The following is a 1153433-nucleotide window of genomic DNA, read 5'->3' as shown; positions in this document are numbered from 1 at the left end:
CATAAACTCTTCTACTGCCATTTCTCCACACATACATCTTTCTCTTTTTCTTACCTCTAATGAAAATATGTGGGCCCCTTGGTATACCAGAATTTCATTAACACGTATTGTTGAAGAAAATTCCAATGTGTGGTACCACAAAAGATGTGGCCACTAAATCCAAACTTAGATTTTCTGTTCTTTTTAAAACAATCCCATTATCCATCATGGCCTCAATTTTAGCCAGACCTCTTAATTGTGAACAATAAGACATAGTTCAGACTGATTTAAGCAAATGACATTTGGGCAGCACTTGTATCACAAGAAGAGCTGGAGAATCAGGTTCAAACCCAAGCAGAAGCTTTGCAGGCAGCAGCAGCACAGCTCAAGTCCAGACCCAGAATCAGTTCAGTGAGAAAACTTGCTTTTCCTGATCAACTCTGGGTGTCATAGCTTAACAAAACTTGTCACTGCCACAGAACACTGGACCTAATCTCCACACGGGGCTTGTGACGTCATCTCCACTGACTGTATCCCCATGTCTGTTATCATGACAGCTGCAGGCTAGGCTCTGGTATGACACCCTGGGTAGAAGGGCCTGCGTAGCTGACCTGAGGTCATCTCCTAGTGCCTTTTCTAGTGGCAAGCAGGCTCTGCACCAGCAAATACTGAAAGCGTGTCAGTTTTCAGATGTGGGAAAATGACTCCATGTCCAGGGAAGAACAATAATAATAATAATGATAACGATGATGATGTTGATGATGGTAATAATACTAAACCCCTGCATCTTCGTTCAAACATTCTCCATAAGTGGACAGAAGCCACATGGAGGTTTCTTCTCCAACATTTATGAAACATGTCAAACCCCGTAAAGGGAAGGAGGGGCTGCTACAATGAAACTCTTGTGTCTTTGTTGGCTTTCAATGGCAAATATCCTTCCCTACCACTGACATTATTAGACATTTTGGAGTAAAACAAAACTAATGTTTCTTGGCAATGACTTTTTGAAACAATTCTCATGCATCTTTGTTTGTTTAGCTTGCATTTTGTTTTCTCTTTTCTCTCTTTTTTCTTTTTTTTTCACTAAATAGACTAAAAGATGGCCACCAGTTGGTAATGATTTTATTAAAAGTATCTTGATTCTATTAGAACTTCAGAGAGAGAATGATGAAGGGTGGGCAAAGGGGAATATATATTTTTTTCTATGTGTATTATTGTATTTAAAACAATCAAGTTTTTTAAAATGATCCAATTTCCAATTTATATTGTGATTCATCTCTGTTATATTATGTATTTGTATTTATATTATACGTAAATAGGTTGGGAGACGTCTTCTCACTCAGGAAATAAACAATAAATATGTTATTTGGGTTTTCATTAGAAAGCTTGGTAAATTACTATTTGTTTGACATTTTCTGAGGGATTACAAAATAGAAATTTTTTTCTAATAATGCTAGACTACATTACTTTTGATTTTATGTTACCTGTCCTGAAGAAACCAACAATATATAAATAGTATATTTTATGTATTTTTTAAAAAATATAATTGTATTTTTATTTTTTAAAATAATGAAAAACATTTTGTTATCTACTCTTATTTCTATTCAAATTTGAATTCAATCACCTCAATCCTGAAAATGTTCACAAGTAAAGATTTATAAAATTCAAACACCTAAATTTGCAATGACCCCAATGAGAGTAATCCAGATGAAATTATGTCTCTCTCTAAAATTCAAATTGAATTACCTAAAAGAAAGATGAAAAAATATACTTTAGAAATAAACTCCCTGAGAAGACTTTCAGTTTCAGTTCTGACATGGAGCTTGGCCTGACTTTATAACAAGGAAAAGAGACTGAATAGACTGAGAATTGACTTTTCTTGGTCCATCAAAGAGATGAGTTCCAAGGGTGAGCCACCATCCTGGACTCTGAAGAAATGGCAAATCCAGGGTCCCAGCTGGAGTCGAAGCTGAGATGAATATTTAAATGGCACTTCTGACATGTTTCTGTACTAACTATGGTCTGCCATGAGTGATAAACTTTTTGAAAGACATCTTACACAGGTTTTACATCCTGTAATCCCACCAGATTCTTGTGGCTGAGAGCCAAGAAACCCTATCGGTGTTCTCAATACGATACCATCTCACACCAGTCAAAATAACTAAAATTAACAAATCAGGAAATGACAGATGTTGGTGAGGATGTGGAGAAAGGGGAAGCCTCTTAACACCATTGATGGGAATGCAAGCTGGTGCAGCCACTCTGGAAAACAGTGTGGAGGTTCCTCAAGAAGTTGAAAATAGAGCTACCCTATGACCCAGCAATTGCACTACTGGGTATTTACCCCAAAGATACAAATGTAGTGATTTGATGGGGCACCTGCAACCCAATGTTTATAACAACAATGTCCACAGTAACCAAATTATGGAAAGAGCCCAGATGTCCATCAACAGATGCATGGATAAAGAAGATGTGATATAAAAATATACAATGGAATATTACTCAGCCATCAAGAAATGAAACCTTGCCACTTGCAACGACATGGGTAGAACTAGAGGGTATTATGCCAGGTGAAATAAGTCAATTGTATAAGGCAATTATCATATGATCTCACTCATATGTAGAATTTAAGAAACAAAACAGAGGATCATAGGGGAAGAGAGGAAAAAATGAAACAAGACTAAACCAGAAATGGAGACAAACCATAAGAAACTCTTAATCAGAAGAAACAAACTGAGGGTTGCTGGAGGGGAGGTGGGTGGAGGGATGGGGTAACTGGGTGGTGGATCTTAAAGAGGACATATGATGTGATATATAAGCTGATGAATCACAGGCCTATCCCTCTGAAACCAATACTATATTGTATCTTAATTAAATGAATTTAAATAAAAATTTATTTTTTTTAAACCAATAAATGTAAAAAGCCACATGCAGCTCTGCAGAGGACCATTTTAAACAGGGTTTTACTTGCACAAAAAAGGATACTAAGTTCTATCCCTCAAGAACTCTGGTCCTGAAATACTGTAGAAATAGTCCAGCCAATTAAAGATCTGGTTGTAGCTCCTAATTAAAATAATAATAATAATAATAGTAAGTAACCAGTGGGCAATATGCCCAGAGTATTCTCCATGATAAAGGACAGTCCTCTAAGAGAAAGAACTTTGGAAGAGCTTCCTGTCCTCAGCAAAGGGTATTCCCTCTCCTAGACCTCCCCCAACACCAGCATCCTCCAGCCTTCTTGGCTCACCTAAGTGGGGAAGGAAATACTGAAAATGATCCCAGAATAGAGAAAATGTGTCCATCTCATTAAATCTGGGTCCAGTTGAGAACATGATCCATAATGATACTTAGACCTAGGTTTATAGAAATTAATATTTTCCTGATTGAAATAACGACTACATTTGGTGTTAAGTCTCCAAGAGATATAACTATAGTGAGAACGTAAAATATCTTCAACTGCACTCTAAAAAGAGGTAAATCCTCATCCCCACCCCTCGCCCCAAATTTAACTTGCACAGCCATTTGAGAAGGAGAGCAATGTTTCTTGCGTAGGTCCCAAAATGCATGGAGGTGTTTGCTGTGAAAGATTTTCTGTGGAGCAGAAGATGTACATCCATGGGAAAGTCAAGACATTCTAGTTCTAGGCTTAGTGGGGGATTCTGTATCCATAGAGTGAGGATTCTGTTCTTGTTGATGTTGATGGTAGCCCATTCCCCTAGAAGCGTCAAAGTTGAAATGCACCATCTCTCTCTATGAGTCTCAGAAGAAGAATTCAATCATTAATTTCATCATGAAAATATCAGCTTCATTTTATTGGACCTCGCTCTGTGCTTGCTGGTCGCCATGCTGAGGATTAAACACGTTCCATGCACAATTTCATAAAAAAAAAATTCACAAAATGCGTATAAGACATGTACAGGTTTTATTTCCAATTCACAGATGAGAAAAAAAAAAATGATTTACACTGATTATACAGGGATATTCTGCTTTGAGGAGGAAAAGTCCAGACTCAATCCTGGTCTTTGGATTCAAACAAACATACTCAAAATTTATATAAGTAAAATAATGTAACACAGAAAAGAATTTAGAAGTTTATGTATTGATTTGAGCTTGTAGAAACAATGTACATGTAAGTTTGAATCTGCTTGCTGATTAGAATTTGGACAACTTTACAAATAGAGATATTTTTAGGTCCAGGATTCTCATCATGAAGAGCTTACAATTCACATCCCAATGATTTTATATGAAAATAGAAACTGTCTATTGACCAAATGAAAAGAACCAAGAGATGCATTTTAATTACAAAAACTGATTGTTAATATTGGAAATTTAATGGACTTCTGGACTAATGAAGAAATAATCAGAAAGATTTACACTCTTTTATTTTAAAATAACTGAATATGATGAGAGAAAAATAGCCCTTCCTAGTTTTCAGGGATATCAAACCATAGTGTTTTGCTATTGATCAGAAGGTTATAGAAACTACAAAATAGAATAAAATTTATTCCAGGAGAAAAATGTCAGGACACACATAATGTGTGTGTGTGTGTGTGTATGTGTGTGTGTGTGTTTAGACATTCCTAATTCTGATTTGTAGTAAAGAAGGAAGGAAGGAAGTGAATCTACCTCAAAATCTAATATCAATATTTCAATACTTTAAGAATCATGCTAAAATATAATTTAAACTTGTCTCGGGTTTCCAGTAACTGGAATAAATTGGCCCGTGGTAGTTTTAAGAAGAACTGGCTAGATTTCTAGATGCATGTATTCGAAAAGAGAGGGACTTGGCATCTACTATTGTATTAGCAAAGTCTGTATTCATTACTGCCTATTTTGTATGAATTTATAAAATATTGTATTAAAATAAAATTCCTGTCCTATAGCCAAAGACATTTTAAAATATACTTTAAATATTTACTGTTATCTTCCAAAAGATCACAGGCACAAAAAGAAATTTTAGTAAAAGTATTTAAACGTCATCTCCCATCCTCCATTCTGTTTCACTCACCACCTTTAGCAAGACTGTGCTCTCTTTCAAAACCCCCACCCCTACATTCCTTCTCTAAAGCACAGAATTACTGGCTTTTATGTTTATTACCAGGTCCTTTTCCTATATGTTTTATTTTCTAGGGGTAATTCTATGCCTTTTCCAACAAAATCAATCAATTTGTGTTTGGCTTCCTTAATTTCCACCCTTCCAACCCCTTTCACCCCCATTTGGCAATGCCCACATAACACCCTGAATAAAACTGGCAAAAATAGAATTATCTTTAATTGGCAATGAAAGGGAGAAGCTATGAAACGCATATGTGAATGTTTTTCCTGTCATACTAGATTTCATTTTTTAAACCTTTGTGATGCTGCCCTCTTAAGTGGCTGAGTTGGTATCTGTCTGCCTTCTGCGCCAAAACATGGAGCTCTGAAAAGTCACGACCTGACATCATGTGCAAACATGGCAGGGCTCTCCCTGTTGGGACTGAGAAGGAACCTTTCCTCTGAAGGATAAACTGAGCTCAGCACTTTCTAAAGTCCTTATTTGGTCTTGGTTCACTGCGCCATAGAGAAGGACCCTTAGAACCACGGGAAAGTAGGCATGCTCTTGCAGCTGTAAAGATCCCACCATGTGCAGTAGACATTAGGGAAGTCCTCTGCAGCGGTTGCTCAACCTGTCACTCAAAGGCTCAGAGGGGCTGTGGGAATCCGAGTGGAAAGCAAAAATCACACAACTGCCATCCTCCTGATGTCGCTCATACTACTTCCTCAATACTTGCCAACTTTCTGTGTGGCATATGGCTTAAAGTACAGGTAAATATTTGTCGTAGTGTGGTAAGTGAATAATTAGTATAATACTGTGGGAATCAGTAACGGCTCGCTTGATTTTTCTCAATAAGTCACAATAGCCCATGACATCTGTTCAATGATTTACATTAAATCATTCTGCAGACACAACGGAATTAATTCAATGATGTGTATTTTCTAACAAAACCTAGAGGCTAGAGTTTGCTCATTCAAATGTTATCTTTTTTTGTTTGTTTCCACTGACTTTGATATTCATACAAGTATGGGAGAAATATGGTGTGGATTTCTTCTGAAGTCAAGCACATGGGGCCTAACACTGATGGTTGTACTCTTAATTGCTGTTTCTTGTGGTGAATGCAATCTCAGTGATGGGGGTTCTCTGGGAAGTTTGAGCACAGGCATACGGACCCACTTACAAGGCTTCATGCTAAATTCGTTCCGTGCTTGATCTTCCATCTTCCTAATGACACTTTTTTTTTGGTCACCAACACAATCACAGCCTACAGCTGACTGCTTTTATTGCCTTTAATTAAAGCCTAAAATAGAAAGTGTCTATTAATCAGTGTGTGAAGCCAGTCAGGAGTGAGAGCTTTATACACGCCTTACAAGATGGATAGTAGTTACGTCAAGTGTCCCACCTTTGTCATCATGGCAGGAAGACAGCCATTTAAGTTAATTATATCACAGGGAAACACCTGTAATCTGGAAATTTGGAAGGCAGTGCCTATTTTGACAGACCAGCTATTTTTTTTTTTAAGGAGCCAAAGATAGATTTAAAAATTCATCATTTTATGATCATTGTATTCATTTCACAGCACAGTTGGAGAGAGAATAGGGAATGACTTTTTTTGTGCATGCGCTTCTTAAATCAGAAAATAGCTAATCACTGACAGTGAAGTGAACACGTTGACTATTCTCTCCTCCTCCTGCTCCTAATATATTTTTAAATGGCTCGATTTTTTTTTCACGTTTCCCAAATCAGATTTACAGAATAGGAACTTCTGATGATAAAACTCTCAGGAACCGGCGCCCTTCAGTTTCTGAGATGGAGAGAAATGAGGCATTTTCCCTGGTCTTTCTTTTTTATGTGCTGGAAAGTCTTTTCAAATTCAATTTAAATGTAATTCAGAGAAGATACATCGCAGTTCGTTGGGATGATGAGAGTGCCCAATCTCACCAATATACATAGTCGTGCGGACTGAAGTGAAAATATTGAATTACAATTCAGTGAAATTTATCTGAAGCCCTTGAGGGGCTCCACAGAGCTCAACTCATTTTTAGTTGTTCAAGTGAAATAGTGGGATTTGGGCAGGTGGTGGATTAGTTTTCCAAGTTGTATCCTTCCAATAACAGCAGACACAATCACAGCTCAGACAGAAGTGCGTGTCATCCTTCTGTGAAGATCACTACTATTTAGAACTGTGGAAGCAAGAATCTGTGCGTGGGGGTGGGTGGGTGGGTTGTGTCTTGGTCAGAAAAGCACAGGAGTCCAAAGACCTGGCATCAAAAAGTGAAACTACCATTGTCTGTGAAACCTAGCGGTGTCTGTGCCTTTCATCCTTGTTAGGTTTTGATTTTCTCATCTTGCAGATGAAAAGTTTGAAATACATTATCCCAAATTCCATTCTGCCTCTAAAATACACTAAATAATCGTGATTACTGTTTGCACTGATCCTTTTTCCTTCTTCTCACCTCTCTCTCTTATTGGGCCCTATCTCCAGCATCCCTATGCCGTTGAGAGTTGCAGGAGGTAAGCACCCCATGGCAAAGAAGTATAAGACTGTGTATGAGACATGGTGTTTAGGAATACCCTTTGGGTTCACAGCAAGAGCTTGGGTATTGGCTCCCAGATTACGTGTCAACACTAGGCACTCCCTCCACAATCATAGCATGACCTTCTGTGTCCAGACACCCCCAGAGCTTCCCCGGCAGTTAGAATGTACTCCTGTCCTTTGTCAGCCACAGTCCTGCAACTCGTTTTGCCCAGCAGAACATGATATCACATCTATGCATGGATTTTAATGTAGTTTGTTGGTTTTGCTTTTGTCCTCTGCCATTCGCATTAATGCCCAGGATGAGACTCCTCTTTTAATATAGGTCAGTGACAGAGAAGACACAGGGAACAGAACCACAGCTTGAAGCATCACAGTCAACCCACAGCTACCCATAGGGTAAGGCAGAGAAGAAGGCTTTTTCATAAAATTCTGAGATTGAGGGAGAGGGAGTGTTCATTCTGGCCTAAGCTGACTATTAGGAGTCTGTTCTATCCACCGGGATTTCCTTATTAAATTTGTCACGTCTCTATTCCGTGACCCTGATAGTGGCCAAAGGATATCAACGACCCAGGAAATCATCATTTTTACCATTAAATTTATCACGTCTCTATTCCATGACCCTGATAGTGGCCAAAGGATATCAACGACCCAGGAAATCATCATTTTTACCATTAAATTTATCACGTCTCTATTCCGTGACCCTGATAGTGGCCAAAGGATATCAACGACCCAGGAAATCATCATTTTTACCATTGCTCAAGCCATCTAATTCCACCCATATTCACTGGAAGTGTGTAGTCAAAATATAGAGCCATCATTGTCACAATGACTGCTGACAGTAGTGACGGCGTAGCACACGGAGCCCTAGAGCTGAGACTTGTATGGTTAGTTTTTATTTCAGGGAAATGATCAGTAGGCAATGAGCTCCTTTTTGAAGTTGTGCTGAACTCTTATTTGCTCTCATTTTTGTTACTTCTTACCCATAAAATTTTAGAAGAAAGGGGCCATTGTGATTACTTTATCTAATACCCGAACATCCATGCATGTACCCATCCCAACTCTCAACTCCTTGGTTAATAAATGAGGACATTGGCAGCCTGGCAGATTATAGTGGGCCAAATTGTATACTGAATTGCTAGGAGAGGCAAGACTAGGATCACGTTTTACTATCCCCTATATAGACCAGACTTTTTTTCCATTATAATTCTTGCTCTTTAAAACAGTTTAAACATCAACATCACCTGCAAAGTTCTTTTAAAAATAGACCTGACATGGGCGCCTGGGTGGCTCAGTGGGTTGAGCCGCTGCCTTCGGCTCAGGTCATGATCTCAGGGTCCTGGGATCGAGTCCCACATCGGGCTCTCTGCTCAGCAGGGAGCCTGCTTCCCTCTCTCTCTCTCTCTGCCTGCCTCTCCATCTACTTGTGATTTCTCTCTGTCAATAAATAAATAAAATCTTTGAAAAAAAAATAGACCTGACATGATCCCAGGGTCTTGGGATTGAGCCCCTCGTCGGGCTCTCTGCTCGGCAGGGAGCCTGCTTCCTCCTCTCTCTCTGCCTGCCTCTCTGCCTACTTGTGATCTCTGTCTGTCAAATAAATAAATAAAATCTTTAAAAGAGAAAATAGACCTGAGAATTATCTTATTCATTTTGCCCATTAGTAAACACTGCCTCACCCATGAAAGGCACTGGTATGAAATGCATTACTGAGTGAACCAGATTATTATTATTATTATTATTATTATTTGTTATTCATTATTCATGTAACCACTGACCAGGCTCTAGATCTATACCAACTTGGATTCTTCTACTTCCTACATGATATAATTTCAGGAAAAAATAGCCCACAAAATTGGCATCAAAACATCATGCCCCAAAACTTGTCATTATATATAAAATTTTTAGTGTCTGATTCATGTTGTTTGCTGAAAACATGTTAAATGTCTGGCTTAAATTGTTTATGTGCACTCTATTGTCAATTAATTCAATTCAATAAAATTTTAAAGACATACCATATGCCAGTTTGTTTTCTAGATAATTGCCTATGTGTGGTTATAGATGAGTAAGTCCACTGCCTTCCTCAAAGAGCAGGAAAACACATAAACTAGTTTGAAAGTGATGTTGACGCCATTCCCTGCTCCCTAGAGGGTCTTCCTGTACAGAATTCTTGGCAGCCAGGAAAGATGCTGTTAAGAAAGCCTACAGAACATTTACCTCCTCCACAGTCACTCAACCAGTGTTAGTAGGTTCAATCGAGCATAGCTCAGCTTCTCAAACCTGAGAAGTTTCCAAACATGCATCTTCAGTGTACACATAAGCCGTGTCCAGCAGTGTAGCCCTTTTTCTTTCCCTTGGTCTCCATTTTTACTTCTATGCACACAGCTACCTAACTAGTTCTTGTTACTCTCCAGGAGGATCTATTTAGACAACTAGGTACATTTCTGATACTATTTATTCATCTGAGTGCTTCTCTACCTTTTATACCATCCTTTTGAGGACAAAGACTATCTATAAGGAGCAGGAGTTGTGGGTTTCATTTTACCTGTAGCCACTAATGTATTTGAGCAAATAAGCCATGTGCTTGGTTCACTTGGAGATGTTACTAACAGGAATTTAAATATTTCGTAGCCTCTGCTATTCTTTAATTATCTTGATGTCTCACATGTTCACGACTGGCATAAGTTTTCTATAAATTTTTGCGTTTCACATATTCTAGTTTTACTCAAACAGTGAATGGGAGGGAAAGATGAGCCTGATGTATCTTATTTTTTTTTTAAGTAATCAATTATCTTTTAAATCATTATTACTCACATGATCCCAAAAACACATCTTTCAAAATCTTTTCCTGAGAAAAGTCCACTACTAGTATATGAAATATTCTTCTGGCCCTGATCATGAGGAAGAAAAAGTAATCAGAGGAACCACATTTGATTTTATCAGAGAAGGCACGTCAGACGTCACCTAGAAAGACTCCAAGACAGTGGAGCAGAGAGGAGGTTAAGGACTGGAGAGAGTGTTGGGAGAATGCCAAGTTTAAGAGGGAAGAAGGTGGGATGCTAACATCATTCTCATACTCTCCTCAGTATTGGTCGGAATGGGCCAGAAAGAACAGGCATAGACGTTAGATTTCCACAGAACAATTTTATTTCCCCTGTCTAATTGAAACACCATGTAGAATTATCAACTTTTTATTGTATCTTGATACAAGGATACAGAAATATAGATATAGACATAATGGTATTTTTTTCTGTTTTTGCTGAAGAACAGTGACAATCTTGACATGGATCATCTGTGGATCAGCACTGGGACAACTGCTTGGGCAGAACACTCGTAATGAGGCACCAAGAAGGTATCGAAGTCAAACATCTAAACATAAATACCTAGACAAAGATCACAATAACATTTCTGGTTTGTTAATGAAAATAAATGGCACATTCAGAAAAAAAACAAACAAACAAAACTATTTCTAAATTGGGTCTTGGGGCACCTGGGTGGCTCAGTGGGTTAAGCCTCTGCCTTCAGCTCAGGTCATGGTCTCAGGATCCTGGGATCCAGCCCCGCACTGGGCTCTCTCCTCAGCAGGGAGCCGGTTTCCCTCTCTCTATTTGTCTTCCTCTCTGCCTACTTGTGATCTCAGTCTGTAAAATAAATAAACAAACAAATAAAGTGGGTCTTGCCTACCTAAATCTCTCTTAAAGAAAGCACTCCAGTCAATCCTTTCTAAGGTCTTTAAGGAAGTCTATTGGTTGAGAAATTAAGACCAATTTAGTCACCCCAGGATATCCATCTACAAAGTTTCATTTTTACTAGCTAAAGCCCATTATGCCCCTCAAATCAAAGCTATTTCTTCTGTAACAATGGCAGAGAAGAGTTGCTCTTTTTTTTTTTTTTATTATAACAAACATATAAATGACATATGAAAACCCCCAGTGGTCATTTACCTGTCAGTAAGACCACAGTCCTCGCAGGATTATTTTTCAATGGAAAAACTTGAAAATACGTGTCCATCCTTGTTGTGTGTGTGCCTTTTCTTATTTGACGACATGTTCCTCTTCTAAATATCTTTCATTTCCTTCAATATATTTTGGAATATTTCAAAGGGAACATTATTGCCTTAGTATACATAAACCAAGAAATAGAATGACCAGTAGAATCCATTTGGTGAATGAATCAGATACATCATTATCTATGGGTATTTTAGGCATAGTTATGTTAGTGATTCACTCATTCATTAAGCAGTCAACAGAACTGATTTGCTAAGTGCTAGTTACCGTTCTAGGCACTGGGGATATTAATTTGAACAAAATCCCTGTCTCCATGTTAACAATCTAACCCATGACACCCTAAAATGATCAAGATTTAGGACATTCCCACATTGCTCTAAAGCTCTGGGAGAATATGCTTATATATCATAAATAAATAATCTGGCATTTATTAAAGAATCATAGGTGCCAATCCTAGTGCTAAATGCTGCAAAGATGAACACATCAAGTTCCTATTCTCAGTAGGGCTTATACTCTATTTGGTTTAACAAACCGTAATCCTAGTCCGGTGTGATGAGTGCAGCAGCTGATGCATGTGTATCCAGAGGCAGCATAAAGCGAGGAAGAAATGCAGAGGATGTTGGGGTTTGCTTCAGGGAAGGCTTTTCAGAAGTTGATTTTTTAAAATTTTAAGGATTGCTCTCTTTTTAAAAAAGTTTTAATTACGTAAAATATCTTTATAGTTGCAATCTCCAAAGCAAATAACAAGTAAATTCAGAAAAATACAACTTCTAACCTCTCACTCACCTACATGCATAGAATTCAGCTTTTAAATCAGATCTGAAGAAAGTAGAATACAGCTTCTTCAGACACACTCTGAGGTGCTGTTAATAGTCAGATTTGTGAGTCCAGCTCAGTCATACTGAATTTGTATATATGGGTGTGGGACCTTGGAGTGTGCACTTCAAACAAGTGTCCTATTCTTAAGTACAGTGGAGTCTAAAACCCCTGGTCTTTGGGTTTTGGTAAGATGATTTGGACAAAAGAGTCATGTAGTTGCATTGGGGTACAGAGTGGTTAAGGAGACAGGCATTCCTTGTGCTTACTACAAAGCTTGGTATTTGGGGAAGCATGACAGGGTAGGGTAAGGAGAATGAGGCAGACTTACATTTTGACATTTTAGAAAAATAAATCTGGACTCTTTATGAAGCACAAGTGAAATTATTCTTTAAGTTTCATTTCAAGAAAGGGGACCAGAAAAGGAGCACATCCCGTAGCCCAGGGGAGAGAAATGAATGTCTGACCCAAGGCAAAGTAGGTTTCCAGCACCTCATCTCCCTCATTTGTTACCAGACCACAGAAGTTTCCTCACCTGGAAATTTGTTACTACATATCCGACTTAAATAAAAGTACCAGCAGGCATTTAAAATTTTGATATGCAGACCGTTCTTGCAAGTCTTCTCTTCATCTATTTTTTAAAAAATAAATTCATTGTTCCAAGTGGCATTTTCAAAAGCTAGGAAATCAATGATCAATCAGTAAATGTAAAATGAACATTTTCTTGAAGATATGCAACTAACATAGCGTTTCCTTTCACTTGATATTTCTTCAGCCTTGTAGAGAGAAATGCTGTAGCTGCCATTAGGTGTCTAGAGAATGCATTTAATAATTATAACACATGACTATGGATTCTATAATTTGGTTTTTGAAAATACTATGTTATCTGCAAATATGTTAAAGCTCCTTGGGCATGGGACCATGTTGAATTCTAATTGGTATAAACCAGGTCAACATCACTTTCCCATACATATGTATACAAACATACAGGTTTAACAAAGTACGTAAATGTGGGTAGGCATCGACCAAGATGGCTTTATCTTTCTTCTCGGTTGCACTGAACTTTAGACAGTTTTCTTTCTGACTGTATTTCCCTGACTTTCCTTTTCTTTGTGCATTTGCTTTAGAAAACTTGCAACTGCACACACTCTCTCTATCCTTTGGAGATGTGTATCTCCTATGGCCCAGGGATGTCTTTCTCAAGGACTTGGGAAATGACATCATCAAGAATGATAAGCGTCGGGCTCCTGGGTGGCTCAGTTGGCTAAGTGACTGCCTTTGGCTCAGGTCATGATCCCGGAGTCCTGGGATTGAGTCCTGCACCGGGTTCCCAGCTCCATGGGGAGTCTGCTTCTCCCTCTGACAATCTCCCATCTCATGCTCTCTTTCTCACTCTCTCTTAATTAAATAAAGAAAATCATAAAAAAATAATAATAAAAAAAAAAAAGATAGGGCCCCATCTCCCAGGCTCTGTCTCCAGGCTCTGGAGGATAGGAACCTAACTTCCATAGTGTCAGTCAGCAAACACAGCTAGCCTGATCACATCAACCAGCAGCCCCTGATGTCCTCCAGTACTTTTCCAGGAGCTCAGCCATGAGCTTAAAACTCTCTCGCCTTTTGTTTCAGTGGAACTGAGTTCAATCTTTTTCTTCTATTTGAACAGTCTTGAATAAATCTTCCTTGCTCTGGGGGAATTACTCTCTTACAATTAGGCATGAGCATGTAACTCCATGTAATGTAGCTAACACATACACACACGTACCTTATAAAACAAAAAACAGGTCACTAGTCCATTTATTTTAGAAAGGAGGAGGAATGGGGCTTAACGATCACACTATTCGTGCTCTTTTGGATTGCAGTCCATTCATTCATTCATTTGCCCATCCGTTCATCCATTCGACAAATATTTATAGGAAATACAATCAGGAGAAGTTCCGTATATCACACACAAATGGAAATCAGTAATGAGAACATTTATTCCATCTACGACATCCTTAGCCGTCATTCTACCATTCTGAGTTGGGAAAAACAGAACTGCTGTGTTATTACCCTTTTACCAGTCTTGTTCCAGAGAGAGAGGTAAAAGAGGAACAGATTCTTTTCCATATTTTCTTTTATGTACAGATATCTGGGACATGTTTTTATTTTTATTACTTGTGATTTTATTTCTGATTTGAGGTCCTCAAATATCATCTTTAATAGTAAAACAACAACAGCGAAAAGTCTCCAAGACATTTTAGGGGGAAATTTTTTTGTAGTTGCCTTTATGGATTTTTCTCTTCACAAAAGAATTGGGATACATTTTTTTTTCCCCCTAAGCAATTTAGGGCCTTCAAAACTGAATGCAAAATTGTGCACAGGCACTGACACTCTCACCTTGAAGATGTTGACCCTTTGGTAATCTAACCCCTGATAAAAGTGAGAATTTTTGTTTTGGTTCCTTATTCTTCATGGTTTAAAAACAAGTCCAAGGTAGGTAGTTAAGCTGTAATGGCTTCTAATGACTGTGACTTTTAAGAACAATGACCCTCTGAGATGAAACTATTTGGTCATTCATAGGTTAGTTAACCTTTTGGAAGCTCAAAGCCTCAATTACTTCAAGCAGAGAGGAAACTTCAGAGTATAAACATGACTGTGCCTTCAGTGATAAATGGCACAGGATAATTTAACCACTTTCTGAAGGAAGGATATTTACTCAGGTGTGGGGTGAATGTTGTATCAATAAACAATGGAAAGACTATTGCTAATTAATTAAGGATATTGAGACCTTGTAATTTTTTATCAAAAAATTTTAAGAATAAAAATATCCAGGGGATTTGTTCAAATGGCTAAATAGATCAGTCTACCAAAAGTCCAGCAATTATTTATTTAAGGACATAATTTTGTTTTCTCTATGTGTTCTTTAATAAAAGAGAACTATCTGCTTTGAGATAAATGTCCAGTGAGTTTGACCTGGGCATTTAATTTGTTTGTGTTTTATAGATAGATGCCTAGACATTAGTGCTCTATGTGGGAAAATTTATATTTAAGTATCTAATTTGTGTGTGTTATTCTTAAACGTGTATGGCCTAAGGATGCAATTATTTAAATATTTCTTGCTACTGAAGATTCTCACTGTTAATTACTTTTATTTTTTCATGGACTCCGCATTATGAATAAAAAATGCACTGAATCATATTATTCTTAATATTCAGGGTAAATAGGCCAAGAAAGGCTTATAAATTAGAACATCAGGGAAGAGACTCCCCTTTCCCCATTGATCAATAGTATAGTCTATGTCTTATTGACATCAAAGATTAATTGATTTTAAAGTTTGATGCTATCTTGGGTACCTGGGTGACTCAGCTGGTTAAGCGTCAGACTTCAGCTCAGATCATGATCTCAGGTCATGTCCTGGGAGGGAGCCTAGCCCCATATTAGGTTCTGGGTTCAGCCCTCAGCGGGGAGGGGGCTTTTCCCTCTCCCTCTGCCACTCACTAAATGTGTTCTTTCCCTCTCTCAAACAAACAAACAAACAAATAAATAAGTCTTTTAGAAAAATTATGCTATCAGGATATATTAATTCCTATATTATGTGGAGCGTAGCACCTGCCACAATAGCCTTCAAGCCATTTAAGTGCTTTTTCTTTTCTATCAGATGGCACCTTCTAAATGATTATGGCTATCACTGATTTCATGAAAAACTCAGCCACGTTAACTAAATTATGTAACTCCTTTGTCTCAAAGTGTATTTGATATTTACAGTTTTTTGTATCTGCGTTTTCTCTTCAACTGTCATTCCTGTGAGCTGTTACACTAGTAGGCCAAGTCTTGCTTCCTTATGCCATCGTGGTGTTGCTGCTTTGCTGCTTTGTTAGAATCATTCATCAGACAGCGACTGTTTTAGAGAAGCGGTGAGGTATGTGTGGGAGGAAGAGCAGTACCACCGGGGGTTGTCTCTATATAATTGCTCAGAATATGCTGCTTGAATTCCATTTGTCTTCCCCGCCTTGGTGAGAAGAGACACAGTTGTTTATGCATCACTCACCTAGATCATAATGCGAGAAGTAGGAATTAGATTTGCAAGTACAATTTCCAAGTGCCTGGCAAGACTCACCATAGACCTAGAATGACAAGGATGTTTTCAGGATGCACAGATAATGTGTGTTACGCACCTTGTTATAAAATGCTGGCAAGTATGTTGCATTTTCTTTGATGTAGAAAATCGCTCCTCCTCTCCTTTGCCTCCTCTCTGTCTGCCTTTGTCAGAGCCTTGGTGGATGGTCTGTGAAGCCCACATAAGGTGGTGCACATGGCAGAAATTGGGAGACACAGCGAAGTGCCTTGGGGACCTCTGAGAGAGAAGAGCTGCAAATAAAGGATATAAAAAAGTTCATGGAGAGGGAATGTCCCCTAGATAGAATCCCCATTAGCATCTCAATGTCATGATATTTTCACTATGTTATTGAAATCATATTAACCTTTTGAGAATGACAATATGTACAATATTACAAATTACAAATATTACAAATAAATATTACAAAATTACAATAAATACAATGGTATTTATAAGAGGCAGGTTTCATCTTATGAACACTTTGGCCATCAAGGTTAACAATGCAATGTGGTATAGAGCACAAATGTCCTAGACATTTCTAGTGTTATTTTTGGACATTCAGCTAGACATACAGGCAATGATGACTTGAGATATCCAGAGTTAATTTTAAGATAGGAAACATGGGATTTAGAAACCTAGCAATGCAGAACAATTAGACATAGGCTCAAACAAAGATAGCAATCTAGGTGAGTTCATCTAAAAAGACAAGGGGATAGGTAAAGAGAAAAGATGAGAATAAAGTATCCTGATTAGAGAAACAAGATTTTAGATTTAATCAATCATGTTGCCATAAGTCGTCTAATTAATAGCACATAATATAAATTAAAGTGCTGGTAAATTCATATAAATAGATAAAAGGGGACAAAGTAAATCAATTTTGCTAGAAACATGTAAGGTAGCTCATTTATGGTTCTAGGTAGAGAACAGCCAGTGTTCTTCTGAGTCTATGGAAATAGGCGTAGAGACAAATTAAGGTACTGAACTATATTATGAAGGAAAAACAAGGGTTACCATTGTATAAATGGACTCTCCACGGATTGCTACCAAAAGCTCATTTTGAAAAATTATTCATAATAAGCATATTTTAGCATTACTATATATTTTTTTCATTTTAAATGTCTTTTGGATCTAAAAGACATGGCATTTTAAAATGTTCATATTACAAAAAATTGAAACTAAGTCACCGAGAGATAACACGACTGGCCTTTGTCTTGTGTACATATCACTTACCTAGCTCCTCCAACAGGAACGGGGGCTGGTATTTGTAAATACAAAATCCCGGTATAACAAAACATAGGAAAAAAACTTACATATCAATGTGAACACCTCGGAAAACGGAGTGAGGGTTTCCCTCATTGTTTATTTAGAAATGATATTCCCACCACAATTTTGAAATGAAGAATTAGACTTTTAAAATGGGTATCTGGAGTAGTGTTCTAAGTACCATGTGTCCTTACCCAAGTTCCTCCATAAACAGAACCAAGTAAAGAGCTTCAAATTTTGTTGGAAGTGATATGTTTGAATTTCCCAAGGATACTGTAGAAGCATCTGGAAAGCAAGAGGCGGTCATGGACACATTTGCAGATGTACTTAATGTCATTCTCTCTCTCTCTCTCTCTCTCTCTCTCTCTCTCTCTCTCTTGCCTCCTGGCCTCTTTATCCCTCCCTCTCTCCCTTTCTTTCCTCAAGTATGGGCACAGCTACTTACTTGCTAGGTAATGTTGGCAAGTGAAGTAACCACTTTGTGCATCAGTTTCTATGAAAAATAGACACAGAAAGCCTACCTACTTGGCAGGGTTGCCTCCAGGATTAAATAAATTGACATACTTGCAGCAGATGCTGCTGGCTCACATCCAGGTGCCCTGGATCCTTGGCTGGCTTGGTTGGTCTGCATTTCCTCTCCATGCAGCTGGGGCTTCTGCATTTCCTTGTCATTTATTCCCTTTCTACAGCTCACCCTTTGTGTCGTGGATTCTCCCTTCTAAAGTGGAGAATTAGAAGTTTCCTCCAAGCCCTACAAAACCCAAGTCGGTTGTATTCTTTTTTTTAACGATTTTATTTATTTATTTAAGAGAGAGAGAACACAGGTGCACATGAGTGCACACGTAGGCAAGGGGCAGGGGGAGAAGGAGACACAGACTTTTCGCTGAGCAGGTAGCCTGACGTGGGGCTCCATCCCAGAACCTCAGGATCATGACCTTAGGCAGGCATTTAACTGACCGAGCCACCTAGTTGCCCCCCCCCCCAACCCCAACCAGGTCCCTTGTATTAAGGCAAGACAGCTCTGAGGAGCATCTGCTGGGGTCTGGCAACATACTGGACCCCACCTGACACCACAGTTTTGAATAGCTGTTTTTCATGTCCTAGCTTGCTGTTCTCAGTCATCATGGGTCTTTCCTGAGACTTTCCTTCAAGGTGCATCAGGGATGCTCTGCTTTTAGGGAACCCAACCGAGAGCTGCATGCCTTTGACTCTTGAACAACGTGGGGGTTGGGTCGCTGACCACCCTCACAGTCGAAAAATCTGTGTATAACAGTTAACTGCCCCCAAACTTAACAACCAATGCTTACTATTGACCAGAAACTTTACGGATAACAATGAATTAACACATAGTTGATATGTTATGTCTCTGATATACCATATTCTTACAATAAAGTAGGTTAGAGAAAAGAAGTCATTCAGAAAATCAAAAGGAAGAGAAAATGCATTTACAGCACGGCACTGTATTTATCAATGACGATCCACCTGTAAGTGGAACCACGCAGTTCAAACCCATACTGGTCAAGGGTCACCTGCATGCGGACATTGTAAGTGCTCAGTAAAAAAGGGCCTAATGTTAGTATTTCCTTCCTCAAGTATGCATTAAACACCACTATTTAATAGGCATTCTGCTGGCATGAGTCTCTTCCCCAGAGAGTTGTAACAAAGCCCAGTACATTGATAGGAAGCCTGCAGTGGCTACGTCGCGGGTGGGATTGGAAATTCAGTGGGGAATTGAGTAAATCAGTAGCCTGAGGAAGCACATCAATCAAGAAAATTGCTGCTCACTGAATTTTTCTTTTATTTTGTAGAATACATGGTGAGATATCCAGTGATCTTTTGCAAGTCATTTTAATATTGCATTTGATAATAAATGTACTTCTCCCAGTTTGTGTATTTTATTTCCCTAACAAAATACGGGTATTGGTATTTACTCCAGTTATGCCTAATTTAAATGACATTTTCAAGTCAGCTTCTTATCGCAATGTGTGGCCTTCCTAAATGCCTTACCCAATTAACCAGTTGGCAGGATGCGTTTTTTGCTCCAATGGTTATAGCTTTTGGTTATGGCTTTGTCAACATGTTATCTTTTCCAAAACGTACCACGGTAAACTGAACAAAACACGAAGCATCCCAGTTCAAGGCTTGCTACCAGCTTTCTTCTCAAAGACATACTCAGACAACTCCAGAAGAATCATGCATTTTCTGGAATCTAGATATTTGCCTTATCAAGTTTTCAAAGATATGAATGAAGTCTATTTAAACTCTGTGCTCTGCAATTCATTTTAGTAGAGATGTTTGCATAATATACATAGTATTCCCCCAAGCAGAGGAAAGGATAAAAGTGCTTATTGAGCGGCGCTCCAGGAAAGTGCACAAGGATTTAGCTAAAGGTCAGTGAATGTTCTAAGAAATGGCACTCATAACTAAAAGGAGTTACTATAATGAAGTTTAAAGTTTATATGGAAAATTCAGATTTGAAAAATACTTTGTTTCTTTATAATATCTTATTTTGTTCTTGACTTCCTCCTCTATCAGAAAACGTGAGGGGGGTGAGCACACGTGGGAAGGTTTTGAAACTACAATGCGCCCATGCGTATCTTTGTTTCTTTTACCTCCAAACTGTCTACATGCTCTCATTCATCATAGGTACCCAGAGACTCAAACTTACCTAAGAGTGAACTGGCTGGATCATTGAAAATCTTAAAACAAAGGTTTTAAGAAATGGCAGAATTGGTTTTCAAAGTGTTTGTCCTATATGCAGCTCCCAGAAGTCGTATTGAGACATCCGGGTCCCTCGCGTTCTCATCGGTATTTCCTGTGGCCTGACTTTGATTTTTTTTTTAAGCTTATGTATTTATTATTTATTTATTTATTTTAAAGTATAACTAACATACAGTGTTATATTATTATTATTTTTTATATAATTTTTTATTTTTTATAAACATATATTTTTATCCCCAGGGGTACAGGTCTGTGAATCACCAGGTTTACACACTTCACAGCACTCACCAAAGCACATACCCTCCCCAATGTCCATAATCCCACCCCCTTCTCCCAAACCCCCTCCCCCCAGCAACCCTCGATTGGGAGGGAGACAAACCATAAGTGACTCTTAATCTCACAAAACAAACTGTGGCCTGACTTTTTAATCCCAAGAGGCATGAAGTGGTATCTCATTTTGGTTCTAATTTGCATGTTACTAATGACAAATAATACTGAGCATCTTTTTAATATGCTTATATATTATCTTGTCTATTTTGTTGAAGTATTCCAATCATTTTTTTAAAAACCATTTTTTTAAGCCATCAGTGAGGTATGAGATTTCCTCATGTATTCCGGACCCAGATTTTTTTTGTTCTTTTGTTTTTTTTTTTAATCGGATATATATGATCTGCAAATATTTTTTCCCAGTCTTTGCATTTTTTTTCATCTTCTTAACAGTATTTTTCAAAAACCAGCCTTTTTTTTTTTAGCTGTGAAAAAGTGCAAGTTATTGATTTGTTATTTTGTAGAGAGTACTTTTGGTGTCATATCTAGAAATATCTTTGCCTAACGGAAGAACACAAAAATATGCCTCTATGCATTCTTCTGGAAGATGTAAAGTTTTAGATTTTATATTTATGTCTATCATCCATTTTGAGTACATTTTTATATATCGTCCAAGGTGTGAATTGAAGTTCAGATTTTTTCTGCAGATGGATGCTCAATGGTTTCAGTGCTGTTTGCAAACAGTTCCCTTTCTCCACTCCATTGTCTTTGCATCTGTTGAAAATCATATGTATGTGGCCATATAGGTTATGTGTCCATTTTATTTTTCAAAGATTTTATTTATTTGGCAGAAAGAGACAACCAGAAAAGGAGCACAAGTGGGAGGGAGCTGGAGAGGGAGAAGCAGCTTTCCCACCCATCACGGAGCCCAATGAAGGGCTGGATCCCAGGCTCCAGGATTCATAACCCCAGCCCAAGGCAGACGCTTAATGACTGAGCCACCCAGGCACCCAGGTACGTGTCCCTTTCTGAACAGTATTCTGTTCCAGTGGTCCATCTCTTTGCCTTTGCACCAATACTACACTGCCTTGATCACATTTTCCTTCACCTGTGAACTCACGCAATGGTGTCATCGCCAGGAGACCAAGACCAGGCAGAGCTGAGCCCCTCCTGAGCTGTTGCATTCTTATCTTTTTCCTTGTCCCACTCAGACTTGGCCAGGATTGCTGCAGGATTATATGCCTCATGGCACGGGGCATCCCAGAGCTGCCACAGTCTAAGCTGGTTTCTGCAGAGGGAGGTCTCTCCTGCTCCTGGTCTCCAAGACCTGCTGTGGCGTACTGACATCCTCGGAGTCCTTGCCCATCAACAGTGGCTCGCAGGGGTCCTAGACTTGAGGCCGCTTGCCTGGCATCTCAGAAGCAGCTCCCACCTGGGAGACCCAGCAAAATTCTATTGAACTGGCTGCAAATTCCACCATCCTTATGGGTGAGGTGATTTTTCCTTCTAAGTGTTCCCTTCCCCAAGCGCTCTTGGTGGACCTCGCACAGTCCTCTCTCCGTATTTTCACTTGCTGTCCTATGAGGATTTATATTATATACATTATATATTTATATTATATACAAAATTACCTAATTAAAGTCCTCTTTACTTTGTGATTTCTGTCTCCAGATTGGATACTGATTGATCCAATCTTTCCTCATCCTACTTTTAACCTAGGCTTGTCCTTATATTCAAAGTACATTACTTCCATTCATCCTATAGGCAGGTTTGGCTTTTTTATACAATTGACAAGCTTTGGGGTGTTTAGACCACTTAAATTTAATATGACTAGTGATATAATTAGGGTTAAATCTGCCATCTTGTTATTAGTTTAAGATTAATTTTTGTTGTTCTTTGCCCCCCCGTTTTGATTAATTTTAATGAACTGAGTATTTTTAGAAATTATCCCACAGGGACGCCTGAGTGGCTCAGTAGGTAAAAGCCTTTGCCCTAGGCTCAGGTCATGATCTCAGGGTCCTGGGATCGAGCCATGCATCGGGCTCTCTGCTTAACATTGAGTCTGCTTCCCCCTCTCTCTCTAACTGCCTCTCTGCCTACTTGTGATCTCTGTCTGTCAATAAATAAATAAATAAATAAATAAATTATCCCACGTTGGGGTGCCTGCATAGCTCTGTTGGTTGGGCTCTGACTCTTGATTTTGGCTTAGGCTGTGATCTCAAAGCCATGAGATCAAGCTTCTTGGCTTACCTGCCCTGTTCTTGGAGCCTGTTACGATTCTCTCTCTCTCTTTCTCTCCCTCTGTCCTTCTCTCTCCCATTTGCACTCACTCTCTCTGTAAAAATAAAAAAAAATTAAAAAAAAAACAAAATATCCCACATTTTGTCATTTCTGGGTTTATTAACTAGCTATAACTCTTTTTTTTTTTTTTAAGTTTCATTTTAGTGGTTGCTCTAGGTTTTAAAGTACACACATTTACCCCATCATAGTCTATCATTAAGTGAATGTGGTTTCATGCATAGGACAATAAGCTTAAACAGCCTATTTCCATTCTACCCTTATCCAGCTCTGTGCTCTTTTGTGATGAATTTTACTACTTTTACATATATTACAAACCTTACTTTACATTGTTAGCATGTTTGCTTAAATAGTAAATCACCTTTCAGAAGTTTATACAATAGGAATATCTCATACCTTTCTATATATAGAGTTACACTTCATTCCTCTGTATAGATCCAGATTTCCATGTGGTATGATTTTTCTTCTTCCTGAAGACCCAGCTTTTTCTTTTCTTAAAATGCAGGGCTATTAGAAATGAACTCTCCTGAATTTTGTCTGAAATTCTCTATTTTGGTTTTGTTCTTTGAGAGATTTTTCACTGAGTATGGAATTCTATACTATTGAATTCATTGAGTATAGAAATGAGATGATTTCACTTTCTGCTCATTCACTTTCTCTCTGATAAAATATCTGCTGTCAACCTTATTTTGTTCCTGATGCTTTTTGTTGTTGTTGTTCTTGTTCTTTTTGTTTTGTTTCGTTTTGTTACCTTGTTGTTTGCTATTTCCTTTTAAGATTTTCTCTTAATCTTTGGTTTTCACCGATTCAGTAGTGTATACATGTATAGTTCATGTTTATGAAGTTTGGTTCCAATGAGCTTCTTGGATTTGTGAGTTTATGATTTTAATCAAATTTGGAAAAATTAAGCCATTTTTCTCAAATATATTTTTCTTCCCCCGTCCTCCTTTGAGGAATTCAATTACAAGTGTATTAGGCTTCTTGAAGTGGACCTCACTACTAACTGATACTCTGTTGATATATTCTTTCCTCCCTCTGTTATTCATTTTAGATAATAGGCATTGCTCTATCTTTAAACTCCTCAACCACCTCTTGCAATATCTAGTCTGCTGTTACTCTCATCCAGCACATTGCTCATCTCAGGCACTACAGTTTTCATCACTGGAAATTCAGTTTGGATCTCTCATATTTTCTATGTCCATATATTTTTTGAGCATGTGGGATACAGATATGATCACTGTTAATGTACTTGCATTGTGACACTACCAGGTGTCAGTTCTGGGTTGGCTTTCATTGATTACTCCTCTTTTCCAGTCATGTTTTCTTGCTTCTTTATGTCCATATCTCACCTGTTTGGCTCCAAGACTGTGAACTTGACCCACTTAAGGACTAGATATTTTTGAATTCCTCTTATTATGTGTAGTGCCATTGAGTTGGAAATAGTTTGATACTTTCATGTTCTCCTTTAAGATTTGTTATGGGGACCAGAGCAGCTTTTGGCTTAGAACTAATTGTCCCCCACTAATGTGCCGGGACTCTTTTCTGTGCATGTCCTGCGAATGTGAGTTTTCTGATTTGTCTAGTAGGAGCGGGCATTATTGCTAGGCTGGTGTGAGCTCCTAATCCTTTTCTCTTTAATCATTTTAAGTGATCCTTTCCATGGTCTTGGGGAGTTCCTTCACACACAGATTCCGATCAGAACTCTGCTGAATGCTTGAAGAGAAGCTTCTTGCAGATCAGCTGAGCTGTCTCTGCTCATCTTTCTCCTCTGTCCTGTGAACTCTTTCTGTTTCCATCTCCCCTGACTCTCAGTTCTGTCTGCCCAAAGGCGTGTCCATGGCTCTGCCTGGGTTTTCCCTCTCAGAAGCATGGTCTTCTCATTCTCTCAAGGCAACAAAACAGGACAATTGTGGGGCTCACTTGTTTTGGTCCTGTCCTTCAGTGAGTTCATTTCCAATTGAGGCCATAACAAATTAATACAAATTTAGAGACATAAAACAACGCACACTTATTTTCTACAGTTCCGTATGTCAGAAATCTAAACAGAGCGTGACTCAGCTCATTCTCTGTCTGCAGTCTCACAAGGCTGAAATGAAGTTTCTGCCAACATTGTGTTTCCTTCCAGAGGCTCTGGAACCTAATCGGTTACTCAGCCCATTCTGGTTGTTGACAGAGTTCTTTTCTATGTGGCTGTAGGATTTAGGTGCTTCTTGGTTTCTAGAGACTGCTCATATCTCCTGGCCAGTTGCCAACTTCAAAGCCAAGTTTGGTATGTCAAGTCCTTGCAGGCTTCTATTCTCTGTGACCCCTTCTCTTGCTTGATTTCCTTCCTCTTTTCTTCTGCAGCATTGCTCTTACTGACTCTTTTGCCTCCTTTTTTCTATGATTACTTTGGGAACCCTTAATGGTTCAGTATGACCTCTCTATCTCAAAGTCAGCTGATTAGTAATCATAATGCTGTCAACAGAGTTCCTTCATGACAGTGCTTGTTTATATCATCTGCATGGAAAACCAGAGGGTGGTATTCTCAGAGTGTTGTCCTTAGAATCCTGGCTACTACATTCACCAATCATTGACTTTTTTTTTTTTTTTTAATGTTTAGTGTCTTTAAAATCATCCTCTCTTATAACTGATCTGGTGTTCTGTTTGTTGAAGATGGGGTTGTAAATCTATTTTCTGTGACTCCATTTTGGATACAAGGTGATGTCAACATTCAAGCTTTTAGTGTTTCTCTTCCCTCTGGCTCTCTATGATAATGTCTGTGTGTTGCCATAAGAAGTGGAGAGGGGCCTATTGGCATACTAGAGGGATCCTGTTTTACTCTTGGACTTGGACTTATCTCTAACATGTGGTGCCTGAGCGAGTCTGATCCTTGCTCCCTTGCTGCCTGTGAACACGCTGGTCTTACTGATTGTGTTGCCACCATAACATCCACTCTGGAAATCCATGGTCTTGCATCTTCAACTTTAATGCAGGATTAGCCACACACTCTGTTTTCTTTGTCCTAACCCTGTTTTTCTGCTGGAAAACTGAAACTCAGGACAGACACAAGCCCTTTCCCTCTTCCAAACCCAGCATTCTGTCTCCACTTGGAAGAAGAAACTTCTGACTATACTGAAAGCCACACAATGGCTGTGGGTAATCAGGATTCCCACCTTAGATAAGTTTATACTTTGACTTTGCTTTCTCCGTGCTGGGATTTGCTCCTATAATTTGTTTAGAACATCAGATTGTAAGGTTTCTCTTGGTTGCCCACAACTGCCTCAGGCAACATCTGCAGAAGACAGACTCAACAAGATCTTGGGTTTGTGGTGTCAGGTGTCATGTTCCTACTCTGTGGGTACTGTTTTCTGACTTCTTCATTTTCTCCCACTAGTCCTAAAATCTCCCCCTTGCTCCTTTCTAAAAGTGAAAAGAGGACTTTTTACTTTTCCTGAGTAGATTTCCTGAAAAAAAATTTTTTTTTTACTCTAGTACCTCCTAATGATAATTTAGTCTTTCTAGGCTTTTCTTCCGATATGAAAAGAGAAACAACAACAAAAAATGATGTTGATTAATATAAAATGTATTTAGTGGAATATCACAAAATAAAATCTATAAATTCATAAAGTGACATGTTGGCAGATTAATGCCTTTCTGTCCTCTCAAAAAATAGCTAAGTCATTTCTGCATGTAGATCAAGGCTTTGCAAAATAAATACAGACCATGGGTAAAATGTCAGAAAGTTCATGGAAGAGAAAAGGCACAGGGGATAAGTTGACCCGTTCAATACTGAATTACTGAATTGAGACAGCAATAGAAAGGAGAGAAAATAAGGAGCCACTGGGGGCATGTTTCTGCCAGAGAGTTTTCAGAGCAGAGTATAGAGATCGGGGAAGTAGACTCTAAAGTAGCCATTATAGTTAGTTAGAAGACGAATGAATACACTTATTTTCTTTACATCAATGTTTGCTATCATTGTATCATGGGGAAAATTTACTAAATGTTTCTATACTTTCCAGCGCTTTTTGGGAATGTAACCTGTTACAGATGAGTCATGCCATAGAAGCAGGAACACAGTGTTATTTGGTTCCATACTTATAGTTGCTCTAGTTAATAGTATTAACATAAAGTCATATATCTTCCCTCAAAAGAGACTTCAGCGAAGTTCATATGAATTTTTAAAATTCCATTCATTCAAAACAATATAAATTTAGAAAAATCAAAACATATAAATATATAAATATAAATATAGATACATACATGTATATTCATGCATATATATGAAATTTAAGGTTTCATATAAAAAGACAAATGGACAATAGCAGTAAGTTAGTGGGGAAAAATTCCTAGCACACAGCAATAACATGGTGCTTTGTTCCCACTGAATGAAGCAAGGTGAACCATCTGAAGAATGATGTCATGACCAAATTGATCCACACCAAATAAAAAAGAAGTTTATTAGTGGTCAGGGAGGTAGATACTAAGACCTTATATTCTTCTCTATTTTTAAATACTAAAGCCAGAAAAGGGGGATTTGGAAGTAAGCATCTTGAAGACTTTTTCTCTCCTATTATCATTGGAGTATGGTTAATCCCTTGGAACAACAAAAATAAGTTTGAAAGAGCTACTTGTTTTTCTAACTCTTTCGGTGAAAGTAGTTTCCCTACTTCTATTGTCTATTGGCAAAAGTCTTTAATAACATTTATCTTTTGACCCTTTATCCATTTGCCCTTTGAGTTTATTTGCACCAGCCCTGTGAATTCATGTGATACAGACCAATCTAATAGGTATTTGCTCTGTAAATCAAAACCACCTCAAAGCAGCTTGCAGCTCTACAGGACCACACTATTTATCTGTCTACAGACAACAGGCAAGCACAATGAAAAGATACAAGTGTGAATTTTAGATTCAGGTGATTAACTCTTCACTGTTTCCTTTTTTGCACTATCTCAAAACACAGAGAGGAGTATCAAATCACTAAGAGAGATATATGCAATTTACATTTATGGTCAAGAAGGTGGGAGAAATTTACTTTTCCACTTGGCTAACAAGCAGATTTGAAAGAGGCTGTGTTAAGTGGAATAAGCATAAACTGTTAATATGTTCCCCTTTTCTTTTTATTATTCTGTCAAAAGGACAGAAAAAACCCAGATGCAGTACTGGCTTATTTCCAAACTCTGTCATCAGATTAGTATTCAACTTAATGTTCAGGGGTTTAGCCATTATAATTAATCATCCCCTAAGTGCAGAAAGATACTTAATACTCTGTCCCTACTCATTATTTAGATTTTTAGTTCTGTAGTGAAGGGCCTCAGAAAAAGATTAATTAAGTCAAACACTTTGGGGTTATTCTCCCATCATTGTACAAAGGATTTACATACATAACTGGCATTAGTGTTGGTGAATATTCCTCCCATAATTCCTAGAATATCAATGAAACCAATGACTGCCTAAATGATTTTGTCTAGCAACAAATACACACCAGAATTATCCTAATGAGTGTTTCTGATATTTTGCTTTTATTATTTACCTTTTCTCATACTGAAGTAATCACTAGTTTTCACAATTAAGGCAGAATATGCCCTGTTTTAGGAAAACTAAGAACTTGCTTTACTTCAGAAAATTAGTAAGTGTATAACCAAATTAATTCTATATATCACAGAATCTCAATTTTCTCAGTTAGAAAATATGATGGGTTAAACTTATAACCTCTAAAATAGTTCATAATTTTAAACTACTAAATTTTGCTGTGTAATGTATTTAGATCTAAAATGAACCTTATATATTAGAAATTCAAAAATCTGAAATTTGCTACTTGGAGTGAACAAAGAGATTACTGATTTTAGGTTTTGCAAGTATTGGTTTAAAGTGCTTCTATCCTTCCACATGAAAAGACAAATCTTTTTTCCAGTATTTCATTCTCCATTTATGAAATACACAGTCTTATGTTGAAATGCACAGAGAATGTCTCATCAAGAAGGGAGGAATTCCTGCTATGATTTGAGACCCTAGATAGTCAAAGCGAACCTGAGAGAGAACAAAGTTGGGAATATCACATTTTCTCATTTCAAATATGTGTGTGTGTGTGTGTATATATATAGAGAGAGTAATGAAAAAAAGTTGTTCTGAGACACAAAAACAGATACATAGACCAACAGAATAGAATCGAGATCCCACAAATAAACTTCATATATATATATGATTGATTATTTTCAACTGAAATCCCAAGAATATACAATGGGAAAAGCATAGTCTCTTCAACAAATGATGAAATGGGAAAACTGGATATCCATTTGCAAAAGAATGAAACTAGACTTTTATCCTATACCATACACAACAGTAAACTTGAAAAGGATTAAAGTCTTCAACATAAGGCCTTAAACTATAAAACTATTAGAAGATAACATAGGGAAAAATCTTTACAACATTAGTCTTGGCAAGGATTTCTTGGATATTGCACCAAAGGAAAAGGAAAAATAGACAAGTGGCACTACATCAAACGAAAACAAACAAACAAACAAAACTTCTGCACAAGAAAGGAAATCATCAACATGTGGGAAAAAAAAAAAAAAAAACCTATGGCATTAGAAAAATATTTGCAAACCTTATATCTGAAAAGGAGTCAATTTCCAAAATATATAAGGAACTCCCACAACTCAATAGCAAATAACCCAGTTAAAATGCAAGGAAGACTTGAATAGATATATCTCTAACAAAAACATACACATGGCCGATGGGCATATGAAAAGATGTTCAACATCACTAATCCACAGAAAAATGCCCAACAAAATATCACAGATATTAGGATGGCATTTTCGAAAAAAACAAAATAAAAATCAGGAGAAATGGGAACACACGTGCACTGTTGGCGGGAGTACAGAATGGTGCAGCTACCATGGAACATAGCATAGAAACTAAAAATAGAACTTGCATCTAATCCAACAATCCCACTTTTGGGTATGCACCCAAAATAATTGAAATCAATCTCAGAGATACCTGTGCTCTCATGTTTATGGCTCTCATGTGAATAGGGCTGTAATAAACATAGAAATGCAGATAAATCTTTGAGATTCTGATTTTAATTCTTATATATGTATATATATCCACATGTATATGTGTATAATTACTTTTGTACATACACACACACATAGACACACACACATAAACACACACACTGGGATATTATTCAGCCTTAAAAAAGAAATATCTTGTCATATGCAACAGCGTGGATCAATCTGGAAGATGTTATGGTAAGTGAAATAAACCAATTACCAAAAGATAAGTCCTGCATAATTCCACTTACATGAGGTACCTAAAACTGTCAAAATCGTAGAGTAAAACAGTGGTTGTCAGGGGAGGGAAGTGGGAAGTTTTAAAGTTTCCATTGTGCAAGATGAATAAATTTGGTTGATCTACTCAATGACATTGTGCTTAGAGTTAACAACATTGTGTTGCACTGAAAGATGTGTCAGGAGAGTAGATCTCATGCTAACTATTCTTACCTCAATAGAAAATATAGAAAGGCACAGGTAACTTAACAACATTCTAACATTCTAGTTCTAGGTTCCCTAATATTTCCCCATTATCTTGTGATTTTTTTCCTAATATAATTCTTCATCCGGAATATTAATTCTTTATTTATTTACAGTAGGACTTCAGTTAATTAAACAAATTCATCTGCAAAATCTACACCATAAGAGAACCTTGTGTTCTCAAAAATTTTTCCCTATGGCTTTATTTATCTCTATGGAGGTCATTTATCAAAGCATAAAACATACATGGGATTTAAAATGTTTAGATTTTATAGCTGTGTCTGTATTTTCAACCAGATGCCTGTCCGTTTTTCACTCTTTTTTCTTTTTCTTTTTAATTTTTTATTTATTTTATTTTTTTTTAATTTTTAATTTTTTATTTTTTATAAACATATATTTTTATCCCCAGGGGTACAGGTCTGTGAATCACCAGGTTTACACCCTTCACAGCACTCACCAAAGCACATACCCTCCCCAATGTCCATAATCCCACCCCCTTCTCCCAACCCCCCTCCCCCCAGCAACCCTCCGTTTGTTTTGTGAGATTAAGAGTCACTTATGGTTTGTCTCCCTCCCAATCGATTTTATTTATTCACTTGAGAGAGAGAGAGAACACTGAGTTGGGAGGAGAGGGAGAAATAGACTCCCTGTGAGGAGGGATCTGTGATCATGACCCGAGCTGAAGGTAGAAGCTTAACTGACTGAGCTACCCAGGTACACCCCTTTTTTTAACTTCTAAAGGAAACTCTAGATAGGTTTTACTCTTAAGTTGTTTAAAATTTAAAATATTTAAAAATATATAAATCAATATTATATTAAATATGTTAACTTATAAAAATCTAATTAAATAAATAAAAAAATTTGCTTTTAACTCAAATTTTCAAATTGTTGTTGTTGTTTTTTTTAGATTTTTATTTATTTATTTGACAGACAGAGATTGCAAGTAGGCAGAGAGGCAGAGAGAGAGGTGGGGGGAAGCAGGCTCTCCGCTGATCAGAGAACCTGATGAGGGGCTTGATCCCAGAACCCCAGGACCATGACCTGAGCTGAAGGCAGAGGCTTTAGCCCACTGAGCCACCCAGGTGCTCCTAAATTGTTGGTTCTTAATTCACCCTACTCTAACCAGAAAAATCACTTTGCTTGTATCACCAAAGATGATGAATGATGATCTCAAATTGGATTTTTCCTAAGTAGAAAACCACAGTTGGGATAGTTTGTAAACCAACTGCAGCTGTTGGTTATGTATTTAATGCATTTTTTTTTTCTTAAATCATTTGTAAGCTTTTGAGTTCCATGACCAAGTGTTGTATTTCTTTGATATCCTATTGCAGAAATTGGCAAATGATTTTCAGTACAGGGGTAAATAATAAATATTCTCAGCTTTGTGAGACATACTATTTCTGTACCAATTGCTAAATTCTGCCATTTTTGTGGAAAAGCACTATAGACAATGTGTTAACAAATGAATGTGACCATGTTCCAATAAAATTTTATCTACAAAAAAAGGAGGTCAGTTTGATCTGTGGACAATAGTTTACTGATTCTGTCATGAGTACACAGTAGTGCATGATAAGAATGGACTTAACTGCAAAATCAGCACAAAGTCTTATTTGCATTTTAACGTTTTTTTCTGCAACATTATTTTTCCATTTTGTTATAATTGATAATCAAAGTACACCATTGACATCCAGATCCATGCAGAAACTGTTGACAAAATTTATATATAAGCTAATATCTACCATGGAAAAATACAAACCTGTAGGGAAAAAGAATCTTAGAAAACCTATAGTAGTAGTGGAATCTTATAATGTAATATTGCAATTTTGTTTGTTTCTGTTTTCTTGAACTACTTCAATCTGTATTACATTTAATTTTATAACAAAACTAATAATTTTAAAAACACAATAGATGATATTATACTATATGGATCAAATATGTGTGAAAATTAATACAGATATTCATGGTTCATTAGTTGGGAAACAAAATTTAAAAATACACAAAAGACATTCTAGCTAAGAAAAATACTGGTTGTGATAAAAAATGATGCACCATGCAATTATTTTAGCTGATCTCATTCTAGTTTGTAATATCATATCACAATAATTCTAGGACTTCCATCATTTTTATCAGTTGAAAATTTGTTCTGATTTTCAGTACTTTTGCAACACTATTTGAAGATATTTGTAAGGTCGTACAGGGTAAAGTTATCCCTGTCTTATTACAATAAGCCAGAAATCCAGACTACTGGGTCCTGACTTCATGACTTGAGAAGAATTTTTATTATTTTTATTGTGCAAAGGAGCCACTATGGATTGCTGAATTAGTCTTGAATTATGAATTATTTGGCTAGATCAATCAGAACTCAAAAATTTATATCAAAAATATTACTATAAAATAATATAAGTGGAAGCAAAATACATTTTTAAATGTTCTTCTAAAATTAACAACACAAGAAACAACAGGTGTTGGCGAGGATGTGGAGAAAGGGGAAAACTTTTGTACTATTGGTGGGAATGTAAACTGGTGCAGCCACTCTGGAGAACAGTTTGGAGTTCCTCAAAAAGTTAAAAAAAATAGGACTAACCTAAGACCCAGCAAGTGCATTACTGTTTTTACCCCAAGGATAAAAAATACTAATTTGAAGGGATATATCCACCCTGATGTTTATAACAGCATTATCAACAATAGCCTGATGAATGGATAAAGAAGATGTAGTATATAAATTACACACACCACACACACACACACACACAGGAATATTACTCAGCCATCAAAAATGAAATCTTGCTGTTTGCAACTATACGGATGGAGCTAGAGTGTGTTATGCTAAATGAAATAAGTCAGAGAAAGACAAATGCAACATGATTTCACTCATACATGGGATTTAAGAAAGAAAACAGATGAACATACAGGAAGGGGGGAAAGAAAGAAAAAGCAGAGAGGGAAACAAGCCGTAAGTGACTCTTAGTGACAGAGAACAAATTGAGGGTTGATGGAGAGCGGTGGAAAATGGTCTGGATGGGTGACTTGAATTGAGGAGGACACCTGTTATGATGAACACCGGGTGGTGTATCTAAGTGATGAATCCCTGGATTCTACTCTAGAAACCAATGTTGCACTATATGTTAACTATCAAAATTTAAATTAAAAAAAAGTTCTTCTACACCATATAATTTTCAGCGTATTACCAATATAATTACGTTGTGAGGGGTCTATGCTTTGAAAATAAATATATCAACATGTTTTTATTTTTGTTTTTAATCTTATTTCATCTTATATGTATGCCATCATTTCAAAATATTTGTCCTGGATATTGATTGTGTGTTTGGAATTCAAATTGTTAGAAGAATGCCAGAAGGAAATTTCTTGAATCTGGGGCATCTGGGTGGCTCAGTTGGTTAAGCATCAGACTCTTGGTTTCAGTTCAGGTCACAATCTCAGGGTCCTGAGATTGAGCCCCGTGCCAGTCTCCATGCAGGGAGGGTGGGTCTGCTTGATATTCTCTCTCCCCCTCCCCCCTGCCCCTTTCCATGCTCTCTCTCCTTAAATAAATAAATAAATCTTTAAAGAAAAGAAACTTCTTGATTCTAAGAAAAACATTTTTTTCTTTAATAGAAGCAGGATGGATCTAAGGATCTCTTTTTCATTTTCCAAGATTTTTCCCTCAGACTCTAGAAAATAAATACAGGAATTAACATATTACCTCTGATCATTTGAGATTCAAATAATTATTCAACTTGTGTGGATTTCAATAACAAAAGGAATTTGTTATAAGGGTATTGGTGTCAGAATTCAGCTACAATAAAAGGATTGAAGTGTTAGTGAGTATCTGGGTGTTTCTTTTTCTTCCTGCATATCCTTCATCCACTGCATTCTCCTTGCTCACTGGCAATGTGATTTTTCTTTGTTTGGTGTTTATATGACAAATTTGGTTACCAAGAGGGACAGTATTTTAGATGCCCTTAGTTTCATCCACCCAGAAAGAGAGTGATCCAGAATCCAATGTACACATTCAGATTATCTCAGCTCAGCTCATATCACTTCTGTCCTAATCAGCTGTAGAGGACTTGGGGTCATGATAAAGGCTACCTGCTTCTAATATAAACATGGATCAAGGAAGGTCAGCAGTCACCAGATACGGCGTGTGACAAAGGAATGGTTTGTGCAAACAAATAAAAACCAAAACATAATAAATAATATGTGTTGTCTCAAATAGCATGCGTTCTTAAAAAAAAAAAAAAAAAAAGGAAAGCAAGACATTTTAAACCTCTGAAAACACCAAAACAAAAATATAAGTTAAAAACCATGATTGCCTCCTGTAAGTACATCCATATATATTATTTATTAGGTGAAGAAATAACCTGTTTTTCCATATAATTTACTGAGGAATTTCATTAATATCTTTGCAGATTCCATAAAAATGATGGTCTAGCTTTTCTCACCCAAATTTCTAATAAAATGGATAATGTAACTGCGTTTCTGAGCATGCAAACCTTTTTTGCATTTCTGTGCCAAATCTCATTTGTCAATAATGTGCATTTATTTTAATAATGTAGATATTTTTGCTATTGTTTTACTCAAATTTATGTAATAATATGTGCAGTAAGGTTGCTGTTTCTTGACAATCAAGGGAAATATTGTATTTTCTGGAAGATTTCACCAGAATATTCGATTCCTCATGTCCAAGCTCAGTTTTAGTTCTCACCTTATATAATAACATTTGCCTTCATTAAAAAGCTCCTTTTTCTGCCACACTTTTTTCACTGTACTTTTGAGGTACCATTTTCACTTATTTTTGCCTATTTAACAGGCCCCTGACCTCCATCTCTTGTTAACCCCCATCTCTTGTTAACTCGCTTTAGGCACAAGGTTTGGTCCCTGGATTCTCCTGTCTCTCCACCCTTCTGTGGTAAACTCATCCAGGTCTTCGGTATCAGCTCATTTAGTTGTTTAAAATTCCAGAGTTTGTGTATCCAGTCTAGTCCTTACTCATGAACTGTCATAGCATCTAAAACATCCACTAGTATATGAAGATGGTACAGGTTTTCCGTTTAAGGCATCTGCATTTCCCTGATGCTGAGTGATGCTGAGTATCTTTTTAAATCCCTGTTGGGCATTTGTGTATCTTTGTGGGGGTAAATGTCTATCCAATTACTTTGTTTATTTTTTAATTGAGTAATTTTTCCCCCTTGCTCTTAAGTTATAAGTGTTCTTTCCATGATTTGAATATTAACACCTTATTAGATGTATGGTTTAGACTATTTTCTCTCATTCTGTTGGCTGTCTCTTCACTCTGTTGTTTCCTGTGTGGTGCAGACTCTTTTCAGTTTGATGCAATCCCATTTGTCTATTTTTGCTTTTATTACCTTTATTTTTTATTTTATAAGCAAAAATATCAGTGTCCTGACCAATATCAAGGAGATTTTTCCTGGGGCACCTGGGTGGCTCCATCAGTTAAATGTCTGGACTCTTGGTCTCTGCTCAGGTCTTGATCTCAGGGTCATGAGTTCAAGCCTCAGATAAAAAAAGGAAGCATTTTTCCTATGTTGTCTTCTAGTAGGTTTGATCCAACAGGAACGTTTCATGTATCTGTTTCTTATGTTATTCCATTGATTAGAACTTTCAGAAATCATAAATAACAATGAAAATTGTGGGGAATATTGACATATTCCTAGCATGTCACATAAGGAAATAAAGGTACATTCATGACCACCTGTTTGTTATCAGCCAAGAATGAGCTCTTCCTGCTTATTTAGCCCCAAACTAGGCTAACTGTAATGCTCTCTCTCTCTCTCTTTTTTTTTTTTTTTTATAATGCACTTCGTGTAAGGGATTACAGACTATGAAAATCATGAGAATTCCTGTTTCAGTTTCAAGAAAGAGTAAAAGAGCTTTTAGTTAAATTATATGATAGTTTTGCTTTTCATATGATCATTACCTTCCAGAAAAGTATAACTACTCTCACAGTTGATTTATACATTATTTCTATTTATTTGGTTTGAATTCCTATTTTAAGGTGAGACAAATGGTATCAAACATGCATCATGTATGCAGGTAAATATTATAATCCTATTTCAATTCTACCTCTGAATTTTTATTTCAGATTAAAAAAAATGGATTATTATTTTTCAGGGAACAATTATCCACATAATGACTTCTCAATCCACAGCAAGCCTGCCTTACACCATATGAGAAGGAAAATGAATATACTTATCACTTGGACCAGCAAGATTTATCTACAAATATCACACCTACTGATGATTAAGTTGTGGTTTTGATCTCATTGTTTCTTCACATGTCCAATAAGATAATAAAACATTTTATTTTTGAGATGTTAAAATAGTATTAAGACATTAAAATCTATTTTATCTATAAGACAATAAAATGTATTTTTCACCATTTTTGAAAGTTTAAATAAAAGTAAGTAAATTGAGTAGAAGATAATAAAACTATGTATGAATACAGACACAGTGGCTGGCATATATTAGACTTCCAATAAATTATAATCCCTTCACTTCCCTTCTTTTGAAATTTACCCAAAAATTTTCAAAGAAAAAAATGGGTTTTTAGTCATTCCCTGAAAGGTAATAGATATTTAAGATTTCCATTTGCATGAAAGTTTCTGAAGATGAAGAATTTAACAAACTTATGTTTACAGTTTGTATATATAGATCTAAGTAGTTTGGGAAGATTTAATTTTTCAAACAGTTTTTAATCTCTGATTGAGGAATACATATCACAACGAATAAGTACAGAGTAACTGCCCTTTACTATATTTCAAATCCTTTAAGCTTTGAATAATTACTGTTCTCAGGGAAAGATGTGTAATCATTCAAGTGAAAATTGATTTGGTAACACCTGTGTGAGATTTTTTTTTTTTTAAATAACATAGGAGTTATATTTGAAAATATAAGTTATGTTATTCAGGCCCAGGAAAAATGTTTCTTTGTTTGCTTACTTTTTATTTAAGTATAGATGACATAAAATTTTATATTAGTTTCTGATTTACAACATAGTGATTTGAAAATTCTGTGCCTTACACATTACTTACCACCATCTGTATAGTTACTATCTGTCACCATATGAAGTTATTACAATATTACTGGCTCTATTCCCTGTGCTGTACTTTTCATCCCCATGACATTTTATAACTAGAAGTTTGTACCTCTTAATCCCCTCTACTTATTTTAATCCCCTGCAGCCAACATAGAAAACAGCATGGAGATTCCTCAAAAATTAAAGATAAAAATACTATCATAGGATCCAGTAATTTCACTGGTAGGAATTTACCCAAAGAAAATGAAAGCACTAATTCAAAAAGATGTATGAGCCTTTAGGTTTATTACAACGTTATTTACAATAGTCAAGATATGGAAACAACCTGAGTGTCCATAGATGAGTGTATAAAGATGTGTATGTATGTGTGTGTGCATGTGTGTTTATATAATGAAATTTTACTCAGAAAATGTTTTAAACAACTCTATGAAAATATGTAGCTAAAAAGCATGTTAAATTTATTCTTAGAAGTCTTGTGTTGAATGCTGCATGAATGACTTAGCATGTATTTTAGTAAAAGATATTAGTCAAGAGAAACTATAAAAGAGTTTGCAACTTGCCAACCCTGCTAGAAATTATGGAGTGTACCAAGTACTGTAGTAAAACCACAATTACTGTTCATAAAATGTAAACATTTTAAAAGAGATCCTATTAATTCATTAAATCGAACAATTAAGTAGATGCTTAAAGTTGTTTTTCAGATTTAATCGTATATTCTACTTGACTAAATTAACTATCAAAGTAAGTTAAGTTAGGATAGTTAGGAGTTCTGTGGAGATGCTGCAATCCCTTGATAACTTGTTTATGAAACCATGAACTGTGTGGTCGTGTGCCCTGGAGGACCATTTGAAAAGCTCAGATGAAGAGCCCAGCAAGGTAATGAATCACTCATGGTTTGACTTCAGTAGATGCCTAGTGTAACTATGTAGAAAATATGGCATTATTTTTACACTGATATTTAAAAATCGCTTCAAACATATAAAAATTTCCCTGACACAGAATTTATCATCTTATTTACTTCCATTCAAAGATGATTAACTGTTTAGTTCTCATGTAATCATCTGTCAAGAAATGTAGAAATGGTTTCCAAATATTTGATATCTACTAACTTTCTTAATAAAATCAATATATAAACTTGAGTGTTTAAGGGAAAAAAATAGTTTAGTTCTCTGAAACTGTAAAAAATATTCCTATCTAATCATTACAAATGTTCATTTTCAGTCTGTTAAGGCATTTTCTTTTTTTTTTTTCTTTTTCTGACCGACCTATGAAGAGTGAGTTGGAAATTTCAATCTTAAAGAAAAAAAATGGGCACCATTCTACAATAAAATCAAACCAGTGGAACAGCTCTGTGGTTCACTCTGATAATGAGGAAAGACAAGTCAATCCAATAAAAATTATGAAGTAGAAAAGAGAATATTTGAGATAATTTGGTGATAAAGAATATTCTGTGTCATTTAGAAAGTTTTGTGAAAATCAAAATCAGTTTTCAATTATGAACGGTTACCGTATGTGTTTGAGTGTGTGTACAGAACTTTATAAAAGGATATGAACATTTACGGTTTCAAAAAATAAGGCACCTACAAACATAAATGCTTATTCTATTCTATTAAATTAAGGAATATGTATTTCTGAAACACTGGAGTCCACAATCCAAGGAGAAGAAGTTAGGCCAGTTGAAGCCTGAGGACTGAGCTTTATGCTCTCACCTGGAGATTGGAAATGGGGATTTCTGGAAATGGTAGCTGTAGCAGAATAATGTTGGAAGTGTTCGTCAAAAACTATAATAGCAAAACAAAGTCCCTATGATGACACCCACTGCAAGAAATCAAGAAATTAGGGCATCTGGGTGGCTCAGTCAGTTAAACATCTGCCCTCAGCTCAGGTCATTATTGAACCCCGCATTGGGCTCCCTGTTCAACAAGGAGCCTGCTGCTTCCTCTCTCTCTCTGCCCCTCCCCCCACACCTGCGCCCACACTCTCTGTCAAACAAATAAATAACATTTTTTAAAAAATTAAATTAATCAGGAAACAAGAGCAGAGGCCACAAAGCTCTGGAAGGTCAAGACTTGGACGGTGCAAGTATCTCTTCAGAAGGAAAGACAGGTATCAAGGTGTCAAATGATGGATGTGGGGAGTAGAGAACCACAAAATTGCCACCAGGCATGCACTGGAACATGGGCAGGACAACTTGAGAAAAATCTACCGAATTGCAAGTATTTTTTTTTTCATATGCTAAATTGTGGATCATTAGCATGGGCCAGTGATTTAAGATGATGTGACAAGAGCAATCTGATGTCTATGAAATCTGCAAAACCCTTTCTACAACAGAGCCCAATATTGAGGAGAGACTTTTCTAAAGAGAATCTAAATTTATCAGAAGAGGATCCATAGGGGCAAAAGCAAGAGTTAGGTAAGTTTATTATGAACAAAGAAGACTACTAGGACATTTCAAATGGTAAGGGACCATAACTTAAAGAACTGATGGAAATTACAGGGGGTATATTAGAGCCTGAGCCTAGAAAAACTCTTTGAACCCACCCGTACATCCTCAAAAGCCACAAAACCAATATAAGGTAGAGAAAGAAAAAAAATAGCACAGCACAAATTATCACACTTAAATCCCATACTCTCTCTCTCTCTTTTTTTTTTTTTAAATATACATTGAAATAGAATATTGACTTTGTAGGAAGCAAAAGTACTCCAAAAAGGCATGGCAAAGAACAAAAAAAATAAATAAACCATGTGTTTCCAAACATGCAAAACTAAATTAAGAAAATGATAGAAGATATAAAACAATAGCATAAATCTAAAATAGAAAAATTCAGAAATGAGGTGATAGCACATAGAAAAAGATATGAAATAAATGAACAACAGTTTTAACCTAGGCACACAGATAATTTCTTTAGACAAACAAAATAAGCAAAGGGAGAAAAACTTTTAAAATAAAAAAGAAATAAAAGCTAAAAGGGAACCAAGAAAATGTGACTGGTATAGGGTGTATGTAAAGACTCTCTGATAAATTGGTAAAAGATGACCCCAAACAAAAACCAAAGCAAAGAAACCAAGGTTGAGAAATTTTAAAATTTCTCAAAAACAATATATTCCATCAACAAAACCCCACTCACCTGTAAATACTGTACTTCACCAATACTGTACCCATATATAAAACACTATAAAAAGGTATATTGTAAAGTTAAAAAAAGAATATTAGTTGTTAAATTATTTTAGCTTCTTCAGATATTTTAGTCTGTTGTAGTTGATAAAAAATAGGATCTTTTCCACAAGAAGAATCCTGTGGAATCCCTTTTGCTTCCCAATATCCTCAACTCTTCCATGAAATTTGTTCCCAAATACTGGTCCTCCTTTTATCATAATTCCAGCATTTGATTTTTTTTTTTTTTTCCCCAAACAAATCTTTATCCTTCCAGCACACTCCAGCCTCTGGGGAATCATTCAGTCACTAAGTACAGCACTGAGTTTCCCTCTGTGTTGATCACAGAGAAACAGTGTCCCAACCTTTGTGAGTCTCTTGCCTATAGCTGACGTGCTCTCATTTTTAACTTGCTCCACAATTATTTGTGTCTTTCCAGACATTATGATTTTCTCAGATGTGTCTGAGATAGCTGGCTATTTTACTTGGAACATTCTGCACTAAGAGAAAAAGCCCAGGTTCTGGCTTCAGAAACACTCAAGCTTAAACCTCATCTCTGGCTCATACTAAACGTAGAACGTAAGTAAAGAACTTAATCTTTCTAAGCCTCATTTCCTCAGCTGTAAGAGGGCTTTAATGATATTTTACTCCATGCTTTATTGTGGGGATTAATGGGCCAGCATATGAAAGTGCTTTGTAAACTGAAAGTGCCCCACAGGTTTAAGGTTACAGGACCACTGAAAACATCCACATCAGATTCGGTGTGTCGGGTATGGAATTCATCTAACAGTCATTCAAAAAGCATTTACGAGATGCCTGTGAGCTACAGGGCCAGGGCTGGCTGCTGCACCACCTCCTAACTACGTCCATATATCTCCCATCCTAATGCTCACAAGTTTGCCCAGAGTGCTTCATCTGTCCACCTATGCATTTGCAAAATTTCAGTGTCACTTGAAATCATTTCTTCTTCCTAATTACCCATGTCCAGTTAATGTCCTTCTGGTTTTCTGCTGTTTTCTTTCTAAAGTTTCTGAATCTCTTCCATCATTTCCTTTCTTATCCCAATATCTATTTAAGGAAACCAAAAATATAAAACTTGAGCATTGTCCAATTTTTGAAAATTGTCCATTGTGTTCACAATCAAATGAACATAGTTTAACTAAGTATTTTCACCATAAAGATGCTAGCAGTTGTAGAGTGACTTACTTCAACATATTTATAGGAAGTAGACAGTAGAACAAGTGTACAGTGCTTTCAATGTCAAAGGTCTATAGTACAAAGACATAGCTACTAAATATACATATTTTGTAGCTATCTCATATATATAATTAAATTATTTTATAATAAATAATTTATTTTATAAATTATATATAATATACATATTAAATATATGATTAATTAATTAAAATAAATTAAAAATTTGGTCAATAACTATATCCAGGTAAGAATCAGGCCTAGATAATTTCACAGCATGTTCTACCAATTATTTAAAAAAGACAATAAAATGAAATTCATTTACTATAGCAAATGAAGTATCTAGGAATAAAAGCAACAAGAAATGTGCAATATTTGCATAAGGAAATTTAAAATATGACTTTTTCTGTCATAGAGCATGGGAACTGAGAAAAATAAAAAAGGAATTTCAGTTTTTAAAAATGAAATTAAGATTACATTGACATCAAAAAATAGCTCAAACACTTACTAAATGAGTTGATAGTCTTTCTGGAGGCAGATCTTCCCATTCTCCAGGCCATGGCAAGGCATTTTTGAATCTTCATGTAGGAATGTCGTTGTGAGGGCAATGGAAGCAAAACAATCTCTTCTATAGTCCATCAGGGAAAAACAGCAGCAGAATGGAGAGAGAACCATCTCTTCAGATTCCAAAACAAAACCTTTAGAAAAGTCAACAAAATACACACATACGAAGCCCTCAGACAGCTCGGTGTCAGGAAAGCTAAAGACACTGGAATCTTCTCTAGAACAAACCAATGGATCTATCACAGTAACTAAGGTCAGCAAGGAACCTTCTGACCCTCATGCTCCATTTGAATCTATAGCTAAAGAAAATTTACTTTTAGGGGAAGAAGTTGCCTTTGTTGACTTGGAAGAAGTTTCTTCTAAAGCTGATAATGAAATGGACAAAAGAGACACGTCAAAAGATTGCTTTTCTCTTGACCCAGAAGAGGTAAGGAAAGCCAACTCATGAATAATAGTTCTGCAACGGAAATGCAGGTGCAGGCATCCCTGAAATTTTCAGGAGCAGATAGTAATGTTAAACTGAAAGAAGCCATAGATTTAGAAACCTATGAGAAGCAAGATATAATGCTAGACATGGACAAGCAGTCTGGTTCTCAGAAAGCCATGTAGAAAACAATGAAACCTATGTGAAGATCTAGATAAATTTAAACACATGAATATTACCTTAATAAAAACAAAGAGGGGTCACAATTATCTGAAAAGTTATAGAAAGCAGAATTAAATGATGGCAAAAGTATTGAGCCAATGGGAATATACATCATTCTCTTTCCTAGGTAGGTGATCCCTCAACCAAAAGCAATAAAAAGCCAGATAAAACCTGGGTGAGTGTCCCTCACACTGCAACCAGCCTTTCCTACAGAAGCAAATAGGAACAAAGATTCTCCAGACAATTCTTCAGAATCCGCTCTGGACAACAAACACGAAAGCATGCAAATGAATAATAAGTTTGAAAATTCAGTTATGTGTACTAAAGGGAATTCAAGTATCTGTTGAAGATATTTCTTCAAAAGAAGAAGAAAGTAAGACCCCATCCATGTTTCTGTGCATTAAAGTAGGAAAACCAATGAAAAAATTCTTTGTGACTCATACTGCAACCACAGTCCAACAGTATGGCAAATGAAGAAAGCAGTCAGTGCAATGCATGTCTGTTCCTCTGGAAAGCCTGTGTTAGCAGCTATCAGGTATTTGAGAAGAAAATATCCTGTACACTTCCCCCAGAAGAAGTGCATAGTCTTGGGCTGCTCTACTCTGGTCTGTAGACTAATGAACCACAGAATCAAACAGTGGAGAATGAGAATTCCTAGAATAGTGTACCTTGGATTGAGATTCTTCATCTATTTGAAACATAATTTCTTAAGTTGAAAAATGGGTCATTGTGGTAAGTGGTTGGCTCATGTATGAACAAACCGATGCATGTATTCATGAATGCATAAAGCCCAGCATGTACTGGTCTAGTTCTAGTTAAGTGACTGGGACTCTACCTTGAGAAAGTTATGAAATCTGATCAGTTTCTAGCACTTCCTAGAGTCTTAATATGATTGTATTCCACAGATTTGGATACTGTTCTTGTAAAAAATATAATCATCATTTTCTTAATACTAAAAGATTATTTCTTTATTTAGAAAGAACCAATAATCCTGTTTAAATTAAAGCTTTTCTTTTTTTCTAATAAAAAATAGCTCAAAAACATAGCACAAAAAATCACAGATGAATCACTCTTTTGAATATCAATTTAAAATATCTAAAATAAAATATTAGGAAATAGTATTCCAACTTCAACATGGCATTGATACATCATGACCCAGTAGTAGTTAAGTTATAATGTCAAGATGCTTTGGTGTTAGAATATTTTATTCATTTTATTAATAAATGAAAGTTTAAAAAAAAGCCTTATGATCTTCTCATTGTCTATTCAATAGGCAGTTTAAAGTGCATAATCCATTCTTTATAAAAATTCTTAATTAAATGAAGATAATCACTTTCATAACAGATGAAATGAATTCCTATCTCTTTAATGGTAAAATAAAAGTTTCCATATTAACATTCTCTTAATGTTCTGAAAACATATGAAACCTTAAAGGAAGCATTAGCTTTAAAGTAAGAATTATAACAAGAGTACTTTCTTCTCCTCCTCCTCCTCCTCCTCCTTCTTCTCTTCAACATTGTTCTGATATACAGTTTAATCTGGCTTGATAAGAATAGAAATGAAAGATGAAAATCTTAAAGGAGATCTTGGTTTTCAGGAAGATGGAGTAAATGCACTTTTTCTAATTCCTTCGGCAAAGTATAACAAAAAACCCTGGACATTACACATAAGACAAACATGAAGAGACTCTGAAAGATGGAGAGAAAGAGGTAGACCAGCTAGACACATTGACACCCAAGGAAATACATGGTGGTGGCCAAGTTAATGGTTAAGTTTACTATAAGGTGCAGGATTAAGGTAGTGTGGTACTGCCTAAGGGATAGACACTTAGATCTAGAACCAAAATAACAAAAGGACAAATAGACCCACACTCTTCTTCCAACCTGATTTTTTTTTAAAGATTTTATTTATTTATTTGATAGAAAATGAGAGAGAGCACAAGTAAGCAGAGTAGCAGGCAGAAGGAGAGAGAGAAGGAACCTCTTGGCTAAGCAGGGAGCCTGATGCAAGGCTGGATCCCAGGACCCTGGAATCATGACCTGAGCTGAAGGCAGCCGCTTAACCAACTGAGCCACCCAGGTGCCCCCCAACCTGATTTTTTACATAGGTGTAAGATTGATTCAATGGTGATAAAATAATCTTTTCAACATATGGTGCTGGAGCAATTGGATATCTGTACTGAAAAAAAAAAAAAATCTTGACCTAAACCTTACCCCTTACACAGAAATTAACTCAAACTGAATCATGGAATTAAATGCAAAACTAAAACTTGTTTTATAAAATAGGAGAAACTCCATGATGTGGAGCTAGGCAAAGGCTCCTTAGACTTGGCAGCAGGATGAACACAGACAGTATAGAGTGGGAGAAATATTTGCAAACCACTTACCTAACAAAGGACAAACACATTAAAAAAAAAAAAAAGAACTCTTAAAACTCAACAGTGAAAAGGCAAACAATCCAATTAGAACAAGGCAAAAGTCATGAAGAGACGCATCAAACATAATTTGCTGTTAGAGAAGTGGGAATTAGAATCACAAGGAAATATCACTACACAACTATTTGAATGGATAAAGTGAAAAAGAAAGAAGGAAAGAAAAAAAGCAAAAAGCAAAAATAAATATGATATCACCAAATGCCAATGAGGATGGAGAAGAACGGAGTTGCTTTCATGCATTACTAGTGAAAATGGAAAATGATACAACCACTCTGGAAAGTACTATCCTATTCAAAATGCTGAATATACAAACTTGCAATTACACTTCTAGGCATTTAACCTAGAGAAACAAAGATAAAGACCTGTGCACAAATGTTCATTGAAATTTTATCCATAATAATCATAAACTGGAATCAACCCAGATGCCCGGCAGTGGGTGAGTGATTAAACAAACTGGACTATCCAAACGATGGGATCCTACTCAACATTATAAGGCAATAGGCTATTGGTACACACAAAAACTTGAATGGATCTCCAGAGAATTATACTGAGTGAAAAAGCCAATTGCAAATGGCTTTTTACTCTTTGCATCTATTTATAATATTCCTCAAATGACAAAAGTACAGAAATGGAGAAAAGATTAGGGTCTGAGTAGGGTTAAAGAGAGAGTAGTAGTAAGAGACAGTGAATGTGTCTACAAAAAGGAACCTGGGGGTTCCTGGTGTGATGGAAATCTTGGTGTAGTTTGACTATATCCAAGTCCATATCCTGGTTGTGCTATTGTGTTGTGTTTTTCCAAGATGTTACCATGTGGAGAAACTGGGTAAAGTATACATAGGAGATCTCTGGCTCTCTGTATTATTTTTTAGAGTTGCATGTGAATCTACAATTATTTCCCCACCAATTTTTTTTAAGTCTGTTAAAAAAACAACTTATGGGGGAAACTAGGTTGCTCTCCACCTAGGTCCATTAAGTGTCAGGTCATGATCTCAGGGTCCTGGGACTGAGCCCCACACTGGGTTCCCTGCTCAACAGAAAGTCTGCTTCTCCATTTCACTCTGTCCCTTCCCTTGCTTGTGTTGTCTCTTTCTCAAATAAGTAAATAAAATCTTTTTAAAAATACCTTATGGTTGGGGTGCCTGGGTGGATCAGTGGGTTAAAGTCTTTGCCTTTGGCTCAGGTCATGATCTCAAGGTCCTGAGATCGAGTCCCGCATTGGGCTCTCTGCTCAGGAGGAGAGCCTGCCTCTCTCTTTGCCTGCCTCTCTGACTACTTGTGATCTCTGTCTGTCAAATAAATAAAGGAATAAATAAAATCTTTAAAAAGATGAATAAATTTGACTATAAAAAAACCTTATGATTATTTTAAGGTATTATTTTTGCATAGAAAACCGAGAAACAAGAAAAGATAAAAATAATGAAACTCAGAATAAAACGCATTCATTTAATTGGTTGGATAAAAATTCATGTTTCTTCTATGTAGACAAACAGCAGGAAGATAGAAAATGAAGTTGATAAAATTAAATAATAGACATCACATCCAAAAGCTAAAAAAAAAAAAACATGGCTCCTGAAGGACACAAAAGAGTAATAATTAAAAAGTATACACTTGAAAATGAAGACTCAGTAGATCTTAAAAACTATTGCTTTCCCCTAAATCAAGCTACATGCTTTATTTAATTCCAATGAAACTGTCATTTGAAATCTTTCTGAAAATTCCAATATGATTTTGGAGTCCTAGGAGAAAATACATAAGAATACTTCTCAAAATGAAGAAAAGGAGAAGAAAATGTATCTAACTAATATTAAAGTGATGAGTAGAGTGTTAATGACATTGAAATTTATTTATTTTTTAATTTTTACTTATTTTTTAATTCCTGTAGAGTAAGCATACAGTGTTACATTAGTTTCAGGTATATAATGTAGGGACTCAGCAATTCTGTACATTATTCAGTGCTCATCACAGTAAGCGTATGTTTAATCCCCTTCACCTATATGCCCTTTACCCCACTCAGCTCCCCTCTGGTAACTACCAGCTTGTTCTCCATATTTGAATCTATTTTTGTTTTTGTTTTTGTTTCCTCTTTTTTCTTTATTTTGTTTGTATTCTCTTAAATTCTAAATAGACTGAAATCAGAAGGTATTATTTGTTTTTCTCTGACTGACTTATTTCAGTTTATACCCTCCAGATCCATCCATCCTGTTGCAAATGCCAATATTTCATCCTTTCTTATGGCCAAGTGATATTTCATTGTATATGTATATATATATATATATCTCATAACTACTTTAGCCATTTATCTATGGATGGACACTTAGGTTGCTTCCATATCTTGCCTATGGTAAATAATACAGTAATAATTATAGGGGCACATATATCTTCTTGAATTAGTGTTTTCATTTAAGGGGGATCCTAGTAGTGGAATTACTAGATCCTATCGTAACACTATTTTTAATTTTTTTGAGGAAATTCCATAGTGTTTTCCAAAATGGCTGCACCACTTTTCTTTTTTCTTTTTACTTTTTTTTTTATTCTAGCCATTTTGACAGGTCTGAGCTGATATCTCGTTATGATTTTGATTCGTATTTCCTTGATGATGAGTGATGTTGAGCATCTTTCCATGTGTCTGTATGTCTTCCTTACAGAAATGTCTGTTCATATCTTCTGTCTTGTTTTGGTGTTTGTTTTTGTTTTTCTTTTAATTTTTTTGATGTTTAGTTGTATAAGTTCTTTATATATTTTAGTTATAATAGACATATCATTAGAAATATATTCTCTTACTCAGGGGTTTGTCTTTCGGTTTGTTGATGGTTTCCCCTACTGTGCAAAAGCTTTGTATTTTTGGTGTAGTCCCAATAGTTTAATTTTGCTTTTGTTTCCCTTGCCAAAGGAGCTATATCTAGGAAAATATTTCTAAGGCTGATGTCAAAGAGATTATTGTCAGGATGCTTGGGTGGCTCAGGCAGTTAAGCAACTGCTTTTGGCTCAGGTCATGATCCCAGCATCCTGGGATCCAGTTCCACATGGGGCTCCCTGCTCAGCAGATAGCCTGCTTCAGAAGCACATAAATCTTAGAAGTATACATAAAAATGATTAATAAATGATTAATTAAATAAATTAATAAAAATGATTAATAAATTCAAATTATAAAATTTTTAAAAAGGGATTAAAAAAATCATGTTGGGGCCCCTGGTTGGCTCAGTCAGTTCAGCATCTGCCTTCAGCTCAAGTCATGATCTCAAGGTCCTGGGATCGAGCCCTGAGTGGGAGTCCCCAATCAGCAAGGAGTCTGCTTCTCCCTCTCCCTTTGACCCTCCCCTACAACATGTGCATGCCCTCTCGATCAAATAAATAATCTTTAAAAAGACAATTAAGTGAAACTGATCACCTAATGTTTGTGTCAATTATTGCTGTATAAGAAACTAACCCCAAATCATAGGTCTCACCACATAAAAATTTTTGTTCATGTACAAGCAACCCCAGGTTACATCTGGATAAGCCAATTTCCACTGGATTTCTGGGACACTGTACTTGTCCTGCAACATCAGCCTGACTTAGATGCTGGTTGTGGTTGGGCTCAGGTCTTTGCATCTCTTCGCTGTGATGACCAAGCTAAGAGGATGATAAAACTGGAGGGAACCTTCTTTAATTGTGGATCACAAAATGCCAAAATCTAAGACCATCCTGTAAATAAATTTAAATTATCCACTCCTACCACATCTGTGAGCTCATCCTTTACCAAAACAAGTCACATTGACAAGAACAAAGTCAAGGGGTGGAGAAGTACACTGTCTCATAATGCAGCAAGGGTCGGGATTTTAATGTATAATACTATCAAAAAGAAACGAAAAGTTAGGATTAATAATTCAATATTTGACAGTGAGGTTGATATTTGCAATTCATATTATATACAAAGGGAAATTTTCTTGTACTTAAGGAGCTTCTACAGATCCATTAGAATTAAAATGAAATGCAAAAGAAAAATTAACAAAGGCTAGGGATACACAATTTTCAGAAAATAAAGAGATATGCTTTGGTTATGTAGAAAGATAGTTTACCTCATTCATAATGAGATAAATGTAAATTAAATTTGGCAAAGATTGGCAACAATTAAAACAAAATCACAATATCTTGCATTAATGAGGCTTTCTTATACATTACTATTGCTTGTAAAAAGGTCACAGCTACAGAGAGCTATTTACATAAATATTTGAATACGTATTTTAGCTATATATTGTACACATGTTGAAAATGCACACACTTTGATCTAATAATTCTGTCTCTTTATACATGCATATTTGTCCTACAATTAAATAATTATCCCCAAGGTCATTCATAATGATGATTTTAAAACAATAGAAGATTGAAAACATCTAAAGGCTGTCAATTTTGGACTAGTGATCTAAATCATGTTACATGGATGCCCTCATACTCAGGCTTTAGAATGAATTAGCCTGCTTTATGTGCACCAATGTGGAATGATCTCCATGACATAGTAAGAGTAAAAAAAGCAAGATGGAGAAAAGTTACAATATCCTCACATTTCTGTAGGGAAAAAACAAAAACAAAAACATCAAACATAAAAAGGATTATGTTTGTGGGAAAGTTGACAAATACACAGAATATACTGAAGAATAAATGGGAAATAAGAGTTGTCCCAGGAAAGGGAAACTTAGATGCAATTAGCAGCTGTCATGGTGATGAAAGTTGAGAATCCAGCATTGCCTCAGTAACCATCCAGCTGCAAAGATGCTATTTGTAAACATTCAGGGGAAATGCAGCAGTATATTTACAGCTCAAGATTTAACTCGGGAATGTGTGGTAGCTTTCTGTTTCCTACCAGCTTAAGCATGATAGCACAGAGATGCCTTTCATACATTTCCCAACATATGTATTCAATAATGAGAATATGAATTTTTAGTATGCAGATTTCTGCAAGACAATCATTATTCTCTTCCATTTTCTTTGAAATTACCCAAACTATTCCACTGATGTTTTTGATAATGATGACAATCCAGATTATAATAATTTCCTTGTTATCTTTCAGCTTTAGAAAATTATCTACTCAAAAATTTTATAATACTCTAATTCCTTCATTATAAATGTTATATTGTAAGATGTCAAATAGAGAAATTGAAAGGAAACCTTAATAAGGATAATTTTTTCTGGTTGGGGAACTTCTCCTCTTCAGATCTGTTGACCAGTTTTCCTAAAAGAGGGGGGACATGATAAACTAAATTATCTGGTATTTTAAAACTATAGTTTTTCAGTGGTATATTAGAATATAAAATACATTTCACCCAAACACTTGCTTTCTCTTAAGAAGTTATACAGAATTTTGTCATTGGAATCTGATATGGGCATAATGTGGGAGGGGTTCATTTTAGAAAATCTGAGGAAAGTTAAAGCAATTTGGTCTGTTTACTTCTGTTACAGTCTGTTACAGAAAATCTTAAGGAATCCTCAATTCACTTAGAAATAGTGAATGACTACTGAGTGGTCTGAATTTTCCTATGGATTAAGTGATAAATCAACAGCTGAGTGACCTTGAGAAATTTATTCAAGTTTTTTATGCTGTCGTTTCCTCATCCACAAAACGTGAATAACAATATTTTGTAGGCTTGTGAGGGCAAAAATGGAAACCATTACAACAGTGTCTGAGGTGAAAATAATTGTTAGCTATTTTTAGTTATTCTTACTAAAACATTTATTGAATGTTACTTGGAAACCAGAGATCTGCCATGTCATATTTATCCAAGAGAAAGGTTTGTAAATTTTGACATATTGAGTCATTGTGAGTAGTGCAAGCACTACTTAGGAACAATTGAAAAATGGATTCTGTCTTCATAACATTTTACGAACTCTTAGTTTGGATGGATGGCTCCATTGATGGAAAGACAGACGCAACATATTAGTAAACTAGTATACTACAATGCTTCTATTTCATCTCTGCAGCATATTACCTCAGGTACTTTCTGTTCTGCTAATACTTTGATCAATTCTCTGAATTAAACCTCTACTGGAAGTGAACAAGTGTAAAAAGAGCAATTTTTAAAGCTTCCCACAAAAAAAAAAACAGTTTATTTTCTTTTTCTTTCTTCGAAAATGATTATATATCTGAGTTTTAGTAAACTTGCGATTTTGAGCAACAATCTTACAAGCAATTTCATCAAATGGCTGAACATGCTTGAAGGAGAATGCTGGCTTTAAATAGAGGCAAGATATCTTAGAAAGAGCACTGACATGAAGGGATATTAATAAGAACATTAATACTTCACTAGCAGCGATTATCAGCCAGTAGCAGAAATCCATGGATGCAAAGGGAGACATTTCTGTTCTAAAAATTCCATAATCCATTTAACTGTAAAAATATATCCAACGAGAACAATGATTTTCAACTTTGTGATGTGCATTCCTTTTTATGCATGTTATTACATTTAAGTCTTATTAAAAATTAGTGGGAATTATTGTGTTTTGGGAAAACTTCTTGATTAAAAATTGCTCAGTGTCTTGGAAGTAAATTAACAACTCAATATGGAATTTTTCATTTACATCCCAAATAACTGAATGATGAAAATTAGAGGGGGTATAAACAAACAAATTAATAAGTAGGAAGAAAAATAGTTTTAACTTAAACTGTATTTAACACCATCTTGGATAATAATCATAATATATAAGATCCTTAGTAATAATCCAAACTCTAAGGGCACTACTACACCAAGAGGAAAAACATTTTATTTGTTCCATAGTCAACTAGTAAGTGCAAAAAATTGTTTTAATGTCATTTTAATCTCTATTCTGTATGAATCAGAGCAGATGACATTGTGTTTATCTTATAATGATCTTAATATAGAATTGATAATGAAGATAAGTGAGTATATGTTAATACATAAACATTTATTAAGAAGATCTTATATTTATAAACATAGATAAAGAATAACTGTGTCTTTCAGTGGAAATATTTATTACTTTGCTTACTTCTTAGGAAGAGAAAACTCCCTTTAGTATTTTTTGAAAGCCTCCCTTCCATTTCTCCTCAGGGATAGCACAGTATCAGAAGCTCATTGTTACTAAATACCCAGATTGAAAGTTAATTTATTTTACAAAACACAAAGTGGCCACCACAGGATCACTTTAAATGAGAAGAATCAGAATCTCTGGACCACTGCAGATGCCCCACAAGAAACCCAGCATCTCTGTATCATAAAGAATTCAGAATTGACAGTTTACAGTCTACAGATCAGAGTGAATATTGTTGCAAAGTTGAACCATGCACCAAAGGCTAACATTAGCCTGGAGTCTCAGTGTCAAAAAAATAAGACAACAATAAAATTCAAACAAGGCTTATTAGGAATTTTGCTAAGCAGTTTCAAATTAAATAAAGGAAACAGAAGTGGTGAAAATGGTCCTATTTATAAGAAAGTTGATTAGAAACTAAATATAGAACACGGATTAAAGTACTCACTAACAAATTTAGCACTGGATTCTAAATACAGGCTCATGGTCTCAGAGGTAAACCAAAAAGCTATTGAATTAACTTAAGGCAAGTTTTATAGTGTAAATTATTGAGTTTATACAGTATTTCCCTACTGGTTTATGTCATAATTTCTGGTCCAATAATGCAACAACAATTGCCTAAAAACAATAGTTTTGATATTAAAAGATCATTTTTTAATTAACAAATCTTCAAAATAAAGCAGTTCACACACTGAACTGAAAGCCGATCTGTTTCTCAGAGTCTCCACCACCACCAATTACTGTCAACAAGCCAGTTTACTCCCTCCCTCCCAAGACTGGAGTGCCCCTCTAGACCCTGAGCAGAGAGCTAATTAGATGACACTGTGGGTCTATGATGTGGGATAAATGGGTTGTCACAGCGGCTGTGAATTAATGTCTCTGGTCTCTTTCTTGGAGCACATCGAGACATTAACCAAAGGAGTCATGGCCTTAGTCTTAAGAGTTTACCTACACTGCCCATTTCGTCTCATCTTAAAGTTGACCTTGTTTCTTTAAGTGACTCTAAAAACTTTCCTCAAGATCTAAAATGTGTGTTTACCTTTTTTCTTGGAATCCCATTTTATCTGCTCATCTCATCTTCCAAAGAAGGATAATGATCTTTCATTTAATAACAAACACATTTCCTATTTTTTTTCCCCTGAAAACTGTCAATGCATGAGAAAAAGATACAATATTGTATCTTTGGCTAGCATATTAAAATTCACTTAATCATTTCTTTAAAAGTATTAGCAGATGGGGCACCTGGGTGGCTCAGTGGGTGAAAGCCTCTGCCTTCAGCTCAGGTCATGATCTCAGGGTCCTGGGATCAAGCCCCACATCAGGCTCTCTGCTCAGCGGGAAGCCTGCTTCCTCCTCTCTCTCTCTGCCTGCCTCTCTGCCTGCTTGTGATCTCTGTCTGTCAAATTAAAAAATAAAATCTTTAAAAAAAAAAAAAAGTGTTAGCAGATACTACCGTTGCTCAGCACTTGGGAGAATGAAAATGTTGCAAACGAGATACAGGTTCCTATAGGGCTCTATGGAAGCATCGTGCTACCTTCTTTCCGGCAAAAACCCATATGACTATGGGAGCTTCAGGGCACAGTCCAGGAGACTTCAGAACCTGGATGGTCTCCCCCAGGGCTCTAGGGTTTCATTAGCTTCGGTCAAAAGAAGAAAGTAACAGTCAACGTTTTATCCTTTCTTTTTTTCACAACAAAGTTCTGTACATCGAATGACAAAGGACATGAATCCGTGTTAGCTTCTGACACATGGATGAACAGGAGTACAGTTGGACTTGGAACCTAATTCGTGTTGACAGATAGAGATGGAGGAAGTATCAGAAAACATCTCTGCTTTTACCTATAATGTCATACAACTTCTCTTTTATTTTATTATTTTTTTAAGATTTTACTTATTTATTTGTCAGAGAGAGAGCTAACACAAGCAGGAGGAGCAGCAGGTAGAGGAAGAAGCAGAATCCCCACTGAGCAGGGAGCCCCATGTGGGACTCAATCCCCAGACACTGGGATCATGACCTGAGCTGAAGGCAGACGCTTAATTTACTAAGCCATCCAAGCATCCCCCACAACTTCTCTTTTAGTGTCTGATTTACAGACTAGTCCAGAGAAAGAATTTCAAGTAAAAGGTATTTATTATCAAATCCAACAGCTTGTGGAAAGGTAGTTATGCAAGTCACATTTGTGAGTTTGTGTGAGAGAGGAGGAAGAGATGCCAAGTTTTGAAAATTAAATCTAGCCAACAAATATCCATATCCTTTTCCAATTCGATACTGGTAACATTTGTTAATACTTACTTCTAATCACACAGTTCAAATAATCATAAATATTTTTCCCTTGGAGATCATTTTACTGAAATTTCCCATTTTAACATATTACATTTATTCTTACTGTTTTCTGGCTTAAGCAAGATAGAGCATAGGAAGTCTAATTAAGGAAATTAGGTTCTGACTAATTCTGAGATAAAAATGTTTGTTTACTTATTTAGACAACAGTGAGTATAAAGAAAGAAGCATCACATTGATATCAGACACATAGGCTAAGTAATTCTGTAGTCTCTGAATAATGCCTCTTTTTTCATTCTTTCCTCCAGTATTTTAGAACTTCTGACTTGTTCATATTCTGTTTTGTGGTTGGTGAGATCAGAAACATATATTTAAATTATTAAATGTGATTTTAAGAAGATTATCTTTAAGAACCAGAAGTAGGTTTAATTTATATGAACACAGAGAATTAAATCTGTTGTTATATCTGTTGATCTGGGTGCAGTTTTACTTGCATCTAAAAAACAGAATTTTAATTTGGTATTTTACTCTATTTATACGCAGGGCTAATGTGGCAAATTCAATTGACCACATGTAGTCTGATATATGTAGACTCCTTAAAAAAGTGCCAAATTGCATTTCCCTTTGTGGGGGAAAAGAATTGTGCTTTGGAAAAAAAATTACCTATCATAGCATAGCAATGATGGGAACTAGGAACTTTTGAAGTTAATAATATAGAATTAGAGTTATTTATTTAATTGGTTCCAGTCTACTGCAGTGTTTAACAAGCTCAGATAAATGGACTAATCTTTCACAATTAGTCTATTAAAGTCTGGTTATTTTTAAAACTTATATCAGTTGCAATCAGAGGGTTTCCTAAGGCATAAATTGTCTAGCACCTTAGTGTTTCGAGGAGATTTAACTAGCTATTGGGCTATTTGCTCTATGAACTTTGTTTGTTTTAGCATAAGGAATTCCAGAATCATAACAGACATCTGAAAAACCCCAGATGGCTTCAGTTAATAAAATACATTAACCGGTTATTAGTGACTAAAAGGGATCCCCAATCCTACTTGAGAATTGTTTCCTATTTTTCACAATGTAAGTAGCAACAGTGTGAGACTTAGTGCAATGATGACTTGGATAATTGGCATTGATATGCAACGTGTCTCTTCTTGCTTGGGGGTTTTGCATCATAGTAAATCTATCCTAAATACGGGACATACATGCATTCAATCCCAAATGGAATCAATTTTAACCTTTTATAATCTTTCAGAACTTCTCAAAGGAATAAAGAACATTTATTACTCTTCGTAGTTGAAAATGTAACATTTTCCTATTATATAGTCAATCACAACAAATTTTATAAAATGAACGGATGGAAATAATTGGCACACTGTAACCTCAGGGTCAGAAGTAATAACCAAATATGTTTTTCAGTAAAGACAAAAAACTCAAAGCATAGATTGAATGACTTGTGATCTCCTAATTGATCCCTAGCCTTCCTTTACCTACCAAGGTTTTTTGACCTCTGACCAGCATAGTTTCTTATTCAGTTCAGTTTTAGGTGGCCTCTGGAGTTATGCCCTCTTGTTTAGGCTTCTTCTCCTGCGCATGTGTGAACACTTTTTAATATGTGTGCTTGTAACACTGTTCACTAAGTTTTGATGAAGTTTTGCAAAATAAACCTCCCCTTATTCTGATTACCCAGCAGACAAACATACAATAATAAAATCAATTGGTTTAATAATTTGATCACATTAACTCTATCGGTTAAAAACTATATTGATGCTCCTACATTAGAGTCTCTTGAAAACTGAAATGTGTAAACATATAAAAGAAATATTCAAAACCTCTGCTAATTCTGTGATTGATTTTAATTATGACAGTTTTAAAGTAAGAAATGTATTATCTACTAGCCATCTAAGAGCAAGAATTATTCAGTTTGTGTGTGTTTAAATTTATTTAAAGGATACTAATAATTGAAATTAAAGGAAATAATGGAAGTATAAAAAAAGAGAACAGGGTATATTAAATTTCCTATTAGGAAACATTTAAAAATTGAAATGTCTGACATTTAAATTTAAATTGGCATTCAAATGGAAGATTTCTGATGCAACATGTTGAAGTAACTTATATTTAAATAAAAAATTAAATAACAGTAATATTAACTGTCATGATAAAATTATATAGCCAAATACAATGAAATATTTTTTAAAGATTTTATTTATTTTAGAGAGAGAGAGAGACAGAGAGAGAGGAGGGAGTGCACGTGGTAGGAGGAGCAGAAGTAGAAAGACAAGCAGAGTCTGAGTGGAGCATGGAGCCTGACATAGTGCTCAATCTCACAAACCCGAGACTTTTGACCCCAACTGAAATCAAAAGTTGGCCATCGAACCAACTGAACCATTCAGGTATCCCAAAATGAAATAAAACTTGAATAAAATGAAGATAACCTCTGTAGACCAAGTGTATATGGCCATACCTAGTGTCTTTTTCAACAACATGCATGGTAGGTCCAGAACTTAATGTCCAGTGTATCTGTAGGGGGTCCACCAAATCATGGCCCCCATGAGGTGAGGCTTAGGAACTCAAATAGTTGGGAAACAGTTATAAAAGAGTCAAGTTTCTATAAAGACAGCAAAGATGATTCCTTAAGACAACTCTTTAATGCTGTTGTTAAATCCCCAAAATTGCCTGAATAAAATTCCTTGCAAGAAATAAACATTATCAGCCACATAAAGAAAGCCAACAACTGGAAATATGAGAAGGAATTTCAACACACACAAGATAAAGTGCTAAGAATTACCAGGTAACAGACATTATACTCAGAAGGAAAAGAACAAATATACGGTAGATGAAAAGAGAGAAGATTAATGCCCAAAGGAGATAGTGTTCTAATATGCCACAAAAAGAATATCCATGTTTGAAAACAGAAGTGCACCCATACAAAGTGACTGGAAGCCAAGGTATCAGCATGCCAGGAGTAATTGATATGGGATGGTGGTTGCTTCAATAATTATTTTTTCTTTATTTCTAATTAGTCTCAGTAAATATGCAGTTAATGAAGAGCTAGAGATTGAAATGTTAGTGGCCTCCTATATATTTAAAGAACAAATAAGTCATAAAATATTTTATTTATTTATTTATTTCTAAAGATTTTATTTATTTCTTTGACAGACAGAGATCATAAGTAGGCAGAGAGGCAGGTGGTGGTGTGGGGAGCAGTCTTCCCACCGTGCAAAGAGCCCAATTCGGGGCTCGATCCTGAGATCATGACCTGATCCGAAGGCAGAGGCTTAACCCATTGAGCCACCCAGGTGCCCCAAACGTCTTTATTTATGATAGCAGATTGGGATAACTATCAAGACTATATTATAATATGCCAACACATATTAAATATGTACTACTTCACATTCTTCTTCCCTTTTAAGACGGTGAGTAGTGAATGTTTATTTTTGGCATTGCTTTACCAATAGAAAAAGGAATTTCTATTTTTCTTGCTAGCTAAGTACTATGAAGATAGCAGAGTTCATATTTTGTACATGTAGCAGGGACATGTTTAAACTTCTGCAGAAACAGAATTAGTTTTGCTGTTTGGCTGTTTACCACATATACTATAATGGTGTAAACTTTTAAGATAATTAACAGTATGCCTTTCTATATTTTCTCTGTGATAAATTGTTGACTTTCTCAGGTTTAAAATATAGATAACATCATTGTTACAATGATGAAGTTTGCTCATTTATTTGTCTGATAAAAGAGACTTGGATGAAAGCTTGCAAAAGTGCATATGACTTCCCAAATTTCTCTCCTCTCTCAGGAAAACAAATCTTAAGGGAGCCTCGGTGACTCCGTCGGTTAAGCGTCTGCCTCCCTCCCAGACAGTGTTCTCTCTTTTGTTCATTTTCCTTCTCAGATAAATAAATAAAATATATACATATATGTATGTATGTATATATATATATATATTTTTTTTTTTTAAGGGGAATATAATCTTGGGAAATAGACCTTCTGCTTTACTGGGGACTATCATTCTTTCAACATCTTATTCATTCCTTTTTTGAGAAAAACTCTTAGAAATACAGACTCTCTACAGAGTTTTTAATGTCATTTTTATAATTATGTTAAAATACTATTATTGCCATAAGAAAATTACAGGGCTTTCAAATAAATAACTACATGCAATTTTCTAGAACTTTATTTTCATTATTTTATAAAGCCTACCTGTGCAAGTCACATAGACTATTAGTTGTTTACTCTGTTGTTATAGTTAAGTAAACCAGAGATTAGATATTTTCCATACTCTTATTCACAAGGCTAAATATTTTTAAGTGTCAGAACTATGTTTGGATTCTTCCAATGTGCAGTCCAGTGGGGACGCCACTCTACCATACTGCCTTCCTTATGTCTCAGAGGCAGAAGAAGACAGTTCATAAGGTATACACCTTAGAATACTACTTGGAGGAGATAATAATACATATTCTGATTAACTATGGAACTGGAATAATTGTAGAAAAATATTTATGATCGTTCACCTCCTACTGCACATTCCTAGAGAGCCACAACAATAAAAAAAAAAACCACACCTACACACAAATGATATTTTCAACTTGATGAGCCTAGCATTTAAAAAACTTACTTATCAAGGACGTCATTTTTGATGAGGATCTTGGAGTTAGTTTTCCAAACCAGTGTAAGAAAATAAGTCAGGACTAGATTGTGAATCCTTGTAATCAAATCTATTAGGATTAATATCTATGTTGTCTCACGAAGGTATGCACAATTAAGTACCAAATTTACCCAATTATTTATCAAATTGCAAAGCATAAATTTATGCCTGAAAGATGAAAAATGAATCTAATGAAAGTAAGTAATAATTTAAGGTATAACATAATGATATGTCATGGCTATTACCAAATACTGATTATAGAGACATACTAGATTGTCTTAGAAAATGAATACAAAAACACTATAATACATACTTAAAAAGAATAGCATATATTCTGTGCATCTAAAAATAACAAACATTTACAGTAGAAATCTTTAAAAATGAATACAATTTATTTATTCTTTAATACAATTTAAATACCCAAACTACCATTTTTAGTTCTTTGGGATATTCTTTTGTTATCTAAACACATGCATGCACACACACACACACAGTTGTGCACATGCAGACATTTAATCATTCACTTAATATAATAATTAATAGATATTGTCATTCCCATTCTGTAACTAATTAATTCACTTAACCAATATTTTAATATAGCCATTTAGTCCAAAGTATGTATATATATGTACATATGTATGTACATATGTATGTATGTATATACACATATGTATGTATGTGTGTATATGCACACATATGTATGTGTATGTGTGTATACACATACCTTTAGTACATATATACAAAGTACATAGTATATCTTCCATCAAAGGTAGTATTTTCTTCAAGTTACTTTTTTGAAAGATTACTTGGTGAAATTACAGTATATAGATATTTCATTTTCTACTCTGCCCCTTATAATATATTATAAGTATTTTCTGAATTCGATATGTCTCTGCTATATTTATTACCAGGATGGGTCAACATTACTACTCTCTGAAGGTTGAACACATTTACAGTATTTGCTACTTGGGCTACAAGGAACTGAATAAAAGTATGGATCCCAAATTCTTGCCTCGTCTCCACTACCCCTTCAAATATTTCAGTGCCTTTCCATTTCTCCAGAGTCAGGACCAAACTTCTATGGTCCCCAACGTTCACACATGACCAGACCCTGACTATTCTCAAGATTGCTCCTTGGTGTTCATTGAGGTCACCAAAAACACTATATTTTCACTTCTCAGGGTCTTTAGATCAGCTTTGTCTCTGCATGGAATGGCCTCCCCACAGTTCTCTGCATAACAATCTCCTTTTCTGATTTGATCCTATTTAAATGTACTAAAACTCAAAGACATAGAGAGTTGAATAGGCATTTAATGAGCTGATCTTATGTTAAAGTCGTATGATCCAGCCACCCCAAATGTCTCATTCTTCCTACTGGGCCACAAACACTCAAAACATAGCGGTGAGGTTCCTTCTCTCAGTTTCTCCCCATAATAAATTGTGGAAGGTGTAAAATGTAGATTTCAGAGATGAGGAGTGTTCGAATAAATGTATGAGTGAGTGAGTGAGAGAATCCTGAAGTATTTGTAGAGGGAAATTATTTTCATACAGTCTTCAAATGTATGATTAAACATGCATCTAGTCAAGGAAAAGAACAACCACATAGCACTTTAATTATGAAAGTAAAAGATAGTGATACAGTTTTAGGGAACAAAGCCTTTTATTGATCTGTCTTCTTCAACACATGGATTTTTCTTTTATATTTTTATGAGCAATGTTCAACGATATTATGCTAAAATATTTATTTCTTAGAATATCTGAATGATCAGAACATTTTTGATAGAAGAAAATACAATTAAGAAATACTACAGAAATAATTAAGAAACCCTCCTAGTTAAGTGACAATGTCCTAAATAAAATTTAGTTTCCATTGATCTTTTGGTTCCATCACATTTCTTTAAATCTTTCTGAAGGAAATCAATACTATATCAAGTACACAGGGATACTTGATAGCTTAATTTCAGAAGAACCACAAATCAATAATTTTAATGGTTTACAGACTTTAAAAATTTCAATAAAAATAACGGGCTCTGCATAATGTCTTCTTAAACTATCATCAGTGGTTTCACAGTGTCAAAACAATCTCATTATTTTTGTTCATGATTTCAGGAAGAAATCTCTGTCTTCCTCTAGCTTTGTCTATGTGTGTGCAAGACAGAATAATGGTTGAGAGAAATAGAATTTATAAATTGCTCTAGGTTATGATTTGGACCTAACCCGATTTTTTTTTAAAGATATTATTTATATGATAGACAGAGATCACAAGCAGGCAAAGAAGCAAGCAGAGAGGAGGAAGCAGTCACCCTGCCGAGCAGAGAGCCCGATGCGGGACTCGATCCCAGGATCCTGGGATCATGACCTGAACCAAAGGCAGAGGCTTTAACCCACTGAGCCACCCAGGTGCCCCTAACCCGATTTTTAAAATAGGCTGAGTTTAGTCTTCTATATTTGAAAAATGCTAAGCATTAAAGTTTTTTTGTTTGTTTGTTTCATTTTATTTAAATCAATAATGTTTCTTTTATAATCCGGTTTTTGTGGGAATAGAAGGTATGAGAATATGTCAAAACAAGATTGTCATTAATGTACTGAATGAAAATTATAAACTCAAATACTTATTATTACCTTTCATTCAAAAAAAGAAATTGGCTATACTTAAAAACCAGTTTAAAATTAGAAAAAGAAAAAAAAAAACTATACCACATGATTGTAATTGAAATTTTAAAAATTATGTCTTTGAAAACGCACAAAATTTTCCTTCTCCTAAGCTTTTATGAAAACACCCATGGAAATAGAGAAGAAATTAGAACACACCACAGAAGAATAATGCCCTACAAATGACAGATAACATGATGCCAGACTCTGCGAATTTCCCAAACCACAGTGCCGTGGGAACCAAGGTTAGCAGGTTGTGTGTGTTCTGCTTTACAATTAGATGGTCCTTCATAAAATAAAGGGAAAAAGTAGGATAAAAGTGAGAGAGGAAAAGACCTAAGTAGGAATAAATGGAAGGAAGGAAACAGATGGAAAGTAAGTGTCTTTCCCATTTTCCTTTGGAAACAGGAAGGGGGCACAGCCTCTTAGAGGAGAAGAAATGCTTTTTTTAGGAATAAAGAATGGACAAGAATGGGCCCTTAGGAGATCAGATGGGAGCTGTGATAGTTTGTGACCGGGTTTTTCTGGGAATGAGGTCAACATCTATCTCCTCGCCTGTGATGAGATACAATCTTCTTGGTCACAAAATTCTCAGTGAGGACCCATGACAATCAAGGTCCTTCAGAGAATCTTTGGCAAGTAAGAGACATTCAGATAAATCCTCTCCCTGAATTTTCAGTTTCCAAGTGCCTACAGCTCAGATTAATCAATAAACCTAAGGGACATATTTGGGGGAAGCATAGTCTACTACCCCTCACATGCATCGCGATTTTCATAGATACTGCCAAACTGCATTCCATGGGGTTCTAATGGAGGCACATGCTCACTTCAATACTGTGTTATTACACTTTTAGAAATTTTTTGATAGTCTGATGAGGAAATTATAGGTCAGTGTGGTTTTGTCTTATTCTTATGAGTGAGTCTGGTCATCTTTTTCAATACTTACAGGTAATTTTCTATTATTTCTTTGTTTGTGAACTTGAGGTACTATCTACTTAATTCTATTGGGAAGCTGATCTTTTTTATGTGTTAATAGGAACTGTACTTATCTAGGGGAGTTTGGACTCCTGATGTTGATATCAGATGAAAATAGATTCTCCCAATTTGCCACTTGTCTTTTGACTTTGCCTTTGGTGGTTTTTTTTTTCCCCTTCCCTATAAAGAATTTTGAAATTTGTAAGTTGTATTTTTCAATCTTTTTATTTCATGACTTCTCATGTGAATCACTGGAGAAAGGTCTTTTCTCCTACATAGTTAGTACTTTGATGATTTTAATTTTTTTGACATTTACATTTTCGATCCACTTACAGTTGTCTGAACAATTTGTTTAAGGTGGGAAGTAAAGATCAAAGTTCACTTTCTGTTTCCACCTGAAGGTTGTACCATAGTGTGTGGACCACATGAAATTCTCCAGCTCTTCCTGTCCCACCACACTCATTTAACATGACAACTAACACTGTCCAGTATTTACTGTCTCCAGATTACTGTCCCATTGTTCTTCTTTCCTATATCTATACCAGAATCATGAACCTGTGTGTTTTAAAGTCTACACAATATGTTTCCATCTCTGCAATCTATAGTGACTACTTCCTATCTAGCATCACAGTGAGCCACTTCTCTTGTTTAATGTATCTTTTGTGTCAATAAAAAACATTTAAAGTTGTATTTCATCTAGTTCTTGGATATTTCTTAGTTTCATTCTTATTTTATGTCAATATGTGGGTATTTTGTTCTTTGTGTGCATATATATGCATTTATGTGTGTTATGTATGTATAACTACAATATATATACATTTTGATATTTCTTTTTTTAAGATTTTACTTATTTATTTGACAGAAAGAGAGTGAGAGAGCACACACAAGAGTGAGAGGAGAGAGGCAGAGGGGAGAGGGAGAAGCAGACACCCTGCTGATCAGGGAGCCTGACACAAGGCTCAATCCCAGGATCCTGGCATTGTGACCTGAGCTGAAGGCAGATGCCTAACCAGCTGAGTCACCCAGACACTCCTACACTGAGATATTTCAATATAAAATACAATATGCATACTTCAGATGGTATGAAACATTAATGGATAGTTAAATGTGTTGTTAAATAGTGAACACCTAGATGATTGCCACCGAAATGAAGAACGACTATAGCTAGAAATGTGGAGTCTCATAACTGTAGTTAATTTATTTGAATTCCTTTATACTATCCAATTTGTGAATGGACCACAATTTTGAGGAAGACCATTCAAAGCTTTTCCAATATTTGGCTACTATGAGCTGTGTTTCTGTCAAAGTTTCTATATAATACTCTAGTATACACGTGGAAAAACTTTTCCGATATAGATACTTGGGAATGCATCATTACATTGTATGGTACAATGTACCATACTGAGTAAGTCTAGACTATTTTCCAAAATTTCTATCACTTCATAAGATCTCAAATTTGAATTATCTGGATGTTTATTTGCAGTTCCTCTAGAGTTCAAAACACTTCACTCTGATAAATTCCACATTGAATCATTCTCTTTTCCCTCAGATGTGAACCTTCTACACTGCTTCCTCTCTTTCTTTTTTTTTTTTAATTTTTTATTTTTTATAAACATATATTTTTATCCCCAGGGGTACAGGTCTGTGAATCACCAGGTTTACACACTTCACAGCACTCACCAAAGCACATACCCTCCCCAATGTCCATAATCCCACCCCCTTCTCCCAAACCCCCTCCCCCCAATAAATGAAACAAGATGGGATTGGGAGGGAGACAAACCATAAGTGACTCTTAATCTCACAAAACACTGCTTCCTCTCTTAATGATCAAAGCCAGTGGTCTTAGAATGAATACTGACTCTGCCTCTTACTTCACTGCCTTTATCTGCACTCTGTTGATTTCCCTTCTCTTGTGTCCCTCAAATATATTCCTTTATTTTCATATCTGCAACTATGCCCCTGATTTAAGCTTCTGTCATCAAATGACTAACCCCATCCTATGAGACCTCTGGTAGTCTCCAAAGAATTCCTACTGTATCCTTTCTTACCAACCATTCTGTCTTCTTCACAAGGGATCTATTAAAAATCCAAATTTAATTATATCATACTTCTCTTACAAGATCAGTGCTCAGAGGAAAAAACAAATCTTTAACATGGCTTTCAAGGACAGCATGATCTAGTCTCTGGCAAGCACTCCATCTCTACTTCATAAACTCTCTTCCTCTGTCTCTGCTGACAAGTCTCCCTAGTTTAATTTTAATGCTTCAGACTTATAATACTTCCCCATCCTCAAAGCATCTCATATTCTGTTCCTTTTTCCCATAATGTTTTTCCACCTTTTAACTATTTAACTCTCATTCAACCTTCTCATTCTCACTTCCCAACTAAGTTCTCACTGACTCCTTCCCAAGATTACATCTGGGTCCCCTTACATCTCTACTTAACATCTATACTTTGTACTTAAACACCTTTAGATGTTTACTTACTTTGTATTCATCTGTAACTGTCTGAGATTGTATTACAAATTAAATATATAAGGTTTCTAAATATGTATTTTCCTAATCACATAGGATATTTCATACTTAGTGAAGCAGCTCTATTAGAATTTAGATATAGGTTATATCATAGCACTCCTGTGCATACACATGAGGACATCAAGTGAAATAAATTTGTTTGATATTAACTTAATATTCGGAGTCCAAGCCTTCTGAATCACCTTCCAACTCAGAATTGTTAACGTCGTATTTTTGGGACAGTAGTGTGCCAATTGCCATCAATAGCACTGGTGATGCAGCATTTCTTAAGAGTGCTCCATTATTGTTTTTTCTTCAACGTCAGCAGGAAATTCCTGACAAATTGATGTTTGACACCATAACAATAGTCCTGTTTGACACATAAATCTGTCATACTGGATCCATGTTGCTTTGAATTTTTTGTCATCTATTCCTAGCTATTTGGCAATTTATCCTGACATCAGATCCATTGCCTGTTGTGTTATATTCGATCCTAACTCAAACAAAATTCAATAGAGCTTCAAACTTCTGGATGTCTTACTTCTTTAGGTCTCATAAAGCACATTCTTGTTACTTTGCAAGAAAACACAGAATTGTAAATATTCTTCCAATGACAAATATGTTATTCACTGATACTGATTTTACTTTCTGCTGTTTGAGTTCCATTCTTTTCTGTGACATAATATCTTTTTGTTTTATTGGTGATTCATGAAGTAATCTTCTAAAATACATTTTAATTGACAATTAAATCCCCCCATGTGGAACCAAAATACACAACTAAATTAAAAATGAAGAAACTCTAACAAACTGTCACCCACCTATATCCTTGCAAAAATTAACTTCTATCTGTGGTGTGGCTAATGACAGTTTTAAATCACATTTAGAGTAAGGTATATCCAGTGTGAAAATGTATACACTTCATATCTGGTAACATGTTATTTTTGAATCTATGGTTTGTCAGGCTCACACCAGCACTAGAAAATAAATCTAAAGGATTAAGGAATGAGTAGGTAAGGAAAATTTAGCAAGTAAAGCAAAAGATTAAGATGAGACACAATATGATCCAACTTGGTTTTAATTCCCTTTATTTTTGTGTGGCTTATATGCAAATCTCTTTTAAATGAACACTTAATGATTTATAATCCAGATATAAGTGTTCTTAAGTGGTGGTAAATAAATTTCAAAGCCTCCAAATCACTGCAAAGAGTATCAGCTACCTTCTAACATCCACTAATGAAAGACTGGGTACCATGTGAATTCCTTCACCCACCAGTGTCCTCCTTTGGTGAGCAATGGCTGGAGGAGATGAAGTCTCTCTTTTCAGATCCCCAAAGCTCATGATTTCTCTCCTGAGATCTTATGTCTTGCCAAGACTACCAATAAATAAATAAACAAACAAACAAACAAAGTTAAGCAATTCACACAAAATATGTCAATGCTTATTCCAAAAAATCTTTCCTTTCAGTAACGCCAAAAATTCTAAAACGAAGAAATCAAGTTCACTAGGATGAAGTCTCTCATATGCTATACCACTATACAAATGGTGGTCATCCATTGCAAGAAGAGCAGCAGGACATCTCTCACTAAGCCTCTGTTTGGGACCATCAAAGTAGTTGAAGACTTGAGAGAAAACACAAATGGAGATGAAGATGCTCCCAGTGTCACTAGAAGATGCAGAGTACAAGAGTGAGCAGCTGCCACATGTCCCCTGACTTCAGCCAAGGGCTTCTAGGGGCCCCTGAGAAGCAACAGTGAATAATTGTGCTATAGTCTCAGCTTTCCCTAAATAATTTTGCTCACTCTTTTAACTGCATCTATCAAAATGTCCGGTACAATGTGAGTGCAATTCCATGTTGAGAGATTTTCAAGATTGGTGGAGATAATATTTAGGAAAATTTTGAAAAGGAAGTAACTTCATGTCCCTTCACAGATTGAAACATCTTAGAAAACTAAAATATTTAAAACAATTTGCCATTTATGCAAACCTGTATAGGTAGATGCACGGAACATAATAAATAGAAGCAAGAAAGACCCTGGGCTATATTTGAACTTGAAATTTGGAAAATAAAAACATCTAACAATGAGGAAATAAAACTGAAAAAAAATGGATGAGTTGGAGAAAAATAATGCAGTCAGGACTTCACAGCACACGTTATGTCAAATAACTTTGCAAATAAATAAAATAGCAAAGTGTAAAAAATATTTTGAAAATTTGGAGCAGCAAAGAAAAAAATAATTATATTTTCAGAACACGATTTATCTTTTTTTTTTTTAACCAAGGCAAATTTATTTAGATAAACTTCAACCTACTTTTATAACTGTCTTTTTAAATGACAGTTTTTTTGAGCGATGAAACACAAACAATACAATTCATATTTTAAAATGTACAATTCGGTGATTTTTAGCATAATCACCAGTTGCACAACCATCACCACTAACTGTGCACCATTTTCGTTATCCATTAGCAGACACTCTCCCGAGCCCTCCTTCCATACCCTGGTAATCACTACTTTACTTTCTATCTCCATGGATTTGTCCAGTTTGAACATTTCACATAAATTGAATCATTATAATGTGGCTTTTTAATGTCTCCCTTTTTGTAATTTGCATGAAATTTGCAAGATTTATCCACATTCAGTGTTTAAAATTATGCCATTCCCTTTTATGGTTGAATACTCTTCCATTATATGTATATATCCAACTTGTTTGTCCATTCCTCCATTAATGGACAGTGGGGTTGCTTCTATTTTTGCCTATCATGAGTGAAGCTGCTATAAACATTCATGTACATGTTTCTGGGTAGACTTACACTTTGAATTTTCTTGGGTAAATACTATTGAGTAGCACTGTTCTATCATATGGTATCTCTGTTTAATTTTTTAAAGAACTGACAAAGTGTTTGACAAAGCTGGTTCTGCACCATTTTACATTCTTATAAGCAAGGCAGTAGATTATAATTTTTCCATATCCTCAATAAAATGTATAATTGTTTGTCTTTTTTACTAGAACCGTCCTGGGAGAGTGAAGTGATAGTTCATGGGGGTTTGATTTGCATTTCCCTACTGACTAATGAATGATACTGAGCACCTTTTTAGGTTTTTATTACCCATTTGTGTATCTTCTTAGGAGAAATACCTATTTCAAGAATCATTTGCCCATTTTTTAAATAGAATACTTGTCCTTTTTATTTTTGAGTTGTAAGAGTTCTTCATATATTTTTATATTAGTCCCTTATCAGATACATGGTTTTCAAATATTTTCTTCCATTCTCTGGATTATTTTTTCACTTTCTTTGGAATGCTCTTTGAAACACTATTTTAAATTTCAATCTTGGCTTAAATGAGATAAAAATGAGAAAAATGTATAGACCTTTGAGAGAAAAATGGTAGTTTAGAAAGCAATATGTACTATCTGAGTTACTTTTGGTAATAAAAACACATAAGTGTTTGTAAGGATATAAAATGATCCATAAGTGTTAACTGAAATAATTTCAATGGATGGAGAGAAAAAAATCTCATTTTTGCCTATTTATATTTTCTAATATTCTGTCATGTGGATATAATTGCCTCTGTAATATTAAATTTTGTTTTAAGTAAAAAGAAAACAAAAAATGAGAACTATACATATTTTATATTTTGTATAAATATGTTATTAGTTTATTTTACACAAATTTATTTGGTGCTGACTATATGGTGAATGTATTAAATGCAGGAACTCTTTTTGTAAGAATTTCACAATATATTGGTAGAGGAAGAACCCTAAGAACATGGCTACATTCTAATGAATTCCAAAGTTGAGATATGGGGCAATATGTAGAAAAAACTTTGGGAAAAAATAAAACACTTATTACATAAAAGCAAAAAGTAAACATTTGATGGAATGAAATGTGAAAAAAATTAGTCATAGAAAGTTTTCGTACTTACCATCAAGCTTAATATATTCCTACACATTAAAATACACGTTGGTAGAAAAACACAAAGGAAAGAAGAAAATGTGGAGTGAATTGAAGCCTAGAAGATTACGTATGGACTGCAGATCACTGGAGCCATTTAGATGGACAGAACAAAAACCAAAACAGACCAGTTATGGTAGCCCAAAGAAAGGGGATTGGTGTTGGTTCTTTACTTGAGCTTACTGTTTAAAAGATCCAAGTGAGAAATGCTAAGAGGCACTTTCTAAGTTCTCAAAATTAAAAAAAAGGCTCTGCACAGATTGCAGTTATATCATTGTGCTATGAAAAAATAGGAATCTTATATATAAAATATGTACAAAGAATATATGTGCCATAAATGCCCATGAAATCCAAAGCTGCCTGAAAGAATAACTGGATAAGTGGACCACATAAGCTTTGGAAATTTGTTCTACTGTTAGAAACATTCTGCTTTTTCCCCCCAGATATTGGCACCTTATACTGTCCAGGGGTTAGAAACACTTTTTATACAGGGTCAGATAAGTATTTCCTGCTTGGGGTCCATAGGAGCTCTTTCACAAATACTCAGCTGTGCTTTTCTAAGAAGAACACAGCCAGTGAATGCCTAAATGAATGGGCATATCTGTTCGAATAACTCCTTATTTACAAAAACAGGTGGCAGGCCAGATTTCACTTACAAAAAGTCATTTGCTGACCCCAGCTCTAAGATCATCTGTCATCCCTACTGTGTATTTCTAAAGATTAATATTCCTCATCACTATGTCAGTATTTCCAATATGATTTGGAGAACATAACATTTATCCTGGTTCAAGGAAAGGAATAAATTTAGGAGACACACACACGCACACACTCATAAACAATGAAACAGTCTCATAAGTTACTGCACCTATATTATAAAATAAAACGTACAGACTCAAAGGTCAAAATTCTTAAAAAAAAAAAAAAGAGAGAGAGAGAGAGAGAAAGAAACTCAGAATTCTTTTAAAATAATTAAATCCTGTGTGCCTGAGTGGCTCGGTTAAGCACCTGCTTTCGGCTCAGGTCATGATCCTGGAGTCTTGGGATCAAGTGCCTCATCAGTTTTCCCGCTCCACAGGGAATCTGCTTTTCCCTCTGACTTTCCCCCTCTTGTGCATGCTCTCTCTCTCTCTCTCTCTCTCTCTCAGCTCAAATAAATGAAAGTTTTTTTTAAAAAAGAAAATATTTAAATCATTACCAAATGGGTTATAACTCATTTAGACATTTTTATTGGTATCACTGTCCACTAAAATTTGTTTTGTTGACCAATATCTCAAAGTTTAAAAATAATAATATCTGTTTTATCACTTAACACAGCCAATTTTTAAAATAACGGAAAACACAGTTTTACAAATAGAGTATATGATTAATGGTGATTGAGACAATAGTAAAGATCATAAGAACTCACTTAACCAGTGATGTATTGCAGTGACATTAAATTAGTATAATTACAAATATGTATACCTACATTTATAATTTTCTATTTATCTCTCTTTGCACAACATTTTCTATGAGGATTATGTAAAATGCCAATATACAGCAACCAACCACTGAACCTAAACCAGCCACCATAGCTGAGTAATTCAGGAAGAACATCATCTTAGAAGAAAACACTGATGGGGCACCTGGGTGGCTCAGTCAGTTAGGCAGCCAGCTCTTGATGTCAGCTCAGGTCACAATCTCAGGGTCCTGAGACTGAGCCCCAAGTCAGGTTCTGTGCTCAGTAGGGAGTCTGCTTGAGATTCCCTCTGCCCCTGTCCACACCAACTCTTTTTCCCCCACTCTCTGCTCTCTCAAATAAATAAATATTTACGGAAAAAAAAAAAGAAGGAAGCATTGATGTCAATGAGCAATAATTAATTTTTACTTATGTTTCACTGAAATAAATAATATAGGCCAAATTTTGTGCATATTGCCAGGTACTAGAAAAAATATTATAAAATTAAAATGGTTTGGACAGTTTTTTTAAAAAAATTTCTTTTCAGTATAACAGAATTCATTGTTTGCACCACACCCAGTGTGCCATGCAATGTGTGCCCTCCATAATACCCACCACCAGGCTCCCCCAACCTCCCACCCCCCCGCCCTTCAAAACCCTCAGATTATTTTTCAGAGTCCACAGTCTCTCATGGTTTGTTTCCCCTTCCAATTTCCCTCAACTCCCTTCTCCCCTCCATCTCCCCTTGTCCTCTGTGTTATTTCTTATGCTCCACAAATAAGTGAAACCATATGATAATTAACTCTCTCTGCTTGACTTATTTCACTCAGCATAATCTCTTCCAGTCCCATCCGTGTCGATACAAAAGTTGGGTATTCGTCCTTTCTGATGGACATTATTTCTTTATTTATCAATATTATTGCATCTTCTGTGGAAATTCTCTAATGGGCTATATTGAAAAAGTATTAGTATCATGAAAATAAATACACATACACACACACACGTACATATATATATTTTCCCATTTTTATATTGTTTTACATGAATTTTGTTAACATCTTCTCCATTTAAAAAATTGTGATGATCAAATCCTTAATAACTATACACTGAGTACTTATATATACCAGATATTGTCCTGTTAGCTTTCCATAGTCTTTTATATAGTCTCTCAATAACTCTACGGGACAATTAATATTATTTAACCCAAAAACTTTACTTTTAGACAAATGAAGTATCATCAGCAAGCTCACTGTGACAAAGCCCAAATTCAAATGAGAGTATGTCTAAGTGTTGTACTTCTTTTTAGCATATCTTGTGTCTTCATATGCATTCTGTCATATTTAGCATCTGCATTTGTTTTTCTGTGACTTTGCTTTAAATTATAGTATATACTTTACATATGAGCCAAAATGGAAATTTTCTATTTACCTTGGAGTAAAAAAATCAAATCCACCACATTTCTTCCACTTACTATTTTAAAATTTAAAAAAAATATATTAGAAATATGATTCAGACTGGAAGGGTCACACAAAGTGATGAAGTCAGTATGTTTCCTACGCCACCTGACTATTGTCAGGGGGCTTGCGTGGCTCAGTTGTTAAGAATCTGCCTTTGGCTTCGGACATGATCCCAGAGTCCTGGGATCCAGTCCCTCATCAGGTTCCCTGCTTAGCAGGAAGCCTGCTTCTCCCACTCCCCCGGCTTGTGTTCCCTCTCTCACTGACTCTCTCCTTGTCAAATAAATAAACAAAATATTTTTTAAAAAGAAAAAAACACTTAATTGTTATCAATGATGATAATATTGGTGTCCATCTTGGTTTAATGTGGGATGATTAATATAATATTCCAAGTGCATTCAATCATGAATACTAGTGATTTAAGGATGAAGTTAGGTTCTGACATTTGTTCATATTTCAGTGAATTTTCTTTATTACTTTATGTGTGATTAAAGGTATGATTGGAATAAATCACTTGAGTTCTTGACACATTTGAAAACAATAGTTCTAGGCTTTGAAAAACAATGAGTGGATATAGAAGTTCTCCCCTTACTCCTCACTCTTGGGATGCCACAATCTTATACTTTCCTGATTAGTATTTCTGGGGACCTCCAAACTCAATGAATGCCATAGCTTAAGTCGTCATCACCATCATCATCATCATCATAATTTAAAAAAATCAATAGTAGAAGGCACTGAGAGTATATTTTCAGAATGAGATATTTTGAGAAAAGCCAATAGCAAACTTCTCAGGGGCCATCATCAATAATTTGGGGTGGGCGCCCAGGTTGAATTGGAATGAGGTAGAGAGTAAAAAGGAAAAGAGGGTGCAAGAGAGAAAGGCTCATCAAGCCACAGAGACATGATTCCTTTTTATGTCAACATTCTCCAGTTTCATTGCTGTCACAATTATTATCATTATTATGTTTGTAATTTCGCTCTCAGGTGCACCAAATTGGATTACTCATAATCTTTGGTTCAAAGTCATCATTATTAATGGTCCATTATGTTTTAATAAATCTTCACTGTATAGTGAATGGTATTGGAGAGTTATGGATTTTTTTTTTTTTTTTTGAAAGAAGCTAGAAAACAAAATAGGATCTCAGGGATAGCATTGGGTGGGGGGAGGGAGACTTCAAAGACTACAAATCACAATTACTACTTTAATTAGAAGCAAGGTTTTGATTCTCCCCTAGCATCCACCAGTTATTGAGGGTTCACAGAAATATAGCTAACCCAAATTTAATTAATGGGCAACAAAGAGATATTCACCAAAGGGGTGGCATCGTAATAAGTCAGACCCATTTATCAACATTCAGTAGGCATTGCTCATTGCCTATTAATATTCTTTGACTTACTGTCTACGTCTAAAGAAGATTTGAGGTGCTTTTCCCTAACACACAGTTGTGTTACTATATTGAAGAGTGTTTCTTTATTTCCTCTTGTAAGAATTTTTTTTTTCAATGATGTAACAATGACTGATTTTTTCTGATATATTCCCTCAGTAATTTAGTTAGTGCTCCATTTCTGTGAATCACAGCCAAGTAATTAATCTTTTACCTAGGAGACAGCACTGGTGATGTTAATAAAACACAAGAACAAGAATACATTTATATAAGAGAAAGGACAAGAAAGATCTGTTTTAGGGTATTATTAAAAGAGGATGTTTTGGCAGGCATGGAGAGAAATAGAAGGCTGATATCAGTGTATGGAAGATCTCATTACTGGTTAATAGCAGTGTACAGGAGTCACACAGGGAAGAGTTTGGCTCAGGAGAAATATACTGATTTTTTTAACACAGCAAAAATAAGACTGGAAATACATGTATTAGTTTGTATACACCATGCATTACCTTCATTGGAATGGTTTTTCAAGAGGTTGGAGGCATTTTCCATGGACAAGACAGCACCTCTTTTTCCCCAAGATACACACTATTCTAAGTAACTTCTGGTTAAGATGAAGTGATGCTGGTGTGCTCATTTTGATCAGAATGGTTCAACGGGGAGAAATCTTCAGCAAACTTTGGGGTTTCAGCAGTCTGAAGTAGAGTGACTGAGTGAAAGTATTTCATGTGCATACCCTGAAAAGATGTAAAGGAAATAAATTTTGACGTGATTCTTAGGCAATGTGTATATATTTTGAAAACCTTGCATTGGTTTTGAAATGACCACTTTTGATCTGTGTAAACCATTATCATGATAGAAACAAAGGCAGCAGCGTGTCACAGAGTTCCCCTACAAGCCTACTTCCTTCTAGAAATCAATGCCAGCACCATCTCAGGAGTGGAATGAAAACACAGAGTTTATAAAATTGATCACAGAAATATACACTTCACTAACATATATAAGTGATGCCTTAAGATGCCAAAAGAGGTGGATAAGGAGAAAAAGATTTATTTAGCTATCAAGATACTTGCCAAACCCAATTTTGTTCATTCATATATCATGAGGCTTCCCAAGAAATTACTGGAAACAGTTGTCTTATCGGCTGTGTTTTTCCTTTCCAGATATATCTTAACTAGGAAACATTGATGCATTTCCTCCTAGAAATGTGTTGTCTCTTTTTTACTCCCCCCCATTAAAATTTGCAATGTTCAAGATCTGCTGATTTTCTTCTGGTATCTTTTAAACCTTAAATGGAGGCTCCACACAGATTTTCATAGAGTTGCTCTGTAGGTATTTTTGCCCATAAAATGTCCTTGATCTTGATCTTGAAGCTATTGGATTGTACATTTAACCTCCCTGATGGCCATGCATGGGGTGAGTGTTAGACCAAGTTCTCAGGATAGACTGGAGGAAGCTGTAATAGGACCTAGTGATGTTGCCTACACTCTGGGTCTCAGTTCCTTATCCTTACAAAGATAGCATGGAACTAAGTATTTTCCAAGATACCTGTAAGACCTAAAATTGGAATGTTCAACACATCTAATTTGAAATATAAAACAAAATCTATTCAGTATAATATTTTCCCACACATCTCTTTCACATGTAAAGTCCTGATGTTCAAAAAAGAAATATAGGCTTGAGTTATTACTTTTTTAATGTAATGGTCAAAATCACAATAGTTTGTCTTTTAAGTCACTTCTACATAGCTAATATTTATGAGGAAAAAACTGTTTTGAAACAAATCTACACTAAAAATATTTTTTCATGATAACCATCAAAAACAATGTCAGATGCAAGAGACTTAGGCAATGCATCTGTCCAAGCTGATTTTTGAAAGAAATAAGATCAGCTAAAGTGGTGAATTTGGTAAGCAGGTCATTATTTGATAAAAGCAGGTCCATAACCCTCTTCTTCCTAGTTGTGCTAGTGAATGAGTTGTTTTCAAAGCATCTAGTGATTTAATTCAACTCAGTTGTGATCTTTTGTGATCTTTTAAAAATAAAACCTGATCTTGTGAATAAACCTAGAATCAATTAATTTTAACTTAAAAATATAAATGCTTATGATCCATTTTCTATAAATGAGGTGTATCTGTTAAATCACCCAGATGAGCTGTTTACATCCCTTGTCAGAGATCTGGCAAAATGATACCTTTGTTGTAATAGGAAAAGGAGCCCAAGGAAACCCTGGGAGATCTCGTGACAATGGCCTTGGTTCCTGGAGGCTGCCAAAATCTCTATTTAGGTTCAAATGCACCGACACTAATCTTAATTGCGGTCTCAGCTACTGTTTCAGTGCAAGGACTGTGTCCTATTGACGGAAAAATGGCTGCATTATCTGACGGTATTCAGACATCTCGTTTTCAGAGATACTCACAATTTTCCAAACTAGCTTGTTCTTTTTCTAGTTAATTGTCCATACGCAAAGTTCACCAATTCTCCAAGCTACAATTCTTAGTCATTCTCTGTCAATTAGACCCAGATGGCAAAATTAAAGTCCCTTCACATTATGGCACAACAGTAATTTTAGTTCATCAAAGATCCTTACCCCATGCCGTTTTTTTCACAATTAATATTTAAGTTCCTGTTGGGCAAGTGCTTCATGAACAATGACATGTACTCTGTAGCAAGAGGATCCATCTTCTTGTCAGAGCTGATGGAGAAAAGAAAAGTAGTCTGCGGACATGATAATTACATAGTGCCTGAAAAGGTGGAAGGTGAGACACTACAGATGGGGAGAAGATGAAAGCCTCTCTCATTGCCAGAGAATTCTGAGAACAACAGAGAACTCACATCCCAACTACAGTGCCCGCCCCGTGTCAAAGAAAGGAAGAAAGAACTGTAGGGTTTGGTTTGATTTTTAAATAAAATTCATAGCAAATACAGATACAGTTCAGAGAATAGAAACCACTGAAGAACCAGAAATGGTTCCCTAGGTCTCTCCCTTCACATACACACGCACCCACACACACCATATCATCAGTTGAGATTTTAAGAAGCAGTGGCCTTAGACACAGACATTTCACATAATGATTCTGAAGCAGTTACTGTTTCTGAAGCAGAGGAAAAGAAAGTTTCCGATTGCTAGAAAATATATTCATTAAATTGACCGGGAGGCATTTTTCATAAGTTTAAATGATAACATTTATATTAATTAGTAATATTGTGTTGGATTTGTAGATGAGAGAGCAGCTAGTGAAATATTTTATCTCAATCCATTCTTGTGACAAAAACAAATGGTTGGGTTTATCGTCTCAATTTCAATCCAGGAAAAGGAGTTTCAAGGAAATTCAGTGATTGATTGAAGATCCCACAGTGTGTAAGACACAGATTTGGGGTTTAAATATGTCTTCTGGCACCAACTTCAATGTTCTTTCTCTGAAATCAAAACTACCCCCCAAATACTTAAGGAAAGACCTTATTATTTGTGCCTGTAACTAATATTCTGTTTCAGGAATGTTAAAAAGACGGAATAATAGTCTTCGCAAGGCAAGGCAAATGAAATGCTATTTTATTCCATATTCTTCTCCGATTTTAATCCTAGAGATAATGTGGCATCAACCACAACTTACAGAAAATGTTGATCATCTTTGTTCAAGATAGTTGTTTAGTATGATTAAAGAAGCAAACTCTAAAAATAATTTACTTATAAAATAAAAGATATATGGCAATTTTTCATACATGTTTGAAGGAAAGCTAAAAAATTTAAAAAATAAGGAAAAACACTTTTTCAATGAAATTTTTATTTGAAAATAAAATTTATTTTGAAAATAATTAAAAAAGTATTCTTTTCCTATTCTTTCATGACTGGTTTCTTTAGGAAATAAAAGATCAAACTGTCTGGTGTTTTTCAAAATTAAGGGTTTTATTTTGTTTTTTTGGTTTTTTTTTTTTTTTGCTTTTTGCATTAATATTAGCATAATAGTTTCTTTCTTAATAGATTATCATAAAAATACTGACAGCAGTGATGGCGGCAATGGTGAGGTAATGATGATAATAAAGCTAATAATTGTAATTCTCGGCTTAACACAAGCCAGGATTAGTGCACAGAAATTCACAAACCAGGCATCGTCACTACTACTAGCTCATTTGAATGAGCAGACACAGCGGTCAGAGACTGTTACTTAATTAGAGGGATGACGATATCCTTCACCTCCAGGAAGCCTCCAAGTTGAATTCAAACCCTTCTGCCTCACTCTGGAGCTCCCACTCCTCCTGAGAATCAGGTTGTGCATACAACAAACAAATAAAACCCATCATTTTACCCAAGAATTGTAATTGAACTAGAATAATTAGGAAAAATTGGACATAGCAAGAGCTTAAATCATTGCAGTATACCATGAAGGATTTTGCATTTAAATAGCATATATCGGGTGCCTAGGTGGCTCAGTGGGTTAAGCCGCTGCCTTCGGCTCAGGTCACGATCTCAGGGTCCTGGGATCGAGTCCCCCAGGGGCTCTCTGCTCAGCAGGGAGCCTGCTTCCCTCTCTCTGCCTGCCTCTCCGTCTACTTGTGATCTCTCTCTGTCAAATAAATAAATAAAATCTTTAAAAAAAAAATAGCATATATCTTCCTTAATATGCACGAAGGGAAGAACAAGGCAAATATCTAAAGAAACAATACTGCCTACAATATAGGAAGTCATTTGTTATTGTTTTAGATTTGGAAAAATTTGATAAGCATCCAAGCTTTGGGATACTTTAATATGTGACTCCTACAGACCCCAAACTGGATCAAGGTGAACTGGGGAATTAATTAAATTTAAAAACCACTATAAAAATGTGTATGAAATTCTTACGAGACTTTAAAGTCCCACTAGGAAGATAACACATACCAGGATGCTGTTGATATAAGTGAGAAGCTAAGAAATAGAAAGACACTGGAATTCTTTGCCTTCAGTCTCCTCTTTCTAGTGATTTTCGTGATGATGGCTTTCTACTTAGAAAGATATGATTTCCATAAACGCCAGCATTTTCTCATCGCAACCAAACAACTGAGTTATTAGGTGTGTAATGCACTCCTCAAAAAGCTCTTTGATATTCTTTGTAACTTTTTATTTACTCATGAAAAACACGCTGAATGTCCTAACATTTTGGGCGTGATCAGATGTTGTCTGCCATGTAGTTTTTCCTTTCATTTGTATCAAGAACGTGTTCCACAGGACATAATTTTGAGACCCAGTATACTCAGCAGGCACATGCAATTCTAGGGCACTAGAATTCTAGGGTACTAGGCAATGCAAAGTTCTAGGATACTAGATCCATCGCTGTGGAAAAATACAAAGCAAATGGTTTATGCCTGATCTTAGGTCAACACGAGATAAACTGACAACAAAATGGTGAAAAATTCCATCATTTTAACATCCTCAATCTCATTAAAATCTAAAATAAAGCACCTATATATATATTTTTAAAGATTTTATTTATTTATTTGACAGAGAGAAATCACAAGTAGATGGAGAGGCAGGCAGAGAGAGAGAGAGGAGGAATCAGGTTCCCTGCCAAGCAGAGAGCCCGATGCGGGACTCGATCCCAGGACTCTGAGATCATGACCTGAGCCGAAGGCAGCGGCTAAACCCACTGAGCCACCCAGGCGCCCCAAAAGCACCTATATTTTTAATGCAATAAGTACAAAAGAAAAACAAAATCCCATACTAAAAAAAATCTGAATACTTAACAAAATAGAAAAGCCACATGTGATGGTTGTTCTAAAGTTACTTGATTTCATTCATAGGAAGAATAGTCTTAAAATAAAGGGGAAAATTTAACCTTCCTTTCAATCTTTAGGGTCTTCTAGGAGACTAGGGAAAGCATGGCTGGCAAATCAGTTTTCCCTACAGACTAGAATACTCCAGATAGACATTCCATACAGCCAATGAAGAACTGCAGGTAAAATGCATCCCAGAAGTGGTAAGATGGACTCAAAATCCTCACACTGGGTCTGCGCATGGGGTGGGAGCCCTTCAGTTTATTCCAGCTATGCCACAATGACAGACTAGGGTGCATCTGAAGAGAAAGCACTCCCTGCATGGTCTTTCCCTTCAACCCCTCAGAGAGATGACATCACCACCAGTACAATTATGAAAAACACTCAGTAAGAAAGAAAAGGATTTGAAAAAAAAAATCACTCCTGGATTTTATTATAATTTTTAATCTATATGTCTTAAACTTGAATATTCTGAAAAATCAGTGATGTTATATGTAGCCTCATTATTTACTCCTGGCTTCTTTCATTACTGACTAGAAGGTTGTTTTACCCACTGCTGGATTCTCAGAGCCCAGTGCAATTTCTGCACATAGAATGTGTCTAGTTATATCTAAATCTGTCACCAAACACATATGAGATGTAAAAATAGTATAAAATATATTAATATAATGTTAAATACAAATAAATATCATATGTCAGGGCACCTTGGTTGCTCAGTGGGTTAAAGCCTCTGACTTTGGCTCAGGTCATGGTCTCAGGGTCCTGGGATCGAGTCCCGCATCAGGCTCTCTGCTCAGCAGGGAGCCTGCTTCCCCCTCTCTCTCAGCCTGTCTCTCTGCCTATTTGTGATCTCTCTCTGTCAAATAAATAAATAAAATCTTTAAAATAAATAAATAAATAAATATCATATGTAGTTATGCCTACATAATAACTCTATGGAATAATAAAAAATATACATTAGTCTAACTATACAGACATATATCAAAATATATACACATGTATATCAATAGGCACAAACATAGAAATAAAATAATATAAGTACGAATTTATGCTATTTTAAGAAAACATTCATTAATAAATTAAAAAAAAACACACATCAATCAAAAATTTATTTGGGTGTCTAACATTTTAGCAAAAACAGCATAGTAACAAGTAAATGAAAATGCCTTCCTGAGTCACTGGTAAACCATTGCAGAGACAACTTGGCAAAAATTATACACAATGTTTAAAGGGTCATGTGCCCTTCTATTCATGAATTGTTGCACCAGGTAACTGGTCTAAGAAAATATGATAAGAAGAGAAGCTTTAGGGCACCTGGTGGCTCAGTAGGTTAAGCCTCTGCCTTCAGCTCAGGTTATGGTCCCAGGGTCCTGGGATCAAGCCCCGAATCAGGCTCTCTGCTCAACAGGGAGCCTGCTTCCCCCCCTCTCTCTCTGCCTGCCTCTCTGCCTACTTGTGATTTCTCTGTCAAATAAATAAACAAAAAATTATTTAAAAAATAAGAAGAGACGCTTTATGTGAGGAGATGTTTGTCAAATCATTATTTATATTGCCAAGACTTAGAAACAATCTAAATAGCAAATTATGTTATGGATGTTGAGTAAATTCCAGCATATAAACCCAAAGAATTAGTACTCAGTCATTAAAAAAATGAAGATTAAAGTTAGTAGTGATATGAGTGATATGATATGAGATTTTATTGTAAATAAAATCTTAAAGTATAGTCAGAAAACATGTAAATCTTATGATATATAACTGTCAATAGCAAAACAGTTGGAGAAATATAAAAAAGATATGGTTGTTTCTGGACAAAGATGAATGGGCAATTTTTTTCTTATTTTTTTTTGTTTGTTTTGTTTTGTATAGGTTTTATTTTCCCTTTCAATCTACTCCAATTGCCATATTTTCTATAATGATATAAAATACCAATTTTATAGTAGCATCATATAATTTGAGTGATATTTTTATTAAAAGAAGATATAGTTATCCACAAGTATTTATTATATCTTGTGCACAAGGCAAGGTGAAGAAAAACTCTGCGTGGGTTCTTAGCCTCTTGTATTTTATAGAGTTGTGTGGAATTCAAAGGTTAATCTGATAATCATGCAGAAGAATGACATTCTGGAAACCCTTATTCATGTCAGGAATGGAAAGGGCTCTGTGGAAGGTCCTTATGTGTTAGCAGAGAGCAGGGGGAAAGATGGGAACAGTGGGTCAGGGTTCTGTGGAGTTGGGGAAGGGTGAAAGCAGGTCAGGCAGCAAAAGGTAAGTTTCTGATCAGGACTTCGTCTTTAACCCAGGAACCAGAGAAAATATAGAGAAGGTCTAAATGGAGGAATGACAGAGACTATCTTAAAAGGAATGAACTCCAATGAGCATTATTTTTGCTAACTAGGTGGTGGCAGTGGGCATGTAGAGAAATATATAAACATACTAGTAATGGGTAAATTACAGGGGGTGAGCGGAACCAAGTACTCAGAACTATTTACAGCTCGTAAAGCTGGGAAGATTGAAATGGCACCCCTTGAAAAATGGTGCACAGGGCGAGAACCACCTGCGGCAAGGTTGTGAACTTGATTTTTTTAATTTGCAGAACTTAAAGCACCTCTGTGATACCCATGTGTGTCCCGGGGAAGTGGTGGCACATGCGGGAATGGTGGAGGTTCCCTCTGACCTGCAGCTGTGAAGCAGGGGTCCGTTAGACAGTGTGCAATCTGGGGCAGGGCAGATCGCCTAGCAAGAGACTCCTCCAGTGAGAAACGGATGACATCATTGCAAGGTGACATACCAGCCTGCAAACAATGACACTGGGATGCTGTTAACTGAGTTGACAGCAATCCAGCTGGTCTGATAACGAGGACAGCACAGTGAGCCTGGGGTGCAGATAAGCTGGGCAGGAGAGAAAAGGGAGATCCTCAATTACTTACCGATGGAGACATTTATCTGTGAGGAGAAGGGAAGACACAGGCTGGAGGGGAGAAGGGAAGTGTGGGGAGCAGAATAGAAGTCCTCAGTTTGGGGGCTCGTATCCTGGGAGCTGGCCGTGCTTCTGTGTCCAGAAATGTTTGGTTTTACAAAAGCAACGCGGGCCTCCGCTCTACCATGGACCGTTCCCTCAGGTGTATCCAAGAGGTACAGCTCCATCTGGCCAGATGCACTGACACACCTGGCCCGTTGTAATTAAAATGAATGCACTCTCTGGCTTCACCTCTCACATCTCTAATGAAAGTGCTCACGTCCGGTTGGAGGTTATCACACAGGGTCTGGTACCCCAGTCTTGCTACTGATTGCCCACTCCCCACTGATGCCCATGACATGATGCCAGCAGATTCTGGTGAGAGCCGAGTCGGCCTGCACCCCTCCTGCTAACATCCACCGCTCGATGCCATTTTGCTCTCCATTGGGGCAGCTTCTCTGTTGAGCCTTTTCCTCAGAACTGTGCCCTGACCTTAGTAGGGCTCTAAGCTACTGACACCTCTAGTTCTTTCTTTTTATTTTTTAATACTAATGTTGAGTTAGGGAATTTAGGCAAATATTTATGACACAATAGGTTACTCTTTATTGTAGAAAAATATAATTCTTACCTTAAAAAGATACAAACGGATGATTACTTTTTACGTCAAGACTAACACATAAATCAGAAAGTAATAAGATCACCAAAAAAAAAAAAAAATCTATAATCCTTAAACATGACACTAAGGGTGTGCGTGGAGCCCCTCACGAGCTGCGTCCCAGTGAGGCCGGGCAATCCAGCGGCCGCCGGGTGCGCAGACATGCCCGTCTGTGGTCCGGGGTCCACAGGTCACGTTGGAATCGAATTATAGAGGACGTAACCGGACGCTGAGATGTTTGGTCTAATCTGACCCGGTAAATGGACTAAATATTGGTGTACGAGCAGCTCCCATGGGCAGAAAACCCACTCAGACACGATCCAGACTGAGCACCCGAGCAAGCGAGAACATGGAGAATGGCAGAAACTAGTCCTTGTTGGGAGGTTGGCTCCACGATCGTGCGTGTTTGTGTTTGCATTTATTTATTTATTATGGAACTTGACCTTCCTCACTAATTAGCACCCGGTGGCAATTTCCATTGGGATTATACACAGATCACTCGAGGAAGTAATTTTAAAGGTATTAATTAAGCTCTAGAGAGAGATTCTCAAAAAATGCAAATGAACAAATTTTTTTAAATTTCTCTGTATGCACTTGGCCACCTGCCTTCTTGTTTTGCCGCCTATTTTCACAGCCCTGACATATAGCAGTGAATATATTAACATAAAAGAGCATGTCTGTAACTCTGACATAGTGTATATTTTTTCTCCTGCAAAGCATTTTTTTTTCCTTTTCGGTTCAGATGATTATATCTTTTTTTTTTTTTTTTTTTCAAACTCAGCGTTTCTTTTAAAGTGTGAGGTTTATTTTCACACTTCTGATTGCCAGAGGAAGAGGAAAAAGAGTATCACATATCAGACATTCAAACCCAGACATTATGCAATCACAATGACAAGGATTAATAAAGATTAATTTGGTTCCCACTTAAAAAGTCCTAGCACTTGAGCAGTACCATTGCTGGGTGGGCGAGCAAAAGAATAATTATCATCTGCTTTTGAAATGCGCTTTTTTTTGTTGTTGTATAGCACATCGCTGTCCATGTTGGCAGCTTGTTTTTATCAAAGCTTTCTCAAGCTCCTACTTTCCAGGAAGCTGCAGCTAGGTAATAGGATTTATGTCGCAAAGTTTTACATGTATCCGTGGGAAAATAGCATCGTTCTTCAAATTGCCACGTTGCTGGATGTCCTTTAATTATTCGTGTTTGGCATCATTTACTTGTATTTTTAAATGAAACGTACAATTTACACAAACAAATGTGATTCCATTGTTTTTATTAAGAATCTTACCCAATAAGTTGAGTCTTCACAGGACGACCTTATTGATTTGGGTTTCTTTTCTTGTTGTTGTTGGCTTTTTTTTCTGTTTGTTTGTTTGTTTGTTTGTTTTTCCCAATTCTCAGAAGAACAATCTATTTAAAGAACTTTTCATTCCGTACTTCCAAAGTGGCCATTTGAACCAACTGTCCCTCTACTTGTTTGGGTTGGGAAAACACAAAGGGAGTGGTTTGAAAGCTCTAGTGTAAAGGGACTGGTAATGATGGAAGCAAACAAAGAAGCATAAAAATGCCAACACACCCAAAAACTTGGGGGAACTTCTCTTTAAAGGGGTAGCTCAATTCAGCACTGAATAGTTGAAGTTCCATGACCCTCGTTGGCCTGAGTAAAACAATGATCATTCAGCATTTCAAGATGGGGAGGAAAGGATGATTGGTAAATCCCAGAAGATTTGCGTAATAGCTTCTCAGAATACAGTAACAGTACCCAAAACTGGGGGACTTAGATTTAACAGAAATGTATTATTTCACAGTTCTGGATGCTAGAAGTCCAAAACCAAGAATGTTAGGGGGTTGGCTTCTTCTGAGGCTTGTGAGGAAATATTTGCTCCATGCCTATCTCTAGCTTCTGACAGCCTCAGACATTCATTGACTCGCTGATGTCATTTTCCCCTGTGTTTTCACGTCTTCCCTCTGTGCATGTTTGTCTTTGTGTCCAAATGTCTCCTCCAATAACAACACCAGTCATATTGGATTTGGGCCCACTCTAATGACCTAACTTTAACTTCATTACATCTATAAAGACCCTGAGTCTTAACAATGTACATTCTGAGGGACTGGGGTTATGACTTTACCGTATCTTTTTGGGGGTTGGGAGGACAAAAATTGAACCCATACCAATATATTGCCTTTGACTTTGTTAGGTGGGTTAATGGATTATAGTCTCAGAATTAGCGACATCTTTCTCCTTCTTTTCCTACTTATCTAGATTCTATTAATTTTCCTGCAATTATTTAACCTTGATATGGAGTATTGACAGAGGCTGAGAATTTCTGTGTATAGAAACCTGGGATGTCACAGCGAAGCAGAGAGACACAGTATCTTCCTACTAGTGCACAATAGGGGTATTCTCTCGGGTCAGACTATGAGGTTCAGAATTTGCCTCTACCAGTTGTATATGTGAGCAAGTCATTTGGTTTCTCTGCCTTGGTTTAACAATCATTCTGGTGGCTGCTGAATTAGTGGATTCACCATACTTGTTTGATAACCTGAAGCTTCCTCATGGAACATAAGTCTCAATGGCTTTGGATGAATGTGTTCCTTTAAGTAAAAGTAAACACCTGAATAGAGTATTTTTGTTCCTTTTACAGACTATTAGAAAGTAATGTGTTTCTGTTATCTAAACATCAACGAGACAGAAGATATTATTCATCTCATCTAGGATACATTATAGTGGCATAGATACTACCAAGGATGCTCTACCAATTATTTAATCCTGATATGGAGTATTGTCATAGTCAGAGGTTGCTTTTTGAAAGGAAACTTTATTGCTGTGACCTTTTCATCAGAGAGCAGCAAGGAAAGAGTATGTCTGCAGTCAGGCAACAAATGAGAATTGAATACTTACCATTTTCATTCAATGATCTGGAGTAGAGGATATCACAGTGAATAAGATAGAGATGATTGCTTTCCTCTTGTATCTTATATTCTAGATGAGCTTGCCATGCTGGTTATGTATGTATGTTTGTATCTTTGTATGTATGTACGTATGCATGTGTTGGTCATATCAGACAACAGTGATAGAGATTTTTTGTCTTGTTTATTTTTTATTTTTATTTTTTTTATATTTTATTTATTTATTTATTTGACAGAGATCACAAGCAGGCAGAGAGGCGGAAGCAGGCTCCTCGTGGAGCAGAGAGCCTGATGCGGGGCTTGATCCCAGGACCCTGGGATCATGACCTGAGCCGAAGGCAGTGGCTTTAACCCACTGAGCCACCCAGGCACCCCCTGTCTTGTTTATTTTTTAAAGATTTTATTTATTTATTCATGAGAGGCAGAGGGAAAGGGAGAAGCAGGCTCTCCCACAGAGGGAACCTAATGTGGGATTCCATCCCAGGAGCTCAGAAACACCATCTGAGCCAAAGGCAGACACTTAACCCACTGAGTCACCCAGTGCCCCTGTGATAGAGTTTTCTTAGGGGAAAAAAAAAAATCTGATTTAATAAAGTGCTCCAGTGGCTCCAGGTCCCTGGGTCACCATATCTGGTGTGTGACCACATCTATCATGTGTGATTCTTTCCTCCTTCACAGTGACCTCTGCTTGCCTGCTTGCTTTTTAAGATTTTATTTATTTGATAGAGAGAGACTACAAGTGAGAGAGAGCATGAGCAGGGGGAGGGGCAGAGGCAGAGGGAGAAGCAGACGCCCCATTGAGCAGGGAGCTTGATACAGGGCACCATCCCTGGACAATGGGATCATGACCTGAGCTGAAGGCAGATGATTCACTGACTGAGTCAGCCAGGTGCCCCAGGCTGCTTTTATTATAAATACTCGCTCTTTCTCCTAAATCTCAACTTACCTGGTTTGGATGCCTTTTATTTATTTATTTATTTCTCAATAGTTTTAAAGATCAATGTCTTAAAAACCTCTAATGAAATAAGTTCATGTGCTATTCACAGATGAATGTTATTCTTTCTGAAGACAATTGGGTTAAATAACAAAAATGACTATGGGAGCTAACATACTTCCATCCCAAAGGCTGAGTACCCCCTGGACAGCAGTTTGTTTACTGTGCTCTGCCCTTGGGGGTCCCTATCACTCAGGCTTTTCTTGGCTCTGTGATTGATAGTAACTGTTTGGAGTCAAGTTGTATAGATGGTTATCAGTTGATTAACTGAAAGAGAAACTGTATTTGGAAGAATGTTGTACTATGCGAATAGATTCAGGCGAAATCTGATTTTATGAATTTATGAGTTCCTATTCTTTCCAGTATTAGCAGTGACTGGATGATTACTTTTCCCGAGAAGATTTGAATTGACTATTATATTTCTAGCAACTTTTTTTCCCTGCTAAAATAAAAGCTGCTTAATGAATTGTTACACGTCGCACTTCACAGGACCCACACTTACACCCTTTCACAGACTTCCCAAGACTTAACAATGCTTTCAGAGCGAAGATCAATGCTAATTGACACGCCTAGCATAAAAAAGCATTATAATTATCCTGGATGTAAGAAGCTCCTTGGATATAGTTCTTATATTTTCATTTTGTTAACAGATTGACAAAGTATGATTCGGATTTCTCTAAACCTTTGAAATTAACACTCTCCACCGTCGTTGAATTACATTGTTATTGATAAACCATTTTTAAAGCTATGCCCAAACAATGTGCCCAGACTAACTTTATACTAGTTCCCCAAAAAGCTTCTTTTCACCTAGGCTTTTCTATCTTTACTGAAATATGTGATTTTTATTCCTGTTAGAGTTATGTTGTTGGCAATTTGGGGGAGGGTTTGCTGTGAGACTCTAGACTATGAAATCGGAAAAATAATTCATTTTATTTGCTATCATCAAAATGATATGTGTAGTCATTTTAAGGAGACATTTTAAGTCAATGGTTTTGATAAGTCATTTCTGAATGGTCTAAAACCCTAATGATAGCTAAGATACCATAGTGTTTAAAAGTCTGGTTTTTGGTGTCAGGATGCCTGATTTGGAAAACTGACTGCAATTTAATAGATATGTGACCTTAGGGAAGTTATATAACCGCCCTATGCCTCAGCTGCCCCCTTTGTGAACTATTTATGATAATAACAGAACAAATCCCACAAACAAATTAAATATGTTAATTCCTAAGAAGTATACCTGGGATAAAAAAAATAGTATTTCCTCTATAATATTATTGTTGCTGTTATAATTTTTGAACCTAAAATGCATTAAAATAACCCTTGTGAATAAGTGTTATAAGGCTGACTGTTTCTGTCCCCCTAAAATTTATATGTGGAAATCCTAACCCTCCAGGTGATGATGGTCCTGCTTGGGGACTGGCTTTTGCTTGTACCTCTTTCTGAGATGTTGTTCCCTATTTCACCACATGATCTTTCCCACCTGTTTTTTGGGGTTTTGTTCAAATGGTTCTTTATCAGATGCGTTTCCTAAGTCACCAGATCTAAAATATCATTTCCTTTGAGGTGCAATTTTCTTTACTCTGATTTCTTTCTCTTCTCTTGTTTCTCTCCCTGACAATTTCCTCCATTATCCTCTAAGGCTCATGATGTGATAGTTTGTCTATTTTATTCCTTGCTTTCACCCATTGCCTAGAATGGGCCTTTCATTATCAATTAAAGAGTGAGATATATAAATGAATTCTGAATCTATCACATGAAAATATTAGATCTATTAAATGGGAGAATCAGGTACTGATATATGATATGATTTTTAGAATAAGATGAATCCCATAAAGTAGAATTTAAGCAATCAAGTGACCTGGAACCCTATAACTAGATAAAATGATTAAGATTAACTTTAACTCTGATAATTCCAATTAGAAATATAGTCTTAAGAGGGCGCCTGGGTGGCTCAGTGGGTTAAGCCACTGCCTTCGGCTTGGGTCATGATCTCAGAGTCCTGGGATCGAGTCCCACATCGGGCTCTCTGCTCAGCGGGGAGCCTGCTTCCCTCTCTCTCTCTCTGCCTGCCTCTCCATCTACTTGTGATTTCTCTCTGTCAAATAAATAAAATCTTTAAAAAAAAAAAAAGAAAAGAAATATAGTCTTATGAGAAAATCTATGAATTTGAAATTTTTATCTTTCACATTGATGGTATTTATGATAAAATAAATTGTATCAGTTCCAACTCTTTTTTTTTTTTTTAAATCTTCTCATTTAGTTTGTAAGCTACAAAAATTGAACCATAAGAACCAGGCTATTAATTGCAATTTTTAACTTTTAATTTTAATTATAATTACAATTTTATTTTTAATCATACTTATTGCATAATAGACCAACTGTTCATGTAAGATTCGCAAGTTCCATATCAAACCCATATAGTGATCACTGTGTGAATGGTATTAGTCAGGCTTAACAAATGCTCAGTGACTTCATCAAAATTAGGGAATAATCATGAGCAACAGTGGCTTCACACTTGGCATAGACTCCCTTGGCCCTCCACTCGGATGTATTTCAGACAGTCCTTTATAGCAAGGAAAAGAGGTACCTGATTCAGCTGTCCTTCCCATTCTTTAATTCCCTAACCTTGGCTTCAGATTTTTTAGAGTATTAGAACTCCAGAAAGACCGAAAACAATAGGGGGATAGGGAGTTCTTTGTTGGTGGTTTTGTGTGTGGATTCCTGGGCTCTGGACCTAGCAGGTGGTAAGCTGGTTCCCCCTCTCCCAGGTGTCTTGGTGGGTTCTCATCATTCTGGGCTTTTCACACAGGTGCCTTGAATTAGAGTCTCTGGGCAAATCCATTCTCAGTGGAGATCTGCCCCCTTCCCCCTTCCCTACGCATTCATCACCGACTGTGGCTTCTTCCTTATTTGGCTCTTCCCCGCTCCAGATGGCTCTGTTAGCGGAGCCCAAGACGACTCCATGCCAGGTCTGATTTGGGGGAAACACAAGGATCCTTGATCCTGGCGAATTCTAGCAGTTCAGCCCACTTTGAACATAGCAGTGAGTCTTGGTTCGGCCATCAAAGCCATCCTTTGGCTGCCTGTCACTCTTTCTGTTGCTTTGGGGGAAATTTCAATCCTTTTCTTGCAACCTTGACTACATTTAATCTCTACATGGTGCCGTATTAACTGCTTTCCTCTCAATCGGAGTTGGGACTAAACAAAGAATTGTACAAACATTGTACCTATTTAAAATATTCTCCTTTTTCCATGTTTGTGACCCATTTGTATATCTTTTATCAGACTGAGCCACCATTCAAATGCTGGGGAACGGATGCACTAATACTTCCTTTGTGAAGTCTGCATTTGGAGCTACTCTTGTTTTTTATAGCCTTCATAGCTAATACTTTGTCATTATGGAAATTTCATTTTTTTAAATTATTTTAACTTTTATTTTGGTTTGTTATTGATAATAACTACTTACTAAAAGGGTAGATTTTTTGCCTTCAATGTAAGCAGGCATAGTTCTAAATCTTGTGTTTCAGTAATTACTAACAACTCTGTGCTTAGCTATTTAATCTTTAAGGTAGGAATTTGAAGAAATGAGTTATGTTATAATTACGAAAATATAATATTAATTCAATATCCTATAAATTTTATGCCATATCTATATTAAATTATATATAAAATAATCATATAAATTATTTTTTTAATGTGCCTACTCTCCTCCTACATCTATTTTGTATTCTATCAAGCAATTTCATATTTAGAAACTATTCAAGATAAAAGCTATTCGGTGCAGATATGAAAAAAATGTCAAAGCACTCACATAATTATTTTCCTCTTGAAATGCAATTTTAATTTTGTAGTCTAGAAAATGTTGGTTGTTATGCTTTCCTCCAGTTTTCTTCCATTCATTTAGTTTACTCCATTGCAACGTGAATTAATATTTTTAGATATTTTATACCTTGATGCAAGATTCCCTATTATCTTATTCTTTTCAGCATATGCAGTTGCCTTCAATGGATTTTTGCTGTTGCCATTCTTAAAGATTTAGGGACCAATTGGATGAAACATTCTTTATCCCTAAGTATTAGGATATCTGAAGCTACTCACTATTTCCTCTCCTCTGAAAATTCTGCTTTTTGTGCTTTTTACCAAAAAAATGTATGCTGATTTTAGATTTTAGATAAACAGCACTCTCAAAGCTAAGTCACTTTTGAGAGCTTGTAACTTTCTTCTCAGTCTCCCATGGTCAACATCCTCAAGATACTTTAAATGATTTTTATAACTGTCTAATTGGAATCCTTATTTTCATTTCTTTGTTCCAATATGTCCTTAATCCCATATCAAAGAAATATTAGTTCTTAGTGCTTCTTTGAATGTCACCCCAAATCTCATCAAACACAATAGACACATCCCAGCCTGTCAATGACTATTTATTTCAGTCTTTAGAGGCAGAGGTGTTTAAATTGTGTCTCCTAGGATAAGAGAGGAGCTGGGAAGTAATGGGACTCATCCCCTCACTGCTACTTCTAAAAAAGTCATTCTGTTTTTATTTTCTTTGTATGCTGGACTCCCAGATATGCTTTTAGATAAAATTTCTCAACACCCAATCCATCTAGGGAAAAGTAGAAGTCTGGGAAATACTGATATTTAAAATGAAGTCGAAGCACCTAGTTCATTATTTAATGCTGTCTGCCCTTCACTCTCCATGAAACCGTTTCTATCCCAAACCAAGGCACACTTCCAACACTGTATATTTAACTGCATTACCCAACCGCCAGAAATGCTGCCACATTCTTCTTTGATTAGTTCTCCCAATAATAACATTATTTAAATGCTATCTTCTCTCATGGCCATTCAAGCAATCCCTAAATGAATTTCTGCAGCTCCTTAATATTGCTGCCATTTTCCATTTAATATCGTTGCTATTATATACGGTATTACTATTTGCCATTTGATACACTATTAAGCAAATCAAAATAATTTCCTTCTCTCATTGGAGTGATATTATATTCTGTACCCCATTGCTTATCACTTTACCATTATCAGAGGGAAGAATGGTTGAGTTCATGATGAGTATTTCAAAATAATTGGATGAAGATCATGGGGAAACCTTCAGTGAGCAGAGTTTTAACTAGGAATCACTTCAGAAACTAAACTTAATCAAATGGAAGAATCAAAAAGGAATTCTGATAATTTGATGACAAGAAACACACCATACTTAAGTATATTTTAAAATTATTTGTTGTTATTATCCTCTCATGGAAAATTTTTCAGATTCCTATTAACTGGGGTTGGTTTCTCTACTTTCTCTTCCAATGCCTCCTATAGCACCCTGTGTATAAATCCATTAAAAAATGTATCATTATGTATATATATAATATACATATTATATATTATACATATTATATATATTATAATTATATATGTATCATTATATATATATATATATTTCACTCAGTATTCAAATTAACTTGTTTACTAGACCTTGGGTTTTTTGAGAAAAAAAATCTGACATTTTACCCAATGGGCCTCAGTAGCTAATCAGTGCTGGTAGAAGGCCTGCTGAATAAATATTTGCTAAATGAATGAATAACTATAAATTAAACTGGAATTTTATTTTATTTATTTTTTTTAAGATTTTATTTATTTATTTGACAGAGAGAGATCACAAGTAGGCAGAGAGGTAGGCAGAGAGAGAGGGAGAGGAGGAAGCAGGCTCCCCGCTGAGCAGAGAGCCCGATGTGGGACTCGATCCCAGGACCCTGAGATCATGACCTGAGCCGAAGGCAGTGGCTTAACCCACTGAGCCACCCAGGTGCCCTAAACTGGAATTTTAAACTAGTAGTTTTTATATCAACACTATATAAATTAGAAAACATCTTCACCCCTAAGGGAACAAAAATCCCTAAAATAAAACACTAAAACCCAACCTTTCTAGTTCTTGTTTATATTACACAATTTTTATGTTTTCTCTACACTATATCAGGTTATATAATCATTGCATTAATGTATGAGAGATTTTAACAAACTATTATTTTAAGAATCACATGCATTCATTTGGAACATTATAATCTGATCACTTCACTTTCACTTTTGTATTTCCTAGAATAAAAGCATGTTAATATTTAAAATATTAAAGACAAACCTAATTGGTCTGGTTTTCTCTGAAATGGAATTCCTAATAATGCTTTTAACATTTGCCCGACATTAGACTCTTTCTATTAGAGTGCAATGAACATCTCTATATTAGTATGTCTTGTGTCATCTTACAGATTCTTTATTTAGGATATCTGATGAAAATTTCAAACATTTTATACTCATTGGAATAGTTGCTTATCACAAGGTTAAAATATTTATATTATCAATAATAAATAAATGTATATATTCTTTAGTGAAAATTGGACATAAATTTTTTTATTTATTGTTTATTCCTATTTAATACACATTTTCAAAACACTTCTTCAAACCATTATACTAAGACTGAGTTGCTTGGTGGTAAAGATAGGTCTCATGTCTCTTGTAGTCTTTTGCTTCTGAAAAACAAAGGTCAAAAAATATTTAAAGAAATAACATGAATTGAATTAATGGCTCATGTCATTTTGGAAAGCAACTTGAGAAGATGGCTGTGCATCTTTGGAACCACATGCTTCAGGGCCTTTTGGTGTCTCATACTCAGTGTTCAGCTTTTTCTTGGCATGAAAATATTTGTAATCAATATTGTTGACAGTTTTCTCCTAGCAGGAGATAGAGGTAATGTGTTCTTGATGGCCAAACTGAAACTGTCAACAATTTGTGGCAATATATGATCAAGTGGCAGCTTTGAAATAATGTTCCCAGAAGAAAACAGGTTTTCCTTCTTTTATTTTCTATGAGTAGCTTGGTTTATGAGAATAAACTCTATGCTGTTATCTCAGAAAGTAAGTACCAGTATGTCTTGGTCTGGAAGCTTGCCCTCCAGTGGACACCATGATTGTCCTTAATAATGAAATATCCAATCCATTCTCATGTATATTACCAAGAGCACGGAGTATAACTATCTGTGAACCAAAAGTGAAATGAATCAGACGAATTTGCCAAAATTTGAATTTAAATATTGCATCACATGAACTATGGAACTCTGAACCAAACTAGATTTTTAAGAAGTAAAACAAAAATATGACCAACAAGTAAATCTTGCAAAGTACATCAACATATCAAATAAATATATATTCTGAGATAGTTACCTTCCATTAGAATATTAGAATCACAGAAACATCATCTTTCCAAATGATGACTATCTTACATATATGGGCCACTTCTTTTGAATTAAGGAATGAAATAACTCTATTTTGTTATGTTTTCAATCATATATTTTAAATATGACTTAAGAATACTTTGTTCTTGGGGTGCCTGGGTGGCTCAGTGTGTTAAGCCTCTGCCTTCGGCTCAGGTCATGATCCCAGGGGCCTGGGATCGAGTCCCTCATTGGGCTCTCTGCTCAGCAGGGAGCCTGCTTCTCCTCATCTCTCTCTCTGTCTGTCTCTCTGCCTATTTGTGATCTCTCTTTCTGTCAAATAAATAAATAAAATCTTAAAAAAAAAAAAAGAACACTTTTTTCTTTCTACCATTTGAGTGTTGTTGAATTAAGGGGCATTTTCCTCTATGCATCATTCCAATTTTTTAGAAACGAGAATAGTAATGGGCTAGCATCATACGGGAAAGGACAGTGGGAATTGCTTGGGAGATGACATCTTTAAGAATACTTTCTTCTTCTATAAATTTATTTTCAAATTCAATGTTTTGTGTAACTGAACTACTACAAAAATAGATCATATGTGGATATTAAGCAACAAAAATCAATGCAACAGTTAGTCAAATCCATGGAGGTGCCTGTCATATGTTTTTTCTCCCCTCTTGCTGAAGAAATAGGTAGGAGGATCTCTTTGGGAATTTGTGTTTGAAGATAGAGAAATTAAAAACTGTGTATGTTAAAGCCATTTTTGGTGCTCTTCTTGTTGCATAAACTGTACTATACTTGCCTGTACTTGATGAAGAAGAACTTAGACACCTGGAATGATAGGACCATGAATTAGTTGGCTCAGACTGACTGATGGACACAGTACCACAAACTGGGTGCTTAAACAGAAACATAGTCTCTCACAGTTCTAGAAGCCAGGAGTCAAAGTGTTGGCAGGACTGATTCCTTCTGATGACTGGGAGAGAGACTCTCTCCATAGCTTTCTCTCAGCTTCTGGTGGTTTGTCTGCAATCTTCCCTGTTGCTTGGCTTCAGCTGCATCATCCCATCTCCACCGATATCTTCACACTGTGTTCTCCTGAGTGTGCGTGACTGTCTCCAAATTTCTCCTTTTGTAAGGACACCAGTCAGGCTGCCCTAAAGCCCAGCTTGCTCTCGTGTGACTTCATATTAATTAATCACATCTCCAAGATTCTATTTCCAAATAAGGTCACACTCTGAGGTATAAGAGTTAGGACATCAACATATTAATTTGGAGGCAGGGACACAATTCAATCCAGAATGAGGACAATTCCCTTAATTCATAGCTTAGGTAATCAAACATAGAAGGATTAAGCCACTCATCCAAGTTTTTGCTTTTAAAGTAGGCAACTGTTTACATTAGAACTTGTGGAGTTTACTCTTTACAATAGATTGGGTGATTTCCACTATTTAAAAATGGACGCAACATCCATCTCCATTTTCACTAAAAGCAGCTTCATGGCTGAATGAGTAAATCAAAGTGAAATTTAATTGCTAAGTTTACAAGTACAGATGAATAGGTGATGTTGGGGCTGTTTTCTTCAATATTTTCCCAGGGGAGAATGCATTAAAATAGGCATGGTAAATTATTATAGCAACTGCAACCTAAAACATTTAATACTCACTTCAAAATACTCTTAAAAAATATTATTTATTTGAGAGAGGAAGGAGTAGTGGGAGGAGCAGCAGGAGAAAGACAAGCATATTCCCCCTGCACTCAATCTGGAGCCTGACATAGTATTTGATCTCAAGACCCTGAGATCATGACCTGATCTGAAGTCAAGAATCAGACGGTCAATGGACAGGGCCACCCAGTTGCCCATCAAAATGCTCATCTCAATCACCATATCAAAACCACCTTTTCTTCATTCTTCTCTCCTTATTTATTTGTTTTTAAAATTCATTTATTTTTCTTTATTCTGAGAGACATCACTCATAAATCTCTTCTTTTACTAAAGTTCCTCTTCAAACTGCTTTATTTTTCCTTAGATTCTGAATACGATGCCCAGAATACTTGGAAAATACTTAGACGGTGGAGATGCAAAGTAGAATTGCACTCAATGTCAAAATAAGGGTCTGAAATTTATACTTCTACGAATTCATTCCTACCTTTTGAAAATTAGTTTAACTCAATTATATATATCAATTATTTTGAATGACTATTGCATGAAAACAGTAAAATATTTGTAAATCCATCTTGGCTTTGTTCCTCTTATTGCAGAATTATTCAATGCTACTGCATAATCTTCTACTTGGAGCAAAACACAGGATATTAATAATTCACATTTTCAAAAATAACCTTGCTTAATAGTGTCTGCATAATGCTAGTTCATCAGATGAAAATGGATGTTTGAGAGACACTATTTTAACTAAAAGTTACCTGCAAACTTTCTCAAGAGATAATATACAGGTAAGATGAATTAATTATGTCAGTATAAATTAATCCCATTAATTGTTAATTTTTTCTGAAATATGATTTTTGATGGTATTTTTAGAAAATTTTTTAAAAAATCTGTATGATAGAAACTAGCAATGCTTCAAGCAAATTTTAAAGGTGTAATGATATTTACTTGGGATCTAAAATACATATACGGACATTAAATTTATTTTAGAGAGGGAAAAAAAATTAGCAACCAATAATGACTGCTGCAATTGGATAATTGTGCAGGCAATTGAGCAATTCCAGTTGCAGTTGGATACTTTCCATTTATCTCTGAGTTGTAATTAAACAATTTTAGGTATAATTATTTGTACCTGGGCTTTTAGACTCCTAGAATGATTCTACCCTGTGCTTCAAAAACAAGTTGTTATGTTTATCATTTCTTATTTGGTCTACCACTGATTTTTCCAAATATAAAGCAATACCATCAGAGAGAGTTCTATTAATGTTAGTTACTTCAGAATGGAAATGTAATCCCTCAGCCAACTAAGGCTGTTACCACACACACACAAAATTGCTTTAAAAGCATCGACTAAATTGAAAAATTAACTTCATCAAACAACAAGCCATTTCAGTCAAAACAAATTCTTGACAGAATTGACTTCTTGACCAATTATTTAGCTGAATTGATAGTTTACTTTACTTAATATGCCTGTCCATTTAGTGAAAACTCTCTGAGAGTCTAAATGAGTTAAAGCCAAAGTCGTGCTTGTAGGTAGGTAAAATAAATTATAAATATATACCACAAAGTTATGCCATGTAAAATACATAAATGACATTACAACTTTTAAATACGGTGAAATGTCTACACTTGATATTTTGACCAGTGTCAGTTTTCATAACAAAAGGTTTTATAGATGTTTAATTGATTTTCCATGCCAAATGCCTTTATCACCATTACTGCCTATGGATCATATGATTATATTTATGTGCATGTGTATGTTTCCTGGATAATATTTCATCTTTTTTAATCAAACATCCCAAGTGTCTCACAGGCTTCTCAACACATATTAGGTACTTAATAAATATTTATTGATAATAACTCTACAAAACAGGGGCAAATAACTCTTTCTTGTCCTTACTTCAAAAATGTTCTTTTGTTATTTCACTTGTTTGTCTGTTTTTCACTAGAACTATGGCTTTCAAAAGTAGAAAGATCCACAGATAATTAATAGAAGGGCACCCAATAATATCAGATACCAGAGATAGTAGTGTTAGTAAGTCTTCAGATCTCAGGCTTCCATTGAGGAATACATTGCATGTTGTAGTAGGGAACCTTTCAACGGTCTGAGGTTGGGTTGGCAACCAGAGCTGGAGAGGCTACGTGAGGCAGAGAGGGGGTGGATGCACTTACTGGCTTCTTCTTTGTCCTAACCCCACTCTCCTGTGTTCCTTTCTTTGGCTGAACCCAGCCTGAAGCCAGCTGACAGGGAAGCCTAAGAAATGTAACCTATGAGGACCAGAGCACTACAATGTAAGTCGGAGCAGAGCAAAAGCTAGAAATCAATCTGAGATTTAAATAGAAAATAAACAGTCAACATTATGACTTTATGTAATGTAGATTTTTCTCCAAGATTTATTAACTTTAGACACCACTTCCTCACTGTGAAGGATGAGGTCATTAGCTAATGCACTCCCTTGTTTCCCCATCAACCCTTCACATTTTGTTGATTTTTTTATGATTTTTCTCTCGCTTCTAGAGCTGCATTTAATATCTTCAAATTTATATGTATGCCTCTGTGTCTTGATTTAATAGTTTTAGATAGAACAATTTCTTTGGGGCCATGAAAAACAAGGAAATAATAACAGTTGTCTAATTTCACCCTTTCTTCTGCTCTACAAAAAATAAATATCATTTGTGACAATATCATTTTACAAGGGAAAAATACTTTCTATTATGTAATAACTTTAATAATGTTTAATTATATGTTCTGTACTCTGTTGATGATCTAATAAACTGAAAATCAAACTCACAGCATTTGTATGATTTTGATAATTTATAATTTTGTATAGGGCAATTAATATAGGCAGAGCCATATGGAAAAGAAATGTAATCCCAAAGCAAAAGCAGCTAAACACCACTATTTAAATATCGTTCTAAGCACCAAAGTTGCTGGGATCTTGTGTTTGTTTTTTTTTTTTTACTTGGTTTTTTTATCTTCTGGATTGTGTGTTACCAGGGTTCCCCAAAGATGTCCATGGAAACTGGAAACCATGACTGTTACCTTCTGTGGCAACAGGGACTTTTCAAACATGATATAGTTAAAGATCTTAAGGTGGGGAGGTTGTTTTGGATTACCTGGTGTGGCTCAAATGTAATCACAGGGGTCCCCCTCAGAGAAAGGAAAGATGGGGAAAGAACCCACAGCAGACTGCTCCAGGAGGTGCCCTGTGGGGATGAAGAGTTTTTCAAACAGAAGATATATTCAAGGCCTGCAACAGACTCAGAAAGAACTTTTTAGCATCCCCCTTAACTGCCTAGAGTAATTTAGACAGAGGGCCCATACCAGGATAGAGCTAACTCCAAAGATTACTTTTTATATCAGAAAGACTTATCTTCCTGGTGTAGGACACCATTGTCTACCAGACATCTGCTCTTCTCATCTTCCTGGAATTTGCCTTCCTTTCCTTTGAGGCCCCAGACACCTAGCCACCTCTTGTTAGTTCAGGCTGGAAGGTGAGTCTCAATGACCTGATTGCCTGGGAGCCTCTCATGGCTTTGTGGGGCTCCTGTACATAGGAAATTAAATCTGTTTTTCTTCTGTTCATCTTTCTTATGTCAATTTAGATATTAAGCCCACCAAAGAATTTAGAAAGGAAGGAGGGACACATTTTATCCCCAACAAAAAGGTCGAAGACCGAGAGAAGGCAGTATCAGGATGGAAGCAGAGATAGTAGTGAAGTGATCAGGATCCAAGGGACATGACAATCTCCAGAGGCTAGAAGAGAAAGACCTACATCAATTTTGGGAAATATTCATATGAAATAAATTTCAAAAATTACAATAAGCTTGAATGTCCATCAATTTTTAATTTTAATAAATAAGATAATAATGCAATAATGTGGGCTTCTAATGAATCCAAGCCTTGCAGATGGTTCATTTTAAGTTTATGGAAGATTCCAAATTCACAAGGGATTCTTAAAATCTAATTATAACTTGGATATGCCTCCAAATCAAAAGATGAGTTAGAGTCTTCAAGAGAATGTTTGCTACCACCTGGTTCATACCAGTCTCCCCTTAACACTGAGAAGAATAAGAGTAAGAAGCTCTGCTTAACCAAAACATTTACTATGGATATTAGTTATCTGTACATATGTACAACTGATGTCCATACATTAGTTATCTGTACATACTCTTATATGCTGATCTCTCTGACCATTTCATTTATTTTAAACTGTAAATGCACAGTTTCTAATGAGTTGACTTTAGCTTTGTCTATATTATTCAAACAAAACCTGACTGAAAAGTGTCTGATGTCTGTCCATAAAGAATTTTAATGGGAACAGTGAAGACTGCCATTGACTGCATATTAGTAAAATCAGAGACTGTTCAACATGACTGAATAGAAAGCCAAGTGAATTTGGAACCAACCATTTTGTTGGTTTAAACCAAGATGGCACAGGGAAAATGCAGTTTATAATGTAAATACTGTTTTTCCTACTTTTTCCTACTTCTTTTCACAAAAGAATATATTTGTATATAATAAGCATGCAAAAAAAATTTACAAAATGACTTTCTATATAATATAAGTATATAGCACATTTGTTTCTGTAAATCTATATGGAGAATAAAACCTTCAGTCGGCAGATTTTCCCAAATGCTAAAAAGCTATTGGATACCACAGCTTATGACTTATTTTCCTAAAATATGACCTTATATCCTGTTAAATCAATTATTGTGACACAATTTTCTACCACTTTTTCATGAACTCTTAATCTTATAAAATAAACACTTGACATTTAATGAAGATGTGTTATTCTGTTCCTGTAGAAGTATAAGAATAATAATTTTTTTTGTGTTGATGTACAGCTCAAAGACACATCTCTTTCTGACAAGGATAAGGTCACTTGTCATAAAATTGTATTTGCTGTCTGAAAATTGATATGTAACCAGTGAAAAAGTAAAACCATTTAAAACCTTAGATATGTGATAGAGATATTGACCTTTTCTTCTACCAGATTATATGTATACAAGCTATTTCCTATTTTCTCAAATTATGAAAACGTTTGAAAAGGCAATCTCTGTCACAATTGGTACTTTTTTATTATCTTGCTATAAGTGCATTTTAATTTTCAATTCTAATACTTGAGGTATTAAGTAAATTTCCTTAAAACAAAGAAAGTTTCATCTGTGAGAGATCTTTGAAAAAGAAATGTATCTTCAGTACAGGGCAAAAAATAAGTGTAGGGATCTTCTTTTGAAAGCATGCAAAGCAAAATGTCTAGAATAAAGAAAAACTTGTAAAAATGGGTAATAAAACTTCGGTAAAATGATAACTCGAAAGCAGTTATGTATGGAATAATAATATTTTTAAAAGAAATTGTTATAATATTTACTTTTCTATTCATTTACATATATCTAGACATTCCAAATAACATCTAGGATATGAAAATTGGAACTAGTGATGTTTACTATTATCCAAGTTGTGATATTATTTGTTATTTATTTTTCACTGTGTTTTAATGGAAGTTTTCTGAAGCAAGTGTCATGTTTAAAATTACAAAATAGTATGTCAATATAAATTTTAAAAGTCTATTTCAAGATTACAAAGTTTGTTTTTGATTTTTAATAATTTTCAGGACTTATCCTTTAAATTGTCTTTCATTTATCTCTATCTCCTTGAGTTCTGTACTGGGCAAGGTTAAGATAATTGAGATGGGAATTAGAAATTCCCAGCTGGTACCTTAAATCAGTTATATTTTGGGTGGCTTTAGATGCTTCTTAAATTTATAGATACATGGTTAAATCCAAAGAAATCTCTTTCCGAATTCTCAATACCTCTGCATTTGCTTAGTACTTATGTAGAGACATTTTTTAAATGAATATAAATTCATCTTTTTAAAAAGATTTTATTTATTTATTTGACAGAGAGAGACACATCACAAGTAGGCAGAGAGAGAGGAGGAAGCAGGCTCCCTGCCGAGGAGAAAGCCTGATATGGGGCTTGATCCCAGGACCCTGAGATCATGACCTGAGCCGAAGGCAGAGGCTTTAACCCACTGAGCGACCAAGGCACCCCATAAATTCATTTTTTAAATGAATATAAATAATCAGAGTTTATTGTGAGTTTGGAAAATATAAAAATAGGAAGAAGAAGACATCTTACTACTTTTGGATAGCTATTGGTAGTGAACCGTTGAATGTGCTTTCTTAGTATAAATACATATTGTAAAAATGGAGTGGGATTATGAGGGCAGGAATTTTTTTTTCTCTATTGTATTACCACACATATATCCAGCTCATACAATGGCATCTGATTCATACTGATGACTTCCAACATTTGATTAGTTAATGAAATGAAGTTTTGCAAATTCCTTCCTTATTTCCCTCATTATATATGATTTCCCCATATCTCTAAATATTCTTCAGAACCATTATTTTTAAATGAACATCTTCTTCTCCATTTTTAAATTCTATCTTTCAAAGAAAACCATTGTCAGTATTTTAGGGTGTTTCTCTATCCTATACTTTCAGATGCAAACACCAGACAACCCCGACCAATAATATGTCCAAAACAATGGAGTCAACTTAATAGGTCATATGCATGAAAAGTCAGGCTCCACAACAAATTTAGGGCATGGTTTTGTCAGGACTCAGGTTTGTCCTCTTCATAATTCTCCTCCCATCTGCACCCATCCTCAAGTGCTGACCCCAGGCTGATCCCCTTCACAATAGCAAAAACACCAGGCAGTGGCCAGGGCTCACCACATGATAGCTTCAAGAGCAAGAGCGAGCTCCTCCAGCTATCAAAGATGAAGCTGATCTCCACTTTGATAAGGGAGACAACTACTTTCATGTAGCTTAACTCTCAGAATTTAAGTGCTCCCTTTTCAAGACAATATTTTGTTCATTTGGGCAAACAGCCTTTTTCTCAGGACAACAAATTATTTAGCTGAGTAAATGGTGCACTTTCCAAAACACTGTTTATTATTCAGGATAATTTCAAGGTCCTCACCTCACTGTGTGCACCAATCTTAAACTAATATTTTATACACTCTACTCTATCCTACTCTATTGAAAGGCCCCATCCCTCTACTGAAAAGCCTGACTTAAGCTGTCAAACCCAGCGTATAAAACCCTATTCTGACTTTCCAATTTTGAGATGACACTAAGACTCAGTCAACGTGGTACTTTCCTTGCTATAATGGGAGCAAACTCAGCTTTCCTGACCTACAGATGTTCTAGCAGCATTTTTGAAAATTAGTACCCAGCAATTTTGATGAAACCACAGCCAGGATTCAATGCAGAGATTGGTCTACCTTTCTGTCTAGACCTAAATTTAACCCTCTCTCAACAACTACAACATGCATCCATCTATGTAGCTAGCTAGCTAGCCAACTATTTAAATTCCTAATCACATACCAGCTTTCCTCCAAACCTCCACAGTGAAATCGAAGTGAAGATTAAAAAGAAAACATCCATGTGCTAGAACAAATCTAACTGAACATTTCTAGGAATCATAAAAAACAAGGATGTCAAACCTAAATGCATTTTACTAAAATGCCTTTATAATTCATTTAAAAATATTTCAGCATTTAAATCAAACACTGTATTGGTTGATTGAGTTATATTCATTCATCAAAATATTGTTTTGAAAAACTTTTTCCAACAGTCTTTTCTTCAAACCAGGAACTCATATATTTGCCAAAAAATAAATTGCATTCTATCCTTGAAAGCATTGAATCCACTTGACATATAAAATGCATTAGAATTGAGTAGAGGCCAAACGTAGCTGAATGTTTTCACTCATCCTTGCCGTTTAAGCTGGTGAACATAGGACCTAATATATAATCCATGGTTTTAGAATTGCTGTGAAATGTGTTATAAAAACAACAAATAACTTTAATATTTATATATCTAAATTTGATAGCATTTTTAATTTATTTTGCATCATGAAGCAGTTTCTTCTAAATGCTATTTCATATCTTATTGCTATAACCATGTAACCATTGAATTACATATCAAAAGTATTAAAAAACCTTAAAATGGCAAAACTTATGGATCTCTTCCTTGACATATTCTTTTCTTTGACACATCTTTAGAATAAGTCTATTTCTTCCTATGTTCATGATGGATTGATTATATTACTTTGGTCATCTCTTTGCCCTTCAACCTGAGAGATGAAATATTCAGTTGCTGAAATTGTTGGAATAACATCCAGTTTAAAAGTAGATATTTATTTAAAATATCCGGTCTCCTGGGAATAGTATTATATCTGGGAAAAGATTCAGCCCTTGCTCTCATTGAACTCGTATTAACCTTTGGATGCAAAAGAACCCAGTAGGTTCAATTGCAAGACAAGCAATGGAGAAATATACAGGGTGCCTTTGAAAGACATAAAAGGTGTTTAATGCAGGAGAAAAATAAAATATTAACATATTAGAGCAGAAACAAATCTTGGACACTCTACTGCAGAACTCTTGTAATATTACAGTTGGGTAGAAAGTAAAGAGAGTGAGGGGTTTGCCTGAGATGGTCAAATTAGTTCATAGCAGATAGGGACTGGTGGCAAAAATCCAGGTTTCATTCTTTTTTCTTTTTTTTTTTTTAAGATTTTATTTATTTATTTGACAGACAGAGATCACAAGTAGGCAGAGAGGCAGGCAGAGAGCGAGAGAGGAGGAAGCAGGCTCTCCACTGAAGAGAGAGCTCGATGCAGAGCTCGATCCCAGGACCCTGAGATCATTACCAAAGCTGAAGACAGAGGCTTTAACCCACTGAGCCACCCAGGTGCCCCCAGGTTTCATTATTTCTGTTATGACATTATTGTTGTCCATGTTGTTGTTGTTGCTGTTTTTATTGTTGAATGTCAACCCTTCATCAACCTATTTAGGTAAATCCTTTATAAATGTCTACCTCTGGGCTTCAAAATTGTCTTCTACAAACATTCATTTTGTGAAGATATATATATATATATATATATATATATATATGATTAAATGAAGAAAGAAATAGCCCATGTGATACTGGAGATCTTCAATTTTAATCAGTTGTCCCTGATTGTCTAGAAGAGAGTATAGCAATGGAAGAATATCCCAGGTGAGGGGCACCTGGGTGGCTCAGTCATCAAGTGTCTACCTTCAGCTCACATCATGATCCCAAGGTACTTGGATTGAGCCCAGCATCTGTCCCTGCTCGGCATCAGGAAGCCTGCTTCTCCCTCTCCCACTCACCCTGCTTATGTTCCCTCTCTCTCTGTATCTCTCTCTGTCAAATAAATAAATAAAATCTTTAAAAAAAGAGAGAGAGAGAATATCCTAGGTGAGGTGAAATTTTTTCTAGGGAGAAAAGAAAAGGAAAGAACAATGTAAAAGTAAATGTTCTACAAATTATACTATAATTTTTGCAAGATATTATCATTGGGAGAAACTAGATAAAGGATACATGGGATCTGCTGGTATTATTTCCCATAACTGTATGTGAATCTAAAGTGACCTAAAAATAAACAGTTTAATTAAAAAAAATAATAATGGGACTTCTGGTTTCCAGTTCCACAAATAAAGAGGTGAGATGCCACTCTATCTTAACAAGTAAAAAGCTGAGCAGACTGAAAAATCAGCAACTCTTCTTGGATTCATAAAAGATTGAGGACACAGGGAAAAACTCATTCCACAATTCTGGAGGAAAATGGGTGAATATAGGAAGCCATGGCTTACCTGAGCTGAAAATCCTGAGCTGGAACTGCCATTGCCACCAGGCTGCGGTAGAAAAACCAAAACTGTAATTAATGAATAGCTGGGGGTTGTCATCAACAATTCTGAGGGTTAAACCCTCCTGAGATTCCCAGAGGGGTCAACGTAACATTGTGAAATTTATCTCCAGTGATTCTGATTAGGTTGCCATTGTAAATATCAGAAAAATCATGCTTCTGGCAGGAGGAGGGGTAAAGGAACCATTTTGAAAAACACCAGAGCACTCTGATCTTCTTAAGACCTATCCTCAGGGGAAACTACTTAACCAAAGCCTAACCTGTTGGAGTATTCAACATCATGCTGGAAGTTTTAGCTGATGCAACAAGACAAGTAAAGGAAGTAAAAAGAAAACAGATTGACAAGCAAAAAATAAAACTGTTTTTGTACTGATGGCAATATCTATGCAGAAAATTTTTTAAAAAATTGACTATAAACCTCCTGGAACTAATAAGTGATTGAAAAAAGTTTGTAGGATATAATGTTAATATACAGAAGTCATTTGCTTTCCTGCATAACAACAATTAACAAGTATAATTTGAATTTAAAATACAATACCATTTATATTAGTACCCCCTAAAATGAATACCTAAGTATGAATCTAACAAAATATGTATAAGGTTTATTTGAGAAAAACTGCAAAACTCTGATGGACAATTTTTTTTTTAAAAGGAGTTAAGTAAATGGAAAGATAGTTTTGTCTGTGGATAGGAAGGCACACTTTTATCAAGATGTCAGTTCTACTAAAGTAGATCTATAGATTCACTAGAATTCCAATCAGAACCTTTGCAAGTTATTTTGTGGATATTAATAAATTGATCCTAAAGTTTATATGGAAAAGCAGAACACCAAAAAAAAAAAAAAAAAAAAAAAATCAACACAACATTGAAGAACAAGGTTGGAGGACTGATTCCACCTTTCTTTAAGACTTACTATAAAATTACAGTAATCAAGACAATGTAACACTGGTTAAAAATATATAAATAATTAAATCAATACAACAGAATTGAGAGCCAAGAAATAGATTCACATAAATATAGTCAATTGATCTTTGAAAGTAGCAAAGGCAATTTAATGGAATAAAGATTTTTTTTCAATAGTGTTGGAACAACTGGACATGTACATGCAAAAAAATGCATCTAGACACAGATCTTATACCCTTTACAAAAATTAACTCAAAATAGAGCATAGACCTAAATGTAAAATGCAAACTAAAAATCTCCTAGAAGATAACATAGGTGAAAACCTAGGTGACCTTGAATATGGTGATGGCTGTTTAGATATAGCAGCAAATGCATGGTCCTTGAAAGACATAACTGATAAGTGGGACTTCATTAAAATTAAATATATATATATATATATGTATGCTCTACAAAAGACAATGCCAAAAGAATGAGAAAATAAGCCACAGGCAGGGGGGAAATATTTGCAAAAGATATATTTGATAGACAACTATTATCCAAAATACACAAAGAACTCTTAAAAATCAACATTAAAAAAGCAAACAGCCCAATTAAAAAAAAATATTACACCAAAGATCTTAATAGACACAATATCCAAGAAGATATATTGATGTGTGGGTAAGCATATAAAAAGATGTTCCACATCATATGTTATTAATAAAATGAAAATTAAGACAATAGTCTGAGACCTCTATGTATCAATTTGAATGGCCAAAATCTCAAACACTGACAATATCAATGCTGACTTGGGTATGGAACAACCACCAAGGATTCTCATTCTTTGGCGGTGAGAATGTAAAATGGTATACAGCCACCCTGGAAGACAATTTGGTGGTTTCTTACAAAACTAAATGCACTCTTACCATACAGTCCAGCAATTCAACTGCTTGATATATACCCAAAGGAGTTGAAAATATGTCTACACAAACACCTGCACATAGATGTTTATATCAGATTTATTCATAATTTCCAAAACTTGGAGGACAATCGATATGTCCTTCAGTTGGTGAATAGAGAAATTGTGGTGCATCCAGACAATGGAATATTCTTCATTGCTAAAAGAAAAGGAGTTATCATGCCATGAAAACACATGGAGGAAATGTAAATGCATATTACTGTTTATTAATGCAAATTACATATAAATGCAATTTATATGAGGGTAGACCACAGAGGAATTTTAGGGCAGTGAAAATATTCTGTATGATACTATAATAATGGGTATGTTTCATTATACATCCATCTAAACCCATAGAATGTACACCAATCATGTATCCTAAGGTACGTGTGGATTGGGGTGATTATGATGTGTTATTGTAAGTTCATCAGTTTTAACAAATGTACCCTCTGGTGGGAATGATATAGTGGAGGAGATGATGATGTGTAGTGTAGGGAATGTGAGGAAAATCTCTGTATCTTCCTGTACATTTTGATGTGAACCTAAACCTATTCTTAAAAAATGGTCTTTGAAAAAAAAAAAAATCGCCAATGCTATATATATAGCTATATATAGATGAAACTATTCTTCACTTAGTATAATCATTATAAAATAGTCTTTCACACATCATTCCTCCTGAGGAATCCAGTCCATACATGTAAATGTGGAGGTGTTGGTCTGTTTGCGCTCAAGTCCACTGATTTTTTTGCCTACCCCCATCTTCCTCTAACCTCCCCTTCCCTTCAGATTGTCTAGGGAATTCAGTTAACAAGGGGCACCTGTGAAAAATGGAGTAAGAAAATTAAAAAATCCAGGAATTTCTTTCCTTCTTTACCTGCTGTGTGTGCCCTCAGAAGAAGTCTGGAAGTCTGCAGTCAGACTAGCCATGGATTCATCTTCCATCTTCCAATGGTGACAATAGACTTTGGCATGTCCATGGCTGCTCTTTTGATTTTTGCTTTCTTGGAAGGACCTTACTTATGGAACAGAGCAGAGAGGTTAACCAACAGGGAAGCAGACATGAGAGAGGCATCTTGTTTAAACAAGAACCCTTGGAAAAGTGCACAGAAACCACAATGTCTTGTTTTTCAAAAGGAGCCATTTTTTTTTTCTATATGCCCACAGTGGTCTATATTGGAGGTTTTATTAACTATATCTAACTTTGTTCATGTTGCCTTTCCCCAGGCTACTCTAATATCTTTTACTCTGTTTTTGTTTGTTTGTTTCTTTTTATCTCTCTCCTTTATATATAACAACTATGTATTTAAGTTTTCCAATAAATATTTGTTAAATGAATTAGTATATTTTTAACTTCCTATGACTGAGATCTTCTAATAACTTTTGTACAGATATAAAAATTTAGTAAAGCAGGTTATTTAAGTGCTCTATGGACCTCCTAATTGATAATTTGTATAAATTAACTAATTTTATAAATAAAACCTATATAAAATCAAGATTTTTGCCTAAAGAGCTAACAGTATTTTTACATAAAAGTGTATGTCCTGATTCTAAATTTATGTAACTTATGTCACCAAGTTTTTAAACATCATTTTGATATAAGTAGAGAATATGGCTCATCTATAAAGTAATCGATGTACTGGTTTTTAAACAGCTGTTTTAATTTGTTCTTTCTTCATGATTTTATCAGTCTATCTAGTTGCTTTTATCTACATCATTTGACATTGTATTCAGGTAGAAGATAACTCTTTTCATATTTTATTTCCTTTTCCTACCAATAGCCAGATAATAATGTTGAATTCTGGGAATATTTTTTATTTCTCAGTGGGGTTGTTGGATACATATGAGTTTATCACCTTTCTGAATAAAATTTACCTAAACTTACTAGGGAAATCATATATGATGGAATCTTGAATTATATCCTTAGGGTAAAAGTATGGAAGAATATTACATTTCTAGAAAATAGCTGTTTACAGTGTCTTACCAGGCTTCCTCATATTCATTGCACATATTACCGACTGGCAAAATATTGCTAATTAGTAGAAAGGATTCATTGAACATAATCAGAAAAGTTCTTTGATAAGGACATTGAGAAACAAAATATTTTAGATTAGACCCTTTTACTCATTATTTATATTGTTTTGAATCAGCGATTCAGACAAGTATTCAAATTGCATAGACTGAACAGTAAAATCATCAGACATTTAATCTCTCTTTTTTTCCACTCTTCTGTTCAATCACTTCACAAAAATACAAAATGGACGATGAAATCGATCAGAATTTGCCTCCTATAGTCCTACAAATTGACTTCATTACCACTCTTAATAAACTGACTCTTAAATTAATGAAAGATGTCAAAACAAGTGTCAGTATTTGTTTTTACTGGGTTGAGAATTAATTCTCATTTATTTTAAAATGCACCCAAAGTTTCATTTGGGAACAACTTTCATAATTGGCATCTGTTAATCATTTCAGAGTTAAATATGACAGTGAAGGCAGAGAGGGAGATTTTCAGGGGAAATTAATTTTGTTTGGATTCCTTGGCAAGGAGATGCTTAAAAAGAAAATCCTCGCTGGAACAATGATTAAAAGCAACATTCCTTGTTAAAGGGTTTTGCTAGAGAGTTGGAAAATTTACTGAAAAGGTTTAAGGGTTAAAAAAAAAAAAAAGCCAAACATTTTTAAAAATGTGATAGGAGGAAGATTTCCATAATTTAAAATTGTATTGAAAATATGGGCATGTTGTTTGGCATGAAAATTTAGACACAGTTTTAGCTGCCTGCCTGTTGAATACTTGGCCTTTCTAAGGCAATCCATTATGTGTAATGCGTAAGCAATAGCAAGTCCTAACTATCATTACCAGGTGGTTATTTGCAATGCAAATTATAAACCCTAACTCCTAGATGGTTGGCTCTGGAAGTTGCCAAACAGCTGGGTTTTGAACCTTAAACTCACAGGATGGCCAACAGTGTAATTCCACAAGAATTTCTCTAAACGTACTAACTTTTCCCCAATTTCATTCATCATCATTTTCCATAGCACCTACCTAGTAACCCAGTGTGGCATTAGAGACACAATAAAATTGAATTAGAAAATCATAGTCTTTCTTCCTTGGAAAATAATTGGTGAAGAAAAACTTATATCACATTCAAAAATTTTAAGAATACACATTAAATATATTTAAAAAGTGAATATTGTCTTTTTAAAAAGATTTATTTATTAATTTGAGAGAGAGAGAGCATGACAGGGGGTGGGGCAGAGGGAGAGAAATAGAGACTTTTAAGGAGACTTTGCACTGAGCAAGGAGCCTGACCATTCACCCTCGATCTTCAAAATTTTTACCATGTTACTTCTTCCATAATGTCATGCCCATGTTCTAGGTGGATTTAATTCTTCGTTCTTTATCAGGTCAGTTGCATGTTTCTAACTCAAGTTTCTTGGATACTTGAAAGTCAATTCTCTCATCTATTAAATAGGGATAATAGCAACGCCTTCCAGAATGAGCTTTACTTGTTTGTTCTGAAATCACATTATTTAGTACGATAATAACATAAAGTGAATGGCAGTTGTTATTAAGTTATCAAGAAACTAGCTCTCCACTAGTATTGATTAAAACATGCCCCTATTCTATTAAATAATGCATCATACTTTACTGGAATCATAAATATAAAGTCACTTTCTGGGGTGCCTGAGCAGCTCAGTGGGTTAAGCTTCTGCCTTCGGCTCAGGTCATGATCTCAGGGTCCTGGGATCGAGACCTACATTGGGCTCTCTGCTCAGCAAAGCCTGCTTCCCCTTCTCTCTCTGCCTACCTCTCTGGCTACTTGCGATCTCTCTCTCTCTGTCAAATAAATAAATAAAATCTTAAAAAAAAAATAATAAAGCCACTTTCTGCCACAAGACTATAAACCTGTAGTGACGGGAAGTGTGCCGTTTTGTCTACCCTGATACCTTCTTCACTGAACACAGAAATGCTAGGTAGAAGTTCAAGAGAGAATTGCTGGATAAATATTGAAAATTGAGAAATAAATAATATAATAAATATATGATAAATCAGTATTGCCAATAATATATGTATGTGTACATATATATAATTAAAAATAAATTCTTACATTAGTTATTCATTCACTCAGTCTTCTCAATTTTTATTATTAATATTCTAGAAAAAATAAAATAGACTGGTCTATTACAATACAGTAATTCAATTTTTCCATTTTTCCTCATAAATTCAATTTTTCTCCTAAATTGAGCGCCAGGACGTACCTAGCCATTGACTGAATCTATAGAGTGGTCCCAAGTTTCATTTTGGTAAATAAACCACATCAGTTTTTCCAGTTTCACTTGAATTCCAATCAGCATTTCATGACCAGATCATTCGTTTAGATGTTCTTAAATGTAAAATGCAATTACTACTCCAGCATTAAAATGAATGTTACCAGAGAACAATTCATCTTTTTAGATACATTATAAAGTGAAGAGAGGTATAAAATTCAAAGCATGTTTGATCAGGTAAATTAAAACAAGGGTTAAAGTTGTCTTTAAAGTGGATGATGATGATGCTTCTTTGGTGTCCCCCTGCTCTGTGCCACGGACTGCCGCCCCAGCACCGCTGCTGTCCTTGGTTTGTGAAGACATTCCTCTGAATTCTCCGGTGAATCCTACAGGAATTCCCTTTTCAATGATTTCCTCCCTACCCAAACACCTTTGCAAGCTTTAAGATTCCTATGTCCTCCAGCATATCTTTAGTTACATTTTTAAAAATTCACTTTTCCGGGGAACCTGGGTGTCTCAGTCATTAAGCATCTGCCTTTGGCTGGGATCATGATCCCAGGGTCCTGGGATGGAGCCCCACACCGGGGTTCCTATTCAGTGGGGAGTCTGCTTCTCCCTCTTCCACTCCCCCTGTTTGTGTGCTCACTCTCGCTGTGTCTCTATCTGTCAAACAAATAAATAAAATCTTAAAAAAATAAAATAAAAATAAAAAATTATTTTTCCATCTATAGCTTAAAACTGATGGCATGGGTACTATGAGTATTTGTGAAGTTTCCTACCCCCTGTAAAATATAATAGAAAATACTTGTATTATAAAATAATGAAATTGTAATGTGTAGGTTTTCATCTTTAATAGCTAATACCTTCACATATCTTATTGTGGTTCCCTGGTAATGGGAATTTGGGGGGAAAATTAAAGATTTTATTTATTTGCTTGTTTGTTTAAGAGCTAGAGCAGCGAGTGGGAGGAGGTGGGGGGGGCAAACGGACTCCGCGTTGAGGACAGAGCCAAAAGTGTTCAATCTCATGACCCTGAGATCATGACCTGAGCCAAAATCAAGTCTGATGCATAACAGACTGAGCCACCCAGGCACCCCTCTAGTGTGTTTTACAAAAAAATATCCAATGCCTTTATTTATTTTGGATTTAAAGTAAGATATATACTGGTCTTCAGGTCATACTTAAAGTGGTGCTATTTTTAGGTTTATTAGGGTTCTTTTAAATAAATATAATATTAAATACCAATTCTACATGATTGCCACAATTGCATTTCAAATGAAAAAATAAATAAATTTATCATTTACTCTCAACAGATTAATTATAACAACCTCTAATTTAATTTTCACCTACTTCATGTCTCTTCCACCAACACCTCTCTCTCTCTCTTTCTCTCTCACATACACACACACACACACCCTTGAAAAAACAACTAAGCCTTCAGAAGCACAGAGAGAGAGAATTATATATTCATCCTGACAAAATACTCACTTCTTATGATGCTGTAGGCTTTCTTATATTAAAAAAAAAAAAGATACAGAATCTCAAGCCAGATATGCAGTCAAAATGATTTTTGAATGTTGACGGTTACACTATTTTAAATGAATATAAATCTCAGCAAATAAATGTCAGCACTCTCCATGCATGGAGCCTGAAATTTGTATCTTGTAGTGAAGAGACTGATGTGAAATAATGATTTACATCACTGATGTGAAATTCTTTGGTGGGCAAAAGGCAAATGCAGGCAGTGGAGAATAGAAGATTATTCACATCACTGGTGCCAGGGAAAACTGAGAAACATTTTTTTCCCTTATTTTATTTTTTAAATTCATCCTACATTAATCTATTTACCGGTGCTCTGGAGGTAATGTTAGGATCATTGATATTATACCATTCATTAATAAAACCCACTGTATATATTTTTCCAACTGCGAAGGCAACCTGTTTATTACATTTTGATGTGCTAAATGCAAAGTCCTTATTTAAGAAGTGCTGTAACAGAAAAAGAAAAATAACATGTGATTGATTTTATGAACATAATATATTCTTTGGTTATTTAAATTAATATGCTCTTCTTTAAGTAATGCTTTCCTGCTCTCTATGTGTCTCCTAGCCATAACATGTCTACTTAAATTATCTTTTTTTCCTGTATTTAAAAACAGTGGCAGGGGAAAATTCTTCTTTTCAATCTCAGAGCAATCTTCAATAAATTATAATATTTGCTAGGCATACTGAATTTACGTGATTTTAAGTATAATGTTGTTATTTGTTCATTTTCTTAGTGTCCAATGTCCTAACTTATTCATTTTAAGTATTATAATACTACATTATTATATTATATAAAATACATAATTATATGAATTATAGATGTATTATAATGTATAAAACCATATGTAAATCCATACACACAATGCACACACTGTATACTTAACTGTAGAAAGTCTTCATTATCAATCCTTATATTAAATAATGAAGTTTGATTTTACTATCTGAAAACAAATCTGATTTTTATCCAGACCTGCTTGCATGAAATGAATTAATTCCTCGGAGCCAAGCACATATCTCCCATTGATTTATGCAGGAACCTTCAAAATATAAGAAAAGAAATTTCTCACACATGGTAGCATGCACTTAGACAATTATCTGTCTCTTCTTTATAGGGGACCTAATCTGAAGGGTGTTCTTGAAAGCAAAGGACCAGTGACTAGGGCCTCTCATACAGTGTTAAGTAGAAATATAATATATTCTCTCCAAAATGTGTAGACATATCCCAGGAAATGACTCAAGAGAATAAATTGGTAGATTAAACATCCTAGCGCTCTCTAATACATATTTAACAAAGGTTCTTGGGTAGAAACGTTGCTGCAAAAGACTTCTCAAGTCAAATGAAAGTTGATGGATCTTGATGAAAGTACAGAAATATTCTCAGAAGCAAATGGCGTCAGAATGATTTGCTGGTCTCTGGGTTGTGTTAAGTAGCTTTGTGGTACAGAAAGATGCCCTAAGAGTGAGCAGGAAGAAGAAGAGGTAAATACTGTTTCTTTCTCCCCATTAACCTATTTTTCAAAGACTCTCTTTCTCTCTCCTGAAGACAATCAGCAGGTTGAGCATTGGATGGACTTACTTTATGAATGAGCAATCTAAGAATGGAGGAAAGTATGGACTGTATTGATGCAAAGCGAGGGTCAGGTCTGTACCCCTGTTTTATTGTTCCAACACTAAAAGCAGACTTCAGCTACCTGCTCTAAGAAGGGAAATAACTGAACACCAAAGCTATCATTGCTCCAAGTTCAACCATCCCCTGATTCTTTGCCACTAATATTACTTAATGGCAAAGCGGTTAATTGGTAAAGCAAGCAATACCAAGCCCTGAAGAAGTGATTCCCAACCAAGGGTGAAATGGCCCCCACCTCCTGCCCCAGAATACTTGACAATATCTGGACATGTTTGGTTGTCCTAACTGGGAATGTGTGCTACTGGTGTCTAGGGATAGAGACCAAACATCCTATAAGGCCCAAGACAGATTCCCCTGCAACAAAGAATAGTCTGACCCAAATGCCAATAGCTCTACAATGTGAGTTTGGGAGACTCAAGAATGGAAATGTAGAGGCTATCAAAGAAAGTGACATGGTAGTGTGGTGGGGGGAGGGCGGATACCAGGGAAGGACAGAATAGTCACTAAACATCACTAAACACTAAACATTTACTAAAGATAGGAAGTAGCAATATCTACCTCTGTTACTCTTCTGTGAATTCGCATTAACAGTTAAAGTGCAGGTGCGTAGACATCCTACAAGTACTATGGCTAATATACACAAACATTTAACATGCTTTGCTTTAGGATTATTAATCTTATTAATCAATTTAAACTGTACTTAACTCAATCTTTTGCTTTCTGAATCTGACCCTATCGTAGAACCTCTCATTCTGTGGAGCTAACAGGCAAAAATTATGAGATACCTCACAACTGAATCAATTAAAACACAAAGCTTGAAAATTAATCATTACCAAGAATAAAATTTGTGTTCAAGAGAAATACGTTGGTTTGGAAAATGCATAAAACATGGCAAAATAAAACACAGTGTAGGATGCAATAGAAAATGATTTAAAATAGCATCACCTACAATTGCATTTCATATTGAATTATTAAAATGTTAATTTGTGAGAAAGGCATGCCTCTTATACATAAAACTTGCTATAAATTGATCATATTAACAGGAGACTCTGGGGCTTCAAGGGGTTGCAACTTTGTGAAACAGCCCTGTGAAGTTCTCTGTGGCCATTTTTTGAAATCCAAGTGCCTATCTGGGTCTCCTAACAGTCATGTCAGAGCTGATTTCTCTCTCTCATTTATTTACTAATGAAGAAAAGAAAGAGAAAAGCAGAAATGCGACTTCATATTACTAAGTGTATTCTTATACTGATGACCCTAGTTATATATTCACTTTTATAATTTGAATGTTCAATTAATCAGTCTGTTAATATAAAGTATATCAATAATGTCACTGGATTATTTATTTCCACTTAAAAAAGAAGATTGTAATATAATGAAGTCATTCATCACTTATGTTTAAGTGAGTTGAATGCCCTAACAAAGTGCATTTCATCAAATTTAGGTGTTAGGGCAAGACTTGTGATACATTATTTTGATACTTGATTCACCTTATAAAGGATTCAGTTCACAGCGAAGCAAAATCCTCGGAGGGAAAGGAAGGTGATATAGTCTGTCCTGCCCTATATGGTAGGTTTGAATTAATTTAAGTACAATTGCTTTCCTGATTTGATTTACTTACTTTTGTTATCTAAGGAGTCATAATATATATATTTTGACACCTTATGACATCTTATCTGTAGGGACAATACAGGTTTCAGAAACCTTATAGAAGTAAACAACAGAATGCATATATATTTAGGGATTGAAAATCTAGGAAGATTACTTGTTGGGATGAAATTTGTAAGAGTTTCCCACAATTTAAGTCTTGACTATTAGGCTGGTATCTTTTTAGAAGTATTTGGAGTTGTGTAACATAGTGCTTGAAACATAAAGTTTCAGTTTGCAATAATAGTTCGCAATAGACTTGGTTTGAGTAATAATATTTTTATTAATCACAAAATCTTTAAGATTATTTGTTTAGTAAATTTTTGTCATAAACATAACAAAAAAATAAAAATAAAGTCAATTTCAGTTCTGTCCATAATAAAGAGTATAGCATAATTCATGGTTTTGTTTAGAAATAAATATTTAATTTATTAAATTAATTATTAAACTATTCTGTCCATAATAAAGAGTATAGCATAATTCATGGTTTTGTTTAGAAATAAATAGTTAAGAGAATCTTGTTGGAGGGGTAGCTAGCAGACATCTGGTGGTTTTGTTTATTTATTTGTTTGTTTAAAAATCACTTCATTGAGGGGACCCTGGGTGGCTCAGCTGGTTGAGCATCTGGTTTGGATTTAGGCTTGGGTCACCATCTCAGGGACACGGGATTGAAACACCTGTTGGACTGCACACTCAGCAGGGAGTCTGCTTGAGCTTCTTTCTCTTCCTCTCCCTCTCCCCACCCTTCTCTAATAAATAAATAAATAAATTTTTAAAAATTCCTCACAAAATCACGTCATTGAAGTATGACTGACTATACATACTTAATGTACACAATTTGGAGAACCTGGCTGGCTCAGTTGGTAGAGCATGAAACTCTTGATATTGGGGTTGTGAGTTTAAGCCTCATGTTAGTTGTTGAGCTCACTGAAAAAAATTAAAAAAAAAAGTTAATGTCAAATATGCAAGGAACTCCTACAGTTGAGTAGCAAATAAACAAATGACCCAAATTAAAAAATGGGCAATGAACTTAAGTAGACATTTCTCCAAAGGAGATACACATGGTGACAGGTATTTGAAAGGGTACTTCACATTACAAATTATCAGACTCTTAAATTAGCAAAAAATTGGATGACTCAGTTCAGATTTCATAGCTCTTTCTGAAGGATTATTGTCTGGTATTTCATCATATAGTAATTGCCCTAACAGTTGAAGACTTGAAACCCATTACTGGAATTTTTGTTTTATGTTTATAACACCTTTACTTGTCACAATATATTTATTGTCTATGCAATGTCTATAAGTTTATATGTTTATAAGTCTATGCAACATATATGTGTAATAACTTTTACATTAATTTAATAAAATTTTGTTTTTTGGTGAAAATCACTGTATATAGCTACAACTCTATCCCAGGATTTTAGTCATCCCAGGTTTTTAGAAGTATTGCTTGAAGGGTGCCTGGCTGGCTTAGTTGGTAGAGCATGCAACTCTTAATCTTGGGTTCATGAGTTCAAGCCCCATGTTGGGTGTAGAGATTACTTAAAAATAAAATCTGAAAAAAAAATTACTTTTCACCTTCACAGAATTAGCATGAATAGATTGGCAAAACTTAGAAACAACCAAGATGTCCTTCAATAGGTACTTCCTGACTTCCTGATAATGGACTATTATTCAGCACTAAAAATAAATGAGAGAAAAGGTGTTGGAGGAATCTTAAATGCACATAGCTAACTGCTAAATCCAGTCTGAAAAGTCTACACACTGTGTGATTCCAAATATATGGCGTTCTGGAAAAACACAACTAGGGAGACAGTAAAAAGACTGGTGATCATCAGGGATTTGTGGGGCAGGGACTGAAGGATGAACAGGCAGAGCACAGGGATTTCTAGGGCAGTGAAAATACTCTGTATGCTATGGTAATGGTGCATGCATGTCCGTTTGTCAGAATCCATAGAATATGCCACATCAACAGTGATCCCCAATGTAATTGTGGACTTTAGTTCATGATAACATGTCAATATTGATTCACAGATTATAAGGAATGTATCCGACTAGATGCAAGATGTTGATGATGGGGGCCACTATGAATGGTGGCGAGGGAAATACATGGGCGTTGTCTTTATTTCTGGCTAAATTTTTCTGTAAATTGAAAAATGCTAAAAAGTAAAGCCTACTAATTAAAATTTTAAAATACTAATTTGTACTCTTAATAGGTTATCTTGCAAAAGAAGTATCGTTATCTTCTAATACACTTGTCATCATTCAATGCAATGCCACCATGGATGAATCAAATGGTACTGCCCTTCAGATGTTGAAATCTGTGTTGATACTCAAGTGAGTGTGTGTGTGTGTGTGTGTGTGTGTGTGTGTGAGTTGTGTGTAAGTGTGTGTCTAGGGGACATTAAAGACAGTGTACACACTTGTTATTTGAGGTGGCATATAGTTTGTGCTTCTAATGGCTAAAGAAACATTCTTAAGTGAAATGACCTAATGAACCTGTTTTCTTTCTTTTTTTTTTTTTCTTTCTGTTTGGTTTTTGTTGCTGTTATTTTTAATCTGCATTAAAAAGTCAGTGTTACAAATGCAATAATAGGCTATATTTTAAATGGGAAGTAATAACTTGCTAAAAACAAACTTATACTTTCAAATGAGAAACAAAATTAACCTTGGAAGTTAAACACAAGGCAGTACACTAAAGATTTTTTTTCTATATGGAGAGAAGATCTATTAAAACGAGTCCGACTAATTACTAAAGTAGCATCTTGTCTGTGGCGAATATAAATTCTGAGAGCCATTAACTTTTTAGATACACAAAGGGAGTCATATTCTTTTACTTTGCTTGTAACAAAATGTGTTCTTTAAAATTGTGTTTAAAATGTATTGAGGCATTGTCTTAATTCTGCTATAAGCTAAACAATAATAAGTGTTATTCTTAGAAATTACATATATATGTTCATATGCTTCCATCTCTAAAACAAGACTGTGGTTCTGGAAAACATTACTTTCAAAATTAGTGAATTATTTATAGTCAAGAAAATGAAATTGTCATTTTTCTCATATGAATAGTGATGCAAATGTGGTTTAGATATAGAATCAGATATAATGCAGTCCAATAGAAAATAGTAAAGTGATCTTTACATAATGCATTTAATATTTTTGTATCACCTATATTTCCGTACTTTAGAATTTGTCTCTTTTTTAAGGTCATTTTAGTTTCTAATTTGAGGGACAAAAATCTTAAGTAGAATTTTTTCTAGGATAAAATATTTCCTTCTTCATCTGGCTTTCTAATTAATATCTTTGAGTGATTGAATAAATCAGTGCAAACTCAGCCATAAAACAGAACTTGATGATGATGATATTTAATATTTTATCAATAATACAATATTGTTATTCAAAAATTCATGTCAACACATATCTCACTGCAGGGATAGGCAAATTGATTTTTAGTACTTGAAATATGATTTCTGAAAACCTGTGGGTACATCTAGTATCTTTTAACAGTTAACACATTCACTGTATAGTTCCAGTATTATTACAAAATACAATAGAGACTAACTTCTTTAACTCTTTTTTGCATCTCCACAATCTAATTTTGGTGCATTTAGCAAGTAAAGAGGATATGGGAGTAAGGTCAATGGATGGTTTCTTCTATGCAATTATGAGACCATTCTGTGTGTGTGCACGTGCATTCATGAGGGTGTGTGGAGTGTAACGATCATTTTAAATAGTGAAAGATGACTGCTCAGAGAGATAGCCAGATTGAAAATCTCACATTCTTTGTGTCTGTCTCTCTCCCCTCCCAGAAACAGTGTGACACAGGGACAGAAGTATTACAAAGAGTAACAGGGTCTGAAAACTTCAGTGGTATCTCTATTCTTCCTCTTCTTTGTTCCGTGATACCAGGTAAAGTCCCTTTACCTTTCTAAGGCTCAGTAGCCTTTTATTTAAATCAGCTTTAGCAATGCTTTCACTGGATCACAGAGGCAGATAGAAGGCTGGATGAAATGCTATGAAAACAGTTTACAGATCCCTAACACACCCCATAAAGGCAAGTCATTATTACTAATTGTGAATATTAAATGTTTGCTATTACAATGACTGGACCTTATCAACTGTGACTGTATTAGGAAACTCAGACAGGTAAAGTGGGTATCAGGGAGAGAGATCAGCATTAGGTACAACATACAATTGTTTCAGCGAGAAGGCTTATATAGGGCCAAGAAAACCTTGCAGAATATAATAGGTGGAAGCCCAAGGAGTGGAGATGTTGAGATCAGATCTCTGCTACAGGTGATGGTGCCTTGTAAGGAAGCCTGATGTTTAGGGGAAATCCCAGGATCTGCAAAATCCCTTGCATCAGGACAGTAAGTTCTGCTAGGTGGTAAATGTGTGTGCTGGACAGAGAAACGAGGCGGAGTCAGACTACAGAAAATAACCTTAGAATGAATGACTACAACGGCACTATTAGGATAACCATTTCCAAATGAGAAAAACCAAATGCCTGGTTACTATAAAAAATAATACTTTTTATTTTTAAGTTTCTAAATGTGTCCTGCTAGGAATAAGAAAAAATGTGCCAGAGCCCATTAACCATCTAAAGTAAGTAATAACTATTTTTAAGTGTCAAAATAAATTTACAGGTAATCTAACGTCTTTCTATGATCTGCTATAACAATGGCTGTTCTGAAGACATTAGAGAGGAAAAACCCATAAATGCTGGATTGTCTGTTGTCACTCCTCTATTTGCTTTGGCAGGGAGAAAGCAGGTTTCATGTCACTTAAAAATATGACTTAATTTTAAAAATACACATGACTTAAAAACAACACTCAGGGAGTGGGTGGAATCAATTATGTAAAGTGATGAGTACATGTAAAATTTCTTCATTTCAAGTCAAATGACATTCACTTTAACCTTAGTTATTTATGTTTGTGGTGACTAGAAATAGACCCACATGAAATGACAGAGTTCCTTAGAACAGAACTTACTTTTTTTTTTACATGCCATCTTCTTAAAAGTGTTACTGAATTTTTTTGAAGTCATTAAATCAGAAAACCAAATTATTACATTAACTACAAAATGATCAAAAGCAAAAAGAAATGAGTGTTTCAAGGAAAATTAAATCTGGCCTCTGATTTCAGTAGAGTACTAGGGAACTAGTAGTCACCTTCCTATATAATGACTTTAGGTATGGACACACTATGAGCAGAGGGGAAGGAAAGATACGTTTGTTTTTTGAAACTACCAGATGCATACCTAGGCCCCAGAGATTGTAAACCTCACATAAAAATCAGACTCAATTAGTTAATAAAAACTTTAAAAAAAAAAAAAGTGATTCAAATGAAGTCAGAAAAAAAAGACAATAATTTGTACTTTGAAAACAGGCTTTGTCCAGTATCAAAAATATATTGTTGAAAACTTTTCACTCAATTTAAACCAAAACGAAAAAGAAAGAAAGAAATTGCCTAGAGGGATAATTTTTATTGACTTCTTATCTGACCTTGTGGGGGAAAAGCAAAAATAAGTTAATAGACTATGAACACACAGCAACAAAATAAATGTATGTAGGCCCTGTTTCTGGATTGCACATAGGAGCAAATAATTTTGTTCTATATCTAGTACCCAAAGCATAAGAGATCTCTTTAGAAAACCTCCTTGGATACACTTTGGCAATAAAGCAAAATTCTCAGAGAGGAAGAAAGATCACATATTGTATTTTGCCTTATATGATTGGTTTTACTGAACTTCAGCACAATTGGTTTCATGATTCACCTTGCTTGCTTTGTCTCCTAATCTGATACCAGTCTCAATCTAGAGGAAAAGGTAAAATCTATACCTTGGGTCAATTATCTCGTGGGATAGAAATGTGAGATTGCCACACATGGGCAGTATATAGGTATCATTTAAAAACTTATTATCTTTGGTTATTTCTCTCAGCTGGTTAGAGCAGGTTTTTAATGAAGTTTAGACCATGGACCATGAACATTGAAAGTGTAGCTGGTATCCGTCCCTCAGAGGAGCATTGTCCTTCCAGGGACATTTTACCAATTTTTAACTAGTAATTTTATAAGCAAAAGTAGACCAGTTAATGGATTATTATCTATAAAGATGATCAAACAAGATTAATTAAATGATTGATAGATTACTGTCAGCAGAGTGAACATTACAATTTCTTGAAATAAGATAATGCTAGGAACTGATGGTACGCAGTGGAAAATTCTGGTATAACTGGAGATTATCAGCCTGATGAGGGCTTCTGGGTGGATGGCCCAAAAGTTAAAACCAACACTCCGTGTACCTACTTCTCTGAATCCCCTTTGTAAGTTCATCCAAAGGAAATGCCTTCAGTGTGAGGCTAACTGGACACCCCACCTCCACTTACACCCAAACCCAGGCACAGGATGGCAGTTCTATAATATGTTTGCATTTCTTCTGTCCCTTATTGATCCAAAAATCTGGATGAACAGTTGACAAACTATAGTCAGAGGTCCAAATCTGGCCAGCCATCTGTTTTTGTAAATAAATTTATTGGAACATGGTTATGCCCATCAATTTACATATTATGTCTGGGTTTGTGTTGTTCTGGAAGAGTTAAGGAAGAATGGAAGACTACATGTTCTTCATGTATTTACATGTATTTTCTTATATATTTACTCTATACTCCTTGAAGGTAGAAGTTGGCTGACCTCTGATAGACTTTACCACATAGACAAGAGACTCTTTCCTTCCCTCCACAGGGTGGCACTATTAATGCCTAATAATGCCTGCCTCCAGAAACCCCCTCACCCCCCAAACACAAACAACAGCCCCTCCTGTGTTTTTTTTTCTTTTTTTTTCCTCTTTGCTTCTAATGCTAAAGGGCTAAGGTAGAGATTTGAAAAAACAGAAGAAATAAAATATTTTTAAAATTGTTAAAGTTTTATTAAGGAATGAGATGAAGTTTGTGGTGGGCCAATGTTCTCACTGAGAACAACAACAAAAAAAAACAAAAAAGTCACAAAAATTATACCTTCCCGCTATCACTCTTTTTTTTTAATCCCTTTGGAATTTTCTTATTATTTTTTTTTCTTTTTTAGGAATACTAGATCATACACTTTATTTATTTATTTATTTTGATCAAGGGTAAAAACTTCCAAAGAATGAATAAAAAAGAACAGTACAGGTAAATTTTTGGAATCACTGAGGATTAGTCTTACCTAATGGATTACTAAGAGGTTTGTTGTAGATCAAAAGCTTAAACTTAAAAACTTTGTACTTTGAATGACAATCAAATTAAACATTTTTTGTTTGTTTGTTTTCTCCTAATGACTTATGATGTATGTGAAAGACAAAATGCTTTAGAAAGTTTAAGAGATTTTTGCAATAAGGGGACCATTTAATGAGGACCTTCTCAAAGAAATGGAAAGAAGTCTGGGAGTTTATAGAGGCAGGACAACAAAGACTCATCCAGGAGTCTATGAAAGTTATGACAAACAATGGAGACGGTTTATCTGAGTCATTGAGAAAGGGCAGAGGTGGGCGCTTATCTCAGAAAATGTAGGAGCACTATGATCCTTTGAGGTTAGCAGCTTCTTGGGGGCCAAAAATAGGCAGGAAGATTTCTCAACCAGGCTGTTTTCCTGGACCACGGGACTTAGATAAAGTTAAATATTGTGTTGCAGATAATGCTATATAAATAAAAGAGCAATTACATAATAAATAAATAAATACTCTATCAATTGTTCTTCACCTTAAATCATATCACTGTAAAAAGATCTCATCATTATACATTTTTACCATCATGTACTTTCATCACATTGTTTAACAAGTCACTTTCGATAGAGAATAGTAAATAAGTGTTGAGAGCCAAATGCATTTTCAGTAGTTTGTGGTTATAGCCAGTGTTCATGGCACTAAGAATAAACTAATTAAGTGATTGTCTTGTTTAAAGGGTTACAGAAATAAAAACTGTGAATGTAGGAGTGATTCTTAGATTTGTACAATGATGTAGTTACGTATTCCAAAGCTTAGACTTTTTGTAAACATTAAAATATTTCCAAGACTTAATGGATATCAGTCAATCTGATGAGCATTGTGGAAATGAGACTAGGACTTGGGACAAAATAATAGGTGTATTTCTGTCTCCATATATGAGGAAATTTAGGAAGACAGTATTATTTTGTATGGGTGTAATTGCTCCCATGTATTTTTTCAATGGGATTTTGCTGTTCTTCCCATGAAAGATGGAGTGCCTGATTTGCTTTACCAATAGAAGATAAAAAAAGAGATACACAATTCCAGGTCAAGATGTCAAGAAGCTTTGCAGTTTTTCCCTATCTCCATCCCAGAACACTACCTTGAGACCTCTAGTGGAGGAAACTGGGCTGGTCTCCTGGAGGGTGGGAAACCCAAGACTGCAATTGCCTGCACAGACCACATGATCTATGAGAAAAGCTGCCTGGCTTCTACCCAGTCACTTTGCAACTGCAGGAGCATGGCCATGTGAACGTAGCGTAGGACCACCCAACTGTTTGCTGAATGGTAAGAAGTTACAAATCATTGCTATTTGAAGCTGTTATAAATTGGAGTGTGTGTTTAAATAGCAATGGCTAACTGAAGCACCTTTAGTTAGCAGATTTATTTTAATAAGATTGATCCAATCGTAAACAATCATTCCAGAAAATTACTAAATATCATGTGTTTATATTTTGACTTTCCATAATTGGTTGGCTTGCCATAATTTTGCTCTCTGTAGAACATGCATTATTTACTTGCATAAACACTTCCTTTGGGAAAGAATTGTGTATGTATAAAATACGTAATATTTTATAGTATTATATATATATATATATTTTAAATTCTGGACTATTATGTAATTATACGCAAGAAAAGTGCCTCTTTTGATTTGTCTGCATATTTTTAAGGCTAAAGAAAATAGTTAACATGGTTGTAATTGAAATACTTTGCATTACTTGTCCATAAATAACAATCTTTTCTGAACTCAATGGTTTGTTTTTGACTGACCAGAAGCTTTCTCACCCGTGGGCATTCGTGTTGGACTGGACACCAGGCACTGTAAGCCAGGGGCTATCATCAGACACACCAGAGTAGTTCCCACTGCCTTCACCTGAGGCCACAATATAGCCAAAGGCATCTTTGTAGTTTAATAAATGGTGGTTTTTTCTGAGCCAATGAGCCAAAATGCTCAGTAAATGCCAAGGCAACCCAAGAAAAATCCTCATTTAGAGTAAAACCAGTAGAGGAAAAAATCCTCTCTGAATACCTCTAGTCACCTCCAGGCTGTCATCATCAGGGTGACCAGAAGTGGCTCCATTCACACGGAATCACAAGTGAAATGTTAAATGTACTTAATGTTTTCATATGTTACATTTATCATGTTAAATATGCATTCTAATTTAGAACACTTTCAACCAGAGGAAGAATACAGCTGGTTTCCTCGTCATTTGTGGACCTATACCAGAGCAGACCATAGCATGCACGCAAACAGACGGAAGACTATAAGCCGCATCTGTTTCTCCTGGGTGGCCAGGATGCAGATGAAAGTATCTGTCATTGTTGATTGATTTTTTTTTTTTTTGCCTGATAATGAATTTAGAACACATTAAAAAGAAATGAATTGGACTTATGTTTCTAAGTAAAACCCTATTCTAGATATTCTGTGTCTGGCCTATGTCTTTGAAATTTTGAAATTGTGACAAGTAGCTCTGTTTGTGGAACTTAAATCAACTTGAATATTACATTTTATTTTATTTTTTATTTATGTATCTTTTTTTATTTCACATTGAGAGAGAGATCACAAGTAGGCAGAGAGGCAGGTTCTCTGAGAGAGAGAGAGAGAGAGGAGGAAGCAGGCTCCCTGCTGAGCAGAGAGCCAATGTGGGGCTGAGCCAAAGGCAGAGGCTTTAACCCACTGAGCCACCCAGGCACCCTGAGTATTACATTTTAATTTCTCAAATATATTTTGGTGTCATTTATTTCTTTTATGTATAATACATATTTAAAATATAAAGTAAATTACTGTTTATATTATATGTTACATATTTACTACTTGTTACAATAAGTGAATTATCTTATGACAAAGATCATAACAAAACTTGTCAATTGGCATCAGCCTTTAGGATGAGAATACTGACTACAGAAATATTCATGGCAAGACTGGTATGATGTTCTTTCTTTTCATCATTTTAAAGATAACACAATTAACATAGAGCAAGATATCAATTAACATGTCACACATTGATACTTAAGGGTCTTATAGTGGATTTTACTGAGCTGTTGATATAAATTCATTTTTATTTATTCATTTTTTAAATGTGTTTTCTTCAAGTTTCTGTTGTACTCTCTTTAAGATAAGGACACATCTAAAGACTTGGTCATTTGAGGACTATAACAGGGTACTATCCCCTTTTTGTATCACTAAGAGTTCTACTGAAGAAAATTGATGCTGAATAAACTAAGATGAGAAAATTTCTAGAGTATTTTCAGTTTTGCATATAGCCGTTGCACTGCATTATACTTTTGTTATGTAGTATGTTTTTATTGGAAGAAAAATAGAAAAAAAAATTTCCTCCAGAAAAAGACAACAGAATCATACAGGAGAGAAATAATTCTTTTATAATTAGATGGCACCATTTTAGTTGTTGGGACCTAGCCAAATTATAAGCTTGAATTTCTTGGGCTATAAAATTGTTTTTTATTTCCTAACTCCACAAAAAATTTCAATTAAAAATTGAATTGAATTCAACTTATTTCAAAAGATACATACAAAATGTACTGACTTCTAAAAGTAGCAACCATAATATCTCAAATAATGCTCTGGTATTTACAACTCAGTATTCAAGAAAATGAAGAAACTTTAGCACTTTGTTTCTAAAATATATGTCCCTCAATTCATGTATCATTTATATATTTAAAAAATATATAATATATACCTGCAATTATATCAAGCATACCATTAATAAACTCAGTATATAAAAAGGCACAGAGAGCACAAACACAGTGTAACCTCAAAAATTATTACCAACTTATATTATCATTAAATCCTTTAAAATGGTATTAATACTGATTCATTTAGTCCAACAAATTTTATTTTAACCTAATAAAACTTTTTAAAGTTTCATTAAGTCTATTAAGTCCATAAAGTATGGATAATGATTATAGAATTATTGACACTTGGAATATTAATTTTATATACAAGTAATTAGCATCATTTTTAAAGAAATGAAAATATATCCAATAATTATTTCTTAAATATTACCCAAAATATTATCTGAAAAAAGCTGCTTTAAGTATTTTTAACCGTTAGGATTGATAACAGTAATGTAAAAAGAAATATCTGTAGAAAGATGCAGTTTTTTCCTAGTTCCAGAAAAGAACATCTTCTCATTGAGCCACAGAGGCAGTACCTCTTCAATTTTGTTTTGTTAGGCTATCATTGAATTATCATCTAAAAATGCTGTATGTCCTTGAGACTTATGAAGTTATGATATAGACACATTCTAATACATTTCAAAGAACATAGAGTATATATGAATATATGTATCTAATTTATATCTGTATCTATATCTTTCTCTATGTGTGTATCTATTGCTATAGTTTGTCAAATTGAATGCTGTAGTCCAATGTAACTACAAAATTTGGGGAACTTTGGAAAAGCAGAAAACAAGTTCAGATTATTTCCTTACTACAATATCCTACTCAAAAAGAATCTCCATGAATCATTTCCTAAAGACATGAGGCTATGGCTCCCATCCCCCTTCTCTTGTGCCTTGTAGTTTGCTACCACCTTCATCCCATGGAGGCATTCAGCCAAGTGGAAACCCTAACTTTCTACTCTAAACTACTATTAGCATTTAATCTAGTCTACTATTAGACTACTATGTCTTATTAATGCTATTTATCTTTGTCTTCCTTGCACTGAAATTTGGTACAAACTTATCTAGCTACTTATTTTTATCACAGTAGCTAGGATAGAGTTTTTAAAATAATGTAGTCAGTGGAATTTTTGTTACATACTTTTTATGTGTTAGCTCATTTGATCCTCATAAATCCCACATGATGTAGGTTCCGTCATCATGTTCGGTTTGAGAGAACAAAGGCACCAAGAAATGGTGTTCTAAGATAGGAGAGACCAACTTGAAGATAAGCTTACCTTACTATAGATCCATTAGTGAAGATTCTCCACATAAGATCTATTCCATGTAAATAAGCTTTAAATAATACTTCTCTAAGAAAAAAAGCAAAGAGAAATAAGTTATTGCTTTCTTGACTATTGCCTAGAGATAGCTGACCAACCTGAGTTGATGTGCTTTATCTAACCTCAATTTCAATCTTTTATCCAACTCTTTGTTAACACTGAAAATTAAAGTCAAAGATATCATACCATTCTTAAACCACAATGTTTCTAAACCATGTACACTTTAAGGGGATTATGATTAATTATCAATAGGATGTCTCAGAATTTAGTATGAAAAACAAGTTCAATCTACAAATTCAATAAATAATTGATAAAAAGCTAATTATGCATGTCTGTAGGCAAATGTTCAGTCTCAAATCAGTAATTTTGGTGACATAAATTAGAAGATATTTCCAAAATAATATTCCAGAAACCTCAAACTGTCAGTAACATTCAAAATAGGTCCCAGTTGTATTATTAAGGGGTAGAAGCAAAAGCAGATGGATTCCAGAAAGCTACAATTTTGACATCATAATGGCCCTAAGAAATTGTCAAACTGTTCCTAGGAGGGAACAAATGTAATCAAAACAGAATTAGGATAAGAATCAAGAACTATTGGTATGCTGTCTTGTGTAAGGACTGAAATTCAAGCCCTCAATTATGATGAGGACACTATTCCCATATTATAATGTGTTTTTAACATGCTCTTAGTTTTTCCTATCATGCCTTTTATCTGTTAACGTAAACCTTTCTCACTGCTGCAGTAAAAAAGGGATTAGATATTGGTTATTGCTAAAATAACCATCGATGATACATCAAACCTGTCTTCAACCAATTCTCTCATACCTAAGCAGAGGTGACCATTGATAGAAAGTGTTGAGTCATGATGAAAACCCTACACACACCAACTTTTCATTCCAAGGAGGTTGTTAAAGAGAAAGGATTGATGAGACACCCATCCATGTCCCACTTCCCACTTTCTCAGCCTTGACATCTACCCTCACCTGGACGGACAGTGTAGCCATTCCTAGTGGAAGAAGTGCTGTTGCCCAAACGGGTACAGACATGAATTGGGTTTGCTCCTTCCCACTTTAGTCTTCCAGCTCCATAGATCCTTCTTCATGGAATAACTTCCCAGAAGAAACTCCTGCACGTAAATCAGACTTTGATAGCAGAGCTGAATCAAGTGGCATCAGGAAACTATAGAGAGATCTTTTAGTTCATCATTATAATATTTTTCCAGAATGGCAATAATGCCTCAAAATGTTTTAGGGGATTTGCATAAATTTAGTTATAAGTACCAGAAATCCAATAAGTAACAAAATTGGAAAGCAAAGAACAAGTTCTAGAGAGAGAGTGGTCCATAGGACCATGGGAAGTGATGGGTGTTTACAGGTCCAATGTTGAATTACACATGTGCTATAACACCTACTAGAAGACACATATTTTATGGACAGTTTGTGCTTGGGTTGGATACTGCCTATGACCTCTTAAATGATTTGAATGGTATGTCTAATAATGGGTGAGAAAAGTTCCATAGCAGGAGGTGCCCAAAATAATTATTTAGCAATTTAAGGTTAGTTGTCATTAATAAATATAAAGCCTGCAAATAAAAAAGTATTTAAGCTTATACCAAAAAAAAAAAAAGCAAGAAAGAAACTGAACTATTTAATTACGAGGGTTTAAAGAGTATCACGATTTTAATTTTGAAATTACAACATTGCCATTTTGAATATTTAAAATTGTGGATAAATATTTAAATGAAACTTCTTGGTGAAATTTAAACTTGGTGAAATACATAAAAGAATCAAAAGAAACAGCTGATTTGATGAATTTTGTTTTTCAAATTTATTTGTTTGCTAAATGAAATATACTTATGCTGAGGCAAAAGCATATAACTATGAGGATATGTGGACTGAAATACTTTTATATCTTATTAACAACAAACAAGGTAAGAAATGATAATCAAGAGATAAATAAGTAAAAATCCTTTAGAAAGGGTACTGTCTACACACAGTTTACTACCAACCTGCAATCACAAAGTGGGTAGGTTCTGAGTTCTAATGCTGATTTTAACACTCTCATCACTACGATAATGATGGTATTTCTTCATCAGGGAAGCTCAGGAAACTGGGTCTGTTCTAATCCAGTCCAGATTTTCTTCTGTTCCAAGAAGTTTTACTTTAATGCAGTCTCACCTAGAATTTTTACTTCTTCTTTTAGGGAATTGGTCACTAAATCAATTCGTATGTTTCCAGCACATATTAGCTGATGACTACAAATAATATCCAGATTTTGGTAGCACCCTGTCCCTGATCTTTATAAGGAATGGGCTTCAGCATCCTCTTCTGTGGTCCTCTCCCCTTTAGTTTATCTGGGTGTTCTCAAATTCTCTCCCATGTATTCTTAAATGGTGTTGACTGTGCTCTTCCTGCAACCCTGACCTCCTTCATGCCCAATGTTTGCTGGTGGCAATGTATGACTGGTCTACCCCACACAGTGTTCCCTTAGACAATGCAGGTGTGCTGGGACACCACCATGGGGCTGATACAGATACCCTAGTTTCTAGCTCCCCTCTGCAGAAATTTTCTGTGGTTGAAACAATGACTCTCAAGCAGGGATATCAAATTCCAGATGAGGTCTCTCACTCCTCCTTTCATACACACCTGAGTGTATATGTGTCTTTGTGTGTGTATGTATGTGTATGTATATGTATATGTATATATATGCATATATAGTAGATATAAATAATGTATTTTATGTTTCATCTATTGTGATACATTTTATATGCTATATGTTGAGTTATTAAATCATTAAGAATGCATAATATAATATACAATGCATAATATATATTACATCTATATATACAAGTATTATGTATATATCATAATACATATATATATATATATCTTTACTTATACAAATACTTCATCATTCATTGTTTTAAATTCACCAATTCTATGGTTATAGGATATTCAAGCATGCATAAGATATTTAACATTAATCCAGTAAGAATTTATCAGATGAGTATTTTACTACTATGTGGGAAAAAATAACATTCTTAGAAATCTGTATGTCTACCTTATGTATCATATACTATATATGTATCTCTATATGTTTATTTTTTAATAAAATATATGTATTTTAAGTAAACAAATATTGCTTTAAGAATTCACCTGGAAGGGGCGCCTGGGTGGCTCAGTGGGTTAAAGCCTCTGCCTTTGGCTCAGGTCATGATCCCAGGGTCTTGGGACGGAGCCCCTCATTGAGCTCTCTGCTCTGTGGGGAGCCTGCTTCCTCCTCTCTCTCTGCCTCTCTGCCTACTTGTGATGTCTGTCTGTCAAATAAATAAATAAAATCTTAAAAAAAAAAAAAAAGAAAAGAATTCACCTAGAATATGTCTTCTATTTTCATAATGTTGCTAAGGATTATAGTCAAAGTTTTTTTTTTAAAAGAACTAAATTAAAATCTAAGTCTCATCCTGATCTCTCTCAAGAATTTGGCCAGCATCTGTAAACCTCTAATTACCAACAAAATGCATAATAATTTTAACTTTAAGTAAAATGTATAGTAGTTTAACCTTATATAGAGATGGTTTGGAATATGAACATAATCATAGTGTCTTAGGGTTTCATTCAATTCAAGTAAATAAATGGGATTGAGGCTGTTTCAGAGATTGTGGATTTTTCCCTGATACGGAAGCCTTTTACTAATACCGTGTAGCAAATTCATTTGACCTGTAAATTGTTTGTAGGATTGAAAGGGCAGGTGCTCTTCTGAGAGAAGCTTCTCCTTAATCAAATTTAATGTCAGTCAGGTCAAACTCCTTCTAATTTTATGCTACATTATACATCCCTCGGGGTTCATTGTTCCTTTTCTTATAATGCTGTATATGTTTGATTATTTAAATTAACAGTCAAGTGTAGACCTTTGTTTCTGTGCTGATATGCAAATGATTTAAAACTTTGTTTCAAAATCTTCTCTGTGCATCTTAGTTCTTTTTCCAGACTTTCATAAAGGATAGGCAAAATATGTTCTAGTTGCAGGAAAACTGGTGCCAAGTTTTTCAACTATAAAAATATTTTTCTACTTCTGTTGTTTTTCCTGGCTATGCTATTAAAAATTATCCTAGTTCTTAAAGCACATGCCTCATAAAGCAAGTGGACCTAATTAGTCAGTTAGAGGTTAGAAGATTGGGTGGGTGGCCTTGGAAGCCATATTTTAAACAAGTTTCTTAACCCAATTTCCTTTGCTCCCCCTTTTTCAAATAAATCTAAATTTTTTAAATGGAAAGATGGGGTGATTTCTAATACTGCGGCAAATTTTAGGGTCACTGTTCATTGCCCTCATTTTTGTTTTTTGTGTTCTTTACAAACATCCCCTGCAAAAATGTGCAGCGCTCTTTTATCTTATTTTGAAGTAATTTTAATCCAGATATTCCATAGTCCATAGTTTTATGCACAGTTCTTTTGAGGTTTTAGGATAGTCAAGCATGAATAAGATATTTAGCATTTATGCAATAAGAATTTATCAAATGGATGCTATGTTACGATGTGGGAAAAATAACAATTTTTTTACAATGTATAAGTCTATCCTTAGCAAAGCCATAAAAATCCACACAATCTGGGAAGGTAGCATCTGACTTGGGTCTTTGGGAAGACAGAGGCATCTGTATGTGGTGTAAGGGCCTATTTAGCCAGAGCTGCCCCACCCCGGTTGAACAGCCATTTTGTTGTTTATGCAGTAAAACTTAAACTGACCCTGTCCCCGGGGGAACTTACTTGAAAGCAAGTCCAGGAAACCAGTCTCAGGTAACAAAGCCCAAATACAAGGGTGGGTCAGGTCAGGTAGAGATAACAGAGCCCAGTTACAGGGATGAGTCAGGCCAGGTAGAGACATCCAATCAGTGGGGTGTGCATACTGTCTCCCTAGCTACCAAGGAGTGTAGCCTTTTGGGCGCCAATTCTGACCAAGGTGATAGGCTAGTTCAAATAGCTAGTATAGGGTAAAATGTAGTTCAGTTGGCCACCTGTGTGTGGCTAGGCTCAACGACATGGCCTTTGCTCTATAAAAGTTAGTCTGTAAGGCAGGGAGGGGTCGCCCTCTCTGTAAGGGGCGGCCCCAACCAGTCGGTTTGAAGGTGGGTTTGATTCTCCATGGTTGGAGGGAAATAAAGCTTTGCTTGACCTTCGCTTTGTATCAGTCTCACTCCTTTAATCACGGACCCATTATTGGGGGACCCAACAGTGGTGATTAGAAAGAGTTCATATGGAGAAGAAGGAAGTGGACATGAAGTACATAAAATAGGACAGATGGAAATGTACATTTATGTTCAAGAAATAGTGGATTTGATGGGGAAAGTGCTTACTTTCCAGTGAAAAATAAATGACTGAAAAGATAACTCTATATCTTAATATGTGCTAGTAATTTTATATAAATTATATCATTCATTCCTGCTAATGAACTGAGGTACAGTCATTGTGATTTAATGGATAATAAAATTCAAAATAAGGTGTTTGAATGAAGTTGCCAAAAACCACGAAGCATGTAGAAATTGAAGCCAAGACTGAATCTAAGATATTTGTGTTTTGAATCAGTGTCTTTCTGTTGTTTTTAACTAGACTTCAGCCACTAGAGCATGCTACCATGTTAGGATAAGACCAGCTACCCTAAATACTAACTCTAACTAAAGGTAGAAGATGTTGGGGGTGGGGGCAATCATGGGAGGTTTTCAGGAAAAGCACAGTAATGTAGAAGAGTAATATTGTTATGCAGATCTAAGTCTTTGCCTTCTCTATTGATAAACGTTTCTTGAGATTTAGTCATCTTTTTCTTCCAAGTACAAGAGGGAGACACACTTATCTTGGATTTCCCTTATAAATGCTAATGTCTCTTACACAAGGATAATCTCTACTTAGTTTCCAGAGCCTTAAGTGCATTTGCTGTGTGTTAAAAACAATAAGCCTAAAATAATCTTTATGTCAGGTGACATAGGGTGACTAATTCTGCTTCTCTTTAGTGTCATTGGATAAGCAATGCGTGATTTCAGGTGGCAGAGTATCTGGAAATGAAGCAGGTCAATCTCTGTATCAGTCCTAGTGGCAAGTTGGTGGTGTTAGCTTGCTTGTTGTGGACACAGAGCTTTATCAACACGAACACTGTGATTGCTTTTGTCCGGCCTCCCAAATGTTGTATTAAAAATCACCTTCTTGTTCTCCTAGTAAACCCAGTTCAAAAATGAAATACAATTTTCCCTCGGATGATCACATATTAGAAACCTTTATAGTATTGTCTATTTTTTAAATATTCCCAGGAATGAATTTTCTCTTTGCAAAATGTATTTATCTTCTATTCATAGAAATATAATAAATTGTACTCTTTTTTACCCCTAAGAAAACACCAGGGCTTTTTTGAGAAAGTGCACCATTTGATTACTGCAAAGTGAGTTACCTGAATCTTAATGAAGCAAACAGACTCCCACTTAAAACACCGGACACCATGACACTACTTTAAGCTAATCCAATGACACTGGTTGCTATGTTCTTCACTTCTGAGTGGAAACAGGCTGACGACAATTCTCACTAACAATTTATTAAAATTAGGAAATTGTCAGGAAGACTTAAGCAGAGGTATGACATTGACTTTTTAAAGTCATCTTCAGTATCACAATAGGTATTTGGATAACTTTTTATTCTCTCCTTCGGCTCAGCTGGAAGAAATTTTTACCACAAAGGAAGCCTGATTTTATGCATGTTTGACTTAATTCAGAGGGATTTATGAATACCACAGTAGCCTGTTTGAATTGGCTATGAATAATGTGAGGCAGATAGCTTTACTTTCTTTTCAAGCTGAAATATCTGATGTTTTCTTTCTAGTGAAACACACATTTTAAATACTGGGACCCAAGCATCATGCATCCTGATTTGTGCATTTTCCACACACTTTCTTAAATATGTGAGAAAGTATGCAAAAGCTTAGAAAGTATTAAACGAATGAAGCTAAGTTTCAAATGTGCTGTCAACTCAGACTTAATATTTTATTTTATTTCCTAGAATAACTAAAAGAAAACAGTTGTGGAAACAAACTATGTCAGAGTAAAACATACACACACAGCATTGGAATATATGATTTCAATTAAAATATGGTTGGTGTGTGGTTCTTTAGGCCAGATTGACTTGAATAGCTTTATTTTGATAGGTATTTATTGGCTCAAATCATGGTGATAGATATTTTAGTAATTCTAGCTCTCTTTTTCATATTTAGTAGTTTTACCACTCGATGAAGATTGTGTTATTTTGCATGAAGTTACTATGGTAAGTCTGGTTAGAAAAAAAATCAACTTAGAATTTTTATTGTTATATATTCTTAGATTTGGAATTTGTGGGTAGGAGAGAACACAATAAGCACATTTCCCCTCTGAAACACATACATATTAATGCACTTGATGAAATTCATCATTTGGTAGTTGGTTATGGGGAAAAGAGCTTATGTCCAGTTCTGCTTTAGGAGGCATGAAAAATTATGAGGGATACAGGTGCTTAGACACAGATGCAGAGAGTCTAGGTGGGATCCTTTCTGAGGATAGTATTCACTAGTTCTTTTGAACCATTCTCTGACTCCAGAGTCAACAAAAATAGAAGGTGTAATCATCCATTTGGTGGTAAGAAAATGTTTTACAGGATATTTTCAGGATCTTCAGGAATCTGAGATATAAGACAAGAGAAATGTTTCACACTTTACATATATAATTATTGTCGCCCATGTAGAAAAGAAAGGTAAGAAATTATTACACCATCCAGTAATACAATCATATTAGGGGATTTTATCTCCAGGTACATCATTGGATTGATCATTCAGACAGAAAATCAAAAAGGAACCATTGGTTTTAAATGACATGTTAGATCAGATGGACTTAATGGATACATACAGAACATTCTATTCAAAAATAGCAGAATACACATTATTCTCAAGTGTACATGGACCATTGTCCAGGACATATCACATGTTTGGTCACAAAACAAGTCTCAATAAATTAAAAAAGATTGAAATCCTATCAATCAACTTTTCCAAACATAATTTTCCAAACAAAATCAGAAGTCAATTACAAGAAGAAAACCAGAAAACCCACTAAAACGTGAAAATTAAACTACATGCTATTGAACAACAATGGGTCATAGAAGAAATTAAAGAGGAAATAAAAATATTTAGGAACAAATAAAAACAGAAATGCGACCTACCAAAATCTATGGGATGCAGCAAAAATGATTCTAAGAGGGAAGTTCACAGCAATACGGATCTACCCCCAAAACCAAGAAAAATCTCAGATAAACAACACAACCTTACACTTAAAAGAATCAGAGAAAGAATGACAAAGCACAGAGTTAAAGAAGGAAGAAAATAGTAAAGAGCAGAGAGAGAATAAATGCAGTAGAAACTAGCAAGACAATAAAAAAGATCAATTAAACTAAAAGCTAGTTCTTTGAAAAGATAAACCAAAATTATCAAACCTTCAGCTAGACTTACCGAGGAAAAAGGAGAGAGGGCACAAATAAATAAAATAAAAAAATAAATAAAGAGGAGATATTACAAATGATGCTACAGAAATACAAAGGAGTAGAAGAAAATATTTTAAATTATTAATGCCAACAAATTGGACAACGTAGAAGTGGTTAAATTCCTAGAAACAATCTTCCAAGTCTGCATTATGAAAAAATTAAAAAGTCTGAATTGACCAATTTCTAGTTAGGAATTGAATCAGTAATAAAAAACCTGCTGATAAACAAAAGCCCGGGACTAGAACTTCCCACTGGTGAATTCTACCAAACGTTCAGTGAGCCCAGCATTACCCTTATACCAAACCAATTATCTTTATACCAAAATCAGACAAAGCAAAAAATGAAAATTATGGGTCAATATCCTAGATGAACATAGATGCAAATAACCCAAATTCGACAATATGTTAAAAGAATCTTACTCCATGATTTAGTGGGATTTATTCCCAGAATGCAAGAATGATTCAACATCCACAAATCAATCAATGTGAAACACTGCATTAACAAAATGAAGGATAAAAATTTTATAATTTAAAAACAAAACAAAACAAAAACAAACCAACAACAACAGAAAAAGCCATTTGATACAATTCAACATCTATTTTTGATAAAAACTCTCAACAAGGGATGCCTGGATGGTTCAGTTGGTTGGGTGTCTGCCCTTCGCTCAGGTCATGATCCCAGGTCCTGGGATCGAGCCCCACATTGGACAGAGATCCTGCTTCTCCCTCTCCTTCTGCCTGCTACTACCCATGGTTATAATCTCTCTCTTCCTGAAACAAAACAAAACAAACAAACAAAACTTAACAAAGTGGGCAACAAGGGAATGTGCCTCCGTATAATGAAGGCCATATACATAAAACTTTCAGGCAATACCCTCGATGGTGAAAAAGAGGAAGATTTTCCTCTAAGATCAGGAACAAGACAAGCATGCCTCCTCTCATCATTTTTATTCAACGTAGTATTAGAAGTCCTGCTCAGAGCAATTGGGCAAGAGAAAGAAATAAAAGGCATCCAAATAGGAAAGGAAGAAGTAATACTGTCATTATTTGCAGAGGAATATGATACTATTATAGAAGACCCTAAAGTATCCACCAAAACACTACTAGAACTACTAAGCAAATTCAATAAAGTTGTTAGATACAAAGTCAATATACAGAAACCTGTGGTGCTTAAATATACCAAAAACAACTAATCAGAAAGACGAATTAGAAAAGCAATCCCACTTACAACTCATCTGAAAGAATAAAATACCCGGGAATAAATTTAACTATGGAAGTGAAAGTCCTGTACATGAAAAACTATGATTATGCTGAAAAAAGTAAACACAAATAAATAAAATGATATTCCATGTTCATGGATTGGAAGAATTAGTATTCTTAAATGTCCATACTACCCAAAGCAACCTACAGATTTAATGCAATCATATCAAAATTTCAATGGTGTTTTTCACAGAACTAGAACAAATAATTCTAAAATTTTTATGGAGCTATAAATGATCATGAATAACCAAAGCAATTTTGGAAAAGAAGCACAAAGCTAGAGGTATCATGTTCCCTGATTTCAAACTATATTACAAAGTTGTCATAATCAAAATCAAAAAGTAATCAAAACAAGATACACAAAGCTGTGTGTCTGTTTTGCAGGCCTAAAATCAGACACACATAGTAACAGAACAGAACTGAGGGTCCATAAATAAAGCTACATACATGGACAATTAATTTATGATAACAGAGCCAAGAACAAAGCCAAGAAAGTATAGTCTTTTTGTAAATAGGGCTGGAAAAACTAGATAACAAAATGCAAAAGAATGAAACTAGACCACCATCTTATACTGCACATAAAAATTAACTTAAAACAGTAAACTCATTGATGTAAACGGTAATGTGTTTATAGATATGACTCCAACGTTGAGGAAAACAAAAGCAAAGATCAGCAAATGAAACTACATCAAACTAAAAAAGATTTTGCACAGTGAAAAGAATAATCATGAAAATGAAAAACAACCTAGTGAGTGGGAGAAAATACTTGCAAATCATATATCCAATAAGAGGTCAACATTCAAAATATATTAAAAATATACAATTCAACAATTAAAAAACACGTCAATTTAAAGAAATGGGGAGAGGATCTGCATAGTTTTGTTTTGTTTTGTTTTCCTAAAGAAGACATACAAATGGACAAGAGGCACATAAAAATACGATCAACATGACCAGTTAGGCAAGTGCATATCAAAACCCTGAAGAGATATTACCTCATACTTTTAGAATGACTATTTTTAAATGGGAGAAATACAGGTATTGGAGAGGGTATGAAGAAAAGGGAACCCTCCCACACTTTTGGTGGGAATGTAAGTTGGTGCAACCATTGTGGAAAATAGTATGAAAGTTCCTCAAAAAATGAAGAATGGAAATACCATATGATCCAGCAATTTGACTTCTGGGTATTTACCCAAAGAAAACAAAAACACAAATTCAAAAAGATACATAACCTTATGCGTATAGCAGCACTATTTATAATAGCTAAGCTATGGGAACAATCTAACTGTCCATAGATAGATGAATAGATAAAGAAGATGCGGTATGCACACACACCACCCTCCCCCCACACAAACACAATGAATAATACTCAGCTAAAAAGGAGAATGAAATCTTGCCATTTGAACAACATACATGGGCCTAGAGGGTATTATGTTAAGTGAAATAAGTCAGACAGAGAAAGACAAACACCACACAATTTAGCTCATATGTGGAATAAAGAAACAAACAAACAAAAGAATACAAAAACAAACTTATAGATGTAGAGAACAGATTGTTCATTACCAGAGAGAGAGGAGGTTGGGGATGGGCGAGATGGGGGAAGGAGGTCACTGATGTTGATGAATGGTACCTGGACCCTTGGTGGAGATCACTTTATAGTACCTATAATTGTCAAATTACGATTTGCATTTGAAACTTATATAATGTTATATACCAATGTTACTTCAAAAAATTATGTCATGATTACCTTAATTTTTATAAATTAGGATGCATGTACCTAGATGCTTTTTAAAAAAGACATTAATTGATCCAATATTAATTCATAAGAAATGTTTGTCGTGTTTTAAGCCTGATTTCGAATTGTTCAACTATCCCAGGACAAAACTGTCTCTTTAGTAAGTCTCTTTAATTATTTGCCACTTTACTCAGTTGCATTTTTTTAAGCATTTTGTTTTACAAAATTTGTGATGTGATAAAGCAAATACTAATTTCTTTTTTTTTCATTATTTTGATCTGTATTATTGATGGCATTTATTTCAAAAAGTCATGGCTAAATTGATAATGAGAACATAACATACTTGGCTACCTTTCAAGAAAAATCTATCTTCTTTTATCATTTTCTTTAGTTTCATTCCCCTCCCCTCAAACTCTGACATTCTCCCGACACTATCTTTTTCATAAACAACCTCAGTCTCTTATAAAATGAGAGTGACAAAAAAATAATAAAAACATTTGTCTACATGGACAAAAATTGTAATCAAGAGATACGGGAGACCTAACAAAAATGACATCTGGAAGTTTCCACTGTTGCAGCATATATATGAAAACATCTTGAAGATCCTCCTTTACGTTATATAAGCACCAAATCAATAAGGCATCACAAAAGTGTCAGATACTCTTCATGATTTCTGCCATTATGAGAAAGATTCCTCTCCAGATGAGTGTGTGAGTTGCGATGATAAGAGATAATTATGCTTTATTTTCTGGAGATTCGTATTTAATTTCTGGTAAATGGAAACTATATCTCTTCCAAGCAGCACTGAAACAAGTTGTATTTTAAAATAAAATCAAATTAATTTGCTTTAAATGCACAGTGTGAGTGTTTACATGAGCCTTTATTTGATACCCACTGAAGCACACTGTTTCCTGGGATATTTTCTGAAGACTTAATAAAAATGTGAAATTTTCATCTACTATTGAAAACTTAATAAAACTGGGATTCATAGTGGGGGAAAAAATGACTGAAGTTAATATCTCAACTTCTGTATGTGACATTCAGAGGATGATTATAATTTGTTCTGTGGGTAGTCAAAAAATTAATTTTCTGCTTCTTTATTTATTAGACTTTCCTTTCTCACACAGTTTAAAATATATTTATTTCTGGGCTCCTTTATTAGTGCAAAAAAAAAAAAAAAAAAGCCTAAAGGAAAATCCAAAACCCCAAGTTAATGTTGCTTCTAACTATTTAGAACATTTTCAAAAAAGTTTTTTTTTCAAAAGAACTATTTAAATTCCAACACTATCAAAGCACTCGCATGCTTTTTCTTTATTTAAGGATTATAATAGGTCATTGCTTTCAGAGGAGGAATCTTAGGGAAGAAGCATAATTCAAATTTATTTACTCGAAAATGGGAGAATTGCATGATTAATTACTTCCTTTTCAATTTGAGGACAAGAGCTGAGTCATTCCCAAAATACATGTCTCCTTCCATTCGCATACCAGGCCTGTCTACCTATTTGACCATCATAACTTGACCTGGAGTAAATGAATGCAATTCATGTGGTTTATCGGACACTGAGTGGGTGATTATGCACTATGGACCTTGAATACTAGCAAACCTGAGGGTAAGTCCCTCAATCAACTAGTGCTTTTCAGTGAAGTTAAAGGTAGTATTTTCTTCTACTTGATGCAAAATTGCCATTCTTTAGGCAGAATAGGATGCCTATGCCTCAATAGTCTCATCTTTAAAATAAGAACAAGAATAATAACTAGAGCAAGGAATATATGGATATAGCCAAGTAGATATCAAGCATGCGGTTTATCACTTCTTTTTTTTCACTTATTGAACAAAATGGAATGGATTATTATTGGTGAGTTGACATTCTGTTTCATCCTCATTATGTTCATTTCTTCATTATGACTAAATATTATGATAAATGCTAAACAAATGTTAATTCAAGTTTTTGGTTGTACATTTCAGGAAAAAAAAATTCAAGAGATAAGAGTAGCAAAAAGATGCAGGATTCCTGAATTATCAGGGTTCCTGAGCTATCAGTAATAAAAAGGAGATTTTTTCATTGGTATCTGACTTCAGGTACCTATATATCACTAAAGTCATGCTGAACTCTACTTCTTTCTTAGATGTGTCTGTCACTGTATTCCTCATCAAGTTATTCAGAGGCATCCTTATAATAGTCTTATAACTATTCACATGAACATATTCTAGGATTTAGTTTTCAAATTCCCCTTATGACAGATAAACAATATGACTGTATTGATCATTTGTGTGTGTACACACCTGTGATTTAACATTTTCTTTCCATGAAAAGTTTCCAAGAATATGCAAAGGGAAAAAAGATAGTCTCTTCAACAGATCGTGTTGGGAAAACTGGACAGCTACATGAAAAAGAATGAAACTGGATCACTTTCTTCAACCACACAAAAATAACCTATGATTTAACCTTCTCTTTCTTTGAAAACTTTTTTGTATAATATAACTTTCTTTGGGATGACTATAAATGCTGAACTCTGAATATTAATGAAATAATAACATGACAATACTTTTAAAAGATTCAAGAATGCAACTCTTTTCCAAATGTTTTTCATAAAGAAATAAAATATATTATTTGTATTTAGGGTTAGAATTGATGTCCTATAATATTCAGCATTATTTTATATGCCAGTACTGTAATTTTTTAAAATTTCTGAGCATAGTTGACACACAATGTTACATTAGTTTCAGGTGTACAACACAGTGTTTTGACAACTCTATACATTTTGCGGTGCTCTCAAGTGTAGCTACCATACAACTCTATTACGACAGCACTAACTATATTCACCTTACTGTGCCTCTTATGCCCATGAGTTATTCATTCCATAGATGGAGGCCTGTATCTCCTATTTGCCTTCACCAATTTTGTCCATACCTTCACCCCTCTGACAACCATCAGTTTGTTCTCTGTAAACACAGGTCTGATTCTGTTTTGGGGGCTTTTTATTCCTTTGGTTTTTAGATTCCACATATGAGTGAAATCATATGTGTTAGTCTTTCTCAGTCTGATTTATTTCACTTAGTAAAATACCCGTTAGGGCCATCCATGTTGTTGGAAATGACATGATCCAAATCTTTCCCATGGCTGTGTAATAATTCCATTGTGTGTGGTTGTGTGTGGTTGTGTGTGTATCACATCTTTCCTTATCTGTTCATTCATCAATGGACACATAGGTTTGTTCAATATCTTGGTTATTGCAAGCAATGTGGCAATAAACATAGGGGTGTGTATCTTTTCAAATTAATGTTTTTGTTTTCTTTGAATATATGGTCACTGATAGAATTATCGGGTCATATGGTGTTTCTATTTTTAATTTTTTGAGGAATCTTCATATTATTTTCCACAGTGGCTGTGCCAATTTACACTCCCCAAAAACTACTAAAAGCAATAAATGAATTCAGTTAATTTTCAGGATACAAAATGAACATCCAGAAATTGATAGCATTTCTTTTTTTATCAACAATAAAAATGTAATCTACTGAATGGTAGTAGTTATTTACAAATGATATATCTGATAAGGGGTTAATATCCAAAATATAAATAACTTATAAAAGTCAACATCAAAAAGATTCAGTTAAAAATATTTAGGAGGTATTATCTCTGAAATCGGCCATAGCAACATTTTTCTAGGTATGTCTCCTGAGGCAAAGGAAACAAAAGCAAAAATAAACTATTGGGACTACATCAGAATAAAGAGCTTCTCTACATCAAAGGAAAAAACCAACAAAACTAAAAGACAACCTACTAGTGGGAGATTTTTACAAATGGCATATACAATCAATGGATAACAAGATAACAAACAAAATAAATTTTGTACCCAAAATATATAAAGAATTTATATAACTCAACACCAAAACAACACAAATAACCCAATTAAAAAAGTGTGCAGAAGACAAGAACAGACAGTTCTTCAAAAAAGAACTACAGCTGACCCAAAGACTAACGAAAAGATGCTTAACATCACTCATCATCAGGGAAATGCAAATCAAAACCACAATGAATTATCACTCCACACCTCTCAGAATGGCTAAAATTTAAAAAAAAAAAAAAAAAAAAAAAAAAAAAGAAGGTCTTGGCAAGGGTGGAAAAAAAGGAACCCTGTTGCACAGTTGGTTAAAATGCAAATTGGTGCAGCCACTCTGGAAAACAGTATGGAAGTCCCTCAAAAAAATTAAAAATAGAACTACTCTATGATCCATTAATCTCACTACTGGGTATTTTTCCAAAAAATACAAAAACACGAATTTGAAGGGATATATGCACCCCTATGTTTATTGCAGTATTATTTACAATAGCAAAGCGTAGAAGCAGTCCAAGTGTCCATCATTAGATGAATGGATAAAGAAGATGCGGACAGTGGAATATTACACAGTCACAAAAAAGAATGAAATCGTGCCATTTGCTAATACCATGGACAGAGCTAGAAAGTAAAACGCTAAGTGAAATAAGCAAGTTGTAGAAAGACATATTCCATATGATTTCCTACATATGTGGAATTTAAGTAACAAAACAAACAACAAATAAAAAGAGAGAGAGAGACAAACCAGAAAACAAACTCTGAACTACAGAGAACAAACTGATGGCCACCATATGGGAGATGGATGGGGCATGGGGGAACTAGTTGGAGGGATTAAGGAGTACACTCATTGTGATGAACAGTGAATAATGTATGGAACTGTTGGGTCTCTATATTATATGCCTGAATATAACACTGTATAGTATCACACTGTATGTTAACCCTGGAATTAACATAAAATAAGACAAAATAAGATAAGATAAAGTAAGATAGATATTTAGCATTCTTTTTTTTTTTTTAAAGATTTTATTTATTTATTTGACAGAGAGAGATCACAAGCAGACAGAGAGGCAGGCAGAGAGGGAGATAGAGGGAAGCAGGCTCCCTGCTGAGCAGAGAGCCCGATGCGGGACTCGATCCGAGGATCCTGAGATCATGACCTGAGCCGAAGGCAGCAGCTTAATCCACTGAGCCACCCAGGCGCCCCGATATTTAGCATTCTTATCAGAACTTTGAATTTTGGTGATTGTTATTCAGGAATACTGCCAAAATGATGATGATAGATTTATTAATGAATTATGTATTACTTTATCCCAATACTATGTTTTCATGGTAACAGTCAATAATTACAGGCTGTCATTCCCAGCATTGCTGAATTATTTGGCAATATATATATTTTGTATTGATAGTTTACATGCTGCAGTAGACTGAAAAATGTTCCCTCTGAAGGGGTCTACACCCTAATCCCCAAAACCCATGACTGTGTGGCCTCACCTGGTAAGAGGATTTTGTAGATTTTATGAATTTAAGGATCTTGTGACAGGGACTTTATCCTGCACTGTCCTGGATGGGCCTGATGAAAAGAGAAGCAGGAATCAGAGATGAGCAGGCCATACAACAGAGGAGGCAGAGCGTAAGACAAGGAATGCGAGAAGCTTCTGGAAGCTGGAAGAGGCAAGGAAGATCTTCTCTTCTGGGACCTCCAAAAGGAGCTCGCCCTGCTGACACTTTGATCATAGACCCAACAACTTCATTTCAGACTTCTCATGTCCACACTGGAAATGAATATATCTGTGTTGTTTCATGCCACTGAGTTTGTGGTTATTTTTATAGTGCGAAGAGGAAACTTAGATGCATGCTAAACTGTGTTCATATGATTGACAGGGTGAAACTCCAAAATATTAAAAACATTATGAATAATGCACAATCCCGACTCTATCCTAAAGAGTTGTAGACTACCATTAGGCATTGCCTGGTGATTTTCAGTTACATATCTCCTACCTAAACAGCATTTCCAGAGCTTTTGAGGACTATTATTGGAAGCAAACAGAATAACTCCCCCTAGAAAATCAATCCGTTGAAATTCCCTTTGAGGATTTTAGAGATTAATCCTTCTAGAAGATCACTTTCATTCATCAATTACTTTTCTCCCTTCGATATTTGAGGAAGTTATAAAATATGCAATTCATGCAACTTGGTATAAACCAAAGAACATGCTTAGACTGCATGTACATCTGTGGACTTGAACTGGTGCCTTAAGATGTAAAAAACTCCCAGGCGTGTTTACAGTCAGAAGCATGAAGACAGCACAGCGTCTGATCATGGATAGACCTCAGGGCGTGGTCTCCTTGTAAGGATGTAGTGTATTTGTAACACACCACACGCCTGTGCGACCCAGCACCGCTCTACCCTTGCTCAATAATGTTTACGCAGGCATGCAAGCTCGGTGTTGTCCTCAGATCACTGCTCCCAAACCTGTACCCTGAACCATAATATTGAGGTTCCTTTCGGCTTGAGGAATATAAGTTTTTGTCCTTGTAACAAGTACACAATCAAATTCAAGGAGGCTTTTTTTCTTTTTTTTTTGCGCACAATGTTCACTTTTTGCTTTGAGTTCCAGCTGTGAGTGGAATTAACTTTCAAAATAAAGAAAATGGGCTCTGCAGCCAGGGGAGAGGGTCGGGGGCTTTCCTGAATCAGACACAGTTGGTGGAGGGAGGAAAAATTGTGCACACACTTCCACTACTTTTCTGTCCCCGTAGGAGGCCTGTGTGGAAGGAATCCGACATTATTCTGCCTCGCCATGTCCTGACTGAGTGGGTGGGTAGCAGAGTTTGTGAAAACCCAGTCGGAGGACGGTGGCCGCTTTGGTCACCAGTTTTCTGTGTAAGATGGGAATAGTCTTTCACTGAAATGTAAGAACAGGATTACAAGCCTGATAGCGTGTCTACTCTTGAATTCAAAGTGTGACGGACTCATGTGTATTGCCTTTTCTAGTAACTTCCTTCACTGAGCTTTAACCTGTGGCATGCAATTATTTAAAAAATAATATCTTCATGCATCTGGATATTTTGAGTACTGTATACTCACTGAGCCCACTGTGTGAGAAAACTTAACTTTTGGACCCAGTAAGAGGACAATTTATTTGTGATACCTCTAGGTGTAGTAAATCCTGTTCCTGTGCTACTTAATAATAATAATAATAATAATATTTTATTTATTTGAAAAAGAGAGAGAGAGTGCATGAGCAGGAGGTAGGGAGAAGGAGAAGCAGGCTCCCCACTGAGCCAGGAGCCTGATCCAGGGCTCGATCCCAGGACCCAGGGATCACGATCTGAGCTAAAGGCAGAGTTTTAACCAACTGAGCTACCCAGGCACCCCTCTGAGTTACTTTTAAAAATTAAACAATTTCCTCTATTTGTCCTAAAGACACTTGAAATGAGAAAAAAGACAGAAGTACAATTCATTTTTGTAGTATAATTATCCTTAGGTGCATTCATTCGAAGGAGAGATCAGCAGGGAGGAACGATCAGCGCGGGCTGGGTCAAATCGAGTCTCAGGAAGTGTAGAGTTGTTCTACTTCTCCCGGGCAGGTATTCTAGGTAGCAGACCTGCTTTCTGCTGCACATTTTTAACCATCATTTTGGGATGATAAGAATATCACAGAGTTGTGGCAATGTGTTTCCTCCTTCCTGGAGAGGTTCCTGAACCTACGGCCACCCCCACTGTGGTTGATACTCACCTACCTTTGAAATTGTCTCCATCACACCCAAAGGAACACCAGCTTAAAAAGAAGGACTTGTCTATTTTTTCTCAGGTCTCAAAAAATAACTTAGTGCTCTCCAAGCTACAGATGGATGCTTTTAAACCCACTTTCCTAAATTTTCAAAGGGTTCTCTTTTGACCGTGATATGAATATATTGAGCATTATGCAGTGGAGAAAAAGAAGACCCCTCCATATTTGCCCTTTTTTTTTTTTTTAATCTTGCTGAGTTTTTTTTCCTCCTCACCTGTTGCTTCTGGCATTCCTTGAGGGTGAATTCCCTGCCTTTAACATATTCCCCCAGGGGATTAGTCCATCCCCTCCGTTGTGGGTTGCATATGAATATATCACAATTTTCAACATCAAGCAGTACTAAATCTTGTTTGTGCTCCGTTAATGAAATCATCTATTTTATCTCATCACTGCAGGTAAAAACTATTTCCCAGATGCTATACTTCCCTATCATGACTTCTAAAATGCTGTGATGGTTACATACTATCTAGTTTACATTTTGAAAGCAGAATGTCAGCTTACTAGAAAATAATTCTAAAAAATGTGTGGAGCCATTCGCCAACCCGCCTCAGCTGCCTCCGAATGAATAATTCCACGAGGAAGAGCGGGACCATGCAGGCAGTCACAGAGTCTGTTGTTTTCAGAGAACTTGATAAATTAATTAGTTCATCTTGTGATTATGTGACTCTGTTAGAAAGAAAGAACAAAGTATTGCTAAGATAGCTTTAAATAAATAAGAGCATACTGAATTTCCTTTTTTTTCATTTTTTAAAAAATTTTGAGCAGAAATTAAATATCTTTAAAACAGGGAAGCTACTAGTATTGCATAGTATACACTCTAATCAGGCACGCTAAAATCTCAAAAAGTCATCGAGTGCAAAGTGATCAAATAATAGTTTGATTAAGTCTACATCTGTAATGGGTTGATATTGTGTGCCAAAATGTACATCAGTCAATTAAACTTTTCAATTTATAATTAATTATAATATTTATGGTTATAACCAGGGATAGGAAAATATAGAAGAAAAATATCTTGAAGATGGAGAAACAAGCAAAAAGATAAACTATATTAATATATCTACACATAAACATGCATACATGAACATACATATGCATGAAATGTACGACATACGTTGTTTGTTGAATGAGTATTCATTTATAACCTACTGTGTGCCTGCGGCTGCCCATATTTATACAGAAGATTACTTATTCAAGGAACACGATTCCTTCCCAAAAAATTTTGATATAAATTCCAGTGTTTCCATCACATTATTGGAAGAATCACATTATTGGAAGAATCACATTATTGGAAGAATCACATTGTAATCATCCTACTGATACTAATCTCCCATAGACTCAGAGTCTGTTTTATCTGTGATGATGGCTTCAAGAGTCGCTCTTTATGGAAAGATGCAAACAATTTCAAAATATGGGAAATCAATGTTAAAAAAGGTAAATGCCTAATTCTATACTAGGAGTGTTTGCTTTTGTTTTGTTTGTTTGTTTGTTTTTGTTATTTTAAATATCTAATCAAATACAACAAGGTACTTACAAGGTGATAAACTTGTGGTAGCATAGAAACATGAGGGAAATAGAAGTATTATGATAGAACATCAAGAAGTTTTCTGGGAAAAAATAAAACAAAAAACAAAAACAAAAAAGGAGATCCCAACCAGCAGAAACTCTCAGCACAACGGCAGGACTTAGTGCTGGCTCACTTCCTAAGGCTCAGAAAGTTTGAAAATCTCCATTTGAGATTTTTGTCCCCTTCATTCTCTACATAAGCATGTGACCGAGGCTTTCAGAGCAAACCTCAGTCAACAAGCCACATTTCATCTGACTGGCCTGCAAACCCAAGAGCATTAGTAATCTCCACTTGCGTGTGAATGGTATGAGCCTCCCAGTCCACTTCAAAATAGATCTGGAGTGTATAGTACTTGTGGGAAAGCGTATCATCCATCGGCATCAGAAGAGACTCGAAGTGCTGGGAAGAAAGGCTGGGGAGGTGCTGTGCAGCCCTGAGAGGACTCCAGGAATAGATATGCTGAGTATGGGGACACGGAGTCCAGGGCAAGAATTCAACCAGGGTTGCAGTGACCCTCCAACGGGGTATCACGAAACAGATTGCTGTGGTCTAGTGGTGGATAGGATGTTTATTTCTAGTAGAGTGCTCAATCAAACTCAAGATCCTAGGACGACCGGTGGATTCATTTCACTGTGACTGCTTTTTTCAAAACCTCAACATCTTTGAGTGGATAGAAAATATCAAATTGAACTTTTGATATAGGACCTTTGTTGTAATAAATATTAACATTAAAATATACACAAATGTTATCAACTAAAAATGTTATCAGATGGGGTACCTGGGTGGCTTGGTCGGTTAAGTGTCTGCCTTAGGCTCGGGCCATGATCTCAGGGTCCTGGGATCAAGTTCCACATCAGGCTCCCTGGTCAGTGGGGAGTCTGTTTCTCCCTCTTGCTCTCTCGCTCTCTCTCAAATAAATAAGTAAAGTCTTTTAAAAATGTTATTAGATGGGCGCCTGGGTGGCTCAGTGGGTTAAGCCGCTGCCTTCGGCTCAGGTCATGATCTCAGGGTCCTGGGATCGAGGCCCGCATCGGGCTCTCTGCTCAGCAGGGAGCCTGTTTCCTCCTCTCTCTCTCCGCCTGCCTCTCTGCCTACTTGTAATCTCTGTCTGTCAAATAAAAATAAATAAAATCTTTAAAAAAAATGTTATTAGATAATCAAAATATGGAAAGAAAAAGCAAATATAATGACTTTCTGTAGAAGTGACTTGAATTAACTAATTTGAAAAGAAAAAAAATGTGCTTTTCTCACACTGTGTTAAAATGCCTGGTAGAATTCATTCAGTATAGACTGGAAAGATCATGAAGCATTTCAGGCTTTATAATTGCCCACACATGGTCAAATTTTGGCTAACTGGACAGTTAAAAATTCACTAACGGGCTGTTTGAATGAAGCTCGGTTTTTGGTCTCCAGACACTGGCTCGAAATGTTTTTCAGTGACAGCTTTCCTCCGTGTTAAATCTTGTTATTGCTCAGAATGTATGAAACTCCCACTTAGACAATATTCAGTGAAGCAAATACTTGTAAGCAGATTCCATGAAGTTAAAATTCATGTGATTATGTATGTGCCTCTTCAATCTACCCTTAAACCATCATTGTTCAATCGGGACATTTTCACAGGCATTCAGAACTGTTAAAACCTACAGGCCAGGTACTCTTTCCTCCAGCACATTAGAAAAGAGGGAATGAAGTATTAGACACTGTCTGATGACTTTTGATTTCATTTTTACTTAATTTTGATTAAATAATTCTATTACTAAAGAGTAAAATAGCACATTTTCATTGAAATGCTTAAATTTCTTAAGATATATCTTATACTATCTAATAAGTACCTTTGATTTTTACCAGTGGATATATAGATCTTATTTGCATTTCTTATAGGAAGATGTTTTGTGGGCGCCTGGGTGGCTCAGTGGGTTAAGCCGCTGCCTTCGGCTCAGGTCATGATCTCAGGGTCCTGGGATCGAGTCCCGCATCGGGCTCTCTGCTCAGCAGGGAGCCTGCTTCCTCCTCTCTCTCTGCCTTCCTCTCTGCCTACTTGTGATCTCTCTCTGTCGAATAAATAAATAAAATCTTTAAAAAAAAAAAAAAAAGGAAGATGTTTTGTTTCTGGCTAAATTTAGACAACTGTAGTTAAACAAATTAATTTCAAACTCATCATCTAGACAGTTAAAATGTTTTCGTTCCCTGTAGATAAAGAAGAAGTCTATGGACACGTGACCAAATGCTTCACCTCTTTTTATTTCCATAAACATTGTGGGGGCATGTTCCTGGTTATTTATTTCGGGAACAGCCAAAATTCATTGTAAAAATATTTTTTAAATAGACATGTTCTACTAGGTTAACGATGTATATGTCCAACACCTAATTCGAGGGTCTTGTAGTTTTGAATACAAAAAGTCACAGGTAAAACTATATAGTTTTTCTTTCTAAAATATGACAATAGGAGTATAAATATGATTTCATTGAAGATGTTTGAGCAGGGAATGCTCCTCAGATCTGAGTGACATTTTAATTTTGGGGCATATGCTTATGAAGAAAGCTTCTCAGTTAGCACTACTTCTTACAAAGCTTTCTTTTATGTAGATGCCAAATCAATTTTATAGTAGGCTTTTCATCTCTCACTCTGCCAAGGGAAAGTATGTAGTTTAAAACTAAACTATCTGTTAAGGAAATGAAAAAATCACCCAGAGGGCTTCATGGTCTTTGAAAATTAGTGCCTAAAAATTTACAGATGTGCCATCTGATGAAAAAAAAATCATTTACAATAAATATAAACTGAAGGATAAAATTTCTCTGGTAAACATGGCCTCCAGGCTCATTTGGATCTTCCATTTGTAATCAAATACAGTATTTTAAGGATCCAATTCAGAATGTCGAATTTACCTTGCAGAAATTCAGTTTTCTTGTATTTTCCCCCAAGGGAATGAAAGGAAAATTATTTCGTATTTATAAGATTGCATAATTAAGTCCTTTGTTTTCTCTTCCAGTGAGTAAATATGTAGTCATTATTATAGAAAACGTAACTATTTCATCGGGAGAATGTGGCACGTGGGCGGTGGGGGGGCAGTCTGACAGCCCTGTTGGATGCATGTCAGGTGACTAGCAGCTTTCTCCACCTGGCAAGGAGCCCAATGAAATTCCACAGCTCTCAGGGAGCCGCTTGTTAGTTGTTGGTGTAGGGTGTCCAAGAAACTAAGTGCTGAGGATTGAATCATTTATCTCAGCAAAATGGACAGATGTAGATGGGGCATTCTAAGTTTTCAGCTTGTTCAGATGAGATAACATATAAAATAAGCAAGATAGAGAAGTCAGATGGATTATCAAATATTTTACAATGTTTTCTAGCTGTTTTAAGATATATGTATTTTAACCATTGACTTAGTTTGCTTGAACCGCTCTAACAAAGTACCACACACTTTCTCAGAGTTCCAGAGGCGGGAAGTCTGAGATCAAGGTGTAGGCAGGTTGACTGCTCGGTAGGACCCTGAGAGGCAATGGGTTCAGACTTTTCACCCATATTTCCGGAAGGCCCTGTTTTCTCTGTGTCTTCACAGTGTCTTCCTTCTGTCCATGTCAACGTCCAGATTTGCTCTTCTTGTAGGACAGCAGCCATTTCAGATTAGGGCCCACATTAATGACCTCATTTTAATTTAATTACCACTTTAACGACCCCATATTCAAGTACAGTCACATTCTTGGGTGCTATGGGATAGGACTTCAAATAAGAATTTTGAAGAAGGGGAGGGAAATACAGTTCAACCCATGATAACTACACAGGGTACAAGACACTATCCAGGAATAGTGTTAAATACAGGGATTTAAGCTGGTCCCAATTATCTGCTAGATATGTCGTGTTGGTAGTAGCTAAGATGGCTCAAAAAGGAAAACAACAGAGGAAGAAATAACACGGTACATGCATTCTAAGGTCTCATGTATAGATGACCCATCTCATAGTATTTATAATGAATTCTATTTAATTTGCCTTCTCTTCTGAATTAAGATTGTTCATCAGTATCTTGTAATTTTCCACATACCTTTTCCACAATCCGACCCCATATTCTCTGACTCTATCTTGACTTTACGATTGTAGATCTGTGAAGCTAAAACTTTCCCTTCACGAATGCAAAACAAATTTAAGAAAAACGTCTTTTTTCAGTTAATTATCCTTGACTCTAAATCCAATTCTTGCTGCACATGTAGCAATGCTATATTACAGTATAAACATGATTTTAGTACAGAAAGTTACTATATTTCTACTTAAATCTATTTTGCTTTATGAGGGCTATTAATTTAGTTTATGTATGACATCTCCCAAATAGATAAAAAGATGCTAGAGGGCAATGCATGTTTCTTTAATTTACGTTGGTCACCAAGGCAACATCTGCACTACAAATAAGGGCTCTCGGTCCATGTTTCTTCCCCGACTTCATGTTGCGGCGACACAATCATTCTACAGCGCTGTATAGTTTATGGAGGCTGAATTTCTTCCTCACCATAATGTGTGTGCAACCTGGTTTCACCATATCTAAGTTGATCCAGGAAGCATATTTTTTCTTGATATACGCCTCAAGCAAGTGCTATTACAGGAAGTCAAATTATTGGTCAGCGATGTTGCTTGGCCTCTGCATATCTTACACAAGTATTCTCACATGTATTATGAACAGAGAACACATTTTCTCTCATCCAGCTGAGTTACAAGTCAAGTTACTGCATGAATTTACTTGGGTTATCTTCTAAGCAGCCGTGCAAAATATGCCATAGATCTCAATGTACTGCATGTATAATCTCTTGGTGTTGACATTTTTCTTCAGTAAAAATAAATGTAAGGAATGTATTGCTAAAAGCTAAAGTAATTATTTTGAAGTGCCAAATTCTCACTGGCAGGTAAGCCACATGCTGGTAATGGGTTGGGCAGGAGCACTTCTAGAATCACAGAGTAAGAATTAACATAGTTGCAAACCGATAGTATTTGACAGACTAACTCCATCTTCAAAGACTTGAAAACATCACAAATATGTTGTCATTTAATCTCTCTTTATGTATCTTTTCAATTTCAAATCAAAAGACTATTGAACATTATGGAGCCCCTGAACAGTTTCAAGTTCCCATAGGGGAATACAAATTTTTAGGACAAACATCAACATGACAAAGGCTATTTTTGTTTCTGAACTTCCTGTACTTTGTCGTATATTAAAAGTTTGGTCACATATTGCTTAACTTTTTATGGAAATTTTCAAACATATAGAAAGTAAAGACGGTAGTTTATGGAGCCCTGTCACCCTTGAAAATTAGAAACATTTTGCAATTATGTAATTTTATTTTATTTTATTTTTATATTTTTTAAATTTTTTAGTTAACATATAATGTGTTATTAACCCCAGGGGTACAGGTCTGTGAATCGCACTCACCATAGCACATGCAATTATGCACTTTTAAACAAAACAGAGTGTTCATGAGGGTTGGGGATTTATTAATTCGTTATTTCATGGGTTTAATTAGTTAATTATATCAGTTGCATTAAGTAATTATTAAATTAACTTAAAATGTCTTTTAATGTTTGCTGACATCATTAAAAAAATCTAACTAGATCTTTCCTCAGCCACCCTATTTTTCGCCACCATCAGATTAACATGCTATCCCATTACCTTCAAAATCTTAACTATAATGTGCACTGATTTCACTGACATTCAATGAAATGTTCAAATCATGCATTCTATCAGTCGGGAGGAATATTGTTGGAAAAAACAAAGTAAGGAGTTATTATAATCTTACTGTTATTCTTTGGATTACAAGATGAGAAAGAGGTAAAATTTGCTTTACAGCGATGAGAAAATAACACAAATCAGCCCACTCTCCTTATGCCTGGAAAGAAGTCCTGCAACTTATGAATTTTTATAATATAAAATTTCTCTATTCATTTGTTCATGTGTTTAACCAAAAAGTATTGAATGCCTTCTGGGGTTGCTAAACACTGGAGTGATACTGAGTGATACAGATAAGTCTTGACTCTAATAAAAGTTCCAGAAAATTCCAACTCCAAGAAGCTTTTGCAATATCATGCAGGGAATGAAACTACAGGAGAAGTAGAGGGAGCTGTGAAAAAATAAGAGCGGACCCAGGCTAGTCTGAGGTCAAGGAAGTTTTTTGGGAGCAAGCAAAGGGCCCTGAAGCAGAGGCTCCCTAGACAGGCAACACTGAGCCAGGGCAACAGGGAAGCCCGGCAAGGACGGGGAGGAAGACAGAGCTAGGGAAGGAAGTGATGAGCCATTCTCGCTTAAAGCTAAGAAAATTGAGATTTATCCTAAGCCCAGTGCAGAGCTGCCCCAGCATTTTGGCATGGGTAATAGGACACACTTTGACCAAAATTTAATCTGGTTTCAGTGGTGAGGAATGAACTAAACACAATAGGTCTTTAGGGAGAGAATGAGTCATTACACAAGTGAGTTGGGCTAGTCAGTCACATGAGCGGCATATCCACAGTATAGACAGAGAAGAGAAGGGTATAGAGAGCACATAACTCTTTTATTATTTTAGCATAGATGGAATGAAACAGTAAAAATAACCAACTTGCTCAAAATCAAATTTCATATTTCAGTTCTTTCTGATTCACAGTCTAATTCTTATTCTTATTCTTCTCTCTTTTTTTTTTTTTTTTTTTTTTTTTTTTTTTTTTTTTTGAGAGAGAGAGAGAGAGAAAGCAAGAGCATGGGTAGGGACAGAAGGAGAGGGACAAGCAGACTCCTCATTGAGTGTGGAGCAGGACACTGGACTTGATCCAAGGACCATGAGATCATGACCTGAACCAAATGCTTAACTGATTGAGCCACCCAGGTGCCCCAGTCCAATTCTTTTGATGTTATTGTAGTGCTTCCCTTTAAGAACAGTTTAGTGGTTCTAAAAAAGAAAAAAAAAAAAAAAGAAAGAAACTAAACTAATCTTTTTGCTTGAGAATACCTGTTATGTGACACAAATGTATCTTAGTTTCTCAATCAATCTGTGCTAATTTTATTTGTTACTCATTTTTTCCAGCACCCTTGATCTGACTCTTCTGCCAGCCACCACTTTGTTTAGAGGCTCTGCATTGCTAAGTGGACACTGAGAAAGTGCAATGCATGCAGGAAAGAAACTGAGGTCACCCAAACCCTTCTGTTTTAATGGGTCCTACCTGATTAGAACCTAATGGATTCAAATGTTTTATATTTGGATATATAGATCTGTTCTATATATTCAATACATAGATCTATATTGAATATATAGATGTGTAGATGACCATCTAATTCTCTAATTTTTAATTTGCATTAAATATATTCTACATCACTCATATATGCATAAATCATTTTTTAAAAAGTTAATCTTCCTCTCAGCAGATTCTTTATGTTCAAAGATCTCAAAACAAATGGCTACATTAAGAAATCATTTATATATTCTCCTCTAAATTATTTTCCATAATGTTAGCAGAGTCATCTTGGTTGATTTGAAAAAGTTGCAGTTAAAGAATAAGAAAATGCACGGTAGGTATAGCCAATTCCCCAAACCAGCCAATTTAGGTTAAAGATAAACCCAGCTAGATAAACTGCCATGATCAACAATAGTCACAACCAACCTATTATATGACTGACTTTTAAAATTTTGTTTAGGATCCAGAGCTTACATGAGAAAATAAGATCCTACCATTTAATTTTGTGTTACCTTAAGAGTTTACTTAAAGGAATAATTTTTTATTCCCCCTGGAGAAAGCTTTATTTACACAGAAGCCCAGGCATAGGATTTATTTGAATTTGAATTAAAATATGGGATGGCTCCAAAGTCTATCATATTTACATTCCTGGCAAAAACCTAAATATTGCTGGAAGGCATATATTCCTTTGTGAACTGTGTAGGGATTTGAGGGATTTTGGTGTTTTAGAGCTCTTTCCGAGGTTATGAAAGCTTTCTAAAGGAAATATATTGTGGCTTTACAAATTTGAAGGTGAGAATTCTTTTAGTATGCCAAGTTCACCACAATTTTCTGTTGGAATTAATTCTCAGTCTACCTGAAATTGTTTACTCCAGGTCAGTGCAATTAACAGTTACACTCTACAAGTGAAAATACAGTTTTTCAAAGCAACACATGCAGATTTAACCACAAAAAACCTATTAGCATCAATGGTTGCCACACAGCAAACTTCTCAAGGGCTTTAGTGAACATATATCCTTAAGTGTCAAACAACAACAAACAAACAAAAACTGTTTTTTGTTGTTGTTGTTTGTTTTGTTTTGTTTTATTTTTTGAGCAATCACATTCTAAGCAACTGCCTTCTGGAAGATATTTTTAAAAGAAATATATGATTGATTATCCTTAGGTGCATTTTTATATGCTTACAACCTTGCTCTTTTCTCCTTTAATCCAGGTAAGAATACATACAACTAATTTAAGTCTTCCCCAAGCCCTTCAGTTTGGTTTCTGTCTTCCTACAACACCCTGTATTAATACTTTAATATTCTTACATCCTTGCCTATTCCCCTCCCTAAACTCTGAGATTCTGAAGAACAGGGTCTGTGCCATGTTCCTGAACTGGGCACACCAGTTCTCTATGGGACGCAGAAAATTCAATTATTCATTGAATAGTATGATCAAATGCGACTGGATTCTGAAGCAAATACCTTAATTACCACATCCTTAAACCTATGTTAAGTCATAACTTGGCAGCATGTAGTTGCATAGTAACAAAACTTTGGAATTTGGGTTGTTCCCAGAATATTCCAGTAATATTGTTAGAGTGCAGATCACACCTGCTCTCCATCCTGTAGTAGTACCTGTAGAGCCAGGTTAGAACTAAATGTAGGAGAGGGGCACCTGGGTGGCTCAGTGGGTTAAAGCCTCTGCCTTCGGCTCAGGTCATGATCTCTGGGTCTTGGGATCGAGCCCCACATTGGGATCTCTGCTCAGCAGGGAGCCTGCTTTCTCTTCTCTCTGTTTCTGCCTGCCTCTCTGTCTACTTAGGATCTCTGTCAAATAAATAAATAAATAAATAATCTTTAAATGTAGGAGAGACATTTGCCGTTATACCTTCACATGTTGTTCATGCCTCTTTGGTAAGATACTGGTAAACAGGTGTAGATTGGTTAAGAGACTACATTTTTTTAAATATTTGATTTATTGACTTGACAATGAGAGACAGACGGTGAGAGAGGGGACACAGGCGGGGGGGGGGGTGGGTGGAGGGAGAAGCAGGCTTCCTGCAGAGCAGGAAACCCAATGTGGGGCTTAATCCCAGGATGCTGTGATGGTGACCTGAGCTGAAGGCAGAAGCTGAATGACTGAGCCACCTAGGCGCCCCAAGAGAGTACTTTTTTAAAAGATTTATTTACTTATTTTAGAGAAAAAGCACGAGCACATGCATGAGAGGAGGGGCCAAGAGAGGGATAGAGAGAATGTCAAGCAGTCTCCACACTGATCCTTGAGCCCCATTCGGGGCTCGATCTCATAGCTCTGAGATCATGACCCGCGCTGAAATCAATAGTTGGAAGCTTGACTGACTGAACCATCCAGGCACATAGGGACTACTTCTGTGTATTTTAACCAGGTTATTCTGAATATAAGCCCCCAAATTATAATAACTGCTCAATGGGAAAACAGTGTTATGTTCCCTTTATCCAGATCATCTCTTTCCCAGCTGCACAGAAAATCACGAGGCCATTCCATTCAGGGCACGGCATTCCTTCAGTCCCAGGCCATCGGACTGGTTTTGTAAAGGCAGGGTCCTTAAGCTGCCTACCCTCCTGTTTGTGACTCTCAAATTACATCTCTTAGGATTTCCCCTATACTCATTTGTGTTTGTATTAGTATCTTGAGGCTGCTGTGACAAGACCACGGTCTGCGGCTTCAAATAACACAAATTTTTAATTTTACTCTTCTGGAAGGCACAAGTCCAAAATTGGTTTTGCTGGGCTAAAGTCAAGGTCTTGGCAGAGCTGGTTGTTTCTGGAGTCTCCAGAAGGGAGTCTTTTTTCTTGGTTCTTCTGGCTTCCAGAGGACACTGGCCTTTCCTGCCTCAGGACCCCTTCTTGCCTTCCCTTCAATCCATGCCCCTGCCATCGTATCAGCCTCTGTTGACATTCTTGCCACTTTCCCAAGGACCCCTGTGGTTGTATTTAGAGCTCTCCTGGAGAAAAGCAGGATAATCTCACCACGTCAAAATTTTTAACTTAATCACACTTGCAGAGCTCCTTTGGCTTTATAAGGCAGTGCTCACAGGCTTCCGGGTCAGGAAGGGCTATCTCTGAAGGGATATTATACAGTTTATCACATCATTGCTTTAAAAACAAAACAAAGTACAACCCTGGCCACACAAAAATTAGTCAACATCATCTGCTCTATCAGAGAGTTCCTGTAATAGCAACTACTACCTTGGGAACCCAGACCTGCCTCTTCCTATCTCCTCAAGCGTTGATCCATACTGTAGGACTTAAATGAACATGAATATGTTTCCTCAGGTTACCATGATGTCAATGCTCTAGTGTGCTATTGTAAACATATGACCAAATTAATAAGACATAGTGGGGGTGTTACTCCTGTCCAAAGCTATGGCACAGGATGCCTGGTTCCTGATCTTCTCATTCTATGCAGATGCTCAGCAAGCACTCCCTTGCTGCAGCCGCATTGCTGTTTTTTGTGTTTTTTTTTTTTTAAAGATTTATTTATTTATTTGACAGACAGAGATCACAAGTAGTCAGAGAGGCAGACAGAGAGAGAGGAGGAAGCAGGCTCCCTGTTGAGCAGAGAGCCCGATGCGGGACTCGATCTCAGGACCCTGGGATCATGACCTGAGCCGAAAGCAGAGGCTTTAACCCACTGAGCCACCCAGGCACCCCTGCATTGCTGTTTTTAAGAAGAAAGCCTCTTTCTATAACTTCCAAACACTGGCATGGTCTCTCCAACTCAGAAAAATCCCATGAATTCATGAATGGTAATTGTGTTCTTCTAAGTGTAGAGAACAATTCAAGTGACAGGAGTTTTCCTATGACTATTTTTGTGCCTTCTATCTCTCCTTCCAGCCTCCCTGTCTTGGCTCAGTCTCTCTCCTGAGAGTCTTTCTCTTGTTTGGTTCTATAGCGATCAGAACACCCTTCCCTCCTCCCTAGAAATCTTGAAGGCAAAAACCTTTCTCCCTTGGGTATTTTCCTTTTGCAGATTATAGCTGGTCCAGGCAAGCACTCTTGTTTTATTAAATATACAGGAAAAGCGTTTGTCAACAACACATTTATCCACTCAGTCATCAATTCATTCAGTAATAACAGTATCACATATTGAGGTTTTTCCCTGTGACAGGCACTGAGCTTAGCACTGCATTCACATGATCTGATTTAACAAACATCTCAGAAGAAATAATTTTGTGAACAGTATGATGATAGGTCTTGTAGTGAATGCAGAAAACAGTGACTTGTGATCTAGTATGAGAATTGTATTTTATAACACAAATTTAAATAACACTTCAACAGAGGTTTACAGATGCACAAAAGAAGGGGCCAGATGACATCTGAGGAAATAGAGGTGATGTTTGTGGATAGGACGGCATTTGGAAAGGAAGGAAGGGGCATTGGGGAATCAAGAAATGTGCAAACATCGTGCTCATAAAAATGAAGAGAAGGATTGATCATAATGCCTGCCTGATGTGTCTCAAATGTGCTATTTGAAAGTTGAATGCCGGCAAATATGGTAAGATATTTGTACATAGGCGCAGATAGGATAAGGGGCTGATTCTTCTGCACAGCTCTACATGGCTAATCTGAAGGTACATGCCCACATCACAGGGAGTGCATGAGAGCAGGGAGGTGGATTCTCACCTTACCTACATTACCTGGCTTCTCCAGGCATCTCCTAAAACCCCAGTAATCCATCAAGAACCTTGTAAAAAATCAAAATTTCCCAGCTGAGTTTTTCCTGTTAAAAGACTGACAGCAATTTGTAAACATGTCTTTTATGACACTTTTTGCTTGGTTTTAGCGCTCTCTCTCTATATATATTTTTTTCCCTTATCTTCCATGTAAGCCTCTTGAGAGTAAAATTCCTTGAAAGTACCACCTGTATTATCATTATCTTTTCCACTTCTAGAGCCTAGCGTATGTCCTGTTTACAACAGAAAGAAAGAAAAAAAAAAAAAAAAAAGAAATACTTATTGCCAGAAATCAAAGAAATAGATGGCTAAGGAAGGAAAATGTTCTGAGGGCAGACTGGGCTTAGTGTGGAGGGAGAGGTCCATATTCTGGCCACACATACTTGATGCCATCCCTTCTCTGCTCTAACAAAGTGCAGGCTACACACTCTCATCCATACTTTCTCCCTGGGGGAGGCTTAGGATCCTTGATCTCCTTCGGATGTTCAGGAGGCCACCAAACCAAGGACCTACAGTTTACAAGAGAAAGGCAAGGTGTGTTGTGTGTGAGTGCTCTAATGAGGCACGCATCGTTTGCCTTGGGCCCCCTACTCTCTGACTTCAGAGTCTGTGCACTGGGAGAAAGCACTTCTACCCCGTTATGTTTCCATACCACTGTACATCAAAAACCAGTTAGCCTTCGCCGTGAATCCAGGCAATGTTTGCTTTCCCATATTTGGGTAGTGCCTGACCTGCATCAGACTGTTCATGTTTTGTCCTCTACTTTTCCAAAGGGAACTCTTTCTGGCAATGAGACCTTCTTCTTACGGCTTATCAACTCTACCGCTAGCTGCACGGGAGCTAAGCGTGCTTTGAAAATGCCATCCAGATGTTGTCTTCTGCATCCCAGTGTGTCCTAACTCTACAGCTTCTCTCCCTCTGTGCTGGCTTCCAGCTAGGCTCTCTTCCACACTTGCCTCAGTCCCAGCATTCCGTACCCAGCAGCTGCAGGGCTGTGGGGAACCATGGAGTCAATCACGCTCTTCCTTCCTGGCCTCTCCTCTTAGCCGCGATCTCCCAGGTCCGAGTGATCTGGTTCTGGCCTCTTCTCCAGCTTCACTCACATTGATGCACCCCTTCACCTGTAATGCTGCAGACTTGCTCTCATTCCCAGGGCTCTCCAGGTGCACGTGCCCTGTCCACAGCCTGCTGCTCCACTCTTGTCTGGGTCTCAGCTTAGATAGCAGGCTTTGCAGCACTCTAGGGGAATGCCACCTCTCCACTCTCCCCCATTCGGGCCTCTCTCTCTCATATCCTGCATTGTACTCTTCATGGATGGATGGGTCGATTCCTTTCTCTCTCTCCCTACTAGACTGTAAGTGGAATCTCACCTGCCCGATTCGTTCTACAAATGCCGAATGCCGTCCAAATAAAGGATTCGCGTTTCCCCTACATTCATGCATTTAGTATGTACCTTTTTGGTACAAGGATTCTTTACTGTTTAGTAATATCCGGGCTGCCAAAACATAAGGAATTAGGATTTTGACTCTCAACAGTTGGTTGGATAACTTCTTCTGTCTTATGAGAAGTTGCCAGTGTAGACTGAATAAGGTTTGCCTTTCCAGACTCAGAAGGCTTTTGAAAGAAACCCAGTTCAATCGTTTACCTTTATATGACTTCAGGTGAATCTCTTAACCTACCTGAATCTCAGTTTTCTCTTCCATTGAATGAATCACTTAAAATTAAATTTATTTCATTAAAATAATTTACTAAAAATAAAATTATTTAAAGTTAAGTAATTAATTTTAAAAATAAATTATTAATAAAGTAATTTTAATGTATCAAAAAGAATACCACCTCATGAAATTTCGATGAAGAATTGACCCAAAACATATAACCACATAGAACATGAGCTGGCCCACTGTAAATGCCAATGATAGTTATTAGTAGGGATTTAACATACCTAAGGAATACATACTTAAGCTTTTACTGGATATTAGAAGTTTTTTTTATATAGTTGACAATTAATTTTTTAAATACATGATATTTAAGTTGTTAAAAGGTTAACAAGACATGTTATCCCAGATTACACATATTTTTCATTCTTTGAGTCCAGGAAATCTAGGCTTTATTGAAGTTTATACAAAGGTTAGTGTAAAAGGTTGCTCTTTGAAGCTTATGAAATCATACAGTTCTTCAGCTATAAAAAGACAAATATTTGACTTGCAGTCTATGTAATGACTTCTATCTGCTTATTTATTTGACTAAAAGCATCCATGGGGAACCAGGTATGTTGATACTGGGCTTTTACATGGCATTGGTATGGAAATGCCAATTAGAATGTAACAAAATCACCCGTCGCTTTAAATTCAGCTGGACCAGCTGGAATTGAATCTATAAACCATAATTTGTGCAAATATATACCCAGAACTCTGTTGTTTCTCTCTTTACAGGAAAAAGAAATATGTAGAGGAAAAATGTGCCTCCTTACAAGAACCAAAGCTGTATCAATTTCATTAAAGAAACTAAGCTAGTTTAATAATAAGAGGAAATGAGAACTATATGCATAGCAATGCTGTGAAAACTGAAGCATAAATGTAACATACTTTGCTTTTTAAGAGATCACAAGCTCTGATTCTCTAAGCAACTACTGTTATTTGGTGAGATGTTTGTTTTTGAGCTGAAATATCCTGGTGTTTTTAAGAACAAGAAATCCTAGCCATCAAACCACAGGGGAGTCAATATACTTAAAAAAAAAAAAAGAAAAAATCAATGAACAATCATTTACGTTGATTGCACTTCCAAGCTGAGATTCCTTACAATCCCTCAATTATTATCATTTAATTTAAGGTGTTCTTAGATCCTTTCTTTTCAAATGGATGATTCTAAAAAGTATTTGGATACTTTCATCTGCTACATATTATTGTATAAATGTCTTCTTGATTGCACTTAGGGTAGAAAATGAGAGGAATGAGTTACTTTCTTATATTTCTGGCTGCTTCTACATCCATCCTTCTTGTAGATAGGGTGGGGCTAGTATTATTTATTTAAATATGAATATGGAAAATGAATGTAAGCATAGAAAATCACTTTCTGTGTTTGTCTAGCACACTTTCTTTTTCTATAACTCTCCCATTTGAGGAAGCAGAGATGGCTTGATAAATCCATTGCAGTATTTAAGACTGTAATCTTATTTTAATACTGTGATAAGTAAAAATATGCTGTATTTCCTTTTTTAACACTGTGCTTCCAAGTTCTACTGGAAAGTGTTCAATATAAAGAGACAGGAATTCTTGAACAAAGTCATAGGACAATCATCCGAATGAGGAAACTTTGATGACCCATGACTAAAATTCAATTTCTCTCAGGTACTGACTCTTCAGAAAACCACTCCAATAAGGCAGTGGTAGAGAAAGAATAAGAAATGTTCTCTTCAGATTAGTCTCTGAATCCAGTTGTATGAATGTTCTTCCTTCAATTTGACCCATTGTTCTTTGAATTTACTAATCTCACCTTTTTAGTGCTAGTCACATTTATGCATTGTCTTATGCTTGATATTCTTTTTTTAATTATTATTATTTATTTATTTATTTGACAGACAGAGACCACAAGTAGGCAGAGAGGCAGGCAGAGAGAGAGAGGAGGAAGCAGGCTCCCTGCCAAGTAGAGATCTCGATGCGGGGCTCGATCCCGGGACCCTGAGATCATGACCTGAGCCAAAGGCAGAGGCTCAGTGCACTGAGCCACTCAGGTGCCCTTATGCTTGATATTCTTAAAATGTGTTTCTAGACTGACCCACACAATGGCTGATTGGTGAGTTTTCTTGAATATCAGCACTATCCCTCAGCAGGATTTGCTTTTTTGTCATTTCAGGAGGCTACTAGCCAAAGCAGTACTCTTGCCTAGACTAGAAGGCACCTCATTGGGGTGGATTTCAGCCCTGCTAGCTTCATACATCAAGAGCCTTAGAGCAGTGCACAAACTGTACATCCAGATGCAACAGCCCGGTGTAATTTGCAGCTTCTATGTGGGTGGACATAATCAGAATCCAGGTATTGATAACTTGAATTCATTATGAATCTCCTTTAATCAACTGAAATAATTACTTAAGAATCACCCATTCAATGAAAGAAATGTCAAACCACCCTGCTTAAAATGGCATATTTTTTTTTAAGTTTCTATACTGTAGAATTTTCTCCAAAGAGGAAATCTTTTGTACTTTTTTTTTCTTACACTACCCTTAACTATTTTTAGTCATTATGAATTTAAGTGAAATTGAGAAGACTGTAAATGAAGACCATAAATCTCAAGGTTGTCCTGTATGTGCACTTTTCATTAACACTAATTAACACTTAAAACAAAGGGCTAAAATAAAATACAGAAATGGGTCTAATGGTTAGTTGGATGAGCTTCAGATTTAGAACCCCTGGGTTACAATCCTGGCTCCGCATTGTCTTGAGCCAATGAGCCCTCCTAAGCCTTAATTTCTCATTTGTAACAAAAGAGGATGATAAGATATTTAATGTGAAATAAATGGGAAATTTCATGCAACACACATAGGGTTGTATTTGACACATGGTACCTACTCCATTAATTAGAGATTATATTATTATTAATTTAAGACTCAAGCAATGCTAGGTAATGTTATTTAAATAGTGACAATTCATTTGCATCCTCAAATAGAATGGATAGACTACATCATATTACAAAATACCTTACACCTTTTTTTTGCATTAAAATAAAAGGAGGGTATGAGAATTAGTGACAGTTCTCAGAGGACGTGAGATGCCTGTAGGTAGCCTTCTGACCTCCTCCCTGGGCACATCCTGGAATGGCAACTTCTGCAACCAGGGACCAGTGTGTTGAGTTCCCTTCTCATCTTCTCCAGATGGGGCCTTCTTACTATGAATCAGTCTTCTCTTCACACGAATTTATCCCTCAGATAGTGAGAAAAGAAATGTAATCCATTCTTCATCAGTATGAAGATTTATTTACAGTCTCCTTTTATTTCATGTTAGAAGATATTTAATACCTCTCGGTGAAATAGGAATCCTGGATTTGGATGTATCCCTTTCTTTAAGCAGTTAATGCAGACTAAGCTAACTCGTACCATCACTAAGGCAAAAAGGTAGGGAGGGAAAAAAAAAAAAAAAAAAAAAAAAAGAAACCTGAAGCAGAACAGGATCTTACTTTACCACAAAAATCTCTGTTTAAAATGAAACAAAACAAAACAAGAAGCAGCAAAAGAGCCTGGTGCTTCAGGTCAGGGAATGAATAAGCACCATCTTTCATGAGCCAGTGTTCACCATGATTTCAGTACAGCACACGTCCTGTCCTTTCCTTCCTTATATGTCTAAATTCAAGTATTAATCTCTTCCTTTCCTGATGAAACTCGTATAGCTATTTTTCTTAGACTGTAGTTTTTATGGCCCTGGAGTACTGCCCTATGACCCAAATTAAAAATAGTAAGAGGATGTGAGCCGAATTACATCTGAACCGGCCTGTTTTCGCGTGAGAAAATTCGAGCTGAAGAAGGGTTTGTTAGATAAATGTTGCCATGAAATTGTCTTATTGTAATCGAAAAATAAAATAAAAATACTCTGTAATGTGTCAAACTGATTTGACTTAACGCTTGCAGTTTCTGGTGTAAAATTCCACTGCATCATGAGATTCTTTGTGGCTTCAGTACCTTAAGGATATCAGATTTGAATAAAGAGACAAAGTAAAGTAAAATTTAACAATGCCATGCCAACTTAAAATAGGCGTTTAAAAGGATGTGATCATTATTACTTTTTTTTTTCTAATTCATAGTATTATTTTTACTTGCATATGTCTTTAAGTTCCAGAACATTTTCCTAACTATGACCTGATTTGATTTCATAATAACTGGGTGAGATGCTCAATACAAGTATTATTTCTAGTCTACACTAGAATTTTCTACTGCAGACTCTTTACGTTATCAGGTTTTAATTTTTTTTCACCTTCATCTTGTTTCCTCACACCAGTCTTTGCATTTTCTACCTGCTTCGCTTGGATTTCAAGTTTGCAAGCCTTCACTTCAAGGCTTTCAAATGAGCTCTGTTACATTTTTTTCTTTGTGTTGCTAGAAATTGATACATGTGATTATCACAGTCCTGGCACAGAGAACCAGAACCAGGTAAGAATCAGGGACCTACCTGACTGACTTCATAGGGAGGCTGACCACGTTCCAGTGGGCACAAGCTGGATGAGTCTTCTCTGTGCCTCCAGCTCTTACCTGCAAAACGTTGACATCAAAGGAAAGTTATCTCATAGATATCAGTAGTTTAAAATGTTATGATTCCATGAAACATACATGGTCATACCCCTCATATTTGACCAACCTGAAACTAGAGCCCAGGTCTCTAGATCTCTACTTCACTTCCGCTTTCCCTGTCTTCCTTGTTAGCTGACACTGCACCAGTTAAATAATGTTATATAAAAAGGGAATTTGGTATAACAAGAAATAATGTATAACTCTAAATTGGAAATTAAACTGAGTTTTTGAGAAAGTTAAAATCATTGCTACTATGATGTATAAAATATAAATTGTGATTTATTAGTATATAATTTCTTAGATGAATTATAATAAAGAATGTTCTAGTAAAAATTAAAATAAAATAAAAATAAATATTGCTGCCCCTCCCCCCAAAAAAGAATTTGGAGATGGTTTCTACTTGTTTTAGAGAGTCACTTCATCCCAACCCATCTTCTGAAATTCCTGTGACCCTATCCGTGACATCAGCTGGAGATGACAGAGATGGGACAGGGTTCTAGTTTCTGTCTCTTTCTGGATAGGAAATCAGTATATGATAAATTGATGAGCCTCATCTGCTGCCACAGCTAGGCTAGGCTTGCCTGCTCGTGTCTTAGTCTTGGAGACCGACTTATTTATATTTTGTCTGTTGGAAAGCATCATGGCAGGGCACACGGGCAACTCAGTTGATTAAGCGCCTGCCTTTGGCTCAAGTCATGATCCCTGAGTCCTGGGATTGAGCCCCTCATGGGTCTTCCTGCTCAACACAGAGTCTGTTTCTCCCTCTCCCCTCCACCACTCACCCTTTGCTTGTGTATGCTCTCTCTCTCTCTCTCAAATATAAAAATAAAATCTTGAAAAGAATTTTTTTTTTAAAAAGTGTCATGGGTTGTGGTTATCAAAAATCTATTTTTACTGAATGTTTGCTCTCATAAAAAAATCAGTTTCTTAAGCATTCAGATACACATTTTTGAAAACTCTTGGCACCTACACACCCACACACAGACACACACTGTCTTTGGGCACACTGAGGAAGTCTTCTCTTTGTAAACTAAAGAGAATCCTATGCATATCTATGCCGTGATCAGTTGTGGCATTCAAAAGAGTGGAAGCTCTAATAAAAATGTGTTCCCTTTTATAAAGAAATGCCTGTCCATTGCTTTCTTGTTCTGTTTCCGAACCACTGACAAGTATTTTGTTTGTCTTCAGGTAGCACCTAAATATTTGACGAGTTCCATCAGCTCACAGCATATTTGTTAAATACAAACTCTGCACCCTGTTTGGGATCAAGGAATAAAATTCTTTGTTTGTTTGTGTTGGCAAGTTTTTGAGTAGAATACACTGTAAATCTCCGCACCTCTGAACTGCTTAAGGTTGTGGAACTCTGCATCAGAACTCTTGAATCAAGGCATCTTGGCATTCTTCTTCTCATTCTTTTATTCTCTTGTACTTAAAAGAAAATAATTGTATTGGTTGAAACAGATTCTTGACCATATCTTTCTCGATGATGTTGCAATAAAGCAAAAGTGAATAAATTTTCCCATCTTCTGGATTTCCTCTGAATATATGACAACGCTTATTTTTATGTATTAGTTTTGTTTTTTGTTTTTGTTTATGATGCAGAAGTTTTAATAGAAGAAGAAAAGAAACCAACTGGCAGGAAATACATCAATAATCATTTGTTAATGGGATTTCAAGGTTAAAAAAAACACAAGGTCTGTCTAATTTCTATGAGTCACTGATTAGCTTTTTGTGCGTATACACCTTTTGGGGTGTGCAATCTAACTAAACTTTCCCTAAGGCAGGGGAGGCGTTTCCCTTTCCTTCTTTTTCATTAAGTCATAATATCTTTGCCTCCAGGTATTAAAATTATAATCATAATCCACATAAAAATTGTCAGTTTAAAACTGCATCCATTATGATCTCCGAGAGTCAAAACATAAAATAGTGAATGTTCGCCCTCTCCCATCATGTGAAGGTAGAAAATGACATGTTTGTCATTAAGGGCACATTAACTGAGAGAAATTAGGACTATGTTAGGACAAAAGGTCAATCAGAGGAGGCAGCGTTGGATAGGCTTTGAGTAGCAGCCCCTAGCACACTTGGCTTCTTTGATGAAAGCCGCTGTGATGGGCAGAGCCACGATTTTCTTTCCTCCCATTGTTTCCCAGTGCCTCAGCCAGGGCCAAGCTGCGGCACAGATAAAAGGCCCCGAAGGAGCAAAGATAAATACAGTGTGAGAGCTCAGGCTGCACGTAATGAGTCCCTGCATTTAGAAAGGAATTGATATAAAAATGGAAAAAGTAGAAGGTAAAAATAACATGGCGGCGCCATTTGGATGATTGGCTTGGGGCTGAGGAGAAGGAACAGAATGCGCTAAGTCCTTGCATACTGTGGGCGAGGCAGGGCAGGGCTGCCGTAACAGAGAAAGGAACAGAAGAAGGAAAGCCAATCTGTGGGAGACCAGGACATGGCAGGGTGGAGCTAGTTCGTGCAGGCTGAGCATGGGATGCCCAACCATGGGGAAGTTTTGTTGCAGGTGCCGTCACCAGACCTCAACAGAAGCACAAAAAGCCTAGGGGGGCATTCCTCATGCACAAAGGTGACATCACCAAAGGTGTATATGGAAAAAGGACTAAGGGCATGTATAAGGTTAGAGGACAGGTAAATCAAGGACATGTGGAAGGAGAGAGGACAGTGAAAATCCAAGCTAAAAAAGTCTATCATTTATGCTATCTAGAATGGGCAACAAGGAAAGATTTTTAAGAGCCAAAGTGGTATCGTGACAATTTAGGCGAACTAGTCAGGCAATGGTGAGCAAAATCACATGGCATCCTAAGGAAATACTTGTTGATTCCCTGATGTAGTCTAGACAGTATACACAGCCCAGGAATTAATAGTGAGTAAAACAACAGGACCCCTCTGTCACCGAGAGAACAGTGAGGAAAGGAACATCTGGAGATAAGTGGTCCAGTGAGAACTGTACGGTGACAGTCCAGGTTTAAGGAAAAAAAAAGATTGGATTATAGCAAGGGAAGAAGTAATTGTTTTGTTTTGACTTTTTGATTTGGGTGTGTTTTGTTGTTGTTATTGTTGTTTTAGAAAAGCAGTCAGTATCTGACAAACAATTGGAAATAAGAAGTTGGGATTGGAGATAATATAAATGATGAACGTGGGATTTCCAAGACTGGTTCTTACAAAGATCATGGTGACAGGAGCAAAATCAAGACTGAGAGGAGGAACTTTTGCAATGGGGAACAGATGGGTGATCTTTTTATTTCATTAACCACTAGAGCTCTAGAATATACTTTCTCAAGGCTTCTACTGATATTTTCTCCAGCTATTTTTGGATGTGTCTTAAATTGTATCTATCACAATTCATTTGGAGCATGGAACTGAGATCTTCTATATATTGCTGTTCCTCAATTACTCCAATAAGATAATGATACGTGGGTAGGGGAGGTGAATATATGTGGGTAGGTATGTGATTATTCTCAATGTTGTTGTGAAAATCAAAAATTACCTTTAAGCTGAATATTGATGTGAAAATAGTTGAACTTTATTTGCAATCGCAAAAAAAATTGATATTGGACAACTAGATTGTATTTCACAAAAATTTTAAAGTAGCAAAAGGATTAAGTCACAGTCAATTTAAAGCCGAACCTGTGCCTCACTACATAATCATGTTAAGTCCACAGGTGGGTACAAACTAGTTACAGAGACTTCTCTGGGCCTTTGGTTTTTTATCTTTGAAATGAAGAGATTGAGACACACAATATCTCAGGTATGTTTCCATTTTTATTGATGTGGCTGATTATGTATAACAAGAACTTGCTGGGAACAATAACTAGCTTGCTTTCTCCAGGAAAACAGAAAAATGCTTTACAAAGTCTTACTCCAGCTCACTGACCTCCTTGGAAAACAGTCCTAAGTGCTGTGTAGAAATCATCTCCTTCTGATAACCTGCTCTGGGTGTTTCCTTCAGTACAGTGTTCTAGGTTAGCCCATAATGGGCTACATATCCAGGAAGTAAAAAACTCAGATGTGAAGTCACCACTTTCCTATGACAGATGGGAACAGAGAGAAAAATCACACGATCCTCCATCAATTCAGTGTATAGGTGTGTGGGGTCTTTTTTGAAGGGCAGGGGAAGGACAATGTCTATGATCAATAGAATGACAAGCTAGATTTTTTCATTTAAAATATTTACACTGCATGTGTGAATAAATCATTAATCATCCAGTTTTCAACAATGGTTGCCTAGTACTAGGGGATTTAGATACATTTGAATCAAACCATCCATTTCTCCAACTTGTGAAAACGACTTCTGTAACATCGCAGAAGTTGACCTGTGTGAAGTGAGGTGTGGTTCCAAACCTCTTTTCCTTTCTTCCCCAGCCCAGAACTGGAATCTTTGTCACTTTTTCCTCCAGTGTTTCAAAGGTGAAGAAAAAATAAGTCCTTTTAAAATTGTTTTGAGGGGCACCTGGGTGGCTCAGTGGGTTGGGCCTCTGCCTTTGACTCAGGTCATGATCCCAGGGTCCTGGGATTGAGCCCCACATCAGGCTCTCTGCTTGGGGGGGAGCCTGCTTCCCTTCCTCTCTCTGCTTCCCTCTGCCTACTTGTGATCTCCGTCTGGCAAATAAATAAATAAAATCTTTAAAAAATTAAATTAAATTAAAAAAATAAAATTGTTTTGAAATTTAAAGTCTTATCCATTGTAAATTTGATTGCACACCACATTCTATGCAAGTCATGTGTGGATGGTAGAGGTCACTGCTGTTAAAATTTCATTTACTATTCCTCCCTTGGGACCTACTTCTGGGGACTTGACTCTGTGCATTCCAGTCTCCTGCCATTGTCTTTCCTCTTCCCCCATTTCTCTTGTTAGCACCCTCTCATTTCCACTCAATTTAGCTATCTCTGTTGTCTCCCTTAAGACATTAATCTTAGAATCACCCTATCCAAATTCTAAGTGCTTGGCAATGCATTTGCCAAAACAAAGACGAGTGTCAGCTAAACTCTTCTGAAAGTATCCTAAACTCTTCTGAAAATGTGTCATTCTATAAAAGGATGCCCATAATTATGGTTCCCCAGTACAACCAGCAATAGTTACTGACATTGTGGCCATGCCACCCTTTTTGGGGAATAGAGGGCACTTGCTGTGAGCAAAGCCGGTCGCCTGAGAAAGCCAGGCTGCACCGTGACCCACTTCCCCACATTCGGAGCGTCGGCCCCATCCTTCCCCCGCAGGAAGGGAGCTATGGCGAGAACTCTCCTGGCTGCCAACCCACGGGCAGCAGGCCTGCCGGGGAATGATGTCGGTGCTTTTGCAAGACTGTCCTTTGCTTTCCCCTTCGTGTTCTGTGAATAGACAAAGGCTCAAAGAATAAGAAATGATCTTTCTTGTCCCCTGTGCGTCCCTGTAGGCCCCTCTCTCTGCGGCGGCTAATTCAGAACAGCCCTGGTCATCTGTGGGCGCAAGGTGAGGGATGCGCATGCGCAAGTTTGCGGTGTCCTCCTGGCTCCTGCTGGAGCTAAGCAAAGCGTGAATGAGCCCAGTGAGAAAGACGGGAGGGCATCGAGTTCATCACCAGGGCCTTTAAATAGCAGACAGTACTAGACACGATGCTTGGACTCCCCCCCCCCCCAATTAAGTCTTCTCAGCAGATCTCTCATGGTATTCCTCGTCCTGTCTTCCTGGTTTCCTTCTATTGGGGTCTCAGTCATTCAAAGAAATAAACATAAATAGACATTTATAAAACCAAAAATGGGACTTGAGAGCTCCAGTGGTCTTGAAGGAGCTGGTGCAGTTGCCAACCCTTTTGATCAAGCCAGTACCTATGCAACCAATGTTGCAACTTTCAGACTCTAGAGATAACAGAGCAAAAACATTTTGTACCATGAATAAAGAAAGTGTCAGTGCAGGGGTCAAGCAAGCTCCCCAGGTGGGACCTAAAGGAAACCATTCAAGTCACCTAGTTGTTCCAGAAATCCCACCAAGTTTACCTAACCTGGATCAGAAAGACATCCAACTGAAATTTTGTATTGAGCTCTGGTACAAGGGATACAAAGAAGCTCCAGGTTTAAAGGTAAGCTGAAAGTCATGGAAGTTCACTTTTGGCCCAATTACCTGATGGCTGCTTCTTTCTCTGAAATGAATCCTGTTGTTCTGGGTCCATACCAGCTCTATCTCTTCCTCTTCTTGATGTCTGTCTGGCAAGTGTATCAAAATACCTTCTTCCAGGGGTGCCTGGGTGGCTCAGTGGGTTAAGCCTCTGCCTTCGGCTGGGGTCGTGATCCCAGTGTCCCGGGATCAAACCCCACATCGGGCTCTCTGCTCCGCGGGGAGCCTGCTTCCTTCTCTCTCTCTGCCTGCCTCGCTGCCTACTTGTGATCTCTGTCTGTCAAATAAATAAATAAAATCTTAAAAAACAACAACAACAACAACAAAAAAAAAACCTTCATCCAAGACATCAGCTAGGAGAAGAACCTACTTTTTTCTCCCGTATGAATCCAACATTGTTTCTTTTGTGCCGTGCTTATTGTATAGACTACATTCGTCAACATTCTTGGCCATTGCCATCAAGATGCTCATATGTAAGATGGTTGTTGAAATATTTATGGGAAGGTATAATGTGGAAAGAGAGCCCCAGAACAGAGGAGGCACCTAGGTGTGCCTCAGTGACGCATGCTGCCAATTTATGGGGCTCAACCCCAGAGCCAAACCATTGGACAACTTATCCGTGGTACATTGCAAAGAATCACTTTATTCCTCAAAAGGGGTTCAGAGAGACTTCAACTTTGAAAGGCTGTGCCTTCCCCAGTTAAATGTAAACCGGTAATAAAGGCAATAAATAATGTCCAGAACTGAGAGAAATGTAGGGTTTGCAGTGGTGGCTTCAGAGTACCTCAAGGTTTGAGAGCACTGAAGCTACTTGACCATGGTGCCCGCAGAGCCCATCCAGACCTGCAAGGACTAACGCAGTCCTGGTGGTGCAGCCCACACCTCCGGCTTATCACCAGCGGTGACTAACAGCTGGAGCCACCTAGGAGAACAATGGCATTTTTGTTGTTGTTTCATCACATGATGGAAGAGCAATATTGGCGCACGTTTCATCCATGACTCAGAGATGCGTTCTCGGAGAACAAACAAGGAGAAGCGTTTCATGTGGATGGTGGGGTTTCCTCCACCACCAGTGGGAGCTCCTTACCTAGATCTTTCCCAGAATTAATCCACCCCACAATGAATTTCTGCCACTGAGAGGGAAGGAGCAGACCTCTGCAGAAGCTACTGTTTGTGTGTGTGTGTGTGTGTGTGTGTGTGTGTGTGTGTGTATGTGCGCAGACGCACGTGTGTGTATGTGTGTGTGTGTGTGTGTTTGCCCTTATGTGTTCTTAAAAGCCTTAAAGGGGCGCCTGGGCAGCTCAGTGGGTTAAACCTCTGCTTTCAGCTCAGGTCATGATCCCAGGGTCCTGAGATCGAACCCCAAATCGGGCTCTCTGCTCCCCTCTCTTTCTCTGCCTCCTTCTCTGCCTACTTGTGATCTCTGTCAAATAAATAAATAAAATCTTAAAAAAAAAAAAAAAAAGCCTTAAAGAACCAGAGCAAAAATTTGTCTAGCCCTGGAAGCGACAGAAGCAGGGCTGTAATGAGGAGAGTCTCCTGACAATTCTATGACGAAGCTGGCTTGGTTACCCCCAACTCTACCCACAACTGTCCAAACTGGGTCTTTGAGGGTTGGAGCTACAGAGGTGCCTACCAGAAGCTTCTCAGTGGCTTGAGGCTGTGCGGGGCAGCACATGCTTTTCCCCACCTGTCTTTCTTCTCCCTGTTAGAGAGGCAGGGCCCCTTTTCTCTCTAGCTGCTATCCTATTCTAGCCTCATGAGCTTGGGAAAAAGCTTCTGCACTCAACTGTATACAAATATCAGGAAAAAATCCAGTTTTTTGTTTGTTTGTTTGTTTGTTTGTTTCTGACTTAGAACAGATAGAGTAAAGGATTTTGGAAAACAGACATAGAGGAAAAACAGAAGATGAGTGTAGGCAATAATAATATGTGGAAATGCTTAAATTTCTAAAAGGTTATAGTTCCCGTTGTAAACAGACCCCATTGGCAGGATTGCCTTCAACTCGAGGGGCTGTGTGAAGATCACGGGGACTTCTCCAGCCTTCCTGAAGTCACGCTGGGCGTGTGTGCAGAGGGAAGAAAACGTGTTGGAGAGATTGTGCCGGTTTCACTGGGGGTGTGGGTGGAGCTATGTGTGATTCCTCAAACTGTCTTAGAAGCCTCACCCTTGAATACAAAGGATAGTCAAGAAATAGAGCTTGCTGGATAGACAGCTGCCGAAGAGAAGGCTCCACGGTGAGGGTGGGCGCGGCTGGGAGCCCAAAAATGTCAATAAACTCAGCCCAATCCAACATCAACATAAAGTGGATTCCTGTCAACGTCATAATTACGGGCGCTGCTGCTTCATGAACTTGGTCTTTTCTTCTTATTCTACAACTCTGTTTTAGCAACACAGAGGGAAGGGTCTGTAAAGGAAGGTAGAAGGTAGAGGACATACAAAATATATTCAGTGGCTACTCCGCCCCCGCAGCTGAGGCAGGGGCCCCTTCCCCACCCCCTTGACGGAAGAAGCCCTGAAAAAAATAGCGAGAAAAAAATTAGAAAAGCCATGAGGGGAAAAAAATAAATAAATAAAATAAATAGAGGTTTTGGTCCAGCCTTTTGATGCATATAGCCGACCAGATAGCATGTGTTCCTGAGGGGGCCCGGGGAGGAAATAGAACATGAGAGGAGACGGTATTCTCTAGAGTGGTTGTCTTATACAGCCAGGATTTGGAGTTCCTCTCAGAAACAATGAAGAGCTCTGGAAATTTTGAGATGGGCCTAAGGAGAGTACACTGGAGCAAGGGAGACTAAATATATTTACTGAAATATTTATTTATATACGGATAAACACCAACAAGAGTCTTCACTAGAAGCCCTGCACTGAGTTTATCAACATGCCGTATTTAGTGTTCTTTCCATAAAAAATCCAAAAACTTAAAAAGCCATCATACAGATGATGTTTGTTTGTTTGTTTGTTTGTTTCAGAATTAGAGGAGAGAGAAAATCATGTTTCTTTGGAACAGAAGGTCAAAAGGAAACCGCGCAGAGTGACCATGAGGTCAGCCAGAAAGTGAACTTGTGCCCACGGGAGACCCTAACCTGCGGCGGGAAGATTCTAGAGATGTCTTCCCAGATTCTCATGGTGTACTTATTGAGTCACACACGAATCTAGGTGCTGCCGAGAAGGGATGGTAGAGATGTTATTAGGTCTGGAGAGAACCCGAGGGAGCAGAGCCCAACCAGGCAAACCAAGCACAGATTCCTCAGGCTGGTCCGAGAAGCCAGAGAAATGGGGAGAGAGACTGGGCGGACGTTGGGGGCCGGGGATTCACCTGCTGCCGCTTTACTAGACGGCTGTGTGGTGAACAATGGGGGAGTGGAGGGGGGTTGTCCAGGGGTATCCTCCTGAACTGGGAGCAGGGATGCAGGGGCTTTGGTCCTGTAGTCTCCTGGTTGGGGGTCCAGCAGGTGATGGGGAGCTCCAGGCAGAGTCAGCTGAGCCCGGATTTCAGCCTCAGACCCATCGCCGAGACCCTGACTCCACCTTCCCGGGCTCCTGGCTGACAGAAAGGCAAGATCTTACACACACACACACACACACACACAGACACACACACACGTTGTTTCTGGTCCTGAGACTGTGGTAACTTGTCACAACAGCCACAGAGAAAGAATACACCCTCGTTAAGGAAATGGGAGAGGAAGGAGAAAGGAAAAGAAGAACAAGTAACCAGGCGATGCAACAGTGTTGCTTCTTCCTCCCACCACACAGGCACGGGTGCTCTCCAAGCCCGCACGCGGGGGGTGGCGGGGCTGCGACCCTCTGCCGAAATTCCCCACCGCCTCGCCCAGAGCCTCTCGCAAAGGTGTATGTTAGAGTGAGTCCCGTCTTCACATCAGAATGACTCTGGATCTTCCCGAATTAAAATTTCGGAGACATTTCCCCTTTGTTAGATTCCCTTTTGAGTATACACTTCAGTTAATGGAGGGAAGGCTAAATTCTTGGGAAATATCACTGCTGTGTTTTTAAAATTATGCATTCCAAGTTCCAAATAAATGAACCACAGAACACAAACTGCTGGCAAATTGGAAATTCCCTTTAGCGTGTGTGGGTGTGTTCCTCAAATGACCTTCCTTTTAATTTGTTCCATTTCGACTTTGGATCGAATAAGAGAAAGATCTATATAAGTGTATTAAATATCGGGGGATAAAAATACCATTTTTCTCTATGTTTGACATTGGAAATCAGGGAAGAAATTTTTAGAGTAAAAACTACACGGTGCCTTCCAAGGGATACTAGTATCTCTGTCCCACCTTTATGGAGTAAATAAATAACCTCATTATCACTGTAATGAAAACAAATTGGGGAATTTCCCAAGGACCTATGAAGACAAACTTGATCTTCCAATCTCCCTGTCGCATTCAACAGCTTCACGTTTGCCAGATGTAGCCAGGATATACCTAATATCTCTAGCATATATAATGAGAGAAACTAGAGAACAACAAAAAATCATTTTTTCCCCTTGCTTCTTTTCACTACTGGACTCTGTTTCTGTCCATACTTTATTGTTTTATAGCCTCTACGCAGAATCCAGTTATTAGGAAGTAAATTAAAAAGAAATGGTCTTGTTATATTTCCTTGTCAATAGTCTGTCTGTGTTGGCAGGAATTCTAAAGTCGAAACACTTATGAAAGCAGCAGGAACCTAACTTAAAAATTACGTAAAGAAGTGGATGAAGTAAGACGTCGCTGTGTGAGCTCTCTGCCTGCCGAGCACTTTAAATTTTCTCTTTCATTTTTTTTTTATGGTCTAAAAATATCCAGAACAGATCGACTAAGACTGCAAATAAAGAAATAGGCATGGGGAAAATGCAACTAGATTTTGGAAATATTTATACTAAAAAAGAAAGGAAAAATGAAAGAACATTTTAACCAACATTTTCTTGGTATAAAGTATGTAATATACACAGAATTTTTATAATGTGGCCTTCTAATCCAGTTGTGTAGCATATGGTTGTAGGGAAAAAAAGGAAACAATTTTAGCTCTCATTTCCTATCTCTTTATCTTTGGTCACTTATTAAAAAGAAAAAATCCAAGAATACCTATACAAATTACTCTGGATATATGCAAATCTGTAGAAAAAGAAAAACTTAATTAGGTGTAAGAATCTGCCTTCATTACTCTACCTCTGGTTTAGACCCATTGTCCTTTAACTCTAAGTTCTATCATATTTAATTTCAATATTCAGAAGAAAAAAGAATTCATCTTAGAAAAACAAAACAAAACCACCTACAAGTATGTTTTCTGTAGGCATTGTCTATTTAATGTGTATGGGAATCTTAAGTGGTTAAGAATATGGTTGGACGTCTGTGGGAGTTTTTCCAGGGGTTGGGAAAATTGACCTTGTTTTGTTGGTTTGGTTTCTGTAACACTTAGGGAGTCAATCACTGAAAATATATCTTAGCTAATTAGAACTCCCTCCCCCTTTTAATATCAGTGAAATGGAACCTTACAATCCTTTGGGAAATTCTACCAAAACTGCACCTATTTGGTGCATATTTGAAAAAAGAAATTAGTTCATTTCATTATTAAATCTTAAGGTAGGTGGTAGGTATAATTTCCCTGAATGCCTGATGGACTCCCACGTAGTAGCTTCTGTAATGAGAAAGTCTGACTCATCCAACCTATGGATGAACCGTTCGTTTTCATTTTATCACCAAGTTTGAAGGCAGCGGGCTTCGATTTGCATAAAGCTCACTGAACTTAAGTGGCGAAAACCATGTCTTGCTTAGCAAAGTTTTCATATTATTTCTTGACCGCATGAAATAAGTAGAATTTAAATCTCAGTTTGGTCTGTGGTAAAACCCCAATAAACATTCTCTTTATTTAGAATTACAGGAAAATTACCTAGAGTAATATAAGAGTAGGAAGAAGAGAACCACCATTCATGCATCTCTGATTTGAGGCCAGCACAGCACTGTGAAGTTGAGGTATTTCATTTCTCCCCTTTACACCCCGCACCAGGCCAAGCCACTGATGCTGTCCAGGAGGTCACAGTCACGGATCAACATAGAATTTGTAAATCACTTTAACTTTAAAAACCAACACATGTACATCCCTATGAGCAATACACAAAATATGACCCACTTCAATAGGAAGCAGGAATCGATTTCCCCTCTGGGGAGTCCCCACAGGTACCCACAGGATTGACATTTAGGATTTGGCTCTTAAAAACAAAGTGGCCATGTATGCAGTTTGTTTTCTTTGGTAACCACTCATCCTTTTGTGTTTCATTTTCCTCTTTCATGAGAAATCCCGCCTTTGTTTTCAGAATCTAGGCATGTATCTGCTTTTGCTTCTTCATCCATTACTTAATACTAACACGTGTCTTCCAAGTATCTCTCCGGTTTCTCTGGAACAATGCCTCACCCCTCAGACTTAGCCTCCGTGTGAGTTTATCCCTAGCAGTGCTTACCTCAGCTCTTGGGGATCTCATTTTTGAAGTTCCTTTACCAAGAGAGGCCTACATGTAATTTAGGTTTTTGCTAAGCGTTATTTCCCAATGCCCTTAATTTAACAAATGAGAAGGTGTTTTATTTCATTTTGTTCTCTAAAATGAGACAAATTTACCTCTAAATGAATTTGAAAAATAAAATTTGAGATATAGTATATCAAGATGTTATTACTGAAACTACTTGGTTTATAGCTAACTTTTGGGCACAGACCTTTGCCTTACATTGGAAATCTTTCCAATAGCTACTGACTCAGACTTGCCAAGAGTTACTAAATAAAGACAAAGGTGTCTTGATGGACTGCCCAAATTTCTGTCAACTTTTCCTTCTGGCGACGTGCAGGAACCCATATGTCGCAAGTTTAGGACTTGTTTCAAAATTTCTCTTCCACAGATATTGGCTTAATTTAGGAAATCTTCCATTTCCCATGTCAGTGTGTCCAAGCCTGTGGTTTTACTTAGTAAGTGAATGGATATCACCAGTCAGTGTTTCTGGGATGATAATCACTCAGATAAATAGGTAAAAGGTACACCATAAACTGTTCAGTAAAAAACACATCTTATGCAAAAAGAGCACTAGAATCTTCTTTAATTGTTTTAATGATTTTTTACAAGATTTTATTTATTTATGAAAGAGAGAGAGAGACCTTGAGAGAGAAAGCAAGCAGGGAAAGGAGGAGAGAGGAACAAGCAGACTCCATGCTGAACACAGAGCCCGAAACCGGGCTCGATCTCACAACACTGAGATCATGATCTGAACTAGAACCAAGAGTCGCACGTTCAACAACTGAGCCACCCGGGTGCCCCTAGAATCTTCTTTTATTTTAAAATAAAATATAAAGTACTACCAATACTGCTTTAATTCAGTATTGGCATTTGAAAAAGGCATGAGAAAATGGTTATCTCAAGTGTTCGGCCTACCAAAAGAAAATCATACAAAAAGCCCTCCATAAATAATTTAATTTAAATTTGCTAAACACTTTCTCACCACAACGGGAGTTTACTCTGTGCTTGGTGGGGAGGGGTGTTTCTCCCTATCCTCACTTTCTAAGTGCGGTGCCCCAGAGTATCCAGCATCCCCTCCCCTCATACGGTTAAGTCCTTATTCTATCCATTTGTCCTCCGAGGCAGTTTCTGGCTAAGGCTTCTCCCTTCACACCTGGCTCTGGACATAGGACTCTTCCGACCACTGTCTCCCATCACTCTGAAGGACATGAGTCCTCAGAAGCCAGCCAGCCAGACAGGTGGATGGTACCCATCTATAATTCTTTCCCAACCATTGATCCTCTACCCCTTGGGCGTGTGCTGGGCATGGGACATGTAGAAATAAATTGCAGTGTTGTTAAGCTACATTCTTGAATGTTAATAAGTGTTTGTTTGGGTTTTTTTTTTTTTTTTTTTTGAATGTTCTAGAATCACCCAAACTTTCTGCAATTTCATTATCACCTTCTTTCTGTCCTTGACTCTGCTGGTTGAAATACTGAACCATGTCTTCCTCACAAATAGTGTTTGAGGTCTAGTCCCAAAGTCTGCCATTGCACCAATATCATCTTCTCCTGCATACTCTCAGCTCTGCTGTGTGCACACCCAACTGGTTAGCTCTCTTGGGAAAAGCCCAGATTTTATATATCCCATTATAGTACTAACAGTAATAGCAATCAAACTTAGAAACTCCAGGGCCTTAAGATAAATGGGAAGTTGTTTCTAATTCACAGTTTTACCAGGGAGATGGGGGAGGGTACAAAAACAAGGGGACCTCTACACCATGGAGGGAGTCAAGTATCCCAGCAGGAGGAAACTCTGCCTTCTTCAGCACAGGCTGCCATGTTGCCCCAAACTTTGGCATCCAGCCTGCTGGATGGCATGGAATCGACACACAGAGTAGAAGATTGCAAAGGGCTGGGCTTCGAGGTGGTTCATATCTGTCACAAGACCATCTTTAATGATAGGAGGGCAAGAAAATGTAGTCCATCTCTGAGCTCAGAAGGAAAGAGAGCCAGGTAGGTGAGAAACTTACCAGCCTGTAACACAAATTGAACTGTCACCTCGAGAATGTTCACGTTGCCTTTGCTGGGAGTCTTGGTGCCTACTTGGAATGCTCACCCTTTGTACAAACAAAACAAAAGTAACAAACCAAGTCCTAATATTTATTCTCAACTACCTTTTCTTTTGTGTTTCCTGGCTCAATACCGTAAAGAAGGCTTCTTAACTATAGAAAAGAGCAAAAGGAATGCACAGGGAAGAAATGGGAGGTCAAATTTCATGAATATAGAAAAATATTATCCTTGAACTAATGTACACACATACAATGCCTACCTTTTGAGTGGTTTTTATTTCAATCGAATATTTTTCCAAACTTCTGGTTTTTTACTGTGAGCTAGCACTGGCCTGAGCAGTGTACATAAATTATTTGATTTAATCCTTTCAATCCCCAGGAAATGGGCACACTTATTATTTCCATTTTTTTTTTGTGAGTGATTGAAATGCCTCATTGAAGGTCCCCAAATCCTCCTTTTGGTTTGGTTTCCTGAGAACCTCGTATCTATGCTGGAACCCTTAACACCCATACATCTTGCTTATAGAATCACTGATTTTGCAGTATTTCATAATGAAAAATATTTTACCTGCATACATAAAGCTGGTTTTTTAAAGAGATCCTGGAGTAAAATTTTTCATATGTCAAATTTTGTCTTATAAGTGTTATTGTTCTCAGAAATTAAACAAATGTTTAGACTACCTACTTTCCATTCAATTGTAAAAATAAAAGTGTTAAATAACATTAATTGTAGCCTTACCCCCCATCACCCCCAGGGGCTAACCAGAGCCAAGGGTGAGAGAGAACAATAAATAAGACACATCAAACAGGGGTGCCTGGGTGGCTCAGTGGGTTAAGCCTCTGCCTTCGGCTCAGGTCATGATCCCAGGGTCCTGGGATCGAGCTTCGCATGGGGATCTCTGCTCAGCAGGGAGCTGCTTCCCACCCTCTCTCTCTGCTTGCCTCTCTGCCTATTTGTGATTTCTCTCTATCAAAGAAATAAAGTCTTAAAAAAAAAAAAAAAGCTGCATCGAACAAGTAGAAAGTGAACATAGAATACAGCCTAAATTTTGTCACCCCAATTGCATGTGTTTTTATGCTGCGTAAAGATCATGATGCTCAGGTAGGGTTCTGTGTGGGAGGAGGGCACAGCCGTAGAAGGAAGCATGTCCAGCGGAGGGGGTGTTAGAGGAAGCAAGGTAGGAGGAGGGAGTACGAGAGAGGAGAAGGTCTTTTAGGAAACCAGGGGAAAATCTCAGAGGTGAGAAAATCAAATCAGAACAGGAGGCTGAATTCCACCTGTGGGATAATCAGGTGGTTCCTTGACCTGTGCTGAAGACTGGAGCCAAGGAGTCCGGATCAGTGACCCCAGAGGGACAGAGGGCGCTGGAGGAAGCGTGCCAACCGGACCTATCAGCAGGAGGGTGCCATTTCCCCACCCAGATCCCTGACTCTTTATTATGGATTAACGGATAAAGCATACGATCTGACCCACTGACCTTTTTAGATCAGGTATCTTTTGTCTCAGGGAATTGTTGTCAAAGGGAACTGGACTGATAAACATGAGTGTTTTTCCCGAAGGCTAATGCTCTTGACCAACACCAGTCTCATTCCCATCCACTTGGCCAACAAACGTCTCTTTTCTCCAGCAAACACCTCTTGCATATTTGATGCGTAGGTAACTGTCTGTTCATATCTGCAGCTGTGTACAAAGGTATTTACACGTCAGCATAAGAAGTAGCCAGTGTCCGAGCAGAGGAGTTCAGGTTTGAGAAATAAGTGGATAAGAATCTCAGTTCCCCTTTCATCAACTCATCTGGAACTTACTCCTCCTTTGGAAATCCAATTCTCCTTTGACCTCTGAAGCCAGGCAGAGCTCTCCTTCCCTCTCCCCATCTCCAGAGCTTACCTGTTTGAAGTTAGTTCTTGCACAGAGACTTTAGGATACTAAACGTCTGCATATATAACCCCTTAGATCTGAGTCTGATATTTGAAATTACTTGATCCACTGTTTTAACTATTTTCACCAGCATCCAATTGTTCATGTGTTTTCCTGTTTTACTCTGCTGGAATGAAATCTCCAAGAACATAAGCATCTGGCGTATCACCAGTGCACAAGGACGTGTCTGACACACGTGGGACACAAAAGCAGAAGGTGGTTGTTGAGTTAGTACCTGCCACCTTCGTGTGTCCTGCTCACATCCCCGGAACAAACAGCCCAACAGCTCACGAGTCCGGTTCATTAAGGTTCTTGTCAAGAAAGCATGGCTAGCAAATAAAGAGGCCTTCATTTGAGCAATCGCTCCCTCATCCCACAATCTTTTAGAAATGCCATGAGGGGAGAGAAAAGAAATGTACAAATAGCATTGGAAAGATCAAGATGGTAATAAAACAGCATGAGATATTTAAGACAAACCCACTGGAAGGCCACGAGTCTACTAATCAAATACCGGCAATAGGAAAAAAGACCGAAATAAGGAAGAAAAACCCAGGGGAAAGACAGTGGCCGACTGGCCAAATGCAACATTGAATTCGGAGAGAGGATTGAAGCTAGAAGAGCAAAAATGAGAAAAGGAAAAGGCTGGAGCAGTGGGGGGAAGGAATTAAAGTAAGTCTCAGCAACCGTGGTTCCTGTCTCGGCTGCCCAGACCCCGGACCTGGTGAGCCTGAGAACACCTTCTCCCAAGAAGCAAAACCTCTCAATTACTCAATGGACATAATATCCTTTGAGCATCTCGCTCAGTGTTGTGGGAACATGTGGGAAACTACTTTGAAAAACTTTACAAGCAAAACATTATTATTATGTGTGTTTAGAAATGTTGTTATGGTTCATTTTTTTTCTTCAAAATTAATCATGATTGAGCGTGTGTCCTTGCCTGTAATTTCTTTTCTTTTGCAAAAAAGGAGCCAAGAGAGATCAATGTACGTGTAGGTGCCATCTACTCTTGTTATCATCTGTATCATAATTAAAGTCATGCTCTAAAGATCTGCTGCATTTGAAACAAAGAAAGCATGATTAGGAAGGGAAGTACATTTTAAAGACGGGAGTAGGACCTAGAAAAATAAGAAATAACAGTTACTCTAGCAACTCTGTACCAATCTGTAGAATTTTCAGTTCCATCTCTCTTTACAGTAGGCACCTCTGAGACACAGCTAATCCTTACAAATCATGCTGCGAAGTGGAAGGCATTATGCTGCATTGTATAAACGAGCAACCAGGACTCAACATCTGCATTCATTTAAAGAAATATTTACATGCTTACTACTGTCTGGCTTTGAGGGAACAATGTTAAGCAATTGTACTCAAAGAGCTTCATGCAATAAGATATTTAATACATGAATAATATGATACATACTATATAGGTAGGTGAAGACATATATACATAAAAATGAATATATAGGGAAATACAGTCCTGAATGATAATGTTTCAGAGGATTGTTTTCTATAGGATGATCAGGGAACTGTTCTCTGACTTTGGAGCTAAGACCTGAATGAAAAGAGCTGAGAATGGGCGTACCTGCCCTCAGACAATCACAGGGAGTGGAGAAATAATGTGAGATGACCTCAGGGGAGGACAAACCAGCAAGCTGGAGGTATCAGCACAATGGTGTTGTGACGCCGTTAGAGATGGGGAGAAACGAGTAGCATTAACGTTACAGCATGAGAAGGCACCTGATCAATTGGAAAGATCAAGATGATCATAAAACAGCATGACATATTTAAGACAAACCCCCTGGACAAACCCTCCCCACATGTAGGGAGGCTGGACAATCATGTTAAACCCAATGGGAAAATGTTGGACATTCTTCCAAAGGACAGTAGTGTGGTCTGGTGTTTTAAAAAGCTCATTCTTTTGATTGGATGGAGAAAATATTTGCGGGGGGTAGGGGTAGAATGAAGAAGAGAAGAGATGAGTTAGGAAGCTTTTTAGTAGTCCAGCAGAAGATGAAGCTGGGTGAGCCAGGGTTTTAGCAGCGGGCATGAAGGGAACTGAATCGATCTGGAATCCAGTCTGGAGGAGGAACTAGCAGATGGGTCACAAAGGGTGGAGGAGGGAAAGAGCAGAATTCAAGATGACTTTCTTTTTGGCCTGAGCAGCGCATGGATGGTGAAGGCTTTTGGTGGAGTGGGCTGGGGAACTGATACTCAGCAACTTGGTAAATGATTTGCTGGACCCCGTTCAAATAGTAAATAGTCAATTGGTCAGAGCTTGACATCAGCAGCCTTGGAAAGTTTCAAGGATGTGGAACCTTTACCACTCTGCCTAGTCTAGAATAGATGTTAACACATACGCCATGTCCACAGTTTGGAAAGAAATCAAAATTATGAATATATTTAATTGTTCACATATAAGGTGCTTTAAAAGTTTTCCAATGAGTGAAAACAATAACAACAACAACAACACACATACACACACAGGACACACTGGCGAGCCCATGACTAACCTAGTCTTTCTGATGTCATGCTGCATGCGGGTATCTCTGTGTTCCTATGCTCACATATTTGCTCACTGGAGCAATGAGCAGTTCCTCAATGGAAAATAAATTCTGAACGTATTCAACCCGGAGAACTTAAGAAAATCCAGTTCTTGTGCAAATCCCATATTTCAAAGGTAGAATTTTTTTTTTTTTAATTTTAGGTATAAGGTATTTTCTCTGTTATTGCACTTTTGCTGCAGAGTTTGGGTCTTTTAAAACAAAATTCTTACCAACTTCCTAGATAGGTCATGGCAGAGAAAAGTACCGAGAGGTTAACACAACCCATATTGGATAAAGGAAATTAAGTTACACAAAGAAAATTATAGTGAGAGTAAGACTATGAATATTGACTTAAACACTAAAACATCTAAGCCAATTGGTGGCTCAGCCATGAGCTGCTAGGAAGGTTCCCACACCTCATGCTTTGTGACAAATTAGGGTACATGTGGTCAGAAACAAACTTCCTTCTGGTCTAGTATTACATATTTTAGGTGAATTATGGGTCTCGTTCTTAAGCATTTACTACCAGCCACCTAGAGCTAACGCTAAGAGTTAGATCATACATCCAGGTTACGTGAGCATTTAAAATAATTGGGCCACATGGAGATTTACATAATCAAAACTTGGAAGTCAGGTTCTAGATTCCTGGTTAAAGACTCTTAGTCCTTCAAAGTAGGTCAGCCCTGATATTTCAGGATTTTAATTTTAGATAACTGCTGAAATAAATTTTATTTATTAAGATTACAGAGGCAGATATTGGGACCATTTATTCAGTAATTAAAATAAATTAATTCAGAATGAAATGCTTAATTAAAAATATATTATTTCATGAACAATATGGAGTAGCATAATATATATAAAAAATAAAACTTTTAAAACTATATATGTATAGATGTGCACACATATACTCGTGTGGAAATATATATAATACATATCCATACATATATATACTATATAAACTATATAAATATGTGTGTGTGTGTGTGTGTGTGTATATATATATATATATATATATATATATATAAAGTATATATATACTATATATTTCAAACATAAAGTCAAACCTCAGGATACGTAACGCATATATTCTGAACAACTTTAGGATAATGACTATCTCTAGGTAGAGGGAAAAAGACAACAGAAAAGGATGGGTAATGTCATTTTTGCTGTTTATTGTGAAGTTTCATTTTTATAAAAAATGCACATATGAAGAAGAAGGAGGAGGAGGAGGAGCAGGAGGAGAAGAAGAAGTGAAAAAGGCAGTGGATCACACTGCAGAATTCTTAAAATCATATGGAAATTTATGATAATAGAACAAAATCAATTTATCATGGCATATGTAAGCTTTCACTCATTGTATATGCCATGGATGAGAATGAAACTTTGAGGTAAAATATCTTAATTATTTTTTTCTTAAATGCCACGTATTCTTGTTATCAGTCTCAATCCCTGCTTAGTGAGGGTGCTATGCCACCCTGAATATGTGTCTGGTATTCTAAGTAACGGGATACTTTGGGAAAAAAAAAAAAAAAAACATGTCCAAGAGGAATTTTAACAGAGAAGAATTTTTGAGGTTTGAATGGATCTGCTTTCCTCTAAGGGCTGACTAACCATATTTGCCCTTATCCTGGTGAAGAGTTGAAAGGTACTTTTTTCCCCCCAAGGTAATGTATGGAAATTGGAAAATTAACCCTAAGTTTTTAGTGCAAGGTTTTACTCTGAATATAAAAATTGCGTGGGGCTTTGAGGACTGAACCAGGAGAACTCATTCACTGCTCCAGCCCAGCCAAAGGAGAAGGAGAAATAACAATCACTAAATCACACCCATCTATCTATCTAATAAATGTGGCCCAGTATGCATTTTGGTTTTTTTTTATTTTCCATTTATTTTCAGGAAGGCTGGCCCTAAGTAGTCAAAAATAAGCTTCAGAGACTGGTACAGGGCATTTTCTATGAAAATTTGCAGCTGTGGCTTTAGCTCTCACCTGGCAGTCTGCCTACACATGACTTCGGAGACTGGTGCAAGGCATGTCATCCCCTACAATTTCTCGACTGTAGCCTAAATCAGGAATGCTTTCTTTGTAATAGCCAGCAGTGGTTATCAAGAAGGATGGCCGTGTCTGCTGTCTGGGTTGGAAAGCTGTAGATTAATGTGTTGTCTTAAAGTATGTAATGTGCCCATAGGCTGTAGCAATAGGGAAATAAATCATTTGGGGAGGGGGGATTCGGGAATGCTAGTGTGGGGGAAACAAAGTATGCAGGTTGCCAAGGGAACAAGAGTTCTGATTAGTAAGAGAAGTATAATAACCTGTCCCACATAAATCTCCAGAGCCTTAGAAGGAAGCTTTCAAGTGGGAAACAAAGTTGGTTCACTATTTCTCCTTGACACTCAAGCTTAAGATCTAAATTAAGTTGTTTATGATACTTGATAACTTCCTTCAAGTGCGATAGTATGATTCTTGCCCTCAAAAGGCCAACTAAGTAAGCAAATGTTTTGAAGTCTGGATTTCGGGTACAATGAAAGAAGCCACAACTGAACTTGGGATCAATTTTGACAATGAATTTCTAAACTAAAGTGAAAACACACTCTAACCAAATTAGGTTAGAAAAACCTAATGCGCTTTCAACTGTCAGATTATTTTTAAAGTATAAACTTCTCTCAAATATCAGGTTATGATTGAAGATTATATGGTAGAAAGCATTGTGAGCAGGCATAGCAAAATTATAACGTGGGTTGTAGTAAAGTTTGTTTCATTTGCTCGCAGTAAATGTATATAATTTATAGCAATATAGTATTGATATAATAGATGTTTTCTAAGAATACACAGAAACCAGCTTAAGGAGGAAAAGAGGTCACTGAAAGTGCTAAACACCAAGCGTTTAGAGGTGAAATTGGAAGCAGAACTACTTTTAGAAATAGAACCAAATCACAGAAGCCGTTCTGTGCAGCACGACTTAACGGTATTCCCGGGGTAGACTGTCCGGGGCGGTAGACAATGTCGCTCACTAAACAATGTCGCTCACTAAACCGCACTTTTGTGTCCTTTTTCCACTGAATGTGGTTTTAGAGTTTTAGTGTTGATTGTTGGCGTGTGTGGAGATTGTAGGACTTGACTGTGTGGGAGCCCAAGAGGGTGGGCTCTGTCTTATCTACCGTTAGGTCTGAACATGTCTCTGTGTCATATGTTTTTTAGGGATGACTTTGTTGAAGTTCCCAGAAGGAGCCTTGGGGTAAATATCCTTGCTTATTGCTACTATCTGTCTGATGATAAGGACGAGTTTGGATGTGATGAGGACATCGCTCCCCTTCAGGTCAAACCAGAAACAAAATTATGACAGCTTGTAGAGCTAGCCAGTACCTGTAGGAACAAAGGAAAAAGAAAGACGGAAAAGGTGGGGGATAGAAGTGGGGGAGAGCTCAGGGCCAACTATGCATACATGTCTGATAATGATGAGAAGTAAATAATAATGTTAGGTGTCCAAATCCGCAGGACTGAAGGACACTCAGAATTCAGGATCCACTCTCTGCTGGCCAGGGCATTCCTCTGTCCTGGGAGATAGAAAATAAGAATACAATATTTTCTTTGGGGTGGGGATCAGGGGGCAGTGCTATACTTTGGAACACCCACGTGAGGGTGATTGTGTTCAGAGCCTAAAAGTACCATAATTTTTGTTCCTCACACTTTTGATGGCTATGGAAGTATAGGATCCCTCCTGTGGAGGTGCTTTGTTTGACATTTGGGAAAGAAAATTTCCTTTTATTACCTTGTGCTCCCCTCAGAGTCTGGGTTTTGGGTTCAGGTCTGTTCTTAAGGTCTTTTCTTTGACATTCATTCATTGTTTAAAAAGGCAGGACATGGCTGAAAATGTTTTCAGTGATGTATGTTAAAAATAATGGGTAAAGAAAAGCATTCAATACCATTTTATCACAGTCAACTAAGATCTCAAGCTTTTTTCTCTTAAGGCAGGAGATTTTCATAGTTAAGTGATCCAGGCCTATCCATTTGATATTTTTTTCTGATATGTACATCTCTAGATTCCTCAGGAGCCTGAAGAATATTCATTTACTTTACATATCATCAGATCAATGAAAGCACAGGTCTAAATTGATTGGGGTAAGTTAATTTTAGTTCTAATTTGAAATATCACATGAAGTTCTTTTAAGTTTAAAAAATACATAAAGAAAGAAAGAAAGAGAGAAAGAAAGAAAGAAAGAAAGAAAGAAAGAAAGAAAGAAAGAAAGAAAGAAAGAAAGAAAGAAAAATGAAAGAAAGGATAAAGTTGTCTCCAGGAAGAAAAGCATAGAACTAAACTTTCTTTCTCAGTATCTATTCTGTCTCAGGATATAAACTGTTTCCGATCAATGTGTGTTCATAAAAGCAAAGATCATGCATCCTATTTCTTGTTTTCAGAGTCATTATAATTCAGAACACAATATTGGGACCCTAGAAGATGTCTATTTAGGAAAAAAAATGTTGGGGCGCCTGGGTGGCTCAGTGGGTTAAGCCGCTGCCTCCGGCTCAGGTCATGATCTCAGGGTCCTGGGATCGAGTCCTGCATCGGGCTCTCTGCTGAGCATGGAGCCTGCTTCCCTTCCTCTTTCTCTGCCTGCCTCTCTGCCTACTTGTGATCTCTCTCTGTCAAATAAATAAATAAAATATTTTAAAAAAAAGGAAAAAAATGTTAATTTATCTTGACTTTCAAGTTGTAAAACTGAGACATAAAATGAATTTTAAAATGTGATAATTTTCTAGTCTATTATAAATTTCCAATACAGCTCAGCAGGATTTCCCTTAAAATTCTGCACCAACATGTTACAGTATTGACCTCGGCTTAAGTGCAAATATTATGGGATGCCACTCACCCTTGATCTAGAGGGCAATACCGTGGAGCGTTAGGAGAAGGTGCTACACCAAATTGAGCGATTATACCATAAAAAGGGTTATGTGGGATTCAGGAACAGGCAATCTCCAAATGGGTTCGACATTGCTCACACATTGGTTTGGGTTTTCTCTTGTCACTGCATGTCCCACATCACCTTCTCCATAAACACTTGTGTTTTCTACAGACCCTCCTTCCTAAGTCAACCATAAGTTCTTCCTCTGGGTCACCTCTGCCCTAAACATATTGCTGAGTTTTTCTAATTTCTTTAGTATTCTGTTATTTGCTATCCCCTTTTGTCATTATGGTTTTCTTTCTTTTTGATTTCTTTATAGGCAAAGGCTATATGACTTATGCATTTCAGTGGGGTTTATGGATTGAGCGGAACTGGAACACGTGTTCAGTCTACCATGATGCTTCCTTCAAAATTCCCAACTTTTTGTAATGAAAATATTTATTGTGATGCAGAACATATACCCCACCCATTATGTTCTTTGCTTTCCTGTTTACTTGTGATGTATAAAATATTTTGGGACATGATTTTTTTTTTCATCATCAATTATTTTATTTTCTTCATTGTTTTAAGATGCATCTAACAATTACATAACTTTTGACCTTTTTACAATATTTATTTATTTATTTTAAAGAGAGTGTGTATTTGTGGGGAGAAGAGCAGAGGGAGAGACAGAGAATCCTCAAGCAGAATCCCCTGTGACAACACCTAATGTGGGGCTTGATCCCAGGACCCTGAGATCATGACCTGACCTAAAATTAGAGTTTATCCCTTAACTGACTGAGTCACCCATGCACTCCATTTTTCAATACTTTTTAACAAAGATTTATTTATTTTATTTGACAGAGTGAGCACGAGCAGTCAGGGCCAGGAGTGTCTTAAGCAGACTCCACATTGAACACGGAGCCTGACACAGGACTTGATCTCATGATCCTGAGATTTTGACCCCGCACCAACGAGGCACCCCTCATTATTTTTGAAAGTATTAACTAAATTCTAAATACTAAAGTATTAACCAAAATTTAACTGTAAAATACATTGGTTTGCCACGTAAATTGAGGATCTACTTTGACTTTTTTTTTTAAGATGTTTTACTTGAAAGAGAATTTAGGGCATGATGTTTTACTTTCCCTTGTTAGTGATGCTTCCTATTATATTTGCTTATGTGTAATGAAATCCAACTTTAACATATTATTCTGATGATGTATCTTTCTAAGAGATCATAGCATATTTTATATTATGAGAAAATTTTAAATATACACTATTTTCTAGAAGGATCATCTTTTTAATGATATATCCCAATATCCAGTCTCATTTCTCTTTTCTATTTCCTTTTAAAATTTAATTGATCACTTTGTTTCTTCAGAAACATGTATAATTACTTCATTAATTTCACATTAAAAATTTCACTAGATTTTTTTAGCTAAGCTTGAAATTTAAATTGAGATACAACATCTTTGAAGGCTGACTTTCATTTCTGTTCTCCATGTAGAAAGTGCATTAAAAATAGCTGTCATTGAAAGAGGCAATCAAAAAGTACACAGCCAAATAAATTGGGGGGGGGGACACATTTCATGCTTGTGTCACACAGTAAACTCATAAATACACTATATTAAAATTATCTTATTTGTGTGCATGCGTTTTTTAGTCTTCCCATCCTGGAATACAGAAATAGTCTCTCTTTTCCATTTATTTTTGTTTTCTTTTAGGTTTCTCCTTGTTTGAAGTTTTGAGGAAGCACCTCTGGTCCTTTCCAGGCAGAGGAATCACCTCATGTTCATAAGAATTACCTGAATGTGTTTCAGTGAGAAGCAAAAAGGATTTGCCATGAAGTGAGTGAAGGTCAAACTCCATCTTTATTTATTTCCTAAACATCTTATAGAGGTTTAGAAAGTTCTCACTGTGTTTTTTTTTTCGAAATTCATAATAGTAAGTATTTAAAAGAATTATTTGCTAAAAGAGTATACCCTTGTATGGAGAAAATAGAGCAAGCTGTCAGGGTTTCTCCATTCAAGACTTTGGTCTTCCTTTAATAACTGTAATAGGCTTTTTTCCTCTCCAAAAAAGAGCCCATGTAAGTAGTAAGCATCACATGATAAAAAATGCAAAAAAAAAAAAAAAAAGTTATAACACAATGTGAGAATATCTGCAATTAATTTAGATTTTTAATAATTTTTTCAACTCAGGAAAAAACAAAAACAAAAAAACAATTTAGGAAGGCTTTGAATGCCAGGGAGGCAATTCTGTCAGATGTTGAGGGAACTAGGTTGGAACACTATTCTCTATATTTTTCTCAGAGTCCCACAAATTCTATCTCTAAATTTCTAAAGCAGACCATGCACTATGCATCACTGTCTGTGAATTATGTGGATGAACACTCAAATAATCTCACGAGGTAGCATCATCACCTCCCTTTTATAAATGAAGAAAAAATGGTATTAACACATTAACTAACTTGTTCAAATTTCTACAACTTTGTAAAAATGAAACTATATAGAAATCAAGGCATCTCTCCCCAGAGCCCACAGTCCTAAGCATTATACCATTTTGCTTCATCTTTGACAATAATTAAAAGTGAGAATAGAAAAATTATGGGTAATATGTAGGAATCTATTGCATTCATTCAAGTATAAGGAAATGGGGGTCAGAATGGGGGAAAAAAAAACCCACAGGAGACACATTTCAAGGTAAATGTTAACAAGATCTAATGATGCATTAATAGAGAGAGTGGGGCAAAGAGATAAGAATAAATTCAGATACTGAGATTACATGGCTGACGATAACAGTCACAGAGTAAGATAAGGGACCTGAACGATATGTTCACAGATTTGACTTGTTCACATTCTATTTGCATTTGCAGTAGGAATTCTAGGGCAGAAAGCCCTTTGAGTCAAGTCAAAGACCTTGAGATAAAGACAGAGGTTAGCCTCATGGTGAGTGGCCAACCTGTAAAAATAGAAACACTCTAAGACAGGGGAGAGGAAATATCAGAGAACAACTAAATGTCCTTAAGTACGCAGTTACAGGGAGGAAGAGGAGACTGTCAGACGTGGTAGATCTGGGGAAGCCACCTTTGTGGCAGGAACTGTGGTGACCACCATGATTACAGGAAAGAGGGCTGCCCCATGCACCCCTGCTCTTACGCACAGGACTGCTGCTGTTTCAGCAAGCCTGTGAGTGATATTAGATGGCAGAAACTCTGCTCCAGTTTTTCTCCAGGTGGAACCTCATCAGCTTAGTGTACATGAGTAAAGGCAATGACATCTGTGTTACTAGGCATGGCATTAGGAAGTGTAACCAAGTAATCTTCGTGACTGCCCTACAGATGAAGACCTTTGCATCAGTGTACATGAGTTTGATGAAGTACATCATTTTAAGTGTGTGCATACCTATTTGAAGAGGAAGCATTCTCTGGACCTCATTTGATATCTGAATATACATCCAAAGCAAGTTATTTATACTTTAGTTATGTCTCTGTCAACACATTAGATATTTTTTGTACTGTGATCTTTTAAATTTAGCAGATCTTTTAATTTCTCCATTCTCTGGGGAAAAGTAGAAACATGGTATATTTGAAAGATGATCTTCAGTAAGTGTGAAGTTTCCGTGACAATCACTCATGAGTCTTAGATGTTTTGGGGTAAACTACCTTTCTCCATTTGTAGGAGGTGGTGAGTGAGCACAGACTCCTGGATCCCATCCATCCTCAATAAAATCCTCGGGGTCCTGGAGGGTTACCACTCATTTGACTTAGTTACCACTCAGCAACGAAGGACATTTGGCCAGCATTACAGAAAGAAACAGAAGGAGAGAGAAAGAAAAAAAAAAACTAAAAATTAAAATATTTTGTGACTGTCAGATTGGAAAGAAAATACAAAATCAGACATGAAGAAATGAAGAGAATAATAAAATGAAATGTTTTAAGAGAAGGGAATACTATACAACAATTAGACATGATGAACTGAATTCATACACACCAACAGGAATAGATCTCAAAAACAAAATGTCGATTTTGATAAATGGAATTGGATTTCTGCATGACACCAAGGAGGCAGAACTATTGCAGACAAGAAATACATTTTTAAAAAAGACTGACTTATTTATTTGACTGAGAGAGAGACAGAATACAGGCAAAGCAGCAGGCAGAGGGAGAGGCGGGCTCTCCGCTTAGCAGAAAGCCCAACATGGGGCTCGATCTCAGGACCCTGGGATCATGGCCTGAGCCAAAGGCAGACACTTCACCAACTGAGCCATCCAGGTGTGCCAACAGCAAGAAGTATTTGAAATATTTTGAAAAATATGCCAACTTATAAAACCAACCAATAGAATCTGGATGGGAAGGACATGTTTTAAATATTTTAGAGTGTATTTCTGTGGGAGAGGAGACCATAGGATCAGAAATGCGGAATAAATAACTAAAATAAAAGACAATGTCCTTGCAGACTGATGCTACCGTACTATGTAAACTTCAGAGTGCCAGCAACTCAGTATTGTACGCGGAGATCCTCAAGGAATCTGTCCTCTTCACTTAAGAAGCATGAAAACTCTCTGTATTTTACAGCGTCCTTTAATTTACAAGCCATTTCCACACTCTTGAACTCATATAATCTAAGGAAAATATATTCAGATTATTTAGGCTTAGTTTAAAAGAAAGGAATCTAAGTAGTGTGGCTCCCATTAGACCATATTTCTGAAAGACTACCACTCTGCCAATAAAATACTTCTCCAAGAAGTTTATTTATATGAGGAAAAGCAGTCCCATGATGCAAATGTTTCAGGAGCCACAGATGATCAAGGAAGCCGGTTGGGGGGGTGGTGGCATGCTTCCTAACCAACTGGGCTTTCCTGTACAAGTCTGTAGACATACAAGGATGCCGGGAAGACCACACAGTCTTTGCTCAGACTTTCAGGTGTCCATCCCATGGAGATACAAAATTGCAACCCTTCCATTGTTCCCTGCTACCCTGGGAGGGAGCGTATGTGCCCCGCCTGCCCCGTAAGCTTCCTTAGCAACTATTACTGAAGCACCTGGAGAAGACGGTGGAGAAGACGGGGCATGTTGCCTAGCGAGGGGTGGAGCCTTGTTCTTGCCTAGCCCTTCATGTCTTACTAGATGTGAATAAAAGCTGGAAACTGTTTGAAGGCCCAAAGAACATAAACCTTAATCCACAACTTAAAAAAAAAAATCCCTTCCTGTCCACTTAATGGTTATTAATCATGTTATAAAATATCCTGACATTTTTTTCCTCAGAGATTCCCTTGAGACGTCCACACTTAAAATCATTGTCAGCTCTTCTAGAACATAACCCTTCATCACTAGGCAATACTTAAGGAACTGTGATGGAAAATTGCATTAAATGCTTATCTATGGCTTCGCTGACAGCACTCTGTATACTTAAAAGTAAATAAAAGAATTTGTTTATGGAAAGCATTTAGCTGCTTTGCTTAGCTTCCACCATTCAGGACTCGACTGTAACAACAATACTCCTATCTTAAAAGCAATGCGGGCAAGAAGGTTTTTCTCAAGGTCTAAAGCAAACTAGATTCAGATAGGGTAAGGGACAGGCATGAGGTTCCCATTCTAAAGATGGGGCTTCCTTTTACAATTCAAAGCTGCAAGAAGCTTGTTCCCAGGTCTGATCTGCTGTTCATCCCCTTCCCTGTCCCTCTGTGTTCTATCTTCTCTGGGATGGTGACTTTCCTACTTTTCTACTGCATAAGCCCATACTCACTTACCTAAAGAATTTATATTTCTCTTATTTACATCCCTCGATCTTGTTTGTTGAACTTAACAACTCTAGCCTTGTTAGACTTAGAGAGTATTTGGCTTCTACATGCTCTGGGGCACATGACAAATCCTTCTCAATTGTCTGACAATAAAGGGTGCCAAACCCAAATCCCCTCTCCTTAGTCCTAGCATCTCCCTTGGTTTCTGTAGAGACTTGTGATGTCACTTCACAGTGACTGTTTGCGTGCTGCACCTCTGGATTTGAAGAGCCAAACACCTTTTATTTCCATTCATTATGTTCCTTTCACATGATCTGCAACTTACTAAGTACCTTTGACACTTCGGTACCCTGCCTTGAAACTGAGAGGCAAGGTGTCTAAAGCATGTGATCTGGGTACCCATGGAGTTTCCGTAACATTTGATCCACCTTTCATTTATAGTAAAGTTATATATTTTGCTTTTGCCAAAATTGATTTTTATGCATGTTTACCAAGAAGAAATTCATCATAATTTTCTTTCTGTGAGAAATCTGGACATAATATTTCTAAAGAAAAAATCAACGTATGTATTGGTTCCCTCGTATCTGTTTCCCAAATGACAATGACAAATGTCTAATTGCCTTTTGGGTAACTGAAGAGGGACACAATGAACATTAGGATGATGGACCCAGAACTGCACTTAATGTGTTCCGCTTTGCCTGTGGTTTCTCTACATGAACCGAAGTTTCCCTCTTGCCAACTCCAAGTGCAAATTAATTTAGATTACAATTGACATTTAGGTTTGAAGAGGGAGAGGGAAAAACAATCAATGGTATGTGAATGCTGAAACCATAAATAGTAACAAGTGGAAATCCCAAACCTCTAATGTTTTTGAAGCATGTTGTAAAATCCTGCAAAAACATATGCGAGAATATAATGGGCAAAACAATCACAGAAGATTGGTATGTGGGCCTTAAACCACGGAGACCACGACGGGGATATTTTTGTTATTGTTACTCTAATACCGCAAGGTAATTCCTGGCATAGAAAAATATGCATATGTTAAAGAAAGGAGAAAAATGTGTTTATTTGATTAAGCTTAATTATAAGAGAGAACAAAAAGCACTGGAACTTTTTAAAAATGAATTCATTTCATTCACCAAAACCAAGAGCCCCCAAATCACTTCTAGCTTAAAAATGCATTTTTTCCCCTAAGATCAGGGCACCAATTTGATGAATGTTCTCAAGTTAATCACCCATATAGGACTTCTTGAACATTACTCTGACATTGAGTGCTGTCTGTGTAACTTAATGTTATAAAACCTGGAAGGCATATTTATAGCCCAATCCAGATGGACCAAAACAAAGTACAATTATTCCTTCAAAAGCCAACCTTTGCATACAGATTAAAATGGATTGCTTCCAAGATTCAAATGGAGAAATGAACTCAGTTCCCCAATTGTCGTGCATTCATTACAGCCCTATTGGACTTGGTTTTGGGCAGTGCTAATTAGTGACATGTCTGTGTTAAAAGTTGGACTCCTAGACTGATTTGCAAAGTGGCAGGAGGAAGAGCTGTTAGAAAACTAATTATGCCTCTTAGAGAAGTGCTATTTTAAATAGGCTGTGGATTAAGTGGTTTCACAGAAGCAAATGAAAATGGTTTTACTACTGACAGTGAACATTCCCATCCAAGGATGGGAATGTCTGTGTGTTTGGCTGCTTCTAGATGAAAGTTATGCTATTGCATTCCCCTTGGACAATTAAAAGGGAAATTCTAATCTTGATTCTTATCAGAATTAGGATATAGGGAGATTTATAGCATCTTTCCTTCTTCCATAATTTTAAAATGAGCAAAGATTCCAGAAACTCTTAATCTTATGGACTTGGTTGTACTTATTTTGGGATGTTTATAGAATATATATTATTTCCTTGTCAATATTTTTGCTTTTACTAGGTGTTATAAATTCTTTACAAATGTCAAAAATGTAACTTTAACTCTCTCATGAGAAAGACTGTATCTAAAGTATTTGCAAAGGTGTTGCTGGGGGTAGAGTAAAAGATTTTTATCTCTTCTCAGTCGATTTGGGGTGGCCTGGAGATACCCCAACAGATTTTTCTGGCACTGGAATCTTTTATTAAGTCTAAAACTCTTTTTTCCCCGATGAATCTGACTATATAGTCCATAGGCCCCAAAGGAAGACAGTACACTTGCCGTGAAACTGATAATATTGGGATGTACAATGAATATTGATCTCTTTAATTACTCAGGAAGTTGTGTTGTAGAATATTATTATAAGTGGACATTTTGACTGAAATGAACATGATGAGGTAGATATGTATTTTTTTTTTCTGATGACCATTCCTCTACTGTGCTCCACAGAATCATGCTTCATGCCCTATAGTAGCTACTTAAGCTTCTTATTGACTGATTTCTTAGCTTTTGAGTTATTTTAATCTATTAGATTAGATTTATCTTAGAGTTCAAGATCTGCCCTATTCATTTTAGAGTCTTCCCAATTCTCCATCTCAAGCTCTTCTCCGTTATAGTGTGGTGGCTATGGTCACTAGGAAATGGATTGGACATAGGCAAGCTATAAAGCATCTCTTCTTTTTTTCTCTCTTTTGACAATGGGATCCATCATGGTAAGGGAATGGATATGTGAAGAAGGAGGAATAGTTAAGTGTGGTTGGAGTGATTACTTTTGTTGGCCAGTCCTTCTGGTCCAACATCTCAACCTTCATATGAGCATCTTGAGTCCTGGATTGATTCCAACATAACCAGTGAAGGAGATGCTCATACCCATGGTATTTTTCTAGGCTTTGGTATCTTATATTCAAATTACCTCCTTGTCGGTGACACCAGGACATACTCCTAAAATTTGTAACAATTTCCCTCCAAGTATCAGAGGTCTGGAAAAACAGATAGCCCATGGTCTCATCTGCTTTAGTTGGCTATGTCAGATATATAGCCATGTTCAGACTCCTGTTCTGGAATTCACACAAATCAGAACAATCTGTGAATAAAAGAGGCAGAGATTAGGATGGACAAGCCAGAGAGAGGGGGCAATGGGGAGCCAGGGGGAGTCCAGAATAGATGCTGAGTATAATTGGGTCTCTGGCCCTTTTCCCCAATTGTTCCTTAACACTCCCTCACCCCGTTTTCTTCTCCCCTCTCCCTGGGAAGGGGCAATTCATCAGTGTCATATTCAAGCAGACATCTATCTGATGACAGAAGGCCAGTTTTCAGTTTTGTGGTTCTCTACTCTTCATATGAGATCTGATGCCCATTCTACTCACACCTTTGGCTTTTCAGAAAAGGGGAAAAGAAATCCCTTCTCTCCTACCACAGTGGGAGGAGACTAGACTCTTCTTAGCAGCACTTTTAGGAGTGACTTATTTTGTCACTCTTCTACTAACTATGGGGAAGCAGGAAGTGATTGTGTTTGAAGTTTCCCATATACCCTTAATTGTGATGCAGAGGAAATTGTTTTTTTAAAACTTTGAACTACACATAGAGTAAATGAGGGTTAAGATTGTTAACATTATATTTTAGCATTATAATTTTAATGTATTTTAAAAAATATAATAGAAGTTGCTAAAATTTAGATTTAAGCATATTTCCCTTTAAACTTATATCCTAAATTAATTCCATAAACCTTTCTTGAGTTCCTGCTATGTCATAGTCACTCAGAAAAGTCTAGATACACACAGATAAATTAAGATATAGCCATGCCTCAGAAGCTGAAATTTAAAATATTGCATTCTTGTAAAAAAAAAAAAAAATCCAGTTAAGTGTTAAGGGTGAATATGGAAGCATTTTAAACATTGCATTGTGGTGGCTTTATATACCAGTAACTAATACATCAGTGCTTCCCAAATTTTAATATGCATTTAAATTATCTGTTGTTAGGTTATAATACTGATTCCAAGTCAGTATGCCTGGGACAGGGACCGAGATTCTGAATTTCTAGCAATCTTCTGCTGGTCTGTGAAAGATACTTGCAGTAACAAAGGCTTAGAAGACCCTGTGAATCACATTTCTTATGTGCATTGAGGGGTACCTAAGAACCTCAGTCTAGGGGGAATGTTATTCCCATAACACCGTCCCCTACCCTAAAGCAAAGGAATTCCGACAGTATGTTATTTCAGACTTCTCATTGCTTATTGAAAATGAAATACAATAAGCTTCAATGTACAGAGAGGTCAAGTGACGTGCATATTATCATAGAGTGAACTGGCCAGGGTTTAAGGATTTGGCCTGACAACTGGAATGAGCTTTAATTCAGTTGCAAGTCTTGACTTTCACCCTTTAAGGGGCTGTTAGCTGAAGTGCAGAGAAGTGAACTCACTCCCGCATCTCCATGATGAATGGCCATGAGGTCAGCTGACCATCCATCTGTGGTTGCAAGTCAGACACTTTCCCTTGTCTCCAAAGTAACTTGATGCGGAGGCTTGTAAATCAAAGTATTGGCATTTGGCCTCATTTAGTGTGAGGGAAACGTTGGCGAGTGCTTGATTCTCTTTTATTTTAGCTTTCAATTTTCTTAATCCTTTCCCTCCCCCCATCTACTTTTTGAGAACTACTTTGGTCTCCCAGAGTCCAGCCATTCTGAATAATTCACACTCACCCTTTTGGCATATGCACAAATGCCAGAAACTCGAATGATTCCATCCACATGGGACTGAACATTACATCAGTTGCATATCTCCCCCCTGCTGTTCATAGGGTCTAAAGTCCAAGCTCGTGGGTGTGTTTAGCCATTAGAAGATTTTACAATACAGAACAAAAGCATGAAAACTCAATTGCCAGAATAATTTAAGAGCTCTTCACACCACTTGAGCTAAATACCCCCATCTTGCAATGACAAGTTCTAGGGCAGTTAATTAAAACCTTCACCTTTTCAATCTTGGACAGTATTGAATCCCAGATGATTTCTTTTCCAAGGGAAGTAATTTTAAGGTCAAAAGGAGGCAGCAGAAGTCATACTATGGTCTGTTCTTGTTTGTTTGTTTGTTTGTTTGAATCAAGCACATTTTTATGCCAAAAAGAAAATTTCAAAATAAATTAGTAACTTCACAAAAATGTAGAGCATACTCAAATTAGGTGGGGAGAAAGGGTCAGTATTAGCATAAGTTTTGAATGCCCAGCCTCAGTCCACCTCTAAAGTACAAAGCTTTCATCCAACTTCTCCTCAGTAACGGCTTCTTTATCGTTGGAACTTTTTTATGGGTTGGAAATGTATTCTGTATGCTTTGTGATCCTAAGTCAGACTTCCCTGATTGCCACTTTATGTAAACTATGTGAAGTTTGAGCCACCAGTAAATCAAAATCCAATCCCTTTTTATAAGTGTCTGGACACTTCCATATTTCAACTTAGTTTAAATCAATCACCCTTCTCAACATTTTGCCTCTCTATAATTTCTAATACCTTTAGCCTTCAACTATGTCCTGGCTCTCATTTCTAAATCTGACCCTCCCTCTCAGTTCTTATCTCTATTTTTCACTTTTAAGACTGTTTGTATAAAGTCCACAGTTTACAAAGTGTCTTTCATTTAAAAAAAAAAAAAAAGTCTTCCCCAGATGCCGTGTCAGAACTATTTGTTTTTAAAATATGCTGTATTTTCCAAACAGTCTTCTTCTTTGTTTTGTTTGTTTTCATAGCACTTCTATAACTAAAATAATATTATAATAAGCAATGTACATCAAAACATTCACACAAAAATGTTAAGATGTATGCAAAAGTTGTGTATACATCAGGGCAAATTTGGAATTACACTCACAGTTCCTAAATTTATAATCTGTCACACAGAATACTAAGACCTTGAAATAAGACACATATGGCAGGTTCCAAAGAGCAATCAATATTATCATTTGGGGAGAAGGTTGAGTAAAGAAGAGAAACAAAAGCTATATTGTTTACACCATTCTGCTGAGTACTTGAGCATGCAGGAGCAAGTTGAGAAGGTAGTTGGAAAGTTTTGGATAAGCGAAGGGCTTGAATACTTGGAAATTAACTTATCAGTGCTTGCAAAGCATGGAGCCTCATTTCAGAAAAGGGCTTGAAGGCATCTACCCACGCAATTCCCATTGTCATCCCTAAAAAAAATACCCCAGATTCACTTCAGATCGGTTCAATCCAGACTGGTACAGTCGTGTGTCTTCGGGTTTACCTTATGAAACCAAGGACTTTTCACCTTTAATTACCAGAATCAATCTATACTTCAAGACTCCAGTATAAAATCCTCACCTGCTCCATAACATAAAACAAGAGACTTCTAAATCCATGCACCTGTCAGAATTCACTTTGATGGTAAAGTGATAAAATAGACAAAAGAATTTGTGTTTCTTCTCTTGTACATAATGAAGTGATAACAGTTATAGACACTAAGATATTAATCTTCTGGAGGAGTGTTGTGGATCCCCCCCACCCATCCCATGGATGAATTTTTGAGTATATGAGACTTTCTGGTAGTTATTCTTTTTTAAGGATTCTACTTTTCAAGGATTCAAGTTTTTGATGGCCATGACAGAATCTCATTCCTAAAGTACTTTGAAAGATTAAATACACCTCAATTCATAAGACAGGTTTGTGTTAGGACTTGAATTGGAGGAAAAGATGAATTAGATGCTTTCCTCATTGTCCCTACTCTCAGGGTGACTTACCAACAAACCCTAGGACTTGTATACCTGAGAAGGAAGAGGAGCACTTGATTACATTTTACGTCATTCTATTAATTCATTCATTCATTCATTCATTCCCCTGTTTGTTCATGTACTCTATGAGTCATTAACATATTGCTAGTTCATTTAATATTCTTAGTCATTAATCATCTTCTGTGTTTCTGTTGGGTATATACAAAGTAAGCCAAATTTGAATAAGCTCTTTCTGCAAGGAATTTACAGTTTCATAATAGCAAGGGAACATTCTAAGAACTCAAAACATGGAGTCACTGAACAGAGGGGATTTTAACTGAATTTTGAGGCATGTGTGAGAAAGTTACAGGTGGACAAAGAGGAAAACACACTCCAAGGGAGTAGCATGACTGCAAATTTGGGATTAAGGTGCAAATTCTAATTTGAAATGTAGAGAGTAGATTATGTAAAGGGCTGGAAGAAAAAGTGCAGTAGGACAGATAGCTAGATGTGCATGTCAAGTGAAACTGGGGAGGGCAGAGTAGTGTTGAGTAATTCCTGATTTTCTTTCTTTCTTTCTTTCTTTCTTTCTTTCTTTCTTTCTTTCTTTCTTTCTTTCTTTCTTCCCTATCACTTTCAATGCCTCATTCCCCCCTTCTTCTTAGGTAAGTAGAAAGTATAGGGGTACTTGTCAAACAAAGTTGGCTGTGAGGGGACATCACAGCTGCCCTGGGACAGTTTGGGAGGCAAGTCCTAAGTGTGATAAGGACATAAGTATTTATGTCCTTATCACACTTAGGACTTCAAAGACTTTTCTGAGATACAGTTGGGAGCAGTAGCCATGTAAACAGGCTGGCAATTTCATGCAAATTGACATTTCTCTGCACATTTTCCTTTGAATTTTGGTCCATCAAGTAAAATTCTGGGCACTATTATTTTCATCTGATGTATGGTGATTACACTCTCTTATCGATACAGTTTGTTGGATCCATTGATTTCCTGGCCTTCCCTTGGAACTCAGTTCTCTAATCCAATGGCTGTTTGCTCATATTCATTCCATCCTGAGTATGCACAGAAGCAACATTTTTAAGCAACTTAATCTGTTCTAAGTTACACAAGTCCCTGTTGCATGATGTGGAAAGGGTCATGAAAAATTTAAAAGATTTTGAAAGTGGTGAAAGAGATCATTTTGAGTCCTGTTTAGCACACGTATCTAAATTAACTCACCTTTCATTGTCTTTGAAATTCTTAAAATTTTGTACAAGTACTGTTTACTTTATACTATCAGTATATCTGTATAGAATACTGATAGTAATGCAAACAATTCTCTTCCATACAAATGCAAATATTGTCAGGCAGAGATTCAATTGACTATTGTCTTATGGACATTAACCGATTTACAAATTTATTTCAGCATTCCTAAGGGCCTGTGTGTGTTTTCAAATTCTCCTTTGAACTAGTTCCAACAGCTTACAGATTCTTTCATTGATCAATTAGTTAAATAAAACCTTTGCTATGTCTTCATTGTATACTTGTATAACAGTCATGATTTTATTACAAAAATATTCTTTAACAAAGATAAGGGATCTGATCATACACCCTCCTGTCATGATTTACCTGGCAGACACAATGTGCTTTTCTCTGCACTCCATTGCTCTCTAACATTACAATGGAATAAAGGTCATGGGAGGATTGAATAAGGAAGGCATATTCTGCTTTCAACAAATAACATATTTTTAACTCATAAGTTTCAGTCTTAAAATCAAAATGAATGATTAAATGCTTGAAAGAGAGCAGGAGGGAAAAAAGTAGAGGGAAGGAAGGAAGAAATGGGGTAAAATCCGACCTGTTGCCCATTTGCTATGGATGTCCTCCTGGGGGCAGTGGTGGAGAAGAGAGGAGGAACTGCCTGAGGCATATTGAATGATAATTAAGAAACATTGTTTCAGATTCTTTCAGCCTTTACATAACTAACACCTGAGCAATCTTTACCCTTTATCTTATTCATTAAAGAGAAACCATTTGTCATCAAAGCTTTTTCATTGCTTCCTTACCACAAGATATGACTTTGTTGGACCATCCCCAGATTTCTGAATCTTTTCAAGATTAGAGATCAAAACTTTTATTACTGAGCTATGACCATTCTTTGGCATGGTGCAGTATTGCTCTTACCTCAAGGTAAGTAAGCCAATACTGCACCATGCCAAGGAATGGTCATGGTTCAGTATTGGCTTCAGCTGCATTATTTTCTATCTAAATTAAAATAATTACATTTTACCCTCCCCACATTCTGTTTCAAGACTGTAAAATACTTTGACAGCTCTCACCAATGGGTATTTTTGTGATTTAGTTTTCTAGAAGAGTATTTATTGTGCCTAAATTGTTCATGTGAGCCATTCCTACCTTTGAACCTTCTAAAACAACTTCACTCTATCCATGAGGATTTTCAGTTTTACATGTAATTGAATAATATATTCTTCCATATAAATAACATTTTAAGATGTATTGAACAACTGCCAGCTCCTGGGACAAGAGAGAGAGAAGAAGAGAGAGAGAAACAAAACAAAACAAAACAAAACAAAACAGTCCTAAGTATGATGATTTATAGAGAGAAACAAATAACAGACCAATAAACCAAAACTTACTGCGTTGTTCATGTCAGATTGGAACACAATGAGAAATTTGGCTAATTTTTTACATTTGTACTCAAAGGTTAGAACAAGTGAAAATCCAAGTTAGGAATTGTTTACTATGAGGATATAAAATAAAAGTTAGAATTTTTCAGTGAAAAGGTTTAGTAGCTTTATTATTTACTATGACCACACATACAAAGAAGAAATAGCAGAAAATCTAAAACATTACTTAAGACTTTGGTTTTCAGATATTTTCATATATTGCTTTCATTACAAAAATATTAATAGTGCACTGAAGGTCTGAAAAACAAAAAAGTATATTAAGACTATTAAAATCAGCATCAATTCCACTCTTTGGATATAATTGGTGAGGGAGCAGAAGGCAAGCTGAGGACAACGCAGAAGCTGATGCCCCACAACCCCCTCCCCCATGGGATCTGTGTGATACTCCTCAGGCATTTCTGGTTGCCCTAAAGCTAAGGAAAGAAAAAACAAATAGTTAATTTATAAAATCCCAATCCTGCAAGACAGGAGTCTCCCTCAGTTTATAAATGTCTTAGCAATCTATAAGAACACAGCATTTCTATCAATGACCTAGCTCTCAGAAGGAAATGTAGGTACAATTAAATGTCCTTATAACCTGCAGCCCACTGACAGACACTTGAAGCGGGTAGAATGTAAGGCTCCACTGACAGACACTTGAAGTGGGTAGAATGTAATGCTCCTCCAGGAGCCTCCCAACTATCTTATCATTAATGCCTTGCTAGAAGGAGAAGCAACCTTAATTTGACCATGGCAAAGCCTCTGGGTATCCTGTGAGTCCTCTTTAACAAATGAAAATCCTGTTGAAAACCTTCCTTTCCCTTACCTCCCCCACCCTATAGAATATGATCAGCCTCCCCTCACCACTCCAGGGCAACAGCTCTTTCTGCCCATTGATCCTCTCCCAGCATGTTAACAAACCACTTTTTTGCACCAAAGATGTCTCAATAATTCTTTATTGGCTGTGGGCTCCAGACCTCACCCTACTGAACCTCACCTACATTCTAAAACCCCATCATAATTACCATTAATATTGTGACTTATATCCTACGAGGATGTTTTATATACATACATGTTTTAACCTGCTCTTCATGTAAAGAATGTATTGTGAACATTTTTTCTTATAAAAAGCAAATCTGTGAAATGTAATTTTTAATGGCTGCAGAGACTTGATCATATAAATTATTCCATAGATCATTTATTTTAATACTCCTTGTTGATTATGTGCTTTTCCTCAATAATTAACTATTATAAATAATACCTAGTTGAACATTTATATCTATCTATGTATATATACACATGCATATATCTCTCTATCTATATCTATATCTATATCTATCTATCTATCTATCATTTCTGAATGGCTCTATGTATTTTGTCATCATTCAATCCTATAAATACAATTGTTTCACCAAAAGGTATTGGCATTTCCACTTTAAAAAGATTCTAGGAGGTTGTCTGGGTGGCTCCATCTTTGAAAGTCTACCTTTGGCTGGGGTTGTGGTCCCAGGGTCCTGGGATCAAGCCCTGTATCAGATCCCTGCTCAGTAGGAAGCCTGCTTCTCTCTCTCCCACTTCTCTGGCTTGTGTGCCCTCTCTAGGTGTGTCTGTCAAATAAATAAATAAAAACTTAAAAAAAAAATTCTAGAAAAAAAATTAAAAAAAGATATTCATACTTTAAAGTCTTTAAGTCTTTAAATTGTCCTCCAGAACTATTTATTTATTTGAGAGAGAGAGAAAATCTCAAGCCAAGTCCTGCTGTGCGACTCTTTCTGCCTCATTCAGGGCTGAGGTGGGAAAATAGAACAAGGTGTGTTCCTGACCTTTTTTTTAATTCAAGGTCCCAGACACTGAGGTTTTCTAACCCCCCCATGTTTTATTGCCCTTTTGAGACCTAGAGATGATAATCTCTTGTTTGGACATTGTAGATATGGCAAACTCCAAAAAGAAAGTCAAGTGGAATAATCCACATCAAGGATTACAGTCAAGAAAAACTAGCCATTGCTGAGTGTCAAAATGTGCCTCTGCTGACAAACAACCAAAAAGGAGTAGGGAATCTGATGACCCTTACAACTCTTCCTTAACTTTTTCCCCATGTTTCTCCAAGATTCACAGAATTGAGACACTGGAGAAGATAAATGATGATTGAATGGTATCAGGTGTCCTTCCTTCAATATTCTCCACAACGCTCTAAGGCTCCCTTCGGATTTCCGTGTACTCAGCAGCCAGTGAGCTGAGCTAAGCACTCACTGAATTTGTAGTTTAGGTGCTAGAGAAATGATCAGTCTCTGCATAGCCTGTCTGCTGGGCAATACTTGTTAACCAAATGTATTTTCCTCAAGCATCTAACAATGAACTCAAGCAGCTCTAAAAGAAACAAAAGGAATGAGCTAATTTATTTAGACCTTTCCTCTATAGCTTTACCTAAAATTGCTTTATACACATCCCAAATTTTCACTGAACTGACTAGAAGCACTCTGGGTACACTGGTTTTCCAATACTTCTGTCCCCAAATATCAAAATCGTAATGATGAAGTGCAAAATAAATGCAATAGATACAGTGAAAAATGACAGAGTCAAATCCCAAGTAATAATTCACTCAGGGGAAACCACTGATATCATAAGCCGGGAAAGTAAAGCTCAAGTTATTTATACTTCGTAGAATTTGAAGAGTCAACTATCACGATTTATCCAACTCGTGGGTATCAATTGTCTTTTCGATGTCTATCTATCTTGAAAATTGGTAACCAAGGGAAAAGCAAATAAACAGATTATTCTTTTGAATGTTCTTATACTTTGTGAGTCATAAGCCAAAGCTGCTGTGTTCTGTACTTAAATCAAAGCTGTATGAATACACTTTAAATACAATCAAGGAAAGTGTCTAAGCAAAGATAAAAATCATATACTGGTTTTTGTAATCAATTCATATACCTTGTACCTTTTTTTTTTCTTTTTATCGGATAGTTTTCCAGATTCGATGAGAAGTTGCATTGTACCTTTGGTTACTATTTCTCTAAACTAAAGGAAATGTTATTAAATATTTCACGATTTCTTTTTCTTTTTTGTCGCTCAACACTTGTACTGAGGAGGACACCTCTTTGTACTTGTACTGAGGAGGACACTACGTAGAGGAATCATCAGTTAATGTGATGAGGGAGCAGGAGGCTGGCTGAGGACAAAGCAAGAGCTGGCGCCTTGCACCCCCCCCCTTCCATCCGCTCCCCTCCATAGGTGTAGCATTCCTCAGGCACCCCTGACTGCCATAAAATGATAAATAGTTAACTTGCTAAGATCACAATCCTATAAGACAGGAGTCTCCCTTGGTTTGCAAATGTCCTTGAGATTTACAAACAAAGAAGTTACCTTATCAATAGCCCAAATTCCAAAGACACAGAACTCAGTTTCTCAAGCCTAATGTCACCCTCCCCTCCATAAAAACCGAAGGAGGTGGAGGTAGAAGGAAAAGTAAATAAAGTTAAATTTCTTCTAAACCTAAATCTCATTAACAAGGATGCTTGATGGCAGGAATGTAACATTCCACCAGGAGACTCTCAATTGTCTTTACTTAATAGTAACTAAGCCTTCAATATCCTGATAGTATTCTTTGCCCCAATAGCCCTTTGTCCTCACCTACCCAACTCCTGCGTATATAACCAACCACTCCTCACAACCCGGGGCAGCAGCTCTTCCTGCCCACGGGTCCTGTCCCCGTGCTTTAATAAACCACCATTTTGCACCAAAGATGTCTCAAGAATTCTTTCTTGGTCATCGGCTCCGGACCTCAGCCCACCAAACCTCACCTAGGTTCTAGAACTTCATCATATGGCGCCCAACGTGGGGCTGTGAGTCTTTACATTTGGACTCTGAGCTTCGGTGCAAAATTGGTGAGTACTTTCTCTCCATTTACTCTGATTTCAGGGGCTTTTTCAAGGAGTATGGTCTTATTGGAACACTTGCATGTCAATTGCTCAGGCTGTAATCCTCTAGCCCGTGGCTACTCCACGGGGAGGAGAGCGTCTGCCTTTTGGCTGTAAGTTAGTACCCTGGCCGGAATGGCAATAAGACCCAGAAACTTGATGGCCTCTCTTTATTCCTGTTCTTATAGAAAGTTGTCTCTCTTGGGCACGGGACAGCCAACTAAGTCACCAGGACGGCTGCCAATCTTAAGACTCCCGTGTGAGGTTTCCTCCTGATTGATCTAATGTGATCCCCTCCACATGCCCGGTCTAGCCACTTCTGGCCGCGGGACCTCCACTGGGAGCCGGCCGAAACCAGTACCCGATTGAATTAAAACGCAACCGGGGACCGTTTCCTAGGGAAGTTGGCTGCAAGGGCCACATGTGTTGGAATGTCGCATAGACCATGATGGATTTCAGACTTTACTGTTTCTCGTCAGTGTCTTCTGCAAACCGCCTAAAGCTATGAAATTGAGTAATTTCCCTTGCCAAAACTTCTCTAGCGTTTTTGTGGGTTAATATGGCAAAACAGTATGCAATCTTCAGGACATACGATAGCATGGCACAAGCGTTTTAGTCCATTCACCAGGCACCCATCAGCAGCCTAGGATGCGATGGGGAAGTGGAGGGACGCTGGCACCCCTCCAGGGCCTTTTATGGCAGGAATGTCTTCCCAGGGAAGGCAGGATGGTGATCAATAGCGATATCTTGAGGGACGCCTCTGGTCGCTTTTGACACACAGGAACCTCTGACATATCCTGCGTGGGACGCTACCCAGGAGTCAGGGGGGATTTGGTAATGGACCTTCTTTACTTTTCTGGAAGCATGGCCTCAGTAGGCTTCTTCAGTTCCCAAGGACTCTACCTTGGGGTGCCTTTTAATCCACTGGAAATAATTTGGATTGCAAAATTTAGGAAAGGACTGAGCTCCTGTAACACTGCATGGCCTCAGTGGGATCTATCCGTTAGATCTCCTCTGCAGGAAACAGGGCAAATGGACCTAGGATACCTTCACTGCTCATACCTAGGCCTTTATTGCTCTATACCAGGACCCCAGACTAAGGGGCTTTTGCGAAATGTGTTTGCCCAAATGAGTCAGCTAGTAAACTTTCTCCTGACATATTGGATGGTAATTATGTAAATAAGCCTTCTTCTAGTAAACCCAGGTTGCTGGGCCATCCCTAGCAAAGGGGACTCTGGCTTTATTTCTCTGTTTCTCTTAATAGATGTGGTCATCGGCTCCGGACCTCAGCCCACCAAACCTCACCTAGGTTCTAGAACTTCATCAAATGGGGCTTCATGTTTTAGATGGAGCTGTGGACACCTGCTGGGAGGCCATTGGCGGGAAGAGGCTCCTCTGCTCCTGGATCCCAGCCTCTTTAATACCTCAGCCTGCTCCCAGCCATCACCCTGACTCCAGTGTTTGTCCATTTCGGGTCTTACATCTGGTCTCCTCATATTCAGTTAATCTCAGACTTACTTGTCTTCTGTTTGGATTTGAAGATGTTATCTCCGTGCCTCCTAAACAGACCTGATCATTGCAATCTAATCCTGTTCTAAGGGAAGGAAGATTTACTAGGGATTTTCCCCTCGTAGACTATGACTAAACTTTCTCACTTCCACCCACTAATACTGATAGTAACATTAACAATAACAAAATACCTCCTGTTGTGAATGTAAATTCTAGTTCACTCTCTCATCTTGTTTATTATCCAGGTACCAACCAATATAGTCCAAAAGAAGGCTTTTCAATATATAAAACCTCTAATACTTTTTCTTGCTGCCAAATAAATGTAGAGTCTTCTACTCCAATATTTTCACAAAGGATTTCTTTGGCAAATATGCTTTGCCCATTGCCTTGTTGTCTTCTGTTTCTTCTATTTCTCTTTACATATTTTGAAAATAATACGACATAGTGATAGCATTTTTCTTAGCATAAGAGCAAATCCTCAGGATTACAGTGCCCTTATGTTCTTGATAAAAATGAAAATTTCTCTAAACCCATCCAAACTACTGAATCAAGATTGCTAGAGATAGCCTCAGAAGGAGCATTTTAAGTAAACACCCAAATGTCATGCTTTGATTTCCCTTGAATGGGAAATTTGGAACAAATTAAGGAGCACATTCAGATCCAGGGCTGCATGGATTTTTCCACAGTTTTCATTCCTGATTCACTATTAAAAAACAAAATAAGGGTGCCTTGGTGGCTCAGTGGGTTAAGCCGGTGACTTCAGCTCAGGTCATGATCTCAGGGTCCTGGGATCGAGTTCCGCATCAGGCTCTCTGCTTAGCAGGGGGCCTGCTTCCCTCTCTCTGTCTCTCTCTCTCTGCCTGCCTCTCCATCTACTTGTGATCTCTCTCTGTCAAAATAAATAAATAAATAAATAAAATCTTTAAAAAACAAAATAAAACAAAAACAAACAAAAAACAACAGTGCAAATATCTCTGTGATCATAATTTGCTTATAGTCATCTGTTTGGGGGATGGGGAAGAATCCAATGAATAAAGTTTTGTAGCAACAGTTAATCATTTATCATTTATCACAATAAATGCCTGATAAATTGCCACCCACAGATAGTCTAAGCCATCCCACTATTGCAAGGGTGAAGGGGATACAATATTTAAGTATACTATTAAATATAGCATTTTTAATCAAATATAGATAAAATGCATGCAAAACACAAGAATGGTATTGTTTTCTTTTTTCTTTCTTTTTTTTTTTTTTTAATAATGAAAGCATGCATGTGGACACCTCCAAGTAGGGGAGGGCAAGAGAATCTTAAGCAGGCTCCATGCCCAGCTCAGAGAAGAGATGTCAGTCCTGAGATCATGACTCGAGCTGGAACTAAGAGTAGGATGTTTAACCAACTGACCCACCCAGGGGCCTCTGAATTGTATTATATTTTAGACTAGATAACTGATTCACTAATACACCAATAATTTAAAGCTGCATTATTTTGCCACATGTTCGCTAATGCTGAACTGATGATTTATAAAATGAATTTGTCGCTGGAAAACGGCATCAACCACTGCTTCTGAATTAGAGCTTTGTATTCAAAGCAACTTTTAAAATACCCTTTTTATCTGTAATTTAAGCCAATTCCCTTTTGTGATTAAAAAAAAATCACTGTATGTATAAGCTATGACATAACTAATATCTAACAGTTTTTTAAAAAATCACAATAACAGTTCTTAAAGCTAAAAATATCTCTACAACTCCTTGAAGCAATTAACTTAAATTGTCAATAACTTTACAATTGTCATACTAATATTCCATTAGAATATTATAAATTACAGGGCTGGGAACATCAGAATTATCTCAATGATTATTTCCTTCTAAATTAGGACGGGTATATAGAGAATGAAAGCTGAATGATAAACGTGATAAATATTGTGTGGTTCAGTTGAAGAATTCTATCAAAAAAAGAGAGTCATATTTGAAGGGTCTGTAGCCAGGAACAATATTCAAAACACAATGTAGGCTGCTCTGATAAACTACTACTTCACTGAGTCCACTTATTTCATAGAATCAATTCTATGCACCAGATAGATTTATCACTTTTGTAATAAATAGTACTATATTGATTGTTCATTGTAATGATGTCAAGACACTTTATTATGCAGTCAGTGGCTTAACACTAGTATAATTTAAGTTTAGACTTTTTTTTGAATTTTTTATAAACATATAATTGTATTTTTATCCCCAGGGGTACAGGTCTGTGAATCGCCAGGATTACACACTTCACAACACTCACCATAGCACATACCCTCCCCAATGTCCATAATCCCACCCCGTTCTCCCAAAACCCCTCCCCCCAGCAACCCTCAGTTTGTTTAGTGAGATTAAGAGTCACTTATGGTTTGTCTCCCTCCCAATCCCATCTTGTTTCATTGATTCTTCTCCTACCCCCTTAACCCCCCATGTTGCATCTCCACTTCTTCATATCAGGGAGATCCTATGATAGTTGTCTTTCTCTGATTGACTTATTTCGCTAAGCATGATACCCTCTAGTTCCATCCACATCATTGCAAATGGCAAGAATTCATTTCTTTTGATGGCTGCATAGTATTCCATTGTGTATATATACCACTTCTTCTTTATGCATTCATCTGCTGATGGACATCTAGGTTCTTTCCATAGTTTGGCTATTGTAGACATTGCTGCTTTAAACATTCGGGTGCACATGCCCCTTCAGATCACTACGTTTGTATCTTTAAGGTAAATACCCAGTAGTGCAATTGCTGGGTCATAGGGTAGTTCTACTTCCAACATTTTGAAGAACCTCCATGCTGTTTTCCAGAGTGGTTGCACTAGCTTGCATTCCTACCAACAGTGTAGGAGGGTTCTCCTTTCTCCACATCCTCGCCAGCATCTGTCATTTCCTGAGTTGTTAATTTTAGCCATTCTGACTGGTGTGAGGTGATATCTCATTGTGATTTTGATTTGTATTTCCCTGATGCCAAGTGATGTGGAGCACTTTTTGTGTGTGTGTGTGTCTGTTGGCCATCTGGATGTCTTCTTTGCAGAAATATCTGCTCATGTCTTCTGCCCATTTCTTGATTGGATTATTTGTTCTTTAGGTGTTGAGTTTGCTAAATTCTTTATAGATTTTGGACACTAGCCCTTTATCTGATATGTCGTTTGCAAATATCTTCTCCCATTTTGTCAGTTGTCTTTAGGTTTTGTTAACTGTTTCCTTTGTTTTGCAAAAGCTTTTGATCTTAATGAAATCCTAATAGTTCATTTTTGCCCTTGCTTTCCTTGCCTTTAGCAATGTTCCTAGGAAGACGTTGCTGTGGCTGAGGTCAAAGAGGTTGCTGCCGGTGTTCTCCTCAAGGATTTTGATGGATTCCTTTCTCACATTGAGGTCATTCATCCATTTTGAGTCTATTTTCGTGTGTGGTGTAAGGAAATGGTCCAATTTCATTTTCTCTGCATGTGGCTGTCCAATTTTCCCAACACCATTTATTGAAGAAACTGTCTTTCTTCCATTGGACATTCTTTCTTGTTTTGTCGAAGATTAGTTGACCATAGAGTTGAGGTTCTATGGAGTTTAGGCTTTTTATATATTTTTTGCATCTTCCATTTCTTAGGGCATTTTGTGTATTCAGTAATATATTGTCTGGGTGGTTCCAACTCTAAATCATAACTATAATCTTCTTCTCTCTTTTGGGTGCAAAGATGCTGGATCACCAGCAATTCCTGGGCTACTTTCGATATGCTGAGGAATCATCCATCAGAATTTCCTTCAGAAATTGCTGTAAGACCACAAGGAAAGATGAGAGCCTCAGTCTCTTCCTGTGTAAACTAGTACAAGTGCTATGTGCTTGTCTATTTATCAAGGGCAAGCCTGACTTCAGGGGCGTGTGACTTAAGCAGGTGTAGTCTTGGTCTGACAAGGACCCTATACCTGTTTTAAGGTTCTGCTGTTGCCATCCTAATTTTTTTTTTTTTTTTTGAATGGAAAGTCTTGTATTTCAGCATACACTGAGTTCCATAAATTATGTAGCCAGTCCTGAACAAGGTTGCCACAAAGATTGGACAAAGTAATATAATGTGCAAGAATATAAAAACCTTAGAATATAATTTCTGTACTGTCCTCATGAAAGCACTTAGGGAAATGCTTAAATACAAGGAATAGGCAATTATTTACCATCAAATTATATTCCAAGGTCCAGCTAAAGAAAATCACCTCAGTTTTAATGTTGTTTAATGATTCTTCATTTGAAGACTGTGAGCAGTCTTCATGACCACCTGTTAAGGCATCTATTGTATGCAAAGAATGAACTTTCCTCCTATGCATGTAGAATGGTGCAATTATGGACCATCTCTAGGAGAATTGAGACAATAATCATTCAAGTCATTTTTGCATTGTGTGGTTCAGTTGAGAAATCCAATTAAGGGAGTGCTTCATGCCTGGAGCCAGAAGCAATATCCAGCATATGAGATAAGATGCCTCCCAAACACCCCCATCATGGCTTCAGGCACTGCAGGCTGCTCCCTGGACAGGTCCTCTCTCCTCACTCTGAATGGAATGTGGATCCCACCCATAGCTTGTTCCTAGAGCTGGCTTTTCAGAACCTAAATTCTATTCTGGCTCCTCTTCTTGGTGCATCCTATGTCACGTGCACAGGGCATCAAGAGAAGCTGGGAAATTGAGTTCAGGTCTTCTACATTCTGGAGGCATGAGTCATGAATCAGGAAATACTGACTTGCTATAATCATGAAAAGTAGAGTGGAAATTGCTTTTTAATTCTATGGTTCTCAGCTGGGGATATTTTTGTTCCAGGAACCAACTGACAATAACTAAAGATGTGTTTAGTTATCACAACTTGCAGCAAGAGGGCTGGGGAAGGCGGTGCAGTACTGTCAACTGGCATATGGAGGATGGAGATACAGCTAAACATCTCACATGTGCAGGGGAGCCCCCAACACCAGAGGAGTACCCAGCCCCAAATGACAATACTAACACCGTTGAGAAACCCTGCTTTAATCTGTCATTCCCCAGTAGTTACCATGGATCTCACATCATAATGACTGGGGGTGAAGTCAAGAATTGGTATCATATTAAGTTCTTCGGGTGATACTGAAGTATCCAGGGTTTGCACTCAGCCCCAAGCTCCTCAAGGTAGGGCACATGTGTGTTTTCACTCTAGAATACTAAATCTTAAGGTTTAGCTCTATTTAACAGTAAATTCTTTATCTGATTAATTTTTGTCAATGACTAATCTGTATCCTCTAGGAAAACAGACTGAACCAGGTGGTTCTCAAAGGATTTTTGTTTCTTGGGTGATGAAACTAAGTTGTGTAGGTATTATGTGACAAACATTGTGCTAAGTGTTCTTACATCATAATCCCACCTAAATCCACAAAAAAAGTGCTATAGACTTTACCTATTCTGTAAATGAGAGAAAAACGTTGAAGGAACAGATAATTTTATAAGTGAACCATGTTTGCAGTGACAGCACTGACGTTTAAATCAGTTTTGTAGAATCCCAGGTGTTTTGTTTTGTTTTGTCTATTCATTTATTCTTTTTATCCCGTTGATTCTAGAAATACTTTTTAAATAGTGAGTAAGAAAACAATTTTCAGGTTGCTTGGGTATCTCATTTGGAGAGATAGAAAAATAAATAGGCCCTTTCCAGTCTATTGTGGAAAAAAATCATGAAATTATGAGGTATAAAATGGTCCTTCTAAAAACTAAAATTAACTCCCGATGGGGGGAGGGGTAAGGAAAGCCATAGAGGAGGAGAGGCTGACTGCACTGATTTAGAGCCAAGAAGGTAGCCAGCAGGGGGCGCAAGGGAGGTCATCCCCAAGTTGGTACAAGATGACCACTTCTAAGGGATTCCATTTGTTTCTGAAAAGTGACGCTTTTAAATGTCAAATGTCATATAGACAGAAAATGGATCAAGCAATTTAGGAAATGGTAGACTAGAGCAACTACCTTATTTAGGTGGAAGATACTGATAGTAAGCGTTAATAAAGCAGTAGTAAGAGGCAGCATTGGAGTCGGAACATGAGGTTAACAGAAAGGGTGGTGGGCTAAGACGGTGCCCAGGCTCTTCCTCATCTGGATGGATAGTGATAAGATTCTCTGCTAGTAGGACCACCCTCTGCACAGTGAAAGGGAATGATGAGTTTGTCTTCCAGAGCACTGTGTGACTATGAAGTGGAAGCAGGCCCCCTCTTGGGGCTTTCTCTTGGATTTATTTCCTTTCTTCTAGAGTGTTACTCTAATATTTATTCCAAATACAGGCTTTGTGTTTCCAGGTTTGAGTCTTTTATGCTGTATGATATGTATTTTTATTTCAATATGAGTTCATTTTTTAATTAATTAATTAATTATAATTCTATTTTTCATTTAAATATGAGCTCAGCGACATGTAAAAGTTCAGTTCCACATTCTTTTCCTTCAGGTTTTGCGAGGAGCTCCATCTTGAATATACTATTGCCATTCACATAGCCAATGTCAATTTGATTCTTAGTTCTTAGTATACAAACCATATACAAAGGGTTGTACATTCCTTCTGGAGGATGCCAGATTCATTTCTTTGTTTTGGATTTTTTTTTTAATTCATTTTCATGGTTTGGGGTGTGTTTTTGTTTTTGCCTTTCATAAGGAGTGCCATGGGCCTGTTTAATATGAATTTCTGATTATTTAAACCCTGGGAAAACTTCACTCAGTTTTTAGTATTTGTTCTTCTAAGAATTATTATTTTCTTCTGAATTCCTATTCTGTTTTGTCCACTCTACTCTATCAGATTTTAAATTTTACTGCGTATCTATCTTCTGGGAGGCTTCTTCAACAGACTCGTGCCTTATTCACTCATTAACTTAGCCTATTTTATTATTTATTCCAACTACTGATTTCTTTACTTAAGGTAGCACACTTGTCATATCCAGAATCTTCTTTGTCAGTATCTGTCCCTATTCTTCATAAATATTTGTTCCTGTTTCATTTTTCCAGTATCTATTTCTATTCATTCAAAGATATTTATTATTATAGGCTTGTATTATTCAGTTTGTATTTGCTCTGGTCTGTTAATTGTGCTACCTCCACCAAATGTCGCCCATTTTGGTTTCTCTTTTATGTTGCATACATTTCATAGCTATCTCAATAATTTTTCATTTAAACTCACATTTTTTTGGAGGATCTACTGCTATTTCTGGTTTTGGGTACCCATAGAGGTGATCAAGCCCCAAGATCTCAGCATAGACTCTGGCCAGACTGTAGATATGGAAGTGTCATTTGTGCAGGACAGATTTTGGTGTGACATTAAGGACTCAGCTATTCTGTGTCTCTTCTCCCTGCAAATACATATGTGGTCCCTATGGGCCATACCAGCATCTCCTCTCCATCCTGAATACTGCTCTTTTTAAAGAGATGCCTTCCACATTTCAGGAAAGAAGAATGATGCATGTTAACTTTTGTTTTTCAATCCTTTTCATGTCCAAATGGGTTTGCATATCAATTTATCTTGCTGTCTCTTTTTGACACTGGATCTTGATTACTATATTCCTACCTTGGAGGTGACAGTTTTGGAAAATTTCCTCTTAGGTCAAGGTGGAAGGGGAATGTGGGACAACTTGTCACTCAACCTCTTTTGAACATTGTTATTATACTCCTACTTAAGATCACTTCTGCCCCTTCCCACACCCACAGCACACTCTGGACCCCCTTTATCTTTGGCTCTAAGAGTTTCTTCATAGAATTCCATGAAAGATGACAAGACTACCTATGCTTCTTCCCATGTTTGGGATCATTTCAGGGAGAATTCAAGCAGCAACTGGGGGTTTATCACCCTCTCCATAACTAGAGTTCGCATATCATCTGTCAAATTGCCTGCTCTCCTACAACGTTGGTCTCACTTTGTGGTCTGGCTGATAATTCAAGAAACCCTCTTAAATAAGGGTATTTAAGTGTTTCTCTTTTTAAATGCTATCCGCTATTGGAGATGGGATAATTACATGTGATAATTATACTTGAAGTTCTTTGAAACAATTATCCAAGCCACCCTATTGTTTTACGTTAAATGACTGAAAAACTATACAAAAAGATTTTTTGGTAATGTTCTTTACAAAAATATTGCAGTTGGAATGAACTTCTCAGATGACCAGGGTAATTCAATTTTGCATGCCTAGTGCCTAACCCAGGTCCTAGAATGTGATACAGGACATATGCTTCAATAATGTCCATTTTTATTGAAATGTTAGAAAACAAAGGGGAATGATGTTTGGTTTAAGAACCGGGTTTAAGTCCCAGCTAATGAACTAAGTCAGATGTTCGCTTTTTCTAAACCTTAATTGTCCTAAGATAAGAGGGTAACAGTGACTAAAAAAACGTGATGTATTTATATATATATAAAGTTCTTAATAAGTATAGTTATTAATGCTTAATCAATTTTCATCATATGGTAGCAATTATTTCTGTAATAGTAAGTATTGATTTAGTTCAATATATGTACATTCACAAATCTGATTCTCCATATACTATATGAATCTCTGACCTGGCTTACATAACTCCACAATCATCTAATTGATAATTGATCCTGAATACCACTGCCAAATCTCTCTTTCTTAGAACCACTTTGATCATTTTGCATTCCTCTTCAAAGGCTTTGATGATGTCATTTCCTATTATACCTAGTCACAATTTTTCTGTTTTCATGACTCACCATGACTTGGCTTCATCCTACTTATCAAGGCTAGTCAAAATTCTTTGCTTCCAAAAAAAGAAAAAAGAAGAAGAAGAAGAAGAAGAAGAAGAAGAAGAAGAAGAAGAAGACGAAGAAGAAGAAGAAGAAGAAGAAGAAGAAAAGGAAGAAGAAAAGGAAGGAAGAAAAAAAAAAGAAAGAAAAGAAAACCACTTGAGAAATTCCAAGCAAGGGGGTTAGGAATAACAGTTTTTGTAGTGCAAGAGCCCATGTGAAGAACGCAAGTTCTGAACCACCATGATCAGTAAGAACATTACTGGGAAAAGACTGAGAAGCAAATCTCTTCTTGTGTTCCACTAATGACATATCCTCTGTCTTCTCTGTTTTAGACATTCTTCTATCAGGGAATGGCAGTGCGTGGTCTCCAATGTCAAATAATTATGATTTTACAGAACCAGCAATTCCCAATGACTAGCTACAGCCTCTGCATCTTTTCAGATACGTCAACTGGATCTGGACATGGCATTTCGTATTAATTAGATCTTCTTTGGGTGTTACATATCATAGGGCAGAAATTATATCTAAACTTCTGTTACATCTTGAAATCTCTTATAAATGCTGAGATTATACAATAAACATCTGTTAGACCAGGATAATATTTGGTCAAAACCAGACCAAACTAATTTAGAAAAACTGGCTGTGTTTTTATATTTTATGTAGGAATAGTGAGATTGAAATCGTTGGAGAAGTCATAATTGTTCTAACTTATTACAGTTATTGTTCACTGTTCACTGTTCACAATATGACTCAATAATATTTGTTTTTGCTTTTACTTAAAAATTTTCTTAGTCAAGTGAAATTGAGGGAGAATACAGAAGTGAGTCAATGACCTGGATTATCACTTCAGTTAACAACTGATACCACTTGAGTTTCACGACACAAGAAAGGAGAATTTGAGTGAGCTCCATTCAGTATGCCAACATCAAGGGATTTGGTTAGTGTGCATCAGAGCCCTAAACCATATTATTGCCCCAGATATTAATGAAGAAGAAAGATCTCTAACAGCTTGTTTTTAAAGTGCCTTGAAAGGAATCCAAGAGAAGTTTTGAAACTTGCACCCACAAGTCGGTAACAACAGCAACAGCAAGGCTTACTGAGTGCCAGCTAGTTGATGAGCACTGCATTAATTGCTTTACATAGATGGTCCATTTTATCATCTTAACTATCTAAGGGTTTACCAATATTTTACCTCATGAAACTAAGGTTGAAGCAGTTTGAATAATTTGCCCAAAGACACAGCCAACCAATGGTGGATTTTTAATTCAAAGGTGTTTGGGAGAAAAGAAAAACAAACAAAAACAAAACAAAACAAACAAACAAAAACCAGACATGTTCGAACTTTATAATCCAGATTAGCTCCAGGCAAAGCAGACAGTTAAAGCGCCTGATGAAACCAAATAGGGTTTTCTTTCTTCCTTTTTGTTTCTTTTGGAACATAGGTGATTTTGAGTATCTTACCTTCAAAAATATAAAGGTAAAAACTATTATATTGAACACTTAGTAATTTTGAATATAATTGGTTGAGATGATATTAAAACAAAAATCGTTATTTCTTTGGCAAATATCAAATGTAGGAAGAATTATTCTTAAATGAAGTTCTCTCCCTCCATTTCCTTTTTTGGTATAAATTTTTTATTGAACTTAATGGCTCATAGAACTGTAAACTCTGAATCTTTAGTATACTTAATAGATAATTTTTTCTGTAGCTTTAGAGGAATTTCTTAATGCAAAGATGTCTTTTGAATTTTAACTTCAAATAATTGCAGTGTGCCCCATCATGGGAGACTCCTAACTTCTGCTGGGCCCACTGAAGTATCGATTCCTTTGCAGTGGTAACAAAGATATATGGTATTATACCGTCATGTTTTCTTATTTTTCTCTTATTGACTAAAGAAGTTGAAAAGACTAACTCAGCAACCAGAAAATGTTCTTCAATTCATCCAATTATCCTCTGGTTAGTATGGCATTTCCAGTTCAACTTTATAGCTTAATCTAAACATTATCTATCTCTGCTTAGAGGAGAATGAAATGAAGTCCTATGACATCTCTTGAGTGTTGTGGTCAAAATAGGAGGAAAAAGAGAAAAAAAGAAGCATGCTTATCTCTCTATTCTCCCATTTCCCATTCTGTGATTCAGAACTTATTCAAGAAGGTTTATGTAGATATCATTAAATGTCTAAAAGGAACTTAAAAAAATTTGCTATATATTCTATTTTAAATCAATAGGTAAAGGAAAGAATATTGAAAGACACAGATGCCTGAGTGAATATGTAAACCTAAAGCAAGACTTTGCAGATAGCACTTCTCAAACATTAAGGTACAAAAACTCCCCCAGGTCTTCCTACAAGATTCTGAGTTTCCAACAAGAGTTCAGGAGACACGCTTGATGTGTGATTCACTCTTTCAGTAGGAAGCATGGAGATGGAATTACCTGATCTCTGTGAAATTTTGAAAGCCAAAGTATAACTGTAAGAACCGAAGCAAGGTTTCCTTTAGACAAAGTATCTCCCTCCTCCTCTCCCCAAATTATTACTTTGTATTGACTGCTAGATCACAGATGATAAGAATAAACAACTCTTTATGGAGGTTTTAAAAAAATCACCAATTTTTTTCAAGATCTTTTAATTTTAAGAAATTCACTCATGTAGTTGTACTTTTACCACATTGAGGTAGGAGCTAGCCTTCTGTTAACTCACATGTACCCTTGGATGAGGCAGGGGATGTGAGAGTTTAACAGTGTGTGTACTGCATACCTTGTAGGGTTCTCAGACAATCCCCCCGTGTGTCACACCTGTATACTATCCTTTCTCTGAGTACAGGCAGGAGATTTAACCTGCTTCTAACCAAAAGATTTTGGCAAAGGCGGGAGGAGATATCACTCTCCTGGTCATATTACCTTCTGTGGCAAATTTGAGAGAAGTTTGCAACTGTTCCAAGGCCCTTACTCAGTGGACTCGATGTTCATCAAAAGAGAGACTATCCTGGGTGGGTTTGGCTTAATCAGGTGAGTCCCTCAAAAGATGCCTAAGAGGTCAAAGCCCAAACAAGAGAGACACTGCTGCTGGCTTAAAAAGGCAAAATGTGTGGTGTGGAGGAGCCACAAGGCAGAGAATAGTGGATGTTTGTGGAAGCTGAGGGCCTCAGTCCTGTAACCACAAGATAATCAATTATGCCAATGGCCAGTAAGCTAGGAAGAAGACACTAGCCTCAGATGAGATCATAGCCACAGTGAGACCTTGATTGCAGCCTCATGAGGCTGTGGGCTGAAATCCTATTTGAACTTCGCCCAGTCACTGACCTCAGTAACTATAAGATGATCAGTGTTTGCTGTTTTAGCCACTCAGCTTGGGGTAGTCTCTTCTCAGCAATGTAAAACTCACACTACCCATCATAATACCTGCTTATTTAAGTTCCACTGTGATATTATATGCTGGCCCCAGAAGCTGCCAACACCCTGGCATACATGTGACCTGAACTTCCTCTACAAAACACTCCTCTCGACCTCAGACTTTGCAATCAATACCTTAGGTGTGTTTATAGTCCATGATTAGCAATGCTTTTACTCCTATAGAGAATTAATTTTCTTATCAGCAGAGTGAGGACTATGAAATTTATTCTACAGCATTGCTGTGAGTCATGTCAGGAAGGGCTCCAGCTCTGCTGCTCAGGATGAAAGTCTAAGTCCTAGATTCTGTGCTACCACTGGTCAATGGAGGGACAGCCTCAGGGTCCGGAGGGACGTACTGATACCTCCAACAATTCTCTCCCTTTTACGCTCTTAGGTGCTTCACCAATATCTGCTGGGGTATATCATCTCTATTAATCGCTTTATGCTCACTATCCCAGTTTAGGTTGCAAGAAGTTAAGGCTATCCCTTGTCCCTGGTTCTAATCTACAGACAAACTCATATTCAGGGCAGACACCACCTCCAAGCACTTTACGCTTCTTCTCTTTGTATTTCTCTCCCGTACATTACTTCCCCATCCCTGTTCCCTTCTGACCTCTCTTCTCACTATCCTCCCCAGCCCTGTGCCCCTTCATCTCCCCTCTTTTCCTTCCCTCCCTCTACATGCATATAATATCCTGAAGAGTGTGCTTGTCCTTATAATATGATCAGTAAAGGTGAGTTTCCTTTTTCAGAATTGGTTGCATCCCACATGGGTCATTGTGGGAATTTAATTAAATAACCCATGTGACGGTAACTAGAACGTGGAAAACACTCAATTTTTGTTTTCTTCTCTAACCTCTAAATGACAGATGCTAACAGCTAGTGGAATCAATTAATTAAGGAGAGTCATGGGGATTCTGTTTTGGCTAGGTCTTAGTATGGGTTTCATGGTGGATATAGGAATTTATTTGGCTATAGTCTACCATTGAGATCAAAGTTTGTTTACTTGAAATGAAATGACATTCAAACTCATTCACTCATACATTATTTTTTTTCCCAAACTGCATGTATTTATGCAGCTTAAAATCCTGAAAACTTGCTTGGAATTTAGAAATGGTTTGTGCCTACACCATTATTCTTACCTTCTCAGAAATATTTTTCATATATGACTATATCAACATAGGCCTGAAAAGACAGATTGTTCGAATCCTACACTATAAACTGAATTCAGTTGTAAGGGTGATGTGCTTACCCACACTTTTCTGAGTCTTCCCAAGACCATCTCAGTCTTTCATTGTCATCTGCAGGGATCAATAATCCTTGTCATTATTTTGTTAATCCAGAAGGTTAGATATTTGTTCATTTAACAAATCTTATTTGAGCAGCTTTAAATGTCAGGCACTATTCTAGGTCTAGGAACATGGCATGGCATAAAGAGGTGCCCAGGCCCATGTGTGGAAATCTGGCCTATACAGAGGTCTTTAGCTATAGGAAATCACTGAATGAACGATATACAGTGTATGTGATAGGAGAGAAGGACTAGAGACCCTGTTTTGATTGTTTGTTTGTTTTAGATAAATGAAGAAGTACTTGAACAATACTATTACTTGTAAAAGCTAACGTACTGAAAAAAGCAAAAACAAAAAGCCTATGTCAGCACTGAGTGTGTACTACTGAAGTTTTAAATATTTAGCAGTACTCACTGATAAATATTGATTTTGCAAAAGTTTGAGACCAACACACACAATTAAAAGCAACAAATAGCATTATAGGAAGTCCTTATTTAGGGGCTCCTAGGTGGTTCAGTCCATTAAGTGTCTGCCTTTAGCTCAGGTCACGATCCCAGGTTCTGAGATCAAGTCCCTTTTGGGGCTCCCTGCTCAGTGGAAAGTCTGCTTCTCTCTCTCCTGCTGCCTCTGGCTCTGGCTTGTATTCTCTTTCTCTCAAATCAATAAATAAAATCTTTTGAAAGAAAGAAAGAAAAGAGAGACTCTATTTAAATTCTCAAACTATCTTACGCAGAACTTTTTTTTTTCCCAAAATAAATTATCTCAAAATGATAGCATGTGATTTTTCTCTGTGCCTTAATGGATTTTCTCCAAAAAACTGTCAAGCTAAAGCAGTCATCAGTAAGGGTTTGTGGTTTTCAGGAGAGATCAAAGGAACCTTTCATAATGCATAAAACATGTATGTTTATAATAAATCATAGACATTCAAATGGATGTGACTACAACACATTTAGCTCCCTACTAAGGCTGCGTAGTAGACTTTAAGTTAAGCCTTTTGGGCTGGTTTTCACTTTTGATTTGAAACATTCTACCTTTGGTTTTGCTAATGTGAACATTGTTTTTAATCTAACCAGACCACTTGATTGGTTTCCTCCTCATGCCCTTTTTATACCATATTTTGACCTACATCAAAACCTCTCTGGCTGCAAGAGCACTAAAGAAATGGAGAAATTCTCAATCAATTTACAGAATGCCATCAACTTCATGGTAATTTTCAATTCCTATGCATGAATCTCATGGCAGACCATAAATATATTTGTTGGAAAGATGGTAATTTACCTTTTTTTTTTAAAGAAAAGTATAATATAAGAATAAAATTAAAGCATACGAGGTCTTGTAGTCAGGGAATTAATGTTCTTTTGTCCTATCGAAACCACACACGCAAACTTGACAGAAATTTCTTATGAATTACTGATCGAGGTTTAATCCTGACAAGGCTTTATTTGTTCAAGAGTCAGGGCTCTTGGGTCTGGTTGCTCAAAAAGCCAATTATCAGAAAATATCCTCTTGCCGCTGTCATTCAAAGACAGACACTGAGGATAGTTTAGCTTGGTTTCAGGGCAGCTCCTGGCCACAGCTGCTAGCCAGGCAAGCCAAGGACCACTGGAGACTCCCAGTTGCATATTGACCCCGTGGGAATTGAGGTTATTATGAATAGGCTCTTGTTCTCGGAACTCTTGAATGAACTTCTCTCCCAGAGGGACCTCGGAGGACCCTTGAGGAAGGGCCAACCCCCTTGAAATCCTGAACTGCTAAGAATCTCCGCCCTGGGCCAGGCGAGGTCAGGTCAAGAAACAAATGTTAAGCATGGCTATCAGAAATACCAGAGAGTAGCACATTCATCTAAAATGCCCGATTCTGATTCTTTGCATTGTTTTGCTGCATGTTCCCTTTCATCTATTCTGAACCAAAAATAAGCACAGGAACTGAAATCTGCTAACACTTGAACCTGGGTGTCATGTGGAAACCTTCTCTTGTCGAGTTTTGGCTTCCTGACCACTAAAAGCCAGGGAGTGGTTGCTGGTACAGATCTCTTTGGTGCTGAAACTGCCAGATTTCTATCAGTTGAGTTGGGCACAAGACCAGCAGCGAAACCTTTCCTTTCTCACAATAATTGTCATTCCCATTAGGTAGGAATTAACGAGGAAGTGGTCAAGGAAAATAGGGATAATTAGTCCAATCAAATGAATTGTGCAACAGCATTTTTAGAAAAGCGTTTCCCATCAATTCGTTGTGCCATTACCTATGATTGATGTGGTAAGGTTTTTTGTTTGTTTGTTTTTTGTTTTTTTGCTTTTGTTTTTTTAATTAGTAGCAATAATTACGAGGAAGGAAAATTATTGATAGCTCTCAATATGCTTGGTTTTAAGCATGATATAAAAGAAAAATTCATCTGCCGTATGAATCCTAGTCTTTTATTTATGCACTGGCCAAATGAGAGTAAATATTTTGTAATTATTATCTGGCAGGCCATTGTTTTATATTTTAAATTACAGTTTGAATATGTATGTGTACAGTAAAAAAGAAGGAGCGGATTCTTCTATTACAAATATTTGTGGTGCTTCTTCATTATGTTCTAGGAAGGATGGGGAAGGCCAGAGACACAGTAGTGGGAAAGATGATGACCGTCAATGCCATCATGGGGCGTGAAGTCAGGCACTGCTCTTCTTCTAGTGGAACTTAAATAGAGTGAAATGTTTGAGATTTCTTTGTAGTTTCCAAGATCTGAGAAGTTGACACCCACCCACAATAAAGAATTTTGTGATGAAAGGAGTAACAGGCTGGCTTCTCTTTGAAGTAGTTTGGACACATGCCACAATATCCCTATCACTGAGGTCACACTTCAAACATGGAAATTTTAGTAAAATAGAAGTTCTAGTTGTCACATTTATTTCTAGCTTCTCATCTCTTGTGATACCTGTGAGGTCAAGGAACAGGTTCATGAAGTTGGTCACTTTGATAACTTTTTCAGATGGCTTCCTAGAGAAGCTTAATAAAACCTCAAGTTTCCTTGCAAAACTCTAAATTAATGTTGAGCTCAAAAATATGACTTAGGACTTCTAACGTCCTAAACGTAAAATTATGCTTCTAATAGTAAAGAAGTAATTAGTATAAAACAGTAGTAATCCAGAGGTCAGGTTAGCTGGGTTCATTGTAAAATTGTACATGAGTGTCATACTTTACTTTGACATGAATTTTTCATTATATTGCAAAATTAACCTCCTAGACAGTTGTAATATTTTAAAATTAAGTAAATGTACATGTGAAAGTTTACATGAATGTAGGTAGCTCAGTGGGCAGGATAGATGGGGAGGATAGATGACCCCCCCCCCACTAGAGATGATAGGTAGTTGGTAGGTTGATAATGTAGAAGTTATAGTAATATTGTCTAGAAAATGTTGAATAATGTCAATAGCCTGTATTGTTACTTTAAAATAACAGCATGTACAGTAAATTTAGACAATTAAAAAATCTAATTTGATTTTCTCTTATAAATTAATTCAAATTATGTGCCCAATAACATAATGAGGACATTAAATATTGTACAGAAACTGCAATAGAATTCCAAATGGTTCAAGTCAAAATTAGCTTTATTTCATTTATACTTTCTCTCATTCCCGCTTTGTGAATGTTAACTGTAGTTCAGTTGATGGATGAATCATTTGCTGTTATTTATTATGGAATATTTTCCCTTTACAGTTATCCCCTACTTCTTAAAAGTTTGTATTATGCCAATTCACTTTTATGAAAAACCTACATTAATTCCTGTCTTTGCAGGGTGTCTGCGTAACCCATTTGGCTGAGTGTTTGACTCTTGATTTCAGCTCAGGTCGTGATCTCAGGATTGTGAGGTTGCTGGCCTCCCCCAACCAGCTCATGGAGCCTGCTTAAGATTCTCTCTCTCCCTCTCAGTTTCACTTCCTGCCCCAATCATGCGTGTATGCATGTGCACATTATCTCTAAAAAAATAATAATAATAATTCCTATTCTTGATAATTGAAAGAAGTCCAAAAAGGATTTTTGCTTTTACAAAAAAGGTGAAAAACAGAGTGTTCAGCCTTTGCTTTGCCATAAGCCCTCATAGAGGCTATGTTCACCACAAGCAGCAAGAATGGCCCTGACAAGTGCTTCTCCTCAGAACACTCAACATTTAGCTGCCTGTCTTTGAACCTTGCCTGTGAGCATCTATGCTTTATTATAATTTATTTTGTGTATCCATTAACAAGGTGTATCCTAAAGCATCAGAAAAGCCTAAGAGAGGTGGGTGGTTGGGATCTAGGAATGCTCATTTTCCATGTAAATGAACAATAATTACTCCTTTACTTTCTGCCATTTTGGCTTACTAAAGTCTTCATGGAATGCCCTATTTTGGGATGGGGAAATACCTGTATTGTTATTTAATTATGATTGGTATTAATAACAAATACCAGCTGAATAAGAATGATTTTCAACTTATATACAGATCTGTAGAATATGTTGGAAGATGGTTTGCCTTTTGATAAGAAGCAGAATGTATACTCAGGAAAGAGATGTTTGGGAAAATCCTGTTGAAGGTTCCCTTACCTTGTTAGTCTTCTGAGCTCATTAGGCTTGCTAGTATAACCCCTTCCCACCTCAACACAATGATACTCTGGGATACATCTTACTTCAACAGAAAACAGGTAATTTGGGGGTATCTGAGTGGCTCAGTCATTAAGCATCTGCCTTCAGCTCAGGTCATGATCTCAGGGTTCTGGGATTGAGCCGCACATCAGGCTCTCTGCTCGAAAAGAAGCCTGCTTCCCCTTGTCCCATTCTTCTGCTTGTGTTCCCTCTCTCGCTTTGTATTTCTCTGTCAAATAAATAAGATCTTTTTAAAAAAATGTTATTTTAACATCACCAATCTTCTGAACAGATTTTGAATATTTTAAATCTTAAATTCTCAAGAATTTTGTAACTTTATACCATATTGCATCTCAATTAAAAACTAAGGTTGAAGTATTGAAAATAGTAAGATGATATTTACTATATTTGCTATTTTTAACATTTCAATACTTAATACCACCACAGATTAGTTTTAGTTGTTTCTTAGATAAGAAATGTGAATGAATTGAATAGAAATGTGTAAGTTTCTTAACATGAGACTATCATTCAAATATTATCCTATCCCATCACATTGGGTTGTAATAAATGGAGAAGGACACCAAGGCCTCCAGGAAGGACCCTGCACTTACCACTGGAAGACAAATTGGTTTGTGTTTCTGTTGTTACTCATTTTCCTCAGAACTTCTTCATCTGCCGTGAGATTTTAAACTCAAAGTGTAATCTTACAAATACTTAAAGACTTTCTATCTTTGAAATCGAATGGCTTTATGAGGATTTGTCTTCGAGTTTCTTGATAGGAGTTAAATTTCCCATGCACATTGGAGGTCCTTCCAATGTCTTGATTCTGGTCTTATTTCTAGAGAGTTTTCTTAGAGTGTGATATAAGTACTAGTTCTGTGCTATTGTTTTGTTCTTATCTCCCAGGAATGTAAATCACAGAAATCACTTCCCTCCTTTGTCTGTCTTTTGATTTTCACTATGTTCTCCTTAAACTTCTGGAGTCTTTCTTCCTTTATCACATTCTTACCCTCTTAGTTGTTTTCCTAGTGTTCTCAAAGATCATTGGAAAATTATCTTTTGACTATATTCAGTTCTTGAATGTCTTGGAATTTACCTCATCTTTAAGATAATTTTATCTTTTCTTGTGCATTTTTTTAACTTTTTAAAAATATTTTATTTATTTATTTGAGAGAGGGAGTGAAAGTGAGAGAGATCACAGAGGGAAATGGATAAGCAGACCCCTCACGGAGCAGGAACCTGATGTGGGGCTCCATCCCAGGGTTCCGGGATCATGACCTGAACTGAGGGCAGATGCTCAACTGACTGAGCCAGCCAGGCGTTCCAAGTCATCTTTTTCTTAATTAAAAAATAAATAAATGAGGGAAAACTAAAAGTTATCACATAAAATTTATTTGGAAAATAAAAAAAAAAAAACAATTTCACCACCCACAAACAATGGAAAAATATACAATTTAGGTCTTTTATAAAACAAAACAAAACAAAAAAAGTCTCTAATACACACACTTTTTATAGCCAGATTTTTATATTTAGCAATATATTTTGAAACATTTCTCCTCAAAGCAAATGGAATCATTTTTATAACATCATGTTAGAAAATCCTAATTTTTATTTTTATTTATTTATTTATTTTTAAAGATTTTATTTATTTATTTGACAGACAAAGATCACAAGCAGGCAGAGAGGCAGGCAGAGAGAGAGGGGAGGAAGCGGGCTCTCTGCTCCGCAGAGAGCCTGATGCAGGGCTCTATCCCAGGACCCTGGGATCATGACCTGAGCCGAAGGCAGAGGCTTTAACCCACTGAGCCACCCAGGCGCCCCAGAAAATCCTAATTTTTAAAACTAATTTCTTTTTGGTTGCTTTTGTTTTTTAGCCTTGTACACAATACTATAAAGAAAGAAGACCCTAATGATGAATTATATGATTATTAATCCCAAAGGACAAATTCTTTAAAGTGTTATGAACACAAATAATCACTTATTAAAAATACTTATTGTACATTACCAAATTGCTTCTGAAAAGTTAACATAATTTATGCTTTAATATGTATTGGGGAAAAATGACCATTTATTTGTCCAAAATCCTAACGGCACCAAATACTGTGTGTCTTAAATTCAATTTTGCATATATGTTAGATAAACATTTTATGTATTGGGTATTTTGACTTATATTTCTTGAATAATGGGATATAACCATTTGTATCAGTTATTGGATCTTTGGAGTTTTTTGTTTATGATTTACATGTTAATATTTTAAAATTTCTATTAATGCAATTATTTTCCTGATTTTGAAAATATTTACATATTAATTATATAACTAATATTTTTACCTTTGTTATTTTTTCTTTAGTTTGTTTAATGTTTTTGAAATGCTATTTATGATGATTTTGCCAAACAGGAGTTTCTAAACAACAGGACTCATCAATATTCATGTTTTAGCCTATGGCATTATATTTAGATATATACTATATATTTTTTAAAGATTTTAGTTATTTATTTGACAGACAGAGATCACAAATAGGCAGAGAGGCAGGCAGATAGAGAGAGAGGAGGAAGCAGGCTCCTTGTCGAGCATGGAGCCCGATGCAGGACTTGATCCCAGGACCCTGAGAACATGACCTGAGCTGAGGACAGATGCTTAACCCACTGAGCCACCCAGGTGCCCCAGATGTACACTATATTTTTAAGTCAATATGCTGTATAGGCTAGCAATTGGTGAAAAAAAAAAATGTTTCCTTCCCTTATAATTTCAATAATATCAAATCAAGCTACCTCTATGACATGCAGTTTAACATAAATATAATTTTAACTAAAATTTTTATAGAAGGCTATCTATGAACTAAGTACTCTGTCTTTCTCTAAACAAAGATAAGGAAAGAAGAAAGAAATATGCAGTGATAATCATTCCACTTTTTAATCTCTTCCTTCTGTTTCATTTTGTCTTTTTCAAATGCTTTATCTGTTCTTTCAAAAATAGGAAAAACAAGTATATATATCTGTATATTCATATACTATATATCCATATGTATCTAATGCAAATGAAAGAATCAAACAGAGGTTCAGAAAGAGAAAACTATGGAGAATGGGGAAGGTGGTGGAGAGGGAGGCTGGAGAGGCAGGGGGAGGCTGGGGGCAGGGCGAGGCAGAACAGGAAACCAATCCTCATTGGCAACTTTTTAGATCATCTTCAAAATACTCTAAACATATTATCTTCATCTTTGTTAAGCACAGAAAACAAACACTTCCCCTTTTTCTCCCTCCGGCTTGATATCAGTTTATTTTAAAAAGGCATTACAGGAAATTATGAATGAGAAGATGAAACAGTGGCTTTCAGCCGCCTCAGTAAAACATGCATACTGCCAACATTTTTGTCACCAATAATTCTCCCATAAACATGGGTCTCTCCTCTCATTATGCAGGCTGTCATGCTTTATTGAACCACATAATTTCACCTAATTAAAATAAGCAGTATGTAGTTTCCTCCCCCACTTTTTTCCTTTGGTTGGACAAATGCCAGTAATTATATTTAGAGTACCCTAAGTGGACACCGTATTAAATATTCATTTTGCTGCTCCTCTACACAATCAAATATAAGCTCCTGCTGCTCTTTTAAATATTAATATTCATTTTATTTATAAGACCTAAAAAATGTACACCTTCAAAAAGACACAATGAGTTCGGTTCATGGAGATGTTTGTTACGCTAGCAAAGTGGACATAAGTTGGTTGGCCTCCGTCAAGTTTGTGGTGTGATTCTTAGCAAAACTCTCACATGTAATTAGCCTCTAAATTGTTTAATTTGTTTCAACTAATACAAGTTTTATTTAGGCAGCCTGTTAGATATGTGAACCTTTGTTTTTTCATTGCTTTTTTTTTTTCTTCTCCATAAATAAATAAAAAGGAGGGTCTTTAGCCTTGACCAGTACTGTGCTGGAATTGTCCCGCAGCTGCCCAGGATAGACTTGAAAAGACCCTCTGCTACTTCCAGTAGAGGTGGTAGTTGGTAACAGCTGGCGCTGGACTCAGCTGTAGCTAGTCTGATGGAGGATACGACTTAAGATATGACAACAAAATAAAGGAAGCCTTTTTTGGTGCTTGAAATAATAGGATTGTCTATGGGAGGGAAGATACTACTCAAAATATGTTCCCTGAGTTGAAAAAGGAAAAAGTACACAGCCTAATACCTACTAAGTGTTCTGTCACCTTGACTCTGCCCTGAGGTGCCTGTGGTTCTGCATAAAACCTCCTCGTCCTGAGCCGCAGGAAGGTCAACTCGCCCTATGAAAATGCTGTTACAGGAGAGTCCTTGTAGTCACAGGTTACTCTCCCATTAGAAAGAGATATCCGTGTGAAGTCAGCTTACAATTTAACATATCAACACCTTTTTATTCCATTTGTTCACTTCTATTAACAGTTCTTACCTTGCAACTGAATTTCATTTTCAGACAGACTTAAGATCACACTGAATCCCATTTGCACAGATGGGTAAGCAGACAGGAAAACAGACAGCTCATGAATCCCAGCAGGCTGAACGGGGCCACAGCCGTCGCCCACAGCGGGAGGCAGTGGAGCACCCGTGGCCCACCGACAGCTCTCCCTTCCCCGGGTTACCGCTGCCCTCTCTTCCGCTTTGGGCTGTGGCCTTAGGGCAGCCCTTCCTTTTAATGCTTTCCCCAAAGTCCAAGAAGGATGGACACTAAATGTTCTCCCAGTGCTGGGAGACCCACTCCCATCTTTCTCTGACCTTTAAGACGTGTTTTACAGAAACTATTTCAAATCAGCCTGATTGAACAATCTGAGTCTTTTCTTTGTTATTCTTTTTTATCTGTTCTCTTCAACTAAGCGCTACTTAGGAAGTGGGTACCATTTCCCAAAGCCTTCCTACTAATACCGGGTTTATGTTCTCTTAGTCTGTATCTCTTTTCATTAGAACAGATGATGACTCTGCATGGAGAAGCCCTTGTGGAATGCCTTGGTGCGTGAACCTAGTATATAAAGAAGGCATCAATTTGTACCACAGAAGATACATCCGCTCTCACTCCCCACCCCCGCGCTCCCTCCCTTTACTTGCAAGGGTAACATGCCCACTGTTTTCACACTGTAATAGAAGGCAGACTTTAAAGGCAGTTTTGAATCATCCCCAAAGTATTAGCTATTCAGACATTTTCTGTTGTGTCTACTTCTGAAACTGCCAATGGCGTGATGCTGAGATTAATTATTTCCTGCTTCATCTGTTCCATAAAACAGCAAGAAACAGGTTTTTCTAACTGACAAAATTTACTTCAATTGATGACAGGTCGCTCAGACTAAAACTTAGATTTTTTAACAATGATAAAGTTAATTTGTTCAAGGCAAGATAATGCTTTTGTAAACCCGTACATGTAATTTTATTGTGTTTCATGTTTCAAATATGATTTCATGTGGTTTTGGTCACCTTTATAATTGTTTCCCCTCCTGAACAGAGCAAGGATGAGAGAGGGAAAATTATTTGGGTTCTAGAAGTGTCAGCATAAGATAACCACAAGATGCTGAGGAATAAAGCACAAACTGAAACTCCCAAACGAAAATTTATTTAATAAAATTCTGGTTAATGGAGGATTGAGTTTTATAAAAGTGATTCTAATAATGTTCATTACAATGAATCTGCAAAGAAGTAAGCAAATAGGTTCATATAAAGACTGGGGTCACTTGAGAACAAAGACATTGCAGGAGAACCATCTTTTTGAGTTTGGATATCCAAACAGTACGTGAGGGTTGTGTTTCTTCCACATTTCAGGGTTAGGTAAGCCAAAACCTCCACGCATGGGACTGGCAGGTAACTGGGGCTTACTGGGAGGCGTGCTCAGAAGCCAGCTCCTCCAAGGCTGAGGGAAGCAAGGTTGCGCAGAAGGAGAAGGTCGATTTCCACATGGTTGGAACAGAGGACTCACAAGATTCAAACATCTTGTGCCTGTCCCACCTGGGAGAGAGGGATGTGAGCCTGACAGGGGCAGCACCCTCTGCATTTCCCCTGCAATGACCAGCTACTGAGAGCAGACTGCTTTAGGGACAGGCCAAGGGCAAGAATACTCTGCCTAAAAGCAATTCCTGGAGTCTCACCGGGAGTGCATCAGCAGCAGCGGGTTCTACTGGCTGGTCCTGAAGGGGTTAATCAGACCACTCTAAGCTGATTGGTTGGAGGCATCTCTGCAGGCAGAACAGACCCTGAATACGCCTCCCTCCCCCCCATTACCTCCACTCCAGATCACTCACTAGGAGGAAGTTCCACAATGGGGGAGCTAAGCGGGGAAACTCTGATTTTGAGCCCACCCAAGGATCCAGACCAGTGCCTTGGAGGTTTCCCAGGGAGAAAGTTTGGAAGGCTGTCAGAATGGGGAGCTCCTAAATCCTGACCAAAGGGGTTGACGATGTGAAGCAGAGGAGGTGGGGCAGTTCATGTCTCATGGGGCATTTGAAAATGATGGAAATTTTGATAAGTAATTAAGATGATGCTGGTAGTTATGTTAGAACAAGATAAACCATAGGATGGCCCGTCTGTCAGAGAGAACCAGGGGAAAACAAGAGAACAATCAGCTAACAATTAGTCAGTGTAGGCTTACCACTGGGTGTGATCCCAAAGGAAGCAGAAAACATACCAGAGAGATGAGAGAGAAAAAGACCTTAAAGGGCAACCTGTATCCACTTGCAAAGTGGGGCCCCAAATGCCTGGTTGTGCAGTCCTTTCTCGGATTAGGTGTCAGAGTCCCATGTGTCCCCTTCACCCACCGGCCCCTGGGCTCCTGTGGCTCACCATCAGATTAAAGCCTCTCCTAAACCTTCTCATTGTTTATTTTGTTAAATTGTGGTAAAATACACATAACATAAAAATTACCATTTTAACCACCTTTAGATATACAGTTCAGTGGCATTCATGTATTCTCATCATTGTGAAACCCTGAAATGGTTATAATCAAACTTCAGAGTAAAAACCAGTTAGCATGAATCAATCACTCACACATCAAGTTTTTAAAAATTCAGTTGAACGTTTGGAGTCTCATCCTCCATTCCCTACTATTTTGGATATGTATGAAAATTATATATATAAAAAACTATATGTGGAATGTGCATGTGCACAGATATATGTAATGAAAATGCACATTCATACTTATTTTTTAATTCCTATAGTATTTTTACAAAAAGAAGTTCTTAGATTATGAGAAGATACTGTTTCTCATTCAACTCACTCTGGTATCACTAATAGACTGGCTCTGAAGTCTGAAGTTTACTTTATTATTATTATTATTTTTTAAGATTGTATTTATTTATTTGACAGACAGAGCACAAGTAGGCAGAGAGGCAGGCAGAGAGAGGAGGAAGCAGGCTCCCCGCTGAGCAGAGAGCCTGATGTGGGGCTCGATCCCAGGACCCTGGGATCATGACCTGAGCTGAAGGCAGAGGCTTAACCCACTGAGCCACCCAGGTGCTCCTATTATTATTTTTTAAAAAGATTTTACTTATTTATTTGAAAGAGAGAGTAAGGAAGCACAAGTGGGCAAAGGGGCAGAGAGGGAGAAACAGAGTTCCTGCTGAGCAGGGAGCCCGAGCCTGGGTCAAGCCCAGGACCCAGGATCATGACTTCCACTGAAGGCAGACACCCAGCTGACTGAGCCACCCCAGTGTCCTTAATATTAACTTTTCTTAACTTTTATTGACTTCTTTCTCTGTTGTTGCTTATAAGCCCTGGGAAGTAGATGTGCTTCACAATGATATCCCATTTAACAGATGAGGTGAATGAGGCAAGGAAATTTAAGCTACCTAAAGGGCACACAGTTGTGAATGGACCCACCTGGGATTTGCCATCAAACAGTGTCTCTTTTTCTTCCTACGAGTGTGCAAGTGCTCCACATGTGGTGGGATTATCCCACCTGACATCTTGTTTGTTTGTTTGTTTTTTAATTCTCTTTTTTTTTTAAATGTTTTTTTTTTTTTTAAGATTTTTATTTATTTGTTAGAGAGAGATACAGAGCGCAAGCACAGGCAGACAGAGTGGTAGGCTAGAGGCAGAGGGAGAAGCAGGCTCCCTGCCGAGCAAGGAGCCCGATGTGGGATCCCAGGATGCTGGGATCATGACCTGAGCCGAAGGCAGCCGCTTAACCAACTAAGCCACCAAGGCGTCCCTTTAATTCTCTTTAAATATGGGTAATTACTTGCCTGTTTCATATATGTTTCCTTTTAGTTGTTTTTCAATAATATTTCAAAAATACACTAAAAAATGTTATATAATAACATGGATGATATGAGAAAGAAAAGGAAAAGTCCTCAGGTAGTCAGCCCTCCAGTGAAGTATTACTCAATTTTTACATACTCAGAATGTTAAGTTAAAATGTTAAAATTTGCTCCACACTTCAAATGTTCAAACCTTTAGTTCTTACATTGGACAGGACAAAATGAAATTGCAGAAAATAGGAAAAGTGATTCATTTTGATATTGACTCTATATTTATGAAAAAACTGTGTTATAACCCTTTATTCCTGGAGAGAAGAATTATGGTATGTTTTTTTCTGGGATTTTGGGGAAAATGATTTAGGATGCTGTAGTATCCCACTTGAAAAAAAAAAAATTGGATATATATGATAACAATAATTTATGTCACAGATCAAGTCAAAACACATTTAAATTTGTATATCATTATATGTACACTATAAGAACCTTCCAACCTATTTCTGATAGTATCAGCCATTTAATGATCTATTTTATTTGTGTGTATTTGTATGTATATTTTATGATCTATTTTGAGGGCTGTGGGGTATCATCTTTACTGTGATTTTAGGTTTTTTATAAATAGTTGTATAAGCTGAACTTTCACCAATGAAATTCTCTTGAGTGGTTTCTTTTACTGAAATTAACTCCTTTAACTTTATTGTTACTCTATTTTCAGACACCTCATAAACATCATGACTATGTCTACACACTTTAAAAATATTGAGCTTCAGATGCCAGAGCTGTGGAGCAGGGATAGATGACAAGCAGAGGAACACAAATCTACAATCCAGGCAACATAATATAATGTCAGTGAGGCAAGAGGAAGGGTCCACAGAAGAGTAGAGGGGGGCAGACGTTCTCTATGTGCTGAGAAGTGATTTCTTCCCAACTCAGTTGGCATTTCTTGTGGAGTAGGGCCAATGCCAGGCTCTACTGCTACTTCCTTGAACAGGTGGTTGTGGAGAGAATTCCCAGTGGGATCTCAGATGACACTTGTTGTGCTCCTGCTCTATGGCTGAGTAACACAGGGAGAATAGTCTGACAGCTTCTCACATGATTAGACAAGATTTCCAAATGACCCATTGATCCCACTCATAGGTGTGTACCCAAGAGAAATGAAAACGTGTGTCTACGCAGAAACTGCTACATTATTCATTATAGCCAAAAGGTGGAAACAATTTAAATGTCCTTCAACAGATGAATGGGTAAACAAATGTGATGTGCATGGTGTGGAATATTAAACATTATTAAAAAGGATGAACCACTGACACGTGCTACAACAGGAATGAGCCTTGAAGACATCATGCTAAGTGAAAGAAGCCAGCTACAAAACCCCGCATACTCTCTGGTTTCCTTCCTATAAAAGTTCAAAACAGGAAAACCTATAGAGATAGAAAGTCGATGAGCAGTTATCTAGAGCCTAGAGAGAGAGTAGAAAAGGAAAGGAGGAAGGGGAAAAAGAGGTGACAGCTAAACATTGGGAGTTTGTCCCTCAGATGATGAAAATCTTCCAAAATGGACTCTTGCAATGGTTGGTGTTATTTGTTAAAAACCATAGAAATCTATGGGTTCCTGGGCCAGTCGTTAAGCATCCAGCTCTTGATTTTGGCTCAGTTCATGATCTCAGGGTCCTGGGATCAACCCCAACAATGGGCTCTGCACTCAGTAGAGAGTCTGCTTGGGGTTTTCTCTCTCCTCTGCCTTTCCCTCCCCCCAACTGCTCTCTCTCTCTCAAAATAAATACACATGAAAAAACATTGAAATTTATGCTTTAGATGAGTGAATTGGATGATATGTGAATTATATCATATAAAGCTATTTTAAAATTTGAATTTCATAATTTATATATATATGCATAGAGAAGTATTTGCAGGTTTCAGATCAGAGTATTAACATTGGATACCTCTGAGCTTCAGAGTTACTGTTGATTTCTGTCCCTTATAAATTTGTCCCTTATAAATCTGTCCCATATAAATTTGTGTGTCCAAATTTATAACTATATATGTATGATATGTACATATATGTATATATGTATAAATGTATATATAATATCTATATATGTATATATGTATATACATATATAATATACATGTGTGTATATATGTACATATATACGTATATATACATATCTGTATATATGTATATATACATGTAACTTTATTAATCAGAGTCAAAAAATATTTTTAAAATCCCATTTATATATTTTATTGTATTCCAGTAATTATAAATCTCATGTAAATTGTTAATCAAGATCTGACATGAATTAAAGCTAAGTTTTGATGGGGAGAAAATGAAACAAGTCTTTTGAGAACACATGGTGGGGAAAAATAGAGGTTATGGTACCACAGCTGTGTACAACATATGCTCTATTTGGAGTGTGCATTTCTGGAGAAAAAAATGCATTATCTGGTTATAGTAACTCTGGCAGGTCTTGCTTTTAACTTGTCTCTACATAAAGCTCAAATATAGATATTACACTCTAGCATTTGTCTAAAATCACGTGAAGAAGTTACCCATTGTGTGAAAGTATAGAGAATTACAGCTTACAAATAAGTACCTTAGTAGATTTGCTTTTGTTTATAGCTATTGTCTTTTCACAGTAACATGGCTAAATGAAACATAACCACTAGCCGAATACTTACTTTATACAATCTGTGATATTTCTGAAGGCAATCTGAGGACTGAGTATGGGGAAAAAAATTACTTTTTCTTTCTGGATTTTACGACTAAAAGCTCAAGAACAAATGCATTAATAGGTTGAGTTGAATTGTCCCAAATTGCCATTTCATATGATAAAAACAGCAAACTAGTGGCAATTTCATATGGTTCAACTTAATGTAAATATGATTAATGTGTAGTTTCCCTGAAGGAAATATTTTAGTTTTAGATACTTTCTTTTAATTAATATTATTAGAGGGGGATGCTGACCCTTTAATTATTCACTCAGACGTTTTACTTTTTTACCCTTCTTTGACAGTTACTTATTTTTTTTATGAACAAAATATCATAATCAGCTTGATGTAATCTTACTGTTGCAGGAATTAATCTCTACAAAAGCTAATTAGTTTCTTAAATATAGAAGTACCTAAAATTAATTTTAGCTAGTATTGTTGTATCTCTGACCTTTATCCCAATGCGTAAAGAAGGAAAGAGATGTAATTTTCAATATGACTCCTGGCTATTCTCAAACTAATTCCATTTAAATCAACAAATAATTTTTGGATATCCAGAGTACATCTACCATGAAAGATTCAAAGACAATTAAAACTCACTGCCAGTCATCAGGCGAGCAGAGAACTGGACATGTTAGCACCAACAATCAATAAAGCACACTCACACAATGCATGTATACAATTAAGCACAACACAACACAGCAGAGAACAAAAGTTTTATTAGAGGTAAATCAACCTGTCCTCAGCACATTGTTGAAGCTAATGAAGACATGTGGGGCTTATTTTGAGGGATCAGTCCTTGGGCCAAGTCCCAGCAATGAAAGTAAGCTATTTAAATAGTCATTGTTGAACTCCAGGCTTTCTTTATAGTCGAAATTTTCCCCTTCATTGTCTTACCCTGCATTTGGGCAGCGGGGGTGGCCAGGGGCGTTAGGGGGAGTCAGTCAGGAAGAAGCTGAGTCAGATGCATATTTAATATCAATTTGATATGATAGTTACCTTGTTTGCGGTTACTTCCATATGGAATTAACTTAGGCTGGGCGTCCTTGGGTGGAAAAGGATTCCTCTGTCACTGGGCACTCCCCCAGGGTCATGACACCATTGTGTGGTATAAGAGTTGAGCAGCAGTATCAAGCATCCTCAAACATGTGCCCCCCAAAAATGTGTGTGGAGGGGCGGGGCAACTGGTTGAAATGTTTAGAGACAGAATCTAGCCCATGGAACATTTTTTAAAGTAGTCCAGCTCATTTATGAAAAAAAGTTGATAGAACTTCCTCGAATTTGATAGTCCTATAATTTTTTATAATAGTAACAAGTTTTTTCTTTTTTTTTTAAAGATTTTTATTTATTTATTTATTTGTCAGAGAGAGAGAGAAGAGCAAGAGTGAGCACAAGCAGAGTGGCAGGCAGAGGCAGAGGAAGAAGCAGGCTCCCTGCTGAGCAAGGACCCCGATGTGGGACTCGATCCCAGGATGCTGGGATCATGACCTGAGCCGAAGGCAGCCGCTTAACCAGCTGAGCCACCCAGGCGTCCCAATAGAAACAAGTTTTTAAACAGAAGGATATTCTCAGCTATTAGTAATCTGAAACATATTTTGATCAATCATGATGAAATACTGAATTGAATCGCTACTCTGATAGAAGCAAATATAACATATACTATTACCCCTCACAGATATTATAATATAGAATGATATTTACATGTAACTATATCACAATATGTAAATATTACATTTATTATATAAAATATTATCATTGGTATTATAGAGACCTGGTAGGCAGTTCATTAATGAAAATATTAGATAATGTTGCACGATTTGTGTATTTTGCAGTTTTCATCAGTTTAAGAAATGTTTAATATCTTGTGATTTCTTTTCTCACTTTGACAAATTTCACTTTTTTACCCCAATTTTTTACTCATAGTGTCTTACCCTTTTTCTTCTCTGGGACATCAAAAATTCTAAGAGCTTCAGGATTTACAAACCCAAATCCGCCTATTATTTTGAGAAAGTAAGGGAGGAAGTTATTTTATGGTAACTCGAGGAAAAAGTGAAATCTTCAGTAGGAAGGATAAGCAGAACATGGAAATGTGGAAGAAAGGCAGGCATCGTCATTTCAGGTGAGGAACATTTGTGCAATGGCATACCTGTAGGGGGCGATTGCGTAGTCTGAACCAATAACTGAAAGACAGAAGGGGATATGACCGGAGGTGGGGTTAGAGCCAGGTGTTGGAGAATACTAAATACCACTGTGACCTTTAGTCACACAGCCATGGTGAGTCACTGCAGTTCTTTGAACAGATAAGTGACTTGATATTATCTGTATTTTATTAAGAAATATCTGGCAGCAGGGTGGAAGATGAATATAAAAAGCAATAGATTTTATCCAGGGAAACCATTGCAAAGCAATTGAAATAGTTCATGTAAGAGATGATAAGCATCTGACCCAGAGAGACAGTCATGGGGATAGAGTCAGGCTAAGACTATGAGGCCAATATAGATTATCAATTTTCTGGATTGTGTGAAGGGAACCTGGTAGGCAAAGGCCAAATGAGAGCAAGGAGAACTTAAATATAATTCCAAGTGTGTGCAAGTGGGAGAATGAGGGAGAATGGAGACAAGGAACATAATAGTAGGTAACAGAGTCTTGGGCGAGAGTATAATCAAAGTATGGGGGAGGGGCACTCGAGAGGAGCCAGAGACCTTGAGGGTTAGCCAATGTTCACATCCATGAAGGGAAACAGATCAGAGATCTTGGCTGGGGTGGAGATGATTTAGAATAAAAAGAGGCTACAGACCAGAGGCTAGAGGATAAGAGCCTAGAGGACACTATGGACAAAAATTCGGAAAATGTCTACGATTGAAAAATTGAAACAATTGCCAGAAAATTTAAAAAAAAAAAAAAGTGAGCCAACAATTTTGATTTGCATTAGTACTCCTTTCTCCTGCTGCTTAAGTAATTTTAGAGCCTAGAGGACACTATGGACAAAAATTCGGAAAATGTCTACGATTGAAAAATTGAAACAATTGCCAGAAAATTAAAAAAAAAAAAAAAAGTGAGCCAACAATTTTGATTTGCATTAGTACTCCTTTCTCCTGCTGCTTAAGTAATTTTATATATATACACACACATATATAATGTATACATATTATATATGTATGTATTATAATATGTATACATTATGTATACAATATGTATACATTATATATGTGTATATATATACACATATATATATACTTTGAACAAAATCATAAAAATAGAGTATAAATAATTTGTGATAGGAATGAAAAAATATTGCCCTAGTCTTTAATTTTAGATCAGTAATAGCTGTTATTTACTTGGTACTCACTATGTGCCACACATTATTTTAAAAGCTTTACTTGTACCTATTAACTCACTGAACCCTCATAATAATCCATCACTGAACAATTATAAACATTCCCCCTTGCAAATGAAGAATCAGCACACAAAGAGGTAAAGTAACCTGGCCAAGATGGCAGGGGCAAAATGAGGAACCTGAGTTTAAACACCACCATTTTGGCTTCAGAATCCATTCTTTCCACCACAGCAAGAAGCTGCCTCCTGAAACTCAAGCATAAGAAAATGTCTGGCTGATAGAGAAAAGAACCAAACAATCCACCTTCACACGTAACTCGGACTGAAGTCTGAAACCTCATCCCCACATGATGTACCCATGTTTTGGCATGGCTTTACCATTTCAGGAGACTCTTGCTTCAAAAGTGGCCTGATTATTCTTTACAGAGACTCCCCATTGACTCTTCAATGGAAAGGTCAGTAGACAATCCACGTTCTAAGGTTCTTTGAATCTCTTGCCTTTGCTGTTTCTGCCAATACTCGATAGTTGTCTTGTCATCTTCACCCACTCCTAATCAGCCCCTGTTTTGGAAGACCTGCCTAAAACCAAACCTGGAATTCACATCACTTTCCACCTTTTCCTCCTGCCCCAGACACGTGGTCCATGGTCTGTGGAGTTGGTATTCTCCCTCACAGCCATAAGCAACAAGCTCAACTGTATTTTACCCTCAGCTTGCTTAGTGATTTTAGGGAACTGGAATTTGACAATAGCGTATTTGTTGCTGTAATTCTAGTGAAATGCCAGAAATTCAGAAGCAACAAGGCACATTCTAAAGAAAGAAATTATAATTTTAAAAAGGAGGTTTCTGACGAAAGGAAAAATTAACTATAGAACAGATGATAAGCTGCTCTAGACCGCTGAATGAGTAAGAGACTTCGAGGAGGAGGGAAATGTCTTTAGGACACATGGCCACTGAATGGGAATTAAGGAAACAAATCCCCAGTAGAATTTTTACTACGAGAGAGTTTTGCCCATCCCATGTAGATTACAGCCTTTACCCTGTACTTACTATGAGTTAAGAGTTTCTGATGCTTCGCAAGCATTCTCATTTAATCTCCATAACAACCCTGTGGGAGAGGCTCTACTTTAATCCCATTTTGCAGAGAGGGCTTAAGAGGTTCTATAGAGCCTGCCCAAGGTCACCCAGCTCGGGAGAGGTAGAGAGAGGATTTAATGAGGCAACCTCTATCTAGAAAAAGTGCAGTTTACTACCCAGCATCCCTAAGTCCTGAATATCCGTTGAATATTGTTTCAGTCCTACAGTACTACTGTACTGCTCCGGAGTGCATCAGTGGTTTCAAGCACCAATTTCTTTGAAATACCCCTTCCACCTTTGTAAATACTCGTCATATTCCATCTGAAATATAATAACCATCTTTCGAGATTGAACTGAGTGTTACCTCCCCCAGAAGGCTTTCCGGGCTCTTGGTGGAGAAATGCAGAATGGATAGTTTCTCTTTGGGCTGAGGCTGTGCCTCTCCACGTGCCCAGCTTAATTGTGTAATATTTTTTTCTCCCCATACAATTGTAAGCTTTGTGTAAATCCTATGTCTGGTATATAATACATGAGAATTGAATAAATAATCTTCAGTTTCTTTCTTTTCTTCTTTCTTTCTTTTTTAACATTTTAAAAAGATTTGATTTATTTGCCAGAGAGAGAGAAAGAGAGAGAGCACAAGCGGAGACCACCAAACAGAGGGAGAAGCAGGCTCCCAGAGCAGGAAACCCCATGCAGGGCTTGATCCCAGAATGCTGGCATCAGGACCTGAGCAGGAGGCAGATGCTTAACCAACGGAGCCACCCAGGCGTCCTTAATCTTCAGTTTCTTTGGGTGATCTTTCACCCACTGAATTTGAGAACACAGGAGAAAAACCAGGCGAGTGCAGGGCAGCATGATAAAGCCACGGGCATTTTCTTCTCTGTGGGCAGTGGTGCCTCGCCGGCCCCTCCCGATCAAGTCTGCGTCGGAACATTCCTGCTTCTTCCATACCTCCTCCCTCATCTTCTCGGCTTCTGAATTTGGTTTGGCAACCGCATTCTGCAACGTATTTATGCCCCTATGGCTTATTTATTTTAAGTGCCTCGCCCCAGATTTTGAACTACTCGCGGAGGGAGCTGGCCCAGTGACCCCAACGTCTCTTCATCCGCCGGCCCAGACCGATGCTCTTCCTTCAATGGTCTTCGGTCCGACTTAACTATGACAAAGTGCTGTACCGAAGACAGCCTGGAAACCAACCCTGACAGCGATTAGCAATGCAAATATAAAGGTCATATCAGACTTTCTTATGAACAGAATAAACAAAATAATGAACTCATTAGTAAGGCCTTGTGAAATATTCAAGCTTTGAGAACTTTGACATAGAAAGGCCTAAATATGTAGTAGAACTAATCCCTTTATTCTGCTTGAGGCATGTTAAAGAAAATATTCTAATATTCAAAGGCATTCTTAATGGTCACCATGATTAATTTAGCATTCTTCCTGGCATTGATTCTTCTGATATCCTATAAACATGCAATAATTTTGTATGCCCCACAGGAAAATTCCTGGATGCCATAATTTCAATACAAAAATTTCTGGTTGATAGGTATTGGGAAAAGGATTGTAGACTATAATGGAGGGCTGGTGGCTCTAAGTTCTAATCTGCCACTGGGAAGAGTCACTAGCTTTTTTCAATCTCAGTTTCCTGATCACGACCTCTCTCTCTATATATGAAAGTGTATAATATATCTCCTTGTTATTTTGTGTATTTTTAAAAATGGTGTGTACTTGCAATAAGATATTTATCAAACACAACCCTGTGTCATTTTCTTTGACACAAGCACATGTATGAAATATCTTAAAGAAACATCAAAATACTTGCTTCTACCACAACCATGATTAGAATCAGAATTTATTTCATTGGATAGACCTTTCTATGCAATTTAACTCTTGAATTTAATTCATTGCCTGTTCTTTCAAATTATATACAACTGTGTTACTTGGCGTATATCAGTAACATTAACATTTGTTAATCAAAGAAACTTATCAATACCAACTGTCAGTTAGCTCAAGAAAGAAATTTAAAAGAAAGTAAGCTTGTGTGAAGTAAACTGTCCAAACATGGCAGTTTTTTATTGATAATAAAAATAAAATCATCTACTCTATTGATTTTAATATATTAGCTACTCTTCTGGTTTACACAAATGAAAATTGCAGATTTTAAAATCAGTTTTACTTCCCCTATACACAGAAGGGAAAGCATCAAAGCTTAAATCTTTAAGTCTACCTTAAAGTTACAGTTCAAGGAAAAGAGCCAATTTAGTAACTTCATGATAAAGATGGAGTCAATATGTATATTACCATCACTGATTTTCTTCTTCATTTTTGCAGGGAAAATGAAAGAAGGGAGAATTAAAAATATAATATTTGATGTAAAAATGCAATTTCTGCTGCTTAGCTGCAGTTCCCACTCAGGAGATTCCTGAGTCACAGTTCTATCCTCTGAGGTATTATGTCCATGAACTTGAACTCACGGAATTAAGCTCCATAACCTGTGTGAGTCTTAGAATACAGGAGGCACACATTTCCTGTTTGATAATTTTTAACACCAGTTAGTAAGAAATACAATAACCTGGAGAGTGTTGGGTTTACTTTGATGTAGACAAAATTATAGTCTGAACTTTTATAGCCTATAAGCATCGTTTTCATTTATATTCTGCTTAAATAATTTTTTTGTCATCCAAACTCAAGCCTGACCAGACACAGATACTTGTGTACTATGAAATTGGGAGTCGTGAATGTGAAATAGACAAAGAAATTCATAAGATAATTCATTTTATAAATAACTGAGAATAGCCATGTGTATCCATCTATACTGGAAAGTATATACATTCCCTGGAATTCCAAAAACCTTCATTCTCAATCAAGTCTCACTACTTCCTAGGTATGAGAACTTCAGTTTAACTTCAACCTGTCACGTCCTGCCATTCCTTGATCTGTTAATCTGGACAACAAACCTCAAACTTGGAGCAGAGTTATGACCTTTAAATGAGAAAACGTTAAGTGTCTCCTGTGTTGCAAGGAGAATGTTAGGCAAGAAACAAACCTTGGTTGCCTCACCTCTTTCTTCTTCCATTCTAATCTTTATTCCCTGCTGGTCTGCAAAGTAGAAGCCAACACTTGATATTTGGAATCCAAAGCTTTTTTCTCAGCCTTCATTCTCCTCAACCTTTTTTTCAGTTTCTGGATAACTACTGATTACCCATTCTATTTTAATAAGTTTACTACTTATCTCTATTAAAATCGAATTTGCCACTGCAAAAGGGAGAGGGTAGACATTCCAGATAGATCATCTTGTGCATCTAGTACCAGCCGTGTGGGTCTTGGACAAGTTATTTCACTTTCCAAAGCCTCTTTTCTTTTCTTTTTCCTTTCTTTTGTTCCCTTGAAAGTGGGGATAATAATTTCTATCCAGTAGGTTTGTAAAACAAATCAGACAAAGACCCTAGCATAGTGTCTGGCACAGCATATGTATTTAAGTTTTAAAAAAGGTAACATAATAAAGATGATGATAAAATCCACCATTGGCTGGTGCCTACGTTTTGCTCCCCACACTCAGATCACCATGTTTCAGAATGACCTGAATGAAACATCCTTAATAAGGATGGAATCTCTAACTGATTTATGGAAAGACTTTGACAAGCTCCTTAAGTATTAACTTACAACAGGAATAAAGTTCTGAAGTTCCTTTGGTAGGTTTTAAACCTCTGATTCTACTCACTGGAATATTTCACTGATTAAAAAAAAGAGGTCCCATTCGGAAAGAATTCTCTTTCTTAAAGAGTGAGAAAATAAATAGAGATAATATCTACAATGTCTGAGTAATGAATTTTAATTTATTGGTCATTAGAAAATACCTAGAATAGGTGCCAGATCCAGTAAATTAATGTCCTTTTTTGAAACTCGCAACCCAGTCAATGCAAGATATAACCTGTTTTTTTTTTTTTTAAATGATTCTTTTTGATATCCCTTCCCTTCCTAAACCAGCAGAACATTTTCATTGTGTATAGTGTTGATATGACTTTGAACTACGGTGCATATATGTATATGTGTCCATAGAGAATTATGTATACATGTAGGCATATTTGTTGTTTGCTTCTCTTTTGTTTTGTTTTGTTTTAAAATAGACACTCAAAAGTTTTCTAGGTGGGCATAGCTTTGAATATTAAATGAGGTAAAATGTTTCTAGAAGCATAGGGAAAAGAAAAAAAAATCCTCAAATGGAATATTCCATTTAGAGCCAACCCAAGTTGGGGGCTGGGCTTCTAAGATGTAATTGCACTATATCCTGAGGACAGCCCTTTGCTGCCAAAGGGAGTGGTTTTCCCGCTGCTGCCCAGGCAGTTCCTACACCCACAGCTGTTATAATGTGGTACAGCTGGGCTCAGCCCTCAGTAGACGCTCCAACAATAACACATCCGTGAAGACACTCCATGGACGGGTCTCATGCTTGTTGCCTTGGATAATAAGAACCGTGTACTCATCCGGGAGCACGTCAGGGAAAGGAGGCTGGGAAATATCAGAGCAGGTCATACAACATGGGTTTGCCTTCATCCTAGCTCATGTGCCTCGAGACCAGATCAGCCAGGCAAATGCAGAGAACAGCCCTCTTCTCAGAACATCCATTGACACTCTCCAAGTGCTTCTCCACGATGCCATTCATCTTCTAGGAATATGCACCATGACTCTGACATACTGGGCTATATACTTGGGCAGGAAAATGTTAGGAATGCTTTGAAGACTCTGCCTTCACATGGTACTCTGCCACTGAGACATCCTTTTAGCCAGAATCCAAGTAATGAGACTCTTCAATTAAGCGAATGAACGAACTCCTCTTAATAAGTTAAGAGTGTCATATGCTGTTGTAGTTTGCAAAAAGAGACCTAAAAACTTACCAGTGTTCAGGAATAAGATCAGAGATGATTTCTTCTCATAGAAGAAATATACTCACAAAAGCCTATAAGATATGCTTCCTAAAAATACAGTTAGATTTATAAAACCTATGTATGTTTACACATATGTATATTTGTGTGTTTATGTAATGATTGTCCTATAGCACTAAATAGCAATGATAATACTTGAAACAGATTAAAAAACAAAGTAAGAAAAGGAAAATTATCTCTTTAACTGACTTTATGTACTTTCAAAAGAATTCATTGATGATTTAAAATAATCAACACTTTTCATACTAATCAGTGTGTTAGAAGGTTGTCAGTTGCCTGCTTGGCTAAGACGAGTCTCAACATCACACCTGATAGATACTGTTGCTTAAGTAAAAACTTCAGATTTATTTGAAGGTATAAAATATCTATGCTTTCTGGTAGCTTCGCACAGCCTTTATGTAAAACAATTGGCTTTCCGGCAAATCTAACAAATCTAAATCTATAAAACAATTCAGAGTAATAGAAACGTTTATTGGCATTTACCTGGGTACTATTGGAACACTGTATGAGAAAAGTGCACATCAGTTTCATAACACTTATTATGTAATAATCAATACAGATCTTCCCAGCTAATGCATGCTTGTGCTAAGTAAGCAATGTTGTTTATTCCATTAACTCAGTCAACATTTGGCTTTCCAAACACAGACCATAAGACAAGAAGCCACAGCAAGGGAAGGAGAAGGAGGAGGAGAAGGAAGTTCTTTATTCCTCCCCATTCTTTGATTTTCCAAGTCACGGCGTGCAGCATGAACCGCATTTTGTCACGCCTCCAGGTCTCCCATTATGTTGCTCAGTTTGTAATAAGAGGAGCAAGAAGGATATTTTTGCGAATATTTCATTCCTGGCTCAACACCCTGAGTCTCTCTCTCCTTTAGTAAGTGGGCAGGTACCTACACAATGCGTAAGTTACCTTATGAAATGGGACTCACATGAATCTCTTCCAAAATCAAAAACCTCAGTTAAGCCCCAGTGTTTCAGGCATAGTGTTTTGAAAGGTCTCTTCTTGAGTCCCTACCCGCATAGCCGTGCCTCACCTGTGTCTCTGTTACAACATCTGACGATTTCTCTGCACAGCCTTTGGCAGCAGTGGGCAGGTTTATGGGGAGGCTGTGCTCCTGAAAAACCACACAGAGAGATGTAGCTCAGCCCCTCCTCTGATTTTCCTGCAGCTAGGAAAATTTTATGCTAGAACAGCTTCATGCAAATAAGGCTCTCTCTTCATTGGGAGAGTTTTAAAGCTGGAAAGGACACAAGGAAAAGAGAATTCCAATGGACTGTTACCCCAAGTTAAAAAACAAACAAACAAACAACAACAACAACAAAAACAAGAAACAAACAAACAAAAATACCTTTTAAGGTTGTTCAGCTGAACTTGTAAAAACAGGGATTTATTTATTTATTTATTTGCACGCACAAAGTATCTTTAGAAATTTCAAAAGTAGGGCAAAAATACAAAGATACCCATGCTTGAGACTGGCCCATAAACTTCCTATGGTAGGTGCTAGTCAGTGGTATTTACATGCAAGGGCTCTGAACATGCCCATTTCCTTTCATCTTAAGGAGTCCTAATGCTTGACAAAGGCTCTGTCCTCCACCCCTGACCCCCTTAGTGCATGGAATCAGCCAGCTGGAATTAACGGGCAAATTAAAAGCAAAAACCAAAAAACACACAGTGTGTCCCTGGGAACATTGTACTGACTCAGTCCTGGAAGGCCCCTGGTACATGCTGCCTTATTAGGAATACAAGTGAACTTGTTGAAGAGTGAAAGGGGCAGATTTAGTTGAGTAGTTTTCAGTGGTATACTTTTGCCAAATTTATGGTCTTTGAAAGCACATTAATCACCTCCGCTGCCTTCTTGCAGTCCTAGAGAGGGAAAAGGAAGCAAAACAAAAAATAACAACAAAAACAACCCACAGAAACACCCAACACCTTTTGTCTCCTCAAACACTGGAGCTCTTTTCTTCACAAGCAGTGGGAAACATTCTGCAGCAATGTGTAAGCGTCGGCATGTCATGCAGACGCAGCAGCATTTCAAATGTCTAATTTCTTCATAGGGCAAGCTATATAGCATGTTGTACAGAAAGAACCAGAACATGGAGCATCCCATTAAAGACGTAAGTGAGATGGCCCTGAACCTCCATTTTTTCAGCCCATTTCTTCTTGCTCAAAATGTTAAATATCTAAAGGAACATGAATCAGCCTTACGTAATAGCTTGCTCTTACTGTTGCTCTTCTAACAGAAGCATGTTCAGAAACAGGAAAAAGGGGGAGAAACAGTAATGAAGAAAATCTGTGCTGAAAAAAGACCAGAGACCCAATAAAAAGCCTCACTTAATTGACAAGCAGCTGCCTTAGCTTTGAAAGCATTTATTCAAGTATTTTTTTGGCTCTTGCTCTAAGTTGTACAGATCTACAGACTCTTACATTTTCTGTGGTAAATCAAGGTGCCGAGATATTAACCATGAAAAGGATTTTAAATCATCCATTTCATGAATGAAATATGGGGAAGAATACCCTGTTGTTTCAAAGGTTCCAAAAACAGAAAACAGAGCCTGCAGCTTCATTTGAATTGAAAAGGAAGTTCTGGAATTGATCTTGTGATTCCTTTTTGTGAATACAGTTTGGAAGGTTCTCTTGCTGGAGATCCGATCCCCCCCCACCACCACCACAGGAGAGTCTGAAAGCTCTTGGAATTTAAATAAAGGAAAGGAATAGAACCATTCAAGGCAGTTAAAGGCTATCCTATCGCTAAGACAGATGATTAAAACACTAAGTTACTACATTAAATCATATATTTGTGTGTAGCCACAACGTTCTGATTCTGCTTTTGTCATGCATCTGCAGTTGAACACACAGAAATGTTATAATTTTAATGACATATTCTTCTTAGAGATGGACATTCCTTCACTGGTTTTCAGAAACTTGCCGATTAAGGCAACAATTTTGTCAGAGTATTTCAAAAATAAACAGTGTGCTTATTTGGGAAGTGAGGTTAAAATTCCCTCGTTAGCGTTTATGAGTTTTTCCATACTATTGTTTGCTCCTGTATTTAAGAGCCTTTGTCATGATCTGACTTCTCTCTTCATTTGGTTTTTCCTTCTTTCCTGTTTTCTCCCTCTCTGTCCGCCCTCCCCTCCCCCCCGTCCCGTCTCCCTCTCTGTCCGCCCACCCCTCACTCCCTCCTCCCTTCTTTGCTGGGAATCTTCCCTTTTCATTCTTCCTCCTTGATTTATGATGGTCTTCTGTCTCACTCTACTAAAATTTCCCAAAAAAAGAAATCTTTTCTACTTTGCTCACAATTATATCTTCAACACCTATAATAGTGTTTGGCATATAATAATCCATTTAAAGTGTTGTTTGAATAAATGGTTGAAAGAAATTTATAGGTAATCTTTCTAGGTGCAATTATAGGCCAAAAGTAGATTATAAAAATCAGTGTTACATATGGCAATAAATGTAAAACCGACAAAAATTAAAAACCCCCTATTATACTATCGAGTAACTAATTTGGGCAAACAGGTCAAAAAATAATCTGACAACGCCTAATCATCTATAAATATACATGCAGGCATTTCCTAAATATTACTTGTAATGCTGAGGTTTTTAAAAACAATTGTTTTCAGAAACAATCTACCAGTGGAAATAGAACTTATTAAGGATACCAGGATATGAACATTAAAAGAAGAGTGTTTTTGCAACCATTAAAATTATATTTATAAAGCATTAAAATAATGTAGAAAAGGGCTTGTTTTTCTTGTTATGTATGTAAAGAAGAGGATACAATTTTATTTACTGAATAATTGCAACTGTAGAGAAAAGAGAAGACAAATGGATGTCAGCAGGAGTGTTTTTTGTCTTTGTTTTTATAAGAAACTATGGAATTTTTTGAGTACTTTTTCCATGCTTTGTATGTTTGTTTGTTTTTTAAAACTTTCAAGTCTGAATATGAAGTGAACAAATTTATTTTAAAAAATGAACTAGACTCAGTGATCGTTCTAGTGATAGTACTTGGATAACAGAACAGATGAAATCCAAGGAGGAGCTGATCCTCCACGAACTGGAAGAGAATGAAAACTAAGATCACTGAATTTTGAGCATAGCTTCTTTGGCGTTGCTAGACGTCAAACTGGAGTGAGAGTCCTATCTGTAACAGCAAGATTGTCAAACCTGGGGCAGCATTCTCCAAATTATTTAATTTCTAAGTGCTTTTCTTTTTTAGTAATACTTTCTTTTAAATCACTAAAAGCAATTGTGTTTTCCATTTGAGAAGGTAAAGGACTTGAGAGACTAAATTCGCAAGGTTTCCAGAGACGATGCAGGTGGTCAGGGTAAAGCAGAATATTAAATCTAGCTGTGAATTCACCCAAAGCTGGACTGTTAACTATTATTCTCTAATATCCTTACTCTTGATTCCCATGTGAAGGAGAGGGTGTTTGGGTCTGTGGTTTGGAAACAGAAGAGCAGAGTTACCACTCTGTTCTAAGGCCATCCTGGAGCTTATTGGGAAAGGCTGTCTTTACTCATGCAGAGCTTGGAGACTAACCACCACGATTTGGCACTGAGATCTGATGACTCTATTCCTCCAAATCAGGCAACGAACATTCATTTTCCAATTAGCTCTTTGTCATCAAGTCTTGATAAGCATATAAGCTTTCATGTCCCTGTTGAAAGTAACCACAATGTCCAAATATTTGTATTTTGTTTTGGTAATGAATTGGTGTTATCCATGCTCTACATTTACCCTCGGTCACTGTGATTTTCTGTAGTTCTACTTAACTGGAATATGTGGTGCAGAAAAATGGTAAGATATGAAGTTGGAAGGAATATCAGAGGCTCATTCACAAAGGACTATGAGTACCATTTCAAAACAGTTGGCTATAAACATGGAGAAATCAGCAAAAATGGTGACTCACAGGCAGTGGGAGGTGAGCGAGAGGCAATGCCCATATTTCATGAGAACTTCTGTGGCCATATTATGAAACGTGGGGTACGGAGGAGTGGTCAAAAAGGGAAAAGCCAGGAGGAAGTACACAGCTTTAGAGGGATGATACTGCCTCTGTGTACCACAGTGTTCCAGCAACAGAATAAAATGTGTCTGCAAGATCCAAGATGCTCACAAGCTGTTTGCCTCAGGCCCCCCCACCATCCTTGGCTTCCCAATAGCGTGGTTCTCTTGTTACTTAACTGCACCTACTTTCTCCTGATGTCATCCTTATTTTTCTGTTTGCATCTTGGTTTATATATGTCCCCAGAAGAGTCATCAGGGAAATTGCATTCTGAAGTTTCAGATTTCATTCTTTTTCTTTTTAGAATGCTGTTGTTGCCGCTGCTGCTTCTGCTGCTTCTTCTCCTCCTCCTCCCCCTTATTTTAAAATTTATTCATTTATTTTAGAGAGAGAGAGCACACAAGTGCATGCACGGTGTTGGGGAGGACAGAGAGAGCAGGAGATAGAATCTCAAGCAGACTCCCCACTGAGTGTGGAGCCTGACCAAGGGCTCAATCTCATGTCCCTGGGATCATGAGCTGAGCCAAAATCAATAGTCCGTAGCTTAACTGACTGAGCCACCCTGTGCCCTTAAAATCTTTCTTTAAGGGAAGAAGAAAAAATGAAGGTAGCTTAAAATATGCAAGATGACTGATTTACATGAAATACTTGGATGATACTAGATATTACATAATAACACCCGCAGATGTATATGGATGTATTTATACATATTGTTGCCAGAAATTTGCAAATTCATCACAGATTGAATCCCAGTAGTCTACTTTTCAAAACTTCTAAAGACCTTCAATGCCTGTGGAATTAAATCTCTTATCAAGCCAGTGAAAAACTGCTGTGCGTTACTACCCTGTAATAAAAACCCACGTCCCGAGTTGGACCAGTGTCCCCCAGTCTACCAAGCAAGCCACACTTGCTCATTCTTATTCTTTCCCCTTTTCTGTCCCTCCAGGTCTATAAGATTTGTATAATCCCTGCCTTCTAAAGCATTCTCAGTTCTAATATTCTATTTTAGAATATTCTATTTCTATATTCTATTCTATATTTCTATTCTGTTTGCACATGTTCTGTCACTATGGAGTATCATAAAGCAGCTTTAAGGTGTCATTCACTGTACTTCTAAAGTTTACAGTATGGAAAGTTCTTCCTATATCCCTGGATGAAAATTCAGGTCGTCTCCTGGCTCTCCCCAATGACTCTCATGTAGTGAAAGTTCTTTTATTGCTTTAAGATATAGTCACAAAAATCTTAGATTGGTTCTTAGGCTTCTATTCCCATAAAACTGCCAGACATGTACTTTTTTGTTTTTTCAAAGTGGAAGCTACTTCACTTCCCCCAACCCGCTCTGGCTTGGGCTGGGTACCAGCAGCCTGGGGAGGAGCTGTGCTTGGGCTCCCCACTCCTTTTCATTGCCTCCATCCTCACTGTGCACTGTTTCTAACTACTTAGCTATTAGAGGGCATGCAAAAAGGACAGAAAAGGGGACAAAGAAAGTCTTACTTTACACGTGGAGCTGTTGAATGCTGACTTTAAGGTTTCAGGTAGCAGCTCCTGCATACGGCAACCTTCTCTTCTGATGGACCCTTGGGGCACTGGGAAGACCCAGCTCCCCTTTCCAAGACCATGTCACCTGAGCTTTTGAGGTAGATAGTGTATGATTCTCTAGCTCATCATCTGTTCCCTTCCCAGTCTCTCGGGCTCCTCTGATGCCTTCAGCAACTGTGGAATGAGATCTGCATCTCCTTTGAGAGAGTTCTATGCAGGACAATTTAAGGTGACTTAATTCTGGATCTCTCTTAGGTTGATGAGGTCGACACATCCTGGCAAACTCCAGTGGAACAGAGCAATCCTGGTGGAGCAGCAACTTTTCATTTATGTCCACCATCCTGTCCAACAATGTTGCTTGTTTTTGAGATTTCTCAGGCAGAAATCCAGATGTCACCTGTGATGGTTGGGGGTATGTATCAGTTTATCAAAGCTATAGTACCCATTTAATTTAAAAAAAAAAAAAGAATCTAGGTATTCCTGTGAAGGTATTTTGTAGATGTAGATGTAGATTTAAATCTGGAATCAGTTGACTTTATGCAAAGGAGGTGATTCTTGATAAGATGGGTGGGCTTCGAGCAATCAGCTGAAGACCTTCAGAGTGGGAATTGAGGCTTCCCCTGACAGAAGATACTCTGCCTCAAGAGTGGAGCATCAGCCTCTGCCTGAGTTTTCAGCTCACCAGACTGCCATATATATTTCATAATTTTCAGTCTCCACAATCATGTGAGCCAAGCCCTCGAAATACTTTCATGGATCTATCTAATATCTGTATTATAGGAGAACCCTGACTGAAATACCATTCTCCCATGCTTCCAACTGTAGGAAACAGGATTTAAGCTTTAAAAGTGATCCAACTGGGGCGCCTGGGTGGCTCAGTGGGTTAAAGCCTTTGCTTTCGGCTCAGGTCATGATCCCAGGGTACTGGGATCGAGCCCCGCGTCGGGCTCTCTGCTCGGCGGGGAGCCTGCTTCCTCCTCTCTCTCTGCCTGCCTCTCTGCCTACTTGTGATCTCTCTCTGTCGAATAAATAAAATCTTTAAAAAAAAATAAAAAAATAAAAATGATCCAACTGAAGCCTCTCTCCCTCGACTTGAATTAAAAGACGTGAAACCCATCCCCACTCCATACTCCTTGGGAGGCTCTGCACACACTACAGACAAGAGCATCCTCCCCAAATTCCCACCGTTCTTTCATACTTTGTTATGAGTACCTATGAACTGAGTCCTGATCCCTTAGAAAAATTTTGATATGATCAGATATCTACTACTTTTATCAGATATGTACCATGTAGTATCTCTTCAAAAAGTTACTTATTCTTAAATAGAATATCTGATTCATGTAAATATGTGACATGGAATTCAGAAGCATTGAGACAAATGCTGTGGTGTGGACAACCATGCATCCACTGTACAACCCATGGCATTGTCCTAGCTTCCAAGGAGCTTACATTGCCTTTGAGGGAGACAAAATTCACAAACACTTTGTAGTGCTTAAGTAGGAATTAAGGAAACACATTTTTAAATGACCTAAAGTGATTGTTGGTGCCTGTTGAAAAGATGATGCTTTTTTGGAATGGTGAATAGAAGGAAAGAGGAAGGTATTACTGTTGTGCAGAACAGCGGAAGTAAATGGTTGGGTGGGTCAAATGTAAGATGAGGGTGGGAAAGTGAAAAAAAAAAAAAGAAAGAAAGAAAACAGTGAGATGGGAATGGATGGTACCTTGTGAGAACTAGTGAAATATAAGGCTAGAACAATATATTGGAAGTGAAATAAATCAATTTGTACTTGAACCAAAAATAGATAAGCAATTGGTTGATGTTTGATGAATTAGGGAGCTATACGCAAGAGGGGGCTTGATAGGGTGGGGAAGAATATGGAGAAAGGTAAAAATATGTGAAAGACAGCAAGCTAGGTAGATGTGGACACCAGGCAGCGATGTAGACACCAGGCAGGCAGCAAGTGATGGAACACAGGAACGGAAGGACACTTGAGTGGATCATGGGTTCCAACTCTCTGTGTTGTTGTTGGATGATTATGATGTGGTCTGTTCACAGAACACAGCAATTAGTGTCAGAGCTGCAACTCTATGTATTTTAGCAGGTTTCTAACATGCATTATTTCCTCATGGTTTTAATTGAAATATATCTGTTTGGAATAATTTCAAACTAATCTTCTGACATAAGATACTATTCTCCCAACTGTCATCCAAAAGTGTTGATGTTATGTACATTCATCAAGAAAATACTAGGGGCCCTTCTCTATGAGAAAAATGATGATCAAGCACAGGTCTTTTAATTGAGTTATGCCAAATTGAAGACATTTTTTTTTCCAGTTCAGTTTTCTTTTTACTTAAGTGCCTATGAATTAGCTAAAACAATGTACTGCTATCATTAAGAGGAAAGTAAAGCATAGCACCTGAATATAATGCTAGCTGGTAATTCTATCTTTTTTTCTATTTTCTCAGCAGGCCTGTTCCATCTTTTGTGAATTTTTGGCACTCAAAATACCAAGTTCCAAGAAGGAAGAACAAGTGAGTACTTTGCTTTAAGAAGTGCTTTTGAAATGGGTATTTAAGGTTTCTGAGAAGTTATTTACAAGAATAGATTGGATAAAATAGCAACATACAACACAGAAGTGGCAGCAACAGCAGCTTCCTTTCTCACTCTTAGTGGTGGGGAAGCACTTATGATAATTGCTAGACAAGTGGTAAACTCAGTTGGAAGTATGAAATTGATTTCCACTCCACCCCACCCTCGGTATTTTATATTTTTGTAATTGTATCATGTCTTTAATACTTCTTTTGGGTGCAACACATTTTTTTTTAAATACTATTTTTTAAGGTTTCAAGGAACAAAAAAGTATGAATTCAATATATTTTGAGACATAATCTCAATGTAACAAACTCGGTCATTCAACAAATGTACTTAATATATTCAAACATTGAGTAACTATGTATTGGTGATTTGTTTAATAAATCAATAAATATTTACATATAACATGACCAGTGATTATAGAAGGTCCCTCTCTTTCACAAGCAAAAATGTGTTTGTACTCTCAAAGGCAAGATTCTACTGAGGATCCTACTACCCCTTTCGCTTCGACTGCCTTTTGTTTTACTTCAGGGTATATGTAAGAACTGATTTGACTCTCACATTTATGTTGTAGCATTGTTAATGATATTGAAATCATAATAGTTTGAGAGATAACATGGAATTTTTGTAAATGACAATTTGGAAGGTAAGTGTTCAGTTTTGATGCCAAAGCTATGCCAGTTGTAAATTGTGGAACTGTTGGAACCGGAAGCAATCCACCATCTGGAATTTGAACAGAGTGTTGGCATGGTTTGCCAATGGTCCTTCATTCAAAATGTTTGGATGTAGAGACAAGTACACACATTATCATACTCATTATTTTAGCTCATCTGGGATCGTAGGCACACAATGTACAACTTCTTTGACAGATAGGCTTTTTAGTACATGAATTCCTTTCTGTAGCTCAGGCATTTCAGGTACAATATTGTACCTCTCATCATGGGATATACTTTAGCTCTCCTAATTGGAAATCTGGAACAATCACCCATCTATACCCCCAAGGCCTTTAATTGCAGACATTTTAACATCTTTACCAAATATGTTGGAGAGATAGCTCTTAGAAAACTAGTGCCCTTGTTGAGAGCATCCAGGGGGGAAAATGTCATCTGAAAAACAAACAAAAGAAACAAATAAAAGTAAAGGGAAGATATTAGAAACTACTGATTCAATCAGGCATGCAGATCAAGAAATTACTGGGGTTTTCAGAAATGTGGACTGGCCTTGTTTAAGTTCCTTTTCCCCAAGGCTATGCCCCATGCTGTTGGTGTAGGATGAGAAACTAAGACTTCAGGCAAAGAGTTGATGCTAAAATGCAGAGAAACTAGCAGAGTTTTTGATAATCTAAAGGAGATGGAGATAAAAATTGCAGTATGGGGAAATCAAGGCAGCCAGAAATTAAGAGGCTAAATATCTCAGTGAATAAGGAAGTACACAAAAGTAAACATTAAGTTCCACAGGCTTCTCCTCAACATTTCCCCCAAACTGTTAAGTTCCTTTAGGTAAGATGCTGAAAAATAATGAAAAAGCAAATAGAAATGACACACGTACTTGGTAAAACAGGTTGCCAATATCAGCTAAAGCTGACTTCCACTCCTAGCCGTGCCCAGCAGAAGGATGAATATATATATATATATATATATATTCATATATGTATATATATATATATGCATGCATGCATCCAAAGCTTTCTTTAGTAATGTTCATAGAAGCAATATTCATAATTGCTAGAATCTGAGACCATTTCAAAAGTCCATGAACAAAAAATATGGATAAACAAATTATGTGACATTTTCATATAATGATAGCAATTAAAATAAAATACATAGGCAAAACGAACTCAGAACTGACTTAGAGTTTTAGATGTGAGTATAATGGTGTAATGGTGATCTGGGAGCCAAGGTTATAACTTAAAAGGAGTAAGACGGGGCTGATGATAATTATCTCTTCCTTGACCTGGGTGTTAATTACAGGCAGAAACTTATTGGATTTTACTTTTATGATTTGTGAGTTTATACTTCAGTAATATTCTTATTGAAATATGTTGGGGAAATTTTCTCTTGAACAATAGAGATTGGGGGGGCACAAAATGTCCTTGCTAATACATGTCTCTAATGCAAGTGTGCTGGAATTCTGCTATAAGCTTCTTCTCTTTCAAATGATCAGGGCTTAATCTAGGTTGCTTCCAACTAAGGTTGGTAAAATATGTGAGAAATTCAGTGAACCTACTTAACATGCAACACAATCTAGGAGAAACAAATCACAGGGATTAACATAAATGGTGCTATGTTTGATGTGCTCAGAGCAGCATGACAATGATAAAGCCAAAGAGAGGGGGTGGGACTACTACTAGATGGGGAACAGTATTGATGTGGAGCTGAAGCTTGAGATAAAAGCAAGGCATCACTGGAAGTCTCTACCTCACTGTATTAGGTAGATGTAGGCTTGGGAGAGGATGGTAGACGTGAATTCATGGTGTGCCTGACGAAGGAGATTGAGGTAGCAACAGCCTGAAATGTCTCAGTAAAATGAAAGAAGTAACTAAGGGTAGCATTATGGAGGCACTGGAAGTCCAAGGACCTTGTGAGCACCTTGAGGTCCACACAAAAGTCTCCAGCAGTGGATGAAGTTTGGGTCATATGCACATGTAGAAATGCAGACATCTCTGTGGATTGTTGAAAGAATGAACAGATGATTGGTGTCAGTAACATGGCCACTGAACCAGTTAAAACCTAGATGCAATCTCTGGGGGAAAGAGGGAGGTCAGAGGCCCTGAAATAGAAAGTCTGGCGTTGATGGAATTTCGTTTGACTTGAGATCAAATGTTTTCCACTGGCTGGTGGAATGGGGTGGCCACCATAGCGATAATCTCAAGGTGAGAACCTAGATGTATAACTCAGTGTTTTACAGACTGTATATGGTAGAATTTCACATTGAAGAAAGGAGTGCTATTATGTACTAGGATGTTGGACAAGTCCTTGTGGGCACAAGAGCAACAGAAAATATGAGGAATAGAACGTGTGTATGTAGGAGTTAGATAATGAAGCTAGAAAGTTGTGTGATGAGAACTATCAAAAAAATATTATTTTAAGTTCCAAGGATCCAATGCAAAACTGATGCTTTAATACTCTTTCCATTGGGCCATGCTGCAGTAGAATTTTTAAAGACAGTACAACAAGTTGAGAGAGAAAAAAGAGTGAAAATATAACTCAGACATTGCATGTTGTGTCTAATTGGGAAGATAAGGTACAGACACAGAAAACCATAATACAAAGTAGGAGACAAGTGATCAATGAGTTACATGCCATAGGCCCTGGGGACTAGAAAAAAATCATGGAGAGTTTGAATAATTAGGAAACTTTTCATGGGGAGACAGTTTTGTATTTCTACCTGAAGGATGTACAGCATTTGAACAAAAAGAAGCAAGGTAACATTTGCATACCAGATATGTTATGGATGCAGAGACATAATTATGATTGCATCGCGGGGTGGTGAGAGAACCGGAGCTCACGTCTGGGAACAGAGACTGAAGGAAGAATAAAATTACAAAATAATATATTTAACACAGAAATCTAATTCAATATTTCAGAGCATTTTATCTATGGGCTATTAGTAAGGGGGAACTGGAAAAATTCAGCCAGGCAGTCAACAAGTAGTTGTTGACAAACTACTTCTTTTCCCTTCCAATGGCAGTGGGAGGCTGATTTTTGGAAAATAATTTAGCCGTGATATTTGTGATCCAGGAAAGATAGCATGAAACTTTTGCAGCCTTTTAGGAAAGTGGTAACAGTCTAGAAAATGGTGATGATGGGGGAAATGGAAACACATGGTGGAGGGGGAGCCAATATAGCTGATCTGATTAGAGAGCACTAGAAAGAAAACCATAAATATGAGCAGAAGTGACCAAGATGACTGTTACAATATCAACAGAAACTGAGGACCTTGTAGGGGAAGAAGCTGGTAAGTTGGAAATTATGATAAAATTTATTTTGAGAATTTTGAACATGGATCAATAAAGAAGAGCCAGAATTTGGAAGAACGGTATTGATATGAATCATTTAGCTAAAAGGACAGTGGGAATCATGCTAATATAAAACAACAAAGGTTGTAGGAGAAAAAAAAAAAATCTCTGTACAATATTCCTTTTTAGGGGATGTAATGAAGCTTGGAGTTCTGGGGCAGGTTCCAGTTAGAGAGTTAGAGAGAAGGCAAGTCAGTGTTCCCAACAGCAGTGCCAAGGGCCACAGCAATGTGGAAAGCAGGCAGCCATCCCTGTAGATACTCAAAGTCAAGGAGAATTAAAACTCAGGAAGATCTTCAAATTTCATACCTATGGCTTTATGTATTGTTTTTTAGACATATGAAAGGAATTAAAAAAAAAAAAGTGTGATGAGATGAAGTAGTGATTTTGAACATTTCTGGCACTTTTTTTTTTTTTTTCCTCTTGTGATCTGACTAAAATAAAGAGGCAGAAAATTGTTGTTTTTCTGAATGACAAAGTTTCCTGTGGGGAAGCTTAACACTCTTTCATGTACAGTAGTTGTTTCTCATAAAGAAAGGACTTGATTTGTACTTAAGTAGTATTCATTGTTTTACATAGTACCAAACACAAATACAGCAAGAGGACATTATTATATACTTTTAAATATATACATTATGTGTGTATAAAGTGTATAATTATTACAAACTTAAGCAGGATGGCTGGTTGAACTCATTTAAAAGGTAGTAAGTTCTGCATGCTTTGCTACACTACACATTTCATTATGGGCACAAATGTTTGTCCATGAATCTTTAGACAAAAACATAGCCACGATTGGCTTATTGTATCAAGTACATTTTGGGGAAGGTATTTGGATGCTGGAGAGTATAAAGATGCAAAGGAGTTATGATAATGGATAACACAGGAAGAAAGAGGTTCCCCACCCACCCCCACACACACTCACAGGAATGTGTTATAAGCTCCGATAATGAAAGAATGTACTCTTGGTGCATTTCATCACAGAGGAAGGACAACATCCAAGAGAAAATCCATGTGTATATGGAATGTTATTAGATGATAATGGTACCATTTCATATCGTGAAATAGCTGATAGATGAATTGTTACAGAAATGGAGCTGGGAATATTGGCTCCTCTTATGGAAAAAGTGAGGTGTCTAACTTTAACCTGACACACGGAATTTCAGCTGAAGAATATATGCTTTACATCTATCTATCCATCTGTGGGAGGTTTGCTTTTCAAATCCTGGATTAAAAATTGTAAGCATGATAGAAAACTCATATGACATAAATAAAAAGATTAAAATAGAAATCATCATTAAAAACAAAAACCTGTGTGGCAAACACAGCATAAACTTAGCTTAATAGAAATACCCGTGGCAGAAGGGCATTTGTTATACTGGTCATTAAATAGTTCATACATAAAATATATCAAAAACCTACTCAAAATCATTGAGAAAAAAATGCAAATAACAAAATGGAAATATGAAAAAATTATATAAGTATATAAATCCCAAAGAACTCATGAAAATGGGTAAGAGCCAGAAAAGAGCTGAGAATATATTGAAACAAGTTATGATAGTTCTCACTCAGAATGGAAAAAAAAATTATGGAGTTATTCATAGAATATTGTTGAGAATATGAAGAGTTTGGTATTCTCATATTCAACTTAAGGAACATGATGTAGCAATAACTGTTGGAAAAACCATAAGTACTATCTGATGTTTTTAAAAAATCTGTGTAGCCTGAGACCTGGCAATTCTACTCAGAAAATCTACACTATGAAGATATTTCTATGAGAACGCAAAGTAATTCATATGAGAATCTTTTGTGATAGTATTCTAACAAAATAATGAAAATGGAGTAATAATAATAACGGAATGATGGGTCATGCATACATACACCAGGAAGTGAGAGGAATAAGTAATTCCACTCAGGAAGACCAAAGAAACATTGCTAAATAATAATAATACAAAAACCAAATCTCTGCAGAACAGTTCGGGATAGACTAAAGTATTCAAGAGAGACGTCCTAGGAAAGAGGAGAGTGGAGAGTGTTTCTGGGGGTTGATTATTTATTTATTTATATATATTTTTATAGACATATAATGTATTATTTGCCCCAGGGGTACAGGCATGTGAATCGTCAGGCTTACACACTTCACAGCACTCACCATGGCACAGACCCTCCCCAAAGCCCATAACCCACCCACCCTTTCCCTTTCCTCCCTCCCCCAAGCAGTCCTCTGTTTTGTGAGATCAAGAGTCACTTATGGTTTGTCTCCCTCCCGATCCCATCTTGTCTCATTGATTCTTCTCCTACGCCCCAAACCCTCCAAGTTGCATCTCCACTTCCTCATCAGGGAGATCATATGATAGTTGTCTTTCTCCCATTGTCTAGGGTTTGATGTTTTAAAGCCAGAACTCCCGCTGTAGAAGTGATGGTGTCAGGTAGGTCTGCGTGTCACTAGGACATGTAGAGAAGGGAAAGGACATTGGGAAGAGCTGAAGTTTATGTAGAGTGGTAGTGCAGGCGGACACTGAAGCCAGCCTGAGAAATCCTGGACACACAGCCCCATGTCTGTGTCAGGAGAGACCAAGCACTCCAGGGGACGGAAGGACAAGTGCAGGGGCCTCAGCCAGCAAGGGGAGGAGCGAGGGCTAAGGTGGCTGGTGCTGTCACCCCAAGCAGGGGGGCAGCTACTTCAGACAGCTAAAGGCATGGGACTTGGGCAGATGATGCTGGTCTTTAGGCAAGTGATAGTATTTCCTCTGAGGCAGAGAAGAAGCCAACGGAGAATTTTTAAATATCTGATATTTATTCTTGGGTTGAAAGTAAGTTTTAGATGGAACCAGGGAAGCAAAGTCTTTGCTAATAATCAAAGTAAGTAATGAAAGTGGTTAGGGTCTGGGTGGACACACCAGGTGTGGGGAGAGTGGTCAGATTCTGGATATCACCCGGGGGCTAGGCTAGAGAATGTTCTGGTAGGTAGAATGGCTGACCTGAAATAAGGAAATTGGTCTGTGGCCTGAGCAACGACCACAGAGGCACCATTGACAGAAAATAGTTTGAGGAGCCAGCAGAGGAGGGCTTCTGCCAGACTATGCTCTGCTCCTTCTTCCTGTCATGGCAGTAAGTAGTGAATAAAATATATCTCATTCTCTCCAAACCATGCACTTTACTCTTATTTTTTTTTAAAGGATTTATTTATTAATTGTCAGAGAGAGAGGGAGCGAGCGAGCACAGGCAGAGTGGCAGGCAGAGGCAGAGGGAGAAGAAGGCTCCCTGCCGAGCAAGGAGCCTGATATGGGATTCCATCCCAGGACACGGGGATCATGACCTGAGCCGAAAACAGCTGCTTAACCAACTGAGCCACCCAGGCATCCCTGTTTACTCTTGACTGTTTTTTCCAGTGTCTTTTTTTTTTTTTTTTTTTTTGAGTCACAAACAGGCATTGTGATTTGGGTAGTGTCTCTTAATGAAAACCTCGAGGGAAAAATCAGGACATACAACATACCTTTTAGCATATGAAATTTGACATCTCTATTAGGCATGCGTGTGGAGGTGTCAAGTAGGCATCAGGATTGGCTTGTGTGCAGGGAGGAGGCCAGATTACGTGAATTTGGGGCTGAGTCTTAGAATAAAATCTTATGATTGGATAAGCTCCTGAAGGGGGTGAATGCATAACAAGTAAGGGAGGCCACATTGAGTCTCTGAGGCTCCCAAATGTTTGCACTTCAGGAAAAGGAAAGAGCAAAGGGTATTGAGAAAGAGTAGCCCGTGAACACAGGAAACAAGCGCACACTCTAGAAGTCTGCAAGAGAATATGGCCTCTGATTTAAGTGCTGTTTAAAAGTATTCTTCCTAATCAAAATCACTCCTATGAAATGTGAATGGATTAGGACCCTTTACAAATGACTTTATGAGACTTGCAAACTAGGCTATATCCAATCTGTGTATTACCCCAATTTAAAAATATATATATATATATATATTTATAAGATACATGCCTTCTGTTTTTAATGTAAAACCAGAATAATGAAAATGAGGAGAAAATATCTTAAACTTTGTGGTATGAACCAGTAGCAGATAACAGGTTCTTTTTGAGAAAATTATGTATGTATGTGTACATAAATGTTTTGTGTGTATGTATGTGTGTATCTTTCATTTGTTTTGAAACAGTGGGTTGTAGCATTCTGATGCTGGCAATCTACATAACATACTGAATCACACTTTGTAACATTTTAAGATCTGGAGTTAGTATGGAGACTTGATTTAAGAAGATATTACCATAAATTTCTGGACAAAGTGTTGTGTCAAACATATCTTCTCACATCTCCAAAGAACCGGGGTCACATTTCATTTGGAGCAAAGGAGAAATTGTTCTATTGAGATAGATCTTGAAACCTCAGGAACATTTGAGGAAAATCACAACCAAAAGTGAAAACAAAATTTATACTGCTCAAAAATAGTTATCTTTCCAGAAGAAAAAATGTATTTGGAATGAATGTGGTAAATATATATATTTATCATCATTACTTTATGGTTCTGATAACCTCCTCCCCCAAAACTACATTAAGAATGTTTTATATGCATAAATATATACTAAGAAAGTGTTTATTATTTTCTGATGGAAAGAATGGTTATAAACTTCCTCTCTACTCTAGAAAGTAGTTATCCATACATCATGGCTGTTTACACCCAAGATATATCAAATGAGGAAAAATGGGAGTCCAGTCGCTTAAATAAAAATCCAGAAGGAAAGGATATTTTCTGCAGAAACACACACTAATGTTAGATGTATTGCAGTCAGATGTTTGTGTTTTAGAAATGAAAGGGTTATAAATTAAAAGTTTATTTGACCTTGATTAAACATGTCTCGCAAACATGAATTTCATGATTTGTCAGCTCCGGAGCTAAGAACGTTAACAGTGCTCCCACCACCAAAAGTGTTTATATGGATACTGTTTACAACAGAAACAAGAACAGTGACTTCATGTATCAGCTTCTGACCACCAACTCTATGAGAAAATGAAAGTTAATAATATAAAATTTAAGGCGATAAAACAGAGGTTCCAAATTCTCAAGGGATTTCTCTAAAATTTACAACACTTAGCACAGGTGTTACAAATAGATCCCACAACTACAAGTAAAAATACTGGCATTGTATTATAGATCCTGTGATATTTGACCAAATCATTGCTGTGTACCTTGATCAGAGATGTATGCACCATACCTGACTTGGAAGGACATTTGCCTAATTTCTCAAATCAAAACCATTTCTTGAAAGTAAGATTCTCACCAGTTATACTATTTAAAAATTTGAAAATACTCCTGAAAAGTTACATAGAAAGAAAATTTGAAGTTATTTGGGCAAGCGAAAACATGGCAAAATAAAATATCAACTTTCAAGGTTAAAATATGGGAAAGATCATAAGCTTTTGACCTTGTGTGTTCTAATACATTTGCTGGAAAAAACGGGGGGAATCACTAAAAATGTCCAGTTGCCATTTGTACCAGTCCATATGGGTTATGCAGTTTCCTACATTTTCCAGAATAGAACATTGTACTGAATGACACCCAAGTGACCCAGTAGAGTTAATTTATCTACACTGGTGTCTAACTTAAAGCCAGGAAGTGATTTAGAGTTTGACAAGAATAAAGACCAATATGCACTCTAAATATTAAGTCACTAAAACTCTCAAAAATGCTATTCCCCGTTCCTTTAACAATTTATATAGCAACTATTCTTTCTTACTATATGTTACATGAAAATCTCCAAACTAAAATAAACATATTTCAATTTCCTATATTAAAACTATATGGATATAGCCACAATTAATATTTTAGTGTGTTTAGCTTTTCAAATTCTATCATATGGATATTTCCTAATTAATATAAAGTCCCTTTGCTAATAGACAAGCTCATTTTCCTTCTTTCTGTTTGCTTATTTATTTGTTTCTATCTGCCAATCACATTTTCTGGAAATAACAACTTTTTAAATATTCAGTTCCAAGATGTATTTTACTTGTTGTTGTTGTTATTGCTGCAATTTTGTTGTTGTTGTGTTGATATGAACTTCTAGAACAAACCACACACTCGGGTGGACTTCAGACTTTGAAAGAAATTAATTTCAGCTCAGATGGCATCAACCAATTTCAAACATATCTATTTGCAATAGATACGTTTTCCTTAATGGGAAAGAAAATCTATTCTAGCCAAGAGACTTTGCATCAGAAATGGAATTTCCCTTTCTCTTATCTTCCTGGTAGAGATGGAGTTTAAAATGGAGATAGACACACAGTTATCTCAATTTTCAATTTCTTTCTTCTTTCTGTCCTTTTTTTGTTTTTGTTTTTTATTTCATAAATATGTATAAGTGCACATCTTAGTAGAAAGACGTGATACGAAGGTGAGAATAAAAATATATGGACCCTGATGCATGAGATTAAATAATCACAGAGATAAATATAATTTTTTTGTCTGATTAGGAGGACAAGGGAGATTTTTCTCTGAAGAAGTAACAATAGAGTTAAAATCTAAAGGACAAGCAGGAGTTAACCAAGTAAATTTGGGAGGTAGAAGTGGTCTTGAGAGAGAGAAGCAAACTATTTTAAAACCCAAAAGAGAGATCAAGGAAAGAACAGAATCTCAGACAAGACCAGCATGCATGGAATTTGCAGAGGGGGCCATCTTGACTTTGGAACTTGCCAGCATCTGGAGTTAGGGAACACTCTAGGTCCTGTTAATGAGGGCCATCTTTAAGTGAGAGCAATAAGAAGCCACTGTGGCACATAAACTGGGGGGTGGGGGGACACTATCCAAATTGCTTTAAAAAGTTAACTCGGTACCAAGTGGTGAAGGGACCGGCAAAGGCTTGACTGTAGGGTTGAATGCAAGGACAGTTGTCTGCATGATGCTTCAGTAACTCAGGAGATGAACCATGTTATCTTGGAATCCAGCGTTAGTGTTGGCATGAGGGCCACTGGCACACATGGCTACAGCGTGGACGTGGCACATGGAGGAGTTGTAAAGACCAGCATTTCTGATCTAGCCCAAGGGCCTGGGGGATGGGGAATGACACACTCATTGCAGGAGCCCTGGAAGAGGACAGAATCAGCAGGGGTCATCACGAGTTGAATTCCAGATATCACAGCAGAGGTTTCCATGGCTTATTTGAAACCCCTCATTTTATGAACACGACCCCGTGTTTGTGGGTTGTCATACTATGTGTGGGTAAACTGTAACTTTCCATACTTCCTTGTATTAGGGGTGACTGTGTAATGCTTTTCTGGCCAGTGAGATAGAAATTGAAGCCTACTGCCAGAGATTCCGAGGAAATTATTATTCTGCTAGTTACGTAAAGAGCATTATCTCCACGTGCCTTTTACCCATCTCCCTTCCCCTTCTTCTTGTTTGAAATAAAGGTACATTTCTTGAAGGAGGAAAAGCCCATCTTAGAACTGTGTGGAGACATGCCACACATTAAGGACAGCTCCGCATGAGAAAGAAGAAGCCTAGAACCCCACCAGCTGCTGCAGCACTGTGGGGACCACCTGTCTTTGGACTTTTTATTACCTGAAAAAAAAAAGGCTTACTTGTTTAATCTACACTTTGTGAATATGGGTGAGAGATTACTGACAGCCCTCCTCATTCTTATTGCCCTGTTGGGGGCATTATCCAAGTGAAAGTATCTAGAGAGACGATGGGCATTTGTTTCAGGGAGCTCAGTGTGGGCCAGACAGAAATTGTGGGGGGATCTGTGAACAGGTGTAAACAAATCCCCAGCTGAAGATGAGATTGCAGACGGAGAAAGCACAGAACAAGAACGCCCGTGAAGGAAGATGTATTGGCTTACAAGATTTATTGGATAGCTAGAGAAGCAGGAATTTTAAAGGCAATAGGAGTACAGCCAAAGCATTAGGAAGAACATGAAGAATTCCCATTTTGCACACTTTTCCCTGACTGGTCTGCCAAATGTCGCCTTTACTGTGTGATCCCTCGGCTTAAATGTCTATGATCCCTCTTCATTTTATACTGTATCATTATTTTAAAAAACCTGAATGATTTAAGATCCATTCCCTTCTTCCCTAAAGACATCAACTATTTTTTATTCTGCTTTCTTAACCACTTTATAGTTGTTGTTGTTGTTTTTTTCTTGCTCCGTGAATTAAGTGTGCCCTTTCTCACATTCTGTGTATTTTGAATTGTCTTCTTTACCTGAAGTATATTCTTCTCCACTCTACTTTTCCAAATACCACTGCTAAGTCTTTGCTCAAATCCCAGTTCCTCCATAAAGCTCTCTTCAGTGCTCTAGTCCAGCTTTTTCTCCTCTCTTACAGCCCATAATACTTGAGAGTTTTCATCACACAGTCTTGAGAATTAATGATATGTGTTGTTCACTCATGGTTTCATGAATATTTATCAGGTCTCCCAAGTAGATTTTCAGGACTCTGTCTTATATTTCTCTTTTGTGTTATTAAGAGTATTTAGCAAAATCTTACCCAAGGGAGGCTTGCTCTGTTAGGTTAGAAAAATATTGATTTAGAAATTTCCCTGTACTCCAATCCAAGGGATTTGACTCTGTATGTTACTCTTCCCACAGCATTTCCTGGATTCCCTAAGGTCAAGAACTTTATTAAGAATACTATGGCTTAGTCATATGACTGTTTCTCAGAGGATGGCCAGCAAATCCCACAGAAAGATAGGAGACACTTCACATTATGAATAATGTGCTTAGGTGTGGGAGATGGCTGAAAGGCATGATTCTCTTTAGTGATGGGGATAAAAATCATGCTTTTGCCAGTTCATTCAGAACAAACCAAATACCAAAGTTTGTGTGGATACCACCTTCAGAGCTGGGGCAGCTGTTGGGGTAACACTTGGGTGTACAGTAGTTCTTTATCATCTGATTCAATCTCACAGGTACAAAACTAGTTGCTGAATGAGTATGTAGTAGGAGCACAGCTCCTGTAGACTTTAAGTCTTTGGTGTTGCCCTAATCTCTGCCTTTTTTTTTTTTTTTCCTGAGACATACTGTTATTTCTGCTTTATCATCTTGCCTGGGGGCAGAGAGCTTCAAGGATTTCCATGTGGACAGTCCACCATATTAAGCTACTCCAGAGGTCAGGAAAGGAAGGGGAGTGTGTTGGTTTCCAATCAGTTGCTAACGGTATCCATCACAATTATGCTCACAGGGGTCAAGGAAATGATAACACAATAAGGTGTGGTCCCATTGGATTCACTTTAAATGAACCTTTGCCTGGGCTCAATGATGTGACCAGCCTCTTCAGTGGATTCTATGTTGTCAGAGTAAAATGAGTGACCATTGGGCCTTTGGGGGATGTAATCAATCAAGTGGTGGGTTCTCTGGTCTCACGTAATAGATCAAAACTAATATCTTCCTGCTTGCTTCTTGAGCCTTTCCTCAGGAAAATGCCAAAATGTTTAAAACATCTTTATTCCATTTTCTGTAGGTTACAGTCATGTCTAAGCTTCAAGAAATAATACAAAGAGTTGATTAAAACCTGCACCAGGTGTCCTGGCTGGGCTATCCAAGCCTGAGTCACTAAATTGACTCCAAGTGCCCCATATCAATGTATCCCCCTCTTTCAAGCTTTATGTTCTGGCCACCTGGTCAACAAGCCCAAAAGCCACCCTAAAACATAACCCCCCCCCCCCATGTCTGCTGGTTCATATTATCTATACACATCTTTTCCCTCTCAGATCCAGGACTGTATTTTCTTGTACAGATTAAAATTTGATCTTCTGGATCAAAAGCAGTGATTTCTCCAACTAGCCTGTCAGCGAAACCTTGGAACTTACTGGAAATGCAAATTTTTAGCCCACCCAAGTCCTAATCTGCAGTTGGGTCTTAGAAATCATCTTATCAGGTCTTCTAAGTGACTCTGATAGACTCTAAAGTTTGAAAACTAAGAGGTTGAGATCAGCGGTTAGCAAACTATGACCCCGGACCAAATCCTACCTGTTCTTATTTCTGTGTGGCTTGTGGCCTAAAATAGATATGGAGCTAATGTTTTTTAAGTGGCTGCAGAAATGACCACACAATGATATCAATTTTGCCTGTTGGCCTACAAAACCAAAAATAGTTATAATTTTGCTATTTATAGAAAGACTTTGCCAATCCTTAGTCAAGAGGCAACATGGGAAGACAGCACAGACTTTGAAGAACAAAGATGATATCATAAGACATCTGTGGCAACCTAGTAAAGACATTTCTTTACATGGTTGTCATCTGAGGAGAGGATGTTTTTCTCCACCAACAGAAAGGGAACTCAGTGACAATTGGAGACAACTGAAGATTCTCAGGCTTGTCCACCCAAGTAGTGTGCCCATGGCAGAACTCAGGGCCCCAATTTTACCTTATCAGTGCCTTTGATTAGCAAAGGAGACCTCATAAGTGCTGTATTTAGTCTACTTATGGCTCTGCAATCCTTACAATTAAATTTGGGGCCCGATTTCAGCACCACCTGTCATTTGGCTGCAGAAGGTAAGGCTCTTTTTTAATGATATGAAAGTTTTTGACTTTCATCATCTGTTTTGAATTAATGGTTCAATTGAGCATGCCATTTTGTATTTTCAGTGTTTCAAAGCCATTTAAGAAGTCAGTTCACTGTCCTTTCCTTCCACTTACCATTCTCTAGGAAAGTGAGAAGTCCCACCTTGCCTCACCTCAAGCCACGACTGGCAAGAAACCTGTAGCTATTCTGTTGTAGTGTTCTGGGCAGGATCTCTAGCCCACACCACCAACAGTAGATCCCCATGGCTATGGGATCAGCGAGTGCTCCATTCCAGAAACACTTCACCCAGGCCTTGTCCGCAGCCATCGCTATGCCACCGTCTTATGTGTGACTTCACTGAGGTGCAGAGTTGAGGCTGAGGCTTGCATGTGGACCCGTTTATTAAAAATCATCATCATCATCATCATCATCGTCATCGTCATCTCAAGGAAGAGGAATGGCAGACTGAGAAAGGAAAACTGAGAAGGAAATACAGATGATCAAAAGTCTTCTGTTGATCTGATTCCTGCTGTGGGTACCTGGGTCTCAGTCCCATGGGGGCCAGTCATGTAACGGTGCACCCTACAATTTTTTATGTAAAATAAGGAAGAGCAGGGCATTTATAATGAGGCTCCATCATCATTGGTCAAGGGATGTCCCAGCCAGCATGTATAACTCTAGGTTTGAACAAGGATCAGCATGACTGAGAAACTCTTGCAGGAAGAGAAGATCTAGAGGACATGAGATGTAATTGAGCTGAGATCTTACCAGGCTACACTGCAGGTCTCTGGTTATATCAGGATAGACTTCTGTTATAGCACAAATAGAAAGGTATGCAAAGAGAAAATGAGACTAAGGAGAAAAGAATGTATGGCATAGGAGAGAAATACTTTTAGGTCCACAGAAGCAAACAAATATCTCAGTATACTGCTATCTTTAAATGAACCCAGTAGCACATCTGTACTGTTTGATGTCCTCAGCTCTGCTAGGTTCCTGTGGCTCTATAATAAATGACCACAAACTTGATGGCTAGATCCGACAGAAATTTATTCTCTCACAATTTGGGAGTGTAGAAGTCCAAAATAAAGGTCACAGCTCTGGGCTTCTATTGGAGGCTCTGAGGACAATCCATTCCTTACTTCTTCTAGCTTATAGGAATAAATGTGATCCATTTAGGACACACCTAGATAATCCAAGATATCCAAAATCCACAACTTGTTCATATGTGTAAACACACTTTTTACATATAAGGTGACATTTGTAGGTTTTAGGGATTAGGTTCTGATCCCTTAGGAGCCAATTTTCAGCCTACTACATGTTCCATTCTGGAACAATTGCCAGGGCTTAATTTGAGATTGAAGCAAAATGTAGACCATAGCTTAAGTTGAATGCTTATTTCATTTTCTTAAAATTTAATTTTAAATTTTACTTATTTATTTGACAGAGAGGGAGAGAAAGAGAGAGAGAGCTCAAGCAGTGAGAACAGCAGAAGGGTAGGGAGAACCAGGCTCCTTGCTGAGCAGGGAGCCCAACGTGGGGCTCCATCCCAGGATCCTGGGGTCATGACCTGAGCTAAAGGCAGATAACCAACTGACTGAGCCATCCAGGTGCCCCTAAATTTTAATTTTAATTTAATATTTTATTTCCAAAGATGTAAAATAATATATATTTCTAGAATTTACGCCCAACTTTTATAAAACTGACCAAAGGATATAAATGGAGTTTCTACCATGAGTTGGTGTTAGGTAATTAAAAGTATCATGTGACAGAAATTTGATGACCCCATTCAATGAGAAATGACAATTAGGAGAGTTAAATTCTATGAAGAAAAAACACTGCACGATGGACACAAAATTATAGGAGAAAGAAAAAACCCCAAAGAGCCAGAGGGGAAAAAAAAAGTTCTTTACTTGTTAGCCAATGGGTTTTTCCCCTACTGAAATGCTCTTTGAGCCTCATCATGTATAGTTACAAATTCACATTGTAGAACGATGGTCAAACTTCATGCAAAGTTATGCTGCCAAAGTTTTATCATGAAGGGGTATTTCTTAGTAATTCATGAAAGAGAGATTTGAAATTATCTAGTACTGATGAATAGTTATTTCTTGTTTTTGTTTTTGTTTTTTAAAGATTTTGTTTATTCATTTGTCAGAGAAAGACAGAGAAAGAGAACACAAGCAGGGGGAGTAATGGGCAGCGGGAGAAGCAAGCTCCCAGCGAAAGAGGGAGCCCAACATGGGACTCGATCCCAGGACCCTGGGTTCATGACCTCAGGCAAAGACAGATGCTCAACCAACTGAGCCACCCAGGCATCCCCTTAGTTATTTTTTAAACAATTTTAAAGAAGAGAACAATTTTGCTGAAGTCATTTTTAAAGTCTGAAAACATTATCTTAAATACTTTTCCTGGTATATTTAACATAGCCTGCATATAATATATTTTTCCAATGCTTTTCTTCATGAAGGTCTCTTTTAATTTCCCAATGATGATGCAATATAGCATGGTGATGGTCATGCCACGGTTACTTTTTTTTCTTTAATAAATGCATCTATGTGCAAAAACCCACATAAATTTTTACTCTTAAATGCCTGTCTTTGATTGCTAGACAATCTAAGGTTACAATTCCCTAAGCATCCCTAGGGAATGTGTGTTTCAGTCTGAACTTAATCACACAAAAGCTAGGAAAATTCAAGACATTTCATTTTAGATTATAGAGATAATTATAAATTAAATTTATATTATAAATTAAATTTATATTATAAATTAATAAATGATTACAAGTGCCAAGTTAAATTTGAAAAATATAGATCTTTAAGTTATTTTTAAATATTCATTAAAAGTCCTAAAGAAAAATAATTAATATTGCAAATATTGCCCGTACTTGGTTCAGTTATAATTATAACTATAGAGCATAATTTTGTGCTTATTGGGTTAATAGATAGCATATAGTGGTAATTAAAGAGTACTTATGAAGCCTGAATAATTGAACATCCAGCTGTTGTGTTTGATTTTGATACGGGCATAGGGAAAGGGGAGCTGGTGTTGTTGCAATATTACAAAGGACCATTTCCAGATGGTGGGAACCCATCCTTTGCCCTTTGGGCATTTCCAGGACATCTGGTAAGCCATATGAATCTAGACAAGATTAAGCGGAAGATGTGAGATGCTTGAATACCAACGTCTTCTGATTGCACTGAGCTTTCCTTATGAAACTCAAATATTGGGTGGAATTTAGAAAAAGATGCCTTCCTCTGTTGAGCAGGAGAATATTATCTATTATAAACTAGGTGCTCTTTGAGGGCAAGGACGGGACTTATTTCATATTTTATCATGAGCACCTGGTCAACACTTATGGTGGCATATTGATACCATTTATCTTGTCTCATTAAGATTATTTAAAATGACCAGCAAGATGCCTGGCACATAAAAAATCTCCAGTAATGTCACTTAAATGATTACATCTTTGAAAAAATATATGAACTGTTTTATATCTGACATTGATTCTAATACAAATGATTTATGATTTCATGTAGGTTTTGATGTTAAAAAGAGTCCCCTATAAGTCTCCTATTTGTTTACTCAAGAAAGGCAAAATATGAGTTATCTGAGTACCTGGGAAGAAAGAAATCTTTATGTAGGACCAAAAAGAGAATGCCAGGTTAAAACAAAACCAATGGAAATAATAAAGGGAGATTTTGCTTTCTTCATTCTTTGGTTTTGAGGTGACTCATTACCAATGGGGAGTGATTGTGTCCCAAAATAACTCTAAATCTCGGGAAGCCAAATAGCCTTCTATTTTTTGAGATCTTTATTATTTGAGGTCAAGAGCAATTATGTAATTCCTGGAGACGTGAGCAGATAGTGGAATTAGCATAGCATTTGTAGTGAGAAAGCATTTTAAGCCACCGTTTTCACGTATTAGCTGTAAGACTAATGGAACATCAGTCTCCCCAAGACCGTCAGTCTTTGGGTTCTTCAGTGTTCAGTCTGGTTTTATTTTGTTTTGTATTTGCTTATTTACTGTAATTATGATGAAATCCTTCTTACAGCAATACTTTGAGAATCATATTATGTTTTAAAGCCCTTTTGAGATGGAAAATGCAAAAGAAAAATTCATTATGATCAGTAGTAGTAGGTACAATGTGAACTTGGAGTTTGAAAGAGAATATTGTTAATGTCTGTTTTCCACGAGTTTGATATTCACCAATGCTCCCAGACTACTGTGTTTGTAGAAATTCAGTCCTAAAAATACCACTTGACTCATCGGTGCGCAGACCATGAGTTGCCTTCTTCTTATGATATGAAGGGTGCAGATAATCTACCAGAAAGACAGAAGAAAACAAAACAAAACAAAATCCAAAAGTACTAATGGCCAGATTAATGGATGGTACAGTCCTGCTTCATAATTACTTAGAATAAGTGTGCCTACCCCACATGAGGTGCTGACTATTTGCCGCTCTCTTTGTTTAGTGTCTTAAATGTATTATCTGAACTCATACCGACAAACCCTGTGAAATCGGTATCTTTGCTTCGACTTCTTCCAGATGAGGAAAACAAGTTTTCCCATTTAGCTGGCAAATACTCCCACACCAGGAAAAGCAACTTCATTCACTCAAGTGCTCCGGCCAAAAGGTGTGGCGTCAACCTTGACTCCTTTTTCAATGGTTTTCAATAAACAAAACTGAATAAAATAGTGTAAGCTCTATCTTCAAAATGTATCTTCAGTCACTCCCTTTGTGTCCCTCCTGGAACAGCCACTTGTGTCCCAAACACAGTCATCTCTTGTGGGTCAGAAGAGCTTCCCAACTAGTCCTACTGTTTATTTATACCCCTGTTCCTACACAGCAGCCATGGGGTATTTTCAAATAACTCAGACAGTGTTATACCCTACTTGAAGGCTCTTATGACTTCATATTACACTAAGAATGAAACGCCAGTCCGTAAGAATAAAACGCCAGCCTCTGAGGGTTTGAAAGCCCAGCTCCTCACTCTTATCCTTGTCTTCTCGCCTCCCCCATCTGCTTAGTGCTCTGGTTGCCTTGCTCTCTGGACGGGGCAAGCGCACTCTGACCTCAGGAGCGTGGCCAATGCAATCTCCCTTACCTAGAGCTCTGTTGTCTCAGAGAAATCCTTCATTTCATTCAACACTTTGTTTTGTTTGTTCATTAAAAGTCATTTGGTTCAGACAGGAGAACATATGACTCTTGATCTCAGGGTCATGATTTCAAGCTCCACGTTGGGTGTGGAGCTTCCTTAAAATAAAACAAAAACAAAAACAAAAACAAAAACAAACCACAAGAAAGTCATCAAGTAAACCTGAGCATCTTACAGAAAGTGGAAGAGCCTCTGCCCTTTTATTTGCTCTTCTCTTTTTTCTCTTAATAATATATTTTTAGTATCTGGTAATATATTAAAAATTAATGTACTGCATTCTTTATTCTTTCTTTTCTGCATAAGATTTAATGTGCTGTAAATACTGTGAGAACAGGAAATTCATTTGTTTTCTTTATGGCTATTTTCTATGCCTTGAAGAGCACCTGGCTCATAGTAGGCACTTGGCAAACATTTTTCAAATGGAAAAAGGTAGAAAAGCTCGGGTCATTTTCACTCCAGTGCCCTTGTTCATAACCATTTTTGCATACTGCTTCTAACAGATATATAAATCTAAATAAAATAAATTTAATACAGATATGCTCACATTTAAGGAAGCATACACCGTCTGCTAGGATATGGGTGTTGCTGTGCTACAATTTCCATTTATATATTCATCCAATTAATTACATGACAACTTGGATAAATGGAGACAGCCAGCTGTCTCATAACTTTGCAGGCTTTCCTGGCATTGATACTGAAAACTAAGTTATACCAATTCTGCTTCTATCAATGTGGTTTCTAAGAATTAATTTGTTTTTAGTTTTTCCATTACAGAATTTTTATTTCTACAATTTACTAAACTCATTAAACCATTTAAAAATATTAATATAAATAATTAAAATTAAGATTTTTCATATTTCAAAGAGAGATACAGAGTAAGTTTTCTATTAGAATTTTTTTAAAAAAATATTTATTTATTTATTTATTTATTTATTTATTTATTTGAGGGGAGAGTGGCAGAGGAAGAGGGAGAGAGAGAATCCTTAAGCGGGCTCCATGACCAGCATAGAGCCCAACACAGGGCTTGATCCCACCACCTGAGATCATAACCTGAGCTGAAATCAAGAGGTGGTCGCGTAACCTACTGAGTCACCCAGGTGTCCCTCCATTTGAATTTTTAAAAGTGCAATTATTAGTAGGTTTGTTAAAATACTAAAATATTAGATGAACAAGTGTGCTGAATTTTGTTGGATGTTACCAGGTTGCTCTAGCATACTCTCCCATAAAATGTTTTTTTGTATATTATTTTTTCCAGACAGCACAGTACTTTTTAGGTCCTGTATGCTCAATCAGTTTAACTAAAAGGACAGCCAGAAGCAGGTGGGGGTGACGAAACACAGGACTGTGTATTTATCAATAAAATTGTATATATAGATATATTTATTTAAATAGCTACAATGGGATGTACTTCCCAAATCAATATAGGCCATGAAATCTTACTGTTAGCAATTGCTAGCTCTAGTACAAAAACACCATTTCCTTTGTCATTATTGATCTTGAGACCCATTATTTTGGTTCAAGATGAGGGAGTACACTTGAAAAAGCATCTGGGGCATAATGCCTTCTCACTCTAATGATGCAATTTATCCTTAGGAGAGGTGCTTTTTGCCTCCCAAAGATAATCACAATGAAATCTGAAATGTGAGTGGTACACACACACAGCACCTGCTCACGAGGCAGACACCTCTTCCGTTTCCAAACAGGCAGGTTAGGTTCCAACAGGCAGTTCACCTACTTTTCACTGGCTCCTAAATAACAAAACTAAAAGGTTGGGACACCACTTGTTTGTCTTCAAAATAGGCATGACTTACAGTCCTTCAAAGTGTTGAAACCAAAAATATTCCTCTTCTATTTCAGTAGGCATCTTTATTCAATATAGAATTTTGGCCAGTTTGGGTTACATTGAAATGTCCCCTTTTCCAGTCATATTTGCATTTTGGTAGATATGTCAGCATCTATACTGTCTTTTCAGAATCTGAATGACCCATAAAATTATTGACTGTTCTTGAAGGAAAAGAAAAAAAGAGAAAAAGAAAACAAGCAAACACAACATGTTTTTACTATGCATGGTATATGAGTTTTCAGTGAACTATGAGCTTTTTCCTAAATTAATATGAAGTAGATAAACATCTAGGATCTATGCTATTTTCTAGCACAGACTAGAACAAAGTGTTCTACTTTATCAAATGCATTTCCTTCTCTTATGCTGATAATTAATAATTATTATCTATTATAATTCATATTATTTCACATTTTGCTTGTTAGGATTTCTTGCACTAGAGATTAATTTGTAGTATATACCCCAAAGCTTTGTTAATTTGTTTATTGCTTTTAATTTTCCTTATGTTCATTTCCAACATAACCAAATTTTTATGGAATAGTATCTACAAAAGATACACACTGATGTGGGAAATCAGATTTTCCAGAGACAATATTCAAGAAAATTTACTTACAGAACAGAGTTGTACACTAATTGATATAGATATTGATTATATCCCTATATCCTTAACAGAACCAGTTATATATAAATTAAAAACCAGAAAAAAGAGGTTTATCTGCTTTTTGACTTCTCAAACAAATGGCTTAGCCAGTGCTCATTGGTTTGATTGCTGACCTGTTTTCAAGCATTATCAATTGTATCTTATGATTTAAGTCCCCCAATATGCAGAGAAAAATGAAAAACTTGAGAAAGTTATGTTTTCTTTCTTTTTGTTGCTGTAGTAACTAACCATGTGCAAAATTAAAAATATTTGGGGGAAAAATCTCCTATAATAAGTAGAAAAAATATTTTATCCATAGATTTTTCTGTATTAAATCTTATTTTCATATTACTAGATTTATTAAAAGGCACATTTTACTGATGTTGAAATCATATTAAAACTGCTAATTGAATAATGTATGTTTCCTATTTGAGTAATAATACTGTAGAGGGATTTTGATGCATTTCTCACATGAGTCCCACTTTTTCAGTGCTAGCTGTTTAAGCCTATACCATTTAGTGCTATAAATCACCTCCTACTAGTATAAAATTATCCTGAATACATTTGCTGATACATCATTTAAAATGGCATTTTAATGGTAAGAATGGATTCATAATGAAATATGCATTATATTTGATGTTGAGGAAACAACCTCAAATAGGTCTCATCATATTATGAATATAGTGTGTGTGTGACTTCCTCACTAACAGACTATAAGAAATCATAAAGCAAACATGCCATCTATTTCAGATAGAAAAGGTCACAGCTGAGCGTTGATCAAATTACTCCCTAGAGATGTACCAATGATCACTCTGTCTCTAATGCTTTAATATGGAAAATGAAGGAGGCTTGTCTATCTCTCCCCTCTGTCTTCGTAATTTATGTTTTGCACTTTGCAACCTTATTTTTAACAGTATCCGTTTTTGCTTAGGAAGCTGTCCATCAGGGTCCTCAGAAGGGTGTGTGGTGAAGCACCCACTCTCTGGGAGCCCCTTTCCCCTGTCCTTGGCCTCTCACAATAAGTTTCATTCCCCACACAGAACGTGTTTTTTTTTTTTTTTTAAATGTATTTTGTGTTAAATTGAACCTGGTTTACGTTTCACATTGCTGATATCTAATAAAATAGCACAAATAGCAGCCTCGGAAGATAGAGGGCCCCATCTGGCCCAGCTATGCCTGGAAACCATGTTGGTTAGTGATCGCCATGACATTTGCTAGCCATATTCCATATCTTAGTTTATGGACTTGGGACAGATTGTTGTTTGCCCTCTTTTGAGAACTCTGTTTCTGCATTTTGATAGATCCACACATGACCTGAGCATACGGCAACCTGGGGTTACTCGTATTTTTCAGCTTCCTTATAACTGAACTGGCTTTGAGAATGTTCTGGCTGATGGCACGTGAGTGGACGCCGAGGACGCCATTTTCAGGCTGTGTTCTCAAGAGAAGGAAGCAGGGCAGAAGGGCACCGTGTCCTGCTTTATTAAAAATACATCACTCTCCCCCTTAACTTCTTCTAAAATTTGGTTTTATATTACTATTCCAAATTCATTTTGTGGACCATTCCTAAGCAAGTCTTAATAAGTATGAGGCTTTGTTACATGCAGTTAGATTTTCTCAGTCCATGCAAAATATCACACTATGTACTGTTTGTTTACTACTTATGTCTATTTGCTGGTTATTTACTATTATTTCTTGATTCATGATTTATTTATCCCAGTCCATCAACTGAAATATCTCCTGCTTTTTAGCCAAGAAATCCAGAGGGTTTTTCTTAAGTGTTCTCTCTCCTTTGTCTAATTTTCTAAGAACACTGGGTGTAACAGAAGCAAAAGGGGAAGTTTGCGGTAATTAGGTACATGGACATCCACAGTCAGGTGGATCTTGATTCAAATCAGTCAACCAGCCATCCTGGCCCTCTTACCCCTGCCTTTATGGCTGTGATTCCTAGATGGGTTCAATCCTGATTCCTCAAGGTTGGGTGTCTTGCAGGACAGGCCCTTCTGGTGATTTGAAAATTGAACCTCTTGGTTTCATTGGTCCCCTGGTCACAGGGTCAACCCGCATCTCCAAGGGATCCAAGCCAGTGAACTTGGTGAATTCTCCCTAGATCCAGGGATCATTTCTCAGAGACCTAGAGGCAAAATTTCCCTTCTTTCCTCAATAAATCACACCAGATGTTTAGGAAATTTCAATTCTAAATTCTTAAGACCCTAAGGGCCTGTTACCCTTTTTCACTAGAAACCTCTCTAGCTTACACACTTCCCCTGGGAAGTCTGCTCTTATAAACTATATGGAACCCACATTTCCGAGGGAGTAATTCAACAGTGACTTATCTGCTAAGGGTAATTGGTAGGTGCTTCCAAGGTGCCCAGATGTATGGATAATGGTGGGGTGGGTGTAGTTATTGAGCTGATTTCAGTGTTTCCATGGTGATTTTCTGTCAAAGACACTTTCAAAGAAAAAAAAAATAATGAAGCAGATTAAATCTCTTAGAGGAACATCCCTCTACAAAAACCAGTCTACTCATAAAAATGTCTCAAAATTATAATGAATAATTTCTCATTCTTAGTTTTGAATTTTTATAATATATATCTCTAATCTAATTGGACAGTTATAATTTTGACAGATTTATGTTTCAGGGATAGGGTTTTTTTTTTTTCTTTTTCCCATAACAGGTTTACTAAACCTTAACTTAAAAAAAAAAAAAAAAAAAAAAAAAAAAGCCTTCCAAAGATCATATCCTTCTGGAGGCAAAATTAGTTACTTTAATATCCAAAGTCTATTTAGAGCTTAGTGTGGGTGTATATGCAATGTTTCTAAAACAGGAATGACGTGAGATTTGCTCAAAGACCTGAGGAAGGTTTTCAAAGAAAAGAAGCATTATAATGAAACCCTTACTTTATACTACAGGAATACTAATATTTTCACAGATACAATTTTTTTGGGATATGTTTTCATATAATTATCTAGAAAATTAGAATAGTTGTTATGGGTTGAATTGTGTCCCATTAAAACATGTTGAAATCCTAGCTTCCAATACTTCAGGATGGTCAAAGACCTGGAAACAGGTCTTTGCTGATGATCAATTAAGATGTGGTCCTCACCCAATGTGCCATGTCCTTATAAAAAGGGGAAGTTTGGACACAAAGACAGGTACACAAGGAGAACCATGTGAAGATGAAGGCAGAAATTTGGATAATGCTTCTACAAGATACAGAACAGCAAAGATTGCCAGCAAATCACCAGTAGCAAAAAAGAAAGGGTAGGACAGATTGTCTCTCAGAGCCTCAGAGGGAATCAGCCCCACTGACACCTTGACTTTGGCATTGTGGCTTCCAGAGTTGTGAGATAATAAACTTGCATTGTTTAAGCCACCCAGTCTGTGGTGGGTGTTACAACAGCCCTCCAGAAACAGGTACAGTCATTCTGTACTTATTCTTTAAATTTGAATAATGGAAGTTCCTTTATTCTGCAGCTGCCTCTTAATAATTGAATCTTTGATCAAATGTGGACACTTCTCAATGTAGTTCTGCTCTGTACAAGATAGCTGTATTCTTTTCCTTTCTTTAACCAATGGATATTGCACATTTGAACCTCATATTTTTCAATGAGCACTGATTTTCAAGATGATATAGGCTCAAGATAAATCAGTGAGATGTAAAGAAAATAACAAGGCAGCTATTTATACTCTTAAAATCTGTTACATGCTGGAGTTTCAAAATTAGTATTATTTCAGTATTCAAGGTGTTAGACTTTATGAGGATAATAAAGAAAAGATATTTCGTTTCCATATTCCCTCAGTTATTTTTGAAATAATGTATTTTGTATAATTATGTTTTACAAGTTTATTGTAGATACAATATTTTAAAGCAATTAAAAACACAAGATGTAAACATATTCTTTTGATAACCATGAATTGTGATTTCATTATAACTCTGCATTACTATGTATTGTTATTAAATATTAAATGATCAATTAAATGCATATGCTAAGTACAAATCAAGGTACAGCCAAGAAAAATATGCTGAAGAATTAATTCATCAATTAATAATGCACTTATGTATTTCAGAATGCATAGGAATTAGCTAATTAGCTTTCCCTAAATGCTTGCATTAACATGAGTTGATGTTTAATAAACCACTTTGTTTCAGTGTTTTTGATCTGTACTGTTTTAGTCTTCCAAATACATATATTAAGTCTAAAAGGAATCTACTTTCTAAAGTAACACCTGAAAGAAAAGGATTTAAATAGCCTACCATGTAATATTTTTAAAATCTTTGATCAGACTGGCTCAATATCTCTCTGTACCTCTATTTCAAAACTGCATATAACTGTCAAGAAGGATAAGATTACATATCGGATATTGTCATACTTCTGCCCTGTCTGGTGATGAGATCTTATCAAGGTGAACTCTTCAATTTCTTTCTCTCTCTCTCTTTTTTATTGTAAGTGGGAGATGCATTACAAGGTCTTCAGGCCATAAGTAATGTTTTATAAAAAAAATAAATAAATAAATAAAGAAGAAAATAGTTTCTAGGTATTTTTTTTCAGGCTCATCAAAATCCATGTCTTTTTCTTTAAAATCAAACCAAAGCAACCTGACCAATGTGTGCATGAAGGTATCAAGAAGGTAGGATCATTCGGTTTTTCAGGGTTGCTTAAAACGTGACTTCCCAGCATAAGCATCTTAAGTCTGATCATGGACAGAGTGGAAACATGTCATTATCCTCCTAGCTTGTGGCTTTGCATCATGAAAGTAAATTTGGTGATTTGTTTGAGATAATTCATTCATTCCTGTTCATTTAGAAGAATGAGAGGACTTGAAACAACATCAGAATCACATACAGGTGTTTGATGTGACTAACGTGCTGGGGCTTCCCAGACAGCGTGTTTTGTATATTATTTTTTTAGTTGGCAGATAGTTTTTCGTTATACTATAGATCTCCATTCACAGAGAAGGCCAGAAATTTGGACATCAAGCCTTCATGACTATGCTTCCAACCCCACCTATTTATATGAAAATCAACTTTTTGATTTCTTTGGAGGAGTTCCCATGATTCTGAAAGAACATCAAAAGGGACTTTTATGTCAAGTTAAAAAGCTTACATCTAATTGTGTGATTGATGAAAAGCCAGTAGAAGGTTTTAAGCAGAGGAATGGCTAGTCAGATGTGGGTGTCAGATCCTTCTGGTGGCACCCTGAAGGTTGGATTCAATTTGAGTGAAAGAATACAGCATGGTACCCTGAATCCAATGATTGAAAAAAAAAAAAACTTTGAAAATCATTCCTGCATTTTATGGTAATAGTATAATTATATTGACATGGATTTGGATTTTTTCCATTTTTTTTAACTTTCTTTACTCCTACTTCCCAAAGGTGTTCTCCCTCTTCTGTTCCTAATTATGTTGTACCTTTCATGGAGCCATACAACTAAGAATATCATTTGTGCCTTGGATTCCATCCTCTCCTCTATTTCTTATCTCTAATAAGATTCATAGGTTATAACCATTCAATCTCTACAATACCTGCACATTTCCAGTTCCCCTGCTTCAATCCTTTTCTTTCTTGGTCTATTATAAGAGACTGAAAATGGGTAACTCTCTTCCAAGTGTTCCCAAATCAAAGTCACTTCTATCATTGTTGACAAGACTCATATTTTTATTGTTCTTCTCTACCTCATACTGTATTACCCATTTCCTTACTTGAGAAACTTTTCCAAATCCTACAGATCCTTTCTCTACCTGTCAACAGCATTCTTTTTAATGGATCTGAGTATTATGCACTCTGGTCTGATCATATCAGATCTCAAACTTCCCAAGCATATCCTGGTACTCTTGATGTCCCCATGCCTTCCTCGTACTATTTCTTGTAGTTAACCTGCTCTATCCTTCCTTTTCCACCTTGTATAAGGATTCTACACAGGGCAACTCAAAATGCTTCTTTTGTAGGAAGACTTTTGGTCCATTCCAGTAAGCAGTGGGCAGAATAATGGCCCTGCAAAGATGAATGTCTCATGCTACATGGCAAAGTAGAATTAAGGTTATAGGTAAAATTATTTTACTAATCGATTGACCTTGACATGGGGAAATTATCCTGGATTATCTGGGTGGGCCAATGTACTCACAGGAGTCCTTGTAAGTGGAAAATGGAAGCAGAAGAAGGAATGTTAAAGGGAAGGAAGCATGACAATTTCTTGGTCCGACATGGTTGGCTTTTAAGATGGAGGAAGGGGGCCATGAGGAAATGCTTGTCAGAAACTCTGAAAAATGGGAAAGGTAGACAGGGATTCTCTCTCAGAACATCTAGTTAGAATGTGGACTTTTAATTTTAATCCAGTGAGACCGATATCATAATTCTGACCTCCAAAACCAGAACATATGCATTTGTGTTCAAGTCTCTATGTTGGTGGTGATTTCCTAAAGCACGCTACTACACAGTAGAACTGACATGTCCCTCATTAAGGTGAGGAAAAAGCACACAGAAAGCATGCCATGTACCTGTCTCTTTTCTAGGTGCTTTCCATGTCCCCCCATCCTATGACCCAGTGATGTAGATGCTTTTATTTGTAAAGATAAGAAAAGTAGTGCTCAGAAAGCTTTTGTACTTTATCATCCTCATAAATTAGATGATGATAGAGCCAGTGATGGAGACACACGAGAGGTAGAGAATGGTCACCAGTCGGGTTGCTCTATTGTGATACCATTTCCTCCATACCAGGCTGCCTCCTGATCATGTTTGTTTGTTTGTTTTCATTTTGTTTTTCATTTACAGTCTTGTGTTTAGTGATCAAAACTACTGAGGCGATCTAAAGATCACACAGCTGACTGTTCTGATCTTGCACACAGTGGTCTTCCCACTGTGCTGTCACCAAAGTCTAAAACACTGGCCCGAGAGCTGGAGCATGGCTGCCTAATGCTGGCAGGCATACATAGGGAAGTGCACAGCACAGTTCTGTTTCACATCATCATTGATGGAAAATGGTTGAAAGAAACACCATTGGCATTAATTCTAGCTTCTCCATCGTAAAGCAATACCTGGTCTTTGAACATTTTTAAGAGCAGGCCAACTAATGTAATGGCTGCCCAAGTTTATTCTACTGGCTGTGAAACATTTTAGCACAGCTGCTAAAACATTTTGGCAATAAACAACTGTGTGTCCTCCTTTTCCTATAATATATCAGATATGCACCAGAAGGTCTTATCTGTTTCCTCTAGCAACCATTTCTCCATCCTCTCTCCCACCTACTTTTTGGAAGGAGGGAGAGACCTATGATAATTGATAATATTTGTAGTAAAATAAAGAACATCAAGGTAGGATAATTGTCCTATTCCCCCTCTCTCATCCATAACTTTCTTCCAATCATCTTTTTCAACATTCTTCAGTTCTGTGGATTAGTCATCAGCATCACATTTATTGGAAAATTGTATCTATTGAGTTGAAAATATTGTTTTGTTAGTGTGAACCAGTAAAGGGAGATAATAGATATTATTAATATTAATAGAAAAAGGAAGAAGATAATGAAGTTTTGAAAGCTTTGTTACTTTTGGAGATATGAGACTTGGAGAAATTCTTATATTTTAACATATGAAAGAAAGACACATGGAAAGGGAATTCCATAATCCCAAATGAGTTAAAAGTGCTGGAAAATGCCATGGTTGAAAAATGGAAACTTGGAGATGCCAATTCCAACAGGTATATGCTCTCCCTAGCTCAATGTCAATGTGCCTTACATTACTCAAGATCTTAAGCCATGTTTACCCAGAAACTGTTCTGCAGATTATATATAAGTATCAGGATTGATGGGCAGTGACTTCATGAGACAGCCATGTGCATAAACAAGAAATAGCCATTAGTTGTTTTGATTATTATCCAGAAAAGAAACTGTATGATGAGTTCTCAAATAAGAGAAAATGAAGTTATGCAAGAATGGGACTGAATGGTACTCAATCCTAATCTAACTCAGGTGGATTTTGGACCCTACAAGAGAGATAATGAGCCCCAATGTTTGAAGATTCTTTATACTTCAGATTATTTGTGGAACTCTGAGACAGTGTTATTTAAAGTATGAAGTTTATGTCTCTAATAAATTGAAGTAAGAATTTTTTTTCCTCTTCTTCCTTAATTTTTTTTAATAATAAAAATTCAAGTGGCATTGGGATCTACAGAATTTAAGGGGAAATTATTCTTCCCATATCCACACAAAGCACAATACTGTCAGGTCCCTCTGAGACTGAAAAATGTTTTGCAGGAAACAACACCCTTAGTATGGACCTTCTTGGTCTCACTAGGAGCTCTGTGAGCCTGGCAGCCATGTGTCAGGCTGCTCTCTGACCAGGAGACACTGAAATAAAAAGAACAGGATTGGGGAGGTGGTGGCTCTGACTGACAGATGGGTTTGGGATGGCTCATGAGAAAGCTCTTGTTAATAGCTGGAGGGTAAAATCCAAATGTATGGTAAAAAGTCAAATTGCATCAAACCAGCTCCTAGGGAATTCAACCTTGGAAGGCTATCAAAATATTTTAAAATGTTATCCAACTTAATTCTATAGTAATTCATACATTGTTGGTTTTTCTACAAGTAAAGAGATTATCACTGGTCTCATTCTTAAATAATAAAGGATAAATGAAGAAGAAGAAGAAGAAAACCTGATGATACATTAGAGTTCTTATAATATATTTGTATCTGCATTAATAAAACACAAGGAAAAGTCCACAAGTACTGTTTTAGATGGGAGAGCTGCAAAATCCATGCTAGGGGATTAGCTAGTCATTTCAAACCTGTGTTGTGTTGAACACTTTCAGTGTGATAAGACATGTCTGCATTTGTTACAGGTGTTAGGTCTTCTATCCCTATTTAAGGAAGGTGATTTATTCACCCCAGTTTTTCCACAGCAAGAAAATGAAATAATGCGGTGGAGGGGGGACAAACTTGCATAACACCCAACATTTGGTAAGTTGCAAAGCTGGGATTTTAACTAAGACAGCTTGGCTCATAGATTTACTAATTTTGCTGCTTCTAAATGCCTTTAGCCAAAGATAAGAAATAAAACAAAATCTCTGAGATGTGTAACAGTAATCATACTTTGATTTTTTTATGAATCCTTATGTATGCACAGTAACTAAAATGAACATGAAGCTCTGACAATATTTTTCACTATCAAAATATATATGTGTATATGTATTTTGAATATATATACTCAAAAGAAGAGAAAGCAATATAACAGATACAGTGTCGCTTTCAGTTAATTTCAATAATTACTGAATTATGGCCAGTATTGTTTCAATTCCACATACTTCCCACCCCCAGATTATTTTGAAGCAGTTCCCAGATATCTGATCCTATTTGAAGATGTAGCTAAGGGAAAGTTTCTATAGTGATCCAGGTGTGAGATACTTGGAAGTAAGAAGAGACATTTTTTGGCACACACTGTAAAAAGAAAAAGGTGGGGCAGGAATCAGGGCATCCAGGGGATTCAGAGGCTTGAAGATTAGAGAGTGTCTCGCTAAGCAGAAAATGACTGTAGCCAAGGAAGTCTGCTGGAGACTCCATGAGCAGAAGCAGCTGGAAGTGACCATGTGAAGTCCAGCCATTCAGCGATGACAGAAGAAGTGTTAATGCCCAGCAACAAATAAGACAGTGATCATTCAACAAATCACTTGGACTAACAAGGCCATTGAGCTTCATTTCTCATGAACATGATCTTCTTATCCAAGGTTGGTGCTTCCTCTGTGGACCTTCAGACCAGCAGAGAGCCCCATGACACGGATACAGTGAACTGGAACTGACTTCAGAAATAGAAACTGGCTCATGTTTAATAGCACCTTGAGATATACGTGGCCGCCTTGTAGAGTTGTCATTTTTCCTTAGTGCTGCCTGCACTGGTAGGAATAAAGGTGGTAACCATTCTCCCTAAAGTTCTTTCTGACGCTTAAAAAAAAATGAACTTAAGCGTGCAGAAAGGTTTCACCTTATACTGTTTCTGACACAAATTTGAGTTTTATACAGTAGGAAGTGTTTGACACTGTAATTTAAAATGACAAAGGGAAGTGAGCTGTGAGATCGCCTGAATGTGATATTCCCTTCGGACCTTGCCGTCCCAACGCCATCGTCTGAAACTGTCACATTGCGTGAGGTGCTAAATGGAGATTAAGGTGGGGCAAACATATTTTCACAGCAGGTTAAGTACACAGAATTCTGGGAATAGAGACCATGGTTTAACTAAGCCTTGAAAACTATCTATTGACCTATCTATCTAGACATCTATAGTTCCCAGCTTACTGAGTGTTCCCAGAACATGTGGATGGAGAAACCTGTTTCAGATTTCACTACATGTAAGTAGGAAGGATAAATAATTTATATATATATATATATATATATATATATATGTTGTTCTTAAGTCTAGAACATATTTTCTAAATTAAGGAGAACATGGCTTTTTTCCATATCAAAGAAATAGTGAAAACAATACAAAGGAAAATGGAATTAAAAAATAAGCATTGCAGCTATAGATTTTAAACAGGATTACAAAGTTAAGTAAAACATGCTAAAGAAACATAGATATTTATAATGGCACATTATAATACAGATCATTATAAGCTGCCATATTTTTTCACATCAAACCAACTCCAAAATAAAATCAGCTTAATATCAATTTTGTAAAGAGAAAGGGAAAAAAAAAGCCGACATTAAGGTGCCATTGTAACTAAGGAAAATATTTCTGTAAAATGCTATAAAAGAGTGGTACTTTATATACCTCAAATCAAAAATATAGTTTTCAATTATTTTAGGGAAAAGAAGTATGATAAAATAAGACATTTGAAATTTACAATTATTAATAGATGAGGTTTAACGGCATGCAGCTGGTGATTAATTGATGAGGATGTCATGTAATGAAGGTGATAAAGATGGTGATGGTGGTTAAATCCGTCTGGTTTGGGAAGGTGTCTACTATTTAACACTTGTAGAAATACATGTATATTATTACAGCTACCTTTAAACTCCAGATCTTGTGGTTTGTCAATAAACTTAATTGAAGTATATAAATAAATGTGAATGGATCAAATTTATTTGATTGACTTAAAAATTAAGGTAATGCTATATAGTAAGATTGCTTCTAATGAATATTATTAAACTTCTTGGGGAAAATATGTTATTGCTGAACTGAGTGGTATAAAAATATGGCACAGTGGGAATAGATCATCTCATACTGTTCTTCAGATGACTGGGAATCCATGCTAAGGATACAAGGGAAATGTCTTTGATATGTAAGCTGCACATTGGTTTGTTTTTAGTTGTGATCTCACATGAGTTACTATGTGATCTCTGGGAATTTCCCTGATGCAAAATGCAGTGCTTGCTTTTGAAAGGCACTGCTGGGGCCAAGATAAGTGAATTTTCATAAAAATATCTAGGGAGCTCTGAAACTTCTGTTAACAACTGGAAATGCATTATCAAGAGCTTTAGCACTCTCTAAGCTTCAAGAGATTGCTACTAATTAGAAAGTTGGACGTACATTAGTTTGAATTATTCTCGGGGCAAAATAATAGTTCTAATTTGATAATCCCATATTGTGTAATAAAGCAAATCAACATCATGATCCAAATTTATCTTAACTGTCTAAAACATGATCAGTGTGTATGTTACAAGAGCAAAATACGGAGAAAACATAAATTTGGTTTACTGATAATTTTATTATAATTGTTATTTTATTAAAATTGTTATTTTGTCTTTTGATAGGTTCCATGTGAAAATAGTCCAAAATTTGTGCACTATTGGAAACTTTTGGTGTCAGGACTTTCATGCATAAAATATCTTCATCAAAACTCTTTTTCGTCCCTCTCCTTCTTACTACCAGTTAATGACAAGCACCAATAGGCCGAGTTCACCCATTCACATGGGTTGTGATTTGCAGTCCAATCATTTCTAAATCTAGCTGTCCATGTTCTTTTAAATAGTATGCATTGTGAAGTTAAGAGTAGTGATAAAAGGGGCACCTGGGTGGCTCAGTGGGTTAAGCCTCTGCCCAGGTCATGATCCCAGGTTCCTGGGATGGAGCCCCGCATGGGGCTCTCTGCTCAGCAGGGAGCCTGCTTCCCCCTCTCTCTCTGCCTGCCTCTCTGCCTGCTTGTGATCTCTGTCTGTTAAATAAATAAATAAAATCTTTAAAAAAAAAAAAAGAGTAGTGATTAAAAAAAAAAAAAAACTAGCTCTAATGTCTCACCTTTTTTTTTTTTTTTTTCATAATGGGTAGTACTGATTTGGAGCTTGTCAACATCTTGAACAATAATGCAATCTGTCTTTTCTGTACCAGGAAAGATAACCATGATTTGAGAGTTTCTCCTCTCAGCTCCTACTTATACCATTCGACCCCCATTTTCTCTTACTTCTTAAAGAAGAAGAAGAAAAGAAGACTTCCAATATGGATGAAATGAAAGGGTGTTCAAGTTTCAATAGAACAAAGTTCTTCCGGGACTGAATTCAGTAAAGACAGATTCACCTCAAAGTCCGTTAGAAGAATCTTATTATTGAAATTACCAGAAAGACATAATTATAACATTATTATATGGTGAGAACCCTGAGGCCAATTTCATAGTGAGACTCCATTGAAATACAAAATCAGATGTAAAACCCACCTTTTCAAGAAAGATTTCATTATTCTATTGGCACAGAGAAGATTTTTTTTTTAGCTATTATATTATCTTACCTCAATTAGCAGAAGTGACCTTTTTATCATAATGAAGATTTTGAAGATATGAATACTTTATTAAATCAAGAGTTACATGAACACCATTAATCCATAGCAGTTTTGTATATCTAATTGGAAAGATGAGTGTAGTTCAATAAAATGTGTTTTAATATTTTAAAAATATTTTTCTTTCTCTTGGATTGTAACACCGCTGGAAGAACAATTAGTTTTATGGGAGACTGAGAGAGGACAGTATCATTAAGCTATTTCTATGATCAGTGTGAGGTTGCATGGGGCCTTCTCAGTGATGGATCCCCGTCTTTAGCATGGATGTGATCTTAGCATAGCCCCAGTTTCCTTGAAGAAGAGCCGTGGAATTCTACAGCTAACCCCAACCCCCAGAAAACTTTATATATATCTATATATGTATATCTATCTATCTATCTATCTGTATGTGTATGTATGTATATGTATGTGTGTGTGTGTGTGTGTGTGTATTCCTATAACAAATAAATAAACATTATATAGGAAAAATTCTCATCCAAATGTCTGATTTTCAAAGACTAACACCTTTGTACTACCTAAAACCACTTGAATTCACAGTTTGGCCTTTTTTTGTGGCATTTCGTGTCTTGTGTCAATAGTAATTGATTTCAAATATATGCAGTAGGTCAAGGTAAGCAGGTGTGAGGAATCAGACACACTGAAGGGCTTGCAACATGACAGTCCTCTATTTTAAGTTAAGAAAGGCACCTTCTCAGATTCAGGTCTAAATTACCACATCTTACCTCGTTGGCTCAATCTTTCCTATTCACCTTACAATGGCCTGGCTCATGACCAAGCCTGCTCAGACACTACTCAGAAGGAAGGATCTCTTTTGTGTTGCCCTTGGCTCTCCCTGTTCAGAGGCATGCAGGACTGGGAGCTACAGGAGCAGAGGGCACCCAAGGCCTTGTTCCTTCTCCTCCACAGCCATATACCTGTCCTCAGTGTCAGGTGTGGCAAGACAGAGCAATTCTGTTCTACATCACCTATAAATAATTGACTGCCTTCAAAGAGATCTCAGGACATGCAAAAATGAAAAGGGTTTCTCCTTCATACTTACTTTCACCGAGAATAGGATAAAATTACTCTGGGAATTGGATTCTTCTTGCTTTCACATAATCATGTATAGGCGCCCTAACTATAAATCTGATCCATAAAGACATTAAAACTTGAAGTAATAAATATGAAGGTTTTGGGGTAGGGATATCAATACCACTTTTTAATTCCTTCTACCCCATTCAACATGTGAGGTCCCTTTCAGCTGTGATCCCCTGCAGTGTTTTTCCTACAGAGAGCTACATAAACACATGTTGTGTTTGTGAGTTACACAATAAACAGATTTACTATAAATCTTGATAATTCCTCAAGAAGGAACAAGGTTGGAACGGTACACACTACCCCTCAGAACAATGTTTGTAATTGATTTCTTTTTTTCCTCCGGGGCGAGTGGATCCCGTTCTGTTGGGTGAGCCCCCGATCTAGTAATGGTTTGTATTTATGACCCACTCAGGTCCCAAATACCTATCTTTAAAAGTAGAATTCTATTCGTCCCTGTAAGTCCATTACTTACAAGAGACAGGCAGTAGCCGGGTGTAGCAGGGTCTCACAGAATCATGCCTCTCTCCTCCCGCTAACCAAGGGTCGGGGTGGGGCACAGGCTCATCAACGGAAAGGTTTCACCAAAATCCGGGAAACTATTTAAATAGTTATTTCTCTGTCTTCCTCCTTTGTTCTTTCACCTGCCTTCAACCTTACCCCCATTCCAACTGGTTCTTTTTTCCTTAAGAGCATGGAACCAGTTCAAATGTTTGTGTAGCATGACAGCCCTGTCCCCATATTTGAACATCAATTCTGATTTCTCCTTATGGCATACGACCTACCTAGTAGGTGATAAATCACTAATATCTTCTAAGTTGCTAGGTTTAGATATGTTTAAGCTTTTATACTTGATTTAGTTTATTGTAATAACTCCATACATAAGTTATAATTACATGTGATCTCTCCATAAATAAGTTATAATTACATTTGCTTTCTTAATTAAAAAAAAAAAAACAGAGAAAATAACTTTCTAGAATCTTTAAGTGGTAAAGTTTATGTTTGGTTTGACTGGAATGTACATGTGGTTTGTTTAATTTGTTTTGCTTTTTTACAAATAACAACAGTTTTTTTTAAGTGTTAATTATGCATTATTGATACATTGATTTCATAAGAGCAATGACGTACTTATTTTAGAAAATGTGTAAGTTCTGACTATGTGCCAGATACATTTTAATGTTAGGTATATGGTTATAAAATAAACACAGCTCCACCTTCATGTAATTTAAATCCTCCCTGTGGGTGACAAATAAAAAACAAATTAGAAAAGTTATGATAAGTCCGATCATATAAGTGCTATGAAAAAAAAGAAGGACGGGAAATAGGTACTAAGCGCTGGTGTGCGTGACAAGTTATTCAGGAGATGAAGTGAAAAGTGAGCAAAGAACAGAAAGCAGTAAAGGAAGAGCAAATTCCTCCCAAGCGGTGAGCCAGTACACACGCCCTGGGCGGAGGCAGGCTCAGTGTGTTCGCAGACAGCACAAGGGTGGATGGGAAATTGTGCTCCAGGGAGAGAATGGCAGGAGATGGGGTCAGGAGGCTATGGGAAGCCATCGCAATGCCTTTTGCTTTTATGCTGAATGAGCCTAGAAGCCACTAGAAGGCTCTGAGCAGAAGAGTGATGCCCTTTCCATTTTGAAAGAGTAACTCTAGGTGCCTTGTATATGGGGAACTCAGAGTGAAATCAAGGGGAACAGAGCAGGATGCTATTTCAATAACCCAGACAAGAAGGATGGTTTCCTGGACCAAAGCATGACCGAAGGACCAGTGAGGCAGACATGACATTGAGATCCGAAGGGGGCAGATATGGGAAAGATCTTCTATGTGAATTTTTAAATCACCCAGAATTATGGCAGGAATAACAATGACGACGGAGACAGTGATCCAGGTAATAAATTTTGATGGGATGAAGGAAATGAGTCTAGAGGACCCGAGAAAAATGGAACAGGAGAAGGGGCAAGCAGTCAGAGGGCATTGGCTCACGTGGGAGTTCCTGGAGAACATGAACCATTTGTTCTGGGTCCTTCTTTCTTATTTTCCGCTCTGTGCTAGGAAGTTCACAGATTCTCACAGTCTGCATATCTCTATGATCATTTTACAGGGGCTTTTTCTGTTCAGATGACCAGTTCTTAGAACTTGACTTTCCTTTTCCCTTATTTTGATTTTCCATTCACTTTTCATTCTCCTTGGCAAAATTTCTAACCCATATCCTTTCTATCTCCTGCGATTTCACTCTCTAGTTACACAGAAGAGATATATGTCTCTCCTTGCTTTACTTGTAGTATTTACTTTCTTCGGGGCTTCACTGTCCCCAATATATTATACTTATTTTCATTGGAGCCAACATGCTTTTTCTCTTACATAAGTTCTGCTTCCTGTAAATAGAGTTGCCTTCAGTTTCTTAATTATTTACTCAGGTGATAATAAGTCAGAGGATATCAATGGGCAGTAGTTGCTGCTCATGGATTAAGAAGTAAGTTTGTAATCTGTTTCTTGAGGCCTTTTCCTCTAGACCCTGTCCTTCTTCAAAGTCTACGATCACTTTACTGTGTTACAAAGCCTGTCAAATTGTATCTTTTCAAGTTATTCCAGGTGTCCTAAACATTCTGCTTTCCTTATATTCTTCTTTATCTCGTCTTTTTTTCAATACTCTTCAAAAAGATATACTATAAACATCTACACTTTCATTTAAAATAAAACTTAGGAATCTAAGTCAACAGGATCATTTACTTTGTGGAAAAATACCATAAATCTTGCTTTATGAGGATAGTAAATTACTGAAAGTGAAAGGCAATCAGGTGAATCTTAACATCTAACTTGCTTCGTGATTTGGGACAAGTTTCTTCACATTTCTAGGACTTGTTTTATGCATGTATAAAATGTGGCGAGGTTGACTGAAAACATCTCATGTTCCCAGGTAACCCTAAAGGGGGAGGATTGCTGATTACCTAACAGCAAAATGTGAGAACACGCTGAGTTCACCTCCTCACCTATTAGCTCTTCCTCGAAAGACAGAGAGAAGTTTGACTGAGTGGACAGCCTTGGCTAGTGTGGTGATGTGAGCCCCATCCCTGATACTTCCTTCTTCTCCTCTTCAGGTAGAGACTGCACCCTGACTCTTGAACGTTCACCCACTCTCTGCTCCATCCTGCAAATCCTATACCTACATCAAGGCAGGATTTCCACGGGTTTTGGGCTTTTCTTAGCCTCCTGACTCCTGGGGATCCACTCTGCAGACTAAGCTCTCCCCATGGATAGGTTACTGATTTCTAGATGCAGGGCACGAGTAGAATGAGCCCCTCCGGCCCCAGGTTCAAGTCAAATCCATCACTTTTCTCAATACCACTGAGGCCTCATGCTGAAGTCCATTCCTTGCCATTATAAAGTTGATATTTTTGAAACAGCTTAGTCTGGGATACTTCTGTGCTATATGGGATGAAGACAGATCAATCAGTTCCTAAGGCACCGCATTGTTCCCATCAGGAGATGTCTCTGCCTTAGACCAGGGAGTGTTTTCATTTGTGTGGTTTGCAAGTTTGCATTCTAGACCTAATCAAGGATCACTAGCTTTCCTGCCAAATTTCTGTTTTGTTTTGTTTGTTTATAAATAAACTTAAAAAATTTTAAGTTTTTTAAGAAGCGTTTTAACTTTACAGAGAACTTGTGAAGATAGCACCATACGCCTCTCCCCAATTTCCTGTTAACGTCTTGCATTAGGATAGCTTATTTGTTAACAATTAATGAACCGATATTAATACATTTCTATTAGCTAACATCCATACGTCACTCAGATTTTCTTAGTTGCTACCTAATCTTCTTTTTCTGTTTGAGGATACCAAGTTCTATGTTAGTCATGTTTCCTCAGGTAGCTTGGGCTCTAAGAGTTTCTCAGACTTTCCTTGTGCTTTGGTGACCCTGACGGTTTTGAGGAATACTGGTCAGGTATTTTATAAAATGGCCCTTAGTTGGGGTTAGTCAAATGTGTAACTCATTCTTAAGATGGGGTCTTATGTCTTATTCTTAAGATGGGGACTTGCCAAAGAGGTAAGTCCACACAGAGGTAAAGTGCCATTCTCATGACATCAGTACCAAGGATATATACTATTAATTTGATGTATAACTACGAGTATTGATCTTGGCCTCCTGGCTCATAGGTTTCTCCACTATCCAAGTCACTTTTCCCACCTTTTTTCATATTTACTCTTAGGAAGAAAATGTCTATGGACAGCACAGGTTTAAGGAGGAAGACGGAAGACGTTAGCTCCACCTTCCCGAGAGTGAAGTATCTACATTCATTATTTGGAATTCTACTGGAGATTTGTCTATTTTCTCATTTATTTATATATGCAATCACTTATATCAATACGTACTTTTGGATGTTTACTGTGTACTTTGGGTTGTCATTAAATACTGTAATCAAATACTTTATATATTGTTACTACAAATATTCTACCTTTATCTCATCAGAGGTTCCTTTATTTGCCTTCTGTGTTTCTTGGACACACCTCATACTCATTGTTTTGTTTGTTTGTTTTAAGGCTTCCTTACTTTTTGACACTAGGAGATTGTCACCTTGTGTAATTCCTGACCCAGTTCTAGAATCACCCATTTCACCAAGCAGCCTGGGTACCTGTTGTTTGAGATGATACTAGAAAGCAAGATCTGCATGTTAGATGTGCTCGTTTCTACAATTGCTATTGTTTTAGGTGCTAAGTGAAGGCAAAACACAATCTTTTCTATTAATCTTATTCTTAACTGATCTCATAGATTTTGTCAAAAGTAATAGTAACAATGTTTCAAGTGGTTAAAGCATACAAATAAAGGAAATTAATGACAAGAGTATTGAAAGTGTTAAGAAGGGGGAGTAAGTTACTGCACTACCGATGAAGCAGTACAGTGTTATTTGAAATAGATCTTGATTTCTTATGGTGTATTGAAAACTTAGGAGCAACCACACACACAAACACACACACACACACACACACACATTTGAGAACATATAATTCATATAAAAATGATTTATTTCAGAGAAAGCAAGAAAGAGAATGTGCACAAGTGGGGGAAGGGCAGAGGAAGAGGGAGAAGTAGACTCCCTTTGAGCAGAAAGTCAGACATGGGGCTTGATCCCAGTGTGTTGGGATTATGGGCTGATGGCTAAGGCTTAACCAACTGAGCCACCCAGGTGCTCTTATAATTCACATATTAAGAAAGGGTACAACTGGAATAGTTTAAACCACTCAATTAAAATCTGAGTAGACATAGAAAGAAAGAGAGGAAGAAAGCAAACCCAGGTAATTCCAACAAATAGAAAACAGTTATCAACATGGTAGAATTGACTCAACTATACACATAATTACATTACATGTAAATTTTCTAGCTACAATAATTGAAAGACAGAGTGGTCAGGATGGATTTTAAAAAGGCGCAATCCTGTATTGTCCACAGGAAATTCTCCTTAAATGTAAAGACGTAAGTACACAGATGGGTTAGAGGTAAAGGGCTGGAGTAAGATAAACAAAGCTAATATGGAGTGGAATGTGATATTTTGTTTGGAATCGTGGAAAAGAAAAATGGCAGTAAGTAAAAACTAAGGAAGTCTGAATGAAGTATAAAGACTGTTTAATAATAATGTAGCAATGTTGGGTCATTAATTTTAACAAAAGTATACTAATGAAAGATGTTAATAATAACAGAAACAGCTTATAGTGTACATGAAAATTTTCTCTACTGTTTTGGCAACTTTTCCATTATTCCAACCTAATTGAACATAAAATGTTTATTAAATATAGTCAGAAAGCCGCCTTATTAAATAATGATCACTAGCAATTAGGACCAGATAAGGTCACATAGAACTGTATATCTGATCATCAGAACTTTATTATAAATATATCATGTTGTATCCTGAATAGGCTTTTTTTTTTTTTTACTATAAATGTTTAAATACCTCATTACTTAAAAATATATCCTTATTTAAAAACACTTAATAACTGAAATTCGCATACAATTTACTAAAAAATATAATTTTACTATTAAGATCTAATTTTGAAATATGTGGAAAATTGAGATGTATCTGACCTCAAAGCACATATCTATGTTGGTCTTATGATTAGCACAAAGCTTTAAGTTCAAATATGAGAATCACCAGAAACCTGCCAGCTTATTTTATGTTTATATGATGCAATTAAAAAAAAAAGATTTTACTTATTTATTTGACAGACAGAGATCACAAGTAGGAAGAGAGGCAGGCAGAGAGAGAGGGGGAAGCAGGCTCCCCAGTGAGCAGAGACCCTGATGCCATGTTTGATTCCAGAACCCCAAGACCATGACCTGAGTCGAAGGCAGAGACTTAACCCACTGAGCCATCCAGGTGCCCAGTGATGCAAATTTTTAAAAATTAGGAGATTAAGAACCAAAAATATCATCAGAAAAAATGTGAGAAAATAAATTAAAAAATAACGCTCATGTCTTGGAAAAAGTTCACACTCATTTATAACTCCAAAAATACAAATCAACACAAAATTGAGATACCATATCCAACTGTGGAAAAGGATGACAAAACACTCTGTCAGTGAGGCTGTGGGGGAACAAAGCGATTTCAAACATTGCTATGGCCACGTTTCTGCAGGAAACATTGCCAATACTTAACAAACTACAAATACACTTACAAACTACAAATACACTTACACTTCTAAGAATTGCCCCTGAAGATATTCATTTAATTATACAAAAATATACATACACATTATTTACTCATTAAAGTGTTATTTTTAATCATAATATACTGGAAACAACCTAGATACAAATGCATAGGAGAATAGTTGAAAAATTCTGATACATCCACACTGTGGGATACAGTGCATCTGTAAAAAAGAATGACAAAGATATTAATGAACTGTTATGGGGTGACTTTCAGAATATTGTTCAATGAGCCAAAGCAAAATGCAGAATATCTATAATATGTTGCCTTTCATTTAAGAAAGAAATGGGGTTCAAGAAAATATGCATGCATCTGAAAAATAAATATAGGAAGGACAAACCAGAAAGTAAAATGATTAGTTACATATGGTAGAGGGAATGGGGGATGGGAAAGTGTGGAAACTAGATGGAATAAATGCCCAAATAGGAGAATCAGAGTTTGAAACATCATTTCTCAATTTATGCATAAATTTCTCAATTTATGTTTAAGAAACAGGATATTTGCAGAATCCTCAAATTGTGTTCCATCAAATAGGCACTAACTAAAAGAAAAATAAATAAAATAAATAAATAAAAATAAATAAATAAGAGAGAAAAAGAGAGAGAGAGAGAAAGGAAGGAAGAAGAAAACAACAAATTACCATAAAGAAACTCAACAGACAGTACTTTTTCAAGTGATCCAAATGGGAAAGCAAAAATGCTGCAAAATTTTAAGCTGTCCTTCATGTCCTACCACAAGTCTATGGTAGCTGATGGTTTGCTGAGATCCTGCAGATGGGAGAATGTGCTTAGCAGCTAGAAGGATCTGGATGGGAATCCTAGGCATCCCACTAAGGAGCTCTGTGACACCAAGCACATCACATCAGCCCCGCCAACCTCCATGTAGTCATTGTAAGCCTGAAGCAGTATCTGGCCAATCTCAAATGATCTTCACCAACATGAAATAATATAAGAACTTTTATTTTCTTGTGTAATCGTGACAGCATTACTCATGATTAGTATGTATCACTGTAGCCAGAATTCCCCTGAACTAGGTATTGTCACTGGTACCTACATTTAACAGGTGAAGATCATGAAGGTCAGAGAATTTAAATAACTTGCAAAAGGTTAGGGGGTTGGAGACAATTAAACTGATATTCCAACCAATGCATTTTGATTCCAGAGTTTGTCCTCTTGATTATCACTGAAAGGAGAACACATGGGTCTCCAAAATGCTTCCACTTTGAAGCAGTACAGATAAATGATGAAGAACCTGGGCTCTGGAGCACAAGGTGGTTCAGTTCGTTAAGTGTCTGTCTTCAGCTCAGGTCATAATCCCAGAGTCCTGGGATTCAGTTCTCCATCAGTCTCCTAGCTCAGTAGCCTGCTTCTCCCTCTGCCTGCTGATCCCCCTGCTTGTGCTCTCTCTCTCTCTCTCTCTCTGATAATTAAATAAAATCCTAAAAAGAAAGGAACCCGGGCTCTAGAGATGGAATGACTGATTTGCATCCCATGTCTGTAATTCATTCACTGTGGGATCATAGGCAAGTACTTAACCACTCTTGGCTTAGTTTCTTCATTGGAAAAACACTATGAGAAAGAGCACCAAATTAACAGGGCTGCTATAGAATTAAAAGAGTTATTATATATCAAGAACCACTTAGAACTTACCTTCCTGATGCTGTTACCTAAGCATTAAGTACTAAAATATGTGTTCTGACTTTTGGTGTTATTTTTACATTCATTTGCCTATGTTTTCATTTATATTTCTGTTGACCAATGAGAGATGCAATGAATCCAATGACAGAACGTACATTTAATAATAGCCAGAGATAATCGTCAGTGTTATTGTCAAAGTGCTGTTGATTCTCAGCCTTCGGAGTGCATTTGGGAACTTACTCGCTGGCCCCCCATGGGGGAGCCCATGACTAATTTTGGCCAATGAGCTGTCAGTAAAGCATCAGTTTGCAGTATTTAGTTACAAGTGAAACATCTTTTTTTCTGTGGTCTACTAACCACCTGCTTGAGTTCCTGAGGGACTACAGTGGATAGACACTCCTGCTGACTTACAAGAGAAAAAGGGCTTTTGTGGAAACTAAACCTTCTTTAAACAAACAGACCAACAAACCAACAAATAAACAAAAGTGACATTTCAGGGTCATGCTAGCATTCTAACCAACCTCTCTCTTGGCTGGATCATTGCCTGAGTGAATTGTTAAAAACTTGGCAAAACCTAGCCTAACCCGGATGATATATTTAACAAAACAGGGAAAAAATAAACCTCACCATCAGAAGGCAACATTGCTAAAAGTCGTTTCAGTAGACACGAGAGTAGCTACAATCTGCACATTCTGCTTCAAACGATCCCATTCATTTACATTGCAATTGCCCACTTGAAAAACATAAATGTGTAGCTGGCCGAGTTTTGGACAAATATGTAAACTAAGCTTTCACACAGTTTTCATTGAATTTCAAGAAGTATAAACACTGCAGAGTAGTGCAAGAATTGAGAGAACAAGAAAGCCATGGTATGTAAACATAACTTTGAAAACATACCTGAACCCTGACAATCAGCTTGTAATTCTCGGAGCTGGAATCCTGTGTTCTGGTTCATCTTTTCTTCCTTCTCTCCTTTATATCCGCTTGTAGGCACTGACACTGGGAAGTCAGCACGCAAGTTGCAAACTGTTAAATAATTAAAAGTACATATGTTTATATTTTCAACTACAGAGTTTTGTTTGAGTTGAGAATGAACACTATTGCAAGTCCAAGGCTTACCATATAACTTCCTTTTTACTGAACACACACACTAATCTTTGGTTCATATGATTATAGAGGAATATAGAAAAAATGTTTCTGTACCATTAATCAATCACATCTTATAATCAGTTTCTTTGTTAATATCTGGCTTTAGAATGTAATGAATATTTATTTTTAAAATGCCTTCAAGTTACTCTATATTCACTCCCAAATTGCTTTCCATTAGAAGGCTCTGTATGCTGTAATGGGTCAGCCAATAATACTTTTAATGACTTGGTGAAATACTACCCTTGGTTAATTGGGGCTATGGCCACAGCTGTAAGAAATTATATGCAAACACTTATGTGTGTCCTATCAGGTCAATTACATGAAACAAAATGAAAGTTACTTTACTACAGGCCTATAAAAGCCATATAAAAACCATATACCAGTAGGGGATTAGAGGTCTGTAAATGAGGAATCCAACTTCATCCAATGTGGAATATAAATCTTATTTACTTTTTTGGTATATCATGTGAGCCTTGGGAGTCCTTTCTGATTCAAACTAAATCTTTCTTAGTATGACTTCCAGAAATTCTACCTGAGTGATTCTGGAATTCCCCTGGTCAATAAACCAGGTCAGAAAACTTCAGTCCTATTTCTAGAGCTACCATTACTTAGTTGAGTGGCCATGATTTTATTATAGCCTCTCAGGTCTTTTTTCTTTGTCTATAAAAGGAGGGTTTGCATAAGAAAATAGCGAAGAGCACATCAAACTATGATGCTGTGAACCTTCATTCCATGTTCTCCAGTTTGATGTATAAGAAGCTCTAGTCTGGTGCTTTCCTTCACGATCAGCCTAGTCTTTCTGCCAGAAGTATATTTGATTCAACATCCTCTTGATCAGATCAGCAAAGCCTATCCAAGGAAGGTGACCTTCGTAGGAGCAGACGCAGAGAGACGTATTCCATAGGACGGATGATGCTGTGGCTCAAACAGAAACATTGCCTCTGAGGGCAGACCTGAGGCAGCAATTCAGAAGGGGATGAGCAGGACCCGAGCTATGCAAAGAAGCAAATTGCAGTGCGATGACAATTATTCTCTTACTCCCATGCTCCCCTGGGAGAATGAATCAGAAGTTGAAATCAGTAGCACACAGTAAATCCTTTATGTTTTGTTGCACCTATCCCCAGTTAATTTTAATTACGTCGTAGAATGCATTTGCTTCTCAATTTATAGTGTGGTTTCAGTTATCCTCAATTAATCAATGTATTCTTCTTTCCAGTTGCACATTTATCATGTCTAATACCTGCATTCCGGTTCCTGCCAACACCTGAATTTTGTTCTTCATTAATTCTTGTTCAAACTCAAAGAGCTTATTCTAATTGTTCTTCTTCCTTTCTAGCTATACTCTATGTCACTGACATTGGCAATGCTAAAAAGCAACACACATCATGCTATTATCCAGATTAAAGTAGTATTTTTTTCACGTAGGGTTTACATAAACTACCCGTGGAGAAATTTTCACATTACTTACCCATCTACGTTTTTACTACTCTCACGTTGGACCTATGGTCGTGTCATACTGAATTATGTGGTATTTCCCTCCCTCCCATCAATGTACTTGGCTGTAACCGCCTCTGCCCACAATGCCTTCTGCATTGGAATCAATGCAGATTCAAACTAAATCTTCCCTCTGCATATGTATCATTCAAGACCAAGCTATGAATGTCATCCTCTTTGCCAAGAACCTTTGTCTGTTTATCAGAGATTTTTCTGTATTCATTCTTTTACAGGCAATGTTATACCAACACATATGTCTATCATAGCACTTTTATTTTTATAGCACATATATTTATTGTGCTAATCTGTATGTTCCCAGAGATAAGAAACTTAAAAAAAAAAGTTTTATATTCCTTGCACCCAACAAAACACCTGACACATACCAGAGTCTCAAACAGTAATAATGTCATAAAAATTATAAGAGGTAACATTAATAGTTTGCCAATTATTAATTACTAAAAATTAGTAGAGGCTGCTTTTATTTAAAAAAAGCGTGGCTGGGGCGCCTGGGTGGCTCGGTGGATTAAGCCGCTGCCTTCGGCTCGGGTCATGATCTCAGGGTCTTGGGATCGAGTCCCGCATCGGGCTCTCTGCTCAGCGGGGAGCCTGCTTCCCTCTCTCTCTCTCTCTCTGCCTGCCTGTCTACTTGTGATTTCTCTCTGTCAAATAAATAAATAAAATCTTTAAAAAAAAAAAAAAAAAAAAAAAAAAGCGTGGCAAGTTAGAATGCATGTGCCCTAAATAACATAGGTAGAATATGAGAGAGAGGTTTGTGTTTTGTTTTGTTTTAATTTAAATTCAATTTGATTAATATTTGGTGTATTACTAGTGTTATTCCCAAGTTTCGAGCCCGAGAGACCACTAAGGAGCCAACACTGATACAAACACAGGAGGGTCTTTATTCAGACTCAAGTCTGGGCTCACGACTGTCACCGGTGCAGCAGAACAGGAGTGAGAGCCCCGGACCTGCCAAGCAAGGGATTTTTATGTGTGGTTACCAGAGGCTTGAGGTGGGGGTGGAGTGGGGAAATTTCAGAGTTCCCTGCAGTAAGCTGATTAGCTGTTGCCAGAGTGTTTGCAGAGTTGTGTATAGCGGTTTTTCCTGTAACTAAAGTAGGGTTGGGTAGAGCGGTTTTTCCTGTAACTAGAGTTTAGCCTCTGGTCACAGAGGCCTGAGATGGCTACTGAAGCTAAGATGGCTGTACTTGTGCTAACGCTAAACTTGAGGTGGGATGGCCTTAATTTTCTTGGCCTCCACCCTAGTAGAATTTAGTGATTCATCAGTTGCACGTAACACTCAGTGCCCATTAGATCACGTGCCCTCCTTAATGCCCATCACCCCGTTACCTCATCTCTCCAACCCTGAACCCTCCAGCAACCCTCAGTTTGTTTCCTAGAGCTCAGAGGTTTGCCTCCCTCTCTTATTTTGTCTAATTTTATTTTTCCTTCCTTTCCCCTATGTTCATCTGTTTTGTTTCTTAAGTTCCACATATGAGTGAAATCATGGTATGTGTCTTTCTCTGACGTCTTATTTCACCAAGCGTGATCTAGCTCAATTCCCATCTTTGCAAATGGCAAGATTTCATTCTTTTCAATGGCTGAGTGAGAGAAGTTGAAAAAAAATAGGCAAACGTTTGTCTTATCATTCGTTTTTTTTTTCCCTATCTGTTCTCTTTTCTTTTTCCTACTTTTTTTCCATTTATTCCACAAAGGGCTGACCCTTCCAGGCAACAAGCTTGTACTTACCTTTATTTTTATATATCAATCCATGTGAAAATTTGTCTGAATAAATATGTGAATGGTTCGATAAGATAATAACCTTACTTAAAAATCAAGGAAGTCACAGATCTATACGTGAGGTACGTATGTAACAGTCTTTGACATTTAATAGATATTCAATAATTATTTGATGAGGCAGAAATCACTCCAAGGGTTAACAAAAATCCCGTGAATGCATCCCTATATACAAATTAGTTTACAGTACAAAATTACCTATTGTGGTACATCATGTTTCCTCAGGATCTAAAGGGCTTGGTTTCCTATAATTCTTTGATTATATTTTCTAAAGAGACTTTGATGCATGAAGTGAAGGGATTAGTTCTTATATTGCACACCAAAACCAAATAGTATTCTATTCCTGCAATTATATGTATAGAAAAGTAGTCATTATTTTGAGAGAATTAAGGACTAATTAACCTTACATTCCCTGAAGGCAGTTTGGAAATTCTTTTTAATTAGAATCCGTGAATTCTAATAAGCTCAATTTTCTTACACAAGAAATCAAATTCATAGATGATAAGAGAACGTGAAATACGCCAAGTCACCTATCACCTTGTTGCATATTTATGTTTCTAAGAGAGCAAATTTTTATGTTCGGAGATACATTTAATCATGACCAACTGCATTTAAAACTATCTGAAAGGTAAAATTATTTGATCACAATACAAAATTAGATCCTCAAAATCTGGTTTGGACTGTTATGAATTCACTCTGCGACCCTGATAGCGTCACCTCCAACCTTCCTGTGTGTGTTCCTTCCTTAACGAAATGGAACACAAAGACACGCGGCTATCAGGGCCGTCCTCAGAATACATTAACATTTGGAACGTGCTTTTAGATCTCCCTTTTAAGATGTTTTCAGTGTGCAAAAGTGTCACTATGACGGTGAAATGCTGTATTCAGTCCCATCAACACTGCATCCTAATTTTGGGTTTACTTTCCCATGCAGCCCAGATAGACAACATTTCAATAGTTAATTAGGAAAAAGTTTCATTCCTTTCTTCTTTAGTCCATTAGAAGGATCATCTGATTTATTGGATAATGCGCAGTTCAGTTCAGTTTGGGTGTGGTCCCAGCCTTGACACTGGGGACATTTGGGCCAGGTTAATTCTTTGTTATGGGGCAGTCCTACTCACTGTGATGTTCAGTCCCCTTTCTGTCCTCCATCCTCCGGATGCCAGCAGGACCACCCCCTGACCCCAGGTGGGGACAATCAGAATGTCTCCAGGCGTTTCTAGATGTCCCCTGGGGCATTTGAGAGCCACTCCTTCCATTTTATTTACATATTCAGTGTTTACAGAAAGATTTGTATTGCAAATATCAAATCGGTAAACACAATGATGAAAAGCTATTTTTTGTTTTCAAACTCAAAATGAGAAATAAATAAAATATTTTAAAAGCATGTTTCTATATACATAATTTACGTTCTTAACCAGATCATTTTCTTCATGATTTAGCACAATTTAAAATAAAATAAGATTAAAAAAAAATTCTGTATGACTTGCAATCACTTCATTTTTTTTTTCCCAAAAGAAGAAACTCTTAGACCTTGGTGAGCAGTGTGTCATAGTATGTCAGAGTTTGCCTAACAACTTTTTTTTTTTTTTAAGATTATCAGTTTATGACGATTATCAGAACAATAGAATGTTCATCGTTTTACTTGCAATAACTCCTTCATAATTTTATAATAAGGATTTGGAAGAGCCATCACACTAAAAGTCACAATACAGAGTCCAGTCATACATCACAAGCCACACCCACACACCAGCACATTCCTACATTATTCACGAGCAATTCTAACTCTGTAGAACACAATCTATCACTGTTTCTGGAAACTCCAGCCACAATACCATCATTCCCTATAGCCAAATACCTCCTCATTAAGGTAGAATTTTCAGTACTAATAGCCAGATATTTACATATCCCCATCATTCTTTCTTTGAATAATTCCGTGGCAAGAAGTAGCATTCTATGACAAAATTCTCCAGGCTCCCTGTTACCTTTTCAAAACTCCCAGGCTCATTCTCATCACTGCATTCTCCTTCCTCATGATTGCCTCCCCTGATATCCTACTACCCTTCCCTCTACTGAGGCGAATCCCACAAATCCTTAAGACTGTTGATAGCCTTGAGGGATGCTCGACCAGCACTCCAGTCCTCATTTACCTTCTCTGCCAGCCAGAGGAATTTGTAGAGTGTCCCTTATAATTGGAGCCCAATTATATTCTATTCTTTTGTTTGTTTCTATGTAGACCTCTAACTAGATTCTAAGTGCCTTGATAGCAGACAACCTACCAGAATATTGTACCTCTGCAACTCTCATAAGAATGTCAACATAAGAATTCCCTCAAGGTATGTTCATTTGAGCTTGGGAGGAAACGGACGTTACTCTGAAGGAAATAAATATATGACAAAGTACTGAATTGTGCAGTTCTACTTAATTATGTGTTAGAATTCAGGAAGTGAGGACACAGCAGGGACTGAGTAGTGAAAAAAATCTTCATGGAGAAAAACATGGATTTGTATTGTCAAAGAAAATTTCACATTCAGGTAATTGAAAGGAAGAACACATTCTGCATTGCCATGTAGACAAAAAAAAAAGAGAAGTTAGGGTTCCTGGATCGAAGTTTCCAGAAAATTCCAGAAAAATGCACTTTTGAAGGTCAGAGGCTTGGACTGATATATGCAACTCTCAGCAGACTTGCTGGGATTCATTTGACTGGGCTGATTTCAAGAATAGCAAGAAAAGGATATAGAATATAAAAGGCATGAAGCTATCATGGAGGGGGTTCACCAGGAGAAGATTCCAGAAACACTAGAAAAATATCTTATCCTGAAATTAAGAATCATTGTTGAGCCCATGGTTTATTTGCTTTAATTGCATTGGCTACTCTGGAAGCTCAAGTTCATAGGAGAGACTGTTGAACTCTTCCTTGATCAAGTTTGGTTTCAGGATCCTAAGGCTTAGTTTTGACCCATCACCCCCTAATAAAAGTCAATTTACCTAATAGTAGCTCTCTTCCTGATTGGATGTGTTGCTATGGCTGAACTTTAGCTAACACTCACTGGGACCTCCTTAATGTTCTTCTTCTGTTCTGCTAGGTTGCTGTCCATATTCTACCAGGAGCTATGTATTTTTATTAAATATCTAAAATATTGCCTTTCCATGTAGCTGAAGCTCCATCAGAATATAGCTCAGATTTCTTTCTTGACATCACCACTCCTAATAATCAATTAATAAAACATAATGTACATTTCTACCACGTGTAATTCTAGTGATACATAGGAAAAACCTGAAAGTACTCTCCCTCAGCTGCATTATTCACATACATAAAGTACTGATTCATAATCTACATGTCATAATGCAAACTGATTTCGTTCACCTTTAGAATAAAATGCCCGCTTCCACATATTTGGAGAGTAACTGCTCTTGGTTCTGTGACATCGGTATTTTGTCACTTCCAACAATGTCATTTAATGGAGGGATTTTTGTCATTAGCTCCTTCTGATTTTGCCCTGAGCATAATATTCCTGTTAACCTAGTCGCTAGCTTTACAGGATTCTAGGTAATACTCTGCCTTGTACTTCTTGAGAGGAAAAGTATTAATTTAAAGAAGGCTGGATGATTCTGTTCTTTCTTCCCTACACTTAGTGAAAAAATAACCAACTTGGTTCTGTAAATACTGTTTTGAATTTGTGGGGGAAAGAATATAAAAACAATTGTGTTAGCACAAAGGACAGTGCATTTTAATAATGAGATCAGTGTACCAATGGCATCCACATGCGGTCTGATGACATTTAATCACAGACCATATTGGAGGGTCTGGGTGCAAATGGACCATGGATTTGCTAGAATCTATTTTTCTCATGCTTATGGTCCATTTGTGCACCATTTTCTTGGTTTTTTTTTTTTTGCTTAGGAGAAACCATTATATTTATATATCACTTATCAATGCACATACAGATTCATATTTCATTTTGCCCCGGAATTTATCCTTTTTACGTTTATGATGTTTTGTGCCATTTCAGTTCTTGCACTGCAATTTTGATCATTATTTTTATGCATCACTGACCTATTTTTAAGCCACTCATGCAATTCTTACGAGTTAGAAATACTATGAAACATAATAGTAAAAAAGATATCAAATTTACAAATAACAGTACACAAATCACACAAAAATTCCATTTGCATGCATCAGAAATATGCAACATCATAGTCAGAAAATATATTACATTTAACAAACAATAGTACAAAAATCAAATGAAAATCTATGTCTTAAGACAAATGGCGTATTGTTCAAATGGAATACGATCTAAAACAAATCAATACAGCAGTATTTGTAGTAAATGTTCTACCTTAAGGCACTGATTATTAAGAATATAATCAGATGAGTTTGTGCACAACTTTGTTTTGCAGACTCCCCACACTGAGCAAGAAAAGCACTATCATGTTTTACGCACTTTAGAAAACGCTGCCCTGGGAGAGAGAATGAAGGAGGAATGGAAATCGGTCAGTACTGCAATGATGTGGGGGCAGTTGCTGAGCAAGGAGAGAAGTGGGTGTCTTCTGTTTGTCTGATGTGTGCTTGTCTGCTTTTTATAGGAAAATTAAAATAATGAGATTAAGAAAAAATGTCAGACTGAACGATGGCAGCCAAAATTGTCATTGCTGTACCCTTTCCCACGCACCCTTACTCTGCGGCTTCTCCCTCTCAGGAGGTGGAGTCCATTTTCCCAATCCCTATATGGTCTGATCCTGTGGTTTGTTTTAACCAATAACATGTGATGGAGACAATGCCACACGAAGGCAGAGCCTAGTCTTCAGAAGGCTCTGTAGCCTCACTTTGTACGGTCTCTGACCACGGTGCTGCCAACTGAGGAAAAACCATCTAGCCTGTAAGAAAGTCACCCCATGGAGCCAAGATGTGCCAACCAGCTGTGTCTCCCTGGGACAGCCAGCCGCTTAGTGAGCCACAAGGTGACTGCGGGCATGACCTGAATGGCACACTCTATATGATGCAGAGGAAATGAGATCCAAGCCCAAGGTTCACCTGGCCTTTCAGATTCCATTTGACATTCTTAGAACATCACGTGGCTCTGGCAAGAATGAGAGGTGGAGACCACATGGAGCTACCCCAGCTCAAGCCCTGGAAACAGTCTCCAGTGAGACCTCAGAGGACCACAGTGATATGTAGGGTACCAAGAAAGACCAGCAGAATCCCCACAGGAGGCTAACCCAAATTGCCTGTTCCTCTAAATTATGACCAAATATAATCCTTGTAGTTCAAGTCCCATATGTTGTAAGTAAATGCAATATTGTAATTCTAAGACATGTTCAACAAGGAGAGCAATATTTTGGAGGAGCTGAGTTACCATTGCTTCCCTGGGAGTGATCCGAAGTCCAGCTGAGCCTGAGGAACTATACTCCTGTCGTTCCCACCTGCCTAAGCTTGCCAGTTCAAGGAATCCGTCCTGCCCTTTACTACTAGTTCCGCAGCAGGTAGCGCATGGGGCTGGCCGGTTCTCTGGGGACGAGTGGCTTTGTCCTCCTCTAGCAAGAGAATTGGGGGTGGAGGGAGGCGTAGACAAAAGTGAAAGCTGCAGGGTGTTATCCAGTCGTATTCTGTCAAACATTATATGAGAGAGGCTACTGCGATGCCATGTGGGAGCGGATGGGTGAGTCGAAGGTTTTTATCATGGAGGAAGTGAACCAGAGAGAAGATGTTGAATTCATCTCCTTCAAAAATACAGTAAGAGTTTTTCTGGACTCCTTGTAATTTTATGAAGATGTCTCTCCTGCGATTTTAGACAGTTACACTGGATTATATTTTGTATTCACTAACTGTTCTCAATATTAATATATGTGTTAATGTAATCTCAGGGGCAGATAAAATATTTTTTAATGTCTTGCTTTTCTGTGAGAGTACCCCAAATGTATTTCACTAATAAGACATTCACTGAATGAGTTGAGCTCCCCAGAACTCCAGGAAACTGATACCCCCAGTCATAGAGCTGTGTAATTCTTCCTTACCATATTTCCTCCTCAATAGGATATAAACACACTTCTTTTCCCCTTCCTCTGAAGCAGAACTGAGAGCAAACTAAAAGTTTCTTCAGCAACCTTTGGAGTTGCTTTTTATTAATAGCAGGCAAAGAAATAGGTAGAAACATTATTTGTGACAAATGATGACAATTATGTCCACTTATATCCATCGAGATTTACAATGTGTATTCAGTTCTGACTGCCTGCATCTTTTGGATATATATAAAATCACCTACATCTACATTTTATTCCAAAATCATGAATCTCATCATCTTAGGCTCTCTTACCTTGGCTGTAAGAGCGCCAGGACTCCTTTCCTAGGAGGGACATTATTCCTGGGACAGCACGCTGATGTCAGGTTCACCGGAGGCACCCACACAGCCAAGTTAAAGACCTCACCTTGTGGAAGTTTGCTGAGTGTATTTCCAATGATGGGACTTTCTCATGACCTTCAAAGACAAACAAACCAAAACACCCTACCTGATCATGTGCCGTATAATTCAATAAGCAGGAGGAAAAGGAAAAAAAAAAATGATGAACATATGTAAATATGAAGCTGATATGCATGTGCTGTATTTCCTCTAGATCCATTTTAGTCTTATAATGACAGAGCTATCACATATAAGAAAATTTGCCTAATAATAGATATTATACTCTAAGGGCCTCTCTGCCAAGAAAGTAGCATACATTATGCATTCAAGTCCTTATATAAATCTGCACGGGAAAGATTGCAGCCTAATGGGGTGCCTGGGTGGCTCATTCATTTAAGCATCGGACTCTTGATTTCAGCTTGGGCTGTGGTCTCCGGGTGGTGAGATGGAGCTCGTGTCAGGCTGGGCTCTCAGCACAGAGCCTGCTGGAGATCCTCTTCTTCTCCTTCCGCCCCTCCCCCTGTTCATGCGCTCTCTCTCCGTCTCTCTCTCTGAAAATAAACAAATAAATGGAGTCTTTAAGATGGAAGCCTACGGCCAAGAATGCCCCAAGTTTACAGACTTTGACACCCGTTACCCAACCTCCCTCCCTTCCTCTCTCTCTTTCTTTTCCTCCCATTAAAAAAGACATCTCCTTTAAAAAAGACATCTCCTGGCTAGAAAAATGGCATACATACTGGAGGACTCTAGCTGTTCTGACACTGTTTACCAAGGGTCCCTCAGGGTAGAAATAAATCCATTTGGGCAAACCAAAGGGTTTTTTGTTTGTTTGTTTGTTTTTTAATTTTCATGTATTGACACTAAGTTTGGATTGGAAAACACATTGATAACCTACTTCAAGTGTCCAATTGGTCCTTGCCTTTGTTTTCATAATCAAAAACCAGAGGGGATGTGGTTCTGACAGTGGGGATGGAGAGGTACATTGGAGACATGGACATCATGATGCTACTAAATGTCCTTAAAAAGGGATTGCCATAGGTAAGCTGCAGCAGCAGGAAGTGGAAAAAGCAGGAGCAGAGTGAACAAGACGAGTCAGGAAGAACCAAACAAGTGGAAAATATTAAACATGGATTGGAAAGTTTCAGGTTGCAGTATTAAATTATTTTTATTTCCATTACCTTGAGGAGGGAAGGTTTTCTAAGGATATTGTTCCTGTATCGGAAACCTCAGAGCGACATCTGCATCACAGAGATAAAATTATACAGAAGAAATGTGTGTCTAGGGAGCACTGAACTATGTCATTTGGGACTGGTTGGGCTTGAAATGGATTTCAGAAAATGTGGTCCCATTCCTTACTTCGTAATTAGAAATAATTTATACACAGCTATTAAAAATACACCAAAAAAATCACATCTCTTAATTGCTATCTACTTTTTCCAATATACATAAAATATTACAACTGAATTCTGCATTTCTGACTTACCCTTCACTATCCTTCTGATATATATCATGAGTAAAAAGAGAGAATTACTAAAATACACCTTGGGGAATTTTCCCGCAACATTTTATGTTTTGGGTTTTCTGTGTTTTGCTATTGTGGCTCACATCTGAGACGAAAACACACGGAAATTACTGTCTTGATATTACTTGTGAATGCTGTGAACAGTTTAGATCAAAGTTTGACATTCTGAGCTGTTTCACTCTCTCAAGGGAAAAAGTTTTACCAGTTGAGAAGCTTCAAGAATAAACCACATCCCAGGTCTTTTTGAGACAATTCTGGAACCTTCATAAGATTATGTTTAGATACCTTAGTGCTTGTATGGAGATAATGAATAAACTGTTTACATAAGGGTCTCAGGCAAGGATTATAACCCGATACCTATATGTGTGCTGTGTTTAGAAAACAACAATAGATATTATACTGTAGGAATGCCCTCTTTAACCAATAGATATGTATTCCTAGTAAGGGTATAATTTTTGTGCACACTTTAACAGTTCTTATTTTTCTAATGACATGTGATTATCACAAAACTTGTTCCCTTTATTGCTTGTTGATCTTTGCTTTTCCAGAGTTTTTGGAATGCATCACATTTGCTTATTGCTTTTAGATATTACTAGAGCTATTTTACTGATTGGGAAAGTAAAACTCAGCATAGGAAATGACTGAGCCATCATACAACACGTGTGGAAAGATCAATGTGAAATCAATAGTTTGATCTCAGTTACTTACAGATACTATGACTCAAGGTTCTATTTGTTAAGAATGTGCTTAAGCTGAGTACTTAATCTTTCTACAACTCTTGGGAGAGCAATTAATAGAAAAGGGATGGGAGATCCATTTATATTCCAGGGATTTCAGGAACATAAGGATTAAATAGGCTAGATAGAGGTAAAAAAAAAAACTATTACAAATTAATTAATAAATGCATTTTTTTGAGATTTGATTGAAAATCTTCCTGATACTCTCATAGTTCTTCCTGAGCAGTTCCATTTCAGATATTCATGATATATATTGTCTATTTAGTGTGAAAAGTAGTTACATAATACTGCATTTTTCCATATTTAGTTCAGTCTTTTAATCTTCACAATGGTCCTATGAAGTAGGTGATCTTAGCCACATTTTATAGTCGAGGAACCTGAGGGACAGAGAGCTTCATCTCGGATCTTACAGCTGGTAACTGAGGCCAAGATTTCAGTCTAAGCCAGCTGACATCTAGGCTTATTGATTTAACGACTAAATTATCTCTTTTATAGATTAAGCCATAGAAATTGCCAAGATTCAATGATGTCACATATAAAAACAGGCATTCCCTGTGGTGCGAACGAGTATCATCACCACGGCTTTACAACAGTAAATGGAGTTTCTGTTCAATCCACGTGTGCATTGTGGCATTTAAACCCAAAACATAAAGATCAGGTATCTTTTATTTCATTTACCATTAGTTTCCTTATAGTGAGCTATAGGTAATAAGATGAATAGATTGAAGCTATAAATCAGACTTAACCCTTTTATATAGCATTGTATTTCCGGTTGGTGACATATACTGTTCCCTATGTGCCTCTTTGCTCTCTGTGCGAGCAAAATAAAAATCAGGGTTCTCCTGGATTCTTAGAGTTCAAACTTAGAACTTAAAACTCAGAAGTCTCTCATTCCAAGACTAGAGAGTTTTCTTTTTTAAACTTCTATTCACAATATCACCTAAAATGTTTTGCTAGGGCTTTTTGAGTAGAATTAGAACATTTGCAGGTATCCTCGTTAAAACACCTTTTAAAAAAAGCATTGAATCAGTCATTAGCCATTAATATAGATACATTGTGGATTCATATTTTATATATTTTTCTTAAAGTAGTTTAAATGAAACAGTTTTCAAACCCCTGAAGAGAAGCTGATCAAAATATTTAATAATAACATGAAAGTTAATGTAACCTAAGTAATATATTTAATTTTGTCAACTCATGTAATAAATGCAATACAAAAATTTTCAATTTTTTGTTGTATCTAATTTATACCTTCTTACACTAACTTCCAAACAAACACACACCAGCATCAAAGTAAATAATATTTTGAGGTCAATATTGTTTTAAAAATCTATAGTTTGGTTATTTCTTGATCACATGAATATGAATGTTTATACTATTGTATTTAAATAAGGAATGCATTATAGCTCTCTTGGCTACCCATCATAAACTATAGGACAACAGACAAGGGGTGGACTGATTAATTCCCTGCCACAACTGAATTGAAGCAGGAAAGTTAAGCAATCAGCACTGGTGTGGGGTACAAAATGTCATTGTGCAATTTTAATGTGTGCATATGAGAAGGAGTAACTGTCATTTTAATGAATCAATTCAAGGACATTATGTTGTTTTATATCATATTGTAAAAATTATATCCTTTAAGTGTAATCTCTATCATTTACTATTACTGGGAAACAAACTTCTAGTGACTGAACTAGTAACAAAAGGGAGAGTTCGTATTAGTTCAGATCATGGCAATAGAAAATAATTAAAAGCTAGAAGAATGGTGAATACTTACAGTGGAGAAAATAAGCCTAAGAAAATATTTAATATATGGTCTGCAATTGAAAAAATATTTTAAAGAAATTTGTCAAACTGATACTTTTAAAAAATATTTTTATTTATTTATTTGACAGAGAGAGATCACAAGTAGGCAGAGAGGTGGGGCAAGCAGGCTCCCTGACAAGCAGAGAGCTGATGCAGAGCTTGGTCCCAGTACTCTGGGATCACGACCTGAGCCGAAGGCAGAGGCTTTAACCCAGTGAGCCACCCAGGCGCCCCAAACTGATACTTTTTTTTTTTTTAAACTGATATTAGTTTTTTAAACTGATACTTATTAATTGAATTTTTCTTTGCATTCATATTGTACATGCAGAGATAGTCAACCTTGTCTCCTATTTTTAAGATATACATGATCCTCAAAGTCCAAAATTCAAACTATAAACTTTGTAACTTAACATAGCCAAAGATGATTGAATGTTATTCAGTTAGAACTGTTCTTTTGGTTTTCTGAATAGCATCTGGTTTTCTATTTGTTACATAAAGTTTAGCCACTGGTAGAATAAAGACAAAAGGAATAAGGGCCAGGTAAAAACTAGCCAACAGGATAAGGTCTTTTAAGGAGACCTGTTGCTGTCTTTCTAAATTCTATAACAGCTAAAGTTCCATTCCCAATTTAATAATTGTCAATTACCAATTAATATTATTAGTGAATATAATTTTAGCTATTTTTAAGTCAATGTTAAGAAAAAAGCTAATGTATATCTAAAAATAAATGACATTTTCTTTGAAAAGGCATACTTTAAAACTTCAACAAAAATACAATATATACATGGTTAAAATAAATAAAAAATAGAGTGACAATTCATTGCAACCTACCGATTATCAAAAATACACAATATGCATTTAACACTAAAACTTCAAAAGTCTACCAATGTTTTATTATAATCAGAAAGAGAAAGAAATCAGAAGACAGGTAGAAAAATTTATGCCCAAGTGTGGTGGTTTTGTCTGTACATTTCTTTATCTAAATATATACAATTATATATGCGTTCATATATAAAAATATATATACACATACAAATTTGCATTTTGTTGACATAAATTTAGTTAAATGGAAGGTGAAGGTGAATATCTAAGATATTTGCTTTAATTAAAATTATTTTTTGGACACGATGATTAAAGATTTTTTGGTAGGATTGTAAAAAGCAATCATTCTTTTCAGTTAATAAATTATTCCTGAGGTTCCAAACATAGAAGATTAAGTTGATCCATCTCTTCAGAAACTGGAGCCTCAGGTCAAAACCAGTGGCTTATGGTGAACTAGGGAAATGGGGTGCTGCTACCACCTCCTCCAGCTGTCCCAGAAGCTCCAGGCTAATACACCACTACCTCAAGACACAGAGAAGGAGGTGTGTCTTAAAACACATACATGAATCTCCAATCTTTCCTCTGTTTGCCAATACATCTTCTGAAACTGCCTTCTAAATAAAATCAAGGTCCCAAGTCAAAGGCCGTATGTAGAAACAGACCACCATCTTGGAAACTCCTCTAGGAACTGCATTTACTGGAGCTCTACTAACCCTACCTCCCACCAAAAAGGCAAAACACAGCTGAGCTGACATTCAGTTCACACTTCCCCTATCCTGCTTATTTCCTTTGATTTCATATCATGGTTTCTTACCTGCAGTCCATTCTCTGCTACCCAGTAGAAAAGCATTTTAGAATACGGTGTTTAGTAAGCCCTTATTATCTTATTACTAGAAGGTCAAAGTTGGCTTTCCTGAACATGCATGATAGAAAGCCACACATGTTAGTGGTACAAATATGCAAAAACAAGAGAGCATATTTCATGTAATAATTACTATTATTATACTATGAAGTTACTTTGTAAAAGGAAATCCCCTTTGCTATTGTGTTTTTATGACACCATTTTCTCCTTCTTCAATGCCAGCTCCTTCTTTCTTACCAAACAATTGTGTCGGGCTAACCCTGTTAATAAGAAATCTTTCACTCCTCCCACATAGCAGATAGACCTGATCTATAGCAAGGCTTGCTCAAAGAAGTTATTGTCCAAAGCTATTCTATTCTCGGTAACTTGCTTGCAGACATTCCAAACTACAGCATCCTTTATTAACACTGTGAATCCCATTAGTGTTACATATAACTCGGGCTTCTCGTATGTGTGTGGGAGTGTCAAAGCCATCTGCAAACAGAAGTTCCTGGTGATACATCTTTAATAGCTGAAGAAAAGCCATCCAGCTGACCCAAAGCATCCATTTAATGTGCTAGGTGCCATTTCCCTGGTCACAGTGGGATCTGTCAGAAAGCTGGAAGGCAAGTGGTTCTGCCTGTCAGGTTATAACAGTTTGAAGAAAATGAACTTCTCAGAAATTGAGCTCAACTAGTGATCACTTCTGATGTATTCTTTGCTGTGGCAGGCCATGGCTATGCACAATTGCTTTCTTCATCTATACCATTCCATCTAGAGGTTTAATCAAAGGAAAGAAATGGTCCAAGTTTTGTATCACAACTGCTTCTAGTAAAGTACTATCATCATTATGTCTTAAAGAGAAACACACACACATTCACACACACACAGAGATATTTCCCTTCAGATGTTAAAAACTGGATGTTGGAAGGCTATATTAACTATTTTATTTAAATGGTCAATGTCATATTGATTCCTGGGCCAGGATGACCGGGATGGAGTTATCCACAAACAAGGTTGCCACTCGGCTATATAGCAAACAAAATGAAATATTGATTGCCATTAAAAAAAAAAAATCAGGTTCATGTAGTTTGGAGTAGATATAATAATCTGCTATTTTCTTGAAACTTATGACTACAATGAAAGATGTCCTTTCTATTACGTTAGCCTTGTATTGACCATTGGTATCTAGTTTCCTTATTTCTAGTAACAGTTTTTAAAGTCTGATAAAATATATTTTGAGAAAAGATCATGTAGCAAATAGGAAAAAGGTGGAAAATATCATCTAAATGAAAATAAGTAAGACATGTTTTACCCAGAATTTCCAAGAATTGCAGTTCTAGATACATCAGCTTTCCATATACTAAAATGCAGAACTCTGAGCTACTTGCCCTATAATGATACGTATTTTGTTACCTATATCTCCCAAATGTATTGTGCATTGCCTCTTCTTTCATCCAAGTGCACTAAATTCTATATGGATACCAGTAGTACCTCCACGTGAACTGTGATTTGAAGAACTTCTGAGGAGAGCAAGGGTGTTGCATCTACAATTCATACAGTAGAGTCATTGTGCTCTATAGTTTATGCTCTTTATCTCTTGTGATATTTTAATTTCAACAGAGACATCAATGTGTATAAAAGTTAGTGTTCACTGATGTTAAGTCTTTCCTAGCTTTTAATCTCACTCTGAAGCTTGTCTGTTCCCTTTTCTTATCTTTGTTTACTACTATTCAATAGATTTGCCAACTAGCTGAAGGCTATTTTGACAAGTATCACCATCCAGAGTGTCTACTTTCTTGACCTAGTGAGTAGGTAACACTGAATTCTCAAATAGCTTCATACCCACAGTGATTCTTGGTTATTCTGATCATCATTCGTGTTTGGAAAATTTTCTTTATTATTAGAATTGAGCTACGCTGGATATTTGAATGTAGTAGCTGTACATCTCACTTGAAAAATAAAACATTGTGTAGAACCACACTGATAAATACCAGCTGCCTGAAAAATATGATGACCTTTGTCTTCTTTGAGGAGGAGAAAAACAAAAAGGAAATGTCAGTCTCTAGAACATTGCTTTGAGGCATCTACAGAATGGCAACATGCAAAAACACCAAGTTAAATAATCAAAATGCTTGACACTTGGCTCTTGCACAAATGTCCATCTCCATGCTGAATTTCCCCTGGGAGTGGAGCACAATTCTGGCTACAGTGCAATTGGCTGTCCCTCCCTGGATGTCCTTCAAACAGACAATATGCTTGTGGGATTGTCTTTCACTCTGCATAATCTCTAGAACGGAAATACCACACAGATAGAACAAGGAAAGGTTAATGATATGAAGGGGAGAGAAAGTATATTCAAACTCTTAAACACACTTTTGCCAAGACACATAATATTGATGAGTCTTTTTTTCCCTCTAACTCGTGGGTTCTTCAGGACTTATACTAGTAATAGTCGCAGGAATTATATATAATTGTTGAATAGATTACATTATATATATATATACATATATATTAATATAGAATAAAATACCTAGAGCATCATCTGTTTTCTATCTTATATGTTATTTGAAAATAGATATTTTGTATCTAATATTGCATATTTCCAATTGAGTGGTTGCAAATCAACACTTGAATACTACCCATTCTTTTTCCAATATGAATTATTGATTGTCCAATATTATCCCAATACTCCTCAAATGCTTTGAGAAGTACAAGGAACAAAATCAAATGGAAGAGGTAGAACATAACCAAAAGTATTGTGGGAAATATTAGACCTAGGAAAATGTATCAGTGATAAAGTTACATGAAATGATGTTGTAGTCTCAGCAGAGTTAGCATAGCAGAAAAAAAAAAAAATGTTCCTAAAGGATTTTTCTTTATTTTTTCCAAAATACATTTCAGGGAAGGCTGAGGTCCTTTTGAAATGTGAAGTATTGATTGATTTTATATGGTGAAAAGTATTACATTTTTTCTCATATTAAATAGAATGAATAAAAATTGAACAAAATGGACACTTTTTAAATAGTTTTTCCTTTAGAAATTTAATAAATGATTTCACAACCATAACTACATGATACATAAAATGCAAAGAATAAACAAACAAATGAATATACTAAGGATAATTTGGAGGTTAGGCAGAATGTAGAATGTCACTACTACAGAACACAAGGAATTGAGGTAAACCAGCAGCCAACACAACTGAAAAAAGAAGCTTGTAGGATCCTTAACCTCTCTGAGTTTGGTCCCTCTTTCTCTTTGCCTTTTACTGTAAGAGGTCAAGCCTGGAGATTTTTTTTCAATTCAAAGTCTTCCCAAGGAAGCTCCCTTTTTCTTTCTTTCTTTCTTTCTTTCTTTCTTTCTTTCTTTCTTTCTCTCTCTCTCTCTCTCTCTCTCTCCCTTCCTTTCTTTCTTTCTTTCTTTCTTTCTTTCTTTCTTCTTCTTCTTCTTTGTTTTTTTTTTTTTTTTCAAAGACCAGATTACAAACACAAATGAACAGCTTTCCTATCATGAAACCAGGCCTCTTTGAAACTTAAAATTATTCATGAGAAATTTTTAAATCCTTTTAGATATACTGTCAAAAACTTCATGTCATTTCAAGAAAGTTATTAAAAAAAAAAAGTCAACCAGCTGCTTCATCCTATCATTTTTTTGTTTAGCAAATTTTTTTACTTGAAGTGCCTTGCATAGAATAACCAGATACATAGCAATTTATAAGTCAATTTATTGTAACAGCCAGAAAACCAAGATGATTAATGTGTATCTCTTAATATATTCAAAGTGCTGTGTCTACATGCAAAATATTCTTTCTCAATTCTACATATAATACATATGATGACAACAAATGGAATTTCCCACACTAGGAAAGACTATGATAGTGCCAAATAAGGCACTTTAGCCAAAGAAAAGGGTCCATAATAATTGATTTTATAATACTCCAAAAGGATTGGAAGGATCTTACAAACCTGCTAGTTTAATATAGAGGCTCGGTGCTGGTGTCTAGCAAGAAAATGTGATTGCATTTTTGCTTATATCCTACCTGGTTTGCTTAGTTAGAGAATCAGTAATACATTCTAGTAAACTTTTATTAAAATTTAAAATATAGGTGTAGGTTACATTCTTTATTATTTTAAAAGTACAGTTTACAGTCTTTCCACAGTAGCAGCAATAATACTTAAGAAACTATTTTAATTAACATTATATAAAAATATCATTATTTTATTCAACCTTAAAAAATCAGTTTTCATTACATTTCTTAACAAAGAAAGGGATAAAATGATAATTTTTAGGCACATGATTCTATATTTTTATTTTAAATTATCAACATGTCAGATAAATCTGCATAGGTTTGAAAACAGCGTAATATATGTGCCTATGAATTTATGTCCAAGATCCTATTTAGTTGCTTAAAATTCCGGTCACACATTAGGCATCTTAATGTGGATGTCATCATCTGAAAAAAATACCTTATAGAAGATACAGACTCTCAACAGTCTCAAACTTTTCCCCTATCTGTACTACCAGTATCCTATCAACCTTAGATTCATCAGATTTGGGGGGAAATTTAAGGTCAGTCCTCCAGTATCCACTGAGTCCCAAAGTTCAATAATAGATCTTATTCAAATGAGGATCACACAGGCAGAAAAACCAAGCAGCAAAGGTCTTCATGCCAGATCAACATCAAAGTTCCTACTTCTCTACAATATAGGACTCTTCCTTCTGTTAAAGCGGTTTTGCTCAATATTTGCAAACTAGCCAGGGTTAGGCTTAACTGATTTTAAAGTTTGCCTGATGCTATAAAAGGTGAAATCTATTCACTTAAGTTTCTTCTCTGTATCTTGTTCTAGAAATCCATAATAACAGATAGCTTAAGTTAAAAAAAAAAAAAGGCATTTTGTAATTTCAAAAGATCCCAAATAGTTAAAGTAACCCTGAGAAAGAAAAACAAAGAAGCAAAGAAGGAGGCATCACAGCCCCCTGATTTCAAGGCGTACTACAAAGTTGTTATTATCAAAACAGTATGATACAGGCATAAAAATGGAAAAATAGACCAATGGAACAGAATTGAGAGCCCAGAATAAACCCAAGTGTAAGCAGTCAACTAGTATTTGACAAAGGAGTTAAGAATATTCAATGAAGAAAAGAGAACTTTTTTTTTAAGATTTTATTTATTTATTTGACAGATCTCAAGTACGTGGAGAGGCTGGCAGAGAGAGAGAGAGAGAGAGAGAGAGGAGGAAGCAGGCTTCCTGCTGAGCAGAGAGTCAGATGCAGGGCTCGATCCCAGGACCCTGGGACCATGACCTGAGCCAAAGGCAGAGGCTTTAACCCACTGAGCCACCCAGGTGCCCTGAGAAATTTTTTTTTAAGTAAATGCTGCTGGGATAATTGGATATCCATGTGTAAAAGAAGGAGTGGACCCCTATCTTATACCACACACAGAATTAACTCGAAAAGGATTAAAGACTCAAAGGTAAGACCTGGGAGCACAGAAGTCCTAGAAGAAAACATAAAAAAGGCTCAGTAGCATGGGCTTTGGTCATGATTATGTGGACATGACACCTCAAATGTAAGCAACAAAATAAAAAATAAACAAATGAGACTACATCAAACTAAAAAGATTCCACTAAAAAAAGAAACCATCAATAAAGTGAAAACAGAAGGTATGGAATGGGAAAAAATATTTGCAGACCATGTATCTAATAAAAGTCAATATCCAAAGAGCATAAAGTACTAATAAACTCAATAGCTGAAGACCAAATAACACAATTTAAAAATGGGCAAAGGACTGGCATAGACATTTCTCCAAAGAAGACATACAAAAGAATAACAGACGCATGAAAAGATGTTGACCATCACTAGTCATCAGGGAAACGCAAATTAAAACCACAATGACACATGACCTCATGTCTGTTAAAATGACCATTATCAAAAAGACAAGAGATAACAAATCCTGGGATGGTTGTGGAGAAAGGGAACCTTGTGCACTCTTGGTGGGAATGTAAATTGCCACAGCTACTATGAAGAACAGGACAGAAGATCTTTAAAAAATTTTAAAAAAAAGAACTATGATATGATCCAGAAATTCCACTTCTGGGAATATACCCATAGAAAATAAAAACACTAACTTGAAAAAATGTCTGCACTCCTGTGTTCAAACAACATTATTTATGCTAGCCAAGACATGAAAACAGCCTAAGTGTCCATTGGCAAGTGAAGGGATAAAGCAGCTGTGGTATATCTACAATGGAATATTATTCAGCCATAAAAATATGGAAATCCTATCATTTTCAACAACATGGGAACTTGAAAGCATTATGTTAAGTGAAACAAGTCAGATGGAGAAAGACAAATACCGTCTGATTTTACTTACGTGTAGAATCTAAAAACAAACAAACAAGCAAAAATTACAAAAACAAAACAAACCCATAGAAAAAGAGACCAGACATACGGTGACCAGGGACAGTGACTAGCAGAGAGGGACGACTGGAGGAAGGTAGTTAAAGGTACACATTTCCACTTAAAGATAAAAAAAAGCACAGGGGTGTGATATATAACATGATGTTTATAGTTGACACTACTTTGGGACATATTTGAAAGTTAATTAAGAGAGTAAATCTTAAGAGTTCTCATCACAAGAAGAATGTTTATCCTTCCTTTTCTTCTTTGCTTTCTCATGTATATATATGAGACACTGGATGTTAACTGAAACTATTTTGATCATTTCATAATATATGTCAATCAAATCATCAAGTGGTGTACCTCCAATGTATACAGTGACATATATCAGTTACTTTTCAATAAACCTGGGAAGGAAAGGCTTTGATTTAAAAACAAAACAAAACAAACAAAAAAGAACAAAAAAACCACAAAAAACATAAATCATGGGCACCTGGGTGGCTCAATGCATTAAGCCTCTGCCTTCAGCTTGGGTCATGGTCTCAGGGTCCTGGGATAGAACCCTGCATCAGGCTCTCTGCTCAGCGGGGAGCCTGCTTCTCCCACCCTCTTTCTCTGCCTGCCTCTCTGTCTATTTGTGATCTCTGTCAAATGAGTAAATAAAATCTTTAATATATATATATATATATATATATATATACACATTAAATATAAGAAAAAAAATCTTGTCAAATTATGTATTAATCATTGCATTATATACTATGTTATATAAACTATGCCAGTTAGTAAACTAATGCACTAAGTATTTTAATTAGACTTTGATTATTATATCCCTGACATTTTCTTTTAAAAAAACATAAAAAATAGCATATAGTAGAAGCATCCTAAAGGATTACTAAATAAAATGTGTCATGATAACAAAATTGTATCTATCAACTACATATTTTGAAAATTTAGCCATATGACTCCGTTTCCATTCAAGTTTTATTTATGCAACTTTCTCCTCCTTTTCCTCTTCAAGATATGTGAGATTTTAGTTCTTCCTGTTCATGTCACCAAGGAGAGTTTTAGCTCTTCTAGATTAAATGCAGGCATTCCATGCTAGTTACTTTGATGTCTCTCCTTTGTTCTTCAGTATGCTCTTCCAGCAGGTGACATTTTAGCATTCATGCCTTTTAGTGCTATGGAACAGGGATGTAGATGTTTGGAAAAGAGTCAGGTTTGGAGGTTTTACCTTATATTTAAATATCTTATTTCATAAAATAGACCCTTCTCTTTCTTCTTTTTCCAAAATAATTGCCATCATTAGCTTCTGCTCTCTAATAGGAGGTCACTTGCTGACCATTCCATAATTTATCCAATTAACTGACATATTAAGTCAGGATCTCCTGCAGGGGTAACAATTTTTGATGGGTTTTCTAAACCACCATTTAGCTCCATTACATAAACATCATTGGTATTAGCATTTTTTTAGCCCATTGCTCTTAGAAGCCTGTCTGCCTGAATCACACCTAGGAGATGAGTCTCAACTTGCCAACCTTGTGAAATTGAGGCTTTGACCATTGAGACATTTGAATGAGACTCATAGTGTGACAAGGAAGCACATAGAGCCAGAAATTGTTTTTAAAGGATCAGCAAGGTGAAGCCTCATTCTTATTTCTCAGTCTTCTTAGACAGAGTATTTAAGGTTTTATGACCCATCTTTTGCTCGATTGTATCTATTTTTGTTATTCATAAGCAGAGCTCAGCAAGATGTTCATTACAGAGTCAGGAGGCCAGTTTGCCAAAATGCCTTTTTTTTTTTTCTTCCACCTGGACTGAGTTTTAAGGAAGCCTGCAAAGAATTATGGTGTCAAATTGAGGTTGTGTCTAGATAGGTGATTTCAGCTTAAATCCTAGGCAACACCTATCTACTGTGAATTTTTCATAACAGCCTTCAACTGATGCCATATTCCCTTCAGACATTGGAGCAAAGCCCTTTTTGCCACTTGTACACACACATATATATATGCACATATGTGTTTTTCATATATATAACTATGTGTTATATAGTTTTATAATTAAAACTAAGGGGAAACAATGCAACAAAATATTAAAATCTGTATGAATTCCATGGAGTCATGCAAATGATGTTTGGCTTAAAAAATAATATGTTAATATTTTCAATTACTCATAGATTGACTGGAAAAAGCAATGATCTCTGTGGAGTTGTGTGTAGTATTTTTTTAAGTATCTTTAAAAGAGTTCTCTAAAAAAGATGGAAAATAAGGAATATATGCATTTCTTTAAGTACATGTGATTTATTTTTATTTAATTTGTATTTATTTAGTTTTGTCCATTTTCTTCTCCTTGACACTTCCTTTAAAAAAAAAAAAACTGTTTAAAATTATATGTATTACAAACATCCCAAAGGGTGGCTAAGTGAAATATGTCAAAATAATGCAGGAAAAATTAAATTTATGTTAACAAACTAATACCCTACTATAAGGAAGCAAGTGACAAAAATTACTATGTTTCAGTAACAATATAATGAGACTATGTATTTCTTTCTTTATAAATTTATTTCAGTCATGGAATACGGAAAAAGATATTAGGAGGAAAATCGCTATAGAGTGAATGCTTGCTGGGAAGTCAACTCCCAAGAGTGGTCTGGTTCAGCGTGAGAATTATCTGGTGTTTTCTGAAAGAGAAAAATCTTTGCAGTGCACACATGTGATCTACGTGAGATAATATAATGGTTACAGCAATTGCTCAGAAATGTCAGGTAAGTCTGAATGAAATGACATTTATGAAAATGCAAGTTTTTTAAGAATATGTACATAAAAATGATCCACATACATAGAAAATAATTCATGTATATAATGAAGAATTAGGAACTCTCTGCCAAAACTTCCATTGAAAATTTGCGCTTACAGATTAATTGCTATTTCTTCAGCTGAAATCAATGTATTCTAGATAGAAATATGAAAATAAAATATATTTCTTTTTCATTTTGCTACTTTAACAAGAAAGATAGACACTAGGCAAATGACATAATTCACAAAACAAAAGAGAAATTTTAATAATTTAGTAGGTGACTATAGTGAAAAAAGTAGGGGATAGACACATTTTTAAATTGTTACTTAGAATAAGGGTTCCTATTTCTGTTTCAGATGAATATACAAATTAATTTCTCAAGGATATTTAATTGTTATTTTTAAAAAATATTTATTTATCTGAGAGAGAGAGAGCGCGCATGTGTGGGGGGAGGGGCAGATGGAGAGGGATAGGAACAAGCAGGCTCCCTGCTGAGCATGGAGCCCTGTGTGGGGCTCAATCCCAGGACCCCGAGATCATGAGCTGAGCCAAAGTCAGACGTTTAACCAAATGAGCTACCCATGTGCCCCAGTTTGTTTGCTATTTAGTAAAATGCTGGATTCCATGTTGGAGGAGGTCCTCTCTCTTGATTTAATTTCTTATGTATCATGAAGGTATGAGCAATAAATTCTGTTTTCAGAGACTAAAAATTCCAAAGTTCCTGGAGTGTTAAATTCCTCAGAGTAATTTGAACAATCTCCTTGCAACAATTTTTCTCACACTATTAATTTGTTCAGCAAGTTTTATGTACCAATATTGACAAGGTGAAAACTTCTAAATTCTTTTAATGTCACTATTATTGATCTTTAACCTAATGGGTATAGGTAATTTTATTTCCAACTCCCTCTTTATGAGAAAGAAAATAAGATAAACTGTTAAATTTAAGACCCCTCGCATCAAAAAACAAGTAAGTAGAAGCCCATGAAGAGAATGGTCAATAATTTCCCAGGGTTATGGTGTTTTGCCCCATCTCTAGACACTGTCTTTACTACAAAGGATGAGCTAGCATCATAGTTTTGAGGGCTTATGGAGATTCTTGTGTCTCTGAGAATAAACAGAGAACTGCTGAGTGTCTTTTTCTTTCTCAATATTGTCTTTGTAGTATAGGGTACTTTCTTGAGGACATTTGTGTGAAAAATAGTTCACATTGTACTTTCTTTTAAAGATTAAACTTTAATGTTTTTTTCTGTTATTATTTACTATGGAATTAAAATGTCTGCTTTAGACCAGAAAGATCGAAATGAGTTTTATATAGTGTATAGTAAAAGCCCACAGAAAAGATAACTAAATATGCATCTTGTTAATTAAACTTTAGTTTTATTTAAAATATTTTACATATTGTTTTATAAAAATCAGAGCTGGATTAGAACTATATTACAACAGGTTATTGCAGTTTTTCAAAGAAGTAGAGCATGCAAACATTCTAGTATTTTTAAAGGAAATCATAGTACCAAATAAAATGTGAAATTATATACATATTTTATTAATATCTTATGGTTTCAGAACTCTTCTGTTAAATAGAGCAAAATGAATAGGTGACCCCACTTCACAGATATCCATGCTAAATCTTCCAACCATTTATTTAAAACAACAACAACAAAAAAAACAAGAAAACTCTTCTAAGAAGAAAGAAGTCTACCAGCTCGAGCACTGTTGAAGGGCTCCGCTCAGCTTGGAGGAAGATGAGCAGGTGACTGAAGTCAGAAAACTGCCATGTTCCTGAGGCTGACAGAGTTTCAAATCATGGCAAATGCTTTCCAGCCTTGTAATAGAATTACTTGGGTTTTGTTTATTTTAATGATTTATTTATTTATTTTAGAGAGAGAAACAGGGAGCAGGGGGAAAGAGCCACAGGATGAGAGAATCCCAAGCAGACTCCACGCCAAACCTGGACCCTGGCAGGCGCTCAATCTCCTGACCCTGAAATCACAACCTGAGCAAAAACCAAATTTCAGGGGTTTAACTGACTGAGCCACCCAGGCACCTCTATAATCAGTTATTTTAATTTTAGGGATTTTAAAAATCAAATACACTCTTCATACTGTGTTAATAAGAAACAGCATTAACAGTTGTTATTTTGTTTTTATACATCTATGAAAAAAAATAGCACAAATAGGGACTTCTGTAGGATGGGCTTCTACCTTATTATTATTATTTTTTGAAGATTTTATTTATTTATTTATTTGACAGAGACAGTGAGAGAAGGAACACAAATTGGGGATTGGGAGAGGGAAAAGCAGGCCTCCCGCCGAGCAGGGAGCCGGATGTGGGGCTCCATCCCAGGACCCTGGGATCCTGACCTGAGCTCAAGGCAGACTTAATGACTGAGCCACCCAGGCATCCCGGATGGGCTTCTACCTTAAATGGGAAATACAATAACATAATTAATAGTAAGTTCCTGTTAAGCAGCTAAAAGTATTTTGAACATCAATATAATTTTAGTTGAAGTATTCATGATAATTTCTAGTTTGGTAAAAATGCACTGAAAAAATTGCAACTTTTTAAAAATGTATTTTATCTATTTATTTGAGAGAGGAAGAGAGAGAAAAGCAGGGAGGAGGGGGAGAAGTGGAGGGAGAGAAGCAGACTCCCCACTAAGTAGGGAGCTTGATGTGGGACCCAATCCCAGGACCCTGGGATCATGACCTCAACCAAAGGCAGATGCTTAACCAACTGAGCCACACAGGCGTCCAAAATTGCAGCTTTATAATGAACGAAGAGGCCTTGCAAAGTCTTTGATATTCTCAGTGAAATCACTAGTTTAAATATTTTATCCCCTTTAACTATTTTATCCCCTTTAACATCCAGGGTCTTTGACATTTTCATGTTTACTTTAGAATTAGCTTGTGATATCCATAAAATAATTTTCTGGGGATTTTTAATTTATATAGCATTTAGTCTACAGATCAAGTTAGGAAGAACCGACATATTGACAATATTGAGTCTTCTTAACTGTGGGCACGGAATATCACTGTTTATTTACTACTTAATTTTTTTTAAAAATTTGATCATCAGAGTTTTATAGTATTCCCTATATAGAGCTTACATATATCTTGTTAGATTTATTAATTATTTATTTATTTTTTTCAATGCTAAAGTGCATGGAATTCTATTTAAGTTTCAAAATCCACCTGTTCATTTTTAGTGTATAGGAAAGCAACTGACTTTTGTATATGAACCTTATGTCTTTCAAACTTGTTATAATCACTTATTAGAAAACCAGCAGCTTTTGGTGCATACTGTAGGATTTTCTAAGAAGACAGACAAGTTAACTCCCAACAAAGCCAGTTTTATTTCTTCTTTCCAAATAAGTATACATATTATTTTCTTGTCTTGTCCTTTTGCATTAAATGGAATTTCTAGTAAGATACTGAAAAACAGTAGTGGGATTGGGGCAGCCTTGCCTTGTACCTGATCTTAGTGGGAAAGTTTTGAGTTTCTCCTTAAGTGTGTCAGCTGTAGATTTTCTTAAATATATTTTATCAATTGAGGAACTTTCACTTTATTCCTAGTTTATTAAGACTTTTTTTTTAAAAATATCATGAATGGTTGCTGGGGGGAGGGGGTTTGGGAGAAGGGGGTGGGATTATGGACATTGGGGAGGGTATGTGCTTTGGTGAGTGCTGTGAAGTGTGTAAACCTGGTGATTCACAGACCTGTACCCCTGGGGATAAAAATATATGTTTATAAAAAATAAAAAAACAAATAAAAAAAAATATCATGAATGGGTGTTGAATTGTTTTGAATGCATTTTTGCATCTATTGACGTGATCATGTGATTAATCTTTTTCATTCTCTTGATTGCTTTCATGGATTTTTGAATGTCAAACCAGTTTTGCACACCCGGGATGTATCATAGCTGGCTGTGGAATATAATTCTTTTTATAGATTGTTGGATCTAATTTGTTAATATTCTGTTGAGGACTTTTGCATTTATGTTCATGAGAGATATTGACCTGTAGTTTCTTTTCTACACCCATTCTCCTCTGTGTAACCTTTATATCACTGAATCTAGCTACACATATAAAAAACGTGGAATTAAAGAAATACAGACTCCATCTGTCCTTTTCCTCCCCCTCCTTATACACCTAAGCCACCACTGCCAATTTCACTCTGTGAATGTGCATCGAGTCTATCCATTTCCTTCTATTGTCAATACACAGACACTTCGTCCCAAACTGTTATCTCTCAACTGGATAGAGAAATAGCTTTTTCCAAGATTCATTCATGCCTGTTTGCCTGTTTGCCCTTTTTGATTTTCGTTTGTGGTTGGTTTGCACTGTTTTTGATTCTCCACAATGCCTTCGAAGTCGTTCCTCACCAGTATCAACTAGGGCAATTCAAGCCTTGCTAAAAATGCATCTGTGGTCCATCTCGAGACAGTTCTTCAGTTCAAATGTCCCTTCCTCAAAGACACTACCTCTAAGTCAGAGGGAAATTCAGATCCCTTACTATATGCTTTCAAAGAATTATGTGTTTTTCTTTAAAATGCTCATCCCAGAAGAAAGTTTATATTTACTTGTACAGTTGTTTCAGTATTGAAACAACTTAATGCCCATGCCCTCCTGAAGCATATGTTCTATAAGCAGAACATATAGAACATATGCTTCAGGAGGGCATGGGCAGTCTCAAAACAGAACTCAACATGCACGTAGAGAGCTACAAATCCCTGGAGAAAGCGGAGGACTGATAAAGTGATTGTTGGAACCATCTCTTAGGCAGCCATTTTGTAGTTTGGATAAGAACATTTTATTGTCCTGTTGGACTCATAGGTCAGACTGAAAACACTCAGATTGGGAAGCAGCATGGACAGAGACTGGCTTCAAAACAACAACATCAACAAGGAAATAACCAAGGCGTGACAAAGATTACATTACAGCTAAACAGAGACACAAGTGAAAAAGGTTATTAATTAAAAACTTCATCTTAATTTTAAGGTAGAAGAGACCTAAGCAAAGGCTTGGTGAGGGGTCAAAGACAAGGATAGAAAAGTGTAAGTCGAGTGTGTGAATATACTAGAAAGAGAGGGAATGCATTTTGGACCAGAGGGCAGGGCACTTAAAGCATGAAAAGGGAAGATTATCTGTCTAATCCGAAGAAAACTAAGTACTATGAGGTACTTGGTGTAGTTATTGAAGAATTTTCTGCACTACAGGTAGAGAGATGTCTTCGGTCCCAGTGAATTCCAGTGAATTGGGGGGAAAAATGAAATTCTCTGGTATAGATGTTCCACTGATGCATTACATTTTTAATTTTTCAAGCATGAACTTTATAGATAAGAAACATGATGACATGAGTATTTATGCAAAAAAATAGGGATGCTTTTGCTACCAAGCACTATATACTGCAACTGGGGTTACAGACTGACTTACTATTAAAGGTAAAGGGGTCTAAGTAGTAAGTAAATCAATTTTCTCATGTTATAGATTTTAAAACAACTCACGTAGCTCTTTAAGAACAGAGCTAGAACAATAACCTGATTCGGTATTTAATCAAATGTCCTCTCAAAATGGATTCCTAGAATTTTGCTTTTCTTGTGTCATCCACTGTTCTTCTTCAAATAGCACATCTCTGTTTTCTTTTTAAATTTGTGTACTTTTTCTTGGCTCACATTTGCATAGGCTGCTGTTTATGCACTATACACATCTGTTACATTCAACGGAAGTTATGTAGGTGATGTGATGCAATGCAGTTTTTTTTTAAATTTTTTTAAAATGAGGTTATCATACAGATAGACCAGATAATAGAATCCTCTGAGTTAAAGATGGAAAAGAACTGCCAGGTCACCCAATCTCCTCAACAATGCAGCGTTTTCTCTCTTAGATCATCTTCTTGAATATTTGACCAGTCTAATTTAAAAATGATCCCAGTAATGGCATCCCACATACCCTCAGTTTGTGTTTTCTAGAGACTCCTGAGTTCTCAGTAACAAAATGTTGCCTGAGGAGATGTTCTAGTTATAATTTCCTTTATAATTACGGTCACCTGTTTTCTCAACTGCCGTTTCAGTTAACCCTTCCAGTCACTGGAACTTTCCCTCACTCTTACCTCTTCCTGTGGTACCGACAGTCTCTCTCTTCAGCCACCTTCGAATCAGGGCCTGACACTGACGTACCTACAAGCATTTAAGCCTCAAAGCTTTTGGGGAAGAAGTTTGAGATAAGTAATTAAAATAAAATAATTACTCTCTATTGAATGAATAAAAGTGTGAGAAACTCTCTGAAATGTCAACACTGACCATAGCATAATTGATAAATTAGCCTATTTGCATTTTACAACGTGATAGAATAAAAACATGTGAAATATACCTGAGAAATTACAGGCCAGACCCAAACATTTGAAAATTGGCAAATCTGGAGTCACAGCCAACTCCTAAATGGCTGTTTTAAAAAGAGAACCTAATGGTTTATTATATCTGTTATTATTATATCATATCTCCCAATTAATTTTTATGCCCTGATTCAGCACTGGCTATTTGACTGGTAATTTTGTGTTTCTGTGGTTGAAGTTTCTTATAACTGAAGAGAAGATGGAAGGGCGGAGAGGAGAAAAGGAAGTGATCTATAGCTGTTTTGCTGCAATAACACGAGGGATTGATTGAAATCCAACTCCTTGTCAGCTTTTGTCTGATATTTGATACAATTTTGTTTTTGTGGCAATGAATTCAGCTGAAAGACTGGAACAAAGTCTGCATATTCACAGACAAGAAACCATATAATAAAACCTGGACCCCTTCAGTGCAAAAATAGATTTGGACTCAAGTCTTCACTAGGAAGTATAAGCCCTAGTTCAGGGTGGGTCCTCTGCTTGTAGCAACCATGTGCTGAGGCCAAGGGGCTCTGTTCGAGTTTGATTGTGCTTAGCTGCAGAGACCATTAAATTAGGAACTGCCATCACTGTGGGCTATTTATAACCATGGTCATTCTTCAAGGAGTACATATTGAGGAGACATAATGTGTCACACACAAAGAAAGAAAAGAGAAATTGAAAAATCTTCTTTCTGTGCATTATGAATGGTAGCAAGCCATTGTACAAAAAGCATGATGAGCTGCTGTTGCATGAGAAGCAGAGTCGTTGCTCATTTCCATTTAATTGATATCTTACAATACACTTAAGAGAACAGTAGGATTGGATATATGCATAATTTGTAAATATACTTATCAGTTTAAAAATCAGTGGGTCTAATAAGGAGAAAATCATTTAATTATTTCCCACCAATGACTCTTCAGATCTATTCTTCCCTGCCTCTGGGTGTTAATGTCCCAAACTGTTGGGAGAAGCAACGTGCTATGGGCATGCAGACGTCTGTACTTTCTTTTTGGGTGGCCAAGGATGTTAGTATCTGAACAGTCTATTTGGTGCATTACCCAAGGTCATATTTGCACAGATCAGACTTGAAGGATAACATAATGTCTCTCTCTGCACCAAGAGCAGGCTTGCTTACTGCTTGTTATAAAACAGCAGCTCCCCAAACTCATTGATCCCCTCCAGCACAGCAACCTTCCGTCTGTTCTGGCCACCACCTGGGATCGTGCTCATGCTGTTCCTTGTGCCATGAGTAATACAGTCCTGTCTGTGACCCAGGAGTCACATGTCTTCTTCCAGCACTATCCAACCAGTAACAGATGAACTTAGCCATTTGTAAGTAAGGCAAAATCAAATCAGAAATTCTGATAGTTTTTCATAATCCACAGGGGATGTTGAAAGAGACATGGCTTTGGGGGAAGAAGGAAGGAAGACACAGTGAGCTTGGCTCAAGTTAAGACACCCTATAATCTGGTCACTAAAGTTAGGGTTTTTTTGTTTTGTTTTGTTTTTTGTTTTACTTTTGTTTTGGTTGTTGTTGTTGTTGTTGTTCTTGTTTTGTTTTTTGTTTTTTTCACCCAGACACTAAGTGGAAGGAATCAGAAATAAGACTGCTTCAGTATTCTACCTCTAAAGGGTGCTGAGTGGGGAGAGGGAGAATCCAGACAGGACATCAAAGTAGTGACTTGGTTATTTTTCACTTCCTTCCAAGCACAAGGGATGTTCTCATATTGGTAGTTCAGCAAGCCATAGAATACCCCTCTGAAAGGCAATATGCCCGTGGCTCCTGAGCCAAGTAGCCCATGAAACTAAAATGAACAATGTCAGCAATGTGGGCTTGTTTTTGAATATACCCCTTTGAGTTAACCAAAACACCAGCACTTAGTTCAGTTAAGCCTTCGCAGAGCAGATGGTTGCACCAAAATTAAAATAAAGGTAAAATCTTTACTTATGGAAATGAAGACACTGTTCATTCTTACCTCCAGTGTCTCCCTACCCTTCTGCCCATCCTCAGCTGCTATAAGGAAAAATATAATTATGAGTGAGAGCAAGGTCTTCCTGTCTCTAATGTAGACCAAAGACCATGTGTATTCTTCTGAACATCCTAAGAGAAATTATCCAAAGGGCAGGTCCCAACATTGATTCCATGTTGGACTCTACAGTAATTAGTCTGATAAGGGAATGGGCACAAGGGTGTCCTGACACACCACGGACTTCATGGCAGAATGACAGAGTCATTGTGACCTCATGAAGTAGGGGACCTCTGAGCTTGGATATTCACTGAACACACAGGGGAGTAACCAGTCAAACCCAACATTGGAATGAAGGATGAGAGACATAAAAAATGCCAGTTACCCCACCTGCTGGGCCCACCATGCTAACTCAGCTTCCTTGCTCAACCTGTGTTCTGCATGTTCCGGGCTGAGAAGCATATAGTCCCCTGGCAGTTACTGCTGTGAGCCATATGTCAAGTTCCTTGGTCTTCTCATGAAGAAGAAACACCCACAATCAACTGGTGTTTGGACAGGGCTCATAGTGGGGAAGAAAGTTGAAGTGTCCTTGGATATCCTTCAAATGATGCATAGATCTACCTCATTGTGAGAAAACTGAGAAACCCAAACTGAGGGACAGTCCACAAAATAACTAATCCACATTCACCAGAAGTGTCAAGGACAGGAAAGACAAAGCAAGACTGAACAGCTATCACAGACCTGGGGAGACTCAGGACGCATGACAACTAAATATAATACAGGTTCTTGGACTGAATCCTGAAACACAAAAATTAGTGGAAAACACTAGTGAAATATGACTTAGAGTTTTGCTTTAGGTAATGATGCAATACCAAGAATAATTTACTTCTGACCATGCTCTGCAATGACATGAATTGTTAATTTAAGAAGAATTTGGGTGAAGAATACATGGAGGCCGATTTTGCATCTCTTTAAGTCTAAAACCACATCAAGATAATAATGAAACAGCAGAATTTTAGAAGTGCCAAATAATCTAAAAATCTCAACCCCAAATCACAAAAAACTTTATTTATTTTTAAAAGATTTATTTATTTGAGAGAGAGTGAGTGAGAGAAAGCAGAGTGCAAGCCAGCGGGGAGGCAGAGGGAGAGGGAGAAACAGACTCCCTGCTGAGCAGCGAGCCCGCCCATGGCTCCATCCCAGGACTCCGGGATCATGACCCGAGCCAAAGGCATATGCTTAACCGATGGAGCCACCGAGGCATCCCTGTAGCAAACGTCTAAAAACTAACAAGAATACCCATAATTTAGAACCAAGAGAGATGTTAAGTAGCACACCAGATTCTACTACATTGGAAGATAGCCACAGAAGAGTAACAGAATGGACCCATGAGAGGTAAATTGATACAAAGGAGAAAAGAGAAGATGCAGACACAGGAATGGGAGGAAAAAGGATAAAGGCTAGCAGGGAATTATTTTCAGCCCCAGAAGCAGGGAGGACAATATTTGGAGTAGATCCGATCTTTGGAGAATTAATGGATAATCATTGTGAAAGGCAAATGAAAAATATTGGTACACAGATTCAAAAAGACCATGAACCCAATTAAAATTTTTAAACGAGGAAATTCATATTGAGATACAAATAGGAACACTGTAGGGGGGAGGGAAGGAGAGGGAGAAGACTGAAAGCTGCTGAAGCAAAAAGAGGCGACCTTCAAAGAAGCACAGGACTTGCGCTAATTGCACAACAGAAAGAGTGGAGATGGGAGACCATGGGTAAAAGCGATGGACTAGCTGGCAGCTCTCCTCACTCCGTGCTCAGCAAGGTGCCCTGGAAGAACGGAGGGAAACTCAGCTCTGACAAAGGAGAAATGAGAAAATTCAGCTCTGGTCGATCCACACCAACAGGGGAACTGCCGTGTTTTCCTCAAGTAGAAGGAAAACAATATGAGATTCGATTGTAGGGGTGTAGGTAAAAGTAGAATTAACCGAAATTGAAAATTATGTTTGTGAATCTAACTAAATATGAATTTCTAACAGAAACAATAATGTTTCCTGAGTTTTTAAATCTTGTAAAGAATAAAATATGGAGCAACAATAAAAATGGGTAGAGCCGAGGATAAATACAATCAGTGTGGTAAGTTCTCACAATTTCTGTGATGAGGGTACAGGTAAAAATTTGCCTTAGCTTCAGATAAGTGTAGGAAATACATTTTTATCTCTAGCAATAATACAGTAGATGAGAGTGATTGTGTGTTGTGTGTACAGAGAGAAAAACGAAAGGGATAATGAGGAAATAGTCATCAAGTAGAAAACTGTCAAAATAAGTCCATATATATGTTTTATGTGGAATACTTATGGATGGAATGCTATAATTTGGGGGTGAATCATTCAGGCTAAATAAAATGAAACAAACGCGCGTGTTGTTGACAAAGGACATGTAAGAACATAATCATGTAGAAATGTCATGAGGAAACTGATAATAATAATAATAATATAATAATTAATAATTAATAATAATAAACTGATAATAACATGAGGAAACTGATATCAGAGAAACAGCAATAAGGGAGAGTGGAGGATGGGGCAGGGAGAAGGCGGTGGGGTGATGGACTTCGGGGAGCGCATGTGACATGGTGAGTGCTGTGCGGTGTGTAAGACGGGTGATTCACAGACCAGTACCCCTGGGGCCAAAAATACATTATATATTAATAAAAATAATTAATAAAAAAAGAAAAGCATGAATATGCCATATTAATATCAGAAAAAATTAATATGTGAATAATTACTACAGGTAGAGGTATTTGATACTTAAAAAAAAAACTAATTCACCAGAAAAACATTATAGTTCTCACTGTATATGCACCTAAAAAAATGACATCTGAATGTATAAAATAAAATGGACACTCTAAAACAAACCATAATATTGGGTGATTTTGACCCACCTCTAACTGAACATCCTAGGAAAAACAATTGAAGATTTATTAAAGGTACAGGACTGCCCCAATCTGATATGGTGACTTTTAGCCACAAGTGGCTTTTTAAATTTAAATGGATTAAATCTAGAACTTCAGTTTCTAAATTATGCTAGCCATAGTTTAAACTCCCATTAACACATGTGCTAGGGATTACCATGGTACAGTTTAGAATACATAGATTTTATGTGATCACAAAGATACTATTGGACAGTGCTGAAAAATGTATTGAAATAAGAGTTTCGAAAGTGGGATACAGTGGGTATATAATGAACACTATGCCCAACAACCTAAGAATACACATTCTTTTCAAGAATATACTTTCCATTTTCAAAAATTGGTTGTAATATGCCCACAAAACACATCGGTACAAATTCACATTTAAATATTGAAGACTAAGGGCACTGGGTGCTCAGTGAGTTGAATCTCTGACTCTTATCTGGGCTCAGCTCATCATCTCACGGCTGTGCGATCAAGCCCCTTGTTGGATACCTCGCCTCAGAGCAGATTCTCTCTCTCCCTCTCTGACCTTCCCCCCAACATGTTTTCTCTCTAAAATAAATAAAAAAAGCTTTAAAAAAATGGAAGAATATTAACACCCACAGCAAAAACTGAGAAATTAATAACAACAAAGAACTTCATCTTTTTGGAGAGTAATTGTGTGTGTGTTTATACTTAAAAAAAAAAAAAAGTCCAAATATAAATTAGAGAACACTTTGAATTGACTATTCAAGTAAAAGTCATGATCTTACTGGTAGGATGAAATCCAGTCAAGCTTAGGGGCATAACTTAATATATTGCATATATTAAGAAAGTTAGATGGAAAAACAGATAGACGAAACATCCATTTAAAGAAGTTATCAAAAGAAAACCCTAATCAGAAAAAATGCGAGTATAAATATATGAAAGCAATTACATAGTTGAAAATATCAAGAGATTAATGTGTGTTCTTTGAAAAGGTCAATACCATAAATAAAATCCTGGGGAAGACAATAAAGAAAATGAGAGAAAGCACAGAAGAACTTCAGTGACAGGTAAGATGTGGGACATCTCCACAAAAACTGCCAACAACAAAGGACAGAAAGAAGGTATGAGCACAACTACATCCTACAAAACTAAGTAAGTAGGTAAGCACATGAGTAAATAAGTGAATAAATTATATAAACTGGAAATTAATTTGAAAAATGCATAACTCACAAAAATCACGTAAATAGGAAACATAAAATCAAAGTAGTCACATGATTCCTTAAGGAAATAAAACCATGATTAATACTAATTTTTCACATCCAGATAGTTTCACTGGGAAACTCTACTGAATGCATAAGGAAGAAATAACCAAGAAGTATTCAGTTTCTTTCAGAAGCCAAAAAATGAAGGATCAATCCTAATTTTTATAAAAGTCAGAATAACCATTATTCTAAATCTTAATAAGAACATCAAGTTTAAAGAAAACTAAAGGCCAAACTTATTTTTGAATACGATTGAAAACAAGGAGAGAAAATATTAACAAATTAATCCCAGAAATATATAAGTAGAGCAATATATCATGGCAAGGTTGTTTCATTTTTGTTTTTGTTTTTCTAAGAATTCAAGAGTAGTATAACTTTCAAATATTCTACCAACTGAATTTTCTCATAATTAAAGTTAAGAAGAAATGTCATATGGTCATCTTAAAATATGAAAAATAAGGGAAAACATCACCACATATATCTGATGAAATATTCTAACAAGTAGGAAATGCTGATGCTTCCTAGTTCCATAAAAAGTATCTAAAGATAATAAAGCAAACATAATTTTTAATAATAAAATGCTGAATATATCCTTTTTCATGTAATTGATATGACACTATAACATTGCTCTCAATTTTGTCTGATTAGTACAGTAAGGTGAATATAAAAGTAGAAATTTTGAGGATTGAAAAAGAAATAATAAAAACCATAATTATTCATAAATGATACAACTTTGTACTTAAAATATTAAAAAGCAACTACAGAAAATTATTAGAATTAGTAAATGATTTTAACAAAGTTTTTAGAAATATGGTTAATATCTAAAATATACTGGCATTTCTAAATGGCAACACTAAGAGAAAATGCAAAATTTTCAGGAGATATCATTTATATCAACAAAAATGTAAATGGCTAGGAATAGATCTTATGAAATATGCGCAGTATTTCCACTCAAAAAAAGTTATTAATCACCACTGGCAGCTATTACTGTAACCTAAATAAGTGAAAGAATTTGCCATGTACATGGAATAAAGATGACTTTTTAAAGTAGTATATAAATTAATGTAGTATATAAATTAAACAAAATCCCAGTTAGTATTTTGATAAGCCATGACAAGCTACTTCAAAATGCATATGATTTTCAAAGGAAGAAGAGTAGGAAAGAAAAACTTGAAGATTAAAGTGGAGGAAATTTCTGCGCTGAATATGAAAATTAATTATGATGCTGTGATAAATAAGGGAGTATAAGTATGAAGATAGGCAACCGAACCAAGAGAACAAAATAAAGATTCAGACATACACTGACATATTGATTAATGACAAATATGCAGTACAAAAAGGTACCATGAAAGAACTAACTTTTCGGTGTGTGGCCCTGAGAAAAATTGACTACTCATATGGACAAACAAGAAATTCTCTCTCCCTGACGCCATGTGAAAATATCCAGTCCAGTGGTCTGCAGTTCTAACCCACACAGGATAACAAGTTTCTGATGTTGGGACAAATGAAATTTCTTAAACAGGAAAGGAAAAAACAAAGCACTGATCTAAAGGAAAACGTAGATACACCTTGCTACATTACAATTAAGATTAAGAATTTTGTTCACTGAAAGGCACCATTAGAAAAATGAAAATTCAAATTACAGGGCAAAAGAAGGTATTTCAGAACATAAAAATGATGAGCAGCCCCTATTCAAGATAAAAAAAATAACACCTGAATATAATGAGAAGACAGACAACCCAATAAAAAAAATTGTATAAGCAATGTCAACAGGCATTTCACAAACAGGAAATCCAGTTGGTCCATATGAATACAAAAAGTGTTCAACAAAAATAGTCATTAGGGAAATTCAAGTTAAAACCACATGAAATACTACTACGCCCCTAACAGAATGTCTATACACTTATATGGTCTGACAGCATTTGATGAGAATGAAGCGAAATTGGAATTCTCATTCACATACACTGCTGGTGAGAATTACAATTGGTGCGATCATTTTAGAATACTGTTTGACATGATCCTCTAAGTCGGAAAAAAAGGTTATCTTGTGATCTAATAATTAAACTCCCAACTGTATTCCGAAAGAGAAACGTATGCATATGTGCATAAAAGTTACACACGAAGGAAACATTATTTGAAACAGAAAAAAAGGAAAAAAGGTGGAGGAGGTAATACAAAGTCTAGAGAAGTGAAGTAGATAATTAAATATTGATATGATCATAAAAGGTGAAGCCCTACGTGGACGGTTGTATGTCTCTATAGCCACAAAATGGAAGCATGGATCAATCTCACAAATGAAATGCTGAACAGAATTAGTTTGATAGAAGAACAGGTACTATATTGTATTATACTATATTATTCCATTTATATAAAGTATAAAGATAAGACTAGAGAGTTTGGAGATGAACAAATCAATGGTAAAATAAAAAAGCAAGCAAAGATGAGCATACCATCAAGGGCAGAATAGAGATGACCACCAGTGACATAGACGGTGGGTAACTTGGAAGGGTATAGGTTTTGGGATTCTAAGGTTTTGAGGATATCCTGCTTCTTGGCCTGGAAAATGATGGCGCAGGTGCTCACCTGACAATCCATCACACTGTACCTTTATTTTGTGGACTTTTATAGAAATGAGAAAGAATGTAGTATCAATGACTAAAGAGATCATTTTATGCATGGAGGGCTCATAAAATTTAACCTCTGTTTATCCATGAAATCTACAAGATTCCAGGGATGTGATTTTGGGGAGGATGTGATGGAGTGCCCAGTCTTCCTCAGTTTTGGTATGAGGTAGGCACAGAGATGGATTCTGGAAGAACGACCATTCTCTACTAAAGTAAGTTAAGGGGTATAAGGCATTGGTTATAGCAATTAGGCCTCCTGGCTCTGCTATTCTAGCTCAACAACGTGGTCTGGGAAATAGGGCTACAGATATGATTAAGAATCAATCATCAACTACTGATGTGGAACCATTTTTGGACGGGAGCTAAGAAGTCAGCACTGGCCTGTGTGTTCAAGGTTCTGGAGAAGTAGTTTTCACCAGCAGCCCCATGCAGCAGTGTTGAATCAGTGCTCCTGCTACCCATTTGGTCTTTTCTGCCTTTTCCTTTACCTGAACCAAACATTCTTGGACTTAACTCATCTCATAGGTCCCCAGGCTTTTTTTTTTTTTTTTTTTTTTTTAATTAGGAAATATTCAAGAACCACCTGCTCAGAAAAGTACGTACAGCTTAAGCAATTAATTGTCAGGTCAAGAAGACAGGAGCACATTTTTACTTTGCGTGGTCAGTCTTTTTCCTCAGTTACATGTAATACTGTTATGCAGCAATCAGATTCAGAGTACCCACATTTCTGGGACTTTTGGGTACTATCCTAGTCCACGACCTACCTTTGCTTTCAGGCAGTGGTTTTCCAGCTCCTTGCATCGACGAGGCTGTTGGTATTTGCTTCTCTAATATAAACCTCAAGGCTCAACATGCCCAGCTCACTCGCCAGGATAGGGGGCATGTTGGTCTCACACATCCGTTTCAGGCTCGCATCCTACTCTGCCAATTTCCTCATAAGACAAGCTGGGTCAAGTGATCGCTAACATAGCCCAAAAACCGATAGGAAAGTGTCTTTTATGCAGTACATACTCAGTATCTATATCCATATTTATAGATATAAATACAGAAATATAATAAATAGCAAAATAATAAATCTATATATGTCTTGATTTATTATAAGTCAATAAACCTAGTGTACATGTATAAATGTATTATATTTCTTATACCCAAAATTAAATTCTTACACTAATTTTGTAATAAGAGATCATACATGGGAGTGATTAGGGCTTGTACCTTCAAGAGGAATATGAACAGATTTCCACAAAGATACATAAAGGTCACAATAATTTAATTTGGGTAAATAAGACAATTAAAAGATCTCTGCAATAATCAACTGCATGAATTCCTTATCTGTGTCCTACTGAGCCCAAAATCCACGAGCTCTTAAAAACCTCTACAGATCACCATATGTCCTTTGAGACTCTTGTATGAATCAAGGTCACTCATTGTCTTTACTCAGGAGGAACGGGAAGATGTGGACACACATACACACACATAAAGCTCAGTTAAAGCTCAAATAAATTACTTTCAGTAGTGCCCAGGTGCTCTGAAGAGTAAGTCTTTCTGAAAATACTCCTAGAAATCCACCCTATCAGCTCGATTTAGCACTTGAAAAAATGAAACACCCTTAAACAATGTTTCCCCTTGCCTGTCCATGAAGGTTCCATTGAAAACATCTAATGTGAAGCTGATGCCCTGAGGAGGAAACACAGTTCTATTCTGATCCAGGAAAGTAATTTATTCAACAACGTAGAAATGAAGAATATATACAAACTCCTTAGCAACTGGGAGAGAGGTAAAAAGCTGGCCATATATATATATGTATATATATATATACACATATATACACACACACACACACACACACACACACACATACAGTCTCTTTGAATTCTTCTACCAGATTTCAACTTCTCATAAAGTAAACAAGTATGATTATTTCAAACAAACCCGATCCCATTATAATTCTAACTCTACTTGCAAAAAAGGCAAGATGCGGATTTTTTTTTCAAACTCCTAGATATTCTAAGTGAATAGAAGTTAACTCTGAAGGAATTTAAATATTGTGTGTTTATTTATATGTAGCCTGCCTTATTTCAACAACTGCTTACACACATTCATGTGGTTCATGATTAAGAAGAAACTAAACAAATTTGGGCTAGAAAAAAATAAAGTTATGATAGCAAGTTGAAGCCAGGGAAAAATCCGACATAAAGTGTTAGGTGTGGGCTTGGTAGATGTGGGCTGGAATCTTGGCTCTTGCTTCCTATAGATCAAAGCCAAAAGGAAAACATAAATACATGATTCATAGTGTCCAATGGGAGAAAAACAAACAGGTTGCCTTGGAGAAGAACAGCCATTGTTGATAATTTTTTTAAAGCAAGAATTTCTCTTATGGCCTTGCTTTGTGAAGAGAAACTATAGATGTGGACGTGAGTGTAGATGTGGTTACGTGTACACATGTAATGTAGTAAATGTCCACAGAAGCGTCGTCATAAAACAATATGAGTGGGAATGTAACATGGGGCCAAAGATGTGAAAATGGTATGTCAATTCCTCAAAACATGAACATGAAATTATCAGATGAGCTGACAACTGCACAGCTGGAGAAATATTCTGGAATGTTTGAGCAGGGACTTGACAAGTTGTTTGGACACTCATGTTCATTGTAGTACAATGTGCAAGAGCCAAAATGTGGAAGCAGCTCAAGTATCCATCAGTAAGTGAATGGATAAGCAAATGTGATATCTGCATACAATGGAATATTATTCAACCTTCAAAAGGAAAAAAAAAATGACACATGTTACAACAGGGAGAAACCTTGAGGGTGTTATGCTAAGTGGAATAAACCAGACACCAAAGGACAGATCCTGTCTAATTGCACTTACATAAAGTACATAGACTAGTCACATTCTGGAGACAGAAATTAGAACGGTGGTTACAGAGGCTGGGGACAGAGGGTAATGGGAGCTGGTATTTCCTGGTTACAGACTTTCAGGTGGGTAAGATGAAAAAGTTCTGGAGTAATGGTGATACCTGCACAACAGTGTTGATGTTTTTGTTGTTGTTGTTTTTTTTGTTTTTTAAAGATTTTATTTATTTATTTGACAGACAGAGATCACAAGCAGGCAGAGAGGCAGGCAGAGAGAGAGGGGGAAGCAGGATCCCCGATGAGCAGAGAGCCTGATGCAAGGCTCAATCCCAGGACCCTGAGACCATGACCTGAGCCGAAGACAGAGGCTTAACCCACTGAGCCACCCAGGTGCCCCAGTGTCGCTGTTCTTAACGCCACCAAACAATCCATTTAACAACAGTTAACATGACAAGTCTTATGTTATGTATATTTTTACCACAATGAGAGAAATATATGTGAGATTTGTGTGGTATTTCTTCTAACAGTTTTAGATTTAAACTAAGAGCACAGCATTCAAAATGCCATTCACTAGAAGCATTTCTATAAAAACCACATAATGTGACCTTGTTACATAGTTGTCAGATGTCCTGACTTAATAAAATGGAACAATTTAGAGATATTAGAGTAATGAGCATGAATGATGTGTGTGTGTGTGTGTGTTCATTGCCTTTTGAGGTTGTATCATAGAGAATGGGTCTCAGAGCTCTGTTGTATGGTGTCTCTTGGCCAGTTCCAAAGACACTTCAGAAGAATCCCACAGTTTCAAAAAAATATAGTTTGTAAACTGCTACTCTGGAAAAACTGAATAATCAGTTTATCTTTCTGGATATCCTAGTTACATTATCTTAAGACCTTCGCATCAAGTCTGCCAGTATTTTAGAACTACTGAATCATGAGCTCTGTGGGAGCCCAAGTTCACTCTTGAGGGAGTTAGCAGAAATGACATTCTCGGAGTGTCATACACCAAGAACCATACAAAACTAACTATGAAATTTTGGGTATTGGTTTTCTAGTGGAATTACAAAGCCCAAACCCGTGTAACTTAAGAAAATAACTTTTCATGGAGACAAAGGGCTACACAAGATACTGGCTTATTCCTGACCCGTCTAATACCTTGACGGGGACAGGGAGTGCTATTGGTCTCTCTAAACAACTCAAACTTGGATGAATTAAGACACATGGTGATGTCTTCAAAATGGTGACAACATCTATTATGTAAGAATCTAAATGATTGTTTGTTCTATCAAAACAATACAAACCAAAAACCTTTTCAATATATAAGGTCCCATGTTCCCCAAATAGAGGAAAACCAGAGTCACATTTCTAAGGGCTAATCCATAACTTAGCCACTTCCTTCTATGTGTGTTTTGCTAAATCCCATGTGCTATACGAATTGTCCAGGATATTAAGTAAAACAACCCCTTCCTGCTAGAGCATATACTCATCACTCATAATAAGACCTAAGTTTCTGCGGTTTGGGAACACTACATTTCTCCTGACCCTTTTTCTTGAGATCCTGTGGCATCCACCATAGAGTTGACCCAGATTTCCTGATATAAGTATATTGCAAGAGTCTAATGAACGTTTTAAAGGAAACTCCTGTTTTTAATCATTTCTCCTTTGATTCCAAAATAGATTTAGGTAGTTCGTTAGTAGATGGTCCCTGGGAATAGCTCCCAACCTATCCCTCAAGTAAATGTACACGGTTCTCATAACCAGCAGTTGCTGTTGAGAGTGGATCCCAATTGTCCATTTATACCTAGAGTCCATTTGGGGTATCTGCCATGAGAGGCAAACACTTTTGGTCTTGTAAAAATGACCTACTTGTTAGAAGTACTAGTGCCCTCCACTTGGTTTCTGACTTATGAATGCATATATAACTGACATGGAGGCATTTTTCTCTGACGGGTAAGAACCAGTCAAGGATCTCTGAACTTGGGAATGTATCATATTTTTACAATTCGTGATAAAATGGAGAGCTATTGAGACGCCTCCACAGTGTATGTGTTTTCTTTATGCAATCTTACCATCATATGAGCTGTCTCCTTTAGTGCAAAAGCCTTCCATTTACGAATGCCTTGCCTCACGTACTTAACTATGGTGTTATTCCCCTACCAAGTCAACGAGGGTGTGGTGTTTTATTTGTACAACTTAGAAAACAACACTGGAATGAGAAGTATGCCTTGATACTGGATAATAGTATTATTTTACATAAACAGCTGTTTATGTTGATTAGTAGCAGTGGCCTATCACCAATATCAATATTTTGTTTGGTGTCAATGAACTTATTGGTACATCAAATATCTGAGAGTGCCACACCCTACCCACTAAAGTTTTGGTTATAATTATCATTACAAAGTAAAATTGCCTTCCCATATTAGCACTGTTCCCCTGGATGCAACCTGATTGGCTAAAATATTTTGTCAAATTTTATGACAGCCAAACAATATGTACTTTTAGTCACCACTTGAGCTGCTAGACTTCCCCACCCTCCATTGATAAAATTCTAGTATTGGAGTCACAAGTTTGTGAAGAAGAGAGAAAAGATAAATCTTCTCTAAGTCTTTAAGTTGCCAGGTGAGGTTGGCTCCAGATATCCACTGCCCTTGTTTGAGTCCTTGAAACATTAGACAATAACTAGTAAACACTCTTGATCTTTAGTGTCCCAAGGGAGATGATGCTGACCAACTTTTCTGTCTAGACTACTATGAATACCTCTAAGAGTAAGTTACACCCAGTGTGAGTCTTTTGATGAGTCAGTCAGGTTGCCTGGTCGATACTACCAATGTTCTCACACGTGGCATTGTTCTTCCATTCTTCCTAGTGTTTTTCCAAGGCATGGTTATGAAGAGGTGGAACAAAATAATGTCTGTGTCATTGTTCTTGGTTGGCACAAGGAGATCAATTAGTGGGAGTGTAAGGTCAGAAAGAGGAGGGGGCATCTTCGAACCAGCCCAATCTCTTCTTGTCCCTTCAGCATTTGGGTAATTGAGGGCAACATTTGATCAGCCAGACTTACATGTATCTTTGGTGTGAATTTACCTCAATGCACAAAGATAAACTTGTACTTTCCCATAGCCATTCAGTATCCCAGGGTTGCTTCCTATCATCTCTCCTTACTTGAAGGATCTGACCACTTCTCATTCTTCTTTACCATAGTGCACTACAATTATCAATCTTTTATACATGGGGTTGATGGCAAATGGAGCTTTGCTATATAGTCCCTCCACTTCCACTGAAATTCTTATTTCCCTAGGTATGTAATCATCACAGTCCATTATTGCCCAACAGGTGGAATCTGATGCCACCATCAATTTCCACTTTGTTTAACTAATCTAGAACCCAAATGGAGACACTTAAACTTTCTTGGGAGAATCATAGGTTATTTTAGGTAGATGTCCTTAGGTCTCCAGAAGCAAATTAGAAATTAGTAGTTGTTGCTGGGATGGAAAAGAAGTTTTAGAATATATGAAAGGACTACAACATAGCAGCTATTATAAGAACAACTAGACATGTAAGTGCACCTGTGAAACATGAGTCTAAACTCATCAAATTCTACCCATTTAACAGGTGTAATTTTATTGTATATCAATTACATGTCAATAAAACTGTTTAAAAGACATGAACAATTAGAGAGCCAATCCCACCTCAACCCTCCCCAACTCCACCTTTGGAAGATGGACCTTGATTTTAAGTTCTGATTGCCTTTGCATTAGCTCAAAAGGGGCTAGTCTTTAAAAATCAGTGCAACTGCTCTATCCTTGATGTTGCTTAGAGATAATAAGACAACTGGAAATGCCTCACACTGAGATGAAATTTTGCCCAAATCTTAGCATCAGCAGTAGAGAAGTATGATTTTTTGGTTAGACGGAATGGTAGCTAGAGTTCTGTAAGTTTTGTTCACTTGTCATCAATTTCTTAACCCTGACTGCATGATCCAACACACAGCAATGGTCACCCTTAGTCCTCATTAAGAATAAATAACAATGAGCTTATTCAGATTCCTTAGAGAATCTGTTCATTCTGCTATTAAAGAATGGCATTTTCTAATGAGAGGTACCACCCTGTTCTCCTTGTCTCATCCTTTTTAAGACCATCATATTTTGCATAGGGAAGCTCTGAACCTTTGAGACATGAGTGTTTATGGACACACCTCATTACCTCTGTGGTGTGTCAGGGCTTTGACTTGCAAATTACATCCTAAGCCAATGACAAGCTCTTCCTGTGATGTTTGGGTATCCCTTTTGTATACGTAAAGTACCAAAAAGATTGCATTTAGTGCATTAGATTTTATCAAATATGCCCAGGCACATGGCTTAATACCCTAATCCATGTCTTTCAAGATCAGGCAAGTCTGCAATGGTCATCCCTATTTCCGTGGGCAATATAAATAAAGATCTTTTTGTTCCATATTGGGATATCTCGCCTAGTAGCAAAATTGCTCAGATTCTACCCTTTGCGCATTCTGCCTCCTACTTACATTGTTATGACTTCTAGGTCACTTTATAAGTAAGGCTGGGTTCCTGGCATCTTCCATAGATTTCCAGATTTTGAACCCAGGGTTATCTGGCTTATAGATGGGGTTGGTATCATACCAGGTTAAAGAAATATTAGTCTCCTTGACTTCGGACTTCGTCTTCTACCAATGCCTACATACAGTGTCACTGGCATTGTTGCTGCAATCCCTGCCTTAAAAATTGTCTAACTATCCTATGATTGACATAGGAACCAAAGTTACTATTTGGATTCCAGGAAAAAGATTAGTAGCTGTGTCTCAGATTTTAGAGCTTCTCAGTTTAACACAGGATTTTTGTTCTGTGTTGGATCGTGCACCCCAAATCCATATATCGAGGCCCTCACCTTCAGTATTTCACAACGTGATCTTATTTGGAAATAGGATCACTTGCAATGTGAATAGGTAAGACAATACTGAAGAAGATAGGTCCCTAATTCAGTGACCAGTGTCCCTATAAAAAGGGGGGAATGTAGACATAGATATACACACAGGAACAATGCCAGATGAAGAGGAAAGTGTGGATGATCCATCTACAAGCTAAGGACACGAAATATTGTTAGCCACCACCAGAACCTAAGAGAGACACATGGAACAAATTTTCCCTCACACCCCTCTGAAGGAGCAAACTCTTCCAACTTCGTGATCTTGGATTTCCAGCCTCCAGAACTGTGAGACAATACATTTTTGTTGTCTAAGCTACTTAATTTGTGTTGGGTTGTCATGGTAGCCCCAGCAACTAATACAGTCTCCGTGTGGTGTAATCCTGGCTATATGATTCCCAAATGGCACGAGTGTCTATGGCCTACTGCACTCTCACAAGGAGATGTAAGAGTTTGAACCTATCTGTGTTATTTATATTCCTTCCAGAATCTTATCCTTGAATGACCTATTACAGTTCTTTAATGTTTGCCTTAAGTAGAAAAGTTCATGTTTCAAAGGAAAATTGAAGGGACAATATTTGGGCTTCTCTGATAAATGTTTACCTACTTTTATAAAAAAAAACAACAACAACAACAATGGTATAGATATTAAATCTTCCTGGGAAGATTTATGAAACCTACAAAATGTTTATTGCTGAAGTAATATGAAACACTTACATATTTAACAATTAGATTTTTCCAGTCTTTTTACCTATGATGGATTTATATTTTTATGTTCTTGAAATGGTATAAATTTCTTCATGGGAAAATATATAAATTTTAGGTTAATTCTGATCATATGTATACTCCTTAAATCGCCTGAGACATTTTTTTTCTGCCTGGCAACATTATCCACTTTGGAAAGTATTCTGTAATGTGAAGTTACATAATTTTTCTGTAGTTAGTCAGCATAGGACCATGATATGTCTGATGATTTATTTTCATAAAAGATGCCTATGTCTAAATGACATAAGGAAGTTATTGAAATGAATTAAAATCACAGAATCAACCAATTTAATGTTTAGCAGGAAAAGTACAACAAAGAACTACTGATGGAATATTCCACTAATTAAAAGTATATATATATGTATAAATACACACAAACATAATGATTTATTTTTAAATATTTCAAAGTGTGCAGTATCTATATGCTTTTTTCTTCTTTATCAGTTTTTCTATTGCTCATATATATTCATGAAGAACTAGAGCTGGAATGAGTATTTTTAAATAAATAGAACTCTCTAAGCTAAATTTTATTAAGTAATTTGGTCTGAAATGGGAAGGTGAATACAATCTGATTGATGATTTCCAAATAAGGCAGAGATTATTTCTTAAAGCTCTGCCTTTTTCTAGCTCACTGACCATTCCAAGGTACGCCAATGTGTTCCACAGAATTTGGTGGTGCACAGAGCACCCTCAGGGCCCACCCCTGGGGTAAGAGACGAATTAAGTGTGTGAGGTTCCTTATTTCTATATTATAAACAGAGTAGCTCTATTTTCTTGTTTTTAATAATATATTATTGCATCTTAAAAGATTATAGGAAGCAGTGATAAGCCCTTGTTAATTAAGAATAATTATGAAAACACGGGACTTCTCTAAATAGTACTATTTCCAAATAGTACTATTTGGAAATCAAATATTTGTTTTAAAAGTATTCTAGCTTTCTTTCTTTTTTTTAAATTTTTTTTTTATTTTTTATAAATATATATTTTTATCCCCAGGGGTACAGGTCTGTGAATCGCCAGGTTTACACACTTCACAGCACTCACCAAAGCACATACCTAGTATTCTAGCTTTCTTCTTAAGAATCTCACTACTGTATGGGGCACTCGGGTGGCTCAGTGGGTTAAGCCTCTGCCTTTGGCTCAGGTCATGATCTCAGAGTGCTGGGATCGAACCCCACATTGGGATCTCTGCTCAGCAGGGAGCCTGCTTCCCCCTCTCTCTCTACCTGCCTCTCTGCCTGCTTGTGATCTCTGTCTGTCAAATAAATAAATAAAATCTTAAAAAAAAAAAGAATCTCACTACTATAATCACACACTCTCTCACACACACTCACACCTAAGTTTTTAACTTTCCATAATTATACTGTGAAGTTCCACATGGCTTAATTGCATCTATGACATGCTCTGGAGATATTTCTAATGGTTTGTGTGACTAAATAATTTACATTGGAATTTTTTTTTTCCCAGAAAAAAAGATATGTTTAATTCATTTATAATTTAGATTTTTCCCCACAATTAGATTTTTTTCGCATGAGGATTTTTGTTGTTGTTAAAATTTTATTTATATCTCCTAGAAAAAGAATATTTTGTATAAAACTGATATGCACAACATAAGGAATTGAAGTAATGTGAGACATAATAGAAGATAAGAGAAGAAGAAAAAAATCTTTCAAGTCTTTCCACCAAAAATAGAGTTATGAACTTCAGGTGCATAATATTCTAAAAATTTTTATATAAATATACACTGATGAAAATATATAGACAGGGGAGAGAACAATAGTTCAAGGTATATTTTAAATGTTATCATATCATAAATAATATTTTAAAAATAATAAATTACATGTTCAGGTTAATTTTACTTGAAATGAATGTAATTGTAAAACTGAAAAAAGTAGACAAAATCACTGAACATAAAATATCTTACAAGATATTATTTATGAAATCAAGATAATTTTTAAAGACATTAAATGTTTAGAATCATTTGTATATTTTTTAGGTTTTAATTATTTATTTGAGAGAGGGAGAGGCAGACAGAGAGAGCGAGAACAAGCAGGGGCAGGGCAGAGGGAGAGGGAGAAGCAGACTCCCACTGAGCAGGGAACCCAGTGCAGGGCTGGATCCCAGCACCCTGAGATCATGACCTGAGCCTACAGCAGACATATAACTGACTGAGCCACCCAGCTATCCCTAGGGTCATTGTGTTTTTGTGTATTGTCACATCTCAATATTAGCCTCTAAGCCATGGAAAACAAGGGCATTAATACATTGGCACTTCCTCCTCACAGTTCAATTCTGTAATTATATTAGATCTTACGTTCTTAAGATCTGTAACATTGTTATTCAATCCTGTAACTATACTTCCCACAGTTATTTAGTATTGCTTTTGTGTCTGAATTGATTCCTACTGAACAGAACTCATTTTACCATGGTTTCTCAAAGCTTTGAGTTCTTTCTGTTGAACTGTTCTTTGACCAGATTCTACAGACAAGAACTATTCTTCCTTTCAAGCTGCTATGAATTTTACTTACATTACTTCAACTTTGCCTCTGTGTGCATCTAATTGTTGCCAAGTGTTTTTCCTTTAACAGTGCTGCCTGTTATTTTCTCCATCCCTTATATAAATAGAGCTCAAGATATGGTCCCCACACCAGCAGCATCAGCATCACCTAGGAACTTGTTTGAAAAGCAAGTTGTGTTTTCAGCCTTCCTCAGACTTGCTGAATCAGACACACTGGGAGTGGAGCCCAACGTTCTGTGCTTTAACAGTATGAGCAGGTGAGTCGGAAAAACATTCAGGTTTGAGAACTACTCCTCCACATCATTGCTTCAGTAGTTAGGTACATCCGAGGTGTTTCCCAGTATTTCCGTTCTTGACTGAGCCTGGCTCTGTAGCATCCCCTCCTGTCTCCTCCATGTTTTCTTTTTTTCATCGAATTCATGTTCTTGGGTAAGACAACAATAAGTTGGGTTAAACAACAATAAGTTGTTTAACTCATTTCTTATTTTTACTATTACAGTGTGCTGTGTTAACATAGCTGATTTTATTTTTGCTCTGGTTTGTTTTGTGTGGTCTTGGATGGCAATGTCGACGGTTCGCTTTGATCTGAAGTGGGAATTGTGACTTCCATCTTATGACAGACGAGGTTGTTGTTTGTCTCTCCGACCTTCATTGTGAGAGCGCGGTATTTGGTGCAGCATCCAGTTATTGTAGCCTGAAGAAGAGTAAATCCCAGGAGGAGACGTTCTCTCTCTTGTAACATTTATTTATCTCCTTGATCGGGGTTCATGACACCTATGCTTTTGAGGGGAGGTGGGGCGGCTGACCTATCCTTTTGAGTTTTAGATCCTCACCCTATTTCAGTATTTTCCCAACTTGACTCATTTTTGCAGAAAATATCAGCTTGATTTTTCAGTGTCTCTGCTTTTGTATATCTTCCAGTTGCTATATTTCCACAAATTAGAAGGAAGAAACCATGAGCATGCCCACTCCGGGGATTATATACTTTTAACATTGAAGAAACTATGCACTTGGTATGTATATATTACAACAGTGTCTCCACCATTTCATACCTGTCATGATCACATTGATGTGTGCCTGACATTAGATTATCTAAGAGATTCCCCGACTGAGAGTCTCTGACACCTCCTGAAACTCCTCATGAAGAGAAACGGGAAGGTAGTGTGGTAGAGTTGCTTCCTGTGCTACTCCTGGAAAAGTTCTATCTTTACCCATTGGCTCAATGGGGGTGTGCCACTGTGCTTTATTTGGCCAAGGACACCTACCTTTGTTCCTGGAACAAACCACATCACAGAGGCAGTTGTTTTGTTCTGGGTATGAGTCAACATTTCCAAAAGCACAAAATCATCTAACTGAGAAGATGAAGAGTTTGGGGGAACATGTGGCAACTGCTACCAAAGTTTATAGACTTCTTGACTGCTGTCCCCCTTCTGCTGGCCTTTTCATCCACGTTGGCAGGAGTGAAGCAGAGAATCCCGATCCCCCCCTTCTTGTCCGTTATCAGCACCTGAAGATAATCAAAGGAGCCCTTTATGCCTTTTACTATGACCTACATTAGTCTTTGCAAGAAGCCCAGGGGTTTTGATGACTAACTTCCCCTCCCTTAAGTCACCTTATGGCCATGTACATACTGTCCCTCTCCCCAGCTACAGAAAGTAACCAGAAAAAAAAAAAAAAAAAAAAAAAAAAGGATTATCTAGAGAAGAGATGGGAAATCTGGCACAGGTGGTGGGGCTGGCCTTGGAGAGGACCTGGCAACTTCCTTTCATGCCAGGTTGATGGGGAGGGGCAGATGTGGTGGGAGTGGGAACTCGAGTAAAATCTTTTCTGGTAACTTCTAGCTTTTTCCATGAAACAAGTTGTTGGATGAGAATGAAGGAGAGGGACTGGGGATTATAGTGAATATTTTAAGGATAATAAAGAAAATAAAGAATGAAATAATCATCTGTGTGATTAAGAGAATGAAGGGCTGCAGAAACAGAGCCTGACTGTCTGAGAACATCAGGACCTGATAGTCTGCATAAAATCCTCCTGTGGTTTCTCATGTCAGAGTGAAAAGTCCCATCACCTCTGACTACATCTTCCATTGCTTTAGTGCTTCTGTATCCTGCTCCAGTTAGACTTGGCTCTGCAGGTCTCCTGACATGCCAGAAAAGCTCCTGTCCCAGGGCCTTTGCTCCTGCCTTCCCTTCCACCTGTAAGTCTTTCTTTCCAGACCCCCACCTAGTTCATGGCTTCTCTTCCTTGATGTTTTGCCCTAATATGTCATCTCAGTGAGTCCTCCCCATGTGCCTCACTCTAAAGTTAAAACTTCACTCAGCAGCCTCTGTCCCTCCTCTGCTTTATTCTTCCCCATTGCATTGATCAAATCCTAAGCTTAAATAAAATAAACTTTTTTGTATTGCTTATCTCCTCTGATGCAAAAGATGTTTTATCTGTATCTATCAGTGATTAGAACTATGCCTGGCACGTAGTAACAATAAACTTTTGCTTAACCAAAAAATGAGGTGAATTTCAAGGAGACATGGAATTATTTTGCATCATCCATTTCTGATTTTGATGAACAGGAAACATTCATTACATGCCAGAAATGCATAGGCACTCATCTTGTCTTGGTGTATGCACTTAACTTGTAACTGGGTAACACAAGTGCATGGAGCCTTTAAAGCTATTTGCAACCACAGGATGGAGTTAAACCAATTTTACCTAACCTATATGATTAGCAGCCTAATCTATTTGGAAGATTTTCTAACTTCCAATATCTTATTTGAAACTGAAAATACAGGCCTACTGGTCTACTTCTAAACAGTTAGTTTAGGCTATTTGTGTATATACTATATTGAAAAGCATCTTGAATTTATTAGTTTGGGAGCCCCTTATAAGCACGTATTATTCATTTTTGTATATCCAATGGTTACTTATTTTGTGACACATAAACTGCATTCTATAAAATATTAATACTATTTTCTTTCTATCTGATTTTATAAGATATATTTATATATGAATTGACAGAGTATTATGAACAATTTTCCCTTGTTAAACTTATTGTAGCCACAAAACAGCATGCTTCCCTTTTCATATAGTTGAAGTCCAAAGATAGACACTCTAGGAAGGAAAACATAGCTTTCTGCCTAAACAGACAATAAAGTTAGCAAAATTTATAATTCAAGACTAGTTCTACTTTTAATTTGAATAATCAGATTGGGGTACTCCTTGATGAAACTAATTAGATATTTTCCAAGTTCTGCTTTACACTGCATAAAAGTTGGTTATATTTTATATTCAGAATGAAGTATAAGATTATAGGAAATAGATGCATGCATAAAGAAAAAAGTTCATCTGAAATACTTGAGGGAAACAATGTGTGAATATCTCACCGCCCTCTTCAAATTGCATTTTAAATCGGAGTGATCAATTAGCAAATCACAATGAGTTTGGCTTATCATCCACAATCTTGGGACCATACTTTCCTCTAAACAAGCAGCTTACAAAAATAGCGATCTACTTAAAGAACCATGTCTATTGTATTGGAAGAATATTTAAGAATATAATCACTGAAAGCAGAAATGTTTAGTTTTCTGAGTAACAGTATAATATGGCTGGGAGTCTGGCCATTGAATCAAAATAAGCAATTACAACTTATTTGATGTGTGCAAATTTCACACATTTTTCATAATTACTCATAATGTAAATAGAGTATATTTACATACAATACTCTATTATACTCTATTACATATATGTAATAGAGTATATTACATAATGTAAATAGAGTATATGTATATTCTTATATCTGGTTAAAGTCCTTCCTTTATGGAGAGATCTTTGTTATTTTATTTTGAAGAACAGGGTAAGCATCCCTGTTGCTTCATTCTTACATTAACCTGTTCAAGCCCGTTAAGTATTGCTTCCTATAAGCCTTAGTCATAGTCTAAGTCAGTGGTCATTTATATTAGAGCACTACTGTGTTCAAAGAGCAGTAAAATAGGTATGCTTTCTAGCTGGAAGAAAATGAACACAGTAGCTCTGGTTTGGCACTAGGATGCTAAATAGGTACAAGTTGACTTAAATAAATACATTCACTTTTATTTTAAGATATTTTTCTGGCAGCTAAAAATACTGGTGTGACACCTTTGGTTTCCGGATTATCTGTTACCACCACAACTTAATCAAGCCTATCCTGCACGGTGTCAACTTATAGTTCCCAAACCTGCATATGTTTTTAGTCTGACCATACAATTATCTGTAACTGATCTTTTACACTTTTCTTATGATGGCTTATTTTCTCAAGTGTGTTTGCATTCACTGAAATTTGATGTGGGATTTTAGGATATATTAGGACCAATTTATTTAGGTTTTTGCTCTGACTCTTAGAGCACAGTTGATTCCAATGAATAGCCTTCCCTCCTAAGCCCTGAATGGGGCTTCAACTGAAAACCTGAAATATTAACCCTAACACCTTCCCCTTGGCTGGCATTGAACTCCAAGAGGTACTAGCTACTGAAACCGTTTCCTGATCTTTAGCTTCCTACCTGTTGTTTTCTACTAAGTTTCTGCACAGTTGAAGCTTAGGGGCAAACTAATAATTTGGGGGGAATTTACATGCAGATTTTTAGGTTGCTTCTCTCACGGTTCCCCCTCTTTGGTTCAAGATATTTTGTGAGAACTGAACTACTTCTGCTCTCACTGCATTGTCACATAGAGCAGAATTCCTTCTCTTCAGAGGCTGGGTGCATTCCGTTGTAGGTCCAAACCACATTCTCTGTACACATTTATCAGCTCATTCAACAGTAAGTTTGTTTCTACAACTTCGCTATGGTGACTGTGCCCCAGTGAGCAAGGGGATGTTTATATCTCCTCAAGGTCCTGATTCCAATTCTTGTGGATAAACATCGAGACGTTGGATTGCTAGGTCATATGGTAGTTCAATTTTACTACTTTGAAGAACCTCCGCAGTGTTTTCCACAGCGGCTGCATCATTTGCATTCCCAACAGTCAATGTGTGAAATGACAACTAAAATTTGGAGAATGGAGTGGATTCTACTCATTGTCTCTTGGCACCTTTCTGGATAAGAGCATACCCCCATGCATTTATTTGGGTACATTTCCCAGATGTTCTCTTAACTAGGAGTATCATGAATAGTCTGACCACTGGGGATGAAAGCAAGTTTTATGCTTTCCTGGCATAGAGTCAACACTTCTCAATACCTGTCTACTGGGTACAATAGAGTTCACATGTCACAAACTCCATCTGCCTTCTCCAATAATCAGATGATCCTGGGAATGGAAATATGTACAATGGGAGCAACAAAGTTAGAGAAGCTGTGGTCCCTGGCGCTTTGCAAGGCTTCAGCCCCTCTAGATGGTTCTCTCTGAGCTCTGTTAGTGTGATAGAGAAGTCAGCTTCTATCCTGTTTAAGCCAGTGATGATTCTTATGTTTCTCAGCCACAGCTAATCCTAAATGTGTGCATTCTTTAATTTGGATGATACATGATGATATTTTTTTAAGATTTATTTATTTATTTGACAGACAGATCACAGGTAGGCAGAGAGGCAGGCAGAGAGAGAGGAAGGGAAGCAGGCTCCCTGCTGAACAGAGAATCCTATGTGGGGCTTGATCCAAGGACCCTGGGATCACGACCCGAGCCGAAGGCAGAGGCTTTAACCCACTGAGCCACCCAGACGCCCCGATACATGATGATTTTTTAAAAAAGGATTTTATTTATTTGACACAGAGACAGTGAGAGCGGGAACACAAGCAGGGGGAATGGGAGAGGGAGAGGCAGACTTCCTGCTGAGCAGGAAGTCCATTGTGGGGCTTGATCCAGGACACTGGATTATGACCTGAGCCAAAGGCAGACACTTAACAACTGAGCCACCCATATGCCCCATGATGGTTTGTTTTAAATTGGCACTAAGCAGTTATTAAATTTATGAAGACACAGATTCAGAGCAAATGGGGAAAAAAGTCAGTTTATAGTCATAATTTTATTTCTGATTTTTTTTCTTAAAGCTATTGGTATTTATATTTGTGATCCCAGAAGCCCAGAAGATGTCTTTAATAGCGTCAGGATTTTAAATAAGGGAAAACTGTGACACCAAAATTAGTAAGGCAATGCCAAAATCCAACTGATTCATTCATATTAAAAAAAAAAGTAACACAGGAGCACATCCAAGTTGCATGTCAGTGGCAATGGTGGGCACCTTTGTAAAGATGTCAATATACAGTATTATTAGTATACTGGGAGGTTGAGCTCATTAAAACATAAAACAGATAAATTAAAACTTCTTTTTAATTTTGATTTACTGTTTCAGTATGTATTTTTCTCATATTCTAAACTCTTTAATCACAGCATCTTCTAATCCACTTTAAATGATCGGATGTTAAACAGTTTGCATTATCCCAAACAGCTGAGACACCTTGGCGAATTGGCAGATCAACAGACGACTTTGTCACACTGCAAATTGATTAGATTTGACGAGCCTTCATTTGCATATTTAAAATAATGTTTTAGTATTTTATTTCAGTAAAATATTTCAGTAAGAAGCAAGTCCTGGTAGAAAAGACACCAGGCACACCCAATTAGGTCCTCACTAATCATTCAGTTTTAGGTGAAACCTCTTTGCTTCCTACAATCACTTGTATATATATATTTTTAGTTTGTTTAAAAAAAAAAGTTATGTAAATTTCCGATGATATTTTGGGTGGAATTGAGATACATACTTTTCGGATGACTCATGTTGCAAGGCAGCAAGCATCTGCTCAGACTACCAGGAGAGCATTAAATAAAAAGTGAGCATGTGCGCATCTTTAAGACATTAGACATGACCAGCTGTTTCATATTCTCAGAGCCCTTTCAATAATAAAAGGCTCCCCTGAAGCTTCCAGGTGAGCGGGTTTGGAGCGGTAGAAGGGCTGGGAGGTTGTGCTTGCAGGCCAGGAGATACAATAGCATTGCTCAGCAGTCTTGCATTTTCTAGGGTGAGCTGGTGACTGTTCCCCCAGTAGGAGGGAATGCCTTAGGCCAAAATCCATGTCTAGAAAGACAAAACAATCTACAGACCCTGTTCAAATACCCCTTTAGAATATAAAATATTTAGGTGCTCCCTGTAAATGCAATTCTAAATATAGAAAAATCACACTCCTCTCATCTGTTCAGGCTGTATTATAAGTCATCCTGAATAAGCATAGCAGGAATCCTGTTATGCGGCAAAAGAAATCTTTCATACATTCCTCCTTTCTTAGCTGATAATTGAAATAATTAATTAAACTCCTTTAATATGATACCTTTCCCAACATCACTTGCTAAAGCGTACTCTAAGACAGTCACTTATTCATTCAACTTCCAAGTACAAAATATTGGGGTACCTGAGTGGCTCAGTTGGTTAAGTGGCCAACTCCTGATTTTGGTCCAGACCATGATCTCAGGGTCATGAGATCCAGCCTGGAGTTGGGAATCCCCGCTCAGCAGGGAGTCCACTTTAGGATTTTCTCTCTCTCCCTCTGCCCCTCCCCCTGCGCTCTCTCTCTAAACTAATTAAATATTTAAATAAATAAATAAAGTCCAAAAGACCAATCCTATACAGAAAGTACTTTAAATAGAAACTTACATTAAGTAGCTTCTAGTATAGTGGACCCAGTCAGGGCATTCCTAAATGAAAGTGAACCCTGATTCTCTGGAGTGACTCGCTACAAATAGCCATGAACAGCACCCCTAATCTCCATTCCCTAAAACTGAGGCATGCCAGATGGACTTAGTGATCTGACCCCAGGGCAGACACTTGGTGCCAGTGATAACAATCACATTCTCATCCTCAGTTACCTGAAATCTTGAATGCAGAGACATAAAGCCTGGAGCCACATACCCTGAGCCTCACCGAAGGCAGAAGTCTCAAGGCAATATCCACCAACTCCTATTGCCAATTTTTTAGTGTTATCCTGGCTTCGTCCCCAGCTCCCTGGCTTCACTGCTAAGTTCTTGTTTAATTTTATGAGCTACTATAGTGCCTCCCCCACCCTCTAAAATAGCAAAAGTCAGTTTCTATTGCTTGCAATCAAGAAAACGTTACTAATGTTATAAAATAGTCTATACTCTTACCACTATGTTGTGCTACTATCTCTATATTTCTAGCACCTAGGTTGTTATGGACATCAATATTTTATAAACTGCTTTTCTTTCAGATCTGTATCATCTTGGGTGGTAGAACATATTGACTAGATAAACTTTTTGATTGCTTACAATTTGCTCCTTTTAAATTTTGAGAGAACCTTTTCTTTAAATAGGAAGAATGGAAAGGTATTTGAAATTGATGGGATAGGAATTATAAGAGGAAGGTTGGCAAGAAAAAGGTATATCAGATGGGGGTCCTATAAGGTATTTAAACCCAGAGACATTGGAAAAGGATTCCAAGCATTTGAAGCTGGAGTTAAACATTATCAGATTCATATTTACCAGTAGGGAGTGGATAGGAGATGAACAATGGAGAAATTGAAACAGGGTAGGAATTTGTTGTTGCCAATATGGAAAACAAGAGTATCCAAGACGGTTGGGTATTGGCAGTAAGAATGGGGAAGTGTAATCAGCTCTGAGAGAAATGTTCAGGAATTTCAAAAACCTGTGGTGTATCTGTCCGTCAAAGGGACACAATGAAGATGTGAGATGAAGATTGCCCTACAGTATTCTTCCTTGTGCGGGTACAAAACATCACCACTGGAAATGAGGAAAAATGGTAATTTGGGGAGGGTTGGAGGTGTTCAGTGACAAATTCAACTTTAGACATTTTCAGTTTGAAGGACTGAAAGACCCATGGGTGAAGTTCATCAGTAGGTTGCTAGAAAGCTAAGACTAAGAATTGGGACAAGTGGTCCACATAGAGGTGATAGTTTAAGACTTGAGAGTGGGTGCAACTACCTCTGGGGAAAATGAAGAAATGGAGAGGAGATGGCCTGAAACATCAAGGAATGTAACATTTAAGAAACACAAAGAGAAAAGTGATTGTATTTGTGTGCTTTGGCTGCCATAACAAAATATCATAGATGGTGTGTCTTAAATGACAGAGGTAGAATATCTCATAGCTCTGGAGATCAAGTGTTGGCAGGTTCTCTCTCTCCTTCACACCAGTCCTGTTGGATTAGGGCCCCACCCTTAAGATTTCATTTGACCTTAATTACCCCGCTACAGGCTCTATCCAAATGCAGTCACATTGGGGGTAGGACTTCAACGTATGAATGTGAAGTGCATGATTCAGTCCATAATAACGATCCAGAGAAAGATGACTGCAGAGGGGCCTCTGAAGCAGAGGAAAATGCAGAGAATGCCACGAACACAGAAGTCCAGGGAAATCAAGAATGAAGACTAAATCAAGTTCAGTGTAGGAAAAACTAGAGCAGTGAGGAGAGCTCAGGAAATAGAAACATTCGATTTAGAAAATTCTTTTTTAAAGTTTGTCTGCGGAAGGCAGAGAAAGTTAACATTCAGTGCTGCAAGTGAATGCAGCGTTGACCAAATCATCTGCTCAGTGTTGTAGGGAAATAGTGAGCCTATACCTAAGTGGGGAGGTAAGGTAAGAGACCAAGCACAGTGAGAGGTTTACAGGGAGACGTTCCTGAGAAGAGGATTGACGAGGGTTGTCGATAATCAGTGGATGTTGTGAGAGCATTGATAGGTAGGTTGGGGAGGTTGGAGGCTTCAACGTGGGTGCCGTTCAGAATTCTATACTGACCACTCTGGGCTTACGTGAAACCTGCCAGGGTTGCTCATAAACCTGGCTTAGGTGGAGGCATGATTTCCTCCCCCCCTTTTCAAACTCTGGAGTTTTCTTTCAAGTGTATATGTGTGATAGAATAAAAATTAAGAAAATAGGCTTATTTATATATTTTTAAGAGATTTCATTTATTTATTTGACAGAGAGAGACACAGCGAGAGAAGGAACACAAGTAGGAAGTGTGGGAGAGGGAGAAGCTGCTTCCCGCAGAGCAGGGGTCCGAATGTGGGGCTCGATCCCAGGACTCTGGAATCACGACCCGAGTCAAAGGCAGACACTTAACAACTGAGTCACCCAGGAGCCCCAAGAAAATGAGTTTAAAAAGTTGATAAATGTGTTGTCAAAGTCCATGGACCATGAAATCTAAATCGGTTGGGAAAGAGGGAGATTTTATTTATGTGATAACATTTACATAAAAAAAATTACATACCATGAAGCAATTTTAAGAACTTTATAAAACTTAACTCATTTGAGTAATGACTAGGGCAAGGTATGAGAAACGGTGTCAAATCGAGGCTCTAAGGCAACCAAAGAACCAATTATTAGGACCAACTCAGAGAAAGTATTAAACAGTGTCTGATGCATTACCTTATATTTTATTGTTCAGTGAGGGTCTTGGAAATACCGTGCCCACCTACAAACATAGGTAAAGGTGATGTTAAAAGGTCTTCCGTGGGAGGTACCTGGGTGGCTCAGTCAGTTAAGCTTCTGCCTTTGGCTCAGGTCATGATCCCAGGGTCCTGGGATTGGGCCCTACAATGGGCTCCCTGCTTGACAGGGCATCTGCTTCTCCCTCTCCCCCTTCCCCTGCCCATGCTCTCTCTCTCTCATTCTCTCTCTTTCATAAGTAAAAAAAAAATTTTTAAAGGTCTTTTGTGACTCAAGGATTATTTGTTTAGATATAAGAGCTAATTATGTGTTTAGATTTAAGAGTTATGTAACATAACTCAGAATTCCTATCATTAAAGAAAGGTCTTCTTATTTGACAGCTTATTAAGTCCGTGAAACTTGTTCTATTTCTCAGTCTGTTGAGGAAATCTTAAAGAGGTCCTTTGGGAGATACGTTAAGCTTGATGGGATTTGTAGCCTTCCCTCTAGGCTATCTGCCCATCCTCTGAGCACAAACAGGAAGGTCTGCTCTTGACTCCTGGTATCTCTATTACATTTTGTACCACTTCTTAGACTATGAGATTTTAAAAATATATATATATATTCTTGGGTGCCTGGGTGGCTCAGTGGGTTAAAGCCTCTGCCTTCAGCTCATGTCATGATCTCAGGGTCCTGGGATCGAGCCCCTCATCAGGCTCTCTGCTCAGCAGGGAGCCTGCTTCCTCCTCTCTCTCTGCCTGCCTCTCTGCCTACTTGTGATCTCTGTCTGTCAAATAAATAATATATATATATATATATTAGAATATGTATGTATGTATATACATACATACATATTCTTATTTTTTATTTTTTTTTTTTTAGCCAGGGAGAAAAAGAGGACATCAGGCCAGCCTACATGAATTCGATGGTTTTTCTTCCGGGGCTTACTAGTTTTCTTATTGTTTTATTTATTTTTTTATTCTCATCTTTATCCATCATCCCCTGGGCCACCTCCATTTTGAGTTGATTGAAGTATAATCCTGAGTTGTATATTATAGCCAATTCTAAACTTTATCTGAGGTGTGAGCTCTTTACCAACAGTTTTGTTTCTGTTGTTTGGCCTTTGCCTTGCTATTGTCACGTGGCTTGATTCCAATGGTGGCCTCATATTTGGTTTAGAAATTTATCTTTCTTTTTTTTTCTTCCATGTGGAAACAGAAGAAAAACATCTTTCTTTTCTTTTCTCTTCTTTTTTTTTTTAGAAAAACATCTTTTTATAAAAGCTTCACTGAAGTTAATTTGACCCCCAAAGCGATGATGATTTAGGGCTTTGAGATGCTTCTGGTTCACCTGCCGTATGCAAATGCAGAATATTGCCACATTCAGAATCTAATAACTGTTTTATTCCAAGTTCTTCTTCTTCTTTTTTTTTTTTTTTTTTAATATTCTGTCTGTTTCCGGAAACTTGTGTCTCTTTTCTGACCTAGGGTGATTTATTTTTTAGAGTCTAACTATTTAGTTTTTAATATGGCATTATTGAAGTACCTATGGTTATGAAATAATGGCAAACTCAATCTCACGGGTGATGTTTACAGAAACAATATATCCAAAATTGTATCCGGAATTCTGCCACCCTGATGCTCACAGGGAAAGGCTGTGTGAAATATATTATTACATTGAATATAAACAACAACACGCATGGATTTAGTTATTAAAGCATTTGTTACATAGCTCACAAATATTCAAAATACTCCTGATTAGCATAACAATTGTCTTTAAATATTTATAATGGAGATAGGGAGAATTTTTGTTTCAAAGTACTTCTGAAAGTTTTCATAATGTTAAAACAATTAACAAAGATACATTTTTTTTTGTCCCAAACTTGGGGAACCATTATTCTGAGGAATGATACCATGAACAGAGATGTAGAGAGGAAGTTGAAAACCATATCCAGTGAATACACTTACTATCCAGGAGTGGAGAGCTTCCCACAGGAGGCATTGATTTTGTATTATGCCTATCTCAAAACTATGTTGTGTCCATCAAACAGATATTATCCATAATGCTTTTGTGAAGGCTGGGAGATAGTGATTTTTGTTAATTTGTTTTTTTGTTTATTTTCATATCCCAGAGCAGAAATCTGAGCCAACCTTCTATTAGAATGGATCTCATGTCATCCCCCCAAGTTTCATTCCCTCTTTCCCTCTTACTAATGTCATCTCTCCTTTTTGGTCAATATGTAGACGCTAAAAGCCCCCTTTTCTGAGAGCAATTACACTCTTTATTTCCTGTTTTCATTTCCACTCTCTGTACAGACCCAGGTTTTCCATACGTCCCTGCTGGGGCTCATCCTTTCTCACTCACCCTCATGCACAGAGAGTCTTAAGTTGGTTCTCTCGCAGGCTGGCTGGCTATACTTGGGACCTCTACCCATTTCAGTGTTTCTTTCTGTTTCATGAATTTGGTGTAATTCTAAACCAACAGAAGTTTTTGTAATTTAAAAAAGCTTTAAACATATTAGAGAAAGGATACGTTTAAGGAAGATGTCATTATTTTACACAATTCAAAGAATTTTTTGTGGATGTGGTGACAAAGTCGGAAGGCATGGTATCATAAGAATGGCTCTAAACCAGGATCTTTGGGAGGGGACCAGAAGGTCAGTGCTGGAGGTGATGTTGGTAGTTCTAAGATGAGTGTTTTTTCCATTTTCCTAACAGTTTCCTAACATACATCAGACCAGAATACTGTGTTGCTTTTCCTCTGCATCAGTATGTTCACAAGACAATGAAAGTAGTAGGAAAAGTAACATAGCACGAAGGGGAAAAGCCTTTACATTTGTTTTGTTTTGTTTCAGGGCAGGAATACAAATATATGGAGCCAACTAATGAAAACTGCCCTTGTCTACCTCACATGGAACACCTGAACAGCAGTGGACAATTTAGGAAAAAAAAAAATACAGACATAAAAATCACTTGCTTCTGTCAACTGTCTTTAGCTTTTTACCTTATGGGATTAGATCAAGCAAGCAGATACCTAGGTTCCAGTCCCTCTGGATATTATGGTTCACACTTAGAACATGCTCTGGTGTTAGATGTTAAGACTACTGGCCTTTCCACGGCTCCCTTTCTCTTTGCTGTTACCTAACACAGTATCCCTAAGCGAGCAATAATGTGCGGTCTTGGAATTTCAATTCCCATACTTACTCTGCCCCTAGTGCAATCTGTTTTTTATTAGTAATTTAGAGTTAATGTACTTTGCAGAAAGTCTCCCTGTTCTGAAGGTATTCACACCTGCCTTGAAATTCTGAAATATCCAAAGAGAGGCACTAATTTTATCCAACCGTAAAACTCCTAGACTGCAATACTCTACTACTAATGGTGCTCAAAAGTTTTTCCCCTTTCCTTCTTCCTTCCTTCCTTCCAAACTTCCTTTCTACTTATTTTGAAAAGTTAAGGATTTTGTTTTCGTTAAGTACACTGCCGTGGATATTTGTGTATTCTCAAATCAAATTTTATCATCGATTCTTTTTTTTTTTTTTTAAGATTTTATTTATTTGACAGAGATCACAAGCAGGCAGAGAGGCAGGCAGAGAGAGAGGGGGAAGCAGGCTCCCTGCTGAGGAGAGCCTGATGGAGGGCTCGATCCCAGATCCTCTGGGATTATGACCTGAGCCAAAGGCAGAGGCTTTAACCCACTGAGCCACCCAGGCACCCCAATCAACTGATTCTTTTTTTTCTTTTCTTTTCTTTTTTTTTAAAGATTTTTATTTATTTGACAGACAGATCACAAGTAGGCAGAGAGGCAGGCAGAGAGAGAGAGAGAGAGGAGGAGGCAGGCTCCCCGCTGAGCAGAGAGCCTGATGTGGGGCTCGATCCCAGGACCCTGAGATCATGACCTGAGCCGAAGGCAGAGGCTTTAACCACTGAGCCACCCAGGCGCCCCTAATCAACTGATTCTTAACTGGATTAAGATCCGGCCTCTCTCTAAAATATATATATATATATATATATATATACACACATCTATATGTCTATAACCATATGTTAAACAAAGAAGTGTTTCAAAAAATAATTGTGGGGCGCCTGGGTGGCTCAGTGGGTTAAAGCCTCTGCTTTTGGCTCGGGTCATGATCCCGGGATCCTGGAATCGAGCCCCGCATCGGGCTCTCTGCTCAGTGGGGAGCCTGCTTTCTTCTTTTTCTCTGCCTGCCTCTCTGCCTACTTGTGATCTCTGTCAAATAAATAAATAAAATCTTAAAAAAAAAAAGAATACAGTTTTGGAACACATGTATATGCAAAAGAGAATGTGTAATCTTTTGGAAAAAATTAGGTTTATTCAATACTGCCTCATTTTATCTTGTATCTTAAAAATTTCCCCTAGTATCCATTCACATTATGGCTAAATTAACTAGGAGTATAGACTTAAGAAAAAGCTCTGACAGTGTTTTAATTAAAAAAAATAGTATAAGGTAATTTTGCAGTTTGTCTTTTCTATACTCGGAGATCTTAAACTGGGCTAATATGTTAAGTACATCATCCTCGTCTTGGTAATTCAACAGCAGTGAGGCTAGAGAAAGCACCTCACTAGTTCCGGGAAAATGGGGTGGGTTGTTTCCGACTCTGTGAACCTACTGTTCCCTAATTTCTGGCTCTTGAAAAATACAAACAAACAGGGGTACCTGGGTGGTTCAGTGGGCTAAACGTCTGACTCTTGATCTCAGCTCAGGTCTTGATCTCAGAGTTGTGAGTTCAAGCCTTGCACTGGGCTGCACATTGGGCATGGAGCCTACTTACATAAGTACAGTGATAGATACATGGATAGATAATGGATTTGAATAACTGAAATGGCTGAAAGATAATATTTGGACAGGCATTTTTAATCAAGAAAATATATTGGTTTACAATCAAGTCAACAAAAAACCCCCAAAACTATTTTTCTATTTATGGCCATAAATTAGACAAAAACATTAATATATTAATACAAATTAAAGCTGGATATAATAGAAATGCCTATAAGACAAGAGATATTCTAATTTCTCTTTCTGACTGCTTTACTTATTTTCTAATAGACTTGAGTGAATCTACTTAATCACTTTGCAGCTTATTCAAGAAGGTGAATTTTTCTCACATGTTTGTGAAAGTGGAAATTGTCTTCATTTCTAAATAAAAATGATACTCAAGAAGATGCATGAAAACTATAGAAAGTGACCTGATCTTCACATTGAAATCTCCATGTAAACCCATTATCCTTTCCAAGTGAAACAAAAAATAGCACATTTATATACATTCAATAGGTTATAGTGGAGATTTACTTTACAGGCAAAAATATCTGCATGAAGATACTCCATCAAACTAAATCTCCATAATTCTTAATTTTACATATCTAAGGTGAGGATTTTTTTTTTTTTTTAATACGAGAAAGTATCAAAACCTGAGGTCTCAGACCATAAGCTGTCCTGTTTCATTTAGCTGGGAAGACAAAACAACAGAAAATAGAATCTATCTACCTATAATGCAATAAAAATTCTACTGCTTCTTAAAAAACAAAGACTTTTTAGGTATGTAGTATAAAACTTAGAAGTAAATTATGAGAATGTTAATATAAGCATTGCTTCTGGAGATTGGAAAATTTTTAGAGCATTTTTCTTCACTTTTTCATTCTCCTAAGCGTGAAAAAAAAAAAAAAAAATCCTTCATGGACTAAAAAATTCAAGTTCTGGAATATTTGCTCATTAAAGATTTGCTTGAAGTTTTGGAAGATGTGTCTTGTAGGTGTCATATGCTCGGTTATCAGGGAACCACTGTAATTGCTGAGAGATCTAATAATTTAAAAGGCCAAGTCCTCTATTCTAGTGAGTGCAGTCTGCAGGGAGATCTAGTAAGTTGGTCTAGAAACAGAAATCAAGGTGCGCTCTGGTAGCGAGACCATGTCAGTTAGTAAATGTTTCTTAATCACAAATGTGAAATTTGACAACACGCCTTGAATTTTGTACTTTAATAAACCAAAATTTGCAGAAAGCATTGGAATAGTATACTGCGATATTCAGATATTAATACAAGATGCAGTCTGAAAGAAAATCATTTCTACAAACTGGGTGCCCTGTACTGAAATTAATAAAGAAAACTCTGACTTTTACTGTAATGGTTCCTCTTTAAGAATAAATCTTATGGGAGGAGCATTTCAAGTGATCCTTCCTTTTTGTCAAATTCTTATTCCATAACAGCACTAAATATATTCCTTTTGCTTGCTTCTTCACCATGGCCAATCTTATGCAACCCTAGTTTTACAAAGAGTTTTATGCTTCTTCTCCATCCTTGGTAAGTTTCCTTATTTCATATTTTGCTTTAGTCTCACTTTTTAGCCTCGTCTTCCTCCAGTTTTAGCCCACACCTCACCCACTGTGCCATCTGGAAATATTATTAGATGAGTAACAATTACACTTCTGCTGAAAGACTCAGAATTATCTGAACTATTATTTGATGATGTATCATCCTACAGGATCTAATACTAAAGCTGTCACATACTATATCATGCTAGCCTTGACTATCAGATAACACCTGCATGGGCCCCTCGGTCAAGTTCTGATTACTGTCAACAAGAGGTTAGCAATTGAGAAAGAGTAAAATTTACAGAATAATGGCATCTGACATGCCTCCACAGCTGGCAAAGACATGCAACAGATGAAAAGGTAGCACATAATATAACTTTCGTTTCTCAGCAAAGGCACACACTCTAGTGTGGAACATTTCAACAACTTCTTATGACTTCTGTTAGATTCCCCTTTTCCTCCAAAAATGCAATTAAATGCAGGAAGGCTGTGCTATAATTTATATAAATATTATGTCCATTCAATGAACACTTCCCAGCTATTCCACACAAGATTGAAATTTTTCTTTGGACAAAAAGCCATTAGTTGCACATGGTCCGAGCTTCCATGTTTGGGACGAAATCTCTTTACCAAAACCTCTCCTTTCCATTGCTCAGCTTCCTGGGTCTCCTGTTTGCCCTACTAGCAAGAACTGTTTCTGCTTAAATAAGAGCTAAACAAAACAAAACGTTTTGTTCCACCCCCAAATTGTTAATTTCTGCTTACTGGATTCCTGCTGGTTCCCAACCCTGCTTCTGTTAAGAAGCACTTAACAGCACTACGTACTTAAATCCCTTCCTGGTGACAGAGCAGGGGATAGGATGCTACATAAGACTTCCCCCTCCTTTCTTTCCTTTATCTATAGTGAAGAAAATAAATCAGAATGCATGTATGCAAAATATAAGAAATGCCTTTAATCTTACTTCCAGAGAATGTCTTGTGGCTATGTATATTTAAGATTCACATAGGAACTTGAAGGAAAACTCTTTATATCTGTAGTGACTTCGTGATTGAGCAGCTATTGTTTGGAGGATAGATCTGTGACCAGTATTTTATTTTTGTAATTAGTTCCAAATTTGAAACATTGATGGTTTAAAATCTTTAGGGGGAAATTAAGCAGGATATGTTGGCTAAAATAAGACTTACCAAGGACTTTAAAGTAACTGTGTTGTATCAGGGACTCCTGTTCTCTGTGTCAAACATTTGATAGTGGAACTTTTAGTCAACTATTACCTGGAACTTTATTATTCACAACACTCAGTAGTCAAAGAAGAATGTGTAGATACCCAACTTTAGTTCCCAGCTCAACCAAGACTGATGTATTTTGAAATGCATAATGAACATGAAGATATTTACTAACTGAAGTTTACAATTTGGGAAGAAAAACGAAGATCTTGCCAAAATGTTCTGTCAAATGAGTTGCGAATTTAATATTCTGGCAGGCTTTGTACCTACTGCAATTTTCTACACTGGGTAGGTGTGCAATAAGTGTTGGCAGGCTGCATTCATAAAGTAAGACAATAGTTTCAATATTTTAAACATGGTTTATATCAAAGCCTTAAATGTAAAATTTAATGTTAGGAAGCACTGGTTAAGGTTCTAAATGTGCTATTAATATAGGTCATTGTTTTTTGCAAGGGATTTTATGACTTAAAAAAAAAAAAATAAGAAAGAAAGAAAAGCCAGAACTCTCCCTCAAAGAAGTGCTCTAAACAGAGTGTTACCAAGAGCGTTTATGACAAAGGCTTTGATCTCCATGTCCATCCAGTAAATACAAAACATTCTTGTGTTTTAAGGATGTACATACCTGCACATACTATGACTTTAACAAATGTTTCAAACTGCATTTTGAAAGTTATTGATTTGGTAACGCTCCAAACACATTTCTTCTAGTAAATTTCTAACACCAACCCTATGAGTTTCAAAGTTGGATGGTTCTGCATGTTACAAGAGACTGTGCATGCAAAATTTGACTCTCTTTCACAGACATATTGTTTTGTGTTTCACATGATGAAAGTAAAATGCAAATGGCTATAAAAATGAATGAAAGCACCTGGCAACTTTGATATACACACCTCATTATAGACTAGCTTTGCATATGAGGGCTAAAATTAGATTGGATATACAATAGAAACGCATTATAAGATTTAAAGTTTTTTTTTTTGTATTTATTTATTAATGATTTTTGAGGTCCAGTCTAGGTAAGTGTTTTTCATAGGTATGGGATGAAATTTTGAGGACATATTCTAGACCATCATTTTAGTTCTTTAATTTACATACTTACCAGTACTATTTTAATAACAAAAATCCCCATTACTACTTTTTAGTTTAAATTTTCGTTAATTAACATGCAGTGCAGTATTGATTTCAGGAGTAGAATTCAGTGACTCAACACCCAATGCTGTATCATCATAAGTGCCCTCCTCAGACCCATCCCCCCACACCTCCTTCCATCAACCCTCAGTTTGTTCTCATCATTAAAAGTCTCTTATAGTTTGTTTCACTCTTATTTTTTTTTCTTTTTCCCTTTCCATATGTTCATCTGTTTTGTTTCTTAAATTTCACATGTGGATGGATCATGTGGTATTTGTCTCTGACTTATTACACTTAGCATAAAAAGCTCTAGCAAATGGCAAGATTTTATTCTTTTTTGATGTCTGAGTAATGTTCTATTGTGTAGATACACCACTCTTTAGCTATTCATCAGTTGATGGATATTTGGACTCTCTCCATAGTTTGGCTATTGCTGATAATGCTGCTGTAAATATCTGGGTCCAGGTACCCCTTCAGATCTGTATTTTTGTATCCTTTGTGTAAATACTTAGTAGGGTAATTGCTGGATCATAGAGTAGTTCTATTTTTGATGTTTTGAGGAACATCCATACTGTTCTCCAGAATGGCTAAACTGGTTGCATTCCCACCAAGAGTGCAGAAGGGTTCCCCGTTCTCTGGATCCAATACCTATTGTTTCTTTCCTTTTCTTTCTTTCTTTCTTTCTTTTTTTTTTTAAGACTTTTTTAATTTATTTGACAGACACAGATCACAGGTAGGCACAGAGGCAGGCAGAGAGACAACACCTATTGCTTCTTGTGCTGTTAATTTTAGCCATTCTGACAGGTGTGAGGTGATATAGTGGTTCTGATGTGTATTTCCCTGATGATGAGGAACTTTTCCTGTATCTGTTATCCATCAGATGTCTTCTTTGTAAAAGTGTCTATTCATGTCTTCTGCCCATTTCTGAACTGGATTATTTGGTTTTTTTTTTTTTTTGAGTCTTTTTTAAAAATAGATTTTGGATACTAATTCTTTATCAGATATGCCATTTGTAAATAACTTCTTCCATTCTGAAGGTTTCATTTTAGTCTTATTATTTATTTATTTATTTGCTGTGCAGAAACTTTTAATCTTGATCGAGTCCCAATAGTTCATTTTTGCTTTTGTTTTCCTCGCCTCCTGATGATGTGCCTGCTAAGAAGTTGCTATGGCCAGTTTCAAAGAGGTTTCTGCCCATGTTCTCAGAATTTTGAGGATTTCCTGTCTTACATTTTGGTCTTTTATCCAGTTTGATTTATTTTTGTGTATCTTGTGAGAAAGTGGCCCAATTTCATTCTTTTACATGTTGCTATCCAGTTTTCCCAACACTCTTTCTTTGTTGAAGAACCTGTCTTTTTTCTATTGGATATTCTTTCCTGCTTTGTTGAAGATGAGTTCACCATACAGTTGTGGGACTATTTCTGGGTTGTCCATTCTGTTCCACTGACCTGTGTCTGCTTTTGTGCCAGTACCATACTGCATTGATGAGTATAGCTTTGTAATATGGCTTGAAATCTAGAATCATGATGCCTCCAGTTTTTTGTTGCTGTTGTTGTTTTGTTTTGTTTTGTTTTGTTTTTTTCAGGTTGCTTTGGCTATTTGGGGTCTTTTGTGGTTCCATACAAACTTCAGGATTGTTCTAGCTCTATGAAAAATGCTGCTAGTATTTTGATATGGATTGCATTAAATGCCTGGGTTACTTTAGGTAGTCTAGACATTTTAACAATGTTTGTTCTTCTAATCCATGAGCGCAAAATGCTTTTCTATGTCCATGTCCTCTTCAAATCCTTTCATAAGTGTTCTATGGTTTTCAGAGTACAGACCTTTTACCTCTGTAGTTAGGTTTATTCCCAGGTATCCTTACTGGTTTTGGTGCAATTGCATATGGGACTGATTCCTCGATTTCTTTTTTTTGCTGCTTCATTAATGGTGTAAAGAAACGCAACATATCTATGCACATTGATTTTATATCCTGCAAGTTTGCTGAATTCATGTATTAGTTCTAGCAGTTTTTCAGTGGAGTCTTTGGGGTTTTCTACATAGAGTATCATGTCATCTACAAGTAGTGAAAGTCTGACTTGTTCCTTGCCGATTTAGATGCCTTTTATTTCTTCTTGTTGTCTGGTTGCTGAGACTAAGACTTTCAGTCCTATGTTAAATAGCTCATGGCCCGAGTAGACGTCCTTGTTGTGTTTCTGACCTTAGGGGAAAGTCTCTCAGTTTTTTCCCATTGAGGATGATATTATTATTTCCCTTCTTCTTCTGGCTTTGGGTTTTATTTGCTATGCCTTTTCTAGCTCCTTTAAGAGTAAGGTTAGTTTGTCTATTTGAGATTTTGCTTGCTTCTTGAGGTAGACTTGTATTACAATATATTTCCCTTTTGGGACTCCCTTTGCTGCATCTTGAAGGTTTTGGACTGTCATGCTTTCATTTTCATTTGCTTCCAGTTTTTATTTCTACTTTATTTTCCTGGTGAACCCATTCATTCTTTAGTATGGTGTTCTTTAACCTCCATTATTGGAGTTCTTTCCATACTTTTTTTCTTGTGGTTGACTTTGCTTCATACTGTTGTGGTCTGAGAAAGGCATGGTATGTTCTCAATCTTTTTGTATTTATTGAGAGCTGATTTGTGACCCAGTATTGTGATCTATTCTATAGAATGTTCCATGTGCACTGGAAAAGAATGTGTATTCTGCTGCTTTATGAGGAAATGTTCTGAATAGATCTGTTATGTCCATCTGCTCCAGTGGATTATTCAAAAATATTATTACTTTGTTTATTTTCTGCTTAGCTGATCTGCCTGTTGCTATAAGTGGTGTGTTAAAGTCTGCTACTATAGGGACGCCTGGGTGGCTCAGTTGGTTGGATGACTGCCTTCAGCTCAGGTCATGATCCCGGAGTCCTGGGATCGGGTCCCGCATCGGGCTCCCAGCTCCATGGGGAGTCTGCTTCTCTCTCTGACCTTCTCCTTGCTCATGCTCTCTCTCACTGTCTCTCTCTCAAATAAATAAATAAAATCTTAAAAAAAAAAAAAGTCTGCTACTATTATTGTATTATTATTATCAGTGAGTTTCTTTAAGTTTATTATTAATCAGTTTAAATATTTGACTGCTCCCAAATTGGGAGCATAAATATTTACAACTGTTAGATGCTCTTAATGGATAGACCCCTTCATTGTGATATAATGCCCTTTTCATCTCTTTTTTATAGTCTTTGCTTAAAAATCTAGTTTGTCTGATACATGTTTTGCTACTCTTTCTTTTGCCATCCATTAGCACTATGGTGGTTTTCCATCCCCTCACTTTCAACCTATAGGTGTCTTTAGGTCCAAAATGAGTGTATTGTAGCAGCATAAATGGACCTTCTTCTCCTTCTCCTCCTCCTCATTCTTCTTCTTCTTTTTCTTCCTCCTCTTCTTCTTCCTCTTCTTCTTCTTCTTCTTCTTCTTCTTCTTCTCCTTCTTCTTCACCCATTCTGGCACCACCCTATGTCATTTAATTGTAGCATTTAATTCATTTACATTCAGAGTGATCATTGAAAGATATGAATTTAGTGCCATTGTGTTACCCGTAGAGTTGGTATTTCTGGTGATATCCCGTGGTCCTTTCTTTGTTGCTTTTGGTCTTTTTTTCTCCACTCAAAGAGTCCCTCTTAATATTTCTTGCAGGACTGGTTTATTGGTCATGGCCTCTTTTAGTTTTTGTTTGAGAAACTATCTTTCCTAATCTGAATTACAGCCTTGCAGGATAAAGAATCCTTGGCTGCATATTTTTCCCATTTAACACATTGATTATATTCTGCCACTTTTTTCTGGCTTGCTAAATTTCTGTGGGAAGATTTTCTGCAGACCTAATCTGGCTTCCCTTGTAGGTTAAGGACTTCTCTTCCTTTGTTGGCTTTCAGGATTCTTTTCTCGTCTGTATATTTTGTGAATTTGACTATGATATGCCTTAGCAATGGTTAGCTTTGGTTGAATTTAATGGGTGTTCTCTATGCTTCTTGGATTTTGATGTCTGTCTTTCCCCAGATTAGGGAAGTTTTCAGCTATAATTTGCTCAAATAAGCCTTCTTCCCCCTTTACTCTCTTTTCATTTTCTGGGACTCCTAAAATACAAATGTTATTACATTTTAACAAGTTGCTGAGTTTCCTAAGTCTATTGTCTTTAGACTTTTAGTTCATTACCTTTCTTTCTTCATTGTTTTCTATACTTTTATCTTCTTTATTCACTCTTCTGATTTTTCCATCCTTGTTTTTATGGTATCCATTTGGATTCACATGTTGGTTATAGCATTTTTTAATTTCAGCCGGACTAGATTTTAGTTCTTTCATCTCTGCAGTAAAGGAATCTCTAGTGTCTTTTGTACTTTTTTCCAAATCCAACTAATATCTTTATAATCACTGTCTTAAATTCTATTTCAGATATTTCAGACATCTTACTTATATCTGTATTGATTAGATTCCTGACTGGGAGTTCTACTTCCTATTCTTTCTTTTGTGGTGAATTTCTCTGTCTTGTCATTTTGTCCAGAAAAAAAAAAAAAAAAAAAAAAAAAGAAGATAAGCAAATTTATATATAACATATATAAATAAAAATTTTAAAAGTAATAAGAATAAAGGTATTGAAAGAAAGAAGAAAATAAATGAAAAAATTAAGAATGAAAATAAAAAAGAAGTTAGATCCTATTTCACCTAGGTCTGAAGCTTTGCAGCACTCTAGGATCAGTAGACTTAGTGTAAGCAAGTTGTTTGTTTGTGCTGGTCTTCTGGGAGAGAGGCCTGCTGCACTGATTTTCAAGCTGAGTAGTTCCAGTGGAAATGCTTCTCCAAGGCACAGGGGGCAGGATTGGTATTAGGGGTTCCAGCCTCCACTAGGTGCCACTGTGGCTCACGCATGGCTTTCAGTACCAATTGGCAGGATGAAAATAGTTGCAACCTGCTCTAGACCTGGAGGTGAAAGTCTGTGCCCTCCACTCTTTAAGGACACCACACATAAGAGCAATCAATTACCCCTCTTGTGTCCCTGGTTTCCATCCAAACCCTCTGCATTCACCCTGCCTGTGTCTGAGGTGGTTTTGTTGTTGTTTTTGTTTTTGTTTTTTTTGTTTGTTTGTTTGTTTGCATTAAGTCTCATGTGTGCAACTGAATTTCAAAACTCCAAATTTTAGGGCATTCCATGCCACAGACTCACATTGTTCCTCTAGGAGAGGATTATGCTGCTCTTTTGCTGATTGCTGGCCAGTCCCAGGAAAGCAGTCCCGCAACACACAGCAGTTCACAGTTTATGGCAAAAAAAGAGAAGAAAGCTGGCACCAAGACCTACTGCTCTCAGCTGGCTTCCCATTCATGGCTGGGAATGGTGCAGCATGTTGGTACCATTGGTCTTCATGCACCCCAGGGGGTTCTCAGACTATGCTGCTTCTCCTGGGGTTCCACCCATTTTGCCACCATAGCATCTTTAAGCCAGCACATCCCCCATGGCAGTGGACTTCTGAAAGTTCAGATTTTGTGCTGTGCTGCTTATAATACTTCACCAAACTTGGTAAGCAGAGCTCCCCTCCACCGTGCTGCCATAGTACCCACAGCTGTATCTCCACCAATTCCATACTCCACCCCTCCTACCTTCTAAAAATGTGTTTGCTTTTCTACTTGGGGTCTTACAGATTTTGTTCTCTCTGACTTCTGATTGATTTCTTGGGTGTTCAGAATGATTTGTTAACTACCTGTGTTTGAGCAACCAACTTAGGGTCCCCCTCCTCCTGTTATCTTCACTTCTCCCTCACCCTTTACTATTTGGAACAGTGAAATAAAACACTGGAAATACAGATCAGGTAGTACAATATACTGACAATTGAACATTTGTCTATAATCATATGTATTTTTATTGATTCAAGCTGTAAACTTTAGGGATTATAGGTGATTATTTCTAAATTGTGTTGGATGGAGCCCTTGGCTTTCACTGAGAGCTTCAGGGCCCTCCACAAGGCAGAGCACAAAAAACATGCTTATGGGGACTCTGTAAAATTTTGCTTAAAAATTTATTTTAATTAAAGATTGATTTAAATAATGTAAAAGATGATTTAAACTAAAATTTCTTTTGTAGTGTTGAATAATACTAGCTCTTTACAGTGAGGTTCAACAAACTGATTGTTGTTTAATTGTGTTTGTTTATTGGTGTTTTATGTTTTCATTACCATAGATATACCTTTTATGTTTTGAACTTTAAATGGATTTAGAATGGATGTTAAATAATGTTAGCATTCATATAAATACACTGGGACACATCGATCTGTGAAATTATGCAACACTAACATTTGTCATTAAAAACCTGAATGAAATGATTTTTAAGTTGCATATTTGTTAGATTATTTTAATCACTTCTTCAATCAGCAAACTTTGGCCAAGGCTTCCTCTTTGGCAGATGCTTGGAGATCAACTATAAATGAGAAAACTGACAAGTAAATATGTAATGATTATAAAATATTCTAAGGATCCTAATAGAGGTGTCCGCCAAAAGGGGAGCAGAAACCAAAGCCGAAACCTATGGGCAGGGGAAGGTTGGGTGGGAGGAAGTACATAAAAAACTTGGACTAGAAACAAGTGTTAGAGCAGTCTCGGGTGAGGAACTCTCTCCAGGGAGAAACAAGTTAGAAATGTGGAGAGGACTGGGAATGACTCCAGAAGTCAAGGGCCAAGACATAGGATATAACACCAGGGGCCAGGGAATCTAGAATGACATAGTTATGGTTTTTATAACAAAATACTTCACTGATTGCAGACTGGACCTTAGTGTATATTCTTACTTCATGCTACTATGTGTAGCATGCAATGCCATTATAGGAACGCATTTTATGTTGGTGCATATAAGAAGTTTTATATGTTTTTTAATAATTCAAGAAAATGTGTCTGCTCATAAAAAGAGTTGCCAGGTCTAACACGATGAAAGCATTGGTAAGCTGTGGATATTGGCTGTATCTGTGGTGGTGGCTGCTGCTACTGAACAGACGGGTCCAGGTCACAGAACACAGGCAAGCTGGCCTGAGAAATCAGGCTGGGATGCAGTAGTATTGCAGAAATGAAGAATACAGAGAAGCCGTACACGTTGAAGAGCCACAGTTTTATTTAGACATGCCAAGAAAACAGAAAAGATGACTACGACAGGGTTGGGTTTTTCACGTGTCGGGTAGCATTCTTAAGCTAACATTATTATGAATTGGTATTAGAACCACAGCAGGAGAAATCATTAATCCAGAGACATGGTATCTCATGGAATTAAGTTGAATTACCAAGCATTTCCCTCCTAGAGCCCTGCTTGTCCTTTGTCTACCTCTCCCTAATCTCTTCCTGCTCACATATACTTGTTTTCCCTTTCTTGGATTATTTCTGCTCAACTTGTCACAGCTCCCCCTTAAATTCTTGGTATTTCCCCTGCCTCATCTGCTGCTTTCGTCTCTTACATTACGCACTTGTTTAAATATCTGTCTTCTGGTTTTTATTATCACCTCTTCACAAGCTGATTCTTGGCCTCAGCAATTTCAGACATACTATGTCTTAGGATCACACCAAACACGAAACTGAACAAATTAGAGAAGACACAGATGAGACCTACCATCCAGGATGTGCCTGGAATATGACAGGACCCACCGACTCAGGTCTTGCTTGGTGTTAATTGCAGAATGCCTCTATTTAGATGGGTTTGAACAGGCCTTAATGCTGCCTTTCATGTTGTGAATTTGTGGCATTATTACATTCAGCTACAGCTTTAGTTCAATACTTACAGATTTGAGTTTTTAGTCAAATTATTTTGCAATAAAACTAAATGTAAGTTAAACGACACTATCATATGTCACACTTATATAAATGAGTTTCCTGTCATATCGGCCTTGTGATACTTTCCTTGCTATGTTTGGACACCTCTTCCTTCTTTCCTATTTCTACCTTTGGAATGGAAATGACTGTCCTGTACCTGTCCCCCCCCCCCCATTGCATTTTAAAAGTGCCAAAGATTCTAAGACTTTTGAGTTTTAAAAACCATGAGTTTCACAAGCTCATACTTGTGGAGGACTTTTGCCTCAAAGCTACTTGTGCCTCAAGTCTTACCCATATATGATTTAGGTGACATTTAGTTGAGACTTGGAGCTGTAGAGCTGATGTTGGGATGAGTAAAGACTTTGGGGATGTCGGGATGGACTGGGTGTATTTTTTCATTTAAGAAAACCATGAAGTTAGAAGGGTTGAGTTGGAATACTATGGACTGAATTGTGTTCCCTTAAAATTCATGTTGAAGCCCTAACCATCAGTGTGACTTTTTGTGAAAACAGGGTGTAAGAGGTGACAAAAGTTAAATGAGGCCAGGTAGGTGAGGCCTTAATCCAACAGGCTGGTGCCCTTATTAGAGAATGAAGAGACACCAGAATGCTCTCTCTCTTCCTGTGAGGACAGATTGAGGTGATCATCTACAAACCAAGCAAAGAATTCTCACCAGGAAACCAATCAGCCAGGGCCTTGTTTTTGGACTCCCAGCCTCCAGAATTATAAGAAGTAAATTTCTGGTGACTAAACCCCTTAGTTTGTATTATTTCGTTATGAAAACTCTGAGCAGTTTAATACAACCATCAGCACTATGCACCTTATGCCCTTAACTTCTCAGTAGTTTTGAAAATCCATGCTCTTCAATATTTTTCACTATAATTGGGATCAGGATGTACAATGTTTCCCTTCTTGAAAACCTGTTCATCCTTCAATGGTGATAAGTATCTTTACTATAAAGATACTGACAAGGTATGTATTAGTTAGTCAATTAACTACTTATTACTTCTTTTATTCATTGGACATGTATATGCACTTTATTAGCCATTGAGATAGTCATTCGACCCATCAAGGAATTTGGGAATGAGAAAAGACACATGACTATTCAAAGATAAAAAGTGATGGTATAATGGGAGAATAAATTTTTATTCCCCCCCTTTTCTATTTATGAGGACAGGGAAAGGAAGAAGAAAAGAGAACGCTAATATTTCTCAGTTCTATCCAGGACTCCTGACTGCTTGGGGTGAAATCCATGAATTTGTAGTCAGGTAAAGTCAGGCCTAAATAGAATGTCAAATTGTTCTGCATAATAAAATTCAGGGAATGCTGTTCCTTGGAAAACTTTAAAGGGAAATAACTTAGGACAATAAAAATCTGAGAGATTTGTGGGGGGGGGGATTTGCGAAAGGAGGGGTGGGATTCAAATAACAGTAAATAGGACTCTGGAATTTGTGAAGAAATGTGACGGGTGAGGAATTCATAGAGGTGTTACATTAAAGACCTGCAATAAAAGAGTGTAGGATGAATAATTTTGGTGTGTGTGTGTGTGTGTGTGTGTGTGTGTGTGTGTTGTTGTCATGTTACTCCTGAAATCACCTCAAATGCTACATGAGTTTTGGGTTTTTTTTTTAAGATTTTATTTATTTATTTGACAGAGATCACAAGTAGGCAGAGAGGAAGGCAAAGAGAGAGGAGGAAGCAGGCTCCCCGCGGAGCAGAGAGCCCGATGCGGGACTCGATCCCAGGACCCTGGGATCATGACCTGAGCCAAAAGCAGAGGCTTTCACCTACTGAGCCACCCAGGCACACTTACATGAGTGTTTTTTATAGAAACTGACAAATATGAACTGGTCCCTTTTGTAGATTAGCACGAAGAAGAAAACTGACAACAAGCCTGTCTTTACCTAGTCCTGTACAACATTTTCTTGGAAATGTAGGTGAGAGAGTTTAGTGGAACCTGGACCCTGAAGCTGGAAGCAGCCATGGGATGTGGATCCCTGGGGACACTATGCTTCCTTACCTAGGTTATGCTACCCCTTACAAAGTACCACAGTCTGGGTGTCTCAACAACTAGGGTTTACTTTCTTACTGTTCTGGAGACTGGGAGTCCAAGATCAAGATATTAGCAGGGTTGCTTTCTTCTGCAGGTAGTGAGGCGGTCTGTCCCCTCTTTCCTTAGACCATAGCTGTCTTCTCTCATGCCTTCACACCAGCTTCCCTCTATGTCCATGTGTCACTTCCTCTGGTAAAAGGACACCAATCATATTGGATTATGACAAATCCAAATGACTTTATTCTAATTTCATTATCTGTTTAAGGATCCTTTCTCTATCTATGGTCACATATTTAGATACTGGACATTAGGGCCAACTTTGAAGGGGGGGGGATGGGTACACATTCAACCCATAAGAGGTATTTACAGAAATTTTGAGATTGATATTGCTCTTTGTGTAGGACGTAAGAGAGGAATATTGAACCAATGTTTTTTGTTTTGTTTTTTGGGTTTTTTAAAATTTTTTATTTTTTTATAAACATATATTTTTATCCCCAGGGGTACAGGTCTGTGAATCGCCAGGTTTACACACTTCACAGCACTCACCAAAGCACATACCCTCCCCAATGTCCATAACCCCACCCCCTTCTCCCAAACCCCCTCCCCCCGGCAACCCTCAGTTTGTTTTGTGAAATTAAGAGTCACTTATGGTTTGTCTCCCTCCCAATTAATGTTTTTAATTTCAAAAGATAAAGCAGTTCATGGGATATCTAGGTTTCATCGCTAATTTAAGGATTTATAAAATGAGATTCAGGGATGGTAAATAACTAACCTAGACTCACAGTGTTCCTGTGGTGAATCCAAGATTCAAACCCAGGAGACTGTGAAGACCATACCCGTTCAATCCATCATTCTGCCTCAGTCATAAAAAGAATACATCTGATGTATTCATTTCTAGTATATTAAGGGAACATTAAAAATTATTAAAATTATGACCTCCAGTTTCTTAGCTAAACTTTTTAAATATTTATTTATATTTTTAAGATTTTTAAAATTAACGTACAATGTATTATTAGCTTCAGGGGTACAGGTCTGTGAATCGCCAGGTTTACACACTTCACAGCACTCACCATAGCACATACCGTCCCCAATGTCCATAACCCAACCACCCTCTCCCTACCCCCCTCCCCCCAGCAACCCTCTGTTTTGTGAGATTAAGAGTCTCTTATGGTTTGTCTCCCTCCTGATCCCATCTTGTTTCATTGATTCTTCTCCTACCCCCTTAACCCCCCATGTTGCATCTCCACTTCCTCATATCAGGGAGATCATGTGATAGTTGTCTTTCTCCGATTGACTTATTTCACTAAGCATAACTCCTTCTAGTTCCATCTACATTGTCGCTTAGCTAAACTTTTTGAGCCAGGAACAGATTATAGTAAGAAACAATTTTATCATGATGAGTTTATAGCAATTTTTAGTTTTGATTTCATTTAAAATAAGCAAGGAGTTTGCCACAAAAAATAAGAAAAGAATCATTCTGTGTGTAGATATGTGTCCTGAATTCTTAACCATTGATAAAAGGATAACATTTTGAATATATGACTTAAGACAAATTTCAAAATTTACAAAAAAAAAGAAATTTTTCTAGTATTTTTATTTTCTTCTTAAGCACTGAGATTTATTATTGAAGGTGGCATAATGAAACTAAGCCATGATAATATTAAGAAAGCTAGGGCATTTTCAAATCATATTTATGTCCTTATTTATTAACATTATAAAGTTCTGTTAGCTAAACTAAAAATAGCAGAAAACCCGAATATGAGCTATGGATAAAAGTTATAATTTGTAAAGAGACAAATGCATTTAAATAAAGCAATATCAAGAACTTTTCTTTCAAGGAACTGAAATCTTAAACAATGGTTCTTATGCTGAGTTACTGGGAATGCTAGAGGTCAGTTCTATAGACTTTAAGAGGAAGAAAAAGCGTTTCTGGGGTCAATTATGCTAGGAAATAGATGGATAAGAGTAAAGGATTTCTTTTCTTTTTTACAAGATTTTATTTGTTTATTTGACAGAGAGAAAGCACAAGCAGGTAGAGCAGGGGAGGGAGAAGCAGGCTCCCTACTGAGCAGGGAGCCCAATGCGGGACTCAATCACAGGACCCTGAGATCATGACTGAGCCACCCAGGTCCCCATGGGATGTCTTTTCTGTAAAACTTACCAGAAGCCAAATAAACTAACATTTCTAAAATTTCCAAAAGTATAATACAGTATAGAGCATGTCACCAATGTATGTGATTATGACATTCATACTTGAGGGTCACCCTGCAGGGAAAGCATTCTTCAGAATGCTCTTTTGGAAACATTGTTTCAAATATATCATTAGAGTATTTTCAGACTCAATTTACTTCAACAGGCATTTATTAAGGGCCTCTTATATTCAAAATATTAGTGTTTGAAAGTGTAGCTTGACGACTGGGTATTATGCTTATAAATAAGGTAGGCTAGTGTTAGGGGTTATTTATTAAGCGATTTATTTATTCTTTTATGTAACATGTATCAAGCAGAAATTATGAGAAACTAAACATCTTTTTTGAGAAATTAAACATCTTATATCTTCTATATTAGTAGCATAGTATACTGAAAATGACTTTTCTCAGTGATTATGCTCAATCAAGGAAAATTTATTACATAGGGGTGAAAATATTCTTTCTACAATTTTAACATTAAATATACACTATTCCACCATATTTATTTTATATGATTGCTGTAGTTGAATACTCTGATGATAATGTTTATTTTTTACTAACTTATAAATGTACATATTCATAAAAAGTAAAATTATATAATGTGTAAATATCTATAAAGAATATTAAGTGAAAATATATATATGGGATTATTATCTCTCTTAATTAACTCAAATATTTAAATACACAATGAACTAAATTTTCCAAATACTCTGGAGAAAACATAGATTACTCTAGAAGATTCATTTTGGAGTCATCAAATAAAATTCCAGTCAGTAATTCTCTCTGAATAACGGTCTCAGGCCAGGTAACATTTTAATAACAGATTGTACAGAGTATTTAGCTAATGACCCATCAACTCTACTCCATTGGTTTGCATCACTTGAAAATCAGAAGTATTCATGCACATTTAAGGATGTCATTTGCATCTTGATATTGATGTAATAAAGTAGTTATACTAATTAGAGCTCTGTTCTAAGCCAGCAACTGGAAAGGGAACCGAAAGAGGAATACACATTTGGTGTGGACAAAGGAAACAAGCAGAGAAAACAGCAGTGGCCTCTACACTGCTCGTATTTGAGTGGGGATTATTGTTCAAGAAATGAAAGAGACAGGTGGGTTCCACCATGACTAAGATGACTCCAGTAGGCCCAGTGTTAGTGGGAAGGATCAAAGCTTTGGGGTCCAGACAGCCTGGGCCCTTGTTCCATGCATTCCAACCACTAGCTGTATGGGAGTGGCCAAATCATTTAATTTGTCTAAACATAAATATCCCCATCTGAAAAAGGAGGACTCCATGTCTACTTCACCAGGTGATAAAGACAAGCAAGTTCTGGTGTATGTTCCATGCTCAGTGCAAATTTTCACTCTTGGCAAGCACTAAAGAGAACTGCTTTTGTTCAAAATAAAAGATTGAGAAGTTTCCTGGAAGAAGTTTTTAAATTGTTAGATTATCTTTTCACCTCTTAATCAGAGTGGAGACAGCATAAAACTTCCATGGTAGGAAATGTCTATATACCTTTTGTTTGAGATGTTACTATATAAGCAAACTATTAGACACCGTCTCCATATTATAATGATCATCAGAGGTTATCTGGCTGTTTTTGTCCTGTTTCTAGGTAGCAGAACAAAATATGACGTAAAGCAAAAGGTCCTGCTCTCTATATAACACGATACCCTGTGTGCATACATGTAAATTATAGAGTGTAAATATGTTGCATTGGTTAATGGCAGAGCCAAAGAAGATCTAACCAAGATTTTTAGCAAATAGCTTTATCAATTCAGCACCCTCTTTGTAAAGTAGGAGAGAGAAAACCAAGAGTCAATTAGAGCCTACTCAAGCTATCCCAAACGATCTGTCAGTCTGGGATCACCTCTTCATTTCTGTGCATTTTTCATGCCTTGGAAGCAGCTTGTGGAAATCCTCTCTGACTGACAGCTATGAACTGCCAGAGGTATTAATGAGTGTTCTATCATTCAGCTGCCAACCAACCCCATGTAAAGGAGTGATTGAAAACACCGTCTCGCATCAACTAACTAATGGCGCATTTTATTTTAAAATGGTCTTTAGCTAAAAGGATCTAAAGTATTCTTAAACTAGTAAGATGTGAGGAGGTGAGTCTACTCTTCATATCATGCTGATATCTGATATCCAATTTTAATGCTAAATTCCTGCCTTTCTAAACATGCTGAAATTCAGAGCGTACACAGGCAAATCAGTCTGGAAATATACCTATTACGCAGAGAAGTTTCAAGTCAAATATACAGTTTGTCCATATCTATAGAATATCAGGAAGAAAATGCATTTGATGTCTGAATTACTAAAATAAAGAACATAATGTTCTACTTTGAGCAAGTAGAGATGGTTTCAGAGGTTCATTTCAGCAATAGGTATATATGCACATGTTATTGTCTGAATCCGTTTTCAACAATTCTATTGAAGAAAAAACAACTGCTGGCATTGATCCACCCTCATATATATTTGAATGAAGCTCATAAGAAATAAGGATTTGGGTCATATTCCTGTGGGAGATCCAGAGCAAGCAGCTGAATGCCAGCATACTTGTACTTGGCAGAATGGATAAAAACGTGCATAAATTTACAACAAAAGTATTTTCAGTTTGCACTGTAATATTTTCTCAGGTTATTTACTTTTATTGCTCTATTTATTAGACTTACATGAGGGTTCTGTGGCCACGACGAAATAATGGACAATGTCTAAGGAAATGGATAATGAGGATGAAGGTACCACACAGGTGCGGTCATGCAATTGAACCATTTATTAAGTTTATTAGCTTTTTTATTGCACATGCCCATACAAAAGCTACATTGAAATGAGGGGAAAGTTCTGGTGCAAGTGAAAAGCAAAGAAATTTATTGTTAAGGATGCACTTTTATTTTTGAATTGCCCATTGGAGAGTATATATAGACATAAAATATGGGATTTTATTCCTTCAAAATGAAAGACAGAACCTGGAAATCGAATTAAATGACAAGTGTATTCCTGAATGGTGTTCAATTGAGCTCAAGCAAATTTCATTTTAAAATAAATACCATTACGTATTTACATTGGGCATTTCGGATATGTGACAAGAAGACATGGTTTATTTATTTATTTTGCTGAGTTAAAACAAATTGTCAGGAATAATATCCTAAACTGAACTGCCTGGCCTATATCAGGGTTCTGCAATGGACCGCAAATGTCAAAGTGACAGAAAGGATGATTTTGAATGGCAGGGCCAGCGTGGCCTTGGGCAAAATATTGAAAACTGGTAGTTATCTTTGTCCCCTCCACGCAGCCCAATTAGATCCACTTTTCTCCCTTCAAGTCGCTGTCTGACCTCCACCCCAGGCCCTTATTCTGGATTCCAGGCAAGACTCCGTAACACGTTAGAAGTTTCTTAACCAGTCAAGGTCTAACTTGAACCTTTTGCCATTATAAAAGTGCTCAAATGTCAGGCCTTTCTCTCCTAAAGTCACCTCTCTGGCTGCCCCTTGCAAATACTGACCTGAATATTGAATGCTTTGCATGAGTCTGCATAAATGAAGACTCGATATGACATCTAAAAATGAACCCATTCTTGGTCCAGAATAAAAATATGCATTTTCATATGATCTTGCTTCAAATATTGTTGTCCTAGCAGGGCATGATGGATTCAATCTCAGGTCAGCTCTCCCCTCCTGGAAGAACTATAACACCAACCTGTAGTCTACATAATTCTGTACAATTCTGTCCCTTCACATTCTGAGATGTTCAATGAAAGAACTTACTTGAGCTTCTCTGCAGGTCAGCCTACTGGAATTAGTTTCAGCTATGCAATAGGTACATTGTATTATCTACAACTACATTTGAGTTCTTGATTTTGTTTTTGTGTGATATTTTTTAGTTTTTTTCTGATCTACTTTTTCTACAATAATCTGTTGCATATCAATATTGTTTAGTGCATATATAATACACACAGATTCATCTTGACATAAATTGTATTTATGTGAAGGAACTTTTGCTTTTTTTGTAGCTTATTTTCTGTCATGGAGGCATAACTCATCCATGTTTGGAGTTTTGCAAGGAACCTCTAATATAAATCAACAGATCACTATCTTTATATAAAATAGAAGATACACAATTCACTGGTAACAATAAGTCATTTGTGAATGTATAATGCAATTTAAATTAATGTGATTTATTTTTTACATTTTTCAAACATTTACAATACTTTTTGAAAGAAATTGGAAAGAATTAAATGGTGTAAGATATTTCAGATTCAATATGTGTATTAAAATATTTTCATTTAATTTTTCAACCCTCAATCGCCTTACTAGAATAAGTAAGATAAGATGTACCAAAACAGAATGCCATGTTTCACAATAATTTGTCCTCATCAGCTAAATCTATAAAGAGGATGGATTTTGAGTGACCCAGTAGAGTAGATGCTCATGAAATCCAACCAACAACTCTGTCTTAATTAACACTGGGATTTGTTTTAATAATTCTGTGTGGATCGTTCTGAGGTGTCCAGAGTGCTCATTTCACATATCATTTAATGGATTACGATGTTTGTTATGAAATATTTTTTAAATGCATCAGAATATAAATGGAACTTGGTCCCTTTGCACAAATAGCAAAATATGCACCTCACTCTAAAAGCCAGGATCCTGGGGCATCTGGGTGGCTCAGTCATTAAATGTCTGCCTTTGGCTCAAGTCATGATCCCAGGGTTCTGGGATCAAGTCCCATGTCAGGCTCCCTGCTCAAATTCCTCTCCCTCTGCCATGACCCCTGCTTGTGTTTTCTCATTCTCTCTCTCTCAAGTAAATAAAATCTTTAAAAAATGAAATAAATAAACAAAAGCCAGGATCCCTAACTCATTCATCCGATTCTGGTTCTGTAACAACCAAGTGATTATTTTCATACCCATTTGTCTACTCACAATTAAGAAAGCAAAGAAAATATAAATAATATTCCATAGGAGAACAGCAGAAGTAAGAAAAACAATACCATGAAAGAGAGCTTCTGACTGGACACATGGGAATACTTAGTAGATGTTTAAGCTTTGGGGATAATATTTGTGAGAGGTCCACCTTGGAGATTAAGAATTAGGGGAGAATATTTGAGATCATAGGTCTACAAACTATTGCCCCTGAGGCAAACCAGCCTGTCTGTAACCCAGCCTGTATCTTGGGTTATTCTGATAGACCCAGTGTCATCACATAAAACGCTTAAGAGCAAAAGGTCTGTCAGAAAGATACGTTGAAAAGCAAATGGGAGAGGAGGCAGAAGAGAAGTTCTGTGAGATTTCTAAATATGAGAAGGACTCAATTCTCTATTGTGGATCTGAAGGTGGAGGAAGGGGTCCATGAGCCAAGGAATGCCACTAAGCTCTCCAGATGCTGGGGAAGATGTTCTGCCCCACCTGTAAAGGCAATGGGGACCTCAGTCTTATAATCACAGGGAACTAAAGTCTCTTAACAGCCTGACTGACCTAGAAGCAAATTCTCCACTGAAGTTTCCAGAGAGGGATGTATCCTTGCCAACACCTTGATGCCTTGATATTGGCCTTGTAAAATCCACAGCACAGAAACAGCTGAGCCACACTGTGCCTGGACTTCTTATCCCCAGGATGGTGAGGAAATAAAGAGGTGTTCTAAGACATTTATGGTTACATGCTAAGGCATCAATAGAAAACTAATGCAAAACCAGTAATATATCATTATATTTTGAATTCAATTAAATGTTTGTGAAAAATTACTTCCCTATTTGCTACACCTACAGAAGAGGTGCTTGTATTTTCCCCTTGGCACACAAAACCTAAAATATTTACCACCTGGTTCCTTGTAGAAAAAGTTTGCCAACTCTTGCTCTAGATTATATATTTTTAATAATATAAGCTTTGGCTCTTAATGTTGAAATGTTGTTTCCCATGCCCCATTCTAGATCACTACACTTGATTTCTTTCCACGCACACACGAAAAGTCTCATGAAGATAAATTGTGGTGATTCTTCAGGCTCACATTGACTCAAAAAATAATTTGCTACTTTAGGGTCTTTGTGGCTATTTGTGTGAAACTAGCTTAACATGGCTCCTAAGGTATGATATTTTTATCAGGATAATTTGAGCTTCACAGATGATGAGGGTCTATGGATAACCAGTTGGGTTAACACCAAGAAAACCATTCCTAGTTACACAATAATCTTTGGACAGCACATCCTTTACTCACTGCAGACTTTTAGGGGGCAAAGAGAAATCATGTTATTTTGAATATGTATACTTACCTTAGATAAGCACTTATTATGCCTGAAAAAAGATAAGACACACTAATCCCAGTGATGTATAACTGAATCTTTTAATTATCTCAGAGTTATAAGAAAGTAGAAAAATGAAAGTCAAATCAATAAAAAATAAGTAACTAAAAATGTAAAGGAAACAGCAAGAGAAAGAAACATTCAAAAATATTGAATTTAAATACATTTAGCCTATCAGAAAAATATCAACTGAAGACACAACTTTAAAAATCTAAATCTTAGAATTATATATTACTATTTTTTCAAGAGTTAATAAACCTGAAAAGTAAAGATGAGAGGATTGGTGTTAGATTCAGACATTAAGGGGAAGTCCTGGCTCTGTAACACATTAGTTCTGTGATTAGAGACAAGTTATATAACCTTTCTTAGTGTTCCTTTCCTTGCCTTAAAAAAAAAAAAGTTTACAATATTCCCTAGTTCATAAGGTATTTAAGATAATTATTTCCTTTCTCACATGCAATGTTACAAGCCTAACCCTCATGCAGAATGGAATTTTGTGTGTGTGTGCGTGTGTGTGTGTGTGTTTAAAATATATATAATTTTTATTTATTTGACAGAGAGAGATTACAAGTAGGCCGAGAGGCAGGCAGAGAGAGAGAGGAGGAAGCAGGCTCCCTGCAACCAAACGACCATCATGACACAACCAACTTCTCAGCCCCATCCCCTTGTGAAATCAGTTTACTGTAGGGCTTAAGAGTGTATGCTCAGAGTCCCAAATGTTTAAATTCTAGCTCTGCCACCTACCAACTGTCACCTTATTTATTGTTCCATCCATTTAATTGTCTATACAGTTGGAAATGCAAGCAATGCTGTGGGGTCATTGAAAGGATTCAAGGGGTTGATTAAAAAGTGCTTAGAACAATGTCTGAAATAAAGTAAGCGTTCGCTTTCACTCACTTAAATGCCTTCTCTGCATGGGTTAAATTTACGATTTGCAATTTCTACACATGTGTGTCTGGGTAAACCTTCCAAACGTCATTATCATTAGGCATATGCTCCTGTTCAATATGATTACTAATAATCAAAAACTTTCTTGTGGCAGTGTTAAGATCACTGGCTCAAAAGCCAACTAGACACGGATAGCATAAAATTCTTGGGAAATTTTCCTAAAAATTTAAGAAAGATATAGACAGCTTCTATCCCTGGAAAACTATGTAAGTCATGTAGTCATGTTGCTCAAATTAAGTTCCAAGTATTAGGGATTTTTGACAACTGAGCTGTAATATTTTAGGCACCTTTCTGTTGCTCTATACACAGTCTAGATAACTGTCTGGCCTCCTACTATCCTGTCCATCTCACCATTCTAATACCTTAGGAAAGGCCGTGCACAGAAGCTTTTAGGGAAAGAGCAGACTCGTGAATTTACTGGTGGCGATGAGGGAATAGTCTGCATGCCTGGAACCCGACCAGCAGACTGTTGACTTAATCATGGCATACAACAGAGCCAACATTTTAAAGCTGTGAAAGATGGAGATTTTTCACACTTATTTATTTCTTTTTACCCTGTCGCCTTAATCTGTGCAAATAAATCTTTTAAACTACTAATGCTATAACTAGTATTCCTGTTATTATGGTCCTTTGTATGATCATTTCATTAACTAGTATAAGCCTGGATTAAGAAAAATAATTTTAGTTGTTTTTAGAAGTTTTTAAAACTACCCACCTTTGTATTTAATTCCTAAGCACAGGGCTATGAAAGACAGATATATTTGGGGGAAAATAAGAAAAATCAAGATACATATTTCTTGCTGAATATACTTAAACTTCATTTGGCTGCCTATGATTCACAGGCAGATTTGATTACCTTCACTGTTGACACCCATCAGTAAATACGTTTGTAGTAACAAGGAAGGTTTGGGGCAAATTTTGTCAGGATTGAAACCATTTGGCTGTTTATGAACTCATATGAGAGATATGAAAATATTGCTGAAACAATTAAATTCAAGCGGGCTTAATGAGGCATAGGAAAGGATAAATATATGTATTTCCACATTGACTTTCAGCCCCTCTATACCAGAGTCCTTTCCTATCATTGAAATATCTCAAGTAGATTCTGGAACTTTTCCAGCTACCCTCAACCTTGTAATCATCCTAATTCCAGACATTAAAGATCCTGTTCAGTCTAAAGAGGAATCATCCATTATTCATCTCCTTCAAAATGTAGATCTTCCCGGACCTCACTCTGACTTGAGGCAGGAACCTGGAGAAGACAGGGGTTTGGATGGGGGTGGGGGTCGGGGAGTGGCTCCCGGATCCTGGCTCTGACCCTTCCTGCGTCCTGTGGTGGGCAAATCTCTCTGTCAGGTTGTTACAGGAAAACTCAAGTTTGGCCACCTTCTGCATCAGCACCAAAACCACAGGGAAACGTAGTGCCTCAGAGCTGCCTGGGCTGGGAGCTCAGGCTGCTCATGGGGCATCTCTGTTTTTCCTCAAGAACAGCTGCAGCCAGCTTACAGCAGGTGCTCCTGGAGATGAGTGCAGACACCAATCCCTCTGCCTGATCCTCCAGGGGAACAATTTTTTGCGTGTGTTCGAGTAGTTCCTGGGAAGCTTCCTTCACTTGGTTTGAAGAAGAAGGGGACCTTCTGCCCCAAACTGTAGGGAAAAAAAAAAAGTTTAGAAAAACTCAGGGCTCTGCCGACTGTTCACACAAATGTTTCTCACCATACATCCTCCAAAATGGCTGCTAGTTTCCTTCCCACACAGGCTGGAGTAGGGGAAGGGTATGGGCAGCAAGGTCCGCTCCTCCCCATCAGTGGACGATTTAGAACAGACAGCACCATCAGTTCATAAAACTCATTCTCCTCTGCAGATTTTGAGATAAGAAAGATCCTATATAATATTCTGCTAAACTATAGTATCTTCTAAAGTGTTTATTCTTGCTATGATTTCTTCAGATTTCAAATGAAAATATCATGCATAAACATAAGATAAATCTTAAAAAAACAAACAAACAAAAATCTACGTGGCAAATCAGGAAAAGCATAGACTATAGAAAGAAGTTTATGCAAGTAGAGTCCTTGAAGGAAATATCCACATTCTTTTCTTACCATAAACTCAGAATACTGGTAATTTTGGAATCTCTTCTCTGGGTACTGTGTTTATCTTGTACTATATTATAAGGTCCACGAGGGCAGATTCCTTTTTTACTGCTGAATTACTAGGATCTAAGACAATGTTGAGAAATGAATGTTTTAACAATTGAACGATTGAAGGAATCAATGAACAAAATGTCTACTTGTAAGAGAACAGCCACATAATTGACTAAAATATATTTTTAATACATTTTATCAAGTCTTTTAATTTTTAAAATATTTTTAGTAAGGAACCAAGAAAATAAAGGAAGGATAGAAATATGTTAAAAATTTCTATTCTACTGTCATTGTTCAATGCAGCAGTAAAATACTGATTTAATTTTGTCATTATAACATTGAATATGCAGGTTACAATTTTCCATTATAACCACTAAAAGAATAGAAAGAGTGTATAACTCTCAAACTAGTGGAGGTAAAAAAAAAAAAAAAAAAAGGATAGGAAAATCGAATGCAAAATAATAAATAAATAAATGAAAAAGAAAAACAACTAGAAGAAGACAGATAACATAAGGAATAAAGTGTCATAAATAAATTCAAATATGGGGTGCCTAGATGGTTCAGTGGGTTAAAGCCTCTGCCTTAGGCTCAGGTCATGATCTCAGGGTCCTGGGATAGAGCCCCAAGTCAGGCTCTCTGCTTAGCAAGGAACCTACTTCTCCATCTCTCTCTGCCTGCCTCTCTGCCTACTTGTGATCTCTGTCTGTCAAATAAATAAATAAAATCTTTAAAAAAATTTAAAAAATACATTCAAATATGTTGGCAATCTTGATCAACACAGAGAAACTAATTTCTATATTTAAAAACACTGATTATATACTTGAATTACAAAAAAGAAATTAGTTGTATCAGGTACGCATGAAAATCTTGGAAGACACAAGATTCCAAATAGAAGAAAAATAAGTACCAGGTAAATACTGTTGAGAGAAAAATGGGCCTATAAATGCCAGTAAGAATGGACTATGCTGTTAAAATGCATTACTAGACATAGGTGGAGTGTTTCTTCACACTATTTTAACAGCATGCAAATTATCGGGAAGATGTGGCAAATCTAAAAATGGTTGTACTTACTAATAGAACTTCAAAATGTGTTGACAGAACTACATAGATAAATTGAAGAATGTATATACAAGAAGACTAACACTCCACTCTTAGGCAAAAGAAAAACATTCAAATGTACATATGATTAGAATACCACAATCATCTTAAGATTGATATATATATATATATATATATATATATATATATATATATATATATATGCCTGGGTGGCTCAGTGGGTTAAAGCCTCTGCCTTTGGCTCAGGTTATGATCTTGGGATCCTGGAATCGAGCCCCTCATGGGGCTCTCATCTCAGCAGGGAGCCTGCTTCCCCCCTTGACCCCCTGCCTGCTTCTCTGCCTACTTGTGATCTCTGTCAAATAAATAAATAAATAAATACAAATCTTTTTAAAAAGATTTATATATACATATGTGTGTGTGTTATATGGATACAGAGATACATGCATTTTATACACATATACATATCTATTATTACATCCAATAACTGAAAAATATATGATTTTTTTTCCAAAAGAGCCATTTTATAATTTGCCCTTTACTCGTTTCCAACAATAAGCCCCACAATTTTTAAAGAACTTGTGTTCTACAGGCTATGCCAATTGAGGTAAAAGTCAACAATTAATGCTTACAAAAGTACTTTTGAAAATTAAAAATACATAGGCTCCTATACAGGGTAACAAATGGAAATGAACGACCTCCGGTTCTGCTCACCAGACAGATGTATTTAAGAGTGAGTCACGTAAGCAGTTATAGAATTTCTTATATAGTATGTCTTTACTTATTTTCTTTCAAAAAATTTTAAAAATACAGCATATCCATTTAAAAATACTGTGTAGCAGAGGAAGGTGATGAGGAAGAGGGATGCAGGTACTTTAAAGCTCTTTATAATATTTTGTAATGTTCCACTTCTTAAGTAAGTTGCTGGTGAATAAGTGTTCACCACATTAATCTTTCAATCCACACATATGTTATATTAAATCATATGAAATGCCATGTATATAGGTCAGATAGAGAGGACTATTGGCCATTTTGTATTGCTCAACCTAATCTATTGAATATGTTCTTTTGATGAAGTGATACCGATCTCATGCAAGAGTATATAGAAAAGACTGTGTGTGAAAAGGGATGTTCACACGTACTGCGGAAGTGTGTTGATCTCAAGGGTAATGGTCTGTGTAGAACTGTGAATCAGTTTTTCGTGGGAGTAGGGATATTCTATTTATTCCATTGCATTTTATTTTGTCTTTCCTTATATGTTTAAAATGTAAGTTCAGAAAAGACATTTTGTCCAACTGGGGGAGGGGGAAGCTGGATGAGAGTATAAAAGATTCTCTTTCAGGGTCACTTTCAGCCACGTGGTGATGATGACTCCCAGCCACTTTCACAGGCTGGGGATAGCAGGCAGCTCTGATTTAAGCACAGACAGAGCCTGACTCTTATAAATTCTGTATCTGTCTTGCAGGGGCCTCAGTCCACGTGCTCTTTTTGAGTCCAGTGACAACATCAAATTCATCTGCTAAAGTGTTCACAAGAGTCCCATTTAGTTTTAAAGTTTCCAAATTTTACTGAAGAGAGTTTAAAGTGTTGCTGGGTATAAAAGCCTTTTAACTAGGAAAATCAAGGGTGTTGAACTCACTCTAGGTTCCCTCCTAGGGCAAAACTAAATACATGCATAACTCCTAATGTCCTTGGCAATCTAACATTATCTCTGTATGCAATATGAAAAATATTCATAGGCAACTTGTGCTGTGGCTTAATATAATTAGTGAGACTGTTTTACCATGATTTTCTTCCTTTTGGGTACAAATAACACACATTAATGTCACACAAATAGCTTAGGTAATTTCTTTTCCTTGGTCTAAGACACGAGCTCTTCCTTGAACGCTACTCTCATTTATGTTCCTACAAAACACATGCCTGATCACTAGGGTCTGTTCCTTCTGTCCTTTGGCCAAATCCTTGACATAATTTGACCAAATATATTTTTTTTTCTGTGACACCTTCTGGTCTCCTTCCCATTCTTTCTATGTATGCCTCACTTCTCTGTCACTTCCCTCCTATTTCCTGTTCTGATTTAGCATTCCTCAACTGATTTAGCACCTAGGACCTGTCAAGAATTCATTATCCTTGTCTGAAAATCTAAAATTCTTCATCAATGGATTTTAACGTCCTTTCCAGAGAGCAGGAAGCCCAAGGTCAGATCCATATAATCCAAATGAATAAGCAGCTCTAAAAAAATAACCAAAAAATGAGTTCATCTATTTTTCAGCCTTGGCAGAGTGTTTGGTAAAGAATAGCCTGATTTGTTAGAAGTCAAACTTACGGAGGTGCCCAAGTGGCTCAGTCAGTTAAGCCTTGGACCCTTGGTTTTGGCTCAAGTCATGATCTCAGGGTTGTGGGACTGAACCTCAGGTCAGGCTCCACTGTGCTGGGAGTGGAATTTGCTTAAGATTCTCTCTTTCCCTCTCCCTCTGCATCCCTTCCCTCCCACTAGTGCACCTTCTATGTCCCTCACAAAGGAAGAAGGAGAAGGAGAAAGAAGAGGAAGGAAGAAGGAGGAGAAGGAGAAGAAAAAGAAGTCTTCAAAATTATGGAAAGAAAGCTTCACACAGGCTAATTGTTAGTGAGAAGGGGTCACATATGAAGAGACACAGAAACCAGAGAACTGAATTGGGTTTCCAACTACTGCTCGGACAGTCCACTCAGAATGTACCGCAGGGCTAGAGCAAACCTGCTAGTGGTGCAGCCGTGTGCTAATATCGCGTACCACAGTGGCTGCTACAACTCCACCCTGCCCCTTCCACCAACCGAAGATCATACGTCATTGAAGCAGGATTGTAGAAACTGCTCACAGCTAGCTGCCTCACCCCAAAATGGCTCTTCCACAATACAGACAATTTATTGAATACCACTCTCTTTGATGAGACTCACAAACATATATATTCTTACGCCTATACAATCCCCAAAGACACAAACACCCATTCACACTCTGGTTGTAATGAAGACATGCATGTAGGGGAAACGAATCAGAGGGAGACCACCAGTGTAGCAGCAACAAGGAGATGCACGAACCCTTGAAACTGTAGTAAAGTGTGTGCATGTCCCTTTTCCACAATGTACCCTTCTTTTGCAAAAATTGAGATCCTGCATTAGAACCTTGGTGTAGAAGTATAAATTTTGTAATCCTCCCTAAGCTCTAGGTGCTCAGTTATCCTTAATAGAGGGAAGTATATTTTTTAACCGAGTCCAGTTGAATGTATGTGCTGCTACTCAACCATAAGTCTACAAAGTATTCCATTTCAGGCAGGAGTTTTATTAATGTGTGCTTCTTAGCACCTCTGACAACTTCATAAATAACAATTAGAAGTTGAAAAAAATCAACCTGAGACCATAAGAACCGACTAGCAGTTGGAAATGAAAAGCAAGTTCTGCTGTTTCTAACAAACACAAGTTTTTCAGTGCATGGTCACAGCAAGCCTCAAATCTAAGGCACCTTTTTGAAATGAACAGATTCTGTACTTGAATATTTTCTTTTTTTTTTTAACTGAAGTGTAATTGAGATACAGCATTAATTTTGGTTTCAGGTGTCCAATATCATATTTCCACATCAGTATGTATTGCAAAATGGTCACCGCATTAAGTCTGTTTACCATCTGTCACCATACAGAGTTACAACTTTCTCTCGTCGTGATAAGAACTTATAAGATTGGTTTTCTTAGCACCTTTCAAATTTGCAATATAATATGATAGGCTCTAGGTTGTACACTACATCCCCGTGACTTATTTATCTTATAACTAGAAGTTTGTACCTCCGATTACCAAAAACCATTTGCCTCACCAACCCCCAGCTCCCCTCTCCTCCAGCAACTGCCAATCTGTTCTCTGCATCTAAACAAATGAATAGTATTTCTTTAAATGTCATTCTTCATTAGCTGGAACAGAAATAGCTCATTCCTTGAATTGTTTATTTATAGCTAGAGTTCTTTATATTTTTGTCTGTGAAATTAACTTAGTTTTCATTATCCAAAAGGTCAGAACCGTGCTGGTAAGTTCTGTGCCTCTGCAAGGTTTTTTTTATCCTGTTATGCTGGGTGTGTTTAATTACTTTCACGAAAAACAGTCCAGGTGTTTATTGAGACATTTCAGATTGGTGATCATTTTAAGTTCTCCTCTAAGATTTCCTCTTTTGATAACTGTCTCTATTTTAAAAATACGGTCTGTCTCTGAAAACTTTGTGAAATCCTAATGGTCATATGAAATGCAATCTAGGTGGCCAATGTGCCCTCCTTTCTCTCATGTTAAGGGCCTGGATACAAAGCTCTTTGCTACAGCCTTGCTGGGGACCAACAAAAGGGACCCAGGCCAGCTGGAGAGAGAGAGTATGAGGACTCTCCAGGATACCTGTCATTTCTATTATTTCTATCACAAGGAGATAGTGCCTCAGAACATCCCTGCTGAGCTGTGGCATATGCACGCTGGGAACCAAACATTTTCAGACCCGCAGAGAAAAAAAGAAAAACCGAGACTCTGAGTGTTAGGATGAGAAGTGAGGGACACTGTATTTCTCTTCTTTCTCAGGAGATGATAATGAACTATTATTCCTCAGTTCTGAACTTTTATTCATTCATTTTACTTCCTCAGGAGATTACCAGAAGGAATGATATTCCTTGCAAGTCTTTACAATTCAGACTCTCTCTCTCTCTCTCTCTCTCTCTCTCTCTATATATATATATATATATATAAACACACACACACACACATGATATATATGATGCCATATATATGACATCATTTGAGAGAACAGGAGTTGTGTCAGCATACTCACTAGTGCAAACAGACATGCATCCTTGTGATATACTCACAAGCATTTCTTATAACCGCTATGTTCCCAGTGAAGTGATTGATTGTAGAACTCCAGCGGTTTCTGATACTCAGCCAACAGAGCAGGAAAGATAATCACACGGTTTACTAGGTCATAATTGAAGTAGGAGTCAAACATCTTAGGATCTTAGGAATAAAAAAGTGATAGCAATTAGTTTTGATTCTTGCGACTTACTGTTGATTCCAGACTATTAGAACACTGTTTTCTCTTGTACTGTATATCCTGTCTTGGAACTCTTACCACTGGTTTTTACTCATGATATGCTCTCTTCATCAAAATCTAATCTGAATGTTCTTGACATTTACACATATTCCTCAAAGACAATGGTGACTCATGAATGTTTGAGTTTGCCAGTTCTTGCTGCTTTCCCAAAGAGTCCAATTCAGCAACAATATTGGTAACTTTTTTTTTTCCTCAAAGTTTCCCCTATTCTCAATAATTTAAAATACAATGACCTAGTTCTCAAATAATTTTGTGAATTTGCTTGTAATTGTTTGCAAGTGTTTTTGTTTTATTTTGTTGAGGAGACATAGGAGGCATAAAAAGGAAAGATAAAGGGTCAAAATGTAACAACACATAATGTTGTTGAAGATACTATATAAACAAGGCACACAGGATTAAACACAGATGAAGGGAGGAAACAGTGTTGCCTGTAAGAAAGATCAGGACAGGATTTCTTGGAAGAAGGTAAGCATGTGGCAGGGAGTGGGCCGCTGAATGAATTTATAGGTGACAGCCTCCTTCTTCTCAGAGAAAAGTAGAGGCTAGCCAGACTGGAAAGAGCCCTCAAACTTTGTCTCATCTTCCAGACTTTTCATCTCTATTTTATTCCTGGCCTCCCTACCTAGACAGGGAACCATGTTCCATCATCAGCGTGTCCTCCCTGGGTGACTGTCCTCCTTCCCAGTTTCCACTCCAGTGGCTGACCTCTGATGCATGAATAGAAAGCAGGGAACATTGCTGATTTTGTCCACTCCAACTAGCACTTCAAAGACTTGCACAGGTGTGTGAACATGGGCCATCCACTGCTGTACACAATTTCTTTTATTCACTTAATCGTTCATTAGGCAAGAAATTCAGTAGCTTCAAAATGGTCTCCAAAAATTGAAACTCTATAATTGACTTCCATAATTGAGTATCAGTTCTTTAGCTCTGTATTTAAACTCCACTAAAATGCATCTGTTTTCACCTATCATACCTACTTATGAAGGAAATTATTATTTTTAAGCTCCTGTCGAGAGTTATCCCATTCAAGCTGGCTATGCTGCTCATCTCAGAGTAAATGGTGTGGTGGTGAAATAGAAGCTTATCTGGGGACAGCTGGCAGAGCACCTTGAATATATATTTTTTAAAGATATAGTAGTAGGGATAATATTGTTCCTACCAAATAATATACCCTGACGTATAGTACATACCCTACAAGTAAAAACTAATATTATTGTTTGTTAATCCAATTAGATTTTCTCTCTGAAGGATATGAACAGAAAATACTCATCAAGGGAGAAAGTTTGAAACAAGCTAAAGTTTAAAACATATGTAAATTTACTTCAAAGAGAGAAAAAAATGAAGAAGCAGAAAATACAAGTTAGGAAAGTATGGATATAAGATGTACAGTAAACAGAAAGAAAAAAAAATGGAGTGACAATGTAAGAGGCAGATCTAGGACAGAAAGTGAATATTCCAAACTTACCAGGATTGATATGCCTATTGTTCCATTTCTCCTGAAGTTTAGCTGGATAATTTATTTATAAGGACCTGTAATTCAATGAGATCCATTTCCCCATTCTTCTTGAATGAGTTCCCTGTTAATAAAAAATCTCAAATAAAATGTTAGTCTTACCTGCACGTATTTATCTTCTTATACTTCAAGCTGTGCTGTTTAATGTTCTCCCAATATGCCTCCAAGACTGCCAATGTAATTGAAAATACTGATCATACAAAACAGTGATACCTGGTAGGCACCATTATTTCCTTTGGGAGTGCTCAATGAAGGTGATGATACCTTGTGAACAGGGATGGATGCAGAGGAGAGAAAGATGTTCATAAGTATTTGGCCAGAAATGTTAGCACAGGTCAACTCTCCTGGGGCATCAAACACTAAGCTAGGAAATTTGCAGAAGGCTGAATCAACAGATAAATTATAGCATGCCTTGGCACATGCACTGTTCACTTTATCATTCAGAAATAAAATATTTATTGAAAATCTAAAAGCTTCTTTTTCTATGGTGTTAGTGAAAAATCCTGAACAAGAATGTGACTGTAGGTACAGTTCATTTTTTGAGTAAAGCCCTATGCCACAGGACTTGAAACAGATGTCTACCTTTAGTACAGGAATTTATTTCAGGGTAAGATCAGGGAAATTCATCCAAAATATGGACATTTAGGGCAATTGGGACCAAAACATGGGATTTATCCCAAGTCTTAGAACGTGGCATAGACAGGTAGTCAAGAGGAAGTATGTCTGTTATATATCACTTAGTTGAATGATAATTACAATCTTAGGGGTAGATAAAGATACATGAGACAGGGCACCTGGGTGGCTCAGTGGGTTAAAGCCTCTGCCTTCAGCTCAGGTCATGGTCCCCGGGTCCTGGGATCGAGTCCCACATCGGGCTCTCTGCACAGCAGGGAGCCTGCTTCCTCCTCCCTCTCTCTCTGCCTCTCTGCCTACTTGTGATCTCTGTCTGTCAAATAAATCAATACAATCTTTTAAAAAAATTCATGGGACAAAAAAGGAGCCTCTTAGAAAACAAATCAGAACAGATCTAGGCCAAGGATAAAGGCCCGGGCTCATTCAGCACGTGGACGACATATGAAGACAGGCTCATTCAGCACGTGGACGACACATGAAGACAGGCTCATTCAGCATGTAGACGACATATAAAGACATACAAGGGCTTGGAATGAATAAGGAAGACTCCAAATTGTTTTTGTTTCTTGAAAGGAGAAACATGATTTTTTGTTTGTGGGTGGAATGATAATGTTGAAATAACAATTTCAAGGTTATGATATAGATATGGAAAAAGATAAATTATATAAAAAGACCACCGAGAAGGTAAGAAGGAGTAAGATCTGGAACACAGCTGGACAGCTTGTCTTAGAAAAGAAGAAGAGCTCATTTTCCAACCTTATTATCACAAGAGAAAAAAGGAGGAAAGTACTAGATGAGGGCAGGTATAGCTATTTGAAATTATATATATATATATATATATATATATATATATATATAGTCTTTTCTTTGGTGAAGCAGATGGTATTTTTCATTCGTTTGTTCATTCGTTCGTTCATTCCTTCCTTCCTTCTTTTTAAGCTTTATTTGTTTTAGAGAGGGAGAGAGAGAACGAGCAAGTGGGGGAAGGGATAGAAGGAGAGATTATCCAAGCAGAGTCCTGATGAGCTCAGAGTCCTGTGCAGGGCTTGATCTCAGAACCCATGAGATCAGGACCTGAGCCAAAACCAAGAGTCAGACATTTAAATAACTGAGCCATCCAGGCATCCCAGCAGCTGGTGTTTTTCAAAGATGACCGTACCAATATATTGCCTAACACATGCTCTTCTTTGGAAGATGGGAACACGAGGTGTCTTATTCCTTGGAAATTTGAAAATTGGACTGGGATTATGATGGGGGGTGTGCAGTTCTGGTGTAGGAAGAAGAGCCTGCCTTAAGTGGAAATAGCTAGATTTTTATTGTGTTGCACAGTTACTGACTCAGGTTTTCCCTGAGATGAGTGTGACTGGTCCAGAAACCTGAGGAAAGCCTTAAAAAAGCAAACAGCTGTAGGTTACCAGCCATACTATTTTCTTTTAAAGATTTAATTTTTATTTATTTGACAGACAGAGAAAGATCAGAAGTAGGTAAAGAAGCAGGGGGAGAGAGAGGAAGGGAAGCAGGCTCCCCACTGAGCAGAGAGCCCTATGTGGGGCTCGATCCCAGGACTCTGGGATCCCGACCTGAGCTGAAGGCAGAGGCTTTAACCCACTGAGCCACCCAGGAGCCCCAGTCAGCCACACTTCTTATGGTCTTTTGGGTAACAAAGTCTTTACTGGAAGGGAGATGCGAGTAGTGTATCTACATGGTTACCACACTCCTTTTCTTGGGCCACTCTGATCCACATCTCCATACAGGTTGGGGAGCAACTCCTTCAAGGCCATAATGAGAGTTCCTCCTGTTGGAGGATGAGACTTGGAAAAGAAAGGCAAATAGGCAAACTACACCCCCCCTTGCTCCATTTGCTCTTAGGGATACAATCCTACTCATTATTTCTCTCCTCACTGTCCATTTCAAACCCCCCTTGCCTCAGGTATTACCCCTGTTAATTTGAGGACTATTTGGTGGTATGCCCAATTCCTCATTCATGACAGGTTTGAGCCTGACCATTAGAGAAATTTTCCTGAATGTCACATATATTCTCACTTGTCTACATTGTATAACAGCAGCCAAACCTCTTCTTGATGACCAGGGTCAGTTACCGCTGAGAAGACTGTGACTCCCCTACTTGCCAACCAGTCCTATGAACATCAGGTACCCGAAGTTCCCAGGTAACAGCTATGGGCATACTTCAATGGGAACTGTGTTCTGTTACTCAGACACTTTGTTACAGTATCACCTCCTGAAATCAGGAGAATAAGATCTCTAACCCTGCAGAAATAAAGTAAGTCAAAGTAACCTGGTAGGTTAATGATAGTGATTATAAGTAGGGCCACTTCTGCTTCATCTCGGACTCATGCATGATTCTTAGTTAGAATATATAGACTTAAAGAATAACTGGAATATATAAAGAATATATAGACATACATATACTTAATGTATCCTGGGGAATGGTGGCCTTGTCTCATTGGATTTTGCCTCTGGTGGGTGCTTCAACTGTACCATCAGTAGGTCAGTCCAATGCTCTATCATACTGGCAGGGTCTGGATGGTGTATATTGTCAATGTATCCAGTAAATCCCATGATCGTGAACTCTCCCTGACATCCTTTTAATACTGTAAAATGGTTTCCTTAATTGGAAGTTAAGTCATACATGATTTCATGCCTTTAGATCAGGACTTCCACAAGCTTCTAGATGGAGTCCTAGCTGAGGTCTTATGTACAGGAAAGGCAATTCTGTATACAGAGAAGGGAGAGAAAGAGGGCATTTTTAGCTATAGGTTGGGATACAGAATATTCTTTTACATGTTGGAGTGGTAGAGAAATGGTGTTCTTGGGGTGTGAAAAGATAGGTGTTTTTATATATAGGCAAAACCATACACAAAGTCACTGGGTTATAACAGTTTCTGCACCTTCCAAGATCAAAGAGAGATTTAGTGGTTCTGTAACTGAGGCAAATGGTGGTTAATGAGACTAGGAGTATAGACTAAGCCAAACTGTATGGTGCTTCATGTGTCAAACCAAGAAAGATGGTTTTGTATTATTACCCTGTCTCCCAAACGAAATAATTAGCAAGTCTAGGGTGTTTTCATATAGCTTTCATCCTATACCAGTTAACAATTTGTATCTTAGTTATTCTTGCATGAATAAATGTATTAGCGAATGCTTTCATACTCAATGATAGTGCTACCAAATTTCATGCATGCTCAGGGAGAAGAGCATTTTATTTATTTACTATACAAAGAGCAAGCTGTTTTTACTTTGTTATGATAATGCGGATTTTAAAAATGAATGTGAGAGTAAAACAAGAAATTCTGTAGTAAGAGACAAAACTGTTTGTGAAAATATATATATATGTATACACTAGATTATCATTCACCATGGACTGGATAGATTAATGAGAATATAAGAAAACAAGCTTTCCCAGATAAGCAGCAAATAGTTCACTGAATAATGACTTCATTTTTCCTCTTTGGAAAATGTATTCAAACAGTAAATACAGAGTATAAAGAGGACATATCTTATGAACTCCAGATATCATTTTATTATTGTTATTATTGCTTTGCTGAAAAAAGTTATATGAAAGAACTTATTAAGAAGCAAATAATATGTTAAGAATAAGAAACCACGGGAGCCCGACAGTGTGAAATTGAAAGTGTGAGGTCCAAACAGGTCTAAGGCAGTCAAACCACACGTTTAAAAATGTGCAGCTGAAATAAATAGTGTGAATAGATTGTGTGACCAATAGAGCATAATTTGATTTGAATTTGATCTAACCTCAGGATTAAAGTTGAATGAAGGAGAGATTTCAACTGCTCTATTCTATACACCTGGAAGAGAAGACAGTAGAACAAGATGGCAGATGATGTAATTTCTAATTAATAATGCATTCCTTCGTCCTCTGTCCCTGCTCTGTTGAAGTAGGCACTTGCGTATTTTCTGAGGGTCTTAGTCATGCAGCGGCTATCACAAAATATCACAAATTGGGTAGGTTGCAAACAACAGAAATGGGTTTCCTACAGTTCTGGAGACTGGAAGCCCAAAATCAAGGTCAGCTGGACCACGTGGGGACCTTCTTCCATGTCACAAAGTTCTCTCTGTGTCCTCACATGGTGGCTGGCAGTGGTGAGGACAAGTTGGGTAAGGCTTCTGTTATAAGGGAGTATTAATCCCATTCACGAGGGCTCCACACACAGGACCTAATCACTTTCCAAGTCCCCTCCTCCTAATCCCATCACCACTGTGGATTAGAATTTCAATGTATGATTTTTGGGATGACAAAATACCCTAGCACTGGGTCTCTCTAGAATCAAGGAGCAGACACCAGTAAGTCGCAGCCATTCATGCCTCTCTCTTGCCAGTGATTAGTTTAGGTGGGCATATGACCCAATTCTGGTCAGTGGACTAGTAAGGAAATCTACCAGGATCTGCTGAAAAAGGACCCCACACACTCAATACAAGGAACCCATGGGAAAACGGACGGGCACCTCTTCTGACAGTGCCTGAATGACGGAGCCACCATTACGTGGTAAAGTGAGCTGTGTGCGATGGCCTTTCTGATCTGATCAGGATCTTGCCAACAGGTGAGGATGGTGCAGTGGAAAGAACTTGTGTGCCTGGTGACATCGTCGAGACTGAATTAACCAACCCTGGAGTCGTCTCTGTCCAGGTTTCTTGTTATATAAGACAATAAAGCTCATAATAAAAGTAAGATCTTTACCCTCAGGTTTTCTGAGTTTGGGGGCCCAAAGTGTCCACATTTTACAGAGTTGATAGAAGTTGAATGATGAGGGTATTTAGGAAGTGACAATCGTCAATCTGGGACTGAAAGAACTGGCAAACCACACGGGAAAAAATGTGTGGCTCTGAGAGAAAGGCTTGCATAACAAAGAATTAGCAAGGAAGTAAATAACCTTGATTTCTCACATTGCATCAGAAGCATTCTGGCACTGAGGAGACGCACTGTGGAAATGCTTATTGAGCACAGATGTTATCTTTCTGCTTCCTTCACAACATAAGCGTACACTCTGTGAAATAATCATATTGTCATTTCGGATGCAATTTTAACACATTCTTTCCTGAATAGCTTATGTGCACATATGAATAAATCCTTAAAACAATATTGTATCATTTAAAAAGTAATTATTCTTTTTTTTTTAGATATTTGAACCTTATAGTTGATTGTTTTTGTTAAAAAAAATTTTTCCAAGAAAGCTAACGTTGAATGATTTCATCTGGGACCATTCTCAGACTTCAGGTAGGGTATGGATAGTCAAACTAAGTTTAGGAATGAACTCTAGCATTTTTTTGAAAATAAAGTAAGTAAGTAAGTAAGGAGAGAATGTAATCAATGAGAAAGGTAGAAAGATGTTCAGGTTCCAGCACTTCAAAGGCGATGTTGTTCTCCCTACCCCTTTCCCTGGCTAAGGTTCTCTGTTTTCTTCTTCTCCAGATGTCGTAGAGCCTCTCAGGATCCCTAGGCCCATCTCCTTCTCGTTTGTCTTGAGAAACTTTCTGTGTCATCTCCTTCATCCCCACTGTTTCAGACTTCCCCTGGATCCTACAAACGTCTGAACTTGTATGCCCACTCTCATTTCTTCCTTTTACAAAAACGATGTGCCTTCAGATCCTTCCTGGAAGGGGTACCTGGCTGGCTCAGTAGGTAGAGTGCGGGACTTCTGACCTCAGCGTTGTGAATTCAAGCCCCATGTCTGGTGTAGAGACTACTTCAAAAAAAAAAATCCTTCCTGGAGAGGGTTATTTGCCATAAAACACCTTTAAAATCATAATATGCAGAATTAATTTTTACTCCCCTAAAACAGAGTCCTCAAATTGCAATGCCTTTTTTTTTTTTTAATGAATAGTAGCACCAAGTCTTCATACTCCAATTCAGAACCTTCCTCTCCATCACCTCCCACATCAAATCAGTTCAGCAACGTACCAATGTCTAATTTAAAACTATTTCCTCCCCCCCAAACCTATCTTGAAGGTCTTAACTGGTCTCACCCAGATTCCTTCAAAATCTATTAACTAGTCTCCCTGCCATTGCATTTCTCCAAACTTAGTCTTTCTATGTATGCAGTCTTTCTAAAACAAAATTTTTATTAAAAAAAAAAAAAAAAAATTGCAAAAAACAAAACAAAACAAAAATGCAAAAAAAAAAAAAAACCCACAAAACAAACAAACAAACCTAATGTCTCCTGTTGCATCTAAGATAAAACCCAAATATTCATTATCAGGGAACTCATACTCTGTGGTCCCCCAGGTCCCTTACACAGCCTTATATTTTACCATTCCACCCAAGAAGAAAGTTCCATAAGAACTGATCGAAATTTAAGTATAATTGTCATTTTCTCTTGGTATAGCAATGCGTGCTAAACTTTCTAAAGTTCCTCATAGTCATCTTTCCCTGTCTTCTTTCTGTTCCTCCATCCACACTGACCTCTTACTCAAGGGCCTTAACTTAGCACATTCCACCCTCATGAGACATGTCATGCATTTCACCTTCAACATTAAGGAGCAACACTATCTCCTCCACACATCCGGTCCTCCATCTCCCCAGCAGTCTGAGGGAAATCCAAACTTCATGTTCCCAGAGTACTTACTCACTCACTCACTTAAAGCCCTGACAACAATTAATCACATTTAAAAAAGAAAGGCCTTTGTTCCTTAATGAGTTACATGTTTGGCATATACTCTGTACTTGATTTTTAATGAATGGCATATGCACATTCAGGCATTTAAAAGAGATACTTCAGACTCAGGGTATTTGATGTAGCTGAGAATATTTTAGGAGATGCTGAGTGGCTCTGTGTCATAGGATGTAAGTTAGACGGTGAAGAGCTAAAGACAGTGGTTATTGCCTGTGAATGGATGGGATTGATAGAAATTTCTTTAGGACAATCTATCCTGAATATGTAGCATGCTGGAGGATATTAGTCGTATTTCTAAAACGGTTTTCTGTTTTAATTTCTGGGATATTTGCCACATCATTGCAGGTGAAGACAAACTATTATTATCATCATTACTATTCAGTGAGTGAAGAAATCAAGACTCACAGGGCTAAAACATTTCGCAAAGCCACACAGGGAGTGAATAGTAAACTCGGGCCTTAAAATCAGATGCTCAATATGGTGCGCACAAACACACACTTACACACACACACACACACACGCTGGAATATCAGGAAGCCATAAAAAAGGACACTATCATGTCATTTACAACAATATGGATGGACCTAGAGGGTGTTATGCTAAGTGAAATAAGTCAGACTGAGAATAAAAAAATACTGTATGATTTCACTCAAGTGAAATAAATCAGACTGAGGGAAAAAAAATACTGTATGATTTCACTCATGAATCCTAAAAAAAAAAAAAAAAAAAAAAAGCAAAAAACGCACAAATGAATAAACAAGCAAACAAGGAGAATCAAACCTATAAGCACAGGTAACAAACTGGAGGTTGCCAGAGGGGAAGACATGGGGGTTGGGAAAAATGTGTGAAAGGGAGTGGGAGGTACAGGCTTCCAGTCATGGAATGAATACAGTGCAAGAATAACAAGCACAGCATAAGGAATAGAGAAAAGAAAAAAAAAATATGCTTCCATTCTGTCACTTTCTCCTAAACTAAATTCAATTTAATAATCTCTAATACACTGCGCTTTGCAGACACATCAAAAATGCACTGTTCTTTATACTTATGGAAAGGAGAAACCAGAGTCATGCTTAGTTAAGTTCTATAAAGATAATGAGATGCTTCTGTGGAAGAATATATTGGAGGTAGAGAAGGATACAACGTAACTCATCACTCAGAACCCAGCCCTGGAACTTGGCTTCCCAGAGACAGAGAAACTGTGACCCGGCCATAAGTAGGCTAATCAATTCCAAAATAATTTACAAAACTGTATGACCTGTACCAAACTTTATATGACCTGAATTTCAAGTAGAATTTAGTCCGTCCACTCACTGAACCAGCCTCTTAACATCCGCTGTATGGATCAAACTGAGAAGAACAGGAAAGAATTATTTAAACCTTTTCCTAGAAACTGATCTTTCGAGCCTTGGGGAGGTTGATCTCGAGGGAGGCATTTGCCTTCTTGCTGGGATTATGGGTCTCTTATGTTTAATGGATGTCATTTCAGGAACCATCAGGTCAATTAATCTCATCATCGAGGATCGTTTTACAGGCTCATAAATATCATTAAAATCACACAGGCCAACTGATGGCTTCCTCTGTGTACAGTCAAATGATGGATACTTAGTCAGTTTGAAACAACAAGACACCTGGTACTTACCTACTTAGTGGATTTAATTTTGTTTCGGGGATTACAGGAAAAAAATAATAGAGTAAGACACAGGCAACCAGTGTTTCTTTAAATTTCGCATGGTGATTTCCATTATTTTTTGTTGAAGACTGCTGACTGGAAGGAATGAAGTGGTGACAGGGGAGGGGCTGAGAAAACAACTCTGGGGCAACAGAGGAATGCACTGGAAAGAAAACTGCCAGGACAGTGTCCAGGTAGGAGTGGCTACAGGGCAGCCAAGGAGCATGAAACAGTCTGAGGAGAAGACAGCACACAGACCAGCTGCTAATATTTACTCAGGCAGGAGGACAAAGAGATGTCCACATTACATAATGGATCTAAGTACTTAAAAGTGATAAATGAGGCCAACACAATTTAAAAATTTGTGTTCTATCCTCTCTCCTTGAAAAATATACCTTTATAACAGTAAAACAGAAAAACACATAAAGCTAAGATGTCTGAATTTTATTATTTTTACTCATCTCTGTGTGTTGGGCTCATGGGATAGCAGTATGGATGAGAAAGAAAATAGAAATATGCATATAGTAAATCATTAAATACTCATGCAATATGTTTTATTTTCTGTCTGTACTTTAGCAATAGCATTGATTACATTATTACCAAGATGTTGACCTCATTTTATAGAAATAAACTGAAGGATTAAAAAGTAAAATGCGATTATATTCAAAATGCACATGATAATAGCATATTTTCATAAAAATCAAAATTGAACTATATGTAAACATCAAAAAATAAAGTAAGTATAAATTTCAAATTTTTATTCTGAAGTATTTAGTATTGTCTATAAAGACAAGTAATTTGTAGTCAACGGACATGAAAATTTAATTACAGAGAATTAAACTACATTTAAATACTATTTTTGAAACTTAATTCTGTTAGTAAATAATTTAAAAATAAAAAGTTTATTATTCTAGTGATCAGTGGTTATTTAGTTGCCAAAGTTGTCAAAGTAAGGAATTAGTAGCAATTTAATTGTGATATTATATGAATTTTATAATATCACCAATTGTTCAGGCTCTGGGACAACTGTGGTGAGTAATGAACTAAATCATGAATTCCTATGGATCCCCAACTCAGAACAAGAGAAGCAAGAAAATGGTCACCTAATGATGAACTGTTAGCATCATGTTATCTGAAGAAAGAATGTAACATGTGAATGAAATGTCTTTCTCTAACATAAATACTTCTGCTGTTCAGATAATCCACCTCCTCCCCAGCATAAGCCATCTCCCCTGTTGGCTCCAAGAACAAAGGGGAGAACATTGAGACATTTCCTTGGGGCCTAAACAGATTTGGAGGTAGCACCTGAAGTCCGGCTCTGGTGACATTTGTGGGTGCACGACCTGTACCGAGGCATTGGTAATATACATGGTTCTCGTATAACCTCGATTCTCAGATGTGAATGGGCCAAAACTCCCTAGGGATCTAGCAAAATGAAGATGGTGCTTGCATAGATTTGCAGGAAAGTTCAAGGGGATCCTGAATCTCTAACCAGCTTTTGGGGGCTGTCAGGCACTCAACCTGAAGAACCAGGGTGTAAAGTTGATGTGTGGGAAAAAAGGATTTCCCGTCCTAATCTGGGGGTAATACTTGCATCATAAGATGGGCACGATTATCCAATGTTTCCATTTTCTCTCTTTCTAATTCGTTCAACTCAATTCTCAAATGTACACTCACCAGTATAGTCTAAGGAAAAACAAGTAAGAAAGCATTTATAAAGCTCTTTTTAAGTGATTTACATTTAATCACTACAGAATAAATGAGGTAGTCACAGTATTCCATTTTCCGTGACTTTCAACTTGGGCATTGTGTGACAGACAGGTTAAGAATTCTGCTCAGAATCAATGTACCCGTTGAGCCCGGAAAGTCCAACTACAGAATTCAAGCCTTTCCGTGCTCTTCTGTGAGTCTTTCTCACACGACAACGAATGACAGATGTCCCTCCAGCATCGGTACTTCCCAGGAAAGACTCTATTATAGTGAGTGAAAATAGCAGTAAAATTGATTCCATACATACAGTAAGATTTTCTACCTTTGAATCTGATGTTTACTTTAACAACTGGGACCAGCTGGGTGAAAATGATTAGAACCTAAGATTTTCTGTATTTTCCTTATCAACAATATCTGAACTACAATTTCACAGTCAGTTAAAGATTTCACAAATACTTCATGTAGTTCATCTTCATGTAGTTCATCATCAGTATGTATTTTGATGGTTTATTTCAGTGGAATTGGAGAAACAGATTGTTAAGTTTGTAAACAATATTTTTAACACAACTTTAAATGTATTAAAATATAAGAAAACATATTTGGGGTGCCTGGGTGGCTCAGTGGGTTAAAGCCTTTGGCTAAGGTCATGATCTCGGGGTCCTGGGATGGAGCCCCGTGTTGGGCTCTCTGTTCGGCAGGGAGCCTGCTTCCCACCCCCTGCCTACTTCTCTGCCTACTTGTGATTTCTGTCAAATAAATAAATAAAATCTTAAAAAAATTATATGTGTATATATACACACATATACTTATGTATGATGCATATATATTGTGTGCGTATAGGTGTATATAGTATGTGACTATATATACACACATACGTATTTATATATATGGAAATATATACATCATGTGACTAAAACAAACTAAATTTATTTCAGGTTTTATTTTTATTTCATTTTTGGTTTTGTGTTTTACATAGCTGTCTCTAAAGTAGTCACCAAGAATAATGTTTTCATCAAAAAAACAATAACAAAAGAACACGTATTTAGTTGTAAGTCTTAAGCACCCACATCTGTACCAAATGGAAGTAGATTATTAGGTTACTAAACCTCATAATGATAGAGCTGTGGTCTTCCTTCTTTGGGGCTGGACCATAATTACATGAATTGAGTAAGCTCATATATGTATGCTGTTTATTCAGTTTTCAATTCAGAAGACATAAAGCTTACTAATAAGTTATAATCATAAGTACAATATAGTCATGGCAAATAATTTTTGACTAGTTTAACAGCCTTGGCCTACATGATCTTCAGGTATTTAATAAAAACTGAGGGTTGTGGGGCACACAGGTGGCTCAGTCAGTCAAGCATTTGACTCTTAATTTTGGTTCAGCACATGATCTCAGGATCATGAGATCAAGCCCTGTGTTGGGTTCTGTGTTGGATTTGGAGGTTGCTTAAGATTCTTTCTCCCTCTCCCTTGACACTCCTCCCCCGGTTCATGCTCACTCTATCTAAAAGAAAAAAAACACACCACAAACACCACCACAACAAATGAGTGTTGTATGTAGTGTTAATAATGAAGTTTATTTGTCATTAATATTTTTTAAAGACAAATCAACATTTTAAGTATCTAGGAGAAGACTCAGACAAACTATTTATTGGCCTGCTACTCGTATTTGTAAATAAATTTTTATTGAAAACAACCATGTTCATGTGTTTCTGAATTGTCCATGACTGCTCGTGTGCTACAACTGCAAAAATGACTTCATGAAAAAGGGGCTGGGCAATTTCTAAGAGCAAAATGATTTACTCTCTGCTCCTTTAGAGAAAAAAGATTGCTGACCACAAATAATTTCTTTTTTTTTTTTAGTTATTGTTAATTTTTCAAATATTTCAAAGCTGCTTTGAAGACACACTCAAACACAGATGCAGGCATACACACAGGTACACTAGACATGCATAAGAAAATGACGTATTAACTTCCCCTGTGTGTAACAGACCGGCACATCTGATTCCACATACAATTACAATTAGTCAGACAGCATTAATTAATTCAACACAGTTTTACTGAGGGCATAATATGTACCAAACACTGTCAGTGGTAAGATATATTTCAGAAAGGAAGAAAAAGAGAAAGGTACGCCAAACCAACAAGTGTCTGACACCAGGAAATAAATCTCCAGGAAGAACTATGTGATACTCAGCTGGGTATCCAGCTTATGAGAGGTCCTTAATTCTGAAAGAGAACAGGTGTGGCTCCTGTTGAAGAATAAGAGGCAGAAGATGTGATAGTGACTGTATGTTATACATTATACTTTATATACATCATATATGCTAAGTAGTCTGTTAGTCATAGATATACATATTTCTTTAATTTGGTTATAAATCCTAGTTCTTTAATCTCTGTACCTCAGTGAAAGAATGGGGAAAAGAGTATATTCCAGAAACTTGGCCTATTTAGAAGATGAGAACTAATGTTCAGAACTTTTAAAATAATTATACATTATAAAAGAAACATTCAATTAACACCTGATTAATTCTTAACAAAATTAACATTAACCAATTAAATGACTGAGAACTGATTTGCGATTCTGTGGTATTGATAGGCTAATTAACCATTGTTAGAATTTTGAAAGAGATGACATTTATAAGAAGTCCCAATTAAATTGTAAACTCTTTTTCAAGTTTAAAAAGTAACCTTTAAAAAATTGAGAAAGTAATGAAATTCTGGACAGTATATTGAGTCATGACAGAATAAAGTGAAAAGCTGGTGTACTTGATGTCAAAGCATTACAAGCCCTTTTATGGAAAAAGATGTCATTAGAACTTTACTATTTTAGAAGTAACGGTTCAAGAAATGTTATGTTAAGAACCTAGTAGTGACAGGAAACACAATTCATATGAGGAAATATACAAATGTCTGTTTTGTAGCCAGTGTCTGATAATTATGAGACTCTGGGAATCTTAAAATATGTTCATTCATTGTCAGTGGTGATCTTTTCAGAGGAGAAGGAAGACATCTCAACAAATTCCCTCCAGTAAAAGGCAACTGAAGAACTGGAAAGAATGGCCAACAGTACTCATTTGTCTAAGACAATAAATTGTATGAATTGATGATACACATATGATTGGTGAGTCTTAACAAAAACAATTAGAAAGTATTCTGTTCAGAGCTGTCTTCAAAACTGGTGACCAAAGGACAAAAATTCATCAGCTAATGAGGCAACTGGGCTGAATTCAGTCAGAAAGCTTGTGAAGCAACACCCCTGAAGAGACAGTCTGCATGCACATGTACACACACACACACACACACACCACCCTTCAGATGGTCCATTATATGGAGAAGATCAGAACTCTGGAAGTCTCTAAAATTATAATTATTGTTATCATATATAGCTGCTTTGTCAATATTTCCATTTGTCTGCTAAAAAAAAAAAAATTCAAACTCAGAATAAAACCTAATAGAGCCACTCAGTTTTCCTCTCCTCATCTCATAACTTGCAGGTGATATGTTGCAATTTTAGCTAGTTCTATCTTCAAAGTATAACCTTATTCATAACACTGCTCCCCATATCTCTCATTAAAGCTTTGGTGAAAACCATTGTCACCTTTCAGCTTTCCCCTATACTACTCCAGAACCCTACTAACTTTTCTGTCCCTCCATCCAGCCTAAAGCAGTCGACGGTTTCAACCAGAGAGACTCTTATAGCATAAATCAGGTGTATTCCTTCCTCCCCTGCTTACAAAGAACCCTCTAGTGGCCTCCAAATACAAGTAAAATAAAATTTCAATCATCTTATAAGATCCTATATGTGATCATAGGTGATAATAAGAATTTATATCTTGCTTGTAAATAAGAGCAATCCTATCAAGGATCAACCAGGATCCTTCTGGTTGCAACCCCAAGAGATCAGCCTTGAAGGAACTTGGATACACTGATTATGTTTTGCAGATTATCAAAGCCTGAAAGTGTGGAGGGAGACAGCTGGACCCAGGGAATCAAATACGATCAACATTTTCTTATCCTTTAAAAATGTGTTTTCTTTATAAATACATTTTATGTATAAAGTAAAATTTGAAAAATATTGAGTTATGCATTATAATTTTAAAAACTACATGGTACTGAAGGACTGAGTCAAACAGCAAATCTCTCCTTCCGTTCTCCTTCCTAAGTTATACTCCCCAGGGGCAACTACTGTGAGTGCCTTACCTACTTCCGCAGGCATTTTCTTGGGTTTATAAATAGACTTATATTGTTATTCCTTGAATTATTGCTGTTATGATTTTGATACCAGACGGAATTGCACAAGTCATCTTTTGCATGTTAGTCTGTGAAAAGAGAGTAGAAAAAAAGGTAAAATGCTGAAATCCCAGATATGTGTGATTCACACCTAACAATTTGTTTATCAAATTAATATTTATTAAGGGCTAATTATGCATAAGTTCTATTTTTAGCATTGTATATAGAAGTGCATATAATTTGAATTCACAAATTATCAGGGTTATTCTTCAATGAGAAAACATATTTGTTAATATTCAATAAGGATTACATTATGTAAAATGTAATGTAATGATGTAACAGTAGCACAGCAATAGTTAGCAAAAGCCAACTTTATCAGAAAAATAGAAAACAAAAAATATGAAATCTCTTAAAAAATCCCTTCTCCTAAACCATATCCTTAAATTAAAAGTTATACTCAGCTATACATATATTTATCTGTCATAACACAAGGATTATTTCTTGAAATTGTGTTTGCTTTTTTAATAATATAAAAGTGTAACTATTACTAAAAGAAACTAAGAAATTAAGAAATATATAGTATAAACAAGAGTCAATTAAAATAGCACAAGAGGTTCCAAATTCATTAACCCTTCACATTTTCTCACAGTTGCCTTTTCCTTATAACTATGCCTCCTATTTATTTTTCTGTCCATTTGAAAGTAAGTTGTACATGATACTGCTTCAGCCCTAAATACTTCAGGGTATACTTCCTAAAAAATGTGCTCAACATTGTAAGTCATTAGGGAGTTGCCAATTAAAACAACAGTGTGATACCACTCCATGCCTATTTCAGTGGACAAAATTTGAAAGACTGACAATATCAATTGCTGGTGAGAATATGGAACAAGAAGAATTCTCATTATTGTTATTGGGGGTGAAAATGGAACAGCCACTCTGAAAGGCAGTTTAGTGGTTTCTTACAAAACTAAACATATCATGCCATATGATCCAGCGATCTCACTCCTTGGTATTTACTCGTAAGTTGAGTTTCTGTCCACACAAAAATTGCACATGTATATTTATAGAACTTTTGTTCATAATTGCCATAACTTGGAAGCAACCAAGATGTTCTTCAGTAGGTGAATGGAAAAATAAACTGTGGTACATCTAGACAATGGACCATTACTCAGTGTCATAAAGAGAGGTGCTATCAAGCCATGAAAAGCTATGGAGGAATCTTAGATACATATTATTAAATGAAAAAAAATCAATCTGAAAAACTACATGCTTTATGATTCCAACATTCCAGAGAAGGCAAAGCTATGAAGATGGTAAAAGTATCAGTGGTTGCCAGAGATGGATGAGAGGGAGGGATAAATCAGTGAAGCACAGAGAATTTTAGGGAAGCAAACTATTCTGTATAACACTGTAATGGTAGATACATGTTACTACACATTTTTGCAAGCCCATAGAATGTGTAACACCAAGAACATACTCTAATGTAGACAATGGACTTGTGTTGATAATGATGTATCATTGTAGGTTCATTGATTATGACATGCACCATTTTGGTAAAGGATGTTGATAATGGGGGGGGTGGTATGCCTGTGTGGAGACAAAGGTATTCAGGGATTCTAGATCTTTCCCTCAATTTTGCTGTGAACTTATAGCTTCTAAAAAATAGTCTGCTTTTTGATGCAGAGAAGTTCCTACATAACCAGAGTGCAACTATTAAAATTAGGACAATAACACTGATTAAATATTGTTATCTAATCTGTAGATGCTATTCACATTTTGCCTATGGTCCTTTATTCATCCAGGATCTAATCTGGAATCATATGTTGCATTCATTTATCATGTGGTATTAGTGTCTTCGTTTTTGTCCATTGGAAAGAGTCCTGTAGTTTCCAACATCTTATATGACCTTGAGATTGCTCAGCCCTAGTTCCCTCCTCCACTCAACACACAACCACAGTGGCTCCAACCAAGGCTAAGGGGGTAAAGAAAGGAGGAAGGAAGAGAAAGGAAGAGGTGGAAGAAAACTTTCAAATTATTTTATGTGTCTTATATTCTCAAAATTCTCCTGTAGGTGGGGAAGAGGGTATCTTCATTGATAATATAAAAAGTAAGGTTTAGAAAGCTTAACTGAGAAACTGAAGCCAAAGAGCAAATTTTAAAATTAATCTTTACAGTATTGCAAGACAGTTGTTGATAAAAAGAAAAGGTAAATTCTTTTAAGTTATATTTAGGAAAGCTCATAAACAAGATTTGGAATGATCAAAATAAATACAATTCCTGGAAATAAAAAAAATATAAACTAGTTTTAATTTAATTCATAGTACATAACCATGCTGATAGCTTTCTGTCCATTATTTATCTATCCATCTGCACTTATGCATATATACACAAATTATATACCAAATATACACATAAATATTGTATACATACAATAAAACACTAAGAGAGAAGTAAAGTATGGATGGTCTTCTTTCACCAAGAGCTTATACATTACTCATGTGAGATCAAGCACAGCATTTTATGACCTGAAGATAGATAGATAGATATTTTTTTTCTTGTGAGAGGAAAATACTCCAGAAGCACTTTTAAAAATGGGGGAAGAAGGGAAAAATGCAGGTGTGGATACCATAGCAATTCATCAGGAAATATCATTTGTAGAAAATATTGAGATATGCAATTGTCATTGAACATGGTCTTTTCTTGTGTTGTCTTGGCTTTTATGAAATGGGCTTCTAAAGCAATATTGGATATGTTTATAGAAAAATACAACCTAAAGATCGGTTGTCTCAAATATGGCAGTAGAAAGTACATGTGAACATGTGAAAGGGAAATTGCACTCAAAGAAGAAATAGTTGAGATTATCTCAACCTCATTAGTGGTGAACATTTAGTAGGAGAGATGATATTTGCATGGTGTGCACTCTAGTTCAGAGAAAAGAAAAGATTTTCTAATGTCCTGCCCTGGGATTATTCAGTCCTTCAGATGACGTTTCCTTGAGCACAATCCAAACACTAAGAAGTGATTTGTTTTATTTAAATACATGTTGCTTTTCCAAGAAATGCATATTCATAAAACATTTTAACCGATTTATTTTTCTACTGTTCACCAAGAGATTTATGGAAAGATATGGATACTACTGATCTATGGTAAATCTAAATTAAGTTTTATTGAATATAAGTAACCAAGACATGTGCATGCTCATATAAAACAGAACTTCCTTACATTTGCAGTGTTCCTCTACCTTTTCTGTATATGAATCATTTGGGGATCTTATTAAAATGCAGAGTTCACTTTACTAAATCTGGGGTGGAGCCTACGTTTCTGTATTTCTAATGAACTCCCAGGTGTTACAAATGGGGCAGGACCTTAAACCACATTTTGAGTAGGAAGGAAATAGAGAACAGGTAGAAACACAATACTGCTGTTTTGGTTTTCATTTACTTAAAAATGAAAAAATACCTACCATATTGGATTCCTACACATACTAGAAATATATCTTCAAATATCCTATGTGTTTTCTTTTCTGTCTTTGTGGATTAGTTTTCTACTGTTCTAATATCTGTAACATTTTCCTTTTTGCTTTTTATTATACTAAATATATATCCTGTCTTGAATAATATATAGTAAGTGGGAGATTAGACTGTGCTTTTCTCATGGAAACCCACTTTGCAGTTGATAAAAGTCATAACCACAGACGTTAAAAATCAACATTTTCTTCAAGTATTTTTTCTATACAAGAATATGGTTTAGTTGCATTTTCTTTCTTTCTTTCTTTCTTTCTTTCTTTCTTTTTTTTTTTTTGACTATAGATAACTGCAGTCATTATGAAAGGTGTGGCAGATATTATCAAGAATGAGGTAGCAGAGAAAATATGTTCCCTCCAAGTATCTATTCTTAAAGTCAGTGATGTTCTCTCTAGTATTAGAGTTGCGAGTGGAACAGTATGCTTTGGAAACAAACAAGCAAACAAATAATATGAAGGCCAGTGTACATGCATGAGGATTATTGATACATTAAACAAAGATAATCTGACACACAGATGAGCTCATTATGCTGTACAAAATATAGGAAGTCCCCCAAAATTCTACTCTCACTGTTTTTAAGAGCATTGTCCATTTTCACTAATTTTTTTTAGGATATGTGATTAAAGCACGAGACTATTAGGAAGTAGGGCAATTTATATTAAGAATCTTCTAAGGAAAAATCTGTCCATAAAATTTTATCTATATTCTGCCATTGAACTATCTAAGGAGAAAATATTTTGAATCATACATATCAGGATCCAGGTTTACCATGGGCTGTTTCCCAACCATGGTTAAAACAGACCTATGTTCTGATTTATGGAGTTTCTTTTCCTGATGTACTTGAACACATTCAAACCCTACAGAAGTGTCTTGGCTTCCAGGGAAATAGGGGAACAGAAAAATCTTGGCTAAGACCCCAGACAAGTTCTGCATAGAGTATGTGGAGTCCAGCCATAATTATTCAGCAGGACAACCAACCAGAGAAAAGGAACAAGGGAGAGACAATGAGATGCCACAGGGATTGCTCCACAACTGTCAAGTCTTGGGGAAAGAGGATGATAAATGTAAGACAGGAGGGAAGAGAAGGGACCTAAGCCACTACAGGAACCTTATGTTCTTTTCTGACTAGCCTCTGTCAAACTCTCTAAAATAAATTCACAGAAAAATAGATAGAAATTTTGCACAAATAGAAAGAGATGAAAACTACAAAAATATAACACTCAGCAAACTCCCCAAACACCACATCAAGAATTACATTAAAGACTTCAAATGCTGAAGCCATTTGCTGTTCAAATCAAGAACCAGCAAAGGAAGCTCACTATCATTCCTATAATTTAAACTTTTGGAGGGTTTAGCTAATATGAAATTAAAAAAAAAAAGGAAACAGAAGAATAAATATCAGGAATGAAAAAGACAATAATCTTTATTTACAACTGATAAGATTATGTATATAGGAAGGGTAAAGAAATCTTAAACCAAATTCATTATCTTAACCCAGTAATTGTACTGCTAGAAATTGAACCTACTGAAATGGCAAGAAGCTGTACAAAATTGCATAATATATTGTTAAGAAAAGCAAGCTGTAAACTCAACCATGTGAGACTATCCTGCTCAATTAGTAATAAAAAAAAGTTATGGCAAGTTCTATACACCTGTATGTATATTTGTGAAAAAGATACATGTTTGCAAAAGAATGAAATATAAATTAAAGCACCACACACCCAACTTCAATATTATCATAGTGGGGTGGATATAAAGAGGCAATTATAAGTGGAGATCATAATTTTTTATTAATATTATTTATAAACACTCATGTTGAAATACATTATTAATATGATAATATGCATTGATATTATCAATAATTATAAATATGTTAGACATAATTATACCACCAATGTTAATTATAAATTTTAATAGAGGTAAGAACTTTGAACATGAGATTTACTCTCTTAACAGTTCTTGACTGTACAGTACACTATGGTTTGCCATAGGCATAATGCTATACAGCAGATCTTCAATCATCTTGCAAGATTGAAACTTTAAACCTATAATTATTAATATTTTATTATGATGAACATTATTTTTCTTTAAAAGGAAACAAATTCTTGGAAGAGTTAAAGTTGGTGTGTATGCATAAAAATAAAGAGACTGTAACACTTTCAACCGGCATAATAGGATTCCCTGTGTTTCCCAGGTATTATTTCATTACTGTTTAATTGAATTATACCATCCTTTCATGCAATTCAAAATCAGAAAAGCAGTAATTCTAAAGCTAGCTGTGCTGCAGTGTTGCTATTGATGGGAAAAGTGAATAGAATGTAGGAGAGTCTAGCAAACCTAACAGACTTCAACGTTTGCATTGAACTAACTGAATGCAAAGGCATTTCATCAGTCCTCATTTCACCATCATGGAAATAAATAAATGACCTCAGAAGCAAGAGTTTACTTTCAGAAAGTGGTTTCCTCTGAACTCATAGCGATTATACATTACTAAGGTTTTTCCAGTGCATTATGACATTTTCATTTTGCTTTAGACATCAGTACACACTGCAATAAAAAAATAAAAAATTAGGTAAATACCATACAAGTTTACTTTGCACAGTGATGTTGGAGACCCTAGGTCAAATATAAAAATACTAAAGAAAAAGCTTAGCAGAAAAAAAAAATGAAGGACTTAAGGTTTGAATATATTTATACTTAAACTTCCTTTCTGAGTCCCCAAGAGAGAAAAATTAGTATTAGAAAATAAAAAGATTCTTGGAAGGATAATCTCAGCCATCAACTTACTTTATAAGATATACAAAGTAATTCCAAAGTAATTTTCATACTAACATTAACATGACTAGAATATAAGTAGGTTTAAAAATCCAACTCAATTTCAAGCATCCCTTCTCAATTTGTTGTTAAGTCAAACTGAAATCATATCAAGATTGCACCCTTTTCTCAACATACTTATTATTTATTAAAGAGTACGCTGAGATTTGCCCAAAAGATGAGACAAAGCAAGTCATTTAAAAGCTTGTATATTTGTTAGAGGAATCTGCCATTCAGCTCGACTTCCAAACTAGAAAGCATTTAGGCAATACAAGGAACAGAAATGGATGTTTTTTTCATAGAAATAATTTCCTCAGGCTATAAAATTGCAAATTGCTTTGAACTGCCTTTTATATTCAGTAGGGATAATCAAAATAATATTGCCTGAACTGTGTTGTCATCCCCAAAGCATGCTCTTTAATAATAATACTTTTGTGCTTTATAGAATTTTTAATCTCAAGTATTCATGATTGTTAAACATTCATCCATCTTGAAATAATTGGCAAAATATGCAGGCAACAGATAGCATTTTTAGTTTAAAAAATAAATTCTCTACATGTTTATAAAAAATAAAAAATTAAAAAAAATTCTCAGAAATAAACAAAGCAAGTGATTTTTTTTTTTCCTGTCATTTTGATGGTTCAAGAAAGCCTTTGTTCACTTAAGCTTGTAGCTGTGGTTTCTGAGAGGACTACCACCCAGGCTTTATAGGTAGTTCCATAATTCAAGGACTAATGTAATGGTCCAAGATTCAAGTAATGGCAAAGTGAGTGGAAGGTGGAGAAAAACAGTAGTTTAGGAGATAAAACATACAAATCTTCATGACCTATTGAAAGAGTAAGGTAAGTGGCAATAATGCATCAAGACATAACTTGAGTATATTCCTACTTCTTACTTTGCCTTCTTACTGGTGCAGACTTATTTAGAGCAGTGGCAAAATTATCTCCATGAATTCTTATGGCCTTCTCCCTCTAAACCCCACAACCTCTAGGGTATTATTGAACCTCTCTCTGGGGTTTTATTCAAACTGATTAAGAGACAATTTAATAAACCCATGCTAGTGATTTAGGCAGCTCAAGATCAATTTATCTTAGTGCTGGACCCTCTATGACATTGTGGTCCACTTCCAAGTTTCCAAGAGACACATCCCATTTGGGAATTGGGTTTCATTCTTGTTTCCTTGTGGCAGAAATGCAAATTTGATAGCCTTGCTCTGAACTACCCTAGCTTTCTCTTGGAAGGTCTGATTCTAACTGTAGCCTAAGACAAAGTTCAAATATATCTTCAAAATTTCCCTGATGACACATCTTATGAGATTGCACTTCTACACAATTTGCTTAAAAAAATGTCCAAGGTAAATACGGCATATATCATGTTCACTAATTGTAAAAACAAAAATTACAAATACATAAATTCTCCCCCAAAATATCTTTAGATTCTTTGTAATCTTAAAATCTCAAAATTTATTTTTGATGAACTCAACAAAAGAATTTTAAAATTTGTGCAGACTTCAAGACAATCTTGAAAAAGAACAAAATAAGAGAACTTACTCCACTAGATGCCACAACTTATTGTAAAGCTATAGTGACTAGGGAAATGTGGTATCAACTCAATAATTAATCAATTAATTAGATGATAGACCATAATTAAAAGCCCCAAATCAGACATCTTCAATAGAATTTGATTTGGATGAGGTTGGCATTGAAGATCAATGGAAAAAGGAACTTAATTTCAATAAGTGGGTCTGGGGCCTCTCAGTATGCACATGTCTAAATGAGATATATTTGCTTTACTTCTTATCATATCCAAAAATAAATTGGAGACATTAATGTGAAAGGTAAAACAATAAAATTTCTACTAAGTCATGTAGGAAAGTATCTACACAATCTCGTTAGGAAAAGTTGTCTTCAACAGGATTCAAAAGCTCTACCCACAGAGGAAATTAATGATATATTTTATTACATTTAAATTAAGATCATCTGTTCATCTAAAGATACCACCTTTGTTATGATTTTAAAAATACACAAAATAGAAGGTCTTTGTAATACATATACAGAAGAAGAGAAGGTCTTGTGACATAAATAACCAATGAAGGATCTAAAAACAAAAAGAGTAACAAACAAACAAGAAAAAAAAATCCTACAATTGATAAGAAAATGTCTGACAACCAATAGAAAAATGAGGAAGAGACAATATCAGGAATTTCACAGCAGATTAATTTCAAATGGTTCCTAAACATAAGAAACAATAATTTATTTACTGCTTTAGTTGTCAGGGAAACGTAAATTAAAACCACAGAGAGATGCAACTACTAACACACCAGAATGGTTTAAAATCATCTACTAAAACTTACCTACGAAAGCTGACCCAGTAATACTACTAAATAATATTTACCTGAGAAATACACGCTCATAGGTACCATATATATATATATAAAGATCACGAGAACATTGTCATTCACAGTATCTAAAGAAAAGAAACACTCCATGTATCCACCAATGGATAAACTGATAAAGTATCATATATTCATATAATGGAATAAAATACAATAATTAAAATAGACAAATGTATCTTAGATAAATTTCATGTGCTTGTTCTCAGTGAGTAACATTGAGAAGTCAGAAAAGAGTACATGCTTTCGGACTACTTTTTTTAGGTTTATTTATTTATTTTTGAGAGAGTGACAGAGAGAGCCTGGGTGTGGGGTGTGGGGAGGGAGAGGGTAAAGGGAGAGAGAGAAACAGACCCCCTCTTAGCTGGGAGCCAATGGGCTTTATCCCAGGACCTGGAGATCATGAGTTGAGCCAAAGGCAGACGCTTAACCAACTGAGCCACCCAGGTGTCCCTAGGAATACTTTCAAGTTTTTAAGAAATGTCAAAACTAAAGTACTGCTTTTAGTGATACAAACCTGGCAGTGATCATCCTACCAGCTTAGAATAAAAGCTGGTTGGCTATTGATTGTGAAGATTCCTGAAAGAGATCCAGAAACACTGGCAAAATACTATTTCTTGAACTACATAATAAAAAAACAATTTGTTTTCAAACATGTCCAAAGCCTTAAAATTAACATTATAAATATCTATAGTAACTGAAAAGAAAATATATTTCTGATTTTGAAATAATTATATTTACTAAACATAAGAGTAAAATCCCATTGGTTATGTACTTGTAATGAGAACTATTTCATTTTCTCATTATCAGTTTCTAATAACTAATACACCCATGTTTTCATATTAGTCACTGCTAGAATAAGATCTTTTCCAGTGAAGCTTAACAGCAAATAAAAGAGAGGGTCATTAATAAGAGAAGTCCACTAGGAAAATGCAGTGTTTACAAAAAGGCTTATTAATGATTTGTATTAAGCGCATTATTTACAGTAACATCCCCAACAAAATTAGGGTATCCTAAATCTAATAAATAAATGAAAAGAATGAAGAAATTAGTAGAGAAGTGCTTGGTAAGTTACAGCAAGGAAGAGAGATACAGTGGAGTTAACAAAATAGCATCAGTTAGTAATTTTAGCAAATGTTAAAGACATTCCTAATTTTTTCTGAGTAAATTTTAGGAAGCATAAACACTAATGTACAGCCTCTACAATATGTCTGAACTTAGAATTTTCCAGCATAGGCAAAATACTGTTTCAAAGACAACACCTTCATGGCAAAAAGTATCAAAGAAAAACAGAAAACTCCAATAAGAAGGTATGATGGCTGCTTTAAAAACAAAAAAAAAAAAACAAAAAAAAAAACAAAAAAAAAAAAACACAAAAACAACTCCCTGTATGTCAGTATTTCTAGTTGCCCTATTTTTGGTTGTTTTTATGCCTCACTGCAATGCATCATAGGATATTTCAACATGAGTGTTCCGTGTCTTTTTCTTTTTTCAAGTGAGAAAAGAGTGATTTTGAATGAAGAGTTTGGTTGGGGGGCGGTGAAATCTTTGTATTGCCTCAACTGTAGGAAAAGCTCAGGTTAATCAATCTAGGAAAGAGTACATTTGGAAGTTACTGATCTATAAACTGATTCCCTTAAAACAACCTCATTTATGGATTCCTTGGAAAATATGTGGGTACTTTCAGAATATGCATGTCTTATTTTGCAGGCTACTGTTCTCGGCCACCTCATTTACTTTCATAGCATCAAGTAGCACTGTTTTAGATCATTGCAAATTTATTCATTGATAAAATACTTGCTAAACTTCTACCATGCACCAGGCACTGTGCTAGGAATTGGGACACAAAAATACACCAAGTCCTACTAAAAAGAGTTCCTAATATAGATATTTACATTTTAATTCAGACAGTACTTTTGATCCCAAGCATTTATTTTCATTACCTTTGTATAACTGAAATGTCTGTATTTCTCACTTTTAAATGGTATCTTAATCTGGTATAAGTAATCTTGGCTGCATGTTTCCTCAGCATTTTGAAGGTATTGTAACATTATTTTTAACCTCTATTCAGTTAACACAAAGCCTGCAGAAAGTCTGATTATCTCTCTTTCACAGGGAGTCCCTATTATTCTCTCTGGATTGCTTTTATATTTTTCTCTGTTTTGTTTTCTGCAGTCTCACTATAAAGGTATGGATGGTTGATTTTTTTAATCATTATTTTATTTTTCCCTGAAATTCATTTTGTCTGTTACAGCTAAGAATTCATTTCTTCAGGTTTGGGAAGTGTTCATTCAGTATATTTGGATCTCATCCTTTTGTTGCCACTCTCTTCTATGAGTGCACAGGAACATTCTGTTTTATCTTCCCTGAGCTCTTTTATTTTTTAAGATTTATTTATTTGTTTTAGAAAGAGAGCACAAGTGGGGGAATAGTAGAAGGAGAAGGTGAGGGAAAGGCCGGAAAGAGGCTCCTCAGTGAGCACAGAGCCCAAAGTGGGGCTTGATCTCATGATCCCGAGATCAGGACCTGAACCAAAACCAAGAGTCAGAGGCTTAACCAATGGAGCCGCCCTGGCACCCCTCTTCCCTGAGCTCTTAACTGCTCTCTTGAATTTGTATCTTGTATCTCTCCTTTGTATTCTCTGTGCTGCATTGGAGTTACTTCCTTGGATCCATCTATCTTTTTGTTAATTTTCTCTCTGCATGTCCATAAACTCATTCTCACCATTGAAATAGAACATTTATGATATAATAGAATATGTTTTGAAGCAGATCATACATTATCTTTTAAAACCTCCTATTTTGGGGGCACCTGGATGGCTCAGTCAGTTAAGCATCAGACTTTTAATTCCAGTTCAGGTCATGATCTCTGGGTCATAGGATCAAGCCCCATATCAGGCTCCAGGGCTTTGGGCTCCAGGACTCCATGCTCCATGAACAGTTCAGTTGAGATTCTTTCCCTCATCCCCTCCCCGACTTGCTCTTGCTCTCTCTCAAATAAATAAATAAGTCTTTAAAAATAAATAAAAATAAAACCTTTCATTTTTTAGAGTTTTTGTATGAATCCAAAATCTACATATAAATTTCAAATTTCCAAAATACATAATTATTATTTAATGTAAATTGATCTTCATATTCATGCTTTCATTTTCAGAAAATAAGGAAGAAGTGCATTGCTGTTAGATATGTGCTTAATAACAACTTGGCAATTTGAAATTCAAATAAGTATAATATATTTTTTATCACATATCTAGTCTGCATGAAATCTGATGTTATAGGTAAAAGATAATAATTAAACTGAAAAAAAGAGAAATATTAAAAATATTTAGAGCTCTGACTTTTAAATTACAAGTCTCTCACAGGATAGAAACAGGCAAATTTCTGATTTTCAAATGCCTGTGTAGTGAAGTAAAACATGATGATAGAGAGGAGCTCTTTCAACAAACTCCTACAGCATAAAACATTTTTGTAACCAACTTGTATATATTTGAATTTTATACTTTGCTTATTCAAATAAATTTCTCATTATTTACAAAATCCTCAGTTTTAACTATATTATTGAGAAAATAATATGCACAACTTTATCCCTGTTCTTGCTATGTAATATAGATGTACTTAATTATGTTTTATGTAATTAACACATAATATAAGAACAGAGTTTATGTAATATGTATCATTTCTAAATAAAAACACATATGGAAATTTGAAGGTGGTAAGGACCTCAATAAAAGTTATTTATTTATTAACTAGGTATTATCAACTTATGTGTGGAATACTGAAATATGATGTTCGATAAAATTCAGATATGGTCCCTATTCTCATGGAGTGGTTTTTTTTTTTTTTTTTTTTGGTATTTTGTTTTACTTTTAATTTATTTTCAAATTTAAATTTAAGTTAGTTAACATACAGCGTAGAACTGGTCTCAGGAGTGGAATCCAGTGACTCATCACCCACATACAACAACTACTACTCATCCCAACAAGTGCCCTCCTTAATGCCCATCACTCATTTAGCCCATCCTCCCGCCTATCTCCCCTCTAGCACCCTCATTTTGTTCTTATATGTAAGAGATGTAAGAGTCTCTTATGGTTTGCTTCCCTCTCTGTTACCTTATTTTTCCTTCCCTTATACTCATCTGTTTTGTTTCTTAAATTCCACATATGAGGAAATCATATGATATTTGTCTTTGACTGACTTATTTCACTTAACATAATATACTCTAATTCCATCCATATTGTTGGAAATATCAATATTTCATTCTTTTTGATTGTTAATACTCCATTTTGTATATATACTACATCATCTTTATCCATTCATCTGTTGGTGGAAATTTGGACTCCTTCCCTAATTTATTAGAGGGACAGAGTAGCAAATGATCATATAATTATTTATTTGTTTATTATTTTTTACTATGACAATTGTTAAGAAAGGGAGGTTGAAGATCAGGGGTCAGTTTGTAGGACTTCAGGAAGTTAGAAAGATTTTTCAGCAGCATAGAGTTGAGAAAGACAGGATAGGTGTGAGGTATATAGAGCAACAAAGGAGAGCTTCTCAGGGAAGAGAAATGCTGATTTAATACCTATGGCAGAAAGAAGCAAAGAAAACTCAAGGCAGTGAATACAGTTTTCATCTAGAGCACAGTGGTAATGGGGATGTGAAATGGGGCTGAAGAGGGGAAATGGTTAGGCCATTCTTGTGGTACTACTTCAACACTCACCCAACACCTAACTCAACAACTCTAAGATGGGGTTTGGAATTCAATTTGATATAGGAAACATTTTTAAAGGTGGTACCTATTAAAAATAAAATATTTTTCATGAATTGAGATTTCAAAATTAGAGGATTTCTCTGTGGTTGAATATTCTCTCAATAATTGAAAGTATTTATGGAGAAAATGATTTCAATTTCTTAAAGATCCTCAAAAATCTCAAAAACACAGTAACATTCTAATGGAAATGATCATATTTCTGTAACAATGGATTTTCACTAGCAAGTGTCCCAGATGTGTATCCCCTGTTTGCTACCTAACCCAAACTCATTTTTACGTACACAGGTGTTCTTCCCATGAACCCACTAGATGCTCATTCCTGACAGTCATACTTTGGGCTTATTACTGTCATGTCATGTTGTAGAGAGACATCAACACTGAAGACTCTGATGGGCACAGACCACAGAGTATTTAAACCAAACAGACAATTTTCCCTGTTAAGAAGGAGAAAATTCTTTTTTCTGCCCCCAAACAAGAAATTGCAGGGGGAGCCCTCAGAGGAAGAGATAATGGGATAACTCAAGATTTTCATTTTGTGAAGAGTGAGTCTTTTTCTTACAATGCTTTGACTTGAATAACAGTAAAGTCTTTTTTTTTTTTTTTTTTTTAGCATAACAGTATTCATTGTTTTTGCACCACACCCGGTGCTCCATGCAATCCGTGCCTTCTCTAATACCCACCACCTGGTTCCCCAACCACCCAAACCCCACCTCTTCAAAACCCTCAGATTGTTTATTTGTGGAGCATAACAAATAGCATGGAGGACAAGGGAAGTTGGAGAGAAGGGAGTTGGGGGAAATTGGAAGGAGAGGTGAACCATGAGAGACTATGGACTCTGAAAAACACTAAAGTCTTTTGATCATGTCTTTCCCAGTTGTCCCTCTCAGGCACTTTCCCCACATACCCTTTCTCTTCAAAGACAAGGCCCTTCTTCTAATTTCCCTGGTTTCTAGGACCTCGTATTTATTTCTTCTCATGATTTCTTACATTGCCTGTTAATATAAATCCAAAAATATGTGCACATGTATACACACAAACACACACACATTATTTTCCCTTGTCTGTCATCAATACACCTTGAGGAAAAATTTTATTTAATGTCTTAATCACTTAGCAAACTACAAACTAGTGTCCTTTACCTCAAGTCAGTGATAGCTCAGTTTTCAGTAATTCATGAAAGTGAAGAAATCATTATTTTCAGTCTAGGGGAAAATGCTTTTCTTCTTTAAACTGATAGAATCCTAACAGATTAATACAACAAGGGATAGGGTAGCAAGATGAGGAGATAGAATGTAGTCAAGTGCCCATATTGAAACTAGTTGAATATTCATATTCAACTCATTTTCCATGATCTATTTATTATTGGGAATTTATGACTGGATGATAATGATGCTTGTAATTTGATGGAACAGATATTTCTTGGCAGAAAAGCAAGTGATTTATCTGGAAAGTAAACAGCTGTGCAGAAAATAATATTTTTTTGGTAAATTAATGAGGAGAAAAAAAGTACCTAAAATATTTTATCTTCTAATTACAGCTGTATCAGTCAGTGTTTCACCAAGAAAGCAGAACTACTATGATTATTTATAAATAAGGGACTTCTTGGATTTAGACTTTACTCAAAGTGAAGGGTGATAATATCTGGAAAGAAGAGTTTAAGGGTCAAACAGTTTAATAACAAATTTTTGCAAAGCACTGTGATATGGTGGGTAGACATATAGGAACTTGTGGGAAAATCTGGGAAGTCAGGGGTGTCTAGCAATTTCAGTGGAGCCATGAGGGGATACTGGTACAGATTGTGTATAAAACTGTTAACCCACTACCTGGTGGTGGCATTGGTGTTGCTGTCAATCAGCACAGGAGGTAGTCTGAAAGAGCTGCACGTGCAGGAAATGAGAGCAAGGAAAAGCTGAGAGTCAGCACTTCTGTGTCCTACCAAATAAACCTTCAGAGGACAATGGCTATTGATTCACTTACATCTTCCAGAGGACAATGGCTGCTGATTCACTTATGTCTTCCAAATGCTGCATGAACCTCCATTTCTAAAGAGTATGTGCTGATAATCATCCTGTCTGTATAGAGTTCTCCATTAACTTTTATCAAAGAACATTGGGGAATTAAAAGGAATTCCAAAAAGACTCATCCCTTGCACCAATTTTTAGTAGCAACCCAATTTCCTTATGTTAGCCATAGTTAATCAGCCCATCCAATATGGAAATTCTTTTTGTTGCCTGTCAGTTTGGGAGTCTATGAAGTACAAAGTGGCCAAGTGGCAGTCTAAGCTTCTAGTTTAATGGAACCATTTCTGAGTCCCCTAGAAGGACTATTTATTACTCCTTTGGAAACTAAGACCTCTCTACTGACAGAATCCAACTTTTCATGAAAAGGAAATAAAATTTTTCTAATAAATCATTAGGGCCAGTAGTGAGAGGAACTACTCCCATTTTCATCTTTGAATACAAGACTCTTAAAACCTGGGCATAGGAGAAATTTGGAGATAAGAGAACAAAGACATAAAGTTCATGGATTTGTCATGAGCAAATCTATCACTGGCAAACTTAAATTTCAACTCAAAATTTGAGATTGTTTGTTAATGAAGCAAATAAAATGAAACAATAAAGAAATCCATACTGAAGAAAATGTTGGTCATGGAGGCTCCAGGAATATGTTTGAAGAGTTTCTTTATATTTTTGGTATCAGACAAATTACCATAGGTCCATAAAGTATCGTCATTCAACTGACACAAAAGGTCATACGTCAAAAGTCTATCTCTTTATTAGGACAGTTGCTTCATGGTAACATAGAACATAGTAAGACCAGTGAATTCTATGTGCCCAAGTCCATTCAAGATGCTTAATTTGCAGTAAAATCAGTTACCTGGTCAGAAAAAAAATGCTGTGTTTAATATCAGGACAATGAATAATTCAGCTGTAAGCCTATGGATGGTGATATTGGCAGATGCATTACAGACACAGAAGGCAAATCCATATCCAGAGCAAGTGTCTATTCTAGTGAGAACAGCCTTACCCTTCTCATGATAAAAACAGTGTAATGTACTCAGTCAGACCAATGCCATTGGCTGTCTTATTTCCTCAGGAAATGATGCCATCTCATGGGCTATTCCCAGAAATTTTTATCACTAATTTTCCAATTGCACTTCTTCCATTTCTCGGCTATTTATCCAAATCATCAGTATCTGCCCACCTATCAGTGTAGATCTGTATTATGCCCTTTTTAGATTTTAGGCAAAACAAATATGGCATACTTCTCAAAATTATGCCAACTGTGAGTATTGTCTTACCACTGTTCTTCACTGACCGTCATACTGAAACTATCCCCTCTGGTTGGTACCAGCATATCTTGTAGAACCATCGCACAGGGGGGCTGACTTCTTCTTTCTCAACAAAGCAAAGCAAAACAAAACAACTCTTCATTGAGACACTATACCACTAACATGTTGTTCATATACCTGACATGTGCCCTCAGAGCCCATTCAAATCATAGTCTTCATTCACTATTACCACTTGATAATAAAGCACTGCATTGTGCACCTAACTTTATGGCTTCACAGGTGAATTCTATCAGAATTTTGACCCTGCAAAATGTAATTAAAAACAGTTTTCAAACATATTTCCTGGAGCCTCCATGACCAACATTTCATTCTGTACTACTCAGTACAGTTTTCTTTACTGTTTCATTTAATTTGCTTCATTGACAAATAATCTCAAATTTTGAGTTGAAATTTAAGTTTGCCAGTGATAGATTTACTCATGATGAAAATGTTATGGTCTTCATTACATTGCTTATAATAACTTCTTTTCATGGTCACTGTCTAAACCAAGTGGAAGAATGGCTTCAATTTTCTTTCTAAGAGGTAGGTCAAGTTATTAACCTGACCATTGTTTCCAGAGGGTGAAAGTCAGCCAACATCTGTCTTATACTTGTCTATTCACTCCAATCTCTAGAGAATGAGAACATGAAAATATATGATTCTTGTGTTACAGGTGATATTGTTCAGAAAAGTTTATCATAATCTTTCAATTAGAATTTTATTTTATTTTCTAATATAGTATTGATTTTAAGTTTTCATACTCAAGCTATTACCAATGATTAGTAAAAGTTCAGTGAATGTGTTATATTTTGGATTAAGTATTTTTCAGTATAGATATAAATATAGGAATAAGGGGAAAATAGGAAGGAAGGAAGGAAGGAAGGGGAAGGAAGAAAGAGAAAGGAAGGAAGGAACAAAGAGCGAGCTGGCCCTTTGTTCATATTGATTTAGCCAAGAATTATAGCAATTTTTATGTATTCTTGACTACATATTCACAAAACCTGGACAAGCTTTTTAAAATCATTAATTACTGATGGATTTAAACTTTGCTATTTTCCTTTCCATAAAAACACTAAAACTAACATAATCATGCACATATTATATATATATATAAAAGGTTACATATGGTTATATAAACACATGAAAGTATAACAGGTATAATATATTTATTTATGTGTGTATATATACATATACATACATAAATTTAACAATAACATTTTAAGTCAAACATTTCCTACTTAAGAAATACACTATAAAATACACGATGTTATTGTAAAATATATTTTTGAACATATCTAAAATAGTTAAGGTTTCAGTTTTATGAATATTCTTGAAGCAGGCATGCAATTTAGATTTTGGCAGATAATTTTTCAGAGCATTTTTCTAAATTAGAGGCAGCCAGATGTCATTTATTCATTTTATTAGGAGAATGAAACCAATAGGTAATCTAAAACCTGGCTTCAATATTTAAAGTATTTAAACTCTTTTTTCATCAAGTAGGAAAACTGGTTCACTGAATTTTTCCATTTTTCATTTCCTTTCTAAATGTAGATAGTAATGAATTCTGAGATAATAAAATGATCAGTGATTGAAAAGGGGCTAAAACAAAGATTAAAACATTGAGTGATCTGTTAGCTGAGTATTTACCTATAGAGCACTCAATATCAAAGATGGAATTAACATAAAACATCCCACTATCTCCATAGTGGGTTTTCAAAATGTTTCACTGAAAGAATCGAAGTGATTTCTGAGGGTTTTATTTTGAAGAGTGAGTTTGGTAACAAGTCATATTAATGCAGTCTGTTTCTCCATCTAGTTTTTCTCTAGTTTAATATACAAACAAAATTATTCTTGTCCATGTGAAATTTTAAACATATTTTTTTCCTAAACATTTTTTTAAAGACTGTCAAAGAAATAATTGGGTTTTTCTATGACGGCTTATCAAGAGTAGTCCCAAGTATTTGTTTAAAAAACACCCAGAGATTTTATATCCATTATTCTGCCAACTCACTCTGAACCTTAAGGCTGACAGATAAAATGTAGGACACCAAATACATGTGAATTTCAGATAAACTACAAATGCTGTTTTACTTAAGTTTACCTTACATAAGATTTGGGTCATACTTACACTAAGTCATTATTTGTTGTTTATTTGAAAGTCAAATTGAATTAAATACCTTGTTTTGTTTTGTGAAATCGCACCTACATAAACCATATCACATCTCTTTTCAGACTATCAGAGATGTTGCTGAGAGTAAAGACCTATGGGCTTGTCTTGTCCAGTAGTTCTTTAATTACTCATGCCTAGATTCCCTAACTAGATTTTTTAAATTTACTGGGGTTCTCTCATGGAAAATTTTTTAAAAGAACCATAGTGGAGTCAACATAGCATTTAAACACAAATTTATGATTCAGCAATTTTAGAAAAACTGCCCTTAGACAAGTTATAAATAGTCCCAATGTCTATCCATTTCATTCAGTTTTCAAGGAAGCAGAACAGAGTTAGAGAAGCCATTATGATCATTATGATAACAGAAGAAAAGCTCAATGTTCCACGGGGAGACTGATCCCTTAACTGCATGGATTGGTGTCTCCTGCTAACCAATTCAACTAGCTGTGCAGACAGTTTATTAAGAGTTGTAGTATTACTACTTAGTAAGTTCAATACATTTTGATCAGAAGTGAAGAGGTAGAGGTCATTCTGTTAACCTAATGACAGGTTTTTTTGTTTTTTATTTTTTGTTTTCTATAAAACACTAGATTATTCTGTGGTACTATAATAAAGTATGTTTATTTTATTGTCCTAACCCAAGTCATTTTTTTTAAGCCATTGTGTGGTTTTCTCTCTCAGGATCATTCTGAAAAGTGATCATATTTTATTTCTACTGACTTTGATGGTTTTCTTCTGCATTTATTACTTAAAATGCTTCCTAAATATAGAAAAGATAACTTCTACAGTATAATTATCTGAGATGTCTTATATAAATGGTCTTAAAATAGGTCTCCACTATGACAGTCTTCTAATGCTCTCTTTTCAACTTCTCACAGAATATGCTATATGGAAATTTTCTTTTTATAATTAATTATGTCTTCATGACAAAAACCATACGGACAGCTAAAAACAAGTAAAATTTCTGATGAATATCTGAATTATACAGAATCAGTTTTTTCTTTGTTAAAATTAAATTTGTTCTAGTAAATAGACTTTTCCTAGAATATCTTTTATTTGTCTTGTTTTCAATTTTTCCTGAGTAACATTTTGAAGATTGAGAATAACCTGTTCTAATTTTTAATTGTGTTTATTCAATAGCCTCTTACTTATTAACCATTGCATAATACTATAGGGTACATGACCTAAATAGTTCCTTATATTTAATCACATGGGTTAGAAATGGGATAAACATAGCATGAAGGGCCTCTCTTATTTTTGTTATGAGGATATATTTAAGTAGTAAAAAGCACATGGAATTTAAAGTCTGGCAATATTGTCTTTAATTCTTAGCTTTCTTCTGATTTGGCGGGGTTTATTTAATCTTTCTGGAATTCAGTTTTCTCTCCCATAAAGTGGCAGTAATAGACATTTCAAATATTTAATATAAAGTTATTTCAAATATTAAGTGGAGTCACAGATACCCAATAAATAGTATCAATGATTACATCCGAGCCTCAAGTCCCCTTTGGAGACATTTTAATGGACATCTTTCTAACATATAAGAAAATAGACCAAAATTAATCAAGTGGAAATCATTTTATAATACTGAAAATTCAGTAATCATTTATGGAACTATAATTAAAACCCTTATAATACACCAGTTTCCAGATGATGATGATGATGATGATGATGATTTTTAACTCCTGTGTTTGTGATCCTGTGCTCAGAAGTTTGGGGAAATATCTTATGTATTTATACTTATATATATCCTATAGCAGAATGACCTGCTATCATGAATTGAGAGGCCTCTTCCTACCAGATCAATTCAACTAACGTTAACTAGTTAACATGTAGTTAACATCTTAATTTATAGCAATCTAGTTTGGACTAATATTAAGTTAATATATATGTATACCAACTTTCTCTTTCTTAAAAAAAAATTACTATCATTTGTGATTCCTAGAACATCAGCCAACTTTCTCTCTCCTCCATGATCTATTTAGAAAACTTGAATTTTTCCAGAGATTTGAGACAGTACAGTAGATGACTTCAATGTCTCTCTCTCTTTTAGAATAAAGGCAAATCATTCTAAAATCCCACCTTTGTTTGTTTGTTTAGAGATGAAGGGAGGGGAGTAGGGCCAGTAGGAGAGGGAGAGAGAGAATCTTAAGCAGGCTCAACGCCCAGCAAGACCCCACAGAGGGGCTTGATCTCACGACCCTGAGATCATGACCTGAGCTGAAATGAAGAGTCAGACGTGTAACTGAGTGAGCCACTAAGGTTTCTCTAAGGTCTCAGGATTACAATAAATCAAGCAACACAGACATGATTTCAAGGAGATATAAATGAAATTGCACTTATGTCCTGAATGTATTTCCTATTTTTAATAATAATTATTATTATTTTAAATAATTTTTAATGCATTTCATTCAATTGCATCTAATTTACTGTCAGCCGAGAATGAGTATTGATATGCTTTGAAACAACTCTTTCTATCACTTCATTATAGTTTTGGTTTGTATTTCCTTAATGACTAATACTAATGCTAATGAGTATCTTTTTGTATGTTTATTGGCTATTTGGAGGAATATCTATTAAAATTCTTTGACTAGTTTTTACTTGGGTAATTTGTCCTTTAGGTGTTGAATTATAAATGTTCTTTATATTTTCTGAATACTACATCATTATTAAACATATGATTTGTGACTATTTTCTCCCATTCTGTGTCTTCTCACTTTCTTGATAGTGTTATTTATTGAATAAAATATCTTAATTATGATGAAGTCCAATTCACCTATTTTCTTCTTTGATTTCTTGTGTTTTGGTATCATATCTTAAAAAGAATTGGTACTCCAAAGTCACTCAGATTTTTATCCATTTATCTTATTACAAGTCTAATAGTTTTAAATCTTACATTTAGGTCTGACCTTTTTTGAATTATTATTTTTTTTGCATATAGTGTGAGATAAGGTGCTGTACTGTTAGTATAGCAACTTCAGCTCTTTTGACTACTGCCTTCATGAAACCTGTTCGTTTTGTTTTGTTTCATTTTTTTGTTTCGTTTTGGTTTCTTCCTGAAACCCATTTGTATAAAGTAAGTCTTTTGTAGACAGTATAGTTGGATCATAGTTTTATATTCATTTTATCACTCCCTGTCTTTTAATTGGAGTATAATCTATTTGTATTTATTTATAAGTAAGGACTTACTTCTATAGTTTTATTGTTTGCTTTCTATATATCTTATGTCTTATGGTCCTTATTGTTTTCTTTTGTATGAAAAATATAATTTCTAGTGTACTATTTTAATTTATTTGAAATTTCTTTTACCATATTTTGTATTGGTTTCTCTGGGAATTGACATCTTAGTCAGCATCTTAATTTGTAACAACCTAGGACTACTATCAAGTTACTATATAAATAGACCAATTTAGTAGCATATCTACCTATGTCTCTACCTATCCCCTTTCTCATCATTATGCTGTTATTCCCACAGATTACATCTTCACATATTATAGATGTGTTAACCTGGATTTTTAATTACAACTTTAAATAAGTAACATTTTAAATACTTTGTCTTTTAAATAAAATAGGAAAAGAAAGGTGTTGCAAATAAAAAAAAATTTACATTGCCTATCATATTTACTCTTCCCAGTGTTATCTTTTTGTGTGACACTGAGTTACTGTTTAGAATCATTTCATTTTAAGATGAAAGACCTCCTCGTAGTCCTTGTGCTTGTCCCATAGTCCTTATCTTGTAGTCCTTGTGCTGTAGCTTGGGTATGGTGTGCATGAACTTTCTCAGTTTTGTCTGCATATGAATGTCTTCATATCTTTTTCACTGTTGAAGAATAGTTTAAAGGTAATGAATTCTTGGTTGAAAAAAAGTTATTTCTTTTTTCAGAACTTTGAATATGCCATCTAACTTTCTCCTGGTCTCCATATTTTCTGATGAGAAATTAGCTGTTAATCTTGTTGAGGGTCACTCATCTGGCTGCTTTCAGAATTCTTTATATTTGGATTTGAGAGGTATTTTTTTGTTTTGTTTTATTTTGTTTATATGTTTCCATGTGTGGCTATGTTTGATTTTATCTTGCATGGAGTTTATGTAGATTTTTGGATTTGTAGAGTAACATTTTTCATCAACTTTGTGATTATTTAGTTAAGTATTATCCCTCCTTTCATTTTCTCTTCTTACTTTCTGGAACTCCCATTATGCATTAGTTGGCAATCTTAATGATGTTCCAAGAGATTCTAGGCCTCTGTTCATTTCTATTCATCTATTTTTTAATCCTGTTCCTCAGACTGGATATTATCAATTGACCTATCTTCAGGTTTCCTGATTGTTTCTTGTGTCTGTTCACATCCACAGTTGGGATTTTCTGGTGGGTTTTTCATTTTAGTTATTATACTTTCACCTCCAAAATATCTATTTTTTAAGTATCTATTTTTACTGATATTTTGTTTGATTAAACACCATTCTCATTCTTCCTTTTAGTTTTTTGTAAATCATTTTCTCTAACTCATCCAAGTATTTAAAATAATTGAAGTTTTTCTCTAAAAATTCAGTGCCTGGGCTTTTTCTGAGACAGTTTCTATTGACTTATTTTTTTTCTATATAAGGGCCATATTTTCTTTTTTGTTCTTGTCTTGAGCATTTTTGTTTAAGTTACACTTTTTGAATATTATAATATAGGAACTCTGGAAATTGGGTTCCTCTTCTCCCCAAGACTAAGACTTACTGTTCTTGATGATTATTTCAGATGTTGCTGTATTTTTAGTTAAAGATCTTTCTGAGCTGACTATAAAGTCTGTGTAAAGTCTATTATTTGTCATTGTCAAAGTCTCAGTCTCTTCCTGAATTTCTTCTTCCATTAACTGAGAAGTTAGTCATGCATTGGACAGGAAGTTCCTTAAATGCCTAGAACCAAAAAATAATCTTCTAGTCTTTGCATACAGTTTTGTGTATACATTGAAGCATGGCATCAACACTCAGACAGACCATTGGCAATTCTCTTTGTCTTTATTTTTTTTATCCATCCAGTGTCAAGGTCATGTGGAAGTTTTTCCTAACCATGTTCAAAACCCTGAGGAGGTATGAGGTCTTCAGAAGGTCCTCAGAAGTGTGTGTGTATGTGTGTGTGTGTGTGTGTGTCTGTGTGTGTATATTTTAAGATGTATGTATGTATTATTCTCCAGCCTTTCCTTTATGTGTGGGTTTTTTGTTTGTTTGTTTTGTTTATTTTGTTTTGTTTTTCTTTTGGTCAGTGTGTTGTTTGTAATGACTATTGTCTATTGCCTCGGGCAGAAGCAACCTAATAAATTAGCTTGTAAATATTTTTTGACAAATTCCCCAGGAAGCAGTTTTAGCACTCAGCCAGTCTTGATTTAGGTGAAATAGACAGAGTCAATTTGAGCCTGTCTTCCATGTAACCACCTGACAGGTCAGAATAAGACAGGTCACAGGTTCTTTGTGAATGAGGTCTGTCTGCTCCCTCTGGTATAGTCTGCACACTGCTCTTTTCACAGTTACTGCTGAGCTAAGGGCCACAGAATGGGACTTTTGTAAGTTAAAATGCCACAAAGTTCACCATTTTCAGAGAAAAAGAAAAAGACAATATAAACTTTCTCCCCAAAAAGCTCTCTCAGAGATGCTGCAAGATGATTCATTTCCAGAGTTCTGATAAAGTTGATTCAGACAATTTTTGCCTTTTCCTTGTTGTTTCTATTGAGGGATGTCTTCTGTCACTCCACTTCTAAACTTCCCATCTGTTATTATCTTTTTCTTTATTTCCTTCCTGGTTTGGTGTAAAATCCATGAGCCATTATCTCTTGGTATTTCTACTTAAACCCGAAACTATCTCATCCCTTGCAATTGCCCGAGCACCTATCTGGCAAAACCCAGTGTCAGATGACCTTACTTCTCTGATTTCTGCTAATCAACATCTGAGTAACGTAACAGTGATGAAGAAATTCCCAATATGGAAGACGTCTTCCCCTCATTGTGCAAAAACAGCCCCACCTCCTCCTATTTAGGTCAGTTATCCATGCTATGATGGTGACTCTGCTTCTCTTCTGTTTCTCTATAGACACATGGACAAATGTTGGTTACAAAGGGATATGTGCCCACTTCTCTTGGATTCATTTTTTTTTAAAATTATTCCTCTTTTTACCGGCAGGCATTTTCCTTTGTTTTTGTTTCTTTGTCTGTGACATAAGAATGGGGACTTCTCTAGACGGGGCACACTAGTTAAAATTAAAGTTTCAAATATAGGACATGGAAGCTGAAAATTAATCATGGTGCCTGAAGTGGTGAAAGCAACCTTAGACTATAATAAATATGAAAAGTACTTTGTCATATGTGTTAGGGATGTATTATTGCAAGGAACTGAATCTATTCAATCTTTTACAAGAGGAAAAGAGTTAATTGGAGGGTTTTGTGAGAACTTGAAAATGTGAAAGAGAGAAAGTGCTGCTCAGCCTGGAAAAAATTGGGTCCAGGAATTGACGAGTTTACATGCCAGTTTCTTGCTCCCTTGTTTTCCCTCATAGGGCTGGCCTTCTCTCCTTTACCACGTTCATATTGTCCCAACCCTAAATCTACATTGTTTCCAGTGTAACTGCTAGGAAAAGCTACTGTGGTGTCTGTAACCTCATTGAAAATTCTAATGAGAAAGAAGCCTACTTGCTCAATGTGAGACACTCTCAAACCCAAGATATCCATATACTCTGTCATTCATTTGACCGTTCATTCCTGCACTATTTTTTTGTTTACTACATGCCAACTCCTGCTTAAGGTAATAGGAAAAAGCAGTGACAATATAAACAAAGTTCCAGGTGCCATATTATAGAAGCCCGGGGATCAACTCCAGAATGGCATGGACCTGTGCAATTCAAGTTTTACCACCTAATATTATGAGGGATATTATGAATGTACAGGATTGTTAAGTCTCAGAATTGGGTCTGTGTGATGTTGTCAGGAACGTTAAAATGTGAATTACATATCCCATTCATACTCTAGAGTCAAAGGCATTATAGTACACATAAGCTACATTTTGTTTTGTTTGTTTGTTATTATTGGTATTGTTTCTAGCCCTTGGGTGTTGTTTTTTTTTTTTTTTAATTTCAGTGTTAACATACAGTGTTATATTAATTTCAGATGCATATACTGATTCAACAATTGTATACATTACTCAGTGCTCATCATAATAAGTGCATGATAAGTGTACTGTTAACCTTAACCTATTTCACCCATCCCCCCCCACATATCTCCTGTTTGGAAACTGTCAGTTTGTTCTTTATAGTTAAGCAATTGCTTTTGGGGGGTGCCTGGGTGGCTCAGTTGGTTAAGCATGTATTTTTGGCTCAGGTCATGATCCCAGGGTCCTGGGATTGAGCGCCACATTGGGCTCTCTTCTCAGCAGAGAGCCTGCTTCTCCATCTCCCTCTGCCTGCCTCTCTGCCTACTTGTGCCGTCTCTCTGTTTTCTCTTAAAGAAAGAAAGAAAGAAAGAAAAAGAAATTGCTTTTTGTTTGATTTTCTTTGTTTATTTTGTTGTTGTTGTTTTGGTTTGTCTCTTTTTTGCTTTGCTCATTTGTTTTGCTTCTTAAATTCCACATATGAGTGAAATCTTATGGTATTTGCCTTTCTGTAACTAGCTTATTCACTTAGCATTGAACTCTTTAGCTCTATCCATGTCATTATAAATGGCAAGATTTCTTTTTTTCTTTTTCTTTTTCTTTTTGCATATATATGTATATACACACACACATATATAAAACTTCTAATTTATTTTTCATCTATGTTAACACTTGGGCTGCTTCTATAATGTGGTTATTGTAAATAATGTTGCAGTGAACATCAGGTGCATATATCTTTTTGAATTAGTGTTTTTTTATTCTTTGCGTAAGAACCCAGTATTGTGATTGCTAAATCATAGAGTAATTCCATTTTTAATTTTTTGAGGAATGTCCATATTGTTTTCCACAGTGGCTGCACCAGTTTTAATATCCACCAATATTGCATGGAAGTTCCTTTTATCCCATATCCTCTCTCACACTTGTTTCTTGTGTTTTTGATTTTAGCCTTTCTGACAGGTATGAGGTGATACCTCATTGTAGTTTTGATTTGCATTTCTTTTTTTTTTTTTTAAAGATTTTATTTGTTTATTTGACAGAGATCACAGTAGACAGAGAGGCAGGCAGAGAGAGAGGGAAGCAGGCTCCCTGCTGAGCAGAAAGCCCGATGCGGGACTCGATCCCAGGACCCTGAGATCATGACCTGAGCTGAAGGCAGCGGCTTAACCCACTGAGCCACCCAGGTGCCCCTTGATTTGCATTTCTTTGGTGATGAATGATGATAAGGATTTTTTCATGTGTCTGTTGGCCATCTGGATGACTTCTTTGAAGAAATGTCTATTTGTGTCTTCTGTGCAGTTTTAATTGGATTATTTTTTTAGGGGGGTGTGGAGTTGTATCAGCTCTTTATATATTTAAGTTACTAACCTTCTATTGAATATGTCATTAGCAAATATCTTCTTCCATTAGCAAGTTGTCTTAATTTTGTGGATTATTTCCTTGTTGTGAAAAAGCCTTTTGTTCTCATGTAGTCCCAATAGCTTATTTTTGCATTTATTCCTTTGCCTCAGGAAACATATAAAAAAAAAAAAATGTCGCTATGGTTGATGTTGGAGAAAGTAGTACCTGTGCTTTCTTCTAAGATTTTGGGTTTTTGTTTTTGTTTAGTTTTTGTCTTTTTGTTTGTTTTAATGATGGGGGAATTTTTAAAATTTAGATATATTAACTAATTAACATGTTATTCTTTATTTAGTATTAATTGTTTGCCTCTTCAACTCTTGAAATTCTCACATTTTTGGGCAAGGTGAAAATCTAGGTCACAGGGGTTTCATCTGTCTTAAAGAATAGCAGTTTTATTTGTCATTATGATAATTGAAGGTCACGGGAAAAGCACACAGTGATAGTTCCTTGAAGAAGCTGATGAAGTAGTGGTTGCTAACGAACTGATGAAGTCCATATTATTCTTTCTTTAAGCTAGTAAGCTAACAGAGAACATTCACGTCTTTTCTCAGGTAAGCAAGGATTGACATGGTAACTCGGAGACCTTATGCCTCCATCCTTTCAGCTATTTCTACATTCATCAGAGATGTCATTCTTCTGGATGATGCACAAAGGAAATTAATGTACCTTTTTATCTGGATGGCTTTACCCAGATGAAAAGATTAGAAAATAGATGATAATGTTTATAAGTGATTTTAAATTTAAAACACTTTTTCTTTTAAATACTAGTAGTCAGTTTTGTTTTACTTCTATTTAGCATCAGTGTGCCTTGTCGTATGTTTCTGATTTTAATACCATTTTTGTTCTGACTTTATACTTCACGTATTCCTAAAATTTCTAATTTCTAATTCCAAACTGCTTTATATTTTTCATGTGTCCAAGAGATTTTTCAATTCAAAAACCAAATTATCATGATTTGCAATTAGATGTGTAATTTATGTATAATCCATACATGCTATGTGCAATATACTTAAATATTATTCACAATTTATATAATGCATTACTTGCATAAACAAAATGTACATGTAATGTGTGTATTGTGTGTATGTGTGTGTATTTGTGTATATAAGAAGTTTTTGAAATATCTACACACTCTCCATTCTATATATTTTGGTTGATATTCATCCCAAGCAGGAATACGTAACTCAAAATAGGCCAATTAGAACATTACAGGATTTTAGCCTCTAGTTCTGGATTTGGCATAATTAATATATCCGAGGTTGGTACAATTATATAAATTTCATTATATTCTCCATCAAATAAATATTCATTTTCTACTCAGCTTACAACCATTAAGTTATAGCCATTTTGACCGTACAAAGTGCCTGAGAATGCAAACAAAAGTGAGAAGAGTCCCATTTAATGATGTCTATTGAGCTAGAATCCCCATACACCGCAGTCTTTTCAGTTACGTGAGCTACTAAAGGAATCCTGTGTGAGTTGAGCTTTCTGGCATTTATTTCTGAAAGTATTGCCTAAGTGATAAAAACCACAACACCTTTGCCAGCATCTAAACAAAACTTAATATGTTAATGGTATGCTTATTATTGTCCCTCAAATTTGATTTGTATGCTCTATCTACCCAGTTGCCTTTCTCAAAAGGATACTATCTATTCATGGCACTAAAATGTCCAAGGTTTGTTGTTTGTTTTCCTCTTCTTTTCAGTGATTGAACTTGGGCTTCATTTTAACGAGTCATTCATGGGATTGATTAGATGATCGTTCATGCTGTGGAAGTCTCAATGAATTCAAACACTATTGACTAAAAGGGATATCATTATTTTATATACTGACCAAAAATTAGGCCATTTTCAATGTAAAACCCATTGATTTCAGATGCATTTCAGTTTCCAGAATGTTAAAAATGAAATAGACATTCAGTGCTGTTCTATCCTTTGAAAATCCATCTATATATTTTTCTAACTAATCATACGCAGATTTTATTAAGAGTTCTGAGAAATATAAACTGAGAGTGTTTGTGAGAAATAGTAGGAAAAAGTTTGCCAATTGTTTACATAATGGTATACATCCTGGCTAGACTGAAGTGACAGTATATGATTCCAGAATCATGAGTTTCTCCTCATAAGGCAGAGAGGTCTAGATTACAACTCCAGCCTTTACCAGATCAGAGAATTAGTCCTTAATGAGACAGTGAGACAGGAAAAAAAAAAAGGGGAGAGGTGAGAGAGGGAGACAGAGACAAGAGAAAGAACCATATCTTCTTCTTTTGGTGGCCATTCTAGACACCTTCTTATGAACCTATAGCTGGAAGGGAAAGGAAACCATATCTATTAGTATTAACTTCAAAACTAGGAGAAAGTCAGGATACTGAGCATTCTGAAGAGCAACTCTCCATAACTAGTTCTTTCTTCTCTGGATTGGAGTGAAGAAGGACTTAATGGAAAAACAAAAAGAAGAAAAAAAGCCCAAATATCCACCTTCCTCCTTTTGGACAAAAACAAAATGAACAGATTATCAATGTATATTTAATGTTTAACAGACTTTAGGAATAAATAACTATGAAAGAGTTGATACATATATCACTGTATTCCGGATCAAAGACTCATTTTTTTTTTTTTTTTAAGCATGGACTTTGGTATGGGCAAGAGACCTAGATTGACTAATTGATTTTTAAAAGATTTTATTTATTTATTTGACAGAGATAGAGGCACAGCAAGAGAAGGAGCACAAGCAGGGGGAGTGTGAGTGGAACAAGCAGGCTTCCCATGGAGCCGGGAGCCCGATGTGGGGCTCCATCCCAACACCCTGAGATCATGACCTGAACGGAAGGCAGACGTTTAACCACTGAGCCATCCAGGCACCAGGATGAAGTGGAGGTTCAAATGTTCATATTCAGATTCAGGTCTTTCAGTAAATACTTTTGGGTTCTATTGAATCATCAGTGTTCAGATTTTATTCTTCATAAAATAAAGGAATAGTCTTCAGCTAGTCCTTGGATTGTGGTCACGGTCAGAATACTTAGAGCTTACAAATGAAAACATATGGCAATAATGTTTGATTGAAAATAAAAAAAGAAAAAAAAAAGAAAATATGACAAATTGTCAAAGGAATTTCTGTATAAGTTTTTCTCCTTTATTTACATTATGTGCGTTATTTCAACATGTTCTGTTTACTACCATACCTGGTGCAAAGATGATAAACTATTCTGAGGGGGAAGTTGAATTTATACATACACACCCCCCCACTATATCTGTATATAGGTATTTATTGTATCTGTGTGTATATCTTTATATTTTAATATATTTATATACATATCTTTATATTTGTGTATTTGTATATGTTTATATATCTTTATGTAAATATCATCAAGTGAAGAGATAGATATATATCATTATATAAAGTCTATACTTAACAGTAGCTCTTTAGATAAGAAAACTCCTTGATTAATGTTGAAGCTATATCTTTGAGTTACATTTGACTCTTCCTAATTGTTCTTTGGAAAAGACCATTAGTGATCAGTTTAACTTTCTGAGAGAAGGCGTTCTTCTTCATCTGCTGTGACTATTTATTGGGAAAGCCTCATCAAACATAACTGACAATATGCTTCTATTTTAACTTATTGTCACTATGGATTTAAATATAATGACTCAACCATATGATATAATTAATATGAATTTTTAATGTTCTCAGCATGTCTGTATCTCTCTTTGCACTGAATAGATCTTATAATGGTAGTTGAAACACCATCAACATAATGTTATACTAGAAAGAGTGAATATATTGAAAGAGACCTGGGGTGATTATGTTATCTATTTGACATTATTTACTCACATTTTTAGAATTGTTCAAAGAACATTGGAAATATTGATACTTATGTACAGAATTTCTAAGATCATGGTTATAATTGGTTAATATTATTAAACATGTGAGCATATCATTGACATCTTTTTTGGCATGAAATATTTCCTTGCCTTCCTCCATTTTATTATGAGTTTTCTCTTAGATTCAGACAAGATTAGGGAATAGTACAAAGTATTCATAAACCCTCTACCCAGATTCATTATTTGTTAATATTTTATCTTCTCTCTGTGCCTTTCTCTATTCCTCATCTTCACTGCCCAAAGACTTACAGTGCTGCTAGAAATTGCCTTGAGTCAAGCAGTTGGCCCTCCTTGGGGTACAAGAGATGGAGTGTGAGTGAGTGTGAGTATATGGAAAAATACCCCAGTTTCACTGTCCATTGGAAGGAAATTCAAAGTTTTGTTTAACCTGGTTTCTCAGTACTTCCCCAGCGAGAACGTGCCTTTATTACCTGCAGGAATAAGTTCGAAATTAACATAAATTTTATTGACCTTCCTCCATTTCCCTTTCTCTCATTTGTGCTTCCTGGTATCAGGAATTCTATATAATCTATCTATATATATTTTATATATAGTTTATATTATATCTATATCTATATCTATATCTATTCTATATAAACCAGGATACCTGGTATCCTGGTATTCTATATAAACTAGATGCACATAAGGTTTTTTTCAATTTCTGCTTTTGGAGAAGCTTCAAATTATGAATCTAATTGTTAGTTCATTGTGTCATTTAACATTAATTCTTCTTTCTTTTATTTTTTACAAACAGGAAGTCAGTTCCCAAAGCTTGCTTAAAATCATGTTGAATATTTTGGTTAAAAAATGTGAATTTTGTACTGGACCACATCAGGAGACCATTAATACCAGTTTTCCCAATATCTGTTGTTCAAAATTTGACCCCTTGGTTACTGAATAAAACTTTATAGGAAAATTAAATAACTATATGCCTACATATCAAAGAGATGAATGCAAAATAAACATTTGGTGGCTCTTCATCATGAAGCAATAATAATTTGTTTAAATGCAAGTTTTCTAAGGGAGATGTATTGGGTATCAGAGCTGCATGCCCAACAAGATTTACTGAATCACAGAGAGTTTAGCTAAGGTTCCTCTTAACTGGGTGCAAAAAGGTAATTTTTATTGCTACTGTTGGAAACTGTGAAAGAGAAAAATAGAAAGTAAAAATCTGAAAAGAATTACTAAGTGTCTAGACTGGTATGTTGGTAATATGATTGTAGTGGAGATTTAGTAATAATAGTGAAAGCAGAACTTTAAAATAATATATGCATATATATATATATATATATATATATATATATATATATAGTGTGGGGGGGGTGTTGTGTGCGTGTGTGTGTGAGAGAGAGAGAGAGAGAGAGAGAGCGAGCATGCTGTTTGTTCACAGTGTTTTTTCTTATTTATGTTTTTTCCAGGGCTTGTGGGAGGATTGCCTTCTCCAGGCTCACCTGTGGACCTATGGGCCTAAATGGCTGTCCTGACAAATCTCACTTCCCAGGTCAGTCATTCAGATCTCCCTATATGGATTCACATATGCTCTCTCTTTCCTACCGGCTTCATGTAAAGAATCCAGGGGGAAACTCAAAAGTGCAGAAGTCTGTGCCATTACTAGATTAAAAGAATTCCAATCCCTGCCAGAGCGCCAACCCACTCAACACTTGACCCTTACTGGAGTTCAAAGTGAATTAAGAGAAAATTTTTGTCGAACACTGAGATTTTGAGATTATTGTTGTAGTAGTTAGCATTTCCTGACCAATTTGATGGGGGAGATATGGAGAAGAAAAATGTGTGGCAGAAGTGAATTTATGGAAGATAACTTCCCAGTTGGAAGAGGGACTTAAAGAAAAACAAATATCCATCCATCCTAAGAAAACCACTCTTAGCTCTAGAGATTCTAACACAAAATTTGACATTTTGAACCATTTATAACAGAGCAAGTGTGCATTCTAAAGTAGTGAATAATGAACAACGAGATTGACATTTATACCCACAAATACTATTTCACACTTGGAAACTTTTGAGAATGGCTTTTCAGTAGTCAATGCCTGCATGCTATTCCAAAGCATAGAAAATACCATTTGTCTATTGGGGAGTATCATTGATCAGTGTTATTGAACTGTCAATGTATCTCTGTCATCATAATAAATCATTTTCCTAGAAATTGTTGCGATTAGACTTATAAGAAATAAATCAATTTTACTCTGAAATATCTAATTAGAAGATGTTTCAGAAGCACCCAATGATTTATACAGGCATAGATATTGATGTCTATTTCAGTGTATCTATTTCTACCTATACACTTCAGCCTCTCTGTATTTGGAATGTTGGTACACTGCTTCCAAAATAAATATCTTGTCACTTGTGACCGATTTTTATGTTACAGGGTACAAAAAAGATCATTAATCTGAATCGGGTTAACTGAACCATGAAATAAGGCTGGCATTGAGTTTTGAAAGAGTGTACTCAGAATTCCCTCAGAGACTCACTGCTTAAAATCTGAAGATGTTTAAATCACTTGAGAGCTTAAAAATAACTGCAATTAATAGTTTATAAGTAACCATCCTGGCTTGTAGTATTATATCTCTAGTACTTTTTTGTATTTTTATACTTTTATATTTCTAGTATTTTTTTTTTTAGTCTCAGTACTATTGAGTTGTTTCCACAATCTGAATGTGATTATAAATATTCTTTGTCTTTACCTGTTAACCTTTCTTATGTTGTTTCTAAACATTCAAAATCATATCCACCTATATAAGATGACATGACAAGAAACTCTCAAGTAAGTGTCATTACTAGAGTTAGAATACTTAAATATTAACTAATATTTTTAAAAATATTAAAAAGAGTAGTTCAGGGGCACCTGGGTGGTTCAGTGGGTTAAAGCCTCTGTCTTTGGCTCAGGTCATGATCCCAGGGTCCTGGGATCGAGCACCGCATCAGACTCTCTGCTCAGCAGGGAGCCTGCTTCCTCCTCTCTCTCTGTCTGGTTCTCTGTGATCTCTGTCTGTCAAATGAATAAATAAAATCTTTAAAAAATATTTTAAAAAAGAGTAGTGCACTCACAGCAAATATATTTAATAAGTAATTATTATTACTTATACTGTTCCTTTATAATTTGTTATGTTTGTGCCAGATATGTAGGGTTTTAATGAAGATTACTTAGAAAGTTCTGATTGTGTGACAAGCATCATGTACTTTGTACTAAGAGATCTTGAACTAAGTTCTATTGGTGCTGGACATGCAATGTTACATGTGATTTAAAAGGGTTTGTTAGTTCTTCCCAGGAGATGACTGGTCATGTTTTATAAGTTCCCCTGAACAACAGCACCAGCAAAGGGGAAAGTCATTTGGATGGAATCCAAATGGAAGTAGCTATAGAGAATGGCATAGAGAAATGTGTTGGTCTCCTTATTGCTATGGTTAATCACAGAACAGTGCAAGTGATCAAAGAAGAATGGAAAGGTTCACTAGAACGGTGAAAGTGGAGCACGGGTCCCTTCATTTCCCATGGCACATGCAGAGAGAGATGAGTCCTAACCCTAAAAGCCTAGGTCCCATGAGCCTGGATGCAAACAAAAGTTTGGTGCAAACTTAGAGTTTCTTCCCAAGACATTAGGGAGGCATTCCACAAAGTTCAGAGTCAAGCGACAATCCCTTGAAGCCCGCCTACGTGTGACCCAGCACTCCAGGAGGACCCACCAAGTCTTACTGTTCTGGCCTTGATTTGCAGCTTCCTGTCACCAGTGGCCAGGACTGGAGCCAAGCTGAGCATGTGGCCTGTGGGAGGTGGTAGGATAAAGGAGCAGGAAAGGGGGAGACACGGGAGCCAGGGCTTTCCATGAGGTGAGCCATTCCCTTTATGCTACAATCAGCGGGTGAAATCTGTCATACCAATGAGGCTTCAGCTGTGAGAAACTAATGGCAAGGGGTGGGGAAGAATTTCTCATCTGGTGTAATTATATTTTCTCAGAAAAGAAATCAATGGCAAGTAGATTCAAACAACTGGTTTCATTATAAAAAGTCTGTCTTTGGGCCAGATACAATCATTTTCTTTAAGTAGCAAAGAAGATTGTCATTTCCTGTAAAACAGCCTAGCAGATGGGTTTAAAAAAAAAAAAAAGTATTAGTCTGAAAAACTTCTCATGTCCTTCCCACATTTATCAATGTCATAGCAGTAGCATTTCTTAGGGTTTTCCCACACTCATCAATGCCATAATGATACTACAATGAACTAGATTACCCTTAAGATTTGAGTACTGACTCAACCACTCAGATTTTATTTTGTTTTTAATGATGCCAGTTAGTTTTTCTTCCAGTGACTTTTATTCTAGATTCAGCCACATCAGTTGATTTTTTTTTTTTAATTTTATAGACCAGGCCCAATTATTGTCCTCCAATAAAATCTGTTCCTCAGAAAAAATCTTAATTTTATACAAGCATAAAAAAGAGGATGATCTGTTCATTATTTCTTGTTTACTGAAAATTCAAGCTAACGGCAGAGTGGGAAAGTCTGTTTATGTAAGGCTCTTGTGTCACCTGCACTAACCTTCTGTGCGGTCTTAGACAAGCAAGTTAATCTAAAGACCTTTGGTTTTACAAATGTGAGATTTAAAATAGAGACTCTAGCAGTTTCTTGCCTTTGCAAAATTCCAGGATAAGGTGACCTAACCTAATTTATTAAATATGCAGGTACACCTAAAGAAAAATAATCACTTGACACTAATGTTCAGTTTTTCTCATCAGATAATTGGCCATCCTTATAAATTCTCAATAACAAGAGGGTTAGCAAGGAGTTATGTTTGAATAAATTAAACTCACATTTTTGAAAAAGAATTTAAATGTTACACTGATTGGTTTTTAGGATTCGGCTAATTTGGGGAAGTTTTAACAGTCTTTTTTTATAAAATAGTACTGGCAGGGGTGCCTGGGTGGCTCACTGGTTTAAGCCTCAGTCTGCTTTCGCTCGGGTCATGATCTCAGTGTCCTGGGATTGAGCCCCGAGTCAGGCTCTCTGCTCAGCAGGGAGTCTGCTTCCCCGCCCTCTCTCTGCCTGCCTCTCTGCCTACTTGTGGTCTTTCTCTCTGTCAAATAAATAAATAAAATCTTTAAAAAAAATAGTACTGGCATATTATTGAAATGGAATCACAAATGATAACATTAACTAGCATTGGCTATTTTCTAGTTAAGTAAAGTGTCTTATCCAAATAAGTTTTTACATATTTGTTTGCTTTGAACTTAATTGATGAGGAAGAGGACCTCAAGAAGACAGATTTTAGTATTGAAACAAATAACCCCAAAATATCCCTATGCATTTCAAAGTCCAAAAATGCTCTAAAAATACTGAGTCCCTTTAGAAAGCAGTATTTCAATAATTTTTATGTGTGATGATGGAGATGTTTTCCCAGCAATGAACAGTAAGTTTTCTGGGATTTTGAATTGGACGCTCTCTTGATGTCTTAGAATTTTCTTCATACATTTACTCAATATATACTTCTATATCTTAATACTTTACAGTTGCTGATTTTATTTTCCATTTGCGAGCTGATCTCTGTATTGCATTTACCTCAGTATTATTTGTTTTGTTTTGTTTTTAAAGATTTTATTTATTTGACAGACAGAGATCACAAGTAGGCAGAGAGGCAGGTAGAGAGAGAGAGGGGGAAGCAGGCTCCCCACTGAACAAGGAGCCCGATTCAGGGCTCAATCCTAGGACTTGGAGATCATGACCTGAGCCAAAGGCAGAGGCTAAACCTACTGAGCCACCCAGGCGCCCCAGTATTCTTTGTTTTCCTTGGAAATATGTGAGGATGCTATGTTTTGTTTTTACAGCAGAGTGATGTTCCCCACCTACACTGACAGCTTCCTCCTTCCTCCTTCCAATATCCTTTTCCTATCTCAACAGCTATTCTGATCAAACTTTGCTAGGGCAAACTAAGATGAAGGTTTAAGTGATAAACAACTAAATATGCCCCTTCATTCAAGTTTAAATTTTTTTAACAGAAAAGAAAGAAAAAGGAAAAATATCCTCATAAAATGTGTATGGCATAACAATTCATGTACCCGTGATACAGTAACACTTTCCCATATACTTGAACCTAGACCTGGCCATGTCATTCGTTTTGGTTTTCTTGACCATTTCACCATTGCATATTCAGTGTGGGATCAACAGACGATGTCTGTACTTCATATGTCTCTAGATTGAGAGCCATGTCTGAAGAGACACAACCATGGTTTAGATCAAGAGAACCTAGATTCTGTGCCTGCAGTTGGGATTGGGTGAGGCTCTGGTGATGAGCTCCTGTGACAAGGACAGACACATGGAGGGGAAGTGAATATTTATAGCCAGAGGGTGAATTGTGGCAGATTGATTAATGATGTAAGATCTGGCTAAGCTGTATGATGAAAAGTTTAGGAACAGATATTTATTAACAAATGTAATAGGCCAAAAGTATTAAATATTCATGTACTTACCTTGGGTTTGGGGATTCATAGATTGTGTTCAATACCTGAGGATTTTGGGGATTTATAGATTGTGTTCAATACCTGAGAGCCCAATGGGTTAACTAAAGCATAGTCTGCATGGGTTCCTGAAGACAGTGAGTTTGAAACTAGAACTTTCCTGGCTCACTGAAGAGGTGGGTAGGGTCTAAAGGCTCAGGATATGAGAGTAAATAAATTTTGTGGAACCAGCCCAGCCACTCCATAACCACAATATCCTCGTGATGGCCATCTTTTGTAGGCTGGAGATAAAGATAGGAGAAGCACTGTGGAATTTGGGTCCCTGATTTCAGTAGCCAAAGAGTAACAAAAGTCAAGTGGTTCAACTGTGTCACTGTCTTTTTATAGTGAGAGACAAAGTGAGCACTATTACTGTGAAAAGTAAGAGAGACCAAGGGACAAAAAAAAAGTGTTGTAAACCTTAACAATCATGAGTGTTGGCTAATTGAGCCTTGAATGTAGGAATGAACACATAAGCCACCTACTAAGGTAACACTTGCCTATTCAAGCAGAAGATTCCCATGTCTGGTTGGGAGAAGCCCAAGGGAAAACCACTGCAGGAATTCATGGCTTCTTACCTAAGTATCAGAAAATGTCCCTTTACAGACCTGGAGCTCCTGGACAGAAGGGAGAGCCTTAATCTTTTTGAGGAAAAAAAAAAATCCTGCAACAGAGTTATATCAGTATACTCTGAATCTTCCTCTAAGCAATTTTGAGGCTCCTATGGCTGTTTATGGAGGTGTCAGTACTCTGGGAGGGAAATAGACCCTCTGGCGATTATTGTATGTTGAATTTGAACTGACATTAATACCTAAAGACCAAAATCTTCATCATTACAGGCCTAGTGGTCACTCTGTGCCTGTAGAGGGAGTCTTGGCCTGCTTCTGTTCTATGGTTATGTGTTTAGTCTCATTATAGGTAAAGGAGATAAATATTCCAAATTATGGACAGATTACCCATGTGGTTGATGGGCCATGGAGTGATGTAGAAATAATGGCCCCCTAATCCCTCACTAATAGAATAAAGCAAAAGCAATATTGCATTCCTGAGGACTCTCAAAGACTTGCAAGATTGAAGGATAGGAATTCCTATTGCATTCCCATCCAACTCTCTTATTTGGTCAATGCAAAAGTCAGATAGATCTCTTATAATGACTTTGGATATTGGTAAACTTCGTCAGGTCTTGATCAATCACAGCTGTTATTTTGATGTGGTATCTTTGTACAGCCTACTAGAACTCAGTATGCATTTCTTGACCCGACAAGTCTGTTTGCACTAAAATCACATAAAGGGAAGCAATTTTCTTCCATCTTATAGGGCAGCAGTACATTTTCAGTATTTTATCACAGTGATATTTCAAATCTTTTGCCCTCTATCATAATGAAAGCTTGAGGAAATTTGTTTTCATTCTGTATCAAATATTACTACAGTCCGCTGATGATGTTATGCTTATTGGAATAGCAAAACAGAAGTTAACAAGCAACTTCATCCCTTATCTGATATATATATATACACCTTAACTAAGATTTTAACTTGATATAAAGACATAAACTCATTATATCTATGTATCTATTTATACCTATATAAACCTATTCAGATATATAAATATAAATATTTATATATTTTTATATAAAATGAGTTTAAATATATAAATATATATTAATTATATATACAAACTCATTTTATATATAAAAATATATAAATTCATTTTATACACACACACACATATACATCTATATAAACCTACTCAGAATATATATTCTGAATAGGTTTAAAACAATGATCCAGTATCAATGAGCATACTTAGTGCCCAAGTCTTCATGTCCTAAAACTAATTGTTGTTAAATGCAATAAGAAGGAGGTGCATGGAGAAATATATGATTTCAGGTCTGAGCTTGCAATTTGTCATGTGAGATCACAATTTCCACTGATTTGCCCATGAAAATGAACTACATGGTAATATTTTCCACATTTACTATATGTAAAATGAGTGCAAAGTGATACTCAAAAATTGTCAAAATATAGGAAAATATATAAAAATATATATCTTTACAGAAAATGTCAGGTAATAAATATTAAAAAATGACACAATTAGCTTATTTTAATATTACAACTAACTTGCAATGTAAAATTATTTTAGGCAAGGATCTTCAATTGGGTAGTAGGTGGTGGGGAGTAAGACTTTCATGTGGCCTCAAAGTACTCTACCTAAATATCAGTTGCAAATTGAAATATGTTCTTTACTGTGAGTGACCTGATGTGGTCACCAGTTTCATACAACTAATTATATCCAAAATGGGCACACGCAAAGCAACTCCTGATAGCCTGCACTGGCAGGTGTTATAACACCTGTGCTGCATTATTGCTAAAAAATGAAATAGTCTCAAGGACACAGAGTCAAAATCTGAGCACAGATTGCAAAGATGACTATTTTACAAGGAAACTAAAACCGGTGTCTTCAAAACTTCACTATCATGAGGTTAATGAGAGTTGGAGACTATGGAGATTATGGAAAACTAAAGACATAACCCTTGCAAAAAGTGTGTCAAAATGATTGAATCATGAATAGAAAAACAAACCAACAAAAAAAGTATAAGAGACTTTCATGACAATAGGGGAAATGGGAATTATTCAGCATATATTTGATTATATTATCAAATTGGTGTTAATTTTCTTAAACATAGTAATGACATTGTATTAAAACAATGTATTTTTGTTTAAGATATCCTTGGAGGGGGGAAATGTTAGAGATATAGTATGTCTGCTTTTAAATGCCTCTACTTTTTTGACTCAGGAAGAAAAAAATATAGGAATAGTTTGAGGAACATACCTGAGAACTACTGTAGCTGAACAGTGTACACCACATTCTTGTATTGAGAGATTTGTAGTCCTTCTAACATTTTAGGTAAGATTCTTACTTTGTACTGTTGTCCCCTGCTTATCTGCAGTTTCACTTTCAAAGATTTTAGCTACCTGCGGTCAACCGTGATCCAGAAGCAGATGATCCCCCTTATGATGTATCACTAAGGTCAATAGTAACCCAACATTACATCAAAATGCCCATGTCATTCACTTCACTCCATCCCATCATGGAGGCATTTTATCATCCCACATCATCACCAAAAAAAGGGTGACTATAGTACAATAACCTATTCTGAGAGAGAAAGAGAGACTACATGCACATAACTTGGATTACAGTCAATTGTTACAATTGTTCTATTTTACCATTGTTGTTGGCAGTCTCCTACTGTCTAACTTATAAATTTATCATGGGTATGAGTGAGTAGGAAAAAACACACTATATATAGGGTTTGAAACTCTCCATGCGTTCAGGCATCCAGCAGGGGTCTTGAAATGTGTCCCTTGTGGATGAGGGAAGTGTTGTATTGTGATGTTAACAATTCAGATATTTCACAGCACAGGAAGATAGTATGTAAAAGGCAATAGAATGTTATAAACATATATTACCAAACTATGAATTTTTAATATAAAATGTTTTTCATATTTTAAAATTTGAACTTGGCTTCAAAATGTTTTATTTCATTAAACTAATTTTACTGCTATTCCTAATTAACCCAGCAAATCAGATGATGTTGGTCTTTTTATTAACATAGACCTGCATTTTAAGTTAAAAGATCTGGCCCCTAGAAGTTACTTGTAACTAAAATCCACAATCTGGATGAAGATACAAGTTTTGGAATATTGACTTCTTGACTATAAGTTGAATTTATACCTACATATCATTTGAGTAAGGAAGTATATAAACTTAGAGACATAACTTAGAGAAATATGTATATAAAAATAGAGAATCAATGAGCTGCTTTAACAGAGTAATCCAGCTAAATTATTAATATGTCAAAATAACATATTAACTATAAATGACATAGCAGCCAATGAATAGTACTGAAGTGATAGTAGTGAAATATGTGATACTTACATGTTAAATATATTATTGAAACATAATATTTATGTAATTTTTCTAAGAATATGAATATTGATTGGCTATTTAATTTCTACATTGAAGAAGGGATCTTGAAATATAAGTTCATTACTATTCAGTTGAAAGATGCATATTTTTCTCCCTTCAGAGTGTTTCCTTTTTGATGCATTTTCATTTCCTGTATAAATTAATGGCTCTTCACTGGATAATCAGGTGCCTTCAACAATAATAGTTTGGTTTCATGTCTCCAGCAGATGCAAAGATTGCTAATTTCTTCTAAAACAACTAAGTTAAATTCCTTAAAGTCCTTAACATTGTTATATAATCACCCAATGGATTTCCTTCACGTACAGAAATCTTGCTTCTTTAAGCTCAAGCCACAAAACAGATATAAATGTAATTTTATTAAGATTTTTTATTTTTCCTTCAAGGAATTCATCTTCAAATGCTTTTTTTTTCCCTCAGGACACCTGGGTAGCTCAGTTGGTTGAACCGCTGCCTTTGGCTCAGGTCATGATCCCAGGATCCTGGGATTGAGTCCCACATCGGGCTCCTTGCTCAGTGGGGAGCCTGCTTCTCTCTCTGCCTCTGCTTGCTGCTCTGCCTGCTTGTGTTCTCTCTCTCTCTGACAAATAAATAAATAAAATCTTAAAAAAAAAATGCTTTTTTTCTCTAAAACAGTTACCTATAATGCTTTGAGATATTATTGCAAGATATGAGATCTTGGGAGTATTTTAGTAAAGCAGAACATCAGGCTTTTGTGAAACAGTGTCTTCAAAGTTATAATGAATAATGCCATACAGTGTCATTTCTCATTGCTCCTGTAGGGACTGCCCTTTTCCCAAAAAGTTTATAATCTATGGAGGTCATAATAAGGATAAAGATAATTATCAACATTTACCAATATGATGATATAATATGCCCTATATGTCCCTCAAGTCCAGTGTATAAATGGAGAACATTTATAAATTGCAAAGCTGTGTCATTTTAGCTTTTAACAATAGCAATTATAATAGATAGTCAGAATCATGATATGGATACTCTGATTCGTTATCTTTGAATCATTGAAAAGTTCTCTTCTTTTTTAACCTGTAAGTGAAACCCTATTATATAAAAAAATCATTATTTTAATCAAAATTAATGTACTTACTATGTCTTTCTAAGTATTGTCTAGATGTCACAAATAAAATGAGGTTTCTGCAATCATGGCCTAAAGAGGAATGACAGAGGTTTTGTTTTGTTTTGTTTGGCAATTAAATCCATCTTTATCTTCAAATGCTCACGATACTTGCTTTGACCTTTCAGTTAAAATAATGGAGTTGTACAGTTTTTTGTTACACTATATATGATAATATGTTCAAAGTACAGTGGGTGATACATGTCAATTTGTTAAATTCACTTTACATACTATCTCCATACTAATTGTGTTTGAAGATAATTGTGGTGATTTATTGGAAAAATTGAAACAGTAAACTCTATACTGTTTAAGTTACAATGTGCTCTGGCATTACTTATAATTCAAAGAAACTAATTTAATGGCATAATTAGCAGATTATGTTACCCTCAATAATAATACTTCTTTAAACACTTACTTTAATAGGTATTTATTTTCTAACTTTTTCAAAGAAATTTATATTCATAAATGTAAAATTCCGAAATAAGGTGATATGTAAGAAAATAAATATTATTGTTAGCCAATGTTAATATTTGCAACCCTGTAATTTTAGTTATTTTTTTAATGTGGAAACCACATATAACCCCAAATAGATATTTTATTATATATCATCATCTATCTCTCTCTCTCTCTCTGTTTGCTTATCTATTTATACTTTTGTATTTTTCAGTTTAACATTTTACTATAATATTAAAATATTTTTAAAAAGATTATATCATGCTATGTATATAACAAAAATTTAAAGTGAACTTGTATTAACATTGAAAATTATTTCAGTTTTTTCACCAAAAGGCATAAAATCAATATGTCAAATTTGTCTTTAAATCTTTGTTTCTGTATTTAATTATTTTATGATAATACATGTCTAGGATCAATGTTTTACATAATGTGCTAAGAAATTTAAAGAAATACCTAGTATCTTCCTAGAAAACTCCCTGTACTTATGTCAAGAACATTGGGGCATGAATGTGCCTACATGACTGTACCCTTAACACTTGTAAACAATATATTATATTTTAAATTTGTAGTCAAGGATTAGTTATAATTTTTTTTTGAGGAGTTTGAGGTTGTCTAGGATATGGCAAAATGAAGAACAGTTTCACTGTTCTCTGTTCTTAGAGTATATAGCTCATATGCATGTTATTTCAATATCATCAGGTAAGTTCTTCAAGTACATCTTTTTTTGTTTAATTGGTTTATGAAAGACAGATCAGCATGTAAAAGGCCTCGCAATAAATACTTCTCTATATCCATTTATATAAATTGTATTTAATGTGTATTTAATGCTACATAGATTTGCGTTTAATATTTATTCTTTGTCCATTATATACTTAATGAAATTTTCCTCTATATTTCATTTAATGTTTTTTCTCTTGCATTCTTATTTACTAACATTAATGCAGGCAAGCTTATCCCCCCTTCTCCTTTTTTTTTTTTTTTTGGGTCTGGCATAGCCTAAGCCTTAAAAAAAAAAAAAAAAAAAAGCCTTTTGTATTCAGTGTGTATACCATATGTGGCATTCATTTATTTTAAAAACAAAAGTTTTATTAAAGTAGCTTCAGGTAATAGTAGATAAAAAGCCAAAAGCGTAAGCTTGCAGTTCCAGTAATTGGACCTATGCAACTACCTGTCAGAACATTAGAATATTTCTAACATACAAGAAGCACAGCCCCCATATAAAATCCCTGGCTTCTTATGAAGAAGAACAACCCATTTGTCAAAATTGATACAGATGGTTTTATCTCAGCTACCTTATTTTAAAATTTTGTCGATTTTATCTTTTTTCTCTGACATATATATCATATTTACTGTTATTTTCTTGAGTGGAAAAAAATCCATCCTATTTCATTATATTTTTAAAATGTCTTTATATTTCTCAAAATATTACCTTAAAACACATGTCCAAAAAGAATCAAATTTAAGTTATATATAATGCCTTTGGACTCTCCCTAAAATAAGGTAAGGAATTCACCATGCATTCACATTCCTCAGTCTGCCATTTCCTGACATTAAGAGCACAGAGATTGTTCCCCTAGGAGTGCTAAGGATGAGCACACTGTGATGCGATGCACAATATCCTCAAGGAAGCATCATTAGAGTGGACACAGATACGAGCATAAGGTTGCTGTTTCTTCTATTACCCTTAAAGATAAGTCAAGCCAAAGGAAAATTCATAACAACATAACTCAGCAACAGACAACTAATACCAAGGCACCAGATAGCTATTATAATTGATCCACAGCCAGCAATGGCGGAGTATAGAGTCTCTGGATTTCATCTTAGTGATCCATTTGGGGGAACAAAAGAAGTTTGTGATCCAGAAAGTGCAAGGTCTGAAAGAAAGGGGTATGGAATATTTTAGATAACAGTTTTCCAGAAACTAAGCAAGAGATCATAATTAAGAAAAAAGCATATTAAAGGTCAACATTTCAGAGTACTTTCTAGAATATATGGATTTCATTTCATCAGGGTAATATTATGGAAATACAATTTCACTTGGCTAAGTTTCTGATAGATGTGGAGTAGCAGTAAAATTTTGGTCACCAAAAAGTTCTCAAACCATCACTTATACGGATTATCATGTTAGTACAGGAAATCATACTTCAAGTCAAAGTTGAGCATGGGAAAGAAATGGCATTCTATTGGGAAAATTGAAAATTCTGTTGAAATGTTTGTTGTGAATAAAATGTTACTTCCCCTGTAGTTGACTGTGAACTAAATCTATTTTGATAAATATCTACATGTTAATAGATATTTTTTAAAGATTTGTTTATTTTAGAGAGAAAAGAGAGAGACAGCATGTGCATGAGTCTGGGAGGGGCAGAGGGAGAGGAAAAGAGAGTCTTAAGCAGACTTCACCCTGAGCATGGAGCAGAATGTGGGGCTGGATCTCACGAATGTGAGATCATGACCTAAACCCAAACCAAGAGTCAGTTGCTTAATCGACTATGCCACACAGGTACCCCTACATATTTATAAGCTTAGCATTTACTATAGACATATTTAGGCTGGCATACATACACACACACACACACACACACACACATACACATATACATAAATATACAACTAAAATAGTATTTTAGAAAAAAATTAGATTCATAGAAAAATTGTGAAGATAGTACAATCGCCACATACCCCATACTCTGATTCTTCTATGAACATAAAATATTAATATGGCTTATTTCTTGCAATTAGCAAATCTAAAACAGATATGTTATTACTGAGTAAAATAGAGACCAATTCTTTATTGATTTGATTTGTGTTTTCCTGATGTCCTTTTTTTGTTATGTTCCAGGAGCTTATACAGGATACCACAATGTATTTAACTGTAGTTTTCTGGGCCATTAGTTTCTTAGCCTTTCTTCCTCTTTCTTTTCCTTTTATAACCATGGGAAGTTTCAGGAGTACTGAAATATATTTTGTAGAATATACCTCAATAGGGATGCATCTCATGTTTTTTTTTTTTTTTTTTTAATGGTGAGATTGAGATTGTGTGGTTTTGGAGACCAAGGGCTGATGTTCAGTTTCCTACACATCTTCTCAGTGACTTTTACTATCAAATGGCTTAACACCATAGATGCTAAAATTCCATATTTGGCTGAAGTAGTGTTTATCAGGGCTTCCCACTCTAGTCACTTCCCCCCTTCCCTTCCATACCTCACTCTTTGGAAAGAAGTCACTTCATACAGTTCACTTTTAAACAATGTGGGGTTAAGTGTGTGACACTTGATCTTGGGGTCATGAGTGAGAGCCCCACTTTGGGTGTAGAGATTACTTTAAAAATAAAATAAAGTTTAAACAATGTGGAATTATGTTGCACATCCTTGAGGATGGAACATCTACATAAAATATGTGGAGCTCTTCTGCACAGGAGACTTGTCTATTCTCCCCCATTGATTTATTTATCTAATCATTCATTCATAGGATCATGTACTCATGGATGTTTATTTATATTTTGGGTTAAAGCCAGTGCTACTTTATTTTGCTGCTCAAATTGTTACAACTTTGGCCTTAAGGTGTTCTTTGATTAGGCCCCTGTGTCGTGTTGATAAACTTCATCAATATGTATGATCTTTTGCTTGTTTGTTGCATGTATTTCTCTACTTTCTGGTACTACAAGATGCTCCAGACTCATCTCATGTATTTTCTAGAATCAGTTATTTCTCCAAGGATCCTGAGTCCTGTTATTGAAGAATGATATCAGAATCCAAAAACTTTGGAACGAGATGGTTCATTACTACGGAGATGTGATTGCTTCTGGATCTCTCAAGTCACAGAACCAGGAACACTATGTGTATATATTAACTGCATATTAGGTAATGCATATGTAATATCTGCAGTATCTGTATATAATCATCTGTATCTACATTAAACAGTTCATGCTTATGACTCTGATTCTAATCCATTACCATTACCACACAGATCTTTATAGCCTCCTCCTCTTGCCTGTCTGTAAATACCTACTCCAACAGCGAGAAACCTGGCTCTGACCATCTGCCATTCATTTATTTAATTGTTCAACTCTGGTGTACATGTAGAGTTTATTTTTTTTGATTAATCTAAAAATATACTGAAAACAACTTTTGGTAAATTTTGTCCAAGAATATTATGAGATTTTCAGCTTCAATTCAGAGAGAAAAGGAATTAGAAGTCTTTTTTTTCTTTTGCACAAAAAGCTGGAAAATGTGAAAAACAGTGGCTTCTTGGACTCAGGGAAGAACTTAAGTCACAGGACAAAGTCCCACTTGAAATCTGGGTAGATGACACAGCAGAAGAGACATGGCTAAGATAGGCTTGCCTGAAGCAGAAGCTGTTGAAGACTCACCCTCGAACATTAAATGGTCATTGTGAAGAATTACCAGAGAATAAATGTGGACTTACCATGAGAGTGAGAAGTCTTGGTAGGAGCACACTTTCTTGGTCTTTAACTTCCAGAACTCTACTAGGTTCCCATGGTGAAAAATCCAAAAAAATCTCATCTCAGCTCTGAGAAGGGGAGGAAAGGATTAATTTTTGTGAAATGTGCTGAAAGCCTTCTCCATAATGGAGAACTTCTCTCCAGAGGAAAAGATCTTCATAGAGCCTTAATACAACTGTGGGAAGAGAATCCTGCCAAAGAAGGGATGAGGAAAAAAAAAAATTGTATTAGTAATGGTGACAGGAACCAGAATTATAAAGTTTTATAGGTACTATAGAGCTATTGGAAATCAAACCTACATCAATGGAAGAGAACAGAAAATCCAGAAAGTAGAATCCAGCTTATAGAAGAATTCAGCATATGATGAATTTGATGTTTTAGAGTTTTTTAAATTAATATTTATTTATTTATTTATTTGAGAGAGAGAGCGTGCACAAGTGCACATGAGTGGGGGAACGGGCAGAGGGAGCGAGAGAGAATCTCAAGTAGACTCCCCTCTGAGTGCGGAACCCATTGTGGGACCCTGAGGTCATGACCTTGGTGGGTCATTTTACTGACTGAGCCACCAGGTGCCCTGATGTTTTAATTTAATAAGAAAAAAATGGATAACTCAATGCATGGAGAAAGCAGAACTTAGTAATTGCTATTAAAGAAAAAAATAAATTTGGAGACATATCAAAAAAGGGGAGTGATTCAAATAAATTGAACAGTTAAAGGCTAAAAAATAAAACATTTATCATGTAAAGTAATCATGGAGAAATTCATAAGGGGAAATTTCCTAAATCGAGGTTTATATCAAGATGCTACAAAAGAATGGCCTGGTAGCCTATATAAAATTACAGCTTTGCATGAGAAAACACCCTCAAAATCAATAGACAGCCAATAGATTTGAAAAATAAATTTAGTATAGAATTGAGCCAGAAGTAAAATTTCATGATGAACAGATGTTTTAAAAGGAAAAAGTAAGCCACCCAATAATAAAGTTGAAAGAGGTAATGAAAAAGTAATTTATAGAAGAGAAAATTCAAATGTTTCACCAAACAAATAAAAAGATAGTCTCAGTTGGGCTCATATAAATGTGTAATAGATAGACAATGTGATACTATTATAAATTTGTTTGTGGTGAAGCTGAAGAAAATAAATTAGATAAATACAGGTCCACTTATGAAAGATTTCATATGCTATGTTAATTAGCTTTAACGGAATTCTAAAATCTGTATGAAAATAGTGAAATATTTTAAAAATGAGTAAAAGGTGGAAAACTAGAGATTGTAAAGCAATTAGAAAATTGGTTTTAGAAGTCTTAAAGTTCACTTGAAGCTTATTTTTGATGGTGATAACCCAGATAAGAAAGAGAAGAGAGGAAATATATTTTGAGACATGAGGATAATTATCAATTCCCATTCAGTATCTAGGTTATGATGGTCACTGAGAAAGGGCACGTGCTTCTAGGAGATACATAGGTTAATGATAAAGCTCAGAGCCATCCCTATATATAGGTGGTAGTTCAGAATGGAAGTGAGTAATTACTCTGGAAGAGTGGAGCAAGATAATGGAAAGGACCCAACTCTGTCACATCCAGAATGAAGTGTTGGGCATTGAACAGGGAACCCATGTACCAAGGCTCCACATACTGGGTATCGTGTTCATATGGCTGATGTTAGAGAACTATTTTGGGGGGATCCCTAGAAATAAAACAGCTGTAATCCTGTTCTCTCTGTTCTCGACACATTATGCCAGAGTCAAGAGAACAAAAAGGCCAGAAAAAACCCTCATGCTATAGATTAGAATGCAATTCACTATGCCTGAGTGCCCATTCAAATTAGCATGTTTACTTGGTTCCAGAAGTTGGATGTGCATATATCCTCATTTTTGTTGGTTAGTTTGCTAGTATCTAATCTGTGATATTTAGGTTAAAGTTGTTGACTGTTCAAAAGAGCAAAATATTATTTTAGGTGGAATAGAACTGACTGGAATTTTCTCTATAATTGAATGAATAGAGTGACATAGGATTAGTAAGACTACTTTGCTACATAACCTTTCCTAAAGCTTTGCATAAAGGCATCCTCCTATTCCTCACCAGTGTACGTCTAGTGCAAAGGTATATGGTGGTTTTATGGAGAGTTTTGTATCTGCCTGTTTGCCATCATAAATAGGTAGGGCTCCATTGTTCACTTTTAAAAGTCTCTTGAGTTGAAAAACAAATCATATGGTCATGCTACTGAAATAGTACAGTTCTATCGCAGTTTACTTTGCATTGTGACTTCATACTTCTTACACCTCATTTCAAGAATCACACTGGCTCTGAGAATACAAAAATAAAAAAGGTAAAACTTTACTCACATCTCCATGCTCAGCGTCTAGCTGACACTTGTCTGATTTTGTCAGTTCCCTAAGATTGAGAAGTCAACATAAAGTTGACCTATTAGTCAACACCCAGATGAAACCTCATTTTCTCCATAAGGTCTTTCTCTATGCTCTAGACATCCATGGTTAATAATTTCTCCCAGCACAATACCAAGGAACTCTATTTATAGCTCTTATTTATCTTCTCACATGATAATGATATGTTCTAGTGATAGAGTTTCTTACTCGACTTATTTATTTTCTTAAGAATATGGATTCTTTCTTAATACTTAGTAAATGATAAATGAACTAATTACTTGTACAAACATACAATTGAATGATAGAAAAGTGTAGTTCATTTAGAATGTTAATATAAAATATTTGGACAAAACAATTTTTGGACTCTAAAAAAGAAAGAAAGTCTTCCTGAAAAGGAAAAACTTGAAGGGAACATAGAGGTGAAATATTATTTTGTTATTTTAAACAAAATGAAAAGACAATACTCATAACACAGATGATCTAAAGATTGGATTAATCCTTTTAGATAATAGCTTTATTTAGGATACTTGGGGTGCCCTCTGTATTCCACTCCTTAATATTGTAGAAATATGATCAATGAAAGAATAAACATATAGTCTTCTAGGGTGGCTATTTTAACGAATGAAAATTTTAAAATTATTTTAATGAACATTTAATGGAAATATATTCTATGCTAAAGTCTCAATATGATTATTTAATAAATTACTATTGTTTGTTTGTATTGTAAGCGACCACTGTAGTTTTAAAAAAAGACTGAATAAACTTTTTTTTTTTTTAAGATTTTCTTTATTTATTTGAAAGAGAAAGAGGGAGTGCCCAGGAGGAGGGTGAAAAGAAGAAACAGGATCCCCTATTGAGCAGGGAGCCCCATGTGGGGCTTGATCCTAGAACCCTGAGATCATGACCTGAGCAGAAAGCAGACGTTTAACTGACTGAACCATCCAGGTGCCCCCCCATCTTTTTTTTTTTTTTTTTACTTTTTTTTTCTTTAATTCATTTATTTTTATTATGGATTCATGAGCAGGCAGGAAGGTGAAGATTGTAGGTATAGGAGGTATTAATTTTAACATCTCTGTGTAATCATCTTTACTAAAATTATAACCCTCTTTAGATGGTACCTTACATGGACTCATGTAAGCATATAATAAATCCTTATTCAGTGAATCAATGAATGAATTATTGAAAAAGTAATCCAAGCTTTCCAGCTCATTTTATGAACTAGTACACAAGAGGGCTCTCCAGACATATTTTAATCAGCAGGGCTCTTTGATGCAATTTGGTTGTATTATAATTAGATAAATCATGTAAAATATAAAATAAGAAAAGGTAATCCCTAATGAAAAATAATTATCTCAGAAAAAATTCACAATATATCTTCTATTCTCATTTTGTGTTTCAGATTTTATCTGCAGAAATATATCTACATATTTAGAATGTCCAGCATTATTATCTGCTTAGTGTGAACTCATTTACCAATTAAAATCATCTCCATCTCTCCCAAATCCATTTTGGCACCTAGATTTTTAACCCACAACTTTAGTAGAAATCCACTTTTTTGGTGGGTAATTCTTTGAGATGACTAGGAAAATAATTTTTTTGTTGGTCAAAGATTTCAACAGAAGAACCCGGTATCTTGTCTATAAAACTTCATTATTATCATTTGTCTTCTTCTTTTTAATTTCTGTTTCTTTTTTTTTTCCTTTTTGGGGGGCATATGCAGAAAAAAATGGCCTTTTGTTCTCTTGGGATATGCATTTAAATTCAAAGTAAACTAAAGGTTTTTAAAAATTGGACGTTTATATTTATATTTGAATAAAATTGTGAACCTTCTTGTTTCATGTAATTCTCTATATATAGGCATTATAAGGCATTTGTAAGAGGTACTTTTTTCTTTTAAATAAAAATAGCTTGTAGGAAGAAATATATGGCCCAGGACCCCATTGACAATTACTTGACCTTACCCTGATTATATTACTCTATCTACTCTGAGAGGGGATGCTGGCTCTAGAAGAGGAGGTTCAGTGTTTTCATTCTTGTAAGTGCTGACACATGTATTCAGATTTCTATTTTTAACTTTGTAAGCCATTTTGTAGTTCAGAAATAACATAGCTCTGAGCCATTTTTGCTTGTTTGCATTCAATGTTTCTCATACTGAGGGTCAGGAACTCTAGCCATGGGGTCACTGAGGATCTCTAAAAGGGTTCAAAGAGACTGTTGATAAAGAATTAAGCTTAAGTAATCAGTACTGCCATTTCCTTGCAAGGAACCATATGTCAAAATTATCCATACTTACCATGTCAGCCCCCGTACGGGTGTCACCATTTCTTGTAACCTCCTTCTACCCACAAGCTATTCATTCTTTCCTTCTTCACCAAACTCTTCTAACAGTGACCACCAACCTGACACACACACACGTATTTATACATACATAAGTGTAGTGTATACACACGTATGTATCAATCTCATCAAATACAACTTTGGAAACTCCTCAGATTTACAGTTAGATTGAATTATTTGGGTTTCAGAAGTGACAGAGCTCTCACCAATTATGTTCCAATTAAATTTTATTTATTTTAAACACTATAATTTTTAAGATGATTTGTATATATCTTGATACAGAATTGTTTTTGGTAATCAGTTTTCTAATACTTCTATTTCTTAATAACATGACAGTAAATCTTTAAACAAATTATCATTTTTATTACTTAGAAAAAATCCACTTTCATTTAAAAGAAAATAAGACAATAGACAAGAATATTTTGAAATTCAAATCAAATTAAATTAACATCAAGGAAAACATGAGAACTAATAGACTCAGTAAAGACATGGAAGACAGTTTTTTTTTCTTTTAACAGTCATGGAACAGAATAAAAATCATTTTTCCAAATTTTAACTAGTAAAATAAGCAGAATAATTACAAAATGCTGCCAATAGAGCTCAAAAGCAAGATCATAAAATCAAGATGAGATAAATATAGCATAAATTTATAGCAATAACTTCACTGACATGCCAAATAGATATTTGAGCAACAGACTTAGGCCATTTAACAATGCGATGATAAAGAATATTTGCATTTATATTCAGATCAAGGGAAATATATTAAACACTTAGAATTATAAGAAAAGGGAATAACACTAGTAATTAGTTCCATTTCAGCCACTACAGGATCAGGAGAAATTGTTAACACTTCCCTTTCAATATAATGCTGCATTTTAATACCTAATTACCACTATTTGGCTATGCTAACATACAAGGTATAATAACGTGTAAGTTATTGTCCAAGAAAAAACAATAGTCCTTGAGTCAACACTCCAAATCCATTTATATTTTATACACATCCAGGAATGGATTGACTCTCTAGATTAAATATATAGAAACTCTATATCCATTAGATTAAAACCATTTTAAAAAGCATGTATCTGCAATTATAACAATTGATATTTTCTTGGTAGATGATATTGGCAAATCAGAGTGAAATTTAAATCTTATGGAAAAATAAGAAAAATACTGAAATAAGTTTTATGATGAAAATTGTTGGCTTTATAGTTGGAATAAAAGGAAGCATAAATAATGGAGATCTTTGGAAACAGCACATGAATGCAGTCAAAAGGAACCTTGGAATATCACAAAAGTAGATAACATTATCCAGAACAGGGACATCTGGGTGGCTCAGTCATTTAAGCGTCTGCCTTTGGCTCAGGTCATGATCCCAGGGTCCCACATTGGGCTCCTTGCTCAGCAGGGAGCGGGTTTCTTCCTCTGCCTGTTGCTCCTCCTGCTTATGCTTTCTCTCTGTCTGGCAAAGAAATAAATAAAATCTTAAAAAATATATTATCTGGAACAAAAAACCTCTAGAGTGAAAGACAGTTGGTCTTTGTATTTGGAAAGACAATCTTTTCTCTTTCAAGAGATTGTGTAAAGTAGTACTTAGAGGAGTTTTTGTGTAACATTTCTATGCCTTTGATGAGAATATGTGAAAAAAATCTCTAGGTAACTATAGGAGATCACAGTTTTGTTTTGTGGGTTTTTTTTTTTTTGTTTTTTAATATTTAGTTATTTATTTGAGAGAGTGAGGGAGGGAACAGGAGTGGTAGGGAGGAGCAGAAGGAGAGGAAGGGAGAGAATCCTAAGTAGGATCCCCACTGATCATGGAGTCAGAGAAAAGACAGTCTCACAACCCTGAGATCATGATCTGAGCTAAAATCAAGTCAGTGGCTTAACTGACTGAACTACCCAGGCACCACATAGGTATAGAGTTTTGAGGAGTCACTGATCAATTCTCTCTCAGCTGGTAGTAAAACAATCCTAGACAGATTCATCAAGTATGACCTAGAGTTAGTTTTCCATTTTCACCATCTATAAGGCTACCTTATGCGCTCCAGCTTTCTTTCTTTCCCTACGCATTACATAACCCTCACAGCTCCACAGTTCAGCTCACGTAAATCTGTGGGTTCTCTCCAGGCAAGTATACAACCCTTCCCATACTTTCTTTCTTTTTTTTCTTAACTTTTTGGTTTTATCTTCAGTTGTTCTCCTTGAAGGTACTTCATGATATCTAGATCTCTGGTTTCTGAAGTGCCTTTTAAAATTCTGTCAGAACATACTAAAAAGCAGTTACTTGCAGTCTTCTAGAAATTTACTTTGCTATATTGCATATGCAGGTCAAGCCACTGTTGTTAATAGAGGCATATCTATATTGTAGTCATGTATGTAAGCAATAGCATATTTAGTGATTTAAGTTTTATATACTTCTATCTTTTGTATTTGCCTAAGAAAGTCTATCAGTTTAGTCGATAATTTTATGGAAATCACTATTTTTATACTTAATTCATATCCAAAAATAGTGGAGTACTGTATTCTTTTAGCTACTCCATAATAATGTTGAGATTTTTATTACTACTTTATTATTATACTTTTAGCTATGAGCATAAGAAATTAACATTTTCGATTTATGACGTGCTTTTATCAGCTCTAGGTGATATTTTACTGATTATTTTTCACCTGTCATCCTCCATCATATTCTTAGCCTCTCTGTGGCATACATTTTAGTGTATTTAATAAATTTCCCTCTAACACAACATTTATATATAAATATAGTGAAGTCATATTTAAGTCACAGACTTGTTAATAGGTTTATATTCTGTATATTTGTGTTTAAATATACTTAAAATATTTTGCTATATCTCTTTTGTCAGCTTTATATGTTTGAAATCTATTTGGGTTTATGTCAATACAATTATATTACATTTGTTACTGCACAGTATTCCATTTTGTGCTTATACTGCCTTTTATTAATGTTATCTCTCTCTCATGCCAGCTAGACTGTCATGTTCTTCTTTGCCAGCAAAATATGGCAGTCAGTACTTTCCTTTATAAGTCCGGTAGACCTCTGGAAGATACTTCCCCAAGTATAGGTTTCCCCCAGGATCCAAAAGTAGAGGGTTCCTATGAAACCTTTCCTCACACCCAGGGGCCTAAGGTGAAGAAGCCATTGTAATTTTGTAAAAGTGAAAGTACTCTTTGGATTTCTTTCAGTTATTGAAAATAGGTACTAGTGTAGATCTTTTGTAAAAACTAAGGGATAAAAAGAATTTTCAGAGAGTAGGGAAAAGTTGTATTTACTGAGTAGGAGCCCTGCTGGGGGGGCACATACATGACTCAAGGGAGTACTGCAAATGTGCTCTTAGAGTGGTGCCCTGTGTGTTCCCAGCAGTAGTACAAACGGTTGTCACTGCTTCATATTTTGATAGTACTTGTTATTTTCCCTCTTTCTAACTTCTGTCAACATGATATGCTTAACCTGGTCTGTCATGATCTTAATTGCACTTTCCGTATTTTTTGTGCAGTTAACTCTTTACATATCCTTAGCAACTACTTCTTCTACATGATATCTTTAGTTTGATATATTCATTTATACTCCTCATAGTTTGTATTTTAAAACCTAGGAAATATTTGTCCAAACATAGTTTCCAAAATGATTGATATTTTCTTTAGTTTAGACATTAATTCTTTTGACATTGTTTTTGGATGGTGTGAGGTAGGATCCACTTTTTTTTCACAAACAGGTGAGCCAATTTTCCCACATCAGTGTCTCAATAAGCTCTCCATGCACCCACTGAGTTCTGAAACCACTTGTCTCATATACTGTATCATAACATGCCCATAAGAGTTTCAGGACTTTCCATTCTTTTGGGTTCATCTCTGCACTTTTACCAATCCTTCAAAATCTTAACTACTTGTCTTTTTTAAATGCTTCATTTTGAGCTAATTTTAGAATTAGAGAGGAGTTGAAAAAATGGTAAAAAGCTGCTTACTGATCTGTATCTCTTGACTTCTCATCAAGTGAACATCTCACAGAAACATAGCACAATTATCAAGAACAGGAGATTAATCCTGGAGCAATATAATTACCCAGACTATGAACCCCACTCAAGATTATCCTACTTTCCTTCCAATGTGCTATTTTTTTTTTTAAGGATTTATTTATTTGAAAGAAAGAGAGAATGAGGGAGAGAGCAGGGGGAAAGAGAAGGAGCAGAGGGAGGGAGAGACAGAAATCTCCAGCATACTCATGGCTGAGTGCATAGCCCATTGCTGGGCTCCCTCCCACCATCCTGAGATCATGACCTGAGCTGAAATCAAGAGTTAGTCACTTAACCAACTGAGCCATTTAGGCACCTCTATATGTCTTATTTTTTAATGATTTGCATTCTATTTCAAAATTACTTTGTCTGTTCATGCATATTTATACTTTTACAGTAAATTTAGAGTTACTTTGTTATAATCTTATTCTAGTTGAATTGATTAGGATTGCAACAATACCAGATAAACTTGGGGAAATTTGACATTTTTATGATAATGACTTGTTTTAAGCATAAAAATGGTTTTTCTTAATTATCATTTATTTTTTCTTACAATTGATTTCATTGCTTTTCTCCATAAATTTTCTATTTATCTGTTTTTAGATTTAGTCCTATATCATTTGTTTCTTGTTTTCATATTAGAAATTATATTTTATATATAAATATATTTTTACTTATTAACATATACTGTATTATTTGTTTCAGGGGTACAGGTCTGTGATTTACCAGTCTTACACAATTCACAGCACTCACTATAGCACATACCGTCCCCAATGTCCATCACGCAGCCACCCCATCCCTTCCACTCTCCTCCACTCTAAAAACCCTCAGTTTGTTTCCTGAGATTAAGAGTCTCTTATGGTTTGTCTCCCTCTCTGGTTTCATCTTGTTTCACTTTTCCCTCCCCTTCCCTATGATCCTCTGTCTTATGTCTCAAATTACTCATATCAGTGAGATCATATGATAATTGTCTTTGATTGACTTATTTCAGTTAGCATAATACCCTCTAGTTCTATCCACATCATTGCAAATAGCAAGATTTCAGGTTTTTTTTTAAGATTTTTTATTTATTTATTCAACAGACAGAGATCACAAGTAGGCAGAGAGGCAGGCAGAGAGAGGGGAAGGGAAGCAGGCTCCCTGCTGAGCAGAGAGCCCGATGTGGGGCTCGATCCCAGGACTCTGGGATCATGACCTGAGCTGAAGGCAGAGGCTTAACCCACTGAGCCACCCAGGCACCCAAGATTTCAGTTTTTTTGATAGCTGCATAATATTTTATATATATGTATATACATATACATACATATACATACATACATACATATATACATGCATCTTCTTTATCCATTCATCTGTTGATGGACATCTAGGCTTTTTCTGGAGTTCAGCTACTATGGACATTGGTGCTATAAACCTTGGGGAGCATGTGCCCCTTTGGACCACTACATTTGTATCTTTGGAATAAATACCCAGTAGTACAATTGTGGGGTCATAGGGTGGCTCTATTCTCAACTATTTGAAAAACCTCCATACTGTTTTCTAGAGTGTCTGCACCAGGTTGCATTCCCTCCAACAGTGTAGGCAGGTTTCCCTCTTGCCAACACCTGTCATTTCTTGACTTGTTAGTTTTAGCCATTCTGATTGGTGTCAGGTGGTATTTCACCATGTTTTTTTTTTTTTTTTTTTTTTTTTTAAGATATTTACTTATTTGACAGACAGAGATCACAAGTAGGCAGAGAAGCAGGCAGAGAAAGAGGAGGAAGCAAACTTCCTGCTGAGCTGAGAGCCTGATGCGATGCGGGGCTTGATCCCAGGACCTTGGGATCATGACCTGAGCTGAAGGCAGAGGCTTAACCCACTGAGCCACCCAGGTGCCCCTCACCATAGTTTTGATTTGTATTTCCCTGAGGCTGAGTGATGTTGAGCACTTCTTCATGTGTCTGTTGGCTTTTTGGATGTCTTCTTTGCAGAAATACCTGTTCATATCTTCCGCCCATTTCTTAATTGGATTATTTGTTCTTTGGGTGTTGAGTTTGATAAGTTCTTTATAGATTTTAGATACTAGCCCTTTATCTGATTTGTCTTTTCCAAATATCTTCTCCCATTCTTTAAGTTGCCTTTTGGTTTTGTTGACTGTTTCCTTTGTTGTACAAAAGCTTTTTATCTTGATGAAGTCTCAATAGTTCATTTTTGCCCTTGCTTCCCTTGCCTTTGGCAGTGTTTCTAGGAAGAAGTTGTTGTGGCTGAGGTCTAAGACATTGCTGCCTATGTTCTCCTCAAGGATTTTGATGGATTCTGGTATTACATTGAGGTCTTTCATCCATTTTGAGTCTATTTTTGTGTGTGGTGTAAGGAAATGATCCAGTTTCATTCTTGTGCATGTGGCTATCCAATTTTCCCAACACCATTTGTTGAAGAGACTGTCTTTTTTCCATTGGACATTCTTTCCTGCTTTGTTAAACATTAGTTGACCATAGAATTGAGGGTCCATTTCTGGCCTCTCTATTCTGTTCCATTGATCCATGTGTCTGTTTTTGTGTCATTACCATACTGTCCTGATTATAGTTTTGTAATAGACCTTGAAGTCCAGAATTATTTTACCTTCTTTTTTATTTTATTTCTATCAAAATTACATAAACATGGGAGTTTAAATTTTTAACTTGTTTACAAAGTATCTTAATAGACAATAAATAGCTTCCCTTCTCAGGTCACTTTCAATGACTTTGGTCAAGTTTTTGGTCTTCACTTCCAAATTTCTATATAACACACTTAATAGTCCTCTTTATCATTCCTCAAGTTCGGGTTCAATTGTTTCCTAAGATGATGACTCAGCTTTCTTTCTTCCAGTCCCACAGCACCCTTACATATGAAACTACTAATTACTTGATCACTAGTCACAGTATTGTTTCTGCTATTCAGAGTTAATCTAGAGTGTATCCTGGTTATTTATCCCTTCTGCTATTTTTTGTCTGTTTTCAATGGAGGACCTTTTTGTTCTTTGATAGTTTTCTTTGTGTTTGTTAGTAATTCAGCCCAATTCTCCTCCCATGGCAATCATTCACATTAAGTAAGAGATCTCTTTATCTACTGAAAGGAATATCTCAAGTGGTGGTGTGACAGGCTCTGATCTGAAGAGACTGTCCTCCTCACCTGATACACAGATCCCATTCTTCCTCCCCATTTCTCCCATTCTTGGGATTGTGCCAAATGGCCCTGATTTTGCTGTCTTTTTTGAAATGCTCCCTTATTGGAATGAAGCACATTATTTAGTAGATTTATGAGAAAGAGAGAGTATGAGGTATTTTAAATTTTTGTAGGTCCAGACATACCTTTATTCTACCAACATATTTGATTGATTATTTGGCTGGATCTGTAATTTTTTGGCTGGGAGTTATTTTCCTTCAGAATTTGTATACTTGGCTTCCTTATCTTTTATCTTACAGAGATACTATTGAAAATCCAAAGACACTTTGATACCTGAGTCTTTTATATAAATTGTCTTCTTTTCTGTGGAAATTTTGTGGAAATGCCATTGGAGCAGGGACCTGGATAATATGAAAGGATGAGCTAATTCTGGAGAGGATGTGAGAGGTGGCTGTATTAATCCCCTAAGGCTGCTGTAATGCATTACCTTAAACTCGATAACCTAAAAACAATAGAACTTTATTGTCTTACATAGCAGGAAAAGAAAAGTCTGAAATGAATCTTAAAGGGCTAAAATCAAGGTGTTAACAGGGTTGGTTCCATCTGGAGGCTCCAGGTGACAATACATTCCTTGTCTAGTGCAGTTTCTGGTGGCTGCCAGCATTCTCTGGCTTGTGGCCACATCACAACAACCCTGCTTCCACAGGACCATGGCCTTCTCCTCTTCTGTGTCAGTTGCTCTAAACTGTTCACTTAAAAGGACCCTGTGATTGCCTTGATTACACTAGGACCACATGGGTGATCCAGGATGATCTTGCCTCTTTAAAATCATTGACATAACTGCAAGGTCCTTTTTACCATGTGACCTATCAAATTCAGAGTTTCTACAGAAACAGATGGTGACACATTAGGGGACGGTTATTCAGCCTACCTCTGTGGCTAATCAAAAAACAGAGATGAGTGAGCAGACTTTTTTTGGTTGCATTGAATTCAGCTAGAATTTAACATGCCCTAGAAGGGTAGAACAGGAGATTAGAACAAGAGGTTGGGGTTGACTTTGTGCATGGTGTTGAAATTCATTTAGAAGTTCATGAAAGGTGAATGAATGCTTTCTTTAAATTCAACAACAAAAGAATTATCTTTTTGGAAAATGTGGGCAATGGTTAAGTTATGTCCCATGTATCCCTCTTAACATATATTATTATTAAAAATGAAGGACTTAAGGTTTTAAGGGAACAAACAATACTCATGATGATAATAACAATGAAAGCTGACATTTCTTGTTCCTTTCTCTATGAGAAGCTCTGCGGGGAGTGTTTTTCATAATTCTTTTGTTCAGTTCTCTCAACAGTGTCATTACTATCATCTCCACCTGCCAGGTGATAAGTAACACATCTGATCCAAGCTTATACTTATGTTCACAGTCAGGGATGGGATTCAGACTCCATTTCTACAGAAGCCAGTTCTTCTCCTCGCAGCTCCTTCCATTTGCTATAGGGATTGTCTCAGAAATGTGGTGAGGATGAAAGTGTTGATTCTTCCAGCTTTGATTCAAGAATACAATGCAATTAATACTGAGTAGTTTTTTGAAAAGAGTAAAACATATATAAAATATACTAATTATAAATTTCATAATACCCAAATTTTCTGTAAGCATGGTTAATTGACAAAGGTCAATTATTGCCACTCCGAGAGATTTAATCTTAAAATACTGAGAATTTTTGTATGACCTGAGACATCGTTTCCTAATTAGTGAAACTCCATATTTAAATTCCAGTGACTGGAGTAACTTCTGTACTTTGCAATTCTGAAAGGCTCTGCCAAAATGCATTTTGGCTGTGAAATGCAGTTTTGTTTTATTTCCCTAGATGCAGGTAAGGAAAACACAAAAGCAATCCTCTTTACTCTATGATTATATGCTTCCCAATAGAAAAGACATTAGGTTTTAATTATTGTTCTTCAACTATTCAAAGCAAGTTAATTAATTTGTGGAATTTAAAATCTTATAAATTCTGGAACAATACAAAGGTCTATAGCTTTGGTTGAGCTAAGAACAATGATGGGGTTTCTCCTAAGTTTAATTTCCTGTTTTATGATGAAGTGATCCTCATTTAGGGGAAAGGGAAGTGTTTGCAGGACTGTTCAAATAAGTTCATCTGCTTTTAGTTTGGGGCCACTTTACTCTTTGCATTTCTAATTTGCCTTTGTGTGTAGTGCTGCATCCAAATGGCTGGATCAGATACTGAATACTGACAGAGACTCCTTCCTGAGCATACAGCAGCGTGTTTCATGGTCTTTTTCCATGTGTGTGAGAGATAGAGTAATTTCTCCCTCTGCTCTCCTGTTTTGGTGTTACCCAGACTTATGCCTTATTTTTCTCTTATCACTCTACACATTCTTCTTGAAAGACTCCATCTTTGTCCATGGCTTCAACAGTCACTTACATTTTAACATATGTTCTTAAACAACACCTTCTTTCTGAGATTCAGGGTAGTAGACCTGACTTCCTTTTGGGCATCATTACTAGGTGGTCCCTTAAGTATCTTAAACTGAACATGTTCACAACCCAACAAACCACTCTCTCTTCTTCACGCCAAACCTATGCATTCTCCTATGTTCTCTTTTACAGTAAATGGCATCTCCACCAACCCGTGCACCTAAGCCTCTTTGGGTTGGCCTGGAGGCCCATCTTTCTCAGGGGTTCTCAGTGTGGCTGCTCTTTAGAATCTGTTAGGGAGCTCTTAAATAACACTACAGCCACACTCCACAGTACAGACTCTGGCTTACTGTTTGTGGGGGAGGCTAGGGTTTTCATGTTTCTTGAAAGCTGACCAGGTGATTAACTGGAGTCCGGCTTAAGAAACATTGCTCCATCTCATCCAGCCTCTATCTGTTTACCCTACCTATGGGTTCCTGGTTCACAAATATTGCCAGGCCCAGCAGTTGTCTGGGACCCCTGGAAAGTATATGTATATCTGGATCCCACCTGTTTCCCACCCAAGGCTAAGAACTACCCCCATTTATACCCCTTCGGATATTTGATCTCTGACAATCCTACTATAAACCACAAATGTTGCCTTATTTCAGACACTTAGACATTCTCATACAGTTCCTGTAAGTAAGTCTCTCCAATCCTATCTCCTCCATACTGCCAAAGAGATCTTCCTAAATCACAGGTTTGAGTGTGATCTTCTTTGTCCTAAAACCTCCCAGAGAATCATTTGGCCTCCATAACATCCCAGCAAGGTGTTTCTTATAAACTGGTTTTACCAACAAGAAAACTGATGCTCGTAGATTTTTAATAACTTGCCCCTGATGGTAGAAGCAGAGAGTGGTAAGGGTGGTATTTGAGCACAGGACTAAATGACTCTAAATCCCACATTTCTTTTATAGTCGATATTGCTAATTAAACACAATATCCCCACAAAGAAAATTTAAGTCTCTTGTGGCAGGAGCATTTTCAATAAAATGGGTGGCTGGTAATAATAGAAAACAGAGTAACAATAATAATAACAGCAAATACCAACCACCACAAAAGACTTAATTGCATACTTCTGTATAATTTAGATCAGTAATAAACTATTAAGCATAAACTACTAACAAATGGCTTATACCACCTGGAGTAATTTTATTCAGCAGCATTTGTAGTCGTCAGTTTGTTTAAGTGTTTCAACCAGACCAATTTTGCAAACATTTCTTAGTGGTGTTGAATTGAAACTGTTCAAAAAAATATCTAGTCAATAAGATTAAGCGTCTCACACTTGAAGTGCACAAAAAAGCAAACAAAGAAGTCAAACATCTGTGTCTCCAGATGATGAGAATTTAGAACCCTTCTCCTGTCTGGATTGCATAATGTTTAGAATCTCAAATGACTTCAATGTTGCTCTCAAGATTGTTATCATTATGCAGTAGTCAAACTGATATAATGCTTCTGAATACAGGGCTGGAAAAGATGCTCTGAAGGAAACAGGGATTATAAGGCCCTATGTTGTAGGTCATCAAATTAAGATAAAGAATAATCTATCTCTATCTCTATCTCTCCTCTACCTCTTTCTTATATAATATTATGTAATAGAGTTAAAGTGTCATCATGAAATCCCACAGGGGTTTTTTCATCCATTTAAAACTAACAAAAAAGGAAGAGAGAGAAAAAGGACAAAGAGAGAGAGAGAGATGTGATTCTGAATAACCCAAAAGGGGGCCACCGCAGCACCATAAATGCTTCCTTCCTGAAATCTCGTGGGCTGTGAACACTTGGAATCCATGTGGTAAACTTCGGAGAGTCACAACCGCAGACCAGACACTACTCTTGTTCCAGTTAAAGGGCTTGTTATCCTGACTTGACCTCAGACCTCTGGCCGCAGTGGATTTCTCCAACAGTGAACACCTGTAGAGGAAGCCAATCTACTATAAGAAAGAATTATAAAGTTAAAGTTGGAGTCAAAGTTAAAGTTTGCAGCTTTCTGACCTTTATTTTTTATTTTGTCTGACATACAACTAAATGCCTTTCATCATTGATTTTTGTTGTTCAACTCTCCTTGGATTGAATGAGGGAATATGCCCTATTTATCTGTGTTAGTTTGACCCATATCTGCGTGAGAGATATTTGTTCAATCACCCTGCTTAGTGGTTGCCTTGATTGGTGTGTTATGTTGTGTTGTCTAAAATCAAATTTTATGTGCAATAGATATAAACAAAAGTAGGAAGCCAAGTGTTTCCTGGCAAAATCATAGATTTTGGTGATTTCCAAAACACTGAAAAGCCAGATAATAGCCCAGCAATCAAACGCCAGCTATAAGCATAGACTGACTGAACATGGGTCCTGTGCACTGGTCCTGGGATAAGCACTTAAAATCAAGAGATCGCATGTCTTCCTAGGAGAGGGTAGAGTCATATGGGCAAGATGCATAATTTATGGAGAAAGATAACCAAGAAACTAAAATGAAATCAGTTTTAAAAATTAATAAATCGCTGTGATCTATAAGAAAGCTTGCAAATATTTTATTGACTGTCATACTTTTCTATTCTCTCTCTCTCAAAATTATGAAGTGGACAGTGTGCTCTGTTACTTTTCTCTACAATCCCATAGTCCTTTGCGATTTCCTTCTTCTGAATCTCTCACCTAAATATCACCTCCTTGATCACCTCAGCTTGTCGACTGAGCCTTGCCGAGCCCAGACCTGCTATTCTCCTTACAAACTGCCAAGTCCGCAAGTCATCCTACTTCCCTCTCAGTCAAAATGCTCTTTACTTGAGACCAGTTATAATTTATATTAAAACACACATGCACACAGACTCAAAGACAATGGCTTTTTAACCCAAATGAAAGGACTGATAATAAGGTCAGAAGTGCTGGCTCATTCAGCCCATCTACTTTCTTCTTTCCATCATCAAAATGAAATAATATGACATGGGCATTTTAAAGGAATGGTAAAATATAGCTCCATTAACATATCCAAATCTTTTGCCTTCATTCATTCAAAACAATAGTAAGGAGTGTGTGTAGTAAGGATCTTAACAATGCCAAGGATCAGAAGATAAAAACTATGAATATTTCTCTAAAATAATTCACAATTGTACAGGATCAAGAAGCAGAAAAGTCTTTCATGTAAGTCTTTTGAACATTTAATGTGCTGTGTGCATGAAATTGTTCATGCAAGCATTTACCCAACAATAAAAAATGTTAAGCCCTTTAAAAATAGATTCAGGAAGTTAGAGTGTGCTTATATCTCCTGTGATAAATAGATTTTCAGGAGAGTTAACCATTGCTACTTTTTGTAGATGTTATTTTTTTCAGAGTAGTTACTGTTTATAACCAAATTTAACTGATGTCAGGGATTGTCCAAATGCCCCCTGACCTCAAGCCTACACAGCCTCCCCAACTATACAACATCTCCCAGCACAACGGCACATTTATTACAGTTGATGAACCCACAGTGACACATCATTATTACCTAAAAGTCATAGTTTACGTAAGGGTTCACACTTGCTGGTGTGCGTTTTATGTGTTTTAACAAATGTATAGTGATATGAATCCACTGTCACAGTATCCCAAATGTCATTTCACTGCCCAAAGAATCCTCTGTGCCCTCCGATTCTTCCTCCCACTGTCTAACCCCTGGGAATCAGTGATTTTTATTATTTCCATATCTTAACCTTTTTCAGAATATCGTGTAGTTAGAAACATAGAGTGAGCAGCCTTTGCAAACTGGCTTCTTTCAATCAGTGATACGCATTTAAGGTTCTTCCGTGACTTGTCATGACCTAATAGCTCATTTCTTTTTAGTGCTGAATAAGTTTTCATTGTGTGGGGAGACCACAGTTCATCTGCTCACCTGTGGAAGCACATCTTGGTGACTTCTACTTTTGTTATCTAAGAATAAAGCTGATGTATATAATATATATGCCATTTTTGTGGAGACATAAATTTTCAACTCATTTGGGTACCAAGGAGTGTGATTGCTGGACGGCATAGTAAGAGGATGCTGAGTTTTGTAAGAAATGGCCGAACTGCCTCCCAAAGTGCAGACACCATTTTCGTTCCCACCAGCCATGAGAGAGAGCTCCTGTTGCTCCATATCCTCGCCGGCATATGGTATTTTGAGTCATTGGGATTTACCTGTTCTGATAGGTATAAACTGGTAACTAAGACTATTTTGCAGTAAAATGATAAGCTTTTCATTTAACAACCATTTATCAGATGACTATCATGGATAACATAGTGGTGAAAGGTGTTAAATAAACACAAAATTCCATCTCTACAAATAAAAGCCTTGATTCTAAAACAGATGCTATATGGACAGTAAAAGTCCATTTGCAACATGTTTTTGCTGTTGTTAACGAATTTTCTCTGAGTTGGAGTATTTATTTATGTGTTTGTTCATTTTGTTTATTGAGAGGATGGGCATATGGGTGTGGGTAGATTTTTTGAGACAATGATTTTATACATTAAGAATGGGGAGACACTGGGGCACCTGGTGGCTCAGTGGCTTAAGCCTCTGCCTTCAGCTCAGGTCATGATCTCAGGGTCCTGGGATCGAGCCCCACATTGGGTTTTCTGCTCAGCAGGGGGCCTGCTTCCCTCTCTCTCTGCCTGCTTCTCTGCTTACTTGTGATCTCTCTCTCTCTGTCAAATAAATAAACAAAATCTTAAAAAAAAAAGGGGGGGGGGAGATAATTGAAAACCAAACTCCTTAGTGGTAAATTATTATTTTTTGCTCTTCTCTCTGATATTTTCACCTCCTACTTTTACTAACAGCCTAACTACCTTAATGTCAAACTGTAAAGCACAATACACCCCATCTCAACTTTATTTTTGTAATTACACCGAAATAAATAAAACTGTACTCTAAAATAATCCAATTGAATAGGATACTAGCGTTTTGTTTTTGGTTGACACACACCTGGAAAAGATACCATGTCTCCATTAGGATTTCTTTATCAGGAACTTCACTAAATATGAATGATTAAAAGTTATGTTTTAAAAGTTTTATGTTACAATTATGTTTTAAAAGTTTTATGTTACAATTTATGACGAAACACCCTCTATATCCGTCACCATAAAAAAAAAAAAATTAGGTTACTCTGGGTTCACTTTCATTTCAGATTATGAAACACTATCTCAGTGTGTGGTACAACCATTATGGCACAACAACGCTGTTCCCAGCACCAGCGCTTCCAATGAGCAGTGCAAAGGGCTTTGTTACCCAGGGTCGTTGTCAGTGCCCCGCTCTCTTCCCTCAGATTCCTTTGCCCTGCCTATGCCACCTTTGACCTCAGGCTCCCGTTTATCTTTGTTGCAGTTCAGCTCTCTGATTCTGGAACCACTTTGCCTTTGTGCATGGAAAGGACAGGGTTGCTGAGGATTTTACATTGTCTGCAGGGACCCCTCTTTGCAGGTACTGACAGCAGGAGGAGTACAACTTCTCCAGCTTCCTCGTGCTCCCCGGCAGACCCTGCTCTGCAATGCTAGTGAGCAGGACTCTGCGAAATGACCCTCTGTGGCACTTTTTCTTGATATACTTTGTTGGTTTCCCCCCTTTCCACTCCCATTTCCTCTCTCCCTTAAGTTTTTCTTGGAACACTTCTAATCAAATCTTTTACATGGGAGTCTTTTTCTCAGAGTGTGTTTTTAGGAAACCCAAACTAAAACGGTTACCCATAGGTTGGATCCTATGGCTGTATATGAATTACATCTTCAGTTGATTCAAATTAAGTAATAAAATTAACATTAATTCTTGTTATATTCAATTTATTATCTCTAAATTATCATTTAAACCTTTCAATCTAATAACATTATATTGTCATATATAGATAGCTTGAAAATACCTTCGTTTTGATCTCTCTGCAATCATCCTTAAACAAAACAAAACAAAGCAAAAAAAAAAAAAAAAAGAGGTAAATAAAACATCTGCATTTGTACTCTGGATTTTTTTTTTTTTAACCTACGTATTTTAAAAATCTAATTGATGTCAATGCTGGTCTTGTTTCTTTATTCTGAGGAATTTTTGAACTAAGTGCTCTCTAGGAGAATAGATATATGACCATCAATATATGCAATATGAAAATTTAGTCTACCCAAACATATAATCAAAAAATAGCTCATAAACTAGTATATATAACAAATATATATAACTAGTATATATAATAAAATATAGCTCATAAACTAGCTCATAAATAGCTCATGTGATAAAAGTGAGTAAGTTGTATGGAAAGGAATATTAGAGGTTTACAATGGAGAAAACTAGCAAATACTACTTTAATCATGTGGTAAAGTTTAATTAGGTCATAAGTCATATGCACATTATGTGTACTCTGACAAAGTGTAGTGAAAAATGTACTTTACCTTTGGGATTTTCTTTTAAATACAATATCTCCAGTATTACCATCATAACTATAATTATCAATTTCCTCCCCCCCCAAAATAAACAAAACCAAAAACAAATTGAGACATATTCTACAGACTCCCGATTAGTACCTTTCAGAACTTGAAGGTCATCAAAAACAAGACTAAGAAACTGTCACAGACCAGAGGAACCCAAGGAGACGTAATAACAGAATGTCATGTGAGGTCCTGCCACAAAAATAGACATTAGTGGGAAAACTGGGGAAATCTGGAAGTTTGCCTTCAGTAATTGTATCAATGCTAATTTCTCAGTTTTGACAAATGCATTGTAGTAATGGAAGATGATAATATTAGGAGAAATTGGTCACTTGTATATGTGAATGCCATGAATTATATTTACAACTTTCTAGAAATCTAAAATTACTCCAAAATAAGCTATTTTTAAAATATGAGTAATTTATGTCACAGATACACATTAAAAGGTCATTGCCATATTCTCTAATTGATCTTAACAAGAATAAATATACAGGTTTATTTAATGGGAATGTGTGCTGGAGAAAGGAGAAGGTGTGGGGTAGGTTTGGGATAAATCCTAAATGAATAAACAGCAGCCAGACTTTTGCCAGTTTGCCTAAATAAACGATTGTAGGAGATACATCATGAGATGTTAGAAGGAAATTAAAATGGATGGCTACCGATTGTGAGGATTTGCCTATATTTGTCTCTGGAAAAAAAAAAAATGTTTAACTTTAAGCTATAAGCAAGGTTAGAAATAAAACCCAGAGATAACCTAGAATTTACATTGAATTTCAACAGCATAAATATTTTAGTATCCGTGTGTTCCAAATATTGTATTTGTTATTTACCTGAAATTTAAATTTAACCAGGCATTTTTTATTTTATCTGGCAAACCTACAGAGGGGACCCTCAGGGCTAGTGGCAGACTGCCTCTCTTAATGCAATCATACCTAAAAGTAGTTTACCTTCCACTAGCAGAGACAATTATGTACTTATAACTTGAAAGCATGATACAATGTCAAAGATCCCAATGTTGGAACTTAAAATACCAGGAAACCTTTCAGAGAGAAATTTAATTAGAACCAAGGGAATTAAAAAGGACTTAATGGAATAAATGGTATTTGTACTGGGTTTCTATAGGAAAGTAGAAGGAATGAAAATTGAATGTAGGTATTTCAGGACATATCAACAATGTGGAAAAATTACATAAATTCACACAAAATGTTTACTGATTACAAAGTAGGTAAAATTTTCTTTTCTTGGGACTGGGAAAATTGCTTCTAGGAAAATGAAGAAGGAGAAGGAAAAGGAGAAAAAGAAGAAGGAAAAGAAGGAGAAAGGCCTATCTTTCTAATGTTTTTATTGCATTGGGAGAAGGGAACAAAAGAAACCCTAAAACTGGTAAGTATAAAAAAATGCAAAGTGTTTTACAAAGCATAAGAAAGTTGAGGAAGATTCAGAAGGATGGCTGATATAAAATGATCACAGGTAAGGCAAGTTAGAGCAGGCACTTAAAGGCAAAGGAGAGAAGTCATGGATGTATCTAGAGAAGAGGGTCCAGGCAGAGAAGAAAGACAAGCAGGCACTTGGGGGCAGGAGACTTTCAGGATGAAGAGAGAGAAAGATAGGTCTGGTAGCAAGGTAAGTGAGGGGGAAGCAGGCAGGAGACAAGAGGAGTGAAAGCATCAGTCAGATAGGTCCTTTCAGTCCATGGCCTGGACTTGGGCTTTTTCCTCAAGTGGGAAAGTGCAAGGAGTTCACTGAGCAGAGAAGTGACATAATGTGATTCATTCATAAAGAAATACTCAGTCTAAACTGACAAAAATGGAAGCTCAAGAGCCAATGAGGAAACTGCCCTGATATTTTCTTTGTTGACAACCAATGAGGATGCTGTTGTGATGTTTCCATGACAGCAGCCAAGGAGAAAGCTTCTACCCTGTTTCCACTGGGATGTCACAATGAAGATGTGATTATATTGCTTCCAAGGAGAAGCAAGGCCTCAGATCACGTGATTTAGGACCACCTGGCATTGGTTCAAGGGTCAGAAGGGAAAGGAGAAGACCAAAGAGGTGACTTCAAAGCACAGAGTCATAAAACAGCAAGAGATATGGGACATACTACATGATACCATGAAGGGAGTGAGTGATGCACCAGAGTGAGACTACAAAGTCAAGTTTGAGGCACCTGGGTGGCTCAGTCGTTTAAGCATCTGCCTTCAGCTCAGGTCACGATGCCAGGGTCCTGGTGTAGAGCCTTGTATCAGGCTCCCTGCTCAGGAAGCCTGTTTCTCCTTCTCCCACTCCCCCTGCTTCTGTTCCCTCTTTCACTGTCTCTCTCTCTGTCAAATAAATAAATAAATAATCTTAAAAAAAAAAAAGTGAAGTTTGTTACTGAATAATGGATGACTTTTAAAATGTTGTGGTGAGAAATGTGTTGACTGATAGGTTGTGGAGAATCACGGTAGGTCTTCAAAGGAGGAATGTCACAATTATATGTGACAGAATACATAAAAATAAGATAAATAACAAGATAATGATATGATATAACTTGCCTCATCTTTTTTGGACTTAAAATGAAAACATTTGATTTAATCATGCTACTTTTTTCATGATATAACAATCTATACATAGAACCCCTCGCTAATTTTATTTATCCCTGTCCCCTACCCAAAGCCCCAGTCCACTTCCACCTACCCCAAAACTCTCAGAAAAATTACCCCACTTTTCTAAAATTTGGAGATGTTAAGATTACAATATTCTTTCTCTCTTCCTGTCCTTCCCTTCTTTCTTTCTATAGAATATTCTGTATTAAGAAGTATTAAGGGGAATAAGTGTTCTCACATGCTAATTTTAATAATATTAAAATGTATGATTTTTGTGGAAGATAAAATGACATGTTTCACCAGAAATTAAAAATACACATAAACTTTGGGGTGCTTAGGTAGTTCAGTCAGTTAAGCACCGGACTCTTGGCTCTGACTCGGGTTATGATCTCAGGGTCCTGAAACTGAGCCCCACTTAGGGTTCTGCATTCAAAGGGGAGTTGGCTTGAGATTCTCACCTTCTCCCTCTGCTCCTCCCCCCTCTAAAATAAATACCTAAATAAAACCTTTTTTTAATAAAATCACATGAACTTCAAATCAGAAAGCTTAGTTTGTAAGTATAGCTTATAGAAATAGGCACAATTTTATATAAGTATATAAAAGAATGAATATTATTACAGAATTATTTTTAATAACCAACAAAGTGAAACATGGAGATCCTTGAAACTTGAGAGTTACTGATTTTAGTACAGATTTAAACAAATGATGTGAATAGTTACTAAATGAGACTTAAATAGTTACCTGTAATATAGTAATAAAAAAAGTTAGTTGAAAAGATAAGATCATTTTTTGTTAAAATAAAAAAGAAAATGCACAAATAGAGTATATTTGCCTGTGACTTTTTTCTTTATAAAACTTTGTTTCTTTAATAGAACATTATGCTCCATTAAAGACAAAGATACGATACAATTAGGATAAGAGTGGATAATAACAAAAACAAATATTCTAAGTAATCTGATAATAGAAAAACAGAAATTTAACAATGATCAAATTCATAACTTACTCCTTACAAACACAATAAGCTAAAAATATATATATATTTTTATGTTCAAAGAACTAAATGTGATTTTTCAATGTAAGGACTTAATCCTTTTGTGTATTAGAAGAAAGGAAAATGGCAGATACATTGAAAGAATCTTTCCTGTAATCTTTGCTTGTAGCAAACATTTTTAGGCATTGTGTGCACTAGTGATATTAGCTCCAGATAATAAATTATTACAGTTAAAGCAAATGCAGACGATTTTGCCAAAGGCAAAATGCAACATGTTTTCAACAAGAGTTATAGTTCCACTCGGGCCGTTGCGGTGAAACTTCATGGTATTACAAGACCTGTTTTCAATGTAATAACAAATATTAAGCACTTACAAAATGCTTACCCTTAATTGGAATGAGTTTTGCCTGAAGATAGAATATAATTTATGTAATGTTATTTCGCCTGTCACAATTAAATAAATGCATAGCTTAACTATGTGATGATTAGAAATCACTTTGAGTGCTTCCTAAGGTACATGATTTTACAGGGGTTTCTTAAAATATATATAACGGCCATTCTAGTCTCTTCTTAGAGAATTTTTATTTAGGAGAATATCTATAATGTTGACTGATAGTAAAAAATAAATAAATAAATACACAAACAAATCTATTAAAACAACACTGCCTTTTAAAAATCTAGCATGGGTTTCCATTTAAAATGTCTACATCATCAAAGACCTGATTTGTCATGCAACAGAAAACCCAAAGAACAAATGTTCTCTCTTTTTTAGCAACCTTTCTCTTTATTTTTACTATTTTTTTTTTCCTGTTCCATATCTAATTTACTTTTGAGAGACAGGAAGAGAAGAAGAGAGTTTTCTTGTTTTCAGAGCCCCCTGTATTGGTGCCGGTTAATAACTTTTTATGTTGTAGCTTCCATTTTTTTTTTTATTTACTCTTTTGGGAAAAATAATCTCAGGGAAGCAGTAAGCTTTCGATTCTCCTATCCAAAGTCTGTGGTATTTAAAACTGTTCACGTAATATCAACCAAATTTGAAAATAAAATAAAGAGGAATTGTACATATTTGTACAACAGAAGGCTTACATGCAAAATATCTAAATTATTTTAAAAAACAGTATCATGCTAGGAAGTATAATTCTATGGGCCTTTTGTTCTCCAAGAAGGGACTGGCTAAGCTACCACTGGGGCTTTTCAGTCAGGAATCAGCCTCCAGTGACCTTTGTTTTGATCTAAGATCCTGGCTGAAGGGATCCATGCGATACGCTCTCCTACTGATCTATCTTACCTACTGCTTCCAGACTAAAGAATTCAGTAAGAAATTCAATTAGTAAGTAAAGAGTAGCTTTGTGTGCTATACTTAGTTTATACTAACCTTGAAATTTATCCAGTTCCTTCCAAATTAACAGCTCTGTTAGTGGAAAATCACTAACTACTGTTATAAATCGTATAATGTCGATATATTTTAGAAAATGTTGTTTATGTATCTAATGTCTCCTAGAAGCAGCATCGATAATTATTTACGTTTCAGATAAAAAGAAAGAGTAGGGTATTTTAAAATATTAATAAAATATTAATAGAAATACAGAAATAATCAACGAAAAAGGAGGAAAATAAATGCCCTATATCTGAATGTGGGGTGCAGCTTAATGGGGGGCAGCTTAATGTATTTTGAATTCGTTTGTCTTTTCATGAACTAAAAGTTTGACTGTAGATCTTTTTAATTTATTTTTCCTTATTTTAGAACAGCCTGAATGAGAACACTTCTGTCTTTGCTAGCAAAACCCCACAAAATTAACTCTCTCACCTTGAGATTAATTAGAGTGCCGTCATTACATTAAACTAATAAGGATTTTACAAGGAGAAATTCTCCTCTCCGTTTTTCACATTGTCTATCCAAATTTTTGATCGGTACCATAATAATCTCTCATTAAATAGCTTGATCACAGATTTACGATTTTCATTTACACATCACGATGCGTACTGCCTTATGTAACGCCGAGAACATAGGAATCTCCGGCCCATAAGGAAGTCCTAATCATAAGAGGAACATAAATCATCAGTCATGTTGTAGGCAATATGCGGGAGTGAGGATGCAATGTTTCTTGAAATGCTCTAGCATTCAGTGGCACTGTACTTGGCGCTATGGTATTAATCTACTCAAGATGCTTGTGGGTCTATTTTCTCAGAGTGATATATAAATAGTAGTCCTTTTAATATTTCATTTGTAAATGAGGAAATGAATGCATATACATACACCATAAATATATTTATATGTAAATATTTAAATATAAAATATAAATAAATAGATAAATATTTAATACAAATATATGAATATAAAAATCATGTATATGTTGTTTGTTGTTTATATATACACTACTCACTTGTCCACAAGTAGTACAGTTTCTAAATGATAGCAATGGAACCAAAGCTAAAGTCCTTCAAATACTGAAGTAACACTTTTATGTTTTAGGAAACCCATAAAAATTGTATAATCTCCTGCACTTTGAATGGTTTATTCTACTCAGTTGTATTGATTTCTCTAAAGTATAGAAGGAAAAATGCATTGTTTTTATCCCTTGAATCCTTCAAGTTTCTCTTTCTATCCTAGGTATTTTTCTTATATTTCTCTACCATGTAATTTCAAAAAATATTTTTTCAGGGCCAAGGGGTTATTAATTTGGAATCTGTAGCTCTATTTATGTTGGCAGATAAAGCAGAGGAGAGAGAGACCTTTCCACTGAGTAATTTTGAGATACTGTGGTGTTTATTTCTACAGATGTAAAAACTGACTGAATTGAATGGGAAACTCAGATTCTTCGTTAGGATGTCATAGTTAGCCTGTCCCTGGTGTAGATGCTGTGTGTCAAGAACTTGATATTTTCAATATCTTCCCAGAAATGGTCTTTAGTCATTGACCATTATGATCTGAAGGCATCTCACACAGAGAAGACATTATCTTAAATGTGGAGAGGCAGAGAGAATGTGGCGATCTTTTATTAAATTTCAGACAAGTTGTGTGTGTGGATGTGTATATGTTTAGTGCATAAGTGCAAACAGATGTCTGGCGGATATCTTTAACAAGGAAGGGGGCCAGATAGATAAGTCTTTTTTCTTTCCTTTTTCAAAAACAAAATCACCTCAAATTTTTATTAAAAAGAAAAAAAAAATACATGTTTCAAAAAAAAAAAAAAAAAGAAAGAAAGAAAGATATGTCCAGTGATGCACAATGCAGTTTTTTTTTTTTTTTCCTTCTTCTGCTGAGAGAGACAGGTATTTAAGAATATAAATTCGGGGAGAAGATGTATCTTAGCACACTGGGAAAAGGGGGAAAAAAAATAGAATCCTGATAGTGACATCATTTAATTTTCATGTGACTCTTCATTTGGCAAGTCCCACCTCTCAGTACCTAGACATCAGGGTGACTAAGCAGGCTGCTAGCATGAAGGTGACCTAGGTTCTGGAGGAATTTCAAGGCTCGGTTTCATGGGCAACTGGAGACTAGGAAGATTGCCGTGTTAATGTAATTGATATTCAAGGGAGTAGGTATGTTCGTGGCTTTTAGAAGGGTATTACTTGCTGTTTGACTGTGTGAGAATTCAACCTGAGAGCAGAATGTTGTCGTCAGGAAGTACAGGCAGCCTTGATCTAAACGAGATCCAAAGCAACCCAGGTTCCTAAAGCCCACGCATACGTTCTTGCTGTATATGTTTTTGTATAATATATTTTATGTTTCCACACTCTGCAAATATCACAAGCAAGCTGGGCATATTGATTCTGATTTTCCTTGCTGATTATGTCTCCTCTTGGTAGTAAGTCAGACACTCGGGGAGGTGTTTGTTTTTCACATGAGGCTACAGCATACTGAAATGACTAGGGCTATCAAGTCACATCCAGAACAAATCAACAGTAAAAAGAGGTCTTGGGGGTAAAGGGGGAATGTAGGGAAGATCCGACTTTGTTCCTTTCTCATCCTGTATTTTCACGGCATCCGTTTCTGTGCCTGGCATGGTGTCCTGCTCAAGATTAAGGTTAAAGAAATATGTTTTGAACTGATTGCATAAGTATTCAATAAATTCATATAGAATGAAGGATTGAATGAACACATGAATAAATCTTTCTTTCTGTGTGGATCCAACCTTGGAAATGACTATTTTGCTGCATGAGAAATGGAAGAAGATAGACACAAGAACAGGGTATAGGGAAGATTTGACAAGGGCTGAGAGAGACAGGTATTCATGAAGAAGAACAATAGAACAATTTCCTTTTGTGTCATTCACCTTTTATTCCAAATAAGAAATTATCTGTGTATCCGTTGTTATATGGATAAACAAGATTATCAAAGTATGTCCTTAGAAATATTGTAGTAAATATCCTTACCAATGACTTCTAAGAAGTAGTTGATAGTTTGTCAGAAATACAGTATCAACGTATGAACCGCATGACTTGAGAAAAATAAATAGATAAAAATTATATTCAAAGTGACTTTTAGAAATTAGAAATATTCCCCTGAAGAATTAACTGAAGACAGTACTCGAAAACATTAGAAGAAAATGAAAATGTTTTTGAGGATAGAAAATGATATGACCCCATGGACAATCTAATAGAGAAAATGGTTAGCAAGAAATATAAGAACCCTATGTCATACAATTTTATGAGACACTGAGATATTCCATATTGGAAATCAAGCAAGCAAAAATAATAGCAGATCATAGCAAAATGGAATATAGGATGAAAGTATCTATATTATCTGCTCGGGTAGGGAATTTTCCGTTCTTGTTAGAAAAGACTTCAGAAGGCATTGAGTGGTGGGGGAGCTCTGCAGGCCATTCCCTTGCCTTATCGCCAGCTCCAACCTTTAACTGTGTCATGCTGACTTTGCTTAAATTTTCCATTCCTCAGTTTCCCTTTCTGGACAATAGAACTACATTAGAACTTATAACACATAGTTATAATATAGGTTTCTTATTTATTCCCAATGATAGAAATGTTCAGCTCTGTGACTATGTTCAATGACTATTAAATGTCTATATTTTTACCATTTCAAAAACATATGGGAAGATATTGATTAGGGAAACAATGTTTTTTTGAAATACAGCAAATAGGATTAAACTTAAACTAAGCTTTGAATTTGTATCGAGGAATTGCAAAAATTTAACTCTGAAGCCAATAATTAAGGTGATTATTTTTTCAAGAGTATAATATATGACTAAGATAATAGTGTTTTCTCTCTATATCTACTCTAGAAGAAAGAATAAATAATCTTTAATGTTAATTTGGGCAAATAGATGTTGAACACAGAGACTATTTGGATGACATGTTAGTAGACATTATATCAACTTCATACTAAGTTTTTAGAATATTTGTAATTACAGAAATTAGATTTCTACATTTCTATATACAGCAATAGCAGTATTGATGATAATGTCTAACATGTATATGGCAATTACTATATGCCATAGATTCTTCTAAGCTCCTTAGGTTTATTGTCTGAAAGACAAGGGGTTGATCCAACCGTTATCTCTTGAGTTTATAAATCAGTTCATAGACTGTAATTCTCAGTGTTCTTCAGATAGTTCTCCAGTTGAAAGGAAACTGAAGAGAAATAAATATGGCTTTGAGGAAAAGCACAAATATGTTTTCAGGTATGCACTCATAACAGGGCAATACAAGGGAATTCAAGACTTTGTGAAAATTAACCGTCTAAAGTAGCCAGCATTGCTGTGGATTATATGGCCAGAGAACCCAAATCCTTCCTTTCAAACCAAGTCCTGTGGTAATTTGCACAGTTTCCTTCAAAGATGCATTCATTTAACATGAAACAGTATGGTTCAGGACTAAAGTAATAGTTAACATATTTGACTCTTCTTGATGCTCACATCCTTTAGCTAAAGGATTAGTAGAAAGTTTGGAGCAAATACGTATTTATGAGGGCTTTCTTTCTTCCCCAAACTCTGGATTTGGGGAGTGTCCAATTTTTAAAACAATTACAAAGGAGATTTAGGATGTATAAAGTAACACCATATTAGGAACTCATTGCTCTTTTTCTTATAACTGTGAGAGTGGGTCCTCTGGCTTCAAACTGTTTATCTTCCTTGTGATAAAACTTAAAGATACAAGGTTCCTAAAACTCAGAAAAATCACTGTGATTGAAAGTCAAATTCCTCTTTAAGTCTCTGGGGCATGCCTATTTTATGCTGTTATGGCTGTTGTTGATTAAAATAATGAGTATCAGATGAATCATTCTTTTTCTGGGATGCAAATGGTTTTTCTACTTTTATGACATTTGGAATGGAGTAAGAAAAAGCTGGGAGTGTAAAGAAAAAGAAGGTGCTATTCATGTGGAGGCAACAAGTTACCATTGCCTCTGTATTTTGGGGTATGGATTGATCATTAAATGTTTTTTAGTACCTCTTGACTATAAGCACTTTATATCCTGGATTAAGAAGACTTGCCATGAATCAAAGAAGGGGAGGGGAAGCGCGAGGAGTGGGGTGAGGAAGGGGAAGGGAAAGGGAGGAGGCAGAGTGGGGGAGAGAGGGGAGAGAAGATTAGAAAGAAGCAACAGGTTGAAGCAAGAATTCACCTAATGGATTTAAAAAGCATAACACAGAATTTGTCTTCAGCCATAGGAACACTCATTCTGAAATAATTTCAGTGTTTTTTGGTGTCTTGCTTTCATTAATTCACAACCATCTGTCACTCTATAGAAGTGTGATGTGCACACCATGATGAACGCCTCAGAGCAAGTCAGGTTGTTCTGTACATTATTGTTATCAGTTGGATTTGGAAGTGGGATCATATTTGTTGTCGTCATCTTGCTTTTTTGACCGATGGATGGATGCTTGATGCTAAAGTTTCAATTCATATAGGAAGACGACATAACTAAGTTTCTGTATGGATGATTTGCCATCGGGCAGCCTCTGGTTCCTTTGGGAGAAGGGCCTGTGCTCACCCCTATACCATCTTCACCTCTGCTATTCAGTCCTGTTGTGACAAAGGCTTGTGAACTGGTGGCTTTCACAGCTCTCATCAATTCCTTCATTGGCAAACTCCAAGTCCAGGAATGACACTTACCTTCCTCCTTGAAAAAGAGTGTTTTTATCATTTGGGCAGAAATTTATTTTGCATATACTTGTAGCTTTTGTTTAATTAAGTAGACTTGGAAAATATCACCTTCTGCAAATATAACCAAAAGCTAATAAATCACTGCTGTCACTTCTTAACAAAATATTAGCTTAATAAAGGGCAGAGACCATACTTACTTCAATTTTATCTAATCATAAGCACGCATTTATGGAGAAATAATATTTGGTTGATTCCATGTATAGGAAATACACACACACACACAAATATGTATATATGTATATACATAATTTTTCTAATTAATTGTTAGAGTCAAGCTTTTCAAAGTTTTCCATGTATATGAATAACCTTGGGATCCGGGGAACATACAGATGCTGTTTCAGCAGGTTTGAGGGTGGAGGACAAAGATTTTCATTTCTAACAAGCTCCTCGGTGCTGCTAGAGATGCTGTTTCACAGAATTATTTTTAGTAGCAAAGTGTTAGAGTGTCCGAATGCGTTATTACCCTTTTGAAACTTCTTTTTCTTTTTCTTTCTACCGCCCCCCCCCCCCACAGTTATCCTTAAATCCCCCAAACGTATTCAGACAAAAGGGGCTTGTTTGTCATGAAGGGCATAATGCCAACTGCCAACTTTCATTCGTGCTGACCACTGTGTCGACTGCCTGCTTCCCTGATGTTTGCCTCTGAAGGGCCCCCTCCATGGCCCCCGGACAGTTCGGTGGTGGCACTCATTCTGTGTCTGCAGCACACAGTTTTCTCACTTCACCGGCACTTACTTATGGTCCTCTAGCACAAAGCACAATTCCAGGAAAAAATGCTTGAAAAAGGGCTCCCAGCCTTGGCCAGAGACTTCTTCAGACTCGTCCATGCTCCCTTCCCAACTGCCATGTACATCCAAGCACTTAGCTCCTTCTCTGATCCCAGGTCTTCCGTACAAAGTAAATGTAACAATAATAGCAACACTGACAACAAGACCATCAACAAGCACAGCATCTTAAAGCGTTGCACAGTGGTCTGCCTGCTCCCAGGAAGCAGCCAAGTCTCTTTCTGGGTCACTAGGAAACTAATGGTCTGAGTTTGTATAACAAAAAGCACTCAAACAACCTTTTCATTTGAACCCAAGACGGATTCGTCCTCAGTTAAAACAAAACTGAGAGGAAAACAAAACTCTGCTACTATTTCTGAATCTCAAAGTACCTGTATGGGTGACTGATTGATTATTCAAGTTGTATTCACATCACGGTTACTATGTCTGTGCTTATTAGGGGTTCTAGCAAATTGACAGAGTAAGAACATCAATAAATAGATATGATAGTCTTCTATCTTGCCAATTATTAAACTGAAAAAGTTATTTGCCTAAATATTTTCCCAGTGAATTATTGCATTTGATATTGTGTTGATGTGCTCTCTTAAAATAAGTTGATAGTGGACCTCAAATGACAGGGATCTTTCATTCATTCGAACCTAATGGAAGCACTCAATGGGAAAAGCATTCCTTTTAGGGAGGAAGGTTTGGTTTAATTGAGGCCTTGGGAGAGATTTGTAACAAAATAAAATGCATCAGTGATTTATTCATAATGGATAACATATAGAAGCAAACTCACATACTATTATAGACTTCTTTTTACTATCTTTAAAGCATTCAGAATTCTATCCAAAAGTTAAGGAAATCAGAAGTTGTTGAATGTAATGAAAATGCCCTGCCTGCTAAGCATATTTCTAAATGTTCTTTCAGAAACAAAGAACATGTGAAAAAATATAAGTGGTCTTTATTTTATATCTGTTGGTCGTTACATTATTTCATGCTATAAATAGGAACCAGCCAAAGACTGTAATTGGGTTGAATGGGTACCATATACCCCCTTTGCTGATATAATCTACTACAATTATATTTATTTTTTTAATAAACAGATTCATTATATCTCAGAATCTATTTAATTAGGTTCTCACCACACAAGGTAGCATGTGCGCATGTGCGCACGCACACACACGCACACGCATACACACAACGCAATTTACTGCAAAGAAAATAAACCCTCATTCATGTGAAGTAATCTTTTCACCTTTACTTTTTGAATGAGAAAAAAATATGTAACTATTAATAAAATGTAGATAGGGAAACTTGAATATCCTGTATTATGTAATGTTTATAAAAACAACAATATCAGAGTCAGTGATGTGCATAGAGCTCCAATGTTAAGGATACTGGACTTCTTTTTTCTTGGACCAAATAAGAGTTACTCACCAGGACAGAAGATCCACGAACCGTGTCTGCATCACTACCAGAGCACCACGTGCCCGTGATGAAAGTGCTACAGCTGTGATCAATTCCAGGACTTCCCACAATTCACAGACTTAGGCACATAGTAAAGATGGGATACGAGGATTCTGAAATGTGTTATTCCCTCGGATCATTAATCTGGCTTGTTTAGTCGTGAAGATTTTGGTAGTTACTACTGGTTTTTCAAATACCTTCTCTTAATATCTTACAAACATAGAGGAAAATGTCAAGTGGCTATGAAAGAACTATTTCATTTTTTATATTGTCTGAGAGGAGTTTGGCTAAGTGTGGCTGTTGAACTCTGGCAAGCTGTGCTTTGAATAATTTACATCTAAGCACAGATTTACTGAATACCATCACCTATGACAAATTTGCATGAAGGGCTCAGTCCTATTTCTTTGAATTCCGATGACTTTGCTCCCAAACAACATAGAAGTTCTTCTATTTGTGTTCTGTTATTACCCTCCCTCCCCTCCCCCTCCTCTTTTGGTACAGTGAGTCTACGGGACAGGTAAAGAATTTTCCATCCACATTTTGTGGGTGATTAGAGATAGCAACAGATGTGTCTCATAAAAGGAGGTGAAATGATATTTTAATTTTAAAATGACATAATTCCAAGGCAAACAAAAGTACCAAAATATTTAGGATCCAGACAGAAATGTAATACTGAAGTCAAGACGTCATCATGGGGCAAATGGAAATTATGAAAAGACCAGTAGTTCATGGAAAATCATGAACTTGAAGTTTTGTGAGTTTTGATTCAATGAAGTATAAAAAAGGAAGCCCAGCAAAAGCCTTCATGAGTACTAAGAGTGGAGCCTAAGTGTTCCTTAAGCACCAAAGAGAAATGTTTGGCTTTGGTTCTAGGATGAAGTCAGGCAGGAACAGAAAGAAAGTTTTCTGATTTCACCGAGTTTTATTCTTCTCTTCCTGATATTCCTTCTAAGTCATACTTGTGTCCCAAAGTTGGTCTGTCACAGCAGTAACACAATGGAGAGAGGGAAATCAGTAGGAAAAGCTTTAGGCAGGAAATGTGAGCTCAAAGAAAGGTAGCAGCATGGGGTAAGGAAAAACTCAACACAAAGCTATCCCAGTAGAGATTCATGCCTTAGATTGAAGGCATTAAAACTTAATTTTAAAAGACTGCTGAAAAAAAGGAGAATTAGAGCAAAACTGTGAAACATACTTCATAATAAACTAAGTGGAATTTATAAAATAACATTGTGCATTAAAGAGATAAACAACTTGGAAGATAATCATATGCGTATTCTCTGAGAGAAACATTTTGGAAAGATAAGCTTCAGAAATCACCCCAGCTCTGCTGTGATCAGACCTTCCAGGGTAGAATTCGGCACTATAAGAATGTATTAGGTAGGAACTCGGACAGATGGAGGAATTAGAGAAACATACTAAAGCTAAACGTTAGGGTAGAAAAGAGCACAACACACGGTCTTGAAAATAAAGCCGAAGGATAGAGGAAATACAAAAATGTATTTATATTTAATTTTGTTTGATAAATAATATTGGAGAGATAAACTGGCTAGAGAAATAAACATAAAAGAATAGGAAAGAATGGAATTTTTAATGTACGTGAGGCTTAAAAACCAGATAATTTTTCATTCATAATGGAGAGGAGTCATTTTAAATATGTTTATTATCTTTAATAACAGAAAACTTATTAAGAGCTTGCATCCATGTTCATGACTGGGACTCCATTGGATCAGGAGCAGGTATGACGTCTAAAATGGCATCAAAAAACCCTCAGTAATCACGACAAATAGTATTTTAATGCACACTTTGAAAACTCAAAATTAATGAAAAATACCCATGATGAAAAAGATAAAAATGTTAAACAAACACATATCAGTATAAATAAATCCTTTCCTTCTGACTCTAACCTTCTTAAACGGTACCTCTCTGGGGTCTCTGAGGTCTATGGTTGATCTCTGAGGTCTATGGTTGATCCCAGTACCTCTCTGGGGTCTCTGAGGTATATGGTTTGTTTGTTTGCTTTGTTTTTGCCTTATTTATTTATTTATTTATTTATTTATTTATTTATTTTGTGGAAGAGCAAACTGAAATTGTGTTCCTGTTTAGACAGGGTAGACTGACATTCTTATGTTTGATTTTTAAAAGCACAGAAAACGTCCAGTTATATATGAAAGAAACATGAAAGAGTATCACCACATACCTATAAAACACTTTTATTATGATGTTCATTTTACATAGTCACATAAATGATGTATAAATGAGATTGATGGAAAATAATATTATGCTATTTTTATAATCCTCGTGGTTTTGCATGGAGTACTTATGGGTACAGCATTGGGTTTCATTTAAGAACGTATGAATCATCGGTTGTAGAAGCTGGAATATAATCAAATATAAAGATACTAAAAAATTAAAACTAAAGATATAAACTAACAATTCCGGAAGGGTTGCATGTATCCTAAGAGGATCAAATATTATGTAAGACATATGGTGGGTACTTTCTCTTCATTAGTGCTAATGCGTTATTATCAGGTTTCTCCTCCTTGAACAGAGTTCAGCACAATAACCTTCCAGTTTAGATTAATGAAACCTCATAAAAAATACAGCAGCTCCAAAGGAAGCAGGGCAATTTGGTGAGAGAACAGATAAATGTGACTCAAGTGTCCTTATTTTCCTACCACCACCATGCAACTATATAATCTTTTGATCTTTGCTGGAGAAAATTCTTAAATCCAAATGTTGGGAACGACCAAAAGGGTCATCTAGGTTTTTGGCTATTCAAATTGTGGTCCTGGGGCGCCTGGGTGGCTCAGTGGGTTAAGCCACTGTCTTCGGCTCAGGTCATGATCCCAGCGTCCTGGGATCGAGCCCCAAATCAGGCTCTCTGCTCAGCAGGGAGCCTGCTTCCTCCCCTCTCTCTGCCTGCCTCTCTGCCTGCTTGTCATCTCTCTCTGTCAAATAAATAAATAAAATCTTTAAAAAAAAAAATGTGGTCCCAAGCCAACAGAATCAGCATCACTTGGAGCCTAATGGAAATATACTACTTCTCGCTGCATCTGGAAACTCCAAACTCAAAATCTGCATTTTAACATAATTTCTCTGGGAACTCTTTTGTAAAGGACTATTTTCTTTTTATTTATTTATTTTTAATTTTTTTTTAAAATTCATTTGAGAGAAATACAGAGACAAAGAGAGCACATGCAGGAAAAGAAGATGTGGCAGAGGGTGAAGCAGACTCCCTGCTGAGCTGGGACCCCCCCTACATGGGGCTGGATCCCAGGACCTGGAGATTATGACCAGAGCCGAAGGCAGACTCTCAACCATCTGAACCACCCAGGAGCCCTGAGAAGAACTATTTTCTTAGCATCTAGTTGAAGCAGGCAGTGTTTAGCTCTATTAAACACAGCTTGGAAACTAGCAAACAATTGAGTATATGTGCATATAGGTGTGCACACGTATGTTATTCCATTATTGTAGTAATGTGTGCAACTCTTTTCCCATAATAGATTCTTAAACTATATAAATAATTATTGTGCAAGCAATGAGTATCATAAAATTATGATTTTCATCATCAAAGAAAATTACCACATTTGTTAATAAGATTTACTAAATTCATAGCTTTTCATTTTTGCCCTAGAGAAATGGAATACAGTGTGATCCACTGTTAATTTTTTTAGTACTTTTGATGGAAACTAATACTGGATCAAGGTTAGACATATAAGAAAAAAAGAAAGTCTATTCATGGCAAATACAAAGAAAAAACACTTTTTTATTGTATTTCCCACAAATATGATAAAATTGGGCATATTCAGTGTTGGTGAGGAAAGATTTAATTGCTGTCGCTGTGAGTGTTATTAATCCAATATTATAACAATGCAAATATTTGCCCATCCACATGAGTTCATTTTAATCAGAAAGACCGTAATGAGACAGAAGTTGTTCTATTCAACTCAAAGAGAAACAATAACCAAAATTAGAAGAGAATTGTGATGATAATAGTACTGAAAATATCACTCTGAGAGAAGATGTGTTTCCTTCCAATTGTTGTTAGCAAAACTGAAATAATAGTAAGATGTCTTTACTACAATAAATCACAGTTTATGTTTCATGTTAATCACTGAATTATAGAACTATTTGCATTGTAATGTTAACTGATCTTTTTCCCAAGTTACAATAATTGCTTAATGGCAAGCATATACACATACCATTTGCCACTTTTGTATAGATTACTGGAGAGTCAAATAGAGCAACAATTAAGTTATTGACCAGATGATTAAAGGAAACCTCAACCATCAAGCAGTTTTAGTTGACAAGATAAATCTGTAACTAAAATAAGAATTCTACCACAAGATGAACACAGTTAATTCAACAATTCAAAAACAATTATTGATTTACTTTTGATGCCAAGCACGGCCATTAGTACTGGGTCGAGAAGATTAGTCAGGATCTGCTTCAAGGAATTCATAATTTCTCACTGGTCCTGTCATCACGTTCTGTGCCAATAGAGCAGACTCTACCACCATTACTGCTTTTAAGAAAATTTTACTTTAGTTAATTTCCTGAAGATGTAAATTCAGGTGCCTATAATTGGTGCCAAGGTGAATGAATATGGAAGGAAGAATACTTAATCAATTAAGAGGAAAAGAAATCCATTAAATTGGTTGTAAGAGACTTGGAGATAGTCAGAGGGAGCTGTGCAATGCCCTTTTCAGTTATGTGTTTTAGAAGTTTTCATGTTGATTTTCCTCGAATTATCTTGATTTGAGACTTGGCTAACCTAGTGTTTTACTGGAGTTTAGAATGAATACTCTCGGCTCCCACATGAAAACTTTTTATGTACAAATATCTGGAAATATGCTCATATGTATGGACATGTCTTTCTTTCTTTTTACAGACTTTTATAGAAGCAAATCATGAAATGTATTCTCCACTCAGCGGTTTTCCAAAAATGGAAAATAGATCCTTTACTCCAAATTAAAACTTAACTCATATAAAACTGAGAACTGTAACAAAATTAGCACTGAAAGTGCTATCCTGCATGAAGGCATCATTTTTGCCCTTATTTTCCTATAGGTAACTCTGTTTTGAATAATGAAGTTCTACATTTTTTTTCCACCAAAATACCATTTACATTGTATCCAGGTAGAATATAGACATCCCTTGCTGTTACAGCACAGAAAAATTATTTGACTTCTGCTTTTATGGAAACATGCTTGAAAAAGAAATGTCCAAGAATTGCTAAAGATTGAGTATTTTTAGCAAATGACACTTTTCTAATATTTAATTATAAATAAATTAGGGATTGGCTACATGAGGTTAAGTATTAAGGTACTATAGGAGTAACCTACAAATAATACTGACATCACCTATACTTACCCAAGAATGGTTCTAATCCACTTCATTTCAAAGGCAAAACCAACCCTTATCTTATGTTATTTGGAACATTCCAAAAAAACTCAGTCATAGTGGTCAGATACTATATAGGCTAAATTATACACACACACACACACATACATATACATATATACATATATATGCACACTTTTTTGAATCTATAAATATATTATGAAATATATAAGATGCATTCTGAAATATAATATGCTAAATATAAATATGTTAAATACATAAATATACTACATATATAAATTCAGTATATAAATATATACTTATATATACATATTTTAATATTTTCAGAATTTCAACTCAAAATATTCAAAACAAGCTTGTTCTAGTGCAAAGCAATTGCATCCATTTTCCTTAGGGCATTCATATATATTTTTCTGCCCATTGCATAGGATTCTTCTTCCAGCCCACATTACTATTGGAAATGTTTCAAGGAAGCTATATATTTAATTATATTGTGCCTGGTAGATTGTGGGTCTTTGACACTGAAGCCCGAGCTTGTACTCTCTACAGATCTCACAGTCTAGGGCAGGAATATATGAGACTTCCCTCTAAATCATGGTGCCCTGTTTGTCCAGGAATTAGTCATTTGAAAAGCAGAGAGTAGGGCGAACCTAAAAGAATGAGGCTTACAAATCATTTTATAGGATTGTGGCAAGGACTGATAACTGTAAAACTTTTTGACAATATGATACTGTTTTTGGAAAGAATTTTATACAGCCCAACAGCTTACTCATTTGTAATGTTGAATCTCTCTAAGATGGGGCAGGATCCCAGGTCACAATTCTGTGATACCTGAATACACTTTGTAACCAATGGGGGAATAATTTACTCTTGTTTGATCCCGAGGTGGATGGTGTCCATTAATGGTTAAAAAGAACTTATTTTGATTTAGTAGTTATTGGTTTAAAGTGCGTGATTTATTGTAGTTTTTTAGACCCATAGAATAACTTATCTTGATTCTACTTAAATCTCTTCCCAGAGGAAGAGAAATGTAGTAAGAGCTGGAAGTGGACATTGGCCCTGGGTACAGACTCCTGTTTTCTAGGATGTTAGCACTATGCCAGACTCTGCTAGCCTGGGTGGTCATTTTTAATGTGGACATTTTTCTAAGGAAGTAGACCGAAACCACTAAACATATTTGCTCCATGAGCTAAACCACAATAAAACAGAGGTCTCCTGTGTATAGCTTTCCTCACTCTTTGAATACAGCTCATTCTTATTTTATTTCCATAAGAAACAAATGCCCTTTAGAAAGTTTCCCTTTGAAGTTTAAATGCAGTTGTGTAAGTGTGTGAATGCATGTGTGTCCAAAATGCAATTACATCCAAGTATCTGATTAAATGATGAAATGGCCATTTCTTCAGGACAGTTAACTGTCCTCTGAGGGTTTAAGCATGCCAAACACCCCCAGACCCCAGCTGGATGATCCGTCATCACCCACCTATTGTAAATGTGTATGCATGAGATGGGAGAAAATATGGTGTCATAAATGAGTAATAGATTAAAAAAAAAGATAATACTGTGCTTTCTATCTATTGGAAAGAAGGTTTCGTTTTTATGGATTTATTTTTCAACTTCAGCTGTTCACAATCACTTCAGAGACTTTATATAATCTTGCCTTTTCTTTGTCTTCATTTTCCTTCCTCCATGAATGTTAGCCTCTCTCCCCCACCAAAGGAGAAAAGGACCATGTATCATTAGACCAGGAAGAGTCACACAGGGAGCTCAGTGAGGTGAAGGAGTTGCCCGGGGACCATGACTGGAAGGCTGAAACTTTGATCTCATGCTTAGCCCTGCTCTTGTTCGTGGTGAGAGAACACCCCACCATGATCCCCCCAGTTCTGTCTGAAGGAGAGTATGACTCTCTTACTATTAGTAACCTATACGAACCACTGGTGCCATGATTTCTCTGCACAACTCTAGGAGGTAAATAGATCCAAACATTATCTGGACATCTATTGTTCCAGGTTATATGGACAAAATATAAATATGCTATATCTAAGATGTATGTGTGTACACACACACACATATATACACACATATACATACACATATGTATATATACTTTTAAATATGATACTAATAAGTGTGTACACACACACACACACATACATACATATGTATATATATTTAATACTTTTTGTTTTTGGTTTATCCAAGGACAGGTGATATATTTGAATTTGACATATTTCCTTAAAGTGCATGTACTATCCTGAGTATGGAAGTTATATAAAACATGCATTCAAAATAATTTCCTGTTACCTTTTCCTGTGAAATTGAAGAAGCTGCCTATTGTCCTAAAGAGAAAGAAGCTGGTTATGTGGCCCAGACAGTACACTGAAGGAGTTTGCTCTGAAGTTATGCTGTGATGAGAAGAAACAGAGATACTCTGCTTGCAGGATTGGATATACAAATCAACAGAAGCAAAGATAGTGATGATTCATCACTGGTGATTTTAAAACTCAGATGCATACTAACCCAAGATCTTTGTAAAGGAAATTATGATTACTGTCTTGCATAAAGTGAAACGTTGTATTTTGACTAAATATAAATATTATTATAAATAACTATAATTAAATTGGAATCCAACACACTGTTTTTTAAATGACATTTTATTTAATAGTGTATGGGACACTTGTATCTTTATAAACCTAATGTGCACATGTACAGGGCATATATGCAATGCTAAATAATTAGACATATTTATATCATTTTACTTTAAAATAAGTGTTGAAAGGAAGAGTCAATGAACTGTAAAGCTAAAATCAATTTTAAAATAATTGCACCTCTGCAAAACAGCAAATCCAGTATTAAAATCCCCAATTGGTGTATTTTGTCAGAAGCAAAAAATACAATTTTCTTCATTGGTTCTCATCTACTGTGGAAGAGTAGATGATTTGCATCCATCTCTGACGGCAATAGCTGGGTCGTACTTGGTGATTCTGCATGGAGAATAAAGCAAAGGACCAAATCAATTCCTGGTCGATAGAAAGTGACTCTCTTGGCGGAGGCACACAATTCCTCCTGCAGACAGTTAAAGCAGTTCGAGGCAAAGGCTGTTTCATTATTACCAGTGATGGAGAATTGACCCAGCGCTACCTTGTGTAACGCAGTCGCCGCTCACAGATTGTTGTGCTGGGTTACTTCTTGACCTTTTACACACAGGGTCAAGTGGAATGATTTTAAGTCACTTTAACATAGATACTTATAATTATCTTAGAGCTTCTACCACTTCCACGAGCTCATGAGCGATTATTCTACAATCATGGGACCTTTTGCGAGACTAATTTTTTTCTCTACTTCAGTCAATGCATAAGCCTCGAAGCAGCTGTAAGTTTCAACCAATGATTTCTCCTTCTACCCATGACACTCTTCCCGCACCACATTTCAAAGGTTACATCTGCGACTCAATGATCCAGGGGAATAAATGTTGGAGAAGAGCAATGGAACAGTCATAATAGTTCCACTTACTGAAAATAGTACTACTTCTCTCTAAATTAAGTGTGTAATTGGCAAGCTTTATTTATACTCTCATAGGGATTAGCTTTTATTGATCTAATTAGGATGAAGCTCTGAAATCACTTGCCAGTCAACCTGATGAACAGCAGCTGCACATTATTCTATTCTTCCAACAGAAAGTGACATCGGTGAGGGAAAATGCAGTCTAACATTCTAGACTTCGGCTCTGCCACCAAGGAAGTGCTTGTAACCGCAGAGACCGAGTCCTGATGGAACGATTTCTCTAGAATTTCAATTTTAATTCCTAAGTGTAAGATGAGAAAAGAGGCTTTAAAATTTTGTTTTTGATGGTGAAGAGCATTGTACTGCTAATAGACGCTTTGTAGGTTAACAGGAGACCTCTTAAAGATCATATACATGTGCATCAGTCTTAAAAAATTCCACTTTTCCTGAAAAGATAAGTTCTTTTGCATTTGCCAGTGATTGTCACACCTTTTTTTGCTTGTTTGTTTTGCTTGTTTGTTATTTCCATAACAAATGCCTTATTTCCCATTTACAAGTCAATGTGGTAAATGATCAGCAAGACTTGAACTCAAACAATTAGGAAGAATGGGCAAAAATGTATTTTCTTTAATAAAACGGCTGCACATGAACCATGGGTTTGAACATATTGACTCAGTTATTAGACTCGGCCCTGTGAACAAGTGGGGCTACATCCACTGATCAAACTCCGTTATGAAAGCCTTATGGATTTATCCCTTTGCATGATGAACATCCATGGACACAGAGTAAATATTTTGAAGAAGATTAGTGGATAAAGGACTGGTCTTTCATTTTCAAGATTGCATCAGTTTTGAGCCATGAGCCAAAAACTTTAGCCCAGAATGTGAGTAAAACTGAAATCTGAGGTACAATTTGGTACTGCTAAAATGATGCAGTTAATTGGCTCAGGTTATAGAATGTTGTTTGCATTTAAATGAAATGCAAAGAAAATATTCAGCTGGTAAGATCTTTAATGAGGACTTCTGGCATTTGAAAATGTAAAATCCAACACAAACACATTTCCTTTTTATTACATTTCAAAATATATTTCTGAATTCCTATTTCTAAGAGATATGAAATTTATTAGCAGTTAATTTGATTAAAATATGAAAACTGTTATATAATAATATGCTTATATTACTCTATGAAATTTTGCTGTATGAAAGTTTCAATTTCATTTACATGCAAAATATTCTCTTATAATTGTAGTGAAATTTTCTAATGTTTTCATGCTTTGGATAATACAAGACCAAGAAAAATTGTTTTTAAAAATGTACCTAATTTAATAATGAAGCTTAGAAAATCTTTCTTTTTGTCTCTCATGATCTATCTCATTTTTCCTTTTTCCCTCTCTCTCTGTCTTCCTCTCTCGCCACAAAGCACACACACCTGAACATAGATGTGCCTATATTTATCTATATATTGCTAACTTGGTTTTCATTTCTTAAGTTTATTGTAAAATGTACAGTTGAATCAATTGAACCCTTTTGTTTAAGTTACTTAGATCTTTTTGACACATAATCATTGTGTTAGGCATCAACAGGATCTACACATCATTCTTTTCTTCCAACAGAAAGTGACGTCAGTGAATGAAAATGCAGTATAACATTCTAGACTTAGACTCTGCCACCAAAGAAACACTTGTTAACATCAGAGACCAAATCCTGAAAGAAGGATCTCTCTAGAACTTCAGTTTTAATTCCCCTGTATGAGATATCATATGATCTGATGGCTCCTTAGAAGAAAATGAACCTCTAAATAAACACTTGCTGTACACTATGATGAATGGCAATAACATTGTGTTGTCTAATTCTGCCTGGTCTTGTAGTCCATTTCAGAAAGGGGTAGTAGATCTTCTTCAGGAAGAATCAGTGCGAGATTGTTAGCCAGGGAGTGGGGCAGGCCACTTGGGATGGGGAAGAGCAAAATAATCAGTGCCCTCAGACAAAGAGTTGGCCACATGGTGCATCATGGTTGCCAAGAAAGATGATGAAAGAGAGGTGTTAAATCAGATCATGAAGGTCTTTAAATGCAATATTAAGGTGTATGAATTATATTAAAAAAGCAATAAAAAGTAATAGCAGAGGTCTTTCAATCCATAGAATTAAATGTTCAGGTTTATCTCTTAGGCAGTAAATTTGCCATCAATTTGTACAGTGGATCAAAGTCTAGACCTGAAGACCCTTTATGAGGCTATAGCGATAGTGCAGACAATATCTGAGGAAGTCGTGGTGTTTCTTTAGCTTTAGGTAAATACTGTGATAATAGATTGAAGATATGGGATTCAGAATATATATGCTTGTAATAACAGGATTTGCTAATAAATTTAATTCGAGATGGTAAAGAGACTTGGTGGGTGATAGGGACAGGAAGTGACAAGATACATGATGGACAACAAGTATGTTGGGGAAATAAGAATGCACAAACTGACCCTTCATGCTGGCAGTGCACCCCAGGATTGATGTCCAGAAGGCCTGGGATTCAGGGCAGATGTAGGGACTAGAAATGGAGGCATGGCAATCAACAGAATGTCGAAGGGGCATAATGGAAGCCCGTAAGAGCAATTGTTATCATGAGGCAATCGTAGCAAGTAGGGAGAGAAGAAAAGAAAGCTCAGGGAGTGCACTGTGAGAGCCAGACAAGAGAAGGGACATGTCAAAAGTCAGAAGAGTGCTAGGAGAGTTAAGAAGAGAATGCCAGCAGCTTCTTGGTGAAAGAAAAACTAAAAACGGGCTCTTGTTTCTGATAGTAGTGATGTTGGGAGACAAATTCTGTGACCCACAGAACATATGGTCATATATGGAGAATTAATTTAAATTTTTTCCCCACAAGCTGAATGTTACTGTCATCCACAAGATAGTGTTGGGGGATTCTGATGACCAGGGATTCGCAGTACTGCTCCCCACTGCACAACAATGAACTGTCCATCTCCAAATGTTAATTTAGGTTGATGTCTCAACCTTCAGTAGCTGTGATAAGAGACTAGACTCATTCTTAATAAGTTGGACTGAGAATTTGAGTTTAGGGGATAGGCAGAATAAATAACCACTAGTCTATCAAGACCGAGCAAACATTGAGGAGCTAGAAGCAATTTTACACGTAGGAGCTGGTGGATATAGGGAAAAATTAGCATAACGTACCATAATACTCGGAAAATACAGGGTATGAGAGTGAAGCAGAATATGAAATCCTATGAAATCCTTTCAGCAAAATCACATCATCACATACAAAATTTGCATTAAAGGGCAAAAATGTATGCCACACAAATGAGACTTGAACCAATCTGTGGATGGATGCCTGCATGGCTCAGTTGTTAAGTGTCTGTCTTTGGCTCAGGTCATAATCCCAATGTCCTGGGATCGAGCCCTGTATGAGGTTGTTTGCCTAGAGGGAAGCCGGCTTCTCCCTCTCCCACGGCCCCTGCTTGTGTTCCTTCTCTCACTGTGCCTCTCTTTGTCAAATAAATAAATAAAATCTTTAAAAAAAATAATCTGCAGAAAGTGGATTGAAAGTGAAAGAAATAGAGATATAAATATATATAAAAGTAGTAATCGTGATGACAGTAGTTATAGCATAAGGAAAAGATAACTTTTGACATGTAACCTTTCATGGGTCAAAAGTAAATTGTGGAAATAGGGTTAGGAAGATATAGGCTGGAGAGTAATGTAATCAAAGGTACATGGCATCCATTCAGTCTTACAGGAAAATTGCTGATGGCTGCTATGGGTTCTAGCAGGAGGCACTCCTGGGCTGTGGGATAGCACAGAGCTGGTGTAGGAGCTCTTGGTTCTTTCTACTTCCAAACAGGGGCCACTTGGGCACATTCCTTATTTTCTTCAAGGGGTGTCTGGTTCCTCTTTGGATTAGAAAACAAAGTCGCAAAGTTTTATTTCAACTGTATCTTTCTATGCTATTCTCCCTTGTTAATTCTGGAGACCTGTTGCTCCTGCTGATCTTTCAAGTTCCAAGGCACTGTCTTAAAATCTGCTATGCTCCCAGATATCTTGTCTTCCGGTGCCATTCGAGGTCACTAAAGTTGGCTTCATTTTGGTGTTGAACTACTTAAAAATGGTATTTTCTTGTAACTCATCCTAAATCACAGAGTTTTAACTAGGAGTTAGAAAATATGGCCAGAGGATTTTTTTTCTTCCTTTCCCAAATAGGGTATGATCTATGATCTTTTCCCTCACAATAAACTGACATTTCTTGAGGACCATGCTCTCACTGTCTTTCTCTCAGCTGAGGCCACTCATTTTACCTCTTATTTTACTGTTTATACTCTGTACCTTATCCGTGAATGCATTTGGGTAATGAACACAGAGTTTAACTAAGCCCTTCTCAAATGTGCATAAGAATCACCTGGTGATCTTGTTAGAATTGCAGATTCTGCTTCTGTAGGTCTGGGGTATGCTGAGATTTTTTATTTCAAAGAACTCCAGGCAAGAACTGATGACTGTGGTCCAACCAAGGACCAGTTTTGGAGTAGTAAGGATTTAACATTGCAGAGAGTCTGCAAATTTCCTTAGGAGTCTGTTGCTCAAATAAGTCAACAATTTGAAAAGGCAATTAGAGCATTATTGTTCGGCCAGTGAAGACTACTTCTTCTCTCTGTTGTTTTAGTTTAGTTTTGCTTTTGCTTTCCGTTGCGAAGGAACAATTCCATTCAGATATTTTTCATCCCAATGAAATGCAGTGGGAGGACATGATGTGGTTTTAGAATCTAGGTGAGGTTTGGTGGAGTGAAGTCCAGAGCTGATGACCAAGAAAGAATTCTCGATATGTCTTTGGTGCAAAATGGCAGCTTACTAAACCACAGGGATGGTACCATGGGCAGAAAGAGCTGCTGCCCCAGGGTTGTGAGGGGCAGCTGGTTAGATACATGGGATTGGAGGAGGTAAGAAAAAGGGAGGTTTCAAAAGGATTTTCCTATGTTAAAGAAGACTCACAGGATACCAGAAGCTTTGCCATTGTCAGGTTAAGGTTGTTTTTCCCTCTAGCAAGGCATTAACATGAAGATATTTGGGAGCTTCCTGGAGGAACATTACATTCTGCCCACTTCAGGTTCAAGTGTCTGTCAGTGGGCTGCAGGTTATAAGGATATTTAATTGTCTCTACATTTCCTTCTGGAAGCTAAGCTATTGATAGAAATGCTTTGTTCTTGTAGATTGCTAAGACATTTGTAAACTGAGGGAGACTCCTGTCTTGCAGGACTGTGAACTCTATAAATTTAACTTTTTTTTTTTTCTTTCCTTAGCTTTAGGGCAGATAGGAATGACTGAGGAATGTCATATGTATCCCATGGAGGAATCGCGGGGTGTCAGCTTCTGCTTTGTCCTCAGCTTGCCTTCTGTTTTCATATCAACATGAAGAGACAAATCCTGGGTTCCGCATGACCTTTATGTCCTTTCAACTGTAAAACCAACTGAAATTCAAGAAAACTGGTATTGTTTCCATCTCTCTTCCTCAAGGTGGGTATTTCTTATCATCTGAATATCCTGAGCTGAACATGGAAGCTGCCATTACTTCTCAGATCAACTGGCCTGAACGGAGAATGTCGTCAAGGTCCTTCATTCCTCTTCTGGGTCAGAAACTGTAACCAAACGAAATCTCCCTGTCTGCTTCCTTTTTGCTCACGTATAAGGCAGAGAGAAGAGTTGCTCTAATCTGTTATTTCGAAGACATTTTTATCACTAATTTGTCTTTCACAAGACAGCTAAGGAAAACAGCTCACCTTAAATAAAAATTATTTTCATTATCTTATAACACCCTCGGTTGTCCACCAAGGGTGGGGGGAAGGAACTGGATTTGTATTTCTGGTGTCACAATTTTTAGCCAATTTCTGTTCTACAAGCACTACTCCTCCCATGTTGCTTCTCCAGGGAGGAAAAGAGGAGAAAGAGAACTCTGACCCGAGACACATAGCAGCCAGGTTGAAAGCTCTGACTCTACAGAGTATTGCACTCATCTGGGTAGAGAACACAGAATGCCAGGAGAATCATTAAAATATCATCAGAAAATGAAGTTACATGACTTTCATGTGTTTTGGAAATGACCTAACCTTATATCAGGGTTTATCGAAAATAAATAAATGCCTGATTCCCCGTACTTCCTTTCTTACCAATACTTTTTCGCTTACTAATCTAAATGCCTTAATTTGGTTTTACACTTGCCATGTTTCTCTAAATTCAACTTTGATCTTTTAACAATGATGCATAAATTCAGGCCAATTTCTTTAGCTCTCTCTACCTTAATTTGTATCTCTGCTTTATCTCCAAATATTCTTTGATGATAAATGAAGGATTTCAGGACAAATTCTAAACCAGTATTTATTGAATGTCTGCATTGTATTAGGCACTTTTGTAGCTGGTGAGGCAAGACTGTAAAAAAAAAAAAAAAGAAAAGAGAAAAGTTCTTAACCTTCGTGAGTTTTCACTGTAGCTGAGGGAAACAGATCCATATTCTGTCATATGGTATTAAGTGCTATTAAGGAAAGAGAAAACATTTACTGGGTGTAGAGCATACCTAGGTTGAGGCAAGACCGGTAGGCCATAAGAGAGCAAGCCAAAGGGTCAAAAGTTGAAAGAACCTCCATGAAGAGGGAACCGAAAGTACACAGCACTGAGGAGAGGTGATGCTTGAGAAGGAATAAAGAAGCTGACATGTCTGGAAGAGGTAAAGAGCAGGGCAGGAAGGCTCAGCATCTGGCCAGAGCCATCATCCACAAGGGCATGTAGGTGAAGGAAAGTTGCCCTAAAATGGAGTCTTGGCACTCCCCTACATAAAATGAAAACATAAATACAAATTTGAATAAACATAGAATTCATGATCTTAAAGGAATGACAGAGGTTTGGGCATCAAAACTTGCACAATAGAATAGTTTACAGTATGCACGTTTTATGACCACAGTCCTTTGAGGGAGAGTGCTATCATTCTCACCTCATAGCTGAAGGAATTAAAAAAATGAACTGGTGGCATGGTGTACCATCAGGGTAATAAGCACTGTGACAGCTCTCCAAATACCACCTCCATGGACGGAGGCCAAGTGACTGGCCAGGCAGGTGGAATGAGAGAAAGACACTGATGCATTCTTTCTTTCTAAGTCAATAATTCCAGGTCTGATTATAAGTCAGAAAAGCTTTGGACGGGTACATGCTCCACATTATTCCTTGTTTTCTTTTAACATTTCAGATGCTGGGGTGAGCAAGCAAGGGAGAAAGTGAGGCAAGAAGAAGAAGAAGGCCAGGGCCAGGAGAAGAAGAATATTGGCCACGAGGGCCAGACGTCATGATAAGTACCATGTAAGTTGTGGAAGTACTAACCCATGTTAAGCAGAAACCTATGACTTTCCCATCACTGTAATCACACTCTGGGGATGAGCATCACAGCAGTCACCATGCCAGCCGGCCATCTCTCTGCAGGAGAGGACTCTCCTGTCCTACACCACGTGGTCTTTTTCAACAGTCACTTGATCTTCCCAGTGTGGGCAGCCTCCCTCTCAAGTCCAGGACGGTGGCCAGTACACAGAACAGAATGGTACCCTGCACATCTGGAGGCTTGTTGGTGGAGAGGAATGGAAATGCCTGGAGTGGCCAAGTTGAAACAGAGTAACTCGACATTCAAACTTTCTCCTTGATCCCACTCTCTGCATATTTGCTATAAAAGTGGAAGACTTGAGATTTTAAAACAGGTTTTCCAAACCTCTGGTCTTTTGATTATGGTACCTGATCCAATAAAAGTTAATATTTTTAGAAAATATGTTTATTTATTTATTTTGGAGAGAGAGAGAGCACAGGCATGAGTGGGAGGGGCAGAGGGAGAGAACTTCAAGCAGACTCTGTGCTGAAGGCAGAGCCTGATGCAGGGCTTTACCTTACTACCCTGAGATTAGGGCCTGAGCTGAAACCAAGACCTAGATGCTTAAGGAGCTGTGCCACCCAGGGGCCCCTAAGTTAGTAATTTCAAAAGTAATAATAAAGCTACAGAATATTTTATCCATAAATATTGTATCTCTCTTTCAATCTTTCAAATCTTATCTTCATACTTCCTGACTCACATGTATAATTGTAATGAAATAATAGTAACAATAATAACCAGAATTTATTAAGCTTTTGTTATGTGTTAGGCACTGTTCTAAGCATTTTACATGAATTCCTCATTTAGTCACACATCATACATCTCTCCTTACTTTCTATGTCTTGGTTACTTTAGGCTGCTTTAGGTTCCTAGAAAGTGACAGATTCCTATCTGCCACAGGGACTTTAGCCTCTCTCTCCCTGAAACAATAACTCTGCCAAGTTCATCCTAAGGCTTTCTTTCATCCTCCTTACGTAATTGCTCAAACTGAGAGGGGCTTAACCAAGAGGCCCCTCCTTCAGATATTTAAAAAATAGTCTCGTTCATTCTGGTCACATATGACATTATTGTATTTCACGTGTTCTTCACTGTCCCATTGACTGTCTAAAGTTATGTTTTATTTATTATCTTTTGCCTGTCTTTATCTAGCTTACTCCACTAGGATATAAATATCTAGAGCCCAGGGATGAGTCTGTCTTGCAGCCAAGGGAAATGTAAGTCAAAACCACAAAAAAGGTACTTCATCACATGTACTGGGATGGCTAACATTAAAAAGGTAAGTATTGGTGAGGAAGTGAGGAATTACATCCCGCTCACATGGCGAGTGGGGAAATAAAATGGTGCAGCTGTTTGGAATACAGTCAGTACTTCCTCAAGAAGTTTAAATATAGAGTAATTGTGTGAACCAGAAATTTCACTTGTATGTTTATTCCGAAGAGGAATGAAAACTTATTTCGGCACAGAAACATGTGAATGGATGTCTATAACAGCATTACCCACAACAGCCAAAAAGTACTAATGACCCAAATGTTCATTAACTGATGAGATAAATTAATATGGTATTTCAGTGCAGTGACATATGTGGCAATTCAAAAAACGACTGACACGTGCTAGAACATGGAAGGACCTTGAAAAAATTATCCTAACTGAAAGAAGTCCGTCACAAAACATCACATATTGTATGAGTTCATTGATTTGAAATCGCCAGAGACAAGAAATAGATTCACAGTTGCTTGGGGCTGAGGGCTGACATGGGAGTGGTTTGTATAAATGAGACCACTGATGAGAACGGGGGCAATTTGGGGGGTAATGAAAATGTCCTAAAATTGATTGTGGTGATAGGTACTCAACACTGAATATACGGAGGATCATCAGAACCTTATACAAGATGGGTGAATTTTAAGGTATATGAACTATATCTCAAAAATGTATAATAAAAAAGGGGGAGTAGGGGTTATGTGGGTTTCATTCTTGATTCCTTTAGCCAAAGGTAGAAAAGTCTATTTCTTTTTTATATTTGAGGCTTCTCAAGGAGAGTTCCTTTCAAGGTGAGGTGTCAATAAAATAATTGGAAATGTGGTTACTAAGAAGGTTCCAATTAAACCACACATAAGTACTTATTAACTTGATTTCAAGATTGTAAATTAAAAATGGTCTTTTTGTAACAAGCCACAGATACATTATTTTTTATCATGTCTATTAATTTTCACGATATCTTTAAATAACTATCTGATTTAATCAAGGCATGTTAGAATCCCTAAAATTCTATCCTGTCGGTAGAAACCATCCTTGTCCTGCAACAAAATACTGTCTGAATGGTGTGTTCTTTCTGCAGGTTGATTTCATTGGACATCTTGAACTGCTTTCAGACCCTTGAAGTCAAAGTCCCGAATGCCCCTTTTGGAACTACTTTGCCCTTGATTTTTTACAACCTTGTGTATTTGAACGGAAATATAATCCATATGTTTTTGATTCATTTACACTGAAATCATCAAAACACCAGTCTTTTAGGGTGATTTGATATCTCTGAAGACTCTTGAGAATTTTTGATAATCCTTTAAAGCGTTTACATTTTTAAAAACAATTTAAAAGAAAACGGGAAGTGTTGCTTTCCCCCTAGTCAACTAAAATACCGGGGAGTTCACTTTAGTTGTCCAAAAGAGCTCGGCCTCACAGGTAGAGGGACAAGCAAGGTGCCGGCAGCATGCTCTCCGTATGTGCTAAGTGATAAAGCTTTTGATGAGACATAACGCAGGAGCAACTCAGAGCACGCTTTATAGTGCTCATGGGCTTTAGACCTTCTCATCCTAATGAAAAGTTCTGAAAGTATTAATTTCTATCACTGTGGATGTTGTTGCTTGTCTAGTTTTATGTTTCGAGATTTAAATCCATTGCTACTTACTCAACATTATTAAGCATTTCATTGTACTTTATTTGAAAAGTGCTCAGTAATCATTTTCCATTTATTTTTCACATGAGATGTAAATTTGCTTTTTACATGAGGTGTAAAAAAAAATTACCATGCATTTCATATATCCCTGGTTCCATAAAAATGCTTTTTCCACTGGGTTATATGCAGAGTAGGTAAAATTAGTGCTCGTATTATAAAAGAAAAAAATAGTGTATAGTTAAAATGCTGTACTTTAGAAGTTAGAGGTTTCTTTCTACCTGTGGTTTCTTTTCTTTTCTTTTTTTTTTTTTTTAATGGTGAGGTCAGTTTTGCTTTTGATTGAATGTATGTTACAGATGCATTAAATGATTCTTCACGGTCTCGAATTTTCTTCCTTTCCTCATTTTTCCAGAATGAAATACCTACTCCTGTATTTACTTACTCTGGTCCATATGGTTCAGCTGATATCATTCCATCCCAAGTGTCCATTTGAAGATCAATTTTCCTTTTTAAGAAGGTTACCTGATCCAACAATTAATAGCCTGGCTTTATAAAATTATTTTTCCTATGTAGACCATGTCTGGAGAGCACCATGTGATATAAGGATATTTTTCTGGATTGTGTTCTCAATTCTTTTCCTGTTGGATAGCATCCAGACTTTATGGCACTTTTAAGAATGTATATTTTTACATAGTTTAAATTCCATTTATAAAAAAGCAAATGGATTTTTGTTTTTCTTTAGATGATTGAAGTCTACGTCGCATGTTCAAATGGATTAGATTGTCATGAGGTTGACTCCAGTTGAAGTCAATCTGATTTTTATGTAATGTTTTCTTTTAAGTGTTGTTGGGAGATGCTCTCTTCAATGGAAAAGACTTTTGCTACTTGGAAATTGTCAATAATGTCAACACGTACACCAGTTAACCTTTGCCCTTATCTATGTATAACTAGACAACATCACAATTCTTTCTCAAAACTACATGGAAACCTTACACTCTCAATACCAATCTATACATCACAACATTCTAAAATAGTGATTACTATGATCCTAAAAGTTTAGGTTATGTATGTATGTATGCAAATATATACACAAATATATGTGTGTGTATACATATATATATGTATATATCCACATACACATATATAATTTGATAGGACCTATGATTATAAAATGCATGGGATTTCAAAGCTTGTTATTTTTACTTGTCATAACACAGCAAATATCTTCATCTAGATTAGAAGGAAGAAGCAAATCCATTGTTTTTAAACTGCTAAGTCCCTAAAATATATTAGGAGGATTTCATTGCAATAACCATTTTCAATTATTTAATTGCTCAAGCGTAGTTTTTTCCCTCACTCCACAGCACACTGATGCAACGGATATTTATTTGCATTCACTCTTTTCTATCTTATTTCCGTACCGTGAAAAGCATGAACTTCCAATCTAATGTTGTAGTGAGTTGAGATTGAACGGATGCATGATTTTGGTCACTTTCTCTTTCCAGATAGAATTTGCACTGTTACTTAGGTAAAGTTGCTTAGGTAAAGACAAACAAATGAATAAAACAAAACAAACAAAAACCATTGACAAGGCACGTAGACTTTGGAGACTGTATCTTTAAATGTGCTATTTATTTGAGATTAATGACTAGTAATGCTTCTGGATTTCTCCTGTCAAAGTAAAGTACTCAATGCTGCTTTTCTGCTCTTGAGATTAAAATACTGTGGTCATTTGAATAAGAAATTGCTTGTAAGCTCTTTGCTGTTTGTCTACTTTTGTTAAAAGATAATTTAATATCCTACGTAGAAACAAATTATTTGTAAAATTTAACATGAGGGCGCCTGGGTGGCTCAGTGGGTTAAGCCACTGCCTTTGGCTCAGGTCATGATCTCAGGGTCCTGGGATCGAGTCCCGCATCGGGCTCTCTGCTCGGCAGGGAGCCTGCTTCCTCCTCTCTCTCTCTGCCTGCCTCTCTACCTACTTGTGATTTCTCTCTGTCAAATAAATAAATAAAATCTTAAAAAAAAAAAATTAAAAAAAAAAATAAAATAAAATTTAACATGAAACCTACTTGGTAGAAATTTTATATTGAAGAGGAGGACTCCATTTCTAAGCAGAATAAATAGTTCTTTTAGTCCAAAGAGTGGTATTTATCAGTTGCTATGTAAGGACACAGTTAAGGTGAAAAAATAATCTAAAATTATTTCAGCTGTAAGGATTTTTCAGAAAACAGTATGCCTAGTTGTAATTGAAAATCTCTCTCTCCTCTCTTTATGTCCCTGTATCTTTTTCTTCTCCAAACATTTATTGATCAAATACATACATGATTATATGCTTATTTCTGAAGCCACTGAACAGCTATTCAGCAAGCTTTAGTTTCAAAGCTGGCATTTTATTAATTTATCTGAATTTCCAACATATATAATGGACAGATGACGTTAACTCTCTTTATATACAGAAGTATTTACAAATGAAAAATGAACATTTTGTTTTGTTTCAAGTGTTAACTCACAAGTATGTGAGGAATGTATTATTATTATTATATAGCTACATAAATATTTATAAAGTCTTAAACCTTTTGTTACCATGTTTTTCTTAGGTCCAGAATCAAAAGATCATTTTTATATTATTTTCATCACAGAATACTGGGTGCAAATTAAAATAATAAGAATAATGTTTTGATCTTGCTGCAACACTGTATGTCCATATTTAAGAGCTTATCTAGTAATGAATTCTTCAACTGCTTTGTAGAAATAAGCTTTTCCATTCTGATAGCTTTGCCTCTTGCTGCCTTGCTACACAAATGGATCCATATTTTCTGCAAGCTATTTGCAAATGTGCAAGCCATCTGCAGCTGAATGATTAGGGGAGTTCAGGAATATGTATCCTGTATTTGGTCCCCATTGGCCATTTATTTCTGTTTTATTGTTTTAATTATAAAGGCGACTCTTCATCGCGACTGTTATGTCATTTGCATGTTAAAAAGTACCTCAGATATTCATGTACTTTTAAATTGCACGATAATTTTGAGAGATTATTAATCTGAGATTAATTTTGGGCATCCCTTAGTGTTGTTGGAATGGATTTGTGCTGCATAGTGGTACTGGAACTGGAAGTTACATTTCAATGTTAACTGACTGTTACATGACAAGTAAACAAGTTTAATTGTGTTATTCACCTCATTGACTTTAATGAGTCAATAATAGATGTAATAGGCACCTCAGGACCAGATGGCATAGGGTAAAAAGTCCCCATGAATATCATTTTTTCATCTCAAGTATCTGGTAAATATGTTAACTTCCTGCGTTATGGCAATTGTTGAAATTTCTTAGCAGCTGGTCAGTTACCCTACACTGCAGGGGCCGCCCATCGCTGTTTATAGCATCAGTCTCAGTTTTATATTAGTGGAAAGAGAAAGAGTAAAATCTATGTCCTCTTTCAGAGCTATAATACAATACCATAATTGAACAATTGTGTAAAATTATATCATTCAATTAAACAAAATTTAGGGAATGACTCTGAAAGGGATCGTGTAATCAATCTGAGATTAAGGACCTAAATATTAAAAGGCCAATTCAAAAGTATATGATGAGTTTGTCCATTCTTAAATTTTTTCACCCATTCTTTGGTACCTTCTTTAACACACACACACGCACACACACGCACACACACAGAGGATAACTTGATGTTAATTGGCAAAGTGACAGTAGCGTATACTATGAAAGGAACATCTTTAATTTGTAGCAGTGGATTCAACTTGCATTCTTATGTCTGCAGTCCTTTATGAACAGCACTTATAGGTGTTCCTCTCTTCATATGCTTAATAAAATTCTTCTTTTTAAATAAAGAATCAAAATATTTTCCCTTTGTGTGATATCAAAAAGCCCATTCTCAGCTTAGTGTTGGAATGTTACCTTGGCAACCAAGGAAATGCTGTCAATAGTTTCAAATGTTATTATGTTCTTGGAAAAGCAAATAAATACTCACCTTGTCAATTTAACAGTATATCAAAATAGAATTCCTATTTCTCCTGGTAAAACTTTAGACCTTAGAAAAAACACTAACCATAGTCATGACTCTACAGCACATGGAATATTACTTGAGGTAAAATGAAAACATTCAAGTGTCTCACCAGCTTATCTTCATGACTGAAGTTGATTCTATCTTCTCATGTACTTAATTCTTAAAATTTTTGTTGCAGCTAAGTGTTAGGCTGTCTAGGACAATCCACACATGTGCTGGGTTTGACAGTAGAATAGCAAAGCTGCTCCAGTGCCTACCTAAGAAAGGGCATCTTTGAGGATCTGTGTGTGAGAAGGCACCTTCACATTAGTTTCTGCTCTCTTTTTGGTACATAGGACTTCTATTCTCATGACTAATGGTAGATTAGAGCTGTTTATCCTTAGAAAGTAGAAAAAAGAGACCAATCCTCATATTTTATACTTTCACATTTGATACTAGAGAATGAAACTCAACTCCTGGAAATGGCAGAGCAGATAATTGAGAAAATTATCTTACTGAGAAAAATAAGAAAAAAACTGGATAATTATCTTTTAGTCTGTAGGAATATTTTGAGAAGCTTCCAAGATCCAACATAACTAAACTGCATTTGGAGAGCTGAAATCCTAGAAGGAAACCTGGTGATTCTGGAAGATACTGTAGAAACCTTAAGAAGAAAAATAGAGTTTTGACATCTTCAGGTATTATAAGATACAAATGTAAGTTCAGGATACAGCAAAAATCAAGGCAGTCTGGCAAAGCAACCTAAATTTTGTCTGGGATTAAAAAAACAAAAAACAAAAAACAAAAACAAAAAACACTACTATCATGGTGAGGGGAATAAGATAGACAGTAGCTACATTGATAACTAAGATGTTATTGCATGAAATAAGATACTATTGAAATAAAATAACTGACATTGTCCCTCAGCTCCTGACAGAAGAAAAAATATATTTAAAAAAAAATAAAACATTTCCTTATATTCGAAACTATTACTTAGTTTTTTATTAACAATGTACTCAATCAGGAAAGCAAAGATGAAGAAACAATTTTTTAAACAGAAAAACAAACAAACAAACAAACAAAAAAAACCCCCACCAGAGTAAGTAAAGGCAGATAATGGACATATGACACACAAAATAAAACAACTATATACAATATTTTCAATAAATTAATTAAAAATTAACAATTTCCACAGAGGAATAGAAACTATATAAAAAGGAACCATGAACAATATATACCTGAATTGTAAAATAAGCTCAACTGAAAATAAATATGCTAACCATTCATAGATGACCTGCTTCTGCGTAGGGGTTTCAGATGTAGCAAAGGAACTCCCTTATTCAATCTCTTGAAAGTCAGCACTCATCATAATGCATTTAAAAAAAAAAGGAATAAAGGAAAAAGAAAAGAAAAGAAATATATTTAACAGTAGAGTAGAAGCAACTAAAGAAAGAATGAGCAAACTAGATAAAATATCTGAGGAATATATCTCCCCCCCAAAAAAATAGACTAAAACATGGAGGTATAGAAAGATTTCAGAGACACAGGGATACAGGTAGAAAGCTTAATTATACATATCATTGGAACTAATAGGTGCAGGAAAAAGAGAATAAAATAGAGGGTATAATTCAAAAACAATTATATAAAACTTTCAGAAGTAATGAGTTATTAAGATGCTATTTAAAAGCACTACAATCTCTAAGCAGATATGTGTATACAGGTAGACACACATATATGGTAAGTCATAGTAAAACTGCTAAAAAGCAGGGATCATGACACAAATCTTAAAAATGTTCATAAAATTAAGACATGTTACATTAGTAAGACCAAAACTCAAACAATGGAAGCTCAGAATAATGCAGTGATATTTTCCAAGTATTTCAAACATATAAATAAAACACAACAACAACAACAACAACAACAACAAAAACTATTAACCTAGAATCCCATACCCATTGAGGAAAATAATCTTATTTGCAGTTGTTCCAAAAATAATAAGATATGTAAGTATAAACCTAACCAAAATAGTGAAAGACTTGTACTCTGAAAACTATAAAACACTGATGAAAAAAATTGAAGATGACACAAAGAAATGAAAGGACATTCTATGTTCATGGATTGGAAGAACAAATATTCTTAAAATGTCCATACTACCCAAAACAATCTATAGATTTAATGCAATCCCTACCAAAATACTAACAGCATTTTTCACAGAACTAGAATGAACAATGCTAAAATTTATAAGGATCCACAAATGACCCTGAATAACCAAAGCAATTGTAAAAAGAAAAAGCAAAACTGGAGGCATCACAGTTCCTGAATTCAAGATATATTATAAAACTAGTAATTAACACTGTATGGTACTGGCACGAAAATAGACAGATCAATAGAATAGAATAGAATACCCAAAAGGAAAGCTCTCCCGTCATTCAAATTTCAAAAGATGGCACACACAAAGAAAACTGCATTAAAAAAATTTATAACAAGTAAAGCACATAATTGAGAAAAGTACAGTATAAATCAGTTAATCTCAAGAAGTTAAAAACAGAACAACAAATTAAAGAAAATAGAAGAAACAAGCCAATTTAAAAAGCTTTATTATGGGAAAAATTTTTATTTTATAGATTGTATGAATTCAAATCTATTTGTGATAAAAAATCATAGTAAAATGGAAAATGAAAGGGGTTTCCTTTTTTAGATAGAATGTCTAAAACGAGGTATCAAAAACATTGGAAATACTACTTAGTATGAGAGAAGGCACAAATACCTAATATCAGAAATAGAAAACAAAACATCACAGGTTCTACATAATGAGATGATATTGTGACAAACTCTAAGAAAATAAATTTGAAAATGTGTGTGATGTGGACAGATTCCAAGAAAAATAATAGCACGTGTTAATATTAGTTCCCCAATTTTATATAGTCATACTGTGGTTTTGTAAGAGAATGTCCTTGGTTTGTTTGTTTGTTTGTTTGTTTTTTTTTGCAGAAACATACGAAAATATGTAGAGATAAAGGGTACCAACTTTGCTACTTACTTTCAGTTAGAAAAATACTGTGTGTATTTGTGTGTTTGCTTTAGAAGGTATACCAAAAAATTTAACTGGCATCACTTCTCAGCATTTCGGGTAAGATCAAGTGCAAAAATTTTAAAAACCTGGCAATATCAAATTACTGCAATTGGAAAACTTCTCACTGCTAGGGGGAGTGCAATTGGAATAACAACTCAGGTATCTGCTAATCCTGAGAATATGCATAACATGTCAGAGCAGTTTCACAGCAAATGCAACATATGTGCAACCTACATGCAACATGCAAAGAAGCCAAAAGTCTATACCTGGCAACATTATTTGTAACAGCCAAACACTAACATAAAACAACTCTAAAGCCCGTCAAGAGTAGAACGGATAAATAGCAAGTCTGCTGTCTAGAAAATGGGATTGTGTGTAGCCATGAGAGTAAATGAACTGTTGTTATATAAAATGACATGAATGAAAATATGCAAACACAAATGATTACCTGCTTTATGACCTCGTTTATCTGAATTTGAAAGAGAGACATATTCAATCTATGCAGATAGGAGCCTGGAAAGTGGTGACAGATGGGTGGGGATCAGAGTCGCAAGGAGGCTCCTGGGGTACTGGTCATGTTCCATTACTTGAGCTGAGATGGTAGTTCTCCAGTTGTGTTCAGTTCAAGTAATTACTTGAGCTATACGATCCTGTTTTGTGCACTTTTCTGTTGCTTCATTCTTAAATAGAAAAATGATTGGAAATAGGAAAAAAAAAAAAAGACAATTGGAATCAGATGTCAGAGTTCTCGAATTGTAATGGACCCTGTGAATGTATCCTCTTTCAACTTCACTGGGAGTGAACTGCATCTTCTAAACATTCAGTCACAGTGCTTCTTTGGAGGTACAAGGTCAAGTCTCCTTCATCATGATCTATCCCCCGGACTCTTAATAATTTGTATTCAAAACCAAGAAACTCAAGGAGATTGATTGTCCCTTATTTATACTGGACCAAAATAGGCTCCGTCAGTTTGAAGAGCAACCCCTTCCCACAGGAAACCCAATCATAGGTTTTCCTAATCCAGATATGAAGAGTATGCTTTCAAAATTTGAGAGAGTCCCCTGCCCATCCGTTAACTACTTTAAAAACACTTTTCCCTAAAAATATTTGAAATCCCAAATCTAAGCACTTACATGTATAACTGGACCTTAAAATCTAACATATTACATTCCAATGCCAGTGAAGACAGCATTCCCTTTATTCAGTAATTTATTTCTAAATGTGCCATCATATTGTCTCCAGCCTGAAATCAGCACTTTTTAAATGACCTTTGAATTGACATTCCAGGATTCCCAAATACTGTCTTTTTAATCTTCCCCTAACAGTTACCCTCCCCAGTGTAAGAATCTGCATTCTACAGACTTATCAATATGATAGAATGCCTTTTCTTTTGAGGAGTGATGCTATTCTTCTCTTTTTCATTATACTCAGAATGAGTCTGTTCAGTGCATATGACAATCCAAACAGATGTTCATGTCAAAATTAGTGCCCTGTAGCCCTAAACACTTTACTGTTAGGGATGCCTTTAAAATGTGTGATTGTTCTTAAAATGGTTTGCAAGTACTCTTCTTCAGCATTTAAAAGAAATAGAAATAGTAAAATAACATAAAAAGATATGTTTAAATAATGGGAAACTCTTTTGGACACATAAAAATAATTTGGTGGCCTATCAGGGCGATATCATTAAGCTTCAGTAAGAATAGTCATTTTAGAAGAACAATTAATATCTGGAGGAAAAAAAAAAGTAAAAACCAACACCAAAAACCCCCACAAAATTCCAAAATGAATTTTTATATGAGAATGTAAAATTTTCAGAAAATGAACATTTCTATAAAGTCATCACCATAGGCTTAGTTATGAGAGTAAATGGGAAGAAAACGGGTGAAAATAAAATTGTGATTTTTGCTTTTCCCTTAGGAGACTGTTAAACTCCATTCAGGAAAAAGAAATAAATAGTAGCCTGAATGAACTTGTATTGCAAGCTCCCATCAAGAAAAGAAATAATAAGATAAAAATGAAAAAGTGCACTAATTTCCTACCAAGTTAAAACTTGTGATTCTTTTATGGTTAAGCATTTATCCAAGGCAGGAAACTCTATGAAGGAAACCATGGAATAGTAATTGGTCTCATCACATTTATATTTATAAAGATTATAATAAAAAATACTCATAATTATGCTGCTAGTTTTATAGAATAATCTACTGATAGCTAGATAGATCCAAAAAGAACTATAAAAGAAAACAAAGCCATGTTAGCAGTTCCTTAAGGAACTTACACTCTAAGTATGCATAAACAGTATGTGTACATATGCATTTTTACAAAACGTTAAGTATACATTACAACTACTCACATATATAAATTTGTATTCAAGAATATTGTAAATGGTTTACATATTAGTTTTGACAGGTTTTATGCAAGTAAAGCCATGGAAAAAAATGTATGTTAAAAAAAAAGGTGTTTTAAGAAGGAGACATATTTTAGTAGAGAAAAAGAGGTATGTTTCTGATGGGATATGTCATATGCGAAAGCCCAGTGGAGATAACAAGTGAGCTATGGTCGGAAGTGAAATTAAGGTCTGCCTTTTTGTTTAGACATACAACTTTCCTCCTTCTGTTGAGATAATTGATCTGTTGATGAAAGTTTGAGAGATCTATTAATATTACTTAGTATTTATCTTAATATTGTTAACACTAGTTAAGGGCCCGCTACATATAAAATGATGAGTTAAAAGCTGAGTCTAGGGGTGCTTGGGGGGATCCATCAGTTAAGCTTTTTTGACTTTGATTTGGTGACGTCACGACCTCTGGTTGTGAGATCAAGCTCTGTGCTCAATGGGGAGTCTGCCTGTGTTCTCTTTCTCCCTCGCGCCCCTGCCCCCCCCCCCCGCACTCACCCTTTCTCTCTCTCAAATAAATAAGTAAAATCCTTAAAAAAAAATATTGAGGTTATCTAAATAGGGAAACCCATACATATTACATAAAGAAACTCCACGGAAGTTAGGTGACAAGGTGAGAAAGTAGAGCAGTGAGAGTATGGGCTCCAGATGCATCAGAGGATCTCAGAATCTGAGGCTTCCATTTAGTAGGTATTGGCTTTTAAACTAGTCAGACTCTCTCCCCCTTGGTTTTGTCATCTGTGAAATGGATACTGGCGGCAAGAAGGTGTTGGTGTGGTTTTGTAAAGGTGTAAAGTTCAGAAAATTCTAGATCATCCTCCAGAGGTGTTATTTTAACTAAAGTACTTGGTATTTTCCATGTGTGTGTGTAACATGTTGGCATTCAGGACCCCTCTATCACTGGACTCACATGGTTCCTAGAATACTAGCCCAACTGAATACTCACAAATTCTGGTAGACATAGGGCAAGGATCTGAGAATCAAGACCATTCTCCCCATATATAACAATGACACAGTTACTGAACTCTCTATTTCCCTCAAAACTTACTGTACATAGGGCACCTGGGCAGCTCAGTCAGTTAAGTGACTGCCTTCAGCTCGGGTCATGATCCAGGGTCCTGGGATCAAGCCCCAGGGGGGCTCCCTGTTTAGCTTGCTTCCCCCCCTCCCTCTGCCATTCTCCCTGCTTGTGCTCTCTCTCCCTGTCAAATAAAAAAATAAAATCTTAAGAAACAAACAAAAAATTTACCCTACATATTAGCATGACTTTACCATTTCTGCAATTCTTCCTCAGGCAAATAGCTTGATTGTTTATTACAGGGACTACCCATCAACTCTTCCATAGATAGCAGAGGAAGTTTGTGCCCTAAGAGTCTTTGGATCTCTTCCTACAAAATTCTCACCTCTGCCCTCAGCCAGCCTCTCTTGCTGTCCCTACCAAGAAGGCTATCCTCAGTAGGGGTAAGAGATATATAACTCTGGGGAATACAGGTGAAATGTTTCAGATTGTGAATTCTTTGTTGGAGAGATATCCATGCAGTTTCATGATAGCATAGCACAATTTTCCAGTTTTAATATGTTTTGAATAAAGTGATACTGATTTAGAGCTTTTTAAGAGTTCTGAAATACATTCAAAGGCAGATCAGTGTTTTTTAGGATTAGGGACAATTTCATATAAAATCATATGTTTTTATTACAAAGTTGTATTATTAGCCAAAGAATGAAGATAAATGTGTGTGACTCAGGGGCATTTGGGTGGGCTGTAGAACTTTGCAGGAAGGACATGCTTGTAAAACTGTAAATAAAAATTCATCAGTAAGGTGATGGCACGTGAGGTCTGCCACAGGACTCCCTCCAGTGTCCTCTACTTCAGGATTTGTGTGGGATGCTGACACCAGCAAAACTTCAAAGCTGCCTAGGGGGCAATTTTGGTTTGGAATCATTCTGTTCTTCCCACATGAATCTCCACTGTAAAACCAAAACTTTCACACAGGAAACCAAACATTTATATTCTACATTTTTGGTCCTTTTATTGCATTTTGAGGGAGCATTACCTCAGTTTATGTCAATTTATATAGTACATTAAATGCTGTAAATTACCACAAAGGGAAACAACATATCACATGATGATGTAGGAACCATAAATCATGACTATTTCCTGCTGCAAACAGATGTTCTTATTTTTAGACCCATGTCAAGATTCATTTTGTTCTTCCAGATTGTGGAGCCAAACTTTAAATTTTCTTATTATCAAAATGAAGTCTTATATTCACACTGTCATTTATAAGCTGAGCAAAATGAGTCGCTCAGGCATTCAAGGTAAATCAAATTGCATACATCACTCTTCCACAATTGGCTTCAGATACGTCAGAATTTATACCAGTGAGGATGAAACTGTGATAGACTTTAAATGATGATCTTATTCGACATCATTAGGTAAAGACGACATTGTAACTTCTATTGAAAGATCATTATATATGATGGAAACAGTGATGGTTTTGCCAGAAGTATCACAGTCCATGCCCGGAAAATCTGGCTTCGTGTCTCCTTGCCTGCAGGAATGGTGGGTCATTGATCAGTACAAGGCACTGGAGGATCAGACGTGCCTTCGATGTTTGCTATTTGCCCCTTAAATTTGTCAGTCTGCTTTTCTCACCCTTCCTTCCTGTGCCCCTTCACATAAAATTGGAGCTTCATTTACATGACTCACTTACTGTTGAGGGCAGCAATTGGCAGATTTGCAAGTAGATAAAGATTTTATGCCTCTGGCAAGGGCTGGGTAGATGAGGAAGAGTGTTTGCAAAATGTCAAAGGTGTTTGTTTAGAGATATCTGAGGAAGAACAGAAATCCTAATCCTGAGAAGGGAAAATCAAAGGCACAATTGAAGCAGAAAAATGTGTCCTAAGCTTGCAACACGGTATCAAAAAATAAATTGCACTTTTAAGAAGCAAAACATCTGCTGCAAAATAATCTATCTGTAGATAAGTCAACAGAGAATTTAATAGGGATATTTTCGGGTCTTCTTTTTTGTTTCCATGTTGATGAACATGAGACCAAGTGGAGTATGTTCGAGAGAGTTAAGTGTTTAATTCGTAATCTACTCTAAGTAGAAAGGTGATGTTAGAAACTCTGGAATCCACCCGATAACCTAATTTTTTATGCATTCAGAGTAAGAACCACTCTGATAATTTAGTATTAAAGATTGTGAGATAAACTATAAGAAATATGTCTTTCAATCATCAAATCCATGGTAAAAACTTTAGTTACATGCAAGCATGGGTTTCAAAATATTAGAAAATATCTTGTGAAATCCTTCAGCTTCCCCTCCTTTCCTTTTCGATGTCAGCTCCGTCTGATCTGTCTCTGGGCTCTCTTCTCCAAATTTTCTTCACTGCCCTCTCTTTCCAGTTCCTTAATTTCTGTTTCGCTCTACACAAGATAATCCTTTCATGTACTTTTCAGATACCAGAGTTAAAAAGCCTAAAGCACATCCCGCTCCCTTTACACTAAAATAAAGGAAGAGAAGTTTGCAGGATAATTGTTGAAATTTATAAACAAGTAACTAGGGTCAATTCCGTGGAAGTGAAATGAGGATAATGGGTGCATTCAACATTTGTCAGCAGCACACTGTGTGGTGGGGCACTCAGGTGGCTCAGCTGGTTGAGAGCCTGCCTCTGCTCCTTGTCATGATCCCAGGGTCCTGGGATTGAGTCCCACTCGGGCTCCCTGGTTCTCCCTTTCCCTCTTCCCCTATTCATGCTTACTCTCTCTAGTGCTCTCTCTCTCTCTTTCAAATAAATGAATAAAAGCTTACAAAAAAAAAAAAAAAGAAACTTGCATTGTGATGTTTAGGAATTCATAAAACAAATAACCTTTTGAATTTCAAAAGTGCTAATTATTATTGATACAATTATTAGCAATAGTTGCTCCTATAAATTATTTTTCAGAGGAAAAGCTCTGAAGATAATATATGAGTAACATATATGAGTATATGTTATGAGTAACAGAAAAATGTAATGATCTCAGAAGGAACAAAATTACCGTTTTTAAGTTTAATTTGCATACTATATGAATGTCTATTATCTTGAGATTTATGTTAGTCGATATTAAACAGAAGGATTCAAGAAGCGGTTTGAATATGAGTGAGTTTGTTTCCACTGCCATCAAAAATTATTTCAAAGAGACTTCAAAAAATATATTTACCTCATCTTGAAACAAAACATTAAAAACTTCTAGAATCATTAAATCTCTCTACCTGCCATGGTGTCCTAAAATGCCTGGGGACATCTCAGCACATCAGTCACTGAAGGACTTGATAAGAGTTCCCAATTTAACAAAATTAAAAACAGAAAGAATTTAACATATTATGATTCTACATTATGCATTGTATAGAGGGTATGATTAAAAAAATAATAATCATCATTTTGTTTACTTGGAAGAAATGTTCAAGCCTTGTTATTTTGCATGGACATTTCAAGGGTAAATGTGTTAATTCTACAACAGGCAACTCAGAAACTGATCAAAGGAAAGGTAAAGTATAAATAATGATACGTGTGGTTTTCCTCATTTATAATAAAAGTACTTTCCCCTACTGAATGAGTGTTGAATTGTCTGCATTATGTAACTTCCTCTCGTGACTGGTTGTCCTGTTTATGTGAAACTCACTACCACATCAAAAAACAAGTAAGCACTCATATTCAGTTTCATGAAGATAAAATTAAGTAGATAATCAATTACATCCAAGAATGTGTGCCAAAAATATCATTGTGTTACATGAATATTAAACAAGAATTAAACATTATTAATAATTATAAACAGAACACCAGCAATCAGAAATTCTCTCCAATTTTCAGGTAGAGACTTCTAAAACTTGGTATTGTTGACACATACAGTTCCTACGTTGCAAAGCTCACAGGTCATGGAATTTGTAAATACAAGTATATTTGTTGGGTATTTACTGATACCATTTTTGTCCTTAAGGAACATATAATTTAGACAGGATGACAAAAACAACAAACAAGGAGTACAGCACAATAAAATACGAATGTGTTATGAAATGCTGGGTGACGCAGCACCTGCCAAGAAATTTGCAGCTGTTGATGAGGGAGGCGAGATGATCAGGTGCCCCTGGAGGTGTGAGACTTGAAGTGTCAAAAGATAAATAGGATTCTGGTGAAGAAGAGCCGGAACCGCAAGGACAGCGACAGAGGAAGTTTAACCCACCCTAGTGTCGACCCTAGTGTCGAAAGTGTATCATGTATGAATGGCGTGGTGAGAAACGATTACATCAGGGAGATCTTAACCACATTTTTTACAAGCTTATAGGGAACTCTTAAATTATTACAGGATAGTAGGGTAGAGAAGCTTTTATCCCCAGGCTAAATGGGTGCTAGACATTTGAAATCTTTGATATGCCAAGTGGTGAGAACCAGACTCTCAGGATCCCATTTAGTGTATGAAGAATGATAAAATTTCCATAACTAACCTATTCGAGGAGAAGGATATCAGGGCTGAAGATGGCAAAACACCTTAAGTTCCCAGGAAATGAATAAAATATAAATGGTGCTAAGTAGCCTATTTCAAAAGTCATTTCTATAATTCTCTTCTTCTTTAGTATTTAAAGTTTTCAAATAATTTGCAGTTCTTTCTCAGGGTTGGGTCATCATGAAACCAATCTCTCTGGACATGAATTATAAATAGAGAAATTATTTTGTGGGAAAAATCACTTTAAAGTGGTATTATTAGAATGTATTGGAAAATGGGTTGGTTTAAGAACCATTTTCATCTTGACAAAGTTATCTTTGACTTTAGCTTCTTGTTTCAGGGATTTCACAGAAATGTCATCAGTTCTAAAGAGAAGGAATTAATTGAGTAGCTACTAGACTGTGCTTAGACCTAAGTATTTTGTCTTCATTTTCTAATGTCTTTTTTTATTAGTAATAAGTTAATCATAATTAGTACAAGTTAAAGTGATTATTTGAAATCAGAAGGTGACATATTAGTATTTTATTAAAGCAATATAAATGGAATAATGGTATTATATTATATCTTATTACTTTAGATTCTTTTGAATGAGTTGCTATTCTTATTCTTTCTGAAACTTCTGGACTGAATGTGTGTATACAAAAAATCCAAATATTTCATCACTAACTACAATAGAATGATTCTGCTATTTGTTCTTTCCTTTTACATGTAGCCTAAATGTCCCCAGTTCTCCCCAGACTGTGATGCCAATTTTGGAATATTAACATTACTAACACATGCTTTTCTTTATCTCATAAAGAGATACTTGCATATTTGAATTCTTTCCCTCAACCAGCCATTCCTGATTATTTCTGGGAGACCAAAGGTGTCTTATGACCATTTCATCCCCCATTCTTCTCACTGCTCTGCATCCTAATTATGCCAAATGATGCTGCATTCAGCTCTTGTTGTGATGGAAATATATTGTAGTCAATGAAAACAATGGGCAAGTACTTCTTACCACTAAGCTTTGCTGTGATGCTTGGTTCCCAGATCCCACTAGGTCATCTTTGCATAATTTATTTCCTTCTCGTTTCTCTTCAATAAAACTAAATAATGATAAGATAACAAATAAGCCCAGTGATCTTATTAGGAATGGATACAATAATAACCTTGTCCCTACACACACATAGATACATATACTTAGCTCTTTTTAACCCTGAGACACTGTCTTAATATCATATTTTGTCCTGCCAATCTTCCTTTTCTTTGAATAACAGAGCCTTTCCCCAAGCAAAGGGATTTAGGTTAGGCTATACCTGGGTGGAAGTTATCTGTCTCAAAGCCCAAACCCTGATTTAATCTGAGTTAGGAATCATACACTTTATTGATTGTGCTCAAATATCAAGAGGTGATTACAGCTTTGAAAGTGAATTTGCACGTTCTAGTTTTTGAAGCATGGGCTAAATTTGTCAAGTTACAAATGTTCTTCATGCTTGAGTAAAATTATCTCTATGCCAACTTTTTGACTGGTGTAACTCATCTATTCTTTGTTCTCTGTTACATATTTAGCAAATCAGCCATGGCTATGTTCTGTTTGTTTTTATAATAACCGACCTGAAAAGAGTAAGTTTAGCCTTCAGGACCTACGTAGTCTCTCCTTGACAATGTTATTGTGGAACGATGTAACATTTCACCTTACATTTCATTGCATTCTTTCAAGAATCACTTACTGATCATCTATTATATCGGATCTATTACAGTTGAGGCACTCTTCCATTTTGGCCCCACTGGATTCATGCTTTTCATGTTATAATTTGACCCAAAGGCATATAGCATCATAACATCATGGGGAGGGTAGACAAAAAGCATTTACCCATTCAGTCATTCATCTCTTCACTCTTGGCCAGACACAGTCTATGTTCTGGACATGATTATAAGCATTTGCATATTTTGAGGATAGAAAAAAGAAGCATGAGAAGGAGGAACCTGGGAGACAGTGAAGGCACATGATTATAAGTAACTGAAACAGTATTTCCACCAATTTAAGACAGTTTTGTAGAACTACTGATACATTCATGAGTTCACGATGACGGAGTGGGTGAATGAAGCAGGTACGATTACTCTGTTCATTTCACAGGTGAAGAACCAAATTATGGTGTTTCTGCAATTTTCCCAAAGGTCAGCATGACAGTGAAGCTCTGATTTGAACCAAGGGTTATCTGACTCCTGAGAATTCTATCTGAACATATGAAGGAATGACTTAAAAATAATTCTGTATTGGACATACAAGATTGTAAACTCATTCATACTATGAGTAGACAAACATCTAGAATAGAGGTTGATAAGCAGAAATCCAGATAATATTTTAAGCACTCTGGGCTCTCTTATCTTTCTGAGAGTTATTACTCAAGTCCACCACTCTAACAGGAAGAGCAGTATACACAATCAGAAAATACATGTGTGGCTATATTTCAATAAACATTTATTTACAAAAACAGTTTACTATCAAGATGCATTTAGGAGACATCAGTCACATAAGGAGGAAAAGTAATGCTAAGAATAGATTGTGAAATGCTTTACAGGTTTCCATGGAAGTTGAGAGCAGATGTCTTTAAATCAGATAGCCCTCCCATTTTTAGGATGTCGTTCAAACACCTCAATGGGACCCTATTTCCTTAAAATATGTGATTCAGGTCGTCTGTTCAGAAATTTTTGGAATAAAATGACTATATATACTCCTGGCACTCACTCATCCAGACTAATAAGAATTTTATAATGTCACTTTTTTTTTCTTTTTCTCTTCTCTTCAGATCAAGTCTTTCAACTTGGGTATATTTCTATGTTATTCCAGCCCAAGTGTTGATGAAACACTACTTTCTATAGTGAATACACTTAATATAGAATATCTACCATCAAAACAGTTTGGCAAATCTCACATTGTTTTGAGACTACAAAACGATTTACTGTAGTTCAGGCCCTGACCGTATAGTGACACTTAGTTCCTAAGAAGTCAGGTATAGTCATATAGCCCTGGGGCCCTTTGGGATGGTGGCCTCAGTGACAACAAGACAAAGGAACACTTAGCCTATATGAAGCACTCACCTTTGAGACCCACCAGTTATAAATAGCCCAGTTGCTGTTTCAGGAGCTGGCTGGCAGCCAGGAGACAGAGGAAAACAGATTGAGGTGAGCCACAGGAAGATCATCAAGGTAGGCAGAAGGCTATCCAATATGAAAGAGACAAAGAAACATAAACAAGAGCATTTAAGTGATGAAAACAGGAGAAAGCTCTTATGTGGTTATTATTCTATTAACTTTCTTGGTAATCCCAGTTTCTCTGTAATTCTACAACCATTCCTCACACCCATTGACAAAACCAACAACAAGAATTACTGGACATAAGATACAAAATGTATAGTAATTACATAACATGCTTTGGCAATGGATCCCACCTTCTGTTTTTGGAATAGTAGCAGGGGATGTAGAGGAGAAGAAAGGAAACAGACAACCAGACATACAGTGGATCTAGAGGGCACAGGAAATGCTTAGTCAGTGCACATATGTTGCTGAATTTATGGGAGATCTTTAAAAAGTAGCCAAGCCTTCCCCACGTGTGACAGTGGATACCAGCGTAGAACATACACAATAGTGCTTCTGAAAAACAACTGTTTTAATCAGTGTTCTATTTTGTCAGAAACAAAACAAAAGGACTTGCAGTACTCTTGAGGGTACAGATGAATTTAAACTTTTCTTTGATGTTCTTTTATAACTTATCTGCACAATGCATGAAAAAATATTGAAGAATAAAAAGATTTTTACTTGTCTGTATGAATAAATGGAAACCAACTTGTTGTGTATGTAGCCTAGTTACTATTTCTTCCCAAATTAAATATTTTAAGATCTATCAGTTAACAGCTTTATTTGTATACAAAATACTGTACTGAATTCTCTGGAGATATATGAAGAAATATGAAGACATCCTTCACAGAATTTATAATATAGTGGATTAGGATGTTTCTACTTTCAAACAATAACAAAATGATCAAATGTATAGCATCATTGATCTTGTGCTCCTTGCTCGTGAGTTTAAGAATTAACCAAGGCAATTTCAAGGAGAAGATTTAACAACATAGATGATACTGCTGGCTCACTGACAATTTAAAAATTCATAGTACTTAGCACTTTAGCAGTTGAGATGTGTATATTTACAATTACAGGAATGATAATTCAGAAGTTATTACTCCTTAGAGACTAACTGGTATTTTCCAGAGATTTCCCAAACAGCAATAATTCCTTTTCCTCTACATGGAGAATAACTTATTTTCCTGTTGAGTGGTAATAGTGAGGTATTCATTTAACTGATTCAAAATAATGCATGGTGTTGTATATAGAAAATGATTTCTACTTCTGAATTTTTTTTCTAATGTACTGTGTCATCTGTAATTAGTGTGAAATTCTCACTTTATAGCTTAGAAATAAAAGTGCCTATATTAATTGATCTGCCCATATTTACAGAGATTACTAGTAGTAAAGAAAATACTGCATTTAACATTTCATAATTTATTTTGAATGATTTTTCTACCAAGTATATAAAGCAATATTTTTTACATAGTGACTAGGTGTTTTAGCATGTGATTTAGTAGTTAATTTTCCAAAATCTCAGAAATAAACTATACGAAAGACCATCCTAATTCTCAATAATATACATTGGGTTGCAACTGTAGGTCTACTTGAAATATATGTATAATTGCAGAAAGGACTACATTTATGCAAGATTTCAATTCATATGTATGACCAAAAAAATACACAATAATGCTTCTTGTACTCTGATTTTTTTTATGAATATCACTCCGTATATTCTGCTTTTCCTTTTTTATATCTTTACAACTATCCAGTGTGTCCATTATTGACTGATCATAAGATCATTTACATAAGATCATTTATTTATATTTACATTTAGCGACTCTCAAAATAAAGACTAGTAGATATAAATCTAACAAAATATGTACAATATCTGTATGAGGAAAATTACAAAACTCTGATAAGTGAAATCAAAGAAGAAATGCATAAATGGAAATATATTTCATGATTCTGAACAGGAACCTTCAGTATTGTCAAGAAGTCAGTTCTTTTGGACTTGATCTGTAGATTCAGTTCAATCCCTATCAAAGTCTTAGCCAATTATTTTGCAGTTACCAGCAAACTGATTCTAAAGTTTCGATGGAGGGGCAAAAATTAAATAAATTGAAATGAAAAAAACAGAATAGTCAACACGATATTGAAGAAGAACAGAGTTAGGGAACTGATACCTGACGTCATGACTTACTACTACAAAGCCACAGTAAAAAAAAGACAGATCAAATGAACAGAATAAAGAGCCAGGAAAATGAGCTCCATAAATGTAATCAACTGATCTTTGACAAAGTAGCAAAGGCAATGCAATGGAGAAAATACAGTCTTTCAACAAATAGTGCTGTAACAACTGGACATCCACAAGCAAAAAAAAAAAAAAAAAAAAAAAAACATAGACCTATACCCTTTACAAAAATTAACTCAAAATGGATCACAGACCTAAATGGAAAATGGAAAATTATAAAACTACTATTATATAACATAGGAGGACACTCAAATGATTATTTGGGTATGACAATGAATTTTTAGATAAAACAACAAAGGCACAATCCATGAAAAAATATTAATTGATGAGCTGGACTTCATTAAATTAATAACTTATGGTCTGCCAAAGACATCAATGACTGAAAAGATAAACCACTGACTGAGAGAAAATCTTTACAAAAGACACTAAAGAGCTGCTATTCAAAACATACAAATAATTCTTAAAACTCACCAATAAAAAACAATGAGATTTTAAAAAATGGACCCAAGTTCCAGATACCCCATCACAGAAGAAAAAAAGATGGCAAGTAAGTATACAAAAAGGAGCACCATGACATAAGTCCTCAGGAAAATTCAAATTAAAACAACAATGAAGGAGCACCTGGGTGGCTCAGTGGGTTAAGCCTCTGCCTTCAGCTCAGGTCATGATCTCAGGGTCCTGGGATCGAGCCCCACATCAGGCTCTTTGCTGGGCGAGGAGTCTGCTTCCCCCCTTCTCTGTCTCTGCCTGCCTCTCTGCCTGCTTGTGATCTCTCTCTCTGTGTCAAATAAATAAATAAAATCTTAAAAAAATTAAAATAAAACAACAATGAAATACTACTATGCATCTGTTAGAATGGCCAAAATCTGGACTGTCAATAACACCAAATGCTGGCAAGGTTGTAAAGTAATAGGAATTTTCATTCATTACTACTGAGAATGCAAAATGGTATTAGAAGATATTTTGAGAGTTTTGTTCAAAACTCTATGTGTTATTACCATATGATCCATCAATCATGGTCTTTGATATTTGCCCCAAAGAGTGAAAATACACAAAATATTCACACAAAAACCAAGTATACACATGTTTATAGTAGCTTTATTCATAATCGCCCAAACTTAGAAGCAACCGAGATGTCCTGCAGTAGGTGAATGGAAAAACACACTGTGGTCCATCTAGACAATGGAATATATTATTCAGTACTAAAATGCCATGAGCCATCAAGCCATTAGAAGACACAGAAAAAACATAAATGCATATTACTAAGTGAATGAAGCCAAAGTGAAAGGCTATATATGGTATGACTCCAATTATGTGACATTCTGGAAAAGGTAAAATGATGGAGACAGTAAAAAGATCAGTAGTTTCAAAGACCAGAAATAAGAAAAAAAATAGAAAAATCTGGTGTAGAATATTATCTTGGGGCACCTGAGTAGCACAGTGTGTTAAACAGCTGCCTTTGGCTTAGGTCATGATCCCAGGGTCTTGGACCAAGCCCTGCATCAGGGTCCCTGTTCTACAGAGAACCTGCTTCTCGCTCTCCCTCTGCCTGCTACTACCCCTGCTGTACTCTCTCTTTGTCAAATAAAAATAAATAAATAAAATTTAAAAAGAAAAGAAAATATTATCGTAAAATAAGAACAATGAGCATTTCCACCAGCCACAGTTGAGCAAAAATTAATGGTGAAATTTAAAAAACAAACAGGGCACCTGGGTGGCTCAGTGGGTTAAGCCGCTGCCTTCGGCTCGGGTCATGATCTCAGGGTCCTGGGATCGAGTCCCACATCGGGCTCTCTGCTCAGCAGGGGGCCTGTTTCCCTTCCTCTCTCTCTGCCTGCCTCTCTGCCTACTTGTGATCTCTCTCTGTCAAATAAATAAATAAAATCTTTAAAAAAAAAGATTTAAAAACAAACAAATATATGTATGTATGTATACATACATATATATACATACATACATACATATATTTGTTTGTTTTTTTTTAAATTTATATACATATATATATAACAGGACTGCACAACCAAAAGTATGAATATTTTATCCTGAAACTAATTAGGGTCATAACATAGCCCAAGAGTCAAGTACAACAGGATAACTAGATAGAACAGGAAATACACAGTGTATATTTATTTTTTGCTACATTTTATTGTAAGTAATATATTTTATTATTAACATTAACTGTTGTTATTATTGTGTTAACTTAAAGTTGGCTGAAAAAGAGTATCTGCACTGGGGGAAGGACGCGGTGTTCCTCCCAATTAGTAGGATAAAATGCGGGTGTAGAGGAACAAAGATGATCTTGCACTGTGTCAGGATTTCCAGCCAATGCAGCAGACAGGTTTGGGATTTGGACTAGGAAACGTAAGTGTGAAACAGAAATGTAGCAAGGATAGAGAGGGATTAGCCATTTGCCAGGTGTTTTCCAATAGAAACAAAGAGAGGTTGTCATTATATATATTAAAAAAAAAAAAAAAAGACAATCAAAGACATGTTTTGTATAAGGCCTGGGAACTCATCTGGGAGCATTGCACAGCCAGGAAATATGTGCTGGCTGTGCAGGAAAGGGACGTGGCATATTTTCCAATAAAATGTGTGCGACCTTTGTTATGCAAAGGAACACCGTCTGTGCAGACTGCTCAACAGCTGCACCAACTTCAAGCACTCGGTAGGAAAGTCTGAAGAAAAGAAACAAAACAGCTGGATATGGTAACATTCGCTCCCCTTAACTAATACAACAAAGAATCCAGTTTCGGCGGGAGAAGTGGGAAGAGATGGGGAGAAATGAAGCAAAGACGGATTCGGCTGTAAGTGTGACAGGAAAGTCAAGGAGACACACAAAGGAGACCAGCAGGGCAGAGAGCAGGTTGCAGAGAAAAGGACCAGGACGCCTCAGAGGAAAGTCTTCTGGTCTACGGTGCCCCGATGCCGGAGGCAAGGAGGGGCGATCAGAGGGAATGAGTAGATGGGAAACCAGGTAGATGGAAAGAGCTGGACCACCCTTAAGAACCTCCTTTCTCAACAGACTGAATACGGGGTGGGGGAGAGGAGGTACATCAAAAAGAGACGTGGGGGAAAAAATGAAGTGTCATTCAAGGGCACAAAGGCTAAAGGAATGCAATTCAAAGGGATACTTGAAGGGCTTGCGCATAAATACAAGGAAGGAATGATGTCCCGCATCAGAGGAAGCATCGGGGAGTGTGTTCCATTCCCCTTCCATTATGAGCAAGTAAGTGAATAAATTCATCAAAGGGACCACAGGTTAAAGCAAACTACAGTTTAAAAAAGGAAAAACAAAGAAAGGAAACAGCATAAGAAAGGGAGGGAAGGGGGAGGAGGGGCCGAGGAGGAGAAAATAACAGTTTGCATAAACAGGTGTGTTTTGTTTGGCTTTAGGTGTTCTGGGCCACACTTTCCTCACATGTTAGGTGAGCAGATGGGACTTGAGGGCGGCTGAGGTCTCCCTGTCCTCCAGCCTTCTGGGGGTTTGCCCTTCCATTCTGGCCACAAGCAATAACAGACACCGAGAAGGTCAAAGTCCCAGCGTCTGCGTCTGTGAAAGGGCGTACTCAAGCAGTGCAGAAGAGCATTTCACTATGAAATACAAGGATTCAGACAGAAATGAGAGAAATCTCTTTAGTGCTAAGGTTTAGGGCTTTTTCCAGTGAAACATACGTGAATATATGCATATCGGGGTAGGATTTAGGATATAGAATGGCCATTTCAAAGATTAGAAATCTGCGTGGGGGATTTTATGACGGGGGAGGAAATTTCACTCGTCTTTTAGAAAAATCCAAGTTTAAGTTTGGATCAAAGCAAAAATCTAATAATAATGTCAAGTGTTCTAAAATCAGTCTATTAGTATATACCATAGAAGAAGGCATACCAAGATATACGTGTTAATTGTCTGAAGTAGAATGCAGGAAGTTGATGTATATAGAAGAATCAATAGGGTGTATGAGGAATTGAGACTTGTCAACTCGAAAGAGAAAAATACCACTTTTTCTTATCATGATATTGCAATAGCTGAAACTAATTTCACACAATCCTGAAAATTTGGAAGTCATATGGAGGATGTAAAAAACTTCTGTTAGAACAGGAAGACATTTAAATTTTTAATATAATCAATAGAAGAGAAAACTTGCTTTCATTTTAAGATGTCACTGGTTGCATAACTGGGTAAAACATGCCATTAAATATAAGAAAAGAAATGGCAAAATAGATTCTTTGTTTTTGTATTTAGTGACATACTTTGCTTTAAAGCAAAGAACAAGAAACTGAAATAGGACTAGCAGAAAAAAGCAGGGAGGGGAGAAATGCGAGAAGATGATGGAACCGGAGCCAGCATAATAATGCAGGGACAGATTTGCAGAAACAGCTTGCCTGTCCAGAGAGTGGATCTTGCAGGGTAAGGAACAAAAGGACGGTGACCAGGGCTTAAGAAATATAGGTGGTGCTGACGCGGAAGGAAATGTGCTGGTGTTGGGGCATAAAAGGAAATGATGTGAATTGGTATCACAGCATCACTCAAAACCTTTAAGGGTAAGTTGGTGAAGATAGGGCCGTTCTACCCAATTGTGATGGTCTCCTTCAAAAGAAATTTGAGAATGACCTGAACCAACCACACATTCTGCTTGCAGAGGCACATGAGAGAAAGGGCATGCTAAAACAAGCACCATAGTAAAACAAGAACGGCTAGTAGTACAGTTTCAAAAGGGAAGATGGAATAAAAACAGAAGTTGTGGATCATGAGCCTTAACAACCATATAGAATGGTATTTCTCACACTTCCATGTTCATACACATTCCTGGAAAACTTTGTTACTTTGTTGATTCTTCCACCCCTGCTATGAACTCTTAACTCTTTGGTATTACAGACTCCATGTTATTGAAGCTGTGGTTGTGGTTAGATGCTCAACTTGCTCATGGTTGACTCGCTGGAAACCCATCATGATATCCCCTGTCCTTTGACATGACCTCGTTAGATTTGAAGGTGGGAGAGGCGGGTTAGCATCTCTTGCTTTCTGGCCCATTTCCTGGAAGCATCACACAGATTTTCTGCCCCAGACTGGACTCACCTTTCCTTTAAAGAGTCCTGGTTCTTTTTGGTAAGGAATACTCAAGAGTGCACATTTCTGCTAGACTGTCACTAACTCTAGATCTTGAACAGTTTGCAGAGCTAATAAAGACCTAATTTAGGGAAAAAGAATAGTTCTTCATGGTATTTCCAACTGAGTGGACTTTTTTGACGTGGTGCTTAAAGTTACTTAAATAATTACTTTCTCTGTGTGAGTATGTCACCTTCTCCACATGTAGCTGAATACATTCATTAAGTTTTATATTAAATTTTAGTAGCTATCCATTTTATTTGGGATTTAATAATTTTTGTATTATAAGAGAGTTGTATGATAAAATAGTCAAAATAATAAAGCAAGAATCTTCCAAAAAAAAAAAAAAAAAAAGTATCTTCAGAGCATCCTTGCTTCCATTCCTATAATTCAACCCTCTTCTCCATAACAAACTTAAATTCCTTATCCTGGCACTCATAGCCAAGTTGGCACTAGTTAGCATTCCAGACTCATCCCCTATAACTCCATAACATAAGCTCTAGCTAAATTGGACTATGCATGACTTCAAGTGTGCCAAAAACATATCCTACTTTGTGGTGCTTCTTCAATGCTGATCCTTTCTTTCTAGAATGCAGTTCCTGCTTCTGTCAACTTAAACTCTGTTCTTTCTCCAAAGACCATAATCCTTAACTCTTGGAAGACTTGTAGCACCATTTAAATCCCTTTTTATGACCTATGTATTTTTTTAAGTGTTGTGATGGCTTATAACAGTCATATTATGTAATACAGTGATGAGTAAAAAGTAGAGAAAAGCAGAAAAGAAGTGAAAGTAATAGAAATACAATATTTTAGCAAAAACAAAAAATTATTTTCCATGTGTGCATTCTGCCTTCTCAGATTGCAAGCACTTAGGTAGTAGGACATAGAACATGCAGACAGTATATGTTTGATAAATAAATAATGATTAAATGTCATGGCACATTCTTAACATCTAAAGCACTTTGCACATAGCAGTTCCAAATTTCCTTACTGATTTTCTAGTATATTAGGAGCTGTAAATAGTTACATTTCAGATTACATTTAAGCCACTTTGGAACATAGGTTGCCAGAATGTATGCAAAAATTTCTTGAATGGGTTTTTAAATAATATAGTCCTATTGTGATATTTATGTGATATATTTCAATTGGATTCCTAGAACAACCACCTAGGAACGACTGTAGTGTGCATAGATTTTCCTAGGGGATGGTTTTAGGGCTACACCGATAAGGGAGGTTGGGGGAGGTAAAGCTGGACCCACTGTGGGAAAGCAATGTTAGCTCTTCTTATTCTATAATAAGTTCTAGAGTTGGCATGCTTATCAGAGTTACGGGCAATCAGATATGAGTGTTGGATGTATCAGTTAACTACTGGGTGCGAGTCAACCCATGAGAGAGGGCTTGCCCAGGTCTCAGCAGTTCCCTGCAGCCAAAGGGCAAATGCCAGTGAAGGACTGAGCTGCGAGTCCTCAGCGGGCCATACTCCAAGTGTAAGAGCATTGGAAGCATCGCCTCTGAAGAGGGAATGTGGACGAAGCACAGTGATACCCACTACATCTAATGATGTTTTTGTCATGATGTTTGAAAAACAGTATAATTCCATGGAACAACTTTTTTTTAAATATTTTATTTACTTGATAGAGAGACATCACAGCTAGGCAGAGAGGCAGGCAGAGAGAGAGGAGGAAGCAGGCTCCCCGCGGAGCAGAGAGCCGGACGTGGGGCTCGATAACAGGACCCTGGGATCATGACCTGAGCCAAAGGCAGAGGCCCTAACCCACGGAGCCACCCAAGCGCCCCTGGAATAACTTTTTTAAGCGCAACATTTAAAGACAAAGTGTCCGGGTAGTTTGTGATGAGCACTTTCTAGTGCTCCAAATATATGTATATGAGTACCTCTTTTGGTGTTTAATTATGCATGACTTTTTAAATTAGGAAGAAAAAGACAAGAAAATAAATGGACATCCCTATAGCATTCTTATCATTATCATTGGCATTGCTTGTTTTTATTATGTGGAAATATACATTATAAGTTGCTGGATAAAATACCCATTAGAATAAGAGTTCTTATGCCCCATTATGGGGAAAACAGCTCTATAAATTCAAATAAAAACAAATTAATTTTCTCACAGATGTTTTGTGTTATAAATAAGCCAACGCGTTTGAAAAGCATTATTTTAAAAGGCTTTTGAATTCTTTGGGGAGAAAAAGCATAACAAGCTTATTTTGAAACTGTTAAATATTAATCTCCTATCTCATTTTTTTTAACAAATAGAGTACAATAACTTGCCACATTCTTGTCCTAATGTCTAATTTGTTTAAACTTGTTTCTTATTACATCCTCTCTTGAAATAGAAATGTTTGTATAGACGTGGAAGGTAACTGAAGAACCACAGTTCTATGGTGGCCATCAGAATGGGCTTTGTAGTCACATGGCATTGCCGTTCCTAGAGCTCTTAAAAATAGGCACCCATCTGTTCAGAACAAGCTTAATAAAATTCTGCCAGGGTATAGAATATAATCCTCACGTTTTGGGTTCTCTGAACTCTTTTTTTAAAGAACAAGCTCTTGATATCCTATGGAGCCTAAAAAAAAAAAGAAAGAAAAATCCTTTGGCCTTAATTTGTATTTAATTTATTAGTATACAAGGAGGTGTTAGTTTGTTGTAAAATGTTTTTAAGTAGATGTTTATTGCCAAAATATATTTCCCACTCGATTACTTCAGTCTAAAGTAGGCCACCTTCTGGTTTAAATTAAGGAGGAGGTATCCTTTGATTTCTTTTTCATTTTTTTTTTATTTTGTTTTTCAATTTAAACTGTGATTTCTAGGATCAAGTTCATAAAGTTTATTCACCAGAAAGAAGCATATCCCTGGGAATCCCATTAATGTGGTAGAGGACACCTTTGTTAACATGACACGTAAAGGAGTATCTGAGTGTGAGTGTGTATTTTCTTAATACTTGATCTTCACCCAGCCCGTGTTCTCCATTCTTAAAGTCTCACTTCGTGCTTTCATGTTTTGTTTTGTTTTTTTCCAATGCCCCCAAGGCAGATGCTGGGAGTGGTATTGGCGCAGGGGCTCACAGTCCCTGGAAATAGAAAGATTGCATAACGTGCAGCACTCTCTATGATATTGAATTAAACATTCGAATAAATACACTTCACATAATCTTTCAAGTGTGGTGATGTGCGTGTTTTAAACCTGACATGAGGTAAAACTACGTTTTTTCACAGAAAATAATTTTCACTGTCACGAAAAATTTACAAAATATCAACAAGGACAAATGGCTATTTAATTAACCTAGCGAACGAACCATTTTGAGTTTTAAGTGCAAAACTGTAAGGTTGAGATTTTCAGTCTTACGAAGTGGCTGATACAGCTCATCATGGTAATTATGAACAGGTTTAGTTCATTCTAATATTTCCTTATGAATATATTCATACAGGCCTTCCTGCAAACGAGTAAATAGAATCGAGAGTATGCATTGAGCGCTGCAGACGCTGAAACCCTAGAACTATGTTTAGTCTTATCTACTGTCTTGCATTAACAAAAGTGTCTATCTGATCACTGTTTTTATTAGCGTATTTGAATGGCATATTGATCCTCATTCGATATGAATTACAATATAATCACATAACGGACGAGTATAACCGATTGCGAGCAAATGAGGAGCACATGAGACAGAACATGTGGATTTCAGTGCTCAGACCTTATGAACACTCGCACATGTTCAGGAAAACCCACTGGATAAAATTTATGGATTGCTAATGATTTTTATTGGCCCCTTGGCCCAAAGTAGTGGCAAGCTGCCCAGGAATTTGAAGGAATCCTGTTTTCGGTTAGTAGTCAGAATGCAAAGAGTAATAAAACTCAGAAAAGGCATGGTGAAAGCTAAAATGCATTTATCCAGGTACAATGAGCCCAGCCAACCTTATGGCTGTGAGTCCTTTTGGCTTTTCTTTCCCTCGAGGTTATGGAATTTTATTCCATCCTGGTATCCTCGTTGAAGGATCATTTTAACAAAGTCTTGAAAAGTGCTGCACAATTCATGTGTGTGTGTGTTTGTTTGTACTATGTGCCTGCACAATGACATAAAATGGCTAATAGGATCCACAGTCCTCTTTTCCCTGCTGAATGAATGATCTCTTATACTCCTGATGGAATTCAGGCAAACCACTTTACTTATATTAAAGGTAGGTATTTGGATAATCCAAGAGTTACACAGAATTGTATACAGGATCTCTCTTTTTAAAGGTAAGGGCAAATTTCCGGCTGAGTTTTATCCGCACAACCACAGGAAGGTGATGGTACGGTTAAAGGCAGCACGACACTGCCCCTCCCCCCACCCCAGCTTTTGTTACGGGTCGTTTATTTGTACTTCTCATTACTAACTAAAAACTTAGTTTTCTTGTGATTATTTCAATTTTGCAATTTAGAACATGCATTGTGTCTGACTCTGATTCCAACAATTAATGGGAGTGTGGGTAGGTGTTTTGGAAATTTGAATGGTAACTGGACAACTGATAATATTTCTAGAGAGATAGCAATATAGTTATGTTAGAAAATAGAGTTATAGTTAGATACATAATTAGGTATATACAAATGAAACTATATGTGTTTGGGATATTTGCTTTAAAAGAATCAACTGTGGAGGTCAGAAGAGAGAGGAATGGTGGTGGGTATGGACAAAACAAGGTTAATTGTAAACGGATGTGTTAGTCTGGGATTTCCAAAGAACTAATGGGATATATAAAGATACATATGTAAGAGGAGATTTATTATAGGAACGGCTCACATGATTATGGAGACCAGGAAGTCCTGCCATCTACCCTCTGCAAGCTGGAGAACCAGGAAAGCTCATGGTGTAATTTAGCATGCGTCCACAGGCCTGAGCACCAAGGGGGTTGATGGTGTGATCTGCAATCTGAATCCAAAAGCCCAAGAACTAGAAGGGTTTATACCTGAAGCTGGAAGAAAATGGGCTGGGAAGAGAGAGCAGAGAACAAATGTTCCCATCCTCTAACTTTTTGTCCTTTTCAGGCCTTTAATGGATTGGATAACGACCACCTACTTTGGTGAGGGTGATCTGCTTGTCTCAGTCTGTTGACTCAAATGCTTGTTTTGCAAAATCATAGTCACGGACACAACCAGAAACAATGTTTTACCACCTATTGGGGCATCTCTTAGCATTGTTAAGTTGGCACCAAAAATGAACCATCACACTAGATAAGTCTTGGAGGTGACTAATAGGTACATAGAGATTATCACGTCACTCCCCTTATTTGGGATATGTTCAAAATTTTCATAGGGATGATTGTATTTTTCCTTCCTTCTTTTTCCATTATATTTGTCAGACAAGGAGAAGGATTATTTTGTCTCTAAGTTTTGCTACAAGGCAGGTGTCCAGAAGTTTAAATCAATGCCTGAGATATCTTAGTGTTCTCTAATCTAATCTGGGCTGGCTTCCAAACGCACAAGCTACTCCAGTGGCTAGGGGAGTTGTTCCTGAGTACAAGTGACGCACAGGGTTAGTGAGAGGAAGAGATGACGATCTTTGTTTCTAAAGCTATGTGAACAGAATCAGGTGCCGAACTACAGCTATACAAGTCTAGGAAGCATCGTCCAAGTACGGAGGGTGGAAGAAAAGGCAGCTATCAAAAGCAAAGGAGGGGAGTGCTAGCTTATAGCAAAACCTGAATGTAGGAACAGGGCTCCCTGTTTCAATTAGGGGAAACAGAAGACACTCAGATATGCAAACACACAGTAGTCATAACCAAGTGAGAGGCCAGCATCCTCCACACAGTCCAGACAGTATAATGACCAGACCAGGACAACGTAACCCAGTTCCCTACTGGTGGAAATTGTCTCAATACCATGTCAGGTATGGTTAAGATGATCCCAGGGACTGTGAGCATTTGGGCAGGTTGTATAAAAGTCCCAATACTCATGAACCTTTAGGCTAGCACAAGTGAAGACTGTCAGTTCCTGTTCTTCCACGACATTGTGATGGCATCCTCAATCTGTCCGTTACTTCCCAGACCATCCTGAACATGTGGGACCCAATTTCACATGTTTGCTCAATATGTCCACTGTTTGCAAGTGAATATATCACTTTTCTTCTAGTTATTGTTGCAACCAAGCCAGTAATCAGGGAGTGACAATGATTTACCTTGTGCAGTGGACACAAACAGAAGCACATCCCAAATGCTTATTCAGTGAAATAGTCACAACTCTCTTAAAAGTGAACTGTGTGTACCACGTGGCAGAGCTAAAGGGACAGGGGCCCCCAAGAGATAGCCATGGAACATATGGCTGCACATACCTTACCTAAGCAGGTAAAAATAAAGTTCCCAGGAAATAAAAGCTAGTATTACAAAAATGAAGCATGCAAAATAAGGATGATAAAGCAGCAAACATGATAGTCATAAATTCCCAGAATTCAGTTGAATGTGCAGAAAATTTAATAAGCACAGCCATTATCAGAAGTGCTGACAGTAAGCGGGGACGCAGCTCAGGTGTAGGTTCCTTGAAGGGGTGAGGGCAGAATTGCCAGTGCACAGAAGCAGACAGAGGTGCAAGCCGAGAACAACGACCTTTTAAAATAGATACAAATGACCTACTTAGAGGGCATGGAAGAGACCCAAGTTTAAAGAACTGATAGGAAAAGCTCAAATAGCAAATATGAAAACCTAGGAATTACAGGCAAAATTCGGTACTGTCGGATGAGCAGTATCAGCAGATGTAAATGCAGCCTCTTTTTGGTATGAGGAACAGCTGGAGGAGGAGGGGGGAGGGAAGAAGGAATACTCCCCCAAAGTAAGAGTTTCAGCTGTTTCTCAAAAAGCAAACTATTCACTTAAAAATGAATAAAGTACAGAGGATACCTGAAGATGAGTTCCATCAAAAGCAGCATGACACATGAACAAGTTGATTAAACATGGAGTCAGAGTGGGATGAGCTCTGTCCCCTAATTGGGAGACCTAAAAAAGGTGCAATCCCTTGAGGAGGCTTTGTGTTATCAATGATAAATGGGAATAATCATACCTCTAGCCTCTCAATGGCCATGGGTCAATGGAAAAGATTGCAACGAGTGACATAAGCATCATGTCAATGTTTAGTAATCTTTATCTCAGATATGTTTGAATTTCAGATAAACAGCAATTAATTATCCCATGAAATATTTGGATCAATATGGCCCATATAGTATTTGTATTTTCATTTGCTGAGTTTGAGAACCTCACTATATATACATTAGTATTTTCAAGATTGAGAATTTTGGTGAATGCTGAACTAAACAATTCCATAACCATTAGGTAATTCCCACTAGACCAGAAGCTCTGAGATGAGTTATGATGACTTAACTCCTGGCTATTGGACTAAGCGCAGCATAAAGCAAGGCAGTTAGCACACAGTATGTATTTAATTTCAGTAACTTACCTTATTAAATAAATGAATCATTACCACCTTTATGTTTCAAAATTGCAGTGTACATATTACCTTGTTAATTAGAATTTGTGAACAAAAACAATAATTCAGATATGCATTTGATAATTCATTATGTAAATTTAGACTCAGTCTAAAGATGTTTTGCCATTTATGAATATAAATAGTTACATACTGTTTATGGGGGTTACTTGTACATTGGGTGAAATTTGTTTATATTAATTTTGATAATTGCAAAGAGTGATAGAAACTTATGCACATAAGGATTATTTTGTCTTTCAACACTAATAAAATAATTCAGAACTGTGATATTTCTCCATTTCAAAAAGATCAACATTCTTCAAGTAAATACTTCTAAAATATATGCAATTAATAGGAGGAAAAATTCTTCATTCTCTTTTTCTTTAATATAAAATTCAGCCCAGTTGGAATGTGAACATATAATGCAAGTGAACACAGATCAAAGTCATATCAGAATTAGGAATATAGGGGTGCCTGGGTGGCTCAGTGGGTTAAGCCGCTGCCTTCGGCTTGGGTCATGATCCCAGGGTCCTGGGATCGAGCCCCGCATTGGGTTCTCTGCTCAGCAGGGAGCCTGTTTCCTTCTCTCTCTCTCTGCCTGCCTCTCTGCCTGCTTGTGATCTCTCTCTGTCAAATAAATAAATAAAATCTTAAAAAAAAAAAGAATTAGGAATATAAACCAATGAAGTCTTGCTATTATTCTGAATGCCTAATATAGTAATAAGTCCTATAACTAAATGGAACATTTTCAGATAAAATTAGAATTTGAAAGATGATACCAAGTCCTCTGATATTCTAATCATACTCTTGCCTGTGCTAGCGAGACCTTTGATACTTCCCACTATCCAAGTGTCTCATTTGACATGTGTATTGTTTCCTATTACCCATGTATATTTTTATCTTGTATGTCCAGCTGGACTCTAAACTCCTGGATAACGATTATCAAGTTAATATTATTCTGACTATTCAACATTACTCTCAGTTATTAGGTGCTGAATTGAAAAAAGCTAATTAATATAAATAAATCTATTAAAATCAAGTATATACATATACTAATATTATGTATCAAAAACATAATGGTTACAGTAAATATCTTTTCCCTACTGATTAGCTATCCTATATTTTATCTTACTTATGTATTTTAAAGATTTTTATTTATTTATTTGAGAAAGAATGAGAGTGAGAGAGACCCCAGAAGGAGAGGGAGAAGCCAACTCACTGCTGAGCAGGGAGACCGATGCGGTGCTCGAACCCAGGACCTTGAGATCATGACCTGAGTGGAAGGTAGACTCTGCATCGACTGAGCCACCCAGGCGCCCCCTCCCTATTCCTACATTTTAGAGTAAGTGCTTTAGAGAAGAATGTGATCACTAAATGTCGTAGTTGCCTCAAGAGAGTACAGCTGCGGAGTTCCTGATTAATGAGAAGGTAACAACATACACAGCATCTTGGGAAATGAAGGTGGTCAGTGAATGCTGATTTCTCACATGCCAGTGTTCCTCTGTTCTGCCTGTTATGCTGCGAGCAGCAGACTCGTGTCTCTGGTCAAGACAGGACCGGCAGGGCTGGGTGAAGTAACAACTGTAGGAAGCTACGATGAAGATACAGACATGTCTGCAAGTCTTAGTCTCCGGTAGAGCCGAGCCACCAAGGAATGGTGGCCTGTGTCCTCAGCGGGGCTAGAAATAAGTGCATAGCACAGAGGGAAAGGGAGCCTGGTTTGTCAAAGGTGAGTATGGTAAAAAGTAATTAGAGAGGAGGAGGAGGGTGAGTATGTGTGGTGGTGATGGGGGAGGGTCACTGAAGGAGTCCGTGACATTTAAGAGTACAGGCAAAGTAGAATTACTCACAGGGACTACGTCAAAGAAGGAATTTGAGACAAACACAGTGGTTTGTTTTATTGTTTGTTTTCTCTTGAATGAGACCTGATCTTCAGTACCGTAAAAGAAAAGGAAAAACAGGATTTGTCACGTTCCTAGGTACATACGTGTTTCAGTATCACGTGGAATTGTTTCCTGTGTATTACACATCAAGAAGCACAGGATCCTACGGGGCATTTCGTTAACTGCTCAGAATGTGCTGTGGGTTGCGGCATGATGATCATCAATCAGCATCTTCCTCAGTGCATCATCAAGCTCTCCTTGGCTGTTTCCAAATACTCTTCAAGAAGACATTATTTTATATTGTGGGACAAAATTGCACTGCACCACGCCCACCAAAGAAGCATGACTGCATGAAAAATGCACTTGGAAACCGGTGCCCCGTCATGGTATTGTGCAAAGTTCATCCCTTTCGACGTGCTCACAGTGTCAAAGCCAAGACCAGCCATCCACCATGAGAAGCAAGACACGAGAAGAGTCGGGGAACGACATCAAGGATGTAGCGGTAGTCACTAAAACAACAAAGGCGATGTATGACCTCGGTCTGGGCTGGGAAGATTCCGTTTGGGAGGAGTTGGAGGCTGGGTCGGCCTTCTATGCTGGCAAACAGCAAACAGGAAAGGCATGAAAAACTAAATAGACATTGCAGAGCCATTTCACACTTTTATTCTTGCTTTTATGCACGTGTCATAATGCACTTTACATCTCCTCACGCTGGAAAGCATCTTAATGCAGCTGTGAAGCAGGGACAGCTCCTCAGAACTTTTCATCACTGCTCTTGACTCATCAGCAAATACATTGTGAGAAATGACTATCATGTTTCCCCATAGCCTTTATTAAGCATTTATGACAACTTTAAAAATCATATAATATTTCATTTACCCTTTTACGGCCAAGTATATTAATGCCACTTTCAGTCTGAGAACAAAGAGGTACAGGGTTACAGCTATTTAGGTTTTAATTCAGCAGAGGCAGAAGGAACAGAACAGTCCCCGATTTTCTAAGCCAAGCAACTGAAACACTTTACTCCGTTTTCCAGACCCAGTTACTCTGCTTCCTCTCCTTACCTATTTTGGAGACACACATCAATAAGGCACGTGGAAGACTCATTGCATTTATAGGAGGGTCGTCTGATGTTAATAATGTGCTCTGGATTTTGCCTCTCTTTCTATAAACTAGTTACTCCTATAGACCAAAGGGTTGGCCATGCCTAGAAATGACCTCTCGATCTACAGCAGGAATCAGTTTAAAAATGTCTCTTGCATTATATTCCCAGGCTGCACAATTCCTGTTGGACTTCCATCCAGTGACTCAATCTTTGCATTGTGTGGATGAAAGCATTAGATAGTTTCAATGCCATTTGGGAAATTAAGGTGGTCAGTGAATGAATAAAGGAGAAAGAGATACAATCCAGATCTTTCTGTAATCATTTTAAAAGAATATTCCACAAGAAATATATATACCTACTACTGGTCCGTAGTAGGTATATATTAAAGATATAATTACATTTCTCACAAGAGGCAGGATTTGCCCTGGAGGACTCTGCCAAGATTCTGGAGTCTGGATGTAAACCAAGAACCTGGCATATCCCTGCAGGGTAATATTCACCTTATAAAATAAAATTTATGTATTTATTTAATTATGCCATATGATGCCCCTTCAAATTTGTGGCCAAAGTTCAATTCAACTAGATTTCTTTGTGATGAGTGTACCTCTCAAGCTGAATGAAATAATTTACCGATTTTCCAATCACGAATGAATCAAAAATCGATTAAATGTACATGAACCTCGTGCCACTGACAGTTAAGAAGGAGGCTGCAATAAAGAATTTCTAGGTTTAATCAATATTTTTCTTCAGCTGGTATTTAGAGAAGAAAGTGTCAAGGCACAGTTAAATCAATAATGTGGAACAGTTTTTATATGGAGAAGAATCACTAGCTGTTCTTAATGCCATGGATTCTGGACCTGATGGTGAGGTTAAAATAAAAAAACAAAAAGTGGGACTGTGAGATTAAGAGTCACTTATGGTTTGTCGGAGTTGCTGGGGGGAGGGGTTTTGGGAGAGGGGGGTGGGGTTATGGACATTGGGGAGGGTATGTGCTTTGGTGAGTGCTGTGAAGTGTGTAAACCTGGTGATTCACAGACCTGTACCCCTGGGGATAAAAATATATGTTTATAAAAAATAAAAAATTATAAATTAAAAAAAAAAAAAGAATAACTGGAGGAAAAAAAAAAAAAGTGGGACTGTTGTGACACGCCTTTCCTTTGAAGTTCTGAGTAACAGACACAGTTTTGACCTCCAGTTGAGTGATTGCACCCAGGCAGCTCTTAATAAACATGAATAGAACTAGGATCTCCTTGGGGGAAAACACACACACACACAGACACGCACACATATGTGTTTATAGGCATTGTGTTGATAAGAAGTCACAAAAGCAGAGGAGTTTGTTGCTTTCTTTCGTGTTTCTTCTTTTTTTTTTTTTTTAAGATTTTATTTACTTATTTGACAGAGAGATCACAAGTAGGCAGAGATGCATGGGGGAGGGGGGCAGGCTCCAGGCTGAGCAGAGAGCCTGATGTGGGGCTCAATCCCAGGACCCTGAGATCATGACCCAAGCTGAAGGCAAAGGCTTAACCCACTGAGCCACCCAGGTGCCCCTGTTTTATGTTTCTTTTATTTTTGTTTTCCTCTCCTAAATATCACAAATTTCCCATGGCTTGGGTTCCCAGTTCTTGGCAAGTCCCATGTTAATGGCGGCACTGGTGACAACCATTTACAGTTAGGATCGAAAATAACATCCTCCCTCAGCCACTGCTCAGACTCCCTGCCCTCCGTCTCTTGAAGCGACTACTGTGAATATCATTCTCTTAAAACCCTTTCCCCGCCTACGTGTTCCCCCCCAGGTGCTATTTCAAGGATAGCTTTGGCTTCATTCTCAAATGATGCCACAAAATTGTAGCATGGCCTTAGAAGGTAGGATCGGTTAGACAGAAGCATTCCTTTTCCCAGTCTCGCCGTAGCTGAACCCCACAAACTACCGAGCAGGAGAGGCGATGGCTCCAGAGAGGAGGGTCACCCCACACACTAGTGAGGAAGGCAGTCATCATCAGGCTTTTTCAGATAACTGAGAAGATAAATTCTGAAATATTGAAACCTTTTGTGTTTCTTCTCTTCCTTCTCTCCTTCCTCACCCTCCTCCTCCACCTCCAGCTCCTTCAGCTTCTTTCTCTCCTTCACTTTCTGCTGGTCCTCCACCTTCTTTGGAGCAATACAGAGTCTATTGACTAAATATCCATCACTATTTAGCCAAATGCATTCATGAGAAGGCAAAGAGTTAATTTTTTAAGATTTTTTTTTCTTTTCTTCTTTCTTTCTATTTTATTTTATTTTATTTTTTAAAATTTATTTGACAGAGAGGTCATATGCAGGCAGAGAGACAGGCAAAGGGGGTGGGTGGGGGAAGCAGGCTCTCCCCCGAGCAGAGAACTTGACTCGGGGCTCGATCCCAGGACCCTGGGATCATGACCTGACCAGAAGGCAGAAGCTTTAACCCACTGAGCCACCCAGGCACCCCCCAAAGAGTTAATTTTTTTTTTTAAGATCTTATTTATTTCATTTGAGAGAGAGAGGTGGGAAGGGGCCGAGGGAAACCAAGAGAGAGAATCTCAAGCAGATTCCATGCTGAGGAAAGAGTATGACTCAGGGCCTGATCTCATGACCCTGTAATCATCACCTGAGCCGAAACCAAGAGGCAGACGCTCAACCAACTGAGCCACCCAGCTGCCCAAGAGTTAATTTTTTTTTATACAATAAAAACTAGAGAAACTGAATTTCCAGGAGGAGGTAGGTCATGGTGAGAGGACCAGGAAATGAGGAAATAAGAAATCTGGAGAGAGAATAAAGTGATTAACTCAGAAATAATAAAATTCAGGAAACCCTTATACAGAGTTAATGTAGCATTTGCTGTGTTTAAAATAGGAGTCTGTGCTCTACCCCTGAAGTGCCATGTGTGATTTAAATGGGAAGAATAAGTGGAATGGCCAGACCATGCCCATGGAAGCAGACGGATGCAGAGCCCCTAGGAACAAGGAGACTCTCCTCGACTTTGAACCCTCCTGACTGCCGGACCGGGAGGAGAAGATGGTGGAACGGCACAGCTCAGCCAGTGCACCCACGTGGTAGGGATGAGAGCAAATTTCATTTGAATTTCAAAGGATGGGATATTACACTGGATGTTAGAATTATATATAGGGAGAGGTCACTTCTTAGATATTGGTTTTTTAAGAAAAATAGAAGGCAAAGATTATCGTACTGAATTATTAAAACATATGCAGAATTATTATCATTATTTTTATGGCCGTGACATCACTATTTTCATTTGCTAATGTGCCGTAGTTGGATATTTTTAATTTGGGGAGTGATTTTACATTGTTGCTTCTAAAGGCAAATGATGCAAACATAAGTTTTTGTTTTTGTTTTTTTTTTAGCTAGTAGAAAACTCTGTCATATAAATATATATATTTATATTTATATCATATAAGTATTTTCTGCCCTCAATTTCATGTTGATAGTACAGCAGTACATTTGAGGTGCTGCTGTTGGTGACATAATATTCTCCTGTCAGTGGTCAGTATTTATGTTACATGTGAATCCTCTGCCTCTCTTTCACCTTATCAAAGGTAAAGGATCTCACAGTCTATCTTTTGTTTAGAGGGACCTTCTCCATTTATTTTATTCAGTCTCTCTCTGTGTCTTTTTCTCCCCCAAACTTTTTCTCATTTTTTTCTTTTCTTTTCTTTTCCTTTTTTTTTTTTTTTCCTCCTGTCACTAAAATATTTACTATGTATACTTGGAGATGAAAATGGAATCTGGTATTTTTTTCTTTATAATTCCCTTGTGTTTCTATCCAAAGCCTTACTCTAAAATAGACATCACTTTCCTTAAGAATGTGAGTAGGCTTCTCTCCTAGTCACCCCTGGGGGTCCATAGGTCAGGTAGGAAACTGATAAAACTAACTCAGCTGTTTGTTAGTATTCTGGTTCTGTGGCTGAAGAAACGAACACTAAGGTTGAGTGACTTGCCTGGTAACACAGTTAATAAGTAGTAGAATTTAGTTTGACCCCCAAACTTACTAGAAGAATATGTATTTGGCTACACCAGCATCTTTAATTATTATCCAGATACCTATGTATCTGAGAATCTGAGTGATTTTCCCAAGGTCGCACAGCGACTTAAATACGTGTAGATGTTCAGAAATTATCATGAAGCAATTTTCTGTTTTGTAGTTGATGAAACATTTCTACAATTAAAAAGTGCTAATACTCTTCATAGTCAAAGGGTAACATATATGCACATGTGAACATGCAGTTTCAAAATAACTTGTAAGGGCACTTGGGTGGCTCAGTTGGTTAAGTGTCTGCCTTCAGCTCAGGTCGTGATCCCAGGGTCCAGGGATCAAGCCCTGCACTGGGCTCCCTGTTCGGCGGGGAGTCTGCTTCTCCTTCTCCCTCTGCCTCTGTCACTCTCCCTACTTGTGCTCTCTTTCCCTCTCTCTCTCTGTCTGTCATGTAAATAAATAAAATCTTAAAAAAAAGAATAACTTCCCACTGACCGGCCTGCCCAGTCCCATGCATACGGGATAGCTCCAGGAACGATATATATATATATATATATAATTATTCTGTTAATAATGCAACTGACGTAACGTGTGGAGCTCCGTTTTCTTGCCCTCGTTCCTGGAGGGATATATATATATATATATACACACACACACACACATACATATTTTTGTATATTTTTTGTATATATATATATATACATATATATATATATATATACAGGGATATATACACACACACACACACATATATATATATTTTTTGTATATATATATTTTTTGTATATATATAAAATTATTTTCTCTGGGAAACTCAAAGATGCCTGTGAGAGGCCAAAATAGTTTACATTTTATGGCACAGCACAATATTAATGGAAAGAAAGTTTAAGGGAATACACATTTGACATCTTAAAGAATATGTTAATAGGGCTGATTTCTTCTTAATTGAAACTGTCACTGGATTAGCCTGAAGTTATTTTCTGTGTTTTCTCTTCTTCCGATGTTCCTGGCTCAGTGTCCCCTGCATGTTTAGTGGGACAAAGAAGAGAGTTGGTACATGTCTGTTTTAGGTCAGGGATCAATAAACTGTGATCCTGGAGCCAAATCCAGAACTTATGTATTTCTGAGTATGAAGTTTTACTGGAACACAGCCAAGCTAATTTGTTTGCATATTGTCTATGGCTGGTTACTTGCTACAAAGCAGAGTTGAGTAGCTTTGACAGAGCCCACATGACCCTCAAGGTCATAAATATTTACTGTCTGTCCCTTTACAGAAGATGCTTGCCAAACTCTGGTGAGGTTTTGCAACTCAAGAAATAGGGGTCCTTTATCCCTTCTAAGGACACATTCTGGGTCCAGTGATGTGAAATGGCATAAGACACAGAGTCTTCTTTTGGGGGTCAGCTATCTTGCCCAACTGCAAGTTAGCTTTGGCTTTTCCTTTCCCCTGTATAACAGTTTATTAATAGAATACTTTAGAAAATTCATGTAAAATGATGACATACACATTTTATTCCTTTAGCTCTTTGTGAGATGATAATATGGAATTGCATATATATACCCGAAGATACGTGTAGACATAGATATTGATCAGTTCAGTTAAAAGTTTCTAAGGGGTTCTTCATCTCATCTATATGCCACACTATATAAATGGGGCTATTTCTTACTCTCAGCTCGACAGATAAAATCCAGCTACGTTTGCCCCTGTGTTGGGAACAATATATACCTAAAGGGGCATAGATCTGTATTCCAAAACTCTAACAAGAATGTGGTGTTATGGGATGTAGAGATAATGAATTGCATTCTAAGCCAATTAAAAGAAAGGACTTCTTGAAACAGACAGAAAAATAAATATCCATCATAATGGGCACAAATATTGCCATTGAATTCAGATTTTCTTCAAGGTTTATTGTCTGATGCAAAAATTAAGAATGGAATCAGCCATCGATGAGAAAAGCATGAATGAAAAATGAGAAAGAGCATCCTCTGGGCTGCATTCCTCCCAGCAGGTATCTTGTTTCTGTTCTTCTGCTGTGAGCAGGAGTAAATCGACAGTGTTTTTGAAACATATGTGGAGTGTTGGCCAAAGAGGCTGTGCTAATATCCTTGAATTTGGGGGTGAGCCTATTGAGGTATTAGGTTCCAAATCCTATCTTGACTAATGATGTCAAAAATTTTTTGGTCAAAGCAGCTGTCAAAATCACGACTATGATTACCAGAATTCAATTACATGCAATAGTGAACCTATAACAGAATAAGTGCCTATTTTTTTGGCATGATCAATGCATTCAAATGCACCCAATTTCTCTTTTCTCTTGAGGAGACCAAAAAAAACCACCTGGAGTTCCTTTCTTATGTACTTCTTTTCTCCTCCATGTTTTCTGATGAGAACAGAAGTGCGGAGGTTGGGTAGATCATGAGAGCAAGCACAGGGCCTAGTTGTCGTAGTAGTGAGCTCAGGATAGACATAGCCCTTCTGTGCGTCTTTGGGGGAGAGGCCATCTGCTTTTCAATGTGTCCACAGTTGAAGGTAAATGATGCTCTCCTCCTCCCAGGATTGCGGAAAAGGCAAGAAACTTGGTGAATGACTTATACAAGGATTGGAAGGGGTGTCAATGTGCAACATTTTGGTTTGAGAACTTGGATCAGCAGGGACCATGAGAGGAGTCACGTCGAGAGGACACTGCGTGCTTTTTCTCGCCCTGAGCAGTCACTCCATTCATTCAGAACTAACTGCAGTTCTCTACATGTGACAGGCTATTCCTAGTCTATCTACTGTAGAAGCTGGTCCTTTGACCCAGAGTAACTTTTCTAAATGTACCTACAGCCATGTCCCTAGTGTGACATGACCATAATTTAATTTGAGCAACAGAGGTCCAGGCATAGCATCAGCAGGAGACAGAGTGGTGCCACTAAAAAGACTTGATCATGACGTTAAAATTTAGCATGCTTAAGAAAATGGTTTCTGATCATCTCTTATAACACTCCCCAAATAGTTTTCCCATCTCAGTAAATGGCACCTTAGTTCCCCTAGTTCCCCATGTGAACATTTGGCATCAGCTCTGACTTCTCTTTCCTGCCAAACTGACACGCAATCCACAAACACATCCTCGCCATTCTATCTACAAAACACAACAAGAATCTGACCAGCTCTTGAAAATTTTGGCAGTGATGGCTCTTTATGCTGGAGAGCGTCCCCTAGCCGAGCTCCTTACTGGTGCGCTGGTTCCCTGACCCTCTCTACCCACCACCAGTGTGTGTTTTAGAATTTAGATCTTTCCACCACCCACCCCAGACCCTTCTCGCTCAGAACAGAATCAAAAGTTCTTCTACAGGATAGGAGACTTTACTCCTGCTCTTCTGTTTTGCCTTACTGGTTAACTTGCTTTTCCTCTTTTGTACTTGTGTCTCACTGCAGTGTGCTTTTGAAAGTGAGTTTTGAACACGACGACAATTCCCTACTAAATGTCTCCGCATGAACCTTCAAAGAATATCCTCCAAAAAACTTCAATGCTATTATCTAATATTAAAAACAATTAATCTTATACTGTTTAATACACATTCTGATCCCAGTTCCATCAATTGTTTTTTCTTTTTATAGCATATTTTAAGGCCAGGTTTGCTTCGTAGCATTTTTAAAACCAGTATTTGATCAAACGTCACTCACAGCAGTTGGATCTCCTGTCTCCTCTTTCAGTCTGGACCTATACCCACCCCTACTTATTTTCCCGTCTTATTACTTAAAAACATCAGACAAGTTGTTTTATAGAAAAAAATGGCATTGTGAATTTTTCTAAAACCATGGAGTCATTAAATTTATCCCTCTAACTTCTATATATTCTATAAATTAGGAGTTTAATTTAGATTTTTAGAAAGGATCCTTAATATGTTGGCTTTTTTTAATCCTTCATATTACATCACATTAGCTGTCACTCAATCTCATAGTGCTTCGTGGTTAGTAATATCATGTCTGAATAGGTATATTTAGACAATTACTGTAATCCTTACTTTACATGCCAAGCTGCGTTGGCTTAGAAAATATGCATTGTATACTTCATGTCTTTTTTCAAAGATTTACTTGTTTATTTGAGATAAATAGAATGAATGAGAAGGGGGCAGTGGCAGAGGAAGAGAGAAAATCCTGAAACAGACTCTCCATTGAGCACAGAGACTGATGTCGGACACAAGACCCCGAGCTCGTGACCTGGGCTGAAACCAAGAGTTGCCCGCTTAACCAACTGAGCTACCTGCATACTTCTGTATGTCTTAACCTCTGCTGCTACTTTTAAAAGTATGTACCCTTACGGCAATAGATACACCGAATTCTTTTCTAGAAAAAGGAAAACCTCGGGAGTCATTTATTTTTATTTTTATCTTTTATAGAAGTGTTTTTTTGTTGTTGTTGTTTTTAAGATTTTATTTATTTATTTATTTGAGAGAGAGTATGAGCAGAGGGGAGCGAGAGGCAGACTCCCCACTAAACAGGGAGCCCAGTATGGGACTCAGTACCAGGACCCTGGGATCATGACCTGAGTCGAAGGCAAATGCTTAACAGAGTGAGCCACCCAGATGCCCCCTCAGAAGTCTTTTAAACATGACTTTGGATTTGGCCTCAAGAAAGGCAAAGTTGGACACAAAACATCAAAGTAAAAATAATGTCTTCTACAGACTCAATAATAAGGAGCAAAGTAGATAATAAGGAACAAAGTAGTAGATAGATGTGATAAATGTTGAGTGTGCATGTTTACACTTAATTTCATCTATAAAATGTTGGCGAGGAAAGTAATTCCATTATATGTGTATTGTTAACAATTAGAAAATTTACAGGTGAGGGACATTGGGTGGCTCAGTTGGTTAAGCGTCTGCCTTTGGCTCAGGCCATGATCCCAGGGTCCTGGGATAGCGCCCTGTATCAGGCTCCCTGCTCAGTGGAGAGACCACTTCTGCCACCTGCTCTGCTTGTGCTCTCTTTCTCTCTCTCTCTGTCAAATAAATAATTAAAATCTTAAAAAAAAAAAAAGAAAGAAAGAAAGAAAGAAAGAAAGAAAATTGACAGAAGAGTTTGCAAAGCAAATCATGGATAATTTTTAAAACAATGAAGTATCATTTCCAAAACATTTACTATATCTCACGACTATACATATATATGTTCCACGTTTCATATATGTGGAGGTGTGTGCATGTTCAGTATGTGTATGTGTCCACAGGCCAAAATGAAGTGTTCTCGGACATTCAAAGTATTGCACTTACAATTACAAAAGAAAATTTTGAGAAAAGAAGTTTATAAAGAATAATGACAATTCTCATCTGATGTATATATTGGTTTTTGAAAATTGATCTGTAAATTTATCATTTAGATCCCAAGTCCCATTTCTGTTGTTAGAGGCCATTTTGCACACAGACGTTCAGCTGCTTGAGCAGGTGAACGAACAGATGATGTGTTCTCTGCTTCCTGGGTACCAGCTGCCCTGAGAAGCCCATGTCTGCCTTGTCCTTTCTTTTCTTTTTTTTTTTTTTTTTAAGATTTTTGTTTATTTATTTGACGGAGAGAGATCACAAGTAGGCAGAGAGGCAGGCAGAGAGAAAGGAAGGGAAGCAGGTCCCCTGCTGAGCAGAGAGCCCGATTCGGGGCTTGATCCCAGGACCCTGGGATCATGACCTGAGCTGAAGGCATAGGTTTAACCTACTGAGCCACTCAGGCGCCCCTGCCCTGTCCTTTCTAACACCGCAACGTCTAATCCAGGCAGGTATGCATCCTTCCTGAGTTTTCTGGGTTCTTTGAAATTGGGGATCTGTCTTACATTTTTATTTCTGCATATGTCACACATTCTCAGTGATTTGGTGTGTCCAAATAGAACATAATATCCCACTTAAGAATATATATATATGTGTGTATTTATATATTTTGGAGACAAAGAGTTGAAAGCCCATGCCCAGGGTGGAGGGCAGAGGGAGAGGGAGAGAGAAACTCTCAGGCCGACTCTCTACCGAGTGCAGAGCCCAACACCGGTCAGTCTCACAATTCTGAGATCATGACCTGAGCCAAAATCAAGAGTAGGAGGCTTAATCACCTGAATCACCCATGTGCCCAACCCCATTTTTAAAAACCCATTCCTCTGTTCTTGTAGTAAGCAGCACAATTCTTTTAAAATCATTAATATTAAAAAAAATTCAGTTACTAGCTGTGAATGGAAAACCTTCGAAACTTGCACATACATATGTGTGTGTGTGTGTGTGTGTGTGTGTGTGTGTGCTTGTGTGTTCCCATTGTTGCTTAAGCTTCTAAACCCCTTATCTAGTTATGGAGATCCTTGAGATGAAAATAACCCTAGTGGGGAGCAGTGGCAGATGTAGAGGAGGTTTTTAGATAACAAAAATAATTCTAATTTTTCTAGGCGGAATGTGATAGACGTAACCTACAGGATGAGCACAGGATTGCAAACACTCTGGCAACCTCTACCTCCCCTTCTTTAAAAAGTCATTTTGAATGCAGCGAGGTCTTCTTTGCATCAGTCATAATTGTTTAAGCAGAGTAGATATTCACCAAATATCTGGAGTAACTAAAACTCTGTTTGGGTGGATGTTAAAAATTTTGCAATCTTGGCTGCCTCTGGTATAGTGGAATCTCATATATAATTTTTCTCCATTAAGAATCTTGCTTTGGGGTAGGCTATAAGTCAATTGTGGCTGACAGGTTACCATTCTGTGGTCAACCTGAAATTTTAATCTAATCCTGTTACCAAAACACTCTTCTACCAGAAAGTTAATTAATGTCCCTCAAAACCATATATAGACTTTATGTTTAAAATATATTTAGAAATATGCAATATTGCAATTACAAACATGTATATGCATACGATGTATCAATATTTACCTAAGTAGTTTTTGAAGTTTATGTTTGTGGCCCATATTGCATTGATCTTTCTACTGCGATACCATTTTTGAAGAGTTTACATATCGACTTAATTTTGTGATTAATGGTGCTTGTGTTTACATGTTTAAATAAGATCAAAACAGTAAATATACTTAAAATACCTTTAAAACAATACAGCCAACATTTTGGCAGCTATGAAATAGATGAGATGTGTACTTAACTCTCAAACTTGAAATATCCATATTATCTCAAATTCCAAAGGGAAATAGTTATTGGCCTCTGATTCACTGAAATTAGAAGCTGTGATAAAAGAATAAGATACTGGCTGTGATAAAAGCTGCTTCAGAAACTCTGAGATGAAGATAAGTAATGCCATAATTGATGCAAACTGTGAATTATATTTTGATTCACAAATTAATCCATCCAACAAATATTTGATATATATGTTAATGAAAGAGACAAAAATGGATATGGATATATATATATATATATATAATCACTCTTCCTTTGAAGAATTACCAAAGGGTATTGATGGCAAAAACAAGGCCACAGTATGATTTCCATGTTGCTTTTTGGGGTGAGGGAGAATGATGGAGACTGGTTCAAACACTTGACTCATCAAAACCAGATGATTGAAGGTCTTGGAGGTAACTCAGTTATACTCGGGGACACACTTTCTAAAAGCTTGGAAGAGAGCTGAGATCGAAAGAGGGCTCAAACTTTCCATGTTGCCCCTTGGGACTGTGGAAGCAATGCAGTGGGAGGCCTCTCTAAGACTCTGTGGGTACTACACTGTCCATGCGAATATTTTGCTAGCAACCACATAATCTCAAGCAGCATTGATTCTTTTAATAAATTTGTATTGAGTGTTTATGCTTCATGAAGATCCTCCATAATCTGATAAACCACAAGACATTGTTTTTAGAAAATCCCATCTCCCAAAATCAAGGGTATCCCAAAATAAGAGTTCTGGAAGCCACTTTGCCCCATATGTCTGGAACATTCTTCTTTCATAGAGAGGCCCAAACTTAGAGGCAGCACCAGAAAATGGAATTTGCATGAGGAGTAGCTAGGAGCAGGAAGACATTTTGTCTTCCTGGGCCAGAGAATCCCTTCCTCAATCTGGAAGCTCCAGGTAGAACTACATGGGACACTTTCTGGCCACTCAGACAGTAGAAGCAGGGTCTAGGAGAGCCCCAAGCAGTTAGATAAACTAGTATTACAGATTTATTTAATTTTCTCTCCATCAGGAGATATCTCTCCTTACTTCAGCAACTTCTCAGGCAGACCATGGCTCAGCGATATGTATGAAGCATCGTCTTATTGGTAAATCAATCCGTACTTTCAAAAACAGTTATAAAATATATTTGGCAATGGTTAAGAAAGTTTAAATGTGAATTGAAAATTATATATAGTTGGGTAACTACTGCTGATTTCATTAGCTGTGCCAGTGGCATTTTAACTATAAAAGAAAATGTCCTTAGTTATAGGATAGATGAGCTGAGTTGCTTAAAGATGAGGTGTCTGGTAATTTTAGTTTCTTTCTTTCTTTCTTCTTTTTTTTTTTTTTTTTTTTTAGATTTTTATTTATTTGGGAGAAAGAGAGAGAGAGACAGAACACAGAGGGAGAGGATACAAGCACACTCCCTACTGAGCAGAGAGCCTAATGCAAGGCTCAATTCCAGGACCCTGAGATCATGATCTGAGCCAAGGCAGACACTTAACTGAGTGAGCCACCCAGATGCCCCAATTTTGGTTTATTTTCCTATGGTTGAGTTTATACACACATGCACAAATAGATAATGCAAAAAGAAAAAGATACAAGTATTAATGATTATTGGATTTGGTAGTAAATAAAACTCTTTAGTGTGTTAGGATTTTTTTCTTAAAGAATTATAGCAAAACAAGAAAAAAAGCACGGAATTGCTTTTATAAATCAATAACAAAATGATGCATAATGCTATCCCAGTTAATATGAAAATAAGTCTATGTCAATTTTTTTAATTAACATTTTTATCATTCTTTGAAAATTTCACTTTTGTTTATGGATCCCAGCATATAACACATGAATATACATAATACAGATGAAATAATACATTTTTTTCCTAAGAAACAGGGTTCTGTGATACTTTTCCTTCAGAATTTAAAAAATTTCAACAATAAATAATTTCAGAAGTTGTCATAGGGAAAAGAAAGAGAAAAACTATGCCCTATCCACCCAACAAAAAAGAATATGGCTTAACAAATGAAAATAGGAAAGAAATTCTATGTGATACAGGGCCATACACTTCACTGCAAATTGTTTGAAAGGACAGTGGGAATATAATACGTCCGGATTTTGTTTTGTGTCAGAATTAGTATGACTTTAATTTGGTTGGGCAAATCGATGTTAGACACAAGAAAAACAGTAAAACTGAATTTAGGATGAAATGGGGCTCACGTAGGATTGAAGATTTTCTTTTCAGGAATTCCAAGAGGTGACATTTTCCTTGAAGTCATTTAGTGAAACACTTTGGTGGTTTAACATATATATTAAGTGGCATATTCCAAAGCTAACTCATAAGGGTAAAAAGTTATGGAGTCAATGACCTTAAGAAGTCACGTAATTTCCAAGCGCAGCACTGGGTTTGGAAGGTGGAACTTTCTGGGTGAGTGCACATCGCGAGGAATTATTCTAGTTTGACATGATCAATAGCGCATTTGGGGAAAACAAGAGGATCCCAGCTGCAGGAGAGCACGACTCCTTCTGGATGGAGAGAGAGGGCTTTCCGGGCAGTCTCCGCCGCGTTCCCAGCCCTCGCGGGCCCTCTGCTTCATGATTGAATTCCAGCCACTTCACTTCTGTCGAAACCCTCCACAATAATCAGGTACAGGGAAACCACACTTGTGGAGGGAAGAGAAAAACGAAAAATGAAAACTTGAGTTAAGCCACCGTCATTCATTCTTAATCCCCACCTCTAAAGTTGAGCTCAAAATGCATGGGAACGCACACTGAAAGCTAGAGGCAAGTCAGAAGACAATTGCTTTTTCTTTTTAAATTTTGAGCTGACACCTGAAACCCCGGATTGCCTGATAGAGCATGAAAAGGTAAATTCATTCTGGCTCCAGTTCACAGACGCTTTGCGAGCTTTACTAGCAAACCTGCCTTGCAATTAGCTGACAAGACTGTCCTGAGATTAGGACCTGGATATTTTAAGAACACATCCACAAGTAATTAAGAAGGGTTCTAATTTTATTACAAGAACTGAGGTAAAGAGATGCTAGGGGATATCTATTAAGCTTGGTTTTTCAACCATAAGAACAGTTTTTTGTTTGTTTTGGTTTTGGTTTTGGTTTTTATTTTTTGGTCTTAGGGAGGTCGAGTTGAAGCATCAGCACATTCAGATTTTTATTCCATGTATTTGGAAGAATGTCAGCTGTGAAGATGGCTTTGTCTAGTTTTATAGTCTTACCTCACAATAAAATAACTGATATACTTTAAACTAGAGGAAGCATGATAAAACATAAATACTGATGGATGATCTTTTCCTACAATTAGCTCAATTTAATTCAAGTATCACCCTCCTTTAAAGACAGCTAATGCTAGAACCCCGATGTAGAACTGCTTACTCAACCAACTACAAAGTGCACGTCAGCTGCTGGGGGTAGGTGAACTTCTTCTTCCCCTCATTTGGTTAAAGCATATGGTGCCTTCCTTGTTTTGAAATAAAATAGCACTGGGCATTCCTTCCCTGCCCATTAGAGTCTTGGAAATACATATATAATTCTGGCTTAGTTTAAGAATTTCACAAGCCGTGATGAAATCAGAGTTTATTATAACTGCGTATGTTATAACTGCCCTATTTAAAACGTGAAACTTATATTTAAGAATTATTATGCACGGTGGCAACATATTAATACTGACTTTATTAGCTCATGCATTCCTATGTACAATGAGTTGTATAAAACGTTGATTTTGCTCCTGCTGACATTGTTCCCACCTTGCAGTAATGTGAGCTGTAGCAAAGCACATGTAGCCGTCTGTGGTCTCTGAGGCTCAGCCTTTTCATTCCCTTGGAAACACACTTTAAAAACGGGTGCATTTTGCAAGATGGGGATCAAATGTCAGTATTTTAAGTAGCCAAAGAGAGTTAACCACTAATATGGATGAACTGGAGGTTCATTTCATTAAATAGACAACTTTGCTTAGAGAATGGACATTAAGTTAACAATTGATTTCATCTTTTGGAATGTGATAATGGAGAAAAGTGAAAGATTAAAAGAAAAAAAAGAAAACAGTGGAGCCATATGAATGAAAAATCATAGAACTTTAATTGCCTGAACCATAGGACTTTTTGGGCTCCATCCTTTATAATAAAACCGGACCTGGGCTTATCAGTTTGACCGAGCGTACTTTCTAAGAGAACAGTAAGTTTTCCAAGCAGTCCCTCACAATTCCTGAAGGCATCCGATTTGATGGAATGCAAGTAAGCAGTGGCTGGTTACAGTGACATGTGGGAAAGCCCTGTTTAAACACACCAAAGTCACATATTGAGGTAATAGAACCTTCGAGAAAGGTGGTTTTAATAAAGAATTCTTTTTATACTGGACACATTTGTTTGGATTTATATTCTGTAGACTCTGATGACAACTCAGTAATGATTGCTCCAGACCTCTGTATTAATCAGATTTAATATAGTAACGTTTCCAGAAATGTGTTTTTTGAAATATTATGAGTCAGGAAATATTCTTCTGAAGCTGAATCTCATCAACAGATTTTATGAGTTTGAATTCAAAGAATTATATATAGTTTCTAAGAAAAAAATGACCCCAAAGCAAGCAAATTAGTTAACTAGTTCTTATGCATGACAGATTCATATGCTAGAATGCAATACATCTTCTAGGAAACTTTTGAAGTTCACATTTTTGGAGTTCAGAGGAGAACAGAATCCACTCTGTTTGCAGATGTATTGCACTGTAATCACCAAAGGTCTTGGGCCGAAATATTAGTCCTTTTAAAACGCACTACAGATTTAGAGATTTTAAATAGGTCTCTTAGAGCATTCAAAAGAGGTGAAAAATTATATGTTGGAAATACAAAGAATTCAGTATGTATGCAGTAACTTAATTTAACAATGAGGATAAATTTCCCATATATGAAAATCATTTTAGGATGTTTTCATAAGTATGGCTTGATGCTCATATAATTATTTTATGGCCAGAAAAGAACATTTGGAGTAGACCTATTTGAAAAAAAAAAAATATATATATATATATATCTTATGTGATTTATATGGTTATTTCACTGACTCTGAGACAATTTATTACTTCTCTATTTTAATTTCAGTACCCTTTTCCAAATTCTAGAGAATCCATTTTACGTTATCTATGAACTTATTTAATTTTTTAAGTGCTTAATAGGAATAAGTTTTTACAAAGTGAATTTAGGAAATATTAAAAAACCTTTATGCATTCCTCAGATAATTATATTTAAATTGGAGATCTTATACGACAACATCCAGACAATTCAAGTGTATTTAGCTGCCTGAATACAAGTAGCAGTTATAATAGTCAATAACACAAGCCTTGGTGGCCATTTTTCCAAAAGGAATTTGACATGCAAATTAACACAAAAAAAGCTAAACACAAAATTAATCCTCAAATTTTATATCCAGCCTCTATACAAATATTCTCATCACTTTAACCATAATGTGCCCTCATGACATTATTCTTTTCTTTAAGAGCAGAATCCTCTTGGGCGCCTGGGTGGCTCAGTGGTTTAAGCCGCTGCCTTCGGTTCAGGTCATGATCTCAGAGTCCTGGGATCGAGTCCCGCATCAGGCTCTCTGCTCAGCAGAGAGCCTGCTTCCCTCTCTCTCTCTCGGCCTGCCTCTCCATCTACTTGTGATTTCTCTCTGTCAAATAAATAAATAAAAATCTTAAAAAAAAAAAAAAGAGCAGAATCCTCTAAAGATAATGACATTACTCCTCGCAACAATTCCAAATTTGAACTCTTGACGATTAATAACCCCTCAGTTTCTTTTTACTTCATACAAATGGTTCAACTATTGATTTGCCTTAATATATAATGATGCATGAATGAAAAATGGGATTTATTCAAATGTAAGATCAAATGTCATTCTGGCCTCCAGGTCAAATTGTCAATTTATCAATTTGACAAATTATCAATTTGTCTTTTTTTAATTTTTTTAAGATCTTATTTATTTGGCCCAGAGAGAGAGCAAGCACACAAGCAGGAAGAGGAGCAGAGGGAGAACGATGTGGGACTTGACTCCAGGACCCTGAGATCATGACCTAAGCCTAAGGAAGATGCTTAACTGACTGAGCTACCCGGGAACCCTGACAATAGTCAATTTAACAAAGGCATTTATACAATCAGCTACTTAATATTATGCAGACATAATAAGTACTTATAAGTAAGGCCATTTTACATATTTCAAACAATTTGGCGGGATCAAATTGACATTATTAAAAGCAAAACAACTGTATCTCAGCAAATCTTAAACACACAAAATAGAATTGATAAGAAATGAAAACGTGTACCATAAAATATCTAGTGTAATGTGAAATATACTATTTCAAAAAATAAATGTTTTGTTGACTGCAAAATGTACTGAACCTGTAAGAGAGGTTCTTCTATAACAACACCAAAAATAATTTGCCATGAAATTGTAATTGTCAATGTGATATCACACTGAACACTGTGGTTGATGTGTTGATGTTTTCTATCTTTTAAATTTTCTTTGATTTATATAAGAACATGGGAGTTTTTCTGAAACTCTGAATGTCATTATAATAAGGATGTGTATTTCAAAAAGTATTATGTTTGTCAAGGGAAAATGCTGTGTAGCAGAATCAATAGTAGCAATATAACTTCCAAACCAGATTCCTCCAAGGAAATGCTTCTGGAAAAGTTTTTGTTATAATTGATGTACTCTGATGTTATGAGCAGAATTTTCCACCTGAAAAATGTCTTTCATGGTTTATAGTCAGCCCAAGGATCTGGCTGATGTTGACCACCCACTTAAGAAGCAGAGATCCTGGAAGTATTAATTATTGATCCCTTTTCTTGGAAGTCTTGAAGTTAACACTCTTGTACCCCTACATCCTCTCAATCATTGTGCTGTACATGTAACCGTGGCTTTCCCTTTGATCATTCTTTTTATCTTATCCCTTATGAACCATTTCCATAGATTATCCACCAGAATTACAGTTTGATCACATTGCCCCTGCTCAAAATCCTTCAACTTAGCAACATTTTTACATCATTAGTTAAGCTGTATTTCTTACCTATTTGTGGTTCTTTATTACAGTGTCACATGCACCATTCCTACTTCATTCCCTGTCCTTTTATTTTGCTTACCATTCACCAGCCAGGAAGAAATACATTGCAACAAGACTTTAAGATGCTTTGGGGATGCCTGTGTGACTCAGGCGGTTGAGCATCTGACTCTTGGTTTCAGTTCAGGTTATGATCTTGGGGTCCTTGGATCCAGTCCCTCACCAGGCTCTGTACACAATGCAGAGTCTGCTTGTACCTCTCCCTCGGATCTCCCCACCCCCTGCTCACTCTCTCTCTCTCTCTCAAATAAGTAAACAAATAAATATAAGTAAATAAAACATTATAAGGTACTTATAAAAAAACTATAAGGTATTTATAAGCAGAATATGCATAAAAATGTCTTCCCTCTCTTTTACAGTTCTTACAATAGTGAAGAACTAATGCATTGTATACTCACTTTGGGTGTATAAGGGATACATTAGTATTTGGATTCATGGTTGTCTTAACTAACTCAGTCAAGGAGCAGTATGCTTACTGTATCTTAAACTTCATTCTGAAGTGTGAAATGTCTTACTAATTTATTAAGAAAAAGTATCCAAAATATCACGAGATAGGATTGGTAGAATCCTGTATTTTCTGGACTCTTGTGATTCTAAGCTTTTAAAATGTCGCTGCTCTTTATAAAAGGGGAGATATTCCACCCCATTATCACCACTGTCACAAATAAATGTATATTGTAGACCAGCAGGGTTGATTCAACATTTGAGAATTAATATAATGTTGGGGATAAAAATAATTTGATCGTATCAGTTGGTACAGAAGAAGCAGCTGACAAGTTCAAACCTATTCATGATGAAACTGTCAGAAAGATAACAAATGGAAGGCAACTTCTTTAACTTGATAAAGACACTCTACAAAAAACTTAGAGCAAACATTATACTTAGCACTACATTAAAGAAATATTTGCCTCCCCTCCCAGAAATTTCAAGAAAAAGTCAAGGATTCCACTCTTCCCATACTTCCTCAGTATAGTGCTGGAAGTTCTAAATAGTCCATGCAGTAAGGCAAGAAAAGGAAATAAAATACATTGGGATTAGAAAAAAAAAAAAAAAGAATTGTCCCTATTTGCAAATGATACACTTGCTTTGGTAGAAAATGCTAAGGAATCTACAAATAAACTTTTGAAACCAAGAAGTGAAATCATCACAGACCTATAAATACATAGAACAAACTGGTGGTTGCTAGACGGGAAGGCGGTGTGGCATTAGACAAACTAGATGGAGGGGAGTAGAAGGTACAGGCTCCCAGGGATGGAATGAACAGGTTACAGGAACGAAAGGCTCAGCATAGGCTCTACAGTCAATAGTAGCACTGTGTGGTGATGGATGCTTACTACACTGCTGGTGAGCACAGCATGACATAGAGACTTGTTGAATCACTATGTTGTACACCTGAAGCACAGGTAACGTTGTGTCAACTATTCTTCAGTTAAAAAAAAAAAAGGTAAACATAAAAAGATCTATTGAATGTTCATATACTGGCAATGGCCATCATTATATAAAAATTAAAATATAGTGCCATTTACAAAGACTCTAAACAATGAATACTTAAGTGTAAGTCTAACACATGCATAGAACCGGCATGCTGAAAACCACACTATGGAGATGAAAGAGATTTAGGAGACCTAAATAAGTGGAGAATGACACCATGCTTGTGGATCAGAAGATTCAACATATTGATGTTAATTCTCCCAAAATTTATATGTAATTTTAATGTAATTTCTGTCAAAATCCTAGTAATATTTTTATAGAAATACTTATGTTTATTCTAAGGCTTATCTGGAAATCATTCTTATGAACTAGAGTGATACTACTTTGAAAAGGAAGAAGAAAGTGAGTGGAGAGAGACTCCTCACTTTCAAGACTTATTGTAGAGATACAGTAATCAACTCTGTGGTACTGAAAGAAGACTGGACATATAGATCAATAGAATAGAATAGAAAGCCCAGAAATAGGCCCACGGAAATTGGCCAAACAATTTTTGACAAAGGTACAAAAGCAAATCCATGGAGAAAAGATAGTCTTTTTAACAAATGGTGCTGGGACAATAGGATATCCATACGCAAACACACACACACAGACACACACACACACACACACACACACACACACACACACACACATTTCAACCAAACTGTCCCATCTTAAAAAAAAAAAAGAGTAACTCAAAATGAATTACTCTTTAAATCTTTCAGGTTTAAAAGTAGAAGGTAAAAATAGAAAACTCTTAACAAAAAAATACAGGAGAAATTCTTCGAGATTTAGGGCTAGGCAAAAAGTGTAGAAGTAACAAAAGGCACAATCCCTGAATGCAACAATTATTTAAAAAAATATTTTTCTCTGAGACTTTATTAAGAGAAGAAAAAGTTAAGCCGCATGGAAAAAAGATGTGAATGCACATTTTGCTAAAGAAGCGACAGAGATGGCAAATAAGCACATGAAATGATCATCATGATTAGCCATTTGATAAGTGAAGATTAAAAGCACAATGAAATACCATTAAGTAGCCATCAAAATGGCTAAATGAAAAATTAATGACAGCACCAGATGTTGGCGAGGAAGTTAAGAAACTATATAATCCGATGTCCCTTGGCTTATGGGTGTGTAAAGTGTGCAGGGACTCTGGAAAATAGCTCTGCTGTAAAAAAAAAAATAAAAAATAAAAAAAAATAAAAATTGCAAATATCATGCAAACCAGAAATCATACTTCTGGTCATTTTCTCTAGAGAAACACAGACTTTTGTTCACCCCCAAACTTGGAGACATGTGTACAGCAGCTTGATTCATTATAGCCTACAACTAGAAACAACACAAATATCCTTTAGTGGATGAAAGTTAAAAAGAAAAAAGAAAGGAAAAAAAAGAAAGACAGACAGAAAGAAAAATCTGGTACAGCCATAAGGTGGAATAGTATTGAGCATAAAAAGAAACAGGCAACTGATGAATGTAAAAACCTGGATGAAGTAACAGAAAATCAGGGGCGCCTGGGTGACTCAGTGGGTTAAGCCTCTGCCTTCAGCTCAGGTCATGATCTCAGGGTCCTGGGATCGAGCCCCGCATGGGGCTCTCTGCTCAGCGGGGAGCCTGCTTCCTCCTCTCTCTCTGCCTGTCTCTCTGCCTGCTTGTGATCTCTCTCTCTCTGTCAAATAAATAAATAAAATTTAAGAAAAAAAAAAAAGAAGAAGAAGTAACAGAAAATCATGCTGAGTAAAAAAAAAAAAAAAAACAAAACAAAACAACAAAACAAAAAAGCAATCCCAAGAAGTTATGACAGTATATACATTTACATAACTGTCTTGAACTGACCATATTAGAGAAGAGGTGAACAGATGAGTGATTTTTTAACATTAAGACAGGGATGGGGGCAGGAAGTTACAGCTGCAGAGGAGACTGTGTGAAGGACTCTAATGGGGATGCGGACACTTGGTCTGTTGACTGAGTGGAGGTCAACGTCCTGACGTGATACGTAGTTTTGTAAGATGCGACCGTTGGTGATAGCCAGGTGAAGGGTAAACTGGATGTCTGAATTAATTCTTAAAACTGCATGTGCATCTACAATTATCTCAAAAGAAAACATTTAATTAAAAAAAGCGAGACAGATGTATACATTCACTGTTTCATCTGATGTTGTAAAACATAGCTTTTCAGGTTTGTCAGTGTGGTAATCCTCATGAGTTTCTGTTTCTTTGAGATTTTCATTGGGAGATACAATCTCAAAGTTACAGTTACCAGTTAAAAGTTACCAGTTACAATTAACTGGTAAATGATATCTAATATTTACTTCAAAACTAATTGTGGACCATGATGGGATTAAGTGGGAGCTTCAGATTAGCAGGCAGAAGTGTGATGATACACTCAATATGATTGAGGAATCAACTGGAAAGATAGAATTTAGTAGAAATTTGTTGCATTTGCTTACAGACGTATGTCACACTTCAATGTTGCAGGGATTCTTTACCAGTTTTCCTGTGGTGGGGATTGCTATTCCATACAACCGTTTGGCGGTCTGGCAAAAATTACGCACGCCTCTAATTGGTTTAAAGCATATAAATATCAAGGATGACAAAGAAAACCCATTGTCTTGAAATGCAGTTGTCAAAAACTTAAATATAAATACAGTAATATGTACACTTTTATAACGCATTAAGTGATTTGACATTTAAAGTACAGGCAGGATAAAGTTATATTTTATTTTTAAATGAGAGCTCTGGGTGAATACCGTTAGTCATCAGCCTGAATATGAGCATTAACCTGTCGGGTGCTTTGACCCACCTCCTTCCATACATTGTGCAGGAGATAACTGTGGAGAGGGAATAACACAAAGCAGCGCAGATGCTTGGGTCCCCGTATGAGGATTGGCTTCTACACCATTTCATGGATCAGCTGCTGGATGCTGAACACTGTCTTGGTGGCCCAGTTGGGACACGTGAGGGTCTGGAGCCGTGATGGCTGCGGTCAACGCAGGGATATAGTACCCACTCTACACTGTAGTACTAAAGTGATGGCTGAATTACTAAAGTGATCACAAAGTGTAACTATGGTCAAGGTTAGTTTTATCCATTTGCTGCAATCATTTCTATGGAAATATATGTGTTTTAAGGTGTCAGACTTATGGGTATTGCTAATACTACAATGACATGTGAAACACATTTATAACTTAAAAAAAAAAAAAAACACTAAACTTCACTTAGAGACTAATGTAAAAAAAGTTGCCAATTTTTCCCATCTTATCAGATTTCCATATAGGGACCCCTTGTGGATCTCATGTTAAGGAGTCCTCCCTCACCAGAAAAAAAATATTTAATACTAAGGTTTAACTGAAGTTTAATAAAAGGGTAAGATACAAAACAGAATTAGAGATTTTCAATGTAAGGGAAGATAGTAAACTTGGAGTTAATGGTACTCCTAAAGAAAGAGGGATTTTGAGAGAATAGAAGAGAAATGGCCCCTTTGAATAATGCCAACAGTAAGGTGATACAAGAAAGAAGACAATAAATAGCATTCTATTTGACATGTAAGCATTTGATGTATGAGACAGAGGAGCAGAGGCTCCGGGGAAGAAACCAAAGGAAGTTTTTGGAATCCAATATCTAATTCAGTCAAAGGGCAAAATGACTGAGGGTAACGAGTCTAGCTAATTGTTCCAACATTCGTATCAACCAACGAGAAATGCTGGCTTACTAATCAGCTGACATTTTGTGGAACATACTGCTTAAAGCTTGCAGTAGCGAGAATTCTAAAGATGTGTCCTGCAATCCTAACACCTGGTTATTTGATCAAACACTAATCTAGCTACTACTCTGAAGGGACTTTTCAGCTGTAATTAAAGTTACTATAAAATGACGTTTAAAAATAAGGTGATTATCTTGGATTATCCATAACGTCCTGATCTAATCACATGAGCCCTTAAAAAGCAAAAGCATTTCCTGGCTGGAGTCAGAGACGTGTGGCAGATCAGAGGGAGGGAGCTCAGAGAGGTCTGAAGGACGAGAAGAACTCAACCTCTGCTTGCTGGCTTGCAGAGAACCGCGGCCTTCCAATCACCCTTCCAATCGCCGGCCGCCTCAGCTGTACCACCACATGGAACTAAATCCTGCGGACAACCTGAGTGAGCTTGGAAGTGCCTTCTCCTGTGAATGTTCCAGAAAGGAACGCAGCTCTATAGACATCTTGATTTGACCTTGTGAAACCCCAGCCGGTGTGCTTAGACTTCGTCCCACAGATCTGTGGGTGTTGTTTATTTATCGCCAACAGGCTTAGACAGGATGGGAAATATTGGTGTGCAGGGTTGACAGCCATAGTCCACGGCTCCGTCATCGGACCAGACTAAACCATCCACACAGCAATGATGGATGTGAGGGGGGCCACGGTAGACCTGCCCCCCTGTTCTTTGTTTAACAATTCTCTCATAGCCTTTCCCAGGAGTGACCCAGGTCAGGAGAAAAGCAACCAGCGCTCATTAGAATTTGTTTCAAATCCTTTCCCTTCGAGTCACTAAGCATTTGATTCATCACCCCCCTAAATCATTACCTTCAACAAAATATTTCAATTTCAATACCTTTGTTATGAATTACTAGAGGACAGTGAACACTTTAAGACACAACTTCACTGTCCTCTAGATCATTCTTTATGGTTCTTCAAACTTAAATGCATTTCGGTTCTATACTGTTTCTGAAGACCTTAAAAAACTCTAATTTGTATCTGTCTTATCTTATGGTTCGGAAAACACAGAGGAAACCTTTTCACAAAACATTTATGATTGTTGAATCTTATTTTTACATAGCTATCACTTTGTAAATGCAATTTTAGCATGAACACCTTGTAAACTTTGTTTTGCCTGTCTGCTTGTTACTAATAAAGGTCTTCCTTTTAAATCAAATATGATTTCAGCATCATTTTGTTACACAACCAAGGTGTAAAGTAGTATGGTGGCTGGTTTCTATTTCCTTTACAGTATTTACTCTTTCTGTTTTACCATGTACTTTTGTAACTGTGGGAGGAAGACTAAATTACTATTTTGGAGATTAGAACCTAATTGAAAAATTGGAAGTGATTGTTACTTCCAATTTGCTGCCTATGCCATGTAGATCAGAGGTTAGCGACACAGTATGAAGAAATTAATTTTATAAAGACAATATTTCCTCTATATTCATATTTCTGCTCTGAATTAGACAAAAGTAGCAAAAAATGATGGAATGAGTATAAATGGGTTTCTCTAGCACTAATGGGTTTAACACATGGATTCTTTGTAGTGCAACCAATATTGAATGAAGGGCCAATGAAAATGCCCAACCAAACACAGAGCCTTTAAAAAGATGAATAATAAAATAAACGATGTAAGGATAAAACATATTTAGATGCCCTTTATATGATATATTACAGAGATGCTTTTTTAAATTAATTTTTTATTTTTTATAAACATATATTTTTATCCCCAGGGGTACAGGTCTGTGAATCACCAGGTTTACACACTTCACAGCACTCACCAAAGCACATACCCTCCCCAATGTTCATAATCCCACCCCCTTCTCCCAACCCCCCTCCCCCCAGCAACCCTCAGAGATGCTTTTTTATGCTTGCCTTCTTAACCAGTAATATTTTCTTTAACCCAAGGGAGTTGTCGGTGGAGACAGACCAGAAGAATACATGCAATTTCCAAGTGCAACTTACAATAGTTAAGATGATGATTCTTACAAACATTTAGGGAGCCTTTGTTAAAGATGTATTTTTCTTCTTGATGAAGACATCAGCAGATGACAAATCAGGTTAAAAAGACATTGGAGGGATTGAATTAGTATTGTCATTGAGAGAAAGTGTGGGAATAAGATGACCAGGTTAGATATAAAAATGAGCAAATACACTACTATTAACCCACCCCCTTTGTTATGATCCATTTTCCCAGACAGCAATACAGGGAAAATACCTATAAGTTAATATTTAGTGTTGCACAGTCTTGGACCTAATCCATAGCACATACTAAAGCAAACAGAAGTGTGTCTCCTTGGGGAACTAAATAAACCCAGGGTGTGTCCATTAGGTAATGCTCTCGTGCCACACTGACATGACAGCTTGTCCTTTTTGTCTTATTTCCAAGGTTTGTATAGTTTTTCTTCACCTTAGGACATTAAACTGATAGTTTATTAGCTCCTGGGTCTTAAGGAGGGTTCAGCCATAACCCCAGGATACTCAGACTGAGGGTTTGTTGATGATGATTTTGGTCTGTCAAGATCATTACCTTGGGCAGAGTGACCCCACAAACATGGCTGGATCAGACATTCCTCCTAATACACACCTCCAGTAACAATGATTTGGCATCCGTTCATGGACAAAGCTCCTCTCTGGGTCCTTTAGGATGGAACACCAAACATCAAGGGACCTGGGATAAGTCTGTCCTCTGTGTGTGGATGATAGGCGTTGGACCCACGTCCCTGCTGTGTGGTTCCTGCAGTGGCCCAAGCACCAGTTCCTGCTCCTCTTGGCTGTGGTCCATGAGCATGGAGGGCACTGTATCAGACCGTCAGCCACAGATCAGCTTTTGTGGAAGTCCAGGTTTCCAACAGAAAAGTCCCAATGCACCACTGGAGCAAAACAAACAGGAGTTTGGGTGCATCGCTCTGGGTAAGGTGGCCAGTCTGACTTTACCCAGGATGTCACCAAGCACTAGAGCAGCTCAGTGCCTGGGAACTTCTCTTGGGTGGTGGGTCTGGAACATACGGGTGAGCACCATGCTTCCCCAGCTGCAGGGACACTGCCAAAGAAGGCCACCTCTCCCTACCCTATCCTCAGTCCTGAGATGTGAGGGGCATCATACAGGGGCAGGAAGAGGCTGGGAGAAATGCAGTCAGGCTCTAGATGGCACTAAGTTGACACGGGTCCTGCTCAGTGTTCCAAGAAGCATCCTGTCCCCAATCCTCTGGGGACACCTTGCCGGTCCTCTGGGAATGCACCTCCCCCCCCCCGCACCCCAGGACCGAGCACCTGACCCATGCACTGTACCCAGTAAAGACCCAGCTGCTGTCCATTCCAGCTTCTGACAGTGGGGTCAGCAAGCTTTCACAGGTGGCTTGTAAGCACACCCAGAAAGCCAGCTCAGTCAGGGGCCAGAGAGAGACCACAAGCTTAGTCCTGCACGAGAACACAAGAGGAGGTCATTACAGGCTGGAGAGAAGGCAGACAAGCTTAGGAATTGTGTCACAGAGATGGCGTGAAACGTGGAGCTGACATACCCACAGAAGGCCCTAGAAAGCCTTGGAATCCCTAGCTGGGCTGATGGATGGAAGGTACATTTTCCCAAAGTCAGCTAGCAAAGACTGGAGAGGTCCTTGTTAATTGCAAATGTGAGGCTTCAAAAAAGCTGAAAAATCAAGGAGACATTGTATCACCAAAAGATGTAATGACCCACTGGTGACTGAACCCAGACACATGGAGATCTGAGGTTATTGGATAAAGAAATCGACCCTTTGATCGATATGGAATGGCTTTTTCTTTGTCTCATTTAACAGCTTTAAAGGTTTTTTTTGTTTTGTTTTTCATTTCCTCCATTAATGCCTCCAATTGTGTGTCATCGATTTTTATAGTGTTTCTTTTATTTTATTCTCATTTCCTTTTGTGTGTATGTGTTCTTAAAATACATCCTGGAGAATGCAAATGTGATTGTGGTTTATCTGACAATTACTAACGTCACAATCTTAACAGTTACTTAAATTCCCTGAGCTTCAATTTTAGACTTTGAAAAACAAAATTTCAATTGTTGTGAGGGCAGCACAAGAAGATGTCTGTGGAATGTCATTCACAGTGCCTGGTACACAGTAGGCATTCAGTTAATAACCTTTCCTCTTTTGTCCGTCTGTATATAGAAGTCCAAGATTGTCATAATAAAGCATGACAAGAATGTTGCTATGTACAGTTTCCTTAATTTGGAGACTCTTCAAATCAGGTTGTTTTATAACCCAAAGACGTGGATATTTTTCTAATCCCTGAATCCAATCTTCACTCACAGAAAAATACATGCATGGGGGAAAGAATGAAACTTAATCAATACTTCATTTATTATTCTCTCAGGATTGTAAACTTGTAGGTCAGAGATAGTGACTCAAACCTAGACATTTCCACTTCCTTCCATGGGGTACTCTGTGGTTAACAAAATCTGAACAGAGCAACAGACAAATAAATAAATAACCAAAACTCTCTAATCTAAAAATTATTATTTCTAATCGAGTTTTTAAAAGGTCATACTAAAATAAGCAGACTTAGTATTTGATCACCTGGAACCTTTTTCTTATGTTTATCAGTGTGTAAGTCAGTGATGCCCGTAATTACTCTTACCCAATAAAAATACTCTCCTTTCAAATAATCAGAGAATGGTTAATTTTTAGAGTGTATCTTTGTAGAGACATTGTCTTCATGGGGTTACAAACCCTAGGAATACATGTGGTAAATCCTAGGTTGTTTAAATAAAGAAAAGATTCCCTTCCTGAGCCATGTGAGAAGACTGAATAGTTATACCCCTCAAAGCTCAGTAAATGTCCTTAAATTACTATTTTGGTGTTGTTGAAATAATAAATAATAACGTCAGTACCATAAGGAGAGTTTGGGCCAATCTGTTCTTCATCTGCAAGTCAGCCCCTACTGAGGCTCCCGTGGACCTTCAGCAACTTCATTTATTCCTTTAAATTGCGTGATTTGCTCAGCCTGCTCACCCATCGCATAAGTAGATAGTAAAAATCACTCTCGGGGCACCTGGGTGGCTCTTGATTTCGGCTGAGAACATGATCTCAGGGTCCCAAGATGGAGTCCCATGTTGGGCTCTGAGCTCAGTGGGGAGTCTGCTTGAGATTCTGTCCCTCTACCCCTCCCACTCCTGTTCTCTGTCTCTCTTTCTGAAATATATATATATACTTCAGAAAGAGAGACAGACACTCTTCTCCACTGAGACAGGTTCATCCCAAAGTAGCTGGGAAGTGAAACATAAATTACCCGTATTCATTTCTCAGTCTCTGCTCCCTAAGATGGATTTTGATTTCACTAACATAGTCTTTGGGACTTAGATAGGGTTAAGAATGGAAATAATAAATGCAAGACACAGAATAAAAATACAAAAATCAGAGAATGTCGTAAACTCCCCCACTAAAAATGGAGTTGGCATGCTTGATAATAGGAATACAAGCCAAAAAAGTCATGCATATTTGGTCTGAATGACAGCTCCAAGCATTTTGACCATAGCTTTCTTTCCCTATCCGTCAACAGGAGAAAATGAAAGTATATGCTTTGTCAGGATATTGTGACATTCATGGTAACATCAGTAAAAGGTTGGCACAGTGGCTACCACAGAGTAAGTAACATATTCACCATTAGAGACTCTAAGTAGTGTTCTGAGAGTTTCTTCTCCACATAAGTCACACCATCTTTTTTATGTACCAATACACTACATTTGAAAACACAACATATACAGAAAACACAAACTTCACTGAGAATCAAAAAAAAAAAATTATGTGTGGTATGATGGAAAGATAAATGGATTCTGTGTAGAGGGAGTATATCATATACACTCCAAACTGGGATTCATGGAAGCCAAAGTGTTTTTAGTAATGACTTCTTGGGGACCATAGGCATAAACGTATTTTTATTAGGATTGTTCATAGGCCAGGACTGTCCCAGAGAACCGGAGTACAAGGTCACCCTACGTACAAAGTAAGGAGACATGGGTTTTAGGCCAGGTTTGCATGGCCTAGATGCGTAACTTCATTTTAAGGCATGGCAAATGTCTAGGCCTCCTGCTTTATCAATGAAAGGAGGGAGGAATGACCCAGAAATCCATCAGAACAATTCCTGGCCATCCTTCTGTGAGAGAGAGGTGTGCGTGCTTACTGCCTAGTGATAACTTCCAGGCTGAAATCCTCATAATAGAACCACAAAAAAGGCACATCCATCCCGATTCAAAAAAAAAAAAAAAAAAAAAAAAAAAAAAAAAAATTAACAAGCAAGGGAGATGTTGGAATAAAGAGTTTGAGAATGAGTGAGAGGCCTCTTGGATGAGCAGTGGGTAGAAAGGAAGCTCTTGCGGGCTGTTGGAAGGATTCCCGGTCCTGCTGTTGAGTGGTGGTGGTCTCAGGAGTTAGGTGACAGGACTTCAGAGGGAAAAGGTGCCAAACAATACCCTCCTGCCTTTCTATCTCTTGCTTTCCAATTAATTACCAAAACCCCTCCTTCTGTCACATTGGAGGGAGGCATGTGTGAGCAGATGGAGAGACTGGTGGGTTGTTTGTATCTATATTCTAATCTACAGTAATGTTTTATATTTGCTAATTGATAATGGCCAATGGGAGCCCAGTTTCTGAAGCGAAAGAAGTTACATATAAATATAAATGTATGTATATTTATAGATGCATCTGGGTGCTGTATATGTTTTATAAAATCTCATTCTTCAAGTCTCAACTTAATTTTTTTCTCAGAAAGCAATTTTGTAGATATTTATTCTAATCATGGCTCCTCACTTTTAATTTCTGTTCTTGTTCTTCAAAAACGTACCAAAATCGATATTACATGTTCATTTAGTCTTGTTCTGTCTCCATTGGACTATAAGCTCCATGAAGTCAAAGAATGTATCTGCTATCTGCACAAAGCATATACTGGAGACTCAGTTGACATTGGCTGAGTAAATGAGTTAGATCAAGTATTAGTTAAACAAAAGGATATCTAGTGTGACCTTAATGGAATGTTGGAAGAAATAGAGTTCTAATAAAAGTTGAAATGTGGGTTATAACAATGAGACAGAGAAGAGGCTATACATGAAGGGGAAATCTAGCCTGAATTCTTGTATGTAGTTAATTAGGGTGTAGGGGCTAGGACAAAAAAAAAAATAAAAATAGAAGAAAAAAATCAAATTTGTGTTCATTTGAATATTACAAATTTCAAAAATCTGTTTGCCATTGTTCAATAATAGAGAGAGCCAGAGATGGTGAAACAGAGGCTCTGACAACATTAATGTGAACATTTGTTTTTTAGAAGCTTTGAATTGGACTTATGGCAGCTGGTCTCACTGTCCCGGGCAGGAGGTCAATGGATCAATGTTGCAGGTGCATTACATGAGCCCCTGGTGTTGGGCACGTGTGTGTGTTGGTATTTTTTAGTTTGTTTTTAGAAAGCAACAGTTAGCAATATGAAATACTGGATTTAGGGTAAAAAAAAAAAAAAAAAAGGAAAGAAAACAGTCAAGGAATCAAAAAATTAGAAGGTCTTAAGGCCCTCTGAGAGAGGATTTTTAGTAATCCAGAATTAAAAGTCACATTATGTCAGATTATTATAGGAGACAGGTGGCAAATAAATTGAGACAATTAAAAAAGATTTCTTTTTGGCTGTGATTAGACCGGAGATGCATTGTCAGTTTAAGCGGGGTCGTTGGAGATACTTCCTAAGTATGTACCTGAATTAAATTTGCATGAAAGCCCAATAGAACAAACGCCATTGGCTCAGGAAAGATGGGGGCGGTGCCAATCGCTCTGCCTTGCTGGGGGGTGGGGTGGGGGTGGGAGTGTGGGGGGGTGTGAGGGTGCGGCTTGCTTCACCTGTTTGAAGAGGATGACCACACTGGGACTGGGATTCATAACATCTAAGTCTTTTGGAAAACTGTGAAATACTTGTTTCTCTAGATATATCTAGATTTTATTTTAATGATGTTTTAAGTTTGGCTTCTCTCATACTCGATAGTTTACAGTGGAAAAAATGCACCTTTTTAGAAGCTCTGAAAATAAACAGAGGGCAGACCTGACTGGGTGTTGGAGTCCTCAAAAAAAAAAAAAAAAAAAAAAAAGGCAGATGGCATGAAATAATTAAATATTCAAGCCACTCATTTTGAAATGAGGGGATATCAGTGAAGATGGGCACACACCCTTCTGATCACACAGCGCTTCCTCCCACAGCTGGGAGGGGCTTGAAGGCAGAGGCGTGGAGAGACAGCAGAAGGCTCAGAGGTCCTGACACCTGCAAAGGGAGGAAGAGAAGGGGGTAGGTTGGGTCGGAAGAACCTCAACCTACAGTGCAGTTCTGAGAGAGTCTTAGCCCCTAAGATAGAGAACTGAAAGGGCCTGACTGTAGGCACCTCTGTGCTCATCATTGGCTAGGAGATGCCTGGACCAAAGCTGGCTTCAGCATGAAAACCACAGTGGGTCCCGAGTGCGCAGCATCTGGAGTCCTTCAGGAAAACGCTTTCCTCCTGTGAGGAGCTGATTCCCCCATGACTGCATCAAGCCAGCTTAAGAGCGTCTCTACTATTTACCTTCATCATGGGACCAGGATACCCTAGAACTCTTTGCACAAAACCAAGCGGGGCAATGCCAAGCAAACAGACCCATCCAGCGCTCCCCCTCCCAAAACTGTGGGTAAGGACAAGGCATATGCTCTCATCTCTAAAATGAAAATATCCTCTACTAAAATGAAAATATTCCTCTACGAAGTTAAAATGAATTCCACAGGCAAGCAGGGACACAACCGGGTGTCCTCCAACTGAGTATGCCTGCCACCCCCCCAACCCCTGAAATTTATCTTAATAACTTATTTTTTTAAATTATAATTTCTGCGACATTTTTAGCAATTGCTCCACTGACCTGGTTTGAAACCCCATGCGCGCCCTGGTCCCAGGTGATATAATCATTTCATTTTGGAAAAGAGAAGTAAGGACTACAGTGGGGAAACTTCAAAGATATTTAAAGTCAGGTTGCAGGTTTCTTTGGAGGTGAACAAAGGAAACAAAACGAAAACCGAAATGGAAGTAGATGCTGAGCTCTATTGTTTTAAAAACAACACATGTGAAGGGGCTGCTGCTCGCAGGAGTGTCTGTGTGTGTGTGTATTTGCACACTTTTTTAGTCTTGCTATTATGTCACTGGGATGGAAAATGATAGACATTTTGAATTGCAAGTGCCTTTTTTTTTTTTTTTTTTTTTTTTGCTCCTGATGTCTTTTCTTTTCCATTCACATGGTCGGAGGAATTTTTTTCTAGGGAAAATGGAATCATTTGAGGGCACCTCAACTCATGTGACGGGCCCCCAGGCGCTGTTTTACACACACTTGCAAAAAGCCGGTTTTGGTTAGCAGCCGATTGTCATGGAGGATAATTGGCACACTTGCTCTGCACACCCCTTTGCTAACACAATCCTGCCTCCCACTGCTGGGTCCCTGCACCGCCTGGAATGGCTCTGACCCCGATGAAAGGAAAAGTTGTGAACAGATATGAGCAAACAGGTTTGTATAAAATAATGCCTGTGAGCCAGCTGGCCTTGTGTTTGTTCCACACAACGGGGTCAGGGACCTTATATGGTCTTAATAAATAGAATCAACTGGCTTCATATGTATTTTGGCACTAATCTGTGGCCTATGGCATCATTTCCTGGGGTTTAGCACAATATTAATAAAAGGGGCTATTCCAGATTAGGCACAAATCAAGGCTGTACTATAAAACAGTTTTAATTTTTGCTTAAAATATGATATAGGGATATTGCTGTTTATGACATCGACTTGAATACCTGCATAACTGGTTTAAGTTGAGATTTGTTATATTTTTAAATTCCCGATGCATTTATTACCTTAAAAAACAATTCTTTTTCTACAAGAATGAAGCTGGATATAGTGCATGCCCGCAGTAAATCCAGGTTTAGCCCTTGGCTTTGAAACACACTGAATTCATTACGTCTGTTTGTGCAGCCTCTCGTAATCTGTTGTGACAACAAATTAGGCTCTGATTTAAATTAAAGCAAATTGCAAAATAATTAGGAGTGTTTTTCTTTCTTTCCCCTTTTCCTTCTTCAGCCTAACTTCCATCAGATAATCTGGAGATAAATTAGACACTTTGAGGAATTTACTCTTCTTTTCATTAAGGATTATTGTAGGGAAAATTTAATAAGATCAGTTTTTGTTAAGTTTATTTTCAGAGTATAATGAAACATCTACTAAAATCGATAAAAATAATATTCCTTTTGACTAAAGTCTCCCCTCTTTTTTTCTTTTCTTTTTTTTTTTTTTAACAAGTGTGAAATTGAGATCTTCACTCTCTTTGCCCATATTTTGAAGGACAATTGGGGTAAGATGCATCCTTTGAAATAACTTTATATAATATATTAGGATATCAACAAGACCAGTTGAATAACTTCTTCCTCCTAATATAAAATGTCAGTTTCTCTTGAGCTTTACTAAATTTAAAATTCAGACAATAAACCTACTTAACCTGCTTAAGACTTGTTATTAAATATCCTATACTACTTAGGCTTAAAAATGGCACCACTCATAGAGGTCATGCTGGAGGAGCAAATTCTGGAGTCCCTATCACCCAAAGCTTCCAAACCACCCTCCGTGACCCTGCATCCTCACCAGACCCTTGCGGGGAGGCAACCTTTAACGGAACCATGGAAGAATGCTTAATCAGTGAGGAGTCAAATCCTGGAAAAAACGCTCATCCCTTGCCTTAAGACCTATGCTTTAGAAAAGCCCAGTCTGAATACAGTGTGTTCTAGACAAGTGGGGAAAGTCCAGCAGCCTCCAAATTGCCCTGGGGACACACATATTGGATGAACAAATTCATTCCCTGCAGGCAGTGCCCCACACCCCAAAAAGGAACCCTCCGCTTGATGCTTAGCTGCAGAAGAGAAAAAGGCTCCTTTGGTGGATCTGGCTTAGATAGTGGGATATTTGAAAATGCAATCAGACTCAACCATAGGGGTGAAGCAATCAGCTCTTTACACACCCAAGAACTCTTGCATTAGTACTAAAGTCTCAAACATCAAGCTCCCAAATCCCTCTTAATTGGTTATGGGGGTTCCTTTGCCAAGGGTAAGGACAAGAAATATGAACAGTTATTATTCTAAGTAAGCTAAGGCTTTGGAAAACAGTGCATGTGCACACACACACACACACACACACAAAATCTGTCACCACAAGGAAGAATAAAACACAATTTTTATTAGTATATTTTCACACTAAAGTGTTAAAATTTATTTATTGAAATTTCACAATAAACAAAATGAATTTCCTTAGAATGAAACAATAGTGCATAGTGCTTCCGATGCCTATTAATGATAATGTGTGATGGCTGAGGGTAATAATAGATCAACAATGAATCCATTTGCGCTCTGTACGAGGGAGATTGTATGCCATAGGCAGAGGAGCAGAGAAAACTAGCCACAACACTCCTGGATACTCTACCCTAGAGCTGACTTCGCCACAGAATCTGGTGCTAAACCATGACATAACAGACAGAGACCTAGGATGACTGAATGGGTCTCTAATAATGAAATTATGGAATCACATAAAATAGCCACCCACTCCACACCGATCATGTAACATTAATGTCAACAACTATTTAATTATTAATATGAATTATTCTGTAGCACCCATCTATACACCTAGGTAATGATAATGTATAAAATGTACAGTACAGTAGATCACCACCTTCACTGTGTAGACGGGTCAGATATCACAAAATTGATCATTTTCCCCCTAAACATATAGTCATCATGAGTATATGTGCACAAGAAAAAAACAACTACAAAGAATGGTTGGTGCCTCAAATTAGGAAGGCTCGGAGTGGGGCAGAGTTAACCTTGAAGCTACACACTGAAGCCCATTTTGCAAACCTCGTCAAAGCAAATTAGTGATGATGACAGCAGAGCAGGAAGATCCGGGAGTTCGTCTGTTTAATTAACTTGTCTTACTTTAGAGTGTATGTGCACACCATAAGGTGAAGTGCATTCCTGAAATATAAACACATTAAGAGTTCATTGAATTTTATTCCTGGCTTCCTGAACCAAAAGATAAATGTAATTTTGCCTTGATAACAGGCCTCGTGGAAAAAAACGGTTATCATATCTTTATTCAAAGGCTGTCCTTCCTCTGTTATCTTTCAAGACCTACACATTTAAGTACTCAAGAATAAGAGGGATACAGATATTTACATAAAAATGAAGTCATTTGGGAAAGACATGGAGGAATACATTTCTACTTTAATTTTCACTGTTCTCATTTTTATTTGTACTCCTGCAAGAGATTTTCATCCTCTTTTATAATAATTCATTTCAGGGATTTTTGGCGTTCAATGTCTGACTGTTGAGTGTAATACACAGAGACTGTTTTTTTCTGTGACAGTTCTTGTGACAAAAGCACATTTTTACAGATAAGATTCAGCATGTTAATATCAACCACAACACATGGGAAATTATTTTTTCTCATGGGGAAATTAACATGACCACAGAAGCCAACTATTAAATTTATCTTTTTGTCTCACATAAATATCAATTGAAATATAATAGAAAATGATGTTATGAAGTGGTTTTTTCCCATTTTTTCCTTTTTCTTTTCATGCATAGAAATTGTAAAGGAGGCTTTAAATCAATACGTCTGTACTTGGGAAATGTTATTGTACGGCACTGTTGTCTGAGTTCATGCAGTTTTCTTACATATGATTGGAATTATTGTTCAGAGATATACTAATAGAACTTTCAAAAAAGAACACTTCTTGAAATAAAACTCATAAAAGCAACAAAGTCCTGGGCACCTGGGTGGCTCAGTCAGTTAAGTGGCCAACTCTTGATTTTGGCTTAGGTCATGATCTCAGGGTACTGAAAGAGAGCCTGGGATGTAGTGCTCAGGATGGAGTCTGCTTGAGGATTGTCTCTCTCTACCTCTCTCTCTGCTCCTTCTGTCTCTCTCAAATGAATAAATGAATCTTTAAAAAAAAAATGAAAGAAAGAAAGGAAAGAAAAAACAAGCAACAAAGTCATGAAGATTTGAAATATAAAGACTTCATCTCCAGGGTCCATGTCAAGTTTGGACTCTGGCTTAGTACACCGCTAATTAGGCACTTTTACCTACTCTCTCTTATAGGATGGATCAGATCAGAAAAGGAAAAGCTACTCCTACAGCAGTGGGAAAGGTCCACAAGCAGCACTGTCTTCACAGAAGAGAAGGCTCTCTAATACTGTTAGGTACCCCAATAATGGGTCCATGATCAAAGGAGGGAGACTGATACAAAGCAAAGGTCAAGCAAAACTTTATTTTGCGCTGAGCATCGAGAATCATACCGACCATTTGGGCCCTCTCTTGCAAAGAGGCGACCCGTCCCTGCCTTACCAACTAACTTTTAAAAGGCAAGGGCCATGTGGTTGGCCCTGGCCACACACATGACCAATGAGATTGTAATACAGAGCTAAAGCTGCACAGTCATATTAGCTTACACAGTGTGGCCAATTGAATACCCTAGTAGATATTTGAACTAGCCTATCACCTTGGTCAGAATTGGCACCCAAAAGGTTCCCAAAGTATGGGGCCCATACTCCTTGTTACCTAGGGAGACAGTGTGCACCCACATTGATTGGATACCTCCATCTGGCCTGGCTCACCCTTGTATTTGGGCTTTGTTACCTGGAGCTGGTTTCTAGGACTTGTTTTTAAGTAAGTCCCCTGGGGGAAAGGGGGGTATGGGCAGTTTAAGTTTTACTGTGTAAACAACAAAGTCATTGTTTAACTGGATGGAATCACTCTAGGTAAGTAGGCCCTTATAGTTCCTAGTCCATCTCCAATTCCTTGAAGACATCTCTGCAGTTAGCTTCATTGCAACAGAGCTCAGCTCCTCTGTTCATATTCCTTCAATATGAGGATGTTCCAGAGAAAGAAAACTCTTACTTCATTTTATATGCTTCCTCATTCCCAAGGTTGATCTCACTCAGATTTCTCTTGCTTCATCTAGACCCACTCCCATCTGAACTCCATATCTTTTTATCTAGATCTAGGAGCACAATTGACATTTTCCTCCAGGGGCTCTGAAATCCAGAGGGGACAAGGTCACCTGCTTCTCAAATACATTATACTATTATCCTTTCTCACTCTCTGATAGCTTTCTGAAGCGAATGTCTAGACTCACATACTTCTATTAAAGATAGTGTTACCAGGGCACCTGGGTGGCTCAGTGGGTTGAGGCCTCTGCCTTCAGCTTGGGTCATGATCTTGGGGTCCTGGGATTGAGCCCCACATCGGACTCTCTGCTCAGTGGGGAGCCTTTTAACCTCCTCTCTTACTCCTTCTCTGCCTACCTGTGTACCTGTGATCTCTGTCTGTCAAATAAATAAATAAAATATTAAAGAAAAAAAAAATAGTGCCATCAATCTTGGTGTCCACATGTGTTCCCAGAATTGAAGGGAATGATGTTGACCTCTTACATGAACTTTTTTACCCGGGTTCTCTTCTAGAGAACTAGACCATTAGATAGGTCTGAAGTGCTCATGATTCTACCACCATTTTTGCTTGGGGGTCAGGGTTAGGGAGCATGAATCATTCAAACTATGCCATGAGAGTATGTCCAGGGCTCTGTAGCTTGTGCAGTAAGTGTAGTGCCTTGATTGACTGGAATTGTGCTAAATGTCAAACACATAGCCACAATACATGGACACTGGATGGCAGTTCCATGTCTGACATATGTGACCACAGGGGTGAGGCACTACTGCAATCCATGACTAGAGGCTAGATATCCAGTCGAGTCCATTTCATACACTCACCATAGACCTCTGCTCCAGGATATGTGGCCTGGTCCTCCATGTTGTGTGGTGTGGGAGTCCCACAGCTGCACTGCTGGCATCTCTGGCTTCCATCTCTTCTAAGGTAAGTCCTCATGATTCATCTCATTCTTGCATCCGAGGTGGCCATCCGTGTCCCATTTTTATAGACCCAGTGGGCAAGCATGGCGATTTGTTGAGCACGTTTGATCAGCTCATGAGTCCCATTCACATTCCCTTTTGAATGACTTCTTTTCCAGTTTGCAAGCTGCTGCCAGAACCTCTATCCCAACAGAGGGGATCCTTAATGGTCCAATCATCAATCTTCTAGTCACTGGACCATATGGCTAGCCTGTTTTCAATAGCCACGACTCTGTAAACATGTAGCAGGGAGATGCTGATGAGTAGTTTTCACAGCTGTCACTACCACATGGAGTTAGGTCCATTGGGCAGGGTGTCCTAGTTTGTTCTCATTCAAAATGTGGCTACTCCTGGGTCGATGGCTGTAGCAACCCAGTGGGCTCCATCATCTTTGAGATTCATGGGTCCATCCAGGAACCAAGCCATAGGATCAGCTAGAATATCTTCGAGTCCTGGACCCACTTACAAAAGGGAAGGGTGAGAGCACATGTTCCAGGGCATTTAGTCCCCTTCAGTAAGGCAGCCACTGGGGAATCAGCTGATTCCCCAAGGCCCTGGTCAGGCTCCATCAGGAATGTACCATTTTCATTTCATAATGGAACTTTGCAGAGCCTGCTCCCCTTTATCAGTGGGATTAGTGAGTACTCATGTGAGGACAGGCAGCTCAGGGTCATAAATGGGTCACATATGGTGCATCAGGGGTCATATGTTCTGCTTCCAGTAGGGCCCAATAGCAGCCTAAGAGCTGCTCCTGGAAGAAGGTGTATCTGGCAGCTACCTCAGGTAATTTACATGTCGACAATTGAAAGCCCGCTCACCGTGGTGACAATCGTATGCCACAGGCTCCAATCCACATGCATAGGAGTCACTGAGACCTGTAGTTCCACGGTGTTTGCAGGCTCCACTCATCCCAATGGGTGCTGCACGGCCTCTAATACCTGCTTCTGCTGGGGTCCCACTCAAAGGTGATTGGCCTTGTAGGCACACTTGATTAAAAGGCTCAAATAATACCCATAAGTGGTATATATTGTCTGCAGTTAGTCAAGCAGTTATCCTGGCTGTTGAGCCTCTATCTTGATGGTGAAGGCTGCTATGGACAGTTAAACCTCTGTTTAACTTTATCAAGAATACACCTCTGACTACCAGCCTGGGTGGTTCCCAGCATCTGGACTTGTCAAGGAGGTTCTGGGATCTTTCCAGGGTTGACAGCCTTGCCTGTCATAGTTCAATGACCTCATATAGGGCCTGGTCAATTTGTTTCTCAGTCAGGCTATCAATGGGAACGTCATCAATATAGTGGATGATGAGTACTTCTGGAGATAAACAGACCTGTTGTAGATGCTGGCATATTTCAGGGAGTTAAGTTACGTCTTCAGAAGTTCAGCAAAAGGATCCTGTAGGCCATTCCATGAGAATGCAGTTGGTCCTCATTGTTGTGCCACAGAGTAACTGATATAAAGCATTACCTAAATAAATAATGATGTGCTGGTCTCCCATGTAGGCCACTGCTGCTTTGGTGATGGCAATGACACTAGGTACCCCAGTGGCCAAGGGTGGCATCTCATTATTTAATCAATGGTAGGGCATGGTCAGCCAGCCAGATTCTGGGGTGTTTGCTGTGATAACAGGACATGGAACCCTCCTGGCTGCTGCAAGGCCTGAATTAACAAAGTAGTGTGTTTTCCTCTGGCTGGTGGGAAATGCTGCTTTTGTTGAGTAATTGGTCAGGCTTTGGGTGATTTGGGTGGTAAGTGAGAGTGATGCACCTTGAGTTACAGCTCTAATCCTCTTTTGTGATGGGGCATGCCCTAGCAGCTGTGGTAAATTCTGTGCTGTAAACAGTTGAAATGTCAATACCTGTTATACACTTACCTGTAGAAATCAGGATCACTGATGCCAGCCATGACGCAAAGAGCCCCTCACACAATTATGTACAAACTTGTTTGCCATGGGTCCCCACATTTGTCCTAAAATCCTTCAATGCCACCAGCTCTCCCTAACCTTGTGGGGACCTGGAATTATTGCCATTTGGGAATCTGGGACCAACAGCTTCATCAAAGTCTGAATCCCCATTTGAGAGAAATGGAAACATTTATCCATTGGTGGTGGGAATGAAAATGATTCGGTCAATGTGGGAAATAGTTTAGTAGTTTCTCAGAAGTTCAAACATAGAGCTGGTACATGACCCAGAAATTCCACTTCTAGTTTTATAAGAGCTTTGAAAATATATTTTCACATAAAACATGTACATTTTTTTTTTTTTAAAGATTTTATTTCTTTATTTGAGAGAGAGACAGTGAGAGAGAGCATGAGTGAGGAGAAGGTCAGAGAGCGAAGCAGACTCCCCATGGAGCTGGGAGCCTGATGTGGGACTTGATCCCGGGACTCCGGGATCATGACCTGAGCCGAAGGCAGTCGTCCAACCAACTGAGCCACCCAGGCGTCCCTAAAACATGTACATTAATGTTCATAGCAATGCTATTTATAACAGCTAAAAAGCATAGACAATCCAAATGCCCATCAACTAAGGAATGAATACACAAAATGTGGTATAGCCACACTGTTGGGAGATGTAGTCATGTGTAGCTTCTGACCCCTTGCATGGCTTCAGAAAGTGGTCTCCAAACAATTTCCCTAACAGGAGTCAAAGAGCACTCATAACTGGTGCTGGGTTTATCTCCTTATGTGGGAGTTTCTTTCCCCATCTTGGAGTTCCTAGTTCTGCTTAAGTTTTCATGTCATACAACACCTGGCCAATCACACTTTTGCAACTCCACTGGGTGGCATTGAGGGATTTTAAGACAAACATGGTAGACATGTTCGTACATGTTTGTACCATATTAAGACCCATGGTAAACAAATTTGTACAAAAGAATCCTCAAACCAAGCCAAACCAAAACAAAAATGTTCATGAAGCCATAACTGCTCTGCAGGTGAATCAAAAAAGCAACACATGTTACTTTGCATTTTGTTTATTACAGATATCTTAATGGGTATCTCATTGTGGTTTCAGTTTACATTCTCTGATGACTAAAGATGTTGAGTCTCTTTTTATTCACTTATTGACCATTTGTTCATCTTTTTGGAAAAATACTTATTCCGGTCTTTTGCCCATTTTTAAATTGATTTGTCTGACATTGTACTGCTGAGTTGTAGGAGTTCTGTATGTATTCTGATGCTGGACCAGATATTTGCAGATATTTTCTCCCATCATGTTGCTTGTCTATTCACTTACTTGATAGTATCCTTTGAGACACAAAAGTTTTTAATCTTGATGAACTCCAATTTATCTATTTTTTCTTTTGTTGTTTGTGTTTTAAGGTGTTCTAGTAAAGAAACTATTGCGTAATCCAAAGTCAAATCCAAAGATGTATACTATGTTTACTTTTTCAAGTTCATTGTCTTAGCTCTTACATTTATATCATCAATCCATTTTGAGTTAATCTTTGGGTCTTGTTTGAAATAGCACAACTTAATAAAAAAAAAAAATCTTATCCCATTGAATAGTCTTGGAATTGATGTTGAAATCAGTTTCTGTGAGTTAATCTGTGTGATCTTAAGTTGAGTCCATTGATCTGCATATTTATTCTTATGCCAGTACCATAGCCTTCCAGTTCGTTAGAAAATGCAGAAGTCTGTGCCCTACAACTTTATTCTTTTTTTTTTTTTCCAGTGTTTCTTTTGATGACTCTTTGTCCTTTGCAGCTCCATATGGGTTTTAGGATTAGTTTCTCAGTTTCTGCAGAAAAGGTAGTTGGAACTTTGATAGGGGTTACAGTGAATTTGTAGAACAATTTGAGGATTGGTGTCATCATTACACTATTAAGTATTAATACAGTCTAGTGCAGGATGGCTTTCTAGTGTTTCTTTCAGCAAAGTCTTGTGATTTTCAATGTATATCTTGAATTTATTCTTAATTATTTTATTGTTTGGATGTTAATGTTAGAATCTTCAGAGTTTTCTATATTTAAGATCACATCATCTGCAAATAGAGATACTTTAATTCTTTCTGATCTGATTGCTTCTTATTTCTTTCTCTTGCCTGATTTCTTGGCTAAGATTTTTAGTATAGTATTACATAGCAGTGTTGAGAAGACGCTCTTGTCTTCTTATTCTTAGCAGGAAAATTTGTTGTTTATGGCATTAAGCATTATGTTAACTGTGAGTTTTTCATACATACCCTTGATCAAACTGAGGAAGTTCCATACTATTCCTCGTTCTAGCCTTAGTTTCTGTTTCTAAAGTTCTTTTCTCTGGAAAGGTTGTTGAATTTTTTTAAATGATTTTTCTGCATCAGTTGAGATAACCAGGTGTTCAGTTTTCTCCATTCTGTCATACAGGGCATTTTATTAATTGGTATCTGTATGTCAAGCCTCTCTTCATTCTTGGGATAAATTTCACTTGGTCATGGTGTGTAATCCTTTTAATATATGTAATCCTTTAAAAATACCCTTTCCTCCTGGATTTGGTTTGCTAGTATTTTGTTGAGGATTTTTGCATTTATATTAATAATAGGTATTGGTCTGTAGTTTCCTTTTCTTGTGACATCTTTGTTTGGCTTTGATATCATGGTAATACCGGATTCACGGAATGATTTGGAAAGTCCTAAAAATCCCTCCCAGTCTTTGCAGAGAGACTGCGTGTGGGGGTTAGGGGACACCTTTGACACTCAGCCTGGCAGCTGAAAACACTGTCTTAGCCTTCACTACCTCCTTGGACAGAGCTTCAATATCAATTAAGGGTTAGAGTTCAGGGTCTTCTCAAGTCTTTGCTGAGCAGATGTACAGCATGGGCATGTGTGTGACCTTCTTGATTCAAGAATCATGTTAGAGTTTTTCAAAGCCCTGCTCTCTTAAGCTCTCATTCCCCAGCTTTTCTCCACAAGGTCTTTGTTTAGTCTATTGTTTGTTCCAACTTTTGTCCATTGCTTTGGGCAGTAGTGGTTAAAGCATGTTCTTGTATATGCTTTGGACAGATGCTCAGCATTCAGTAATTTCCAAGTTAGGTGAAGGAAAGACAACCCTTTTGAGCCAATCGTCTAGGTCCAGCCATCAGCAAGCAATAAACAGAGATTAAGTGTGAATAAAACAAATGACTGTAAATACAGAGAATTCTTTGCAACTGAGGTCAGTCCTGCTTTCTCCTGTATCTGTAATGGAATCTGGACTGTCATTTTCAAGGCTACTGCTAAGCTGGAAGTTGGGGCTTGGGACCAGGGTAGGTTAAAATGACACATAACTCTCTGTTCTTGCCAAGACACAGACACTTTTCTTGAATGAATTCTCCCTGGTTGCTGCAAGCTTTTGGATAATTTCCAGAATTCTGAAAAAGTTTATTCTCACATTTTTTTTTCCAGTTATTCCATTGCTTTTATGGAGAGGCAGAAATTTGGAATTCCTTAATCCATTCCCTTTGCTACTTCATAGGGATTTAACCGTCCACTTTTGTGTTAACATTAGTACTCATCTCAGATGGAAACAAATAAAACCAACCAACATAAGCTGTGCGAATTTAGAAAGATGCAATCCATATGTACACATACACAAACACTCCTCTCACCCATTTCTTTTAGTAACTGTAACTTTACTCATATTATAGATGAAGATCTCTGCCATATTAAGTATTTTTATTTTTCTTAAATTAGACTTGATGACATGGTCTTAAAATTGTAACACCAAAAAATTAAGGAAATACTGGGTCAAGATCATTGAGAGAAACTCCCTTTTTATTTTCCTTTTGTAATAATTCAGGGAAAATCAAAGCATGTCTTTATGGGGTTTTAGGATTCATGCATCAAAGTGACAGACTGGAAAGTTAGGAAATGATGCTGTAGTCCCTAGAGGCTGCCTCTAGGTCAGGGCCAGATGGCTCTTGCTCTCTCCCTTGTAAGCAGTCAGAGCACTTCTGACCGATGTTGTGCTATGGAGGGAAATGCTCAGGGAGTGAATGTGTGAAATGAAAACCTAAAGAGAGCTTCCCTCAGCAAGTTTAGACAGGCTCTGGATCTGCCCTATGAGCAAAAACAAAACAAACAAACAAAAAAACCCACACAAGCTATGTTTTCTGAATTCTCTAATAATGGCTTATATGCATGCATATTTTCCTTTGCTAAGATCACAGCTAAGTGACGTATACACAATCAAACTGATAATATGAACTCTTTTAAAATGATTTTTATTATTATTTTTATTAACATATAATGTATTATTTGTTTTAGGAATACAGGTCTGTGATTCATCAGTCTTACAGGATTTGCAACACTCCCCCATTGCACATACCCTCCCCAATGCCCATCACCCTCCCTCCCCTCCAGCAACCTCAGTTTAAAATGATTTACTGTTAAATAAAGCAAGAGCACTCACTGCTAACTCTCCAAGAACAAATATATTAAATTGTATGATGACATTTTTGAAGAAATAGGATGAAATTTTACAATAATTCTGCTGTCATTTCATATTACGGAATATTTATTTACATATATATATATATATATATATATATAGAGAGAGAGAGAGAGAGAGAGAAATACAAGACAGGAAACACAAGCAGGAGGAGAGGGAGAGGGAGAAGCAGGATTCCTGCTGAGCAGGGAGCCTGATGCCGGGCTCCATCCAAGGACCCCTGGATCACAACCCGAACTGAAAGCAGATGCTTAAAAACTGAGCCACCCAGGTGCCCCATCACTGAATATTTATTGAACAACTAGTATGCAGTAGATATATTTCAAGATGCGGAGGTTAAGGTTGCCCAATAAAATACAGGATACCCCATTAAGTTTGAATTACAGATAACAAACACATTTCTAATATATGTTCCCAATATTGGGACATGCCAAAAAATGTCATTTATCTGAAATTCAACTTTAAAGGGACATCTTGTATATTTATTTGCTGAATGTGCTGAATTTATAGGAGATACAACTGTGGACAAGATGAGTCTGGCTGCTTTTATGGATTTTATCTGGTTGAGAGGTATAAATGAGCAGGTGCAACCCAGGGAAATCAGTGCAATCAGGGTGCTAAGAGGAATGTAGAACCCCTCCTTAAGGGGGTCAAAGAAGTTTTGTGGAAACATCAACAGGTGTCTGAGCCAAAAATTAAGTGATGAATCATAGGACAAGAGTCTGAAGAAGTATTCAGTTACAAGGAAGAGCTGGTACAAAATCCTTAAAAACCATAAAGGACCTTCATCGAGGAAGTGTAATTGATTCATATTCCCAGAGTATTTCCAACAGGTAGAAATTTGATATATGAATCCTAAGGTCCCATATAGACCAGATAAGTAAGTCCATATCATCCAAAGTTAAAGGGACATTTTAAGAGGGTTTGATGGGACCGTGTATGGAGAACAGTCACCCTGGCTGCAGTCAGCAGGCCTGTCTGGGGAAACAGGCCTAAACCAGGGGGTCCCATTCCGTGTGTTGCCATGGCTGACTGTAGTGTAAGAACAGCAGGATGAGGATGGAGATGGAGACAAACAGATGTAAAAGATCAATGCAAGTTACTGACTGGTAAAATATGAGGGGTGAATGCAAGAAAGGGGTCAAGTATGATGTTTAAGTTTCCACCTTTGGTGACTAGATGTACAGAGTCACCTTCAGGACATGGGGTGTCACAAGAAATGAAGACTAAGGAGAGTGAAATTTAGGCAACGCATAAGGACATCCAAAGATACATGTCTTGAATATTGGTGTAAATTATATGTATTTATACACATATACACGTTTATACATATATACATATACATATATGTACACATGTGCAATCATACTCTATACATGTGTATAAAATCTGTATTATGTGTATACATTGTAGCCAAAGGGTATGTGACTGAATCATCAGCCTGCTGATGATACCTGAATTCTTTGGAAGGGACCCGCTCACAGGGATAAAGAATAGAGAGAAAGAAAGAGAACCCAAGGAATCAACCTTGGCAAGAAGGCAAAGGGGGCATCTGAGATACCATCAAAGGTCAGAGGATTATGTGCTGATGAAAAATCCTCCCAAAAAAAGATTTAAGGAGAGTTGATCAATAGCGTCAACATAAACATGCATATAAAGGAAGGAAGCCATAGATAAGCACAGGAACCCCTGAAATACATATTAAAGATAAGGGTGATCCAGGACCTTTGTTCACTAGCTTATTTCAACTATTTTTTTTTTTTTAAGATTTCAGGAGAATGTAAACCTTTTTTAAAAACCAGCTTACTCTTATATTTAATTTTATATTATTGTTAATTTTTCATCATTATAATTATCAGTATTTTGCCTTATTCCACCTCAGGAGGCCAATGTTTTCAACAAAAAACAGCCCGACTTCCATTCATGGTCGCAACTTCCTGGTTGAGACTTTATCTGGCAAGTCTTCGTATGTTTATAGATTTGTTTTGTTATCCAGGGGATTGCCTTCTATGGCTTTGGAAAAACAAAAATTTATCTTACAGATAAAGCATACATTCATATTTAAGATTAGGAAAAAATATTGCCTAAGGTGTTGTTTCTCCCAGCCGGATTCGGCCGCTGATGAGCTCACAGGCAACACCGAGCAGAACAGCTGAGGTTGCTCCTACCGATTAAGGGTTGCTTAAGCAACAGGCTGGGAGAGGCAATATTTCCAGTTTACTGCAGTTGCTGAGATCAACAGTGAAATGAGAACCACGGAATCATGAAGCAATAGATCTGGTGGGACCCTAGAGAAATCCTATGCCTCATTTTCAATTGAAGAAATTCTGGCTTTGAGCAGTTTATTGATTTCTCTAAAGTAACACAGTTAATACTGGCAAATCAGAACCAGACCCTCATTCTTCTGACCTCTGCCCCGGTGCTTTGCTGAATCTCATTCCTTGTCCACTGATGCCCCAATCTCAGTATTACCAGGGCTGGAATGGCAAATTTGAAAGTTTGCCTAGTCACAAAGCCAGTGGAAGAAAGATCAGATCAGGCAAGAGTAAATGGAGAAGGGAGCATTGGTACTGCACACCAGAAAGTCAAGAACAGTGGCTAGGAAATATGCTGTATCAAGACCCAGCGCAAAACCAGCTTCACGAAGGCTCAAAGCCACATGCTAACTGGGCACAGTACCAGGAAAGACAGCTGTGTATGGAAGCCATAGTCCAGAGACATGAGGAAGAAATGCTGAGACTTGAAATGTGTAGCCAACAGGGGGACCAATAAACTAGGAGCATATTGAGTAAATATCCTCATTATTTCAGTCAGTGGCTGAAAGCACAAGGCTTTAGCTGGCTGCAAAGGTTCCTCTTAAGCCTCTTGGCCCTGTTCTTCTTATCTGAAGAGAATGTCGTTTCGTGTGAACAAGCGGAGAAAGAAGCAGGTGCATCTTCTTTTATGAAGTATCTTTTATGGGCATGTTTCAGAACTGTGTGAATTCTAACTAAAATTCTATCAGCTTGCTGTCATTTTCTCCATTTTACAGATGAATAAATTGAACCTGAAAAATAACCATTTCTTACCTAAGGTCACGCAGCTGTGGATGAAAGAGAAAGGTCTTGGGCACAGGGGTAGCTCGGTTGGTTAAGGGACCTGGGATCGTGTCCCAAGTCAGGCTCCCTGTTGACTCCCCCTCCCCCTGCTGCTCTCCCTGCTTCTTCTTTCTCTCTCCTCTCTCTCTCTCAAAAAATAGTAAATAAATAAATAAATGAATGAATAAAATCTTAAAAACGAAAGAAAGAAAGAAAGAAAGAAAGAGAGGTGTCTCAAATTCAAGTCGACTTAAATAAAGCCCAACTTCAGATGTGTTCCTGATTGTGTGGTGGGTTAACTATGGAGCAGGAGATGGCAGTGAAATTGCAAGGGCAAGGAGCAGCCCAGTTGGGTTTTGGGAGATTCAGAGCTGGACTTGGATCTAAATTTTGAGAAATTAGGGATGAGAATGGAGCTGGATCTTTGAAATGAAGGTGGGGCATATTTCAGGGTCCGCACTAGATTGTGCAGCGGAGGGACGAGGGAAGCAATGGTGTGCTATAGCCAGCTTGTATATGCTCGTGAGAGACAACGGTTACGTTGATGAGAATCTGTCCATTCAGTTAATGCAACCATATTAAAAATCATGTTATATCTAGAAAAATGTTCTGGCCGACATTAGAGAGATTATGGCCTATGCTCTCTTAAGGATTCTTCTGCTTTCAAGTCTCACCTTGAGGTCTTTAATCCATTTTGAATTTATTTTTGTGTGTGGTGAAAGAAAGTGGTTCAGTTTTATTCTTTCACATTTACCTGTTCAGTTTTCTCAACACCATTTGTTGGAAGAGACTGTTTTTTTTTTTTCCCATTTGATATTCATTCCTTCTTTGACAGAGATAAACTGACCATATAATTGTAGGTTTATTTATGGGTTTTCTATTCTATCTTATTGATCTATGTTCATTTTTATGATAGTACCATACTGGTTTTAGAAAATAATAATTATCTATTAATTTTAGAGAGAAAGAGAGCAAGAGCATGACGGGAGGGTGGGGCACGGAGCAGAGGGAGAGAGAGAATCTCCAACAAACTCCCTGCAGAGCGAGGACCCCAACACTGGGGTCAAACTCAGAACCCCAGGTAGTGAGCTGAAACCAAGAGTCTGTTGCTTAACTGATTTAGCCACCCAGGCACCCCGAGTAGCATACTCGGGGTTTTAATTACTATGTCTTTGTAATATAACTTGAAGCAAGGAATAGTAATACCTCCAATTTAGTTTTTCTCTTTCAAGAGTGCTTTGGCTCATTAAGGTCTTTTATGGCTCTGTACAAATTTTAGGATTACATGTATCTCATGAGGCAAGGGGAAATAAAAGCAAAAATAAACTATTAGGACTGCATCAAAATAAAAAGTTTCTGCACAACAAAAGAGATAATCAGCAAAACTAAAAGGCCACACCTAGAAGATATTTGCAAATGATGTATCTGATAAATGGTTAGTCTCCAAAATTTGTAAAGAACAGATACAACTTAATACCCAGAAAACAAATAACTCTATTAAAAAATGGCAGAAGACACGAACAGACATTTCTCCAAAGAAGGCATACAGATGGCTAACAGACACATGAAAAGATGATCAACATCACTCATCATCAGGGAGCCATAAATCAAAACTACAATGAGATATCATTTCACACCTGTCAGAATGCCTAAAATTAAAAACATAAGAAACAACAAGTGTTGCCTAGGATGTGGAGAGAAAAGAACAGTCTTGCAGTGACAGCGGGAATGCAAACTGGTGCAGCTACTGTGGAAAACAGTATGGAGGTTCCTAAAAAAATTAAAATCGAACTACCCTATAATCCAGGAATTGCACTACCGGGTATTTACCCAAAACCACAAGGACCCTAATTCAAAGGGATGCATCAGTACCCATCAAGTGTCTATCAGTAGATGGAGGGATAAAGAAGAAGCAGTATATATACATTTACTTAACCATAAAAAATCATGAAATCTTACCATTTGCAGCAACATGGATAGAATTAGAGAGTATAATGCTAAGTAGAATAAATCAGACAGAGAAAGTCAAATACCATATGATTTCACTCATATGTGGCACTTATGAAACAAAAAAAAAAAACAAAGAAAAAAAAAAAGAAAGAGAGAGACAAACCATGAAACAGACTCTTTATTATAGAGAACAAACTGATGGTTAACAGAGGGGAGGGGGGTGGAGAGATGAGGAAGTTAGGGGAGGGGGGTTAAGGAGTACACTTATGATGAAAAAAATGGAAATAAGTTATATTGTAAATAAGCACACAAATTAATTATACCAAAATCAAAGATGAATATCCAAAACTTATTATTTCCTTATTATTATACCACATATATTATCTTTGCTATTGGAGTTATCTATGCATATTATTTCTGTAGTAGAAATGATGTACTACTTACTGAATATCACTGCCCAGTTTTGTGTTCAATGCTATCACATTGGGAGAATGAAACTGGCCATGATGGGAGTAGCTGTTCAACAGAAATTGGCAAATGTGACAACTTGAGCCTTCATCTTTGGATTTTTGGACTACACAGGCTCAAGAAATTGATAAAGGAAAAATTAAATTAGGCGGAGTAGACTCAAAAGTGTAGTCACACAAAAGGTTGTCAAACCATGGTTGAAATGAAGCCATAGGTTGGTTGTGGACATAAGACACAAGCTTTTGGCAAACAGCATAAAAGCATTCTGTGAAAATCAGATGGCTAGATGGAATTTATCATAAAGCCATTAGATATTTTGTTATTAATTGCCAATTACTTCCCATACATTTTTACTTCAATAAAATATAATCCAAACTAATACACACATATATACACACATGCATTTTATTTTTTCTGGGGGTACAGTTGTTAATCCACAAAGTCAAGGGGATCAAAGTGATGGGTCAGATATGGAACATAATAGACAAAACAGAAGCTGATCACTCCTGATGAAAAGCACTGGGATCGTATCTTGCAAAAAAAGCTTCAACAAACTTGATGCTTATAATAATATGGCTTTTTAATCGGCATAGCCTTCAACACTGTGGAACATACTTAGGGAAAAAAAAAAAAAAAAACCAGGATGCTTAAAGTTCAGGAGACCCAGTAATGCTTATGGAAAATGATGCAAAAGCGCAGGATGGAGGAGAAGTGGGAGTAGAGGAGAAGGTATGAAAATTCACGCCTGTGTTACTGCGTTTGGCAGGGTTCAACACCTGCAGAGATAAAATTACCTGCCTTCCGATTATTCAAATGTGGAACTCTGGCAAATACCTGCTTTCAAGTTCTCTTCCCTGTCATTGATCAATCCTATCCAATATAACCCAATGGGAAGTTGATTTTCTAGACAGGAAGGACCTCAGATAAATTATAATTCTGCATGTATTTTTCATTAAATGCATTCTGTTCTTTTTTTTTTTTTAAGATTTTATTTATTTATTTGAGAGACAGAGATCGCAAGTAGGCAGAGAGAGAGGGAAGCAGGCTCCCTGCAGAGCAGAGAGCCCGATGTGGGGCTCGATCCCAGGACCCTGGGATCATGACCTGAGCCGAAGGCAGAGGCTTAACCCACTGAGCCACCCAGGCGCCCCAAAATACATTCTGTTCTTTGGAAGGATTTTTGTTTGTTTACAAAATGTTTCTCCAGTTTTATTAAAAATTGGGCTCCCTTCTTCATTCATCTCTGAAATGATAGTGCAGAAAACTGTGTCATTTAAAAATCATCCCATCACTGTGTACATTCCAACAACTTTTTGTACTGTGACTGCATACTCCTTTTGCAGCAGTCCTGGGAACAATTCCTCATTAGATCCTAACTCATTCCATCTTCTTTGAAGGGAGCTGCCTTCTGGGCAGGTTTAGAATTTTTTTCTCCAAGATTTAAACGTTTTATTTACAGAGTTAGGAGAGATTTTGTTAATCCAATTTCTTTATTTCTTCTTAAATTTTTGCTACTTTAAAGCTATTGATTTGAATTTTTTTTTTCAGATTTTATTTATTTAGTTGACAGAGATCACAAGTAGGCAGAGAGGCAGGTGGGGGTTGGGGGGCAGGGAAGCAGACTCCCTGCTGAGCAGAGAGCCTGATTTGGGGCTCCATCCCAGGACCCTGGGATCAAGACCTCAGCCGAAGGCAGAGGCCTTAACCCACTGAGCCACTCAGGTGTGCCCCCCACCTTTTTTTTTTTTTTAAGGAGAGACATTTTCTCACTTTACACATAAAAATTTCCCTGTAGAAGATTTTTTGGGGAAAAAACAAACAAACAAACAAAACAAAAATAAAGAGTTTTTTTTTTATTATTTTTATTTTTTATTAAAGCAGAATCAATTGCCTACAGAGTTGAAGCAATGATAATGGAGACATTGTCTCTGGTAAAACAAATAAACAAACAAACAAAAAACCAATGGTGAAACAACTCAATTTCTATTTTAATTTTTTGCCTAAAGAATTGGAGCATACTGTCAAAACAATGATACCCTTACTTACATGTAAAACTAGCTATACAACAAGCACCATAGATTATGAAGTCTTCACAAATTAATTATGTAGTGGTGATATATTCACCGACATAAAGATATTAAATACAACACAAAGTATGGGTTACATGACAGCAGGGTTGTTAATCAAAAACATTGAATCAAGCCTAAGATTCCTGTAGCAGGGCAGCCATTTTCATAAATTCCACTGCTTAATAGTACATATTGGCGGAATATTTAGTGGATTTATGACTGGTTGACATTTTGTACTCCACAGTGTCATTAGCATCTGGCTCCTTTTACATATGACTTTATTTTGGATTGAGGACTTATCTTTGCTGTAAGACCTAAGGCTCAACACATCAAGGGGTTTGTTCTGTCTTTAAAGTTTTTGCACATTACACATTGCTTGGTTCATACATACTGGAAGAATGATACATAATTGTAAAATTAGCACAATTTATTTAATAAAGAAATATGAATGAATGGATATAGCATAAACTGTGAATGATTCCCTTTATCTTTCTTGGTTGAAATCGGGTTCTACTAGCAGAGGATTGACCTCAGCTCTAGCCTAAAGAAGGGTCTGGACAATTGCAGTTTCAGGTAAGAGCCACAGAGTAATTTTAGGACAATATTCAGCTGAAAGTGTCAAAAAGAAAGGCACTTTCAGGGACAGTCCACTGGTACTTGCTGCAATTGTTGGAGTAGTTGAAGAGCTGTTCTCTTTGTTCTGGAAAGCAGAACAAACAAGCTGATGATTTGCATTAAGTATGAGGAAGTAATATAATATCCTTCATACCCAGCTTAATCAAATGGTCCCATTGCTCCAGATCAGAGAACTCTTTCTGCATTGACAGTGCTGGCAAGCACTTCCGGCAGATTTCATAGTAGCAGGGAAATCCAACTCCTGTCTTCACTGAGGCTGGAAATTACACTAGTGGTATTGTTTCCTTCCATGTAAAATATTAGCCACTGCCTACCATAATCCTTTACAATTCACATGGTCTTACACAATGTAAATTACATCTCGCCATTGTCAGTACTGATGTTTTTTTACCAGATGGTTGCCACTTCTCCCTCTGAAGACAGTAGCTAGGTGTCTCAGCGTGTGTGTGTGTGGTGTTGATGGATTCAAAGAGCGAGAGCCAAAGAAGAGAGAGAGAAAAAGACAATCAAAGAATAGGAGAGGATGCATTCTAACAAATTAAAAAAAAAAACCTATCTTAGGGTAATTATTTTTTTATTCATGGGAGTAAAATAAAATTTATGTACTATTTCTACTTTATTCTAGAATTTGATGAAGCTCTTTCAGAATGTGTTATTACATAAGGGAAAACAATCTTTCTTGTTCTTATGCAAAAGATAAGTTAGTGAGAAATGAGCTATTAAATCTTTTTAATTGTTCAGTAATGATTAATAAGCTATAAATAATTATGGTGGTGATATTAACTGATGCATCACAGGATGAATTCATCGAGAGCTTTGCAAAACCAGCTCTAAATGTTCCTCAGAAGTATAACGCTGGCTTCTAGACTATCTACTTTCACATAAAATAAAATATATCCCAAATTTAATTAAAAAATCAGAATTATAGCTTTAATAGATTCATTTTTTTCCTCATTAGATCTCTTTAACTATTTGCCTTAGTTTATTGACTTACATTATTTAGGAACTAAATAAATACTGTATATAACATTTGGTAACATTTGTGCCATATATTAGCCTAATGGTAAAAGGTATTATATATCATGAAGATATATACTTAGTGTCTTAAGTATTTTTATATTTTTATAATCTATCATAAATTCTGTACATTTGAGAATACCTTAAAACATTTAAAATATAAATCTCACAAATAATTCATTGATGCATTTCTCCATTATTCAACAAATATTTATTTCATGCTTGTTAAGTGCCACTTGTGTGTACCATTAAAAGGAATTCCATAGTGAAAGAAAGAGTAGCCCAGGGATGGTGACAGATAGTTAAAAACCGAGAGGTAACCTATAGGAATATGTATTGGAAGTAGTGAGAAAAAATAGGAGAAGGGATTTTTAGATGAAGTGGTCTGGGATGGTCCGAGGACTCAATGCTTGAACTGAATGCTGGACCCTCAGAAAAGGCTGGCCAAAAAGAGACAGGGAAAGGAAGAGGGAAGAGGCTATACAAAACCTCCTACCACTCAAACCTCCTAGCCCAACATAGGAACACAGGGTGCAAGGAGCCAATGGCTACCCAATGGGGAAATCAATAGCAATTATGTTCCAGTGGGGAGTATTCTTTGAAAGACACCTTTGGGGGAAAGCAAAATAATTGGATTTTGACATTTTCTGTTCATGGTATTTGTGAAGCATTTACATGTAGATTTTTGTTGAGGAAGCAAACTGGAACTCAGGAGACCCAAAGCTTGGTGTCATCAGCATATTGATGGGTGAACAATCACAGGGATACTTGAGATCCTGGAGACAGAGGAGGATTCTGATGTCCAACTGGAAGAGCTCAGAGATTACACCCAGGGCAGGGTGGCTGGGGCCCAGGAAGGCTGTGCCAGCACCAGGCACATGCACCTTGCTACTAAAGGAGGTTGAGGACTGAGGAAGTGTGATCTTCTGCAGTCTCTATTTTATCAGACATGGTTTTGTTTTTTTGTTTTTTTGTTTTTGTTTTTTTTTAGATTTCTTTTTATTTATTTATTTGATAGACAGAGAGAGATCACAAGTAAGCAGAGTGGCAGGCAGGGAGAGGGGGAAGCAGGCTCCCCGCTGAGCAGAGAGCCCGATGTGGGGCTCAATCCCAGGACCCTGAGATCATGACCTGAGCTGAAGGCAGAGGCTTAAACCACTGAGCCACCCAGGCGCCCCTTATCAGACATGGTTTTATCATAGAAGACATTAATCATGCCTGGACTGAGGGAATGATCCTACACAATATGTTTTAAGCGTAGAATGGGTCACCAAAGAAACATGGATATAGGAACTTGTGTTCATGGTTAGGTATCACCGTTTGAATACAGAATCATTTTTTAAAAGTGTTTTTAGAAATGGGAAGGAAGAAGGATGCTAAACGTGGCAGTTCGGAGACAGTAGCATTCCCATTGGACATCCATATTTTTGTTCAATAAAACAGAGAGGGCGCCACATTTTTAAGAGTGTAGTGGAACTGTCGCCAGATTTAGCAGCTACAACTAGAGGATGCCTAGTGAAATTTTAAATTCAGAAGGTGATGAGAAATTTTTTATATATGATGCCCCATGCAATATTTTGAAGAACATATGTCACTATAGCGAATGAAGGAAATGTCTATAGCACACATTGCAGAGACTAGAGATCAAGGTTCCTCAAAAGATGGAAGTGACAGGTGTTGTGGGAGACATATCAGGCAGGTGGCAATGAATGTGTAAGCAGTATGAGATTGCTAAATTCTGTGATTTTCTGTAGGGATATTCCGCGGCATGCATAAGGAAGATTCAGACAAGACTTGCAGCTGACTAGGTTTCTAGAGTCATGGCCTTGATGGGTCATGGAGAGAAATACAACAGAATTAGAGGTATTTTTGAGAGAGTGGTTATAGTGATTAAGCTAGATATGGATGTGATTTCAGGGATATTGCAATTTCTGGTGATAAGAATGTTCATGATGTCATCTTGGGAACAGGGAGCTGAGGGTAAGGAGAAAAAAAAAAAGTGTGAGGTATCACAAAGATGAGAATAACAAGTGGTTGGAAATTGTACAAAGTTAGTGGGAATAAAGAGAAGTTTAAGAACACAGACTATAGGGCGCCTGGGTGGCTCAGAGGGTTAAGCCGCTGCCTTCGGCTCAGGTCATGATCTCAGGGTCCTGGGATCGAGTCCCGCATCGGGCTCTCTGCTCAGCAGGGAGCCTGCTTCCTCCTCTCTCTCTCTCTGCCTGCCTCTCTGCCTACTTGTGATCTCTCTCTCTCTGTCAAATAAATAAATAAAATCTTTAAAAAAAAAAAAAAAAAAAAAAAAAAAAAGAACACAGACTATAGCCTTGAGTGAGTAAAACCAAACTGAGTTATCAGGAGGTAGGTGAATGTCAGAAAATCTATCAGTATGACCCTTTTCTTTCTTTTTTTCCTTTTGCATGAGCTAGTGCGCTCTCTCTCTCTCTCTTTTTTTTTTTTTTTCCCAGTTTGGGATAAGAGAGATATAGAGGTCATGCTACTACGGAGAACAAGCTTCTTTCTTGCAATTTCCTGACAGGCACATGTTCTTAGAGACACAGATCAGCATTTCTCTGTGAATTTAGAATGGCATTGCTAAATTGATGGCCAAAATCAACATTATTCAATATGTTTTACTAAAGAATTTTCTCCTGTAAAAGTTAAGAACCTATTACAGTGCTTCTCATTATGACATATTTCATTTCTTTATTTTGTATCCCATTTCATATTTTTAATACATATAAAAGAAAATTGAAGTGTAATTCCAGAATGTACAAATATGTTCTTGACTAAAGCAGGAGTCTAGGAACTTATGACCAGACCACCAACCTCAGTTCTGTGAGAACTGTATCTCTTTATTTTTGTTTTTCCATGACACTCTTTGGTTCTTATTTTGATCCCCACTTTACCTGCTAGCAGAACACTTTTCCAATAATTCAGAAAAACTCTTTCAGGTCATTGTCTTTTAACCTTTGCCAGGTAAGCTTTGCTCATTTTGGACCCTTCCCTGCTTAATCCAACTCCTGTGATTGGCATTTTGTGTTTCTGGGAGACTGAGAAGTAGGTCTATCTGCATGTGAAGATAATGAGAAGAACTCCCCCCCACTCCCGGGAGCTTAGGTAGGATACCTTCAACACACAGCTGCTCCAAATAAATAGGTTCTCACACCTTAGATTTGAGACTGGACCAAGAAGGGTACCTGGGGAAAATTCCCTTCTTACCTACTTCCTTTTATTTCCCCAGTAATTTTCCATTTTAATTTTCTTCCAGTTTGTAGCATCTTTACGTAGACACATAGGAATAGTTGTGGTGAGACCAATTGTGTCTGTTTGAACACACGTTCTTCCAAAGTTCCCTGTCTTGCATCTGATGCTTGGCTTTTAAAGACTAATCAGCCATCTCCTATACTATAAATATTAAACCAAGGGAAGACCAGCTATACGCACCAATATTACAGCTATTTAATTTAACATATGCATTTATGGATATACGTGCCCATAAACACACAGACACACTCATATTCTTGTGTTTGTGTGTGTAGGTATGTATAAAATCAGGTAGACTTGAGGGCAATAGCGAAAAATAAAACAGGATTTTTTAAAAAAAGTTCTGAAGTGTGGGGTAAGGGGGGATTGCCAAAATGGGAAAGTTCTCCCTATTAAGGTGAAGCTTCCATAGTGACCTAAGGTAGTGAGTGGAGAACTACATGTATTTTCCAGAAAAAAGTAGTAGAGCAGAGGGTATTTTGCACATAAAGCCCTGAGACTTGAGTGACTGGGCATAGTGTGTGTGTGTGTGTATGTGTGTGTGTGTGTGAGAGAGAGAGAGAGAGACACACACACACACACAGACAGAGAGACATAGAGACAGAGAGAAACAGAGGGAAGGGGTGAGGGGGGGAGGAAGACAAGTTGTTGGATGCAGAGGTGGGAACCAGGATCAGACCTTTCAGTTCTGTAGGTCCATAAAGACTTCACAGCTGAGTGGGAATGAGATTTCAAACTGATCATTAGAGGGGAGTAGCATGATCCAAGTTACATTTTCAAAGGGTCACTCAGCTTGGTGGAGAATTGGTCAGCAGTTACTGAAATGACCAAGTGGAGAGGTAATTGTGGTTTTCCAGATAGTAGCTGGGAAGATTTCAGAGGTAGTCAAGATGTTGGCTATATTTTGAAAGAACATTTGTTGATGGATTAGGTAGAGTGTGTAAGAGAACTTGTGACAAATAATTGACAGTGGTTATAACACTTTTTCAGATGGTGATTTTTTTTTTTTTAAGATTTTATTTATTTGACAGACAGAGATTACAAGTAGGCAGAGAGGCAGGCAGAGAGAGAGAGCAGGGAACCAGGCTCCCGGCTGATCAGAGAGCCCAATGTGGGGCTCAATCCTAAGACCCTGAGATCATGACCTGAGCTGAAAGCAGAGGCTTAACCCAATGAGCCACTCAGGTGCCCCCAGATGGTGATTCTTAACAAGTATAGTTTTGATATGTACCTTGGGCTCCTAAAATATATTTATCACCCATATAATATTAACATACACATAAAGACTCATTGATTTACCCATTACCAAATGAGGCATTAGTGTCTCAGCAAAAGTGTGTTAGCAGATACAATAAGAATTAGGATTAATGTTTGCAAGAGACTTTGTAACAATAGGTGCTAATCATTTCATCAGTGCTCCTCTATTTATCTGCTTCTGACACAATAGCCATGATCCTTGGAGTCATTTTCATTTCAAAGAGATCATTCTCAATGATAGGCTACAACCACCTTTCAATATAAATGTTCACAGTGATTTTGCCTTCTGAACTACTAAGACCAAAATTTCCACACTCAGCATTAAAAAAAAAAAAAAGTATCATTTACTAAAGAACACTTTGTTTTGTTTTGTTTTTTAATCAAATCTTCTAATATTCAAGACTCTGCTAATTGCATGTAGTGAGATTTAATATTTATATTAAATATTTGTGTGTTGGTCTGGGCATATTCTTAGACACTAAAGTTCCACATGAAATATATATGGCCTTCACATAGTTATACAAATGTTCATATGTTCAGATCAGCATGAAAATTTGGAAACCATTTGTGTAGCTTTATATTTTACCCCAGTCTATCTAATTTCAAATACATTATTTTTGTAACCTCTGCTTCTCTGACAGCTTATATAAATAGTTTTCACATTCTATTTCAGTTAATTATCAAAGCTACTTTAAAAGATGTAAATCATTAGAATTATGGTAAATTGAGGACATTGAAACGCTAATGATTAATTGACTCAGTTATTTAAGTTACTATGAGTTTTATCTAAGATGTGAATCCCAATATTATGATTCTAGTTTCTCTAAAAATATTCTGTGTTGTGATATTTTTGAGTGGAGAGAGGCTGGGGGATGAGGGACAAATCATCTTTATTAGAACTGTCTCACAGAGGCAAACATCATGGCCTATGCACTTTAGAGAGTAAATGTATGTTTAATTGTGACCAAGACATGTGACAGCTTTCTCAAGGAAAAAAAATAAAAAATAAAAAACCTTGGACTCTATGAGCAGCTTTTGAAATGATGGAGCTGAAGCTGGGGAGTTACAATAAATTGGAACTAAATGATGGGGACAGGAGCCACCCCTGCTTTCTCTGATTTCAAAGTCTGCAGCATTCCTACTATATGAGGCTCTCTTCTAATAAAATTAAATTAAGTCTGCACACATGACATTTAAGTAGTTTTTAAAGGCTCCAAATGAAACACATGTACACAAATTTCTGCCTAGGTATAGAATAGAGAAGAACAGAGGGTCTTGGGGAAATCTATGATTGCTATGTAGAATCCAAGTATATCTTCTTTTAAGTGCTTCTGTTGAAATATTGAAATATTGAAAGTCTGAAAAGGTAAGAAACAATCTGCTCACTTCTTATGCACTGCTGCTTAGTGGAGTGCTGGTACCACCCTGTGCTCCAACATTTAAGAGGATTGTGAAGACTTCAGTAAAGCCATATAGAACAGCAGCCCAAATCATTAAAACACAGAAAAACAGAATCTATGAGGTTAAGTTAAGGAAAGTGACACTGATCAGGATGGCAAATTTTAAAATGACTCTCACGTAAAAAAAAAAAAAAAAATAGAATGGGGTCCCCATCTTTAACTAAACTTGGGGGAAGAGGTTTAAGATTGCAAAATAGATGCTTCCTGTAGGTAAAATGTTTGAAATGCTGAGAAAAAGATGAAATGTATTTGTTTGTGTTGTCATTCTGTGGTGTAAATAATGATAACAGACAAGGAACCAAACTGGGAGTAGAGTCAACGTTCTGCTGATGTCATTTCTTAGTTGGACACCGATAGGGTGGGGAGAAGTCCAGAACGAGCTTCAACTCTCACTTTCTCGTATATGGTGAGGTCTTGCATGTCATTGTCCAAGGAGGCTGCATTTTTTTTTTTTTTAAGATTTCATTTATTTATTTATTTATTTAGTTAGTTAGTTGATAGAGGATGAGAAAGAGAGAGAGAAGAAGGAGAGGGGAGCAGGGGGAGAAGCAGGCTCTTTTCCAGGCAGGAAGCCTGAGCCAGGGCTGGATCCCAAGACCCTGGGATCATGACCTGAACCCAAGGCAGATGTTTCACTTACTGAACCATCCAGGTGGCCTGAGGAGGAGGCATTTTTAAGGATGGATGTTTTAAAACCACTTGAGAGCTTTTGAAATACAGACTATTTTTTGAACAATTTTCAGTTCATGGTTAAACTTGAGAAGAAAGTACAGATTTCCCACATACCTCCTGCCTCACATACGCACAACACCTCCCACAGAGCTTGTGCACTGGAATGGGACCTTCCCTCTGCTGGATGGACCTACATGTCCACTCACCACGGTCAACCAAAGTCTGTAGTTTCCCTTACAGTTCACTCTTGCTATTGGATGTTCTATGGGATTTGGTTCTTTTTGTAAAACATAAAACGCCTGCGAGTAACAACAGGTGAGAGAAAAATGCATCTTGCTGAGACCAGAGCCCAAGAGCCAGGCTGCCTTAGGTCACCCAGAGCCTGGGGAAGTTTTCCAATCCAGAGGCCAGGTTTCAAGACACTTGTAGGAGAAAGAGAACTGCATTTGCAGCTGGACAGATCCTCTCTCTAGTTCTGTAATTTAGGAACTTAATCCAAATTGCTGTGATTCATTTTTCCTATCTCCAAAACAGAAATCATACAGGACCCCACAGGCCTTTGGAAAAGATTTAACAGAAGTCAGGTGTACGTGATATACCATAACTGCTGGCACACCTAGTCATTCAATGAATGATAGATTTCCTTAAACATTCTAAATCTTATTTTGCTCAAGACTAACGTGATTAATCCTACCTCTGTCTTCTTCCTAGTACAATGAAGAAGGTACATTGAAATGAGTGATATTTTATTATTATTATTCACAAAGGTCATGAAGTATCGAGAACAGGTTATGGTTCGCGTAATATAGATCTGCTAATAAAACTGGAGTAATTATCTAAAAATACCCAGAAAGCTGAAGTTTGAATTATTCTTATTTATAGAAAATTATCAATTTCAAATAAGCATCTCAATTTATCATTTCTCCCCTGTTTAGGTTATTTCTATATGACTATCATCTGCATGGGGAAACTGAGAAGACAAAAAGCAGGCACTCTTTCCGGTAGTTTATTTTTGTCTCATGGCATAAGGAATGCCTCTAATAAATTAAAGGCATATGTTTAGCCATTAGCTTATGGCACATAAGTATTTTTCTGAAAATTTAATGTTGGAATCCAAATTTCTGCCTATGTTTTGAATACTATTCCTTTACTTGGCTGAATAATTTTGAATACTATCTTATTCTTTTGACTTATCTTCATTTTTCACCTATTGAAAGAACATATTTTCTATTTCCCCATCTATTTTGCATGACTATAACAAGATCAAAGATTTAGTGATTATGAATAACATTCAAATTCCTGATTGTAATGTAGTACATATCTCCTCATTATTCTTTGTATAGATTTATAGGATTATATAATAAATTATGTGATTTTACTTGGCCTTCAGTTAATTCTATTAGAATCCGAGTTTATAATTTACAATGAAGTGAATTAACGTTGGAGTGTTTTGGTGTCATTTTAGCTTACCATAAATAATTATCTCTATGTTATCTACTGTTGACTTCTCATAAAAGATTAATGTAGAATTAGTGACAAAATGGGATTCTCATCAAATATAAAATCCCATAAAATTAATGCTTCCCAAGTTGTAACTTGAAAATTCGAAAGGCATTTGTGATTTAAATCTGTTAACTCTCATTATAAAACTTATATTTCTGCTTTAAACACGTACATGAGGGTATACACACATTTTGTGTAAGAAGCAAGAAGTGTGAGGAAATGTTTTAATCAAGTGTAATAAACTATGATAATGCATTCAGAATTTTTGTTGCTGTTAACATGAATAATGAGAATATTGAGCTACCGTGAATCTAAATACCTTCCTAAAGATAATCTCCCCTTGTGTTCCAGTGGGTGTTCTAAAGGATATCCAGTATGTAATTGGATATTACATAATTTCATTTGGTAAGTAAAGTAAAAATAAAATGCAATATTTTCAGACTTCTTGGTTTGGAAGTAATCTAATGAAGAGGTCCTGATTAATGCATTTTACCGTGAAAGTTATAAATTATACATAACACAAAATAACACTAAAGCATTAACAGGTCTATCACTAGTTAAATAAAAAAAAACAAAATGAAGGCTTCCTATCTCACAGATCTGAATTTGCTACTATATTACATGTTGGCACAAATCTGTTGTTAAAAGCGTTTCAATACTATCCATCTTTATCTTCATTTTTGGGCAACTAGGCAAGGAAATATTTAATGTATCAATTTGTTTAGAGAGTTTACATAATGTTACATCAAAGCCTTGTCTTTGTTCTCCGTATTGTATTAGAGTTTTGTTTTGTTTTGGTTTTGGTTTTGCTTTTTTGTAATAAAGTTTTGTACCAAGATGTGCCTGTCTTCAAAAGAGTAAGATATAAATGTCTCAGGGTGAAGGATGTCCTTTATTTTGCATTTTGCCCTTGATTTATAGAACGTAAAGGGTAGGTCTTAACTAAACTTCATAAAAGGAGTTCTACAAAACTCTTCTTTATAAAACTTCCTAGAAAATTATTTGCCATTTCTGCCTAGGTTTGCCTGGCTCAAAAATAAAAGGAAAGAATTCTTTCCATATTTTCCGTACCACACCATTATAATCTATTTGCTAAGAATGCTCTAGGGCATATAATACTGCCTTATGTTGTGGTGCTTTTAGACTGAGGACCATATGGGGTGCTATCCCAGGAAACAGCAGGGTTCAGTTACAGGGTTGGATGCTTTTTTATTTCCTTACCCTAACAAGCCCTGCATTTATACATTGTTGCCATCAGCACTATTTATTTAGTATAATTAGTGTACTTTTGATGCATTTGTTAAGAATGTTATATACAGCATTATTTACATGTATCTCAATATTCAGAGCTTTGTGACTTAAAATGCAGCATTCTGCATTATATAACAATGTCACCCACAAATAAATTTGAGCATCAACCAAATCTACTTTGGAATAGAAATTTTTTTACTTCACAAATTATCTCCCACTTAAATAAGTGACTGTGAGGGCACTTTACCATACCTCATTGGAGATGTTGATAAATGTGTATCAAGGCAAGAGTGTATAATCTATTAGGTCTGCTTTCAAAATGATCATTATATCTTGACTCAGAACTTATGGTATGAGGTTACTCTAAAAAAAAAATCTACAGTGTATTCCTGAGTGCATTTAAATATGAGTTAATAATTCAAATTTGTAATATCTATTAGGAGGCTATTATCCAACCTTTAGGTCAATGCAAAGACTAGGAGGCAACTTGTGGAAAAGGACTTCGGACTTCTGCTTCCTTAGAATCAGAATCTGGGAAAACAGTAGAGAATCTTTTGAGGATGTACTTGATTTGGATTTCAGTAGCCCTTAATTGATCCTGGAGCATCCTCTATAATGGAGGACGACTCTGCAGCGGAAAGGAATTCACCTGCATCTTATACCAACAGGGGAAGAAATACCCCAACGGCAGCACCCTCTAGCCTATCTGCATGATGAAAAGCAAAGCAAAGCAAAGCAGAAGAAAGGAAAGGAAAGCAAAGAGTTAAAAAATACCTAGGAAGGTCAAAGCCCAGGGACTTAGCGCCACTAAAAGACTAGGATTTAATCCTAAAATTATAGAAAAATTTCTATCCAACCTTACTGCCAAACCACCAGGACTCCCATGTAAAACATTAGATTAGAGCTGAAGGGCTGGGAAACAGAGACATTATCTAAAGAAGGTTTTTAGGAAAGTCCAGAAAAAATAAAGGAAAAGGAAAATGAGTTATAGAGAAATTTGAAAACTCTAGAACCAATAACTAAGACAAATATTAAACACAGTCAGATTCCTAGCCAAATTAACATAAAACCTCATACTAAGGGTCTTAACTACCTCAGCACCTATTCACTGACAGAGGATGGCCATTTTCAACAAAAATTACAAAGACAAAGAGAAACAGCATGAAGAGACAAAGCAAACAACATAACTAGTCTCAAATATGACACAGATGTTGATATTATCAGACCATGAATTTAAAATAACCAATGATATACCTTCCCCCTCACTGATGATTTCATTGGCTGTGTCCAGTCTACTGATGAGCCCACAAAAGCATTTTTCATGTCAAAATTCTTTATTTTTTCATTTATGCATTTTCTTTTGATTATTTCTTAGCACTTCCATCTCTCCTTATATTATTCATCTACTCTAAGATGTCATTTGCTTTTTCCATTACAGCTTTCATGAACACAGATGCAAAAATCCTCCACAAAGTATTAGAAAATCGAATTCAGCAATATACAAAAACATCAAACATTAATTCCAAGTAAGACATATGACACATATATAAAGCTGGCTTACTATTTGAGAATCAATCAGTTTAACTTACTACCTCCACTATATAAAAAAGAAAACTCATATGAGTATATCATACAAGTTGAAAAAAAATTTGACAAATTTGAATACTCATTCTGATAAATACTCTTAGCAAACTAGAAATAGAGCAGAACTTACTCAGCTTGATAAAACACACATCCACAAAGTTACAGCTAACATCTTACTAAGTGGTGAAAAACTCAATGTTTTCTCCCTATGATGGGGAACAAGGCAAGGACACAACCTCACCACTTTGCTTTCACATCCGACTGGAAGTCATGCTGTTCAATGAAACAATACAAGGCAATAAAGCTATACAGATCAGCAGATGTCATGATCATCTACGCAGAAAACTCCAAAAGAAATAATAATAATAATTTTTTTAAAAATGACAGCTGAAATTGGTTAGCAAACATACCGGGGTTGCAGGAAACAAGATTAACACAAAATATCCATTTTTTTTTTCACATATCACCAGTGAATGATTAGATTCAAAATAAATAATGATGACAATAGAAATAACAAGAACAACAAAAAGCCCTGAGGTATAAATCTATCAGATATGATCACAATATGAGTCTTATATAGCAAGGTCACTAAAATATTCTGCAATGCTTTCTTATACAAGATGGCTAGTTTTATTTTCTGTGTCTGCAACTGATTTAAAACAACATATACTTTATAAGATTCAGGCATTCTTCTCACATTCTCAGTTTGTTAGAGTTTTAATTACGTGTGAGTGTCAAATTTTCTCAGATGCTTTTCCCACATTTATAGAAATAGTTGTGTGAATTTTCTCCTTGCATTAATTCATTTTTGAACGTTCAGTCAACCTTCCATTCCTGCTCTAGATCTTCTTAGTCATTATGTAGAAGTCTTTATAAATTACTGGTATGAATCAGGACCCCAGTTAATGTCTTTCCCATAAATTAGTCCAATTCAAGCATGATTCATTGAAAATATCTTCTATTTTCCATCAAATTGCCTTATTGTCTCTGTAAAAATGAACTGACAAATACACGCTATTCTATTCAAGGTTTGCTATTCTGTAACTTTGTTACACAAATCTCTTTATTTATTCATATGTCAAATTGATACTATGTTGATTATTGTGAATGTACACTAAGACTAGAAATCAAGAGGTACAAGATCCAGTTTTGTTCTTTTCCAAGATTATGTTGGCTATTCTAGTTATTTTGCATTTTCACATAAAATTTATAATCACCGAATCAGCAAAAAAAAAAAAAAAAAATACCATAAGCTATTATAACTCTAATTAGGAGAGAGAAAAATTAAATTTGTAAATTAGATAAATGTGGATGGAACTGACATTTCAAACAACATTGAATTTTCTAATCCATGAACTTTGTGACTTAGTGAGCTTCTCCGTTACTTAAGTCTTCTATGATTATTTTCAGCAAGATTTTAATGTACATCTGTTGTAATTATATATAAGTATACCTATAAATTTCATGGTTTTGATGTTTTAAATAGAATATTTTTAAAGTTTAATTTTCTAATTGTTTGCTACTTGTCCATAGAAATTTAATTATGTATCAATATCGCTTTTAGTAATCTTGTTACATTCACTTATATTTCTAGAATTTCTGTGGATTCCATAGGATTTTACATAAATAGTCACATTACCTACAGATAAAGATTGTTCTTCTTTTCTTTCAGTATTTATGCCTTTTGATTCTTTTCCATATTGCATTGACTGGGATCATCAGCCTAAGGGCAGGTAGGGGCAGTAAGCAGAGACATTTTTGTTCTGTACATAGAGATGTGGGTAAAGATTTCTTGCAATACCAACATGTATTGGGTGTGGATAACAGAAGATTTCTCAGCACAGCAGCATTTGATTTTACCCTGAAAATAAAAGAAATTAGCTACAAGGATAAGGGGACAAGACAAATGTGCACCGAGACATTGGACAACTTTAGAGGAAAGTCAGACCAGAGACTATGAAACAGGTGGTTTGCTTAGTGAAATGCTGGACCTAAGCATAGCCACACATTCACCCACAGATCGGTATCTACTATGTGTGAAGCACTGACTAAGCTTTCTGCCTTCTCCTGCATATGGCACGTCCTTCATTTAAGCAGGGCACCTTCTTCAATTCTATTGAGATTAAACAGTAACTATCTACCTATCTAATCTTTATACCTGTATATATATATATATATATATATATATATATATATATAATTTTTTGTTTGTTTCTTTTTACTGTTCCAGCCAAGGGAAGGGAAACTTTATTGAGGTTCCAAGGCCCTGGGGCTCTGGCAGGAGGCTGCCCTGAAGGCAAAGAAAGAGCAGCTAGAGAGACTTATTTGACCTCCGTCTTGGGGCACAGGTTGCTGGTGGGGCCAAACTCCAGTGACAGTTGACAGAGCAGGGGAGCAGTTGAGCATAACAGTTGTGATCATCTGGTCACAGTTGTATTTCAGGGCCAGCTGGTGGAGGGAAAGCACAGTGATGAATCTTACCCTGCAGGAGAAGTACCCTGTGCAGCGTGAACCCTCTCTGGGATATTCTAGGAGAAAATAACACCACCATCCTCCAGCTGTTTGCCCACAAAAATCCAATGCTGCTGGTTGCCCTCCTTGTCTCGGGTTTTGTCTTGGCATTCTCTGTGGTGTCACTGGGCTCGACTACGAGGGTGATGGTCTTGGCGCTCTGGGTCTTCACAAAGATCTGTGTCCCTGTGTCTGCTTCAAAGCCGCTGCTGACAAACTGCTCTGCCACCTTGTTGAAGAGAAAGTCCCTAGATCATTGTAATAAAGTATTTTAATCACCAAAAATGTCAGAATTCCCAAAAGAACTAAGTTGAACCTTTCCAAATTAAGGCTGATACTGAAATTGCTTATTCCAATGACTGAAAAGAGAAATGTACACAATACTAGAGTTTATGAAGTAAGGAAAGATGAGAAGAAATTCTAATTTATTCAAGTCTGAAGAAATACGAAGAAAATCATACTTAGTAAATAATATGTATATAATATAAATTGAATATTAAGTACCAAAGTGCCGCAAAGGAATCTGAGAATCCCACCCTCTCTTTCTCTCTCTCTCTGTCCCTCCGTCTCTGTCTCTCTTTCATTTGGATGATATGGGCGTGTTCATTTGTGTGCTGGTATGTATATGTAATCAGGGAAGTGTGATATACTGTAGTATACAGTGTGCTATTTTCTTCCTTCTAGTAGCTAATTTAGGAAAAGAAAAGTATGTATTGGGGTATTTTTAAATAACTTTACATATAAAATGAATGCTATTTTAGCTAAATGATAAAGACTTCCATGGCCAGTGACAAATACAATTATTAAATAATAACTAACAATGATTTCCTGTTGAAGGAAATAGTTAAAATCCAACTTCTGAACCATATAATTTGTGAGACTATGTAGATCTGCACTAGTTGATTAAAACCGTAATCACTTTTTTCTTTTTTAATGGGTTTCACTTTGAGATGATTATAAAGCCTTAAAATGTTGGGAAATGCTATCTACATTGTTATTGATTCAAAGTAACTTTCCTAGATTATAGTCTCCAGGAAATGAGACTTAAGTAAGAGAAATAAATAAAACACACCTTTTCTTAGAGATTTTACTGTTTGTTTTTAAAGAAATAGTTCATTCAAAGGTAAATGAGAAAAAAAAATTAGTTCCACTAGGACTTTTGACTTAATTTCCACTTAATAGGTTTCCTGGAAACATTTCTCATCTATTCCCCAAAATTTACATGCAGATGAAAATGAAAATAATATATAATAACTTCAAATGTATTTATTAAGCAGAATAATTTCTGAGAAAATTAATTTCATTGTAGCTGTAACAGTGATCATTTGACACTGAGTGAAGTCCAAGAAAGATTCTTATTCTAATGCAATAGTAACAGAAAACATTTGGGAAATTTGCTTTGCGTGTACCTACTTAGCGCTTAAACAACTACATAATATATAGTGAACCTGTTTTGACATTTCCTGTAAAATTAGAATGCTGTTAGAATCGCTGTGTACTTTCAAAGGACACTTTGGTCTCTCAGTAGAGGACATCCTTAGATGTGCCCTCTCTTCTCCCTTCCTAAAAGTTCCCTCCCAATATCTTATCGATACCACTGAACTCCCTACAGATACAGGTTATCACTCTGGCTATTGACATACGAGGTGAATCTTTGGGATTTACTCTGTCTTACTTGCTTTCTGCATTCAGCAGACCCTGCATCCTGACGTTCTCCTGAAGCCAACTAACTTAGTGCACATTGCAAAAATTCAGAAGTAACAGAATTAAAATCAATGAATCACTGAAGCAATAATTAGTAAAAGTTTATTGTACACACACACACACACACACACGCACACCCCATTTTGCAAACCGGGAGCACTCATACCGAAACACGGAAGGAGGCTCAGGAGTATATTGTTGTAAAGCAGCTTCTAGGGTGAGAATCAGTGCTGTGTGTTCTTCACAGTGAAAGGTTATAGAATTGGAATCTTTTGGAAGATTTTATTTATTTATTTGAGAGAGAGACAAAGAACACAAGCAGGAGGAGGAGCAGAGGGAGAAGCTGTTTCCCCACTGAACAGGGAGCCTGAAGTGGGACTATCCCAGGACTCCGAGATCATGACCAGAGCCTAAATCAGTCAGATGCTTAACTGACTGAGCCACCCCAGGTGCCCCTAGAATTAGAATTTTCTGAAGTGATAGAGAATCCAGTCAGTGATTACCTCATATCAACCTTGGGAAACAGTTCAAGTTTTGCTTCTGACTTGCAGAAACATAAACAAGAAATGACCCAAGTCAACTTAGCCTTGCAAAATTACTTAAATGAAATTGTGCTTGTACAACTAAAGTGATTTGTCAGCTTAGGCAATTTTCAAAGCTGATCTCGTTTGTTTTTTATGTTAAAACCACTTTCATAAACAGTCAAAATGCAAATAATGACACGAATTACTATACTAATTGCAAACTGATAAATGCTATGAAAAAAGATGAGGAAGTGGTGATGCAACATGGGGGCTTAAGTGGGTAGGAGAAGAATCAATGAAACAAGATGGGATTGGGAGGGAGACAAACCATAAGTGACTCTTAATCTCACAAAACAAACTGAGGGTTGCTGGGGGGAGGGGGGTTGGGAGAAGGAGGTGGGATTATGGACATTGGGGAGGGTATGTGCTTTGGTGAGTGCTGTGAAGTGTGTAAACCTGGCGATTCACAGACCTGTACCCCTGGGGATAAAAATATATGTTTATAAAAAATAAAAATTTAAAAGAAAAAAAAAGAGTAGGAGTGAAGAAATATGTGTACATATATATTTATATGATAATGCACAGTATACTTTAATACTTTACCTGCATATGTTTCTAGTTTTATATATATGTATATACACATAAACATAGAGCAACAATGTTTTTAGGTGTGTGTATACATTCTTGTCCTTACTCCTCTTTCTCAGGCAATTCTTATTAAACGATTATACTGTTGAGGATCGATCAGATGTGAGTGTCATATGCTGAATCGCTGTCTGGCTGACCCATGAATAGATATCCCACTTATAAATTTAACACATGATGTTTCAACACAGAAGGAAGTACAAAGTTTAATGATTGATATCAATATTGACAAAGTCACCTACAATACTAAGTTCCTTGTGACTCTTCTATTTTCTTAATAGTGACTTTTAGCGGAAATTCCATGTGTGATCCGATTTTGGGAACGAGACAATAGATAATGGCATCATTAGGGATACTATTTCCAATATCTTATCATGAAAGCTAAATGATGAATTGTATTATCTATAATAAAGAGAAAAGCCCTTCTTTTACTTCACAAGCTAGATATTCAAATAATCAACTTAATCCTTATTTCATAACTGATGTAGGAACAGTTTCAAGTCTACTGAGAAATCTCAGAATTAAAACACATTAAAAACACATGACTGACATGTATATGGATCTCACACTTAAAGCCATCAACTTTTATAAAAATTCAGTTTTAATTAAATAATAATAATTATTCTTATAGACGTGGAGACTAGGATTTCTTTTATAATGAAGTAAACTTGGCAACATGGGAAATTTCTATACAATGTGTTTCTATTTTCAACAATAAACCATTACAAGGGAACTAAATTTATATATAATATTAAGGAATATATGTATGTATTTATGTGTGGGTTACAGAAAAGTTATCGTAGTATACAAGCAGAACTTCTAAACTTCCTTTTTTAAGTATAGTTTGAGGGGCACCTGTGTGGCTTAGTTGGTTAAACATCGGCCTTGGGCTCAGGTCACAATCCCAGAGTCCTGGGAACCCCTAGGTCCAGCTCCCTGTTCTACCGGGAACCTGCTTTTCCCTCTTCTGCTGCCTGCCCTTCCCCCTGTTTGCGTGTACTCTCTCTGTCAAATGAATAAAAAAGTCTTTTAAATAAACAAACAAAAGTGTCTGAGAACATTTAATATTTGCTTTTCACTGCAGCAGAGTAAAGCTATTATAATGATCCTGGTCAGAGGGAATGCGCAAAATGAAGCATTACCAAATAGAGAAATTGTTAAATCCCAAATCACAGAATTTGAAGCTCTGATGCAGACTGTAGGAGGTAAGTGGAGACTTGCTTCTGGAATTCTGACTATGAGCATCAGACCACAGGTGACAAAAGGCTGAGCTGGACAAGCCCCAATCTTCAGAAGCCTGAATGCTTGCTTTCTTGCATGAACTCAGAAGCCACTTTAAGCTAATACTGTGATGGATTAAAAACAATCCAAAGGTGTATCCCTTGGGAGGCATTGAGAAGCATCCAGCAGAAGATTCAGTGAATCCAGAGCAGGATGGGACAGGGAGACTGGGCAGGAGACGTCAAGCTCTCTGCCGGAGAAGCCTTTGTGCAGTCATCTTTCCTAACTCCAGAACCGGCATAGAGGATGGCCACAGCAAAGGCTTCTGTGGAAAAAAGGCAAAAATCCAGGAGAATAGTAAGCCAGCAATACCCAGAAAAGGGCTGACAAACAGAAAAGAGAATATTGGGGTTACCTTTTTTATTTTTTTAATAACCACTATTCACTATTAAAGAGTTTGACATATATTTAATTTAAGTGAGCACTAGAATGTGTTAAAGTTGTTATAATTTTGAACCTACAAGCACTTCCAAAACAATTTCTATAAACCATACAACGTCCCATACCACTTCAGCCACCAGGTGCCCGGAAACATCACGCCACTCTTGTCTCCCACTCTAGTCCGCACACGCCATGTTTGTTCCTGTCTCAACACTACTCAGTTTGCTTTCTAACTGCTATTCCAAATGCTCTCGCCAGTAAAAGTGGAAGCCTGGAACCTATTTCTACTTTGGAGGAAAAGTGACATCTCCACTGTATACACTTGCTCTGGGAACAAATAGAGACTCCCAGTTTCCTTCAGCTGCATTATTTCTGTGGGAACCTGGACTCCTTGCTCAGTGGGGAGCAAGGAGTCGTACTTATGCCCGTGGGAACCCTCATGGGAATAAGGTTCTAGCTATGTATATGATACAGACATATCATATACAATAAGAAACACCCTCCTTTGTGCTGCTCTGAAGGGCTCTCCTCCCAAATGAATGCATATTACATTTATCATTAGAAAACAACATTTTAAACATGTCTAAATGAATTTTGTATTCATCCATCAATGCCCAGATTGACATTTATGACTCCCAGCAGGCCTATCTAATTTTTCTGTGTGTATAACTTTGTATGAAACTTCTTGCCCCAAGAATTGTCCATCATATTATTATTTATATGTGCCCTGTGTCCCTCTTAAAACATCAAGTTCTTGAGGTCTATGACTTGCCTCTGAACATCTGCATATTTCCCACAGGATCGAGAAAAGGGTCAGCCTTAAAAATACCCCTTCGATTGAAATTAATTAAAAATATTGTTCTGAACTGTTCTGATCACAGGTATTTTCTTCATAGTGAGGGCACAAAGATGATGGCTATGTCCCGGTTCTGTTTTATCTGCATTGAAAATTCATAAATGAGGGGTCCGTTTGTATGGAGTCTCCTCCCTAATTCTCTGGGTATCACTTCACACCATAACCTTCCACTAAGAACCAGATGTTATAAAGCAACGCCCCAGTGTTGTTCAGATTTATGGGAGATTTCAGGGAAAGTGCAGTGCTGAAATAAACATATGAAACTCTGGGAGCCTGGTGTGCAGGTGAGCTCACAGGCTCTCTGGAAGGCTACATGTTATTTTGATAATGAAGACTCTGAACTTGGGTCTGGTGCCATGTTGAATAATGTCAGTGCAGGAAGTTCTACTTCAAAAATGTGTGTTATTATAAAAATGAACAGTAAAAAACTGTTCTGAAGCAGTTTTAAACCTGTGAGATGTTAACCCTTGAAGTTTTTCCACAGTCGGTGAAATCTGTCACTAAACGCAGGTCCTACTACTATAATTGCTTCATGAGGGGCTACACTGATTTGGAATGATGAGAAATTAAAAATGAATTTGAGCTGTTTTGCAGGGGTATACTGTATTTTTTTCTATTTTTTTGTATTAACATGTTGTTGAGTTTAAGTATTTTTAAAACTAGCAAAAAGAGGTAAAAATGAATACCTGTATACTCACTTTTCATCAAATATTTTAATTTAGTCATATTAGTGTGAGCACATTCTTATTGAAAAGAAAATGCAGATACAGTTAAAGCTCCACTTTTACCTCTTCCTTGTTCATTCTGATTCTATCCTTTCCCCAAAAGTTTGTTATTTTCAATTTGGCATCCTTCCTTAACACAATTGCTAGCGAGGATCCTCTAACAGAAGGTCTTCACATTTCATACAACAAATCATTGTGTACTCCACATCATTATGCACCTTGCTCCTTTCATTAGGCGTTCTAGAATACATATCCACTTTGGTGCACTTGTCTGTGGGCTCACTCCGCCTCCCAGCTGCCTGTCTGGCCAAGGTTGACATATCTCATTAGACACTAAACAAACAAACAGACAAGAACCTAGCTTTGGTTTCAGATTTATTGCCACTTCATCTCTGGTGACATCAATGTTCGCCCAGTTCTCCAGAAGTTTCACTTTGAGTTTACTCTCGCTTGGTGGTGTCATCATTTCAGTCCACTTTCTGCATCTGAGCTACTCGCTTCTGTCTAAGTAGGTAATATCTTAAAACAATCATTTGAGGGGCACCTGGGTGGCTCAGTGGGTTAAGCCTCTGCCTTCGGCTCAGGTCATGATCCCAAGGTCATCGGATCGAGCTCTTTCTGCTCATCAGGGAGCCTGCTTCCTCCTCGCTCTCTCTGCCTGCCTCTCTGACTAGTTGCAATCTCTGTCTATCAAATAAATAAATAAAATCTTTAAAAAAACAAAAACAAAAACAAAACAAAAAAATCCCCAATCATTTGAATAAAAAAAAAAAAAATTAAAGCACACTAAAGCACACTGCCATTCAAACTGTTTTTAATCCATTATCAGTCTTGGTCACTTTAGCTGAGTTTAAAATTACTAGTTAACAGTTTTCATTTTGTGATTACTTTGAAGTTATTAGTCATTGCCTTTAAGTTTTTGTTTTCTTGTGGTATAAAACACGTAACATAAAATTTACCATCTTACCTATTTTTAAGTCTAAGGTTCAGAAGTCAAATAGCTCTCAGAACCTTTTCATTTTGTCAATCTCAAAATTCGTGTCTATACGTAGACCCCACCCCTGATGACCATTGTTCTAATTTCTGTTTCTATTCATCAGACTACTTTAGAGAATTCATATATTTGAAATCATACAGCATTTGCCTTTTTATGTCTGGTTTAGCTCATTTGCCAGAATGTCTTCCAGCTTCATTCATATTGTAGCATGTGACAAGATTCTCTTGCTTTGTAAGGATGAATAATTTTCCATTGTAAGTACATAGCACATTTTTTTTCATCTCTTGATGAACGTTTGTCTTGCTTCCACCTTTTTGCCTATTGTGAATAATGCTATTTTATATTAGCTTGATGTTTTTACCATTAGTCCAATTTTCTTCAGCTATAGATCATCTATATCTTGTAACTTTAAAAATATCACTTTATACTAGGTATTCTTTAGTATCATTCCCATATACCTAAATAGAAGTTTCTTTCTTTCATCTTCCATGGCAATCACAGTCGCTTACAGTAGTAAACTATTCTTTTTTACATTCCAGAAAATTGTCTGTTTCTCCTGAAATCACTATTATACACACCAGACATGATGGAGATTCAGTTTTTATCCCACATGTTTATAGTATTTCTTAACATTTTTGTTTTTGACTCTCTGTACAGATTTTTATATAAATCTCTTATTTCTATTTTCCAGTCCATTATTTGTGTTTTGCTTTACCATGGCCAGTCTAGAATGTACCCCAGTTATTTGCCATCTTAAATTGAAGCCAGCACACTTCCAGATATCTAATTCATCATTTTTTACCTACCTCTTTTTACTTTATATATGTCTGTTTTGTATTCTGACTTATGTATTACAATAATTAAAATTGAACATAATTTTTCAAAGCCAGGTAACCTATTACTGTAAGGACCTATTTAGAAACTGTCCCTGCTCCCCTTCCCCCAGGGGATTTACTTGGAGACAAGTTCGGGAAACCAGCTCCAGGTAACAAAGCCCAGATACAAGGGTGGGTCAGGCCAGGTGGAGACATCAGATCAGTGCAGGGGTGCATACTGTCTCCCTGGTTACCAAGGAGTATGCGCCCTGTCCTTTGGGAGCCTTTTGGGTGCCAATCCCAATCAAGGTGTAACAGGCTGGGTCAAATGTCTACTAGGGTAACTTGTAACTCAGTTGGTCACCTAGCATCACTGTGGAGTGTCCTGGGTGTGTTACAATCTCATTGGTCACCTGTGTGTGGCCAGGCCCGACTGCATGGCCTTTGCCCTTAAAAGCTAGACTGTGAACAGAGAAGGATCACCCTCACTTATAAGAGGTGCGTCCCTGAACGTTGGGTTAGATTCTTGGCCCGAAATAAAGCTTTGCTTGACCTTTGCATTATATCAGTCTCGCTCCTTTAATCATGGACCCATTATTGGGGCATAATAATTATAAATTATGGGAAAATCTCAATTTCTCAACCCTATATTTTCTTATATAAGTATTTGTTATAAAAATGTGTTAACTAAGGAGGCCTGGGTGGCTCAGTTGGTTAAGAGTCAGCCTTCAGCTCGGTTCAAGATCTCAGGATTCTGGGATTAAGTCATGCATTGGGATCCTTATCATGGGGCCTGCTTCTCCTTTTGCCTGCTACTACCCCTGGTTGTGCTCTCTGTTTCTCTATCTCATAAATAAATAAAGACAGTCTTTAAAATAAAAAAAATGGGGGGGGGGTGCTTGGGTGGCTCAGTGTGTTAAAGCCTCTGCTTTCAGCTGAGGTCATGATCCCAGGGTCCTGGGATCGAGCCCCGCATAGGGCTCTCTGCTCAGCCAGGAGCCTGCTTTCCTTCCTCTCTCTCTGCCTGCCTCTCTGCCTACCTGTGATCTCTGTCAGATAAATTAAAAATAAATAAATAAATAAATAAATAAATAAATAAATATGGTGTTAAACTATAAACAATGTGTTTTATGGCAAAACACAATTTTACAAAGAAAAGAAAAACAATTATGCTAAGCCTAATTTTCAACCCAGACATTAAATATGCTAATCTCATATAATGAGTAGTGAACTTCATTCTCTTCCTTGAATGATCCTAGAATTCAGTGCTGTGAAAACAAAAGGTTTCTTCTCTGTAGATGAAGTCTTTTTTGGGATACTAGGCAATGTCCACCGACTACATATGGCTGATAAATTTGGAATTTTGTGTGTGTGTTTGTGTGTGTGTGTGTGTTCCTCAAATATTCTGTTATCTAAGATTTTGAAGAGGCTCGAATAATAACATGAAACAGATATCTGATTTCAAAATCTATAGATAATTTGGTCTGAAACTAACCTTTATGTATGTAAACTTTATGTTCAAGGCTAAGGTTGATATTTAAGAATAAACTTAATCCCCAGAGAAATAGCAAAATAGATTGGAATTATAATATAAATCCAAATGCAACTTCTCATAAATGCTTCTTGAAGACCTTCATGGTTGGTGCCTCTACATGGTTGGTGCCTCTACATGGCCTATATTTTAATCTTTAAATACATTTTGGCAGAAGAAGCCATTTTTATTCTCTTTCATTTTAGAAGAAAAGCTGAGGTTCATAAAATCCAATCACTGCTGCAAGGTTATATAGTAAGTGGCATGGCTGTGATGTAAAACGAAGTTCTGTGTCTCCAAATCCAGCAGTCTTCTTTTATACTAGCTGCCATATAGAAATATCAACTTGGATATCCATCTGTGATATTTCCATAGCGTCCTTTTTCAGTATTGTTGAAGTTCCAATAAAAACCTAACGACAGCGTTTTCTTTGGTCATATAACAGTTGAGAATGTTTTGCAAGTTTCTAAGCAAGAAATATCTTGCGTCTTGTGTATCCTCACATCAGGGAACTCTGTTAAAATGCTCATTGATTTAGCAGCATCCTGAGAAGAGAATGACCAAGTAGCTCAGGGGTGGACGGATGGACTCAAAGGACAGGGGGAGATCAGAAAAGACAAACTGAGATGATTCCAAGTTGAATTTCTTTCCAAGGTGTATCAGCAACTATCCAGGGAAAGAACAGCTCAAGGGGTAGTGTCGTCCCTATCATAAGGCTGCTGTGTCTGCCGCAGTGTGCATCAAGAGAGCAGTGTTGAGTTCGGTCTGAAGTAGAAGAGGATGCCTGCTCTTGCGAACGAGGTGGGCTGCCGACAGTGTAGGGAGCTCGCAGAAGATTGCGCGAGATCCTCCTAACACTCAAGACCACACTAAAATCTCCTGATACTTTCCCTCTTGTCAACCCAATGTGTGCTTTGATCTGTTGTTTATTTTTCTGCTTATTTTTCAATTTTTCCTGAAGATTCCAATCAAATACTACTGCACAGTTTGCATCGATCGCTTGATCGTCAAAGCTCAGCAACACAAACATTTAAATGGGTGGAACATGGGGCTGTATATATGGCAAACTGCTACAGATATTCACTGAATTTGGGTTGCATTTTATAGACTTAATAAATGGACTTAAGAGCAGAGTATACTCATGCATTGCCTAAAACGCTTGACCAGCTCTACTTATCAATATAGCTGAGTACACTTATAGTTGGACTAGGATGGATAATCAAACCCTACAAATGTTGATACACTTCAGTTTCCAATTTCCCCAATGACTTCGAAGTTAGCTATTGAACTAATCAGACTAAAACTGCCAGAAGTTGCTAAGTCACAGGGGAAGTTCAGCATGGATAATCTGTGTTCTGGAATTGATGATTCACCCAAATGGGAGATGGTGGCCAGAACCTAAGTCTGAGATTAAAAAAATCTATAGTTTCCTTTCAACTGGCTTGGCTTCCCAAATATTCAAACTGATCTTTTCCCTTGGGTCTCCGGGGTTTTGGGGGCTGTGGCAGAAATCTGGCACCGATGCTGAACTTGTCTCTTGTTTCTCTTTAATTTCTCTTGGACACAGCTCTAATACACATTTTGAATAACATTTTTTTAAAACTATATTTAAATTTCAGTACAACTAAAATAGGCGACTTTCTATCACAAAGGACAAAGCTTATAGGCTTAACAGAGTCACTTGTAGATTAATGATCTCAATTTAACGCAATGGGAATTCTGGCAGGTTAAGGGATTTATTCAAGGTCAAAGAGTCAGTGAAAAGCATAACTTGGATAGACTACACTAATAACCCATTTTTTTATTGTTGTTGTAGTTATTATTATTATTATTTCGCTATTGTCATTTTTTATTCAATTCAGCCAAACATCTATTCTTCATGAATATCATGAAAGCATTAGCAGTGGTTCAGGCCTCATTTAGACCCAACTCTTAAAAGCTGCAGCCGTTCATATGATATAAAAAGAAGTGATTTTTCCATTCAGTAAATACAAAGTAAATTTGGACAATAGGATATACAGAGGGATATATAACATAAATATTAACATGCCAAACAAATCATAGAATTAACGTTACAAGAATGCACTGCTTGCAGCACACAGCTCCGCGTGACGAAGCATTGAGGACTCAGCTCTCCATGCCTCCGTTGCTCTAACAAGGAGATAGATGGGTGATATTGGGCAGTCTCTCTTAACTATAGACCACAAAGATCACTGACGCTAAGCTGTAATGTCAAGGGTACAAAATCCATAAGAACAGCACAGAAGAGCCAGAAGTAATGCAGGTCAACATCAGGGCATAACTTTCCTGTTTCTGTGCATCTCACATTTTGGGGGATAATTTACAAGTTTGCTTCAGGAGAGAGAGTAGGGACTTATGTTACTTCTATCCCTGTCATAAATGATCTCAGGCCCTTGACTTTCCCTACTTGATGCATCTCTTAATTCTCCTCTGAGTGAATTTTATCCCACTTGTGTTTGGCCAACCACTCAATTATGCTAAGCTATAATCTAGCATATCTCTAGCTAACAAACACGTTCCAATGTATTTCATAAATAGCAAATGTGAATAAATATATGCAATATTATCCTTCAGGTTGTATCTTTTTTACACGGAATGAATGGCTATTTTCAACTTGGTTATACACTTTACTTTTGGCAAATGAGAGCACAAATCTCCAGGAACAAAGAGAAGAATCGATGCTGAGGCAGGGGCAGAGCAGTTGGGCGGAGTTGCCTTTTCTTCCCCAGGGTGGAGTGCCTCCCCTGTTCTCACTACATCTGGCAGCACAGATGGCAGGAAAATTAATAGGAGGGAGGAAGCATTGACCTCATGTGGATATAAACAAGTCCTGAGACTACACAGGCAGGCAAATCCGATAATAGCCTTAAAAGAGACCTTGAAAGTTCATTGAGTTCAGCTCCCTGCTGCTGATGGAGCTGTGCTTAACAAAGTCCGATGTCCTGGGTGAGCATCCTTGAGGTACTGTGTGTAGAGATACTAGACTAGGTCACTGAGGACAGCCATGCAGTGCATCTCCCTAGGTAAGTGTTGAAGTAGGATATGAGCATCTGTTTTATATTAGTATATCTTGTTGGAGATAGGACACGAGAAAAATGACTACTTATGTGCTTCCTATCGCATGGTTTCAACCCATTATTAGAATCCTCAGAGACAAAGAGCCTATAGGCAGGTGCTTATCTTGAAACACATTTGTAGGGTTAACCCAACGAGTTTATTTCAAGAACATCTCGGTAGTTTACATTAATCACTAAATAAGTTATTAGTTGGTTAAAGAATCATTGAGCTGAAAATGACCTGGGTTTTGTCCAGCCTTGGACTGGCCATTCAGGCATGGTTGACGGTCTCATGTAAAAGTCATTCTTGTCTCCCTCTCCTTCATCACTCCCATTAAAGGTGGTCCCATTGGCAATGAGCCTTAAACTAAGGCCCACTGGAGGTTTTAAAGAAAAAGATATGCTTTTCTGATTAAAGGGATAAATGGATCTCATGCTGTGCTTTCTCCCCTCTACTTCCCTTGAACATGGACTTGGTGATATATGCAACCACGGAAGCAAAGCAAGAGAATTGCAAATTGCTGATATTGTTCCAGCAACTTTTCTGGCAACACATTTTTGTTATATGAAAATAATTAATTGCTGTGTTTGAGCCAGGAGTAATTCATTAACTTCATTTGAAATACGGCTAAATGATGTACTTTCTAGTGCTTAGATATTCTTTAAAATACCTTAACTGCAAAAAGTCTATGTCTTGGTAGTCAGAGTAATATTAATCCAACACTCACTCTCTATATTACTTCAACTATTATATTTAGTTTTATAATCGAGAAGGTGCTTTCAAATACTATATCACCCCTAGTATTTCCTTAGACTTGATGATTGTTTTTACTCCAATTATTTTTCATTCATCTCAACTAGATGAACCCTTCTACTATATATTAAAGATGTGTATTTCTCCATCTAAAATTAAATTTGGAAAAAGTGCTAAATGGGCATATATGACATTTTTACAAAATGAAACATAAAAAGGTTTTTTTTTTGAGGAGTGTTTGCAAACTATATATGTAGACCATGAGTCTCTATATGACTAATGATCAGGGGGTTGTGCTAAATTTGAGTATCCCTAATATTTTTCAAATAAATCTACTGACACCCTCAAATTGTATGAACCTGTGATTCTCTACATTAGCATGCATCCAGGCCCTTTAGAAAACTTGTTAAAACACAGATACTTGGCCCCACTTCTAAAATGTGATCCAAAAGGTCTAGCTGTAGAGCCCAGCAATTTACTTTTCTAACCAGTTCCCAGGTGATCCTGATAATGCTGGTCTGAAGACCATGTTTTCACTAGCACAGACACAACAGTCTTCCAATGATGCTTATTAATAAGACCTTATACTTCCTTTTTTTTTCAATATGGGAGAGACCAGCTATCTTTGGGAAAGATATTGCTGTATGCTCCTTCCAAGCCATGTTTCTGCTTATAATGGCCCTTACATAGCAGTGGCAAAATTCTGATTGATATTTCCATCAACAGCTTGATTTCCCAGGCATATAACTCTTAAACTTATGTAAAAACATTTATGCAAATAAGCATTCTCCCCACTCCAATTCTGGTAGCTCTTGTTTTAATGGGTCTCCCCATTTCTATCTTTGGAATTCATTATGATCCATTCCAGATCCTAGTGCATGTGAACAAACTTTAAAAAAAAAAAACAAAACACATTAATACTATAATAAAAGAGCATGCAGGATCTAAAATTCACAGAAAAATACGTGACTGTGTTATGCTGTAGTAATCACATTTTCAATTTTTAAAATTTCCATTTAAATAAGGAAGAAAGCATGTTTTTTACTAATCAGTATTCTTTTCTTCTGTTTCTACTTTTAACCACACACACACACTCACAAGTTGTGCATGCTGGAGAATGCTGGGAAGATGCTACTTTACTCTTGATGGAGAGCACAGGCTGCTGTGATAAATCCCATGCAGCAGGTGTCTGATGGACTATTATTTAATCTCTGCTTTGGGAAAGAGCAATCAAATGGTAGCTGTTGGTATTTGTTTAATAAAAACTCCAGATGTTGACAATGTTTCCCCATGGCCATTGATATATAATGATTTGCGCACAGCTGCTAAAAAACCATCAAGCCCCACTACTTCATGATTTTCACTGGGAATAACCCTTTTTTTTTTTTTCTTTGTGTGTTTTATGCACAGCCCTCATGGCATGACTCATGTACTTCTTGAGTGTTAAATTGAGCCAGCTAAATAAGATTTATTCACATTTATTCCTTTATATTTCTGTAAAGAGCTCTGTCACATGTAAATGGAGACATTCCAGTGTAACAATAGAATGTCATCATTTTGAGCCTCTAGTTACCCTGGAAATGCAGTGAGCTACACATGTTTATATGAGGTACCATTTTGGCAAATTTTTGTGGTAAAGTACATATATTCAAGTTTTGAGCGTAGGCAGAGGGAGAGAAGGACAAAGATTTTGTTGATTTATTCAAGGGCAATTCAGATTCAGACTCACCAACACTTGAGTTTTTCCTAGAGTTTAAAAAAAATATTCTCCTACTTTGTTTTTTGTTTTTTTTTTTTTTTTTTTTTTTTTTTTACAGTCAACAGATGTCAGAAAGGGGAGCCTATTAAATTTGTTCCACATCCGCAGAAGCATTTTCAGAATGATTTTTGAGTTGCAGCAGGATTGGTGGACAGGCGGTGCCCCCAAGAGCAAAGATGAGTTCTCTCTGGATTTCAGCAGACACACAAGAGGCTGAGGGGTTCCAACAAGAGCAAAAATATTCAGTAGCCACAAACTCCATGTACATTTCTTTCCTGTTTTCTTTTCAGTAACTCATGGGTGGGCCCTTTTAAGAAGTTGTGGGTACTACCCCTGCAGCTTTTTAGGGGAAGAGAGCCCAGCTGAAGACATGGACCCCGAGGTGCTATGTGACTCTACTCGGTAATTGGACTTGGCCCACAGACTGGGCAGGAGGTAGGGTTTCTAATGGTCCAGACTTCAAATGCAGAGATTGAGTTCTGTCTGCTCCCCTGGCCTTCCCAGTCTCTGTTGGTCACCTCAGATCAATGACAAAGCTGGCCTCCTTCTCTGGCCTCTGCTGAAGCGTTCCTTACTGTTGGGATAGGAATGGCCACAATCACATACAACAGTGATGTACTCATTAACAAGACATGTGTGTTAAAAACTGCATTAGTGACACTGAGTGATTGTAGGATATTGTTGTCAGGTTCCTATTGCTGCTCTAACAAGTTACCACAAACTTATTGGCTTAATACAACACACATTATCAGCTTATAGTTCTGGAGGTCAGAAGCATGGAATGGGCTTAACTTGGTAGAGATTTCAATGTCACCAGGGCTATGATCTCTTCATAGTCTTTAGAGGATATGCCATGCACACACCTTTTCCAGGTTCTCAGAAGCTGGTGGCTCCTTGTCTATCCTCAAAGCCAGCAGAGCAGAGCCTTCTAACACATGGCCCGCCCTTCCCTGGCTGCATCTCACTCTCTCAGACTCTCCTTCCTCCCCCTTGTGATCACATTGGGTGATCTTGTCTACTCTCTCATCACAAGACCCTTGACTTCATTACATATGCAAAGTCCCCTCTGCCCTTTAACAGGCTACCTTCACAGATCCCAAAGAGGGTAACACACACGCCTAGGAGAGGACTATTCTGTCTACCACAAACACTACAAAGATACTACACGTGCTCATAAATTCTAGAGGAGACCATGTCATTCACCCATGCTTTTTATGGTTAACTTTAGGGAATCATCAATTAAAAAAACAAAAACAGAAACAAAAAAACAAACCAAAACACAAAACTTTGATTTATAGGAAGTTTCAAACTGTTCTTTTAAAATAATTGTTTTACATAGTTAAATGCTGCAGAGGCCTAAAAAAGATTACAAAGAGCATATAAGATTTAAGGCAGCTATTTTGGGCTAAACTATACTAATTACTACTAATTAACTGATTATAATATGAAGATTAGAATGTTAATGCATATAATTTAACATAAACTGATTTGTAATGGAACAGGCTTGATTGACACTTTGTGTTGAGGGCTCTTTCTACTCCCCAGAGTTTATTTATGAATGTCATTTTTACTTGATGGTAGAGAATAGTAAGACCAGGAAAGCAAACTAGGAAAGAAAGAATATGGTGAGTGCAAAATATGGGACAGCAACTCATCTAGGTCACTGTGTGATGAGAAGGAAGGACAAGAGCTCCAGGTGGTAAGGCCAGGTACACGCATGTGTGTGCGACTAGTCTTCAGGAAGTTCCTGGGTTGAAGATGTGAGTTGTAGAATTAACGTGGCAGAGGATTGGGTGAAGTGGTAACAAACTGAGAGGGCCATCTGAGTCCTACATAACAAGCTATATTTATTGAGAGTAATTATGACATCAAGTCACCTACAGGTACAGTGTAGGACCCTGGGTAAGTCATCAGACACCCACAGGTCTTTGGGGGCTCAGTGAGCCTGCCCAGGAGCATATCCTGCAGTGCATTCTCCATGATCCTCAGGGTGACACTCAGGAAATCTTTCCAAACATGAAAATTCTAAGCACCACTCCCCATAAAGTGGCATATAACACTGTGGCTTTCCAAAATGTCGACGGTTATGTGAAAGATAGGAATATTTGGGTATTAAAAACAGGCAACTCTTTATTTAAAAAAAAAAAAAAGCAATGAAGAAACAACATTTTGATAATTTTAGTGTGGTGCCAAAATGATTTGAATATGCCACCCACATGGCCATCCATTGAAAAACCCTCCTCAGGGTTCACATTCCTCTCCGTATTTGGCCTTTTTTCTCTCCTCACCTCACCTACATTCAGTCCTTAACTTATAAATAATAGCTTTGAAACAACTGTGTCAAAAGTCAAAAATGCTTCTGTTGCTTAAACCAATGGACTTTAAGTCATTTATTTCACTGGGTTCCTCATCAACTGTGAACATACTTGATCCATTTTCCCTCTTTTAAATATTTTCTTTGTTTTTGGCAACACTCACTTTCTTGGATTTTCTATGAACACTTAATCTGGTTTTATCAATTTCCTTCAAAGGTCTGTGGTCTCCTACTAAACCCCATCCCCTGTCCCAGTGCACAAACCCACTCCCTTAAAAGTCTGTTCTAATGCCAGCCAAATACTCTTCATAGTCACATGCCCTCTCATAAATTTCTCTTGTCATCCCATATAAATGGAATAGTGTAGTTAAAATACTACTTACATGACTCACAATTATTTTAAACTCTATTATTCTAAACTGATAGGAGATTTTTCCCCTATATTTACTTCCCCAGTGTCTGCTTTCTTAGCTGGGAGCTAACCCCTCATTCATATGGCCAACCAGTCTCCAAGTCCTGCTGATTCTGTTTTCTAAATGCTTTCCAACTTCACCCTCTTCTCCTTCCTACCACTTCTGTTAGACTAATGCAAACCACCATTGTCTCCACAGCACACCGTCATCTACTTACTCTGTTCTCTTTCATCTGCTCCTAAACCCATTCTCCATTCGAACCAGCATGATCTATCAAAGAAACAAATGTCATCTACAAGGCACTTGATGGTTTGAACTCTGCTTAAAACTCCAGAATTTACATTGTCTTTTTCTCTCCCCTCCTGACACCACTCTGACTTCCAGCACCCATTAATCACCCGTTAACGATATTGACCTCATTTCTATTTCTCCAAAATCACAAACCTCTTTTCTAGCTCAGGCATTTGAACTTCTTATTCTTTGCCAGGCATCGATTGCTCACCTATGTCTCCAAGGACATCCTTCTGGTCTTGCAGACTATGTACGGCCTATCTCATACTCATACGGTACTCTTCATGTGCATATACCTCAGTTTACATTGCATGATTATGTCATAGACTGTGACCCAGGCCATTTTTCCACTGCTCCATCCAAGCACCAATACTTTTTCTTGCTTACGACTAGCCTCATAAAAATACATTTAATACATGAACATCTTTTATTTATTTATTTGAGAGAGAGGGAGAGAGATAGCAAGAGAGAGAGCATGAGCAGGGGAAAGGGAGAAGCTGAGCAGGGAGTCCAATATAGGTCTCAATCCCAGGACCCTGTGATCATTTTTTCAAATTTTAACACATGAATATCTTGATAGATGCATATAAATGAGAATTATCTACTGATAGATATTGAAGATGGTGAACTGCAGAAAGATAAAAAGATTCCAAACCACATTGTTCATTGTATATGTTCTTCCTACATTGAAGCTTTCAAGATTATGCCTCCTGATAATGTTATGAAATAAATCAATGAAAAAGAGTGCACACAATATAAAGGAACACTTTCAAAATCTATGAAACAAATAACACATGAATAAGACAAAAATTAAGATGCCAAAATACAAATCCTAGTACAAAAAGTTAGAAGAAAGGAGAATAAAATCACCAAAAATGAAGACAATCGATCCTTCATAAAGAAGAGAAAACATAACCCAAAGCAGACAAATGAAAACAGAGTCTTCTGAGCTGAAATAATTCCCCAGAGTGTGAGGAGTGGGACAAGGTCACCGAGGGTAGAGACTGAAGGATGAAGGAAAGTATAAGCTGGTAGCCTCTTACACTTCGACCCACATCTGGCACTTCAAACTCTGGCCCCCGCCTCTACTCTCCAGGTTCACCTGTAAACACAGCTGCAGTCATTTGTTGGAAAGATTTAGTACCATTTTGCACAGAGTGAGTTTCTAGTGAATATTGATTCATTGAACAAATTGAAGCTTGAGTCTGTACTTGGACCAAATTACTCCAGTAACTCATATTTGTAGACAATTCTAACCCAGCAGTCATTGACTTAAAAAATGTGGGCTATTTCTGTCTCTCTCTCTCTCTCTAGATAGATAAATATAAAGAGAGAGACAGAGACAAAGAAAGAGATAGAAAGAGAGTGAGATAAAGAGAGAGACAGATGGATTCCAATCAGGAAACATATTGACAAACAAAATAGTTTGGAAACAGAAAATGACTTCTGTAGTTCACACTTTTCTAATATCAATTCTTTCAGGAAATATTCTGGAAAGCAAAGTGAGAGGCGTGTGGGGGAACTAATTTCAACCTCTATAATGAATATACTACTTAAACCCTGCATCCATTCAATCATTCAAAAATGTTTCCACTCTTCTACCCTGTAAGTAGGTGACAAACACTGAAAATATGTGAGCAAGAGGTTATTAAAATTCCTGACTTTCTCTGTACCTGTAGTTTCTCACAGAACTTTTGTGAATCAGTATTTGGCAAACAAGGTAACTATACTTATCAGGGAAGGGCATCACGCCATGAATGTGGACTCAACAAGATTTAAGGATCTATTTCACCTCACTGAGAAGACAACCTGAAGCTTGAAGCTTGGGACAGCTTGTCCCAGGGTAGGAGAGGCTGCGGGGAGTGTCTCAGAAGAAATACCTATGGGAGTGACATGTGTGAGAAACACCTGGGGGTTTGTGAATCATGGACTGCTGGGCCTGCTCCCCATCATTTCCAATTCAGCAGGTTAGGGATAGAGCTCCAAAATTCTCCAAAGTTCCCAGGAAGTGCTCTTTCTGCTGGTCCAGGGACCTACTTTGAGAACTGTTGCCTCATTATACAGTTTGGCGATGCCAGAGCACTTATCGAAGAATGGAAGGCAATCCCACATTCTTAAAAGGTGAAAAATAATAAGAAACACGCTGAAGGTGTAGGTGTGAGGTAGAGGGAGTTCACACCGTGGAGCATCTCTCAAGCTATTGTTAAGAGACTAGTTTATAGACAATGGGAAGATACCAGAGTTTTAAGCAGGGAGGAACAATTCAATTTGGTTTTATTTCAGTCATTCTAGCTGGAGTTGGAGAGTGGTCTGTGGAAGAGAGGGAGTGTAGGTAGGGAAGCTAGCAAAAAAGGAACAGATGTGACCCACACAGGTGCAATGGAAAGAAACGCATAAGGAGAGTTGTGAATACCAGCGAGAGAACATAGATGTCATGGTTCATGGTGCTAAAGCAAGTTAAAAAAGGAACCAGAAAGTGCCTGATAGATTGCTTGAAGCTGAAAACAAACAAAAACCTAAAAAACTAAGCAGAATGGATTTTTGATGAGACCAAAACGGGTTAATTGAGTTAAATAGAAACAAGTGCTTCTTAATTTCATGGATCTTTTGGGAAAGGAAAAATAGAAGACAGAGACACCTCTGATTCCAATAAAATAAAGAACTAAGCTTGCATGAAAATCTTTCTACAAAGTATTAAAGAATCTGGGTTATATATAGCTTTTTAAAATATTACTAGCTAGACCAAACTATAATAAGCAGAGTCCACAGGGGCTGTAAGCAAGGAGGAAGCAAGTAACCAAGAAACAGGTTGGGTTTCCCTGGGTCAACTGCTCCCTAAAATGGCAAGGAGAACCTTGAGAAAGGAGACTGGGTCTCTCTGCCCAGTGTCTCAGAAGGTACTGAAACTTATGAATGGGATGACAGCCTTGACCTTTGCAGTGTTACAGTCTCAGTGAGGAGATGATACACTGCCCAGACATTGAGATGGAGAGATGATATGCTGGGAAGGCTATTTCTATCTTCACTCAGAGGCTGAGGATAAGGGTATTTTTCTAAAGAAATTAAAAGCTGATGCCAGTACCTTGCTTTATATTTGTTTGACTTTTCATCCTAGATAAGGTGCACAAATGCCCATGTTGGTCTGTGAATATAAAAATTGATCCCTAGACAATGACATCCTAGCATGAACAGTGGGTTGACCCTCAAGACCAGGTTGGAGGAATACTTCAAAAGAATAGGTGCTCATAGTAGAAATAAGGAAATAAGTAAGGGAAGAAAGAAATCATAACTAACAGGAAGTTATTTTCCACTAGGTGGGAAAAGAGCAGACACAAAAATAAGGAAGGTTCTCACATGAAACTTGAGGTAACTGGAAAAATAAAAGAGTAATAAAATCAGTACACTCAAAAAGAAGGTGTAAGACTAAAAGGAAGTTGTTAAAAGATGCAAAAAAATGACAGTGAAGCACACTAAAAGCAGATCAAACATAAGTTTTGGAAAAAACAATATAATTATTCAAATTAGATTTTAATGCATGCCATGAACAGCAGATTAGATATGTTCAAGAGAAAATTAACACATTAAATGCTGTAGTTGAGGATGTTAGGCAGTATGCTAAAAACCATAGAAGAGGTAGACAATTGGAAACAGTATTTGAAAGATGAGTATAGTATTTAATGAGACAATGAGACATGAATACTTTAAATTCCAAAAGGATAAAATAAAATCAATCAGTGGGAGAAAGGCAATACCAACAGAATATGAATTTAATGTGTGTGCCTGAAATAGTTGTTGAGACTTTTTCTGTATCCTATATTGAGTGAAAGAGATGACCAAAGGACATAAACATTAATAGTGAAAAAAAAATACAATCAATTTTTATCAGAAATAAAATAAAATATGCTTAAGTACATCATGGAAGCATTGGGGCACTAAACACAACGGAAGGAAATGTGCAAGACATTCTTGCAAGGAATGTCCTTGATCTTAATCAGTAGGCTATATGCCACATAAAAGTCAAAAATGTATGTATGGGTTACAGAAAACATAGGTGAAACATGCTGGTGTCAACAGAGAGTAAATGATAAAAAAAACTCCAATAAAAATGAAAGACTGTTGGCAAAGCAGTATTAATTTCATGTAAGATAGGCTTTAATAACATAATTATGGACAAAATATATTATTTCAGAATGATAAAAAGAATAAGAATAACCAATATACCTGAGGTTTAATATCCTATACTTATGGGAATATAATAACAATATATAAAATAAAATTGATGAAATTCTCCCAAAAAAATCAACCAATGTATAAAATTGAAATTTTAACATCTCTTATTTATAACAACTCTTTCTCAAGAAGTCATGATATAAGTGATAGATCTTAAAAGAATTAGAGTGAAAAACACAAATAACAAGTTTTGTGCAAGTGACTGGGTGGTGGGGAGAGAGAGGGAAGCATCGCACCCTGAAACAAGCAATATCTTTGATTTTGAACTATCAGTAATTTGGAAGTATATGAAGAATATTTACAGTTAACAATATAGGATACAGAAAAAGTCTCAATGACTATGTCAGGCACATACATTAAATTCATATTCTGATTCATATTTTGAAACATCCCCAAAGCTTCATATTTTGGAAAATAAGACACACACATTTAATAATTCTTGGGTTAAAGAGGAAACAACAGAAATTACAAAAGATTTATTCTTTTTTTAAATTGGAAAAAATAAAATTGTTTATATTTGTAGCTCACCAAATTTATGGTGTTCAATAAACTATAAGCTTTTAAATGTGCTCTCATGATCGTGTGGGAGTTTAGTTCCTCTTTTGTTGGTTTTCAAATTCTATAGTTAACCATTTTTAACCTGGTCATATCAAATATTGTTTTTATTACACTATATCTTAATGAACTAGAGTTTAAATACAAACTTAAAAAAAATTCGTTTATCCTGAATCACAAAAGATTTAGTGCTGATTAGCACTGGAAACACTACATATTCAAACTTGGGAGTATCAACTATTGCAGTAATGTGAAGGAAATTTGAAGTGTTTTTATTTATTTACTTATATATTCACTTATTTATTTATTTATTTGAGAGAGAGCACTAGTGGGGGAAGAGGCAGAGGGAGAGGGACAAGCAGACGCTCTGCTGAGCAGGGAAAACAAAGTGGGTCTCCATCCCAAGATACTGGAATCACGACCCCAGCTGAAGGCAGATATTTAACCAACTGAGGCACCCAGACACTCCAGAAATTTGAAGTTTTTAAAACACATTCATTCACTTAAAAAAAGGATTGAGAATTGCATGATGAATATTTAATTCAGTGAGTTAGAAAAAAGGTAAAAGTAGGTACAAGACATATAGAAGGAAAGGAAACAAATATAAAGTCTAGTAACTAATGAAATAGAAAACAGAATCCAGAGAAAAGATTTTTTTTTTAATTTGGTTCATCAGAAAGATAAATCCAATAAATGAAACCCTGATATGATGTATCAAGAAAATATATAGAAAACACACACACACACACACACACACACACACAAATCAGGAATCAGAGTAATGTAGAATCATGGATTCCATTGGTTAAAAAACAAAATGATTATATAGATAATTTTCCAACATATATAAAATGACATTTTCAAAAAGAAAAAATTATTGAAGCTCACTCAAAATGAAATATAAAACTTAACAAGCCATTTGTGAAATTAAAGCTATAGAAGCTATAAATTAACATTTACGCTCCTTCCCACCCACCGCCCACGTGCAAAATTACACCAGGCCCAGACAGTTTTATAACCAAGTTCTATAAAACCTTAAAAGAACATGTAATCCCTAAGTTATATAAACTGTTCCAGAGGACTGAAAAATAAGAGTTTCCAAACTCAATTTATGAGGATACTGTAGCTCTGATAGCAAAGCCAGGCAAGGATAGATTGAAAAGGTATTATTATAGGCGAATCAAGACAGTAAGTGCACATTTTTAACTATCAGCATCCCAGCACTCTCACTAAAATTATGAAAGTGGATAATATGTCATCAATGAGCCAGATTTATTTAAGAATAGCCCTAATGGTATCATTAACATCAGATAAATATACATGCAATTCTTCATATCATTTTAACAGATCAGAGGAGAAAATGAAATGTGGTCATTTCAATAGATGGTAAAAATAATTAAATCAACTACCAATAAATGAAACTGAAACAATGTATCTGTAAAATAGGCATAGATGATATCTTCCTTTATTTGTTAAAAGAAGACTATTAAAAAAAAATCTGTCCAAAAGATCTAATGGAGGGGCACCTGGATGGCTCAGTGGGTTAAGCCTCTGCCTTCAGCCCAGGTCATGATCTCAGGGTCCCGGGATCAAGACCCACATTGGGCTCTCTGCTCAGCAGGGAGCCTGCTTCCCTCCTCTCTCTGACTACTTCTCTGCCTACTTGTGATCTCTCTCTGTGTGTCAAATAAATAAAATCTTTTTTAAAAAAATCTAATGGTGAAATTTTAGAAGCTGTGCTTGAAGGCACATAAGAGACAAGGGTGAGCAGTATTAGTATTTATGTACAGTGCTATAGCTGAAAGATAGTGGGACAAAACAGAAGTAAGTAAATGTAAGAAAGAAACTAAGTAAGAAAAAATAAAACTTAGAAAAATGTGATTCTGTAATAGACTATACAGGTGGGTATGAGATTAAACAAGCAACAGTATTTCTGTAACTAAGTAACATGTGAAAATATAATTAAAAGGAGGATATCGTCAAATTCTACTACATTCCTGAGGGTGAAAATTCTCACAAATATATGTTAGTTTTCAATAGAGACAATAATAAGAATTTGTCAAAGGACTTACCTGTCGGACATTGTTCTCATGGATAGAAATATGTAATTCAAAACATTACTTTTCTCAAATCATGCTAATTATTCCATGTGCTTTTAAGGAAAACTTCAAGTCCTCATCCATGAAGCTTAAGAACAATGGATCAAAGCTTCTTATGGAGGAAGAAAAGCCCCAGAATAACCATAACAGAGAGCACTAATATATCTCCACTATTTAGCTAAACTTATCATGAAGCAAAATAATAAAGTATATATCGTTATAATAGAGAGGTACACCTTCTGCAAAAATAGCCAGGAAGCATATCAACACAGACAAACTTATGCACACACTGGAACTTTCCCAATAACAACTAAAATTTCAAGTCAACATAGTCAATAAATGGTGTTGGACAATGTTTAGCTATATAAAAGGAATACATCCAACTGAACGGTCTTAATAAAAATGTGATCTACTAGGTTTAAAGATAGAAATGCAAAAGTTAATAAAAAGAATTTTAAAGAGACTTTCATTTATTTAAATATTTATTTGTTTATTTTAGAGAGAAAGAGGGTGAGCAGTGGGAGGGGCAGAGGGAGAAGGAGAGAGAGTCCTCAGTCAGACTCCCGGCTGAGCGTGGAGCTGGACACAGGACCTGATCCCACGATCCCAAGAGCATGATCTAAGTAGAAATCAAAAGTCAGATGCTCAACTGACTGAACCACCCAGGCACCCCAGAGAGAGACTTTTTAAAAGATAAAGTATTTCAGACAAGGTTACCAAGGGAGGGAGGATAAATAAAATTCTAGACAATTTTCTACACTAAAATAAACATGGTGCACTGAATTAAAAGATCGTCCACAAATGCTAAATGATAGTCTCAAGATAACTGAAAAGGATTTGTACTCTGACTATATAAGTAGTTCAATTAACAATTATGCCCAAATGAAAAAAATTCATAAAAACGGTCAAAGGATATGAACAAGAAATTGTTGGATTTTAAAACATGATGGAATGGGGTGTGAGGGTGGCTGTGTAGGTTTAAGAGGCCCACTCTAGATTTCTCCTCAAGTCATGATGTCAGAGTTGTGGGATCGAGCCTGTACTGGGCTCCACACTCAGCAGGAAGCCTGCTTGAGATTCTCTTTCTCCCTCTCCCTCTCTCTCTCCCCCCACTTTCTGTTTTCTCACAAATACATAAATAAATCTTTAAAAAACCTAACTTCATGGGAGATAAAGAAAAGGATATAAAAGTTTCTTATTTCCACAAATGAATAGAGAAATGGATGCTAAAACATCTCATAAATATCATGTAGGTCGAAACTGCACAAATCTTATGACTCAAAGTATTGGCAACACTTAGGCACTCTCACACCCTAACAACACTCATGTCCACAAGGACATTTTCTCTATGATGCTTATTGCATCATTGTTTGCCATAAGAATATAGCAAAAATGTCTCTAATATTAGGGAAATAAATAAGTGTTTGCCAAACAGTGGAATGATAATCGGTTGAATAAACGCATTGCCTAAATATACATTTCATAGTCTTTCAGTTGAATGAGATTAAATAATCCATATAAAAATGATATGTGTAAGTTAAAAAAAAAAAACAAGCAGAAACAATGCTATTATTTTTCTATTTCTCCATCATCTATCTCTTATCCATAGAAAGATCTATGTTAAGATATAGCTATAGTTATGTAAAAAAGGCAAATTAATCCAGGAGTGTGATATGAAAGGAGAGCCATCACTGAGCCAAGAGGAAAGAGGTAAGGTTTTGTTTTAAGGAGTATCAACAGCTGCATTCAAGGAAAGAAGGAGACAGAAAATAACAATGACAAAGTATTAACTAATATGCACTTGCCACTAATTTCTCTGCTTTTCAACATGTCTGAAATTTTTTATACTTTAAAAAATTAACCAAGAGTCAAAAAGGCAGGAAGAATGCATATTTCATTAGTATACAAAAATACTGGAATCACCTGATAAAAACTGGGTCACTTTCATGTAAATAGTGTTCTACATAATTCCTTACCAACTATAGATGTTTAATAAAAGTTAGCTGTTTTCAGGACACCTGACAGCAAAGAGAGACTCAGAGCTTCTGGAAACAAACTAGATACATTACTGCTACAATTCCTTAGCTACATTGCTATGATAGGATTGATAGGACAACTGCAGAGCATTTGTATTTCTTGAATATCTGTGGTGAGTTAATAATTTGCAGCCAGTTAAAAAACTAATTCTCTAGTTAGAAATTAATTTCTGAAATATGCCCAACAAGTAAGGATAAGTAAAGCTCCACGTGCCTCTGAAGGCATCATCAAGTCTTTCAGGAGTCTAGGCCCTTGCTGTATCAGTGTGTTCCCTAGACAAAGAGCATCAGCATCACCTTGGAACTGGTAAGGACTGAAGAATCACAGGCATCTTGCCAGACATATAAAATCAGAGAATGCATTTTAACAAGATCTCCAAGTTATTTATATATGCATTCAAATTTGAAAGTTTTTTTTTTTTTTAATAAAAAACATATATTAGTTGGGATAAATCTGGGTGTTTTTCTGAGGAAACACATAGTAATCATCTAATCATTAAAACATATCTATTGTTTTGTCCATTTTCTAAAAAGACTAGTATAAAGAAAAGCAGTGCACCTTTAATAAAAACGATTTTCATAAAGGTCACTTGTGTCTGATTTAACTGAACATAGAAAATTTAAATGAGCTTGAATCTTTCAACCTTCTTATTTTATACCCAATTTAAATCAGATGTCAAGTCAATTATCCGAGGCTATATATGTAGTTAGAAAACTCAGAGTTTTCCTGTCAAACATATCAAGGGGAAGTATCCAACTCTTTCAAAAGACAAGGACCCAAGCATTGAACTCTGTGGACAGGTCTGGGTCCACATCTCGATTGGCTCCTGGTTTGGACACAAAATCTCTTTATGACCTGAGGAAAACTTGTCAAGGATCTCTAAGCCTTACTTCCTACTCTGGAAAAGGAAAAGACTACTCACATTTCTGGTGTCTGTTAGACCGATGAGAACACGGAAGAGAAGGATTTCTTCAGTAAATATGAATCCCTTCCACGATACTACTTTTCAAATCTCACCATTCTTTAACGGGTAAGACTTCATGCCAACAACACACAACTGTGAATATTTTCTCTTTACTTCAACTTTGTGCAAAAAGTCATACAACAGCTTATTTTATACTTTGCTTTTCAGTTTCTTTCCTCTGATCTCTATAATGAGAATTTTGTTACGAATTAAAGAACACCTGAAATTTGTCTGCAAAAGAATGCATCTTATGCAGGGAGTATAAAAGGTTTCATCTTGAGTTTTGATGAAAAGCTTAGAAAACTGAAACATTTAATCCACATGCCTGGAAATTACCCATTATCAAATTCATGCACTCCCCCTTAAATTGAAACTCTGAAATTAAGGAGGTTCTCCAGACAAACACAGGCATTACGGCCTCGATCAACTCACCTGCAGCAGAAGCCACTGGCGCCATAAACATCTAGGAAGCTTAAATGAAAATTTCATGAATTGGTGGAGTCAGAGCCTGAACTAGCATGAGAGTGAGAAAATTCTGGAGGCTGATGATTTAGAGGAGGGTCCACACTCTCTGGGGATTTATCTCCAGGAATCTTACCTGTCTAGGGATTTAAAAAAAAAAAAAAAAAGCCTGAAACATCTTAGTGTTTCTAGCATGGGTTGCGGCTTTGAGGAGAGAGGGAAGAAGTGGGGTGTGTGTGTGGGGGGGAGATAATTCTGAAGTAAGTCGAGGGAATTATCCTATCTGGGAAAGAGAATTACCCAACTATAGAACACTCTAGTGTTTCTGCCTCAACCAAGCTGTCAGGAAGAAGGTGAGAGACAATAATGAAATTCATGGCCAAAGCTCATAGGAGCATGACAACAGTGACCTTTAATCATAAGATTACAGAATATTTTTCTTACTTTCTAAATCTTAGGTATAAACTGCATTATTGCTAATGCAAAAAGGCAAAACAAAATTTATGCAGATTGAGAATGAAAATATTGAAATGTCTTATTTTGTACATGCGATGATTTTCCATAGAAAAATACAGAAAAAAAAAAAAAAAAAGAAAAGCATCTGCAACTAGTAAGTGATTATAACAAGGCTCTCAGACACAAGGTCAATATACAAACACCAGTTGTATTCCTATATACCAACAATGAAAAACGGGAATTTCAAATTAAAATTTTCAAATTAAAAATTAAATCAAATTAAAATTAAAATTTCAAATTAAACAAAATGTTCTTTATAATAGCATTAAAAAATAAACTATCCAGGTCTAAATCTAATAAAATTTGATGTTATACATGCAGAAATCTTGATGAAAGCTAACAAAGAAGATTTAGAGTTACCTAGGTGGCTCAGTTGTTTAAGCATCTGCCTTCTGCTCAGGTCATGATCCTAGGACAGAGCCCCACATTGGGCTCCCTGCTCAGTGGACAGCCTACTTCTCCCTCTCCCTCTGCTGCTTCCCTTGTGCTCTCTCTCTTTCTGTAAAATAAATAAAATCGTTAAAAAACAAAACAAAACAAACAAACAACAACAACAACAACAAAAAAAAAACAAACAAAGAAAATCTAAATATATGGAGAGATCTTTCATGTTCCAGGATTGGAAGACTCAATTGATATATAGAAATATTACTATTCTGAGAAAAATCCTAATAAGCTATTTTGTGGATGTCAACAAACTGAATCTTATGTTTAAAAGGGGAAGGGAAAAGACCTAAAACTGCCAATTGAAGGAGAGGAACAAAATTGGAAGACTGACACTATTCAACTTCAAGACTTATCATAAAATTACAATAATCAGGACAAACCAGCAACTGAAAAATACATACTAATATTTCAGTAGAACACACTAGAAGTGAAGCCCTTGGGGGGCTCATCAAACGTCTGCCTTCAGCTTGGGTTGTGATCCTGGGGTCCTGGAATGGAGCCCAATGTCTTCTCCCTGCCCAGTGAGGCGTCTGCCTCTGCCCCTACCTCCGGCTCCCTCTGCCTCCCTCCGCCTCCCTCCACCTCCCTCCGCCTCCCTCCGGCTCCTGCTCTCACTCTTTCTCTCTCTCTCTCAAATGCATAAATTAAAAAATCTTAAAAACAAACATACAAACAGAAGAGAGCACAGTAGAGAACCATAACAAACTTAAAAATACAATCAATGGGTCTTTGACAAATATACAAAAGAAATTTAGTAAAAGAAGAATAGTGTTTTCATCAAAAGGTGCTGGAACATGTGTAAAAATCAACACAAAACCAAAACAAAAAATCTAGATAGAAATCTTACAGTTTCACAAAAATCAACTCAAAAGGGATCATATATAAAACATGCAATACTCCAAAACATCTAGAAGAAAACACTGGAAAAAATCCATGTGACCTTGGGTTTGGTGATGAGTATTTAGATACAACACCAAAAGTGCCTTCTATGAAAGGAAAAATAAGAAAAAGAAAGTGGACTTGATTATTATTAAAAACACATGTTCTGTAAAAGCATTCTTAAAAGAATACAAAGTCAAATCAGAGTCTAGGACTGTATTTTCAGACCATCTATTTGCTAAAGGGCTTGTATTCAAAATATACAAATAATTAACATAAAAAGCAAACTTAACTAGGAAATGGGCAATGGTTCTGAAACAGATGCCTCACGAGAGAAGATGCAGATTATTCAACAGAAACGTGAAAGCTGTTCAACCTGCTTTGTCTTCAAGGAATTGCACATTAAAAACCATGATAAGATACCAACATATATCTATTTAAAAAGCTCAAACCCCCCCCCCCCAAATGACAATACATAAAGCTCATGATGTTGTAGAGCAACAGGAACTCTCATTCATTGCAGAAGGGAATATAAATAGTAGAGCCACTTTGGAAGACAGTTTGGTCGTTTCTCAGAGTTCAGCACAGTCTTACCATACAATGCAACCTTGTGCTCCAAAGTAGTTCGTCAATTAACTTCAAAATGTATGTCTGCAAAAAACTGCACGTATTTACAGCAGCTTTATTTTTATCACTCCAAGCAAACAAGCAAGATAGTCTTTGGTAGGTGGACAGTTAGGCAAACTGCAGTCCATTTATACAATAGAGTATTAGTGATAAAAATAAAATGAATTACCATGCAGCAAAATACATGGAGGAGAGAAGTGGGTATTGTTAAGTTAAAAAAGCCAATATGAAAAAGCCGCTGGGTAATTCCAATTATAAGACATTTTGGAAAATGTAACATTATAGAGGCAGTAAAATGATCCATGGTGGCCATGCCTTCAGGGTTGGGCAAAGGGATGAATAACTAAAGTACAGAGGATTTTTAGGGTATTAAAACTTTTCATATAAAACTGTAATAACGGATATGTGGCATTATGCATTTGTCAAACCTCCAGAACTTTAAAACCCAAATAGTGAATTTCAATGCATGCAAATTTATTTTGGAAAAAAAAAATTACTTTATGCCCTGGGGTCTTAGGAAAGAATGCAGACTGTCACAAAAGGATCCAGTTGTGTTAAAAATACGTGAAATATCCCTTGGAAGAAGTCGGAGGAAGGGACTGCTGATTAGTGTAAATTTTCATAAGAGTAGCGGCTATAAGATGAAAAGTTGAAGCAATTGCACAAAAGCCTTGGGGTCCGGTTGATGAAGTTTATCCCATTAGGATATGAGTTAACAAGTCTGGTACTGCCATACATGAACAGTGAAATTGAACAATGAATTAAATAAATGAATAAATGGTGGATGACAAGGGCCAGGTTCCTCATTATTGGAGTGGGAACATGTAGATAAGCCAGAGGTCGAGGGGTTCTGGGAGTCTAGAATTATCCGTATGGATCATTGGAAAAGTCAGTATTAAGTTTTGTTTTGTTAAATATAGAAATATTTATAGACATGTGTATATGCATGGGTTATTATGTGAACCAAGAGTGCCCAGAAGAGATAATATCCTGGTAGAAAACAACCCATTACAGCTTGGGTTTTAATGCCGTTTTCCACTAACAAGTTCCAACGCTCCTTGGAGAAATGACTGATTCTAGGACTGGGTCATAAGAACAAATAAGATGAGCCTGAAGCATTATGTGGGGCCAGAAATTAAGGAAGTGCAAAGGAAAAAAAAAAAAATCCTGTTGATGAGGTTTATTTTTTTCCAGGTATTTTACTTATATTGATCCAGACACCATGGTAGCTTCTCACATGGATTTTCCCTTTTATACTCAGCAATAGAAAACTTCCAGGTTTGCAAATCAGATGGTTTCCCTAGGTCATTAAAAGTACATTATAGTTCAAATAAGTTCTTGAGCGAAGAATCAGACACAAATCTGTAGAGCTTCTAATTTCACTTTTTTGCAAATAAACCCTGAGGCTCCTATACTAGGAATATTCCAATCAGAATTACTGAGATATGCCTGTAATAGTAGCAAAAGGGACATTTGTATGCTCAAGAAGTGTAATAAACTTTTTAAACATAAAATGAAATTTTACTGTGATTCTGAGTTAAGGTCTAATATTATTTGGGCGACAGATTCCACATTTGTGCAATTCAAGCCTGCCTTTTAACGAATTCATCATATAATTAATTATGCCATGGTACTGAAATAGCCCAACAGTAACTGTTAGGTCATAATAAAGAAGGGTCATAGACAATGGGAAAATCCGATTCACTCATCCTGAGAGGCTGTTGTCCCCAGTTCTTTCATACTAAAGATAGCAGTGACAACTGTTAATAGCAGCCATGGTCTCTGTAAAACATGAGCTGCGTCCATTGATGTTTTCTCATAGAGCATCAAGTAATTTTATTCACAAATGGGTACTTGCTCATGCAAATTAATGGTAATTGCAAAATAAATCATAACAACATCCAAGAAACCCCTATACTCCTTAAACCATATCGAATACAGGATCAATTGTTAATTGATGATATTTAAAATATTGCAAAATACCTCTTTGTGTAAAGCTTTACTTATTTTAAATATTCTAGATTTATTTATTCCCACATTTCTTAAAGGTAGTGAATTGAAAATAACCATGGGAGTATCTTCTGAACAATTGGTGTATCAATAGGGACAGCTGTTCTTCTCTGGATTTATGCCACTTATACAATTTTAATTGCCTTTAAAAATAGTTTTAAGCATTGATGCTAGAAGCAAAACCAAACTTGGTGGTGAATGTGTTATGCAGATTCGCTTCAGCATTTTAGATGCTGTTCATCAACAACTATCTTACATTTTGCACTTTAAAAATTATCTTCCTACTAATCATGTAAAGGAAACATTGATCAATATTTAAGTATTCTACCTTGAAACATGATTTAGTGGCATTCACTTGAATTTCATTTTCAAAAACACAAAATTAAAAATTAATTAGCATAGAGCTCTTATTGATTAATCACAATTCCAAAAAGGAGTTTGGTGGTACTTTTGTTCACAGTTTTGGTCAGTGATATGGTAGCGTAAGAGACTATCAAGGTTTTGTTTTGTTTTTTCCTTATTTTTACTTTAGATTCTAAAATTGTTGAGTTTTTCATGCATAGTGATATGTCATATGATAATTTTTCTTTTTTCTGTAGTGCAAAAGTTTTAAAAAGAAATGTAGTCAAGCATGGGTCTAAGTAATGCTACGTGCAATTCTCATATGGACCTAACTTTGGTGAGTTGAAATTTCTCATTTTCATCATCATTACTCTTCCAAGTTATTTTCGTGACTATTTCCTACATGTAAAGAATCCTCTTCTTCAGCCTGCTGCTTTTTTTATATGAGTATTTTCTTTTCCATAGACTTTGACATGCGGTTTTGTGTGAATGTGCTCAGTTGTTAAAAGGGGATTGTCTCTGGCCATCAATCCATAATGCTTGGAATGTTTCCAGATGGCCACACTGATTTTAACTGTTCTGCTGCACAATGTAGATTGTTTTAATGTTGGGTTGGGCTGTCATTGGGATACTTCCAGAGATAAAATAACTTTAAACCATTTGGCCTTTCTTATCTTTTGTTTCTCATTATTTCAAATCTCTACTGCATCACTTACAGGAGTTTCTTATAGTTAAAAAAAAAAAAAAGAAAAGAAAAAGAAAGGAAGAAAAGAAAAGTAAGAAAAATACACATACAAGAACCTTATACACTCATATTTCTAAGCAAGATCCTCTTTCCAAGAAATGTTATCTTTTTGTTGTGTCCTTTTGTGCTTCTAAAAAAGTCTGAAATTTGATAAGAGTGAAAAAAACTGTTATGTTTGTCCTCAAAACAAATAGTAGGTGAGCTATAATTTTTCTCAAGTTGCCTTAGAATACTAGGCCTAAAAATTAAAGGACTCACATAAATAAAAAATTCTTATAAATCTTTATCTGCTATCTTAAAAATAAGGAAATATAACCTTTAAAAAGAACTTAAATCCAGGAAGAATTTTTTTTTTTTTCCAATGGATACCTAAGTGTTCTTAACTTTGTGCCTGCATTAAGTTTATTAATCCACTTACAGAAACACTCAGATAGCTATTCTTTGCTATAATTTTTCCATTAAATATCCGGGTCAAATTAAGAAAAATAAAACTTTTGGAGAGAAAGAATCTACGTATCAAGTCTGTAAGTAATCTGAATTTATAAAAACAGCACAGGTCTCACCAATGTTCTGGGCATACCAAATTTTTAGCCCTTCGGTTCTTTTGTTCATGTCTCTGTTTTACTGAGTTGCTAGATTGTAAGACTTCTTAAGGAAGATAACTATGCATTATTCACAAATTCAATTCTCAAATGATCCAGAACCATTCCCCTTCCATAAAGAAAATGCAAGCATTGAATATTTTTAAAACAAAATTAGCAAAATGATTTTTTTAAATCCATTTCAATTCAGCTCTAGAAAAAATGATGAAGAAAAACTACAAATGTAGACTTCTCATTATTTCTTTATAAATTTGATATACAAATGCTCAGGAAAAAAATGTTAGAATTACAGACAGAAAGTGCACGTGGGTGGTTCAGTCAGTGGAGCATCCAACTCTCGATTTTGACTCAGGTCTTGATCTCAGAGTTGTGAGCTCAAGCCCCAAGTTGGGTTCCATGCTGGTCAAGGAGCCTACTTAAAAAAACAAACAAACAAAAAAAATTAAGGGAAAAATAAATTAAATTACATTATATTTAATTAAATTCAAAACAAAACAAAACAAAAAAAAGAATTGCAGACCAAAGAAGGTTTAGCTAGATATCAGAACAAGACAGTCAAATTGGGGACCAGAATTTAATGCTTCTAACCAAAATACATCTTAAAAGAATTTGTATCAACTATGTTGTAATAGAGGATATTTTCTCTTCCCTATTTCTGTTAAAGTTAAGGCAAAAACAGGTTAATATGTGAAAGAAATATTTGAAGGAACCGGAGCAATCAAAAACATTAAGCTATCAAGTTTCTTGAAACCAGGAGAAAGTAACATCTTATAAATCAAAAATTAATTATAAAATGAAAATTACAAAATATAACAGTAGATCTACTTGTGATTTATTTTGAATTTCTCCTTTGATTCAGATAAGAGTTTCTTTTGTAGATCAGATTAAGTATCACAAGATTAATGGCACACTGAGACATGTATTTGAACATTTTTTCAAGCTAGTTCCTTTGGAGATGGGATCCTAAAGGCTTGCCTGTAAATTACCTATAAGTAATTACATTTATATAGACACATAATAAATACAGACCTGAAGAATCTTCTCTCTTGGTTCCTTGATCATTTGTTCTCCTTCTACACAAACTTCCAAGAGTTTTGAGTTCCTCTTTTGTCTGGCAAACACAACCCTAGTCCCAAATTCATATCCTTAAATTTATATTATGCTCACTTCTTCATCTATCTCCTAACAACTTTTCATACTGGGCTTGGCTATTGATAACTACTAGGTGATATTGTAGAGTTTTCATATAAATTGTTAGCTCCAATTCTCAAGAAGATTGCTATTTTGTTTTTTGTTGGTCAATGATTCTATGTTAAGGATGAGAATTAATAGGCTGAGAATTATTCTTTGGGTACCAAAATAATTCTTGGACTAAAGTTAATCTCATAATTTCACTAGAATGTTTCATGTGGAAAAGGAAAAAGATACAAAATATGTCACCAAATTTTACCACTCTTATTTTTTGTAATGTAGCTCTACTTTGAACTATTCAAGCAGGCAGCATTATTTACATGAGAAAGTGTGATATGAGGTATATAGGTAGAGTTTTCCATTTATAATTCCATTGGAGATATAATAAAGAGAAGTTGCAGACCATAGTTTGGAAGTAGAAACATTAAAAAATAATGGATTAAGATGCAATCAGTTAATTTCCATCTAACATAGCAAGCTGCACTAGAAATAATTTACTCATAGCAAGTAAATTAACTTTCTTACAGTGAGTAAATTATCAGAGTGGTTCATAGTATAACTATAAAACCATGCATGCTGTGAAATGGTCTCTATCTGGAGAAGTAAAAATACTGTACTATTATAATTTTTAAGATAAAAGACTTTGCAAATAATAATGAATAATTTCATTGATCATTCATATATTCTGTTATGGATACATTTATGTCCCCTCTCCCCACAAAAAGGATATATGAGGTCCTAACTCCCAGTACCTCTGAGTGTGGCCTTACTTGGAAAATTAGGTCTTCACAGATGTAATTAATTAACATGAGGTCATACAGGAGCAGGCTGTGTCCTAAACAAATATTAAGTGTTGCTCTTAAAGAAGGTAGGCACGTGATTACAGAGGCAGAGATCAGTTATCCAACTGCAAGCTAAGAAATACCAAAGATCAGCAGCAGCCAACAGAAGCTTGGAGGAGGGAGAGAAATGTTCCCCTACAAGTTTCAAGGGGAGTATGGCCCTGCCAACAACTTGATGTTGGACTTCACGCCTCCAGAACTACGAGACAATAAATTCCTGTTGTTTTAAGTCATCCAGTTTGTGATACTTCGTGAGCGCAGCTCTAGGAAACCAATACGTATCACTACTTGTATTTTAAAGTAAACATTTATTTAGAATTTACTATGTATCTACCATTCTACGAATTACAGATAACTCCAATATGTTGGTTGCTTGGGATTGAAAAGTATGGGATGTGGATGAAGATGGAATGCAAATGGATATGGAGTTTATTTATGGGGAATAAAATGTCCCAAACCTAGACTGTGTCGGTTGCACAGTCATATAAATATACAAAAAATAGATTAAAAAATGTTAAATGAATTATATCTCCATAAAGCTATTAAAAAAAAATGAAACAGACTCTGGTTTCAAGCAAATCACCATGATGTTGAGGACAGAGATAAGTAACTCACTACAGAACTTTGTAGTTAAATGAAGCATGATGGAGGTTGTGTTGGGCACTCACACTGGAGTGTTACTTACCAGGATGAAGGTCAAGTGGGTGAGGAGTAGGAAAAAGTCAGAAAGGGTTCTCAAAGAAGACAATAGGGCCAAGTAACTACAAATGAAGCATGGCCAAAGAAGAGGTTGGGAAAAAGACATATCAGTTAGGGGAGAGCATCCTAACAGAGATGGCTTCATGTCCAAAGACCCTGAAGCAAGAAGAAAGCAAATCAACATAGGTTAATTCCTCAACTTTGGATCTTTGCAAGTCTTTTTGAGGTGAAATGTAAAGCAAAACCTGTAACAGAAATATATATATATGGTCAAACCTGAGCTGACATTTCAGGATATTTAATTTGATTTCAGAGCATAAAATGTCTCTTACTATTCAAATATTTTCATATATTCATGTCTCTGAGCATTTAAGAAAGTTAAAATCAATGAAAAAATAGTCCTTTAAAAATGCTATTTTAAATCTCTTATCTACCATACTTAGAGTCATATGAAATGTATTGGAATATACTATTTTTCTCAGGGCCCTTATGAAACATACAACAGGCTGTTTTTCAAAGACATTCTCTAAGCACATTTTGAAAAGATGAGTTAGTGCTACTTGCTCTGCAGGCTTGAATGGTGCTTTAAAATTATGCCACCTTAAGACTAAGCTTTTCGGTTGTAAAGAGCCAGTGACGTAGTCACCGTGTCAGTGAACACTCAGACTTCCATCAGCACCCAAGCTTTATGGCAAATAGGCATCTATGGACGTTGTTAGGTGCAGAAGTGTGGTCAGTGCCTAAAATGGATTACTATTTTCAGTGAAAAAGTGAGATATGAAAAAAATGGTATAAAAATCTAATGTAAAATATCAGTTGTTTATTTTAAAATGCATATGAGAGAAACCATGGTACAGAATTAAGAACATACGTTTTAGAATCGGACCAATCTGATTCTGAAATTTTATTCTGCCTGTTTCTAGCTGTGGGTAATTGAACAAGTTTCCTAGTTTTTCTCTGTTTGTCTCTTCATTTATTAAATGGGGATATCAAAATATCTAACCATAGCACTGTTATGAGAATTTAATAAGATGATGCAAGGTGCTTGCTAAGTAAAGTAAAATTGTTTCAGGTGAAGCAAATAAAACGTTTCTGATCTAATTTTTACTTATCAATTATTTTGATTATTAGGAAGTTGTATGTAAAATAACTAGATGATAGGAAAGGGTTTTTTTTGTTCATTTTTTTGTTTTGTTTTGTTTTGCTTCTCATAAATATATGGTAGCAGAGGTTAAGAATGTTTCCTGGGATCAAATTCATGGAACTTCCCCATTTATCGGCTCTATACAGAGCACTTTGCTTAAACTCCCCGCACTACAGCTTTATTATCTATAAAATGGATAAATATTGGGGCGCCTGGGTGGCTTAGTGGGTTAAAGCCTCTGCCTTCAGCTCAGGTCATGATCTCAGGGTCCTGGGATCGAGCCCCCGCATCGGTTTCTCTGCTCAGCAGGGAGCCTGCTTCCCCCTCTCTCTCTGCCTGCCTCTCTGCCTACTTGTGATCTCTGTCTGTCAAATATATAAATAAAGTCTTTTAAAAATGGATAAATATTTAACTATAGTTGTTGCTTACTATTAACTATAGCTGTTGCCTCAGGAAACACATTTCATGTAGCATGAAAAACGTGCTAAACATACTATAGGAAAGCATGCAGTACTCTATGCAGTCATAGATATGAACTAGTCACAGCAACCAGCACCACAGTATCATCATCTGCAAGAAATCCACAGGCTTGACCATGAGCAGGGGCATAAGAAAGTGGAAACAGACCTACAGTGGCCCCAGATACAGGTTGTCCTTTCAGACTCAAGCTTTAAAACACCCTCTCTAGTTAATTCAAGAAGAAAAATACACAATTCAGAAGTTTAACAAAGTGTGAGAAAATATTTCTAAAAATTCCAGAAAATAAAATTCCGTTACTAACTCAAATTAAGGAATCAATGGGCTCATTTTGCAGTGGAATAGGCACAATATCTATTAATATTAATATTTCCATAGATATTAATGAAGAAGACATAGTTCATTGGGAGATAAATAAGAAGAAACAATTCACAACGAAGTACCGAGATGAAAGACGGAGAAGACATAAACAGGGATATGCGACATAGAAGATGGTCACCAGTGAGGAGTCCTACCATATGGGTGTTAGGGTCCTAGGAAGAGAGAGGAAAGGGAGGTTGGAGGCAAAGCAATGTTTGATGAGATAACCGCAGAATTTTCCAAATGTTACAAAAGACATCAATACAGATTCAAGAAGCCATAGAAATCCTAAGGAAATGATTTTAAAAAAGAAAGAGAGAGAGGGAATAAAAGCCACATCTAATCATATGGTAAAACAAAAGCAGAAAAAAAACAGCTGCAGGAAATATGAAATTTGACAGCCAACTATGCAACAATAAAAATGTGGAAGACAAAAAAAAAAAAAAAAAGGAATTATATATTCCATGTCCTAAAATAAACCAATAATTCTATATCTAAAACTTCCTACCTCAAACTTACCATGATTAAAATATCCATTTCACAAACAGTGAAGAGAGAGAATTCATCCCTAGCGGACCCATAGCAAAGGAAATGCCATGGGTGTTTTCCAGGCAAGCAGGAAAGAACCCCAGACGGGGAGCTAGAGATGGAGGAAAGAATAAAAACAATGAAATGGTAAATGTAATAAAATTTAAGCAGATAAATTATTTAAAAAATCATGTAACTTAGAAGGATTTAAAAGTCTTAAGAAAATTATAAGATATCACATGGTTTAGGAAAGGACCTAAGTATCAAGAAGTATTAGTTTCTTTAATTCATCACTGTCCTATAACAGCATCCACTAACCTGTACAAGTCATAGAAGTACAGTGCGATGAACAATCAGAGTGAACTAACTGACCATATAGAGATCAACCTAGTCAATAATTAGGAAATTATCAGAAATGATCCATATGGTTAACAGAAAATTATATGTTTTGAAACCTAGAACTATACCCTTTAATGGTATTTCTACTGATGTTAATAATAATCTTAAAATATGGCATATAATTTGATTTTCTACTTTTGAACCTTATATACTTTGAATACTATTTTTTTTTTACATCTGACATATTTTACTCAACATGGATTTTTGAAAATCATCCATGTTGTTGTAGGTATTGGCACTTAAATAATTTCCATAACTGAGAGTATTCTTTTGTATGAACATGCAGCAAATCATCTATTTCAATGTTGATAAGTATTTGCATTTTTCCAGTTTTTATTTATTAAGTATTGTAATTGTGGAGGCAAAATTTGGAGGTGTCTAACATTAAGTCACTACATTTCAAAGAAGCATAAATATACACAAAAATATGATGGAAATTATTTCCATAGATATTAATGTAAAATAAAGATATTCTTCCATAGCTCCAACTTCTATTGATGACTTTTGCTCCCAAACATGTACAATACAATAAGGATAAATTATAAAAATAATAATGAAATTATGAAAAATTTGGTGGAATCTTTTTTATCTCAAACATACTGATATTTGTGCTTGATCAGGAAATTCTGAGGTCATTTCCAAACTATTAAACCCTTTGATTATCTGATTTCATCAATGGGGGACAGATAAGTGGAAAGATCAGCCTTGTCCACCTCGGTTGACTCACCTTGTACATCATCTAAAATGTATATGCATGCAGGTGGACGGTGGGAGCTCTAGTATACCAAAGGGGGATGCTATCTTGAAATAGCAAAGAGAGAATAAGTGTCAACTCTTTCACCATGAATCACAAGATAACTTGCTTGGTATCTGTCTCATCTAAATGAGATCTAAAGTTTCCAAACACTTACCATAGATCTAACTGTAAAAATTGACAACATAGAGTGAACTAAGACTTACACAAGGGAACCGAGCAAAATAATGTCTAAAGAGTTAAACTGCGAAGAGTTAAAATAATGTCTAAAAGAGTACTAGAAAGTTTAAGAATAGCAATGCATGATGTAGACAGTTCTAACTACTGTCTTCTCTGTGTCTTGGCTCTTAGCATAATGATACTTTGGTCTATTAACTCTATACATCCATAAATTGCCCTCCACTAATCATTTGGTAAGCCTACTAACTGCATTTCACCTGTCCCTTCTCACAAACCATAGTTAATACCATCATAAACACCGTAATAACTCAGATACTAAAATTCTTTAGTCACATATTATTCCATAGTCACATATCATTTTGTTTAAAAAGGAAAATGCCATTTTTTCATTTTATATATTTTAGCAAATTTGCAGTTCATGCTCCTTTATGATCTTAAAGTAAAATGATCAGGTGGGTCCTCCATCCAAGATATTTCAAGAGGACAGATGTCATATTTGTGTCTTACTCGCCATGATATATACAGATCTTAGTATATTGCTTAGGCATGTATTAGATAATCAATAAGTGTTGAATGAAAAAACACATGTCTTTCTGGAGTATCCAATCAAATTACAGATGCAGTTAACTAAGGGTCATTAGTATTGGCAAAGTGTTACCCCGCAGTCAGGAGAATTTCAGAATTCCACTGGCTCTGAACAAAATGGTTTATCCATTGCTCAATCTTCATGCAGTTTGTCTGAGTGAACTGCGACGATCTCTGCTAACAGAGGTCACCATCTTATTATGAGTCTCCGTGCAAGTTCCCGAGATTTGCCAGAGCAAGGGAAAAGCGCGTGAAAACTAAACGTATCCACTCTGAAAAGTTCCCACCTTGAAGCAATGTGTTCTTATATCACTCCATTATATTAACTTCAAGAGGGCGGAAAGTCTAATCCTCCAAAAGCTCAGAAGGAAAGAAGAACCAGAAATATTGATGGGCTGCAGTAATGTCTGTCTCACCAAGAGACTACAAATACCATGTGACCTTGAGAGATATTTTATTTAGAAACCTCCAATACCTACCAATATACTACAATTAACTTTAATGCCAGTGTCCCTGGGAGATATTACAGATGGGTTGTTAGTGGTGTGCACAAACACACAAAAACATACACACACACACACACACACACACACACATTCCTATACCCCCAACACATTAACACAGTTTTATTGAAAAGAGTTCAAAGACCTATATTAGAAGTCTAGCTGTCATCTACTGAGTGCATTTGGAGCTACAATTTAACCTTTTAAAGCCTTACTCCTAACCATGAATGGAGTGATGAATAACTAAGAAGGGACAAAGTTATCTCTAGTACATAAAACCTGTATTTGAATTCTGATTTTGATACGTAATTCCTGAATGTCTGTCAGAGACACACATATCTATCTGAGCCTCAGTTTCTTTACCTTCACAATGGAGACACAGTCGATACTTGATCAGTTGCCGTACATATCAAATAAGAAGCCGCTTCACAAGGTGTCCTGTAAGTTATTACCAAATACTAAGAATTATGCTTACTTCACATGACTGTGCCTTGATCTTGGACTTTCGGCCTCCAGAACTGTGGGAAACAGATTTCTATTATTTCTATGGCATTTTTGATATAGCAACTCAAACAGATTAATGGGCACACTAATATAACCTACTGGCAGTAAATTCCCATTATTTTAATTCTCAATAGCTCTAAGTAATAAATTTTACATAGGTGTCATAACAATGATCTTTTTTTGATAACCTTTCTTTTTTTTAATTTGAAGAAGTCTTGTATATCATTGAAAAGATGTTAGTTTCTTTGTCATAGTCATCAAGCACCCGGTATAGTACCTGAGACATAACATAAACGTATGTGTGCATTGGACTCAGAACACAATAAGACCAAAACTCAGTTACTCCATCAAATTACTTAAACCTGGGTAAGCAAATCGTTTAAAGAGAGAAACCCCAGTTGTCTTATATTACACTATAAATAATAATAGTACTTCAGAGTTGGTGTGGCCCCAAATAGCAATTCTCCTTTCCATAAAGCAACTGATTAAGTTGTAGCTCACCAAACCTTCCTCTGAGAAGAACTAGAACATACTGGGGAAATAGATTATACAAGAGCTAGCTGGAGCCATTAGAGACCTACCCAGGTTGCTAGGACTCAAGGAGTCAAGACCCAGAGATGAGGGGTCCTCGCTGAGGTTTGACTGAGCACCGTGCCCTGTAAGTCATTTGCCAATTCCTATGTTGTCCAGGTGAAGAGGTGTGAAGTCAAGCAGAAAGCACGTGCCAGAGGGTAGCTACCCTGGGCATGGATGCTCCCCACATTAACCCCCTTGATTCTTCAAGCAAACAGGCAAGTGAGAGGGGGAAGACCAATACAGAAAAGATGATCTTTTCTTATATATATGACTAGTAACAGCTTAATTTGTTTTGTGGGGGAAGAAAGTATAATTAGCTAAATTGAGACACAGGAAAACTCTGCCTTCAATAAACATCATCTGCTTCCTTCATGCAGAGTTTGCCTGACTTTTTTTCAGACTCTGGTTCTTTGTGCATATAAGAGCAATGTTCATATTTCGGAAATAGAAACAGTGTGAGAAGAGTCTCTATGTCACCCTCTCCAGGTATAAGTGGGATTGAAATATCTCGATTCTCCACACATTATTCGGAATTACTGAGATGATTTCAGAGATGGGTGTAATTCACTGTAATGAAGGAAAACCAGTTCTGAATGTCAGAGCAGAGAAGGTAAGAGAATATTTTCAGAAACATCTCTAGTTCGTTGTGATAATAGACACCTGAAGGAAATCACAAGAACAGGTTAATCACCTCAAGAAGGACATAGGATAGAGGTTTATTCATAACAGATGTCTACAGTTAGGCTTACAGAGGAGCCTGCCGGGCCAGGAGTCACTTCCTGACACGTGTCAGAGTCGATTAGAGATGGGCCTGGTGAATGTACATGATAATGGTAAACAGGAAATACGAGGGACAAACAAACTTTGCGGCATAGAAATTAGACAAAACTTCTAAAAGGAACCCTGCTTTTTCTTTTCACATTTCTCCATACTGCCTTCTTGTCAATGTGTCTGGCATGCTTATGAATACTTATAAAAGGGGATTAAGGGGCTGCCTACGAACGTGTAGGGCTCTATCTCAGTGCCCTGCTATTAACACCACCACTGAAGTATAGACCAGAAAGCAGGAGCACACAGCAGATTTCAGAAACAGAAAAATTTCGGATACAGAAACATTCAAACCAAAACAAACAAACCCACCTAACTGTTCGGGTTATCAAAAGATAGAAAAGAAAAGAAAAAAAAAAGAAGAAGAAGACAGGTTCAAACAACTTAGTACTTAATCCTTAACAATTTATTAGCTGTGTTATCTTTTTGACATTTCTTTGGAAGTATGCTAACTCCTGTTAAGTCCTAAAGGTAAAACAAAACAAAACAAAACAAAAAACAAATGAACAAATAAACAAAGCCAAACTAGTCTCATTGAGAGCAACTCTTCATCCCCTGTGAGTGCCACATGACTGAGAACCCAAGTCTCAATCCTGAATCACACTCTTCCCTGCAATCCCAAGACCCAGCAGGCATACAACTCAGGATGACTCTGGGTATGGGAAAGAGATTAATCACTATTGATCCGTTAAGAATGTCGAGTCATCTGACCTCAGGAAGACCGTCAAAATTATAGTTGGTGACAAATCTGGGGGGAACTTTGTTTTAAGAAACATGAGAATATTTGGGCTATTAAAGGGAGTTCTGTATAGGGCAGTTTATGTCTATAAAAAGAGACAAAACATTAGGACAAGCTAGCCCATACATGTGGGCATCTACACGTTCAATAAGAATGATGCAATGAAATCTGTCACATAAAAATTTAGTTTTTATAACAACAAACCTAAAGGCTCTTTGGTAATTAAAAGACTTAATGATAAAAGGAAAACATTTAGTACATCAGACATTATAAAAAGTAGTATAAAAAGACAAAAATAGAAATCAAAAACAATATATAACATTTAAAAAATTGTAAAAAGAATGCACTGGGGCACCTGGGTGGCTCCGTCGGTTAAGTGTCTGCCTTGGGCTCAGATCGTTATCTCGGGGTCCTGCGATGGAGCCCAACGATGGAGCCCAGCTTTGGGCTCCAAGCTAAGTGGGGAGTCTGCTTTCCACCCTCCTTCTGCCCCCTCCCCTGCTTGTGCATATGTGTGCTCTCTCCCTCTCAAGTGAGTAATTTTCTTTAAAAATCTTTAAAAAATGTATCACTCATTGGAATAATATTGTTGGAATTCAGTTGCTAAGAGTAAAAGAGGAATGGGATAAAGTCGCTTAGGTTAGTAAGAGGAAACCATTTCTTGACCACGTAAAACCAGTCCACAAGGATAATATTATCCTCACAAATAGGTTATTCAAAAGATAGTAATTACTAATGGTCACTTTTACTCTCAGTCGCCTACTCAAAGTTGTACAGGTAATTGAAAATCAGATGCAGCCACTCTAATCTATTGTATTCAGGGGACATAGAAATGAGAATTTTCCTCAATGGACACATCCTAATCACAAATGGAGTTTACTGAGGTCTTCCAGACTTGTGTAAGCCAGTTTTATAAACGTTGTTTCCATCGAACATTAAAACGCTGGGTGCACAGCCAATTTTGTGGTTTGATGGATCACATAACACCAGTTCATCGCAGGCAATTTACTTGCATAGGCATTTGGTTATATGTTTCACAGGGTTAGATGCTCAGTCTTAGGATCTGCTTTTAAAGTGGAGAATACTCATCAACAAAAAAGATCCAGTACTGTGATTTTCCTGCTAGGGATTTTCAGAGGTTCTCTAGAGCTCCTGTATCTGCCGTTGACACTTGTTGGCCATCAAACCCAAGAGGTAGGGTCCCTTCTACTACATTCTGGAACTGCCAGAGAATTTTAATTGACCCAGACCCCATTTAAATGTGTAAGCCTAACAGGTTTTGGTCAATGGGTCAGAGCGACCTATAGAAATGTGCCTCTGTCTTTATGGTAGACAGTGCAAGGTACAGAAAATTGTCTTTCAGAATGTTCTTAAAATCCCCAGATCATTGGGCTTGTCGGAACCTCTCCCATTTGTCAGGCCCTGGACTTAAATGGGGTTTATGTCTTTCCTCTGTCATATATTCTCACTGAGATTTGCTTCCTCCCACTTACCAGAGCCAATTAACGCAATGTCATCAATGAATGGACAGGGTGGTGTTCAATGTCCTACTAAGATTGCAATACTTGAAATCTACATTTCTGCAGAAAGTAAGAGAATCCTGATGTAAGGAAAGGTAGTGAGACCACTATCCACAGTTCATGAGGCAAAATGATCTGAGTATCTTTGTTGAAGGGAGTTGAAAAGAAAGCATGGTACTACATCAAAAGTTGCATGCCAGATGCCAGAGACTGTCTTTATGTGATCCAGTAGACATAATATACTTGTAATCATAAATCGATATCTCCTCCCAGGTATATTTTTAATAATCCTCAGTCATTCTGTAAGGCCCACCTGGTTTTTTCTTTTTTTTTTTTTTTTTACCAGATAATCAGGTGTATCCTATAAAGACCCATTAGGAAACACTCTGAACTCTTCAAGGCTTTAATGTTGCCACCATATTGTTTTGTGTCCTCAAGAATGTGATAAGCTTCTCGATTGCTACTATGAGAGATGAAGTATTAAAGGAGACCGTTCCAGCTTCTACTCAATCCATACTAATGCAATAGTTACTCACAGGTCTGGTGACGCATGTGGAGATTCTACATTTTCCTAAGTATATCTGGTCTTACTATATATTCTAGAATTGAAACAAAAACCACAGGATGGGCTTGTGGTTTGATTGGACCCCCCAGAGACAGACTTAGGCCGAAACAATATGGGTTCTTCCTCAAGTAACCTCATTTTCTATCAATTGAGGAACATCAGGTTTGTGGATTGTCTTGGTTAGGAAAGTGAGCAAGACACGGTCAATCCCCACAAAAGCAACTCAAGTCAATTTCAATCTAACAGACTGAATTATTCAAATATATGTCAAATGGGACCTCAAGAGCTACCCATCTATGTCACCTTTAAGGATTTGTGATGAATTAGTCACAATTACAGATACCTGAGGCTTATCATGGTAATCAGGCAAACATTATCTGGTAGTGAGGTGTCACCCTCTGGTCTCTACCACTCTGCAATTACTGTTATAAGAATAGTTTTCATGTAGCAAAACTAAACTGAAGTAAAACAACTTCTCACAAAGGGGGTACGGGAAAGGAAACATTAATAATTGTTAATAAAATTGTTTTTCAATTTATTTTCTTAGATTTTGTGATGTTAGTTTTATTCCACAGCTTTTAAAACATTTCATTTGTTGTGGTTGTTTTTATCATTCTAACTAATCATTATTGCACCTTTTTGTACTTATAATATTACATTTTTTACTTAGAGGATTTCAAAATTAGGTGAGCCACTGAACCATAAAACTTTGTCCAACCCATGAATCTATTTGGACCGCAACTTCACCCAGTGCCACCTGTGGCCCTTGGAGGAGAGACACTACCTCACTTCTTCAGGTTCTGGGGTAGAACATGCTGTCCAGCCCTGACAGAGATATGGTGAGGGAATGGGAGGTGTGGTTGAGAAGCTGCACCAAATTAGTCCACTCTAACATGTCTTTCTGCTAGAGTATTTGATTCCTTTAGAACAGGGATGGGAAAACTTTCTGTAAAGCACCAAATAGGAAATAGTTTGAATTTTGTGGGTTCTAAAGCCCTTATTATAACCATATAACCTTGCCATTTTTGTGTAAAAAATTCTATCGGTAATACATAATATGGGTGTGACTGTGTTCCAATAACATTTTATATATGAAAACAGGCTGGTTAGCCCAACCTGGCCCGTGGGCTGATCTGTGATATAGAGTGTACCTGGAAGCTCTGGAAATTAAATCCCATTGACTGAGATGACTTAATTAACTAAGTTAGTAATCTATCAATGCCACTCCCAGTTGCTTGAGCTAATGTATTAAATCCTTGCTTCTAGGTGGGTGTATCTACACCTTTTTTTTTTTTTTTTTTAATCTTTGTTGGCCTATCAAATCCACTCCAACACATTCTCCAGTTTCCTGTTAATTCAAATTGAAGATGTTCTGCAACTTGTCTAGTGTATAAAGCCTTTTATCCCCAAAAGGACCATCTCTGGGCCGCACTGGGGACCTGACCTTCTCTGTGGGCTTGAGAGCCATGAATGTGGTGAGAAGAGACATCCCTGGTCAAGACAAGGACCCCTCAGGGAGATTTTGGTGTTCAAAACTCTTAGCATCAATTCTGTCTGCTCATGTGTCTCAATCCCATGTGGCAGTAACATCCCTCTCCTCTCATTTTTTAGGAGGCCCTGGAGGGTCACATTCATCAATGCTGTAATCATGTGATAATTGCAAAGTTAGACTTTGGTCTAATTTTCACCCTTCATTTTGGTATAGCTACAGAGGATTAAGGCCATCACTAAGCCTGTCTCGGTGGCCCTCTGAGTTTCCATTCATGCCCTGAGTTAGGCATATACCTGAGTCTTTTCAGCTAGTCCAATTCCCTGAGTATTCTCTCCATGCCCTTCTGAAACAACCAACCACACCTTACTTGCTACATTTATCACTGGAATCTCATCCTTTTGCTCTCAGAACACCATTTGCTCTCATCCATTTGCTCTCAGAACACCTTGCCCTCTGCCTGCCTTCATGATGCCACCATATGCTACCATATGCCACAGATCATGTTGCCTTATATCCCCTGGCAAGGAGATGATCAGCGCACTCATCTGGCATTAGAGTAATCCAATACCAGAATTCAGCTCTGAGTTTTTGTCCCCCCCCCCCCCAGGGCCATTGTTAGTGACAATTTCTGTACCAAAATCCCAAAAGAAATCAGTGTACTCTCAGGAGGGGAATTGAAAAGATCTAATAGAATTTAATGAAATGGCTAATTTATCATGGTGTTAGTTGGCTCATGTTAGCTAACTGTATAGTTAGAAACCCCAGGGTCAGTAAGGGGGGAGAAGCATTACCATTTGAGGTCTGAAGGAGCAAGGAAAATGTACATTTTCCTTGGTAGCAGTAGATGCTGCTGGAAAGCTGACCAGTAGTCTTGCTCTGGGCAGAGAAAGGCAACCACAACCAAAATGCAGACTAATGGGAAGAAGAGTAAAAACCTGGCTTCTCTCTCTTCCTGCCATCTATGATGGTGGCTGCTGTCTATCAGTTGGCACCACCCAGACAACACAGGATGAGGGAGATGGGTTGATTCTACCCATAGAGATTGCTTTCTGGGACAGAGCACAGTCAGAAAAAGAGTGGAGAGTAGAACTGGTGGGAAAGAATTAGAAAATCAAGCACAGAGATCTCGTATCTCATATCTCCCTGCCTTCGACTAGTGCCAGTTTCTTTACAGGTAAAATAACTTCTTTTATTTCCTTGAATAACTAACCACTTACCAAGTTTGTGACTCATGGTATTGACTAATCTATAGCTGCTAAGATTATTACTTGAGTGCCACAAAAAAAAAAAAAAAATCAGAAGAAGAGGGTATTCTAGAAGTCATGTTGTTTGATGTTTAAGAATTTTGAATGCATGTACATCATATTTTGCAAATTATCTACAAAATGGGTATAAGAAAATCTTATAATCTGTATTAAAGAGCAACCATATTTAAGGACAGTATCAGAATAGATATTCAGTAAATTAGCTTTTTCCTTTTCATTACTTGTAACTAGACACAAAAATATTCAGAAGGCTTGTTTCTAGCTGTAGTACTTTCTGGCAACTAAAATGCTTGTTATGTTTATGCAATGTTTTATCCATAGATGATCTATGTTATTTATAACCTGTAGAATTTAAAGGTTAAATAATGTTGAAAATGCTACATTACTACCAAGTCCAAGAGGACTTCTGAAAAAAAAATGCCTTTACTTATTAACCTTCATATCTGATAACCATGCCTCTCATGAGAGGAGAAAAATGATTTATTTGATAATATTTGATAAAATTTGATTAAAAATGAATAGTGATTAGTGATACCAAAGGAATGCTACACTGCTTATCTAAACAAATGTCCAACAGTTGAAGATAAGAATACGGGGAACATTACTTCAGAACCGACTAATAGCTTCCCAGTGGAAGCTGCAATAGGTAGGGACATACCAGGATTGGAGAATCAGTTTTCCTTCCTTTTTCCCAGTAACATGTATGACCGTCTGTATATTAGCAGAGGAGAACGTCTGCTTGTGTTCTGTGTTTCCATGCTGGTCCAGGAGGTGTCTTGATGTTCAGTGTGTTTTACATATAGATTTTCCTAAAAGGGGAATTCCACTGTAAGGAGGGGAGAGCTTTACTCAGTTATCAACCCTGTTATTTAGAAGAGCTTCGTGAGATCGATTTCTGGTTATCAGAAGGCTGTTTGCAGCTCGAGAAGACTAATCCAGTGGGAAGGAAATTTTATCAGCGATTTGAGTGTTTTACAAAATCCAAAGGGACAAGGATGACCTGAGCAACACCTTTACCAGATGTGGGAGAACATAAGGTCAACACAGAGCTGTTTTCTTGTTACTCCCTTACTCCAGACAGAATGACTTAAAGAATGGGAAGTCTCAAAAGCAGAGCTGTAGGACATCTTGTTATTTGCCCAGATGGCAAAACTCATAAGCAGCCCTGTTACAATTGCTACAATTGGGGTCCTGGTCTATAAAAGCTCAGGTTTCTCAGTTCTATTATTTTCTTTGCAATCTAGGCATTCAATAATTTAACGTTGGACAAGCATGCTCAGAGAAGTGCTCTTCTAGCCCTGAGAAATTACATAGTGCCCTCGTATCCCTAGACCAGAAAATGGCAGATCATTTCTTCTACTGATAGGACATGCTTGGTTTTCTCTCTATCCAGACAGATCTGAACTGAAATGACCTGAGTAAGTCATGGACGGAGAGGACTGAAGGCTGCACCTAAGCCAAGGCTGCACCTAAGCCAAAGCTGCAAGCCACCAGAGCCTGTCAGAAGAAACAGGAAGTCAGTAGCTCACGGAGAAGATGACAGTGATTCAGGAGGTGGGATAAGGTGATTATATGGGACATGAAGATGTTACAGGTCAAGACACAAAGATGGGAGCAGTGGGTGGTTTTGAAATGGCCTCACCTCCCGACAGATTGTCTTCTCTAGTTGTAGACCCCTACAATAATTTGTCAGAGCCCCTTTCTGTGTTTGTTTTGTCATGTTTTAACCAAAACAGGTTGGAGGAATCCAAAGTCCCCTGCAGTCTTGGTTCTAGCTGTGCCAGAGATAGATGAACCCTGTAGTTCGCATTCTTGAAGGGTCGATAAATGGTACAGGGTGGGCAGGTGGGGAGAAAGAAGGAAAGAAAAGAGGAAGCAGGAGAAAGGATCATGAGCATTGGCCTCATGAAAGTGAAAAGGAGCTCAGTACTTTCCTTATAGCATGGTTGAGATGAAACAAAAACTGACCTTGATTTGGTTAATTATGGAAGCTGAGTAGTTGGACTACACCACTTTATTATACTAGTCTATGTAGCTTATCTATAGTTGCAAGATTTCATAATATAATTTTTTTAATAGTTAGGGCTGTTGGTAGAAATGCATTATTGTGTGTGTGTGTGTGTGTGTGTGTGTGTGCGTGCAGGTGCACACGTACATGCATACATGTATGCACAACTTTGCACACAGGTCCTGTGTTTGTGAGAGAGGAATTGAGAGCATAGGCAAAGAGAAAGAAAAAGTAAAAAACTGAAAGTGTTATGTTTATGTAACCATAACCTTTTGTGCATTTCACACTCGGAAACAATGAGATATTCCCAGAAAATAATAGTGGACCAATTTGAAGAACTCTTATGAATGCTCTGAGTGAAGTGATGGTAGAAACAAGTTAGACATTCTTCCAAGTGTCCAGGCCAGAAAGAAGTACCTGCACTATACGGTAGGTCAAGGGGACCTAGATCAGGGCACAGACACAAAGAACACAGCAAAAATACAGGTTATACAGCTAAGAAACGAAATGCAGAAGGAAAGGGGAGAAGAAAATAAATTTTCAGAAAGTTTAAAACCAGTGATGGGGGAAATTTTGAACTACTACTGATAGAAAGCCCAGGGAAGAACCTATTGGAAGGCAGGCATGGAAGACACAAGGAAAGAAACATTTTTACCAATGTCACTGCTCTCAGCTGATTGCACGTTCCTTTCAAGGGTTTCTTCTAATTACCACCCAAGCTCATCACTTCCTTTTCATTGCTACCGCCAGTTAACTACTAAGAACTCAGGGTTCACACTATTTCTTGTCTAAAATTCCTAAACCATTCGTTTGAACAAATCTACCTTTCCCTTATTCAAAATTCTGTATTTCCCCACTGACTAGAGAATAAAGTAAAAAAGGTTTAATGTTATATCTTTATTCTCTAACTCCTACCTACTTTTCCAGAGCTATTTCCTATTAAACTCAACATGACATTCAATTGAAGTCAAACTAGTCTCCTAACTGAAGCGTGACTTCACTCATGATCCTCTCAATATCCTCTTTTTTTTTTTGCCTTAAAAGCATTCTCCATTCTTCAAGGCATGGCTCTGTTCCCACTCTCCCTGTGATGGTTTCTCTGAAAACTAGACTACAATCAGTCCCTTCCTCCTCTAAACAACTCCAGCATCACACTGAGATGATTGTGTTTCTTTGTTGGATGCATAGCATATTCGCTTAGTGCACAGGTCACGCAAATAGATGGAGCTCCATTTGCCTCTCCTTGCTTTGTGACCTCGGGAAATATCTTAATTTCTCTGAGTCTCAGTGTCTATATTCCCAGTGGCTTCCAACCTCAGCCCTCATTAAAGATCAGCTTAGATTCTACAAGTCTGTTCATGATTTAACTTCTCGCCAAATTTCCAATGTCTTCCCCTTCCAGCTCCTCCCTGAGTCAATTGGCTACAGCCACAGTGGTCTCTGTGCTATTCCTTGACCACACTGAGCCTACACAGTGAGCCACACTGACCACACAGTGGTCTCTGTGCTGTTCCCTGACCACACGGTCAGCCTGCTGGCTCTCCCAGCAGAGGGTCAGTGGACCAACTCTCCACTTCCATCAGCCTCTCTGTAATGGTTTCTTTATCAAGGAGGCTTTCCCTCACCATCCTAACTAATGTATCCCTACCACACCCAGCCTGTATGTTCCCTAGTCCCTTCCCTTACTTCATTTCTTTGTTCCCTAACATGAGTACCATTTTCCGTGTTGTATGTGTGTATGATTGCCTGGCATCCTTCCCTGGAAGGTAAGCTCTGCAAGGAAAGCTGCTTTTTTTTGCTCATTGATCTACCCACAGATAGATCATGGAGGGCACTGGCTCATACTATGCACCTCATAATTATTTTTAAATAAATACTGAATTCATAGTTGTGTGGAAATAGAATAGAATAATCTATTCTTAGTTCTCAATAAATGGAAAAGTTTATTAATGTAATTATTTAGTTGAAGCACTTATTTGCAAAAATATTATAAACCTAGTAAACGTGGATTACATGTCAATTACTTCCTTCCTTTCCAGTGATTTGAACATTAATGTAAGCTTTTAAGGTCTGCCATTTTGGAAGGGAAAGAAATGCAACCTACTTCTCTGCTTTGAACGCATCAGATAGAGAAGAAGAGCCTGCCATTGTTATTATTTTCATGACTTGATTCACTTTCCCTGCTTTAAGAATAGGATCACTCAGTAAAATTCTCTGACTTTTCTTTCTTATTTGGATTTTGGAGAGACTTCGGAGTAAAAGACTGTTTGAAGGTCTCCTGGAAATAGAGGTACTATAAAAGGATGAACAACAAATGGAAACAAATAAGCTCAAAAAAAAAAAAAAAAGATTCATTTATTTATTTGAGAGAGAGTAAATGAGTGGGGAAAGGGGCAGAGGGAAAGAGAATTTCAAGCAGACGCCCCCACTGAGCCCCAGCCAGACATGATTCCATGACCCTGAGAGCATGACCTGAGCCAAAATAGTCAGACGCTTAACCAACTGTGCCACCCAGGCGCCTGTGAACTCAATTTTCGAATGTCAAACGCATCCTAGTCAACATGAGTTATGCATTCTCAACTCCAGTAAAACAGTTCTCCTGTTCTCTAACTGCAATGATTTCCTCGTTGTTTTGAAGACTGAAGCTTGCAAACATCACACTGGAAAACTCATTTGGGGAAATATTCTCTATAATTTAATCTACTGTTCTCTGTAATACAATTTCAAAGCTAAACCATTTTGTTTAGCAAGATGGTCCCTGTCTAATTCTGTGAGTAACTGTATTTAACTGATTTTTTAGGTGAAAGGAGGAAAGAGAAGAACTTTAAGAAATAAGAGAGGGGAAAAAACCATGAGAGACTCTTAACTATAAGAAACAAACTGAGAGTTGCTGAAGGGGATGTGGGTAGGGGAATGAGGAGATTGGGCGATGGGCATTAAGAAGGAAACATTATGTCATGAGCACTGGGTATTACACACAACTGATGAATTATTGAACTCCGCTTCTGAAACTAGTGATATACTATATGTTGGCTCGTTGAATTGAAATTTAAAAAAAAGAAACAATACCAACTTCAGCTAGTGACTGGCTAAGTGGCAAGCAGTAGCAAAGCTCGATAGAGTGAGTCTGTTAGGCATATCCGTGGAGGGGGATAACCACAGGTGTCCACAATCACGTTTTGTCTGTTTCCCACATTCAAACAATATAATTTCTAATGCTTCTTGTTCTGCTATTTTACTCAGCTACAAATTATTGCCAAGATTGTTTCTCACATCATAATCCTTTGATAACCCATGTTTTGACATTTCATTTTGTGTTTTTTAACCCCTAAATCTTTCTGATCTGTAAATGTAAGGTGAATGAAAAATAGTAACATGTAAAATATAGAAAACATAAAATTTGTTGACTTTCAAGGTTGTGAGAAAGCAAATGATTAATTAAATGTTGTTCTTATCACAATGAAAATGTTAACCTCCCTTGCTTTAAAAATGTATGTACTAAAAAAAAAGTATGTACTAAAACTTATAATAAATTACAAAGTTTTTATTAATTTTTTAAAACCAATGTCCTCCACACATCGTTACTTGCCTCCGTTTGTCTCATGCATTATCTAAAGAGGGATCTCTACTAAAATATCTGTGTGGTTTGTCCCAAAATGTTATGCAAGGTCAGTTTTTACTCTGAAAATTATGAGGGACATGCAAGAACACTTTGGGTACGAAATAGAAAAAAGTATTAGCATTAATGTCAGCATAAGGAAGTTATTTGAATTCTGATTTGAGTTATAAGTCTTGAATTCCCAGCTTAATGCCTCAGAAGTGTCATACATGGATGCTTGTGGTACATGTCTATTTATCCCAAACTATCTCATTGTACTTAAAGACCCCAAATTCCTTCATTAAAAAAACAAAAACAAAAAAACAGTGGGGCGTGTGGGTGGTTCAGTCAGTTAAGAGTCTGTCTTCAGCTCATGTCATGATCTCAGGGACGTGGATCGAGTTTGGCATTGGGCTCCTTGCTCAGCAAGCAGTCTGCCTCTCCTTCTCATTCTCCTCTGTGCTTTCTCCTCTCTCTCTCTCAAATAAATAAATAAAATCTTAAAAAAAGCAAAAAACAAAAAACAAAACAACAAAAAAACAGAAATGTAATTCATTTTAAATGCTTTTTGTTGTTGTTGTTACTTATTAGCTGTGAGACTATGAGCAATTCAGTTTATCTTTATGAACCTGTTTCCTTATTTCAAAGAATTGCTATGGTTAATGATGCCCACGTAAGGCATGGTTGGTAATGCCCAGGTCAGAGATGGTCAGTCATGGCCATCTCAGCAATGGTCAGTGATGGCCAGGTCAGAAATGTTCAGCAGTGGTCATTGGTTAGGTCATGACTGGTCAACAGTCCATACTGAATTGTCATCTGTCATCTATGTGCAAGATGTACAAATAAATTCCCAAAGGCCTCTTTGCACAAAGTTTACTCAAGTTTCACTAACAGAAAGCCATTGGTGGGACATCAGTCATCAGGATGACACCAGACTAAACTAACAAAAATCATCTTTGCAATTTTGACATAACAACTACTGCCAAATTTGAAATAATTTGAAGTAAGTGTAAATGACAAATATAATAATACATGTTAAACAATGTAACAATATCACTCAAAATCATCACTTATATTTATTGTTAAATAAAATAAAAATAAGTCTTTTAAAGATTTTATTTATTCATTTGTCAGAGAGAGAGAGAGAGCACAAGCAGGAGGGAGTGGCAGGCAGAGGAAGGGGTAGAACTCCCCACTGAGCAAGGAGCCTGATACAAGAACTCGATCCCAGGGCCCTGGGATAATGATCTCAGCCAAAGGCAGATGGTTAACCAACTTAACCACCTAGGCATTCCTAAAATATTTTTTTAAGGGTGCCTCATTTAATTTCGTCTGCAAGGCTTTTTTTAGCATCTCTTCTTACCTCTCAGATATCATTTTTTGATGGAAAGAAAAGGCTACTATGTGCAAATAAGAAGCATGTTGCTCTCTTTCCTTGATAATTTCAAATTTTTAATTATTCAGAGAAGTAAAAATGTAAAAGTGAAAATGTAAAATCCAGATATACCAATGTTATTCAGGAAGGGATACTTCACAGAGGGCTTTATGTACAATGTGCTTTGTCCTTAGAAATAATTTACTTACATCATACATTTGGAACATAAAATTAACAGCAATTGCTACAATATAAATAATGCAGCCACACATTCATCGTTTAACCACATAAATAGGAAACTAATTTCACTTGTTATATTGATAGAAAAATGTCACAGAATAATTTTTGTTTGTCACCTCGAAGATTTCTTTTTGGGTGTAGAATCTAGCGACATGGAGAAAATTTCCCATCTATATTTTTTTTGCCCCATTTAGGCTATTAAACATTATAACCTTGTATTTAGGCTTGCTTCATTAAATATGTATGCTTTCAGCAATCTGAGTCCTCATATCCATCACTAGCATTGTGCACTCCCAGCAGTTCTGTTCTCTCTAATGGGTCTGTAACAGTAATGCCACCAAGACAAGGCTGGGGAGGAGCACAGAAGGCTAAGAATAGCACACCAGCTCCTGTACTATGATAACCCAATAATTTCTATGTGGAAGAGCTACTGATAGTCTGGAATGGGACACCAAATTATGCAAGCAAGCGAAATATTGAAATTTATCTTCATTTGAACAACAACAAAAAAAGCAGCCAACTGCAGCAGAAAAGACTATTAGGTCACTGCAATGTCACAGCAAATGAAGCTCACACTTGTGTACCACTGTCAAGCACTGTTAGAACTTGAGGAGGAATTTTCCTCTGAGATCCTATTATTCCTAAAAGATCATAGGACCAGGGACTTGCCAGAGGATAACAGATATGCACAGATATAACACATATATATTTCAAAGATCATGTGAATATATATTCATAAATACTTACATATATATAAATACATATAAATGTTTTCTTCTGGCAAATCAATACCATGTGGATTGGCCCAAAAGGATTATCTCCATTGTCCTGAATATATTTTTGCCCACATTTGATGAATCTATGTTGACAAGGATAATTATGTACCACACACTGTTTTTAGAACGAAGATGTACCGGTCAGGGGAAAAAAAAAAAGTACAAGTTTTAAGGGGTCTTGTTGACTTTTTTCTCCCATCTTTGAACTTGAATCACTGAACTTTCCCCATGTGTCAGGAGCTGCCGGCAGCCTCCTGACATGTCAAGATTGATTTTGACAACAAGCCTGCAACTTCCTTCTGTACGTGGTATGTCCACTATGAGGGCTGCTTCACCAAACATGAAAAGTGAGGGCATTTCCTGAGGACCATAGCTATTACCCACAGCGCTGGGCAGAATCAACTGTGATCAGCAGAGATCAGTTAGAATTATCTAAAAGTAATTTTTTTCTTTATGAAAAAATAAGCTTTATTCAATAGATTATAGGTCTAGATGTTCTTGGTTTGCTTTGCTTTGTTTAATTTTGTTTTTTTAAGAAAGTCTAGTTGAGGGGAGCCTCGGGGGCTCAGTGGGTTAAAGCCTCTGCCTTCGGCTCAGGTCATGGTCTGAGGGTCCTGGGATCAAGCCCAGCATCGGGCTATTTGCTGAGTGGGAACCCGTTTCCCCCCCTCTCTCTGCCTGCTTGTGATCTCTGTCAAATAAATAAATAAAATCTTAAAAAAAAAGAAAGAAAGAAAGAAAGAAAGGAAGGAAGAAAGAAAGAAAGTCTAATTAATTTGCTGAAATGTATCTGTTAGGTCAATTCTCTGAATTTGCCAGTCATGTTACAGAAAGATTGATTATTTCAGCCATTTTATTACAAGTTTTCTTTTTAATCATAGAATATCATGAAAAGAAACAAAATTCAGATATTAATTTTTCCATCAGTACCTCATGTGACTTTACAACAATGTTTTATTTTTCTGGACCTTAGATTCTCATATATAAAACGACTATATTGGTTTTCAATTTATTCTCATTGTTAATCTGCATAATGGAGTCACTAAGAAAGTTGGTGTGGACCATCAAAACACTCCAAATTGTTTTGCACAAAGAAAGTGTGGAGAGACTCTTCACCTGGCTCTCTTGGTCTACCCACAGGCCCTTCTCTTGGGTAATGTGACTCACACAGAAAGCTGGGCTATACAGATGTCACAGCTGTTGCTAACTGTCCGATTTTGATTCCCAAACGCTTGAAGATAGCCCCAGGCCTTTGTGAGAAGCTAATCTTTGGACAGTGATTTTGTACATGTAGACACAGTTTAGAAACTCCATTACTCTTAAAGCAAAAACCGAGTTAGTACAAAATTTCTGAAATACGTAGGGCAACTTCATTTCAAAAGGACCCCAAGTTTTGACCCTGGGTGGCTCAGTCACTTGAGCACCCAACTCTTGATTTCTGCTTGGGTCATGATCTTGGAATCCTGGGGTTCAGCCCCACCTCAGGCTCCATAGTTAGGGAGGAGTGTGCTTGAGATTCCCACTCTTCTTCTCCCTCTCCTTCTGCCCCTCCCCCTGCTAACACTCTAAATAAATAAATAAATACAATATTTTAAAAAATTAAAAAAAAAATTAAAAATGAGCCCAAGTTTTACCAAAAATTTTTAAGAAATTTATAAATAATTTGCTAAAATTCTATATTTGAGGGGATGGATTATAAAATGATATGAATAATTTGAATTGCATCCACCCAGGCAAACATCACCTTATTTAAATTTTTTTTGGTTACTTTGAGGATTTTTAATTATCACTTTACATATTTCTAAACATTCAGATACATTGCAAAGAGAGAATCAAACTAATTAAGAGAGTATAAACCTGTTATTAGCCAAAACATGATAAATAATATAAAAAACATATGTTTACAATGAGATTCTAATAATAAAGTGATGTTTATCTTATTATCATAAACAAAGTTCTTTATGACACATACTCTTAATTCCACATCTTTACCAGAATACATGAAGTATAATTTGAAAATTAGTTTGACTTTCGGTTATTATGGGTGCTACTTTAACTCATTAAGTGTGTCTCTTTAATTAAAAGAAACATAAAATACTTAAGAACAGATTAAATGATTTGCATTAGGTATTCAAAATCAGTTAATGTCACCACCAAGGGAAGAGGGCTTTTTTTTTTTTTTCACTCCAAGTAAGCAATGTATTGCACTGTGCATTACTCGTTTCTATTAAATATGTCTCTGATTAGAAGCATATGATAACAGTCCTGCCTTTAAAAGCATGCTGGGATTGTTGCCATCATTTTCAAATTTCTATCATCTCTCACACTACCTCTCAAAAAGTGTCACGATTCTCAAAATCATAATGGGAGGGCCAGAATATATTTATTGAAATAATCAGGAGACATCAACCCTATTCTGAGAGTAGAATTTTGGGGGAGGAGGGGCAGAGTGTGGAAATAAGAACCCACAAAGTTTTGAAAAGTACTCACAATGCCATCTACTAGAATGGGTGGATAATTGCACACACGAAAATTCCTGCTGGAATAGTTACTTCTTTATTTCCTCCCACCCAAAAGCTTAATGTCATCTGTAGACAAGGAGATTTCACTCTGTGCCCTTTTCCTGGATCTTTTAAATAAAAACCTCTAAATAGTACCAACTTTGGCAATGGTCACTGGAACCTCACAGCGCAGTTCACGCCAGATGAGTCTCCAGTTGTCCCTCTGTGTAATTTAAATTCATGACCTCACTTTATGAAAAACTGGCAGTCTATTAAGAGAGACCAAGATTTCTTTCGTTTATCAGAGGAATTGGGTTCATTGCTGAGAAGACATATGCTCTCATTGAGAATGTTCTTGCTCCTTTTTATTCCTAGTTGAAGAGCAAGCAAGTTGCTAAGAGGTTTAAAAATAAAGCGAAACAAAATAAACACAGAAACAAGCTCTCTCAGTAGAATTAAACTGACAAACATTTCAGTCAGGAAGACTGACTCTTCAAAACAGGCTTCATCCCCAGGTGAGAGCAGAAAGATGACTTTGATTTCGGGATTTAATTTCCCTCGTACGGGAAATTAATGAAGAGTGGTCTTTCATTTTTGGCTCTTCCAATAATTACAAAGGTAGTAGGTATGTGATGTTCTCACTCTCAGCAGCCACTCTGTCCTCTTCAAGCAGGGGTGGCTACACGTAGAGGGTCTCACACTCAAGTTAGGTATCCACCCAGAACCTTAAAACCATATCAAGTTGGATTAGAACTTCTGTAAATTCTGCTGACAGGTTCCTCCCTGAAGGAACTATTTCCAAAGAAGCTAATTTGTACAGATCCTCTAGATGGTAATCCTTTTGTTATTGTTTCTATTAATGTGTTCATTCCATAGTATCCACTCCACACTCCGTAAAGCCAGTCACCGAGCTCATGATGCGTTCTGCCCTGTGATGTACTTTGGCCTGTTTCTTGAGCTTCTGACACCCCCTTCCTGTCTATGCCTGTTTTCTATGACACCTCATCTATGTTTATCCTTGGCTGCCTGGTTTTTGAATTTCTACCTGTCTTGCTCTTGGCAAGTAGTAAATGAGCTCAGTCCCAGCCAACCACAGTTTGCTCCATGTCCTTGCTGTGACCTTGGATAAATGGATGCAGTACCCCGGCTTCACAACCCCAGCTCTTCGTTGAACTTGGCATCTGTCGGAGCTGGAGCCATCCTATATCTACCCCTTCCCTAGGCTTGTCAGAGTGCCCGGAGCTCTAGTCTTTGTTCAAAAAGTAATGCCCTATGAAGATTGTCATCCAAATACTGATCATTTCAATGTGATATTAATTAGGCAGGAAGATGTTTAGAAAAATATACAATATGTTATAATTCAGTCATTAATGAGCATGTATTTAGAGCTATTTGCAAGACACTGTGCTATATATTACAAATAAGCATATTTTAGAGCAGAGAAATAATTCTGTTCACAATGTTCCTCATATAATTTTATGATGATGTATGATTGGTCATGAGGAATGCTTGTCAAATATAAACATTTTAGATAGTTTAAAGCCTGACAGTTTCAGTAGAATGTAGAGAATAAGGTTTTACCATCATCTACTATCTGACCTTTATGCAAACAAATCTAGTAGGTGAATGAATATCACATATTTTCTTCTTACTTGGTTTCTCACTAATAGAAAGGGAAAGTGGTTGGAAGAGATTCCATCTCTCCACCTGGAGTCAGTCATTCTTACTCAGAGAGACTAAGGAGATGGAGAAATATTGATTTCAACCAGTTGCATGATAAGCCAAAGGCTATGCCAAAGAGAGTAATGGCACCATGCAAGTAAGTAGCTTTGGCATATACTAATATTTGTAATTTAGATTAGCATATCTCCTCTCCAAATAATTATGCTATGTATGCAGGAAAATTTTCTCTTCCTATTTCAAAATCAGGAAACCAAACAATCAATTAGCCCTAATTTTTAAAAATATTTTGTTTACTTATTTGAGAGAGAGAGCATAAAGGTGGGGAGGAGCAGAGGGAGAGGGAAAAGCAGACTCCTTGCTGAGCAGAGTCTGATATGGGCCAATTCCAGGACCTGAGAATCTCAAGACCCTGAGATCATGACTTGAGCCTAAGGCAGACGCTTAACTGACTGAACCACACAGTTGCCCCAATTTTCCTTAATTTAAGAAGCATTGTTGGGTTGTAAATTGTGTGCCTCTAGTATCAAGACAGCCAAATCTAGTGGATGGTAATAATGATTGAAGAAAAATTAAGAGATAAAGTTCAATGGGGCATAAGAGATGGGTATCAAAAGCTTGAGAAATTTCAAGTTTATTTAGTGAAAAAATCTAAATCATTGAAGATTTTAAACACAGGAATGTTATAATGAGAGATTTGTATTATGTCCATTTTACAGGTGAGAACATTGACGTTTAAGATGACATTCTATAGCCATAAGATCACACAGACAGAAACCTACAGGGCCACAATTCACACCTTGGTCCGTGTGACAGGTCCCCTCCTTGGGCAAAGCTGAAGATAAAGGAAACATAAAAGCTAAGGGATGGAGGTGGCAACAAGATGGGAGAGACATTCTAAGGATACAGATGAGTAGATTTAGTCATTGTTGACATACAAGCTAATGAAGAAGGGGGCGAGAAAATTAAAAGATCATTCCATATTTTGAAACCAGGAAAATGTCTTGTTATATACGACGGGAGGTAGATTAGCATCGCAGAAACAAAATCCGCGTGACAAACCAATCTCGTACAATGTCCTTTTAAATTATTAGAAAGAATGACTCAAGGCATCATGTTGACTAAACATGTTTGCTGCATTAAAAATGACTAACATTTATTTATGGCCTCACTTGTTAATTTACAGATCCCTTCGTATGAATCATTGTATTTGGTTTCTCACAACTTCATGAAATGGGCTCTCGTGGTACAGAGGAAGAAATTAAGGCTTAGGGAAAGTGTTTCATGTTGCACAGTAAATGCAGGATCAAGTTGGGGCATAAATTTGTGTTTTCTGATTCCAAATCCGGATGCAAGGAGGTTCTTAGGATATGAAAATTGTCATAGACACTTTTAACTTCCTTGAATCAAATGGAATACACATAAATCCCAAACTAAATAGAACTAGTTATCAACCTATTGAAGTGCAGCAGCTAGAGATTTAGATAAGCTTCTGGCGTGATTTCTAGTTCACCTACAATATGAATACCTTACTAGAGCAACCTTATCTCCAAAGCATGAATAATGCCGATAACCCCCTGCCCTGGGGAGATTACCTGTGGCCCCTTTAAAGCCTCTGGAGGTGGCTCATGACCTTAGAGATAACACTTTAAATTCTAAATATATTACTTAAAAGGGCAAATTTAATTGCAGTCTTCAAACCACATCCTCTTCATTTTTTAAAAAATTTCTCTGATCCTGAATAAAGTAGACAGTCTTGCTCCGAAGTGGACCTGGGTCTCTTTCCCACCGTTTTCTGTTTGATGTGGACCTAGAAGGTTTCCCTAAGCCTGTAACCCTTTACCTCATTCCATACCTTGTACTTTTTCTTTTTAATTTTGAGAATCCACAAAACCCGTAAAAACATTTTCCATAGCACGCGTGTGGCAATCAGTGTTTATCACACAGAGATATGTAAGCAGATGTGTGCACACCTTTCCCACCTCTCTAGGCCACTGACCACTTCTAGGAGAGTTTCCTCGAGAATCTCTGGAATTTGGTCTTCTGGACCTTACGGCTGACAAGTTAAAATCACTTCTGAAAAGAACAGTAACAACAGCAAACTTTCACTTACCAGCTATTATGCTTCATAATTAGCAGTTATTGCGGGTGCCTGGGTGTCTCAGTCGATCGAATGTCAGACTCTTGATTTCAGCTCAGTTCATGATCTCAGGGTCATGAATTCGAGCCCTGCATTGGGCTACACGCTCAACGGGCGTCTGCTTGAGAGATCTCCCTCGCCCTCCTCCTCTGCCTCTGCCCTGCTTGCTCTCTCTCTCTCAAATAAATAAATTCTTTTAAAATATTAATAATTAGCAATCACTATATGTTATATGCTTGTTTTTACTTGCAATAAAAAGGAGGAAACAAGTGATATTTTGACAATGAAACTGACCAATCTCAGGGGAAAAATAAATCTTTGTAAGCCATTCCATACTTCACTGGGACTAGTGGGGTAGGAGGAGAGAAAGGGGGAAACCCCGAAGTCTTCCTGTTGCTAATAATTGGAAGAGATAATCATTTAGGGTGTAACGAATGAGATTTTGGATACAGTGGCGATTGTTATATACTGAGCCAAAGGGGAGACAGCTAGGGAGAGCAACACAGGTCATCTCAAAGGAGGAAGACAGTGCATAAAAATCAGTTCTTATAACTTCATAGTCAGCCCCACTTGTAGGAAATTATTTGCTCCATTTAAAATGGCTGCTATGGATTGTCCTTTTGGGGAAAATCCATGGTATGTACTGGATAAAAGTTATGGGACAGGAAAGTGGGTGTTGGATCACATGGATTTGGAGCCCTGGGTAAATGGGAAGAATTCAAGCTCTTGCTCCTTTCCAGAATTCCAGCAGATTTCTAAGGCAGAGAGGAGGAAAAGAGTAGGTTTTGGATTTCAAAGATCATTACCTCAACAGTCACATGGGTTGCACATGGATTATATCTACTTCTCAAACCATCCTAGAACTTAGGAATATTTTCCCATTATATTTACTAGGAAGTTGAGAAAGTCACATAAGAAGAACACTCATGAAAGGCACCTGGGTGGCTTAGTGGGTTAAAGCCTCTGCCTTCAGCTCAGGTCATGATCTCAGGGTCCTGGGATCGAGCCCTACATCGGGCCCTTTGCTTAGCAGGGAGCCTGCTTCCCCCTCTCTCTCTGCCTGCTGCTCCACCTACTTGTGATATATCTCTTACTGTCAAATAAATAAATAAAATCTTAAAAAAAAAGAGGTATACTCATGAATTAAATTAGAGTTAGAGGGAAAGAAAAGAAGGGATAATAGTTAATTATTGCTAAATACGTGAACAGAATTGGATGGTTTCCAGGGAGGGTAGAACCTAGAAGTCACATCTAAGCAATAAAAGTTTGGAGAGGAAACATTTTCCTTAGTGGATCTGTTTGTTCTTCTCTAATAATGTGAAATCTCCTAAGAATCATCCAAAGAGTTTTACAGACGGGGAAGTAATACTTCAATTAGTTTAACTATAAAGATACCTATTGTGACATAACTTTTGTGTGACATGTACAAATCGATATGACACCGTCAAAACATTTTTATTTGATGGAAGAATGCATTTTTCAAAAGATCACTCATTTGCTAGTTGATATTTATAAATTTACACATAGTACTTGTTATCAGGCTTTACATATTTTTTAAATTTCCTATATACCCATCATATATACTTCATATCTAAGTAGTAATTTGTTTACCTATGGTTTTAAGTAATATGCTACAGACCATTGTAATTAGATATATAGTATCTATCTTCTCTTATGTACTATAATCTATTTAGACAAAGCTTTATAATTTGAAATATAAATTGCTTTCAATACTTAAAAATTTTAAACAATATATTGCATCTAAATTTTCTCATAAGAAACTATTTAAAATGGAAATTTGGCATTAATTATAAATTTTTAAAGCTTTTGTTGCATTCTTCTTATTTGCTCACCATTAGGAACCAATTCAAACCCTAGCACGATATATGAGAGAACATATTTATCCTCAGCCTTGTAAGTACTTAGTTGATACATATCAACTCCCCTTTTCATAGGCAAAATGGAATTTGATTATTGCCTTTTCCTTCACTTGATGCTTATTTGCTTAATAGTTCTCTTGAGCACATTGGCCAATGGACTCCTACTTCTCAACACCAGTTAGTTTCTTTGTCCATTTTCCCGTTAATAGAGTCGATTAGTCTTAGGAGGTACTCAGATATTAAATACTAACATCTAGGGAGTATACTACAAAATATTTATATCACGGGTAATGTTACTTCTTCACCATCCAGAAGGTTCATATCACACAGATTTACTCCTCTTTCCCTTGACCTTCTGCCTTTGCCCGTGTGTCTCGATAAGCCTCCTTTATGCCAACAACACACATTCACCTACATTTCATGTCAGGGCTTCTGTGGTTCAATTTTTCACATTTAAATATTTAATCCATTTGGATTTTATTAAGGTGTGTGTTGTGAGGTAGGGGTTTAACTCCATTTTCCTTTTCCACAGGGTTTGCCAACTGGCCCCATATCCTGTGTTAACTAATTCATCCTTTTTCTCCCGGTTCAAAATGTCTTCTTCGTCATGCTACCTTCAAGGACACCTATGATATATATATATATATATATATATATATATATATATATTCAGCCTATTTATGGGTTCCTTTTCAGTGCCATTTATCTGTCTGTGTCGTCCTGCGGATGGGTTTGACATCTTAACCACAGAGCAGGTCGGAAGACTTATGACACGGGAAGTTGTCTGGGATGGGGGTGTGGGTGAGGGAGGTGGGGTGAAAATTGATGATGGAAGTAAGTGCACAGGGTTTCGTCTGAGCAGTGATCAGCGTCGGAAATCTCTGAGAAGACCAAGAGCTCTCCTTTCCCTTGACAAAGTGCAACAGAACATGTCCACAGGGGGAAGGGCATGCCAGGAGGAGAAAGCCAATGACAAACACAAGCAATAAAGTTTATAGTTGCTGCCTGTTCTTCTCTCCACTGTCTCCCCCGCGGAGGAAAGTGTGCAGTGTCGTTGTGAGCTTCTGAGCCAGTGACTGAAGTCAGAACAAAGTTAGCAGACTGCCAGGCTGTCTAGCGACACAGAAGACTCGAGTCCAAATCCCTTCTCTCAGGTTTGGAGCCGGGAGCTCTTCAAAGTCGTGGTAAATAGAAAACCTTCCCTTCTTCAGTCACCCTGGTGGCATGAGGAAAGTCTTTCCGAATTCCCCATCAGAGCCACCCAAAATGTGCCTGTATTTTTGCTTCAACAGATCGTGCACATAAACACATTTTTAATTTGATATCTAATAGAAAGGTTTGCCAGGAATATTTGGTGATATATGAAATGTCGGAGACTTGGAGAGGTGGGGGAGAATACTTTATTTCTGTGTAACAGATATTCCCTTTTGCACCCTATATTCAATTACAGGGGACATAAAAAATATTACCTGGGCCATTTATGGCTGTGCTAGCAAGCGCAAATGTTTCATGTGGATTTAAGTAGGACCTATCCCCCCGGCATACAATGTATTCTCCTCAGCAAGAGCCTCACAAGATACGGTTACCACAATGTCAATGTCTTCCCAGTTCCTGCCGTGCATTCCTTAAACACATACTTACCCTACGAGAATATCTCCGTGGCTGGGAAGTGTGACTGGTTGGTGCCCTGCAACAATGCTGCCTGTTCAAATGTAGAAACTAAATGTAAGGAAGAAATGCAAATAATACACTTTTTTACATGAGGAGAATCGGGGTGAGTGTGTCTCTGTACCATCTGTTGAGGTAAATTACATACAAATATTTCAACACCAGAAGGCCATGTCAATGAACACGTCTCAGCAAGAGTCGAAGTTGAATCCGTAGAGAATTCATAAAAATGTGTTGAGGCCTCACACAAGCTCCCAAACCATCTTCACAAGCAGAGGGTGTTTTTTATTGTGTGGATTTCACATGGGATGCAAACTGCCTGGCTCAGTGCCAAGGCCTTTTCACAGTTACCCAGAGAGCAAGGGGGAAGAAGCCGGGCCACAAGGAGCAGGTGGCATCTTTAGCACGCCTGGAAACTTACACTGGGTTTATACAGGAAGAGGGGCAGGGCTGGTCCCAGAGCTCCTTGCAAAGCAGAGCATGAGGATGAGCTCATTGCTCTGGAGTAAATTACTTTTCCTCTCCAAGGGTTTGCAGGCTTATTGCTATCTTAGCGCTGTTAGCCACATGCCTTTGGAATCATTAAGCATTGATTTCAATTTTCTTTCACTTAATCATAAACCATAATATTTAATTGCTTCTAATTGTTTAAATAGGACTGGTTGCTCCTTTAGAAACCTTTTCTTTCTGTAAGCAAAAAGATAGCTTTGTCCTTTTCTATTTTTATAGTTTTTTGGTGTATAATAGACAAGTAAAGTCACTAGATATTTAAAGTGTACATCATGGTGATTTGATATATGTACATCTCTGAAGGCATTGCCCACCCGCCCCCGCCCCCCACTTATATACCTTTTGTATGTTTGGGAGAAAATTTAAGGTCTGTTCTTTTATTTTAACAAATGTCAATTATACAATACAGTGTTATTGGCTATTCACCATGTTACCTATTAGATTCTCAGACCTTACTCATCTTGCTGTTGTAAGTTTAAATCCTCTATGAACCTCTCGCTATTTCCGCACCCCTCAGCCCCTGAAAACCACTCTTCTTTTGTTTTTTAACGATTTTGTTATTTATTTATTTTAGAGAGCAAGAACGGGGGAGGGGCAGAGGAGGAGGGAAAGAGAACCTGAGCGGACTCCACACTGAGATCGCGGTGTCCAATGCGGGGCTGGATCTCATGACACTGAGATTACGACTTGAGCTGAAACCAAGAGTCGGAGGCTTAACCCGCTGAGCTACCCAGGTGCCCTCCAATAGCTGTTCTATTTTCTGTTCCCCTGAGCTCAGCTTTTCTATTTTGGATTCCACATGGAAGTGACAGCATCTGTCTTTCTGTCTCTGGGTATTTCATTCAGCATAACGCCCTCCAGGTTCATCCATGTTATTGCAAATGACAGGATTTTCTTTCCTTTTTTCTTTCTTTCTTTCTTTTTTTTTTTCTTTTCTTTTCTCTTTTTTTTTTTTAAGGATGAATAATACATTTTTTGATGTATCGATCACATTCTTTTTACCCATGATGTGTCCCATCGAGATTTCAGCTGAGGTGCCCCACACCATGTCAGACCTACCTGTAGGATGACATCTCAGTTCTCCCAGTTGGAGTCTGCTTCTCCTTCCTCTGGGCACTCGTTATGGGTTGTGCACACCAGAACATGCCGATTCACCTTGTAATTATTTTGCTCACATATGTCTCTGCCCATTAGGGTGAAACTCCTTAAATTTTCAGACCAAATTTTGTGCCTGTCATGTAGATGTTCAGTGGATAGAGAATGAATGGATAATCAGTGACCCTGGCATTGAAAACGGATGCTGTGGGGAGAACAGATAAACAAAACGGGAAAGATTGACTAGCCTCCCCTCCATGCTGGTTGCAGGGTCTGAGAGTAAATGATGTTTGACTTTGCTAACTGATGAGTAAAGAACAGGGGCAAGTACTCTTGCAAATATTTAAATTCCATGTGCAAATACCAGTGGACTAGCAGAACTCTCCAGACCAGCATGAGGGAACTCAACTAATATAACAGGAGGTAATTAGGAAAGTAAACACTTTGGAAAAGTATTAAAAAAAAATATTCCAGAAGGATGAGCCTCTGAGGTCAAGTGCAGGAAATCTTGGCTTGTATATGTTAGCCAATGTGAATAAAATTTTAAAAATGTACTTTCTAAAGTAAATGTTTCTGTTCTAAGCAAATAACCCAAATCGTCTAAAAAGCCTTTGCAATTATGAGAATAATTTTAATCAAAAAAACCTCACACATTTCTATACCTCTGCATGTGAACTTGGATTATGGTCCAGTCTGTGTGAAAAAAGAAACACGAATTTCTAGTCTTTATTTAATTTTTCAAATTAATTTCATATTAATATAATCACTTTTTAAAATAATATCTTTATGTCTATATCCTTATTTTTTTGTATTTGATTATAGTACATATCACTTTGGAATTAATCTGAGATCAGGTACATACAATCAGATGCTACCAACATATTCAAAACAATATAAAAATCCTACATTCTGGTTCATAAAAAATGACCCTGAGAACTACTTACACATTTCTGTTTGTTGAACCATGTACTACAAAGTAAAGGTCACACATTGATATAGTTTTAAAACAGCAAGCCAACATAAAATTGCCAAATGATTTGTTGAGAACATCCTTTTGTCTTATTGAATGAGATAATCCTTGAACAAAGGGACTGATAAAAACGTAAGATTAATATTTTCTGGGATCTTGGTTCTGAGCTCTTATGCACCAGATAAAGAACACCTATTTCTAAAGCTCTGATTTTGCATTGAGCAGCTTTCTTCATGTATACCTCATTCTGATCTTACCTTCTGGGGTGGGGAGGACTTCATTTCATTGTAAAGTGAGCCTCCCGGATCCGATGAAATTCGGTTTTCATCCTTCCTGCCACTGACTCTGAACTAAGCAGTGCAGTTCTGGGATTATTCCTTTTCTCCCTCCCTCAGAATCCCTGTGCTCAGCTGGACATCTGAAAACACTTTTCCTTCTTTGTATTAATTAGTCTGCTCGGCATGTCATAACAATGTACCTCAGCTTGGGTGGTTTAAACAGCAGACTTTTTTTTTTTCTTTCTCACAGTTCTGAGTTCCAGTGTCTGAGATCAAGGTGTTGGCAGGGTTATTCTTTGTGAGGCTGATCTCCTTGGCTTGTGGGTGGCCACATTCTCTTCTCAGGGTCTTCACGTGATCTTCTGTGCATATCTCCATCCTAATCTCCTTTAATAAGGACATCAGTCATATTGGATTAAGGGCCCACCCTCATTGATTCATTTTACCCCAATTAACTCTGAAAAGACCATATTTTCAAATATAGTCACATTCCCAGCTACTGTGGGGTGAGGACTTCAACCTACTAATTTGGGGGGGGGGCAGTTCAACCCATAATATTACTGAAAGATCAACATTAAAGTTAACCTTATTTGGAGATAGCTCCCTACATCTTTTGCAAATATCTCTGCCATTGATTTTCCACTATGCAATTATTCTTAAAAATTCTCTTTCCATTCATATTCCCTGGGGATCTTATTCAATAAATTTTGACTTTTCACCTCCATAAAGCGGATTAATCTTTTGTTTCATTTGGGGTCTTTGACTGCAGGAAACAAAATCCACTGAAGCTATTTTAAGCAGGAGGGCGTTTATTAAAGGATATTAGAAAGCTCACTGAATCCTTAGAAGGGATATAGAAATAGGATGTAGTATAACTTAAAGGAATGACTTGAGGCCTTCATGATGGAACTAGGATTGATAGGAGAATTGTCCAGATACTGTCCCCCCAAATCTTTGAATCTGCTGCCACCTGTCACCCCAAATAGCTAAGCCACACTGTTTCTTTAAGTTGTTATTTAGAGATCCATCCCATGTGGGTCTGTCTGAGGGGGCTGCTGGGATACTATTGAATAATTTTTATGAATCTAGAGCTGTGCTCATTCCATTCAGTTCATTGGACTGTGTGTTCCTTGTGTGTGTTAAACTGAAGACTAAACTTTGTGGATAAACATAAACATAAATAAGGATATGTCCATCACACCTCTTTGTATTAGCCTTACAATCATGATCATAAATTTGTATCTCAAAATATCTCTACCAATATTAATTCTAGCACTCATCATAATTACTATTTTAGTACTTAGTCCGTATTTACAATGGCTTTGGAAAACAAAATGGAAATCACCTTCAACTGGTATCTCTAAGCTCATTCCTTTTGTACATGGATATTGTATCATATCTCAGTTGTAAAGAACCAATTAACTTAGTGTAAGTGGCAAAGAATTGTGTTGTCCAGTGAGGCTGTGACCTTGTCACTCCTTCCCTGAAATGTTCTCTCCCATGTCCTGTTAAAATTGACCTACGCTATCACGATTTTCTTTCAAGTTGTTTTACTTCTTCTTTGCTCTGTGTCAAAAGACAAAATAAATAAGACCAAAAAAATTAAGAAAATTTGTTCCTGCCAGTCTCTGTTCTGACAAATTCTTCTAATCTTCTAAAGCATCTGACCTCTTACCTAAGAGATGCAACAGTCCAACTTAAATCTTCTTAACTTCTTAATCAACTTAAGTTCTTCTTCTGAAATAATCTGTTCCATGCACAAGCTGAATCCCTCAGACCATTTGGAGTCTGGAACACTACAACATTCTAAACGAGGCAGTGTCAACTTAAAGATCTTGCACGGTTAGGGCTACAGTTTTAAGTGTATGCTTAGGTCCATTTTATCTCTAGGTATTCTATCTCAGTATTATCAGGCTATCTTGAATTTCTTACATCTAGAAGCTTTTCTACTACTTGTACTGTGACTTGACACGATACCTATTGTGTATAAAATAATATAAAAGTATTAACTGTAAGTATAAACATCATCTATTGAGTGCCTAACATGTACTAGGCAATCGCTATCCCCTTTTATAAATAAGGACAGATGTTTTTAAAAAGTTAGGTGGCAATTTATTCATGAAATATTGAGTAATTGTATATATACTTTAGTGATTATTCTATTCACTGAGGGTTTAGCAGTGGACAGAACAGACCACATTCTTACCATCATGGGACATATGTTTAATCAGAAGAGAGAGGTTTTATACATATAAAAAATATCAAGCGGTGTCAAGGGCTATAAAGGGAAAAGTGGTAGGTTAGAGAGGAAGTGTTGGTGAGTATAGTGGAGACGGAGATGCGAACAGGGAAGGACTAAGACGGTGACAAGTGACAAACGAAACTTACAGGAGATAGAGTAATATGTATTGAGGCTCCAAGGTGGAAAAATGCCCTGTGTGGGGGAAGGGGGGCAAGAGCACCGAGGTGTAGGGGGAAGCAGTAAGGGATGATGTCAGCGAGGGAGAGAACAGGGGGAAGTTTGGGAGGACCATATCTGGACGTGATGAGTATCCTGGGCTCACTCAGACCCCACCCTTGTGGCAAGGATTAAAAGCTAAGTCATTTTTGGAGAGGAAATTCTAGGGTCTATCAGTAGTGAGCGGGCAAGCCAAAGAGGGAGAAGGAGGGAGCAAACTTCATGTTTGTTCAGGAGCAAGTTACTGCTTAGGGACAGGACTCCCATCGGGCTGGGACCTCTGAGAGGAGGTCTCACATCTCAGAGAGACTCACTCTAGAATATTGATCCACCACTTCCACCAGCGCTGGATGAGGGTGCTTCCAAGGATATATTCACTCCTCTGCACTTCCAGACTATCTTTTTATCACCTGAAATCACTGGGGGAAGCTGAAGGAAGACCTGAGGAAAGAACCACATGTGTTTGCACTGTGGTCTTCAGGTCTCCTCATGGAGAGCACAGATGGGGTGGGTATGTAGTTCCGGGTGTTGACACCATCTTGACCCCACTGTTGGGATGATCCCAGCACAGAAGTGCTGTCTTAGTCCGTTGAGTTTGAGATCAGGGTGCCAACCTGGTCCAGTGAAGCTCCTACTCTGGCTTGCAGAGTTCTCCTGGGTCCTTGCTTGGTGGAAGGGTCTATCTAGGGAACTCCCTGGCACCTCTTTTATCAGAGAGCTAATCTGTTCCTGGGAACCCCACCTTCATCCCCCAAGCACCTCTCAAAGGCCCTCTCTGCTACTACCCCCACACTGAGCATTAGGATTCAGCATAGGATTTTTGGGGTGGGGGAAGCACAAACACTAAAACCATACCAAGTGGCATGAACTGATTGATGTGCCTTTAATGGGTCACTCTGGTGACTGGGTTGAAATGGGCAGGATGTGGTGCCCAGAGCAGAAATGAGGAGCTGGGTAGGGGACTGCATCCATCCTCCTGGTCGGCAGCCAAGGGCTTGAACTAACTCAGTAATGATGGAGAGACATGGGAAGGCTATGGATGTGTTATGAAGAGAAAGCTAATAGAATTTATTAATAAATTTATTACAGAAAGGATGCACAAAGGACTTTGAAAGATGACTCCAAGGAAGTGGAAGAATGGAGTTGTCATTTACTAAAATGGGAGAGATTGCAGGATGAGCTTTCTTGGAGAAAAAAAAAAAAAGTGTGAAAACAAGAATCTCAAGCCTGAAGATATCTTTATAAATTAGGTATTATTATTCCCAGTTTTTAGTTGAAAAAAAATGTGCTCAGAAACACCAAGATAATAGATAATATCAAAGTATTTATGTAATATTTTATGTTTAAATCCATATTTAGAACTTAGAATTATTCTTTTTTTTTTAAAGATTTTATTTATTTATTTGAGAAAGATAGGAAGAGAGCATGAGCAGGCAGAGGGGCAGAGGAAGAAAGAGAAGTAGGCTTCCCACTGAGCAGGGAGCCCAAAATGAGACTCAGTACCAGGACTCTGAGATCACGACCTAGAGGAAGGCAGATGCTTAACCGACTGAGCCACCTGGGTACCCCAGACTTAGATTCATTCTTAGTCACAACTTTTAAACACTCAGGAAGTTTCTCAAAACAAAATATCTTTTAACAAAATGCCTGAAACCGACATATAGCAAGAAGGATGAAGGATTAAGTTAAAGTAATTAGGGTTTATCTCAACGTGAAAAAACATCAAATACGTTATTCTTTGTAATAAAAGCAAATTAATTTTAGTAAAACTATTAAAGAAAACATGAGTTAGTCACATTGCAATAAAGGAGCCATAAATAAGGAATCTCTGGCCACTTTCCACAAAATGAGATTATGGAGTGCTGTCTTAGTGGCCTCAATGTCTTAATAGTTCCAAATACATTCATCCCTAATTATTCAGAGCTAGATTAGTCTCGTTCCATTATCTGGGCTATTCTGGTCTCCTTTTTATTCTTTTGGGTTTTTAAGCACTATCTCTAGGTTTACCACCTAAGACCTTTATTAGCTGAGGGCAGAGAAAATTACACTGGAGCATCTGGTTAATTATAATTGTTTTATTAAGGTGTGTGTAGGGAATAGATTGATACTTATGACTTCCATAATATTTTTAAAGGTCACTGTGGAAATTATGGAAAATAAAGCCAGCTAGTTTTTAAATTGTGATTTGAAATATAAACCGATGTTTTGAACACCAGATACCTAAAACAAAAATGAACTATAAAGTATGCTACATCTCAAATATAAGTACATTATGTAAATCATGAAGGATGAATAATGATTTCTGGAAATCATGTGTTCCCTTAAAAGTCCAATATTCAGTAGGAAAATATTAAAATGTTTACACACTCAAGGAATTGGAAACTGATTAAATATACAAATATATAATATAGATATATATTCATGTATTTTAGATACTTTATATATTACACATGTAGAGAGATAGATACATTATATACATTAGATAGATACATTATGCATATAATATAGATACTTAACTGATATATATACACTTTGCTCTAGAGCAAGCAAATTCTATACTATAAGAGCTGTAGTATATGTTACAAAGTGTGTTAAATATCTAGTTTGAGCAGGAGTTTCATAAGCTTGACTTCACTCCCATGCTTTATACTGTATCTCTTTTTTGTCTGTGCTCCTGGCCTACCTGAAATACATATTCTAATAAAATTCCAGAAGTTACACATTTATGGAAACTCAGGTGTGTATTTTCCCATTCACAGCAGAACAAGAGAACTCAAAATACTGACCACATACTTTATAAGACTTATTCTTTCAAATAAATGCAGCTTATTTTTCTAGACATTACTAACAGTAACATTATTAGTAAGAGTGTTATTGGTTATGAACACTTGGGGAAAGTAAGCTGATAGAAATAGCTGGTATGGGAACTCTGAACACGCTTAATTATACCTAAATAATTTTAAACAGAGTAATATATTTTGTGTATTCTATTAAGCAAGGATAAAGTAATAGAAAATAAGATACCGATGAAGTATGCTTTGCTATACTAATTTTCTTGAACATTTGTATTATTGGATGAATGTTATTAATGTGACTTTTAAAAACAAATTAAATATTCTCTTACTTATTCTCAGTCCTGTTCAGGTATATATAGGCACCAGAATCCTCCATCATTCCTAAGTATTTTTATTTAAGAAACATTGTTTGCAGAGATATTTACCACATTACAGTTATTACATGTGAAAAATGGAAAAGGCTGGTAAAACCGCATTCCTGTCGCCCCTGTAAACACGTACGGGAGACGGTATAGGATGATGACAGGTACCCAGCAAATTCAATAAATAGGCTGTTTATTTTAAATACCTCACTTATTACCATAAAGTAAATTAAGAAACATTGAAATAACCTAGCTGTTTCAACATCATACCTATCTTAACGTATTGTCTCAATATCACTTTCAAATAGAGATGTTTGAAATGGTGTCTGCAATCTACATTTTTGATCTGCCTAAATGGCTGCTGGCTTCAGCAGAACATTAATGCAAATCTAATGTACCTGCTGGTATGATTAGCTGAATCAAATGATGGCATTTAAGTAACACCTAAATAATCTTAATTAGGATCTTCGACTCATCTTACCACTTACAACTCTACAGATGGATAGTCTTAATTATCAGCCTTTTGATTAGGATAACAGCCCTAATCAAGATGATGTGGGCCTGATAGACAGAGTATCAGTAAATTAATGGCTGCTGTTATGTGGGAGCATATGCAGAAAAATGGAACCGCATTCTATGAGAGACAGGATGACGTCTATGCAAAGGAATTAATACTGTTGGGAAAAAAAGCAGAGGAAAGACTCATGGATTGAGATTAATTTTATCAAATTCAGATATATTTGAGTCCTTATATTCAATTGATTATATAAGTTTAATGTTTACATGAAATTGACTAAATGCAGGTTATTTCACACATGTTCCTAAATTCTGTATCGGTAACTTGGTAAAACTTCAATGATCTGATATACATGAATCAAAACTATCAGGAATGCCTTTCTTCTGATAGAAATCATGAGATGATAAAGCAAGAGATAGGAAAATATAAAATACTTTTACTTAACATTTCTCCAGAAATAGTTTCTCTTCAGAATTCTAACTTTCCAAATTATCAACTGCTTAAATAGTTATAAAGCAGTGTTAACAAGCATTTTCTTGTAGTTGCACATGGACTCTTGGAAAAAAAAAAAAAAAAAAAAAAAAGCTTATTTATTTATTTGAGAGAGAAAGAGATTACCAGAGAGGGGTAGAGTCTCAAACAGAGTCTTTGCTGAGAGAGGAGCCTGATGTGACGATGAATCTCACCACCCTGAGATCAGGACCTGAGTAGAAAACCAAGACTCAGAGGCTTAACCAACTATACCAGCCAGGTGTCCCTAAACATGGCTACTTTGATTACAAAGCTTTCCTAATTAATGAATGAGAAAACAAGCCAGTACTGTATTTATGCTCTTTTTTTGCTGGACTGTGAGTTGATGGAGAATTGAGGGTCCTCACACATTTTCATTTTGTGTTTTACCATCCTAGGCCTTACAAATAAAAGCTTTATGTCAATTGAGTTTTTACCCAGAACTTTCCTCAAGCTCTGTCCTTGGTCCTCAGTGTCTACAATCCAATCTAAGCTTCTCTTCAACATGTTCTCCTCCAGCTACTCCACCTTCCTTTTATGGCCATAATGGGCACTCTCCTTTTCTGGTTTTGTTTTGTTTTTGTTTTTTACCATGCCCTTTGTTTAGCACAAATCTAGAATCCAGACTAGTGAATCTTCAAGATCCCCCCTCTTCTCTCACTGAACAGTTAAGATTAGTTTCAGAATTGACTCCTTGGAACTGAAAAGTATTGGTAAATGTAACATCGGAAATTAGATATATTATCCATTCCTAGATAAAACATAAGACTCAAGTGCGGGTGTGAGTTAGAGAAGACTTGAAACTATTCTTGCCAGAGAGGAAGTGAGAGGCCCTGCATTGCTCACTGTTTGCCATTAGATATACTGAAAATCCACCACAGTGAATTATGAATCCACTGTGTATTTGCAATGCATATCAAATGGTATCTGTTTCAGTGTTCTGTGCTCATGTGCCTTATTCTTTGAATAATAGTAATAATGATCATGACAGAGATGTACACAGTGATGGTGGACACCTGCCCTCTTTTCACACTAACACAAACCGTGGGAGACTTCTCTATGCAAAACCACAAACACCACACCTGCAATTTGTTCACTAAGTTATTCCAGCCCTTGAGAAAGGAGAGCTGTGGAAAATCCCCAAAAGCCACATGTCCCTGCATACTCCAAGGTCTCCTCCTTCTTCAACAACCACATGCTCTGTCTCATCCACCAGCTTCTCTTCACTTAGCTATGACTGCTATTCCTGATTTTCTTTTTAAATATTGCCCTAGTGATTTTCCCACAAGAAAATTCTGCTTTAATAATGTCATCCACTCCTAATAGTATTTGCTTTGTATAGATTGGTATTCTCACCTGTAATTCCTTCCAGCTTTCTCAACCTATACACTCAAATGTCTTACAGATGGTCTACTGGGGGCAGCCTATCAGGTTGGAGTGCATCTTGAATCTGAATGCACTGTCTCCTCATTCAGCATAGTGTTGCTGCCATTCAAGCTCCGAATCTCTCCTTATCTGCGATCTGCAGTCAGTTACCATGGTCTCCTGACCCTGCCTTATAAATGTTTCCTGTGTCTATTTCTCTTTTGTTACTCTCATCGCTAATCATACAGGTTCAGACACATTTTTTCTTTCTCATCTCATGTCTAGCAAGCTTTCCTGCCATCTTCCCTTCCCTGACCTATGCTTCACTCAACACCTGAGCTCAACTATTACACGTTGAAACAGGTACCCTTTAAAGAGCAAGATAGCAACTCCTACAATTGCAGCAAGGAAAGACCAAACACAACTTCCACTAAGTATTCTGGCACCATCCAGAAACACTACCCTGTTGCTATCCATTTGGCTACTGGGAAAACCCAGTCCTCACTCCAGTATCTCTCCAACTCTTCCCTGCCTAACTTTTTCTACTCACCTTTACTTCCTAAACTCACACATTGGCACCCACCTGCAATGCTCAACAAGGCTTATCATTGGTTCTTTCAACTCCACTCCAGTTTCTTAAGTGCCTCCAAGTTTTTAGGTAAATCTCTTGCCAATCACTTTAGCTCGTGGGTTGCATTCAGTATAGCTGAATGCATTTCCAGGGTTTTCTCATTTCTGCCTCTCTCTCTTTCAACGTACAACCAGAACATTTCCTGCCTTGTCTCCTGACCTAATTCATTTTTTTTTAAATAAAATTTTTATTTTAGAATAGTTTCAGATTGACAGAAAAGTTGCAAAAATAGTACAGATTGTACCATCTACCTCACAACCACTTTTGGTCATTATTAATGTCTGCATTAGTATGGCACAATAGATGTGTTATGGAAATCCCAGAAGGGGCAGAAAGCCTATTCTGCTGATTCAGATCTGACTGCTTCTTGATTGTTATGTCATTGGAGAAGTTATATCTAGCTGTGACCTATATGCTAAGAGATTAAGTCCAGATTTCAGTAACTAACACGATTTGGTTTTATTTTCTACTCATGAATTGTCTAAAAATAAAATAAAATAATAAAGTATTTATGTGAAACACGGAACTCATAAATAAAAGGAAATGCATTATTATAAACTTCAGGGAAGATTATTACGCAATTCCTACCAGCAAAGGATACATTTCAAACTTTAGCAGATAGAGAAGGACGTCAGTATGTCATTCTACACTTGGGTTTGCTTTCTATTGCTCACGATGGTCTGTAACCCATCATATATCCCATCAAGAAAGGGGACTTAGAAGCTCATGTTTCACTTTGTTGGAAGGGGAATAGCATATAGATCTTTGATTACTATTTTAGCCCCTCCAACATATTCAGTACTTAAGTCATTTTTAAAGTTACTGTATTCTTTAAAGCCATCTCTCACCCTGGATCAGTCATGCCAAGTACAAATGCAAATAGAAGGGGAAGTTGAGCTCTACAGCATCTACTGGTTGAACAGAAGAAGTGGACTGGTCGCCACGTTTGATGTTATAAAGGAAGTAGCAGCAGCAGGTAGATAACAAACTTGAAGAAAGAGTAAGAGTCCAGTACCATTTCTCAAACTATGCTCTGAAGGAAACTGTTGGTATCTGAAGGAAAAAAAAAAAATAGATGAAACAATGTTCCCATGCTCATTTCACATTCCGGAATTCATTTAGTTGTTTTTCATTATAATTGGTACACCGTGTAAAGTTACACACAAGCCACAAGAACCACAGTGGTCAGTTCATATTGACTAATTCTCAGCTAAGGAGATAGTTTGTGGGGTGGAGTTTTTTATATATAAACTAGACATGACTTAGTTTTCTTAAATTTTCCCTTTTCCTACAATTTGTTATGTCTACCAAAAGGTTGCATCTTTCAAAACTTGTTAATTAGGGGTGGCTCAGCAAGCTAAACATCTGACTTCAGCTCAGGTCATGATCTCAGGTCATAATCTGCGTTGGGCTCCAGATTCAGTGGCAAGTCTGTTTGTCCCTCTGCCCCTCCCCTCACCCATGTTCTCTCTCTCCTTCTCTCAGATAAATAAAATCTTTTTTAAAAGGACATAAAAAGTTGTTAGTTAAAACATAAAATACTCCTAAAAACAGTAATTTTAAAAATACTCCTCATTATAAGGCAAATGTATGTGATAAGCTAACTCCAGTGCATATGAAAAGTATGTCTGAATGGAGTGGTATAAGCTCAGTAGCTGAGTGTGATGATTCTATGCCAACATCTGGAAAACCGAAGCATGGAGAGAAAGTGTGATGATAAGTACATATGTAGAAGCTGAATGTTATTGGCCCAGTGATCCCCAGTACGATGTCTGTTATAAAATTTTGTCAAATAGAAACAAAAATCTACTGAAGCACTTATTTTCATAAAAAATTAATAAATCAATTAAGTTCTCCAAGAACAAGTTTAAAAATAGTATTTCTGGGGGCACCTGGGTGGCTCAGTGGATTAAGCCACTGCCTTCAGCTCCGGTCATGATCCCAGGGTCCTGGGATCGAGCCCCGCATCGGGCTCTCTGCTCAACAGGGAGCCTGCTTCCCTCTCTCTCTCTGCCTGCCTCTCCTTCTACTTGTGATTTCTCTCTGTCAAATAAATAAATAAAATCTTTAAAAAAATAGTATTTCTGAAGCAAAGTTAATCTTATAGTTAAAGGTACAGAAGACAACAAAGCAACAAACCATCCCTGAAAGTTATACTGTTAGCAGATAAAATAGGCACAGGTCATAATATCTCTGAGAAGTTGTTTTCCATTTGAAATCAGAGGAAAAGGTCCTTAGCAAATTCTTGAATCAAATCTCAGTTAGACATAACATGAAATTAATTACACACAACATGAAGAATAAGCTACTATAATCTTACATGTTAGTATATATTTTATTTTACACTGAAATAAAATTTAATTTATTAAGAACGTTAATCAAGTCCTGATCTATGCAGAACATTTTAAGGATGAAGTCCTCAATAACTTTTGGCACTAAAATTTCTTATATGAAAATCTATTTTTTTAAATTTTGTCATCAGTCTTTATGTGAGTTATGATTTAACCAATTGCTCAACCCCCCTGCTAAGGATAATTTTTATAAATGGTAACACTCACTGCATTGGCAAGACACCAATATTTTCTTCACTTTAAAATCTAGTTTAGGGGCACCTGGGTGGCTCAGTGGATTAAAACTTCTGCCTTGGGCTCAGGTCATGATCCCAGGGTCCTGGGATCAAGCCCCGCATTGGGCTTTCTGCTCAGTGGGGATCCTGCTTCCTCCTCTCTCTGCCTACTTGTGTTCTCTGTCTGTCAAATAAATAAATAAAATCTTTAAAAAAATAAAATCAAATAAAATCTAGTGTAGATGTTTTTATTTCATTATTTTTGAATTATTTACTCCAATATTGATACCACGTATATATGATTCACTAAGGGGTAGTTGATGTCCACATTTTAAGGATCACTGATAAATCCTTTTCTCTAGATTTTACTGATGAGTATTCTTCACATCAGGTTGTCTTGAAATCAGGTCTATTTTTCTGTTTACAAATAAAAGCCTGATAGATGTCACCAAGGCACTCAAAATGTCATATGTCAAAGATCTGTGTCTCTTTATGAAGTGTTTGCTTGGAGTCTACTCTGTGAACTGCTCCATAATTGACACTGGTCTTAATTGTTAATCTGATCATATCAAAATTCTTGTCATAAGCCTTTCACGATTTCCCATTCACTAATTAATTAAACGAGCTTAATCTGGCATTCATAATAAAGTTTTCAGGGCTCTACCCCACACTTCTTTTTTCACAAAATTTCTTTATTTATTTTAGAGAAAGGGAGAAAGAAATCATGAGTGGGGGAAGAGGCAGAAAAAGAGGAAGAGAGTAGAAGAGAGAGAATCTCAAGCAGACCCCCACTGAGTGTGGAGCCTGACGCGGGCTTCCTTGACCCATGAGAGCACGACCTGACCTGAAACCAAGAGTCGATGCTTAACTGACTGAGCCACTGTGGCTCCCCTCCCCACACTTTGTTTTAAGCCTTCTTTGCTATTACTTCCTCTGAGTGATGACTCAAATCTAGGTTTTCTTTTGATTTTAAGGACGTATCTGTCATTTTCTACTACATCTTTTACATCTTTTTTTCCTCCCTTCTGAACTGCCATTGTTATACTCAGAGTTTAGGATCCACATTAAATGTTTTCTTCTTATCATCAAAAATATCATCTTCTTTGACTTTGAATCCCAATAGCATTTATCTGCATTTCCTTAGAATTGTTTATGGGACTTCTAAATAGGCATTTGTCTTAGAGAATAGGGAACACATTATATTTATCTCTCTATTTTTTTTTCCTCGCCAAAGGACCTAGCATAGTATCTTTATTGTGACAGCTGCTCCATATATATGTACAAAAAATAATAAATAAACACTGGTGTAAATTTGGAAAATTCTCTCAAGTTTCTTTTTCTTTTTCTTTTTAGATTTTATTTATTTATTTGATAGACAGAGATCACAAATAGGCAGAGAGGCAGGCAGGGAGAGGAAGGGAAGCAGGCTCCCCGCTGAGCAGAGAGCCCAATGTGGGGCTCAATCCCAGGACCCTGGGATCATGACCCAAGCTGAAGGCAGAGGCCCAACGCACTGAGCCACCCAGGTGCCCCTCAAGTTTCTTGATAAAGCACTCTGCTAAGAGAATTTTTGTAAGAGCTCTAAATAGGAACCCCCGAAATTATACTAATGTCCTTCAAAAACCATTTTTTATTTTGAAGAGAAAAAAGTAAATTGATCAGAAGATGGTATTAGGAAGATAGAACATCTGGAAAATATAAAAATTTTTTTTATCTTACAATGTACCTCCAAACAATCCCAAATAGGTGGGAGATTGAACGAATAAATGCATAATAAAAACATTAGAAAGTACAGAAAAATTGTAATACACCTCATAATTTTGACAATATAAAATAAAAATATAGTCTCTACCAAGAGAGTCATAATCAAAGTTAAAAGACCAAAACTTTCTTAAATGTAATACATAAAATAAGTATGACAAACCATGATATCCCTAATGTGAAAAAGTTATTATAAAGTAATTGTTAAAAAGAAAGATGAATAGCTGATATAAAAGTAGGCAAAGGATATGAACAATGTTACCCCTAAGAAAAATAAAATTGGTGTCACATAAAGATATTAAACTTTACTAATAGTTAAAGAACTACAGAAAACAAATATTCTTAAAAAATCAAAAATCTACTTGCCTCTCAAGTTTGCAAAGATTTAAATATCCCAGAAAATTCAGTATTAGTAAGCATTTGAAGAAATGAGTTTGAAGCCTTCCAAAATTGAAAAAGAGAAATCATATATTATTCAAGAGGATAACAACTGGTCAAAGATTGAGAGAACACCTTAGCCATGCGAATCAAAATATAAATGAGTCTATCAAAGGCCAACCCAGTTCTGTTTCCAAGAATTTATCCTACCGAGATAATGGGACAGGTATGAAAATATCCATGCCTTCGGTATTCCTTAAGCAGTGTTCAAGATACTGGGAAATTGTGAATAGCCTGGATATCCACTGACACAGAACTGATGTACTCAAACAATGGTGATTAAAAATGAGTCCAGGTTGTCTAAGGTGAGGGCAATTTTCTGAAAGAATAAAGACAAACCTAGTAGAATTCTAAGTAGGCCACCCAAAAACTAAGATTGCAGATATCTATGAGGTTGAAAGACAATCCGAAGGAACAAACTTTACTGGATATTTATGAAGTGTGCAAAGCTTTAGTCTGACTCCCTTATTTTATCTCCATAGTCAAATCTGAAAGGGTGAACTACTGGAGACTCACAACCACCACAGCATTACGATCAAATTTTGAATTCAGTATATCTTATTCCAAAGGCCATGATCTTTGTACTAAACCTCAGAAATCCTCTTTGTCTTTGAGGTGCTCTTTTCTTTCTGTGACCTGTGTGTTTTATAGGTGAAGTTGGTGACATTATGAGAAAGAAATGTATGGTAATCTCAACAGAATTGGCTGCCTTTGAATACCTCTTTCCCTTATGATTTCAGAGTCCCATCTATATAAAAATAACTGCTAAAATATAAATACAATCAGATAAATTGGCATTTTATTATAAACAAACACACAATATATAGCACAAAATATAAGTTCAGACCACTGGTACTAAAAATGCCTGTATGTACCTACATCACACCTACTCAAATAATTTCTCATTTTTTTTTACCTTAGTTACATCTTTTCTGAAAATAGACACTTAGTATCTCTCAAAAATACATCTTTTTCCATTTGAACATTTTGAATGGATTTTCTTTACTTTTCCAAAAGCAGTGTTCAAGAACAAATTTTCATATATTCATCTTCCAATATGCTTTCCTTCTTTGGGGCAAGATAATTAATAACTGTATTTATAACAGGCCTGAAGAGAATAATTTAGTTCGTGGATTAATAAGATGTCAATAGACTAATTTTGTGTTCTAATAGCATCACTCATATTCAGGCATTATAAAAATGCATATATTTTCAGGCACAGACTACCTTTAAAATTCCTCATCATTCTGGTGAAAAGCACAGTCACACAATTCTTTTTGGCTTTTGAAGTATTGAAAAATGCCACAGTGGCTTTCCTATAAAATCTTCCAAGACAAGGTCATAAAAAGCACATATAAAATCTGTTGGCTCAGGTTAAGTAAAATATTGGCAAACAGTCCCCAACTGGTAGTATGCAGTATAGAAATTATTATTTTGTTTTCCAGCTTACTTTCTTTAAATATATTTATGATCCTTTGTTCTATTTGTGTCTACCGATGCCTAAGTACAGTTGACATCAAAAATAAAATCCAGGTCATGAACTTTAGAATATAATGGGTCATTATTCCAGAAGCAAAAATAAGGGAAAAAAGCCACATTGCCAAAATCCAAGAAGACCCCACCTTTTACAACAAAGAAGATGTGAGAATAAGATATGAAAGGTTGCGACCCAACTTCATTCAGAGGTCACCTCCTAGACAGTTACTGCATCCTGTACGGTCCTCCACATGCCTGTCACATGCTAACATCTGAGGGAGTGTATGAAAGAAAAAGGAAGAGGAATAGGAGGGGAGGAAGAGGAGGGGCGAGGAGGAGGAAGGGGTGGAGAAGAAGAGAGGGGAGGAGGAGGAGGGAGTGAGAAAATTGACTTTTTCAGTCCATGGTTAGAACTTAGAAAATCAAGTTCTGTTCCCCATCCTTCCTCAAACCATCCTGTTATGGCAGACATGGCTAAAAAACAGACACAGAAATTTGGTGAAAGAGGAAATGGCTGGAGTCTCAGAAATATGACCCATGTGTGTTCATTTTCCTGTGGCTTCATGGCTGTGTTTCTCGGAGGGTAATTTGGAACTCCAGGGAATCCCCAGGAACCTTCCAAGGGGTCCGGAGAGTAAGACTTTTTTCTAACAAAGCCAAGACATCATCCGCCCTTTCCCCTAGGTGAATATCTTACCGGTGGGAGAGTCTACCTTGTGTGAATGGAGGTCTCTGTCCTTGGATTCCCCAGAAGATTTAGATCCTAGAGATCAGGGTTTGGATAAAGACAGCCAGAGGGAAAGCTGCAAGTGCCTGGCAGTTTACTAAAAGCAAAGTACAGTCTCCACGTGGGAGAACTGGTTTCGAAGGTGGAACCGGCCCCTTGTTTTAGGACTGGATGGGAACTTCTCTCTCACTTCCAGGTAAAGGACCCCAGTAGACAGTAGACCCAGAGCAGGCCACAGACCCCGCCCATCAGGCAACGGTGCCATTCCCCCTTGTTCCCCGTGCCACGCCCCCTTCCCCTTCACAACCCCTTGTCCGTGCCACTCCCTTTGCCCCTGCTGCTGAGCTGGGCCAGAAGAAGTCAAGCACAGAAATGCTGAGAAGGGCGTCTGCAGACTGGGGAAAAATGTGCTTTTTACCAAAAACTAGGGAGGTGACTGATTGGAAATACAAATGTAGACTCCAATCAGAATAATTGGAGAATAACTGATGTAACGCGCAGCCATTGCCCCATTTTGTCTTTAAAGACCCTTCATCATGTTTCTTCAACAGGACACTCGTGGGGTTTCTACCAGAATCTGTGTTCCCCAAATTGCAGTTCTAGATCCTGTAACAAACATGCTGCTTGTAGTTCAGAGCCTCATCACTACCTGGTCAACACGTCTAGGGTAGAATCCAAGTTTGCAAGGAATCACTTGATTTTTCTAAAACTGCTTTCATCCACATAAGCTTCCCAGCTTCCCAGTATTTAAAGGCTTTTCTGATAAGAAAGTATGTGTTTTTGTTTTCTACTAAGTAGTAAATTGTGTCCATGTTTGGAAAATCTGCCAAAATCAGTGAACCACTATTTCCCAAATGATCAATGCCTCCCGGTATAGAATCACTGTGGGGCAAGAGATTTATTCAAGATGCACACTAGACCAATGTCTTTTCATGTAACAGAATTTAAAAATTTATTACTATAGCTTCAGATTACATGTTGCATTGAAAATTTTGTAAACAATCCCATTTGTCAAGGTTTGTTATGGTATCAAAAAAAAAAAGAATATCCACAATAATCTGAAGCATTTCCAACTATATATCTGTATGAAACCAGATTTTTTTCATGGACTTTAAAGCAATGAATTGCCACATATTTAATGCAGAAGCTGATAGGAGAATACAGGTTCTTAAATTAGACCAGTCATTAAAAAGATCTACAAAAATGTAAAACAATGCCATTCCTCTTACTTGATTTTTTTTTAATTTCAGGAAAATCATTATTTTTAATGATATTACAGTATCATGTTTTTTTGCAATGTTATTTTGGCAAGATATAAATATTTTTTGACCTTTTTCTGACTTAATTTTTGATGTGTTGAAATACTGGTAGATACAACTCAAAAAAGCAAAAGCTCTTTGGGGCCCTCAATACTTTTAAGAATGTAAAGACCAAGTATTTCAAAAACTATGGCTGCATAGCAGCCTAACAAAACATGAGATAAGGATATGCTTTTTGTATTTGTATGAGGAAAAATTGGCTTATGTTGTTCTAAAACATCATCTATAAGACACATAGGGGAGATAAATAAATGTTACGATACCTTTACTCCCTTCCATTGTAAACTCAAGCCTACTTGCAGGAAACTTATTGGAAATCAGATTTCCCTTTAAACAAAAAGGCAAAGGCCTTACTATCTCTTAACGTTTACACTGGCTGTGAATGCTTTTATAATTCCCAAAACAATTCCTCCAGGAAGATTTTCTGAATAATTGTGATTTCTCCCTTTTTGAACTCTATCTAGGCTTTCATTTTTATCAATCAACTTACTATTTTAATTTTCATTGTTCACTAGGTACCTTTAATTTTCTTCACCTCTAATAATTTAATGAATCTTATAACCAAAAGCAGGATATAATAAACTTATTTAGGGAAGAGCTTGAATCCCCTCTGTTCCTTTCACAGTGTTTTGTTTAGATGAGGCACTGACCAATATCTGTGATTGTTAAAAGGAAAATACCTGTGTCCCAAGTTATTGTATATGGATACATAATTAACCTTTAAGTATACTTTATATTTCCCCCGGTATTTCCCCCTTTTGCTTGAAACAGCTGTTTCCATGTTTATAAAGTGTTTGGGCAACTTAAAATTGATTGTATAATAAAGATGGTAAAGAGGTATATAAGGTCAGCTATACTGTCTGAACTTAGCCTGTAGAGTCCCACGTATTCATGCGTGGTTATTTGTGGCAATCTGCAACCTGTGTATGCTTGTTATTAGTTCATGTACTCTAGGTGAGAGCCTATAATCAGATTACATCCCAGTAATCTGTTGCTTCAATTGTTTTTATCTTGATCAACACTAGACAGCTGGATGGTTAGTAATGTAGATGTTAAAATGAATTGAGCGATGTTCAAGATTCATGCATTGACTAGAAATATTGTCCAGGTAAACCACCTCTTTCATGGACTATGTTCTCTGTTGAGGGAAGTCTTAATCCACTTCACATGGAAATGTGGCCTTGGAATTCTGAAACAGTCTCTGGTTAAACAACTCGAGAGACATTGGGACTTCAATTAGAAGGTTAGATGTATCCTGTTGTTGGAATGCTGTCACAGCTGGGCCTGTGCACCTGTGATACAAAGTGCTTTTCCTAGGTCCGGAGGGCTGGCTTACAGTAAAGGTGTGGTGGTTTTCCTGTCTGTGTGCTAGAAGACATTTGGATGTGTGGCAGAGTTTTGTCTGGAATCCACTTCCATTATAACTTGTTACCAGAATAGAGTGTATGTAGTAGAAAACTTTTAACCTACACGAGGTTCCTGATACCTAATGAAAAAGAACAGAATAATTACCAATGATTAAATCGATTCAGGTCCCTTTGCAACAATATTGTACTTTGTCCCATATCAAATTCAAGGTGGTTTACTTGAACACATAAAAGAAAGCTTAAACAATAGTGGAAAATCAGTATTCAGAAAAACACTAAACAAAAAGGGGCAAAATCAAGAAAAAAGTAATAATGCAAAATGTAAAATGATGAATTATGTTGCCATACATTAGTGAAAAATTACATTCAAAAGGTATTTTTCATAGAGTACCTAATTACCTTTATTTGTTTAGCTTAATTTTATAAACAGATAATATTTGTATTTTAAAACCCCAGGACATATTTCTTAGTATTCTATATAAACATGTTGTTACATTGGGCTGGGTAATCAAATCACAATTATATAACTATGCATTTATAAGTAGTTTTTATGCACATTATAATTTCCACATATATTACTGTGAGGAGAAGTTAATTCAGAAGTGAACTAAATGGGTCAATCACTTACAACTTTTTAGTATTATTGTAAAAATAACATCTAATTAACTTTGCGTCATATTTAACCTGAAAAATGCTTTCCCTAGAAAGGTAGGAATTGTTAGTTAGGTAATTATACATTTATAGTGTGTGAAATCAGTAATTAAATGGTAACTAAAATGTACTTACATGTTTACACACCATAAAATTACAGTATTTTTAACATACTGTAATTAATTTATATTTAACATACACTTATGTATGCTTGATTAAATGTCAATTAGGTTCCTATTTGTGAAAAATTAACCATTACCAATTTATGGAAATATTAAGATAAAGCTAACCATTTTGTTCCTTTTCAAAGTTTTTATGTTGGGTTAAATGTCATCCTCCAATCCAATTTTATCTTTCTTTTTACATTTCTTGGCATGTATATGTACATAAATTAGAATCTAACTAATGCATAATTGAGGACAAATGTTCACTTCAAATACCTAAAAAAATGAAAAACAACACGAGTTTCTTAACCAGTAGAGATAATTTTGTTTTGATGGATTAGTATGGACTGTTTAAACAAAACACATTATTAGTACTGTTTCTTGTATTTGTCACTATATTTTCACCCTCAGTATTTTCTCTATATTTTCTGACTTTTTAATGATCAATGATTTTGGCAATTTAGAAGTTTATCTTAAGTATATTTTGCACAAATCTTAAATAAAATGTAATTTTATTCATAAAGCTGTAATTTTTATCAGTATTTTTATTAAATACATTTTTTCTGAAAAAATGAATATTGCTTACACATAAGTAAATATCAAAAACCTGGATTATTTAACCTGTTTTAAATTATATACACAGCTCAAAATAATGGGTGTGTGTGTGACTTTAAAAGATCTGTAAAGGGCGCCTGGGTGGCTCAGTGGGTTAAGCCGCTGCCTTCGGCTCAGGTCATGATCTCAGGGTCCTGGGATCGAGTCCCGCATCGGGCTTTCTGCTCAGCAGGGAGCCTGCTTCCTCCTCTCTCTCTCTCTGCCTGCCTCTCTGCCTACTTGTGATCTCTCTCCGTCAAATAAATAAATAAAATCTTAAAAAAAAAAAATAAAAATAAAAAAAAAATAAAAGATCTGTAAAAAAAGGAAGGAGACATAAGGAAACCCTTGATGGCATTTTGATTGCAAAATTGCTTCTCATTTGCCTTAATACTAATTGGTTTCTAGCTAAGATTTTCCCATTAAAAATTATATGCTTCTCCATGGTAGGTTATAGCTATCAATTAATTGTGACAATGATATTTTCATAGGAAAAAATTCAACATCTCCATTGTTTAGGAAACTTACATATTTCAGAATGGACACACCAGAATTCTGAGAAGTTTGTGGGATGGACACACACACACAAACACCCCTCTGGATGATATAAAATTAAAATAAATACTACCGTGTCTACATGAAGTTTAGTGAGGACTACCACTGTATTTGACCTTTTGTATGGGCATCAGCTATATCAGTTTTCTATACTGTGTTAGTATAAAATCACCTGCAGAAACAAGAAAATTGCCTGATTGGAGATTATTTGTTTTCAGGAGTCTCTTACATAGTAACAGCCATACAGATGTTCTCAAGTGTCTTGTGGAGAATGGTCATTGAAGGACCATTGAAAAATGGTTAAAATTTGAATTGAAAAATGGTTAACATTTAGTTTTGTCAATTAAAGAATATTACATTATTACAAGTTGCAATGTTCCACTTTTGGTTCCATATGCTGCTCATATTCACAAAAATCACTAAGAAGCGGTTAAACGAATCATGTATGTCATAGAGGCAAACAGTTATTAAGGTCATTTTTTCATTTAATCTTAACTGATCTACTTATGATACAGACATGGCTTACGTGTGTAGGTTTGTGGCTATACGTCAAATATGAACAAGCACAATGTGATTCAATGTGCTGTTGATGGACCATTTCAACATTTCAAAGAGTAGAGAAGTCCAAAGTCCATAAGGATGTTCTCTACAATGAGATGTTGGATGAGGGCTGGAGGCAAAGCATGATTGCTAGCTGACGGATTGGTGTCATTGAGCCAAAACACATTATTACTGAGAACCATGTCCACCTTGGGGAATACTATTGTGCATCCTCACAATCAGACCTCAAAGACCAAATCATGGTAGCATAATTAAACTGAAAGAATTCTGACATGCTACATCAGAAATAGGATTTTATCCTTATTCTTTTACTCAATTCTCTATGTCCTCCCCAAAGATTCCTATCATGGAAGACACTCATCAAACCTTATTTATTATATCTTTAAATGGCATAATAGGACGCATTATAGAGAGACACATGTGAAATAATTGCATTTTTTCTTTAAAAGCCATTTTCCAGTAGTGCTGATAAATCATCCCAATTTACTCCTACTTTTGATTTATTCCTACTCTTTTACCAAATCCCATCCTCCAGTATATGTAAATGTATGCATTCAAAAGAAGGCTTCTTCAAACTTAAGATTCACACAGCAGTTATGGAAACAAGACATCTATATTCTAACACATTTATAATGAAGACTCTGTCTCCTAACACTGTATAGTAAAATATGTCAAAAAGTCAGAGACGAAAATAATGTATGTAATTTTTATATATGAAAATATATACGAATATGAAATATACAAAAATAATGTATGTAATTATTAAATAATAATAATAATAATAATAGCCATAGGGTCTGCATTGGGATATAAAATGCTTAAGATAATGCCCTTGTTACATAGTAAAAGACATTTCATTTTCTATTGAAAAAGTAGAGCGGAAGAAATTGAATAACATTTCCTAAAAATTTTAATGTAGCCTCAGTGTTTACTTAGCTTTGATATTCACACACTTATAAAGCATGTGTATTTGTATTTAGTATATATGTATATGAATATATAAGTATCTAAATATATATACATACACATATATATATATTCCATCTACATATATATTTGTAAGAACTTATCTAGGAGAAACTTGTGAGTAGATATTTGTGGTCTCTGTTTTGTCAGTTATTTTAAGAATTTGAGTTCTTGGTGGTAGTTACTCTTCAGCTCTTCTTAATTTAATTTCCCTATATTTTTATCGACAAAATGTCTCTTCTCCTACTCACCCCAAAAAAACCCCACATAGTTTCAAACTTACAACACTACAGTAAATTAAGGCAATTAATTCATAATAAGTAAATGTTAGGGAGGAATTAATTTAACTATAGCAAAAATGTATTGGCAAGCGATTGGTAGCCTCTGGACAGATACTACTTTGTAGGAAGTAGGCAAAGAAAGATCTTACTCTCAATCTCATTGCAAAGGAATCCTGGAGGGATGTGTACCTTTGTCCTCATAACCTGGGACAGCATGAGTGGAACTTTCTGAGGCAGTATATTCATCCTACATCCTTTCTTCTATCCTTCTCCAGGTATATCTTCTTTATTTCCAGGCAATACCATTTGAAGAAAAATAAAAGAAATGAAAAAGATTAGTGTCAAGGACTCAGGGAAAATGAGAATATCATTTAACTAGAGATAGGAAGATCCTAGGTGGTAATTCTAAAGATTCTAGCTTTCCATATTTCCATAATGAAAGCAAAGGAACACGACAAACTCTTTTAGATTCCCTTAGTCACATGAAATTCTTTGCATTTAAAGAAACAGAAAATGGTACCGTGCATTATTAACTTACTTCTGTTAACCAGAATGGGGTAGCAACAAACCCCAATTCTCTTTGCCATTCTGCAATGCACGTGTATTTCTCACTTATCTACAGTTGCTGCGGGTGCTGCACCACTTTCTAGGGCAGCAGTCCTCTACAGTGTAACTCAGCAATCCGGGTAGCCCTACACTGTTGGCCCACACCAATTCATCCCAAGTCTATTTCCAAGACCACTGCAGTATTGGAGAGAAACTGGAGAATCCTCCATGGGTTTCCCACCACAGCCACGGACAATAACTGACAGATTTTTGACATTTTCTTGACCAGTTTCTATCCTAGTAACAGAAGTGTAGAACTATGTGCACTCAAAAGGAAAAGAGAAGTAGACATTGATAAATTCTAATAACATCTGCCAAACAACTTGCTAAGTTTCTGCGGGATGCATTGCAAATTTGGGCTAACACTTTGTACCAATGTACTTTCTAAATGAGTTCCTCTTGACCTTCAGACAGATAGCAATTAGGTTAACATTTGCTTGAAAAGCATTGGTTCATGCCATCCCAATAAAGTGTGTTTTTATTTGTATATGATACTTTAAAGAATGTGAATAACAATCTGAAAGCAGCAAAATGAACTTCTTGAGAAAACCAGCTATAACACAAGAGTTCAAAGAGATTCAGGGAAGAAATGGGAAGATAACCAAAGGAGGTTACACACAAATATAAGCCTTCACACGAAAGAAGACCAATAAGAAAATTAACACTATCAAGAGTGTGGTTGGGACAGTAAAAGCACCTGTGAGTATGATGAAATATAATTAAGGGGAAGAGAGAGAAGTAAGAAATGTCAGATGTTTGGAAACAATGAATTGGAAGTTACAGTGACATACTGATTGTTGGAAAAGACCAAGAGATGAAATCAGAATTACATGCTAATGTCCTTAGAAAAAGAGAACTGAAGTGATGTGGGAAAAAATATATATATTTAAACAGAAATTCCCTTGGGAGGTCCAACACAGAGAGGAGATGTGGAGCTGGTCACCTGCCCAGGTTAAACCCCTCACACAAACAGCACCAACAGCAGGAAGTCATCATGGCAGTGGCATATCTGGTCCCTGTCAAGCCATCCCTGGAGAAATATGCCTGGTGGAACAGAGATGAGCCCACCTGCCAAGCCCTATGTAAAGACTTGGGGGCAGGAAAAAATGATTTTAAGTCATTAAATTTGGGGTTGTTTTGTTAAACAAAAATAGATGGCCGTATCTTTGGCACTACTTTTTGGAACAGGGAAACCCTTTTGTAAAATACTTTAAAAATCAATGATCCAAAAACAGATTTCCATACACTGAGATCGCTGCCTGAGGACAGGGAATAATGGAACATCCTCAGGGTGGGGGGAGGGGTGGGGCTGAGTCATGGAGTCTATGTTTACTTTATAGGCATGATGACCTGGGAGAACTGAGGTGGGCTATGCCCATTGTTGACAAGATTGATCCATTTACACGGCTAAATAATAAAGTAACTTTTTATTTTTGGAGGCAGACCGATCTTGATAATGAATGAAACTTTTCAAATACCATAGGTCAGAAGACAGTTGTTGAGATGCAGATGAAGAAGGAGAAAGTGACTTTATGTTGAGATATTGTGAGTGATTAAAGTGTATTATATTATTAAGTATTAAATTGAACACTTAATACTTCAAATGTACTTAATATTATTATATATTTTCTTTGTAATCTGTTCTGTCAATGAAAATGTCTATTAGAAAGGATTATAATAAAAATGTAAATTTCGATAAAACAACACAAATATTTCCCCACAAGAAATATTTTTTAAAGAAAAATCATAAAAAATTATACGACTTAGAAATGTAAGCTAACAGGAAAGCTGGAGTTGAAAGAAAATTATGAATTATCTCATGATTTTGCACACATTTGACAATTACACCAGGCAAAGTAATAATATGGTTCTCTTAAAAGTCAACTCTGTCAAAATCTGTTTCCAGAGGAAATTATTACATTTGATGGGTAATTCATCTGCTTATATTTTCATATTGCTTAGTGATTTCTAAGACATCTTGCAAGTGATCAAACTCAAGCCTTTCTTAATATTTTAATGGATATAAATTATCTCATTGAATCTCAAAAATTAAATCAAGCATAGTCACATATTTTACTTGACATGGAGACAGAAATATTAGGAAGTCTTGTGCTTTATCGTCTATCATTTCTTCTAAGTATATTCTTCCAAAATCTTATTTTTTTTTTTGTTCAGCTACATATAAAAACATCTGCAGAAATAGTTTTCAAGTTGTAGGAAAACATCAATTTTCAGTTGCTAATACTTCTTTCCTGTAAGTGGAAAAAGAAAGAAATGGGTCTGAATTCAATTCATATGTAAATTATAAATTACTCTCATCAGGCAAGTACATTAAGTTTTAAATATCCGATTTAGTGCATTGGTTACTCCAGTGCACTGATGCACTCCACAAAGTAATGAAACTGCAACAGGCATGTACATTTTTGCCTTAATGTCTGGCATGTTTATATCAAGTATCAGCAGTTTATTAGATTATGCAACAGACATTTCATAAGTTAATTAATGAAAAATACCAAGTAAATTTTCAAAAAGCATTTTTACCATACTGTCTAATAATAATGCATATGCAATTTAGTTTAGTACCATAGTAATCCAATTTTCTCAGAACTATTTCAAACTTTTGTGTTTACACCAAATTAAGGTCACAATTGTGTAAAATTTTAGACCTGGAAGGGACCTCAGAGAGCATTTAATTAAATTGCTAATTTCACTAATGAGGAGATTGAGGGACATTTAAATGACTTTCCCAAAGTTACTCAGAGTTTATAATATTGTCTCACTTGAACCTCCCTACTTGTAGCCCTGTATAATTTTTACTAATACAGAGCATGTACTCATGGTGCCATGAAAAAACTTTCAGTGCCCTTCAGCATTAGAAGTATTAAGAAGTCATATAAAAATACAGTTGAAATTCTGACTAAATTTTTTACAATTTTATGGAAGACATGTTAGGAATGTCATTGTCTCTATCAAACCATTTGCAGGGGCGCGTGTGTGGCCCAGTCAATTAAGCAGCTCTAAGCATCTGCCTTCAGCTCAGGTCATGATCCCAGGGTCCTTGGATCCGGCCAGAATCAGGCTCCTTGTTCAGCGGGGAGGGGGGTGGGTAGTCTGCTGATCCCACTCCCTCCCCATCTCTGTCTGCCTGCTGCTCCACCTGCTTGTGCTCCCCTCTCTCTCTCTTTCAAATAGATAAAAATATTTTAAAACGTTGCAAATGATTGTTTGTACGTATCTAGTAAATTATTTGCGTCAGCCCTTAATTCTTTTTTATTATGTCTTAAAATATATTATCTGATACACACACAAGGGCTAATGTTACAGATATTAAGTCATAACAATAATTTTATATATATAATCATGTATGTAAGTAATAATGTACATGCAGATCTGTCATTTCACGGAAGAAATTGAACATGTGGATAATCTGCACATTTCTGCTTTTCCTTCATGCCCTCTCTTGCCTTCTACTCCTCAATAACCACTAGCTTCAGCTTTGCATTTAGTTTTTCCTTGTCTTGATAAATGATTTTATCACACATGTACACATGGCTAAAAAATATATTTGCCCATTTTATTTGTTTTTAAGTTTTATAAAAGTGTTATTTAACGGCACGCAGTTTTCCGGGAGTTTCTTTTTCTCAGTTTCAGGTTTCTAACATTTATTTCTGATTTGTATGTAGCTATGGTCCATTCATGTTTCTTGTAAAATATTCCAGCTGATCAATATATAGCAAATAATGAATCTGTTTTCTGATGAAGTGATATTCTCTGAAATCTCTTACACCTGAATCCTGCAGGTTATACACAGAAATGTCTCTTAGGTAAAACTACACATGAAAATGCTCCGTTGTTCTCTGTGCAAAGGCCAAATTGTTTCCCAAAGTGGTTGTAACAATTCATACTCTCAAAGCAATGTATAAAAATTCCTGTTAACCTGTACACTATCCAACACTTTATATTGTTAGATTCTTATTCCTTCCTATATCTTACAAGTATAAAATGGTAACTCATTTTTGTTGTAATGGATGTTTCCATAATTAGTAGTGAAGTTTGACATATGTGCTGCTTCTTTCAGGAAGTGTCTGTTCACGACCCTTGACAAAGTATCTACTAGATCTTCGCCTTAATAATTTATATATTTCAGATTCTAATGTGTGTCAGATGTATATCTTGCAAATATCTTCTCCCAGATTTGACTCATCTTTTTCCTTTTTAAAATGTATTTACTGAATAGAAGTACTGAATGCAGAGAAAATCTAGAGTATCAATCTTTTCCTTTAATTAGGACATGTATCTGTCCAGGAAACCCTTCCCTAAAGTCAGAAAGATAGTCTTATTTTCTAAAATATCTTTGCATATGTGTATCATTTCAATTTCAGGCTTTATTAATGTGCCACACAAAAAAGATGCAAATTACTGATATTTTTCAATAGGATCTGCCATCCTAGTCTGTTACACATTAAAGCCCATGTATTTCTTCTGGGACTTCAGTTTTTTCACATTTGTTGACTTGCCTGTCTCCCTTAACTCCTACAGTTTTATTTTAAATTTTGATAATTTTGTAAGGCATGTCCAATCCTCTCCTTTCTTCTTCTTCACTTTACTATTTTCACTTGTGATTTTACATTTTAGAATTAGCTTGATGGGGTACAAGAAAAACCCTCTTGGGTATTGTATTGGGCTCTCATAGAGTCAACATCAATTTGGGGAGAAGTGACATCTTCGGGACACTGATTTCTTCTATCCTAAAAGAGGTATTTGTTCCACATATTTAAGTACCCTTTAGTTAAGTAGAGTTTTTTTTCTACATAGATTTTATAAACTTTTGATAAGACTGCTCCTTAAGTGGCTTGTTTATATTGTTAGTGTGTACAGTATTTTTTTGTTTATTTGCTTGTTTTTGTTTTTAAGCAGTTTTATTGCAATATAATGCGAAATTTTGTTTTTTGTTTGTTTGTTTGTTTGTTTTTGGTGCCCAAACCGAAGATCAAACTGTGTAATGTATTTTTAATTGTTTTAGAACCCTTCTAGTACACAGACATGTTAAAACAGAATTTTGTAATGATATTCTATCTGTATACTCTGATACTCTCATAGTATTGTCAGTAATTTGTCTATAGCATTTCTGTATTTGAAGATAGTTAATTCAATTATCTATATTGACTCCTTCTCAATCCTGATGTTTTCTTCTCTTCTTCTTTCTTTTTCTTAAACTGTTTTGAAGTTCTGGTACTTGTTAAAGACAGTTAAGAAAGTGGTCCCTCTTGCCTTGCCATTGGTTTTAAAGCCAATGGTTTCCAGTGTAGCCCCATACATTTATTTTTATTTGTTTGAGGTGCATTGCACTCCCATATCCATAGATCGATGTTTTTAATGAGATATGGATATTTTCAGTAAGTACATGTTTAAATATCATATCTCCTCTTTTTTTCTCTATTGTCTCTGTTACTACATCTTTTCATTTTAATCTCAACATTAGCTTCATGATATCTTCATATTTTCAACTCTTTTTCTCAAAGTACCTCATTTTGTTATATTATTTACCTTATTATGTTTTCTAGTTCTTTGTTTCTTCAGCTCTGTCTAATGCTTTGCTGAAATTTTCTAGTTGTATTTTCTTGGCTATTTTCCTTTGTATATGCATTTTAGGATTAACTTGACAAGAACCATGAAAAATACCCTTGGTATTGTGTTGAACTCTCACAGAGATTCATTTATTTGATGAACAAACACTAATAAAGAAAAAAAAAAGCACTAATTGAGATCCTTCTCTGTCTCTGAGGAGAAGGAATACATATGGTTCTTGCTTTGAGACTATGTGTATTGGAATAAATGTAAATATTTTAATAAAATTAAAGAAGTACTCTGTTGCCTGACATTTTACAAACTCAGTTCCCTCTATTGGAATTTTTAGCAATAAAACTGGTTAATTCTATGCCATAATCCTGAGGTTCTGAGAGATCTGGCCCATTTTAGAGATACCAGTTTAAAAAGTAATTTTGTTCTATGTATTTAGTCTCTATTTATTTACCATTACTCAATTAAGAAGGATATTATAGTTTATTTTTACTTTGTCATTTTGTCTATTTATATCTATAACCCAAGTAAATAAAGTGTGTTATTGATGATAAAAAATATGGAGTATATGTAGTCTAGAAACTCCATTTTTTTTAGTTTTCTTATTTATTTCTGATAATGATTTATGACCAATCAACCTTTGCAACTGTGTCATTTTTATTAAATATTCCTATATAATGATTGCATATTTTGTACTAATAATTCTAGAATTTTCAGTCTTCGAAGACATTAAAACTTGTATTTATTTGTATTCATTTATTTGTGTTGGCGGATCCCCAGTCACCGTAGCTTAACCTCTCATACATTTGTGTTTCTTGACTGGAAATTAATTTTGGGGCTTGAATGTATAGGAGTTTTATGGGCTTAAACTGGGACACTCTAGAAGGGATTTGCTTCAATGAATAGTCAGGGGACACCACCACCCCTAACTTGTCAAGCTCTGTCTCCTTTGAAGATTCAGTCCTGTTGCAAGTTCCAGACTCCCTTTCTCAATACTTCTGATGATCTAGCTCTCCCAATTTCCATCACGTGGCTGCTGGATACTCAGGTGATTACGTCATTTATTTGAGCCCATGCTACCTTCAGTTCTTCACTGTGTTTGGACAGTAGGGCCTGAATATATTAAAATACTGAATTGTAGCTCACACTCACACGTCAGAAGTTTACTTTGGAAACTATAAATAATCAATCATGAAATATTATCTTAAAATTTCATTTCAGTGAAAATATATTAAGTAAAACTCTTTTCTATTTTTGAAGATAATTTCTTTTGTAATTGGATCACATCCTGACTAAAATAAGTTAATTCCTGAACACTTAATAAAGAAGGTTGTCTAATAGTATATATATATATTTTTTAATTGAGACAACTCTCCTCTGAAGAAAATAAGTGTCAATAGCTTACTAAAATATGTCCTTTCATTTTTTATGTGCTGTAAGGAATTGAACCAAAAATCTGTATGAACTTTACATTCTCCTCCATACTAATTTTAAGCTAATATTGCAGAACTAATGACAGCCTTGAGAAATGCTATTACCAATTCCAGCTGTCTCCTGCATCAAGATACTCCGAATTACGGCAATATTTTAAAAAATGAAGCTCTGAATAAAATCCATTACAGAGGAGCTTCTGTTTTAATACTTTTGGAGGCTCCTTTATATTATGGTTATCTATGTTCCTCACCAGGAAAAAAAAAAATCTTAGGACAACCTGAGTTATTTTATTTTATTTTATTTTATTTTATTTTTTTATTACTTAGATAGTTTTGTCACTGAACCACTGGTCTTACGAACAACTCACCCACGGTCTCATGATCTGGACTGTCTCCAATGGGACATTGGTGTATTTGCCAATGTTGGCCCCCACCCTCCATCTCTCTGGGGTCCACAAATGGGGTGCATCCTCTCTTCTGAATTCTCTACTTTCTTGAAGATGAAATAATAGCTTTCCTAGGTTAGATTTTTTCTAATCAATTGAGAGTTTTAAGAAAAGTCTTAGTCCATCTATTTTTTTTTTTTAATTTTTTATTTTTTATAAACATATATTTTTTATATACATATATTTTTATCCCCAGGTCTGTGAATCACCAGGTTTACACACTTCACAGCACTCACCAAATCACATACCCTCCCCAATGTCCATAATCCCACCCCCTTCTCCCAAGCCCCCTCCCCCCGGCAACCCTCTGACCCAGCAATTGCACTATTGGGTATTTACCCTAAAGATACAATTGTAGTGATCCAAAGGGACACATGCACCCGAATGTTTATAGCAGCAATGTCCACAATAGCCAAACTATGGAAAGAACCTAGATGTCTATCAACAGATGAATGGATCAAGAAGATGTGGTATATATACACAATGGAATACTATGCAGCCATCAAAAGAAATGAAATCTTGCCATTTGCAACAACATGGATGGAACTAGAGCGTATCATGCTTAGCGAAATAAGTCAAGCAGAGAAAGACAACTATCATATGATCTCCCTGATATGAGGAAGTGGTGATGCAACATGGAGGCTTAAGTGGGTAGAAGAAGAATAAATGAAACAAGATGGGATTGGGAGGGAGACAAACCATAAGTGACTCTTAATCTTAGTCCATCTATTTTACTACTCAGATGAAAATACACACCCAGGGGCACCTGGGTGGCTCAGTGGGTTAAGCCACTGCCTTCAGCTCAGGTCAAGATCCCAGAGTCCTGGGATCTAGTCCCGCATCAGGCTTCCTGCTCCATGGGGAGTCTGCTCCCTCTGACCTTCTCCCCTCTCATGCTCTTTCTCACTGTCTCTCTCTCAAATAAATAAATAGAATCCTTAAAAAAAAAAAAAAAAAGAAAGAAAGGAAGAAAAAGAAAATGCATGCCCATTGTCTTGCATCTAGTATAACACAACCCATATTTATATTTACACATCTGGATATATGTATGTCCTGCATCACATGCCAAATCCCTAAACACAAGGGGTCTGCTCTACATAGTTTAATGTGCCTCTTTTTCTACATAATATTATTTGAAGAATGCAATTGAAGTTACATAAACTGTTGTTTTGCTAGTATTAGGGAACAACACTGATAGCTCGTAGATTAAGTGAAAAATCTGTTTTTAAAGCCTCATTAATTTTAGATTTAGCATTTCTTGTGTATTTTCTATGTGAAAAACATTTTGCATTTGATTTGGTAATTCACAGATTAGATGAAATAAAAATGTAGTGCAAACTTAGATATGAAATTAACAAAATATTAACAAAGATTAGATAGAAAATTGTCTTGATAGGGCTAAAATTTACTGATTTTATGCCATCTTGGTAAATTCTCTGTGGTTGTTAGATGCTTTAATCAATTGTCTACTTCAATACTCATGATTTCTTATTAACAAATTTCAAGAAACCATCACATCATCAGATTTTCCTGTAGGGAAAGACATATATTTCTGATTACAAATACTGATTCCAAGGGTCTAAATCACAAATATAAGTTCAAGAGGGCTGACAAGTTGTACTGGTCTAACTACAGTCTTAGCTCCTGCACAGGTTTCAACTGTCCCCTTTGCTATGTGTGGAAAATTCTCTTACGCTTCACATTTTTACACCCAACTGGACTTTTCCAGGCAAAAATTAAAATTGGCACACATAACAATTACAGTGCTGCCAACAAAATACTGTGATACCAGTTGGAAAAAATTAAAAAAAAATCATTTCACCTATTTTTCTTTATGTTCACACTATTTTTATAATTAAATATTATTTTCCAAATTCCATATTTCCCAAATTTCATTCTTAATATCATGTATATAAGCTTGAGCTGTTGTAAAACATTTTGGAAACTGTGTTTCTTCTAACAGATCCTGCATCCAAATACTCTTTCCCTCTGCACAATTTACGTTAAATTGATCACATCTCCCAAGGGGCTTCATTTCAACAGGCTTCTTTCCTCTCCACTTTCTTTTTCTCAGCAGTGAATGAAATTGGGAACAAGTCTTTCCTTCTTCACTGCAAAAACACACATTTTTACCTAATCTCATAGCTTTTAGCTGTTACTTCATCTATTTTCTCTCTTTCATTTTAAATCTTCTCCTTTCACTCACCTCTGTTCCTGACAAGATCCACTACAGGTGGTTAATATCAAAGAAGAAATGGACACTTAACATCTTCTATGCTTTGCTATGTATGACCTACATATTTTACTCAGGTCTTACTTTTGTTGTTGTTGTTGTTGTTGTTTAATGATTTTATTTATTTATTTGAGAGACAGAGCATGAGAGGAGAGAGATCAGCGGGAGAAGCAGACACCCTGCCAAGCAGGGAGTCCGATGCGGGACTTGATCCCAGGACTCGAGGACCATGACCTGAGCCGAAGGCAGTTGCCCAACCAACTGAACCACCCAGGCGCCCCTCAGGTCTTATGTTTTTAAAGATATTTTATTTATTTATTGTGTGTGTGTGTGTGTGTGTGTGTGTGTGTGTGAGAGAGAGAGAGAGAGAGAGAGAGAGAGCACGCAAACACAAGCAGGGAGAGTGGCAGGCAGTGGGAAAAACAGGATCCTCGATGAGCCAGGAACCCAAAGCAGGACTCTAACCCAGGACCCTGGGAACATGACCTAAGCCAAAGGCAGACCCATAACCCACTGAGCCCCCCTGGTGCCTTACTCTGGCCTTATCTTCATTGTCTGTGTCCTTTAACATAACTGGAATAGTTCTCTATCTGTTTTGTGTGCTGTTACATCCTCACCTAGAAGTATATCTTCACCTAAAAGAGTACCTGACGTATAATAAGAGCTCAATCAACATTTGTAGAACCAATGAGTTTTGATATATGGAGTCCACCTTTAACTTAGTAATTGCAGTCAGAAACCTGAGAATCACTTATACCCATGCCACAAATGTCTCACGAGCAGCAAAGTCTTTCCTTTCCAAACTCTAAGCCTATCTAAGATCTATCCAGTTCTTCCCTCCCCTCACCATTATCTATAAATGTATTCTAAAGCAATCATTTTATCCATTGTCTTTGGAACAAAATATAAACTAGTCAGCATAATATGCCTATTTACTTATTATGCGTCCATTACCAAACAACTGTCACAAAGCATAATTTACTACTCCCTGCACACATCCCCCTTAAAACCACATTGAATGTTTTGCAGTTCTTTCAAGTGTTGCACTCTTCTGATCTCTCGATTTCTCTCTGTCTCATAGAGAAATACATATATATCTTCTATTACAGCTCTTGATCAACCGCTTACTGAGTGCCTCTCAGAACTCAATCTTAGACTCATTTCTTCTCTTAAATAAAACTCTGAGGTGATCCCATTCAGTGACAGGGCTATACTTTCTTCCATATGTTAATCACTTCTAAATTTATCATTTTGCCTCAAATTCTTTCTACGTCCAAGACTTGTATATGAAACTGCCTACTCAAATCTCTGGTTAAAAACCTAATAGTAATTTCACATTTATAGTCCTAAAACATATCTCCTAATTAACGTGTCCATAACCATCTTGCCCAGATCAAAACATGACACCACCACTTAACCAAACGCTCACATCAAAGCCAAAGCCTGGGGATGGTTTTTTGCTTCACATTTTCTTCTTAAGTTGTATACAATTCATGAAAAAGTTCCATTTACCATGAATTCTTCTGTGATGTCTTATTGCCACCACCATAGCTGTGATGCTAATCTGGACGACGTGTTCCTCTCAATCAGACTAAGACTTTAGCCTACCAACTGGTTTCTCTGATTTAATTCTTGGTCTCCTGAGAATAATTATCTGCAAGGCAACCAGAGCAATTGTTTGGAATAGCTAAATCATATAAAATCACTCTGTGGCCTTCCATTACTTTCAAAATATAATCCCACTCCCATACCATAGCCTGGAGCACCCTTTATGGTATAAACCTTCCTTCCCTCTCAGACATTCCCTACCATCCCTGGTCCTGCTCGCTACACTGACGACATGGACTCCTTTCTTCACTTTAATCTCAGCAGCTTGCTTTTCTTCCTCAGGACTTTTACATTCGCACATTTCTCTGCCTGGAAAATTCTCTTCCCTGGTTTTTGTTTTCTTATTTTACTCAAATTTCTGCTGAACCATCATCTCAGGGAGGCAACCTTGTGCCCTTGCAGAGTAGACACTGTGTTGAGCCACCCAGATTCTCCTTTTGGACAAAAGCACTCTGCTCAGTCCTTCCTAGGAAAGAGAATTGCTTCTTTCAAGTTATACTCACTCCCAGGGAGTAGCCAGTGCTGGTGAAGGTGGGGCTAGAGGCGTCTGGCTCCTTTGCTTCAGTTCAGAAAATTCCTTGAATGGCCATGACATGGAATCCACAAAGGCTTTTGCTGTTACTGCACTGTGTTCAACCCCCCTTTCTGCCCAGTCCTGCTTCACTTACTCCCTCAAAAACATTGTTTCTCAAAGACTTCCCTCATAATCTTCTTGCATGCCAATACCCATTCCATAATGATCCTTGAGAAGCCGACCTAAACGAATACCCTAGATAGCAGCCCCTAGCTCCATAAGACTTTATTCCAATCATTTGATTCACCTTCTTTTCATAGCTTTTTTCAGTGGCTGACATTAGATTAAATATTTATAGATAATTATAGATAATTTTTGTCTGTACACAGAAGCACAACTAGAATGAGATGTCCCAAAGGGCAGGGTTTTTGTGTATCTCGCTGTTCACTTTATTCCATCATCCGGGAAATGCTCAGGATCTGCATGATGTTGTGGAGGGTGTTCCAGCAATAGAGCGAGACATGAAGAAACTACAATATATAAAGACTTCAAGCATTTGTTACTGTGTTACTTAGGGGTCTAATCGTTTAAAAATTTTCACTAGACATCTGTTGCATTTTAACATAGTTCTCTCTTTTGAAGATAATAGGAATAAAATGAGTATCTGAATTTTCAATACAATGTTATCAAAAGGAAGGGTGGTGTGCACTAATGAATAAGCAAACACTTTTTCCAAGTACACGTGCACATTTGTCTAAAGGTGAACTCAGGGTACAGAGAACAGTGTGTTTACTTTTACCTGTCAGTGAAAGAAGCTATGCTAAAGAAGACAGATTTGAACCAAACTCAAAGTAATGAGTAGGCACTTGACACAAGAAGGAAGTGAGGGTAAATCGAGACTATAAACAGAGTTCTCTAAGGGTGCAAAGGAAGGAAGATAAGAACCTGTTTTTCCTGAATATGAGTAATTTGGAATGCCAGCAGTTCAGGGAATAAAAAAAAACAAATATTGCATGACAAAAATTGAAATTTTATAAAGAGTCGAATTATAAAGGCTTTTTGGATAAAATGCTAAGATGGCAGTAATAGGAAGTCATGGAAGAATTCTATACTATGGAATGATATAAAAAGACTTGTTTTGGAATAGTCATTCTGATGTGATGTTTTATATTAATTAAATGTGGGTGAGAATGTAAGTGGAAGCTCCCAAATAGAATAGATAAGTTGGACATAATTAATAATAATAATAATAATATTTATTGAGCATATGTAATATGGCAAGCATTATTCCAATCTTTCTTCAAATACATTATCCCACTTAATAATCACCCATGAGATAATTACCAAACACATTTAAGAAGCTGAGGTATATAAAGATTAGGTAGCTTGTGGGGTGAGTGGGTGACTCAGTCAAGTGTCTGACTTGATTTCTGCTCAGGTCCTGATGCTCCAGGTCATAAGATTGAGCCCATCCCGTCGTAAGGGAGTCTGCTTGAGTTTCTCTCTCTCTCTCCCCACCTCTGTCCCTCCCCTTGCTCTCTCTCTCCATATCTCTCTCTCTCAAATAAATAAATAAATAAATAAATCTTAAAAAGAAAGATTAAATAGCTTGCTCTCAGTTACAAAATTCTATCTGGTTGACCAGAAATCAGTCTGTCTGTAGACTGGAAGGTACCTGATTTTACTCTGCCAACTTTGTACAGATGAGTATCTTTCACTCCTTGTTTCCCTTAACTCATCCCTTCGGGCTCCTTCCCTAACTAGTTAAAACACCGTACATGACTTACTAATGTCTGTTCGTGTGAATTCGTGTGGGCAGCTGGCACATAGGCATATAGACAAATCTCACTTCATCCTTTAGAATCTGCCAGAACCCTGCTACCAAGTCTCTTAAATTTTACTCCCCTATTTCCCCACGTATTTGAATCTCATGGATATACTGTTTTAATCTGATTAAGTTGTCCCTATCTATCATGCTTTAATTGAATCTTTCGTAAAGCTTCTTAATATAAAAATTTACATCAGGCAGTGCATTCTGTAGTTCCCCATGGCCTTGATTGAATACAGCTGTGTTTAATGAATCCTGTTTAGTGACCTATTAGCAGTTCATGATTCAAACAATATTCCTGAAGTGCTTCCTTCACCAGAGACCCTTCCAGGTGCTGGAAATACTGAGAAGGTAGCAGATCCACAAAGAAGACTCACAAGCCATATTTCTGGAGATGACGCCCCATCTTTGTTGACCATGAAGTAGGGTGAGAAGGGTTTGGGGAAAAGAACCCCCAGCCTAGCGGCTCCATGAGGTACCAGAAGTCATACCTCATTCAGTGAGAGCAGAGGGGAAAATGAAGAACTGGACACAATAATCCAACAATGACCAAGCCAAAATGCCTTATTACCTATGGTTCCTGTGCCAAAAACAGTTCTGAAGAGAGCTGCTATTTTTCGGCTCTAGGAGAAAGTTCGTTGGCTCTGAGCCTTCCCTTCCTGTGTGCTGTTTTCCTCCTCCAACTCCACTCTGCTCCTTCCTGATGTCTCTTCTCCCTCCATCAAGTCTCTCTCCTATCTCTTCCTATTTATTCACTTTGCTCTCCTTTTTCTGCCAAAACAAATCTCTCCGTCTCAGGCAGACTCATCAAAAAACCCTTTCCTTTGGTCCCTCTCATTATGTAATCTTTAGGGGATGAGGGCAAAAGAAATAGGTGGAATCCATTAAACGTAGAGATGGAAGCCAATGTCCAGGCCCTGAGTTAAGAAATAAGCGTCCTGGAAGATCTTCAACAAGTACAGAGTGCCAAAATACAGTCAACACTCACATTATGGAGCATATGAATAACCATTTATAGAACAAAAATGACAATAGTCTTAGTGGTACATAGATCCGTTCTTGTGGCTTGAGATAAAATCTTCAGGAACAGCATCATGGATCCCCAAAGTCGTGGATCCCCAAAGTCGTGCCTCTCAAAGACTTGGATGGACGTTGGAAAGATGTGTTGGGAAGGGCAGCAGGTGGGCAACACCTGGAAAGGACACACACTTTATGAGCTCAGTTATATCTGTGATGGGAGTGCAGAGTTTAAATTAAATTCCTTAATATAGGGTGTGCCTGGGTGGCGCAGTCAGTTGAGTGTCTGACTCTTGATTTCAGCTTGACTCTTGATCTCAGGATCATGAGATTAAGCCACATGTAGGGCCCCATGCCAGACGTGGAGCCTACTTGGGATTCTCTCTCTCGCTCTCTTTCTGCCCCTTCTCCCCCTCTCCAGCCTACATGCTCTCTCTCCTTAATGTAACATTCTTTAATGTAATGTGATGGTATAAAATGTCAATACCTCTTTATTGATCATTTTTGACACAGAAGTACAATTTGCTTTTTGCAATACAAATCAAATTATTAAATATGTAATTATACAAATATATTACTATAAATGTATATCATTCATCACAATAATAATGTGTACATAGATACATCTTATATATAATTTATATATAAATACATTTGATTTTATATATGTATATGCACATGCCTATGTATAAAATTTATTTAATGTTTATGTATTCCTGTTGGCCCGAACATTGCTTGGATCTCGCTCTCTCATCTTTCTCTCTCTCTCTCTCTCTCTCTTTTTTTTTTTTTTTTTTGGAAATCCAACAAGTATTTTTATTTTCACGTTCACCTGACATTTGCCAAAACACAATTTCTTATTCTCCTTCCTCCCCTATTTCCTCCTGCCACACCTCACGGCGTCGAGCAGGCTAGCTTCAAACACCTAGGGAGACAGTGTCTTAGATGGAATGAAGTTTGCATCAAGTCCCATAGTTTTCCTCCTAAGTGTGGATATGGAAGTGACCAGTAAGAAGGAAACAGGCCTGAAATAATTGTTCATAAGGAACAAAGGACCACTGTGACCTTTCTACATCTCTCTCTCGGTCTGTGTCTCTCTCTTTTCTCTTTATTCCATTTGAACTTTGAAATACTAAATGTGGGCTATCAAAGTACTATAAATTATATTCATCACATTTATTTATGTCTACATGAACAAGGATCCTTTTATGAACAGTAACAATTTTGCATCAATTACACTAGAGCCAGATGAACTTTGTTATTTGGTTTATTGAATTACATCACTACAATTTCACCATGAACCTTCCCTATTTCAACTATTCAGGTCCCATGGTATAAACTCATAAATGGAAGAAAGAATCTAAAACATAAAAGAGAGCACAGCCTCTGACAATCACAAGAGTTTAGATATATAAAGGTAAATATATAAATAATTTCAAACATACCGTTGCTTCGGTTAAGGAGCACATTATTATTTTTCTATCTTCTATCTAATGATATACATTTTGTAGTGTACTCAGTCATGCTTGTAACAAGCAAAACATTGCATAACAGCTGTCCTGTAGGTATATTCCAGAGGCTCTGTGTATGATCGTCAAAACTATGAATACATTATATTCACATGAGGATTTTTCTATCTAGAACATCGTCTTCCTTTCTTCCCAGTCGTTATGCTTTGAATATTTTGAATACTAAAATCATATATATTTTATTGTGAATAAAATACGATTCAAGTGATCTTATAGCTAGGAAATTATTTTTAATAAATCTTAGGATTACTGGCGCATTACGACTTAGCATTACATGTGCATTCAGCAATATATATTTGGGGAGAATATACCTATACATATGCAGTTCTGCAGTGTCTGTTTCTTTTTTTTAAGATTTTATTTATTTATTTGACAGAAAGCACAAGCAGGGGGAGTGGCAGGCAGAGAGAAGCAGGGGGTCCCTGCTGAGCAGGGAGCCCGATGCAGGACCCAATCCCAGGACCCTGGATCATGACTTGAGCCCAAGGCAGATGTTTAACTGACTGAGCCCAATTCAGGTGTCCCTGCAGTAGCCATTTCTGAATCTCGAGATGGTCTGTGGGAAGAATGGATAAGAAAATGTCCAGGTGCTGTGTGTTCCTTCCTTTCTGGGCACTATGTAAAATGCACTCCCAGCAAAAATTTTGTCTCTCAATGTGTTTCAAATTGAGTCTGTCTTTCTCCATATCTGTGTATGAAAGCAACATGTAATATGTGGCTCCGTGGTTTAAATTTTACCACCAGTGTCGGTGCATTTCTTGGGAAATGGTGAGTCTACTCCAGGAGAGCAGACTAATCATGTAATCTGTTACAACTTCACAGAGACTTAACTCTTGCCAGGTGGGAAATCCATTGTGCTTACTACAAGATTTAGGAAGATAAGCACCTCTTTCTCTCTTTTAAGAACTATTTAAAATTTCTTGTGACATCAATTGTCATAATTTCTTTGTTCTCACCTAATTTGGGGGGTAGAATTTCCCTAGATTTACAGGAGACATCCAGCTCCCTAGAAGCAGCCCAGCCACCTGGGTGAGAGGCAGACACAGAGCCTGGCTGCCTGGGTTGGACACTTGCCTTTTCCGTGGACCATCATGGCCTTAGACCAGTTGCTGCATGAGCTCCTGTCTCAGCTTCTGCAGTTGCAAAATGAGGATGATGATAATTGCTACACCTAGAGGATTATTTAGAGAAAGCAATGAGTTAATATATGACCACTTAGCAAAAATTCTGACACATGCATGCCATGTGAGTTAAATTGAGAATTATTCTAGGAACCATTTAGAGTGACAAACACATAGTTGTCTCTATTTTGGGGACAGTAGCGTGTCGTAGCTAACACAGCTCATTCTCCTTTGGACTTCAGTGATATGCATGCCAAATGCTGGCATTTCTATTTGTTCCTCTAGCAAATGCTTACTGAGCAACGAGGCATCAGACCCCGCATTTGTAATAAGGGCCAAATCTGAGGAACTCAGCATCTCTGAGCTTCAGAGCTAGAAAGAGAGGGAAGAATCTCATGCAGCTGAAAATAAAAGGCGGCAAGTGCATTCGGCAATCATCTTTGCATGGGGAAAGGGTGCAGAGAGTATTTTTTAAAAAAAGAGTTTATTTATTTATTTGACAGAGATCACAGGTAGGCAAAGAGGCAGGCAGAGAGAGAGGAAGGAAAGCAGGCTCCCTGGGATCATGACCTGAGCCGAAGGCAGAGGCTTTAACCCACTGAGCCACCCAGGCGCCCCAAGATGTAGGGAGTATTAAATCAGGCCATCCTGCCATGGCCACAGCTAGAACCCTGGAGTCAGTTTGCTTTGGTTTAATAAGTACTAGATTGCTAATTACCAGATTTAGGAGCAAAAATAAATTTCTGTACTCTGTAAGTCCCTATTTCCTTTCTGCAAAGTGTGGGAGATAAAATACTTACCTCGCCATCTTAACATGGCGATTTGGTTTTTTTTTTTTTTTACAAAAATAGCTGATATTGGCGGAACATTATGAGTCAGGTATTGTATGGATGGTTTTAGGTGGATTTCCCAAAGACGGGACATAAAGTGTGTAGAGTCATGTGTGACAAAACAGCTGATAACATTATACGTCTTTTGACCTCACAGGAGTCAACATGCAGTTAAAAGGATAAACACTTCCCATCAGTAGTGGTTCCGTGGGAGATTTCAGTTTCCTGTACACCCTCTTAAGAGTCCGGGGGAGTCTGTTCCTGGATGAAGCCTAGAACAGAGGTAGAACTCTTCTTTCTGTCTGGGGAGGTTTCTGATACACAACTCTGTCTAAAGTGATTATGTGCTTTAATGAAGAAGGATAAACCCCTAGTTTTGAAGGTCAGAGTAACATCCAAATGTGTCTCCTAATCTGAACACCTAACAGGGTAAGGGGTAGGTAATGAAACTGTGCTTATTTTATGAGGACACAATGGTTTCTATAGCCAGTAATCATATATCCCTCAGAAGATTAATGAGTCAGGCTGTTCCTAACCTAAGCCCATTGTGACTTGGCTGGCTTTAGAAAATCCAGTGATACAATAATTTTGCCTAATAGATTACTTTCACGGTCATGTTCAGAAGAAGAAGAAGAGAATGGCTTGAGACAGGGTCAGAACATGTAACACTTCATAAGCCAGTCAAATAATTTAAATTTTTTTTCTAAAACTGATGATAAGCCAGCTAGAAGTTTTAAGCATGAGAATGTCGTGACAGGTGTTATGCAGTTTTCAATGTTCACTTGGCTGCCGGGTTGAGAGCACACAGAAGGGGTAACAGCTTAGCAGAGCCAGCTAAGGGGTTGTGTTAATAGAGCAGGCAAGATATGGAAGTGCCTGAATGAAGTAATAGTGGTAAGAATGGGAAATGATGAGATGGGATGTGTGTTAGTGAGCTAGTTGGAACTTCTTTTTTTTTTTTTTTCTTCCTAATATCCTTAACCTGGGAATGTATAACTTCAGGAAGTAAACAAAAAAAAAAAAAAAAAAAAAAAAAAAAAGAAGCAATGCAAAAAGTCTTGACTTTAGCTTGAGCAACTTGTTCTACTTATGGAAATGTGGAAATCTGAGGGTGGAAACAATTTTGGAAGTGAGGGATTAAAGAGTTGTTTCTACTGTGTTAAAATTGAAATGCCAGTTAGATATTTGTATTAACAATTAGGCAACTGGATGTACGATTCTGGAGTTTGGATGTGGGAATATTAGTTAGACATTTTCTTGTAAAGGTTGAGTTAGATATAGAATCTAGTCCGAGAGAAAAGTTGGGGCTAGTTATAGTTTGTACTTAAAGGGCTACATGCTCTGACTCCATCTCACACTATTCTTTTATTCAGCTTCTGAACATGGCAGTGACATTAATCTAGTAAGCAAACATTATGATGTAACTGGATTTACAATGAGCATGGGTTAGGAACAGCCTGACTCAATGACCCTTGGGGAGATATAGGCTCAGTGAGTTGGAGACACCCAAGAAGAGAACATATTTAGAGGAGGGAAGAAAATTCAGAATGGGACCTTGAGGAATGTCCTCATTTAGAGGCACCAACAAGGAAGAATGAGAAAGAACCACATGAGGTAGGATAAGAGGTAGAAAATGTGGTGTTCTGGAGGCCAAGAGATGAAAGGGAGGTTTTTCTGATTAATGTTGTTGAGATATTGCTGAAGAAGAGCTCAGAGTTCTTGGAGTTGACAACAGGGATGTGTCTGGAGACGTGGGGAGGAGCAGTGTCAGGGAGTGACGTGGCCAAGGAACAGGGAGGGTAAGCCAGCATTGATTTCAGGAACTTTCATTGAGGAAAAGTGTCCAGAATTGCATTGAGAATTGGAAAAGAATGTGAGGTAAAAGTATTTTTAATTTTATTTTACTTTTTAAAGACTGAATTATTTGGTCTTGTTTGTGGGAGAATGAGGATAATCTTACAGAGAAATAGGAATTAGAGATGCAGAGGAGAAACTGCATAATCATGAAGAAACCTCCATGAGACGGCACTATGGACTGGGACCTACAGCACGAGAAGAGTCATTTGCCTCTGGTAGAAGCAGGGACATTTTATCCTTAGAAGAAGACCAAGGGTAAAAATTGTAATTTCAGAAACATGTAGGTTGTCAGTTTTGATGGTGGGGTGATAAGCATAATTTTAACAAGTCCCTTGTTAAAGGCACATGGCATTTCCTGCTTCAAAGACTGCAGAGAGGAAAACAGGGTTTTCCTGTATATGATCCCAGGCGGCGTCTCTGGGTTGTCCCTACAATGATGAGTCCTGGGCCTCCCTCTTCCACCAGGCTTGGATTCCTGTTCAAGTTCAATTTCTAAGCAATCAAGTGTCCAGATGCTGAGGAACTGATATTTGCCAGCACTTCCCTAAGCAGAAAGCTTAAAACTAGTACTTTTTTTTTTCCTGGCTTAGAAATGTACACTAAGACTGCAACAGGGCAGTGAGACTTCTTTCTGAGAGCCTACACTCACAGTGCCTTGAAGACCAGCTTTGGGATTCCTGAACATGAGACTGTACACCTAGATAAACTTTGCCTAGTGTTCCCGAGCTAAGTGATACTTGTTGGAAGTCATGCCTGCAAATTGGTATGGATAGTGTTGTCCTGGTTCACAGCAGAGAGCTTAGGCTGGGTCACCCCAAGGGCTTGAGACATTCCCTTGAATGTGAGTTTAAGTTTAAGAGTGAGGGTAAGTGAAGGATATGTGAGGGCAAGTTTAAGAGTGAACAATAATCAGGGGCCACACTGCCAGTTTGGGAACCACAACTGTCTTTGAGATAATGGGAGCAAACATCCCTTAGCGTTTGATGATGAGTCACTGTGAATACCAGATGGCTCAAAAAGGTGAGCCACCTACTTCTCAGGTATTCACAGGATCCACAAGGCATTAAAACCTATGATAAGGTAGGCTACATAGAAGGAAAGGCAATGCAATGCGTGAGAAGGGGACCATAAGGTTACAGCATTCTTGAGTGGATATGTAACTCAGAAATCCTCAATTTCAGGGGACACCTTTGATGACAAGGCTCTCCACAATTCCATCACACAGGCCCTACACACAAATGTGGATGTCCTTCTGAGTCCTAAGGAGGATGAAAAGGAAAAACCATTTAGAATCTTTGTGGAGAACTAAGGACCACCTCCCACAGATGTGCCCAGCAAAAGAGGAATCTCTAGATCGAATGGACACATTCCTATAGTAGAGTAAAATCTGGCAGTGAGAAGAGGATATGTCATCTAAAATACTGAACACAGATTAAAATGTTGAAATTCAGTAACTGGGAGCAGATAGTCCTATCTGCTTTATTTCTGATTCGGCTCCTGTGACTTCACATGCAAACCCCATAGAGCTGAGAAGCTTCCTGGCAAACTCAGTAATATTCTACACATCAAATAGAACCCATTTACTGAGGTTACTCAGAAACAGTGTATCATCATGTCATGGTTACATGAAAACTAAGGTCATGTAACCAATGACAGCTCCCAGGGTCTAAGAAGCGGGGGAGAATAGGGGACAGAGAGGGGAGCAGGAGGAGGAGGGTTCATGAGCCTAATCACCACACAGATAGCTTCTTGCAGCAGAAGCTGGTGTGCCCACTAACCAGGTCATACACACCAGAATGTGACTTTCTGTGACTTTTCTGAGGAGGCCAAGGAACCAGCATTTCCTGGATCAGTTTTCATTCTGTCTATGAGTCCTGGCACCAAGTGGCACTTGCCGATGTTCCCCCTGAGCACTGGACAACACATCAACTGAATTGCATCAACTATATGTTCCATGTAAATATTGCATATATCAAAAAACGCTCTCTGTATATTCTTACTGTGATTTGTGATCCATCGATACATTCATATTTTTAATTCTCACTAACTGTATCGATTAACATATAGTAAGATGAGTTCTTGACAAAGGTGACATGACACTAAAAACATCATAATCTTCTAGCCTAGCTTGTAGGCTAGAAAATCTACTTCCAACAATCCATCACCTCAGTGTTCAGATGTAGAGAAGCCATTGAGTATTATGCTCACTTGCCAGAGTAGACAGTATAGGTCCTTTCTCTCTCCAAGCTGACCTATGCAGACAATTGATGCACTGTATTCATCATGTCAACATCCTCAACAGTGAGATGTGCCTTTAGCTGTTGTTCTGTTTAAATTTATTTTAATTTTATGGAGTCATATTTTCCTAATAGTGTGTCACCAGTTTATATTATTTCTCATTAATAAAGTGATCAGGATTCCTGCCTCTGGAAATAAGTTGCAAACACATCACTTGATGTTGCAACTTTTCTTCATGAAAGTCAGTGAAATGGAAGAGACATCAAAGATGGCAATAAAGTAGGAGGACCTCAGGCTCATATCATCCCACAAACACAGCTAGATATCTATCAAATCATCTCAAAACAAAACAAAACAAAACAAAACAGAAATCAGCCTGAAAACTGACAGAACACTCCACAACTAAAGACAGAGAAGAGACCGCATTGAAGAAGATAGGAAGGGGGCGCCTAGGTGGCTCAGTGGGTTAAGCCACTGCCTTCGGCTCAGGTCGTGATCTCAGGGTTCTGGGATCGAGTCCCGTGTCGGGCTCTCTGCTCAGCGGGGAGCCTGCTTCCTTCTCTCTCTCTCTGCCTGCCTCTCTGACTACTTGTGATCTCTCTCTCTGTCAAATAAATAAATAAAATCTTAAAAAAAAAAAGAAGATAGGAAGTAGAGATATGTGGGTTAGAGGAGAAACAGATTGTGGGTAGTGCAGAAGAGAGAGATCTGTGGCCATGGAGAAAGGAAGTGAGAGAGGAGCACATAGAGGAATGTACAAGAACATTTCTCCAAAGCCATCAGCTTAAAAAATGAGAGGGGCTGAATTTCTTGAGTTCTTACAACTGACAGAGCTTAAAGCCTATAGTTTCAAAGGTGACTGGAATAGAGCCTAGAGAGCACTGTGCTGCTCCCTGAGAGAAAGCACAACCTGAAGGCAGACAGTGTAGAAACAGTGATTTGAAGAATGCTTGGGACACACAATGGGGAGATTATTTGCCTATCCCAGCAACTGTCCCTGAGAGGCATTGTTCACAGAGATACCTCTCTAGGAATAGGGGAGCTGGCATTTCTCTTCCCCATTTCACTCCGCATAAACACAGAGCCACCTGAGGGAATCAGCTCAGCTTGGACACTAGGTACTTAACTTGCTTACACCAAGCCCCACTGTGCAGCACTTTGATGGGACTGTCCTTTTTAGTCAAGTTTGCCTCAGTCCCAGTGCAGTGGATCCCTCCCCCAGAAGACCAGTTCAGGCTCTCCTGCCCAGACACATACCATATCTCGAAAGCCTGGGTTTCAAAGATCAGCAGGCTTGTCAAGAATGAAGCCAAGAGGGCAGTACACTGCTCTTGGACAGAAGGCAGGCAAACAACTTGGGGGCAGACATTGTGGAAACAGTGATCTGAAAATGTCTAGGGCACACAGGGGAAGATTATTCACTATTCCAGGAGCACTTCCTGAGAGACAGCATTTAGGGAGATGCCTCTCCAGGAACAAAGGAGCTGGTTGGCATCATTTCACCCCCACACCCTTCAGTACAGAGAATCACCTGAGGGAAGAGCCACCTGAGGGAATCAGGACATTTGGACACTAACTGCCTAACTTGCTTAAACCAAACATCACTGTCCAGCACTCTGGCAGAATTGCCCTTCTCAATCAAGCTTGTTTCATTCCCATTGTGGTTGGCCCTTCCCAAAGAAGACCAGCACAATCACCTTTCCACACTGTGTTTCCCAACCTGAGAGTTCTGCAGAGTCTCAGTTCTGGTGGAGTTAGTGTCAGGTCTCATGTCACAAGCAGACCACAGCACTTCTAGTTAAAACTTGCCACATTCGAGGCACCTGGGTGGCTCAGTGGGTTAAAGCCTCTGCTTTCGGCTCAAGTCATGGTCTCAGGGTCCTGAGATCGAGCCCCACATTTGACTCTCTGCTCAGTGGGGAGCCTGTTTCCCCCTCTCTCTCTCTGTCTGCCTCTATGCCTACTTATGAACTCTCTCTCTCTCTGTGTCAAATAAATACATAAAATCTTAAAAAAAAAAAAAAAAAAAAAAAAAAAAAAAAAAAAAAAAAAAAAAAAAACTTGCCACATTCAGGCCAGGGACCAAACACTGCCCAATACAGGCAAGGAAAGCCTCTGAAGATGATTGCCTTGAAGGATAGAGCAGCCAAAACACAACAGCAGAGCACAGAGCACAGAGACACACAGCACATAGCACACAGCAAAGACACTCTCTGAAGCAGCAGGCTCTGGGCACTACATGACCTCTTCTTCATAAGGCCATTACTTTCAGGAACTGGAGACAAACTGGCTTTTCTAACACAGAGAAGAAGACAGAGACTTAGATAAAATTCCGAGAAGAAAAAAATTTTCCCAAATGAAAGAACAAGATAAAGCCAAGGGCAGAGATAAAGGTGAAACACATATAAGTAACATGCCTGATGGAGAATTTAAAGTGAAAAGTATAAAGATACTCACTGGGCTTGAGAAAAGAATAGAAGACATCAGTGAAGCCTTTATCAGAGATAAAGGAGTTTAAAAAAAAAAAGAACCAATCAAAGATGAAGAATGCAATGAATGAGATTGGAAACAGGTTTGCTGTAATGAACAGCAGGCTGGAAGAAGAAGAGGAATGAATTCATGACCTAGAAGACAAATTAATAGAAAACAATGAAGCTGAATGAAAGAGAAAAAGAATTATGCAACATGAGAATAAACTTAAAGAATAGGTGTCTCCATCAAACACAATAACATTCATACTATAAGTCCCAGAAGAAGAGAGAGAAAGAGGACAGATAATTTATTTTAAGGAATAATAGTTGAAAACTTTCCTAATCTGAGGAAGGAAACAAACATCCAAGTCCAGGAGGCAGAGATTCATATCAAAATCAACAAAAGCAAGCCAATACCAAGACCTATTGTAGTTACATGTGCAATATAATATAGTGATAAAGGAAAAATCTTAAAAGCAGCAAGTCAAAAGAAGTCAGTAACTTAAAAGGGAAAATTCATAAGGCTATTTAGAGATTTCACAGCAGAAACTTACCAAGACAAAAGAGAATGGCATGGTGTATTCAAAGTACTGAATGGGAAAAAATCTGCAGCAAAGAATACTCTATCCAGCAAGTCTATCATTGAGAATAGAGGGGGAGATAAAAAAAGTTTTCCAGACAAAAGAAAACGAAGACTCCAGGACCATTAAACTGACCCTGCAAGAAATATTAACAGGGACTCTTTGAGTGCAAAGGAAAGACCAAAACTGACAAAGACAAGAAAGGATCAGAGAATATCTCTAGAAACAACATTAAAACAAGTAATAAAATGCCAATAAGTAGATATGTATCAGTAATTACTTTGAATGTTAATGGACTAAATGATCCAACCAAATGATAGAGAGTTTCAGGAAGGTTTAAAATAATAATAATAATAAGATTCATGTGTATACTTTCTCCAGAGAGCCCTTTTGGACCTAAAGACATCAGCAGATTGAGAGTGAGGGGGTGGGGAAATATTTATCATACAAATGGATATCAAAAGAAAGTTGGTGTAGCAGCACATATATCAAGACAAACTAGACTTTTTTGTCCTTATATTTGTCTTTGTCCTATTTTGGTATCAGGGTAGTACTAGCCTCATAGGATGATTTTCAATGTGCTCTGCCTATTCCATTATTTATAAGATTTTTGACAAAGATTGTTGTTACTCACTTTTAAAAAAAATGGTAGAATTCACCAGTGAAACCATGTGTTTTTGCACTTTTCTGTGCTGGGAGATTTTTGATTCCTAATTCAACTGTCATTCTTATTATTGGTCTAAGTAGATTTCCTATTTCTTGGACTCAAGTTTCATGATTCAATCATGATAACTATATATGTTTTAAGGAATGATCTGATTTTTTTCCCTCTGAGTTATCTGATTTGTTCGTATATGATTGTTTATGGTGACCTGTTATCACACCATGTATTTCTGTGCTTATCTATTATTATTTTCACTCCCATTTCTCATTTTGCTTTTTGAGTCTTCTTTTTCTTTCTTAATGTAATCAAATCATTGCCAATATATATTTTTTAAATTGGTCATTACTTTCAATGTTACATTATTGTTTATTCTGGCCTCTATTTTACTTATTTCTGATTTTTCTTACTTATTTCCTTCCTCTCCTAGATTTCAACTGAGTTTCTTCTTTCTGTAGTTCCTTGTGGTGTGATGCTAAGTTACTTATTTGAACTTTTTTTCTTAATAAAAAGCATTTACATTTCACTCTAATACCTGTTTTTGTTGTATCCCATAAGTTTTGAAATTCCGTGTTTCTTTTTTCTTTGTTTTGAGACATAATTTGATATGCTGTTTAATTCCTCTTTTGGTCGTTGCTTGTGAAGGAATGTGTTAATATTTACATTGTAGATTTTCCAATTTTGTGTTATTGTTGATCTTTAGTTTTGTACCATTGCAGATGGAAAATATACTAGACATGATTTCAGTCTTCTTAAATTTGTAATATTCATTATGTCTCTTTTGAAGTGATTGAACCAAGTGATTCTTCTGTGTGTACTTACAGGAAATGTGTATTCATTTATCTTAATGGAATTTTTACATATATCTTTAGAACCATGTGTTCTGAAGCGTGCTTCAAGGAAAAAATGTTCTTGCTGAAGAAGTAATAATAGCTTTAACTGAGGGTACTTATTTAAAATAAAGCATATCAGAGGGGAGGTAGGGGGATGGGTGAAATAGGTGAAGCGGATTAAGAGTACACTTATCATGATGAGCACTGAGTAATGACATATAGAATTGTTGTACCCCTGAAACTAAGATAACACTGTATGCTAACTATACAGGAATAATAAAAAAACAAAAACAACAACAACAACAACAACAACAACAAAAAACCCTTAATAATAAAAAAAGGAAGTCATTGAAATCGTGGTTTCTATTTTTAGTCCAAACAGTAAATGTGAATTCATTTTAGACTAAAAGAAGAGAAAAATGTTGGTAGGAATAAAAGGACATACACATACACACACTTAGAAAGAGTGATTGAGAGAGAGGCTTTGAGAGAGCCTGTCAATGGAATATATTCTTATTTCACTAGCTTTGGGTTAAGTGAACAGTGTTATTTCTTCTGAAGGAATGTACTTATTTTTATTCTTTAATACTAAAATACAGTCATAGTAATAAATACTTGATAGTAAATAAGCAGCCTGTTTTTAGAGACTATTTTATTTCTATTATAACAGAATACATACTAACACCTTTATTGATTTATTTTTTTAAATCTACTTTACATTTATACATTCTTGGTGATGAATTTAATAAGAGTGTGTTGAAATCTAATATATTTAAGCTAGGATAAAAATTATGTTTTATTAGAAATGATATTTGGCATTTAGACCAAAATTTTCTAGGGTGATTTAACAGAATTCTATATAGTTTCAATCTTTATTTCTCTGAGCACCGTTTTCTACATCATTAGCATGAAATAACTGTATTTTGATTCCCACAATCTTGTTCTCCTACAGTGCACAATAATTAAGTATACACATATCCTATCTCTCTCCTCAATACCTCTTCTCTTTCTCTCCATACTCACATTCAACCATATTTTAGTCATATTCATATAAATCCCAGTTATTTCAAAAGAAAATAGTTCAAACATTAAAAATTTCCCTTATTTATAAAGTAAGAACACACAGAGATAAATATCTTTATTTTTAGAAGAAGACTTTGAACCAATAAAAATATTCTGTAATAGAATATCAGACTCTTGTAAAGAAGGAAAATGATCCCTTTACACACAAAGGATCATCTCATTTACTACCCATAATACTGGTCTTGATTTTGGAAACCAAAGACAACAATCCATATTGCATTTTACAAGTTACTAAAATTTAAGAAACAAGATATTCAGTTGGAGGCATAATAAGCAACTATCTTAAAAGTAGTGTCATGTCATCTTAGAATTTTTATAGCTAAGGAATATCATTCAGCTTTAGTAAACTGATGATGTTTCAGTTGCATAGTCCATATGTGAAAGGACTTTGTGAGCATGTGTTTTATATTCTCCTTCAAACAAGAGTTAATATGATTTTATTCAGAGCATAATTTTGTATCAATAATTCAAAGAGATATATGTCCATAATGTTGGTGAAATATTTAGTTTCATTTATTATTTCAGTGAGTTATAAATCAAATGCAGTGAGAGAGTATTTTAAATCTCTCATCAGCACGGAAATTAGAAAAATATAAACTCTTCATTTATATAATAAATACCCTATTATTAACTATTAGGAGTGTTGAATGATTTCAAGTCATTCCTTTGTATCTTATACCTAATTGTAATATATATTTCTTTCAAAATATTTTTTCTAGAATAGACTCTTACTTAGTATTACATTTTTATACTATTTTGCCATGAGTTTGCGGCAGTCTGGAGCTGACTGTGGACTAGGGTTAGAGAGATTGCTGGCAGCAGAGGATCAGAACAGATGTAATAGGATGCATATGGATTAAACAAATATTACCTCCATTAGGACCCTGTGCAAATCAGTCAGTCAAACTTCGGATACAATGTTAGCAAAAAACTCATGAATTCTCTGCTTTGGGTGGTGATTTCTTTTACTTTTCAAATCAACTCACCACATTGTCAAGTAAATTAGCGGCATATACTTTGGTCACAAGCCTCCAAAAAGATGGCTAGTCCCAGGACAGGAACAAAAGGATCAAATCTACCACCTCTATTTCCTTATAACTTATTATTAAAAAAAAAAAAAAAAGACATTCTTTGTCATAACTCTAAAAGAAAACCCATAATGTGCAAATGTTAAATAGACTGGTGAGGGGGTGCCTGGGTGGCTCAGTGGGTTAAAGCCTCTGCCTTCAGCTCAGGTCATGATCTCAGGGTCTTGGGATTGAGCCCCACATCAGGCTCTCTGCTCAGTGGGAAGCCTGTTTCCTCCTCTCTCTGTCCACTTGTGACCTCTCCCTGTCAAATAAATAAATAAAATCTTAATTAATTTATTTATTTTTTAAAAGACTGGTGAGGAGGGTTTTCTTGTCCACCGCTCATGAAAGGGTAAACCCATTCAACTTTTCAGGAAACTATTTTGACAAGACTAATGAGTAACCTTAGTTATATCTATAAATTTCATGTTTTCTTTCCATTCTCTGGCTTTGCTAAAGAAAAATAAAAAATTTATATGAGAAACCAGAGGCAATAGGTTGGGAAGAGGAGGTAGAATTCACTCAATTTTCTGATTAAGATCAGTGTAGATTACCCTTGCTTTAAATTGTCTTTATAGGAGACAAGAATTATTTCCCTCATTTTTTATTTCATATTTACTATAATAGCATGGAAATGGCAATTATAATGATTTAATTTAAAAAATAAAATATAAAGATTTTCTCTAAAACCTATTTTTAGGGGACAAATTCTGAACTTGAGCACATGAATTTTATCCCAGTTCCTCCTTTCTGTCCTTTGATTTTGCTGAATAATAAATGCAGTGGTTTCTCTGTCCTTACCATAAAAGCCATCCTTTTTACACTTTCTGAAAATGAAAACGTTTAATAAATATCAAACTTTCATGATTCAATATTCTTAGCGAAAGTATTTAAAGATTTTGAAGTATTAATCTTGGAATAGAATGAAGAACTCATGGCAACTAATTTTCTTCAAGGTTATATATTCTTTTTTTATCACTTGTCTGTAGGAAATAGAAATATCTTATTTAGAGCTTCGAAGTGCACAGTCAACCTGCTGACTCATTTTGAGAGGTTGTCAAGGTAGCTCCAAATATGCAAATGCAAATTTTATTCATTTTCTTTTATATATTGTATGAACATGGCCATGAAATGCTCTGCATATTTATTCATAAAAGGGAAAGGAGTAGCTTGATTTAGGTTAGGGCCTATGCTGGATAGACTCTTTTTTTTCTGGCTATAGAAAGGTTCCAGGAGGAAGGTGACATTAAACGGGCTTTTGAATGCTGAAAATATGAAAGATCAATGCCTGAAAACATGGTATCTAAAGAAGAAATGGAATGAGAAAATACAGGTGATCTTAACTGAGCTGATTAGAAATCTGTGAGTTCTGAGCACCTGAAGCAGGGATTTGGAGGAGGCACAAAGGCTTGGGAGAGGTTGACAGTACAGTGAGGACACTGTGTAAGAGCGATGCTGGCGACTGGCATTTACTCACAGCACATACACAATTGCCACAAACAGGTGGAAGGGCCTGTAAAGGAGGTATAAGAATATAAGAAGTGGCACTCTATCAATTTATGTTAGAATTCCAGCCAGTGCCTCCTATGCTCAGAACCTCTGGACACATCATATTTAACCTGCAACTCATGAATGAGAGGATAATGACTGGATAATATGTGTGAGGAGGAATACGAGAATAAATAAAATGAAAGTTGTCCTTCACTGTCTCCTGAGTGCACCTGTCTTCCACCTGTCCTACTACTTAATTGGCTAGGCTCCCATCAACTTTCCCTGCTCTAATAGAACGACCCCCTAAATACAATCTCCACTTAGTTTTTCCCTCTTTAAGACACTCTCTGCTTCAGAGTTGTTTGTGCTGTTTTACCATTTCTAAAATGTGGACAATTCCACTACAGCCCAGAGAATTGCAGTCTAATGCTCTCTGCCTACACCTATTCATCCAAAAACAAGTTGGCTCTCCAGGGTGAGTGACCCATGTGGTAATGAGAACTTCTGGTGTACAGGAATGCACCTGACCCACACAGAACCTACTATGCAGGCCAGACACATCGTGGTGATCTCCATATGTGCTTAGAATAAGTGAAAATAACGTTTTGTGTGTTGGAGGGAGACAGCAATCTTTCTTTCTCAATAAAAACTTGACGATCACTAACACTTTTCCAGACATTAGTAATAAAGCCAGATAACATTTATTGAATGTTACAAACTGCCCGATGCTTTCCATGCGCCATTTCAGTTAATGCTGACAACAGTCTTAGGAGGTAAGTGCCACTATTCACCCAGTTAACAGACGAGGACATTGAAACACAGAGGCCCAAGAGTCTTTCTTCTTAGACAATCAAGTGAATGTTGCAGCCTGGATATGACAGGGACAAGCCTAGCTCCAGAATCTGAACCTTCCTCTCCAAATCTATCTACCAGATTCAACCCAGTTTGTTGCTTTTCTTCCATCTTTCCTTCTCCCTCTCTTCCTCCTGCCCTTCCTTCTTTCCAATCTTCTTAATTTTCTCCTTTCCTTCCTTCCTTCCTCTCTTAATAATTTTTCTTCCTTCCTTACATCCTTTCCTTTCCTTCCTCCTGCCCGTCTGTCCGTCCGTTCTTCCTTCCTTCCTTCCTTCCATAAACCATAGCCAATCCCAACAACTCCAAACGTGGGGCCAACGCATGACGAAGTAATTGATTTATGCACTAGAACAGCCTCCAATGTACATGCGTTGGCTTTGGATTAAAGCAGAATCAACACTTCAGCATATTCTAGCTATAAAAAGGGATTTTCAGCCCAAAGGATTACAGGAAAGCCTTTTTGGAAAGAAGAAAGCCCATCTTTGGGTCTTTGAAGCCATCAACCCAGCTATGAGTCTTATACCCGCTAGCCTATTAAACTTATTAGCAAATATTTAAAGTAATGCTTTGGGTTCAGTCACTTAAAGACAAACTATGATTATTTCTACTAGGGTAATTTAGTAACCATTTTCTGGGGAATGAGAAAAAACCAAGCCTGATACTTCAATAAATATAATTTGCAGTATGGTTGATGAATGATAAAATTTGAACTTAGAAGCAAAAATTAAAATTTGGAAAATTCGTCTTTGCTATCAAGTGCTTGGCAAGTTCCTTGCACTTAAAGAATCTTCTGCTCCGTGGTGATAGTAACAAATGTGACTTTTCAAAATTGTATAATGAAATGTGTCAGCGTTTGGAAGATGTGAATAATTGAGTAAACTAATACTTTCCAAATGACCAATGCCTAATTCGTAAAACATGCATGGATAAAAGATTCGTTCAAAGTGCGAGACAGATCAATAGATTTTAATGTATCATCATACGAAGCGTTTATTATGGTTTTAGTTGCAGCTAATCTTAAAAAAAAAAAAGAAAGAAAACACCATTTCATGGCATCAAAGAAAAATATCCCCAATGATTTGAAATAGCCGCTAAAATACTATATATCTGTTTGAAGTTGGATTTTCATCATATAATTTAATCAAAACACATATTGCTGCAGATTGAATGCAAAACAAATGTGAGCGTCCAGCTCGCTTCAATTAAGCTGAACATTAAAGAGATTTGCAAATGTGGAATCCAATTCCATCCTCCTCACTATCTTCAGTTATTTTTCAGGAAAAATATTATATGGATAATAACACCTCATGGCTTTATCATTATTTTCTGTTAATGTATAAACAAACATTTGTATTTTGTCAGTTGTAATTTGTAATAAGGTAAATATTCATGGGGATGGTTCTCACTGAGTTTTGATAGTGTAGAGAGTTCCAACCTCCAAAATGGAGAAGACAACTTTCTGAAGTTCACAAAAGAGGAACTTAGTTGTCCCTGAGGTCACCAGGTGACTCTGTGACAGTGCAGACAGCCTCTTGGGGCAGGCGGCAAGTTTTCTGAGAGACAGAGGAGAGAGCCTCTTAGCCTCTCATATTAATCAACTTGATCCTACAGACCAATGCCTTGTCCTGTGATAATTCCCACATTCAAAATCCAATCTATTTGATAGTTTTTCTATAGTTTTTCATTTCACAATTTATGAAACCTTTTTCCTTTTCAACTGTGCTTTTATCTGAATGAAGTACAATCCAATCCTTTCTCACATGGTCAGCCAGCTCGCTCCCGCTGCTTGCCTTCTGTCTCAGCCTTGGCAGTGGGGCACAGATGCCCTGTGCATCCTTACCTGGCATGCCTGCTATGTGAATTTGGACACACTCTCTCTAAGTAGGAATATTGAATATTTTTAAGTGATTCTGTAGTATCTCTCATCTTTGGGGGGGAGCTTTACTATTCTCTCTTTTCTACTTTATCATGTTTATCCTATTATTTCTTGGTAGATTTTTAAAAACCATATAAGAAACAGGTCTTGGTTGGTACGCCTGGGTGGCTCAGTTGGTTAAGCAGCTGCCTTCGGCTCAGGTCATGATCCCAGCGTCCTGGGATCGAGTCCCACATCGGGCTCCTTGCTCGCCGGGGAGCCTGCTTCTCCCTCTGCCTCTGCCTGCCATTCTGTCTGCCTGTGCTTGTTCTCTCCCTCTCTCTCTCTCTCTCTGATAAATAAATAAAATCTTAAAAAAAAAAAAAAAAAAGAAACAGGTCTTGGCAATTTCAAATGGATTTCCATCAGACATGCCGAAAGAATTTACCAACCGTGCAATCCAAGGTCTTTTATTTTTCAGATGGAAACACCAGAGCTGGGGTAGCAATATGATTGGGATCATGTGACATATCTGTGACAAGGCATTGTCACATTGCTGTGGGGAGGGACCCTACCTTCTCATGCAGGATGTTTTCCTCATGCCTTTTCTCTGGTTGGGGGTGGGGGAGCTCCCATGTCAGTCATACTCTGACTTCACCATTGTTCAAGGCTGTGTCCTTTCTCCAACTCTGCAGTGGTTATTAGGGCAGCGACCACATTGTCATTGTAGGCACAGTAACCTTGCTAGCCGCTGTAGCTTCTACAGCTTATGCTTTTGAAATTTGCCTCATAATGTCTTCAAATCCCAAGTGGATGAATCCACTGAACCAAATGTCTAAGGGCAAAGATAGTTGTTCTCCAAAGATCCATTTGCCACTGAAGACAGATTCAAAATGTCAGTATCTTTATTTTTAGGATAATATAAACTAGTCTTAGCAGTAAGTATAGGAGAAAGGGAGCATCACAGAGATGCAGTTATCAGAGTGGCAGAGGATTCAAGAATAGGGAAAAAACAAAACAAACAAACAAACAAAAAAAACATGGCTAACCAGCTCTGTGATAAGAAGAAAACAAAACAAAACAAAAAGTCCAGCAACAAAATGAGTAGAGGGTAACTAGTGTGGAGAAAGCGCTGAACAACACCTCATCCAGCAATGCCAGGGAGAGAAGGGAAAGAGGGTGTAGACAGATAATAGGAGTGGAGGGTGATATGGAGAAGGAAGGAAAGGAAAGCAGAGGAAGTGCTGAGAATAGAATCGACACATGGAATGGCAGAAGGTCTCTGGGAATGGCAGGTCTCTGGGAAGCCACCTAAGCTTGATGGGCAGAATTAGGTAAAGCACATGATCTGCAGGGAGATGGTCCCTGCTGTTCCCCTGTTCTTTGTAGACCAACATATGGATAAAGGACTATCAATAAGACTTGGGTTAACCTTCTTCATGACCTTCCCTTTGATTATGCAGAAAGTAAAGTATAATGTTGCTCACTATCTGTCCACTGTATCTCCCACAAGTCCCCTGTGGAGCACCAAGTGGTACACCGTCCCAGGCCATTCGGAGCAGGCACAGGAACATAGCTTGGTAAAACATGGGTCTATACTACCCAGAGAGGGTGTTGGGGTGGGGGCAGTGTGGGCTGTGGGAAGGGAAGAAACCAGGCTCTTGGTTTCTGTGGGATAAAAGTATGTTGCTACTAACTAGTTTTTATATAGCTTTTAACAGATTTCTTTGGGAAAAACTCTACTGACTCAAATGCTTCAGCTTCTGTCAACAGATCAATTGTCCTAGTTATAGGTCTGGATGGCCTATGTGACAATTCCCGAGATGCGTATGGTGAGTGAAATCAGGTAGAAAGAAAGTTACATGGGTGCCTCGCTGGTTGTCTGTTAAACATCTGCTTTCAGCTCAGGTCATGATCCCACCACCCTAGGACTGAGTCTCCCGTCAGGCTACGTGTTCAGCACAGAGTCAGCTTCTTCCTCTCTCCCTCCCTCTTCTTGTTCGCTCGCTCTCTCAAACAAATAAAAATGGTTTATTTTTAAGAAAGCTACAGAGAAGGAATGAGGGAGGAAGACTGTTAGTTCTGAAGCTGCTGGACCTTGGCCTGGATAGACTGACTTTTATGCCTGGATTGGCAGGGTGACTTTCAAGGGTCTCTATCTTTTCAATTATACAACAGTATCAGTTGTATTATTTTTTATAGTTTATTAGTTTTCCGGTGGCTTCCATAACAATATACCATAAAATGGATGATTTAGAATAAAAAAAAAAAAAATTGTTGGCTCAGAGTTCTGAAGGCTAGATGTCCAAAATCAAGATGCCAGTTCCTCCTGAGAGCAAATCAGGTCCATGCCTCTCCTGTGTGGTTCCATGCTTTTCATGATTTTTTAGCAAGGCTAGGTGTCCTTTGGCTTATAAATGAATCATCCCGATCTCTGCCTTCATCTTTACATAATGTTCTTCCTGTGTGTTTCCATGTTCAGGTCTCCCTTTTTTGGAAAAACAGCAATCCTATTGGATAAGGGGCCACTCTTCTCAGGTTTCCCTTATCTTAACTAGTTACATCTGCAAGGACCCTATTTCCAAATAAAGTCACATTTTGAAGTGCTGTGGTTCGATGAATGAGAATTCATTCAACCCAGAACAGTAATATGACCATCATCTCTCCGAATTTTGTTACGATGAAAGTATTTGGCAAAGCCTCCTCCACATAAAAGGTCATAGAAGCAGAGAGGTCAAGAAACAAGGGCCACTATGTGGACAGTTATCTGCAAAATGAACACAAATAAACTGACTTCTTTGTGTTTTCATTAAGATTTAGTATATTAGTATGTTATGAAATGCTTCATAGCATCTAGTATTTTTTGCTCCCAGAAATGGTAGCTTTGATAGTGGTCTAGTGAGAAAAAAAAAAAAATGTTTTTATGGTATCTGTGTATGGGCCAGTGACAAGTGGAAAGAGAAGGAAGAAGTTTCAGGAGGCAAGGAACAGTCAATGAAGATCCCTGCCTTTAGCAGCCCTATGGGAGGAGCTTGGAGACCACCATTCAGGAAGCACAGAAGCATCCTTGTACCCAAGCCTAAGCCAGCATCCATCTGAAAGTCTGAAAGGAGGTTGTTAAAATCCTTAATGCATGTGCTCCAGTAGATGTGTGCATATTTTGACTCTGATCTACTAAACTTCAAACATCATTTTGCTAACAAGACACAAGTTTCCCTGTGAAATTACTGCTAGGCTTAAGTGGCATGATAGAAATTGTTCCCAATTTTCCTTCTAGTATCACATGTTTTCCATTAGTGAGTCAAGGACTCAAACCACCTATGTAAATTATGCCCCAGGCCAAGCCCAGCATAATTCTAAGCATGCTAAGCCATGTGCACTGGCTTTGGGAGGCATATTTTAATTAAAAGTATAGATTTATATTTTAGATGGATGAACTGAAAATGCCATGTGTCTCAAAGAGTCTGTCCACTTTTATTATAATTCTGTTTGCTGACTTGCCATTGTATACCGTAATCCTTTGCCTGATGTAAAACTGTCTGATTTGTAAGCTCATTTAGGTTTTCTTTGATGGCGATTTTGGTCAATGCATTCCATATGCTTATGACACAATGTTTGGAAATGTTATGTCTAAATTCTTTACATATTTGGAATCATCATTGTTTTTGTACCACGGATTGTCAGTTTCATACCCAGTGAAAAAGAGCTCACATTTACTTTTCCTTGAAAGAAATTCCTTTTTCTTAATATAATCTGGTATTCCACTCCCCCAAAATGCAACAAAGGGAAAGTTTTTTTTTTCCCCCTCTTTAAGCCTTATAAGAATCTTCTGTTATTAATAATACTAAGAACATACTTGAGACTATCTGGTTGAAATTGTAGTGAGAAAGTCCATGGTCAATGTTCAAAATGGATTAAGACCGATGTACAAGTCTCCAGGAAAATGAGCCTAAATCTGCACACAGGGAAGAGGTAGCAGGGGCCAGGGGCTGACTTTAAACCACACACAGGAACAAGTTTCAATCCCACACTTCTTTCCACCTCCTGCCACATAAACATAATATCAATGAGTTGGTGTTAGTCACTGCTCTACTACCGACTCAAAGGAGAAACATTTTTAGGAAGGATTTTCCCATTTTACAATAAAAAGGGATTTTTAAAAATATGCTCATCATATATAACCAAAGGAAATGACTTGGATTTTCAGTACTTGTTTTAACATCTTTATATTAACAATACTTATGTATCTGTCATTTCAATTTATTTCTTAAAAGTAAAGAATTGGTGGGATTCTTCCTTCACACTGACTCCTCTGCCCCCCTTAAAAATACATTAACTGAAAGTTATATTCAACATAAGTAAATACTAACCATTTGAAAAATTTCTGTACTTGAAATGAGTTGAAATTACTGATGGAATACCTGGCAAATTGTTTAAATCTCTTGAAGAAACCAGGTGTTTCATTAAGTGTAGTTGGTAGAGATGAATGCTATTCAGATAATTGAGAAAGGGGACACTAACCTATTTTGTATACATATGTTTGGTCTTTTGATAGAAAATCAAAATATGATTTCATAGACAAAATTTATATCTGATAACTCCACTTTATATTTGTAATCCAAGAAGTGCAACATTTAGACATGTGTGGAAAGAAACAAAATTTGTAATTAAGGCTCTCTATTATCACTAAATTATAGGATGGCTCCCTTTTTAGAAATATTCACCGTTCTACTTTTTCTGGCGAATTTTCTGACTGCTTTCATTTGTTTCAGCCTGTGTATCTATTTCAGGTTATATTCAAATGGTTTCAGAGCACCAAATCTAAATAATTAATATTTTGATTTTTTTTTTTTTCTGTAGTCCTGCTTAGCCATAGTTTCTATCAGGTTGGGCAAAGGTTCTTAGGCATGAACCATTAATCAAAGACTTTTGGTTTTCTAAGTTACAGAAGCCTATACACCTCTCCTTGATCATTGTTTCAGAGTCAGTGGTCCTCAGTAGGTGGCAATATTGCCCCTCTGGGATATTTTTGGCTGTCACAAACGCAGCAGGGGATGCTAGAGGCTCCTAATGGATACAGGTCAGGGATGATGGTAAATGTGTACAATGAACAAGAGAGAACTCTCCACATAGTTATCTGACCCTAAAGGCCAACAGCGTCAAGATTAAGAAAATCTATCATAAGTCATTCTAAAATTACATTTTAAATTATTATAATAACATTGCATTGATTTAATGGTCCCTCATTCCTGCCTTTATGCCAATTATCTTGCAAAGTGATTGATTCAAATTGGCTTTATTATAGGGAGTGGGTCTCTCAGTAATTCCAAAAAATGCTCTAAACAATTGTCTACACACATTTGTTTGCACATCAGTATTCTAAATTTAATATTAAAATGTATCTTAACTAATAAATTTTATTCCCATTTTGCACTGTCAATGCCATCTGCTTCTCTGATCATTATTTTTGACTATTTCCTCTTGATTATTAATCATATTGTCTCAGAATGTGTCAGAAGAAATAATAATAGAAAATTTTGCTCATTTTATGGTTGTTTCAACCATTTGGTTTTTTCCCTAAAGGCAGAATGGTGACAGTACAAATGCAAACCAGGAAAAAAGGCTTAATAGGTACTGTGGGTTTAACAAGTACGATGATGACGAGGAGGGTGGAGATGAGGAAGATGATGACAATTTACACGTCTATTATCTACTATCTACTATGATGACAATTTACACGTCTACTATCGTAACTAGTATTGATTTTACACCTCATAAGTGACTATCATAGTGGTGAGAACTTTACTTATATGAACACATTTCAATTTGGGAGGGTGAAAATGTTGGTTCTAATCTCCCTGGATTGGATCTCTTCATGGTCGGTTTCCTTTCAGTCCTACTCCCCACCCCTCAGGGTGGCAGAAAGTCTTCAGTAAATATAGAAACAAATTGAATATATTTTAAAAAGCTAGTAGAGTGATATAACAAATACATTTATAACAGAAATAAATAATTATTAAAAAGAAAACATCTGGAAATAAACTTAAAAAAAATACTGATGGAGTAAATACCTATTTGATGAATTTAATCTCATCTCAGAGACTACAACCTTCTGTTCGTCTTCTGTGGCACTGATCAGTAGAACTCCAGTTAGTCTTACTCAAAACTTACTCTCCTAGCATAGTGCCTGGGTCATGTCAGTCTCTTTAAAAAAGCTTCTGAATAAAGAAATTAGTGAATATTTGGACTAATGCTTTTATATGTCTACCATTTTAACAGTAACATTGTAAATGAGACTAAAAAATTAAATCATTGGCCAATGCCACAATCTGCATCCATGAGCTTCATTGTTTACAAAGGGTAAATGTCGTTCTTAGAAGATTCTTCATGAGTGTGCAGCTGCATTCTTTTTGACAGTTTTAATTATCTATGTATCTATCTGTCTATGCATGTATGCATGCATGCATATATGTACTTACATTTCTATTTATCTATCCATCTATCATCTATTTATTATCTATCCATTATTTAGCAATCATTCCCAGCTATGCTAAACGAATAAATGAAGGGCTGTGCATTTTTTCACCCCTTCGAATTCCTATCAATGCCAGATCTTTTTTTCTTCTTGTGAAGTGGAAGTACAACCAAGCGCTAGGTATTATTATTTATAAGAAGGAGAGTCAAATGTCATTTCTCTTTGCTTGTTAAAGGGACAGATTTTCATCAACAATTTCTTATTATTATCCACCATCTGTGTGATGGCTTTACATAATTACCTGCATACCGTGTCTTTGATAGGCCTTATTTCTGATAAACAGAAAATAAAATTAAGCTCTCATATGAGATGCATTACAGAGGAAGCTTGGAATAAATATAGTAGATTTAATTTTTCCCTTTCACAAACCTGACAAGGCAGCTGCTGGAAAGCTCACTTATGAATCTTTGTTTAGAATGAAATTCCAAATGATGAAGCATCAGCCTTTAATGACAAAATGTGCTATATGGTCAATTGGAAAGGAAGTGTTTTCCAGGCTTCGGTCTTAGATGCATCAAGAATTAAAAGAATATGAGATAATTTAGAATGATAGATAATCGTTTTATGCCACTGAATTTTAAATCAACACCTGGGTTAGGCACGGCGAGTAGAATATGAAGCCAAGTACATTCAAGGAAGCAGTAGCATTTGCTTTTAATATTCATAAAGTTTTTACATTGAAGCTGTACAATATGTTCGATCACAGGTGGCACTTTAGGAAATTATGTCATATGATAGCAAATCAGCAGGTGTATGACTATTAGTGTGCCAAATGAGACTGGGCTCAGGTATGATACTCCTCTCTGGAAGAAAAACAGCAAAATATATATTCAAACTGGATATATATAATCCTGTTGCAGAATGGAAAATAGCTAGGACATTATTGTCCAGAGTTATTTCATGTCATAAAATCAATTATGTTGGAAATATGTGAAAAAAACCACACTGGTTAACAAAGGATAAATATCATCATCAGTGTAAAATATGTAAAAATCCTGTGTTCAACCCAAAGAATTTTGGAAATTCTTTATATTCAAACAACTAAAACTCTAAGATAGCGAACATTTTATTACCTCAGATCATAATTTCCTCCCCTTTGAATGTACCCTCACCAAAAAACCCTCTTTTTGATATGACAGTATCACTGTGGAAGTTCATGGACACTATATAATCAATTAATCACTATATTATTTTGTATGTCCAACCAGCCTCTCTTAATTATGATGCTCTTGTTGAGATCCTTCCACACTGTTGGGTGGATCTATAACATGTTCATTTTCCTTATGGACTAGTAATTTATTGTACGGGTCTACCACAGGGGATTGTTGTTGCTGTAGTAGTTTTAGTCTGTTTTTCTAACGATGGACAGTTACATTCTTTCTGGTTTGGGGCTCTTATGAATTAAGCTGCTATGAATTTTTCCAAAAAAGTGACTTCTGTGGACATATGTTTTCATGTATCTTGGGTACATGATTGGAGTGGAACCGATGGATCCTACACTGCCTGGATGCTTACCTTTATAAGAAAGTGTGAACCCCTTCTTCAAAGCGGCTGAACTATTTGACAATTCCATCAACAAAATGTGAAAGTGTCATTTCCTCTACATTTCCCTAACATTTGATATTTTTTAGTCATACTTCATTTTTATTTCAGACATTTCAGTGGGTATAAAATGGTATCTTGTGGAAGCTTTAATTTATATTCCCTTGATAACTAATAATGGTGATGATATTTCCACATGTGCATTGCCTATCATATCATGAATCTTTTTTGTGTGTGTGAAGTATATGTCTTTTGACCATACATTTTTAAAATAATTTTTAAGATGAAATTAATATAACATAAATTTAACCACTTAAAGTAAATAATTCAGTGATATCTAGTACTTTCACACTATTGTTCAACCAATGCCTCTCCATAATTCCAAAGTACTTTTGTCAATCCAAATCAAACCCCATACTCATTAAGCAATTTTCCCATTCTCCACCCATCCTGACCCCTTGCCAGCACTGATCTGTGTCTTGTCTCTATGGATTGAGCTGTTCCAGATATTTCACATAAATTAAATCATATAATATGTGACCTTTCATGTCTGATTCTTTTCACTTAAAATACCCTTGGAAGGATTTAAGAATATAAATAACAGTATTTCAGAGGTTTTCCCATGGAGTAGCATGTGACACTATTTCATTTCTTTCCATGGCTAAATGATAGTCTATTGTAGGTATAAAACAGTTTATTCATTCATTCATCTGTTTTTGGACATTGAGGTTATTTCTACCTTTTTGTTATTGTGAATAGTGCTGCTATAAACATGTGTGGGCATGTACTTCTTTGAGTACTTGTTTTCTATCCTTTTGCGTAAATATATAAGAGTAGAATTGCTGACTTATAAGGTAATTCTGTGTTTAAACATTTTTTTTAATGTGTTGTTTTCTTTTTAATTGTGGATTTTTGGAGTTCTTTAAATATTTGGTTATGCCTTTGTCAAATAAGTTGTAAATATGTTTTCTAGTTCATGGTTAAGTCTGTCTTTGATAAATACAAACTTTGAGCTCTAAAAAAGTTCAATTTATCATTTTTTCTTCAACAGGAGTAACACTGTATGTGTGACAGGTGGCATGAGGAAGAAAGCCCTTTACAAAATTCATCGTGTTTCAAGTGGTAATGGAAGGAATGTCAGGATGCTGGGTAAAGTAGTTTTAAGTTTCTTGATTTGGAAGTGTCATAAGTGGAGATGAAATGACAATGGCTGTTACTTTTGTTATATAGCACAGTAGCATTTGTGGGGTTTTGTTTTCAGGGCAATTTTTATTTATTTTTTATTCAGTTTCATGCCTTTATTTGACAATCAGTGGTTAGTTCTCATCCATGGTAACTGCAGATTTTTTAAAGCAGTGACAGGTACATAGGTAACCAATGCACAGGGCTGGTTTGGTGAATCTCCTTTCTCATTATGTTTTCTGGACAACTGCACATGGATAGATTATAGAACATTCCTTATTCCTTTGGCCCAGACAGTTTTATTGTGCTTGGTGTCAATGCACACATCTTCTTCATGGCACATTTCCGGATATCTCTAAGTATGGGAGGGAAATACTTCTTGAAACTCACTCCATGGATTGGCTTGTGAATGTTGATGGTGTACTCTGTGCTCACTACCTTGTTGATGGCAGAATGGTCCTTCTTGCTACCCTTCTTTGTGGGAGCTATTTTCCAAAGTGTGGTTTTGGGCTCTATGTGGTCCAGTCGGTTTCAGACCTCACTCTCTAAAACCTATCTAATCTCTTTCTTATAAACTATCCTGATATCACACAAATAAACCTTGTATTTCTTGTAACAAGAACTTTCTTTAATACACCAAATCTGGACATTGTATTTTCTTATTGCCAATTTGACAGGTCCATTATGTACTATAGGATTACTTTTTACACTTCTCATTCTTCAAAGAGCCATCTTATTTTACCAGCCTATTTTATTTATTGTTTTGTAAATTTTGTATGCTTTGTCATTTGTTTTATTTTACTTTATTTTATTATTTTATTTTTAAGTAAGCTCATACTTAGCATGAAGCCCAACACAGGACTTGAGCTTAAGACCCTAAGATCAAGACCTGAGTTGAAACCAAGAGTTAGGATGTTTAAATGACTGAGCCACCCAGGCACCCCTCCTTTGTCCATTTTAAAAAACATTTCTTCATAGGTTTTGAAAAAAGTCTTTGGAAATGTATCATCTACCTATCTGCCTCCTACCAGTTAACTTGTTCATTCTTGGAACTGCAATCCCTTTAGCTAGGATTTGCAGGTAGACTAAGAACAGGGAACGAGCTGGATCTGGTTATTTTTAGCTTATGCTTATGACTTAGGAGAAACCTGATTGGAAAGACCTTCTCTGAGGTTGTCCTCCCTCATTGCAATCTATAGCCTAAGTATCCCCTTGTTTTTGACTATTGCAGCATCTTCTCAAGACCAGATCCATATTTGCAAGGTCCAGTACAAAGTGAGCATATGGAGCGCCTTGTTAGAAAAGTATGCACAATCTCAGAAGATGCCAGCAGTGCACTAACCCAAGAGTTGGCCCTTCCAAGTAGGAGTCCCTGAATGACCATGCAGTTTATGCCCTGATGAAGCTGGTCCTGTAACCTCTTCATACTATGAGCCATAACGTGTCATTGTAATTATCATGATAATAATTGTGGTGATTTTCCTGTTATGTTTGTTTGATTTCTAGAATATGGCAACATCTATGAAAGTGAGTTCCACGTGTTTTATTTCCTGTTTCATGCCAGCATCCAGACCCACACATATAGTATTGAAATTGAAAAGCAGTTAGAGTTGATTAAATGAATAATTGAAAGAATGAATAGACCAACTGATATTTGTTATAATTTCAACATTCCAGTTATAATTAAAAGTATAGAGGGAACACAAAACAGTTCTGGGTAGCAATGAGGAAAGCTTCATTATGAGCACTACTCTTGATTAATGGGAAGGAAATATCCTCACCCTCTATGGTACTCTATGGGTTTCATCCAGAGTGAAACCTACAGGAGTCTCAAGTTCTGCCCTTGATGTGCATTTAAACCCCATCTTTCTACTCAGTCCAGGTCAGCAGTCCAGGAAAAGAGGGAAGAGCAGGTGGTGAAGATCTCTTAACCAGATTTTGACATGATTAATCTCAGTTGATTTCTTGATGATCTCCCAGGGACTGACCGGTGCATATTGTATAAGTAACTTCACTCATTGGCTCCATTGGTCCTCAGTACATTAACAGGCATAGAAGGTGGACAATATGGAATTGGTGTGTATTATCTTTTTGTGACAAAATAACATTGGAACATTCACATCAAATCTTTCTCATTTTTTTCTTGGATATAGTACAAAAGATCATTTTTCTGGAATAACAAATTTTCAATTGTAATATCTCCTTGATTAGAAAAAAAATGTATTAAGTTCAATTAGCAAACATACAGCACATCATTAGTTTGTGATGTAGGGTCCAATGATTCATTAGTCGTGTATAACACCCAGTGAAAAATTTTTAATCATTAACGATACACTGTTTCCTATTTGTCTATCTGATGCAGTTTTGCTAAGTCTTTTACAAAATAATCACTCAGCCCTCCCCTCATTCTATTTGTCTACTGTAATACTGTTGTGTGGCCATTTCTTTGTAACCGTTCTTCAAAAATTTCTCTAAAACCTCAATGCCCTTTTCCATCTGGCCTTATCTTTTTATCTTATCTGTAACTTCCAAAATCTATCCTCATGTATTTCTTTCTTTTCTCCAACTTCTCAAATTCTGTCTTTCCCTGAATCACTCTGAACCAGAGAAATGAAAGAAGTATGAACTTTTATTCTTCACTGAAACAAATATGAAGACAGGAGTAGACAAAATTCAGATTGTATATGTTACTCTTTTTTACATCTCTAATATTTTATAATTTCTTTTATTCTAGTGAATTTAGTATGACTCTAAAACTACTTAATTAGGGCACATGATACCTTTTATTTTGGTGCAAATAGAATTTTTTAAATTGCTCAAAATATAATAGTTTATTTTTAATTAACCCTTTGCAACTAAACGAAATACAAAATTTCCCAACATAAATATATATTGATGGTGAGAAAGAGAGTTGATAGAAGTAAGATAGTATCAGTATTAAAAAATCACATCCACATATTGGAGTAAATAAGCAATTGACCTCATTTACAAATATTGGTATCTTCTTGGTATCTGTCATAAAAGGTAAAGAACAGCTAGCATGCAACATGGGGTTTTTGTTTACCCAAGACAATCTTAGCGCATAGTCAGGCTCTTTCTATTCCACTCTTAACTTGCTTTCATGGGAAAATCATATTACTAAGGGAAGGACTTTCACACAGTGTTTCCCTCTGGGGAAAAGGTTGGTAACTAACCCCACTCAATTTGAAAGCCAGGCTTCCATATTCACAAACTGCCTCTGGCCTGCTAGATACAGTAGATGTCGACCAGTCTGGGCAGGGGCTGCTGCTCCTTTCCTAGGCAATGAGAAGTAGGGGAAAGACAGCAACTCTCTCCTTTGCTAATTGGAATGAAAATGAGGGCTTCCTTTCTCCATTTCAAATGACACCATCTTTAGGCTGCTGAATAAATCCTTTATTGTGGATATTCAATGCAGGAGAAATTCAATTCCATACTATCAAGAGAGAGTCAAGGACATTGTAATTGATATTCAGAGTAACAAGGTAACCTATTTTCACAGGAAAGGTCACCTGAAAGACAAACAAGGACTTGAAAAACAGCTTGAGATTCTGAAGACAGTGACCAGTGACCACACAATTAGATGGTAATTGGGATCCTGATGGTTTTTATTGTTCTGCTTTTTGGGTTTTTTTGTTTTGTTTTGTTTTGTTTTGTTTTTCTTTCAGGAACAAGTAGTATTTCTAAGAGGTTCAGCTATTTTGCAATTCAAAGTCTAAGAAAACAAATAAATATTGTATCTTAGTAAAGACTAAGAAATAGACAACTTTGTATTTTTTCTGTAGGTGAAATAGCTAGACCAATTTGCAACAGTCCAGAAATAATTGAATGCTACTTAAAATAAATGAATCTGTTATATAAAACCAATACATAGATACATAAAACACAGAATTTGTGCAAGTATGGGTGCAGTCCACAGATACATTTAGATGCTTAAGTCATGGCACTAAGATGTTAACATTTTTCTAGACCTACGTCTGAAGCAAAGGAGTGTATAGCAGGAATGGAGGATATTTGAGATGGAAACAAAACTGCCATCAACGAAAATCCCTCTCCTAAATATATTTCTCTATTCGTGTGGCTGTAGGTGCTGTGGCAAGAAAAAAAGTATGTTGAGGCTATAACGATCCTCTCTCACATGAAGTCATTTTAGTTCATTATGTAAGTGTGAATTTCCTCTGCTGAGACTCACCGAAGACTTGGAAGAGAGAAAAGATAAAAAGAGAGAGAAGAAAGTGAGGGACATGGGTCCCCAGCATCGAATTCTGACCTCAGCTCTTCCTCCCTGCATTGAGGCATCAGTGACTTCCGGCCAAACAGAAGCCCTCCTTCTGCATACTCCTGGGGTATTGTCTTTCTAGGTGACTACAGTGCTGAGTATACAGAGCTAGGGCTGTTGAAGCTCCTTCAGTGAAGGCCTGAGGTCAATTTTAATTAACATTACCTAACACCAACTGTCAAAAATGCATATTTAGGAGAGTGACTTTGCTGGACAGGAATCTGGTAAACACCCAGGACACCCTAGTTGTAAACATAGTTCAAGGCATCCATTTTTTTTTTTTTAGCTTAGGGGAAACCAAACGTATTTTCAAAATAGGAATATCTGAGAATTAGTGAGCATTCCTTGTATACTGGGTAAAGATGAAGGCAAAACATAAATATCGGCTATTTAAAAAAAAAAAAAAAAAAAAAAAAAAAAAAAAAAACATGAGCGTGTTCCAAAAGAGACATTGTTTTATACACTGCAGTCTGACCCCATGCTGCCCCGTGTAAACTCCCTTTGTACCCTTGGCCCTCTTCGGTTTCCTTTGCTTGCTTCCTTTTCTGTCCCACTTCCTGACTCCCACTGTGGCTATTCTGAGATCTACCCCTGGCTCTGTGTCTCCTGGCAATCTTATTAAATCTCCTGACTTGGATTATAGCTCTCCTCAAATGATTTACAAATGTTTATTCCACCCCTGATTGTTTCCTGAGATCCAGCCCCAGATTTCTGATTGCCTGCTGGGCGTGCTCTATAGAAACTCACCAGCTCTTCACGTTCTGTCTGCCTATTCTTCCAAATTCTTTCTTCTAATTCCTTTATGTCTGCATTAATGACACCAGCCTCCACGTTACCCATGTTTAAATACTCAGCATTAGCTCTGATTCCACCCCCTTTTTGCTCCCCTATCAATTTTTATGGAACATTATTCTTGTCTCTCTAGCATCTTTTTGCATCCATTTTGTGTAATTCCACTGATGATATGCTACCAGTTAGCCCCTCCCAACTTCCTCAAGTCCTCTCTCTCCTGTCCAATGGTATAACTTATAAGCAGGTCTCCACCTCTAGCTTTTTTTTTTTTTTTTTTTAAATTCAAGCAACTTTGTTCTAAACCCAAATTTTGTTGTTCTGAATCAGAGCTCTCCAATCCTATGGCTTATAGACCTAGACTCATGTTCAAATTCTTAGATATTGAACTGAAAAGCTGGAGCCCTCAGAGACTCCTCATAGCCTGGTTCTGCTCGGTTTTCCTATCTTATCTCCTACCTGTCCCTGTCAAGCAACCTTCACATGGTAAGGCTTTCCTATTTGATGAGCTCATAACGGGGCCCTCATCCTCATAATATTGTCAAGCAAGAACAGAATTAGCTTTTCTACACCTACACATTTCTGCATTCCTCTTTCATCAATTCCCTAATTCACAATCCTCTTCTCCACAGTGTATTATCCACCTTGAGGCCAAAGATAATTCCAAACTCATCTTTTTTGAAGTCCCAAACACAGAAAAAATTTTCATATATCCTATTCAGTTAAGAAAGACTTATTAAAAATCCTCTGAAATGACTTCTTCTTCCGAATTTACTTTAAAATGTACGTGTACGGGCGCCTGGGTGGCTCAGTGGGTTAAGCTGCTGCCTTCAGTTCAGGTCATGATCTCAGGGTCCTGGGATCGAGTCCCGCATCGGCAGGGAGCCTGCTTCCTCCTCTCTCTCTCTCTGCCTGCCTCTCTGCCTACTTGTGATCTCTCTCTGTCAAATAAATAAATAAAATCTTAAAAATAAATAAATAAATAAAATGTACATGTACTGTTATTGTTGTATTGTTGTATTTAATATTTTCCTCTTGGATTATATTGACTGATGGACTGGTGTTATCTCTACAAGGATATAGTGTTAGTTGGCAAGAGTAATCTTTTTATCCCCAAAGACCCAGAATAGATGATTTCATATAGTAATAAACACAAACAAAATATTAAAGGAAATGTCTTTGGGATTTTTCTAAAGGAAATCTACTTAAATAGTTATTCGTTTATGGAGTTAGGTGTAAAATCTCTTCCATCATTGTTGGTGACATGCTAGCTGTACAATTTTAAACAAAGTATAATAAACAGTAACTTAGCAATATCAATATTTAAATAAAAGAAAAGAAAAATTCAATATATTTTTTATTGTTCTGTTTATTGGTTTATTGGTTTTCAGTGGGAACAATGGAATCAACGAGAAGGGGATAAAGAAAATTTGTTGTACAGATTCTGATGTGAGCTTTCATGCCCTCTGAAAGTTCTGTAGTACTTGAAGCACCGGTAATTTATTATGTTAGAAAAGATTTCAAAATGTATATACTTCATTTGCCTTGATCCTTAGCCAATTATTGTGGGGTTCCCCCCCCATCTTCCTTTGATATAATTTGACACAAGTTGTGGCTTACCACTTCAGTGAAATGAAAATAACAAAGAACTAGAAATTCTGAGTGCAAGTGAGCAGATTGTCATGTCCTAGCTTAATTGCATTCGTTAGCAGCATGTATATAGTAAGAAATAATTAATAACCAGACGATGAGTGAAATCTAATCCTTTCACTTGGCTATTGTACCACTTCACCTGTCCTATTAGTGAGATGCACTTGACATACTTCTGTCCATGAATGTTAGCATGCCTACACGTATACATACCTCACAGACTTCATCATCATTGCATGACTTTCATGCTCAAAGGAGCCACCTAACCCACATAAAATTCTATAGAAAACCCTCCTATGCAGCACAATGCAGCAACTACAGATCTGCTGGATGCTGTGACATGCTCATGAATCTGATGGAAATCCAAGAAGCATGTCTGACCAAGGACACATCTTCCCATGGGATGTGCTTTTGGGGCTGTGGAAACTGCCCCATTCCAAGAAGTCTCCCCTTAACATAGACTCTTGAAGGAGAATGTGAAAGGTTCTCTGTAGTTTTATTTTCTTTAACGTGCCAGTTAAAAGTACATACTCTGCCTTTGTAATTTTATTGTATGGCAATCCTTAAAAAAAAAAAAAAAAGGAGAAAGAAAGAAAGAAATAGTGTTAAGAATTTTTTTAAAGAAAGTAGCCATTGAACTCCACACTCCTGCACCTTCTTTGAACTCAAGGTACTCTATCCAGTTGCCAGGAGAGAACTGGATAGCCTTCTTTGTTGCTCTTGTAAATGTGGCCGGAGACAATGAAGTGATGAGTGCATCTAATAAATAGAATAAGTAAGTTAACAGCAGAGCTCTTTCAGGCAGGTAGGTGAGCCTCCTGCCACTTCCTCCGAACCAAGCAACATTCCCACGAAGTCAGGCTGCCGTGCCTCACCCAGCAGTGACTGGAAAATCTGAGGGGTTCTTCCTTTTGGTTTCCTCCCACCTTTCCAATTTGATTCCATCTTACAGAAAGATCTCCAACTCGTGTTGCCGTCTCAGAGAAACCCATACAAAGATTTTGTTTGGTTTAAAAAACACACTGGACAACATTGTCTGTTGGAAAACACCAGAGAATGTCATTTAAGATATAAGCATAGATGTTTTATGCTGTTGTGCTACCATTAAAACAAAAATATAAAGAATCTCCGTGTTGCCCCTTAAAACTAAGCTTTAGCTCATTTTGACCTTGGGTACTAAAAACATTTTCCTGAAATCTATAGTCAAAAAGGTAACACAGTACTGCAAAGTGCCACCATTATAACTTTGCTTCATTGTTTTTAAAACATAAGCATCTAGTTCTGATTCCCCTTTCTCTTGAAATGCTACTTAAGTTGTTAATAATTAGCTTTAAGTAAATAGCTTCAGCTACAGACCACCTTAGGGAAGTATAAACTTTGTCTCCACCCAGGAGCATACCCAGGAGCTCCAGAAAAAAATGAAACAAAACACTTTCTTGGATCTAAGCATATCCATAAGCCAAAATGTGTGTTTGAACACAACTGAGGTGAAGAGAATCTAACAATTGTTGAGTCTAATCTATACCAAGCACTGAGCCAGGGAGTTTTACAATGTACACAATACTTCAAAGTTGAAGTTTGAGACCAGTGCTACCCCCACCAAGGAGGCTTTTGTGTCCTTCCACGCAGGATATTGTCATGGTTTTATTGAATGTGAAATGTTTTTTCAGTTCTTATTCCAATGAAAAAGCAGCCCTCCATTGGAAAGAAAAGGAAACAGATGTAGTTTTTCTCAACAAACTCCCTTTTCAAAAACAAAAACAAAACTGAAACAAAAAAGAAATAATTATAATGTCTCTTATCAGAAATCCCTAGTGTATTGTTATATATAATTTTTCATAAGAATTCCTCTGCCCTACCTGAGATGCCTACTAACAGTTTTGATATCCAGACAGGTTAATGAAGTGGCGTCCATTCCAGCACCACACACAATCGGTCTGATTTTTCTGGTGTGGGTCATACATTGCACTGCTACTTCTCAAACCTGTCTACACACCATCACCTGAGGTCTGGTTAAAAAAAAAACCAAAAAAAAAAAAAAAAAACCAAAAAAACACATCCCTAATCTCGTTCCCAGACTTTCAAAATTCATAATGGATTCTTCTGAACAACCAAATTAGAACTACTACATCAGGCTTTCATATAGATTGTTGAATTTAATTCTTACAAATTTTCTAAAGGCAGTATTTTTACTCCTATCTTTACAGGGAAAGAATGAGGTTGAGGGATGTGGAGTAATAGGCTCAAAATTGTACACCTACCAGAATGATGGGGTATGTATTTTAAGCAGGTAAGGCTATCTGTAAATAATCCCACATTCATTCCATATATTATGCTGCATTTCCAGAAGAAAATCAAGTAAGGAACTATGTCAGACAATGCATAAAAATAAAGGATCTTTGAAAGAAGTCTCAAGAGATGCAAATAAGCAATATTCAAGGAATCTCCAGGGTCTCTTGCAAGGTCCTACTAGTCAAATAATTCGGTGGTCAATTCATTCAGCAATCATTTATTGAGCATCAACTATACACCAAGCATAACTTAAAGAAGATTTAAATCAAAAGCATCTCAATGAAAGAGCAACAACAGGAAAGAAAGGCTGTAACGCGATGTATCTTCATGTTAAGTCTGTCTATTAAAGAGAATATTGTCAGTTGAATTGTATCCTCCAAAACATATACTGAAGTCCTAATTCCTTGTACCTGTGAATGGGATCTTGTTTGGAAATAGTCTTTATGATATAACAAAAATGTAATTAAGATCAGGTCATATTGCAGTAGGGTGAACCATTTATCCCATATGACAGATGTCCTAAGAAACACAGACACAGACACACATAGAGACAAAGGCCATGTGAGGGTGTAGAAACCCAGAGAGAAGACACCAGAGTTTGGAGTTGAGCAGATGCAAGCCAAGGAATGCTAAAAATTCCCAGCAACATCAAAGGCTAAGTAAAGGGCATGGAACAGACTAGAATTTACATAGAGAACATGGCTTAATCAGCACCTTGTAGATTTCAGAACTGTGAAAGAATATGTTTCTTTTGTTTAAACCACCCAATTTGTGATACTCTGTTATGGCAGCCCTAGGAAAATACTACACAGAGGTTCTTAGTACTTTGATGTCATAACCTCCCCCAAATTATTGAGGATTTCAAAGAACTTTTGTTTATGTCACCTATATCTACCAATATTTACTATCTAAGCAATTAAGTCTGGAAAATTTTTAAAATATTAAGTAATTCATTCAAAGTGATAATATATTGAATGTGTTAACATAAATAATATGTTTAAAAATAATTACATTTTTTAAAAGAAAATTCAATTACAGTGGTACTGTTTTACAGTTTTACCAATCTCTTTAATGTCTGGCTTGATGGAAGACAGCTGGGTTCTCCTATCAGGGTCTGTTTTTAATCTGCTTCAATATGTTGTTCCGGGTGAAGTAAATGAATGAAATATGGCCTCATACTGAAATATAGATGTATCATTGGAAGAGAGGAATGTTTACTTAATAATCTTTTCAGATATTTGTAGATATTCATTGATGTTACACTCAAGTTCATTAAGTGGTAGTGTCTTAGGGTTAGTTACAATGTGCATCTGAAACTTAACCAATAAACCTTCTATAGTTTGTTCTATTAAATCCATTGGTCTAGCTCACCCTTTGGATAAACCTTCTATATGTACATGATTTTGTAGGTTCATGATCCTTTGAAAAATATTCATTTGCTCAGTTATACAGATTTTCCAAATGTTGAAACATTTTGTTATACAACATTAAGAAAACCACACCTGCCAATGTCAATCTTCTCAACTAAAAATTCTTTAAATATTGTGAAAATCTGAGGCTCATGGTGGCCAAAATGATTTTTCCAAAATTCTAATTTTGCTTGGGAACTCAAATTTTATACTTCATAATTAATACTTTATTAGTTGTTCTTGAAGTAATAGGCTCATCTGACTCCATTTGAAAAATGTCACCACATATTCAGATGTGGATGGACAAAATTTGTATGTCAGACTTTCTTTCAAGCAAACATGGTGTCCTATAACACAAGCTTGTAGTTTAGCTTGCAACTCACCACAAACTCAACTTGTGCATGCACACTTTCTCTTTCATTCAGCAAAATGGTTTTCTTCACTTAAATATGAGCCAACTGAGAAAGTTTTGCTCAGATATTCTACAGTAAGTACTACTGAATGAGTTGTGGGTAATCTGATTTTATTTCTGCCATATCAACCACTTTAGGGATTAATATGGCTGAAATTTTTCAGACTGGCTAATTGATGGTTAACTTATTTTTATATAAATAAATAGGCATAGAAATTGATCTATCCCCTTGAATATTGGAAACAGAATACAAGCAGAAGATCTCACTTACATGTCATTGTGCATACTTCTCCATCTGACATGAATACAGCATCTTATCTTTTTCCTCCTGACCTACAACTTTAATATGTCTCTTCTTCCAAGAGTAAGTTCACCTGTTGCCTCTTCCTACAGTATTTTTATCATATTTTAGAAGAGCTTTGTATTTTAAGCAGGGAAGGCTATCTGTAAATAATCCCACTTTTTTTTTTGCACGATTTTACTTTCACCTACAATATCAGAGAAGTCCATTATATCACTGCATTATCACTTTGCACTCTAATACATTTCCCAATAGACTGTAAGGATCTTAAGGTAAAGAATATGCTTTTTTTTTTTTTTTGAGGTTTTGTATCCAAACAATGAAGTCTTTATTAAACATTCAAAAAAAATCAATAATAAATAATTGAATGATGCGGAATCTAGTTCCATTTCCAACAGATAATAGCTACTAACAAAATGAGGATACTTTCCACCCCATTGTAGATGGGATTTAGCTCAACTCCCTCATTCTTGGTGTAACCTACATGGGTAGAATCAACCCCTCCAGCCAACATAGGCATAGACACTTCAGTGTACTTTCTAACAGCAGTTCTATTACCCTCTCCCCAGAAACATTTTGTCCTTTAGAAGCTGTTTATAAATGACTCAAGGTCAGATGAGGATTAACAGTTTTGTCCTCCCCACCCCACCCCTCTCCCCCTTTTTAAATCTGTGTTAGAAAAGAGAAGAGAGAGCCTTCCAAAACTGACCTAGGGAAAAGAGATCTTTGCAATGGGTACAAAATCAAGGTGATTTTCCCCTTTTCCTCTTGAGACTATCTGGATATTTGAGCCTCCAGAGATAAAGTTGATGGGCAATTAGAGTTTTAAGAATCAGAAAACAATTCTGATCCTGGACAACCAGAGGGGGCAATACAACGAGGGCCCACAGTAAAGATTTTCAAAAGTACAGAAGCAGGTTAATTTGTCAATTTATAGATTTCCCAAAGAAAAGGCAACATTAAGATCTTACAGTATATTTTATAAATTGTCAGGCTTTTATTACTCCAGCTTAACTCTGTTTTGCCTCTGAACTTGACCGTCAATGCTGATCAAACTACTTCAAGCACTATCTGCCTGCAAGCAAGTTGAGTGTGACCCATGCACTCTGGGTTTTTTCCTCCTCCAAAATGCAGGAAGGGTCTTCAAAATCATCTTTTATAATCAGAGTGCTTACAGAATTCAGTTAATAGATGTGAGATTTCATTTCCTCAATGTGAGAACCATGGTTTGGGTGAAGTAATCATTATTCTTGTTATACAGTACCATTTCTGTAAATTGTACCACATCAATAACAGCAGCGAGAATCATAGATGTAGCTCTCTAGATTAAACAAGACAGCTATTGAATGTTTAATTAAAAGCAAAGTGATAATAAGGACATATTTCCAGAGATTCAATCAAGTTGCAGTACATACACAATCTACCAAATAAACCATCATAAGATAATTGAAAACTTTAGATAATTAGCTATTGTAATAAGTGCATAGTTAAGCTGATTTAATATTATCTGATTCCCTGGAGATATATTTCCATAAAAGATGGGCTGGAGTAATATTTAGCATTAGAGATAGTATCTGTTTTTCATTTATAAATGTTGGGAGTATGAAAAAGTAGCTTACTTATCTAAAGATGTTAAATATTTAATTTAAAAAAATCTTTACTAAAATACCATTGCAGAATTTGAAATGGCACTAAGTTTTGGGTTTAGGGGCAAAGAGTTTAAAAAACATCTGGAGATGCTGAAATAACCTGCATTCATTTATGTTATTTAGGTTGTAAAATCATATTCAATCTTGACCCACTCAGGAAATCTAACATAAATGTCCTGCTGATTTTGACAGTCATACAGCAAAAACACCCTCTAATGAGCATTTAATAGTCACCAAAAGTTTTGCATTAAGTACAAAGCCCTTTTGATTACTTATTCCACTAATTTAAAGTAAATGCTTTTACAGATGGCATCTGTTAGGCCGCAGAACGTGTGTCGCATTCATATGTAGTCATTGAAAATAGATTCCAGCTTTAGTAGAAAGATTGTACCAAAAAGATCAAACATGAAACACTGAGTAAACATTTACCAGTGATGTATTTTCTTTAAATCTCTTCATAAATACTGACCCACTAGGAGAGATACAATGCTCAGGGTCTGAGCAGTAATTGAGCAGCACCTTGGCGAATTAACACCTACGTCAAATGATCTCGACAAAGAAACTGAGCTCCTCATTCTACCTCTCATCTTCCTAAGTCCAGAAGCATATACTATTTCTGTCCCCTTCAAACTGTATTCTATTACATACATGAGAAGTGCCACAAAATGCTTTCAGATGGTAGAGGTGATCAGGAAAATCACAATGGCATATTACAAAGAAAAACAAAAAGGAAGCCGAAGACTGCCTCGCAGACTGATAAATATTCTGTGTTTCTCTTAATTAATAGAGTTATTATTATTAGTTCCTTTGGACAGCAGAAGACATTGTGATAAAAAGGGCTAGTAAAAATTATACAAGCTGGGATCATGTAACTGAACTTCATCTATGCATAAGAAAGATCATACAATCCGAAAACATGAAATGAACCCGATTTACTGGTGCCTCAATAGCTCTGTTTTCAGGACTTTGGGGAGCATGCCAGCTGCCCCTGACCCAAAGGCAATGATTGACTATGGTGGGATCCCAAGGCTTCTCCTGGAAACAAAGCTGAGACCATGCCCCACCTTTGCTAACAGTGCAAGCAGCTTCTGCTCAGGAAACACAGAAAACTAGCTATTCTGATATGCTAGAGTCACTGGTTTTTAAGTTTGGCACCTGGGGAATGAATATTCAAGGATCTTGAGAAGCTGAAAAAGTTACAATATTGGATGAATCCCAGCACTTACTCTCACATTTTGTGTGACTGTGGAAATTGAGTGATAATAAATTTATTTAAATAAATTTATTTGAAGATTTCCTTTTAAATCTTTTTTATTTGTTAATGCTATAAAATGTAGCTTGAAAGCCACATTACAATACAAATTTATCAGTGTATCAACCTTGGCCATGCTCTGTGCCTTGTAGAACATTTAGCGGTGTCCTTGGCTGTTACCTACTAAATGACAGCGGTATCCTCCATCCTCAGTTGGGACAATCAAAAACGTCTCCAGACACTGACGAATGTCCCCGAGGTTGAAATCAATCTGACACTGACAAAGCAATCTTCAGTTGAAAATAAGGGAAACGGAAGCTAAAATATTAAAATAATCAACTAACCGAGACTGTATTATATATAAGGACCCAAACGTATTTGAAACCCTGATAATCTGCCATGTGACTTCTTTTACATGATCTTGTGATTTTCAGCCCATGCTCAAATCCGCAAGTCTTCATTATGTTATCTAATACGCATCCTATTAGAAATAGCTTGGGAGAATTTCCAATTTGTTTTCCCTCAATAGTTTCCTATAGCAAGAAATACAGTTTCTTTTTTTTTTTTTTAATTTTTACTGTGTTATGTTAGTCACCATAAAATACATCATTAGTTTTTGATGCAGTGTTCCAAGATTCATTGTGGAATGCAGTTTCTTAAAAGTCTTCCAGAGCTTAAAGATTAAGATGAACACATAGGAGACTGACAAAAACGTTCTTAACTGACAAATGGTTGAAAAAACTGGGATGGTTATCTTGGGAGGCAAGAACAACAGTGATAGAACTTCAGTGGAGGTTGGACATAACTGCTGTAAATATTTAAAGCAATGTCGTTATGCACAATCTGGATTACAGTAATCTGGATCAGTTCACAAAATATCTATTAAGCACCTACAATATGCCAAGCCATTTTGTTATGGTCTGGAGCTAAATAAACGAATAAGGGTCTCTGATTTGACATATCCACAATTAAGATAAGGCAAGGAAATATGCTTGATTTATTTTTAATTTTTATTTTTATTTATTAAAAACCGATAATTATATATATGTATATACCCACATATATGTGAAGAATTAATGAATGCATGTATGCATGCATGCAAAGATCTATACTTGAAATATTTATGTCCAATGTAATAATGCTCTTTTATAGATAAAGAGACATATTTTTTCTTCTGGTATCTAACACAAAGTTAATTAATAAATAGGCACTCAGGAATGTATTTTTTAATGTGCTTGATGTAAGCTCTACTATTTACATTCAATTGTAGTTACTGAGATTTATTTCAACTCACCTAAGAGTTAGATTGAAGCTGGATTCAGTAATAATTTAGTCCATGGGGCCATTACTATGCATAAACTTGATTTCTTTTCTCAAAGGTTACAAGTTAAATACACACACATTTATGCATATTTCCCTGAATGATTCAGTATAGTTGCAAGTCTTTTCAGTATTTCTTTATTTCATTTTTTAATAAATATGGAAAAAAAAAAAAGATCAAAACCAAGAGAGAGCAGCTAAACATTAGTTCTATTCACAAATAGTAAGAATCTTTTTGGGGTTATTTGTATACAAACTCTGAGTGTTTGTCTATTTGTTCTTATGCACTAATATTCTCCAGTGTGAAATCTGAAACCAAAGTTCTGGTGTATGTCTTGTCCCACATACGACATGCTTGTTTATATTGTGGAATCATGTTTGTTTAAATAGTGTACTTATCCAAGAAAAGAATCCGTCACATATCAACTCTCCAAGGAAACAGCAAGACTCCAGACAAACTTGACCTTTCCATTATCTGGCTTCTATTGACCTTGATGTCTGTACCATGCCATGCCCACCAATTCTTAACATTCTATAGATCTTGAACCACCCTCACTTGATCATGAGGAAGTAGTAAGTCTTTTGAAGTTAAATTATATGCAATGTAAAAATTGTATAGCTGGTACTCAGTAAAAAAGTAATTCATGCAGATTTGAGGACCAAAATTCCAAATAATTATAAACTCCAATAACCAGTGATATATTCAATATATTATAGCATATTATATATACATACACATATATATATAATACATATACATGTATAGTATATTATATAATATATATTATACACTATGTATATTATATTATATTATAGTATGTACAATATTATATATTATAATAATATATGCAATATTCCATAGATACAAGAGATTAAGGGAAGTTGTTGGGAAAAACAGGGTTATATTTTCTTCCTGCCCTGAGTACAATTCTAGTTACACTCCTGAGATAAAATAATAAACTGTGACTGATTAATTAACCAACAGTTACAGTTGAACTAGTTCTATATAATTCCTAATTTAACTTACTGACTTCATCTATAAGAATAGACAAAGGAAAACAGAATTAGGAAAGGATTATTACCTCATTCATTTTTTTTTAAATTTTCTTCAGTGGTTTTTTTTTTTATTATTACCTTAATGTAAATATATGACCAACTCTAAATCTGTGTGTTGGGCAAGATTAAAATTTCTGGTTCTTTATCCTATAGAAATTTATCATTAGTACCTAATCAGTTTTAATTTATTACTATTAAACCGCAACTTATCCTTCTCTTTACAGTGTATTCAAAGTTGGGGCACCTGGATGGTGTAGCTGGTTAAGTGTCTTGACTCTTTGTTTCTGCTCAGGCGTGATACCAGAGTCCTGAGATCAAGCCCTGCTCAGGCTCCGTGCTCAGTGCAGAGTCTGCTTGAGATTCTCTCTCCCTCTACCCCTCCTGCTCATGCACTCTCTCTCTCTCAAATGAATAAATAAATCTAAAAAAAATTGTATTCAAAGTTGATATTATCAAAACCACTCATCAAAAAAAAAAAAAAAACACTCATCAGACTAATTTCTAATGTAAAAATTGGGAAAAGAAAATTCATAGAAAGAAAGGGTACAGATAATTATTAACTAATAGTTGGCTTGCTATCATTTAGTCATTATAGTTAGCCATAAAACTTAACTCTTACTTTCTTAGACTTTGGGGCACATAGGAAAAAAAAGCAAAATGTAGATCTTATTGTCTACCAATGGAAAGCAAACAAACTCATTAAAGAAACAAGCCTGACTCTAGGCTCAAAGAGGATAGTGTTCTGAATGTTTATTTTATATATAAGTACAACGTAAGTGATCATGTCATCCACATTATTTAAAAATCCTGATGAATTTTACATATTCTTCTATGTTACTTTCCTATGGCCACTGTGACAAATTGACATGAATTTAGTGGCTTAAAATAGCAGAAATTTATTATAATTCTGGTTTGTCAGGTGCTTAAAATGGCTCTTACAGGGATTCAATCAAGGTGTCAGCCTGATTGTACTCCTTTCTGGAAGCAGTAGAGAGGAATCTGTTTGTCTTACCCTTTCCTAATCTCTAGAAGTCACCCACATTCTTTGGCTTATGGCCCTCTTCCTCCATCTTCACAGTTGCCATACTGAATCAGATTCCTAAACTGCAGCCCTCTGAGCTGACTGTAGTTTCTCACTATTTCACTTCTAAGGACCGCCTGGATATTCCCCCAATCAAGGTCATCTCTCCATCTCAAGATTAGTTTATTAGAAACCTTAATTTCCTTTACCATGTGACGTAGTGTATTTCCAAGTTCTGGGGATGAACAGGAATATCCTTGAAGATGGGGGCATTATTCTGTCAAACACACCCTGTATCTTGATATCAGCTATTTGGGAAAACCCAAGTTTTCTGATTACTTGTGTTCACTGGGGAATGAAGACTAAGTTGAGGGTTTGATGTAAGGAAAGTATATTCTTTCTCATATGCCTTTAAAAAATTGAGTATCCTGAAGATTGCACATACCCTCAACTAGCATTTCTCGGTCACGGAGCACATATTATAGAATGTCATGAATCTGTGAATCTAGGGAAGAGAAATAGGTAGAGTTATAGCTAGCTAGTACTAAATTACTCCAAAATAAGGTGTCTATAGGACTTATCACCAAAATATGAACACTTTCAGAACTAAACATGGGTGTTATTAGCAGGCTTAAGTCAGGTTAGTTTATCTCCAGTAAACTAAGGGGTTATGTTCACCACATTGATAAAGTCCATCCTATCTCCTCCATTAGTAAGGAATAGTTATGGATGGTATGTTCTATCATTTTTGAATGTTATTATTTGGGAACATGATATAGTTAGGAGGAGGGGGCAGTTTAGAAAACAACTTTGACCATCACTCTCAAATACCAGTTCCCCATGTGATGTTTCCATGACACTGAAAAGTAGACAAATCAACACTAAAATCACTCTAGTGATCTTAATAAAATTCAGTGTGTCATTATATTAACTGGATGGTATGGTGAGAGCACTTCTGGTATTCAATTATATAACGTGATCAATCTATATGTAGAGACTAGGATTTGTATATTGAAAGGGAATTGGTAGGATAAAACAAATTCTTGAATCTCTGTGACACATGTAGTATTGGTAATCCTAAGCCTTCTCCTAAACCATTACTGCTCACATCCTTCTTGTGTTAGCTCTAAAGTAACTACAGAGACTGGTGTCCTGCATTGGCATTCTTCCCATTACCTGCTCTTTACATCACCACACTACCAGTCCGGGCTATTACTCTACACTCTACCCACCTGCTAATCATTCCCTTTCTAATCTGACCATTTATTTCAATGCTTCAGATAAGCTCCTGCTGAGACATCATCCATGGCCTTCCATTTACTGGCAGATCAAGTCCCAAATCCTCAGCTTGGCATTAAATGCCCAACATAGCCTGCCTTAACCTTCATTCAAAGTCATAGATACAGATTTTTAAAACTTAAACATAATCAGCTATAAATCCTTCATCTCATAGAGGAAGAAAACAAAGCTCAGAAAGATTAAATAACTTGACCAAGGTCATGCTGCTAGTGACAGGTAGAGCGGGAAAAAATGGTAGTCTGATTCCCTGCGTGTCCCCCTACAAATTCCCAATACTATTTTCTATTAGCCTAAATATTACATTAGTTTTTATCTCATAGTCTCCTAAATAGGACTTCTTCATGCTTTACTTTGCATTATTGACAGGAGATCAGGACTTAACATTGAATTATTGAGGATAACAATATTGTTTTTTTTACATTCAAGTCACCAATAAAAGTGTACATATTTTGTATCATTTTTATGATGTTTTGTCCCTTCCAGGTATCTTAGAATTTTTTAAGTTTCTGCTAAAATTTCTATTACTGTGGACATCCTTTTCATAAATCAAATCCTTTATGCTTATTTTATTTATGCCGTACAACATCTTCTATGCGGTCTTTCTTATTTATGCTGCCCCTCTCTCCTTCCCTTCCTCTCCCTTTTACCTTTATTACTACCTTTTGAATATTTGTCTCTTTTTTATATTTATACCCAGTGCTATTCTAGAAAGATTTTGTGATGGCTCATGAGGAGTTATGTAGGACAATAAAAGAGAATGAGTGGAAAATAAGGCAACACAAGAAGTGAAAACATGGGTCAGGACAAAGTCATGCCAGAAACATCACTGCAAATGCAAACCACAGTGATGTCCGCGGGAATATGACTTTGCTCTTAGCTTTCTTTCAAGTAACATGAAGTGAAAAGACAGGTCAGCTAATCAATTTCATAGTTATAAAATTATTTGTACATAAATTAAGAAGATGCCACAATTATCCTGGGAAATTATAAGTGTTCTGTCAAATAAGATTATTGGAATTTTTCCTAAAGAACAAATCATGTTATACAGTAAACTCTATTTTTGACAACACACATACAAATGTTTGTTCATTAAATATTAACCACCAATTTTAACTGATAATCTTACAAAAAATAGAGAGAGAATCAGAGGAAGGAAGGAAAGAAGGAAGGAAGGAAGAGCATCATTCTCACCTTAAAACATGAGAAAATATAGACAAACTGGAAATATGACACATACATAGAAATCAGAGAACTGGGTTGCAGAGTAAACATTCCAATCCTTGTCTGGAGAGAGAGAGGTAAATGCAGGAAGAAAGCAGGGCCAGAGAATTTTGTCACTGAGACAGATGCCCTGATGCTGTACAAGCTGGTAAGAAGATTCAGTTAGAAATTTTGGACAAATGGGGCACCTGGGTGGCTCAGTGGATTAAAGCCTCTGCCTTCGGCTCAGGTCATGGTCTCAGGGTCCTGGGATAGAGACCCACATCGGGCTCTCTGCTCAGCAGGGAGCCTGCTTTCTCCTCTCTCTCTGCCTGCCTCTCTGCCTGCTTATGATCTCTCTCTCTGTCAAATAAATAGATAAACCCCCAGAAAGTATGCAGAGCTAAAGAGGATCCTGAGAAAGCTCTAGCCACCTCTGAAAACCCACACCAACCCATCTTCCCTACCTTCCCTACAACAACAAAATACCCTAATCAACAGATGAAAAAACAGCAAAACACTTGTAGCCTGAAGTCAGATACTGATAGTGGTTGGAAGAAGTGAACAAGCAAACAAAAAGCTCTAGCCCCTGGAGACAGGAATAAATATTTGCTGGGTTCTGCATTCTATCAGAACTGATTAAGATTGGCCTCTTGTTATCCATAGAATGCTGAATCTAGCAGTTTTTCTGTCCTTCCCCCAGGGGAGTAGGAACACTTCTGAGGGCCATACCCTCAAGACTCATGTTTGCAATACCCACCTAAGAGAGACAATCAAAACATCAGAAAATGCACACCACATATTGCCTTTCATCACTATATTAACAAGCACTGGGGAAACATAAATTGCAATAGAGTTAGTAATACTGCAAAAGACAAATTCTAGAGGGTAAGGCCAAGGGAAGATCCAAAGCTGAGCAGGGAAACTCCAATGTGAGCCACCTTCAAACCTGCCTAACTTCTGACTAGAGTTACATGTAATGGACACCAAAGGCCCAGGAAAAGGATATTTATGCTCAGATTTGCTCATTTTACAAACACACACACACACATACACACATATATAAATTTATTTATGTATTTATTTAGTTATTTCATATACTGACTGAAGATACAAAACAATCATTCAGACTCAGATATTGCACAGATGTTAGAAGCATCAAGAAGAAAATATAAAATACCTACAATAATAAGCAAAAGGCTTTAGGGTGAAAGGTAGATGATATATAAGGTCAGAGAAGTAATTTCAGTAAAGAAACAGAAAACATAAGTAAGAAAACAATGGAAATGTTATAACAGGAAACAGTTAACAAAGATGAAGAATGTTTCCAACTTGTTCATAGTTAGATTCAACACAGCCTAAGAAATTGTCAGTGAGCTGGAAGATAGGAAAATGGGAATGATGCAAATAGATATCTAAACAGAAAATTAGCAAAATAAAATTTACAGATAATTCAAGAGCTGTGGAGTAATATCAAACAATTATAACATATTAGTAGCCTTAGAAGTATAAGAACGTAAGTGCAGAACAGGAGACATATTGCACAAAATAAAGGTTGTAAATTTTATAGTCCTGATAGACACCATACCAGAGATCCAAGGATCACAGAGCATACAAATTTGACAAATAAAACAAACAAAATTGCCAAACACACATAACCATTTAAACTGCTGAAAACCAAAGACAGGAGAAAATTTTGAATGCAGCCAGAGAAAAAAAGCCATTTTATCTACAAAGGAATAAGGATAAAATCAGAGCAGATTTTTTTTTTTTTTATCAGCAACCATGCAAGCAAGAAGTCAAAGGAATGAAGTTGTTGAAGTGCTAAAAGAAAAACAAAACTCTTAACCTAAAACTTTATGTACACATTGAAAATGTACTTCCAAAATGGAGGAAAATACATTCACAAACAGAAATAGGAAATACATTGTCAGAAGATGTGCTCTACCTAAAAAAAAAAAAAAAAAAAAAAAAAAGAGGTTGAAGAAAATTCTTTAAGCCCCAGAAATGTGACATTGCCAGAAAGTTTAAGCTACTGAAAACAATAGAACACCAAAAGGGAACGAATAATGGCATAATACAGTTTTCTTCTTTTTTGTTGTAAAAAGTAAGCACTTTTTCAAAGAAGATTTACTTGAGAGAGAAAGCACACAAGTGGGAATAAGGGCAGATGGAAAGAATCTCAAGCAGACTCCCCACTGAGCAGGGAGTCCACTGTGGGCATGATCTCACAACCCTCAGATCATGACCTGAGCTGAAATCCAGAACTGGACCCTCAACTAACTAAGCCACCCAAGCTCCACAAAAGTAACCACTTTTTAAGCAAAATTTGTATCAAAGTATTTTGCTTTTATATATAAAATGGAAATACATGACAAACATGGCATAAGGGATGGGAGAGAGGAATTGGTAATACACAGTTATAAGGCTTTTATACTACATGTAATTCTGTACAACATTATTCAAATTTAAATTCAAATTATTAAGAAATGTGTAATGTAAACCTAAAGACAACCACCAAACTAGACTTTTAAAGGTAATACTTTTAAAAAGTCAATTAAAAAGATTGAACTGGAATTATTAAAAAAAAAAAAATTCTCATTTCAGACCAGGACAGGCAGAATAAAGGGGGAAAAAGGAAATAAAAAACAAATAGAAAACAGCTAGCAAAAAGGTAAAATTCAATCTAATCATAATCACAATAAATGTTAAGGGTCTAACCATATCAGTTAAAGCACAGAGATTGTAAGGTTAGAATCAACATAAAATTAAGCAAATTTGACATAATAGTCACATGTAATAGAATAATCTGACATTATTAAATGGTTATTTTTCTTATATTCCAATTTTTAAACTCTGTGCACAAATGTACTTTTAAAATATAGTTTTGATCACATCACATTATTCATTTGGTCCCTGAAAAATCATTTGAAAGTTAACTGAAATGAAAATTTCAGTCATAGTTCCTTTTATAACTAGTCATTTTCATATCGGGTACTATAAGACAAATACAAAAAATTTAAAATCATTCCATCTTTTCAGAAGGATCATATTCTTTGTGTCTATTTTCTTTTATTCGTGGAAGGACAGGAATATAATTGCAATTATCTAACTCTGTAATCAATGTTGATATTGTTTACTCACAATTCCTGTTATATTATTAGGAAATTGCTATGCTGAGCATAGAACCATTAAAACAATGTCAAAATTCAAGGTATATGACATAATTAAAAAGGGTATAGTAATACAAATTCAAACACAGTTTCTTATCACATAGTTACTGTGTTCTAGAAAGTTTATATATAGTTACACAGAAAGGAAATTATTTTGGAAAGATTTTCCTTAAATTCACTGCCGTATTTTTCCTTTGGTATTATCAGGTAAATTTCCTGCAACACACACATTGTCCAATGTACTAAAAAAGTTGGAAACACTTTCCAACTAAAGAAATCCTATTAATATGAGTATGTTATAAAGAGAGATTGACTTTTCAAACCTTAGTATTTGAGGACTTCAAGTGAGCTCTTAGAAAATAATCTTCAGAGATGAATACTGAGAATGAATATAAGAATTTTGATGATTACTCTCAAATGTTTAAATCATTAATAGAATATTAGGGATATCATCCTTGTTAGGTTTTACCAATTGATTATTATATTTTAATGGACAATATAAAACACACATTAAGTGATCAATACATTCTGGTTTTGTTGTTTTTGTTGTTGTTGTTCAGATATCTTTAGGAGCAAATATTATCTTATGTACAAATAATAAATGACAATTATTAGTATATAGGTCATTTTTATACAAGGAGGGTGCAGTGTAGTAGAAGGAAAATCTGTGAATAAAATTAGGAGGTAGCTACTGCACAAGAAAGCATACCATACAAAAAATGGCAAATGTACTTTCTTTGTTGGAAAAAGAGAAGAAATATTACATTTGCCCAGATAATTTTTCTCTAGAGGATTTTTTATTCACCTTGCTCCATGAAGAAATGTAGATATCATCCAAAGAAAACTAAGTCTTTGGGCAAGTTATTAAGTGTCATTGACATGATATGCTTTTCTGTGTCTTATAATTACCTTTCTTTCTCTACCCTGGGCAATCAAATCCAATAGGAATTGAAAGCGCCAATTCAATTCTGTCATCCTGTTCCATTGTATGGGGCTGTTCCTATTGTGAATTGAAATTCTAAGCAGCCTGAGAAATGACAGAAACTTAAATTATTATGGTCCTAGTTACTGAGGAAATAACTCCATACAGATAACTAAAGTATGATGGTTAGAACAAATTGAAATATTCTCATCGAAGTGCATAGAACAAAGTGTAAGTCACTAGACTAAATAAGGCGGAGAAGGTAAAACTTTATAGTAGTCACCCTCTTAACTTTATTAATTTCTTTTTCATTGTTATTTCAATCTTAAGATGGAATTGTGCTGTTTTTATTTGGCTACAGAGTTTTCCTTAAGTCAACAAAACAGGCATTTACTAAGCACTTACTAACTGCGGCAAGCTCTGCTAAGGATATGGGGATGAACCAAAAAGATCCTGTGCCACCCAAATTGAGAGACTGAAAGGAGAAACAGAAAATAAATAAACAAATAACTTTAATGCAGAATGAGATGAATTCTACTAAAAACAAGAATAGGGTGTTAGGAAATATGACAGACAGCAGCCTTGGGTAGGTGGTAGGGTGTCAAAGAAAGCATTTGTGAAAATGATCTAAAAAGAGTTGTTTAGGCAAACAGTGCAGCCTTCCCAAGGATCATGGGGTAAATCCGGAATCACAAATAATCCTGTATTGACTGAGCGACGACTGATGAAGGAGAATTGGCAAGAAGGCAGAGGCCACATCATGAAGACATTTCTACACTACAAAAAAATAAGCCTAATTTTAGTTTCTGAGGAAACAGGGAGTTGCTGCTGAGTTTTACAACAGGGCATGATGTGTCTACAGTCATTGGGAGAGTCCCACGCTTTGGGCACAGAGACAAGTTTGCCAGGCAACAGATGAGGGGTGCCGGAAGTCGGGCCTCATTCTGCCCCACCCTCTGTGCACTTGGGTGGCAGGCTGCTCAACCCCGAGGGGAAAAGTACACTTTCTTTGTAATCCTTGGGTAAAGGGAATGCTTCTTTGAAATGTGTTCAGAGACAAGGAGATTTGATCTCCCTAATGGCCCTGTGAAAGAATTTTCTCTGTTTTGTGTTGGAAACTACTGAAGCTCAGAAGGGTTAACACTCAAGAGTGGTTAAGAACAAGGGACTAGGTCTGAGACTAATAGCCGCTCCTTGCTGGCTATCAGAACTCTAGCAAATGACTTCACAGCTCTGTAACTCAATTGTGTCATGTTTAGAATAGGGGTGATGCTACTGTCTTTCACAGAGGGTTTTTATCACTGTTAATTGATTATTAATGAATGATTTAATGTAAAGTGATTATAAGAGCAACCGGCACATATTAACTATTCAGTATTAACTGTATCTGTTTCTCCCAATGAACTTAGTCATGAGATGGATTGAGAAACCCACTCTGTTAAAATTTTCAAAAGATAGGTACTGAAATTTGACAGAAAATATAATGACTTTAACACACAACTGGATTGGAGTACAAATTCTCCGTGTGTACATAAAATGCACATAGTTCAGATGGCTGAGATAGTCACCCTGGAGTAGACCCTGGAGTACCAAGTCTGAAATGTATTTCCGTGTGTAAGGTCAGTTACATAAGCCGTATGCTCCCCCTTCAGATGTGAATCAGTTTCATAGATGAACTAGAAGGAAAGGAAAAGGAAGAATAAATACACAGATGATTCATCATGGTGGCGACATTTTTCATCAGGGAAAATAATAAAAGATGTCCCTGAAAGATGTTGTATTTACTATCAGCACAAGTGAACAAATCTTCTGAAAATTCTTTATCAGTAGGAAGTCCTCCAGAGGGGGACCAGAGGATCAGAGGCTAACTGACCTGCAGATTCCACATTTGTTATGAAATGACTACTTTTAGTACCTGTATAAAATTTACTTCCACATACACTATAGTCTGGAATTGAATATTCTATTTTTATTTTTTTTACTATTTTATTCCATTTTTTAAATTAAGATATTCCAAATTTGCTGTAGGGGGAAAAAAAAGAGCAAAGCAACTGGAACACAAAATCAAAATCTATCCTTTGTATTTGAAGCCTTAAAGAAGGAAGTGCTAAAGGTGACTTAAAATGATGCTAATGCAAATTTTCAATGTAAGAAACTACTTAATACGCCTTCATTCATACCAATACACATATTGATTAGCATCTGTTATCTGGGTATGACAGCATCCACACGTCAGAACTGACCACAAGGGACTGGTGATAACAGTCCTAGTTGGGATACATTATTTCCTCACATTGATGCTTTTTGTGATTCACTCACTTTATTTTCTATTTCAATATTGTTGCCTTTGGGAACTCGCTTTATTGTACTTGTCCTTTTGTTCCGTGTCATTTTTGTTTTTGTAATTACACCCAGGACACAATATTTATTTTGAGCAAAACTAGGTCTTCATTCGTTTTATGCCACAGATCCCTTACATGTCACACCATGACGTCATTCAATATACTCTTGGAACTCACACTCATGATCTGGTAAAAAGATATTCTGATTGGCCACTCATGTATTTTTTTTTAATTTAAAATCCCCTATTAGACTCAGATCAAAAGTATTCATTATGAAAGCCAAAGTTTCAAATCTGCCCTGCTCTATTCAGAAAAAGACTTGTCTCTGTATCAAACGTAACTTATTGCTATTAATAAGCATGCAAGAACGCATAGTTTTCTACTCAAAATAACTCTCCTAATTGAGAGAAATGTTATGAGTATAAATATCTTTCCTTTGTTAAGTAGTTAAGGAGTTCCAGGGAATGATGAACATCTGAGCTAGATCCTGGTTTTTTGTGAGATTGTGTTCAGATATAGCACTTGAAAAACACAGGAGACCATGTCTTTCAGCTCTACTCAAATGCTGAGCAGTTGTTCTTTGGTTAAAACTCCTAAAAGAAGTAGGAAAATTAGATTGTATTAGGATGAAGCCGTCGATGAAAGATGATGATAGTCACATTGTTCAGACATGATATCCTACGTAATAAAACCACGCAGAAACACGATATATGGTAAGAAGAGAGAAGATGATTTTTTAAATGAGTTACCACATTCTAGCATGGGCTCATTATTCTACTCATAAGTCAACTATGCATACTGATAAGGCAACTAAAAAGATCAAGAAAGTTTATAGGTATCATAGACAGGAAGGCCTAACTACCTTCAGTCTGTATCTGCAAGGGGAAACAAGCAGAGGGAACTGTAATCATACTCCCCAAGTAGTATAAGCCAGGGAAAGGTGCATAGACTTTATGCAGTCTTGGTGAATGGACCATACCTTATCTAATGAAATAATTTGTTGACATCTGAAATTGCGATGTTTCATGCCTCTGGCCTTTGTATACACTGTCCCTTCTGCTTAGGGTGATGTCATGCATGTCTCCCTGACAAACCACTACCATCTTACAAGAGGGATGTAAGGGCTCTTCCAGGAAGCCTCCAGGATCCTTTTTGCCAGGAGGATAATAACCAACAAGTATCAGCAACTGTACACAATTATTGCTTCACTGAATGGAACTCATAACCCTAACGCTGATCAACAAATCTCAGGGTGACTGATTCATTTTTAAATGTGAACTACATTACCTTAGGAAAAGATCAAAGCAAAAGATATTTTATAATAAAAGTTGTAAACACATAAAACACTGGTGATTTGTAGGTCAATGATGTAAAGAGGCTGCAGGTAAATTTTCAGATACACCGACGAAACGACAATAACGATGAGATAGCTTTTTATGCTGTTTATGTAATACTTGTGATTCATTTGATATATAAGGATACTGTAGACTTCTTCAAATTTTTGCCATGGCATGACTATTAGAAAATAAACATTCTGGTAGACACTTTCCATCTTTCTTTGTTTCAAGTGTGGCATCATATTTTAGGCCTTCTCATGTGAGAATTTTTACAACTTTTTTAAATTTCACAGATAGACTATAAAATAGTGTATGCTACTGGCAACGTTTCTATGTGTCAAAGTATTTTCCCTCATAAGCACTATTAGCAATTGCACAATTTACAGTATATTTAAGGCAGTTTGTTTTGTTAATTCAATACCTTCTAATATTTATTTCCACTAATAATATTTTAGCCACCTAAAGCATTAACTAATATGGTAGTAATTTAAATAGCATTAAGTAAGGAAAACTGTCATTCCCTGCAACAGGATTTTTCCTGAGATAAATGGCATGAAGGTTATATCAGATGAATTTCTGAACCGTAATACCTATGGTTATACTCATATGACAGATGTAATGTGAACTATTAATCTGACTGTATAGAATTTCTCTTCAATTACCAATCAGTATTAATCTCAGCAAGTTCCAAGGGCACTCTAACCTTCCAAGACCACTGATGTGTTGTATAATTTGTAACTTCATCTTTAATACATTCCCAGCAGCACCTAAAATGATATTAGTTAATATCAATATTTTAAAAATATGTTATATTGCTGGCTTGGTTCCTTCGATAAAGGTTAAGACTTGACAGTGCAATTCCTAAAAATCAACGATTTCATTTCTATTTTTAACTTTTCTTTAAATAATGTACTTTCATTTACATTTCCTAAAAAAAAAAAAAATCAGACTTCCTCATCAAAATTTAAACAAATTAGCAGATATGCAGCATAAGTACTCTCGTCTCCCTGTCTCCCCCTTTCTCTCTGCAGGGTACTTGAAAATGCCCCCCAGAGCCTCTCAGAGCAGAAATCCTTTGGGTGTCTTGTTTGGGTGAAAGTGTGGATTGCTGCTTGGTTTCAGTTTTTGTGAAATCATAGTTTTGGAGTTCAGAACCACAGGCCATACTAATACAAAGTATGAGTGAACAAGAGAGTAGAGATTCTAAGGAACCAGAAGCCAAGAAAATGTGTATTTACAAGGCAATGGGCCCAGTCATGTCAGCAGATCTCACTGATGGACCAAACGAAACTGCCATTTCTGCACTTGAGTAAGTGTCAGATAACATGCCAGTGACTGTGTGTGTGTGTGTGTGTGAGTGTATGTGTGTGTGCAGTGTGTGTGTGTATTCTATTTAATCCTCACAATAGCATGACCTGTGTTTATCAAATGAGGAGGTTATCACAGAGCACATCAAGATTAAGCCCAAAGTCAGACGTTATACGATAAATTGCCAGAATTGAAAATCACCAATTAAATATCAAACTGTCTTTTGATCTCTTGGACCTGGAAACTTGGTGTCTAAATTTGCAAGGATAACTTTTTTTTTTTTTTCTTAAGCATTTTCTCTTTGCATGAGTGAAGGGGACTCCCAGCAGATGAACTGGAAGAAGGAAACAGGGACAATAGCCTACCAAGTGCTCTCTTTCTCTTTCATCCTCTCTCTTCGGTTCCCAGGCACAGGCACCCATTATATGGACTCTTGATGGTCTATTCATTGAGCCAGGATAGGTCATTTTAGGTCTTGATCCTTAAATTACTGCTGACATTTATTATTTGTTCCATCACCAGAGACAATGGTGGGATACTCTTTGTTAGTTCTCCATTCAGAAAATAATTGTTTAATCAAAATTCATAAGTTTTTTAAGCAAAAATGAAAACAAATAGAGCAGAAACATAATTCAATCCATTGTTAATCCAGCTTGCTTTGAAATTGAATAAAAATGAAAACAACTATCAAATAAACCCAAATTATTTTTTCCCCACATGTCTGCTCATCTGGTATGGAAGTATGTACAATAATACCTCTAGATTTTGGGTGACAGCAAAATATAATTATTGGAAAGTTTTTCAGTAATGTGTTTTCTATAAACAACTTTGTACTAAAATACCACAGTTGAGGCAAATCTCAAAATCCTTTATTTTCACCCATGGAAAATGGTTGAGAGTTCATAGTTACCACTAAGAGAATATGTATGTATGTGTGTGGAATATGTATATATTTACATTAGTCATCATAAAATCAAATATATACAAAATAATTTCTTTTTGAAACATTGTTATAAAACGTGTTGTCATAATGCCTGATTGGTTTTAAAAAGTAAGTACCATTTATTCTCTAGCAGTTTCATATTTTCATCATATTGTTTTCATGATTCTCCCTCTAGAAATTTGTTGTGATAAATCTGTCCCTCAGCTGCTAGTTCTTCACATGGTATGATAAATTCCCAAATAGGAAATAGCTTTTACTTATCTTTTGCTGCATAAGAAATTACCTCTAAATTTACTGGCTTAAATGGTGATAATCATATTGAAATATTCACGCTATCGAATCAACACATTGTACACCTTACATTTACACAATGTTGTGTGTCAATTATGCCTCAATAGAGCTGGAGGGGGAAAAAAATAAGCATTTTTTTTTGCTCCTGATTTTGAGCTCAGGAACTCAGGCAAGGCCCAGCTGTGCAGTCCTGTATCTCCATGTGATCCCCACTGGGGTCCTTACACAGCTGCACTGAGCTGGTGGCTGGCAGGGGCTGGAGGTTTCAAAATGTCCTGACTCAATGCTTGGCAGCTGCCGATGGCTGCTTGCTGGGAGTTCAGCTGGGGCTGTCAACAGGGGAAGTGGCTTTACCTGTCCTCAACGTGGCTGCTTGGACTTTCTCACAGCATCTTAACTGCCACTGAAAGAAAGGGTGTTCCAAGTGCCTGGGAGGGGGAGCTGCTCAGCCCCTAAACATAACTTCTTTTCTGCTACAAGTTATCATGCAAAGTAAGTGACAGGTGCAGCCAAGATTACAAGGAGGGACCCATTCACGACAGTTTCAAAGTGACCTTGGAGGAAGGCTTTTAGGACAGGAAGCTTTGCTGCAGCCAACTTTGAGAATCCAATCTGCCATAGAACATTTTCCCACAGCTTGAATTCGAGAAAAGTCACTAAAAATCAAATATCTTTTCAGTGTTTATTTTGTTAAATGGTATGAAAGCTTGTGCATCAGGAAATTCTAGAAAGATCCGAAGTATGAGATCATCTGATCTTGATAATTCTGCCTTTTTAAGCTTTTATCAAGAGAGCAATGAGCAGTTACAGAAGTATTTTTACCATATTCAAACATACAATTTGAAAAGATCACCAAGGTTGCTGAAGAAGAATAAATTTTGGTGGAGTGAGTCAGAGAGGAGACAAGAGTCAATTTGAGGGAGATCTATTAAAAGACAGTTCATGTGACAGTCTGGTGGTTTGTACTATGGTCATTTGCATCAGGATGGAGAGAAATGAACATATTTTGAAAAAGTTATTTAATTTAACAACATACCATTTTTTTCCCATTACAGTATCTCTAAGATTGGTATATAACTGATGGTCTAGTGATTCAGCAGCATCGTTTTTCTTGGTGTTAAATAATATATGCTAGATCATGGCATCTTGGAGGCAAAACTATATGGTACTTTTGATGGTACTAAGTACATATAGTAGATGGTAGACATTGTTTTCTTTTGAACTGAATGACAGCCAGGTTTGATTAGTTTACTGTCTCCAGTTACAGTTTGCTGAAATATACACAGAGGCTACTCAAATGTGTCATGCAATCAATGTGCCTAATTTTTTTTTTTTTAACTGAGCTAAGAAAGATTTCTAGGATTTGACTGAAAATGACCAGATATGGTCAGACTGAGTTGGCATAATGCCTAACTTAGCATTGTTTCTTATTCTATCTCACTGTTTTTGATCAAACGTTTGAAGAAATAATTAAAATGTTCTCTGTAGCAAATACTTTGCTTGACATGGGGTAGACAATTTTCACTGTTTTGACGTCCTTCTCAAAGTGTATTTTGAGTAGCAGTCCACAATCAAAAACAAGCTTTTCATGTTGAAATGAGGTAGAAAATTATCACCATGACGTCATTCAGACCTTGCCCATTTTCACCCCAGTCCTTGCTAATCAGCTACTTTTCACTTGTCATCAACTTCATACTCATCAAGTCTCCCTTCCAATTATAAGTAGTCCTTCTGGGAAGGATTTAAAGTAAAAAGATTAAAAAATATATATATTATAATAGAAGTCTAGAAAACCTCACTTTCTCCAATATATGATCCAATTATAGATAGATGAATAATGATAAACACATCTATTATACAGAATGTCAATGAATTCTGACTAATTAACAGCAAGTTAAGCAAAGGTCTTCACTGAAGGGAAGTAAAAACACTATACATTATACCTGAATTTTCATCATATTTATTTTCTCATGAGATAATTAAATGATTAAAATTACGTTCAAAACAGTAGAAAATGTGGTACTGTATTTCTTTAAAACTTGCATTTTATTTTCAGATGCTCTCTTAGATGGAAGACACAACTTATAGTCAGGCTACTGCAGTCACTGACAGGGAATCGCAAGATTTATATTATTATTTCTTTCTAAAGAAATAAACTTTCTAAAGAGTTACTTCTGGAAGTCACTACAACTAGCTGATATGTGTGGTTCTATGCGGTTCATTATAGACATGTGCCCTTTTGACATGTTGACTAGACAGGGCTGGTGTTAGAGTAGTAGTTATAACTGATTTAACCAGATACTATTCTCTATTAACAGAACAGCTTTGTCTGGGTTTGATTCCAATGTAATGATCTTCTCAATATACAGATAAAATTATTGAGCCTGAATCAGAAAGATATACACTTACTTCTTTCCTGCTAAATGAAATGTATTTCTCCTCATCAGACCATATTACCTTACCCTGCCATCTTAATGCCCAACGGTGTTTAACCTGCAGCTTTTTGGGGTTAGGGAACAGTCTAAATCTGTGAATCAGCATGGAACTTATTGGTCCATGCCTGAAGTGAACCCATGGTCATGGTTTTGGGACCCAGCAGTCAGAGGGCTTTGCCAACCAACCCCTGGTGTTGGCTCACACAGTTGCAAGAACATTAGTAAGTGGAAGGACAAAGTCCTTGGAAGTTAGAATATGACTTTGTTGTTTTGAAGTGTTTCCACCTCAAATTACAGGACAACATTGACAAGTCTTTTGACCTATCATGCTAAACCACTAGGATAATGATGAGTCCAGGCCACTCCCTATAGATTTACTCATAGGTAGGTTGGGTCTTTCACCACACAGAAAGCCCTGCAGAATCCCACACTTGACAGTCTGTACAGTTTGGCACTTCTAGAACTTTTTGGCTCACTGTAAATACAAAAGATATATATATATATATATATATATATATATATATATATATATAATTTTATTACCAGCTCCAAATGAATCCCTTGTTTGTCATAAATCATTGAATATAATAATATTTGTAAATTTTGTGGAAATCATCTTATTACTGGAAGCTTTTTTATCTAGAAAACTGGAAAAAAAGGAATTCCATAGAAAAATTTTTGGATATATCAGACATATCTTGTAAGCATGATGTCATCCTACTGAATGCTAGATTCACACATTAGCATGGAGAAGAGATATCTGATTTAATTTGACATTATTTGATTTGAGCACAAAAGAAAATCCAACTTTATATTCATTTCAGAAATACAGATAAATTGAACCTAATGTTTTACATGTGATTTTCTACATAACTATTTTTAAAAAGATTTTATTTATTTATTTGAGAGAGAGTGAGAGCACACATCACCATGCACTCATGCAGAAGGAGAGAAAGAAGGGGAGGGGGAGGGATAAGCAGGATATGCGCTGAGTGTGGAGCCCAAGGTGGGGCTGGATTCCACAACCCTGAGATCATGACCTGCTTGAAATCAGGAGTTGGACTGAGCCTCCCAGACATCCCTACCCTTGATTTTCTAATGTAAGATAGCATGAAGCAGACGTTATTTACTTATATTCCTTTAAGGTATCTTTCAGAATAAAACTTAATGGGGGAAAAAAAAAACCCTAAAAGATTATTCTTTAAAGTATTTTTATTTGCTTCATATTTAATATGCATAAAATATTTCTCCATGAACCAAATCAGAGTTAGAATTGAGGCTCCTAGATTTGAAAATAGTTCCCTCTTCTTCTTATTATTATTTATCAGGCATGAAGAGCAGGTGTATTAGCAGTTTTCAGAATAGTCTTTTTTTTTTTTTTTTTTTTTTTACTAATAAAGGGCAGCTTATATGTAAGTGGACAGAAAATAGGCAAATAAAATAAATATTCCCTGCACCCAAGGGGAAAATGTGATGGTGCAACATAGAAAAGACACAAGTGATGGTTGTCTACAGAGTGGCAGACCACTGTTGAGGTAGGATTTAAGAGGAAGTGATATGATAGCCAAAATTCCATAGCAGCCAAGAGCTCAAACTCCGATGCTGGAATTCATCAGAAACTGATGAAGGGGTCTCCACCATAGTTGTCTCAGTCCCAGAGGCTGCTCTGGGTGGTGACATGAGTGAGAATAAAAATAACCAGTTAATGAAGATTTTACATTTGAAATTATAGATCCTGGATCTGCAGATACTCAGCAGTTTCTTCAAATCTGCAATTAACGTGTCACATCTGATACATGTCAGGATGAGATGTTGACCAGCCCAGAAAGTGTCTGGTAATATGCTACAAGCTTCAGCTGACTGAAAGGTAATGGAATAACATTTTAAAAACACAATTTGAGGATCAACAATAATATTTCACCGCCAGTGAGTTTATAGCTGAAAACCTTATGTTCCAGCCTCCAGGATCCAGAAACCAACAGAATTATGAAGTGGAGCAGCTACGTGGTAACATCTTTCTACCACCCACCCTACCAGTGCCCCATTTAGTAAAAAAAAAAAAAGTAATTCTCTGAGAAAATGACTATGGATAAAAACTATATTATATTTTACCCAAGGAGGGGGAATTCCTGCCAGTATGTGCAGAAATAAATTTAGGGAGAGAGAAACCTCTAAAGGTAAATATTAGGTCTTTAATTTCTTTGCTTCAAATGTCCAATATCTTAGAAGCTCCCATCTCCTGCAACTCTAGGTAGACGCCTGCAGACTCTGGGAATTGGCGGAGGAGCTATGGATACTGAACTGTGGCCTTGCTCGTACATGCCAAGTAGGACTTAGATCATCAGAATTGTCCAAGGAACTAGGCATGCTGTAAGTTGGCGAACAAAGGACCTGAATACGTACTCATTTTTTTCCAGAATACCAATGATAAAAACATAGAGTCTATAATAAGAAGCTTTTTTAAAAAGAGAGATGAGAAGGCCATGCCAAAAATTCAAGATAGATATCTGTAAAAAGGGAATGCATTGCAGAATCCAGAGGAAAGTCTTAAAAGTAGGCATGCTTGAGAAGCAATTGAAAAGGAGTTACAATAAGAACAGACATGAAAAGTAAAATTAAAAGAAATTAGGCCCAGTCCTGGGTAAATAGCAGTATCAGCGTCAACACTTCATACTTCCAGCTGAATTTCACTTCAATTACAGATTTACAAAAGGAACATCTTCCCTTCCCTAAAACATTCACTTTTTTCTGATTTTTGCTCTTCTTAACATAGAAAACTGACATGGAAACATGGATAATTTGAAATCTTTCTTAAAATTAACATTGAGTTACAATACTGTAGGAAGTAGACAGTTGCAAAAATATTATAAGATTCAGAATATGGGTGGATAAAACAGATCTGGGTCAATACTAGGTCCTATTTATAGCTGGTAAAACACAGCTCAACATTTCAGGAAAACAAGCATTAAAATGTATTGCTTCTTCAAACACTGATCAACAAAGGAAATGTAGTCAACTTATTACACTAGACCCAGATAGGTTGAGAAATATATCAAACACTATACAGTGAAGAGGCTGCAGAATGAAGATGAGAATGCACCAGAACCACCCTGTGGGCCTATATGTCTCGAGGCAAATTGATTCTTTGTAGTCCCTGCTTATGTACACCAGATTTTATTTTTATGTATATATATATATAAATATATATATATATTCATATTTATATTTATATATAAAATGAAAAGATATTGAACATCATTAATTGTTAGGGAATTACAAATAAAAACCACAATGAGATATCATTTCGACCCATTAAGGTGGGTAATATAAAAAGGAAAAAAAACAAACCAAACCAAAACAAAAAACACCAAAAACTGAAAAGAACCAGTGTTGCTGAGGATATGGAGAAATTGGCAAACTTTTACATAGTTACTGGGGAGGTAAAATACTGCAGCCACTAGAGAACACAGTGTGGGGTTCCTCAAAAAATTAAAATGAGAATCACCAAATGATCCACTTGTGTAAATGTCCTAAAGAAGAGAAAGCTGAGACTTCAATAGGTACTTGTATGCTCTGGTTCACAGCAGCATTATTTACAACAACCAAAAGGTGAAAGCACCCCAAATGCCCACTGACAGCTGAACAGATAAAGAAAAATGTGATCTATCATACAACGGAATGTGTTCACCCTCAAAAAGGAAGGGGATTCAGAAACATGGGGCAACATGCATAAAACTTAAAGATAGGGCGCTATGTAAAATAAACCAGTCACAAAAGGAGGAAGAGTACACAATTCCACTTACATGAGCTACTGAGAGTCGTCAAATCACAGAAGCAGAGAGTAGAACAGAGGCTGCCAGGGCTGGAGGGAGAGGAAAATCAGGACTTAGTATTTGATGGAAACAAAGTTTCTGGTTGGAAATATACAAATCTCTGGAGATGAATGGTGGTGGTGGCAGCCCCAACGTGTAGATGGACCTGATGACACATTAAGTTAAAATGGTAAATTTTATGCTATGCACACTTTGCCATGATTCAAAAAAAAAAAAAAAAAATTGAAAATGTGTGGGCCACATGAAACATGGTGGCTCAATGTGGACATTTATAGCAAGGTAGAGAAGAGGGAATTATGTATTTGCTTATTATCCGACCACATTATCTTCCCTGTCTGAACCGCCATTTAATGTTCTTTACTGTCAAGAACAAGCCAGTGCCTGGCTGGGTTTGATCACTCCTCACGATGCTGCCTTGCCCACCATGCTGCCTGTGAATACCAGCTTTCGGAGATTCACTCACTTCTACTTGCTTGCTTGTGTTTGCTACATACCAATAGACTTCAGTGTAATGAAGAGGAACACACATAATCATAACACATTTTTAAACAAGTAGTATAAACACTTGATCTGTATGTATCTAACAACCACGAAATAAGCAAAACAGGAATCAATAGGAACACTAGGAAATACTGATCAATCCACAATAAGGACAGAAGATTTTAGCATGTCTCTCTTAAAAATTAGGAATGCAAAAAATTGCTTTTAGTATACAACTTTAAATATAAATATAAAATTCCAAATGTATCAGATATCCAAAATGTAAAACCTAAAACTATGCAAGTCCTAGAGAAAAAAATGGATGAATTCCTTATATAAAAGCTAAGAGTAAAGAAAATTTCCTGCACTAAGACTAAAAAAAAATCAATTTTTGGCTGTGACTCAAAATTAAAAGTTGGATTACATAAATATTATAAATTAAAACTTTGCATGGTTAAAGAAATATCAACATAAACAAGTTAAAGTGCAATAGTGACAAAAATGTTTTGCAACTTACCCACAAAGAGTTATAAAGAGCTTCTAAACACTGAGAAGAAAAGCAGTAGGAAGCCAATAGACACAGGGGATAGTTAATGAATAAAATGTGACTGACACTTAGTCATAGAAAAACATGTGCAAATTCACTCATAGACTGAGGTACCATTTCTCACATATACTGTCAAATATTCAAAAGTAAAACTTATTCGCTGTTGCCAATGTGTCATGAAACAGGTACTTTTATACCTTGCTAATGGGAATTCAACACAGCACAACTCTTATAAATGTTTGGTAATATTACACACACATTCTCTCTCTCTCTCTCACACACGCACACACACACACACACACACACTTTCTGGTCCAGAAGCCAATTATACATTGTCTTCTCTCCCAAAGATATGCTGACAAAAAGAAGAAATGGTATCAGAAGAAAGCTAGTAATTGTGCAATCATTTGTAACAGCAAAAGGCCAAGCATAACCTAATGTCCAGCAATGAAGAATTAATTGAATAAACCATGGTCAATCCATGCCATAGAGTGTGTAAATCTAGAGATGGAATGAAGAAAATCTGTATTACTGATAGGAAATTATCTCTATCTCTAGGCTAGCTATATTTATTGGAGACAAAATCAAGTAAAAAATACTGAATGAAACAACTTTTATGACAAAGGGGAAATATACAACTATATACATGTTTATTTTCTCAAAAAGAAACAACAGAAGGATATGTCAAAACCTTATAGAAATGGTCACTTACACAAATGGAGAGATCATAAAAAGGAGAATTAGAAATGAGAAATTTTTTAAGGTTTTATTTTAATTCTACTTAGTTAACATACAGTGTTATGTTAGCCTCAGCTGTAGGGTATGGTGGTTCAGTGACTCACTCAACGTTGACAATGCAAGTACCAACCCAGAGTACTTAGCAAATGTGATCAATATTTCTTTTTCTGATAGTATTACATTTACATGTTAACATTTCACATTCCATGATAGAAATATAGGACAGCAAATCTTCCAACCATGTCTCTCTGGAGCTCCTTGGACAGTAACCACTGTATTTCTAGATGGTCTCTTTCAGTGATTTTTTAAGCTGTTTTTTTAACTGACATCTCTTTAACGCACCATGCTACATTAGTTTCAGGTGTACAGTACAGTGATGCGACAAGTCTGTATGTCATGCTATGCTCGCCACAAGCATAGCAACCATGTGATGGCTCTTCCAATGATGATTCCACCTTTGGTGGACACACATCACCACCAGCAAGAAGGATAGTGAGGAATTCATTCATCAGGTCTGGTGTAAGACCATCCCAGTCAATATGACATCACCCCATTGACTAAAGTAAGAGAACAATTTTGGGAAGGCCCATTGATGTTGTAGACTGTTACCTCAAAAGCCTTTAGAGGAAATGGGTTTGGTCATCCAGTTGTGCCTGACATGGAGGGTTGAGACAGCACAGTGTGTGGGTTACCCCCTGGGGCCCACAAGGTGACAAAGATGGCTGCCACCCCCCACTAGACTTGAGTGCCATAAGGCAGAGATGGTTCCGTGGTTAGTACCCGCAAGTGAGAATCAACTCTCAGCCTCACCGAGGGGTCATGGTGGATTACTGCTGGCCCAGTGCTCTCAACCTGCCTTGTGTCAGCCTTGTAACAGTCATCCCAAATCAGCAATTTGCTGCTGCTTCTGTGACCTGATCCTGTGAAAGACATAAGAAGGCTGCCAGTGGGATGGCTTGCATCCACATGAGGCAGTGAGGCTAGGAGGACCCCAGAGAGCAAGCCCCATGGTTCTTCAGGCATCTGGTTGGACCTGCCTGCTAGATGAACGTGCTCCAAAGGGGAGAGACAAGGACCATGGGCTCCATCCATCTGCTGCCGCCGTTCACCACACAAGGCACTCAGGAGATTCTAGTTTGGCTATCTCAGCCCACGTAAAAGCAGTTTAAAAACACATCGGTCTTTAAAAGGAAAACAAAAGGTGGGGCTAGTGGCTCAGATGTTTAAGCATCTGCCTTTGGCTCACGTCATGATCTCCAGGTCCCAGGATGGAGCCCCACGTCAGGTTCCCAGCTCAGTGGGGAGTCTGCTTCTCCCTCTCCCTCTGCCTCTCCCCCTGCTTGTGCTTTCTCTGTCCTTTTCAAATGAATAAATAAAATCTTTTTAAAAATTAATAAAATAAAATAAAATGCATCACTTTTGCCTTCTTGGGTTCCCTCATGTAACTCTGGTGAATGCGAGACCATTGTTCAGCTTACAAACCAACTAAACACCATCAAGAATGGTGCATCTATAATTGGGCCCTAAAAATAAACGCTGCTCTTTCAATGATCTGAATTACAATGCGTATCTATATCTTTATTTTACAACTGTCATTCAACATATACAATACTTCTTTTCATAGACAAATGCACTTCCAGTGAAGCTTTGATTTTATATTTGCATTCTTAAAAAGACCATTAAAATGAGAAAGCAAGAACATATTTGTATTTATCTCAAAACCTTCCATTTCAGTGGCATTTCTGCTCTGAGATACCAGTTCAGGCACAATGTGTCATCTTACTGACTTAAGTTCATTTATTTGAAGATAAAACCTATTCTTTTCAGGAGGCAAATACCTTTATCAAATATAGTGTAAAATGTGGCCTTTTTCTGAGTCATTAAGGATGTTTGCCTCCTGCAAGTATAAAAGAAATTTGCTGCATATCATGTGCTTTTTGTAACTACTGTCGCTGTCATTATTTTGTCATTAACGCTTTCTTGAGCTGCTCAGCCCAGTCGAGGCTAGAGCCCCTCCTCGGCTTTTGAAGAGAGCCCTCTTTGGGCCTAAGGTGAAGAGCTCTCCTGACACACGCCACCTTTGTTTGGGTCTGAAAGCTTTGAGCTCCAGTACAGAATGCTCATCACATCCATGGTGGCAAGCAGCCTTCCTCTGAGATCCCAGACCAGGTCACTGTTGCTGCAAACATGTGTACATCTGAGTCCTCCGTAAGCTTTCCTCCCCAAGGGATGCCATTTGGCGAGGATTAAAAGTCTGTCTTCTTCAAGATTATTGACATCCAGTCATAACAATTTCATCAGAGGTGATATAAGCCATATTCAAAAATCTTAAATTCCAAGGATCTCTGTACTATTAAGATTCAGGAATTTTCCATGAATTCTTAAGCTGCGTTGCCAGATAGTAGGCAGGCATGGAAAAATCAGGTAAGCTTAGCAGTGACGGTTGAAATCACAAAAATACGATTGTGAGGGGTAACACAGATAGATAGATAATACCTGCATACCCACCTGTTTCTTGAACAAGAGGGTGCCATTCTCAATACGCACTTTGTGAGTATGTGTAGACGTATGTATACAATTCATATATGTAATCTCTGTATATACCTGAAAGTATATAATAATTCCATCAACAAAATGTCAAAATGTGAATTTCATTTTCAGATAACCTTCATAAATTCAGCTTTTGGAGACAGATAATAGAGTCATCCGTACATGTGAGCAATGTGGAGAAAGGTTTCAGCAGGGCAGACATCAGCTCGGGCAGAAAACGTCACTGGATTACAACTAATCAGCAGGACCCATTCTGTTGGACGTTTTGGAGAGAGGACATTCTAGCAATGATAAATGCTTCTGGCGACTTTGTCCGGGTCTTTGCTCCAAAGTCACAGGCAGAGGTCTCTGGGTCAGAAGCTGTAGAGATGTTCTCATGTCTCATCTGGTTCTGCCTATATAGTTGCACTGATCCAGACACTGTTGTTGTTAATAAAATGGCTTATGTCATACTGAAATGGATACTGAGTTCTCTTTACAAAATGGCAATGCATTTTCTTATTATGGATTTTGATATTTGTGGTCTTTGTTCTAGCTTATTCAAAAAGTGTCCTGATATCAATATATTATTGTTGTCCAAATTTCTTATTTTTCACTTGCTTGTAAATCAAGCAGAGCTAAGGGTGTTACAGAAATAAATGAATTTGATTATGTTAGTATAGTTGATTTTAAATTAGTATAGTTATAGTTTAAATTAGCATATTAAATTTAAATGATGATTAAAAGATGTAGTTTTGTGACCCAAATATCTACAACAAAACAAGGTTATGATGATTATTAGCAGTCTATATTTACTTGTAGCCCAGTTAATCAGGGTAAGGGCTAATTAATCTTCTTTAAATTCCTAACCCCATTATTGAAATTCTGAGTATTAGGCAAATATTTTCAAAACAATAAAGATAACTGAAACTTTCTATGATCCTGTAAGTTTGTCCAACATTTCCAAACACCAGTTTTTATGACATATCTAGTCACCAAATGAACCCATATCTTTCTCCAGGAAGAGAAACTCAACCATAATGTGGATATAAGTCTTGAGGCAAATCACAATACCCACTCTGCCTCTCCAAATATAGATTTATAAATCTCTAAAATATAATTTTATATTTATATATGTGGTAAATATATCTCTAAAATCTAGATTTATAAATCTATAAATCTCTCTAAATACTCTGCCTCTCTAAAATATCCCATCTCAGTAACTTCTCCCAGGTAAAAACGATCACACCTGAAGTCTGCTAGGTGGTCGGCCTGGGCAGGGTGGGAGTTCTAGGGGTTTCTTGTGATAGGGAAAGGGTGCTGCAGAGAACAGCGGAGCGGAGCCCAGGGGGGCGAATGCATATGATGTGTGTATATATACTGACATCCATGTCCACATACACATCCACGCACACACACACAGCCACGACAACTTATGCACATACACACATTCACACACACGCATTATAGATGGAAGTGTCGGTGGGGAGGGAGACAGAGTTGGAGAAAGGCACAGGTATGGGGTTGGGTGCAGAACACTCCTCACGCCTCTCAGCACTTTAGCACCAGCTTGCAGAACAAGCAGTGAAGGTTAACTGTCCAAGACTGATTCCCCGCAGGCTGGCCTCCCAGCGTCAGCCGCCTCTAAACCTCCCTGGAAACTAGCTAGGGTCCTGTGCAAATGACAGTCATCAGCCTTGGTCAACTACAGGCTTATGACTCCAGTGTCTCCTGTGTCCCTCAGTCCACAGAAGCCGCTTCTGTTTTCTGAACCTTCAGTGTTGCCCTGGTTAGTTTTTCTAGTCACTTGTCATGTCATATAACTATGGCTACGAAGCAGACCCCTGCACAGGGTCATACCAGTGGAGGGGCCCGGAGTTCCCCCTGACGTGAACATGGCACTAACAGTATGAGTCTGAAGACAAGGTTCTTCCATGTCACCTTATTGCTGTGTCCTGTGTCCTGTCTCCTGGCTACACCAGGGAGAGGACCAGAGCTTCCCTATAGTGTGTAGCTGTAAGGCGTCCTGGGACAAGAGCAAGATCTATCTCCTGGGTTCTGGTCTGGCTCTCCCGGCTCTCTGTGCACTGACATAAATTGCTGTGCACTTTGTGAAAGGGGCCTCTGACATCTGCTACTGCTCCTGACACCTCAGGTTTTCCCTCGCCTGGTGCGTGCTGTCTGGCTATTTGTCCATAACATTGTAACAGGCTCATTTCCTTACCTTCTCTGTCACTCAGACCATCTACTGAAACGTAGAATTCCCTTGGAATATCTGCAAGAATTGTTTGAAATATGTCCCCGATAAAGGCTCAATTTGACTTGATTGTATCCTTGAAAAAAAAAAAAAAAATGGCAGCCGGCAAGGGCGTATAGAAGCAGCTCAGGGCACAGGAAAAGCTATTGCCTGAAGAGTCCCATTGGTTGGATAATATTTCACAACTTTCACTAAGTGTCCTTATAACTCTCACTTATGTTTCTAAAAAGAAAAAAGAAAATTGCAAGCAGTTACTTATTCGAAAATACTCAACACCATGGCTCTCTCTGCTGTCACACCTGCCTTTCAAGAGGCAGCGAGGTCTAAAAGCAAGTGGAAAACATTTCTGTCTTTTAGAAAATAATCTAGGAGCGCCTGGGTGGCTCAGTGGGTTAAAGCCTCTGCCTTCAGTTCAGGTCATGATCCCAGGGTCCTGGGATCGAGCCCCGCATTGGGCTCTCTGCTCAGCAGGGAACCTGCTTCCTCCTCTCTCTCTGCCTGCCTCTCTGCCTACTTGTGATCTCTGTCTGTCAAATAAATAAGTAAATAAAATCTTAAAAAAAAAAAAAGAAAGAAAGAAAGAGAAGAAAGAACGAAAGAAAGAAAAGTAAAGAATCTAAAGTCTCTTTTTAACTAGAATCCCTGGCAAAGGACCAGCGCATGGTGGTTCAAAAGATGGTTTGGTATGAATGAGTGAATCAATGAATCAAGTGAGGGAGGCTTGAAAACATTCTAATCAAATGTAAGCCTCTGTAAGAATGGCCAGTCAGGTAACATAGACTTTACCTCTTAATGCACAGACTAGAAACATAATTTCAAGGGTTTTGCTTTGTTTTGTTTTGGTTTGGTTTTTTGTTTTCTAAGACATTATTGCAAAAAATGTCTCTTTTCATACAATTATACGGAGAAGAACCCCTTCTATAAAACCTTTGCTTAATGAGTTTTGTTGCTGGATCTCTTGGTAACAATGCAATGCACATGCCCACAGATGGGTATCGTTACCTTCAGGTTACCCGCTGGTTTGTGAGGTCTCTGCAAACAGAGGTATTGCCTTATTTTAATTTTGTTTCTCGGTTCCTACAGAGTCACTCGTCTCAGTCTAGAGTTAGTTGAAGCTCCTTTTTTTCAAATGGTCTAAAAGTAAATAATATCCTATAACCAAAATATTTAACTTCAGTAATGTAGAAAGCCATAAAAATAAGGAGAAAATGGAAGATAAAATAAAGGAGCCATAAGAGTTATATTCTAAATGGGTATTTAGAATAGCCAGGCTTTAAGAAGCTTCTTAAAGATAGGGACTGCATCTAATTTATTTCTGTACCTTTGGACCCTGGTCCTGGGTCCCATAGCAGCTACCCCATTAATTTGTTTGGAGTATTTAGTAATATATTAAATATTTTATTCGTGAAGAACTGAAAAAATGATTCTGTGTTCTCTTTTAGGCCTATGCAATGAGATTTCCATTTCCGTGTCGAGATCAACGTATCTTAAATTAGAGTAGAATGTCAGAAATTGAGAAAAATTCTCGAATTTTCTAAGATTTTGTAAAATAGCACAAATGTCAATATGGGTTCATCTGGAACCAGCAGAAGTTCTGGATTAAGCTAGAAAGGTGTACAATCGTCAGGAAAAAATTAACGGCCTTTGTTTTTTATTTAAGTAGCTTGGCCTCCCTGCAGGTGGAAATAGTAGCCGATTCTTAAGTAATCCTTACAGACTTAAGTGAAAAGATACTTATTACCGTGCACCAGAGAGGGAAAAAAAAAATGGTGGGGTACTTTCCAGCCGCCTGCAGGAAAATGTAGTGATTGACATCATTGTGTCTTAACCATTCTGGAGCTCCTCTTTTCCCATCAGGCATCTTCCATGGAGTCTCTGGCTCCTTTCTCTTCCAAGCTGCTTCCCCATGGAACAGTAAGAAACATTGTATCACAGAGAACAATTCCATGTTCTCAAAATCCAGGGAAGGGAAGGGAAGATTTTCCCATCTTTGTGTCCAGAAAAAGCACCACCCTTGGCAAGCTTGCTGTCATTTTCTGATTTTATTTATTTACTTATTTATTTTTTTAATAAGGGCTCTTATTTATCCTTTTCTTGGCAGGAAAATTCCTGGTGCTTACTGCTGGGGCTGCAGAGACTCGAATGCTGGGCCACCATGTACATCAAAGTGCTGACTTTATAACAAGAGAGTGGGTTTTTGAGGTCCTGGAGCACCTTCCCAACATGCAAAGAAATAGGGAGCACCATTTAGCTCGAGACAAAGACAGGCAAGTTTAGGATGTGCCCGCTAGAGGTGCCTGCCCTTGGATGATGACAATCTTCAAGCAATCAGTTTTTAGCAAGCCTAGGACTGTTGTGTGTACACAGAGGAGAGGTTGGTCTATAATCATCTGGGCTACAGTGGAATTCTTTCCTGATGCTGGGGTGGGGGGCACCCAAACCACAGACTAAGAAGTGACAATAACATTCAACATCTCTGTCTCCCAAATCGTGCCCTTCTTCAGTGATCCCCCCACCCCCATCCCATCTCTTCCCACCTGCCAGAAAAATGCAAATCTCACCTCAAAGCCGTGACAAATTTCATTGGGCCGGCTACCCAAATCAAGGGAGAGTGCTTTTTTGTTGTTGTTGGATTTTTAAGGAGACTTGGGAGGGTAAACTGAACCTAGAGGAGGAGAATGAATTAGAAATGTGATGCTTTTAATTTTCATAAAGCTTCTTGCGTCTGGATCTGCAAACACAGAGTTCATTTCTGAGGCGAGGAAGCACAGCCGCCGGGTGCCTTTTGTTTCGCGAGGTCAGTCACCTTTCTCTCTCTTGCAGACAATACCATATGCACAACATTCCACTCCTACCAATGTACCCCACAGGAAAATCAATGCTTTTTCGGTCATGCCAACCTAGTTATTTTTCTTTAATGATTTTGGGCTAACTACACACAGCGGACAATGTTCACTAGAAATAGATTAACTCGGCCTTTCAGTGGATGTGAGCTGGCTTCCAATGTTGGTCGTGAAGACAAAAGCCAGCCAGACAAAAGCTTCTCCCCTCTCTTTTCGGGGCTTTGATGCTGCTTTTCAGCCCTTCTGTGCCGTGACAACCTCATCGCTGGTGATTGATCTGAGAACCTGTGCAGTTGGATTCCTTGAAACTTTTTGTCTGGGTGTCCCTGGCATCTATTTTGCATTCAGGCCCCGTATCTGTGACTTCATCATATCCATGTCCTGCCACCAGATACAGAAGGGCTTTGTTCGGACTCTCTTCATGCGGGAGGAGGTTTTCCTAGGGGTTGCTTCTTGTTCTCAAACATGAAAATGTGTGAAGCATAAAACTCCAGCTGTGAATACTTACCTCCCTGCAGTGTTAAAAAGTTCAATATACAAAACACCTGGTTTCAAGTAAAATGTACATCAAGATATACGGCAGAGAGACAGATTTAATATACCCCATAGGGCCCTGAGGCGGTTTTTAAATTAAAGACACAACACACTTTCTTTTTTTTTTTTTCAGATGCGGTTTTACTATTTTACAAATAATGAACTAACAAACATCACAGAGTTGAAGGGACAGTCCTAAAAAGAGTGGAATAGACCATTGTCATGTAAATGAAAAATCCTGCTCTGAGTTACCTAGACACTTTGTAAATGTATTCCTGATCAGGAAAATTATTTGTACTAGTGGTAAATGTGGCCAAGAGCCTCCGTGACTTAAATTCAGTAGGAAAGAGTAGCTCTTTAACTTCCATGGCCTGCTTAATGTTTAGCGTGATTATAGCTTACTTACTGGAGAGAAAAGTGGTTCAAGGGCCCTTTTAATGGGAGGCACCCCTATGTCTCCTATCTACTAAGCCCTTGAAAAGTGTAAGAAATTATTATTAAGGACTTGAAATCCTCCAAAAATTAAACTTCACATTTTTATATGAATTTTTTAAAAAAATATGGAAAAATATTGCTATTAGAAAAATGAAGATGATAGGAAACATTTTTATACGACTACTGCAAGTTGTTAATGGGAGAAAATATCTCCAACGTGTTATTCTTCTTGGTCTGAATTTCCCATTTCAAGGGAAAAGAGCGAAGTGGCTATCCCCAGCAAATACGGGGCGTGTGGGTGTCTGGAGACACACAAGGACTCATCTCAGTGCATACAGCTTCCTTCGAAGAATGTGCCAGAAGCTCCAGCAGAAGCTTCCCCTCCCTCTCCTTCACACCCATGCGCCCTTCTCGGGTTTCTCCCACCTGCTTCTCTGGCCCGAATATCCTAGGACAGTTGTGTCGGTTTCCGTCCAGCCTCCCACTGTAATCACCGGGCAGTGATGCAGGTCACTCCTCATATTCCACACTAGAAAAGGTGGAGAGAAGGGGCCTCAGGTCAACACCACATCTCATTCGTGGGCAGCTGGGGCACAGGTATTAGAAAGGTCAGACCCTCCAGCCAGCACTGAGTTGCCACCACATGGCTGCTTCCACTCCACATGACCTGGGAACGACCTGGGCTGCAAGGTCCTTATCTGTAAACATGGAGACCAACTGAGCAATCTGGTCATACCTTGAAGAGGATGAGATGATTTCAAACAGGGAAAAAAAGGTTTAGAACAGTTCCTGTCACAGGATAAACCAGAACTCTTAGCCACCACCATCTTCGTCACCATCATCTTCACCATCACCATCATATGTTGCTTTTAGCTAACTTTTTGATTCTACAGGATATACACACCCCACCAACAACTCTTGGTTCTATTTCAATCTTTTGCTGAGCTTTTATTTAAAATATTTGGCAGAAATGAGAAGAGATGGGTTTTCTGTGTAAAATACTGAAGCAGCCATCGAGATAGTCAAACTCTAGGATATGCTCCTTTTGAACCAACGAAATTTCACTGGATTGAAGTTTGCATATGGAGGTGCCAGGAATGGTTCTAGTTTTAGCTCAGCACGGGTGAAACTGATGTATCACTTAGCATCTCCCAACTCGAAATGCCTACTCGGAGCCTCCTATTTTTATATAAGGTGCTTTTTTGGAACAATAAAATAGCCCTCCAGTCAATGAGTTCTCCAGCTCTCTGCAGTAATCACTGTGTTTTCCTCATAAAAAGAACTAACACTCTTCCTCATTTTTCCATTCGCCAGAGTTAGGTGATCTTGCCAGAGAAAATAGAAGCTACGGGCTGGGCGGGCTCTCAAAGTGCTTTGACCTGCATCAGCAATCTCCTTCCCTCTCTTTAAAGACATCTCTTCTTCTTCTTCTTCTTCTTCTTCTTCTTCTTCTTCTCCTTCTCCTTCTCCTTCTCCTTCTCCTTCTCCTTCTCCTTCTCCTCCTCCTCCTCCTCCTCCTCCTCCTCCTCCTCCTCCTCCTCCTTCTTCTTCTTCTTCTTCTTCTTCTTCTTCTTATCTTCTACTTCTTTATCTTCTACTTCTTCTTCTTCCTCTTCCTCTTTCTCTTCTTCTCCTTCTTCCTTCTCCTTCCTCCTCCTCATCTTCCTCCTGCTTCTCCTCCTCCTCTTCTTCTTCTGCTCCTCCTCCTCTCTTCCCTCTCCCTGTCCCCTTCCTCCTTCTCCCCCACCCCCTACCTAATCTAATAACATGTGTTTCAATACTCTGTGGTCTCCATGTTTCCTCCCTGCTTATTCTCAACACAGCCACGTTCATCTTGGTAGACAGAGAACATCCCTTATCTGCTGAGAAACTCCACTGCATTCAGAGTAAACATGGAAGCCTTCTCATGACCTGCAGAGGCCTATAGCCATGGTTCCCAAGATGAGCTCCCTGGAGGAGTGGCATCCAGTTCTCTGGGAACTTGCTAAAAATGCCTATTCTCAGGTTGCACCTCAGACATAGAATCAGAATTTCTAGGGGTTGAGAAAGCTGTTCTTTAACAAGCCCTCCAGGTGATTCTGACACATTGCTCATCCTTTGTTCTGTTCTAAATTCGGAGCTCTCCTTCATTTTTATCAGGCATCCCTGTCATGTTCTCACCTCGGGGCATGTGGACTTCGTGTTTGCTCCACTACACAAACCATCCACCTACTTTGATGCTCGCCTTCACACCTTGCCTCCTAAATGGATTGACTTAAAAGTTACCTTCCCAGCTAGGGTTTTCTCAAACCACCTATTTTAAATTTCGTCTTCCCCATCTATGTGTATTCTATCTTCCTTCCTTGTTACATTTTTGTTGTTGTTGTTGTTGTTGTTCATAGCATTTATTGCCTTATCAAATACAAAACATTTTACTTATCAATTATTTTTAATATTTTACTTATTTGAGAGAGAGAGAGAGAACATGAGCAGAGGAGGGCAGAGGGAGATGAGGACTCTCTGCTGAGCAGGGAACCCAACATGGAGCTCAGTCTGGGATGTCCTGATCATCCCCTGAGCTGAAGGCAGGTGCTTAACCGACTGAACCACCCAGGTACCCCTAACTTATCACTGTTGCCTCATGGCACTCTCATACAAGGAAACGTCTTTCCTTCTGCTTTACTTTCGGTACTGTTCATGACTCTAAGCCCATAGCCTGGAACAGTAGAAAGTTTGTCCCAAGACTGGTTTTTGGGTCCCATCTGAACTTCACCTTGTAGACACCTCAGTATTTCTTTACACCAGGGCACGTGTGTATCTGCAGATTTGCTGTAGCAACAAATAATCCTTAAGTCTTCAGGTCTTGAAACAATCCTGTTTTTCTTGGTCTGGGTCCCTCAGAGACTTTGGGGAAAGTTCTATTGGGTTCTTCTAGGTTTTACTGGACTCATTCAGCTCATTGCCCTGTATCTTTTTACTCTGAGACCTTAGGTGAAGGAGGACATCCCAGGAGCAGGGTGAGGGAGAGGATACTTGCCCTGTCTCTAAAAAGTCCTTCTAAGGTGTGACAAATATCCACTCCCATCCCAGTGGCTAAAGCTAGAGGCATAGCAAACACCATAGAAAAGCAAACTTCAATAAGACCTTCAATAACTTCACTAAGACCTTCAATAAGACCATGTAGCAAGGAGAGGGAGAAGGAAAAAGATGGAAACAACAAATGCAACCATACAACCCACCACACTATGGAATCCCTCCAAAAGTGAGGTAATCTTTCTTGGCTTTCAGAAAGTTGCAGTATTTTTGAAGGAAAGAGACACAGTACTGGAGAGAACTACCATGTTGTGAATATAGACTGTCTGACAGGTTACCCAGGGAAGTAGGAGTTTTCCCTGTAAAGTTATGGGGGCTTTTCCCCTCTGTCAGGTAAGATTACGGGAGAAAAGTAGTACCGTTTCTTTTCATGCAACATATGTCAGATGACAACATCTGTAAGACTTGCTTAACATTGTTGACAAAAGGACATATTTTACTCTTGTAGTGATTATTTTCATTGTGCTGAAATACAGACAGTTCAATACTTTATTGTGGTAGAATACAGATAGTTTACCAATATGCATAAAGTTGACCATTTGAACCATGAACATGGTTCAAACGCCTTCACAATACTTTGCAACTATCACCTCTTCTAGTTTTAGATTTTTCTCATCAATCCAAATGGAAACATCATCTCCACTGAGCATTCACCCTACATCCTCTTACCCCAGCTCCTGAAAACTACCCCTCTGCTTCCGGTCTCTGTGGGTTTGCCTCTTCTGGGCACTTCATACAAATGGAATCCTATAATGTATGGCCTCTTATCTCTGGCTTCTCTCACTTAGCAGAATGTTGTCAAAATCCATCCATGCTATAGCCTGTATGAAGACTACATTCTTTTTAGGGCTGAATAATATTCCATCACAGGGATGGACCACCAGTTTATCTGTTTATCTGTTGGTGACATCTGGGTTATTTCCAGCCGTCGGCTATGGTGAATAGTGCTGCTGAACATTTGTCTGCATATATTTGTTGGAGAACCTGATTTCAAATGTGGGGGTGTCTATACTTAGAAATGGATATAATTTTTTAATCAGAACTGAGGTAAATTAAATGGATCTGGTAGGGCAATATTTTAGATGATGACAAAGTTTTTTTAAACCACATTTTTCTTGTTACCCATATTCCACCCCCCTGCCCCCACACACCAATCTGTTCTTTGCTTTAGGAGGAATACATATATAGCCTAGAATAAAGAGTTACAGAAGAGATTTCTTTTTTATTTGAGCCAAACATTTCAAATGCTAGAGTCAGGCACTTAAGATAAAATATCTTTGACATTCAGAAGATACATGTTTCAAATATCAGCACTGAAAACATGATGAAATGGGGCATGGGGTGTATCTGTAAACAAGAGATTGGAAAGAACATATGTGAGAAGCCCACCGAGTCTCACCACCAGCCCCTATCCTCTCCCTACTGCCTTCCATCCCGATCCCACTAAGAGTGAGACAGGCATCATCAGTTGGTGAGAAAAGGAGTCAGAATTATGGAATGAGCGAGGAGGTCAGTAATCGACGCAAAGCAAAGAAAATGAGGCATTTTCCCCTGACCTCTCCTCCTCCCTCATCCTGGGGGAGGAATGATAAAAATGTGAAAACTTCAGTTAAATTTTGGGAAAATCTCTGAAGATAAAGCTATACCTTGATTCCCTGGAAACCACAGTGTTGTAGACAACCGGGTTCCACATGGAGCTGGCGCAATGGACACCAACAGGTTAAAACCTTGTTTAAGGGGGTGGGCCCGAGCACATCCTCTAAGGCACCCTGCCCTAGGGTCAGGGTCACACCATGAAGTGGCCCTGTCAGGGTTGGAAGAATTCACTACAAAGCTAGTGACTGGAGACCAAAGTGGGACCTCAGACATCAGATACCATTGGGAAGAAATGCTGACTCACGACCTTAGGAGAATTTCATCATAGAAGTCAGGAATAATGCCTGGGGTTTGCGTATTCCTTACAGAGTACAAACCAGAGTTTCAAGCACTTAAAATGTATTAAATAATTTAATATGGTTATCAGCACTATGGAAGAGATCCTCTTATTATAATGCTGCTATAGATATAGAAGTTAAGGCATAATTAGGGGACAGAACTTGTCCGAGGTAGCCCAGATAGGAGGAAGAGCTGAAATGATGTGTGACAGCTCCCACCTCCCATCCTCATCTCTACAGAAGGAAATGGGTCAGGGGATGTCAGATGAGATGGAGCATCTGAGGCTGGATTCTACCTGGAATTGCAAGATTGAGTATTTTGCCATCTGTGGGTAGTTATTCACAGAATGGCTATCCACCTACCTATCTATTTGTCTGTCTCATTAGTTATCAAGTTCTACATTTCTTTCACTGCCTAGAGCTGTGCTGGCTTTAGCATAACACTGAAACTGAAAAATGTGCTCGAGCAATCAACAAATAAAATCAGGGAGTTTATTTATTTTTTACTTTACCAAGATGCCTACGTTGATCATTAAATTCATGATTTTTAAAACAATTGAAATAGGAACAATATAAATGAACATTCTCTGAACTTTAACATATTTTTGAAATTTATATTGACTCAAAGGTTGAGAAATGTAGTTGAACAACAGTCAGTGTGAGAGCAACAGATTTTACTAGCTTAAAATTTCCAGTTTGGCAGAATACTGAATCAAAGAGTGTTATATCTAGAAGGCATCAATACTGTCCTTAAATAGTTGAAAAACTTCAGATGTGTAATTTTAAGATTGTTCCATTGTTAAATAATTATAACAAAGGTTTGACTAGGACACTGGTCATACAAATGTAAGGTCCCTGGTCTGTTCTTAGAGAGCTGGCATGTCCTTGAAATTAGTAGAGCCTTCATGTTTTTTTTTTTCTTTAAAGTTCCTCATAAAAGTAAAGTGTTAAATGGGCCAACAGAAAAACTATATATTCTTTAGACAACCTGGCACTCCAATAACTTAATTTTAAATCATTAGTCATGTATCCCTCTCTACCTGGCCATTGCAAACCAAGGAATTTCATTAGAACAGGACTATGTATTTCTATTACATTAAATTAGACTAGTTCTTTATAAGACTAAACAGGGCATTGTTATGAAAACCTCATGTTGTTCTAGGAATCAGTTTGGGTTTCTAACCAGAAATCTTATATTTAGCGTGCATTTAATCTAGCACCTATTTCCATAAGTTCTCTATTCAAGATATTTATATCTTGAATAATATCCCAACTTTAAAAGTGGGACAAATTAGCCTTTGTACAAAGTAGAACGACTTGCCTATTCTTGCCTTGGCAGTTAGTAGTGCATCTAGAAACCACTTTTAACAGCTCAATTCCCAGGTTAATATTAGAATCACAAAATGGACCCACACCAGACATTCTAGTTCATTTTTATTTATAACCTGGGGGGACTGAGACCGGGGCAGGGGTTTTACTGCATGCATTTCATATACAGCATCCATATCAGTTTTGAAGTACAGAGTTTGAAGGCATATTTGGGGGCGTGGAGGTTTCTGCCCAAATGGGACTGCAGAAGGATAAAGGTGAGATGGAGAATTCCTTTGTGTACTTCCACTCTATAGAATGGGTCTCTTATGACAGGTTGTTTTCTGTGTTTTTACCTTCATCTTCTCTACATCTTGGTTCTTCCAACAGGATACGCAGGGGGTTCTGTAATATGGAGAACACAGACTTTCCGAGCCTGGCAACACTCTCTAAACAGTGACCATCTCATGAACTCCTTTCTCTGTAATGACAGCAGAGGCAGGCTATACAGAAAAGACTCCAGTAGCCCATTCCAGGAAAAATGCATTCCCTCATAGTTTGGTTTGTTCTGGGAAGAAAGGTACTAACTTGGTATCTGGGCATAACATATTTTAGAATCAGTGCACCACACTGGCAGCCCATTCCCAAACACTGCAGGCACCTTGATGCTTCCCAAAGCTGCTAAAAACACAAATTGGATTATGCCATAGTTGTCATTTAAACTCACAGTGAAAATAGTCTGATAAATATCCACCTGCCACTGGGCTGCTTAATTGTTCTATTTTGCCAGGAGCCAACATGATAAGGTACAATTTATTCGATATAACATGATGGACAAACAGATATTTAACAGGTCCTGATTAAAATCCATTGCCAAATAATAATATGGCTTTGATATCAGTGGCAGCTGAACACCAACATAAGGATTGCACAGACAGTCGAATTTGAAGAAAGAAATGGCTTGAATTTGAGCTCACAGGAGCTCAATGCTTTAAAATCATCTTACCAAGCATTCTGCTAGAAAAGTAAGAAGAAAAAAGGTTAGAATGCGATCGACTAGAATTTTTTCATGAGATGGGGAAACTTTGCAGCTTGGTAATTATTTCCATGGATACAGACCATGGGGATTTTATGCAGGAGAATAATCCAGAAGAAACTGAAGAAGGCAGAAATGGACAGAGGGCAAAGTTCATATGTGTGATATGGTTGCAGCGGAGCCTCCAAGAAGCTGTGGGACTTAGGTAGACCTAAAGAATTGTCCCACAATTTCTCCAAGGACCTGGAGTCTTATATCCCTCTGTCCGTTGCTGGCCACGGGCTACCTTCTTGGAAGGAGTGTAACCTTGGGAAAGGCCCTCCCTGTGGCCGAAGGGAATTCCCAGGGAAGATGCATCTTCATTCTCTCTGAAGCCAATATCTACAGCATGTGGGAGACAGATATGTTGGTCCTGAATGGGGTATGTGGGAAGAGTCTCACAGGGTGTGCTTCCTATCCATATAAACTACCTTAGAAAGGTGACAAGTGTAGAGTGAGACTTCACCCCCTTGCCCATAATCCATTAAATCCACTCAGAACACAAATGGTTGCAAGGCAGAGTGTGAAATTTAACACAGGATGGCATGGAGGACCAGGACTCCCTCATAAAGGTGTTCACTACCTGGTAAATGCTGATACTTACTCCCTCTTTTCATAAGCAGATCAAACCTCTATGGTTAATGTAAACCATCTTCTTGACCTGGGATTCTATATTCTGGCTCATTAGTAAACTGCCAGTGGTGCAACTTTATATATACTAGTACATAATGTGTCTCCTGAAGAACATATCACAAGGTCATGCTTCCTATTCTGAAGTTTGGAGTTCAGGTGACATTCCTCCCTAAACCACTCAAACATTTCCCTTGTGCTCAGCTCTGGTGTGACCAGCACCTTTAGTCTATGCTCTGTCGACCATACAATATAGACATCATGTAGAAATCTACTTTCCAGGCTGAATTCTTTAGCTTTTCTCTTGGTTTAAAGAGAAAGGACGTGCATTCCAGATGATCTCTGGAGCAGAAACCTGGGAACACAGACCATTTTAAGCACAGCAGTTGGCTAGATCCTAGCCACAAGAGCGCTGGTACTGAGACTGTCTGGCATATGAGGTTTTGAGGTTGAGATGAGATCTGGCGGTTAGGAGAACAAGTTTGAGAATAATAACACTTGCGACTTCCCTTTGGTTGCAGGCTGTAGTTTGAATTAACTGCATTAGTCATTTTGCATTCTGCTTTCCCACAGGGACATTTTTGCATACTTTGGAATGAAAACAACGTATCTAATCTCATATCAAACTCAGTAAGCTGTTACCATATGTAACATGTATGCCTGAGTACATATCAGTGGCTACAAAACCTGCTAACTTTCCAAGGCACATATAAGTTTCAGATGCGTTAGAGCCCCTGGTGGAGACTGGGCAGCAGTTGTGGCTAGAACTACCTGAGAGTGATGACAAGTGTACATATGAAGTAGGGGGAGGGAGTGAGTTGCTAGTGGTCATGAACTTCTTGAAGACCAGCCCGTGCTTTATTCATTATTTATTCCTGCCACTGCATACAATGAATGGGGAGTGGCAGGGATGCCCTACTTTGTACTAAATAAACAGAGTATTTCTTCTGAACTTTTGTCGGTTCCCCTTTAAAATGATTCAAGTCCTTGGGAAAACATGATGACTCTAATGGTACCGAGAGCCAGATACTATACAAGGCTATGCACCTGCGAATATGCAATAAATCTTGGTTGACTGGTTGATTAGTGTATACAATACGTCTATGGTTCTCCGAAAGATCAAGCAAAGGACTCAATAATCGTGCAAGGTCTCTTCCAGGCTAATAATTCTGCTTTTGTCTTTCTAGTCACAGATGAAAGATGATACCAACAGCTATAATATTGCCTGTTTCAACATGTGACCTTTAATAAATGAAGCATGGCACATTATGCTCTCTACCTTAAGCACATGTGTAGATGGCCCTTTCATTAGGAACTGTGGCCACGATGCCACTTTGACACCACGGGTCAGGTGCTTCACCTCACGGGCTTACTAGAACTTTGAACAAAAGTGCAGTCTCCTACCAAATGGCTTCAGGCTAGGTCTGTGTTCCTACTGCTCAGAAATCACAGTCCCTCCCAGGGCTGCATTTTCTTACATTAAACCATAATGAGTGACAACGGGATCATTTAAGAAATGAGAGGTCCTTGGGATTTGGTAGGTTAGGAGGACAGAGTCAAATGCTTCTTTTTCTTATGACTGTGGAATCTGTGCCAGCTCATAGAAGACCAGTAAATTAAAGAAATTCTTGTTTTAATCAGTAATCAATGACCCACAATCTCATCATCCAGAGGCTATCTTCCTCTGTTCACATGTTAGCATATGGCCTGGTAATGATTTACATATATAATATAACACGTAGGTGTTTCCTGGTTGGTATCCTGTGTGTCCAATTTTACATCCTGGTCTTTCACTTTATCATATCCTACACATTTTTGCCAATGTTTTGGTGTGTTGTGAAAGCTTTTCTCCATTACAACTAGTCTTCTGGAAGACGTGCTTTGCTTGCATTTCTACACTGTCATTCATTCTTCAACTGGTGTCTGAAGTTGTTGCTACTCCCGAGGAACTGGCAAGTCCTCTATGCTCAGCAGGACGCATTCAGTCCTTGACTTGAATTTTCTGATTACTCCTATCATCATAGCACATGAGATCCTTCCCTTGAATCCCTGAATAATAGTCTTTTCTTTTCCTCTTTTTGTTTGGTCCTTAATGTTGGTGGATCTCCAGGATTTCTTCCAGCTTCCTAACCTATTTTCTACATGATGTTACTCATGTCAAGGCCAACACTTCTTATCTTCCTCTTATCTCCTTCTCCTGACACAGGGGTTTTCATATGCCTAGGCTGCAGATTGTTCCCCTGAATCCCAGTCAGACTAATTAATATTTATTGAGTTTTTAATACCTGTCAAACATGATTGTATTCCTGAGGAACTGGAAAGTGAGTAAAACATTATGCACGTCGGATTCTGTGATCAAAAGATGCAATTTCACCATCCTGCGGACCTATGGCACTTAAAACTGAATTAGACTGCATTATTTCCAAATACAAAACCTTGTCAGCCTCCTGTATTCTTTACCTGGATTAAGGACCTCTTCATGCAACCAGGCACTAAAGACTGAGCCCTCCATAGACCCACTCTCTCCATCCCAGAGAGCTCCTAATCTCTCTTACGTCCATATTTCTCTTAAAGTTAACTCTCTGTATCTGATTATCTCTCTCCAGGATTGTTGCAATAAAATCCTAAATGTCCTATCTTTTCCTACTTTGCTCCCCATAATGTTTACTTCAAATTGCTAACTGAGTGAGCCTCACTATAAAAATGGCCACTTACCCACTTTTAAAAACATGAACAAAAATAACAGTGGCAAAATTATGGTAGCTTCCCATCACCCAATAAATGATTTACAACTGCCAATTGAGCTAAGTATGAAATAAAATTAACTGTAAGTGAATGAGTTTTCTAACTATACCTTAGCACTAAGTGGTTTTAATAAATATTTTTATCTTTGAGAATTCAAGTCATATACCTTTATGTGAAAACATCCTATTGAATTATCTTTAATTACAGGTTAACCACCCTAAGGAAGATATTGTTTAAAGAGGCAGGTTTGCATCACAGCTAAGATCTTAGACTGAACCGGAATGACAAGTCTGAATCCCAAGTTTGCCACTACCTAGCTATATAACTTTATTTTATTTTTTTAAGATTTTATTTATTTAGGAGAGAGTTTGAGAAAAATAGAGAGAACATGTGCACACCTGAGTGGGGAGTGGGGCACAGGATGAGGGAGAGAAAAGCAGAGCCCTCTCAGGCTCCGCCTCACCCTGAGATCAGGATCAGAGCCAACACCAACAGGCAGAGGCTTAAACAAGTGAGCCATCTAGGAGACCCTAATATAAATTTAAACAATTGATTTAACCTCTCTGTTATCAAATTTCCTCATTGGTAAGATAGTGATGGTAGACATAAACTAATGGCCTACAGAATCCCATTTTTAGATTAATGAAACAAGTGAGCTCATGAAGACAGCTTAGTTTTGAGTCTCGCTCATAGTAGGACACAATATACTGTGATTCCTCTTATCCCTGGTGATCATTATGGATTTCGTGAGTATGGATCGGAGAAGTTTAAAACTGCAGACAGGATGGAAGAAAATACCAACATCTTCTTAACAGTCATATCTAAAGGTAGGATTCTTCCTGTTAATATTTAATATATGTACGATTGATCTTTGAGAAAGGCTACCTTACCTAACATTGCGTCATTGACTAAAACTAAGAAAGGAGGTATGGTGCTTTGTTAGGGGCATTCAGCTCCAAAGGTCTGAGGTCACACCCTTCTTTACCATTTTAGTTTTTCTCTTTCTTTCTTTCCTTCTTTCTCTCTCTATTTCTTTCTTTCTTTCTCTACATTTTATTCATTTATTTATATATTTATTTCAGAAAGAGAGAGTGAAAAAGGAAGCACCTGCCAGGGGAGGGACAGAGGGAGGGAGAGAAGCTCAAGCCGATGCTGAGCTGAGGGCAGAGCCTGCTGCGGGGTTCGATCCCATGACCCTGAGATCATGATCTGAGCTGAAACCAAGTCAAGTGTCCAACACTCAGCCAATGGAGCCACCCAGGCACCCTGTTCTTTATCCTTTTCTACCTCTTGCCTAGTAACTTAGGGTCTCTAGCCTCTGTGTTCTCATCTATAACAGAGAAAGACTGTCTACCTCAAAAAGTCCACACCTAGATTAAAGACAGTGAATGCAAAGCCTGTAATTTGAAGTCAGCACTGAATAAATGGTAGTTTCTATTATCATTTTAGATAGAAAACAGTTTCTCTCATTGAGCTTTGAAATTATAAAAAAAGACACCAGGCTATACAAATAATGTGGCCATCTTTTGGAACGTTTGAGATAATATCTAAACTTAGACGGTTACTCGACTCAGGAAAGAGCAAAAAGACAAGTGGTCACTTAAAGCGTATCCTAGACTCATTTAACTATGATATTTTCAGGAGCATACGATCTGGAAGCCTGATACCTCTGGACAGAAGGAACTGAATTCTGCTGTTAGGGTTTTCCAATTTGTCATTGTCTTTCAGGGCTGTTAAGTTTGCTCTGTTCACCTTACAGCCTTCGAATAGTGGGATCTCCCAGGCAAAGATCTGGGTGGCATAGGGGTACTGGGTGGCTCAGTTGGTTAAGCATCTGCCTTCAGCTCAGGTGATGATCCTGGGGTCCTGGGATTCAGTCCAGCATCAGGGACTCAATTTCTGTTTCTCCCTCTGTTGCTTCTCCTGCTTGTGCACTCTCTTTCTCTCTCAATCTGTGTCAAATAAATAAATAAAATCTTAAGAAAAAGAAGAAGGAGGAGGAGGAGAGGAGGAGAAGAAGAAGAAAAGGAAAAAGGAAAAAAAAAAAAAAAAACAAAGCAAAAAAAAAAAAAACTCTGGTGGTTCCAAGCCAGACCCCATCATTTACAGGGGAATAAGAACTATTTTGGACGATATAAAGAATTTGGTTTAATTTAAGGATTTTTCTATCTATCTATTTATTTATTTTACAGAGAGTAAGAGTACAAGCAGAGAGAGCTGTAGAGGGAGAAGCAGGTTTCCTGCTGCACAGGGAGCATGCTGTGGGGCTTGATCCCAGGATTCTGGGATTATGACCTGAGCTGAAGGCTGATGCTTAACCGACTGAGCCACTCAGGTGCCCCAAGAATTTGATTAATCCTGAATTTGGCATGTCAAATTTAAAGGAGGGGTACATGAGCATCCTATTAGTGTGAGCAGGTGCTGACCACAGCCCTTTCTCCATTTCTTCTTCTCCCTTCCAAAGAAAAACATTCTGGATGACCATATAGTTCTTGTCAGTAGCCTTCACCTCGCTTTAAGGGTCTGCTACAAAATAATCATCAGATGGCAACTTCTGATGAAACAAAAATACGTCACTGAAGTCTTCCTTTTCATGACACGGATGCCATCAGGAAGACTTTTGCAAATCCACTTACATCTGAGAAATTAAGTGAAGAATAACTTTAGACGAGGACATGACCCTGGTCATGAATAAAGGAAACCTTGAGAAAGACTGGGGACGTTTGGTAGCTGAAATTGTCTAAAATCACATGACGGCATAGGATTTAAGTTTAAATTGCTTTACTACTTGAGAGTGTTAAGATTCTTCCGTGAAATGATTCTTTTTATGATCTTGATTCAAAGTCCAAATACTGAAATATTTAACTGAGCCGTCAGTCCGTGTGAAGTGGAAAACCACACTTGGAAGACCGCGACCCCCCTGAGACCAGGCCTGAGGTCTTCCGTGGCATCTGCCCATAAATCTCGCTTCCCATTGTTCTCTCCCTACCGGCCTGTGGGCTAGCGGCTCTGCACCGCACCTCCCTCGGAAGCTGGGGGTGCAGGTGGGGGTTGGGAGGCATTTCAGTCAATCAAAGTCCAGGCCCTGTTGGTTCTCTCCACTTTCCCTAACGCCATCGTGCATTTTCCCCCCATCTACCAACCCCTTCTGCAGTATTTACAAATAGCATTATACTTACGATTTTTTTTTTTTTTTAAGATTTGTTTATTTATTTTAAGGAGGGGCGGAGCAAGAGAATCTCTAGCCAACTCCCCGCTGAGCACGGAGCCCTGCGTGGGTCGGGTCTGAGGACCCAGGTCGAGCCAAGAGTCCAGCCCGTAACTGGCAGTCCCCCCCCTCCCGCCCAACGTTACCTTTTCTGACTACGTAGGGGATAAAGCGAAGTAATTCACAGCCATCTGTGGATTTCTCAAAATCAATTCTGGATAATTCAAAGATGCTTTTGTTTTCACCAGTCCAGACTTGAAAAAATCATAGATAATGCAGAATTCAGGTAATAGTGACCGCACCGCGTAGAGGGAGCCGATGACCTTGGGTAAGGTTTGGGGGAGAAGCGGAGGTCGCGGGCTCTCGGTGGAGGGCGCGCTGGGAGCCCTAAGCCCCGTGCGCTCCCCAGGCCTGCTGCACATCTGGGCCAGCGGTTGCCTCGGCCTTCCTCTTCCAGACACTTGTCATTGACTTAGGGCCTGGGTCCCGCCCTCTGAATATGCTTCTTCCAATGTGGACCGCTCCCGCCGAAGGCCAAGGCCATCTTCATGGATTGTACCCACAGCACGGACAGGCACGTTCCGGAATGCAAAGTGGATCTTCCGAGGAAGAGCCCAGGGTCCGCGCCCAGTGTCCAGCCCTACACAAATGAAGTCGGTGAAAGCTGGTGCGCCCCCGGCCCCCGTTATGTCGTGTAAGGTAGCATGAAAGCCTCCTTTCCATAGCTTTTACTGCCGTTAGAGTCCAAGCTAACGAATGCCACCACTATCTTATTTCCGGTGCAATTACGGCATTTTGATAAAACACATTCGGGGTTCTTTCCCAGAGAAAGGCCGTGTCAGTAATTCAGCCTCATACTAATCAAAAGCAATTCTGGACAGAAAACATTCATTTTAGGAATATAGAAAAAAACAGAAAACAAAAAACAAACAAAAAAACGTTTCCCTTTTACATTTGAGACAGTGCGGGTGGGGAGGCATCCAGGGGAACTACAGGGCAAATCTTGGAAGTAATAAAAGAAAGTCTTAATTAGAAAATAAGGTTCATTTAGATAAGTTTACTGTGGAGTGAGTGATGATGGCCAATAAGTGGGTTTTACTTTCCTGTGCTTCATACTCCTTCCTTTCCTGGAATCAGGATCAACAAAAAAACTTTCCCATGTATTTTCCAGTGGCTCTTGAAAGAATTATTAGGTACTTTTTACTCCACTTAATTTATAACTGTCTTCAAATTGCAAGAATTTATTCATGCATATTTATATTAACACTTATTTGATATAAAAGAGGCAACAAATGCTCCGGAAGCTTTTTACGGAGAAGTATTAAGGGATGTCAGTGCTGGTCTTTGCAATGAATGCTTCTGGATGTTTTACCATTTTATTCTGCTATCCCAAAGACAAATTTCAATTACTAAAGTAGGGCCAGGAACATAGCTTCCTTCCATTAGCTGGAACATCGCCTTTTTCTTTTTCTTCCTGTGTAATTTTTGGGAAGAACCAACAGGGAATAATAATTAGTTTGTGTTTGTTTTCAAAATGAGAAAAACATTTTTGTGTTTATATTTCCTGTAAGAAATCCTTACTACTTAATACTGCATTCAATTTGTTCGTTAATGTTATCAGTCAGTTTCCAATTAGCAACTCAATTCATGTTCATTCTACTCCTAAAATGAATACTATTGTGATAATCATAATCATGCCCATTTCATAGATGAGAAGACCAAGGCACAGGAAGGCTTACTTTGTCTATGGTCACCCAGCTAGTGAGCAGTGGAGCTGTGCTGGAACCTATGCCATATAGCAGCAAAGTTCATGTTGTAATCCTTATCCAATGCCGATTTTTGTTTGTTTGTTTGGTTGGTTGGTACTGTCTCATTGTGATATAATAATATGTAACTGCTAAATTCCATATCATTTTCTCCTTTTTAACAATAAAATAACAGACTAAGAGAGGTTAAATAATATACTACTTGTTATAGAATCAAAGCAGAGCTGGTCTGAATTTGGTAGTTTTTTCCCCATAACACCATATTAATTACAGCTAGTACTTGCAGCTTTGGGCAACCACACATATATCATAATTACTGCATAATTATTTTGACTATCAGAAAAGCATTACTTACTATATCTTTATATACACCTCTACACTCCTTTAGTAGTAATAGGTTTTTAGAGGAGTTCCATTTCAAAATAAAAATATATATCTATACATAATATAGATATATATAATATATATGTATTTATATATAGAATAAATCATTGGCATATTGGCACACTAAATGAATTTAGTGTTTCTATTATGGGCAAAAAAAGTGTGACTCATGAGAGGAAGATTCTTAAGAGTTGGATTTTTAAGTTGAGCCCTGTCACTATCACTTGGTATCAATTGGGGAAAAAAAATCTAAAACCAAAAACCAAACCAAAATAAAACAAAGCCCAGAAGATTCTTTTCAACCATATTGGTTTTCAGGTGGATAATGTTCTCACAAGACACCAAAACAAAAATAAAACATATATTTGTTAATTTTTTTTAATATGTACAAACGCAAGAAATTCATAAGCTTGTTAAATGGGAAAAACAACTTGTCAAATAGTACAATTCCATTGTGTGTGTGCATGTGTGTGTGCTTGTGTGTGTGCATGTTCATAGTAAAATGGATATCCATGTAAAAATGGATATCTGGAAGACTGACTAATAGTCATTTTTTCCATTGATTAAGTTTATATCATACACTTTGGTAATTTTTAAAATATTTGACCATTTTATGATGGAGAACACATTATCTTTCTAATAACAAAAGTAACTATATAATAAATAATTACATATACACACTGTGAAGCACAGAAATAACCCTGATCATTTTGTATGGGAGCCAATACAGACAAGTATGGCAGAAGAAATTAACATTCAAGATTAACTAAAATTGCTATGTTTTCCCAAATCCATTTCTTTTATTTTTTTAAGATTTATTTATTTATTTTAGAGAGACAGAGAAAGATAGGACGTGTGCAGCAGGCAGGGGACAGAGGGAGAGAGGGCAGAGCCGCAGAGGAAGAGGGAGAGGGAGAGAATCTCAAGCAGACTGCTTGCTGAGCAGGGAGCCCAATGCAGTGCTCCATCTTATGACCCTGAGACCATGACCTGAGCTGAAACCAAGGGTCAGATGCTCAACCCACTGAATCACCCAAGCACCCCCAAATCCATTTCTTCAGAGCACTACATGTTTTTTTAAGTGTGGATAACTTTGGTTGCTGTTGTTGGGTCAATAACATTCAACAGAACAAAGAAGAAAATCACCACACTAAAGAAGTAGCGAGTAGTATATTATAAAATTAAGATTAGAAGAAAAATAAAATCAAAAGAACTATATAAAGACTTGCAGGAATGCCATTTTTGTTTGTATAAATACAAAGAAATCCCATAGTCATTTTATATTACAACATGAAAGGCATTGTGTGACATATAACTTCACCATATTTAGAAATTATAACAGTAAGACTTGAAGATCTATTATTCTACCAAGAATTAAAATATTGTAAAAATAAAGTATTTGACTAATTACAGTAGCAAGCTTGTATTGATATTTTCCTTTTTAGTTTATGACACAAAGTTAACTTAATATATTGAACATCCACATCTATAATCCAATTGTATCTCCTTCCTTATGGTTTATGCAAGGAATGTGAGAACCCAACAGAATGAGTACGGAGTTCATCATTGAATCAGTCATAGGTCCTTAAAGGCATCAGAGCCCTGAGAAGTGTTGGGGGAAAAGTATAACAGGGATTAGACCCTACACAGTAGTTGGGAGACATGGAACAGTCTGGACCTGGAGCGTAGGTAAGATCAGAGTAGGGGTCCTCTGCAGTCATCAGAGAATCCATTCACGCCCCAGACTGGGACCACGAAGGAAAACTCAAGGGCTACATCCGGGAAGCTAAGGCCTCTGTGTGATTAAGACTCTGGGTCTAGAGCCAAGTATATGATCGTGGAGTTGGGACCTGTGTTGAACAACAGGTTCAGTAGACAGGAGGAAGAGCAAACCTAGACCAGAGAAGAACAAGAACCCATCAGGTGTCTCTGTGCTCCCCATCACTACATCTGATTACAGCAATCTCTATGGAGTATCTGCTAATGAATCACACCTTCTAGTTCTGGCTCCTCTTTACCTCCATACACAATAGTGACTCTAGCATGCTCATGTGATTCTATCCAGACAATGACCTATTAGCAAGGGTGATGCCAGCAGAGGCTTGATGAGTGTTCCCTCCCTGGAAATACATTCTAGGAATCTGGCTGCCAGGTAAGGAGCCCGGGATTCTGTCCTTGAAGGTCAAGAACCACGTGGTAAGAAAGGCCTTGATTCCACAGAGAAAGAGAGGTCCGGTCATCACAGGGTCCCAGCTGATTTCAGCTCTGAGAAAACTCACCCTGTGGAAACAATGACCACATGTGAGAGTCCAGGCAGGGCTGAGAGAAGACCCACCCAGAAAACCCATAGAATCAAAAGAAAAAGTCCTTTTCCAAGCCACTATGTCATTGTTTGTTGTGAAATAAGAGGCAATTGAATCGATTACCAAACTGAGGTGAATTCTTATATAGGTGTTAAAAGATGAAATAAATATTAATTTTATCCCTGTCACAACAAGAAACTTTTAAAAAGCAGAGAACTTAACTTATTCCTAAAAAGGACTCTAACTGAGCCTTAGTTGTGCCATTCAAATTACTGAATGGGTGGCACTTCAATGACTTTTAACACACAATGTGCCAAATCTGCTATTAAGACCCAGCATCACCATAACGTGAATGATTGACAGTTTTTGAGTATTTACTGTGTGTCAGCCTCTGCATAAAGTGTTTTACTTAGTGAATTCTTACAACTTCACATTTCAAGGATGATAAATATCCCTTAGTAAAAACAGAAGCAGAAATGGGAAGGAACTCACCCTCAGATACAGCTGGATTGACAGAGTAGTGGACCATGGCAGAGTCTGCGATCTTCACCCCTGTACGGGAACACTTCCCGCCAGGCCATGTCCTTGGGTGTAGTGGACATCTAGGCTATGAATCAGTGCAGAAACACAAGCATTGAAGCCCTTTTATTTGCAACTGGCACAGCATGTTGACCTGGGCATGAAAAGGCTTATTCTGACCTCACTGGTATCTCTGGAAGTTACATCAATGGACCAGGAGTTAGTATAGGGAGGCCATTACATAGGACTCTGTCATCTCTCCTTGGATGATGAGAGGCTGGCTGGGCAGAGAGCTGGGGTTCTGCTCTAGCTCTATCGACCTTGTGATCATGTGAAAGTGCAGAATGATCTGAAATGCTCCCAGGTCCCATCTATTTGATTTGTATCTAAAAGTTTTTTGTTTTTCTCCTGATGAACTTTGCCATTGATACCATCAGCATTCTAGGAGTTAGGGGGTTCAAATGTGACAATAAGAAAATATACATTAAGGTACCTGCCTTTGGTCTCCAGAAAGCTAAGCCCTTTGTTGGAGAAGCTTCAATACAGGAAAGACATCTCTGGGACTGAGAACTGTATTCTGAGCCTCCCACGGAGGCCTAACAGCTCCTGGGTTAAACAGGAAAGAAATGGATGGAGATGAAGAAAACATAGAAGCTCATTGCTTCAAATAGATGACCCATTCTCTGGTACCAGCTGGAGTTTTGGGTGAGGGCCTGGGAATGTGAAAGAAAGTCTCAAAAGTGGAAAAGAGTTCATAAAAAAATTCATGTAAAATGTATCTTAGACCTCATCAGAGAGCAACATTACAAAACTGGAGAAAAAACCCTACATATGATATAAAAGCATCTGCTGATTACAAGCAAACTGAGCATGAACAGGTCAGCAGAGCCGAGTGTGGAGTGTTTCGTGAGGAAGTGGTTAACGTGAGGAATTCTTCAGCATGTGTCTTCTTAGGCAAACACTCAAGACCAAATGGCCGACCCACCTCATGAGTCTGTTTGAACGAAAACTCAACATGCAAACAGAAGTTATTTAAATAGAAATAAAGAAGTGTTATTTCTCTATTTCCTTAATGGTTTAGCTGTAGACATCATGTTGTTTCTAATCTGTTGTAACCAGTATACAATTATGTTCTCCACTCCACGAGGCAGTGAGTAGCTGAACAGATGGTAGAAGGTTAGCCTGTAAGAACAGAGGGCTGGATTATTTTCCTCAGGAGACATTTAGTGATTAGAGGAGAAACTATCAGAGAGAGAGAAAAAAAAAATTGTCTCTCGTCTGTCTATCATCTCAGGAATATATGGTGTCAGGAAGACCAACAAAAGTCAAAAGCTTAGAAAGATTAGAATTTGAAGAAAGGGAAATATCCAATAGTGCTAAATAAAGGAAAGTTTAAATGGTTTAAGAAGGGACAATGTTTAAAAGGTTGATTAAAAATACTAAAAAGTGGTAAGATATGAAAAGGAGTCTAAGCTATCTGGTTATTCAGTGTTTCAGTCCCTTCGGGCTGCTTTAACAAAACACCATAGCCTGAGTGGCTTATGAAAAACAACCATATTCCTCACAGTTCTGAAGCCTGGAAATCCTAGAGCAGGACAGCCTTCCCAGATGAGAGTTCTGCCTTGGTTTTTTCTTCTTGTGCCCTCACAGGTGGGAAGGTGAGGGAGCCCTGTGGAGGTCTCTTTCATAAAAGCACTAATCCCACTCATGAAAGCTCTACCCTCATGACCTAATCACCCCGAAAGCTCTGCCTCCTAATCTTATCACTGTGGAGGCAAGGATTCTACCACATGGACTTCGGAAGGGTACAAACTTAAAGTCTATAGCACTGAGATATCTGAGTTTGTAGTATGCTAAACTGGAAAGATTTTTGCAAGCTAATGCGAAAAGGAACATGAGCTAAGGGAATGGTCACAACGAATGGAAAAACACATGTTAAAGGGTTTGACTATTAAAGACATAGCAAAATAGGACAGGCATTTGAAAGGGAGCGTATCAATGGATTTTTAAATGGAAGAGTTAGAAGGAAGAATGCATGGGAAGATTGGCACAGAAAGTACAAAGAATACATTACGTATGGGAATCATACACTTCAGGAAGCAAAAAGGGATGGAATTACTTGAAAAATGAGAAGAGACATCTCTTCTTCAGAACTCGTGCAGAAGTATGTAAAAAGGTGTGGAAATAAGTTACATAAAAGGAAAAGGTGGTGGGAAATTGGTAAACCAAATACCAGCTGTTCTTAAATTTGTAATAAAAAGACAGGAACAAGAATACAGATCAATCTGTAGTGGCAAGTAACCATGAATGCAAGTAAGAAGGATGTACTTAAAATAACTTTCATGCGAAATGGGGAAGAATGTGGGCAGGCTTCATGCCTGCCGTAGGGCAAAAAATAAATTAATATTTGCTAAAAATTAAAAAAAAAAAACTACAAATGAAAATGATTGTCAAACATGACTTTTTTTTTTTTTTTTTTTTTTTTTTTTTTTTTTTTTTTTTGTCCAAACCTCCTGTGACTTTGGCTCATTGTTTATGGGAAAATCTTCAATATCTGGCTCAATGTTGCTTGATTACAAGTTGCAAGTTCTTCATCCACAAAGTAAAGAGAAGATCCCACACTTCCCAGGGTTGTTATGGGAGTCAATTAATGCTTATAATACCCCTGGGATAGAGCATCTAAAGTTTGCTACTTACATATGAACTCAGAATATGAACTTACATATGAAATTACATAAGAACTCTGAAATACCTGCTCAAAGCCCACTTGCCGATAGTGAATGACAGCAGGATCTGACGGGGAAATGTAAGTCCACTTCTATATACTCTTACCTTATAAGTGTCTATTTCTTAACTATAAAGTTGAAGGATTCGACAAATAATAATATAACCAAATACTATGAAGATGGGTCTCCAGAGCCAATGAAACTGGCAGGTTGACTCGCCCAGGGCAAGTGAGTGCTGGAACGTTTCACAATGCTGAAAACAGACGTGCCATGGGACTATGAAAACAACTAAAATACTCCTAAACACTTAAAAGAAAACTTATGTTAATGAAGAAAAATAATGTTCACTTAAAAAAAATAACAACTTCCTCTCCTCCTCTTCCTCCTCCTTCTTCTTCTTCTTCTGATTATTATTATTATTATTACACTGTGAATCTAAGGGGATTAATCCATAAAGGTTAAAAAAAAAAAAAAACAACAAAAACCCTCCATACTTGTCATAATATAGCTACCTCTTTAGACCATGATAGATCTTGTGTTGTTAAATATACCAAGTGCAAAACTCTCCTTCAATCCTGCTTCTAAAGACAGAAGGCATATAAACTTTGGCTGCTTTGAAAATAAAATTCTTCTAAACAAAACCATGACTTACAGCAATTGATTATGATTCATTTTGTCAGTACCATGAGACTGGTGTCAACTCTTGCCGAGGCATCCTTTGTCAATGGGGGAGGCAACTTAAAACGCCTGCCATATTCCAAGAAGCATCAAATGTAGAGAAGGGAATGTTCATAGAGCATCGAAAGCCGTGGGGAAGTAGAAGAAACCCCTCCCTTCATAACGGTGTGACTTCAAGGAAGGGAAAGCCATCCAGGTGATAGGACAGCTGAATCTTGCACTTAAATGTATGCTATCTCCATCACTATTGCTTCCACTATTTTCAGATCTTTGTGCAGTTGAAGTCAGAAATCTAAATGAAAATACAGCTTTTGCCTCTTCCCAACCTTTGAGGTTGGATGATCCGTATCTTGCAGCTTCAGTCTGCTCCTCTAGACAGGGAGCCCGTACGTGTGACACCAGGCGGGGAAGAGCACACTCGGTGGGAGAGTGTATGAAACACGTGCTGTTGTGACACTGCTCGTGTCTGTTTAGCTGTGATGGTCTGAAGAAAATGGGGACCGGTGGTCAGTTGCAATTCAAAGCATTTTAGAAATCCAGCAGGTAGAAATATATAAGTACCTAAGTTATGTATCCGATACAAAAGTAGGTGTTCAGTCATGGGCCAGTAAGTTTTCACCAACTTATAAAACAATATTGACATCCAACAGTCTGACACACAGAATAAGAAGCAGCTAAACACAGTGACAATAAACATCTTTTCTTGAATCCTTGAAAGACCTAAAGTCCCAGGACAAGCCACACTCTCCAATCTGACAGGTGAGGTCAGCTTACCTGAGTAGAAGCTACTAGAAATACAGGCTGAATAAAAGACTTGAATAGCAGCGCTAATAACTATGGAAACCGAGTGAGGACAGCGCGAGAGTAAGACTCCCCAGTGCCCGAGTGCTAGGCAGGGGCTATAGGCTTCATGGGTTTGCCTCCAGAATCTTGCCAGGCTCTTTGAGTGAGGAATGGGGAAAAATCCCCTTTTGGCTCTGACGGCGGAGTGGAAAGTAGCGCTTATAAAATATGCTCATGGAGTTTTCCCAAACTACTGTCCAACTGCAGAGAAAGACTTCACCTGAGCCTGGGGGGCGGAGGTGGGGGAGTCACTGATGTCACCGCAGGCCCTCCAGCCTTCTGTCTCACCTGCGGGGGGGGGGGGGGTGGAAAAGCTAAGTACAACACTTTGAAGGTGACATGTCAGGAACACGAGCCCACGAACAGATCAAGTTTCAGTAATGAGTTTATAGAACAATTCCCTGTGCACACTTTACCACCACACAAGGAGTGTATTTGCAGTTAAAAGCAGTGCGAGACACTGATGCTGTAAGACCAGGAGGACGTTAGGGAAGACCAAAGTCAATACAGGAGACAGAAACAAGGACATCAGAGGCATCCAAAGACTGGCACCCACAGCTCCGGCACAGACCCTGTACACTCCTCACAGTATAACAGTTTAAGAAATCAAGCATGGCAGAGATATGTGATCCTGCGTTTGCTACTGGCGAAACAGAGGGCCATCCTAATCACACCATGTTGTTTGAACTCTGTGAGAGCCGTTTCAAAAAATTCTAAGTCTGTGATACAATCACATTCACCTTGTAGAATATTTCTACAGCAGCTCTTTAGGAAATGAATTGGTAGATTCTAAGACTGAGGTGCTGGGTGAATGATGAGAAAAGACGAAAGTGTCAACCAGGCCCGCAGTGAACAGGGTAAAGTGGACAGGCAGAGCACAGCGCTGTAGAAGCACCTAGTAAAGAAGTCTGTGTATGAGGTTATGATAATCGTGGATGCTGGCATCCATTGTAGGGGTCCTGCTTTGGGCTAACATATGCATGATGGCACTGGTATGTGGAGAAGGAAGTTTAAAAAGAAAAACTGATTTGGAAGAATAGATGAATGGTTTCTGGTAGCTTCCAAGATAATCCTATGGAGATGCCCAGGGGCCACTGGAAACATGCTTCCAGAATTCAGAATTTTTAGTGATAGCAATATGGAACATTGGTGATAACAAGACCATGCAAGATGATGAAATTGCTTAAGAAAACTGTGTAGAATTGTATATTGACATGTAATTGTTGGACATAGGAAATCAAAAGGAGAATTTAGAAATCTTGTCCTACAGGGGCACCTGGGTGGCTCAGTGGGTTAAAGCCTCTGCCTTCAGTTCAGGTCATGATCTCAGGGTCCTGGGATCGAGGCCCACGTCGGGCTCTCTGCTCCACGGGGAGCCTGCTTCCTCCTCTCTCTCTCTCCCTCTCTCTCTGCCCCTCTCTGCCTACTTGTGATTTCTCTCTCTTTCTGTCAATTAAATAAAATATTTAAAAAAAGAAATCCTGTCCTATATAGAAAGCAAATAAGCAAATGTTTTGACAGGGATGCTTGGAAAACAGAATTTTATGTAAGGAAAGTCAAGGGCTGTAAAGACTCAAATGATATCAGGGAAAAATAGATTATCTTAGCAAAGTTTGAGGGTATTTCACTACCAACTTTCTATTTTTGCTAAAAATATAATGAAAACTAAAATGCCTTCTTCCATCATTTCACTAATACTCTGTCCTTTTAAAATACTTTATAATTTCACAAGCCAGTGAATGCCAAAAATGCAATGCTTCATTCTTGGATTTGTTCCCTCTTTAGCGACCATACATATTTTTCCACCCAAATGCTTTGATTCCATATTCAGAAGTTCATCTACAAATATGGAAAAGATCTTTTTAATTGAGAATCTAGGGTAGAGCCTGTCAAGAATACAAACAAATAAGACTTAGAAGAAGGCCAGTTAGATTTTGCTGGTGGTAGCATGATGACTGGTGAGAGATTGCACACTGAGATTGACGGTCAAGGATTAGCTGCCATTCCTCTTGCTCTTGTACAGTGTGACTTTGACCTCCCACACCCCACCCACTTCCCTTGAATCCAGGAGGGGCTGCCGACTGCTTGTAGCCAACACAACACAACAGAAGTGACTCTATGTGATGCACAGGGCTGGGTTACACAACACGAGGCAGTTTTTGCCTCCTTCCCTGGACCACTGGTTCTTAGAGCTCCAAACAAGAAATCTGGATTCCCTGAGGCTGCCGTGCTGCCAGGGAGCCAAACTGCCTGAAGATACGACCTGAGAGAGTTTTGTTCAATCATCCCAGGCTTCAGTTTGTCCAGCAGTAACGAAGGACATGTGAGCGAATGAGCTTCTGGGAGCCCCAAATTTCCAGCCGCGCGGTGTTGCAGCTGAGCCCCAGGTGTCACTTCCTAACTCCTCACCCCAGGATCCGTGAGGGTGTCTGTCGCTCTCAGAGAGCCCATTACAGAGAGCCTCTTTCTACCCGCTCTCGTAATGGGGGCGTGTCCTTTCGAGGCTCATCTATGGATTAGTTACCCAATTTGGCTTGAGTCCTCGGGTCTGTGCACTAAAATTCCTTCCTCACAGAACTCTCCGGGACCCCTAGTTCTGATATTCCATGAAACTTACACTTAGCTTATCTGTATCTGTATGCTAATACTCACCACCCAGTGTTTTAAGTTTATTTTTCCTTCTGATGGCCTCGATAACCTACCATCTGACACTTAGTTCCATGCATTTTGCTGGAAGAAGAATGAATGAAGACTAAAGAATGAAAGAACTTGGGGCGCCTGCGCGGTTCAGTGGGTTGGGCCGCTGCCTTTGGCTCTGGTCATGATCCCAGAGTCTTGGGATCCTGTTCCCGCATCACGCTCTCTGCTCAGCGGGGAGCCTGCTTCTCCCCATCTCCCTCTCTCTCTGCCTGCCTCTCTGCCTACTTGTGATCTCTCTCTGTCAAATAAATAAGTAAAATCTTAAAAAAAAAAAAAAAGAATTTAAGAACTTTTCTTATGTTACCTTGGGAAGGCTGCAGCCAAAACCAATGAGCCCTAAGGACAAGTGTGGTTAAAAGAGAACATGGGATTGCCACTGTGTTCCCAGATTGTGATTCAAGTATTTGCTACAATGTGTGCACACGCGCTCTCATGGAATGTGAAAACAAGGTACTGGCCATCTAAATATGGAGTATGTGTTTTATTTATATGTATCCTATAATGGAGTTCGTATGCAAATTCAATTTCAGATCATAGTTTTTAAATGGAAACAGGGAAGTATAACAAACCAGGACAACCGGATGTCCACAGTTCTCTAAAAACTATTCAACACATGTTATAGGAGTGACCCTTTCCATGTGAATCATAAATTGAAAAAAAAATAGAGCAAAATTTCTTCATTTAATTGATATAAAAACATGTCTTAGGAGAACTTATTGGGAGATACTAAAAATATAAACACTCAGTACTTTAGACCAAAAACATTAGAAATGGCGTACCTTTCTTTTCTCTTTTCTTACTTTCCTTTTCTTTGTGTTATTGCTCTGTCATATGCAAGTGGCCAGGTGTAATAGAAAGATAATGTGCTAATTTTTAAGTCATAAAAATGAGATTAGACCTCTGATTCTCCAACAGAGCAGTAATGTGGTACCAGAAACCCAATGTAACCATTTTTACTTTTTTGTTGCCCCATGTGACAAGTATCAAAACACTGCCTGAGGGGGTTTGTTATCACATGGGAGGGAACGCCACAGGTCCTGTCATCAGTGCCTGCTGTAGAGGAGACGCTCCTGAAATTAAAGAATGAGTACTGGACTGAAGGGTAATGAGATGCATAGATTTTTTTTTTAAGATTTTATCTATTTATTTGACAGAGATCACAAGTAGGCAGAGAGGCAGGCAGAGAGAGAGGAGGAAGCAGGCTCCACACCGAGCAGAGAGCCCGATGCGAGGCTCAATCCCAGGACCCTGGGACCATGACCTGAGTCAAAGGCAGAGGCTTTAACCCACTGAACCACCCAGGTGCCTGAGATGCATAGATCTTGAAACGGACTTCTCCCACCCAAGTACTACCCAGGCCCAACCCTGCTCAGCTTCTGAGATCAGAGAAGATCAACCACAGACTTGAAGTGGACTTCGAATGCTACTGGGAAAATGAATCATGAGCTGTACCCCGCTCACGCCATACATTTGATTAAAATAATGATTAAATAATTATTGTATCTTGTGAAGCTTAAGAATAGAAACTGGTCTGCTCTTCTATACACAATATTATTATACACAATAATACTATTTTACAATAAAAGAACACTTAGGCTCAGAGGCTTAAGTTGAATTTTCCCCCCTAAATAAGTACCATATATATATATATATATATATATATATATATGAAGTAGTATTAACGATCATACCAATAGCTCGAGCTTGAAAGGGAGTATGTACTAGGCATCACGTAAATCACTCTGAGGTCTTCACAAGGGTCTTACATCCCTGACTTTGGCTTCTTCTCTGCACTATGTGTGGCTGATAGTGGATTCATCCTCTGCCCAAAAGTCATTTCTTAATTTCAGCATAATTTGCCATCTGGAGAGGCTAGGAAGGAGGACCTGTTTTATTTCCAGACCCAGCAAACTCTGGCAATGCCACATGTACCAGTTCTTTTTCCAGATTACCTCTCTCCTCCAACATTTATCAAAGGCCGTGAGATGAAGCCAAGGGGTTCTCATATTACTGTCCTGCCTGGAAATCGCTTTTCTACATTTAAGCTTCACTAATAATTTTTTTTTTTAAGATTTTATTTATTTATTTGACAGAGAGAGATCACAAGTAGGCAGAGAAGGAGGCAGAGAGAGAGGGGAGGAAGCAGGCTCCCCGCTGAGCAGAGCACCCAATGCGGTGCTCGATCCCAAGACACTGAGATCTTGACCTGAGCTCTAGCCAGTGGTATTACAAAACTTTCTGCTACTATATAACAAGGATTTCCTTTTGGCTGGCTTTTAATATTATTTTTCTGATTTTCCTTCAACGGGGTCCCAAAAGCCTCCTTGAGACCCACCAGGCTTTAGCTCATACTCTGTCCAAGCCTCCCTCATGAACAGTGTCCCGAATACCCTCCTTGCTTCTCTCCACCACTGTGTCCCCGAGCTAATGCCACATGCTTGGCTTCTTACAGCAGCTGCTTCCTTCTTCGTTCCAAAGTATGTTTTAATTCACCTTAAACCAGTGGCTTTGAACATCAACAATCATTTTACTGCTGACTAATCTGCTATGTGGGCCGGACTTGGAGAGGCACCCTGTCTCTGTCTCATGAAGAAACGGCAAGAGCAGTTGGAAGGCAGAGATGGCTTGACCTCAGGGACTGAAACCATCAAAGATCTCATGCATGCCTGACAATTGACACTGGCTGTGGGCTGGGACTTCAGCGGGGCTATGTGTTCATCAAAAGAGGCTGCTATAACAAAATACCACAGGTTGTTTAACTCAAACAATACACGCTTATTTCTCACAGTTCTGCGTGCTGGGAAGTTCAAGATCAACGTGCCCAGCAGATTTGGCTCCTAGCATGAGTCCTCTTCCTACCTTGCAGATCGCTGCCATCTCACTGAGCCTCTCATGGCAGAGAGGGGAAGCTCTGGTGTCTCTCTCTTTTCCTACAAGGGCACTAATCTTACCATGGGGGTCTCCCTTCAGGACCTCAGCGAAATCTAATTAACGTCCAAAGTCCCACCGCCAAATACCATCATATTGAAGATTAGGGCTTCAACATATGGATTTGGGAAGACACAATCATTCAGTCCACAATAGACTGTCATCCAGAACACTCACATATAGTGTCTCTCTAAGCTGCTGTTGGGTTTTATCTCAGCATGATGACAAGATTCTAAAAATGAACATCTTGAGGAAACACAGCAGAAGGGCATGACCTAGCTCTTCTCTGAATGCCTATGTATCACATTCACCAAGCTCCCTCCTTTGGGGTACCCTAGATCCCACTCAGGTTCAGAGGGATGAAATTCACTCACTCAAAGACAGCAGAGGTACACCACGTGGTAAGAAGCACATGTGGAAGGGGGCTACTGTGGCGCCCACTTTGGGAAGTACAGTCACCACAGTGGGCGAGGTTCCCTTTACCTACAGTGAAAAATGATAAACCACAACACAGCCCAAGAATTTATAAGGAAAAACTCTCCTACAAATATAAAAACACCATCTCCTTATTGGAGAGCCTTAATTTATTTTGAAAAAAAAAGAAAGAAAGAAAGAAAGAAAGAAAGAAAGAAAGAAAGAAAGAAAGAAAGAAAGAATCAAGGAAGTGGCAATACATGTCTTACAAGATTTCAGAATTGTTATGGGTTAGAGGCCACTGTGTGCCTCCCATTCTCCCCCTTCCGGAATAGCACTGAAAGTCCTTATTCTGTTCTTCTGTCACGATGAACTACTGGCTGTGTGGTAACTTCTCTCTTTACCTCACAGGTCTTCAGACTGGAAGGACATCCTCGAATAGCAGTACAGAAGAACTATACTCAAGAAGCATCCTCCACACACGGACAGGGCCTAGATGGGGCAATGGGACAGTTCTCAGTGGTATCAGGAGGGCATGAGCCTGTGGGTTCCTGGGGGAGGGTTCAAATGTATTTTGCACATGAGAAGGAAATGCATAGTTGTGGACAGGTTATGACAGGTTGTATTTTTCAAGAGGTCCTCTACAAGGTATATCACCCGACATGCTTTTCTTAACACATTCATTAGCATTCCTCCCATCAAGTGGTGGGTTCTCGGTCCCTTCTCCTTGAACCTGGGTAAAATGCTGTGAATAGAGCAAAAGGAATACTAGTGGCTACCAAGGCTGGGTCATAGGCCAGTCACACTTCTTCCCTTTCTCTCTTTGGGATACTCACTTGGGAAGCTGGCAAATGTGCTGTCAGGAAGCCAAGTAGTCACATGATAAGAACATGTGCACGTGAAAGAAAGTCCCAGCTGAAATCCCGGCTGAATCCAGCCCCCGCTGTCAGGCCAAGTGATCCGTATGCTGATTCTAGTCCCAGCTGTCAAATAACTCCAGCCCTTGGGCTGGCCTGGCTGATGCTGAGCTGTCTACACGGAGCTCTGACCACACTGCAGAACTGCAGGCAAACTAATCATTGCTGCTTTCACACTCTTGAGCTCTGGGGTCCTCTCCTGCCGCACTACACAGCTAGAACAGGACACATCAGCTAATATGAATCCACTGCTGCTTTTAACAAAGGGGCTTCCTTGCATCCTCCTATCAAGACCTAAAAATCTTGAATTCATATTGATATTATCCCATATATGTAGATTAAATAAACCGTTGTTTCACAATCTCCGGTAGCAGGACTGCCAGCTTCAAACCGAAAGCAAGTAATTTAAGTAGGGGGAAAAAAAAAAAGGCATGTTGCGGGGAGGGCATGCTCATTGGTTCATTCCACCTTATCTCACTCAATACTTCATTTTATCAAGACAGACTCCAAAACACACACACATGCACAACATGGTCTTCAAGCAGAGACTGTCAACTCAGATTTGTCCTATGGGCCTTCTTGCACAATCCTATGATGAGTGTCATTTGGAAATGCTTATGCTAGAGGTAAGGCCTTCCTTTGCCAAGTATAATCTTTACTTCCATACAAAATCTAGCCTAGAAGACTTTGCGAAGTTAGTTTTACATCACATTTCCCCGCGGGAATTAATGTCAAAACGTATCTTTAAAAATAAATGATAGAAACCCAAAGTATAAGTAGTACGATCTACTCCAAAAGAATTCCACATATATATGTATATCTACACATGTATATCGACACACATAACATAACATCATTTCACATAGATATCATGTTCTTATTCTGAGTGTCAGATTTCGTTCCTTTGTTTTCCTCTTTCTCTTCATCCTTTCTTTCAGCTCCCAAGCATTTCCAAAAATTGTTGCATTTCAGATCGCACTGCCAGCTGCATACTTTTCTGCCTTCCTAATCTGCAGACATCACTCACTTGATAACACTTCACACAGCTGTCTACCCCAGGCTTAAATGACTTTCTGATTTCTGAACAAGAAGTAGCTACACAAATAATGGCTCCAGGCCAAGGTCTTTGGCAGTGTGGTTTTATCCACCAGGCCTGGCACAGAGCGACCTTAAGAAAAATGGCTTTTTAATTTCTATTAAGAGTCTACATTTTTATCCTATCAAGTGACAAAGAATACAATTAGCGACTTGCTATATGGCTTGTCACACACATATCTTAGTGTTTTTTATCTCATTTCACTTCCCTTGGGGTTTATCAGAGAGGCCAGCTTGTCTTTCTTGTTTTTTTCTTCCTTTTTTTCTTTTTCTATTTTCTTTCCCTTTCTCCCCCAGTACAATGTTACTATGACTCTGGCAACATTTTCTCCTCCTTTTAGTTATAATCAAAATACACCTAGTCCTTCAGGAGGCTCTTAATTGTTATCAGCTGGAAAAAGCTATCAGAAACTTGGAGTTAATGCTCCCTGATAGGTGGAGTCTCAACTGTGTCAACCCTTTGAACACAGCCCAGGCCTCCTTTCTAATACATGTTGCAATGGAACTTGTTAACTGAAAGAAATAATGGGTCAAACAATTAAAATGTCATTAATTAAAATGTGCATTCAAAAAGCCAATAATAATCATAAATAATAAAATAATAGCAGTAATGCACACACACAAATTGATAAGACGCAAAGAACCTAATGGAGCTGGATGGAACCACAGAAGATGTGAAAAGTCACGATTTTGTTCACTGTTAAGCAAAAACTCAAGAAATAGGAACTGCAGCCTTTCTATCAAACATGCTGACAAAATATACCAGCCAATAAATGTTTTAGGAAATAAAAAAAAATCCTTATTAGTTAAAAAAGATAGAACGAGAACAAAAATATCTGTTATAGATATTTTTCTGACTTAGGAAGAGAAAAGGTGGTACTTACTCAGAATCTGTTACCCTTTAGTCTGCTTGGGCTGTTTTGGCATCATTTGACTCTGAAAATGCAAAATGGATTTCATGTGAATGATACAAGATGCCTCCAGGTTAGGTCAGAGACAAAAACGGACCCTCAGAAGAGGTGGATAGTTAATTCTTAGCCTGCTCCATTAAATTTTGCCAAATCTTACCACTGCAATAATAGTCAGGGTTTTTAATTCTCTTTTTACCAGGTTCATTACAAACTGTACTAGTAAATATGCTGGCAAGTGCATTTAAAGCTAAAAGGAATAATGGCAAACAGCACTGATAACCTCTTCTATCACAAACCCCCTTTTTATTAACTTTTTTTAAACTTAAATAAAACCTAGAAAAAGAATTCATTGGAACTTTGCAAATGAACTTGAAAAAAGTATTATTTTTCTCCAGAATGAGTAGGCTGAATCTCAAAGTGCAGTTTAAAATCAGTCCATTGCATTCTCAATAATATCTTAAATATGGGGCAATTATAGTTCTCTCCTAAATCTCCTGACTTCTCGCAACGGGAATATTAAGCAAAATTGTAGATAGGTCTCAAAATTGGATTGCACTTTATTCTGCTCTCTAGACCAAAACCAAGATGAGCTGAGCTTGCCAATCACAGTCCCTTCTGCATATGAGATTATTTTATCAAAATAAGGGAAGAAAAGGGAACAATATGTCTTTTCAAGGACTAGAAACTATGCAAATAGCTTTCAACTGCCCCTTTATGATGGAAATGCAAAGGAAGGGGGCCCTGTAGGAGGAGGGCTGGCGGCCCGGTGTCATTCCCATTCAGGGGCGATCCTTCCGACAGGACCCCGTCCGTCCGTCCGTCTGTGCGCCAGTGGCGCTGCTGTCTGACAGCCCTTTCCTTTCACAAAGGCTTGGTGACTGTCACTTCTCTCTGTTGGCATTCTTCTTTGAAATTTCAAGCAACTTTAGGGTAAAGGATACCCAAATCTGGTTCTTTTTTTTTTTTTTTTCCTTGCCATTTTTTATGAATAAATGAAAGAAATACTCCTGAACACCTGGGTGGCTTATGTGGTGAATGAAGCTTCTGCCTTGGCCCCGGCCATGCACTGGGCTTCCTGCTCAGCAGAAAATCTGGTTCTTCCTCTCCCTCTGTCCCTCCCTTCGCTTGTGCACGCCCCCCCACCATGTTCCCTCAAATAAATAAATAAAATCTTGAAAGAGAAAGAAAGAAAGAAAGAAAGAAAGAAAGAAAGAAAGAAACCCTCAGTCCATACTTCATGCCTTAAACCAGACTGGTAAACAGATAATCCTGCCCTAATCTCATCTTGACAATGGTTTTTTTCCAAGACAATATTACTGCGTTTGCCTACTCCTCAGAAATTACCCATCCCCTGTACTCTGGCTGTGGAATAAATGAGCATCGAGCATATCCAGGACAGTGAATCTCTGCTCTTCACTTTTGGGCATTTTGCTTTATAGCTGGTCACAAGAAGCTACTACTTTATTGATGTGTTTCTTTTTCATCGACTTGTATGTAAGCTCTAGGAGGCCAGGGAGCTTTTTCTAATTCATAGCTGCGACCCCGTAAATTAGATCAATGTCTGACTGTCAATAGTCAATGAACATTTGCAGAATTAGTGGGACAATATATATTGAATGAATATATACTAAACTCATAATTCATATTAGATGACTAGGATATGATGTAATGCCTCAGATTCCAGGTCTCAAATATCTTAAAACACTTATTTTAAGAATATTGCCAATAAACAAAGGAATTGGCATGTTTTACTATATCACGTCTAAAGAAAAACCTGGATAACATAAATATTATTCTTAATGCTCACATTGATGAGACACTATGATTGGATGGATTTGGTAGAAAAATATACACCATGTTCTTCAGTCTTGGGTCTCTCCAGCCATTGTTCAAGGGAATCCTGTAAATTTGTCTGTGCCTAGGAGGTTCAAATTTAAATTTATTTACCAAGTATTAGAATAGGAATTATAATAATAAAAATGTTAAGATTATCCTTGATGAAAAAGCTGACTTTCACAACAGGCAGTAAGCTGTTATTATGAGAAGTTGGAGAAGGTGAAACTTTATAAACTATGCTCAAGAAGAGTTTTGACCAGTTCACACCACTCAGAGCTGTTCCTGAAAATTGTAAACTCAGAAGTTTTACTGTGATGGAAATCTCTTCAGAATGTTCCCTGAACCATTGGATTGGTTAAATTAGTATTTGTCATTCATTTGCTTTTTATTTTATTTTATTCTTTTAAATTTTTTACTTATTTGAGAGAGAGAGAGAGACAAGGAGAGCATGAGTCGGAGGAGAGGCAGAGGGAAACAGAAAAGCAGATTAACTGCTAAGCATGGAGGCCCACCTGGGACTTGACCCCGGGACCCTGAGATGACGACCGACCTGAGGGCAGATGCTTACTGACTGAGCCACCCAGGTTCCCCTCATTCAGTTTTTAAAAACTTTATTGATGGCCATATTAAAAATATTCACTTTTCTAAAAACCATATTACTTCACATGCATTTAGAATGATAAGCTGTGCATCATCAGGACGGAGGGAAGACAAACAAACAAACAAACTGTCCTTTAAATATATTCAGAATTTGGGATGCCTGGGTGGCTCAGTCTGTTAAGCATCTACCTTCAGCTCAGGTCAAGATCCCAGAGTCCCGGAATCAAGTCCTGCATCAGGCTCCTTGTTCAGTGGGGAGCTTGCTTTTCCTTCAACCTGCCACTCTTCCTGCTTTCTCTCTCTCTCTCTCTCTCTCTCTATATATATATATATATATATGTATATATATATATATATTCTGAATTTTAAGAAATGCATTTGGGGAAAAATTAAGGTGTATTTTGAACTAAAAGGAAAATAATTTAAAACTACCATCTTGATTAATTTAAAAGACAAAAAATAGGATTTACTGTGCATGAATTTAAAAAATCTAAACAGATCCATGAATAATGGGATTTATATTGAAAACATCAGCAAATTGAGCTTCCTACTTTACAGTAAATAAACACAGAGCATACAAGTAAACTCAGGATAGGCTCTAGGGACCAGGACTTACAAATGAGCATTTACACCAACCATTTCCAAGAATATTGGGGGGGGGGGGCAGAATAAAAGGATCAACTTTAAAGTTTTCTTTTAGCCTAGTAATCCATGTTATTCAAGTTCTGACAATGTTACTGTGAGGTCCGATCAGGCAGCTAACTGTGATGGAAAGACAGGGCTCCCTAATTAGCCATGAAGAAGGTCCTTGTGGAGGGAAGCAGATAACTTTTTCTTTCCATAGCATGAAATTGTAGACCTCGGGTCATTCGAATGACATCTTTTATTACTGCTGAATACAGAAATATGCTGTAATACAGAAGCTGCCCCTGGAGAGCTGAGTTATGGATTATTCTACCTAAGAAGAAGACAGACACTCACTTTAAAGCATTGTTCTATCTTAATACCAACAAGACTACATTACTTCTCCTGCTGGTAGCAGCAAACACTGCGACTGTGGGCTTTATATGGGTTCCTCTGTTATCGACCCCATTTCCCAGGGTTGACTTGTCTTTATGGTTATTTTAAGTCACACATGGAAACTACACTCACTGTATATGACTTGTCAGCTCAACTAAACTATTTTACAAAATTGTATAGTGCTTGTTAAGAGCGCAGTATGGTCTTAAAAATGAAGCAACACATTTTTTTTTTTTTTAAGTCCATTAAAAATAACATGAAGCAACTCACCAAACAGTCCTGGAGGAGAGCGAGTTACATTCTTCATATGGTACCAGCTTCATTTATCAAGTCTGAGCAGTTCTGATATATGCCATAAATGGTAGCCAAAACAAGTGCTGGAGGTACTCACGAGGGAGCACACGATGGGGGAGATCCAATGTCATGAGAAGCATCGCCTTTGGAGGGGAAATTCCCATGACTCGGTTTTGATAGTATATGAAATTCAATCAGCAGCATTTATCAAAAACTTTGCTAATTTGAGATAAGGAAAATAGCTATTTACAGCTATTGTTTTTAACTGATGTCTGAGTATTACCATAATTCTCATAGTGATGCACTTGTTTATAAAAATACAAAATCTTCATTTTAGTTAACATAAACAGGCGATAACAGTTGCATCTGTTTTGATAAAATTAAAACAGTAATATAATTTTATATAAATTTATAAATATTTTATATAAATGAATTTTATTTATTTGTTTAGAGAGAGAGCAAATGGGGGTAGGAGGAGAGAGAGAGAGAAGCAGAGTCCCCGCTGAGTAACAAGCCTCAAGTGTGGCTCGATCTCAAGTTCCTGAGATCATGATCTGAGTTGAAACCAAGAGTCAGATGCTTACCAGACTGAGCCACCCAAGTATCCCAAGCAGAAAAAAACCCAAAAACGTAGTTTAGCTTTCCCTAATGGCAGATAAATCAAATGTAGTAGAGAAAGAGCATAATTCAGAAACGAATTCTAAAGGAGGATCTAAACTGGACTTGGAAAAAGAGAAACCTCACAACTATGCATTTCTTGGACATGGGTGACAATGGACATGCTGGAAATCATTGTAGGGAACTTAGAATTTACGTTGTTGACTTGACTATCACTCTGGCAATATTTTTTCTTTTGGTTTAATGAACTTAGACATGCATGTTGGTAAGCAATGTCCTAGTCAATTTATGTAGGGATGTAATACAAGTAAGTCCCTAATTGGAGCCACCCTTTGGTAATGAGATCATGGTAATAAAATATCATCAATATGGACCAATGATAATTAACTATCTCAATCAAAGAAAAATGGATTTATTTTCATTAGACATATTTTTTTCCTAGACCAGAGCAGGCTAGGAAGAGAGAAGATTCTGTTCTTATTTCCCAGTATTCTTTCCCATCATCCTCTGACCCATCCCCACGTATATATATATATATATATATTTTTTTTTTTTTCCAGCATTGTATGCTTGGGTAAGAGTGCAAAATATAAATGGCTCTTCTTCCTTCTATACACAGAATGCCAACACACTCTGAACATTGGGTGCATGAATTAAAATGTAGTAAGTTTAGTTTTAGATGAGAAACTTGAGATTTCAAGAGAGATTAAGAAAACTTCCTAACTTCTAAAAGCTAAAAAACAATGAAATTGGACTCAGGGAGGTCTAATCTAGACTCTTCCTTTCCCTGCTGTTCATATCAAATCCCATATACAGGATGGCAAGGGAGTGGTAATGTAATATGGATAAAAAGTCTGACATTTGTTGCACCAGCAAAATAATGCTCTCTCTTCTTAGCCCCTTAGCATCTATCCTGATGTGCATCATCTCAATTTCACCAGTCACAGGTGCTCTGCAAGACTGTCCTATTTTACAGAGAACTAGAGGCTCAGAGAAGCAAAGCCAAGGGGCCATGTTCCCAGTGTTACCTTGAATCTAAAGCTCATGTTTCTACCATTATGAAATAACAAGTCAAAAAAAATGGTTTTACAGCATCGCCGATTAACCTGGCTCAGCATTTCACAATTTTTTTTTTGTTTTTTCCCCCCATTATCATTTATTTATTTATTTTACCTGAGGGAAATTAAATCTTTCCATTTCTTAGGAATTTAACATTCTGGATTCATTTATTAGTTACAAAAGTCTGTTTTTGTTTTTGTTTTTTAAATTTAATTGATTAATTGTTTTTTTCAGTGATCCAAGATTCAGTGTTTCTGCACACACAGGTGCTCCATGCAATCCGTGCCTTCCTTAATACCGACCACCAGGCTCCCCCAAATCCCCATCCCCCTTCCCCCTCCCCTCCAAAACCTTCAGTCATTTTTACGGTGAATTGCTGAATGATCTCTTGGTAATTGGACAGAAGGTTTAATACAATGTCTTTATTGACACCCACAACCTCATTCAGCCATTCTGGCTAATTGAGTATTTGGAGCAAATCTGAAGAGTTTTTTTGTCATTCAGTAAGTGTCTTGGGTATTGATTAATAAAAATTACATCATAGACTGCTTATGGAATCACATGTGAAGTAAGCTGCATTGTTCACATTTGGGATCAGGTAATTTTTTGTTGTGGGGGACTGTCTTGTGCATGGCAGAACACTGACCAGCATCCCTAGTCTCTACCAACAGGGTGGTATATGTTCCCCAATTGCCTCCCACTGGGAACCCCTGGGTAGCATACCTGTCAATCCTGTGATGCAAATGGAGATTCCAGAACCTAGACTATTTTCTTTTTTTTTTCTTTTTTTTTTTTTTTAATTTTTTATTTTTTATAAACATATATTTTTTATATACATATAGACTATTTTGAACTCAATCTCTCTGTTTCCAAGTTAGGACTGGGTTTTCTTGGGATTGTCTCACACTGACAATATATCCAGCATTGCCATGAAGTTGTGGTAACTCAAAATTTTGCCTCTCTTTGACTGCTGGTCAAAATCAGTTAACCTTTTAGAGAGTCAGAAACCATAGGCTAATACCATATTTCACTTATCTTTTTTTTTTTTTTTAATCTACCTGGGCTTTACCCTGAGACTGGCACAAATTGGATGTCATATATATATATATATATATATATATATATATATATATATATATTATTCCTGGTGGTAAAGTTAACTGCATATTATTGATATGAGAAAATATAATAGAGAACATTTTAGAAATAGGATATCAATTTTAAGCAATGGATGAAAATCAAGATGCCAATGAAGTCATGAGGTGCTTTTGAAGGAATATTACCTCTAAATGTGTCTGTTTTAAGGAACAGGTGAACTCGTCATTCACGTTGTTAAGTGGAAATCATTTGCTTTGGAAAATAATAATAAAATGAAGGGGGAAAGCAAAGAAAGAGAGAGGATAGGAAAACGTATACTAGCATGTACAGTTGAATACAAGATGTGTAAGATAGGGACTATCTCACCATTTTTTAAATTCATGGTTTTCTACTTGAATCAGTAGTTTTCGACTTGCACTCTAATATATTCAGTATCATGTGGCCAAAATGGACCTTATCTGAATTGCTTGCAAAAAGGAAACTTACCTAAAATGTAAATAAAATAGTCATTAAACATCCCATTATGGACATTGTTATTAGGTCCCTGTTTTTTTTTTTTAAGATCATTTGAGGGGTGTCTGGGTAGCTCAATAGTTTAAGCATCTGCCTTCAGCCCAGGTCATGATCTTAGGGTCCTGGGATCCAGTTCTGCATTGGGTTCCCTGCTCAGTGGGGAGTCTGCTTCTCCCTATGACTCTGCTGCTCCCCCTGCTTGTGCTCTCTTGCTCTCTCTCTCTCTGTCAAATAAATAAATAGATTCTTTTAAAAAAATAAAGATCATTTGAGTGTTAAGCGTCAGCAGGTATACAGCTGTACACTCCTTGCCACTTCTTTCTCATGGATGACGCAACGCTTAGTGGTTTCAATAATCACAAAGCAGTTTGGAGCAGCTACCTCTGAAATACCTCTCTTTCTTTTTTTTCTTTTTTTTTTTTTTAAAGATTTTATTTCTTTATTTGACAGACAAAGATCACAAGTAGGCGGAGAGGCAGGCAGAGAGAGGAAGGGAAACAGGCTCCCCGCTGAGCAGACAGCCCGATGTGGGGCTCGATCCCAGGACCCTGGGATCATGACCTGAGCTGAAGGCAGAGGCTTTAACCCACTGAGCCACCCAGGCGCCCCTGAAATACCTCTCTTTCTTCCACGTCAGCTTCAGAAGAGGTTGTGGCTGCTAGCTTTAACAACCACATTTCCATTTCTTCACTCCCCAGTTTGCTTCAAGAGCTCCAAATGCCTCTCTGGGCCCTTGTGAAAATTAAGTTGCTTGAGAATAAGAAGAAGCAAGCATAGCTGACTCTCCTTGTATTTAAAAAAAAAAAAAAAAAAAAAAAAGGAAAGAAGACAGTAAAAAGAAAAAGAAAAAAAAAGTATTTAAAAAGGTGCGAAACACCAGTGGGAATTAAACTTGAAATGTTATCTGTACATTGATGGAAAATAAGCAGACTTAGAACTTTAGTATAATTATGCAACTATAGAATCACCCTGTGCACTAAAGACCGATCTCTTGGTCCCACTTTTTGTTTTAGATTACTATCCAACCCCTTTACATTTTAGAGCCTAATAATAAAGTGGAAAGAGCTAAAGAAAACACATTGTATCTTATCTGGAAACAAAGGAGACTGTTTTTACTTATCAGCAAGGAGACGTTTGTGGCCTAAGGAAACTATGTATGTGCTAAACACACGTGGAGATAGATATCCGAATTTAATTTAAATACTTGGCAAGTACCAGCAATCAGTGCCTGGCTGATACACACTTCAGATGTCTCCCGGTCTGCTGCATGTCATTCTTCTATATGTTCAGACTGAGTCCAGCAAAAATGGTTTGCAACGAGCACTCACACTTCGTCCACAATATTCCTTCATTTATTAAAAATAGCAATGAACCTCTGGGAGCTGTCTCATGGTAGCAGAATCTTGCTGATTTTAAGGGAAAAAAGACATTTTTGGTATGATGGTTTGTAAAAAGAAAAAAAAAGACATAATTTGATTTGGCATATCCAATCTAGCTGCACCCTTAATAGTGTTTCCTCCCCCATCACTGCATCCATTTTTTTTCTATATAGTTTCCCTTTTTCACATAAATAAAACTAAATTGGCATCAGTAAGTATTTTAAAATTACTGGAAAGACCATAGTGTAGGTAGTGGTTATAAGAATGTTTTATAGGCTTTCCAAATAGTGTACTTAAAAATGATACTTGGGTCAATTTTTATCTGTTTTAAAACTAAATTTACAAGATAGCACCTATACTTAAATGTTTAAGACCACCAACGTGTCCATACTTGATGCTTCCAGGTTAATTAGTTTTTACGTGCGTCTTGAACATAGTTCCTCCTGTCATCTCTATGCAAATCTCTGAACCGCTAGCAAATGTGTCATTTATTAACAAAGTTGTAACTCTGTAGCGGTCTTTCTTTACAGTTTAGCTCTACACATGTTTGTGCATGTAAAACTGGTACAGGTGAGTACACTAATACATTACATGTGGGCCATGGTCCATTAAACATCAAGCGAAGATGACGTCCATCTGCCTGGCATATGATCTTCCCGAGCACACATGTCGGAAGGGAGCACCAAATGGGTCTTGCCGTGATGGCCAAGTATGGAAGACAGCTTCTGCTTTCAGTTTGGAGTGATTCTTTTCTCCCTTTTACATTTATGACAAATACTTGGAGCAGTTTTTAGATCGCTTAGCCATAACATTTTGACACAAAATATTCTATTACTCCTCTTTTACTCTTTTGATTATTTACATTTGAAATGCCTCTGAGAATGTGAAGCCAGTCGATAGCAAACAGTTATCATTAGTGACTACAGACGTGTGGAAATCAAAATCTTTTCCATCTCATACAACCAAAACCAAAGAAGGAAAGATTTAAAGGCTTGCCAAAAATATTTAAAACGGAGACAGACACTGCTAAGGGAAACAGTGTGAGAATTATCACAGGGGGAGAGTCTGGGGAGGTTCTGAAGGGCGGAAAAGGTACAATGGACAGATAATGTCAAGAATTATTTCAAAATATCAGCTGTGGTTAAGGCAATGGAATTTTCTTAAATGTTGTCTCTCACATTTGGGGAGCATTTATCATGCTCTGGAAAGGTAGGTAAAAGAAAGAATGTGTCAAGATTTTAACTTTGTAGAAAATGATATTTTGCTTCAGTTTTGCACTCTGTATTTCATTAGATAAAAATTAGTAAATGCTGGAAATTTCACATTTGAAAAGCTTGGAAAATAGAGCAAAATCAGAATCATATTTTTAATTCCAAATTCATTGAAATATATGCCTGCCAGTTTAAATTAAACAGAACTAGCAGTTCTGAAGTACAATCAGCTCAGAAGCTGAGCTTCAAAACAGGAGTAATTGTTATCTGAATAAGGTGATGGAGAAGAGTCTTAGTAGGTAGGAACCTTCCAAAGCTGCATCCATCTAAAATAGAGTGCTTGTTACTACAGGAGTAACTTTATCCAAGACTAGATTTAACAGTCCAGTTTTAGAGGTTACCAAAATGTAAGAAGCTGCAGTTTAAAAATTAACAAACCAAGTACTTTTCGAAAATGAAAATCCTGTAGGAAGCAGTCGTCCGGTCTTGGTTGGTGAGGAAGTCTGTGAAGAGTTGCCTCCGTAGCATCAAGAAAATGCAGAGGTTTGCAGGTCAGCTACGTGTCCTGGCTACGCACTTTCTTTTTCCCGAGAGCACTTCTCCCTGCCCTCGCCCAGCCCCCACCCTTTAAGAACACAAGACCTGGACTGTTTCATTCCTGCTCTTCAGGATTTTCAAACTTCAATATTCTAAGGACAGAGCCTTCAATATCACCTGACAGGGCTTATCAGTTTAGACTGAAGCTATTTAGCTGTGGCTGGTCTTTTGACTTAACAATGGCAGCAACAAAAAGCGGGGTTAAGAATGTCTGAGCTCCTGGGGCGCCTGGGTGGCTCAGTGGGCTAAGCCTCTGCCTTCAGCTCAGGTCATGATCTCAGAGTCCTGGGATCGAGTCCTGGGATCGAGTCCCACATCGGGCTTTCTGCTGGGCGGGGAACCTGCTTCCTCCTCTCTCTCTCTCTCTGCCTACTTGTGATTTCTGTCTGATAAATACATAAATAAAATCTTAAAAAAAAAAAAAGAAAAGAAAAAGAATGTCTGAGTTCCTGCTTATACTAAACAAATATCAAAACATTTAGCGTAAAATCTATACCAAATCAGTATCTTAATAAACTTCTTAGGAAATTGTATACATGGAATAGAATGTACTTATCTAGGAATTAAACTTAAAAATCTCATTAATTCCTCAAAATGAAAAATGAAGACTCTTTCTGTCACTTTGCGCATTATATGATGACCGGAGACTCTGGAAAAGGCAAAATGAGGAAGACGATTAAAAGATCAGGAAAGTAGGGAGAGTAGGGAGGAATGGCTAGGCAAAACCGAGAAGAGTTTTAGGGCAGTGACAGGACTCTGAGCGATACATATTATCATGAGGGATAGCCAAACCCACAGAAGGTACAATACTGAGCATGCTTCCCAAGGTGAGCTCTCAGCTTTGCGTAGTTGTGAAGCGTCAATGTAGGTTCCTCTGAGTAAAAGATGTTCCACCCTGAATAATTCTGATAATGGAGGAGCCCACATTTTTGGAGGAGTCCACAATTTTGTTGGAAACTTAAAATTGCTCTTAAAAGGTAGAGTCTTCAGAAAGAAGGAATAAGTGCCATGGAAAACTATGGTATACTAAAGGACACATGATCAAAGAACAGGAGTGCACCACCTCTACAAAAGAAGAGAGAGGAGTGAGTGCCTGAGGTCTCAGTTGGCGAAGTGTCTGCTTTAGCTCCGGTCATGATCATAGGGTCCTGGAATCGAGTCCTGAGTCTGGCTCCCTGATCAGCGGGGAGCCTGCTTCTCCCTCTGCCTTCTGTCTCTCTCCCTGCTTGTGTGTTCCCCACATCCATCTTTTCTGACAAATAAATAAGTAACAGCTTTAAAAAGAGAGAGAGAGAGGGGCACCTGGGTGGCTCAGTGGGTTAAGGCTTCTGCCTTCAGCTGGGGTCGTGATCCCAGAGTACTGGGATCGAGCCCCGCATTAGGGTCTCTGCTTGGCTTCTTCCTCTCTCTCTGCCTGCCTCTCTACCTACTTGTGGTCTCTGTCAAATAAATAAATAAGATCTTTATCAAAAAAGAGAGAGAGAGAGAGAGAAAAGACAGGGGGAAGGATAACACAGTGGGCGAGTAATCTGACCTCGCTGAAAGATGGCCACAACAATATTATCATAAAGGAATTGAATCTGAAGGAAACACAATACAATTTTAATAATTAGCAAACCAAGTGCACAATTAAAATGGTGTTATCAGTTTTCATTGGATGAAAACACTAAGACCAAAAGGAAAAGAGTCACATAAACTATTAATAAAACACGTAACTGGACCGGCGTGGGCAGTATGAACCAGGGTATTTATGGCAGCTCATTCTAGAGTGCTGGCTGATCTCTCTCTGAGGGCTGCTCAGATCAATTCTAGAAAGAGCCACTTAGTTCCCTACCACGGATCATGTACATAACCACGTGATACTTTTTAAATAAAGAGGGCGCTTCTGTGTCATTAGTCGCATGGTGTAGCAGCAATCTAAAATCAGGAGGGCAAAAGAAAGAATAGGAAAGAAACATCCCCATAAAAAGAAGACAACATCGTGATGTCACACGTGTTGTTTTCCCCAAAATGCACGTGTGTAACACTGGAGGCAGAGGTCATGGGCAGAAAGAAGGGGGCTTGGGGCAGGTGGGGAGGCGCAGAGCTGGCCCCCTCCCTTCGGAGCCTTGTCCACAGTCAGCTCACCGACGGTCATGTTCTTAGGTTCCATGTCACGGGAATGAATACCAAACCCTGAAATCATTTAAAGTGGCAGTTGGTAAGTACAGGGGACATTTACCTGAGAGAAAGCTGTAAAGTGTAGCTGTAGCTTTTAGATGTTACTATGAGGCATAAGAAGAAAATAAGCTTTGCTCATTGCTGTTAATTTTTCCCTTCACTGTGTCAACAATGACTGTACATCTACGTTAATAAGGCATTCTTAGGGGCACCTGGGTGGTTCAGTGGGGTAAAGCCTCTGCCTTCGGCTCAGGTCATGAACTCAGGGTCCTGGGATCGAGCCCTGCATCGGGTTCTCTGCTCAGCGGGGAGTCTGCTTCCTCCCCACCCCCTCTCTCTGCCTCTCTGCCTACTTGTGATCTCTGTCAAATAAATAAATAAAATCTTTAAAAAAAATGCATTCTTAAAAAAAAAAAAAGATTTTATTTATTTATTTGAGAGAGAAAGAGAGCAGGAATGATGGGAAGAGACAGAAGAAGGAAACTCCCGCCCCCTTCCCCCGCCACTGCCGAACAGGGAACCCGATGCGGGACTGGATCCTAGGACCCTGGGAACATGCCCTGAGTCTAAGGCGGATGCTCCGCCTACTGAGTCACCCAGTCGCCCCTAACAATGTGTTCTTAATCACGCCAGGTATTCTACTTGACTGAAAAATTTAAATTATAATGTGGGTTACGTGATTCTTAGAATTTCTAGGGGTCCACAGCAGAGAACTTTATGTTCTTGGGGTCTACATCAAGCAGAAAAATATATACAGATACATACATATTTATATGCTATGTGCCAAGTAAAAATGCATACATCCATGTTACCACTCTCCGATTTACCTGAAATATATAGACATACACGTTCTTGAGTTTTAATAGTATCTTTTGCCTTATTATTTCAAATACCAATGGCTTTAATTCTTTTTTTACCTCATTATTTTAAAATCTAATTTATTCATCCCCATCCTGATTTATTTTTTCCTGTATTTTCTCATGAGGAAAATCAGAGGAAAGAGAAAAATGGAAGAGAAATAAAAAAAGGAGAAAGAAATTGAACACCGGAACACCCCTAACTATGTTTTCAGGCTGTTGACCAGGAATCCCACGAAATATTGCAGCATATAGCTTGCAGAGGTATTTTGTCCAAATTCAGTAAGAATTTTGTTTAATCTTTATGAGGGGTACTTTAAATTTTATAATTGGGACTTTTTAGAAACCACAGTGCTTAAAAAAGCCTGAACTGAATTTATAGCTTTGTAAATAACCTCGACGGTACATATGCAAACAAGTTTTCCTATATGGGGGAAAATAATAAAGCAGACAGTATTTTCTAACAGATGACAGAAAAATGTGTTATTAGACACCTATTTTAATGAGTTCAATTACTCACCTGCCCTGGATCTCTCTACTCTGATGGATCAAAATAGTCTAGATCTTAAAGGGTATTACTTCGCTTTCCTAATTCATAGCTGTTTCCTATCCGATTGCCAGATTTTTTAAATAAAGGGATTGTGAGAATTTCCACACTGTTTTGGAAGCAGATGTAATCACGCCTCTCCCCCAGCATCTAAAAGGTGGCCTATAGCCTAATTGGAAACTCTTGCATAGAGGAATTTCCTTTAAATAGTAACGAAAGGAGTATCTTTTTTTTTTTTTCCTTCCCCTTGAACAGCTGTAGAGTGTTAGCAAGAATAGTTTTACTTTATTTTCCCAAAATTTGTGCTAAGTGCTAATCAGATTACAAATTCAAATGATAAAATCAAGCTAAAGGGGAAACTTGAAAAATAAAAAAATACAAGGGCAGCCTAAGCAGTTAACAAATAGACTTAACCTTAAAATTATTATTTTTATAATGTGTACATAAAGAATATTCACTTTTTCCATGAATCATAGTTGCCGGAGCCATACCTCTCAAAGGGAGATTAGACAACACAGTCTAATTAATTCCATAGCTGTTGGAGGCAAAAAACTATCAGACTATAGGTAACACATTCATTTGACTTTACTTTTAAAGACAGCAACTAAAAATTAAGACTAAAATGAAGCTTCTGTCGTTGTGTTGTAGTTGATTACTTGGGGAATTTACCAACAGAATAATTTTGCTATTTTCAGCTTGTTGTTAAGTGCTTCTTCCCTGAATGCCTAGGTAGGCTCAGAAAATACCTTTTAAAGCTTGGGATATTGCCATTTCCTGTAAATGTAGCCACATAACGGTGTGAGGTCTAAAGGTCTGTTTCTTTTACATTTTGACGGCTTGCATTACGCTAGTCATACTAAATCCAACAGAAAGCAAAAGAAGGAGAGGAACTTCTGGTCACCGTCTTTCCTCCCCTGGAGCCCATTAGAGGCTGCCTGAGTTCCCATCAAGGGCATCTGAGCCTTAGGCATCATCTTCTATAAGGAATTGTCTGTCTTGTTAGATGGAGAAAGGGCACAAGCCATGCCCCGATGTTCTTGCTTTCTCACCAACTTCCCTCCGCATACCCCGTGTCCTTGTCACAGCTGTCACTTCCCTCTTTGCTCAGTAGGTCCAAGGGAGGCTGGGTTCTGCTGTTTGCCGTTATTGATGCTACGGCATCAGAACTTCCAGGTTCCCGTAAAGAACACCTGTGCATCCTCGGAGGCTCCGCAAGCAGACCTGGGCCCAGAAACCAGGCAGCCTCAGGGAAACCCCCCGGCGCCTGCTCCTTGGTCATCCAGCACAACTCCGTTCTCTGTGGCTCCCAGGAACCACTGCACTTTCTCTCTCCCTTTCGGGTCTTCCTCTTGGAATATTCACTTGGGAATTTCTTATTTTTAGAGCTTCTCTTCTTGAAACTAAGCAAACTACCCGAAGCCCAGGCTAAGTCCGTTACCGCTAGGCTTCCTTTCTTCTCTCATTTCACATTCAATATCAGTTTTGCTACCGACACTGTCACACGCTACACTTACACTAGTTGAATATGTTGTATATACTTATTCTACGCAAACACGTGGTGTTGCTAAATATACTGACATTATTTATTAATTGCCTTTAGGATGCTAATCATTGTTTGAAGACCTCTGGCTTGATATCCTGCCTTTCAGTGTTGAAATCTCCAAGATCTAGCATAGAGTAAAGCACCTAGAAGATGATCAGGAAATATTTGCAGAAGGAGCTAAGACAGATTTGGCTGCCAGGACCCCTGTGTGGCTTCCAGCAATGGTTTCTTCTTCTTTAGGAAAGATTCAGACCCTTTTTCCCTTTTCTGCAGGTCCTTGAGAGTTGGGATTTTTAAGATTGAAGGGATGATCATTCAATGACATTGTTGTTCCCTTTGTCTTTTATTTTGGGGGTTTTACTACGTCTTACTTTTTGCTTAATCTGTTTTATTTTGGAGTTACTTTATGTTTTAATACTGATTCTGAAGTGGCTATAATAGAGACCAGAGGAAAAGCATTTCTCTACCGGTTTGTTTCTCATATTAGCACTGGTATCATCTCAGAGATGCCCTCCTGAGAGAATGAAAAAACATTTTCTCAACAGGACTCGAGTCATCAAAGTCAAGAATCTATAACCAACACACTATTAATGAGAAGGGAAGCAATTAATTTACATGCATTGACACTTATATTTGAATATATCATGGAATTATATTGTAGTGCTCCTAACTGCTAAATAACATTTATTTTAATGCTAAACTGCCTAAGACCTTTTAGGGAGATCAGAATCAGTGGTAGGTTATGCAACTACTCTAAAATTAAAGGCTTGCTTCAGATAATCCAAACGCTGGTAAATGATAGCTAAATTGCTCTCATTCGTCACCTTTAAAGACCTAGTATATTAAAATAGCATGTGGAGGCTGTGAATCTCAGTCCAAATCATAGACATATAAGAATATTCCATTTTTCTGTTTTCTATTGAATCAATTTAATTTTGAGGTCCATCAAGTACTATTCTTAATTTTCAGGCTTATAAAGTGCAAAAGTGTGTGTACGTGTGTGTGCGTGTGTGTGTGTGTGTGTATGTGTGTGTTAGCCCACAGACAGGGGAGGACTGTGATCATAGGTGTCCTGTTCAGAATAACATCATAATAATATTCACTTTCCCTTATCTTATGTTTCCCTGATATTGTACAGCTTTTGTCTCTTTCTGTGCCATATGGGGGACCGAAAGCTTTTGTGAGGTCCTCTGCTCCAGTTGCCTCATCACAGTCCGCCTTGGCCACCAACAATAAGCCACACGAGGCTCTTCACTTCTCAGTGCCCTTTCTCTTCCCTTGTCTCACGCGGATCCGCTGATTCCAAGTCAACCTGTTTTTCCCAGCAGACTGTTTTTTTCTGTTCTAGCTCTTCAAAGCCTAGAAGTGAACCTATAGGCTGAGGTTTCAGAAATAACACAAAGAAAAAATGTGGGCAATTTCGGTCCATATGATGAAAGAACAGACAGAAATGCTAAATGAAGCAGTTAATGCCTTGAAGCCCCATTCAGACACAATTCAAATGGAAATTGGACATTTACCTGGTCGAAGTGCTCCCTTCAGTCGTGCTGGTCAGGGCTCTGAGTTTTACATGCAACCAGATTAGTGTATTTCAATTACTAGAACATAAAGTGTGGCGAAGATTAGTTCCAGAAACAGAGGGGAAAACAGCAAAGCAAAAATGTGCTCCAACTCTGCCCTGTTAGCTAAAACATAGCAATCTTTATGACTGATGTCTAATATAATTGTTTGTAGTATAATGTAGTTTGACCCAAGATCAAGTACTAATTTCCTAATAAGAGGAAATTTGTATGGTGCCTGGGTGGCTCAGTGGGTTAAGCCTCTGCCTTCAGCTCAGATCATGATCTCAAGGTCCTGGGATCGAGCCCCGCATCGGGCTCTCTTCCTCCCCTCTATTTGCCTGCCTTTTGCCTACTTGTGATCTCCCTCTCTCTCTCTCTGTCAAATAAATTTAAAAGAAAAAATATTTTTTTTAAAAAGAGAAAGTTTGTCCCCAAATCAGAATCCCAAACAGGATAGATAGAATGGGAAGAATGGATAGGATAGAATCGAATAGAATGGATCCCAAATAGGATTTCAAGAGCACCCGGTAAGATATAAATGGGTTAGTGAAAGAAAAATCATCATTGTCAGAAAAATAATTAAAAGTATATTCTATACAACAATGGGCAATAGGCCAATAGCAACATCTTACTAAAATAATGACACATTTACTTATCATATAGATGTAAATGAAGAACTCAAATGACTTAGAACTTTTTTTTTTAAGATATTATTTATTTATTTGACAGAGACAGAGAGAGGGCACAAACAGGCAGAGGGAGAGAGAGAAGCAGGATCCCCACCAAGCAAGGAGCCCGATGTGGGACCCCATCCCAGGACCCTGGGATCATGACCTGAGCTGAAGACAGTTGCTTAACCAACTGAGCCACCCAGACATCCCGACTTAAATGTCTTCACATATGTATTAGACTAATGAAAACTCTATAAATTAATATTTGTTAAAACTATCTCCAATCCTGGTTAGGTCACTTATTGTGATTTTATTTTATGTGTCAATTTTCTGATCTATGGAAGGGCTACTACTATTTAAAGGTTAAATATAGTAAGGTTAAATTAACTAATACAAGTACTGTGCTTAAGAACAGTAAGTTCTATGCAAAAGCTGGCTATTAGCTGAACCAGTTTACAGTCTGCAGAAAAACAATGGAGATTACAGAGCCTTGTATAAATAAAAAAGGAGATATCACTCATTGGAAACCATCCTCAGCCCGAGAAGGTATCTGGAGCAGCAGTCAAGCCCTTTAAAGGAAGCATGGTGCCATTGTTCTGTGGCTAGAATTGCACGAGCTGAGAATTCTCTACACGTGTGTCTAACCGTAGCTGTTTCCCCCCAGCCCAAATGCTGAGCTCCCACTGAAAAGAAGTACAATCTGCAGTTCACCATTTCGGAATTTACTATTTGGAGGAGGGAGTTAATGGGAAATGACAGTCCAATACACCTAGTTGTGGGACCAGAAATCCTTCCCTGCTCAAACATCTTCCCCTTCACCCTGACAATGGAAACATTCATGAATTGTATGTAAGGCTCTACCTTCTCCTTGAAGATGGGGAAGAGGAGGAGACGCACATTCCCGACCTAAGAAGGTGCTTCACGAGCACCTGGACAGCTGATTTTGTCTTCTTTCTTTCCTTTCTCTTCTTTGAGAAAGAAGAGAAAAGTGTGTGCAGTTGGAGCCCTGGTGGTTTTTCCATCACCCCTTCCTCAAATAAAAATGGTGCCTTGTTTAATTTGTGAGGAGCCCTCCCAGACTCTCCTGCTCTGCCTGAGCCCCAGAATTCAGACTGGATGGAAGAGCCACCAGGAGATAGAACCAGGATTGGTGTGGTGCCTGGTATTGGGCTAGATGGAGAATTTGCATCTCAAACTTTGGATGACAATAATTAAACCTTCGAATAATGCAGGCCATTGCTGTTTGTGGTGGGTATAGCTTCTGTTAAACTGAGTCCTTGGAAATATTTTTCCCTCCCCTAATGAGTTTAAAAAGGAATTTGTTATTTGCTATCAAAGCTGGTTATGATCAGATCATGCTACTAGCTTTATAAAACCTTTTGCCAAATGGAAAAAACTATAAGAGGTAAATAATTGTATGGGTCATAAATAAACACATCTTACAAAACACATCTAAGGTATTAAGCAGGCTGTTAGTTATGAGAGCCCAATAATGTTAATGGAAAACATACCAGCACATTCCCCCTGTTTGGGAGAATGTCCTTTGCCATGTTTGGAATTCTTTCAAATATGTGGAGGCAAACATTTAAAGAGTTTAGGGGCTGTTTTTATTTTTGCCAAAGTGTGACTTTTAATTCCCCCAAAATGCAAGATGGTTGCTCCAAAAACAACATGGAGTTTTAGAACACTCGTCTGTTTCTATTAAAAACATGTAATATTTTGATCAAATGAAGATCAACTTGAATTAATTAAATTTACCATTTACATCATCTTAACATGTACATATTGCACTTTAGAAAAAGTTCTACGGAAATTGCACTAAACCAAGTGAAATAAACGTTTGCTGCTAAGAATAAATTTCACATTTTACCCACATCATAATATGATTTGGGGCTGTGGATACACAGCTCACATAAAGGTTTCTAGGCCCTACTTTGGTCCTGGACTCTCTTTTGTGGAAGGAAAATAGTAAAAAATAAATAAAATGTACAGATGGAAGAAGATTTCAGGTATCAAGTATCAAACAAGAACATATGATCTTATACAATAATACACCCTGTGTAAAGCATTTTTATTTTCTGTTTTAGTTTTCAGGGAATTTTTACTTATACAATGTTGGATTCTCATACTATATGCCTCATCTGTCTTCTTCATGTGTCTATAAATAACAACAGGTGCCGTCCCATTTTCTCACTGAAACGCACCGAAACTACCGGTCGCCACAAACATGCTCGTCTTCCTTGGTACCTTCATCTGTGTCTTTCCCTCTGAATGCCCCCAGCAGCCCCTAGACCTGCTCCCGGAAGCGAGGTTCAAGGCTCATCAGCAGGTTTTCCTCTTTGAAGCCATGGTCTCCTCTGGATGCTCAAGCTTTTTCAAGCTGTTTCTATCCCCATCTGCCCTGTGATTAATTTCATGTCACTATTGTCGTGTCCCTGAGTGACAGAGTGATTCCCATGAAGGCTGGTGCTGCTTCACCCTCACCTTAATAGCCCTGATGCCAAATATAGCCTCTGTTCAGGACCTGGAATGTAGTAGATGCTCAGGAAGTGTTTATTACAATAGCGAATGATCAGGGTATGAGCTAAAGTATTTCCAAACTAAGGAAGGATGAATTAGAAGAAAATCTATACCTAATTATCTTCCAAGAGAAAATTTACCTTTCAAACGTGAACTATTTCATCCATGCTCTAGGAAGCTCACTCTTAAGTCATTCTCAAATGTAAAAATGACTTTTGGTTTTTCCTTCTGCTCTAAGTCATTAAGCAGCAAGTAAATGCAGGCACTCAAGTATTATTAAATTATTTTATTTTTATTTATTTATTTTTTAAGATTTTTTATTTATTTGAGAGAGATCCCAAGTAGGTAGAGAGGCAGGCAGAGAGAGAGGAGGAAGCAGGCTTCCTGCTAAGCAGAGAGCCTGATGCAGGGTCTAGATCCCAGGACCCTGGGATGATGACCTGAGCCGAAGGCAGAGGCTTTAACACACTGAGCCACCGAGGCATCCCAAATTATTTTATTTTTTAAAGAGTTTATTATTTATTTATTCACTTAGAGAACAAGCATGAGCAGGGGGAGGGGCAGAGGGAAAGGGACAGAGACTCTCAAGCAGACTTGAGGTTCCATCTCATGACCCTGAGGTCATGACCTGAGCTGAGATCAAGAGTTGGGCACTGAACCACGTGAATCCCCCGGGCGACCCTCAAGTATCATTCTTATTTCTAAATCTAGTCTTAGGCTGACTAAACTGGAACTTTTGCTCGAATAGCATCTTTTAGGTATTGAGACTTACATAAATGTCATTCATTTTTTTTTTTTAAATCAGTGAGCACTCTGTACATATTCAATGAGCAGAACTTAAGGGTAACTAAGTCTTTTAGTACAGAAGACACCAAACATTTGTCTTCCACATAGCTCAACACAACTGTGACAATAAATGACTTGGAGTCTTGTCCTGCTGTGAACCCTGTGCCATTCCCCGGTCCCTCCTTCAAGCAGTTACACACAGATTTCATGGACTTAATGAAATTTTTAAAGAGGAGCTTGGCTTGCTTTTCATCACAAGACGTTAGATTTTTTTGATGTTGTGTGTCTGTACAAAGATTGGCTTTTCATGGGCATAGTAGGAAATTAAACCAGACATTCACCACCTTTGAGTTTCTTAGAGCCACAGTTTGGTGCCACAAGTTGCTCATATTCTTAAATGAATTACATTCCCAACTGTTGAAGAGTAAAGGGTCCCCTGGAGACAAGAGGGGGAAATTGCGAGTTTCTCCATGGGCTCCCCAGGGACACTTCCCTTTACTGCGGTCAGCAGAGAATAGACTGATCACAGAAAATAAGGTATTTCATCTATTTTGGGGGTCTTTTTACCTGTTTCCCTGCGGGCCTTAAGCAATCTGAATGAGTCTCCTCACTGTCAGGGTAAGGCTACCACCTTCTCAACTCGAGACTCACTTTTCCCTTTGGACGGCCCAGGGGGTCCCCAACTTCCCATGTGCAAGTACAATCAGAAGAGATGCCTGCAAAATGGTGAGGAGCTCTAGCATTCCCCACTATACCTAAAACACAACACTTCGAGTAAACTCGAATCAGCGAATATTAGCAACTTCAAGTCCCACAGGTCCCAGGTCTGTGACTCTCTCCTACTGTCGCTGAGAGCACAGAAGTCATGATATTTCCTTCGGACTGGTCCTTCTCTCCTGAGTCACAGAGCCTGCTGCGCCTCCCTGGTGGATCTGTGCACTTGGCATAAAATAGGCCATCACTATTCTCTTGCAATGTGTTCCCCAGTCTCTCTTTTCCTATTATTCATGGCGTCCGTACTTCCCATTATTTGTATGTTCACTGAGAAATCTCAAAATCAAAACTCCCCCGAACCGATCCTCCGATCTGACCCTGAAATGGGCTGGGGGGCGGGGAGGTGAGTTGGGGTGGGGTGGGCCGCGGAGCGAGACCCGCAGAGCTGAGGACGCTCCTTCCCTTGTCTCGGGCGGCCACACGCTGTGAGGAGAGCCGGGTCTGGGCCCATTTCTGTTCATCTCCCGCCCCCTGCTGCTTCAGAGGTCACCTCTGGGTGATGGGGGCCGACAGGCAAGCTCTAGGTCAGCCTTCTTTCATGCGGAGTTTAGTACCTCCTGTCTGTCCTGCAGACACTGGAGAAGGTGTTCTTAAAACGGCAATGCCTCGTGGCCACTGCTAACCAGCCGAGAAAGTTCCCCAGATGACTCCTACCTGGGGATCCCTTAAGAACAGCAGCACAGTGAGGACGAGGCCCCTGGTCCTGCTCCCCACTCTGGCCGAGCCACACACCCTCATAATATCGTTCTGAGCTTGGAACGTTTGCCAATCCCCACCTGGCAAAGAACATTATCTTGTAGAGAAATAACTCTGATCATGTTTTTTTTACTCGCTATTTTTTTAAAATTTTTTTCAAATGTCCCTTCCCTTTCACAAAGTTTTTATCTATCGCTGTGTTACACCAATTTTGATGAAGACGTTGAAGAGAGAGGCCTCACCCTTCACGTGGCGGGTGTGGCGTCCAGCCCTCTCCCGGCAGCGAGGATCCTGACTGATGCCAACGGCACCTGTTCATGTGAAATCGAGATGGTTTTCAGGGTTAGTTTCCTAACAGAATTGTTTTATTCCAAAAAACAAACAAACAAACAAACAAACAAAAAACAACCAACCAACCAACCAAACAAACAGATCATTTTTAAGTATCAAAATAAACATTCTCAGGTCAACAGAGATCATCACAGTTTCCCTGGCTGATTCCCATACAACATTTGTGCATGTGCGTTGCTTGTGTATTTTTCTAGAGAATATTTTTGGGAGGCACTACAGATAGATTGTATGTCCTCAAATTCAATGCCCATCATTTATATTTGGTGATATTTTGAAACTTTGCTGATTAGGCTCAAATTTAGTTCTAGGATAACTTTCAGTTCACAACAGAAATGATAAATGTATTTTCTCCTTTCCGACTCGGTACCTCAGTTTCTCAGAGGTCCCTCCTTGCCCCAGTACGTATTCTCCCCAGTTCCCACCCCCATCCGCGCTGTGCCCTTGCCGACGGGGCGTCTGCTAGCTTCCTGTGGCTGCTGTGACAATCCCCGCAAACCCAGAGCCTTAAAACAACAGAAATTTACTCTTCCAGAGTCTGGAGGTCAGAAGTCCAAAACCAGCACCTCTGGGCCGAAATCATGATTTCACAAAGCCAACACTCCTTCTGGAGGCTCCAGGGAGAATCTGCACCTCGCCTCTTCCCGCTTCTGGGGGCTGCTGACCGTCCATACCTCGGTGTCCACATCAGCTTCCCCTCTACCTCTCCTAGGTGCAAGCATGCAGGACCTCCGTGGGTAATGGAGGATCGTCCCCCCATCTCAAGATGCCTGATCACATCTGCGAGGATCCTTTTCTGGATAAGATGCCATTTGCAGGCTCAAAGGATGATGATTTGATCTCTTCGGGGAATGCTATTCAGCTTATGATGGGGGTGTGAAGAAAGAGAGTAGAAACTAAACAGGCTATTTACAAACACCTCCTTGGGACACTGAACGCGTTGGCTGTATTACTGCCAGATGTGTGTGTAACGCAGGAGACAGTGCCTGTGATGCTGGCAGCCACCGTTTTGGCCTTGGCAGGAGGGATTTCAGAGCCGCACATCAAACACGAAAAGCCTCAGAACAGCTATGAGCTGGCATTAACAAGTCTCGTATGGACAGTGGCAGCCGTAATTAGGCCGGGCATTGGCAATGGCTCCTCTTTTGTCGGACCGCACAGTGGTAAAGGCATAATTGATAGATATTAGTGGCACAGTTTCCAATTCAGGCTTCAGAATGAAGAGCAGACATTATGACAGTGATTCAGAGGAAGCGAGGAAAAATAGGAAATGCAAAACAGAAAACAAGGGAAAACGAGCTAGCAGAGCCCTGAAGAGACCTCCCAAACACACATTTTCTAGGGAGGAGGCTTCCAAAACTATCGGAAAGGATTTTGAAGGAACCCAGAATTTCAGCAGAGCTGGAAAAATGCTATTTGATAACTTATGTTTGCTCCACAGGCCAGGCCAGTTTAGGAAACACACATGATGTAACTCTCCTTTGTTTCTGTATGGTTCCCTATCCGCCGTGTCACATCATACTAGGGATTTCTCTGTGGACCAGCCCTGTTCATGTCTTTAACACAAATCATTTAGATTATTCACCGTGCTGTCATGCTCTAAATCGAGAAAGTTTCCCCATGGGCAAGCCATTGGCTTGACACCAACAAACCCACATGAAAAGAGGTTCAGGTATATTTGATTTTCTCGGGAGGCATTTTGAGGATGCTCTGAGCCGTCATTGTGCCTCTCCACTCAGCTAGAGCTATCCCTGGAGTGCGCTGGGGACCATTCAACTTTCCTCACTGACGGATGGAACAGTGGGGTGCTGCCTTGCCTTGTTGGTCCTGGGCACTCGGACTCTCTGGACCTACACAGAGTCATGAGTTCTACATCCATGGAGGGCTCCTAGATAAGGACTTAAGGTTCTATGATAAAAAATGGTCTTTGTCCTTACAAGGTCTTTCATGAAGTATGATACTCTCTACACAGTACAAAATCCAACCCAAGCATGAGATCATTACGTTTGAATTTTTACCCCCAGGGCCTTGTCTATAATAGGGGCTCAGTATGTGCCTTTACCAGGGAAGAACTGGGTATATATGGTTACGTGCGTTGCTGATTAGTAGGTAAGGCTCTGGAACTGGAAAATCCTAAACCCGATTTTCAGTTCCCCAAAGACGGAAATACACAATACTTCGGGTAAAACTTTCTAGGTGTTTTCTCTCGTCTCTCATCACAACTAAATCATATATAATAACAAAGTTCCCCACACAAACTGCTAAAGTGCTCTTTGAGATCTCTTTTACTTAATGGGGAAGGCCCCTCTCTGTTTGCTTTCTCTTCTCTCCCTGGAGCCGTTGTCAAGAAAAACAGATCCAAATTGGCCAGTCAGCAGTTAAGGGTGACACCGAGAGTGTAATACGAGAACCAAACTGGGAACTCCCTGGGAGAGGCATGGGGAGTGGCCAGCTCCCCAAAGAAGAGAAGTAAGAAGACATGGGAGCTACCACAAAAAGCAGAACGAGGGTCAAGATTAGTAGGAAAACACAATGCAGTTGCATGTCAGCAGACTGAGACTTGGAGCTGAGGAATTCCGGGGACACCGTCTTAGGACGCGCGTGTTGCATCTTCACCGAGAAGGCGGGTCTATCCGGTTGGACATAGTATCTCTGCTTTTGAGCTCAGGAACCCAGCCAGCTTGGGATACTACCCACCTCCTGCTTATTTATGACTAAATGATCTGAGCACAGGAAAAGTGAGCGTTGCCACCCCCACTTAGCAAAGGGTAACATCTTCCCTAGAAGATGCTGGACCCACGTAAAATCAGGTTTCATCATTCCATTTGCATCCCAAAATAACAACAAAAGAACTTAACTGAACAAAACCAAAGGTTTTGCTTTCCTTTTTCCCTCTAAGAGACAAGTAAGAGGCTTTGGATTCCTGTGCTTAAGTGAGAAGAATCTGGGTTAACGATACAGCATAGAGTTGTGTCAGCTCTGTCCCTGCATCACGCGCCCCTCGAAACAGCCGCTGCCCATTGCGGAGAAGGCTTCGAGAGGCTTTATTCTATCAAGATAACATATCGTGTTCCTGAAGCCCATGCCCTGTGTGTCCTGGTGTGGCCGGTGGGAAGAGCTCTTCTGCATCCCCAGCTTGTCGGGGGATGTGGACTGAATGTTGCTTAAGGAATAGGCCAGTAACAGAGAAAACACTACAGGATTGAATGGTCCTCTTAACTCTGTTGTGTAGATACACGATGCATTAAAAATTCCTCACCTGTTTGCCTAAAAATTATACACAATCAATTTAACCGAAATTATGCCTGTTACCTTAAGGAACACTTTTTTTCAAGGCTTGCCTTTGACCACTGTCTCATAATGATCGTGATACTGACATGTCCAATTAAAATCACAGTTGTCTGCTGTAAAAATAACAGTCAGGGTTGGGTCTGAAGCTGATCACTGGGAGCGTAAATCACACGGCTCTCCACAATGCAAGTGTTCTGTCTCCTTAGGGAGCCCCGCGGACTGACAGTGCCTAGCGGCATGTGACACGCCCAGACAGAGCAGCCTCACAGCCCTGCAGAGGGGCTAGCAGGGTGGTAAGTGGAGTGTCCAGGGGCACAAGTTCATCAGGCAGCAAGCTAGGAACGTCCTCTTAGTCTACCTATGGTACACACATCTCCCTCATGCATTGAAAGTTGATATCTTTTTAATTCCAATATTCTTTAACCTCTTTAGATATCATTTTGCCCAATTTGGAAATCTAGGAAATCTTAGAGGAAAAAAAAAACAATTAGCAAATTAACATCTGACTGTTGGCTTTTGGAATTATACATACTGCCTTGGTAGAAAGTAATAACTAGAGACTTGACACCATACATTTTTCCTGTATTCCATCATGGAGTTAAAACGTATTTTGCATATTTTATTTCTGGGGTTTTCCGATGGCTAAGTGTTACGTTACTGAATTTTGTTGACTTCTTTGCACTAACTAGACTCGATTACACTAGGCTGGACATTCAAGACTTTCCTCCAAACTGCTCTGTTCTCTCTATTCTGGCCTCCCACACCAACTCCAAATGTGCTTGAACTTGCAGGACACACAAGCGTTGTCTCTGTACAATGCTGGACCTATGCTCATAATGCATCCATCAGCCTCTGATGTCTTTCTGTATCTCACTAACCATTCGGTTCAATTGGGCACACATGTATTGATCCCTAGACCCATTACGGTGTGTGACTCATAGATAGTGCACATTTGTGTTTGTAAATAAATGATGACATGACCATGTACAAATGTTTTCTTAAGTGCTGTAGGGCATAGAACAATATAAATGATATGATCTTTAACCTTAAGGAAATCACAAGCTAGACAGTAAAATAATACTGTAAACAACTATTAATAATGCATGAAACGGGTTCCATAATCATGAAGATGACACACAAGGCTACTCTGCGGCAGGGGGAAGTGCTGGGAGTTCAGGGAAGGCTTTCTAAGACCTGGCATTTTATTTTGGGACACTGATATGTAAATATAGGGAAAGACATAACTGGCTTCAGCAAAGCTCTGAGCGGTGCTTTATGTATGAAAGCGTGAGACGGGTCTTAAGAACACTCAAGAGCTGCTTGATTGCAACTCCATCCTCAAAGTTCATGGCAAACCTCACCTCATAATAAAGCTTTTCCTAAGTCCACATGCACTGCTTGTACTTCCCTGTACTCCCCACACTCGTGTGTTTGTTTGGAGAGGAGATGTGCCCATCAGGTCAGACAAACTGCGGTACAGGAATTTGCCTATCTGAATTCCCAGTGGCTTTACCCAGTGAAGATCATGGCCTGTTAAGGCTCCAGCACCATCTTAGGAGATCTGCTGGACATCATTTTTGCTGACTCCAAGGGCATCCCTGGAGGCCTCCGGTGGACCCTCTGCATTGTCCACCTACAAAGAGGGAGAATGCAGGGGCCAGGCCTTATAGAGATGCCCATGACTTCTACCACATTCTATGGCTGTGGCTGTCACAAAGCCCCCAGAGATGGATGGGGCCTGGGAAAAGCAGCATTCCTGGGCACAAAGGAAGAATCTGGAAAAGATTTGTGGATACACAATATTGTGTGTGCCACAGTGAATACATACTCAATTCACGCGGCCCCAGTGACGTAGTAAGTATCTGCCACTGAGCACGTCTAGTCAAAATATCACCTTTCACAGTGTGATATCTGGAAAGATGATGAACTATAGATCAATGTTTCTTGTTCTATATAATATCTCTTTTTGTTTGCTCATTCTTATCCATGAGGAATTCTCTAACTTTAAAAAAATATTAATATGGTTATATTTACAAAAATTCCTATGTATGTATTTATTTATTTATTTATTATTTTTTGTCTTCATTTTTTTTATTGGGTTATGTTAGTCACCATAAAATACATCATTAGATTTTTGATGCAGTATTCCAAGATTCATTGCTTATGTACAACACCCAAGTTATACAAGATGACCATAAAGAAATTCTGGAAACAGAAGTAAATTATCTTGACAAACGGTCACTGATGTCATCATGTTACATTACATGGTACATTCAATGTTACCTCCTTAGAAAATACACTTTGATGTTAGATGCAAAATTTTAATGAACATGGTCCATGAATATAGCATTTCTATCAGTATATAAAAATGCATCTGATGTGTGGCTTCGATAAATATTCTTTCTGATTTTTAGTGAATGAGTTTGTGCTTCTGGCATATTCCACTAGAAGTAAGCAAAGAGATTTTAATCTGTAAAATCAATCTATCAATAAATACAAAAAGACTTAAACATTCACATGTTTTCAGATTCTATCACTATGCTGTATATATTTTTATCACTGCCACAAAATATTTTGAAGTTATTTTAAGATTTTAAGTTTGAAGTTATTATCAATTACTAAGATTAATTTTGCAACACCCAAATGTTTAGGTCAATTTTCAGAAACCCTGGCAGGGAGATAAGCAAAGATCTAGGGGCACACAAACATGGTGGGGCTAGCAGATCCATCCCATACTCTTAGCTACCATATTGCTCTTCTCAGCGTCGGTTGGTCTGAGAACACATGAGACATGCGCACCATTCTGGCTTCCCCTCCACAATTCTTTCACAATTGTCCTTCTCTCTGTCATACTTTCCCCTTTATTGGGGATTTATGCTCCTTTCTGTTCCCACCCATCAGCACAAGAGGATGACTAGGCTAGTCCACCCATCCAGGAGGTAGATAAAACAAGTTGAGCATAAGTCCTCCGCCCCCTCCCAGAGGTCTTAGCCTTTGATGGGGTAAGAAAATTATCTATAAAACACCAGGGACTTAGGACCCAGATCCAATACATATCAACATAGAATGCCTGTTAGCAACTTACTCGAGGCTCTACCTTTGCTAACGGTAGCGGGCATTGGCCCCAAGCGGATGGTGATGAGAAAGAACATTCCTATTAAATGTTAAGCATATGAAAAGTATTGGGAAAAAAATAAGAGTCCACACTATTTTTAGCTGTTAGGTACACATAAATGTAATGAAAAATAAGCTGCCGGAGGAATAAAAACATGCAGGCCCTGGGATTATTAAATAATGGAGAAATAACCATTTGGGTAAGATCAGTTTAGTTTAATTGTCTGACCTTCTTTGAAGCCCCACCACTGAAAGAAGATAGTGATGTGACTGAGAGGCACCTATTACTGCCCTGGAGGCAGAAAAATTGTCAAGAATCACCATAAGAAAATCATAGGTTAGGTAAGGCTCATAGCCAAGTCTTGAGTGGACAACCCACAGTAATTGGGAGCATTTAAGTAGCTGCACAAAATGCCCATTGAGGCAGCTCACCCATGCCTTCCCCACCCCCTGAAGCTTTCAGATAACCTAATAAATATTCTCCGAGTGCATCTGTAATATATTAAACCAGAGGTCGGAAAGCTGGAAGCCGTGGGCCAACGTGCTCACAGCCTGTGTCTGCAAATGCTTTATTAGAAGCATATAACCTCAAAATATTTTGTGGCAGTGATAAAAATACATACAGCATTGTGATAGAATCTTAAAACATGTGAATTTTTAAGTCCTTTTTATTGATTGATAGATTGGTTTTATAGATTAAAATCTGGAAACAAATAACACAAAGTTGAGTAGCTGCCACAGACATAGTATGACTCACAAAACCCAAAATATTTGTTATCTTCCCCTTTTCATAACACCTTCACCAATTTCTATTAAACTATAATCAGTCCACTCTAATATACACTCTTAAAGGCTTTGCAAAAACCTAAACCTTGGTCAATTTCCTCCTATATATGTAATTCAGTATATTTAGGAAACCAGTGGCTCCCTCCTCCATGCACTTCTAGTCTCAAAGCAGATGAACACGCAAAACTTAAACCCCACATCAAAGTACCAGCTTACGGGAAATCAGCTGGGCATTTCCTAATGGCATCTCTAAAATAAGGTGCGCTCCGACGTGCTTGCAATGAATCGTGTCACACAGAGATGCTACAGCTTTCTCTCCAAACAGACAGAGAGAAAATCATGGATGTGCCATGAATCACTTTTCCATTCCATCACCAGGTATGCAGCAAATGAGATGTGCTAGACCCATGAAATCCATGCAGAAATAAAGTGGTTTGTTTTTGTTTCTTTGTTTTGTTTTGTGGTTTGTTGTTGTTGTTGTTGTTGTTTGTTTTTTCCTGTTCTCATGAAGAATAAACCCTGCAATTTACCCAGGAAATCTGAAATACAGCCGTGCTCGGTGATGCCACATGAGAAGTCCATGAGGATTTCGGAACAACGGTGACAGGAAGCCTTGACATAGCGGGTGAAACCTGATGAAAGGGAGGGACATAAGACGTGAGATAGGAGTTCAAGCCCGAAGCCAACAAGGAGCAGGGGAGGGGAGAATGCACAGGAGCACAAAAAAGGAGGGACGATCAGGAGTCCACAGAATAGGGAAGTTAGCAAGGTCAGGCACCAAACCCAAAGGCTCAAGGTCTTATCTTTATTTCTGAAGAAATCTTCTAGCACAGTCTCTTCAACATTAATAGTTAACAAACCTCAATGCCTCTCTTGACAGGTAATGGATACTACAGGACACTAAGGATAGGCAATGGGTTGTTGGCAGCATTATTTCAATTAAAAAAATTTTTTTTATTCAAATACTTTAAAAAGAAACCAAACATGAAAATTAAAACATGAAATAGAATATAAACATAACTAAAACATGAATATAAACAAAATAAAACATGAAATAGAATATAAACATCTAAAACATACTTTTTTGAAATGTTCCATGGTAACAATATTCTAGGAGCCACAGGTAGCATCATTGAAGATAAAGAACATACACTTTGAGTCTGGTAGACTATGGTTTCAAAGGTGAACTGGTCTCCATACAAATGTGTGTCTAGGTTCCAGGAGCTCAAGGACCATGTCTGAATCTCGGACATGGCCCAGTGCTCAGCAAAGGGCTAGCCACATGGTAAGTGCTTGGGAAAATTTTTCAACGGTTCACTGGACAAGCTCTTTACACCATTTCCTAATTGGCAGTAAATTCCAGAGCCAGTATTCAAACCCAGTGAAACAACTACTTCACCTTTCTCTGTGATGGAAAATAGAATTGAATTATGCGTGGCTGGCTCAGTTCACGGGACTGTATTAGCACCGAAGAAGATGTCATTATATTAGAATGCATTTTGTGAACTATGAGCCACTGCAGAAACACAAGTACTGGAGAGATGTGGATGTAATAAATTTGTATCACTTCTTTCAGTTAGAGTCACTATTCTCTAGCAATAGAGAACTACAAAGGAGAAACATCTTTTTTTTTTTTTCTTTTAGATTTTATTTATTTATTTGACAGAGAGAGATCACAAGTAGGCAGAGAGGCAGACAGAGAGAGGGGGAGAAGCAGGCTCCCCGCCGAGCAGAGAGCCCGATGCGGGGCTTGATCCCAAGACCCTGGGATCATGACTGAGCCGAAGGTAGAGGCTTTACCCACTGAGCCACCCAGATGCCCTAAGGAGAACCATCTTAAGACAGATTTTTTCCCCACCTTTTTATTTAGGGATGTTCTGAAACCTCTAGCATATTATTTCTTAAGAGTTCACCACTGTATATTATAGGTTCGTGGTTACTGACTTTTTAATTTTAATTTAAACCCAGGAGAGCATTTTCTTTTATTCAGCCAGATCCCAGCAAACTCCTCAAAAATTACTCCCCCACCCTGCCAACCTATTCAAGTGCACGCGCACACACACACAAGAAGAGCATTTGCATTTTGGGAACCTGAAAATAATTTTGTGTGTGTGTGTGTCCCTGCCACAAGATAAAAACCCACCAGCTTCCTGGAGTCCATCATGATCAATAAACGTCCGATATCTGAGAGCACCACAAATATTGGAAGGGATCTGTATGTTGTCCTCCAGATGTCACAAAGAGTTGCTCTGTGTGAGGCTCTTGTCAGTGTACAGAGACTAATGCTGATGCTTTGGAAGAAATGTCTGATCGACTGCGGAGGAGGTGTCTTCCACATTGGAAACCGCAGAATACTTCCATTTCTTATCTTTTCTAGGTCTACAGTTCTTAATTAGCCAATGATGCAGAATTTGAATATTAAGGAACTTAAAGTACTCTTAGGTAGCCAGAAACACACACGCACATATGCATACTTGATAAACTAGAGATGACACTATTCATTTTAGAGGTGTTTTCAGAACCCATTACAAGATGTTTGCACCTGCTGGGTTTGGGCTACAGTTTCTCCTGGGCATTGTCACCATCACACGGTAGAGGCTACGTCGAACGTGCACTATGTGAACACGCCCTCCTCTCAGACTTTAACGTCCACACAACTGGGCTTCTTGTTAAAGTACAGCTATGGGTTCGACGGGTCTGGAGAGGACCCAAGAGTCTGCATTTCTAACAAGTCCCAGACGAGGTTGGCTGATGCTGTGGGACCCACAGATCACACTTCTAGAGGGAAAGACCCACATTGGTTCCCACGTCAGACCCACATCTGTTCGCTTTCGACTCTTAGACCTGAGTGGAGTTCCCCTTGGGAGCTCCGGCTTGGCCCCTCTCTGCTCTGCTTTCCATTCTATTTGCCACATCACATGAAGGGATTTAATGATTATGCTGTTGTCCAAATTCGCCTAGGAGACACTTGAGGGCGTGATCTTTAACTGCTTTTCTATATTTTATTATGCTCCACTTTATTAATATGCATCTTAAATAATATTTTCAAAACACAATCATAAAACGACTAGCTAATGAAGGGAAAACCTACTAAAACAGCCCAGTTTTCTATTCCTACTAAAGTATGTCACTTGCAGAGTTGTTGTTTTAATATAATAAAAATCAAAGATTGGGGTGCTGGGTGGCTCAAGTGGGTTAAAGCCTCTGCCTTCAGCTCAGGTCATGGTCTCAGGGTCCTGGAATGGAGCCTCGAATTGGGCTCTCTGCTTGGCAGGGAGCCTGCTTCCCCACCTCTCTCTCTGCTTGCTTCTCTGCCTACTTGTGATCTCTGTCTGTCAAATAAATTAATAAAATCTTTAAAAAAATAAAAAAATCAAAGATTGAACCTCGCTATCTCAACTAAGTGAATTAGTTTGCTGGAAAGATGCTGGGAAAGGAAAGAATTTGTGTGACTTGGGACCAGATGGCAGGAAGTGCAGGTGAGGTCTCGGGCTGACCCGAGCGGCTGTTTCTCCCTCTGCAGGGTCCCTCTAAGCTCTATAGTATTTTTCAATCTTTGTGGCACTACCTCCAGACACAGTCCTAGTACTAAGCTTCTGGTCATCAGGGTTTAACTCAAGAGCCTAGCTCCCTCCCTGGCCAAGATCAGAGGAGATGTGGTCCCAGTGGGGGCAGCAGATCTAGGAAGCTGATTCCCTGCTGAGACCACACAAAACAGGGGAAACCCCCCCAAAAAAGGGAGGGCTGTCAGATGAAGGGAGTGACCGTGGCTATTCATCAGTGCAAAAAAGTAACAAATGTGGCCATACACAGGTAATCAGATATTGCATTAAAGTATGCAAGGTTGTCACACAATTGTCATTAAATATCTCAGAAAACATACAATGTTAAAAAAAAAAAGTCAGTTGTAGACACCTGCCTAAATATTACAGAAAGCAGGTTTTCGTGGCTAAAGAAAATAACCTAATGTAAGATCTCTAATTCTTTTTTTTTATTTTGTTAAAATTATAAAACATACAAATAATCCATTTTCTTCTGAGACTTTTTCTCCTTCACAATTATTCTGTTGGGTGAGATGTGGTTGCTGAGTATATCTACCTCCTTTCATAGCAAATTCTACTCATTTCAAATCTGTTAAATGAACATTGTTTGTTTGTTTGTTTTTTCACCCTTTCTAGTGAATATTAGAGAAAAGAACAAGGGAAAGGTGCTTAATTCAGAAAAATCCTATTCTCTCCATGACACGGAGACTCCATTTGTACATGAATGGCAAACAGCGGCATTGTTTCTGTTTAGAAGAAATAAAATTGAATATACGTATTTGTATTGTCGGGAGTTTCCTCCTTAAACAGAAACACTTCAGTTGTCTTTACCATGTCTAGTTATTTAAATTATTTTTTAATGTGGCAAAGGCCTTGGAATTAATCAGCCCCATCTGCATACACAAAAGACATGACATAGGGAACAAAAACGTCGGAGGACAAAACTAGGCTTCCTTTCACAGGCGATGGGGGAAATTAGTGTCATCACTAGGTTGAAGACATAAAGAGATTCAAAATTAAAAATCCTTTGAACGCTTCCAACAAGATTCCTATAATCAGCTGAAAGATAAGTAATGATCAAAGCCCTTTAAAACAGTATTGTTCACTCCATTAGAACTGTTTAAATGTACCCTACTATTCACCAGAAATTATACAAGATTACTGCAGAAGCTACGCTATTGTTTCAGCAAGGCACCCAGATGTTTTAAGGATGGCTTCCCCCACCAACAAAAGGTTAGAAGCCAGGATACAAAAACAGCTGCAGTTATAAACCTTAATTACCGGGAACATCCCCCCACATAGGTGCCCAATTGCTCTGACAAATTGATTTACCCTGGAGAGTGGGGGCTAGAGGTGGTGTCCGGGGACTAGGGAGCCGGATGGGAGAAAGGCAACTTCTTTCCTCCATGGAATCAAATTTTGGCCACTTCTTCAAACAAACCCTCGCAAAGTGCTCAGTAGCTTTGTATCTGGGATATGTTAACCTCCTACAAATTGCTTTTTCCCTTAGTCCATGTTATCCCAGCTCCAGGGTGATGGGTGAAGAGAGATAAGCACGTTTCTACGCACCTCATTACCGCCGTTAGTTTGTGCACTCGCCCGGGGATATTACACACAGCAATGCCACGTTGGGATCTGAGAACATTCCTAAGCAGGAGTCCAGAATAATGAACATTTGACAGATTTACTAACTCTTTACTCTTACTCCCTGATGCACTGTGAGCTTTTAATAACACTATTGCTATTGCTTTCATTGATAGTGATTTGGAAGGGACGTCTTCCATCTCCACCCTTAAACGTCTTGAAGGTTTCAGGTGACATGGTCTATCAACACAGGTTGAAAACGTGAGAAAATTAGCAAGGTTCTAGAAACCGATTTCTATCAACCATTTTGGAAGAACACACAGCAACTTCAACGTCATGTTCTAGGCAATGTCAGCTTGAATGCTGCAGACTCCACCAAGTCCAGGAATGCACCGAGAGAGGGAGATGCTACGAGCTATGCATGACCTCTGAAGGTGTGGGAGCTCAGGCCAGGTTAAGTAGGCAAGGGTCAAAATATGGTGCTTTTAGTGTCCGACTGTAAATGTCTAGTCTAGTTTTGACTGGTTGAGTTCTAGGTTTTGTTCACCCTCCCACTTTATTCTCAACTCCCAAACAGCACATCATAGGTGAGGCAGGGTTGAAATGGACATCACTGCTATCCTTAGAACACACTGAAATCTGAGAATCTAAGTAATCTTGGGGAAAATGGCAACATGCAACACCACTGGGTTTGCCTTGGAGTCCCAGAAATAGCCTTCTGAGATTCTCATATACATATATTTAACAATCACACAACCCAACAGGGACACACCACCTCTAGCCGTGACCTGTGGTCTCCCTTCCTCCACATCCCCGCATACGAACTCCCGCGATCGGCAGGATGGCAGTGTTGATTTTTTGTATTCTGAGACAATGATTCTTGAACATGAGTTGCATCCAAATCATCTTCAGGAGTTGTTAACCCTAATAACCACAATAATTATAATAATCATAACTTGTTTTTACGGAGCACCCAGTAAGTACTCTGCTAACCACTCCTCAAGGACACCCTCCTCCAAGTACACAAACATTTTAGAAAATCAGAATCACCAGAGGTGGGGAACTGGCACCACCCAGATGATTTTAATTTATATAGAGCTTTGAAAACAACTGTGAAAAAGGGACATTACTCTCCAACTGAGTTCCCAGACCCTGGGGATGAGTATTTACTGGTGAACAGAGGGTTTAAGATGCCTCGAGGAAAACCTAGCCCACCCCCCTAAAACCCATAGGAGCTTTTAAGTAAGTCACCGAGGAGATTCCAAATTATTCTGGAAGGCCTTATTTATTTATTTATTTATTTATTTCCTGCTATGACTCTGGACTCCCACACTTCTCTATGCTGTATTCCCAAGTTCTTTGGTAATTAGATACACTGGCCCAGCTCCACATCCAGCCTTGTGGTTAGCATGCTTGTTATGCTCGAAGATTCCAGGGTGTTCGCTGTCAATTGTGGAGTTCTCTGCACTGAGTAAGGAGGAAGCTTTGGATGATGATCTGTAGACTCTAAGTTCCTGGCAAAGTACTTCTTAAAATAATTTTAAGGAAACACGATCTTATAGGACTTCACATATTCAGGTCCTTCCACTTGGAATGGTTTTTCACCAGTGGTACCGGCGAGCTGGTGAAATCTAAATCACGGTTCCAGGGTCTTGAATCCTCTTATTACATTTTACAAATGAAATGTTAAATAACCAGGGGAGCCAGATTAGAGTATGACTGGAAGGCGATGAATTTATGGATTTTTTATCGCTTAAATATAGCATATGCAGTTTCATTATAGTGGAAGAATAAGATATGCAATTAAAAAAATAGTCAATGATGGGGTGCCTGTGTGGCTCAGTGGATTAAGCTTCTGCCTTCCACTCATGTCATGATCTCAGGGTCCTGGGATCAAGCCCCACATCGGGGGGGGTCTCTGCTCAGCAGGGAGCCTGCTTCCCCCTCTCTGTCTCTGCCTGCCTCTCTGCCTACTTGTGATCTCTATCTGGCAAATAAATGAATAAAATATTTAAAAATAAATAAATAGTTAATGAGTTAACTCGGGCAGTGGCTTCTGCCCACACTCAGACCGTGGTAAGCTGCATATAATACAGGGTGGGGAAGATGCTTTCTCCATGAGTGCCTTAACAACTGGACTTCAAAGAGCCATGGAATGAGCAGGTTTACTCAGTGGCGTTGCTTTTCCTGTGAGAATCGAAGATAATTTCTAATCTGTCATTTCACGGAAATAGATTAACAACTTTGAACAACAATTAAATGATTGACTTTGATGTGCATCCTAAGTAATGTAAAGACAGCTAATCAAAGAGCTTTTACCTAACATACCAAATAATCTGGCAAAACCACGATAGTGAAAGCTAAAATTCTTTGAAGTAGAAAGCCCCTACCTGACATTGATGCAAAATGTGAAGGGTTAAGCAGGACTGACTTTAAAACCACTTTTCCATGGGTAACACTGCCAAAGGGAAAGGAACTGCTATTTTGCATGAAGGAAGTAAAGCATTTCATTGAAAGTGAGTTAAAGCATTTTCGATATTTACTCTACAAGACAAGCTATAGGCAATGTGGAGGGAGCTGGGTTTTATTATATGCTTTTCATATTAGGCCTTACAATTTTGATTCTGAATCTTTAAATACACACTTAAGATATCTTTATGATAGAGAAAGGAATATTAAAATCTGTTTAAAGCATGCCTTATCAGAATGAGTGCTGCTGGCTGGGCTTGTTTCCCCATTATTCCATTTTAACTTAACCATATCAGACTCATGCCTCCTAGCCATATTGGCAGGGGTAGCTTAATGAGATAAAAAGGAAAAGAAAAAAAAAAAAAGAAAGAAAGAAAAAAGAAAAGAAAGAAAGAAAAAAGAAAGGAACAGACTAATGAGCTAGATGGCTTTGGTAGCTCTGACCTGGAAATGCTTTTTTCTGCATAGATTCGTTTTAATGAATACCATGTCAACCTGCCCTTATTCACGTTTCTGTGACGTCTGTGTTTGAATGTATCAGATATCAGCATTGGTGGGGCAATTTGCCTGTCCCATTTTGAAAGGCAAACTTTCTGTTCGTGACATCACTCAAACTGCCACACAAGCATTGTGTTCAGAGTAACAGGCAATATAGCTTGAATTTTTTCCTCCGTATTGCATTTTGGAAAGAAAGACAGACAAAACAAAAACAAAACAAAACAAAGCAACAACAACAAAAAAAGCCAACAAAAAATACAAGGAAGAGCATAAAGAGAAATTCATCCAAGGCAAGGGGAGGTCATCATTTGATGACTTGGATCCAACGCCAACCACACCTCGGTACGGTGAACTCCAACCCTTCCCTTACGCCTATGTGCTTTTTCTTTCTTTTTTTACTCCGTTTTCTAAGGAACAAGAAACATCTGTCTTTTTGAGCCTCTTCCCAGCACCAATCCCATGGACAGATGTTTTCCAAACACGTTGTCTGCGAACATTTAAAGGAATAGTATATTTGCATAAACTCTGGGAATTCCAAGCTTCGTGCTTTCCATACTGTTTTAGTTTTTTAAATCAATATTTTTTTGTTCTGTACCCATCATTTTGTTTTACTCCTCATAAAGCAGACATTGTGTGCACACATCTGTTAAATCTGGGCTGCATTTATTACAGTTCTGTTCTTCCAGAAACAGGAAGGATTAATTACCACAGACCGGCTCTAGAAGCACCCCCGTGTTTCTTAACACACAAAATTAATTCAGAGTTGACAAAACTCTTCCAGACACAGCCTGCTTCCTGCTGATGACGCTTTATTAGCATATTCTTCCCAGAAAAAAAAAATGCCTCATAGACCCTTTTTACCTCTCCTCGGAGTTCAATTTGTACAGCACTGAGTGACAGGCAGCAAAATGGCTTGAATATATCGAAGGCAAGTTGCCAAAATTCTCCTGATAGCAGCACTTTGGAGCCTTTGTTCTGAGCACATTAAAGTCACAGAAGGTCCATGTACTGGAGACAGTGCGGGGCAGGCAGGATGTTCTCAGTAAGACAAAACAGCAGGTGATAAATGACATTAAATAACAGTGAGAATTTACCACAGACTAAATTAACTACTGGAGTGAAATGTTCTCAGCTCTGAGGCTATATTAACAGGGAATTTATAATTAGGCGATTATCATTCTTTTTAGTGTTTGAGGAAGTCTATATGTAAAAATGATGAAGACAGCTCTATTTGACTCTGGAGACACACTGCTGGAAGTGGTTCTAAAAACGCGAGAGAATAATTCTTCTTTCAGGCCTTATAAAGTCATTTGTAAAAATAAGTACTTGGAAGTGAATTAGATTGCTGGATATCTGCACGCGCTCACACAAATACACACACACACACACACACACACACGCACAGAAAAAGTGCAGCGTCAGAGAACAGACTGCCAGGAAATCAAACTCTCCAAAATAGAGTCTTGTTGGTGATCTCAAAATCCATAAATCCATGTGAGGCTGATTACTGGCATGAGAATTTTTAAGGTGCCTGTGAGTTTTGTTTTCTCTTTCTCTTTGTTTTTGTGAGTTTCTCTTGCCATCAAAGATAGTATCCTTAAAAATATCCTACTACTTTTCTAAACCTTAAGGAATTCCTTTATGACCCTTGTCCTGTTTGTGGAGAGAACATTTCACCCTGGATTTTACCCTAAAACCTCTGAGAATCTGGAAGTTTGCAATAAAATCCTTCAAAAAAAAAAAAAAAAAAAAGTCAAGGAAGGAAAATGAACTGATAAATTCGCCATTGACTGGGTCCTCCTAAAATCACCGCACAGCAATCGCTTCATCAAATACCCTTAAACAAAATAACAAAAACAGAAAACTACGATAATCTTCAAACTTTTTAAAGCCGTTTTTCTTTACACAGTATATTTCTCTCCCAGATCTATGCTTATGTCCGAGGAATAGTGTTCATAGCTTCCTGCCTATCCATAAGAATCCCTTTAAAAAAAGGAACGAGTTCCAAACGGTGCCAGGAGCACATATGGGTCTTTGGTAGAATTCTCACCATGTCACATCTTGTGCACTTTCCATGAGGATTTCTCTTAAAGCTAGAACACTTCATTTTTGGCAACTGAGCCCCGTATGTCTAGACACATTATAGTGCTTGGTTACAATTGTATTTCCATAATAAACTAGTATCCATTCATTCATAACTTTCTCAAAAAGTTCTCCTTTTGGGCTTTAAACGCTCCAGGCTTAGCCTCAGCCAAAAGGTGAATATTTGGAAAGTTTCTGCTAAATCCATTTTATCAGATATTGACTTGTGTGACTCAAAAATCATTTTCCATATGTCCACAAGAATTATTACCCCAGAAAGTAACCCAGGAGGAGCTGACTTCTAGAATTTAAGTCTTGAATGTGATTAGTCCTTTGAGAAGCAAACTTAAAAGCTGGAATGAAAGATTCCAATTTCAAACCAAAATTATCCTATATGTATGCTTATTCCATTAAAGCAAAAACACTCATAAACACAACTTCACTTTTTCATTTCTTGTGGACATATCCCTATATGTGCACCCCTTTCCACTTACTGTCTTGAAAGCGCTATTACTGAACTCTCAACTAAATGCTGAGAAGTTCGCGGTGAGCTGTACATCTTCTGCATATGCGGGGGTACAGTGTTCGTAACATGGGTTTTCTCTTTCTTTCTTTCTTTGTTACCTTTTTAATTTATCCATTTGAGAGAGAGATAGAGAGTGGGTGAGAGAAGATATGAGTGGGGAGAAGGTCAGAGGGAGAAGCAGACTCCCCATGGAGCTGGGAGCCCTTTGTGGGACTCGATTCTGGGACTCTGGGATCATGGCCTGAGCTGAAGGCAGTCGCTCAACCAACTGAGCCACCCAGGCGCCCTAGCATGGGTGTACTTTCTAATAGCATCTTTAGGTCCCCAGACAGTGTTGGTCACGTGCTCCGCTTAGCAGCAGCTTCTCTCCATGTCATGCAGATGTGGGTGAGCGACTGGTACAGGTTACTGTTATATGGATGATTTTTAAATGTGTACTGACTTGAGTTTTTCATTTCTCCTTTATGACATAATCTATACCAGTTTTTTTTTTAATTGAGATCAAATGACCTGTAACATTATAGGAAGATTATAAATATACCACATGTATGAAAGAAATAAACAGAATCTGAGTTTATTTGCTCATTCTGACCCATTTCTTCTCTTTCAATTCCATCTGCCTCTTTGGGCACCCAGTGTCCTGAGATTCTCGAGGGACTGTCTTTCATAACGGATTAATTAATAAGCACCAACTCAAGGGCTTAATGAATCAGCCCTTCCAAATTGTTTTTATTTAAAAGAATACTCACAAAAGCAAGGTAGACAATCAAACTGACAGTGGAATTTGAAGCACTTGGCCCATGGACAATGGTGATACTTTGTTCAGTGCAACCCCCTATATACTACTCATTTTTACCTCCTCATGCCTCAAGTGCCTCTTCCACAGAATAGGAAAAATAACCGAGTCCACCCATTTGGCTAATCGTGAAACTTAAATAAGACTGTGCATACATGCCACTTTAAAGAGTTCTGAATAAAAATGTCCTCCAAGAATAAGGGTTACATCGATGCGACTGTCATTATTCTGATTACCAGAGATGAGTAAGAGAGCTCTGACAATGTCCATTCTGAGCCCCAGTGCAGTGCTGACAATCCTAGAGGATGATCTCCCCACTTTTAAATGAACAACAATTCTGAAATGTAGATAAATATCCATTCTTATGATCTGGGTAAAATGTTTTATTACAAGAACACACATCTAGAATCCCTTTTCAAACTTACTGGAACAGACGTTCACCACTAACTCATGTATGTGAATGGCAAGTCTCAAGTGATCCCGTATGGATCCGACGTGACCAGCATGCCCTCGGAGCATGTGTAGTGGAGCTGGGTTGGCCTCCTAACCCACCAAACAGCCTATACCCTTTACTCTAGCAAACCATTTTCACTCTCTCCAATGCTGTTGAACGTTCTCAAATGTTCTGTTGAACGTTCTTGAATCCAGGACCAGGAGATATCCATTGAAAAGATTAGAGTAAGCTTTCAGTATTTTAATGACCAGACACTCTGCATTACTTTATCTATAAAGAGGAGCTGTAGACAACATGGCCTTAGGTGCCTTTTAGTGACTTCGCATCTGTTGTCAAACTGAAAAGAACAGCATAGAAATGAAGAAAAATGTAATTTGGTGATGTCGCGTGAACTTAGTTGATTTTCATTATTTTTCTATGTGTATCACAATATGGTAAAGGCACTATGTAGACTTTTTTTTTTCTTTTTCTTTTTTGGTGTTCCTAGGATAGAAAGAGAAGAGAAATACCTTCTAGGACTATTTTATAGTAAGTTCCAAATAAGTTATTTTATAATGACTCATAGGATCATGAACCAAGATAGACAGGTCTAACTACACTGAAATATAGTAATTAAAAATCTTACCCGTATCAATAGTGCAAAGCAACAAAGTATCAAAAACCAAACAAACATATCGCAGGCCTTCCTTCTAAAATCAATCTTCCTTCTAACACTGCTTGTTTTCCTTTCTCTACTTTTATTATGAGGCAATTTCTACTCCTATGCTTAAACACAAAATACACTTCAATAAAAATTACACATAAAATGCATATTCTTGTTCTTTCTTATAAGGTCAGTAATAACTCCGTACTTCAGTCACATTTACATAACACCTACTAGATTATGAAGCATTCCCCTACTCAAGAAATCCCTTCATTATCACCAGAACCCTGTAATGTATTCATTAATACCTTCGTTTTACAACTGAGGTTAAGTGGCTTACCCAAACTCCTGCTTCTATAAATTACCAAAGACAAGAGGCAGACCCAGAGCTTCAGGTCACAGATTCCAGCCTATCACATTCCTCTGTGGACCATTATTTTAAGCTATAAGTGACAGTACCTTTGAAATGACTTTTAAAAACAAACTAGAGATTTCGCAGTATGGCAGGCAGTGCTGTGCTGTTTTTGCGCATTATTTTAATTAATATTCAAAACAACAATGTGAGATATGAGCATTAATTGTGGCCTTCTACAGATAAAAAAAAGTCTCAAAATTACTAACTTATAAATGTCCCAGTAGAAATAAAAACCCCTATGTCTCTGACCCCAGATTCTGATCACTTAGTTGCAATCTTGGAGAATTATGTAAAATTGTTTTAAATGTGATTCTCATGGGCTCTCATGGAAAACTTGTTATTGAATTCTTGAAGGGAGGGTGACACGAAGATACTGTAGTTTGTTGACCTGAACGTTCGGTGTTGTCAGGCCCTATGAGGTTTATCTTCTGGGTTCATAGCGTAGCAAGTCAGATATGGGGTTAAGGAATCCAAAGAGGGAACAGAACGACCATGTATATTTCACACACCATTTAAAAATTAGTTTGTAGCAAGTGTGAGGCTCTACAGACAGAATCTGCAAGCAGCAGCCCAGGCGGCAAAGTGGCTGGAGAAGATGCCCCGTAACTCACGGAGTCTCTGCAGTGAGAACATCATTCTGCAGTTCTCTGTTTGGGAGTAAGTGGCTGTGGCGAGGAAGGACGTAAACACAGGCCAGGCTGCAGAGAATGATTCTAAGTGTGCGGATCCTATTAAGCGGGATGGAGAAGAAAGTATGAGTAATGAACAAACGAGAGTTTGAGAAATGAGACATCTCGGCCAGAAATAAGGCAAGGTCATGGATATACTTGGAGTCAAGTAATGTTAAGTAGTGGGGAATAAAATGGAGCCTTTTATGATCATTTATCCCTCTGGGTTGGATCATGCATAAGAGTAGGATTAGCTCAAAGTCAGAAAGGCTTGAAGCCAGAAAGCCAGAGCACTATGAGAAAGACATTTCATTAATCTAAATATATTAGTTAGCCAGGGTCTAGACAAGGACTTTATGGATAAGAAAGTAAAGAAAGAGGTAATTTAACACAACAGAAATTGGAATGGCCATAACAGATTTAAGATAAGAAGCATCAAATTTAAAACCCATTTGCATTTGGAAAAAGCATAATAGATTTTAATAATAAATAAAAACTATAGCAGCTCATTCAATCTTTTCTTTTTCTTTTTTTTTTTTTCCTGCCAGTCTGTCTCCCTTGTGGGGATTACACAAAAGGTAAGATGAATGGAATGTTACTACTTCTATTCCCTTGGCATAAAGATAGCCTATTTGCCACGTCAGTGATGAACTTAACTTCTAAAAAGTGTCAGGGGGTAAAAAGGAAAAAGGGATTTTATCAAATTTGTTCACAGTGCGGATGGAGTAAGATGCTGATTTTTAATGTGCACCTTAATTTTTCATACTACAAGCTAGGCCTGTAGCATATCATCCACCTGGACAAATCGTACTTAGTTCGAAAGCAATTCAAAATTGCAATAATGCAATTTCGTAATGCCCCCTCCCAATTTATTTTTTCACCATTCGGATGAGCGTTTTGGGGCTTCAGGGGCTTTTTAGTGCCTGCATCTAAGAGCCTCAGACTCCCAGCCTTGGTGCTCAGCCACCAGGGCAGCTTAGCTCACACACCAACTTCCATCAGTGGCGCTCTGCATGCAAAGCCCTTGCTGTGCTCTTCCTGACGTTGACTCTCCACAGTTAAATTTTTCCATTTATGATATGACCACACACACCAACATGTTGCATGTCACTATGTATCTGTCTCCTGCTGCACCCAGCTCTACTCTTCAAGGTCTGCAGATCTCTGTGAGATTGGGGTGTGCACTTCTGCCCCAGAAGCTCTGGGTTCTGGCTGCACATTCGTTACACCTGCTGCACATCCGGGCCATGGTCAGGCCTTTGGGCGCATGTGATCTCTAGAGGTTACAGACTTTGTGGAATCCCCCAACTTTCTATGTATACTTTCCTCTGAGATATCCCACAGAATGGCCAAGGAAATAATTTAGTCAATGTCACCTAAATTAAAGATAGCAAAACCAAGTATTAAGGAAAAAGGGCAATAATAACAATTTTATATAATTTTGACCTGAGTATTAAGGACAAAATACTCCCTCGCTCCCGCCCAACATGGCTGACACAAGGACATTATGTATTTGCTTTGTTTCTGTAAAAGGAGAGCATGATGATGGCAATGTCAACAAGAATAGGAGAAATGTCAAAATTGTATATTTTTCTTAAAACAACGGTTTTCAAAAAAATGCAATTTTGAAAATCACACGGAGAAACTTGTTAAACTGCAAAGAAGATATAAAACTTCAAGTTTATCAAATTGTCTATATATCATATTTTATCATCTTAAATTGTTATTTCTACTACTAATAATAGTTATTTTTAATTATATATATAGGAAAAAATACTCAAATGTTGTTTGTGTTGCTGTTGGGCGCCTTAATCCTCACTTCTGTACGGCACATTAAAAATTAAAAAAAAGGAAGAGGAAGAATTGTTGTTACGAATCAAACCTACAGTTCAGAAACGCAGACCTGAATTTTAGGATTCCTTTTGAATACTGCATTATTAAATCCTTAGAAATGATATTATTTTCAGCTTAACCTGAGAAAACAAAATCTAAAAGAAGTTGCAAAGCTTGGCCAAGCTCTCACAGCAGGATGGTGGAAGACCTCAGGGGAGCACAGGTGTCCTGAGTTCCTGTGTCCATATTCAAGCACAGGCTTGTGCTTAGGGCCTCCCACGACCGAAAGGCTCACCTCCCTCCCTGGCTGTCGAGCTTGGGAGAGGGGACCAGACACACAGGCTCAGCCACTGCTGGGCTCTCCACCATGTCTCCATGAAGTAACAGTCAAGTTTGTTTTTTACGATGTGATAAATTCGGTGGGTCGGCTGTTGTCCAGAACTGTCAGGAATGGAGTGAGGTAGTCTGCGGGTTTGAAGGCACACGTGTTCGGAGGCCAGGAGAGCCAAACCTTTATTCTCGTATAACTTTTATTAGCGATAGCTCAGCTGTTTTAATCCCAGATCTCTGATCTCCTAAACCAGTCTCTGGATTGGCTATAATCTTGGGAGCAAAGAAGAATACGAGTGACTGGCCACCTTCCCGAACCTTTCACAGTCTCCAATAATAGAGCTGAGGCCCAACCCCAGGTTTTGTGACTCCACGTATAGGAACATTTAGGGAATGCTTGCTGTTTTTCTGTAATTAGGAGTGAAATTCAAGTGTAAATATGAAGGGCAGCTCTGGGAAAAAGGGGATCTGGGCACAGGAGCCTGTTCCATCCCTGCCTTTGCCAATCCTTCCCAGAAATAAAAGCCACAGCGAGGTGGGAGGCCTCGCAAGACTGTTTTGAACACTACGCAGGGAGAGTCTGGGGCCTTGGAAAGTGGATGAAGATGGAAAAAAGTGGGTGAAATGAAGAATGAGCCGAGCACAGGACTAAAGGCAAAGCACATGAAGAGGTGATCTTCAAGGATCGATAGTCAATTGCCTCACACAGCCCAAAGTTACATCCCCTCATGGTATATAAATGAACTCCGATTAAGATAATATTAAGGTATAATTTCCTCTACCAATCAACCAGCAAAGATTCTAAAGAGAGTGGGAGATCAGAGAGACAACATATACTTGTCATGCTACTTAATTACATATCAAAAGCCTTAAAATGTGCATATGCTCTAATTAATTTCCACTTTCAAAATTCATCCTACAGAAATAATTTGAGCTAAGTATGACGTATGCATGTATGTGTATATATAAAGAGTATTACATAATACTAATATATATTTAAGGGATTTAAAAATTGTCGGTAGGAAAAGTCAAAATAATCTCCATTATGCCCTTCACTTAAATCATGTAGAAGTACATGCACATGATAGAATGTGATAGCTCTTAAAAACGGTTGTAAAATAGTAGCTATTACTACTGGAAATACTTAGATAGTTAGGTATAAAAGAATTGAACTGTGATGTCATGCATTCTTCAGTGTTATTTTTCAAAACCAACATGAAGCACAATCAGATACAGAGAACGAGAGATCAACAGAAGAAAAAACATCTATTATTAACATCTTTCTTCCAGCAAGTAGTTTCAGTTAACTTTTTAAAATTATTTGATTTTCTAAATTATTTGATTTTCTCTCACTTTTCTGGGCTTTTTTAGTACTCAGTACTGACAATTTTTTTTTGTATATTTAGATATATATTTTCCCTTTTAAAGTTAATAACTTCGTTGGAACCACTTTAGTTGTCTAATACCTCTTCATTCACAACTTATTAATAGATCCTTACTTTTTTGTATAAAGTTGAAATGTACCCAATTTAAAATATTTATCTGCCCAGCATCTCTTGTAGATAAGGTTTTGCCAGAATGTGTGGAAAGTGGTATGTTAATATAAGTTACTGCCTACATATGTCTTTTCAGCTTTTGCATTTTGTCCTTTGCTCTCCTTAACCTCTTCCTATCAGGAATACAAGCATGTTGGCCAGGGACATAGCAGCCATGTTATTAACATGCGAATAGCAAGCCCTAACGTAGGCAAGAAATAAGAAAAAAATTTGTGTCCTTGATAATTTCATCAAGCCATGGCACAAGCTCTGTACTACCTACATTTGTGTTTCTTTTTATATGAGGGAAAAAAAATAGCTCTCTACCTTGTAAAGTACTCTGGACCAATTTGTTTTGTATGTAACCAAAAGTAATCTTAACTGACACAAAGCAAGAGAGGAACATTTTAATTGCATTACAATTGATACTCTTTAAAACTGAGTTATAAATGATGATGGTAGAAAACTTCTAACTTCAGTAGACATTTGAATCAAGGAGTTAAATGGGATGAAAGGATTCCAGAAGATCTCCAGAGCGGGGATTTCTCTCACTATCTTCACCATATTTCAATACTTTGGATATCAAAAATAGTTGAAGAACATGCACTAGTGTTCTATTCAATGTCAACCTCAGACTTGGGTTTTCCTTAGGAGTTGACTGTCAAACATTATGCAATTGCATATACTTTATTTCTGTTTCAAGGATTAAAAATAGAAGTTTTCATTTAGTAAGACATCTTATGTCAAGTGACTTTAACAGTAACAGTATATATTACCAAATAGGATTTTCAGATTTAAAAGTAGGGTCATGAATAAAAATACTGTCAAGCGAAAAGGGAATTTTGACCACTGAACAAGATTCATCCCTGGAAAATCTGCAGGACTCCAGCAAATAGGATTCATGCCTTTGATCTTTCTCAAAACTTAATCTGCCTCTATATGTAATTCTAACCCCGGGTCATTTCAAATGTAACCTCTGTTCCAAAAATCTCCATTTCTTTTTTCTTACCTTACTGGAGTATTAAAACTAGCTTTTGGCATTGTCAGTATTTAGTAGGCCCTTGTAGACATGACTAAAACACCCAGCACTAGAAGATATTCCATTAAAATGCAGCATTTTTCCAAATGATGGTTCAATGAACCATAACAAAATAGAACCTCCTCTCTCTGGAAGTGATCAGACAGGTTCAAAAAGAATATTTGATGATATGCCAAGCCAGCACATTGCTACCATTATAGAAGCAATGCCCACACCCAAAACAGCCAGACTTTTCTTCTCAATTATAGGCCAGCTGTCACCCATAGTGAGCCTGATTTAGCACAAGATCAAAAATCCCGACTCCCTCTACATGGGTTCAGTGACATTTCACAGTGGCACAGAACCCAGGTAAAACCATTTAAAAAGTGATTTGGGACCATGTCAGGAAGAAATTGAGACCTAGGGCCATGTTTCCCCATATCATTAGATAGTTTCGTACATTACACTGAGCTGTCCACATAGAAATTTCACCGTAACGTTGAAAATAAGCTGCCTGCTTTGTAATTCATTTATACATTCATTCACCGAGCCAATACCTATTGAGAAAATGTAATTAAAATGTTAGGATTAAAATGATATACTAAGCTTCTTACCATGCTTCTGATGCTATCATCATGTTTTGCTGTTTTTATTGTTCGTTCAAACACCTTTTGTTCCTCTAAATGTCATCATATACCTCTTTTCTGAAACTCAGGTGAAGCTAGCTATCTGTTTATTCCCTTCAGTGCCATGTTTCATGGTATCAGTATTTTAGGCACCTAAGCTGTATTTTCTATTTTATGTATTGTAGAACAACAAAGCCTGAAATTCTTCTGTAAGTGTCATCAATCTGCATCACCATATCTATGCTCCTGTGCAGGGAAGCAAAGCATAATTAATGAAATAATATAGTATCAGTCAGGCCGGACTCTCAAAGTAATCCAGATGAAAGCACTATTTTACAGCATATTAAAAAAGCAGTGCCTTCAGCCGCTGGATGGATAACATAGTACTTCAGAAAGGTAGTCATGGTCCTGCACTGCAGTCCTCACCTGTGGTTCCTGTTCTGCCTTCAAGAGCCCCAGAAAAGTCTAAATGTTCTTTCATATAATGTCCTGAAAGATTTTGAAAGTAGCTCCTTCCACACCTGTCAATCCTTCCTCACCCCAGTCTCAACCAATTTGCCTCCTTTTCAAGAAATACCTCCTCAGTTCTTTCAAACGATCCCCATAGGGGATGCTCTCCTAGCTTAACTTTATACTTCTTCTCTAGATGTGTTTGAATTAGTCTGTCAATGACGCGCTTGAAGAGCAGATGCAGCTTGTGGGTGGGATGTGTCAACTTCTCGAAAGAGCGAGAACATTCCTGTTTCCCTCACCAACTTCCTTTTCCTCACAAGGTGAGTTTTACTCATAAGACCATTTTTGGCCTTCACCACTCTCTGTTGTCTCAGAATGAGCCTTCGGTCAATTAACACTTAGATTTTTCTTTTTTTTTTTTTTTAATTTTTTATTTTTTATAAACATATATTTTTATCCCCAGGGGTACAGGTCTGTGAATCACCAGGTTTACACACTTCACAGCACTCACCAAATCACATACCCTCCCCAATGTCCATAGTCCCACCCCCTTCTCCCAAACCCCCTCCCCCCGGCAACCCTCAGTTTGTTTTGTGAGATTAAGAGTCACTTATGGTTTGTCTCCCTCCCAATCCCTTCTTGTTTCATTTATTCTTCTTCTACCCACTTAAGCCTCCATGTTGCATCACCACTTCCTCATATCAGGGAGATCATATGATAGTTGTCTTTCTCTGCTTGACTTATTTCGCTAAGCATGATACGCTCTAGTTCCATCCATGTTGTCGCAAATGGCAAGATTTCATTTCTTTTGATGGCTGCATAGTATTCCATTGTGTATATATACCACATCTTCTTGATCCATTCATCTGTTGATGGACATCTAGGTTCTTTCCATAGTTTGGCTATTGTGGACATTGCTGCTATAAACATTCAGGTGCATGTGTCCCTTTGGATCACTACATTTGTATCTTTAGGGTAAATACCCAATAGTGCAATTGCTGGGTCATAGGGCAGTTCTATTTTCAACATTTTGAGGAACCTCCATGCTGTTTTCCAGAGTGGCTGCACCAGCTTGCATTCCCACCAACAGTGTAGGAGGGTTCCCCTTTCTCCGCATCCTCGCCAGCATCTGTCATTTCCTGACTTGTTGATTTTAGCCATTCTGACTGGTGTGAGGTGATATCTCATTGTGGTTTTGATTTGTATTTCCCTGATGCCGAGTGATATGGAGCACTTTTTCATGTGTCTGTTGGCCATCTGGATGTCTTCTTTGCAGAAATGTCTGTTCATGTCTTCTGCCCATTTCTTGATTGGATTATTTGTTCTTTGGGTGTTGAGTTTGCTAAGTTCTTTATAGATTCTGGATACTAGTCCTTTATCTGATATGTCGTTTGCAAATATCTTCTCCCATTCTGTCAGTTGTCTTTTGATTTTGTTAACTGTTTCCTTTGCTGTGCAAAAGCTTTTGATCTTGATGAAATCCCAGTAGTTCATTTTTTCCCTTGCTTCCCTTGCCTTTTGCGTTGTTCCTAGGAAGATGTTGCTGCGGCAGAGGTCGAAGAGGTTGCTGCCCGTGTTCTCCTCAAGGATTTTGATGGATTCCTTTTGTACATTGAGGTCCTTCATCCATTTTGAGTCTATTTTTGTGTGTGGTGTAAGGAAATGGTCCAATTTCATTTTTCTGCATGTGGCTGTCCAATTTTCCCAGCACCATTTATTGAAAAGGCTGTCTTTTTTCCATTGGACATTCTTTCCTGCTTTGTCGAAGATTAGTTGACCATAGCTTTGAGGGTCTATTTCTGGGCTCTCTATTCTGTTCCATTGATCTATGTGTCTGTTTTTGTGCCAGTACCATGCTGTCTTGATGATGACAGCTTTGTAATAGAGCTTGAAGTCCGGAATTGTGATGCCACCAACGTTGGCTTTCTTTTTCAATATCCCTTTGGCTATTCGAGGTCTTTTCTGGTTCCATATAAATTTTAGAATTATTTGTTCCATTTCTTTGAAAAAGATGGATGGTACTTTGATAGGAATTGCATTAAATGTGTAGATTGCTTTAGGTAGCATAGATATTTTCACAATATTTATTCTTCCAATCCAGGAGCATGGAACATTTTTCCATTTCTTTGTGTCTTCCTCAATTTCTTTCATGAGTACTTTATAGTTTTCTGAGTATAGATTCTGTGTCTCTTTGGTTAGGTTTATTCCTAGGTATCTTATAGTTTTGGATGCAATTGTAAATGGGATTGACTCCTTAATATCTTAGATTTTTCTAGGCGTACCTGGGTAGCTAAGTAGGTTAAGCATCTGCCTTTGGCTCAGGTCATGATCCCAAGGTCCTGGGATCGGGCTCCCTGCTCACTGGGGAGTCTGCTTCTCCCTCTCGTGCTCCCCTCTGCTTGTGCTAGCATGCATGTGCTCGCTCTCTCTTGCTCTCTCTCTCTCGGTCAATTAAATAAATAAAATCTTTAAAAGAAAAGGCTTAGATCTTTCTTAGAAAGCCTGATATTGATACATATTTAACCTGTCTATAACTGGATTTTATCTTCTGGACTTAGTGTAGAGTGTTATAATTATATATAGTATATTATATTTCCTAAGGTTGATTCTAATCTCCATCTTTTCAAGATCTTTTCAGTTTCTGAAATGTTTTAATGTGAGTCTGATAATTTATTTTTTTTTAAGATTGTATTTATTTATTTGACAGAGAGAGATCACAAGTAGGCAGAGAGGCAAGCAGAGTTGGAGCAGAGTGGGGAGCAGGCTCCCTGCTGAACAGAGGGCCCAATGCAGGACTCAATCCCAGGACCCTGAGATCATGACCTGACCTGAAGGCAGAGGCTTAGCCCACTGAGCCACTCAAGTGCCCAGAGTCTGATAATTTCATGAATGCTCAAAAAAAATCTCAAAAATACCTAAGACTATATCTGATTAGCGGAGATAGTCTAGGTTAAGATTTAATTCCCTTACCTGATTTTTCCAGGTTCAATTCCAGATAAGAAGTTGCAATTCTGAATCGTACTTCTATCGTCTGAGATGTAAGCCCCTGCCACCCTCCCATCAGGCATTAAAAATCAATCAATCAATCAATCAAGGTAACTTTTTTTTATAGTGAACCAGAGACCATGTTACCTACTAGGAAAGCTTCAGAATTGGTGTGAGAGTGAAGGGAGGTAGTATTTGCAGAACTTTATTGAAAAACTTAAGCTTTAAGCAATTATAAGTTAACTTTCTAGGAAAGTGATCTGCTTCCTATAAGATGTTTCTCAGCCTTTATATTTTAGGACATACACTATTAATTATCACTATATTTAAAGTGTTTATCAGATCTCAGAAGTAAACCCATACTTATATGCTCAATTAATCTACAACAAAGGAGGAAAGAATATGCAGTAGAGAAAAGATAGTCTTCAAAAAATGGTGCTGGGAGAGTTAGACGGCTACCTACAAAAGAAAGAAGCTGGACCACTTTCTTACACCATACACAAAAAACAAACTCAAAATGGATTGAAGACCTAAATGTGAGCCCTCAGACCATAAAAATCCTATAAGAAGACATAGGCAATCATTTCTTTGACATCAGCAGTAAAAAAAAAAAAAAAAAATTTCTCCAGATATGTCTCTTCAGGCAAGGCAAACAAGAGCAAAATTAAACTATAGGGACTACACCAAAATAAAAGCTTTGTACAGCAAAGGAGACCATCATCAAAGTGAGAAGGAACCTAATGAATTTATTGAGCAGAATAAATGGCAAGATATTTGCCATTATAATAAGGGGTTAGTACCCCAAATATATAAAGAACTTACACAATTCAACACTAAAAAAATAAAAAATAATCTGATCAAAAAATGGGCAGAGGTCCTGAGTAGACATTTTTTTTTCCTAAAGAAGACAGACAAATGGCCAACAGACACATACAAAAATGCTCAACATCACTAATCATCAGGAAAATGCAAATCAAAACCACAATGAGACATCACCTCACACCAGACAGAATGGCTAGACCCAAGACAAGAAATAACAAATGTAGGTATAAATGTGGAGAAAACAGAGTTCTAGTGCACTGTGGGTGGGAAGGTAAATTGGTGCAGCAACTGGAAAACATTATAGATTTTCCTCAAAAAATTAAAGGTGGAATTATTATATGATCCAGTAATTCTACTAGATATCTACCTAAAGAAAATAAAAACACTAATTTGAAAACATATAGGAACTCGTATGTTTACTGCAGCATTACCTACAATAGCCAAGACATGGAAGCAACACAACTGTCCATCTATAGATGAATGTATAAAGAAGTTGTGCTACACACACACACACACACACACACACACACAGGAATACTACTCAGCCATAAAAAAGAATGAAATCTTGACATTTGTAAAAACATGGATGGATATAGAAAGTATAATGCTTGGTGAAATAAGTCAGACAATGAAAGACAAATACTGTATGATTTTACTTATATGTGAAATTTAAAAACACAATAAATGAACAAAATAAAAAAGAGTTATAAAAAATAATCAGACTCTTTTTTTTGTTTTGTTTTTATTTTTTATTTATTTTTAAAAAATTTTTCAATTTATTTATTTTCAGAAAAACAGTATTCATTATTTTTTCACCACACCCAGTGCATCATGCAATCCATGCCCTCTATAATAACCAAACAGACTCTTAAATACAGAGAACAAACCAGTGGTTGCCAGAGGGGAAGGCAGTAGGGGGGTGGGTGAAATAGATAAAGAGTATTAAGAAAACATGTATCATAAGGAGCACCAAGGAGTGTAAGGAATTGTTTAATCACTATACTGTACACCTGAAACTAATACAACATTGTATGTTAATTATACTTCAATAAAAAGTACAGTGTTTATCACATCTCAAATTATTGACTTTTACTTCCTTTATACAAGCGTTTTACTCTGGCTTATTGTATAGTTGGTTTTTAAACTTTTTCTCCTTTCATTTTACCTCAATTCCCAACTGATAAGATTCTTAAAAATTATGTGTGTGTTATACTGATTTTGAATCTCAATTTCAATTTATACAATGTAAGTGTTTCATGATTATTAGTTGTGTTAAGTTAAATCAGTGCTGCCTTCATTTTATGGTCCTGTGGTCTTATGGTCCTACACCACATCCATCAGAAATCAATGTTTATGAAAAAGTTGAAGGGATGCTTATCTATTTTGTAAGTTATTTTAACAATGATTGAGTTCTCATCTAAAATCCTTCTTTGAAATAAGGGGAAAAAAAGAGAAAAAGTCATACTAAAGAATCAATGTGCTAGGGGCAAAATAACGTGAAGAAAGGTAAGTAAAGGAGAATGCGGTCACAAAAGGTAACATGGCTATGTGTTTTCTGGGTTTTAGGAAGTAGAGGCAAATCAACCTGTACCATTGAATACCTGATTCCTTCTTTGAACTTAATTTGAATCATGACATTGCATGGTACATACTGGCCATCTTTTCATTGGTATTAAGCCAGATCAACCCATGCATCCCTACTGGAACAACTTCCATCATCTGGGAAAATAGGAAGTACCAATGATGACTATTAATTTCCATTTGGTTATTTCAAAATTGTATGAAAATATGAGTAAAGTCTATATCCAGATTTACCTAACATAAAATTTCTATATTTTCTCTTTGTCTTCTGGCATCTCTCAGTTTAATCACTTTCTTATATTGCTTGTACAATAATCAACATAAATGAGTGAGAGAAAGGGAAAGCAGTGAGGTTATATATGATCTGAAATTCTTCCTATTTAATTACATTGTCTAAAATGACATGATAACATAGATATGCATACTGCTGACATTCTTTGCAGCAGCATTAATGATGCATTAAAAATAGATGACAATAGAGCAACAAAATGAGTAAGACTGTGACAACTGAAAGACTTTAATGGTTTAATGTACCTATCATTTCCATCTCTTCAGAGACAAGTTCTGTTTTTTTTAGTTTTCTCTTTTCCTGAAGTGTTTTGCATTATTAGTAAGAGCAGTATTCCTTATGTATTATTTTTCTTTAAAATCATCTTTAGGTTCAATTCAGAAGTATTATGAATGGATGTTAAATACATATTGAATTACATCACTAAGCAAACTACTGAAATGCATTAATAAAATGAAAGTGTTAAAGTTACTAATACTTGGTTGAAGTAAGCAGGATTTCATAATTTCTTAAAATGGATACATGGAAATAAAGAATGCAACATGTACATAATGTAAAGTTACCCTATGATTCAATATCTTATTTAAATCTGGCAATGCTTAATCAAGTGATTAAAATGTAAGAGTAGACATTTAACAAGATATTGTTAAAAATCAAATGATATTTTTTGTTTTGTGTTAACCTTGGAAATTTTTAAAATAATTGTCCTTCCATATCATATTTCTTTAATTTAGCTAGAAGTGTCTTAAATAACTATACAAAATTCATCATAAGTTACTTTTCCAAAGATTTTATTTCCCTAACATAGTTCATTTCCAAAAGACTGTTGAAGATTAAATACTGAAGAGTACTTGTAAAATAAGACAGAGAAAGTAACATTAGGAAATTGGTAAAAAATATTCAGTTTATGGTATGGTTAAAGAATATTTGAAATTTCTTCAAGCAAACAGGCAGGTGATTTATATTCTAAGAGTATTCATTTAAGTTATAACTATGTTAAAATATTAATTCTCTAATTTTTTGAAACTCACAAACCAGTGTACCAATTTCAAGGTATATGACTAAAATAAAATATGAAATTGATTACTTTAAACACTGGTTTGAGAAAAGAAACATGAAAATGTTTATTTTCAAAACAGATATTTTTTGTGACACCATATTGTAAAATTTTACACTGACTTAGGAACCTACTAGTGTAAAGGAAAACTCTTGTGTATTTTAAGACTAAGACCATATTTATGAAACTATAACCAAAAAAGATGAGAAGAAAGAATGAATACTCATTCTATCTGATTTTATAACAGAGTTACTATATATAGTTATTCTATTGAATATAAGTCTGGAAATATTAAAGCAAATATTCTAATTCACCATTGATCATACCCATATGAATGGGAATATATTAATTATTTTTAAGGTCATCCAAAAGTATCACAAAACTGAATAAATCTTATATAAATATGCATTAATATTTCTAGGGCACTATTTATGACATGAGAAAACTGGCAAAACAATCAGAAAAATTTAATCAATGTATTATAACTTAGATATGAATATTTTGTTTTGCCATTGAATATCTTATGATAGCAGGAAATAATGAGTCATTTAGAGAAAGTACATCATGACAAAGATAGATATATTTTCACAAAGATAGATTTTATTTCCCTTCAAAATACTTGGTCCATCTAAGCTCAAAGCAGAATGGTACCAAATCTATTGTTGACCTTACAGTTATTCAGAACCTTAAATTAATAAAAATTGATAGAGAAATTTTTTTTAAAGAAGTTAGTCCTAAAAGTCAGCTGTAGGGTAAATTCACACATGCTATTCTTAAAATAGTTTGTATCATCTGTCTTGCTTGAAACCATTATTATCTGGAAGAAAACCACCTCTGGGTGGAGGTCTTACAATTCTGCTGGCTATGAATTCAAGGACAAGTCACTGAGTACATCGAGTACACTACTTTGTTTGTTTTTATATATTTATACTGGGAGGGAGCCCCATTATGCAGAGAATATATCCGTGCCCCCCACTTAGTCTGATCCCTCTGAGCTAACAGTATGATTTGATTTTCTTGTTTTTTCTTTTAGTTTGTGTATGCAGTCTTTCACAGGAAGAGAAGAGTCACAGTCTAGGCCTTCTTGAAGTCACTATTATCTATACCAGTGAATATCAAGCCTGGATGTGCATTAAAATGACTTGGGAAGATCTTGCTTTAAATACTAATGCCAAGGCCATGACATTGGAGAGGAATTGGGAGGAATAGTATTAGGCCATTAGTGTGCTATGAAAGACTCTCAAGTGAACCAAACTGCAGCCAGAGTTGATAAGTACTGGTGTATATTCCTAGATCAATTCCTAGCACATTCTCTAGGCCAGCAGATAGCACAGAAAAATTACCAGATGTATGAAATGATAGACAAAGGAATATCACCTTAAAGAATCAGAGAAAATAGCTCTTACCAAAATGTATTTGCTGTAAGAAACAGGAAAACATTTCAAAATTGCTTTTAAGATCACTCTCAACAAGATTCTAGAAACTACTCTATCTATAAAACAATAGCTTATTCTTCAAATAAGTAGAGTGGAAAAATCTATAAAATTACAAAATGGTAACAGGATGGTATAATTATTACTGTTGTATTCAAAATATCAACAATAAGGCACACATTATATTTAGATTTATAAAGAGTAAAATGTTTAATGTTGAGTGGTTTTTTTTTTCATTTACCTATTAAAGAAAATGCTATGAATGTAGAAATATTTAAAAAGCTTATAATAATGAAAAAGTTTAAGGAGAAATGGATAAATGAACTTAATATTCAAACCAAGTAATAATTCATACACACACACACACACACACTCTTATTTATTTATTTATTTGAGAGGGAGAATGAGAGAGGGAGAAAGAGAGAGCATGGGTGGGAGGGTCATAGGGAGAAGCAGACTATACACTGAGCAGGGAGTCCAATGTGGAACTAGATCCTGGGACTCCAGGATCATGACCAGAGCTGAAGACAGTCGCTTAACCAACTGAGCCACCCAGGCACACCAATTCATCTATCTTTTTAATAGAAAGGTAATTAAATAGTACAGTTATTAATGTCCAAATTACTTTAGTATTGACTTAAAGTATTGACTTAGAATTCTCTGGCTATATCTAGACATTTCTCACTTTTTCCTTCTTTCTTTTCCTTTTCTTTTTCTTTTTTTGTATGTCAATGCTCCCAGACTGATTCCTACTTTGTGCAAGACTTTGTGCTACATGGAGTTCCATCTCTCAAACAAAGAAACAAAAACAGTGTGCAGCCTCTTCCTTCCTATGCCCTTTGCAGTCAAAATGAAATCAGAATATGCCAAAGACAGTTGAATGTATCTTATCTCCAAGTATTTTGAAACTTGAGTGGATGTCATAAAAATAAAAGTTTAAGGTTTACATCTGAGATTTAAAGGTCCAGCAAGTGATATACTAGAAAAGCTGAATCCAGCGGCTGCATTCTCTGAATCTTCCCATATATCCCCATTTCACTAATCAGTTTCCAATTCTTTCCTGTTCAATGCCTCATCTTTTAGGTAACCTTTCTTTATCTCTTAGGGTCCTTGAATGAAAGCACAATTAATGAATTTTGACTAGCATAAGGAGAAGAAGCAATTTATTAGGATAATAATAGGAAGCTGATTATTTTATAGACTGTTTTAGCAGCAATGGCAAATGAGGGAATTACCTCAGAGACAGGAAAACAAAACAAAACAAAACAAACAACAACAACAACAACAAAAAAACAACATAACAACAGACTTGCTAGACTTATCTATATCAGTAATATTTGTGAGAATTTTCAAAGGAATGGATTCTGAGGGTGTTCAATCAGGAAAAATAAAAATGTTTCAATTTGGACCCTTACCCAAAGACTCTGGATAGATTAGTTTATCTTGAGCATTTAGACTTATTTCTAGTTGTTTAATAAGCATGTTGGCTAAAAATTGGTCTCAGTGGAAACCCATGGAGGATATGATGCCAGAAATCCATTGCATTTAAAATAGGAAGGATGTGAGGTCTTTGGAATATGGAATGTTAGAATGTCTGTTAAGATTATATATATATATATATATATATATATATATATATAATCATCTCCCTTAAAAAAAAAAGTTTGTCATTCAGTTATGAGTGAGGACAAATTGACAAGTTTACTAGTTTCTATCGACAATACATACATGAAAAAGATCAATTTTGACAAAATAATTCACAATGTTTATTGGATACTGATTCAGAGCATACACTGAGTTCTGGAGAACCTTTCCCAGTCCTGCAAGGTATTTCCACAGAACCTGTGCAGATTGAGGTTATTCCCTGCATATTCTCAGATCACAATGCTTTGAAACTGGAGCTCAATCACAAGGAAAAGTTCAGAAGAAGCTCGAACACCTGGAAGCTAAAAACCATCTTGCTTAAGAATGCTTAGATCAACCAGGAGATCAAAGAAGAACTGAAACAATTCATGGAAACCAATGAGAATGAAGACACTTTGATCCAAAACCTATGGGATACAGCAAAGATGGTCCTAAGGGGGAAATACATAGCCATCCAAGCATCCTTCAAAAAAATTGAAAAATCCAGAACACACCAGCTGTATCTACACCTTAAAGAACTAGAGAATCGACAACAAATCAAACCAACTCCACACATAAGAAGGGAAATAATCAAGATCAGAGCTGAGATCAATGAGGTAGAAACCAGAGATACAGTAGAACATATCAATGAAACTAGAAGCTGGTTTTTTAAAAGAATCAATAATATCGATAAACCATTGGCCACACTAATCCAAAGGAAAAGAGAGAAAGCCCAAATTAATAAAATTATGAATGAAAAGGAAGAGATCACAACTAACACCAAGGAAGTAGAAACAATCATCAAAAGTTATTATCAACAGTTATATGCCAATAAGCTAAGCAACTTAGATGAAATGGATGCATTCCTGGAAAACTATAAACTCCCAAAATTGAACCAGAAAGAAATTGATAACCTGAATAGACCAATATCTAGTAATGAGATTGAAGCAGTGGTCAAAAACCTCCCAAAAAACAAAAGCCCAGGACCTGACAGATTCCCTGGGGAAATCTACCAAACTTTCAAAGAAGAAATAACACCTATTCTCCTGAAGCTGTTTCAAAAAAATTGAAGCAGAAGGAAAACTTACAGACTCTTTCTATGAAGCTAGCATTACCCTGATCCCCAAACCAGGCAAAGACCCTACCAAAAAGGATAATTTCAGACCAATATCACTGATGAATATGAATGCTAAGATTCTCAACAAGATCCTAGCAAACAGGATCCAACAGCACATTAAAAAGATTATCCACCATGACCAGGTGGGATTCATCTCTGGGCTACAAGGATGGTTTAATATTCGCAAATCAATCAGTGTGATAGAACAAATTAATATGAGAAGAGAGAAGAACCACATGGTCCTCTCAATTGATGCAGAAAAAGCATTTGACAAAATACAGGATCCATTCCTGATTAAAACACTTCAAAGTATAGGGATAGAGGGAACATTCCTGAATTTACCACAGCAAATATCATCCTCAATGGGAAAAAGCTTGCAGCCTTCCCGTTGAGATCAGGAACATGACAAGGATGCCCACTCTCACCACTCTTGTTCAGATTCTTCAAAAAGCAATTCTACCATTCTACCTGCCTCAGTGGAGGAGTGTTATGGTAACACCAGTGAACTCCCTGAGCAAGGGCCCATTATCACACTTCTTACTATGGAGTAAGTTCCTTGGTTGGATGCCATGCTGTGTGAGATACCGTCATAGCCCACAGAAGTTCTGTAAGCCTCTGGTCGCTGTTTTGGAAGAAATATATTTGCAGGGAAAGAAAATCCATACCCAGATTAAGGGTCTATTCCAGTAAGATCAAAATGTTGCCATGTCTGTGATGGAAATCCAATGTAATTCACCTGCCACTAGGCAGCTGGCTGGTCATTCTAGGGGACTGTGTCATGTCGAGGACTCAGAGCTGATCTCTGCCACTGGCAGATTGGGCACACAACAGTGGTCAGAGCCAAGTCAACCTTGGTAGGTGGAAGTCCATGTCATTAAGCTCATGCATAAGCGCCCTCTCTGCTGTCATGGCCATTCCGTTCATGAGCACACTGAAGTCACTTTTGGTGACTTCATTGTTAGTCAACATTATTCTATTTAAAAAGTTAAAAAGCTTTTCATATTAAAAACTAAAATATAAACCATTAAGGTAACTTTGATTTTAATAAAATTGAATAGTAATACCTTCTATTTATTCAGAGACTTTAAATTTCATTTAGAGTTTGTTCTTTCTAAAGTTTAGACAGATAAATGTTGAGAGAGGTTGGGTTAGAACAGAGAAATCCTGCTCCTCAGAGTATTATCCTCTTTTGAAAAAATCTGGGGAGGAAGATTTAATCCCAACCTCAGAGTCAAGGAGCTGAACTTGATAGTCCATCCTGATCTTTCCACTGTGACCAGTTACTATCATTGCATCCAATAAGGGGCTCTGATCTGATTTGCTTTCTCTTCTTTCTTTCTTTCTTTTTTTTTTTTAAAGAATTATTTATTTATTTGCTTTGATAGAGAGAGAGTGAGTGAGGGACACAGAGAGAGAGAGCATGTGCAGAGGGAGGGAGAGAGAAAATTTCAAGTTGACTCCCTGCTAAGTGCAGGAGCCCATGGAGCTCAGCCCCACAACCATGAGACCATGACTTGAGCTGAAATTAAGGGTTGGATGCTTAACCGACTGAGCCACCCAGATGGCCCTCTGATCTGATTTTCTAAGTTTAAGTATCTTTTTCAAGAGATATGCAAAATAATCATGTCTGTCTATTGACTAATTCCTCTGTATTGGTCACTGTGACTCTGCTTTCCTATATATACAACCTCCTTTATTCCTTACAAGAGATCTATGACATAGGTATAGACTCTTCTAGGAAGAAATGAGACTGAAAAGGTTGGATAACTTGCCCAAAATCATGCAGGATGTATGCAGAACCAAGAGTCTCTCATGTGTGTCTGTCTGAAAAGCATCTGTTCTTAATTATCATGTTATATTGTCTCCCACTGCTATAATTCCATTTTATTAAATGTTAATCCCATGACCATGTTTTACAGAGCTCTGTGCGTGTGTGTGTGTGTGTGTGTGTGTGCGTGCATTGATATGGACTCTAAGTAGCAATATGTATATTTGTGTTCACATTCCTGTTAGTAATGTGGTAACCTAACACAATGACTGTCATACTCCCTAGCACAAAGCGCACATGGAAGTAAATGGTACATCCCATAGTCAGGTACTAGCCCAGTCATTTTCACACATATTACATACTTTACCACTCATTACAATTGTGAACGAAGGATTTATTGCCCCCTTTTTCCAGATCAATAAGTTGAGTTGAGAGAATTAAGGTAATTTGCCCTGGCTGACATAGCTAATAATTGGAAGATCTGAAATCTAAGCCAAGGTCTATTAATTCCAAAGCTCCTGCACTACCTATGATAACACACTGCCTGTCTGGGTATTCATTATCCTGCTAGCCAAACACCAAAAGTTTCTTTTAACTGAGGAAAAGTTACTCTTCTATGTCTTAAATTGCCAGATACAATGAGATTTTAAAGCCAAATTAAATTGAATGGTCTTGTATGTTCTTTTGAGCTCCCTACAGCAAAGACTTAGTGAAATGTCAAGGTTGCAGTCAGGCAATCTCAACTGAAATGAACTTTGCTTCTTGGACACAATTAGCAAAACCAAGAACAAATGATAATACAAAATCTGTAAGCTCATTCCGAAAGTTTTCACCTAATCTGTATGTTACTTTAGTTCCACAAAAACAAAAAAACAAAAAAACAAAAAACTAGTCTTTTTTCACAGAGGGGAAAAGAAGTGAATGTGAAGCTGCTGGCACTAACATTTTGCAATAAACTTTATGAATGGATAATAGGATTGCACTATAACCATGCCTTATTATTTATTTTAAATCCTGAAATTAATAGTTATTTCTAAACATAATGATTTTTTGTAATTTTAGCAGATTAAGAGGTTTTTCAAAATCTGTATCCTCATGCAATTAAGATAACATATCAAAATGCATCTTTGTATCTATTACAGGCTTTGTAACCTCAATTTTCCATATTCAGAACAAGGTTCTTATCAAGTACATCTAGAACATTAAGATTGTTAGCATAATATTGCTGTTATATACTATTATCAGATTCAACCCTGTTATAAAGATTTTTTAAACTATTTTATATATAATTCTTCAATAGAATTTCTAGAACTCTCAGAAGAATCTAAGCAAATTTAGTATATTCTTAGTGAATAAAAATAGGATCAGGCCACTTTTCCTCTGAAAAAGAATTGAGATACATTGATACTTTTCTTATTACTGTTCTCTCCTTGAGTCTTTCTTTGAAAAATCTTTTTTTTTTAATTTTTTTTAAATATTTTATTTATTTATTTGACAGACAGAGATCACAAGTAGGCAGAGAGAGAGGCAGGCAGAGAGAGAGAGAGAGAGAGAAGCAGGCTTCTTGCGGAGCAGAGAGCCCAATGCGGGGCTCGATCCCAGGACCCTGAGATCATGACCCGAGCCGAAGGCAGCAGCCCAAACCACTGAGCCACCCAGGCGCCCCTGAAAAATCTTTTTTTTTTTTTTTCCCCCTTTGGGATCCGAAGATACATAGGCTGCAATGTAGTGGGAGGTGGTACAACAGTTCTTTTATTCAAGAAATATTTATTGCCAGGGACACCTGGGTGACTCAGTTAAATGCCTGTCTTTGGCTCAGGTCATGATCCCAGGGTCCTGGGATCAAGCCCCTCATCCGGCTCCCTGCTCAGCAGGGAAGCCTGCTTCTTCTCCTTCTGCCCACTGCTCATGTTCTTGCTCTCTAACGTAAAAAAAAAAAAAAATATATATATATATATATATATATATATATATTTTTTTTTTTAATGCAAAAAAATTATTGCCATGCACTGTGTTCAGTTCTGGGGTGACAATGGTGAAAGTAAAGCTGATGCGGACAATATAGAGCCAGGAATTCCAAACTAGTAGAGGCATCGTCCTGTATGACTTCATTCTTTGAACTTTCTTTTTTTTCAATTTTTAAATAATAATGATGCAAGCAGTTAACTTGCCATACTTTGTGTACCATTTGTATAATGAATTGTGCCTCACTCAGCACGAGATCTCCAGGGATAATGTCTTTAGAAGTCCCATCTGGAAGATATGGAAGACAGTAGGAAAGGAGGAATCAATGAGACTTGCATTATGCAAATCATGGTAGTGTGGGCTGGTTTGGAAATTAACTCCTTTTCATGTGGTCAGGGCACCACCCCTCAACAAAGTTTTGGTGAGAATTGCTCTGAGGTCTGGAAAAGAATCAATAAGGTTCTTGATTCTGGAAAGAGCTGTCACAAAAGTGAGTGAATGGAATAACCATCAAATGCTTGTTAACAGCTCTGCAGGAATTCCGAGCTGGCTCCTCTATGCATTCTATTTCTGGAGGCAAGATAAATCCTGGTCTCCATAAGCAGGATCTCAACCTAGTTAACACATCTTTCCTTGGGCATCGCTGGGTAAGGTACAGACACACACATATGGGGATTCTAGTTGGGAGAAATAGGAAAAGTGGGAAACTCACTGTTACACTAAAAAGCAAGAGTACCTTAACCTGTTTTAAGTACAGGTAGACTAAAAAGCTGCCACTATCAGATTTAGTATTTAATGTTTCATCTGCCTAGTACCCACTTTAACAGCTCAGTATACGTTAGGAAATGGCCTTTTTCCTTCCTTCCTTCCCTCTTTCCTTCCTTTCTTCCTTTCTTCTTTCTTTCTTGTACATGGACATGAGTTTCTTACGAGATGGTATGCAGAAGTCCATTACCTCATTAACTGAGGAGACTCTCCAATACATGGAACTTTAATGGGTTTTCTTGATAATTATACAGACACATCAATAATATTTTTCTGTGTGAAACTATTCTAAATTGCTTGTTTTGGTGACAGAAGATAAATAAAGGTAAAATGTACTATGAAAGCATTGTTTCTGGGTCAGAGAGTAGACATTTAAGATTCCATAAAGTAGCACCACCCACCTTACCTTATATTTAAGGAATTATAAATTATATTTATGGAAAGCCAAGTGTCTAAAGGGATTACTTTGAATCTTTCATTACATTGTATTTCATACAGAAGTAAATTCAGTAATGTAATTCACAAATTTGGTGATTTATAAAGTACATATACATTTCATAAATATCTAAGATATCCTAAAGACTCTTTATAGAAGTACTGTAATTATTTGTAATTATATTTCTTCTAAATTCTAATTTTTTTTCTGTTAATGAGAAGGAAAATTAATTGAATAGTGATTTAAGTCGTAATGTAACAGGAAAAGTCAGCAGGATATTAAAAATTCCTAAACCTCTCTGTGAGTTTAAATATTCATTTGATTTCCATAAAATGTCTAAAATTTTGTGGCCAGATGATATGCAAAAAAGAAAAGATTGACATTATTCACCAAGCCTGGTAAGCTCAAAATCTGTAGTTCACATAACACAATCCACAAATTAGCTGGTTTTTTTTTTTTTTTAACTTGATACCACAACTCCTTTTCTCCCCCATTTACACCATATTTCCTCCCTTATCTTGCAATTGCTTTTCTACACCCTGTTCAGGCCAGTCTTTTTCAACACTCTGCTTACTTAAAACACATTCTTCCCTCATCCCCACCCAACATGCTCTTCCCACTACTTGGCTAGTAAGTTCCTTAAGGGAAACTCTGAGTAATCAGAAGATATTAATATATATATATATATATATATATATATATATATATATATATATATTTTATCAGTGGACAGTTTCATAAATAAGAAAAAGAGCCAATATTCCAGGGAAAGTTTATCACCAGTTCCCTGCCATTTTGTTTATTTGTCTTCAGTGATTTGGAACTCTGGATCATTGTGTGCAGAGGCCGAAGTCTACAGGGCATTCAACGACTGGGATTGTAACGTCATGTGTGAGTGGATTCCTCATATGAGAACCTACCCAGTCCCCATTAAAACAAATGAGGGGCCTGACTACTTCCACAGATTCTTTCTGTCTCGTCAGGAAAATGTCTGGAGATAAAACCACTGTGAGATCATTGTTTCTATGATAAGCATATGGAGGGCAGCTTAACAGTGCTTTGAGAAAGAACAGATATGTATCTCCGTTAAGCAGATATTTGACATTGATATTTTTATCAGCCATTTCCTTTAGTATTTTTCTCAAAATACACTCAGCTTGCTAACATTCTAGCCAGGAAAAATTTGAATGAATAGAGATAATCCTTAGGCACTTGAAGCCCACTTGAGCTGCTGAGCTACAAGTGGCCTAAGGTTGTGGGGGATTTTGTACACTACTAGCTCCTTTTTCTAGTGGAAAGAAATAATTAAAGTACAGCAACCTGGGCCATGATGTATAATTAATCCTATTATGAAATTAATACACTCTACTGTCCTTCACAGCTCAGTGACTAAAGTCAGGCATCTCAGCTCATTGACTAGACACCAGAAGGGAACACTTGCTTAAGAACTGATTAGAACATAAAGATCAGGTATAAGCCATGCAGAGCAAACTTCCATCCTGACATCTGTGGAAGGGACTCTGAAAAGATGAGGGTAATATAATGTCTCATTGAAGAAGGAAGAGAATCCAAATTGAATTGAAACCAATGGGGGCTTCGTTGTACATGCATGGCATTCATGATGTTTCCCCACAAGGTATTATCATCTGTTATCCACAGATTTTTAGTTGGAGACATTCTGTACATTGCCATTTTTTGTGTAATTATACACACACATACAAACACACACAGAGGTCAGTAGGTATGGCAAATGCATTGCAATCACATTTCAAGCTAAAAGGTTTGAAAAATCGCAATCAGAACAGCTCATACTCTCTGTTCCCATCGGCAAGTTTCTCTTGGCCACTGGGTATGACTCTTCCACTGGAGAGCTCATAACCTTCTAAACCACAGACGTGAGACCACCATGGGAGTTTGGAAGTCATGGAGATGCCATTGTTATCACAATCCATAGAGTCAGAAAAATAGCTGTCCCTACTGGGCCGAATTCTCAGTCAGGAGAGCATGTTACTCCCCTAATCCTGATGACAGAGCAGAAAGATGTGCTAAGTTTTGTGAACTCATAGCAGCTTTACATGAATAAGCCATACATTATGACAAGTAGATTCAGACCAGCATATAGATTTGGTATAAGTAGAGGCATGGGTGTGTGTGTGTGCATGTGCCTTTGTTATGGATGTGGATAGAAGTACGGATTCAGATGGATAAATAGAAATGTAGTTATACGGAGAGAATATATATATAGGGAAATATATGGAGAGAATAGAGAGAGGGAACGAGAATCTTCAAAGTAATCACAGATTTTCTTCCATTGAGACATTTGCACTGTTAATTTCTCATCACTGACCTCACTGTCCCCAGTTGTTTCAAAATATCCCGCATCAAATAATCCTTCTCACTGAATAATATTCCCTCATTCCAAAAATCTGTTGGCTGCCCTCATCCTTTGTTACAAAACCCTTTCTCAAACTTCACTGTCGTGGGTTTTAAGGCTCCTGACGCATTCACATCATTTATGTATTCCTCTAGAAATATGTTAACATGTCAAGATTTGAAGCTCCTATGTTATTATAGAGAAAAAGGGAATTTGTGGGGGGCTTTGGTTCTTCCTTAAAATTCAGTTGCCTAATAAAGGAACTTATATTAAATCATTGTAAAAATGTTAAACACTCAGAAACACAGGAAAAGCGATCACAGTAAATCTCCGTATACTCATTACCCAGGTAAGTTATCTGGATTTTGCAAACAACCTTCGTCTACCTTTTCTGTCATCTTGACTCTTGTACTTCAGTTAACAATGACACATTTTTTGGGAATCATAAATGAAATTGACATTTTAAATAGGAACGATACTCCACTTTTAGAAAGAGCAAAATGTAAAAATTGCAATAGAAACAAAGTAGAGATTAATTAATAAGAAAAGAACAAAGTAATTTATGTCTATCCACAGATCGGCACTTCATACAGCTATTACTTAAACATGACAGATTTGTGCATGCAGCCCTATTACTAAAGAAGGGGTATATACCTATTATATGTAAGTAACATACCCACTATATATGTTATATATATGAAATATACTCATCATCTATATATGCATATAATGATAATTATAGTTACTATTCATACCAGCTATATTTTATTATAATGGAGATACAATATACTAGGATTTTTAAAAAAATTTTGTTTATTTATTTGACAGACAGATCACAAGTAGGCAGAGAGGCAGGCACAGAGAGAGGAGGAAGCAGGCTCCCTGCCGAGCAGAGAGCCCGATGAGGGGCTCAATCCCAGGACCCTGCGATCATGACCTGAGCCGAAGGCAGAGGCTTAACCCACTGAGCCACCCAGTCGCCCCATACTATAATTTTTAATAGAAAAATTAAAAAGCTATCAATATTGGATGACTTGGGAGAAGGAAATGGAGGGATGGAAGACGGGGCTTTTTATTCTGTGGTTTTTATAATTCTATGCTGTTTGGATTTTTGTTATGTGCAAGTATTCTGCCTATCCAAAAGGAAGTAAAACCATTCTGACTTAAGATTGCTCTTGCTAAAATCCCCACTTTACTAGTTGTATGACCTTGAAGTATTTGTTACTCATCTTGAGGCCTCAGTGTTCTACATGAATGGGTTATTCATTGCTACTTACTTTCCACAATTATATAATGATTGGCACAAGGCAAGGGTCAATAAATAACTGTTAATTTTAAGGATATTTTTAAAATAATACCTTTATCATTAATACTTTGCATAATTGTTATATAAATATAAATGTTTGTTCTAAATTTTATAAATTTAGAAATGAATTTATATCCATATATAAAATACATATTCTATGTAAGTATATGTAAATATATAAATTTATATATAATTAAATATATTTAAATATCTGCTAAGTTTTATATATTATATATTATATTCTTTCTAAAATTATCCATTTGATTAAAAAAATATTATACAGTAGATATTGGACATGGAAAATTGAAAAAACAAACTTAACATTTCATTCTAGAAAAATCTTACCTGTCATTTTACACAGGACCATAGTTTGAGAATTTTAGGATACTGGAATGCATTTTTTTTTTTTCACTAAGAAATGAACATTCAAATATCTGATGTCAAAAATGCCTAAGCATCATCCGTTATGCATCCATTCAACAAATAGTTTTTGATCAACTGCTATAACACAGATAAAAAGGTTAGTTGAGACTAAGATACAAAAGTATTAAAAAGAAAAACAACCACAGCCTAGGCTGTGTCTTCAAGGGGTTTGAGGTGGAAAGGGGTAATTCAGCAAACGCTGTTCCTGGATCAATATAACCACTGAAATGCTATCTGAGCAGTGAAAATGACATCAGCACCAAACCAGTCCCTTTATCTAACTAACAGCTGGAAGGGTATTCCCAATTAAACATAATATTCCTGGCTCATGACTGAAACAGATCTAAATAGTATTAGTGTAAATACGATAATGTAAGCGGGAGAACTAAACTACTAGCATTCGAGTGAACTGTAAAACCGTAAAATACCCTAAACAGTATTGTTATTAAAATATTGATGCACACCTTGGCTATGGGAAAACAGCTAATTTTAATGGTGTCAAGATCAATAAAATCCCCATAAGGTAAAGAATACCAATATTAACTGAACCATCAAATATTTTTCTTCAGCACAATATTGCAATGAGTTGAAATCATTTTACCCCTCGAGTAACGTCAAAGGACAGACGCTGAGTAGGCAGCCGTCTCATCCGTTGCCCTGTGAAAGCCCTCACTTTTGGCTAGGGCAGAGTCTACGAAGTCTTCCCTCCCCAGCTGACCGGCTGGGCACCATGAGCCGCATCAGGAAGCTTTTGTGGATGACGGTATTAATTTCAGAAGACCTTGATGATTACAAAGACGGAGAAGGAGGACTAAGCTTGCTTGCACGGGGCTTGAACATCTTCCTGAAATCTGTACACACACAGTTCAGTGATTTGGGGTTAAAAAAGAGGACTGAAGAGGTGAAAAGAGCATGATTACCCCAAAAGATAGCTTGCCTCTAGTATCTAGAAGGTCCACCTTCAAACTCTGTAACTGACACCTCGTCCATCCCCAACAACACTGCCCTGTTGCACGGGTTTCCTTCAATCTGCTAATCATTAACCCTCCCTGTAGCTTGCCTCTCCTCCGAAAGCACCTGGGAATTTCTCCTGAGGGAGGTTTTGGAACTCAAGACTCCTACAGGTACTGAATGCAGCCCAACGCATGCTGCAGTACGATTCCCCAAAACCGCACTATGTCTGGAGTTGCTTGCACAATGATTTATGAGAAGGTACCGTGACAGAGGGCAGTGATGATGGGATTATTCAAGAAATCATTATGCTTTTAATAGGTTTAATTTCATGAGCGTCACTGTAATTTTTCACTCCTTTTGTCCTTTCTCAGCACAAACTTTAGGAACAGTATTGACCGTGTCCGTCATACCAAAAAGATAACAAGCTAAATGAGAGACCTGGTCCAAAGAAATGGGCTCATTGCTATGAGAGCTCAGTGTGCAGTCACATCCCCGTGCCACCGCAGGGGCCCTACGTTAACACGCACGCGTGCACACAGGCACACACGCGTGCTCACAGGCACACAGGCACGCACACAGGCACACACGCTCCCTGGTAAATCCTTGAGACACTCAGCATTCCTGTTCAACAGACTTAAAATTGTGTTGAACAAAAGCCATTCTGCTGCATTCATTTGCAGAAGGATATAATTAGTTGTTCTTTCAGTTTCCTGGATAAAGATGGCACATGTAAAAAATGATAGGTTGTCAATACCCTAAAAGGTTAGTGGTATGAACTCAACAAAGGGATATCTTTTAAGGGAACAAGAGCTTCCTGTTCCCTAATACCTGTGGTATTTTGGGATTCCATATGGCATGAAAGCATATGCTCACAATGCAAAGCAAGTATATTTATATTTTATTTATTTTTATCTTTAAATCTTAAAATGCTTCTAATCCTAATTTTTAAATTAAAAAAAAGTTACCAATAATAAGTTTATAAAGTAAATAATACAGAAGAATATCTCTAAAAAGTAATTCCTAGAGTCAGTTTTGACCCACAAAATACATATTAACCAATTAGATTCATTTTTGTGTTTCAAATAACTCAATTGATGGGCATCTATTGAGGAACTACTATCTTTGTCATAGTTTTTGTGTACTTTTGAAAGAAAATAAAGGAAGATGGGGGCAGATTAATCACAAATTCTGCATTGTATCAAAGTAATGTGGGATACATTAAATTATTATGATATAATATCTGTCTTATCTCACTACCCATCTACATATTATTTGGAAGTTTAAAATCAATACTAAGTGATTCTTCCCAACTTTTGGATCACTATTGGCTTGAAAATGTTATGAAATCTTTGTCCAGAAAGTTGCAGATAGTTGGGAACCAAACTCCCACAGAATCTTGCACCTGTCAGGGAGTATATCTTTGAGGCCAGCAGAAGCAGCAGGTTAAGAACAGCAGCCGCCATCATGAGAGACACGGAATCATTAGAGTTCCATTTCAATTCATCTAAGTTTAGATAATATATAAAGATCTATTTATTTCTCCATTTTTTTTCCTATTAACTGACACCAAAGCAGAGCACATAAGCCCATAATCCCTACTGGCAGCATTTGCCATCTCTTACTTTCACGCATAATTTCTTTCGAAATTTCTGGGAAGGGCAACCGCTCCGGGGACTGGGTCCTAATGTTGGCAGGAAGCAGTGAAGACTGTAAAGGTGAGAAACTGATAAGCATTCTAAACTAGCTGGAGGACAGGGAGAACTCTTCTAATGGCACTTTGTCAGGAAGCCAACTCCTTCCTACTTAAGAGGTAGTATGTCCTTATGAGCAAATAAATTATCCCTCCCACCATTTACTTACTTAAGAAGACAACCTAAGAGGCCACTGAACCTCCCCCACATAGCAGGGAATAGCTTTTAGAGGAAATGACTGTCCAAGAAAATGAATACTGTTGTGAGCCCGAAGATGGGTTGCTCAAACAGCCCTGCATGACGTCCAGGCTCACAAGGTCTTCTGTACTCCAAGAAAAGATTCCCCAGAGCAAACACAGCAAAGCTAGGAGGAACATGGGTGGAGAAGACTAGCCTGATGTATTGAGGACATATAGATGATACAGAGATTTCAGAAAAAGAAAGAGGCTTCTAGGGATGTGCCTATCCATTGAAGCCCTAATAGAAACTACAATGTCAAGAATCCAAGAGACAGTGAGAAACACTCTGCTGTGTAGAGAAAAATGAAAAAGGACAGCAGACAAAGCAATTCAGAGGAAACCTAGGAACCGAGAGCAGCCGTTGCTAAAGTATGGTGCACGGATCTGTGGGTGTCCCTGAGACCAGTTAGGGGGACTGCGAGGCCAAATCCATTTTCACTGTAACAATATGAAGACGTTAATTTGTGGTTTTCACTGCACTGACATTCTTATGACTGAAGGAGAATGGATAGGTAAAATCTCACAAGAGCATAGATCAGATCAAGATGCAAGGACCGCTAGCCTAGTTGTCACTGACGTCTTTCACACACACCAGGCATCTGCTGTAAACAAACACAGAACACAAAGCTTCCAAGAAGATCCTCGGTAGAGCAGTGAAAAAGGTTAATTGTATTAAACTTCCACCCTTGAGTATGTGTTATCAGTAAGGCTTCTAGCCCACAGGAGGCCATTAGTAAATTTGGAAGGGGGAGTCAAAAGTTACACATAGATTTCCAACTGCATGGCAGGGGGCCTCCCCAAACCCTCAAGTTATTCAAGGGTCAACTCTAGTTGAAAAATGTGCAATAACTCCAATCTCACATTCATTTTTATTTTAGAGCTTATAATAAAATAACGGGACAAGCAAGCTCAGTGCTGAGTACAGAGCCTGATGTGGGTTCCACCTCACAACCCTGTGATAATGACCTCAGTCAAAGTCAAGAGTCAGATGCTGAACTGACTGAGCCATCCTGGTGCCCCCTGGTTTTAATTTCTAATGTAGAAAATATTGGTAGGTTATGTCTTATATAAGCCAAAGCTCTTTAAGATCTTCAATAATTTTTTAGCATGAAGAACCAGAAATAAGGGGTTCCTGAGTGGCTCAGTGGGTTAAAGCCTCTGCCTTCGGCTCAGGCCATGATCTCAGGATCCTGGGATCGAGCCCCTCATCGGGGTCTCTGCTCAGCAGGAAGCCTGCATTCCTCCTCTCTCTCTGCCTGCATCTCTGCCCACTTGTGATCTCTGGCTGCCAAATAAATAAATAAATATCTTTTAAAAAATAAAATAAGAATAAAATAAAAATAAAAAGAACCTGAAATAAAAATGTGAACAATTGATGTTTTCTAGAATCTATCTTTATTTGAACACAGGACAGTGCCTAGCACATAGTAGGCACTCAGATAAATATTTAATAAACTAAGGAATTAAACACATGTTCAGTTTCAACTTATTAGTCAACTGTTAGTAATCTTTTCAGGAGACTAGATCGTTGATAGCTACTTGCACACTTGTCTACACCTGTAAATATTTATGGTTGGTTGCTCATTTAATTCAATGAGTCTTTTTTAACACTTCTTGTTGAGACATATGTCACACAAGATAAAATCCACCATTCTCAAATGTACTCTTGAATGCTATTTTAGTACCGTCATTGTGTTGTGCAATCATTACTACTAACTAAATCTAGAACATTTTCATCACACTCCCCGAAAACCGTAGCAGTTAGGCCAAATGCCTCCCTTCCTCTAGCACCTGGCAACCGTCATCGGTCTCTGCAGACATTTCACATCAATGGGATAGTATACTATGTTGCCTTTTGTGCCTGATTCCTTTCATTTAGCATGTTTTCTACATTCATATTGTGACATTTAATAGTGTTTTGCATCTTTTTATTACCGAATAATATTCCATCATAAGAGCATTCTTCAACAGGTAGATATTCATCAACTGGTAGATAGTTTATTTTTTCTACCTTTTGACATTATTATGAGTATATTGATATGAAAACTCATGCACATGTCTGTATTTGAACCTGTTCTCACTTCTCTCAGACACGCATGTAGGACTGGAATTGCTGGTTTGCAGTGTTCAAACTATGTTTAACTTTTGAGGAAGTCTCAAGCTGTTTTCCACAGTTGTTGTACCATGTGGCATTCTCACTCGCAATGTAGGAGGGTTCCAGTTACTCCACACCTTCACCAGTCATTGCTATGTTTGTTAGATTATAACCATCCTAGTAGATCTGAGGTGGTCTGTCACTGCCATTTTAATTTGCATTCTCTAATTAATTTGCAATGACTAATGATGTTGAGTACCTTTTCATATACTTGTGACCATTTGTATTTCTTCTTCGGAGATTTGTTTATTTATCTGAGAGAGAGAGAGAGAAGGAAGGAAGTTGCATGAGCAAAGGGAAGGGCAGATGGAAAGAATCTCAAGCAGATTCCTTGCTTAGTGCAAAGGCAGACATGGGGCTTGATCTCACGAATCTGATATCATGATCAGAGCCGACATCAGCAGCTAGACACAAGCAAATGAAACCCATAGGTGCCCCTGTATCATCTTTGGAGAAAAGTCTATTCAAATACTTTGCCCAGGTTTTAATTAGGTTCTTTGTATATTCTTCATACTAAATCCTTATCAAATACATTTTTTCAAATATTTTCTCCCATTTGCTGTCTTCTACTTTCTTAGGTTGTTTAACGCATAAAAGTGGTTTTTTGTTTGTTTGTTTTGTTTTGTTTTGTTTTAATTTTGATAAAAACTCATTTATCTAGGTGTGTTTGGGTGGCTCAGTCGGTTGAGCATCTGACTCTTGCTTTTGGCTCAGGTCATGATCTCAGGGTCGTGAGATCCAGTCCTGCATCAGGCTCTGCACTCGGTTGGGAGTCTACTTCTCCTCTCCCTCTGCCCCTCCTCAACCCCACTCACATGATTTATCTCAAACAAATAATCTTCTTAAAAAATTTATTTACCTAGTTTTCTTTTGTTGTTTGTGCTTTTGGTGTCATCTCTAAGAAACCACTGCCTAATCCAAAGACACAGATTTTCACCTTGTTTTGTTTGTTTCTTTCTTCCCTTCAGGTCTTTGATCCAATTTGAGTTAGTTTCTGTATATAGTGAAGTGAGATAAGGGTCCAGATTTATTTTTTTTTAAAGATTATTTATTTATTTATTTGACAGAGAGAGATCACAAGTAGGCAAAGAGGCAGGCAGAGAGAGGAGAGAAGGAAGCAGGCTCCCTGCTGAGCAGAGAGCCCAATGCAGGACTCGATCCCAGGACCCTGAGATCATGACATGAGCCGAAGGCAGCGGCTTAACCCACTGAGCCATCCAGGCGCCCCCAGATTTATTCTTTTATAGGTGTAAATCCAGTTTCCCTAGCAAGTTTATAATTTTAATGTTTAATCACTATTACTCTTCTGTTATGGGATGAATGGCTTCAGAAAATTCTTCTGTGGTAGCTGTTTTGTCTGCTAAACACATTTCCCTTTTTCCTTTTCCCTCTGATAGACTCTGTCCCTCTTTCCCAATCTGTCACCCACGAGACTCTGTTGGGCTCCTACGGTTGGGATTCTAAGAGGAGAACCTACCTAAAAGAAATGATAGGTTGTTAAAACTCCTATTTTCCATCATGAAAAAATGAGGCATAGCATTTGTTAAGACATTGGATTTTAGAGGAATAACATGACATTATATACTGTCTGGCTGTGAACCATGTACAGGGTAACCTGAACATCTTCCAGCTTTTAGGCTATCAGAAGAAGGCTATCCATCTGGCCCAGGCTTCAGCTGTACCACTTCTGCTGCTCAGTGCCTACAGTCAACCAGACCAATAACGATGTCCAAAGGAATAGTAGGGTATTCATGAAACTTGTAAAAATTTGAAGAGCCAGACCTCTTAAAAATGGTTTGTATTAAAGTTTTTTTTTTTTTCCTAAGAGTGTCATAGTAAAGCAACAGATGTGTCCTACTGAACTAGTGTCTTGCTTTTTGCTTTACACTAGAGGCGTACACAAATTCAGTGTTGCATTAGAAACATTATACAAGAAAAACAGAAAAAATCTAGTTGATAATAAGTTTTTTCAACTTTTTTATTTGAAAAAAATTAGATCTGATACTGCATCTGATTAAATTTTAATCTGGAAAGAGCAGGTCAGTTCTAAGCTGATATAGTATTTGAGCTTATCTAAGTAGAGATGAAGAAAGTAAAACCCAGAGGAACCATGTGAATTGTCCAAGAGCACATTGCTAGTGAGTGACATTGGCATGCCAATAATAGTAAGATGGTAAGACGGAGAACCAGCATAAGAGCCTGTTTTGTTCTCACTTCTCAATGATATGCTTTCAACTAAGAGACTTCTTGCCTATATTTATGGGCCCTGTGGAATTTTCAGATTTTTTTCTCCTTATCACAAGTCTCTTGTCTAAGAAGAAAGGCAAGAAAAGCAGCTACAATTTCTTTGGAAACACACTGTTAAACTGAGTCTCATTTTTGCAAGATTGCGGATTTCTCTTGAATCAAAAATTATAGTTTCTAAAAATGGCTATGAGTCTAAATTATGCATACAATTTTTGTATCATGTAATATTTTGAAAAATTAAAGGGAATGGCATCAAATCGTTATATTCCAAACATTATATTCCTGTGTTATATAATGCAGAAAACACTTTTCTAATGCAGAAAACACGTTTTTGTTAAAAACATATTTATAAGAAGCTTAATAACTGAGCATAGTCATACTTTTACAATATTTTATAGTTACTGAAACAGGAATTCAGTTTGGTAAAGCCACGCAAAAATGTGATCATCATAAGTATAAGATATATGATGCGTACACTGAATAGATTTTGGGGATCATTAGCCTACGGTTAATTAAAAAAACTATTAAAAATAACTTTATAGATCATGCACAACAAAATAGACATCCTTTTTTACTCATGGCATTACTTTCTATTGTTAATGAAAAGTTCAATCAATATTTTTTTTTAAATAGTTTACCTAATTTTGCTTAAGGAAGCAAAAAGCTTAGAACTTAGATCTTTCAGTGAAACTGAATCACATTTTCAGGTATGCATGGTATCTTACTAAAATTAATACTAGGATAGTATATAGAATGGTCACATGTCACACGAAGTCCGCATGCCCAGAATTATTCTAAATTCATAAGCCGATACTAGTTCTGACAAAGGATGGCCAACCTACCCATCTAAGTGCTGAAATGAGGTCATAGAGTGTCAAGAGTGCACCCATTTTGTAGTTCACTTGGTCCACAAGCTATGAAGTTATGCAAATCTCAACACATTTTAATTTAAGAGAGTTGCATTTTTTTAAAAATATTTTATTTATTTGAGAGAGAGACAGTGAGAGAGAGTATGAGCGAGGAGAAGGTCAAAGAGAGAAGCAGACCCCCCCATGGAGCTGGGAGTCCAACGTGGGACTCAATCCTGGGACTCCAGGATCATGACCTGAGCTGAAGGCAGTCGCTTAACCAACTGAGCCACCCAGGTGCCCAAGAGTTGCATTTTTATATATTGCATGTAAACTGAACATCAATTAATTTTTATCACACCATTTGAAATGTGCGTCTTTAAAAACATGGGCTGTGGACTAACCTTGAATTGACAGTAGAACTTCAAGCTATGATCCCTGGGAGAAGCAATGTGCTTACTCACACAAAGCAGCCAGAGAAGCATTAAAGCTCAGGTCATCAACTGGGACAGGACATCTCTTGGGAGACATCTTAGTGTGGTGGCTTTTCTTCAGACTGTGATTTTTGGCTTTTCCGGTTGAAAACTCTACTTGTGGAAACCCAGATAGGGGTTCCTTGGTGGAGAGCCACCAACAAAGCTCACAGGAGAATGGTATTTACACCGTATTGCAAATATGTTTGGTTATTCTGAGAAATCAATCTGCCAAGAAGATAAAGTGCCTTCATCAGCTGGTCAGTTCAGCTGCTCTGCATTTAAATACCTATTTGAGCCACTAGATCTGTGGTCTAGGAAAACATCATTTATTATTTGTTAGTCCACAATTCATTCATATGTTAAACAGATGTCAAAATATCTGTCCTGCCTAACTCAAAATACTTCCACAAAGGTAAAATAAGATTAATCATTTTAAAATATGCATAATGTTTCAAAAAGTTATTAAGCTGAAAATAAAAAGTAAAGGACTCTGCATTGTGAGGAAAAAGGAAATTTTATAAAGAGGAAGAGACTTAACTGTCCCTCTAAGAAAGGATATCTCCTTTCTTTGAGTATTTCCCTCTATTCCAAGATATTCAAGTTTTTTTTTTTAAGTTTTTCATTTCAGGATATTAAGATGAAATAGTTTCATTTCTATTATCATATATCATACTGACACTAGATTAAATTTTTTTCAGATCTATGAATAGCTTTGGATTTAAGCAAATCTACATGTAGTATCTGTATAATCCCTTGATGGATAGCTCAAAAAAATATTTTAACCAAACTTAAAGGATTAATGAAGCAAAAATTGCAAGTGAGAATAATTTGATCTATTGGTTAGAATAGCAGGTACACTTAAGATAGTATTAAGAGGCCCATTTTGTCATGCCAATGGACCGTGAAGGGGAAGAGTTGGGTTTGGGGGAAGTTAGCACAGTGGTTAATGGCAGTTCCATGGAAGTCAAACAAATCCAGTTTCGAATCTTGTGTCTGACTTCGTAATACCAAAGTACCTTGCAAAAGTCATTTCACATTTTCTTTATGTTATAGGTGTTATCTGTCACTGACTTTATTTTTTTAATTTAAATTCAGTTGATTAACATACAATGTTTTATTTGTTTCAGTGGTACAGGTCTGTGATTCATCAGTCTTATATAATACCCAGTGCTCAATGCGATACATACCTTCCCCAATGTCCATATCCCAGTCCCAATACCCCACAAGCAACCCTGAGTTTGGCATTATAAACTTAGAGCAAAGCACTCAATCACAGTAATGGAATCAGCACATGGACTGAGAAATGGAAAATGTCCAGCACCCCAGCCTTCCTTTTACTCCTTCCTGGTCATTACTCAATACCCATGCCCATGGCCCTGCCGCCATTACACAGTTACTCCTGTTCTTAAGCTTCAGTTAACTGTTTGCCAATGTTTCCAGCCCTACTCAGCAGACTCGATCTCAGTAATATTCGATATCCTCGTGTCAAACACTTTTCCTTCAAAACACCACCATTGATTTCCGAAATTCTCTACCTTCCTTGTTCCTTCAGAGTATGGTATGGAGTATGGTATGGTATGGAGTATGATCCTGTCTCCGCACTTAAATTTTGAAAATCCCAAAGGTCCTCCTCTCTCCATGACACTTGCCCTTAACTTGCAGTGTGCTCTAGTGCCTTCCTTTCTCCTGGCCTCCCCTTCAGATTCTTTCCCACTCCTCCTTGTCCCCCTTCCTCAATCTCAGTGATGGAACTACTACTCCTTTCTTTCTCCTGTGAAACTTTCGAGTCAACTGGGACCACCACCCCTCTCACATTCCCTCCTGTCATCAGTTACCATGTGCTTTGGATTCAGCTTAACAGACACATCACCATGTCTTGTGCTCAATCCGTTGTTAAAAATTCACTGCTGCTGCCACATTTAGTTCAGGCTCTTTGCCTTACTAGCTTCCTCGGTGAGCCATTCCCCACAGGATGTCAAAAGGATCTTCCGAAATTGTATATCCAAACACATAGTTCATCTCAAAACCTTCCAATGGGTCTCCACTACCGACAACAGTAAGAAAGATTTTTAAAAATTCTTTTAGTTAAATCCAGTTATATAGATATATAATCTTCCTTCCTGATTACTTAATTTTTCTCAGTGAATTGGATGCTTCACAACCTTGCTGCTTTGTGCATTTGTTCTTCCTGCTACTGCCTCTTTGTCTTGGAAGACACCTAACTTTGTGTCTGCAATTTCACCCACAAAGAAATAACCATTCCCTTCTTAGCACTTCTATTATACCTCTATGTTTCTGTCCTAATACTCTATTCCAATTATTTTATGCTCTGATATCCTAAAGGGTGATAAGTACATTGCATATAACTATTTCTACAGGGAAGATATAAGGTCGCCATATAATACATACAAATAACTTTAATAAATGATTAAAAATACATCTTGTTTAATTTAGTTAACAATAACTGAATTCTTACTTTGTGCATATCACCTGATTAGAAGTTGAAGAGGTTTTAGATGAATAACCCTTCCTCCCCAGGAGCTTACAATCTCTAAGGGACCAGAGAAACATATAGAAATAACTCCAATACAAAGCACAGAATTTGTCTCAACAATAGAGGTATAAGCAATGATTAGATGTAATACCAAAGTGGGAGATGTGTTTAAGTCTGACAACAGGGTAGGATTACAATGTAAACCATTTAAACGATATAGTGATTTTAAAAAGTGGAGGAAGGAAATATTATGAACTGTCTTAAGAATCATTTTGAGGGGTGTCTGGGTGGCAAAGTTGGTTGGGCACCTGACTCTTGATTTTGGCTCAGGTCATGATCTCCGTGTCCTGGAATCGAGCCACCCACACCCATCAGTGAGAAGTCTGTTTGAAGACTCTTGCCCTCTGCCCCTTCTCCCACATGCTCTTTCTCTCTCTGAAATAAATACATCTTAAAATATTCATTTTGAGAATCTGGATTTTATTATACCTATAGCAGAGCCACCAGAAACACGGTAATCGGGAAACTGAGTTAGGAGATTTTGCACCTAAGGTCAATGCTGGAGTGGTCATTAGTTTGCATTCTGTGCCACACAATATACCAAATGTTATAGAAGATACAAATATCAATTAAACATCATCACTCAGGAGCTTAAAAATCTCTGTATGGGGAAAACTTGTAACTAAATCTCTGGATATTAGAATCCAGAGAGAAGGACAAAACTGGTGGCTTGGAAATAACTTTTTTTGCTAGAATATATGCTCCCTAAGGGCAAGGGCTGGTCTCTCTCACCCTCCAGTACATCTCATTTTCTTGAATACCTGTCACATGCTTGTCTAGTGAAAGTCACTTTACCCAGAAGGTTTAGGGGAATGAGAAAATGGTACTCGATGAAGGCGACATTTAAATTGAGTTAGACAAAACATGCGGTCTTGCTTGATGACTAGGAAACACTTGTCTGGCAAGAACCTTCAATTTCCTTGGAAAGCTACTCTTCTATCCCAGTCTGTCAAGCAAGACACTCACCCTGTCCTGCACAAGCAGGGTCAGTCAGTAGGTCCTCTTAAGGTCAGATACCTTAAATGGAAGGATACAGAGGAGGAAAACACCCCCTGGCTGGTTCATCGCTGGGGAACCGCCTAAACGAGATGGGGGCTAGAACATGCCCAAGGAAGCCTGGCCTAGTCTTTCTCCTGTCCTTCCCAGTGCAGAATCTGTAGCTGTTTAATTCTCTGAGCTACCCCTCATCCTTAACACATTAAATTTTTTGCTTCTACCAGGCAGGTAGATTTGGTTTCTTTTATTAGTAGCTAAAGGACACAAACTGGCACAATAGTTAGTTAATAGCTAAGAGCTTTGGTTTGGTTTGTTGTATTTACATAAATTATGTATTTCATGGACTTTGTCAGAGCTGACTGAACAGGAGGGTACCAGCGGGGAAACATAATCATACACAATTTCCCAGTAAAAACTCGTACATAATCGAGTTCCAGGGAGTTTCTGCACAGTTTTGCTATGGAATGCTAGACAATTCACTAAGCCTTTCCGAAATTTAGTTTCATGAAAATTAGCACTCTTCATTTGAGTAATAGTTATATGACTTTTTATCTATCAATTGCATGAGGCTAATTATGTTCTTCACTGGAGGAAAGATTGTAATGGCTTAGACAGTGTTCTTGGGTTGTGCTAGGGTGAAATATGGCCCCAAACTTCAAAAATCCTTGCTTTCCGCATGCCGATTTAGTTTGTGCAGAGACAGTGGCAGCAGGGGTGGGAAATCCCCTTACGGACCAAGAGCCATTCACTGATGAATCGTGAAAAGAAGCTACCTATGAAACATTCTTCTTTTTTTATTTTCTTTAATGCTTCTGTTCTTTCTGGTATGCTTTTGAATAAAATATAGAATATACTTAGATTAAATGGATGAACAAGGAATGCGTTAGTCTGTAATAGTAGTGTATCTAAGATTACAGAAGTAGAAAAAAAATACTATATGGGATCAGAGAAACTTGTTTTCACATAAAAACTCTTTGGTCTCCCTTTTTCCATGTGGAAAATAAAAACTAATAACTATATGATTTTAATCAAAAGACTAGCTGAGTCAGGGTAGGAAATATCCAAGTGTACCTTTCAGCTGATTCCTCTGAGTGGATAAAAAGATGGGGCCCCAAGGCACAGTTGAACAGTAATTTTTTTTTTTTTTTGCCTCCATTTGCCTCTGCTTGTCCTTCATTCTACATAAGATGCAAATGATGTTTATGCATACACCTCTATATTCAAATTGATCAAAGATTATTCTTTGTCATCAAATTATGTGTTTGCACACTCATTCTTCAGTTCCTTAGAGACACTAATGGCCCCAATACTGAAATTCATTTAGTTAATTTTCCATCATCTTTACAGAAGATAAATATTCCATAATCACTGAGGAGGTCAACCTGTAAAGACTTCAAAGGAAGGGATTTTCTGGGCTCCATACTGACAGAACATATTTTTGCACATAGCCCAAAGTCCTTCTGTTTTAGCCAAAGCCCATATCTTCTTGTTCTAATATTCCTAAGTATAAAGACATATCGTTTGTGAAATAACAGGAGACAAATGATCATTTATTTCATCTTTGGAATTAAATAATTCTGGAGTTAATTAACCAAATAACTCTGGAATTAAATAAATAAGAATAGATCAGATTCCTTAAAGTTGGCATCTTACCCATATACTAGTCTTTAAAATAAAACTTCAATTCATCTCAGCTGGGAGTATTTTGAAAAATATATGAAAATTATATTGGGTTTTATATACAAACTTTAATTCCTGCCTTGGTCATTTATTAATAGTTAAGAAATCTCAGATAAGTGATTCAACATTTCTGAATCTCACATCTCTCACTTATAAAGTATGGATAGAAATAATTATGCCATGGGTTTGTTACATGGCTTAAATAAGATAATATGCATATTAATACAGTGGGTTGTTATGTAAATATGTATTGTTGTTATTATAGATAGAATGTGGAAATTGATATTGAAAGTGAGGAACATCTCATCTCTCAAGAATTGAACAGAATAATCAATGATGATTTGAGATTTTTCACATAATTGATATTCAAATCATAGCATTTTTATTGAGCATTTTTATAAACTATGAATAGATTTAAATGAAATCATTATGAATACACTCATATTTTACTGTAAAATGCAATCATATGGCAGGAATCTATGAATATGAGTGCTTGAAAATAAAACCATTGGCATACACATCTAGTTAAGGCATGGCACACACTGCACAAATAAGCAATATTTCTCTAAGGAAAATGAGCCTCACAACTTGACAGGCATTGTTGAATCACGATCTCTCCTCAATTATGAACTTATAAAGATTGTGATTGTAAATTACACCCTACCCTCAGGAGTTAAAAAAAAAAAAAAACGAGAAGAGAATAGCCATCAGTTTAGACAGCAAAATCATATTTCTATCTTTAACATTTTGAATTTTAATTAATATTTTTGTAACTACGTAATCTTAGGAAGAGTAACTTGTTTTTAGGCCAGTTTGCTATAAAGTGGAGGCTGGACCCCCAAAGTGTATTATACTGTTTTATTTAAACACTATTGTCATGTAAGATAAAGATGAGAAATAAGGAAACATAGAAATGTTGTTGAAATTCCATGTGAGCATAACAAGTATATCAAATGAGTCTTGAAAAACATGGTCACATGGCAAAATGCTATGTATTGGTGTTCTATTTGGGGAGTGAAAGCAGTATGTCCCTGTAACTAGAAAGAGCACATAAGAAAGTACCATATTGGATCACTTGGCAAAAGAGAATTTGATAACCATTATGAAAAGTAAGTTTGAAGGCTCTTCTGAAATTTTGAAGAGCGACTGTAAAGAAACAGAAGAACTGAAACCAGGCATAAAACAATCTAGGGTACTGGTCCACAGTTGCTCATGCTCTTTGGCCCCTTTCCTCCCCCCACCCCCAGCAAAGTTTCTACTACTTACAAAAATGTAACTTGACAATTAAGACAGGACGGAGTTTTTCATCCTTGACAGTCAGATCAGATTATAATTCCTCCATAAAAAGGTTCACGCTAGTTTACTGAAAGTCTGTAAGGACCAGATTGCGATTTCATATTCATCAATTAAATTCAGTAGTGTACTTTGTCACAAAAATTCAATGACATATAATTCATAGGAGACAATGGATCTGAAAAAATAAATTATAGAAAGTTGAAAAATAGGAATGAATTTTACCCTAATATGGTAAAGTTATTTCATATCTTTATATAAAAATAAAACATTAGTAAAATATTCCAAAATGCAATGATTACCATTGCCATATAGTAACATATTTCAAACTGTTGTGGTAAGTATTAGTACAAAATAAATGAATCATTATTACATGTAGCTTACTAGGAGGGGCTATCCCAAACCTACTGGCACTGAAAAGAATAAAGAATGATTTCCTAGCACATCATGTTCTACTGAAGAGACACTAAATAAATAAATGTCGGGTCTTTATTTCCTTCTTACATGAGAATTAGCAGAACTAAGCGAATTAGAAAAAGTTAGTGAATTCATGTTTTCTAATCCACCCTTTATCTGAAAGTTTGATGTTCCTGGGAGATCTCTCTCTTCTTGTGTGTGTGCGTGTGTGTGTGTGTGTGTGTGTGTGTTTTGTGTGGTTGTAATAATATTGAAAACTGTATTATTCATTGAAAAGACTTCTTGCTTCAGTTAGTTGAAACAAATATTTACCATGTTTGTTTTATACGTGGGAAGTACCAATCATTTATCAGCGCTTGCGTTAGGGTTTAAACGTACAGATGGACTGAATCCCTTATGGGAGCATAGAGTTTCATGGTAAAAGGCTTGGATAGAGATTATTTCAATACAATGTGACAACTGGTTAAAAGAAGGATTGTGCCAAGTGTTAATTGTTTATTTCAGTATATTTATCTTTTTTGGCTAAACTAATTCAACCTCTTCTGTGCCACACTGGATCACAATCATTTCGTCCTTCATGGAGATATCAGAACTCATTTCCTCAATAAGATATTTCTTCTTTTTCCAGTCTTCATACAATATAATACTTAGAATACAGATGATATACAATATAGCTAATAATACCTGGAATGTAATCTACATGTATTTTTAGTCCATTTGTCATGTGGGTTCTTACAAAGTTTGGGCACTTGAAGCAATGTATTGACTTTATGAGTTAGTTACTTAGCAAAGCAAATTATATATTTTCATCACCTCATAAATTGGTGGTGAGGGGGTGTGTGTGTGTGTATATACACATATCTCTTTTAAGAGATATTCAAAATGTTGAAAGAGTTGTAAATTAAGTCTATTTATAATATTTTTCATTACTCTTTCCCTTTGCTATTAAATCTATAACAACATGTTGTGTGTGTGTGTGTGTGTGTGTGTGTGTGTGTGTGTGTGCACGCTTTGTGGTTTAATGAAGCAGATGTAAGCATTCATTATATTGATTTTTTTAGAGAACTGACGAGAGAAATATTAAAAATACAAATACCCCTTCACTTTAATTATTTGAAGCCCCAAAGCTTGAAAACTTTGACAGGGAAAAATGGCCTTCCCCCTGAAGTTTGGACAAAGAACAATATATTGGTTCAATGTTTCCAAATTCTGTAGTAACTAAAGACACTTTATAAAGGTTTCTGAGGTCAAGTGTTAAATAAAACAAAAGTAAAGCAATAAACACAGTTGGAGTTTTGTCAATTCAGTAGCAGATAACTATAATTTCACCATTTAATCCTAAAGGGAAGGCTGTAAAAACAAGAAATGTATCTCATTTTCTTGTAAAACCTAACTGTTCTATCAAGAAAGGTCAATTTTCACCCAAAAGAGTATCTGTTCAGTACAATGCAGTTGAATACATTGCATGTGTCTATGAGGCTCATCTTGCCACCTGTCTTCATTCTCCTCCCAAAGTTAGCTAAATAGCTGTCAGGTTGGGTTTAAGACATGCATTATACTTAGGGAAAAAAATGACTGTAATAATCAAAACCCAGTGCCTATACATTCTGCTTCCATGCTATTGTTTGTGTTTGATATATGGAACCATTAAATCAAAACTCCAAAGGTAGAGCACGGGGTCATGTAATTAGAACACGGATAGTGTGTTGTCGGGCACAAGGGCTCTGTACTCATTCCTAAGACATCAGAGGGACCTCCAAAAATCCCTAAAACACCAATGCTCCAAAATATCAGGATCGTGTAGGTTTGTCAAGGTTAGCTCTTTCTCCTGAAATGGGACAATGGGACAATTTCTTCTTGGTCTTTAAGGATATGAATCATGTTTTCCAAGGTTTAGAGATAAACATTTGGATTCTGTGCCATTCATGTGTGTGGGCAGAGATGTCATGATGGTGGTCAAAGCCCCACTTCATCTACTATTCTAAGTAAATCGTATCTACTCCATGGGACTGGGGTCATCCTTGCTTATATAACACACATAAAGCATTTTGGGTGGCATCTGGTAAACACTGTGTGTTATCAGCATCACAAGATCATCTTGGTTAGAGTGGTCTCTCTTTACTTCTTAGTTATTAGAGAACAGCTATGGGGCAGGAGACATTTAGGTTTGAAAGAATCCTACTCTAATAAAGAGGCTGGCAAACCATGGCCCTCAGATGCCACTTGTTTTTCTAAGGCCTATGAGCCAAGAATGGTTTTACATTTTTCCACAGTTGAGAAAACAAACAAGTAAAACTAACAAATAAAAGAATGAACGTTCATGACAGGTAAACACTAAGTGAAATTCTAACTTGATATGATGTCTATAAATAATTATGTACTCATGCTTTTTTTTTTTTTTTTAATTGAAATGCAGCCCACCCCTTGGTTTACATTGTCCACATATCCTTTCATGCTACAACAGAGAGCTGAGTAGGAGATAGAACGCTTAGGGCCCGTAAAGCTAAAATGTTGACATCTGGCCCTTTCAGAAAAAGTCTATCCCAGAAAGATTACAAAGCTTGTGAATTACTTGAGGAGGTTCTAGAAGTTTTCTGTGAAAAGTGAGGTTTGAGCTAAAGGAGTCCTTCCAAACTGGTGCAGAAAGCATAGTCTTTGGAAGTATAAACTGGATGATCTCTTCTTATTACTTACTCAGCTCTGTAATCTTCAAAAAAGTACTCATTTCTGGGTCATTCTTCTTCATGTCTTCTTCACTGTCTCCCTAAATGACTATTTTGAAAATTTAATATCATAGCCAGTGTGAGGTTCTCTTAGTTCAATAACCAGCATGCAGTTGGTGCTTACTAATAATTGGGGGTATAGAGTACAACAATACCATATCATAGAAACATGGCATATTACAACTGGGAGGATTAAAACCTTATTTTCCTGAACGAGCTTTGGAGTGTTTAGAAATGTGAGCAGTGGTATTTGAACTTTCCTAAACAAAGTTCAGTGAGGGATACTGCTATCGTTGGAAAGTCAGCCCATGCTCAGTTAACTCCCATTAGAAGCTCTCATGGCTGGGGTTTTTTTGCTTTTGTTTTTGTTTCTCGCCCCCCCCCCAATGTTTGTATAAAAAAAACAAATGCCAAAATAACATTGTACTAGAATTTTTATAAGGTTTTATAATATTAATACTTTTTACAGTGTAATATTTTATAATTTTTATTGTGCCATCCAGAGGCCATCAGATTTCTTTCAAATATTTGAACATATAAGAAGGACTACTCCGTTGTTTACAGCAGGTCTAAGTTCAAATTCAAGGAAACAGAAATGTCATATATGTTATTCATGAAATCTAACAATAATAATGTGTTCACTCCATCCTCTGAATCCACTGTATCTCCATTTTATGTTATTCACCATGTGCCTGCAGAATAAACATACTAGAGTAAATAAATTATAAGATTAAGTTTATTACATTCATTTTTATGATCAAAGATAAGATTATGGCTTTTGCCATAGAATTTGGTTTTCCAAATATATCTCTGAGAAACTCATTTCATTGAATAATGTTTGCTGAAAATTTAATCATTTCTTTTTCTACAAGTAGTTTTTATAAATTGATCAAAACTAAAATTAATGGGACAAATATTGAGTTTTAAATCAACACAATATACTAAGTAGGAAATTTTATTGTCTATTCTATATTGTGGATGATTTAAACAGTTTCACTGATTCTAAAGATAGCAACAAATGCACAGAAAGAATCCAAAGATCAATATGAAAGTACAAATAATCAAATGTAATAACAAGCTATTCTCTTAACTGAGATTTATCAAAAGGTATAACAAGATTGAACTTCCGGTTCTGCAGAACTTGGACCTGTAAGGAATTTTTTCAGGTGTTTATGACTTTTAATCTCTCTCTACTCCAGTGTATATTAGTACTTTTTTTTTTTTTTTAAATTTTATTTATTTATTTTGAGAGAGAAGGGCAGAGAGAGAGAGCACAAGCAGGGGGAGCCACAGAGGGAGAGAGAGAAGCAGGCTCTCTGCTGAACAGGAAGCCTGATTTGGGGCTTCATCCCAGGGTCTTGGGATCATAATCTGAGGCGAAGTCAGACGCTTAACAGACTGAGCCACTGAGGCGCCCCCATAATAGTACTTCATTTACTCATTCATAACCATGAAATTGTAATTGACAGTCTTATTCATGATTTTAGAATGCAATGATGTGTGTTTTACCTCTTAGCAAGAAGGCTTGGTTTGAATCCCATGCAGTTGGTAAAGTTACACCCTGGAATTATCTAAGGAAAATGTCATCCTGGAATTTCGTGAATTTAATTTGGAACCACCTGCTGAGTTCCTAGTGGAATATTTGATAATTCAGAATCCATTTCTTCTATTTTTAAGAAGATCAGGACAAGAAGACACTTCATCATGAAGTCTCTTTCTGACTTTTCGCCCATAGCAAATAGATCTAAAATGAGTCCTGAGGATGAATATCTGAAAGAAATGTTAGAATTTAAGGCACCATATTAAAACCATAAGTCTAGCAGAGTTTCCTTTCCAAGTTTATCCTAAAGGCTCTGAGGTTAAGAAAAAAATAATCAAATAAATAAAGGTATATATCATATTTTCTTAAGGAAAATGATATCCTCAGTGGATACATTTTGACAAATTTGTTAAACTAAGTGTATTTATCCAAGATCCGGGGAATCTTGCTTTCCCCTAACTTAAGCTCATTACACTAATTTCTGATGTGTTTCATCCCCAAAGGAATTCTCAAGATCTATAGAACTGAGCTACTCTAAAAGAGCAGGGTAGGATGAAAATCAATGTCTTTATAAGGCAGAAGGATGGCGCAATCGTTGGCAAGGATCTAACATGTGCTTTTTATATTATGGTTTCCCTCATTCCTCATGTGTCACTCCAAAAATTTTATGAGAATATTACTTATGCTATCAAAACATATCCTCAGTCAAGATATAAATTTTCACAGGATAGCCGTATATTTAGAAGTTCTTCTTATTGATCCGTGAGCCTGTCGCCATATGTTCAGCCTATCTACTTCTTTACCAGGGAGAATAATGTATCAACTGCTGGAAACTTCTTGTTCCCTATTCAGTGTGTATTTGGTCTGCCTCTTTCTCCCACTGTGCATACAGATTATTCTGCTCTAATGCCTGCTATGCTGTCAGAAGAGTTGAAATAAGACATGACACAGGAGACCGAAGAGAAGACATACCCAGAAGGAGAGCATCCAAGACAACTTAGAAAATAAACTCAAACCGAACCCTGCTATGGTCTTGGAGTCCCATGCTGTGAATGTCTGGTGAAACTATTGTGTGCTGGCTTTGTCTATGGCAATTTAACGCAAATGCAAAATTTACTGGCAGCTGAGAAGCACTGTGATTCTGAGCCCCACTTTACCTATTTCAATTTAGTTTTATTCTGCTTCAAGACTTTTGATAGCCGACTGATACAAAATTACTCAGTTTTGCAAACCTGTTCTAGTTTTCCAAGGTATCTTCATATTTGGGGATTACAGTTCAAAAACTACATAAGAAAATAAATGCAAAAAGATTTAAAAATAAAAGAATAAACCCAACCAATCTAAAACAAAACAAAAAACTACCAGTCATGTATTAACTGGATTGATTTCAAAATGTGCTCACTATGCAGTTAGTTGCAGATTAAGTAGAGTGTTATAAATAAAAATTAATAAAACAAAATCCACTTAATTAAGAATCAAAAGGAACACAAAGTAGAACTACAGTAAATAGCGTTGGATTTATCTTTCACATAGGATTCCTAGCATCCCTTCCCTCTTCCTAGTAAAGAGCTAAGCCATAGATAATATACATAAATCAGGGCCCAGTTGGAACTGATAGCTCACTGCTTTCCTAGCCTAAGTGCAATCACATTCAGCAGCTCTTCAGGAGCCAATATGGTGTTCCTGATCCATCTTTGGTACCTGGCCTTAAATCATATTATTTCATTTATAAAATCTCACTTGGATTCTCTTCCAGCCAGGCATATTTAGTCTCAATTTGGCAAAGCTGGCGTGAGAATTGCAACCTACTTTGTGAAAAAGGAAACACTTGACCAGCCCACATTGAATTGATTATAATAACTTACTTGTCTTTAGCATCAAGATGTTCAATACAGGTTATTAAGAACATGGATCATATTTTAAAAATTCCTCCCAAGGTGCTAGACAAGAAATCTGTGTACTCAAAAATAATTTAAGCACGAAGTAGGACAATGTCTTTTTCTTTAACATTCATACCTATTCTGGTATGCCAAAATTTTGAAGCGGTTTTAAGTGAACACGTGGATAAATGTGATGTTTTCAATTTGCCATATAACATAAAGCTGAAATTATATAATTAAGGACTTCCAAAAGTATTAGCAATTAACATACTCACTAAACATTTTTAATCTTCCTCATTGTGTGAACAGCCTTCCCTTTCCCATGAGAGTTCACAATGTTGACTGTGCTTTCAAAACAGAATTCCTATATAACCTTTTCTTCCATGCTCACTCTGAATGAGGGCCATCTCCTTTCTGAAAACCCACCTAGGCCCTACACCAGAGGTCTCAGGCTCAAGCCCCCTGCTGTCCCCTGGAGAGGCTGAGAAACAGGCCCCGCCTCCCTTGGGACAATTTGCAACTCCAAGGCCCTGGTAAAAGTACAGCAGATACCCAGCTCCTGCTAACCATCAGCATGTGGGACAGCAGATGTGTTCTACCAGAGTCTTTGCAAACTTGTTTGTTGTGAATCTCCAGGTACTTTTAAGTAAGCCTTGGCATTTGATTATTTTCCGCAAATATCTTATGGGCCAGGTCATAACTGGTTACCAGTTTAATCTTGCTCAAGCTATTTGAGATGAACATTCTCATTTCCTCTGGGTCTGATAGGAAAGGGTCCCTGACTGATACTTCCTCTTCATCTTTGAGCTCAAACACAGCCCTGCTGGTCTAGGATGCATGGATTTCCACAAGCAGCCCTGATACTCTGATACAAAACCATCTTCCATTTCCAGAAGTTGAGCCAAACTTCTCAATGCCAGATGACTACCTCATGCCTTTTTCACTTCTGGTTTCCTTATTCTTTCCATTTTCCCCATAATAATCCACTGCCCTCTGACCTCTCCATTGAGCTCATTCTTACCCTTGATTTTTTAATATCAGCCAAAAGCTTGTCTGATTTAGGATTTCTCTGACCACATGTGATTCTCTCTTCTTCTTTCCCTCCTTCTAATCCCTTTGGCTTTATTTTCTGTACCATATTCGCTTGACATTGAATAGAATGACAGAAGTAGTAAATTCAGTCAGAACTTGGACACCATGTAGTCCAGCCCTTTCAAGCAGAGTAGTCCAGACACAAGAACTGACTTACCTAATACAAGTTTAAGATAGAGAAAAACTCAAATCCTGCTTGTAATCGCTTCTTCTATTCATCTTGTCTTGTCAACAATATTCAAAACTTCACAAAGACAGAAACCATACCTTAGATGTCCTTCATATAACCACTTTATGACAATGCCAAATGCAAATAGCTATAAAATTTCTATTAAACTTTAAAAAGCTGAAGAATTATTATGACTTTGCCCAGAGCTGAAGCACTGAACATTTGGTCAGAGACAAAGAATGAATCTGTGTTCTATAAAGGAGTCAAATATTCGTGATCTGTGAGCCGCCACCTGCCACCTCCATTTGGTCTGGGACACCTTTGTATGCCTCCCACCCCACTCACAGCTGAACCTAGGCACCACCTTTCCTTGGATGAAGTCCATAAATATGGATTCCACGCCATACTGGAATATGGAACTGCCGATGGTGATATCCAAGTCACCCTACCTAGGCTGCTGTGATGACTTCACTGGAGTGGCTGAACTTGGATTGATCTACCTGCTACCACTTTACATAGCTATAGTGGCTACTTCATCTGGAAAACTAACCCTCTTCATGGTGAAATGTGGATTTGTGAATCCAGATCACACTGTTCACAGAGTGTTCTAATACAGCTTCCGTGATAAGTGCAATATGTATAAAATGGTGACAAACTTAATTAGTATGCTTATGAACATTAAATGAGAACATAATGCTACAATATATTGAACTTGTCAGTTTGGTGAACCTCTACTTCCTGACCCTTCCAAGCACTGTTTCTCAGTATAATTTTCATCAGTGAATTCATGAAGCCTGTTTTAAATTTTCTCTCCTTGAGTATTACATAAATATCCCAATACCTTTTTGGGTTATATAAACCATGTTTGTTCTTTCTTCATACCTTTTGGAGAATGATATAATATGGGAAAAAATGAATATGAACTTTAGAACTAGTCAGGCCTGAGTTTGAATCTCAAATCCACAATTTACCTGTTCCTATAAATTACAATTTGCCAAGTACATTTACATAAATTATTTCCTCATTATACATACACACATATAGTACCCAACACTGGCATCAAATGAGGATTAAAAACATGCCTGCTGCTGTTTCCTCTCGGTGTTCACAAAATATAGTATAACTCCAGGACTCCTGTGTATAATGGGGAAATGGGTTCGCTTTCTCTATCAAAAACAAAACAGGGAGAATTTTAGCCAGAGCAACTTAGATTAGATAACAAAAAGAACTTCCTGGATGCTTACCCTAATCAACAGAAAGATCACTTAAGTGGTGGCTTTCATGCCCTTGGTGGGAATTAGTGAGAGACACACAATTAACTTAAGCGGCTCCCTTCTCCATGCTTATTCTCACAAAATTGTGTGGCTTCGTAGCTCTACTTCTCCAAATGAACCCAGTCATATTTTGAAGAAGACTTACCATTAAATGATTGGCACAAAGTAGATTTTTTAAAGGCATAAGATGCAATAGAAAATAAAACAAAATGTAAAAGCAAAGTCTCATGATCTTGAAAGGGGCCCTGAGACTCTGTTTCTATGGCTCACACACCTTCTACTTCTTCCATTTTCACATCAGGATTTCAAGTATGAGCACCACGCTCAACTTGTAAGGATTTTAGAGAGAATGAAGACTTGAACAGGGCCTCTACTTCTTTTGTTAATCTGTCAAGTGCCACATGTGGCAGTTAATACACTCTTCTGCTCTTATCGTACGAAACTCCCATGTCCCTGAAAACCCGAATACAACAGAAAAACAACCTGGATTCTGGCCACAGCTCAAGAGCTAAGCCAGACTTTGGTTCCTGCTGTAGAATTTCCTGACCTGGGAGTAAAAATTCCATCCTTAAGCCATGCTGTCATTTAGATGAGTTCCATTGTAATGTCATATCTACAAACCAACATTTTCTGAAAAGGTCCTTGTTCCATTTGGTGCTTTCCTGAGGAAGCTTTATCAGTGTTCTGATGTACAGTAACCTGATAAGCCTTTACTTAGCACCCATATATCACTCTTTAACCTTTAAGGAAGACTGCAGGCAGCCATGCCTTCCCCATTTGGCTAATGATAAAGCATTCACCACTATTTGAAGCAGAGTAACCAGGAACATTTTTGGCAGAAACTTAGGTTTCAAGCTTTAGTAAAATCTTACAATAATGTCAGACTCTGCAGAACTACTTATTTATATGTGCAGAGATTTGAAATCTTGCAAACTTAGGTACACACATAAGTTTATATTTCACAAAATCAAGATCTGATGCAATCATGTTAAATTAATGTGTCTTTATAAGGAAGACTTGTATCTCGATGCATAGGTGAAATCTCCAAAAACAGTTACACTTCAAAAATAAGTATACCTTCAGAACACCTGGGTGGCTTAGTCAGTTAAGCATCTGCCTTTGGCCCAGGTCATGATCCCAGGGTCCTGGGATTGAACCCCCCACTGGGTTCCCTGATCAACCCCCAACCCTGCTCCCCTACTCATGCTCTCTCTCACTCACTCTCTCTCTCAAATAAATAAAACCTTTAAAAAAAATAAATAAATACATCATTTATAATGACTTTGCCTCATATCTAGGCTATTTGCATTTTAAGTATGTTAAATGAGTAATATCCAGAAATATTATGGTAAACATTTTTTGTGGTTTGGCACATTATTAAAATCTATGTCAAACACTCTCAGAGACAGAAACATTTTATTAAAAATAATGGTATAGGGCGCCTGGGTGGCTCAGTGGGTTAAGCCCCTGCCTTCGGCTCAGGTCATGATCTCGGGGTCCTGGGATCGAGTCCCGCATCGGGCTCTTTGCTCAGCAGGAAGCCTGTTTCCCTCTCTCTCTCTCTGCCTGCCTCTCCATCTACTTGTGATTTCTCTCTGTCAAATAAATAAATAAAATCTTTAAAAAAAAATAAAAAAAAATAAAAATAATGGTATAAAATAAAATGGTATCAAGCAAGTGATAAAAACAGTTTATGATGCAAAACTCACAATGAATCTTGTACCACCTAATGAGCCAGGACTGAAGCACAGGACAGCATCATCAAGACGTCCCTAGATTACATGACGAAACAACTCACTGTAATCGAATTTTGAGAGGTCCTCATTTTTGTCACTTAAATTTAGTCATGGGCAGGATTTTCCTTAGAAGAAATTTGACTGGAACTTGTCCTTGAAAGACCGGTGATTATTTTTCAGGCTGTGTAGGTGGAGGGACACTCTGGGCAGAGGGGATGGGAAGATGGAACCTGAGAGCCTCAAAGAAAACGGTATATTCAGGGAAAGTCCGATACGGTGCTGGAGAATGGCCAGTGTGCTGTCCAGCGCACGTCATGGGAGGACCTGTGGAAGGAAAAGGGGGTTGGGCCAGATGTTCATGCTCCTGCCATCCTCTACACTGGAGTTTTTGGCTTGGATCTGTTAATAGTGCAGCGCTATACTCCTCTTTAATCAGAAGATCAACTTGAGACGTGAGCAAGCATCACTCCAGAAAGTCACTAGAACACAGATCTTCATCCTCAGCTATGGGGTGGGCAGTCCCTAGTCTTTCACTAGGACCACCCTGTGATTCTTACGCTCACTGCACTAGGAGATATTTAGCCAGAGGGCAACACACAAAACAGAATAATTAAAAATCCGTCCACAAGCTCAAATATAGACTTACTCCTCTTCATTTGGACTGCAAAGTCTTGTGTTTGTATAAATTATCCTTGCTTACATCATAGAGTGTGTCTACCAAACTTAAGATACTCTACCCTCCTACTTAAATGCTGTTAACCTTCTAGCAGTTAATAATAATGATAATGGGGCACCTGGGTAGCTCAGTCGGTTAGGCGTGTGCCTTCCACTCAGGTCATGGTCTCAGGGTCCTGGGATCGAGTCCTCCATTGGGCTCCTGCTCAGCAGGGATCCTGCTTCTCCCACTGCTTGTGCTCTCTCTCTATCAAATAAATAAATTATTAAAAAAAAAAACAATTGTGTATATGGCATTATAGGTTTGTCTGAAAGAAAACTAAATATATACCCATGTTTATATAGATCTAGCACATTATTTAATTATCAGAAATAAGAGAGTGATCCCCTGCCTCCATCCAGAATCTTTACAAATGAGCAGTCACTTTCATTCACAAGCAGCAAGGTCACCAGAGGGTAGTCAAGTTTTCTTCTAAACTAGTCGTCTTAGCCTGGATTTTGGCCACAGGGAACAGGGCCATTCTTGGCCCGTGTCACAGCAGAAATGGAAAAGTAATCCACGGGGACATGTGTTCAATGGAATTGACAAAACAGTTAGACCCACACATATTTAGGGCCTGGAGTCAACTCTACTAAATTCTATCCAAAGTGCTGATGGACAGCTGGTTCAGAAAGCATTCCACTTCTAGATTCTTTGCGCATCTCAGAAACTGTCTGGCTTCCCTCTGACTTCATTTGGTTAACTTGAAGCATGTGCACGATCGAGATTTTAAGACCATTGCCGCAGAGCTGTGAAACCTGACCCATTAACTTCTAGGCTGGGCCACTTTAGTGACCTCCATCGCAAAACATCATGTTTCATTGTAATATTTTCACAGGCTGCCAATCATCTTGAGTGATTGGGTGTATGCACGTCCCCTTCTCTGCCTACTGCTGATGAATCCTTTCACGTCTCTGTTTATTTGAGTGTTGGAGTTGATGGACAGACCCTGACACATCTCAATGGCCCAGGTAGCTGGCGATGTTCACTACTCTGCTGTGTTCCAGTGCCTATAAGTGCTTTTAAAGCTAGGGGAAGTAAAATGTTTTCCCAAATACCATGCATTTCTATTCTCTGAGTGTTTAACATGTATAAGCACAGTGCATACAAATCACAATATAAATTCCTCGCCAACTTATTATTTTTCTTCCTCATGTTGGAAGCTGAGCTGTTATAAATTATCGAGTAGTTCCTCTGACTCTTTCTCAAACTGTGGTCTGTGAACCAACACAAGTCCAAAACATAATGGGCAGTGATGATAGGCATTTAGAATTTGCAGTTAACATCTTGGAATCTTTCACAGAAATTTGACACTGCCAGGACACCCATCCCTTACTGGATTCATCTTCTGGAGCTGGACGGAGATGACTCATGGCTTGGTTGAACTCAGAAAATTGCATGTGTCACAAGCTGCGAATGTGCCATGTGCACTAGGCCAAACATTGTTATGTTGGCCCATAGCAGAGTGGAAATGCACACAAATCAGAACTTGCTTTTTCACCAGAGACAATTTGGGAAGCCCCATCACTCTGCATATCAGAGGGAGAGTTCACCTTGAGAGTAATAAAACTCTCTTGCCCTTGCATTTTAACTCACTCATGTCATTTAAATGTAGCTGCTCCTTAAGCCAAAATTGGAAAGTACATGGGAGAAGTCTGGAAGTTAAAGGCTTGTGAAAGCTAAAACCACCTGAAAGTCAGCGGATGGTTCTATTGATTTTTATAGATTTTTCAGAGAGAAGAGGATTCAAAAATAGATGAGTACAGCTCAGCAGCCAATTACTAAAATATCATGATAAGGTCTACCCTCGTTCTAAAATTCTGTGATTTTGATGTCAAGCATGAATCTGTATAAGACACATGTAATGGTAAATGAGTATAGTGGCAGGAGTTAGCACGTGAAACATGGAGGTATTTCTGGTTTTATGGAAGATGATTTGGCTTTGAAATAAAAATGATGGAGAGCTGACCCCTGCTCTCCCACTCACTATCCACAGCAATCTGTAGCAAACCACTTTCTCTGAGTAATGGTTTCATCATCTATGATATGTTTTCTATTGTGCATACATTCTGTAGATAACCTGACTCCATACATGTATTCAGTAAGAAGTAGTTTTGAAAATTAGAAATATTTCTACTTGTATGTAATTAGTGGTTTCTTCATATTTCAATAAGGGATGTTTTTAGTATAGGACATCAAATCCTGAAACCTTTTGAGAAGCTTCTTATTTTAGTAACCCCATAAAGTTCTTTAGCTCAGCTGAATCTTGGGGGGGGGGGGCGGAAACCAACCTTGGCAAGTTACACAGCTCTTGAACAGTAAGCATAAGAGGAGTGAAATTCGGAGTGAATTGTGTTGTAACCAATCTTTGTATATATGTTTATACATTCGTGTGTTTATGTTTGAAAGCACGTGTACATCTGTGTGCATGTGAGGTTGGGAGCCCATTAAAATCACCACCTCTACATACACATACGTTGTGAAGTTGGGAATGAAAATTAAAAGCAAAATACTTCTTTGAAAGTATGTTTGCTCAAAATTCACAACCACTGCAACAATTAGGTTCTGGTTTTGACCTGTCAGAGGGCAAAAGAGTATCATTTTTTGTGTTAGAGCTTTAAAATCAAGACTGCATGCACTGTAGACTGAACAATAAACATCCATGGAGGAGAGGTTTCTAATTTTGGTTTTTATATTAGTATCCAAGGCCTCATAAGGCTGTGGGAAAAAGATAATAAAAATAATGTGGAATGTTTAAGATTATATATTTCCCAGCTCTTACATATTTATATCATCTTAATTTTCCATCAACACTCTCAACTATGCTTTTATGATAGAAACCCTGGCATAAATGAAACTTAGAGATTCATTTGAGGAACACGGCATCATTAGTCCATGGAACCATAGCATGAAATTAAGGATGACAAATACCTGAATTAGGATCTACCAACTACTGATTCTGATGAACAAAATTAATAAGAGAAAGAGTTTAACAACTATGAGAAGTGGAACTTGTCTGACTTGTTCAGGGGTAGAAAGCTTGAGGTCATCTTGACTGGAGCCAGGCAAAGAAAGAATATCAAATAAAACAAAAATACCTGGTATGCACAAATTGAGCTCTCTCCTCATGTGTACACAAATTGTATCCGTTCGTGGACTCCCTGTTTTAACCTCCACAGTCCTACCATTGTGCTTTCCACAATCACTGTCTCTCAACGTCTTAAAAGCCAGAAAGCACTTGTTTCCCTCAATTCAGCACTTTAGTATTTGTTCACATTTCTCTAGAAATCTTTCACATGTGTTGGCTTATCCTTTCACTACTGATCAAACTTCTTTGTGGAAAAATGTCATGTAAGCCTTTTGTATCGACCACAGAAACTACGGAGTATCTGACACATGGTAGATACACTGAAAATGAATTCTGTGAAGAAAAAAAATCTGTCACAGCAGAGCACACTCTATCTATATTCACTCCAGAAAGTTTTGTTAATTATCACTTTTCCCGATGATATCTTTATGTATATGCATGTGTTGGGTAGAAACAAAAATCACAAGTTTCTATAGTATATAATTTGGTTACACAGGTTTAAGGAGGAAAAAAAAAAAAAAAAGAAAAGAAAAAAACAAAACCCTGAGTCATGCTGAATATCCTGAACTCCTACCAAGAGCTGATCATAAATAATTTTTAGTTATTACCAAATGCTACTCATATGTCACCACAGAAGAATGATTGGCATGTGGTAGGCTTTACTTAATTCTATGCTAAGACCCAAGTTAGTTTTAAGCAGATACAGAACAAGATCATATTTTTCGTTTAACTCTGAAAAAGCAGTTCTTAGGGAATGAAGAATAGGTAGAGTCTACAGAAACTATGGAAAATGTTCGGAAGTGTTTGGTATTCTATTTAGTTCGCAGTATTTTTAAATCCCTATCTGCCCCTACTTTTAGGTCACACTCTACCTTTCTCTGTCCACACATTTCAACGAGTGCTCAGATACAGAGGGATGACTTCAGCATCCCTGTGCAAGTCCTCCTTTCATATAGAGAGAAAGCAAAACACAACAAAACCAGAGAAATGGCTTTTATGATCTGCAACTGTTACCAAAAAAAGTGATATCTGAAGATAGTGCTAAAAGAACATACAGAATAGTCATACTATATTAAGAACTCATTCATTTATTCATTCTTTATTTATAATGTTAGTCACCATTTTAGAAAGATAGTAAAGAGTGAAGGCATTTGTCTCAAGGACACTGCAATCCATCCAGGAGTGGATAGTGGATCACTGACCCACAGTGCAGTGAGTTTCGGACACAGCATGGACTCCACGGGTAGGACTCACACTGAGCATCTGAGATGTTTAATATCAAGGGAAACACAGCCATCTCTTATCCTCCAACATTCCTAGTCTTCCATAGACACTACAAGCTCTCAAACCCCACCTTAAGCACACTGAGGGCAGTATCTCTATGCAGACAGAGACTCAAACATTCTTTAGTGACATTTTTAAAGCCTGCTGGAATAGGAGCACTTGATTTGACAGACAGTGCACTTAATCTCTGTAGCTAAGTGATTGAGGGGAAAAAAGAAAAAAAAACAAGCTAAGACATACTGAAGACTCAAAGTAGGTCAAAAGCTATTATTAAGATCATCTTCTTGGAGTAACTCTTTAGGGCCAGTGAGTGAGTCGGATCATCCTTCTGGCTTTTGAGAACCCCATCCTCGGCTTCCCCACCTTCGGACTCCTCATTGGCCTCGGCTCTGTGTTCCACCCACGAATATTGCACCTCAAAGTAACTTCTCCCCACCACCTGCTATCAAAATTTCTATCTCTTTAATGGGAATTATATCAGGTATTTGGAAAAAAAAGTAATCTGATTTTTAAGCCATCCCATCCTAAAACGAAGGTGACTTTTCTGTAAAGCTTAAAATATACCACAGGGCTGGTTGTATTTTAAAGAAAACACCTGTAGACCCAAATACATTCCTACTTGCAGGAATTTCTTCAGGGAGATAGAGCTACTCTGCTGTGGTGGACCCCTCTGGATTTCTTCACTCTGCCCCATGCCAGGGAGCACCATGGTCCCGGCTGAATGTGGCCTTGAAGCTCCTCCCTGATCCATTCAGCCCATGGTGAAGACAGACATGAATGTCTGCTCTCTGCTTGTTCTATTTATTCAAATCAGATTTCATTCTTTTAAGAGATAAGAAGTTCTTAAAACCACTGTTAAGAAAACCTGCATGTCTGCACCTCCCAATTCTGACCACAAGAACGGCAGGTGCAGCTCCTGAGAGCAGGAATACCTGTTAGCAAGTCGTTCCCATGCCGATCGCTCTCCCAAAGGTCCCACAGATGGGCTGAGCCACAGCGGGTCACTCTTAACTCGGAAATATGGAAGGACACCTTTCGCATTTTTGTGTACGGTCTTGTATTATAATTGCATACGCTTGCCCTTATCCTATGCTGGAATGAAAGGTCTTTGAAGGCTTGAAATCTAGCTAACACATCTTAACACCTCTCTACCTTCTTTGCCCTTGTTCACACGGGCAATCACAAATACGTGCTAATTAACACAAGGATGCGATCCTTCTAATTGCTTTGACTGCTATACCGATCTGTTAACAGTAGCTTCAATATTTTAGGAAAAGGCACATACAGTACGAGCTGTTAAAAATCTACCTCTGGTTAAATCTAGATGGATGACAGAAAAAGAAATGACCAAAATGAATGAAGTCGAAAGGTACTTCTCTTTAAAAAAAGGCCGATAAGGTCACTGGCTTCCAGCAAAATTGTACTTGGATGTTTCTCCTCCCCTTCTGCTTCTTTAAGAGTGAGAAAGTTCAAAAGGCAAGCTCAGGCCTTCCCTTAATTATAGTTTGCTCTGGACTGTATTAAAAACAAGAGCAGAGATCACTGAAAATTTTGATTTAGCTCTTATGGAACACATCCCTTCTCCTCAAATGTCTTCTGCATCCAAAATGAGGCCATTTTACCCATTAGATGGGAAAAAAAAATCCATTTTGCCTTTTTTTTTAGTTCATTTTCATCTCGGGGAAATAATACAAATCTTGGCCTGTGGCATTTCCTGTGGCTTATTAACCAGCTGGACCTCAAACCATTTCGTCCTCTCAGGCAAGCATTAGTTCCCAGGAAACACTCTCTGCCTTGATCATTATTGCAGAATTAAGAACATTTTGTGTTCCTTCAATGTAACGTATCAATTATTGAGGAGAAATAGAAGACTGGGGAAAAAATGATGACATTGTATAAAAAAAGAAAAAAAAAAGAAAGAAAATGAGCATTCTTAGGAGTTTAATAACTGCCCTTCAAAAGAAAAGTAACCTCTAAAGTCAGCTGCTAAAGATCTTACTTTGATACTTCTACTGGAAAATTTGGCAAGTTTGATAAATGACAAAGAATACAATAAAGAAGACACGTGCCTTTAAATGAAAGAAGAAAAATCATACAGAATGGGCTCAGTCCTTTGGATTGTAAACTGCACCCTTTGAACAGCATCTCCAATGTAAGGAAGCAGGCAAGCAAGCAACCAAGATTATGGAGATCTTTTGGTTTAAAGGAAAAAAAAAAAAAAGTCCCTTCACTTCTTCCGTCTCTATATGATTGACAGACTGACTTTGCATTAGGAGGGTGAGTAGAGAGAAAGGGACCCTATTTACACATACTCTGTGCAGCAACTTAATGCCTCTGAAAATCAGAGCGAGTCAGAGAGCAAGAAGCTGAAATCAAGGCAACTGAATCAATTTTAAGAATGTTCTTAAGGAAGCGAATATTTAACCCAGGGAATGGTCCTGGCCGTCCTATTATTTTGGCTGACCCTGCTTAGTGGCCTTGCCTAGCCCATGCCACTGTGAACCCCCCACCCCACTCTCTCCTTCCCTCCTTCACCGAGGCTGAGAGCAGGCAGGCCCCAGCGGCCCACAGTGGCCTTGTTTACACTCAAATGAGAGAAAAAGACGGGGAGGAGAAAACGACTGAAATGAGTCTTGTCCTTCCCAAGGGAGGTATGAACCTTCAGTGAGCAATCTGGCCAAGCTGTCACTGGACAAGGACATTTCATCAGTACAGAGAGTATAGACCGTGTGTGTTTACACTCAAAATTCACACTCAGAAAAATGAAAATTCTGAGATTTTTTGCTTTGGGTCATTCTGTAAAAAGACATTCTGAAGCACTCCTCTGGTCAGATTCAATTCAATATGTAAAGTTAGTGCAATTTACATGGGATTTATTCCATTTTTTAAAAAAGACTTTACTTATTTATATTTTCTGAAAGAGAGAGAGAGCAGGCAAGTGAGTGGGGAAAGGAACAGAGGGAGAGGGACGAACGGACTCTATGCAGAGCATGCAGCTTGCCAGGGGACTCGATCTCAGGACCCTGAGATCATGATCTGAGCCAAAATCAAGAGTCGGATGTTCAACTGACGGAGGCACCCAGGTGCCCGGACAATTTACGTGGACTTTTTACACTGGAGTAACTTTCTCAATGCCAGGACAGGCAAGGTCACATCCTGGGGAGCCCTTTGACCATTTCCCCCTGTGCATTTATTTGGTCTAGCAGTTGAATATTGAATATCCGAATTAGATGCAGATTTTATAACATTGGAAACTGTTTTGTTTTGTTTTTTAAAGATTTTATTTATTTGACACAGAGAGAGAGAGATCACAAGTAGGCAGAAAGACTGGCAGAGAGAAAGGGAGAAGCAAGTTCTCTGCTCAGCAGGGAGCCTGATGTGGGGCTCGATCCCAGGACCCTGAGACCATGACCTGAGCCAAAGGCAGAGGCTTAATCCACTGAGCCACCCAGGCACCCCCATAATGTTGGAAATTATATGTAGAACTTTGCTTTTTAAAAAAATCTGTAAATAGGAATAATATTCTCAGTTGGCATCAGTTAAGGAAAACAAAGTCGTGGCAACCATTTGTTGGGGAGCAAAGACTCCTCCGTTCACTGTGGTCTGCTTAGCATTCCAGGGTCTGCCTATGGTCTAACAGCAAGTCAAGTTCATTCATTTATATTAGAGTTTGGTCACTGTGCATTTGTATTTAAAACTGTTGATATACCATTTCAAGCAATTTTGTTAGTAATCAGTGCAGTAAAAGTTATTAAAATATGGATTCTTTGATGAAAGTGTAGCTTATATTATTGGAGCACCATACCTTTTGCATCATAATCAATGTTTGTTAAGTAAATAGACTGCGATTTGTTTTAAAGGGTTTCAGTTGATAGCCCATCTAAAATTGTTTTGTATTAATAAATAGGCTCTGAAAAGCACTAGATAGTTATAAATATTCACATGACTTTACATATTCATTTACTTTCCAAATTCACAACATATGTCCCTGAACGCTCATGTGCCCAGTGAGTCAGCAGACCCCGTGCCCGGTCTGAGAGTCAGCTCGTTTCCTGCTGTGACTCCATCAGATACAATCAAGTCGGTTGTAAATGAGAAAGCATTTCTACCTTTGCCTGTTAGTGTCTTCTACATATGACAAGGGGTTCAGCAGGCAATTTGCTTTGCACTTGTAAACTCAAAAATCACAATCTAAGTATCCACAGCCTCTCTCTTTAGAATAATCTACTACAATCAGACGGTCCCCCTAATATCTGATCGGATATATCATCTTGACGGTACTTACTACTTGATTGAATCATAAATGGCTATAATCACAACCTCTTCATATTCCACATTTTAGCCAGAACGGATGATGGGAGGTGCAGCCTACTGACTGCCAACTCTTTATATCTTAAGCAAATAATATAGATAGGTCACTATCAACAGACACTGTTCGAACAATCCATACATACCCATATGGGTAATATAGATAATAGACACCCACACCTCGTGCTCATGCCTCTAATTTCCTTCTCATCCATCACCGGAAGCTCAGTAAGACCTCTGTCGAGGTCAAGAGGCTTCTCCTCTGAAGCTTCGAACACGATGTCATCGATGACGGGGGATTCTCTCATTCCTCCTCCTTACAGTCCAGCCTATTTTTTTTTTAAGATTTTATTTATTTATTCATTTGACAGACAGAGATCACAAGTAGGCAGAGAGGCAGGCAGAGAGAGAGGAGGAAGCAGGCTCCCTACTGAGCAGAGAGCCCGATGTGGGGCTCGATCCCAGGACCCTGGGATCATGACCTGAGCCGAAGGTACATGCTTTAACCCACTGAGCCACCCAGGCGCCCTGGTGCAGCCTATTCTGACACCAGTCAAGCTCAGACACAGACTTCACTGCAATTTAAATAGTCAGTTGTGTTCAAGAAATAGAAAAAAAAAAAAAAAAATAGAAATAGGAGGGGTGACTCTGCCCCTCCCAAAGGGGGCATCGTGCACAAATCATATGTAATCATGATACCAGGGGAGTCCGTGAAGACAGAGAAACTTCTCAGAATCAGCAACCTTCAAAAAAGTGAATTGACAACATCAATGCTCTAAAAGTTGTGAGATCTCAGTTTCTCCATTTAAATGTCACATTAAATAGTTGCATCTAGAAAACAAATTGTATGTGCAGAATCACATCTGTGTTGAGGGATGCCTCTCTCTCTCCCAAAGCTGGGACTTCCAACTCAGCTCTCGGGCTGGACTCTCCCCAGGTGACTTGTTTGAGGCTTTTTGACTGAAGAGCAGGAAGAGCTTAAAACAAAACCCCATCAGTAAGTGGTTTTTAATGAAATTGAGTGACATCGTGTTTCCACCTAAAATACTCACGGATTCTACATGAGCACAAAGAGAGAGAAGACACCATTTTGTGTATTGATTAGATATTGTAGAAATTTTAGTAGAATTGTAGTTTATTAATATATATGAAATACCAGGAGGGGTGATATATTTAAGTCAGATGTATTTCCCCTAAGATAAAAACGGCTGTTTTTTGCATCCCAAACACCATTTATTTCTGTTTTAGTGGCTATTGATTTCATCATCAGCGCTGGTCAGTTATATTGCAGCTAGAGCTGAGTTATGGTAACTCATAAAAGAGCCAGAATGGGAAGACAATGAGATTTCCAGATATTCAGTGAGGTGCTTTCCACTTAGCAAAACATACAATATTTTCAGGTTTGGTTGCAGTACTCTCTTTGGCGTAAGTATTGACTCTGTGGTAATCCTAATCCAGTCTTGCTTATTAACAGACACAAGTATTGTGTATCATTTTTTTATGGGTGAGGAGCTGCACTTAGAAGCAGATCTCATCGACCTGTAGAAAATGTAGGCTGCTCAATGTCTAAACTCCTGATAGCCAAGAGCATACAATGATCTTTCAACATTTTTACCTTATTTATATAGATTGAGGACAGTGCTTTATTTTATTTTTTAAGGTTTTACTTGTCAGAGAGAGAGAAAGCACAAAACTAGGGGAAATAGCAGGCAGGGGGAGCAGCAGGCAGAGGAGGAAGCAGGCTCCCTGCCAAGCAAGGAGCCCAATTCTGGACTTGATCCCAGGACTCTGGGATTAGGACCTGAGCTGATGGCAGATGCTTAACCAAGGGAGCCACCAAGGCGTCCCTGAGAGAGTGTTTTAAGATCCCATGACCATGCAGACCTGATTGATGTTAAGCATGCACACAGGGGAGACTGTTTTCAATGGGGCAGAGTCTCTCACGCTGTCTGGGGCAGGGCAGTGCAGGGTTTGGGGCGAGGGGGGCGGTTTATCCCTTTATCAGACAGAAAATGCTCTGAAATGTGTGTCTCCTTTCCCATCCACTTTGCACTCAGGCCATCCCCATCCCCCACCCCCTTCTTAGGTACTGCAAGCTGTGGGAGAGGTTTGAAAGCAAATCTGATCAGGTCCACACCAAATCCCTTCCTTGGATGGTTCAGGCTCCCTCCGGGTCCAGGCTTCCCCACAGCCTGCTGCTGACCCTCAGCTGCCCCCAGGCCAGGCTCCTGTGTCACGTCTCAGCCTATAGATTTTTTTGCAGCTCAGTCGGGGGTTCCTCAGGCAGGTTTCCCCAGTCTCCCAGTCGGAGCCCGTTGTGTGGCCTAATCCCTGTCTTTTGGAATCATCATCGTCTAAATTTGAATCAAGTATCCGATGATCAATGTTTATATTGCATTGATACTGTTTTCCCAGCTAGGACTGTAAGCTGAGTCGGGAGCTCAGTTTTGATCGTCACTGTAAACTCATAGCCTAGAGAAGTGACAGCGTGGAATGAATATTCCATAACTATATGGCGTATCAAAGAACAGATATTTGCCCTTATGGGCAAGCAGAATTTTGTAGTACCTTTTAATTACATTTTTCTACCTAGGAACAGCCTTGACAAACCAATTTTAAGTTATCACACTATTGGCTCATTTGTTTGGTTTAAATATATTAAATCTGGGGTGCTTGGGGGGCTCAGTCGGTTAAGCATCTGTCTTTGGCTCAGGTCATGATCTCCAGGTCCTGGGATCGAGTCCCCTTGTCAGGCTCCCTGCTCAGCGGAGAGTCTGCTTCTCTCTCTGCCTCTGTCCCTGTGCTCCCACCACCCCCACTCATACATGTTCTTTTTCTCTCTCTCTCTCAAATAAATGAATAAAATCTTTAAAAAAAATCAGATTTTATAGATAAAATCTAAAGTCTACTTGAATTTAAGACAATACTGAATGGATTGATAAATAACGAATGAGTCATAAAGATTACCCGCATATACCAAAAGAATATCACTCTCACCAAAAAGAAAAAAAAGAAAAAAAAGACAGACAATACTTTCCTAAGAGTGTTTTCAAATCTGATTTTAAATTATGAGAGTGATCATTCTCAAGTACCAAATGGAAATCCAAATATATGTGGTATTTTCTAAGGCTCCCTACCACAAGTTTATTTTTTTATCTTTTTATTATTATTTTTTTAAGATTTTGTTTATTTATTTCACAGACAGAGACCCCAAGTAGGCAGAGAGGCAGGCAGAGAGAGAGGAACGGAAGCAGGGAAGCAGGCTCTTCGATGAGCAGAGAGCCCGGTGTGGGACTTGATCCCAGGACCCTGAGATCATGACCCAAGCCGAAGGCAAAGGCTTAACCCACTGAGCCACCCAGGCGCCCCACCCTACCACAAGTGTAAACGTAGAGAATGTCAACCCTCTATTCGATGATATTAGAAGAGCACAGTATAATGACATGATGAAAAAATAGGATTTTCCTCCCTCTAAATCCTTAGTGGATTCCTGAATAAACCACTTGAAGTTCTAAAAATAACTTAATTAACAATCTTGTTATAAATATTAAATTAGATACTGACTATATATACAAATCTATAGAAAAATATCAAGAAGAATTTTTTGTTGTTGCTGCTGTTATTCCAATAATGTCAGTATGATTTCAAAATTCTTTTCACTTTAGATTTTAGGACAATTAAGTAAAACAGATCAGCCAGGTCTGTAGGGCCTTGTGTAGGTTAAATTTAACCTGTTATTTGCATATCAAAAATACAATTTGGGGAGATCTGACAGATGTGAAGACACACACATGAAAACGGACAAGATCTTGCTACCTGTTTAATACCTGCTGCAGTTTCAAAGCTCTGCTCTGCTCTTCTCAGTTACTTTTAAGTATGAGGATTCTTTCCAAACCTTGAAGTACCTTTTGACTTTTTATTTGAAAATGCACATGCATGTGCATTCATGAAGGGCAGAGAAATGAGGAACGTTCTCACCTGAGTTAGAACCAAATAGAGTGCAGGCAGCTGCTGTGAGATTTCTTATCACAATTCCGGCCTGGCATGAGTTGGAAAACGTCGGGAGCATTAAGAGGCTGCCCTACCTCATCCCTGTCACCTTCCACTATGACTCCCCCTCTACAGGAGACACGGCACACCACGGAACAGGATTCAGGGTGCGTCCTCAGTCATTACTTGATTACTTTCTACAACCTCGATCGATTTTCCAGAGCCTGATCAATTCAGAGACACTGTTTGATATCCTGAAGTGGCCCAAACCCCTCTGGTCACCACGCCTTGCTATTCCATTACTCCTCCTGGACGTGGATAATTTTTCAAAAGAATTATTGTAAAGAGTCATGTTTTATAAGAGTTACTTTTCAAAATTGAAAGAAATGTTCTGCCTCAATATGCTCTGAAATTAACAATATAGGCATTTTCACAGGCATCAGATACATTCTGTTTAGGTAACTATATCATTGGAGCATTATCTCATCCAGGGTTCAAATCATTTCTTCACGAAGCCACACTCTCCTATCAAAAATCAATACTTACCTCACATTGTCAGTCGGGATTTTTAATGCAAGCAGAATAGTGATTTTTTTTTTCCCCTACAGGTGTTCTTTCCAAAGGGGGAAGGAATAGTAACTATTAATCAATACAAAATTTAATGCCATGCTGGTGGAAGAAATGTGTGCTTGTTTTAAGCAGTATTTTCAGAACCCACATTTACTCATTAGCATGGAAAGAACGTACCTTCTGCCTAGATGATCGTTCAAACCCTTTGCATTTCTAGAACCGAAAGGAGCTATAATCTCTTTTCCATAAATCCCAATTCCAGAAAGTCTTTATTCCTGGAATTATGTTACAGTCTCTTTAAAACCAGATTTGGAGAGACGGTATACAGAAATTTTTCAATGAATCCTTAGCTAGCTTTAAATTTTATATGCATACTTTTTCGTATCTTAGATATTTAATACACAAATGGAATTTATTTCCACACATTTGGCCGTCTTATTTCTGCACAGAACTATTATGGGTGTGAGTTTAAGAGACGTCTTGCATTAAAAAGGCTATTTATAAAATTTTCCTGTAGACATTCGTGAAGAGAATATTATTAACCAACCATATTGACTTGTAGCTCTAGACACCTTTCCCCTATTAGCCTGGCTGTTCACACATAGATAACTAAAAAAGAAATTTTAGGTTTATTTAAAATTAAAGAGTATTTGAAATTTTAAGATCAAGTGATCAAATATTAGTGAGAAGTATACAAATTAGCACATGGCAAAGGGCCAAGGATATTTAGGGAGACTTCATTGTTAAAAAAAAAAAAAAAACAAAAAAAAAACTTGGCAGTAAATGGAGCAAATTTAATGAACTGCTGGTTGATACAATCTTAAACTATGTATTATATTAATTTGAGATGTGATACATTTTATATATTAATATGATGATAACTATTTAATCTCTTTAGGACTTTTCATAGTCAGTCTAAATCCCTTTATTATAAAGAACATCTATAATTACACTGAGAAAAATTTGAACAGTATAACTGAGAGGAATCACTTTGTCCATTTCAATAGAGTCCTTTTAAACAATGATCATTAAAATAAAAAATATCACATTTACCAAGAAAAATCCCATTAAAATGTCTGTTTATCCTGTACAAATGTTCAAATGTTTTGACCAACAATGTGTTTTTTTCTTGCTGAAAAACAAAAGAATAGGCAATGTTTATTTTTTCATTCAAACAATATTAAAGTCCTAAATATATAACACAAAACCTACCACAGAGGCCAAAATAAAGAAAAAAAAATAATAAAGATGTTATTTTTGGCAATATACTGGGTCAAAAAAAATAAAAGAATTATAACATCCAGTGCTGTTGAGTTTGTGTGGCAACAGTTGGAATAAAGAAGTAGTAAGAATTTAAATTGATACAAAATTTTGCACCGCTTTTTGGCAATCCTATTTTTTTTTTTATGTGAAGTGTGACTCAGTAGTGAATTTAAATACTATAGTCTTCAGGGGCACCTGGGTGGCTCAGTCGTTAACTGTCTGCCTTAGGCTCAGGTCATGATCCCAGGGTCCTGGGATCGAGCCCCGCATCAGGTTTCCTGCTTGGCGGGAAGCCTGCTTCTCCGTCTCCTACTTACACTGCTTGTATACCCTCTCTCACTGTGTCTCTCTCTATCAAATAAATAAATTAAATCTTAAAAAAAATACTAGTCTTCAGGAATGTTCAGCATATCATAGGTGGAAAGTACGGTAGATAGACTCATGGACCAACAAAGAGAAAAATAATGGCTAGATACTCACAGAGGTGTTGCTCCTCTTGGGAGGAAATGTACACAAATCAGATAACCACTGACACTGACTGACTGACATATGGCCACTGAAAGGAATGAGCAAATCTATGTACATTGATATAGAATAAACACACAGAGCCATGGAGAGGGACACACCCATAATAATAAAACGCGTTTAACAAAATATAGGTCACCGTTGTCAGATAGTAAGATATACGAATCAGCAACATGTGAATTTGTTTTTTAAAATATTTCTCAACTATGAGGAAAAAGACAGCTGGGAATACAGGGCCTCTGAGGAACCAGCATTGCAGGCAAGAAGCAAAAAGTCTAGAATGATAGAGAGATGTTTCCAACAAAGCCTGGCCTGAATGGGTCCTGAAGTTTTTACAACATTTAATTAGACCGTTTAATTAAAATTCTTCCCTAAAATGAGAGAATAAAACCTTTCTTATATAATAATGAAAGACAAACTCTACTACCATATATTAATTGACTGGCAAGAAACAAGGCCAAAATAAATAAAAAATGACTGATACTAATAAAAAATTATTTTCATCTCCCTTGAACTAACATCCAATCTTATTGAGAAGTATTTTTTGCTTGGTTTTAGAGTTTGTAACAATACTAATATTTGTTTTGTTTTGTCTTAATTTGTTTCTCTTTAAAGTATTTCTTATGTTTGTCTTTAATATTTTCATACTTCTGTATTCTTCCTCAAGGGAATGTGTCTGTGGACTTTAGAAGTCAAGAATTACAGATAAATATTTAAAATCTCAGTTTCAATCATATCTTTCCACAGGTTTTTTTGAGTGCAGCATTTATATTTACTTTCTTTCTGCCTGGAATAATTGTTTCTTACTTAAAACCTTCTCAATTCCTAAATTGAAATACTGGATTACTATTCACAATGACATTTTGGAAATCTCTTCAATAGATGCACATTTTTCTTCTTCTTTTTCTTCGTCTTTTTTTTTGTTTGTTTGTTAATTTTTGACCTTTAAAGCAAACGAGTTTAAACATGCTAGGGTATATATTTCTGCAAAACCAAGTGGCCTCTGCAATGCACACTCTTAATTCTGTCTTTCAAAAATAAATGTCCTTTGAGAAAAAGTGGTCAAGTACTTGTCTCCCTGCCAAGCTGTGTCTTCCCCAGGGCACTATTTCCCAATTATCCTTTCCTGCCATCATCACCTCTTCTGTCGGGGCTCATCAACATTTTAGCCAAGTTCCTGTGCTGCAAAGTCACTGGGAAAATCAGGACCCCACACCAAGATGATCATCTCCCAAACGTACAAAACAACAGTGGGGCAAAAGAGATCAAATATTTTGAATAGAAGAGTGGGGTGTTTGTCTCCATCGGTGGCCTCACCGGCTAGGCTGATTAAGAAAACTCTTTAAAGCACAAAATACAAATCGCCTTAATATGGAATCCTAGCAAAACATGAAAGCATCTATGCTGAACCAAGGAGAAGGTGGCAAACGAAACAGGACTGAAAACAGGGTCCATCGTGAATACAAAAGAGCTACTTTCTGGACAGAGGCTTTTTTTTTTTTTCTTTAAATACATAAAACATGTACCTTGTCGAAGATGGAGGTAGCTCATATACTACCTTTTACTCCTGCAGACACCTACGTTTCATTATTTGCCATTCATCAGGAAACAAGGCAGTGGAAAGAACTTCAAATGCAAAATGTTCAATTTCAAATTTGTTTTGGGAAACTGGGGAAGTGCTTTTTTTTTGTATGTTTCTGTAACACGACAAATGTATACCCTACAGCCAAGGAGATGTATAAATTTTCCCCTGGCATAGCTGCTATTTCCAACACTACTCAAGAGGATATTTTATCTTCACTCTGTGTATAAATATACATCTTCAACATTCATTAACATTAGCATTTATTTTGGTTGCTGTTACACATGTGTATACGTGCTTTTATTTAATAATGTTGGTTAACATTTCCTTCTTTCTGTAAATAATGATAGTATAATTTGAAAATTTTGGCCCAGATCCCAGACTTAGGTCAAGCTAATATATGAATACATGTAGTCCAGTTTACTTTTTTATTGGACTTCGATGCTAACTGATTTATTTTGGAAAAATATTATTCATGTTTTAAGTTCTAAAAATGATTCTAAAGAAGACAAAACCTTGCTGTTTTGTTTTTGTTTTTGTTTTTTCATAGTTAACTGTAATAAGGTGGATCTAATTTGGAAATTCTAATTTGCAGCATATATATTTTGGATAATGTGAGAGGTTTAAAATTATGCTGGGCATGAGAAATTTTTTCTAGCTTAGTTTTTGGCATTAAAACAGGTTTCCCTTTATTATTTTTCCTTGTTTTAGAACTTTGCAGAGAGGACAAGTATGCATCCACAACTAAAGAGCAAATAATACCAAATTTCTAATATGTAATAAAATAAACCCAAACTACTTTTCCTAATATTTTTGGCTTGGTTTTATCTCAAAATACCATCACCTTTATCTCAGACATGAGATTTAAAATCTCAAAGTTACTGCTTTCTTTCTTATGCCTGTCTTTTTGAGGAATCCTGCTTCTTTTTATTATTTATACTCTCAAGGATACAACTTGATGTTGTCCTTCTGAGCTGTTCATCTAAATTAGAAGTTTCTATTTGTTTTTCGTAATTCCTTTTACCTTTATAACCTATCATTCATTTTGATGGCAGCGCAATCTGGGTCAAAATATTTGCTTCCTTTTAATTGTTTTTCCATTTTCTAGTGCATCGAGTTCAAGGGAGCATTCCAGTGTCCTTACAACTAATATGGCAGACGATGTGTTAAAAACTACTTTTAGCTCTTTTTAAAGATACTAATCTCAGGACCGCATGCACAAGATTCAAATTCAGTAGACTGGGAATGAGCAGGAGTCTTGAATTGTTCTCACAATTTATGGTATCTTCCTGTTTATAATACCACACTGGTCACATAAACTAGTAACTAGCTAATAACAGGTATTAAATATATTTTTGTAGAACAAAGGGAATATTGAGTCTTTGTATGACTAGCTTCTTCTCAAGGAAGGCTTTTTGGATCTCCTGAACATCAAGATCCCCCACCTCTTAAAAAATTCTTCACAGGACTTAATACGGTGTGAAATTATCTTCCATGTTTGACTTTTCTTTTCCTAACTGTCATGTCAACGACATAGAGTGTAAGCTGTATAAAAACCTAGCCCTTATTTTTTTGGTTTTTGGTTGGTTGGTTGGTTGGTTTTTGTTTTTTTTTTCTTTTTCACCGTGGAGTCTGGGTGTCTGCTGTAGTACCTGATAAAGAGGAGGGTCTCAGAAAATATTTGCTAAATGGTTTATCGAGTCCTAAGACAAGTGTGAATAAAGTGGATGCATGAGCAATTATCACAAGAATGCTCTCAAATGTTTTGCTATCCAGGCTGAAGATCCAGCGGCGGCTCTAAGAACCAGCTGCTTGTGGAATTCTCCAGCTCAACCACACAGGTTGGCAAGCCATTTAGCAAAGAGCAGTAAGCAAAGTGTCACACTGAGAGTCAGCATTTCGATCCTCTAGGTCTCAAAAGAACCTGCCTTGGTTCGGGGGAGTATTGTAAAACAACTTTCTGCGGCGATGGGAGTGGTCTGTGTCTGCTCTGCCCAATGGCAGCAGGCGTATATGGCTACTGAGCACTTGAAATATGGCTACTGTCACTCATGAACTGAATTTTTAATATAAATTTAAATAACCATATAGTGCTAGGGGCTACCATATTAGATAGTGTGTTTCTAGAATTATCTTTCTCCCTGCTAGTGAGATCTTTTGATGTGGTCAAAAACTAAGAGACTGTCCATGGTTTCTACTACAGATATGAGAGTTAGTTCCTATAAAACATATTCTATTAACCACGTCCACATTTTGTGATACTTAGAGTAAAATCCTAGTTTCATTGAATAAGGTCCCAGTCCATGAAGATACCTGGGGTTTTCCCACATCTGTTTTCCTTAGTTGAGAGTCTATCTGACCACAATGCTATCCTCTGACTTTTTTTTCTTGCCAGTGCTGTGTTATCTGCACAGAACCTTGTGTGTGAAGTCAACTGTGGGAAGTCTCTAGAGATGGAATGAGCTTCCACCATTCAACTAATGGACTGTATTCCAAGCCCTAGGGATCACAAATCACCCTAATCCCTCATGAGCGTCTGGTCATTGGGTCTGCTAGAAGAATACACCAGTGCTCTTATTTCTGGCCCAGAGCTAGTTGCTAACTGATGTTACCCACAGCTTCCCTGTTGAGTCTGACAAGACACAAAGTAAGCGGACTGCCATCAGCCCACACCAGAAATGGAACTCCACACAGATATCCTCCGGCTCTGCCTGCAATTATTCACTTGGAAAATGCAAACTCTCACGTGTGAACAATATAAACACTGCACTATGCAAACAATCTCTCCTGCCAAAGTCTATAGCTTATTCATTCCCAATTTTCCCTTATTTGTCACAGTTACATCCTAAAAATTGGCATCAGGTGTAGCAAACTCTCTTTTTAACAGTACAGAATCTTGGGCAAGACAAATCTTGACTGTGCACACACAGGGTCTTAGTAAATAACCGAACTGCTTTAAATGAGAATAATGAACGCTTATTTAATATATTAACATGTACGAAGAGATTAACTGCAGCCGTATTGATCTTGAGTCAATTTCCCAATTTATGAAGGATCTGGGATATATCAGACACAGCATTATATCCAGCAAAGTGACAGTTGGTATGCCTGAATTCATCCTAAAATGTGTGTCACAGACCGCAAGTCACCGGGATGAAAACCAAAACAATTAATTCTGGGTGATTGCTAAGTGACCCATGTTGGGCTCAATAGATTCCAAGTATTAAGACCACAGACATTTGAATGAATGTCAGTTTGAAAGAAGAGTGCAAGATGAAGCCTTGGTCACTGATTTCTTTTCTTAAAATCCACTGGAAAACCAGAAAGCAGACAAATTAAGGAATGAGGATGTGGGAAATCACTACTTATCGATGCAACAGGGAGCAAAATTATTCACCATCTGGTTCTGATGGTCTTTTGCTGCCTAACAAACTCCACCCCCATTTAATGAGTTTAGGCCCAAATTTATTATTATACATTTTGATTCTTTGGGTCAGGAACGTGGACGGGGCAGAGCAGAAAAGGCTCATCACTGTTCACATGGTCTATGAGTTAGCTGGGAGGACCAGAAGCTGGAAAAGGGGAGATGGATGCTGGGTTTCTCCCTCCCCTTCCTACTCCTCTGCTGCCTTTCACATCTTTACAGGGTTAGCTTGAGATTCCTCACAGCACGCTGACCTCTGGGTATGCAAATATCTTCCATAGTGGTGCAGGGGTCCCAGAGTGAGTGCTCCAAGAAACAAGGTACAGAAGCCATCTGAGTGGGAAGCCTGAGCCTAGTATCTGACATAGCCTTGATTCTGCCATTTTCTATGGGTCAAAAAAGAACCTGCCCAGGACCTCCCCTGAAGAAGGAGAGGAGACACCTTATGTCTCCCTGGGTGGAGGATACAGATTGTGTGACCATCTGGAACAGGCAGACAGAGTTGTACTGTTCCAAACTCTCATTCTACCTGCTGGTACTAAGAGTTTGTTCCTGGGGATTTGTTTAGCATTGTGTGGACATGGAATTTTCTTTGTGTTAACTTTCAGTTAAAAGGAGAGGCACTGGGTTGGAGACGTAAAACAGCAAAAGTCTGGTAGTTAGCGAAACTTGGAGGGAACTGTCCTGTCAGCCACCGACCACTGGTATGCTTGCACCAGTGATAACAAAATGGCAGCCTCGATTTTCTCAATATAAGGAAACATTACATAATGCTTAATCTGGCTGGGTTATTGAGAACATCAGAAACAGGACATGTGGCATGCACGATACATAATATGTGCTCCATTAATGTTGATTATTTTTACTCCTTTATGTGGGCTGGCTGTCTAGTAATCTGAATATTACCAATAATCACTTTCATTTTTAACTCAAATGTAAATTGGGTTAAATTCTTTATAGGTTTTCAATGCTATAATCCTCTGAGAAAATCAAAAAACTCTTTAATCTCTATCGCTATGTTACTTTTAATCTTTATATTAATTTAGATTCTTCCAGAAGCTATATTAAACTGTGGTAAAACTGCATAATGTATTTGACATATTTTCAAGAGTAGAGAGACTTAGATTAATTTACAAGATATAGGACCTCAATTTTTCCAATTAAAATATAACTTTTGGTTGCTGGAGTGTTAATAACCATTCACACTTACAGTTCAGAAAATGCAACCATGTGAAACATATAGATTTTTTAAAGTTTATAAACAGAGATAGCTTTCCATGAAAAGGCAAAAATTAAATCCTTTCCCTTAATTTCATGCTCTATTTGTGTAAAGTAGGAATTTAAGGTAGTGGTTTTGCTTTCGCATGAAAATCTGGAAAACAGTACCTCGTAAATATCTGCATGCGCTTCTCACTTAATTATCTGTCAATGTTAATTTTGTTAAATCTCTAGAGAGTTATGATTTTTTTTTAAAGAATAAGTTAATTATAGCTAGTTTGTAGAGCTTTTCTGAACTATCATAATTAACTTAAAATATCACATGCCAAGATATGGCCTTATGGTAATTTACTATCGCTGTCATAGCAAACTACCACAAATTTAGTGGCTAAAAAGCACATTCTTTCATTATCTTACAATTCTGTACATCTCAAGTTCAACACAGTCCTCACCTAATTAGAATAAAGGTGTCACCAAGGCAGCATTCCTGCTGGAGGCTCCAGGAGACAGCCTGGCTTCTAGAGGCTTCTTGCTTTCCTTGGCTTTTGAGCTCCATCTTCCATCTTGACAGGCAGCAGTGCTTTCTCTCTCTAAATGAGCTTCCATCACTTGAGAAGCTGGGAAAAGTCTCTGCTTTTTTAAGGGCTCATCTGATTAGATTGGCCCCACCATGATAAGCCAGGATACTCTCCTCACCTCGGGATTAATCACACCTACAAAATCCCTTTTGCTATGTCAGGTAATATATCCACAGGTATGAAGACCTAGACATTTTTGCAGTCCTCTCTTCGCCTACCTCAGCCCTTGATAGCATAATAAACACATATTTTTCTTAACATTTTTCTAAATTCAATTTCATCTTGCCTGAAATGTATAGACAATCAGTATTTGAATGCCAAGTTTTAGATATTCAAATTTTGGATCATCCTAATTAAAATTTCGGACCAGAATTAATGTTTACTTGAATATTCTGGCTACCCAAGTCATTTTATTTACTTTTATTTAGTAGAATAATCTTATTTCAATTAATAGACTATCTTTAACAACACTGAAAAATTATGTTAGCTGAGGGTAACTGATATGAAACAGATTGAAAGTCCAATCAATGCCTCATGGAATAATTTGAGAAGGAAAATAATTAGAAACAATTTTCTTTGTAAGGCGTGCAGTATGTTAATTTCTTCCACTTAGCCTTTAACAAAGCTAAGAATGTTGGAATGAAAACAAGCTTATTGTCTCCTAATGATGGCCATGCCTTGGAACACTGTTTCCTCCAGAGACTTGTCCCTCATTTGTGGCATCACAATACATTGTTATGAAAATAATTGTAGATAAACAGAGTGAAACAGCATCAAAAGGAGAGGGATCTTGGAATAAATATCTCCTTCATGCTAATCTTGATAGCTGTGCAAATATACGATTAAGGAACATTGGGATAGCAGAGAAAATTTTTGCAAATGTATGTTTCCGGCAGATCAAGCCTCAATTTAAAAACAAGTATAAAATTAGAAAAGCACCAAAAGCCAATATGCTTCAGCATATAGAGAAAGAACTTGGTAAGGTGTCCAACTTTATCTCTAGGGAGAAGAGATCTATCGTCCTGTTTAGGAACTGAAAGGTTATAGCAAATGCTTCCGTCATAGCAGTGCTAGACGGGATTCTAAAGCCCAAAGAGCTGGAGGGCAGAATTTTCTCTGACATTTCCTTATGATTCCTTCAGTCTTAACCTCCTAGGTGCGTCCTGTTGGGCCCTGACTGTATTTCTCTCCTTCATCTTACAAACCTTCCCTGCTTTAAGATGACTTCTCCGGTGTCCTATGTTTATGAGGTCCTTATGGTCTAATGATGACAATGAGTGAAAAGTAACAGGTTTTACAAGCTCAAGATTACAAATTTCTTTCCAATTGTGGTGTCACTACTCAAGAATAATTAAAATGGATTCAAATTGACTTTTTGGGTAGCATTCCTTCTTTTTCCGTCATAGCTGTAATAAAAGAAGGCCCTCAAATTTGTAAAGGAAAAATGAAAAAGAGTATCAGACTGATTTTTGGGGCATACAAGGGAACCAACTGAAGAACATTAACTATAATTACCTAATTTATTTTCATCATATTTCCAAACACTCACAAGTAATGTTTAATCTTCAGGAAGCTGTGTTTTCCCAAATCCTGTTGCATGCAAAGAGAACCTCTCCACATCCTTTGATCGTGTACTGAGAGACATTTTTAAGTTTTCTGTTCTTGAATGATCTCTTATTATTTGCTTTTACAATAAATTCCACCTGCTGGATCTTTACTTGGTTTCATCAGCCTAGCCATAATTCAATCCATCCATTTTCTTGTCTCTCTCGACATCTTTCTTTGCCGAGTTAATCCTCCTGATCATTTAGAATTTTTTTGTTGGAGGAGAGAGCCTGTGTTCATCTTTAATCAGAACAAACTATCTAGAAGGAAAACAATCTCTTAAAAATTACCATTTTTTTTAATACAATGCAGGTATCTTTGTTACATAATAAGGAACTATAATGCTTTTACTGTCTAGTTTTTAGGGATTTAAAATTTCTACGCTAGCAATTCTGGGATCATTTCTCTTTCCTTCCCTTTTTTTCCATTTTCTTTTATCACCACAACTAATAAGTAAATAATGCTTTGTATTTTATGCCTGTTTCATTTTTCTCATTTTTAAAGCAATTGGCAAAATAAGAACTGAGACACTTATTAATATTGACTACCAATGACATATTAGATATTTATCGATGATAGAGGTTCAGTTTGTTACAGCAAAATTTATTAAATCCTATCTAGGGCTGCCTGGGTGGCTCAGTGGGTTAAGCCTCTGCCTTCAGCTCTCGTCAGGATCTCAGGGTCCTGGGATCGAGTCCCGCGTCAGGCTCTCTGCTAGGCAGGGAGCCTGCTTCCTCCTCCCTCTCTCTCTCTTCTTGCCTCTCTGCCTACTTGTGATCTCTCTCTCTGTCAAATAAATAAAATCTTAAAAAAAAAAAAAAAAGAAATCCTATCTATATGTATACAATAAAGCAGCACATACATGTAAAGTAAGCCAGAATTCCTTCTGCTGTAAGAATACTGTGTGATACTTGAATTAGAGTAATTATATCAAAACAACCGTGGTCCTACTGACTATGCAACAAATGTACTCCATATATACCGAGGTGAAGGCATAGGGAAATGGCAAAGAATCTGGAGTAGGTGCCAGTTCTAGGACAAAGAGAATACTATCCTAGATTTGGAATGATAAAAATTACTTAGAATATGATGTTTTCAAGGGACTTTTAGGAAGTGTTCATGCTTTACTACTTAACGTAAGACAATGGGCTGAGAATTTCAAGTAAGTTTTTGTGATTTACTAGAAAGTAAAGAGGAGAGTGTTTATTAACTAGAGAGTAAGTTAAATAATGTTAAATAATAATATTTTAAAACTGTTTAACAAGAGTGCCTGGGTGGTGCAGTTGGGTGATAGGCGGACTCGTGGTTTCGGCGGGGTTGTGTTCTCAGAGTGGTGAGATTGGACTCCCTGTCCAGGTTCTGCTTGGACTCTCTCTCCCTCTGCCCTCACTCCCTGCTCCTGTGCTTTCTATCTAACAAGTAAATAAATAAACATTTAAAAAAAACACTTAATCCTAAATTCATATAGATATAAAATGAACACATATCAAACATTTTACCTAAATCATTAATTAATGGGAGAAATGAGAAGATGTTACAACCATTTCAGAGTGGAATTTAAAGTTACATACAGGTAAAATAGGTCTGTTCACAGGGCAACAATCAACTGCATTTCACTGGACATAACTGCAATTTTTCCAAGAAACTTATTTGCATTAATATCATTGTCTTACAATTTACAAAGTTGTGAAATAGGTCAAAAACAATGAAAGGCAGAGGCATCTTGGAATATCGTGCTAGACAGTTCATTTACTCATCTTTTTAGTCCATTTCAGTTCTTTCATATTTTTCCCTACATTCACCTTTACAGTCCATTTCCTTTATACATCAAAGTTAAAGGCACAATTTATGCCCAGATAGCCTAAGATCTCCTCCAAAACCTGCCTATGGTCAGCAAATGAGGAAAGACCACGTCACATGGAAAAGTAAACCTCACGGGACTCACCCAGGCAAGAGATGGCAGGTCACTAATTCATAAGATATCAAACTTTACAAAGACTATGCATGTTACTAAAGTGTTTTTTGGGCTCTGCATTTCATGTAAAACAGAGGAGGAGGTAACATGGTTAGTTTTTATTTCTTGGCATCTTGGTATTTTGTTTTACTATAATTAAATGATTCAAAGTGTAGTCTTACCCAGACAGAGGAGTCACTCTTAATTTTGGGTAGCCCCCAAAGCATACTGTGTGAATTTTAAGCAACATACTACATATATTACAGTCATTTTAAATAGAAATTAAATTCTAACCAACAACTTCTACAAAATTAGATAAACTGAAGAATCCCTATAATCTCTACACAACTATTAAAATAGCATGTGTATTAAAAGATGTGATATAGTTAATATCCATATTTGTCAATTTAAGTACTACTATTGGGAAGGAGACAGGGAAGAAGGAAGGAAGGAAGGAGGAAAGAGTGGAAGGAAGTACATTGAGATGTTTATTTTCAACTGCCAAAGGACATTTATAGACATAATTATGTATTCAAATCACTTACTCTTCCAACTCATTTATTTAAGCAGAAAATAAATTTACTTCATTCTAAACAGTAAGGCATAAGAAAACCAAGTGCTTAGGCTGAACTTCATGAAAGCAACCTTTCAGGATTTTAATATCAGATAAAATTCTATTTAACATTTAATATTTAATATCATATAAAATAAAATAAATATTTAATATCAGATAAAATTCTAATTTTCTTCTAGTTCAAAATATCTTTATTTCCCTAAAATACAGTATGTATTTATTTATTTATTTATTTATTTTTAAGATTTTATTTATTTATCAGAGAGAGAGAGGGGGAGAGAGCGAGCACAGGCAGACAGAATGGCAGGCAGAGGCAGAGGGAGAAGCAGGCTCCCCGCTGAGCAAGGAGCCCGATGCAGGACTCGATCCCAGGACGCTGGGATCATGACCTGAGCCGAAGGCAGCTGCTTAACCAACTGAGCCACCCAGACATCCCTACCCTATTTATTTTTAAAACTCTTTAAACCTAAGTATTTATAAAGCTATGATGAATAACATCAAAGGACTGAAGAATTAGAGAGATGTCCCATAATCATGGATAAGAAGATTAAATCTTCTTAAGATGTCACTTCTCCTAACTTGATCTATAGATTCAAAGAAATCTCCACCAAAATCCCAGTAAGCTATGTTATGGATATTGAAAAACTAATTCTAAAGTTTATATTGAGGGGCAAAAGACCCAGAATATCCAACACAATGTTGAAGAAAAAGAATGAAGTTGGAAAGCCGACACTACCCTACACTGAGACTTATTGTAACACTATAGTAATTGAGACAGCATGGCATTGATGAAGGAATAGACAAACCAATGGAACAGAATAGAGCCCAGAAATAGAGCATGTATATAAGTCACCTGATGACTGATAAAGGAACAAAGGCCATACAAAGAAGAAGAGTCAGTCTCTCAACAAAGTCTCTCAACAAATGGTATTGGAACAACAGGACATCTATATGCAAAATAACAATCATCTTCATTATCATCACCATCAAATAGAGACATAATTACACCCTCCACAAAAATTAACTCAAAAACAAAACAAAACACACACAACTAAATATAAAACAAAAATTATAAAACTCCTAGAAGATAATATAAGTGAAAACCCAGATGACCTCGAGGATGCTGATGGATTTTTTTAAATTAATTAATTAATTAATTAATTAAATTTTTAATATAGAACACCAGAGGCAGGATTCATGAAATGGAAATCCAGATTCCATTAAAATTAAAAACTTCTGCTCTGTGAAACACAATGTCAAGAGAACGAGAGGATAAGGTACAGATTGAAAGAGAAGTTTCCAAAAGCCCTATATATTTGATAAAGAACTACTCACCAAAGAATTAAAAAAAAAAAAAAAATCTGGGGATGCCTGGGTGGCTCAGTTGGTTGGAAGACTGCCTTCAGCTCAGATCGTTATCCTGGAGTTCTGGGACAGAGTCCTGCATCAGGCTCCCAGCTCAAAGGGGAGTCTGCTTCTCCCTCTGACCTTCTCCTCGCTCATGCTCTCTCTCAAATAAATAAATAAAATCTTAAAAAAAAATCTGGGAACACAACAATTAGTATAAAATAAACCCTAATTTTAAAAAGGGGCCAAAGACCCAAGAGACACCTCACCAAAGAAGATATATAAATGGCAATAAGCATATAAAAAGATGCTCCACATCATTTGTCATCAAGGGAATGCCAATTAAAGCAAGGAGGCACCACTATACACACACTAGAAATACAAAACAGTGACAACACCAGATGCTGGTGAGGCTGTGTAGCAACTGAAACTCTCATTCACTGTTAGTAAAGTATAAAATGGTGCACTTTGGAAGACCATGTGGCAGTTTCTTACAAAGCTAAACATCCCCTTACCATATGATTCAGCAACCTTACATCTCAGTATCTACCTAAAAAGTGGGAAAACACATGTCCACATGAAAACCTGCGCATGGATGTTTACAGCGGCATTATTCACAACTGTCAAAACTTGGAAGAAACCAAGGTGTCCTTCAGTGGGTGAATGGAGAAATAAAATGCATCTAGACAATGGAATACTATTCAGCACTAAACAGAAATAAACTACCAAGTCGTGAAAAGAAATAGGGGAATCCTAAATGCATTTTACTAAATGAAAGTAATCTGAAAGTGCTACATACTGCATATTTCCAACTCTGACATTCTGGAAAAGGCAAAACTATGGAAGAAGTTTAAAAAAAATAGTGGTTGTCGGGGCTGGGAACGAGGAAGTATGAATAGGTAGAATACAGACGATTTTGAGGAGACGGAAAATGCTCTGCCTGATACCGTGATTATGGATACATGTTATCATACCTTTGTCCAAACCCACTAAACGTGCATCACCGTGAGTGAAATGTGATGTAAACTATGGAGTTATGCAGTGATTTTAATGTGTCAATACAGGTTCGTCCTCCATTAAAAAAATGCACTATTTTGGGGCGCCTGGGTGGCTCAGTGGGTTAAAGCCTCTGTCTTCGCTCAGGTCATGATCTCAGGGACTGGGAATGAAGCCCCACATTGGGCTCTCTGCTCAGCGGGGAGCCTGCTTCCTCCTCTCTCTGCCTGCCTCTCTGCCTATTTGTGATCTTTTTTTTTTTTTTTTTAAAGATTTTATTTATTTATTTATTTGTCAGAGAGAGAGAGAGCACAAACAGGCAGAGTGGCAGGCAAAGGCAGAGAGAGAAGCAGGATTCCTGCCGAGCAAGGAGCCTGATGATGGACTCAATCCCAGGACCCTGGGATCATGACCTGAGCTGAAGGAAGTGACCTAACCGACTGAGCCACCCAGGCATCTTTATCTGTTATCTTGTGATCTTTATCTGTCATATAAATAAATAAAATACTTGTGATCTTTATCTGTCATATAAATAAATAAAATACTTTTAAAAAATGCACTATTTTGGTGAGTGGTGCTGATAAGGGGGAGGCCATGCTTGCATACATGGGAACTCTCAGGACCCTCCCCTCGATTTTGCTGTGAGCTTAAAACTATTCTAAAAAATAAAGTCTAAATCAAAACAAAAAGATGGCAGTCATTGATTTCTTCATGTTTTCTCATCACACCTTTTCTAGTAGTTGTTCTTAAATTTTATTTTTTCCAAGAAGCACTTTGGCAACTTTGTGAAATTCGCAGTTTCTCAGGCATTCCACCTGCAGGAAATCTGTGTCCTCTGTCCAATGTCTATCTTTATCAAGCTCCCCGAGTGATTCCAATGCTGGGTCCCAGCTGAGAGCAACAAAGCTACAGAGAAATACGGAAATCAACAGAAAATGAGTTCTATATACACAATAATACGAAAAAGGTAAGTACAAAACTCAGACTGCCTGTTTTAGTCCTTTTTCACTTGTTTCAATATAAGCTTTTTAAAACAGTTTTCCAGATTCTTTTTCCAAAGGTTTTGTTTATTTATTTAAAAGAGAGAGAGAACGAGCAGGGAGGAAGAGGGAGAGAGGAGGGACAGGAGCAGGGTCCCCACTGAGCAGGGAGCCTGACACGGGGCTCAGTCCCAGACCCAGAGGTCATGTCCTGAGCCAAAGGCAGACGCTTAACCATCGAGCCACCCAGGCGCCCCTTCCAGATTCTTTTTTCTTTTCCCTAATAATACTCAAACTCTACCGAGCTACAACATCTGATTCCATCCTTCTCTTATCCCTGATAACAACCTTTTAATTATTTATTTAAACAATAAAATGCTAACTGTCTATTTTGCCTTGATCATGTTTTCTTTTTAAATCTTCTGTAGGTTAGGTATAGTGGCATGTCATTGAAATTCAAATAATTTCATTTTACCCTTTTCAACTTCTATAAGAGAATAAGTTAAATCAATCGCAAAACATGATTAAAAAAATACTTCTGAAACTGAATGATTCTTTTTTTCTTTTATTAACCACTGATAATTTTGTGTTGACTGATGGTGTTTTATCTGAGACTATTCTAATTTGTCATTTACAATATTCCTGAGGTCCTTCAATTTGATACAGAAAAGTATAGCTGAGCAGCTAGAAAATGGAAAAGTCTCTCAGTAAAATTATATTTATAGGCATAGCAACAGACTATTACAGAGCAATTCCACAGTGATTTTTTAGTCATACTGATGAGCTATAATCTGTCTACAAAGTTGTAGAAGCTATAGTTTACTGGTTTGAAGCCAAGTTAAATTTAGACAAGCTCTGTAAGAGGTTATTTCCACTAATTTTCAATCTTGGGCTCTAATCAGAGCTACCTAATCTTTGGACTACAGGAAAGCTACTTAAATAAGTTCTCATATCTCCAAAATGAAGCTAAGTTCTTCAATTTTCTTACCAAAATCTCCTTTGGAACATGAACTTAGGCAAGAGCATGCTGCAGGTACAACCCTCTGAAAATCATGGATATTCTAGAGACGGACTTGTTGAGAGAGTTCAGGTTAGGATTTTCAATTCTGGAACAGATAATCTAAATTGAAAATATTTATATTTATTTTACTTATAGTCAGTAGTTCCATAACTTATTTAATTTATTATAAGTAAAGAAAAGATCTTTGATACTGAATATATCTGTTGTAGCCAAGTACTTGATGCCTATGTCTTTGATTTGTTGATATAAATGTCAGCAGGGTTATGATGTTTCACAATAGCCCTTTTCCAAAATACACAGTCATAGGCTCCTATAGGAAATACTTGTTTTAACTTGCCAGACATCTTTCCAAAAATGTATCCTCAGAATGCTGCTCAATACTAGAAAAATACATACACAAGTATGCATATTTTAAGAGTATGACCATTTGCTACTCTTAAATTAATTAAACAAGGAGCCCATGAGACTGAGGTGGCTTTATTTATTTATTTATTTATTTATTTAAAGATTTTATTTATTTGACAGAGAGATCACAAGCAGGCAGAAAGGCAGACAGAGAGAGAGGGGGAAGAAGGTTCCCCACTGAGCAGAGAGCCCGATGCGGGGCTCCATCCCAGGACCCTGAGATCATGACCTGAGCCAAAGGCAGAGGCTTAACCCACTGAGCCACCCAGGTGCCCCCTAAGGTGGCTTTAATGTATCTATGTAAGCAAACCAAAACCTAATCCTAAAATGCCTCAAGAAATCAAAATCCAAGGACAGCCAGTCACTAACAGCCAACTAGGCTTTCTCAATTAAGGCAACTACATAAGCTGTAACCGATCAAATAATTCAGTTGCTTTGCTCTGCCTCTTCTTTCTAAAAGTCTCTCACCATCTTTTTTTTCCCCCTTTTGGGGTCAAAACTTTATTATTATTATTTTTTTATTATGGTATGTTTGTCACCATACAGTACATCATTAGTTTTTGATGTAGTGTTCCATGATTCATTGTTTGCATAAAACACCCAGTGCTCCATGAAACCCATGCCTCCTTAATACCCACCACCAGGCTCACCCATCCTACCCTCCAGTTTGATTCCTGGAGTCCATAGTCTTTCGTGGTTCATCTCCCACTCTGATCCCTCCCTCTTCACTCTCCCCTTTCTTCTCCTAATGTCCTCCATCCTATTCCTTATGTTCCACCCCCAAAGATGCAGATGTCCTAAAAAGAAGGGCCATATGCACCCCAATGTTCATAGCAGCAATGTCCACAATAGCCAAACCATGGAAAGAGCTGAGATGTCCTTCAGCAAATGAATGGATAAACAAGATGGGGTTCATGTATACAGTGGAGTATTACTCAGCCACCAGAAAGGACAAATACCCAGTTTTTGCATCAACATGGATGGAACTGGAGGAGATTATGTTAAGTGAAACGAACATGTCTCCCAGATCTTATTGGTAGAGAGTTCCTAACCACTTGAAATTTAGTTCAGCTTGATCTGAATCAATTTTTGCTCATGTAGACTCTTAAAATATGTACCTATGCCTCAGTTTATCTTTTAGCATTTTATAGGTGTTGTCTTACTCACAGGTCGCATCTCAGCCATCAACACTGTCTCACGTTGTCTCAAGACAATGGGAAATCGACATGTAAAGAAATGACAACATTCTACCCACTTGAATTTTGCAACCTAAAATTAGACTTTTCCACAAATTTGTGATCCATCATTTCTCAGTGATGTGAATCATTTTGAGGGTTTGGGGACAGAATCTAAAGTCAGTAACCACACAAGCAAATCTGATGTGATGAAATCTGGTGTGCATAAATTAATAAAATTTATATGAGACAAATCAGCTCCAAGACAATATTCCAGAATCTGAAAAGTTAACATTGCTATTATTGTTTTGAACTTGGAATTGGGAGGAGGGAGGAAAGGAAGCTGGAGAAGTGTCAGCATCACAACCTCCCTAAGCAGCAGACAACAGTTGAAAGAGCATCCTTTCACAGACATCTTCAAGGCTTTGGAAATGTCATTCCTTTCCCTGAAATCTCACGACTTTTAAAAAGTACAACTCCGGATACGATCTAAAATTAAGCAGAAGATCGTACTTCCCTTTGCTGAACACTCACCTCATTTTTTTTTTTTTCCTGGACAATTCCAGCCTGATTCTAAATGTCAATTTTCACTGTCATTTTAAGAGCATTTCTCAGCTATGTGCTAGGCATTTTATGGAAGGAGACACTGAGGCAAAGAAGTTAAGCTGCGTGCCTACAGCTAGATAAGAAAGCAGAAGTCGAGTCAACCTCAGAAGCCAGATACCCAGGCTCCTGGGCCTTCCTTCTTAAGCCACACTTCCATTTAATATATCCACTGTGGCTTTTACCACAGACAAAAAAGTAATTGGATCCATGAATGTGGAGCTTTGGAGGGTGCTATCAGCATTACACACTATCTTTCATCTTGAAATCTCACAAAGCTTTATTAAACTGTTCAAAAAGGAAGTGTTATTGTTCCCATGTACCTCTCTCTCCCCAAAAGAGATCTCAAGTGGATTTATCAGGTGGCTAAATGGGAGTACTAAAGAGGTTAGATTTAACTCAGGGGGAGATATTTCCCTTATGAACAGAGGAGCTTTTGTAATGGTGGTGCTAAAATGGTCCCCTTGTCAAAGGACTTATGTCCTATGAGGTCCTCCAAACAAATTTAGAAAAAAAAAAGATAGGAAATTGACCACAGAAACTGTGTTGGGTACATTTGAGAACGAAAAAGTAAATTCTCATTCCATGGCACACTCTCATGCGGGAAGGTTAAAGTGCCACAGACTGACCAAGAACTAAATTAGATTAATCAAAAGCCGCACTTCTATAAACAAAGTAAAGGGAAGAATTGGTTTAGAAATTATCTGGGTTATTTAAGCTGAAAAATATTACTTCATGTACCTTTAAGAGATGAAATACAAAGATTTTTCATTTTTAAAAAAGTTAAATATGTAGATACTATCTACTATGTTTAAGGCAGGAGGTAGGCTGTTGGTTTGTTTTTATTGGAATACCTACTTAGAAATTGTGAGTGGAAAGGTGCCTGTATAATGGCTTCAATTATTCACATTTATTTTATGTATTTGCTATAAAGAAAAGCTAAGAACTCTAATCTTTTAGAAACAGACACACATATACTTACTATTTTTTTTAAGGTCAACTCTAAGTAATAATGATTGGACGTCCTCATTCTTATGCCAATTCACCAAAATCTTATCTCAATTATTTCCCACATTGATACAAACCACTATTAATTTTTTCAGGCCTTTCCAGGGACATTTTTACTCACCATTAGAGAAGCCAACAAGAGAAGAAAAAACATGTTCTTATCTGAAACTTGCATTTATCACAACTCACTTGTCTAGAAATTAGCCTGGGAATGTCTAGGCACTGGGACTTCTTCTTGCCCCCTTCCCAACATTAAATACTGAAATAATAAAGACAATTGCAAATGTGCAAGTTCTGAATTTTCAAATAGACCACATTTAAATCTTTGTGAGAGTACAATAATTACCCTGCCTAATGATTCCGGTGCCATCTAGCTATCTTCTCTGGATTCAGAATGACTTTCATCAGTGGTCTTTGAACAAATGTAAAAATGATGACTTGTCCTCACACCAAAAATCCACTTGTCCTAAAAACACAGGTCTTTGTTTTTTTCCTTTTTTTAATTCTTTTTAAGTGACATATGAGGTACAAAAACAGGGAGGTTATTAGGTCCGATTCTCCCTTGGGGGATTGAAGATGTGGACGAAGGAAGGGAAGCGAGTGTATGAAACTAAGACATCTTGCGCCTCCTTTGGAATCTGGTGAATGGGTATAGAGGGGGAGTGAACTTCCCTACCAGCTACAGTCTCAATTACTTCCAATTTTGTTACTCTCAAGTCCTTTACTTCAGTTATACTATCTGGCAGGCTGGCTAGTATGATGCCCAATGCCCTGACAGGGCAGGGCTCCCATATTCTGACCTGCCTGGCAAGCCCCTCCAAATGTCTTACTCTCCCTTCATGGTTTATAATTTTCTCTACAGATTCTTCTGAGAAGCCACCAGCAATATTCTGAAAAAAATATGTTAGCACCTGCAAGTTAGTCCAAGACCTCCACCAACATTCCTTAGTATTTTCTACCTGCCCCAACTCTCTCTTCTAACCCCACCCCCGCTGTTCCAGCCGTCAGGTGCATTTTGTACATCAGAAGCCAGACCTCCAACTGATGGGACTGAAAACCATTCTCCTCCCAGACCCAGGACCTGGCAAGTGTTCATTTTTTCTTCTTAGTCCTTCAACAGCGTTGTGGTCCATCAACACTGAGATACCAGGTAGAGTTCAGCCCCTCAGATATAATTTCTACCATATTCCTCCCATCAAATTTTATTTCCTCTCATCCAGATAGATTAGCCATATACATCTGGGATATATACTTAAAATATTTTGGTCATACAAATGATGCTACTCAAATGAAGATAAAAATAAAGATTTTTAAAAAGGTTCACATAAAAGTGAGCTGATATAAATATAAAAATCATAATCCAAAAACATTTAAAAAATTACTCATGGAGAATGTTAAAGGAAAATAGAATTTTTAAAGAAAATACCATTAAATATTTAATAACAAATTAAATATGACAGAAAACCAATTTTTGAGATACATACATACATGGCAATGTCAGAACAGGTTTAATTTCTAAAATAGGCACATGGATCTTAATATAATAGAGAGCCATAAGACTCATTTCCAGAATTAATAATTCTGTGCCTTAATTCTGGACATTAATTCCTACACCTGTCAAACTTTATTAAAGTATTTTTTTTTTAAGATTTTATTTATTTATTTGACAGAGAGAGATCACAAGTAGGCAGAGAGGCAGGCAGAGAGGCAGGCAGAGAGAGAGAGGAAGCAGGCTCCCCGCCCAGCAGAGAGCCCGATGCGGGACTCGATCCCAGGACCCTGAGATCATGACCTGAGCCGAAGGCAGCGGCTTAACCCACTGAGCCACCCAGGCGCCCCCACCTGTCAAACTTTATTAAAAAATCGATTTAACTGCTCATATTTTAGCCTTTGCCCCAAACTGAAATTTGCCCCAAACTGAATCTATAATTCAAAATAATTTTCACAAGATCGATACTGTTAAGTATTATTTAATAATCTGTAATGATTGTTCATACCATGAAACATATTTGGTTTCAAGGTTACTTCTGACCAATTAAGCCAAAAGCTGATTAGAAACTGGACTCTAAGGTGAACTACCTTAGAACGACATCTAATGATACAGTTGCACTTCTATGTGAAAGTGCTATAACTTTTTGGCACAAATGTATCTTATACAAACGCATCTTTCAAGGGGTGCCTGGGTGCTTCAGTCAGTTAAGCATCTTCAGCTCAGGTCATGACTTCAGGGTCCTGGGATCGAGCCCCACATCAGGCTCTCGGCTCAGCGGGGAGTCTGCTTCTCCCTCTTCCTCTGCCCCTCACCCCTCTTGTTCTCTCCCTCTCAGATAAATAAGTGAAATCTTTTTTTAAAAAAATGCATTTTCAAATAGATCTTTTCTTCAGATTCAGTAGGTGATCACAGTGGGTTACTTTCATTATGGAATTTCTCCAGGGTCATTATTTGTAGTTTCACCCTCTGTATGGAGACTTTAGTTTTGTATATGTTTGATAACCAGTGGACCCTGAGTGCTGGATCCTGTGTTATTACTGTGAACAAACATTTTTCAAAGCATTACGGATGTTAATGATTCTGTCTCCAAAACAATTGTTGAAAAATTACCCAATAGAAAATGACAAGCAGACCCAATTCAAGCCTCATATGAACACTGGGTATTTTGAAAGAATTAAAATCAATTATTAATCTTTATTTTTCAGATGAGGAAATTGAGGTAGTGGGGTTAAGTATCTTTCCCTGGCATGGCAGCCGAGCAGGCAAACCTGATCACATCGTTCCTCTTCCTGAAACACTTAGGGGCTCATTATTATTTTATGGATGAAGATGAGGATTTTTAGTATAATTTCCTATTATTTCTTCTAAATGTTTTATAGTCTGAGGTCTTATATCTAGGTTTATGATCATATATATATAGTTTTACTTATATATAGCTAGAGATATGGATCAATACTCAATTATTTTACAACAAATATTCAAACTGTTCCAGTACCATTTGTGGAAATGGATGACAATTTCCTACCAAATTGTCTTTACCTCTTTTTCTAAACCAGTACTGCATATACATATGGGTCTACTTTGGACTCCTTATTTTGGTCCGTTGTTCAATTTTTCTATCTTAATACCAATAACTATCTTAGAATTATTCTTTCTGCTTTTAAAATTTATTATGACTATGATATGTGCTTCGTATTTCCACAGAATTTTAAATTCAGCTTGACAATCTCTGCACACAGCTTACTGATATTACATGAAGTCTATGGATCCATCTGGGGACAGTTTTATCTTAAAAATCCTGTCTTCTGAGCCTAAAAATGGGTCTCTGAAATTTTTAAGGTAATCTTTAACTTTTCTCTGCAGTGTTTTGTAATTTTAACTAAAAACTGTTTCACATTTTTTTAGATTTATTCCTAAGTATTTCATAGTTTATGTTATTATAATTCACATTACTTTTTCAAAATCTCAGACTTTTCATAACTTTTGATTAAAAATGTCACTGATTTTTGTATATTGAGTTTGTAGCTTGCAACCTTGCTAAAATCACATATTGGTCCTAGTAGCTTTTTAAGATTCCATTCCATTAAGTTGTTGATGTGGATCATTATATTGTCTGGAGCTAAAATCAATTTAATTTTCCTTCTGTAATTTGTATGGCTTTTCATAATTTTTCTTACCTTACTGCTCTGGCTGGAATCTTCAATATCATGTTAAACAGAACTTGTTAAGAGAAAACATCTATACCTTGTTCCTGATCTTAGATAAGCGGTTGTATGGCTAAGTTTGTTTGCTTTGTTTTTTTGTTGTTGTTGTTGACTTTCAAAGATAACTGTCCTTGGTTGCGTGGTGCCCCATGTCTTGCAAACCATTGTTTCAAATAGGCTGTCTGGTTTGTGTTTGTTGGTTATTCCGTATGTCAGGATGAATCTGGTCCCTATTTGTCCATCTTGGCCAGAAATGCTAGTTTGGTTTTGGCCTTTTAAATGTTTAATGTTGATATTAAGATTTCTTTTCTTCCGACTAAATGTTGTCTTGATGGAGAATGTTATCTACTTTCAGAGCTTTAATTAGCATTTATATACAGATGACTCTCACATTTAAATCTCCAGCCCAGAGCTCCCATTTTAAATTCCAAAGGCATTTTTCAGTCACCGTGTCTACATACAGTTCCATGAGAATATTTCACAGATGGGTCAAACATGGCATGTCAAAAATGAACCCATGTTCACCCCACTATTCATTTGATCTATTGAATTTCCTGCCTTAACAAATGGTATCATCATCTGTTAGGCATGTCAGAAACTTGGAAGTCAACCGTAACTCTACCCCATCTTTCAAATCCCACTCAATCACCAGGTGCTGTTGAGTCTACCACCATAAATGCACACTAAAATCTGTCCATGGGTCCTTTCAACTACCTATCATCTCATTTCCTTGCAAAGCCCTCTGTTATGGGTTAAATGATGTTCCCCCCGAAAAAAGATATGTTCAAGTCCTCACCCCTGATACCTGCGAATGTGACCTTTTTTGGAAAAGGACTTTTGCAGATCTAACTAGTTAAGATGAGGTCACTGGGATGGGCTCCAATCCAATATGACTGGTGTTCTTAGAAGAAGAGAAGGAGAGATGCAGAGATAGACCCACTGAGGAAGATCATATGAAGACACACAAGTAAAACACTATGAGATGTTGGAGACTGATAAGAGTGATTACTTACAAACCAAGGAACGCCATGGATTGCCAGCAATCCTATAAGAGAAATGCAGAGAAGAGATTCTCCTCTAGAACCTTCAGAGGGAGCACCACTCTGTTGACAACTTGATTTCAGATGTCTAGTCTCCTGAACGACATCATGTTGTTTAAACCCCCCAGTTTGCATTACCTTGTTAAGGCAGCCCGGAGAAAGGAATCAACTCTCCATCACATCATTTCAACAAAGGCCACTTAAAGTCTCCCTACATGTCATTTTCACCTCATCATATGCCATTATCCATAAAGAAGGTGGAATTTTATTTTACTTTATTTTTTTATGATTATTTTCAATCAGCCAGCATGTAGTACACCACTCGTTTTTGAGGTAGTGTTCAACGATTCATTAGTAGCCTATAACACTCGGAGCTCATCACTGCACGTGCCCTTCCTGCTGGAACCCTCAGTTTCCTCCCAGAGTCCTTTAAAAAGGCAAATCTGATCACATCGTTGCTCTTCTTAAAGCTTTCTGTAGTTTTATATTGTTTTAAGGATGCAGTTGAGGATTTTTAATGTGGTCTAAATGTATCTCAAAGTCACCTCTCCAGCCTTATTTCTGAAATGCTCTCCTCTCTACTTCAACCTTTTTCTTTCCCTCAAAAGAGTCATGTTCTTCTTGCCTCTGAGTTTCACAGATACCGTTCCCTCTGCTTACAGTAATCGTTTTCCCTGACGAGCTTGTACATACTCTTTAGGGATCTACTGAGATGCCATTTCCTCAGAGAAAGCTCTCCAAGGTAACAGATAACAGAACTGTTTATTTCTCTGCCATCTTCAATGTGCTTATTTATTTAATTCATATAATGAATAAGATGTAGAACAAAGTCTCCTTTGGCGACAGTGTTCTTGTGTATGACTGCCCTCTCAGCTTCAACAATCTCAGTATTTTTATATCCATTTTCCTCACTGGGTGCCAACTCTTCTCTCCTTGGATTTTTGTTGTTGTTCTTTACTGAGCTTATGTTGTTTTTTTAACCTGATCTAATTTATATAATAATATTCTAATGGAGAAAGGGGATGATATGATTTATTCTATTGTTTTTATAAGAGCCTCTGAGTTCTGCACCCCGTGGTGGCAATCACTACATAGTGGCAAACGCTTTTAACATTCACTATTTTTGAAACTTACAATTTGTTACTTTCAAGGCTTTATTTATTTACTTGAGAGAGATAGAGAGTGTGAGCGGGGGGGGGGGGGTGGGCAGAGGAAGAGGGAGGACATGCAGACCCCCCTGCTGAGTGCAGAGCTCAACTTGAAGGTTCAATCCCAGGACCCTGAGATCATGACCTGAGTCATGATGCTTAACGGACTGAGCCTCCCAGGGGCTCCTGACATTTTGGGTTTTAGAAGTATGTACTTCCCCTCAAACCTTTGCCTTTGTGATAAACAGAAACTGAGAAACTATGACAGGGTATAAAGCTTACAAGATAATAATCAAATACCAAAGGGAATGAAGTACATAATCATCTATAGATCTGAAGTGAAAACTAGAAAATGGTTTAACCAATTTTGAAAATAAAGCTATGTACTATTTTAAATAAAACTCTATGCAAAAGACAGTGAACTTCAAAGATCTGATATGGGTCTAAAAATGAAATATTTAGAGGGAATTGTTCATCAAAGCCCTGTTAAACACAGTTTCTGTAATTGCCTGATATCTGTTTCAACATTTCCAATAAAGTAAATGGAATGACCAGTGTCAACAGGCAGCATTTAAAAAGCCATTTCTTTGTGATTTAGAATACTTTTGCCACCCCTGGGGACAAGCTTTGAATCTGGCAAGAACATTAGCTGATCTTGCTACTTCAATCTGACAGCTTCAGATTTTTAACAGGGGAAAAAGGCAGAACTAATGGATGTGAATAAGCTTAAAAGCAAGAGAACTTATCAATCACTATAAACAGCTGTATTTTTGGAAGCTAATAGAGGTACTTCTAAAAACATAAAAAGTCAATAGGTATTTTTCTGGCAACTAATAATTTCAATCAGGTCTTCTTCATTTGTCTCTCTCCCACCCCCCAACCTGCCCACACTCTTTTTTTACTCCGTATAATATTCTTGTCAGCATTGATTAACATGAAACATTCTCTTCACTTGTACCGTTCCACTTTCCAGAAAGGAATAACACAGCATCTAATTTTATGAAAAGATAACTCAAAGGATGAACGAAGCAAATCAAATTATTAAAATGGTTATAATCCATTTTCTTCCCTTTCTGATTATATAATAGAGAACTTATACATACAATTCGATCTGTAATTGGTACATTACTGAGTAATGACTCTAACCATCTTTTTATTCAACCTCAGGCACATAACATTTTACATATATATTTCAAAGAGCTTGAAAACATGATTATCTGTTTTGCTTTACAATTATTTCAAAATATTCTACTATTGTATTCCACTGTAGAGGCATCTGACCCATTCTTTTCCAGAACGAATTCATTTTAGAAGGGATCACTAGTGTGACAATGATTGAGGAAGCACAATAAAACCCTGCTTACTCCACTGGAAAACTGAAAAACATTTAATTTTACTCTCTAAAGGATTAGGATCTAGCCAAGTCATCAGGCCTTAGAATAGCATGAAGAAAATGGCTTCAGAAGGAACCCCCAAGGCTACAAGCCTGTTTCAAATACTACGATGGCCCTCTCTCAAACTGAGAGGCCACTTTTCCATTAACATAGCTCGACCTCTTTTGGTAGCACTTAAAAGACATCAGGATTAATTTCCTCCTATGCACCAATGCACAGCATCGTTTGCAAGGGATAACACAACACTTAAGACACAGACACGGTCACGCTCTAGTGAATTACTGTTCACCAGGAAAGCCTAACAGTGTGAATGCACTTGCATTAAAATGCGACTAGACCTGGGTATTGTGGGCAGAACGTATAGGACCTTGCAGTGAACTATCTACTTGATGTGTCTAGGACTTTTTTGGTGGAAGGGAATACAGAGCTAGTTGTTAAAAAAATGGATTTGCATATAAACAAGTAAAGTTTAAAGTCAAGTTCAATAGCATAAGCTTGGATGTCAGCCACCTGAATTTGAATCTCTGCTCCAACATTTTCTAACTATGTGACTCTGGGGAAGATACTTAACCCCAATACCTCAGTTTTCTCAACTTAAAAACAAGAATTAATAATTGATTATTTTAATTCTTTCAAAAAACCTCGTGTTTACATTAGGTTTGACTCAAGTCTTCTGGGATTTTTCTATTGAATAATATTCCAACAACAATTTTGGAAACAGAATCTTTAGTATCTGTAATATTTTGAAAAATAATGTTTTGTTTTCCTCCTAAAAACAAGTCAGATATGTTTTTCTACTAGGTAAAGCCATGTAAACACAACATTTTTTTTTTTTTTAACTTTTGAGTAAACTAGACTTGTCCGATAGAATTTTCATAGACATTGTTATTAAGTATCCAAAATTCTTAAGTAATCCCATAATTCTTATAAACCTTTGTCCCTATCTATCAGATCTCACTAAGACTTATCCAGAACAAGTTTATCTAGAGTTTCCTTGTCATGAGGACTCTCTCCTGGCCAACTGAGGCAAGACTGGCTTGCAGGATTGATGAAGCAAATGTTCATGTTGGAAAAGTCCTCCTGGCAAAGAACTCTGGGTGTCCTCTAGCAATTTCAGGCAGACTCTGAACCTATTGAAAACCTCCAACTAATGATGGGAGCCAACTTAGAGCCACAAAGAAATGAATTCTGCCAAAGCCAAAAGAGTTTTGGAAACAGATTCTTCCCCAGTCAAACTTCCAGATGAGAACACAGTCTAGCCAGCATCTTAATTGCAGCGAGTGGAGCACAGCATCCTATATGAGATCTTGGAGGATGGGATCCTGCTAAGCCATTCTCAGGACTCCTGACCCAAGGATGTTATGAGCTAACAAATGTATGTTGTTTTAAATCATTATAAGTGTCAGGGTGATTTGCTACACAGCAACAGAAATTAATACAAGAGGTAATCAAAATGTTTCCCTTTGCTCAATAACATCTCATCTTTAAATTATTATTCAAAGTTACAGGGTCACACACATACTGTTTATGAGCTATTTTCAATTAGCAAAACAAAGAAAGACTAGAAATGCAAGACTCTTGTGAAGTGTTTGAATTATTAACGAACTTACCTAGAGAAAAAAAATAAAAATAATAATAATTCATCTCAAATAATAATACACACCTTCCTTCAGCTCTGGCTGATCTTTGGTAAATACTTCTCCTAGGGGGAAAAAAAAAAAAAAGAAAAAAAAGTGATGTGTCTATTAGATCGCTATAAAGGAAGTCTTCTGTCCTCATGGGATTATACCTTGTGGATAGTGTTCTTGGTCCTCAGACAAAACCTATCAAAGGTAGAACTCATTCCAAAGATAGGAGAGGATGCTTTATTGTCTGTCATTTCTAATAGTGTACCAGTTTTTATTGGAATTCGTATATGCGCATCTATATTTTTATGTTTTTATAATATTATCATTTTTATATATGTAACAGCCTGAACACTATACTTGATCATGTTACAAAGATTTTACAGATACTAGGTTCTCTCTTATTTCATGACAGCACAATGTATAAGGAGTCACAGATGAAATGAGCAAGGATAAAAGAGGAAAGAGCAAAGGCATTTTATACACTAAATAAACAGTGCAGTCTTTTTTTTTTTTTTTTTTTTTTTTTTGCTGCTAGATTTTGGTCCAGTCCCTAAACTGTTCTAAGCCACAGTTTACACAGTTGTGAAGAGATAATAAAATTATTTATCTCACAAATCTATAAATGAGTTAAAACCTGAAAAATCTCTGGGTCCCGCCTGGTACCATAGAAAGCTTCATGAATGTTAGCGGCTGTGGGGGGATTTCTATATGCTATATATTAGGAGTTGAGAGGCACTATGCTTAATAGATTGGATATGCTACTTTGCATTGTGCTTGGAAGGTTGAATTGTCTTGTGTAAAGATTTATATAAATGTAAACCAGGTGTCTCACACTTATTCAGCCTTCAGGGGTGGGTCATGCTTGTCTTTAATGCCTAAATAGCAATAGCCCATGTCCCTTTGTGTATTATGGGAGGAAAATCTAGTCTTTTATGGGGTTTCTCTCCCCAAGTATTTCTGAGAATCCCCTGGAGAATGCTTGCATGATCCCACAACTTTCTATGTCATATTTGCCGCTCGCCCCTCAGCAAACTGTCTGATTCCTGAAGCCGGGAGCATTCTTCCATACTCATGCTTTGTTTTCTTTGTCCGGCTTCCTTGGGCAGATATGGCTCTCTCCCCCTACACAGCATCACGTCAAGAATGGACCCTGTCTGTTAGTCCCCAACAACATAGCTGAAAGCAAGCTTTCATGGGCATGACTTTAATGGAAGCTTATAGGACACAGTATAGACGTCCATACAGAAGGTGCTGCATTAGCTAAGTTTCTACTGCACAATGTTGCTTCATAAACCACCACAAAAAATATAATTACAAGAAAAATATACCACCACAAAGCTCACAGGCTTAAAACAATCGTCAGTCCTTGCTCCTGGCCCTGCTGGTCAGCTGTGGCTCAGCCAAAGGCTGCTGGGATCGGCTAAATGTGGCTCAAGGAAATGAATTAGGTCTAACTCAACCACATACATCTCCTCTTTCCAGGACCCGTGGGGACATGGTCATGTTCTCCCCAGACAAATGGCAAAAGCACTGGAGCCTGAGACGAACCACAGGAGTTCACTTAGAGTCCCTGCTCAGCATGTCTGCGAAATCTCCCGTGGCCAAAGCAAGTCACTCATTAAGACCGGAGGCAATGGCCAAGGGTTATGCAATCAACACACCTTCCTGGAGGTTTTGTAAAGTCACATGGCAAAGGGGGTAGAAGTGGCATCCTATTAATGAAGGGATGCGGACTTGAAAATAGCAAACTGGACATCACCTATGACTGCTCTAAGATCCCTTAGACTAAGCCCTATCCACAGGGGTTTCAATAATGATCATTTCCACCCTCACATTTTTCGCATATTATAAGGGCCAATTATCAGTGGAAGTGCCTTTGACAGATTTCTTACCAGAAAGCTCTTTCTAGCATCCAGAGAAGAGTATACGGGTTTATGGAGATTATATATATATATATATATATATATATATATATATATATAGTTTCCCATTAGAAATAGTATATCAAAGTGGCCTTGTACTCATAATAAAAAAAATATATTTTATAATGTTAAGAGATCATAGCACACATTTCATTCCTTTTTTTTTTTTTTTTTAAATATAACTGACATGTTTCTGAGAAAAGAAAATGTTAGCTTTGTTTTGGAGGACCCAATAGCTCATTTTTCATTTTTCATTTTTCCCCCTGCCCCAAACAAAGATTCATGAACACACAATAGTGAATTCAAGATGACTCTCTGGGAAGAGGTCCCTTGTCGGCTGCCCAAAGTGGCAGCTTTTCTTTACTTCCAGTCATTTATGTCTAAGAAATACTGAGAGATCTAGCCTCTGCCAGGATTCTCCATTGCAGAATGTTCCAGGTGGTAGATCTGAAAACAGGTTTGACTACTTGAAGCAACTCGAGGCACACAGGTTGATAAAAGCAGCGAGGGTCACAACAGAGTACCTGGGCTACGGGTGATAACTGCGGCTGTCCTCCGTGGCTGGGAGGATCTCGGCTTTTCTGGGCTCTTTAGGAAACGAGCCTGTCCCCAGCAAAGTTACTGTGATGGACAGCTTGTCTGCACAAAAACAGGTAAACAGAGACACAGGTGGACGATCGAAGATGGCTTGTCCCAGAACGGGCAATTCTGCAAAGATCCGAAGAGATTGCTTGGAGATGAGATGGGTAGGAACTCTAAAGTAAGCGCAGGGAGCCAAAGGGAAGCTCATTTCCCAAGAACATGTTCGAAACTACCAAGTTGTGATCCTGGCAGCTTATGGGTTCTCCGATGAGCCGATTCATGCTGCCGACATGTTTGTCCTTCTTCGTGCTCTCAGTGCCGCCCAAACCCCTCGTGTGATCACTGGGGAGCCTTTAGCAGCACCACATCGAATCCCAGCCACGTTTACAGGAAAGCATGATAGTTTGTATCATATACTGAAAGATATTCAACAAGTCAAATTAAAAGAAAAAAAAATACCAAATACCCAAAATTTGGAATAAAATAAGAGAAGTTATTTTTTTTTAATTGTTTAAAAGATTATATTTATTTATTTGACAGAGAGAAAGAGAGAGAGCCACAGAGTACCAGCAGGGCAACAGTAGAGGCAACGAGAGAAGCAGGTTCCCCGCGGAGCAGAGAGCCTGATGTGGGGCTGGATCCCAGGACCCTGAGATCAGGACCTGAGCTGAAGCCAGATACTTAACCAACTGAGACACCCAGGTGCTCCCTTAAAAATAAGAGAATTTTATTTTCATTTTGTTAGATAGACAAAGCTGAGAAGTTTTGTGTTTATACAAATAGGTACTGGTGACAAAGTCAGGAGTCAATGATAGCAATATTAAAAATTTTAAAAATATCCACTGATAAAAAAAAAATTAGTAGGAAACATAAAAGTCAAATATTCCACACAATGGGGGCACCTGGGTGGCTCAGTGGGTTAAGCCTCTGCCTTCAGCTCAGGTAATGATCCCAGGGTCTTGGGATCGAACCCAGCATTTGACTCTCTGCTCGGGGGGAGCCTGCTTCCTCCTCTCTCTCTCTGCCTGCCACTCTGCCTACTTGTGATCTCTTTGTTAAATTGAAAGAAAAAAAAAAAATTCCATACACTAAACTTATCAAAAACACTTTTAGCAGCGCTTAATTTAACTTATTTTGGGAAAAGATATTTACATTCCCGCGCAGTTGTATTTACGTTGTTTCAGGCTTTCAGCAAAACAACAAAAGCAGAAAAACATGGATCCTGAGATCATTCAGTCTTAGTAAACTCCCCATTGGTTTCCCTAGAGTCTGATACACTTCTTGGGAAATTGGCAAATTGCTTTGGGCTCTAAAACCCAGGAACCTTTACAAAACCTGTTCCTAAAAGTCTCCCCTGCGTGCTGTCCAGATCTGCCTAAGACGCGCTCTGTAGGAACCTGGCAGGGGTGAGGAGGGCAGAAAGAGGTCGAAGGGGAAGCCAGGCTGGTCTCTGAGAAGAGCTTTGCAGGGGTACTGAAGAGAGACACACGGGGCAAAGGACCTCAGATTGTATTTTACAAATGCAGAAGATACTAGAGTTTCCCCTCAAAAGTGGTTGAAGGAAAATGATGTCTCCAGTAGGAAGAAAAACAAACAAATAAACAAAGAAACAAACAAACAAACAAAAAAAACACAGTGAAAGTGAAGAAAAATGAAGAGTTAATTAGGTAAGGAAAGAGACAAAAAAAACCTATTTTGTTATGTTTTATTTTTCTCTAAAAACGTACCTTCTTCAGAACTAATATTCATTCGTAGAATAGACTGTATGCCCTCATTTAGTCATACCAATAGGACACCCAGGGCTCGAAGTGGGTGGAGAGCCATGACGAGGATAAGAAGAATGGCGAAAGTTTGATTTTTCCTTCCCTTCTGCTGGGGAAACCTTAGTGGGCTTGCTGCTAAGGGAAGCCGGCCAGTGGAGGATGGTGGTAATTCAGTGGAAATCCACAATTAGTCATGCCTGGCATGGTGAAAAAATGAAATTGCATAGAAAAATGAAAAGACAGAGTATGAACTGCAAAACACAGAAGCAAAGAGACTGCTTTCCCATTAATTCACCAAGGGGATAAGCAAAGTGCATTTCCATATGCCAGAATCCTAAACACAGCCTAGAGTCTAGGAGGCTGGCGGGATTTTCCAGTCACCTGCAGAGAACACGCTGAATTCCTCTCCCTGTGGGAGGCAGGGCTGACTACGTGGGATCTGGCGCGTCTACATAAAGGCACATCTAATTTGCGCTTTGAGAGCGCCTAGAGATTCCACTGAATGTGCAAGAGCCGTCTCTTCCAAAGTGTTAACAGTGTTCTCTTTTTCTTTCCTTTCCTTTCCTTTCCCTTTCTTTTCTTTGCGTTTCCTTTGCTTTTCTTCTTTTCAAGAGAGATTCAGGGAATGGAGGGGGCAGAGGGAGAGGGTTAGAGAGAATCTTATGGGAGTCTTGATCTCACAACCCTGATATCACGACCTGAGCTGAATTCAGGAGTCAGAGGCTTACCCCAGTCACGCCTGTAACACTGGACTTGCAAATCCTATTCTTATTTGCCAAAATATCCGTATTTGACAAATACGTCCTCCGGTCATCTTCATTCCTTCCCCCGTACACTTGCTTCTGATTGTTTCTCCCTTTTGTTTAGTTTCTTCAAGTGGAACTTCTATTTCCTTGAGTGGACTTGTCAAGAATGTCCAAAATCACTTTCTCCCCATTCTAACACAATTCCACATTTAAGTTCGTTTCTCCAATGATCGTCCTTTGCAATTACATTTCGTTTCTCTCCCGCTCTAGCTAGCATTCCCGATGGGCAACGTCAGGTTGCACCGTTGATTGCCCATTGACTCTAGACAAAAGGGTCACCGCATTGTCCACTGTGATACTCCCTGGAATGCTTGAAACCAATAATTTTATTCAGCGCCGTAAGAACAGTGTACTATTCGTATTAAAATGTCATCAGTGTAAATGAATATGCATTCCAGAAAGTCTTTCTTCATACTCCTTCGTATGCTTTTTCACAGGTGGGAAATGACAACACATTTCGTTGCATCGTGATTCATGTTTTATATTTAAATTCCATAGGACAGAAAATATTCTTTGACTAGATCACCTGGGCCCAAAGAAATTCTCAAGTGTGATGTTCACTACCCTCAGTGTGTGGCCACACCTCACAGTTGTTCTCCTGAACTGAATAGTATCTTAATATCATATTAAAAAATGGTTTTTCAGAAAAATGTCTAAATTAAAAGGTGTATACCATCAAACTCAATTTTGAAGAAGAGAATTAATACGTTGGATTGCTATTTGAAATTAGAAGTTATGGTAGATACTGATTCTTTTTTAGTCATATATCTATGACCTCTTCTGGTCATTAAATCCCTTTTTCTCCTCTAGAGGAAAAATATAACAAAACCAAATACATAGGTGATAATAATTATCTATTCATATGTATATATGTGTGTATGTTTATATACATATATCCAATTATATAATATTAAAAAAATAGTCTAGTCATTCAAAACAAGAAGTTACTAGCCCTAAAGGACACTGAAGATATATACAATTTCGTTCAAACTGCGAGAAGTGGTAACTCATACTTAGATGTCTTCAACACTTTAAAAATTGTCATCTAAGGGTCCTGCCTGTGCTCTAAAAATGTCTATAATAGAGTTTAGTACCTCTTGTGTAATATTGTATGCACTGCATTTTGTTACACTTATTATACAAATTGAAATGAATAATAATTTGCAGTTTTACATCCCATGAATATTTTTTAGTATTCTCCAGCAGTAGTTAATATGCTAACCAACTTTACTGAAAGGCATACAGATGTGGAAGAAATCTATCTGGGGACTTTAATTATCACCTTGTCAAATTCAAATTATTATCTTGTGAGTTCATTTCCATAAAGTATTCCCTTTGCTGTTCCATGATTTAACATGTGTCTACTTTTTCTTATCTTATTTGTATCTATCTGGAGGCTCTAATCCTTTCAAAGCAGATACTTCTCTGTCAGATTGTGATCTTTACCATAAAGGATTTGGTCCATAAGTTTTGTTTGTTTGTTTAATAAACACTTCATTTTGGCAGAAGAAAGGTCTGTACAATGTATAAGGTAGTCTTATTATCAATAATGCCTCACACATCAGACTGAAAACTAACTTTTTACAAATAACATCCACATCAGGAAGATACTAAAAGAGACTAATTTACCAAGACGCTTTTTGAAAGATCATCATTGTGACACAGTAGGTTACTATAGGATCTGGAGGATTTGTAGGAACTAGAAGATTAAGCAATAGATGCGTTTAGTAATGCTGAGACCTATCTTTTGGGGGAGGGAGCGGGAGTAGAAGCAAAATAAACAAGAAAATACAGGTGTCTCTTCCCTATTGGGACTTAGTGCGTTTCTAGACTAGGTTAGGGTGTGGGTAGGCGTGGGGAGAATGAAAAGTCAAGTTTTATCAGAGAGAAAAAACTTTAGCTCATTCCATTTATCATTCATAAAGGGTCAGAACTCAGGACAGCTCTTTACTCAGTTCATTAAGCTGATTTATCTTGAATCAAAATCGAAAGTTGGTTCATGTTTGAAAATGCTGGGCAGCTTCTCTAGTAAGAAGGATGAAAAATAATGTTTTGTTTTGACTTTCACATAATTTTGAAAGCATTCACTGGAAAGATTTAGTGTCATCAAGTAGTACCCTTAATAATTATTAAAATGTGCTAAAGTATATCTTCAAATATTTCTATAAGCTTTGCAGCTAAAAGCCTCTATTATCACCTGTCATGTGCCCCACACCCAAAAATGCCAAATGAAGGAACTGAAACACTTTAACTAATGAGGTAGTGGCCACAAATTAGTGCCTAAGCGATCTCTTACTCCCATAAGGTCCAAACCCGAAATTATACCTTACTCCCAAGGGTTTATAACTAAAGCTGATTTCCTCAGGTAAGAGCACGTATCGGGATGAGGGTTTAACATCGTGTATTAAAGAGATGGGCAGGCAAAGTCTGTTACATCGAGGAAAAGGTCTCATCCCTCTGAAGAGAAATCCTTAAAAAGAATGCAGAAAAACAGCCCAAAAGACTTGGCTTACAAACAAGCAAGTCAGGCAAGAGTAACCAAGACTGTAAGCCAGACAAAATTCAGTCTAATTATCTCCCTCAAAAAGGACTTTGCCATTAGCATGTCCATTTACCCACAGATCTTCAGTGGTCATCCACAGATACTCACTTCCGAAATGTATCTGGAGATGATCCATGTTCAACGTGATAAATCAAAGTAATCCAAAATACTCTTTAAATCAACAGGATGGGGCGCCTGGATGGCTCAGTGGGTTAAGCGGCTGCCTTCAGCTCAGGTCATGATCCCAGGATCCCGGGATCCAGCCCAGGGTTGGGTTCCCTGTTCAGTGGGGAGTCTGCTTCTCTCTCTCCTGCTCCCCCTGTTTGTGCTCTTTCTCTGTCAAATAAATAAATCTTATGTAACAGAATAAAAATAAATAAATACAAATTTAACAAATCAGATCTTAAGAAATAAATAAAAACAAATAAACAGGATAATCAATAAAAATAGAAATCTAGCATTATATAATCATTTTTGCCAAAACTAGCCTAGTCTCTTTTCCATGGTCTTTAATCAGGTCGAAATATGTAAATTTCTACCACCTATTACCTGCTTATTCATACAATATTTCCTCATTTTATAAGTATCTTGAGTGGCATTTTCTCTCCTTCCTTCTTAAGAGGTTGTCTGATTCTCTCAAATATAGTTGGATTAGTTGCCATGCATAGTTTTTTTTTTTTTTTTTTTTTTCTTTCCAGGCTGCCTTGCCATTAATGAACTCCCTCAGACCTCAAGAGGAGCAAAAGCCAGTGTCGTCACCATGGTTGCAAAGGCCACTATTCTAATAAGTACGCAATTTCTCTGCAAAGTTGTATATCAGACAGATCCTGTTTCAGATTTTAAAAAACAAAATAAAAATGCTGTCTTCTCAGCTGAAAGCAAACCAACCCGAGGCCACCACAGTGAACAGATTTGTTGTTGTTGCTGTTGTTGTTTCAAAAGGTATAATTCATGTGAATTTAGGAGACAGATCTCTCCATCTCATTTTCCTGTGCAGACTTCTGGGTATCTCGTGAATCAAATTCCCTTTAAAAAATCCTGTGATTCCAACTCCTTTTCTATCTCCTCATTGTATTCTCTTTTCCTTTCTTCTAAATTTCCTGGACCCTCACTTAATTCCTCCATGATAACTCCTCAGTTCCCAAGGGTGAAACCATGGCCCCACGGTCCTACAATGTGTTAGATGTAGTGAATGAACCACTGGCAAAATACAAACAAACAGAAGAGGCAGTTAGGCCAGGTGGGGGGGTGAGAAAGAAAGAAACCAGGTGGGGGGGTGAGAAGGGCTCATGCCACAGTGCATTTGCACATAACACTTTCTGACATTATGAGCAATCAGAACTAGTTTAAACCTATTCTTATACATTTATAAGAAACTTTGAAACATTCCACACCCCCGTGTGAAATGTAGAGGAAACAATGCCAAGCCAGTAAGCAGGGTGTGGAGCTGGAGCAGATGGGGAACCCAGGAAGACTCTGGAAAGCTCCTCTCACGAGAGGAGTTGACATGAGGCTTAAACTTCTGAAGTTGCTGCAAATTTCCTGCAGCAAAGCGGGGCCAAAGGGGGTGAGGGTGAAGAGTGTGATTTCCTTAATTTAATTTAGCCTTGATAGGCATTTGAGATATTTATCTTTAACTACATCCGAGACTAATAATTACAACAAATACAAGCATATACAGCTGAGATAAATAAAAACAGCTGTGAATGCATCTGAACGTGCAGAAATAATAGAGCTGTCACCTGTGTCTATTTTAAATTAAAGCTTTGCTAAATGCAGTCCTTTGTAATTCTGCGCCAAGTGGTACTTTCAGGGCACATGTTGGAGAGACAGCAGTGAAATGTTTAATCTACATTCCGAGTACTGATAATTTGTACTTTGCCCCGTTCCTCCGTGCCTCTGTGGTAAAGAGAACCATTGACTTCTGCCAACTGACAAGCAATCAAGCATAAAATACTAGTAGCAGACATACCCATGGAGTAATTCCTGCTAATTCTTACCCCAGGGCTCTTTCTGTAAGGAAGCCATTGATTTGGACTTTTTAAGGTGGATTTTCCAAAGTGATCCCTTTAAAGGCAAGTTTATATTCTAGACTATCTCAGATAAGGAACCCAAATTCAGTTGCATGGGTTTGATGCAATGAATCAGACTTCTCAAGCTTTCCACACAGAAATTTTGCCTTGGGATTTGTTTTGTTTAAGGTAGTTTAAGACCAATGGAGGACAGAAGAAGCATATTATTTTTTTTCCCTCAGTTCTAATTTATGATCTAAGAATAATTTAAATGAAGTGTACGGTAAAGATAACTCTAGGTAGTAAATATAACTAGCAGCATTTTTACATTTTATGCTTTAAAGGGAAAAAAATCAATCCAAGCGCAAATATTATGAGCCATTCAGTATTTGCACAATTCTGGAGAAGCACTCCAAGGGATATGAAAGAAAAACAGCAAGGCTCTAGTTAAAAAGCAAAGACTAAAATAAATAACATTAACTGAATGGAAAAAAAAAATAAAACCCCATATTCATCCTTATGTGCCTCTGGGATATAAACAAATGCTCCAATTAAAAACATTTAAGAAGGAGGTTTAAGTTTTGCAGTCTTTCATAAATCCTGCATTTTTCCCCTTCACACCTACAAGAGGAGCACCAAAGGCTTGCTTCAGGCCATCACCATGGCTGGGTGAGCTCAGGACGGAAGGGCACAGGATAAATGGTGTCAGGCCAAAGACAGTGAATGAGGAGTAGAGAGCAAGAGCCATGAAAACACCACAGTGTTTCTCTCACGTGTGACATCACGGAGTCACTTGAACTAACCGTGGCCATTGTTTCATGAGACCTGAGGCATGTTCCAGGCAGGACAAGTGATTTGTTCATTCTCCACAATTATAATATGGGGTACTATTGTTTCCCCTATTGTACAAAGAAGCTGAACCACACGGTCATCTCACCACTTGTCCAATGTAAAACGACGATGAGGTGGTAGCACCTGGATGTCAAGCTTCCAGGTAATCTGACTCCTGCTACCACATCTAAGCATTAAAATAGCCATTTTCAAAGTGTGGTCCCTGGATCAGCAGCATCAGCAGCATCAGCAGCATCTGAGAACTTGTTAGAAATTGAAATTCTAGGACCATCCCCATATCTGATTAGAAATACTGGAAGGGGAGCCTAGAAACCTTCCACGTGATCCTGAGGCACTGTGTAATTTGATAACCCCCTTCGATGGCCACCAAATACAGTGTAAGCAAACCAGTGATTTTGTAAGTGTTCACTCAACCAATAGAAATGGCTTTTCATGAAATGGCATACCACAGGGACTGGGCTTTATTTGCCAGTTAGGATAATTTTTATTCCAAGGAATTAGTGGTGATCATAATTGCTTTGTAGGGACATGGTGCATTAGAAAAGAATGTAGCCCTTCAGAGAGCATGGATAACAAATAACAGACATCAAAAACACACATTGAAAATGCGGTGTATTTTCTAAGTTTTTGTCATTGTGAATTAATCACATACTTCAGGATACTTGCCAACTAGCATTAAAAAAAAAAACATTGATATAGCTTTCCTAACAAAATATTATACATGGAAAGCAGCTGAAAAAGAATCCCAGTGTTTATCAGGTATAGATCTGCCCAACTGACTGAGTATTTTAGGAATTAGGAGGCAAGGTGACTTTTCAGAAGAAAAGACAGAGACACAAAAACCTTGATTTATGACTTTATCAAATAAAATTATGTGATTATTTACATACCTCCTATCCATATGGTTATTTCCATGCCAGTATGACTAAGCTATGTGCCCAGTTGTTGGGTCGAAACTAGAGCAGATGTTGCTGTGAAGGTTATTTTGTAGATGTGATAAATAACTACAGTCAGTTGTCTTTACATAAAGGACACTCCCCTCCATCATGTGGTGGGCCACATCTAATCTGCTGAAGACTTAAGAGTAAATCTCAGGTTTCCCAGAGAAGAAGGAATTCTACCTCAAGACAGTGCCCTCAAAATTCTGCCTGAGTTTCCATTTTGCTGGTCTGTCCTGTGGATTTTCAACTTACTAGTACTCAATCATCATGTGAGCCAGTCCTTCGAATGTATCTCTCCCTCTTTCCCTCCCTCTTCCTCCCTCTCTCTGATTCTATTCCTCTGGAGAGACCTAACTGGTATACTCTCCAAGCTGAGAACCCTTTTAAATGATGACTGGTTCTGATTTAGTAAGTTTTGAGTTTTACTGCCCAGCACAGCCCCTAGAACCCCAATCATCAGATGTTGATTTTTTCTGTGAGTTGCTATAGCTCATACATGGTGGTGGTCTTGAAAGAAGCACTTTCTGATGTGGGGCAAATACCTGGATTTGAATCCAGAATTCACCCTGGCCTCAGAGAAGTAATATAGGTTGGGTTAAATAAACATCAGGAAGACTTTTAGGAGCACCATAGCCAACCTCAATTCTTGGCACCAGGTCTTCACATTGTCTTATTATTAGTCCTAACACTGAGGACCAGGAACAATATCACAATGTCTTTAGATGCAATGTTCTATATCCTGATAACTACCTAATTCAGTACATACTGTTTTCCTTGGTTATCAAATGAGGACCAAATAGCAAGATTAGGCAATTTGCCTGATTTCCCACTGGAATGGGATTTAAAACCATGACTTTCTAATTCCCAGCATTCTTTTTCTCTGCCTCCAAGAGATAGATCCTTCATTTTGAAACTTCTTGGGCATCTCATCCACACCCATTCCTGAGCGACCAGCTGTCCGGTCTGACCCATGATTCTGGTTCTGCTGCTCAGAGGAGACAGAGGGATGCAGGGGAAATAATGCTCAAGTTCTGATGGTGAATACAACTCAGACCCTCTCCTAATTAACCTCACTAACTGGATTCACATGTGCATTTAGACTTCTAGACAGTAGTTTTTTTCAAATGTGTTGAAAATATGCAAATGGCCTTTCAAATTGTGGGTTCAAATCTTTAGGATTCATATGTTCATAATTGATACATATCATTTGTGAGAAAGGCAAGAGATAAATAACATTAAATGTGTGTGCTTGAGTGCATAGAATACATTTTTTAATGCAGTCTTAAAATTAAATATGATATACGCAAGGAATAAAATAATTTTGATGTCTTTAGAATAAGCACCACAGAGAATTGCTCTGTAAAAAGTTTTTTTTTTTTTTTCTTTTTACATTCTTCTTGAGTAGCTATGGAGCTATTATACTAGTCGAGGATAGATCTCTCTTTTTTTTTTCCTTTCTTTCTTTTTTATTTTTTAATTGAGACATCTCTTTGGAGAAAAATATATTTAATTAACATTAATTTTATTAAGATTCTCAGGAAGCCCTGTAACATAATGGACCACTTTTTTAGATAGAATAAGTGAGTTCAGGGTCTAAGTGAGTCCAGCTCATCTGTTCACATATGTAGTTTCCTTTGTCCTGTTAGTGTCTCTGCCTTGCTTCTACACAGATAAAACAGGGGTAACACATCCAGCCTACAGCTCTGTTTAGAGCCCTTGGTCACTCCTAAGACAGCTCTGGGGTGATTTAAAAACAGCAAAACAGAATCTCTGAGGATGGGATCCAGGCATTAGTGTGTATATCTATATAGATCTATATCTATATCTATAGATATAGATATAGATCTATACTATAGATCTATAAATATAGATCTATATCTATATCTATATCTATATATTTTTTTTTTCCTCTTCACCTCTTCTCAAACTTGGGTGCACACTGGAATCTCCTGATAACTTACTTAAAGCCTTTCCTGTGGGAGCACAGTGTGAAGACCTCTGATGAGAACAGTATTTCTCAAACATCAGGGTGCTTTAGAATCATGGAGGAATTTGTTAAGATACAGATTTTGATGTATCAGTTCTGTGGGGGGCCTGAGACTGTGTGTTGCTAACAGTCTCTCATGGGCTGCGGCTGCTGCTGGTTTGAAGCGCACGCTTCAGAGCATCAAGGGTGAAGGCGGGAACCTAGCTACAGGAGGGCAGACATACCGATCCCTCGTCCTCCACCAGCCACCTCCATCCACACACTCCGCCATGTGTGCTGGGCCAGCACTGCCACCTTCTCTCTGTACCATGATGTAGAGAAGTCTAGAAACATCTAGTTTAGGTGTTTAAGTATACAACCGTATTTCATCTGTTACTAGCACATAGTAGCTGTTCAATAAATATTCATCCAAATAAATTGAAAACTGTCTACCTTCAAAAGGGAACTATAGTAACTGCCTCATTCTTTGAATGAGACTGAAGAAAACGCAGTTGACCTGCCCTCCACCACCACAATGGATTCCACACTTAATGAGTAATTAGGTTGTCCTTAAAGAATGGTGGCACAGGGGAGGAGAAGGGCTGCACCCTCCTTTTGTTTGGTGTCTTCGTACCCTGTGTGACTCTGCGACCCCTGAGGATGTAGGGGTTCTTTGGAAATACCATAAAATTATGTTCTTTATTAGAACCGCTTAATATAAGATCTCTATTATCAGGACAAACTCCCAAATCAATTCTGACAGTTACGTCTGCAATGCCAGCTCCAAGTGTGTGTGTGGGGGATGGGGGGAGCCGGGGATCCCGAGACTTCCCCAGGGGGATCTCAGGAGGAATATCCCAAGTAATCATGAGGTTTGCAGCTCTACCACTAATCAGCACTGTGTCCTGAGATAAATTACATAATTTGTTGAGTTCTCAATTACCCCATTTGTAAAGTGAAAGTAATATCTTCCCTGAATAATTCACAGGAAGAGTATAGAGGGAAAAACAGATATAGTAAGTCTGAAAATTAGAGAGCTGCATAATAACACATCACCACTGTGATCGTTTATATTATTTATACTCAAACAGAATGGAAGCAGCATGCTATTTATATTGGTTTCTTCGGGCTGCTAAATATATTCCTAGGATTATTCTGCATCAGAATTACTGTTCCAAAATAAATAAAGGTTGCACTTTAGGTTACTTCTCACCCATAGTCATGAAGAAATATCTTTAAATCTAAGGGTTTTTTTTTTATTAACTTTGCTCATTATAAATAATAACATTTGTTTCGAGAATAAGCAGATCGCGAGGATGGTAGCATAAAGTTCTCCACTGTAGTTCCAGAACACTTGAAGGCCTCATGTTAACGCAGCCAAGTTATAGACAATCATGTCTGTCCAAATTAGACAAACCTACATGAACTAATTAAATTTTTTTTAAGATTTTATTTATTTATTTGACAGAGAGAGATCACAGGTAGGTAGAGAGGCTGGCAGAGAGAGAGAGAGAGAGAGAGGGAAGCAGGCTCCCTGCTGAGCAGAGAGCCCGATGTGGGACTCGATCCCAGGACCCTGAGATCATGACCTGAGCCGAAGGCAGCGGCTTAACCCACTGAGCCACCCAGGCACCCTGAACAAATTAATTTAAAAGATACATATGAGTCACATGTCCAGAATATTCCTACACTGGTTTTAAATTTAGATGAGGATGGTAAGAATTAATTTTATTATAATTAACTAGATTAACTAATTTCTTAAACTTTGGGGGAGTAGCAGGGATACAATGTCTTTATTTCTCTTCTGCTAAGTATTTTTTACATATTAATTCATCTTTCCAAGTTGAAATAGATTGGCTCAAGCATTTTTTTGTAAATGTTGCAATGGCCTCATCATCACATGTTGTCTTAATTGTTATACATTTTGTTGCTTATATGTCTGTGCTCACACCATGACTCTAATGATATGTTATACTGGGAAGTTTGCAATGGCATATAATTTTGTATAATTTTGATCAATAAAATTTTGATCATTAAATTAAACAAAAAAGAGGGAGGATTCTTTACAAATAAAAATTCTACTGTTTCTTTGAGCTTCATGGTTCTAGATACTTCACATAAGTGGGATCATGAAGTATTTGTTTTTCCATGATGGTTTTATTTAAGTTAGTAAAGTATCCTCCAGGTTCGTCTATACAGAGGCTGGGGAGGAAATGGAGAGATGCTGTTCAATGGGTCTAAGTTTCTGTTACACAAGATGAGTAGGGTCTGGAGACCTGCTGGACAAATGTATCTCTACATTTAATAATAGGACATGGTTCACTTAAAAATGTGTTGGGCATCTAGGTTCTTTCCATAGTTTGGCTATTGTGGACATTGCTGCTATAAACATTCGGGTGCACGTGCCCCTTTGGATCACTACGTTTGTATCTTTAGGGTAAATACCCAGTAGTGCAATTGCTGGGTCATAGGGCAGTTCTATTTTCAACATTTTGAGGAACCTCCATGCTGTTTTCCAGAGTGGTTGCACAGGCTTGCATTCCCACCAACAATGTAGGAGGGTTCCCCTTTCTCTGCATCCTCGCCAGCATCTGTCATTTCCTGACTTGTTTATTTTAGCCATTCTGACTGGTGTGAGGTGATATCTCATTGTGGTTTTAATTTGTATTTCCCTGATGCCGAGTGATATGGAACACTTTTTCATGTGTCTGTTGGCCATCTGGATGTCTTCTTGATGAATGGATAAAGAAGATGTGGTATATATACACAATGGAATACTATGCAGCCATCAAAAGAAATGAAATCTTGCCATTTGTGACAACATGGATGGAACTAGAGCATATAATGCTTAGCAAAATAAGTCAAGCAGAGAAAGACAACTATCATATGATCTCCCTGATATGAGGAAGTGGTGATGCAACATGGGGGCTTAAGTGGGTAGGAGAAGAATCAATGAAACAAGATGGGATTGGGAGGGAGACAAACCATAAGTGACTCTTCATCTCACAAAACAAACTGAGGGTTGCTGGGGGGAGGGGGGTTGGGAGAAGGGGGGTGGGGTTATGGACATTGGGGAGGGTATGTGCTTTGGTGAGTGCTGTGAAGTGTGTAAACCTGGCGATTCACAGACCTGTACCCCTGGGGATAAAAATATATGTCTATAAAAAATAAAAATAAATAAATAATAAAATAAAATAAAAAATTAAAAAATGTGTTGGGCTACTGGGTGGTTCAGTCAGTTAAGCATTTGACCTTTGAATTTGGCTCAGATTATGATCTCGGAGTGGTGAGATCGAGTTCCACATCAGGCTCTATGATGGGTGTGGAGCCTACTTAAGAGTCTCTCTCCCTCTCCCTCAGCCCCTCTCCCCAACTTACATGCACTCTCTCTGCCCCCCTCTTAAAAAAAAAAAAAAAAAGTGTTGGGTGCCTGGGTGACTCAGTTGGTAAAGCCTCTGCCTTTCTTCAGGTCATGATCCTTGGGTCTTAGAATCAAGTCCCACATCAGGTTCCCAACTTAGCAGGGACTCTGCTTCTCCCTGTTCCTCTGCCCCTCCCCTGCTCAGGCACACTGTCCCTCAAATAAATAAATAAAATCTTTTTAAAAATGAGTTAAAAGGGGAGATCTCATATTAAATTTTCTTACTACAAATAACATCAAAATTCTCTTGGGATTTTTTTCATTTCCATGATGGAAGTCTTTGGAAGTTGACTCAGCTGAGTTCAGCTGAGAATTCTCAGGAGTCCTGCCTCTGGAGGCTCAGTAAACTCACTGAGAAAGGTCTGAATGATGGTCAGAGAGACATTGTAAAATGCAGGCTGAGGAACTGCCCCCTGGAGCAAGACACACTAGAAATAAAGTAGCAGCTGGAATGTCCAGGAGTATGGAAAAGACAGGAGGATATATCTGATTGACCAAACTCATTTATTTTCTTGAGAAAGCATTTCTTTTGATGAGGGTGACCCCAGGGCTTCAGCTATCAGCTGTGACACTTTTGTCTTTCATCTGAGCCATCGCAGGTATTTGGCATATACGCTAAGAACCCCTCCCCCACCCTCCCCACACCATCTTCACTGATGGGAAGAAAACTCTCTACTGTACCTGCCAGCATTGATCCCCTCCCTCCCATGAGTGATACCCCACTAGGCTATGCGTGCATCCCAGGCTCTGCCGATCAGCTGCCCACAGGCTTGCAATGAGGGGAGACCAGACAACCAAGTTTCCCTGGAGGCAGCAGATGCCAGGCGGGAGCAGCAGCCATGGCCCATCAGTGGCTCAACCAGTACCCTCACCGCCCTGAAGTTTGTTTTGGTTGGTTCTTTCCCTTGGTCTTCAGGTCTATCCTGTGCAGAATCTGTCTTTCTGTGAAACTGAATAAAAATATATTTCCACTAAAACCGACCAGAGACAGTTTCTAAAACCATTTGTGGTTTTGATGTTTGTTAACCACATAAAGTTAGAACTAAAATTGTTCCTCAAGAAACCATAGGAGGTGGAGGTGGGAGTGCTTTTCGGTTGATCTTGGGGTCCTAGAGCAGGTGCACAAGTCTAATGGAATGTTTCTTTTTTCGTGGATCCAAGGAAGAATACCTTTGCTTTTTCGGCGAGCTCCCACAGACATGGAGCGATCCCTGTGGTTCCTTTTCACACCTGATGTCAGGCACAGCCCCTGACACATAGTAATAGATCATTAAATTTAGCTACGGGTATCTGCAAATAATCTAAACTTTGCATATTTGTACCTGCAAAGCTTCCCTGGAGGTGTGTAAACCCTGAAGTTTCAGTTTAATGCCTTTCTCTTGCTTCCCAAACTAAGTTCTGGCAATTATAATTCTTGATCCTTTGACAAATATCCAGATTTACATCTCCAATATCTGTTTGGTTTTGTTTTTTCTTTTTTCTTAAGACCGAACATGTTGTCTAAAGTGGCTTTAGCAGGGCTCTCTTTTTGACTGACAACTGGTACCTGAGTTGAGGAGCCGAAGGGTGACAGAGTATAATCTTCCTGTCCCTGTGGGGAAAATGTAATTAAAACAAAGCAAGAATGCTGTTCATAATGATAAGTAACTGAAACAGTAAAAAGTGTGCCTTCTTATCTCTCAGGTAGGCTGGGGATGGAAAATATAAGAAGTATAATAATATATACTATAAACAATATAAAGCACTTTGCAAATATAAAATGGAAGAAAAATTTTACATTCTAACAATAGTTTCAGTTGCCTTAGATTCCATGGGGAAGCATCTTATTTCTGTTTCAATAATTTCAGGAGTTTCCTGCAGCTTCCTCCCTTGATGCACACCAACATTGACAGGAGTCCTATGATTAATTCTGAACGACATAATGTGATTTTTTCCTATAATTCCAGATTTCTATGTCCCATGAGGGAACTGTTGGCGAGTGATGTTTCCATGCGCAAGCTTTGCTTTATTTGCACCTTCCTGATACCTTAAACTTCCCTTAAAAACGAACCTGGAATGTGGCAACTTTCAAAGACGTTCACGTAGAGAGTTCCAGTTCCTTTCAAGGTCTTCTCTTTTTAGACGTTTCCCAGTGGTCAAAGAGAGAAGTACTCTGCCAGAAGCAAAGCTGTGGGAGTCAAGGCAGGGGCAAAGGCCACTCAGATACTTTATCCCATGATCCTCCTGTGATTCAAGCTCACCAAGGAGAGGATGCTGACCGGCTGGGCTGGCGGTGTTCGACTGCCCTCCTATCCCATGCAGCTACTCGAAGAGAAAGGCCTGATGTAATTTGCTAATGCATACTCGACTTATCCATTTATGTTACAGTGCAAAGTTTTCTTTTTGCCTTTCCCACTTTGTGGTTCATTTATTTAGCTTAATGTCTTCATCTGCAGAAAGATGCAGAGATGTGTATTTAATCACCAAGAAGATTAAAGTCAAAACTTAAATTAAAAATGTAATTTTTTGATAATGTTTCATAGTTAAAAGTACCCTCAGTGTTCCTTTATGTGTATGGATAATTATGCATGGTACTACGCTGTGTGTAGACACCCTGTAGTCTCAATTAAATATTATAACTACTTAATGAAAGGCAACAGGGATTTTTGCAGTTAGTAATTATAACCATAACGTGGAATTGAAACTCTCAATTCACCCTCAGACTGCTTAATAAGTTAGAAAATGAAATGGTTGTGGCCATTATGTCTCTGAGAGAACTTTTCATGACAGAAGAATAATGTAGCAGGACAAGCATTTCCTATCATTGTTTTGGTAAAAGCATGCAAAGGTTGTTGTTGTTGTTGTAGTTGTTGTTTCCTGCCACCATCCTTTTCCTTAGTTCTGTTAACAATATGTTATCTGAGACTTTAGAATCATCATTTATTATTTATCATCCTATGTAAAATTAAAAGTGCTCCTTTTCCAATAACTCACAGGTTTTCAGGTTTAAAAAGCAGAATCATTGGGTTGCTTTCTTCAAAGAAAATAAAACAATAAAGATTTTATATGTATATACACACACACACGTATATATGTATAAATATATAGTGAATATAAGCTTAAATTCAAGATTATGCATCTTGGAAATGAGAGGAAAAGAATTAATGATAAATTCTTATATCTTTTGCTTTCCCAATAATGAACTTACAAATTTTAAAGTATAGCACATCATCCTTTAATTTGAGAAAGAAAAAAAAAAAAAGGGCCTTAACATAGGATTTCAACAATTCTTTCTAAAACAAACTTCCTTTCAAACTCATAGAATTTTATGACTGAAGCAAACTACGGCATCTATTATCCAATCCCATAACCCATGGCTGAACTCTTGCTACTCAATCACGGATTAAGATGCTGCTTCCAGAAATTTCCATGAACACAAAAGGAACCTGAGAGTGATACACGTTTTTAAGAGAGGAACAATTCTTTCAATATCCAATTAGTGGTTTAATTAGTAGAGCCTTGATCGGTCCCTTGAACTATAATCATCTGTCTTAGACTTTCCCATTATAAGGCAGGGGCCTCTCTGACCTCATCCAACGGGCTGGGCTACGTTTGTGATGAGGCAAAGTTCTTGGCCAAGTATCTGACTTGATAGATGCAAACCACGTTCAACAATCACGCCTGGAAGCTTCTGACTGCTTGCCCAGGCTCGTAAGTGTGTAATTGAACTTGTAATTGAACTTGACATTTCTCTCTCTTTCTTTCTTTCTTTCTTTTTCTTTTCTTTTTTAAGATTTTATGTATTTATTGGCGAGAGAGAGAGAGAGAAAGCATGACCTGGGCAGCCGGGGGCAGGATAGGGAGAAGCAGGCTCCCCACGGAGCAGGGATCCTGACATGGGACTCCATCCCAGGACCCAGGATCATGACGTGAGCCACCCAGCTGCCCTTGAACTTGATGCTTCCAAATTACTAAGTATTTTTCCTCTTCCTTTTAATTCTTTCAAGGGCTCTAGTTTCAGGGTCTTCATATTTCTGATCAATTCAGGATACACACATATCTAACTGCCATTCTAGTCATCTCCAACTTCTAGCCACAAATGCCCTTCTGTTCTGTGCACCTCACTTTCTCAGTTGTTAAGCTTTTTTTCTAGTTTTTTTTTAATTTTTAATTTTTTATAAACATATAATGTATTTTTATCCCCAGGGGTACAGGTCTGTGAATTGTTAGGTTTATACACTTCACAGCACTCACCATAACACATACCCTCCCCAATGTCCATAACCCCACCCCCCTCTCCCTACCACCCTCCCCCCGGCCACCCTCAGTTTGTTTTGTTAGGTTAAGAGTCACTTATGGTTTGTCTCCCTCCCAATCCCATCTTGTTTCATTTATTCTTCTCCTACCCCCTTAACCCCCCATGTTGCATCTCCACTTCTTCATATCAGGGAGATCATATGATAGTTGCCTTTCTCTGATTGACTTATTTTGCTAAGCATGGTACCTTCTACTTCCATCCACGTCGTCGCAAATGGCAAGATTTCATTTCTTTTGAAGGCTGCATAGTATTCCATTGTGTATATATACCACATCTTCTTGATCCATTCATCTGTTGATGGACATCTAGGTTCTTTCTATAGTTTGGCAATTGTAGACGTTGCTGCTATAAACATTTGGGTGCATGTGCCCCTTTGGATCACTACATTTGTATCTTTAGGGTAAATACCCAATAGTGCAGTTGCTGGGTCATAGGGTAGTTCTATTTTCAACATTTTAAGGAACCTCCATGCTGTTTTCCAGAGTGGTTGCACCAGCTTGCATTCCCACCAACAGTGTAGGAGGGTTCCCCTTTCTCCGCATCTGTCATTTCCTGAATTGTTAATTTTAGCCATTCTGACTGGTGTGAGGTGATATCTCATTGTGGTTTTGATTTGTATTTCCCTGATGCCAAGTGACGTGGAGCACTTTTTCATGTGTCTGTTGGCCATCTGGATGTCATCTTTGCAGAAATGCCTGTTCATGTCTTCTGCCCATTTCTTGATTGGATTATTGGTTCCTTGGGTGTTGAGATTGATAAGTTCTTTATAGATTTTGGACACTAGCCCTTTATCTGATATGTTGTTTGCAAATATCTTCTCCCATTCTGTCAGTTGTCTTTTGGTTTTGTTAACTGTTTCCTTTTCTGTGCAAAAGCTTTTGATCTTGATGAAATCCCAATAGTTCATTTTTGCCCTTGCTTCCCTTGCCTTTGGCGATGTTCCTAGGAAGATTTTGCTGTGGCTGAGGTCGAAGAGGTTGCTGCTTGTGTTCCCCTCAAGGATTTTGATGGATTCCTTTCTCACATCGAGGTCCTTCATCTATTTTGAGTCTATTTTCATGGGTGGTGTAAGGAAATGGTCCAATTTCATTTTTCTGCATGAGGCTGTCCAATTTTCCCAACACCATTTATTGAAGAGGCTGTCTTTTTTTCCATTGGACATTCTATCCTGCTTTGCCAAAGATTAGTTGACCATAGAGTTGAGGGTCTATTTCTGAGCTCTCTATTCTGTTCCATTGATCTATGTGTCTGTTTTTGTGCCAGTACCATGCTGTCTTGATGATGACAGTTTTGTAATAGAGCTTGAAGTCCAGAATTGTGATGCCACCAACTTTGGCTTTCTTTTTCAATATTCCTTTGACTATTCAAGGTCTTTTCTTCTTCCATACAAATATTAGAATTATTTGTTCCATTTCTTTGAAAAAAATGGATAGTATTTTGATAGGAATTGCATTAAATGTGTAGATTGCTTTAGGTAGCATAGACATTTTCACAATATTTATTCTTCCAATCTAGGAGCATGGAACATTTATCCATTTCTTTGTGTCTTCCTCAATGTCTTTCATGAGTACTTTATACTTTTCTGAGTATAGATTCTTAGCCTCCTTGGTTAAGTTTATTCCTAGGTATCTTATAGTTTTGGATGCAATTGTAAATTGGATTGACTCCTTAATTTCTTCTTCTTCTGTCTTGTTGTTGATGTAGAGAAATGCAATTGATTTCTATGCACTGATTTTATATCCTGATACTTTACTGAATTCCTGTACAAGTTCTAGCAGTTTTGGAGTGGAGTCTTTTGGGTTTTCCACATATAGTATCATATCATCTGTGAAGAGCGATAGTTTGACTTCTTCTTTGCTGATTTGGATGCCTTTAATTTCCTTTTGTTGTCTTGATTGCTGAGGCTAGGACTTCTAGTATGATGTTGAATAGCAGTGGTGATAATGGACATCCCTGCCATGTTCCTGACCTTAGCGGATAAACTTTCAGTTTTTCTCCATTGAGAATGATATTTGCAGTGGGGTTTTCATAGATGGCTTTGATGATATTGAGGTATGTGCCCTCTATCCCTGCACTTTGAAGAGTTTTGATCAGGAAGGGATGCTGTACTTTATCAAATTCTTTTTCAGCAACTATTGAGAGTATTAAATGGTTCTTGTTCTTTATTAATGTGTTGTATCACAATGATTGATTTGCAGATGTTGAACCAACCTTGCAGCCCTGGAATAAATCCCACTTGGTGGTAGTGAATAATCCTTTTAATGTACTGTTGAATCTTATTGGTTTGTATTTTGGTGAGAATTTTCGCATCTGTGTTCATCAAGGATATTGGTCTGTAGTTCTCTTTTTTGTTGGGATCTTTGTCTGGTTTTGGGATCAAGGTGATGCTGGCCTCATAAAATGAGTTTGAAAGTTTTCCTTCCATTTCTATTTTTTGGAACAGTTTCAGGAGAATAGGAATTAGTTCTTCTTTAAATGTTTGGTAGAATTCCCCTGGGAAGCCATCTGGCTCTGGGCTTTTTTTTGTTTGGAGATTTTTGATTACTGTTTCAATCTCCTTACTTATTATGGGTCTGTTCAGGAATTCTATTTCTTCCTGGTTCCGTTGTGGTAGTTTATATGTCTCTGAGAATGCATCCATTTCTTCCAGATTGTCAAATTTGTTGGCGTAGAGTTGCTCAGAGTATGTTCTTATAATTGTTTGTATTTCTTTGGTGTTAGATGTGATCTCTCCTCTTTTATTCATGATTTTATTTATTTGGGTCATTTCTCTTTTCTTTTTGATATGTCTGGCCAGGGGTTTATCAATCTTATTAATTCTTTCAAAGAACCAGCTCCTAGTTTCATTGATTTGCTCTATTTTTTTTTTTGTTTGTTTTTTTTCTTTCTATTTCATTGATTTCTGCTCTGATCTTTATGATTTCTCTTCTCCTGCTGGGTTTAGGGTTTCTTTCTTATTCTTTCTCCAGCTCCTTTAGGTATAGGGTTAAGTTGTGTACCTGAGACCTTTCTTGTTTCTTGAGAAAGGCTTGTACCGCTATATATTTTCCTCTCAGGACTGCCTTTGTTGTGTCCCACAGATTTTGAACTGTTGTGTTTTCATTATCATTTGTTTCCATAAATCTTTTCAATGCTTCTTTAATTTCCTGGTTGACCCATTCATTCTTTAGAAGGATGCTGTTTAATCTTCATGTATTTGGGTTCTTTCCAAATTTCCTCTTGTGATTCAGTTCTAGCTTCAGAGCATTTGTAGTCTGAAAATATGCAGGGAATGAACCCAATCTTTTGATACTGGTTGAGATCTGATTTAGGACCCAGGATGTGATCTATTCCGGAGAATGTTCCATGTGCACTAGAGAAGAATGTGTATTCTTTTGCTTTGGGATGAAATGTTCTGAATATATATGTGATGTCCATCTGGTTCAATATGTCATTTAAGGCCTTTCTTTCCTTGTTGATCTTTTGCTTGGATGATCTGTCCATTTCAGTGAGGGGAGTGATAAAGTCCCCTACTATTATTGTATTATTGTTGATATGTTTCTTTGATTTTGTTACTAATTTGTTTATATAGTTGGCTGCTCCCACGTTAGGGGCATAGATATTTAAAATTGTTAGATCTTGTTGGACAGATCCTTTCAGTATGATACAGTGTCCTTCTTCATCTCTTATTATAGTCTTTGGCTTAAAATCTAATTAATCTGATGTAAAGATTGCCACCCCTGCTTTCTTCTGCTGTCCATTAGCATGGTAAATTGTTTTCTACCCCCTCACTTTAAATATGGAGGTGTCTTTGGGTCTAAGATGAGTTTCTTGTAGGCAACATATAGACGGGTTTTGTTTCCTTATCCATTCTGATACCCTGTGTCTTTTGATTGGGGCATTTAGCCCATTAACATTCAGGGTAACTATTGAGAGATATGTATTTAGTGCCATTATATTGCCTGTAAGGTGATTGTTATTGTATATGTCTCTGTTCCTTTCTGATCTACTACTTTTAGGTTCTCTTTGCTTAAAGGACCCCTTTCAATATTTTCTGTAGAGCTGGTTTGGTGTTTGCAAATTCTTTCGGTTTTTGTTTGTCCTGGAAGCTTTTAATCTCTCCTTCTATTGTCAATGATAGCCTAGCTGGATATAGTATTCTTGGCTGTATGTTTTTATCGTTTGATGCTCTGAATATATCATACCAGCTCTTTCTGGCTTGCCAGGTCTCTGTGGATAAGTCTGCTGCCAATCTAATATTTATACCATTGTATGTTACAGACTTCTTTTCCCGGGCTGCTTTTAGGATTTTCTCTTTGTCATTAAGACTTGTAAATTTTATTATTAGGTGACGGGGGTGGGGTCCTATTCTTGTTATTTTGAGGGGGGTTCTCTGCACCTCCTGGATTTTGATGCTTGTTCCCTTTGTCATATTAGGAAAATTCTCTCCAATAATTCTCTCCAATATACCTTCTGCTCCCCTCTCTCTTTCTTCTTCTTCTGGAATCCCAATTATTCTAATGCTATTTCATCTTATGGTGTCACTTATCTTTCAAATTCTCCCCTCATGGTCCAGTAGCTGTTTGTCCCTCTTTTGCTCAGCTTCTTTATTCTCTGTCATTTGGTTTTCTATATTGCTAATTCTTCCTTCTGCCTCATTTATCCTAGCAGTGAGAGCCTCCATTTTTTATTGCACCTCATTAATATCTTTTTATAATTTCAACTTGGTTAGATTATAGCTCTTTTATGTCTCCAGAAAGGGCTTTTATATCTCCCAAGAGGGTTTCTCTAATATCTTCCATGCCTTTTTTGAGCCTGGCTAGAACCTTGAGAATCGTTATTCTGAACTCTAGATCTGACATATTACCATGTCTGTATTGATTAGGTCCTTAGCCTTTGGTACTGCCTCTTCTTATTTTTTGTGGTGAATTTTTCCGCCTTGTCATTTTGTCCAGATAAGAGTATATGAAGGAGCAAATAAAATACTAAAAGGGTGGCAAAGACCCCAGGAAAATACACTTTAACCAAATCAGAAGAGATCCCAAATAATGGGGGGGGGGGAGAAAGGGGATAAAAAGAGGTTCAGGAAAAAAAAAAAGAAAACGAATAAAGAAAAAAATATTAAAAAGCATATATATATATATATATATATATATATATCAGATAAACTAGATAAATTAGATAAACTAGTTAAAAAACATTAAAAAAGAAAAGGGTAAAAGTTAAAAAATATTAGCAGAAGAAGAAAAAAATTTGAAAAAAAAAATTAAATTAACTGCAAGACTAAAGAATCATGGGGAGAAAGCCACAAGTTCCGTGCTTTGCTCTCTCCTCCTCTGGAATTCCGCTGCTCTCCTTGGTATTGAACCTGTACTCCTTGGTAGGTGAACTTATCCTGGCTGGATTTCTTGTTGATCTTCTGGGGGAGGGGCCTGTTGTTGATTCTCAAGTGTCTTTGCCCCAGGCAGAATTGCACCGCCCTTACCAGGGGCGGGGCTGAATAATCCACTTGGGTTTGCCTTCAGGAGCTTTTGTTCCCTGAGCGCTGTCTGTAGAGTTCTGGAGGATGGAAATGAAATTGGCGACATCCCGGTCTCTGGCCTGGAGGAGCCGAGAGCTTGGGGCCCCACTCCTCAGTGTGCCCTCAGAGAATAGCTCCCAATTACTCCCATCTCCCTGGCCTCTGGCCGTGCTCTGAGCTCACCGAGCCTGCGACCAGTTCAAGGTAACCCTGAGCTGAGAACTCACTCCTCAGCTCTGTCTCTGTAGCTGGCTTCCCCATTCTAATACCTATGAACTCTGTGACACTCAGACACCCCTGATCCTTCTGTGACCCTGCGGGACCTGAGGCCACACTGACCCCGCGTGGGCTTCACCCCAGTTTAGCCTCTGGAGCAATGTCCCTCAGCAGAACAGACTTTTAAAAGTCCTGATTTAGTGCTCCGTTGCTCTGCCACTTGCCGATGACTTCTGTTGAAGACTGACTTCAAAAATCCCAGGCTGAACCATCTCACAAAGCTCACATATATCAAGTAAGAAAAGTGCCATCTGATGTGGCCTGCTGTCAGTGGGAGTGCCACGCCTTCCAAGCTGCGGCTTCCTCCTCTGGCTGTGGGTCTCATTATAGGTCTCTTACGCTTTAATGGTTTCTAGAGAAAATCAATACTTCTGTGGCCCCGTAGGTCCAAGAACATACACTGTTCTCTCTGACCGGGAGGGGAGGCAGGGGGACTCACAGAACATCTACCATTTCTCCAAGGAGAGACTGCATCTTCTTTTATATCCTACACACAAGCTGCAATAGGGGAATAGATCCAAAGCCTGGGTTGGATGCCTTGTTGCAAGTTAGCACTCAGTGTTACTGTGGCTCTCCTGAAATCCACCTGTCTCTTACAGATGATTTCTATTCTCTCTCTCAATTTATGTTCTGAAACTTTACTGTAACTGTGTAAGATTCACAGGTGTTCTTGAATATACTGGCTACTGTCATTCACCAGTTCTGTATATTTCTCAGATATGGTCTGGTTCATTCTCCACTACCTTTGGAACTCCGGTGAGCAATAGGTTAATCCTTTACACGCTTTCTTCTGTGCATGTCAGGTTCTCCTTCCCAATCCTCATTTCCCAGATTGTCTGTGCTGCATTCTAGAAGATTCTACATCTTTTCTATACAGGAATTCTCAGAGGTGGCTTTCCAGCTGCCACATTAACTCCATATATTCCTTTATAGCCAGAGTGCATTTTTTTTAAAGATCTATGTATTTATTTTAGAGAGAGACTATGTGCATGAGAGGGAGAGGGGCAAAGGGAGAGAAAGAATACTCAAGCTGACTCCCCGCTGAACCCAGAGCTTGATGTGGGGCTTCATCTCATGACCCTGAGATCATACCCTGAGCTGAAACCAAGAGTCAAACACTTAACCGACTGAGCCACCCATGTGCCCCGACTTGGTTCTTCTCAAAATCAACCTGTTTATTCTGCAGGTTTTCTTTTTCCATGATTGAACAGTTGGCCCTTGAACCATGTGGAATGAGTGCCACCGGCTTCCTGCACAATCTGTAACTTCTGACTCCCTCAAAACTGCTAATACCCCACTGTTGACCTAAGCCTTAGAGAGAACATACACAGTCAATTCACACGTATTTGGTATGTTACATATATTATATACAATATATATAATATATTCTTACAATACAAGAATATATAATATATTATATATATAATATATTCTTACAATTCTTATAATATATTCTTACAATAAATTAAGCTAGAGAAAAGAAAGTATAATCAAGAAGGAAGACTGAACACATTTATAATATGTACTGTCTTTATTAAAAAAAAAAAAATCCACATATAACTGGGCCTGCACCCTTCAAACCCATGTTGTTCAAGGGTTAACTGTGTTTTCAAACTAGCCTTCTGTTTTTTAAGCCTATTGCATATAGCTATGTAATTTATTTATAGTTCATTGATGACTGCAGAAATATCTAGTTCTTTAATAGCTTCATTTTTAACGCTTCTTGGTTTTGCAGATTCTCACTCATTCTTTCTTTCTTATTTCTTTAGTGAAATTTGACAGTGAGTGTATATTTTCCCTACAGGAATTCTTTGAGTTCTGGAATAAAATACTTCAAAGAGGATTTGTATTGCTACTGTATACTAAATTTACTTTAAAATATACTTGGAGTTTGTGTGTTTTATTTTGATTTGTTTTTATCATGCAGAGGATGTGAATGGGAGGTCCAGCTTTTTTCCTTGCTGTCCATTTTTTTTTCTCCAGGATTTTTGGGTGGGGGGTAGGGGATGTGAGCACATACCTATGCATGTGTAAGTCTGTGTGTGTATGTGTGTTTACCTTCTGTATGGAATCAAGTTTAAGGACTGGGTGTGTACTCTGTGTCACTTGCAGGAAAGGATCAACTTTACTTTCAGTTCACCATTATGCCAAGGATGTAGACGCCTGATGGTTCTAGCCCTACTGAGACCCTTTTCTAGATAGACCCCCACTGTTTTCAGGCCCTGGATGTTCTGTCTTATTTTTTGCATTCTGAGAGGCCATGCAAACCAATGCAAAATAACATTTTAGGCAAATATCCTCAAGGTCAAACCTATTTTAGAATTTTACTTCCCTTTCTAGGTTTCTTTCTCTACTTAGTTGTCAAGTGAGAATTCTTTCTTTCTTGTCCCTTGATTCATGTATGAAACACATATTTTCCATGACATTCAGGCTTTTTCTTGGTGGAATGATCAATGAAATTCCTTGTCTTCCATATTGCGAGAAGTGGAAAATTGTCCGGAGAAGATTTAAATGCAGAGAAATTTAATGAAAACTTGCAGATGGACAAATGTTTCACAAAATGTAGTCTTTGTCTGCCCAAAGCCCCTCACCTACTTTCAGTTTATTATTAAAAGAAAGCAATAGATTGTTGTTATTCCCAGACCTATTTAACCAAATTGTGAACTTGCAATTTGACACAGATTTGGAAATAATTTATATATTTATGTACTGCTTTAAAAATGTTCTGTAAGTAAGTATACTGGATAATTGACATATGCAGGTTCTAACAGCAATAGTACTCCAGTGAGGAGAAGCTGGTGTATAATAATGAAGCACACTGCATAATTCTTAACAAATAAGTACCAGAATTCCATTTTATCAATTTAACAGATTTTTTTTAATGGTGGAATGCTTTTTTTTTTTTAAATTTCTATTTTTTATGAGTTTATGTGGTTGTCTATAAATTAGAATATTCTATTTGCTCTCATTATGGGCATTCTGAACACATTCACTACGTCCCGTTCCACTATATAGAACCCATCCTTCATGGGTGTCGGTGTTTATAGCTTGAGAAATGCTGCCTCTCTGCACTCAAGGAGTGGAAGTATTGTGATGTTCAACTTAGCTAGTTCCTGCAACATGGTCACTCATATCATCGATGGTTGATAAATGTTTACAGACTGAGTAATCTGTGTAAGTAACCTTAATTTCTGGTGCATGGATGCAGTTGGAGAAAGGAAAATTCTTACCTGGATCAGGTTCTTTATTTCAAGTGAATGCCTCCCTCATAGCAGGGTGCCTTTGCAGATGACAGCCAACACTATGACAGTATGGATGGACCTACATATATTCATGGTTACTGTTAAGAAACTAACTCAGGATAAGCTTCCTTGGAATAGCAACCTTTAGGTATCTTTGCTTTAGAAAGAAAAATGTGGGATTGGCAGCTGAAGCTATTTATTCATGCCTTAACCAAAAATCCTTAAGAAAATACATTTATTCCAGCTTCTCATATTCATAGCGTGCATCATCCATACAAACACTACTGAGACATGAAGTCCCTACCAATTCCTAGTGTCCGAGTCCTGCTAAGTATTCAGCAACAGCATGGAAAATTGAGCTCAGCTGTGCAATCTTATCCCTAATCTGCTCCTCTCCTGCCTCCTGATTTCTGTTCCCCAGAAGCCCCTCTGACTTCAGTGTACCCCATATTCCACCTCTAGTCCTCCACTCCAAGGAGGTCAGAAGATACTCTTTCCATCTTCTTCGCTGAGGAAGTTGAAATCCGTCTCGCCTTCCTGGCTCCCACCAACAAGTTGGCAAATCTTGGCAGCTTCCCACTCTCCCCCTTCATTTAGACACCCCTCCTTTTCAGGCCTATAATGATGATGGTGGCCTTGGGGGCAGAAAGCAACAGACTAAAACACAAGTCAAGGCTTCAAGGTCATTGCAGTGTTTCCACTCAAACAACATCCAATGGCGTGAAAGACTCTGGTTTCTTCCTCGGCGTAGCTCGCCTTCCTGCAGCTTCTGCACCCACGGTCAGAGCAGACAGAGGGTGGAGCACCCCCACTCCATAAAAGCTGTTTCCCCGAAACACCAGGTATCACCTTCACGGCAAGAACTCAGGCACACTCCACACCTCACTGAAAGGACGTCTGAGGAAAAAGTGTCGCTAGGTGATGGACAGTCCAAAGAGAAAGGGGCTGGATTTAATGACCTCTCTGCCATACCACTGCCCCTGGCTGTGCTACCCCCATCTCTGACCTCAGCCTCAAAACCTCTCTCAGCCTCAAAGCTTTGCTGGCTTTCTTTCTGCTTTGTCTATAGTCACTTCTCACTGGGCTTCTCCTCAGCATACAAACATCAGATCTCATCCTTCTGAAGAAATTATTTTCTTCCCTTTCGTTCATTGTGTCTCCTCTAAAGCATAGTAATCACAGTGCCCATTGTTGGTCATCATCACTGCCATCACTCACCCTATCAACCAGTTTCCTCCAGGGCTTCTTTTAAACACCACTGTGAATCCCGTATCCCAGTCCCTGCTGATGGTACCTGAGGAATAACTAGCAATGATCTTGTTGTCAAATTTCATGTTCTTATTTTACGTTTTGCTTTACAACTCTCCAGAATCACACACTACTGACAACTCCCTCCCTTGTTTCCATGACACTGGAATCCCCAATTTGCTGTCTTATTCTGGCCAGTTTTACAGTCTCTCCTGAGGCATTTCCTCCAACCCTCTTCTCTCCCACACTACCACTCTTGCCATGACTTTGTCATCACCTACTGACTTCAACAATGACTCTTCTCAGGGATACAGCCAAACACAGTATCCCTAGGCTTCCTCATTCCCCAAATTCCAGCCCCATGTGTTGGGCTAGCATCAAACACAACCAACCTGTTGTCTCACAGATGCTTCAGACTCAACATGACTCCCCCAAGGTCATCACCCTTACCAACAAGAAGGTGTCTGCTCCTCTCAGAATGCCACCCATCCCCCTGGTCACCCACGATGGAGAACTTAATCCATTCCTTATCATTGTGCAGGGTTACTCTGGGTCCGGTTGTGTCTGCATTACCTTCTTGATAGCTCTGGTACCTTCATCTCCCACCTACATTCCGACCATCATGTTTTGACTGCACTGGGGCTTCCCCTTCTCTATCTGTCCTCTGTATTGACAACAAAGGCAATCTTTGAAAATGTAAGGCTGATTAGATCACTGTCTGGTCTAGAATTTTCAGTAACTCTCATTCTACTGGGTGCACTTGTTTTCTACTGTTGCATGGCAAACTAGTAACACACTAAATGACTTTATTATCTCACAATTCTGTAGATCATAAGTCTTGAGGGAGAGGAATAGGTTGACTGGGTCCTCTGCTCGGGGTCTTACAAGGCCAAAATCACCTGCTGGACTCTCTGGGAAATAACTGCATTCAAGATCAAGGTTGTTGGCAGAATGTGGAACTATGATTATAGCATTGAAATTCCTTTGCCTTCCTGGCAGCTGACCAGGGGTCATTATCAGCTTTTCAAGGTCACGGGCATTCCTTGTCCTTGAGCCCCTTGCATTTCCCGATTATCATGGCATGTTGAGATATCTCTGTGTTCCTCCCGTCCCTATCTCTCTCCCATTCCTCTTCTGCTTTTAAAGGCTCCTGTTCTTTATCTTTTTCCATTCTTCACCTGCTTTTAAGGCCTGCCTGTGGTATCCAGGATCATCTATTTTAAGGTCAGTTGATTAGCAACATTAATTATACTTGTAAAATCCCATTTGCCATGCATATGCCATAACCGTGAGTGTGACACCAGAAAGCGAAGGTCATGGGAAATAAAATTATGCTTGCTGGGTAAGGTTCAAACCACTTAGCATGGCATGTAAGAACAGCCATTTTGATTCACTTCCTACCTTATTAATCTTCCAGCTTTACTGCTCACCCAATATCTAAGAAAACTAAGTATCTCGCTTTCCCTGGAACAATTTTACTTATTATTTTAGGATAAGAGTGAATGGCATCCTTTTAATATTCCAAAGGGTCTCAGTTGGACAATAAATTAAATGGACATTGTTGTACACTAACTGTGTCACTCCAAAATTCCTAGGCAGAAGCCCGACTCCCTCTAAGGGAGTCAGGGAACTTAAATGAGGTCATAGGATGGGCCCTCATTCAGTAGTGTGAGTGTCCTTCCAAGAGGAGACAGCAGAGAACTACCTCTCCCTCTCTCTGTGTGTGTGCACACACTGAGGAGAGCCGTGTGAGGACACAGAGAAAAGGTGGACATCAGTAAGCCAGGAAGACAATCCTCACCAGGCATCAAATCCTGCTGAACTTTGATCTGGCCTTCCAGCCTCCAAGACTGGAATAAATTTCCATATTTAAGCTCCCAGTTTATGTCCTTTTGTTAGGGCAGCCCTAGTGGGCTAACAGAGTCACTTCCATATATCCTGTGTCCTTCCCATTGTTCCTACTTACTGGTTTCCAGAAAACAATGGCCTTTCCATAATTTCTAGACTTTCTTAAGAGTTTCTGTTTTTTCCATGGCTCAGAATGCCCTTCTCTTACTTGTCTGTCAGGAAGTTTTTTATTTCATAGACTCAGACTCCTCTTCTGTGATGCTACATTTACACCCACTCCTGGTAATGCCTTACTCCTTCCTTTTTCTCATCCCTGTATTTTCCATATCACTCCCATAGCAACTAAAACCATTTTGTTTTTATTCCTCTCTTCCCTTCCTAGGCTTTCCTTCGTCAAGCCCATGTGCTGTATCTTATCTAGCTTGATGTTGCCACATTCTGAAAGACTCAATGAATGTCTGGTCCTTCCAGTGATTCCATCTGAAAAGAAGACGTGTGAAAGAAATGCAGAGCAGAAACTCAGTGTGGCTCTACTGAGTGTATTTGGCAAGAAAATCGCAAAGGAGAGCCTCCAGTCAGGTGAATTAGATAGAAGTTCAAGCCAACCATCTCGGTGCATCACTAACTGGGATGAAGACAGAGAAGTCAGCACTAGGAGAGCATCAGCCATCAACATGGGGCGTGAGATGGAGCTGTCCCACTCTAGGATGGCTTTGGCAAAGAAGGGGTTTCAACTAGATTTTTTTCTGAAGTGTTCGGGGCTTCAGTTCTCCAACAGAGAGTAGTTTTACTACCCGCTGAAGTTAAGGGTGAGGTGTGTGTTGGAGCAGCTGGCACTAGATGGTCAGCAAGAATTGCGGGGTTGGGGGAGGGTAGAGAAGAGGGAATGGTAAGGAAAGTCAAGGGACGAGCTTCCTCTGTCCTGCCCATTGGCGTTACAGCTCAGTGTGAAAGAACCTACCAGAAAGCAGACTCACTGACAAGCAGACGATGTGATGTCCCTTTCACTTCTGGGAATTGCCAGCCCGCTCCAAGCGCTGTACATGGATGATAGGGGTGTAATTGGCTGAAGGTGGTAAATGTCAATTGTACGTGGCAGAAATAGAACTGCTGTGCATGGCAAACTTTGTGGAATGTATGCCTGCTGTAGCTGGGAGCTTCTATGCCAGGTAGATGCTAAGCCACATTTCCTAAAGCTCAGCAAAATGAATCAAAAACCTTCCTGCAGAGGAAAGCATTTCCACACTCCACATATTCTTGGGGAGAAAAAAAAAATCATGATTTGCAAATACAGGCAAATGAATGTGCATTTCCAAGTGAGACCGCTTAGACAGGCGCTTTGTGAGGAAACTCATGCTTGGTGTTGGCTTTTACTACAGTTCTCCACCTCATTTTTGCCCGTTAGAATCTGTGACAAAATTGTGTCTTTAGTGTATCTCTGTGGCATAATGGACTGAGTAGCTCCTTAAAATGTAATAGCATTTTTTGTACTACACAGTTGATGGTTTATTCTGTAGTCAAATTACAGCCTTTTTTCTTTAATATGGAAAAAACAAGGTGATGCTAAATTCTTCATAGTTGAGAGGCTTATAGGCCTTTTTATGACAGAATTTAAAATCTCTACAAGCAAAATTATTCAGTAAATAGCATTGTTATCTCAATCATTTTTACATTTTGTAAAACAACTACAACCCAGTCATGATTAGTCTTTAATTTGTGTAAGTGACCGGTGAACAGGGTGCTCCTCGAGGCTGCACAGAGATGTGTTTCCCTCATATTCCAAGTGTTCTAGAAGGAAAAGAAAGAAAGAATGTGTCATTTACTGGATGCTTCACATTCTCTCATTTACTCCTCCATCTAACAACACATAATGCTTATTAAGGGAACCCTCACTGCCTAACACGAAAGCTTCATATGGAAGGTCTCACTGAAGCCATGTAGTCCTTCACGGAGCAGGTGATACTTTCATTATTTCACAGATGACACATGATATGTGACATGTGGAAGCGAAGTTGCATGACTATAGCCTTTATGTAGCAGAGATGAAATGACCGTTGGTAGGTTTTTCCTAACATTCAGAGATGACAAGATAACCTGTACAGAGTGTCAAAAAAACTTGACAGAAAGATCCAGCATTTTATTGATTTAAGTAGAAATTCCTTGATTTGAACCCTGTTCTGCATTATGTCAAATTCAGTTATTTAGAGGATGTTGGGGAACCCTTTTGGGAAACAGTGGAATGCGGTATCATGTTTCTAACAAGAGACACACAAAATGTTCACTAGCATCTGACACAAGAGATCTCCTACTATACAGCCTGTCCCAATAATTTTTCTGTTCCAGTTGTTAGCAGAGATGCATTGATGTATAAAATCTTCAGCACCACATGGCACTGCTGGAACTCAGTCTGAACCTCAGGGGCAGACGGACTGGTCCGAAAAGTCCACATGGCCACTCTCACATAACGAGTATGGTGGCAGGACAGCTGGGATTCTGGGCTTGGCTGGAACTATAGGAGAGAGCACCTCTACGTGTCCTCCACAGAATAGTAGTCTTACCTAGCATCTCAGGTCTTTAGAGAGAATGTTCAAGGGAGCTAGAAAAAGCTGCAAGTTTTCTTAGCATCTAGTCTCAGAAGTCCCAGAACATCATTTTATCCTACATTCTGTTGGATGAGAAGTCACTAAAATGGACTCACAATCAAGATGAGAGAATTAGCCTTCACATGTCTATTTGAGGGAGAGGGAGAATCTCAAGCAGATCCCCCACTGTGAGCATAGAGCCTGTGCAGGGCTTCATCTCAGGACCCTGATATCATGACCTAAGCCAAAATCAAGAATCGGATGCTTAACTGACTGAGCCACCAAGGTGCCCCAAGAATTAGTCTCCACATTTCAGTGGAAAGAACAGCAAACAATTTGAGGTGATCTTCAATTTCCCAGGGGAGGAAAAATGTTATCAAACCGAGGGTAAACAGAAAATTGCAGTCTTTTCTATGTTCCAGGACTAGCCTTCCTGCTATAAAAAACAATTAATAACTATTATTATGATTATAATAGTGATGATAATCATAATAATAGTATTAGATGCAATGAATTGTAACCCATCACATATTACTTGCCTAAAATCTTTATTTTAAAACTACAGCAATAAGAGAGTGTGATAGTAGCATAAAGATAGGCATATTCATCAATGAAATAGTATAGAGAGACCAAAGATAGAAATAGAAAAACACTAGTATTTGATATTTGACAATATCAGAAATTAATCAGGTAAAGAACACACAAAATTTCTCTATAATTCAATAGGACAAGAGCAGGGGAAAAATTATCTTTTTAATGAAAGACAGAAAAACTAGATACCCATATTGAAAGTATGAATCCCATTCTACTTCACACCATACAAAAATTATTCCAAATTACACACAGAAATCCATGTAAAGACTGCATCATAAGGCTTGCCATAGAAAAGGTAGGAGGAAATATGCAGATCCTTCATCTAGGAAAACATTTCCTAGCACACAAAAGCACTAACCTAAAAAAAAAAAAAAAAAAAATCACACTTTGTCAAGATGAAAATCCCACTTTTCAAAAGAGAACACTATAGTTATAAAAAGACAAGCCACCGACTAGAAGAAAACTAGTGGCCATGCATATATCTGATATGCAGTCATACCCATAATATGTAAAAAAAAAAAAAAAGAAAGAAAGAAATACTTAAAACTCAATAATATGAAGACAAAACCTCAATTTAGAAAATAGGAAGTATTCACTTGAACAGACACACTATGAAAGAAGATACGCACAAAAAAAATGTTCAACATCATTAGTCATCAAGGAAATTCAGATTAATCCTCACCTACCAGAATGACTCAAATTAGTTTTCTTACATTGCTCATGGGGGTGTAAAATTATACAGCTGTTAGGAGATAGTCCTCCATGGGTCTCTCCCACTGCTACACATTTTTTGGGTATACAAAAATGTAAGGCCTCATACCTGAGTCATTTTTCAGGGTTAAATTCACAAAGGCAAACTTTGTGGGATGAAATAAGGTTTTTAGTCAGAACAAAATGCAAGCTTTTATACTGCTTTCCCTAAAAGGAAGGGTTCCCCAAATCACTGCATGTCTAGGCACCCATTTAGTCCCTCTGTGTCACCCTGTGGGACTTGGAAATAAAAGAACCAACACAAACATGGTGTTCATGCTGCTTGCGGTGCTGTGAATAATAAATTCCTTTTTCTCTGACCCAAGTGTCTCCTGTCTCTTGCCTGCTTCCATAAAATATGAGTGGGCTAACTTGTTAGCTCGTAAGTACAGTAAAATCCCAGACTCTGGAAACCACCACCTGGACAAAGTTTGCCATTTTCTATAATACTACACGACCTAGAAATTCCACTGCTAAGTGTTTCTCTGAAAGAAATGAAAATGTGTTCACAAAAAGAATTGTGCATTAATTTTCAGAGAACTTTATTAAGCATAATCCCAAATGGGTATACGGTGAATTACTCAATCAGGAACAATGGCAAACCACTGACCCGACATGGATGGACCTCACAACCACCGTGCTGAGCAGAAGCAGCCGGACAGCACAGAGCCCCTCCTGTGTGATTACGTGAAGTTACCTAATTGATCGCAATAGATTTCCATTCACGGGTGAAACACCATAAGATCTGTCTTAGAGATATGAAGTTTGAGATGTATCTTGAGGCTTCCAGCTAAAAATGTTAAAATCTGCCTCATTCTTCACTTGGGAAGGAATACATTGAAGGACAGAGGGTAATCTGGAACAGAAGCAGGAAAAAGTGTGAAATTGCGGCCACTGGAGCCAAAGATGTTCCTACTTGAGGACAGCTGGGGTGATTCCAAAGCTGAATGGTAAGGGGTCCTGCCGCGAACAGAGAAAGGAGAAAGTGCTTCTGGAGAGGCGTGTGTGTCACTCAGTACCTGAAACACGGGGTCCCTGCCCGGAGGGCTGAACTCACAGCCCAGGAGGCAGAGCCGCCCACAGGAGCTGAGGACCTGGAACTGGGGAGAAGGAAACTCTTCTTGTACAGCGTGCTAGAAGCAGTTTGTCAGCCACAGCCACACTGCAAAGAGTGCAGAGTACCCTGGGTGCCTTTCAGGTTTTATTTTTAAGTTGAAGAGCTTCTGCACAATTGACGCTCATAGGAATCAGACATAGGAAATCAAGACTCATAATTTACTTCACATCTAAGGAGAGGGTAAGGATCCCCCCCCACACACCTTGAAATATGCTCATGTTTCCTGCTTGCACCCATCAATAGGAGGCTAATACACTAGATGGAGGTTGAATTTAAACAATGATATTGTCTGTTTTTGTCAGTTTTCCTTAAGTAATGGTTCACTACTCAGTAACCCCTGAATCTCAGAGTTTACAACACTCATCATGCCTCGTTCGTTTCTCCTTTCTGCAACAGGCTGGCCGTGGGTTTGCTCCTCGTGCCTTCCCGCTCTAGAAACCAGACTCAGAAAGGAGTCTCTCTTTGAAGCCCCTGGTTCACATACCACTGGGAAAAAGTGCAGTAGAATAGCTATGCAGTGGTCGTTAAAGTTCTTACTCCCCCACGGCAGATGTCTTCTTCTGTTTTGTGAAGTGACAATTTTCCAAGCAATCCAGAAAATCAGAGGCTTATAGGCAAAGAGAACACAGCCTGCAAATACCTGAAAGCACAAAGAGAATATCCTTTCCCAGGAAGAGAAACCAGGAGTGAGGCTGGTGGTGTCACGTTGGGCCATCCCCCGCTAGGGCGTCTTTGCTCAACACAGAGCTCAGCTGGGAGACACGCTGGCAGTCGTGATAGAGGTCACAGGCCCACAATCACGTGAGGAGGTGGGTGATTCAGACACTACTCCAGCAGTGACAGCATGGAGTAAAAACTGGGGCCGTGGAGTGACAGGGGAAGCGATGGTGGTGAATCTGCTGATGGGGGCAGATTACAGACGGGAGTGCTGGGAACACCGTCTGTGAAGGTGGATGTGGGGTCAGGTCAGGAAGAATTCTGTCCATGCAGGTGAGGAGCTTACGCCTTGTTTGGAGGTCGGTGGCCAGACACTGAATTCTTTAGACTAAAAGATTTGATCTTAGTTCCAGTGTAGAAAAAGAAAATTCCTAGAAGGGGTAACAAAATAAAAGATGAAGAAGATGGAACCGCTATGATTGCATTTCTAGCAAGTAATGCCAGTGGGCTGACTCCGGTTGCGGCAGTCAGGATACGGTGGACACTCGGGGTAGGGAGAGCTTTGGGTCAGTAGCATCGTGTCACTAGAAATGACAGCGGGGCGGATACGGGTGAAGCAGGGGTGGGGGGGTGGAGGGTGAGCGCCGTGGAACTGAGAAACGGAGTGGCTGGTGAAGCCCTTATTAGAGCAGGACAGTCGGGGCAAAAAAGGGGACTTGGAGGGTGTTTAAAGGGGAATGGGCTCAGTTTTGAACTTTGGAAGGTCTGGAAGACATCATGTAAGCATGTCCAATTAAACCCATTCGAGTTTTCAGAAAGGGTCTGGCGGGAGAGAAGAATGTGGAAGTCATCAGCGACACAGTGCCAGAGATAATTAAGAGATGGTCTGTGGAGGCCCCCGGTGAGCTATGACGAGCCATTGCAGGATTTTAATTGAGGAGATTTGTACTTTAGAAGGATTCTTACAATGGCAATAAAAGTAGGAAAAAAAAAAAGAAAAAGCAGGTGAGAACTTATTCCTCAACTGACAGATCGAGACATGAAATAAGTCTTAACCAAGAAAGTGTTCACAAGAATGACAGTGGTACAAAATGGAGTTAATCACCTCAAGGAAGGTTAAGAGACTTTCTAAATGGAACTTGGTAGTGTAGAGCTTGAAGGAGCTGAAAGCTAAGTTTCTTGGCTGATTGGTTTTATTGATAGTGTTACAACCAAGAGAATAGCACCTTAAAGAGAAGGCATTAGATTTAGAATATCTTCTGTTTTAAAACCACGTGGGAAGAGCAGAAAGGGAAACCCCACAGAAGATGGACCTAAGATACTAAGATTTTAGCCAGAAATATCTGAGCAACAGCAGCACGTCTGCTGTGCTTAAAGTCACAGCAGTACGTGAGACTGCCCAGGGAAGCACGTAAATCCACAGCATGAGAGCCCACAGTGCGAACATCTGGAACCCCAACACACAGGGAGTTATAGGAGGAAAAAGATCTTGCCAAGTTCACTGTAGTAGACAGTATTAATGGTTTAACCAAAATTCATTCGACTCTTCCTTCATAAAAAATTAATTTTGAAAGAGGAATTAATAGGCCTGGCTAAAAATATCAACCTCCCCAGCTTCTCTGTCACCTAGGAGTGTCCAGGCTCCAGCCCATCGTATCAGGCTGGTCCTAATTCAGGGGAATTAATGACATCTAAGAAGAAGGTACTGTGGGGGTTCTTAGGAACGCATTGTCTTTCCCGATACAAGAGAACACAGGCAGCTGTTGCTAGCTTTGGTCTCTTCATCTCTGTCTTGCGTAGAGGCATGAGGACTCTCCATTGCGCAACCTGCGAAATTGCCACAAGGTAGCAAACATGCAAACAAAAGCCAAACTGATAAGGAAGATGAAGTGAGAGATGGAAAGTATTGAGATCTCGGAGAACATTGAACTGCTGCACCAGCTCTAAGCTCCTTCACTCCAGATTTGAGATGGGTGAGGGAACAATCCTGTTTGTTTTAGTCACTGTTGTTCTGTTTCACTGTGTGTGTGTTTTTTGGTTTTTGGTTTTTTTTTCCCCACCAGGAGTTAAAGCCATTCTTTACAACAAAGATACTAAGAAGAAACATTGGTGACTGGAAGAAAACCAAGGGTACGTAGTTCCCCAGATTCCAAAGAGAAGTCAAAAAATGGCAAGACCCAAAATGACAAGGACCCCCATGATGACTCAATGAAAAAGTCACTCTTGCCAGGAAATTTTCAGGAAATGGAGTATGGGAGTCTGACAGCAGAGTTCTGTAGCATAAAACTGAGGGCAAAATCTGGAAACTGTGAGAATTACAATCTTCTCTAAAAAGGCTCACTGAGGAAAAAAGGGGGGGGGGGTTACTGGAGAAATGAAAAATGTGAAGAGTCACCGAACAACAGCCCAACTGGGCCACCTACTTCTATGGAGGTTTATTGGAAATAGCCGTGTCCATTCATTTATGTATCATGATTGGCTGTTTTTTCTATGACACTGCTGCGTAGGGTGATAGAAACGACAGAGCCAAAAATATTTACTGATACAGAGCTTCAAAGGAAGGTTTTGTTCCTTCCTTCAGGGCAAGAGTGGCATCACCATAAACATAGGAAAAGGGACAAGTTGCAGATAAATGAGAAAGATCTTTACACCAGTGATACAACTACCCTGGAGGACAGGGGTAGATGGTAATATTACTATAGAACTCAATATTAAAAGTATAGAGAAAGGATGATTTGTGAGGGGCAGATGGGAACTTGAGAACTTCTTGTTTTCTTTGTGAAGGAAGGGTTGAGTTACCATCTTAAAAGTGGTTAGCATGCAATGTCCACAATAGCCAAACTATGGAAAGAACCTACATGTCCATCAACAGATGAATGGATAGAGAAGATGTGGTCTATATATACAGTTGGAATACTATGCAGCCATCAGAAAACTGAAATCTTGTCATTTGCAAGGATGTGGTTGGAACTAGAAGGTATTACGCTGAGCGAAATAAGTCAATCAGAAAGACAATTATCATATGATCTCTCTGATATGAGGAATGTGAGAGGCAGGGTGGGGTGTTATGGGGGGTAGGGAGGAAAAAAATGAACCAAGATGGGATCGGGAGGGAGACAACCCATAAGAGACTCTTAATCTTACAAAACAAATAGGGTTGCTGGGGGAGTACAGGGAAGGATAGGTGGCTGGGTGATGGACACTGGGGAGGGCATGTGTTATGGTGAGTGCTGTGAATTGTGTAAGACTGATGATTCACAGATCAGTACCCCTGAAGCAAATAATATATGTTAATAAAATTTAAAAAATAAATATATTTTTTTAAAAAACGTGGTTAGCATGGTTAACGTGACACCAGGCCCTCAGATGACCATCACTGAGGAAGAAGCCTGGGGAAGACTAACAAATATGACCCTTTAATTAGGAAACAAACACACATGTCACTTTCCCTTTAATTTTAAGGGTTTTTGTTGTTGTTGTTGTCCCCAAAACACTAACTACATTATGTGTGGATTTGTCTCAAATTTCTTTGTTTTTATACAAAAGTTGTAGATCTGAAACAGATTCCACTGTCATTATTCAAGAATTACAAAAAAGAAAGGAGATCATTAGAAGATTATAGGATTCCCATCATAGATGAAAGACAAAGTAAAATTTTATTACAGGAGTATGACAAACTCTTCTTAATTATTGTGTGTATTAACATTGCAGATAATACAAAAATCAACCATTGTGTAGTTATGTGTGGTAGTAACATAGATTTAATCAATATAGTGTTTAGCTTAATCCATTGCAGTAGGTTATAGGATAGACCCATTGTATTCGCCGCCCTGTCCTGCTGGAAAATCAAAACTTCTCCTGATGACGACCATCAGGCTTGACCATGTAACTTGCTTTGGCCAAGGCAACGTGAGCAGAAAGGACAGACAGTCCCTCGACAGTCATCATGTGTTTCCTCCGTTTCTCCTGTATTTTTTCCAGAAGGATTCCAGTGGCCCGAGGAAAGGGCTGCTTCTTCAATCTGAACCTAAGAGGAAAGGAGACACTCAAACCACAGTCTTAGTGGATCAGTTGTGAACATTCCCCATTAACGGGAAATAAGAATCTATTTCTATAAACCACTGAGGATAGTCTGTGTAAACCGACAGACACGTATGTTATTTGAAGATTACTCCAGTATATCTCTATAGCACTTAAACATTCCCTGTACTTTAATTTTAACATCCAAGTGTCACAGGTACATACACAAGTAGTGCAATGGAGTCCTACAGAGCTGATATAAAGGAACAGAGGTCTCACAGAATTCTGATCTCCTGAAGGACATCTCACCTTTTGAGATGAGGAAGAAATAAATGTTATTATTTTAGTTTACTGAAACTACAACATTTATTTTGTTAAAAGAGTTACTATCTCCTTAATTAATACTCACTTCAGGAAGAAAGTGAGCATTTGTATCCTGTTAGAAGCTTAGTAAAATAAGATGGCCCAAATAGTTCATATTGGGTCATTTTCCTCTTGGTGTGTGTGTGTGTATGAATTTAAGTTCATTCCTTCAGATTCAGGCTGGTAAAAACGTGTTACATTTCAGACTCTCTTAGGTTAGAGCATGCACTGAATATCCTCAAGATACAAAGTTGTTGAAAACTAATTTATGTTGATAAATATCACAAGTCAGAGTAAGAACTATAAAAATTAACCAGTCTCCTGACAACTTTATCCTGATAATGAAAATGGAAAACAAACATTAATTGTTACAGGGACTCGTCCGGAAAGCAGAAGTGAAGGTAAAGCAATCATGAAGGCCTCCAAAACTACATAAGCACGTGACCCAGAGTAAGAGTAAGATTGTCAAACCACATAAAATCATAATGAAATATATTTCATAGGTGCAATTTACAATTTATCAGGATTTCCAACACAAATACTAGTAACCAGTCTAGATCAAGAAGCAGCCGTATTTTACTTCATTTTTATACATGGTCTGAGCTTTAAGATTTTAAGTGACATTAAGTGGGTAGAAAACTATTCATACGTTGTCTTGAGTTGGAAGACAGTGACCATTCATTGTATTACTTGGAGCTTCAGGGTTTCTTTAGTGATGTTTTATGAGTATTTAAATTATGATATTCAAAAGTAAGGTTGAGTTATATGAAATAGCAGAAATACAGATGTGATACAGAACATGAGAAAATGTCACAAAATATTCAAATGAGCTGAGAAGCTATACTCATGCAAGCCCTTAAATATTAAAAGGTAGATGTCAAATCCTCTCAATTTGAGAACAATCATGAGTTCTTCACCAGTCCTTTGTAAAATAAGACCCATCACAGATATAATCCAGTGAAGCTCTGTATTGATCTGTGCCATCTTCCCAAATGGCAAAATCAATAAGTGTAGGAACATGAGACTCCAGAAAACTCTGAGAAGTCTCTTAATATGTTGAGTACTTGATAGATGACTAAAATGGTTTTTCCCACTTCCTAGGAGAATTCAGTTACGTTAAGTGTCCCTATTCCCTTCTTATCCACTTATTTGGCATCAGGTCTCCATCACTTATTCAGAATGAAATTCTTGGCGTCACCTTGGACTTTCTCTTCCTTGCTCATGGAATTGCTAAGAACCATTTGTCCAGGCTTCTTGACCTCCCTCTTTTCCCTAACGCCAACACTCTACACTAGAACACAAGACCTAGATGCTTTTCAGAGGTTGCTCAGCGCCCACGAAGCTCAGAGTCCTTGATCTTATTTTAGAGACATTGCAGTTCATTCATTCTGTTCTTAACTTTCACCCCTACCTCTGTGAAAGCTGCACACCAACTAATCTAGGTTATGAGGCTATCCTACACGTGTCTTAATTCTTAGACTCCACCCAAGATTTCTTTCCTTTTATCACTCCCCCATAGAAAATCACTGTTCTACTAAGATACTAAAACCTAACTCTATCATGAAGCCTCCTGGAAAATTTCATTATGAAGTGATACTGTGCTATGACATACATTTGTGTTTCCGGAATTTTTGTGTCTTCATCTCCAACATATAAATTCCATTTGGAGGCTTGTTGTCAATTACTTCCTGTCATCCTCAGTCAATTCCCAAAACACAATTGTAATACATAGCACATCTTGTCCTAAAAATAAATGCTGTTAAAATAACAGTCAGAAAACCATGTTACTAACAGGTTTTAGCCAATTTTGAGCATAAGCCTTTTGACTGAGAGGAATGATACTCAGAAAAAAATAAGTATCATTAATGACATCTCAAATTATTATTTAATTCAGGATTAACAAAAAAAATAAAGACATTAAATAAGAGTGAATTATCTTACTATGAATTGAAAGTTTTAAGTATATTATTATAATACTAACAGAACAATTCCTCCTGAAGCTCTTAATACAGTACCTGCAGTAAAGACTCTACAAATCCTAGCTGCTGTTTTTATTTTGGCCCAACCATGTACACTCATGGTGAACTCTATATGGTAGAGTTATGGCTATGACCTTCAGGGATATCTTACCAAGTACTGTGGAAAAATGCTTTGCAGGTATGGGAAAGAAAAGTCCTATTCAGGTGCATTCTAAATTCAGTTTCCACGTTCTGCTGATACTTTACTTTTGAATCTCCCATTCTTGTCAAATTGGCACACACACACACACACACACACACACACACCCCTTGAAATTTACCAGTGATGTTATGTTGAAAATTCTTAGTTCATACTTACATAGTTGCCTAAATTCTACTTTTTATAGCAGGTGTTTGTCAAAATCATCTTTATGGAGGTTCCCTCCCGATGAACAAGTACAGGATTTCCGCAGCCAATTATCCACGACCTTCATCACTTTCTCTACCACCTTCACTGAAATTCCCCATACAGTCTCCACCTTCCCATCCTTTTGCATGATGAAAGAGGAGATTTAAGTGTCTTTAAACGTCTACGATAGAGGGATCTCTGGGTTAGCATCTCAGCAATAGTGGGCCCCACTGCACAGAAATGGGAAGGTCAAATCCACGTAGTCCCTACACATTGCCCATCTGCCCTGCTACTCCGAGCACTCTATTTGCCTGTGTTTTCTCTTTTGTGATCATCTCTCCATTACAGGTTATCTCCTAACCACTATTTTTATTTTTGACTTTGAGAATCTGTTCCACTGTAAAGGAAATGTTTTGTGTCTTCAAATGTTATGGAAAGATCCCTACCTGACTGACTGAAATGTGCTTCTTCTTCAAGGACATTTCAGTTTCCGTTATTTTTGAGCCAGAAGCATTACATGGTCTTTTCTTCCCTTTCTCACCTCTATACTCTGTCTTAGTGCATTTTTATGCACAGTCCTTTCCCTTTGAGTTTCCTCCCCTTTCCTTATTGGTGTCATTTATTGAACCTCATGAAATCCTTTCCTTAAGAGTAGTTATAGTTTTTCTCCTCACTTTCTCTTTTATCAGTGTACATTGTAGGATCTCCACCTTTACTATACATCAAAATGACATGGAGAAATTTCAAAAAAATTCTAATGCTTGGACTTCACCCAAAAAAGGTGATCATTTAATTGGTCCGTGTCTAACTCCACTCACTCCCGGCAACACTTTTTTGTTTGTTTGTTTGTTTGAAGAAAGGTGGGGGGAGGGGTAGAGGGAGAGGAAGCAAAAGAATTTTAAGCAGGCTCTATGCCAAGTGTGGAACCCTAGGTGGGGCTCTATTTCAAGACCCTGAGATCATGCTGCGAGACCAAACCAAGAGGCAGAATCTTAACCAGCTAAAACACCCAGCTACCCTCCTCCCCCCACCTTTTTTTTTTTTTTTTTTTTTGATGAAGCAGATTCTTAAAAAAGTGGGGAAAGTTTAAATGGATTGATACTGACAATGCAAAGGAAAAATAAAAAGGAAGATAGGAGGAAGTATATAAATTAGTGTGATTCTAGGCAAGTTTGTAGGTGACAGGACCCAGCTGGAAGTGTTCCTACTTGCATGCATTTACAATCTCTGTGATGTAGCCAGTGACGTTTATTCTAAATCTCAAGGAAAGTGAGCTTGGGAATAGAATTTAAAAATTAGGGAACATATAGCCACATAGAAAAATCATGGCAAATACTGACCAAGCTCAGGAAATATTTTCTGCACAGGACTGTGGACTCAAGAAGGGTTTAGGTTGTGAGAATTAGAATCAGAGCCAATTTGCATTAATTCCAGCATTGTGCCTGGCAACAATCTGTTGGAGGTATGGAGATCAATTGGAGAAAGCCTAGGGTCATTCTTCATGTGTAGGCTTCAAGGTCAGGTAGAGGTGAAGGACGAAAGATAATGGGATCAATTATATTGACAAGAGAGAAGTGATTGGTATTCTTGATATACAGGCTGAGAACAAAAGGGAAGGCTATCTGGAAGAACTGATAGCTCATAACAATGAAGGGATCCAAACAATGGAGGACATGATATAAAAGAGTTTATCTGCTTAAAAAAATATATGGTTTATGTTTGGAGGGTAAGTTATTAAATATTCTAGAAATAAGCTGAAATCAAGGTGATGGAATTCTAGTCCTGACCCAGTTTTCAGGTAATTGGATAACCTTGAATAGGTCCTGACACTTCACACCTCAGAAATTTCATGCATGAAAACACAGGATGAGGCTTGAAGATCTCTGAAGAAGTCTTAGTGGCAACATCATGTGATTCTAAGAATCAATAAATCACCTTTTTAAAAAGAGAAAATGTTGTTAAGAGATCTACTTTCAAAAGAAGTTGTAACTTTCAATGTGAAGTTTTTCTACGTAATGACTGGAGATGGGCATGGTGTGATTTGACAAACACACGATTACTTTTCTTCCTCCACGTCTGTTTAGTTACTCTACTGATAAACACTTCCTTCTCTCGAATATGCTCTTCCTTTAGCTTCTGCAACATACTCCTCTCCTATTTACCTGATGTCTTTCTTACTCTCCAGCCCTTGGCTGACTCATCATCTCATCCTTACTTGTCCAAAATGTCCTCCATTGATTATCTCACTCATTCTCACAGCTTTGACTGGCACATACATACTGATGACCCTCATAGAGACAGTTACATCTTAGATTTAGATTTTTATTTTTCTACAGGGCTCTAGACAAATGTATTGAGCTGCCTATTAGACCTCCCAACATAAATGTCTCACACACCTCAAATTCAGTGTATTTAAAATGAAACTCATTCCTTTGTCAAGCCTTTTCCTTCAAGTATATTCTGTTTCTATTAATGCACTACACTACCCAATCAGCCAAGTAAATAAGAGAAGCTCTGCTGCTTCTCTCTTCCTTGTCCACTATATTTAATTTTCACCCCAAGACTCGATTAAAGAACACCTGCATCTTTTTGCACCTCACCAAACCTAACTTTGCCTTCTTGCTTTAGACTTTATCATTTGGAATTTGCAAACAATCTCCACACTGCCTCACTGATGTTCTTTCTATTGCCAAGTGATGCTCCACACTGCCAAAATGAATTCTCATATGGGGGGAACAGTAATGCTAAACAAACAAACAAACAAACAAACAATAATGCTGGTCACCTATGAGAATTCTTCTAGTGGTTCTCCACTCATGATAAAACTTACCTCCAGGTTTTGCTCAGGTTATGCAAGACCCTTCAAGATCTCATTCCTACCAACGATTACCTGTTACACTCCCACACTCTTGGCTTAAGCAAGAGAATGACTTGCACTTTGAAAATACCATGCTATTTTATTCTTCTTGTTGGCATTGCTTCTCACCCTGATTCGACGCTTTCTCCCATTGTCTGCATGGATGGTTTCCATTCATCATTTAAGAGTTAGTGAAGATATTAATGCTCTATGGAAATCACATTCTATAAATCTGTTCATGCCCATATTTTCTCACACATGGCAGGCTCTCGGGACATATTTGACTGTGATGGCATGGAGAGGGGCAAAGAAATATTTAAACGATGTTAACTCTTTAGCTTTACAAATGAATACGTCTAAAGGCTCAAAGAAGGAAAAACTTGGCCATAGCTACTATGTGGTTATGTGGCCAATGGCTTTCACGGAAGGGAATTCTATTTATTGGGTGAGCTCTGAATCATATCAGATTCTTCTGATATAATGAAATTAAAAAGTAGACTATCTAGCGCCAGCTAATTTGGCTTATCATCATGATGTTTTTATTGTTTGCCTCTCAGCATACATCCCCCAATTCTGTAACAGCCTTAGGTTAATTTTACTCAGGGAACTGATCCTCCCTCATTTGAAATCTCTGTGTCTTGGGTGAAACTACCTCCAGTCATGGGATTCCAGGTGAGCCAATTATCATACTGTTTTCCTGTGGCCACAGTGACTGGTTCGAGGCTGTGCATCTGACCCAAACTGTCCAATCAGAAATTTTCAGAGTCAAAGATATTGGGAAAGACATATTCACTCTCTCAAAGTAGATGCTAAAAAGGAGGCACAGTACCTTAGAGGATCCTAGCAACCATTTCAGATGCAGGAGGAGAACCAGACTTACTACAAAACCAACATCAAAAAGAAGAGAGCAGATAACTGGACAGAAACTCTACATTAAAACCAATACACCTGCTTTGCCATTAGATTGATGGATGACATTGCAAAACTAAGTTTGTCTTGTTCCTTCTGACTGTACTCCTTAGAGTAATTCAGGGTCCAATGACATTGGGATTGGCTTGTGCTGTCAACACAACACTAATGGATGTTTTTAGTGTGAAAATTCTTTGAAGGAATATCACCACTGTTTGGTGGGGAAGAATCCTTGACAAATTATTTCTTCCAGCTGAGCAGGCACTGACTGAAGAGGAAATCTGCACAAGAAAACTACAGAATATTACATTTCCCCTGAATCCTGTTTTTCATTATTTAAGTATTCCACCAGTAGGAATAAGGCAATATGAAAATAACCAGAATAACAGTGGTTAGTATAAATACAGACAAAGCCAGATACCTCAGTAAGATAACCCTATGAGGTTCAACAAAAGCCTAATCCCATTGTTAAGGTCACATTCTTTCTACCAAGGGTTGTAGTTGTATGAATCAAAGCAAATTTCGCCTATTGTTTGATAAAATCACAGTTTCATATTGACACCTCAGAAAAAAAAATAGTGAATAATAAATAATCTTTCCCCCAATTTAAGATATCACAAAAACAAAAAGAAACTAGAAGTTGAGAAATCGACCGACTGGGATAACATCTACACTTTGCATGAGCAACTGAATCAATCCTTCCTGGCATTTTATTTAATGGCTCATAATAATGTCACCTTGATAATAGCAGTTGCACATGCTTTTCTTATATGCCCTATACCCTTTTCTGCGTAAGTCACTGAATTTTTTAGGCTAGAACTATTTAACTGATCATACTACTCAGATAATAAATGATCATTACCACATTTAGGAAGTAATAAAACTGTCTGGGCTTATTTCTCCTGCCATTGTTAGCATCACCCTCACTTTCACATGTTCTGTTTTGTGACGTATTTTAGGCAGCTATATTTCCTTTACCCTTCATGCTACTTGCAAGTTTTGCTCTGGTGAATTCCTCCTTTGAACTTTACGTTTTCCATTTACATAACTTTTTTCCCCTTGTCTCAAGTCACCTCTTTGTTCATATTTAACATTGTTCCTTACAAATGTCACTCAAAGACTTTTTTCTAGTCTACATACCTAATGAGAATGTGACCAGGGCTTTATAATGCTGGTGATGATGGTCTTGATTTTAATGCTAGGTTACAGCAGATTCCCTTTGATGTCCCTTCTAAAGCTAGTGCACTTTGATAATAACTTTATAAACTGGAATGGACAAATTAAGTGACCTAACTCTTCAGTGATTCAGGCTCACATGTTAATCATGTAACAGATGTGATTATTATTACTGAATCATTCTTTTGAACCAGCTATTGGAACACCCACATTGTATAAATAAAGGCTCAGTTTCCCAGACAAGAAAATGGATATAAAAATCTAATATTTATAAAAGATATTTCATGAGTTGAAAATAAAGATACTCACAGTGGAATTCAAGAGTCTAAAAAATGGGGAAGATATCTTCATGTTGCAAAAAAATAACAATATTGAGAAAAATACTATTTTATACAATTTCATACTATTAAAATACTATAGTTTACAATATAGGAAAATATAGCTTATGATTCATGCCATCTGTATAAAAGTGAATAGTTATCTAAATTTCTTATAAGTTTTGTCTCATCTTTCTAAAAGTAAATGGTTTTCTAAATTACTTGCAGCCCTGCGACATCAGTGAGTGGAGCTCTTTGTCAGCCGTTCAGAGGACAAGAAAATGACACTAAATACAATTATGTCAGTTCAGACCTCGTGGCAAAACATAAAAGGAATCTTTTAGCTTAGCACCTCCAAAGGTACTAACCGTAAACTAAACGTGATTTCATCACCAAATAAATACTAAATATTGACTCTGCATGAAAACAGCAACAAATCTTACTCTCAGTAAGTAAAATTATCACTTGAAAAAGCCTAGTAAGATACATATAGTTAAGTGCTAAGATCTAAGCAAAGTGCTAGATAAACACAGAAGAGTTAAGTATGAATTGTATACCAAATCACAATTAATTCAGAGTCTGTGGCCTTTGTGATGACTAATGATTGTATTTCCACTGGAGATTGGAAAAGTTCTCACCCAGAGGATCTAGGCCAGTGTCCCCATCTCAATTCCCAGGTTCTTTAATTTCTGCTAGCAGAATCCTCTCTCACAGCCTCTCCTGGGAGACCTGGGTCCAGCTTGGAATGCCTGTTCTGGTTTTCTCCTCTACCTAGAAGACACTTCCTCATCACCAAAGCAACTTTCTTTCAACTACCGCATACATTCTACAGTAACAATCCTTCTGGTTCAAAAAAATACATTTGAGATAGACAGCTTAAGTATTAAGTAGACCTTTATATTTATGATTTTATATAAATGACATGAAGTTTTCAATATTCCTTTCTGCTGTCATGGAAGTATACACCGACAGCCTTGTCCTGGCTTCACAGTGGGTGGTGGTGATTTCCCCAACCCCCTTCTTTTGACTTAGTCAACCGGGCACACAGAGTCTGTTTGCCCCAAGCTTCCGTCCCTGCATAAGAACACAGCGGCTGGGCTGCTCACAGGACTTCAGATGGCCTCCAACACGATGCACCAAACTCAGCCAACTTGCAGCCTGAAGCATATCCACCCACCGAGCAGAGCCAAGTCAACAGTAGCCAGAGCTCAGCCAACCACAGAATGGAGAGCTTAGGAGTAAATATTTGTTGTTTTAATTCATGCAGTCTTTGGACAGACAATTATGCAGCATGTTCATGGCAATATTTGATAAAGAAAGATGTAAAGCTGTAAGTTCTCAGGTACATTCTTATGTACCTTTCTTATGTACATTCTTTTTATTACCCAAATCAACTAACTAAAGAAAAAAAAATTTTTTTCAAACAAGAGAAGTATTTAGCTTTTTCAAATTGTCTGGTTTAAGGGGCCTTCTTCATTCTGTCTGCCATCAGGTTTTGTCTCTTAATACATTAAACTAGGAGCGCCTGGGTGGCTCAGTTGGTTGAGCAACTGCCTTCGGCTCAGGTCATGATCCTGGAGTCCTGGGATCGAGCCCCACATCGGGCTCCCTGCTCAGTGGGGAGTCTGCTCTTCCTCTGACCTCTCCACTCTCACACTCTCTCTCTCTCAAATAAATAAAATAAAATGAAAAAACCTTAAACTACAATTTCAGCATTTATGAAGGCCATCTCCCTTCCTCCGCATACTTTTCTTTTTCCTACAAGCCCTATTACATATTATTATGCATCCTATCATCCTAAAGCTATAATTATGTGATGATACCCTTCGTTCTGGGGGTTAGGGATAGTGCGCTTAATTGTTTTAACATCAAGGTCCAATAATGGAGGAACATCAAAAAGTATAAGAGAGGGTGTCGCGCTCTCCCTGCCTGCAGAGATGACACAACACCAACATACACACAGGTCGATGCACAAGCTCTTGTTTATTCCCTGGTCGATCTTTCTCTCTACCCTGTGGGGGAGTTCCCTTGCCTTATATAGGGCATAACATCCAATCACAGAGGTGTTCACATGAACAGGAGGTATCTGGGGCTCATAGGCAGTGGTGGCATACGGTGCTCATGTGTGGCCAGGGCGGATATTTTTTAGGCTGTCTGTACTGCTCCGGCGCCATCTTGGGGGCGTGACCCCGACAAACGGGGATTGAGAAACCAGGCCTGGATTGTTTCACTTCAGATGCTTTTTCCATAAGAATAAACATATAACTTCTTTAAGCCATATATCTGTTGATAGATGTGCTACATGTAGCCAAGAATATTCCTAACCGACATGGGTTTCTAGCATGCCACATGGTTGCCACAGCCCGTGTAACCTTCATATTGTTTTCAGAACTGCCTCATACCCAGAATAATGCAAGCAAAATGGATTCTTTTTTTTTTTTTTTTTTTTTAAAGATTTATTTATTTATTTATTTGACAGAGAGAAACCACAAGTAGGCAGAGAGGCAGGCAGAGAGAGAGAGAGAGAGAGGAGGGAGCAGGCTCCCTGCTGAGCAGAGAGCCCGATGCGGGACTCGATCCCAGGACCCTGAGATCATGACCTGAGCCGAAGGCAGCGGCTTAACCACTGAGCCACCCAGGCGCCCAGCAAAATGGATTCTTACTATAATCCCCAATATCTCTTTCTTACAGGATATTAACCACAATACACAATGCTGATCCTCCATTCTGGAGGGAAATTGGGACCAGAGTGTCAATATCTTTCTCCTTCAGAAGAGTTCAGTGTCAACTCTCATGATCTGAGCCAAGGCAATGCTACCCCATCTGGAAAAATGACACACTGCCACTTTGTTTCTATTCTATCAAACTTTCCAAGACCATTTTGCATTTCAACAGTCTGTTTTTCCGTCTCACACACACAGAGCTTAAAGTTTTGTTTTGTTTTGTTTTTTTAAGAGTTCATTAATATATTCCAAATAAATGTTTTCAAACTGTTCATCTTAGCTTAATGAGATTAGTTGAGCTAACTTTGATCTCATAGATGAAAATTAGATGTACCAAATATTATTACTTCTTCTAATGAATATGAGATGGAAATCCTAAAAGCCCAGAATTCATAGGTCATTATAGCAAATACCTGACCTATGACCTCATATTATTTTAACAACATGACTAAACAAGATAGAAATGCAGTAAACAATTTTGTGAACAGTTCATAGGGGTATTTATATAGTCTACAACATATTCCTAAGTATCCAAAACATCTTATTTGATGAAATACCCAAAATATCCTACTTGACTAAACTTAAGCAGGGAAACAATAAGTAACATACTTCTTACTAGTTCTTTTTTTTTTTCTAATATTGTATTTATTTATTTGACAGAGATCACAAGTAGGCAGAGAGGCAGGCAGAGAGAGAGGGAGAAGCAGGCTCCCTGCCGAGCAGAGAGCCTGATGTGGGGCTCGATCCCAGGACCCTGAGATCATGACCTGAGCCGAAGACAGAGGCTTAACCCACTGAGCCACTCAGTGTCCCGTACTTCCTATCAGTTCTTAACACATTTTGTATAGCACTGAATTAGGAGTTCACAAAACATATTCTTCTTTACCACTAACATACATTTACCTTTGGATAAATGACATAAAAAAATAAAATAAAATAAAATAAACCAGTTTTCTTTTTTAAATTAAGGACTCATACTAGATTGGTAGAGATTCAGTAGAATTACAGGGAATTACTTTCAAAATCACTGGTATTTTTCTACTAAGTCAAAGGTGGAGCCCAGAAACCTTCCACATAACTCCCCAGATAATTCTACAATACACATCTTTTGGCAAATCTGTTGGATTTAATCACTTCTGAGGTCTTAGTCAGATACATTAGTTTATGATTCCAAGCTTACCTATGAACAAGGGGGACAGTTTGAGATGCTACTTCATTTCTCCACCCTTAAATATTACAAAATTTTAGTGTCCCTCTCTAAGGGACACAAGAGAGTCAAGGCAAAAGTCTTTACACAGTTGAGTGGCTTCATTACTTTGGATAAAAGAAAGCTGAGTGATTTAGAAAACTAATCTAAGCTTGGGAAAAACACCTCAGGACTGACAGATACCCAGAAAAATTCAGAGTGGAATAAAATTTTAAGAAGATTCTCTACCAGATTTTAGAAAATACACTCAAGTACTATCCTCTGGCAGATCACTATAATTATTCTTTATACAAAAGGAGAATGAGGTCTGTAGAATTAATCTAATAAATGAGAAGAAAGTTTAAAATTAGAGTTCTTTCGGGAATAGCTTTTCTTACAGCATTGAATCTTTGACACTGGGACCACTTTTCATGAGGACATTCCAAATCTATTATCCAGAAAACCTGCACATTAAAAGAAATAATTTTCTGTGTTCATATTTATATTTATTTATTCATTGAATATTTTATTTTGTTAAAATAACAGTAACAAAGACTCTCAACTGACAATATAAATTCAATAATTTTATTGTTCAGTGAAAAAGAAAACCGTCTCAGATTGTTATCCTGCTATGGAGTCCGAAGAACATTTAGTGTCATGTTTAATTGAGCTCTAAGGGGAGACTTGCTTCAAGTTAGCCAATAAAAAATATTATGTCTGAATAAAAACTTAGGGAATTCTTATAGGATGAGGCTGGCAGTATTATAATTTGTGAAATGCAAAAGGCAACCTTTCAGTTTATATCCAGTTGTAGGAAGAGAGAAAATGATAAAGAGTCAATAGGGACCTAACACCTACCAAGGGTTCCAGGACCCCCCACACCAGGAGCACATTCATATTTAATGTACTACATTAAGGGTTCCCAGAGTAAATATTTTCCATTCTCCCTATAGCCATATTCCCCATATGTAGACAAATTAATGAAGGTGTATTCTGGAGCTGTACATAAATATTCAACTAGTGTCTGTATTTATGCCCCAGCTTACAAATAACTAATGGTCGGCTGAGCCAAAATAATCATCTATGCTAGACATGTAGGAAGGATTGCTGATTTCATTTATTATACCACCTGTGAACCTCCTGGGGGAAGGGCAGTCTAGTGAAATATTCTGGTGTGCTGACACAATTTTGTACTTGTTTATGAGGCTACGCCAGCCTATTCCTAATTTCCTGTTGTAATTCTTTGCTTCAAAGGCCAACTCCACACATGGGAAGAATATTTTCTGCAAACAGTCTTCTCACAACTCTGCTATCTACGTCTTCAATTGCCTCCCTGGGTCTTCTGGTCCCTTTCATGCTTGTGACAGTCGGGGGGGGGGGGGGGTTAAGTTAACATTGGAGCCAGAGCAAGACCATCAGTAACAGAAGGTTTAGATCGTTATGTCCATTACTTGATTTTGATTCTTTCTGAGTACAGGGAAGGGAGAAAAACTTTCTTCCCTAATTCTTGAGCTCCAAATGACGCTGAAACTGTTTTACTCCAGTGTTTTTCATAGAGAGAACAAGTAGAGACAAACTGATCTTGCTGCCAAGCTCACAACCTCTCTACAAACCTGTTTCTACCCTCAAGCAAAGTATCAATGTAATGTGGACAAGCCTGAAAATATTAGTATTATTCCTTTAGTAGGCAATGACAGCATCATATCCTGGGGGAATTAGCTATTACAGTTTTTAAGACTTCTTATTAAAATGTGCTAATCCCAGCTGGGAAGCTCAAGGTTACCAAAACTAGGCAGAACAGGTAGCTGCTTCTGTCATCGTATCTATCAAAGAAGACCTGAAGGACTGCATCTTATTACGACTTTCAGCTTTAAAGTACCTTTGTCATTCAGTAGATGCAACTGTACCGTTCATTGGCTCTATGCCATCTATTTAGTACTAATACTTAGAGCTTGACATGTTGATTTTTTAGATGTTTGCTTCACCTTAAAAATCGACAGATATTGAAGAGGTGTGAATTTTTAATACTGAATGTCTAGATTTCCAAAAGATCAGCTAGAATATGCCAGTCCAATGGAATCCATGGCTCAACTAAAGATCAAAGTGAGCAATGAGAGGCTTCATTGACTTTTCCAAAGAAAGTGAACAAGCTAAAAAAGCTATTGGACTGAACCAGTTTGAGTAGGAGGAGGGACACGGAATCACTGACATCTGGATGTTCTCACTCAAAATGATTTCTAAAATCTTCTAACTGCTGACAAACTAAAAGTAGATTATTAAACAGTGACTAGTTTCAATGTACACTCATAATTTTTCCATTCCTCATTTGTCAAATAAATTCTGGCATCATAATAAAAAGCAAAAATTTTAATAATACCTGGCCAATGGCTTAAAAGATTTTAGAAAGAAAATGAACATGCAAATAAAAATGATAATTAGAGTCCAGAGGGCACATTTCTTAACTGATAATTTATTTGTTGTGCTTAAATACTGCAAAGGTTTCTGGTATGCACATCCTATTTTACCACATGTGATCTTGTTTTGCTCACAACAAAGTAATTGTTGTCTGAGCTTTGGAATCAATCTTCTCTTTTTTTTATATATGCCCTGATGATCACATTAAAAATGTCAATATGAGTACACAGACTAACATTAAGTATATCTCTTCCTGAGTGGATTTGTTTCATGAAATGTACACATTTTTATCTGTCTTTGACTATTTAAGGTGTACTTCCAAAACCATTCCTTTAAAAAAAAAAGAACTTTTTTTTGTTTTATCTAATTATCTAATAAATTAATACAACAAGGGAGCTCATTAAATGCAAACAAGGAAGAGGGAAAAGGTGTTGCTAGAACTTAATTAGCAAGATACAAAGATACCAATTAACACCTATAGCTCAGGAAAGAAAAAAAGGTTTTTCATGTGGCACCATCAAAAAATAAAATCACAGCTGGTTACACATATTAAGTGGAGTGCAGATGAATTTTTGTCTTCTGTTGGCATTAGGGCCTTGGGAGTATGGAGAAAAGGAGGAGGGGGAAGCAAGAGAGAAAAATTTCTAGGCTAGCCAAGAAAGCACCATTTTGTTCATCTGAATGCCTTCTGTTCAGGTATTTGGAAGACAATCTGCATTTTGGGGAAATTTTTACACAAAGTCCAAGCCAATACTATTTTATTGTTTTCAATCCTTTGTATAGACATTGTCTCTAAAAACTCACCATAAATTTGTAATTTATCATGATAATTTCTGTCAATCTTATCATTATTTTCTCAAATCTAATGGCTCTGTGTAAGACATAAATCTTCATCGTTTCCTTAGTTTTACTAGGTATGAACTCAAAAGACAATTTTAAGTTTTCTAATAGACTACAAATAGTGCAAATGTCACACATGGGTGTGACTAGATGAAATGTAACATTTTATAAGGTATCTGTGTAGTACCTAGAGTTTTGCATTTTTCAAGATCACTTCAACTGGGAGCCCACACCCAAGCCCTACTGAATGTATAATTATGGCAGAAGGGTTACGCACCAAGAGTGAACCCAGAGTGTTCTGCGCAGGTTTCAATGACTGAAAAGAAGTTTGGAAGTAAGCAGTAACCTAAAATAATTTTACGCAGTCTTTCCTGAGATAATATTTTTAAGCTTTTATTTGGAGGTAATTTCAAGCTTATGGAAGAATTTCAAGAATAGTACAAAGAGTTGCCATACACCCTTCAACTAGATTCACTTATATCACCTTCATGAGCTGCGTAGGTGCGCACACATGTGGACATGCTCTCACCCAGCATTTGAGAGTAAGTTGCTGACATAATACCTCTACACCTCTTAATGCTTGGGTGTACATGCCTCAAGAAGAAGGACATTCTTTCTTAGTGACAGTACAGTTACCATTTCGGGAAACACACATTGATAGAATACTTCGATCTACTATCCCTGGTGCAGTTTTGCAAATTGAGCCAATGCTGTCTTTTATACCAGATATTGCATTCGGTTATAAGGTCTCCTGGAGTCTCCTTTAAAGTGGAATGTGTCCTCAGCCTTTTTTTGTCTCTCATGGAATGGACATGTCCTCATCAATAATGTAAATTGTGATTACATTAATTTTGTCTAGTGTAGTCACTGTTTAGATCTATGAGATCATTTTAAAGCTTGATTTATTTTAGCTAATGATCCGAATTACTTTAAACAACAGATTACATATTCAGATGAGTCATGCTATAGATCTCCCATGTGGATCAAACAGGATATAATTCCATGGCTTTAGACTTCTATTGGCAAACCCACACCATCCTAATACCAAAGCTTTAATTCCCATCGAGCTGAACATTTCCAACACTTTTAATGTTTATAAAATTAAAATGTATTCTTGAAATCCTATGGTTTTCAGGTTAGTAAGTTAAACATTTGGATCTTCTGCCTACAACTTGTGTCAGCTTAATATGTGTATCTTATGTCCGGAAAGACTATGTGAATTAAATTACACGCTTATCAAAAGACTGACTATATATATAATTTTTTCACTATCAAAAGAGGCTTTCTACTAAGTTATCAACAATAAGGAGATGAAACGTGGCTTATTGCTGGTTGGGAAGATAAAACAGGTACATATAATACAGGGCAGAATAATAGGTGATATATTAAAAGAGGTGCAAGTAACATGCCATTATTTAGCCAAATTATTCTTATCATTAAAGATGCAGATCAAAAAAATTAAATATATAAGCAAATAAATAAATAATTCCAAACTCAAATCAAAAATCAAAATGACGCAGATCACCCTGGAAATCATGCTATATTTTGTTTTCTGTATTTCACACTTTCTTCTTAATAGCCAACTTATTGTTTTAATCTGAACCAACTGACTTCTAGTTCTGCTGGAAATTATTCTGATACTTCCTATCACTTATCTCTCAGATTAAAGCCACCATGTCTTTGTTCTTTATATAGTCATGCTTTGTGTTTTCCCCTTCATTCTGCTGAAATACATTCTCAAATTATTTTCTCAAAAATTATATAGTCAATTTACTTAGTGTTTTTAAGTCTACATTATCATTTCTTGTTCTTATACATTAACATGATAATTTGGCTAAATAAGGAAATCCTAGGATTTTCGTTCACAATTTTTTTAAAGCATTTTGCTTTAAAAAAGCAAACAGAATTTGAAAGTATGTTAGTGGTATCCCAATAATAAGGAAAAAATTAAAACAAACTAAAATAAAAAAATCACATTTATTCTTGGATCCAACCGAGAACTAAGAATTCAGGGAAACCAAGCAGCCTAAAACCCAAGGGAGGACAGGCCCTCAGATGAGAGTTGAACATGAAGGTTACCTCATTTGCAGTAGGGGATGGCAGCAAGACCAGATCACCACTGACCCATTCCGATGACTATGAGAACGTTCTGTGACAGGGCTCCATAGACAGAAAAAGTCTGAAGTAAAGCTGTGTTGGTTTTTATTCCCAGACCCTAAGAAACTGGCAACTTCTACTTCCTCTCAGAATCCCATGCTGTCATCCAGTGGTCAAATCCGACTTCCCCTCAGATCTCCACACAGGACAAGCCACACGTAACGCTGTCCACATACCACGAAGCACAACCGTTCAGCCATCTTTAATTTACCAGGGGCCAGCTGTGGGCTGGCCAAGCAGCCAAGTGGAACCTCACAAAGGACTCCATGTGACAGCTTATGACCACACTGTGACCTCAGTTATCACAGAAAGAGAGGAAATCCAGTGGAGGATGTCCCAAAATCCTGAACCACAAAATTGTGAGCTATGGTTAAATGATAACAGTGGCAAGTTGAAAGTTTGTCAAGGAGCATTTCATAAGGGGACAGTAAGGCTGATTGGGAGTCTCCCATGTTGTTTCAAATTTTCTTAAAAAATCGGGGCGCCTGGGTGGCTCAGTGGGTTAAAGCCTCTGCCTTCGGCTCAGGGCGTGATCCCAGGGTCCTGGGATCGAGCCCCACGTCGGGCTCTCTGCTCCACAGGGAGCCTGCTTCCTCTTCTCTCTCTGCCTGCCTCTCTGCCTACTTGTGATTTCTCTCTCTCTGTCAAATAAATAAAATCTTAAAAAAAAAAAAAAAATCACATGACACAGGGGTGGCTGGGTGGCTCAGGGGGCTAAGCTCCTGCCTTTGGCTCAGGTCATGATCTCAGGGTCCTGGGATTTAGCCCCGCATTGGGCTCTTTGCTCAGCAGGGAGCCTGCTTCCCCCTCTCACTCTCTCAGCCCGCGTCTCTGCCCACTTGAGCTCTCTGTTTGTCAAATAAATAAATATTTTTTTTTAAAAAATCACATGACACAGAATGATATCTGTAAGTTATAAGCTGTGTGATCTGGCACTATGTGACATTCTTTAACCTAAAAATATAAATTTCATAAGTTTTAACTAAATATGAATTTTGAGATATTCTGGGATAATAGCTGATTTGATGAGGAACAATAGCCCAGGGGTGGTTAATTAGTGGGAATTCTAACCAGAAGTGGCAAAAACATGCTACCTACTTTTACATCAGATGAGGTTAAATAACGATAGATCAAACAAAATACTGATTTTCAAAACTGTGGAATCCCTGGAGGTAATGCACATATATCCTCCCATTCTGAGAACAGTTTTAAGCTTCTAGCAAGTTCTGGAGCCTAGACCTGGTGACAATGCCTCAAGACTTAGTTCTGAAATGGCTTCGTTTCTAAATCCTAATGCATTGGTTCTTGTACAGTTATCTGACCATAAGTGTGACTGAATTGTCTTTCGAATCCTTTGTCCTCTAGCTTGAATAAACATTTTATGCTATGTGCAGTCATGTCCCTGCTTGGTCACACATGTTTGCGTGCACTGAGGCTGTAAGGAAAGAGGCCTCTGATTCCCATCTACCACTACATACAGAAGGCTAACGAGATCATGAACATGACCTAATTATTACAAAGAATATAATGAACTGAAGTCAGGTCACATACAGAGTAGGCTGACAAGCTGCCCCTTTCCTCTGCCTTTTCCTTCCAGGAGGCTGTGACGATATTACTCGGGGCCCCCATATATAGCACCAGCAGCCTGGGCTCTCTTCAGACTGTTCACTCAGTTACTACCAGAAAACACTCCGCTGTTGGTATTGACCAGCTCGCTCTCTGCTTTGGCCAGGGACGCAAGGAGCCAGCCTGACCAGCGCACTGTCCAACCATTCACCTTCAGTTACGCACACAGTCCTCATGGTCTCTATGCCCCTCTGGGTCTAGGAGCCCCAATTCTCTCTGAGTCCCCACAGGAAAGTCACGATGAAGTTCCTCTGCTCCAGCTCCCACCCGTACTTTGGATGTGGCTTGCTACTCACACCCTAACTTCCATATGCTTGTTGTTTATGTATTTATGTACAACAAAAAAAGGTTTGGGAAGGTAAGTCAACAAATATGTAATGTCAGTCCGCCATCATGAATTCAAATTTGCATTTAGCAAGTTTGCGTCATTTCCATAAGACTTAGTACATTTCAAAACACCGCAGATACGCAGTCTCTGTTACAACGTCCCCCAAATATCTGTTCATTTACTGAATACGCGCGATACCCTAAGTGCTCTGGTGCCTGTCTTCCGTGCACCATCCCCATAATGCTCAGTCCTCTAAAATTTAGATATTCTCATGCGAGGTAGCCCTAATCTACAAGTGAATATGCATCTGAAATTACCAGCACTCTGAGACAGACTCTCTGTCCGTCCCGGAGCGGTTAAGACGGATGCTGCATGGAGGGCTGAAGGGAGACAGAAGTCCTGGCAGGTGAACAGAGAAGGGAGTTGCAGGCGAGAATGCAGAGACGAAATGGTTTGTCTGGGAGATGGAAGCCTTTTCATGTGGCTAGAAAACAAGATGTGCGCACAAACACTGCAGCAGAAGAGACTAGAGAAACGAGCATGAATTAGAACAAGCCGAAGGACGCTGGGTGTGATTCCACAGCTAAGGCAGAGCCATGAGGAGGCCAGCTGACGCTGGACATCCAGGTCTGGTGCCCCCCACCATAGGCCCAGCCCCTTCCATCACGAGGCTTGCTCCAACACCCTGAACCCAGGGGCGCTGAGGCCGGGTTGTGTAATTGTCAAGCGATTGACAGAGTGGCTGGAAAAGAAAGGGGCGGCGTAGGGGGTGGGGGAGAAACGTTCGGAAGAACACGGAGAAGGAATGGATCCGATTAAGGGCCTGGCTCCCAAGGAAAGAAGCAGCAGCAGGAATTAAAAACAAAACAAAACAAAACAAAACAAAAACACAAAGTTTGAAGCTGCGCGGAAGGCACTGGGGACTAGAAGGATGAGAGAGGATGCGATTTACCGGCTGCAGGTACCGATCTGATCTTTCCTAGTCGCGCCGCAGAATTTCCGGGTGTTAAGGAGGTCCCAGGTGTGCCCCGGAGCGTGGGTGGCTGATGGCCCAGAGGGCGGGTTACCGACCGGGAGGAGCTGGGGGAACAGGCGAGGGCTGCGGGGAGGGGGAAGAAGAGGTGCTCGAGGTCGGCGGGGTCCCGCGGGGGTCTGCGGGCGGCGGCCGCAGCAGAGACTGACCACGCGCTGATGGTGAGAAATCAACAGTGAAATGAAAGCCCCGCGGAGACAGCATCCTCCGAGCTGCTACGGAAGACAAAGAGGCCGGGAGGTCAGTAGCAGATTCTGGATGGGTCGGATGAGGAGACGTTCTGGAGAAAATTTGGCAACAAAATGAAAAACAATGATGCAGAAGGAAAACAAAACAAAAACAAAACAACAACAACAACAAAAACAGGGAGATATCATTTCAAAGTTCTCATCGCAGCCGAGTGGAAGAACTACGAAGGAGATCAGACAGTGGAGAAGGGGGTCTGGAGTCCGGGGAACCCTGCGAACTCCATTTAGACCAGTTATGTCTGTGGTTACACACAAACGGATCACATCACTATGACCTGAATTGGATGAAAGTAAGAGCCACATGTGTGCACTTTTTATCTTTTGTTTAGTTTTCAGCTGAAATGACTGGTAGCCAGTCTTTACCTTTCCCCGTAAGATATAAGCATAAAAAAAAAAAACAATGAAAATCAATTTTTTTGGCCAGGCTTGGTGCAGGCATTGACCTAATGCTTGTGGGTACTTCCCGTCATTTAATTTCTAACATCTCTACGCAAACAGATTGTTTACTCACCGTCCAGAACTGGGATTGCTGAATTACATACTCCAGGTTCACCCACGTTGTGGAACGACTCAGGGGTTAGGGAGCATGAACCCCTTGCATATTTGAAAATTCACAAATAACTTTTGATTCCCCCAAAATTGAGCTACTCACAGCCTGTGGTTGACCTGAAACCTTACTAATAATACACATTTTCAATTAACACATATTTTTTGTTATATGTATTTTATACTATATTCTCACAATAAAGGAAGCTAGAGAAAAGAAAATGCCATTAAGGAAACCATAAGGGGGGGGGGGGGTGCCAGGGTGGCCCAGTGTGTTAAAACCTCTGCCTTCGATTCAGGTCATTATCCCAGGGTCCTGGTGTCGAGCCCCGCATTGAGCTCATTGCTCAGCAGGGAGCCTGCTTCTTCCTCTCTCTCTGCCTGCTTCTCGGCCTACTTGTGATCTCTATCTGTCAAATAAATAAGTAAAATCTTAAAAAGAAAGAAAGAAAGAAAGAAAATCATAAGGGAAATACGTTTATGGTACTCTGCTGTATTTATTGAAAAAAAATCCACATATAAGTGGACCTACACAGTTCAAAACTCTATCATTCAAGGGTCACCTGTAAATTTGATTTTAAGCTCTATGATTCAATCTATCTGTCATACACAAAAGAACACGCAATCCCAGAAACTCATAATGTGAATGCTTCAAACTGATTTAACGAACTGTAACTCTTTATAGGATCCCCAAAGTTCAGATTAGCAAGTAAGTGAGGAAGGCGGTAGCTAAGAACGTGGGATTTAGGTAAGTTGCACAGAATCTGGGTCTAACGTTAAACTCTGACATGCCTTGGCTGTGTAATTCCAGTAAAATCACTAAACTTATCTGAGCCTTATGCAAACTAAGGAAAATAAAAACGCTGACCTCATATATCTATGTGACAAATGAGATCATGCCTGTAAATTTCTTAGCACAAAGCTAAATCAAGATCAGCTGTCCATAATGGCTAATACATTAGGCATACTACTATATTTAGTTCTACAATACCTATTTGACTGTAATCTATATGAAATCTTTATCAAACTAAAAATTCCTACTAGTGCACTAAAAAAGAGATATCTGGGTTACTGTGATTGTAACATCTTGATCTGTACACACCAGACAATGAAAATTTTTGGAGGTCATCTGCTGTTCTTTAATATTGTGCTGTGAATATTGTAAAACTCCAGGATGCACCTTGAATTTAATATACACCTATTATGCTGCCAAACCTGTTTCAGGTAAAGCAAAAATCTGATTGGTGTTTCTTTAAAGTTCTTCTAGACCAACCCCTCACCATCAAAAGGATTAAGTGATTACTAAGAAGAGAAAAGAACTGGATTCCATTAGCATCAGTATGAAGACTAAACTTTCTGATCAAACCAGGTGACTTTGTGCTTTGGCCATAACGGTGTTAGTGCAAAGCTGTTACTATAAAAATGGAGACCACATGTAGCTAAAGTTAACGAAGAAACTTTCTGTAAATATCAAAAGCAGAATATGGCTAGAAAGAGACTGCTAGAACAAAATGCCTACGTTCTCCGATCGGAAATGTTATGGGACAGCTAGGACTACTGACATGCCAGGTATGACAGCACAGTGAGTGGTGGCCGCCATCCTCCCCCGAACCCCCGTGCACGTCAATTAGGAACAACCCTCCGCCTAAACCCATGCAGGGGCTAGTCTTGAAGACATAAGGATTTTATAAGGATGCAGTTATTTACAGAAACAAAATAATTCAGCTTGAGTAGAGTGGAACAATAGTACACTATATGAATGGATATTACCATTTTTTAATTAAAAGATCTAGTTTTTCTCGCACCTTATCTCTGCTCCCTTTTTCTCATTATCTGCAACAGCCTCGCTCCATACATTCAACTGAATTTACAGACCCTTCTCATGCTATGAAAGAAGCTGAGCTGGCATTGGAGTCCCTGAAGAATGTCCTGGATGTGAGAATGTCATATCTCCCTGTCTTGGTCAGCTGGGGCCCCTGTCCAAAAAGGTCACAGATGGCATAGTTTAAGCAACAAAGCATTATTTTTCATATCCCTGGAAGCTGGAAAGTCCAAGATCAAGGTGATGGTTTTCTGCATTCATGAGGCGAGCCCCCTCCTGCATGCAGATGGAAGCCTTTCTGCTGTGAAAGGCTGAAAGAGAGAGAGAATCTCTCTCATGTTCCTTCTCATGAGAGTACAAGTCCCGTCAAGGGGGCTCCAGCTTCATAACCTACTCTGAACCTCATCGTTTCCCCAAGGCCCCTCCCCCCATTACCGTTGTACTGAAGATTAGGGCTTGGGCATATGAATTGTGAGGAGACGCAAACATTCAGTCCATAGCACTGGCCATCACATGTAGTCTCTCCAAGGGAATGTAACTAAGCACCAAACTGCCCCCAGAAGTCACAAGCAGCATCAAGCCATATGACCATACAAAGGACAGAGAGCAAGAGGAGGGGCGTCAGCTTTCGTGTTCATAAAAGGTCTAGGTAAGGGTTTTCTAACATCAGGTTTCACCCACCTCCTATGGGCTGAGAGTTGAGGTCCTGTGTGGTTGGCTTCCCTTGGAGACATGTTGTGCAACAGGCCCTGAGGGGAAACCATCCCTGCTGAGCCTGTGGGTGAGCTCTTTCTGTCCAGCAGAGAACCCTTAGCTCTTTGCAAACATGAACCTGCCTGGACATAGATATGTGGGTTCCTGACCAGAAAGAAAGTACGAGGATAAAATCACTTCTATCTATGGTGTGGATTTTTACCCTCTTTGTTTAGTGATATAATCACAAAATAGGTATTTCTGAACTGCAATCACCCTTTGGGTCTTCTTTATTAGGATATAAATGCCAATGGGAAGTAAATGAAGTGCTTAAAAGGGCTGGGACACAGGAGAAGAACAAAGGTTCTGGAACAAAACCGAAGGAGGTGTCTCCTCCCCTAATCAATAACCGAGGTCATTTATTAGCTGCATGACCCCATCATGTCACTGAAATTCTCCAAGACTTTGCTTCCGTAGCGGGGATTGGGGGAAAACATCAATATGGTGAGAACTGTTTCAGAGAGTGCATGGGAAAGCACTTTTTCTCCTATGGAACACTGTTCAAAATTGGACTGCCATTTTATTTTGATATTTCCTTTGGGACTGAAGAAGAAAATACAAGTTTGTGTCTATGGGGTTTTTCCCTTCCCTTTTCCAGCGACCATGCTTCGACATACACACTTCTGTCTAATGATGTGTGTTTAATTGGTGCATATGGACGAGAAGAACGGAAAGATGTTTTCAGCTGATGCCCTCACTTCATGCTGTGAACATGAAAATACTTAAATACACCCCCAAAAAGTGTATGACGATGGCTTTGGCATTTATACACCATCAGCTGCTCTTCACTCAGATCCTGTCCTTGGTCTCCCTGCCAACTTGCCATCACAGATACTACGATTGCTCACCCACAGGTGCAGCCATACAACACGACTCTCATTGAAACCGGCATTGTATATGAAAGAGAAACAGCCTTAAACGCGTGCCTCATACACCGAAACGCATGCGTGTGGATTCTATTGTCTTCCCCGATAATTCCAATGTCTATGCTGCCCTACTTTTTGGAACGAAGACTAGCACTCGGTGCTTTCTCTTGAGAATTCCTTATCACCAGATTAAATCTGCATGGAGAGATTTAAATTCATCTGAAATACTTTCTCTTCTTTGATTTGTTTGTTAAATCATGTGTTTGTTAAATCATCATTTGCGATTTCTAATTTGTAGTACTAATTGCATCTACTTTGAATTCTGTATGAAATCATCTTCATAAAACATTGTGCAATTTACTGTATCATATTTATATGAGATTTCCATCGCCTTTCCTTTTCTGTTTCATATATTTTTAAAATGATGAAACAAATTATAAAAAGAATGTTGATTTCTATCCAGTAACTCAACATTTATTGGACTTCATTATTAAAATAAATTATTAAAAATATTGAGCTATTTAGTGGATGTTCTTGATACTAATTGTTTAGCTTACATTATAAAAAAAAGTATATATTTCTTTCTAACAATTTACATTGTCCTTGCTATGAGCCCGGCATTTTTTCATGTATTTCACAGTAGCTCAAAGAAACCCTATGAGACAGGGACTATTATTATTTGCATTTCATAAATGAAGAAACTGAGACCCAGAAAGTGGAGCTAAGTTGCTCCATTTCACATCACTAGGATTTTTTTCAGATCCAGGATGGAAATGTACACAGTTTGTCTCTATACTTCATGTTTTTAAGAAATAGGTCTGTGGTTCTCAAACCACAAGAATCATCTCAAGCACTTTTTAAAACTTAGAACATCTTCTCTGAGTCCCATCCTCAGAAATTCAGAGGTTCAAGGTCGAACTCAAAAACTTGTGTTTTCAACAAGTTCATAGATGATACCAATGCTACTGACCCAGGACCACACTCTGAGACCAACTAGCTACCTGATGCAGACTCTCTTAGGAGGATAACCAAAGATACCAAGACACGAACCCACAAACACTAAAACTATATTTTGTTTGAGATAAAATTTCATCAACCAACATATCATATGTAATACTAATACTTAGCCTTATGTGAAAGCACCTTTCAATAGAGATTAGAGTCAAATGGCTTTGCATTTCAATTCTTTGACAGTCATGGTACTATGACAGTGAACAAATATTTATCTTCATAAAACTCCAATTTCCCCAATTGTAACAGGGACATAACATTGGCCTTGCTGAATTTCTATGTGGACTGAGAATATATGTGTACAGCATTTACCATAAGAACTTGGTAGCTGTAAGTTAGAAGCCATTTTTCTTCTCAGGTTATTCTAACCTAATAAAAAATCAGAAATTATTTAAATTCATCAATCATGCACTATGAAGAACAAGGAGAAACAGCATAAAGAAGAGGGATTGGAGTATTGGAATACACACACACACACATACACACACACTGACAAACCTCTTGTTTGATTCAATTGGAAATTAAATTGATTTTGTAACAAAAGTAAAAAATTTCCTGCCTAGTTTTTTTGTTTTGTTTTTGATTTGTTTTGTTTACTAAGAGCTTGGGTTAAGTGATAAAGGACCATTATATTCTCCTGAAATAGTTCCCTACCAATAGGAACTCAGTAAGCACTTTAAACTATGGGACATGCTTATAAAGAATAGGATACTCATTGTTAAAGATAAATGTCCATGTCTCACCTCATTGAATTTATCAATACTTCGTTACATAACATTCTCTAACCACATGTAAATTTGAATAGTTTTCCTCTTCTTCTGATCTCTAAAACCTGTTACCCATCTCCATATTCTATTTTCTTTATTACAAGTTAGGGGGCCATGTTGTAAGCTTCTTCTTCATTAAATTTAATGTTGGACCAAAATAGTGTGAGGAAAAAAAAAATGGGGAGTCAATGATTTGGCTGCCATCCAAGCACAACCTGAGTGACATTGTCCATTTCCAGGGCACTTTTGATAATAGTGAAGAACACTGTCATGTTAAAACCAATTGGAAGCATTTGATTTTCTTTGATTCCATGCTAAACATCTTGGCCGATGACTGAGAACTAGGAGAATAAAATGCGCATGTAAGACCTTGTAAAATGGAAATGTTAATATTTGCATGAAAGAGTTGACTTCCAAAGAAGAGGTTAAACTAATCCATTGTATTAGAAGGCAGAATAATAATCATCTTTGGGATGGGGCATGAGAGGGATATGGTAATATTCTCATATTATCTTACTTTTATTGGCATCCTAGTTACATGGCTATGTTTACCTACAGTCCATAGAAATTTGATGGTTTATGAATTATGCTGCTTTCTGTGTATATGTTAGCTTTCAATAAAATTTTACTTTAAAAAATGAAGGAAGTTCCTAAGCTCAGGGTATTTCCTATGCTCCCATATTCCCTGTTTTTATATCAGGCTAGGAAGAAGGCTGAGTCACAAAAAATATTTAGTCACTCCTAAAAATTTTATTTTTGGTCTGCCATTCAAAGAAGCATCGAAAAGACAACTTTTCTTGAACAAAGTATTTTTTTTTAATTTCATGGTCTGTGTAAATACACATTTCAAAAGATTGTAAACTGATTCTTATTTTATGGTAGCTCTCGGTTTCCATTTCTTTATACACGTCAAAAATCATCTCTAAATAAAAATCAGTGACCTGAATTCAGAGGCATGATCCAGGACAAGCCCATCTAGTGCTGGAAAGATAAAAATCACCATCTACTAGATTTATTTATCTTGTTACTATGCTCCAACAGCATCATTTCGTTTCTAAAGACTTTAGAATAATTTGTTTTCTCTAAACCAATTTGTATCATGTCAAAGTGAAATTGCAGTTTTACAACCACCTGGGGGAACGAACGATCCCTTTCCATAAATAAAAAAGTGATCTGCATAAATATGTACTAAGATATCCCTATAGACTTTAGGAATTTTGTATATGAGGAGAAGAGGTGTGAATGGAAACAATTAAAAAAATATGTGAGGCAAGTTACAACCTTCACTACACTTGCCATATTCTAATTGTCTAATAAATTAATACCAATGCTGAGAGCAGATTTGTACAAATATTCGTTTGGGATTAGAGCCAGCTTATTCAGATAAACCCATATCTTCCAACGGAGCTGGATGTTCCAAAGCAGACCTGTAGGAGAAAAGTCCTTCCACAAATAAGAAAAACGTGGTATTCGGAAAATCTAATATATTGAATTTGAAAATTCAGAGTTATCTTGCATTAAACTGCTCATCAAAGGGTATTTTTACACTAATCAGCCCTAAATGTGCTTCCTCCTTCTCCGCACTGCATTCACGTTAAGCAGACAGATAGGCGATAGATAAAGCAGGGATGAACGCCTCCCCATTGACAAGCTGTCAGAGGACAGGGAAAACTCGGTCTCAGATGAGAAGGAACCAAAAAAATATTTTTTGAAATAAATGTCTTCATTAATCCCTTTCCAAAAATGGATGGTGTTTTGAGTATTCAGGCGAACGCTTAAAGCCTGAATCAAGTGAAAAGCTACGCCCGCAGCATCTTTCGTCTGTGAGATGTTCTGTGGCACCGTCCGCCTCCTCGACCCTTCCCGGCTGTCAGGAAGTGCCTGATGACTACACGGAATCAGGAACCTGAACTTGGGTGTAATTATACAATCACCTTGAGCAAATGTAGCCTCAATTAGCAATCACGGGCATTGCATCACACTAGAGAGGTTTGATTGTGAGTTTTAAAGACTTCAACAACTGGTCTCTCCTTCCAGTGACAGGCTCTGGAAACACATCACTCTCCCGGATCTTTCAGGAACATTCTACCCATTTTGTCACAGGCACCACATTTTTTTTTTTTTTTTTTTTTTTGGTGGTACCTGTATGCTACTTCTACTTGTTCTACTAAAATACTTTTTATTCCCCCTTCTCCAAAACACTGACTCTCTCCTTTCCCCTGGAAAATCTCCCCAGTTAGCCTTTCTCTTGGCAAACACAAGTAGAAAAGGAGATGACTCTTTATGTGATCTTAAGCAAAAGAAGTTTTCCAGAAATGTTACCATTTGATGCCTGATGTCTTAATTCCAATTCTTCAAGAGAAGCTTTATCAGTTCTGAGCATGTGGATTTACTAGTACTAATCATTTATTAAACTATATGGGCTGTAACTAGGTTCAGCTAAACAAAGAAAACAAAACATGCTTCCTGCCTTTACATTCATCACAGCCTAAAGCGGGAACCAGACCTGTGAACCAGTAATTGAAATGAAAGTATCTTAAAAATGTAAGAATCAATAGGGAGGGGCACAGTTAGTTGGACAACTGACTCTTGGTTTGGGCTCAGGTCATGATCTCAGGGTCCTGAGACCGAGCCCTGCACGGGGCTCACTGCTCAGTGTTGGGTGTGCTTGTCCCTCACCTCCCCGCTCTGCTTCTCCCCTCACCCACACTCTCTCTCAAATAAATAAATAAATAAAATCATTTAAAAAAATCAATAGGGAACCAATGAGAGAGCAATGCATCTTGAGAGAGTGCGGGATATAGTGGGGATTTCACAAAAGAAAAAAATACTTGAACTTTATATGTGAAATCAGAATTCAGAAGGAAATGAGGCAGGAGGTGATTTTTCTAGGCAGGAAAAAAAAAAAAAAATAAAGGCAGCAGCATTTAGTTGTGGGGTTGGGACAAGCACACTTGGCTCAGAGCACTGCAGCAGCTCAGACTCACCGGGGATTTGGGAGAGCGTGAGGACAGGCAGCATGAGCGGGAAGCAGACCCTACCCACTCTGCGTGGTTGCCCAGGATCTGGTGAGCGGTGGGCCACACTGGAGGGCACTACGGCAAGAGAGTGAAGGGTGGGGGAGAAGTCTCAGTGGGAGAGAGGACAAGTGAGATGCCGCCCGCTCTTACCTCCATTCCTCTAAGCTCTGCCATGGAGGCGTACCTCTAGTGGGCGGGCTCAGCAGGAGTTGGGGACAACCACTCCTTCAGGTAGGAAAATTATGAGTTCTTTCACCAGAGATCGCATTCCATGTGATTAAATCTTTATCATGACCCAAGTTGTGATACACAAATGTCCATCTCTATGTACTAAGATAGAGTTCATCTCTATCTACCACAGTAGAGCTTAGTGCTTTGTCTCATTACATTTTCCAGAATGGAGTATTTCCTTGCACCTCCGAATCTTCTCAGAGACCAGAGTAAAGTAAACAGCTCGGCTGATTCCCTGCATGCAGTCGTGCATCTAACCAGTATTTATGAAACATCTACTGTATGCCAGGTCCCTTTTTAGGCTCTGACAGTAGAGCAGTGGACAAAATAAGCAGACATCCCTGTTGTCATGAAGTAGCCGCTGTACCTGGGGGCACAGGCAATAAGCACAATAATCGAGCAAAACGTGTAAGTGAGGTTGGGATCCATGCTGAGAGATAAACAGATCAGGGACAGGAGACAGAATGTGTGTTTGTGGACGTGTCATTGAAGATAGGTGGCAAGGGGGCACCTGACTGGCTCAGTCAGTAGAGCGAGTGACTCCTGATCTCTGGGTAGTGAGTCTGAGGCACACACTGGGCATTGAGATTAACAACAACAACAAAATAGATGGCAGGGCAGGATTTACTGAGAAGGCAACATTTGAATAAAGACCTAAGGACGACGAGAGAAACTCATGAGGATCTGTAGACAGCAGCGTGGAGTGAGCACTGTGCCAAGGCCCCAGCTCTCAAGGCACAGCTAGAGGCTTATGGACAAGACAAAGGGCTGTGGAGGGGAAAGTGATCAGAACCGACAGAAATGAAGGCAAGTCTGTCTTTCTAGCTTCTCTCTCGACTATCCCTTCCGAGATTTAGTTGTTGCACTCACTTGGCCGTAACCATGTCTACAGGCTTGGTGAGTTCAGAGAAAACAACATTTCAGAAGCATTCCAACTTCCAAGTTCCAAAAGGAACAGAGTGAGGACCATGGGTAATTAGAGTGTATGCATAAATTTTAAGTCCCCCTTTGCTCCTTTGAACCAACAATATCAATTTTTTTCTTGTTTAGTTTATTTATTTATTTATTTATTTATTTTTATTTATTTGACAGAGAGATCACAAGTAGGCAGAGAGGGAGGGAGGAGGAAGCAGCCTTCCCGCTGAGCAGAGAGCCCAATGCGGGCCTTGACCCCAGGACCCTGGGATCATGACCTGAGCTGAAGGCAGAGGCTTAACCCACTGAGCCACCCAGGTGCCATCCTGTTTAGTTTTAATACACATAAGAAATACTTATACAGTCATTATCAGTGCAAACTGATTTATGATTGGTGGGAAAGAGAGGTTGATGAGTAAGAAACTGAGAAGAAGAAGAAACCCTGGAGGTGACCAGTGAGGTTCGTCTTCTTGAGTTTTCTTTCTTAGAAGTGTTGTGCCTGATAAGCAGACTCTTTCACATTCAAATTATAAATAGAAACCTATTCATCAAGATGCTTATTGTGTTTCCCTTGTTTATCAAATATCTCCGAAATTCTTTAGAATAGCAAACAGATTTGATTTTCTCTGGCCTTTCCTAAAGCATTGGACTTTGAATTCTTCATTTAAGGTTGTAGACTTTAAAAAACATCTGACCAAATGATTTAATGGTTGAAACAGCTTCTGGGCATCACGAAAGCTGATATTTATTCTAGAGTGCAGTCATCGAGATTTTCCGAGAGTGATCTGATTATCAATTATACTTCAATAGATTACCTAAATTCTTACTGTATTTTTAACTTTCCATTTATTGTTGCAAATTTGTTAAAGTGTAACAGAGTGGGATGATACATTCAGTGCCACAGGTCTTTCTCTTTAAATATACAACTTATATCCAGGTAATGAAATTTGGGATTCATTGGTATTATATGGGCATAATATAATGTGGTATTGGTACCCCTTCATGCACATAGACATCTAGTAAAAATGCAGTAAATGCCAAATTCTTTCTATGCTACATGTAAGTTTTCAACGAAAATTTAGAAAAATATTAGACCCAGTTTTATACCTTTACAAGGACATATATTTTTGAAAATCAAACTAAATTCTTAATAGTAAAAACTTCCAATTAAAAAAAAATCTAACCTTTTACAAATGATATTTTCTTAAGTTGTACCTAAACCTTTGCCAAATGTCACCTAAAATTATTTTCTAATGTAATGGAAGGAAAAAACAATAGTACATAATTCATTCACTTTCAGCAAGTTCAATTTATAACCTTTTATCTTACATCCATATCCAGAAAACTCCCACAGAAAGGTAAAAGATTTTAGCACACACCTAATGTGAGAATTGCCTCCACAGTCACCATTGGCTTTGGTCATCATTAAAATGCCTTTATTTGTCACTGTGTTCTAGCATGACTGTGTAGATGTGACTAAAATATGTAATGCATTCTTTTCCAAGCAATTAATTCTTTTTTCAGTTAGTGTAGGCATAGTCTATTAGGCAATTAACTGTGGTTAGCTCAATTATAGAAAATATAATTCATCTGGTTTAGAAACTTAACTGACAAGGCGAGTGAACTTTGGCTAACCTCAGTGGGATCGAAATGGAAAGTAACAAGACCAAAAGACCTTGTCATGTTAGAAGAGGAATCCACATGGTAACAACCCTAAGGGTACACAAATGGGTTGTGAAGTGTTTTGCATTTTAGCATAGTTTAGTTTGCAAAAATAATTTTTAAAAATAGACCAAGAAGTGTAAAGTTTTTCTTTTGGAGGAAACAAAAAATTACACATACTTATATTTCCTATCGATTTAAAAATATTATTGGGTGGTTACCCAAATCTCTACCTAATGGTCCCTATGCCACTGCAGATTCTAGAATGGTGTCTATTTACTTTAAAGTTTGATGAAAACATTTCACTCTTCATTTTTATTTAAAGAATTCACCCCACCATATTGAAGGGGAAAGCAAAATTTAATTTCTAAAATGTACTCTTTGCATAAAGATCATTAAATGTCTATCAAGTGACACTAATGAAAGACAGAAAAACTAAATTATTTTGAGGGTTTCAAAAATTCTTTGAAGCATAATTTTGTTTTTATATCAGTGCAAAAAAATAGCTTAAAATTCTCTTTGTAACATTTAAAGTAAATTTAGAGGAAAGAATGATTCATAAAAAATAACAAATATCGGGACGCCTGGTGACTCAGTTGGTCGGGCAGCTGCCTTCGGCTCAGGTCATGAGCCCAGCATCCTAGAATCGAGTCCCACATCGGGCTCCTTGCTCGGCAGGGAGCCTGCTTCTCCCTCTGCCTCTGCCTGCCATTCTGTCTGCCTGTGCTCGCTCTCTCCCCCTCTTTCTCTCTCTGATAAATAAATAAAATCTTAAAAAAAAAAACAAATATCACAGTAGCACTTACCAGTTTACAAAATAATTTTCACAATTAGTGTCATCTAATGTTTATAATACTCAACATCTCCAAGAATTTCAAAGATGGTCAAAACTAATATCAAACAGATTTGGGGGTAGAGGTTATGTCTCCAATACTCTTTTTCTTAGATTACATTTCAGACAATTCTGACTATATAAAATAGTCTTGGTAAGTATCTGAAGAAAGAATCAGAAATCATGCACCAGATCTAAGACAAGGATGTTAGGGGATATTGGTGGGAAGTGGGGTATGGATATTTGAGAAGACAGTCATCTGGGAATGAGATGCTTCTGTATTTTGAGGTAAAACAGAATTCCTCTTTCAGGCTAAACATGTATTCTCTGCATTCCCATCTCCAGTATTCCTCACAGTGTTTGACCATATTACACAGTCAGAATGCTAGGCAAAAATGGGCAACTTGGTGAATTTAAATGTAGGATTACCATATTAATTAAAGACTTAAGTGTGAGACCTGAAATCATAAAACTCCTAAAAGAAAACACAGGCAGTAATCTCTTAGACATCGCCCTTGGCAACATATTTATGGATATGTCTCCTCAGACAAAGGAAACAAAAGCAAAAATAAATTATTGGTCCATTTTTATGAAAATAATACATCCAAATAAAACTTTTGCAGAGCCAAGGAACCATCGACCAAAAACAAAAACAAAAGCAAAACCCAGTGAATGGAAGAAGACATTTGCAAATGATATATCCAATAAGGGGTTAATATCCAAAATGTATAAAGAACTCATACAACCCAACACCAAAAACCAATCTGATTTAAAAAATGGGCAAAAAACCCAAATAGATATTTTTCCAAAGAAGACATACAGATGTCCACAAGACACATGAAAAGATGGTCAACATCACTACATTAGGGAAATGCAAATCAATACCACAATGAGATATCACCTCACACCAGTCAGAACGCCTAATGTTGAAGATGATAAGTATAGGCAAGGATGTGGAAAAATGGAACTCTCATCACTGTTGGTGGAAACATAAACAGGGTAGCTTCTGTAAAAACTATGGCAGTTCCTCAAAAAAAAAAAAAAAAAAGAAAAGAAAAAACATATGATTTGGTAATTCTACTACTGGCTATTTACCTGAGGAAAATAAAAACAGTAATTTGAAAGGATATATATGCACCTCTGTTTATTGCAGCATTATTTACAATAGCCAAGATATGGAAGAAATCCATGTGTCCAACAACAGGTGAACAGTGGTGGAATAGATACATACCGGAATAGTACTCAGCCCTAAAAAAAGAATGAGATCTTGCATTTTCAACAACATGAATGGACCTAGAGGGTATTATGCTAAGCAAAATAAATTAGAAAAGGGTAAATACCATATGATTTCACTTATATGTGGAATCTAAAAAAAAACAAAAACAAAAACAAAAACAAAAACCAGAATCTGAAAAATAGAGAAAACATGGTGGTTGTCAAATGGGAGATGGGTGGAGGGGTGGGAAAGATAGATAAAGAGAATTAAATGTATGTGTGCGTGTGTGTGTGTGTGTGTGTGTATGTGTGTATAATCAAATATATTTGAATAGTGGCAAAATATTCATATGCATAACATTTATTAGAATTGTATAATATGTTTTCAAACTTGAATTTCCTTGTATTAGGTCTTCAAATATTTACTATGTCTTCAAATATTTACTGTAAGTTATACTTTCCATGTACCCTCCTTATATTATTTTTCCTTTATACTTCTTGTGACATCTTAGATATAATCAACTGCCTAAGCTGACTTGTCCCTTAGCCAGTGGGTTTTGACTGTAAAGATTTCCTATGTGCAGTGAAATTCTAACTGATTAAAGATACACTTATTCCTTCTCTTTCTTAACTTCTATTTATTGCCTCTGGGAAATCTGTAAGACAAATATAAAATAAGTTACCTGGGTCTTAAAAAGATGTGAATTTAAGACTCAGGTTACAAATTATGCAACAGAAAAATCAAGATCAGTTTGGTAGAAAGAATTCAAAACACATTAGTGAAAAGAGTCAGGGGTAATGTCAAGATATCTAAATAGAAAATCAAACTAGAGGTTTCCCTGGGTGTCTCAGGCTGTTGAGTGTCCAAATCTTGATTTCAGCTCAGGTCATGATCTCTGGGTGGTGAGACTGAACCTCAAGTTGTTCCTGCACACTCAGTGGGAAGTCTGCTTGAGATTTTCTCTCTCCCTCTGGCTATCCCTCCCACTCACATACACACTCTCCCAATCAATCAATGTTTAAAGGGGAAAAAAAAAATAGAAAGAAAGAAAAGAAAATCAAAATAGACAAATAACCATAATGTGGAAAGAGAAATGTGCCATGGAAATTTTATGTTAATTGAGACTTCTATCTGGTTTTTATCTTGAAATTCATTTTCCTTATTGACAGATAAAACAATGAATTAAGAGTATATAAAATATAAATTCCTTCTAAATATAAAGTGAGGGATGCCTGGGTGGCTCACTCATTAAGCATCTGCCTTCAGCTAAGATCATGATCCCAGGGTCCTGGGATCCAGCCCCACATCAGGCTCACTGCTCAGTGGGAAGCCTGCTTCTCCCTCTTCCACTCCCCCTGCTTGTGTTCCCTTTCTTGCCGTGTCTCTCTCTGTCAAATAAATACGTAAAATCTTAAAAATAAAAGATAAATATAAAGTTAGATAATATATTGACATTCATAATATTGCCCACTATCTTTGACTGTGGACATTAAAATTATATACATAATAAATATATAGCTCTATATTTTCTATTGTTTTTATTATGGACCAATAAATATAAAAATGATATCTGAAGAGATTATAGCCTTCAAAAACAGCAAATGATAATTTCCTCTTCCTATAAATTGACATATTCCAATGAAAAGTCCCTCTTTGTTAAAAGCTTACATTTCTGAGATAATAAAATGCAATTAGTGTCATGTGGAGGAAATAACATCCGTAATAATCACTTGACCTCTGCATCTAAGAATTTTTATGCCTTCAAACACACTCTGATTTTTTTGCTTTTCTTTGTTTATGTACAAAGTTAATCATGAAGAGAATAAAATGGTTTGTGCTTTAAGAAAAGCTAAAAACAGGGGTGCCTGGGTGGCTCAGTGGGTTGGACCTCTGTCTTTGGCTCAGGTCATGGTCCCAGGGTCCTGGGATTGAGCCCCACATTGTACTTTCTGCTTAGCAGGGATCCTGCTTCCTCCTCTCTCTCTGCCTGTCTTCCCTGCCTACTTGTGATCTCTGTTTATCAAAAAAATAAATAAAATCTTTAAAAAAAAAGAAAGAAAGAAAATAAAAGCTAAGGACAGAAAGGAACTCATATTTTTCAGCTATCTTCCTTGTCCTTACCACTATATCAAAGCTAGGACGTTAGTTCAGCTAGGTATCAAAAAAAGCAATAGACTGCAGTCAGCAATGGCTCTTTTATATAATCACAGCAACTGTGACACAGCCAGACCTCACTATAGGTAGAGCAAGTTACATGCTTATATAGTTCATTATCCTTCATAATTTTTAGTGTGAACAGGAACAGCCCTTTTTGGGTTATCTATTGTTACATAACCAAATAACCCTAAAACTTAGTGATTTAAAATAAACAATAATTTTATTATATCTCAGGGGCCTCTGTGGGCCCAGAACTAGAAAGGATCTTGGCTTGGTGGTTACAGCTCAAAGTCTTTTATGTGACACTTTTCAGCGGTAGCTGGAATCAGGTAGGCTAGGCAGAAGGGAGCAGGAAAGGGCTGATGGAGAACCTTTATGTCATGATATAATCTCAGGGCCTGTCCATCTGGACAAGTTTGTACTTCTTCAAAACAGTAGCCCCAAGATAGTCAGAGTGTTTATATGATGAGTAAAGACCTCCAAGAGCAAGTATTCTAGTGACCACAGCAGACAATCCATCACCTTTCATGATCTAAACTCATAGTCAACTGTTTGCAAGAAAGCCACAAACTTGCCCATACTGAAGATGATGGCAATTGAGCTCTACCTTTTGATGGGAGACTGTCAAAGTTCCAAGAGAGCATGTGGTACAGAAGACATTATGGCAGCAACCTTTGGCTAAAGCAAGCCACCACCAATCATGACTTCTTTCCAAATCTTCACTCTTCCCGATCCTTCCCACATATTCATTCCTAGAAATAGACCTTGCATGGTGTTGGCAATTATTAAATAGAACTTGAAATACAAAGAACTTTCAATAAAGAAATAAATAGTCAAATACAGTCATCTATCTCATTTATGGTAATCTTGCACTGATGAGTACTTCTTTGTACTGCAATTCTCTTTCTGTCCTCTTCTCCTCTCTCTAATCTTCTCCTTTCTCTCCTGTAAGTGCTCTCTCTCTCTCTCTCTCTCCTGCTTGCATGCATACACAAAGCTCCTTAAGGAGGGATTATGCTTTGTCTAATATCCAGTTGGTAACGTCAATTTCTATATGAATATGTGAATGAATCAATGAACAAATGAATGAGTGAAGTAATCCATTCCCAGGAATAAGAAATGTTTTAAAGTATATATTAATTCTCTATTTCTTTACCAATTATTACAATCCTAGAAGTTTTAAACAAGATATATGAGTCACAAGTCCACCTACAAGTTGACTGGATCTTCAACTCAGATCTCATTTCACAGACCAAAATCAAGTCACTGATCAAGGCTGGGATAATGTTGGACTCACCCTGTTCACGGCACAATTCATTCCTTTCAGCTTTGGAATGCATAATGGCCTGACTCTCCAGGGCTAGCAGAAGAGACAGTCCCTGTTGCTTCCTATCTGTTACACTTAAATGGCCTCTGACTTCTTTTAAAGGGACTCCTGATTAGATTAGGTTCACCCAGGAAAGTCTCCCTCTTGTTCAAATTAAAGTCAACTGATTAGGGAGTTTAATTACTTCTTCAGAATTTCTTGACCTTATAATATAACATCGACATAGAATGTTGATAGACTATAACATTGACATAGTCCATCACTTTTGGCATATTCTACTTACTAGAAGTAAACTACAAGTTCCACCCTCACTTAGGAGGAAGGTATGAATGATGATGTCTGGATCACCAGTATCATCTCTGAATTCTTCCCACTTCAAGTCACAACATTTGAAACTAAATAAAATGTCTCCCAAACCATGAAATAAGCTTAGGGTAATGAGTTGATTCACCATCTTTCACATGTGGATACTGGTGTTGCCTCTCTTATATCCCCACATTTTACCAACCTCATACCTGTCTATAGAATTGGTGGTACCCAGTTGATGAAAAAAAACTAATACAGGAAGCTGCATAGTTTCTGAATACATTCGTAAATAACTTTTAAGATTAAAACTAAAATGTATGGAACTGTTCCCCTTTCTCAGGAAATGCCAGAAAACAAGAAGGACACAGAATGATACCGAGGGAAATAAAAATTTCTGTGAAAGAAGGCAATGGATAAAAATTAGCTTGAATGTCACTCATTATGTCAGAACAAGCATATTTTAAGAAGAAAATTCTGATTGATTTCCACATAATCACTCTGATTGTATACAATCAGCCTCAGCCACACACGTGCTATCTCTTCCACTTTGCCTGTTGGCTGTGCCTACAAACAACCAAGAAAACATAAATCAGGGAGAGGAAATGACTAAAGTATGGATTTAAATGTTCCTATTTTTACCAGACCTTAGGCTCCACATCTCTGTCAATTATCTCAGTGATACCTGAAGCAGGATGGGCCGGATGTCCTTGCTGCCTGTGAATCTCTTCTGACCTTCATGGAAATCAGTTTGTCTGTACTTCGTGATCAGAGAAAGAATCTGTCCAATTTATTCTTGACTCCTGTTAGAAAGATAGTCATAAAGATTTGTATTTTCTGCAGTTTACATAGATGATTTTTAAGACAAAGCATTCTCTTAATAAAATTTTCTACAAATATATACAAAATTTATACTGGTCAGGTAAGTAAACTTGGTACTAAAAAGAGCAAAAGCTGGTACTCAAAAACAAAAATTCACAAATTCACAAACCAATTAAGCTTGGCTAGGTAAGAAGGAAAAAAATATGGTTGTATATGTGTGTATTTATATATATTTTCATGTTATATCCACTGATATCAACATCTACTGAGCAACTTTATGTGTTAAACATAGTGTGCATAGAATATTTAACATAATTTTTAAAGGCTGATAGATATACTTCAATCATAATTTTAAAATAGAACTCCTCTGTTATAAAGTTACAAACTTATATCTGGTAAAGGCTGCATAACTGATATTAAGAAACCCTAGCTAATGTGAAAGTATTGGGTGATACTGTATATGATAAGTTTCATTGACATCTTTGTTAACAACAGTGCAAATATCTCAGGAATTTTGATCGGAATGCCAGAAGTCATAAACAGCACATTGTACTGAAAGACAGATGCTTTCACCCTTGTGAATAATTACTTGATAAACATTCTGAAATTCATAGACATTTACAATTTGAAAATAACCTTAGTGCTTATTTAGCCCAACTTTCATTTTATACTGTGGAAATTTTAGAAATGTGAAAATATTTTATGGAAGTAAAATAATTTATTTTAATCCGTTACTCTAAGATAATCATTTCCCCAGCAGAAGTATCATTCAGATATTTTATTTGTGGAAAGCATCTAGTTTTGCACACTTTATACTTTATACTTTATATGGCACACTTTATACTTTATATGGCGGTTTCTGAATCAGAACCTGAGGTAATTCATCTTAGACCTAATATGCCTATCTCACAGTACATAGTATCTGTAGATACCTGAAAGATAGTATGTCTAGTAGGACTTCTCTAATACCAGCTCAAAAACAATGTACTACTTTTAATACTCCTTCCCTACTACTGTCAAGAGTAGAACAAAGGTTTATTTATTCATTCCTTTTAAGAACAAACTGGGGTTTTCATATTTTCAAAATAAAGAAAAAAAAATTTTTTTTAAAACAAATTCATACACATTCATTGAATATGCAAACACAATGACTTTGTGCTTGCTGTTGGTACTAATGAATAGGCTTTTATTTTTTTATACGTTAATATGCTGTAAGACCACTATTAATAATAGATCACTGTCCATAGAAAATATAATTGAATTCATAAAATTCATTGAACATTTTTGTATTTCTTCATTTACGCATTCAATTTATTAGGTAAGGAAAAAAAAATGCCCAAATCAGTGATTCCTAACAGGAAAGTTGGCTGTTGTAAAGTATGTGTTGGTGCAATAACAGAAGACCTTATGAGATGATCTGGAGAGTCCTGGGTTTTGTTTTTTTTTGTTGTTGTCGTTTGTTTGTTTGTTTTAAATTTTATTTATTTATTTGAGAGAGAGAGGGAGAGAGAGAGAATCTCAAGCCGATTCACCGCCGAGCACAGAGCCAGACTCAGGTCTCTATCTCCTGACCAACCCTGAGATCATGACCTAAGCCAAAATCAAGAGTCAGCTGCCCAACCAGCTGAGCCACCCACATCCCTGTCGGGAGTCTCAATTTGCCATCATGTCTTATCTGTCACGTGGGCTCCGTCCTGTGGGTACCATTACTAGATGTGATGCTCTACATTGCCACACTCATCGTCCTACCTGCCTGAAGGTTCAGTCAACACTGAGAAGGAAGACTAAAATGGCAGGCTCTTGTAAATAGTATTAAACTGGCAAATCAACTCAGGTTAGCCTCACCTACGACTGCCAGGTATGTGAAAATTTAGTTTTCAGATCGTAAAGTAGTTTGTTTCTGGGGCACCTGCGTAGCTCAGTTGTTTAAGGGTCCAACTCTTGATTTTGGCTTAGGTCATGATCTCAAGGTTGTCAGATTGAGCCCTGCATGGGGGTCTTAGATGGTCATGGAGCCTGCTTCAGATTCTCCCTCGCCTTCAGGCCCCTTCCCACACTCATGCACATGTGTTCTCTCTGTCTCAAAAAATACCAAATTAATTTATTAACTAATTTATTAAAATAAAATAAAACAAACAAAAAATAAAATAAATAAAGTAGTTTGGTTCTAAAATTTTGCTACTGACTGTAAGGTACATGCTAACTGTCTTCTTGATTTTTGATAGTCATAAATTTCAGGAATACTTGAAAATAAAATCTCATAGTAATTCTACCATAAAGTAAAACTAAGAGCAAGATTTCTGAAAAGGAAAGATACCTGGTGCTTTCCGGTTGTGATCTAAAAAGCAATCTCAGGGGATGCCTGGTTGGCTCAGTGGGTTAAGCAGCTGCCTTCGGCTCAGGTCATGATCCCAGGGTCCTGGGATCGAGTCCCACATCGGGCTCCTTGCTCAGCAGGGAGCCTGCTTCTCCCTCTGCCTCTGCCTGCCACTCTGCCTGCCTGTGCTCGCTCGCTCTCCCTCTCTCTCTCTGATAAATGAATAAAAGCTTTAAAAATAAATAAATAAATAAAATATTAAAAATAAAATAAAAAGCAATCTCAGGAGGTGGGTGGGAAGATGAAGGAAGTAGGGATGGGGAATAAAGAGAACATTGCTTGTATTGAAAAAAAAAATGTTTTAAATGATAAAAACAACAACAACAACAAAAACCAAAAAAAAAAAAAAACAAAAAAAAAAACAAACCAGGGTGCCTCAGTGGCTCAGTTAAGCGATTGCCTGTGGCTCAGTTCATGATCCTGGAGTCCCAGAATGGAGTCCAAATCAGGCTTCCTCTTCAGCAGGGAGTCTGCTGCTCTCTCTGACGGCCCCACCCCCAGGCTCTCTCTCCCTCTCTCATTCTCTCTCCCTCACACAAATAAAATCTTTTAAAAAAATAAAATAATAACATCAAAAGCGGTGTCCTGGCAGTGCTTGTATGAAGACGAATGAATGCATGAAGAGGAAGGCATCTTCATACATTACCACGAATATAGTTTTATACAACGATTTTTCAAACACTTCAGTGATGTTTTGAGATCCATGATAATAATGGTGATATTAATATGGTAATATTAATAAAGACAATAACTGTACTCAATTATTTTGTGTTATTATTATATTGAATTATATTAATTGATACATTATTTCAATCAATAGTCAAGGCAGACACTATGATTCTTTTAAATTTTTAAAAAAATATTTATTTATTTATTTGAGAGAGAGAGAGAAGGGAGAGAGTGCACATGAGCAGGCTGAAAGGCAGAGGGAAAGAGAGAGAGAAGAAACAGACTACCCCTGAGTGCGGAGCCTAACATCGGACTTGACCCTAGCACCCTGGGATCATGACCTGAGCCGAAGGCAGACTCTTAACTAAACTGAGCTACCCAGGCACCCCACTATGATTCTTTTAAACTTTATTGTGAAGGGATGCCTGGTTACTCAGTCAGTTTAGCATCTGACTCTTGATTTCAGCTCAGGTCAGGATCTCAGGGTCCTGAGAGCCCACATTGGGCTCCGTGCTCACTGGGGTGTCTGCTCCAGATTCTTTCCCCCTCCCTTTGCCCTTCTCCCCACTCACATGCACTCTCTTTCTCTCTCAAATAAATAAAGAAATCTTTAAAAAAGACTTGGCATGATAAGTTCGTTTCTAATAATAAAATAATCAACCGAAAAATGCATATTTAAGAGTAGAACAGTACTGTATTAAATTCCTTTGAAGTTTGTAAGTATCTTTTCACTGAGAAATTCTTTTTTTTAAATTAATAAATTAATTTTTTTCAGTGTAACAGTATTCATTGTTTTTGCACCACACCCAGTGCTCCATACAATCCGTGCCCTCTCCAATACCCACCACCTGGTTCCCCCAACCTCCCACCCCCTGCCCCTTCCAAACCCCTCAGTTTGTTTCTCAGAGTCCACAGTCTCTCATGGTTCACCTCCCCTTCCAATTTCCCTCAACTCCCTTCTCCTCTCCATCTCCCCATGTCCTCTGTGTTATTTGTTATGCTCCACAGATAAGTGAAACCATATGATAATTGACTCTCTCTGCTTGACTTATTTCACTCAGCATAATCTCTTCCAGTCCCGTCCATGTTGCTACAAAAGTTGGGTATTCATCTCTTCTGATGGAGGCATCATACTCCATAGTGTATATGGACCACATCTTCCTTATCCATTCGTCTGTTGAAGGGCATCTTGGTTCACTGAGAAATTCTGCAATTGGTGATCAATCTTATAAAATAATCCTAAAAGCTCCTAAATTTTTATTATGACAGGATTATGTCAGGTAAATGATTGAAATCAAAATTAAATGTAAGTAAGGGAAGACCAGCCTAATTTTGAGTTGAGGAGGATACAAAATCAAATATACAGAATTATCAGCAGTCTTAGTCCATCATCTCTATGTATACACATATGTTCTATATACAGATCTTCCTCGACTTATGATGGGGTTACATCCTAATAAATCTGTTGTAAGTTGAAAATATAAATTGAAAATGTACTTAATACACCTAACCCACCGAACACCACAGCTTAGCCTATGTGCTCAGAACACTTATGTTACCCTGTGGTTGGGCGAAGTCATCTTGCACAGAACCTACATAATAATGAAGTGTTGATTATCTCATGTAGTGCACTGAACGTTGCACTGAAAGTAACAGACAGAATGGCTGTATGGGAGACAGAAGTGTTCTTGACAGAAGTTAATATGACTACGCTGTGACATATTAAACACAGAAGTGTTCTGACTGCATTGTCACTGGCAGGGAGCTGTCCCTGCTGTCCCCGGTCCACATCACCAGAGAGGATTGGACCACATATCACTAGCCCAGGAGAAGATCCAAATTCAAACTTTGAAGCAGAGTTTGTACGGAATGCCTATCTCTTTTGTACTATAGTAAAGTTGAAAAATTCAAAGTGGGACCATTATAAATCAGGTGCTGTCTCTCTATCACTCTACCTTTTTGCTATCCATTCATTCACTCACCTGTCTGCCTACACTGAAGATGGATGAGAAATACAAGCAATATGCCAAAATACCAGCTGCCATTGTGTGACGGCGGCAGGTGTGTGATTTTTTCTTTCTTCTTCACATATGTCTGTGTTTTCAAAAACTGTATGCACTATTTTATGAGTAAAAAAAATAAACTGACAAACTTCTGCCAATGATAAATGAGCTAAAATAATTATAAAGCTTCTTTGCTTCCGACTTAAAGAATGTTGAAGAAAACACACAGGTTGTCCTTTCGAAAAAAAAAAAAAAACATGTCAAACACTGGAATACTTACACAGATATTAAAAATAAATACCAATGAAAAACATCAACAAATTCCAACAAAGCCTGACCCTCACTTAAGGAAGACCTACACTCAAAAAGACTAGGAATTAACACGTTCTTCACTTAAAATGTCAATTTTAAACTCATTCACACTTTTATTCCAGTCCATACATGACATAAAATGTAACCCATGTAGTCCCAAAAGAATTTCCCTCATATTCTGAAAGGTTCCAAAATGGACTACGCTGTGACATATTAAAATGTCCCCTTTCTACTCATATCCTCACTCAGGTGGAAATCTTATTATTATTGTACAAATGTGAAAGACCATTTCTTACCCCATTCCATAGGTCACCTCGCAGGCAAGAACAGACTTGAGGCAGACGCAGAGCTTTAAGGAAAGCCAGTCCCCTTCCTTCCTCTGAAACCCAAAGACTATGGTTTTTGCCTTTTTGCCTTTTTTCCCCACATACTGAGCCTTCCTGGAGCACAGGTCCTCTCGCATCCCCCACAGCACCTGCATGTGGCAACACCAGCTTTTGTAAGCCTGGAATTAACCTTCCACCACCGAGCACCATTCACAACGTGGTGGCTAATGCTGATCTCTCTCTTTTTCCATCTTTAATCTTTAATCAACATCACGGTAAGATACTTTAAGCTAATTTCCAGAGAGGAAGAATCTAAAAATCAGAAAACTTAAGTGCCTTTTCCCATTCTGTACAAAATACTTCAATATTTTCATTCATTATTTTAATATTTCATTAATATTAATATCAATATTTCAATATTCAATACTTCATTAATAACCCACTTAACGTATGATAATGTATGTAAATTACATAGTGAACAATAAATTAACACATGGTTGTGTAACCAAGATGTCAAGTAGGACCTCCCTCCTCTGAAGACTTAAATAAACTTCCTCAAACTCTATTTTATGTCCAGAGTCTCCCTATGATTTCTAATTATGAGGATTTCCTCTCTTATGATTTCTTCTTCATTGAGTTCCTGTTCAATGTGTGCTAATCCCACACTAGGCAGTGTTAATTCAGATTCAGGACTCCTTTGGGTCACCCCCTAAAAAGGCACTCATCCAAAAGCAATAGTGAATTCTGTAAACTTTACTAAAGATTTTTCAGAAGAGAAGGCGTGTTGTACCACACAGCTCACAACACAGAACCATTTTTGAAACAGTGCTGTTCTCCCAAAAGCAGCTTCCAAGTTGGTTCACTGATACCCATGTTTGGTCCATGACCAGCAACAGGGTGGTGGGAAAGCCCTCATTTGTAGTGTCTGTCACTTTCTCTCATGTAAATACCCCATTATGGTCATCTTCAAGCTATCAATGTGACACCCGGTGAGTCAGAACTGAGAAAACCTGTGCATAATTGGCTCTCACAAGCCATTACTAGCAGCCCTGGAACAGCACAGATCATTACCAAAGGTTTTTCTCACCAGGCTTCTCCAACGCAGGTCCAACCTCTCTTATTTCACTTGGACTATACTAAGGCTTCACTACCAACCACATCCCTCGGGAATTTGAAAGTCTACTCTTCCTCTGACTACAGAGACTCAAAGCTTTTCTGTACTTTATCGCAGTTTTAAAACATGTCCATAAATCCTTGAATGCACAAGCCATGAGGTTTATATCCACTCCCTGTAGAAGTGACTAACCTTCGTTACTTAGAGCCCAAAGAATGCAGCAAAAATAATTGTAACTCTGGAAACTACTTAAAAAAAATAAAAAAAAGGGCCATTAGTCTTTGCCTTGAACTCCCCTGGCCACTCCTTGCAGCCTTAAATAATAAAGCATTTGAACATTTAAATGTGCTCATTTTTTATCACCCCAGATTTGTTATCAGTCCGTCAATCACCTTAGCGTTTCCAGGAGTGAGGAAGGGGACGAAGGGCTGACTGAAACTCTAACGCCATTGTTGAGGCAGAGGTATAGCAGCCAATGACTGCAGATGACAAAACAATGTTTTGTTTTGTTTTGTTTTTTGTGGCGGGAGAAGACATTACCACACAGGTAATGCCAACGGTCTCTCCTAGTTCTAAAATTCACTGACACACTCTTCACAGGTTTTGGGGTACAAAGCTTTTTGAACCTGGTTCAAATATAGTTTTTCCTATATTCCGTGGACAGTTTTTTAAAAGGTCAAGGTTGGCTTTTTTTTTTTTTTTTTTTTTTCATTTTACATCAAAGGGAGATTTCCTTTCCTTCTAACTGTAGGATCAATCTTAGCCTATAAAACTCCCAGACAAATGGAGACAGAAATTTCTTGTGTTATTTATGGAGAACTAAGTTACACACACAGAATGCCATCCACAACAGGCAAGTCTCCCCCTTAATTGCCTGCAATCCTTTATCGAAAAATGGCATACATTTAAATTGGACTCAGGCCAGGTCCTACTGGTACCACTTTAACCAAAGAGGATAACCCAGTGTGTGAGGCAGAGTCACGGATTTCTCTAGCAACACTGCCTGCAGGATGCTCATGGTAAGTGGCAGAAGCCCCATTTCCATAAAATGACAATGCCAAATTAATTCTAATTATCCTGATCATTGAACATTTAAATGAAAATGAAGACATTAAAGGTAACTAATTACTAGGAAGGCCATTTTTGAGTATGAATTAGAAAAGATTTTAAACAAAGACATTGTAAAACAATGGGTTTCAACTGCCCGAATCTTGTCAGTTTGTTTATTTGTACTGATCACACTGAATTTACACACCAGAAAATTGGGAATTATTTGGTTGTTAAAAGAATGTAGAAAAGGCTCTGTGGAGAAGTGCCTTCTCATTTGTGCTTCCTGAAACAAAAAGTCACAGCTAATTATTTCCAAAATGGTAACTTTATCAATTTTCAGATGCAAATACAAATTAGGAACAAAGGCTATGAATAAATGTGAGAGTTACGAAGAAAACTTATCTCCGAATAATTGTTGCCTTCATGAATGTGCTTTCACTGAGCAACAAAGTGGCAATCGTTCTGGAATTATCATCATTTGAAAGGAAGGCAAGAAAAGATGAAGGGAGGCTTGACTTATTAGAGGCCCATTTATAATTAGCAAATGAAACAGGAAATATATTTTTATTTAGAAGAAAACCCAAAGTTGATAACATATTGTCTTCCCTTTTTAGTTTAGAATGATAACTTCTTTATTTGCATTTCTCCAACTTGTTCCTCTGAAGGAATTCCAAAATAATATCCTCAACTTTTAGAAGAGAAAATAAAGCTCCACTAGGCAAAGTTGTTTTATCAAACAGGAGGTTATCCAAAAGGTATATTTTGAAAACTTGATTGAAAACTTGATTCAGTTCAAACATTTTTCCCACCTGCTACCGAATAGCCTTCACAATATAAAGATTTGGGCCCAAGAGGAAACTTGTCTGTGAAAACAAAACAAAATGAAAAATGCAACTCTGCTTTATTGTGATACATACCATCATTGCATTGCCAAATTTAGATTGAACAAAAAGTCAAATGTGGGAAATACCAATAGGTAATACATTTATTTTCAATTATTTATGTGATAAAGAGCTTAGGAACCCTATGCCTTAAATTTAACAAATGAATTCTTTATTTTCTTAAACCTGACATGAGGGGGGGCTACATTTTCACTAAGTTCCAGTTCAAATTCTTGAGTTTAACAATATACACAAAAACACATAGAACTCCCTGCTATGGATCTTGCCTTAGTCCCTAGTTCCTTGGGAAATCGAGCCCAATTTAATTAAATCACTTGAAGTTAAGAAGCCACTGGGAAACCTTAGAATATTCTTCGCAGTGTACTCTAAGTGCTTTGCTCTTCCAGTGTCACTGCATTTTGCACTCTGCTATTTAGATAACCAGCTTCTTCTGCCATTAGTTGAAACAAATGAAAATGTCAAAAACTCCAAAAGATCGGCAGTATCATATGCTTGAACTAAGAACATAGATGAAAGAGCAATTTCTGTCTTGTCCACTGGCACGTTCTGAGGGTCTATAAGTAGCAAACGTCACATGCAAAATGCTTCATCATCACTTGCCTTGTAAATGCAATCCCAGCTCCTCATGCTGATACTATTTATTTTTTTATGTTGCATTTTGCATATATTTATCCATCTTTAACTTGGTATTCTGTCAACAAACATATAATGTTGAGTGGCCATCATTCATCAGACAGGATATTTATTATACTGGAGGGGTGTACATGATCAGTATTATGTTTTAATGTAGGCTTCATGCTCAGTGTGGAGCCCAACACAGGGTTTGAGCTCATGACCCTGAGATCAAGACCTGAGCTGAAATCAAGAGTTAGGTGCTCAACTGACTGAGCCAACCAGGCACCTCAGAAGAGTGCACGTCATTAATGGTAATCAGTACAAACAGAACATCTTAAACCACAAAAAGTCAGGTGAACCAAGAATCCAGTTAAATCTTGACCTGGTAGGGCAGATTATTCAGCTGATGTAAACTGGGGCCTTTTACCATCTTAATGTTATTATAACTACATGCAAATAAAATGAGTAGACATTTGGGACAGATCTAGAGGAGATAGCTCCTTCCACCTTCAGGCAGGGTCAGCAAAGAAATTGGAGAGAAACTGGTGCTGGAGACAATGGCATGAGCCAATGCATTTGGATAGTTCAAGGCTTCTCTTCTCCCTCCGAATCTAATCGAGTCCCTGTAGGCAATATTTAGTCATGTGACTACATATTTACATTGTCTCTCATGTTCCACATATTGAAATCGCTCCCTGGAGAGAACCAGGTATTAGGAAAAGGCAGACTCTCATTCTCATGTCGTCTTCAAGGGGACTGGGTCTAGAGAAACAATGTGTTGGGGTCTCTCTCCTTTGGCCCCACTACTATAGCTGGGACAGCTGGGCCTGACCAAGCAAAGAGGTGAAATAGAGGGTCAGCACAAATTTTTGTTGAATAATAGGTGATATAGAATCTACTGAAGATTCAGCATCAAAGAAGCCCCCTCATTAGACGATTGCACGGACCCTGAGGCTGGCTGAACCAGAGAAAGACGATAAAGGATTCCAGGAAAGGGCACTGGAAGCAGAAGTCGACCGGCTTAACCAAAACCCCCTAGAGTCACCAACACATCCTCCCTGCAAAGCCAGGGAAGGACTTAGTAGGACTTAGGGCTTCGTAGAAGCGCTACGAAGGAAGTTGAATCACAAAGCTCTGAAGGCACCTGCCATGCCAGGAACAATGTTTTTAAGTATTTAGACGTTAGGTATGGGAGGAAACATCCAAAACCCAGGTGGACAATTTAAAGAAGTTGTATCTATTATGCAGTGGAAACTAGATTTGAACCTATATTTTCAACATCCTTTATTTTCTCTTCATAAGCATGGATCCAGTTTCTGGAGCCAGACTCCTGTCCAAACTCATTTTTCCTCTCATTATCTACGTGACCTTGTACACATTACTCAAGTTTTTTTGTGTGTTTCTGTTTCCTCAGCTCTAACAAGGAATAATAATAACTTCAACAGATTGCTCTGAGAAAAAAAAAATAGAAAATATCACTAAATTACTTAACGTAAGATTCAGTTTACAGTAAGTGCTCAAAACAACATGCAGCTTTTCAGTTTTTATGAAGCAGCAATGACAACCAGTTGAGACCCAAAAAGCTAAAAATGTTAATAATTTCATTAATTATTGTCAATAATTGATTTTAATGTCTTGCTGGCCCCATCAGTAACATTCTGGTGGCAACAGAAAACCTGCATATGGTTTGGGGTTACCAACAACTCTGCTCAGGTCAAGCAGGACATACCCCCGGCCCCAGGGGACGGAAGGAGGCTGTGATGTGCGGGGCTGCGGAGGACGTTGTTCCCATAGACTTGGAGACGTGATCTGGACTGGGAATCAGCACTTCCCATGACTGTTTCATGACTGGTTCTGAGCTGGACACACATACAGATTAGGTTGATGGGAGCCTCTAAGACTCCATTCTGGGATTTTAGTTAGGGATACGAGGAAGTGTTCCTCTCCTTCTAAAGGCAGGTGCTGGGGTCTAAAAATATAGCTCATGCAGGTGAAACTTGACAAATAAATGCAAAATGAAAGCAACTGTATTCAGTGATGACCTCTGTGCCCTTGAATTAGCCCCACTTCAAAATCGACTCCTGAACTGTTAGTCATACAAGTCAATAAAGTATTTTGCGTAAGCAAGGTTGAGTTGAGTTTTCTCTCTTACTTGTAAGAGAAAGCATCCTAACTGACTCCTGGTCACGGATACACTCCGTAATTGCTATTGATCACGACCTCTACTTAACAGGTTAGGTGCTCAGCTGTGTTGGCCTCACATAATTTACCATGTGCATGTGGTCCCTAAGTGGGTTGCTGAACCTAGCACACATTTACTCTTGTCCACTAGCTGATTTCTCCTGATCTTAATGTTGTTGTTGTTGTTGTTTTTTCCTAAGTCGAATAATAGTAGATTAAAATAGTGGAATAATAAATGTGGAAGGATTATCATGAGATTTTAAGTGAAACCACCACCGTAATTAAATTTTTAAAGTATTTTAGGCTTTGGTTTATATATTCTCTTTCTTTCTATTTTAGAAACTAAAATGGGTATATATATATATATATATATATATATATATATATATATATATAATTTTCCCCCCCTCACCTGAAAATGTGCCCAAAGGCTAGAAAGCAATGGGAAGATACATTAACTTTAGTAAGTAAATATCTGCTTCTTGTCCTCAGAGCACCCGAGGGCTTCAGTGATAGGTACTATGCAAATGTATGAGTGGCCTGGAATGAAAATAGCTCCCAGCTCTCTCAAAGAGCAAAGCTATTAACCCTAGGCTTCTGGTCAAATTCTAGCTCTGGCAAGTTGGCCATATGGATTTTAATCAGTGCCATTTTATTTGAAAGCCGTGTAAGAGAGAGCGCAGCCTCTCCTGCAGCATTCCTGTGCCTTATTGCTGGTTGACGTTTAATGCACTCCAGCAAACCGAAGGCAAAGGTGCAATGTGTATTCTTCAACACAATGTAGGGAACAGAAATGCAGGCTCTCCCCAGGGGGCTTGTGCTATTGGTGCCCCAGAGCTTAAACTCTAGAGACTAGGAAACTGATGCCCCAAACCCAGGGCCACCTGTATGTCCCAGTAAGAGAAATTCAGGTTCTGTGGGTTTTAGATTGCCTTCATTGCTCTTATGTCTTTGATGGTTCATGTAACAAATAAAAGGTATATGGAACGAGTTGGATTTAATAACAAGCGTACCAGGTAGTATTAGGAGTTTAAATAACTGGCTTATGTTTAACATTTGTAACTAACTGCACTCCATTGCTTTTGCATATACGAGAGAGAGAGAGAGAGAGAGATTGAACTATTGAGTGTAAAGGAGACACTGATGGGAGATGCAATGGGAGCAAGAAAAAAAGAGAAAATAAGTGAGTGTTCAGAGATCGTGAATGAAAACCAGGAGAATCTGTGTTCAAAAAATGAAGACAGAATACCTCAGAGAAGGTCTGAATTACAACACGAAGAAAAGCTACAGAATCTGTTTATAAAATTATTCTTGATGCCATAAGAGAAGTTATAGCAAAAGGATGAGGTAAACTCCAGGTGCCAAGTGGCTACTTAATGATCGAGTGACGGGTTAGTTAAGCGTAAAAAATGAAGATAAACTTGAATGATTTCAGGAACACATCTAGGAAGTTTGGATGCAGGGAGAAAGAGGAATGGCACCAAAAACCAAACAGCAATCCACCTAGAATGGCAAGTTCTGATACAAAGGACACAGTCCCAAAATTTGAGTCCACTATGGTCTGAAAGACAACTTCCTCCCAAAGGTCAATATGGAGAATCTTCCAGTTTTTATCAGCTCTGGACCTTTCTAGGAGCTTCCAAAATAATGCTAACAACCCCCTCATCACCTTCTACCTGGTAGATAATTTGTAATACACAGACAGGCCATTTTTTTCTCTCTAAATAGTAGCAAAAACCTTTATTGGGTTTGAAACTACTACTCAACAGCACAATTGTCTATTTTGAGTAAGAATCTTCAATAAAAACTTTCATTAGGTTTTTGAATATGGAGAAATTTGTTGCCTAAACAAACATTTTGAGGGAGAAAATTGTTTAATAACAATTAGAGTGAGAGTTAAGTCAAACTGGAAAAACATGCTCTCATTTGTAATTTGGAATATACGGTCAGGAAGCTTATGGTATATCTGGCGAAGAACAAAAATGTGTACAATAATATCACTGTAAGTGATGAAAAGCAGAATGTTCCCCTTATTTTCCAAGCTCAGATTTCCAAATAAAATATGCTAATTTGTATCTCTTTTTTCAACAGTCAGATAAATGTTCTAGAAGAAGCCTGTAACGAGACTTAATTTTTCATCCAAAAATATTCCAACCAAGAGCACTCCTCTTTGAAGGGTATATTTTAAACTGATTTATTTTTTAAAGCAAAGGATATAAAACAAGAACAAACACCACCGAAAAAAAAGCAACCTGGGGTAGGAGTCTGCATAGTTCACAGAGAAATCTGGGTTGAGGAAACAAAACGGAAGAGCGTAATCTAAGTCATAAACCCAGGTTCCTAATCCTGGAGGGGACCAATAGGCCTTACTAAGCTCAGTACCCCAACCTGCAGCTGTCATCTTGCAAACACATATCTTTAATTCCAAAAACAACCCAGCCTGAGAAGTCAGATCCTGTAGCTATGAGTGATGTCACATGGGCCCTGCTGGGGAAGCAAATCGTCATCATCACCTGTGTAACAGTTGGTCACGCAGAATAGCCCAACTGTAAAACAAAATTTAAAAAGGAAAAAAAAAAATCTCCTTTTTAAAAATTTCTGTTCACCAACTATAAATATTGCAAATATTGGCTAGAAAGCAATCCCTTAGCTTACTGTTACCCTAAAAGGGCTGATTTAATGGACTGTAACATTCTCTCAGGTAAATAATGCAAGGTTTTGTGTATTGTGCTTTTATATAGACTTAAGGTTCTCGGAGATGATAGGGGACCCATTTTTTTTTTTCCAACTTTTATTTTAAATTCCTTTGTGCGTGATATCCAAATTCAAGGCCCTGAGATTTAAAATTAATGAGCAGGTCTGTAATCTTTCAGGGCAATCTTAACAGCCCACTAGTCACCAAAGAACTAAAAGAAGGCCAGACCAAAATTCATTTTTCTTCCTGCAGCATGGTTCATGATTTAAAGTCATGAAGAAATTTTTTTTTTCTTAAAGAACAAATAAAAGCCTTGTGCTCGCTCCTACTTCACATTTGAATATGACTCTTATGCTGTTGCTCTAAATGAAATTTGTCATGCATCCTTACACAGATGGATGTTGACTTTCTGTTGTGGAAAAGTATTCATCCGGTGTTAGGGTAGCCCAGGCTGGTATTTGGAAGGAGCTAAAGGTTCCAACCCTTGGGAGACATAATACATGGTTTGTCCTGGCTCACCGGCGGAGGGAAAACGGGGGAACTATGTTTAACTCACAGAACCGTGCATAAAACCTCACTAGAAACATCAGCCTCTTCCTCTGTCCTCCAGCCATGAATTCCTTAAAAGCTCACTTCCCACACAGACCGTAAAAACTACCTCTGACTGCAGGTCCTAGTTCACGTCACATTTCTGGGGGCAGGCCTGGACCCCCTCGCACAGCACCATTTTGGTCATTTGTCCAAACTTGGACCTGGTAGATACAAACCAGGAATCGTAACCCCATCTACAAATGAGGAAGCAAAAGTAAGAGATGATTCAGAGACCCGTTCCTGGGCTTTATTTTGGGATCAGTATGCACCTTTTTGCCCCTGAGTTTTACCTTCTGGTTTTTCCAAAGAAGCAGATGAAAAATATTTTTAAAATGTAGTGCTGTTGTTTTTCTAGATCCTGGAGTGATTTTTAGAAAACTTCATTTATTATTACCTTCCCTTAATAAAAAAGCAATTTTAAACTCTTAAAAAAAAAAAAATGAAAGAAAGAAAGGAAACCAGAGCCAAAGGCATTTAATTAGTCATCAAAATATATGGCTATTAAATATTACCATCTTAATTTTGGAAAAAAAATAAAGTTTTGAGATAGTTTCAAAGCCCTCACTTCAAGATCAGATAAGAGATAACAATAAAGAAAGAAAGTAAATCAAGATTGCAATTCCCCAGTCAGTGACCCATGGACGCCAGCGGGGAGTTCTTTAAACATAAAATAAAAATTACTATCACTCAGGAGGAAAATATCTATAGATTTTTAAAAAATTTGGTAACTGTTTGTAGCACTTATGGTCAAGAAAGTAATAAACATTTAGAAACACATATATTTCCCATGCTTACAATTTTCTTTTTTAAAAATTTTTGACCTCACTTCATTTTCAGGAGTGGGAAGTTATTTTGACCTTTTTCTGCATTATATTCTTGAAATTAGCTCATCAACCTTCCCTTAAATATTATATTTTTCTTTATTCTTTAAATAGAGTATATAATTATGAATGCAAATTGTGAGCTTGAAACCTGAAAAATGTGTTACCTTTTTCACGTATTTATCGTTTGAAATGTTCAAAATAACATATTGACAAAGGTGTATGCTTTAGAGAAGCTTTAACAAAACATCTGTGATATGATTGTTGCTATGGAAACTGGTTTATTAAACATTAAAATTAATAACTCTGAAAACCATTTAGGCTGACATGAAAGAAAGAACTTTATAAATGTAATTGAGGCATAATAGGAAAACAATCTCAGAGCAGAGGGACCTCCTTCCTGGTGCCTCCTGGGACCAAAAAGACCTGTAGGAAAATGTCACGGTTAGTCCTTAAGGGCTGCAGAAATATGAGAAAGTGAATTGTGGTAGACCCCTGGGATATTTTCAAACATTTGCATAGACTTTTATTTCTTCCTAGATTTTTTTAAGACTGCTGTTTCCAGATTTATGTCAAACCGGGGTCACATTATAACTTTGGTGAGACCTAGAACTTCTGCCTTCCTTGGACTCAACCATCATAATACTATCAATATTAAAAAATTATTTTTTAAACATGGGAACAATTATTTTTTTTATATTTTAGGCAAAATTGAATATATTTTTATGGCCCCTGAAAATAGCATTTGGGGGAATAATATTAAAACTTTCTTAAAAACAAAACAAAACAAAAAAACAAACTTTTTCTTTGACACTGAAATTTTTTTTCTCTTTTTGATTTTAAAATAAATTAAAATATCTTCATGGGCCCTAAAGGTATCATGGTCCCCACACCAGCACAATGACTCCAGCTTAATCTGGGTGCCAGTGCTAGGAAAGAACTTCATTTTTTTTTTAAAAGATTTTATTTATTTGACAGAGAGAGAGAGATCACAAGTAGGCACAGAGGCAGGCAGAGAGAGAGAGGAGGAAGCAGGCTCCCTGCTGAGCAGAGAGCCCATTGTAGGGCTCAATCCTAAGACCCTGAGACCATGACCCGAGCCGAAGGCAGAGGCTAAACTCACTGAGCCACCCAGGGGCCCCAAAGACTTCATTCTTGCTCATGTTTATTTATGTATCTGTGTTTTCTAGTTTATCTTTTTATGTAATATCAGAGAATAACAAAAACATTTTATTAAGACTGTCATATCCTAGAAGAGAGAAAACACATATTAGTCAACATCTGGACAAATTTATTACAGAGTATCAAACTCCTATCTTATGTTAAGACACTATCAGTTCAAGAGGAAACCTGTTGGAAACCCCATATTGATCATCCCTTATTTCAATATAAATCTGCTTTTAATTAAACTGAAGAAATTATCCAGCTTACCACATGCTGTGAAAAAATTACATTAGGTAAAGAAAAGGCAGAGGCACTTACTGAATTTCGTATTATTGAAATGTCACTATTAGAGACTGAATTGTGTCCCACCAAGATTCATAAGTGGAAGCCCCAATTCCCAACGTGAGTGTCCCGGGAAACAGAGCCAGCTGGGAAGTAATCAAGGTTAAATTAGGTCCCAAGGATGGGACCCTGAAATAATAGGACTGGTGAACTCAAAAGCAGAGGAACCCCTCTGGCCTTCCCCCACGCACACAGGAGAGGCCACATAAACAAGGAGAGAGGCTGCCCCCGACACTGACTCCGGGGGCTCCCCAAGCCTAGACCTCCAGTCCCTGGTAGAACAACATGGTGTTCTCTTCCCGGCAGCCCAAGACGGTGACAACTGTCACTGAGGAAATACTGTACATTTGCCTTGGGCTGACAAGCCCTGTGGTCACCTCAGGGTGCTCCTGTCCAGTAAGTTAGCTTCATACCAGTTTCTGTCATTCGAAAAAATGGAAATATAGCTCATATATATTCCTTCTTAGGGTAGACATTTTAACGCAGCCCTCATAATCCTAAGAGGAAAATACTGTATATATATTTTTTAAATTTGAATTCAATTAGCCAACATGTAGTCCATCATTAGTTTCGGATGTGGTGTTCAACATACATCAGTTGCCTCCAACACCTAGTGCTCCTTACACCATGGGTGGCTTAATGCCTATTGCCCCCATTTTACAGATGAGGAAACTGAAGCATATTAAAATCATTCGTTTGCCTGAGGTTGGGAAGCAGGTAATTAATGGACCTGTATTTTAAACCTGGCAGGATGACCACAGGGGCAGTCTCGTTTTGTTTTGTTTCATTAACCCAGAAGAGTGTAGGACCTGTTTGTGGGTAGGGTTGGTTAGAAAATACTGAATATCGATTTTTCAATGCGGCGCTTTGAACAGGTCTACTTCTTGTTTCTCAGACCACGGAGGAGGGAAAGCAGGGAAAGCAGGTGCCTCTGTTCAGCAGCACATGTGCAGGAGCGTCCTCAACAGGCACTTAAATGGAACTATGACAGCCACATCCATAAAATCACATGAGTTTCAATGTTGGGAGGGTCTTTCCTGTACTTCTGACCTGCCCTCTCATTTTTACTCCCCAAAAGCGGCTTTTAGAGACACGAAACGGCCTCTGTGGCATCACCCATTTGCCAACAGGCCTGACGTCCAGCTGTCCAGCCTCACCCTCTCTCCAGGAAAGCATGTACTCGTCAGATGTCTTTCTGATTTCATCCCTATGCCCTCCGAGGAGGAAGACCAGTCCTCATCCTGCTGAGAGAGGACGGGAAGGTTGCTCTGGTTCGTTTGCTGAGAAGCCTGCTCTGCGACTGAGGAAGGTGACAGGCAGGTGGTAACACAACTTCAGCTCTGCCTCCCGTGAGGGTCCAAATTCTGCTCTGTTTACTGGGACGCTTTGCAGGTGCTTCCAAGATGGTCTGTATCTAGGCAAGACATATCAGTGAGGAATCCTAATAAGATCCAAGACAGAACCCTCGAGGTCTGAAAACTTCTGCTGGAAGTCTTTCAAGCCCTTGGATTACTGACTGTAGAACACCATAGATGCTTCGGGACCAGATCTCCTTATGTGGGGGGGAATCTGATAAGATCATTAACTAAAAGCTCATTACTGTTCAGTGATTTTTAATAAAAAGAGCTTCTCCTCTGACTGTCAAAACAAAACAGCATTTTCCATATGTGTCAAAATAAAAGAAATGAGATGGGGGGTGTAAATTCCTATTATCACATTGGATATTTTCAAACATAAACTCATTTATTAAATAATCACTGCAAATCACTGAAGCTATGATAACAGACCTCAGTTTCCATAACAATGTTTTTGCTCACAGCACTGAAGGAGTCCTCCTGCACATTTTAATGAAGTATTTGAAAGAGTTGTGGGCATCTAAGCAGAAATCCCACATTCTGCTACCCTGACACGCACTGTTTATTTTTAATAAAACTCTCAGTATGACAACAGGCAAGGTTAACTGGGTAGTTTCCTATTTATAGGACAATCAACACCAGGGTGAACATGAAGACTGTTTTCTTTCATCTTTAGCACTGATGCAACAAGTCAGCAAAAAGCTTCTGCCCGGCTCTGTTAGGTGTTCTGAGATCAAACGCACACGAGAAAACAAATATCAGATACTCGCAGGGAGCGTGTTACTTGCCACTTCAGTAAGACTTGCAATCACTCGCATTTCACGCTTCTGCTTTAAAATTCTGTTGCTCATTTTCCCTAAAAATAGATTCTGAAATCCTGTAGCTCCTTATCCTACATGTGGCTGAAATGTCTACTTGCTGTGGGGAGAAACGTTCAAAGCCCTCGGCATAACAAAGAACATGTGGTTAATTATCATTACTTTTTAATTTATGGCTGAGGAGCTCTGCCTACAAGACGAGCAAAAACCAATTTGAAAAGAAAAGGTAAATTGTTGATGGGGTTGTTATTAAAGACAGCTAACCATTAACATGTCTTGATTAAATGTGCTAGTTCTACGTTTTCTTTTTTCAATTCTTTTTCTTGCCTATGTTGTTTAGTTTATATCAAACAAAAGACTCAAACCCACATTATGGTGGGGAAACCGGTCAGATAAATGTTTCCCCACACAAGTTCCCAGAAGTGGCAGCTCGGCTCTTGGCCAGGGCAAACTGAGCGCTTTACCCTGCATGTGGCCTGGCCATCCCAACCAGGATGATCCCGCTGAAGAGGGCGGCCTTCTACAGAACCATCATTAGCCAAATACGCGACTGAACTACAACATTCAACCGCCAGTGGACATTCTGACTCAGATGGGCAAGCAACCACCAAACTATCCATTCTGAGGGAGTATCTGAGATCACATCCCAAAGGAAGTATTTCAACTCTGGGGTGGGGGCAGGTGTGGCTAATATGATAAAGAGTCAGTCAAATGAGAGGAAAAAAGAGTAATTGCAATCTGTGGTTCACTATGGACACATCTAAATTTCTTTCAGATACACATCATATCCAAAGAAATTAATTTCTTAAAGTACTAACTTATTCCCTATTGACCTTTAAAAAAGGGCTTTTTAGCAGGGCACCTGGGTGGCTCCGTTGGCTGAACAGTTGCCTTTGGGCTCAGGTCCTGATCCCCAGGTTCTGGATCAAGCTCTGCACTGGGCTCTCTGCTCAGCCAGGAGCCTGCTTCTCCCTCTCTGGTTCCCCTGCTTATACTTGCGCTCTCTCTCCCTCTCTCTCCCTCTCTCCGTCTCTCCCTCTGTGTCAAATAAATAAATCTTAAAAAGATTTTTTTTAGCAAGATGTTTTAGCTCATGTTTGACTTTTGTCATGAAGTTTCTATTCAGTTGGTGAAGATGTACAATAAATGAACACATCCATATTGTATCAATGGGGACAGGTACATTAAAACAAAACAAAACATATAAAGCAGGATAAAAAGATAAGCTCCAACAGAGCACGGGGGCCACTTGTATTTAGGATAAGATGCTCAAAAAAGTCCTCTCAGATAAGATGATTTTTGAGTACAAATCTGAGTAGAAGAGAGAGAGAGATTTAATATTAGAAAGAAGAGAATTTATTCTAGAGAAAGTACTATGTTCAAAGGCTATCATTTACTCCCTATGTAATAGAAATGACATATTTTTAAGAGGAGGTGGAGACAAAAGTCTAATTTGTGGGCAGACATAATTAGAAGTCTAAGACCCACCAGGGGATCTTACAGACCACTGTCAGGAAAGATACCATCAAAAAGAACTTTATTAAATTTGAGACAAAATAGAAGTATTCATAAGGGGTAAAATAATGTCAGCTTGAGAAAGGGATCCAAATTCAGAATAATGAATAATTAAAACTGGGACCAGAAACAAAATTAATTTCAATAGGAACAAACTAATAAGAAGCATAAGTAACAACATAAAAAGTCATTTCATGAAGTTTATTCAATTCTCGTTAACAACCCTATGAGGTTGGCCTTTGCCATTTTACTCTCATTGAAGAAATCATGAGAACAAGATTAGGAAAATGACCTGGGGGTTAGACTAGAGATGGCACAGATTCTTTGCTTTGAGAAGTGACTCTGACTGGCCTTAGTGACTTGTTTATCCAATGGAATGCCCAGAAGTTGCTTTCTGGGACGTTCAGGACTCCTCATAATCAGGTTTGCATCTGCTGTCTTAGAAAATCCTCACTGAGTACACGGAGCTGGTGTCCAGGGTAGCATGAGTCTGCCATGCCAGAGAAGGCACGTGTGTATGTCAAGTGCTGACCAGTCCCACGTGGGTCCAGCCTTCTAGCACCCAACCCACGTTGCCTCCTCCAGACAAGACTACCCTCCATCTATGCACCTCTGTGTGGCCCCCATGAATACACATGGAACAGAAGACGCACACAGCTGGGTCCTGTCCAGGTCCTGCCCCACAAAACTAAGAAATTTAAAAAAAAGTAGTTTGTTCTTTAGAACCATTATGACTGGGGAGGTGGTTTGTTAAACAATAATAGAGAAAGCCTTCATGGGTAGCTAAATGGACTCAAACTCTGCTTTTTTTTTTTTTTTCAAACTCTGCTTTTTAAACTATAAATGCAGGTCCTTTTCCCCTGCTCTAATATTTTATTTATTCAGAATAAAACATGGAACAGGGACCACGTCAGAGGAGCTAGATCCAAGAAATAATGAGGATGAGATATGAAATATTATTCATATTTCATATTATGGAATAGGGGTGTCAGAATAACAACACAGCGTGTCAATGTCGATTTAGAAAAGCAAGGGCGAGGCCAAAGAATGGAGCATCTCAAAGAGAGAAATTTGTCAGTGTAGACAGCACTAACCGTGGAGACGCATGTTCCATTCTTGGGGAGTAACTCTGAGGAAGTTCCTCAACACCCGAGTGAGTCCTGAATTGAACTTTCTGGAACTGCTGTAAAATCCTTTAAAGACCATTTAGTTCGCTAGCAGCTCTGGAATCTTAGCTTGGTGCTCAAGGCCAATCATCACCATGAATGGGGGTTTTACCAAATAGTTCTTCAGAATTCCATGGGTGTGTGTGGCACCTGATTGCGTGCCTGACACTTGATTTGGGTTTAGGTCATGATCTCGGGGCCGTGAGATGGAGCCCCGTGTTGGGCTCCATGCTGGGCATGGGATCTGCTTAAAATTCTCTCTCTCCCTCTGTCCCTGCCCCTACCCCTTCCTTTGAGAAAGAGAGAGAGAGAGAAGTCGCTAAAAAAAGAATTCCTTTATGGTTTGTCTCCCTCCCAATCCCATCTTGTTTCATTTATTCTTCTTCTACCCACTTAAGCCTCCGTGTTGCATCACCACTTCCTCATATCAGGGAGATCATATGATAGTTGTCTTTCTCTGCTTGACTTATTTCGCTAAGCATGATACGCTCTAGTTCCATCCATGTTGTTGCAAATGGCAAGATTTCATTTCTTTTGATGGCTGCATAGTATTCCATTGTGTATACATACCACATCTTCTTGATCCAAACTGAGGGTTGCCGGGGGGAGGGGGTTTGGGAAAAGGGGTTGGGATTATGGACATTGGGGAGGGCATGTGATTTGGTGAGTGCTGTGAAGTGTGTAAACCTGGTGATTCACAGACCTGTACCCCTGGGGATAAAAATATATGTTTATAAAAAATAAAAAAATTAAAAAAAAAAAAAAAAGAATTCCTTAAATATGACTTTTTGTGGCTCAGTTGCCTGAATCAAGTAAACTGTCAGATATGACTGAAGTGAGTAATCAATCATCTTAGAACTCGTCAACTGAAGGACAGGATTCCAGGGAAACACAGGGTTAGCTACACAGTATTAGAACAATGCTGCATTACAGAGCCAAATTATTTAGCCAACAATTCATTTAAAAGCAAATAAATAATTTCAAATTTAAATAACCTTTATTCACTAAAATGTCAAAGAGTTTTGACATTTCAGGGGGTCTGGAAGGTCTAGTCCAGTCCTTTGCTTTTGCTTTTTAAATTTGGTTAACACCACAGATAGAATACTTCTAGAAGACCATCTCTGTGACATCAGAGGCACAGGGAGAAGGTGATGATAATTCAGAGGAGACCCCCCACAGATAGGCTTAACACCTTCAGGGCTATAAGCAAGACCGGCCCTAGTAGGAAAGGTCGTTCTATTCCTTTGTTAATAAACAAAGGGATTAGAAGTGCAGATGGGCATAAGGGGAAAAGTTACCCAGGATCCTGTAATGCCAAACCGTTCCTTCTATGCTCACCAAAACCCAAGGTGCTGTTTCCTGAGGGTCTCAGGGAAGGGTCAGCCTCTGCCTGCAGCTAAGATTCAGCTCGTGGAAGGTCCCTCTCAGTCCCACAATCCAGATACCAGGGAGCTCTTCAAGAGACGAACTCTGTAGGTAACTGAAGCACCACCCACTTCAAATGCCCACACCCTATTCTGGGTCACACCGTTGGCAAGGCTTCTGGAGGACTTCCCAGGGAATGGGAACCCACTAGCGCAGTATCTTGTAGTGAGATAATTAGGTTGAGTACATGTCACAGGAAGACACCAGCTCCCACCCACCATTAGCGGGCAGCTGTCAAGAGTTGTTTCTAGGATAGCAGCTGTAATTTACAGGCAATCACTTATTACTTCTCTCAAGTGTCCCCAGCTATCTTGCTGATATTTCTCCAGTGCCACTCGAGTGGCCCCTCCGGACTATGGCTTTGGGAGCCTTCCCATCCCCGCTCTGTATTGAGGGTCGTGACAGCCAGGATACAGCCTCTGCTGTACTTCCGCCCTCCGCACCCCTCTGGTCTCAGACAGAGCCTCTGCCCCCTCAGGGCTTTCTGTCTCTAGCCTTCCTTGTCCTCAGTCTTCATCTCTGTCCAACCCTCTGTCCCTTCAGGCTTGTCAACCCCTTGCTGTGCTGTCCAAAAACAAATTAACTGGGAATTTATCAAAGACAATGTCAGTATCTGCTAGATAAATCATTTAAATTGAGCCAATAATGTGTTAAATATGCAGGGGGTTGCGTTGGTTTTTTTCATTGTTGAAACCAGCTTCTTTAGGGAGTACCAGCATTCGAAGGACTTTCTGCTTTTATCTTTGGTTATTTAAAAATCTTAGTTTTCTGGAGTCGTAGCTCTTTTGCTAAAATTTTCATTTGGTTAGTTTTATTTGGATACATCTTATCAAAGTGAAATGTCCACATTTTAACTGCCCAGCGTTACCCCCTCCTGACTTTTCTTCTTACATCATCATTGATATCCAGTGGGCCAAAGAACCCATCCATGCTCCCCTATCGCTTTTCCCCAATCCCTTCATCACAAGTCATCTTGCACAAGGACATCTGAAATCCATGTCTTACTGACTCTACTGCAATCTACTCATTCGCCACGGCAGAATTATCCTTCCGAACCCAAATGGAATCTGTCACTTCTCCAGCTGACTTGGGCTGTTCCCTCTCTCCCTCCAGCTCCACATACAGCCTAGCGTTCTCAGCACAAAGGTGGGACACCTTCGAGGTCTGCCACTGACCACACCCATTCCATTCATCCTTGGCCATTCGCTTCCACAGAACAGACTCCAGCCACACCAAAATTCTTCCCCTTCTCAACTATCGAAAACTCTCAGACTAATCAACGTCCATGCCTTTGTTCAGGCTATTTCTTTGCTTAGCAAGAATTTCAAGATCCACATTCATGAGTCTTCTCTGAAGCTTTTCTAGATCGTCTACACAGGCATGAGCCGCGTCCCTTTGCACTTTATTCACGCGTCCGGCATGCTGCTGGAAGTAGAGAAGTGTCTGTCTCCTGTCCTCACGTGACTGCAAGCAGCTTATTGACAGAGAGCTTCCTTCACGGGGTAACAGAGAAAGCTTCACACCGAAGACGCTCACAAAATATATAGCGGTGGTGCTTTCTTTTTTTAAGTTTGATATATTTAATTATGAGTGGGCTTTATTTCTTCCAAGCAATGTAACAAACTTCATGGAAGAGGATCTCAATGCTATTTGTATCGAATGAGGCAGAACCATGTCCTCTTTATTTTTTTTAATCCCCTGTGCATAATGCAGGACTTAACATGTTTAGAGTTAGCTCTATTGTTAAGTGAATGAATGCTTAAGTTTTCATTATTATTTTCTAAATTAGATATCAAATATTTTTTAAAAACCTGTATGAAAATGGATTTCTCCACCACATATGTTCTTCCAAAACAACCTGAAGGATATGTTTATATTCCTAAGAAATTCTAAGAACATTCCTGAATGTTCTTAGAAACAAATGATAAATTAATTTCAATTTTCTCCATTGGAATGGAAGTTAATGAGAACTATTTTCAAGTGAATTTTTCAGGGAACTTCATGCCAAAGTAACTTCCTAGTTCCTGAAAAATCAATCTAATTATGATTAAAAGTTGTAGTTTTAGTTTCCACTACGAAACCATGCAAAAGAAAATACTATATTATTGCCACAGTTAAAATGTATTTTCTAAGTAGCACACAGACATATAAAATATTCTCAAAGGTTAACATATTTGTAAAATTAACACAGTAATCAAAAAAAAAAAATTAGGATGACAAAAATACCAAGGATGTATAATAGTTGAGTTTCACTAGAAAATTTTAACTTTAGCAACAGCAGAAATTCTTAATTTTGTTGTCTCAGTGCACATTTGAGAGCAGGTAGTGGATTATTTCTACACATTTCAGTGACTTCCATCAAAGACCTGTTAACAAAATATTCTCGGTGATAGCATTATCTATTTACCAATTTGAAACCTGGGTGCACAATGTCTTGTTTCTTTTTTACTTAGGAAAATAGGCCTTTCAAAAACGGAACATATTTCAGAAAATTCTTTCAATTCCCCTGGCCTTTACCCCAGCCCACCTACAGACATCACAACGAAGTCAACTTGGCACGCCAACTCCATTAGAAGGAAAAATATTCTTCCTGACATTTATGGGTTTATTTTTTAAGAAGAAATTATAAAACTTTCCAAATATGTAGAAATCCATTAAAAGTGATGGTGTGCCAGCACAGGACCGGCTTTTATGGTGCTGAATGTCACTGCTCCCTGCTCTCACCACGTAAACCTGATTTCTAATTAGACGGAGGACCGCAAGAATCAGGGAACACATAAACATCCTAAACACATACTGAATATGCCACTTCGAATTTGCCACCAGTCGATCAGGATATATCCATCAAATACCGCAAGGAAGGAGGCCATGCTGCACTGCACGGACGTGCCATAATGTTTCACTCCCAACTTCAAGTGCTTTAAAAACATCGCACGTCCCTCGGGCAGTAGATAAACATTTTATCTTTCTACTTCTGATGGCGTATCGTTTTCGGCCTTTGATCTAATATAATTTAAGGTGTGTCAGGATGGCTTTTGGCAGAGGAGTCTCGCGGAAAGCTCGGTTTAGCGTATGGTTCCTGGAGATGCACATCCCAGACACAGGTTCTGGCAAGCGTGGGGACCGTAGAGCTCGTTTGACTACAGGAAATAAAAGAGGTGCTATTTCAGGGAAAGAACTTAGGTTAGAAGGGAATTGCTGCCGTAAAAGATGTTCAACTCACATTGCCATATGGCTCTTTTGGAAGAAATCCCATGTATATTAGCTATATTCTTGGCACTTGGAGGTGCATTTGGATCTGGGACATGCTTTTGCGGCTTTGAAGCTTGCTGAAGGTAAAGCGGAATCGCCACACCTTCACGGTAAAAAGTCACAATTCCAATAATAAGATCTGGATTAAGAAGTTCAAATAATTCACCTTTTTCCTCCGTGTCTGCATCTATAAATACAGTGTCTGATGCAATTAATCATGACTCTGGAATTTGAGATCATGTATTCTATTAAGTGATACGGGCAGTGAGAGAAAAATATTTTTTTTACTTGGGGAATTTACATAAATTAAATACAATATGTATCAAATTTCAGGAGATTTGAAAAAATCTTGCTATGTCAGAGAATGTGCCTGTGAAACTATATAAAAATAAATCTCAAGTGAATTCCAGATCGGACTGCACGCTTCAAAGGCAACATGAACCATTCATTCATTCTTTTAGTCATTTATTCATTCAACAAATATCTACTGAGCATACCATCATGTAGCAGGCACTGTATTCAGATTCTGTGATTCATGTTAAAAAAAATTTTTTTTAAGTGGCCCTATGCCCAGTGTGGGGCTCAAACTCACAACCCTGAGATCAAGGGCCCCATCCTCTATCAACTGAGCCAGCCCCGCCGCTTCATGTTAAGTTTTATTAAAACAATTATATCCAACTCTTTTCTGTTGTATTCTATTATTGCCACATTTCACAGAGACCCAAATATATGGATTTTAAAAGAATATTATATAGAAGTATGAAATATGAGAAGAGGCTGGATTTTGTAGTGAGAGCTGGATTAAATTCTTTCTCAGTCACTATCTGGATGGTGTGGGGAAGGTAGGTAATTAGGCTCTCAGAACTTTAATATAACCGCCTATAAAATTAAGACACTTCCCAGCAACACTCTCTAATATGTGCAGTTTATAACTACAGAAGTACTTTTACTTTAATTATGTTTTTAACTAAAAAATAGCACTGCATCAACTTTTTAAAAAATATATTTATTTTGTGAATGCTAATACTTGTGAGGCAAGATTTAAAAGGTGGAACAGGAGAGAATGAAATTCAATTCCCACCGCCTTGGCTACTATTCCCAAACACCTGCTTTCCCTCCATATGGACAATCATTTTCCTGAGTATCTCCCCAGAGATCATCACAAAATTTTACACATACGTCTGTGCATGCATGTACACACATATCGTTTTCCCACACAAATGGTAATGCTCTCACTGAAATTATATCTGGAAGATAACTCCATATGGGTATGAAAAGCTGCTGTGTTCTTTTTAAGGGATGTCTAATATTTCATTGAACAGATGTCTCATAATAATTACCTATATTTACATGAATCATAATCACTTATAATTTCCTATAAGTGATTCCTATATCTATAATTTCACCTATATTTACATGAAGATCAAATAAGACTTCTGGTTCCAAATAAGAATTCTTGTTCCTCTCTAATTTCATACATGTGAGGGCAAAGTTGTGGACTCCATACTAATCAGGAGAATCAGAGGTAAACAGTTACTCACTTAAAGTTTTGATGGCTATTGTCCAAGAGTCTTGCAGAGAGATTACGAAGATTTACAGTCATGGGTAGGGATCCGTCTCCCCACAACCCTACCACGAGGCTGCTTCACTTTTTGCCAATCTAATATATTAACTACTTTTGCCTTAATTTTCCTGCTTCTCTTAATATGAGAAAGCTTTTATATATTTTATATATTTGAAAGCCTTGTCTGAAGACTTTGTGTTCACCTTTTGCCCACGATTCTACTGAATTGTTTTTCTTTGGCTAGATTTTTAGACTCTTTTTAATATATTAAAATATTAAGGAAATCAGGCATTTATTTGTGTATGTCTCAATTCCTCCCAGTTGTCACTTTAAGGTTTTATATTTTTTTCCACTATAGTCATGTTTCATTTCACGTGGTTGAATATGTATCAATCTTTTATGCTTTTCGTGTTTTATATTGTACTCAAAAGGGCTTTCCTTACTACCCGATCAACCCGATCATTAAAAACAAAGCAGAGAAACAAAGAAATAAAAACAGTAGCTCCCTTGGCTTCCTCTTGTACTTCTGTCTATTATTGATACGTTGATGTTTGGGGAATGAATTAGATATAAGGGGCGAAGTAGAAGTTTATTTTTTCCAGGGCTACACAGTATTCCCTTCACCATTAGTTAAATAATTATTGTTCCTACTATGTGAAATGCTACAAGTTAGCTTTTAAGAAATAGCTCCATGTATTTTATACATATATAAATTCTATGTATAGATCTCTTCATTTTTCATATCTGTGTACTTGAACCTCATTGTTCTAATTATTATAGCCTTATAAAATGCACAATCTAGTAAGTTTGCTTCACTCTTATTGGTTCTCTCTCTATTTTTCAGTTTTTGAGTTATTCCCCTTTTTTTCTTTTTCTCTTAACATCTTTGTGAAAATCTTTGTTTATTCTTAGAAAATAGATACAAATCTTTTTGCATTTTCTACAAACAAAGTATGTGCTTCATGAGCAAGGGAAATTTTCTTATTTCTGAATCCTTATACATTTTCTTCCCCCTCTTACTTTATGATATACTAGCCAGCAAGTTATACTGTTGAATATGAAAGGAAAAACAGACATCTTCCCTTTTCTTGATATCCAAGAACACTTGCAGTGTTTTATAGTTGTGATGCTCGCTATAGATTTTTATCTACAGAATAGAAATTATCTTCTATTTCTTATTTGGCAAATGACTTCTCAAAAAATCATAAGTGGATAGGAAATATGATCAATTTCATTGTAACTACTAAGGCATGCATAATTTTTATCATTAACATGTCATAATGAAGTACAGTGATCACATTTTGTTTTAATATGTATTTTTCTCCTTAGTGTTTTTATTTTATTCTTATAATTTCTTAAAATGGGTATTACGATGCATTCGTTATGTCCCAGACTGACTCTGTAGAACTACAGCCCCCAGAATTCCCTCTTACGTGTTTCCATTCAGGTTGGAGAGCCTCCCACAGATCTCTGGGGGGAGAATCAGGGAGAGGAAAGGCACAACTATTTGGTGGTCTGGGGGCACCTTCTCTTGTTATCTCATCAAATGCTAGTCTAGGTGCTGCTGTGAAGGACTCTGCAGAGAGGACAGAAGTTGATTTTGAGGTGATAAAGTAGAATATTGTCTTTTGTGGGCCTGACTTTATCAAGCGGAGACTGGTAAGAAAGACCAAGTCCTCCCTGAAGGTCAGAGACCCCAAGTAGCAGCTGTGCCCGCGAAGCCGAGCTTGTGATTACTGTCTTCCCTTCCTGGTTTCCCACCCACAGACATCAGGCCTAAACCCATGCTCCTGGGATTTCAGGAGGCGTATGGTATTTCCTCCTCTCCTGGTCCTACTTCCCTGATTGAATAATATGGGCTCTTTCGAGAATGTTTTCAAAATTTGTGAATTATGTGCTGTACTTTTTAAAAGTTTTAATTAATTAATTAACTAATTAATCTATTTAGAGAGTGTGAGCAGAAGGGGCAGAGGGAGCGGGAGAGAGAAAATCCTCAAGCAGACTCCCTACTGAATGTGGAGTCTGATCTCGAGACCCTGAGATTATGACCGGAGCCAAAATCAAGAGTCAGGTGACTGAGCCACCCAGGTGTCTCTGTGTGCTATACTTCTATTCCTCATGTAGAAGTTTTATCACATACACTTAATTCATCTTAATCTACAGTAAATTTACATCTTTATACGCCTCCTGAACAACATTATGCCATAACGAGAATTTTATTTTATTTCTGTGTCTCAGTTGGATAATGTGCTGTGGGAGTGAATATTTTAACTCTACGTTGTGCTCATTTTTTACTTATTTCCTAAGGAAATGTTTGGTTTTCCAAGGAAAGTCTACTTGGATTCATCCCCATGTTTACCCCCATTTGTTTCTGTGGTGGTTTTTTCTCATTCCATCAGGGTTAAATCTTCCTTCAGCCTGAAGCTGGCAATATCAAACTACATGTAATGAGGTCCTGCTGGTAACAAGTGCTTTTAGTGTCCTTCTCTTGAACACCATCTAGTTTTTGTTGTAATGTGTGGGAATAACTTCAATATAAGAGAGAGGTCTGAGGGTTGTAGCTGTTGTACTGGGCTCATGTTTCAGCTAACACCACTGCTGCTGAGAAACCAACAGCCAGTTTAACTGTTTCTCCTTTCAGATGAGCTTCTTTTACTCTCTTACATTTTACTGTTTAACCATTAAAATATTTCACCTGGTTTTGGTATGCTGCAGTTTTATGCTGATATGTCTATATCTAAATTTGTTTGAATGTGTACACTTGGGTTTGTTCCAAGTCTCAAAACCAAGGATTGGTGTCTTTCTTTAGACCTGGAAAACTCTCAATCATTATTTCCTCACAGATAATGTCAACCTTCTTTCTCTTTTCCTTCAAGGACCCTGATCCAATGTCCATCATAACATCTCTGTTCACCATGTTTCTTAACTCCACTGCTGCATTCTTGTAATTTCTTCTGATGTCTTCTAGCTCACTAATTCCATCTTCATGTATTTCTAATGAGTGAAGATTTTGCTATCACTTTTGTTAGTTATTTATATTTCATTTATACAAGTTCCCTTCAATCTCTTTCAAATATTTTAGATCACCTATGTTTTTTCATGTTTCTTTACATATACCTATATTTTTCCCTTTAAATATAGTAAATGTTTTCTACTGTCTGATGATTTATACGCTTTTATACATACTGCATTTATGCACTTTGTAAGCTGCCCTTGTTGGTTCTCATTCACAGAGAACTCTTCACATACACTCAGTCAATTTATACTCTGTGCTGTATGTCATACTTAAAAACTGATTTGAGGGCTGCCTGGGTGGCTCAGTCAGTTAAGCATCTGACTCTTGATTTTGGCTCAGATCATGATCTCAGGGTCATGAGATCAAGCTCTATGTCAGGCTCTATGCTCAGTGGGGAGTGTTCTTGGGATTCTCTCTCTCTCTCTGCCCTTCCCCCTCCACTCACTCTCTCTAAAACAAATAAATAAAATCTTTTATAAAATTGAAATGATTTGGAAAAGGGGCAGCCTATGATAGAAGTGTCTTATTTCTGAGATTAACTGACTTTGATTCTGTCTCACTCAGGTTGGAGGCATTATCAGCCAACAACCACCCTTAAATTGTAATTTGAGGGTCCTTAAACTACTGAAGGTAATGTGCATCTAGGTGGCAAATTGTTGGTGAACTTTTGATACAGGCTTCGCTGAAAGAGGAGCCTTAACTTTTCTACTTAATTTGGGTAAGGTCTTTTATCAGAATCTCTAACTTTTGAGAGATTTAAAATTCTGTTCCTCTGGTCTCATAAATCACTTAAATGAAATTTCAGATTTTTCTGAGTTCAGGACTACCACCATGGCAACGGCAGTCTCTGTGTTCAGCTTCCCTTCAGTTTTGTCCTAGTAATTCCTTAAAACCCTTCTACCCTGAACTCTTCCGTTCTTCCTCTGCCGTGACACAGAAATCTCTGAACATATGAATACCTGGAAATGGACTTACAGATGGTGTGTGGAGGGAATAAGCCTGGCCGTGGTGGGCACTAGCTATGTCTGTGCTTCCTCCAAGCCAGCCCTGAGCACCCAGGTCTGCCTTGGAAGAGCAGCAAGGACCTGGGGAATCCAGGTGATTGACTGGCTAAATAGGCATGAACTCTATTCTGATCTCAGTCTCTTATCTGTCTTACCTCAGTCTGTATTATAAGTCTGGATGGTTTTATTTCGAATTTGGAAAGCTTTTTGATTCCTAGAATCCCTCCATTTTCTGTTCCATCGCCTTCATGCCTTTAAAGTTTTATTATAATTAGCAGAGAAGGAACTATATATATATTTTTTTTACTCTTCACATACTCCTTTACCCTCATCACCCCCCAATCCTCTTTTAAATGGATGAAACAAACACATAAGCCAAGAATGTCCTCCATCACACCTGTTATATTGTAAACACCACTGATCAAGGATTGTGCTTATTTTCTTTATTCTCCACTGTCTGGTGCCTTGTAGGTACCTAAACTTGAGAGAGGAAGCAAGGAATAGGGACAATTAATATCTTAACAGTAAGAGAAAACTGCATAGTAATGGTGGGGTAGGAAATTGTTGCATGGACTTTATTTTCAGACCATGTTACAGAGTCTCAAATGTCCACCTACTTGGTAACCACATGCGTATTAGAATTCCCACCGTACCACATTATAAAAATGCCCAGTGACGGGGCACCTGGGTGGCTCAGTGGGTTGAGCCGCTGCCTTCGGCTCAGGTCATGATCTCAGGGTCCTGGGATCGAGTCCCGCATCGGGCTCTCTGCTCAGCAGGGAGCCTGCTTCCCTCTATCTCTCGCTGTCTCTGCCTGCCTCTCCATCTACTTGTGATCTCTCTCTCTGTCAAATAAATAATAAATAAAATCTTAAAAAAAAAATGCCCAGTGACATATCAGCGATAATAAAAACATAACGACGATAATCACCCCCTCATTTCTTTCTTTTTTTTTTTTTTAAAGATTTTATTTATTTATTTGACAGAAGGAGATCACAAGTAGGCAGAGAGGCAGGCAGAAAGAGAGAGAGAGAGAAGCAGGCTTCCTGCGGAGCAGAGAGCCCGATGCGGGGCTCGATCCCAGGACCCTGAGATCATGACCCGAGCCGAAGGCAGAGGCTTAACCCACTGAGCCACCCAGGCGCCCCTACCCCCTCATTTCTGAATCTGTTACTGTTCCTGTGTCAGGTCCTAGCTATGCATAATACTTTATAATATCATCTTTACTTTGCACTAGAACATGAAAATGTAGGATTTTTATTTCCTTTTTATAGATGAAGAAATAGGATCAGAAATAAGTTGTCTTAGAGCTTCCAACTGAAAACTAGGACTTAAACTCACACCTGTCTGGTTATCTGTATCTTTATGGAAACTCAGAGTTTGAAAGTAAAAAACAAATATGAGGATCTCTACTTAGGGGGAAAAAAAAAAAGCACATTGCCAAGGGTCCCCACATTTCCTCTTCTTTCTGGCTTTGCCTGGTTTGAGTAGGCTGCTGCGAGAAGTAACCTGGAGGATGGTTTGGTTTCTTCAGTAATTTATCAAACTTTTTTACATGTTAAAGTTCTTTGGCTAATAATGCACACGATTACTAAATAAACAAACAATCCTCTACATCCCTGGAAATGGCTATCATCAAATGTCACTCTCGAGCTGCCATGCCTACAAAATGCTTAAAGGAAGCATCGTGAACTATTTATCTTAGATAATCTTCGTGAACACATTCATATTTTTTCATCAATTAGGCAAAATATTTAGGTGTGGAGAGTCAGAAACTTATTGAGGAGCAATGATGTTTTTCCACCACAGGTAAGTTCAGCTCTGTCTCACGTAGAGCTCCTCAGTGACTATGAAAATAGTTCTGTGTGTCTGCCTCTGTAGTGGGCATTACCAAGTGTGCTAGTTAACATAGCTGTCAGAACGTTAACTCCTGGACTATTTGCTTTCCTGTGTTTAAATTGGCAACTTTAATGTTGCTTTACTACACTTTTGCATCTAATTGCCTAGAATTTTATATTAAGTGAAAACGTAATTTCTTTGGAAATATGCATTCAAAAATATATTGAGAGTGATATCATGTAGAAAGAATTTGCAAAGGGCAGAAAGAAACTTAAGCAGTTAATGTGTAGCTTTTCTGAATTTTATTTTCCACCAAAATGATTTTCCCCTTATGACTAATTATGATTCCAATTTAAAAATGTATTGCTAAAGGGATTTCTGCATATTTTACTCTAATCTTTTTAAGGAATCAAATGACTGTATTCAAAAATATTTGGGGGTAAATGTTTAAACTAAAATGTAACAAAAATAGAAAATATTTAAAAACTGTCTATTAAGAGATTTTAAACTCTGAGTTCTATACTAATTCATTTAAAGACAATAATTCTGGTTAAAGTGTTTTCTCAGAATTCCCAATTATAAACTAGTTTTATTGAAAGTCACATCCATTCTTTTCATTTATTCAAGTACTCACTACTAAATTTAATTCTCTAAATGGGTCTCCCAATGGTCTGGAAGAGTTAATGCAGCTACCAAAGTGACCTACCCAAAACTGGGGAAAATCAGACAGAAGGTGCCCCGGCCTCATCAATCAAAACTAATTCTAAATAGATATATTATTGTTTAATTATATTTACATCCATAAGAAATGGGATAGCCATTAAAATCAATATTATGCTAATCTATTAAATATAAAGTACACTAGAAAATTTATAAATTTGAATTAATGCTAAGTATTTAGATTTTTTCCACCTAAGTTTTTTCTTTATTAAATACTGTTGAAGAAAAGTTTTTATTTTTTTTCTGCATGTGTGTGTGTGTGACAAAATTTACGAATGGCCATGAAGATTATTCCACATCATTTCAGCTTTATAAGAAAGGAGCTGAACCTGACACTGCTTTTTTGCTGCCATTTGATATAGATTCCAGTTCTAAGTGTTTATATAATTAATGGCATCCCAACAGACTTGAATTTAATTTGATAACTATAATAATCACAGTTAGTGTATTACATTTACAACAAAATACTATATAAAAATCATCAAAATTTTGACTTCAGGAAAGTAAATCTGCTGCTTTGAACCATTTTTGATAAACCAGGTGTGCATGTTTATTTATGTTTTGTGTACAAACATTAATTTAGTAGGGATTTGAGGTCCATCTTGCTTAGATACCCATTCGACATAGCAATCTCTTCCCTGATACCAGTGACCAGTGACTACTGAGTCATTATGTTGCCAGTGATAAGAAACTCAACATTTTTTTTTTAATTTTAAATTATTGCGGCTCACTACTGAGCAGATCTATTTTTATGAATCCCTTTGTGTCATTCCACAAAAGTAAAAATCACATCATTCTTGTGGATATAATATGCCTATAAATGTTTCAACAACCAATCTCTAGCTCAGTGATTTCTACTGATGGGGGGAAACTTTTAAGTGATCCTTATTCAAATACTTGCAGAACGAGAAAATAGGGGAAGTATACTACTCCCTACAGGTGCACAAAATCTGCCTTCAGAAAGAAAAACATACATTCTCACTTCTACCAACCTTTAAACCAAAAGTCAACAATTTTGAAGGAAGAGCTATCAATTTTGTTCTTAAGCATTTGGATATCCATGAAATGCTGGAAAATAACTGAAGCAAGAAGGAATCTAGACTTCATCACTAGTACTTCTTTTTTCTTACTTTTTTTTTTTTTTTTTTTTTAACTGAGATCAAAGAGAAAAGCAGCCTCCCTCCATGGCCTCCCTCCTCGTGGGAGCACAGGCTGGAGCAGGCTTAGTGCAGGTCAGTGTTTGCTACAGCCCACTCATCTCCACGCATTGGCTAGAAAGTACCCACAGGAGAACCTCTGCTGAGACCCTTCCAAAGACTGTAAGAGCTGATTTCGAAACCACCCTCCCGCACTCTGAGTAGGTAAGGGAGAGAGCAGCAGATGGATCTGTTTCTCTGGGCATTTCCGCTCCTGATCTCAATCTCAGTATTTGGAAGGAGGCTCATGCTACCCTCTTCCTACTTTAACTAGGGACGTTCCCTTTTATGCTTTTGTTTATCTGTTAGGTTAGCTTAGGATAGATTAGGTTTCCAAGAAAAATGGATTCAAAAGAATTATGCGGCTCCCATTAACATCTGGAGCGGTTCCTGCTTTTGCCTGTGAAGAACTTCAGACTTTCCAGATTGCAGGTCCTTCCTCTGTTACCATTTAAGTCAAGAAACATGAGTCAGAAATGCCATATAACTTCTGAGTCCTCGTGGTTGACTTGTACAAGCTTAATCAGACGAATGAATCTCACTGATCAATTGTACATAATTGTACACCAATAATTAATTTCATTTTATTATACTTCTACATAATGTCGTAAAAAGATTCTTTCATGCAAAAATATTTTGCAAATTCTTCTTCCCTTTCAGCAAAACCACAAATGGTTAAGAATGCCCAGAGAAAACAGAAGTTGAGAATTCATTTTATAAACAAAACACCTAGAGGCTTAGAATTTAAAATAAAGGAAACAGGAAAAGCAAATAAATAAAACAAAACAACAACAATGAGGTACCAGATACAAAAACTTCACATTAGGGGACCAGGACAGAGGCCACAAAAAACAAATAACTTTGTGAGAATATTCAGTTTCAGATTAAAGGTAGGGTGTATATTTGGGGTGGTAGAACGTGGTTCTACCTAACCCCATACTTCTATCCCTCGCTGTTACCTTCTGTTGTTCAAAGATGATGCTGTGCAGGGCAGATCATCTGTATCTACAGTGCAGGCTCAGCTTAAGAAACTTATCTGCCACAGCCCTGCATTCCTGTAATGTTTCTGTGGGTGCCCTCCAGAGTCAAGTGGAAAGGAAAGAGCAGAGTGACTCACTGAGGGATAAATGAATGTATCCAAAACACAAGCCTGTAATACCAGCCAGAATGACTGATTCAGACTTTTCAAGAAAAACATGAAAGAAAATAGAAAAGGATTCTCACAATGCCAACTTAATCAAAAGCCTTGAACATGATAATAAAAACATTGGATGGGAGGGGAAAATGAAGATACCCAGCTGGTTTCCTGAGTGGAATGAGATAAAGTTTGCAGGAAATGTGGATTCTATAAGGAAAGAGTGTAGAGCGCAGTCCAAATTGCTTCGCCCCTAAAAATCAAGTCTTTAAAGTGAATTGTAATACCAGTGATTATCTCTCAGTTTACCTGGCATTTGTAAAATAAACAGAAACATTATTTTTAAAAGCGCATCAGCTGAGCTCGGCTAGAATTCAAGTGTGGTTACAGGGACTTTAGGATCATTCATGTCTAAAGTTGTTTGCACGCACTGATGGGTTCTCAGGAAGAATTATGCTGTCTGTTGGTCTTTGCGGGGTGAAGGGAGGATTGTCTGAGAGCCGATAAAGGAGTCTGGGGCACCAGGGGAGATCCAAAATAATGAAGCCATCCCCATCCTTTTTTTTTTTTTTTTTTTGAGGGACTGTTTTGAGCATCAGTGGAAAGCAAGAGCAAATTGGAAGTTTGGAGCAGCTACTTTCATGATCAGTTTTTGGACCTCTTGGCAAATAAGTGTTATGTTAGAGTCCAGTTGAGGAAGGAGGCCACAAAGAAAGAATGGGGGAGGGATGAGTGTTCACTGCTTGTGGACAGAGTCAGGAGTCACTGCCCCGTGGTGGCTGGAGGACACTGGGAGCCAGCAGCACCAGGGTCTAAATGCTGCTATTCGTATGGAAGCATTTCAGAAACAGCAGTCAGGTGGACAGTAAGAGCACAGAGGCGACACTATCCAAGCAACTGCCAGGAGCAAGCAGAGAATCTGCCTCTCCAGACAAACCTCAGGACCTGTAGGGGAAGTCTGTGCGGTTCTCACAGGTGTAGGTGCCTCTCGGTGCAGACCTGCTGCGATGGCTTATTTTACGTGTCAGTTTGGCTGGAGAGTTGATCAAATGCACCAATTCAGATATTGGTATTAAAGTATTTTTAAGATGAGGGAACACTTAAATCAATAGATGCTGAATGAAACAGATTACCCCCCACGGCAGATACGAGCCTCCTCCAGGCAGCAGAAGATCGTAAGGGAAAAAGACTAACGTCTCCCAGGGAAGAGAGACTTGGGGCTCCAGACAGCTTCAGACTCAGGCTGCGGCAGTCGGTGTCCCCTGGGTCTCCCTCCGCCTGCCCGCCCTGCAGACCTCACACCCACCAGCCCCACAGATCTTCCTGGCTCTAGGTCTTTGAAGAAGGCTGACTAATATACCTACTCTGAGAAAGTTTGTTATGCATATTTTCTAGCCTTTAATAGCCTGTCAAATATTTGTTATGTATCACCACCCCCTCTTTTTTTCTCTCTCTCTTTTTTTAAGATTTTATTTATTTATTTGACATAGAGAGAGAAAGCACAAGCAGAGGGAGTGGAAGAGAGAGAAGCAGGCTTCCTACTGAGCAGGGAGTCTGATGTGGGGCTCCATCCCAGGACCGTGGGACCATGACCTGGGCAGAAGCTTAACAACTGAGCTACCCAGGCACCCCATCCTCACCCCCTCTTGATGGATGAGAAAACTGAAATTCAGAGAAACTAAGCAAAACTTGACCAAATCATGGAGCTAATAAATTGTGGAGAGGAAATTCAGGCCATGTGTCTCCTTCTCCAGAATCTCCATGGGCTGCATTTGCTAAGCGTTTTACTAAACAAGAGTTTATATCACTGCAGAAGTCCCCAAGTGTGTATCTTTATTATCACATATGCTATAAATATCTCTTAGTAGATTAGGCTATGTAAATTCTTGTAACTCATTCAGGAAATTCACCAGAAGATGCCAAATTATTAAGCAAAATAATATTAACAAGATATGCATATAAGGAGATCATGATTTATAATGTTATTTCAAAGAAATCCTGAGACACAGAAGTCCAACGGAAAGAGGATACTACAGCGCAGGATGGGTACGACCATCTTTACATTTCATTAGTTAGAATTATATTTTAGGGGCACCTGGGGGGCTCAGTGGGTTAAAGCCTCTGCCTTCGGCTCAGGTCATGATCCCAGGGTCCTGGGATCGAGCCCCGCATCGGGCTCTCTGCTCAGCAGGGAGCCTGCTTCCTCCTCTCTCTCTGTCTGCCTCTCTGCCTACTTGTGATCTCTGTCTGTCAAATAAAAAAAATTATATTTTACACTTTATGAAAAGAAACTTTTTCAAGGGAAACGATCAATTTTCAATGAAAAAAAAAATCAACCTATTGGGTGTACTATCTACTGTCTTCAATCATGTGGATCTCCATGGGACTTTCTGCTCACTTCATTTAAATTCCATGAATAAAAAACACATTATAATAAGTGCAGGTGACATGGTCACCTCCAAGGGGAGAATTGTGTGTTGATTGGCCTTTAGCCCATACAACCGCTTGGGGAAATACATGTACATACGTGCATGTGTATATATAAAATCATATATCATAAATTATATATGTGTAACATATGTCCTATGTGTATGTGTGTATATAGGTAATATATATTTTACATATTTTTAAATTCTTATTTAATGAGTAGAGGTAAAAACACAAGTTTCATCAGATTTACAGCAAAATCATGCTGAAAGGTTGAATGAGTAATCCACTTCTATAGACCTCCAATTCCTAATGTGAACAGAAAGCTGAAACTCTGGGCACACTAGATTTTACCGCTTTCTACTTTTAACAAAACTTACTTTAAAAAAAAGGAAAATTACATTTTTATAAGTTAAAATGTTTTTGTATGAGCTCATGTAATATGCATTTATGTTTACCAAGACATATGTTCATAGAAATTACAGAAAATATCCTACTTTAGTCCATTTCTTTAAAATTTCCAAGATGCCTTAAAATATTTAAGGATACAAATTATAAACTTTTACAGAAGAAAAAGAGAAAGGAAAATTTTACAGAAGAATACTAGCTAATAAACATGAAGGATATGACAAAATTAGAAATATTGCCATTTTGCAATCCATAATAATAACTTGTTGGGGCAAAGACCAACTATTAGATGCTAAAAACCACTGGATAAAAGTTTTGGGTGTAAAGGACATTCACATTGCCACAAGGCAACAACATTTCACTTATCTGCCTCTCCCCAACAAAAAATGGATTTTCATAATGGAGACACCTGGCAGTCACCACTGTGACTGCGACATCAAACTTAGAGTCACCAAGTAAATTTAACAATCTCACCAACAGTGGGCAACATGAAATTATGTTCTTCCGTTTACAATGCCCTAGGTACACATTTCATGTATGTAGTATTCTTACCAAAATGTTTTATTTGACTAAATATAAGGACACAATGAGACATATCTAGAACGCAGGACATTCTAAAAACAACTATTATAGACTTTTAAAAGTCCATGTTTTAGAAACCAAAACAAACCAAGTCACCATACAACCAAATAAAAAGTCAATCTCCACCGTAAGAGGCTTAAAAGAGATGAAAATAAAACAAACAAAAATGCATAAACCTTGATTTTCATCCTGGATCCCAAACAAACAAACAAATAAAACAAACTGTAAGACAAATCTATGAATAAATATGTAGATTATATGGTATTATTAAATTATTACTGATTTTCTTATATGTGATTAAAACACTTTGGTTATCTAACTGCATATTCTTAATTGCTAGGAGGAGCGGATCAAAGTATTTAGGGGGAAAGTATCATGACTTCTACAATGAACATTTAAACAGTTTAGAAAAATACATGTTGCTCTCTGGTGCGTGTGTATGTGGTATAGGATAAAGAGCATAAAAGAACATCAAGTAATAACAATGAAGAAGCAAAGCATCCTTCATTTCACTTGGGGATTTCATATCTATTTCTAAGAAAGAAGTGGCTGAGGAGTATCCAAATCCACAGCTGAAAGTGCCCAGCATGTGTGGGTGAAAAAGTCAGCACCTGTGTCCTTGGAGTCCAGCTGAGAGTCAGCAGTCAGCGTAAAATAGTCCTCTTGTGCCCTCCCCTCACCTCCCCGATGAAACCAGAGTGCGAGGGCAGAAGCCATCACCTTACAGGAGCCGGTAGCTTCATGGAGAGTAGAGCTCTGTCCTCAGCTTCACTTTGTATGACAGGAAAACACTCTATTCCTATTGTTGGTTTTGCATTGAATACCAAACTCGAATGGTCATAAAGGGCATCGTACAAAACGGAGTGTAGAGCTTTGTGATCACTATTATAGTTGGAAAAAGAGAACTCACTCAGGTTGTACATCTGCTGAGAAAGTTCATTATCTTAGGTAAGCAAAACTGAGAGAACAAAAAGGCATCGTAACAGCCAGAAGTGGCGAAGAATCCTCTAGATCTGGGTGGCCCTCCAATTCAGTACCATCCATCAACACTCCTCAAAATAAAACCTGTGCTCAGGCTCATGAAAGCCAGAATCCACGTATCAAAGGCCACTTGGAAGGGATGTTATTATTCAGAATTATGGGAGCATTTCCACTGATAGAACAGCTTAACATTGTTATCAATTTAATGGGAAAATTTACAACTTTAATGGTTGTTTTGGGTCACATCCAAGCACTAAGACCTCTCTTTGGTTTTGCTCTTTCTTTCTTTCTTTCTTTCTTTCTTTCCTTCTTTCCTATTTATATTTTCATCTATACGAGTTGATTTACAAAGTGTATTTAAAACTAGAACAAGTTTTCTATTACTGAAAATTTATTATGAATGTAAGCATTCATCAGCCTAGGACTGATAAAAGAAGTAGGTGACATGGACAAATAATGAGTGAAAAATCAATGAAAACTTGTAAGTTTCTTGAGAAAATGCTGTATTCTCTGAATTGATCCCTTATCTACATATTAGGATCTTGTGTGTCAGGGTCATAGATAAACAGTGACCAACGACACCATGGCACTCAGATCACAACGAGGCCTACACTTCCATCTCAAACATCAAGCCAAGACATTACCTCCTGATTTAATGCAATATGTAAAGGAAATATTTAAAGTAATATATAGTTCAGGCTTACAGAAATGAAAAAGATATAGATTATACCATCTGGTAACTTGCCCAGTGCCTTAAATGACTTCAGACACCTACCTGAACTTTCCAGCAGTATTGATTAAATGGGGTCATTTTCCATTCTTGTTTTTATTTAGTTGTTTCACATCGCTGATGATCTATTAATAACCCCCATATTGATAATAATTCTTCATTATGTATGAGAAGTATTATGCAACTCTGATACCACGGTCCATGAGTGTGTTTATACAGGCGAATACATTCTGAAAAGATATCAATCATTACAATTATGATTTTCTTCTGGATACCTTTGTCAGGCAACAATGCAGTTATAAATGAAAATATTCTACCTTTAGACAGAGTTAATATATATTCCTACAGTGGTCAAATTTGCTTATCAAAATCTTTAATGTCATACAAATATATAAAAATAAATTAATAGATATTTAAGATAGTAGAGTCATTTAATTAATAAACCAACCTGATCTATGAAAGCTTGAAGTATCTCACATAAAATTCCATGAAGAAACATGGTAAATAGCTGAGAGAATAGGGTAGAAATTTTAAAAGAAGTCAGCATAACACTGTTCATGGCTGTATTCCTTTAATTCTATTAATCATTTATTTCTCCTACCCGATATCATTACCTTTTCTCTGCAAACAACCCAACCACAAACCAAAGACCCATAATGTACAAGAACCCCAACTCATTCATGGCAATCATTCGTCTTTAAAAGAGAGAAGGTAGTGGGATTCTTTTATCTTTACCTATTTTAACAACAGCCTCTGGTCCTGCCCGGCAGTGTTGCTCTTGGATATGGGGATCCGCATAGTCTTAAGATTACTTGGCTTTTCTGCTTGCCACATACTTGAGTTCCATGATCAAAACTTTAAGAATGTACATGCAAGCACTTATGCATTTATCTTTCAAAGAACTGCATTGTGTCAGAGTTGGGGGTGCTTGAATTCTCCAGAGTCAGTAACGCCACAGACCAGAATTAGCCTCCCTTAGGAAAGTCAGATGTTGAATTAAGTATCACCCCGGACTTTAGTTACGCTCTTGGTGAGTTCTCTGGAAGCCCCTGGATTGTATTCTTGAAATTACTTTCCCAGATAGAGCTTCAGTCCTTTCCTTCAATTCCCCAAACTTTGAGAAGATCACAGTCACTTTGCTTGGAGGAGACCCCTGAGATCTTAGTGAAAATGCGTTATCTCCTAACCCAGAGCCCCAAGAGAAAAAGATGAAAGTCCTGTAATCTTGACACTGGACAGGCCTACAGGGGAGACCAGTCAAGTGATACTTTTTTCTTTCCCCCCACTAATAAAAATCTGTTGCAACGTGACTTGCTATATGAACTTTTTAAAAGGTTGGCATATTTTTTTTTAAATTCTATTTCTCCAGATGTCCAATTATTTAAAAGTAGAAAAATAATAAATCTTCGGTAACATTAATACCAAACATTATTAACAAATGAGACAATGCAGCTATTAGGGGTTGACCAAGAAAAGGAAGCCTTCCTTTCCCAAAAAAAAGCAACAAGGATGAAATGCATTGGATCAGGTCCTTTGTGATATTCATAAGATGAAATGAAACCTTTGTGTAGACAAAGAACAGCCTCTCCTCTAAAATGAGAATATGGTTAATAAAAAGGGAAGTGTATGTGTTACAGGGCATGACTTCTTTAAGAATGCCCATTTAAACAGGTGCAAAAACAAATTGCATGTGATGTCATCATGAAGACTATGCTGAAATGATATATGCATAAGTTAACATTTTGAGGAATGAACAGCCTTTAATTGTCCATTCATGTTGAAGGATAGATTGTTAAGAAACGTGAGGGGTTTGAGATTTTGAATCACTTGCAAAATAAAAATGGAGGCGGCCCACCGTGGCACAGATGCGGATAGGAGACAATGAGGCTCCTGGGTATGACAAAAAGGACAATTTATTTCTCCCACCAATAGAAGTAGCCACAGTATGAACATCGTGTGCTGGTTCTCCAGGTCTCAGCTGCACAGAACAAGAGGAAGAGGATCAGATGGAACCAGCACTCACAGCAGGGCATGTTTTAGGAGAGGACCTGAGCTCAGGGATCTGAATTTCTACAATGTGGATGAAGACACTACCTTCTGCTCCACAAGAAGACATAATCTCTCTTCTGTCAAGCTGTCCACTATATAAACATGCTTGAAAAGGCAGTCCAGAACAAAAGAGCAGTCAATGCCTGACTTGAAAGATGTCCAAAACTGTGAGGGATAAGTCACCTCCTGATAGGATATACCCGGAGAAAGCAGAACGAGCTCAGGACCTTCACTTGGAGTAAGAGTGGATCAAGATCAGAAGAGATGTCTGTGTCTGCAACTGTGTTAATTTGGCCTACTGCACAGACAGAATTAGTTCAGAAAATTATATAGCATACAATGTATCCACTGTAACACCATTATGAAAAGATTAGCGCCGCTGCTAATTTATGACAAATCCTTCCAGTTGTTCAATGTGATATTAAAAGAGAGCACCTGTCCTGCCAGTTACATTGAGGTAGACCAGTGATTCTCAGCTCAGGGTGAGCTGGCAACTTCCGAAGGTATTCGGGGTAGTCCCAACTAGGAGTGCGGTTGATAGCTAGTAAACAGAGGGCAAGAGCATGCAAACCCTACAATGCACCGGATAGCTCCTTGCAACTCAGGCTTCCTCAGCCCCAAGTCAATGGTGTGAAACTGGAAAACCATAATTCATGCCTGCTTCAACTCAATAATTATGCCCCATTTAAAGTAACCTGGAATAACACTCTTATTTAAACTCTGGGAGCATTGGGTAAGTAATGACCCATAGGGTTTGTATTTGTTTCTAGTGAGCAAATAAAAATATACATTTTATTCTTCATTTTACTCAAATAAAAGAGTATTTACAAACCACTTTTAGAAACTTTTTAGATATATTCTGAATGTAGCAATGTAAATAAAGATTGTTCCCCAATTCATAATTAGATTTCATATTAGATATGCATTGTAATGGGATGGAAAAAAAAAAAACAAAAACGATTTGACTCAGTCTTTTTGAGATGGATTCCTAGAGCAATCACCTAGCAGCTATATGTCCTTGGAGAGATGACATACATATTTGACCCTCAATTTCTCAGCTTTCAAATGGGTCAATCACAGTATGTGATATTAATATCGACTGCAAAAACACTGTGAGAATTAACTGAAATTTGGGACGGAAAAATGCTTTGTAAATTCCAAAGCTGCTAATATCATCTGAGATTTTAAGGACATTTTTTTTTCCTTGACATCGAAGAGACAGAGTAATGATAAATGGTCTCTTCTTCTTCTGCAGGATCATTGATTTTTGAAATCCTCAAGGATCGTAATAATAGTCTTTTTATTCTTCTTCAGTGGGCTTTAGTTTATCCTATTTTGAAAGCCAGGTGTTTGCAGCTGTATAGAGTAACCTGTCAAAAATCAGAATTTCGATGGAGTTTCACAGCAACATGTACCATGAAATGTCTGAGAGCCTCTCGACCTGGGAAAATTCAGGATGAAGCGTGCAGCAGAGCCCACTCAGAGAAAGAGTTGCATATGCCATTTTCATCTGCTTGCAATATCATTCTTTTCCTTTTCATTGCAAGAGAAGCAATGTCCTGACGGCCCCATGGATTTGATTAATTAAATGCATCTTGCTCAAATCCAGTTTTTACAAGAATGCAGTGATAGTAAAAGAACAAAGGAGGCTTTTAAAATCACGGCTGAAACAACCTAAGTGGACTAAGGCACTGAAATGTTGTAAAACCTACCAGACACTCTCCGGATTCGACTTTGCTGGTGTGAGCACAAGATGAGTATGCACTGCTTACACAGGAATATTACATTGGCTGACGGCAAAATCTCTGTTTTGCTTTTACTGGCTGCCCACAAACATTTAAGAAGTGTCCAAGAAGACCATAGGGCTCTATTTTCAGAATTGCATACAAAAGACTCCAATCACCCAATCTGTTCCATGGGTGCTGTCAGCCCCCGCTGCTGATCAGAGGACCAGGGAGAATCTACATAACAGTAAACCTGGAGAGACCTTCTCTTCCAGCTTTGCAGCTGGGCAGAACCCTGCTGATTAACTGATTGACATGGAATGTGGGAAGTTCCTTAATAACATTCTACCATTATTGTGGAGACCGGAGACCGCCTGAATTTACAATGACCTACTATCCTCCTTACCTTTATACCTCGGAGTCCATTTACAATCACTGATAGGATGGAAGAAAATCACAAAAAACAGATGAGGATTAAAATGATCTCACACGCTTAGGTACATTTATGTAAAAAGAAGACATGACTTTGGTTCAAGTTTTTAATTTGTGAAACTGTTTTAAGCAACACACCCGTTGCTTTTCTTTGCACGTAACAAAACGGAGAAACTGAGTCATAGAGATCATTGAATTCATTCAACCCATTTATTCTCAAAGATGAGAATTCCCAATATTTTCCATAGATTATAGAATTCACTGGGACAATTATAGCCATGCACTTACCTGTTCCTTTGGAAGAGGACATTTAATATTTCCTGTCATCTTTTCCAAATTGCTTAATCATGAAGTGACAGAGCCAGAATTGGTCTGAATTAACTCTGTATTTCTGAATTAGCCAAACTATTCCAGGTTTGTGGGACCAACACCTGAGCTAAGCAATAATTCATAATCATCACAATATTGATTAATAGAAATATCTAGGATAAATACTATTCTGTTCTCGTAGAATTTTCTTACCTTAAGGGCTATCCTTTTGAAAAATTCAAGTGGGTCTTAAGTCCCAAATCTTTGCATTTTTTTTTTCCACAGAGGTCGATGTCTATAGTTAAGATCAATAATTATGGTATAGAAAATAGGCTATCTATACCAAGAGGAATGAATTCCTTTTGCCAATATGCTGTATTTTTTTATTTTTTTTAATTTTTATTTCCAATATGCTGTATTTAAAAACCTCTTTTTTAAAAAAAATAATAAAAAAATAAAAACCTCTTTTTATGTAAGTTTCTTCACAGATACATAGAGACTTAACTTTTCATATACAAAGTAGGTTAAAAAGAAGTTGTCATTTACTCTCACTCTAGGTCCACAATTGCTGCCTATAGAACAAAAGAAAAAAAAATTAAAAAAAAAAAGATGTGCACCTCCTTTGTTATCTGAAACAGACAGTCATGATCTCTACCAGGGCTTAGTCCCAGAGCAGGTGTGGGTCCCTCGCTTCCTGTACCCGAGCTTTCTGATTCTGGTATTGTGACTAATACCTGCCCCAAGGCTCAGGCTCGGGTCCAGCTTAGCAAGTTAAGATTCCTGACTCTCAACAAAACACCGCAAGCATTACTGTGTGATGTCTGGATGCCGTTGGGGAATTGCAATCAAAGGACCAGAGTTCAGCCTATGGCACAGAGGCAAGAAGCACTGACACACAGTGATAAGGGACTTCAGATGCTACTAATGCGACAGCCACTGATAAGCACAGCCGTTACAGAGTGAGAGAGTGACCAAGACTGAGAAAGAGTACTGAGGCATAGAGCAGAAGCATTTAGAGGCCATGGAAAAGAATTTAAGGATGTTTAACGACAAATGTACTATTACAAAAAAACAAGATCAAAAAGAGAATGTAGTGATTTTATCTGGAAATGAAAATATCTATCCTGCATATTGCAACTGGGAAATAATAAATAGTGAATCTGCAAAGTTTGCTTGCTATTTTTTTGGGGGGGGTGCTAGTTTTTTATAAATTCTAGAAATCTATTATTTATTTAGATGATTTTTAGAGCAAATTTATTACATGATTTTACACACACACACACACACACACACACACACACATTTCAAGACCAGAGATGTCTGTATGTGATTTCAGATTTTCATAAAGGAATCTTCTCTTTGGCTAAGTTCCTTGGGGCAAAAAAATGAGAATAAATATTCAGACCTTGAAATGCATTAGAAAGCTTACATGTAATAACATATGAAAGCATTCTGTGTTCTTTTCTTTTCTTTCAAATAGAAGAGACATTCAATAATAGGAAGAGGGAAATCTACTATTCCTTTAAAAGTCTTCAGCATTTTACTCATTGGTAGCAAACATTTGAAGCTTTGAGTCGGTTTAAGGAACAGAACGGACATATCTATCATAAAATAAAAATAGCTGCATGCCAATGCTGTTGCCTATTCTGCAAACACACTCTATGTTTCTGGTAAAGTCTTGCGGTATAGGACCAGCCCCTCATGGCACACGGTCTGTGCAGTGAATCATCAGCTGCACTTCAGGGCACAAATCAAAACGAACAGCAACTGTCATCAAAACAACCCCTCGTGCTTGCATAGGAAACATTTTGGCGGGGCCGATGCACATCCTTTTAGGGCCCCTTCAGGAATGGACCGGCGCCTCGCCAGCTCCTGAACTCAGAGCACTGACGACTTGCACTGCTGCACACAGCTTCCCGCCCAGGTCAGCACTGGGGTGCAGCTGGGGAAACCACGAAGGTGAGAGAGGAGCACATGGAGGATGTGTGATCGCTGCCAACATGCTTCTTTCCCAGGCAGAAGCCTTCAAGCCGGAGGACCACCCTGGTTCAAAACCTTCCCACCCCAACCGCCAGCCCATTCCACGGGTAAATAGGAGTCAGCAAGTCTTCCTTTGAGCTCACACTTGTATGTTAAGAGAATGCTCAAGGGCAAGTAAATTGCTCTATTCCATTAAAACCTAGGGGAAGTCCGTAACTCTCGGAGAATGATTATTCCGTGACTGAGAAAGAAGTTGAAAGGCATATGGACATTCCAGTCTGGGGCAGGGAGCTTTGTTTTTGTTCTGAGTATGCTTTACATCCAGGGTGGGTGCGGCTTAAACTCAAGGTCCAGAGACCAAGAGTGACTAGCTCTGTGGACTGAGCCAGCCAGAGGCCCCAAAAGTTGGCTTAGCTTTTTTTTTTTTTTTAATTTAAAGTCGGCTCTATACCCAATGTGGAGCTCGAACCCAGGACAGACAGTTTTGAAACTCTGAGAGTGGCCTTTGAGCTCTGGCTCTTGGAAGCATGAAAGGGGACCAGAAACAGGTGGAAGAGAACTGGAAGTTTTTAAAGATAGCTTTTTCCCTCACTTTAAAATAGGAGCAATCAATTCAGTATTCTGTGTGCTGTACATGTTATGACTTTAAATTAATGCATATTTGTTTCAGATTTAACACACTGCATTTTTGACTCAGTGATTCAAACCTCTGCCTTGGGCTCAGGTCATGATCTCAGGTTCCTGGAATCCAGCCCTGCATCAGACTCTCTGCTCAGTGGGAAGCCTGCTTCCCTGCTCTCTGCCTACTTGTGATCTCAATCTCTGTCAAATAAATAAATAAAATCTTTTAAAAAATCCTTTAATACATTACATTTTTATATTCCTCATTCTTAAGTTACAAGACATGAGTTTGACAGTAATTAGTACATCCTAATATTTAAACAGAAGGAAATCACATGGCTATACCCTTTAAACATAATGCACTTTTTTTAAATTAAAAAAAAAAATGAAAATCCTCTGGGGTTTCTGGAATGTCTCTTAAAAAACAATTTGGTTTTGATGAGTTTGCTGGTAGGTGTGGTTGTGCCATAAGCTGGACTCGGTGGTGCCGGGAGCAGAGCCCGACGTGGACCGTGCACTTGTGCACTTTCCTTCCCTCTCCTTTCTGGGCCTCTTGGGTCTTCGTTAGGGTCTGAATAGACACACATATTTCGCACATGTGGGTGTTTAGAAAATGCCATTTGATGATAATGATGATGATTCCCTGAAAGTGAGGGTTTTTCATCAGAAGAATGTGTGAGCATTGAAGGCTTTGATTAGATTCTCTTAATCTCTTTTAAAAATAGGATGGAATTGCTCATCTGTTGGGGATGGCTAAAGGGGAGTCTTGTCTAAAGGCAGAGAAAGGATGGGCTGACAGCAAGGTCTCTTCTAACTCTATGAGTGTCTGAAGTAGGATCACGCCTCTGAAGGAAAGACTGGAAGGCTCAGCGTGTAGATGGTGACCAAATGTATGCTCTCCTCACTGAGGCCAGAGGAAGAAATGTGTTTAAACTTGGACATGAGTGATCTAGGCTTTGAGGGGAGAATTTCCTGACACCAAGGGAATGTCAAAACGAAGCATGAGAGAAGCAGAGAGTGTCGTTATTTTGCCTTGCCCCAGTGGCACACCACCCAAGGTTAAGGTCAATCCTTTCATGCAGAAGTGGAAAATGCTCTTGAATTTCTATCACTTTTTTGTTGTTGTTTTGTTGTGTTTTGTGTGTGTGTGTGTGTGTTTTTTGTTTGTTTGTTTCTTTCTTTCTTTCTTTCTTTCTTTCTCAACATCAGTCTCATATTTCTTAAGACAAGTTACAACTCTATGAATTCTTCCAAAGAATCCCCAGGGAACATGGTGATGTAGCTAGACCCACGAATCCCTGGGTTGATGCTCATTACATAGCATTTATGAAAAGTCACCCAAGCGTTGATGGGTGTAACTAGGACCCACTAGAAATGACTTTAATATGCTGTAACACTTCCAGGACTATGTGTGGAATAAGACTGATCATGTGTTATGAATTGTACTAATTTTATTAATTTCAGATGTGTAAATTTGGACATTTAAAATACTGTATTAAAGTCATTCTCTCACAGTCTTCTATATCATGTAAAATTACATCAATTCATATTTTTATTTTATTTTTTAAAAGATTTTATGTATTCATTTGAGAAAGAGAGAGAGAGCACAAGCAGGGGGCGAGGTGGAGGGGGAAGTAGACTTCCCACTGAGCTGGGAGCCCGACGTGGGGCTCTATCCCAAGACCTCAAGATCATGACCTGAGCTGAAGGCAGAAACTTAACCATCTGAGCCACCCAGGCACCCCCAATTCATATTTTTAAAAGGTCCTTTATTCTTGAGGTTTTTACAAATTTTATTTTAGAAATAACTGAGTCAATTATCCAGAAATTATACTAATATTTGGGCATAAATGTTTTACTAGCCCTCTGGAAAAAGAGTAATTGGTAAAAATTATTGATATTTAGTAATTATGAGGTATGAAACAACATGACAATAACCAAATAATCAAGAATATCTATAAACCTTATAGTAAACTGATTATTTATAATATTGTGTATAATAAACTCAAAAAACATGTTTTATAAAATCAAAAGAATTATATAATTTAACATTTAAACCTTATGAACAAAGTAAAGTCTATATATCTATATGGACAAATATTCATAAATATAGGAATTCATTGTGACATCATTCAATCCTAAAAAAAAAAAGTATCAAATTGTCAGGATGTAGGATTACTGTTAGAATCCAGAGCAAAATTCTCCTAAGCATTACTTAAGAATATAACACACAGAAACACAGACACACACATACTTCCACATAGTATTGCTTGAGACACTTTTTTTTTTTTTAAATCACTAGACAACAAAAACCTGTATTTTACTTGAATGGACATGAATTTCAGAATATTTGAATATGGCTTGTTGTATTGGTCAGGATGCACTGAGCTACAAATAACAGAAAACAATTTTGCAATGAGGAAAATATGTCCTATCTCATCACTGAAACTACCTCCATAAGGTGGCTCAGAGGTTGCCTGGTTGCTCCACCACCTGCAAGCTTGGGTTCCCTCGTGCTCTCAGTGGGCTCCAAACTTCCAGGCATTCCATGCACACATGACTCTGGCTGGCAGACAAACTGTTCCCCCACCATATCCATCCATCTGCCAAAAGGAATCTTTTCTGAGAAGTCCTCCAGAAAAGAGGGTTATCCTGAATGGCTTCAGGCAGTTGAATTTACCCATGGACTGGGATAATGTCACCTTCCATAAACACATGGTTACACGGAGAAGGGTGCCCGAAAGAAAAAGGGAGACTGCTGAGTAGGTAATAAGAATATGTCCAAAATATACATATTTCCTATTTTATTTGTGAAGCCACGATAGCATAGAAATGTTGCCTTTTATGCATATCCATACAGATATACCCAAAAAAGTAAATACAGTAATAAAAGCAAACCAGTGAAATCATACTCATGATAATCATTCCCGTCAAGAAAGAGATACCAAATCTCTTCTAGTTCCATTTGCTTACTGTTCCAGCCAGATCAAAAGTTGCTTTTAAATTATGCCAGACTTTTCAAACCAACAAACCAAGATGTAGTTACCACTTTATCTATGCTTTGCATATAGAACTAAAAAAAAAAAAAAAAAAAAAAATTAAAGTTAGTCTCAATAAAACCAAATTATTTATATTTACATTTATTCAGTGAACTAGAAAATAACTTTTTTAACAAAGAAACACTGGCATCTTTGGATGTCTTGTCTAAAGAATATGATTATAAACTTCAATATTCCATCTATATAATTATGTGCTACTACTATAAGATTATAATTTGATCCTGATTAAAGAACATTTTGTTCTTAATGCAATATGCTATTTGGTAATTTTTCTACAAGCCAAAGAAAACAGATTGTTTAAAATTCACATAAATTTGAAATGTGTTTATATTTTAGACATGATTGGCATTGGTATTTGCTCTAAGTTCCATGGATGTCAACACTAGTCCCGTTCCTGAATATGCATGTGGGTGCAGGGAGAGGCGTTGGATGAAGAAAGGAACACTGATGATTTTACAATCTGATATTTCCATTTGTGGTCAGGAAATAGACTCTTACCTCTCTTCGAAATTGATAAAAATACAACAAAATTAATAGAAGACTTAAAGGATAGACAATAATTACCATTGAACACTAGGAAAAAAAGATTGCCGTAGATATTAAATTGATTTTTATCCCTTTAAATAGCAATATATATATATATATATATATATATACATATATATGTATAGGATTGAATTGCCAGTACATGTCTCAAATATCAAATAACTTTTCATAGTGAATTTCCAAAACCAGGTAATACAATTCAGAGCACTGAGGCAGAGTGACAATGCCTACTTGTTTTCTACCGGCTACCCCCTCCCACACACTCCTAACACACGGAAGACATAGGGTCAGCCGCAGACGATGCTCACGCTCCCACTTTCCAAGCCTGTCGCTGAGGCACGGCCAAATGATCCAGGTTTTGTCGATGAGCTATAAAAGGGATATAAATGGAAAATGGTTAAGAGGATTTCTAGAAAGGTTTTTTGCTTTCCTCATGAAGCAGCATCAGTCACCCTTTCTGCTGTTCTCTTCTTCTTGTTTTGGATTTGGGCATGAAGTCTAAAGCATCAGAAACCATTGTTTCAGTACTCTGGAAAAAGACGGGGAATTAGAATACCAGAGCATCGACATCATCGTTACCAATCTAATGACAAAATCTGCCTGCATCCTGGGGGAAAAACAAACAAACCAACCAACAAACAAACACCTGATTTGTTTGAAATACTGTGAATCAGGTCTTCTTGTCCTTGTAGCTGAATGCTTTCCAAACTGATGCAGATCGTTTTAATTACATAGCTACAAAGCTATAAGAAGACTTGTACATTCATCTATTTATAAAAATGCAGAGAGTTATATAATCCAGTCACCACAGATCATATTGTTGGGTCCGTAATCAAAGGAGCGAGACTGATACAAAGCGAAGGTCAAGCAAAGCTTTATTTCGTGCCAAGCCTCGAGAATCAAACTGAACGTGGCCACCTTTTCCAGAGAAGGCAACCCCCCACAACCTCACAGACTAAGTTTTATAGAGCAAAAGCCATGTGGTTGAGCCTGGCCACACACAGGTGGCCAATGAGATTGCAACACACAGAGAAAGCTGCAGTCATGCTAGGTCACACACGGGTGGCCAATTGAATTACAATTCACCCCAGAGTAGCTATTTGAACTAACCTATCACCTTGGCCAGAATTGGTGCCCAAAACGTGGGGCCCACACTCCTTGGTAGTTAGGGAGACAGTATGTGTGCTCCACTGATTGGATGTTTCCACTTGACCTGACCTGCCCTTGTATTTGGGCTCTGTTATCAGGGACTGGTCCACTGCAGACCACATTCTACTGGTTTCCTGGACTTGCTTTTAAGTAAGTTCCCCTGGGGGAGGTGGATAGGGTCAGTTTAAGTTTCACTGCATAAACAACAGAATCACTGTTTAACCGAATGGAGCTGCTCTGGCGAAATTGGCCCTTACAATATCAGAATCAGAATTTAAGTAGACTCACATGCAAATTGCCTCATGAAACACAGAAAAACTAATTATTTCATGAATTTAATTTCATTATCAAATTCAAAGCTAAAATCATAATCTTATATCTGGCCATTATTGTATCATTTTGATTGTGTACTCATAACACAGAGCTTGGGGGATTTCATTATGTGAGGGTACATTTTTTTGAGGAGGACATTTTTATCTTCCATCAGAATTTAAGAAATTTTAAGATTGTCATATTGCATAAAACACAAATTTCTCTTAGTCTAGCATATGGTCTCTGGCATTTATAATAGCCAATATATAGGAAAAAAAAAACATAAGCTATTGCTACATACTGAATGAAATATCTGTCTGTCATTTCTGGAGAACAGTATCTCTCTGCTTGGTTAACGATTCACTCACAACTATGTGGTAAGGTAGGAAAGGGGTAGGAATTTAGGTTCAGGAGTCATGTACACATGATCTCAGGCAAGTTAGTTGTCTTTTCAGTTCCCTTTTACTGATCTCTAAGTGGAATAAAAGTAGAAGTATCTGATTTACCCAGTGTTTGGGGGAATTAAATGTGTTAATAAATGTATACCACTTTGGACAGTGACAACTTTATTGTATTGACAATTAGAAAAACAAGAAAAAAAAAAACAGCCATTTTAAAAGGCTGGTAGTCCCATGAACTGATCAACTTAAAGGAAGATTGGATTCCTTTTAGAAACAAAATCTCTTCTTTTGTTAGACAAAACAGGCACTCATGTACAGTGGAGATTCTGCTGTGTATAAAGCCTGGATGAATGACTGGATGGATTTGTTGAAGGAATTGTGCTGGCTAGGGGCGGAGGAAGAAGGAAAGAAGGAAGAGTGCTCCAAAACAGACAGCCAGTGAGACAGTCTCTGAAGATGAAGTGAGCACAGCCGATACAAGGAAAACAAAATTATAAGAGATGAGGCAGATATCCAAGAAGCAGGAAGAAGACATGCCCATGAGAGCAAGAGCCAGTGATGGAAAGTGTGGTGGTACCGATTTGGGAAGCCACGCAGGCTTCCTGCAGAGCACGGTGGGAGAATGGAGGCAACCGCTGTATCTCTCCTTATGAAAGGGGAGGATTATTAGAGCTGGTTGGAAATATACATACTTATTTACACTTTACTATATGTTCTTATTTCTACTACTAATTTCACTTAGTGGTTTCCCACTTGGGTTGTACTGTACTTAGACAGACGTCGGTCAAGTAGTTATTGTTAGTCACACCCCTTCTGTATGACTAGTCATTATTTTGACCACTGTTCATTTGGGATGTCTCCTCGTATCATCACTCTTTTCTCTTTTCTTTTGGTCTCTTCTTGTTTCGTCAGTCATGTGTTTTCCTATATTCTCTACGCAATATCTAGACTGGCCAGTAATGATCCTTCCAGACCAAACCAAACAAGATTTGGAAATTCATTCCAATATAAATTCCCTGAAGCCTGATAGCTTGATCTGCAAACTTGTTAACACACTGGGTGGAGGAGAGGTGTGGAAAGAATAAGGCATGGAGATTCCCAGCTGGATCTTAAACTGAAATTCAGACATGTCTTGAGATACCTGATAAATTGTTTCCAGAAGCTCAGTTACAGGGATGACAATCCAGGAAGACAAAGCACTTACCTGTTGAGAAGGTGCAGGCACAATGAGACTGAAGGAACGACAGAACTTAGGTGGAAAGGCAAGGCTTGTCTACGACAATATGATGTCTATTGTTAATGTTTGTTTTCCTGGCCCTATATTTCCTGGACTCATGCATGACTCCTATAAATAGAAGTGGACAGCAACATAAATAATAACTAGCAGCTTTCATTTCTGGTTAGGAATGAGAAAGCCTTAAGAGACCTAAAAATGAGGGCAAGATCATGAAAACAAACAAAACCTAAATGAACTAAAATACAGAGAGTAACAAAACCTTCCTATAAAAGAAGCACTGGCCACAGTCTTATTACTGGGTAGAGTGATGGGAGAAGGAATTTACCTAGAAGCACAGGGCAAAGAAACAGGCCCCAGTGTTAGAAGCACATAAGGTTCTGAGTGGTGGTTTAGATGCCTGCAGATGCCCAGGGAAGAAAGATCTGTACCACCTACTTCTCTTTCAAAATGGCTGTCACTGAGCACACGCAATTTATGCAACCAAGTTTAGGGGGGAAACAGGATATCTAAAGATAATCCTCACTGAGCCTTACAGAGCCCACCTAAGACTGGGAACAGATGAGGATAACCATGATAAATCCCTCTAAACTGCAAGACTGCCACCAAAACCTGGGGTTTGGACAGAGGAACAGCAGGAAATACCTACAAGTTGCCCCAGGACGTCACTGTGTACACTTGGCCTTCTGAAGGCTCAAAACACAAAATGAGACACCTGGCTGACTCAGTTTATAGAACATGTGACTCTTTTTTTTTTTTTTAATACTTTTTTTATTTTTTATAAACATATATTTTTATCCCCAGGGGTACAGGTCTGTGAATCACCAGGTTTACACATTTCACAGCACTCACCAAATCACATGCCCTCCCCAATGTCCATAATCCCAACCCCTTCTCCCAAAACCCCTCCTCTCGGCAACCCTCAGTTTGTTTTGTGAGATTAAGAGTCACTTATGGTTTGTCTCCCTCCCAATCCCATCTTGTTTCATTGATTCTTCTTCTACCCACTTAAGCCTCCATGTTGCATCACCACTTCCTCATATCAGGGAGATCATATGATAGTTGTCTTTCTCTGCTTGAACTTATTTCGCTAAGCATGATACGCTCTAGTTCCATCCATGTTGTCGCAAATGGCAAGATTTCATTTCTTTTGATGGCTGCAGGGTATTCCATTGTGTATATATACCACATCTTCTTGATCCATTCATCTGTTGATGGACATCTAGGTTCTTTCCATAGTTTGGCTATTGTGGACATTGCTGCTATAAACATTCGGGTGCATGTGCCCCTTTGGATCACTACATTTGTATCTTTAGGGTAAATACCCAATAGTGCAATTGCTGGGTCATAGGGCAGTTCTATTTTCAACATTTTGAGGAACCTCCATGCTGTTTTCCAGAGTGGCTGCACCAGCTTGCATTCCCACCAACAGTGTAGGAGGGTTCCCCTTTCTCCGCATCCTCGCCAGCATCTGTCATTTCCTGACTTGTTGATTTTAGCCATTCTGACTGGTGTGAGGTGATATCTCATTGTGGTTTTGATTTGTATTTCCCTGATGCCGAGTGATATGGAGCACTTTTTCATGTGTCTGTTCGCCATCTGGATGTCTTCTTTGCAGAAATGTCTGTTCATGTCCTCTGCCCATTTCTTGATTGGATTATTTGTTCTTTGGGTGTTGAGTTTGCTAAGTTCTTTATAGATTCTGGACACTAGTCCTTTATCTGATATGTCGTTTGCAAATATCTTCTCCCATTCTGTCAGTTGTCTTTTGATTTTGTTAACTGTTTCCTTTGCTGTGCAAAAGCTTTTGATCTTGATGAAATCCCAGTAGTTCATTTTTTCCCTTGCTTCCCTTGCCTTTTGCGTTGTTCCTAGGAAGATGTTGCTGCGGCAGAGGTCGAAGAGGTTGCTGCCCGTGTTCTCCTCAAGGATTTTGATGGATTCCTTTCGTACATTGAGGTCCTTCATCCATTTTGAGTCTATTTTTGTGTGTGGTGTAAGGAAATGGTCCAATTTCATTTTTCTGCATGTGGCTGTCCAATTTTCCCAGCACCATTTATTGAAAAGGCTGTCTTTTTTCCATTGGACATTCTTTCCTGCTTTGTCGAAGATTAGTTGACCATAGATTTGAGGGTCTATTTCTGGGCTCTCTATTCTGTTCCATTGATCTATGTGTCTGTTTTTGTGCCAGTACCATGCTGTCTTGATGATGACAGCTTTGTAATAGAGCCTGAAGTCCGGAATTGTGATGCCACCAACGTTGGCTTTCTTTTTCAATATCCCTTTGGCTATTCGAGGTCTTTTCTGGTTCCATATAAATTTTAGCATTATTTGTTCCATTTCTTTGAAAAAGATGGATGGTACTTTGATAGGAATTGCATTAAATGTGTAAATTGCTTTAGGTAGCATAGACATTTTCACAATATTTATTCTTCCAATCCAGGAGCATGGCACATTTTTCCATTTCTTTGTGTCTTCCTCAATTTCTTTCATGAGTACTTTATAGTTTTCTGAGTATAGATTCTGTGTCTCTTTGGTTAGGTTTATTCCTAGGTATCTTATGGTTTTGGATGCAATTGTAAATGGGATTGACTCCTTAATATCTCTTTCTTCTGTCTTGCTGTTGGTGTAGAGAAATGCAACTGATTTCTGTGCATTGATTTTATATCCTGACACTTTACTGAATTCCTGTATAAGTTCTAGCAGTTTTGGAGTGGAGTCTTTTGGGTTTTCCACATATAGTATCATATCATCTGCGAAGAGTGATAATTTGACTTCTTCTTTGCCGATTTGGATGCCTTTAATTTCCTTTTGTTGTCTGATTGCTGAGGCTAGGACCTCTAGTACGATGTTGAATAGCAGTGGTGATAATGGACATCCCTGCCGTGTTCCTGACCTTAGCGGAAAAGCTTTCAGTTTTTCTCCATTGAGAATGATATTTGCGGTGGGTTTTTCATAGATGGCTTTGATGATATTGAGGTATGCGCCCTCTATCCCTACACTTTGAAGAGTTTTGATCAGGAAGGGATGTTGTACTTTGTCAAATGCTTTTTCAGCATCTATTGAGAGTATCATATGGTTCTTGTTCTTTCTTTTATTGATGTGTTGTATCACATTGACTGATTTGCGGATGTTGAACCAACCTTGCAGCCCTGGAATAAATCCCACTTGGTCGTGGTGAATAATCCTTTTAATGTACTGTTGAATCCTATTGGCTAGTATTTTGTTGAGTATTTTCGCATCTGTGTTCATCAAGGATATCGGTCTATAGCTCTCCTTTTTGGTGGGATCCTTGTCTGGTTTTGGGATCAAGGTGATGCTGGCCTCATAAAATGAGTTTGGATGTTTTCCTTCCATTTCTATTTTTTGGAACAGTTTCAGGAGAATAGGAATTAGTTTTTCTTTAAATGTTTGGTAGAATTCCCCCGGGAAGCCGTCTGGCCCTGGGCTTTTGTTTGTTTGGAGATTTTTAATGACTGTTTCAATCTCTTTACTGGTTATGGGTCTGTTCAGGCTTTCTATTTCTTCCTGGCTCAGTTGTGGTAGTTTATATGTTTCTAGGAATGCATCCATTTCTTCCAGATTGTCAAATTTATTGCCGTAGAGTTGCTCATAGTATGTTCTTATAATAGTTTGTATTTCTTTGGTGTTAGTTGTGATCTCTCCTCTTTCATTCATGATTTTATTTATTTGGGTCCTTTCTCTTTTCTTTTTGATAAGTCGGGCCAGGGGTTTATCAATTTTATTAATTCTTTCAAAGAACCAGCTCCTAGTTTCGTTGATTTGTTCTATTGTTTTTTTGGTTTCTATTTCATTGATTTCTGCTCTGATCTTTATGATTTCTCTTCTCCTGCTGGGCTTAGGGTTTCTTTCTTGTTCTTTCTCCAGCTCCTTTAGGTGTAGGGTTAGGTTGTGTACCTGAGACCTTTCTTGTTTCTTGAGAAAGGCTTGTACCGCTATATATTTTCCTCTCAGGACTGCCTTTGTTGTGTCCCACAGATTTTGAACCGTTGTATTTTCATTATCATTTGTTTCCATGATTTTTTTCAATTCTTCTTTAATTTCCCGGTTGACCCATTCATTCTTTAGAAGGATACTGTTTAGTCTCCATGTATTTGGGTTCTTTCCAAACTTCCTTTTGTGGTTGAGTTCTAGCTTTAGAGCATTGTGGTCTGAAAATATGCAGGGAATGATCCCAATCTTTTGATACCGGTTGAGTCCTGATTTAGGACCGAGGATGTGATCTATTCTGGAGAATGTTCCATGTGCACTAGAGAAGAATGTGTATTCTGTTGCTTTGGGATGAAATGTTCTGAATATATCTGTGATGTCCATCTGGTCCAGTGTGTCGTTTAAGGCCTTTATTTCCTTGCTGATCTTTTGCTTGGATGACCTGTCCATTTCAGTGAGGGGAGTGTTAAAGTCCCCTACTATTATTGTATTATTGTTGATGTGTTTCTTTGATTTTGTTATTAATTGGTTTATATAGTTGGCTGCTCCCACATTGGGGGCATAGATATTTAAAATTGTTAAATCTTCTTGTTGGACAGACCCTTTGAGTATGATATAGTGTCCTTCCTCATCTCTTATTATAGTCTTTGGCTTAAAATCTAATTGATCTGATATAAGGATTGCCACTCCTGCTTTCTTCTGATGTCCATTAGCATGGTAAATTCTTTTCCACCCCCTCACTTTAAATCTGGAGGTGTCTTCGGGCTTAAAATGTGTTTCTTGGAGGCAACATATAGATGGGCTTTGTTTTTTTATCCATTCTGATACCCTGTGTCTTTTGACAGGGGCATTTAGCCCATTCACATTCAGGGTAACTATTGAGAGATATGAATTTAATGCCATTGTATTGCCTGTAAGGTGACTGTTACTGTATATGGTCTCTGTTCCTTTCTGATCTACCACTTGTAGGCTCTCTCTTTGCTTAGAGGACCCCTTTCAAGATTTCCTGTAGAGCTGGTTTGGTATTTGCAAATTCTTTCAGTTGTTGTTTGTCCTGGAAGCTTTTAATCTCTCCTTCTATTTTCAATGATAGCCTAGCTGGATATAGTATTCTTGGCTGCATGTTTTTCTCGTTTAGTGCTCTGAAAATATCATGCCAGCTCTTTCTGGCCTGCCAGGTCTCTGTGGATAAGTCAGCTGCCAATCTAATATTTTTTCCATTGTATGTTACAGACTTCTTTTCCCGGGCTGCTTTCAGGATTTTCTCTTTGTCATTGAGACTTGTAAATTTTACTATTAGGTGACGGGGTGTGGGCCTATTCTTATTGATTTTGAGGGGCGTTCTCTGAACCTCCTGAATTTTGATGCTCGTTCCCTTTGCCATATTGGGGAAATTCTCCCCAATAATTCTCTCCAGTATACCTTCTGCTCCCCTCTCACTTTCTTCTTCTTCTGGAATCCCAATTATTCTAATGTTGTTTCGTCTTATGGTGTCACTTATCTCTCGAATTCTCCCCTCGTGGTCCAGTAGCTGTTTGTCCCTCTTTTGCTCAGCTTCTTTATTCTCTGTCATTTGGTCTTCTATATCACTAATTCTTTCTTCTGCCTCATTTATCCTAGCAGTTAGAGCCTCCATTTTTGATTGCACCTCATTAATAGCTTTTTTTATTTCACCTTGGTTAGATTTTAGTTCTTTTATTTCTCCAGAAAGGGCTTTTATATCTCTCGAGAGGGTTTCTCTAATATCTTCCATGCCTTTTTCGAGCCCGGCTAGAACCTTGAGAATTGTCATTCTGAACTCTAGATCTGACATATTACCGATGTCTGTATTGATTAGGTCCCTAGCCTTCGGTACTGCCTCTTGTTCTTTTTTTTGTGTTGAATTTTTATGTCTTGTCATTTTGTCCAGATAAGAGTAAATGAAGGGGCAAGTAAAATACTAAAAGGGTGGCAACAACCCCAGGAAAATATGCTTTAACCAAATTAGAAGAGATCCAAAATCGTGAGTGGGGAGAAAGGGGATAAAAAGAGGTTCAAAAAGGAAGAAAGAAAAAAAAAACAAAAAGAAAAGAAAAAAAAAAAGAAAAGAAAAGAAAAGAATTTTTAAAAAAAGAAAACACCTAAGAAAAATGTGAAAAAGAAAAATATATATATTAGATAAACTAGTAAAAAATCGTTAAAAAAGAAAAAGGTAACAGTTAAAAAAAAAAATTTTACCCGAAGGCGAGAAAAAAAAAAAAAATGAAAAAGAAAAAATCAAATTAACTGCAAGACTAAAAAAAATCCCAGGAAAAAAGCCATGAGTTCCGTGTTTGGCTTTCTCCTCCTCTGGAATTCTGCTGCTCTCCTTGGTATTGAAACCGCACTCCTTGGTAGGTGAACTTGGTCTCGGCTGGATTTCTTGTTGATCTTCTGGGGGAGGGGCCTGGTGTAGTGATTCTCAAGTGTCTTTGCCCCAGGCGGAATTACACCGCCCTTACCCGGGGCCGGGGTGAGTAATCCGCTCGGGTTTGCTTTCAGGAGCTTTTGTTACCTGAGCGCTTTCCGTAGAGTTCCGGAGGACGGGAATACAAATGGCGGCCTCCTGGTCTCCGGCCCGGAGGAGCCGAGAGCCCAGGGCCCCACTCCTCAGTGCGCCCTCAGAGAACAGCGCCCAGTTACTCCCGTCTGCCTGACCTCCGGCCGCGCTCCGAGCTCACCGAGCCTGCGACCGGTTCAAGGTAACACGGAGCTGCGAGCTTACTGTCGGCTCTGTCTCTGTAGCCGGCTTTCCCGTTCCAATACCCGCAAGCTCTGCGACACTCAGACACCCCCGATCCTTCTGTGACCCTGCGGGACCTGAGGCCACGCTGACCCCGCGTGGGCTTCGCCCCGGTTTAGCCTCTGGAGCGATGTCCCTCCGCGGAACAGACTTTTAAAAGTCCTGATTTTGTGCACGGTTGCTCCGCTGCTTGCCGGGAGCCGGCCCCTCCCCCCGGGGTCTATCTTCCCGTCGCTTTGGATTCACTTCTCCGCCGGTCCTACCTTTCAGAAAGTGGTTGTTTTTCTGTTTCCAGAATTGCTGTTCTTCTTCTCTTCGATCTGCCGATGGATTTTCAGGTGTTTGCAATCTTTAGATAAGCTATCTAGCTGATCTCCGGCTAGCTGAAGCAGTCTCAGCTTGCTACTTCTCCGCCATCTTGACTCCTCCCTCTCTAGAACATGTGACTCTTGATTTCTGGGTTATCAGTTTGAGTCCCAGTTTGGGTGTAAAGATTACTTAAAATCTAAAAACAAACAAACAAAAACTAAGAAAGAAAGCAAAACAGAGAGCATCAGAGCAGAGGAATCTCCTGAATGTGAAAAACTCATTGTAGAAATGGAGGACAAAGAGAACTTACCAGAAGCCCCAAATCTGGAAATGGGGAAGTAAAAAAAAGAGAGTTGCCCTTCTATTCCTTTCTATTCAGGAAACCAGTGGTTGGGTTATTAATTACAAAGAGAAATCTAGATTCTCACTGGTGTTTAGATCTCAAGACTTGCTAAATCTGAAGCCAGTAATAATCTAAATATAATGGAAACCAAAATAAACCCCAGAGATCAAAAACATATTAGATGGAGTAACCCCACCCCCAACACAAGTGCCCCAAAGAAGGGATGCACCTTTTTCTGGAGCTAAATACAATTAATTTCCTCTATAATGTTATTTTATTCACAAGAATCATTCTAGAATAAAAGTTGCAAGATATGTGAAGAATATATAAAAATTTTAATATATATGAATAAAAATGTGGTACATGGTCTAAAGAAAGAGAAATAAAAACATGCCCACAATCTCAATATCTATTGATTATGAGACAGGGGACTTAAATATGACAGATATATTGAATAAACTAACATAATTGATTTCTAGACAATTTGTGTGGGGGAAAAAAAGGGAAATAGTACAGATATGACCACAGTTTAAAAGCTAAATGTAGGGAACCTGGGTAGCTCAGTCAGTTAGGCATCTGCTTCTGGCTCAGGTCATGATCTCCTGGGTCCAGGGATCAAGCCCTGCTTTGGGATCCCTGCTTAATGTGGAATCTGCTTCTCCTTCTGCCTCTTCCCCCAGCCCTATTCATGTTCTCTCTCTCTCTCTCTCTCTCTCTCCCCCTGCCAGCTCAAATAAATAAATAAATAAATAAAATCTTAAAAAAAAAAAAAAGGAAAGGCCAAATGTAAATGAAAGAAATAAAAATACAATACGAAGAGGAAGAATTACTGTAAGTAGTCTATCAAGAGACTTGCCATACCAGAGGAAAGAGTCTGTGAACTTAAAGTCAGATAGAAGCTATCCATATTGAAATATAAATACAATCAAATAGTTAAAAAAAAGAAAAATAGATAGAGAGAGTGACTGAAAGAAGAAGTAAAGAAACCACGATATCTGTGGAAAATACCATGCAGCCAAACATATTTGTATTAAAGGTCCAGGAAAGAGAAGGCAGATAATGCAGAAGAAATGTTTGAAGAGATCACAGCTGAAAAATTTCCAAAATAAATGAAATGTATTAACGTACATATCCAAGAAGCTCATCAAATAAATTCAAACATAACAACAGGTAGGCAAATGATAATCAAATTGATGTTGAAGACCAAATATAAATGTAAAATCTTAAAAGGAGCTAGGAAAAAAAAAAGACATATTATACATGTAAAAGAGATATCAACCTCTCATCTGAACCATGGGGAGCAGTAGATAATGGAACATTGTTATAGTATGGAAAGATAATAAAACAAATGTGCTAAAATCAAATTGTAGAGCCTAAGAAAATGTCTTTAAAAAAAAACCTCAATGTATATTTTTATAAAAAGAAAAAACAGAATGTATCTATAATAGATCTGTTCTATACAAAATGCTAAAAAAACAAAAACAAACCAAAAAAAATCACACACTTTTTTTTTTTTTTTTAAGGTTCAGGAGAATAATACTAGTTGGAAGAGAAGGAAAAATGCCAGAAAGGGTAAATAAAAGAGGAATTATTAGACAAATAAATAGAAAGTAACTAAATTATGTGAGTAAACATAACAACAAAGTTTCAACAAATGAAAGAACAGAAATCATACAGTATATTTTCTGTATTATTGTATATAATATTACAATATTATATTAGAAATCAATAAGAGTATATTTAAAAAATTCTCAAGTTTTTGGGAATTAAACAATGTAACTTTAAATAACTATATGCTGAAGTGGAAATTACCAGGAAAATTAGAAAATATTTCAAATTGATTGAAAATGAAGAAAGCATATCAAAATTTGAGGGATGCAATTTGAGGGGTGTATTGAATCAGTCATAAGAGGGAAATCTGTATCATTGAATGTCCACATTAGATGATAAAACAAATGTAAAATTAATTATCTATGGTTCTAGAATAGGGGGGGGAAAGCACAAATTAAACCCAAAATAAGTAAAAAGAAGGCACTAAGAATGGTAGAAATCAGTAAAGTAGAACAGATAAAGAGTAAGGGATATTGTGACAAATTTAATTTGTCATACCTTTTCGATACCTTCAGAACTCACCAGGGAGCCCACCATAATGCCTACTAAGGCATGGGGTGTGCTGCTTGTCTGACATTTCTCATATGTCCCATAGATGGGACAGAACTTCCACCCCCAAGGAGGCCGAGGCTCTTGCTCGGGAATTTACAACCACCCATGCTAAGAGTTTCGTTTTTCTGTTCCAAGATGAAATAGAGTCTGCCTGACTCAGTTCCATCTGGGTTTCACTCTTTTTCAGAGCCATTCTGTCCACTGGACATTCACATTCTTTGCTGCTCAATGCCATAAACTTCCAAAGGCCAGTCCTCCATAGTCATTAAAAAGAAGCCTGTCAGGGCACCTGGGTGACTCGGTCCTCAAGCGCCTGCCTTCGGCTCAGGTCATGACTCCAGAGTGAGATCGAGCCCCACGTCGGGCTCCCTGCTCTAAGGGAAAGCTGTTTCTCCCTCTCTTACTCCCCCTGCTTGTGTTCCCTCTCCCAATGTGTCTCTCTCTGTCAAATAAATAAATAAATAATATATATATATTTTTTAAAAAGCCTACCAATTTAGCAATAAAATATTCAAGGGGCAGTATTGGGAAGCCGGGTTGTACGATCACAGTGGTCAGCTGCAACGTCCAGTTCAGCTTCATCAGTGACAAAAGCGATGTTGAAATATCTGAGAGGGTGTATTCGCCAAGGTTCCAAATTCCCAAGTGGGAAAAAGTCTTAATTAAAACCCCATCACTAGGGGCGCCTGGGTGGCTCAGTGGGTTAAGCTGCTGCCTTGGGCTCGGGTCGTGATCTCAGAGTCCTGGGATCGAGTCCCACATGGGGCTCTCTGCTCGGTGGGGAGCCTGCTTCCTCCTCTCTCTCTCTCTCTCTGCCGGCCTCTCTACCTACCTGTGATCTCTCTCTGTCAAATAAATAAATAAAATCTTAAAAAAAAATCATCACTAGACAGGTCATGGAGTGCTCTGTGCTTTTGTCCTGAGTCTTTCTGTCCTTCTTTCTCTCCATCCTCCATCCTAAGCTCACGGCTGCTGTCTCCACAAAGCCCGCGCCCTCTCTCTCTCCTCTGCACTCTCTGCTGTAGCGGGAGACCAAAGTCACTCAGCACATAAAGCACAGAGGAGGGAGGAGTCAGAGAAATCTGAAGCAAATAGAAATTTGCGCTGGCGTGAGGCTGAGGGCTTTACTGGAACCCACACTGCTTTCTGCCCAGCGACAAATTCCAGAACCCGAGCTCCAGGAAAGCATGGAGATATAATCAGTGATGCCGAGTTGGGGCCAATCCAGGAACTCTGAGAGAATGCAGGTGCTATGCCTTCTTCTTTATTGATGGAGCTAGAGTTTCGAAGTTATTATTTCTTAAATTATTTCCATTTTATAGACAAGTAAGGGAACTGAGACTGAAGAGGGCTTAGAAAAATGTGTGGGCATTTAGGTGGTAATTCAAGAGTGTGAAAAATGGAACTTTCAGAACAGATCATCCCCCAAGACATAAACAACAGAACACTCCTTGGTGACGTCTGGAGTACCCGTGAGCATTAAAGAGTTAATGCTCACGAGTTAATGCAGCTCAAATAGGGCAGCCTTTGAATCCCAGAGTCATCAAGAAAGATGAATCTCAAAGTGTCTTGCAACCAGTGGCCCGGGGACCCTGGATATGACTAACACCAAATCAATAACAAAACTGAAAATGTCCTTTAAGAGAAGATTGGTTAAAGAATTGAGATTTCATGAATATTCAGCCTCAATTACTTTCTTACTAGGGTTCTATTTAATGAACTGGTTAAGGGAGAGTAAGATGCTTCCAGACAACTACCAACATGAGGCAGGCATCACCAAAACATTAGGTGCAAAGGCCCAGCCCAGTTGTCAGGGTTGCGTGTATGTGTTTAGCCAACTGTTTCTTGTTTAAAACTAGGAAGTAGGGCAGTGTCTAGAACTGCACAGCAAAGATCTGGATTAAACTGACAAAAACAGGAAAATTCCTAGTTAAGGCTGTCACTTCATATTTGGAATCCCTCTAAAAGGAAAATGAAATAAAACCGCTAATGTTTGATGTCATATTTGTAAATAATATTGAAATTTAAAATCACTCTGAAATGTGAGTGCTACTGTTTTTGCCCCAAATTCGTTGTCCACTTCTTATTTATAATTTAGAGTATTCTGACAATAAAAGGCAATTTTTACAAGGCACAGTCAGCCAGTCAATTGAAGAGCCGAAATGTTTGATGTCACTGTATTATCTAAGGCAGAATGGGGTGGAATCACAAAACACATGGAAATCATTTCCATCACATGGTAGCAAAAGAAAGGTGTCCTTGGATAGCTCAGCATGATGAATTTAAACTGAAAATCAGGAAATTGATCTGTAATGCAGGCGTCTTTTAATTTTTCTCCAAGGTAAGGTCATTTCTGACCCATTGTACAATACCATTAGGGTAGTAGACTATTATCAAGTGTTTCTTCTTCACAAAAATTCATACTAGAATATACTACTTGTATGTATAAATAGAACAAAGGCCATGTTATAATTATAGTACGAGTATGATAGAGTAAAATGAAACTAATTATTCTCTTAAACACTTGTGAATAATGTTAACACTTGAGGGCACAATTGTCAACAGTAAAAATATTTCTATTCTCTCATTTCCAAGAAGAGAAGTTAGTATTTTTAAATATATATATATATATACACATATATATGTGTATATATACATATATATATGCACAACTGACTTAAAAAAATTCTCACGAGTTAGAGAAAAAATTATAATATGTTGATATATATTTAGATAGAGATCTCTCTATCTATCTATATATATACATATAAAATACACTGGTATAGCAAAAATAGATATACTGATATACATATATATACATATATACACATATGTATATTCATATATACACATACACATATATGTATATATGCATACCATATGTATATCTATGCATACACACATACCTTCACATATGTGTATATGTATATTTGTATATGTGTGTATATGCATATACACACATATGTGAAAGTATATATGTTTATGCATATATATATACATACATAAGATAAACTTATATATGTAAATGTATATATAGGTATAACATATGTGTGTGTGTGCATGATATAATGTTTCCTTTTCTGTTCTCCAGGACACTTTAAGCACTGAATGAAAGGGAGGGTTTGGCTTTAGAAATACAGTAATGTTAGCTTCAGGAAAGTGAAAAAAAAATTAATTTCACCTCCAGGTTTATGTTTTTCTCCTGGTAAATATTTTTTATGTCTTCTGTATTTTTTATCTTGGTAAATATCTCTTTGGGTTTTAAACAGTATCAATTTGCACTTTTCTGTCATGGTGGACAGTATTAACACTCACCGATGCTCATGGGTCTCCTTTATCTCCGGGATAGACAGCTGAACCCGCTTCCTTGCTTTCCCAAGGTTACACTTAGGTGAGTCTGCGTACTGTGCTTTGGCCAATAAAATGTCAGAGACAGTGAGGATGTGTGTCATCTGGAAGATGAGGTTTTTCAGAGCCGGTTCTTGACTACCCAGGTTCCCCTTGTCCTCGAAACATAAAGCATTGTCCTGAAAGACAGATGTCACAAATTGCTGAATCCAAACTGAGGTAAGAAGACAATTAGTTCCCTCCATAGGACTCTAGAACCCAAAGTGGACAGTGTGCAAACCAGAGTTATTTTTGTGGTGTTAAGCGTCTGAGATCTTGGTGGTGGTTTTGTATTGCTGCATAACTGATTCTTTTCTTACCCCACCGATCCAATCCCTCTCTTAGTTTAAGTTAATATGTTAAAGCATTTTTTTGTTCTAGATGTGTGTGTGTGTGTGTGTAGTAAATCTAAACCAGCCTTAAAATATGACTTACTTTATAAATTTTATTGTCTTTATTAGTATAACTCTCAGAAATATGTGATTTGCATACATTTGGAAGGAAGCAGCAATCATAAAATTATAAATATCCATACTTTAATATCAGAATACCTCTATCTATAGATATTCTGAATAAATTCATCTTCTTCCTTAAAAATTAGTTACTGATATGGATGGATGGAAGGATGCATGGAAAGACAATAGGATGGATGAATGGATGGACAGGTACTGGCTGTTTTATTACATGGAGTAAATACAATTAAATCCCTGAGACTCCTTAGCTTACAAAGAATCTCTCTCTATCCTTTAACTCTAAAGACACATTTATTTTCATTACCACTTAACCTACTTTTAATCACATTTTAAACCAAATGCATTGTTTCTAAGTAATACTGATCATCAGGTGTGTCTTTTTTCTTCATTGAGACTAAAATTTTCTAAAACAAGAACTATGCATTATATTTTCATGTATCGTTCTCTGCAGAAAGCTACACAAAACCAGAGGAAGTAGAGATTTTGAAGCCAGTAAGAGTTGCATTCGGATTATTACTCCACACTTGAATTCTGTGACACACTTAAATCTTATAAATAAATTATTGAAGCCTTAATTTACTCATTTGAAAAAGACAAGTGATTGGTCCCACACATGTGTTTATATGTAACATTTCAAAGCATTTAGCCATATTAGGAGACCATCAACTCCTAGGTTTTTTTCTCAGTATATTCCTCACATATATGTTTCATTCAAAGTAGTGCCTTTAATAAGGGTTGGATTCATAAATTAATTAGTAAGTAATTAATACAACCACTCAATCTATCATTTGTGAACTAATTTATTATTTGAGAAAAATGTTTTAAGTTGGCAGATATTTGCCTGTTCAACCTAGTCTGTGAACTACATTTTTTTTTCCCTTGCTAGGGATTTTACTACACCATTAACAAGCCTAAGTTATTTCCAAAATTTACAGTAAGAGAAATAGAAGAATTGAGAAGTTTTGTATAAACTGGAGTGTACTCTTTTTACAGAAAAGAAAGGGATTCAGGGTAATTAAAACCAAGAACACTGAGGGTCACCTGGGTGGCTCAGCTGGTTAAGCATCTGCCTTTGGCTCAGGTCATGATCTTGGGGTTCTGGAAGTAAGCCCCCCCCCCAGTGGGGAGTCTGCTTCTCCCTCTCTCTTCCCCCCATCTCTACTATCCATGCTCTGTCTCTCTGTGTTTTCTCTGTCTCTCTCGGATAAAGAAATAAAATCTTTAAAAAAAATAAATAAACCTAAGAACACTGAAACACATGAATTTTAAGCCAGTCATGACTGATAACCTCTTGAAAATGGTATAATCTTATAGATTAGACCAATAAAAAGATGCACAAAATATATTCAATCTTACATTTGTCACATCATGGACGGACTTAAAATCACCACTCTTTCTCCAAGAAGCACAGCTTAAGACAGAATGTTACCTGAGGGAAAACTGTCAGATTGGTGCCAAATTTTTATACATCTGGCCAACAATTCTCTATCTGCTTATTTCAGCTAAAAAAAAAAGAACATAATACAATTTTACAGAAAATGGCTTAAAATGGGCCAGTGATTTGAGAAGAAAGGCTAGGGAAAATTCAGGAGAGAGCTTCTGGAGCTAGAATTCATACAACAGTGAAATAGGTTCTATGCCAGGGAGTGGAGGGGTCAGTTAGGAATGGAGCTCCCAGCTCGGGTGATGGGGAATAAACAGCTCCTGCCTTCCTATATTTTAAACTCTGTTGAATTCTTTGGCCTCAAAAGTTTCTCCTTGGACCTTCCCTCTCTCAACTGCATAATTCTCCAACTACTGTAAAGAGCTAGAAGGATTTAAAGTGCAAAGAATGGATCAACCAACAACAAATTAAAAAAAAAAAAGAAAAAGAAAAAGTTTAACTTCAGAAACAAACAAAAAACAAAACAAAACAAAAAAAACAAAAACAAAAACAAAACAAAACGACAACAACAAAAACTTCTTCCAAAATCTTTTTTAAAGCAATGCATAATTACTGGGTAGGAAAGGGGAATGTTTCAGACTACGTTTATCTGGATTTGATCCTTAGGAATGGAAAGCAACTGGAAACCATACTCTATCAAAAAAATCCTCCCTAAACACAAAGAACTTTAAATCAACATTCAGCTGCCACCTCTCCTGGATAAAGCACGTGGACCTCTTCACTCTTCATGGAAGACATTAACCATTTTCATTATTTTATTTTAAACTATTATACTTTACCTAAATTCAGACTCTCCTCATCTCCATATTTTGTTCACCTAGGAAAACCTGTGGGTGACCAACAGATGATACTTCATACAGTTTTAGAATTAAGTCACCAGCCCAGTCATGTGCTAGAACCAGCTCATATCAGCTAGTGACAACCAGTTGTGCTCAGAATTTAATTATGTCATTATTTATGAGTAACTTTAAATCAGCCACAGTAGGAATATTTATACCAAGAAAAGTGGCAAGTGCTATCAATCAGACCTTTCCAACCAACCATGAGAGACCATTGTTAAAAACAATTGGAGGGTTTCGAAGGGGCGAGGAGTGCGAGGTTGGGTGAGCCTGGTGGTGGGTATTATGGAGGGCACGAATCACACAGAGCACTGGGTGTGGTGCATAAACAATGAATTCTGTTACACTGAAGAAATTTAAATCAATCAATCAATCAATCAATAAGAAAAGGAAAAAAAAGCTTAGCAGCCAAATGCAGCACAGGCCACAAATGGAGACCTGGTCATTCCTTCCATTTTAGTGCATTGATCACAAGTATCTGTAATTGATTCTAAACTCCATTGGACTTTACCTTGAGAGAATGTGTGAAAATCTTTCCAAAACCAAGGCTCCAATTTGCCACTAACAGGTGATTAAAGTTGGCTCCTACATGAAGACCTACTTGATAGTTTAATGCATCTACAATATTTATAAGAGACACTGACTTGGATAAATAATGAACATTTGGATAGTCAGTAGAACATACAAAGTGCCTTGATCTCGATCCAAAGGAAACTTCTCCAGTGTTATCTCCATAATAACATCCAAAGTGTTTCCATTCAGTGAAGAACCACAGAGTCTTCAACAGTACTTTCAACTTGAAGAAATCAAGCTGTTTATGCTTTTCTTTTCTTTCTTTTTTTTTTTTTTAAGCTTATCTGAAAATGACTCTCCTCTAAAAACATCTCTACCATAAACTCATTCTAATAAAATGCAAGTTCTTGGGACCACAACCTTGGTTCTCTAATGCTACGCACTTCCTCTGATTCATGTAAATTCAGTCTCATTGGTCAGGAGATCTTCCAGGATGTCGTGTGCTCTAGTCAACTTACGACCCCAGCACACGAGAAGGAGTCCTCTTTCCTCTCTCCTCATGGCCTGATTTCTATCATTAATGTTTTCATTCCTTCTGTACCTCAGATTAGTTATCAGACAAATATGTATATTCAGATGTACCAAAAAAATAGAATGTTACTGTAAAAATAACTACACAGTATATTTTTGCAAAAGAAAAGTGAACCCAGATGGGAAAACTAGGCTGCAAGACACATTATACTTGATCTTTGTCCTGTACCTTAATCGATATTTTGTTGGGAGTATAAAATTCTAGGATCACACAAGTGGTTTTTTTTTGGGGCGGGGTTGTTTGTCTTTAAGAGAGAGAAAAAGCACGATTTGGGGAGGCGCAGGGGGGAGAGAGAGAGAGAAACCTAAGCAGACTTGACAGTCTGCACAGAGACCAACAAAGGGCTTGATCTCACGACACTGAGATCATGATCTGAGCTGAAATCAAGAGTCAGATGCTTAACTGACTGAGCCACCCAGGCACCCCTCACACTTATTTTTCACTTTCTTTTTTCTTTTCCTTCTTTTTTTGTTTTCTGTCCAAAACATTTTATTTTATTTCTCCATTATCTTTTTTTTTTTTTTTTCCTAATTCAAGTGTAGAAGAGAAGTCTAATTGTTGCTTCTTTATGGGCAATGCTTTTCTCTCTTGGACTTTTACAGAATATATATTTTGATGTTGTGCCATTTGTTATTCTGTGCCTTTGTGTGGATTTATTTCATTTATTTTTCTCAACATTTGTCCCACACATTTGACCTGAAGTCTCATGTTTTTTTCCAAATGTGGAAAACTCCCCACCTTTTTTTTTTTTTTTAATACTGCTTCCCTTTAATTTTCATTCTGCTCTTATTTTGGGCGTATGTTGGAGTCTCTGCACTACACTTTGTATCTCTGAACAGCTCTCGTGTGCACAACATATGGGTATGTACACATGAGCATATAATTCCCCAGTATGAGTTTTAGCATAGTCTAGACACTATGTGCTGGGTGAATTCTTTCCCATGTCCAGTTTAGAACCTACCAAATATTTGTGTGAAAATATCTTTCATTTTTAATATGTTTGCTTTATTTTTTCTGTAGCCACAAATTTATTTATGTATATGTTTAATTCATAACCTTTTCATTTTTTTATTTGAATATAGTTGACACACATTAGTTTCAGGAACAATATAGTGATTCAACTTCTTACACTCTGCTCACCACAAGTGTCCCTACCATCTGTCACCAGACACTTTTACAGTATCACTGACTATGCTGTATCTTTTATGCCTGTGACTTATTTATTCCATAACTGGAACCTGTATCTCCTCCTTTGCCTATCTCCCCAACCCTTCTCCTCTAGCAACCACTGGGTTGTTCTATGTATTTGAAAGTCTGCTTTCTGTCTGTTTATTCATTTGCTTTGTTTTTTAGATTCCACACATGAGCAACAATCATATGATGTTTGTCTTTCTCAGTTATTTTATAACCTGTTTTGTTCTTCACATGGATACTGTTGTAGACAAATCAGAATCTCCCCTGTTCTCCACTTTCCAACCTTCTTCACACCCTTGTCCCAGAACCTGTAAATGTGTCGTATGTATGGCAAAAGGGACATCCTGGATGTGATTAAGAATCTTGAGATGGAAAGACTATCCTGGATTATCTAGATGGGTCCAAAGTAATTCAAGAATCCCTATACGAGGGAGGCAGGTGTGTGAAGCGAGGGTTAGAGGAGGTGATGGTGGCAGGGTCAGAGCCATATACTTTGAAGACAGAGGGAGAAGCCATGAGCCAAGGAGTGTAAGTGTCTCCAGAAGCTGGAGAAGGAAAGGAGACAAGTTCTCCCTTAAAGTTTTAGAAAGAAAGAGACCTGCAGACATCTTGAATTGAGCCCAGAAAGACCCATATTTGGACTTTTAACCAACTGTAAGAAAATAAATTTGTGTTGTCTTAAGCCACGAAGTTTGTGATGATTTGTTACAGCAGCAACATGAAACTAATACTGATGCTATGTATTTTTTAAAGATATTAACATGTCTTCATATTAGAAACTTCCATATTTATTTGTATTATTGTACTTATCTTATCTGAAGTAGATTTATCTCTTTTTCTCCTTTTCCTAATCTTGCTCTTTCTCATTAAGGATTACATCTTATCATTTTGCTTTTGTCTCCATCCTGCCTGCCCTAAGATCTCTGTTCCAGAACTATGTATTGGACTAGTGCAAACCTTTTCTCTGATGTTAGTACCTCTCAGATCCCATAGCACATCCAGCAGACATCTCTGCCCTATCCTGGTACACCTCTCAGCTTCTTCCTCCTCTTTCCTACATAACCCTCACTGCCTAAGCCTTGGTCCCAGGTGGTGGTTGGCATTACATATTCTTCCAGCATCATTTCTCAAGTTGGGTAACCCAAACCCAGTGTATTTTATTAAATATTTTATCTACTTATTTGTCAGAGAGAGAAAGAGAGAGAGTGCATAAGCAGAGAGAGCAACAGGCAAAGGGAGAATCAGGCTCCCCACTGAGCAAAGAGCCCAGTGAGTGACTTGATCCCAGAACCCTGAGATCATGACTGGAGCCGAAGGTAGACACTGAACCGACTGAACCACCCAGGTGTCCACCCTGTGTATTATTTCAGGCAGCGTAACTGTTTCTGGTTACCCTTCTCATAGGTGGCATGCTTCCTGGTGCCCCAGAAGACACAAGCACGCCACCACTTAAGCCTCCTTCCAGACCTGAGGCTGGCAAACCTGTGGCTCTAGCTCTATTTATCATTCCACTTCTTTCCTTATTTCTGGCTCATTGGTGTGTTTATTTTGCTTTTGATTATTTAAATTTTCTTTTTATGTTCCATATCTTATTGTTGCTGCTGTTGTTGTTCCGTGTATCTGGGGCTGGGCTTGAGGGGGGGGGGGTCTGCATTTCAAAACAAGAACTTAAAAAAAGTCTCACCATAAAGAAGCACCTTAACTCATTGGCTGACAGAAGTTTCATTTTAACAAAGACCTTTGGTAGGAGACAAAAGAAAATAAGCACTATATGGCAGCCAGGCAAAAACAGTTTTCTCTTCCCACGCCGACACGGATTAACACATAATGCTTCCGGGGGCTCTGTACTGAGAAAGTCTTCTCATTGGGAAGGGTGCCCATCTTTGTTCAAGATTCCTGCCTGAGTGCTGAGGAGGCACGTGCCCCCTACTCACAAAAGATACCTGTCATGAGCCTACGAAACCCTCGTGCAGAATATATAGTCACAGAGCTTCACACGACATAATCAATGCTGAATTCATTCATTTTTAGAAGGGAATTTTTTGTAAGATGCTGGGCACTCAGAGGTCAAGCAGGGGCTGGGGAAACATTCTCCTGATGAGTCAGGGTAGACACCTCCCAGGACCCCCTCAGCATTTCAGCGAAGGATCACGTTGTCAGCGTGTTGGCAAAACCTTACAGAAATGATGTTGGTACAGGAGTTAATTACATTGTCTCCTACAAGGCGGCCAACTTCAAGTACAGTCCTAGAGTCAACAGAGAATACACCATGGCAAGCTTAAGTCTCCTCAATCCTACACAGAGGTCCAAGATCAATATTTTCACACTTTTTACAGTGTTCCAAATGGATCCTAAAGAGGATGCTCTAAATACTTTAAATTTCCTTTTAGTCTTGTTAAACAAATAGCAGCAACAAGATGTGGAAATTTGGCAGACCCAGAAATGTAAGTAGATCTGTAAATATAGGATATCTTTTGTGGTCTGGCAGTTTTAATGTGCTTTACACATATGGGATATATATTTCCACAGGTCTTTGGGGATGGATTTATTTTTTCAATATGCATGTATCTATATGTGGATATATCTGTATCTACATATGTTGTTCAAGTTAGAATTCATAACTATAAATGCATTAAAATATCTTTGGTGATATTAAAATTACAGACTGTTCATTGTTATTTCAGAAATAGAACACATTAATCTATTAAAAAAATCATGTGGACATTGGTCTCAAAGAAGTAAAGGAAAAATAAAGTTATCCCCTAACTGAAATGGGCATCGATTTAAAAACTTATCCTAGGTTGAAAATTTACTTAACAAAAGTTTAATTAGTATATTATTCCTATTATGAGCAATCATTTAAAGATAACTAAAATATATAGCAAAATGCCAATATGCTTTTAATAATTCACAGCGTGGTGATAGGAAAGTTATAATTGTAGTTATAAATAAAGACTTTTAGAAGGCCATTCAATTCATTCATTGGCAAGTTCCCCTGCTTTACCAACACCCTTAAAAAAAAAAAAAAGACTTGCTTACGCCTTAGATTTGACTAAAACTTAAGTGGAACATGACCAACCTGACTGCAAATGTTTCAATTAGTTAGAAGTAGCATTTTTGATGATTGATTGTTCCTATATATTCTTTTACTATCGACTAGATCTTTTTACATGAGGCATTGATTTAATATCTCCAACTTGAAATATTATACTTCCCTTTCAGTTCATTTGGTTCCATATTACAAATCTAATCTCAAGTTTATCATTGACTCTTGGACAATATAAATTCTATTCACAAAGAAAGCAAACTTGGCCCTCTATTCTTCTACATAAACCCATACAATTTCTTTTTTGCTTTTGCTCCTCAAGGCCATGAGCATGGAAAAATCCTAATTAAAATACAAGGTTTGACCCTGTTCTTTTCAAAGATTGCTGAAGCTCAGAAAGTAAAAGGGGATATGGATTAAAAAAAAAAATGTTATCTGGTTCCTGACAAAGACTCCCTCCAAGTTTCACACTGTTAACTTTTCTTTTCTCCGGAGTCATGTACCTTGGGAGGAAAAGTGTTACCATGAAACACTGGTAAATGTGGACATCGTTCAAGCTACTTGAATGCACACATGTGAATATAAACAGACTTTTAAGCAAAACATCAAAGCATCCATCCAGGCAGAAAAAATCCTTGTTATCTACTGACTTTATGGAAATCAGCATGTATGTTCACCTGCATGTCTGCATGTCCTAACGGCAGACGTGGCTTTCTGCGCTAGAACAAGAGCAGCCAGGAGAGCAGGCCTTGCAAGACCTAAGTGTCAAGAGCTACAGATCAAGGTCAAGATCAATATAATAATAACTTCTTCATGATACTAAATCATCAAACAGTCTCTTTTTGATAAAAAAAAATTCTTCCATTTTTTTTTCTTTCTATTCTTGGTGAGATTGTATGCATATCAAAAGAAAAAGAAATGCAACCCTGTATAGTAACACCTGGCTCTATTATTAAGAAATCAAACTGGCACATTGTATGTCCACCTTAGTGCCTTCGCTTATTCCCTTGGGTCTTTTGTACTAATGAATTCTCAGCCTCATTCAGTCCGAAGAGGTCTAATAATAATAATACAAAAAAGAATTGCCTTGATATCCTTAGTCTGTATTATCTACGTTTCCTTAATTTTCAGTTTTAGTAACCCTCTAAATTAATACCACTTGCTTCTATTGATTCAATTGAGAAAAAGCAAAGAACAAGAGTCAGACTTTCTAAAGATCTAGTTGTACACGCACAATCACTGGAAGAAAACATTAAAAAAAAAAAAATTGAGGCACCTAGGTGGCTCAGTTAAGTGTCTGCTTTCTGCTCTGGTCCTGATCTCGGGCTCCCAGGAGAAGGGAGCCTGCTACTCCCTCTCCCTCTACCCCTATCCCCCAGTCATGTGCGCACTCTCTCTCAAACAAATAAATAAAATCTTAGAAAAAAAAAAAAAAAAAAAAACTAAATTAGGTACAGAATACAGTAGAATGAGATCAAGAAATAAGCCCGAGTACTTTTCAGAGTGTACATCACAATGTCTAGCTTCATAGAAATCAAGCCCTAGACTTGGTATCACCACTCAGCCGTTTACCAGGCACTTTTTGCTCTTCCCCAGCATGAGATGATTAAAGAGATATTTTATATATTTGAACCTTTGATACCTTTGAATTACTTGAGGATTTTTTTTTTTTGTAACTTTGAGTTCATTTCATTATCCAAATTCCAGTTCATTATACATAGCCCTAAACCAAAAGGTTAAGTTTCTACAAAAGAAATGTTTGAATCTGTGTTCATTCATTTTCACAGTTATGTCTGCCTAGAAACAATCTCTTTTATCAGCACTGGAAATGCCATATCCACTTTCTGCTTGGTATGGCTTTGGGAAACAGCAGGTGCTGGAGCTACCGGGAACACCGAGACTCACAGGCTAAATGACCAGTCCAAGAGCACACAGGCAGTAACCACTACTTTTCAAGGAGTTCCCATGTCTCCTCATTGCCACTCTCGAAGTAAAACTACAAAAACGGGCCCTCATTAGAGATCATGTGAACTACAAGGTGCATCCTGGAAAATTAATTTTAGGCTTTTATTAACACTTAAATCTGTTTTGTTAAAATTCTGTAGAAGTGGCCAAAAACGACATTTAAACAAAACAAACATAACTGAACAGAGAATAAGTAAATCGTCTATGGTACTGACATCATATTGATAAAGCAAATGTTCTGGATGGCAGCCAGAATTTTGTAATGACCACGCAGGTGCTGTCTGTTGTCAGATACCTCTTTTTCTATTCCTTTCATGTTAGTGCAAGTATGTCTTCTTATCTATGTCTAAAGCAATTTCTTTTCTACTGTGAAACACAACATAAGTAGTAGGGGCAAGCAGATGAAATATTAGCTTTCAACTTACCAAAATATAAAAGCTTTATATTTATTAATAAATTTTTATAAATCAAGAAAAGTGATTTAATAAATGACACAGTGCACAATAATGACATACTCATGTCCCAGCATCTGACAACGAAGAAAGGCAGTGAACTTTCTTCCTCTTGCACAGAGGACACAGCCCACTTAACTTGGAACCAGACTTTTTTCGGAGAAGAGTAACCAGTCTGAATTTAATTAAAACTAAAATGGCTCTCTGTTCGGAAAAAAATGAGACATTATAGCAACTTTTGGAGAACAGCATTAAACAGCTCACCCCAAAAAAAGCACGGCAGGGGATGGCGTGATATCTATACAGCTCATGGAGAAAATACTTTTACCCGAGCAAAAAGCATCACCATAAGGCTGAGCACCTCTGTGGGACATAGGGCAGTCGTCCATCAGATGGAGCTTGTCGGACCTCAAGAGAGTTCTCAGCCCATTGAATAAAGGGAAATAGAGAAAGGAAAACAGACATAGCCTACAAATTAAAAACCCATAGCAGACATCACATGCAAAAAATAAATGTTAGGCAAGAGTGCACTAATGGCTAATTCCTACTATCTGGGGGAAAAAATAACCCAAAATTTACGTAAATTCAAGGATAGAACCTGCATAATTTATTTGAGGTGTATTGTTTATAAGCTGAATCCAAGTGGAGCTGTCCTATTTCACAAAGCTCTGATTATGCTTATCTATGACTGATTATATTGTTTGGATAATTCAATCCATAACAAGAGTCCAGTGACCCAGGGACATAACTGCACTTCTCTGCGGAGGCACAGTTGGATATTTGTTGTCATTCCTTTCCCAGTTCTTGCAGTACCCACATTTTCCAAGAGTCAATGTTTCCTCCATAAACTTTATGGCTATCATGCCGTCCCCCGAGGTGATCCATGTAGGATGAGCTCTTTAATGCTTTTATACAAGAATCACTACAACATCTACATTTTTCCAAAGGGAGAGCCACGTTAGCTTTCAATTCAATCCAGCCGACGGGTTGCTCTTCTGCAAAAAGTATTTAAAATGCCGGTTTCTCTCTCTCTCTCTCTCTCTCTCTCTCTCTCACACACACACACACACACACACACCCATCCCACTGCGCAGTGCTGTGCAGTAACCGCACTGTATTAGAAGAAGCAAAGTTGGCAACAGGATTAGAACGACTTGGTTTTAAAATTTTATTTGAGCATGTGCCAATGTAAAAGTCAAGACATTCTGAAAATAGTAATATTGACTCTAACACAAGTAAGAGATCGGGTCCAGGCACAATGGTTTGGAATAAGCACAGTAAGTGACCTAGGGCAGAGACTTGACAGGGCACAGAGGGTCGAGGAAGACATGACGCCCCACACGAGTGATTTCACCAGCCCACTAGGGAAGAGGAACTGGAAATCAGTACCAGAAACCCATTAGATATGACAAACATTGAATATATAAGAACAAACCAGTAAACTCTTTCTAACTCATATGGTATGTTATGGATTGTGACCTATATAAAATCTGTAGCAAATAGGGGCGCCTGGGTGGCTCAGTGGGTTAAGCCGCTGCCTTCGGCTCAGGTCATGATCTCAGGTTCCTGGGATCGAGTCCCGCATCGGGCTCTCTGCTCGGCGGGGGGCCTGCTTCCCTTCCTCTCTATCTGACTGCCTCTGTCTACTTGTGTTCTCTGTCTGTCAAATAAATAAATAAAATCTTTAAAAAAAAAAATCTGTAGCAAACAAATGCCTTTGAATTATTACATGTGAATACTTGGACTGTGTGGACACTGCTTCACTATGAAAGTCAGGTTTTAATGCAAAAACAGGACAAAGCCTATTCACGACATCCCTTAACGGGGATTTCCCAGACCGAGTTTTGTTCTAAGTGTCCCCCATACGATTGCCTTGTACAGTCTCACCACACAACTATTATACCAGAAGAATTACTGATAACTTCTTTTACTCTCAGTTTTGCCCTGGTTTCGAAAATAAATTACATGGTAAGTATATTCACAGCCCAGCATTTTCACGGCGTCTTTATTTTATACTAAAGATTGCATGCTTAAACAGCTATCTCCAGCTTGCGGACAAAGCAAGCAGAAAGTAACCTAAGAAATTGTTTCAACACAGATTATTGGGCAACAACCCCAAATATTATGTTATAAGAAGTTTGAGGAGAGAGGATTTGGGGAAGATAAAGGAGTAGGAAGTATGAGATTTGTTTTCCCACATGGACAAAAATTACACTGGGAGAGCTGAGACAATTATGCTGGAACTCTGGAGTCGGCTGAAGGCTTACAACATCCGGAGGGAGGCTTGAACAGTAAATTGTGGTTAATCTCAGTCACTGCAAGCTCTTAGCACGGTGGCAGCTCTCCACCGTCCACCCCTCAGCTCTGTGGCAGGCAGCTGTGCACATACGCCTAGAGCAGCTTCTACACAGGTTACAGAAGCCAGGGTGGGCAAAAAAACGACTCTGTGCACCAGACATTGGGCATCTGTGGTCTGACGGCTGATCGCTGCTTCAGATCGCAGAGGTGAGCACCAAGGGACAGCAGCCATGACAGCAAACCCCTCCGTGTGTCTAAGGTTTCATCCAGGGGACTTGAGGGCAATATATTTAATTTCCCCCTTCATTCTTAATTTTTCCCCCTTTGGGAGCCAGAGATGGAAGAGCAGAACACTTGAAGGCAACAGTCCATAAGGGGAAATGAAAAAGTCCCCATGTGTGCTCAGGGGAAGGCACAGGCTCAGGGAAGACCCAAGGACTTGGGTTTACATTTAGGCTGAAACTCAGCACAGAGACAGTAGACAGCTATCTGAAAAATAAACACATAAAACAAACCCTGGATAAGGGAGAAGACATGATTTCTAGAGTTATCATATTATTAGATTCAAATGTCCAGTGTTCAACCACAACAAAAAAAAGTCACAAGTTATACAGAGACAGAAAATTATGAAGAAAAAATAAATTCCATTCAAGGGGAAAAAATAAACCAACTGAGACGGTCCCCCGAAAAGATCAGATGGTGCATCTACTAGACAAACATCAAAAAAGAAAAACCGGCTTAAAGATGTTTTAAAAACTAAGAGGAGATGAGGAGAAAGCCAAGAAAATCATGTAGGAACAAAATGGAAATGTCAATAGAGACAAAGCCTGAAGAGAGATCAGACAGGAACTTTGCAGCTGAAGGCTACAAAGACCAGATAAAACACTCTCGAGAGGGAGGCAAAGACAGGTGTGAGCAGGCAGGAGGAGGACCCGACCAACCAGAGAACAAAATGATGGGAACCACTGGGTCTGAGAAACAGAAACTAAAGAATTAAACAAGAGTGAACAGAGCCCAAGTGGCCTGCAGGGCACCGCTGAGCGGACCAACATGGGTTTGAGTATCTGCCTTTCTGAAGGCTGAGAGGGATCACCCCCCCCCCATTCCAGAAGAGTCCCCCACACTTAAAGCAAAGTGTTTGAATATATCTTGGATGTGATCACTCAGAGCTGAAGTCCTACCAGGCTGTATGGCAAATGATAATCTCTAAGCAAGGAGGTATCACTTCTCTACCACCACTGTGCCAGAAGTGAGTTCTCATTCCTCATGCCCTCTCTCTACACCTTATACGCACTCGCACCAATGTTCTCTGTATCTGTCTCCAGAAACGCCCCGTCTCTCCGTCTGTCTCCCACGCACACACATTACTCGTCTTTCACCTGTCTTTGAGCACAGAGCCCACTGTTCTGCTTATGGTTGACATAGTTCGGCCCAAAACCTCCAAGGAGACATGTGAGGTTACAAAGGTTCTCATTTCATACCGCAAGTGTTTACAGCAGGTGATCTCAGACATGGGCCTTGGAAGGTGGGGAGAATTGGGAAGGAAATGGCGAGGCATTCTGGGCTTACAACTCAGCTGTCATCCAGCAACTGGAAGGAGGAGCTGGGGAGGGAAAAGGAGGAAGTGGAAGAAAAGAATCAAGTGCAATGAATAGTTGCAATTACAAATTAGGTAATTGGGCATGGAAACATTTGCTTTAATTTGAACATTCTACTCTGCATTCTGAATTCACCACTATGTGTGTCAATGAATCCCTATTTTTTGTTCCTCAGTTGCTTTAAGAAATAATTACATTCAGCTGGAAATAAGATACGGCATGTGATACATTACATAGATGAAATCGCATCACACATCACCACGTAAGGATAACCCTTTCTGGGTGGGTTAGCAGACATTTTAGGAAGTCTGAAAACAGAAAAATAATCCTCATCGCCTGACAAAGGAATCGATTCTGGAAATTATGGAATAATCTAATGTTATGTTATGTTATATCTGTAAAACTAGAACCATTTAAATATGCTTAAAATTGAATAATCTTTTGATTACAGCTTTAGTTTTAAATATGATTCCTTGAAAAAATTGGGAAGAAATGGTTCACCCACTGAGACTAGTAAAGGAAAAACTATGTGAACTAGCACTGCTAAAATAATAATCATAGCAATAATAACTCCCATACTCATAACTACAGCACAATGTACTTCAATAGAGGTATTATTCTCAGCTAAATTCTGATACATTGGCTACTAAAAACTATTTTCTGACATCTTAATTAAAGACTGTGAGGGAAGCCAAGAACTACCCACAAAATCTTCCACCCATGAAGTCGAAAAAGACATTTTAGGCAACTGTAATCAGTAGGATAGATTTTTATTTTCCTCTCGTAGGAGAGGCACTACTACCAAGATCTTTGATGAGCTAATTGCTCTGAAAAATCCATGGCATAGCATAATAAGAAACTGTCAAAGCCACCAGCAGCAGAACTGTGGCAGCTCCTAGCCATACTGAAATACACCTGCTAAGAAAAACCTTCCAGTCACAGTAACTTCTCTCATGCTGCTGGGTGTGCATGTGTGTGTGTCTGTGTGTACTGGAAGAGTTGAGGAGACGTTTTACTTCTAGATAATGTGATCAATACAAACAATTATATCAAATAATTACGCAAAAAGTACTAGTCCATTAAAACCTGAGCTATCTGATTTTGTTACACTCTGATTAAAGTTAAGTGAAATTTAGGACATTGATTTTGGATGTGAGAAAACAAATTGTTTGGAATGTTTTGTTTTTATTTTTGCCTTTTGGGTTTTTTGTTTTGTTTGTTTCATTTTGTTTTGTTAGTTTATGCTAGCTTCTGGAAAGATATGTCAACTTTTAGAAGATACATAAACACAACAAGTATAAGAAACACTGAGAATCATTCATTGAAATACACCTGAGTCTAACATCATTCTTTGCTATTTTGGAGTATTATTCGCAAATATTCACTGTTCCTCTCTGTTCTGATACCATTAACAACAGGGTTAACATGTCACTGGCTCAGGCCAGTTACTTAGCAAAAGTAATATGTCACTTTGGAGAAAAACTTCTGAGAGGCGGCCCTAGTGCATTCCCCAAGCTGTTTCTCTCTGATGTGCAGCAGCCTTCGAAAGAGAAAATGTTTGAGGCCCAGAGTAAGGTGATGTGGGAGCGAAGATAAAAACGACGAAATAAACAGGTGATGTAAGTGAGAAAGATTAAGATTTGAGGTCATTTGTTACGGCTGTATAACTTAGTATACGCTGATTGATGAAGATGGTCACATCAATGAGGCACGTGGCATTCCGATAACCAGATGATCAAATGGCAAACACGTAAACGCCACTTGTAGGTTAATCCACAACTGAAATAATGTGCCCAAAGAAGCAAACACCATTACCTTCTAGATATTACAGAAATTCTAGGGGCAGCTGCATGGCTCAGTCGGTTAAACATCTGTTTCCTGCTCAAGTCATGATCCCAGGGTCCTGGGATCAAGCCCCACATCAGGCTCCCTGCTCCAGGAGGAACCTGCTTCTCCCTTTCTTTCTGCTTCTCCCCCTGCTTGTTCTCTCCCTGTGTCAAATAAATAAATAAAATATTTTTAAAAATCTAGTGTCTCATTTTGAAATAATGCATGCTGCCATTTAATATTTATATAGACTATGTGATAAAATAACTATAAACCTTTATAAATGTAATATCCCTAAGGTGGTTCAGTGGCTTAACCATCTGACTCTTGATCTCAACTCAAATCTTAATCTCAGGGTCATGAGCTCAAGCCCCACAGTGGGCTTCATGCTGGGCATGGAGCCTGCTTAAAACAAAAAAAGATATAATATTCCCAAAACTTAGAACAATAAAAATGTAAATTATTTCAGGTTTAAATTTTAGAATTATCACAGCACTTAATAACTAAGGAAAAGTTAAGATAACATAGGACACTGATAAATGTCTTCTATAGAGAAAACATTTTATAACAGATGTTCCCTGAGCCTGCAAATTAAATGAAATATATCCACGACTAGCCACATTTATAATAAAATTTTAAGAAAGCAAGAGTATCCCACATTTTAATTGTAAATTGTAATTTCCCACATAATTAGCATGTACCATTCACTGAATAAATATTGAACAAAGCATTGTTAATGATCTGTGCCTAAATATATGATCCCTGACAAAAAATAATTGTTTCTTTTCCCATAGATCCCTTTCAAGCAACAGAATGTTCTCCCTGTGCATGCGTAGCACCTTAACGAAACTATTTTGTGTTTTGCATATATTTTGTTTAACACATAGTATCATTACAGAAACTATTGATCATTAGTATTTGCTTTTATATATCTGTATTAATACATGGATCTTCACCATAGATATAAACATGGATTTAGATATTCATGTGTGTGTGTGTGTGTGTGTGTGTGTGTGTGTGTGTATAACAGACACATACGCAGAAAAGCTACTATGTAAGCTTGAGTCAATGTGCACAGGGTCTGGTTTGGATATTGTCCAACAAAATACAATTTTTAGAACTCAAAAACCTCAGGGCAAGCACCCCACAAGGGCATAGTATTAAAATAACAGTACAAGCATTTTGAGATTTATTTAACTCAAATACTAAGGGTTGATTAACCACTTCCTAGAAAATGACACTTTGTTCCTTAAGTTAGTTACAGAAAACCTACTTGATTTCCACCACTAAGAATCACGTCAACCTGCCCAAGGGAGAGACGAGTCCGACTGTTTGCAAACATCTCCAAGTCCGTGTCCACTTTGCCTCACTGATTTAGATGATGAACAAGCTTGTGTCTTAGCACACCAGCAGTGCTTAGCTATAGCTTTTCCCCGATGAGTCTCTGACCATGGCAACATGTTTCAGCTAAATGGCTGTGGCCCACATAATCAGTCTTTTCAACCACCTTATTATCCACAGACTGATTAACAAATTAGGTCAAAATGTATTTTGAATATTTAATCATTACAATACCTGAAACTTCTCTACTAGCTTTAGCCAAGGCTACCAGGTACAGAATGTGTGTATTTGCAAAAGGGGTGTCAAAAAAACACTTCTTAGCATAAACACTGTGACAACATTCGAGTTCATGGCATTAAATGATCTCAAACTTGCACGCTGCTCTTGAGTTGTAGGTAGTGTCCAGCGTAGTGCCAGGGTGAGTGCTGAAAATACCGTGTTACGCTTTATTTTTTTAAGCTGACCACCCATGAATTAGTTCAGGAGGATTTTATAGGAAAAATATCAGTATAATGAATACTTTCAATAGTGAATCCAACTATTTTTAATAAAGTTTAATAGAAGAAAAAAAAAAGACTGAAGGAAAAAAGTAGATGCTACAGGAAAGAAAGCTGACTTTTAAAATTTGTCAAATAATGTGTTCAAAAGAGGGGGAAAAGGTTATTCAGATGCAAAATCAGACTATAAACTTCAGTGGCAAGTTGCAAATTAGAAAGCTTTGGTGAGGTGGAAAAAAACTTAGAAAGTTTTGGTGAGGTGGAAGACCAAGCTAGTGTGGTTTCAGAAGGTGAGCGAAAGTAGCAGTGGTTAAGACCAGGGTGAAAAAGGTGAATATGATGTAAAATGTATGCCTTTTGTAAATTCACATTTCTGTAAGGCACGGGGCTGCAATTCATAATGTATTAGTTGCATAAAACATGGGAGCTTGGAATGGGGAAAAGAAGACAACTGCTTGCAAATTTTGCAAGGCCAATGGCTTTTTCCATGCGCATGGAGTCACAATTCTCAAGATGCCCTCGAGTGATCTTAAATTATCTAATTCTCCACAGTGCTTTCACTTAAAAGCAATTTTTGGTCGGAAATTTAGTGGATTTGTTAGCCACAGCAGACTGCAAGATGAGTCGGTAGTTTAGTCCCCTATGGTGAGTAATAGAAGATGTCTGTGTGTGTCCATGTGTGTCCATAGACATATATGTATGCACGCTTGTGTTCCTGTAAAAGATCAATGAATCCTTCTTTAAACTGTCATTGAATTGAAAACAATAATATAAAAATATATGGGGAAAATAAAGCTTGGTAACAGAATAACTTCTTAAAGTGTGTGCTATATTTGAAAATAATAAACATTCCCCTTGGTCACAGAAATTTTCAGAGTAATTGATGCCCATGTGTACCTGACAAGTAATATAGAACATCTGGTCCCAGACAGGTAGATGTCTGAAATGTCCGAATTCCTTAGCTTTAGGCATTACATGTTAAATGAAAGCTATAATCAGGATCTTGGAACAAATTTTATTTCTTTTCAGTGATTATTTTATAAATAGATCTACTGGAAAACTTAAGTGATAAATCCAACAGCCCTAGTTCCCATAGTTAACAAGTGGCTAACAATTAAACGTCTGTGTCCCTTTCTAGAAACTCTTCCTTCTGTCCACTGCCACACTCTCTTTTCTGGGCTCAGCGATATCAACATGTGGGATGCCAAGGGATAGAATGATATCAGAAAAAAAAAGAGCTTAAAATGTTTAAACTGATTTTTGTCCTGCCCTCAAGATGCTTAAAGTTGAGTGAGAATAAAAGATTTACTGATGGATTAATCCTACACATACCCCAATGCTGCTGCTCCACAGTCTTACGAAAAGGGCAAGATGGGGATCATAAGAGTAAGGCAGGTGGGGAGGCCTCCTGGGCCCGAATGCTTACCCAAGGATATGATGCAGAATTCCTTCAGGCTTGTCAGTCTCTTGCTATGCAAAACCCAGACGAATTTGCTGCTACACTAATATAGTCTTTGGGAAGTACCAGATGATACTCTCAGACATATGATGAAGACAGAGAGTACTTGTACTTGGGGGTACAAAATGCATGGTGTCCTTCCTAGAAACTAGGAAGGAAACTACTTGGAGAAATTTATGTTTTTATCAGAAAATATAAGTTTCAAAGAATTCCTGATAAATTAAAGGTAGAATTTTTTACAGCAGTGATGGGATGTGGTTTCCTGTTGTTTTGAAATAAAAGTTTAACAAAAGGAGAAACCACTTGTGAATCATCTTTGCTCCCTGTCACCAGCACACTTAGCTGCTTTTCCAAGGGCAGAATCTTGACAGAAGCCATGCTAAGCAACATGGCGATGCCCATCCCCTCTTTCCTGAGAGCCACAGGCCCTTTCAAAACCAGTGCGAAAAAACAACCCAATGTTAGGAAAGGTCAAAAGCCAGGATGAAGAGACTTTCTGATTAAAAACCTTTCCTGAAAACAGCAGGCCCTCTCCCGTCCTCTAATTCAAACACAAAGGCATTTAGCCCATGCTAGTTTCCTGGTTAATTTTTCAAGAACATGGGTTGCTTAGGGATCAGAATACTGTATGAACTTCAAAAGATTTGAAAGGCTCTGCCTGGACCCACACGGTTCGGATTGGGTCCCCCTGCGAGTGTGGTGCTCATTCTTTTCTTTTAATTTCTGCTTTCCTCCCTTCTTCAGATTTCTTTCTGACATCCTTTACGGTTTTAAAAGACTCATTTTTAAAATGACATTATTTAAGACAACGAATTTCTACAAAGCCTTGGAGGAGAGCTGAGTTCTTTCCAAAGATGCAAGCAATATAATATTTTTTTAAAAAATCAGTAGCATTGATAGAGAAACCTCAAAAAATTTTAAAAGCTTAATTTTTATCCAAGATACTTTGGTGCAGAAAACCTCAGAAGATCAAGTTTTCTTTTTATATTCCTATTACTTCCTGATTTCAGCCAGACCTGAAATATCACAAAACAGCATGACTTGGATTTTTTTTTTTTTTTTAGATGACACAAAAGTTTCCAAGTTTGAATGTGGATGGAAACTCAGATTTCTTATTTATACAATGTAGGAAGCAAAGAAGAAAAAAATGAGTGAACAATATTTATAAGTATAGACAGTATCTACAGACTCATGCCCCAGCCCTCATATATCTGCAGGCCCCAGGGTTACAAGGGAGGCCCACGTACCATAAACACAAACAGTGTAAGATAGAACAGAAGAAACAATCTGGGAGTTCCTTAAAATGTTCTACATGTCATTACCACACAAGCCAGCAATTCCACTCCTCAGTATCTACCCACAAGAATGAGAAACATGAACTCACACAGATTACCGCATACCAATGTTCACAGCAACATTGTTTGTAATAGGCAAAAGGTGGAATAAGCCCAAGTATCCACTGAAGGATGAATGGATAAACACAATGTGGTGTCTACATACAATGAGATATTATTCAGCCAAATAAGAAAGAAAATTCTAACACACACTACAGCAGGGAGGAATCTTGAAAACACCGTGCTAAGTGAAAGAAGCCAAATACAAGAGGTACCTAGAATAGGAAAATTCTTTTTTTATGTGTGAAATATGTCCGCTTTCTTTCTTTCTTTCTTTCTCTTTCTCTTTCTTTCTTTCTTTCTTTCTTTCTTTTATTTATTTATTTTGCTTTAACATGTAATGTATTATTTGCCCAGGGGTATAGGTCTGTGAGCCATAAGTCTTACACATATCACAGCACGCATAGATAGCACATACCCTCCCCAGTGTCCATAACCCAGCCATCCTATCCGTACCTCCCCAACTCCCAGCAACCCTCAGTTTATTTCATGAGATCAAGAGTAGCTTATTGCTTGTCTCCCTCCTGATCCTGTCTTGTTTCATTTCCCCTAACCCCCATGAGTCCCCACCCTACCTCTTAAGTTCCTCATATCAGGGAGAGCATATGATAATTGTCTTTCTCTGATATACTTATTGCACTTAGCATAATGCCCTCTAGTTCCATCCCTGTCATTGCAAATGGCAAGATTTTGGGGGCTTTTTGATGGCTGCATAGTATTCCATTGTGTGTGTGTGTGTGTGTGTGTGTGTGTGTGTGTATACATATATATATTCTTTATCCATTCATCTGTTGATGGACATGTAGGTTCTTTCCATAGTTTGGCTATTGTGGACATTGCTGCTATAAATATTCAGGTGGAACATGGCAGGACTTTTCATTATCACCGCTGCTATTCAACACAGTACTAGGAGCCCTGCCTCAGAAATCAGACAACAAAAAGAAATTAAAGGCATCCAAATCAGCAAAGAAGACATAAAACTCTCACTCTTTGCAGATGATATGATACTTTATGTGGAAAGCCCTAAAGATTCCACTCCAAAACTGCTAGAATTCATACAGGAATTCAGTGAAGTGTCAGGATATAAAATCCATGCACAGAAATCAGTTGCATTTCCATACACCAACAGCAAGACAGAGGAAAGGGAAATTAAGGAGTTGATCCCATTTATAACTGCACCTAAAACTATTAGATACCTCGGACTAAACCTAACCAAAGAGGCAAATAATCTGTACTCAGAAAAGTATAAAGCAACTGAGGAAGACACAAAGAAATGGAAAAATGATCCATGTGCATGGGTTGGAAAAAGAAATACTGTGAAAATGTCTATGCTACCTAAAGCAATCTACACACTTAATGCAATCCCTATAAAAATACCATCCATTTTGTTCAAAGAAATGAAACAAATAATCCTAAAATTTGTATGGAACCAGAAAAGACCTCAAATAGCTAGAGGAATATTGAAAAAGAAAGCCAAAGTTGGTGGCATCACAATTCCAGACTTCAAGCTCTATTACAAAGCTGTCATCATCAAGACAGTATGGTAGTGGCACAAAATCAGACACATAGATCAATGGAACAGAATAGAAAGCCCAGAAATGAACCCTCAGCTCTATGGTCAACTAAAATCTTCTACAAAACAATAAAGAATGTCCAGTGGAAACAAGACAGTCTTTTCAACAAATGGGGTTGGGAAAATTGGACAGCCACATGCAGAAGAATGAAACTGGACCATTTCCTCACCCCACACACAAAAATAGACTCAAAATGGATGAAAGACCTCAATTGTGAGACAGGAATCCATCAAAATCGTTGAGGAGAACACTAGCAGTAACCTCTTTGGCCTCAGCCGCAACAACTTCTTCCTAGAAACATCACCAAAAGCAAGGGAAGCAAGGGCAAAAATCATCTATTGGGACTTCATCAAGATCAAAAGCTTCTGCACAGCAAAGGAAACAGGCAACAAAACCAAAAGACAACTGACAGAATGGGAGCAGAATAGGAAAATTCTTAAGGACATAAAGAATAGATAAGTTAGCAGGGACTGAGGTCGGAGAAGGTAGGGAGCTAGTGTTTCATGGGTAAAGAATTTTAATTTGGGATGATAAAGAAGTTCTGGAAGAGATAGTGGTGCTGGTTGTACAACAGTGTGGAAGTACTTAATGTCACAGAGTGATACACTTAACAAAAACTAAAGGGGTCCATTTTAGGTATATTTGGTTTGTATTTATGTATTACGAGTATTTTACCACATAAAAATACATTATTAAGAAAACAAAGAAATAATCTGTTAAACAAGTTATATCATTTTCCCTTATCTTGATAAATAGACTTGAAGTCTAATTTGAATATAGGCTGGGTAGAATTCTCTGCCTGCCTCCCATCTGGAACATGGTGGTCTTGTCAGGGCAGCCTCCTTGCAACTTGACCCCATCATCGAGTAGCCTCCTTATCCCCCTTGGAGGCATGCCCTGGTGATGGTGTGGTCCCACCTCAAGAAGAGGAATCCACACAACAGGACTGCTTGCTCTCGCCAGTCCACTCCCGACGGTGAGCAGGACGTTCTGGGAGCATCAGACGGAAGCTGGCCCAGGCTGACTGTGGGCATGTTCCCTCGGCTCACAGGATATTCTGAATCCCTGCTCCATATGAAACTGAGGAAACACTACCCACGGGTGGGCAGAGCAAGGCCTTATGTGATTCAGAAGCCTTTTGTTTGGCCTCACCCGTCTCACTTCACCATGGACCCATCTGACCTAGAACAGATACAGGAAAAGTCTCTGGGCTCACACCAGCATGTCCTGTCTTCTCTATTTTAGGAAACAGTCGTGGTGTTAATCCATGTGGAATTAACACCCCTAGCCTTCTGCAACCCACCACCTTCTGACTCCCAGATTTGTTTAAGCACTCTTTGTGGATGCTGCCCTGTTGTTTGTCCAGTGCTGACACACTTCTGCACAGACAAGCGGCCCACAGACTGTACCTTGGGGTCCCCGAACGCACTACTGACTTTGTTTGACAACTACTGCACTCTTGATTTGCATACCCCTTTTCTCTAATTAAATTCATCTGCCAATAAGTAATGAAAACCCTAATCATGTGACTTTTTAAAAAAAATGTGATGGTGATTTAGAATGAAAAAAGAATCAGAGACTTCTCCTCTCCTAGTGAAAAAAAGCCAAAGAGGTCCCTCTCAGCCTGCTGAACGCCACCCCCTCCCCCTGCCATCTCTCCCAGCTACAGAAACATGTCCGTAGTGACTCCGTCATTTCCCTGACGATGTACCCGACCGAAGAAGAGAATTTAGGTACATTATTTTATTATCTTCTTTGGATCTTGTATGCATATGCAGTAGTTCTTCCTTTTGTAAACAGATTTGGTTGTTTTCATATTCACAAGACTCAGGAATACTGCCCACATGATCAGAAATTCAAACGATGCTTTTTGGTTCCCTTGATGAAAGCATATTGTCTCAACGTGTTTTGTTTTTGTTTTTTTCCTTTTGCCTAACAGACATTCACATTTCCTTGCTAAGCTATGTATTTGATTTCTGTGGTTTCTCATTGATTCATTTATATGTATCTATAGAGGTCATCAAATTACTCTTTTAAAAAAAAGTCATCAAATTAAACCAACACTACAGAAACACAGACTCATAAGCTATTACAGGCAAAAGCCATCTACTGATGCTAAAATTAGTGGGCAAATGTATGGAACACAGGAAATTTCCATAGGCTCAAAATACCTCTGCAGAAGATACTTATCAATTACAAAGTTAAAAATAGTTGCATATTTTTTTGTCATCACTGTGGTCTCTGGGGTACTGAGACGTAAACAAGGCAGACACCATCAACTCTAAGGAATTCAGGTGTATATCTCATGCGTCTCTGGAGACCAGGAGAGGAGAAAACCACAATGTCACCTCCTCGGTTGTTTTGCAAAAATGCAGCCAAATCATGTGAAAACATCAGAAAAACCCACAGTGAGGGGGCATTTTACAAAATAATTGACCAGGGATCTTCTAAAGTTTTCCAGGTGACAAAAGACAAGAGTAAGATGGGTACAGATGGGAAAACACAGAGGGACACAGTGAATGATGGCGTTGAGAAGCCTGGAGTTGGAAAAATATTAGTGGCCAAACTAGGAAAAACTGTAATAAGGTCTGTAAATTAGTCAGTCGTACTGCTGACTAAAATAGTAATAAGATTGCTATTAATATCCTGTATCACTATATTTTACATTGTATAGTATATTTTATATTATTAATGTCACCACATTATTAATAAATAAGTAATGGTATTATGAGTTAATAGTATAGTTCTTAGTTACAGTGTTACTAATAGCCATCAGTTAATTAGTTCAGAGTGAATGTTAATTTCCAGATTTCACCAAATACACTATTGTTACGGATGTTGCTAACATCAGATAAAGTTCTACTTTTCTATAAGTCTAAACTTATTAGAAATCTAAGCTTACCCATAAAAACAGGGCAGCTTCAGCCCACCCTTTTGGTCCCCTGTCCCTGTTGCATCTGCGTGGAACGCAGACTCACCGTTGCAAGTGCAGCAGACAAGGCAATGGGACAAGCCGGGATGGTGGTCCAAGACACCCGGAGTCCCTGACCCCAGCAGACCTTCAGCCACTGTGTCAGCCTGCTCTGCCTGCCTGTTGCCAACGCTTTGTCATGTGGGGAAAGTGACATGTATTAGGTTAAGCCATTGAAAAAATAAGATAATAATTCTGATTATTTAACTGCCCCTGATTCTCTGGGAATTACATTTGCATAATACAATGACTGCTCTCCATGGCTATAGCAGTCTACGAGTGCTTCATACTATGCTGTGACAATCTGGATTGCGCAGTAAGGCTGTCTGCACACTGTGGAGGTCACTGAATGGGACGTCTTCAACATATATCGAGTCCACAGTAAAACAACATTAGCAGTGCACTGATCCTACTATCTGTTCTTATCATACATGTGTAAAACAGGTAACATTTTACAAAATATGCTACATGCATCGTCTTATTTATTAGCCTAATGGTTCTCCTGGTTTGCTACTGTCTTCTGTGAAGGAAACGGATGTTCAGAGAGGCTGCATTACTCATTATTCATGTAGGTCCTATGGTGGCTTCAAATATACCCAAATGGTCTTTGTCACTCTTCACGTCCAATGATGAGACCTAATTCTCCTGCCCTGGAGTGTAGCTGACCTCAGTGACTTGTTTCCAATTAATGGAATATGCAGGAATGATGATTTGTGACTTCTAAGACTAGGTCATAAAGGGGGTTGTAGTTTCTCTCTTGCTGTCTCTTCTTTGGAAAGCTCAGTCTCAGGGAAGCCAGCTGCCAGGTGCGCAGACAGTCAAGCTGCCATGAGGAGCAGATTCCTCCTACCAACAGCCTGCAAATGAGGTATTTGGGAAACCGATGTTCTCACCCAAACCTTCATATGGTGACGGCCCCAGCTGCCAGATCAACTGGCATCTCACGAAAGATTCCAAAACAGAACCATGCATCTCCCAAATTCCAGACTCACAGAGTCTGTAAGAGATAACATGCATTTGTTCTCTTAAGACACTAAGTTTGGGGATCGTTTGTTAAGC

General features: G+C 37.4%; 1 pseudogene; it reads left to right on the top strand.

Moving 5' to 3' along the window:
* The first annotated feature begins 41413 nt into the window (after nt 1-41413).
* LOC131814102 (nuclear receptor coactivator 7-like) lies at nt 41414-43671 on the top strand (annotated as a pseudogene).
* The last annotated feature ends 1109762 nt before the right edge of the window (nt 43672-1153433 follow it).

Source organism: Mustela lutreola, chromosome 13 (assembly GCF_030435805.1).
Source record: "Mustela lutreola isolate mMusLut2 chromosome 13, mMusLut2.pri, whole genome shotgun sequence".
Taxonomy (NCBI): Eukaryota; Metazoa; Chordata; class Mammalia; order Carnivora; family Mustelidae; genus Mustela; species Mustela lutreola.
The sequence above is the reverse complement of the archived record's forward strand: the minus strand, read 5'-3'. Positions and strand labels throughout refer to the sequence as shown.